Raw genomic sequence first — 1,070,527 nt, forward strand, 5'->3', positions numbered from 1 at the left:
GTCATCAATATGCGGATGATACCCAGCTCTACATTTCCTTTTCATCAAACCCAGGTGAGGCAGTGGCTGTTCTGAACCAGTGCCTGGGCACGGTAATGGACTGGATGAGGGCTAATAAACTGAAACTCAATCCAGACAAGACGGAGGTACTGTTAGCGGGTGGTTCTTCTGTCCGGAGAGGTGATGTTTGCCCTGTCCTGGACGGGGTTGCACTCCCCCTAAAGGATCGGGTCCGTAGTTTGGGGGTGCTCTTGGATCCAGAACTGTCACTTGAGGCACAGGTGAACTCAGTGGCAAAGAGCACCTTTTATCAGCTTAGGCTGATATACAAGCTGCGCCCTTATCTGGACAGAGATAGCTTAGCTACAGTTATCCATGCTCTGATAACCTCTCGTTTGGATTACTGCAATGCGTTATACGTGGGGCTGCCTTTGAAAACGGTCCGGAAACTTCAACTGGTGCAAAACAGGGCAGCAAGGTTATTAACAGGGACTGGCCGGCGAGATCACATTACGCCACTCCTTTTACAACTTCATTGGCTGCCAGTCCAGGTCCGGGCCCAATTCAAAGTGCTGGTATTGACATTTAAAGCCCTAAACGGTTTGGGGCCAGGTTATCTGAAGGAACGCCTCCTCCCATATGTACCTACCCGGACCTTAAGATCATCTACAGGGGCCCTTCTCCGTGAGCCCCTGCCAAAGGAAGTGAGGCAGGTGGCTACTAGGAGGAGGGCTTTCTCCGCTGTGGCACCCCGGTTGTGGAACGAGCTCCCCAGAGAGGTCCGCCTGGCGCCTACACTGTACTGCTTTCGTCGCCAGCTGAAGACCTTTTTATTCACTCAGTATTTTAACACTTAATTTTAACTTAAATTTAAATTTTACTGTTTTAACTCTGTATTTTAATCTTATATCAACTTTGCTGTGTGGTTTTATCCTGGTTGCGCTTTTTATATTGTATTTCGTAATTGTGTTTTAAACTGTTGGGTGTTTTACTGTGGTTTTAATTTTTGTGAACCGCCCAGAGAGCTTTGGCTATTGGGTGGTATAAAAATGTAATAAATAAATAAATAAATAAATAAAATAGTAGTGGCAAGTATGTCACCAGAGTAATTCACTTTCTGATTATTTAAATATGGCTCAGGATATTAAGAAAAATTCACTTGTCATCCATTTTTTTCTGGATTATATCTAATAAACACACACATCAAAGACACCTGTTGAATTAAGAGTAATTTATTGTGGTTTTTTTCTGAACGTGACAAAGAGGGATTCCCAGAGATTGATAACACAACACAATCTTATGCACCATTTCACAACTAGTCCCTTGTTGGTTTTATTAAGAACATAGCAATTTAAAAAATAGCTAAATATGTACATATTAATAAAACTTATATACATAAGATTGAGACAACTTTTTACCTAAATATGGAATGATTTTCCTAATAAAACCTATAAAAAGACTTCTGAATAAAAGTTTAAACAGCAGTCACAGTTAAGTAGACACAATTACAATTGTTTTTAAGATTTATGAAAAGAACGTTGATTGTTGGTTAACTGTTACAATATGAATGTCTTATTTGTAGATTTACTGGGGAGATTGAGAAGTTCTATTTCATGAAGGAGTAGTCCCATCAGTCTCCAAGGAGGAAATGCACTTTTTAAAGACTGCAGCACTAGCCAGGTTTATTTTGTCATCAAGAGAACACAGACACATTTCAATTATAAATTGATCACATTAAGTTTAAAATTCCATAAAAGGATTATTGAACTGCAGAAGTTGCTATTTAGCCCGAGTTTAACAAACTGAATAGGTGATATGCATTTTTTGCACAGTCCATTGGTGTGCTTATGATGACCATCAATGAAATTCTCATGTATGTAGCATTTATTACCCCTTCATTAGAAGCATGACCATGATAGCTTCACACACCACACAAAGGATAGGTCAAAGCCCAATTCTTCAAAAAATAACAAGAATATTAACTCTCCTCTTCACATGGCATCTATGGGGTTTGGTGGTTAATGATCTTAAATATCACGAATACCCATGGGAAATGCTTCTTCTGAAAGCAAAAATATGAAGTAAAGCAATTTTTTTGTGGAGGAAGAAAATCTGCATTGGTTTCATCTCTAAGGGATGGGATAAGATCAAGACAAAGGGGTGATAAATATATGAATTCTGGAAAGAATGTCATTAAACATGTGAAGATTAGTTAAGAATTAATGGTAAGGTGTATTATTTTACTTTAAAAATAGTTCCTTTCATTTTGTTAGAAGGTGCACAGTTAATTCTGTTTTTTGTATCTTTGTCTTGGCCTTCCCCAGCACCACCCATACCAAAGGGCAAAAAATTTCCAAGATAATCTGATAAAAGAAGTAGTATGGAGCTTGGCCAAGATGCAGTTTGGCCATGAATTTTATTTTCACAGTGATGCAATGTGGAAGCATGTCTTTTGGGGTGATAATCTGCATGTTCTGGAATAGAATTACCAACTTGCTTCCACCTTGGCCTAGGGTTACTCACAAGGAGGAAAGTGGGAATGGGAAAGGATATGGGCATGCACATACAGTTGAGACCTCTAAATTCAGTGGAGAGTGAGGAGAAGTATGTGCTCTTCCTAGCTACATTAGTAAGTAAACATTTGCATAATTCCTTCCCCTCGTTAAAGATTGGGGGATTATGGAAATCAAGTCTACATATTCCTATGCCTATGAATGCATAGTGAGAGCCAGTGTGGTGTAGTGGCTGAAGTGTTGGACTGGGAGTTGGGAGATCCAGGTTCTAATCCCTACTTGGCCATTGAAACCCACTGGGTAACTTTGGGCCAGTCACAGACTCTCAAGCCCAACCTACCTCACAGGGTGGTTGTTGTGAGGATAAAAATGGAGAAGAGGATTACGTACGCTGCGTTGGGTTCCTTGGAGGGAAAAAGGCGGGATATAAATGCAACAAATAAATAAATAATATGAATGCAGTACCCATTTCACGCTATGTCTTGTATGGGCAGTGGAGTAGATTACATGCACCCCACTCCTTCCCTTGCAGAATTATCCTTAGTTGAGCAAGTGTGTGAACCCACCCAGGTCAGGGAGAAGGTGTGATAAATTTCTTTTCCTTTAGGTTGAACTGAGATGCTAGCTATGCTTCTCAAGGGTAATTTTCCTCCACCCAATGGATCTGAGTGGAGAAATTAGGCATCAGAGGAAGCCATGAGCATGTGTGAAAACCAACCAACCACCACTCAAACTGGAATGGTATATTCCCTACATCTCATGCAAATATTACAGAAAAGCTGTATATATAAAAGTGCTTTGGAGACTACTGGCAGCAATAATTCTTGAAATAATCTTTTTGGGGAAGCACAAGACTTAACTGCCAGACTGTAAAGTCAGGTGAGAGGTGAGAGATCTGCAAAATAAAAAGTTTGAGGAATCTCAGTATCAAGAACAATTCATTACACATTCACCAATACTTGTTCTTGACAAAATACCAGGTAATATATTGGTATCAGTGGATTTTTTTAAATGGCCAAATACACTGATAGTGTATTTTATTCTGAGAGGAATACTTGGCAATTTGCCATCTTTACCCGAGGGGGGAAGAGAGTGTATGTCTTCAAAACAGATGAGGATTAATGATTCATTAAACTTCTTAGTAGCTTTTTGGCCCTGAGATTTCTGCACAAAAAGCCAATATAAAATGGGGTCCTTCAGAGCTTGCTCCTGAGAGAAAGAGAGGCTTCTGTGTTTATTTTTCTCTGTTTAACTGAAAATGGAATATCCAGCATGCATATATTTATGTAGGAAAATGCAATCATAAAGGCAAAATTTGTTCTATTACAGTTGTTACCAGACTAACCGCACTATATCCTTGCTGCTGAACAAGCCTATTTTGATTAAAATAAACAAATAATTTAGTGGCTTTGTTATGCCATGTTACAAAAGCATGAAAAAACTTAGACTGAGGCCATGACAGAGTAGAACACAGATACAGAAGAAGTCTGGAAATGCTGCTGGTACCCCGCTCAAATGTAAAGATGTCTGGATCTGCTAATGAAACACTGATGCAGAATGTGTGGTTTCAAAGAGGTTACCTGAAAAATAAGAGCAAGAACTTAAAATTAGGATTTCAAGGAACAATATTATATCAATGATACATATCTATTAAAATTAACCTATGGATTTCAACATTAAATTATGAAATGCATTATCTATTACAGAATTAGAACACTTTTTAGAATACCTATAATTTGTTTCTGGATATTTATCTTTGTAACTGCCACTATAAATCACTTAAGGTAACGTACTACTACTATGAAGGAAATTCAAATATTGTATGTGAAATTTTGGAATAATAGAAAACACATGCAAATGTGTGTATTAACAGCAGCGATGGAATAATCTAAAAATGTTAAATACATGGATGAATTTTAAACCTAAGCAACAATGTAACGGGTCTCTATCAAACATCTGAAATTGCTCTTTCAGTTGTTTTTAACTAGCTGTATTTCACCCTCCTCCTCTGCAGACACACACCAATGTGGGAGTGCACACACACACACACAAATTAAAACTCCTTAATCCCATCAGTTACAAGTCAGACACAAAAAGAAGTTTTATATAACATTTGGAAAATACACAACCTTGATTTCTGGACAACAGACAGGACATGAAAGTTCCATACTTGTAAAGTAGGTGCAGATACAGTCTTTCTACATGCCTTTGAGCTCAAATTTAGTAGAGCAGCAGTATAGTCAAGAGTGCACTTGAGATCAGGATGGAATGTAAGGAAGAAAGTGGTTTCTATGGTATGTCATCTAGGACTTTATATGTCCAAGAAAGGTACTTGGAAGTATACTTGGAAGATCATGTAAATGCGGAATACCAACATAATGTGAAGCAACTCATTTAATAAGGGAAGCTCTGTGTAGAGGACATTATAGTAATCCTAACCTCAAGGTGACAAAGGACTGAGTGATCAGAAGATCAGGTGCTGATCACTTAGAACAGGGATAAGCAACATGGGCTGCCCCCTGCTGTAAAAAAAAAAAAAGTGCTTTTAGCACACTATACCACCAAATGAGTGAACTTTAACTTGGCCTGGAGCTAAATTTGACCCTTTTAATGCTATGGAGCAATTTGCCACTAAATTTCGGTGGCAAACCACCCATTTTCCCTATTTTTTTCAGGGCGCCCACTGACTGTGCAGTGGGGACTGTAGCTTACAGGGTGGAAATGGACCTCTTGAAGTTGCCCATCCAACTTGGAAAGTCCTGCACCCTTCTGAAGTGGAGACAGTCGTGTTTAGCCACAGTTGTGGTCTGTGCTTTCAGGTATACCTGCAGGTTCATGAGCAACTCCAGACTACAAAATTCAGTGAAAACGGCAACCAAAATGATCAAGCTGGAGCAACTCCCCTAGGGGGAAAGTTTACAAAGTTTGGGGCTTTTCTGTTTAGAAAAAAGGTAGTGTGGGGACATGATAGAGGTGTATAAAAGTATTAATAGTGAAGAGAATGTGGATAGAAGGAAGATTTTCTTCCTCTCTCATAATACTAAAATCCAGGGTCATCCAATGAAGCTGAGTGGTGGGAGATTCAGGACAGACAAAAGGATGTGCTTCTTCATACGGAAAACAGTTAAACTATGGAATTAGTTTCTACAGGATGTGGTGATTCATGGAGGATAAGGGCATCAACATCTACTAGTCTTTTCTTGGGCTTTTGGCAGCATGTGACCAACAGGAGAGGGCTATTGCTGTTATCTGGTTGTTCACTGAGAGAAACAGGATACAGGATTAGACAGGGCTTTGGTCTGATGATGGCAATTTAAAGAAGCAAGCAGCTCTGCATCTGCTTCAGGACTTACATTCCCCACCACCACTTTCCTTAGGAACCAGCTCTCCCTCTCCTCCATTAGGATTAGCTTTCTAAACTCTTAGAACCATTTTTGCAATATGGTTCTGTTGGGGTGTGTGTGTGTGAAAGACTTGCGAGTTTTACATGAGTCTTTCTGCGTCCCGGTTCAGACAATCGCGGGGCAGGTGGAGAAGCATTGTGGCTTCCTCCAACCCCGCCCCTGCCTGTAGTTTACATAATTATCCATACTGCAGCATGGGTTGGTGTGTCTTCTGAACCTGGTGTGCGGAGGGAGGCGACTTCAACCCACAACTTTCTGTAGGTGTTGTAGGGTGGGTTGGAGGTCACTTGCGTCGGGTTCAGATGACACAACAACCCACACTGCAGCGTGGATAATTATGAAAATGATGGGTGCATGTGCCCCACAATGGCTTCTTTCCCCCCTGCAATTGTCAGAACATCCATAGTGTGTCAATATGGGATTCCTGGCTGGAGGCTTGTGTTGGCTTTATTACACTAAACGTTATTTAATAATAGAATACAAAAATGGAATATCGTTAAGATTTATTATTTGCAAGCATTCCAGCAACATTTTAAAGTCTCAAAAATACGAGGAGTCTCTAATATATAGGGAGGAAGAGTAAGCTTTTACTTCAATGAATCACCTTGAGTTTTTCAGCAGCTGTCTTTCTATCATACAAAATTAGCTATGAAACCAATACATTCGTAATAGTAGGCTTGGCAAAATAAAGTTATATACTCTTTCTCCTGGTCTTCCAGACAGAAGTCACATTGGTTTTTATTTCTCTACCACATTACAAACTATTGTAATTAGTTACACTGTCATCTACTGTACATCATCTCAAAATTATTGGCCTCCAACAAATGAATAAACGGTTACCTATAGAATATAAAAAACTAGTTTCAACCACACATTCAATTCATTTAAGGCTGGCACAGATTTGTTCTCATTTAGTCAGCCTTCTCTGATGGTATGCTCTCAAATGTCCTGGGAAAATATATTACAGGCCTAATATTAAGCAATACGTTGGTTCTCCTATTCAAAGGCACAATATAGGGGTCCATTTATTTTCCTATCAAAACAGGATCTGTTTCCCTGCGTACTGAACATCTTGCTGAAACGAGATGAATGCGAAAACCTCTTTGTGTCACAGTCACGATCTCTGATAATATAAAAATGAGCAGTGCTATGAAACTGGAATAGAGGAAGTGGACACCAGTAAAATACTAAATAGAATTACTGAAGCAACGAAAAGGTAATATCATATATCAACTTCATTAATGAAATTGGTGATAATTTTTTTTCTTACAAGAATTGCTTCTGCTGCTTGATGGGAAAAACAGCAAGATGGAAAAGATCTTTACTATCTGTGTGATCTGTGTAACCCATTTATATATTCAACCGTTATCCAGCAGTAAAGTTTTTCCTAGGCTTCTGGCTGTAACAAAGTTATCACATTTTAATGATTCTCTGTTATAAAAGGCCCTTAATACATACAAATTATCATGTCAAAGAGAAGGGTACGGAACCTGGCCTTCTCTTTAAAATGTTAGTTTGGTATGACACCCTCCCTCCCCCATGGGGAGCATTCTAATACGCAATACCCTCCACCCCATGAAAAGCTTTGCCACTCAATTCTGCTGAATGTATAAAAAAAGGTCCTGAATCTACTGAAAGAGCATTAGAAGAGAAAACACCACATCAAAACATCATGGTCTGGTAGAGCCATGATATAATTTCTCTCTGAAAAGTACTGGACGATGTTCCAAAAAATGCTGACACCCACAGAAAACAAGCGAAGGGATGTCTATTATTAACACCTGCCATTTTTCATTTCTTTCTTTCGTTTGTTACATTTATGTCTCGCCTTTCCTCCAAATAGCCCAAGATGGCATACGATCCTCCTCTATTTAACTTCACAAGAACCCTGTGAGGCAGGATAGGCTGAGAGTCTGTGACTGGCCCCGAGTCACCCAGTGAGCTTTATGGCACGGTGGGGATTAGAACCTGGATCTCCCATGTCCTGGTTCAACACTCTAACCGCTTCAACATACTTTATCTATTTAATCTGCTATAGCAACTGTTCTCTGTATCAAACAAATATCGTGACGGTGCAAAACAAAAGAGTTGCCTTAATAATCCGACCAAGGGTCCATCTGGTTCAGTATTCTATTTCCAAGAGCAGCTAGCCAGATGACCCTTGAAAGCTCACATGGAGGGCATGAAAAGGGCTGCATTTCTCATTTGTCTCCATCATCCTGTATATCAAAGCATGCTGATTCTGTACAAGTTGCTACTGTGGTTACATTGTGTGTGTGTGAATGTAAAGCTGCCCCTACAAGATTCTTCAAAGGCTAAATCAATGGCTGTGTATAATCTGTACTAATATATACAGTTATGCTCCCAGGCAATTCATATTCTGTGCTATGAAAAGCTGGATTCTGCAACCTATATAAATTATGCAAATTAAACATCTTTGCATAATTTATACGTGTTTTGCTAATTATGGAAGGGACAATGCCCTGAACCATTTTTAAAAAAACGTAACTACCTTTCTGACTTTTAGCATCGCCATTCCCCAGCTAACCACACAGTAGCAGATAACCCCGTCATGATCCAGGTAACACAATTATCCATGCTGTATTAACATCAGAAAACCAAGACCTGAAGCAATATGGCAGGGGTGGGTGTGGCGTTACACCCCACAAGTCAGTTCCCTAATGTATGTCTAGAATTTGTATGTCTATTGTGTTTAGAATGTTGACCTGAGTGGGTGGAGATTGAATATCTTAGGAGGGGGGGAGGAGGATATATAAGGGAATGACTGAGGTGATAAGGGGGGTGTTTTTGAAGTACTTTGGTAGGAGAGAGAATTAGAGGATCAGGGTAAAGAGGGTTGTCTTTTGAGTGTAGTGCGCAGATAGTCTGTTGGTGTATATTAAACAATCCTGATAATAAAGAAAGTTCAAGAGTGAAGGTGTGAGAGAAAGGAAAGAGTGTATGAGAAGAGAGAACGGATTGGATGGGAGGTTTTAACAACGGTCTGAAAAGTTTTATTATGAAACAAAGTTTGTGAACACTGAAATACATTTTCATTCAGTTTGTTTTACTAGCACAAAAATCCCACGTGTCTCCTTGGCATTTATCACCTGCAGTTATATACATATAACACCCGTTCTGACATTAATTCACCATCAGCACATATAATTCACAGCGCATTATTTTATTCCTGAAATTATTCCTGTTTAACCCCTTTCTCCACATAGTTTGTAGAAAGGTGGTGTTTGTCCCTCACCTCAGGCTCATAAAGTGGTGGCGCTTAGCTTGAGCAGGGAGTGTCCGCGGACAGGCCTGTTGTAAAGAGCCTGTGTCGTGGCACAGTGGGCAACAGACATCCTGTGTGCCATTCTGTCTCCCCACCCCACTGCCACATTGGCCATGGCAGTGGCAGCAACCCCCGCCCCCAACGAATTTCCAAGGAAACAAGGCATGCAGGGAGCACATACTTTGTTTGCAAGTAGAATCGTGTTCATAGAAGCACAATTCTTCTTGGAAACCAGGTGTGCGCGTCCCACATACCTTGTCTCCCTGCTAAATTGGTGTGGGTCTTGTTGCTGTGTGGCAAATTTGGCAGAGGCAGTGGGCCCCCCCAGTGGGTCTGGGCAATGTGGAAATTGCCCACCCGTGCAACATGGTCAAACATTCCCAGAGATGTTGGTGCAGAATTTTCCTGGACTTGGAAACATCTGTGTTGCAGGGTGTGGGCAGGAAAAAGAGATATGGAGGCATAGCTAGTGAAAGGTTCTATAGACAAAGGAAATTACAAGTTTAGGTAAGAAGTATTGTGTAAATATAGTATAAGTAGTTACCCCATCTCTAACGAGACCAAAAATAAACAAAATACCAGTATGCTTTTATTAATCAATGGTTTTTACCTGTTTGTAGTAGAGAAATGTCCAGTTTCTCATCACACTCAGTTGTCTCTGCTAAATACAAGTAACAAACAAAATATTGTTATTTTCCCAAATATGTATATGCAGGCTTTAATGAAGTAACGTAACTAATAGGAAATGAAACATGGACAAATATTTAAACAATAAGCAATATAAAACTCTCAAAGATCCAACAAATTGCAGGCACTACAAGAACTTTGCAAATCCTGTGTCCTGCACAATGAAAAATAAAGGCCTTCCTTCTTCTCACATCAGTCCGTTGGTTTCTGTTCACCACTCTGCCGCAAAGATCATCTTCTTGGCTCGCCGCTCTGACCATGTTACTCCGCTTCTGAAACCTCTTCATTGGCTTCCAATTCACTTCAGAATCCAATATAAACTTCTCCTGTTAACCTTCAAAGCTTTTCACGGTCTAGCTCCTTCCTATCTCTCCTCTCTCATCTCACACTATTGCCCCGCTCGTGCTCTTCGCTCCTCTGATGCCATGTTTCTCGCCTGCCCAAGGGTCTCTAGTTCCCTTGCTCGGCTTCGTCCATTTTCGTCTGCTGCCCCTTACGCCTGGAACGCTCTTCCAGAACACTTGAGAACTACAAGTTCAATCGCAGCTTTTAAAGCTCAACTAAAAACTTTTCTTTTTCCTAAAGCTTTTAAAACTTGATGTTGTGTGGACTTTATACTGTTAGTTTTACCCTACCCTGTGCCTGTTTGCATTCTCTTCCCCTCCTTATTGTTTTACTATGATTTTATTAGATTGTAAGCCTATGCGGCAGGGTCTTGCTATTTACTGTTTTACTCTGCACAGCACCATGTACATTGATGGTGCTATATAAATAAATAAATAATAATAATAATAATAATAATAATAATAATAATAATAATAATAATAAATCTATTAAGTGGAGAAACCCAGAGAGCTATTAAGTGTGAACCGCCCAAAGAGCTTCGGCTATTGGGCGGTATAAAAATGTAATAAATAAATAAATAAATAAATAAAAAACATGTTGCGAGGACAAAATGGAGAGGAGGAGGAGGATTATGTACACTGCCTTGGGTTCCTTAGGGGAAAAAAGGCAGGATATAAATGCAATAATAAATAAATAAATAATTCACAGCGGGAGCTTAATGGGGCCATCTCCAGTCTTGCATCTTTATTTGTAGGCAGTAATTCTGTTGTATCTCTACACTGTTTTTTGCTGCATTGGGAGCAACATCCCGTGCAGAAAGCAGAATTACCTGCCCTTGTTGAAGGGTATTGATTCATCTCTGCATGGTTCAGTTTACTCACTGGTGAAGTATATCATATCCAGTGATTGGGTGGTGAGCAGCTGTGCTAGGAGACTAGCAAAATGCACATCATTATAATGGGCAGGATGTATGTGGAGGGAGAACTTGTGTAGTGCAATGATCACAGGTGTGCATGGGTGGGTGTGCGTACACGTGTCTATGCACTCGGTCTGTGCATGCATGTGCATTTGTGCATGTGTGCAGCCATTAAAATCTGGCACACAGAGAGAGTGGATTATACTCTCAGCGGCACGCTATGCTAAGTGTGTGAAATACGTGAAGATAAGTTCACTTGCATCTGCCACAACTTAATCTTCACAGTTAGGGCAATTCCAAGAGTGGAGGTATCCAGAACATGGTCTGGTCCAGTTATGTTGGTTGAATTAGAATTGTTGAGGGGATGTGGACAAAATACTTGGTCAAGTTTGGCTGACCACCTGTTTGCTTGACCCTTGTCCTTCTGGGCTTGTTACATCTAATAGTAAGGGGATGCCGAATTGGATCCAGGAGGTTGAAAATTCTTCTTTTGACAGAATGAGCAATACCAGCCTCCTTAAAGGAGGCATTGATCAGGCTGCTCCTGAAGAAACCTAGCCTGGAGCCAAAAGATGCAAACAACTATAGGCTGGTTGCCAACATTCCCTTCATTTACAAAGTGCTTGAGCAAGGATGAAACTGATTTTCAGAATCCGTTTCAAGCTGGCTTCAGACCAGGTTTTGGAATAGAAACTGCCTTGGTTACCCTGTGAACGACCTATGCCAAAAAGAGGGTCAGGAAGGGTGCAACCCTATTAGTTCTCAGCGGCTTTCAATAATGGAGATTGGTTGGTATGATCATTTTATGCCAGTTCTTTGCCATCTTCACTAGCTGCAAGTCTATTTCTGGGCCCAATTCAAAGTGATGGTTTTAACCTTTAAAGCCCCCAACGACTTGGGTCAGGTTACCTGAAAAAACATCTCCTCCCGTATTGATCTACCAAGACACTAATAATAATCTGAAGCCATATTCCTATTAAATGACACAAAATGGGCAGCTACAAGAGAGAGGCCCTTTTCAACGGTGCCCCATCTGTAGAATACCCTCCTGAAAGAGGTTTGCTGGTACCCACATAATTGGGTTTTTTTGGTGCTACGTTGCTGAGCTTTTTACACTGTTTTATAGCTGCTGCTGGTTTTATCTTTTTAAAATCTGAGGTTTTTTTAATTTGTTACCATGTATATGTTCTTAATTTGTACAGAACCCAGGGAACTTCAGTTACCAGGCGATTTAGGAAATAAAGAGAGATCATTTTAGTAACATTGAACTTGAAATTTATTTTATTTATTATTTATTTATTAATTACATTTCCATATCGCCCAATAGCCGGAGCTCTCTGGGCGGTTCACAAAAATTAAAAACATTCAAAGTATAAAACCATAATATAAAATACAATATTTATTTTTTTTATTTATTTATTGCATTTCTATAAAAGCTCAACCAGATAAAAACAGCAGCAATGCAAAATTACAAATTTAAAACACCAAGTTTTAAATCTCTTTCCCCCTCCCTCCCACACTTTCACTTTGCTACAGCCAACTTGTGAAATTTGGAGGTCACTGAAGGCTAACAAACAGTGACAATTTTATTGCTGTTTGTAGCAAATGCAAATTAATGTATGGAATCCAGTGTTTCAAATCCAAGGCAATAACTGAATTGGACTAGAAAAAAAGCAAAAAGAAAAAAAGAATACTTTCCGTTATGTACAAAATGTTAATGATACTAAACTTAAAATGAAATTCTACCTGGAATACTACTTGCAAAATTTAAGATGTATTTCTCTCCAAAGCAATTCTGTTGATTAATTCCCCCCGCCCCCGTGTGTAACAAATTCTAGGAAAGAGGCCAAGTGTTATAAATAAGCTTGAAACTGGACCATATCTACAACTCAATAGGTTGTCCTACCATTTAATTTAAAATACTCAAAGTTAAGAAAACACTTTTTAAACACAAAAAACAGGTCCTCCCTATTTATCTTCCCACTCCTTTGAAATCATTAAAGTTTCTGGGCATTGAGAATAATGTGGGCATAGAGCACTACATTTTAAAGTGACATTTCAAAAGACTCAATTGTGAAGGTTACTATAGAATTAAGGATATTATGTGGACGTTCTAATATTTTCCTGACCATACAACAAATCTAGAAAGAAGGTCTACTAAGACTGCAATACTTAACTGGGAGTAAATACCACTGAACTCAGTGGGATTTACTTTTGATTAGACATGCATAGGATCGTGCTAGACGTGACTCAAATGTCTGGTAGTGAAATAAGCTTTACCTGGTGCAATCTAAAATTTGGATTGAAATAGTAACAACCAAAAGCTTTTGTAGCAACTACACCCCAGTTGGAAATGTGCTCATGTTCCAAATCACATTATTCCCTACAAAGTCTCAGCCAAAGAGTCTTCTCTCCACAAAGACTGATCCCATATTCTACATACCTTAAAACTTCTCTCTCATGTCTCTTCCTACCCCTTTGAGATCTGCTGGAAAGGCTTTGCTCTGTGTTCCACATTTTTTAGCTACTCTATAAAAGTAAGGAGTGGGTCCTTCTGTATCAATGCACCCATTTCGTGAACATTCCTAAAGAAGATGCTCCTGGACCCTTCCATGCATGCTATAACTGGAAGGCTTTTCTTGTAACCCTAACCTCAGGCTACTAAGGGTGCAAACCTACAGTATGCATGTTTAGATAGGAAAAAAGTCCCATAACTCTCAGCATTCCATAGCCAGCTATGCTAGGATTGTGCCCTAAGATATATGTATATATTAATTGAGACTGGAAATGTTATGCTTTTTAATTGTTGGTGTGCTTTTAGGCTCACTATAGAGAGGTGGTACTGGGCTGTGAATTTTATTTCATTCATTATTGCACCAGTCCTTTTCCAGCTTCATTGGCTGCCAGTCCAGCTCTGATTCAAAGTGCTGGTATTAACATTTAAAGCCCTAAACGGCTTGGGGCCAGGCTATCTGAAGGAACGCCTCCTCCCATATGTACCTGCCCAGCAAAATAACATAATACACATAGTACACAATAACATAATAAATAGTAACATAATAATTAAATGTGTTTGCATTTTCACAAACTATTTTTCACAGGTACAAAAGTACTGGATTAATCAACAAGGAAGGGAAAGGAAAAAAATACAAACATTATTGACAGGGTGGGTTTCAAGGATGGCAGGTCAAAGCTAGTAGAAATTGGGCTGCTGGCGGGAAAAAAATATTTGATTACTAGCTACGAGAGTCACAGGTTGATTTGTGCAGTAGGCAAAAATCGATTTATTGGCCCATGCACAGAGCAATTGGTCAAAAAGGTCTTAATTACCCAGACAATTCTAGCTCTTAAACACATGGGTTTACAAATCATTTGAAAGTTCGTGATGGAGGAGCCTAAGGAAGCAAACGGACACTGTAAAGAAGACTACTCCACCAACTCCTCTACAAACATCAACACAAGTGGGAGGGCATCTAGCCCTTTTTTTCTTGCATTCCTAGATTAATCAACGGCATGGCTAGATGGGGCGATATCCCAGGGATCGCCCCGGGATTGTCCCTGTGCGTCCACATGGCGCACACGGCATCCCAGGAGCAAGGAGGGATGATTCCTTCCTTTCCCTGGGATATTGCCCTACCCTTCCATCCTGCTTTTTCCTGCGGTCTTGGGAGGATCCCGAGACTGTGGGACGTGTGGCCTGCCATCACAGTTTCCCCCGGGCACAGAACTCCTCAGGAGGGTGGCGTGGGGTGAGCACAAGGTGTTGTTGTTGTTTTTAACCATCACAGTTCCGTTCGAGCGCTCCTTTTCCTTAAAAAGAAAATCAAAAATGGCAGCCATGACGTCACATGCCACGTGTAGACAAGGGGGACGATCTCATGATCATAAAATCATGAGATCATCCCGCTCAACTGCCCTCATCTAGCCATGCCCCAAGACGCATCAAAATTCAACTAAAGAAGAGAACTAGGGAATAACCTGTGCCTTCCCCTTGCACTGCAACAACTGGAATATCCTTACTGAGGTTCAGTTCAGACTTTGAGAACCATGGCTCTACGGTCAGCTGAAACTTTGGAATTATATTAGAGATGGACCAGAAAATAGAATGTACAAGGATAGGTGAAGAATAACACCAGGTGTCACTGGATGTCTATAAGATCAAGCAAGGATTTGCACGTGTGAAACAGTGACAGATCAAACACTATAGACAGCTTTCACACAGAACATTTCAATAGAGTCCATTCAGATATTCAGTCTAGAATCAGAATGTTGAATATTCAAATGACAAGAGCAGCGATTTCCCTTGACATTGGGTCATAAATGCCTTGTCATCTTGCTATCCTCATTCATACTACTCACCCCACACAAACCCACACACTTACCAGAACCTCTTTTTAACCGTCGTCTTGCCAGTTTGATTTGATCCTGCAGAATCTGTACCCAGTCTCTTGGGCCAGGGAGTTTATCCACATGGTTTGCAGTGCAGTATTTTTCTGTGAACACTACAATCAAAAGGTACAAAGCATATTTCTATATGTGTTTTTTTTTTTTTTAAAAGACCTAACTAAAACTGTGCACACTACAGGGGCGGGGAGCGGGAGACAACTTCAAATAAAGGTTTAAGCAACCCAACATGAGAAAAAACAAGATTAGAATGAAATCCACTACGACCTCAGTACTGCAATTCTTCTCACATAAAATACAAAGTCAACAAGCTTTCTGCTATACCCATCAATTTTCCAAGTGCAGGGAAATACTGACATAGAAGTGCAAGGAGATAGTAACATTAATGGTCACTATCCCTTACAGGCATACTTGAGTTGATAAGAGTCTCATGAAGACTGTACTAGGAATTACAATATAAACCTTGATTAAAGCTGTTACCCCCAGATGTACTGGCCACCCAGACTCAAGACCAATCATTGCCAGTCAGCAGGACCAATGGCTTTGCTAGCTGGGGTTGATGGGAGTTGTAGTTTAATACATCCAGAGGGCACCAGGTTGGTGAAGGCTGTCCTGAGCACTCAACAAACATTCACCGTATTGAAATAACATGAACAGAAGATGGCATTGAAATTCCAGAAACATTCTTAACTAGAATGAACAGTCTCCAGACCTAAACAGAGAACAACAAAAACATTGTCTGGGAATCACTGGTACAAACTGACACACACAAATATATAAATGTGAAATTTGAAAACACAATGTATGGTTTTGATTCTGTCAACCAGAATTATCAAGGTTAACTCCATCGTGCATATTTCAAACTACATTCAAGCTTAAGTTGGTGGGTTCCACCAACAACGATCTGAAGAACATATGTTATTTTAGGAGAACATAATCATGACATACTATTTGACATCAGCGTTTTCCCTTGACACAAAACTTTGGCATCTCAAGTTGTGTTTTAAAAAACACACAAAACCCCCCTTATCTATATAAAACGCTTAGGTATGTTTCAGTAAAGGCTTCAGCTGATACAGGCTGCTAAGCAACAGTAACAACGTGTAACGTCAGCTGATACAGGTTGCTAAGCCCCTCGCCCAACTCCTCCGGGCTTTCCAAGGTAATGCTATCCCCCTTTGTGCCTCTTCGCTCCCCCCCCCCCCCCCATGAAGGGGGCAGTGCCACGGTCCGGAGCATGAGCGAGGCACGGCCGGGGCCCTTGGTGGCCGGCCGCTTGCCTGATGTGAGCCGAGGCCCCAGCCTCAACTCATGCGAGCTGGGCAGCCGGCCCAAGGCTGACAGGAACCCCGGGGAAAGGGGGACACCTCCTCCCCATCCCCCCGACCTCCCTGCCCCCCAGGTCTGCCAGACGGTGCTGTATTGGCAGCCTCTAAGCAGCCCGCGCCCCCGTGATGATATTTAACAAATAAACTTTAAGATATGCTACAACGGCGTATGTTACACCGGGTACAGCTAGTTTAAAAAAAATCTTTACAATGAAAAAAGGAAAGAAAAGGGATACAGAAGAAAATGTTCTTTTACAAGAGAGAAAAAAAGGAGGGATATAGACTCTCTCTCCTATTGTTATGTGAAAGATAACGAACAATGAAATAATCAAGCATCTATAATAGGATCCCAATTGACTCTGTGAGTTCAGTGTATATTCACCTTTCTGCTCCGTGGCTACATGTGTGGCTTCTCAGAAAAATTGAATTGGAAAGATTTCTGAAAAAAATTCCTATGAAAATTACTTTGAACAGGGTAATTTGCAGCAGAATATTTTCAGTTATCACCCAACAGAGTGATCTAATTTAGCATGTTTAGAAAACAAAGCTTAACAAGTTTTTTTTTTTTTTTTTTGGTCCCAATACAAGTATCATTCCCCATTCAAGAATTTTGGAGCAGTGAACCAATAGAATAAAAGGATAAAACTGAATAAAAACAGTAAAATATATTTTAAAAAAAGAAAGAAAGTGCAAATAAAACCACAGCTGGTCATTCAGGAAAGGCTTTTTGGAGCACCGTTTTCAGGAGGTGCTGGAAGGAATACCACGCATCTATTTCAACATAGCTCACCCTCTTCCACTGAGGTTGTTGGAGCACCTTTGGTTTTGCTGTCATTATTTATCAGGTCCATCCCACCACACAGTGACATACATGTATTTCAATGACATATATGTATTCTGCCACACACTTGCCAGGGATTATCACCTGAAAACATGATTTAAAACTCTGAAACTGCCACTTTTGTCTGATTTTGTATTGCTACGGTATTCATTCATTGTTACTAATGGATTTATGAAATAGAAAACTTTCCACTAGAAAAATGTCTGCCCACTTTACTGCCTAGACTGTTTCACTTGTGTGGACACGAGAGATATGACAGGAAAGAAAGTCAAGAGAAACAGGAAGTTATCTAGTTTGGGGACCTGGTGGCCTTTTGCCTAGGAAAAACATCCCAAAATGCCCCATCCAATCAAAAATAAACTTTGCATGAAGAGTGAATGCCAGCTATAACACTATCTAACAGACCAATTAATTTCTCTCTCTGCCCTACTTACATGTCTCAACTCTGTTGATATCAGCAGCCAATACACCAACCATCCCAAAAACCCCACACTTCCTGATTAAGAAACATCCAAAAAATAGAGGCAAACATAGAGCTATGCAAATCTCACCAACATAGCCACAGGGAATTTAACAAGACTGATTGGAAGAATCAAGAGATAAGGATATGCATATAAGGCAGTAAATAGAGGCAACAGTCCAAATAAATGGAGATAAGGGCTAAGGGGGAAATGTGTGGCAAAGCCAGTTTGGAAAAGAAGTAGGGCATGGCACCCAAAATCCTCCCCCGGGGCTGTTTCAGACAACAGGTGAGGCCACAGTGTGTGCGGGGTGTGAGTGGCTGCCATTTTGAATATGCAATCCCTGCTTGGGGGCTGTCATATCGTGTGAACCTGGTGACCATGGTTTATGTGAGTGTTAAACAATCCCCACATAGCACATGATCTGTTGTCAATCCTCACATAATCTACACTTACTGGGTTCACACGACCCAACAAACCCTGAGTGAGGGTTGGATATGCAAGCCGATGGCACTGAAGCTCATCAGGAGTTAAATAACCTGCAATGGGCCATGATGTATCATCCGAACCTGGTCACTCAGTTGCAATGCATCTTTATGGCCTCATTTCCATACCCTTTAGGTTTCTCTCTAGCAATAAAAAAGACAGATGTAGAGAAAATATTACTCTTTCAGTTTGCTTAGCAGCACAGGTCTCCTGGAGAGAGAGAGAACAATGCCCAATAAAATGAATTACATCAGTGAAGAGTGTTCTTTACAATCTTTATCTAACTGATTTATTGGGCATGGCCTGCTCAATTTCTGATAATGGGAAAAAGAAACAGAAGTAGAATTAAAAAAAACATCTGAAAGGGCTGGTACAGGAACCTCTTATGGGAAGTATGTAAGCAGCAACTTGTCATTCTTGAGGAGATTCCACACTGGCTGGGCCGCCACAAGGAATAAATAGATCAATAGTATCTTGTAGAACAGCAGTTCAAAGGCAAAATGTATAAATGGAGCCAGGCAGAGCAAAGTTCCACAGGGTACCATCCCTTGCTGTTCACTTCTAGGAGAGGAATCCCCTAGCAAGTATAGCAGAGTACTCGAAGCAATATCACTTGTGTGGTACCATAAAAATAATAAAGAGAGTCCTCTTATTATAACAGTGCCTAGCAGTATCACCCCCCCAATACTATCAGCTGCTAGCTGTAGCTGAAAATTCTGATTCAGAGAGTTTAAGAGTTTGAGAATTGTATTGGAGTTTTAAATTCCATCATGTTTGTTTTATTTATTCAACCAGCTTGAGCCCTTCTTCCTACCAAGAAAGGAGAAGTGTTACAATCTTGCCTGTAAGTACTTTTTAAAACCTGAAACATGGCTGCTTTCACAACTTTTCAGACGAACTCAGCATTCTGAAATATTAGCCTGGCAGGCCTGCAACCTCATTTAACCCAGATTCACACGACTAGGTGAAATTGTCTACTTAAACTCACTCAAAATCTGTCTAGTCAAAAGCTATAGTTAACATTAGATTAATGACTAGGGTAAATATGTGATAATGTCAGATCTAGACATCTGCTGAAGCATAATTATCCGATAATTTATGTGGGGAGCGCACTTACCCTGTTTCCTTTACTAGGCTCATTTAAAGTTTTATCGCATCTCAAAATAAGGGGAGCCATGGCCACAACCCCAGCTATACATGAACAACAGTCTTCACCTGCAGGGAATTGTGAGATAAGAGATGAGTGCCCGACTTTATATCTATCTAAATAAATGGCTCTGCGAGAAGGCACTCAAAGGATACATATGGGTCAGAGCTGTGTGGATTAAGAATACATATTGTCAATGGTCCCTACGCCCTTTCAGTTTCACAGTCAGAAATACGTTTGGCCCTGGTTCCCATCATCATTGTTGTTGCATCCCAATGGATCCAGGATGTTGAGGGGGGACGACGACTGAGGCCCGAACATGCAAACAAGATCCTTGGCCAAGTCTGGTTGACTACCTGTGTGCTTGACCCTTGTCCTTCATAGCTCATTACATCAAATAAGGAGGGGATCGCCGACTGGGTCCAGGAGGTTGTAAATTCCTCCGAGAGAGGGAGTTGTGCTGACCTCTTTAAAAGAGGTGGTAATCAGACCACTTCTGAAAAAGCCTAACCTAGACCCGGAGGATGTTAACAATTATAGGCCAGTAGCTAATATCTCCTTCCTGGGCAAGGTGCTTGAGTGAGTGGTTGCAGGTCAACTCCAGGCACTCTTGAATGAAATTGATTATCTAGATCCATTTCGATCTGGCTTCAGGCCTGGTTTTGGAACAGAAACTGCCTTGGTTGCCCTGTGGGATGACCTTTGCCGGGAGAGGGAAGAGGGAGTGCAACCCTGTTGATTCTCTTGGACCTCTCAGTGGCTTTCGATACCATCCACCATGGTATTCTTCTGGATAGGTTGAATGGGCTGAGAGTTAGAGGCCCTGTGTTGCAGTGGTTCCGTCCTACTTGGATGGCTGATTCCAGAAGGTGGTGCTGGGGGGATATTGCTCTGTGCCATGACATCTAGGACATGGGGTTTCACAGGGCTCTATTTTATCCACTATGCTGTTCAACATCTACATGAAACCGCTGTGAGAGGTCATCCAGAGATGTGGACTGAGGTGTCATCAATATGCAGATGACATCCAGCTCTACTTTTCCTTTTTGTCAAACCCAGGTGAGGCAAAGGCTGTTCTGAATCAGTGCCTGGGAACGGTAATGGACTGGATGAGGGCCAACAAACTGAGACTCAATCCAGAAAAGATGGAGGTACTGTTAGTGGGTGGTTCATCTGTCCGGCGAGGTGATGTTCAACCTGTCTGGTGGGGGTTTCACTCCCCATAAGGGATTGGGTTCATAGTTTGGGGATGCTCTTGGATCCAGAACTGTCACTTCAGGCACAGGTGGACTCAGTGGCAAGGAGCACCTTTTATCAGCTTAGGCTGATATACCAATTGTGCCCTTATCTGGACAGAGATAGCCTAGCTACAGTTTTCCATACTCTGATAACCTTTTGTCTGGATTACTGCAATGCGTTATACATGGGGATGCTTTTGAAAACGGTCCAGGAACTTCAGCTAGTACAAAACAGGGCAAGATTATTAACAGGGACTGGCCAATGTATCCACATCACGCCAGTCCTTTTCCAACTTCACTGGCTGCCAGTCCAGGTCCAGGCCCGATTCAAAGTGCTGGTATTAACATCCAAAGCCCTAAACAGCTTGGGGCCAAGTTATCTAAAGGAACACCTCCTCCCATATGTATGTGCTGGGCCCTAAGATCATCCTCAGGGGTCCTTCTCCGTGAGCCCCTGCCAAAGGAAGTGAGGCAGGTGGCTACCAGGAGGGCCTTCTCTGCTGTGGCACCCCGGCAGCAGAATGAGCTCCCTAGAGAGGTTCACCTGGCACCTACGTTATACTCTTTTCGACACCAAGTGAAGACCTTTTTATTTTCTCAGTATTTAAACAATTTGTCATCTTAGTTATTTTAACTTTGCTGTTTAGATCTGTCTGTTAAATCTGTATAAATCTCTGCATTACTGCTCAGTTTTATCCTGGTTGTGCTTTTATATTCTACTTTTATATTGTGTTTTTATACTGTGGTTTGTTTTATAACTTGTATTGTATTTGATGGTTTTAATTTTTGTGAACTGCCAAGAGAACTGCGGCTATTGGGCAGTACAGAAATGCAATAAATAAATAAATAAATAAATTGTAGAAAACTTTCAAAAGAATGGGGCTAGAGGACAGAACTAATATAAATGCACAACATGCTTCACTAATCTCAAAGTATAAAACTAATCTTATTTACTGACCCTCAGTAACATCTCACCATCTCCATCCTTATACATGAACACGCTTTTAATAATTTTATTACTTACAAAACAAAAGCACATCACAAAGAGCTGCATACTAAGTTTCTTTCAATGCTGATCTGCAAGCACATCGAAAAACCTCAGTGGGACAATTGAGGCCCAATGTACGCAAGGAAACAGCAAGAGGGAAAAGCATTTATATGTCCCAAAACAGAGGAGAAAATATTCTCAGGTGCTTGAAAAAAACGTTTATTATGCCCGATGTGTTTCAGGAAAGGACTTCCCCTTCTCAGGAGCTGCTTATCTTTCTCCAAATGGGTCATAAAGAATCCTTCCAATCTTCTTCTGTCTTAAAATGCTCCAAACACATTGGGCATAATCATTCTTTCCCCCCCCCCTAGCACCTGAGAATATTTTCTCTTCTGTTTGGGGGCCCAGTGTAAACAGACACCTTGTTGTACACCACTGTACTATTTCAAATTGCAGGTAAGGAACTTTATGTTTAAATGCTCCTCCATATAAAAAAAAACTTCCTGTACCCAGAAAATTAAATATGATATATGAAGAATGGGTCTAGTTTAATATTCCCTCTGACATACTAGCTTTTGATGTGTAGTGATATCTGTGTTGTGTATACTACAAAAGGTGTGACAGGCTTTGCCTGGCTGCTCCCCTGAGACCCTGATGGTTACCCTCCTCCAGGGCCGAAATCAATCAATCATTATACAGGTTGCCAAGTTTCTGAATCTGGGCATTCTCACCAGACCACGTATGATTGCTTGAATTTTCCTCCTATGTTCTGTTCAAGGTCTAATGTTAACATATGTCCCATTCTTGCTCGGATCTTACTCCCTTTTACCCTTGATTTTTATATATTAAAATGTATTATTAATGATATGTTTTATATGCTTAGGTTATCTTATTGACCTTTTGCTTGGAATGACTGTACCTTTCTTTTTCTGGTCTATTGACTGTAAATAAAGGATTGATTGATACAAAAGGTGTGGGAGGGAGTTAAGAGTGGGATCTACTGGTAGATTACTGAGTGTTTCACAGTAGATCAGCAAGACTTTCTGACTCCCAATTGGTTAACAATAGCAACAATAAAAAGGCAAAAGGACTGCCCCCATCTTCTACTAAGTTATACTGCTGAAAAGAAAACTGGGGCTAACTGGGAGTTGAAAATGATGTCGCCAGGATCCCTCCTCCTCTATAAAATTCCATGTTTGAAGCAGGTTGATTGCACAACGAAAACCTTGTCTGGAAGCACACCTGAGTACATAATTATTTCATTCTAAGTGTGTGTCATTTGCACCAGTCTCCAGATCCAGTTGGTGGATTCCATAGTTCTAGTAAACAACACCTGAATCTGCCCATCCCTGCACTAAACAGCATGCATACTGATACAAACATGTATTCCCCACGCTAAAATCTGAAGTTTTACTACATCAAGAACTGTTGGTTTAGACCACATTTCCAGAATACATAATTGCAACTGAGCTTAGTGAAAAAGACATAAAGTTCACCACTACGTTTTTACCCTACCCAAAATGTGATACAGTATGATTACTAGATGACACTTTAAAAAAGCGGCTCTATTTTAAAATGAAACAAAATAGTACCTTTTATTGCACCCACAATATTTTGGTCGAGTCCTTTTCGGTTGTCATTGAGACCTCTTTTCCTCTTGCCATTGGGTAAAGAGTTGGCCAAGGTCTTATCATCAAAGAATGCACACACCAGCTTTCGAAATAGCAGGCTTCCTGAGCGAGTGTAATTTGCTAATATAGAGTCCAGTTGCGATTTAGGCATAAAGACGTCAAAGCCTTCAGCAAGTTGTACTTCTGGCTACCAAAAGAATATAAATGTGTTATTAGCACCTTTTTTATAACCGTTTTTGTGCAAAACTGAAAGTCAATGAGAATTTATTTGCATCAACATATATACACTCGTCTTTCCTGACACCAGGATATATGTCTATTTCACTGGAATAAAAGTTGTCAACTGAGCATAACAAAATGCAAATAAAAAATATTACATCCGTTATTTGGTCCACACATTATTATAGTTACTAAATGTAAATTATTAAGCTGGAAAAATCCCAGGCAGCTAGCTTCATTACTACACACTTAACTCTGGCAACTTCAATTCTGTAATATTTACTTAGTCTTTTTACAGTATTGGCTCTTAACAATTTGATGCTGCCTATTAGGAATTTGAAATATAATTACTATGACTGCAGTCTTGCACTTGGTGACACATTTCAATCGCACAACAATAAATTGTCATAATCACATGCTGAAATCCAGATTTCTTTGGCTATAAATGAAACCAAAGGCTTATATACATACATACACACACACACCCCTAGACGTAAGTCCCACTAAACTCAGTGGCACTTACTTTTCAGTAGACATGTATAGATTTGCACTAAAAATAATATAAGGAAAGAAGAACAAGAGCATAAGAAAGTGCATATTGCCTTGTTGCATGAGACCTGTGTAATCCAACAGCCACCTGCCACATACCACTGGGAAGCTCATAAGCAAGGCATGAAGGCAGTAGCTTTCCTCACTGCCTGTTCACTGCATCTGATATTCAGAGACATATTGATACAATGACTAATCATGTGTTGTTTAAACCATAGTTAGTTGTGGCCACGTGGCAGTGACCAAGCACATTGCCTCCCGTGTGCTTGTTGCTCCTGCTTTCCTAAACCACCCAGGAACATCCCTTTTCCTGGTTTGTTGTCATGATGTCAGAACCCGGAAACTCTGGATTGTATAATAATAATAATAATAATAATAATAATAATAATAATAATAATAATAATAATAATAATAATAATAATTCTTACCCAAGGTGGGGAACAACATTAATACAATACAATATAAATAAAATGCATAAAACTAATTAAAAGAGCAGATAAAACCAATACAATATTAAAATAACAATCAGGGCATCTTAAAATTCCTAGGTTTAAAATTCATCTGGGAAGGCCTGCCAGAAGAAACAACCTACAGTTAACCCAATGGAGGCATTCCTGGGTTATTTATGAAACTGAAACCCCAAGCATGCGGGAACCAGTACATTTACCAACTCCCATGAGCTCACAAACAACACATGATTTGTTAACCATGGATTGTTTGATCATACAAACCTGGCCACTGCCTTGGAACATGGAAGTTCCCTTTATCCATTATGACTAACAGCTACCGGCAGCTTTAAAGACTAGCCTTTTCCGGCAGGTCTATCCAGATCAATGTAAAATCAAGAATTTTTAAGATGTATTGATTCCTGTTCTAATGTTGTTTCCCGCCTCATTCCAAAGGGAGAGGCGGGTAAGAAATAAATAAATATATTATTATTATTATTATTATTATTATTATTATTATTGATAGTCCTATCCTCCATACACTTGGCTAATCTCCTTTTAAAACCATCTAAGCTCGTGTTTATCACCACACCTTGTGCTAGAGGATTCCTTAAGTTAATTACACGTTGCTGGAGCAAGCCCTTTTTATCTCCAATACCCAACTGCAAAAGCAACTGAGAAAACTCACAATAATTACCACAGGCAAGACCTAAGATCATATTGAAATCAGTTCTTTTGGTTGACAGAAGCAGAATATTTTAGTAAGTGCTGTTATAATTTAGAATTTAAGAATAATTTAAATATCACTTGTAACAGATTACTAGAAGTTTCTTGTATTGTCTGCTTCCAGAATGAGACTTTGCAAAACGACTGCACCTGTGCAATTCTGCATGTGTCAACTTCACAACGCAACTTTCTTTTGCATCCATTGCTAGTTAATTTACAAGCTTTGATAACAGTATGGACTTTTTCAAAGTGTGGAAAAGGTGGGCAAGTTTAAGAAAGCAAGTAGTTATTAGCACATACTAATCAGAATGCAATAGGAGGTTCTGAAGGTGAGAATGCCAGGTGCTCTCACCATATATAGAACTTTGATTAGAAACAGTGTCCTGTGTGTTAGGTGATTAAATCAGCAGCTCAATTACACCCTTTTGTCTAAAAAAATAATAATTGTGCCTTTTCTTTATTGGGTTTGTTATCACAATTAAAAAAACCCCGAAGATAGAGTAGATCTAACATAAATCAGTATGATAAATGTGTGTTCAACGAACTGGGAAAATGAATTGTTAACAAAGATTGAGGAAAAGGTCTATGTTTATTTTTAGAGTTCTTGCTATAAAGTGGTAACAAATACTCAGATAACTTTTCCTTTTTTAAAAGTAAAGCTCCCCCAACACACCAGCACACATACATCTAAAACAATATTGATGCTTCCAGAAAAAAACACAACACGTCCTTAAGCAAACGAAAAATTACATTTCAGACTTTGCTTATTCTTGGAAATAAAAAGAGGTGGCCCCAAAAATCAATCAAAGAAATTCATTCTCTCTCTCTCTCTCTCTCTCACACACACACACACACACCGCTTTGAAGTTCTGTGTCTTTATTACCATCACCTTAAGAATTGAACTCAAGGAAAATTGTCTTCACAAGTTAGTATGGTTCTCAGTACTAACACTGCCAAAAACCTTTCTGCTCAAATCCACCTCAAAAGAGGTATCTGACAAGCAGACGCCTAAATAACCCCCTAAATGTATCACTGCCACTGTTAAATCTCAAGAATTGCATATTAAACCAGCCATCTACAACCTTAGTGCCCTCCAGATGTTTTAGACTTCAACACCCATCAGCCCCAGCCAGCATGGCCAATGGTCAGGAATTCTAGGAGCTTAGGTCACCAGAACTAGGAAAGGCTGGGTTAAACCAAAACATACATAATTATTCTAGTTTTATTCAGACACAACGCATGAGGATTGTTTCCTTCGCGCTTCTGCCTGTCCTCTTCTTTTCTACGCCTTCCTACTAATCTGTCCTCGTCCTCCGGACAATCTGTTACCCCCCTTTGCTATAGCTCTCCTATAAGCAAACTTCTTTCCTATTGGGCTGCCCAGCCCAGCCCAGCCCAGCCCAGCACACAATTTCTGCTGCCCAAAGGGCTTATGGGAACCAAACTAACTTTTCACTGTCCTCACAGGCTGCCCTCCCTTCATTCACTTGTTAGTATGGTTATAGTTCTCATAGGCAACAAGCAAGAACCAATTTTTAGCATCACACAGTTCAAAGCCATAATCCCTCCCACTGCCAGTTGAACTCTACAGGTGCAAGGTGTGCTTTTGTCAGCAATGAAACACCATATATGCAAAGAAAGCCTCTGCTAGCTCTTGCTTACTCTCCTGGCACCACAATAAATGGCCTCTCCCTGTAGAAGCATCTTACAGAAGGCTATTCAGAATCTTTCAATAATTGCTTTGGAGGCTATACCTCAGCCTACTTATCAACAGCCAATTTAAACCAACTGAGGCAAATTGATCTTTTAAGCATGTGTGCAAATTTGGTAGGAAATGAAAGCAATTATTTCAATTTTCATCCGGCTCAATTTCTAGAACTTGGAAGTGGGTAAGAGCTGCTTAGCACACAAGCAGATGAAAACAGAACAGATTAATTAGTAAATTGGAATCTGTTAAGGTAACAATGTTCCTTCTATATATATATAGTTATCTATACCTAGGATATATATTCAGATTGTATTCCGTGTGCTCAGATGAGTGTCATTTTTCAAAATAACCCAGACTAAAAGCCTGTCTGCCACCCAAGAAGTGCTCTTGGTCACTCAAGCAGATGCAGCAGAATTAAAAATAAAATGCTCATGTTCTCAGAGCAGCCCTCTAATCCACCCTCAACACACTGACCTGGTTCACACAGAACAGTAACCCCCGTTTTTTTCTTTATCCTATGGTTCGTTGAATTCTGGGTTGCTGTGATATTCAAATACAATCACACTAACAAACCATGTTTTTTTTTAAAAAAAACCCATAATGGGCCCAGAACAAGAACCCATGGTTTGTTGTTAGGTTGTGAACTCTGAATTGTTTAAACCATGCGTTGTTACTTGTGAACCCAGAACCATCGGTTCTTTTGCCAGGCAATAAACATGGCTAGTCGAAAACACCAGGCACTCTACATGCCAGACTACATTCCAAAGGCATTTGGAATACAGGCAGGGAACAGATGAAGGAGGAGTAAAACAAACAACTCAGGGTTTGAGAAACAATGGTTTGTTTGATCTGTCTGCCACACAAGGCAACAAAGACTGGATTAACTATGGGTTAAATAAACTATGGATTAGCTTTATGGACAAACTAGGCCATTGTTTCCTACCCTTAATAATAAAGGTAGAGGTATCTTGAAATGTGTGTGACATATTATTTGGAATACAGCTTCATGGTTAATTTGGGTGATAAGTTCCCCTTCTTGTACATCTGTGAAATTTTCTCTCTTTGATTAATGCTAGCTAAGCATTAAAAAAAGGGCATGTTCTGTATAATGACTGGCACACAGTGCAAGTTTTCAATGACTAGGCTGTTACACAATAACACTAATAATCAGGTAGAAAACAGGACCCTGAATTTACCTAGTAGAAAACCCAGTATCTCTGTACTAGAAAATGTAGAAATGTCTGTTCAATAGGGGCTCTTCACAGAACAATTCCTAGCTTCAATTAGAGATCCAATTAATGTTATTTGTAGATTCATATGTGTGTGTATTTTATAAATGAATCAGTCTGTACCCTAGTCACACAACATGAAAATAAAATGCCGATTTATTCCAGATTCCTTCAGTAGAGAATTATCCTTCAATTGCAAGCAATCAGTACCCAATTGAGCTTCACATGGACATCTTCAAGTATGATTTATAGCCAAATAGTTTGTTAACATAAAATAATCAAGGCAATGGTGTACATAATTAACACAAATGAAAGAATTGCCAAAACGTTTGTTATGCTAAAATTAGCAGGCAGCAAATTAAATTTTATCCTAAGCATTTCAGAATGATTGTATTGATTAAAACAGATCTCCTTTGCCAGTTCGACATACATTATTTTCTTTGCATGGAAAACAAACAGAACATTTACACAGAAGTAGAGTATTCAATTGGTTCAATACGAAAGGTAAATCTCATTAGGCTGCAATCCTATGCACAGTTACTTGGAAGTAAGCCCCAGTGACCACAATGGGGTTTATTTCATAGTCAACACAATAATCAGAGCAAATCTGTGGGCCATATTTAAAACAGGCCACTTTTATTTTGAAGAAACCACAAGACCCTGATCTAGAACTTGTTAATCCTGATTAGGGCCTGGCATGTTTCTTGCTGAAAATCTGTGTCTATTTGCAGTAAACAAGACTCTTATGGACACACAGCAGGGCCAGGGTTTGTATTTTATGCAGAAGGAAACTGGTGCCGGGCCCCAATGAGAATTGGAAATGTGGTCCTGATTGGAGCCCTACAGCTGATTTTACTTCACAATAAAAAGGGCCCATTTAAGCACACTTTTTTAAAAAGCATGAATAACAAAACATGCAATTTGGCACTGTGTTAACCCCAACACAAAGATCTACCTGCACTCCTAATTCCTAGTTCAGTCCCACCTCAACTGTGAGCTCACTGAGTGGCCTTACGCAAGCCACTCTCTCATATTTCCCACCACCTGAAATATAGGAATAATAATTCTAACCTACCTTACAGGGCTACTGTTAGGGTTAATACGATAATGTATACAGAACACTGTAAAAGCTCAAAAAGCGGTATATAAATGCCAATTACAATGGCAATTGCCATAATATCTTGCATGAACATTTTAATTGCAACGGAGAGATTCAAAACAGGGGAGGATTACTTAATTCAAATCTGAAGGTCACCCTGGTAACAAATCAGGAGTCAGAGAGCTGTGGCTAATTTAGGCCTTTGAGTGAACATGCAATGAATATAAATCGAACAAGTGGGACCTACAACAAAATGTTGCAGTGTGGAGTGCTCCTGTTCCGATTTCCAAGCATTCCATTTCATTCCCCCTCCTCTCTGGCTTTCCAGTTTCTGCTTCTCCAATAGCTAGTATTACATGCCCATGAAGAATGCTCAGTCTTCACTGGGTTGGGCTGGGCACCTTTTAGAGGCTTTCTTTGGGTGTGTGTGTGTGTTGTTGTACTTTTGTTCCCTGCAACCTGCTGATATTTCCCTTCTTGTGCATGTAGTGGGCTGTTTTGACTATTTGACAATTCACGCTTGGAGAATTAAGTTTGCTATTAATATATAAGGTATTAGTTTTATGGATGTGAGGCATACCAATTTTGTTATCCTGAAAAATGCAGGAACAATCTCTTGAGCAATCTTAATAAAGCTCAAAAATCCTAAGAGTTAGAAACTCAGGTGTACATTTTAATGTTATGCAAATTTACTCCTTGGAAAATCTCACTGATACCAAGGAGACTCTTATGAATGTGTACAGAACTGCAGATGTGCAGCCTGTACCTATATTCCAGATGTGGGATGCCAAAATAGTTTTAATTTTTGTGAACCGCCCAGACAGCTCCGGCTATTGGGCGGTATAGAAATGCAATAAATAAATAAATAAAATAATAGTTCGGTGTTGTTGTTTTTAAAAAAACAGCACCCAGTGGCTATAGAACGGCAAAATTAGTTTGCAAGCTAATTTTGACCCTTTCGTTGCTCCAGAGCACATTTCCCCCCCATTTTTTTTCTCAATTCATGGTGCAGTTGGAGCTGCTGTGGGTTATGTGCCCCCCTCCATTATATTCAGAAATCTTCCTTCATTTCCTTATATTTGTTTCCAATCCTTTGGCATTCTTCCTATCACATATTCAACTGTACTTCTATCAATGTGAGAGCTAGATACTTATTTAAGGAGAAAAAAGAATTTAGAATCATGGGAAATTCTAACAAGTACTTCAAGGACTTTGCAATAATCGAACTCCTGAAGTAGAGGAATTTGCCTGGCTTCATTAAAACTACCCTGTACTAAAACAAGAAGTTATAGGTTACTTTCATAAATTGATGTATTGAAAAATAACATTGGGTACAATCTAACGGGATGCTTACACTCCTGCTGATTCTCTTGCACTCTGTCAATTCCCGTCTGCAAGTAGTGACCACTGATTGCTTAGCAAAGATTTAGTGCCTCCATGGGCAACCAAGAATGAGCAAAAACACTCATTTGTGGAATGAGGCAGGTTGGTGGGGCTTTTATAAGGGAGCTTCATTGACCTGTCCTGATCGAGAAACCATTTCTGCTTGTTTTGGGGCTTCCTCTGGGAAGAGTTAAATCTCTGTTGGGCAAGCAGTGGGTCGACATAAACCGCTGCTCGTGCAAAAGAATCTGCAGGGCTCAAGAAAATCGGTGAGGGCATAAGCGCCCCAATGGATTCTGCCCATTGTAAATATCTGCATGAACACCACATACATGCCACAAATATACAGTTCAAGTACAAACTAGAGATACATGATAAAAACAGTTATGACCGTGTTGCATTTAAGGGCCTACTGAAACCATGATCATTCCACAAGTGTGTTGGCAAATCCTTACATGCAATGGGCCTTTTGAATTTTACTTCTGAAAAGCAGCCCCTCCTACAGCTACCAGCACCTGTCATGCCAGAATACAACCAGTTTTTAAAAATGGTTTTCCGCAATAGCTGCAATCCTTCATATGGTTGAAGGTGTTTGCTATCAGGGAGGTATTTTTCTTTTCGTTTCCATATAGAAGAGAGTGGAGTTTTTTAGTGTTTGTTAAGAGGCAAATGAGATATAGTGAATTGAACAAGACCACCCAGTGAGCTTCATGACTGAGTGGGAATTTGAACCGAGGTCTTCTGCCGCCAACAACATGTTCCATCCCCCAATCAGAGATTTAAAAAATTCTTTAATTCACCTCAAAGTACATTCTGAGTCTGGGTTTTTAATATGTTTAAGACACATATACAAAGTCAGATCATTTTTTTTAAAACCCACTTTGGTTAAACACATAAAAACTTGAACGTTTTTAAATAACTGGCCCAAGGCATGATGGGTTATATTACTGAAACATCCTGTAAAAAGATCTAGAATCAACTACAACTCCACCTGACTTCAGTGAAGCTATGAATTAACCACTGGGTTAATAATCAAGCAATGACAGACTTCCCGACAACACTGTCCCTCTATAAATCAAAATGTGTTTCCCTCCTTCCCCATTTTCTTAGATTCAGCTTTGCACCCAGAAAGAACCAAAAAAGCATGGGTGGGATTAAAACACAAACAAACCTGGTAGAAAACTGAGTCTGCACACTCAAAACTATGAAAAACTGAAGGGCGATCTAAAAACAAGTCACAATTATAGAATTAGTTATAAAACTGAAAGAGAAGTTACTAATCGTCTCCTAGCACAAATGTTTCTAGCCATAATTATAATTATGGTATAAGGACCACAGAAAAGCATTTAACCAGTTACTATGTATCATTACATAGAGTCTGTGGTATGACACACTAATCTAATTACCGGTGTAGCTCACATCTGTGTAACTGAATTATCATGACTGCTCTTTTTTATTATTAGTTTGCACTTCTAGAGAGGTACAATATTATCTACAGAATTCCTTTCATTTATGATCATTGATACAGAATTTAATTATGTTCTCTGAGCTTGCTGTACTTAGGAAATTGGAAAATGTCTTCTCAAAATTAAAAAGATATGCTGAAGAAATTAATGATCAGCTTACTCATCAGTGAACTTTTCAGACATCATCCACCTCAAACGCTAACAAAGCCACCCTCTTGCTCACCAGATATTCATTCTACAAACATCTAATTCAAAATGAGTAAATGACAAATGCACCCTTTCCAAATCCCAGCTATATGTAGACACCTGCTAATTCCAGCCCATGTACTACAATACTCACCTTCAAAGGGCCTGTGGGAAGCACCACTTACTTCAGCTGCCTTTGTGCTATGGGAGAGTATAAAATTGGGCAGTTCAATCCCGTGGTTAACATTAAACAGCAGTGGCACAACTAGTGTTTTTCCCAACTACAGACGTTATTGTGATTCTGGGTAGCAGACAAGCTGACTTTGCTCTGCTACCAGGAAATCCCATTCTGTCATTATTAAAGAGATCCAACACAGATTTGTGAAGGTGCTTCCACAGGGCCACACTTAATAACCTAGACCCATTAGGTTGCACAGGATAAAGTGACAATCAGTTAGCCTTCAGAATAGCCACTCATTCCATCATTATCTATGGTAGGGATAAGAAAGAACAAACTATTTTAGTTCTACTGGAAAATAATGAATGTATTTTACAAAAAGGAAGAAAAGGAAAGGTGGCAGAGAAAAGGACAGCCATGTGAGAGATTCTTCCCAGAAAGAGAACAGTTTCAAACGATTGCAGAAAATATTCTCACCCTTGCCAGCTTTGTTTCAATTCTGTTTAACTCTTCAATTCTAATCTCACCTTGATATTAACTTGGCAACTGCAGGCATGCTAACAAAACCCACCTTTTCCATGAAGCCTATTGTTTAATCCTACTCATTATCCTCAAATGAATTTAAGCACGTTACTGCATTTGTTCACAGTAATCTCTTGTTACATTTGCCCTTTTCTTCCTTTCTTTCACCAAACTATTTGGGGCAGGGACCTTATCCATGTACACTGATGGCACTACATAACAGCAGCAAGAGTATGATGTAAGCACTTTAAAAAAAAAAAAGCTGATCACACTAAATTGATTAAAATAAAGGACAAATTAGTTTTCAAGATCTATTGAGATCTGCTAGCCTTTTGGAAATACGAAAAACAAAAACGAAACAGTCCCACTATCCATGACATCTTTACTATCTTAAGCAGGAGGTGACACCATCATCTTAGCACTTTAACACCCAATTTTAGGTTCTCTAGAACTCATTGACAAGACTACAAAACCACAAAATAATTCCTGCTATTATCCCATGGCTTCCCAACGTGACTGTGAATAAAATGACCAAGGCTTATTCAATGCTAGACTCAATGCAAGTGTTTTCAAATAATACTCTCAGAGGCAAACTAGTGCAAAATGTTAAATAGAAACTGGACAACCAAGTGTATTTCTCAGGATATTCCATTCCTGCAACCTCCTGCACACAAGGCATCCTGAAAAAAGTGTATATGACTGACATTATGATCTGCTGATTTAAGAAAGATCCCTCGAGAAAACAACATTACAACCTTATTTATTTATTATATTTCTATACGATTCAATAGCTGAAGCTCTCTGGGCACAAAAATTAATGCTAAAACTTGTTGCACTATGACATTAGGCCTGCACTGCAGTCAGGATCTGTTTTCCCAGCAACTGAATGTTCCCTATTATTTATTACATCTGGTCAACTTACATCTGAAGAAGAAGATTCGAGGACAATGCCAAATCCTGAAACCTGTGGTTCCAATTTCAAGGAAGATTCAGCTGCCTCCACACCTGACTTTTCAGAATTTGCTGGTAGCTTTTTTTCATTCTCTACAGTGTTAGGCTTCTTATTCACAGTAAGAGGTTCAATAGTCTTTGGGGATATTTTTTTCTTTTTATTTCTCTTTCTTGACAAGGTTGATTTCTGTGCACAAATCAGAGGAACTGGAGGCTGTTGTCTGTTATGAGCAGCAACTGAAGAAAGAAAAAACCATGATTCCATTGATGAACATGTACCGAGGATTGCAATCACTATAGTCCAGAGAGGAGAAATTGGCTCTCCAATCAGTTCCCACCCTACCTCCTACTAGCCTAGAGGTGACACCTTGCACTCTGCTTGAACCACTGGCTGTGTAGAATACATTATTTTTAAGCTGCCAAGCTGCCCCCTCTCTTCCCAACACTGAAGGAGGAGAGACACTCCAGAAACCCTTGTATAAAAAGGCACTGCTCTCCCTTCAGAGCTGGAAATGCTAAGAGTGGGCAGCTAGCTCAGAAGTGGAGTGTGATTGTCAGGCATGGCACGTTGAGCTACCTCCTGCACTGAGTGGCCTAACAGGCCCCTTCCAACTCTACTATTCTATGATTCTAAGTTCTGTGATGATGAACAGGCTCTCTGTTTCAGCATGGAAGAGAAGCCTGAGAGCAGCACTGGAACTATCAAATGCAACTCTGCTCTTTGGCTTCCTTTCCAGCTGACTGGTGTCTTCCTAGCACTACAAATATAGGATGCCACAGAGGTTTCCATATTATTGCAGAGCTTCTGCCATGTCCCCTCCTTTAGATATGAGAGGATTCTTCATCAGAGGACTAGATCTTCCTCAGTCAAAGTTTGAAGCCCAGGAAAACGAGCACTTATGATCAGGGGTGTCCAATCCACAAGCAAGAAGAAATTGATCACCCCTGCCATTTAATCCCAAATTCAGCTTGACTTGTTCTGTGAATGCCAGCTTTTGTTATGTTGTAAATGTCGTGTTTCAAGTATGAACATTGCATGTAAAACTCTCATACCTTTAACTTTTCAAAACAACCAGTGTGTGTGGAAATAAACAATTGATGGAGAGAGTTCCTACGCTAAGGTTTCCCCCCCATATATTGCATATTCATCTCTTGATAATTGCAACAGTGTGATTACTTGTTTGGGTGAATCCCACAGAGCTAACATCATGGACAGAACTTTCTTATCTCCTCAAACAGAATGCTTTCCAGCAGAGCCAGTTCACACACACACAGTTGCCTTTCATCAAATGTAGAGTGTCAAGCCATGCAAAAATGAAGCAGTGTACAAGCATGTGTAAACCAGCCTTTCATTTGAAGTATCTCCAGCAGATGCTCATCTAGCTTATACATTGCTGCCCTTAGGCAGTTTCCTCAACTGTTAGTATTTTCCTCCTAAGAGTTAACCTAAATCTCACTTCCTGTAATTGAAAACTGCTGCTGCTCTCCGTATCCTTGGTAGAGCTGTTTCTGATGCCCTTTGAAATATTTGAAAAGTGTCAGGGTGCTCCACTTTCCCCCACTCTCAGCATTTTTCATCAGTCTTGGCTGAAAGTGCCCAATATACTGCATATGGTTTCCCTTCTCACACTCTTAACCTCAGAGCTCTCAATAGTACTGGTCATTTGCAGACTGAAGAGATAATGACGAAAGGTGATAAATGTGCCAAACATTATAAATCTCTCCATGTTTTTCTTCAAGCATTAACAAGTTACGTGCAAGTTCAGATATTTTCTTTTAAGGAATAGAAACATACAAAAACCTGTTTCCTGACCAATGAACTTGATAAAGAGGATACCATTTATTAAAGCAGTTGGGCACCTGCTCTTCATGGGCACCAACACTGCAAGCTTTCATGAAAGGCACAGAGATTAAAAGGTGTATGTAAGGTAATCCATCTCCAGACTGAAGATTATACCTCAAGAATGCTTTTTCTGAGGGGGGGGGGGATGACAGACTATCATACCTGCTTGAATCTGCATTATTTTTCTCATAGTCTTAAGCTCCTGAAGAATGGCCTGCAATGCTGGTTGGCAATTGCAAGTACAACAATTTGAGCCAGAGGAGGAATTAGCCGCCGGAATTTCTCCTGAGGAAAAAAGGGAAATGAAAACAATGATACAGGCCAAGCTCTTTCCAACAGAACATCTTGACAGGGTTTTAAAGCTGTCGATACATGTTGTCAGGAAGCTGAAACCTAAAATTAAAACTTCAACTGTGAGGCGGAGGCAAACATGTATGTTGTCATCCCTCGCCCCACAAAAATAATACTACATGGCATGTTGAAGTCTGTACCGCACACACACCATATAAGCTAGGGGTGGGCAACATTTTTGGCCCTGAAGGTTGCATGAAGTGCCAGGTGGGGGACTGGGGTCCGCACATACGTTCGCACGTACATAGGGACACACTCTTCTCTCCCCAACTCAGCACGTAAAGACGGAGAGATTTAGACCTCTCCTCCCTGCCTGCTGAAAGTCAAGGGATTCAATGGCTGGGTGGAGGGGAGTTCAAAGCCTTTCTTCCCCCCCCCCCAACAATCTTATGGCTCCTCCCTGTTAATAGCACCTCTGCACTGGGATCACTGGGAGGTTAAAGCCTCCCCCACTACCCCCCCCCCACAATCCGGATCTACATCGCTAAAGTCCCATTCCTAGTAGCAGCAGAGAAACAGCAATCCATTTCCCCATTGCCCAGGTAATGGCTGATTAACTGGGTGGTGGTGAAACATGGACAGGACACCAAAGCTCTGCAGGCTGCACGGAAAACAGCCAAGAGTTCTGCCTGCGGGTTGCCCATGTGCAATATAAGCTCACAACAGGCCTCCTTATTGTCAAATTAGTTCGTGGTGCATAACAATAGCACCAAGTCTCATTACATATCATACCCAAAAGAGCCCAGAGAAAAACCCATCCTCTGTATGGCAATAACCTTACAAAGAATTCGGAACATAGGAAGCTGCCTTAGACTGTGTCAGGCCATTGGTCCATCTAACTCTGTATTGTCCACACTGACTGGCAGCAGCTCTCCAGGGTTTCAGGCAGGATTCTTTTCCTCACCCTACCTAGAGAAGCCGGGGATCAAATCTGGAACCTTCTGCATGCAAAGCAGGTGTTCTATCACACTGAGGTAGAAGACTGTGTAACAAATCTATTTAATAAAGATACAAGTCTTCATAATGCTAAAATCAAAAACACCAAGTATGTTCCTTCCCCAATTTCTGTGAACAGAAACGTTCTAGGAAGGGGAAAATATTCACAACGCTTTTCCTCTCTATGATGATGGACTCCTACTTCCCATGGTTTCTTTTTGAGTATTGCAGAGGAGGAAGGTCTTCAACGCTATCTATACTTTGCCCCCATTGTACCATGCTTCATAGAATCTCTAGGAAGTTTGTTAAATTTATCATAGATTTATATTTGCTTCCAAGCTGCAGTCTCAAAACTTCTTGCACTCGATATTAGGCAATTCCTGGCACTTGAGAAATTCAGGCCTTGCCGTCCTGGGCTCAATACTCAATACTCAATACCTGGGCTTAAATACTTTTGTATTTAAAATTAAAGACCATTTCAGATATTTTAGCACAATAAATGTATAGTGATTATTTAGTTATTGTTTGGGATCTAGGCACATTTCTCCAAAGAAACATTTCTACGATGGGGAACCGTACTATCATACTAGCTCAGTACTCAAACTGGATGAATTTTGACTGTGGAAAAAGGTGGCTAGAATGTTTATTGCCAAATGGAGTGCTGTATGGTTGCTTAAATATCTTCACAGGTACCTACTAGGCAGTGCCTAAGCAAATATTGCTCCCCTCCCCAGAGGGCTGTGTCCCCAAAAGGAAATACAAATAGCCAACATTAGTATGCTTATGATCTTTTTATGCTGCAATTCTCTGTGCTTTGTACTCTGTGCTTGATAAAGATAGATTTTTATTTTTTAGAAGGACCCAGCTGCATGAAGACAACAGAAGTGGGCAGGTTTGAACATCACACTAAGCCACCCTGGGTTGTTTGTTGACTGAACAACCCATGGTACCCCCTACAAATAGGTGAAAGCAGCTTGGCATGGTTTCTTTCCCCCAGTCTTCCCACCTGCTCCTAGCAAATATTCCAGCTGCCTTTGCAGCACAAGCCTTCTTGGATCCTTATATTCTAGATGGACAAAAGCTCCCTCCCCTGAGAGCTACATAGCTGCCTACAGATTCCAAAATCTCCCTACAAAGGGAAACTTCACCCTGTCCTCTTCAATTGCTATCCCTTTTCTGAGCAATTTTAACGTTGGCAGTCCTCCCCCGCCTCTTCAAATTTGTGCAAATGGGATCAGTGGTTTTTTTTATATAAAAAAGGTCCTTTAAATCTGTCTGAATCACATCAACACTTTTTTCTTATTTTTCGGTTCTTCAAACCTGCACAGGTGGTCTGGTATTTCTCCCTCCCCACTTGTTCCTGTGCAAGTGTGTACATTCAGAGGACTGCAGTTCACAGTCTTAAGTTGTATCAGTGTGACAGCAGGTAGCATAGTTCCGAAGCACATCGATATACCCTCTGCATGCCACTTCTCAAATCCCCCCTCTCATAACATGTAAAAAAACAAAACAAAAAAACCAAGAACCCATTTCTGCAATCTTTTAGGACCGAAAAATGTTTTTTAAGAAGAGCTGCCAACGCAATATGAACATTGCCATGTGTCAATGCAGTATTGGTGAAGGGTTGGACACTGACAGCAGAGGAGGAGAGTTGGGGGTGATGGCACTAGTAGACTGCCAGAAAGAAATCTAAGACAATGACAAAACCTCAACAGGTCACTGAACTTGTATGACCATGTTCTAGTATGAAGAAGGGGAAGAAGAAGGACCGAGGGGACAGGAGCAGGCAGAAGTAACATCGGGGCCTGCTCCTGCTGGACTCTTCCCCCCCCCCCCACAGGGCAAACTGCCATCTTGGCCCTGTGGGGAAGAAGAAGGACCGAGGGGACAGGAGCAGGCAGAAGTAACATCGGGGCCTGCTCCTGCTGGACTCTCTCTCTCTCTTTCTTTCTCTCTCCTCCCTCCCTCCCTCCTTGACTCCTTTTCCTTGTGTGTCATGTCTTTATTAGATTGTAAGCCTGAGGGCAGGGACTGTCTTTTTTCCTAAGTGTAAGCCGCTCTGAGAGCCTTTTTTGGCTGAGGAGCGGGGTATAAGTATGATAAATAAATAATAAATAAATAAATAAATAAATAACATAGGGCATGCCTCCATGATCATTTAGCATGCTGCCTACCTATTCTATACATTAAAAGGGTGCAAAAAGGAGTTTCTCCTGTTCATTTCAATGTGGTCTGCTCAGAGTGTTTTTGTAATTCATTCTGTCGAATCTATAGTCTTCCTACATGCCTATATAGGAAGGTCTAGCCAAGCAGTATAAAACAAATATTGTTAACATTACAAAAAAAGGCTTTTAAAATCCATCTTTTTCTCCAACCTATTCCACTGTTATTATTTTTTAAACAGGGGCAGTCTGCGCTTTGTGTCTTGCAGAGAACTAAGTGTAGCAAATAAATAATATTTCATGAATTTGTTCTCTCCCCCTTCTAGTTTTTAATATTCTGGTGAATATTATGATACAATTTTGACAAAGCAAACACTGGAATATATTCCTGCTCATCTTTTCTGCTACAAATATAATGCATTACTAATGAGGGTGTGCAGGTAACTGAAGCCTCCCAATTGAAAACCAAAGGGTCTGTTTTCCCACTGAGGCATGGGGGATTTACGTTATAATTCCCATTAGCATTGATAGAAATTACCCATGTAAATCTACCCTATGTACAGTAAATGGAGAAAAGAGACCACCAATATTTCAAACCAAAAGCAGGGCTCTGATAACAGCATACATATTTATGAACATTAAAAAAAAAATCTGTCATCTTTCTTGGGATCAGTAACAGTGGAACAGGACACATTACGGTATGTTCTTACTCAATGCCTGAAGCATCACTTTATCATTTTAAAGAACAAAAGCAATATTCATCTAGTTTCGAAAAAAGAAATACAATAAATTATTATTCTTAATTTACAATTTTAATTTAAGAAGAGACTACTTGTACTGAGTTCTTAAAAGCCACCTCTTGCTCTGCATCTCCCTCCTCATTATGGAATTATACTGGCTCGCAAAGCAGCTGAATAGTGGGAACATTAAAAAAATATTAAGGCTAGTTTTTCGCTCCAGAGATGACTTTCAGACGGCAAGTCAATTACATGGGTGTCACAGCTTTATTCCCAATGCTAGCATATGGAAAATCATGAAGATTACTGGCACCTTTAGAAACAAAACCAAACAAAAAACAGCCATCAGCTTTTCTACCAAACTAACAACAAAAGGAATTTTGTCTCAGTATGGGTGAAACAGATTGGCCACAGTCCAGAAATTTCAGGAGCTAGAGTTGGCGATATCGTGGGATAGGGTGAGGCAGGAGGGTTTTTTTGGTGCCATTTTTTGTGGCAAATTTGAAGTGTAGCATAGGGAAAGCAGGCAGGAATGTAGGATGTTCCTCTTCCTAGCCAAATGTGTCACAAACTCCTCTTCTTTGGCTGCATTCGCACAACACGGTAGCCTACAGTGTGGCAATAACCAACTCGACAGTTGTTTATCTAGGGGGTAGTCCTCACACAACATGATAATAATCAATCGTGGTGTGGATTACATAGGCTGACCATATGCAAAGGAGGACAGGGCTCCTGTACCTTTAAGAGTTGCACAGAAAAGGGAATTTCAGCAGGTGTCATTTGTATATATGGAGAACCTGATGAAATTTCCTCTTCATCACCACAGTTAAAGCTGCAGGTGCCCTGCCTTCTTTTAAATCTGGTCACTCTAGTATAGTTCCTGCAGCTTTAACTGTTGTGATGAAGAGGAAATTTCACCAGGTTCTCCATATATACAACTGACACCTGCTGAAATTCCCTTTTCTGTGCAACTGTTAAAGATACAGGAGCCCTGTCCTCCTTTGCATATGGTCACCCTAGATTACAATCAGCGTTCAGTTGACTATTCATCCACGCTGAATTGACGCACTCATCCCCCCTCTCTCCCCACCCCTCACTCAGCCCTCCTGTTAGTATCTCATCAGCTATTGCTGCCGAAAATCTATCCTGCCAGCTGGACAAGAGTGCCATTTTGACCGCTCTTACCTTGACTCTGCGGCTGATGAAATAACCAACAGTGGTTGAGAAAAGAATCAACGGCGCCCTCCACACAACACCATAATCAACAGTGGTTCAAATAGCCAACTCTGCACAGCACTGGTTATTTGTGTTATTTCAGCCAAATAACCAAAGGTGGTTAAAAAACTCTCTCCACCCAACACGATCATCCACAGTGAGTTAAATAACCAACCATCTACTATTTAAACCACTGTTGGTTAGCGTTTTGTCTGAACCCAGTCATTGTGTCATTAATGCTGCAGATTAACCACTCATTCACTAAAGTTTTAGTTGATTAATCAATTAAGGGCGCAATCCTATGCATTTTTAGGCAATTTTTTTTTTTAAAAAAATCCTACAACTCCCAGCAATCCACTGCCTTCCCCATGCTGCACTTTTGGCCTGCTCTGTGGCTCAGTAGACTAGAGAAAAAACCATGATAAGCACAAGAGGCAACATATGTGCTACTTTTCAATAGAGTGGCACACTTCCATACTTTGAACTTGGCACATGACTTATTTTCCAACAAGATTGGCCACCAGTGGTTTAATCCATTAACTGGCAGGGGTATTTTTATTCTGGTGCTTAGCTTAGCTTTAAGACTTTTCACAGTGTCAACTATACAGCTTCCTTGGACTATGTGAAGTAAAACACTTAATGTGCCTGCAGTCTTGTTATTTAGTTCCCAAAATCCAGCACAGTTTTTAATAATAATAACAACACTTTAAATATGTAATCTAGCCCATACCATTTGAACCAATGGTTCTAGCTTGATTCTGGAAAGTTTTGGACCGAGTTCCATACTGCCCTGAATACTGGCTAGTTTGGGGAGATAATTCATTCCAAGTACCACTCTGAGATGGATGGAGATTTGTTTGTGTTTCTGCAGGAGGATTCAGACGCTGATCCCAGGCCAAATCTAAGTCCTGGGGTTCTTCCTTCAGTTTTTCTCCTTCTTTGCCAATTCGCTGATATATTCTTCCAGTGCTGTCATTCAGTAATCTTCTCATCCCTGTAATTTGTTTTTTAATTTCCCGGCTTTCATCTCCTAGTGAAAACAGAGACACAGTTATCACTGTAAATTAGCGAAAATGGTAATGATACATATTATCACATTTCAGAAGACTTTGAGAATGTCTACTTTTCTTGAATGCATATACATGTCTATTACACAGAGGGGGAGAGAGAGAGAGAGAGAAATATATGCAGGAGTTTATTTAGCTGCCATACATTCCAAACTGGTGTGATACTAAATACGAGATTTATCCACACTATAGAGGTTTTCCACACTAGAGAGTGTATGTGTAAGTTTACATGCTTGCTTTTTTTAAAAAAAGTATACGTACAACTTAGTACAGCTTATCGTGTACTGCTTCAGTACTACAGCTGTTGGCATATACAGTAGATGTAGGCAAATAATAATAATAATAATAATAATAATAATAATAATAATACAGATAAATTAACAGATAAATTAAACCTGTTAAAATTGCATGAATTTTATTTTAATTCATAAAAATAAACTTTTATCATTCAGAGAATAAATGGTTGTAGCAACGCAAATCAACCTTCTGTTATGCCACTGAGGCCAGTGCAAACATAACAAAGCAGAGGGCAGAGGGCAGGGCCAGAGAATCACACTCTTCCTCTCCAAAGTTATGACACATCCAGGGTTTTAATTAGGCCTGGCAAGTCAGCTATAAAATTGAACCTGGGCAGAGGGGGAATCTGAGGATATGAAAGGAAAATGGATCATCCAATCCCTTATACCACTTAACATTACTGCTGTGCTGGCCTTGAGAATTCTTCCCTCTTGCAAAAAAGAAAAGGGGAAAAAAGCCTGCAGTGGAGGACCTTAAAGGAACAGCAAGACACAGTTGCGTTCTGACAACGTGGGGTAATAATCAACTCAACAGCTGTTTATCTAGGGAGTATTCCCCACACAACATGATAATAATCAACCGTTGTATGGATTAGGATCAGCATTGAGTTCATTGAGTTCATTGCCAGCTGGACCAGAGTGGCAGCCACCGCTTTGACCTCTCTTGCCCTGCAACTCTGTGGCTGATGAAATAACCAACAGTGGCCAAGGAAATAACCACATGTGCCCTCCAAACAACATGATACCCAATGGTGGTTCAAATAGCCAGCTCTGCACAGCAATGGTTATTTGTGCTGGCTATTTTAGCCAAATAACCAACCATTGGCTAAAAATCTCCTTCCACACAACACGATAACCCATGGTGGGTTAAACAACCAACCATCGACTATCTAATCCACCAAGGGTTATCGTGTTGTCTGAACCCAGTAGTGAGGGCTAAAACCAGTTCCTTCCTTTTATACTCTGAAATCAAAGAGCAGTTGTTTTCACTGATCTGGGACTAGACTGTGAGGGGCTTTCTAGATTACTCAAGCAAATACTTAATACATAGCACCTAAACTGATTTATTGGATCAAGCTTGAAAGCTTAGCACCTTGCAGGATCAAGTCATAACAGCAGGTTGTTAATTAACAGGAACTTTATAACAATGGAGGACAGAACAAAATTAATAATCAAGGAAAAGTTACATTTTATTTAACATCCACAGAATAGCATATAGCCAGAGTCTTTGATGCATAGCTGTTCAGAATGTAAAAAGTGAAAAACATGTGCAAGAAAAATGCAACTGTTTCTAATGAGAACTCAGTACATTTAAAAACAATTATGTACTTGGCATCATCTAAGTATTAATTTTATTTATGACCACGCTTATTTCACACTGAATATGTGTATGTTTGGAGCAGAATGTTGCCATTTTGCCCACTGAGGCATGCAAATACATTTCATTAGCAGTAGGGAAAAGTCTCTAGCAAAACTATCAGGCATTTTAAGCATGAGTGAAAATGGAGATTGAAAACAGACAGCATTCCACACAAGATGAATTTCTGACATTGACATCACTTCCTTGTAGGAAATGTGTTTTTCTCCCTCCGCACACATGGACAAACACCAAAGGACTAAGTTGCCACTTTTCACAGTGATTGGCCAGCCTGTGGAACCTTAGAGATGTATTAGTGCAGATCTAGTGAGAAAAGAATGGAAGGCCTACCATGATTAATAGAACTTATTTGTTGGCAGCATTTGGGTCAAATCTGGGCCCTTTCATCTGGCTACTGCCTTTATTCATCTGCCCCCATTATGCCTTTTCTTTGGCCCTATCTTCTTATTTGTGGGCTGTGTTAACTTAAAATGGAGACTTTAAATGGCATCAACATGGCTTGGCTTCATGGGGCCGATTACAGCAATAATATTTAACTTACCCAACTTTACTTTTTGTTTCTATCAACTAATCTCAGGAGGCAGTCAACACTAGGCGAGGGTCTTTTTCACGGCCACACCTATGCTCTGGAATTGCTTATCTAGGGGTGGGGATCCACCACACTCCCTCTGCCTTTGGTGCTCTATAAAGCCAGGCAGACATTTGACCTGTCTGTGTTTTAGCTCTCTGGCATATGAAAACTTTATTTTTAAGCAATTTTACTTGCTTTCTAAGCCCTCTTTTTTATAGCTATTATTGCTTATTATTGATTTGTCTTCTATTCCTGCATTGAGCAGGGGGTTGGACTCGATGACCTTTTAGGCACCTTCCAACTCTACTATTCTATGATTCTATTTTAGTTGAATGTTTGTTATGAGACACCTTGAATATATATTAAACCTTAAACTAGCATCTCGAGGCAGTTCTGGCACAAATTAAGGAAAACATGCTGAAACGTAATCCAGGCAAGATGGAGGTGCTCTTTGTTGTGAGTTCTACTGATCTCGATGAAGACATGGAACTTATTTTGAATGGGGTGCATTCCTCCTGAAGGATCAAGTATACAGTTCAGGATTCTACAGTACCTACTGCTATTATGGACACTCAGGTGATGTTGGGGAATTAGCAGTGCCTTTTACCAACTTTGGCTGGTTCACCAGTTGCAACCTTATCTCGAGAAGGCAGAAGTAGCCTCAGTCACCCATTCACTAATATCCAGGCTAGACTCTCTATCAGTGCTTGAAAACTGCAATTGGTTCAAATGTAACTGCTAGGATGCTGGTAAGAGCAAGACTGGCACTAGTCTTATACTGGCTACCACTTCATTTCTGGGCTCAGTTAAAGTGCTGGTGATAACTTTAAAGACCTAAAAGCCCTGGAACTAGGTTAATTGAAGAACTTTTTGCATCTATGTGAACCTTCCCAGGCCTTGAGATCAACATCAGCAACCCTGTTCTCTGGCCCACTATTAGCAGAGATCAGATGAGTATCAGGGCCAGGCTCTTCTCAGTAGTCGCTCCACAGCTGTGGAATTCCTTTCCAGGAAAGCAATCACATCCCCCTTCTATTTCCATCTTTAGCATGCTCTGAAAATCCTAGTCTGCTGGCTCTTAGATACTTTATATTAATGTGCTCTTAATTGTTTGATATTGTGCTTCTATTACTATTTTGTAGTTTACTTTGTGAACCACATTTGGAAATATCCCTATTTTAGAGGTGGGTTATATATTAAGTATAATTGTTAATTTTATTCTAACCATTTTTATCCCTCCTTTCAGCCTAACCTAGGAATGAAAAACAGAGTCCTGGGGAAATTCTCTTTTGATATCCTTTCTCCAAATGGCATTTTGAAAAGCATCTCTAAAAACTGTTCTACACAGAAAAAGCATCCCAAGTCAGGGAAAAAAATGGAAGAATAAATTTAATATGAAAGGGACCATTCATGCTTCAAATTATAGTGAAAAAAGTGGTACATAATACATAACTAGGAGTTTCAAAGGCTTTTCATCAGCACGTATGTTAGTAAGGTATAAAATTAAAAAAACTGGATAACCTATTTTAAAGAGTTTCACGTTAGATTTAACACATTCAGATGTATGGATTCAGTTCTACAAACTACTTGTTCAGTATGTTTTATTATTTCCAGATTATGCCAAACCTGAATACCACATCTCAGCTCCTTCAATGTCTGCTAAGTTGTGAACGTTGCTTCCAAGGCCTACACGTTGTAAAGACTAACAGCCCACCTTGAACTTCATAGGTATTAGCCAAGATCTTTAATAATTAAAAGGTATATTTATTTCCAAAGGCTAAATATTTTACTAGATCAAAACAAAACCGTATCAGTTATAACTATATACTATTGTACATATACCAACAAGTTAACTGTGCTTAGCCAAACATAAATTCATAAAAGAATGCCGGGCTCTTATGTCAGCAGATTTTCATTACCGCTATGTAAGAATTCTTCCATATAAACTGGGGCTTACTGTCTCTACATAGCATTCACTATGTACACCCACAAGATACCCCTTAGAAAAATACAAAAAAGACAACATTTATGGATACTTTCCTGCCCCCTCGTTCCAGCATGCATCTGCAGTGAAGTAAAGGAGAGTGGCATGCCACACAACTTTCAAAGCTTCACTAAGTGTTATTATTATTATTATATTTATTTGTATCCCGCCTTTTGCCCAATGCTGGGCCTCAAGGCAGCCTTACAAAGTTTAAAATATACATGGGGGGTGGGGGGAACAAAACCATAAACGTTTAAAATACAAACAAAATTATAAGACATGAAGGGCCAGATTATTCTCCAAAGGCCTGCTGGAACAAAAAAGTTTTAGCCTGCTTCCGAAAGCCCATCAAGGAGGGAGCCAGCCTAGCTTCTCCGGGAAGAGAGTTCCAGAGCACTGGAGCAGCCACCGAGAAGGCCCTGTCCCATGTTCCCACCAAGCATGCCTGTGAAGATGGTGAGACTGAAAGAAGGGCTTCTCCAGAAGATCTCAAAGCACGGGCAGGCTCATAAGGGAGAATACGTTCTTTCAAATAACCTGGACCCGAACCATATAGGGCTTGGTAGGACGGGTTTGTCTTACAACTCAAACAAGAGATATAGACTTGATGTATACATGTAGCAGAATGAAGTGGTAAGACTCCTGATGTGGACCACAGGTGAAGGAACAATATTTTTAAAATACTCTCCTAAGTTAAAAACAAATATAACAGAAAGGGGCTAGGCAAGAACATTTCTCCATGTTGCGCTAATTTTGTTGTGGCCAATCCCATTTCAAAAATGATCTTTCCTACCTGCAGCCTGAAGTAGTTCAGTTCACTTTACCATCTCAAGGTTCTTCCACTGTATTCTGTTGAATGTGTAGAACAGTGGGGAACTTACATCTCTTCCAGCAATAAAATACATTGGCAAGACCTGAGCCTTATCCCATATGGAGAGCCAGTGTGGTGCAGTGGCTAAAGTGTTAGACTGGGAGCCAGGAGATCCAGGTTCTAGTCCCCACTCGGCCATGGAAACCCACTGGGTGACTTTGGGCCAGTCACACATTCTCAGCCCAATCCACCTCACAGGGTTGTTGTTGTGCGGATAAAATGGAGAGGAGGAGGATTATGTATGCCACCTTGGGTTCCTTGGAGGAAAAAAGGCGGGGATATAAATGCATTAGTAATAATAATAATCTAGAATAAAAGCAGGGGACTCATTGGCAATATTAATTGGAACATTAATAAATGTTCCAATATTAATTGGAACATTAATTATAAAAAGTCAATCTTTATATTGATTTCAAGGATTGAAATCAATGCAGTGATTACTAGAAGCCAACATGAATTTGTCAGGAACAAATCCTGTCAGACTAATTTGATCTCATTTTTTGATTGGGTAACCTCCCTTGTGGACTGTGGGAATGCTGTGGATGTCATATATCTTGACTTCAGCAAAGCTTTTGACAAAGTGCCCCATGATATTCTGATTAACAAACTAGCTAAAAGTGGGCCAGATGGAACAACTATTAGGTGGATTCACAGTTGGCTACAGAATCGGACTCAAAGAGTACTTATCAATGGAACCTTCTCAAACTGGGGAGAGGCAACGAGTGGGGTGCTGCAGGGCTCAGTCCTGGGCCCAGTGCTCTTCAACATTTTTATTAAGGATTTGGACAAGGATGTGCAGGGAACGCTTGTCAAATTTACAGATGACACAAAATTGGGTGGGATAGCTAATACCCTGGAAGACAGAAACAAACTTCAAAGTGATCTTGATAGGCTGGAGTGCTGGGCTGAAAACAACAGAATGAAATTTAATAGGGATAAATGCCAAGTTCTAGATTTAGGAAATAGAAACCAAATGCAGTTACAAGATGGAGGATACTTGGCTCAGTAATACTACAAACGAGAAGGATCCTGGAATTGTTGTAGATCACAAGCTGAATATGAGTCAACAGTGCGATATGGCTGCAAGAAAGGCATATGCTATTTTGGGCTGCATTAATAGAAGTATAGCTTCCAAATCACGTGAGGTACTGGTTCCTCTCTATTCGGTCCTGGTTAGGCCTCATCTAGAGTATTGTGTCCAGTTCTGGGCTCCACAATTCAAGAAGGACGCAGACAAGCTGGAGCGTCTTCAGAGGAGGGCAACCAGGATGATCAGGGGTCTGGAAACAAAGCCCTATGAAGAGAGACTGAAAGAACTGGGCATGTTTAGCCTGGAGAAGAGAAGACTGAGGGGAGACATGATAGCACTCTTCAAATACTTAAAAGGTTGCCACGCAGAGGAGGGCCAGGATCTCTTCTCGATCCTCCCAGAGTGCAGGACACGGAATAACGGGCTCAAGTTAAAGGAAGCCAGATTCCAGCTGGACGTCAGGAAAAACTTCCTGACTGTCAGAGCAGTACGACAATGGAATCAGTTACCTAGGGAGGTGGTGGGCTCTCCCACACTAGAGGCCTTCAAGAGGCAGCTGGACAACCATCTGTCAGGGATGCTTTAGGGTGGATTCCTGCATTGAGCAGGGGGTTGGACTCGATGGCCTTGTAGGCCCCTTCCAACTCTGCTATTCTATGGGCTGCTTTGGAAGTGCAGAATTAGTTATATCATTATCATCATCTATCTACTATCTTTCTGCTAACGGACTCAGGCTAAACTATAATTTAAAAAGGGACTGGGAAGAAGGAGTAAAACAAAGAACATTCATTCTCAGGCAGCAGTAGCTGTTCTGGAAACGGAGGAGCCAAATCACCGTCAGTCACAAGCCATGTCAGTGGAAGGGGCCAACTGTCGCACCTCCCGTTTGAGGCAGTCAGGTGAAAATAAACTTGATCATGTTTTCTGGATCCTCTTAATGTTTAACTGGTGCTATTATTTATTCAAAACATTTCTCTGCCACTCTTCTACTAACAAATCACACTGAAGGTAGCAACAAAAGTAATTAAAACAACAAATCTACTAAAATACAATATCAATAAATAAGCCATAAACAGCAAGTAATAAGAAAAACACATCAGCAAACATCAGACAAAAACAAATATCTTACTGGCAGTCATTAAATAAAACCAAAGCAACTAATTCAAACTAACAGTAAAACTATAATAAACCCACAAGCATAACACAAAACCTGTTAGAATAAAACAGAATCAATCACCAAAAGCTTAAGTGAACAGTACAGACTTTGCCTGGCGTCTAAGAGAGAGAAAGCACCAGGCAAATATCCCTTGAAGGGAGTTCCATAATCAGGGTGCAATCACAGAGGGGGAAAAAAACACCTCTCTCCAGTAGCAGAGTTTAGCCTACCTAAACTTTGAAACTGGTACATCAAGAGAAGGACCGCCAATGACAGTCTCAGATGATGGACAGTTTCATTCAGGAGAAGACAATGCTTTTTTTAAAAAACCACTTAGGGCTTTATAGATCAAAACAAGCATTTTTTAATTATGTCTGGAAATAAATTAGAAGCCAATGGAGCTCTTTAATTGGAGATGTATTGTGCTCATTCTGATGAGTTCTGGTTAAACAATGTGACCACCATATTCTGAACCAGTTGGTTTATCTCACTACCTTTTCTTTCTTGCTTTGCTTCCTTCCTTCCCTCTGGTTCTTTTCTCTCTCCTTCCTTTCTGTGCTTTTTCTTTCTTTCTTCTTTCTTTTTCCTTCCTTCCTTCCTTCCATCCCTCCATCTCTCTGACTCCCCCCCTTTCCATCCTTCCTTCCCTCTCTGATCTCCCCCCTCTCTTTCCTCCCTATTAAAGCCAATGGACAAGACCTCCAATGGTTTTATTAGGGAGGGGAAAAGACCTCCAGCTTTTCCTTGGTGGGGAATGGACTTCGTCCCCTTTCATCCTATTTTGGCAGGGGGGCTCCCCTCCTCCCGTGTAAGTGAATGGAGGAATCCCTCAATTTGCTTGCAGAGGCTGGAAATAGCTTTACAGCTGTTGAAGCCATGTTGGAGATCCTTGCTCTAATTTAACTGGACCTAGTTTTAGCTTCCATCTCACATCTAATATTTCACCCCTTTTAGATGAAAAGGAAAATATAGTTGGAGGCTCTTAGCAGACTGATGGCACAAGATCTCTGTATAACTGTTTCAATGGTTTCATGTAGATAAGGGGTGGGGAACGTTTTCAATCTGAGGGTCAAATACCAATCTGGGAAAGGTCTCAGGCGCTGCACTCCATCTGTGGGAGTAGCCAAAGGCAAAGTGGGCAGGGCCAAAATGTGATTAGCACTGATATTAAGCCTACTCTGAAGCAACCAAGACAAGGCTTCCATTTGTCTACTCAGAAGTAAGCAGGATTGAATCACTCAGCAGCACTTTTAAACACCATCCCAAATGCCTCTGCATTTCTACTCACTAGTAAGCATCAAACTGGAGTACCTGATTCAGATGTAAGTGCAAACAATAAACTACGTATGATTTTCCATGAGCCAGGAAATGTGTTCATCAAAACATATTGAGGGAGGAGAAGTGTGAGAGTCCAATGACAGCAACATTATGGCATGGTGTAATATGCAAACAGAGCCTATGTGTTTAGAGGAGCTTTATTATTATTTATCTTGCTGCTACCACCCTTTTGCACTATGATTCACACACAGTATCCACTAAGACCACCTGAGGTATTCATGAATCGCGCAGAGCCATGAGAACATCACTCAGCAGTTTTTGGCACCATTAAAGGAGTATCACACTTAACAGAACTACGTTTCACTAAAGTATCCTGTGTAGTTATTTCACAGGAAACAAAACTATTGTTTTACTCATCTCTGGTTAGAGGAATTGAAACCTTGGTGGAAGTTCGTACCACATTACTGAAGTGGATACTGAACAGATATACTTAAGTGCACAATATATAGTTACTCTGGTTCTGATTGATTAAGCTAGATCTTCCATTTTGGGAAGAGTACACTGTTTAATTAGAGGACAGAGTGTTGCCCTCTCTTCAACCAAGGACGCCAAAACCTTGCTGATATACTTGAAGAATTGTTGCAAGCCAGCTCTAAGCACTTCAAGGCCTAAAAAATTCCACACACAATAAAGACCAATATATGCTCCATTCCATAAGTAGGAAATTAAAGACCAATATATGCTCCCTTCCATAGGTGGGAAATTTAGCAATCTTAAACTTAAAATAGTCTCTCTATATTTTTCAGACTATCATGGGCATGAAAATTCATTGCGGGGGGGGGGGGGAGAAAATTGAAATGTTAATGTAACAGTCCCCACTCTTGTGGGGTTTCCAATACATTTAGCCAAGCCAGCCTTTTCACCCCATAAGTTCTTGGTAGCAAAATGTTTTGGGTTTTTTTAGAATAGCTCAAAAGCCACCCCATATCAGTCCCCTGTTTGCCTGGACAAAAATTTATCTCACATCAACTTTCAGTTCTAAAACTAAAAATTTCAATTAGAAATGCCAGTGAGGACCAGAGATGCAAAATTTCTGGAAATATTGAAGCCATGGAGAGGGGGGGGAATGGAAAATGGGGGGGGGACTGGAAAAATAAGCAATACCCAGTTTTGGAATGGAAGGAATAACTATGCTGAGAATCTTACAGAGAGATTAAAAAACATTTTCACCATGGCTTCATTATTTCCAGACATTTTACATCTCTAGCCCTCCTATAAAAGTGTTCTTATTACATAGTTTTTAGACATCATTTTGCAGGAAGTAAAGGCTGGGTAAGAATATATAAGCACCATTTCTTAAATTTTAAAAGAAAACCTAAAGCTGTTCTGTTTTTTGGGTGGTGGTGGTGGTACGGGATGACAAAAACAGTCCTTGGAAGAAAACTGTTTCCCCCCCCCAAAAAATTTTTTCCTGGGCCTTCACATTTCTAGTGAAGAGTGCCAGGCTTGTAATGCACCCCTCAAAGAAGAGGTGAACATATTTTAACTCTCCTCTTTTATTCTTTGCTGGAATGTTATTTTACTTGTTTTGATGAAAATATTGCAGGAAAGGAGGAGGAGATGAAGAAGTATTGCAAGCCCCTAATTTTTCTCCAATTTGGATGAAAATCCAACTAGGGAATTCTTGGCTTACCCATTCACCCAGGCATTTGCCCCCCTCCCCCACCAAATAGTCTCTCTCCTAGCTTTGAGAAGCATTTGTAGCCAGGGATCACCTTCCCAATCTCAATATGAAATTAACAGCTTTCTTTGGCCAGAAGAAGTCACATTCAGATAGATCTCTCCAAGCTGCTACAAAGCTATCAAGGGCAGCCAGAGATCAGTAGAGGCTTACAAGTCTCTCTCAACCCTGGTTGCATACAAATGCTTTGTGTGATGAAGCACCCAAAGGAAGCTAGGGTCTGGGGAGGCTTATAAGTTTCCCATGATTTCTAATGGCTTATCAGGTGCACCTATGCAATCTGCTGGTGGAAAAGAACCCCCCCCCCCCTTACAGAGGCCCCTCTTGCCTCAAGAGTCCTCGGCAGGGGATGGACTCCACTTCTGACACAAGTGGTTTTCTTGGATGCAGCTTGTTCATCTCAAATGCTTCATGTTTCTTCCTGCATGAGTAGTCAAATAGCAGCTTCTAGGCAGCTTGCAGGTGTTGCCCAACTGTCAATGTGGGATGGGGAAGGATGAATTCAGACTGACCGAGAAATTAGCTGAACTATTTCCCAATTTGGGAAGAAATGACTCTGCTTATTTCTGAGACAATCCACTGTGACCCACAAGTGCCTCACTCATCTGCAGTTTTTATTGCGTTGTTAAAAACCCAACAACAAATTGACAACTCCTGAAATTCTTTCCACGTACATGCCATTATTTAATATGAAAATGTTAAGATCGGCTATATAAAAAGTTAACTAGCCTTGCAGATAAAAATAAGGAGAGGTATTTCCAACTTTTAAAACAAACAATCCATCTCCATGCCATAGGGGAACCTGAGCAGTGGATCCTGCAACCTAGTCATCTGGTTAGAATAAGAGCAAGGCCAACTTTATTACAGATAAAGAGAATAACTCACTAAAAATAACTCCTACACATGTTGCTTTGGAGTTGGAAATTATTAAGAAACCCAAACTGTGCCTTTATGCAACTCCCATTCATTTTGATTGGGTTTGGTCAGGAGATGTGCCTAATGAGTTGGGCTGATAAAGCTTAAAATCAATATTGTTTAAATTAATGGAACTTACGTTAGTGACAGTTAAATTGCCCCACTGTTTTCAAATGGTGTTTAAAACACAACTAACACTAGTTAGTATTCAGACTGAGGGCCTTGTGTATATTTATTTATATACTGTACCTACTATACTGTAGTCTTTTTGCAAACAATAATTAGGGATTATGAGTTTTCTCCAGATTGAGGCAGTAGGCTTACAACAGAAAATTACTGAATATATATGCCTAATGTGTGTGCATATGTATATCTATATCTTCATGCCTATTCTGTGTATATGTGTATGCCTACTCTGTCTGTATATTTATATGCCTACACGCATGTGTGTGTGTGTTTGTGTAAGAGAGGGAAAGAGAGTATAGACACATACATGCACACGCATACACACATTTATTCTGTGGCTGTGTTCAGACAACATGATAGTTAACTTTGGGATAATAATCAACTCCACAGCTGTTTATCAAGGGGGCACTTCCCACACAACATAATAATCAATCCTAATGTGGATTAGGATCAGTGTTAAGTTGACTATTAGTCCACACTGAGTTGACTTACTCATACCCCACCCTCTCTCCCCCCTCAGTCCTCCCGCTAAGAGCCCATCAGCCATTGCTGCTGAAAATCTATCCTGCTGGCTGGACTAGAGCGGTAGCCACCGCTTTGACCGCTCTTGCGTTGCAACTCTGTGGCTGATGAAATAACCAACAGCGGCTGAGGAAATAACTAACGGTGCCCTCCGCACAACAAGATAACCAATGGTGGTTGAAACAACCAACTCTGCACAGTGTTGGTTATTTGCGTTGGTTATTTTGGCCAAATAACCAACCATTGGTTAAAAAACTCCCTTCATACAACACAATAATCCATGGTGGATTAAATGACCAACCGTTGACTACTTAAACCACCACTGGTTATCATGTTGTCTAAACCCAGTGTGCATGTGGGTACATGTATACCTACTGTATGCTTATATATTGCCTACTGTTGAAATGGATATTTGGCCCCAGTATTTGAGAGAAGATTTTTAGTGCAACTCAAGCCGATGTAAGACTGTGCTGTCATTATACAAACATTCCCTCTTGCAAGCCTACTTTACTCATTTTCTTCTGACAAAATAAAGTTACTGGTCTGCTAAAGTCTAATTCATCAAAACAAAAATGTTGTAAAACTCAGAGACACCTGCACTACAGCATATTTCAGTCCCACTTTATATCAGCCATAAACATCTCTGTTTTCGGCACCTCTTCAAAATAAATGCACGCTGAAGACTGCACACAGTGTAGCATTCAATTTTATGAAACTATAAAGTTCTTCATTGTTAATTACACAGATAAATGTCTCATCACACATTTGGATACCAGGATGGCATAATTAGTTTTCTGCATTAACCTTTCAAAAGCAGAATCTGAATTTCAAGTTAGAAACCATTGTAAAAATTGTTTACAACAAGCCCCATGCTTGTGGAAAGCAACACATTCCACAAAATAAAGAAAAGTAATGTAAGCATGATGAGTCTAAAGCATACTAGAATATCCTTCAGAACTACTGGGGTGGGATAGGGACAATGACAGTAGTGGTTGTCAGCCACCATGATAGCTCTATGGAGTCATATTAGTAAGACAGAAATCCCTCTCCCACAATACGAAGTAAAATAAATACATACAATGCTGCAATACCAGTGACCATTTAATACAATTAGCACACAGCATAACAATGTTCCTCAAGCGCACATATAATATAATTTCCCAGACCAACAAGGATCTGCCAATTGGCCATAGAACTATACTGGCTCAGATGCCATGAACAAAACCCAACAAACCAGCTACATGTAACTTAAAAGGAGATGGCTTACATGTGAAAGCACCTGCAAGCAGGGAATGGACACAGTCTCTATGCACTTCTGTGGCTCTGATCACCAGCATCATTGCTACACAGATCCAGAATGTTTCCTCTACCCAAATAACTTAGCATGTCCACTGGTTTCACAGTACAGTCACTCTGGTGACACACTTTCAGCAGTGAATACTTTTTAGAAAATGAACAAAGTGTATCTCACGATTCTTCTACATTAGAGAAGGTATGATACAGGTGAGAACACTGGGATATGAAGGGGCAGAATCATAGTCGAAGCAATCATGAAAATAATGAGCAATTTACTGATAACATCCTATCAAGTTTCCGTTAGACTGACTATAATATTTCAGTATTTTCCTTGCCCATTTTGGACAGATGATTTAATTTAATTTTGCCATAGTTAAGATAAGTGGCGTGCCTGCAGAGGTGAAGGGACATTACATTAAGACAACACATTAATCCCACCCAAGGCCAAAGCACAACCAAACAAATAGTGGCTTCCTGGAAATTGAATTTCTGTTATCCAGATGTCAAAGATGTAATACCCCAATTACACAAACTATTGCCAGTGAAGCATGCCAGCAAATATGCAATGTAAATGGGTTGAGCACAGAGCTGCAAAACTGCATAGTCAGCATCTGATTCTCTGGGTGAGTGGTAATTAGCACTGTGTGTAGACACTAATAAACATTTATGCCTCAAATTACAACATTTTTAGCAAATGTTAATAAAAGATGTGCTGCCAACCTGCAAAACAGAAAGGCTTTTGAGAAGAACATCCTATCAAACAATGGCGAAGGGCTTCCTATGTGTATGCAGCAACTCTCTCACTCCTACTCCCTCTCCACACCACAAATGTGGCATTTAGAAATTAATCAATGTGAGAACATACCTAAATAAAATGGTTGCGCTTCTTTGGCCTCCCCATTAACATCATTACTGTAGTCAGAGATCTTGTATGCCTCGTGATGATAATCTGGAATTAAAAATAAAGAAACAAATTAGAAATCAAGTGATCTGGAAAAAATGAACACCGAATAGGTTGCTACAATTTTATTTTATAATCTACCAAATGTATCTGCCGTTTTATTCAATGCATGCCAGATCAAAGAAAATGTGTTTTGTGTCAGCCCTCCCTAAAAACAAATAAAGACTTCTGCTTATGCCGAAGACACTTAACCAAAATATTTTACATATTTTAGTGAACAGCTATGCCTGGGCTCAGTTATGGTGTTCATTTTCACAGTAAATTAACACACCAGATGCTAACTATCTGGGTTCTGGTCTTACAGTATGCATGTGAATTTTTGACAGAAATTAAAACTTTGCCAACCTTATAGACCAATAGAGATTTGCAAGCCCAGCCTTACAATAAAATTAGTGGGAAGCGCGAGGAATAACCTTTTAGCTCTTTGGCCTTTTATCTGGGAAGGCTGCCAAGAAATTCTAATGGTAACAGATCAGGTTCTATGAATGGAAATTAATAGCAATTTCAAATAAAACTGAATACAGACAACAAATGTAGAAGCTTCCTTTTTATTACAACTACATATTAAATAAGTAATAAAATTGCTTATACAGAGGTAGTAGTGAAAAGGAGAAGTGTGGCAGGTATGTGAAGAAGCTGATAATCCTAGGTTTTGCTTCCAACTCCACTGCTGGCACACTGCTGCGGCCTGCAGCTGATAGGTCAAGAAATCAAGAATTCTAGAGTCTGATATACCGTATTTCTTTGACTGTAAGACGCCATCGATTGTAAGACGCACACTAATTTCAGTACCACCAACAGAAATAAAAACCCTAAGACACACCCACGATTCTAAGACATTTTTAGAGATGTTTATATGGGAAAAAAGTGTGTCTTAGAATCGAAGAAATAGGGTAAGTAATATCCATGGATGCATGATCCAATATCACATTTTGAACTAAGAAACAACAATCTTCTAAAATGGTAACAGCGAAAGTAATGAATTAGCATGATGTAAGGGTTAAGTGAGAAAGAGCAAGTTGTCTCTGGTTCAAACATTATTTCAGGAATGAACTCATAGGAGGGGGGCCTTAATGAAGCCAATAACTTTCAACCTTGGCCTCCCGTCTATAATAGGGTAATAACAATGCTGGCCTACCTTACAGGGCTGTTGTACACACAGAGATAAATGCCCAGGAAAAACAATACATAATCACCAGGTCTTACTAAGTTCCAGGAATCAGAAAATTAATTCTGGAGACATTTACTAGGAAATCCATATCATTGCCTTCAAAGATAAAGATTTCAAAGGAAGTATGCAAAGAAGGAACCCTAAAATGAATTTTACAGCCCAATTCTAAGTATGTTTACTCAGAGGTACATCCTACTGCATTCAATAGAAATTGCTTCCAGGCAAGCATGCATAGGATTGTAGTCTTAGGGAAATGTAGTATGCAAAAAATATTTGTATATTTTATCCTCCCATTGTCCCAGGAACTGGTTGTTCCTTCTGCCCTCTGCCTGGAATATCATACTACTTCTTGTAGAGAGGTGGTCTGGTATACTACAAGCACCACTAAGGGATAAGAAACACAGAGCATACACACCCAGTCATGGGATTGCTGTCAATGAGGCTTTGGTCACCTAGTGTCAGATACAGATGGCAGGTTTTGCCTTCACCTCTGTGCCTCCAAATTCAATACTTTACTTTTCCCCATATGAGCAAAGGGAAGCCATTCTACTTAAATGGGAGAAAATCAACAGGTGCACTAAGGAACACTACTGTGGTGAAAGCTAAAACTGCTCTCTACTGGTGGCGACTCCAGTCACTGAAAATCAAGTTTATGCCCAACTCCATAGTCCTGCCCCTCCATAGTTCTGCTGCATTATGGTTCAATTTTTTTATTACACTAAAGTGTTAAAGAATTTTGGAAACTGGTGTTTGCATATACAAGTGGATGCATGCACGATTATCTGTCAAATGCAAAATGCCAAACTAGACAAGAGCACATCGTATATTCAGACATTTCCATCTTTGGAGGAGCAGGGAACTAAGATCCCAATGTGCTACATTATTTTCACAAGTTCTAGCTTTTCCCAGGTAAGTACAGAATGACTGCCAAACTCTAAATGTAATTGTGCAAAGAAGTTTTATTACGATAAGGGTGCCCTGGATAATCTAAAGGAAACAGCATACAGCCCACTTGCCAAGTGCAATACACAATGTAGTTTTCCTTGGTCTGAAACATTCCTGAACAGAAAAGTACAAAATTGTAATCACAGTCTGTGCTCCAAAGATTCACTATTTTACAATAGACAGATTTCTGTATTTCAGACTTTTAATGCTTCTGCACTAAATTTAATTATTAGTAAATTATTATTAAATTTAGGGCCTGACTCGTGATTCTGAATATCTGGAGCTGCTAACACCATTAGCTGAACATGCAGCTGAATGTTATGCAAAAGACATCATACTGTGTATTAGTCTATCAAAAGCATAATGCACCAGGTAGTGACTGTACAGCTTCTATTTATTTCAATAGAGCTCATGAAGCATTGAGTGTTCCCACTGAAGCTAATGAATTTGTAACCCAAGTATATACAATGGAATGAACCATGAGTTCCAAGTGGGGAAGAATAGCATTGATAACTATAAACTTTGCTAGCTTCCCATCTAAGCTGTGCAATCCCTAGAGAAACTTAATTCTAACAAATCTACCTAGCATTTTTTGCAAGTCTTCCAGTGGTATACTTTTGTTCCTAATTTGCTTCAGTTAATATCACCTACAATATAGGAGAAGAATGTGTATCCCACTGGTTCCTAAAATGGTTTGTGCTTATACACCTTGGAGACCATGTTACTTATAAACCACAATCTCCAAGATCAGCTGAAAACACCATCTTGGTTACTCTAACTATGCGTGTGTCAAGGAAAGCAAGGCATCCAAGGAACATTCCCAGTGTTCTCACCCACATCTGTGAAACTCCCTTCCTTTGGACAAAGTATTTGCCCGAGCATTTTCTGAAAGACTGGTGAAACCTTTCACCCTTCTCCACCCTTTGGCTGGTTTTGAGTGGCAACAGTTAACACTTTAAAGATTCATAATTTAGCAGATAGTTTAGTCTACCCTATCCCTTGAGGGTGGGCTGGATTTTCATTATAAAGATTCAGACCATAAAGATTAAAAAAAAGTCTACCAGACACAATGCTGCAAACAGTGTAACCGAAGATATTATGGGTGTATGACTTATGACTCAAGCAATGAGGATGACACAGATAATACCAACAGGCAAGACTAAACATACAGTTATTTGTGGGAAGTTTCACAGCAGATTCATGTAACCATTTTGACATGGTGGTGATGATAGTTTTGGTATTTGTGTGAATGTTTGATATTTGCAACTTGTGATGCTACTGCAGTTTAACATGTGTTGGAGAACCTTTGCTATGTAGTTGAAGCCAGGATACCATTGCACACATGTCAGAACATTCACAAGATTGAGCACTACACCAAAAAAGACCAACTGAAGTTGGTTTGCAATCCAACTACCATGTCAAAATGTAGATTGGTACAATTTATTTATTTAACTACATCAAAGACTCATCAATCATGAATTCTTTGAGAAACATGAATATTAAGTATAAATCCATAGCTTGTATATAATAAACTTCACATAATTTATGAGGCAATATCAAGTAGGTTACTGCTTCTCATTCTCTTCTTTTCCCAACATATTGTAGTCTAGGGCCTCTAAAGTATGTATCAGTACTATGACAGCAAACAAGAATGGCCTGTAATACCGTCATTATGATTCAAGCAGAAGGAGCAGGCCTATCACTAGGGAAACACCTATTAATACACAGATATAGTAGAAATAAATTCTCAAAAAAGTAAAATAAAGAACTGTGTGGTGCATGGTCTTCTTAAATGTACAAACCAAGAAGTCTCAGATTAGTAAGAATTACAAAACATTTGCAGACGATTACGTGTCAAGATAAATGCCATAATGATGTAACAATTTTAACCTGAGCACTGAACATAATGTGCATTTACTTTTTATTATTGAGAACTTATCTGACGGAATCTTATCTTAGGCAAGCATTTGCATTAGCATACAACTATCCTAAATATTTCTTTATATACTATTACTTAACTCAAAGTTGAGAAGGAAAAAAGTTCAGAAACAAATCAGTCCCATTTCCACTACATGACAATTTTTTGTATCTGTTTTAACTTGTTACTATCCAACGACACAGTGATCATGTTATAAACACACCCTTATAATTTTTTTTTAAAAAACTTCAAAAATGTGCTGCCACAGACTCAAAAAAGAAGAAACTCAACATTTAAACAACATACTTGTTTCTCAACTATAATGTTCTTTCATTTTGAAAGAAAGAAATGTTCAAAAAATCCTGTATCCAGTTTTCCTACAAATGACAGACTAATGGGGAATGTCAAAATTATTTAATGCTGAACCTTCACATAATAATAATAATTAATAATAATAATAATGGCATTACACTCAAATTACCTGCCTTGAACTTATCATGCAGAGCACATACGCAGTTCTCCAAGATATTTGTGGTCAATGCTGAAGACCTTATCCAGCCATGTTTTAAAGTCAAATTAAATAGAGTAACAACCTCCCAAGTAGAACACCTGTTATACAACGCCAAGGAACTATATGTACTTCAGACGAAAGTGAGAGGGTGCATTATAAAAAGCTTATTGTAGTTATTTTGCTTAAAGATCCGCATTCCTCTTCTGAGGAGCTCATTCACACATACTGAAAGAACAAGTTGCACGCCAACAATCCCCCCTTGCTCATGTACAATTAATTAGCTGCGTCCTAGATGTGTGTGTACTTAAGGCAGCCGCTTTTCGTTTAAATACGTATCAGCACACAATCGATCCATAAGGAAAGGCAGGGGGGCATCTCAATACCGATACCCATAGGAATTCAGCAGTTACACACACAAAAAGGCTCATTCCTCCCCACGTATTAATGTTTTGTTAATTTCCTGATTATAATTTTTTTTTTAAAAAAAATGCTTTTACAATGAAGCCTAATCGAATGTTAATATTCTATATCTCAGCCGATTAAGAAAAATGGAGTAAAAAATCCACCGCTTCCAGTATTACTACAATTAGGTAGTTTAAATAATAAAGAGAGGCACACGCAGAGACATTAGAAGAGGTGGACAGAAAGGAAGGACACACATTTCATAACATCCTGTCCTTCCTCTCTTGAAATAACCCAACTATATTTACATAAAAACTCTTTTTTTCCCTTTCTTTCCCCGGAGACAAAACAATCATCACACCAACAATACAACCCCCCCCCTTACCTTGATTTATCAGTTTAAAGCTTTGGGATTTCCTGCTTCTCTTCCTCTCAGTAAACTCCATAGTGTGAACAAGAGGGAGGAAGGAGGAAGAAAGGAAGGAGAAATCAAATGGGATGAGTGAGTGAGTGAGTAAGAGAGAGGGTTGGGTACAGCAGTCACCCAAGCAAGGAAGACCAAGGTCCGGCTCTTTAATCAGCAAAAATAAAACTGGAACTGGGTGATTTCAGTTCCAAGTGCAGAGAAAGAGAAAGAAGGGGGGAAACTGAGACAAGTTGGCTCCAGACTTTCTCCCACGCCTCAGCTCCAGTCTTCCCCACATCCAGTTCCAAACTTTGAAGAGGGGCTGCCGTGTCCCCCACCCCTCTCCCCGGCCCCCTTGTTAGGAAGGGAAGAGGAAAAGCCTTGCCGGCTTCAGCCTAGCAAGGGGTGCGCGTATAGCGAGGGAAGGAGAGGGAAGGGAGGGGGGCGGACGGACGAGGGGAAGCAAATCAATGGCTCGCGTGTGGCACTGACTAAGCGGCGGCTCCGGCGGCGCCTGGGATCCCGGTGCCACCTGCTGGGGGAAGCCTGCGTGCAGCGCACCACAGCGCGCCCCGTGGCGGCTCAGGGAGCCTGGCCCGCAGGCCGCCACCCCGAGGCCGGCTTGGAACCCCACGCCACACCGAGGACGCGACGGCGGCTGCGGGCCCCAAGGGGGAGGAGGGCGGGACGGGGGAGGGGGACGGAGAGCTCAGTGGCATGTTTGTTAATGGAGGAGGCGGCAACACCGCGGCTCGCTCGCTCGCTCGCTCTCCCTTCCGCGTGTGTAGTCTGGAAGGGGGCGTGTGGGTGTCTCAGAGTCTTGGCTATTGGAGAGGAAGGGGGGAGGGGGGAGGAAGGGGGTGAGCAGAGCAGCGCCATTTTGTGCCCTCCCACTGCCTTTCTTTTATTCACTCCCTCTGGGTCGGCATAGACGGAACGAGGGGCTCTGCTGAGGCGGCTGCTCATTCGCCCTCAGCGCCTCGCACAACTTCAGCGCCCCCCCCCCTTTCCCCCCTGCCGAGTAAAGGTGTGTGTGGAGACAACCCGCAAAAGCGGTGGGGAAGAAGAAGCTACCCTCAGACGCGTGTTCATTAAAGTAAACGGCCTCTCTTGGTTTAAGACACGCTGTCAGAAGCATTTAAAGCGGATTAGTTAGGCCGAAAGAGACTTGAGGCGGGTCATGGGCAAAACGGTTACCCGCCAGGGCCACCAATCGCGGGCGTGCCAACTCTACAGGCGAGTGAGCCACGTGCGTGGCCAGAGCGTTCAAACGTTTCACCTCTGGTGAAACACAGCTTTGCATTGTTCCAGGAATCTGCAAAACCTGCATGTCCAGAGGCGACTGGAGTGGAGTGGGGTGAAAAAGAAGCGTGTAAGCAAGTTGTGTTGTTTAATCGAAAACACGGTCATCACAAAGTAAAGGTGCACATTTTACAGCACCCATGAACCATAAAATGGATAATAAGTACAATTAGTTTTATCTAAATCAGATTTAAAAGATCTAAAGTACTAATCTATCAAAGTCGACCGCAATTACTAATAATGTAAGGGGATCTTGAATAGTATAGTACACAAGGGGTAGCCAGATGTTAAAATTCCTACAAATCCTGTATTTACTATTCACTACATTAACTTCAATATATTCCTTCCACAAGTACACACTACAATCAAACATTTACTAGGGATTAAGTTCCATTGAACACAATGGAACTTGCTTCTGAATAAACATGCCAAGGCTTGTGCTATATACAAAACACGGTTTACTTGACTGGTAATGAAATAGGTTAGAGAAGCTGACTAGCAAATTTGCAGTGAACTTATCCCTAAATTCTTTGTCAATACCCATCATTTCTGCCCCCACTTTCTACCAAGCATGGCTATCAAGATGGCTAACAAAATCCATGGAAGCGATAACATCCATGAGCAAATCAAGCAGCATTAATGAAAATAACGATCAGAAAGCATTAATATATAGGGCCCAAGGCGTAAACCAGTCTATCACGCAGCATTAAAAACAAAATAATTTTAAAAATTATTAGCAACTGATGTATATAGGCTTACTGCCTCTGATAGCTGAGGTAGCACATAGCCATCAGGACTTATAGCCATTGATAGCCTTTTAAAAACCATCCAGTTTGGTGGCCATCACCATACCTTGTGGTATTGAATTCTGTGGTTTAACTATGTGCTGTGTGAAGAAGTACTTCCTTTTATTTGTCCTGAATCTCCCAACAATCTGCTTCATGGGATGGCCCCAGGTTCTAGTATTATGAGAGAGGGAGAAAAATGTCTATCTATATTCTCCACACCATGCATAATTTTGTATACTTCTATCATGTCTTTCCAAGCTAGACAGTCCCAGCTGTTGTAACCTTCCCTCTCAGGGGAGATACTCCAGCCCTTTGATCATTTGAGTTGCCTTCTTTTTCCAGCTCTAAAATGTCTTTTTTGTGCATGCTTTGTGTCATGTCTGAATGTTCTTAATGTAGTTAGACCACAAAAGTGTGAATGCATTCTAGACAATGTAGGTGTTATATATTCATTAGAAGACCAATTTAAGCCTTTTGTGCTGGGTCATGTGCAGTTACAGGGTCAGCTTTGTTAAAAGGAAAGATTACAACGTTGGTTTTGAAATGTGTACTTTATTAACAAATATACAAGCTGAGCATGGGGGAGTAGTCATAATATTTAAAGTGAATCAGTTCCCCAAAAGCAAACAGAATGCATTTATTGCCCTGAAAAGGATATTTTTTGCTAGCCAGCTGCAAAATTTAGACTTTTGACTTCTTCACTGGCTGTATTAAAATTGTGTTTATTTTAAGTCCCCACCAAAGCACATGGTGTGTTGAATATCCAGTTGCCACAAGCCATCAAAAGTCAGTAAGGATGCAATCGAATGCATGTTTAGACAGAAAAAAGACCTGCAACTTCCAGCGTGCCCCAGCCAGCTACATTGGCTGGGAGTTGTAGGGCTTTTGACTGTCAAAACATGCATGGGATTGGGCCTTAAAGCAGGGACAGAGAATCTCTGGCCATGGGCCTAAACTAGCTTGCTGTAGGTCACAATCAAACCTGCTGGGCTTCCCAGAAGGCCATGACCTCTTCTTCCCCATGTGGTTCCTGCTTCCTCACCCCTCTGACTGCTGATTATCTGAGAGTTTCTGTGGTGTTGTTTTTTTAAATTGTGGAATACGTTCCATGGCTTTACATGCCTTGCTAAATGTGATCAGTCAATTGGTTGTGCGTGCTGGATTGGTTTTGGCTTTATCCACTAGATGAGAAAGGGTGAGAGAAAAATCTGAGCATGTTCCTGTGACCACAGGTAACCTCAGTAGTGTTCCCATTTACAGTTCCCGCAGAACTTTGTAGTGCACAGCTGTTCCTTTCTCGTCACGTGTTTGAAATTGTTGGGATTTTCTAAGAAAGAGTAAAAGGAGGGAAACGGGTCTAGGGTGGGTGTTGAACCTTGTCATTCATGTGGCTTGAATTTTAAAATTCAGTTCTTTATTTTGCAAAGACAAAGCGAAAAGAGTTGCTGTTGTCAGAGATTTAAATAGCCCAGTTTGCCAGGTCCCTGTTTCCCAATTGTGTTTTGATTTTTGGCTTTCTTCTGAGTAATTTGTGATTTTCTTATGAGTAACGAAAAACTGCAAGAGAAACATGTGGTGGAGGCCACATTCAACAGGAACTGCTTCCTACTATAAATTGCATTTATTTATTTATTTAAAATTTCAGGGGTTATTTTTGGCCCTATGCATCCCCCAAGACCTTCTGCAAAATCAAATAGGTGCTTCAGGCTGAAAATGTTTCAACATTCTTGTGCTAATGTTTAGGTAAGCCAGTGGTGACACTTTAAGCCATAATGGGTTAATAAGTTACAGTAGCTTATTTTGAAAATAAGCTGATGGATGCGTTCAGATGACATATTAGTCCACGCAGGGGAAATAGTCCACTCTACTTTATGGGTGGCAAATCCATAGGCGCCTCTGGGCGACATGGAAGTGCCACTCCGTGGAGAGGTCTGTCTCCTGTCTATGGAGTTGTTGTCTCTCCCCCCACACCTCTAGGCCCTCCCCACCGAATGGTGGCACTGGTTAGTGCTTACCTTACCAGCTCCGCCATTCTGTGGGGAGGAGAGAGGAGGCTCCCGGCGGCAGCTCTAAAGCATTGGAAGTATACAGGATTGGGGGCAAACTTTATACCGAGCCTACCCTAGTCAGAAGGAACGCGATGCACCATCACAATCCTGTTCAAGTACACACAAAGGAGTGAAAACCCAGATGCACCCAAAAGTGGGTGGTGCAAATAAACTCTTGGAAATTTACAGGATCAGGACCAAACTGCACACACAGCCTCCTTAGCAGGGATACACATAAGACCCATTGAAAACCCTGTGCACTGAAAAAGCTGTGCAAATTAAAGCACCTTTTCACTCTGTAGGTGACCAAAATAACCCATTGTGACCACTATACAACACAATAACCCATGATGGATTAAATTACCCACTCTGCAGACCATGGGTTATCTGAGTGGGTTATTTTTATTTATTTTTATTTTTATTTTATTTATTACATTTTTATACCGCCCAATAGCCGAAGCTCTCTGGGCGGTTCACAAAAATTAAAACCACAAAAAACATCCAACAGGTTAAAAACACAATTTCGAAATACAGTATAAAAAGCGCAACCAGGATAAAACCACACAGCAAAGTTGATTATAAGATTAAAATACAGAGTTAAAACAGTAAAATTAAAATTTAAGTTAAAATTAAGTGTTAAAATACTGAGTGAATAAAAAGGTCTTCAGCTGGCGACGAAAGCAGTACAGTGTAGGCGCCAGGCGGACCTCTCTGGGGAGCTCGTTCCACAACCGGGGTGCCACAGCGGAGAAAGCCCACCTCCTAGTAGCCACCTGCCTCACTTCCTTTGGCAGGGGCTCACGGAGAAGGGCCCCTGTAGATGATCTTAAGGTCCGGGTAGGTACATATGGGAGGAGGCGTTCCTTCAGATAACCTGGCCCCAAACCGTTTAGGGCTTTAAATGTCAATACCAGCACTTTGAATTGGGCCCACACCTGGACTGGCAGCCAATGAAGCTGGAAAAGGACTGGCGTGATGTGATCTCGTCGGCCAGTCCCTGTTAGTAAACGGGCTGCCCTATTTTGTACCAGCTGAAGCTTCCGGACCGTTTTCAAAGGCAGCCCCACGTATAACACATTGCAGTAATCCAAGCGAGAGGTTATCAGAGCATGGATAACTGTAGCTAGGCTATCTCTGTCCTGATAAGGGCGTAGTTGGTATATCAACCTAAGCTGATAAAAGGTGCTCTTTGCCACTGAGTTCACCTGTGCCTCGAGTGACAGTTCTGGATCCAAGAGCACCCCCAAACTACGGACCCGATCCTTTAGGGAGAGTGCAACCCAATTTTTGGGTTAACTCCCTGACAGATGACATGATAACCAATGATAGGTTAAATAAGCAATCATGGGTTATTTAACCCATCATGGGTTATCGTGATGTACGAGTCCAGTCAGTATCTTTCAGCCATCAATGTTCATTAAAGATGCATCTTTAGCTATTAAGCTAAAGAAATGCCTTGAGAAAAGGTAATTGCCTCACTAGGTGCCCCTAAAAATACATTTGGAAAATCTGCATATAATTTCAATGCTAAACACATATGACATATTTTTTTCCAGGACACGAACTTTCATATGCATTATTTTAATTTTGAATGCTTCTGTGTGAATATGCTCTTCGGTGATAAATTGATTCTAATAAGTAGACAAAGCAAACTTTCAGAGTCATCCTTTCATAATCTATGCCATTGCTAGTATGTCTGGTGTGACCATTCATATTCCAACCATTCATATGGTTGTTTAAAATACACACATACACACACACATTAACACTACACCTGCAATTCTCCACCACATTATTTTATTTATTTATTTATTGCATTTATATGCCGCCTTTTTTCCTTCAAGGAACGCAAGGCAGCGTACATAATCCTCCTCCTCCTCTCCATGTTATTCTCACAACAACAACCCTGTGAGGTAGGTTGGACTGAGAGTCTGTGACTTGGCCAAAGTCACCCAGTGGGTTTCCATGGCCGAGTGGGGACTAGAACCCGGATCTCCCGACTCCCAGTCCAACACCTTAGCCACTACACCACACTGGCTCATCTTGCTGGTGTCATTGGCATGAGGGTACAAAACAACATCAGTTCTCTAGGTTTCCCAGAAGAAGTCAGTGTACCACTCCTCAAGGAACTTCTAAAGGCCCCTAAGCGAAAAACGAAAGCTTGGGGAGTGACAAAACAGTATTATCTTTTCAGGCCTTCTTCTGGGTATTCATCTTCAAAAACAAACATTAATTCCCAATGCCAAACTAGATGGAATGTTAATTGCCTAAAGGCAAGGAATGCGCAGATTTTTGTGATTTACTACCTGGGGAAGCGTGAGCAGCCTCAGCACCACAGCAGCTAGGAAGTTTCCTTGCCAAGGTCTTGACCAAAACAAAACAAAACACCAACCCAGCCCCTCCGGGATCTCCCAAATGACCACACCCTCTTCCACTAGCTCCACCTCCTTTACCCCAACCCCTGGTTTGGTGTTTTCCCCCATTCTAAAATGTTGAAGTGCTTCCCCTAAGGCTTTGTTATTGGCAGTAAGAGCTTTCGGTCAGAATCCTCTGCATGTTAAGACAGGAAAAAAAGTCCTACAACTCCCAGCATTCCCCAGCGAGCCATGAAGAATACTGGGAGTTGTAGGATATTTATCTGTCTAAACATACATTACAATATGCTGGTGTATATGTATTGGCCCTACCCCCTTTGCTTGCCCTCTCTGCCCATTACTGGAATGCCCCCCCCCCCCGGGCTGAAAGAGCTTCCCCACCCCAGCCTTACTCTATTGGTGCCAAGTCTAATGACTGCCGTATCTTGGCTTTCTTGTGAGCGGAAATTAGAATTTTACATGATTTTATGGGCAGAGTTTGGCATTCTATTGAGTGCTTCTCCATGTTCAACACATTGTAGATTTGCTGTGGTAGTAAACATGTGGCAGGGAAAGTGCTTACTCTACGGTGACATCTTCATTTTTGTATTTCCATTTGACATTACATGCCAATGCCATTCATTCCATTGCCAAACACCAGCCTGACTACTGGAACAGGAGAAAAGGCAAATGAATGCAGCCTCACATTTCCTGGAAGCTAACACATGACCCGTGAGTGGATTTATAGCCATTATCTCACTGTTCGTGAGGAGCACGCGAATGACAAGATAGGCATATATGAAAAGGATATTTGACCTAACATTAAAACTGAAACAAGTAATTATTGTATTCTTAAAATTACACTACACTCCCCACTGCAACAGGCTCCACACAGGTTTTGCCTGCAATATCCTCTTTATAATTCTTACCCATTGTTTTTCTTTGAAGAAGGAGGAGGAGGAAGAGGAATGTGTTTCAAATATCCTTTGTTCTTATCTTCATTTTTGCTGTGGCATTTCTAATAGGGAATATTCTAGTATTAATTGGCTTTTCATTATTTTTACAATTTAACATTTATCTAATGTTGTTCCTTAGGGAGAACATATCAGGGAAATTGACACGCCAAAAGTTTATTCTTTCATTTGGCAGAATTGCTTAACCTTGTAGTTAAAAGCGGAAGAAGCTGTTGTTATTTACAAGTTGAAGTAATAGAGAAGATAACATGTCTTTCGAAGTGTACCTGTTAGTCTAGATTTCGCGATTTCCTTTGGATTAAGCTATTTCCTTTGGATTAAGGCTGAACCTACAGTGCTCAATGGGACTTCCTCTTGAGAAGCCGTTGGTAGTAAAATAGGATTGTGGTGTTAATTGTTCAGACCACAGGAGTACACATGCTTCCACAAGTCACTGATGAGAAGGAACTACAGATTGCCTTTGGTAATCACAAGTTGTAGGAGCTGGTATTGGAACCACCAGCAAATTAACAACAGTTTCCCTACTTGTAAATCCTGATTGAGGCTAACTAATGGCAACATCACAGTACATCACATACTTAACAGCCAAACTCCTGTCATTGCTTAAAACTGCTTTTCGATTCCCTTCTGATCCTTTTTTTCTTTCTCCATAAGTAAACATTTACTCCAAAATCAATGGGAGGTTAAAAAGTAGAAGCAATGTGTGCTTTGGTATGCTGCTAATCCACTTATTTGGATCTTCTTACTTTTCCTTTGGTCTACCCTGATCCCTCTCTATCAGCGCATCCAGCTGCTCTGATCAGCTCTCTAAAACTTTCACAGTTGCTATATTCATATTCCTGTCATAAACTCAAAATGCTGCTCTCTCAAGTCCTCCAATTCCTTCTCTAAGGAGACTCTCTGTTGAATTATGATTAGTGTATCACAGAACGCAAATATCTGCAGCAATAAATATTTGAAAAATATTGACCACATCATCTCACTTTGGTGTGGATTCCTAGATTTGGACCAGAGACCCAAGTTCAAGTTCTCACTCAGAGCTTCTCTGCATGAGCAATTAATTGCATGCATGTGAGTGGTCATTCACGGATGTTTGTGGGTCCTTTACATGATGTCGTCAACCTCCAGGACGACTCTGGCACTTTCCCCACTTTATCCTGCTTTCAAAAAGATTGGAAATAAGCTAAAATAAAAATTAACACTGCATAATGGCTGTGTGTAATGCCGGCATAGTGCTACAATATAGCCACTAGATGGTGATGTTTCACTGACAGAAAGGAAGTTTCTGAGCACTGCTGAGAATTCCATATCACGTGTTCGTCTTCTAAAGGAGCCTATCATGAACCTGGAAAGACTCCGGAAGAAGAAAGCCCGGTAAGGGTGTGGGATTTTTGCATAATGTTGGGAAACTCAGCCAGATCAGCTTCAAACTAGCCTACCTTATGAGTAGTTATAAAAAGAAATGGGAAACTTCTAGGCATGCTGCCTGAGCTCCGCAGTTACAGATAATAAAAACGGGGTGGGGGGAACGAGGCAGCAGACTGAGGATGCGACTTCTCCCTCTGACTGCCCATTCCTTCTGCCCCCTTTTTTAATTTTATAATCTGTATCTGTGGAGCTCCACAGATACAATTAATTAAAACAAAAATAGGGTGGGGAAAAAGAACGAGGCAGCCAGAGGAAGACACGAGAAGGACTGGGCGAACCACGTCTCCTCCCTCTGGCTGCCCATTCCTCCCCACCCACCCCATTTCTTTTTATTTTTATTATCTGTATCTGCAGAGCTCCGCAGATATAGATAATAAAATTTAAAAAAGGGGGGGAGGAACGGCCCATTCCTCTCCCCCACCCTGTTTTTAATCTTGTTTTATTTTTCCAGAGGTGCAGGCCGCCCATGGTAACCAATCAAGGGATGCCATGGGCTCAGCTGCCAAAAAAGTCGGGTTAAGTTTGCCCCTGGATGGCTTCGCAATGGTGGCTGCGTCATGTAGATGACTTGCTGCTACTGCAAAGCAATGCCGTGGCAAACCTTTCATGTAGATATGCCCATACACACACAACAACAACAACAACAGGATTTCAACCACCAAGTTCCACAAATTTGAATATCTCAAATTTTTCTTTTTGCATGGACTTTGGCTTAGTTGTTCGTGCTGTTAAAAAAACACAACACCGTTTACATTCTTTAGAAAGACTGCCAGATGAATTTTCCCACCAAACCAATATTTCACTTTCATACCCACACCTTTGAGAATCTGGCTTATGTGTTCTCCAACCAATCAAATATATTCCTGCCAATTTTTTGTGAAAACCATTCTAACATGTGAAGCACCGGCTGTCACTGACAAAGTGAAGAATTTAAGTATTTCAGAATTGCTTTCTGGTTGCTAACAGCATATATTTAGTCTTGGTTACTTAAAAAAGTTTATTTTAAAATTCCTATAAACAAATATTTTATTAGTGACAATACAACAAATAATTATTTCATAACAAATGATTAACAGGTTTTGATCAAGTATTATCAGTCACATGTAGTACATTAGGCAATAATATCAAGAAATCGACAGAGCATCATCACACGGGTAAAATGGCATTTGCTTACCAACACTTCTCTGTTTGCGCAATTGTCCCTCATTTCTTCCTTTTTTGAAAGAGGCAGTAAACAACATGGATGTGGCCCATTCAGTGGGTCGTTTTGATCGCGCTGCTTCTCCTGCACACAACTGGAGATAGCGACAACAAAAGTCCTACAACTCCCAGCATGCCCCAGCCAACTGTTGCTGGCTGGGCATTCTAGGAATTGTACCATTTTTTTCTGTCTAAACATGCATAGGATTGCACCCTTAATAATTTTTAGAATACAAATCAGTTGCTGACATTTTGTTAAATTATGACTTCTTCTTATGCTTATTCTGATTTCCTTGTATGATTACACTCTGTATTTTTAATTTTGTGTTCTTAGTCTGATTTATATCCAAAAGCCTAATTGCTATCAAGCAGTAAATTGAACTGAACTGTTTTTATTAATTATTTAGAACGCCAAGGTCCACCCATCAAGAGCTAGTGCAAAACAATGGCTTAGGAGATGGGGCCAAACATATAATAGAGGCTTAGGGGCAGAGCCAATTACCTACTGTATTCCACAAACCATAACCAAGATAATGGGTATTTACTTCCAGAAATCTTCCACACCAGCAGCAATTTGCCTTTGAGGGTAGTATCCAGTGGGGCCGTTCTACGTTCGTTCTGCTTGCGCTAATTTGCATTAGAACTTATTCACGTTACCGCAGATGCACAGTAGCACTGTTGCGAACTAATTTGCATGTCATTGGAATCCGTGTGACTTGGAAAAAGCCTCTCTGCTGCACAATCCGCAGGTTGGATTCGTAGAAACCTGATCTCATTTGAATCCATTGCAGATTACTCTGGCATTCCTACCATGAGCACAAGAGCACAATAGGATACTATCCCATAGGTGCTGTTTGTGGTAAACCACAGATGCAGGAGCAAAGTGTGTGTGTGTGTGTGTTTGAGATGAACCTGGTGCCAGGCCCCAATACAGGTCATATTGAAGATTGGCTTTTTCATTTTTTGGTAGTTTGGTCCTGAGTTATTATACAGATCATGTATAATAATAGCCACAGAGCTGCACAAAGAACCAGTTGAATAACAACATTTATAGGCTTGTTGTTATTAACAGTTCATGTGTGTGTGTTTTTCAGTACAATACAAACTGTACACACTTCCCCTTGCCCCAATTGTCTCCCATTTAGATTTCCTCCTCTTCTTAATGTCCTGTATTTAAAGAATATAGGTTTGATTTATATGAGTAAAACCATGAAGAATAAAAAAGATAAATAATTACATGAAAATAAAATAAATGGGTTTAGAGAGCAATCCTCTGTCCCCTATACACTTCAGCTAGATGGGTGAAAACACCTGTCTAGCTAAATTGCAGAGAGGAAGGTGTGGCGTACTTCCTGCTTTGCTTTCGGAGGCTTACAAGTATCAATGGCGGATCCAATAGGATTGTGCCCTTACTGTTATATGGATCTCTTGGAAGGCCTACACTGTTTTTGTGGTGCATCACATTATTTGCATATAATTCAAGAAAATGCCCTTATATCAATTGGAATTTATTTTCTTTTAGTAATTTGGTGTAATATGCCTATTCATAGTGGCTAAGTTTGATAAATCTAGAACCAATTGTATATATCTGGATTTTATTTGCTTTCTACTGTTGTAGAATAATACACCTAGCTGATAGTGTGGCCTTACTAACCATGCAGTATACTCCTCTGGCAAGTCCCATTTGCCCAAAATATATCTTACTCAAGGTATGGGCGTCTTTTACACTGAGTGATTTTTTCAGGACGTGTTGACTGGTTAATTTCTCATGCCAGAAATGCATCACTATTGGGCAACTCCATATCGTTACACTTCCAACACTCATCATTCTGTGAGATAGCTAGGCATTTGAATCATCATATTGTCAAATATACCCTATGCAAAATTTTACCTATATAAGACACAGCCTGAGGTCTAGGTTATGTGGTTTGCCAGCTTCAGTTTAGTTTCTAACTCTGCATTCCACTTAACCCGCTCGGGGTCCAGATTGATGTTCATGTTTTACAAAAGAGCAACACCGAAGCTGAAAAATATCTGATTAGCAGAAGGCCAGCCAATGGCTGAGCATTTTTATTTAATTTTTGCTCACTATTTTACTTGCTATTGTTAAGCTGCTGGGAGTCAGAAACTTGCGGATGTATTGCAAGTCATCTAGATATCATAGATCCTGATCTTCCCTTCTAATAACTTTGATCAGTTAGTCACCCTACCGGTTTACAAAGGTTACCATAGCCCCCACACAAAGCACAGGCTTATTATTCTATGGAGAGTAGTGCTTTGCCGACTTTGATTCAGCCTAAATTGCCAAGGAAGATGTCAGGAGGGGGCGCTCTAGGAGACCTGATCGGAAGCGAATCTCTTTTTCGACTCTTTGGTCTGTATCCCATAGAGATAGAAAAAGTGTAGAGCAGTGGTTCTCAACCTTCCTAATGCCGCGACCCTTTAATACAGTTCCTCATGTTGTGGTGACCCCCAACCATAAAATTATTTTCGTTCTTCTCTACATGATCCATTGTCATGGGATGGTTTGCTAATGAAAATAATACATAACAATAGCTTTAATAATACAAAAGATGATACATGACATAGTTCAGTCAATACAGTTTCCTAAGACCATCGGAAATATGTATTTTCCGATGGTCTTAGGCGACCCCTGTGAATGGGTCATTCGACCCCCAAAGGGGTCCCGACCCACAGGTTGAGAACCGCTGGTGTAGAGTAACATAAGTCTCGTGGGTTTGTTTTATTAGGAATTTCCAATTTAGTCTATTGGAAGTAGGGTGGGGGACCCATAACATGTCTGCATGCAAGCGAATGGAGCACAATGCGACTGCATACAGTGTGGGGCTTTAAGTGTGGGATCTGAGAGGCAAGTTAACTGGAATGACCAATGCTGCAAACTCAGATATATCTTGTGTAGGGATCTTTTCAAACTCGTAGCCAGCCTTGAAGTTCTCGGGGTGGGATTAGTATTAGTATTTGTTCATCTGGTTTGCAGGCCTTTTAAATACAAATGTTTAAACTATTATGTTTGTAAAAAAGGGGGGGGGGTTGCAGAGAAATTTTAGGCGGACAGCAGCCCCCATCTAGCCCAGGCTAGATCTGATTTCAGCATGACTCTGTGCTAATTTCGGGTATTTCAAACAACTGCACATGGCCATTGTTAAATGCATTGACTGCTTCATGATAAGAGGGGCAGAGTGTGTGTAACGTTGTGCTGGCGATCTGGTGACAGTTTTTGCAAGCTAGTAAGTACAAAATTGAGCCGCCATCTAACATGTGCTGGTCATAGCATGGTCGTGGATCTCGTCCTGCCCCATCTGCACTGTGAAGATAATAATACTGGACCACACTGTAGGATTATCACAAGCCAGCCTGGTGCTGCTCTCCAGATGTGTTGGACTATAACTCCCAGAGTTCCCCAGCACGGCTGGCTGGGGAATTCTGGGATTTGTAGTCCAACACATCTGGAGAGCACAAGGTTAGGAAAGACGGTCGTAAGCGCATAGCTCGCCAGCTCCCCCAATATGAAGATAATAAGGCATAAGTTTGCAAGATCGCAAAGTCTTTGCAAGCTGTGACAAAAGCGCTGGAAGGGCATCAAAGAGACGTCTCCATGGCAGGCAACGGAACGGTCAACGCAACCCTTTCCATTGCATCATAGGTTGGGTCTCGCACTGCGGCTGCGCGGAAGTGAGGGCGAGTTGTTTTGCCTCGGGACTTCCGGTCGAGTGGTAAAACTGGGGCAGGCGGGGGGTGTCTCTGAGCCCTTCTTTGGGTGGGTGTGGGGCGGGGGGGCGGCGGTTATTGCTCGGGTGACGGAAAAAATGGACATCCTCAAGGCGGAGATTGAGCGGAAGCGAAAGCTGCTGGAGGAGAAGGAGCTGGTGGCGGTAAGGGGAACGTCGAGACACCCCCCTCCCCCAGAGGAGACTGGTGGGGAATTTAAGGGGGGGGGAGACGTGCGTGTGTGTGGATGTTTTCGTAGCGGTGGGGCTGGCAGCCTGGGTCGCTAACCCCGTTCTCCCGCCGCCAGGCCGCCCTTGCCCTTAATAAAGACGCGGCAGGCCGAAATTCAACAGGCGGAGCTCCCGTCTTTACCGCATCTCCTGAATGTCTGCTTTTCTGGTTCACCCGGAGCGGGGAGGACGCGGGGGCAGCTCTGGGGCTTTTTCCGCACGTAGGAATAAGCTTCTCCGTGTGCCAAAAACCAGTTTTGGGGTGGCCGCGGTGGATGCCCTCACACACGCTGCTCTTCTAGGAGAAGAAGGCTGACAGGCTGCCTTCCCTCACCAGCGTTTCATATTTTTCCGTGTTCTCCAGCTGTTCCTCACGAGTCTCTGTTTCCACCCCCATGGTGATGAGATTGGCTTTAAATCTGTATGAGGAGAAACTTTAGGCATTTGTTGGTTGAGACTCGAATACATTCTCTGTATTCGTGTTTGAAGAGATTCAAAACGGGCTGGGTGGTTCCCTTATTCTGCTGGGATGATCTGTCTTTAACTGCTGTACAACAAGGTAGAAATTCAGCATGTACATCTTTCTGGCATAGAGATTTAGTTATTAGAACAAGGGTGGTTGGACGACTTCTTGTTTCGAAAAACGCATGTTTTTCCACTTTCATTGACTGTTATACACAGGATACGAACAAAGATGCTGGGATTATCCAGCAAACAGGATTTAGCAGGTGGTACAGTCTTTGCAAGGGTGAGCAATCTCTCTCTATTTTAAGTCCTTGACGCATTCAGAGGTAAGGAAGGCATTCACTGAATTACACTTCCAGACTATGCGATCAGTACACCTAGATGGGAGGTATAGAAATATTCCTGTATCCCAACACCTTTGTTTATGTGGACGCCACAAATAGAGGCCATCACTTCAAAGCCTGTCACAGTCTAGCTGCTTCCTATCTTTCCTCTCTCATCTCACACTATTGCCCTGAGTTCTTCGCTTTTCAAATGCCATATTTCTTACCCACCTAAGGGTCTCCACTTCTCTTGCTCGGCTTCGTCCATTTTCTATCACTGCCCCTTATGCCTGGAATTCTCTTCCAGAAGATTTGCGGGCCACGAGTTCAATTACAGTTTTTAAAGCTCAGCTGAAAACTTTTCTTTTTTCTAAAGCTTTTAGAACTTGATTTTGACCTTACTTTTATATTGTTACTCTCTCCTGTGCCTGTTTGGTGCATTCCATTCCCTTATTGTTTTATTATGATTTTATTAGAATGTAAGCCTATGCGGCAGGGCCTTACTATTTTATTGTTCTACCATGTACACTGATGGTGCTATATAAATAAATAATAATAAAATAATAAATCTTTTTTTGCAAGCTCTATGGAAGCCCTAGGAAAGGATTTCTTGCACCCTTGCTGGGAGGGATGTCTGACAGAGCTTTGGCTGAGCAGATGTATAAACTACTTGAAGATACAGGCCCCTATGCAACTAATCAAGTAGCCTTATTTGCAGTGGCTGCTAAAAAGATTAGAGTAAGGCTCCTGAAAATTGTTGCTGTAGGTTTTGCACATGATGAACTGATTTGAGTGGCTTGTTCAACAATCTTTTCATGTGATTGCTTTTCTTTTGTTGTTGCTGCACCAAAATTGTAAGAACCTATGGTTACATACAATAAAATTGGACCACTCTGCATGAGACCACTAGTTATTGGTAGAATTTAATTCCTGTTGAATTTTTGCTTATCGCCCAGTTATTAAGAGCACAGAAATCTTGCCAAAATGGATGGCAATCCTAGGTTGCATCTTTTGCAAAACTATATTTAGTTGGTGATTGATACCAAGAATGTGCCAGCTTTTGAATTATGTAGAACACAATTTGAATATTCCTTCATTGAAAGAGGGCACATTTCAATGGATTTTATGTTGCTGTTAATACAATAGTGTTTGAGATTTGATCTCTGTAGCTGGGAAGTTTGCATACTGAAGTTGATTCAGTAAAAAAAAATTATGTACCTGTTGATATTATTTAGTGTGCACACACAGCAACTCCTTTTTATTCTCCTTAGAATTTAATAAAATTCCAAACAAATTCTAGTGGTGGTGAAACTTTAAAGAAGCAAAATATTTGTATTCAGCAATGTACAAGCAACAGAATGTAAATAAAGAAAAATAAGCATGCGCTGAATGAACAAAGAAGTATATGGTCCCTGGGTGAGCATGTTATATTCCCCCACCCCCAAGTTTCTCTTTCCAGGCATGATAACATCTTAATGTTAAAATCACTGAAATAAAGAACAAGTGAGAGATTCAATGTATCTGAAATTAACTTCACTCACTCCTACTTTTGTAGGTTTTGCTGTACTTTGAAGCTTTTGCTATACTCTGTGTGTTACATTCTCCCCTTCCCTCAAATATTTTTTCTGACTGTATCTTCACTCATTGCAAGCTGCTGTTGTTGTTAACAGGGTTTGCTACTGGCCCCAGATCTGTTTCAAATTTGGTATGGCTAAAGCTCTACCTAAAAGCTATCATGGTGCCAACTTTCAGCTCTTTGTCTTTAAAAATGACGATTTTAAAAATAATTTTAAAACCTCAATTTTTAAAAAAATCCTAAAAAAATCAATGGATGAACGGATCTGTTTCAAATTGGGTGTGGCTAAAGCTCTACCTAAATCCTATCATGGCAGAAAGTTTCATCTCTTTATCTTTAAAAATGACGATTTTAAAAATAATTTTAAAACCTCAATTTTTTAAAAAAATCCTAAAAAAATCAATGGATGAACGGATCTGTTTCAAATTTGGTGAGGCTAAAGCTCTACCTAAATCCTTTCATGGTGCAAAGATTCATCTCTTTATCTTTAAAAATGACAATTTTAAAAATAATAATTTTAAAACCTTAATTTTTTTAAAAAAAACCTAAAAAATTAATAGATGAACAGATCTGTTTCAAATTTGGTATGACTAAAGCCCTTCCCAAGAGCTACCATTGTGCCAAGTTTCTTGTCTTTATCTTAAAAAATGACGAAGTTATAAGCATTTTTTGTTAATTCCCATTAGAGCTGCTCTTTTTTTTAAAAAAAATCCGGATTTCCCTCCCCCTCCCGGATTTGCCATCAAAAACCCGGACAAATCCAGTCATATGGTCACCCTAGGTTAGGGTAATGTATGTTTTAGTTCAGAGATGTTAAAACATGTATTGTAGCATGTAATGACTTATTAAATTCTCTTTTGCAACTGAAGACTGGAGACCCAGCTTCTGTTATCAAAGATAACATGTGCATGGCTTTTCACAAATTTTCCAGCTGTGACATGTGTACTTTTTTACTCAGGATGTTTAAGATGGGAGTGCACTGTCTTAAATCCAAATACTCTGGTTTAATTGATTTATAGGTTAGGCTTTCTCCCTGGTCCTTATGAACACAGCCTTATGAACTGGGAATAAGTTATAAACTTTTAAATTCTGGCAGAGTTTTGTGAACTAATTTTATTTATTTATTACATTTTTATACTGCCCAATAGCCGAAGCTTTCTGGGCGGGTTACAAAAATTAAAATCTTTAACATAATGAAACATCCAACAATCTAAAAACCCAAATACAAAATACAATATAAAAAGCACAACCAGGATGAAACCACACAGCAGAAATTGATATAGGATTAAAATACAGAATTAAAACAGCAAGGTTTCTCAGTTTAAAATACTGAGGAAAATAAAAAGGTCTTCAGCTGTCGATGAAAAGAATACAGTGTAGGCGCCAGGCGGACCTCTCTGGGGAGCTCGTTCCACAGCCGGGGTGCCACAACAGAGAAAGCCCTAGTAGCCACCTGCCTCACTTCCTTTGGCAGAGGCTCACGGAGAAGGACCCCTGCGGATGATCTTAATGTCATGGCAGGTACATATGGGAGGAGGCGTTCCTTCAAATAACCTGGCCCCAAACCATTTAGGGCTTTTTATGTTAGTACCAGCTCTTTGAATCGGCCCGGATCTTTATGCATCTTTAAAACTGGGTGTGTGTATGTGATCTTTTAAGTGAGTAATTTTCAGCCTGGTTTGGGTCCTTTGGAAGCTTGTTAGGGCCATGGAATCAGAAGGTCAGTAGTAGAAGACAGCTGTTAACACGTTTCCTTGAAAGGCAGCTTGTCCTCTGCTACCAATCTGTTCCTACAACATGCAGCTGCTAAAAAAAGGTGTATTCTTTGTTTATACATTCTTGTGTGGAGGCTTGCTGTGGTAGTCATTTGCCACGCTTGAATCAGGGCATAGATTTTCTGAGAGCAGAAACTAAAGGGCATCTGTGTCAGAATTTAGCCACCAGAGTTTAGCTTTCTCTGACTGATACCTATCTACTAACAATTCTTTATTTTTCAATTGGTTCAGAATACTTAATCCATCTAACCCCAACCTGGCTCCCTCCAGATGCTGTGGGACTAAATGCCATCCCCAGTCAGCAAACCATACGGTGCACTGGTTGGGATGATGGGATTTGTAGTCCTATACATCTGAAGGTGTGTGTATGTGAATATTGTGTGTGTACCTGAATATCATGTGTGTATCTTGAACAATCCCTACGTGGTTTGCACTCCGCAAGCTTTGTCCACCAAGTTATAGATAAATATAATTTATTAGTTTTACTGTCTATAGAATGTTTTTACTTGTTGCAATTATTTTTAACTTGCCATAAATTCCCATCACTAGATGTATTTAAGTCATCTATATGCAAAAGTTCATTTATCCTCCACAAATCAAAGGTTCTTTTCAGATTTACGAACATAAGCAGTGCCCTGATGCTGGATCAGACCAAGGGTCCATCTAGTCCAGCACTCTGTTCACACAGTGGTCGACCAGCCATTGGCCAGAGATGAACAAGCAGGACATGATGCAACAGCACCCTCCCACCCATGTTCCCCAGTGACTGGTGCTTATCGTCTCGAATACTGGAGATAGCACACAACCATCAGGGCTAGTAGCCATTGATAGCCTTTGCCTTCAGGAATTTATCCAACCCCCTTTTAAGGCCATCCATTTAAAGCTATACATGAGCGCTATTGGCCCTGTTCAGAAGACACTTTAAACCATGGTGGTTAAGGCTTTTTTTTGTTAACAAAAAAGCCTTAACCACTGTGATTAAGTCCTTAACCACCATGGTGTAAGGTGTCTTCTGAACAGGGCCATTCAGGTGTTCTAGATGTGGATAAAGCAAACACACTTTCCATGTGAGCCAAAATGTAGAAAAATCTATGCTCTGCCTTGTGTGGAGCGGCTCCATGGATTCAGGAGCCATCCCCCTCTTCAGACTGTCATCGTCCATGAGTACAGGGTGAGAAAATGCGAGAAGGAAGAGGGGGCAGGGCTGGAGTGCTCCTTCTCATTGGGCATTTGCTTCATCTACAAATAGGACACCTGAATACGGCTAAGGTAGATGACCGTTGGGTAGAAAGGGGGGAAATGTGCTTGTGGCTCATTTGTAACAATTATTTAATATTGGCTGCTAATTCTATTTTTAGTGCACCATTTGGTATCCAGATCATATTAACTGTCATTGAGCAGTTAGGCGTCTGATACTCCCCTCCCATTTTGTTGAACCTTATTGAAAGAAGAAGTGGAAGGCGTAAATAAAATGTCATAATGTAACAACTATTCTTTGTTTCAGGGAAATAAAAAATACTTCAAGCGCAGTGAACTAGCCAAGAAGGAAGAAGAGGCATATTTTGAAAGATGTGGCTACAAGGTAATGTGATGGTTATTCACGTTAGCATTTCTGCTTAGCTATGCAGTGTCTACGTGATTGTATTTTAAAATATCTTAATAATGATTCTTTGTTCACTCTATCACTGTTGCACTTTAGCCTGTAAACGAGAAGCCACCAAGAGAGGTATGAGTTCCAACTAAAGTTTGCGATGCAGGAAGAAGCTTGCATGGATGTGCAGCTACTTGAATTTGTGTTTATAGTTTGGCTTCTTCTGTGGAAGGCATGAGGATGCTTGAGAATAAAGCTGCTCTTGTTTTCTTTTTAAGTTGTGCTCCAGCAGGCATGTACCCTGGATCTGTCATAACCAAGTTCTTCTTCTAAAACAAGAGGCTGCTAATTTGTAGACTGCTGGCCCGATTTTTGGGGGGTGTCTTGAACACAAATGAGCACAGTAGTGGCTAGTATCTTCTTCTCTTAGCCCAGAAGATCCCGTTCTTGAAAGACAATGGAATATGGTTTGTAGTTTTGCTTCAGTTGTGGGAAGAATAGCTTATATTTGGGACACATCCTGACAAATGAGTCATCCAGGAGGCTTTTTCTCTTCCTCCTCCCAGCTTATCTGAAAAAAGTTTGGATGTGAGTAGAGTAGCATAGCAATCTGAATTATGGGAAGGAAGCCAAACATAATCTTGTTTAAACTGGAGGTTTGCTTCAGACCCAGAACTTGTTTTAATAGCAAACTGACAGTCCAAGATACTAATTTCACAAAGCTATTGAGATCTTCTCACTGAACTTCTATAAATTGGCCAACAACTTTCGATCCCTGAAACAAATATTCAAATGCTCTTTCCATGGTGATAAAACTATAATAATAAAACCAATTCATTTTATTTCCATATTGGACATAGTCCATTACAGAAGATAAAATACTTAAAACAATTTTTAAAATGCCTACCATACAAGCTGATACAATGGGTTAAAGCTGGGTCAGCCATAATTAGTTATTACAGCAATCATGGTAATGAATCAAAGCAACATGAGATTTAGATGAAGATGAAGCATAATAAAGTAAATAATTGCCCTTTTGCTGCCCTTTAGTAGTACTCCAGAATCTGCTGCCTGAAGCAGGTCATCATCTGTCTCACCCTGCCTCATGTTTGGACTGGCCACACTTTATTTATCCATTTTGATTCTTGAGAAGGTATTACTGTGTCTTTGGGCCATCAGTTGAGTGTCGGTGGAGCAGTCTAAATTCACAACACTCTGGGCTTAAAAGTTGCGTGCAGAGCGCCCCCCCCCCTTCCGAAACTCTAGGATCTCTTTTAAATGGAAGTATAAAAGCAACATAGAGGAGATTCCATTTGATATCGGATATATGAAAATGAAGTTGAGGAAATTGGCTTCTACAGAGTATGGTATTTTTACATTTTATTTCCTTGCAAGATTTATGAAAAGGAGTAGCACTTCTAACATAATTTCATTTTAAAAACAGGCGTGTTGTGACTCGTACCATTTAGCATGGGTGGGGCTAGTACTCCATTGGATAGCGTGCACAGGACCAATGTGCAGGACTGATATGGCTGAAAAACTCAAGAGTGAAAGAGAAGTCAAAATGTTTGGAGGGATGGTTAGTAAGAAGCCCACATATATTAAGAATGGAAAATTTTCTTCTATTTTTAGGTATTCAGTAAATGTTACTAGCTTACATCACAGTAAGATCAAATAGTTGTGCAATTTCAGCTTAACACTTGGTGTTTATATTCTTTTTGGAGAAAATAGAACTGAGTAAAATATTAGGAATGTGGATGGAAGCTGTTGCCCAATATATTTTTTAAAATACAACTGTGATGCATTCTAGCTCCCTAAATGAGCCACAGAGCCTCTGTATTTAAACTTGGAGATATTTAAAATGAGGCAAAAAGCTGTCCATGTTTTACAAATGTAGGTGCTTTTGCTTTGCTACACTGCCTTAGTTATAGGTAGAGTTATTTCTAAAGAGGAAAAACTGAAACTATATATATAGTTTCAAAGTTAGGCACAAACATTGCTTGTATCTGATTCCAGCTGACGGAATGGCTTAAACCTTTTTCCATCTCGGAGTTAATGCCATTATTAGTATAATAAACTTCCCTTTTAGAGATGAATATATTCAGTTATTAGTTTGTATGATTAAGTATTTTTACATATTGTTTTGTGTAATTAGCGTAGGCTTCTGTCTTGCATAAATCATTGCCTTTTGAAAGATTTTTGCTTGAATGGCTATGCACTGCATACTCCTTTGGCACTTTTGCAGAGAAATACATGCCATTCTGCATAGATAGCTGAAATTATAATCTGTATTTATTGTAGAGAATATTTGATGTCATGCTACCTAAAAGTACTGAGACATTTCAGCCAGGATGTCATAGTTCTGGAGAAAAATAGTAGCTGAAATTGGCTCAGTGTCTCAGTTCACATGTAACAGCAAACCATGGTTTGGTTTTCCCCTTCCCTCGCGTCCTGTGGTTCTCTCCCTCCCTGCTTTGATCAAACCATAGTTGTCCTCACATCTGAACTGGAATTGGAAACCATGCATTTTTAATTATTATATGTAGTAAACATGGTCCCTTTTATTCCTAAACGTCTCCACTCCCAAATCATGTAGTTTTTCTGAGTGGCTGATTTGCAGCCTATGCTAACACTAGCTCCTGTATATAAAACTTACGTAGAACATTTTGCAACTCTGAGGGGAAAGCAAACTCTAAAGAATTTAGCTGACAGTTCTTAGTGGTTTCAATAAGTTTTTGCATGACAGCTATGCTTTGTATCATTAAAAGCTGCTCTTGCAAACAATTCATGTTCCTGTGAGTTGAACTTCTCTTTGCCCATATTTAAAACCATGGTTTATACTCGTTACTACATAGGTACAGCAGGAGGAGGAAGAGGAGGAGAAGACAATAACTTCATCAAATCCAGTCCTGGAACTGGAGTTGGCAGAGGAGAAGCTGCCCATGACTCTTTCTAGACAAGAGGTAAAGACAAATCTTTGGAGCTGACAATATAATTGTATTGCTATTGACATATCATGTCTACAGAGAATTTGTATTTTATAGGCTTGTATTTAATAGCTTTAGGCCGTAGCTAGACCAAAGGTTTATCCCAGGATTGTCCTGGGGTCAAACCTGTTCATCTAAGTGCCACACAGGGCATCCAGCGCTCAGGCAGCGACGAACCCGGGATGATCCTGGGATAAACCTTAGGTCTAGCTACGGCCTTAGTGATACTTAGAGTAGACCTACTGAAAACAGTGGGTGTCTTAAGTCTCATTAATTTCAGTGGATCATCTTTTAAGTAAAACTAAATTCAGACTCAACCCATAGAATGCAAATTTTAGTTATTGTGCAGTAGTTGTATAATCGTTACATTGTACAAAAGGCAATGGCAGTAACTAGCTAAATCCATAAGGCTGTTCACTAGAATAATTTTTGTCTGTTCTCTAAAATTCCACAAATTTTGGATTGCCTACAACAAGTGAGAAATAACCATGACTTGATCTTAACTGCAGGTAAGAGAATCCCCCTCCCTATCCTCCTGCCTTCTTGGGAGTGACTTTCCTCTCTCAAATAAACTGCAAGGAAAAGGAACATTGATATTGTTTACTTTAAGCTTCGTTTAAGGCTAATCAGGATTCCTGTTTAATCAGGATTTTAAACCAACATTAAACCGTGGTTCCAATACTGATTAGTGTATACATTGAAAATAGTGCATATCTTACTACTAATCTGCCTTAATGGGCTTATTCCAGTCTTTGAGCACAGAAATCTAGTTGCCTGCATTCCTTGTTGTCAGAGAGGTAACTTGAAATGATTGTCTGTTGGTTGACTTTGAATTGAGCAACTGCCGAATGTCATGATTGGGCATGTTACTGCACATTCTCTACTCTGAAACAAGGAGGAGAGCTTAGGCTACATCGACAATCCAGTACTTTGTTTTTCCGCAGGTATTTCCCGTTTTGTAAGTTTATTTGTGACAGTGAATGGATGCCAATTGCAAATACAATGTTAGGCAAGCTAGGCAGTTTCAAAGTTGTAGCCATTATTTTTCAGGTGATTATCTCTAGCAGGTATGTGAGACAGTTCATATATATAATTGAAATGCTTATATATCTCAGAGCGAAATGGAACTAATAAGTAGTGACAGTGAATCTGAAGATGCCCCAACAACCTTAGTGGGAGAGAATTAAACTCTGTTGGAAGCGATAAGTTGTTGTCAGCATAGCATGCATGATTCTTTGGTTTGTTAAAACTAATTAGCGTAGCTTTCTCAAACCTGATGGCCTCCAGTTATGTTGGACTACCTGGGGATGCCATGCTTCCTAGGGATGCTGGGAATTGTAGTCTAACACATTTGGAGGGCACCAGATTAAGGAAGAATTGTATCCATTTTTATTCTGTTAGCTTTTTAATGAAGTACATGCTATTATCCTTAAATGTTTACAAGTATTCCAATAAAAATGTCTGCATAATATAACATTTAAGTTACATTAAGTGTGCTTTAATTTTTTTGGTCAAATATTTCAGGTCAAATATTGGGACAAAAAATTAACATGGGGTACTTTTTTTTTTAGCTTTGCTTATTAAATACATGTAAAATACACATGCTAAATTAGATCACACTTCAGGGCATCAGAAAATGTTCCAGTGCAAATTAGCCTAATTTGCATAGGAATTTTTTCCAGTTCAAAATTTCTTGGACAATCCTCATCACTGCCGACAATGTATGTTGTGAAAACAGGGCAGGGTCATGCTTGAATTGAAATGCCCTGTGAGAATGTATCTTGAATTGGTTTGGTTCTTCTTTAATACATGGGACTTTCTTCTCTGGGGTTGCTTTGTGCTAAGCATGTGAATGAGTTCATCTTCCTGGTTTTCCTCCCAAGTTTGTACCAAGCAAGTACTTTGCTGTCTCTTTGCAGGTCATTAGGCGATTGAGAGAAAGGGGTGAGCCTGTCAGACTGTTTGGAGAAACAGATTATGATGCCTTTCAGCGGCTACGAAAGATAGAAATTCTGGCACCAGAAGTGAACAAGGTATATCTTCTGTGTGTAAGCATAAGAGAGAGCGCTTAAGGGACTTTGACTAAGTGCTAAATTTCTGTACGTATAACATGGCACCTCTGTGTAACCTGTTGCTTGCCTCCCCGTTGCCCCAGCTTTTAATTGTGTGTGTGTGTGTGTGTGTGTTTATAGTAATCCTAATTAGGAAAGCACAGAATGTCTTGTCTTCTCTGTTTATGAACTTGTTGGTACAATTTAGTGAAATGTATTGGTAGTTTTTGTCTTCCATACAGCCTCACTCTGGATCTTTTTATTTAGCATAGGCTACACCACTATATTTAGCCTATGCACATTTGGCTAAGTGAGTTAAAGTCACTATGGGGTGGGACTGTGGGGCTGAGCCTGTGCTGCCCCCTTGGCCAGCCTGCCCACCTCCGGCTCTGTGCATTCACTTTAACATCTCGGTGACACATTCAGTATGTAGCTGTTTTAGAGAACAAGTTTAGAAGTTGTGGCTTATGCTTTGGCACAAGTATTTTTCAAACATATTAGTGTACTGAAACTTAAAGTGAGTTCTTATGTGATCAACTCCAGAGAAAGAGGCATTGCAATCACTCACATTGTGGTAGCCGTAAATTTAGGATTGGATCTGAGATCTGCTCCCCACAGGGGGATGGAGGAGCTGCCGTGGGAAGGATTGAGCAGGGAAGTCCACTTCTGCCAGCACAATTGATCCAGTGTAAATCTGGATCCAACTCTTAGTCCCCCACATGGAGGTCTTAATTCATATAAATGGCAGCTCTTACCCTAATCTGCCGGCTGAGTGGGGATCACCAAATATATGAGATGACACTTGGTGCTCAAAATCAGGATTGTGAAGTTGAAAATGACCAACTGACTTATCTAGTCTGATGCCACATTATGCAAACTCTGTATATACAAATTTGTGAAGTACGTCGTAACAGCTTTTTCAGGGTTTGGGCTTTGACCTGGTTTACAGGTTAATTGGACATGTTCTGAACAATTGTTTTTCTTTCTGTAGGGATTGAGAAATGATCTGAAGGCTGCTTTGGATAAAATTGACCAGCAGTATCTGAATGAAATTGTAGGTGGCCAGGAACAGGGAGAGGATGACACACAGAATGATCTCAAAGTCCATGAAGAGAATACAACCATTGAAGAATTGGAGGTATTGTACAACTTGTTTGGCTATTTCCAAATTATGGCCAGGTTTGTGCATACCCCATGCTTAAAAACAAACAAGTAAAGACATTCATACTTATGTTCTTTCCCAAGAAAAGCTGGATCCTGCAACCTGTATTCGCAAACTTCTTATTTGTATTAATCTACAAGTTTTCTATTTCTTACTAATTCTGGTTTTGCTAGCACTGGTCAACGAGCTATACAGGGTACAGAAAGCCCCCCGTCTCATTATTGGAAATTTTATTCAGCCAATTTTGTGGCTTAGGATTTTCAGCAGGCTTTATATTGAGGCCCAGAAACACCCCCCCCCCCCCCGGTGACTTTTGGATAGCTTCCTTAGCTACTCTTTCTGGAAGGCTATGATGGGATGATTTGTCAAAAATGGGGTTGGGGAGGACATTTGGATTCTCTTGTAGGTTCCCCTGCCTCTTCCCCCCTCTGCATATTTTGAGTACTGAGTGGCATGTACTGAGTGGCATATATTTCAAGTATATTTGTGCAACTAGAATGTCTAGAAACATGTGCTCCTCTTCCTGTTTGACTTGTTTTCCTTGGACTAAGACTCCCGTTTGGTGTAGCAAATAGTTTTTCAAAATAAGGAAGTTTTGAAAGTAGTTTGTACTAATTGAATTAGAGACTTGGAAGGGACCTTGGAGGCTCCCTGCCAGGTGCCTCTTCTGATGGCTATGAGAGAGAGAGAGAGAGAGAGAGAGAGAGAGAGAGAGAGAGAGAGAGAGAGAGAGCCTTCTCAGTTGTGGCACCCCAGTTATGGAATATCCTCCCCAAAGAGGTTCGCCTGGTGCCTATATTGATATCTTTTTGGTGCTTGGCAAAGATCTTCCATTCCTCCCATGCATTTTAGACACCTAATTCTACTTTTTATGACTGTTTTATCTATTCCTGCGCTGTATGTTTAGTATTGTATTTTGTTCTTTTAAATATATTGTTTTACTTTTTTAACTGTTTGTATTTTAGCCTTTTAGGGAGCAATCCTATGGCCTCTAGGTAGCATATGCGGGCCTATAGGATCCCTCGGATTCCTGGATCCAAGATTGGATCCAGGAATCTGTACTGTGCCCCTCTCCCCCTTGCAGCCAGCATGGAAAGAATTGCGATGGCTGCCTTTCTGAGGTCAGCAGCTCAATCTCAGAGAGGGGGTAAAGTGGATGTTCCAGGGGGTGGGGAGCAGAGGAGACTGGATAGGCTGGGATGCCAGCTGTCCTGAGGCCTTTTCAGCATCCTTCCTTCCCCCTCCAGAACGTCCCAGCTAGATGGGCAAAAAAGTCTGTCTAGTGAAAATGTAGAGCAGGAGGAATGGCTGAGGTGGGGATCATCTCACCCGCTCCTTGCTCTCTGCACTGAATCCTTGTAAGCCCCAAATTAGGAGGCTTATGAGCATTGAGGGCAGAAGTCGTACTATTATGCCCTTAAATATTGTAATCCTACCAGAGAATGTTGGTTATTGGGCAGATGAAAAACATAATAAATGAATAAATAAAATGACTCCAGCAAAGGAGAGCCCAGCTCGTGTCGATGGTGGGTTAACTTAAGTTTGCTTCCCTGCAATTTCCACCCATTAGTTCTGGTCCAGCTCTCTGCAGCAACAGAGAGCAAGTCTGCTCTGTCTTCTTTGGGACATCCCTTCAGATATTTGAAGATGATCATGTCTTGCCCTAAACCTCTTTACTCCAGACTAAAAATCCCCAGCTCTTTCCACCATTCCTCTTGGGACTTGGTTCCAGACCCTGCACCATCCTTGTCACCTTCCTCTGGACATGCTCTAGAACGATTACTACTTGTGACCTGGGCACTATGCTTCTGTTAATGCAGTCGAAGATTTCATTAGGATTTTTAGCAGCCATATTGTACTCATGTTCAGCTTGTGATCAATTAAGCCACCTCTGGGTCCTTCTTATACATACTGATAGATGGTCATAGTTTCCCACATCTAGTACTTGTGCTTTTGATATATATATATTTACCTAAATACAGGATTTCACGTTTATTTCTGTTGAATTCATGTTGTTGGCTTTGGCCCAGTGTCCCAGACTGTCAAGATTGCTTTAAATCTTTGTTCTAACTTCTATGGTGTCGGCTATCACTCCCAGCTTTTTCTCATCTGCCGTTTTGACATACACCTATACTGTCATCCAGGTCATTTATTAAAAAATTGAACAGCACAGGGCCTAGAACAGAGAGCCCCGTGGCACTCGACTTGAGAACTCCCTCAAGTAGACAAAGAGCCATTAATGAGTACTTTGGGGGCATGCTTGTGCAACCAGCTATGGATCCACTTAATGGGATTATCATCATCTAACATTGTCAATTCCCCTTGTGGGAGACAATAGAGGCAAAATAGGAATTGAGGAATTTTGCCATATCTGTCACCTGTTAACACTTCACCATTTTCTCCAAGCAGCAAATCTGTCCCTTCCGTGTCGTTCTTGCTCCAAATATCATCAAACAAGCCCTCTTTTTTGTTTTTAGCATCCCTCATAATGCTCCTTCTAGGCCTCCGCCATCCTGATGCCCTCCTTACAGGTTCGGGCTACTCTATTGTACTTGTCCTGATTATATAGCACTCTCTTCAACTCTTATACATGCCTTTTTAAAAGTTTCAACTCATCCAAGTGTTTCCTGTACAGACACGCTGGTTTCTTTAGATCTCCTATTTTTCCTTCTAATTTGTATTTGTGTCTTCAGTATGCCACGGTATGGCTGAAAGGTTCTCTCTTTCATCCTGGAATTTCCATGTTGGAATTTCTCAGCCCTCCCAAACTCTTTCCTCCTTCAGTATTTCTAGCCACGGGATTCTACCTATTTTTTTCCTGAGCTCTTTGAAACCGGCTTTCCTCAAGTCCAGAGGTCCCATCCTACTATTCCCCATTCTTTGCTATCATGAATTCTAAGATGACACAGTCACTTTCCCTAAGATTCCCAGCATTTTCACTTCCTTAAACAATTCCCTCTTGGTCAGGGCTAAGTCCAGGATTGCAGGACCCCCTGCCCTCCCCCACCCCCCGGTTCGTTCTTCCACCTTCTGAAAGACGAAGTTATCAGCAAGACAAATTAAATATATATTGGATGTTCCATTCTTAGCGGAGCTGGACTTCCTGCTGATGTCAGGACAGTTGAAGAGCCTCTTTGCTAATTTGGCTCACCTCTGAGAAAGTTTCCTAGTCTGTTTTTATAACTTTTGTTTCTCTCTCCTTTTATCCATACCCAGATGGTTTCAGCAGGGCTTCCATTCACAGAATCATGGATTTCTATGCAGGTATATATACATATATTTTACATATTACACTCCTCCCTTTCTATTGGGTCTTTTTTCTTTTGAACAAGAAATACCGTTCAAGCACTATTTCCCAATCAGTGGTTTTATCCCACCAAGTCTCAGTGATGCCTACCAGATTGTCCTTACCTACCTGTATTAGGATTTCAGGACCATCCCATTTGTGTCCCATACTCTTTGCGTTAGTCTCACAGTTTCCCTGCTGTCTTTACCTGCCAATTATTGAGCACCACATCCACTGTCCTGCCTCCTCCTTTGTTGTCCCGACTCCTTGGCTCAGTACTTTGCTCTGGGCGTTGTTCCCCTTCCTCACAGCATTTAGTTTAAAGCCTTCTTGATCAGGTCTGTGAGGCTCTGGCCAAGCCTGTTCTTCCCAGTCCTCATGAGGTGCAACCCCATCTCTTGCCAGGAATCCTTCAATTGGGTTAGGTTGTAGTCCAGTAAACCAAACCTTTCCCGATGACACCGTCTGCGTAGCCTGATGTTCATTTCCAGTATCCTGCTTTCTCTTCTGACGTCCTGACCTTCAACAGGAAGGAGCAAGGAAAATGCCAGCTGTGCCCCCAAGTCCTTCACTTTCCTACCCAGAGCTTTATGGTTTTTGGAGGTCCAGTCAAGATTTCTTCTGGCTCTGTCACTTGCTCCCACGTGGATCAGCAGGAATGAATGGCGGTCATTGAGTTTTAGGAGTCTCGGCAACCTCTCCATCACATCTTGGATACGTGCTCCAGGAAGGTAACACATCTCCTGAGACGGCATGTCCGGTCTGTCCCTCTTATGGTATTGGGGAATTCATCTGTTCCAGTTGAACAACTTGCAAATTTCCATGGGACACATGCACTCAGGTAGCCCTCTGGTAGCTCTTTGCATCCTGGCCTATGAAACTTAAGAGAGAACCTTTCAACTATGCTTTTAAGTACGTACACACTGCGGGGATACGGAATGTGTGCCTTTTTGGATGTTGTGGGACTGGAACTCCCATCAGTTCTCACCCTTGGTGCTGATGGGAGTTGCAGTCCAACAACATTTGGAGCGCCCACGTTCCCTATCCCTGGCGTACTGCATAATTTTAGCTGGTATATGGTGGTATTGAGTGTATGTAAACTTGAATCATTTTTTGTTGTGGGGAATGCAAATGAATAAACCTTTCTCTCTCTCATTTCTAGGCTTTGGGAGAATCTTTAGGACAAGGTGATGATCATAAAGACATGGACATCATAACCAAATTCTTGAAGGTAAAAAGGTTTCATAGCAAGAACCTCTGAGCTATCAGTGAAAATATATGATATTTTAAGACTACGTTTTCTGCATATCTGATCTAACTTGTTATAATTAACTCAACACTTCTGTCTTAACTTTAATGTGAGTTAATCATACAGAACTTGCTGGTATGAGTAATTGTCCTTAATGCTGGAAATCTGTAGTTAGGTAATTTAAGAGTCCTGGACCTTTTGCTAACTGAATAGAACTAGATGTTTACCGGTAAATGCAGGATTCCCAATCTCATCTTTTGCCTCCAGTGTACAAAGTGGTGGCATATGCAAGGGAGAACTGGAGGCGGTGGCTGCCTCTTCCCCGACCCACACTTTGCCTCTGCAACCTCTCATCCTCTTTGCTCCCCCCCATCTCCAGTCTCACTCTGACGTAGGGCTTCTTGGTCAAGTTGGGGGAATGTGTTGCAAAGGGAAAGCAGCAGGCAGGAGAAGGCTTAAAGATGTTCATTCCCTGCAAATACTCCTTCCTTGCTTTGCGCTTGGGGTCCCTGCCAAGCTGTGTTCTCCAAGGCCAATTGCCAGAGCACACTGCTGCCCTGATCTTAAGTAGCTTTGCAGTGACTGGGCCATGCGCAGACACATCCTCTGTTATACAGGGACAGGATATTATGTTACCAAGGACGAGGTCAGGTTTGAACCAGGAGCTCACCCAGTTATTCTCTTCATCTCTGCTTATTTGCAGTTTGGGAATAACAGTGGCCTACATTGAAGAGGTGTTTTAAGGAGTCCTGAGATAATGTATATCAAGTGATTTGAACACGTAAAATGTGGTATCAAATTGATCTGTTGCTATTATTAGTATTATGCTACTGGCATTAGATGGGGCTGCCTCAAGTATGTAGTCCTAAAGCTTGAGAGATTATATTATCTGAGGCTTCAACTAATTTATAGCTATGATTACTAACTGCCCAACCATATGCAAATTTACTCAGAATTAACTCCCACTGGATTTTAATGGGGCTTACTCCCAAGTATGTGGATAGGATTGTGACTTTTTTAGCATATGGACAGTGTTCATATTTGGCCACATTGTGGCAGTATGGCTTAAACTTTTTTGCCGTCTTCAGTTCCTCCTTGGAGTCTGGGCTAAGGAGCTGAATGCCCGAGAAGATTATGTGAAACGTGGTGTACAGGGGAAACTGAATAGTGCCACTCAGAAGCAGACGGAATCGTATCTGAGACCTCTGTTCAGGAAGCTTCGGAAAAGGGTAACATCAGCAATATTCCCCCCCCCCTGTAATCTTTTCCCAGCTAAGTAATGATTAGAATTATATCTTTACCTTCGGCACTGGCAGAGCAGGTAAAACTGACAACTAGTCTATACAATCATGCGGTAAAGCTGTTTCTGGATTGTACCAGTTTGTATGCCCTGATATGGCACTCTTAATTTGCCAATTTTCTTTACAGCCTTTATTTATTTATTTAAAACATTTATATCCCGCCCTATATCAATAAGATCTCAGGGCGGCGTACAGAAAAAAGCATACAGTATAAAACAGTAAATACGCACAGCTAAAAACAAATTAAACCAAGCTAAAACAATATATAATTTAAAAGCAGTAAAACTATTAAAACAGTTAAAAACAATGTGCCAACTTAGTGAATTTAATGCATGCACCTTTACAACAATCCTGAGTGCAAGGCCATGATTATAATTCCCATTTTTAGAGATAGGAACTAAGGTTGGCGTGCAGTGACTTTGCGGAAGGTCACACGGGGAAACCATTCGAGGGTCTTGAATCCATGTCCCCTTGGAGCTAAATCCAGCTGTCTCGTCACTCAGACAGAGCAGAAGAGCTGTGAGTAGTGTGCTCAGCACAGTGCTGATGTAATGACCTGCTTTCCTGCGCTACTCATGTGCTCTTCCTTCCAGCCTCAAAGGGTTAGCAGCCTTTTAATAACAATGATGGAAGAGCAAAGCTGTATCTACCTCCATGACATGGTGGGTTGGCTGGTGAGGCAGCAGGGTCAGGGAGCAGGTACACCCTAAATGAATCAGGCCACAAGTTTGGGACCAGCCCCCTAAATAATGAGATTGGCAAAACTCAGATTTGCCAATAAAGCCTCTTTTTTTATTATTACTCAAAGCCTTCACTCGTACAGGAGGCTGCCTGTCTTGCTGCATGATTACCTCCTTCCAGTCGTGCTCCAGGAATTCTACTGTGTGCTTGCCTCAGCCTGCTCTTAGAGGAGGCTGCCTGTTGTGGATCTGACTCACAGCTGCCCTGGGCGTGTCTCCTTCCAGGCAGGAGGCAGTAACTGACTAGTTCTTGCTCTTCCAGACACTAAAACAGGGTTGGGGAAGCTTTGGCCCTGACCATTAGTCCTGCTGACCCAAGGGGTTGATGGGAATTGGAGTCAAACAAGATCTGATGGGCCACGGGTTCTCCAAACCTGCTCTAAAAGTAAACACTTTGGGCTGAAAGGATCAATTGCGCCTACAGTCTTAATTTCAGTATATATAGATAGCGTTCCACAGCTATTAGACATTGGGGAAAGACTGAGTTAGGCAGTTCAGCATGCTGTGTCTCTCACCTGTTCATTTGATATTTGGTTTTTGCCTTTCTTTTTAGACTCTTCCTGCAGACATCAAGGAATCGATAACCGATATTATCAAGTTTATGCTGCAGAGAGAGTATGTCAAGGTATAGAACACACTTTTAAAAGAGTACCTGGCATTCATGTCTTGTAGTTTAATTGGGCTAAGGTGTTTGAAGGCCTCACCAGCTTAACCCTTTAGAGCAATATTATTAGTTCTAATAATAAGCATAAAAGCATGCTCAAACATGCATAAGCTGCCTAGACCTCAGGCACGGGGATGGCAGGAGGCACTCGCCTCGTACGGTTCCTTAGACTGGAATGGCCACCATTCAGGTTCGAGGTATAGTATTTGCTCATGGGGTGAATGAACACTGACAGCTTAGTCAGCGTGGATTAACAGCCCTATCCAAACAAATTCCTTCTGAAGACTTGTACGGTTTCTGGGATATGTACTCTCATATATATATTTTAGCTGAGTGATTAGAATTTTTGCTATTTCTTGAAATACTAGTTCTGCTTGCAGTGTCAGATGTAGTTGTGTGCTTACATAAAAGTAGCAATTATTATGAAGCTACTTGATATACAAGTTTGTCAGCTCGGGGGCAGCAGGGTCCTTTGGGCTGTGGGCCCCCCAAACTTGAGAGAAGTCACTTCTGAAGATTAGAGCTGTTGGCTTTCTGTCTTTTTGGCTGTATGCCACCTGACCCAGGTGCATTTTGCCCTTTGAGTTCTTGGCTATTCTTTGTTTCTACAGGCCAATGATGCCTATCTTCAGATGGCCATTGGGAATGCTCCTTGGCCAATCGGCGTCACTATGGTTGGCATCCATGCCAGAACTGGTCGAGAAAAGATTTTCTCAAAGCACGTGGCTCATGTTCTAAATGATGAAACCCAGAGGAAATACATCCAGGTAAGATAAACAAAATGGTAGGTTCATTGTCACTGATTGATCTTGAGTGACGCCTTAAGATAGGTAGGGAACCTCGGCCTCGAGGATCCAATCCAGCCCACCTGATGCCTCGTTCCAGCCCTACAGGGTTTCCCAGACAAGCACGCCCCCTTGCTGGCTCCGCCCCCTTTCCCATAACCACCGTTTGTTCAGTGCTCTGTCAGCGTTTGTGCAGTTCCCCCCTCCACCACCCCCGTCTGAAATGCCTCTCGTAAGGCTTAATTACTGGCAATAAGAGCTTTAAGCTACAATATGCTGGTATTTGGGGGCCCATCCCTTTGGCCTGATCTACAGCTGGACTGTGGCCGCTGAGAGCTTCTCCGAAATTGAGTCTGGGCCTCGTGCTGAAAGAGTTTCCCCACTCCTGCCTTAAGAGTTCAGCACTGGGACCTGCTATGCTTCAGCATGTAGCTGCAAACCTTGTGCCATCCCCCCCTACATTTTGTCTGGGTCCCTGGGCTTTGATGCCACCCTTATTGTTTTGTCTTTCCCTCTCTAGGGTTTGAAGAGGCTCATGACCATTTGCCAGAAACACTTCCCTACAGACCCATCCAAATGTGTGGAGTACAATGCGTTGTGACAGCTGCTTTCTGCTCTGGGATTTCTGGACTGTGAGAGAAGAGAGCAATCTCTATGAGAACTCTTGATTTAGAAATCGGAGTAGACTGGGGTGGGACCTGAAAGGCAAACTTCTGGATCTAGCTCTTTTGAACGGATCACCATCATTTGTGCTTTGACGAACTTGCATATTTTCTTTTATTGCATCTTTAAGGGGGGAAAAAGCATTTCTAAGGAATGTATCCACTTGCCACATGCAAATGAGCAGCTTGCTGGTGCATGTAGCCTGTGCACTCCCCATAGTGCGTGAACGGGTATACAAATCGGGAATGGGATAGCTTTGTGCTACATCCGAACCTGGGATGATGGTCCATGGCACCAAAAACGTCAAGATCACAAACCAGGTGTAAATGCTGGTTTAAGCTATCCCTTCCTGGTCGCACAAAGAGAGCAGCAAAGTGGGAGCCCATAGGCGGTTTCCTGAGCTCGCTGCTCATTCATATTGTGGTTTATTAAGCCAGGATTCCTTGCTTAATGTGATGTCCAAATGAGGCCATTGTGGTAAAATGTGTCTTTCTCTTTTTATAATGTTGGTGTATCTAATCCCTTTTTAATAACAGTCACAGGAACATGGATGTCATAACTTCAGTAATACCTTTACTAGGATCAGCCCTAGTTCCACAGTGTGATGTGTGAGCTTTAGAGAGAACAGGACTCTAAATAGTGCTTTATTGTCTCGGTTCTCATGAACCAATAGGCCTATCTGTGTTTGCTATCCTTCCTACTTTATAAAGTGCTACCTTACCGTGTCATGTCTGGAGAACATTTCTGTGCCACTGAAGTTTGAAAAATAATTTGGTTTAAAAAAATAAGTTGAAAGTTAATTGAAGAATTGTAATAACAGCAATCCTCTTCCTATTACTAATTTTTAATAGGTTGCATTCAAAGGACTTGTCTCCACCTTATACTTTTCCTATTGCTGCGATGTCACCACTGTGGTTTCTTCATCTGTCAATGCTGGCTTCAGTTCAGGTTTAGAAAGTAGGCGTGCCAGGGTGGATTGCAGCGCAGGAGAGGCGCGGGAAAGCAGGGCAGGGGGCAGGCTTGACTAGCCTAGAGAAATGGCTGCCATGGTGATGTGAAACTCCAGGGAAAGTAAGGGAAGTAATGAAGAAATTAAATGAATGCTGCACTGCTACAGGCTTTCAAAGGTGCACAGAGCTCCCCCCCCCCAAAAGGTTTTCGTGGTTTTCTGGCCTCTCTGTTTCCTCTCCATTCCTGCCATCTTAACAGTACTGTGACTTTCCTGGATGGATAGCCCGTACTCCTTCCTGCTGTGTACGTCTATTGATGTCACCTTGCAGCAGCGATGCTGAGCGCTTTGGGGGGAATCAGCGAGTCATATAGATGCCGCCTTTACCATGGCCTATATCTAGTGCATTTTCAAGGCATAGGCTACTGTAGGCGAATTGCAAATGACTAAAGAATATAGATTAGCCAAGGTTCTGTGGAAGGTTCTGTCATGACTCTGAGACTGGACAAGTTTGTGACTGCTAATGGAAATTGCTCTAAATAAGTCATGTTGAATTTCGTTTGCCACGCCTGTCTGTTTCTGAAATGTTGGCCTGTTTTACTAATGTGACTTTAGTTATTGTAAGCCCCGTTAAGTAATGCATATGTATTACACATCTTTATAATAATTTACCTTAAAAAGGAGATAAACTTCACTCTTACAGCTGAAAAGGTTTACTTTTAGTAATCTAAAAGTAAGAATTGTTGTGCTCTAAGGAGCCGATCGCTCATGTTTCTGCACAGATGACTAATTGGAGCATGAGTCCTCAGAGTAGTGACTCATGCAGAGATGCAGTGGATAACCTCCTCTAAAAGCAGATAATTCTCCTGGGCCACTACTTTGAGAGGGTTGAACAATGTGATCACACCTGATGGGGCACAGTGGAATTACCGGTCCCCCAGTGGAAGCAGATTGGGAAAAGATGGGGTCACAAGTTTTCAGAGATGCAGCAGGCAGTGTCCTGGTGTGGCTGGATACTTTGACCTCATGGACATTTTGGGATTTGGTTTAATTTCTTGGGACAGGCTGGTGTTCCATGGCATGCAGTTTTGGATTTACTGTGCTAGGGAAACATTACTTAGGGGCACTTGGAGATACTTGAGTCGGTTTTAATAAATATGGTTGGAACATAACAGTGCTTAATTTGTAACATGTATAGAATCTTTGACCTCTGAATATTAACATTCCAAGAAGGATTCTTATTCAAGATCTTCAACTTGTTCAAACGGTTGAAATTGAATGTTTATTGGTTCATTTGGCCAACTTCTGGATGTTTTAATCACTCAGGCTTCTCTCAGTTTTCGTATTTCCTAGAAATCAAGAAGGTTCTCCCTAGGTTTTGAACCTGTTGTATCTTATGAATGATAAAAACATCAGACCAGTTTAGAATATTTTCTTCTCTAGGAAGATGTGAATGAACATTCAAGTCAACACTTTTTTTTTAAAAAAAAAAAGATTAGTATTTTAGTCCAGTTCCATTCCTTTTAGCCAGTAGGCACTGTGAAGATGATGGAATGATTATAGGGTGATTGTTGCCATGGCAACTGTTTTTCATTGAAGGCTGAAGCTCTTTACTCAAATATCTCTCCAGCAAGCACAATAGAAAATCTTAAGTGAAATGTTTGTTCCCAAGAAGTTTGAAATGGAGATTGACTTTCATGTAGAACTGTTGTAAAGTCAAAAAGACTTGTGCTTGTGATAATACCAAGAGAGTGCTAGTCTGTTTTTTAATTGTATTTTATTATTTTAGGTAAAACAATACAAATAAACAATTCTCTCCCTGCCCCCCCCCCATGAGAGTATTACTGAAAAATATGGATAACAAGGACAAAACAAAGTCCTTCCACAACGTGAGCTTAGTCCAGGATTTAAGTTTCTGAACTTCTGTGATAAGTGGTGTGAAGTGAAAGAATGCTAGTCTGAAGGGCGCATTCTTGGGGACCATCATGGGAGCCACTTCCATTGGGTGACTTTCCGTGAGGATGTGGACAAAACAAAGTTTCCAGTATCAAAGAAAAAAAATGGTCTTCCCCCAGTTAAATAGAAGTAGCATTTCAAAGATCACCATGCGTGTCTAGAGGTTGATATCCAGGTTTCTTAGTAACCACATAAGAAATAAAATTAAACCAAGTTTTATAAAAAGTGGTTGTGGTCGTGTTGCTTCTTCGGTTCCGAGTTTCATTTGTTAATTTGTCCATAAGAGCTAAGTCCCAGAGCATTGCCAGCCAGATTTCAAAATGATCTCCATCCAGAGATCTCCAGCATTTGACTATAGTGAGTCTTGCCATTGTCATCAGGTGAGTTATGAGGCCCTTTTGGGTAAGATCTAGTGCTTGTCCCATCATATATTGATAGGAGGGCAATTTTAGGATTGAGTGGAATGGTTTGGTTAGCCTCATGAAAGATTCCCCCTGCCCCAGAATAACGGGCTCAAGCTTACAGGAAGTCAGAATACGGAATAACGGGCTCAAGCTACAGGAAGTCAGATTCCGGCTGGACTTCAGGAAAAACTTCCTGTTAGAGCAATACGACAATGGAATCAGTTACCCAGGGAGGTTGTGGGCTCTCCCACACTAGAGGCATTCAGGAGGCAGCTGAACAACCATCTGTCAGGGATGCTTTAGGGTGGATTCCTGCATTGAGCAGGGGGTTGGACTCGATGGCCTTGTAGCCCCTTCCAACTCTACTGTTCTATGATTCTATGAATACAGAGACTAATGGGCAATCCCACCAAATGTGGAAGTAAGAACCAATGTTGCTACTACAATTCCTCCAGCAAGATACTGAAAAGGTGTTCTTAATTTTACTGACAAGTTGTGGATACATATACCATCAGTATTGAGAGCATTGTCTTGGAGTAGTGCAGAAGTTGTTTTAAAGGGTGTTTTGTCCCAGATTTTATTCCAAAGAGTTTCACCAATTGCTCCTCCTAGATCTTTTCCCCGTTGAACTTTGAGTTTAAGGGTGTTAATGAGGCAGAAATTATAGCTTTGTAAATCTGGGAAATTAGCCCCTTACTCAAAAGCGGTTAAAGTACGAATAGCTTGTTCACATGCAGTTGGTTGCTCTATGAGATTAATAACTCAATGAATGGTAATCCAGTTGTAATCTAAACGTTCTAATTCTGTCTAGAGTTCTGGAACGGTAAGTGATTTTGGGGGTTTATAAAAGTTTCTGATCTAGTATAACCCCTTCGTTTCCCAGCTCCCGAAAGTATATAATCTATCTTTATTGTAGAATAATGGATGGACAAGTAAGGGTGCTATTAGTGAAACTGGGGGGCGTAGCTGGTTAGACCATTGTTTCCATATTATGAGATCTGAAGCCAAAAACGGAGGTAAAGTTTTTTGAATCCTTAGATATTGGAAGGGTAAGCCACGTAAGGCCCCACGGTTCCCTTCGTATTCCACATTTAGCCATGTCACTTTTTCAGAGCCTTGTGCTATTAGCGTTATGTTGTGTAGAAGTGCCGCATCATGGTACCATTTCAAATTTGCTATCGCCATGCCTCCTTTAATGCTAGGTCTGTACAAAGTATTTTGTGGTAGATGAGGTTTTTTGCTTAAATGAATGAATTTATGTAGCATCGCCGGCCGTTGTTTAAGTTTTGATTCAGCAGTACTTCTGGAAATAATCCAAAACAGATAAAGGAGGCGTGGTAGTATCATTTTTACTGCCACGACACGACCCAGCCAAGACAACGTGAGCTTAGTCCAGGATTTAAGTTTCTGAACTTCTGTGTTAAGTGGTGTGAAGTGAAAGAGTGCTAGTCTGAAGAGGCTCATTCTTCATGGGAAAATCACCCATTGGGTGACTTTCCGTGAGGATGTGGACATGTGAGGAAAGGGGAGATAAATGTGGAAGGGTTACGTCACATAGAAAGATTTTACAATCCCACCCTGGCAAGTGGTTTATTGTCCTGTGCTGCTCAGTTGTTTAATTTTGTTTCTTATAGAGTTTTCCGAGCAACATGCAAACACTTTTCAAAACAATAATAATAAACAACAACAACAACAATAATAATATATTTCTAACCCACCTCTCCATCCTGATCGAGGCAGGGAACAAGTATAAAATACATTAAATATTAATCAAAACACAATATTTAAAACTTCCTAAAAACATACTAAAAACATACTAAAAGCACCCTAAAATTCCACTGGATAGGCCTGCCGGAAGAGATCATAAAGTGCAATCATGTAAGAATAGGGTGTGAGGTATAGTTTTTAGGTGAAATCTAGTGTGAAGAGTATTTTGTTCTAGAATAGTGTTGAAGGGAACATACCTATTCTCTTAGCCATGGGGATTTGGGCACAGTGCCCTTTGAAGGGCTTGTCATCACTCCTAAGTTCAGATGTGGGTAAGGGTGGACTCAGCAGTTTCCCTATTAAACATCGGCTATTGTCTTACAGAAAGTTAGCCGGAAGAAAGGAAAGTTGTAAAGCTTACAGGGCAGCCTGTTGCAGGAGAAGCCGTTCATTTTTGTTCCTGTTTTGTTCGATGGCCACACAATCCTGTTTATACATTTGCTCCATAAATTGCCTCTACGTAATTGAATTTAAGTGAAGTTATTTTGATCCTTTAGGATGTGTCAGCAATGCTGCAGTGTGAAGGCCCAGGACAAAAGTGCACGGTCAGTAGTCAATACCTTTCGTTTGTAGCCCTGCAAAACAAGTCAGGGGTGGAGGAGGGACTACGGGGGAGAAGCTGATGGCAAAGGGCAGAGGAGACGGGCTTTGGTCACTTCTCCTCTGCGAAGGCTTCTTCTCGCTGCTAATCTCCGCTTGACTGGCAAGTGCGTCTCAGATAATAACACACACCATTGTACTGGGGGAGGCGGAAGAATTGCAGAGGAAGACCTGCAGGAAATGCTAAGCATTTCCCATCTTCTACCTGCACGCTGCTTATCCTCTGCAAATCGCCACCGCCATGCACACGTTGTTTTGCTCGGCAGAGACAAAAGGGGTTCGAGGTGCTGTATTTGCTGCCCAATGTGTGGTTCCAACCTGGGAGGGAGAGAGAAGCCAGCAGTTGGATCCTTTTAGAAATCTTTTCTTCCTTTTCACACTCATTGCCCTGTTCTGCTTTTCTATGAACCGCCTAGAGAGCTTCGGCTATTGGGCGGTATAAAAACGAAATAAATAAATAAATCTTCATTATTACATTTCCCCTGTAAAATGATAACAGAGCTGCTTGGCTCTCTGTTGGCTCTTTTTAATGGTTTCTCTCTTGTCTTCAGCATCTCTTATGTTTCAGATTAAAGTATTAAAACTCCACAAAAGATACAAAAATCTTTACAGTTTAGAAGTAATAAACCAGAGCATGTGTTTTTTGGGGGGGGGGTGTTGGGGGAGTAAGTGGAGCTAGGGTGAGGCAGGACTGTTAGTTGATCAATTTGTGGGAATATTTTGTACACGAAATTCTCCAAGGGACTTAATAGAACAGGAAATATTTATCATATCACAACCCGCTTCCCTGCCTTGCCTCAGTGGTTTCTGGATCCAGTCCTCTAGCACGGCCTTGATTGCAAGTTCTCTAAATAATTTAGAAACATTGCTGTCTCCGATTTACAAGGATTGTAATTTTCTTCTGAAGGAAAAAAAGGCATAGAGTGCTTTAAGGAGAATTTCTTTAAAAAGGGAGAAGCAGAGTCCTGTGTGGATTTAGGACATCGTTAGTTGATCTTTCACCTCTCATAAGTGGGATGACTGGTTAGTTGTAAACATGTGTGACTTTGAACGGGGATGTTTCATCTAGAGACCATGTAAGCAGATGTTGTCAGTTCTAATTTAAATTCGGCAACAAACCACATACAGGGTGTTCTGGAAGGCAATGGCGAAATTGCTGCATGTTGAAAAGCTGTCTTTATGGGGCACTCTTGTCTCCTGGCTGGTGGTCCTTAAAATAATCTTCCTGTACCACACAGGATCCCGCATCAGAATAACTTTATCCTCTTGCAATCTATGGAATGACACTATTGGAAATGTAGAAACTGCAAAATACTTTCTCATGGCATGTTTTTATTTAAGGGTTTCCAGCTGTCCTAACTGTGGAAGCCAGCTGCGGCCTCTAGAGTGTCACGATGGCAACACTGCTATGGCAACTGCTTTTTCATCCTTGGCTTGAGGGATGGAGGCTCTCTGCTGTTGGGCTTGACCTGAATTGCAGCCACAAGCTTGTATTCAAATAGTTAACTATACCCTTTTTAAAACCGGCAAGTTCAGAGTAAGGATTTCCTGTTGGTCTGCACAAGGGGAGGGCCTGGATAACTATCACCAGCTGCTGAATGTAACCAAACTGTTTTTTCATCTGAGCAGGATTATTTTGAAGGACTTATCTTCAATCTTGATAAACGACCTTGTATTATATGTTTGGGGGGGGGGGTGGATTTGCATGAGCATTAAGAAAAAGAAAAAGAATCTTGTTTTGTAGTTTAGGCCACATTCTTATCCTGAGTTTAGTTATAAGCCCAGCTGGTTTTCCTGCATACGTATGTAAAGGATACGCATGGTTTGCCGCAAATGCTGGCACAAAATCTTCGAGGTAACTAATGCAAGCTAGGAGGCCGTATATACAATTACGTGTAGACGTCTTTCTAATTAAGAAAGATAGAAACTGCAAAAACAAAAATGCACACGTCAGAATTTCATCTTGAAAATGCTTTAATAAGGAAGTGTTGACAACACTGTTTTTGCAAAATGTAAAGGTAACTATACAAATTCTTAATACAAAAAGAATAAATTAAAAGCAGAGTTTTTTTTAAAAAAAATTCTGCAACCTTTTCTACAACATAACATCTTTCCTTCCCCTTGATTACTGTTGCACAGGATTCAGTAAAATCATTTTACATGCTCTACAGTCAGTTTCAGAAGAGTTCTATTTTTTCTTATTTTAAACTAGAGTCCATTTTGCACAACTTGTAATAAAACTATTGACATTAATATATGCATGTAAAACTTTACATCTAGTCAACTAAGCAGTAACTGGTCATCTGATAGCACCTGAATGGGGTTTGCTATGTCCAAAACTAAAAACTAATACTGGGTGAAAAAACAAAACAAACTGGACCTTTTTTTTCTTTCCCAACATTTTCAACACTCAACTGCATATCATATCATTTAAAAAATAAACCCTGCCCACCATGTCATATGGTGTTTATGCATATACAAAGCTAGACAGGGGGGAGGTTTGTACATACAGACAAAATGCAATATCGGACCAGGGACCTTTTTATGTATATAAAAGCAAAATTCAAGGGGTTTATTAATGGGGTAGTCAAGTGCTTGAATACTATAGCTATGGTTTACCCCTTCACGTTATACTCAAGACACGTTAATCTCCTGATTAACATTTTATGTACATTTTTTTATAACTGAATTGAGTTAAACAGTAAAACCTGTTTTACTTAATTTTCTGTCTTTACTACCAGACTGGCTCACAAGTGCCATGATTGAAAAAACAAAAATCCCCCCGCCCTCCCCTAGAATGTTTGCAGACAGGCTTAAGAAGGTTTGTTTTATTTTGCTTTTTGCCAATTTGCGTCCTGAAATTATTAACTTGGGGATGTCAGCATTTCTGCTAACTAAATGCTGTTTCTTATTAGAATGTAACATAGATTATATTGTTGTATCAATATCATATCCAAACTGCTTAGTGAAGAGGGGAGCCCCAGACCAATGACTTTTGTGTGTGACTGGAACGATGGGGTTGTGTCCATCCTTAGTCACGCTCAGAGTAGACCCATTAAAACCAATAAGACAAGTTAGCCATGATTGATTTCAAAGCATGACTAAGAATGGATCCAACCCATAGTTTCTGTAACTGTTGGCGTGTTTCCTTTTCAAGAAATTGTTCCCTAAATGTAAGGTAATCAGCAAGTATTCTGGATGACTTTTTGAATAGAAATTAAGTTTTCTTTTAGGTGGTAGTTGATCTGAAAAGTTAATAATTAGAAGAATATCTGTACTACTAACTTAATATCTGTTTTACTGCTGTCATGGCTTGTCCCAAAGAATTCTGGGAATTGTAGATTGGTGAAAGTGCTGAGAATTATATGAGCGTGCCCTACCCTGAGAACTATAGTTGCCCGGGCTGAAGGAATGACTGCTTAACCAGTTTTAGTTTGTAGTATAGATAGATTCAAAAGGATGTCTAGTTAATTGTCATCATTTGTGCTGGAACACACCATCTGGATGTTGCCAGTAGAGGGGGCTATACACACATAGGTAGCTAGGTGTGTGTGTGCGTGTGTGTGTAAGAAAAAGCTTATTCTAATTTAAGAGAATTTTTCTTGGTAAACATCTAACCATTACATTAGTTCTTCTTAAGCATCATTATTTTGTTGATTCTTCATTTTAAAAAGGTGATTGTAAATTAGGCTATTTTCCAGTTCATTTTAAGAAGAGAGGTTGTTTAAAAACATTTGCTGCACACCAGCACAGAGTTAAGGTGCTTAAATTCCACTGATTTCAGAAACTTAACTTTGTGAGGGATTGCAGACATTTTTCCCAATTAGAGAATCTGCTGTTGTCGTATTGGTTCTGTCCATCAATGGGTTTACACAACAATCCAAACAATTGTCATTGGTAAGTGCTTAGGGTGGGATGTTTCATATAACATCTTCCCAATGAATATTATATAGACACTTCTAAATTGTTTTTTTAATGAAATCAGTTTCTTGCTCTTTGGAGTCTCTCTTTAGTTTTTGTTGCCACTGCGTGCGCACAAACACAAAATCAGGGAGAGGCACAAAACACTTGGTCATCCAATGGCATAAAAACAGCATAGCACCTCAGTGACAATTTCGTGTGCCTGCTCCGATACCTGCCTGGATTAGTGGTGAGCAGCTGATGACCCATTTGCAGTCCAGAGGCAAAACAGGAATGTGGAAGGCGGAGTGGTGGTGGTGGTGGTGGTGGTGGCAGTGGGACTTGCCAGCAGGTCCATGGGCATGTGAGGCTGGCTGTCCTCCCCTCCCTCCCCTCCCCAGCCATCCTTTCTTAAAAGTGGTCCTCCAGCAAAACCCAGGATTTGACCAAGGGCCTAGAGATTGTGCATTAATTCATTATAAAAGATCGAGGCCTTTTTGAAGTTTGATGGCTTTCTAGACTTGTATAAAAAGCATTGCTCAAGTGTACATGTAAACTCATAGTTTCCTCTCTTTTGGTATTGGTAGTCAACCATGCTTTGTATCAAATGGGGGGGAAAAAACCTTGTGTATCTGAATGGTTCATTTTAGTACTTTGAGGAAAGTGACCTAAACTGCTGGTAAACAGACAACACTGTCAAAGCCCTCCTTTTTAAAGCATTGTGCACTGCCCCAGCTAGTCAAATAAGCCCTTTGCTACACTACTATTAATGTATTTCAAGATCACATTCAGCACGGTGCACTTTCCCGTGATTTGACACACTTGTTTCTACAGAGATCGGTTTCTTTTAAATCCTAAAGCTTTTTTTGGCATTTTATTTCGCAGCAGGTCACAGAAGTTCTTACATTACTGGTGTGTTTTTGCTTTCAACTAGTCGCAGGAATGTTAAAAGAAACAATTACTTGCTCTTGTTCTTGCTGATGCCCTCAGGGGCCCCATCTTGTTCATCCCGGTAGTTTCCCCAAATTGATATCTGCCGAGATTGTGTGGTATCTGTACTGTTGTTTGAGATTTCATTGCATTTTAGGGCATCAAAAACAAAGAAGATGGGGAACAGGTTACAGAATACTAGGGCTATTTCTGAAAAATAGGATATTATTTAGATAAATGCTTCACGACAGACAGCCACTGAAATCTTTGGCAGCACAGAACAAATCACAACATGCTGGCCGATCTTTAAAATGATAGCATCATTCTCTCTCTCTCTCCACAGTCCTTTTTTCCTGAAATGGAACTGATATTTCATGATAACTATTGCACCATCTTCAACTAGCACTTTGACTTTAGAGTTCAAAACATATCGTCAGAATAGTGTTACATATCAAAGAACAATATTATTTATGGGGAAAAATTGGTTTGAACTGACTATCTACTTAAAATCCAGCTACTTTGTAGATTTGCCCTCTACTCTTGGTTGAGCGCGGGGAGGCACATGGCAGTCTGCAGAAACCAAGGCCAAAAGAATTTGTTTTTCACAACTGACTGGGTAAGAGATCTGTCACGGAGCTGTTGGTTTTTGTAATATCTTCAATTGCCTTATGTGAAAAGTGCTTTGACGTGAAGCTGGTGTCAGGCGCCAGTGCATCTGGGTAAGGCAAATGAGAGGCAGTGAGGTGATTTTCAGAATGGCGTTGATGCGTTTGAACAGCTGAGGTCAAGGGGATTCACACTAGAGTTCCAGGTTTGGCTTTCTCCTGTCCATACCACTGGACGTCGGCTAGTTCTGGATAGAGGGGAGAATCCAGGTAACAGCTATCGTTGTAGCTCCTAAAGAGAGATGGGATAGAAGTTCAAGTTAGCACATTTGACAGAGGCATTGGACCCACAATTGCACAGAGCCTATAGGGACAGGATTGGGGAGCATATTCTCGCCAGTTACTATTGTGTATCACTTCCTAATAGTAGTCTTGTGACCATAGTTTGGTGTCTGCTGAGACTGGCACAGTGGAAGGATGATGATGTTTTTATCTTGCTGTTTACTCATCCAAATAACTAGTTATTCAGCAAGTTTTTCCCGACGAATGCAGTCAGACTTTATTGTAGGTATACCTCTTCCCACAACTGAACCCTTCTTTGTTGAGACAAAGTGGGTTTTAATCCATCACTAGCCCTTTTCATTACAAATGATTCAGACATTTTTAAGTCCCATGGGAAGCTCCCACATTTGAAAAAAGTTTGCTAGGCTTTTCTAAATATAATTATAAACAGGGAATGTAAGGAGATTTGTCTGGAGTCTAAGACATTAAAAAACCCACAGGATCTCAGAGCAGCAACCCCCCCCTTTGTTTTATATAAAGTGAACTTAAAAGAATACTCCATTGGCCTTGAGCAATGGCAAGTGTTGAGAAGGATGAAAGCTTATGGGGGCGGGGAAAATCATTGCAGGCCCACAAACAAGTTGGGAGGAGACCACATCTTCCCTATCCGTTGCCTCTATTTCAAGATAACTACCTTGGCTGCCTCTAGTAAAGCATTTAACCACTTCAGAAGGACGTTGCAATATCCTTCTCTTCTCCCCACCTCCTAATTAGGTTTGTTATAGATGCAGAAACATCCAAAATTTGTGGAGGGTGGTGGAATGGGAGAAAGAGGGCAGGTGGAGCTAATAGTTGTATATTATAGAAAAGGGCATGCCCTAGAGTAAGGCAAAAGAGGAGCAAGGCACAGAGAGGTTACGTATACATGCAAGACGACATACGTGCATTCTAAGAGGAGGCATGCACACAGCAGCGCCCTGTAATGGCAACAATGGTTTTGGTCTGCTCATGAGCTCTTTTGCTTCCCACCACAGTCATGAGATTTGGTGGTAAGAGTCCTACCAATGTTCAATAAGATCTAGAGATTGCTGGGGATGGAGGAGGAGGTGAAAGCTTCTTCCATCCCCCAGTGATTGCCACTAAGGCCGCTTCTCTGCTGTAGTGAGCAGCTGGAAGGAAAATAGTGGTATTGGAAGTGGGTTGAGCCTCTGTCATCCCCCAGCAAACTCGCTGCCCCAGAACAACAACCCCCTCCCGGCCCCACTGCTGCAGTCCACCTGGTCCCCTGCATAAGGGGGGTGTCTCTCTTTTAAGATAAGTTCAATCCACAGCTTGAACTGCTCTAGCCTTTGGCTATGTTCACACAGGACTCTTGGGTTCTCAAAGATCGGAAGAGAGCCCCCTATGTACCTTGGGGTGGACCTCAAAGTAAACTCGCTTCCTTTGAAGATCTGGCGGAGGAGGAAAGCATCAGCTTACACTAGCATGAAAGAGCATGTGGAGATGGGAATTCTCTTTTCCAGAATTATTTAATTTGCACAATCCAGTTACGCTGAAGTATGTGAAGGTACTTTTAGTTTGAGCCCATGAAAGTCAAGTAGCAGTGAGGTAAGCTAAGACTCGTCTCTCCCACAGCCCAATATATTATCTGTCCAAGCTAGAGATGTAAAATTAACAGAAATTTTGAAGCCACAGGAAAAAGTCCTGGGGGGGGGGTAGTTTCGAGGAAAAAAGGAATTTTTTGGAAAAATTTAAAAACAAAAAACCCACCCTGTAATATTAGCACTTTTTACAGATTGAAAGTAACAATTTGTTACTTTAGGAACATAAAATGTAATTATGTCCAAGTTGGTTTGGCATAAAATTATCACATTTGGTATATTAAAAGTACAGTGTATTCAAGGAATAATTACAAATTGAATTTACTTCTTTAAAAATTATTTTGTAACAAATGGAGCTACAAGCTCCTGAACTGTAAGGTTCATCTGAACTGTAAGGAACCTCTTTGGTTCTGCCAGTTTGTGAGGAGCAGGCAAAAAATAATTAAAAAACAATAGAAGGAACCATCAACATTAGTAACAAAATTATTTATGTCTCTGCTAGTCCTCCACAGTGTCAAGGAGACATAAAGCCCCCAATCCCATAAAAAGAACTGAGAAAAAGGAAGGACCAAGATTCAGTGAATATGCATGAAATTTGCTTTTGCATTTGAGAGTTGTAGTCTCAGTTTGCAACCTAGGACTTGCTTACCCTTGGTGCACAGAAATTGTAATAATCTGAGACTGTACATCGTTTTTAGAAATCATTTGGAGAATTAAGTATCTGAGTCTTAAACATTTTATTTATCATGCTAAAAAAATTTCCATAATCCATTTTTTCTTTTTTCTTCAATTTTTCAGAAAAAAACACAAAAAAAGTCTTGGGGGTGGGGGAAACGGAACCCCCCCCCCAAATTTTGGGTTTTTTCCCCCCTGGGCCTTCAGATCTCTAGTCCAAGCAATTTTCAACTCCAGATTTCTTTTCAAGAGTGTTATCCATTATGCATTGTGACATGATTTTATCCCTTTTGAAACACAGTGGATCTGAAGATATCCCTTCCTTCAAAAGTGCAGCGTTGCTAAGTGAGCTGTACTTTATACTGTTAAGGATTTGCATATGCTCTTCAACTTGCTGTTCTCACCTGCCGAGTCTAAACTCTTTAACTGAACAGTCTTGTGGTCATTAACTGAACTTTCATACAGTTCTAACATTTCCCCTCCACCCTCAAAGTAGTTTTGGCATAGTGCATTTTACAAGACAAAGACAACAAAGAAGCATAATAGTGGTGGCAGAGGGAAGAGAGATGGATTTCAAGATTTAAAAGACCCCCTCACTATACCTCTATTCATCAGTACTTTGTTGAGTTGGAGAATGAGACTCATCCATAGTGGGTGAGTTGTCTGTTGCATCTCTGAACAAAGGATAGCCGAGAGAGAGAGAGGAAGAGGAAATATTACAGAAACGCAGTGACACAAAACATTGTTAAAAGCCTATTAATCCAGTAAGAAATAGGTTGGTGAATCATCTCAGAAGACAAAAAAGAAGTTAGTGACACAGGGAAATATGTCAAGTAGAATTTTCAACACTTTGATTTGTGTGTAAAGGATAGGGGCGTGGGAAAAAAATAAGGGAAAAGGTAGTTTTTTTGCTAAGCACAGGAACACAGTTCAGAGTGACAGAAGAGCTTGCTTCTTAAAGCATACAATTGTTAGTATGCTTTTAATACATGCATACAAGTGGCTGCTTGACTGATCTTTTTTTTTTTTAAGTAATAATCATAAACACTTATGTAGCTCATTTCAACAGTTCAAAGCACTTCACAAGCGCTCTCAGTAATCCTTACAACTGTCTTGTTGGTATTATTGCCTCCTTTTGCAGATGGAACGATGCTGAGTAACTGGATCCTATTTAAAGCCACCTGGGGGGTTTGAGGCAGAGGTAGCATTTGAACCCTGGACCAACATAGTTCATGCTCTTCTTAGTGACGACGTCAACTCTCAGTCGTGGAATATTTGATAAAGCGATTATTATGAAAAGCTTTAGTAAAAGATTTGATTTAACGTATTTCTATATTGCCCTTTGTCTTAAGAAACACAGGATGGAGTACATGTGATTATTTTCCCCATATAACATTTTGAGGCAGGTTAAGATGCTTAACTGAGCAGGGATTTGAACCCAAGCCCTCCCTCTTCCACCTCCATTACTCCTGTCGCAATAGATCTTGCCTGTGGGCTTTGTTCTTGGGAAATAGAAAAGATATCATCCGTCAAGTGGAAAATTACCAGCTGATCTTCTAACTCTAGAATTATGTTGTACGGCATGCAGGAGGCGAGGAGGACAGTTACAATGGTGTGTGGCAGTCATAAACATTAGCATCCATTTCAAGAAATTTTGGAATTCCACCATGCTTTATTTAATCTGAACTCCTTCCAAACACAGACACTGTGGCTTTATATAAAATGACAATTGTGGAAATGGGTCCAGACCACAGGAATTTGAAGTAGAGCATTGTTTTTGTTGCTGTCCCCACCCCGCACCCCCACCTTTACAATTAAATGAAGACAGTCGCACTAGTTGTAACCTCAAGTACTATATACAGCCATAGTAGAACATATGACCCTATAGTAAGGAAATGTATCTTCAGAAGTGTTCTAGAAGTATGGGTAATAAATATAGAAATAAGTGTGGCTGTAGAAGCATCTACGTTTGCCCTTCCCATCAGCCCCAACACTCACCCTGTCTGCCAGGCTAGGATATGATGTGGGCTGCTTGGTGGTGTAGCTGCTAGCTCACTAGATGGGGTCGAACTCCTCTGACTGTGAGGTAAGGCAGCTGGAAAGCAATTGATAGAAAGAGTCAGGGAGAATGAAATACAAATGGTGTTATGTCTGTGCAAGAAGGAACATGTGCACTGAGACCAAACATGATCTGTTATTTGGTATAATATGATTGCACACGAATACTTTCAGCATCAATGCTGCCAGAGTCATGCCACCACAACTCTAGTCTATCCCCAACCCCTATCCCACTGCACATTTTCACTCAATTCTGATAGAAGGGCTGAAATTCCTCCGAACCTTGCTGCTAACATTGTGTGATTACAACATACCTTCTACTCTCTTAATGGCCCTGTTCAGCTGACACACTAAGCCACAGGGGTTCAAGCATTTTGAGCTAAACCTTATGGCTCAGCCTGTCGTGTGAACCATTCCTAACTGTGGTGGCTTTATAATCGGGGTTTAATCATGCTCTCTAACCATATGCTGCAAAAGGGTTAGCAGCCTAACCATGGCTTAGCATGTGGTTTAAGCAGGCCCAATGTCAGCAACATTTACTATTTCAATAGAGTGCCTCTGGATACGTTTCTTGGTGCTTGCTGGGTACCCTCCCCTCCACTTTTTTTTTTTAAAAAAATAACACATTTCCTTATCAGCAGTAGGGATTACTGTGAAATCGGTTTCTTTTTGTGCTGAAAGGAGTTATTTAGTGTATTGGGGTTCAGAGTGCACCTCTGCCTTATACTCAGTCTTTTGGGGCAGGTTATCTGTCCTTTGCCATGCCAACTAAGGCACCCATTTTGTGGTGGTGCCAGGACAATACCCTCAAATTGTCAAATGTGCCCATGGCACAAAAAGGTTGCCAACTTCTGTGCTAGAATATGCCAACTGTACTGCTACTACCACTGTAGCTCAAACCCAAGGGGCAACAGCCACTGACCACATTCTAGAACGGGAGGATCATGGCCAGTCTTATTAGCAACCGTTGTGTATCCTTCAGACTGTTAGCAGAACTCGGGCTACAGGTCACTGAACCTGGAGTTACAGAGTCAATGTGTACCTCAACAAGGTAGGAGGGAATTGCTGGGATGCTTCTTTTCCCCTTTCCTGTCTCCTCCCTCTACTTCCTTCTTGTTGTTGTCCCCTGCCTCATGGGTTGCTGACCACATGGCTGGACTGAGCCATCCTACCCTAGGATGGAAAGTCGCTTATTCCTAAAATAAAGTTTCTTTCAAACCATCACTAGAGTACAAAAGAAACACTGTTTCTTTTGTACTCACAAGGAGCTGATTCAGATGACAATACAGACAATAGTTTTTCCAAGTAATATCTTCAGGGCAAACTCTCAAAATATTCATTATCTCACTTCTGAAATTACCCTAACACTTCACAACTTCTCTTTTTATAGCAAAGCTAAACAACTAGTTAATAGTTCTTGGGAAGTTGCCCTGAAAAGGCAAGGCCCTTAATGTGCTTCAATTTCTGATTTACTTTGATGAGCAAATCGTTACACAAAGATTGAAATCAACCGAACAACATGGAAAGCACTCCTGAATAATCTGGGAGCTTTTTTTGGGTCACCCTTTCAACTTAATTTGTCATGTTGAACAATCATTTCAGTTAAGCATATATGTTTGGAATGAAGAATTCAATGCAAACATGATGGCTATCCTAATGACATATGGTAAAACAACCTTAGACTTCCGGTTTAAGGGTAAGGAATTCAACATAAAAATCCCAAACCCAATTCTAATGCAGTCCTTTGTCCCTGAGATCCCAAATGAAGCTGAACTGCCGGGCTGAGTACTACAAGGATCATAGCCATCAAATGACCAACTATTCTAAGACTCAACCCAAAAGAAATTGAAATCGGTTGGGTGTGATTAGCTGTTAAATCCAACTAATGTAATCTAGATCAATGGTAGGCAACCTGGTGCCTGCAAGATGTGGTTTGGGGTACAGCTGCCACCTTCCTTGACCATTGGCCATGCTAGCGGAGGCTGTTAGGAGTTATAGTCTGAAACATCTAGAAGGTGCCAGGTTGGCTCTCCCTGATCTAGATTGTGCCTTTAGCCTAGAATATCGTCAACTACTTGCCTCTGGCAAAAAGGAGAAGATTTATAATAGCATGCCTGATTTCCCACAAAAGGCAAGCAGTATTTTTGACAAGAATATACGAAATTTTTTTGGAGAATGTATTGATAATGGGAGGCATAGTGTTCTGGGAGAGGTTTAAATTCCATCCCTGCACACTCAGATTGGGGTACAAAAAGTGTGTATTGGTGGTGTATGTGTAGACATGCATATGCATAGCTGGGGACCCCATCCCAACAATCCCCACCCAATGTGGGCCTCAGGGGCAAAAAGGTTGCTCACCCCATTTCGGGGTGTTCAAATTGCTTCACATGCACTACCTTGTGTACTCTATAAAACATACCTTCACGGTTCAGGGGTTGGGAGGCTTGGGGCTGAGGGGAAATGGCTTGCCTGCAGCCACTTCATTAATTCATGGCAAAGGCAAGATTTGACATTCCCTGGCCAACACAGCAGGCTGGCTTTAGATTTCAGGAGCAACACCCACATGCTTCTTCACATCCCCTTGCAATTGCAAGAACCCAGGTCTTACAATTGCAACATTCCCTTTGACTTATTCTGCTTATGCAAGCAGATAATGCAGACACATGGCTGGTCAACTTTTGTAGAGGTGTACAAAATTGCGCATGGTGTGGAGACTGTGGACAGGGAGACATTTTTCTCCCTCCCTCCAAATACTAGAACTTGGGGTCATCCCACGAAGCTGATTAGTGGGAGATTCAGGACAGCTAAAAGGAAATTCTTACTCACACAGCGCATAGTTAAGCTATGGAATTTGCTACCACAAAATGTAGTGGTGGCCACCAATTTGGATGGTTTAAAAGGGGGGTTATATAAATTCCTGGAGGAGAAGGCTACCAACGGCTACTAGCCCTGATGGCTATGTGCTACCTCAGAGGCAGTAAGCCTGTATACACCAGTTGCTGGGAATATGGGTGGGAGGGTGCTGTTGCATCACGTCCTGCTTGTGGGTCCCTAGTCAACACCTGGTTGTCCACTGTGTGAACAGAATGCTGGACTAGATGGAGCCTTGGTCTGATCCAGCAGGGCACGTCTTATGTTCTTACTCGCCTCCCACCAGAAGCTGATTTGAAGGCGGCAAGGGTAAATTTAATTAATTTCTCACTGCCCCATTAGTGTGTCGCAGGAATTACACAAAACATGGACACAAAGCACTTTCCTCTCACCTGATGTTGCTTTGCACATCGGAGGCATCCTCGTTACCCTGCTGTGCGCCACAAAGGTGCTTTGAGAGGAGGTGCTGTACTGGGAACTGCTATCCGAGGAAGTGGAGCTTGTGTGCGACAAGCGGCTGTGGTCTTTGTGAGAGGCTGTGGACCGCTGGTACCAGAGCCTCAGTTCGTCTGACACCATTGTCCTTCCTGAGCCCTTCTCATGGCCCTCTCTGCCCAGAGATGGAGTCCTTATGATCTGAGACCGGGAGGGGGTCAGCCTTACTGAGTCTGTTTCGTCCCCATGCCAGTTCTCCTTAAACATTCCCCCTGCCGTGTATGAGTTTGATGTTTTAAATTGTGCTTTCACGCTGTAGTGTCCTTCCTGGTCATTCTCCAGGCTGCGCACCACCACTGGCGTGGAGCTCCCTTCAATGTACAGGGGGTACTCTTTGATCCTGTACTGGGAGGAAGGCTGGCTCTGGCTATGCAGGTAGACTCCATGGTGCCCAGTCCCGTTCCTGGCAGCCAAGTTGGGCATGCTCCCAGAATTCGAGGAGACAAGGTTCCCTGCCGATTTGTGCCTCTGCCTCTGCCGTTCTCGGGCTTTGGAGGGGGAATCCTCAGCCAGTGTGGAGTAGTTGGCGTTCATCTGAGCTGGGTAGTAGTGCTCAGAGCTGGAATGGCTGGTGCAGGAGGAGCAGTCGTCCATGGGGTCAGAGCCATTACTGCTACGAGTCCTGGGGGTGTAGAAGTCGGGGCTCCCCGTTTCATTTTCTGACCCGAGGAGCTTCCCCTGGGACTCTAAACTGGAGCTTCTGTGTCTAAAGTGCTGTGCTAAACTATGCAGTCTAGTAGGGCTGATGTCCACTGACCTGTAAGCACAGAAAACCCAAAAGGAAAAAAAAGGAGTTAGGTCTACAAGCATCTCCAAAGCTGCAGTCACACAGCCTCTGCTTGAAAACAGGTTACTGCAAAGGATCCAGCCGCCCATTAAGTGTAAAATCCCATTGGTTCAACTACTCCTTCAGTAACACCAAGTTTCACCCTCCTATTTGTCCATCACTGTATCACTACATAGAACTCCCTGAAGCACATGATACAGCGCAGGTGTGTGGAACGTCCTTCAGAAAAACTTCAGCCTGCAGGTTGTCTTTGCTGGTCTTTGAAATTTAGAGAATTCATGACAAATTATGCAAACCTATTTGTGAAGGAGAAGTGGAAAGCACCAGGGTTATTCTAAAAGCTGTATGTTAACAAAAAAGTTTGGAAGGAGAAGTGAAATATTATCATTTGTACCGTGTTAGGTAAGACATAGGAAAAGTAAAAACATTACAATAAAAGCAATGAAAATAGGCTTTTCCTCCTTATAGGATTTGTGTTTTTCTTAATATTTGTACATAACCACATATGCAGGCTCAGATCAGTTTATCAGAGTCCACATAGAGAAAGGACGTAACTCCAATTAATTTGCCATTTTTCTTGCATAATATCTGATCAAATTCATATTCTATAGAAATGGAGGGGAGAAGGACGGAGAGACAAAAGCAACATGCAACCCATTATTAGGGTAGCAGATCCGTGACAGAGATAGCAGGGGTTTCTCTATCCCTCCATCTCTATGGAGCAATATTTTATTTGTCTGCCACCATCTGGTCTGTCTCCCAAATGGCCGCATTCAGCTTGAAGCAGGAAGTGCCAATCAAAAGAATCTTGGATTAGGACCCATTCTCTTAGACCCTTATTCTAGAGTGAAATCCTCTGCATTACCCCAAGAGAGAGGATATGACAAAACATGGCAGAGAGAATATGGCAGAACATATTTGCTGTTGGAAATCTTTTATATTGGAGATCTAGTCTCTCTCTGATGATTAAGGTTTGATGTTACCTAATTTGGCAGCTTGATCATTTGCTTCTAGCGAGAATCTTGGTTGTGAAGTGAGCACTTTTCAGCTGTCACTTCAGCATTCAAAGAAAGAAATCAAGCTGAATTTTAACACCAATCAACAAACCACTTCTCACTGGGCACATTTTAACATGTGTATTAAATTAGCATCTGTCTTCTGATGTAAACAGCTTCTTTCTTCAGCAGTTAGACTCAGTTTACACCATTTCTGGGGACCCAACATTACTTCTGAATAATTTTATGTTCCATTAATCTAGGAAGGAGATCAAGTGAAGTACAGTGAATTCTAGGACCAGAAGAGTAATGTAATAATGCCATTGGTCATCATAAACAGGTAGAATTCACAACTGCCCAATATTAGCTTCTAACACGATGAGGATGTGGGGTCAGGAGTGTTTTGCCCTTCCTGTCCCTTGCTGCTTTGTCTCATCCCAAATAAAAAAATGTTCACCTCTTCTTCTGGTGGGGGAGATAAGTGAATTCCTAATGAGAAAACAATCTGTTCCTCCCCATTGTGGAGAGACGTGAAAATTCTTTATTGGACAAGATGCGGAAGTGTGGAAATTCAGTTTTAAATCCCTCTGTTTCTATCTTGGGGTGGGGTGGAGTGAATCCCAATTCAAGAACAAGTTATGAACTAGGATCAAGGTATAATATTCCTTTTAGACCTTCCCCTCCATACCACCAGACGTATCCAATGCTGAACACGCTTCTAAATGCTACCAAAGGTTATTCAATTATCATATTACATTTGTATCCCACTCTTCTTCTTCTTCTTCCACGGAGCTCAGGGAAGCTTATATGACTCCTCCCATACATTTTATTTGCACAACAATCCTGTGAGGTATACTTGGCTTTAAATCCAGGACTCTCCACAGTCCAAGTCCAATACACTGGGCCTGTTCAGGCAACACACTAAGCCATGGTTAGGCCGCTAACCCTTTTGTAACAAATGGTTAGTGAGCATGTTTAAACCGTGGTCATGAGGCCACCATGGTTAGGAATGGTTCACATGACATGCTAAGCCAAAAGGCTTAGCTTAAAATGCTTAACCACTGTAGTTTAGCTTGTCATCTGAACAGGGTCACTAGCTAATCTATAAACACAAACTATCCGTCCAGATCTCACTTCCCTGTTTTAGCCAAGAATCACAGTTTAGCTTGACCAAAGATGGTCTAGAATACAGCAACATGTGAAAACAACTGTAATAACACTCATCCACCAAGTGATTGATTTCTTTCTTCCTCTTGGTGGATTTCTTTCTTCCCCTTGATTTAGCAGCACTTCTTATTTAGACTTCATATGGGGAAGGAAAGCTGATGACATCTTGGAATGGAAAAAAAAACTTACCTAGTAGAATGCACATAATGTGGACTGCGTACCCGTAGATCTGGTGTCGATGGCATGCTGGATTGGGAGTTCCAATGGGGGAGATTCCTAATGGGGCTGTTTTGTAGAGAGTTGCTCCCACCACCCTCCGCACAGCTCCCGGTGCTGGGGAACCGCTTGTGACTGCTGCAAACGAAAGACATAAGAAGAGCCCTGATGCTGGATCAGACCCAGGGTCCATCTAGTCCAGCACTCTGTTCACACAGTGGCCAACCAGCCATCGGCCAGGGATGAACAAGCAGGACACGGTGCAACAGCACCCTCCCACGCATGTTCCCCAGCAACTGGTGCACACAAGCTTACTGCCTCGAATACTGGAGACAGCACACAACCATCAGGGCTAGGAGCCATTGATAGCCTTTGCCTCCAGGAATTTATCCCACCCCCTTTTGAAGCCATCCAGATTGGTGGCCATCACTACATCTTGTGGTAGTGAGTTCCATCATTTAACTCTGCGCTGTGTGAAGAAGTCCTTCCTTTTATTTCATAGAATCATAGAATAGCAGAGTTGGAAGGGGCCTACAAGGCCATCGAGTCCAACCCCCTGCTCAATGCAGGAATCCACCCTAAAGCATCCCTGACAGATGGTTGTCCAGCTGCCTCTTGAATGCCTCTAGTGTGGGAGAGCCCACAACCTCCCTAGGTAGCTGATTCCATTGTCGCACTGCTCTAACAGTCAGGAAGTTTTTCCTGATGTCCAGCCGGAATCTGGCTTCCTTTAACTTGAGCCCGTTATTCCGTGTCCTGCACTCTGGGAGGATCGAGAAGAGATCCTGGCCCTCCTCTGTGTGACAACCTTTTAAGTATTTGAAGACTGCTATCATGTCTCCCCTCAATCTTCTCTTCTCCAGGCTAAACATGCCCAGTTCTTTCAGTCTCTCTTCATAGGGCTTTGTTTCTAGACCTCTGATCATCCTGGTTGCCCTCTTCTGAACACGCTCCAGCTTGTCTGCGTCCTTCTTGAATTGTGGAGCCCAGAACTGGACGCAATACTCTAGATCTGGGCTCCACAATTCAAGAAGGACGCAGACAAGCTGGAGCGTGTTCAGAAGAGGGCAACCAGGATGATCAGAGGTCTAGAAACAAAGCCCTATGAAGAGAGACTGAAAGAACTGGGCATGTTTAGCCTGGAGAAGAGAAGATTGAGGGGAGACATGATAGCAGTCTTCAAATACTTAAAAGGTTGTCACACAGAGGAGGGCCAGGATCTCTTCTTGGTGGGAGATCCAGGGTCCTGGATCTCCCACCAATCAGCTTCATGGGATGACCCCTTTGGGTTCTAGTATTTTGAGACCACATAGCAATTGCTTTTCATCTGGAACTGTTATTTATGCAGGTCAATCTGTTGGGTTCCTCGTAACATATGCGTATTGATGTCTGAGAAACCCATGAACTTCTATGTGTACAATAACAGTACTTCGTATTTATTTCATAAGTAACATCCCAGCAGCCCTCACAGCAATCATGTAAAAACATGCCAGAATTTCTATTCTTCTAGTGTACTCATGGCTTAAGTAGAATTCAAATGGAGTTCCCTGGCTCACAACTCACCTTCTCAGCCATTGCTATACTAACTCTCTGCACAATTACTCTAGATCTCACCTTTCTAACAAAAGTTATAGCTAAAGTTCAGGCACTCCCACATAAAGCAAAAAAAGGAAGTACTGAAAGAGAAAGAGAGCAGTGCATTCTTCCACCAACTTCTTCAAACTACTGTCACTTAGATCAGGGCTGGGAAGGTCTATTTTTCTTTTTCTAGAACCCTGAGATCCACCAACTCGAGCCTGGTGCAAAAGATATACACTAAGAATTGAAAAATTATGAATTTGTTTTGAATACCAGAACATAAAAGTCAACTCCAAACCTTTCTTTACTTCAGTCGAGTGCCCGGGAGGGTTGCTGTTGTTGGGAGTCATAAATCCTTGCCAAACCACTGCAAACTACCCAGAGATCTACCAGTAGATCCAGATTTAGCTTCTCCCCACCCCTGGTTTAAATTATTACAACTTTCAATGCATATTCGGTTGTTGTATGATGTTGCCTAAGCAGCTGTAAATGTCATGCATTTGGTGAATGATATTTTTGTTTTACTATTTGGAAGTGGCAGCTTTACTCAGAACAACTATGTTTGCATTTAGTTGTTGTTTTCTCAGATGTTTTCATCACAGCTACTCCCATAGTTGAAGAATCATAGAATCGTAGAGTTGGAAGGGGCCTCTAAGGCCATCGAGTCCAACCCCCTGCTTCACGCAGGGATCCACCTTAAAGCACACCTGACAGATGAATTGAAGCAAACTTCAAATCGTTTTTTCAAAACAGTGACTAACCTTTTTGGCTGCTGGAACTGCTTCAGAAACTGCAGGGGAAGCCTGGCTACATGTACACGTCCTTTGGACTATGGCCAGTGCCTTAATGCACATCCATGGGATTCGCTGATAAAGCTTTGCTGATAAAACTTTCTATAAATGAGCACTGGGGAAAAAAAACCCGTGACTGCCTTCATGGCAATGGCTAACTTTTCTTAACTCACCTGGAATGGCTGTGTGAGGAGCGTTTCTTGACCTTCTCATAAGGTTCATCCAAGGAGGATTCGCTCCACATCTTGGGCTTGATGGGAGACTTGTCGTAGTCATTCCTGTGATAGTGCATCTGCCTGAGTCCCTCCAGCGACTGGGGAGGGGGCGGCCTGTTATGCAACGGTGGGCGCGGAGGGAGGCCTTTGTGAGGTGACTGCAAAGGGGAGATTGTGCTGGTAACCTGAGAGTCTTCTGACATGGGAAGAAATAAAAGACACTATTGAATTATTGGTTAATATATTCGTCTCACTCATTAATGCCATCAACGTACTTGGAATTTTACAAGATGATGGGGGCCCTGCCCCAAGGAACTTAGGAAAGGAAAGGAACCTCTCGTGCAAAGCACTGAGTCATTACTGACTCTTGGAGGGACGCTAACTTTTGCTGACATTTTCTTGGCAGGCCTTACAGCAGGGTGGTTTGCTGTTGCCTTCCCTGGCTGTTATTACCTTTCCCCCAGCTAACTGGGTACTCATATTACCGACCTCGGGAGGATGGAAGGCTGAGTCGACCCGAGCCGGCTGCCTGAAACCAGCTTCCGCTGGGATCAAACTCAGGCCGTGGGGAGAGTTTCGGCTGCAGAAACTGCTGCTTTACCGCTCTGTGCCACATGAGGTTCCCCAAGGAGCTTACAGATGTAAAAATGTTTTAGTTTACAGCTAAACATTTAACACTGGAGAGGCAATAGTGAAAGGAACAGTGAGTGTGTATATGTTTCTGTGTATCTAAATACACACAATATAAAAATAAAATATGTATAGTCCACTGCACATTTTGGAGTAGCTGCAGTTTCCAAATACTTTTCAAAGGCTCACGTAGAACATGTTTCAGGAATCTAAATGGGAGACGATTAAGGCATTGATCACCGGCCAGATCTAACTTCTCCAGGAAGGTGTGAAGCTGGGCAACGGCACTCCGGAGCACATCAGCCACATGACCCCCTTAGGAGCAATGCTGGAACATTTTTCTGTGCTTGAAGTGGCTGACTTTCCAATGAATTTAAGAAGAGCTGTGCTGGATCAGACCAGAGGACGATCCATTCCCGCATTCTGTTCCCAGAGTGGCCAACCAGATGCTGCCAATGGGAAGCCCACAAGCAGGCTATAAATCTCTTAGCCCCCTCCTCCTCATGTTCCCCAGCATACTGCTTCTGATACCGGAGGAATATACAGCCAATCCACCCACTTCTGGATCTGGCCCTGCCCACTAGCGACATGCAGGGCCCCACAGATTACCATGAGGGGTTACTAACCTCAACAGAAAAAAAAAAATTGATGGTGACAGCTTGAAAGGGACTGTCCTATTTTTCCATCTTGGAAATGTTGTATTAAAATAGAAAAACGAATAAATGGTTCTCCAGGGAGAATACATAAGCCATGGAAGCCTGCTACACTTGCAAAAACAAATTCTAGGAATTTTAGGGCTTGATTTACTGAAGCCTAAGCATATTTGCATCTCATTCATTTCAGTGGAAAAGATAAAAATGCAATGAAATATCTCCCATTGAAACCAATGGTACAAAGTGCTTGGATTCCGTCATTGTTTTGACACATTTTGTTGTTATTGCAGTGACGTATTCACACACACACACACACACACACACACGCTTTACATACCATCTTCTAGAACGAGGGCATCCGAGAGGGAACTATCCTCGCTGGCAATATTTCCATCTGTGAAGTAAAAACACACCCAGGGTCACTGTCTCTGCACAGTTAGAAACTGAAGCTCAACATGGTTTGCATGGTGGAGATCAGCCAACGTAAGAAAAACTCTGCTAGAACTGATGAAGGATCCCTCTAATCTAGCATACTTTTTCCAGTAGTAGCCCAATGCTTCCACGAAGCCTATAAACAGCAGCAGCAGCAGGACATGTAAGCAACAGCAATCTTCCATGGCACTCTGAGGAATAGTGCCCCTGATCTTGGTGATGCCATTTAGCCACCAACTGGCTTATCCTGAATGAATTTGTCTAATCGCTTTTTGAAGCCTTCTAAGCCAGTGGCCACAGTTACATCTTCTTCTTTTTTAAATTCTTTTTTTTATTATGATTGATTTTCAATATTAAAACAACTTTACGAACAATTTTAACACAACTTCATGGGTAAGTATACCAAACCACGGTTACATCTTCTGAGAGCGAATTCCATAAGCGAATTATGCTGTTGTGGAGATGTGCTTTATTTTGCCTTGTTCTCAAGCTACTGCCCACCAATTTATCTGAGTCACCCTGAGTTCTAGTATTATGAGAGAAAGGATGTTGGTTTTCTCTCTATCCACTTTTTCCACACCATTCATGATTTTTCAGGACCCCAACTTACAGTACAATCCTATACACATTTTCTCAGAAGTCAGCTCCACTGAGATGATGATGATGATGATGATGATAATAATAATAATAATAATAATTGTTATCCACCTCTCCCTCTGGATCAAGGTGGGGTATAACACAAATGCAAACTCCACAAAATACATATAATTGATTAAAACATATAAAACGAATGCATCATTAAAAGATCAATAGGACTTACTCTCAGTTAATTGTGTATAGGATTGCAGCCTTAGTTGTCTTTTTCCTAACTAAAAAGCCCCCAAAGTGATTTGTCTTTCCTAATACGGATAATTTTGGACAACCATTACACCTTTTCCAGCTCTAGGTTGTCCTATTTGAGATGCTGCTCCAGATAGCACACAGGATTCCAAATGTGATTGCACTACAGATTTATATATTAAACTGGCCTTTGTATTTTCGGTCTCCTAATTGCTAATATGGAATTTACCTTTTTTTTCACCCACCACTGCCACACACTGGCCTGTTTTGCACAATCGCTGCAGCCCACCGTGTGCTTATTTAAGTTGCAGCTCAATTTTATTTATTTATTTATTTATTACATTTTTATACCGCCCAATAGCTGAAGCTCTCTGGGCGGTTCACGGTTCAAGTCTTCGATAGGGTCCCAAGCCCCCAACCTCAAATCTGGATATAGATCTTCCAGTTGGGGCATGAAGGGTAATGTCCCCTGTGCCCACCTATCAAAGAGTTCTTGAAGTGCCAAAGTTTCACACAAAGTTCACATTAGTAAGCTTCTGGAAATCTTTGTAAGACCATTTCAAGAAGTGATTTCCCCACCACTTCCTTAAGGACCAATACCCTTCTACTGGCCCCTGGCAATCCACCAATCCCCACTAATGGACTCCCAACCAGTGTCATAGTGGAATCAGGGTTCACAGGGTAGAAGCATCAGGACGTTTTGATGAGCAGGGCTGAGGACGCCATCTGCCAACGCCCCTCAAACTCCCTTCTCCGAGTTTAGCTTAAATCCTTGCAGTAGCTGACCGGAGCTGGGGGATGAATTTGCCAGTAACAATATATTGTTGCAAGCTATCCCAGTTATAATGCAAAGAATTTGTGGGGAGCCTTGATCTTGACTGGGCAATTAAGGCTAATTAGTTTTATAAAAGATCTGCTCCAGGTGGAGATGAAAACTGCAAGAACTGGTTTGCTGCTAGAGATCTGCACTTTTAGCCTCTCCTTGGGATCGTGGCTAGAGGGACTGTCATGAGGAGTGCCTGCACTTCAAAATGTACCACTACTGCACTGCCCCCAATCAATCATTAGGCCATCAATGAGATATCAGTATTATAATGTTTCATTCCCAATTTACCATCTATGATCAAGGAGGCTCTTTGTGTTGGCTTCTTTCCAGATTTGATACGGTACTCATTGATGGCATTTTCAATCTCCTGAAGTTTCTTCAATGCATTAAGGTAGGAGGTTTTCCTTTGCTTCTTCAACTTCTTGCTGACATTGGGGTCACTGGCGAGGCGTCGAGCAGCTTCGGTGATTTGTGACTGAATTGCAAATTCTCTCTCCAAGCGTTCCAGCTCAGCTTCCTGTCCAAGAAGAAATGTTTTGGCTGTCAGTGCGTTAGCTGTATAGGACAGTCTGCAATTCTGTAGTTGCAAAATAGAATTACTCCACCGACAGCATATCAGCTCACTGGCAAAGGTGGCTAGTGTAGGGTGACCATATGGAAAGGAGGACAGGACTCCTGTATCTTTAACAGTTGTATAGAAAAGGGAATTTCAGCAGGTGTCATTTGAATGCATGCAGCACCTGTTGACATACCCTCTTCGTCACAACAGTTAACGCTGCAAGAGCCCTGCCCTCTTTTGTATCTGGTCAGACCAGGGCTCCTGCAGCTTTAACTGTTGTGACGAAGAGGGAATGTCACCAGGTGCTGCATGTATACAAATGACACCTGCTGAAATTCCCTTTTCAATGCAACTATTAAAGATACAAGAGCCCTGTCCTCCTTTTCATATGGTCACCCTAGGCTAGTGTCTACTAGAGAAGCTTACTGCAGTTTATAACAGAGCAGGGTTTTTTTTGGGGGGGGGACACACACACACACACACTACATATCACAATGGAACCACTAAAGTAACTACAGCTCTTGTAGCCCAATCTTGTTGATTTCAGTGGAATGAGCACACAAATAAGCAATCAAAAGTTGTGCCAAACATTCAATCTAACCTCTCTATAAAAGAGTGTTGAGGGACTTTCAGTTTTACACTTTGCAATATATATACTACTGAGTGGCATGGGAACTACTTTCCTGTGGGCAGGATCCATAATCCTCCAGAAACTGGCCAAGGCATACGGCTCCTTCATATGGCAGTTTTCACTGCAGTGGCACCCAAGGGAAGGAAGATTATTCACCAACCACGTGAGTCCTCCTAAAATGTTACCGGAGTGATATGGAATTCAACCAGAGAGAAATGGCTGCACATATAAATCTGGTCCATATAAATTGGGCTTTAGAAACCACACCTTTATGATCTTGAGATTCCCGGGTTGTGGTGGTGGTTGTTTTCCATAGCATTTGCTAATTCACAGTCATGATGTCTCAAGTGCTGAATAAAATGTTAAATATTTGAGGACAAACAGTAACAAGCTGGAAGGATAAGCTACATCATAAGATCATGCCCACCAAAGCGGCCTGGCTTTCAAGTATCCACACAAACGTGGAATCTCAAGCAGAGTATGGCATGCCGAGAGATTAAAACAAGTTTCTAGCTTGGAGGGGAATGCCAGGTGCAGATTCACTGACATGGGAGCCACCAGCCTCCAGTGCTTTAATGACACCCCCAAACCCACCCAGCTGTTAAGAATCAAGCCTGTTTCTCTTGAGTTCTATACTTTAGTCACCTACAGTGTGATGGAATATTCGGAGCTGGGTTTTATATATCATATAGAGAGAGATCTATCTCAAATTTAGCAGTGCACGCATTCACAAAAGAAGCTGAAGCTGTTGTGACTTAATCTCCCTTCAAGACAAGATGGCTCTCTGAAGTATTCATTCTGGATATCTTGGCTTAACAATTTCCTTTATTGCCAGCGATGAATCAGCACTACATTAAAACTATAAATACAGTTCTTCTTGCATTCGTACAGATGAAATGGCTGGTGTGGGTGTGTTTTGCTTTGATGATTTCATAAGCTCTGTCAACACTGAATTTATTAAATCAGCATTCACAATGCATTTTAAGAATCAGATCCTGATCTGCCTCCCCTCCCACTTCTGCCAACCTTCATGGAAAATATCCACAACAGTCAGTGAAGGCAGAGGATTAAAGACGTAGTTAAAGCATGGGTAAAAAAGAATGCATTTGATCTCTGAATTTTTTTAATGGCAGAGCTCTACAGATAAAGCTCATACTGAATGTCTAAAGAGACGCTGCCGGTTTCAAATACATTTGTTTTAGCTTTGGTTCACATAGTAGAGCCATTGCACACATAAAAGTACAAGATGGATTTGCTGGGCTATCAACAGAAGCTGCAACCAATTGTGGTCCCCTGAGAAGTGTATGGCCCTGTTTGGATGTAACAGCAGTGTCCGGCAGCTAGTCAAGGGTTAATTAACCCACAAATTGTAAGGAAACAAATAGTGTGTGAGCCACTTTGTTTCCATTAACAGCCCTTGACTGCCGCATACAAGGGTTGTTTCCATGGCATCCAAATAGGGACACTTGGAGTTGTTTGTGGGTTAAACAATCCCAAGTTAACCCATGGTTTGTCCTTGGGTTAATTTGGGATTGTTTAATCTACAAACTACCCCTTGTGCCCCTATTTGGATGCCACGGAAACAACCCTTGTATGTGGCAGTCAAGGGCTGTTAATGGAAACAGGACTCGTCTCTGGGCCCATCTGTGCAGCACACATGTTTGTCATTCATTCTTTATAGGTTTAGGTATACACTTAAAAAAATAGGGTCAGACTAAATTGGAGAACATAGAAAATAACCCAGTGGAACAAAGAGACAAAGCCTCAGGATGTTGAAAAAATATGTTTTATTCCTTGAAGTAGCCCAACATGTTTTGCAGGACTTATCTTGGAGACATCTTTTTCAGAGATCTCTGCAGGCATTTTTTTTAAATATAAATATTGACCCTTTAATACAGGGCCAAAACATATTGGGCTACTTCAAGGAAAACATGTATTTACATTTGTTCAACGTCTCTTCATTCCATTCTGTACACGTAAAAAAGAACTTAGACGGGCAACTAAAAACGTAACGTGTGAAGTAGTCCTTCCAATCAAAGGACACAGAGGTACAACTTTCTTCTCCCTGACCAGTAGGGAAAGCAATTAGTATCGCTTACCACTGAGGGAAATGTCTGGTTATTTCTTATATCCACCTAAAAAAAATTATCCACACGTTTTAACCAAATATTTGAATGCTTAAAATGTATGCTTTCACTACAACTGAAAGCTCCTTTCTTGGTTCCCATGAGTTGTAGAGTGAAATGCCCTAGGATAGTTCTACCAGCATACTATCAACAGCCTTACAAAACTATAACTCCCAAGGTGACCTGGAGGAAACCATCACAATTAAACCAACTTGAAACTGTTTAAACTAGCTGTGCACTACTGAGTAAGAGCTCATTACGGTGATTCACCTTTCAGTAGTTTAAAATGAACATTTGAGGTCACATCTAACGACGACTAAAATAGTCATGATAATGTACAATTATTTCAGTGGTTTTATATGTGAAGAACATGTCTATCCAGTGTAGGAATGGGAGAACCACTGATTTTTGCGCTTGCCTGTCATTTTCAGCCTTTTTTGTGTGTGCTCAAGACAGAGAAAGTGCACATTTCAAACAGGAAAACTTGAACATTTCTCTGCATATTTTTTCTAAAGAGCGCACTTCCCCCATCCTAAACATTTGTATTTTTTTGAAAACTGCACATTTCAAAGTGCACTTTAAAAACTATACATGATGCATTTTTTCAAATGCTATTGCAAATTTGAGAATTTGTAAACATTACTTGAAAAAAGCACTCCTGCTTGGGTTTGCATTCAGGTTTGCGAACAGGACATGTCTGCATGATTTTCAAAGAGAAATAAAATTCTCGTACACCCCTAATCTAGTGTCATTCACTGGGAAATTCCTTTTGGCACAAGATATTCCATATCCCACTCTAAAAGAATGCATGTTTTTTCCAAGTCACTAGTCTACACAGATGCTTTATCGTCACAGATTTAAAAGCCAATATAGTGTGGTGGACAGAGTATTGGCCTTTGACTAGGGAGACCCGAGTTCAAATCTCTGGTCAGCTATGAAGCATGCTGGGAAGTATTTATCTTCTCAGGAGTATTTACCTACTTCATAGGATTCTTGGGATGATGAAATAACAAAATCCCCTGTACACTATCCCAAGTTCCTTAGAAGAGGGATGCAAATGTGATAGACAGTTAACATCCTAATTAATATGTAGAATAGTGTGGTGTGGTAGGTAGCCATACATACAAGAAGTTACTTTGATTAAACTGCCATCTTTGAGATTCAGCATTAATCTTTGAGATACAATAATAACGGTCTACTTTCCAGCTTTGATTCATGAATGAAGGATGACTGAAAGCACTTTCCAAGCGACAAATGTGATTAAGAATTGAGTAGAATTCCTCCTGTCCTATTGATCTGTCAAGGGCAATATCTGAAGAGTTTTGTGTTTGTTTGTTTATTTATTTTACACATATGGAAATTCTAACAGAAAGAGGGTTTTTTTTGAAAAAGCCACACAACTGGTATTAAGAAATATTCTACTAAAATGCACCGTCCTTCAGAGGTAACTCTGCTTATATAATATTGTACTTAGCGGTGCCTTTAGTACGTTCTTCTAGACCTATGAGCTATTTCCTAGTATTGGTTGAAGTCCACTCCTCTGCCCTTGCTTTCTAAACCACCCAATCACACTATATTCTTTTAGTCGCCGGGTGAAGACCTTTTTATTCTCTCAGTATTTTAACAGCCTATAAATTAATTTAAATTTTGCTGTTTTAAATTTGTATTTCTGCACTGCTGCTGATTTTATCCTGGTTGTGCTCTTATATTGTATTTTATATCATGGTTTTATACTGCTGGTTTTATACTGTGGATGGTTTTAATTTTTGTGAACTGCCCAGAGAGCTTCGGCTATTGGGCGGTATAGGAAAGCAACGAATAAATAAATAAATAAATAAAATAAAGGCGATGTACAAAAAAATAACAAAATTGTAATCTTTATATATACACATACATATATACATGTGTTCTTGTGTGTGTGTGTGTGTGTGTGTGTGCATGCATGCACGCGCACACACACAGAGTGCCTCAAGTCAAGTAAGCCTTTGACGATGACGCCTTTCTATACATTCCAGCCCTGCCTTTCTGCTGCTGTGGCAGGGTTGTTTTCATAGCCACGGTTCAGTGTACTGACACAAGGAAGAGGCTGAAGAATAAGCACACCCTGATTAACTTAGATAAACAGAAATCAATCTTTTTATAGAGCCTGATTGGGTTGGGATGATGCTTTCATTGTTTAGGAAGGGAAGGGAGGGTACAATGCCTTTGGTTTGCAATCATGGGTAAAAGTCAGAAGGAATGATACCCATGCTACTTAGCAGAGTGCAGAATAAACCATGCTTGCCCATTTTTCTTTATTTTTGTCATCGTTAAGCAAAGCAGAAAATACTGTGACCTGAGAACATTCAATATAACGCCAAATCTAATAGCAGTCCTCAAAGATGACAGATTGGGGCTGATAGTTGTTGTATGCCAACATATCTGGAGGATCACAAGTTCCCCATCCCTGCAGTAGAGTGCAGTGGACAGAATCTGTCTGCGGAGACCTGGGTTCAAATCACTGCTCAGCTATGAAGCTTCTTGGGCCAGTCACTGTCTTTTAGTTGGGTCTACACTGCAGGATTCTTTGAGGATGAAATGAAATAATCTCATTTATGCTGTACTAGCTCAGTGGGAAAAGGCTGGGATATTAATATGACTGATAAATAAAATTTGGAATGGACCAACCTAAATGTACTCAGTCCATCAGAAACATAAATGAGAATCCATAAACAAAATGGCAGACTGCAGACTTCTGGATGTGCATGTACTGAACGTTTTGCATGAATATAGGTAATTCCAGAAACAAAAATACAAACGAAAAGACTGAGGGGCAGTTCAGAAGTCCATTTTTAGCTGCTATGCTTTTATGACCCACTGCCGCTCCCCACAAAGCTAGTTCTGTCTGTTCTAGGCAGTCTGATTTGGAACAATCAAGTAATTATGAGATACCAAGGCCAAACATGATAGAAAGAGAGCTACTGCATCACATTTTACAATTTTCACATGAATTTTTTTATCACATGTCCAATAAGCAAGCGGATGTTTGCAATGTGTCCCAGGAATATCGAGACATCGAAATAATCTAAGATTGCCTTGCAATACAAATACCAAAATTCCTATTCAGCTAGCTGGACTGGTATCAAATTAAAAAGGGAGGATAATTTCAATCAGTGATCAGTTTCCAGATCCTGGCACAAACTGAATGTTGGTGATCAACACTGCAACAGAGACACAGGAAGACTGGATCTAAAAGCAATCCTTACCTCTCCTTTTGGGAGTATTTTCTGTTCATCCAGTTTAAAGGAAGTACCTATTCTTCTTCGTACAATTGGGGGCTCTTCTCCTGGGTCGAGGGGATATTCTCTTGGCAATTTTCCTGTAAGCTCCTGAAAACATATGTAAAACACTGGCGATTAGCTGTGTGTGAATGTGCACATGTACCAAGGAGATCTTATCTAGGTAAGCAACACCAGCTCCCTCCCTCCCCCTAATTCTATATAAATAAACAATTGAACAATTTTAATTTCTTGTTTCTAATCTTCTTTTTACTGTTTTATTCTTATGCACACTGCTCCGGAATCTATTTTAGATATGGAACGGTATGTAAATATTGTAAATAAATAAATACACCATCATGATAGCAAAGGGTGGGTGCTGCAGATAAATGGAGCACCCCTAGAGTGACCCACTGACTGACTCCTTGGTTGAGAAAGGATTGTACCTCGAATATTTTGAATATTTCAAATAATGTATTTTTGTATTTCTTTATTTACAGTCAACAGACCAATATAAAACAAGAAGATACACCATTATATAAAACAATACAGAGTAGGGATAAAAAAGAAGGAGTGTTACAAAATCACTAAAGATACTAGATTGTTATTTGTTGGTTTCTGAAAAGGGAACAGAATTGGGTTATTGGGGCCTAGCATAGTGAAAAAGGGAGGGATATATAGATATTAAAATTGCTAATCTGTGGATTTAAACGCAATCAACATCCATAAGCGATCTGGTGTGGATGGCCAAATTCAGGAATTTGGCCACCTGCTCAGTGGTAGATTTACTGGAGCCCTGAAGTAGACTAATCAGGAGTGACTCAGGGGATCGTCCAGGGAGACGTTGCATAATAGGACATAATAGGTCTTTTCTTGCCTGTTGGTAAAAATTGCAATGGAAGAGCACATGCAGAATGGATTCCACCTCGATGTTATTACATGGGCAGTATCTGTTTTTGGATGGAATTTTCTTATATCTGCCCTCCAGCAACTTGGAGGGGAGGACGTTAAATCTTGCTAGGGTGAATGCTTTCCTGTATTTGGGAATGGTTAACCAACCCAGATATGGCATTCCATCTTTGCAAGAAGGGACTAGGAATTCAAATAATGTGTGTTGCTATATGTGAGCAATTCTGTATTTTGTAATGGTCTTTGTGCTACAAACAAATAAACTATTCATTCATGTCATTCAATAAATAAATACCTTCAAAACTGAACCCCTTTCAAGCAGGACAGACTCCAATTTAAAGCAAACAAAAATCAACCAATTTTAAGGTTGTAATTAAATAATTAATTCATTAATCTGGAAGCCAATCAATTTAATTACTGCTTTGGGGGCTCATTTTTTTGTTCACAAAGACTCTGATTTGCCTGTTGTTTTCTAAAGAACCAACAGCACACTGGGCTACTACACTCACCCCATAAGATGAGTCGTGTGTTAGCTGCTTGGCTCCTGTAATTTAAGCTGAACTAATAAGTAACTGGAGCCTTCAGAAATCTGATGCCACTGTTTCAAATGGTGAGGGGCCAGGCTTCGTTTGGCTACCCCAAGGCTTTTAATTCATTTCCTTCTCTCAGTCTGCCAGCCTCATTATAAGCCAGCAATTCCCACAGGAAAATAAACAAACAGTGATTTATGGGAGACTGAAGAGGGAGGTTTAGAATACAACTAGAAAAAAGGCAACTGAACTTTTTTGCATGTTATGCAGGCGATTTCAGCACAGCTATGTAGGCATGGACATGTGGGACTTGACCTGACCTCATAACCCTTCCTCACATAGGCAAACTACCAAACTCAACTGTTGTTTATCATGTGAGAAAGAAATGCTCCAATAAGGTTCAGCAGCTCAAGTATTTCCTTTCATATCCTTTGTTGAAAGAACTGTTTCCCATTGCTTGTACAGTCTTGAGGAAGAATACAATGGCACATTTTTAAATAGCAAATAGAATGCTTTAAGTTTACAGGAGTGCAAAACGTTGCACCGAATGGGGAATTCAGCTTCCATTTGAAAAAGGCAGGTTTTTAGCCCTCAACGCTGCAAAGATGTGCGCTATAATGCGTGGGCAATACCTGAGTGGTTTGACAAGATTTCTAAAGGTTATGAGCGGGGTTTCTGGCCAGCTTCCTGCCCCTGCCAAGGACTCCCAAAACAAAAAATATGCAAAATAGACAAATTAGCCCAATATATCTAATTTGCATAATTTATGGAAATCACTGAATTCAGCTGATTTTGAAGTATGGTTTGGATTAGGTGGGCAGGTATATTCTTTTTAAAAAAAGACTGAATACATAAAGCCCAGGTAACAAGCATGCCAAATTAAAACGTAACTATTTCCCATGTATTGGCCTCAGCATTTCTTTTTGGTCCGTTACTATCAACGGCGGTGCTGGGGGATGGGCGATCCAAGCAGAACTTTCCTATTCACAGCTGCTGCTATTTATGATGTCTTGAGGCAAAGCACAAGCGTGGCAACCACCTTGCCATTTCACAAATCAAAACGGATTTACGTTCACGCAACAGCAAGTTGTGTGATGGGGTGAGTGGGTGGGATTGCTTTTGTTTTAAAACAGACGAACATAAAGAAACCTCTATAGGACTCTCTGCCTTCCTCTTTTTCTTGAAGAGTCAATGGGAGTAATTTTAATCAACAATGTCACCAATAGTTCCATTTCAGCCAGGGTTCATGCCTTGTTTTTGGCAATGAAACACCCTTGGTTGCCCTGTGAGATGACCTCTGTCAGGAGATAGGGAACAGCGATCTTTCTGATTCTCTTGGACCTCTTAGTGGCTTTCACTACCATCGATTGTAGTATGCTTTGTCTAAACTGAGTGATTTCCCCTCTTAATTTTTTTTCTAAAGTATTTGTGAACCGCCCAGAGAGCTTCGGCTATTGGGCGGTATAAAAATGTAATAAATAAATAAATAAATTTAATGGCCTGGTTCAGACAACACACTAAACCATGCTGCTTAACCACAAAATGGTTAAGGGAATGCATGCATTCCCTTAACCATTTTGTGGTTAAGCAGCATGGTTTAGCGTGTTGTCTGAACCAGGCCTATACTTCCATAAACCCCGGGGGTTCCCCCAAAGGCCTGCTAATAGCCTGCCTATTGTGCAAGGCTGGTTCTGTTTTGGTTACATAAGCAACAACAACCTGGGCACCAGAAAAGAGAGGGAATTATGGCAACTACGCATGTACTTTGAATAGATCGTCTGTGGTGGAACCAGACACTTGGTGGGAAATCATGTACAACAAATACATTCTAATTGTCCAATCAGGATAAAACTGTTGGGAAGTCACTATAATTTCGAAGAAGGGAGACATGTTGGGTCAGATAAGGAAACAAAGAAAATGTGCAAATTCAGATTTGAAATTTATTTTAATTTCCTTGAAATATTCACAATCCAGTTGTACAATTTGACAGTTTAGTGACAAATGGTTCTAATATTGTCTTACATATTCAGATTTTTTTTTACTGATTTCAGCGGGAATTATGGATGTTCAGGGGATTACTCAGGGTTGGATCCAGGATCTACCTTCCACTGATAGTCACTGCCCAATTTTCAGGGAAGCGCCTTCCTGCCTCCACTGCAGCTCACCCCCTTCAGCAGGGTCCCTCTGTCTGTCTATCTATCTATTTATTTATTGCATTTGTATACCGCCCCATAGCCAAAGCTCTCTGGGCGATTCACATGTCTAGCATTTTCAAGGGGCTGCGGTGGGGAGGAGGGTTAGGGGAAGTCTGCCTCCTCTAGCCCAATTGCACATGCCTAAGTCTGGATTCAATCCTAAGCCTTTCACTTGCAAAACTGAGACTCCGTAAAATGGTACCCTTCTACTTTATTGCTCTTTAGAAACAACACAGAGCAAGAAATCTCTGCTTTCTTGCTCTTTAGAAACAACACAGAACTTCCCAAGGATTATATAAATCTCTGCCACCTACCGCTTCTCGGAGACACAGCTTCTTTAGCTCCTCCAAGCGCTGGCGTAGCGTCTCCTCCAGCGCATCTTGCCTGGATTTCAAGGCAGCCAGCATGTCTTTCTTGGCCGACTGGGAGCTGTCTGATTCTTGGGAACCTGTCAATAAACCATGACAGCATTAGGCCAGCTGATATTTGAGCACACATCTGCAGCAGTAAGGATCTGAGCTCTTGAAAAAGGACCCAGGCAATGAAAATAAACAGGTGTTGCACTGGATGGCTGTGCTCGTTTGTAACACATTCTCAATGCTTCGACTAACAGGAGGAGGTTATACGTGGCATTTAAATTCATTCAGATAAATAAAGTGACTCAGATCAAGCCATTAACATTTCCTGCACCATTAGACATTTGCAAAGTCAGGGGCACTCATGCAACAGGTCACGGTTCTTGGCTAAGGCGCCGCTTTTGCACTAGCTCCCACCAGGTGATCCTTCAAGCAGCTTTACTTTGTCCATGCTCTCCTGTTACGTCCCATATAAGCACCAAGCACTTTTATCCACTTTTGTCTGGCAGATGATCGAACAAACCATGGGTTGTTTTCTCAATTCCTGGTTTGTTTGTTTTGTTTCTCCTTTGTCTGATCCTTCCCTGTATTCCAAATGCCTCTGTGGAGCTGTAGTACTGGCATGTAGAGTGGCTGTCTTTTTCACCACTCTTGCCTGCTGCCTCTGTAGGGTGGTGAAATAACCCAGAGTTGTTGGTTCTCACATATCAGCAGCATGGTATAAACAATTCAGAGTTTACAACCTAACAGCAAATCATGGGTTCTCTTTCTGGCTCATTCATAGGTGATTAGCATGACTGGGTTCACACATCAGGACTACCAAGAATTCAACAATTCACGGCTTGGGACCACAATGCCTGATGGAACGCCTCTCCCGACGTGAATATACCCGGTCACTACGTTCAACGTCTAAGGTCCTCCTCCGGGTGCCTACTCCAAGAGAGGCTCGGAGTGTGGCAATGAGGGACAGGGCCTTTTCGGTGGTGGCCCCCAGACTATGGAATGATCTCCCTGACGAGGCTCGCCTGGCGCCAACGCTGCTATCTTTCCAGCGCCAGGTTAAGATTTTCCTCTTTGCCCAGGCATATGGTGACACATCTTAATCACCCACATGTTTAGTTTTTTAACAGTTTTTAATGCTTTATGTGTGTATGTTCTGTGTTTTAGGATTTTAAATTTTGTATACTTGTTTTAATCTTAATTTTAGAATTTCTGTAAACCACCCAGAGAGCCCTGGCTAGGGGAGCGGTATATAAGTGCAATAAATAAATAAATAAATAAATAAATAAAATAAATAACCCATGAATTAAATAAACCATGGGTTAGCATTATGTGTGAACTAGGCCACTGTCTTCCTGCCTGTAAGCTGATGATCAGGAAGGGTCACTGCCATATGGTTCTGCTGCTATAATTTGTTGTTACCGTTTGCACAACTTCTGCATCCCCCACGCGCCACATTCAGAAGGTGCTCATTTTCTCAATATGACTAAACTTTAGGAGGGACATGTGCTCCCTAAAAATAGAGAGATAACGTATGAGGCATTTCAAATTAAGACATCCACCCAATTTGACAGCCACTTAATGATCTTAAAGTAATTAGAACCACACTGCTATTCACACATTGAGATGTACACAGCTTTCCCAATACAAGTCTGGGGTTTACTAGTGTTGGAAACAGAATTGTGTGAAGCAACCCTGAGATGAATTAAGTTAGAGAAGGGAGGAGGAAGACAGAGGCACGGATAGCAGGTGAAAAATGCATGCCTCTGAGGAACACTGTTGGAGGAAAGAGCCAAAGCACATTGAATGAATGCCCAGAAAGAGGGGAAGGGGGAAATCCCAGCATCAGCTAGCTGACATCATTGGTGTCCAGATGTGCAAACTAGTGTGGCCTGTTTGATGCAGCAGGTTTTTTTGGTTTTTGGTTTCCTACATGCCTAATGCCATAAACAATTAATATCCCAATACAGCTGCTATTCATGCTGTATTCATTTGCCTGGCTGCCAGTGTAAACCTCTCAGCCAAAAGCTGGCCATCCGGAACATTCTCTGAGGAGCCCAGTTTGGGAGTGAAGGTGCACGGTATGTTCCCTCTTGCCAGAAACCAGGCATGATTCACTGCCTCAGGATGTCAGCAAACAACAGAAAGTGACCACAAACAGCCACTATCTCTCAACTCTGACTAACAAATAGGATATCCTTCACAGCAGACAGCCAAGATAAGGGCTTAGGGCCCATCTGGAATTGCTCAGAACAGGATACACACATATATATCCTGAGAGGTGAATGTTCTTCATTAGACTCTTTGCTTGCCTGCCGCCTTGGTGACTGGACAAGTTTGCTATTCATCAAGTGAAATGCTTCCAGTGGAGAGCAACAGGAAGTTCATGTCTATGATGTGGTGATGGGAAAAGACCGCCCACTAGTTAATGCTGAGGAAATACCCGTCTGAATGCCGAAAGCATGTTAAAATGGGAGCTGGTGCGCTCACAAAAATCCTGCAGAAATGGCAACATTTTTACTATGTGGTACCATCACAACTACATAGGTTAGCAACCCTTCTCTTACACAAAACCCAATAACAAGCTTATTTCTACTGAAGTTAGTCACAACAGGATTTGACTATTCAGACAGAACCCAATATATTTCTTTTGTTAACCAGAAACTTTTGGAAGCTCTCTGCCACATTCTTCTCTCCGAAAAGTATAGGAGCTTCCCAATTTGAAGGGCAATGGTACCAGAATTCACCTTTTGTGAAAGGAATGTGGCTGGAGGTATGTGCAAACCTTTCACTATAAAAGCCAAAAAAACACCCACCTGAGTTCATATTACATTTTTAAAACTTCCTTTAGGCCTAGGTGAAAATCCTGTGTTTCAATTTCACATGCTTGATTTGGGCCTCCTGTCTGCCAAATAATGGCTTAAGATCCTGGAGTTGTTGTAAAAAGGGTGGAAGTTAATTCTGGGTTGTAAAGCACTTCAACCCCACCTCTAAACACTCCATTCTCCCCTTCTTGTGGTGGGTGGATGCACAAACAGCAGCGTAGACATTGGATCACAGGTAACTTTCTACGATGGAGTTGGCTCACTCTTGCGTGTGTGAAAGCTCTGGTGCACGCAACACACGTTCCATGCATTCAAGTAGTTGCTGGCTCAGTCCTGTGTTGGGCACTCCTAAAGGCCAAACTACACGTTCTATGGGAGATCCATGACTGGATTTCCTAACATAACATTTTTTTCTCCAAAGTCAGCTGCATTCTCCCCCATAACGCCCAAATTTGGTTTGGCCGTGACACAGGGAAAAGGGAAACCATGCAGGCCGGGAGTGAGCGATTATAGCCCTCCACCTATTTTGGCCTACAACTCTCATCATCCCTTACCATTGGCTGTGCCAGCCAGCAATGAGGAGAGTTACAGTCCAACATCTGGAGGGTCACCAGTTGCCCACTCTTGACATACGTGCATGTATGTCTTCTCCCTCCCCAGCTAATAGCAGCTCCAATAGGACAATTCTGAAGCAGGGCTGTGGCATAAAGGGAAAAGTTTAGGGCTTCCTCTAACTGCATCATGGCCCTGATCCAAATCAGCTCTAACCCTCCCCCCAATTCTGCTGCTTTTTGAAGAAGAAAATTATGTTGGGAGATCAAATCATGGATCTCCCACATAACATCTGAATGAGCCCCTTTAGTAGACCAGCATCAGTTTAACACTGAACTGGCTTGTCTACTAGAAGGAAATAATTTGAGTTTAATTTGAGTTGGTTAACTACCACACAGTGCACCCCCTCTTTTGACCCAATGCAGGAAATAAAAGCAAGCTCCAGGATCACATGGTATAAATGATGAGAAAGATAAACCGGGGGGGAAATGCACAAGATCCATTTTAGCAAGAACATGGAGCAGATTGCCCTGCAAAATCAAAAGGAACAAACCAGAGGGCTATCCTTGTGAAGCAGATAATGGCAGGAATAACTCAAGAGCCCATTGTAGGATTGTGGAATGTTATCAAGCAGCTATCCAAAAAGCTTCTATTGGTCCTCAGCTTTGAAAGTCCAGACTCTGAATATGGACCAAGACTTAAGCTTGGCTAAAGGTGATGACAAAACAAAATCTAAGAAGTGCAGAACAGTGATGAGAATACATGTAGGCTTCACTCCAGTCCTTATTGTAAGCTTGTTCACAGTACTTCTGCCAAGCGCTTGCCTTGTTTTGAAGATAATTAATGCTTTATCCCAGTAACAATGTCTTATTGTTGCAATGGATTGATACAATCTGTGTCTCTAGACAATGAACAATGACTGAGAGGCTCTTGCAAACATATAAACTATAAATGCAGAAAGGTGGCCGAAACCATGAGGGACGGGGGCTGGGGGAGGAGGACGGGGCTTCCAGAAGTCTCTTTCAACCTTCTTATTTCATGTTTGGGTTTTGCCTTGTTTGCATTTTGAGTTTCTACTCCTTGAACTTCCTTCCCCGCTACTACTGAGTTATCTTATTCCAAATGTTCGATTCTAACAAAGGTCAAAGTATATCCTGTTGCTCGGTTTTTGTTGTTGTTGTTGTTGTTGTTGTTAATGCCCCATGAAGATATAAATGCTCATGGGTTCTTGTTGGGTTTGCAGGCGGGCGGGGCGGGTGGGTTCATCCCAGCCCCCAACCCCACTCCTTTTTTCTTATTAAAATTTTAATAGATTTATTATGAATATAAACAGACATAACCCACTCAATAGTGACACATTTTAAATAGTGTGCTTCAAGAATAAGCAGCCCAAATCAGTAAGCAACAAAGTAACATTGTTACTTCAGCTCTTCTTCTTAAGAAAATAGCCTCATAAAGTTGAGCATTCTATGAACACGCATTAAACAAGTGTTCCACAAAGTCCAGAGTTAGACGTTATCAAAGGTGCATACTAGTTGTTGAAAATTACACCCCTGCATCTCTGCCTTCTCTCTGCTCCTGTAATACAAAACATGTGACGTGACATCATTGTGGTCTGGGTTCTCTTACCCCACAAGTGGCAGACCTGGGGCTCATCTACACCAGGCAGGATATTACACTCTGAAAGTGGTATATAAAAGGCAAGAGCCACACTACTGATTTATAGTGGTAGTGAAGTGCACTGACAACTGTTGGAGCCCATGACACATCTTCACCAAGCAGGATATAACACTCTGAAAGTGGTATGAAAGCAGTATATGGTATGTGTCATGGGCCCCAACAGTTGTCAGTGCACTTCAATATCTCTATACAGCAGTAGTGTGGCTCCTGCCTTTCATATACCACTTTCATACCGGAATATCTTGCTTGGTGTAGATGAGCCCCTGGTTCGCACATAACAGCAACAAATCATAGGTTAATTAACCCACAATTTGCTGTGCTGCATGCCAGGTCAGGGGTTGCTACATGATGCCCAACCCTGAACACGATAGGTTAATTGTAGGTTAAGCAATTAGTAGTTAAATTAAATACAGGATGCTTAACCCACATTTAACTTATAGTGGCTCGGTTTAGATGTCACCCAGCAATATTCAAAAAGGCTGCAAATCATTTTTTTTCCTCCTTAGGCTTTACTAGGTCTTTACTTCCATTAAACAAGTTGTTGATCTGGGATGTCATCATCAATAAAATCTAGGTCAGCAAGAATTGCCAGTCTCACCAATAAAACCTACTGTGTTCATTATGGCACATCCATGGAATGTGTATTCCCAGCAATACTCCTCCTCACTAAACTGAATACAGTGTGTGTGTGTGTGTGTGTGTGTGTGTGTGTGTGTGTGTGTGTAACTCCAAACAAAGGATGTGACGAATCAGGTTAATTCAAGCGGATAAACTGTGTTCAAAAGCCAATGTAGAGAGTTCTCTTCCTACTTCCCACCAGCATGGGATGAGAAACGACAGACTAAGAATTCCTTGCGCTTCCTCTCATTGCACGCCTGCTGCCTGGGGCGTCTGGAGCACAAACAACTGGAGCACAAACATAACTTGCCAAGGAGAGATGCACAACTCTTCATTTCATGTTAACGTAAAAAAAAACCCCACGTAAAGAGGAAACACAAATCGCTTTGCACTTCTTTCTTTTCCTTCCTCTGTATGTATGCAAAGCCAGCCACAGTTAGAGTAGATTCTCAATTTACTTGTATGGTCCAACTATAAAAAATAACATCCAGGTTTGAATGGCAAAGTATATATATGCTGCATGTGAATTTCCTGAGGGTATTTAAACATGGAAATGGCAGTTCTGAAAGGATCAGGCTCCTGCTTTTGTATTTAATGATGGGAGACTCAGAGCGTCATCAGATGAGTGTTTTATAGCACACTCGTTACTGGCCACTTACGGATGTTTGTGGGTCATTTTGACGATGCCGTCCACCTCCCATACGTCTCCCGCTCCTTCTGGTCCTTTTTCCGTGAAAAAATAAGACCCAGAAAATCTGTCTTTTTTGGTTTGAAGTGAAACGTGCTGCCATTTCCTGCTGTGTGCAAGGAAGCAGCAGGAAAGAAAATGCCCACTGAATGGGCTGCGTGGTCTTTACCTTCCTCTTTCTTCAGCGTTTGAAGAAAGAGGAAACTGCTCGTCCCTATTGTGGGACAGAAGCACGACACAAAGCAACGGGAGGGAAACGCGATACCCCACCCCCATCTGAAGAAGCTGTCCGCCATAAATGTGCATGTACCACTTCCTTGCCTTGTTGTAGTTGTTCAAGCCATCAAACTCCGGGAAGCATAATAAATCTTAAAACTATCTGGGAAATCTACCCATCAGCCCACACCTCCGCTCAAACCAAAAGCGAGTCCCAGATGACAAAACCCACACTCTGAGCTCTGACCTGAGCTAATGTTAGGATACAAGAAGACATGCTGCCAACAGACCTATGTCATCAAAAAAAAAACACAATGCCTGAACGGTTGGGTAATTTCAAGTGGAAAAGTGGCAGTCGGCTGGATCGTGTGGAACCTTCCATTGACCACCACTTTCTTCCCCTGCAGTCTTGCCACAATCTGCTTTTTTTTTTCCTTCTTAGAAATAAGCCCAGCTAGGACAAAAATGGCTTGGAGCTGAGGAACTGCTAGTGAGAAAAGAAGTAAGCAGGGGAAAGGGCCAGTACCCCACTCCTGCTCCCCCCCGCCGCCGCTTCTTCTTCTTCTTCTTCTTCTTCTTCTTCTTCTTCTTCTTCTTCTTCTTCTTCTTTTGAAAACCACTCCCAATTTACAAGGGCTTGGCAGCAGCATGGGTTTGAAAACGCAGGGGTGCCATCATCAAACGCAGGGGTGCCATCATAGTTCTGCCCAAAGAGGCAGATTTAATGGATTCATGCAAAAAAGAAAGAAAGAAAGAAAAAGCAACAGTGACAGCAGGCATGTGACTTTTACAGATGCAAGAATGTTGGCCACGAGCACAAGAATCCCTGAAGGACACACCGAGCATTTCCTGGGTTTCACTTATCTTGTTTAAACAGTCAGTGGAAGAGAAGCCAAAGCAAACAAACAAGCAAACAAAAAAACCATCAGCCCAAGACCGAACCAGAAGCCGTACAGCCACTGCTACTCTAGCAAATGATCCTGTGAAGAAACACTGGATGGTTTGTGGGTTGCCCTCAGGGGCACAAGGAAGAGAAAGGCATCGCTGTTCACGTGCTGGAGAACAGAACTAACACGGGGGCTCTTATGTGTATATATTTTTAATCAAGTTGAATTTTCTGCCAAACCTTTCCAACACAAAGGCAGTGTGGATTTTCAAACAATGCAAGGATAAAACTCAGCTTCACTGATCCTAGATGGTAAACACAAATTCCATTTGAGAGCCTGTGTGTTCCCAGTGGGTACATTTCCTCTGTAATTTGAAGCAGATGGCAGTCCATGGTTGCATTTTTCGACTGTTGCAGATTTTTCACACGGCCACGTAATGTCTCTCTCTCTCTCTCTCACACACACACACAGAGTAATATAGTACTACTTTCCACTTGTGGAACATCTTCATTTGAGAATATAAAAGAATCATGTCCCACAGAATTGTCTTCAGAAATACAACCAAATACAACCAGAAATACAACCAAATACAACCTTTCACCAGTGAAAAGAAAATGGACTTGGCACTCTGCAGGCCCTATGTTGCAAACTGGACCCCCTGCCACTGTGGTGTAGTGGTGAGAGTGCTGGACTAGGACTGGGGAGGCCCAGGTTCTCATCCCCATTCTGCCATGAAGCTCGCTGGCTTGCTTTGGACCACTAACTCTCAGCCTAACCTATCTCACAGGGTTGTTGAGAGGAAAAAATAGAGAGGAGGACGCCGTACGTATGCCGCCATGGGCTCCTTGGAGGAAAGGTGGGATATAAATGCAACAAACAAACCTTTGTTCATGAAGGCCAGCACTGAACGGCTGAGGACAGAACGAGTTGCAATGAAGAACGTGAGTTGCAAGCAATAACGGCAAGGCTTTGTCTACTTCCTCCTCCTCCTCTATCCAGTACTTTATACTAACCGAAGAAGCATGTGGCATGACATCATCACCTTGTATGTTCCTGCCACACAACTTCACGCAGCAGCTAATTATGTTGTCTTTGGGGGCAGCCCCATATCTAGACTTCTGCTGGCTGCAACTGCCATTCCCTTCTTGAGAAAGGGCCAACAGTTGGAAAATGGGAGTTTTATGTCTTGCAACCAACATTTCCTTTTTGGAGAAGCAGAGCTTCAAGTGCACCCAAACAGTGACAGGTGTTCTGTCCTTGTCAACTGGTTTTCCAGCCAGTTTCCAGAACTGAGACCACTTTGGTAGATTTAATACCTGACTTTTGCTTCACCTTAGATTGAACCTATTCTAAGATTTCTCTATTCGTGCAGGCATTTAATAATCCAGGAACAAGTATGGAGTCATTATGGCCCTGCTCTATCTGTAGTCAACATGCAACCAGTCTTACACAATGTAGTGGCTCTAGTAGGGAATGGACGTTCTCATCCACATAAAATCATGACTCCAATCAATTAATCGGGGCACACAACGTGGATGAACATATGCTTCCAAATACACACATGCATAAGGTGGGCAAGAAAATGCCTGCTTCCATGCACAGATCTTCCTTGCTGGATTGCGGGGACATATATGTTCAAAAAGGATTTTAATGGGGCTTTTCCTTTGTTAATCACTGATATTTTAATGAGAGGTAAATATTGAAATATACCGATATACAAATAATTCTAAGGCGTATAATATCAGCAATACATAGAAAGTGGGAGTATTATCTGAGAGTAGTTTCTGTTGCTCTGAGGAGTCACACAGGGCAAGGCTGGGCCATTGTGATTCTTCACTTTTGGCGGGCATTCTTCAATAGTTTAACTTGTGCTATTCAAAAGTGAGCCATCACTGGCAAGTGGACACCTGCTCTTGGAACAAGCAGACTTTCCTTGGAAGCTGGTGCCTAGCAGTAGTGTCCCACAGAGAAGGGCTGAGCAATGGCAAACTGGTAGATGGAGAAAAGGACACCTCAACATCTGGTGCAATGAAGTTGGTCTGGAAATACCAGTATGATGAGAAGGAGGCGGCTAATATCCTTGGCTGTATAGAGGAACCCAGCAAACAGCACTGTGTTAGAATTAGACTGAGGCCTAGCACTCTTACTGGGAGCCAAATAGAAAAGGATTCCTACAGTTAGGGAACTTGGAGGAGATAGAGGGCATGGCTAGACCAGGAGCCTGGAGGGGGAGGATCTCGCGATATGATGATCATGAGATCCTCCCCCTCGGTCTACATGTGGCACGCAACATCCCAGGAGGACGTAGGACGTTGAGCCCGCCATTTTGGATTTTTTTTTAATCAAAGATGAGCGCAGGAGTGCTCCATTGCAAAGGTTCATGTTTTCTACAGAAAAATATATTTCTGCTCCCCCAACCCCAACCCTGATGCCCAGGACTGTGCCTGGCTCCCCGTGGTGACTCGTGAGGAGCCGGGATGAAAACGGGACACCCAGCCACACCTCCCGCGGTCTCGGGATTATCCCGGGACTGCGGGAAAAACCGGGATTAAAGGTTAGGGTGATATCCCGAGGCAAGGGAGGGATCAACTGTGCGTCATGTGGACGCACAGGGATGATCCTGGGGTGATCCCTGGGATATCGCCTCGTCTATCCATGCCCAGAAACTCAGTTTGCCACAAAGGGAAAGTTTTTCTGTGCCCAAGTTCTTCTCATCTCTTAGAGAGTACTAAACTAATCTGAAGGGTGACTGGAAAGATGAACAATCACAATTAATGAGCAATGATCAATCCTTTTTAATTGAAGAACCAACTCTGCATCACAAAGAAAACATACCTGATGACAAAAGGCTCCCACTGCTGCCGCTGATAATCTTTCCTTTGCTTCCCATGTTGGCTAGTTTGGAGGTCTTCAGAGTTCCAGTTTCAGTTAGGTCAATGGCAATCTCACTCAGGCTTCTTGCTGCATGAATTTTGGACTGGGGAAAAAAAAGGAGAAATCTCTGTGTTATAGTGACTGTCAGTCAGAAACCATGTCTCAGAAATGTTTCTTCCATATGTTTCCGGAATCATCGATAATCACATCTTATTACCCAATTATGATGACAACCATTAAAAAATAAAGAAAGAATAGCCCCAAGAAATCTTCAGAAAAGACGAGATATTCTCATTAAACAAGTTGGTAGAACAACTTAAGGATGACAAGACTTAGAAACTCCTTGATAAAGATAACATTTCAAAAAGAGGGGGTTAAAAACAACAATATTCGGCAATGAAATAACTGATTTTACCAATTCTAGAAGGTTTTACATTTTACCCCAAACTTGTAAAATTAGCCAGTCAAGATGACCTATGGTCTTAGGCGACAACACAACTACTAATAAGGTATTTCATTATAATGACCTACACTTCCAAACTCTGTTACAAAACTTTCCATTAAAGACACTAATGATTTCCTGCTTAAGATTACATCCTCAAATAGGTAGCATCAATTTAATAATAATACTGTACTTGTTACTTCTCACTCAACTGCAGACTTTTCAGAAAACTCCTACAAAGGTTATCAGCACTTTAGCTTCCCTGAGTCTCATATGCAATAACCTTATATTCATCAATAAACACAACTTACAAATGCAATATTAATGAGTAATATTAAAATAGTCATCTGCCTGCATGGCTCCATCTTATGTTAATATCTTTATGGATAAATTTTAACAACTCATTTTTAAAGAACCTATGTACAATGTACTAATCAGATAGGAATACATGATGACGTCTTTGTAATCTGGACAAATAAAGTTTAAGAACTGTATACATATTATTCATCCAATAATCACATTTACCATCAAATAATCATATAGCCCTTTCCTTGAAGTTCGTCTCACAAGCAAACCAAGATACTTACAGATCTATACAATAAACTCACTGATACTCACTTTTACTTAAAACTGCCATCTGAAACACATTAAGAAAAGTATTGTCTACAGTTTGGCTCTCAGAATTAAATGTATTTTTGACAACAATGAAATTACCCTCAAAAGAACCTATGAATATAAAAAAGAACCTTATTCTCAGATGATATCCGCCTTGGGTCATTGACTGTAACATCCACTAGGCATCTTGAACAAATTGAACAATTTGTTGCCAGATATTCTGGTTTAGATTACCATCTTTCGGATTTGGTATTATTTCCAACAGAAACCCCATCCAATCCTGAGATACTTGAAAACTTCAAGCTGTTCCAACTTGACACTGTTAACACTTCCCATCCTCCATGGCTTTAACCTGCAGGATAATACATAAAACCTTCCCTATGCTTTTAATTCTTTTTGGTACTCTTACTTTCCTTACATGGCCAATGTCAACTTCCTGAGAATTCTCTCCATTCTCAGCATTGTATCACCTTCAAAAAAAGCTCTGTCCACTGACAGCCCTTTCAACAGAGGACTGTAAAGTAGTCCACTTGGCCACCCTAACTGCATTTGAGGACACTTAAGAACATAAGAAGAACCATGCTGGATCAAACCAAAAGTCCATCTAGTCCAACACTCTGTTAACACAATGGCCAACCAGTTGCCAACCAGGGACCCACAAGCAGTGATCTTGCAGGGACCCAAGATGGATCACTCATCTCCCACTGGCAAGGACTTTGTACAGTTAGAAGGAAGCAAGATATAGGGTATCCCTCTGCCTCCACCCACCAAGCATAATGGAAGGCATTTTGCTAATGGCTCAAATAAGGAAAAGGCACTGTACTAGAAGCCCGTTTCACTGCAACAAGCAGGAAGAAATTGACTTAAGAGATTCTACAAGAATTTGAGCTGATGGCTACAGTATGACTACTGCATTTTCAGGATTTGCAATTCAAGGTAGTTCTTACTATTGTTATTTTCCAGAATATGTGCCAGGGAACAGTGATTGGCTGTGCCCTTGCCCCCTTCACATGCCCAGTGGTTGTTTGGAAGCACAGGTCAAACTTTACTTGTTTACTGCAGCAAAATGTGGTCAATAGATGTCACCAAATCTAGATTTGTTGCTAAAACTACATTCATCAGAAATCTGCAGCCAAACTTGACTTCCTGATGAGTGAACCTGTATGGTACAAGTATCTGCAAAACACAGGTTGGTTGTATTCACACAGTAGATTTTTAGCTGTACAATCAAAACATCTCAGGTATGCACTGAAACAATAATTAAGTAGTCCGATGAGGTATAAAATTCTGGACCTAGAATTCCTCATCCTTTCCTTTTCTTTATACAAACAGGGAAAGAGTTTATGGCTCTGCCTCTGTTTACAGTACAATTTCCTGAAACCAGAACAGGACCACAGCCTAGTCAGGTACAAGCTTTCCTAAGTCCCTTTTCTAAATGACAGCTCTTGATGATAAAAAAAAAATATATCACCCTGCTTGGTGGATTCAAAATCAGAGCAAAATAAAAAGGGCAGCCATCAACTTGGGTGTCTCATATAAAGGTCATGCTTTGTTCATACATCTGCTGAAATGAGCAGACGTTTCAGAGCGACTTCATTTGTGCCTGTGCTTTACAAAAGCCACAGCCCAATTCATACATACAACTCAGTGCACCTAACACGTTAAAAAAGTATTAAAGACACAATCCAGCAAACGTTATTTCACTGTGGTGGAAAACAAAGGAAGAAAGGCTTTATTTCGGGGTGGCAGAGGGGTTCTCCTTATTTTTTTCTTCCTGGGGGCTGCAAGCACCATCCTGAAATGCCCCAAAGTATAGAGTAAACCGTATAGATATATCTGGAAGATTCCAAGACCTCTGAGGCAGGGATTGCCTGGATTTCCCAAGTGACTCTCTAAATAGTCTCAGCAGCTCATCAGGCTGCAATTGTCATCAATCTACAGGTTGGCTGAGGCACTCGAAGATACAGCACCAGAAAGAATGACCGAAGTTGTCAGCCCTAACAACTGATGAAGGTCAGGAAGGCAGTGCCCCAGGTAGCCCATGTGTTCACTGAGCCCAATGGCAACAGAGTATGAGGGGTATCGATCTGCACGAAACTACTATAACAGTTTATTTACATAGCAAAATGATATTTATTTAGGCTCTCTATTACTCTCTAGCAGTTCTCCCTGGTCTCAATTACAGCTAGAAAAAATGCACTTCAAGTTCCTCTGATCTATCACCAATTTTAGGCAGAACAAACACTTGGAACTCCTAGGCCTCAAAATCAAATGGTTAGGACCCAGGTTAACCAGATCTGGTCCCAATAAAAAGCTCTACCCTTGAACAAGCAGCACCGCTAGAGGAGAAAGGCGTTTATTTTCCATGTTGATCAGTCCACTTCCCTCCTGGGACCAATGAGATCACTGGTGCTTTATGAGCTCTGGAAGGTCCTTTTTGAAAATGGACTCCACCCAACCACTGATTTTATTTAGGTTGCTTTCAGGCTTAGGACAGATTTGTCATGGTAGCATGGACCATATAAATCTCATTGCAAACCCACCATCCCCATTTCATCCTTCCCTCATTTCTGAAATATTTTAAAGCAATTATTTTACAATCCTGCCAAGGCCAGGTTCATAGGACAGACACTTGCACACTTCGTAAGAATTATCTTCAAAACTATTTTATTTTAAACCTCCATCTAGTAGTTAAAGGGATCCTTAAACGCTGTGCCATGTAGAGTTGTCACCTCTTCTTATGAACTATTGATAGTTTGGGGCTTTGTCCAGAATAAGTAAACAGCTCACTGTGGACAAAATATTTATATGAAGGCAGAATTGCAATTCTGAACAAACTTGAATTACTGCTGCCTTTTCCAAAATGCATGTTTGTAAAAAAAAGAAAAGAAAAGGCCTGAGCCTATTTGTTTTTTTTTATTTATTAAGTTTATATACTGCCCCATAGCCAAAACTCTCTGGGTGGTTTACAAAAGTTAAAAACAGTGAGCATTAAAAAGTATACAAAATTTAAAACCATCAAAAATATAAAAAAAACAGTATAAAACAACAGTATCCATTTAAACCACAACAGTTCTAGGGTCCATTAAAAAACAAACAGACTTAGCATATGTTGTTAAATGCTGTTAAATTTATTTATTTATTTATTTATTGCACTTATATAAAGCCCTAAACAACTTGGGACCAGGATACCTGAGAGAGCGCCTTCTCCCTTACCAACCTGCCCGGTCACTGAGGTCATCCGAGGGCCTGCTCCTGGTGGTTCCACCTAGATCCATCCTCCGATTGGAATCCACCAGGGGAAGAGCCTTCAGCGTGGTGGCCCCCCTCCTGTGGAATTCTCTGCCTCTGGAGGTCAGGCAGGTGCCAACCTTTATTTATTTTTATTTTTCGGCGCCTCCTGAAAACATCTTTATTCCAAGAAGCCTTTCTTTAGCATGCAGCCTTGGATTTCTGTTTTTGCTTCTTTTAAATGTTGTTTTAACTGTTTTATTCTGTTTTTATTTTCATTTTACCTTGTACACCGCTCTGAAATTTTTCAATGGGGAGCGGTATATAAATATTCTAAATAAATAAATAAATAAATAAATAAAATACCGCTCCCATAGCCAGGGCTCTCTGGGCAGTTTACAGAAATTCTAAAATTAAGATTAAAACAAGTATACAAAATTTAAAATTTCTAAAACTAGAACATACACACATAAAGCATTAAAAACCGTTAAAAAATGCCTGGGAGAAAAGAAAAGTCTTGAACTGGTGCCGAAAAGATAACAATACTACACCCTTTGTGTAAAGGGTGCCTTTTCTCTTTGAGGACCAACAGCTGCTATTGAGCACTGGACTTTTGTAATTAAATTAACATTTTTGAGAGATTCTAGATCAGCTGAACAGGCACTGAAGACCAGATGAGTAACCTAGCCCACAGTCTGGAAGGGACCAGAAGATTATCAAAGCACAGTCATAATCCTGACAGAACAGGAGTTCGCAAGCACTCCCCCAACCCATATTGACCCATAGAATCCTAACTACAAACAGAGCAGAAATATAGAAAATGTATCATCTCAGAGCTATTCAGAATGACTCAAGGATGCACAGGAGGGGGGAAAGCATCCCTTCTCTTTCAGCCTCCTCTAGCTAATCTGCACAGATATTTTATTTATTTATTTATTTATTTATTTATTTATTTATTTATTTATTACATTTTTATACCGCCCAATAGCTGAAGCTCTCTGGGCGGTTCACAAAAATTAAAACCATCATAAAACACTTTATGTTTAAAAAAAAAACACTTAATGATTTTATGGCAGTGAGGCCATGGGATTAGGAGATGGATTGAAAGTGGGCATATCCAGGATAGTTCTGTTACTCCCCCCCAATTCTTGAGATGCTTACCTTGCTCTGCTTTCTGTCCAGGTAGAACTGGTGCTGGCTAATGGCCATAGCCCAGATGGATTTTATCAAGGCTGGACAGGCATACCACGTGTGAACAGCAATGCCACTGTGTCCAAAAGTCCTCCTTGTCACAGATGCCCTAGAAGAGCAGAGGGGGGAAAATAGCTTGCAATGTGAAAAGTGCACCCCAACTGATTATTCTATCGCATTGCACAAGACACATTAAGAAGCTGTAAGTGATCTCATCAACTGAAAAAAAAACCATGCCAAAACTGGAATGGGAGCATGTAACTATGCTAGCAAACATGAAATTGTACTGAGACGCCTCCTGGATCACAGTCCCAGCATCATCATCAAGTACCGCAGATAATTTTTAAAACTGCCAGTAGTGCTTTTTGAATCATGCTTTAAAAAAGGGTTATATATCTTCATCTCTGACACATTTTCAGTTGGTCTTTTGGAAGCTTCAGTGCTTTCCATGTTACTCAGCCCAAGTTGCCAATGGGGTTGTGGATTTTTGCAGTTATTTAACATTCATTTGGTGTTGATTGCGAGATGGCGCTTTGCCCTAACAGAGATGACATGACTCTTGATAAATGGGATAACAGTATAAGAATTTATTTGCTTCCGTTGTACAAAACTAAGACAGCGTGTCAATTCTTTGTCTGAAATAAAATGGAAGAGTTGGCATGCAAGTCTTCCCCAAGGAAACCTTAGGTTTAACTCTACTATTTCTTTATTTAATTATATTTTTGCCCTACTTTTCAGACAAATATTTTCTCCCAAACCAGTTGACCCTCGCCAGAAGATCTTAATGAGCAGGAATGCTTACATGGGAGGAGAAAGTTCCGACTCACTTAAGCTTTAAAAGGCCAGCACTGAAAAGATTTTAAGCTGGTCTTGATGTAAATGAACTGTTGTTACTGTTAATTTCGCCTTTATGGTTTTTATACTTTTTATGTTGGTGTTTTTATGTTGGTGTTATTGTTTTATGTATTGATTTTAAAACAATGGCCCCATTCATAAGACACCTTAAACCATGGCTTTAACCACTGTGACTAAATCAAAAGGCCTTATTTACCATGGTTAAAGCCATGGTTTAAGGTGTCTTCTGAACACGGCCCGGCTTTCTGGCTTAACCACTGTGGTTAAAGCAGTGGTTTAAGGTGTCTTCTGAATGGGGCCAATGTGTTTATAAATGTAGTACTTTTAGTAACGGTGTTTGCAAATGCAATCTGTTGCATTACATATCGTTGAGTGTGCTTTGAATCTTTGCAAAGGCCTTTATTGACATAAGCAGTAAAAGGTTGACCTGCCTGTATTGAACAGTGTACTTCATGGAAGAAACGTAACCCCAAATCAATAAATAATTTCAAAAAATCATGACAGGTTGGTTAGTTTGAAACTGGACTTGCACCTCTGATTTTGCACCACATTCTATCTATTTCATCGGCTTGTTGTGTAGAGTTTTGATGCCAGTGATAGTGGTAGCTGGTGCTAACATGGAAACCCTCCAGAGTAGGTGGAAAAATCACACGGACAGTGTTGTTGTCCGTTGCTGCTTGAGGATGGGGGTTCTGGGAAGGTTAAAGTTTAAGCTGTGGTGTTGCCCATTTGGCTAAAGTTTAATCTCATTTCAAATACTAGCAATGCATTCTGAACAGTGCAGTCTGAAACAGATTTACTCAGAAGTAAGTAAGGCCTGCTGTGTTTAATGGGGTTTACTCTTAGTAAAAGAAAGGCAAGTGCAGGGGTGGTCCAAGACATTTTACTGCCTGAGTCGAAGTAGAAAATGTTTACTCCCCCTACACCAATGAATGCAAAGCCAACCAAGCTACTTTGGCATCTAAGGCAGAAAACCCTACAAGTACCAATCCCGCTCACAGGCAGAACAAATACAACAACAACAACAACAACAACAACAATAACCACTACTAATTTGCTGCCTTTTAATAACATCAAAAATCTACTAAGAGTCAGGCAAATGTAGAACATCATTGTATTCAATGGGAAGGATTAGAGTTCAGCGACAGAGCCCATACTTGGTATGTAAAAGATCCCAGGTTCATCTCTGGCATCTCCAGGCAGGGCTGGAAAGCTTTCTGGAAACCTTGGAGGCAGGATGGCCGTGACTGGGTTCAGACTACACATCTCAACTCATAATGGGCTATTTAACCCACAACGAGACTGTGGATTGCAAGCCCCACTTGGAGATTTGTTGTATCATGTGAACCCAGGGAACTTGGGTTAAACAAGCCTCATATAACCCTAAAACAGACCATTGTTATTGTTTAACCCTCACATAACCCACGCTCGCTGGGTTCACGCAACATGGCAACTTCCGACCAGTGGGTTGCATAGGCAAATTGGTACCCGCAGGCACTGCAACTCATCATGGATTGAACAAACCACATCAAGCTGTGGTGTGTTGTCCAAACCCACGGTGGGCTGTCAGGTTGTGCAAACATACCCTATGTGTCCTCTTTTACAGAGGACAGTGTTTTATTTGAAGGGTTTGCAGAGGGCTTCCTTCATATAAAGGGACACTCTTTCTGAATGACTGCCCTGTCAAATTCCAGTTTAAAGGTAAAGAACCAGACGAACGGCTGTTTCCCATCAATATTTAGTACCTGAACAGCAGACTGAATGGACAGGCACATAGGTCACCTGGTCTCAGTCTTCCACACTATGGTGAGTTGTACTATATTTTCATTTAAATTACAATTAATATTTCTAAATTTGTATTTATACATACCAATTAGCATATGCAAATAGATGTCTTTTTGGGTGTGTGTGATGCATTTCCTCTTTTTTGGTAATTCACACATGGCCAACATATCTGGAGAGCCCTTACTAACCATACTGAGCCAGATGGGTGAATGCTATGACTAGGCAGAAAGGACCTTTCTATATTCATATTTTCTCTAGTAAGTGAATTTAGGACTGCATGCCAAATCTGTAAACACATACCATTTATTCTGATTTTTATTTTTTTTCCAAATGAGGAAAGTTTCAGCACTCAGGAAGGGAAAGGCACATGGCTAAATGGAGATGAAACCAAGTCAGAAACTACTGTAAGGGAGGGGATCTTCTTTGTTGTTGCAGATCCAGCAAGAAAAATGCCACCCCAGACTTGGCTTTTCATAGTAGTAGGACAACTGTTGCATTTGGAATGATTTAAACTTTTCTCCCCCACCATATTAAGTGCACCACACCAAATATGAACATTAAACAACTTTCAATTAGAGTTTTCCAAATAAAATTGGATATTAATATGGGGGAAATGGTCACGGTTGTTGTTTTTTAAAAATGCTAAAAGGTAAAGTAGAGGTTACAGGAAGAGTATAAGACTGGGAAGTGGAAGAACCAGACAGTGTGAAAAGAGGGGACTCTGGAGCCAGACATATTGGCAAGATAATTTGAATAATATTTCTGTTATTATCTGCCAAGGTATACTCAGTATATTATACTGCTTTCTTCTTACAACACTACTACAAGCTTATTTTCCTCCCCTGTATGAGCAAGATGGATGGCATAAGAAATAAAACTTGCTGTATGTGTGTGGGAAAGGGTATTAGACTTTGGCTGTGCCCCATAACCCTGCACACTTGTAGGGCTTCCAATACTAGGTAGGACAATGTTGCACTTCCACCTCTCGTTGCCAACAATGACAGCGCTCCACTTGTGCATGTGTGCTGTGCTGCTGAACTACATCCTTTGCCTGTTATACGCAGCATGTGTGAAGCAATGATGTGCGTGATGGTGGAGAATTAGTCTATCAATAGCCATGATGGCTAAATGGAATTTCTATGTTCAGAGGAAGCATCCTGCGAGATTACCAAATGGACCAACAACAGGCAATGAATAAGTACTCTCATGTCCTGTTGCTTATGAACGTCCTATAGTGTATGGCTAGCTATTGCTAGAAACAGAATGCTGAACTATATGGGCCTCTGGCCTAATCTAGCAAAGCAATTCTGATAAGGCAGGGATGGCCCTCCAGATGTTAATGGACTGGAATTTCTATCAGCTCTGGCTGGAATAACCAATAGCAAGGGATGATAAGGATTGCAATCCAACAACATCTGGACGGCCACATGTTCCCCATTCCTGTAATAAGGAGAATAACCTGCATTTTGACGTACAACTGACACTGTTATTATTTTTGTAACACTAGTCTCTGGAGGTGACCTAAATCAGAACCTGTTTCGCCAATCCCTCAGAGAGCACTGTTGGGTGCACAGCACCTTTGACTTCTGCAGCATCACAGTTCCTACTATCACAGCTGAGTGGGCTCGTCTTAACATAAGAAGAGCCCTGCTGGATCAAGACCAAGGGTCCATCTAGTTCAGCACTCTGTTCACACAGTGGTCAACCAGATGTCTGTGGCAAACTCCCAAGCAGGACAGGAGGGCAACAGCACCCTCCTGTCCATGTTCCCCAGCAAATGGTGTTTTTAGGCATACTGCCTCTGATACTGGAGGTAGCATAGAGCCATCGGGACTAGTAGCCATTGATAGCATCACACAGGGGAGGGCCAGGATCTCTTCTCGATCCTCCCAGAGTGCAGGACACGGAATAATGGGCTCAAGTTACAGGAAGCCAGGAAGCCAGCTGGACATCAGGAAAAACTTCCTCACTCTTAGAGCAGTGGAACCAGTTACCTAGGGAGGTTGTGGGCTCTCCCACACTAGAGGCATTCAAGAGGTAGCTGGACAACCACCTGTTGGGTATGCTTTGAGGTGGATCCCTGCATTGAGCAGGGGGTTGGACTTGATGGCCTTATAGGCCCCTTCCAACTCTACTATTCTATGATTCTATGGCTACTAGGCTTGGCTATCTTGTTCTCAACCTTATTTCAGTGTCTAATCCTTCAGTGTCTTATTTTTAATTTTTACTTCCTCACATGCTATTTCCCCTGGATACCCCACTGCAGAATACCACTTGATGTAGAATTGCATAATTTCTGTTATGACCAGTCCTCTGGCCATTTTCCTCCTGGCTGATCTTACTTCTGAGGGATTAAAAGAAAGTTTGGGGGATATTGCAAGAGAGAATCAGCAGGTGTGCACCTTCCGTTTTCCTTGTAACACAATGATGCAGAGCATGTGGGCCTCCAGACATTATTGAACTGTAACTCCCATCACCCCCCACCATTCCCTATGCTGGTTAGGATTGATGGGAGTTGCAGCAACATCAGGAGGGCCACACATTCCCCATTCCTGTTGTAACATGTAGTTTTGCCTTGAAATATTGGGTCTTGAGCGTATTGGTAAAACAATTGCACAATGGTGTAAAGCCAGAGAGAGTACACATTCCAGAAATGTGTGGATTTTTATTTATTCACCACCATAAATGTGGCTGCTAGATGTATCTTGTTCTTCCTATGTTTTTTGTGTGTATCTGTATGGATATATGCTGATGAAGGCTCTCGTAAAAGCAATGCTCAACAAGTACAGTATAGTCGCTATTGCCTTCCTTCCACCTCCACTTCATTGAACAATTCATCCCATTTGGCTAAAAGCCTAGAATCTTAAATGTGTTCCCTCTGGATTCAGGTTTCCCAGTTAGCAGTTAGAATATGGGGAACTGTTTTTAAAAGTTTATCAGATTAAACATGACTGTGGCCTTAGCTAGACCAGGCTTTATCCCGGGGTGAACCCCAGGATCGTCCCTGTGCGTCCAGATGACGCACAGGGGATCCTGGGATCGGGGGGGATCCCCTTTGGGCCCGCTTTTTCTGCGGTCTCGGGCTGAGCCCAAGACCATGGAGCGTGTGGCCCATTTCCGCGCGATTACTTGCACGGAGCCGGGAGCTGCGCACGGGGCGCAGCGCTCCTCAGGAGTGCTGCGCCCATCGGAGGGAGGGTGGGGGGAGTGGGGAAAGTAGTTAATTTTTTTAAAAAAAACCTTACCTTTGAGCACAAGTGTTTGTGCGCTCCATCTCCTTTAACAAATAAAAACAAAATGGCAGGGGTAACACCTCTCTTCCTGAGGTCGTCGCGCCTTACATGTAAACGGAGGAGGGATCTCGCGTTAATTGCAACGTGAGATCTCCCCATCTCCATCCTGGACTTTCAGGTAGCTACCTAAGGCCTATCCTTCTGTGCTATCTGGTTCCTATCCAACAAAGTACTATTTTGTTATCATTAAAAAGTAATACAGAAACTAAAATTACATATGTTGGTCTGGTTTATTAAAACAGAAAAGGGGAATATGGAGTCTTTCCTGGGCCAATAGGATGGAATGGATTGGCCAGTATTCTAATTATGCTATTGTATTGGGCTCTGGCTAGCAGTACAGCATAACTATCTAGGACAGCCTTCTCCAACTTGGTACCCTCCAGATGTTCTGAACTTCAATTCTGAGGAGTCCCTGCCACCATGGCCAATAGTCAGGAATTCTGGAGTTCAAGTCCAAAGTATTTGGAGGGCAAGGCTTTCATTTTCCAATATGGAAAATATGCTCAATTTGATCCTTGCACTGTGCCTTTCAATTTGGTCCAAACCTGGTGGCAGTTTTTCTGATTACATGGCAAAGACTGTAAGCAATGGCATGTTTCCAGTTGCGGGGAAATTTAAAGTGCTACTAGCCCAATGACCATAAGGAATACAAATAATACTCTAGTTTATATCAAAGTGAAGTGAAGAAACATGAGCTGGGAATTTATGTGACCAGAATGCAAGCCAAAAGGTCTGATTCACCATAGTGCTACCCTGCCTTACATGTTCATCCCCTTTAATGTGGTTCTGCCAGTGGTCATTAGAGATTAACGCTGGGGGAACATACCTTAAATTCTTATCACAGGCATGTTATGCTGAAGGAATTTTGCTGTGCCCAGATACATCTAGCTATTTCCATGCTTGTAAATCTCATACAACTCCAGGGCACAGCATTTAGACAGTGCACACTTCCTAAACTGTCCCACGGCTCCTCACCTAAGATATTTTAAAAAGCCATTCACCTACGATAAACATAGCAAATATGACTGTTTTAAAACACTTTATACAGCATGGATAAAATAACAAAGTTTATGAAGAGTGGCTTGTAGGGATATGTCCTTGTGCCCAAAAATTTATATTTTGAAGAATTAGTCATAATGTAAATTAAAGTATACCTGATGTGCAACTATTACTTTTCATATTTCTACACTAGGGATCTATTGTGAAAATACTGAAAGCCTGTACAAGAATAGACCTTGGCACCATATAGTGAACATGAAAATGAATGTCGGCTGACAACCAGCACAGAAATTGTTACCAGCACAACACAGCACACATATGATTTCTCTCTTTGTGCTGGAGCAGAATGCTAGTTTCTGTCATTTCTGCTGATAAGCAGAAACTTGATTTAAAAATGGGGGCGGGGGACGGACACACACACCAACCCAACACTACTCTTTTAAAGGCACAGAACTAAACTCAGTTGCCTCCATGAATTGCAACATTTCCAGAGCCTGGCTTTCAGTTCCCAAGTTTTCGGGGGAGGAGACATGTGTATTAACCAATTTGCACATGAGTATTACAGACAGCAGTTTGGATTGAGGTGGGGGTGGGGGGGAGCCTTGTAACAATTTTCCATAAGCTGCAATGACCAAACTAGCGATTACAGAATGAACTCCATTTATAGTTTTGTTACACCATGCAATTATGCTTGCTGTGGACAGTTGCTTATGTTAGACAAAATTGAAGCCCAGTGTAAAAGGAGTGAAGAATACTAAAGCTAACACAAACATTAAAGGACTACAGCATATCAGAACCCAATATATTATGGGCGCAATCCTATGCGTGTTCAGACAGAAATAAGTCCTACAACTCTCCATCATCCCGCATGCTGGGTGGGGGATGTTGGGAGTTGTAGGACTTTTTTTCTGTCTAAACATGCATAGGACTTCACCTTAAACAGCAACAGATGGGCAAGTGAAGAATATGGCTTTCTGTAACAATAAGGGTCAAAACCACATACTGTTTTATATTCTCACCCTTCCCCCCAGTTATTCAATAAACAATAAACAGAACTCAACAAAGGAATATACCAGTTCAAGATATCACACAGTGACAACTGAAACTGGCCTCAGAAGAATACTCAGGATTCACACTGGTAAGCAAAAAAAAAGAAAAAAGAAAAAAAAGGGGGGGGTCAAAAGCTGCACTTTGGTTCTAGGGCTCACAAAACTTTATAACCTCCTTCATAAAGTCCCTGAGGATACTTAAAAAGAAATCCACAAATGTCCAACTTCACTGAGGTTGAGATCCTAAACACACTTTCCTGGGAATAAACCCCATGATGCTCAATGAGGCTTAGCCCTGAGTAGCCATGTATAGGATCAAGAGGGTGTTGGGCTGCAATCCTATACACGTTTTTAGCCCCGTTTCAAAAGGGGGAAGAGAAGAGAGGACCTTAATGGAATCACGGTGGTCATGGCCTTCTTTGTGCCTGAGCAGTTTCGTGAGAAGGCTTAAAAATGACTAACCGTACAATCCTCTCCATGTCTATTCAGAAATAAGCCCTATCGAATTCAATGGGACTTACTCCCTGGTAAGTGTGCATGGGCTCGCAGCCTAAATCCCGCATTGGCTGTTAACATGCAGCAGTGCTCCAGAATTTGATGTATTAACTGAAGGTCCTCATTCTCTCTCAGCTACGCAGAGACTTGGTTGCCACTCCGAGGGTGTCTTTCCCTAAAAGCAGACGGCTAGGCATGAAATGTTAACTGGCTCTTACCTGCGTGGATCATGCACTTCCACGGAAAACTTCTTCTCTCTGAAGTACAGGTTCTCTAGCTGCCTCCATTGGAAGATCTGAATGGGGAAAAACAAGTCGATTGAGAGGCAGAGTTCACGGCGGGCGCCTCTCGTCCTCCGTTAAACTCCCCGCAGCTGGCCGCTTGCCTGAGTGTCTTGAACTCCCCGAGTCCTGGGTTTGTCGTGCGCTCTACTCTTCTGCTAGGAAGCCTCCGGGCTCCGGGAAGAGCAGGCAGGCAGGCAGGCAAGGCAACACAACACCTCCAGAAAGTAGTAGTAGCAGCAGCAGAAGCAGTGGCAGCCCGGCACTGTGAGGGCGGAGAGTTCCCCCGCCACTTTTACCCCACCCACCCTGAAGGAACAAAACAGGTCCTTTCCGAGAAATAGTTTCCCTTTGTTCGTACCCCTGGCCTCGGCTTCAGGCTCTGCCGGGCTCTAGCCCCCCCGCCCCCTTTAAGTTTCTCAGCAGGAAGGTGGAGGGAGAGACCCCGCAGCAGTCAAGAGTGCTGAAATGAAGCTTTCTCCCCTCCCAGTGCTGAAATGAGAAAGGCGCTCAGATTCCCCTTTCCTCCCACGGGGACTCCGACTTCCTGCCCGCTCATATGCCAGAGCCCCTGACTGGGGCTCCAAACAGCGCAATGTTGAAAGCCACTGCTGAGGGCGGAGGCTCTGGTGACCCTAATTCATTCCAGGCAACATGAGATAACAATATAGACTTGTCAAGCTGTTCCCTCCCCTTCTCTCCGCTCCCCTGCCCCCAACCTTCCTCACCCCACACACAGGGAGCATGTTTGAGCAATTAAACGTCGCATGGATATCCTAGTACGGGACTGCAAGGGCAACACGGGCATGCCTCTTTACTTTTTCCATGGCTGTGAAAAAGGACTGCTTGTTTTAAAAAACAGTAATACATTCAAGCCATTCAGAATGCTGGTCGGCAGAGACTTGGGCTATGTTCAGATATTTACCTAAGTGCTGACAGGCAGTCTTCGTGTGATGGCGGAGACCCCTACTTTTTCACCATGGATCTAAAGCAGCTACAGGTGGCACATTCTGGATTTGCACATTCTCTCTCCTCCTTTTTGAGGGGGAAGAAGTGTGCAAATGTGCCTCCACACATCGAGGAAGTGTTAGTTTTGATTTCAGTGGGAAATTTATTTTTTAATTTTATTCAGTATTACATTTATATCTCACTTCCCCCTCCCCCCGTGCAAAGTGGCTTACATGGTCCTCTAATCTCCATTTTATCCTCACAATAACCCTGTGGTATAGGTTAGGTTGAGAGTTAGTGATGGGCCCAAAGTCCCCCAGTGAGCTTTATGGCTAAGTGAGAACCAGAAGCTAGATGCAACACTCTAATCTCTACACCACATTGGCCCTGTTCAGAAGACACCTTAAACCACGGCCTTAACCATGGTGGTTAAGCCAGAAAGCCAGGCTGTGTTCAGAAGACACCTTAAACCGTGGCTTTAACCACAGTGAATAAGTCTTTTTTTTACTTTATTCACTATGGTTTAAGGTGTCTTCTGAACACATCCCGGCTTTCTGGTTTAACCACCATGGTTAAAGTCCTGGTTTAAGGTGTCTTCTGAATGGGGCCATTGGCTTTTAAACCATTCTTATCTCACTAACTATGGTTGAACACTACCGTGCCCAACCTGCTGCCCTCCAGATGCTAGTCCCACCAGCACGATGGGAGTTCTATATGGCAGTTATATTCCAACACATTGCTGGACACCAGGTTGGGGAGGGTGGTTGAGCATCACTTCCAGATACAGCCAGGCTGTGCACAATGCAGGAGTGGCACCCACGACTCAAGGTGCTAGGTACGGGGATTCTCCCTCCCCCAGCACGAGTGTTAAGGGAGGTGGATGTGTGCAAAACGGTTCCTGAGCACAGATCCACATTGCTGAATTGTGGCGATTGCCCAAATCAAGATATGTATACAATTCGTTTACAGCAACATACCGGCTATCCTGTCAAAATAGAGAATTTCAGTTATTAGGGTGCAATCCCTATGCATGTATATACATTAAAAAAAAGCCATGCTGGCTGGGGAATGCTGGGAGTTGTAGAACTTTTTTTCCGGTCTAAATATGCTCTAAGTAAGTTTAAAAGTTCACGTTGAGCATATGCATCTCATACAACCTCCTTTCCAGAGATGAATGTGGTGTTTCGGGAGCCAGGGAAAATACGCCGCCTCTGCTCTAGTCCAAGCATTGGAAGACAAAGTACATCTTCCTCCTTCTGTGTATGGAATGCCCAGAGTAACATTCAGTGATAAATTGTGTTTGGGAAACTCATTGAAGCTCCTTATTTTACTACTGTAAGCCAGCATGTTTTAGAAGATGGCCTCCTGCAGAGGTACAGAAACTCAGGCCCACTAAGTGACTAACAAATTAACTGAAAGGTTTAACCCTAGTGCTTATGATTGCAACTTGCAACACCACAGAAGTATAAAGAATCATGTTCTGCTTGTGGGCTTCCCATTGGGACATCTGGCTGGCCACTATGGGAAAAGGATGCTGGACGAGAAAGGCCTTTGGTCTGACTCATCATGGCTCTTCTAATGGTTTCATAGATCACAGGAATTACTTCCTGATCTCAGGATTTTTACACAAAGATTCTGAAAAACTACTGAAACCATTGTTTCTACATTTATTAAGCAATTGAATATGTGGCACAAAATCTGACTCATTGCAAGGAAACAGATCCTGATAACGATCTTCTTCAAAAGATAACTTTTTTTTTCCAGTGAAGAAACTCAGATAAGCCTTTGGAATGTAGATTCCTCTGTGGGTTATCCCCAGATCGCTTGCCAAAAGACAAAGGAGCAAAACCAAAGAACTGGTCCTGATTTACAGTGCTGTTCTTTTCCCTTGCTCCATTTAACCCTTAGATAATGACTAACAAATAGAAGAAACAATTTGCCTGAGCGTTAAGTTACTATGCAGGAAGGATACAACTGAAATATTCTGCTTTAGTGGCCCCTGAGTCAGCTACTATTAAAATGACCATCCACCTTTAGGGCAACATTACATAGTTTTAGCAATCATCATGAATGCTATTGTTTGATGCATCTGCACCACACTTATGTGGGGATGGGGTGCACACTCATGAAACATTCACAGTCCGTACACATGGGGGGCTTCAGTTCACGCTGGTTGTCCACCCGCCCAAATTGATGATTGGGGAGACAGTGCAATCGAGTGCATATCTACTTGGAAATAAATCCTACTGACTTCAATGGGACTTGTTCCCTAGAAAGTGTATTAAGGATTGCAGTTTAAAACAATCCAGGGCCTGGAACATTTTTCCTATGAAGGAAGGCCAAAACAGGCCTGCACAACAAGTGACCCACAAAACTGAGTGCAACCAACTAGCCATGCATTGTTGCCAGCCAGGTTTTCGAGAGGTTTTTGCCCCGATTTTGTGGTCTCCAGCAGGCAGCTAAAACAGGAGTCATTGATATAGGTTGCTGTACATAGATGTCTCCCTGTGTTCAGCTTGGGAGTCACAAATTGTGTGGGTCTGGATCAAAGTTTTGAGGCTTTTCAGATAGGAAAAAAAAAGATAAATTAAGAGAGGCACTATGGGTTTTTATACATTTATGAATGGTTTGTCCAAAGCGTTTGAGGTTGCTTAGTTTAGAAAAAAAGAGATGTCTACAAGGAGTCATGATAGAAGTTCAAAAATTTATGAAAGGATAGGATGAGAGTGGATAGAGAGAATCGTCCTCCCTCTCTCACAGCTCTAGTAGCTATTTGGTTTACCCCAATGAAGTTGACTTGCGGTGGTGGGAAGGAAGTCCCTTTTTCTGGAACACATAATTAATTTACTAGCACAAGATGTGGTGGTGGCCACCAGCGCAGATGCTTTAAAAGGAATTAGACAAATTCTTGGATTATTGACCAATCAGCAGCTGTTAGCCATGTTGGCTAATTATACAATGTAAAGTAGCCTTTTCCAACCTAATGTCCTCCAAATTTTTGGACTCTAACACCCATCAATCCCAGCCAGCATTGCCAATGGGCCGGAATGCTGGAGGATGAAGTCCAAAACATCTGGATGGACCCAGATTAGGAAAGGATATGCAAAGCTTCATGTACAGAGGCAGTAACAGATGCTGGGGTCAAGCAAAGGGGATTGGACACTTCATGTCTTGCTTGTGAGCTCCTAGAGGTATCTAGCTAGCTAATGTTAGAAACAGTATGCAGGAATAGACAGACTATCTCTCTTCCAGGCAAGCAATTCCTATGCTCTTGTGTTCTAACCTGTGATGCAGTTAAGCAATTTTAGACTCTGGATTTAATAGTCTTCTAGGGCCCTTCTCTTTAGATGGTGAAATGTATTACTTAACTTCCTTCAAAATGTGGTAAGCCAACCCTATTACATTTGGGATCTGTCTTGCTCATTCTGCTGAGTGGGGTCCTGGATGCCTGCCCCAAGGTCTTGCCCCAATGGCATCACTGATACTAACCATGGGACCAGCCTACCACGTCATGTGGATGAAACAGGCACGTTTGGCATGTGGGTAACACCATGGGAGCAGACAGTGATGTTTTCCACACTTCCAGCTGGGACCCAAAGAGTGGAACTGAAACCATGGAGGACCGCCATGTGTCCTTCTGCTTGGTAAATGCTCTGATCGTTACATCCCTCTTTCTGAGATGAAGCCACACCCCTGAGAGATGCTGCTTCCTTTATGGAGACTCTACACTTTAGATTGCTGCCTCCATTAATACAGCAGATGTTGGATTGTGTTATAGGAGATTACAGCACTCACACCCTTCAAGTCACAAGTTTAGCCAAAAGCATTATTATGGTTTTACACAGTGAACAATTTGTCATGATGAGGGGAGAGGTCTGAACAACAAAGATAATAGCCATCTGTCCTCTCTATATTACAGGAACGGTAGAATTCAAAACATGCCAGATGTTTGCACTGTGAACGTTTCCAGTGCTCTGTGTGCAAAAAGAGGGGACGGCAGAAGCAGAAGCAAGGGAACAGAGAGATTTGAGTGTAGTACCTTGTGACCCCTTGGCATACAAAATTCCCTTCCTCCAGATAAAACTCCAGATGCTTGGAATAGTTACTAAGGAGCTGTCTCAATTTCAGCACAACAAAAGCTGCTAAGCTACCCCTGTGCTCTGCAGTCGCCCACATGGTGCTGCTAAAGCTGGCGGGGAACAAAAACCTCTGCTGCGCTAGGCTATCATTAACAAAAAACCGTCCGTCCCCCTGCCCCAAAACACACTGTGGAAAAATGAAATGCTTCACTTAAGAATGGGAGAGAACCAGACCGAGCACAGTTCTCCTATGATTAAAGTAACCAACAAAAATAAAATTCGAAACAAATGTAGAAAAAATAATTGAAACTAACTTAGGTAACGGCTATGGATGTTTATAGGATGGGAATACTAATCATTAAGTTGAAGCAAATGGTTTTCAAACTGTGTTCTGCTTGGGCAGTCCTGGGGCATGTCTAGACGGAGCGATATCTCGGGGATCGCCCCAGGATCATCTCTGTGCATCCACATGACGCACAGGGGATCCCGGGAACAGGGAGGGAAGATCCCTCCATTTCCCCAGGATATTGGCATACCCTTTAATCACGTTTTTTCCCTGCAGTCTCGGGCTGCGGGACGTGTGGCTGGCTGTCGCAGTTTTGTCCCGGCTCCTTGCGAGTAACCGCGAGGAGCTGGGAACCGGGCATGGGGCTCCTCAGCAGCTCTGCGCCCACTGGGGGTGGGGTGGGGTGAATGGGAATATATTGCTAATTTGCAATTAAAAAACCCAACACAGTGGTGGTCGCGACATCCTCCATCCTCCCGGGACGTCACGCACCGCGTGTAGACAGAGGGAAAGGATCCTGTGATCACCATATCGTGAGATCCTCCCTCCTCCCTCCCAGAAAGCCGGGAGGTCTAGACATGTGCCTGGAGTTCCTTGATAGCTTATTGGGAGTTTCCCAGTAAGAGGTTCAGTCATAGTGGAGAAGTGACAGCTAGCCCATCACCACTACCAATTTTTCCCTGTAGTGTAAAGCCAAAGGGAAGAGTTCAACCCTGTGTGCTCTGGGAATGCACCCTAGAAAACTCCCTGCAAATGCACAGGGATTCCAAGAGAGATTGGTAGACAGGTCAGTGTGCAAAGAGCTGCTCCCACAGTGATCTGGGGTTCACCTCTCACTTTTACCGGAATATCCCTGACTTGGTTTTGTCACGTTTTTCCAGCTCTGTCACTTCCATTGTGAAGAACACTCCGTTTTGCCAGGTCATTGCTGTTCGCCATGAGTTTCGGGATCAATGAACAGCGAATCGGTTGTGGGGCATCTGCATGGGTATTGTTGTGTTTTACTGCCCAGTGATTTTTTTTATTAAAAAAAGTACAAACATATCTCTGCACAGGAGCGCATATTCGACGGAGTTCCTGTCCATGAGTTGCTGATTTTCTGTGCAACCCTCACGAGTCATTAAAAAAAATTCCTGCGCCCCATAGACATCTGCTAGCCCCACCCACTTCCATCGATACACATGCGGAACCGCCGTAATGGGCCACACGTGCTCCCGCACCGGCACTCCTGTAATTGTGGTACGGATCAGTCACGTGTGCCCATGAGGGGCGATCGCAGAAGTGGGGAACATTGGGGAGGATGCCTCTTCCGTTGCGAAAGGGCTGCAAGAGTAGATTCACCCTTGATCTCTTCGGAAGATGAGAAGGATAAAAATGCAATAAGTAAATAAATCTTTCTTAGATGCCTAGATCAAATGTTTAGACACCTGCGTCCTGGGATTTCTGCAGCCCTGATCAAGTGAAACTAGACAAATACTAGAGATTAGCACCTGTGAACCTCACAGAAATGGAGTTGAGGGAAGCAGAAAACCCTGTGGGGGGAAATGAAGAGGATCAGAAAGAATGAAGGGGATGATTAATTCAGTGTAACTAGAACTTTGTATGCTTCTTTACAACAGAAATCAGTCCAAGAAACCCCCTTCCACTACTTCTTATCCTGTACAATTCAGATAGCAACTGTTGTGTATTGTCTAAAACAAGCTTTGTCTCATCAGCAATTTGCATCCCCTGCAGCATAAACTATGCTTAAATATCTATCTCAACTTTCTAATGTAGCTGCTCTCTCCTTAGATGTCCGCCTAATAGATTACATACATTTTCAAATCAACATTTTAATTTGCTGAGTGATGCATATGGGCCATTATCATGACCCATATGTGACCCATTAAAATATTTTTATGACTGCCATAGATTAATTATTCACAGACAAAGGTGATCTGTTAAGGCAATCAGCCTTAGACTAAATATACATGGACTTCATTTAGATGTTGGGTGGATTTTTAATTGATGTCGCCAATTAACAATGTTAATTGGCAACAACAACAATGACAATACAACACAGATTATGAGCATCCAAGCTGTACGTCAAGGGTGCACAACTTGCAGCCCAGTGAGGAAAGAGCAATCTGTATGAAGATCACTGGGGTGGGTGCGCTGGTGGGGGTGATGGGGGGCAGAAGCATGCAGCCCTTCAGGGCTGAAAAGGTTGTGCATTACTGCTGCACATAACCCCTCACTCAGGCACTGTGACCGGCCAAGGCCTTGACAATCCCTGTTTTTGAAGCCCTGTGCAGACAAGAAACCCAAATGGCTTTTTGAACCCCTGACAGCCTAATTTATTTATTTATTTATTTATTTCACTTATATACCGCTCCCGTAGCCAGGGCTCTCTGGGCGGTTTACAGAAATTCTAAAATTAAGATAAAAACGAGTATATAAAATTTAAAATTCTAAAACACAGAACATACACACATAAAGCATTAAAAACCGTTAAAAACCTAAACATGTGGGTGATGAAGATGTGCCGCCATATGCCTGGGCAAAGAGGAAAGTCTTAACCTGGCGCCGGAAAGATAGCAGCGTTGGTGCCAGGCGAGCCTCGTTAGGGAGATCGTTCCATAGTCTGGGGGCCACCACCGAAAAGGCCCTGTCCCTCGTTGCCACACTCCAAGCCTCTCTTGGAGTAGGCACCCGGAGGAGGACCTTAGATGTTGAACGTAGTAACCGGGTATATTCACATCAGGAGAGGCGTTCCATCAGGTATTGTGGTCCCAAGCCGTGTAAGGCTTTATAGGTCAAAACCAGCACCTTGAATTGGGCTCGAATGTCTGGTAGGCTATGTCTGGCTTGATCGGTCATTAGTTGGGCAGGCCTGGACTTATCCACTGTTCTCTGAAATCAATGGAAAGGTTTCAGGCTAGGCATGGGACTGGGATCACAGGGTTTGCAAAGGCTGAAATCCAGTAGTACACTCCTGTAAAATTAGACATAATGTGGTTTGAAGCTTCCCCTGGACAAGACAGCCAGGAAGTGGTCAATAATGACTAAGACAAGCATGCCTCTTTAATCAAGAGTTTGTCCTTTAAGGCAAACTCTCTGGGAGGGACATGAGCTGAGATCCTGGCAGTGGTTGATCTGATGTGGCCACCTGTCTACCGGGAGCGCAATATGAGGCTACTATTCGCTAGTCTTATGAATTCATTATGGAATGACTAAGGGCCATACTACACCGCATGCAGAAACTCTGTGATTGCTTGGTGTTTTCTTTTTTAACAAAACACAGCTGTGGGGGCTGCCCATTTGATTGGACTAGTGATATTAAGGGGAAGGGGTTTTAACCCTTTCCCCTGCACTATTTTCTCGATCAAAATCTTTCCGCCTGCCCAGCTTTTGTTTGCTCTATGGGAACCACCTCAAATCAAATTGGTGGCAATTAAAAAAATAAAATGTTGCACTATCCGATCATGAATCTCCCATGTAGTGTGTGGTTTGGCTCTTAGGATGCCTAATCAGTTTTTGACCACGCCGTGTGTTTAAAAGTAAAAGCAAAGGTGGTTTTTTTTTGGTTTTTTAAATTAACACCTGTGTCCAGTATTTACCCTGGCTACCTTCCTCTCCAAAAGCCTGTGAACTCTGTCTCACCCTCTTCAAGAAACACCAGCCTTGATCTTAAAGTAAAGTTTCTGTTAAATGTGTTTAACTTTAGAAAACAAATGTCTCTCTGGGAATGACGGTTTAACATTGGAAAGCATGCATGTGTATAGCTTGAAACCAGGTTAGTGCCTTATTAACCAGCCCACGATTTAATGCGGTGGTTAGAGAGTCTACAGCCAAAATACTCCTGCTGTTCTTTTCTACAAAACTGCCACAAAAAAGTAAGAAACTAGGGGATATTGGGGGTTGGGGAGAGAGATTTCTGTGATTCACAGAATATTGCAAGGAATCCAGGTGCAAGCATGGAAAATGTCCTCAGTGAAAATAATTCCTGAGAACAGTATTACTGGCATGCTACCAGGTCCTTGTGGCTAGTTAAATAAGGGCTATAATCAGAGGCTTTAAAATTCCACTGTTCTCTCTCTTTCATTTGTGAGTGTGTGTGTGTGTGTGTGTGTCCGTTTGTGGTTTGCTGGCCTTTCTGTAATTAAGCTGAGGTTGGTGGAGAAGAGGCCCAAAGATCCGTGTCAGTTTCAGGAGCCTGAGAAAGGATTTATTTATTTATTGCCATTACCCCAGATTTGACTTTGGGGGAATCCACATGGAGGTCTGCCTCAGTTCAAGAGGAGTCCAGAATCATATTGATGGTTTTAGAACAGGGTTGGGAAACCTCTAACCTCTGGGCCAAATTTAGCTTGCCAGGCTGGTCTATCTGGCCTGCAGAGTTTTAGACCTGACCCCTTCATAAGGGAGGGGGGAGAATGTGAAGGGAAAAGCCAACTGAATGCTGAATATTTTATAGGCAGGATGGGTGACTTTGCACCAAAGGGTAGAAGAGAGGATGATACTCATATGAACTGCTTCAAATCACAGCTTAAGGTCATTGTTCTCTTATAGTGACACAATGTTTTTAACATCTCACAGTGAAATTAATGGGGAAGTGTTAACTGAAATTTATTTATTACATTTATACCCTGCCTTTTTTCTTCCAGGGGACCCAAGGTGGCATACACAATCCTCCTCCTCTCCATGTCATCCTCACAATAACAACCCTGTGAGGTAGGTTGGGCTGAGAGTATGTGACTGGCCCAAAGTCGCCCAGTGGGTTTCCACGGCGAAATGGGGACTAGAACCCAGATCTCCTGATTCCCAGTCCAACACCTTAGCCACTAACTACACCACACTACACCCATTACTTATTTAAACATGAACTGGGCAATCCTAGCTTTTAAGGCTTGAGCAACTTCTGCTGATACAACACCATGTGCTGTGGTGAGGAATGATGGCATTCTGCTGCCCTCATGGGAAAAGAGAGTGGGCAGTAGGCTGCCCAACTCTTGGAATTTAGACAGGTAGATGAGCAGATGACAAAGACCAGAAATTATTTATTGGTCTCGGAACAGACTGTAAAGTATGAGATCTGAGGATGGAAGTCCAGAGCCTAGTTCCATGCTTTCTGGCAACTTTTCCAAAAGCAAAAAAATCCTGGCCAGGCCAGGGTTTGGGGGCGATCAATTCACAACCTAGGAGGCAGAATACAGGGTAGGCTCCAATGCTGTACATCCCACCTCAATAAAACTCTTCCTCTTTCTTATCCTTCCCATGGCAGAATAGCAACATTGGAGTTAGAGGGGTTTCTGGGGGGAACAAGGGAATCAGAGAGTATTCCATACCAAACAGGTAGCTTGATTAAACAACGAAAGGAAGGGAACTCGGTGTTATATGTACGATAGTACAATTCCTGGTGCTAAAAGGTGTTGCACGATGCTATTGTGTTTGCCATCACAATCAACACGTAAGGTATGAAATCAGTGGCTGAGAGATAATGATGTCCCATGGTTGCATAATGAGCCCATGACACCCTGGAAGATGACCTCACACCTTTCAGATCCAGTTCTGACCATATTATGTAGGCTCCAAAAAAATAGGCAGTAGCAATCCTATGCATATTATTATTATATTACTATTATTACTACTACATTTCTATACTGCCCCATAGCCGAAGCTGTCTGGGTGGTTTACATAATGAAAAAAATACATAACAAATTTAAAACTACAAAAACATACACTTAAAAACAACTATATACAACTTTAAGTTATGAACCTAAAAACCGATCTAGGATCGGTGAAGCTCATCACATATTGCTAAATGCCCGGGAGAAAAGTTTTGACCTGGCGCCGAAAAGATAGCCATGTTGGTGCCAGGCGGGCCTCGTCAGGGAGATCCTTCCATAATTGGGGAGCCACCAGAGAGAAAGCCCTCTCTCTTGTTGTAGTCTTCCAAGCTTCCCTCAGAGTAGGCACCTGGAGGCGGACCTTAGATGTTGAACGCAGTGTACGGGTAAGGCTTTATAGGTTAGAACCAGTACCTTAAATCGGGCTCGGAAACATAGAGGCAGCCATTGCAAGCCGACCAGAGTTGGTCTTATATGTTGGAAACTTCTGGTCCCTGTTATTAATCTGGCTGCCGCATTTTGCACAAGCTGCAGCTTCTGAACTGTCTTCAAAGGCAGCCTCATACAGAGTGCATTGCAGCAATCTAACTTGGAAGTTACTAGAGCGTAGACAACTGAACCCAGGTTATCCCTGTCCAGATAGAGGCAAAATTTTGGAATGGATTGCGGGCTTCAGAGTATGCTGCTTTGAGGCCCAGCATTGGGCAAAAGGCGGAATACAAATAAATATAATAATAAATAAACAAATGCACAGTCTGCATCTAAACTACAGCATTTCTGTGTATGTGCTGTTGGTTAGGTTAATCCTTTAAGGAAATGTTGATGGTGTCACTTTAATCCTTTAAGGAAATGTTGACATTTAAAGTCTTTCCACAAGCCAATCGTGTTAGAAGGAAAAACCACATAGGTTGTATACACCTCCATTAAGCGACCCGTATTTCTCTCCTCCATGTACCATATCAGTGATGGTGAGTAAACATTAAGTAGAAAGACCACGTGGAAACAGTTAATCAGGAAGTGGTACATAACGTGCTGGTATATGGCATTATGATGCATTACACAATTCCAGGATGACGTTTGACACTGCATATGCGCTTCCTTTTACCACGGAGTCAAATGGAGGAGACATTACTTGTCATCGGGACATTTGGGGTCCTTCCGTGGTCTGTGGAGCACCGGACCAGCACCCCATTGCCTGACCACAGACTATAAATTGGTTCCAGTGTAATCTTGATATTCAGATTAGCATTTTAAGACATTTTATACCTACTTATACATTTCATAGGAGCCACTCATCCATGGAACTTCTCAGGAGCTGGCCTGACAGAAATCTAGGCTATAATCTTTTACACAAGACTTGGGAGTAAGTCCCATTGAACTTAATGGACCTTCTACATGGATAGGGTTCTGCTGTTAGAATCTTTTCATGGGCACAACGAGAAAAAGCTTCAGTCTCCACAAAAGGTTTCTACATGTCAACAATCACCAGGTTCCCTTTTTAAAAGCCAATTCATGAATGCAAAATATTATGATAGTCAGCTTAATCTAAAATTGGCCAGTGTCTAATTTACCACAAACAATTCTTTCTTGTCCTTATTTCCTTCTAAACTTCGTGCCCCCCTCCTCCACCCTTTTCCAAGTGGAAATTAAATGTGCTGGGCAAGTATTTATAGGCCCTATCGAAAAACTACTGGCAACTTTTGTTAATCATTTGCTTTTCTGCTTACTTTGAGTTAATTGTTTGCTAAAACTATTAGAATGTGTGCACTGGAGGACAGCATTTAGATTCTTAAAACAGTGAAATCCTCTCATTCAGAATAGATGCCTGCCTACCAGCGCTCTCAAGGATGCAGTATGAATTATCGTATCGGCATGAGCAATGCCACTTTTGCTTTTTCAGGATGCTACTGGGAACTCTCATCACTGTGTCTCCAGTCTATTTTATGACCCCTGTGTAAAATGAACAGATTATCTCAAAGACACTACAGATTCCTTCCATGCCACTAAATGACGCTCTGTTTGTTGTGCTTCTTACAGCACAAGTGAAGTGTAACCTCAAAAGTATGTACACAAAACTAAATGCCTAATTTGTAAATGTTCTGCAAAGCATCCAGCTACAAAAACTACCCATGTGCAGTACCAAAGATGTGAAATGAAAAGAGGGTATGTGGATAATGCGTTGGACCTGGTCCAGGGTTCAAATCCCTATTCGGCCATGACGTTCATTGGATGTCCCCGGGCCAGTCTCCAACCTACCTCACAGGGTTGTTTTGAGGACAAAATGGGATAGCCCTGTCTATGCCACATCCTGTATACTTCTGAAGATAGAAACATTGTTTGAAAACTAAGTATGTTTGTGAAATGGCAAAACATGCTTTGCATGATTTCATCTGCTTTAAGACCTTTGTTTTTAAAAGAAATTGAAATCTTTTTAGCCAGGTGACGAGTTACAGAAGAGAAAAGGGCACGGAGACACCAGAGATACTTGAAGGTTATATCCAGGGATACAGAAAAGTAACCAAGGAAGAGGGTAGGGAGCTATCCTGAGCTCACTTGAAATCCCAGTATTTTTTTCAGCCTTTCTCTGGCTTCTGAGGGTTTGCCACACACTGCCTATAGGTTCCCAACCACTTCATGGTGCCAGGTTTTAGACAAGCAAATCTGTATAGCTGCAATTTCAATTGTCTTTATCTTCTTCAGTAGTGAAATGCCCATCATAATGACAAGCAAGTGTGTGGAAAGAAGACCAGCATAGAGAAAAGGCCAGCATAGATGCAATGCACACCCCATGGGTTCCTGCGAGCCAACTGCACAAGGACATGGGTTGCAAGCATATTTTGCGTGTACTAAAACGTTGCCCTCAAATGCAGCTCTTTTTCTTCATAGGATAGATAAGAGCTGTTCGTTTATAGGGGGGAAAGCAGAGGGATAACTTAGGAACATGATTGGCTTAACAGCAAAACCTATTTTCCGCCTCTAATGACTCCAGTGTTAAGAATCAAAGATGTTCAGACTGGGCAGGCAGAGAGAGAGAGAGAGAGAGAGAGAGAGAGAAAGGGAGAGAGAGAGAAAACAAAGCAAGCAAGCAAACAAGGAAACACACACAATTAAAGGCTAAAAAGAGAGGACTTCCTCTGTGGTTATCCAAGCAGCCTCAGCTTCCATGATTGCAAACCACAGTGTCAGTGAAACACCAGTCATTTAAAAACTAGCATTGGATGAGTGTGAGCATATATCATGGCACTGTGACTGAATAGTCACACGCTAGGATGAACCTAGCATGCTGACTAGTAGTGACTCTGGTTGCAAAATCATGCTTCCTTATCTATGTACTACAGTCAACTGCAGCCCTCCTTCTTCTACAGAGCATCAAATCAGGAACATGCTTGTTGTATAATATTTATCAGCTCATTATAAATCACCTTAAGGAGACAGTTACTGTCCTTGATTAGCAGGGCAGTTAAAAAACAATGCCGGTGTAGGTTTATAGTTCATTCTCAAGCAGATGCGGGAGGAATGAAGGAAATTGCTTGCTCCCAAACAAACTGGGATTGATCCCTGCAATATTTGCTGATAGTGTTGTGACCTACGTTGTTCGCCTTGCACCTGCTGTGACCTGGTCACTGGCAGGGGATGATATAGGCGCTGATGAACTACAGGCCATTTCAAGCATCTGGAATGTGAGGCACGCCCTCCTGCTAAGATTGGGGGCTGAAACCAGTTTTACTTGAGAGAGGGTGTGAAAGGGGAAGGGCAGCAGTTTAGCTCCAGCTGTGGAGCTTGTTTCCGGCTGCGGGGCTGAGATCATTTTGGATTGGCCCTGCCTGCCCATGTGCTTGCTCCTGCACGAAATCAACCTACCTGTATAATAGACAGAAAGGGATCATACCCTTTAAAGGCTGCCATTCATTTCTGAATACTCAGCAAAGGGAGAACATGAAATAGTACATATTCAGTGCTGCCCCTCTGCTCATTATGCATTTCCAAAATAAGTTTAAATATGGCCAATTGTGGAAATGGTGAATTGTTCACCAAGAACCCAGGCTTTGATAACTAAGTATTTACTCCCAGCATAATGCACTAAGGGCGAGACATACATTCTGAAATTCAATCTTACCTCCATTTGACCATATTAGTAGTCCGTTAAAGCACAGACAATATGCCTTCAGAACCCAAATGTGTACAGCTTATGGCTTCCAGAAGCTGCATTCTAATTCAATTCCCTCTCCATTGCTGCACATATTAAAAGCCCAATTGCATTTCCGGTAACATTAGCAGAATCACTCAGCATTTAAATGGATTTCTATAATGTGAGCCCACAATCTGCACAAACCCTTATCGTTAAAAAAATAAAAATAAAGCAGCCAGAATTCTGCAGGGTCCTGGCCAAACTGCTTTTAATAAAAGGTTGGTTTTGACTAGATGCTGATGGGATTGTATGATACAAGGCTCAGCTATTTAGTGTGGAAAATACAATATGCATGGAAAACTGTCTAGGATGACCCAATGGGAAAGCATGACAACCTATTTTTTTGAGACAAGCAAGGATTGTTATGCATTTAATATGCATTTCTCAGTTTGGGCTGATTTTCTTCCACAATTTTCTGCTTTATCTTCTACTTGAATATTCTTTCCACTGTAATTTATCTATTATTTTCAGTTCCAGCAATGTGCAAAAGCTATATCAGGAAGATTGAAAAAAAATGAAGATATGTGTGTGCCCCATCCTACCTACAATGCTTTTGCATTACTATCACGGAAGAATATTCTACAATAGCTTCATCCTCCTCTAAATGCAGAAAGCAGGAGGTAGATCTTTGCTAGTATACAAATTGAACAAAGTTGTTGAAAGATGCCCAGATGTCAAAGCAAGACTTTGGTATAGCAATTCTTTTAAGCTCCATGGAAAATCATAGACATTTTATTTATTTATTTACAATATTTCTATACCGCTCAATATCTAAGCGATTCCAGAGCAGTGAACACAGGTATAAACAGTAAAAAGAAAGAAGATTTTAAAAGCAAATTAAAATTGTTCAATTTAAAATAAAGGACTACAAAAAAAAGTGGCTAGTGAGTTGGGGAAGGCTTCTTGAAATACAGTTGTTTTCAGGAGGCGCCGGAAGCAGCCTAGTGTTGGTGCTGGCCTGACCTCCAGAGACAGGGAGTTCCACAGAGAAGGGGCCACTTAACTGAAGTTCTCTACTGCTGGTGGATTCCAGTCGGGCCATAGATCCACCAGGAGCATACCCTCCAATCAACACAGTGATCGGGCAGGTTGGTAAGGGAGAAGGCGCTCTCTCAGGTATCCTGGTCCCCAGTTTAGGGCTTTGTACACTAGCAAATTTTAAGTTGCAATTCTATGCATGCTAGACAGCGTCTGGGGAACATAGGATTTTTTGGTTCCTGGGATTCAAGGTTGGAACCAGGCCCAGGATCTACCCGATCCAAAGGCTTCTCAAGCCCCACCCCAGGGCAGCATGTGGCAGCTACATGGGTTCAGAGATCCATCTAGCAAAAACCGTTGCAAAGGAAGATGGTGAGGCTGTAAAAATATAATGCGGTGTTTTTATCTTTTAAAATGTTTTACCCTTATGTTCACTGCTCTGGAATCTGTCTTAGATGATAAATAAATAAATAAACCCTGCCATTCCTCCTGCCCTGCATGGTCTTGCCAGCAGGGCTTAGGATGGATGGAGGGCTCCAACATCAGAGCCCTCTGCCCATCAGGCAACAATCCTATAGGCTTGTAGCCTAAGAAAATAACATCTGGCCCATGCTATTTGCTTACCATTGGTCAGAAGAGTCAGTAGACAGAATGACTGACTTGGAGTGGGATCAAATAGCTGATGAACCATGAAGCTCACTGGGACCTTAGCTAGACCTAAGGTTTATCCTGGGATTGTCCCGGGGTCGTCCCTGCCTGCTCCTGGGATCCCCTGTGTGTCAGTTACATGAACAGGGATGACCCCAGGATGATCCCGGGATAAACCTTAGGTCTAGCTAAGGCCTGGGTGGCTGTGGGCAAGTCGCTATTACTCTGCAGTGTTGTTTTTGAGGACAATACTCGATAACCCTATGTATGGCTCCTTGGGGGAAGGGTGGAGATACACTTATGATTGATAAATAACTATGTGGAATCCAAAAGGATTTTAACTTGGCTTAATAAATCCATTGCAAAAAAAAAAATCTAGGGGAAAGGTCAAAAGTCAGAAATAGGTTTTGCAACGTATCATCCTTGGAGTATAAGTTATGTCATCATGCCAGGAAATACTGCCTTTGCCATTACAAACATGCCAGTTTACAGCCACAAAAATGCCACATGGGTAGCTACAAAGCTGCTTCCCCATGTACTGAGATCAATCTATCTGCCGCATGCTTCCATACATACAGAGTAATTTGACCGGACAACTGCAACAACAGCAAAAATATTTTGCACCCACAGTGACAACATTTCCCTACACTAAAGTGCCAATCAGCATTCTGCTAATGCCTGCTCTGCATTCTCTATCCTGGAAGCCACCCTAAAATGGAAATATGTTGCTAAAATATTGAAATACGTTGCTGGGATTTCCAAAATTCACGATGAAGGAGTAGTATACAAACCAGATTTTTATCACACACACACACACACACACACACTTTTGTAAATCATTTTTCAAAGGAGGCTCAGGGGTATTTAATTCAAGCTTTCAAAAGACATACTGAATGATTGTGAAAATCCAAGAGGGGCACCAACCAACCAACCGGAGATATTAGACCTTCTTGGCTATAGGGGCAATCAGGGTCAACTGAAACTGCACTGGTACTCTAATAGTCAAAAAAATGCATTGCGCTGCCTCATTTCTTGGTTTATGTGACGCAGGCTGGGTGCAGTGGGAGGTGCTTCCTCCTTTCCTGACTGCAGATCCTTCTCCATGCTGTATAGGCAAATGGAACCCTGCATCTGGGAAAACTGGGATAGGAAGGGACACATCTTCCCTCAGCCCCAGACCTTACTTTCCTGTGATTTTTTGGGTGTAGACAACTTGGTCCTTCCCTTTGACCATTTTCCAGAGAAGCCCTGCTCTTCTTGAATTCTTTCGCATCAGGCAGCCGTCTACTTATCCTAACAGGTCAGCTCTGGTTGCAATGCTCCTAAACATCCATTTATTCCCCCTAGGACTCAGAAGAATCCTCCTCTCCTGGTGCCCAGTGGCTAGTTTCCAAAGGCTGATGGCCACTGCCAACAGCCACTACCTTTGCTCAAATAAGGAAGGGTTATAAAAGTGTAACGTTCCTTTCTTTCTCCTCTAATCCATCATTTGGAATAGTCCAGGATGACACCGTAAGATACCTTGCATGCAGTGTCTCCTTGGTTCTTAGTTTGGGGAAAGGCTCCTTTGAGCAAGGGTGAGAAGTTTCATGGAGATGACATGGAGAGGAAGGAGTAGCATGAGAACATCATACTGAGGAGGGAATTGCAGACCACTTATCTCAATCAAACCATGCCAGAGGCTGCTGGTCTCTTGTGAGCATGCACAATTGAGCATGTACATTCAAAGACAGCGCTGCTTTCTGGAAAACGGGTCCAGACACAAAACCATATTGAAGACTGCTCCCAACATGGCGGTGACCATAATTATATATAAGTGCTAACACCCAGGAGATATTATTCATGCATTCAAATGCCCAAACATTTTCAAATGGTGCTAATACCAACAACTCCCCTACTTTCAACAAGAAAATTGGCAATGGGTACAACCCCATCTTTCCCCTGTGATGTCTTAATTAAAACTGATTACAAACCCATAATAAGACACTAATACATTAAGCACTGGTCTCTAAATCAAACCCTTTGTCTCTATCTTTGACAACTTTATTTTTTTTTTTTAATATTTTTTATTCATTTTCAACACTATATAAACATAGATAAACATTTCCAAAATATAACTGAAACTAACACAATAAGAAAAAAAAATACATCAAATATCTGCTGCATACATATTGAATAATTGTTGAGTACAAATATCAAAAACTATTACATATGCCTTATCACACTACAACATCTTCATTCTTAACATAAATGTGCACCCCCCACCTCGGGATCATTCTTGAGTCCAAAATCTAATCATTTCTTCTGCTGGTGGTTTCCCACTTCCCTTAGTAAACACGAACACTAGGAACTGTTTCCAGATTCCTTCGAACTCATTTATTTTAGTTACGCCTTTTCTCCACTTAATATTACATGTCAGTTTATCATTAATGGCTATGTCCCATACTACTTTATACCATTCCTCAATAGAATATTCCCCTTGGATCTTCCAGTTCCTAGCTATCATCAATCGTGCTGCAACCAACAAACTCGATATCAGCTCTATAGTTCCTTTTCCACACTTTATATCTTCAAATAGTGACAGCAATGCTATTTTTGGTGTTTGTTCTATTTTCATTCCCACTATTTCTTCAATTTCTGAAAACACCATCTTCCATAATCTTTGTACATATTTGCATTGCCACCACATATGTAAATACGTTCCTTTTTCCCCACATCCTCTCCAACAATTTGCTGAATGTTGATCACTTATCTTATTCAATCTAACCGGGGTTAGGTACCACCTCCATAAAATTTTAAAATAATTCTCCTTTATTCTTACTGATAAACTTCTCAACACTCTCTGTTTCCATAGTCCCTCCCAGCTCTGTCGCCCTATTTGTATCTTCAAATCTGATTCCCAAATCATTTTCTCTGTATTCTCTCTAAACTCCTTCTCTAACAATATTTTATATATTTCACTCATTAATCCTTTTGAAACTATACTACTTCCTTTTCCTTTCTCCTTACTTACTACTAATTCTTCAAACCTCGTCATCTTTCTGCACATTCTATTATCTTTAATCCACTTTTTATTCCATTGCTCTAATTGACCATATTCTAGCCAAGATAGCTTCTTCTCCTTTAACAAATTTTCCATATCTTCTCTTGTTTTAATATCTCTTACCCAATCCTTTAATTTTATTTTATTTTTCTCTTTTAATATTTTACATAATCTACCCTTTAGATCCTCTGGGAAATTCTTTAACATTATTATCGGTGCTAAGGGAGAGTTGCTCGGAAGCAGCTTCCCTTTAAATTTACTCCAAATTTCCCATTGAGTCCTCAGGAGTGGATTATCTATACTTCCAACCCACTTTCTTCCTCCATCTTTAAAAAAAACATTCTCCAGATTCATCTCTACCTTACTTATAATTTTTTCTTCCATCCAATATAAATCTCCTACTCCCATAATTGCTTCTACAACATGTCTTAATCTATTTGCTACGTAGTATAATTTTATGTTTGGGAGACCCATTCCCCCCTTTTTTTGGCTTAGGTACCAATTATTTTTATTCACTCTTGCTCTCTTTTCTCCATTACAATATTTATTAATAATATTTTGCCAACTTTTTATCTCGGTTTCTGATATTTTTATAGGTAACATCCTAAATACAAAATTAATTTTAGCTAATATCTTCATTTTTATCAAAGCTATTCTCCCAAACCAAGATAAATTTAATCTTTTATATTTTTCCAATTTCTCTAGTACCTCCTTCTTTAACCTCGTTAAATTTTCCCTTTCTAAATTCTCTAGATTTTTTGTAATTTTAATTCCCAAATATTTAATCTCGTTCTTAACTTTCAATTCCATTCCCTTAAATTCCCAATCCTTTTCTTCCCTCTTAGTATAGTTAAACAACATCATCTCTGATTTAGACCAATTTATTTTTAACCCTGTAATTTCCTCAAATTCCCTCAACTGATATTTAATTCTTTCTAATTTTCTTAATGGATTCTTAATGGTCAATAAAGTATCATCCGCAAACATGTTTAGCTTTATTTCCCTTACCTCTCCAATTCCTTCTAATTCTTTATCCTCCCTTAGTGCCTTCGCCAAAACTTCCATAACCATTACAAAAAGGACCGGCGAGAGCGGACATCCTTGTCTTGTTCCTCTGGCTAGTCGTATCTTTTCAGTAAGTCCATCATTTACCACCACTACCGCCGTATTTTGGGAATATAGCTGTTCTATTACATTTTTAAATTTATTTCCAAATCCCAATTTATCTATAATACTCTTTAGTGCCTGCCAGCTCACACAATCAAAAGCTTTAAAAATATCTAATGCCATAATACCTGCCTTAATATTTGCTTTTTTTATTACATTTATTACATTTAAAACTCTACCCACTAAATTATGCATATGTCTTCCTACCACAAACCCACATTGATCTGCTCCTATATATTCTGCCAAGAATTTATTTAATCGTTTGGCCATAATAGATGTAAAAATTTTAGCATCCTGATTTATTAAAGAAATAGGTCTATAAGAATCGGGATTAGTCAAATCTTTATCTGGTTTTGGGATCAGAATTATCACTGAATGTTCCCATGATTCAGGTATCTTCTCTCCTGATAATATCCTATTATAAAGTTCCATTAATTTTGGAACTAAACAATCTTTGAAGACCTTATAATATTCTGGACCCAAACCATCTGCTCCTGGTGATTTACCCACTTTTAACTTATCAATAACCTCTTCAACTTCTCTTTGAGTTATTACTGACTCCATTAACTCCTTATATTCTGATTTTATTTCCTTCTTTATAAACCTTCCAATATACTCCTCCACCTTTTCTTGTTGAATTTCTTTACCCTTGTACAATTCCTGATAAAATTCCTGAAAATTTTTTATTTTAGCTTTCATTGCATGACAATAATTCCCTCGGCTATCTTTCAACGTTTCTATCCCATTCCTCCCTTTTTCTTTTTGTGTGAGCTTGGCAAGCAACCTCGAGTTCTTATCACTGTTTTCAAAATATTCCCTTTTCATATACATTAAATTCTTTTGAATCTCTTCTATATTTAAATTTTCTAATTGTTTCTTCTTAGCTTGTATTTCCACTAATTTATATTTATCTTTACTTCGCCAATATCTTTCCTCCAAGTTTTTAATTTCTATCTCTAACTTTTCCTGTTCTGCACGTTGTTGTCTTTTTAAACTACATGTTTCTCTAATACAGATTCCTCTTGCTACAGCCTTCATGGTGTCCCAAATGACTGACCCAGCTGTTCCTCCTTTTTCATTAATTTCCCATGACTCCGACAGTTCCTTCCGAATTTTATCTACTATTTTATTGTATTTCAATATCTTTGTGTTCAACTTCCATCTATATGCCTCTTTATAATCTTTCTTAACTGTAAATTCTAAACTTAACAAGGCATGATCAGTTACTTTTATTACCCCCATTTCCATTTTACAAATCCTCGTTGCAAAGTCTTTTGAAACAAATATATGATCTATCCTGGAGTATGTATGATGAACTGGGGAAAAATATGAGAATCCAGGCCTATTCCCGTTAAGTAAGCGCCACGAATCTAAATAATCATTTTCTTTTACTAATTTATTCAATATAGTCATATTATTTCTCTTTTCAACATTAGTGGGATTTGACCTGTCTCTTTTATTATCCATAACCATATTAAAATCCCCAGCTAATATAACATACCCCTCCTTAAATTCTTCTATTTCTTTAAACAACTTTATAAAAAACTCTCTATGCCTCTCATTTGGGGCATAAACATTAATCAAAGTATAGACCTTTCCCTCAATTTTACCTTTTAACATAAGATATCTACCCTTATCATCCTTTTTTACCTCTTCTAATGTAAACCCACTTTTTTTTGAAATCAAAGTGGCCACTCCATTTTTTTTTGATGTCCCTAATGACTTTTCATAATAGGCTAGCCACTTTAATTTTATCATATTCGAATTCTCGGAGCCTTGGTGTGTCTCTTGGATCATTATAATATCTGATCCCTCTTTATTAAGCATTTGTTCTATTCTCTTCCTTTTCACGACTGCCCCTAAACCTTTAACATTGAGTGTTGATACCTTTATCTTTTTATCCATAATCACCCTTTTGAAATCTCTTCCGATCCCTTGTGCTCAGCAGTTCAAACTTGCTTACATAAAAACACAAACTCCATACATAAAACCCCCACCCTCCTACCCCAATCCCTCCTCCCCTACCTTCCCCCCCTCCCCACCCCCCCACTCTAATCCCCCCCCATATCCCCGTGAGTCTAGTACTCCAGCCATCTACTTTAAAGGGGGAGGGGGGAGGCAGTGCTGTGCCTGGCCGGCAGGTTTCTATATTAACATATTTATTTGCAATTATCTCCAAACATAATTAACAATTCTCTTACTCTCCAGATGTCCCAGCCTCATTCCCTCCCCCACCCACTCCAGCCCCATCTGCTTCCCCATCCAGACCCAGCCTCTTCAGCAAATCTTTACCTAGATCCAATGAGGTTACTCTGTGTTCCCTCCTCCCATATGTAAATCTTAAAAAAACCGGGTAACCCCATGCATAAGGAATTTCATTCTTCATTAATGTTTTCATTATTAGTTTAAGACTACGTCTCCAATTTAATGTACGTTGAGAAAGATCATTGTAAATTTACACTGGTTTGCCTTTATATTATATCTGATTCTTAAATCTCAATTCTTTCATAATTTGCTCTTTTTTATAATAATTACCAAATTTCACCAAAATGTCTCTTGCCCCTTTGTGGTTTTGCCCCCCCACACGATGGACTCGATCCGGATCCAATCCGTCTATTAATATATCAGGCATCAGCTCCTTGAACCAGTTCACGATGATTTCTCTAAGATCTTCTCCCTGCGACTCCTTTAGCTGCTTTATTCAAAAAGTAGATCTACTAGATTAATCTTCCGAGGCAATCGATCACAGTACCCATTCTTTAAATTGTATATTAGTTGATTTCTCAATAGCCTCTTATTCCTTCTGGTCCAAGTCCGCTTTAGCCTATATCTTTTTGATCTTATCCGAATTTTCCACCTTTTTATCCGCTAAATACACAATTAATGTCTAAATTCACTCATATGCTGATCCATTTTTTTAAAATATAACAATGTTATTTTCAGCTATAATGGGCCTGATCTCCATCAATGAGGGAGGGTTACTACCACTTTCTCCTCCTTCAGTCATATTTTTCCTTTATTTGGTATTGTATCCAAAGGGACTGGGTCTTTATCTTCCTCCTCTTGCTCAACTCCAGGGGCTGTCCTTTCCAGGAGGGAGAGGCATGCCAAATTATGATTTGAAAGTTCCTTTTTTTTTTTATAATTTGAAGGTTTCTTATTTTTTTTTCCTTTTTTTCTTTTTTCTTTTTTTTTTTTTCCTTTTCTTTTTTTGTATATTAAGCTTTGCCCAACTTTTGATCTTTCTTTTAACGTTAGGCATGGGACTCTTCTGGGTAGGGCATAAATCTTAGAGTGTAACTCGCTTCCTTAGCAACTTATGCTGGCTTTGACAACTTTAAAGAAATGGGCCAAAATATGTGAGGACCGCTTAAGCACCGGCATCTAATAATGCTGCATTCCGCTGTCCCCACCCCACCCTCCTGGACAATCACTGCAGCACACATCAATAAATTAAGGATTACTTCAGGCTCTCAGATCTCTGTTGTTACCTCTGATAAATTAGCAATACAAATGGCTCTGCCGATCATTCAATCAACATGCAACACATGATGCCTCAGGTTACAGAATGTGCTTACCTTTCTTGGTTTCACTTTGTCATGGTAGTCATACTGAAAAATCCCCTTGTAACTAAGTCCTAACCACCAAGGAATTCCCTGCTTGTCCTAAGATGGGGGGGGGGGGGGAACACAAATCAGAGGCAATATTATTCTGAACTGGGGTTAGCAAGATAATATAAAATAGAGGTAAAGGAAGTTATAATTCCCTGCCCTCCTTTTAAAATTTTAAATATGTTCGGTGTATTTGGAAAGTCAGGAGAACAATATCTTTGGCTGCTGAAGCAGACCTTAACAGAGGTTGCTTCCATACTGGCAGTTCAGTCTGGAATTGCATTACTTGTTACAGAAAATCCAGATGGTGGATGGTTCCAGACAGAGGGCTCCTAGCACTACCAATCAAAAGACATTGTGCAGTTATTCCGTCTCTTACTCCTTAATAGATTTTCTGTGGTAAGAAAAAGGGTGGAGGAAGGAATGGGGAAATAGTTACTAATAGAAGATTACATTGTTTGGACGCCCCATAAAATTCGGTGGATGAGGCAGAATAAGTGCACAATAAAAGCCTCGTCTGGAAGCACCCAACGTCACTGCCAACCAACAATGTCTGTGTTGTCCTCCTGTCTGTTTCAAGTCTTGATTTGTGGCTACATTTTTTAAAAGAAAGAAGAAATAGAATTGCAGCGTCCGCCTAAACGTCGTAGACTGGTAAGGCTTTTCAGGACTGCTCTGCGCTTTCCAAGGCAAAGATGGGGAACTGCTTAGCCCGGTGGCCTGGATTGCATTCTGGCTTACTCCCCAGGGATGATGGCAGCGGGTAGAACCCCCTTCCTGACGTCCCTTTCCCTCCTGGCCCCCTGATCATCCTTTTCTATATGCAGAGAGAGGCAGGAGATCCATTCCTCCTCTGTCTGCAGCGAGGATTTTTCTTGCACAGAACGGCACTAAGTGGTCTCTCCTGCCTCTCTCTGTATGAAGTTTCTCATTCTGGGCTTTGGTGTGCACCGGCATTCCCCAGCCATGGAAAATCTGGGTATACCAAAGTCTCCCTGGCCGAGATACCAGGTGGAAGAACATTCCTTCATCCAGTGCCTTAGGTGAGGAAGCACTTAAAGTGCTAATTGGGAGGGGAAGCAGCATGCTATGTAAGGCGAAATCCCCACAGTTACAATTACTGACTGGAGATAATAGCAGGGATACCTCTCTGCTTCGCCAAGTCTTGCCAGACTCCAGGAGAATTGGCTTGGGAGGGAAACTTTTGTGGGCTGGATTAAGTCTGTGGGCCAGAGGTTCCTCATCTCTGATTTAAAGGGCTTCCGTAGCTTCTTCCTTGCAACTTCTGCTCCTTTTATTGCTTCCTGTTTAGTGTGGCAGCAGCATTACTGATGAAGAGACTATTTATTCCACCTTAATTTCTCCGTTTCTGTCTCTGTCTCTCTCTGTGTGCATGTGTGTGTGTGTGTGTGTGTGTGTGTGTGTGTGTGTGAGAGAGAGAGAGAGAGAGAGAGATTTACAATAAACAAATTTAAAGAAAAAATGAAAGGAAATCCACAATTAACTGCCCCCACCCCCACCCCCCCAAGTGAGGAACAAGAACTGAATAATTAAGGTGCAATTAAGGTGCTGACCACACTAAAGTTGCAAGGAGAAAGTTAGTAACTAATGCTGCAGGACACCTTTTTTGAACAGGATGCAATTCTGAGTAAACATTATAGAACGGGATGCCCATTGCTGGATAACACAGCACTTAATTCAGCTTCCAGCTGATTGTGAGCAGGGCTAAAAGGCCCTAATGTAGAAGCAACCAATATCTCATTTCTAAGAATTTCCCCACTGGAAGCTATACTCTACAATGACTTTCCCTCTCTCCTTGGAAGTTATTGTGTATATAAACGTTGCCTTGAGTTCAGGAAAGAGGAGTTAGAGATGAAAATGGGTATCCCAGCTGAATCGATTGAAGGGGAAGAATCCTACATGAATCTATGAAATACAGCACTAATGAGACTTGATTGTTATCAAGCGCTTACATCTATCAGTTAAGGGGGACTGAAATGACTACATAATAAAACTATTTCACAGAAAACTGGAGAGTATTTCATGTAAGCCATTTTTTGTGGTATGATTAAACAGGTGCGCTTAGCAAAATGGATTTGCAGTTCATCAATTTGCTGGAGAATGTATATTAAAAATAGCAAATAACGGGGCAGACTGGACTGTTCACATTAAATTAAACTATATACAATAAATGAGGGAATCGGTCCTCTTTTGTACTTGAATGTGGCTACTATTTCTGGCTCTGATGTATTAATACACAATCACTTTAATATGCTATGTGAATGACCTGATATTTTCAATGCACAGTAAACCAAACAATAAATGACAGTCCAAATATTAATTGTAACTGCGAAATATATTTGTAAATCAGAAACATCTAAAAACCAGGTTTCTTCAGACAATTGCATTATCCCAGTGAACAGTGCTGTAAATCAATTATTTCAAGTTGCAATCCCAATACCTAAGACCACTAAAGCCTTGGTCCAAATTGGTTAAACTCTTTCAATTTACAATGAATTGCACTGTCCCATTATATACCGGAAATGATTAAATTATTAAAGCTATTATTTATCTTAACACAGGAGACAAAATAGAACTTTTATTACACAGCAGTGTTAATTAACAGAATTTATTTTAGTTGCAATTGTTCATGATCAGCCAATTCATTTAATCGAATAACCCTTTTCCAGTTGGTACATACCTTGACTGCATAATAATGGACTCCATATGTAGGAAGAGATTCTACAATGCTCATGTAACTGTGAAAAGAAGCATAAAAATAGGATGTCACCACTCCAAACAGCAAGGGAATTACACAAAAACCAAATTCATGAACTTTTGGGCATCCTTTCTAGCATGTGCAAACACTACTGATAGGAATTCTTCTAAGCCTGAGCAGTAGAAGTGAATTCATATCACTGGACAGGACACACAAGCACGTTTTATTTTTGTCAATCTTTATGAAGAGTGGTAAAGAGTAAGAAGGATGAATTGCTAGATATTTTAAAGGGGAGCTGTAGATTTTGTTAAGTTTTCAGTGAGCCCTCCAGCCACATACATAACATTCTTTGAGACCTCTTTTGTTGTGAAATGCTGGTTTATTTTGTTGTAAAGCGCTATTTAGAACAGTGCCACTTTTCAAAAACTTTCCAATAAAAGCTAAACTAAAGACACGAACTATACATCTAAGGGAGTTCGTCTAACCAGAAAGAGAAAATGCTAAAGACAGCCTTCTCCAACCTGGTGCCCTGCACATGTGTTGGGCTGCAACTCCAGCATCCCCAGCCAGACTTGCTGGCTGGGGGTGCTAGGAGTTGTAGTCCAACACACCTGAAGGGTGTCAAGTTGTGGAAAGCTGCACAAAAGTAGTGGCTTTCAAGCATTCAGGGAATTCTTTCTAGAACAACTTGTCTATTGAAGAACGCTAAAGCATCTGGTATAAAACACCTGAACGTTGCAGAGGATTTGGGACTATGCTTTAGGGTGCACATTTTGTTCTTGCTGAGACCCACTACTGTCCTGCTTCAACTGAGTGCACACTCTAGAACACACCCAATACGCTGGGTGTTACTCTCAGTGCAACTGTGGATTGCCTGAGAAATCAGTAAAGGGATTTTTAAAAAAGAGTTTCGTTCATTATTACTGATATTCTAATTGATGAACTCCTGACAAGTTTCTGAAGTAACTTTAGAGTTTCTGGGAACACCATTTGATGCTTCAAGGAGAGAAGCAACACACAATTATGTGCGGAATTTACAATTCCCCCATGCATGCTATGCCCCAGAGACAAAGGTCATCACACTACAGAATCCCGCCTTCCCAACTTACTTGACAATGGCCTGGCCCCTCGTCTGTCCATTTAGCTTCTTGTAATGCTCAATAACACGGTCCTCACTTTGAAGGAGAGAAACAGAATCTTATTACCTTGAGCACACACAGCTGAAAAAACAGCAAAGACCCTCCACTGTAAAAGACCCATCTCAGAAAAGGATGGCATGAGCCCAAGAAATCTCAAAAGATATCTACAACTACTAAGCAACAGAAAGCAGAAAAACAAAGCTAACCAACCCAGGATACAGTCTTCATTTAAAAAAAAGTAACATTTTTTTATATACAACTGCAGCAGCTATAAACACAGAGGCAGAAACAGAGCAAAAACAGAGCTCAGAATCAAAATATGCAGAAATGTGGTGCGTCCTTTATTTTATGATATGGCATGCTCCCACATGCCACTCTCTTGCCAGAAAATCATGGGAAAGCATCTGATGTTATGTAGCTGAGAGAAAAGCATCTGTACTGAGAGAGATTCTCATGAACTGAAATGTTCGCTGGACAGGAGGAGGAAGTGTATGAGCCTGTGGCCCACTCCTGATCTCTTACGGCATTACACCTCCACTGGGCTAAATAATTACACAAATGGAAATCTTAAGAGCATGGAATGAAATATATCAATCGAAAAGATATTATGGCAGAACCAGTTAAATCTATTTAAGTCTTTCTTCCTTCCATGTCAATGAAGACCTTTAATCCCAAAGAATAAAAAAAAAACCATAATGGTGTCTAGCTTCATTTTTGTTGTTATTGTTCAATGTTTTGAGATGCAAACTGATATCTGTTCTTTTCTTTGTGTTTCCTCCCACAGGAACCAGAAAATAGCATTACAATAACCAACTTGGAACTTGAAAAATATTATTTTAACTAGCCGCACATTCTGTGTTTTACTCTATTCCTGCTGTCGTATGCATCAAAGTTCAATTCAGTCATTAGACCAAACCTCAGTTAAGGAAGCTTAACTACACTCTGATGTCTGAACTGGCAAGCAATCTTCTGCAACCAACCATCAAATCAGAATGAGAAACCATGGTCTGAACTGGATTTGCAAACCAACGGTTTGGCATGATGTTTGAATTGACACATCATAATTGCAGCTATTCCTCGGCCTCCAAACCTATTCTGTTCCTAGTTTCCGTACAAAGGGACAACAGGGAAATTTACTGGACAGGAAAGCCTATACGTTGATAGTTGTCTGTCATTCCAGCTGTTCATCTTTTTAGCAGCACAGTGGGGTTACTGACAGCTGCACACTGACTGGGACCACCTGCTAATACGGCACTGGCTCCAAACTCTCACCACGTGGGTGACATATACATTCATTCATAATTCAATGCAACTTCAGATGGCGAATGCCTTGATGTGTGTATGAAATGGTAAGAAAGTAATGTGCCCCTGCATAGTTGTCAGCTTGTAAACATCTCTATCATGAGGGATTACAATGAATAAGGCTGTACAGAAGTCAGGCTTTGTATGGATTTCAATAACATGAAGATCCAAAACCAGTAACAGCACCAACATTAGCTACCGTTAAGGCTAACTAATGTTTCTTTTAACTCAGGATCTTAAACCCACTTCAAGCCATGGTTTCAGGTCCTGCAGGTAGAGATTCTACGATTACCATTTCACATGCTACTGCACGAGGGACTGCAGTGTACGTGTGTAATCTACTCTATTACTCCCCACCCCCATCCTGGCTCTGTTTAAAAAGGCAAGATGAATAGTGATAATGCAATATGGCAACTTGGGGCTCATCTACACCAAGCAGGATATTCCACTATGAAAGCAGTATATAAAAGGCAGGAGCCACGCTAATAATAATAATATATTTATTTATTTATTTGTTTGTTTGTTACCCGCCTCTCCCTCTGGATTGAGGCAGGGTACAACACAAATGCAAACACCATAAAATACATATAATTGATTAAAACATATAAAACTAATACATTATTAAAAGCAGCACATTATTAAAAGGCATCTTTATAGTGGTACTGAAGTGCACTGACAACTGTTGGGGCCCATGACACAAACCATATATCGCTTTCATAGTGTTATGTCCTGCTTGGGGTAGATGTGTCAATGGGCCCCAGCAGTCGTCAGTGCACTTCAGTACCTCTACAAAGCAGAAGTGTGGCTCCTGCCTTTTATATACTGCTTTCATACCGCTTTCATAGTGGAATATCCTGCTTGGTGTAGATGAGCCCTTGGTAGCAGCTACTATAGGGATTGTTCTCATAACCACATCCTTATGCAGCTCCTTCACTATACACTAGACCACAACAATTGTCTCCATTCCCATTTGAGCTCTCCAGATAGCAGCCTCTAACCTATTCATGGCAGCTGCTCTTGGCCCCAAGAGGTACTAGAATGTTTGAAATTAAATGTGGACATCCCTACACCTAATTTGCTAACCATAAGGATGTGGCGTTGCAATTGCACAGGACCAGCGTTAAGAGACTCAAGCATTATAACAGATTCTAAAGTGGCATATTCTGCTTACATTCCATAATCTAAGCAAGACAGAAAGAAAAATTGTGCACTGACAAGTAAATAAATCTATAACAATCCTATCAACCCATAGCATGTAAGGTTTGTTCAATAATCCACACTGATCATAATTTATTGGTATCTATCAATAAATAGATACCAATAAACAATTCTTTTAGATCCATCATTGTCACTTGAGGCTCAGGTGACCTCAGTGGCACGGAGTGCCTTTTACAAACTCCGGTTGATGGCCCAGCTACGCCCCTATCTGGACAGAGATAACCTGGCTTCAGTTGTCCATGCTCTGGTAACCTCCAAGTTAGATTACTGCAATGCACTCTACGTAGGGCTGCCTTTGAAGACGGTTAGGAAACTGCAGCTCATGCAAAATGCAGCGGCCAGATTGACTTCAGGAACCAGAAGGTTCGACCACATAACACCTGTTCTGATCTGCTTGCACTGGCTGCCTGTATGTTTCCAAGCCCAATTCAAGGTGCTGGTTTTGACCTATAAAGCCTTACATGGCTTGGGACCACAATACCTGAAGGAACGCCTCTCCCGGCGTGAATATACCCGGTCACTACGTTCAACATCTAAGGTCCTCCTCCGGGTGCCTACTCCAAGAGAGGCTCGGAGTGTGGCAATGAGGTACAGGGCCTTTTCGGTGGTGGCCCCCAGACTATGGAACGATCTCCCTGACGAGGCTTGCCTGGCGCCAACGCTGCTATCTTTCCGACGCCACATTAAGACTTTCCTCTTTGCCCAGGCATATGGCAGCACATCTTAATCACCCACATGTTTAGTTTTTTATTGGTTTTTAATGCTTTATGTGTGTTTTCTGTGTTTTAGAATTTTAAATTTTGTATACTCATTTTTATCTTAATTTTAGAATTTCTGTAAACTGCCCAGAGAGCCCTGGCTATGGGGGCAGTATATAAGTGTAATAAATAAATAAATGTTGCCTTGCTGTTTCCAAGGAGGGAAGTGAAACCTCAAAGGAAGAGCAAATTCTGAGTACAATGAAGTCAGCAAAGATTTGTTCACTGAAGTCAAACTGTAGCAACAAGTCATCTATCTGACGTCACTGAGTTTTATCAGGCAACTGAATATTGATGTACGGAAATATAAACAAGCAAATGTAGACTTAGATCACAAGAACAGTAAATGAGATGGTGTAAAAGTTTTTCTGGACTATACCACTTCACACGGCACATAGGTCTCAATGAGAAGATATCTAGCCTTGCTATCTCCCTAACATGCTAGCCTTGTATGTGCAAAGGATTTCCCCCCATGGGGGAAGCATTCAAACACACACTTTCCCCCACCTGCAATCTGAAATGGTACTGTCCAGTTTCACCACTTACTGTTTGTGTGAACTAGTCCTGAGAAATGCAGATTTTGTAAAAGGCTAAAAAATAAATAAGGTGAGATGAAAACTAAACCATCCTCCAAAAAGAAAAGAAAAAGATTTTACCACAAACTATTATGCCCCTTAGTGAAAGAATGAGCAATGGAAAAGACAGATATATAAAATTTGGAGGGCAATATTTAGTCTGCTGTCTACATTCGGTTTTTTAAAAGCATTCTGTAAAGCAAATATATTCTTGAAAGAATCCCAGGAACATTAAATTGGAAAAAAAGTTTCTAGCCCTTATGATTGCAAATATAGATGGATGGCAAAGGCCAAATGACTAAATTTGCTATTTTCATAAAAATCCATAATTGCTGGTAGATACCACCTGCAGATAAGTTTAGGTCTGGTACAGTCACACAAACACTACAGGTCTGTGTTTTCTCCAAGCTGGGATTTTAAATACAGTTTTGGAAACTCCTGGTGGATTCAAAACTGGATCAGAATTTCACAGGTTGACTGCTCTGTAACACTGCCCCTGTGGAATGTGAATTTTGCAGACTTAGTCCCTGGCAGAGAGAAATGGGTCAACCCTTCCAATATGGGGGAGGTGGGGGAAGAGACTAAATAAAGATCCCAAAACCACAACATGAAAATCATACTCCCTTGCTGTCATCAAATTACAAGACTGAAGAAATTAAAGGAGCTGCAGATAAGAGAACTTCCCACCCACAGCTGGGCTTGGAGCCTAATGCTTTAAAGAGAAACATGAAAAGAGCCACCAGCAGCAATGCAGCTGAAGTCCCTTGCTTGTATCAAAGGGCATTTCCCCCAAACTAATTCATATTTGTACTGATGAAAGGAATGGGAGAGGCAGACAGAGGAACGTATCCTTAGGGCATTCTGAATTCAAATAGGATGCTGCCATCTCTTCCAACATGCCAGTGGATTTATTTCTCAGCTTGGGAGGAGGAGAAAAGACTACAACACAAAGCATGTTTATGGGGCTGAATATTTGAACAGCCCCATATAGATAAGAGGCTGTGAAAATTCCTACTTCTGTGCCCAAGAACATGATATAAAAGGGAGTTTAAAAAATTCCGGCCTGTTTAACCACAGCAGACTCTCTCGCACGGGACTTACAAGCTTAGGAAGGAACAACCACAGAATGTGTACACGGGCCAAACCCTCTGCGTATCTGCTTTGTAAGTGTTCTGAAGGACTGATCCTTCTAGACACAGGACTGGTAACATAAAGTGGGTAAAAAATGTCACGGTTCATAAATGTGTAGTGCTCTGTCTTCTCCTTGGTCACGCACAGAAGGTTACAAGATGGACTAAAACCAGTGGACTAAGACCCCATTCTTACTGTGGTAGTCAAATGTATCTGGGATGTTCTACTTCAGCCTACACATGAATGAATGTTTCTCTGTACCAAAGCTTTACTGGGGAAATGTAGTGGTGTGAGGCAAGGTGGCAGGGAATCTCTGGAGTATTTTCAGGGCTGAAATAAACTTTCTTGTAATCTGCATATGATTGGTTTATTGACTCCAGAATAAACACATGCGGAGCTGATTCAGATTGAGACCCAGGCTCTCCTTTCCCTGTTTTCATTCTAAAATCTCACCTGTGGGTGGGGGGGGGGGGGAGGTGGAATTTCAGGACAAAACTGGGAACACACACACACACACACAGAGAGTTTCTTGGAACACCATGGTCCCGATCTGAATCAGTCTGCATGTCCTTATTCTGGAGTAACAAAAACGCTTAGTCTGGCCCTCAGTAAGCACCCAGTCTCACCAGACAAAGATACTGTAGTTCTTATGACAGGCCCATTCCTTAGCCAGGCCAGGATTTCTAAATGACCTGGATTAAACACAGATAATCCACCCCAGAATTCATAGTAGATTGGCCAAGCAAAGGCCAGTCTGCCTACAAGGAAGGAGCCCTAAAATAAACTGCTCACCTCCTAAGTGTTGTGTGGGACCAGATTTTTACTTCCAAGGGTCCCAGGCCCTTGAACACAATAGATACCCACAATTCCTTGGGGGAAGATACAACAGTTAAATGATTATAATACCAATATACATTTATAGTATAAATCAGCCTTTCCCAACCTGCTGCAGTCTAGCTTTATTGGACTGCAACCCCCATAATTTCCAGCCAGCATAGCCAACGGCTGGATTGGCTGGAACTGATGGGAATTGCAGTCCAACACATCTGGAAGGCACCAGGATGGAGAAGGCTGGTGTAGATATACCCATAGCAGTCTTGGTGAAGGGAATATCTCCCAAATAAGTAACAGGGGCAAATGCTACTAAACGGGCAGAAAAATTACCAGTAAGCAAGAGACGGGTGCTCCTTAAGTGCTTGTGTTGGAAGAGCCGGAAGTTTCTTTAAGTCAGTCCTGACAATTTCATTGCTGCAAAAGAAGAAAAGAGGATCCAGAAAGGGAAATCAGTCTACATGAAATTAACTATGAGACTTGCTATAGCTGGCTGACTGCTCTGGCGCAAACATCTGCTCTGCCTTAATGAAATGCTGTGGGGTAGCTTCCCCTCCTCGGCCCCCAACCTCTTTATTTATTTTGCATTAGGGAGCATAGTAACCTTTCCACTACAGTATCAAAATTGGAGCAAAGCTCTCCCAGATGTCTAGGCCTTTTTCTTCCTCCATTTCATAATCCTCACTTTGAATGTAAAACTAAACGAAAACACAACAGTGTGTTTTCATGGAGAGAGATCCTGTGGGAAAATCTGCACGGTGCAGCAAGGAGAGGAATAGATATACAAGAAGATCTCTCGATTTAACCGCTTCCAAAGTGCTCCAAAATACATTTGTTCGTTACAATATCAGCCTGCTGCTCATGTCTTAACACAGCTTTCTTTCCTTCACCCCCCAGGCTTGCTTGGAGTGAGGGTGGGTTTTATGCTTTTTGGTGGGAAAACAAGGAGAAATGTGAACCTCAGCCACAGAGACGGGGGGGGGGGGGGGAAGCACAGTCTGCAAAGCTTAGAGAAATAAAATTAAAGAGCAAAGTCCTTGGAATGGTGGAGTAATGCTAAAGAGGGAATGGGTAGCATTGCTTGCATTAGGACTAGGCCTGTCACAAACCGATCACAGAAATTATGTTAGTCAATTTTAATCCATGTACGTTTTTACTCAGCTGATCAGTTAATCTCTAAAAGCTGACTATATTTCCGCATTAATGTAACACGCTCTTTGTTTTAGATTGCAAGTACTGGTTCGAATGTCTCCTCTAAATATGGCACCTGCCACGTACAGCTTTTTAAAGCGCTTATATTAAAAGAAACAAGCAAAAAACAATTATTATTATTTAAAAAAAACCCTGCAGTTTGATTAATTGAGGGCATATTTTAATCGATCAAAGTAACGAAACAGCTAAACCTCACAGCTCTAGCATGTGTCCTTTCCAATGTGGTTTTCAAAGGGCTACACAAGCACACCCACACACAGGTGGTACAGGATGGGAGTACCCAAATCTCTAAAGAAATTAAAAACAACAACTATCTTTTAAAAGATCAGAAAATAGCCCAGCGTTGGTGGTGTGTAGGTGGGGTGCAAGAGTTTGTTTTGTTTGTCACAATGATGCCACAAGCCTGATTTAAATGAGATGGCAGTCATAGGCAAACCATGTGCAGTGTAGGTCAGCCGTAGGCAGCAGAGCCAATAGCGAGGGATCATGGGAGTTCTAGGCCAAAACATCTGGAGAGCCACAGGTTGCCCACCCCTGGGCTGTAGGTGCTTCACACAGCCAGGATCATATCTAAGCGGAGTTTATCTTGACGCATTGGCTCATATGTGCGGAGTGTCTACACATCACTGGCACGGACCATTTAAACTAGACCGCAGTTGCAACTGAAATGATACTTATAACTGTCCCACGGCCACATGCAACGCAGAACTGATCATTGCAGTTGTGGTGCCATGGGGCAGGGTGGCGGCTGCATTTCACAGGTATAGAAGACTTCGGAAGACTGGAACCTATACTGCAGCTTTCCCCAGCCTGTTTCCTTCAGATGTTTTAGACTGGGGGCATGTCTACACCAGAGGAGGGGGAGGATCTCACAATATGCTGATTGTGAAATCCTCCCCCTCAGTCCACATGGGCCTTGCGACATCGTGCCCATCAAGGCAGCCATTTTGTTTTTTAAAAACAAGAAGAGCTGGAGCGCATGAGCGCTCCAGCGAAAATTAAAAGTTAAAGTAAAATTTAAAGAAACCCGATCCCACTCCCCTCCCCACCCCGATGGGCACGGAGCGCCTGAAGAGCTCCGTGCCCAGTTCCCCGGGTTTACTCGTGAGGAGTTCGGATGAAACCGGGATGGCTGCCCACACCTCCTGCAGTCTTGGAACGATCCCGAGACCGCGGGAAAAATCGGGCTAAAAGCTATCCTGGTTATCCCAGGGAAATGGAGAGTTCATCCCTCCCTGCTCCCAGGATACCCTGTGCATCACATCATGTAGATGCACAGGGATGATCCTGGGGCGATCCTCAGGATAAGGCATCGTCTAGACATTCCCCGTATCTGCTAGCATTCCTGATCGTTGGATTTGCTGGCTGGGGCGCCAGGTTGGGGGAAGCTGCTACACTGAGTCAGAGACATTTGATCCATCTAGCCCAGCCCAATATTGTGGGTATTTGATTTGCGGCAGCTCTCAGGCAAGAAAATTTCCTAGCCCAACTTGGAGCTGTTGGGCATTGAACCTGGGACCTTCTGAATGCAAAGCAGCTGCTGTAACGAAGGTCACATCCCTACAACAGAAGGACTGCTTTTGGAAAAGATGTGTGGGCCTTCTACATCAATGAAGAACAGGTGCATATTTATTGGGTGTTTTTTTTTTTTAAAAAAAAGAAGAAGTCAAGAGCAGCACCCCAAAATTCATCAGTGATCTAGCCATGATTGCCCTGTGGCAAAAATGGACAAATTAAATGTGATTGCAATTTACATAACTTAAGTGCACTTGCTTAGACAGGCAAATCTCCCTCCACCTGCAACCTGTGCCAATTTATGTTTCTTTTGTTTTGTTATTCTTCTACTGGAAAGCTGGGAAAGTCAGTGCTTATACACTACAAGGCAACTAAATCTTTCTTTGCCTCTCCGACAAAACCTTGCCCGAACCCGTCGTCACCATTCAACAACTCCTTGGTAGTTTGCCCAAACACAACACAGGGGGAATGTCTGGGAATTAAGATGAGGGAGTTTCCAGGATGGAAGTTTCAAGCCAAAGAGACAATTGCCGTATGTATGACAAACCTCCTGCTGACTCATAAAACCCGATCAAAGAATCTGAAGCTTCCTTGAATCACGAGCAGCAGTAAATCATACATGTCATTTTTAGATCCCTGCTATGTACCATTTACAAAAGTCTCAGAGGACAATTTCCACACCTCCCGGAAGAGACCTTGGATCTTCCAATACAGAGGTTCCTACCTGATCACATTTTAGCCCGCCCTACAATAGAGCAGCCTTCCCTAACCTGGAGCCCTTCAGACGTGTTGTACTGCAACTCCCAGCATCCCCCAAGCCAGTATGATCAAGGCTGCAGCCTTGATCAAGGCTGCAGGTAAAAGGCAGTCCAGGAAGTAGGCTACTGGAAGCCTGCCGCTCACAGCAGCGGACGATTGAAATTGTTCTTCTGAGGGCTAGACTAGATGTTACAGAACATGTGTCTCCCTAACTCACAGATAAAGTGGAGTTGGGGGGGGTATGTTTTTAAGAGGAGGGGAATGAAACCACCCCTCCCCCACCTTAACTTAGTATGATTCAGCGTTTTGATCCATTTCCCTCACAGCCCAGATCTGATGCCCAAAGCGAGTCAGGCTGTGTGGAAAATGGTGGTAAGAAGGATAGGCGATAGGCGATGGTCTCCCTCCTCTGACCTGCACCCTCCACTGAATGTAAATAGATCCCCCCTCTTAATACTTTATATGAGAATGGAGCAGACATGTGAATAAAATACACAACCTTTCTGGTTTCGTTTGGCCCTGAGTTCATTGGAAGGAACACAGAAGCAGGGTTAAAGAGCCTATGGGCATAGCCAGACGGAGCGAAATCCAGGGGATTGCCCCGGGATCGTCCCTGTGCATTCACATGACGCACAGGGGATCCTGGGAGCAGGGAGGGATGATCCCTACCTTGTCCCGGGATATCGCCCTACCCTTTAGCCTCCTTTTCCCGCAGTCTCAGGATGATCCCAAGACCGCAGAATGTGTGGCCAGGTGTTGCGGGTTGTCCCAGCTCCTCACGAGTAACCACGAGGAGCCGGGCACAGAGCACCATCTGGGGTGGGGTGGGGCGAGTGGGGAATTTATTTATTTTTAAAAAACCTTATATTTTGCGTTCAAACACTCATGCACTCCTTCTCCCTTAAAAAACAAAATGGCGGGCACAACGTCCTCTTCTTCCTGGGACAGTGCGTGCCACGTGTAGACAGAGGGGGAGATCTCGCGATAACAATATCGCGAGATCCTCCCCCCCTCCGTCGCACTAGACCCAGTAGGTCTAGCCATGCCCTATGTTTCGCTGGAGTTTGTCAAGGATGAGCAGGTCCAAGGGGGGACGACAAGGAACTTGCATGTTACCGTGAAGTGCTGCAGTCTGCATTACCATTGTGGCTTGGGCCTATGGGTTCTTTGGAATATATACACATATCTATCTATATCTATCTTTGATTCACAGCTGCACAACTTGTATTGTGGCCTGGCAAGTCCTTGAGGCAGCAGTCCGAGGGAAGCAGCAAAACCAGGTTTATCAAGCCCCCACCCCTCCAAGGGTTCCCATATATAGTCTATGGGTCAGAATTTGCAAAGGTCTGCTTTCAATGTAAATTAAAACAGGAAATGAAGTGTCTTCAGATTCTTCTCTGTGTGTGTGTGTGGGGGGAACGCTAAAGGAAACACAGTGTTTATCATCACTATCATTGTGGTGCAATAAGAAAGGCTGCATGTCAGCTCCTGTAATTCACTAACAAGCGCTAATTGCTGAACTGCAAGTTCATTACAAGGAATGAAAATTACAAACTGTACATTTTCATTATGTAAATAAATTGCTCAGCGGTAAATAACCCCTCTGCTTTTATTCCTGTCTGATTATACCCATTGAGTTCTCCTCAGCTAGATGCTCTTTTACATCTACTTTGTCACATTTTCTTGCTCAAAATGCCAAAGATGGATGGTCCATGGCTGCTGTTCACAGAGATTCCTTTGTGACTTTGGTCTGCATTAACGCATTTGATATTGGGCAGTATTTGATCATTGACATGTTGAGCATTTGACATTATTTGATAGCTGACATGCAGTGGTATTTATACAGACTGAGAGTTTATAAGATTTCGTGTTAAATACTTGCCAAAATCACTAGCATGACACATGAGATCTGTAAATGGGATTTCCTACTTTAAAAATAAACATAAAAGCTGCGGTGGAGGCCTGATTCAGATCAGAGTGATGGCACTGCAGGAGGGTGGGGTTTCTTCCAACATTTTCCTGCCAGGCTATTTTCCTAATATGAAACATGCCCCAGCTGCTTTCTGTCCAGTGGAAGAGAACGTACATATACCATCCAGATCTCCTATTCATAGATCTTCCACGTTCAGTTCAAAATTTTGAACCCAACAATATAAATGCAAAAAATATTGCATTTTATTAGGTTCTGATTTGGGGGGGGGGGGCAAAACTTTGGTTCAGGCTTTAGGACAGTATCCAATACTGCTCTCTCAGTTCCTGAAGCAATCAGAAATGACACTTCCATTTGTTTCTGAAATAGTTCAGGTCAGTGTTACTCACAGAAGGGAAACTCCCGGAACGCAGTGGAACTAGTGGGGGCACGGTGGCCAATGGTCAGGAATGCTGGGAGGGCACCGGGTGGGGGAAGGCCGTTGTAGAAGGCTCTCATTTGTGAGGAAGGACATGGCATATAACGGTATATTAAGGACTGTGTGGAACATCCACTTTAATTCCATTCCCTGCTTATAAATAATAATAAATGTGGGAAGGCCTCAGCTGTGGTGAAGAGTTCTAGTGTAGAACCTTTTCTGAACTTATTCTCCCCGCTTTAATCTACCCCTGTAACACAACACAGGAATGGGTTCCATAGAATAGTAGAGTTGGAAGGGGCCTACAAGGGCATCGAGTCCAACCCCCTGCTCATTGTAGGAATCCACCTTAAAGCATCCCTGACAGCTGGCTGTCCAGCTGCCTCTTGAATGCCTCTAGTGTGGGAGAGCCCAGGACCTCCCTAGGCAATTGGTTCCATTGTCATACTGCTCTAACAGGAAGTTTTTCCTGATGTCCAGCCGGAATCTGGCTTCCTGTAACTTGAGCACATTAGTCTGTGTCCTGCACTCTGGAATGTTTGAGAAGACATCCTAGCCCTCCTCTGTGTGACCACCTTTCAATATTTGAAGAGTGCTATCATGTCTCCCCTCAATCTTCTCTTCTCCAGGCTAAACATGCCCAGTTCTTTCAGTCTCTCCTAGAGCTTTTCCTCAGGAGAATATGCTGAGATTCTCATATGCAATTCCATGCAGCCTGCTGATTCATGTGAGGATCTGCAGACAGGGGTGCTAGTCCAACACTGACATTTTAATCAAAATATTACAGGGTTTCTCTCCCTTAAAACTGCACACAGAAAATGACCATTATAAGGAAGCAGCAGCAGCTCTTCCCAAACTCCATTCTTCTCAGATTAGTTCGGGATGATGACATAGTGGGGACATAGTAAATCCCACAAATTCTGTAAAGATCTGTGAAGTCCTTCTGAGAGGGTTTGTTTAACTCTTTTAGCTGCTGGGAGGAACAAGTCTGCACTTGCCTCAGGAGTCCATCCTTTCCTGGGAATGTACACACAGAACTTCAGGTATTGCATGTCTGCTAAGCGGGGAGAGCATGGTCCTAATGCACTGCTTACCACCTGTGAGATAAAAGCATTATGCACATGCTCAAAGGCCCTTTCCCGTGTCATTTCTTCACTTATTCCAAGGCTAAGCTCTCACACTGAAAGCAGGTACTGGGGCTTAGCACTAGCTCAAATCAGCCCTGTGTTACTGCTGCTGCTAACTATTATTTAGAAAGGCCTCAATGGTTAGGTGCTGTATACATGCTGTAGGCAGCCATGGAAATCGAGAGCTTTCCGTGGTATGTATATCCATATTTTGGGTGTCCATAGGAAAAGGAGGACAGTGGAAGAATAGTTGTATTGAAAAGGGAATTTCAGCAGGTGCTATTTGTATATATGGAGAACCTGGTGAAATTCCCTCTTCATCACAACAGTTAAAGCTGCAGGTGCCCTGCCCTCTTTTAAATCTGGTCACTCTAGTATAGCTCCTGCAGCTTTAACTGTTGTGGTGAAGAGGAAATTTCACCAGGTTCTCCATATATACAAATGACACCTGCCGAAATTCCCTTTTCTATGCAACTGTTAAAGATACAGGAGCCCTGTCCTCCTTTTCATATGGTCACCCTAGCCATATGAAACATAATTTTGAAATGTGTTTTAAAATGCAAATATTCCCTCTTAAAGAAATATGGGCCCATGGTAAAAACTAATGTATGAGTTCACCCTCAGAAAAAATGAACACGGATATGGCTTATGCATCTATGCATTTTGACCTTATGACCCAAAAATGAACTTTCAAAGGGCTTTTTAATTTTCCTTAAAAACATTCAAAGCTAACAGAGTAGCAAGAACGCAGACCAGTATTTTACCTGAGATTATGTAAACTTGTTAGGGGGGAAAATACCTTGAAACCTGTCACAAGGAACGTTCTTTGTGAAGAACTATTGAGAGAAGTTACACGGTGATGCTTTTATTGACTCCAGGGCCTTCAAATAATTACTGTCTGGCTCTCTTCGGAATCCATGGAATTGAAGCAGACTATTGATAACAAACTGACTCTTCTCACTAGTATTTTTGTTGGTATTCTCCGAGAACTATGGGATTAGGACCCCAGTGTTCCTAATCCAATTATGGAGATACTTCTTCCCCCATCTCCACCACTCTCGCCTTGGCAATCTGTTCAGTTGCAAGTGGATGTAATTTTAATGAGCTATAGATTTATTTAAGGAGATTTATATTCCACTTTTCCACTAAAAAAAATACTAAACAAATTTAAAAATACCTTAAAACAAACATAGTAAAATCAATAAACATAAAAAGTCCATAGTGCACCTGATGTAATGACACCCCGGGGCATTGTGGGAAACTCAAATGGCCAAATGCTGCTCTCACCATTGCTGCCAAGTAAACATACTGAAGTAGGAAGGGGCCCAGCAGCACTTTGCTGAGGGCCACCTCAAACCTGTAAGACATTTGGCTTCAGTTGACTGACGAGAGTTCTCACTAGGCTTGACAGTAGAAATGTTTGTGAATGTTTGAGTGTTCCAACCACTTTGAAGTTGAAAAAAACTGGTCAGCAACAGGGGTAGACGGAGCTGGGAACAGGGTTCAATAAAAAAAGGAATGAGCTACACTATGGATGTACTAGTCTGGTGTTTGTCTGGATGAATGTTGTATGTAAACTGTGTGTGGAGCAGTGTGTGTATACAGAAGTATTGCATGAAAATCGTGGCTGGGTTCAGAAGGCACATTAACCCATGATGGGTTCAATAAACCATTATTTAGCCCATCATGAGTTAGCATGTAGACCCATGGTGGCTTATTCCCCCAAAATAAACCATTCTGATAGCCCACAGTCACAGTAAGGGTTATTTAATCCATCATGGGCTAGTGTGTCATCTGACATGTACAGTGGGTTAAGTAGCTCAGCTACAGAGTCACTTGGCAAGAGCGGTCAAAAGCACAGCCACCACTCTTCTCCTCTAGGGCAATCTCCGTTTCTAAGAACTGCCTAACAACACATTGCGCTGCATAGCCATGCAAGGTTTTCACAGTGCAACAGATGCCTCCCCATGAGGGGTTGGTGCACACAGCCAGAGGTAAGGAAAGGGCTTGGAAAACCAGTTTGTCAAACAGGGAGGGGGGGCTGGGTGGGGAGGAATGCTTTGAGAATCAGGGTGAAGTGGGGTGTGTGTGTGAGGAAGTGGCTAAAGATCAATGCTGCATAGAGATCATCGTGGAACCAGCAGGAGCAGGAGACAAAAGAAGGTGACCTTAGAGTGAAGCAGGCCAATCAGAGACAGGCAGGTGATGTGGTGGTGGCATGAGAGAAACTGGGATACCTGCCCACCTGGGCAGGAAGACTACAGAGGAGGAGGGGTGAGGGGGAAGAAATAAACTATGCACACTATTTTATTTACCCAATCGTGTAACGGGGAACAGTAAACTATTTCCAAAATAAGTTACTTATATTATTTTTAAACCACCATGGCTTAAAGTGACATGCAAACTCGTCCTGTGTGAATGCTGTGTGTATGGAAAAGTGAAGTGAGAATGGACACAGAAAAAATATATTACACATAAATCCACCCATCTGCAAATGTACGTGGTTCTCTACTTGTTCATGCATGTTTTCTAATTAACAGATTTTAGGAGAGCTCTAAACATTTGTAAACCGCCCAGAGAGCTTCGGCTATGGGGCAGTATATAAATGTAATAAATAAATAAATAAATAAATAAATAAATAAACAAACAAACATTACTGTGTTTAGTTCTGGGTGCTATGCTTTACTGTAAGCACTGTACTAAAACAAGCTGGCTACTGTAAGTCAACATGCATGGTAAAGTATCTAAATACTTCTCCTGGCCCTTGAACAGAGCAGGATTGCTAATGACTAAGCTAATCTGAAAGGCTGAGTTGAGAAATGAAAGCAAGAACAGGCTTGTGTTTCTTTGTCACAAGCATGTCAGGATTTCACAAGCCATTTGAGGTTCTGAAAGTGATGTGTCAAGGTCTCAGGACTTCCAACCGTCAACTGTGGACTGTATAATTTTGCATGCCTCCAAGTCTGCAGAGTTAGGTGTTTGTGATGGTGCATTTTGCTTGCTTCTTGCTTTTCTTTTAAAACTTAAATTAATTGGGTTTTTTTTTAAGCACTAAATTTGAAGGCATGACAATTAAAAGCCCTCTTTAATTAGAATCAAAATTAGTCTTCAGGACTAGAGAAAGAGAGGCAAACATAGAAATTATCTTTATGTTGCTGGTTCATAAGAACAGAAGCAGTGCCCTGATGCTGGATCAGACCAAGGGTCCATCTAGTCCAGCACTCTGTTCACACAGTGGCCAACCAGCCATCGGCCAGGGATGAACAAGCAGGACATGGTGCAACAGCACCCTCCCACCCCACTGCGATCTCTCCCACCTCAGAGCATCAATTATCCTGTGAGCAAATTCACTTTCAAAATGAACTAGAACCCTATTCAGGCTTTCTGTACCTGCAGAGGGCAAACACCCAACAAGGGACAGCACTCCAGCTTCCCTCTCCATCATCTCATTCATCACTCATGGCGGCTGTCTTGACATCTTCTTTGCCCCAGGGTGGCTCTGAATCTGTGCGGTGTCGCTTAGATGACACAGCCGCAGATTTGAAGCCAGCCCAGGCCAAAGAGCTAGAGATGTGCAGCTGAAAAGTCGGGGATTTCCCCTTACTTTTCCAGCCAGAGCGAGGGCAGCCTGGCTCTTCTGCCAGTCTGTCCTCATTCAGGAGCCACTCCGGGGGTGTTCCCGGCAGATGGTGACCCTGACTGGTTGCCTCCGCTGGGGCAGGGGGCTGGCGGGCAAGCGGAACGGCCACTGGAACACTCCGCACTACCTTGCCATGGGGACAAGAGTTTAGGAAAATAAATTATTTTCTTCCCCTGAGCTGCCTCCTCCTCCTCCTCCATCTTTTCTTGTCTCAGGAAGGGATGGGGTGGATAACCGCCATAACTCCCACACTTGCTCCTTGGCGTGAGGATTATCTGGTGCAAGCAGTCCTTTGACAGGAGCAGAAGTGCCGGGTTTTGGGGGAGCACGGTGCGAACTCGGTGTCATGAAGATAGACCCATGGTGGGCGACTCTCTGAATAGAAGAGCTTTTTGTATCTGTGGAGTCTCTTCGCACAAGCCAGAACACTGAAAAATCAAAGACTCTCATCAAGAGGCTCTCATCTTCAGACAGTTAGCCTCCAAGAATAGAGGGTGATGAACACAATGGATAGGGTCAGGGGTAGCCTGCACCCTCCTGTTGCACCTTTACCCTATTCAGGTGCAGAATGCCTGAACAGGATTTTTATGTTGTTATGCAACTGGTTTTGAGGTCATGGCTGTAGTCTAATCAGGGGGCACAGGTTTCTTATTAGTTGGTCAACAAATGGTCAACTTTTCCAGGTCTGAATTAGGTCCAGTGGCTACTAGCTGCTGATACCTATGCAATGTATTTAATCAACACTCATACCCATCTTATTCTTGTAAGTAATTTTTGAAATTGGACCAGTGAAGAGAACTGTAAGCCTAATATAGCCACAGCTTGAGGCTATTTTTAAAACAATTGTACCAATGCAATGAATTACAGTAAGACTAGTCATTTCCTCCACAATGTCCCTCTGCTGTATGGGGGAAGACTATTGTACTTCCTGAATTCCACAAACACATTGAGCATTCAGGAATGCAAGCAAACAACTTTACTTGCTGCATGCACTCTAATCAATGGTGAGTGGAAGAAAATAAAATGCCTAATGTATAACATGCTAAGAGGTATAATATCTAATTACAAGGCAAATCTTCTAAATCAACGGCAATGAACTTTACATTAAAATAATTTATTTGAAGAATATTCATGCAAAACTCACCTTGAAAAATCTCCTTTTGCTTCCTGTAAAATTACAAAAAGGGGGCAGAGGGGGGAAATGTCACTTTATAAATCTGACACGCACATAAATATACATTTATTTCTAGATTTGTCATCTAAATGTATTAGAAAGAGTTTTTTCGTTTACACAAATGATCCCATATTCAAATCAAAGTATCACCATATGGTTGGATCCACACTTAGTCATAGTTAGAGCAGACCCAATTATTTCAATGGGTCTATTCAAAACATGACAGTCTGGATCCAATCCATTGGGTTTACATATGTCAACTTTCATGGCAGTAGACAGGTGCCTTGTAGGTGTATTTTATATGCATCTAAAGCAAACATTGGCCAACTCTGGTTTTTGGCAGTCTTTTTTTAAAAATAAATAAATACTAGAATCCCCATGGACCACCAGTATGTCTTATATTTATAATTTAAGACTTCATATTCAGCATCTCTGAACAGTTAAGTGCATACTTAAGTCAGGGGTGGGCAACCCGTGGCCCTACAGACGTTGTTGGACATCATCTGCAATCAGCCCTTGCCTGCATAGCTAATGGGGAGGTATGATAGGAGCTGTAGTCAAGCAACCTCTGGAGGACCACAACTTGCTCACTCCTGGTGTAAGTAATCCTGAAAATGCAGTCTTGCTTAAAGACAAATACCTTGCAAGTTAAGGCCAAGGTCTACCCAGTCCACATTCTTTACAAGAATCCCAGCAACCAGCTGAGTTAAAAGTATTGTGAACTGCCCAGGGAGCTTTTGGGCAGTATAAAAATGTAATAAATAAATACATATTGAAAAGTAGAGAGTGGTTGACTGTGTAGACCATGGTTTACATCTTCTGCTCACTCTGGGTAATTAGTACTCTGTTTAAAAGCAGCACTACAACACAAATTTAAACGAAGGAACCATAAGGAACTGTAATCCTGTAAATGAGGTGGAGGTCTCCAACACACACACACACACACACACACACACACACACACTTTACCCAGCTCACAACTTTCCCAGAGTTCTTTGGGGGAATCTATAATAACAAGTGTAAAGCCCATGTCACCATGTCTACTAGTAGTTCTGCTCCTTTCCCACTTTTTGCCCCTCAGTCCCCTCACCACAGAGGGGCTCATGAATAATGTAAATATGGCTCACGCATAGTGAATTCCCCCTCCAAAATTTGCATGTGGCCCTGCCCCCCCCCCAATTGGCTGCCTCCTTCCCCTTCACTGCTGGCGGCGATAGTTTAACCACACAGTTGGATGCAGGGCTCACCTTCACACCACACTGGTGCGAGGAGCTGACCTGCCTGTTTAATTGCTATTAAAGATTGAGCTTTGAACTTTTTCAAGCTTTTGAAATTTTCTGCATGTCCACACTGTTCAAGCTTCTGTTTAAAACAAAAATTAGCAAATCGGGCAGGTAGATCTTGAGTAATAAGCCTTACACTACTGTATTCTTATATAGATATAGAAGATATAGATAGATAGATAGATAGATAGATAGATAGATAGATAGATAGATAAATTAAACACAGACTTGTAAATATCCAGTAACCTTGTCACCTGTGGTGAGTGAGAACTGACTTCAGGTGACCAAATGAAGAAAATTTGGTCAATTAAGAGAGATCCGGTTAGTTTTCTTCCCCCAAAAGATTGACTAACATCAATATGTATGCCAGGACTGATTAACATCAGTATGTGTGGCAACCATACCAGTAAAGTTGCTATGGCTAGTAAAGTTTATGACGTTTTTGCAAGGCTGAACTATAAAGTTTCACATTTGTAGCACAGAAGTGCCTTTATATTCTGGTTTACCCATGGCAGAAAGTAAAAGCCCGTTGGTGTGATTACCTTCCAAAGACTGGACTCAGTCCAACTTCGTGCAAGCATAGTTGTGCTTTTATTGGGGCTTGGGATTCCTTTAATAAGTTAAGCACATTTGGGACAGCTCGGTTTCTTCTTCTATTTTTCTTTGGACACAAATATCCTTTTTGCAACATTTGCACTTCCTAAGCCACCACTCAAGGGAGCCCAAAACGTTTGTTTTAGATGTTTCACGTGTGAGAACATTGTGACTTAACTCATCAATCCCCACATTATAACCAAAGTTCTGCACATTCGAGTTGTGCTGCTCTGTGCCATGGGATCAAAGGTGTAGTTCTGAATTTTGAAATGTCAAAGCTCTGCTCTGGAGATTGCACTGAATAGCAGACTCGTCTCACTAGCAGCAAGGACTGTAGATATAGGAGGGCAGCGAGAGGAAGACAGGACACACAAGTTTGGCCTCCTAGGGATATTCCAGGCCTCTTCCCTGAATGTCCTGTTCCGTTAAAAATAAAAGAAACTCTAGTGATTGTACGTATGGAAGTACATGCAAAATGTTCGGGAGATATAATTTATAACAAGAGGGCTCAGTAAGACATTAACCTGCACCAGTGTTCTGGTCAATGAGTACATAGGCACTGGCAGGGACAGCCAAACATTTGCTGCTTGAGGCAAAGGGCAAATATGATCAGAAGTCAACCAGACTGGCAATTGAATCTTACTTCAGCACTGGCTCCCTCAACTGCACCTGAGGGCAGCAGGGTAGCTTAGGGGCACAGGGCCAGCTGGGTGATATACATACTGCTCTGTCTTACAACACCTTGCTGCTTCTCTTTGCCACCCCCCAGAATCTACCGCCTGAGGCTGAATGGCTGGAATAGTTGAGAAACACTTGAGTACTTGACTCATAATTGCATTTTATTTACTTTGTATTTTATGTTATTAAAATGATTTAATAAATTGGATAACTTCAAGTGTATTAGGTTGCTTGAATTTAAGATTTTGGTATTTCACATTGACTTGTGTTGTTGTCTCTTCCCAAACACAGTTATGTCTGACTAAGGCCTTAGCTAGAATGTGATATTTTCATCATGAGATCTCCCCCTCAGTTCACATGCAGTGTGCAATGACCTCAGATGGAGAGGCGGCATTTTTTTCCGGTTAAAGGGCCAGCAGCGCACGAACGCTCATGCGCAAAAGGTAAGTTATTTTTTAGAAAATAATTACTTTCCCTGTTCCCCCCACCCTAGCCCCAATGGGCGCAGTGCTCCTGAGGAGCTCTGTGCCCCATGCGTGGGTCCCAGCTCCTCGCAAGGAACAATGAAATCTGTATCTACCACCAACCTGCGCTTTTTATGTGCTCCTGCAAAATCACACCAAGGCCTTTGCTAGACCTAAGGTTTATCCTGGGATCGTCCTGGGGTCATCCCTGTTCATGTAAATGACCCACAGGGGATCCTGGAAGCAGGCAGGGACGACCCCAGGATGATCCCAGGATAAACCTTAGGTCTAGTTAAGGTTTGAGCTCTTCTTAGGGTTTGCAAAGTTTCTTGATCACCTGTGGCTACAGGCTAATCCAGTTATAGCCCAGACTTGAAACTAGGGTGCCCATGTGGATTCTGTTGGACTTGATGGCCTTATAGCCCCCTTCCAACTCTACTATTCTACGATTCTATGTTCTCCTTGTGGTTCCCTGGTCAACAGCTGGTTGGCCACTGTGTGAACAGAATACTGGACTAGATGGGCCCTTTGTCTGATCCAGCATGGCTCTTCTTATGTTCATATGTCCTATTTTACAGAGGACAGTCCTTTGTTTCAGGGGTGACCGTCTAAATATTGTTGGATGCAACTCCCATCAAACTCAGCCAACATAGCCAATGATGAAGGATGACAGATGCTAGAATCAAGCAACATCTGGAGAGCCACATGGTTCCCAGCTCTGCTCTATTCAAAGGTGTTTACACTAGGTGTGTACAATAAATGCAGGATGAATGCAGCCAAAGTCTCACTAAACCTCCTTGTTTTGCTGCCTCCCACAGATGGCAAAAATTATGTGGGTGTGAGGCACCTGGATGTCCATACGACCTATTTTACACCATACAATACAATCAATGCCATTTCCTAGTGGGTATTTGAGCTCACTGATATTCTCCACATGCAATTATATACCCTTATTTTCTAATTTCTTGTTACCTGTCAGTAAACCTTGCCAAACCTGTCTGTACTTCCTGAGCGTTCCTGCTCAGGAAACAAAAGGCAAACTTTGTTCATTATGGTTGTATAATAATATGCCAGATTTCTCCCCCTAATATCCTTCACTGTCCCTCCCTCACTTCTAAAGGAGAATTATGCTATGGAGGTTTTACTAGACTTAACTACTCCTGCAGTAATTCAAATTAATTGATTGCTAAGGCTCCAAGGAAATGTTTGTGAATGTCTAGAGTAGAATTTATAATTGTGTTTGTTAATTCCAGTTAATTGGCAATCAATTAACTGGGGCTACAGTGGAAGGAAAAAACAACTACTTTATAGTACTCTTGGGGCTGGCGATCTCCTTCCCGGCTTCCAAATTGTTATAACAAAATGCACATCTATGAAAGCCAATGGAACTGAATGGACATATTACTGGTTTTGGTTTTGTAATGGAGTTTTTAATCATTGTGGATTGAAACAGGCTTTCTTATCTCATTTAGCCACTGAAATATATGAAAGGCCGAATACAATGCCAGAAAATATTGAGTTGGGAATAAGCTGTACCCAGTTCAAGCAAACAGGATTGACTAAATGGGGTGCAAAGAAGATGAAAATTAGGACTGACAAATTAGATTTGTTTGTTGACCATCCACGGTTACATTTCTTGCAAGGAAGAAGCTTAAGCTCGTTTTCCTTGGAAAGCAACTGAAAAAGCTCACATCTGATGGTCCTTCAGGCTGCTTGTCAGTTGCTCTCCTGACTTGAGTAAACACAGGAAGTTCCTTCTCACTAACATTTCCAGTAGGCAGAAATGGTTCAGGGAAAATTAAATCCTTTGGGGTTCCACACAGAAGTGAGGTTGCCTTTACAATTGATCTGCCACATACAAAATTGAATTCTGATTCCAGACGGTCAATTCTGCCCCTCAATGCCTGCTTGCTCCCTCGTTTGCACGCTACTACCACCTCCTCCTCTTCAGTGAAATTCCCTTTTCAATACAATTGTTAAAGATACAGTAGCCCTGTCCTCCTTTCCATATGGTCACCCTACAACCCTATAAGAGTGCCTTTTGACAAATGGGCTGAATGTGAAGAACTGACATAAATCAGTCCCTGGTTGGGTCCTTCCCTGCAAAATGCACATGGTGCTTTTTATGCTCAGGGTGACTCTGAAATAGGTCTCCCATGTTCGTATGTTCAAAAAATGCAAACAATCTGTTCCCAGACAGGTAGGTGAACTACAAAGCAAGTGCAGCAGGTCAAGGATCCTGCAAGTGCTGCTGGCACACGTGAGCCCACATGGGAGAAGTTGCTTGGAGGCATGGATTAAAAGAAAACTTCATTTTCCTGTGTTGGAATATATGTGATTTTTAAAAGAAAACCCTTAGTCCTTGAAACGTGAAAACAACACATCCAACATTTATCTTACCTGCAAGATGTATGCAGCCAATTCAAACACAACTTCACTGTCAACTTCAATGAGCTCCTTATAAGATAGAAAAGAAAAGAAAAGGGGGGAGAATTTATTTATTTATTTATTTATTTATTTATTTATTTAATAAGAGCATTTCTAGATCACTTTTCAGCCCTAACAAAGGCCTTAGCTAGACCTAAGGATTATCCCAGGCAAATGGAGGTGTCGTCCCTGCCTGCTCCCGGGATCCCGTGTGTCATTTGGATTCACAGGGATGATCCCGCGACAATCCCGGGATATAGGCCTGGTCTAGCCATGGCCAAAGACTCCACTGTAGCAAGGACTTCACTGATTTATTCTAGCTCTTTCAATAAGAAGCGGAGTCTCCTTGTTCACAGTAAGGACTTGCTGTATTGAAGAAATTTGCTTTTACAGAACATTGGAAGACTTGATATCTGTCCCCCATGTTATTAGTGAGGTAGATTTCCAATTGGTTTTCTTAAATATTTTCCGTTATGCTCCTGGAGCTACACTGACCATATTTTGTTTCTCTTGTAGTTGCCACTTTCTTTCTGGCTGGGTCCCTATAACAGTTGCAGAGATGCAAGAAACAAAACAACAACATCAACGAAAGCATGTTTCCTGGCATGGAGATGCAGGGATAAGAAAGGGCTTATTTATTGATTATTGCATTTATATCCCGCCTTTTTTCCTCTTAAGAAACCCAAGGCTGCGTACATAATCCTCTTCCTCTCCATTTTATCCTCACAACAACCTTGTGAGGTAGGTTGGGCTGAGAATCTGTGGGTTTCCATGGCTGAGTAGAGACCAGAATCCAGATCTCCCAACTCCCAGTCCAACACTTTAGCCGCTACACCACACTGGTTTGCAGGTTGGATTTCTGTTTCCCATAAACACATGGGAGGAATAATAGAAGAAAAAGTGGCAATGATTGTCCTACTTCTATTCTTGTCCTTTCCTTTATTCAATGAATGGGTTGCCCTATGGCCAAAGCTCTCAGGATGAAAATTAATTCAATAATCAAACCACATAATAAAACACAATTGTTTTAAAAGCAGCAATAAATAAATAATCAGCATTTAAAAGAGATAAATCTTAGCAGCTAAAAACGGAGAGGGTGATTTTAAAACGCAGTATTAAAAATATAAAAATAATTTTTTATTAGTATTTGACAACCCAAATGCTGATTGCTCTTCTATCACAGGAAGCAGAAATTGATATCTCTAACAGCTTCTTTACTGAATTTGCAAGCGATAAGTAAGGTATGACCGCTACCTTAAAGACTGATCTATTCCGGCAGGCCTATCCAGTGAATTTTTAGAATGTTTTTAGGATGTTTTAATCATGTATGCTATGTTTTTAATCAGTTTTTTAATGTGTTTTATATTCACTGTTGTTCCCCACCTCGATCCAAGTGGAGAGGCAGGTAAGAAATAAATTATTATTATTATTATTATTACCTCAAGTGGCTAAATGAGGAAATGGACAAATCTGGCCCATGAGGCAAAATCTCTCTGGCCATTCTCCTGCACAAGCCTACTGAAGTCAATGGGACTTATACAAGAGCAAAGTTGTACAACTCCTACTCATTTCAATGAAGGCTGCACAGTGTAACATCCCAATGCATTTGCCCCCCGTGTTAATGTGCGTGTTTGTATGTGCGTATCCATGCATTTGTGTGCCTTTTGGGTTTTCCATTTTGGGCACTTTTGCCACAAGCAATAAACTAGCAAGGGTGACCCCCACCCCCAACTCAATATGGAGACAAAATGCAGCTACTCTGGGATAAAATTAACTTTGAGTAAATGACATAAATAGCACAGTAGCGGAGTTGGACAATCAGCAGGGGAAATGAACACAGTGTCATTTATTCCCCCCTTCCTCACACATGCTCTAATTACCCACACCACGGGTTGTGGAGTTGTCCACAGCTAACGAGTTGTGTGGGTGTAGTAAGTTTTCACCCACCCTATAAACAATGGCTTGTAGTAAGGGTTGTAGGGTAGGTGAAAAGTCAGTATGCACACGCCATGCACCAGGTTTAGACAACACGGCAACCCATGGCATGGGTAATTAGGGTAATCCCATTCATAAGAACAGAACCCACAGGGGTGGGGAAAACAACTGAAGCTGCATTGCTCCACTGTGAACCTAGCACCAAGCAGGATATAGCACTATGAAAGCGGTATATAAGAGGCAGGAGCCACACCAAGCAGGATATAGATCAATGAAAGCGGTATGAAAGCAGTATATGGTATGTGTCATGGTCCCCAACACTTGTCAGTGCACATCAATGCCGCTATAAAGCAGTAGTGTGGCTCCTGCCTCTTATATACTGCCTTCATACCACTTTCATAGTGCTATATCCCGCTTGGTGTAGATCTGGCCCCAATCAAAACGTAATGCCAATATATAAAATTAGTGTTCTACAAGCATGGGCTTTGTCTAAGAACTTAAATCAAGCCTATGGGTTTGGATTCAATTCCCATCACAGCTCACAGGATGGTGGTTCACAGTTAAAAAATGTGGACTGGTGTTTTTTTTCCCTGTGGGAATTATATTTAGTGTGTCCTGAAATTGCTTAGCTCATTCTTCTGGCAGCTAATAAAACCTTCCATAAAACTATGAGACACAACCTGAAATTACTGAAACTTTGACAGCTTTGATTTAAGGCTCAGCTTTTGTCCAAAATGGTCACCCCACTGACGCTCTATAAGCATTCTCCAGACAATTGCTCATTTTGGATGACGTCTAGTCATCTCTCACCATAGATTGTTATGGCTGAGGTTCTCTGCACGCCAATTGCCTATACCTTAATACCACACACAGTGTGTTTGCACCAATGGTCTAGTACAGCGTCCTTCAATTGAGTGCCCTCCAGATGCTTGGGACATCAACTCTTATCAGCCCCGGACAGCATGGCCTAATAGTCTGGAATGCTGGAAGATGAAGTTCAAAACATCTGGAGCACACCAGGATGGGAAAGGCTAGTCTTGTATCTGAAAAATGGGCTACATTTTAGCTGCTCCCTTTATGGGCACGAAAGGTCTCCAGCCAATGATTTGACTGGTTGTTTCAAACCAAGATGTGACATTTATCAGTCTCTTGACCTCTTCAGCTCTTGAACAAGTACATTTCTCCCCTCTGGGCATTCTCCCCCCTCTCATGCTCCTCAGTCTGGACTTCTCTTGTGTCCTTAATTCCCTGAACCAGTCCACTTCCAATCCCTTCTTCCCTTCGTCTTCTCAGCTCAGCCAATGTTAGCCACTGACCCTCCTGCCCCTGCCCCACTGTGACATTTGGGCAGCTCAGCTAATCGCTGCCAGAGGCTCCATCATCATTATCCTCACCACAAAATTCCTTAGTGCATTACAGTATTAATCATTGTCCCACAGTCACAGAGAAATTGCATTTTTATTTGTTGGCCTCTTTTTTATTGTATCATTGAGTATTTTTCCATTCTTCTTCCCATAAACCAGTTGCAAGTTCCAATCCCATTGGAATCTAACCTCTGAATGGTTACTTTGCATGCCTCTGCTGGACTTTCATATTTCAACCATTGTTTGAATGGTTGTAATTCATATGGGAAGAAAAATGGCACAAAACGCCCAAGATCTATATTTAGATAAATGCAATAATACACGCCATTCAAATAAATGACACACCTCGTTTCACAAGGGATAATAAGTGTACTGACTTTGCCCCTGGCAAATATGAAGCAACAGACCTAATCCAGGTGCCTTTGTAGCTTTCTGCTGCTAAAATAACGTCCTGCCTTGAGCCTTCTATCACATTATATATTGTTTTAACTTGGATCATGGTTTAATTTGTTTTTTACTGTGTATATTTATTGTTTTATACTGTATGTTTTTATCTGTACGCCGCCCTGAGATCTTAGTGATATAGGGCGGGATATAAATATTTTAAATAAATAAATAAAATCCACTGCATCTAGATTCAAGAAGTGAGTCTGTAAAAAGAGGCTTTCTTTCTTTTGATCCTTCTCCGCTTGTGTGCAGGGTCTTGTTATTACTGTTCTTGTTTTTGTTAAATGTTTTTGGCTAATATATATATATATAGAGAGAGAGAGAGAGAGAGATATGGTGTTCTCGTACAAATGAGGTGCACTCGGTATGTATAACAAAGTTGAAGACAGAACATACCAGAGAAATTTTGGATTTGCTACGTATTTGGGAATGGTTCAGACTGGCACTCAATGCACTAATGGAAACCTCTGGGCCAGGTCACGACCCAGAGATCCTGCTGCCCAGAACATGTTGCACCTGGAGCTTCTCTTGCCCTGCTCCTGTGGGTCCTACTGGCCAGCTTCCACCTCCCTGCGGTCCAACAGAGTGGTCAATGGGACCAGGGAAGGAGCAGAGCAGAGCCAAGGCCACAGCTACGTTCTCTTTCACAGCAGCAGAGGCAGCTAAATCAGGGATGTTGAACTTCAAGCCTGCAGGCCAAATCCAACCTACTGGGACTCCCAATATGGCCTTCTGTGGCTCCCTAGATGGCCACAACCTTCCACTGGCTCCATTCACTTTCCCCTAACCACCAATCTTTGGGTGGTTTCCCAGCTTTTGCACTCCCCCCTTCCCCATTCTATAACATTGAAACCCTTTGCCTACTGCTGAGTCACTGCCAGCACGAGCTTTAAGCTAAATATGCTGGCCCTTGCTCCCAGCCATTTTGCCTTTGGCCCTGCCCACCACTGGAATGTGGCCCAGAGAGCTTCTCTGAAACTGAATTCAGTCTTCAGGCTGAAAGAGCTTCAGCACCCCTGAGCTAAATGGACAGGCAGAATCTCCAAGTCACAACTTCCTTGAAAAGTTAAACAGAGATGAACCTCAGAACTGCCTGATTTGCGGCCCATCACTACCCACTATGAACGTGGTGTTTTAGTGCAACCTAAACGTTTAAGTTTGTGCTCACAATGGGGTAAAGAGCTAGGGAAATGGGGAGGGTGTCCGTGTACACCTTGGGGATGGGCTGTTCTTGTTTTTATGCACTCTTCTAGGGTGAAAAGTGAAGTGCATCATCCGTTTTAATTCAGAAAAAAAGTGCATTAGCTATCAGAAGTTTGGCCAACACTGACCTAGGAATTCTTGGAGGGGATTCCAAGAAGGGATTTTCGGCAGAAAGAATAACAAAGAGGATAAGGGGAATTATAGTGCCTGTCAAGGGTGGCTTCAGGTTTTATTGCACAAAGGAATGGTAAATCAAGCTAATTTAGATTAAAATAGTTTTGGAGAGGAAGGCAGTTATTTATATATGCTTCACTCTCTGCCATTCACATGAAGCTCCTGAAAGAGCTTACAGCTAAAACAAAAACAAAAACATACAATTAAATTATAATGGCTTTGCACTAAACAGTCACATATTAATCTTCATCTTGCAAAAATAAAATTAAAAAGACCACAGCCTAAGCTTTTTCCTGGAATGACTCCCTAAGGTGCTTTCGCTGGAAACCAACATAGAGCATTAACCATGCTCACCACGTGATCACCAATGAGCTGAGTTAGCACATCTCTGTCTTGCGAAGAGAGGTGGGACGTAGCTGCTGAATCAGCCCCGGCCGTGCCCTGTTCTTCCTGCCCTACGCCTTTCATTCAGCAAAGCGATCTATATGGACAATCACAGCAATGTTGGCTCTCTGCCTGAGCCAGCTTCCCTATTGATATACTAATGAAATATCCCTGCTGCTCAGCCGTTGAAAGATGAAGCAGTGGCTTTATTAGGAGCTCTGCTGCATCTGAGAGTTCTCTATGAGACAGAGAGGGGATCCGCACGTCGCTCCCAGAGCGCTTCTATGTGACTCCAGTGCACCCCGAAAACGATAGTCTGACTTCCCTGTAAAAGAAACGACGAAGAGCCATCCATGCCGCTGTCGGCGGCGGCGGCGAGGAGAGCTCTCCGCCGGCGAGGAGAGCTTGGCAAAAGAAGGCGGGTTGCCGAGCTCTCCTAGCCGGCGGAGAGCTCTCGGCGGCGGCGGCATGGACGGCTCTTCGTCGTTGCTTTTACAGGGAAGTCAGACTATCGTTTTCGGGGTGCACTGGGGTCGCATAGAAGCGCTCTGGGAGCGACATGCGGATCCCCGCAGAGTGTTCCTGTGGGTAGAAAGCAGAGATGTCCCAGCAGGGGCTTGGAGGATTCTACCCTTTTCCTATAGGAATTCAGGCTGCAAGCTACAAGTTAGCACTTGTTAGCAATTTACTTTACAAAATGATTAAGCAAATTGCAATGGCCACTTTTGAGATGTTGCTTAATGAACCACTATTAGGAAGGAGAAAGGCAACAGTTTTTCAGAATATTGAAACTAGTTTGACAGAGGCTTCACTTGCCATGGTTTACACCCATTTCTTTTGTCCCACTGTTTGGCTAAACAGGGTGGGTTGGGGGATTGAGTAGGGAGAACATGCAAAACGTGTTTGCCAGAGGCAGATGCGGTGTGAGAGTTCACTTCATGAATCGCGATCCCCCTTTTAAACCACTTTCAACTTTGTGTGAATGAGCGGGTTTGGACGATATGTCACGGCTCATCTTGGGTTATTTAACCCTAAAACCGAACATGGGGTTATGCGAGGGTGTTGCATATTCAAAATGGTGGCCCCACATGCCCCCCACACACCAAGGCCTCACTGTGGGTTAAATAAATAACAGACAGCTGTAATGTCATGCAGACAGTTCCTGTGTGTGTGTGTGTATAAACGCAGATTATTTGCCTTCAGCTTCAGTCTTCGTACACCACTGCTTGAGAGAGACTTCAGACGTTTGAAACTAAAGTGGAAAGAGGCATCTTAAGGGAGCAATCCTGTAAATGTTTAGACAGAAAAAGTCCTACAACTCCAAGGATTCCCCCACCAGCCATTTAAGTTTAGAATGTCCAAAGTTGAGTATGTCTCAAACAAACTCTGTCCCAGAGATGAATATGGTATCTCTGGAACAAGGAGAGATCAGCTCTGAACCAAACAGTGGAAGACCAAGTGCAGCTCCGCCCCCCTCTGTATTGGAATGCCCAAAGTTACATTCAGTGATAAATTGTGCTTGCAAAACTCAAGCAAGCTCCACATTCTGCTATTGAAAGCAGCATGGTTTAGAAGAAGGCCTACTGCAGGGGTGCAGAAAGTCAGGCCCCAGGGCCAAATCTGGCCTGCCTGGGTTCCCAGTCCAGCCCTCCAGGATTCCCCAGATGGCCCTGCTGCTTCATTGGCCCCACTCTCTTTCCCCAACTACTGATCATCATTAGTTACTGACAGAAAGCACTTTAGCTAAAATATGCTGATACTTTTGGGCCCACCCACCAATGGAATCAACACCCCTGGCCTACCAAGAATTCAAATCCTAGCTCAAGCCAATTCATAGGATGGCCCTGGACGAATCATTATACCTCAGCCCTATGTTCCCCATCTCTAAAATAGCAATCTACTCAAGAGCAGTTTTGAACATGGTATGATCACAAACAGCCAGCTTAATATAATGGTAACTACTGTGTTGGGCTGCTAGTCCCAGAGCATTACATCCAAAGGGCAAATTGCACGGCCACAGCTATGGCCTATACACCATTTCTTTCTGCAAATTCCCCATCGTTTGCCATGATCCTGCATGATCAGCTAAATGCAGAAATGACTGCATGCATTTTTCTAGCTGTGCAGGATTACCATGTCCAAAGCCGCTCGCAGCAAAGCGTTACGACTGAGCACAAATGAGGTGTCACTCCATGAAGCTTAAATGCCATGTAAAGGGCTAGTAATTTCAGCGTTAAATCTATCAAAAACTATGAAAGCAAAGTCCCATAAATAAGTCTCAGCTGAAGATGAATGATTAATACTACTACTAATAAGCATTTATATGGTGCCTCAGAGTGGCTTGCCTAAAACTATTTAGTGAGTTTATGGCAGCCATGAGATTTGTCAACCAGGGACTACTATGCTAGCGCTTTAGTTACTACTCTCCCTCCTCCTGGATTTCTCTCTCCTTCTGAGTAGTGACTGGATTGTGATTTGTGGTATTAGAAGGTCTAACAGTTCACACAGATAAGGAAAAAGGGCATGTTATTAATTTGCATTGCAGGCAGAGCTAATGAGTGTAATACAAGACAGCCCATTCACAAACACCTTGGGAGAAAGGAAATCAGATAGTTCCCACAGTATAGCCAAGACACTGAGTAAATTAACCAATCTCCCTCCCCCCTCAAGGCATGCTGGGGGACCAAGCGACAAAGGAGGGCCCCACCTCCAGCTTAGTTTTCACTACAAAGCCATCCTTTTACTGAAACACGCCTCTATGCTGAAAATCACACACACAATCGGTGTCCATAAATATCGATCACACAAGAATGGAAAAGGCCGTGGGCACTTAGTTAATGAAACCTGTGCTCTACAGCAAAGAAGAAAGGTGACATTTTTAAAGAGGCCCTAAACAGATTCGTTTCAACGGACCATGTAACAGCCAGCTAATTTCGCAGAGCACTCAAAGCAAATATACCACATATATACCATGCTGGGTTCTCATCCCCACCTTTATTCATGAGAGTGTCACTGAGGCAGGGTGGTAGAGATGTGGGTATGAATCCTTCCTGTGTTTCAGTCCACATATGACTATTCCTCAAAAGCGCCTGTACTTCAGGCCAACGCAGAGCTTGGCTGAGACTATTCATATAGATCAGCCTTCCGCATGCAGAATATACCCGGTTCAGTCTCCAGAATCTCCAGGTAGGGCTAGGATGAATCCTGTCTGAAACACTGCAGAGCCACTGCCAGTGTCAACAATACTAGGCTAGATGGTCCAATGCTGTGACTATGGGCATGTCTACACCTCCCAGAGGAGGAGGGAGGATCTTGCAATATGCCGATCGCGAGATCCTTCCCCTCAGTCCACACACTGCACGTGACGTCCCAGGAGGAAGGAGGATGCCTCAGTCCCACCTTTTTTTAATTATTATTGAAGATGAGCACACAAGTGCTCCATTGAAAAGGTTAGGTTTTTTTTTAAAAAAAAAACACCCCTCTGATCCCGTTCCCCCACCCCGGGACAGCTGCCCACACCTCTCACAGTCTCAGGACGATGGGAAAAAATGTGACAATGGGGAAAATTGGGCTAAAAGCCATCCCGATAATCCTGGGGAAAGGGAGGGATCATCCCTCCCTGCCCCCAGGATCCTCTGTGCGTCATGTGGGCACACAGGGATGATCCTGGGGCGATCCCTGGGAAAAGCCATTGTTTAGACATGCCTTCAGTATAAGGCAGCTTCCTGTGTTCCTATGTGCTGACTTGGATGTATGTCAGGCCCATCATGGGTCTTCCATATCAGATCAAATGCAAGGCTTTTCAGTGGAGCAAGTTCACACATTCAGATACCAGCATATAATCAAGTGATGAGAAATGATTTGTGCACGGATGAACTAGCGCGGAGTGTTCCCAAAAGCATTGTCAGATCTTTCTGTTTATACTGTTTTCACTCCTCTCAAGGGATTTGTTTCATCTCACAGCACAAAGAAGCTGCACATCCTTACGCACTCTATTTCTAATATGGCATTCACTCTTCTAGCTTCAAGCCAAGGAGCTGTTCATCTGTCAATGTGTTACACAATGTTCTGCACTTGGGACTGTTTTGTTTTAAGTAACCAACAACAGCAGGCCAGTGTCTTTTTTTTCTCAAACCCTAGAAGGCCAAACAACTTGGCCAGACACCATTTCGTCAGTATTGCATGTAACCGTTTTTGTTCTGGTGAAGATGGCACATTTTCAACAAACTTGCACGCTTTCCAGTAACCAGATGGGATCAACAGCACTACTTCCCTCCTCATATCTGATTCAGCTGCAAGGGTGCCCTCTTCTGATGGATGTTTTCAAGTGAGTTCTAACAATCCTGGGGCTCCTTTAGAGCACTGCTAAATTCTCATTTAGCAACCATCTTGATGCCACTTCAAACAAGCAAAACACTATTCATACATGGACTCAGCAAACTGTAGATCTTGAAGGTTAAAGAGTCCACTGATGCAAATTCACCCTCTTCTTGATTCCATGCAAATGGTTCTTAAATGTTACCTGTATAATCCAGGATATGATGGCCAGCTATGATGGTATTTTTTTTCTTGCTTGGAAAACATGACTTTTCCGAATCTTCTAACCCAAAATGGGTTAGAAGATTCTAAGCCATGGGTTTGCTATTTTGTGTGTGGGGTGGGGTGGGGTGTCCTTCCATTTCACAGCAGAGTCAGATGTTCATCAAAGAAAGCCATCCCCAGAATTGCCACTACTGAATTAGATAGAGGAGTAATAGACTAGACCAGGGGTAGTTTACCTGCTGTCCTCCAGATGTTTTGGAATACAGCTACCATAATCACTGGCCATGCTGGTTGAGGTTTCTGCGAGTTGTTGCCCCAAACATCTGGAGGGAACCAGCTTGCCCACTCTTGGATTAGACAACGGACACAGAATTTTGAATTAGATAGGTAGAAGCCATATTCAGGGGTCATAAATTCGAATCATGTGCTTGTGTGGTGTAGTGGTTAGAGTGTTGGACTGGGACTCAAGCGATGGAGGCTCAAGTCCCCACTTGATCATGAGCTTCACTGGGGACTTTGGCCTAATCACTGACTCTCACCCTAACCCACTTCACAAGGTTGTTCTGAAGATAAAATGGAGAGAAGGAGGAGGATGTACACCACCTTGGGCTTCTTGGAGAAAAGGAGGGACATACATGTAACCGTAACACATAAATAAATAATCATGGAGGGGATGCACACGCCAGCCTCACCTACTCCATTCCCTGACCTTTCTGTGTTGAACCAGAAGTTCTGGAAGGAGTTTGTAACCATGTGTGGCAGAACATGGTTACAGTCCTTCATGCAATTGGGAACCCCATGCAATCAGTGAGAGCCAATGTGGTGTAGTGGCTAGAGTGTCGCACTGGGAATCAGGAGATCTGGGTTCTAGTCCCCACTCGGCCATGGAAACCCACTGGGTCACTTTGGGCCAGTCACAGACCGGGTTGTTGTGAGGATAAAGTGGAGAGGAGGATTATATCCGCCTTGGGCAGGATATAAATGCAATAATCAATCAATCAACCAGGGTTTCTGATCACATAGAGGACTCTGTGTTCGCCTGAACATGCTTATAACCTCTTTTCGGAACTTCTGATTCAACATGGGAAGGTCCAGAGCTGGGAGAGGTGACAGGGCCAGGGCCTGCATCCACATGGATCCTCCATTACACTTTGGAACACCTGAATGTGTTTTCCTACACTTTGGCTACATACATACATTCAGAGACAGACGTCACACAACCTTTGGCCAAATGGAGCACAACTTGGTTACAGCAACATGAAGAAGAAGAAAAATCAAGGCCTTACCTTGTAAATACAGGACTTTGCATTCAAGAAAAACAACTCAATGGTAGCATTATCCTTTAGATAGGATATGCTCTCAATGTAGAACCTAGATAGAAATGAAACAAAGAATTCATCTAAACTCAGCAAAGAAATTTCAGCCACCAAATAAACATATAAGATCCTGATCATTTTTTATTATTACATGGGTGGAAATGTGTTCATGAGGCCTGCAGGGCTGAGAGAGAGAGAGAGAGAGGGAAGGAGGGAGGGAGGGGAATGAATTATTTTTGTTTTTTGTTTTAGTGATTGTGTTATGACTCTTGGAAAGATTTGTGTGTCCCTTAAGACACAATCATTCAGCATTGCTGTATGTGTAAGTCCTACCCAATATGAAAGACATTAATGCTTGTTTTATTTTCACAGGTTGATTTATAGCTCCATAAATATTTTAGGCTGGGATGCTTTTCTTTTTCCCTATTCCATGTCCTTGACAATTGTCTTGCTTTGCTTCTTAAGAAATGGTTGCATCCTAGGCTGGAAGTAATTGCTTTTGAAATAGCTTTTGGGGGGAAAATGATGAAAGGGAGAAATGACCCCTGACGATAGATGTAAAATGAAAATAGCTAAGCCTCTGTTACTGGTTAGCTGAATCTGTGGAGTTCTACATCATTGTGCACAGCAGCTCCTGATACATCCCTGCAGATGGCTCAGGGAGAGAGGCAGTGTGGCATAGTGGCTACGAGACTGAGGGGTGAAATAGCCAGGCCCATGGTCAAAACATCACCTCTGACACAGTCTTCCTAGGTAGCCTTAGGCAAGCCGCTTTCTCTCAGCCTCAGTCCCATCATCTGCAGCACTGAAATAATAATCCCGTTCTACATAAATGTTCTATTAAAAATGCTAAAGGGGGTCATGTTTGTGGCACCCAGCAGAATAGCGGAGAAAATAGGTCACCACGCACCTGTGTGGCACAGTGGCTAAGGCAGCCTTCTCAACCTGGTGCCCTCCGTTTGTGCTGGGCTACAGTTGCAACATATCATGGGAGTTGTAGTCCAACCCATCTGGAGGGCAACAGGTTGGGGAAAGCTCACCTAAAGCAATTTGGGGAGGCCTTGCTCCTAATCTCAGTGAAGTCAGCTCCAGAGTCCGAGATTACAACACTTGTCACTGAGATTTTCAGAACCTTTGTTATAGCTTGTATTTTTGAATTTATTCCTTGAATTTTTTTATTCGCCTTTTGAAGCCAAGGTAGTTAATGCCAAAATTCAACATAAACAGGCCAGTGAATTAAAATACCACAAAACTCCAGGCACTCCCCAGCCAGGGCTGGAATGCTGCGAAGGTTAGGATCTGTAGGACTTTTCCCCTGTCTAAACACACATAGGATTGCACCCTAAAATAACAAAACTTACGGTAATCTTTTTTCAATGCACCTGTTAATCTTTTTCATGGATTCTTACCCAGACCAGTCCATGTGTTTGTTCAATCCTTTCATAGCACTGCCGAGGGCTGCCAGAGCACAAGCCTGGAGAAACCTCTTATCTCCGAAACACCAGCACAGCCGCTGCTTCACCCAGCCTGTTCCTCCCCTGGTCTCATCACCCAACCACTTTCCCCCGCTGCTAGAACAAAGCTATATCCTCATTTTACTGCCTCAGAGCAGGGAGGAATGGAACAGAACCATGGAACATGCAGAGGGAGTAGCCCACAGCAATGGCCATAACCTCCTTCATCACTGCCAGAGATAGGGGAGTTCTTCTGAGAACAATAATACAGATACATTTCCAAATGTTACAATGAATGGGGTGATGTAGCAGTAAAGGCTATGATTCAGATTTATTTGTTTGGTTGATTTCTACTGAAAACTTTTCCTAAAGGTTACAGCAACACTCATTAAGCATAACCTGTGCTTGATCTTTGTTTGGAGTGGTAGGTTGCTAACATCCCCCTTCCTTCACTGATGAAGAAATGAGAACTATGTAGCACAGAGGACTGTGAGTGAGTCGGGAAGGCCTCATTTCACATTCCACCCCAGCCACAATTGCACCCTGGGCCAGACGTCTGTTGCCCTCATCCTTCAACGTGAGGCTAATCATTTTGCTTTGCCACCCAGGGCTGTTGTAAACACTGCTACGGTAATGGCCAAGTCCCAAGATCAACCAGTGGGGTTCAAAGATGAGTGGGTAGTTAAGTGACAGCAGCTGTGAATTTCCAGCTTCAGATCGAAATATTCTAAAAGTGCTTCTTGCAATACCAGCTGCCGTATAACAATCACCAAAAAGCTAGAAAGGAGAATGCTGTTTGACATCCAGATGGATTTTTGTCCACTGTCTACACAATTTAGATCTGGGGTAGGCAGCCTGGTACCTTCCGGATGTTTGCTACTACAACTCCCACAGCCCATTACCATTAGTCATGCTGACTGGGACTTGTAGTCCAAAACATCTGGAGGGCACCAGGTTGCTTGCTGCAAATAAGATGGTTCAGTTGGACACCAGAGGGCAGCATTGCATTTCTTAAACCTATAGTAAAAGATGCTCTTAAAAACTATGAAATGCACACAAGTTTAAAACGCTTGGACATAAAATTATAAAACCATATAAGCACACATTCTCCTCTAGCCAGGCCAACACTTGATATTTGAGGCCTTCAAAGAAACCATAATTCTCCAGTGATCTGCAAAGCACAACATTTGCTGGGAAATCCTTGGAAAATATGTGTCAGTATAAACAAAACAAATGTATACATTTCCAGGGAAATAATTATTTTTATTTAAAAGAGTTTGGAGTTCAGTGGAGAATCTTTGAGGGAAAGTATTCTACTGTATGCTTGGAAAACTAGAACTTTAGTTTATTTCCTGTGAATTCAGAGCTGGAGCTGTAACAAATATAATGAGGTAGAACAACAGCTTTCTATTTCTATTTTGTCTGTGTTAATATTTTCCGTGCTATTAGCAGAACACTCTCCCAAAATAGAGCAAAATATTCTTTCCAGTAGCTACCCTTCACCCTAACAATAATGTGATCTTTTCTCACTGTAAAAGTAACTTCTAACTAACTAAAGCCATAGCTAGAAGGGGCTTTATCCTGGGGTGAACCCCGGGATCATCCCTCTGTGTCCACATGACGCACAGGGGATCCTGGGATCGGAGAGGGATGATCCTTCCTTTGCCCTGGGATCTCGCCATCCACTTTGGCCCTGGTTTTCCACGGTCCCGGGCTGAGCCTGGGACCGCGGAACATGTGGCCGGTTGCCGTGGGTTGACCCGGCTCCGCGCGATTCCTCGCGAGGAGCCAGGCGCTGCGCCCATCAGGGGTAAGGTGGGGGGGAGCAGGGAAAGTAAGTTAAATTTTAAAAATTTAACGTTTGCACATGAGCGCTGCTTGCCCTTTAAAAATAAAAATGGCGGGCGCAACGCCTCTCCTTCTGTGGTCGTCGCGCGTCGCGTGTAAACAGAGGAGGGAACTTGCGTTAAACACAACGCGAGATCTTCCCTCCTCCGTCGCGGGATAACAGGTAGGTCTAGCTAAGGCCTTAATGATAACTTCACTAACTTCTGTTAGTGACAGATCGCAGTGCAGAGAAATAAATGAAATTGGACTCCAAAAGCATCCAAAGTGGAATCTTCAGTTTCCCAAGTTTCAAATTTGTTATCTCTGCCATAGACATTTCTTATGTGACCTTAAACCTTTCTCTGAGTACATCACAAATATACACTGTAGGTGTTAGAAATACATCTAAGCCTTGATGTACATATTAGTGTGTGATCTTTGGAGAAGGTATCTCTCAGTTTTGAGGCCACAAACCTGTTCTCAACACAGCCTACAGCCCTAGTAGCCTTGAGTTTGGATTATGCAATATCTACAGCCAAATGTACTACTCAGGAGTTGTATTAATTTACAAGCAGCCTAAGTAGAATGGAAAGGACCCAGGCTTCTGGTTAAATATGAAAATGTAATGGGTGAAAGAGTAGGCAATTTCCTCACAACAATGGGTGCTTCCAGATGGACGGCTCCTGGAGCTATCAATTCAAAGGCCTATTCCGTCTTTTTCTCCTTAACAGATTTTCTGCGGTAAGAGAAAAGATGGAAGAACGGGGCGAAAATATGGGGCGATCATGAATGGAAGATGGCATGGTCTGGATCCCCTGTAAAATTATATGAATTATGGTGCCATAAAACCTTCTTCTGGAAGTACCTACTATCCCCACGGGCATCTCGGAAGAATTTCCAGAAAAATCTGAGAGGGAAAAGCCTTTGTAGAGCCTTGCAAAATCACATGGCCTTTCTTGTAGGGCTCCCTAGTCTTGCTTTGGATGTGTCTGCTGGCATCTCCTTGTCTTCCTGTCTGCTAGCTTCCTTAACCAGCTCCCTGCCCTGCTCCCCATCCTCCAAACCTGTTCCAGTCCTCCCCTATAGACAGATGTCTCAGTTCAGCCCCAGGCTTGCACTTGATTGCTTTTGGAATGATTCTTCTGTGAATTCAGTCTACCACTGACACCACTCTAGAGTTAGCTTGACTTGGGCTGCAGGAGTCGAACATGGAAGCACCCATAATTCTCCACGAAGAATGTATCCACTACATAGGCAGACCCAATGGACTACTAAAACATCGTTCTTGTTCCATTCATGTCTGACTGCTGGACAAAGCTCAAAAAGCTTGTGTCCACTTTTCCATTCGGTGCACAATTCCTTGGCAGGGCAAGGGGGAGAGAGAGAGTTAAAACAACCCTGTTGCTGATCTGTTAAATAATCAGCTGGAAAGGAATAGGAAAAGCAGTAAAAGCCTCTTCTATTTCTCCCTCTGAGAGCAGAACTCTTTGTATCGATTTTAACATCTAGTGTGTCAGTCTTTTGAGGGCACAGAAAGTGGGATCCCTCCCGTGCTCAACCTTATTCTCATTCTATTCCCAAACACCAGCAATCAGAAGTAATCATGGGCAATTTAGCTTTGGTATGCCCGAGACCATAATCGGGAAAAGTGTGTCTCATCTGCTTTCATCTTTGTCAAAGATGTGTGTGGGTTCTGATTTTTTTTATAATTCCAAAGCTAAACACACCCTTGCCAAAGCATGTGTGTGTGTGTGTATTGATTTTCATCCCTGAACACTAGTACTAGTTATATGACAATAGCAAATGTCTTCACACTCAGTTCCTTCCTCCTTACATGATTCAGCTACTACACATTTGCTTTACATCAAGGTCATTGTTGCCAATGTTACAAAAACATTCTACGTAGCTGATAGAGCAATGAAGTCTGGGAACAAGAGGGCAACAGCACTGCTGACATGGAATCAAGGAACAACTTGAAGGCAGGCTGTTGGGTTTCTTTCTTTCTAAAAGTGAGTGATCTCCAAACTTAAGAACGACTAACGTAACATAGACCATAGGACCCACTTTTTAAATACTGTAGGTATACTGTATGTATACTGTTTATAGGGGAAATGTAATCATTTATTTATTTAGTAGTGCTATTTATTTATGACATTTGTAACTCACCTTTCTATTTCATAATAAAATGCTCAATGAAGGGAACATGCTAAATTAAGGACAAAACAAATTTGAAAACAAACAGCCAGTCAGGATCACAGCAAAACTACAAAACGATTCATGGGAGGATCCAAGAAATTCACATGAAAGTCAGGCCAAAGCTTCCTGCTGGAACAAAAAATACGTCAAAATGCAAGGAAAGCAAGCAAAGAGGAGGTACGTTGGATTTCTTGGATCAGGGCACTGCATCAGAAAAGGCTCTTCATTTTATACTCCCCAATTGTGCTTTTGGGAGTGATGGAACATGCAAAAGAGTCTCTTCCACTAAACACTAAGTGGACAAGCAGGCTGCACTCTGCATTGTGACCCAAAATGAACTGGTAGACCATGCAGTTGGTACAAAGGAGAGTCACGTGCTCCCCACAACTGGCTGACACTTCTGGCTCTGTGGTGAATTCAGATGCCAAGAAACTCAATTTGCAAATACTTATTTGGAGACAGAATATGCTGCAGGCTCACACATTTTCTCCTCCTCCAAGTTGCATGATAACCACAGTTTACCATAATGACATCCTGACTGGGCAAACTGTGGCTAGCCCTAGGCAGGATTTGATTCCAAGCAATTACTTGAGATAACGGTTTGAAATGTTTTTGCAAACCACTCTGGAGGAAATTCTGGCTGGTGCCCTATTCAGTTGTTATGGCAAGCTAGGGTGCCTAAGGTTTGAATATCTAAATGGCATCTCCCGACACTGGAGAGAGAGAGAGAGAGAGAGAGAGAGAGAGACTGACTGACTGACTGACTAAGGGTATAATCCTATGTATATTTAGACATAAAAAGTCCTACAACTCCCAGTATCTCCCATGCTAGAAACTGCTGTAGGACTTTTTTCCATCTAAATGTGCAAAGGATTGCACCCATAGTAACAAACAATGTGCTGCCTTTGAACTGTGCCTTCAGACATTCTGCCACAAAGGAGGTGCCTCACCCCGCTTAATGGTAGGGCCAGCCCCGGGGATACAAATGTGACAGATAAACAAATTGGACATTTGGTTAATCAAATCGGAATAATGTGAACACTTCTGTGTCTCCCATTTTGAAGCCACAAGTACCTCTAGCCATCAGGAGGGTCATACCTTTGGCATGACAATACATTCCCAAGCTAGACAACAGCATGCTTTTTAAAGGGCCTGTTGCAACAGATAAAGAAGTGATTTATTTCACAAGATGTGATGATTGCCACCAGCCTAGAAAGCTTTCTAAAATACTGAGACAAATTCATGGAGGAAGAGAGGTCTATCAATGGCTAAATGGAACCCCATGTTCAGAGACAGCATACCCCGACATAACAGATGCTAGTTTCAGACAACAGGGAAGAGCTACAGCCTGCTTGTGATGTTTCCAGACGTATCTAGCTAGACTAGAAGGGCTTTTATGTTCTTATGCGGTTAGAATGGAGTTTACCATGCAAATGGAAGTTCACAAATCATGGCATCCTACTATTGGGATTATAGGACCAGGATGATAGTCCAGTAGCTGTACCATTAAAAATATTTAAGGTGAGTGCAGGTATGCCTCTGTAAGTCTTTCCACTTAGTGCTTCCCTCAATCCTTGCCACTTAGACGGAAAACACTGTGATACCTGTAACCAGCTCTATAGCTTCCTACATTTACACTTCCCACCACTGGATTCTTTTTCTCTTGTCCTCTCAAGGTCTTTCTCTGGTTCTCTCAACTTAACTGTTGGCTTTTGGTTTTACTCCATACTTCATGGTTTCTTCTCACGCTGAGCAAATCCGTCACTCTTCTCTTTTTAAATGCTTCCCTAAAGCCTACTCCTGCAAACAACACTCGCTTTATCTCCACAAACGTCCTTCCTGCCTTGAAGTGTTCCCCAATGCGTTATTCTTATTCTTTAGTTCAGACTCCAAAAATGGTTTGGGATTGAGCCATAAATGCATTCATATACATGCATCTGATGCTTAGTTAATGATGACATATTCATGATTAAATGCAGTTCAAATTTCAACTCCTAATTTATATCTGTCCATCCGCAGTTCGTAACTGCTCATGTATTTTTCTGTTCTATATGCCTCAGCACTTCCATATCAGACATGCGCACAACCATACATTATTTTTAACTATACGACTTCTCTCAAAGAATCCTGGAAATTGTATTTTGGTGATGAAGATGAACATTCCCTCATCAGCCCCACTCAAAGAACTACATTCCCCAGGATTCCCGGAGAAGAGGGAATTACAATTATACCAATCCTATACTTGGTGTAATCCTTGAGATACGCCAGCTGAAGGCCTATATGATATGACGGATGTCTCGCTACACCAGTGCAACACCAGGTACGTGGGCATCACGACAGATACAACAGCACAGCGTAAAAATGCCCAGGAACTGTCATTTTTACATGCATTTCTACTGAGTTTGATAAAAGAAGGACTAACAACAACATTACTTTGCACATTTCAAGTTTTTAAAACGCTTCACATACATTGCCCAAGAAACCAGCCAGCCTTCCTCTACTGGGTGCCTCCAGATGTGTTGGGAGTTGTTGTCCATCACATCTGGAGGGTGCCAAGTTGGAGAAGGCTGCTATAGTGAATTCTATATTTATTTTTAAATGCTTATACCCCACTTTTCTGCTTTAACTGAAAAGCCCCCAAATAGCTATACCCCTGTAAGGTAAAATAGATTGATCACAAATTGAATATGGGGTCCTAAAGTTAAGGGAATGGTGGCTTGTTTAATGGCAGCTAGTGAGTTTGGAGTGAAATCTGAACATATGAAGCTACCTTCTACTGAGTCAGACCATTGGTCCATCTTGTCTTGTCTACTCTGACAGCTCGTTTCTAGACTGCGTGCATCGCCTCCTGGAAAAGGCCCACCATCAGCCTCATGGTGGCCAAGCTCTTGAGCTGTGCAGTCAGAGCAGGCAGTGTTTCTCCAGCCAGTCCCAGCAGCGTTTCCAGGGATTGAACCTAGGCCATCATATGCTCAAAGCACTGACCTATGGCATTTCCCATACTGTGATCCAGTGATTTCCTCTGATGAGTGTAACAGCCTACACTCTCAGGCTGCAATGCTATGCATACTTACCTGGGAGTAAGTCCCCTTGAGCTCAAGGGGACTTACTTTCAAGTCGACACGCATGGGATTGCACTACAAACCACTATGCCGAACTGGGATAGTAAGGACAAAAACAAAAACATCTCTCATATCATGTAGCATAACAAAAGCATGTTATGCTGCATGACTTGAGAGATGTACATTTCAAGAGATGTGTTGACGAAACATATACTCACCTGACACAAAAGTACAAAACAACTGGTCCTGACTTTTTGGGGAAGTCATGTTCCAGCACTCTGCGGTCCAACTGAAGCCAATTCAGATGGCCCCTGATAAGAAAGAAAGACAAAAATAAATAAATAAATAAATAAATGCTTGACTGGAATAGCAACAGGAGGCTTTATCTTACTGCCCATAATGGCTTCTATCACACCATTGCGCTGTCTCATTCACGAGACAACCCACCACCACTTCTGTCTTTTTCTTTACTGCAGAAAATCTGTTAAGGAAAAAATGGCGGAATTGTTGGGCAATGCCTTCTCATTGGTAGTCCTAGGAGCCCTCCATCTGAAAGCACCCTGATGCATAATAATAGGCAAAAACAATTCAGCTAAATGGCACAGGAGGCTAGGTGACTGTGTGGTATTTGGGAAATACACACATCATTGCAGCGGAGGGAGCAGTGGTATTATTTCAGGCACAAATGTTTAACGTATGAAGTTCAACCTGTCAGGGTGAGAATGGGAGAATGGGAAAACGGCATATCAAAGAGATAAGAGCTTTTGTCCTCTATCGCAGCCCCAGCACCCTTGGTGTGACTATGTAATTGAAAGTCTGTCAGGTTTTCCATTAAAAGTCGTTAATGCTAGGCGTTTATACAAGGCCTGTAATATTTCACTGCAGGCTAAAACATACCCAAACAATGTCTCAGACATTTTATTTGCCACCTAGTATGGATGGAACAGCCTTGCAAATAGTCCCTCCCAAGCCACGTTTCAAGAGCTTTTGAAAACACAGCTGCTTCTCTCTTGCACACGCACATGTGCGCGCACGCACACACGGAGTAAGCTGTAGTTACTACATGCTGCTCTCAGTTTGCCACAGTGATACTGTTTCATATTTTCTCCTGTAATGCTCACAATAGCCAATACTTTCCCCCAAAGTGTTGGAAGTAGTATGTCAGAGGCTGGGTCAGAAAGGATTTTTGGCCCCTGCCTAGCCGGAGACGACGGGCGGAAAATAAACATGTTATTTTTATGCACAAGATAGGGAGGTGAAGTCATGCAGGGATGCATTAACATTGGTTCATCTAACCCAGTGCTATCTATTTTTCAAGGTCTCATGCAGAGGCCTTTCCGAGTCCTGTTGTGAAGATCCCTTTTTAAGAGGAGATGGTGGGGAATGAAACCGAAACCCTCTGCAGGCAGTGTATGCACTCACAGAGCTGTGGTTCCTCTCCTGCATTAACAGTGGGATGGACACTATGCTGCATGGAGCCAGAGGTTGATAACAGTTGTGGGTAAGATGTGTGGGTGGCTGTACCTGGATCCTGGATGGACCAGAGAGGACATAAAAGAGGTACTGAAGACTGAGGGATGCAGCTTATGGTTCCTGGTAGCAAGGAAGAGTTGACGAAACCCATGACTTTTCTTTGTACTCTTGTGGTTGTAAATAGGGTAATGGACCCAATTCCACCTGTGAGTTGAGATTATCGCAGAAGCTGAGCAGGCCTGGCTGGTCTCCAATGTAGGAGAAAGTATCTCTTTACATGGGTTGTGTACACGCACACGTACACTGCAATTCTCTTTGTTCGTTGAGTTACCCCAATGATCTGTAAAAGCTATTTGGCCAAAGAGGAGAGTGGGACAAAATCCATAAGTGTGTATGCCATGTGCAACAGAGCTTTTCTCACACTATCATCAACTTAAAAAAAAAAAAAAAGATTATGGCTGTTGCAATGCATACTGTTTTGTTTCTTAGGCCATCGTTTCATTTTAACTTTTAAAAACAGCAACTTCATATACTGACAAATGGCTTCCCAACTACCCAGAAGGAAAGGAAACAGGAGCACGACTGATTTGCTTTTGGCTGAGCTCCTCAGTGCCACAGATGCACTGAGATGGGAATATGAATTATGACCCATATGCAAAAGTTTCCCAATATGGGTATTTAGTGTGTGTGTGTGTTTTGCTGTGCTCCCAATTCCACATTTCATTGTAAACATTATTTCATTTTGACAAATGTTAATAATGCTGGTATACCGAGAAGGAGGGTAGTGAAACATCCATGGCACATTACTTTCGTGCTATTTTAGGGCTGCCCTCACAAGCCTCCTACTTCTTTCAAACCCCATGCCAAAATTACAAGATTAACATTTGCTTTGGCCTTACTCTGAGACCCTACTGGTATCATCTTCTGTAATTATACCTTTGAGACAGGATCCTCTGTCTTAGAAGTCTCATGACACCTGGTTTTGATGAGAAGGAGGCTGAGGCCTTAGCTAGACCTAAGGTTTATCCCGGGATCGTCCCGGGGTCATCCCTGTTCATGTAAATGACACACAGGATATCTCGGGAGCAGGCAGGGACGACCCCGGGATAAACCTTAGGTCTAGCTAAGGCCTGAGTTACCAGACTCTGAATCTATGGAGGGCAACTCAGACCTTTCAGGGGAGAAGTCTCACCTCCCAAGGCTGTTTCTTCTAGAGATCCCCACTGTAAAAGGCAGAGAGTGCAGAGGACATTCAATGGTGCCACCAGTGTATAGCAGAACCCCTGAAACTCCACTTGAAGGGTGGGGTTCTGACAACCATCAGCAGGGCTGGCCCAAGACACATTGCTGCCTGAGGCAGAACAAGAAATGATGCCCCCCCCCCCCGTATCAAGACATGGTCCATAATAGCAAGAGCCAGTCATGTCATTTTGACACTTGAGGCCAGTGGACAAATGCTTATTATGCTATGATAAATTTGTGAGTCTTCAAGATGCCACTAGACACTTTGTGGCTTTTGAACACAAAAGAAGAAGAGGTTCCTATGCTTCTTCGCATCTGTTCACTTTTCTCTAGCAAGTGCAAATCCCTGCTGTCAAGAAGGACTACGCACCCACCAGAGCCTGGCCACACGGATGAGCCAGTGTGGTGTAGTGGTTGAAGTGTTGAACTGGGAGTTGGGAGATCCGGGTTCTAATCCCCACTTGGCCATGGAAACCCACTAGGTGACTTTGGGCCAGTCACAGACTCTCAGCCCAAGAGGATTATGTATGCCGCCCTGGGTTCCTTGGAGAAAAAAAGGCAGGATATAAATATAATAATAAATAAATCATGCAACCAGCAGGAGCAGTCCAGAAAGATATTTTCAGAACCCAGGTGATCCAGACACACTCTAGCAAGTCAAACCAGTCCATACTACACACTCACGTATTGCCTTGCCCCTAGACCAGGCATTGCTGTTCATATCCCTTTTTGCTGCCTTATCACTTCTGTCCCCCTGGGTCAGATTGAAAGAAGCAACAGGTAAAGAAGGCCTCTGCAACTCAGTTGAATGTGTCAGCAGCCAGTGCACCTGTCCTCCCCCTCACTGCCTACAGTGTAGTCATTGGTTGGGCCAATTGGCAATCTTTGCATCATCAGGCACCAACTCACAATGGTGTTGTTAAGCAATTTTGGATGCCAGATATTATAATCGTATCTCAAAATTCATCGTTTCATTTAAATGTCAGGTTTACCTTCCGCACTGTACAGCTGCTGCATTCCTGATGCTAGAACAATAATAGTATTTTAAAAAAAGATTCTGCACATGCGCAGAGTTTCACATTTTAAACTCACTTAAGGTGCAGTCCTTTTTCCGTCTAAACATGCATAGGACTGTGCCTTTAACTAAGCTCATCATGTCACACTAGCATGACTAAAGGAATAAAATAGGATTTCCTTCTGCTGCCCTGATGCTGAACACACTTACTTTGGAGTAAGCACCATTTTGTTATAGAAAAGGGTAACATATATTTTATTAAGATTCATCCTCCCTTCTTTTTCTGGTTCCAATCTTATGCACATTTGTCCCTGGGACTTACTTCTGAGTAGACCTACAGAAAATTGTTCTGTTTATCACTCTGGTTGTCCTCATGGGAAAGAGACCCAGAGGCACACTCTGAGAAAGCTGTGTGAGAGTGGTGCTGTTTGGCAATTTTAGACTCAACTTAATGAAAATAATGAACAGACTGTGGAAGGAAAGGTGGCAGTCTCCCCTCTAATTTAAATTGCTGGTGCCTTCAGGCTACACTCCCTATTAGTCTGCTAAGGGAGTGAGACCTAAGGTCTCCTAGTAACTGCAAGGCTACTGAGTTCTGAGGAAAGAAGCAGGCTTGTATCAAAGCACGTGATGGCAATTGGGGCAACTCTAAAGATCCGGGGCATAGCTCAAAAAGATCTGGGGGCCATGCCCAGGTGGCCCTACTAATACCACCTATGTTCTATAGCAGGATGACTCTTGCCAAAGCCCAGTCCCAACCAGGCTCTCCTTAATCACCCAAAGGGTCTGGTCCTCTCCTGCTGAATTAACTCTGTTTGTTAACTGCACAACCATAATAGATTTAAACCAGAGCACATCCACACCCACACTTCATGACATAACTGTTTTGGAGATAGCTTGACCCTAAAGGTGAGGATTAATACTGTAAAAGGTTCCTAAGATCTCCCAAACATTTTGCTTTTATAGCATGACAATCTAATTCCGGTCACGCTGCACAAAGTAATGACCCTATATTACCAAAAGGAGCTATTAAGTCACCAACACAAAGGTTGTTCCTATTGATTTTCTATTCAGGTTGTCATGAGACAGTACAGATAATGAATGGAAATCCCCAGTACAAATCATTTCTTAATAAATTACACCTGCAGAGATTTTCCTCCTGAGTTGAAGAATTACTTTCATACTATTTTAGGGCTGCTCCCACAAGCCTCCCACTTCCTTTAAAAACACAATCTAAACCAACATCGGTGGAGATTTTCTAGGACTCTGAAGGGTTTAGAGGGCTTTTTAATGCCTTTTGATTAATTTTTCAATTAAAAACAGGACAATATTTTGATGCAGAGATAGCTGGGGGATTTTTCATTACGGTAATATTTTTTCTTGACTGAACGGCACATTGCAAGAATCCCTGTAGGCATACCTTGACCAGCATAATTGCTGTCTCCTCTGTGATCACTGCTACACAATCAAGGTCTGTGTGGATGTTTCTGCCCACATGGATCCTGTGCAAAGACTTCTACTCATATGGTTCCACTAGTAAAATGCTAAACATGCTACTAGTGGAACCATATGAGTAGAAGTCTTTGCACAGTGTCTGACTGCCTCCAGTAAAATTGTGGCAAACACACCTTTTGGGTATGTGATAACCCCCCCAATCCAGCTGACATGGGATGTGGGGGATATCTCAAGCTGGATGAGGGGAGCACGTGCACAAAGGGATGCTCTGTGTGTGTGTCTGTGTGTATGATTACTTCCCTATCCAGCTGTGAGGACAATGTACACACAGCTCTTTCAGAAAATGTATGCCAGTAACAAACTGACACCAGCATTCACAAGGGGACTGGATGTAGTTCCTTCTGCCCTTCCTCCCTGCCAAACAGGAGACAGGCACCACTGAAGGTTTTCCAAAAGGGCACGTGGACACTGTTGGATTGGGAGCTGATGATGTTTTGGGAGACATGATCTTAAGTCCATTGGCTGTAGTTCAGCAATGCAGCCTCAATTACACAAGCAGGGCTCTCCCACTGTCAGCCAATGTGAGCCCTCAAATCCCTGTATGAAATAGTCACCAACGGGAACTGTGGGCCTACGTGGGCTTTGGATAGCAGCCCTTGTCGGAACCTAGAGATGGATCAAATGTTGCTGACATCTGCAACAGAGTTGTTGAACTTCAGGCCTGTGGGCCAAATCTGGCCCACCTGAGGTTCTGATCTGGACTTCTGGAATTCCCTAGATGACATGGCTTCTTCTCCTGGCCCCACCACCTCTCCCCTGATCAATGATCACTTGGGGGTTTCCTGGTTTCTGCTTCGTTTGCCTTTGACCCTACCCACCACTGAAATGTGGCCCGAGAACTTCTCCAAAACTGAATTCGGGCTGAAAGAGGTTAAACAACCCTTGATTCACTTGTGAACCCCACGTCACAAAGAGGAGTCCCAATCAATACCCACAGTTCAACTTGTGAACAATGAATATTCGTTCATTTCTTGCATTTCTTTCCTGTCTCCCAGCCCAAAGCAGCTTATAAGGATTCTCCATGCAAAATACCTATGCCAAAGAATACAATAAGACCAAACAACAAAGCAGCTAGTAGAATCCAACAATATGAATCTAAAATAAGGAAAAACAAACAAACCCAAAACGGTAAATGCAAAATACAATTTCAGTTAAAGGCACATCAACCACCTGAAAGAATACCTTCTCCCATACGAGCCTTCCCAAGTTTCAAGACCATCAGAGGAGGCCCTTCTCTTGGCATTGCTGCCATTAGAGGCTCGTTTGGTGGGAATACAAGAGAGACCCTTTTTGGTGGTTTCTCCCAGGCTCTGGAGCTCCCTGCCAAGGGAGACTAGGTTGGCCCCCTCTCTGTTATCCTTCCACCGGCAGGCACATCTGTTTTTATTCAGGCAGGCCTTTGACATGTAAGCTGGTCTGTGGCTGAAGGGTCTTTAATAGGATGGTGCTACTTATTTCTTAAACGGTTGTGTTTTAATTGTGTTTTTAATTTGTTTTTATTTGAGATTTTGTTCATCTCAGTTTTATTGCTAGCCCCTCTGAACTCCATTTTTGGGTGGAAAGGTCAGGACAGAAAAATAAATGAATAAATAAAATCACAACTAGTGCTTAGCCAACCATTTACCTACAAATACTTTCCAAGTGAAAAGAAACGTTTTCACAAGCCTCTTAAGGGCACAATCCTATCCGGATTGTCACCAGCACCTGAAATCGGAGGCTGACGATTATCCTATGCAGGACGGCTCGAGCACAGAAGGGATCCTCTCCTCTGTGTTCCTGCCGCCCTGCATTTTTGTGGCATGGCTTCAGGGAGGGGGAGGGAAGGGGGCAGGAGAGCTGATAGAAGCTGTGTAAAGCAATCCCCACGGTCTCCTCCCCTTCCCACCCCGTTTGCCCTCTCCACGCTCTATTTCCGAGCACGACGACATAGCCGACATGGCATGGTTTCTGGGCTCTGTGGTCAAACCCCTGATTCTGACCTCAGTTCCTAGAAACCAAAGAATCCTATGTCCTTCTAGACAGTGTCTAATGGCCATAGGATTGCTCCCTAAAGCAGCGTTTTTCAAATCCTTTTCTGGTAAGTTTATAAGCGGTTCCTCAGTTCAGTAATGACAAACAAATATCTGTGAAAGAGAGCTTGACCACCGTTATTGATAGCCCCCTAATTTGCACAGCCATATGCATGTTCCCTAGGGTGTGTTCTTAATTCACATGGAGCAACAATACGGTCGACGAGTGCTCTCATGCGAACTGAGTGTGAGTACCACGGACTGACTTTCCAGAATCCTCTGCAACTCACAGAAGTTTCACAGAAGACATGGAGGGAGCCCTTGGCAGATAAATTGATAAGGAAATGGTTCCCTAGAAAGTTTTCAAACCATTATCCTAAATGATAGGAGAGAGCGCTAATTGATTAATCACAGAATCATAGAATAGTAGAGTGGAAGGGGCCTATAAGGCCATTGAGTCCAACTCCCTGCTCAGTGCAGGAATCCACCCTAAAGCATCCCTGACAGATGGTTGTCCAGCTGCCTCTTGAATGTCTCCAGTGTGGGAGAGCCCACAACCTCCCTAGGTAACTGGTTCCACTGTCATACTGCTCTAACAGTCAGGAAGTTTTTCCTGATGTCCAGCCAGAATCTGGCTTCCTGTAACTTGAGCCCGTTATTCCGTGTCCTGCACTCTGGGATGATCGAGAAGAGATCCCGGCCATCCTCTGTGTGACAACCTTTCAAGTATTTGAAGAGTGCTATCATGTCTCCCCTCAGTCTTCTCTTCTCCAGGTTAAACATACCCAGCTGCTTCAGTCTCTCCACATAGGGCTTTGTTTCCAGACTCCTGATCATTTTTGTGAACCGCCCAGAGAGCTCCGGCTATTGGGCAGTATAGAAAAATCAGGTTACATTCCTCTTTCAGTTCTCCCGAGCTGATTATAAAAGAGGCAATTTACCTTGTTAACTCCCCCACCTACAATCACAGCTTAGTGGTACTGGGAAGCACAGGTGAAAATAATCTTTCAAGGGCTTGATCCACTATCCATTCAAAGTTAATGGGGTGATGTGTAAGAGGTTTTCTGGAACTTGGCCTACAACCACACATACCTTGATTATTTTAATTTCATGATTGAGAAGAGATCCTGGCCCTCCTTCTGTGTGACAACCTTTCAAGTATTTGAAGAGTGCTATCATGTCTCCCCTCAATCTTCTCTTCTCCAGGCTAAACATGCCCAGTTGTTTCAGTCTCTCCTCATAGGACTTTGTTTCCAGACCCCTGATCATCCTGGTTGCCCCCCTCTGAACACCCTCCAGCTTGTCTGCATCCTTCTTGAAGTTCTGGTACCCAGAACTGGACACAATACTCAAGATGAGGCCTAACCAGGGCTGAATAGAGGGGAACCAGTACCTCACGCGATTTGGAAGCTATACTTCTATTAATGCAGCCCAAAATAGCATTTGCTTTTTTTGCAGCCACATCACACTGTTGGCTCATATTCAGCTTGTCATCTAATGAATCCCGCTGACTATTACTTGCAGTCCTGATATTTATGAAATACTAGCCTTTTGCGGGTAATGCAGGCAGTTCCAGTTCAGGCAAAGTGAGCGCTGAGCATCCTGAGCACCTGGATCCTACTTATGCCCCACTGAAATCAATGTGGCTGTGTAAGAGCAACGGTTGCTGGATTGCACCTTGGGAGATTGAGATATTTTACCGTAGAAGAAAAACGGTTCAGGGTCTTGAAGATACTAATTGAATATTGATTATTTCTTAGGATCTATTGGACTCGTTTTGTTCTAGTCACTGCGTGATAAATGGCTAACTAGAACAGCCTTTATCATCCATAAAGAGCATGCAGTGTAACGAGAGAGGAAGGTATGACTACACTTAACAAAGGATCAGAAAGCATCTTTCTTTTTCTTGATGGAGCCATTTGTATTCCAGTTTCATCTGGCAGCCTTCCTGGGCTACATGATTAAGTCCTCTACCATATCCTCATGCTTATGTACACGTGCTAACAGTAAAGTATAAACAAACCCGAGATATCCATAAATTGGGTCAGGTTTCTAGTCCCCATGGTTGCACGAACACTTTGCAAATCTGGAAGCAGTGTCTGTAGATATCTTTGGAGATGGGACTTCTTTGCCCCATGCAGCTCCCAGGAAAGAGCCCCATAGCCATTTCTGCAAGTTTTAGGAACTTTCATGCCCTGATCCTGAAACACTTACGTCTCGTCCGTGAAGGCAATTCCAAAGTATTCCTTCTCTTTCAGGTTGAAATGTGATGCCACCAGGTCTAGGAGCTCCTTGGCCAAAAGCTTGGGCTAGGAGATAAGAACAAACAAAACATGTTCAGCCAAGACAGAAGAAGTGTGGGAAAGTGGGGTGGGTGGAAATCAAGCAGGAGAGAGATTTCTGTCCTTTGAAACAATTCCATGATGAATTCACAAGACATGTGCTTAATGACAGCATCATCTATACGACCAGAGCGGCTGACAGAGGCCGGCTGAGCCAGGCTCCATACAAATTCTTATATTGCAGCATTGTGCTCTGCACCTGGCAATGCCTGGTGGCTACATCTCTGCTGCGATTCAGATCATTCTGTAAATAAGCAATTCTATTGCACAGGCACAAAGGCTGACACCAGCCTCTCAGCCTGCAGGCACACACAAATCCCTCAGCATGGTGTGCAGGCTCCCCACTAAAGCAGCTACACAATCCTTCCCAGAGGATCTTGGAGGTAAATGCAATCACCCTTGCCGCAAATATTGGTGAAGTCACTAGATAGCATTGGGCGAAGGAGTCCCTTATCTAGCCATATCCTCTATCGCAGATCAGAATTTGTAATAGCTATTTTCTCCTGTAGCTTTCATCCCTCTGGAACAGCCTTGCTCAACCCGGCGCCCTCCGCATGGGTTGGACTACAACCCCCATCATCTCCAACAAGCATAGCAACTCATGGTGGTTAAGGATGATGGGAGTTGTGATCCAACTCATGTGGAGGGCCCCGGGTTGGGCAAGGCTGCTCTGGAATAAGGTAGAATTGGACAAGTGAACACAGGAAAATGAACAGCACCCTTGTTATGATCGCAAGTAGAATTGCCATGCGGAAATTAATATTGTGAAACCATCTGTTAAAATATTTATTGTGTCCTGTTTTGGTTTGCTTGATATAGAAGTGGATAATAAACAGTAGCCCCAGTGGAGTTTCAGACATTTGCTGCTTTCTTGGAGAGGACCAAGCATTCCAGGGAATGCAGAAATGTGCAATAAGGAATGTTTGATTTAAAAAATCCAGATAACAGCCTTTACTTGCCATTGGTGATTTGCTTCGAGTACTGCATCATTCATGTCAACCGTTCCTAGTTAAGTGTTGACTGTGACAGGGGATCTGCCAAATCATATAGTACATCTTTCATGTGGCTGCAGCCAGGGAAACAGCAACCGTGAAAACCATTCTAAGACATTGCCCTCTATGGCGACCAGAACTATTTGCATTGGATAAGGTTGGCCTATTACACATTCAATGCTCAAGTAAGTAGGCACTCTCTGTAATTTCATTTATGCATACTCAATGTCATATGCTGCAGTCCTATATATGCTTACCTGGGAATACATCCCAATGGGCTCAGCTGGACTTGTTTACAAGTAAACATGCAGTGGCTGGTATCCACCAAGGTGCTGGTTTTGACCTATAAATCCTTACACAACTTGGGACTACAATACCTGATGGAATGCCTCTCCCGACATGAACCTACCCACTCACTGTGCTCTACATCTAAGGTCCTCCTCCGGTTGCCTACTCCGAGGGAAGCTCGGAAGATAGAAACAAGGGAGAGGGCCTTTTCAGTGGTGGCCCCACAATTATGGAATAATCTCCCCGATGAGGCTCGCCTGGAGCCAACGTTGTTATCTTTTTGGCGTCCGCTTAAGACCTTTCTCTTCTCCCAGGCAGTTAACAACATGGGCTGAGTTTGTTTGTTTCTAACTGACCCCAGAATAGCTGTTTTTACAAGGATACAGTTGTTTTTATGCTTCTTATGTTTTTAAATTTTGTATATCTGTTTTTAATGTTTACTGCTTTTAACTTTTGTAAACCACCCAGAGAGCTTCAGCTATGAGGCGGTATATAAATGCAATAAATAAATAAATAAATAAATAAATAGCAGCTCACATCCTCCTCCTCCTCCTCCTCAGCATGTATATTTTGCTTTAGAGGGCTCAAAGCATCCCACATACATTAGGTCAGCCCTCCTTACAACAACCCTGTAAGGAAGGTCAGTAGTATTATACACACACCACAGATGGTGCTAAGAGAGAATGGCTTGTCTAAAAACACCTAGTGAATTCATGGCAGAGATGAGATTTGAACTGGAGGGACTTCCAAGTTCACTGCTCAGCCTCTTAGCCACTACAGTACAATAGCTCTACGTATTCCACCAGATTAGGAACCTAAGCAGTCGCAACAGCAGCTGCTGAGAGCATCTTGCTGTCCCCTGGGATATTTAATAAGCCAAATAAATGCAAAGTGTTGCTCGTTGTTTCCATGGGCAGAGAAATCCTGATTGCTAAAAATGCATGAGGTCATCCCTTTGGGGGCTTTGCTACAGATACCACTGTGATAGGGTTCCCCTCCCTATTGTTTCCTGTTTTCTACCATCTGCAGCTTTCTAACAAAACACCTTTGGTTACAACTATATTTCCTTCCTGGCTCACAGTTCAGCAGGGGCTGGGTGGTGCAGGGAGTAAGGATCCATGCTCCTAGATCTACTGCAAATGCCACACCTCTTTTCAAATATGCTGTATCAGATAAGAAAGGACAGCCTTTTCTTTGAGGGATAAAGGGGAGTGGCGCGAACAATAGCTGAGCCTCAGCCAGCAGTGGCTGCACGCCAAGGTTAGTTACTGGCTCAGCATCCCTGAGGGGACTTAAGATGGTGCAGTTAAGCCCTGCTAGTCCTCTCCAAGATTACTTTCCATCCTAAGCTTTGCTTCCAGCTAAGCAAAGTTATTGCCCCTTCAGTGCTCCTGCTTCAAAACCTTAGCTGCTACCCTGAGTGGGATTGATCAGCTGCAAAGAGTTTGTAAAGCTTTTTTTAAAAAAATAGACCATTATTTCTCTGTAGCATCAGGAATGCCTTATCCCTTACCCTTACCATGGCACTGATTCCTCTTCCAGCATCATTGACTCTATAATCACACTATTTTAACAGTGAAAGGTGCTTTCCTGTGAAGGAAAAGGTCTGTCTGGAATAGTCTGTGCATTTCTAAGTGGCAACTGGGCCCACTCAGCCCACAGAATTCAAAGACAAACATAAAAAAAATGTTCAGTTTTCAATCAGATGCATTTAGATTTTAGTATATTTCTTTGCATAATGCAGCAAGCAGCTTTGAGAGCCTTAGTTGGCAGGAAAGCAAGACAGATTATTATTTTTTTAAAAAGCACACACAATTAACTAACTAAATACGTGCAGTTGATTAGACCAGCATGCAAACAACTTCTGGTTTAATCAGTTTCACTCCAAAGAGAAAATTGGTGGCTAATCCCTACAGACAGTACACAAGGATATATGGGGATATGCACCCAGGTTTTCACATGTGAGACGTAATTTTAAAATATTTTTTAAAGATCCAAATCACCATTGATGGGGTGGGGGAGAATAGAGTTATTTGTAATATACTATTCAAGTATTGGGACTGGTGGCTCTGATTTCAGTGGGGCTGTGAATCCATTTTTGGTTTTACTCAGAACCAGTGAAAATTCTAAAGGAACTATCCAAAGTGCTGAACCCTGTCCCCAAAAATGGATTTAGTGTATCCAACTCTGATGATAGTCATACTAAAATGTATCCAGAGTACCCAAATGTATTCCAGAGTGTATTTTGAACCATTACAAAAACTTGCAAAACCAGTTCATCAGAGACCATGGCAGGTTACAAAAATTGAATGTGTATATTGCAAGGAAAGACAATGCTACCATACTGCCTCCAACAGACCTGGCATCTGCACACCGTCTTAAGGTGTCCTGGAGGCCCTCATGACAACACCACAACAGGCTTTGCCCCACACAACATTCACAAAGTTTGTAGTGAGCTGTGCACAGCATGCAATACTTCCTTTCACAACAGGCTTCCACATGTGTCTTGAGCAGTGGCATGGAAAATTGCTTATGTGAGCCATTCTGACAATCTTGTAAGTCACAAGCATGGTGTGATCCAGTCAGGAAAAAGAAGAAAAGCAGGAATACATCGAGTCATGCAACTCAGTTTTTGCGGGACGTGTGAGAGCTGGACCATAAGGAAGGCTGAGCGAAGGAAGACAGATGCTTTTGAACTGGGGTGTTGGAGGAAAATTCTGAGAGTGCCTTGGACCGCAAGAAGATCAAACCAGCCCATACTCCAGGAAATAAAGCCAGACTGCTCACTTGAGGAATGATATTAAAGGCAAAACTGAGGTCCTTTGGCCACATAATGAGAAGACAGGATACCCTGGAGAAGATGCTGATGCTAGGGAAAGTGGAAGGCAAAAGGAAGAGGGGCCGACCAAGGGCAAGATGGATGGATGATATTCTGGAGGTGACAGACTCGACCTTGGGGGAGCTAGGGGTGGCAACAGCTGACAGAAAGCTCTGGCGTGGGCTGGTCCATGAACTCACGAAGAGTGGGAAGCGACTGAACGAATAAACACAGCTACATTTTCTGCTGATCGTTCATATTATCATTTGAATAGCTACAAAGTTGCAATCTCTCAAAAAATTCTCACTGTGGCCAAAGAAGAAAACCAAATTAATAACTTTTGTGAAGCTTTCTTGCCTAATCAAATTCCAATCAAAGAGTCTACAGACTACTTACACAAATTGTACAAAGTTAGCCACAAGGGCATACATAGTTCAGATAATTTGGTATTGACTCTGAATGATGAAATATATGTTCTGCTGCCAGTCTGCTATGAATTTTAATAGCAGTAGCCAAAAACTCAGCTGTTTTTCCTGCCTAGTCAACTGGAAGTAATTCTTAATCATCACAGGCAACCCGGCAAGTTGCTGTTTACAAGTATGTCTGTCTGTCTGTATTTATTGTGCCTAGCATGCTAGAAGTTGTATAAGTATATATAAAACAAGTTACCAACGTTTTATAATCTATAAGAAAAAAAATAAAAGGGAGAAAGAATATGAACAAAATGAAAATTCAAAACAAACATTTTACAAATGCCATTTCACGCAGATCCACACTTATGCTGATTGCTAGATACTAAGGTTGTTGTCAGGAGTGGGAGGTTATGGAGAAGAAGTAGGTTAATGAATGCCATTTGAGTATTTGACCAAGTAAAACCAGCGGTGTTCAGTTATAATTGTGTTATTTAATTGCAAACCAGAGTATACGCAGTAGGAGCTCAGGTGTACCTGGATTGCCCAGAGGAACAGCCACATCCTTGCGGAGAGAACGTCTAGAATAGTAAGACTGCATTCCCGTCTCTGGAGAGACCTGAGCACTGAGAGCTGCAGCTGATCTAAGCTGATCTGTGTTCACTCACAAGGCAAAAGTGATGAGCAATGACCTCCTTTCATGCAAGTCACACAAATGGCTCATTAGAAACATTGGCGACAACTTGCAGAGCCTTTTCAGTTTGTAATTAAATTTCTTGACTTTTTGTTTTCCAGGGTCTTGTTTGTTTTTCATTAAACAAAACACTTCGCACCGTTGTGATTACTACAGACTGGCACCAAAAAGAAGCAAGGATTATAGAGAGAAATTGAAAGGGGGGATGACAGTCCTTGGTCATTTCTACACCTGCCTTTTTCCCAGGATCATCCCTGTACGTCCAAATGACACACAGGGGATCCCGGGAGCAGGCAGGGCAATCTCTCCATTTTCTTGGGATAATCCTTAGGTGCAGAAAGGGCCCTTGTTTCCTGTTTCCATTTGAAAGAAGCTATTTGGAGGAATGAATCATAAGAAGCCCATCCTAAGTATTCCTATCTCATTAGTACTGCTGAAAATAAAGTAAGTGCTACTTCTGCTGTGATTGCCAATATCTATTCAACAGGCCCTGCACCATAGGGATACAGGAGTAAAGCAAGACTCTTATCTATATCATAAAGATTCATGGCCAATGATGACTTTCAGTTCAGTACCTGAAAGTTCAAACTCTGCGTCAGCCTAGTCCTGGGGCTCCGACATGGTGGCCACCAAGGTTCTCTGCCCCTCCTGATTTTTATTTTTAAACTGGAGGGCTGAAATGCTACGGTGAAATTCTGCCCTCTTTAAATCCATCTTTACTTGGGTTCAAAAGAGTTTTGAGGTTTGAAGCTCAGATCCCACCTCTACCTTATACTTAGGTTCTTGGTCAAGTCCTTTTCTTTTAGTCTCACCAGTTTGCCTTCTGGGAAACGAGTGTTTCGTGACCGGTCATGCATTCCACCATAGACATTTCAACACTGATACCATTTTTCTTGCTTCTTGAGTCCCTTAGTGAATGCAGTCATGTCCTGCTTGTGGGTTCTTGGCCAACAGCTGGTTGGCCGCTGTGTGAACAGAATGCTGGACTAGATGGACCTTTGGTCTGATCCATCATGGCTCTTCTTATGTTCATGAATTGCTGAAATCCAATTAATCAAGAGGTTACTTTGCTGTCATTTATCTCCTATTCCTATTGTGAGAGACTTAGTTCTTCCAACTTAGAAAGAAAACCTAATTGTTTAAATTAAAGGAGAATGTAATCTATAAGGTAAAATAGAGAATGTAATCTATAAGGTAGGAAGTCATTCAGTATAAATGTTACAGAAATATGAAATAATGCTCTTTGCTGGTGTCTTTTCATCAGGGTACAATGTAATTAATATTGTGTAAAAACGTACTCAGGATTTGAGCTGCAATATTTTGTATGGAGAATATTCTCGATTATGGGATAGATTTGTACTCCAACCCATCAGGAATGGCTAGGAATGGCTTGATTAGAAGAACAGGAGCCTCCTTAGAGCAAAAACGGATCTCTGTATAAATGTAGAGCCATGTGGTCTTTTTTCTTTCTATTTTCAGGATTCTCTGCTGCTCCTGCCTGTGCCTCTGAATAGGCTCAAAATAAGATGTCATTTGCATGGGTAGAAGGAAATAGGAAGAAAGAAAAGCTGAATTGGAATAACTCCTTGGGGTGGTCACTATTAAAAAATGGCTTTGTTTTCTATTCATAAGCCTTAAGCACCAGCAAATTAACCCTCTTGCTTAGAACACACCATTCCACAGGAGAATTTACAAATCTTAAGCCACCCATGTTCATGTAATGGCAGCAGGACCCAAAAGAGGAGGAGAAAAACCACAAATAATTGTGAGGACACACACCTACTTGGAGAGCAGCCTGGACGCAGTGCAATGCTGCTAACATGTGAGCATTCCTATGGGAGAAATTAGCATTTTTCAGAGCAGTGCAGCACTCTTTTTGCTAATATAGGTATAACAGAATAACTACTGCATGCTCCTACCTCTAAGAAAATAAGATAGATTATACTACTTCAGATTGCAGATAGGCACATCGCTTGTTTAAATGCTCCTTCATGCAAAAAGAAAAAAAATGCACCTAGAAAGCTAGCACATCAGGAAAAAAAGGTTAGCTTGGATAAAAGTCATGACATACTAATTTTCTATGTGCAGGGATTGTTTCCATGAGTGGTTATTTAAACATCTCTCTCTCTCTCTCTCTCTCACACACACACACACACACCCCTGGCTGTGTGACTTGTAGAGTCAATGGTCTCCTTTAGGAAAAATGGTACATGTAGGTTCTGTTGCACATGTAGATGACAGATCAGGTACATTTATTTCATGTTAAGCATACAAGGAATTAGTAATATGGCAGTAACAACACTAGATCTATATGTGGAACTTTCATGGAAGTTGGTGAGAAGTCAGGCCAAAAGGTTTTTAAAATATTCCCTTCAACATATACATTTCCAACATGCATATTTTCATGTTTCAGTGTCTTATACATGTATACTTTTTCGTCACAGACTCTCTCTCCTGAAATCAGAACATTTTTAGACCATTACATTCATTGATCATCCTTCTACCCAGTTTTTCCTACAAAGGGCTCAGACTGGCTTACATATGATTCCCATGAGGTTCTCCTATCTAAACAAACTTTACTTCAATAGCAGAAACAAATCATGGGCTGTGTCCAATATTAGTCCTACTTAGAGAAGAGCCATTGAAATGAATGGGCCTTAAGTTAGTTATGACTAATTCAAGCCCCATTCAATTCAATTCTAACTAGGACTGCTATTGGATAAAACCAAGTGTGATGTCAGTCTGGCCATTTTTAACAGACATTTACAAAGTCATGAGATTCAGGGCCATCTTGGACATGACAACGCTATGCAAGTCAACAGTTATAGGCAGGTGGGAAGGAAGAAACAAAGGAACTTCATGATCTTTCCGAAACTGGACACCTGTCCAACTGCTCTGTGTGGACAAAAACAGAGAAGATTTCACTTTGTTCTGTGCCACCCACCCCACCCTCTGGCTGACCCATGCTGAGCTATCTGGCCAGGAGGCTGTTGTTGGGATAACAAGCTGGCTCCAAGCTGAGCAGTCACTGTCTGCACCAATTTCTGTCTCCCCTCCATGTCAAGCACAAAGGGACGGCCCTGACAGAGGGCAGGAAAGTGACATGATCCCAAAAGAGGGTCCATTTACAGCCAGACAAATAGAGCTAGCAGGTAGGCTTCAGTTAGGTATAAATTTGGTACGTATCACCAACTTGGACACACAGTGAGAAAACAGGCCTACACTTGTTGAATAGGTACAATTTAAGTGCATGCAATGATTATATGCCACATGCTAACCTTCCTCAACCTGGCCTTTGCGGTGTTGGCAGGGAAGATAGATATATTCCAGCCTGGACTTTAAGGTTATCTTCAGAAGCCTTCCTTTGGGTGCCTCCACTAAATGAGGTGAAGGTCAGCCACTAGGGAGAGGGCCTTTTCAGTGGTAGCATGAAGGATGCCCTCTGCAGAGAAGCTCACCAAACTTCTCTGGGTGGGGGTGGAATTAATTTTTTTTTTTAAATCCAAGTTTTCGTATTTTTAAGTTCTTTGCACTATGACTGTTTTATTCTGATACTATTTTAACTGTTTTAAGATGTCGTATCTATATTTCATTTTTATATCTCATGGTTGGAGCTTTTATTTGTAAACCACACAAATAACATTTTGTTGATAGGAAGCACAGACATTTTGTAAATAAATAAATACCGGGCATTTTGTGCGTTATGAAATTTGTCTGCTATAGACAATAAAGGGCAGGAATCATACCACTAACAATGTCCAAATGAAAAATGCACGAGAATCAAAGCATTAAATAAATGGAGCTCTTTCCACTTTGGATATCAAGGCACGAGGCATGCAAGCACACTTTGCATTGCCACTTTCTATAATGTGATTGTTAAACATACAATGATCAGAATAAAACCATCTACCATCCCCATTTTACCAAGATTCAAATAATGCACGAAGCTCAAAGACACTTTGTAAGTATGAAACTGCCCTTCCTCTTTTCCTTACCAATTTTCCTTCCAAGTATAGTATTTGGAAGCAAGTCAAACTTGCCTTGAGTCAATCCTTGCATAAAATTGCAAGATTTTCTAAGATTTTGTATTTGTGATCATGACACCCTCATCTTTCTGGATCCATGCACGTCTTTCTTTTCCTTGCAGTAACGATCTTTCATGAAAAAACGCAAGAGAAAAGGAACAGCTGGTCAGATTCACCCAAGTAAGTGTCTCAAACTCAACCCATTTTGGGAGTGAAAAATCTGGCAAGATTCCTCAGAAACAAGTGCAGAAATGCATTTCAAAGATATTCTGAGGAAGCATATCGTGGAACAGAGCACAATGTTGTTCCTTAACTTCCTTTTTGTTAAGAGTTTTAAAAATCTTTGCTTTCCTTATTGATAGAGCTCCATTAAGTTTCTTCCAGGAAACTCAGCTTGAATAAAAAACAAGCAACTAATATTTCAAGGAGATGGTTTAAAATTATGTAGGGCAGAACACCCTTCAGATTGATTTCCTCTAGATTCTCTGAATATATGTGATAGGTGAAGTCAAGAAACGCAATTGTATTTTAAAACCATTCAACTATATCATGCATGGCAAATCAAACTTCAACCATCACATCAGGTTCTGAAACAGTTGTGCCTTGCATTGATGCAATGTGACAAGAAGGCCTGGATTAGAGCCTAGGAAAAATTAAATAGCCAAACAGCATATCCAAATGGAAGTTTTCTCTTAAGATTTATTTTACAGTTGATTCCTTTTTTAAAAAAATATTTATGTTTTTTAAAGTCCTTTTGTTAACAATTATGTGTTATGCTTTATGTGTGTGTGTTCTGTGTTTTAGAATTTTAAATTTTGTATACTCGTTTTTATCTTAATATTTTAGAATTTCTGTAAACCGCTCAGAGAGCCCTGGCTATGGGGGCGGTATATAAGTGTAATAAATAAATAAATAAATAAATAAATAAAAAACAAGAGCTACCATAGAGACCATCATCTTCATGTTGAAATATTTCATCATAATGCTGCTGAAAAAAATGTGTGTGGGGGGGAATACTTAAGGCGAGTAACTGAATTGGACAGCTTGCATAACTCATTTATCTCTCAGTCTATGAGCCTCTGTAACACTCCAGCTCATTCAATTTCAAATCAGCTCTAGAAATACTTAGCTATAGAAACCACATCTTGATCCCTTCTTACCAATCTGGGGTAGTGGGGAGGAACATCACTTTTGGGCTGATATATATATATATATATATATATATATATATATATAATATATCATTGTAGCTGCTGACGGCATTGTTAAATTAATCTACTTACATGGAATAGCAAGCTCACACAGACATTATGCCCATCATGATTTCTGAATGTAAAACACTTCTGTAAGTTCTAGAGCTGCGGGACTATTTAGGACATGACTTCAATGTCTTCTCGTATAAACGTACTCTTTCTTCTTCGAGGTCTTGCTTTGCGGTGGGGTGTTGCACAGAAGGTAATGAAAGCCATCTGCATGATAAATTGGCCTTTCAAAGCAATTACTGAAAAATACCCAAAGGGGGCACTTTTCGACATTGCCACCACAGAACATGGCTACTTGCACTGCACGAAGAGCTCTGGGATAGCCTTACATCAATTCACCGAGCTTGATATTCCTGAAGGAAAATCCATTTTACATACTCCTATTCTTAAAACATTACAGAAAAAATGTACCTCCTGCTGGGCAGGTGGAGAGGAGAACCCCCCCCCATTAATCATCTACTGCCCAAGCCCCCCTAGTAAATCTCTTCCATGCCACATACCCGCCCCACCTAAGCACTGGCACAGCAATACTGATAATGGTCTCTGCCCCATCTTGGAGGGTAGGGGTAGGCCTTATAGCACCGGGGGGGGGGGGAGATGTGGTCTTGCACCGTGCCATACAAGATGGAAGTGATATAGAGGACCTCACCCCACTCCTAAGTAAGAACAGAAAGAGGGGAGGGAGGGGAAGAGAATTCTCCTATTTCCAAGAAATAGACCCAAATGGGTCTAAGGAAGCTTTTGTGAATATCTCAGGGGAAATAGGACTTGTTAATAAACAAGAAAGATGAAATGAATGACGTTTTACAATGGATGGGGATGCTGAATTTCTTGTTTAAAAACCATATTTTACACTTTTTTAAAAAAAAAATCCTGGAGAAATAAAGACGATAAAGGAGCAATTGAGGCCAAGTAAAAACTGTTAGTGATAAAGAGCAGCTTAGAGAATAATTGGAAAATGGGAAGTTATACAACTCAAGTCGTTCCGGATGACAGCCTGCATCATAGGATGTTAAAGGGCAAAGCCAACAGACTTAATGAACTAGAGAAGTAAAAGAATAGGTGGATGGAGAAGAAAATAAAATGAACAACTGTTGTTTTAAATGGATGCTGCTGCTTTTATACTGTTGTTTTTATGTCTCTGATGGTTTTTAAGTTTTGTATACTTTTTAATGTTTACAGTTTTTAGCTTTTGTGAACCGCCCAGAGAGCTTCGGCTGTGGGGCGGTATATAATTGTAATAAATAAATAAAAATAAATAAATAAATAATTAAGAAAAGTGGAACAGGAAGAAAAAAAGAATAAGAAAAGGGTAACAGGGAGAGTGTGTAAATCAATCCCCAAGTGAATATATCACCAAGATATACACATAAGTCTACTTTAGTGATCTACTTATCTGCTAAGGAAATTCTATGTACTGCAGAGGATTCTGAGGAGTGTTCTAAGGTGTACACTGAACAGCTGCGCCTCACAACTGAGGATATGTCTAAAATCACCCAACTCTCTCTTGAAGCTGCATATTATGCATAACATCAGTATTGGAGGGCAAATTCTTGCCCTCCAATATTTAGAAGATGAAAATAGGAACATAGGCCCTTTCTACACCTAAGGATTATCCCAGGAAAATGGAGGGATTGTCCCTGCCTGCTCCCGGAATCCCCTGGGTATCATTTGGATGCGCAGGGATGATCCCGGGGGGAAAGGCAGGTGTAGAAATGGCCATAGTTGCAAAATTCCAACTCTCACACCAAAGATCACTGCCTAGCACTCTCCTGCTCCATAACTACCCTATGTATTGAGTGGCAGTAATTGTCAACAGTTTCACACACAGGACCAACTTTTAGATCAAGCATGCATTTAGGGACCCGCTTCCTACTTTTTCCACCATATAGCTGTAAGGTGGTAATACTACTGCTGTGACTCGGCTTAGGCCAGGCTGTGACTCAGTAGACAGCCCCGATCCACCAGCTCAAGACCAATATTGTATGCCAAGAGTGGGAAACTGTTAGCTCATGGGGCACATATGGCCTGCAGCACTTCTGAATCCAGCCTTCAGACTCCCCATCCTTGGCCCCACTCCGTCCAGCCATTAAACACAGAAAAAACGTCCCATTCACACAAATGGGGCCTTTTCCCCCTAAGATTAAATACCATGTAGGGGGGGTTTCAATGGGGAAGGAAGGGCCCTCCACTGATTTATAAGCAAAGGGGGTGTCTGAGAACAGAAATGCCCCTCAATATGTTACTAACAGTCCAAATATTTATTTATTTATTTATTAAAACATTTATATCCTACCTTATATCTCAAGGATCTCAGGGCTTCAACAGCTACCTTGTGTGGAATGGCAGGATGTGACTGACACTGTAATCCTATACAACCCTACTCAGAAGGAAGTCCCACTGAGTTCAAGGAAAAGGATATTGGATGGTAGCCTTAGTGTTCAAATGCATGCATTTACATGGATGTGCACTAGAGATGATACATCCAATATCCACTCAGAAACTTAATTTTTAGTGACCATGAATACGGAGCTAAGCCCTGAAGAACGACAGTCAGCAGCTCACACAAACAAGGTATCACACATGCCATCACACATCTCACCGAGGAGTTGCATCTCACCCTGATAAGTTATTGAGGAACCCCTGAGTACTGGTTAAAAAGTCTGAACGCTACTGAGCTGCACAGCACTGCTTTAGTTTGGCTTCTTTTACAGGAAGAAAGAATATTCTGTATCTTTCAAAAATTATACAAGGACTTTCTACCTTTCAAAAAACAACAACACCCATCGTATTCCCTCTACACATGTAGAAAAATCATGAGCTGCAGCTTTTCATTAACATTATATCACCTCAGGCTGTAGATGGGAATCTCATATTTTAATGTCCCCCTGCCAAACGAAAACCAAAACAAACTAATAAACGCCACAAACCCATCCTGAATGAAAAAAAAAAAACCCTAGCAGGTAGCATAGAACCCTTATCCCTGACATGTGACTTTTCTATGTGCAGGAAGTTTTTTTTTCCTTTTAAATGGGAAAGGGTACCAAAGCTTCCCCACCTGTACTTTGAACAGGTGCAGTCCAGAAAAGGCTGAAGCACATATTTATTTATTTATTACATTTTTATACCGCCCAATAGCTGAAGCTCTCTGGGCGGTTCACAAAAATTAAAACCATAATAAAACAACCAATAGGTTAAAAGCACAAATACAAAATACAGCATAAAAAGCACTTCAGTGTGTGTAGATTGGCTCAAACAACTGCGAGGAGAACCCCATAAAAGGAGGTCGTGGGCTCTCCCACACTAGAGGCCTTCAAGAGGCAGCTGGACAACCATCTGTCAGGGATGCTTTAGGGTGGATTCCTGCATTGAGTAGGGGGTTGGACTCGATGGCCTTGTAGGCCCCTTCCAACTCTGCTATTCTATGATTCTATGATAAAGATGTGCAGGAATGTGCAGCACAACTCATTTCTCATGGCAGGAATCAGGTGATGAGTGTCATGTCTATGGCATTCAGGGACAGCATATCCTGGCCCTTCCGGCATACAGGAATTAAAACGTTTTCTGTTTTAACAACACAGACAGTAAAGACTACATTTCCCTATACTTACTTAACCTCTGTAATCCTTAATAAATCCCACAGGTAACACACAGAATCAGTGTGGAATCACCAGGTTTTGGTACCCTTCTGAAGAAAGCAGCCCTATCACCCTCTCCAAATCCTTGTCAGTATTCATCATTAGATTCCTTAAGGAGATGTTCTCACAATTAAGACCGTATATAGATGCAACATTTTCAGAACAATTCCCTCGATACCATCACAGTGGCTCCAGTAAGTCCCAAACCAGCTTTGATAGTTTGATAACTGTGGAAACGTAATAGGAAAGAGGAGTTTGTTTCATGGGACTGGCCACTTACGGAACTTTGCGGGTCATTTTGACAACACCGCGTTCCTCCTTGCACATCTCCTACTGATCTCCTGCTCCTTCCACCATTCTTTCATTGTAAAATAAACCTCCAAAAACGTGACTCTTTTGAGCTATAGCGACATTTATCGCTACTTCCTGCTGTGTGCAAAAGATTCACTATAATATGCCCACTAGAGGGCACTGTCCCACTACACACTGGAGGTGCCATGTGGTTGCTTCTCTTCCTGCTCTCCTTCTCCATGTAATTGTAGCTCGTTGCAGAAGTGGAAGAACTTCACAGGTAATGAACAGTAAGGGAACTTGATTTCCCCCCAGTCTGAAAGAGCTCTTTGTACCCTTTTTGTGGGTAAAGAATCATCCTTGCTCCTTTTAAAAAAAACAATTTTAAAATCCAGGAGATTATGTTTGCTCTGGAGTGGGGAAAGGGGCTACATATGCATGTATCCACATTACTGAAAATATTTAAAACAAACATCTGGAACAATTACAATGCAGCTTTCCCAGCGAGGCAGCAACCAAACGGGAAGAGAACACTATTGGCCTGGCCCATGCAGTTCCTGTATTTAGAAGTAGCAGCATGGGATCTCAACACAGGGAAATGAATGGCGCCCAAATGCACACACAAAAAATCTGCCTCCGTTTTATACGGCCTTGCAAGCCAAGGGTTGCCAAAGGAATGAACAAACATGAATCTAGCCCTAAACAAAAATTAAAATGAAGCTAAACTTGGGCCACTTACAGTTCAGCTGGAAGGGGGGAAATATGAACATGACATTTAGAAGGCAACAGGCGTAATGCAAAAGATTTAATTGTGCGCTTAACTCTTCCACTAAAATCAACAGGCCTTAAAAGTGCTTACCTTAGGCTAGATCAGGGCTAATATCTATTATACTTGTAGAGACTCTGAAGGTGCATGGCTAATAGATACACATTTAAACCTGGAGCTGATTTTCTTGTTGGAAAAAACAGGAGAAAAGATGGCCCTGCCACACCACCTGCAGTTCTCTGGAAAACTAGGTCGCTGCCACTAATTTGCTACGATGTCCCCCAAATTGCGTCCACCCTCATACACCTGCTTGCCCACCCCACACAACACATCTTCCGCCTCCTCCAAAGGTGGGTCAAGCAGAGCCCCTCTTTGCAAAAGCCATGTCTTAAGAGAATGAAGACTTTGGGAATATGGGCTGCAGCCTTAGTGAGTGCTGGAAAGCTTTGTCATGACCCAAAAAGATTGTTTCGGAGATTTATTTTAAGAGGGATGCATAAATCTGTCTTGGCTGTGCCAAATTTCTAGGTTACAAGAAAAAGGAATAGCAACGGCGTCACAAATCACACAGCCGAAAGGTATTAACATATGGCATACATTAGCAAAATGGCTATTGAAAGGAAGTAATATAAATTAGCTCAAGAGACAGCTAGATAGCTCCTCTAAACACAGAGGATAACATTCTTCTTGGTAACCATGAAGACCCTGCTCTCACTTGCAAACCGTTCCCCCCCCCCAACATCCCTTTGGCTATCCCATGACCCCTAGCTATTAAAATCTATTCCCACGCAAAGGCTTTGACATATGATTGAAGACTGAATGGACACGAGGCAATAACATTCCTCCTTAATAAAGATCAAACAAGCAGGAAGAAGAGACTGAAACAAACCACAATCCAATTCGTAAACAAGATGAGATGCTTCAAATTCTTCCAAGTCTAAATTGGAATAATCAAAGATGGATTAACTTTGGGGAAATTTTGTTTAAGGATGATGTTCTACCATCTGAAGAGGGATTTTATATTGAGGGTGCAGTCTGTCCAGCCAATATGTAGAACTCAGAATTTTGTTTCAATTGACTTTTATTTTTTTAACCTAGTACACAGTCTAACATTAATTTCCAGCTTTGCTAACACAAAGACTGCCATGTTTCTCTATACTTCTTTTCTGTGCCAACTCAGGAACCTGAATGTTTCACCCAAGGCAAGAGACAGATCTGAGTTGCAGACGGCCTTTATGTTTTTTAAAAATGGAGATCAGCCATTGCTTCTCTGTCCCAGAATGCATTGCTTGAGGTAATCGGATACCTAGGGTGACCATATGAAAAGGAGGACAGGGCTCCTTTATCTTTAACAGTTGCATAAAAAAAGGGAATTTCAGCAGGTGTCATTTGTATGCATGCAGCATCTAGTGAAATTCCCTCTTCATCACAACAGTTAAAGGTGCAGGAGCTATACTAGAGTGTCCAGATGTAAAAGAGGGCAGGACACCTGCAGCTTTAACTGTTGTGATGAAGAGGAAATTTCACCAGGTTCCCCATATATACAAATGATACCTGCTGAAATTTCCTTTACAATACAACTGTTAAAGATACAGGATCTCTGTCCTCCTTTTCATAGGGTCACCCTAGTCAAGGTATGCCTACAGGGATTCTTAAATGTGCTGTTCAGTCAAGTGGTTCATTCAGTCTGCAGATCTCTAAACTGCAGTCTTCAGGGCTACAATGTCTGGGCAAATTTTGGGACTTTTCTCTTTCTTCCCTCATTCCTTACTTTTTGTACCATTTAGTATGGTAATTCTGGCTGACCCCAAGTTCTGGAAAACTCTAATGCTTGCATCCTTTTGTGGCAGTTTGGTTGGTCCTAATGAAGGCATTGTCCAACTGTAGAAAACATTAAGGGCTTCTCTACAATAAAGCAAAAATCCCGCACCCTTACCAGGGCTTTGTCCTCTAGAGCCTTTGTGGGATTATGATCAGCACAATACATTTCCCCCCATTTCCTTTGTGGGCAAGTTGCATATGTTTCATCTATATGGCCTGTTTATGGTGCTGCAATATTCCAGGAGTACACCACCTCTTTTATGGAGGTTTTGTATTTATTACTGCATTTTTGGCAATTTATAAAATGGCGGAATAAAGCTTAAAAATGATGGGAGAGGCACTAGAGAAAAGGACCTGCAAACCTCTGTGACTGAACAATCATGAGCGCACGATAAATGCCTTGTGTAGAAACAGCCTAAGTCTTCCTCTCTCTCAAAATAAACTAACAAACAAAAACATACAGAGACCAATAAACAGAAAATACAACAAGATTTGAGGGCAGCCAATAATAAATAAACTGGATGGGATTAATCCAGACAGGCATCAACACCATATTGTCTGAGCCTTCAAAGACAGGACACCGAGAGAGCAGGGTATCAAAAGCATGGCAGCCTTACAATCTCATTAGATTTACACTGCTTCTCCTGGGCTGTTCAAGGGCTGTCATTATAGTCCCATGCATGCAATGTCCAAGATATCATCATCAATCAACACATTGTTTCTGCACTTTTAGTGCTTTTAGTGCAGGAACAAAGCAGCATCAAACCACTTGAAGAATCATAGAATAGTAGAGTTGGAAGGGGCCTATAAAGCCATCGAGTCCAACTCCTACCCAGGCTAAACATGCCCAGTTGTTTCAGTCTTTCTTCATAGGGCTTTGTTTCCAGACCCCTGATCATCCTGGTTGCTCTCCTCTGAACATGCTCCAGCTTGTCTGCATCCTTCTTGAAGTGTGGTGCCCAGAACTGGATGCAATTCTCAAAATGAGGCCAAACCGGGGTTGCATAGAGAGGAACCAGTACCTCACACGATGTGGAAGAAAATCACAACTGCATATTATGGTTGTTATTTATCTGATGTGCAGAAAGATTATCAAAGAAAGAAGTGAACCCCTTCTAAAGAGGTTCAGGAGATTGCTACCAAAGTTGTGAGTGAGCTTTTCCTCAAGTCCTCTTGCTTTCCACAAATAAATGTCTGTGTCTGATTCAAGAATAAATGTGATTTGACCTCTTGCAAAATTAAAACAACTAGGTTTAGCCCAAGAACACCAACCAGCCTTTCCCAACTTAGTGCCCTCCAGATGTATTGAATTGCAGCTTCAGTGTAACACATCTGGAAAGCACCAAGGTGGAGAAGGCCTGACTAAGGAAAGTGGTTGCCTTTAAGGATTTGGCAAGAGGAGCAAAAAGTTTCCTCTCTCCCTCAGGAATGCTTCCTCTCCTTCCATCAGATTTGTACAGTTTTCCCAGTTACTGAAACTGGATCAAAACTAATGCCATGGTCACTCGAAACTGGGAACTTGTTATCATTCTACAGAAATAATGGTCTGCACAATAGCCTAAGGAACATAAGTAATATGATACCCAAGGCATGACTGCTGATGGATGGACAGCCAGACAGCTAGATGAGATAAATTAGATAGTCTGTTTGTGCCTGGCTTATCTGAAAGGCTCTTTGTGAGGAAGAGGACAGGGGAAGAGTTGAGAATAGAATGACCACATGTCCTGTTCCTCAAGATGAGGTAATGCAAGTTGCACTTATTTTTAAACATGACCCAGTTCTGAGCCAACAGTCAGCTTCTCTGTCCAAGCAATTAGGAAAAGCAATATTTTTTAGGCATAAAAGCATCCTGACATGCCACATCACAGCAGGCACAGCAAATGCCACAGGGAGGGTTTTGCCCTGTATTTCCTCCAGACGTGGGGGTGGGGGAGGGGACGGCCATGCCTCTCAATAAAGCTTTGCTTTCTAGGTAGCAACATTACAACAGTCCCTACAGAGAGCAAAATGAACATGTCCCTGGAGGGCAAGGGAGGATTCGGAGAAGACAAAGGATGGGAAATGTAGGCGAGAGAACAGCATTCAAATCCCAGACCTCCGTAATAGTCAACTGTCAGGAGTAGATTTTCTCCATGAATGAGGTCAAAAGCACTAACAGACAAGGGAGATTGGGGACAGGGAAGAGAGATTTTGATAAGGAGCCAAGATTCTACAAGGCCAAATGTCCCACTCTGAGGTACACCAAATGGCAAAACGGGCAAATAAGCAAATAAAAGCTGGGGACAAGAGAACTTGACCCATACACTACAAAGCAAGGAATTTTCATGGTGGGTTATTTAGAGTAGATCTATGCTACATATTTTAAAAGGTTTATTGGACTAGGCCCTCTAGCACAGAACTCTCAGCCCCTTCAAAGAACTAAAAACAACAACCAGGTTTCTTCTGGGCAGAGGTATAGGAGTCAAACTGGTTTAAATCCATTAAAATATGGAGTGCAGATGTGTATCAAAAAGCTTAATTTCGATCAATCAAACAAAACTATTAGATTTGTTTGAGTGGGTAGGGTGGAGAATAGATCCAGAATAACTGTTTCTTTATGTTACAAGCAATTTTAATTAGGTTCCTGTCAATGAAAGAAAACCCTGGTATTTTCGCTGAGGGAAAGTAATGGAAGTAGTAATAGGAATCCTTCTAGCAAGAGTGACAACTTCACATTAGGAACAGAGGTTTTGTATCCTTGCCTGAAAAACTCATCTCTCGTGCAGGTTAACGTCAATTTCGTTTGTCTTTCTGTAGAGCTGCACTTTCAGTATAATATGTTGCACTACATCTATTCAAAGCACTTGGTAACAGCAGGTCTACAGAGATATATTAAAAGTAGGATGGCCAGATGTCTTACTTTACAGAGGACAATCCTCTATTTTGGAAAGCTGGCTGAAGTCAGTTCTCTGTCTGAAGATGTCCTCTCTTTAAAGGGTTGTCCAGTCCAAGTCTGGTTTAAAGTCAAAGAACCATGAGGAGGGAGAGCAGGGTGGGCCTTGACTTAGCACATGGACAGCAGACTGAGTAGACACACAAGTCACCTAGTCAGTCTTCTCAACTATGGTGAGATGTCTATTTAAATGACAACTATTATTTCTAAACTTGCACCTATACATATAAATTTGCATACACAAATGTTATACAAATGAGTGTCCTCTTTTGCACTCTTTTTGGGCGAACATGTAAGTGGTCACCCTAATTAAAATGCCATTTCTTTTTTCATAGATGCCTACAAGGTTATTTCTCTATTTTCGGACTTCTCACAGACAGGTATACGGAAAAACTGAATGGCAAAAGAGCCAGTGTGGCCTGCTGGTCAAAACATGAAACAAAGACTAACTCAGTCCCAGGATCACTTAATTCATAAGGCTGCCTCAGACATTAGTTTTACTGAGAACAAGTCAACACAGTAAACAGCAGAAGTGAGGAAAAACCTCACATTTCACACAGTGGTACTCGCCATGGGTACACTGAGCTTTTTGACGTTGCCAGCGGCGTCTGTGCTGTTTCATTTGCTTGAGCCACCTGGATTGTAAGTTATCTCTTGAACTACTGCAAAGGCATCACATATGGGAACAGCTTAGGTTCCTTTGTGTTCTCTGTTTGTGCCCCAGTAAACTCTGCCTGATGTAGGTTAACCAGCCACGGTTTCATAGAATAGAGAGCACATTTAAAAGTACTACTTGTGAAATGCCCATCTAATAGTAGCAACGTTAACAGACATGTAGCCATAAAGCCCCAACCAGATGTTTTGGACAACAACTCCCAGCATTCCTGGCTATGCTGGCTGGGGCTAATGGGAGTTGAAATCCAAATATCTGGAGGGCATGAGGTTGGGGAAGGCTGCTCTAGCTGTATATAGGTGGGAGAGTTATGGATATGGTCACATTAATTCTTGACTATTCCGATCCATGCATGTTAAGCATTGTAGTCTTCGCCATTTTCTTTAAACCAAGCAGTTGTTTGAATGTTTTTATTAACATTCAAATAGATTTGAGATGAATGTGGGGACTGATATAATGGTTGCTGGTGTTCAAAGGCAGTGACATTTCTCCATATATGTATTTCCTAAGGAGAAGTAACATTAATGTGTGGGGTGTGGGGCAGATTCTCTGTCAGGTCAAGCTGACCAAATGGTTCAGGAAGCAACAGACTGCCTTTTTATAAATAATAATAATAACAACAAATTCAACAATAATAAATGTAGGCAATGCTCAAAACAGACCAAGAATATCCACATATAGAAAATGGTTTGCAAATTTAGCTGCTTAGTATTTTGGCTTTCCTGGATTCAAAGATGGAGGCAGTGCAATGCTGAAATCTGCTCTTAAAGTATTATCCTTTTAGCTAATTGGCTGGAATATCAAATGTTCTCTTTATTTCATATTTTCCCCCATGCAAGGTCAATGATAGACCAGCATTCCTCTGGGATACTGCTTCCTCTTGTCCTTCGCTGTCTCTTCTTCTAAGTTCTTTTCCCATCGGCAGTTCAAGCAAGGAAATCTGGATGAATCAGGTTAGCCCTGCTGGGTTTCATTAGTTTTTAGCCTCGCATTTCTTAGCTGTGGCATTCATTTCCCTGGAGCTATCTGACCAAAATGACCTTTGCCTGGATTGTTACTAGGCCCAACATTCTCCCCAGCCCCCAGCCCCACAAACACGCCTCTTGTGCTTCTACATTTGCACCTTCTAAAAACTGTTCTCATTCATTTCTGCTTGATTGGATATAATTGTTTTGCATTCAAAAGACAAAATACCATCCTATTAATGGTCTTTGTTGGACACTTCATATCGTTACAGTTATCAAGTGGGGAGATGGCAATATTCCCTCATGTTTTGTTTAATTTGATAGCTAAATATGCTTCCCTCATGAGCACTAACCTCTAGAAGGTGCTTGTTCAATTGTTTTTGTTAGCTGGTGGCTAACAGTTTGGCTGAAGAATGGGTAAAAAAAAGACAGATGTCTGAGATTTTGGAATTGATTTAAGGGGCTTCAAGAGAACACTGTCTACTTCTGGGGAGAACTGCATTAAATTAAATGCTGCTTTAGACTAGTACTGTCCATATCAGGAGTGCTCAACCCACAGCCCATGGACCATATGCACCCCCTAAGGGGGATTCTATAATAAGAATGCTTGCCTGCTCTGGTCATCCCAACACATATCTTAATAAAGAAACATATATTACTGAACCATCATTACTCTGTACTCACAAGAACACTGTCCCTGAAATGGGGCCCAGAAGTGAGAATACTGGAGAATATGGAAATAAACTGACGTAATATGCACAAACCTGGCTGTACCAGTCAAAATCCTCACAGCCATATTCTCCATCCAACTGAAGCTTCCAAGTTGTCTTCAAGTGCAGCCCCGCCTATAATACATTGCAGTAATCCAGCACAGAGGCTTCCAGAGCACGGATTGCCATGGCCGGACTATTCCTGTTCAGAAATGGTCACTGAAGGCAAACTAGTCAAAACTATCAGAAAGTACTCTGGCCCACCAAGGCTACCTGGATGTGTAGCAACAGAGCTGGATCTAGGAAAATTGCTGCACCCCCAAGCTACATACCTGCTTTTTCAGGGGGAGTGCAACCCCATCCAAAAAAGGAGAAATTCTGATTTACCATACCCCAGAACCATCTACTCAAATCGGCTTGTCAGGATTCAGTTGCAGTTTACTGAATTTCATCCAGTCCATTCCCAAATCAAGGCTGCTCTGCAGCTTCTCCTGACTTACTGACAAGAAGAAATAGTGCCATCACTCCAAATTCCCAGCTGACTTCATCCAGTGGATTCATATAGATGTTAAAAAGCATAAAGGATGGAATCCTGCAGAACTGCATAATATAAGTACCATGAGGTCAAGCAACTCCCCCACCATATGCTACCTTCTGAAACAGACACCTACAAGAAGAAGCAGGACCACTGTACTGCCATGCCTCTCACTCCCATCTGACAGAGTCTGTCCAGAAGGATGCCATGACTGATGGTATCAAAAGCCATTGAGAGATCAAGGAAAACCAGCAGGGTCATACTTGCCCTGTCTCTCGCCGGACAGACCTGAAACCAAACTAAAACGGGTCTAGTTAATCAATTTCATTCACGAGTACCTGGAATTGAACCACCACCACCTGCTTGAATATTCTGCTCAAGAAGGGGTATTTGTGCCTGGGTGATATTTCTTACAACCTCCAGGGTCCAGAGAGAGTTGTTCTTTTTACAGAGAGGCTGCCTCCATAAAGGTAGCTGGGACTACTCCCTCTCCCAAGGAGGCCTTAACTACCTCTTGGACTGCATAGAATCAGACTAAGCTGAGCTCGGAATGCCTCCATAGGAACTGCTCCAACAGTGGCATAAAGGTTAGGATGGATATGTGCAATTTTACCCTCAAAGTGTCTTGCAAACTGCCACAGGAAGACGTCTCAGCATTCTAATATATACTTTATAGGGTCAAGATGCAACAGAACCCTAACCACTTGGGATGTAATTATCGTGGAAAAACAATATTTCTTTGCTGCTATCACTGCCACAAAGTAGGTCTGATAATGTACTCTTACTTGTGTTTATCCATATCAGCTGGGAGACTTGCACCACTTCACTTGGGAGTGATAATGTCAACACCCCATTCTATTTCATCATTCCACAGTGAGACTAGGTTGTAACAAGAGTGCCATTCATGTCAACAGGAAGCTCTCTGAGAGCATTCAGGATCCATTGGATTCTCTAAGTCTCTGGAGATGAATCAATTAAATGCCCCACACCCCTGCAGTGAGGAGTGGCTGTTAATTTAAGCCTCTCTAGTTACAGTTATTTAAAGGGGGTGTCAGTGAAGAGTTCTGATTGGCTAGCACTTGTGTCGTCACCACCCTTCACCCCATGAAGCACTTTTGTAACTAGTAATTTTGTTGGTTTTGCAGTTATGCTTAATAAGTTCAAGGATGAACATATAAAATTAATAAACATTCAATTGCTGTTTAATATAATTGAAATATATGCATGCACACACACACACCAACAAATAATACATACTGAGAGGTATTATATCTGGCAGATCTGTCTGTCACAATAATTATGAAGGCAGGCTCACACCATGGGTAAAGAACCTACTGTGACTGCAGGCATATTTAAATATGGCTATTTTCACAAGGAGAATTAGTGCCATCACCTAACATGTGCATTAGACCTTACTCGAATCCAAATGAAATAATTAAGCAATAGGACTTGGATGTTTCTAGGATCAAGGTACAAAAATAATTTTTGCCATTCCACGCACTGAGAAATTTGTTTTCTGCAAAATTTGCACATGAAGCTTTTAACATTTTTCTTCCAAGCAGAGGGATTTAAAAGCTTGTATGTCAAAGCAGCAGCCCTCCAAGCTGAAGTCAGATAACAAGAACCGACATCCGTAGCAGAAACAAAGACAACAGCATAAAACGCTTGTGATTCAACTTGCACGCGCGCACACAAATGTGTTTATAAAGCTGACATGAAAAGAAATGAAACACCACTTATGCATAACCGTTAGATAAAGAGAAGGAGAAAGTTTGTTGCCGTACAGAGCTTTCATGTGCAAAGGCCTAATGGGAACGGCAACATAGAAGTAATAAAACAGCTAATGCAAAAAATGAGTCCAAAGCAGGGGAAATGATTTGAATAAATCAATTTCGCCCTGAGTTCAGAAAAGATGTTCACTGTCTGGAAAGGATTAACTGAATGCAATCAAACATTTTCCTAAAAAACAGTAATACGCTGTTATAAACTAAATGCAAATCAGAAACGTAAAGAATCAGCCCCAAAAGAGATTATTTGCATCTTCTCAAGAAAGTAAAACAAAACCCTGTATTCAGTCAAAGCACAAAATAGAAGTTTCCCAAAAGGAACAGATAGCCAGAGTAAGGCTGAAGGCAAATGTAACATATCCAGAGCAATGGGGGTAATTCCGGAAGTGCCCTCCTTGCATTCAGTTCAGTACCTATTCCTCTCCTGGTCAAGCTCTGGGGAAAAAATGCCTCTGCAAGTTTGAAGCAGAAGGAGGTGATGCATGATGCTGATTGGCTTGATCTCTGTGATGTCATCAAGCAAGCTCTAATCCCTGGAGCACTTCTACATCTTTAAAAAGCATAGCCTTTTAAACATTATTAATGGTGTGCTGAATGAATAGGTACCTATGAACACTGATAAGCGATGCTTTTAAAAGATTAAAAAGGCAAACACCCCATCTGAAGCCAAGGCAAGACTGCTGCCTGAGCCAGTGTTCAATTTACTGGTATGCATGTCTGTCATTTCAGTCGTGAAACTGTGTAAAAGCCCAGCTCCTTAGGGATTCAATGTAAGCTCTTTTTATGTGCCGTCTATCTTCACGGTTAACTGTGCTTTCATACTCTCAAATTAAGCAGGATTTGCAATTCAGCAACTTCATGATCATGTTTCCATGTGAGAATACTTAGTTTGCTTTTTGATTCAAGCTGTTCAGATTGGGTAAATACCTGGCAAAATAAGGGTGAGGGAGTCAACTGCAATTTCTGTTATGATCCATATAGGAAAGTATATTTCTTTCTTAGATTCCCATAGTTACTTTGGGGTGCTTCCATCACTCACTGCTCCAAAATTATTCTATGTGTAATAGCTACATGTACCTTCCATCATGCACATGATGTAACACAGTACAGGTGAAACATCTATAGGCCAAGTTCGTATGAACTTTCCCTCTTCTCTTTTGAGGCAGGACTATGTGATGTGCTTGCGATGTGTGCAGGGCCAGGCCAAGCCAGTGGTTGTTTTTATACTTTGAGTGATTCCATTCCGGGATGAGAAAACTAGGGTGTTCATACCTTAGAAAAGAGAAAAATATGTCCCTTTAAAGCTAAGGGAAACTAGCTATCCTACATATACAGTACATCCAGATGAGAGGACCAAACTACACGTCATTTTAAATGCATGATCATGTTTAATGCGTCTGTTTAGTGTTGTGTAAAAAAACCAAAAACTCACCTGCAGGGAATGGGCTGATCAGGTATGAGCAGTGCAAGGAGGTTTCACTCTGGGCTCATCTACACCAAGCAGGATATTCCACTATGAAAGTGGTATATAAAAGGCAGGAGCCACACTACTGCTTTATAGCAGAATTGAAGTGTGCTGACAACTGTTGGGGCCCATTGACACATGCCATGTACCGGTTTCATACCACTATATCCTGCTTGGTGTGGCTCCTGCCTTTTATATACCACTTTCATACTGCAATATTCAGCTTGGTGTAGATAAGCCCTTAAGCTCCCCGTGCTCCAGTCTAGATGAAATTCAACACCCCAAAGCTGCCACTTTGTATTGAAGCGAAGGTGTTATTGGCATCAAAAGCAGCTTCCCTCCCACAGCCAATATTTTCAAGTCAAAGAAGTGATTTTCATTAAGACCATCCGCTACCTGCAGGCTACAATCCCAATATTAATCAGCAGCCCTGCACTTGCTATTTAAAAACACCTAAGTTGCTACACAGGTGTTCAAAGGACTGGGAAACATGGCTAACAGCAATCTACTTATGAAAAAATATTTAAAAAGACAACGTAATAAATCAATCAGTACAATGTTTCTCTTCATGACTAGTACAATGTTTCTCTTCCATATCCCACAGTCTTATTTTACTAATTTGTGCAATTAGCATTAATAAATTCCACTCAATGGTTTGGTACTGCTATGATGTTTACTTTTGCTAGAAGATAGAATTAATTCACTATTTGGACTGCATTCATTTGAAAGGACACATTATCACATTTCTTTGTTCTGCTCCCAGGTCTATAAATACCTTTCAGGTTTTTTAATGCATTCCTGGATATACATTTCTAAATGCACTAATATTCATGGTTTCTCTTCATAGGCCTAAACTCCGGTACCAAGAATACTCTTGGGGCATGGCTAGACGAGGGGGTGGTGGAGAGGCATGATCTTGCGATTTTATGATCACGAGATCGTCCCCCTTGTCTACACGTGGCACGCAAAGTCCCGGGAAAAAGAGAACATCGCAGACGCCACATTTTTGTTTTAATCGGAGAGGAACGCAGGAGCACTCCTGCGCAATCTGTAAGTTTTTTAAACAAACAAACAAACAAAAAACCCTCGTGCTCCCCCCACCCCACCCCCGATGGGAACAGAGCTCCTGAGGAGCTCTGTGCCCAGGTCCTTGCAGTTACTCACGAGGAGCTGGGACAAAACTGTGACAGCGGGCCACACCACCCGCAGTCTCGGGATCATCCTGAGACTGTGTGAAAAACTGGGATGGAAGGGTAAGGCGATATCCCAGGGAAAGGGAGGAATTATCCCTCCCTGCTCCCGGAATCCCCTGTGCGCATGTGGACTCACAGGGACGATTCCGGGGCAATCCCCGGGATATCGCCCCGTCTAGCCATACCTTGGATTTTCAATAAAAGGCTTTCTGAGCACTTTACCTAGGCCTACCTGAGATGAGGCTCTAAGTTCAAAGACCTACAGTCCTGGGAGCAGGATTGTGCCCACTCCACCCACTGAGCATGCCTACCCACCCCATACATAGATGCAACATGTGTAGTCATTAACCCACACAGAACCTTGGAAGTGGTTTTGCATCAACATGTGTTGGTTCTGCATGTAAATGTTACATTCAAGGTATAGATTTCCAGAAGGCCCAAAATCAGAACTGATGCATCTGGTGCATGGAGCAAACAGGCGCAATCCTGCTCTACCCATTCCTCCCAAACCATCATCCAAACCAGCTCCTCATTCAAACCGGCCCTTATGTTGACAAAACGATTGTGAACATAAAAAAATGTGCCCTGAATGCTGTTATTGCAACTTTTTAAAAAAAAAAACACCTTGTGATTATTTTCTGCTGCCTCCTTTGGTTTGAAATAACCTTGTCAAGCCATCTGCACAACACAAAGCAGTCTTGAAAAGTGTTTCCTGTGATTCAAATCATTTTCAAAAGGCCTCCATTCATCATCTTCCTTTTTTTGCTAGAATGAGACTAACATTCAACCCAGCTCACCCCAAAAATGCTGGCTGCCGGACGGGTAATTAAAGTGCTGTGTGTTTCATTTCCTGTTTCTAACTACACCAAGCAGTGATTTCTTTTAGAAGTGAATTTTCTAACCCTTCCGATTAACTCTTTGGTGACTTTATGGGAGCTAGCGTAATCTAGTGCGTAAAAGAATCTCAGCTCAACCATCAACTTACTGCGTGACCTTGTGAAAATCAATTTATTAGGTGATTTGGGAAAATCATTTTCTATCAGTCTTCTTGCTATATGTAGCATCTTACTACCTGCAGCAATCCTGTAACAACCTTACAGGGTTGTTGTAATGACTACCGTGAGATGTATGTGGGCATAAAGCTCCTTGAGAATTTAGGGAAAGGGCTCTGTGAATATTAAATATTATTTCCTCCTATGCAGTCTTGCTTTATATTCCGCCCTAAAACTATTAGCTGAGGAAACAAAACATGGCTAGAAAGGAAAGAATTCACTCAAACTGTGCCTACAGCGCTAAGGCCAGCAAGGTTGGAAACATGCTGGATTATCACAGTTGCCCTCCTCCTACTTTCTCTTCCACATGCTGACCAAATGCATTGAGGAGAGGCATTGAGGGGAGGCAGGATTGCAGCCGCTGAGTCCACCCTGACTTACATGACTTTGGCCAAAGATGAGAATAGTTGGAGGTGTATCTGGTGTGCAGTCGCAATCAGGAACCTTATATCATAGAATCATATCATAGAATAGTAGAGTTGGAAGGAGCCTACAAGGTCATCAGGTCCAACCCCCTGCACAATGCAGGAATCAATGTACATGGGGTTCCCAGGTAGTCCCCCTTCCAGAAACTGACCAGGCCTAGACCCTCTTAGCTTCATCAAGGTTGCAGCCTCCCATGCCATCACACGAGATAAGCTGGATTGGTGTGACTGAGATTTCCAATCACAACTACAGACCCAACAGGTGAAAAAGCCCATTCTCACCTCTGGCCACATGTGCGGAGGTTGGGCAGGCAGGAACAACTGGCGTGATCCTGCTCCTTTTCCACATATTAGGTCACATGGAGCTGTCTGTGTGAAAGGACCCCCTTCAGATGTTGAACTGAACATGTGAATTTCAGGGTAGGACCCCTTGCCACACACATCTTCAGTGGTGGGAGGAGGGAATGAATAGGGCTCTCTCCAGAGGACAGCTTATTCCCTTCCCACTGCCTGAAAAGTACAGAGGCAGAACTGCAGTCCTGGGGGCCAAATTCAACCTTCCTGAGGATTCCCCAGACGGCCATGCCTCTTCCACTGGCCCCACCCATTTCACCCCAACTACTGATCCTTTGGTGGTTTCCCGGCTTTTGTGTAGTTTTTTCCCCTTTCTAAAAAAGGTTGAAATGCTTAGTTACTGGCAATAAGAACTTTAGGGTGCATGTTTGGACAGAAAAAAGTCCTACAACTCCCAGCATTCCCCAGTCGGCATGGCTAGGTAGGGAATGCAGGGAGTTGTAGGACTTTTTTCTGTCCAAACATGCATCAGATTGCACCCTTAAGGTTCAATATCCTGGGGTATTTTGCCCTCCCTTTTGGCCCACTCGCTTTTGCCTTTGACCCTGCCCACCACTGGAATGCAGCTCTCCCCCACCAAAGCTTCTGCAAAATGCAAAAAAGAGGTTCCACACCCCGGAGGGAAAGCAGAGTTCTAACAGAGCTGGCAGGAAGGGGCTTTACATAAATGCTTCTCCATCTCGAATGATTCCCTTCACATGGAAAACTTTCTATATAAGGCATTCCTTTGGATAGAGAAGAATTCAGTCCTGTAACTTCTCTCTCCCATCTGTAGTCTGAAGTGGTACAGCCCAGCCCTGAGTTTATACACTCCCACAGAGAGAATTAGATTTGAGACGTGGAAGGAGGACCTTCACTCTGGCTCCATCTAGACCGGGGAGTTTCCTACTTAGGGTTTATTTCCCACTGCCTCATGAATACCATTTTATTTTCACAGCCACCGGCCTACTGAACTGGTTGACTGTTTTTATACTTCCTGGAATTTTGACAACATTCTCCCTATTGTGTGTGTTTCATTTACCTGCTTATATTTTTAGTATGCTTTTTGTGGGCTAGCTTTAAATTTTAAGCCACTTTGAGCATTTCTTAAAACAGAAAGTCAGGGTGCAAAGGACTTTAAAAACAATAAATAAATAGGCTTGAAACTCATATCGCCACGGCCATAAACTGTCTGTGCCTCAACATCTGTGCTCTAAATTCAATGTGACATTCAGCCTACATACATGTAGGTCAATTCACCCACCCATAGAAGCCCCATCATCTCAGAGAAGGTACATGACAGCTACTTAACACTGAAGCTTTAGGACATTGGCCCTTTAGTAGGCAGCCAGACAGCATGGGCGGCAGAAACTACGGAGGCGTTCATGGAGCTGAAACTGGGCCAGTACATTGCAAGTGATGCCTCCTCCTCAGCTTGCAAATGTGTGCTGTGAGGTTATTCAAGATTTCAGTTTCTCATCTGAAAGAGATACTCTACTATGATAATGAAATAACCAACCCCACAAGAAGCACCCTCTTCCTGCAGAATCCTGGGATTTCCTTTCCAGGTCTCCTGTCCACACACTGATCCATCTTGATCCTGCTTAGCTTGTCAAATGAGAGAGGATCAAAACCCACAAGGAAGCTGACTAATGGAGATTCCATTAATTAAATTAAAAACCTCTTTGACTGCACAGAGCAAGACATTTAGAGCCGTAGCGAGACCTCAAATCCACAGATGCAATTTATTACCTGCACCAGGAGTTCCAACTTCCTGTCATCAAGAAGGTGTACTTGGCACCGGCGGCCCTCTGTCATCTATAAAAAGAAGAAAAAGAAGAAAGTTTCAGAGGACGCTTAACTCAAAAGCTTGGCAAACCCTCCATGCTGCTGTTAACATGCTGAAGCCACTGCCGCTTCACTGTCGCAGCAAAGGATTTCCCATTCAGTGTTTAGCTCACCCTGGCACTGGCAGAAAGAAAAAGGTTGGAAGGAGAAAATAAATAAATAAATCACCCCAACAGCTGTTGCTGAACGGCACACGCGGCCTCTGCGTTGACTCAGTCCTAAGAATGGGGATTGTTCCAGAGCGAGAAAAGAGTTCATGGAAGAGGCTGGGGACTCTGGCCTCATGAGAATACACATGGCATCCATACTATGGAGTGCTCATTGTTTCTGTGGTTGTACTAAAGCAAGCGCAAGAGAGCTAAGGGAGGATCTAGCACTGGAGTACTTCCAGAGCCACAGACAAGAGGGTACAAAAGTGAAGATACAGTAGGGGGGCAACGGTTGGCATTGTTGGGCCGCTGCCAAGGCCCAGACCTCAGCAGGCAGCTCACAGCTGACCACCAGAGCCTCTAGGCCCTGCTGCTGCTTCTCACCACTACCACCTGCTCACCCTCTCTATTCCAAAGGATGGGAGTGAGGAGAACGAGCAGCAGTCATCGCTATCTGCTCACTTGCCTGCTTTCCCCTCAGGATGACGGTGGGGATTGGGGCCAGAGGAGGAGAGAGAGTGAGTGAGTGAGTGAGTGAGTGATGGTGAGGAGGAGGAGCAGATCCTGCTGAAGGCATTGTGCCTTCAAGACTCGCATAAAATGGAGCTGGTATCTGGGCCTGAACCTCTAGGCGCTCTAATGATTTACTTTCACATGGCCAAGAATCGCATCCACCAAATGAGCTCTAAATACAAACAGTGCTCCAGATCCCAACTAAGTAGTCAATCCTGACTACATCTGTACCAGATATTTCACTTTGGCACTGTTTACTAAAACAGATCTTCACAGAAGTTATTATTTAGTTACTTAGCACATTTGTATCCTACTCTTTCTTCAAGGATCCCATTAGATAAGTGGTTAACAAACCAGCTACAACCTAAAAACAGCCCATGGGTTGCAGGGGATTGATTAACCGGGACAATCCACCTTTGCTGGGTTTGTACATTGTGATAAGCCACGACACCCACCAACTGAGGTTTGAAAATTCACAATGACCACTAGCACACACCACAACCCATCACTATATGAGGTGATACAGCCTGACAACAAATACATCATGTGACATTTGCTTTTTCGTTCCTTATGAATAACTTTGGATAAGAAATCATGACTTTTCATCTCTTCCGTTTCCCTAAAGTTCTGAAATATTGTAGCTGCCCACCTGAGGCACAGCAGTGAAAATGACAGACTGCCTAACAAGACATGATCTAGAGTAGTCTGTCCCAACCTGGCGCCCTCCAGAAGTGTTGGGGCATGGCTGGCTGAGGCACGTTAGGTATTGAAGCTCAATGTATCTGGAAAGCACCAGGTAAGGGAGGGATTATCTACAGCAATAGAACAAATTCCTAGCTTCCAGGCCAGTATATGAGCTCATGAAAGAACATGAGTGCTTCTTTCTATGCCCTACTGACAATAAAACACAACTGTTGTGTCTGTCCCAGAGTATTTTATTGCAATTTCGGAGTAATGATCCACTGCTCTCTTTTGATACAGAGCCTTCTCTGTATCTGACACTTTCAGAACCTCCTCTGTGTAACAACCCTTCAAGTCCTTGAAGAGTGCTATCATGTCTCCCCTCAGTCTTCTAAACATGCCGAGAGAAGAGAAGTCTGAGCGGAGAGATGATAGCACTCTTCAAGGACATGAAAGGTTGTCACACAGAGGAGGGCTGGGATCTCTTCTCTATCATTCCAGAATGCAGGGCACGGAATCATGGGCTCAAGTGACAGGAAGCCAGATTCTGGCTGGACATCAGGAAAAACTTCCTGACTGTTAGAGCAGTACGACAATGGAACCCATGACCTAGGGAGGTTGTGGGCTCTCCCACACTAGAGGCGTTCAAGAGGCAGCTGGACAGCCATCTGTAAGGGATGCCTGAAAGTGGATTCCTGCATTGAGCAGGGGATTGACTTGATAGCCTTAGAGGCCCCTTCCAACTCTACGTTCTGTGAACCAGTCCACCTTAATGGCTCAGTTGTGCTGGTGCCCTCAGATTTCCTCAAGGCACAAGTCAAGGAATCATCTCTGGCTTTTCTCACAATCAGATAAAAAGAAAGCAAAACTACTGCTCAGTGAAGAGAATCATTATGACATTATACAATTTGTTGGACATTAAACTAGTTCGACTATGGGGGTCCTGCAAAGTATTATATAAAGTACCTGAAAGCCTTCTATTAAAGTGTGGTATTATGAGATGAACACTTGAGGAAACAGCCCGTAAGGCAGAACCATTTTTGCTCGTGCAAGAAAAGCAGATCGTTTTAATCTCAAAAACAATTATGTGAAATTATCTCAGATGATTATAGCTCTTAAACTGAGGTTATGGACATAAACTGCCTTATGCCGAGCTAGGCTATTGGTTCATCGAGCCTCTTATTGTCTCCTCTGCTCTGACCACCACCACCAGCAGCTTCCCATAGGCTCAGGCAGAAGATATATGATAATGTTTTTTAACTGGTAACCCTGGAGATTGAACTCGAGCCCTTAGAAGTGACATGAATCACAGAATTGGCCTTGCGTGCTTGTTTATTCCTCACTAAATAGCAGCTCCAGGGGCGGAAGAAACCCAGCATAGGTCAGGGGAGGCAGTCTTGAAGCTGCTATTTGTCTCGGGGAGAAACTGCCATTAACGGCAATGGAAGCTTCCTTCCTGAAGCAAGAAGCAGCCGTGGGGAGCAGGTAGACAATCTGTGATGGGGGGCAAAGAGTTAGCCGCACTCCCAATCTGTATACTGCTCCTGCAGCTGTTATTTGGTCAAGCAAAAAGAAACACACAAGGGACAATCCACGTCACTATGCCTGCCCAGGCAGCAACGTGCCTTCAGTTCCGCCCTGATCTCATGTTCATAAACAGCCAAGAGCATGCTATAAACCAGCCTTCTCTGTGGAAGGCACCAGGCTGGGGAAGGCTAGTCTGCTGATTGCAGCACTTAAACAATAGACTCAATTCTCTCACTACACTCCAGAGCCCCACATTGGACCTACCACACAATGCAAGTCCCTAAATGTGAGGAATCATTCTTCTGCCTTGCTTTGGTGCCCCTACTTGCCATGATCCAATCCGTACGCGGCTCCACAGGCCCTGCCAATGCAGTACTGAGATGATCTTAGGAGTTCCTTGTTGCGCAGAGTAGATCTTAGGATTCAGTTCCTTCACACATTAGCTTCCTCACCCATGCACTGTTGGCAAAACAAATGCACAGGTTCTGCTTCGCAAGTGACAAGATAAATCCCCCCCAACTGCCAGACACTAAGACTTTCTCTCTTTAGGCAAAACATGATATGTGGTGTTCACCTTTTATTATTTGATGACTCTGAAACTTCTGAAAATCTATTCCACATTGTAGATTTGAAGTATAAGTGTATAAGTGTAGACAGAAATATAAGTGTATGTTCACCAATATTAGACAGGGTTTTTCTATATTTGTTACATGTGTTAGATATATCGTATCTATTTTATCTCCCGCTCTTTGGAGCTTAGAATGACATGTACATAGCATTCATTCACCCCAGCAGAAAGGAAATTCCTTTTAAAGGATGTTACTTGGCGACTCCCAGAACTTGGCCTCTTTGCATTAAGGAAGGATTTTCTAGTTATCTCTGACATCAACGTAAAGCTTTAAATCTCATTTACGGACTGCTGGCACAAATATTTACACAGTGGATTTCTCAGCTAAGGATCACACAGAAAAGATGGCAATTGTTTTGCACTGCTCCACAAACCATCTTCGCAGCTTAGTGCCTGGCCCATTCATCTTGTCTACAACTTCAAATATGAGCTAGAGGAATCCAAGAATCTGTCCCCAGTGCACCCTGAGCAATACAGAGTCTATGCTTAGCAAATCCCTGGCCACGGGTCCTCCTTCTACTAAATGATCCCTAGAGAGAATTATCTGCGGAAACTTTTGGATGCAGCACGCACAAAGGAAAGCGCTTTACAAAATAAACACCAACAGCTGCAAATAGATCTGCCCAATCCCCTCTCAACCAAGATGTCCTTTGAGAAGTCTGCTGGTTGAAATCATCAGCGCCATTAAAAATCTCAAATGCACAAAATGCAAATGCTGTTTACTGTGACAGCGCTATACATTTCCCCAGCACATTTTGCTAACCTGCAAAAGAAAGAGGTTCAGTCATGGTGCTATCTTTCATGCATATTAATTAGGGCCTATCCAAAATAGGGGGTGGAGGTTATGAAAATTCCTAGCTCCATTGAAATGTATGTTTGCCCATTCTAAGTTAGGCCAGGAAATATTGCTCTCACTCTGAACTGGCTTAATGACACTGTTATGTAGCCAATTCCGATCGACTTTACAACAACATGGCATCATTTCGCTTGCAACATGATTCCTGATGGCTTAGGATCATGTTACTAGGAGTAAAATTTTTATTGTTGTTTTAAAAAAGGTGATAAAGCAGCAGCTGAGAGGAGCAGCAAACATAAATGCATAATGAGTGTGAGAAACATTGTGGAGACTGCTTCCACGCTTTGGGAACATTCGGCAAATCCCTAATGTTTATACACTGTCTTCTCTAGATTATACACAAAATCAAATTTTGCCTTATGTATAAGTTGTGATTAGTTCCCCTAAATGCTGGAAAGTCAGGGAGAAAGTTGTAAAAGAAATAACTAATTCCCTGGTACAGATCTGCATCAGAAAGGCTGAAATTAAAAATAGTTTCATCACCCTCTGTTTCCATTCACAACTTATCCACTGGGCCAATTCCAATAGCTGAATGAAAAATCTTTCCCTAAAAGCTACCCAAATGACCAATGACCTTTTGCCATGCCAGGATGCAGCCGCACACAAAGGAACCTATCAATTAAGACAGAGTATGTAGCCAATGGGAATTATTCCAAAAGTCATGCTGAGGATGCCAAACACTGCATCAGAGCCGGCTCTTAGGGGACATAGTACAACCTTCTGAAACTTGGTGTCCTCCAGATGTGTTAGACTGCAACTCCCATCATCCCTAGCCTTCCCCACCTGGTGCCCTCCAGGATGGGAACAATGGGAGTTGCAATAAAGCACAACTGGAGGGCACCAAGTTGGGGAAGATTGGCACACAATCAGAAGGGACAGCAAGACAGCACAGTCAAAGTGTGTGACATGATTCCAAAAATACCCTTTTTAAGTCTTTCCCCAGCCAGGTAAAGTTACCATTTGCTCAGCCTCTGCTCTCCCTTCATCTTCAATATGGGGGCAATAATAGTGATCTATCTTACAGAATTCTTGTGAATATTAGTGAGATAATATGTGTGAAGTGCTTGGAATGCTTAAAGAGCGCAAAAGAAACTGATAATTAAATCAATTAAATTGATTATTAAATTTGTAATTTTGCATTGCTGCTGTTTTTATCTGGTTGAGCTTTTATATTGTATTTTATATTATGGTTTTATACTGTTGTTTTATACTTTGAATGATTTTAATTTTTGTGAACCGCCCAGAGAACTCCGGCTATTGGGCGGTATAGAAATGTAATTAATAAAATAAATAAATAAATAAATATCGCTCCAATCCTTTGCATGGAAAAAAGGATCTTCAAACTGTGGCACCCACAGGAAACTCAGTGTATCTTTAACAGTACAATCTTAGAAAAGTTTTCTCAGAAAGTCTCACAGTATTCAATGGGGCTTACTCCCTAGTGAGTGTGTTAAGAATTGCAGCATTAATTCTTATAACTAATTGGAAGAACAAGGCTATAAAATAAAGGACAATATCCCTTCCCCCACTTACTATTTTTGTTCATTCCCTTTTGGTAAAGGGAAAAGAACTTAGATGTTTAAGACCATTAGTCACAAAGATGCTTTGTGGTGCTTCCTCAGATCTGAGTCAAGGGCGTCTCAATCCTATTATACATGAACATAGAACATTGTTTTCTGTGGAATTTACTTCCAGCTGTAATTAGGAGATGTTAAGGTATGTGCTCCCCACACAACAAAAGGCCATGCACACTGAAAACTAGGATATCAAGACTAGAACCTCATCTACTTTTTTGCTTGCAGAGTTTTTAATCTGCCTCGCTTTAAAAGATACATGAATTGCATTCAACCACACAATTGCCTACTTGTACTCAGAAGGGGGAGTAGCTCACGAACAATTTCAGAACAGAATGAGCTGCTTGAGCAAAACTGGGCTTAGTTCAGGTTTTAAGCTCAAGTTTGAGCAATAGTTTGAGCCAAGTAAAGTTAAGAAGGCACTCTGTTTTGTAGTTTGCATATATCTGAGATACTCAGCACATAAGAGCCAAAGTTTCCTCTTAAATAAAATAGAAAACAGATCATTACAGAAAAAAAGAGAGCTGAAGGTCACTTTCATTCATCTAATAATCTTTCTTTCTTTCTCTCAAATATTTTATTCTCCTCAGAAGTTGATCCAGTAAAGCGATATCATCTAACCAGTTATATTCACAATGCAATTTATTAGTACCAGATCTGTTTAATTAGAAAACATTTGGCAGAAGGAAGCAAAATTATTAGAAATCAGATACCCCATAATGAAGAAACTTCCAGCTTTAAAGAATGAAGTCTTTGGCAAAAAGCAAATATGTGCTTTCCTAAAGTAAAGCTCAAAGAAAATGCAGTTTCCTCATAATCATTTCCTGTTTTCTCCCTACAATATCACTTTTTAGGCTTCTACCCTACTGAGGCATACAGATTTTCATTGGCAGTGCATTTTGAGGAATGAGCTGGAGGCTAATGATAATAGCACTCAACAGGATTTTAGATGAGACTTTAGCTAACACCGGAATCAAGTCCTAGGCATCCACCCTGAAACCAATGCCCAATTCTGATGTGAAAGCTATATTCTAGGAAGGGAAGTGCTAGAGAAAGACTGCACCATGTCTTGGGGCCTTGCTAGACCTACCTGGTAATCTGGTGGGGAGTAGGGGCGAGGCCGCGCTGCAGCTAGTGCGGGCCGTCGCTCCTAGCTAGTAACACACGACGGGGTAAGGGAAAGCCCCGTCGCGTCAGCCATTTTTTTAAAAAAATTAAAGGGCCATGTGCGCAGGAGTGCACCAACGAGAAGGTAAGGCTTTTTTTTAAAAAAAATAAAGGGTTCCCCGCTCCCCTTGCCCCCGATTTCCCCCCAATGTCTGATGCCCCCCGCTCGCCAATCCGCTCCCCCTGCTTGCCCGCTCGCTCGCCCGTCCGCTCACACACCCCCGCTCGCTCGTCCATTCGCCCCCCCCGTTCACCCCCCGCTTGCCCCCCCGGCCCCCATCTCTTCCCCGCTGCAATTCCCTCGCCCCCAGCCTGATGGGCACAGCGCTCCATAGGAGCGCTGTGCCCAGTGCGTGGCTTCTCCCAGCTACTCGCGAGTAAGCTGCAGAGCCAGGAAAAGCCGTGGAACCTGCTAGACTTTTTGCAGCCCCGGGCCAAAAGTGGATCCGGTTATCCCGGGTCAAGGGAGGGTTTAGCCCGGCCTGACCCTGGGATCCCCTGTGCATCAACTGCATCAACTAAACCCTCGTCTAGCAACGGCCTTGTTCTCCAGGTATGTTATATTTTTCTCTTGCCACTCTCCAGCCTTCCCATAAGCCACTGGGGGTGCTTGAGTCCAATAGGGCAACCCCTTTCTATTAGCCAGCTCAGGTGCTGACCGAGGGGCAATTCCCCCAAGTACTGTGGTGGGAAGATGTGAGTAGAGAAACACATTTCATTCATTATTTATTATTAACCTTTGTGTACCACTTTACTGTATTTGCTAAAAAGCCATCAACTCAGTTCAGGACAATGTAAAACCTTAAAACAATAAAAAAAGAACATTAAAAACAGCAAAACTTTAAAGCAATAAAACTAGATAATTTAAAAGGTTAATTTTTAAAAAAAGGGGGGGTTGATGCCCTTTCTAAAACAGCCAGGAGAGTGGGAGCCAAGTTCTGAGGGAGCGCATTCCAGTTTGGAAGAGACACAGGAAAAAGCCCTTTCATGGGTGCCTGACAAACCAGCCTCTGTGGCAATGATGCCTTCAAAAGGGCCTCTCTTACAGATCTTAATAAATGGGCAGGTTCATAATGAGACAGGCAGTCCCTTAGATCGGGGTGGGCAGAAAGTTGATTTCCAGATATTTTGGACTAACTCCCAGCATTCCTGACAGAGGCTTCTGGGAGTTGAAGTCCAAAACTTCTGGAGATCTACCTCCCTCCCAACCCTGCCTGCCATAGGTAACTAGGTCCTAATCCATTTAGCACTTAAAAGGTTAAAACAAACACCTTGAATTAAGCCCAGAAAGCAATTAGCAACCAGTGCATTTCTACACACACTTCCCACATTCCTCTCAATAGGTCAGAATAGCACCCCAACAATCTTCTGAAGTAAGCTGGGCTGAGAAATAGCAACTTAGGCCTTAGCTAGAACTAAGGTTTATCCTTGGATCGTCCCAGGGTCAAACCTGTTCATCTAAGTGACACATAGGGGATCCAGAGATCAGGCAGAGACAACCCTGGGATGCTCCTGGTATAAACCTTAGGTCTAGCTAAGGCCTCAGATAGCAAGGCTGGGGGAGCCCTTTCAGTGGTGGCTTCTCACCCTTGGAATGCCCTCCCCAGAGAGGCCTATTCGCCCCCGCCCCATTACTATCATTTAGGTACCAGGCCAAAGTATCTCTGTTTCCCCAGGCTTTTAGGAACTACTGTTAACATTTATAACTTAGACCATTTTGATTTTACTCTCTATTATAATGGACCACAGCTCTTTTAGTTTACTGTATTAGTCTGTTAGTAATAGTAGTAGTAGCAGCAGCAATTTTTATTTCTTAGTACCTTATTAGCTGCCCTGGGAACATAAATTTATGTCGAAGGTTTGGGCTATAAATTAATTATGTAAGTAAACAAATAACATAAATATATCCAAAAAAGCTTCACAATGGAAGGTCCAACATTTTTCCTTGGTACTGCTCAGCTCACTTTCCAAAGCTCCATAACAGCATAGTTAAATTGGCACTAGCGTCTGTGTTGCAATCACATTACTGCGCAAACCACATCTCATTGGCTCAGACTTCCCAATGGGAAGATGGTGGCATAGATTAGCCTCAGATGTGTATATATATGCAGAACCATAGTCATGATATTGACACCCCAGCCTGGAATTTTCAGCTTCAGCAATATTACACGTACATTGCTAGCTAGAGCACTTCTGCGGGGTTAACAGCATCAATGCATGCAAGCATTCATTACGAAATGTTGGCATCTCAAGTATATTATTGTAGCTTCTAGCACTAGTGGTATACATGAACCCTGCAATTTGAGGATCTCTGTCTTGAAAGGTCTTGTTCCCATTTATTTATTTATTTTAAAAAACAAAAGATTAACCTGAGACCTTCTCCCTTTGAATGTTCTGGCTGTCAAGCCATATAATGGCTGCTGAGCTGTTTTGCATCACACACAGCTTTTTAAAGTACATGGAAGTATTGTTTTAAAAGAGCCAGACCTCTCTTGTCCTTTTTTAATACTTACCTTATGTTTGTTTGAAATGAAGAAGCAATCTCCATTATTTGTAATATATTTCAAAAGGTCCTCTTCCAGAAAGAAAACAGGTTGTGTTGTCTAAGGGCCTAGCTGCTCGTCATGTGGGAGATCTATGTTTGGGCCAAGTATGCAGATGCCCAGTTTACTCTTTCCCAAGGAGCCTAGGGAAATGAATTCGTTGGCCATTTGTAGAAGTGGTTATCATAGATACAGCTCTGGTAGAAGTTGCAAAATTAAAACCCTTGGTGGGATAAGAAAGGCTAAATGTTGAAGTATATCTGCTACCTTAACTATTTTTCAAGCAAGAGCCACTTTGGCTTTAGGAAAAATCGTCAAAGGCACGTAGGGGAGTTTTCTGGGCTCTGGGGAGGCCTCTTGTCTCTCTCCCACTGCCCCCTAGTGAAGTGGCAACAGTGCACCAGGCCTCTCCTCTCATTCCCTACTACATCATTAAAGCAAAGCCTCCGTTACCAAGTCACTAAGCAGGCAAATACTGACAGGTTCATGATCCTTGGACTGGGGTGAATCTTCGGCTATTGGGCAGTATAAAAATGCAATAAATAAATAAATCTTTTTCTCATCACTGAGAGTGTTTTGCTTTGCTGCAAAGTCTCCCCACACAGGTTTACATAGCACTCTCTCACCCTCTCTTGCAGGCATTCAATTTCCCCTCCGACTCCAGTTGCTGAGCAGTGCACACTGCAGCTGGCCAATTGGATTGCTCTTTGCCGCCTATAGCTAATTGGCTGATTGCCCCTACGTTCTCCTTTCCCCTTTCCATCCGCCCCCCACCAGCCTTACTGCTGACAAGTGGAAGGTCTCCAGACTCTCCATCCCTCAAGCCCCCAACATAGCTCAGGACCACAATTCCTAATGGAACACTACAATTAGTATCTGAGACCTTCCTCTGAGGGCCACCTCCAGAGAGCTTTGACTATTGGGCGGTATAGAAATGAAATTAATAACAACAATAATAATAACAGCAACATGGTACCCCAGATCACAGCAGCTGGCTTGCAGCTAAAGAAGACAAAGCTGGAGAGCACCTGCAGAGAGTGAGCAGCTAGTGCAAAAAGAGTGTGTGGATGAGAGAGACACACACACACACCTGAGGTGACTGGCAGCCCTCAATGGCCCTGGCCTTGCAGCGAAGAACACTACAGTATACATTCATGTCACCACAAGTATGCCACAAAACATGGCTTCTAGGTGGTAAAAGATCCCCGGCATGCACATAACATCAACATCCCAATCCTACACCGAATTAGGTATACCTAAGGCGACTGCAGTCAATGGGGTTAGTTGAGCTAATTCTGTGTTCAGTAGGGCTGTTATAAGCATTTAGTATGTGAGGCTCAGTGTTACGTCAAGTTGTGGGTCTCCACTGCACTCCTTCAGTAGCAGCCAAAAAACGTGTGGAGAATTGCAACATGATGGCCAAGCTCCATGAGGTAAATGTTTCTAATCCAGGCCTGCAGAAACTTGTGACTCCACGAACCAAACGGACCATCAGCCATGAATGGTGTTCTGCCAGAAGCTGGAGAACTTCCCCCACACCTGTGCCATTTGCAGTCCTAGGCAAACAGCACAAATGAGTTTATTGAGCGCATAATAGGTTGGCCTGGTGATTGGCCACATAGGAAAGCCATTTTTGGTATGAGGTGCTCAGATTCATGAAGCCCTCACCAAAGCATATGTTCCAGTACCAACAAATCTGGATTGTGGAGTTTTCAGGGTGCAAATCTCTTGGGTGTGGCCGCTTGAAACATTGCAAGAAAAAAGGAAGGCATTTAATTGAATAAACAGACCTAATTCCTTTAATTAAAGGAGCATGCTGCCCCCTTGCCTACATTCCATTGACCTGACTATTCACAACAAGCCTGGATTTGGCACATTGGTTAAGCTTGAGCTTAGCTTTAAAAGAAATGCCTAAGGCTGTCCCTTTAAAGTTATTAGGCTTGTGCTTTCACCAGATCAGACTCTCTACCACCCACCCAGATGCTGCAGACTGTTCTTATGGTGTGGTCTGGAAGGTGTTTGTTTTTTCTAGCTGATATCTCTACTTTGAGAAGCAAGAGGCCTAAGCCCATTTAATGCAAAGCTGCGCATTCTTCTGTACATCTGGCTCTTGAAGATACATTTACAGAGAAATGTAGTGCTTTTGGCAGGGAGGAGGGGGAACATGAGATTTATTTTAAGATGACTGTGTTTGAGCATCTTTCAAAAATTGTTCACGTTTTGGAAGCTGAGCTTTTTAAAAACAACAACGTTATCTTTATTATTATTCTGGTACAGCCAATGAGCAAATTCACAAAATAAAAAAATGAATCTGCAACTACACCTGTTCCAGAACACTCCAAATTTACGCCAGTTTTCCTCATGTTTTGACCAATTTACTTTGAAATCAGGGTCTCTTTGTAAACTACTCTCTCACACAGCACTACTTTCCTTACTTACAGTAACTTTAGAATAATGCCCTTCTCTTCTACACAGTCTGCATTACCAATACGCCTGCGGACTTTGCTGTACCCATACCTAGAAAGATGGAAGACTTTACTGCTGAAGTTAACATTAGAGTAAGGACTATTCTTTGAGAAATTAGGTATCTTCTATATTTTCTTCTCAGCAAGGAGGACCCAGAAGCAAGGTTCGAATGCAAACAGTGCTTCACTTTATTTTCAAACTCCTATTTAAATTTTTTATCACTTCGTTGTTCTATTCATGTTTCTCTTCCCCTCTCCCTCTTTTGCCCCCTTCTCCAACAGAGTCCTTTCTCCCACAGAAGGCAAACGTTTTAACAACTCAAAACAAGGAAGTGCCTATAATTGTAACGATGCAACTAAGTGCAACTTTAATCAAGTGTTAGGATTCTTATCACATCCTCCAGGAGCCCATAGCATCCTCAAATAAGCAGCTCCACTTATTCCTATTTCCAATTGATAGATTGGCTATACTGGACAGTGGAAGCTATATGTTTAGATGTGTTGATCAATGTGCTAGCTTCTTGCCTCCTTCACAGGATCACAAGCCTAGGTCTGGAAGGAACCCAGAGAGAGAACTAGTTGAAGCACTGTGTTCCAGTCCAAGTTGCAACAACTTGTTCAAAGGCCATGAGTTGAAGCACATTCACATTACACTAATTTATTTATTTGCTTATTATGGGAATTCCTACTCCTTCCTTCAAAGCATGTCCTAGAGCAACTAGTTCCTGCAGCCTTCATATAAATGCACTGTTCTGATTATATTACACCACAAGTTGCCAAAGGCCAATTTCTTCGCCGTTTGGCCAACAGTGTTTACACATATGGTTTACTATAACGATTAAGGAGGAGAAATAAAAATATTAACATTGCATGACAGCAAAATGCTCCCAGAGAAGTCGTACATATAAAATGATTAATGTATATGTTATACTGTAAATGCTAAACAGTCAAAGTACTTAAGGAGTCAGTGGCAAAATAATTTACTGAAATTACTAATTTTATTTCTTCTAATTGCTCACTGTTCATACCACATATATCAACTCAGATCCCTAATTAACCTTTTCCTGCCTTAATCGTATCTTTCTCTCTCACACACACAAACATATGTGCTCTCTCTTTCACACAGTAAAGATTGCTACTGATATTATCACCTTGTGGTTGGTGTGGCTAAAGTAAATGTTTGTGAGTGGATGACAGTGGTAAGAAAGCTCTTCCTATCTACAAGGGCTCTAATAGAACGCAGGAGCAATGGAAGTACCTCAGCCACAAATACTTGCTTGGTTAAAATACTGCTTTTTTAAAAGTAGAAAGCTCAAAAGAGAGGCAAACCTCAAACTACAAGGAAAAAGACAAAGAAAATGGACTCCTCCCACATTTGGCAGTGAGTGAATGTTACTAGTCTATTCCAAATATGTTTGTTGACTACAACATAAGTATGAGCCCAAACCTAGCCCCAATGCTTGTTGATATTCCTTGTATTCAATGAATATACCTTTACTCTGACCCCAAAAGACTCATGGTAATGTCCAGATGTATAGAAGGGCTTCTGGACTCTTCTTTCCAGAAACCGTCTCCTGAATTGACAAGCACTCCACCTCAAAACCAGGGGCAGCTTTGGAAACAGCCTTCAATGCAACCACGCCCAATACTTGAAATCTCATGTGAATGAACATACTTCAGGAATACGTATGTGATCTAAGCAACATTTCAGTTTCACATGTTGACAATAATGTGTAGCATTTATATAATACTTTTGTTAGATTCATATATATAATAACTTATAGATATACACGATTCCTCTGACAATCTGTGGCTCAAAACTCCCCGCCATCTAGACTGGATGACACTCCCCTGAAAGTGCAGGTCTATATCTGTGGGGTATTCTTGGAACCTGCTTTGCTACTTGATCCCCAGGTAGGGCTTTTTATAAATTCCAGTACAAACTGACATGATTCACCCCTCCCAGATTATTATGTGGGTTGGAACTTAAGTTATCCACCAGCTTTCACACTTCCCAAACTTTCTGACACAGTTCTCAGAACAAAAAATGAATCAAAATGCATTTTTAAAATGTATATTTTTAAAGAGAAAAATACATTTCAAAAAGCATCTTTTGAGAGAAAACACATTAAAAACATATATTTAAAACTGATTTCTGTGTGGATTTTTTTTAAAATGCAGATTAATACAGAAAGAGATCTATTAGTGAACATGGGTAAAAGTGATATGGACCAGTAATAGTCTGATATGTCCATCCCTATGCTCAGGTGGTATCTGGAGCCAGGAGTGCCTTTTTTTATCTTCACTTGGCATTCAAGCAGGATTTCTTTTCTAAGCAATAGGGATCAAACAACTGTAATATGTCCTGGAACTGAATGGATTCTTGCAATGTGCTGCACATGGAAGGCCTCTCTTTAAGGAGTGCCCAGAAAATGCAGCTGGCCCAGAATTTGGCAGCTAGGCTAATGATTGCCATCACCCAAAGAGACCACAGAACACTGGTTCTCAAAGAAGTAATTGTGATGGCTCTATGCGACCCCCAAGTTCAGAATAATGTTCCATGTCAGCAAATACCAGTTGCTGGAGAGCAACTATTGCCTTCATGTTTCCATGTGGTTGGCCACTGTGGGAAACAGGATACTGGAACAGATGGACCACTGGTTCTTCTTATGTTCTTCTTAGGTTACCAGTTTTTTTCTGGGCCCAACTCAAAGTATTGTTTATATAGATATAGATTAGGTCCCACGTACTTATTTATTTATTTATTACATTTTTATACCGCCCAATAGCTGGAGCTCTCTGGGCGGTTCACAAAAAGTACTTGAAGGAATGCCTCATGCCAATGGCTAAATTAGATGTGAAAACAAAGATGCATAAATACATTTCTATTACATTTTACAGATAGATGCATGGTGATCTGGATCAGGACTGCAGTGTGGGGGAGGGAGGTGAAACTTTCCCCACATACATATACACCATGTTCATATTGAACCCATCTTCTTCAGATGCTATTTCTCTGGCTGGAAAAAATGGACCAATATACATTCACACATCTCAATTTTCACATTCACACTTTTCGTTGTCTCCACAGTAGCTTTTCCACAGTGGTACCCTTCCTTTGGAACTTCCTGTTATGGAAGCCCTCCTAGTCAGTTCATTCCAAAGTTTTAGGGCACAATCCTATGCTTGTTTAGACAGAAAAAAGACCATACTACCAGAGGAATAGTAGGACTTTTTTCAGTCTAAACATGCACAGGATTGCACCTGTAGAAACTTAGGGCACGGCTAGACGAGGGGGGTGGAGGGGGATGATCGCGAGATCATCCCCCTCAGTCTAAACATGGCGCACAACGTCCCAGGAGGAAGAGGACGTCGCACCCGCCATTTTTTTTAAAGGAACAGGAGCTGGAGCGCACTAGCGCTCCAGTGCAAAAGTTAGTGGGGGGGGTTGTGTTTTTTTTTAAAAAGCTTCAATCCCGCTGCCCCCCCCAACCCCATTGGGCATGGAGCACTTACAGAGCTCTGTGTCCAGTTCCCGGCTCCTCGTGTTTACTCGCAACGAGCTGGGACTATACCGGGATGGCTGCCCACACGTCTCGCGGTCTCGAGATCATCCCAGGACAGTGAGGGAAAAAACCCAAAATGTGTAGGGCAATATTCCGGAGAAATGGAGGGATCATCCCTCCCTGCTCCCGGGATCCCCTGTGCGTCATGTGGACGCACAGGGACGATCGCAGGACAATCCCTGGGATAGCGCCCCATCTAGACATGCCCCTAGTTAGAAGGTCAAACTTTGTATTCAGGAAGGTAAATTTGGGTCACTGAGAGGCAACGTGTTTAATTTTGTTGTTGTTCTTTTTCTGCTTCTTATTTCTGGTGGTTTTACAGTGTTATGTTTTTATTGTATTTTTAATTTTTTGTGTGGGTTTTTGTTTTAAAAAATCATGGGCTGGTTCCAGAACCATCATGACTCGTAACATGATACATGGATGTTAGATGTAAATACATACACCTGGTCTGGATTACAAAAGGAATAAAACTAAAAACAAAGAATTGCTGGCAGCACTGTGGCTGCCACCCAATATATTATCTGAGTGGGATAATATATTGCACAGAAACAACACAGCATGGGAAATCAGGCTTTATTTTAAACATCTGGAAAGGTCCACAAAAGGAGGCCTACTGATGCTAAATAGTTTCTGTAGGGACAGGTGCACAGTACTTTATTGTGTATCTGTTTCTCTTTCATTTCAAAATCGAGTTTCGCTAGAGGATGACAAACATGGCAAGACATGAAAAGATGTCCTCGCTCAGTTATGTTTTAAAGGGCTAACATGTGCTGATGCTATAGGATGAAATGGTTGTTTGGTTTGCAGATTTAGGGAGCCCAATTGAAAATGCTGCCACAAAGATTTTTGACTGCTGGGTTTTGTGCTGATTCTGATTCTCTGTGCTTGTCATGACAGTTTTGTATAGCTGCCACAGCCTATTCAAATGCACATTGAAACATCACGTCTGGATGACTTTTTCTTTTGCTATTTGACAGCAGCTCCTGACTACGTAATTGCTAAATATTTCAAGTGAATTGGATACATAAAAAAAGCTGTGGTGACCGAATATTCTCCACGTTTTATTTTGGGTCAGAAGGTAGGGAATGCTATGACACAGATCTCTCTCTCACACACACACACACACACACACCGCCAAAATCCCACTTTGTGCAAATATTCACCTTATTTTATCCTGCATAGCATCATTTCTCATCGCCCCCCACTCCCAACCCCAGGCGGCTAGTGCTTCTTCCATCCTGGATTAGTTGTGTGAGTGGCCCTCTCAATCAGATACCACACATTGGGCTGGTTCATATGTTATGATAAGCCATTTTAAGAATAAGCCACCATGGGTTGATAATTCTACCGCCAACCCACAATAGTGCCAACAGATGATCAGCCTCTCCCACCTACTCCCTGCAGCTATCCTAGAGCCCTTTCCTTCACAACTCCTCTATATTCCTATTGTGATGAGATTCTTTCCCTTGCCACCCTTTCTTGCTTTGCAAAGCACCTGTGTTGACACTTCAGAGTGTAGGGAGGGGTCTTACCTTACTTTTTAGGAAGAAGTGGCTGGGCTTTTTATTTATTTTCTTTCTGTATCACTTTTTAAAAAATCTTCCTTGGCTGCTAATCACATCCCATTCCTCTTCCTTGCACAGCTATGCATGTAAGCATGATTGACTTACATCTTTTTTTAACCATTCCACATGGCCCGGGGCGGGGGGGGGGAGGTCAGCATGAAAAACAGAGCGGGGAAAGCTTAAATCTCCCCTTTCCAAATCTCCATGGTCCCAAATGGGGGTTACACGTGTAAGTCGACCATGCATACTTATATAGCTGTGCTAACTTGGCTTACAACGGGATAATGTTGGTCGCTGTCATGTGAAACGCCAAGCTGGAGCAGGAATGAGGTGGAGGTGGAGATGCAGGGGGCGCTGCAAGGAGCAAGCAAGGCTTTTCACTGCTCTCACTGAACCCTTCTGTAGCCCTTTCAAACAAGCAACGTAGAACCCACTCTGCTGACATCAAAACAATCTACTCTGGAAATAAGCCACCCTGAACAACCCAGTAACAAGCCATGAGTTTGTTACTGGGGGGGAAGCCACCATGCAGAAACTGTGCTGGGTTCGGACATCATGACAAGTCACCATGGATGATAACCCATGGTGGCTTGTCATAGTGTGTAAACCAAGTCAATGAATGGGATGATGTCACAGTGCCACATAGCCAATCACATCTGCCTTCACAGCATTGTCACTGCAAATAAACAAACAAACGTTTTCACAGAGAATACTGAAAATCTGTGAAAAGGAAAGGTGATTTTTGGCACTGTCAATAATGTTTTTGGGGAAAAACATTGCAAAGTTCAGACTAAGCTCTAATACTAGCCACATCAACAGTCAAGTCAGATCACTCAAGAAACCAAAAGAAAATGTTGTTTATTAAGGCTGGATATATTTGATCTAGTTGTTGTTGGGGTTTTTAAACTCTTAAAAGAAGAAACATCTAAATCTGTCTGTTTTGCCAGCACACTGTTATCAGTTATCACAACTGTAGGGAATGGGTTGGATTCAGATTTAGTCATATGTAGAGTAGACCCATTAAAATCAATGGGACATCAATTAGTCATGATTAACTTATGGCTCATTTATTTCAATGTATTACTAAACCTGGATACAACCCAATAAGGACATATATAGTGTCTGATTCGGCTTAGACTTTTTAAGTGAACAGACTATTTCAACTATCAACACACTCCCTTTCGAATGCTAGGCATAAACTATAGTTAACAAAAATACTAAACGTTACTCAGTAGAACATTTTGAAAACCTGATTAATTTTTTAAAAATCCAATTTAAATTTTTTAAAAATCTATTTTTTATTTTAATTTTTAAGCCATCATAGATGTTTACCCCCCTTGGTATATGGAACCCCCTCTACTACTCCCTCACCCCTACAGACTCAGCAATAAACATGACTTAGTCACCACCTCAGAAGCCTGTGAAGTGCTCTCATGCTTTGCGAGTGAGCTCCCCACTCCCCATGCAAGCTCAAATAACGTCTGTTCATGCTGTCTGATGCAATAACCTCAAGCACACCCCAGTCTAGCTTTGTCAAACCTGGTGCCCTCCAGATGTTTTGGACTACAAGTCTCAGCATTAGTGGAATGGAATTCACGATGGAATTCACTACAAGATATGGTGATGGCCACCAATTTGGATGGCTGGAAAAAGGGGTTAGATAAATTCCTGGACGAGAAGGCTATCAATGGCTACTAGTCCTGATAGCTATGTGCTGCCTCCAGTATCAGACGCAGTAGGCCTATATACACCAGATGCTGTGGAATATGGGTGGGAAGATGCTGATGCACCCACATCCTGCTTGTGGGCTCCTCGTCAACAGCTGATTGGCCATTGTGTGAACCGATTGCTGGACTAGATGGATCCTTGGTCTGATCCAGCAAGGCTCTTCTTATGTTCTTAGCATTTCTGACTGCTGAGACATGCTAGCACAAGCTGATGGGCATTGAAGTCCAAAACATCTGGAGGTCATCAAGATGGGAAAGGCATGGGTTGAACGAGAGAATTGGTTGTCATGTTGTCAAGGACAGAAGCAACATACCTGGATTACAGGCCTGGGATGAAGGTTTGGATAGGATCAAGCTTTGGGAAAACCCACACCTACAGTTCAGGAGGTGAACAAACAGGACTGTGTAAGATTCAGGGAAGACCACAGGCTCAGGAAGAGGGTTAACAACCAGGGCAGGATGGGATAGAAGCAAACAAGGAATGAAACCGGATGATTCATGAATAAAAACACAGGAAAGCACAGCCAAGAAGCTCCAGACATGAGTGTTGGAGAGGTTGCCAACAATCTCTTCCTGCTTCCTTTTAGAGAGGTTCCTATGATGCTGAGGCCAAGTTAGGTGAGCTTCACTGAAAACCAGCTTGGAAAGGCTGAAAAAGGCTTGCTAACTGATGCTAAGTACACTGATGACAACAAACTCCATGTTTTTAAACATTCTCCGCCAGTAGCCTAATACATCCATGATCATGCTCTGGTACCTCCCAGCTACTGGAACCACTTGTTCTACAAATGCCTGTTAGGTCTCGCACGGCAAAGCCCACAGGATCAATAGGGTGCAGTTGTCTGATTCAATCTCTAAACAGAGGTTATAGACCAAAGCCTCAGTGCCATTATCAGGTTGAAAACTAGACTAGCAAATGGTGTCCAACTGTATGCACACTTGGGAATATGCTTCTAAAGAAGGGTTTTTGTGCAGGAACAGAACAGATCACAGATTTAAGTCTCTTTGGCACCCTGCCTTCCCTAAAGGAGGAATTATTAATTTTACCAGCAAAGGATCTGCATCCTCCCACTTGGCTTTTAGTTAGTAAGGGTGCAATCCTATGGCATGTGTCCTGGGTATTCGTAAGCCTCCGATCTCAGAAGCTTATGAGCATCCAGTATAGAGTGGGAGGCACCCTGCACCTTGTGCTTTAGCTGTCTAGCGGAGGCTTCAGGAAGAGGCAGGGAAGGACACTGGGGATGGCTCGTATTCCCACATTCCCAGTCTCCTCCGCTCCCTGCCCTTGGGAATGCCCCCTTTCATCCCCTACGAGTGTTTGTGAGTTCAGAGCAGCAGCCAGCATGGTTCTCTCTAGGCTAGCTGTGAGGGGGTGGGGGAGAGGGCAGGGAACATGATTTCCTGATTTGGAGCCAGAAAACCAAAATATCCTATGTCTCCAGATGCTGCCTAGGGAGCCTAGGGAGCATAAGATTGCTCTCTGAGTTAATTAGGAAGTTTGTTCCAAATCGCATTGAAATCAGTTGGACTTAGGCATGTTTTCCCCAGTATGCGCCCCTTCTTTCCCCCTTTGAAATCCCCAGTTTCATACTCATGTTCTAGGTACTGTAATGATCTATATATCTATTTGAGAAATCTAAGCCAGGCTTGGGTAATTTTTAGCTCACTTATTGCAGTTACAGAGAAATGAAGTATCAAATTAAAGCTCAGAACTGAAAAATAAGTGGGTTGTGTTCCTCCCCCACATGCCACATTTCTTTCATAAAAGAAAAAAGTGGGGCTGCAATGTTTAAGCAATTAATAGTTTATTAATCAATTAAACTTTTAATTAACTAAACAGTTGCCCCCAACATATCAAGCAGAAGGATTCTTTAAAATATTATTTTTAAGCCAAATACTTATAAAAATGGAAGTGGGGCAGGTGGCTACCAGGAGGAGGGCCTTCTCTGCTGTGGCACCCTGGCTGTGGAATGAGCTCCCTAAGGAGGTTCGCCTGGCACCTACACTATATTCTTTTAAATGCCAGGTGAAGACCTTTTTATTCTCTCAGGCTTTTGCTAGACATACCAGTAAATCCGCGACGGACGATGGGAGACCCCGCAATGCAAGTATTGTGGGATGTCGCCCTCGTTTACATGTAAAGCGAGGTGACCTCACAAAGAGAGCCGTCGCACCTGCCATTTTTTTTTAACTTTTAAAGGGGACGACGCGCACGAATGATCATGCGCAAAGGTAAGTGGTTTTTTTTAAATATAATTGGGGTTCCCCGCTCCCCCCACCCTGCCCCCGATGGGTGCAGTGCTCCTGAGGAACACTGCGCCCCATGTGTGGTTCCTGGCTCCTTGCGAGTTATCGTGCGGAGCCAGGAAAAGCCACAAAAACGGGCCACGTGCTCACGGTCTCAGGCTCAGCCCGGCTATATCCCGGAGCCAGGGAGGGTTGATCCCTGCCTGAGCCTGGGATCCCCTGTGCGTCATCTGGACGCACAGGGACGATCCCGGCTATCACCCCGGGATATACCCTGGTCTAGCAAAGGCCTCAGTATTTTAACAGTCTATACATTAATTTTAACTTCGCTGTTTAAAATTTGTATTTTAAATTTGTATTTCTGCACTGCGGCTGATTTTATCCTGGTTGTGCTTTTATATTGTAATTTATATTACGTTTTAATCCTGTTGTTTTATACGTTGGATGGTTTTAATTTTTGTGAATCGCCCAGACAGCTTCGGCTATTGGGCGGTATAGAAATGCAATAAATAAATAAATAAATAAATAAATATGATAGATGGCAAATGCCATCTTGAAAGAGGAATGGGCCTTTTCACATAAGAGGAGATGCTTCTTCTAAGATGATGCCTCCTATAACACACACATGCCTCATCTAAAACAAAAGAAGTACGTTCCTTGATTTAGAACTATTGTTTTTACTCACATGCAGTATAACTAAATGTAATCAATTGAATAATTTAAACTGACATGATTTCTTTAATGAGATGATAGTCCTGGGGGTGGGGTAAGAACCCCTGAGGAAAATGCAGGCTGCTGTTTTTTAAAAAAAACTTCTGCAGCATTCTGGCTTTGGTCAACTGAAATGAGTCTTTCATTGTGATTAATTCAGCTGCTGAGGGTATTTTGAATTGTTTATGAACATTCCAACTGCCCAGAAGTTAAAAATCTGGCTGCAGTTGGGTGGGCTACATAGCTGAATACTCTTTCATTTAAAAAACAACAACAAATCTTTCTGCATGCACACAGAAAAAACAATATGTCAGAGAAAAGTAGGATGAGCCCTTATCATTGAAATGCTAGCTTCCTATGTCCTGGGAGATGTGTCCCCTCCCACAACAAGGGAGAAGCATTCAGACATGGCAGCCTGTTGCCCTCCAGATTTGTTCAACTGCAAGTCCCAGAATCCCCCAGCCAGGAAGGCTGAAACATGGAATCCTACTCTTCACCTGCAACCTCAAATGATGACAGTCCAGGAAAAGCTCTGTCAATTATGATGATGCTATAAACTGATATTTACTTAACATGCAGTTGGCAACTAAATGGTTGCAAATGCTAATGATGAGTAAGTATCATTGCTCCTCACTACTGTGGTTTGTGAAAATTTGTAAAGAGTAACAGTCTTACACTTTCGGGGATCGTGGAGCCTAGTATATGGAGCAGGATGTTCACACAGTAGGCTATTTACAGAGTCCACACATTACAAAAGTGTGAAAAGTTACACTGAGTGGTTAGAAATACAGCACCCTTGCAGGGCTTTGTAGAAAAACAATGTTATTACAGTTGACTACACTACAGAGAAATAACGACATTGCCCTAGAGAAAAACCATTTTGTAAACCATAAAAAGTATTTTAAAACGAGTTCTCAGAGTTCATAGGTTCAGCAATACGGCACACACTGCCCTACACAGGGGTTTCTATAGCATAGGACATTGTCCTTCCAGCTGTAGATTGTGAACAAATTGATAGTGATGCCACAAAGCTAAAACAACATGGAACCACAAGAACAGTTCCTTGATTGATATTTATCAATCCTACCACCATTGTTATTCTCAATGAGCTACTAAGGGCCAAGTCACACTTTACTTGGCAAGCATGACTGCAGCTGCAAACAGCATGAAATGGAGATGCATATTTGGATTCATACAAGGACACGTGCTGGACACATGCAGACAAGTCCTGATTTCCCATGGCTGCCTGGTACATGCCCACTCCATGGCCATGTCTTTGCCAATGCATACATACACATCTGTCCCATTTTGCAAGTTATACCATTCAAATAACATCAGACGATTTTTGTTCTATCTCTAATTAAAATAGAAACAACAACTAGATAGACATCCTGTGCATGTTTTGTGAGTAAATTTTTTAAATTGCTTAATGAGCGGAATACTGATATAAATCAAGAGGATTATGAACAATTTACTATTTACCTTTAGAGTTTGTAACCTTAGAGAATGATTATTTTGGACTACAGCTTCCACAAAGCCTGACCATTAAGCCATTCTCGCTGGGGCCTATGGGTGTTGTAGTCAAAACATCTGGAGGACACCAGATTGCCTATCCGTGCCCTACAGCAGTATACTTCCAAGATCACCTACCAGTGATCCAAATAATAGCATACCTAATATTCTCTTCTGTAGGGCACAAAGCAACATCCTTACCAGATATTCATTATTGTATGTTACATTTTAAGATCATGTATTCTATGTGAGAACGTCATGACCCACAGTAGTGAAATGCCCTGCATGTCAGATACAACAAACACTCATGTGCCACGGACTTCTATTGTGTCCATCTAGCTTGCCTAAATGTCCAGCTAAGACTAATCTCTGAACGAATGTAGTTCTCCAAGGCCTCCGTGCAAAACAATCATCTTCCCAAATCCAAGCATGCCATTTTTAATAGGGTGTCCATTCCCCATCCCCTTCGCCCACAACTCCAAGGTCACGAGCACTGGTCTTTCCCAGCCTTGCAACTTGAGATGCCATGGATTGAACTTGGGACCTTCTGCATGCAAAGTATGTTCTCTGCCATTGAGGCTGAGGCCCCTTGTCAACTCTGGGCTCTGCCCACCCTTGTTTTTGAAACTTTGATTCAGGTACCATAAGGGTGGCTTTCCAAACCAATTGGAAATAAATCCTAACCAATTACTGTTGAACCCACTTGACAGGGTCAGTTTACAGCAACGCAGTTGTACACATGACGAAGAGGGTAAAAACATTTTGGAAACTTAGTCTGAATAGCATTAGCTGAGATACACTAATGGTATTGCTCTTCAACACAAGAATGTATGATCTGCAGCATATTTTTTCTGGAACGGGTAACTTGTGCCAGAAAAGGTTAGGACAAGCAGCTACAAACTGCCCTTCTCTGTCCAAAATAAGAAACAATATTGCGTGGGTCAGCAGTGGTGGGTTCAATTAGTGTGAAGTCAGCTTTTCATACAGCAGCCGGCCAGTTGGGCCCTTTGCCATCCCCACAATACAGGAAAAATAACCGTCCCTGCACCTCAGCACCCCTTTTGGTCCTGGGTTGAGGAAACCAACACTGGCATAAAAATTTGAACCGGTACATTTCATGAGACACACTGAGGACGTCCGGGATGCTACTCACTGTGAATCCAAATTAAACCTGATGCAGCTAATGGTGTTACACCCCTTTTGATGCTGCCAAAGGTGGAGCCCAGACAGGTTCAGCAGTTTCAGATCAGCCTTGTCACTTTTCAGATCACAGCAATATGAACCATGAAGTGGACTACACAAGGCTCATATCTGCACACAACCTCTTATATTCACACACAAGTACCCCTCTTTTTGTTTTTAAAATAAGGTATTTGGATTTTTCTACCACACAGTTAGAGGGGGGGTAGCCCTGCGTTGAGTGTTGCTGGATCGCTCTCTTGTCTCCATGTGTATTATTAAACTGCTGCCAGTGCTATTAATAGAAACAATTGTCTCTCTTGGAAATGTTGCATTAGACACTCCAAGCTACTTTTCTGCATTTCCCACTCAGCAGTGAACAAACACAATCAGGAGAGCGACCTCACACAGATGTATTTGCAGCATGGGCGAAAGAAAGACACAGGAGATTGTAAAAAAGGGTGGCGGTGGAAAATTGACTGATTTATTGGACCAACTTTCCTATGGCAGCATAGGAGAAAGGAATATTGTTTGAACGTAAAACAAAAACATTCCAAAGGTTTCACCTTTTACAAGCCTCAAGCTTTGCATTAAATATGCTGCAGCCATTTGGAATGCAAAGGAACAGTTCCATCTTTGCAGATCCTAGTAACAGACATCCAGACTTGTTTGAATTTCAGTAATTCCTTGCACCTTTCCTCCCCCCCCCCCCAGACACACACCCGACGTCCCCCCACAACCCCAGCACACCCACAATCAACCCACACCGCTGGCTCTCCTCAGCTCTTTCAACATCATGGTTTATTTGGAACGTCTCATAAGCCTACACCTTCCCAATAAAATAGGGAGACCTAGAGATTGCATGATTTAAACAGATTTTTAAAAAAAGAAAAACCAGCTATATTTTGTGCTTTCCTTCAGCCAGGATTTTTTTTTTTTTAAAAAATGAAGCCTATTATCAATGGCTTCCCCCTTTCCGGAAACAAAGACACACCTTACCTTTTTCTCTTTTTCTTTTCCCACTTAAGAGGAGCAGCAGCAGCAATTCAGTTTTTCTCCCAATTGTCCCCAGGAAAAAAGCATCCCATTAAATCCAGTTTAATCAGGCCTTTGGCCTAACAGGCAGGAACAGCAGCAGCAGCAACAGCATCCATTTCTCTGGACTTCCTCTCCTCTGTGGTTTGCTAGAATCCAGGCACAGCCCTTTCTCCCCTCCCCTCCTCTCCCTGTGTCTGCAAGGAGCGCTCTCACAATGCTACCACATCCCATCGCCCGCCTAACGGTCTCTCAGGCAGACCCTGGCTTGGCTCCAGAGTGCACCACAGCGATATTCATCCTCAGCAGAGCTCACGGCCAGCCCAGCCAGTGCGCGAGAGACAGGCAGAAACACATACACGCGCGCAACACGGGGCGGGAAGGAAGGAAGGAAAGAAAGAAAGAAAGGGGCGAAAGAGCCGCCGCCGCGCTTGCAGCGCCGTGAGGGGTTTTTGCGCGCGCCTGTGCTCAGAACATGCTACCGGAGAAATGCAAGAGCCGCTTCCACCCAATGGCTCGTCTGCAAAGGGTTCATTCTCTCCCGCCCCCTCGCCCCCAGACGCTTATTTTTAAAGGCTGCGATGCAGACAAAACACACATGTTCTAGGGGGTCGAGAGGTTGGGTTGTCCGGGCGAATGAGGTGGGAAGGGCGAAGGCGAGGGACGGGGCGGGGAGGGGCGAAGGGGACAACCATCGCCAGCAGCCGACGTTGGCTGAGGTGAAACGCATGAGCCCCTGCGGGCAGCAGGCGAGCGTGTGCATGAGCCTAGCCTTCAGCTCAGCCTGGCTGGTAACATCTGGGGTGGGTGGGTTTTACAACTGGTGCCAAACCTGAGGAGGGAAAAGGAAAGGCCGACAGATGAAGAGCCGGAGATGGAATCGAATCCTTGTCGGTTCCATACATGCCTTAGTTTCAATCAAATTTATTGATTGATTTAAATGATGAGCCAACGGTACACCATAAAAATAAAGCAGTGAAACCAATAACTGCAAAAATTCAACAATAACAACAACAGTGTAATAGTAGTGGTAGTATACTGTTTGTTTTATATTTTGAATGGTTTAAATTTTTGTGAACCGCCCAGGGAGCTTTTTTTTATTTTTTATTTATTTATTTATTTATTTAGAGTATTTTTATCCCGCACCTCAGCCAAAAGGCTCTCGGAGCGGCTTACAATGTATCAATAAAGAAGACAGTCCCTACCCTCAGGCTTACATTCTAAAAAAAGACGTGACACGCAAGGAAAAGTGGATGGGGAGGGAAGAGGGAGAAAATAAAAAGAAATTAAGGAGACTGTTTAGGCTGGTGGGAAGGCCCTGCTCCGTCCTCTCATCTCCCAATGGAGGGGCAAACCAACAGCTCCTTCTTCCCCACAAGGTGAAGATGTTAGCCCTGTGGGGGGGGGGGGTCCAACTAAAGCAGGCCCCGATGGTGCCTGCCTGCTGCAGTCTCCCTCGCATCTTCTTCCCCACAAGGTGAAGATGGCAGTTAGCCCTGTGGGGGGGGGGGGGTCCAACAATTATTACACTTATATACCGCTCCCACAGCCAGGGCTCTCTGGGCGGTTTACAGAAATTCTAAAATTAAGATAAAAACGAGTATACAAAATTTAAAATTCTAAAACACAGGACATACACACATAAATAATTAAAAACTGTTAAAAACCTAAACATGTGGGTGATTAAGATATGCTGCCATAGGCCTGGGCAAAGAGGAAAGTCTTAACCCAGCGCCGGAAAGATAGCGTTGGTGCCAGGGTAACGGGCGGTATAAAAATGCAATAAATAAATAAATAAATAAATAGTAGTAATATTGAATGGTGCAGGAAAACGTAGAAAAAAAGCTAGCCTGGATTTGTTCGTCTTTCCATTTCCTTTCCTGGACAGGATCTGTTGAGACCCAAGTTATGACTTCAACTCTGATGGCAGCAGGAAGAAGCTGTGTTGAGTCAGAGAAAAGTCTTAATGGAAAGGAAGGGCACACAGAAATCAGGCAAGACAAGCCCCTACCCCATTGTTGTCCCTCAAACAAAACAAAACAAAAATCCGCCAAGAGGCCCTTGGCGTGGAAAGCCGCCACAGGGAAAAGCACAGCCGAGTGGTTATGTAGGGTCTTTCTAGGCAAGCTACACCAAGCAACCCGTTGGCCTGGTTCAGACAATGCGCTAAACCATGCTGCTTAACTACAAAATAGTTTGTGGGAAATGCAATCCCTTTACCAGTTTCACTATCTCCCAATCTTAACTCAGCTGCCACTTTCCTGACATCTCACTGACTTTGTTCTCCTTCTATGTGACTTTCCCCAACTCCCACTCACCCCGCCCTCCATTCCCTTCTAGCCTCAGCTGTCAGTCATTCCTCCATTCGCTCTTCTGTTTCAATGGTAAAGTCAGGCTTTTACATAAAAATCATAAACTTTATTCTGCAATTCCTTCATCTGTCTTGGAATGTTGTGGTTTAGTTATGACAGGAAAAAAATGCAGGATAAAAAAATATCAAGTTAAAAGGCCTTGGGGGGAAAATAAAATATAAACTTGGCACTGGAAAGCCATTAATGCATTCACTAGGCCAGCCTGCATGGGAAAAAGAAATCCATAAGCAGGGTGCCACAACTAAGAAGGCCCGCTCTCCAGTTGTCTCTCACAAAACCTCAGATGGTGTTCAAAGATTAACACGTTATTCAGAGTCTTATGCTTATGCCTACAACTCCCAGCATGCCTTGGGTGGGAGGGAAGACTTATCGGGCTTTGGCAGCCATTATCTGGAAGTGGTTCACCGTCCTGGGTCTCAAGGGAGAGTGCCTGGGGCCGGCTGCTAGACTCCATCAGCAGCAGGAGAGGAGGAGGGCGCAGCTCCAGGCCCATTGCCGACAGCAACAACTGAGCTAACTGTCAATCAGCTGGCCAACTCCCTCACGGCCTACCTCTGGGCACCAATAGCACAGTGCAGTGTGGACTGGCTCATCCAGACTTCACTTCCTATGAGTCTCAGCGGCAGGAGACTAAGCATGCCGGGAGTTGTAGTTTTTGTTTTCTGTGGTGACAAGGAAAATCATGGCGGTGGCTGCAAGGCGGCCCTGGCCATGCATCGGGAGAAACAAATTTAATTTGTTTTAATGTTACCTCACAGGCCTAGCATTGGCCTACCTTGCAGGGTTCTCGTGAGGGTGAGAGAGGAAAAAGAGAAACAAATATAATTCATTTAAAAGTCAACTCAAAGGCCTAGCACATGGTATATCAGCTAGTATACGTATAATTAGATTTTAATGCCAGTAGGCTGTAGGCAATGAATCATGACAGCTCAATCCTGTTTGAAAGTAACAACAAGTAATCCTGTTTGAAAGTAATGACTTGCCTCCTGGAAGCCCTTAACTGTAATCCTTAAATGAGTTGTAGTTAGTTGTTACTATTGATAATGGTCCAGCTAGTACCTGGACCATCTAGGTACCCCATGTGCATGGCTCTGAACTCTTTTGAGGATGAATAGGATACACATGCAACAATACTTTTTTTTAATCCATTGGCAAATGAAGGGCACTCTTTTCATGATAACAAATGATTCTTCACATGTCCCAGGGCTCTCTACATGTGGCACCAAAATGACGACTTCAGGAAGAGACTAAATAAGGCAATCATAAACCTGATGTGATAAAGCTTTACTCTCATGTGTAAAATATTTTTATAACATGACCATAAGATAAAAGACTGGTTGTTTTCATAAGTGACGCTAGAAAGGGTTTTACTTTGGAAAACAACACTTTTTGAACAGTCTTGATGCTGGATAGAAACCACCAATTTAAATTCAAATACACAGTATGGGTTTAATGCTCAAACTATAGATGAAAAGCAGAGCTGTGTAATGAGTAGAATTATGTAACTGATTACTGAAGCTTAACCGAGATTCCGAAAGGAGGAGTCAGCCTTGGGAACACGCGCTCCCACCGCTCGATAGAGTTTTAAAGTCATCACTCCTGTCCGTAGCTGTAGTGAAGTGGCTTGTTGATGCTGATGTACATTATGGTTAAGGTTAACCATGATTTCAGATCCTGGATTATGGAGAATCCTGCTTAAGATGGCCACTTATGCATCGCCAAAAAAGAGGACACCAATTTGCATAAATTTATATGCATAGGTACAATTTTTAAAATAATAACTAATATTTAAATATAAATACAAGAAGCCCCTCCATAGCGGAGAAGATGGACTGGGTTACCTGTGTGCCTGCTCAATCTGCCGTTCGGGCCTCAGTCAAGGCCTTCCCTACTCTCACTCCTTACGGCTTTTTGACTTTAAAACAGACTTGGGCCTTAGCTAGACCTACCTTTCAATCCGCGCTGGTCGAGGGGATGCAAGTATCGCAGGATGTCGCCCTCGTCTACATGTCAGGCGCGACGAGCTCATGAGGAGAGCCGTCGCGTCCGCCATTTAAAAAAATTTTTTTTAAAGGGGCCAGATGCGCACAAACACTTGTGTGGTCAGGTAAGTGATTTTTTTTATTTTTTTTAAAAATGTTTCCCCCACTCCTCCCACCCTTCCCCCGATGGGTGCAGCGCTCCTGGGAAGCGCTGTGCCTCATGCGCGGCTTCTCCCGGCTATGCACAAGTAATTGCGGGAAGCCGGGGAAAGCGGTGGAACGGGCTACACGCTTGCGTTCTCGGGCTCAGCCCGAGACCGTGGGAAATACCAGGCCAAAAGTGGTGCCCATTATCCCAGGGCAAGGGAGGGTTGATCCCTGCCTGAGCCCGGGATCCCCTGTGAGTCATCTGGACACACAGGGGTGATCCCGGGTATCAGCCCGGGATAACCCCTCGTCTAGCTAAGGCCTTGGACTGAACAGCCCATCAAATCGAGGACATCTTATAGAGATCCTCTGTTAGGTAGAGGATCTGTCCACCATAACCCCCTGCTGTATCTCAAACACAATAAACACTGACACAATTTTTTTTTACTACAGTTAATAGAGGAACAGATAATTTATTCTAAGAAGGAGCAGGTGTGCATGTTCTCAAGAGTGGAGTTCTGTTCCTTGACAGTGGTTAAGCAGAAGCTACCATGATTAAAGGTTAAATCAGCTGAAAGGAGATGATTAATATTTTTTTCTGAGTCTGGTTCTAGATTTCTTAACTTAGTTAAGCAGTGTTATATCTTCACTAACTCACTGATAGAAGGTAAGGCCATCTTTAATGTGTTGTGTAGTATAGAGTGGTGTAGAGTAAGTGTGGTATAACATTAGCACATTGGAATGGGACTCGGCCATGAAACCCACTGGGTGACTTTGGGCCAGTCATTGATTCTCAGCCTAATCTACTTCACATGGTTGTTGTGAAGATAAAATGGAGAGGAAGAGGATTTGGGTTTCTTACAAGAGAAAAAAAAGCAGGATATAAATGTAATACTAAAATAAAAAATAAAATAAAAATATTTTCTTATTATTTTCCTATTATAGTAACACACCCACGCCAATTCAAATTTATCTTTGCCATTTAAAACTGTCCCACCAACTAATCAGCTAAGCTTTTGTTGGTTAATCTACTCATCAAAGAGATTAAAAGCTGTAGCCCTAGCAAAACAGATTTACAAGCTATGCGTGTTTACTGAGAAGTAGGAAATCCAACAGAATTCGAAAGAACTTACTCCCAGGTAAATGTGCAGAGAATTGCAATCTTAAAATGACACTTGTGCAAATGGACTTTGACATTTTTGTCTGTAACATTATAGTCCGAATTCTTTAGAATGATGAAGCCAAATTCAGAAGAACTGGGAACAATATCATACGAGCTGAACTTTTAAAAACTCTGACTTTTTACATGGAGTGTCGTGAGTTGTTTCATCCAGACTTCTAGAAAGGTGGACTGCCAGCTATAGTTTGACGAAATGCCCATATTTCTCTTGCATCGTGGGTAGTATTTCCCAAAGTGGGTGCTAGACTTGTCGCAGCAGTAATTCCCAGATTTATGTGCAATGGTGCAGTTAGGTAATTTTGACTCTGGACATAATGGTTTTTTGAGGATAGGGATGGGCACTTTTGATGGTAATGGGTATTACTTTGAAATGTAGTAAGATAGCCCTGTTGTGTTTGGGAGTCATCCTTTTCAGCAGGGCCCTGAATGTCTTCACCAATGTCCCTGCCTGATAGGTGCTATGAGAAGTAAAATAAAATAAATGAAAGATTTTTGTGAGCTCAAAGAACCAACCCATCAAGGAGGCCACCTGCGGGGAAACCTTTTTTTTTTAATAAAAACCCTCACCTTCGCGCATGAGCATTTGTGCGCATCCAGCCCTATTCAAAAGAAAAAAATGGCGGACACGAGGGGTCTTTTCTTGACCTCGTCGTCAGTCCCGGTTTTTCAGGTAGGTCTAGCAAAGGCCTAAGATACACAAGTTTTAAGATCTGCAGCAGATAGAACCTGCTTCTTAGGTAGTAACCCAAGATTCAGAATGGCAGAAGCGAAATATTTTTCAATGCTTAATATACCTAAATATCGGCACGCACTAACTCTGGCAAGCTTTAATGTCCTGCCAACTACTCTGTGGCAGGGGAGGTTTCAGAAAATCGCTTTTCATGTGAAAGCAATGAAATTGAATCGGTTGTCCATGTTTTACTCTGCTGTTGTTTTCATACAAAGATCAGAGAGAAATTATTACTTGACACCAGTTTAGAAATTAATGCCCTTCTTTATTGCTTCAGGGCCACAGAGGACAGAGACACAATCGAGGCTTTTGCAAAATTCTTTTTGAATGCTATGAGAATAAGGTCTCTCCAGAATTGATTCTGCTGCACACTTTTCAAATCTGTATGTAATTTTGCCCTACTCTCTTGTATGTGAAAAGTCTGGTCGGTGACCATAATAAAGTTGATGATGAATAAGTTTTCATAAGAAAACCTGGGCCATCCTAAATTCTGGGGGATGGGTACATCATTCATTATTAGCCAAACTGGACGGAATAAGCCCCATTTCCTATACATCTCATTGCCTAAGTACGGGAGTAAATAACTAGTAGTGAATATATCATTCCATAATTCTGTTTCGAAATGTTTGTTATGAGCTGCTTTCAGAGACAGGATGCCTGGCTAAGTGAACAATTGGTCTGACCCACCACGGCCATTCTTACATTCTCATATTCATTCAGTCCTAAATTGTGATAAATTGCCCTTTTGAGATTCTTAAATAGCAAGCCCAAAGCAGCTACCCCCAAACCACAGACAGCTCACTCAAAAATGCAAAGCAGAATCAGCCATAAAAATCACCTAATTCACTTAACGAGATCCAGCCGGGATGACCTGTAAACAACATAGGGGATAAAACCTATAAAATACTACGTGCCATTGCTATAAGCTCAAGCAGGCTGAATTGTTCTCAAGATGTTCCCAGTTAGCCCTCAGAAAACAGTATTTATAAACTTTAGAGGCAGAAAAAAACCTTCCTTTTCCACCCACCTCTTCAGCTAGTTCCCAGGGCATTCTCCAAAGGAGTAATGGTGGGAACAGAGGAAGGATTTGGTCTTCTACAAAATACGCCTCCGGGGCTTCAGCTGAATTTTCACACAGACTACATTTAAAATAATCTCCAAGAGCTAGAGGGAGAAGTCAATGCAATAACTCCTCCATTCATTAGAGTTAGAAAAGTGCGATTTTGGCAGCATACTATACTGCTAGATAGGCATATTAAACAGAGCTGGGATAACCAGAACTTCTACTCAGTGTGAGGCAACAGAATATTTATTGGAGGAAAAGCTTTGGATATTGTCCAGTTGACTTTGGAAAGAGCGGGTGAGAGCAACACATAGACAGTTTCTTAAATATCTAAGAAGCACAAGGTGTCCTGGAAGGCTAGTAAGAGCAAAGTATTCTTATGTGGTGGGATGATCATAATGATGAAGTATGTCTGGCATGAGTGCCCGTAAGTTGCAAGGTCCATTGAAGGATTTATTTATTTATTTTATTATTACATTTATATCCTGCCTTTTTTCCTCCAAGGAACCCAAGGCGGTGTACATAATCCCCCTCCTCCCCTCCATTTTATCCTCACAACAACAACAACCCTGTGAGGTAGGTTCGGCTGAGAGTCTGTGACGGGCCCAAAGTCACCCAGTGGGTTTCCATGGCTGGGTGAGGACTAGAACCTGGATCTCCCGACTCCCAGTCCAACACTTTAGCCACTACTCCACACTGGTGAAGGATGCACTATCCACTATTTTCAAGTACCATTCAGTGAAAATTCAGCAGAACTGGACTGTCTGAAGTGGCATAACATACGATTGTTCCTGGTCTCTACACTTTCAGCAAACCTTTCAGGTGTGATTGCAAATATGAGGGCCATGAAACAGATAAAGTCTTGGACTCCACCCACACACCTCTGCAAACTCAACATAATTGCTACAGAAGACAACACAATAACACTACAATATACCTCAAGAGCACAATAACACTACAATATACCTCAAGAGAGTCAAGAGCTAAATAATTTAGGCACTCATTTCCTCATGTTCAAATTGCTTCAACTTCCAACTTACAGTGCAATTCTGTGCATTACTCAGAAGTAAGTCCCACCATGTTACAGGACGCATCTACCTTTTTCTCAGGTAGGTGTGCAGGATTGCAGCCTTACTAAACAAATCTGATACTCAGACAAATTTTCATCTCAAAGTATTTGCTTATATATACAAGGCCTGGGAAGAAGAAGGAAAATGTTGAATGGGCAAAAAACACCCTGACGTACACCAAAATACGCAGAACTGAGAATGAAAATTTAGCATCCATTCGGTCAGTGGTCATTTTTTAAAAATACTAGCAGCTATGTATACTTCACAAATGCAGAGTTAATGAAACCCAATAATTCTGCATCTCCTCACCCATCACATAAATTTCAAGGTCTAAAGCCACTGCTGTTCTCAGACTTTTATCTATAAGAGGAACAAATTCAAGTGATTGTGTTTGTATTAGATTTTCATTTGCAAGAGTTTAATAGAAGATTGTTCCAGTTTTACAAGGTAATCACAGCCAGCTTACCTACAGTAAATCCTCACTTCACAGAATGTAATCAGGACAGGCTTTTCCTGAAACATTTTTTCTGACCCCAATCCTAAACACCAGGATGAGAGCTTGGTTAGGAAAGGAATCCAGTGTATGCATTTAAGCACTGCCCATTAAACCAAATACTTCAAAACAAATAACCAAATTGCAGGGCATTTTGGCAGTCAATCCTCATTTCAAAAGTGTTCCCTGAGGAACTGTTTGCTGGCCTGACAATATTCGAAATTGTAGTCACACTAATTTTATCAAAATGTACTGAAGCTATTATAGAGTAGAGACTGCTTCCATATGGTTGGGTGTTAAGCCATATTAAAACATTCCTAATACCTGTATCCAGGATCTCGGTGAGAGGAAAGGCAAATAATGTGGTCATTTTCTATGTCTGTGTCATCCTTCCCACCTGGTCCTTCCTGAATTCAGAAATTCAAGTTGCAACATGGGTGCTGACCATGCAAAAATGACTTCTGCCCCGCAATAGGCGCATAACTATCTGCCCTTACATAATTCCATAAATCTCCTTGGGAAGAAGAACAGGACCACTCAAACACAAACAATATATAAATGTCAAAAAGCTTTGAGTGCGTGTGGTAAAATACATGTCCCTCATAAATCTATGTAGTAATACTTAGTATTTATATAGTGCTTGTATTTGACTGCGCAAAGTTCAGACTACTGCTAACCAGTGTTGCCCAACTTGCTGCAGATCCAAACATGGTGAAGTCCAAAGTCCAGATGCTTTAGACTTCGGATCTCATCAGCCCCAGCCAACATGGCCAATGGTCAGGAATGCTGGGAGTAGTAGTCCAAATTATCTGGAGAGCAGTATGTCTGTTTAGCTGTGAATGAGCGCCAGCAAACCTCAGGGTCATACACTACCCACCCCCACCATTCTCGTTTATATCATAACATAAGGTCAATGTATATACCTTTAAGGGCTGTGCCTAAGTGGAGAGTTATGTGTGGAGAGGTGGGCCTAGAGGGCCAGAGAGAGTTCTGGAAGTAAGAAGGCCTGTGTGTGGATGGGCAGGATTTTTCAAGAAGAGATGCTTGAGGGAAGAATTAGGGAGTGAGAGAGAAGCCTAGTTCGGGGAGCAGAAGAAGAACAAATAACCCATCCCTTGTGTCCCTAAACTGAACCACTCTCTTCTCCAAAAAATATCCTGCCTGGTTAAACTGATAGAGTAGGCCAAATAGCTACATAATCATATGTAATGGAAGGAGATTGAAAATGTTCACTTTCAGATTCTCCTGTCAGAATTCGAGAAACAGTTTAATATTAACACCACTTAGTTCAAACAAACTAGGATCAAACCAAGGTTTCAGATCCTAGTTTGTTAGCTAACAGGAGTTAGAATAAAACAGTTTCCTGAGTTTGGGCCATGTAATATCCAATTTGGAAGCAATGGGGAACTGGTTTATTTAAAACTGGAAGTGAATGCTTTCAAACTCCTTCCCTCTCCCACAAAGAAGGTGGGGGAATCATACAAACGCAAGGCTCACCACCATGTCGTATTCATGTAATGCTAAATATTCTGTATGAATTATGACTTTTCTCAGGAATCCTTATACCAGTCCCATCAGCTAAATCAGTACTATTAATCTGGCATTGCTGATAGGGGTGTGGGATGAGGCTGAGAGAAGGTAGCTTGTCTAAGGATTGGAACTGACTCACAGCTCACACTCTCAACTGTTACAATTCTCCAGCTATCTGGTATAGTAGCTTCATTTGCATTAGTAGTAGAGAAATCAAAACATTGTATGAATATTCACATTGGAGATAGTTTTAAAGATGTTTAATTTTAATTATTCATTTTCATTTGCTTGGTATACAGATTTATAACTTCTTTTTTGCATTCTGCCTAATGTAACTTGAGTTATCTATCTGGTTATAAACTTTAAACTAAGCTACCTGATACATAAAGCTTGTGAATCAATAGTAATGGGAAAGCTCTTTCATGTACTTTATTAAATTATCACAAGCACGTAAGAATTTATCAGTTCTATAGAATCTGACATTTAATTAAATGAAGCCCATTAGTTAGAATTATAATCCCATAAAAGTCATCCTTAAAGAGGCAAACTATCCATCCAGAAGAATTTAGATTTCAGATTGCAATTTTAAGGCTGATCTCCTATGAACACTTCCTTGGAAGTAAGCACCATTGATTTGAGTGGGACATATGATTAAGCATAGGAGCAGAGATGCATGAATTCACACCTCCCAAACATGAACTCAAATGCGCTCTGCAGTCAAAGTCTGTACATTTCTGATCTTGAAATGTGAGTATGTTCAAAAACATGTATATTTGAAAAGTACCTGTGCAACAGCATGTGCTTTTGAAAAATGCACACAAACACACTTTAATCAGTGGGAGAAAATTGCCTATTTTCAAAATTAATGCTTATCTTTGGAAAAATGTGCATTTTGTCTGAATGAAAAAGGAAGATGCTTGCAACCTGATACAGGCACCACTTGGGACGTTCTTTGAGATGGCAATTGGAGAACCTCGACAAGCTCGGGTCTTAGAAATTTCCTCCTCTCCCATGGTTGCATGGATGCTTAGTAGGAGGGATGCACCATTAAATTCAATTAAATTTACTTCTGCCTTCAAATGCTGAGAAAAAAATTGGGAAGGACCATAGTTCAATGGCAGAGCACACACTTGCCTGTCAGAACAGAGGAAATGGACAAACAGAATAAGAGCGCTTCTTATGTTAAACCCAGGGCTGCAATAGAGGGAAAATATATTATCAGCAGCTAAAACCAGTGTGGAAACATTCAGTTAAGTAATTGAACAAATTAATCAAAACATCTACAACTTGATTTAAATTAATTAATTTAAACTAACTAATCAGGCACTTCTCAGCCCCAAAGTAACGTTTAAAAGCATGTTGGGGCCTGCACTTCTAATAGCCCCCTGGCAGTCCATCCTTCTCAGAGTGGGGAAGACTTCTCAAGCAGAGGATGTGTAGCCACTCTGGCAAAAAACACCACCCCCCTCAAAAGAAAAATCATAGTGGCAGAAAGGAGAGAGGCTCCTGCACACACACCACTAGAGAATGGATTAGTAGTTGAACCTTGTTATGACCCAACAACAGGTCCTTTCTTACATTGATATACCCTATGTTGAGAGGATTTTAGGGGATACACAATCCATATCATCAGCAAAAATTCCAAAACACGGAAGGGCAGGATCAGACCCTGCAGTGTTATTTTTAAGGTAATGTCTTGTTAATTGGCTAAAAATAAAGAGAGACTGCTATTTTCCACCAGAGTAATTGGTTTTATGCACATGGAAATTTATGCAAATCGAACCAATTAACTAATCAACTAAAACTCATACAATTAACCAGATAAGTTTTGTTTAATTGAGTGACAGCCCTAGCGAAAGCTTCTGCATTGCAATATTCATTAGCAGAACTATTTGTGCTGAATTTGGAACTTGGAGTGTAATGGCAAGTAATGGCACAATCCCAAGTAAAGCATGCAAAGAGAAAATAATTTTAAAAAGAGGAGGGAATAAGGAATTGATGAATTATCTGGATTAAAGAGTCTAGACAAGTGAGGGCCTTTTAACCACGTTGAAAGATGAAGATGAATCCAATCCTAATGGTAAAGCAATTTGGAAATTATCCACAATTATTATTATTATTATTATTATTATTATTATTATTATTATTTTATCAGCCTAATAATTTGCTTTGCATCCAAGCTTCCCCTAGCTTTCATAAGGACTTGCTCCATTAGAACATTAGAAGTTGAGGGAAAGTGGATCAAATACTTTGATGATTGACAAAATGAATAAAATATGGCTTGTCCTTTCTATCACAGCTGTCTTTTAACAAGATGGATGTTTTATTCCAAGGCAAGAAATGGCAAAACACATTCCAAAGGGATTAAAAGCCATTGAGGCGAGTCACATTTATAGAGTAATTAAAGGGGACAAGGCAGAATACGGATTCTAACTTTGAACCTACTATTCAGGAGTACTGATCATCCGTTTGGTACTGAATATAATGAAAGACACATGGAATTATTGAAAATAAGAAAAACCTTGTCTTGCAATAATAGGTAAGCCACAAACTAGCTTTCCACAGAGGCAGCTGGCCCAAGAAAGATGTCATGTTGGATTATAATTCAGTGGCAACTCCAGGATGAAGGAATATGTGTATGCAACTTTTCTATCTTAAACTTCTCTATCTGTATAGTTGATGCAACATCAGTGATCTGCCTGTTTTTTCCTACACAAAGTTTACTTTAGTATAAAACAAATGTTATGTATAAAGTGGCTCTATTCTTACCTGCTTCCACCCAAACTGATCCTTTGACCAATTTTATTTATTACATTTCTATACTGCCATGTGCGTGCCTGTTCCCTCTGGCATTCACATGTACTGGCAAACTGACACAAGACACTCACATCAGTGAGACTTCTTTTATTGAGGAAATCCCACGGTAACAGACTTAACAGTTACACACTCCAGTAACACACTTAAAGGTGAATGATGGTCAGAAAGCTTTAGGCTCCATGCTTCAGGCAATCACAAAGGGAATTCTTGACAGGCTTAACAAACCATCCCAAGGGAGCTAGCCCAAACATGGCCACACGTGGGTAACTCAGGGAACATGGTGAAAGCTTGAACAAGATCACGGGTAGGGTAAAATCTATGGCACAGGAGCCCCATGCTATCTGCTTTAGCACTGGCAACTCCCTGCCACCTGAGTCTGGCAGAGAAAGATCATGCACCAAACCCAGCCTGCGGAATGCTGAGCTGTCCGGGTGTGCATGATTACAGGGAAGGGTAATGTCTCAGGGACAATTTATTTATTTATTTATTACATTTTAATACCGCCCAATAGCCGAAGCTCTCTGGGCAGTTCACAAAAATTAAAACCATAATAAAACAACCAACAGTCTAAAAACACAAATACAAAATACAGTATAAAAACACAACCAGGATAAAACCACGCAGCAAAAATTGATATAAGATTAAAATACAGACTTAGAACAGTAAAATTTAAGTTAAAACTAAGTGTTAAAATACTGAGAGAATAAAAAGGTCTTCAGCTGGTGACGAAAGGAGTACAGTGTAGGCGCCAGGCGGACCTCTCTGGGGAGTTCATTCCACAGCCGGGGTGTCACAGCGGAGAAGGCCCTCCTCCTAGTAGCCACCTGCCTCACTTCCTTTGGCAGGGGCTCACGGAGAAGGGCCCCTGTAGATGATCTTAAGGTCCGGGCAGGTACATATGGGAGGAGGCGTTCCTTCAAATAACCTGGCCCCAAACTGTTTAGGGCTTTGAATGTCAATACCAGCACTTTGAATCGGGCCCGGACCTGGACTGGCAGCCAATGAAGTTGTAAAAGGACTGGCGTAATGTGGTCTCGCTGGCCAGTCTCTGTTAGTAAACGCACTGCCCTGTTTTGTACCAGCTGAAACTTCCGGACCGTTTTCAAAGGCAGCCCCACGTATAACGCATTGCAGTAATCCAAACGAGAGGTTATCAGAGCATGGATAACTGTAGCTAGGCTATCTCTGTCCAGTTAAGGGCATAGTTGGTATATCAACCTAAGCTGATAAAAGGTGCTCTTTGCACAAGAACTCCCCTGCATGTATGTTAGCTCTGGGGGAGCGCTCAGCCACCTGAGCCTGTCAGGGAAGAAAACCTACTGTCAATCTCAGTTTGCTGAACGCTGAGCTGACCAGGGAAGGTAAAATCTCAGGCACCAACACATAAACCACAGCAAGTACAAGTTCAAGTCTATGAAAAGCCTCACAGTACTTTCCATCGCACAGTTCTCAGAAATCCAAAGTCCCAATCGACGAGAGTTCATGTGCAGAGCGCTTTCAAAGTCCCAAGCGGAGATGGATCCCAACAGGAGGGATTTCAGGCCTTGCGTCGAAAGATGAAACCTAGCAAAGCTCTTCAGCTTTGCTCCCCCACTTATAAAGCCACTTGACAGACGGGACCTGTGACCTATAAAACATGCACATGTGCTCAGCAGGGCAGGACTGCTCCACCCACCAAGATGATGCTACAATCTGAGTGACAGTGCCCAGGGACAATCCCAGAAGAAATGGCCATTGACATTCTAAAACTACTCCTAATAAATCTACCTGACTTATACCTGACATATACTGCCCAATAGCCAAAGTTCTCTGGGTGGTTCACAATTTTGGAAAGCATAAAAGCAGTTGCATCTCTAAATTCAATATGAACACAGGTAACCTAAGTAGTAGATCACCCTTTCCCCAACCTGGTGCCCCTAGGTGTTTTGGACTATGACTCCCATCAGCCCCACCCAGCATGACCAATGGTTGGGGATGATGGCAGTCCAAAGCATATAGAAACCCAGGACGCTGCCTTATACTGAGTCAGAACCTTTAGTCCATATAGCCCAGTATTGTCGACTCTGACTGGCAGCAGCTCTCCAGAGTGTCAGGAAGGATTTTTTCCTAGCCGTAGCTGGAGATCAAACCTGGGGCCTTCTGCATGCAAAGCATGTGCACTGAGCCATGTGCCTCCCCTTCCTGCCCCAAGTTGGGGAAGACTGCAGTAAAGTACCAATGCAATAATAAGACATGATATATTGGTCTGAACATGTAGATAGCATAAAAAAGGACAGTTATTACAACTCACAACTTCCACCTGACCTGGGGCTCATCTACACCAAGCAGGATATACCACTATGAAAGTGGTATATAAAAGGCAGGAGCCCCACTACTGTTTTATAGCAGTATTGAAATGCACAGACAATTGTTGGAGCCCATGACACATACCATATACCACTTTCATAGTGTTATATCCTGCTTGGTGTAGATGTGCCATGGGCCTGAACCGTTGTCAGTGCACTTCAGTACCACTATAAAGCAGTAGTGTAGATCCTGCAGTGCACTTCAGTACCGCTATAAAGCAATAGTGTGGCTCCTACCTTTTATGTACCGCTTTCATACTGCTTTCATAGTGGAATATCCTGCTTGGTGTAGATGAGCCCCTAGACATCGTTAAGTGCTCATTCATGATGGGCTTGCCCATTGAGGAATCATCTCTTTATTGGGATTTGTTTGATTTTGTAACTGTGTTCCAGGAGCGTTAGAACTCAAACGTAGCTATACAGTCCCATGGTGAATTCAGAAGGAAAGAATAGGAAGGCTTAATTGACAGAAATTGCTAGGGATTGTGTGTGGTGGAATGTTGTTTACTTGTTGTATTGTGAGCCTTTAATCTGAGCTGAAGCAATCATATCAGACTGTACGTCATGCCAGGTGGCCAGCAATGTTCGTTTCCCCCTTTGATAATCAGTCTGAGTATCTTAGTGCAGCATTTTACTTCATGTGGATTGAAAGCTGAACATGCATTGAAAACAAGATTCCATCATATGTGAAGTATTGTGGTCTTCAGGGCTGAATTTGGAGGCTTAAATTGTAAACTATAAGAGATGTGTGGCAACCTGAGAGCATTATAGGTTGGCACTTTCCTTACTACATGTTCAGTAAAAAGGGCTTAAGCAAGTTTGTTGTTGATTCGTTCAGTCGCTTCCGACTCTTCGTGACTTCGTGGACCAGCCCACACCAGAGCAAGCTACTCCTGCATATTCTATCCAAATATTTTGAAGCCCAAGTCTGAAGTTGGTTCAAAGTTCCTTACTTGCTGTTCCTAGTTTATTATTGAAGTAACCTGACTAAGGAACTGCAATTTTATGAACTCCACACCCCAAAATCACCTTTGGAATATTGTACATCATATGTCCAGACCTCTGGGAACTTTTCCCTTTGAGCTGTTGCTTCATCTTTGTAGCTTTGTAAACTTTGGGGTGATGAATCTGCTTTTCAAGTTTAAAATGTTAAGTATGAAGAAAATAACTCCTTATAGAAAGTTCTTCTAAGGAATTAGAATGCAAAGGTTCTTACACAAAAGCTTGTTGGATTATCAAGTCTGGGAGAAAATGGAGAGACGTCTCACAGCATGATCATAGCACTTAAGAGCAAAATACACTTTGCCTATGATATATACCAGGGATGGGCTTTCATGCCTCAGAGCAAGAGCAAGAGGCAGCACCGATGGGATATGGAGAACAAGTGTTCAAAGAGAATGAGATTTTATTATATGTTCACACACTCAAAACCTGTTATTTTTGTCACACTCAGAACCTGATATTAATGTCTATCTTCCTTCAGTCGGTAGCATTTCAGAAGTATCCGGAATGACCAGAGAACTGTTTGTTCAGAGAAACATGTCTAAAATGTTTTGGGACTCACATACAAGATAGCTTTCATGCCACTGCAAAATCTATAGCGATGAACGTAGACAAGTAGACAAAACAATCTGTGCTTCCAAACGTTATCTATTTCACAGAAGAGAGAAGAACAATCTAAAGAATACAGAAGAACATTTTGATAGGACACTTCACAGGAAACCCTCCCAACAACCTTACGCACTTCACATAGATTTTAAGAAGGCAGACCCTGCCTGCCTGAAGAGACGGGAATGATGGAAAGGGATATAAAAGAAAAGGGAATGGAGAAGCAGGTGATCAGGGAAGGAAAGCCTAAGAAAACTGGTGTGCCTTCAAGCCATGTTTTAAATATAGAGAGGTTACAGATCCATTAACATTCCAAGATTGCAAAAGTTCAGCCTGTTGGTGAGAGTTCAATTTAAACACTTGCAAAAAGCTCAGAGGGCATTCACAAAGTGCTGTCTAGAGCCTCTGCATCCTTCTGACCCAAGGAACCAACACCATTCCTGTAGTTACTGAAAAAGTAACCCCGTTGCAATCAAGTTCAGAGCTCAGTTAACCTGTTTTTGATTCACTCAACATGGATGATACACTGATCTATATCTATATCTTGTCTCTCTGTATGCTTCTGTAAGCATCTTGTATACCTTGCCTTGCAATCTGGTCATAGACTGCAATAAACAGGTTTGAATTTGGGATGGGCAACTTGTGACTCTCATGATGTTTGGGCCTACAATTCCCATCATCCCTAGCCAGCAGAGCTCAATGATCGGGGATGATGGGAGTTGAAGGTCAAAATATCTGACGGGCCACAAATTGCCCAACTCGATGGCCTTATAGGCCCCTTCCAACTCTACTACTCTATGATTCTACAAACCTTCACAACTGAACTGACAGACAAGCAGACGAGCTGATCAAATGCAGACTGAACCCCGACAAACTTGCCCCTCCCTCCCTCCCGGATCTTCCTCCTGCTGTACTGACTGGGGGAAACTTAATAAATGCACTGCAGACAGGTCCCTCAGGTGGACGCTTTTTAAGCTTTCCCAAGACAGAGCAAGAGAAGGAGGCAGCCAGAGGGGATTACTGGTAGAGGCCAAGAACATCTGGCTTCAACTAGTGTTTGATTCACTGATACGCTTGTCTTGTCAGTTCAATTCAGCTATGAAGAAGGGCTCAGGTTGTAGCACGGATGAAGTATACGCTCTGATCTCTCTTTTTAAATTACGGCTTTGTTGTTCCTGACTGTAGAGGGCAATTGAGTGTCTGTCTCCGGCCCTTTCTAAATAACAGTGGCAAACTATTGTTGTGTCTGTGAATTATCATTTATACCCTTCATCCCAAATCACTTCACTAATATAATTATACTAACAGTGAGTTAATGGTATCAGACCAGAGAAAGAAGAACAATAGTGTGGAGAGACTCGAGAGTAGGGGGAAACAGACATTTGCAGACTATAATATCCTGGAAGTTAAGTGCTATTAACATGCGGAAACAAGAGATACCATTGTGCCCTACCAATAATTAATTTCTAGAAAAAGCAACACCAGGATTCAAGATTGTTTCTGATCTGTCCAATCCCTGATGGACAAGAGCCCTCAGTGCTGACAGAAATACACTCTGTACCTACTCAGGGATATTTTCAGTCCTGGCTCGTCAAGTTGCGGGGATGAGCCCTGGTGGGGTTTAGCTCAGAATATAAGGCACATTCAGAACAAACAAAATCGTAGAATGAGATTCTGATCAGGGTAATATTCCCAAGAACAAGAGTCACAATGCTGCAAATTATAGATCTGCTGCAAATTATAGATCTAGGCTGTTCCAAACATACAGGGCATGTGTATATAACTAAAATCTCAACATGGGAGGTCTTTTGAGATGCTGGAGGCAGTGTAAAAATAATTTACAGTTCATTAGCCAAAAGCTGCCACTCACTATTAGAATGAAAGCTAGAGTTGCTATTTTGCATGCTGGACACCAGACATCATCCACTAAATTTCCCACTGAAGCTCGAGACACAGGGCTCAGGGGCTTCTTCAGCCCATTCTCTCAGCCATCCACCCCAAACATAATCTATTATGCAACACACTAGTAGTTCTACTTACAACAACAGGTGAGGTAGGCGGCACTGGATAGCAGAGGGAATGGGTGCAAAATAGCACCACATTCCTTATCTCTGGTATTAGAAGGCAATTTAAAGGCTGCTGTCCAGGCTAGGTTATAAGGTGAGGATCTTAAATAAAGGCCAACTTTAATAATTCACATTGCATTCCCTAATTACTGGAACATACCAGAACCAAAGTAGCCTAAAAATCAATCGGTGTGCTCTTAAACTCACTACCCTATTGATTTTGCCTTCAATGCTTAAAGTTGGCCCTCACCAGTCAAACAACTAGTACTTTCATTGATGAATCTGCTGATAAAAACAACTGCAGACCAAGTGATGGTGACTTCTGATCAGTTTAAGGCCTTTGCTAGACCTACCTGGGAATCTGTGCGTGAGGAGGGGTGAGCCCGCGGTACAAGTAGCACGGGCCGTCGCTCCAATCCAGACGTCAGACACGATGGGCTGCAGGAAAGTCCCGTCGCATCTGCCATTTTTGTTTGTTTAAAGGGGCCACTGCGCTGGAACGCTTGCGCAATGGTAAGTATTTTTTTTAATAAAAATTATGTTGCCGCTCTCCCCCCCGTCCCACTCTCCCCCCCCCCCCCGGCTGAGATCTCTCCCCCTGCCCCGATGGGAACAACGCTCCTGAGGAGCCCTGCGCCCCGTCTGCCGCTTTCCCCAGCTACTCGTGAGTAATTGCAGTAGCTGGGAAAAGCGGCGGAATGGTCTACACGCTTGCGGTCTCGGGCTGAGCCTGAGGCTGCGGGAAATACTGGGATACAACTGGAGCCTGTTACCCCAGGGAAAGGGAGGGTTGGCCCCTGCCTGAGTCCGGGATCCCCTGTACATCATCTGGATGCACAGGGGCAAGCACAGGGTTCCCCCCAGGCTAACTCGTGGTCTAGCAGAGGCCCAAGTGTTCATGCTGTTAAAGTGAAAACTCTGCAGGAGGTGCAGTACGTCACTGCTACGCATTATAGTAAACCTTCAGACAATGATTGTTTATGGTATAAATCATCAATAACTAGGACTGCATATATACCTTAGGGCAGTGGGCCTAATCCAGCCTGTAGAGGCTTCCTATCCATCCTGCAGAGGTTTACCATCCAGCTCACAGAGCCCTCTCGGATTCTTCCAAGGAGTGAGTTTGGCCTCCAAGCTCCATCCCCTGAAGGAATTTGTGCTGTTATCTACAATCTGACAGGAGATATGAGTGGGGATCCCCCTGTTGCTGCTGCTCCCAGTGCTGACTGATAGGCTGTCTTCACTGCGCTGGGTTGGTGCCACTCCACTGCCAAAGCCTGCGTTCTCATTGGTGTGTAGCAGCAGCAACTTGTCCTAATGAGGGAAGGCAGCGCGGGTTTTCCGGCAGCCATTAGGCTTGCCAGGCTTGCGCCCCCCCCCAGCTCCTGGCAACCAATAGGAGGTCACCTTAACCCAGGAATGCCTCTGGAGTGGCTCCGAGCAAGGACAGATGGGCGGATGAGCTGGGCTGACCTTGCTGCGGCTGGAAAAGTCAGGGTATGTTCATAACTTTTCAGCCACACATCTTTGCTCCTTTGCTCTAGGATGGCTTTGAATCTGCGGCTGCGTCATCTAACTGATGCAGCGCAGATTCGGGGCCACACTGGGGCAAAGACGATGTCAAGACAGCCCCTGAGTCTATTTGGACCAACCCCAAAGAATCATAGAATCATAGAATCATAGAATAGCAGAGTTGGAAGGGGCCTACAAGGCCATCGAGTCCAACCCCCTGCTCAATGCAGGAATCCACCCTAAAGCTAGGATCTGAACCCTCAAATATGCTTTCCAAGCAGGTCTGGAAACTGGAAGTGGTACCACAGCTATCTCCTTTACAATATGCTATACTTTTTGCATATCAATTGGGCAGAAAGGAACAGCCAATTTCCACACTTAAACACCACAAGGAGGCACACAACACAATGAGCTGCTCCTGTCTTTCTGTTCTGTGATTAGTGTGGGAATGTCTACAGGCATGAGGCTGCACAAAGAGGAAGAATTGTGCCAGCAGCTACGAACAGAAATTAACACAGTAGTGGTATTTAATTAGTTTGACAATGCTGGAGCACATATATGAACCCTTTTAGCAGATGGCTGATTATTCCAAAATGGGAAGTTCTGTCTTCTAGTTTGGAATGACGTAGTTTCGGGGCAGCAGACACAGGATGCAAACTTGCTGGGACATAACTGGGGCGAAATATAAAGTTGTTAATGTTCACTGCTGGAGAAGTCATTTTGGGGTGTGGTGGGGTAAGCCACCTGTGCTGTGGAATATCAACATTAATGAGGACATTCCCCATTAATACAAAACACACACCCTGCTGTGCATTTTACACCGATTAGGATATAAAGAAAAGGATTGTTGGAATAGATTCCCAAACTGACAGTTGTCGGTGGACTATTGCCAGGGGGAAATGGCCTACCATTGTTTTGACATGCACTCCTGAAACAATTAGAATTAGAGTGAACTTTTTCCCCTTTAAAAATAAATAAATAAATCCACGAACTCTATTTGGCATGCTTTTAAATGTTCCTAATTATAGAAACTTATGAAGGAAAAAGAGAGAGAGAGAGGCCAGTTTTGATGGCACTGCATTTTAAAGGAGCCGATTTTGTTTAGACTGCAGTAGGGTCTCATTTTACTTCTGTGGCTGCTCATACATCACCGTGCTAATGAGGTAATGAGTAACCAGGCGCCTGTATATTATAAGACACAAGCCCTGCTTTATTGCCAGATAGTATAACCTCGACAAATTGAAGAGCTGTCTCTAATAATAAAGACAACAGAGCAATGGTGTAGAACTGGAGCCTTGCATCACCAGAGGCCCAGAATCTATTTTAACTGCCAGGGCTCAGTCTTGGAACATCTCTCAATTCTCTTCCGTTATAGTTGGTGGTTTCCAACATTCTTGGAGGACCAGATGTGACCATAGTGAATGAACTAGCTTCAGAAGACAACAGCTAGGATCTCCCTACCACCTTTCCCTTGCCTCCATATCACCACAGCCACCATAGCTAGGGTTGCCATACGTCCCGGAAAACCGGGAATGTCACAGTTTCCAAGCATTTCCAAAATGTCCCGGCCGGTCAGTCAAGAATCCCGGATTCCTGGTCCAGCCAGCCGGAGAAATTCCAATCTCCAAAATGGTGCCTTGAGCCTGCTCAGTGGAGTGGCAGCAACAGAGAAAAAGATGCATCCATCTGACGCCTTTTCCAGAGCGCCGCTGCTCCTCCACAGGCTCACCTCAGTCACTCACCGCAACTCAACTTACTGCACCTGCAGCTGCATGGAAGAGGACCAACAGCAAGGAAAGGCACATGTGCTCTCCTCGGGCCGCCTGACTCCCATGCAATGCAACGGAGTTTGGTGAGCTTGGCCGGTTGTGGTCACAGCTTTAGGGTAAGCACCAGGCAGAGCTGCTGGGTTATTTGTGGGGGAAGAAAGAGAATTTTGTGGGGGTGAGTGGGAGGGGGGGGGTGAAGGAGAGGAAAGGAGAGAGGGGAGAAATAAAAGAAAAGTCATCCCCTCAAAAAATTGTCCCGGTTTTGTGGATTCAGAATATGGCAACCCTAGGTTTAAGGGTTGCTTCCGTTATGCTCCACTGATAGATTTGCAAATAAAGCAAATATTACAATGATACCATAAGGCTCCAGTGTTCTCTCCTCTGAAGATAGTGGTGCTGCAGCCTCTGAAACTCCTTGCCACTTGGGGAAGTGGGAAACACATACCGATCTGAGCCCTAAAGAGAATGAAGCAACCACATTCACCACCCTGACCTCCAATCATCTGTGGCCATTTCTACACCTGCCTCCCCCCCGCCCCCCGGATCGTCCTGGGATCATTCCTGTGCATCCAAATGCCACACAGGGAATCCCAGGAGCAGGCAGGGACGAGAGTCAGTGTGGTGTAGTGGCTAAGGTGTTGGACTGGGAGTCAGGAAATCCGGGTTCTAGTCCCCACTCGGCCATGGAAACCCACTGGGTGACTTTGGGCCAGTCACAGACTCTCAGCCCAACCTACCTCACAGGGCTGTTGTTGTGAGGATTAAAATGAAGAGGAGGAAGAGGAGGATTATGTACGCTGCCTTGGGTTCCTTGGAGGAAAAAAGTCAGGATATAAATGCAATCGTCATCATCATCATCATCATCATCATCCCTCCATTTTCCTGGGAGAACTCTTAGGTGTAGAAAGGGCCTGTATCAGCACAAGAATTTTGAGTCTGAAGCTTAACTTGCAAAGAGGTCCAAGAAGGTTTGTACTATTGAGCCAAATCCATCCTGCCTAACTCAGTACTATCTATCCCAAATGAGCAGCAATGCTGGAAGATTTCAGGAAGAGTTTTTTTCACAGGCCTATTACCTGGGGTTGTCAAGGACTGGATGTCATGGGGCTTTCTATGCACAAAGCACACATTTTAGGATTGAGTTTTAGCACCCCCACCCAAGAGTTATAAGATTAGGTCTTCACTTCAAATCTGCACCAAGTAATGCACAGCAGATGAACCAACGTGCAAATAATAATTATTTACAGTTAAAATAAATACCAGAATAGTTACAGTAAGATGAATTCGAGTATCTTAAAGACTCCTATTAATTTATGTCATCTGTCCACCATAATCATTATTAGCAATAATGTGTTATTATACTCTGAAACACTGTGCCATTGGTTTGCTCTTTCATAACGAAAACTGGGGGTTGGCAGGCCATGTATTCGAAATGAAAAGTGTAGCTGAAAAATGCATTCTTCATTTACTAATAAGTTAGAATAATCATGTAGCTCCCACCTAGAAGGGACATTACGCCTGGCCCCATGCAAATATCACGTAAGCAAAATAGTGGAGCTGTGTGCCTAATAAAGGTTATTTACATCCCCAGGCAGTGCTTTTTCTTAGTATTTTAAGGAAGCATGCATTGTGCATGTATTTTACACTCCATGTTGCTCTGAAGGTCATGGCTAGCTGATATTAGGGTCTGAAATAGCTTGTGGTTCCTCCTAAGTGAAGGGTGGCATTTAAATGTAATTATGGATTTATGCTATAGGGCAAGGTAAACTAAAATCCTGTTGTTGTTGTTGTTGTTGTTGACAAGGAATCCCCCAAGCCATAGAAATACAAAATAATATTCTGTCAGCAGGCATTCACAACATTTTGTTACAAAACTACTGTGTAATACAAGAAAGGGTAGAAGGACACAAAGCTGAAACTTTTGGATTTCTTTAGTATTTATTTATTTAGAGAGCTTTGGCTATTGGGCGGTATAAAAATGTAATAAATAAATAAATAAATAAATAAACAACATTTTTATACTGTTCATCAGCTGAAGATCTCTGGGCAGTTTCTCTCCTATAGCTCCAAATCAGAAGTTTTAGAGGGTTGGAATGAAAAGAATTCCATGGGATACTTTCTCTTACCTTGCAGGCCAGTCAAATCTTCTGCACATGTATTCTGCACGTGTCCAACAACATAATACATATTTCCCCCACCTGGTGCCCTCCAGATGTTTTGGACTACAACTCACAGTATTCCTGACCATTGGCTTTGCTGGGTGAGGGTGATTGGGTTGGAGCCTAAAATATATGGACCCTATTCAGATGACGTGCTAAACCACAGTGGTTAAGTATTTGAGCTAAACATTATGGCTTAGCATGTCGTATGAACCATTCCTAACCATGATGGCTACATAACCACACACTCACTAACCATTTGCTGCAAAAGGGTTATCGGCCTAACCATGGCTTAGCATATTGTCTGAACAGGCCCATGGAGGGCACTAGGTTGGGGAAGGGTGATATAATGTCTAATACGCATGACTCCGCCCAATATGGCTTCTCTTTGCTGCAGGACTTAAAGGGCAGTGTTGAAGAGAAATAGCCTGCTTCCTACCATAACCGCGGACGTCCATGTTAATGATGATGTAGAGCAGTGGTTCCCAAACTTTTTCAGGTAACCGCCCCCTTGGTTCCACAAACTCATGCCCAGTACCCTCTACTTACACTATACAAATCATTATTCAGAATAGCGGTTTTCAATGACCCACTAAGGAAGATAATAACAATAAAATTCAAAACAGTAACAATTAATTGAATATTTATTCAAAATCCGAAGCAGGCTTGCCGAGGGAGGGAGGGAAAAGAAAGCGAACGCCTCTGTTTTACAGCCGGCGTGGCGGGGCACACCAAGCAGGGTATGTCTCTTCATTAGCATTTTGGTGCTTTTGAAACATTTCAATTCACCGTTAAAAGGACTCTTCTTAAATGGTATTAATACATGTGTGGATTCTTCCCCTATATGGCTTAGGACCAAACTACCCTCTCCCATAAAAATGTTCCTGGGTTTTAAGACCTTCTGGAGAGGCGCTTCTCGGAAAAGACCACCTCAAGCGCTCCCCTGCCGCCCCTTTGCCTCTTAGTGCCCCCCTGCCACCCCCTTGCCTCTTACCGCCTCCCTATGCAATCCCACCGCCCACTTTGGGAACCACTGATGTAGAGTCATGATGCTCCTATATGAACACATCTTTCGGGTCAGCAATCCTAGGATAACTAGAAGTCTGGGGGACCATTCCACCACTGCTCTACATCCAATTATTCTGCACCTGAACCACTGAGCCAAGACATAGACAACCAAGGCAGCCAATAAACAGATGAATGGACAAGAGGAAGAGAGGGAAAGAGACATGTCTCTCATACTACCTCATTAGCCCTTTTAAGGACCATACACGATCACATAAATGAATTTTTTAATTTATTTTTTGGCCACAGCTAATATCAGCTTTGGGTGAGAAAATCTGCACAGAGGAATTGCTGGGGGAAACGGTTAATCCTTCCCCAGCCCCAATCACACACACACACACACACACACACACACACACACACACACTGTTGCTGCTGTTTTAGGAAAAGAAAAAGTCACTGGGAGAGAGATCCAATCATGGACCTCTCATGGAACAAGTAGTCTGGTCCTTAGATCACACAGATCCCGCCAGATGTTTGCCCTGTTATCTCCCCATTATTCTCTCCCTCTAAGTCAGGGATGGGGAACAGGTGGCCCTCCAGATGTTGTCAGACTGCACAATGGTAATCATGGGAGTTGCAATCCAATAACATCTGGAGGGCCACACATGTCCCCCATCCCTGCTAGAAGTGTTTATGTAAGTTGGGTGTTAGGGGTCAGCTGTTGTTGCAAGTAGTTTTCACCAATATCTCTACATGGTTAGTCAATGTTTGTGTCCCAAGCCTATTAATTTCTTGATTGGAAACCTTTACTTTGTGCAAACAAGCCATACTGACTAAAGAGAATAGTATCATGGTGCTTGACTCCATTTACTGATTCTGGTGCAGTCTGCCAGCAAATCATAAATCCCAGTCGATGGGAAACTGACCCCAGTTCAAATATTTGTATTGGCACTTGATCCCCGCTTGGAAAAGGAATTCACTTCTTGGCATGACAACAAAATGTCCTCAATAATAATAATAATAATAACAACAATCATAACAGCCACCTCTAAAAATGTACATATCAAATAAAGATGCAGCCTGTTCCTAAAAGACTCAAATGAGTCCCCTGACTTCATAGAACCCCCCTTTCTTCCTTTATAACACTGTGTGTTATGACCAGGGAATCTATTTCTCCTCGAATGGTATGTATGGAATTTCAGCATCCTGGTGTTGGTAGATGGCTACATTGAGGCTGTTTTCAAATACTTCTCTTAAATGGAAAATCAAAGAGAGTATAGCCAAACTGCTCTTTATTATGATCAATCATGGTTAAATCAGTTCTGATGTTTTAGTAGACAAGTGGGATTGTTCAGTTGAAACAGATTGTTTTCTGTTTGTTTGAAGTTATGGGTTTCTTCTTTTCCCCAGCTTTCTGTAGCATTACATACAAGAGGATAATGAAAAACAGCAGAGAATGTAGGCGAAAATATTCTTGTCCAGTGCATGGTGGAATATGCAAGTCAAGAAATGACAATATTAATTAAGTGGAGCAGCCACTGTGTCAGGCACTTGCCTTTTTTGTTTTTTTAAGAGTTCATTAAGACATACGATGCCTAATTCTGGATCATCTTTACATGGCTGAGTCATGATTTAAGAAAGAGAATACAGCAAGGGGAGGCTACTGTGTTGCAGTTTCTCAGGGCTGATTCACACATTAAGGAGCACAGGAAGCTAGCTTATATACCAGGCAAGACAATATTTGACCATCTACACCAGTATAGCCCAGTATTATCTACCCTCGCAGTGGCTCTAGGGATTCAGGCTGAGGCCGTTCACATCATATAGGTTTTAACTTACAACGCTTTATACGACGCAGGATTGCAATGATTAGCTGTGACGCTCCCCTGGTTTGACGCTGTCTATATGCTAGTCAGCATCTGAGGCCCTCCTTCGAGAGAGGCTTGGAGGATGGCAACAAGGGAGAAGGCCTTTTTAGTGGTGGCTACCCAATTGTGGAATGCTCTGCCCCAATGAGGCCTGCCTGGCGCCAACATTTTCATCTTTTTGGTATCAAAAATGCCTGGGAATAGACTTTTGATGACATACGACAAACTTCTTAATCCATCAGCTGAATTGCTTTGGTTGTCACGGATGTTTCAGTTGTTTTATGAGGCGGAGGTGTTTTAGCCGATGACTGTTTTTCATCATCATCTGCTACCTGGTCCTGTTATCTGGAGATGCCAAGAATTGAACCTGGGACCTTCTGCATGTAAAATATGTGCTCATCCGTTGAACTGTGCCCCCTTGCCAACTCTACCACTGAGTCATGGTCCCTCCTTCCATGGGAGCTTTGGGTCCACCTCTGTGTGCTCTTCATCAGGAGCCTGTTCAAGCCAAGTAGGGACAAAATTTCTAGGGCCAGCACTGGGGTGGAGCTAATGGAGTGGTCACTGACACTGATTCATCCTCATCCTTGCTGATAGCTGTAGCATGCAAGGAGTGTAGTTCTTATTGGCCCTTTCGGTACTCAGACTTTTTGCCACTCTAGTTGTCAATGCAAAAACATAGATGGCTTTCACCATAGAGGAAGAACAACAACACTTCATATCCATGGAGAATCATAGCCAAAGATTAACCTTTGTATGATTCTATTATTATTTTTTCTAGCTCTGGGGTAAGACATAGCTTTTTTATGCAGTACTACTCAGCTTGCCTGGGGCTACAGCTCTGCTCTAGTAGGCAAAGCAGTTGTTCCTAGAGCAAGACACAAGGACCTTAAAACACAGCAGAGATGCACAGAGACCACAACAAAGCCAACTTGTGCTAAGTACTTCAACAGAGAAATAACGGGCGTCATGCATTTATACTGAATCATACACAGATTCAGTTTGCTGCTCAGCCATGAAGCTCACTGAATTGCCTTGAACTCTCAGTTTAATCTACCACACAGGGTTGTCGTGCTGATAAAATGGGACACATCCATATATGCTATTCTGAAGTCATTGAAATGTGAATACTACTATTACTACTAGTAGTAGTACTAGTATGCTATTAACCACTCCTACTTCTACTCCTATGTGTTGTTTTTGTTGTTGTTATTATTATTTAAAAAGTAAAATGGTCTGGAGAAAAAGCTTAAAGTAATAAGAACTTAAGAACATAAGCAGTGCCCTGATGCTGGATCAGACCAAGGGTCCATCTAGTCCAGCACTCTGTTCACACAGTGGCCAACCAGCCATCGGCCAGAGATGAACAAGCAGGACATGGTGCAACAGCACCCTCCCACCCATGTTCCCCAGCAACTGGTGCACACAGGCTTATTGCCTTGAATACTGGAGATAGCACACAACCTTCAGGGCTAGTAGCCATTGATAGCCTTTGCCTCCAGGAATTTATCCACCCCCCTTTTGAAGCCCTCCAGATTGGTGGCCATCACTACATCTTGTGGTAGTGAGTCCCATAATTTAACTATGTCCTGTGTGAAGAAGTACTTCCTTTTATTTGTCCTGGATCTCCCACCAATCAGTTTCATGGGATGACCCCTTTGGGTTCTAGTATTTTGAGAGAGGGAGAAAAATGTCTCTCTGTCCACATTCTCCATACCATGCATAATTTTGTACACCTCTAATGGAGCTATAAGAAAAAGAAATATATGCTCCTTTCATGTAAATAATAGACCCTCACTTTATATTGGAATGAGACCGATATGTGGATAAAATGCACAACTGTCCTGTCACATCTAGGTTAGTCCTCAGGCTGGGCTGTGGTTGGAAGCTGCATAGAGAAGGCCCCTCTCACCCACAGTACAGCCAGGTATGCCTGTGTGTGTCCATGTCTTAGGGGCACTTGAATGGATCTCTATCCACCATTAACAGACACTTAATATTCCTATTTTCTATGATCAGATTATGAGTAATAAGTACAGACATGCTGGTTTATTACTACAAAATATGAATAGCAGAACAAAATGTTTCTGCAGTTCTAATTTTGGTGGCAACCAAAAAAGAGCAAACAGAGCTTGTAAAATAAAAGGAAACTCTTTGAAGCTGCAACAGAAGATTTACCCACTGGGAAAACTTTTTTTGCCCCCCCCCTTAAATGAATTGCCCCATTGTTTTATAACCATAAATTCTCTAGTTTTTAGAGCTTAAGGCAAACACTCCCCTTTTTAAAAGATTTCATTGTGGCCACTCTGAATAGATGCCCTTTGCAGTGTTTAGCTTTCCTTGCAACAACGATTGTTTAGAATTGTTTTTAACAATAAAAAAGGAGTCTTTATTTACACAGCTGTGCACGAATCTCTGGTGCACAGGTGCACATTGTAGACCAGAGACAGTGGGCTGTGTGAGAGGAACAGGATCAGCGTCAATGGATGGAACATCATGTGGGACAGTGCTGGTTTCATGCGCACGCCTCATTGGAACTGCCCCAATCATGAATAATGCGAGACCGCAAGGGTGGGTCAACTTTGTAGCACAAAGGGGGCACTTGGTTGAGGGGAGCAGAACCATTCCTGTCCTCCCCTAAAACCTTCCTCCAAACACATCTCCCCCAAGCAAAGCTCATTTCTAGAATCAGAGTTCAACTGAGGGTACCTGCAGGCAACAGACTCGAGCAGAAGAGTGCAGTTACCGTAAGGCGTGAGAAAGAGAGCTATGAGCAGAAGATGCCACAGTTCTAAAAACCAAAGGCCACACCCTATTTCAAGACCATCCTTATCCTGGGGCTTGTCCATACGGCTGTTTACACCGCCATAAATGCGCATCTTTCCATTTTCGGACAGATGACGCAGCTGCAAATGCAAAGCCATCCAGGGGCAAACCCTGGAAAATCTGCTCCGAAGAAGTCGGGCATTTACCCTGACTTTTTTGGCAGTGGAGACGGCTCTGAGGCTCTTAAAAACTAAAAAAAAAGGAGGGAGGAAGCAGCAGCCAGGCACCTCTCCACCATGCCTGGGTCCAGCTCCAGCTGAGAGCCCCCTCCCTCCTGCCACCAACTGTCTCTGCAGAGGCCACCAGTGAGGGAGGAAGCAGCAGCCAGGCACCTCTCCACCGTGCCTGGGTCCAGCTCCAGCTCAGAGCCCCCCTCCCTCCTGCCACCAACTGTCTCTGCAGAGGCCACCAGTGAGGGAGGAAGCAGCAGCCAGGCACCTCTCCACCGGGCCTGGGTCCAGCTCCAGCTGAGAGCCCCCTCCCTCCTGCTACCAACTGTCTCTCCAGAGGCCACCAGTGAGGGAAGCAGCAGCAGCCAGGCACCTCTCCACCATGCCTGGGTCCAGCTCCAGCTGAGAGCCCCCCTCCCTCCTGCTGCCAACTGTCTCTGCAGAGGCCACCAGTGAGGGAGGAAGCAGCAGCCAGGCACCTCTCCACCGGGCCTGGGTCCAGCTCCAGCTGAGAGCCCCCCTCCCTCCTGCCACCAACTGTCTCTCCAGAGGCCACCAGTGAGGGAAGCAGCAGCAGCCAGGCACCTCTCCACCATGCCTGGGTCCAGCTCCAGCTGAGAGCCCCCCTCCCTCCTGCTACCAACTGTTGCTGCAGAGGCCACCAGTGAGGGAGGAAGCAGCAGCCAGGCACCTCTCCACCGTGCCTGGGTCCAGCTCCAGCTCAGAGCCCCCCTCCCTCCTGCCACCAACTGTCTCTGCAGAGGCCACCAGTGAGGGAGGAAGCAGCAGCCAGGCACCTCTCCACCGTGCCTGGGTCCAGCTCCAGCTGAGAGCCCCCCTCCCTCCTGCCACCAACTGTCTCTCCAGAGGCCACCAGTGAGGGAAGCAGCAGCAGCCAGGCACCTCTCCACCGGGCCTGGGTCCAGCTCCAGCTGAGAGCCCCCCTCCCTCCTGCTGCCAACTGTAACTGCTGAACTTTGCAATTAAGATTGTAGTGCCTGAATTTGCTTTCCTTTTCCCCCTCCTCCTCCCTCCCAATCCCCTTTCCTTTTGTGTCATGTCTTTTAGATTGTAAGCCTGTGGGCAGGGACTGTCAAGAAATACTTTTGTAAGCCGCCATGAGAGCCTTTTTTGGCTGAATGGCGGCATAAAAATGCTTAAATAAATAAATAAATAAATAAAATAAAAAAAGTTTAAAAACCATAAAAACGGAGGGGGGGGAGAGTAGAAGAGCTGCGCTGTTCGTCTCCCCCTTTTTATTTTTAATCATCTAAATCTGCAGAACTCTGCAGAAACAAATATAAATATAAATGGGAGGACCAGTCAACCTCCTTCTGAATATGCGGAGCTCTGCATATTGAGAGCTTTAAATTAAAAAAAAGGTGGAGGGATGGCTCTGTTCCTTCCCCCCCCCCCATTTCTTTTTTAATTTTTTTTTTCAAGAGGATGAGTTGGGAGGACCAGTCAAGCCCTACTTGCCTTCCTTTCCGTGCAACCCCTGGGAAGGAAAGCAAATGTGGGTGTAAGGTGCCTCCTGGCATCAAAGCACCCCCATATAGCCAGGGGCCTGGTTAGCAGTAGCTGACAACTGTAATGGTCTAAGAAATACTTTTTCTGGACCAGAGTGCCCATTGAAGAAACATCAGTTGACTATAACAAGCAATCAGGTATAAAAGGAAGGCAAATGAAGGGAATGTATGAACCAGGCTTCCCCAATCCATTTTGGTGTTCATATAGGAGCATAATGACTCTACATCATCATCAACATGGTTGTTTGCAGTTATGATAGGAAACAGGCTATTTCTCTGCAACGCTGCTCTTTAAGTCGTGCAACAAAGAGGACCTGTGAAGATACAAGACGGAATCATGCATAGGAGACATTATGTCAGCCTTCCCCAACCTGGTGCCCTCCAAATGTTTTCGACTCCAACTCCCATCAGCCCTAGCCAGCATGGCCAATGGTCAGGAATTCTGCGAGCTGTAGTCCAAGACATCTAGAGGCTCCAGGTGGGAGAAGGATCCTATAAAGCCCCCTTGCATTTCCTCTTTAGCATTATGCTTACATGATTTTTTTCTTTCTTTTGGGAAGCTCATAGCAGCTTATGTGGGGCTCCCAGCCATTCTTCCATCCTCTCATTGACCAAGCTGAAACCTGCTCAGTTTTAACACTGCCCTACAGCCATTCTCTAGGTCGTGTTGTGACGTTAGCAGAGATGGAGCAAGCTTACACCAGCTGAAGAAGATTTCAAACAGGTCTCAACCCAAATATATCTTTACATAAATTCCATTCTAGTATCAGACTGATCATTTTGTACAAATATATGAGTCTGGCTTCTTCCAAGTTAGACCACTGATCCATTCTAACGCAATACTGTTTACTCTAGCTAGTAGTTGCCGCTCTCCAAGGTGAGGGGCAAAAACCTTTCCTTATTATTTATTTATTTATTTATTTATTTATTTATTTATTACATTTCTATACCGACCAATAGCCAGAGCTATTCCTGCTCTCTGTGATAAGTTTAACTGGTGATGCTGCGGTCTGGAACTAGGAGGACCTTCTGTATGCAAAATGCATGCTTTACCATTGTGGCTTCTCCCTGGTGGCATGTGTCATTCCTAGTGTTCACTGTGTATGGAAGTGAAGAAATTGATCATGTAGTTGCAGGTAATATGGAAGGAAAATGCGAATTTCAATGGATATTACAGAGGACATCCTGTTAGAGCTGAGAGAATGAGCGAGTCCCGGGGTCCTTTGAGGTTCTTTTAACTTCACCTCAAAGAACACCTCATTTCCATTCCCAAATTTGAGCTTTTAAGAACCTGAGAACAAATATATAAGAAGAGCCATGCTGAATCATACCAAGGGTTCATCCCCCTGCCCATGTTCCCCAGCAACTGGTGTATATAGGCATGCTGCCTCTGATACTAGAGGTACCACATAGCCATCAGGATTAATAGCCATCAATAGTTTCTCCTCCAGGAATTTGTGTACCCCCCCTTTTAAAGCCATCCCAGTCAGTGGTCATTGCTACATCTTGTGGTAGTAAATTCCAGTGTAACTACACAGTGTGTGAAGAAGTATTTCCTTTCAACTGTCCTTTTATTTTTGTTAGAACAGGAAAAGTGTGCATCAAAGTGCACATCCAAATGTTTACTTTCCCCCATTGACTAAAGTATGAAAATGAGTATCCCCCCGCCCCAGAAAAATGGGCATTTTAAAAGTGCACATTTTTCTAACAAACACACTTTGTGAATGGGATTGCAAACTTGGGAATCCGTAAGCCTTGCCCACCAAATGCACTCACATTCGAATGTGCGAATGGAGCAAGTTCTGACGTTTACTTAACTGAAACAAAGTTCTTGAACATCCCTAGTAAGGCTTGATTGGGAAGAAACTATTCTCAAGGTTTGTACTCATGTACCAATTAAGATCCAAGTGGCTATATTTTTAAAAAAGGGGTGTGCAGGAAGGAGAATTTCCTCTGAGTTTTCAGGAAGGCGTTTCTCAGAAAAACTAAACATGTGCTTTACTTTAAGAAGTGGGAAGAAGAGGAGAAGAAAGATGCACTGTCAGCTTCCAGCACTAATAAAAAACTAGTTTAGCCTTCGACAGGCAATTCTTTGGATATAAATTAGTAGAAAGGTTACATGCCTTAGCTTGAGCAGACATCCATCCAAATGCACTTTGGCATCATTAGCACAAATGGAACATGCCCCTGGCATTTTTTTTCATTTCAGGTGCCCTTAGACAGTATATTAGGCCTTAGAATAATAGAATAGTAGAGTTGGAAGGGGCCTATAAGGCCACTGAGTCCAACCCCCTGCTCAATGCAGGAATCCACCCTAAAGCATCCCTGACAGATGGTTGTCCAGCTGCCTCTTGAAGGCCTCTAGTGTGGGAGAGCCCACAACCTCCCTAGGTAACTGGTTCCATTGTCGTAGTGCTTTAACAGTCAGGAAGTTTTTCCTGATGTCCAGCCGGAATCTGGCTTCCTGTAACTTGAGTCCATTATTCCGAGTCCTGCACTCTGGGAAGATCAAGAAGAGATCCTGGCCCTCCTCTGTGTGACAACCTTTTTAGTATTTGAAGAGTGCTATCATGTCTCCCCTCAGTCTTCTGTTCTCCAGGCTAATCATGCCCAGTTGTTTCAGTCTGTCTTCATAGGGCTTTGGGTGGCCTTCATCACACCAGCATTATACTGTGTAATCACTGCAAATTGCATGCAAAGGACTCCGAAATTTTCAAGCTTATAATCTGCTTTGACTCTGAAGCACTCCCATGCATCCTGCTTTAATTGTGCTTCTTAGCCAAAAGAACCGACATATTTTGGACTCCTTAAGAATGAATCTTTTGTTGTTCTCCGAGCGGCCACTGGGGGCGCAGGAGGATGATTTGATAAGTTTAAAGTACAAATTAAACAAATGCTTACAACTGTGTAAGTTTTAAAGATAAAGACATCAAAATTGGCACAGTAATAGATATTAAGGAGAGCTTTAAGCATACCAAATTTAAATTGGATTGGGTCATCCACTGATTTTTTTACATTCCCCCCCCCCTTAAACCCTTTTCCTGGTATTCAAAGGATCTTAGGAGTGCCGCCTGGGGCATGATTTAGCTAACAACAATAGCTTTACACTATGGGGATAATTCGAGGGAAACAGGTACGTGGGATGAAACTCTTAGTCAGTAGACCTTGTATTTCCCCTTTCCACATGATACAGGGAGTGGTTTATGCAGAAAATAACTTTCATACTCCACTATCATTAATATTCTATTCAACCTATAAGACATTGCAGAAAGAAACATTTTCTTGGCTTGATCAAAAGGGAAATATAAAGAAAGACGTAGGTAAGATTTGGTCTCAATTCACATGGGCAAAGATCACATCTTACTAGCGTTCAGATGACACTTTAGTCAACGGAGTATGAAGAGTCCACTCCATGGAAGACTATTTGCATGCCACACTTGGGAGACATGGAGTAGAGCATTTATATTTTGTTGATTATTCGTCTCTCCCCCCCTGCGCCCTCCCCACCCAATGGTGTTGCTGGTTCCCACTTACCTTATTGGGGCACCACCTTGAGGGGGAGCGTAGGGGGGGCTGTCACAGGAGAAAGGAGGCACATCGCCTCCCTGTCGGCGCCATAGCAACAGGGAAGGGGGCGGCTATAGCAATGCCGCCCCCTTTCCTGTTGCGATGGCCACCAATGGGGAAGGAGGGGTGCTGCACCAGTGCAAGGATCTGTCCTGCAGCTGTGACAAGCAGGAGAGATGCTTGCACGTCCCGTGTCCTCCTCATGTGGTGAATGGGACAGGATGCGCAAGCATCTCTCCTGCTTGTCACAGCTGCAGGACACATCCTTGCGCCCCCTGCTCTGATATTGGCGGATGGATTTCTGCCACAGTTTGATATTGCACGTCAAGCTGTGGGAGGCATCTTTTGCGCGCACACAGCGCAATCCATTTGGAGATCAGCTTGAGGGGATGGAAGGAGCGCCTTTCCTATCCTTGAACTGATCTCCAGATGGATAACGGGGGGGGGGGAGGGATGCGTACGTCCCTGGAAACATGTGAAGCAGGGCCGGCGCTGCCATAGAGGCAGCTCAGGCGGCGGCCTAGAGCCACAAGCAAAGGAAGGCGCTGAATGGCGCACCTGGAAGCCGCTCTCCTAGAGCGGCTTCTGGGCGCACAGTTCCAAAGCCGCCGCCCTGGCCGCCCCCCAGCCCCAGTGTCCTGGCTTTGAAGCCAGTGCCCGGCTGGAAGCCGCTCCTGGCTTCGAAGCCAGGACGCTGGGGTTGGGGGGCAGGGCGGCAGCTTCAATACGGCACACCTGCCTAGGGCGCAAAATAGTCTGGCACCGGCCCTGATGTGAGGTGCCACGATTGGCGGTGCCCCATGCAAGGACGGCATGTGCTTGTCCTGGGAAGTGTGTGGAGAGCCCCAATCACGCTGCCCCACCATGGAATGGGATGATTAGTGGCTCCCCAAGCGCTTCCCGGGACGGGATTATTTCCCATGTCAATAGGGCCCTGCTGGGCAAGAGCGGCAGGAGTTTCTGCCTCTGTAAGCATGGGAAATAATCCACGGAGCCCACCACATGACACGATAATGAATGGTTGTGCCGATAAGCAACTCTGCAAACCATTGGTTATCTCCGTTGGTTATTTCTAGAAAATAACTAACTGTGGCATGGTTTCCCCCTGGCAAACGTCACGTTAGTCAACAGGGGACTGGTTGCTTAAATAGTCCCCTGTTGACTAATGTGTCATCCGAACCGAGTCACAGCCTGGGTTCGCATGATCACTCCAGCTACATTTACGCCACAGTGGGCTGCAGCATGTGCTAGCATATCCTGGGAGGCTTTTGAATACTAAAGCCACGACTGCAGCTTATTGTGCCGTCTGAACCCATTGAGGGTGGGTTGTTGGCATGGTTAACCAATTACCCAGAACTGATGGGCTGCTTTAGAGTTCTGGGAAGTTTGTTAACCATGCCAACAACCCACCCTCGCTGGTTTCATAAGACATGAAAAGCTGCCGTTGCGGCTTGGATATTCAAAATGGTCACCCCCACATGGCGGTGAATTGGCATTGTTGAGCAGGGTCTCACACTAACTGGGCTAATCTTATCTTGCAACTGTGTCACTTGCCAATTTCATGGCTGGGAGTGAAACCACCACCACCACCCCTGCAACTGAAAGTATTTCATAATTTAGGGATGGTGATGGCCCTTTGCTCCATGCGGATCCTGGTAATAATCCAAAAGAGATTGCCTGGCACTCTGAATCAGCATAGCAGTCACTTGCCATAGTGCCCTGACCAATGAGCAGCAATGTGTTAGTCTGTTGTAGCAAAAAGCAAACAAACCCCAAACAGTCTTCATAGAATCATAGAATAGTAGAGTTGGAAGGGGCCTACAAGGCCATCGAGTCCAACCCCCTGCTCACTCCAGGAATTTACCTTAACACACACCTGACAGATGGCTGTCCAGCTGCCTCTTGAATGCCTCCAGTGTGGGAGAGCCCACAACCTCCCTAGGTAATTGGTTCCATTGTCGTACTGCTCTTACAGTCAGGAAGTTTTTCCTGATGTCCAGCCGGAATCTGGCTTCCTGTAACTTGAGCTCATTATTCCGTGTCCTGCACTCTGGGAGGATCGAGAAGAGATCCTGGCCCTCATTTGTGTGACAACCTTTCAAATATTTGAAGAGTGCTATCATGTCTCCCCTCAATCTTCTCTTCTCCAGACAGTCTTGTAGCGCCTTAAGGCAGTTTTCCTCAACCTGGTGCCCTCCAAATGTGTTGAACTACCATTCCCAGGAAGGCTGGCTGAGGGATGATGTGAGTTGTAGACCAACACATATGAAGGACAACAGGTTGAGGAAGGTTGCCTTAAGGACTGACAAGTTTATTGGAGTTTTCACTTTCATAAACAGGAGCACACCTTTGACAAAATGGTCTATAATCCACAAATGTTTACACTACAAAAATGTGTTGGTCTTTAAGGAGACACAGGACACTGTTTTTGATGGAGAAAACAGACATCTTGAAATAATCTAATACCTGTTCATAAGCATATTTTCATGGAAGTAAGGACCACGTCTTAATTTCCTATATCTATGCCACTCCTGTGTAAGAAAGTGTACCCACATACGTCTGAAGAATGCACTGTGACATATCCATTCATCCTATGGGGTAGTGAACAGAAATATATACATTGAGGGAAATGGTCATTTATGATGTGGGCCTTAGTATGGTTGAAACTGTAGCCTGAGACTGAAATTCTCATATATTTCTCCAGTTTTAATAAAGTCTTGGAAAGCCTGCCATGTTATGGTTGTCCTCCAAATAATGGATGCCGTCTGGGCAGATCACAAATAGTTAAATGAATAAAATACAATGCAAAATGACAAACAACATTAGAATATCTAAATATAGAGATATAAGAATAGCTATAAAATCTAATAACTAAGTCTCTGAAATGTTGGCTATGGATTGCGATCTAAGTGTTTACAGGCAGGTGTTCTAAGTAAATGCCTTTTCTCTTCTAATGTGGATTTGTGGGTGAACTCCATTACTAAACTCCTTACTGCCTGGATGGTTATTTCTATATTGGAAAAACAGAGTACATTCATACTACAAATGCTTATTGCTTTTATACCAGTCCAACAGCCATGGCTTCTCCTAAAGTATCTTGGAAACTGTTGTTTGGAGAAGATGCTCTCGGTGAGCTATACATGGTGAAAAATGTTGTAATGTGTAAATGGAATATGGCTGTTAAACTTGTTGAAATCTATAGCATAGATGTGCCCTTCAAAAACCTGCCCATCAAGTAGGCCTGACATGTAAGTTTTATAAGAGAAAAACAATTGTAATGTGAAGGCAAACAAATGATCTCTTATGTTCAGTCAGATATGGTACAGTTACATGAGAGGACTGCACCCATTTTCTTCTAAGCTTCATAGGGTGAAGATAGATCTAGTATGACCACAGTTTCTTCCTGGCTTCATAATTTGCATGACACGTGGCCAGAACAGTAGATCAAAGGCAAGTTCAGCCAACACGCTTGCCCCTTATTTATTTCATTTATACCCTGCCTTTTTTTTTTCTGCAAGGAACCCAAGGCAGCGTACGTAATCCTCCTCTTCCCCATGTTATCCTCACAACAACAACCTTGTGAGGTAGGTTGGGCTGAGAGTCTGTGACTGGCCCAAAGTCACCCAGTGGGTTTCCATGGCCGAGTGGGGTCTAGAACCAAGATCTCCCGACTCCCAGTCCGACACTCTAACCACTATACCACACTGGCCCTTCCCTTTTGCTTTATGTTTGCCTTATTTTCTTTTTTAAAGCACCAGTTCTGCTTCATCCTTTGCCTTATTTAAAAACAGTGAAACATTTTAAAAACTGCCCCAGCGATTGGGGAAGAAGGTAACGCACAGATGCAAGCCAATTACTGCTGTGCACACTCAGCTTCTGTTGCAAACATGCAGGTCCAGTTCCCCCCACCCCAGAACTTAACACTGAAGATTAAAAAATATGATTGAACTGCCCACACAGTGCAAATCTGAATAAGTTTTCTCTCCTTAGTTTCACATGTCATTTAAGAGGTGTGCCTTATTTCAAGCTTGAGAAAAGCCAACAGTTTTAGCCTTCCTAAATCGGTGGGCATTAGATTCACTTTAAAATGACAGAAAAATTAGTAGCAATTATCAGTTTCTTCCCCCTATCCTCCAATTCCCCAGATTGCATTTGAAAAACAAATAACCCTCAGTCTGACACAGTGTTGATGTCTTCCACATCAATCAGCTGAACAGTATCCCACTGAGAAGTCTCTAATTATTATTATTAACAATATTGAACTAGCAGACTGAGACTACTTTTAAGAATGTGATCCTTTCATCTTATCTCTGATCTAAAGCAAAATTGCTGTTTAAGAAACTATCTACATTTCCAAGACAGTAGGAAAAGGCTGAGGGTGGGGAGGGAGAAGAAGAACCAATTCACTCCATCCTGTAAAGCAAAAGTGAGAGGAAGGTGGATAAAGGCTCCTTGATACCCTTTCCCAGTTACTTGATTAACTCAATTGTTTTCAAACCTGAGAATCCTAGGATTTTCTTGGAACCTTATCAGCTGTTCTTCAATGAGAAGATGGGAGACACCCTGGCCGGAAAACTCAGCTTTCCTACATCACTGAGGACTTCTAAACTGTGCAGTCATAAGGAAGTGTTGGGTGTGATCTACCATGCACTTTATACAGAGCAACACTGAAACCCACAACACCTTGCCAGCACCATGTGTAAACTGAGGCCTTAGCTAGACCTAAGGTTTATCCCGGGATCGTCCCTGCCTGCTCCCGTGATTCCCTGTGTGTCATTTACAGGAACAGGGATGACCCTGGGACAATCCCGGGATAAACCTTAGGTCTAGCTAAGGCCTGAGTGTGTGTCACCATTTGGGTATTTCCCAGAGTCACCTGCAATATGCATAGACTCCACAGCAACAATGTGGAGAAAGTTTCCTGAAACTAGAATGCCTAGAAGCCAATGCGCTAACCTAACATGGTTTTCTAAACAAGCAAATTGGCCTTGTTAATTTTACTCTCTATCATGGAAGTCTCAGAGGACACATCGGTCTGAAAGCTAGGCAAGAACTTTATTATCTCACTTAAACAAGAACTGAACAGCAACAGGGAGTTCCTGACTTCACCCAGACACAATGCCACCCATTTATTTGATTTGTACCCTTGCTTCTACCAAAAAAGGACACTCAAGGCTGCTTACAGGCATAATTAAAATGGATTAAAACAATAAATACATTAAAATACAATAAAAGCATAACAATTACAGAATAAAACTAGCACTCAACCCAACAGACCTACTTACAGGCCAAAGACCTTCTTGAATAAAATGGTGGTTGAAAAACAGCCTCCCTTGGGAGGACGTTCCACAACCTGGGAGCAGCCACCAAAAAAGGCCTTCTCTCAGATCACCACCAAATGCACTTCCGAAGGCAGTGGTCTTGAAAGAAGGATGTCTCCAGATGATCTTAAGAACTGGGCATGCTTGTATAGGAGAAGGTGATCTTTCATGTAGTCTGGTCCCAAGCCATTGAGGGCTTTGTAAGTCATAACCAGCACTTTGAATTCTATCCAAAACCAGACTGATCTAGGGTAGGGTGACCATATGAAAAGGAGGACAGGGCTCCTGTATCTTTAACAGTTGCATAGAAAAGGGAATTTCAGCAGGTGTCATTTGTATTTATGGAGAACCTGGTGAAATTCCCTCTTCATCACAACAGTTAAAGCTGCAGGAGCTATACTAAAGTGACCAGATTTAAAAGAGGGCAAGGCACCTGCAGCTTTAACTGTTGTGATGAAGAGGACATTTCACCAGGTTCTCTATATATACAAATGATACCTGCTGAAATTCCCTTTTCAGTACAACTGTTAAAGGTACAGGAGCCCCGGTCCTCTTTTTCATATGGTCACCCTAACTGCTAGCCAGTGAAGCTGCTGTAACAAAGGAGAAGCATGTAACTGGTCCCAGTCAACAGTCTGGCCACAGCATTCTGGACCAGCTGAAGTTTCTGAACGGTTTTTGATGGCAGCCCCACATAGGGTGCATTACAGTAGTCAAAATCGGATGTAACTAAAGAATGCATGACCATGGACATATAAGACCTACAACTCCCAGCATTCCTGGACCAGTATGACTTGTAGGACTTTTCTCTGGCCAAATATGTATACGATTGATGGGACTAGTGCAATTTAGAAAAGTGGTGGTGGTGGTGGTAAGAAATCGGTCTATTGGTTGCTACAACCTTTTTACCGTAAAGCAAAATTTAAAATGAATTTACAAATTCCTGTTCTGAAGAATTTTGAGAGGAGCTAAAAGAATTTCTGTACGAGCAGAAACATTTATATTTTATGCATCATGGTTTAACCATAGGCTTTCCACTATTTTTTTTTACTAGGCCTGCTTCTGTATCTTGAACAGTAGCCTGAAACCGAGACATTTAAGCAATCGGTGCTTTCTCCACGACATCTTTCCAGGAAAAAAAAATCACACCTGCTTAACTTATGTGTGTCAGACTGCTGCTGTTCACAGCCGAAGCACAGCTCCAGTAGAAAACTCCCCCACTCCTGCTATATTCTACAAACTACATGGCTCCTGGCATTTGAAGAACTCAATATGCTGAGATGGAGATGACTGCACAGAAGGTTATTTTCAAATTTGACATGTCATAATGTTAGGGATGCTTACGCTAGCATTAAAATGCTTTCCTTTCACAGCTGCCAAGACCATCAGAGAAATCATTGAGATTTCAAATCTCTAACTGCCAAAGAGTTTCCTTTCATATTTCTAAATGCAGATGTGCAAAGATAGTTTATTAAAGTCCGAAAAAGGAGGTAGGTAGTTGGGTGAGGTGGGATAAGAAGCACATGCCATATTGATGAACGATCAGAATTAAAATTGAGGTGACCAAGACAGGATTCTGTTCTGAGCAAATAATTCCCACAGCACAGTTGTATTAACTATAATTCTCAATTGAACAGGCTGTCAGTCACTGGCAGCGTATGCTATGCATGTTCAAAGCAATGCTACTTTGGCCTTGAAATTGTAAAGATCCCTTCAAATTGGCTTTGGTCAGGCTAAAAAAGAATAATCTACAAACGCTTTAGAAATGAAATTTGATTTTTGAACAGTTTGTTCAAACTCCCAGCAAGACAAAAAACGGTAAGGGGGAAAAATGAGCCATATTAGAATAACTGGAGGTAACAAAGGTTGCACTCAACCTGCCCAAGCAAGGCTGAAAACTCAATTGTGTCACAGAATTATTTCTGAATAGCACCATTCATGAAAAAATAATTCGTTCATCACATGAATTATTAGCTGCCCTGGCCATGTGCCATGCCTGCTTAACCCAAGTCCTATTTACCTACATTTCCTCATGCAATTTCCCTTTGTAACCTTTTAAAAAAAAATATTCAGTATCAAAGTGGTGTTACATACATCTATGATTCAATGATACACAACAATTACTGCATGTACCCATTGTATTAAACAATTCGGACTGGGCCTTCAAACAATGAGTCCTCCACCCCAGAAATAGTTCATGTTTTGATCATTTTTATATATAATTTACAATTAAGATTAATATACCAGCATCTTAAGAGCGTTTCCAGATATTATGACTTTTACACTTACTTTTTTTTAAAGAGCACACTTAAGAACATAAGAAGAGCCCTGATGCTGGATCAGACCAAGGGTCCATCTAGTCCAGCACTGTATTCACACAGTGGCCAACCAGCCATTGGCCAGAGATGAACAAGCAGGACATGGTGCAACAGCACCCTCCCATCCATGTTCCCCAGCGACTGGTGCACACAGCCTTACTGCCTTGAATACTAGAGATAGCACACAACCATCAGGGCTAGTAGCCATTGATGGTGTAAGTGTGACAACTGCATGTGATTATACAGGTACTCTTGTCTAAAGGCTGGGTTTGGCCATGGCTCCCATTGAGTGTTCAGTGGTAAACTCAAGTTTGCTGTTGTGTAATGAGTGAAATAGCCTTAAATGGTTAGGCCAGCCTTCTCCAATGCGGTGCCCTGAAAGACTAAAACTCCCATCGCCTTTCACCAGCATGGACATTAGCTGGAATTGTAGTCCGACTCCAACACATCTGGAGGGCCCCAGGTTGAAGACGGCTGGGTTAGGCCTTCTAGGGCAGAGAGGTTCTGTGTTTGGAGAAGTGAAGGTGCTGCTGCCCTCTTTGCAAATTATAGAGCCCAAGACCGGATTTAAAACCCTCACTAGCAAACCTTTTAATGGGAGTTGGGGGTCTTCCAGGTAGAGCCCCCTCTATCCAGTGGGTCCTTCCAAACTGTTCTCTGGTTCTTCCCTTTACCCCAAGCCCTCTCTTCTTTCATATGTTCAATACCCCTATTTGTCTCTCACGCCTCTTCTTTTTCTCTGGCACAGTGATTCCCAAATTAAGACACCACATGGGATCCATCTTCCACTCTTGTTCCCCTTGGGGTGAGAGGCCCTCTCTCTTTCAACATAGGAACAATGACATCATTGTCACTGGAGTAAAAACATACTGGGATTCCTTGTTGCCACTCAAAATGCAAATGGCAGGCACATCTGCATGATCCTGGCCTATCAGCAAGCACAGACCCACTCATGAACTCTGACTTGCTAGGCGAAAAAGAGGGTGGGATATTGGGAGGCAGTGTTTTTTGGACTATCCTGTGGTTGCAAGGAGGATGCCTGCCTATTGTTTTGGGAGGTGATTAAAAAGGCACATATTTCTTCTGAACGTTGAGCAAATTATGCCTCCAGTTTTAATTTAGAACAGAATGGTGTCCCAGGTCTCAAATTTGGGAAATACTGCTCTATGGCAACCAGATGAGAAGGAACACTGCTGACAATAAATCCAGCAGATGCGGCTTGTCACACTGGAGTGAGTAAAGCTGTATGTGTAGGAATCCCCTTTTCAGACTATACAACCCGCCTGCCCCCTTTTCTCCTTCCAAACATTCCTTTCACACATGGATCTTAGCAGGAGGTTGTCTCCACTGTGTCTGAAAGGCAGTCATATGCAGGCTACTGCCCTGCGTAAAGAACTGTTGGGATGACTTAGGGATTAATTATTTAATTAATCCCTAAGGGACTGCAAAGGAGGGCTGGCCCCCTGAAACCCTTAATCGATGCACAGAATAAGGCATTTTGGCAGGTGCAGCTTGTCATGCAGCAATGAACGTAGATATCCTGAAATTTCCTTTTCTGTACAGCAGTTAAAGGTACAGGAGCTCTCTAGTCACTTAGGGCATAAGAACAGAAGAAGAGCCCTGCTGGATCAGACCAAACGTCCATCTAGTCCAGCGTTCTGTTCATATAGTAGCCAACCAGCTATCTGCGGGAAACTTACAAGCTGGACATGAGTGCAATAGGACACACCCATTCATGTTCCCCAGCAACTGGTATACAACGACATACTGCCTCTGATACTGGAAGTAGTATATGGAGGTATGAGTGGCCAACCTGCAGCATAAATGTCATAATGGGCACAGGTAGTGGGCAGTGCATTGTGGTATACCTGGAAAGGAGCAAGGAGATCTGAGGACCTGGCTAGAAGGAGAGGGGGGAAATCCAGCCTAATCTCTCACTGGCTTCTTCAGACCTGCCGTGTTGTCTGCTCCTCTGCTTTCTGAAGTTATATACACCCCTTCACCACATTACACAATCTGACTCCTTCCTGCATTAAAAATCCATGTGTCCCCTGACAATTTTGGGGAGGGGGTTTAATTCCCTCACAGACACATTGTTTGTAGTAAGAAAACACAACATTGGCAGCAGCCCACATTGTACGTTAGAGCTGCCAACCCCCCTATTCCAACCTTCTCCAACCTGGCACACCAGATGTATTGGGACTACAGCTCCTATCATCCCCCAACCAGTATGTCCAATGGTCAACGGGGGTTGTGGTCCAACATAATGGGAGGGCACCATGTTAGACAAGGCTGCCCCGATATCTGCCCAGCTATGGAAACACTGACAGAAAATCATGTCCCGCTGAAAGAAAATCAAGACTATTTTGAACATACACTAAGCACAAACGCTGGAAGGTTATTCAACGCACAAATGTACAAAGGGGACCTAGAATGTACAGAACTGTCCCCTCCCCTCCCCCCCAAGCAAATACTCCGCTGAGAAATACTATGAATATCAAATTTACAACATGTAAAATCTCTGCGGAGCAGAGCTTCTACTAGGGGAGGCGGGGGTGGTCTCAAACACCATCTGATATAATTAGTTCCACTGAGAATACAGTTTGTGAAGTAAAAGGTGATCAGGTAAACTAGCAGCTAATAGGAACTGTAAAAAATAAGGCTTTTCTCCCCTCTGGCTACCTTATCCACCTGGGAATGCTGAGCCCATTTGAGCAGAACCATGAGCTAAGAAAAATCAGGTTACATTCCTCTTTCAGTTCTCCCGAGGCTGATTATAAAAGAGGCAATTTACCTTGTTAACTCCCCCACCTACAATCACAGCTTAGTGGTACTGGGAAGCACGGGTGAAAATAATCTTTCAAGGGCTTGATCCACTATCCATTCAAAGTTAATGGGGTGATGTGTAAGAGGTTTTCTGGAACTTGGCCTACAACCACACATACCTTGATTATTTTAATTTCAGTTTACGTTTAGCCATATCTTTGGGTGACCAGATGCCCAAAGAGAACAAAGAGTCAAGCAGAAGCACCTGCCAACACTTCTTCTGCACAAAGGTGACATGTTTGTTTTGCCTTTTAAAACACATTTAGAATTTAGTTACATTTTTATATCATAGAATCATAGAATAGTAGAGTTGGAAGGGGACTTTAAGGCCATCGAGTCCAACCCCCTGCTCAATGCAGGAATCTACCCTAAACAATACCTGACAGGTGGTTGTCCAGCTACCTCTTGAATGCCTCTAGTGTGGGAGAGCCCACAACCTCCCTAGGTAACTGCTTCCATTGTCGGACTGCTCTAACAGTCAGGAAGTTTTTCTTGATGTCCAGTTGGAATCTGGCTTCCTGTAACTTGAGCCCATTATTCCGTGTCCTACACTCTGGAATGATTGAGAAGAGATCCTGGCCCTCCTTCTATGTGACAACCTTTTAAGTATTTGAAGAGTGCTATCATGTCTCCCCTCAGTCTTCTCTTCTCCAGGTTAAACATACCCAGCTGCTTCAGTCTCTCCACATAGGGCTTTGTTTCCAGACTCCTGATCATTTTTGTGACCCGCCCAGAGAACTCCGGCTATTGTGCAGTATAGAAATGTAATGAATGAATGAATGAATGAATGAATCATCCTGGTTGCCCTCCTCTGAACACACTCCAGCTTGTCTGTGTCCTTCTTGAAGTGTGGTGCCCAGAACTGGATGCAATACTCAAGATGAGGCCTAACCAGGGCCGAACAGAGAGGAACCAGTACCTCACGCGATTTGGAAGCTATACTTCTATTAATGCAGCTGAAAATAGCATTTGCCTTTCTCGCAGCCACATCGCACTCAGCATATAACAATCAACATATTATGAAGGTGTTCCCATTTCCCTGAGCGGTGAGACGTCTCAGGGCCAATACTGTAGGGGATCCTTCTCCAACCTGATGTCCTCTGGGTGTGTTGGACTGCAATTCTCGTCATTCTCGTCAGCCTGGCCACTACAGTTCAATACATCTGCAGCACAGCAGGTTGAAGAAGGATGCTATAGGGCTTAGTTAGCTTTGGATGAGGGATCCCTAGAAATACTCATTTTAACTGCAAATATACAAGCAGAGAATACTGGAAGCAAATAGCCACTCCAAAGCAGGCAACAATTCCACGGAAACCTGCATCAGTTCCTCCAAAGAGCTTCTGCACCTCCAAGGTACTTTAGATGAGCCTCTTACGTCCTAAATGCAACTGCAAAAAAATAAATAAGAAATGGCTTCACAGATTTTCTCTGCACCCACTGTCTAGTTAGAGGATACTGTCTTCCCAAATTCTGATAGGTGTTATAAGGCTGCAGAGGAAGGATGCTTCTAGATGGAGGGCTCCTAACACTACAAATTAGAAGACATTGTGCAGCTATTCCATTTTTTTAATCTTTTTCTGCAATAACAGAAAGGATGGAAGAAATGATAGGAAAATATGGGAGGACAATGAGAGCTCCATCACACCAGCATTAAAGCCCGCTGTCACGGTGCGTTGTATACAAAGGACTCAGATGACGCTGTCCATGTCCTGCCCTGATCTTGCCTCTCCAACCCTCTTTGCGAGGTTTCCAAGTGTGGGGAAGGAACGGTTTTTCCAGCACTGCGCTCGACCCTCTATGTGTATTTTTATCCCATCATACTCCATCTGATGTTCTGAGGGTGGGCGGGATTGCTGATGAAAGGGAGGGGGCATGCCAGGGCGAGGTGTCCCTGCAGACAACCAATAGATTGTAAGGGGAGGTACAAATGAGATCTGTGGGGTGGGGGGAAAGAGCGATTCCGAGGAGAGGTGTAAAGATGAATGAAACGTAAGGCTTTCGAACGCTAAGTAAACAGAGGGGGATAATACAAGGGCAAACGTTCAGGTGTGATGGAGCTCTATGTGGAAGACGGCATGTAGACACTCCCCATAAAAATCTATGCATGAGGCAAAGTGCAGGCCTAATAAAAGCTTTGCATGGAAACATCTGGATACCCAGCTATCAAGGAATATATTACAGTCTACAATCACAGTGTAAAAACCCTCATTCCTCCCATTTTATTTTTACGGATGTGCATTTGTTTAAAAAACTACGGAGGTGAAAAACACCCTGACGCACCAGAGCTCATCTTACAAGCACCTCCAGCTTCTAATGCAATGGAAGCAATACAAAGCAACATGCGACACAACACTGGGTTTTTAAGTGATACAGTTTTGCTCATGTGGTCTTAAAAGTGCCGTTATATTCCCCACAATTGCAGCACTACACACTGTTGTGTGGCACAGAAAGGCATTATAAACACAATGGATACTGTGCCGAATTGGCTGACGTGGGCCCACCGAAACACAACTGCGGTATAAAAAAAATATGCAGGCACAACATCACCTCAGAAATAAATTTGTAATTTTGCATTGCTGCTGTTTTTATCAGGTTGAGCTTTTATGTTATATTGTATTTTATATTATGGTTTTATACTGTTTGTTTTATACTTTGAATGTTTTTAATTTTTGTGAACCGCCCAGAGAGCTCCGGCTATTGAGCGGTATAGAAATGTAATAAATAAATAATAAATAAATAAATAAAAGGGGCACCACTGTAGCTCGGACCTGCAGATCCTTCTACATCCCCTTTCTAGCACATAACTCACATCCATATTCCACTTAGGTTTACCTAATTAATTCCCTAAATTAAAAAAAAAATGGGAGAAAGGGAATGGGGGGGGGGGGGAGAGAGAGAAAGAGAGAAATAATGTAATGGTGACAATTAGGTTTTGCCTTTTAAAAAGTCAATTGCCAATTATTCTTCCTCTCATGGCAAAAACTAAATTGGAACAGGAAGTTCTAACTTGTTGGCAATGTTCCAGACTGCAAAGATCAACCAGAGGGTCTCTGATACAACACTATAAGCATTTGGCACAACAGAAGGAGTTTGTTTGTAATGTAATTTATCCTGGAGACTTCCAACCTTCTTCTCCCATTTTTAGAAACATTAGCTTTTTTTGATAGTTTACTTTTTCCCACCACTTATGTGAGAACAGAAATTTTCCCCACAGAAAAATGTGTCCCTGTGTCAAAGGGCATTGCCCTAAAAATATCAGTAGGAGCTAAATATAGAGCCGCATCGAAATCTCACATTCTTGAAAAGTACCCAATATAAGCAGTTGTCTAGGGAACTAATGTAAGGAAATAGTTATGTGATCTCCGAGAGATTTTAGATATGTACATTTTCATTTATAACAGTCCTAGGTTGCCAGCCCTGGACACTTTTCTACGCTTTTGTACAGTTCAAAGGTAATATGTGAAAAACTGTAGTTTAAAATAGTTGCTTGAAGAATAAAAGAGGGGTGAGCCTGAAATGGGCAATTATTCACTATACTTGATTGTTTACTGTAATGTAGCTAGTCTTTAAGGAAGGTGATGTAAGTAATCTGCCTCCAAAGAGACAAAGAGGCAGATTGTATGAGGCTGCATGAGGGAACGCAGGATCACGCACACCTAGCCTGCCCCCTAGCTTCAGAAAAGAAAACACACAATTATGTGGGGGTGGGTATATGGGGAGACACTATTTTTGTTTTTGGATATCTAAGATGCTTCCAGATGGAGGCTTCTAGTGCTACCAGATGGCCATGTTGCCACTCTTTCTTCGGTGGTCGTGGTGGTTGTGAAAAAATAAAATAAAGAACTGTCCTAAATAATAGGACTTTTTGAATAAATGAAGCCTTTCTCAGCATTTAAAACCTAGCTAGTCCTGTCAGAAACTGGCTATGTGGCAACTCTATGAGGAAAGCAAGAGCCGCCCCCATCAAAACCCAACTCCATCTACGATGGCCAGATGTACTACCTTACAGAGGACTGCCCTCTAGTCCAAGGGCTGCCAGAAGAGTGTCCACTATTTGAAGGCATTCTCAATTTGAAGGACTGTGCTGTCCAGTTCCAGTTTAAAGATTAAGAGCCATAAGAAGTGTTGCCCATCAATAGTTAGCACCTGGACAGCAGATCTATGACCAGGCATGCAGGTCACCTGGTCAGTCTTCCACACCATGGTGAGATGTACTAAATTTCTATTTAAATTATCTTATTGATTTCCAAATTTGCAACTATAATACAGGTGCAAAATATATGTATATTTTATACATGTAAATTAGCATATGCAAATTAAGTACAAATCAATGTCCACTTTTGTCCTCTTTTTTGGTGATGCATGTACTCTTTTCTTGGCAATTTATATATGGCAACCCAAGCTACCAGTCAAAGCACATTGTGCATCTATTCCCTCTTTCTGTCCTTAATGGATATTGTGTGTTAAGAATTTATGAGGAAACATGGAAAGATTACCAATGGAAGATAATAACACCTCCTATACAATACTGTGAATGAAGCAAGGCAATTACACAGTGAAAGCTCAGTCTAGAAGCACTTGTAGTCCTATACCATATCGAGAAAATTAAAATTACATGCAGTAAGGTATTAAGTCTTCCTTCTACAGGTCTTTGGTAACTTTTTCAAAAGCTGAAGATCCAGTTAATCTTATCCAGCATAAAATATTGCAAGATCCTCCCCAAATTTGCAGTTTGGGTATACTCATGGATGCAGCCCTGTTTTGGTGGTGGCCAGGCATGCATTTGTACAGATGAAGCTAATGCACCAACTTACTACACCTATTCCGAGAGATGTCTGATCTGGCCATGGTGACATAGGTTTTAGTTATATCCCATTTGGACTACTGTAACAAGTTCTACATTGGTGACGCCTCTGTAATGTATTCACCCTGCTAACTTCCATCCACCCCTGAACTGACTCAACACCAGTTTGTCACTTCCACAGCCTCCCTGAGATTGAATGATGGAAGAGGCAGAGTTGTGTGTCATCAATGTACATTGATGGTGCTATATAAATAAATAATAATAATAATAATCTGCATACTGCTCACATCTGAGCCCAAACCTCTGGACATCCACATCCAGTGGTTCCGTGTAGTTATTAAAAAGCATGACAGACGCAATGGAGCCATGTGGTACCCCACAGCAAGCCAAAGGCCATGGGGGTATAACAGAGATCTCCCATCACCACCTTCTTGATCTGGCCTTCCAGACAGGAATGCAACCCACTCAATGTCACATATAGTATATCAATCCCAGATGACCCTGAGGGATACCATATTATCCAACTTGGGGAGTGCCTGAGTACATGTATTCCTTTTGCTCCTTGAAGTCATAAGGAGATGTTCTGCCTTGAATTCTTTACTCAGTTAAGATCAGCCTCGTGTGACTCAGAGAGCCTCGTGTGGCGCAGAGCACTAAAGCAGCAGTTTCTGCAGCTGAAACTCCCCACGGCCTGAGTTTGATCCCAGCGGAAGCTGGTTTCAGGCAGCCGGCTCGGGTTGACTCAGCCTTCCATCCTCCCGAGGTTGGTAAAATGAGTACCCAGCTAGCTGGGGGAAAGGTAATAACGGCCGGGGAAGGCAACGGCAAACCACCCCGCTATAAGGCCTGACAAGAAAACGTCAGTGAAAGCAGGCATCCCTCCAAGAGTCAGTAATGACTCAGTGCTTGCACGAGAGGTTCCTTTCCTTTCCTAAGATCAGCAAGGATATAGTGTGGATCTTTCTGGGTGGTGGTACCCACTTTATGAAATGAGATTTCTCATTTCATTATTTTATTAGCAGGTGAAAACCATTTTGTTTTTAAAAGTGTTGTTCTTTTAGGACTGCTTTTAGTCCCCCCCCCCCGAAAAAAATGTTTTATGGATGTTTTATTGCTTTTTTCTTTACTTTTGCAATTTGATTTTTTTTATCATGCATTGGTTTGAGTGCCATTTGGCATAGAATGCAGCTTAGAAATGCAATGTGTTTAGGCTACACTGCACAATCCCTAGATTTTTTTTTAAACTCCCCTTCGTGCTTGTGATACTTCCTAGAGAATGGAAGAGTGGATCTCTCAGGCCTTGAAAATATGCAAGATTGGTTTATATAATTTCTAAGGACTCCACAATTTAGCTCTCATGGAAGTCAGATCCTCTGCCAGCAAAACCTCTCAGGCCCAGCGGTTATAAGTAATGATGGTAAACTGACCACAAGAATTACACATTTATCCTGTGCAGATGAGTAGCTAAGCACCACAACAGACATCTTGTAACTTTTGCCAGGTGTCTGACAGAAGCTAGTCCTTGGTGGCCTACCAGATGGGAGTTCATGGCGTCCAAGAATTTGACCTTAGATAACTTTTCACAAAACTGAAACAAAGATTTGAGAAACCATCCTAGAAATGCAATGAAGGGAAACCAGCTTGAACTACATTTAGCCAGCTAGTTTTGAGAAGCAAGCAAGCAAATGCCAAATGAGCAACCTGGGGGTCATCTACACTAAACTGGATATACAGCTTATAAACCTTTTTTTATTGTGTATTGAGTCTTATCTCACCACATGATGCTTGCCTTGTAACGTTGTATCTCTTACCCTTTCTGTCGTTCTATTTTCTGATCTTATCCGTATAAGTCGTTGGATTTTCTCTTATGTGGCCGATTGCATCGTAAGAAACCTTCCCTTTTTTTCATATGCTTCTCCTTAGCCAATCGCTTTCCTCGGGGCGTGTTTCTTGTGTTTCTCCATTGTTCTATATGTATTTACTCAGAAGTAAGACCCCTCTGTTCAATGGGCTTTCCTCAAAGGTAAGCCAGCATGTGATGTTAGCAGTTGAAATCAATGGGATTTACTTTTGAGTAAAGTAAATCCCTTAACCCTGCCTGGAGGCTCCCTCCCTCCCTGGCTCCTGCTTAGGAAAAGCTCCCAGGGGTGGAAAGAGGGGAAAACTTTCCTTTCTCTTGGAGGAGGGACACTGGAAGAAAAGAGGAAGTGGGAGGAACAATAGGCAGACGGGGGAATTGAAAAACACACACGTTACAACATACATTGTGTGGCCCAGAGTGCTGCATTCCTACCGGAGAGGAAAACGGTAAGAAACGTCTTAATGCCTGCGTGTGCCCAGCGACGTTTTAAATCGGTATAACGTATTATGTTTACTGACTGACAAAACGTTATATATACCAGTGTAGATCTCCCCCACCCCGCCATGCCTTCAAAAACAGGATTTATTTTTAAAGAAGAAAGAAAGAAAAAGAAAGAAAGAGGCTTATGAGGGAGTGGAAAAGGCTAAGGAAGTATTCAGTGGGTTTGCCCCCAACCTCCAAGGTATTAGATGGGGTGGGGGAAAGAGATTAAAGAAGCAGGAAACAGGTACAAACGATATGTCTGTGGAATTCAAAGAAGCTGGAGGGGCATACAACATATCTCAAAACAGGAAGTGTTGTCTTCTCCTATATAGTGAAGTGAGCCTCCTCTTCCTCCTTAATATTGCAGATGGCAGGAATACTTGCTTCTGATTCCAACCAGAGCTTTTCAGCTCTTACCACCTAATAACATACTTTTAAATGCTACTGGCTGAAAAGCACTGGATTAGACTGTGCCAAGTATAATAAATCAGAGGTTGCACCAAGGCAGCCACTGGGACAAAGAAGCAATGGGTACGCTCCCCTTGAATATACATGTGCCAGCAGTTCTTAATAGCTATCTCTGGATATCAAAGTGAAAGCTCTGAAAATCTCACTATTACTGGTAAGGTTTCTGGCTGCCTTAGTCCTGACTGCAATAATAAACAACAGCTAATGTAACAAACCAGATGCCTCCCTCTAGCACAGCAAAGGAAGTATTTATCTCCTTAAAAAGCTGGGTTTATGTATGTACAGTCTACCAATACTCTCACAAAAAGAGATGCTTTTTAAAAAGGTACATATCTTTGGGTACTTTTATTAGGATTTTCCCATGCCAAAGATAGCAAAAGCTGTATTTTCCCTTCAACAATCGGATGGCAGCTTTTGATGCGGAAAAGAAAGTGTAGTCACTGAACAGATGACTCACTGTTTTGAATTTAGCCCCATTTCAAGCCAATGATCAGCTCCACCTTGGCGGTTAGTCATCTTCTCATCTCTGTGAAATGTGTCTCAGCCACAGTTGAGCACAACTGACCTAGATGTTCCAACTGTTTCTCGTGGGGCGGAGGGGCACTTCCTCTCTGGCCATTTTGTTTGTTTGGAATAAGGAACAAAGCCCAGAGCTCAGTGCCCCCCCCCAATTATTTTAGAATTCAGTCAATAAATGCGCATTTGTCTCTTCCAAATATAAAGATCAAAACCTAAAAGTGCAAAATCACTCCTCAAAATAGATGAAGCTGCCTCGTATAGCAGCAGGACATTTGGTCCACTTAAGCCAGAGCTATATCCTCTTGAGGGAGGGGAAAGTTTTTGGATCTATTTTTAAAATTGGAGGGTTGTGTGGGTAGAGGAGGAAGAAGGTGCCAATTTATTTATTTATTTATTTATTTATTACATTTATATTTTGCCTTCTTCTCTCTTGCAAGGAATTCAGGGTGGCTTAGATGGATGTGCTCCTCTCTATTTTATCCTCACAACAATCTGAGACTGGCCCAAAGTCACCCAATGAGCCACCAAGCAGGATATGACAGTGAAAACAGCTTGAAAATGGTATATGGAGTGTGACCTGGGCCCAACAGTTGTTACTACTGTTATAAAACGTTTTAAAGCAGCAGTGTAGATGCTGCCTTGAACCCAGATCTCCCAAGTCCCAGCCCAACACTCTGACCAGTATACCACACTCCATATTTCAGATGCCAGGAGACATTCTAGAAATTTTCAGGACTGGAGGACTTACTAGACAAGCATCATCAGTGAGTTCCCCCCTATTTCTTCTTCTTCTTTTTTTAAGGTAGCTTGGCCATTACTGATGGCCTGGTAGGCACCATTTCTACCAAACATTTCATCTTGGGAATGATACTAGGTCATGGCATACGTGTCTTTTTCTCTCTCTCCCACAGTGGTCTTGGAATGATGCAATGTTATAATGTAGCAGCATTTCCAGTTGGCACTGTGGGGAGAAATGGTGCCCCCCACACCACTGATAGCAGCACTACCATGACCTTGAATGGTTGAGCGATTGTGGAGACACCAATGTTGGGTACCATTAGTTGGTACCTATTCCTTACGAGGGCTGAGCACTGCAAAAGCCAGCTCTGTCACTTTGTAGCAGAAGCCAAGTGTGCACAGCACCGATTGGCTGCTGTCTGTAACATCACAGTCCCACTGCCCTGGAGTGATCACTCTGAAGGCTAAACACTATGGCAGTGTTTAGCACGTCTAGTACGATGAATTAATTCAGTGTCCAATCTGAGATTATAATACCATATCTCGTCACGATACTTAAGTTTCAGGTTATTTCTTGACAACAGCTGTATTTCACCAAATTGGCAAAAAAAGAAAAGAAAAGAAAAAAGGGATTTGCGGGCACAACGAAAGAAAATGAACATTCACACAGCACAGAGGCCCTTGCTGCTTCTAGCACATCTGGGGGAAAATAGGCTACAGAAAGTCGTAAAGCACAAAGTAAACTTTAACATGCATAGCGTAAAAATATTCAGCCAAAGGCTTAATAAGCCTCTTGTACTTTCTCAAACAGAGCTGTGAAAAACCAGCCAGGTGTTGTTCCTTTGCTTTCACAGACAGATTTTTATCATCATATCAGATTATTTTTCTGGCAACTATGAAATTTAAATGTGTTCCTCCCCACCCCCAACCCACCCCCTAAAACCCCTCTTCTGTGCCAACAATGAAACTGAGCAAAAGGTAATGTGTGTTTTTAAGACATAGGGAAAAAGTCAAGTAGTTTATGAAACATTTGGGGCTAATTATCCTGTTCTGGAACTTTTTTCCTTCAGTAAGAAAAGCTGTCTGAGACTCATAAATGTTTAAACATGTAACTGTAAAGTCTGAAGGCTCTCAAGGGTGGCTGTCGTGTTTGCTAATTTTCTAGGCACAGAACTATAGAAAAACCACAAAGTTCCTGCACTCACATTTACAGTGTTCTGCCTCTGTATTTCCCAATAGCTTCCACTGAGCACAATCCATTTACTCCTACAGAGTTCACTATCATTTTATAGCAGCCATCCCACAATCTGTTCCACTCCAGATGTGCCCATCAGCACAGCCAGCATGGCCAATGATCAGGAATGCTAGGAGTTGTAGTCCAAACCTTTTAGAGGGCACCAGGCTAAGGAAGGCTGTGTTACAATACTCAAGGTACAGTCTGATCACAAAGATCTGAAATATTATCGAAAAGCTTCTAGTGGCTCATTTTGAATCCACTAGCATCTATTCCACAGTACTGATCTAGAGTCTTACTAGCCTCTAATTAGAGTAAGCAGCCAAGTCTGATGTCTTGGTATTTGCTGGATCTTCTTGGATGCCATCTTGCCATTAAATGTGCAGTTCAACAACAGCTCTTCTTCCGTCTGCGTGGAACTGCTCATTCTCCTCTACTAGGCTGAGCAGATCAGTGAAGGTACAGCTTACGGCTGCAATCCAACGCATGCTTATTTAGAAGTAAGCCCCACTGAATGAATAAACATGAATAAAATTGGGATGTATGAAAATCTAGCATTAACCAACATTTCTGTCGTTTATTCCTGTTCGTTTTAGATGGTAGCTCTTTCTTTTAAGTTGGGATGTTATTGTTCTGAGTAATCTTCAGAGATGAGCAGATTCTAGCTGCATTGGACAGAACACATTTATAAATGAAGCTTTTCAGCTGTGTGAGACTAAGGGCATTTCTGCTAAGGGCATTTTATCCACACACCTTTACTGAGGCTTCTGCTTCCAGCTTCTTTCCAGGATTAAGATCAGAACCTTTAAATGAGTTTTTTTCCAAGGGATTTTGTTTGCCTTTCTACATGTTTCATTGTATAACCACTAGATGGTGCTGCAGTATAGTGGAATCATGCAATTACACACACTCTCATTCAGCTATTTCTAAATAATACCAGGCTTTCCTTGTTAGGGGGGGAAAACGATAATGGTTGCAAAGCATGGGAGAGGCCCTGGAGGATGACAACATCATGTAAAGGACCCACAAACTACCATGAGTGAGCAATCAGGAGAGCACAATGAAAGCTTCACGTGGAAAGGCTCTAAGGCCTTGTTCACAAAAAAATACCAAGTTGCATGACTTATCCTGGTTTATTGTGATAAATCAAGTGCTGGTTTACAAATCATGTGCTGGTTTACACAGCCTGTTTGTTCCCGCATCACTCCTCCCTTTGCACAAGTGGGTAAAACTATCCAGGAAGCATTTTTTGAAATAGCATTTTCACATGCATTTATCTAAATGTACACATTTCTGTACTCTTTTTTAAATATATGCATTTCCCCCATTTCCCCTAACTTAATACAGTTTCGTGTGCACTTTCCCCCATTTATATGCATTTTTGTCCATTTTTTAATTATTGCATTGCAAACTTCAGAAAAGTGTGAATTTTGCCATATCACTATGTTCTGGTTCATGTGTAAGCTTGGAAAGTGTGAATTTAGTATGTTAACACTAAAAAATTCCCTCCAACAAATTTCCCACCTCACTCCTTAGTTCAGATCATAGAATCATATCATAGAATAGTAGAGTTGGAAGGGCCTACAAGGCCATCGAGTCCAACCCCCTGCAGAAATAAATGTGCATGGGGTTTCCAGGTAGTCACCCTTCCAGAAACTGACCAGGCCTAGACCCACTTAGCCTCATCAAGGTTGTAGCATCCCATGCCATCACACCAGATAAGTTGGATAATTGTTAACTTGCCAAAGCTTTTTGGTTAGCTTTACACGCGCCTGTGAAGGGAGGAATCAAATGGGCTGCCTGTACCAGCATGCTACTCATTCACGGTAAACCCAGATAACCCAGGCAAACTGGTTTATTGTTACATGAGAGTTGTTTTCTGGATGGTAGCAGTTCACGTCTCCTGGGCCTCAGGCAGAGGTGCTTCCTATCTTCTATTACCTGACCCTTTTAACTGGAAATGCTAGGAAATGAACCTGGACCTTCTGCATGCAGAGTATGTGGCTCTATCACTGAGCTGGGTCCCTCCACTCTAGCCTTAGCTAGACCTAAGGTTTATCATGGGATCGTCCCAGGGTCGTCCTTGCCTCTTCCCGGGATATCCTGTGTGTCATTTACATGAACAGGGATGACCCCAGGATGATCCCGGGATAAACCTTAGGTCTAGCTAAAGCCTCTGTTTTCTTATTTTTCTCTGATCACCTCCAACATCTATACGATCCCTTTTGTTGTTTTGATAAATGAATTCTTGATCTTTTGGCCTTGATCAAATCTGCTTTTAGGATCAGAGGCAAGAACTGGCCCTAAAATTTCCAGGTGCTTTTCTTGCCACCAGGAACTTCTTCCTTCTCCTGTTGCACCTCTCAGGCCATGTTCTTCCTGTTAGTGGGGCAAATTAACCAGGCTGCTTTACTAGAATAAAGAACACCGTAAATATATGTAACACAGGAGGACTGGTTACGAAGAAGTGGAATGACATTCTGGAACCAGGTACTGCTCTCTTCATAGTAACCAAGCTCCCTCCACTTCTCAATCTCGGCTTCCTCAAGCTTCATAGCCTCATAACTGGGTAGATTAATGTGAAACATTTAATGCCTCATGCCTGAAAGCAAAAAAGAAATGCCTCTGTAGAACTCAAATCTCACATTTATATAACCAATGATGGAGTTATAAATCAAGAGCTATATCTTTTGCAAACGTTAAACGGTACGTTTAATATTTCAGGCCTCATCTTTCACATGCCCATTGATCAACCATGTCTCTATAGAAAGTCTGTGAAATGTAGTTCTCAAGCACGGAAGCCTAAGCACTGTGAAATGGAATAATATCTTTGGACAAATGGAAAAATGTGGAAATTCACTGGAAAGTCTGTACCGATTGGTTTATTATAAATTCAGCCCTTCTCTCTTATAGTCACCCTGGAAACACCTCCCAGATGGAACTCTTTAGAGCTGTTTCACACAACCAGATTCATAACTTGCTGTCCAGGGGGTCGGAGCTCCGTGGCAGTGGCCTGGTTCAGACAACATGGTAAACCATGCTGCTTAACCACAAAATGGTTAAGGGAATGCCTTACCTATCTTATACCTGCAGAAACAGGCAGGTATGAGAGAGGTATGGGAAGAGGTATGGGAAATGGGCAAGCCGTGACATCACTTTGTCCTGCCTTCAAAGCTACGCACACAAAAGCCGAAATTACACACACACCCCAGTGACACATAAGGGATAAAGCAGGGTAAACGCAAAGGTTTTGGAAAAGTCGTTGTATAATTGAAAGTACAAATATGTGCATTTTGGGGGCTATACATCAGCACTGCAGTGACTTTGCGGCTGTGTCATGTGTCGAACAACGGGAAAATGAGGAGGTACACCGATTTAAAGAGCCCGTTTAGATGTGCCCCAAGACTCTCAGTGTAAGAAAGAAGAAAATATACAGTGAAACATTCTGCCATGTGGAGGGGCTTACACTTGCCATGTAATTAAGTAGAGCAGAGGAAAGTGTTTGAGGTTATTTAGTCTGAAGATAAAATCTTTGCTATGGGCTGGTTATGGGTATTCATGACTGCAGCATTAAGGGCATGTATGAATGAGCTATCAAAGATCAACAAGATCAGAACTTCCATACCAACTCACATCACTTCTAACTACAGTTGCCAATGCAGCAGCAACAAGGTGGTCCTGGTCTGATCCTGCATCTCAAAGAGCTGCCTTCTTCTGCAGAAATCAGCAGGTGAAGACCTTCACGGCATGGAGATAACACATTTTCACCTGCTCATGTTTGCATATCAAATGCCAGGAGGACACACAGGAAGACCAAGCGGAGAGAGCTGAGAGTTGAGAGAGACTAGTGTTTTACGACGTGCTCGTTACAGAGAAGAAAAACAGCCATAACTCATCAGTGATCTCCAGATCTCCAGCTAAATCTTGCAGAACTGCCCCTGGAACCTCTCGCCGCTTGGGGAAGAGGGGAACATGAAACAATATTCTTCAGTTCCAATGTGCCCTTCCAAGTTTTCTTGTTGTTCTTTGCCTCAGAGTTGATGTGTATCTATGTCTTAACCTCACATCCTGCCTACAAAACAGGGTGGGAGCTCTCAAAGGAGATCGTGTTCTGTAAGTCTCTTTCATGCAAAGATCGGGTGTTTTGGTTGCAGTGCAGCAACAGGAAAAACCAAGGGCCCAATCTTGAAACAGCCTGGAGCTCTTTCAGGCTCCCACACAATCAGTGGAGCAGAATTCCTCTTTTAATACAGCCTCCAACATCGCACAGGGAAATGTGAAGAAGTTGAAAACAAAACAAATAAAAATGAATATACTACTCCCTGATGGAAATTCTGGTGCTGTTTCATTATTCTCCTTTAATAGGAGCATAGTTCTCCCTTTATCTAATTCCATTTAACCATGACATAGGGTTATTTGCTGGAAATCAAACTGCTGAAAGCTGCAATGGCAGGCAGAACTAGATATGGTGGCAGGCATAGGGTGTAGTTCTCTCCTTTTCCCTGTAACAACTAGTGCAGGAGTAGGCCACCTGGCGCTCTCCAGCTGTTTTGGACTCTCCCCAGCCTCAACCAGTATAGCTAATGGTCAGGGATTATGGGAGTCCTAGTCCCAAACCTCTGGAAGGCACCAAGTTGCCTCCTCCTGAGCTAGTGAAACAAACTATTTGGCATGATCTTATCCCATTGGGAGTCGCCCTGCCAGAAACAACCAATAATGTAGAGAGAGGGTGATTTACTGCGTAATTATTATTATTATTATTATTATTATTATTATTATTTATTTATATAGCACCATCAATGTACATGGTGCTGTACAGAGTTCTGTACATCATGTCATAATAATGACATGATGTCATATTATGTCATGCAGTGATGTTCAGTAGAGAAAGAGAGGTAAAATGGGGCAATCCTCATGGAGCAATCTCTATTATTATTATTATTATTATTATTATTATTATTATTATTATTATTTGCATTTTTATACCGCCCAATAGCCAAAGCTCCCTGGGCGGTTCACAAAAACTAAAACCATTCGAAGTATAAAACAAACAGTATAAAAACATGATATAAAATACACATTAAAAACTGATTAAAAACATACCGCACGTGATTAAAACGTCTTTAAAACTTCCTTAAAACATCCTAAATGTCTGCCAAGGCATCTTGTTCTACCCTAAGAGATGGGATCTTGGGGCTATTTGCTCTGTCTTCATGAAATGTATTTAAGAAATAATTGCACAAAACAAAACTGAAAGGCAGAAGGAGACTATGTATTTACACATATGGGGTATACATATCAATTCCGAAGGAGTTATCTAGACTAAAGGCAAGCCATGGAAAATGGACATGCCTCTGTGGTCTAAATGGGCTTTGATTTAAAACACAGCAATAATTTAATGAGCTTCGACAGACTGGTTTTATGGATCCATGCAGAGCATTCCAACTCGGATAGAGGGTTTAGCAGAGCAGTATCCTAATCAGCGGATAATTTCTAGGCCTATGAGTAAGAGGAGAAGACGCTTCCTGATTAGGACAATTGCACAAGTCAGACACTAGACAAAGATCCATTAATTTCCGCATTGAAGTGGGAGACGAAGCAGCCATAGTGCTGTTAGGACTGGACCGCAGAGCCAAAGTCTGGGACCCTGCAGTTTGGGGACAGCACGGAGGGTCTCTAAACGATACAGTGATGGCAGTGATGAATTCCAGCCATGGCATGCTAGGAAGCAAAGTGCAGCAGCAATTTCCCCAAGAGTGGGAGTGGCAGAGAGCTCAGCCAATCAGATGCCACCTTTCAGATTGCGTATCCAGTGCGGGTATTGGAGCAGTGACGGAGTGAACCCCTGCAAGAGCAAAGCAGAGCCACTCTTCCAAGGGAAAAAAAGAGCAAAAAAGCAAGACAATGGCAGGCAATCAGGGAAGGAAGGAAGGAAGGAAGGAAGGAAGGAAGGAAGGAAGGAAGGAAGGACACCCTCACTGTCACCCAAAGGCTTTCAAAAAGGCACTTTGCCCAAGGCTCCCCTCAAACCTGGTAGCACCTCTGTCCTGCCCATTCTCTCCCTGGCCCTGTTGCCTTCCCTTACCTGCTGTGCCACACACTAGAAATATACAAGTAAAGAAAGATGATGGATGACCGGACCTGGGAGGGGAAAAGCAGGGGAAGCCATGGCTGCTGTCTCACGTATCAAAGTGGCAAGGTGGCAACCCGATACCTCATCCAGACATTTTGTATACCAGCCTTCTCCAACCTGACACCCTTCAGGTGTGTTGGACTGCAACTTCCATCATTTCCAGACACCATGGCCATGCTGACTGTGGATGATGGGAGTTACAGTCCAACACATTTATTTATTTATTTATTACATTTATATACCGCCCCACAGCCGAAGCTCTCTGGGCGGTACACAACAGTTAAAAATAGTAAACATTAAAAAGTATACAAGATTTTGAAAACCATCAGAAACATAGAAACAGTATAAAAACAACAGTATCCACATCTGGAAGGTGCCATGTTGGGGAAAGCTGCCTTACACTGTGTTGCTTCCAGCGGATTTCCCACCCCCACCCCCCCAAAAATGATTGGGGCACAGCATAAGTTGCAGTCAAATGATCCCCAACTGATTAGGCAACTTGAAGATAGAGCCCTTGGCAGTTGTACTTGTTCATACGCCTACTCATTTCCCCCCCACCCCACAGTGTAATTCTCTGTATCTTAGCTTACCTCCATCTCTACATCCCAGCAGATGTTTAAATAATGTGCAACAGAGGAGCTCAGGTGCGCTGCTCTCTGGATATGTGTATTCAGTGGCATTGCCCTGACACTTTTGCTAAGAATCCATTCTGGCAGCATGAGAAGGTTGGCTGGAACATTGATGTGGCTCTGGACAGCTGCAGAGGGGCAGGAGCCACTGGGTGTACCTCCTTCTTCCATTGATGCTCCCTGTAACTATGGAAACAGGCAAATGCCTGACTGATTGCCATACCACCACCCAGCCAACAAACCCCTGAGGGTTCCTTTGAACTGGCCAATCCAGAACTCTAGAGGGAAATTTCACCCAATCCTGGACAAGTATGTAGGTTCAGATACCACCTGCATGACCTTAATGATACCTTTCGTTTTGAATACTGGTGGCTAATTATCTTCTCCTCTACTGCTATGACCCTGTACAGCCAGCCAAATGTCAATCAGTCAAGCGGCAAAAAATGTCCTCCTTTTCATTCCCCAGAGTCAAACTATCGTTCCCGTTGTTTTGATCCGTCATGGGCCCAGCCTCAGAGCTACAGGGCTTATGTATCCTTTGCTTTGAACCCTCTAACTCAGCGGTCCCCAACCTTTTTGGCACCAGGGACTGCTTTCGTGGAAGACAATTTTTCCACAGACTGGAGGTAGGGGTTTGAGGGGATGGTTTTGGCAAGCCATGCCCGCTCCCCCACTCCAGCGTCCTGGCTTCGCTTTGGCTCGGTGGGCTAGCCAAAGCGAAGCCAGGATGCTGGGGCGGGCAGGCGGCTTCGGAACGGCATGCTCAGAAGTCGCTCTCACAGAGCAGCTTCCGGCCAGGTGCGCCGTTCCGAAGCCGCCCCCCCCCCCCGCATCCTGGCTTCGCTTCAGCTGGGCAGACGAGATGGCGCCCCACGCCCAGGTACGCTGGGATGGGGATGGGTGGGTGAAAGCAGCTCACCTGCGTGGTCTGGTTCCTAACAGGCCACGGACCAGTACCAGTCTGTGGCCCGGGGGTTGGGGACCCCTGCTCTAACTGGCCTGGAATACAGGCAGCAAGTGGTTCATTCTTTCTGCTTGGCATCCCTCACACTTGTAGGTCTCAGCTCTAAGAACAACCTGGGTCTGATTGGCTTTTAATATCGTTCTTCATTACTCTTTGAGCGTCATCACATGAGGAAAAATCACATTTGCTTGCTATCGCTTCTCTGCCCACATGTTTGTCCCTCATTACTTCTTCTTTTGAAAGCGGAAGTAAACAACGTGCACGTGGCCCATTCAGTGGGCCGTTTTGATCGCGCTGCTTCACCTGCACACAGCAGGAGATAGCGGCAACTTCCGTCTTTATAAATAAGTTGGACTTATTGGTTTTTTTTTTTTTGTGGTGCGAAGAAGGCTAGAAGGGGGAGGAGGCACACGGGAGGCAGACGATATTGTGAGAGGGATCCGTGAAAATCTGTGAGTGCTCAGCAACGAGCATGCAATAAAACGCTCGTCTGATGGAGCTCTTTGTTAGCACAGTACTCTGCTCCGCTCTGGCACCTAACCCACTTTTCCAGGACCAGAATCCCCTGCTTTCCTATTGAATCACTTTGTTCCCACGTTTGCCTGGAGAGACCCATTTGCTATGTTTGCCCACTGAGAAATCTTTACTTTCGCACCCCACCCTGGTAAAGCATCCACTGAATCCAAAGCCAGGCTCCATACACTGCAGGAATGCATCTCGACCAGTGAAGCCATGTAAAGGGTGACCATATGAAAAGGAGGACAGGGCTCCTGTATCTTTAACAGTTGTATTGAAAAGGGAATTTCAGCAGGTGTTATTTGTATATATAGAAATTTCCCTTTTTATCCCAACAGTTAAAGCTGCAGGAGCTATACTAGAGTGACCGGATTTAAAAGAGGGCAGGGCACCAGCAGCTTTAACTGTTGTGATGAAGAGGGAATTTCACCAGGTTCCCCATATATACAAATGATACCTGCTGAAATTTCCTTTTCAATACAACTGTTAAAGGTACAGGAGTCCTGTCCTCCTCTTCATATGGTCACCCTAGCCATGCAGGCACCTTGCACCTGCTGTATGAGTCGCTGCCAAGGAAAAGGGTAAAACAGTGTTTTGAGATAAACGCAGCCATTACAAAAAATAAATAAATCTCATTGGGAATTCTAAGCAGAAGCCTCTCTAGCCAAACCCTATTCTTAAGCAAATTGTGGTGGCTCTGTTCTCCCTGTGTGACCCGAGTTCCAGAATCTGGGGAAGCCGCCATCCGTAGAGTGAGCTGCGAATTCTACAATTTGCTTCCGCTCTGTACTCCAAGGTGGGGGTCCATTCAGTTCAGAAATCTGAGAACGTTTTCACCCGTGAAGCTTCAGTAACCTTTCAACAACTCTCATATTATTTATCTAAATGTCTGATCATTGTTAACACGAAAGAGACACTGGAGGAGAGGAGTTTTGCTGGCAGTATGAATTAGCATTCTGGACAGTGCAGCTTTTACTTTTTGCACTCAAATCGACCAAAGCAAGAACTGCTTAAATCTTCATGGTTAACGCTGCTTTAGCACCATCCTGTTACTTCTTGCGAACACCCATGTTTTAGTGCAATGTGTAGGAAGACCAGCATATGATGTTTGGCTGCTGTTTCCGAGACGTGCTCATCCATTCTGTAGCATTTTGCTCCAGCATGCTGGAAGCCATCTGGGCTAATGGTGGCCTTTACCCATATTGCCTGTAGAGGAGGGAGGTAAGAAATGATGGGGCTAGACAGTGATGGTGAGGCACAGTCCTGACCTTCTGCTTTCTATCTGCCATGCAAAATGGCCGGTGATCAGACCTAGTTGCTGGCCAAAGACCCTAGCACTATTCTCTCGGGCTGAGGCAATGGAGAGAAGGGAAGCAGAGACACCATCACCCCTTTGAGAAGCCAGCTCCACCAGGCTCCTGCCTCCATCAACTGTCACCTGACAGCAGCTGCTGCATCAGCTGGGAGACAGAAAGCAGGGCACTCCATCAGCCCTGCCGAGAAACCAGAATTGGCTGGCTCCTCCTCTTCTTGAACTCTTTTTATTCCAGCTGGTCATTACAAGAACTTTATAACAAAAAATTGAATGCCTGGACTCACTCTCTCTCTCTCTCTCTCTCTCTCTCTCTCTCTCTCTCTCTCTCTCTCTCTCTCCCCCCGCCAAGCCCTCCTGATCCATTTTTTCCTTTTGTGCCGTATCTTTTAAATTGTAAACCCAAGGTCAGAGATTGACTTCATTATTGATCTTTATAATTGGCTCTGGGAGACCTTTTCGGCTGAAGAGTGGGGTAAAAATCATTCAAATAAATAAACAAAGCCCCGAATTACTTGGAGGAGGAAGTGGTAAGATCCTCATATAATAAATAAAGAAATATCCTAAGTACATTACTTAAATGCCCCATACGAAATAGTGCTTAGAATATTGGTCCTCAGTCCTAACAAACTGAGGACTATGCAGTACTATGGCAGTGGTTTCAGAGCCACTGCCATAGAAGATCGACCCTGGCTTGATTTTCCAGGCACTTTCCCCCAAGTAAAGAGTTGGCTAAGAACATATTCCCCTCTCCCAATGAATATATATATTTCACCCTACCTGGTACACAGCTCTGGAGATGCACCATGGTTTAAGCATGAGCCGTACAACTTGGAGATTTCTAAACCGATAAGTCCCCAGGACCCGCGAAGTCAGGTTCCACACCAGGCTGTCCCAAATGTAAAGCAAATCTTCAAACCTAAAAAGTACAGCAGCCATGCCAACGAGCAAGTCGGAAGATCTGGCGCTGGTAGTCCCTGGGTGGTTTGCTAATTTTTCCAAGACTCTTAAAGAACGGCAAGGTTAAAATGTCACAGTGATTTTCCATGAAAGGACGGGAAGAAAAAACTGAAGCCAAAACAAACCATTTTGGTAGGAGTTGCCCTGCACAGGGAATCGTGTCTCCCAGGGCTCTCTGTTGCACCAGGGATGATGCAAAAATATCCTTCTTTTGCTACAAAGGGAACTGCATGTCTTTAAAAAGTTTGTCTTGCGGTGAATATTCCTTCTCCCTGCTCAGCTCCATGCAGAGGAACTAAGAAACAAACTTAAAGCTAGAATCATCCGTTAGCCTTCAAAGTGCCGGGATTTCATCCAGAGAGGATGGAAAACAAACCCCTTTTCTGTCTCTCTCTCTCCTTCTCTGCCAACATTCTCAAGACATTCCATTTTCCTGTTTAACTCTTGAAGGTGCAAAGTACAACCGCTGAAGAATGGCATTACAATGTAAAATACCTATCTTAAAATGAAAACAAAATTGAACTGCTGAAGATTTGCATCAAGCGATTGTGGCAATCTAACACATCCCAGCCCTTACTGCAGGTTTAGGGTCAGATGATAACCTACTTATCAAATTAAATTAAAGGTTAACTTGCTCCACTGCTGATAGTTTTGCAGTTGTTAGAGGCAGGTGAAACCCACAAGAAACGGGGAAAAGCTAATAGCCTTCATATGGCAAGATGATATGGCAGCAGGGCCAGTGTGTTCCTTAGAATGACTCTCTCTCTCTCTCTCTCTCTCTCCCCCCCCTCTCCTTTCCCTGCTGTGTACAAAAAGATGTGCGTATAACAGTTGTGACAAAAAGGCTAACGGAGTAGAAAAACGAAAGGTTACAAGTCTTTGAAGTTGACTTGGAAACTTCAACTTGCACAGAATGCTGATACGTGTCACTTATTAGGTGGTGGAAAGTGTTCCTTTGTGCCAGATTAGTTGCCAATTTGCTCGTGGGTCCAATTCAAGGCACTGGTTCTAATCTGCAAAGCAGGCATGTCACATCTATTTCAGACTGAGGGCCAAATTCAGTTTCAGAGAGGCTTTCGGGGGGGGGGGCTGCATTCCAGGGGTGGGCAGGGCTGAAAGCAAAAAGAGTGGGACTCTCCCTCCCCCACACAAATATTTTAGCATAAACCTATTACTGCCAGTAACTAGGAGAAGGATTTCCAACTTTTAGAAGGTTGGAAAAACTGCACAAAAGCTGTGAGACCGCCAAATGATCAGCTCTCGGGGGATAGGAGCATGGCCATCTGGGAGTGCCTTGCTTTGAAGTGTTGCCTGCGCTGGGGCCCTCATACCTTAAGGGTCACCTCCGCCACTCCCAGGAGCCCATGTGCCAACTGAGGTCTATCCGTTAGGGATCATTTGCAATTCAGCCTTTACAACAGGCAAAAAGGATACAATAGGTAGAAGTCAGGCATTTTTGAGATGGGGCAGTATCCAGCAGTGCTATTCTTTTAGCAGAAATGATGTTGCACTAGTGGAAACTATACAGCGGCTGGCTGCCACCGCAATAAGAAAAAAACCCCACGCTTTTGCTGCTTCGGGGTGGCGGAGGAGGCTAATCCCGACGCAGCGGCAAAAGCACAGGGTTACCAGAGGGCCAACTCCTGCCATCTGCCTGGGTGGGCGGGGACCAATCAGGCGTTGCCATCCACCACGCCCCCGCCATGCCTCCGGAGTGAGGATAAACGGTGAATGTGCTGTACTCACCTTGCTCTGGAAAAAAAAGTCAGGGTAAGTCCCCAACTTTTTTTTCTTTGCAGCTTTGTAGGAAAGCTCCGGGGTGGCTGGGCGGTGGCTGCTGCATCATATAATCAATGCAGCACTGCTACCTACCCACCCCGGGCTTTCCTTGCATATAGATAGCCACTAGGTTCTGGACTATGTACAAGAGAGGAATCCAAACATAGTTGCAGAAGCAGTTTCCTGCATTGAGCAGGGGGTTGGACTCGATAGCCTTATAGCCCCCTTCCAACTCTACTATTCTATGATTCTATAGTTTGGCATTACTCTTATGTGATATGTTACACAACCTATTGTGCAAACATTGTACTTTCCTGTTACTGTGCAATCGGAAGATTCAGCAGAGCTCCTCTAGCACTATTTGAGTTTGCAGAATGTCGCCACTGGATACTGCCCTTAGCTCCAAAATTATGAGGGTACTGGTCAGGACGTTAAAACGAGATTTAGGAAAGAAGCCGCATCCATGCTGGTGCTAAAAAGCAGCAATGTATTTCGTGGAGAATGCCCGATGCATTTCAAGTGTAGGTCTGCCCCACATGTGCAGAGCTGGGCCAAGACATTTTTTTCTGTCTGAGGCAAAGGGCACAATGGCACCAGTCCCTCCTTCCATGTAGGGAAGCTGAATAGACTTACAAGTGAAACTTACTCCAACACGGGCAACAGAGCAGTATCTTCCACTGCACCTGAGCCCGCATCGATATGACAGAAGGATTGCTCCTCATTAAATATAAACACAATTTTTCATTGATTCAAATGTAGGTAAAGAGCGGCACAATGCAGCAGCAACAGCAAGTTATCTCCTGTAATTTTTTTGGTAGTGCAGTTATGCACACGCATGTGCGCATTGTCGCATTATGGGATATGCGATGCTATGGAGCCGAGTGAAGTGATATAGTTTCTATGCGGAGCTCCACAGACAGATATAACAGAAAAACCGGCGCACGGGGAAAGGAATGAGGCTGTAGAGGAGGATAGCAGTGTGTTTCTGCCTCTTTGTTTATGCAGAGCTCCGTAAGATCAGATTGTTCAATCTAAAAACAGCACGAAAAAGCGAGCCAGCCGATAGGTGGGAAAGTGGGAGACTGGCAAATCACGTTCTCCTGCTCTCAAAGCTCTGCCCACCTGTCAAAATGCAAGTTAACTCCCCCAACGACACACAACTATAACGTGGAGCAAACTCGGACATGATTGAAAAGTCGCGGTAAAACGCCGATGCGAACATGCACATTATCACGTTTAAAACGCGATGTTACTGCGAACGGACAGCTGACTCGTGTGTCCTAAAATGAGAATATGCGCAGCTACGTCGGGGTAAACAAGGCATATAGACAAGCCCCTGAGAGAGCACACAGCAGGCACACAAAGTCCTGTCCCCCAGCCCCTCGCCACATTTTGCAACTGAGACAGGGATGCTGGAAAAATTCGAGGGATTGAAATGAGTTCGGATTTTGAAGACTCTGATCGCAGAATCCACTGCTGACCGGCCTCCCCAGGCGACATGTGTCGTGTACTATAGCTGCTCCAGCTTTCTCTGGGAGACGAATGAGACAAAGTGCTGGGCAATTTACAAAGCTTTATTGCAAGCAATAAACACTTCTATAATACAAACTAGGCGCCTTCTGTGAAACTCCCCTTTAGGCAACAACTATGCAAACTAAGCAAGACAATTGTCCGTTCAAAGAAAAGGTTTTTCAAAAGTTCATAATTTCAAGGTGGTTGATGCGTGGACGATTTCTCTTGCAATCTGTCTGCCTGTCTCTTTGCTGCTAACCTCGCTGAATGTTTTAGTTTCTGGCAATTCCTAGCATCAAGTAAAGTCTTTGAATGCTCACCCCCAGAAGTTGACTCTCTGTCTCCTGAAAGCATAGAATTTGGCTTTGAAGAGATACACTCTGGAGGGGGCATATTTCCCGCTGGAGTCTCACCCATGTGAACCTCCTCCCCCACTGGCTCTAACTGCCTGGTGTCTGGCTCAGCGTCTTCTGAGTCTGAATCTGTTTCTGATTGATTACCTGCCTCACCTACTCCCAATACAGGAGCAGTGGGGCTATACATGACAACATGGAATCCATGGACTTCCTGATTTTCTTTTTACTTTCCTGAAATTTACAGAAATGCATTAACAGGAAAATATGCACGCTTGCTGAGACATGTGCCGTGCTGGAAAATATATGTGGGGGAAGTCAAATGGAATGGGGGACAATACGTTAAATGTTACGTACTAACATAAATAACATAAATTATTATGAACTTCCTTACAGAATTATTTGCATACTTTTCCGGATAGTGGTGGGTAGGGGGATTGAATCCGTGTGTGAATCGAAGCCGAGATGAACGCCATTGCACAATTCACGAAACCCATGCGGAATGGATTTCACAAAATCTGGATATCCCTAGCCTGAGATGGCCACTTGACTCTACCTAATAGTAGTGCTGGTGTAACATCCCTTCCGCTTAGCCCACCAGATTTCTTTAATATATGCTACTGAGCAAAACAAAAACTAGCTCCCTTTTCCTGCCCACATTTCATAACAGATTTCATTATTTGATTTAAAAAGTAGACAAGATAGATCTAAATTCCGTCAAAGGGTATCAGATTCTGTCCTGTGTGTCATTTAGCATCAAAGCAAGTCTGAAATACAGAGGTGGCTGCAGTTGTGTATATTAAGGGAAATCTTCAGGGGTGTAAAAGACCTGTAGAGCTAGCAAGAAAAGAACGGTCAGTGCCTGTACCCTACCCATACAGCTATCAGAAAAAGGTATCTTTATCCCAAAATGGCCACAGAAGTTAGGTGATGTCATGGATGTGACGGGAATGTTACTGAAATCAGCTGTGGAGAGGAGAAGGAGAGTTTTTACTTCTCTAATTCAGGACAGTGCTGTAGCTGAGGCTATGCCTGCAGCATAGCCTCAGCATGGGGTGTAGAGGAGGCAGGCTTAACTATTCTTTTGTTTCAAACTTGATATATGCCTCTAGATCTAGCGAGAATGGTTTGATTTTGGCCAATGATCTTTCTAGAGTTTCAAAGTACAAGTAAAGTCTCTTAAATTCCTTTCAGTTGCCATTAGCTAATGCATTCTTATTATATCTACAGCTGGACGTTTCATCTCTCCTGAATCTAAATGCAGAGGGTTATTCTATTATAATGAACATGAAGGCTGCTTTTAATTACTTTTGTAAGTAACCATAATTCCTACTGCAGAAGGAACATTATGTAGGGTGACCCTATGAAAAGGAGGACAGGGCTCCTGTATCTTTAACAGTTGTATTGAAAAAGGAATTTCAGCAGGTGTCATTTGTAACTATGGTGAACCTGGTGAAATTTCCTCTTCATCACAACAGTTAAAGCTGCAGGTGCACTGCCCTCTTTTAAATCTGGTCACTCTAGTATAGCTCCTGCACTTTGTTGTGATCACTCTGGTATAGCTCCTGCAGCTTTAACTGTTGTGATGAAGAGGGAATTTCACCAGGTTCTCCATAGATACAAATGACACCTGCTGAAATTCCCTTTTCTATGCAACTGTTAAAGATACAGGAGCCCTGTCCTCCTTTTCATATGGTCAACCTACATAATGAATTCTGTTAGATATAAAAATGTGAGGGCCTCGGCATAAGGGAACATTACACCATCAGAATCGTGTCCATCCTAATGAATTCTGATTATTATTATTTTTTAAAAAATGGAAATGTGATGGTTTAGACAACAGAAAAGCTACCCAGGTATTGAAATATGACAGTGTTTTGAAAAAGTGGCTGAAACTACCTTCATCAAATAAATTGCTGGTTTCTAGCACCAACATGAAGCCTCTCTCATAATCTTCATTATGAAGTATTTAGAAAATCGAACTCCTTTTAAAGCCTCCAAATGTCTTTATTGTGACGTAAAAACAACTTGGGGTTTAACTGTGTGTGCTGAATTTGTTTTGAAGCAGCAGTGTGGAGGGAGGAGGTTTAATCCAAATCACCTCTGAAGTTGTTGTGAGCCCTGCAGTAGAAAACAAAACAGGCACGGGTACCTGAATGTTTTCCACAACAGGGCAAACAGCAGCTTACAGGGGGTAGGGCAGCTTTAGAGTGGGAAAATGACACTCAGGAAAGAATGAGCCCCCCTCTCTTCCAGTGCCACTGTTGCAATGAAATTCAGAGAGACTCCAAGTCTGTAAAAACAGAAATGTTGGGACAGAGCTGGTTCCAGGTACGAAGTGGGCAAAGTGCCCTCTGGTGGACCCATCCTCCGTTGGTGGACCCTAATGGGGCTTATCTGGGGGGCAGGGTGGGAGGGCAGGCAGCAGCACTCTGAGGCTGACTGGGGCTAGCAGCCATTTTACTTTCCAGTCATGGGCCCAATGTAGTATTGCTCCTGGACATGGTGGAAAATTTAAATGGCAGCTAAACCCAACACTGTTCAAGGCTTCTGGAATGGAAAAGAATATTTTACATGGGCCAAGGTAGGCATCATTGCTGGGCTATGCCAGGATGTTGGGGCCCTTACAGCTTCCTGATGATGCCGGCTGTTGTCAGTGCACTACAGTACCACTATAAAGTGGTAGTGTAAATCCTGCAGTGCACTTCAATACTGCTATGAGTGGCTCCTGACTTTTATATACCGCTTTCATAGTGGAATATCCTGCTTGGTGTAGATGAGCCCTTAGAAATAATGGCTAAGTTAAGCAGAAATATAATACTTTTCACCATAGTTGGGAAGTCTGTGACTGGCTGACCTGTGTGCCTGCTGCTCAGCTGCTAACTTAGGTAGGCACCTCTTCTTAGAGGTCTTTATCATTAAAAAGGCCATGGACTGGACAGCCAATTAAATAAAGGGCACCTTCAAATAGAGGAGCGTCCTGCGTAAAGTAGGACACATGGCCACCCTACTGGTGGTCTTGCATGATGAGATCTAGTCACAGATCCCCAGTGTCTCGCACATAGTTTGACCCTAGCCCTAATCTAAACTCATTGGTATTTTGAAAGAGGAGGAGATGAAGAGAAAATATAATGCCACCACTCAACAATCATTTTGTAAAACATGCGGTCTGAGTTCTTTCGGCTGTGTATCAGCAGGGTTTGAGACACTGCTGTTGCCAATATTCTGTTCAAACACATAATTGCATGGGAGAAAGTATTGGTTCATACTTACTGATTATACCACGGAAATTAAAAAAAGCAAGGATAATAATCACAATACGTATTTATTTCATCGGATAGATTGTAAGAAGACTCCACAGGAGCCGTTTAAATGTAGGCTATACAAATGACCATTTTAAAACATAAGCCTCCTTGATTTAGAACAGCTTGCTCAGCCTCCTGTGGTGCCTTTCTGGCTGATGAGATTCATATAATATTTAACATGGATTTATCAAAACATGAGTAGCTGCCAATGGAGTGAGGGAAGATTACGGGGTCCTAATTCTAGAATTCACGATGCAGAAGGTGACCAGATGCAAAAGAGGACAGCAAGGGGCCCCCTGTACACGTAACAGTTGTGGAGAAGAGGAAATTTGGGCAAGTGCAGCTTAACACAGCTCAGGATAGAAAGGATACAAATGCCCAAATTTGCTCCTCTTCACAACTAAGGCATAGATCAGCATAATTTCACCCCCCTCTGTGATTGGAGATAACCGTGAGGATGCCTCTATAGGCATGCATGCACACAAGCTGAGTCACACAGGCCCGCTGTTATCTCCAGTCTTGGATTGGAAATAACTGCAGCAATGTTCTCCAAGGGGATACCTCCAAGAGGCAGGGCTTGGAGCCCCATTGCCTGAAAGAACCCCAGGAGGCTTTGTGGGCCAGATTCGATGCCCCGTGGACCGGATCTTGACTATGGGCTGAAGGTTCTGCACCCCTGCAAAATTAATGCAAACCTAACCTGAGGCAGAGTGATCACATGGACTGAGGTTCTGACCTTCAAGCCATAACTGGTAAACCTGTGGCACAGGGAGGGTTTGTGGCATGCTTAGATTAGGATCATGTTCTCCTCCTCCCACCCAGCCTGACTATGGTGTCATCTTCAAGTTGTTCCCAAATGAACTGGGATTGGGGAAGAGGTTTGTGATGTTCAGTTTGGCTAATATAGATGTGCCAGACACATCTTGTTTTTGATCTCCGAGTGGTGTTAATTATTTGTGCAGCTCAAAACCACAGGTTCCTTTTTAAAGATCTAAACTTGAGTTCAAACCCTTCTGCCTTTGATCTTCCTCTTAAAATAGCTAGGGTGGTGTGCAATTGAATTATATTGGGACTTTATGTGTGAATGTTCATTTCATATGAAGAGATGATGTAGTTTCCAGGCTTTGTTCTAGTTCCTAGGGAAACAAACACCCCAAAGTCTCTTACTATTCACATCTGACTTTCATCTCATTATTTAGAGAGCCTCCTTTCACAAAAATATAAGAAAGGCTATGGTGGATCAGACTAAGCCAAATGCTTCTGGGAAACTCACAAACAAGGCATGCTAAGGTTATGATAACTATCATCCCATGGTGTTTCGCCCTTCCTACACCTAAGGATTATCCCAGGAAAATGGAGGGATCGTCCCTGCCTGCTCCTGGGATCCCCTGTGTGGCATTTGGATGTACAGGAACAATCCTGGGATGATCCCGGTATATAGGGCTGGTGTAGACATGCACTTTGTCTCCAGTACCTGGTACTCTAGGGTATACAGTCACTGAACATGGAGTTCCCATTGTTATAGTGGGTGATAACAGTTGATGCTCGTGGCTGAATTGTATGGTTAGGTATTTTCTTTCTGAAAAGCCCAGAAAGCTACTTATAAAATCTACTGCAAATCAGTGGAAAGTCTCAACCATGGTTAGGGAAGCATTACTTAGGACTGGCATTGTTCTGCCTGTTATTAAAAATAAATAAATAAATAGGATTAAGCTACAGAAGTCCCTTTTTTAAAGCAAAGCGTTTGAACTCTTGGGTGGAGTTAGGGCCAATTACACATCGCCCCAAAAAACAGAAAATGCATCACCAAAAAAAAAAAAGGGGGGGGACAAAAGAGGGCACCAATTTGCATAATATGTAGTATGTTGACTTTGTGTATACTGTTTTATGTTTTTTTATGTTTTGTATATCGTTTTTAATGTTTAAATCTTTTGTAAACCACCCCGAGAGCTTTGGCTATGGGGTGGTATAGAAATGGTAATAATAATAGTAGTAGTAGTAGTAATAATAATAATAATAATAATAATAATAATAATAATAATAATAGCAGTAGTACATGCTCTCCCTTCTTATGGTCTATGACTTTAAACCAGACTTGGATTGGACAGCCCATCAAACAAAAGGACACCTTCAAAGAGAGAACTGCCCTCGGCCAGCCCTCCAAAACAGAGCTATCTTTTCTAATCTAGGATATCTGGACACCCTAGGTGGAATTGAGTTTTGATGGTGACTGCTCTTGATTTCCTCATAGGATTGCTATATAGCCAGTTTCTGGCAGGCCTAGTTAGGTTTTAAATGCTAAGCGAGGCTTCATTTATTCATAATGCCCAATTCCTTAGGACAGTTTTAAAAACACACACACATCACCACCATCACCACCAAAGAAAGAGGGATAAACATTACTTCCCTGTCATTTGTCTAAACCATCAGTGGACAACTTGTGGCTCTAAGGCTATGAGCTTTTATCACACCAGCATTATACTGTGCAATCACTGCGAATCTGCTTTTATTGTGAAGTACTTCCATCCATGCAGACTGCTTTAATTGTGCTTCAAAGGCAAAAGCCACGCCGTATTTTGCTACTAGTTTTCGACCATATCATTTGTTGTTTTCCGAGCGGCCACTGGGGTGCAGGAGCAGGATTTGAAGAAAAATTAAACAAATGCTTACCTCTGCGTAAGCTTTAAAGGTAAAGACATCAAAATTGGCACAGTAACAGATATTAAGGAGAGCTTTAAGCATACCAAATTTGAATCAGATTGGGACATCCATTGATTTTTTAATGATTTTTTTACATTCCCCCCCAAACCCATTTCCTGGTATGCAAAGGATCTAGCCGCCTGGTAGCAATAACAACGACAGCTTAGCAATGTAAGGGATAATTTGAGGGAAACAGGTATGTGGGATGAAGCTCTGTATGTCGCTCACACACTAATTTCAAAAGGCCTCTGGAAGGAACAAATTTAGACTTCTGGCAAAAGCAATATGTTCCTCTCTAGGGCAACTCACTGGGCAGGGAGGATAAAGAAGAGAGGGAGAAGGGGCCGGCACTCTGGAAATCATTTTACATATGAAGAGTGGGGTATACATATAGGCCATAAATTGATAACCATAATAAAGACATATACACATATGGGGGCATATCCGATACTGCCTACAAGCTAGCACAAGGCACGGCTAGCACAATGGGAACTTAGCAAAGGGCAGAAACCCTAGTTTCTGGAATGGCACAGGTTAGGGGAAGCTCACAGAATGGAGCACCACTGACTTGCCCTATTCTGTAAATGAGCATTTACACTTCTTTCCCGGGTTCCTTTTGGAAGCACTAGTTTCTGCTGCGCTCACAGGACTGCAAGCAGAACAGAATCAGTGGAGGTGCAGTAGCAGTATTGGATACTGCCCATGATAAATAAATTTAAATATGTGTTCCATATGTAAATAACTATATGTCCCATATTACTGGTTGTGGCTAAACATGAATCCTCCATCTGGAGAGTCTGATAGCCTCTGGTCTAAACACAAAGGAATATTCATGGAATTTGGATATTTTACTAAGAAAAACATAGAGGGTTTCAGGAACGGTTTGAAGACTTTCTCTGATTATTTGCATACAAGTGTTTTATGACACTGGGAAAGTATGAAGGCACTGACCCTTCTAATTAATCTCTCCAATGCAACAGACAGAAGGACCATTCTTAGAAACATTCCTTCCCTACAGACTGTCAACAAGCCATTATCCAACCTGACTCTGGAAGACATTACATTGTACAGACAGGATCATTTGGAGTGACTGACTAAGAATGAGACCTTGGGGTCATGCTGGATGGCTCAATGAAAACATTGCCCCAGTGAGCAGCAGCTGTGAAAAGGTGAACTCCATGTTTGGGATCGTTAGCAAAAGGATCAAAATTAAAATATCCAATACTGTGATCCCTTTATTCAAATCTGTGCTATGACTGCCTTTGGAATACTGTGTACTGTTCTGGATACTGTGTCTCAAAAGGTGTATTGTAGACGTGGAAAACATGCAGAAAGGGTCAACCAAAATTATCAGAGGGCCACAGCAACTCCCTTACCAGCAAAGATGACATTTTGTGGGGGTGGGGGTTAGCTCAGAAAAATGGTGAGTAAAGGGGACATGATAGAGGTTTATACAATTATGCATGTTGTAGAAAAAATGGATAGAAGGAATATACACAGTGGCAGAAGCCCAGCTCTATGAATTTGATAACATTCAATCTGCTCTTAGTCATAAAATCCAAAAGACATTTGGATAGTATTAAAGAAGAAGAAGCAAGGGAGACAGGAGCAGGCAGAGAGATCACCAGGGCCTGTTCCAGTTGGTCTCCCCCCCCCCGGCTATTATTTATTTATCTATTTATTACATTTCTATACCGCCCAATAGCCGGAGCTCTCTGGGTGGTTCACAAAAATTAAAACCATTCAAAGTATAAAACGGTCGCCTTCACCCTGTAGGGAAGAAGGAGGAGCTGTTGGTCTGCCCTTCCACTGGGAGATGAGAACAGGGAGCAGGGCCTTCCCACTAGCCCTGCTAACAGTCTCCTTATTTCTTTTTCTTTCCCCCCTCTTCCCTCCCCATCCGCTTTTCCTTGTGTGCCATGACTTTTTAAGAATCTAAGCCTGAGGGCAGAGACTTTCTTCTTTATCGGTTGATTGTAAGCCGCTCCGATATCCTTTTTAGCTGAGGTGTGACATGCAAATACTAAAATAAATAAATAAATAAATAAATAAATGAATAAATCATATTTTGTACCCCAGTATCTACAAACATCCAGTTAATAACAATTGTCCCACATACTTCATCACCATTTTGCTCTATGTTTAAATTGTGGCTTTTATGATGCTTTTTGCTCCTTGGAGGAAAGGTGAGATCTAAATGTAAAAGATAAAAATAACAAAAATTTGCACCATACAGTAGCACCCACCATGTGTTAATGTGGCCCATGCATTGAAAGGAGCACCCCTGGTCCTGCCCACAAAGTTATATGTCTCCTGGCCCCCTGACATGTATGTGTTGAGCCTGGAACCTCAATGTGTTGAGCCTGGAACCTCAAGCTGGAGCATGTTCAGAAGAAGGCAACCAGGATGATTAGGGGTCTGGAAACAAAGCCCTATGAAGAGAGACTGAAAGAACTGGGCATGTTTAGCCTGGAGAAGAGAAAATTGAGGGGAGACATGATAGCACTCTTCAAATACTTAAAAGTTTGTCACACAGAGGAAGGCCAGGATCTCTTCTCGATCCTTCCAGAGTGCAGGACATTGAATAACGGGCTCATGTTAAAGGAAGCCAGATTCCAGCTGGACATCAGGAAAAACTTCCTGACTGTTAAAGCAGTACGACAATGGAACCAGTTACCTAGGGAGGTTGTGGGCTCTCCCACACTAAAGGCCTTCAAGAGGCAGCTGGACAACCATCTATAAGGGATGTTTTAGGGTGGATTCCTGCATTGAGCAGGGGGTTGGACTCAATTGCCTTGTAAGCCCCTTCCAACTCTGCTATTCTATGATTCTATGAAAAGCCATAAATGGGTAAATAGACAAACAGATGATAGATAGATGAATAGATAGAAAACACTGTAATTATCTTTAAATATTCTCATTATAAATCTAAATTCAATCTAAATGGCTCGGAGATTCAGATGGTGATGGGGTCCTGTTATGCAGTCCCAATAAGCCAGGAATTGCTTTATTTAATGTGTGTGTGTGTGTGTGTGTGTGTGTGTGTGTGTGTAAAGCTCACAATAACATACAAATAAAGCATTCAGTGTGAGCTGTGGCTTGACAAAATAAGTTAGGCATGCCCATGCTGGCTGGGGATGATGGCAGTTGTATTCCAAGACATTGGGAAAGCACCAGGTTAGGAAAGGCTGGATTGGTTATATTCCTCCTCTTCCCTACCCTACATGTACACACTGTATCAAGTTTATATGAATCAGCACAAATAGATGGAACAATTGGCTACTCCATAACTGAAGGACAGATTCCTTGGTTTATGTCCATGTTGCTGACATCCTTGAATCAATTACTAAATTGAGCAGAACAGATGCATTTAGCAAGCTACATTGCTAAGCTATACTCAGTTGAGTAATTTAGCACCCAGCACACTGTTGGCACTAAATCAATGTTTAGTAGTAGTATGGTGGTGATAGTAGCAGATGGTAACAGAGCAGTTTTTGCCATCTTCCAACATACTTTCCCCCATAAGATACTAATAAATTCATTAAGTATATATATTTTCCTGGGCTCCACTAGAAACCATTACACCTTCCTAGCCTGCACATTAATGATTTCTGTAAGCAGGAAAAGCGCCACACCCCTCCATTCCTGAACCATTTTCAGACTTACATCCCTGGCTGCCACTTTAGACCTCCTCTTTCTCAATCCAAGGCTGCTTCAAGAATTTGGAAGTGGAGGGTATATGTGGCTATGTCTACGTTCTGCTAGAGTGGAGGTTCCTGTTATAAGATACACTTCAGTGCCCTTTACATCACTATAATTATCATTATCATTATTAAGAATATTTATAAGCCACCTTTAAGTGTAACCCCCCCTCTCAAATAGGTGTACGATAATCAAGGAAAATATCAGCTAACACTAAGTTTCAAAATCAAAATTAACAATGAAAAAGAACCAACAGATTAAAACCAACATATCCAGCCTAACACAGATAAAATCCAGTAAAATCTACATACCGATGACACTTCAACCCAAAGTCCAGATGACTTCTGACAGTAGATTCATGTTAAAAGTGGGGACAAGATAGAGACTTGTAGCACCATATAGACCAATGGCCACATGGTGAAACAGAAGAAATCCCCCAGCACCACCTTCTGTGACCGTTCCTCCAGGAAGGATTGGAACAACATAGCACTGTGCATCCTAGGCCCAGACCAGACAGATGATCTAGAACAGTGGTTCCCAAACTTTTTCAGGTAACCGCCCCCTTGGTTCCACAAACTCATGCCCAGTGCCCCCTACCCTACACTATAAAAATCATTATTCAGAATAGCAGTTTTCAATGAGCCACTAAGGAAGATAATAACAATAAAATTCAAAACAGTAACAATTAATTGAATATTTATTCAAAATCCAATTACATTTTTTTAGTTTATTCAATTAAACATAATTAATGAACTTGATTCAGTGATATCATCTTTTCAAACTCTGATAGTCATTTAGCAAGAATATTAGATATCACATTTAGTAACTAGGGTAGAGTACCTCACTATTCTGTAAATTCTTAATGTGATGGATGGGCTTGATGAAGTGATACCAGTTTCCCAATGTCTGGTTTAAAGTCACTTAACATGAGTCTTAAATCACCATGTTTAGTAATCTGGAGTCGATTTCTTTGATTGGAGAGAAGTAGGCAGACCACACTAAAACCACATTCCACCAAATATGATGTTGGAAATGAAACCAGGAGCTTCTGAATCGCTCTCCATAGTGCAGGATAGCGATCAGAAATTTCCTTCTCTAACCAAAACTCCTGGTACGGAAAAGACCACCTCGAGCGCCTCCCTGCTGCCCCGTTGCCTCTTAGCGCCCCCCTATGCAATCCCACCGCCCCCAAGGGGGCAGAACCGCCCACTTTGGGAACCACTGATCTAGAAAGATACTTTGGCTGATGGTATCAAAAGCCACTGAGAGATCCAGGAGTACTAACAGAGTCACACTCTCCCATGTAGTCTCCAGTATAAGTAACTCACCAGAGTGACCAAGGCTGTTTCCATACCATACAAGTGCAGGATCTACACTACTGCTTTATAACGGTATTGAAGTGCACTAACAACTGTTGTGGCCCATGACACATTCCATATACTGTTTTCAACCCGATTTCATAATGTTTGGTGTAGATCTGGCCTAGGTTTGAAATTTGACTGGATCTGACAATCAATATCATCCAACACAGCCTGGAATTGAGAAGTCACAACCCTTTCTAACACCTTGCCCATGCATGGTAGATTAGGAGCTCCATCAGATGAGCGTTTCTGGGGTTTTTTTGCACGCTCATTTATGGGCACTCACAGATTTTCATGGGTCCTTCTTACGACATCATCTGCCTCCTGCATGCCTCCTACCTAGTGTGGCCTTCTTCCCATGACAAAAACACAACCCAGTAAGTCTGACTTATTTTTAAAGACAGAAGTTGCGGCTATCTCCTGCTGTGCACAGGAGAAACAGCAGAATCAAAATGGCCCACTGAATGGGCCACATGCAAGTTGTTTACTCCCTCTTTCAAAAGAGGAAGTAAAGAGGGACAAACAGGCAGGCGGAGAAGCAACAGGAAGCAAACGCGATTATCCCCTGTGTGATGATGCTCTAAATGCTGGGTGGTAACGTTGTTTTTCTCACCAAAGAATCTAAGCTTGTTTTTTCTTTCTTTCTAAAAAAGCTTCATTACCGCTTCCTTCAAAGCAATGGGGACCGCACCATCCCTCAAAGAAGCTTTAACCACTTCTGAGCTCCAAATAAGAGGCCAGCTGTGACCAATTCCACAAGTCAGGATGGTCAAGGGTCCATAGAGAGCATAAAAAGATCTCTCTTCAGGGCTGCCCAGTCCAGCTCTACACGCAAGGTAACACACAAAGATCTACACGCAAGGTAACAGAATCCTGGCAGCATCTGCTCGTAGATCTTTCATTTTTTTTTTAATTTTGGAAATTGGTTTTAGTGGTGATGATGGCCAAACCTCCCCATAGTTGGGTGTGACCTACTAAGGCAGGTCACACCCAACAGGAACTGGAATTGGTGTAACTCGGACTATTGCCTGGGGGCTGTCTTGACGACAGTGCATTAGTGCAGCGAGCCCCCAAAACCTTGTGGTTTCACTCCTGCGGGGTTGCAGCATGTTATTCCCATGCTAAAGAGCGAGCACAGGGTTTATATGGATCATTGGGGCGTAGCCACTGCCAGAGCTCCCCATCCCTCCTTGGCTTTCCCCTGCTTAGCACCAAGGGAAGCTAAGGGAAGGGAGAGCTTCCCCCCCTGTAAAAGGAAGAGCATTTGGCTCGCTGGCCCACCCCCTCCTCCCTCCCCAGGCGGATGGCGACCAAACAGTGGTCACCATCCGCTGAGCCGTGCCTCCTCCGTGACCCCTGAGCGTGGAGACAGATGGGTAAGTCCCCAACTTTTTTGCTTTGGAACTTTAGAGGGAAGCCCCAGGATACCTACACGGTGGCTTCTATGTCATATAATTGGTGAGGTGCCTCCGCACACCCACCCTGGTGCATGTGAAAGCCCCCTGGTGTGTGAAACAACCCCAGAGAATTTGTCATAAACAGCATCCACTCTAATCCTTCTCTCTCTGTCTCTGTCTCTCTCTCACACACACATATACTGACTGGGTTCACACAACATACTAACCCACACTCAGTTGTTGGGTGTGGATTAGCTTGTTGTATGAACTAAGTTGTTGAGTGTGGGTTGTTGTTGAACAGTGGGTTAGCATGGGTTATTTTTCTTGAACAAGCCATCTTGAAAACCCATGGTTGGTTGTTGGGTTGTTCTAGATGGTTACCAAGCCACTCTGCAATCAATATATATATGGGTCAGACAACACACTAACCCACAGTTCAATAAACAACCCACAGTTCATCATCAACATCAACAACAACAACACTCAACCAGTGAGTGTGGGTTAGCATGTTGTATGAACAGCCCCATTCCCACACACATACATAACCAAGAAAAGCCTATTTTGGTTGGTTATTTTCTTCTAACTTGTTTTGCAGATATTTGAAACTTGTTTCACAGAATGTGAGCTCTCTATCACACTCAGGGTCACTGAATGACTAATACAAAGCATGTTCTGTTTCTAGCCAAATGCTAAGGGGTAGATTTGGGGCAGGAGAGCGGGGGGGGGGGGGAAGGAGAGAAAGAAAGAAAAGGCAAGGAAAAGGTCATTTGAAGAAAAAAGATCAACTGATCAGATTTCTCATGCATCCCTTGATGTACGCATGCCTCTTCACTTTTGCCTAGGCACATTTCATTACTTAGATCTGCTCTGCCCAAAAGCACGGTGGGGTGGGGTGGGGGGCATCAAAAAAGCATGAGAATAAGCGATGAAAGATTGCTATCTATATCTCTATATGGAAATGATGCTCTCAACATAGTCTTGGTACATACAGTACCTGAGCTGATGCTCCTCTTTGGCATGATTGAAAAGCAACCACACGTCCACACCACCACCACCACCACCAGAATTGGTTCTGATAAGCCAGTGGTTCATTTTTGTAACCTCTGTCCAATCTACCGGATCTACTCATGCCAGCCGTGTAATGATTGCTGCACTTTTTTGAGGAGGGAATCATGTGAAGCATGTCTGTGCAATCAGGAGCCAGCATACAGCATCACCAGCTTAATAAGTGAGATCATCAGTATGATGAAATGGATGATACCTGTTCTGTCGCTCCTAGACTGTGGAATGGCCTGCCAGAGGAGATTCGTCAGCTTAACGCTCTCTCTGAGTTTAAGACAGCTGTGAAGACTAGTCTCTTCCGGCAGGCCTACTCAGATGAATTTTAAACCTAAGAATTTTAAGATGTTGTGATTGTTATTTTAATATTGTATTGGTTTTATACGCTCTTTTAACTAATTTTATGTATTATATTTTATTTGATGTTGTTCCCCACCTCGATCCAGAGCAAGAGGCGGGTAATATTATTATTATTATTATTATTATTATTATTATTCCACTGTGGAGCCCATCCTCTCCAGAAAGGGTTACATATTAGGGTAACCCTATATGGCTTGGGTCCAGGTTATTTGAAAGACTGTATTCTCCCTTATGAGCCTGCCTGTGCCTTAAGGTCTTCTGGAGAAGCCCTTCTTTCAGTCTCACCATCTTCACAGGCGCGCTTGGTGGGGACATGGGACAGGGCCTTCTCGGTGGCTGCTCCAGTGCTTTGGAACTCTCTTCCCGGGGAAGCTAGACTGGCTCCGTCCTTGATGGGCTTTCGGAAGCAGGCTAAAACTTGTTTGTTCCAGCAGGCCTTTGGAGAGTAATTTGGTCCTCCATGTTAATGACTTATAATTTTGCTGTGTATTTTAAACTTTTTTTATTTTATTTTATTTATTTTATTATTTTTTAAAAAAATATATTTTATTTTTACATTTCTTTGCTTATGTTTTAAAATGTATGTTTTCAACTTTGTAAGACCGCCTTGAGGCCCAGTATTGGGCAAAAGGTGGGATACAAATAATAATAATAATAATAATAATAATAATAATAATAACAACAACAACAACAACAACAACAACAACATATTACCTCATCTAGAATGACTCCATATTTTGTAGCCTACTTAAGCTATGTTGCCATTTCTTCTGCCATTTATTTATTTATTACATTTCTAAACCGCCAAACAGCCAAAACTCTCTGGGAGGTTCACACAACTGAGGCTGAAGCAGAGTTACTGGGGTGTATGTCCAGGTGTGTTGAGGTACCAAGTTTCAGTACAGTTTCTGGATTTCAGCTCATAAACATGGTATTAGACCCAACAGGCTCGATGCCAATGCAGACATATTCTTTACAAATAGGTTAATGTAATCAGGTTGCTAGGATCCCATTTTCAGATCCTATCTTCAACATATCATTTGGAAATGAAAGGCACAAGACAAAGGGCATTTCCTCCTGAAGCCAAAAATTAAAAGATACCCCCCTTTACACACACACACACACACACACGTGAGCTCATTTTTTAAAGATGACACAGAGTCAGCAAATGGAGAGAGGAAAACCACTCTCCCTTTGTGATCTTGTTTCTGAAGCTTCATGGCAGGGCTGGCCCTAAAGCCAGGGTGCTTCCCGATGGATAGCTCCTACCACTACCAGTCAAAAGGCTTTCGGTAGCCATTCCTGAGGGAACCAGTGTGGTGTAGTGGTTAGAGTGTTGGACTAGGCCTGGGGACTCTGCCACGGAACTCACTGGGAGACTCTGGGTCAGTCACAGACTCTCGGCCTAGCCTACCTCACAGGGTTGTTAGAAGATAAAATGGAGAAAGGGAAGCTACCTTTGGATCCTTGGAGGAAAGACAGAATATACATGTAATAAATAAGCCATCTTTTCCTTGTTAATATTTTTTTTCTGGTAACAAACAAGGCAGAATAAGCAATGAAAAAACACAGGAGGGTTACAAATACAAGATATTGTCCACACCTTCTGGAACCATCCAAAGAACCAGAGCTCCATCAGACAAGAGCTTTATTGCTTGCTCATTACTGGGCACTCATGGATTTTCTGCTTCCGGGCACAATTCAAAGTGCTGGTTATCACCTATAAAGCCCTTTACGCCTCGGGTCCAGGTTAACTGAAAGACTGTATCCTCCCATATGAGCCTGCCCGTGCTCTGAGATCTTCTTGGGAGGCCTTTCTCTCAGTCCCACCAACATCCCAGGCATGCCTGATGGGTACGCGGGAGAGGGCCTTCTCGGTGGTTGCTCCAAGGCTCTAAAACTCCCTTCCTAGGGAGGCTAGGCTGGCTCCCTCTGTGCTACACTTTCAGAGGCAGGCAAAAACTGTTTTGTTTCAGCAGGCTTTTGGAGCTACTCTGGACCTGTGTTAATAGATTGGATTCCCTCCCCCTTTTTAATCTGTTACTGTTTTAAAAAATTTTAACATGTTTTTAATTTTACTGTAGGTTTAATTTTATTTTAACTTTTGTAAATTTATATTTATATGTTTTAATTGTACATGTTTTAATTTTGTAAACCGCCTTGTGTCCCAGTACTGGGAAAAAGGCGGGATATAAATAATAATAATAATAATAATAATAATAATAATAATAATAATTTTTGCAGGTCCCTCTCATGACGTCATTTGCCTCCTGAGTGCCTCCCACCCGTTCTAGTCTTCTGTGCAACCCCCCCCCCCCCACCCCAGTAAGTCCAACTTATTTTTAAAGACAGAACTTGCCACTATCTCCTGCTGTATGCAGGAGAAGCAGCGCGATCAAAATGGCCCACGTGCATGTTGTTTACTTCCTCTTTCAAAAGAGGAAGTAATGAGGGACAAATGTGCGGACAGAGACGCGATGGTAAGCAAACACAATTTTCCTCCCTGTGGTGACACTCTGTGTGCACTCAATACCCAGTGCAGGGCAGCAGAAATACTTTGAGCCATACAACCTGATGGCTCAATCCCCTCCCCCCAAACCTGAATGAATTCAATTTCTTGGTTATTTGGTAATACATTCAAATATAGCAAAGAATTGTGTTTTCCCTCCTTTGTCTAAAAGAGCTGCCAGCTGATTCTAGACACTTCATTGTCTGTAAAGGGAACATACTGAGATTGTTCTGGAGGCCAAAATCGATAGCCAACAAAAAGGATTTATGATCTTGATTGAAAAATGTATGACTCATTCCTATTTTGGTGGCTGCTTGAAACTTCTGCCACTTCCCTTTCTCCTCACTTCCCTCCCAAAGGAATAAGAAATTAAGAAGGAAAAATATGCCATTCACTCCCCTTATCTCAATGCACAATGCATGCAAATGCTTTATGCTGCTATCTGTAACCTAGCTTCCTGTTATTAAGGAGCACATCCTAGTATTTAGCAGCACAAGATTCCCCCACCACCACCCTGCTTCAAAACCCAAGCAGAATGTCTAATGATTTTGTAGTTTGCTTCCTGCTTGTAATTAAGTAGGTCACAGCTGTGAAGCAAAGAGAACAAGAAAATATACTCAAATTGCACAAAGCCCAAAGCGATCAAAATCATTTGCAGCTGAAGGAAATGGCAGCTTAAAAAACACACACACACACACACACACACACACACACACACACGTCTGGAGCCTAGGCAAATGAAAGAAAATATGAGATAATGGTGATGAACTAGAAAGTGTAATTTGGCCCAGATGCAGAATTGATATGAGACAGTGCTTCAGAAATAGCTGATTGCTCTGGGGAAAATGCGATGACCTTGTAAAATTCCAACCCCCCTATAGAATTCACAGTCGGCGCCTATTAGTACAGTATCTTTTGGAAGAGCTGTAGATGGAGTGCCTTTCACGATGAAATTCTTTCCAGAATTGTTCAATCGAACTGCTTAAAGGAAGACACGCCCTGCAACGATGTGGTTTTTGTATCGCAAAGAAGTGGCCACATTCCTTGGGCTGATGCTCGCCTGCTTGTTGAACACATGCTTGGGGGCAGTTGGGATATCCTGGGGGTAAAAATAGGCTGTAGAAAACAGGAAGTCTCTCTTCTAGGCTTGGTATTTTGTGTAACTCAGGGCAGGTTAATTTAGCCGGAGTTAGCAGTCAGACGATTTCTTTACTATGCTGTCCAACCCACATTCTCATGACACCAATTTGGTTGTGTAAACCGATCTTACCCCTTACATCTATCGCCCTTGGGTTATAAGCAATGCTATTCCCATTCCACCTTCCAAGCTGGGCCATGTTCTTCTCTCTGCTAAATACTACATCAGTCAAGATGTGCAAAGCGTTGAGATGCTGCCTTGTCTTTGCCAATTAGCTCATAACAAGACCCCATTCCAAGCACATTCAACCTTCACTGAAGTACATGGTTTGTTTCATCTGTGGGCGTGTCTACACCAGGGGGGTGGAGAAGGAGGATCTCGCGATGTGCTGATTGTGAGATTCTCCCCCTCAGTCTACACGCAGCGTGCGAGGCCCCGGGAGGAAGAACATATTGCGCCCGCCATTTTTTTTATCGAAAATGAGCGCAGGAGCGCTCCAGCGAAAAAGGTATTTTTAAAAAACAACAACACCAACCTCCCGCTCTCCCCACCCCACCCCTGATGGGCACAGAGCTCCTGAAGAGCTCTGGTTCCTGGCTCCTCACATTTACTCACAAGGGGCTGGGACAAATTGGGACAGCCACCCATATGTCCCGCAGTCTTGGGATCATCCCGGGACCACGGGAAAAACTGGGACAAAAGTGTAGGGCAATATCACGGGGAACTGCAGGGATTTTCCCTGCCTGCTCTTGGGATCCCCTGTGCATCATATGGATGCACAAGGATGATCCCCGGGCGATCCCCGGGATATCCCATCGTCTAAACATGCCCTGTGTCTCTATAATGTGTGTTGAATCATGTGCTGTTGTGGTTGTATGACTGTATTGCCCATTGCTCCAAAGCGCTATCCTGGATAACCTAACAACTGTCTTCACATCTTTGCATACAGGTATTCTTGGCAAGGCACAGTCCAAGAACTGTAGTATGCATGGACGCCAAGGTTGTGTGGCTCACAAACTGTGTTGCCATGCTGGTGATGTTCATGAAACATCAATACATGGAGGGCTTATAGCAGGGCACATATGGTTTAACAACAGTCACCTATTAACTGAGCTATTCAACATCTTAGGAAAAATCACCAATGCCAGAGGTCATGAAATTTATATATAATTAATGCATGAGGGGGGAAAAGGAGTGAATTATATTAGAGATCTCTGCTAGATACCTCAGTTAACTAAGGACTCACCAGCAAATATGTCTCAACCATATCATGGCATTTTTGACCTGATATTTTACTGATCAAGATACTGATGATGGACAGATGATTACATAGGCTGTTGCTAGACAATGGGTTAGCCTGGTGTGAGCCCCGGGCTCGCCCCTGTGCATCCAGATGACGCACAGGGGATCCCAGGCTCAGGCAGGGGTAACCTTCCCTTGGCCCGGGATAACCGGCACCGCTTTTGGCCTGGTATTTCCCACGGTCTCGGGCTGAGCCCAAGACTGCGGGCATGTAGACCGCTCCGCCGCTTTTCCCGGCTACCGCATTTACTCATGAGTAGCTGGGGAAAGTGGCGGACGTGGCGCAGTGCTCCACAGCAGCGTTGCAGCCATCAGGGCAGGGTGGGGAGATCGGGGGGGGGGGGAACTGGATTCAGGGGGAAAACAGAGCCAAGGGGAGGATGGGGGGGGGGAGATCAGGCAGGGGCAGGGCAGGGAAGCTCAGAACCGGGGCAGGGTGGGGGGGAATCAGAGATCACAGTTGGGGGGAATCGGGGGCAGGGGGGAGTGGGGAACCGTGTTTTTAAAAACAAAAAAGCCTACCTTTGCCGGTCCTGCACCCGGCCCCTTAAGAGTGAAACAAAATGGAGGACGCGACGGGACTTTCCTTTACCCCCCATCGGGTCTGATGTGTGGATAGGAGTGACAGCCCACACTACTTCTAGCGCGGGCTGGCCCCTCCTCATCACCAGATTTTAAGGTAGGTCTAGCAAGGCCCATAGTGGGGGTTCAAAGCTTGGGCTCTTCAGAACTGTAAAGGGTTTGGGAACAGTTTAAGAGAGTTTGCTGTTAAGAAATGAATGGATCAAATGGGTTTCCAGGATGGTTCAGGAAAATTGGTTGTTGATGTTAGCCTTCCTGTAATTTTCCTGATGTATCAATGGAACAAACAACTGGGTCAGGTTCTTGACTTGATTGCATCTAGCCATGCTGTTACCAGCCAACAGACCTAGGTATCTCCTTGGTATATTTCACCAAGAGAGGTTCAAACACACAAAAAAGGCCTGAACACATGTGGATAAAAACTCAAACCAAATCCAGTTAAACACAGTTTATAGTGGCAGTGATGACATTTTTCTGCCAACAGTGCATCTGTGCCATGTGCTGATGTTCTGAAGGGCAAAGATCCCCCCTAAGATCAAGGTGACCACTTTGCAAGACAGTTTGCAGATAAAATCATTCACAAGCCACTCCAGTCTCTAAAACTGGTGTGGATCTGGGTGAGGTGTCTGAAGGATCTACTTGACATCTTAAACAGTTTTTGCTTGAGGAAATGGACAAGGTTCTTAGACATATTTTGTTTGCCATTTATTCTTTGACTCTTGTCTGTCATGGCTAGTTAGATCTGCCCAGCTTAGGATAAATATGTTTTTGACAGCTATGATGAGCTTTGAGGAGGGGCTGCTTCCTAATGTATTAAGGAAGCCATGGTTAGACTACTTTTGAGGAAGCCCTCCCCGGAACAAGCTGATTTGAATAATTACAGGCCAATATGCATTATGGATGGGAAATTTGATATTGGGCGTCCAATTTTCGTGGAAGCTATGTGATTATCATCACATATACTTTTGCCCCTATAACGTCCTTTTATTTAAAAAGGGCTTCCTGATGTTATAGGAAGAAGACTTATGTCATGATTTCACAGCTCTCACAGACTGCATGTCCTGTTTTTCAGAACCCTTTGCTTTCCTACCATGGACAACCACAGTTCCAGAACACCACTCATTAATTGATTTTTTAATATGGCACATTGGAAGCACAGTGATGCATTCTGGGCAGATTTATGTCTAAATTGCACAAATTTGGACATTTTCCCAGGCAGAAATCTAGTAAAAAAACACCCGAAAACACTCTACAAGTGTAAGCTCTCTTGGGCATTGAGTGTATTGCACAGATGACTCTGTTTTTCAACACAATGCTTTCCATCTAATGGCAAGTTTACTATAAACAAGACAAAACATTTAAACGGTAAAACCACAAAGGTTAGAGAGTATTTTTTATGAATGCTGGCAAGGAAAATCATCATGGGGAAAAATGCACTTGTCCTCCCACTATCCTCATCTCACTAGTTCGTTTCAGGATAAGAGGCTATGAACAACAGAGTTTCTTCTATGCAGGACATTTGGCCTTGAATGCCAGCAAATTGACAGTGTGTGTTCTTTCCTAATGAACAACCAATAGAATCAGGGAGTTAATCAACAATTTTTCCCTGGGAGTCACTCAGAAATACATGCTCCGTTTAGTCAAGTTAACACCCGATTGATTGTCACATCTAATCCTACTTGATTGTAGAGTAGGGGGAGTTTGCATTTATGTACTCCACAATGCTTAAATATTGCGTGTATATTTTGTGGCATGTTCAGATATTTGGAAGCCACTGTTTTCCTCCTATCTTGGAGTGTTCCTACTGGTATACATGGGATGGATTATTCATCTGCCTCCTATATGTGTACAAATCACGTGAGGTCACATGGCTTATTTCCTGAAATCATGCTGTTTGGAGGTGGCGATGGCGCACAAGACACCCCTCCACATGATGGGTTGGACTACAACTCCCTTCATCCCCAGCCAGCATGGTGGCATGATGACAGCTGTAGTCCAACATATCTGGAGGTCACCAGATTGGAGAAGGCAAACATTATTTGAAGTAACAAAGCTGGTGAGACTATTCACTATAAATGTTCATTCCTTCAGATACCTTGCACTCTGTCCTAACATTGATGTGTCTCTCAAGAAAAGAAGCCAGAGGTCCTAAACAAAGCATAGCCACATGATCCTCCAATTTCTCTATTAAGGGATCAATCCATATATTTTTGTTCAGTTTTTGCTGAATTGCATTGCTGTTAATAAACTTTCAACATGGGCCTTGATGGGTGAAAGTTATGAGAGAGGAGTGTTTGCCAGGGCTCATAAGAACCACTGGCTTGAAATCCATTCAATAAAGATGTTATATTTGGAAAGCCAGAGTTTAAATTGATTTCACCATAATATAGAGGGATCCATTTGAAACAATGGAGGTCTAACACACAATATGGGCAGGCCCAGCCTGTAAAAGCCTCACTTGTTCACTCCCAACCATTATCTTGCTGCATATTTACAATACATGTAAACACAAGACCAACTAACAATGTGACTGACTGAACTTCACTGAAAACAATTAGAAGGTCTAAATGGGATCTGGCTTTGTGCAATTCCCACCAACAGAACTTGTACAGAAGGCGTCCCTGGCAAGTTGTGCCCAGAAATGGCTTTTTAATAGCGCTATATGCAATAATCTGGTAAATTTCAGAAACAAGACAAGAGGAATGCAAAAAATGAATTACACAATAATGGAAGGTCAAGAGGAGAAGCAGACCAGCGTGGGAAAATCTCCCATGGGCTTAGCTTGTGAATCAGACAGACTGATGTTCCAGTCACTTCCTCCAAAAGAAGTAGTACAATAATTACAACGTTTGCCTCGCTTCTGGCTCTGTATGTCTTTTCTCCTTGCATATTTATTTATCGAAAGAACCCCCCACCCTTTGCTGACTGTAAAATATTTTCATGATTGCAAAGCATCTCTTGAGTTTGCTTCGCAAATATTCCTTTAACAATATTAAAGGTAATAAATGTCTCACTAATTATGTTTCTCTCATCCTTTTTGGGTTCTGTGGGGCTCATATGAGAACGACAATGGGCATCAGAAAATGAGGAGGTAATTGGAGCCCTGGGGGCCAAATCTGCCCCACCCCAATCCACCCCTCCAACCACTGACAGTTTGGTGGTTCCCTAGATTTTGCACAGCTTGCCCCACCCAGCACCAGAATGCAGACCCTGAGAGCTTCTCCAGAATTGAATTTGGCCCTATGGCTAAAAGAGATTCCCAGGCCATGGCTAGACCAAGCCTATATCCCTGGATTGTCCCCCGCGGGGTCATCCCTGTGCATCCAAATGACCCACAGGAGATCACGGGAGCAGGCAGGGATGACCCCCTCCATTTGCTTGGGATAATCCTTAGGGCTAGCTAAGGCCCCAGTTCTTGCACTAGTTTGTGCTGTTTTAAATGACAGCATTTCCACACAACTATGGGGGTTTTGTTTGTTTCATATGACACCATCAGCAGCACATTGTCCCCTATATTTCCAAAGCACTCAAAGCACCCAGGCACTCTTGAATGAAACGGATTATCTAGATCCATTTCAATCAGGTTTCAGGCCTGGTTTTGGAACGGAAACTGCCTTGGTCGCCCTGTGGGATGACCTTTGTCGGGAGAGAGACGGGGGAGTGCGACCCTGTTGGTTCTCCTGGACCTCTCAGCGGCTTTCGATACCATCGACCAGGGTATCCTTCTGGATAGGTTGTCTGAGCTGGGAGTTGGAGGTACTGCGTTGCAGTGATTCCACTCCTACTTGGATGGCCGATTCCAGGAGGTGGTGCTGGGGGATTATTGCTCTGTGCCGTGGCTCCTAAGCCATGGAGTTCCACAGGGCTCTATCTTATCCCCTATGCTGTTTAACATATACATGAAGCCGCTGGGGGAGGTTATCCGGAGATGTGGACTGAGGTGTCATCAATATGCGGATGATACCCAGCTCTACCTTTCCTTTTCATCAAACCCAGGTGGGGCAGTGGCTGTTCTGAACCAGTGCCTGGGCACGGTAATGGACTGGATGAGGGCTAACAAACTGAGACTCAATCCAGACAAGACGGAGGTACTGTTAGCGGATGGTTCATCTGTCCAGCAAGGTGATGTTTGCCCTGTCCTGGATGGGGTTGCACTCTCCCTAAAGGTTTGGGTCCGTAGTTTGGGGTGCTCTTGGATCCAGAGCTGTCACTTGAGGCACAGGTGAACTCAGTGGCAAAGAGCACCTTTTATCAGCTTAGGCTGATATACCAACTGCGCCCTTATCTGGACAGAGATAGCCTAGCTACAGTTATCCATGCTCTGATAGCCTCTCGTTTGGATTACTGCAATGCGTTATATGTGGGGCTGCTTTTGAAAACGGTCGGGAAACTTCAACTGGTACAAAACAGGGCAGCACAGTTACTAACAGGGACTGGCCGACGAGACCACATCACGCCAGTCCTTTTCCAGCTTCACTGGCTGCCAGTCCAGGTCCGGGCCCGATTCAAAGTGCTGGTATTAACATTTAAAGCCCTAAACAGCTTGGGGCCAGGCTATCTGAAGGAATGCCTCCTACCGTATGTACCTGCCCGGACCCCAAGGTCATCCTCAGGGGTCCTTCTCCGTGAGCCCCTGCCAAAGGAAGTGAGGCAGGTGGCTACCAGGAGGAGGGCCTTCTCTGCTGTGGCACCCCGGCTGTGGAATGAGTTCCCAAAGGAGGTTCGCTTGGCACCTACATCATATGCTTTTAGACGCCAGGTGAAGACCTTTTTATTCTCCCAGCATTTTAACAGTCTATAAATAAATTTTAACTTGGTGTTTTAAATTTGTAATTTTGCATTGCTGCTGTTTTTATCTGGTTGAGCTTTTAAATTGTATTTTATATTATGGTTTTATAGTGTTGCTTTATACTTTGAATGATTTTAATTTTTGTGAACCGCCCAGAGAGCTCCGGCTATTGGGTGGTATAGAAATGTAATTAAAAAATAAATAATAAATAATAAAGAGCAATACATTGTCCTTTTAAAAAAAAAAGGGGGACGACTTCAAGCCACCTTGGCCCGGTGGTGTGAAGGCAACCTGGCAGGCCATGTGGGAGGTGTGCCTTACCTTCCAAGCAGACTTGCACTCCCAGGGGTCTTCAAGGAGCGTGATTCTGTGTGCCCTCACACAGACACGCATATGGCAGTAGCCATTTCCCTCAGATGACTTTCGAAACCTCTCCCCTGATCTCTCCTCCTTCCTTTTCTTCCTCTTCCTCTGCGCTCTGGTGGTTTTAAGTACTCAGCCAATTAATGTTGTCCAGATGGAGGGTCAGTCAGGGACAGTTAATGTTTATTGTCTCTTTTTAAATGACATGCAAATCCATAAGCACCTAAGGCAGACTGATCCACCATCCTTTGTCTGCCATTGATCTCCTTAAGGGTTACTCTACAATGCCTCTTGCTCAGTGGGAAAGGTATTAATGAATCCCCCCATAAGAAGATTCATTCACATAATTGGGAATAGAGGATTGCCAGTTTTATACCTGGCTTTGCAATTTCACAAGCAACTTTAATTATTTGATCACAAAAATGTTAAGGTCATTACAATAATTTCAGTAGCCTGTTTTTATTTGGATTTTCAGGCTTCTTGCCTTCGGAGCTTCGAATTGGGTTTAATAACATTTAAAGCTTGAGAGTTGTCACCTTGGTTTTGCAGCAGAGCTCTTCCACGCATGATAAATAATAATAATAATAATAATAATAATAATAATAATAATAATAATAATTCAACAGGGAAACTTGTTTTCTGCTGCAGATAAAGCATCAACAAATGGTGGAGCTCTTTTTCAAGCGGTGCATTTATGCCATGTGGAAATTCAACAGGTGGAGGACCTTTGACAGAAATTCTGCTTACTGGTGCAGAACCTTGCCAGGAAGCAAGATATAACCTACTTTCACCTGTCACCTTGGTGGCTTTTTAGCAAAGAAAGAAAAGCAGTATGTAAATGTTAACAAATAAACAAATGAATAAATAAGAAGCTTCTTGCTAGGAAATTGTCTTTTTGGTCTCATTCCAGCCTCTACACTGTAAAGGGGTAGATTTGGCTCATATGTTATGCCCCTAAAGTTTACAGATTAGATCCGTGAGAGGTAGATGACTGAAGTACAAGATTTGGGCCAGATCTACACCAGGCAGGATATGACATTTTGAAATCGGTTTGAAAACTGTATGTGGAGTGTGTCCTGGGGCCCAACAGTTGTCACCATTGTTATAAACCATTTTAAAGCAGCAGTGTTGATCCTGCCTTGGTTTCTTTGGGAGTGCCGCCTCATCAAGTATCATGACATTGACTGTTTTCCCCCCAAAGTCATGACTCTGTAGCAACGTGTTCAGCTGCTCCAAATGAGCAAAGTGCAACGCAACACTGGGATGTGACAAGCTCAGCAGCTGTTGCACAGCTGGCATGCACAGAGGGCAACCCCCGAGGCACCTTGACCTAGGTTAGCACAATCTCAGCACACAAGTCTTCTACGTTCTGTCCAGTTCACAGCATAATTAACCTAGGCTCTGAATTCGCTCGCTGGATTTGTATTCGGTCATTGCCTCGTTCTGTCGGATGGTTTCTGGGGTACACACACGTGTGAGATGGAAGTGTAAGCTCAGTGAATGCTTTTAGCCCAGCCATTATTATATGTTTGAATGCACCTGGGAAATAGTTATTTGTTTGTTTGTTACATTTTTATCCTGCCCTTCCTCCAGGTATTCTTTCCCTTTATCATTTGAACAAGTCTGTCAGGTAGGCTGGGCTGAGAAATAGGAAATGGGCCATGGTCATTTAGGTTGAAATCTTGTATTTCCTGGGATAATGCAATGTGGCGTCTTTCTGAGCAGACACGTATAGAATTTCACTATTAGTAAATTTGGGGCTGGAGTAAGGGCTTGACCCTAGAATGCAATTCTAACACTCTAGTCTAGCCTTCCCCAATCTGGTGCTGTCCAGGTGTGTTGGACTACACTAGCTGGGGATAATAGGATCTGTAGACCCATTACCTGTGGGCCTTCTCCCATAAAATCCGCCCCCGCACACTCAGGTCCTCTGGGAAGAATTTACTCCAGTCAACAAAAACAAAGCTGAAAACCATTACCCAGAGGACTTCTTCTTCGGCCACTCCCAGATTGTGGAATGGCTTGCTGGGAGAAATTCGTCAACTTGACAGTCTTCTGGAATTTAAGAAAGCCATAAAGACTGCTCTCTTCCGGCAGGCCTGCCCAGTTGAATTCTAAGATGCCTTTTAATAATGTGCTGCTTTTAATAATGCATTAGTTTTATATGTTTTAATCAATTATATGTATTTTATGGTGTTTGCGTTTGTGTTGTACCCTGCCTCGATCCAGAGGGAGAGGCAGGTAACAAATAAATAAATTAAATTATTATTATTATTATTATTATTATTATTATTACACACCTGGAGAGTGCGAGGTTGGAGAAGGTGTCGCCAAACCATGGGTAGGCAACATGGTGCCTGCTGGCACCAAACCTCTCCATTCCACTTAAACACACACACATTTTCCTGGCAGCTGGGATTGCTGTGAAATAGGTTTCTGTTGGTGTTAAAAACTGTGCGCCCCAAGGGGTTGTTTAGTGTGCTGGGCTTGAGCCACCATGCAGTCTTTTGGGCAGGTTACTCATCCTTTGTAACTAGCCAAGCCTCCCATGGCAGCCATTCTATGGTGGTGCCCAGGACAAAATGCCAAATGTGCCCATGGCCCTAGTCACTGTACCTCACAGGCTGTTAATACTGTCACACAATCCTTGCAAATATGTGTAAAAAGCAGGGTCAACAACGGGGAACCCACGGTTATGAACTGCATGTGACATTCCTGGACTAATTGCATCTGGGGTAGCAGAGAGAGAGAGAGAGACATGGAATGGTACATACATCAACACCCCCCTCCCCACAAAGAATAGGATGGATGGAGTGGCACAGAGAGCAACACTATGCCCCATGGACGTTTTCCCTGGTCAATAGTCTTGCACAGGAAAATGATTCCCCACCCCTCTGTGATGTTATGATGCAAATTTCCAGGTATGGAAACAATGACGTATGTCGGGATATGCAGAGGAGGAGGTCTGTGTGTGTGTTGTGGGGAAAGGTTGTCCTTCAATTGAACAACCATCAGGGTGCAGTGGGACTTATTCCAATACTGGAAAGGTTACTACTGGGTGGTGCTAGGAGTAAACTTGGCTAGAAAGTGGTGCAGGCGTCAGCATGATGTGCTTATGGCACCCTTGCCCTACCTGGTTCCCTCCAGGTGTGTTGGACTACTACTTTCAGCATCTCCCAGCCAGCCATGCTGGATGGGGGGATGCTAAGAGTTGCACTCCAACACATCTGGAAGGTCCCTGTTTGGACAAGGCTGACTTATGGTGTGGTCCTCAAGAGTCCAATGGGAACATCATCTGTTTGCACCAATACTCATCTCCAAGGACTCTTGCTCAGGTGTACCGTGAGGACTGTTTATCCTGCCCACTCTTCCCTGCTGCAATCCATAGGTAAGCAAGCTCCTTTCTCCTCACAGTTACCATACAGCAGTGGCAGCCAGGTGGTATAACTCCGCCACAGGTATATACAAAGGAGTTCCAGCATCATCAGATGTGACAGCAAGCTGAATCAAAATAGAACCACCTTAACTTTCCAATTTTCCAAAGGCCACACTATCAGATAATACCAGAAAGCAAATCCTCTTCTGCTGACATGAATAATCGCATCCAAGTCTTCAGGGTTTATTATATTGCCTTCATTTTTTGAAGGGACTGCCTGACTTCCCATCACCTTTGCTCCCCCACAGCAAAACGGCACGCTGTAAATGTGTTAAGACATCTTCTATCCATTATCCAAACCACCAGATTACTCATGCATCCCATACCCATAAACCCTCTCTCAGTGTAACCCTGCACAGATATCCCTTCCATTTATCCCAAAATATGTGAATCCCAATATTTTGAACTCCAACAAGGGAGTAGTTTAAGTCTGCCAAGAATCAATCAATCAAACAAACAAACCAACAAAAACAGTAGCAAAAACTAACAAAGAGGCCTACGGCACCTTAACGACTAAGGGCCTTGCTAGACGATGCCGGATAAGCCAGCAGGGAGGCGGGGCGACGGCGTGCTAACTTTAGCGGGCGCCGCCCTGCCTCCTACACGCACGACGCGCAGGGACTATGGAAGCCCTGCAGCATCGGCCATTTTTTTTTTACTGTTAAAGGGGCCACGTGCGGCCCGAAGACTCCGGACAAGGTAAGGTTTTTTTTTTTTTTACAAAAATAAAGCCCCCACCCGCTCTCCCTGCCCCTGATTCCCCTCTGCCTGCTCGCTCGTCCTCCCCCCTCTTGCCATCCCCGATCCCATCCCCGATCTTCTCCCCACCCCTCTTGCCATCCCCGATGCCATGCCCGGCTTTCTCCCCCTCTTGCCATCCCTGATGCCGTGCCCGGCTTTCTCCCCCCCCTCTCTCCTGGTGGGTCCGGCCTTCTCCCTGCCCCTCTCTCCCCCCAGGATCCCCCCCCGCCCAATGGGCACAGCGCTTGTATGAGCGCTGTGCCCAGTCTGTAGCTTTTCCCAGCTACTCATGAGTAAGCGAGTAGCCGCAAAAAGCCACGGACCCTGCTAGACGTTTCGCAGCCCCGGCCTCAGGCGCGTTAGGGGAGGCTTCAGCGCGGCCTGACCCCGGATTCCCCTGTGCGTCATCTGGACGCACAGCAGGGAAAACGGGCCCCACAGCGCACTAAGGCCTTGTCTAGCAAGGCCCTAAGTCAGTGATGAGCAGAAAATAGATCTCCAGATGTTTTGGACTGTAACTTCCAGCATGACTGACTATTGGCCATGCTGGCAGGGGCTTCCGGGAGTTGAAGTCCAAAAGATCTAGAAATCTATATTCTGCTCAATTAGAATATAGATTCTAATTGGGCAGATTCTTGGCATAAATCCACAAAAAGCTTACGCCCCATAATCAGTTTGTTAGCCTTTAAGGTTCCACACCACTCTTTGTTGCTTTTGTAAATCTTCTGAGTGCCCCCGCAAGCCGTCTGAATATGTGAGGTTTTAATACAGAGCAGATGAAAATCACTCCCTGAGGGCAATGGAACAAGGACACCCCTTAAGACCGAAAACGTTTAGCTGAATATTGTATACTGCTTTATATCACAGAGTCTTTCCAAATCCTGCCTCATAGCTTGCTTCTAAAATGGACTAATCCCATACATTATCCTATATTCCAGACTAGTACTTACAGCCTTAGTATACATTCTGAATACTAATTAACTGTCCTTCGTCTGAGTTCTAGCATTGACCACCACTTTCCATCATCATAGATCCCTGTCTAATATTGATTACTTGGCACTGTAAGGGAAATTCCATTAGTGCCAGTTACCATAATAAATCATAGCCAACCAGCACTAATGCTGATTACAATTTTAGCTAATCTTCATTAGTAGTTATTACTGCATACAGCCAGACGAGTAAATCACGACTATCAATTTGCCATAGAGGCCAGAATGGCCCATGCAAGTTATATGCTGTCGTGCAATTCCCAACTTGGTATCAGTTACTCTTACGCCTTATTACGGAGAGGTGCTTGACTATCTGATATCACATATCAGATAGTGATCTTTGTTTGTTTGTTTTTATTTATACATTACTGGAGAGCCTCTGGCTCTATGGTTATAAAAGCCCCATGGCTATAAAAGAGGAGAGATCTCTGTGATCCAGAAACATTTGCTAATCAGTATAAATAAATCGCTGCTTACCCTTTCTGCACTCTTTCTTCTCAGAGATCCATATGGTATTTTGAAGAGAAATTTTCGGCTCCGGCTTGGAGTTACAGCTGCCTGCACCACCATGGTGCAGCACAAAACTAACTGCAGAAGCACGTGTGAGCGTTTGTGTGAGCGTGTGTGTGTGTGTGTGTGTGTGTGAAAGAGAGAGAGAGAGACAGAGAGAAAGAAAAAGAGAGAGAGAATGAAAGATTGAATGAATGAGAATGATCAGCTCAGAGAGATTTCCTCTGGAATGACTTAAGGAGTTCCCAGTTCACAATACCAAATAGCTCAGTATGTGGGGTGGGTGGGTTGTTTTTTTAAAAACTTTAGACCATGAGTCAAGATGTGGCTTGTTTGAAGCAAAGAAGAAGAAGAAAACAGCCCCTTCACAGCATGCTTCAAGCAGTGTATATTTTAGCTCTGGTTTATGTTTCTCCCAGCACAGAAAGATTGCTATGCCATAGAAGTGGAACATTCAGCTTCTGGGGAGATTGTTCCAAAAATGTCAGCCTCTCTTCTTCTAGCTACAGATGGTATCCAGGTCAGATGTCTAATCAAAGCTATATCAGTCTACTTTAAACATGTCGTCATGTGACCATAGGCCCCTCTGGTTTGCTCGACAGTAGATCACATGTTCTCCTCCAAAACAATATCTGGTGTATCACCATCTGGTGTGGAGATTAATGTTAAATCCTATGTTCAGATTCTACTTCCTTCCAGACCCGAGAGAGTGTAATAGCATACAGAGCAATCAGCCTGGGAAACAAAAGGAATTTTCTGTTTGCTCACAACAGCATGAAAAATGCTATGATCACATTGCAGAATACCTACATCTTTGTATGTATTGTATATAACTGGGGTCGGGGACCAGAAGTGTATACGCTACGTTGTACACATGCACATACAAATCCTACATCTCTCAAACAAAGGCACATGGCGCAACATGGGAGTGACACCCAATCAGGGGAAAGCACAAAAAACTGAGTTACAGAAACAGAGTTTATTGATGTGGCAAAGGTGCAAGAGCTCTCACCTGCCTTGCAAGGTAGGACAGAGTGAGAGCCATTTCTGTCTTAAGGGATCAATGCCCACTTCCCCCCCCACACACATGCGCTCAGTTTTATCTGAGCACGTGGGAAATCAGATCTGACATTTGTGGTGAGAAGGGCCAGACTTGAGGGAGCTCCCTTTAAATAACCAGGTAACTTTAGACACCAGCAGTCAGCCGAAGGGTGAGACCAGCTCTGTTAGTTAGTGAAGTTATTGCATCAACTTCTGACATCAGCTTCTAATTCAACAATTCAGGATACGCAAGTAGGGGAATAAGAAGCTGCACAAAAATAAAGTAAACCAAGCAATTTGCAGCTAATTTGTCTAATTCCTAAGTTAGTTTCAACAACTTACAGAGCACATAGCATCCTTGTCCATGGGGCTTACAGGTTGAGGAGAACAAGCAGCGATCCTCAAGGCAAAGAGAGGCAAAGAAAGTACTCAAGCGACTCAATTGTTATGTTGGACTCCAGGATGATTGGCATAGGGAAACAAGCATCCAGTCAGATAGGGTCCTGGGAACGCTAGGAGCTCTATCACACCAGCGTTATACTGTGCAATCACTGCAAATTGCATGCAAAGGACTCCGAAGTTTTCTACCTTATAATCTGCTGTTACCATGCTTTGATTGCACTCCCCCCCACAAAAATAGCGACATATATTGGACAGTGGAAAGTGTGATGCTTTTGTTGTTCTCCAAGCAGCCACTGGGGGCACAGAAGTATGACGAGGAGCAGAGTTGCCTGGCCGCCTCTCTCGGCAACCCCCAAGCGAGCACTGCAGAGCCTGGAGCAGGCCCAGCCCTCCCGGGGCGCGCGCCGGAGCAGGAAGACAAGGAGCAGGGTTCCCCAGCCACCTCAGCAGCCCCCAAGCGAGTGCTGTGGAGCCTGGCCCAGCCCTCCTGGGGCCCACACCAGAGCAGGGTAGAGGTGGATGTATAATGTTGGTGTGATGGAGCTAACAACAACAGCAACAACAACGCAAGCTTTTATACACTATGGGATAATTTGAGGGAAATGGGTAGGTGTGATGAAGCTCTAGGTCTAACACAAACTCATGGAGAGCAATACTTAGCACCTTGCTTAGCCCCTGGAAGTTTTATTTATTTATTTATTTATTTATTTATTTATTTATTACATTTATATACCGCCCCACACCCGAAGCTCTCTGGGCGGTTCACAAAAGCTAAAAACAGTAAACATTAAAAGTATACAAAATTTAAAAACCATCAGAGACATAAAAAAAAAAAACCAGTACAAAAACAGCAGCATCCATATTCTGGGGTCCATTAAAAAAACAAAGGTGTAAACCTGAAGAGATGTTCCTCTTCCTTCCCTGCCAGACATTCCTTGTGTATTCAGATGCAGCACTGGGTACACATGTTATGGAAGAGTATTTGGACAGACCTAGGAATTCTTAGCGTGACCGAGGGTTGGAGTGTCGCTTTCAAGAACAAGAAACTAAAGGTGCCACTTAAGGATGGCAGCCTAGTTTTTCAGACAGCGTAGTCTTTTGCAGCATCTGTTACCCTGGTCATTTTGAAACATAAAAAGTTTGTTCTAGCTCAAAGCATGTTGGATTTCTACCTCTTTTTCAGTAAAATCCATGTTATACCTGTTACTCAGTTCTTTGACCTACAGTGAAACATACATGCCTGCTTTATTCCAATTCTTATTAGTCCTACTTACTAATTGTATAATTAAATTTGGGAGATAGACTACCAAAGTGTCAATTAAAAGGAGGTGGCTTTAGCTATCTCTGGAAGAATGGATTCATCAAAAGGCTTCCTGTTTTGTGGATCTAGATGTGCTGGGAAAAATGTGTCTTCCACATGGGCTATAGATGCAGACATCCAGGTCAAGGATGATTGTAGCATAATCTTTGTTGTTGCCATTATATCATTGTTGCTGTTACTGCTGCTGCTGTTCGTGTGATTATTCTGCTTATCCTATTTAAAAACATAGCTAAGCAGTATCTTCAGTGTCTTTAACGAAACAGACACTGAAGGGCAGCTCTGCATCACAGCCAGCCCAATCACATTTTAATCGTGATTTGTGAAAAGGAAACATTGTAAACTGGGTGGGCTGGAGCAGGGGGGAAGAAGAGAAAATAGTCCACACTTTAATGTCTTGAAATTTCTTGTTGGATTTTTTATGAATGTGATCAGGCTATGCACATGTGCTCCATGACCATGACCCTTTACTGCTAGCTGGTGCCGTGTTTATTACAGTGAATGCCTGCAGCACAACATGCAATCCACACCTGGAGCCCGTCTACACTTGTCTAGATGAAACGTAACAAGTTGGCAGAGATGACGTCAGCAGTCACGTGATGCTGTTGTTGTTACGTTTCTTCTGACTTTTAAAACCGTTCCACTTTCTGTTAAAATCGTTTTAAAACTAACAATGTGCCCCAACCTTTCGTTGTATTCAATGCTGTCTTTCAAAGTCATGTCTCGTGACCATGGTCTTTGCTTCCTGATTAGGACAAGTGAGGGCTTTTCTAGGGGAGGGAGAGCTGGCACAACGCGACGAGGGGGAGGGGGAGGGGGAGGGAGGGTGGTGAAAGAGGGGACAGAGGCTTAATTTTTTTAAAAAAACGCTTATCTTTCGGGGCGCATGTGGCCCCTTTAAGACGCTGCAGGGCTTCCCTCGTCCCTACGCGTCACCCCGCCTCCCTGCCGGCTTATCCCGGCAGGTCTAGCTCAGAGTCACCGGAAGAAGGAGGTTTACTTCAGAGCCGGTATGAGCATAATGAAGAACGTTCTAAAGAAGAGTGTGCCCGGGTAAAACGATAGAAGAAAAGGTATTTCGATTGACTGGGCTCAAGTTGCATTTTGTAACGTAGCAAGGGAGGATGCAACAATGCACTTAAACAACGGTGTAATGAATAGTGTAGATCCTGCCCAGGTCCAACACAGCTCAGCAGCCAGGTAAGAGAACCCTTACATTTTGCTGCCTGTCTGGGACTGCAAAAAATGTGGTTGCTTGCCAAGCAACACGGTGAAGGACTGGTGGGTGCATTCAGGTTGGTGAGTCACAGTTCTGCAGGCCTGTTGCAAAGCCTGACCATCAGTAAAGTGCTCAGCGGGCTAACAAAATAAACTTCTCCCCACCCACCCCAGATCACTCTCTGAAAAATAGAATGGCTCCTGAGAATCCAGAAGTTGGCCACCCTTGGCCAATCCAAATACCTAGTTTAATGTAAAACGGGGAAGATATTTTTTTTCATGAAAACTCAATCAGGGGGAAAAGTAATATAGAAACACACAAATAAAACAAAGAGAAGGGGAAAAAATCTGGCTGGGGTAACTGCACACACATTAAAAGGCATTAAAGGAAAAAGCAGCAGCTTGATGTGGGAAATTCCAAATATTAAAACAATCAGCCTTTGTTCGTAATTAGTTCCATATGTGCCCTGCAAATTGAGTCAGTACATGCATGTGAAAGGGAAGGAGGAAGGGACGGGAAAGCGAAGCCGGAAAGGAGGGAAACGGCTTCAGCATGACTGATTCACCGAGATTCTTTTAAGAGTCTTGGTTTAGGGTTACGTTGTTGGCCTTGAAAATGAAAACAGAGATTTCTTGATACTTTTAAAAAGAATATATCTCCTATGACAACCACTTTCCTTTATGAAGTAAAGCATTCAGGGACAGATGTTGCTTGGTTCTACACTGGTTGGTCAAGGGTGACTCCATTGCCTGGAATAGAATTTTCCTGAATGTACATAAATGCATGTGTAAAGGTGGGAAATAATGTATACCATGGCCTCGGCCGGCCTCTCTCTCTCTCTCTCTCTCTCTCTCTCTCTCTCTCTCCCTCCCTCCCTCCCTCCCTATCAGTAGAGGCAACTTTCCCTTCCCACTAACATGACCCTAATCCTGATCTAGCTTGAAAACTGCAAACATAAATTAAAGGGGGGGAAGCAAGAAGAATGCCTGTTCATTCTTAATTCCAGCCATTTCCCCCAGTCCAATACAAGTCATGGGATAGGTGAAACTGACTAGACCAGGTTGCAATTTGCTTCTGCTCCAGTCAATTTCACGGTTAGAGGACCCTACTTTTTTCTAAAATTCAACATGAATTCAACCATTTTACATGTCTTCTTCTTCTTCTTCTTCTTCTTCTTCTTCTTCTTCTTCTTCTTCTTCTTCTTCTTCTTCTTCTTCTTCTTCATATACCACCCCATAGCCAAAGCTCTCTGGGCAGTTTACAAAAGTATTTTTTTAAAGTATTTTTTTAAACACACTTCTAAAATGCCATTGGAGGCAGAGGGAAGAGGAAAGACTGTGTTTTGACGCCAAGACAGTGGCCCTGTCTTGGTGTCGCCTCCCTCTCTGCCCTTTTCTTACTTGAAGGCATCTAATTGCCGCTTGCCTCCCACTAGGACTGCCCCCACCCCCAGGTAGGCACCGGGAATGAGGTCAGATGATGCAAGAGCCTTACTGATCTCGCTCCCAATGAAGTCCCTTACTTTTTCAATGCACAGCTTTGCAGAAAAGCCCTGTGGTGGCTGGGAATCTGTAGCTGTGTCATATAAATGCCCAGAGAGCTCCAGCTATTGGGCGGTATAGAAATGTAATAAATAAATAAAATGAATAAAATAAATAACTTACACAGCGCAGACTCACAGCCAGTGTAGGGCTTTCCCCATGTATAGACAGCCCTAGCCTTCATTCACTAGGTGTCCATGAGAGTCCCATCAAACTGTTCACATCTAGTCACACCGACTTCAGCAACACTGGCCACTTTAAATGAATGGATGTATTTCAGCACACTGCATTAAATGGTTAGTTAGTGGTTAGAGTGAATCACAGGGAATTCCATGTCTGCTGTCTTATTTTCAGTCTTGAAAAACCTATTAATCTTTAACTGAAAACAAGGGTCTATGGCTGAGCTTCTCAATGTGCTTGTACTACCAAAACAATAGACAGCAATGAACTTTGTCAATGACCTGGGTGTTTGGATTTGTGGTGCCATTGTTTCAGGTCAATAACATCAGCGTGCCAGACAAAAGCTCAATTTTGTAAAACTGGGGGGAAATAAAATATAGTTTCTGACCAGAGCTAGCACCAAAGGGTGATGAAGTATTTACTCCAAGACAGGCAAAGGCCCACCACTCCAATGGCACCACCATTTTTATTGTGTGGAGTGCCCAATAAGCAGCGGCAGACTGTTCCTTCCACGGTACATTTCGGTACTGCCCTACAGCTGAATGCTTCACTTTAGTCCCTGCTGCCAAGGGTCCCCATCTGACGGGGACTCCCAGGTGCCTACTAGCTGTTGCATGTTGTGTGTTCCACACTGAAATTCCCAGATCTCCCCCTGCCCCGCTTCTCCCAGGTCGAGGTACATGAACACTAAGGTCCTGTGGCTGACATTACAGTTGCATTGGGCAGGGCGGAAACTCTCTTAGAATGCCTTGCCTACACTGTGGCGTAAAGAACCAATATGAAATAAACTGAGCTTACATTCCCCCTCTTCCATGAAGCTTGCTGAATAACCTTGGGCCTGTCACTAGCTTTCATCCTAACCTATCTCATATGGTTGGTGGAAGGATAAAAGAAGGTGGGTTTGGGAGACTTATGTATGATCCCATGAGCTCCCATGAGCTCCTTGGAGGAAGTGTAAGATGAAGGGCTTCATCCCATGTACCCGTTTCCCTCGAATTATCCCCAAAGCGTAAAGCTGTCATTGTTGTTGTTGTTGTTAGCTAAATCACACCCTGGGTGACTCCTAAGATCCTTTGCATACCAGGAAAGGGTTTAAGGGGGAGAAATGTAAAAAAAAACATTAAAAATCAATGGATGACCCAATATGATTCAAATTTGGTATGCTTAAAGCCCTCCTTAATATCGATTACTGTGCCAATTTTGATGTCTTTACCTTTAAAACTTACGCAGATGTAAGCATTTGTTTAATTTGTACTTTAAACATATCAAATCATCCTCCTGCGCCCCCAGTGGCCGCTCGGAGAACAACAAAAGATTCGCTCCTAAAAAGGTAGTTAAATAGGTCCGTTCTTTTATATATGAAGCACAATTAAAGCAGGATGCATAGGAGTGCTTCACAGTCAAAGCAGATTATAAGATGGAAAACTTCAGAGTCCTTTGCACGCAATTCGCAGTGATTGCACAGTATAACCCTGGTGTGATGAAGCTAGGAACTGGAAGATTCAAGGGGATTATTGTATTGAAAAATGGTACAAAGAAGTATGGGATATAGCTATTAATGAGAAATTGACATGTAATATTAAAGTGAGAAGAGGTATAGTTAAAACAAATGATTTTGAAGGAATCTGGAAACAGTTCCTATTATTTGTGTTTTCTAAGGGAAGTGGGAAACCACCAGCAGAAGAAAGTATGAGATTTTGGAATCAGGAATAAGATCCCGAGGTGGGGGGTGCACTTATATGTTAAGTTTGATTATGTTATATAGATATGATATTAATGTTACTCAACATTTATGTAGTATGTTGTTTTCTTTAATTGTAATGGTGTGTGTTTAAGTATTGTAAAAAAAAGAAAAAGAAGAAGAAGCTAGAAGTGAAAATAACATCCTGGAGCCCACATTGAATTTGTTTCTTTTCCTTGTGAAATGTGTCTATGTAGCCATTTCCAGAACTGATTTCTTTCTGACACAATCAGATTATTATAGCGTATTTGTACCAACCTAATTATTTATAGGGTTCTATTTATATGTTTCCATCAAAGGGATGGATTAGCTAAAAAAAAAAAAGACCCTAGGGCATAGGTGGGATGGCAAATAGAAAGACAACATTTTGAACCTTTCCCTCAACACTGAAATGCTGAATTTATACTGAAAGTGATATAAAAAGCATTACCTGCTGAATTTCTGCTTCGCAGATTTTAGAGGCATAGAAACATCATCATCATCAAACACATCAAAATGCTAACTTTATTTATCCCATCTATCCCTGCTCATCTGTGGGAAGAAGCAAGTAGCACAATGAGGCTCTGATCTCTTGGAGGCAGGCTGGGAGCTACCTGGCTGTCACTGGAAATAGCAGCGGTGTGTCTCTTCCACCTCCTTTTTGCGCTAGTAATTCTGGAACTGTAGCATTACTGAGCAAGTGTCATGACTTCACCACACTTCTTTGGCTGCTGCCAGCAGAGGGGAAGGGAAAAGAAATGGGAAAAGAAACACAGTAACATCATATCATATGTTTTGCAGTTCAAGATCAGCCCTCCCCAAAGCTAGGGCCCTCCAGATGTGTGGTACTACAACTCCCTATAACTCACAGCCCTGCAAGATTTGATGATGGGAGCTGAAGTATAACACATCTGGAAGGCCCCAGATTGGGCGCGGCCGTACTTGGATATTCCCATGTGAGAGAGGAGGAGGAGGAGGAGGATTATTTGCCAGTTTTGAGAGCAGTCTTGTTTCGCCCATGAATGATGGTGGATGTTGTAGTCCAACATGTTCGGAGGGTGGCAGGTTGGAGAAGGATGAACCTTTGGAACTCAAATCCACACATGTCAACATTCTCATGTGGAGGAATCCCTCAGTGAGCACCAGGCATGGCTGGCTACCTCCTTTCAGGCTCTTCAGTCTACCTGCTCTTGAGTTAAGTGTAAAGGTCTCGAAGCCTATCCCACAGCACCTGAAGAAAGAAGCTTTGCCACAAACTGATAGAAAAATAGACTGCTGCATAATTTTTCTGCATACTTTCTACATGATTTCAAGGAAAGGTTTCAGTAAGGATCTTTATTCCACCTGGAGATAAAGATTGGTGATTGCTCGGCTCAGCTGCAGTCAATAGTATGATGGGGGAGGATTCATATTCTCAGCCAACCTATAGAGCACACACACACACACACACACACACCAAATATCCAACTGTGGAACAACCTCCCTGACGAGGCCCGCCTGGCGCTGACATTGTCATCTTTTCAGCGCCAGGTCAAGACTTTTCTCTTCTCCCAGGCATTTAGCAATATGTAATGACCGTGGGTCTGTTTCTTGGCTCATTGTTTTTAAAGTTGTTATAGTGGTTTTAAATGTATGTGTATTTTGTTTGTTTTTGTGGTTTTTAATCTTGGTATATTGTTTTTAAGTGTTTTTATCTTATGTGAACTGCCCAGAGAGCTTCAGCTATGGGGCGGTATACAAATGCAATAAATAAATAAATAAATAAATAAATAAATAAAAGGACCCCCAATATTTTAAGCACCTTATTTCTTCATATACTTCCTAAAGACATGGCAGTTATAAACTGTTCATTTTAGAGACACAAGATTAAGAATTGGATGGGGCTTCTATTAAATGCAAGGAGGTCTACACACCCCACAGCAGCCTTCTCCAACCTGATGGCCTCCAGATGTTTTGGACTTCCAACTTCCTTCAGCCTCAGCTAGCATGGCCAATGGTCAGGAACGCCCAGAACTGTAATCCAAAAAAATCTGGAGGACACCAGGTAAGGAAAAGCCAATGCTTTGAAAAGTTGGACAGCGAAGGATCTGCAATGTTGGAGGAATTCTAATGCCTTTGGTGAAACAACTGCTACCTTTCTTTTTGGAGGTTAGAGTCCTAAGCAGGCAGACCATAGTTGTTGGTATGACAAAGGCAGCATTGCCTTCAGTGTGCAGAAACATTTATTTTGTCCCATTGTCAGCTCTTGTCCCAACTGATTTTGCGGGTTTTTTGAAACGATTGGGAAAAAATGAGCCTGACCAATGTGGATAATTGGATGAATACACTCTATGGGCAAGGATGCTTCTCTCATACCATCCTCAGTTCCCTGGAATTGAAGCCATTGCTTATCTCCATCCAGGCTAAAGTGTGCATGTAGCCCTTCACTTGACGGCACATTGGAGAGGGTCAAATTCAAATGGATGTGAAGGATCACTTTTAATTCACCTTTTCGATTCCATTCCAAAAGCCAAGGGGACGACAGACTTACAGTGTAACACAATTTTAGACTAATAGAGAGAGAAAAGCCTGTCTCTCACATTCATTTGCATTGTCCATCACTCAACCATCCATATGCAGCCCTGCCACTTGCGGTCTAGTCATCCAAACAGAAAGAGCCACCGATTCCTTGTCTGCAGTCCAGGCTATGCCCCAGCAATAAACAAGTAGTGGTCTTTCTATACTCTTGCCCAAGACCAGACTAACTGCAATTGCCACATCAGGCTATCCGGTTGCCTGTTTTGCTTACACTTTGCTTGGATCTATCACTGTCTCAGAACCTCTCCTAAGTATACCTCTCTAATTGCTGACAGCATGAACTTTCGGTTTCTGTAATTCATTAGTGTTGGTTGAAAAAGGCCTGGAACTGATGTGGAGTTTCATATAAACAGCTGCTTGCAGGAAGTCATTTGTATGGGCAACAATGACTTTTATTAGTCCTGCAAGGACTACAAAACATATATCTACAAAATATACAAAACAGAGTATATTTCAGGGCCATTTACAGACTTGTCCCCATTAACAATTTATGTACATACGGTCTATTTCTCTCCCTTTCTTTTAAGAATTCATAACGAGAAACACCCCAGAGATATGGTACCCAAATGCTCATCACCATCCATCTACATCTGCCTATATAAAATCCCCCAACTTCTTGGACATTGCCACAAATTCAGGCTTGTGGAGGTTAATTAAAGAAGCAGACTTGATAGAAGACTAGGAAGTTCAGTGTTAATGTTGTGGCAGAGAAGGGGTAGGAATTTAATCTTTACTCATGCCTTTACTCATAAGAAGAGCCCTGCTGGATCAGACCAAAGGGCTACTTAGGGCATGGCTAGACGAGGGGGGTGGAGGGGGATGATCTCGCGATATGATGATCGCAAGATCCTCCCCTCAGTCTATACACAGCACGTGAAGTCCTGGGAGGAAGAGGACGTCGCGCCCGCCATTTTTTTAAAATCAAAAAAGAGCACAGGAGCGCTCCCATGAAAAAGTGAGTTTTTTATTAAAAAAAAGAGAGAGACCCTGCTCCCCCCTCCCACCCCAATGCCCAGTTCCCAGCTCCTCGCAGTTACTTGCGAGGAGCCGGGACAAAAAAGAGACGCCTGGCCATACTTCCCACAGGATTAAAAGGATATGCCAATATCCTACGGAAAGGGAGGGAAAAGTCAGGATTAAAGGATATGCCAATATCCTACGGAAAGGGAGGGATCATCCCTCCTTGCTCCCGGGATCCCCTGTGCATCATGTGGATGCTCCCGGGGCAATCCCTGGGATATCGGCAGGTCTAGACATGCCCTCTGTCCAATATCCTGTTTCCCACAGTGCCCTACCTGATGCCTCTGACAAGCCCACAAACAGGACAAGGGCCCAATAGCCCTCGCTTGCTGTTGTTCCCCAGCAATGCGCATTCAGAAGCATGCTGCCTCTGAACTTGGAGGGGGCACAATAGCCATTGAGACTAGTAGCCATTCTTATTTTATCTTCTTCTTTTTCAAAAATCTGTTGGATTTAAAAAACAAAACAAATTAACAACAACAAAAGGTCTGTCCAGCTAGTTTAAACCTGAACAGGTGGTGGGAATCCTAGACCAATCACTATAAAATCAAGTGTGGATACAAACAATAAGAACATAAGAACAGCCATGCTGGATCAGACCAAGGATCCTTCTAGTCCAGCACTCTGTTCACACAGTGGCCAACTAGCCATCGGCCAGGGATGAACAAGCAGGACATGGTGCAACAGCACCCTCCCACCCATGTTCCCCAGCAACTGTCATTCAGATCTGGAGATGTACCAATAACCAAACTTCCCCATAGCAAGTGCTCTCATTTGGAAATAACCTGGGCCATTCACATGATGTTGCCATGGGGTGAGAAGAATTTTATCACACATTCTCATCACTTAAGATCATGCAGATGACAAAGTTATCCAATAGTGAGACATCGTGCTCTGGGGTAGTTTGGACATCTGTATGGGTCCCATGTCTAAATCTCACATTACACATCCTATTTCCTGCTTATTCATTACCAATGAGCAAATGCATGTGTGGCCACACTGAGACACCTAGTATTTATTTAGACCAGGAATGGCCAACATTTAAAGCATGGAGAGCCATATACTTTAATTTCATGGGAGGATGGTTCATTCGCATTGTACTCCCCAAAGTGAAGGACTGTGATGATGCCCAGGAAAGCCAGGGATATTCCTTTTCAGAGATTAACACACAGTCCTACATATGTGTCTATTCAAAAGTAAATCCCATTGTGCTAAGTGGAGCTTATTCCCAGTTAAGTGGGTATGGGCCTGCAGAGTGGGTGGCGTTCAGTCTAACTCAGGAAGCAGCCTGTTTTGATAGATGAAGTTATTTCCTCAATATGGGGTTAATATATTGTTTTACACACACACACACACACACACACACACACACACACACACACGCGCGCGAACCAGAAAAAATAATCTTCAGGAAGTGGTCCCCAGTTGATTATCCCTACAGTAGAAGAATTTCTGTCTGAATTCAACATCTTGAAACATGGATCTTGTTAGGGCTTATTGATTGTAAAAAGACACACACACATACACATACACACACACACACACACACACAGAGGAGGTGTACATATGTGTGTGTGTGTGTGTGTGTGTGTGCATGTGTTGGATGAGAGAACTGTTTCAAAGAGTTTCTTTTTCATGAGAATTTACACTGATTATTGTAACAGTACTTGTTGTTTAAAATGGATACTGTTTTATACTGTTCTTTTTATATTTTTGATGGTTTTAAATTTTGTATACTTTTTAATGTTCACTGTTTTTAACTTTTGTAAACCGCCCAGAGAGCTTCGGCTGTGGGGCGGTATATAAAATAAATAAATAAATAAATAAATAAACACAAGACTTATTTAGGAGCTGAAGAGGTGCGGCTTTCTGTTATTGTTACAATAAATAGTAACAATAATAGTACAATAGTACAATAAATAAAATCAATAAATAGCAAGACCCTGCCGCATAGGCTTACATTCTCATACTTGCACTCCACGTGATATTACAAAATCTCTAAGTGGTTTGCATGCTGAAACGACATGATTGTTTTGCCCGCATGGTAAATTTTGTAAATGTACCTTCCGCAGGCTCAGGTTATTTGAAGAGTTTATTTAATTAGTTTAACCATGATCTAAAGAAAGTTAGTCTTTGATCAATTCCGCTGCATGCGATTAAATATGAATCTGTCCTGTGGGAGCAGATTTACAGGAAACATTTCCCAAAGAATCATGGCGGGAGCAGGGGCATTCCTCTGTCATAATTTCTTTTATAAAAATCAGAGAGAGTCCGGCAAAATTCCTTTAACTTCTTGGCATGTGCAAATTCACTCACTCAAATGAATTCAGTCCCCAACACAAGCTAGAGTCAAAACTCGGTATTAGCATCGCCAACGTAGAAACAAAAACAAATAACAGCTCAACTTATTGATGGCATGAAGAAAAAGGCCCTCACCACTCCAGAATTTCCTTAAGTATTTCTTATGCGCCCTTAAGCGAATAGTTCTTTTTTTTATGCTGCCAGAGCAGAGAATAATTTGGATTTTATCTTTTCCCACATGCCTCTGAGGGGGAGCCATTAATCAGAGAGGGAAGTTGTTTGACATGGCTGCCTCTGAGACATGCGGCTCTGACATCGCCAGGGGAATGGGAAAGGGACCTTTGGCCTTGAGAACTTGCATAAACAAAAAGGGTTCTGTGGCGTTGATGCTGCCCAGCTCTCACGCCATCGTCTGCACTTAGGTCAGAAGGAATTGGATCTCACTCTGATCCTTTCATTAGCTCAGTCTTCTGGGCTACAGCGCTATCATTTTGTCAAGAGCCATATCCTGAATTCTACAGGACAAAGTTCCAGCAGCAGAGTCCAAGATGGACTCCATTTGCCATCCTAACTGCTGCCACTCACCATTGCCAATTGCTAACAGCTGAGGAAGAGGCCGGGCCAGATCTACACCAAGCAAGATATAACACTTTGAAAACAGTATATGTAATGTGTCCAAGGCCTGAACAGTTGTCAAAACTGCTATAAACGGTTATAAATCAGTAGTGTAGATCCTGCCCTGCTCTCAACATCCTATTTTATGCCAATTAAGTCCAGTTCCTTTATGCAATCCTGTTAGCTGCCGCAAGCAGTCTGGTGGAAAGAAAGGACATACATTTAACAAATAAATCTAGATTATATTTGCTTTAAAGTTGGCACATTTCTTTTAGGGTGCAATCCTCCTGTGATGATCATAGGCCTCCAAACTTGGAATAGAATCATAGAATCACAGAAGACTAGAGTTGGAAGGGACCTATAAGGCCATCGAGTCCAACCCCTTGCTCAATGTAGGAATCCACCTTAAAGCATCCCTGACAGATGGTTGTTCAACTGCCTCTTGAAATTCTCTAGTGTGAGAGAGCCCACAACCTCCCTAGGTAACTGGTTCCATTGTCATACTACTCTAATAGTCAGAAGTTTTTCCTGATGTCCAGCCGGAATCTGGCTTCCTGTCACTTGAGCCCATGGTTCCTTAGAATCCTCCTATGCAGGGCAGGAGGAGTGGCAGAAGTGCGCTAGTGGTGGCTTTTCCTTAGGCTTTTAATCTGGCTATATTCTGCTATTTTTATATTAGATTTTATTAAGTTGTTGCATTTTATGGTTTTAAGTCTTGTTTTGTGAACAATCAGCTATTGGGTGGTATAGGAATGTAATCAATCCATAAACAAACAGATCAGTACCTTCTCCTTGTTGTGTTCCACCCACCACCTTAAGCCTGAGCAACTGACCCCATAACCCCTGAACTGGAGAACAGACATTCACAGCTGAAACCTGGCTCTGACTATATACATGAGATTTAGGGCAGGGTTTGGTGAGGTTACTCTTCGCACACTTCTACCAGGATATAGGCCCAATCCTTCTTGCAGGTAAGTGAAAACATTTCTGGGTTTCTTTTTTCACAGGAGTCAAGGGAAGCAGTTACTTTCTTAAATTATGTATGATTTGTGACTGTAGAAAGTGCCAACTAGCTCCCTTTCGTTCCATTAGCAAGTCCCAGCAGCCTTGCCAAACTGAGCAATCTACTGCTTCCCATATAGGTTAATGGATCACTTTACATTTGGAGAACGCCTTATATTATTGCACGCTTCATTAAGACTGATGTCATGTTCTGAACACTGGGGATGAGCGGGACGGCAAGGATGTTGGCGCAATTAAAGCACATAGAGAGGCACGTTCGGTTCTTCTGGGTGGTGTTGACTTTCTAAGAAATCTCACGGTCACTTTCTTCTGCAAGTCCACTCTCCAGGAGTGTGGATTTTGGGAACTGGTATTGATCGGCTGGGTTTATGAAGTAGCAAAGCGACAGTGCTAATTGTGCCAAGAATTGGATAACAAAAGAACAACGCCACCCATGCTATTGATTTTTGGCACCATCTATTCTACATGTATATAATTGAAAAGCCAGAGATTCCTGACAACAGCTTCCCTCAATCTAGTGCTCTCCAGATGTACTGGACTGCAACTTCCATCATTCCCATCAGGCTGGCTGGGAATGATGGGAGTTGCAGCCCAACACATCTGGAGGGCCCCAAGTTGGGGAAGGCTGTCTTATATAGCTAGGCTGCTTCTGGCTATCCCCAACTGATATTGTTAGTAAACTTCAAAGCTGATGTTTCCCTTCCTGAGCAGAGCTGCGTTTAGTGGTGTGTTTTTCTTTTGTTTAGGGGAAGATTACTTGGGGGGCCAGCAGCAGCACCTGGCAGCTATGGGCAGCTCCATGGTCCCCAGCACCCTATGCTGAGACTTTTTAAAAATTTGTTTTTTCTCCCCTTCCTGTCTCGTATTCCTAGCAGTGGCTGGAGGCTGGATGTAGCCACCTTTACATTTCCCACAATGCTTTCAACCAAGCTCTGTAACTCTGTGGGAAATTTAAAGGGTGTCCAAACCCAGCCAGCCAATGCTATGTGAAGTATTGCTTGAAAAGCGTCTCCTTCCATATCTACCTACCCAAACCCTGAGGTTTAACAACTGAGAGGGAATCTACATGTCGTTGTGAGGGTGCTTGCATGCGCCCCCAGTGCGCCCCCACAACGACTGTGTAGACGGAGAAAGAAGAGACGGAGGAAGAGGCGAAGGAGGCAGCGGCTGGGGAACCGGCCGCGTCCTTGCCGCCGCCTCCCCGCCGGCCTCCTGCTGCAGGGTAAGAGCCACCCAGGTTGGAGAGCTCGGCGGAAGTGGAAGCCGAGCTCTCCAACCCGGGTGGCTCTTACCCCGGCAGCAGGAGGCCGGCGCCGGCACCGCCTCCGCCTCCTCCGCCTCCTCCTCCCCGCCGGCCTCCTGCTGCCGGGGTAAGAGCCACCCGGGTTGGAGAGCTTGGCTTCCGCTTCTGCCGAGCTCTCGGACCTGGGTGGCTCTTATCCCGGCAGCAGGAGGCCGGCGGGGAGGAGGCGGCGGTGGCGGTGGCGGCGGCAAGGACGCGTCCGGTTCCCCAGCCTCCTCCACCTCCGCCTCTTCCTCCGTCTCTTCTTTCTCCGTCTACACAGTTGTTGTGGGGGCGCACTGGGGGCGCATGCAAGTGCCCTCACAACGACGTGTAGATTCCCTCTGAGACTGTCCTCCAAGTACAACCAACAAATGAGATTAGGTAGGCAGCTCCAAGAGAGGGTCTTTTTCAGTGGTGGCACCCTGGAACGTCATTTCTCTGTGGTGGCACCCCGACTGTGGAATGCCCTCCCCTTGGAGGCCCGATTGGCGCCAACATTGATTGCATTTCGACGCCAAGTAAAAACATGGCTTTTTAACAAAGCCTTTGATGGTTAAACTCACTGGCACATTGTTTTAACTGTTTTAACTGCATCTATTGCTTTTAAATTATATATTGTTTTAACTTGGATTATGGTTTAATTTGTTTTTAACTGTGCATATTTATTGTTTTATACCGTATGTTTTTATCTGTATGCCACCCTGAGATCTTAGTGATATAGGGCGGGATACAAATATTTTAAATAAATAAATAAATAAATTCCAGAAAGTCTCACCTGGGGCTATTATTATGGCCTTTTCAACACCAGGTGAAGACCTTTTTATTCTCCCAGGCATTCCAGGAGCTGCTTTTAGTGTTTTCGATCTTTCATTTTTCAGCATTTTATGTTTTTATTGTATTGAACACTGGCCAAATAACTTGAATTATTGGGCAGTTTAAAGGTGCAATAAGTAAATGGATAAATGAATAATTGCCACCATAGCCAAGTAAGCCTGCCAAGACCCACTGACAGAGAAGGAGACCCACCCAGTAGGATAATTTGTTTGCGCCTCCTGGAGTTACTCTTGATTGGATCTCTGTCTTTTGTTACTATCGTAAACCAAGGAAGTGTTCTTTAAGAGAAACGAGTCAAGCAACAAACAAGTGGTGCAACTCTACCAGCATTTCAAGAGTCTCCAAAGATTTCCTGGAGTTCTTGTTAAAAGACCAGCAAGCCAGCAAATGTCCTTTTCCTGGTTTCAAAGAAACCTTTTCTTCATTTTGGATCTCTAGCCCCCTCTGTGATTCTTTGGCTGTGGTTTGCCCACTCTTGCTACATTCTCTGCTCAACAAGTACTGATGACAGCAAAGGGATGAGAGCTAATTCTGTCATGCCCCCATCTCATGCGTCCCCTTTTTATCTCGTTTCACAGAAGCCACAGAAGCCAACAAAGCCTTCTAGTGTCCTTTTGGAATAATGGGAAAGGAAGTGTCAATATGGCAACAGCTGCTTTGGAGATAGTGTGATGCCAAGGCTGTAACAAGAACGTTATGTCCTCAGAGGAAGCTGCCGATAATGTGAGCACGGTGTGTGGTTGCGACTCTGCGACAACAACAAAAGAGGGCGAGTATAACAATATCAAATAGTGAGGGGGAGAGGAAAGTATTATAACTGTCATGGGGCAGGTTTAGCCCTGGCTTCCTCTCTAGAAACTGTGTCAACTTGCCATGCAGGTGGTTGCTTGAAAACCAACTGTGGCCTTAGCTAGACCTAAGGTTTATCCCGGCATCATCGCTGTGCATGTAAATGACACACAAGGGATCCCGGGAGCAGGCAGGGATGACCCCGGGACGATCCCGGGATGAACCTTAGGTCTAGCTAAGGCCTGAATGGCGCACGTTGGCTGTAAGAATGCAGATCTTTTCCCATAGCGTGCATTGGTGGGGCTGGAACAGAAAAAGTGGAACAGGGAGCCCTCTCACGCCCCTGCCTTGGTTGTGCCACACAATTGCATTCCAAGCGGCCTCCCCCATACGGTGGATCACAGGTGGTAATGAAACAGAGAAGCCACCTGAAGGACTTGCTTGGCTTAGACTGAGAAGTTGATTTGTTAGGCCTGCTAGATTTTTCCAGCTTGAATATTTTGACAGGGCCGGAACAGACGTTTTGTGGTCTGAGTTGAAGGATAAAATGGCGCCCTCTCCCTTTTCCTCATACAGAGGAATGGGGAGTTAACTGGGCTGGCAGTTAACAGGATAGCATCCTCCACCATACCCAAGGCAGCAAGCTAGTTTGGGGTAACCAGAACAGGCCATGTAGCATATGCAGGTCTGTCCTCCAACAGATGGGAATGGCTAGGAGTCTCAGGAGGAACAGCCGGGGTGGGGATTCTGTTGCATCTGCTGCGTGAGGCAGTTGCCTCAGTTTGCCTAATGGTAGGGCCAGCCATGCTTATATCAGTATATGTTATGACCATTGTCTTCAATCTTTTTAGACCTAGGACCCCTCCCACCCTAGCCCCACACAAACTGCAGCCCTGGACACACATTTAAATATTTACCCTGTATTTACCCTGTCTTTCATAGGACCCACTCTCTCTCTCTCTGCTTCCCTCTCTCTCTCTCTCTCTTTGTCTCTCTGTCTTTTTTCGGCTCTCTCTCTTTCTCATCTTAACTTTTTTTAAAAAGGAAATGACAGCAGCTCAGCTGAAGTCAGTGAGGGTGTAGCCCCCACAGTGGATCAAAATAACTACAATTTGAAGACCAGCACTTTATGTCAAACTAAAACAGTGGTTCACCCAGTCCAGTCTGTTTACACTTACTTTGAGAAGTTCTCAAGGACAGAACTCTCCCAGTTCTGCTACACACGAGTTCTTAACAAAAACAAAACAAAAAGGACAAAACTTGGGCTCTCTAACCTGCAACCAAATATCTGGGGTGAGAAATCTTTCTTTTGCTGAGGTCTCAGGGGACAATCTGTTGGGTGCTGCATACTGGCAGTGGGCAGAGCCAAAGGTGGACAGGGCCACCCCTTCTCTCTCTCTCTCTTCTCTCACCTCCTCTTTCTCCCTACCCGGGATGGATCACTCCTGCCAGAGAGGTCTGAACTGATCACTTGCAGAGAACTTTTGAAAACTGGGGGACAGCTGAGGATTGCAGGTTGCCCAACCCTGCCATATACAAGAGCAGCCACTGGGAATGTGCCCATGTGGTTCAAATTCTGGTTACTTCTCATGTCTTGGTTTACCTGAGTTTTACTGAGTATGTGAGTCCTTCAAAATTGTGCACCTGCATCTGCTTTACACTGATGCAATTCCACGGTAACTGTTCCTCAGTGTACATCCATCAATATGATTTACAACTTTTTAAAGAGAACAAAACAAAATATGAGCACCCCCCCCTCTTCACCCCAACCTCATGCTTCCCTATAGCACTGGGGGGATTTTCAGGCTGCAGAATTTTAACTTGCAGTGATTTGCAAGTATATATCCCAGTATGGAATGAAGGAGGCCGCGGGAGCATTGAAACAGCTATGCTATGACAATGCATCATCTCACTTTTAAAGCAATAACATTGACACAGATAAAGATGTATGGGAAGGAAGGTTCTGGGGGATGATTCCCGGGTGGCCTCCCGTTACCTGAGACAATATCCTCCATCAGCTCATTCCAGTTGAATTGCCAGATGCTAATCTGAATATTAGGTTTCATGTTGATGGCAAAATGCTTAGGAGTCTACTAATGACCCTAAGTGAAAATACACTTTGCATTCCCCTGTTACTTCAAACTGAATTATACGTTAGCTTCTTCTTCTTCTTTTTTTTAATGTACTTTTGCATAAAAAAGGAAGAAGCAATCTGGGCTCCTTTTCAGTGCCCCTTTGAAAAACAAAGAAACAACCAAAATCACAAGAAGAAATGGACAACAAAATGTCCAAAATATGATATCACATTGGTAGAGTTACCATTTGTGTCATCATAATAGGATGTAGAATGGAGCCAGTTTTTTAAGGGTTAATATTGATGAAACATGAACGGAGACTGGGGGGAAAGAATGAGCAAGACTGGGAGTAGGTGACCTATGTGCCGGGATCTCTGCGGAACGGTAAAACTTGAGTTTGCAAAGTTCTCCGAATTCCATTTTGAAGCTCGTTCCGACTGAAGTCGTATCATGAGCTTTGAGAGTTTTTGTTTTTTTGGCATGAAAATCCATCGATATGGATTTTATGGGTATTTTTCCAAATGTACGCGTTCTTCTCCCATTCATTCGAGTACATTTCTGCCCATTTTCAAAAGTACGCATTTTTTCAGGCATGTTCTCGCACACAATATTTTGGGCCCACGAATCACATTGCAAGCTTGAAAATGTACAGACTTCAAATGCAGATTGCATCCAGGTGCATGTTTGGTCCAGAATGTGCAAACTGGGGAAAATCCTGATCAAAAATGAACTGAAATTAATTTTTATTTATTCCCTGCTCTGACTGGTATCCAGGTACAAAATGTTAATGGGGAACTTCAAGGCCCCCTCCTCTCCCTTCTTGAGGTGTCCCAGTCCCAGTGTTGGACTGGGACACAGGAGACCTGGAGTCCAGGCATAAATCTCACTGGGGGACTCTGGGCCAGTTACTCCTGGACTAGTTACTGACTTTCAGCCTAACGTACCATACAGGGTTGTCATGACCTTAAAATGAAGAGAAGAAGGGTCAGGCATTCCACTTTGGGCTCCTTGGAGGAAAGGCAGGATATAAATGTAACAAATAAATAAAAATAAGATATTTAATTCCGATTGGGGCTGGACAGCCCCTCCAATAAAAGATGCCTTCAAACAGAAGACTGACCTGTGACAACCCTTCAAATAGAGACTGTCCAGTGGGACATAAGGACGCCGCCCTGCATTTGCTCCTCTGTGCAGAATATATTGCTCACTGCTGGGACTGTCACAGGACAAATGGTAGCAATCAACAGTTCTGATCCAGAGAAGAGCAAGCACAACTGATGAGCAATTCCAATTCAGCGACTGCTTAGGACTACGAGAACTTGAAAGAGCAGACAGAGCTCGCCTGTTCCACAAAGTTCATTATTGTCAATGGTGGTGGAAGGGCTGTAAATGCGTTCAACTCTTTGAACAGATTTGTTATTTCCATTTAAATTAACGGGGAAGCCTTTGCACATATGAAGCAAAGCACATATAGAGCACCTCCTGCTGCACTTGTGGAGGCATCTCTTTCCTCCGCCCTATAATACTAATTGTCATTACAGGTATGCCTGATCTCACAGGAAGCTCCTCGTATGCTTAAGTCAGGGGATGCAGCTCTCCTCTGAGGCCATGGCTAGACCAGGTCTATATCCCGGGATTGTCCTGGGATCATCCCTGTACATCCAAATGACACACAGGGGATCCCGGGAGCAGGCAGGGACGACCCCTCCATTTGCCTGGGATAATCCTTGGGTCTAGCTGAGGCCTGAGACTCAGAAGGTGGCTATGGGATTTTTGTTAGGGAGCTCACCTTTGACCCCCCCCCCCCCAGGGAATTCCCAACTTAAGAAAGCTCACCTCTCCCCTGACATGCAGGAGGCAGAGAAAAAAAATGTATATTCCGCAAAGCCTTCCACGGCAAGTACAGCAAGTTGCTGCTGCTCCCGCTGCTGGACAATGCCTGCGCTCTATTTTACTGGTTCTGTGGTTGACCGATGGGTTTAATTGCTTGTTTTAATAGGGTGGTCTCAACAGCTTGAGCACTTTAATTGTATTTCATTATTCTACATAAGCCTCTTTGGGGACCTTTCTGGACTGAAAGGACGGGAAGAAAGTAAATTAGGTTTGACAGACCTGATAGCTTCTTGGAAGGGATGGGGGAGAAGTTATTACACTGAGTCCTCCACCCCTCTTCCCTTGCATAGGCTTCACATCGCTAGAGCCGAAAGTATTGGATACGGGCTTGGTAGGAATTATGAGATTCCTTCCAAGTAAGGATCAGGTCCATCTACCCCTGCATTCTATTTCCAAGAGCAGACAAGGAGATGAATCTCAGAAGCTCTTGAGCACCAGGGCACGGAGGCAATAGTCATGGGCAGCAGCTGATGTGCATGCAGCATGTGAAGCTTCCACTAAACGCGTGTGATTCTTTTCTCTCTTGCAATGCCTGATTTTATGTACAATGGTGGCCAAAATTGTGGACGCTTTTTGAAATGTTCATGTTTTGCAACTTTGCATGCTTATAGAAAATGTTCTGTTTCACAAAATTCAAATGTTTATATATCAATTGAAAGACCCGATTCACATAATACAGCAATCCTGCTTTTCCCCCTGGGTGTCCAATCAACTCTTTTCTTTGGTGCCATTGCTGTATTTATGATGTACGTACGTACACTTTTAATTTGAGAAATACTTCAAATATTCACACAATCTCCAACTGCGCTTCAGTTACAGACCAAACAGCAAAACTGACTTTCCCCAACTTGAAACATGATGTATCGCAGCTACTGCCGTGTGATTGGTCCCCAGAACAAGGACTGTGATTGGCCAGTAGGGTTTGCAATTCCAATCCGCTTCTTCATTCAATCACACCTGTGTTTGTTTTTAGACTAAAGTAAGCATATATATTTTTGTACTGCAGATATTTGCATTCTGTTTTTTTGTATTGAACTCAGCATTAACTTCTCGTTCAATTGATATATAAACATTTGAATTTCGTGAAACAGAACATTTTCCATAAGCATGCAAAGTTGCAACGTTGCAAAACATGAAAATTTCAAGAAGTGTCCATAATTTTGCCCACCACTGTATATACTTGTTTACTCATCCATCCATACTATTTGTTCGTTTCTTTTGTACAGAAAAGATGCATTCAAGTTCACACATCAGTCAATTATATCATCATCATCATCTTCATCATCTGAAGCATTTTTACCCCCCTCTTCAGACAAAAAAAGGGCCAAAGAGTGGCTTCCAATAACGAGAGAGTCCCCACACTCAAACTTACAATCTAAAAGGCATGATACAAAAGGAAAACGGATGGGAGAGGACAAAGAAAAACAAACAAACTGAGGTACTAATTCTTAGTTACAACATCCTTAATTATCCCCTGGAATAGAAACCGTTCAAAGAGAGGAGGAGCCAGAAGTTTCAGCTGAACTAATGGAGCTTCCCTTCACTCCATCACCTCAGTCTGGTGCTGTTAGGGAGTAACTGAAGGAGGCAGGAGCCATAATCGTCGTTCCAAACAAGCTTTGGCATCAGAAATAATGTGGAACACTATCCAGTTCATGTATAAATTTTGCATCATGAGCATAGCATTACATGCTGTATTACATGGTCACCTTCCCTAAAATAGCTCCTCACACTCAACTCTTTCTGCAATGCATTTCAGCCTAACCTCTTTATTCTCATCCACAACTGAAACAAAGCCTAAACATGCGTAACTGTATTGGCTCATGTTGATCGCCTCTTTTAATCTTAGCACTCTCTGTTATCTCCCCATTGTTTTGTATTCTGCCCACCACGTGACATCTCCCTCATATCAAAATTTAGATTGGTGTAGGCAATAATAATAATAATAATAATAATAATAATAATAATAAGTATTTCTTACCCGCCTCTCCATTTTGATCGAGGCGGAGAACAACAGTAAGTATAAAATACATAAAATACTGATTAAAAACATAGTATACATTGTTAAAAAATCCTTTAAAAAATCCTAAAAGCATCCTAAAAGCATCCTAAAAGCACCTAAAATTCCACTGGATAGGCCTGCCAGAAGAGATCAGTCTTGATAGCTTTCTTGAATGCTAAAAGACTGTTGATTCTCCTCCGGCAGGCCATTCCACAGTCTGGGAGCAGCAGAAGAGAAGGTCCTCTGGATAATACCTGTCAACCTAATTTTGGCTGTCTGAAGGAAATTCTTCCCAGAGGACCAGATTGTACAGGAGAAGGCAAGCCCGCAAGTAGCCTGGACCCAAACCATGTAGGGCTTTAAAGGTGATAACCAACACTTTACACTTTGCCCGGAAACTTATTGGCAGCCAGTGAAGAGATTTTAAAACTGGTGTAATGTGGTGCTTTCCAGATCTTTGGGACTACAACCTTCAAAATCCATTGGCTGTGCTGGCTGATGCTGATGGGCGTTTAGATCAAAACATCTGGAGGGACTGGTTACCTAGCCCTTATTGGAAGCTTGTTGGGGCAAACATTTTTCTAAGATCAGCAAATGAACAAACAACTAAATAATCCCAGTACATACAAACCCCATCTCAAGTGCCTTAAATTGGCATAATTAATTTCAGCAGAGATAGCAGAGCTGGGCATGTGTGTTCCCAGGGCTGGTGCCAGACTATTTTGCACCCTAGGCAAGGTGAGCTACTTTCACACACATATACCCAAAATGACAATTTTGATTTTTAAGAACATATGTTTCCTGGAAAAAATAAGAAGCACAAAACTTGAAACTGCTAAATTTATTTTAAAGTGCAAGAAATACGTCATGCCAATTATAGCAAACAAATTGGAAAGGAACATCTATGGGTCTAAAATGCATTATTTAATAGGAATATCACCTCCAAATCATCTCCCCCACTCACACACGTGCGCACACACACTCAGCATCACTCACTCCAAACAAACACACGCATGAACACATGCATTCACTCAAAGACCCCATGCACCCCATTCACCCATACATTCTCTCTCTCTCTCTCTCTCTCTTCCAGGCGCATTCCAGAAGTCCGAACGTGGAGCCGCCCCACCCCCACCCTAGCGTCCCTGGCTTCGCTTCGGCTGGGTGGGTGCGAGGCGCCATTTCGCCCGCCCAGCCCCAGCTGAATCCTTGGGCTGGGCTGGCTCACAGCCAACGTGCGTGAGTGCTGTGCTGTGCCCGACGCCCCTCTTAGCTTGGCACTCTAGGCGGCCGCCTGAGTGGCCTCTATGGTAGCACCGGCCCTGTGTTTTCCTTTCTTCAAATGTATAGGGCAAGCCCTGCAGACAAGAGCTCCGTGTTAACATTGGATGATATACTATTTGCTAGACAACAACAAACAGGGTTAAAGGGAAATGAAGGCAGCACAGAAATGGCAAAAGTATGGAAGTCTATATAAAGCATAAGTAGAAGACATTGGCCTTGACAGGTGGACACAGATAGAAGTAGAGATGGAGAAGCCGTTGCAAAGAACAAAGAGTGGCATAGGAGAGTGGAAGAAAAGGAAATGAATTAATTGGTAAATTGAACTGCACAGAAAGAAGGAACTGTGAAGGGAAATGAGAGAACGTGAGATTATGAAATATGATTTGGCACAGAATGACTAGCACCTTGTACGTAAGGAGCAGACGCCTCAAGGTGATATGGAAAAAAGAGTGTAACTTAAAGGAAGATGTGATATAATCAGTTGTAGTACAAGTAAGATGAATTCATTTTCCTTTTAAAAATAAATACTTAAGGGAGACTGGACTAGATTCTGGTCCCAAACGCCATGCGGTAAATCTAGACAAGCTCTTTTGATTGCTACACATAGTAACCTCTGATAAAATCTGGAGAAAAAAACTGGAGAAACATATCTCAATGTATCTAACATGCCTGCCCCCTCATTCTTTTAAAATGACAACATACAAGCCACAACAACTTTCTGAATGCTAAAGGCAAAGTTGGAGGAGCTGGTTTACCAGATGTCTCATTCGTATGCACACACACACACACACACACACTCCTCTTAATCAAATCAAACACATCCCATACATCAAAGAACACATTTTTAAAAGTCTCTTAAAATATCTCCTGGCTTGGAAATAAATCACACCTCAATACAACTGAAAGAATGTCATAGTTCCATACTAAAAGGGGTGTGTGTGTCACCATACTGCTCCTTAGCTTGGAACGCTGGCAGAATCACACATATAGTTGTAATGCCCTCGGTGTAGCTGTCCGTGAGCTTTGCTGCAAAAGTATATTAGAGTCAAGTTTCCTGCGTGTGGATGCATCACTGACATTATACAAATGTACTTTATAAAATAAATGCAAACTACATTCTGCCTCCCAATCACACCTCTCTAGTTTACATATTTCTGCAGAAAGCAGGGGAAACTCCCCCGCCACACACAGCAAAGCATTGCTCTTCCTTCATACGCTCGTATTGCCAGACATGCAGTTTGTCAAGGAAAACGTATTTTTAATAAGAAGAAAGAAGATGAATCTAAAAGGATTACAAAACTCTACTGCGTGTCGTTGCGCTAGTCTGCTGCCTTCCAAATGATTAGCATATCAGTTTGAATAGAAAATCATGTTCTACTTACAAACACATCCATCAGCAGGTGCTCCAGCGTGGCTTCGAGGTCTTCTAGCTTAGCTGCTAAGGTCATTGTCAAGGCAAAGGGCAGCTCAGATCCAGCAACCCAAAGACTTAGAAGAGCCCTAATCCAAAATTGCTAATGGTAGACCAAGTCACTGAACTGTCTATGGTTTGACTATTTACAGAACATCAGAGATACAAGATGTCGTCGGTTCATTAGGCTAAACACTGAAACCTCACAGCGCTGGTTGAGGGATCATCATTATTACTCCATCCAGAAGCGAAGGCATAAACGAGATGCAGACTTTGCTGCCTTCTCCTTCAAATAATTTCCCAGGCGGAAGAACTGCACTCTGTCTGGGAAGCCACAACAGAGAGATTCTTGTACACGCAGGGGCATTAGAGATGGGATGTGGAATGAAGTATCCTCAACCGTGACTGATATTTATAGGAAGACAAGACTTTTGGACTCCAGTCCATTTCTCTGTTCATTTCTGACCTTTCAACAAATGGCTCAATACACTAGAGTCTATTGTAAAATGGGGGCAGCAAGTCCCACAGAAGCTGGCTGTGACCAGCGCAAGGCCAATTCACACAGCCATCCTATCAATAGCTCTTTGTCAAATGCCTATCAGACTCTGTACTGTCTGCTGTAGAGAGAAGAGAGCACAGACGTGTCAGAAACAAGGGACTGACGCTTTGCTGGGACATTAATTTTTTCCTAGGGATATTATTAGCTCCTTTTGCCGCTTGAGGAAAAAGAATGTAAAAGCCAAAGTTAAAGGGTGGAACTACATAGGGATTGGGTTCGCAAAACACTGTAATTTTTGGTTGGATGTGAGTTGCTGTTGAACCATGGGTTGTTTGTTGAACCGTGGGTTAGCGTGTTGTCTGAACCCAGGAAATTTTCTGCAGGGTGGGTTTTTAACCATGCAGTATGGCTTAGTGTTCTTATGGTTTGTTGTTGGGTTGTTCAGGGTGGTTAACAAGCCACGCCGCACAGTTAACAAGCCACACTGTGGAAAATGTCCTGGCTTCAAACAATATGTTAACTCATGTTTCAACAAACAATCCACACTCAACCACTGACTGGGTTTGGATGGCACGATAACCAAGGATGAGTTAAATAGTCAACCGTGGGTTAAATAGTCAACGGTTATTGTGTTGTCTGTCTGGACTTTTACACACCATGGTTGGTTATTTGTCCAAAATAACCAACAAAAATAACCAACTGTGTGCAGCGTTGATTATTTGAACAACTGTCAGTTATCATGTTGCGTGTTGGGCACCATGAACTATTTCAATGCACACAGTTGGTTATTTTCGGCAACTACAGAGTCCCCTGGCAAGAGAGACCAAAGCAATGGCTGATGGGAGTTAGATCCTCCCTTTCTCTAATGTCTAATAAAACTTACTTTGTATATCAGTGTCATTCCAAGATGTACTTCTCCACACCCAATAGCCATAAATGTGGAGCGGGTGATTGAGTAAAAGCACACTGGGACAATGTCATCATGTTCTGATGTCATCAAATTACAGAGGGGAGGGGCCAACTTAACATGGGGGCTGCTGTTATCTTACTGGTCGAAGGCCTGTGTTCTTTGTAACATGCCATTTAAAAGCCCAGAAAAACATGACCAGGGAGTTCAGGAGAAATAGGCCAAAAATCAAAACAAAAAACATAACGTTTTGTGGGGGGATATGCTGTAGACCAGCTTTCCCCAGCCTGGGAACCTCCAGAGATTTGGGACTACAACTCCCCAAATTGCTGACCACTGGCCATGCTGGCTGGGGCTGATGGGAGTTGAAGTCCAAAACATCACATTGAAGCACCATGTTGGGGCAGACTGCTGTAGTCAATATAGGTACCCACAAACAACATGCATTTAAAGGATTTTGATAAAGAAAGAAATGTTTAATCTATGAGAAATCTTGCAACCTTGTTACATTTTCTTTTATCCCATATCCAACTCCAGTCGTATCAATGACAAAAAAAGTACAACATTTGACCCTTACACAGCTAATTTTGCTCTGCAGGCCCCAAAGTGCTTTACAAGGGAAAGTCAATTACATGGTGCTTTGTCTGACATCCACTAAAATCAATTTGAACCTTTCCACTTATATCAGTGGGGATTCTCATTGTATTACATTGGTAGGAAAGAAAATATGGGGAAACATCTGGACTTGTTCCAACAGATTGCACAGTGGGACAGTATCTCAAATCGGGAACTAAACTCTTATCTTCTGGTGCCTAGTTCAATACTTCATCTCCTTAAGCTTATTTGAAACCTACTCTTCATATTTTTGGAGAATATTGGAGATGGGCCATAAATCAGTGGTCGTTGAACACATGCTCTGTATGCATAAAGATGCATAAACACTCAACCCTAAACACTTCCACTTATCATAGAATCATAGAATAGTAGAGTTGGAGGGGGCCTATAAAGTCATCCAGTCCAACCCCCTTATAAGAATGTAGAGTGGATTAAAAAAATCCTCAGAAGACATATTTTCTGAGAAAGTGGTTGAGATTTTTCTCTCGCCCCTCCCCATTCTACTCAGGGGAAAGGCTACTTTAGAGAATTTTTTCTAAATATTTTCCACAGGTGTTTTTTTGTAGGGGCCACCATTTCACCACCATGCTGCAGAATGACACTAAATCTGGGACATTGTGGAGGATGCAAAATGGTGGCAAAGTTGCCAATACAATTGCTAGCAGCAAAACAACAACAAAACAAAAACATGACTGGTGGGAAAAAAAGAAAGAAGCTGTTCTACTGTCACTGCTAATAGCAAGCTGCACCCTTGAGAAACTGTTGGAGAATTTCTCCTCTATGTGAAGAAACTTGGAGAAATGTCCCTCCGCTTACTCTGCCTGCAAGGAGGGTGGACAATTTTAGAGTGCACAGCTCTAAAAGTATCTCAGGTTGTAGACCTTGAAGAGGTCCTCTGCTAGTTGGAATATATAGTTCTGGGCTTGAGGTTTTGAATCACTACGAGATGGCTCTGTTTATCCAGATGCTCTTAACATATGTCTAAATCTCCAAATCACTTACTTCCTGTTTTAGAAGATACCTTTTAATGATGCATGAGGTTTTGAAGCTACAGCTCACCCCATTTCTTTGGAAATAATAATGTAGCATTATAAACAAATGAGTTGGAACAAAGACTGGACAAACAAATGTTCTGGGTGATTTATAAAGACAGGTGATCACAGCAGTAGACACAGCTCACTGGGACATGGAGCTGTAAATTTTGTCGACGTGCTCTTGATTATAGTTGATATTGCCTTTTCAACCATATACCACAGTGGGCGAGCAGGAGGTGATGGGTGACTTTTACAAGACAACAGTATGACAGTCCATTTAGTGCATGCTGTGACGGATTACTTCAACAGTAATGAAGGGAGTGCAAGATGTTCCTTGATGGACAAACTCTCATAGATGCTATTCCTTGTGTGAGATAATAGATTAGCTTGTCCAGAAGCAGACCTTTTAGCACAATAGCAAGACTGGAAGATTCACAACCTGTTCATCCTTGGAACAGCTGTCCTTCAGTAGAAACAGGCACATCACCATGTTTAATTTAAAAAGTAATGGTTCTCTGGACAGGACTAGCATCAGAGTGAAGACAGAACCTGGTTGGTTAGAGATAGTGATGGGCGGACGTGTAATCTTAAGAATTCTCCTTTAATTTTGGATCTTGCTCTGTATATATGAGTTTTTGTGCATGCACAATATCAAACTTCATCTTGGGAGCTGTAGTTTGGAATCATGTCATGCATCATGACATCATGTGTCACCATGACATGTACCTCTTCCTGCTTTGGTTTGTGGAGACAGTTGAAATGCCAGTCTTTCTCTAAAGGGTTAAAGTCGTCACATTTCCTCCTGAAAGGAAAGGGTTAACTCAGCACATGTGCAGAAATGTTGTAGTTTAAATGCAGACTGTGCATGCTCTGAATCTCGCAATCTATTCTGAAATTAAACATGAGTTTGTAGTGATCCAAGCTCGCTGCAAAGGCATGAGTTTCGACAAATGAGCCAACTAATTATGAAATTCACTGCCATTACTAGTTAGGGGTGGAGACTAGCTGGGCAGATATTAGTGGCTTATGGATGAAGCCTGGTAGGGTGTGGAAGGTATGGGAAGAGTGTGGCAGAATTTGGAATTTATTGACTTTTTAGACAAAGTTCTGGTTACCAGATAAAACATGGGGGAGGGGGAGTTCTGGTCAGACCAGTAAAATACTGGGTGAAATAGACCAGATCTACACCAACCAGGATATAACACTTTGAAAACTGTATATGGAGTGTGTCCTGGGCCTCAACAGTTATTATTATTTATTATTATTTATTTATTTATATAGCACCATCAATGTACATGGTGCTGTACAGAGTAAAACAGTAAATAGCAAGACCCTGCCGCATAGGCTTACATTCTAATAAAATCATAATAAAACAATAAGAAGGGGAAGAGAATGCACCAAACAGGCACAGGGTAGAGTAAAACAAACAGTATAAAAGTCAGAACAAAATCAAGTTTTAAAAGCTTTAGGAAAAAGAAAAGTTTTTAGCTGAGCTTTAAAAGCTGCGATTGAACTTGTAGTTCTCAAATGTTCTGGAAGAGCGTTCCAGGCGTAAGGGGCAGCAGAAGAAAATGGACGAAGCCGAGCAAGGGAAGTAGAGACCCTTGGGCAGGTGAGAAACATGGCATTAGAGGAGCGAAGAGCACGAGTGGGGCAATAGTGTGAGATGAGAGAGGAAAGATAGGAAGGAGCTAGACAGTGAAAAGCTTTGTAGGTCAACAGGAGAAGTTTATATTGGATTCTGGAGTGAATTGGAAGCCAATGAAGAGATTTCAGAAGTGGAGTAACATGGTCAGAGCGGCGAGCCAAGAAGATGATCTTAGCAGCAGAGTGGTGAACAGAAACCAACGGACTGATGTGAGAAGAAGGAAGGCCAGTGAGAAGAAGGTTGCAGTAGTCCAACCGAGAAATAACCAATGCATGAACAAGAGTCTTGGCAGAAGAGACAGACAAAAATGATCGAATCCTGGCAATATTATACAGGAAAAAACGACATGATTTAGCTACTGCCTCAATATGAGGAATAAAGGAGAGCGAAGAGTCAAATATAAAGCCAAGACTACGAGCTTCCTTGACTGGAGTAAGTGTAACATCATTGACAGTAAGAGAGAATGAGAGATGAGGAGAAGGTTTAGGAGGGAAAACAAGCAATTCAGTCTTTGCCATATTAAGTTTCAAACGACGATGAAGCAGCCAAGCTGAGATATCTGAAAGACATGCCGAGATACGATCGTGAACATCAGGAGAAAGATCCGGAGATGAAAGATATAATTGTGTATCATCGGCATACTGTTATAAACCTTTATAAAGCAGTAGCGTAGATCCTGCCTTAATTAAATAATATTTAGTTGGCAACCCTAAGCTATGGCTGTGAGCACATGCATAGCTATCCCTTGGCTTGCTATCCCCCCAGCTACACTTCATTCAGATTGGCATGAAGTACTAGGCGCAAAACAGGTGTTACTTTAATCTTTATCTAGCAGCTACTTTTTCTTTTACTCTAGGAAAGTTGCAGGGCCCGAGATTCAGATCTTAAAAGTTACCCTACCCACACACCCCTGCTAGGGTCACAGTTCAAATCAGGCTCCTGCGCCTACTCTAGAGTAAAGTAATGTCTGTTTTGTCCTCCACAATGGTCTGCACGTTGTGGCCCCAGGAGTAGTAGTCTGCCAGCAAATAAATGCAAACCTGGGAATAGCCTTGTCATAGGGTCAAAGTAGACATGATGCTAGAGGTCCATCATAGGATCTCCTATACTTAAATTAATTAATTAAAAAAACCATGGGTGGAACACTGGGATCAAGTTACTGGTGGAGGAATTAACCCTTCCTTGGACAATGTTGCCAACCTGAACAGACTCTCCAAAGCTCCTGTCGTCACTGTGAGTGGGGAGTATACCCACTGTCTACTTTGACCCCCACCACAGTCTTTCTTGCGAAGCTCGGAAGGGAAGCTTTTTTGGAAGCTCCTAAGCAAAAGTAACTCCCAATGAAGGAGATCACAGTCTAAAAGCATTAGACGATAGTGACGATATGTTTGCATGAATAAACACGGATGGCTTTTCATGGCTTGCGGCTACTGGGTAGTGGGCACCGCTTGAGCTGGTGGAGACATTTTGGCAATTTGAATATATTTAGTAAAAGAGACATAACTCTGATTATTTTCAGCAGCTATGAAGGAACCGTGTTGTATGAGTAAGTGGGGGGAACTTGGACTGGTACTATTGGTTTAGATGTTCATTTGCTTCCTCCTCCTCTACTTGTACATTTGCAAATACTTTTACGAAAGCACCCTAAGATGGAAACTGTGCCCCAGTGGGAACTTCTTCCATTCAGGGATGTGAGGAGCACGCGGCACTTTCTTCGCTCACGGATGATTCTCATACATTTAGTTTCCAACTGCCTCAACTTATACATTATTCAACACAAGAGAGTTAGATAAAGAGGATCAAAGTTATTTTTGTTATGCCTGTGAAATACTGCCTGGAATAAGTCGTGTTATTTGCTCACCTGCAGATGGATTTTACCGTCTGGCTAGGGAGGCTAAAGATGAGATGTTTCATTGCCATAATAAATTTAAAACACCCACAAGTGCTTCCTTGTAATGTTTAATGCACAATGGAGCGCTGATAGGCACATGGCAGCTCTTTCTCTATGGGACCGTTGACAGCATGGCACGACACACGGTTCAGGGAGGCACTGATACAGCCCACATTAACAGTCTCTCAACTGAATTATAATCTCATTGGCCAACCGGTGTCATCTCAGGAGTTTAGGCTGAGGTCTTGATTTGACAGAATCAGTCAGACAGACATAGTCCTCTTCTCCCCCCCCACTGCCTCCCCCCTCTATTTGCAAGGAATGAAGATCAAGATTTCAGAACCAACAGACAGTGAAAACACTGTCATGAGTGGCGAGAGGCAGGGGAAAGCCTCCGCTGAACATATAATGACTTCCTTGATTTGTGGGGGCTTTCCTCTCCCACCCTGTAGCCACCTGTCAAGTCGTTTGCTTGCTCCAATGGCTACAGCCGAGGAGCCTCAAGAAGCACTTGAATTCTAATGCCAAGGCAGCTGTCAGATCCACATAATTTGTGCTCCCCATTAAAATATTATGGAAAAAATGAGAAGAATGGGAGCTGGTTAAAGCTGCACATTGAACTCCAGGCTACACACAAACGGTTCCTATATGGAGGTTGTTACAGGCTTGGGGTAGAGAAAATATTTGCCAGGGTGGGGTGGGGAATGGCTGTCTTTTGTTTGGAGTGTTCCAAGTATGCAATTTATTTATTTATTTATTTATTTATTTATTTATTTATTACATCTTTATACCGCCCAATAGCCGAAGCTCTCTGGGCGGTTCATAAAAATTAAAACCATAATAAACCAACCAACAGGTTAAAAGCACAAATACAAAATACAGTATAAAAAGCACAACCAGGATACAACCACGCAGCAAAATTGATATAAGATTAAAATACAGAGTTAGAACAGTAAAATTTAAATTTAAGTTAAAATTATGTGTTAAAATACTGAGAGAATAAAAAGGTCTTCAGCTGGCGACGAAAGGAGTATAGTATAGGCGCCAGGCGGACCTCTCTGGGGAGCTCATTCCACAACCGGGGTGCCACAGTGGAGAAAGCCCTCCTCCTAGTAGCCACCTGCCTCACTTCCTTTGGCAGGGGCTCATGGAGAAGGGAGTTGATCACTCCCACAATTGGGAGATGATCACAGAGAGCTGAAACAGGTGAGCAGAAACCTCTCCTGAACCCTCTGTTGCTGGGCTGCACTACTCTTGATTGCAGATGTGGAGCTGAACCGTCATATTTGAATCTTCCTAAAATATTCCCCACATACATACAGAGCTAGCGTATCAGGAAATTGGAATGATACAGGCCAATGAGACATGTGAAACACACAAAAATGGCTTCTCTTTTAGCTCTGAGATGTATTTTGCTGTTAGGCCACCCTCTGTGATATACATATAAAGTATCTCCCCAAACTATTCATTGGGATGCCAATGAATACTTAAAGGAGTTATCTCTACCTATAAAGCTGGAAGTATGTGTATAGGTTTGTATAACCGGAAATATTTATCTGCTTCCAGATGAGTTTTGGCACCTCGGTTGTGGAATGAGCTCCCCAGAGAGGTCCGCCTGGCGCCTACACTGTACTCCTTTCGTCGCCAGCTGAAGACCTTTTTATTCTCACAGTATTTTAACACATAATTTTAACTTAAATTTAAATTTTACTGTTCTAACCCTGTATTTTAATCTTATATCAATTTTGCTGCGTGGTTGTGCTTTTTATACTGTATTTTGTATTTGTGCTTTTAACCTGTTGGTTGTTTTATTATGGTTTTAACTTTTGTGAACCGCCCAGAGAGCTTCGGCTATTGGGCGGTACAAAAATGTAATAAATAAATAAATAAATAAGTTACAAACTTGAAATTGGGGCGCTGATATGTGTTGCTGTACAATCTACGAGAAACATCTAAAAAGTCCAATTTTAAGAATTTAAGTATTTTTTTAAAAAAATAATACAAATCCTAAGCTTTGAGGGCCATTATGCCTACAACTCTCAGCATGACATTTTAACTCTCCCAGAGTGCAGGACACGGAATAACGGGCTCAAGTTAAAGGAAGCCAGATTCCGGCTGGACATCAGGAAAAACTTCCTGACTGTTAGAGCAGTGCGACAATGGAATCAGCTACCTAGGGAGGTTGTGGGCTCTCCCACAGTAGAGGCCTTCAAGAGGCAGCTGGACAACCATCTGTCAGGGATGCTTTAGGGTGGATTCCTGCATTGAGCAGGGGGTTGGACTCGATGGCCTTGTAGGCCCCTTCCAACTCTGCTATTCTATGATTCTATGATTCTATGACATGTCCACAATGGCAATCAGCATGGGTCCCCCTCTTGCCACTTCCCTCTGCTCCTTGCTGATGCTACATCTCAAAGGATCGGTGAGGAGCAGCAGCATTGGCCATGAGTGGATGGAAGGGGACGTGGGCTTGCATACCCTCAGGGGACCCATTACAAATATACGTTATTCAGGAACTTGGGCAATGCTGGGTATATCAGCTAGTAATTTATATACATCTACTACGAAGAGCTTCTAATACACGCAAAGTTACAACATATAGACAGCGAGCAGGTTGACAATGCCACACTCCTCCACATAATCACATACAGAACCCTTCACCAACCTGGTGCCCTCCAGATGTTTTGGACTTCAACTCCCGTCGACCCCAGCCAGCAGTCCAATAGGAATCCTGAGAGTTATGGTCCAAAACATCTGGAAGGCCCAGTATGAGGAGCAAATTAGTGTGAACTGAGTGGTATGGATGGAAAGAGCAGCTGCAGTCATGGGACATGGCTCTCAGATTACAGGATGTTCTATTTGGTTCACCCTAACCTTTCTGATGCATGGAGAAATTCACTGGCCACACCTGTGCCACGCAAATCACACTCCTCTGATATCAGTAAAAAAAAGAAGAGAAGAAGAAGTGAGTCTGTGTCTCTTATTCTCAAATAGTCAACTCTACATCATTTCTGTTCCAATACAAGACACAGACCTTTCATGGCTGTGTATATGGAGAAAGACTATTTTGGTATGTTAATGTAGTCAAGCCATTTGACTACACTGATAGCACTGTGGGAGCAAGAGAGAAAAGTGGAAGCTTGAAGGTTGATGATTGCCAATATTTTGCATTTAATCAAGGGTCACTGACTCTGGTCAAGCACAATAAACCGCTCCTGTCAATATTTGACTGCATCCCAGAGACAAGAACATCTAATCAGAACCCTGTTTACATAAAACATTTTTGGTCTCCAGGGCAGGTGTTGCTGTAGGATCCAATTGTGGCTGTCACCATCAAGTAGGCATTTTACATGATAAATAAAAGGCCATCCTGAAAGCATCGCCTGTCTGACTCTTTCCCAAGTTTATGAGTTATTGTATCTGGCTTGATTTGGATGCTGCTAAAGTATCGCAGAACTTGTCATCGGTCTGCACTACATTCTCTTTTATTCTCCAAGAGACCTGCTGAGATTCAGCAGGAGGAGGCACTACATCTCAATATGCTGACAACGTTTACTTGAGAGATCACAACTCATGACATCTCTCAGATGTTCAAGAGAACATCGCTGCCACCCAGTCTATTATTCAGATTGATGACAGCCCTCCGCAGCCCTCCTCTGCCTTCTCTCTCAGAATCAAACAGCACTGGGGTGTCACATCCTCATTCATTTCGACATAATAGATACATATCTGGGAGATACAGCCAAAATAAGATGGACTTTCCCTCCAGAAGACCAAAGGCATGGCTAGACCTACTGGCAGAGGGGGGAGGATCTTGCAATATGGTGATCACAAGATCCTCCCCCTCAGTCCAAACGTGGCATGCAACATCCCAGGAGGAAGAGGACGTTGCGCCGCCATTTTTTTTTTTACTGAAAATTAGCACAGGAGTGCTCCATCGAAAAGTGAGTGTTGTTGTTGTTTGTTTAAATTCCACTCCTGAAGAGCTCCGTGCCCGGTTCCCGGCTCCTTGTGTTTACTCGCGAGGAGCTGGGACAAACTGGGATGGCTGCCCACACGTCCCGTGGTGTGCCTTTCTTGCAGCCATATCGCACTGTTGGCTCATATTCAGCTTGTTATCTACAACAACTCCAAGATCCTTCTCGTTTGTGGCTCAGCAATACTACAAACGAGAAGGATCTTGGAGTTGTTGTAGATAGCAAGCTGAATATGAGCCAACAGTGCGATATGGCTGCAAGAAAGGCAAATGCTATTTTGGGCTGCATTAATAGAAGTATAGCTTCCAAATCGCGTGAGGTACTGGTTCCTCTCTATTCGGCCCTGGTTAGGCCTCATCTAGAGTGTTGCGTCCAGTTCTGGGCTCCACAATTCAAGAAGGACGCAGACAAGCTGGAGTGTGTTCAGAGGAGGGCAACCAGGATGATCAGGGGTCTGCAAACAAAGCCCTATGAAGAGAGACTGAAACAACTGGGCATGTTTAGCCTGGAGAAGAGAAGATTGAGGGGAGACATGAGAGCACTCTTCAAATACTTGAAAGGTTGTCACACAGAGGAGGGCCAGGATTTCTTCTCGATCATCCCAGAGTGCAGGACACGGAATAACGGGCTGAAGTTACAGGAAGTCAGATTCTGTCTAGAGATCAGGAAAAACTTCCCGGCTGTTAGAGCAGTACAACAATGGAACCAGTTACCTAGGGAGGTTGTGGGCTTTCCCCCACTAGAGGCATTCAAGAGGCAGCTGGACAGCCATCTGTCAGGGATGCTTTAGGGTGGATTCCTGCATTGAGTCCTGCGTTGGACTCGATGGTCTTATCGGCCCCTTCCAACTCTACTATTCTATGATTCTATGATCTATGTATGGTAGCTCTAACCTGCACACAAATGGCTTACTATGTGCAGTGAGCCAATGCGCACAGTAATTCCAAGCAGTGTCCACATGAATTCATATAAATTAACTCTGAAGCTGAGATCAAGGAAGTGTGATTGTGAGGGTGGGGAGCTGAATTTGCTGGGATCAAGTCCCAGAATAACTATGCATTTTACATCAGCAGGAGCTGATCCATTTCTGGCACAAAGAGTGGCTGACCAGATGGGCTGTGTGAGGTTTCTTCTATTGCCGTAACCTGTGCTCAAGAGCCAGATAGCTAAGAGCATGAAATTAGATTTTTAAGCCTTAACAACTCCAAACAAATGTGCTTCCTTTTTAATTGCAAATGAAATCCCAGTTGCCATTCTGCCCTCCTGGCTTGCTGATTTGCTCGGTCATTCAGAGTTCAGCAGGTTGGTTATTTCATGTCGGTAAGTCACTTTCCACTCCATCTTCTACACTGTATCCCATGTGATATCTCTTTGCCATCTGTTCCTGTATGTTCATATGCCTAGATACATAGATTTGCACCTGGATCTTCTCGGGGCCAGACTTCATTGCTTTGGCTAGTGGATCACTTTAGTTTAGGTACTTCATTTAGGATTCGAAGTGGTTCGGTTTTTGCAAAACTTGATATGACTTCCCCACTGAGGATAACTGGGAAATCAACAAAATGGTTTGGGTTTTTAATTTAAAAAAACACACCGGATTGAATGAATTCCCTTTTCTGAGGGAATTAAGCCTGCCAAATTTCAGACTAATAGGTATCTGAAAAGAATGTTTAATGTCTGACCTTGAAGGGGACATATACCTTTTAAATTTGGGAGTAGAATTGGATGAAAGATGCAGGCATAGATCCTTCTGGGGGCTGAAGTCTGCCAAATTTCAGTCAAAAAAGTTTTAACTGTTTTAATAGTTTGACTGCTTATAAATTATATATTGTTTTCAGTTGGTTTATGGTTTAATTTGTTTTTAGCTGTGTATATTTACTGTTTTTATACTGTATGCTTTTATCTGTACGCTGCCCTGAGAATTTATTGATATAGGGCGGGATATAAAGGTTTTAAATAAATAAATAGGTGTACGGATATTTCTAATAGCCACCTTTAAAGTTGTTTATGAAGGGGAGAACTGACCTTGCCACCTCTGCCTTCACGGAAACTGCTTTGGGGTTTGCTCCACTCCTGTTTCAGCCTTTATAGACTGTGTGACCCATTATAGAAGTCTGAAACTAAACACTAAAATACAGTCCCACAACACACATATACATAAAAAAGAACACAGACAGTATGCTATTACCACTGATACATACCTACATATAGCACTGAACATAAATAAAGTACAGCTAAGTTCAGAATTTAGGGAGAAGCAGTGGAAGTGAAGTGAAGTAACGAACAACTAACATCCAAGACAGATATAATAACAAGAGTAAAAATATATATGAGAACTTTAGCGAAATATTTTAGGAAAGGATTGGTATAAAGAAAGGGCAGGAAAGGATTATTTATTTATTTATTTATTTAGAATATTTATATACCGCTCCTCATTGAAAATTTTTTGGAGCGGTGTACAAGGTAAAATGAAAATAAAAACAGAATAAAACAGTTAAAACAAAATTTTAAAAGATTGGCACCGTGTCCCTTGGAAACCCTGCGGCCTCCTTCCCCCGGAATGGTGTAGGGTAATCTGGACACTGAGGAGGGAGCGCCGGGTTTCTGGGCAGCCATCTGGGGACCGGAGCCACACCCACCCTCTTCCTGGTTGAAGGCGACCAATCACAGGTCACCTTCCACCAGGCACTACCCAGCCACGCCTCTGCTGCGACTCCAGAGCGAGGTGAGCAGCTGTCTTGACATTGCCTTGCACATCCTTGCCTTGCTCCCAAGAAAAAATCAGGGTAAGTTCCCAACATTTTTCTCTGCAGCTTCGGCAGAAAACCCCAGAGTGGGTGGACGAGTGCAGCGTCGTCGTATAATTGCCAACGCACCAGGGCTTTCTGAGCATTTGGACAGCACCCCGAACAACATCTGTTATGTTACTTCAATGTCCTTCCCAAAAGCACTGTGGCTGGAAACCAATGGTAAAGCCATTCCCTTGTTGGAAGCTATAGCTGTCAGTCACAAAATGGCACCTCTCCTCTCCTTAGCTCACCCTCCACTGCCTAGTGGAAGGATATTTAAAAGCACATTAAAAAATGTAACACAGAGATTTCTGTCCATAATCCAGGTAACCACCCATAAATATAACACATAATTGATTGTGAAAGCTCACTGTTCAACCACAATCTCCTGTGAAAATCTTAGGGTGGGAGGTTGGTTATGACTAACCTAAGCAGGAGATGTTTAGATTACAGGATAATAACGATGGCTTAAATCTGCTGGTACAGCCTTTGAACATGGCATTCATTATCTGGATCTGCCTCTTGCGTAGTTTTGTTAGTCTCCCTTTAATCCTTGACCATGCGGAGGGGACAAAAGAGGAGCAAAATACCCTTCAGTTGGATTTGGCAACTGGATTTTATTATTATTAATATTTATTTATATAGCGCCATCAATTTTCATGGTGCTGTACAGAACAAAATAAAACAGAAAGGGTTTTAAGGGCTGGAAAGGGAATGCAAGCAAATAGCTTTAATTTCCATAGACTTACTTTAACACAGGCACACAAATCTTTTGGAGAGCCACCCTTGCCACCACTTGGAATGGCAACACCGACAAGCTTTGGCTCTAATGAATTCAGCCACGGCACTCAGAATCAATTGCTTAGCTATCCTTGAGCCCAGAAAGTAGCTTTCCTGTTCAACTCCAGGAGTCACAACAGTGAGTGGGCAGCGTGAGTGCTCAGATGAAGCGAGAAGAAACAGAGGGGAAAACAGCTTTAAAATTAAGTGCATTAAATGCGTCAGTCACCAAGGAAAGCTTTGATGGTGGTTACCATCAGATACCTATAGTGGTGTGACATGAATGAAAAACAGCATTTATCTAAGCCAGGCAGCCAGCATCTAATAAGAAGGGGAAAGAAATTGAAGACTGCCGGGTTGGAGAAAAGCAAACGTATGGAGAGCAATGGTGTTATGGGAGGGGGGAAAGAGATGAGATCCTGGAGGTGGAGATGAAACAAAATGAAGGGCAGGCCCACCACTGTGAATCACCCCCTGCTAAGATTAGGGTTGAAATAACTTAAAGAACCAGAAAGGAGCTAACTGATTTGTCTTTTCACAGGAAACATTTTACCTGCTTTTTCTTGAATCAGTTTTTCTAGCAGCATTAGGGTGTTTGCATAAATGGACCATGTTTTGAGGACCAGATGCTTCCAATTCAAATTTGCTAACAATGTCCTTAAGCAACAGGCATCGGAAAATGTGTTTTAGGGTGGTTGAAACGGAACCTTTCTTTTATTACTCCTAAAATCTAAATCTAAATGAACAAATACACATGAATAAGAATTATTCCTGTTTATCATTGGGTTTTTCTGCATGATCAGGTTTTCATGCCTCAAAGCAAGAGCAAGAGGCAGCAGTAATGGGATATGGAGAACAAGTATTCAAAGAGGATGTTCACACACTCAAAACCTGTTATTGTTTTCTCTCCTCCTTCAATTGGAAGCATTTCAGAAGTATCCAGAATGACCAGAGATCTTTTCTGCAAGAGAATTGTTTGTTCAGAGAAACATGTCTAAAATGCTTTGGGACTCATGCACAAGATAGCTGGCGTGCCACTGCAAAATCTATAGCAATAAATGTGGATAAGTAGACAAAACAGTCTGTTCTTCCAAAGGGTGACAAATGCCATCTATTTCACAGAAGAGAGAGAAAAGGGAGAGGTACACTCTGCAGAAATATGTAAGAACAAGAACGTTTTGATAGGGCACTTCAGGGGAAAACCCCTAACAATCCTAAACACTTCACATAGATTTTAAGAAGGCAGATCCTGCCTGCAGGCTCACAACTGAAACGACAGGAATGCTGGAAGGGAATCTAAAAGAGAGGGGGAATGGAAAAGAAGGTGATCAGGGAGGAAAACCCTAAGAAAACAGGTGTGCCTAAAGCCATGTTTTAAATATGGAGAGATTACAGGTTCACGAGCATTCAACGCTTGCAAAAGTTCAAGCTTTGCGAGTGTTCAATTTGAACACTCACAAAAAGCTCAGAGGGCAATCACAAAGCGCCACCTGCATCCTTCTGACCCAAGGAACCAGAAACTTACCTTGGGAGATGGTAGGGAAAGATTCTGGTGCCTGGCATAATCCCAGGTCTCATCGGAACAGCTTTTTCTGCGAGGGACAGAGATGATCCCAGAATCTCTAGTGGGAAACTGACGTTACGTGCTTTTCCATGAGGAAGAGGTTCCTCTGAAGGCCTTGTCCTTCATGGAATTGTAGTGAGTAGAAGCAGGCTATTTCTACACCTGCCTTTCCCCCCGGGATTGTCTCGGGAACATCCTTGTGCATCTAAATGACACACAGGGGATCCCGGGAGCAGGCAGGGATGATCCCTCCATTTTCCTGGGATAATCCTTAGGTATAGAAAGTTTAGGTTTGCTGCCAGGAGTCCTGTGACTGCCCAGCAGAAAAGATGCACAGAACATCCGTTTCCCACCAGGGATTCTGGGGCTAGTAGTCTCTGTCACCAGCTGAAAATGACACTCCACTGGGGCCTGGGGAGCTCTCACCAACATCACCAACATCTCCTCTTTCCTGTGTCCCAAGGGCCCTTGTAGTAGGAGAAGGTGGAGGCAGCAACAACTAGCAGAATTCTGCTTGCAAGCATTTGAGTGGAGCATTCACTTTGCTGAGCATTCCTACTTAAATGCTCACTTCATCCCTAATGGAGAGGCCTGTATGTTTGGAGGCAGAGTGTTCCACAGGAACAGAGCAGAGAGCATGAAAGGCAGACAAATCCCTGAGAACGAAGGGTGCCTGCATGATGGGAGAAGTGCAAAGGGAGCAATGTGGGCAAGTATCATAGGTCAGTGGCAGTTCATATGCTTTGCACCCCAACACCCCAGATTCAATCCCTAGCAGGTCTTAGGAAGCAGGGATGTGAAAGACCTTGGCCTCAGGTAGCAGGTAGTCTGAGCAGACACAGGCCAAAGCTAGACCTAAGGTTTATCCCTGGATCATCCAGGGGTCAAACCTGTTCATCTCGGTGACACACAGGGGATCCAGTGCTCAGGCAGAGGCGAACCCTGGATGATCCCAGGATAAACTTTAGGTCTAGCTGTGGCCACAATACTGGGGTAGATGGAGTTGTAAGTCAGCTATATGTGTGATCATATGGGGCATGGTGAGAAGGAAGCAGAAAGAGGCGGCCCAAAGAATGCAAGTTCATTAACAAAGAGCAGAAGTTTAAAATGAACATGATTCGGAAATGGAATACAATGCAATACATACAGTGCGCTACAGGTCACATTCACGATTTTCCTGTCCCCCCCCCAAAACGCTCATTCTCTTCTTTCCAATATCACAGTGAAAAAGGAAAATAAAATCATGTTCCAAGCTCAGCTGAGCAGCCCCATTTTATACTCAGCATTCTTCTTGAGTAGAGATGCCGTTCACCGTTAGAAAAAATAAATCAGGTTGGAAACCTCAAAATCAAGTCGGGCAAGTCTATTTTCAGTGCTTGACCTGCATCTAGGGTTCATTTCAACATGGCCCTGGCATAAACTCTGCTTTATCAGCCGGAATGACAAGTTCACCAATGCTGCCGTTTGCTCATGGAACGAAAACCACATCAAAAAGCCTCAGTGCTGATCTACGAGGGAAGACCTTCAAAGAAAGCAAAAGGCCATCCTTTGAAAGCTACAATCCTCCCAAACATTTTACCAAGTCACTTAAAAGCACCATTGATGTCTCAGTTTGCCTTGTTATGATCAGGTAAGGCAAAGTATCCATGAGAAATGAAGTGCAGGGTATTGTATTCCATCATACAATACCATTCTGGGAAAGAAAACCCAGTCTAAATTGTTACATTTCAAAGGCTGCAATCCTATGCACACTTAGCTGTGAGTAAGCTCCAACAAACAGAGGGCTCATCTACACCAAGAACCCTTTCAAGAGTGGGGAGGGATAATCGCGGGGTTTCCAGCTTCCCCGATCATCGCTTATGGGGCACACGTGAGGGAAGTTTCCCAGGAGTAAAGGAGAGCCATTGTGGGAGGACGTGTGCTCCATGACGGCAGTTCTGAAGGTGTATCAGGAGAAGTGGGCAGGACTGGACAGATAGGTACAGGGGCAGATTTTTTTTAAAAAAAAATACCTCCTCCAAGATGCGCACCAGCGCAAATTCACAGAAATGCACGGGTGGTGGTGGTAGGTACTGTGTTGAAGATGCGCTCCTGCACATCAATATGTTTGCGTTAAAAAAAATACACACAGTCGGGGCCAAAACATGCTGATAGCCAATCAAAAAATGTGCTGAAAATGGCAGCTGCCCACTCCTGCACATGTCTGAAACCGCTGGACACTCCCCTGACAGAGGGTTGGCTGTTCTCTCAGCCAGGAACTTGCACCGAACAGCAACAGCTTTGGGAACGGGTGGGGGCTTCAGGGTCATAGCGAGAAAGCCAGAAAAACCGTGGCAAAAGCAGTCAGTGATATTCCTGAATAACTGAGGGGTCATCCCTAGATCACCATGGGAGTAGGTGACTGTCATGTGGTGTGGTAGGGACGACCTCGATATTATTATTTTGGAATAAACAGCTGCCGTAGATTAGGCCAGAGTGGGCCTTACTCCTGAGTAAACATGTATCAGATCATGCAACATGTCTTTAGGGTTATGTGTCTGTGTAAAGAACTTGCTTATATTATACAACTTTAAAATGAGCACAATACTAGAAGGTAAACATTAAGGATGGCACATTCAACATTTGATTTATCTAGTCAACTGGTTTTCTAGCTTTCTACATTCATGGAATCCTTTCCACACCGACTCGTCTTCTGATGAAGTTCTGTAGATCTGCCATAGAACTTCTGGGTATTGCAGAGGATTCTGGGACATTCTAAGGCTACCTCTTAGTTCATGAAGGGTGATAGCCAGGGTTACTGGTCCTTGCCATTGCTCTACATGAAGAAAGGGTATGTTCTAGACCCAATACTGGAACAACTCATTAGAAGGGAAGAGCAATAGACAAGCTATCATTCCTGGGGGGACGATGTGGGTTCTGAGGAATCCCAGGTTCCTAGCAACACTGTTTGAAATCTACACACAAGTAGAGCAATCCTATTTTCATATTATGTCAGGACAGGGAATGTGATGCCATTTCACCAGCAGAATGACTGCCATATCCAATTCTGCTCAGCCTGGTAGGCAAAGGGTAGGGGAAAACACAGAACCAGAAAATACAAAAATGGCGCAAAAATAGATGCACCTACAGTACCCACCAATCAGGGGCTGTGCTGTAAGAATGCCCATATGCCACCCACCCAAACAGGCAGCCAATAAACTCATGATGACAGGGACATGTCCCCGGTACGCAGCCCTGTTTCACCACATAAACTATGCACAAGATGGGACAACCATCCACACCCAATACTGTCAGTCCCTGGGTACCCTGACAAGTAGGGGTTCAAATACCTGTCATGTTCTGTCATGGGTGGAATGGTCACTGAAGCAGGGAAGGCAATAGGAATGAGATTTTTTGTGCCAGGTCTGGGACTGGTGTAAAGTTGTCCTAGCCATGATCCCACCCTGTTTTAGCCATCCTGCCATTGTATCTGGGCAGTTCCACTGTGTATCTTTTGCACCTGCTTTTGTATCTGCTCCATATCTTGTGTTCTGCCAACACAGCAGGGCTTCCACTGAGTCCTATGAACCCCTCAGCCACAGGATCTCTACTATATACAAGTAAATGATAGTGGCAGAAAGCAATTAAAGAGAGAGAGAGAGAGGGAGAGAGAGAGAGGGAGAGAGAGAGAGAGAGAGAGAGAGAGAGAGAATGAAAACAGTAAGTATATGCTTGTTAACAAAAAGAGAAATGCTTGGAAGTGGCCGTATTGCCGATGTTTTTGTTCCAGACTTGTATGCATAATTCAAAAGCTGCTATACAGGAACTGAGGTGCTGCATTTATTGTTACATTGTTATTTTGGATTTTGTCGACAACTTTAGATCATGAAGTTACCCAGTCGTGAAGCAGCACAACTTAAGAACTGACTGATCACAGAGGTGTTTGATAAGGCTGCCGTTTCAAACTTGCCAAACTCCAGCGCAGATGAGAAAACAGAGGCTGAAAGCAGGGGAATCAAAGAATACTCCAGCATGGGGATTTACAGAAAAAGTAAGTTTTGCAGGCTGCTTGCCCTTCCTTCAGAGGGCTTTGAAGGCACAAGTTTGCATGGATGAATTGCTATATTAGCCCAAGATTGCACAAGCGTTTCCATCTTTCTCCTCCTCATTTCCAGCTACCAACAAGGGCACAATACCTCTGTCAGCAGAAAATTCATCCTAGCACAGCCTTCTCCAATCTGGGGCCCTCCAGATGTGTTGGACTACATCCCCCATAATTCCCAGCCAGCATGGCCATTATTTATCTATTTATTTATTTGACTGAAACACAAATTCTGAATTTAGATTTCAGATGTTAAGATAGGGATTTGAGCTTGCTCTCATTTGAGCTAAATGTTTTCACAAGATTGCTCCGTCACCAAAATATATCACCAGCTTAATATTAATAGGAATGATACATTATCGAGCACTTGTGGGGATGTGTTCTGCAGCATCTTTTCCTGCTCTGACTTCAGTCCTAGGCTGACCATATTTTGGAAACAAAAAAGGAGGACAATATGGCCGCCGTCAAGGAGGCGTGGCCACCCCAACATGCCCACCCCAAGGCGGCACCAACTTGACACGTCCGCCCCCCAAGGGGGCATGGCCTTGGTCACGTGTCTAATTCTACACCTCACAATTAAGATAAACGTGTTCTACATAATATGTTAATATTAAAATCACTGAAACAAAGAACAAGTGAGACATCCAACGTACCAGTCTTATAATGCTACATGAAAAGCCAGCAGCAAGATTTTACAGCTCATCAGTGCCCTTTATCTCATTGCAGAGTAAGTTTTGTCTGACCACACTTGAGACAGAAGGCAACTGCAAGCTTTAAACAGGCCTTTTGCATAATATGAACAGGCATCTCTTCTTCTTACAATTAAAGCAGGCAAAGTAAAGCAGGCAAAACTGAAACCATAATACGTAGTAATCATTTAGCGATTTTTCAATCAGTTTTTTCTCCCGCCATACAATAGTTTCAACAAATGGCTGTTGCTTATTCCAACATCTTTAGCCAAGGAATTTATCTTAAGCATAAACTTCATTCCTTTTCAATGAAAGTTCCAAATGTGGAATGTCATCAACTCAGGGGGAAAGTCAGTAATGATATAAAGTCTAATTGATTTCTGGAAATTTAATTTAATTTAGTCTAATTAAATTCTGTTCTCACAACGTCCAACCAGCTGCCCACTGGAAACCCACAAGACATGAATGCAACACCACCCTCTTCCACTCCCTCGCTTGTGTTCCCCAGCAACTGGTGTACATAGGTATACTGCCTCCAATATCAGAGGTAGAGTACAGTCATCAGGACTAGTAGCCATTGATAGCCTTAACCTCCATAGTGCAGAATAACATCCACTTATGCTGTCTTTCCCCCCCAGTCATAAAGGCACACATCCAGCTGTTCTTAATGGCTGCACCTTTTGTTTACTAGGTGTATTGAGCAAATTATATTTCCATAGCAAATCTGCTGGAAGGAGCTTCCTGTTGGGAGACGTTCAAGTGTTGCTGCCTGCACTTCAAGACACATCCAGGAATTTCATGACATTAATGGCAACCAAAGATCAGATACCTCTAATTAACAATCCAACGAGGCATAAAGAATCTTACTGAGAACAGCAATACAAAGATCCCTTTTTTCTACAGATATGGTGAGGAGTGTGTGTGTGTGTGTGTGCGTGTCTGCTGGCCTGTTTCTGCTTTTTCTGATGGAAATAGTTCCAGCCAGTATACAATTTATCTGAGATCCTTTCCTCCTGATATACTTTGTTCTAGTTTGCTAAATGCTCAGCCTCAAGCATTCTTTTAATGTTAGGAAGGTTGCAACTTTCAGCACAACAGACTGCTCGAAAGCTTGTCTTATTAGCATCAAGAAAGAGCTGGTTTTGTTTTAGAAACCCTTCTGCCTAACATCTCTAAGCCATCTCCATCACTGGAACCCTTGATTAATATGAAGAGCCTAGTTAAAAACCAACAGCCCAACTCTTTGTTGCTGTTCATAATCCCATCTCAGTCGAATGCTTCTATTTATCAGTGAAGCTCAGCTCAACTAAAGAAAAATAATATATATTCATATACAAGCCCGGAGTTGTCTAATATACTCGCTTCTTGCCTTGAAGATTTCCAATCAGCAGATGCAATTCATTTCCCTGCATGCCGCTGAACAGTAAACTCTTCAGGCAGTCTCCTCCACTTTACAGTAGCAGGCAAGCTAGCCAAAAAGCAGCACACTGGCAGGAATCTGAAGAAACAGCGCAACCTAGTGTGTGTTCCTTTGGCTGCTGTCTGCAAAAAATAAATAAATGCATGCTGAATACTAACGCCCTGTCTACATGTAAAAGAAAAGAAAAGAAAAGAGTTGTTCTGTTTTTCAATGCCAACGATTATAAATCTGTGTTTTAGTCTTTATTCAAAAATTATTTAAATATATCTTTCTTCTCCCTCTTGCTTTTATCTTTTGCACAAACTTCATTTGCCCCATGGCTCAGGAAAATACTGCTGGGCATTTTATTTGGGTTCTCCTTTATGTAACTCATTGTTTCCATATCAGTGGGACCAGCCCCATTGCTACTGTATTCAGAAGGCTACAAGCGGCCTGATGTGCCTAAAACTGCACGGGAGTTTTGGAGTGGTGTGAATGGATTTCAATAAGGGCTCTCCTACCTTTTCCCCCAAACCCAAAATTCAAGCAGCGCTTTAATGAGACATTAGTAGCAAATAACCAAAAAGGCTCCATTTACTGTTCTAGTGCCCTTGGGGTCGGGGGTAATCCATCAGCCAGATACTGAATCTGAAGGGAGAAGAAAGGAAACTCCCTAATATCAGCATGAGTTTAGTGATAAATGAACTGAAAATTCATGAACAGCTCATACTTTAGATGAGACTACAGTATCCCTTTCCTTAGTGAGAATTGTGATATGATTGTCGCATCTGTTTGATTTGGATATGATTCAATGCTTTAGTACATAAGAGAGCAATTCTGTGTTCCCTGGGAGACAATACTCTGACCTTGGAAGGGGGAGTTGGGAATCCCCCCTTGCAGCTGGTGTGGAACAAACCGAGGTGGCTGCTCTCGGAGGTTGGAGAAGTGACCTTGGGGGAGGTGAATAGGAGGCGTTCTGGTGAGCGCAGGAGGGATACAAGATCACCTCTGCTGCTTTTCCGATCCTACTGGCTTCTGCTCTGCAGGGCATAAGAATCTTGGAAGCTTCCAGGTTCAGAGGCTTCCAAGCAGCGAGGACACAATCAATAGGACTGTGCCCTTAGAGAACAATTCTGTGGTCCTTAGACATCATCCAAGGGGTTACAGGATTGTGGAGGAACAGCCTCCTCCTACGCCATAGACAGAGCTCTGACCTCGAAAGGGGGTCCCCAATGTTGGAGACCTTATTTTGGCTCTGCCCAGCCACCAAAGAGGTTTCCAACTTCATAGAAAAGAGGTAGGCAAAATGTACCCTGCTGGCTGCATGTGCCACCTGCCATTTGCAGGACTTCCTGCAACACTCACCCAGGGGAATCCCCTTGTTCTCTCCAATCTGTGTCTGGAGATAATAAGGGGATTCCTCTCCCTGCCTCCTCCCAAAGCCCCTATAGCCTCCAGGCCAGGGGGGTGAAGCTTCAGGTTGGGAGTAGAAGGGGCATGAAGAGGGCCTCTGCAGGTGATATAATAATAATAATTTATTTCTTACCCGCCTCTCCACTCGGATCGAGGCGGGGAACAACAGTGAATATAAAACACATTAAAAACTGATTAAAAACATAGCATACATGACTAAAACATCCTTAAAACATTCTAAAATTTCACTGGACAGGCCTGCCGGGAGAGACCAGTCTTTATTGCTTTTTTAAATGCTAAAAGACTGTCACGTTAACGAATCTCTTCCGGCAGGCCATTCCACAGTCTGGGAGCAGCAGAAGAGAAGGTCCTCTGGGTAATACCCATCAGTTTTGGTTGACTGAAGTAGATTCTTCCCCGAGGACCTGAGTGTGCAGGACAGATTGTACAGGAGAAGGCGATCACGCAGATAGCCTGGACCCAAACCATATAGGGCTTTAAAGGTAATAACCAACACTTTATACTTCGCCCGGAAACTAATTGGCAGCCAGTGAAGAGATTTTAAAACTGGTGTAATGTGGTCACCCCTAGGTGTACCAGTGACCAGCCTGGCTGCCATATTTTGGACTATTTGAAGTTTCCGGACTAGGCACAAAGGTAGCCCTATGTAGAGCGCATTGCAGAAGTTGAGCCTCAAAGTTACCAGCACGTGCACTACCATCTTTGTGATATGGGCAACCTCTTTGAGGCCCACAAGCCAGAGGTTGCCCACCCATGAACTATGCTATAGTATGCTGACCTAAAGTCACATAGATAATCGACATGTTATTATGACTTTGTCTTTCTTCAAACTACCACTCCTTGGGGAGAACCTTGGAAGTGTGAAAAGGCATTTCTGATGGGAGGGGGAACGAATAATGTTTCAGAGCTGACAACTTACGTGTAGCGGAGGAACTATGAGGGCATTTCCTCAGGGAGCAGAGGATGGAGTTGCCTTCGTAGGTCCCTGGTATTCTAGCTGAGCTTTCTGCATCTGCTGCTGTCTTACGCTGCTTTGTTAATACAATTGAAACCTTATTCTCTTTAGAGCCACTTGAAAAGTTAGAAGGGACTGATTATGTGGTTTCTCTCTGGGGACACTATTTCAGTCTGGGACTTGACTGGGGAATATAAATAGCACTGCGTCTGTGCCACTGAGATATTCCTACGAGAGAGGGGAAATTGTGGCTTACACAAGGCCATCACTAATTGCTCAGATTATGGTTAGCGCTAACAGCGCAGCAATTTACTTCAGGGAACCTTTTAATGGCTCACCAGTCTAGCCACACTGACATGCCATATATTTCATCTGGGGGGGGGGGGAGAGGGAATACCTACAAAAGGAGAAGTTTTAAGGAAAAAGAGTGGAATTTAATTAAATCAAACGCCTTGGGAAATATTGATTTGCTCTAAGGAGAAGTTAGGCAATATAGTAGCGGTGCTGGAAGAGTCTTAAGGGTAGAACCACTAATGCCTGCGCCCTAAAGTCAGGCAGAATGAGGTAACGAGGCTAGGATAGCCTGTCAAAGGCATTATTTACCTATCTTGAGCATCGTATTTAGGCCTTCAAATCTTCCATTAAAGTTCCCAAATATTAAGGCCTAGTCCGGACTCTCAGAGGCCCCATGCACCATCTGCTGTGGTTGTATGTGGGAATCAATAGGTTTGTGAGATGGAGGGGACTGCATGGAGGCACTGATTATATGAACCAGAGAGACTCTGTATGGAGCCAGTACACATGGCTACTGCACTCATGCAAAATGGTGGATGTGGTGCATATAGGGCCCCATTTGGAAGCACTGACTGGTACAACTGGTACCTTTATGTGAACCCACCAGTGGCTTCCACATGCTCTGGCAGTTAATTGTGTGGGGGCCACCAAGTGTCTGAATTGGGGGGGGGGTAATTAAAACAGAGCCAGCTTTTCATTGGGGGGGGACTACAGTTCAGTGGCAAGCACATGCTTTGTATGTGGAAAGTCCCAGATTTCATCCCTATCACCTCATTTTTTTATTTTATTTTTTAAAAAAGGACCAGGAAGCAGGTGATGTGAAAAATCTCTGCTGGAAACTCTAGAGAGCCATTTGGAGTAGACAAAGAATGTGGGTGTTCACTCCCAGGAATTGTCAATCCTGTGGAATGGGAGAAGCAGGGACATGCCTGGTGGTTCCACTCCTGCCATCACAGACCTGACCCCCCTCCATGTGCCTGAGGGCAATATCTATAGAATGGGGCATGATGTACACACATGATCTGGAGCCCTAACCATGCAGGCATCCAAGACATTGGGGGAGCCTAACGTGTGCACACCAGGCTGTCATCTACAGACACCCCCACCTCCAAGGTGTAGGTCTAGACAGTGGGAGACAGGACTGCAACTGATGGGATGGGCCCAGTGAGCCCAGCCCTGCTTCCCCCGATTGTTAATTTTGTGAGTAAACATCTAAATAGGGCTATAGTTAGACAAATAGTCTGTCCTAGCATAAGGCATATTTATGAGGCATTCATTGTGTGCTCATGATTTCTCACTCACGATAGTTTGTGGGTGCTTTAGATGACATTATCATCCTTCAGGACCTCTCCTGTGCTTTTCCAAGCATTTTTTCATGGGGTGGGGGGTGGGGAGTTATTCAGGGAAAGTCCAGCATTTTCGGAAATGGCAGAATGAAACAGTTGGGTAGATGTGCAATTTCAGTATCCTGCAGCATCACCTAGAGGTCATGTAATGAAACATATAGAAAAGTAGGGGGGAAAGTGTGTAGAGGATCTGGTCTTAATCCCAGAAACAATCCAGACGCAGAAGCCACATTAAAGAGGCAGGTTAAAAGCTTCATCTCAAATGTTTCCTATTCTTTGTCCTCCATCATCTCTACCCTTTTTCATAACAGGACAGCAACACAAAGCTCATCATCAAAATAAAATACCTATTCTACATGCTAGCCAGAACCCTAAATAGTTGTCCCATCATGACCACTTCTCACTTATTCCAACTTATTTCCCCTTATTCTCCAGCATAGTCAAATCTTTAGCCTCTAAAGCATGAACAACATCCTGGTCTCAAATGTGTCAACACAAAGCTGGTTTCATACCCAAAATCTGAATTTGTAACTGTGAAGCCTTTTGGGGGTGAAAAAAAGGGGGGACGGATAGAACATCCAGTAAGCAATGTTATTATTTATTTATTTTCAAAAGTATGCATCAAAATGCATTTAATTTCTTTTCTCCATAATGATTACTCACAACAGAGTTGTGTGGCTTAAAGCCAATTAACAAGAGAGGAAGTTACAGGTGACCATCACTTACCTAGTCTGTATGTCCTTAATCTTTTTAATGAGGTGTAGATTATGTTAACCCCAAAGCATCCTTGAACGCTGTATCAAGTCATGCTAAGCTCAGTAGCAGCAAACGAAGACAACATAGCTGGCATTTTTCATTCAAAGTAACTGATACAGATAGATTTCATTGAGTCTTGAAAAACAGCTATTTCTGCCCTTTGCTAGAAAAGGGGATATCACCAGGCAGTGAAGGCTCATGGTTTGTAGCAGATTTACTGCTCTAATGACATCGGAGCAACTGGCCTCTGTTTTAGGACTATTAATGTACTTCTTTAATAGTACTTCTTTAACAAGGCACTGTTGCAATCTCTGAGGCTTTAATTGCAGACAAGTGGAAAGTCACTATAGGCTCATCTACACCAAGCAGGATATTCCACTATGTAAGTGGTCTGAAAGTGGTATATAAGAGGCAGGAGACACGCTACTGCTTTATAGTGGTACTGAAGTGCACTGACAACTGTTGGGGCCCATGACACATCTTCACCAAGCAGGATACAACACTATGAAAGTGGTACATGGTCTTTGTCAATGGGCCCCAACAGATGTCAGTGCACTTCCATACCACTATAAAGCAGTAGCGTGTCTCCTGCCTCTTATATACCACTTTCAGACCACTTACATAGTGGAATATCCTGCTTGGTGTAGATGAGTCCTTAGGCTGTAATTCCTATACTCATTTGCCTGGGAATGAGCTTCATGAACACAACAGGACTTATTTCTAAGAAGATATGTATAACATAGTAGTAAGGCTACAGTCCTTATACACCCTTACTGAGGAATAAGCTCCACTGAACACAGTGGGATTTACTTCTGAGTCAACTTGCACAGGGCCACATGTTGTGAGTAGATGCCCAAAACATCTAGTCTACTCAAACTGACAATGGGCATGTCTACACCTCCCGGCGTTCCGGGAGGGAGGATCTCGCAATTTTCTGATTGCGAGATCCTCCCCTTTGGACAGACAGCACGCGCAACATCCCAGGAGGAACAAGCGATGTTGCGCCCACCATTTTTTTTTAACTGAAACAACTGATCGCGCTCCCCCCCCCCCCCATGGGCACAGAGCGCCTGAAGAGCTCTGTGCCCGGTTCCTGGCTCATGTTTACTCCTTGCGATCCTGAGACCGCAGGGAAAATTAGGCTAAAAGCCGTCCCGGTAATCTCAGGGAAATGGAGGGATCATCCCTCCCTGCCCCTGGGATCCCCTGTGTGTCATATGGATGCACAGGGATGATCCCTGGGCAATCCCCGGGATAAGGCATGGTCTAGACATGCCCAATGACTCTCTAGGTAGAGGCCTTTACATCACTTGCCATTTGACCCTTTTTAACAGGAGATCCCAGGGACTGAACATGGGACCTTCAGATTCTAAAGCATGGGCTCCTCCACTGAACTGTGGTCCACTGGAGGAAAGTTCCCCAAATGAAAGGCTTCCAGGTAGGCTCTCAGCTAAGTCCTGGCTGGAAGTGGAGCACGTGAGAGAAATCAGAAGAAAATAGGATCACTGTCCTTACTTGTGCATTCAATATCAGCCCCCTCTCCAAGCTACTTCCTAGAAAGTCTTGCCGGGCTCCTAAGTTTTACAAACTCTGAAGCTGTTGGATCGGGCCTAAAAGCTCTACATACAAATAGAAGAAGCAGTTGAGTTCCCCCCTCCTCTTTGTCAGTCACACACACACACGGAACTCTAGAGATTGTTTTTTTTAAAAAAAAAAAAATCTACAGTGCAGCCTTGCTTGCATTCTTTGGGGAATTCATTGATTAACTCCTAGTCAGAAACAGTTGCCAATTCTTGTTTCATAATCGGTGACATTAACCCCCCCCCCCAACAACTCTTGAGTAGTGAAACGTGCAGACGGTCTTCCTGAAACAGAATCCCTGCTGGAATTTTCCTTAAAGGTTTTAATATAGGGTGATAAGATTTGTATGTTCCAACTCCTTCAAGCTGAGGATTTCAAGGGGATGTTTAAATAGCATTAGTGTAAAGACCACCTTCACACTGCCTTTGTGGATGTGTAAATGCAAGAGCACATGCAGGTTGTCTTGTAAATTGCATTTTTTGTACTTGATCAGCCTGAAATGATGTGACATGGAAGCATCTTGCACAGAAGCCATGATGACATCAGTGCAGGTGAGCAGGGTGTTGGACCAATGGCCTTATAGGTCCCTTCCAACTCTACTATTCTATGATTCTGTGACCAGGTAGAGCAGCAGTGCATTCACTCCATTAAATGCAGGAGGTTTTTGTCTGTAGCTCTCCCTTTAAGATGCTTTATGGTGTGGAGTTCTTCGGTTGCTTACGCATGATTGTCCCCACCATGCAGAGGTGCTTGGATACTCTTACATATGCAGGACACAATGAATGTGTCTCGCAGTGTGAATGATAAAAATAATTTTCTATAAATGGCTTCATGCATCTGATGAAGTGAACAAAAGTTTATGTCAGCCTCCCCCAACTGGCCATGTTGGCTGGGGATGATGGGAATTGCAGTCCAACATATCTGGAGGGCACCAGAGTGGGAAAGGCTGGCTTATGCTAGCCTTTAAGGCTGACTTTGTTAGCCTTTAAGACACCCTTTGTTGTTTTTGCTACAATAGACGAACACATCTGGTAGTTCTAAACAGCTAGAGTTTGTCAACATTTATTTATTTATTTATTACATTTTTATACCGCCCAATAGCTGAAGCTCTCTGGGCAGTTCACAAAAATTAAAACCATGAGGAACATGATAAAACAACCGATAATCTAAAAACCCAAATACAAAATACAATATAAAAAGCACATATGATTTAAGATCCCCTTTGGTAGGTTCAGGAGTGAAGCCAGAGCTGAACCTATTGAGTCATTGGGTGGAGGCAGAATAGAATCAAGGGCGCTAGGTGGAACTAAGCTAGAATTGTGTGTGTTATTGGTGAAACCAATGTGCAACGTCTCAGGTGGAATCTGGAATTTATGGGTCTTTCAAATTGTTTACCTGACAGAATACAAATTTTACTGGTTGGACCAATACAATACTGGCTTTCTGGCAGCCCTAGGAAAGCCCATTCAATATCTTGCACAGGAATGTATTTTACCTCAGTTGTAGCTTCTATAACACTACCTGCCTGAGCTTCAAGCTCATTTCTGATTTACACCCTGGTGAGCCACACTGGACACAAAGTGACAGAAATTAGGACCACCCCGCATCCCATCCTGTACTTGTGTTCCCCTACCACATCAGCCATAGCCTTCAATAAGGGAACAATTAAAAACCCATCCCTGCTCATCAGGAGGAGGCCATCCCTGTATGCTGAAGCTCAGCGTTCAGTTGCTGGCTGTAATTATAATCATTATGGAGAAAACACAGAGGGGTTATTGAACAGTCACACTGTTTAAGTACTTACTAATTATATAACGTACAGTGCAGGGGCAGCCCAGATTGACTCTCACCAAGAATAGCCGGGGCCTGTGGCATCCATCTAAATTAAAAACCTACTCAGAATGATAACCTTAAGTAACTACACACTTTGGAAGCAGCTGTGGAAGAATTAGAACTCAACTAAATTATGTGTAAAAGGCTCGGTTTTTCATTAGCAGTCTCCAATGGAAACACATCTGAGTGACAGAATAACCCCAAGTATTTCTTATGGGCTAACGTCCTGTCTGGTTTGAACGGCAGTGGGGAGGAGGCCGAAATGGAGAGTTCTTATCCTTTTCCTTCCATGGTCTCACCCATCTGTCCAAACTGACCATGGTATAGGAGGGAGGGAAAGTTTCTTCCCTCACGACCTAGAATCTGAGGTTTGTGTGTGTAGAAGAATCCTTCATTCCTTTCCTGAGTCTGTACTTGGCTTTGGGCAAGAAGTGTCTATGGTGTGCAGGGCCTAATCTACACCAAGCAGGATATTGTACTATGAAAGCAGTATATAAAAGGCAGGAGCCACGCTACTGCTTTATAGCAGTATTGAAGTGCACTGACAACTGTTGCGGTCCATTCACACATACCATATACCACTTTCATACCACTATTTCCTGCTTGGTGTCACTCCTGCCCTTTTCATACCGCTTACATAGTGCAATATCCTGCTTGGTGTAGATTAGGCCCAGGTTTTGCTCTTTTTGCAACATTTGCAAGCGCAGCATTTTATGTTTTCTGATAGATTAAAAGAAAGAGAGATAGAGAGAGATAGAGCAACAGACATTCTTTTAATCAGGGAAAAGTAAAGGAATGCATTAAGTTATGGGTGGGCAGAAACTAGATCATCAGATGTTTTGGACTTCAACTTTAAATATTTCTGACCATTGGTCATGCTGGAAAGGGCTTCTGGGAGTTGAAGTTCAAAACATCTGGGAATCTACATTCTGACTATGCCTGCATTAGGGTAGGTATAGATGTTCATAAAAACAAAAGTCACTGCATTCTGTTAGCATACTCACAGAACACCGTTATTATAACCCTGCAGGAATGACAATGAAGTAAATTGATTCTGTGGGTTTTGTAGCGGAGCAGACCATGCATAGTGCTGAACAGCTGACAGGTTGTAGTTCCTCCCCTTTATTCCCCTTTTGGATCTTTTAATTAACTGTGGAATTAACTAGCAAATGCATGAATGTTCATGCATGATGATGATGATATTTTTTTTTTAAAAAAAAGTACAACCCACTTGCAAAGCTTTGCAAAACTGCTCTGAGCAGTGGGAGGAAGGCTTACAGCTGTCATCAGCAAAGGCGGGAGACAGAAAGGTTCACCTCACCTCTCAAAGAGACCGTGACAACTGCTGTTAATAGATACATCTAGATAGATAGAACATCAGAAAGCAAATGCTATAATTAATTAATCCAAGCAGGCAAATTTAAACTGACAGACAATATTTAATCAGTGGGGCTGAGGATGAAGGGCTCATTTAATTATCCTTCATTTTGGCTCTAGTTTCTTATTGTAAAAGGGCATGAAATAGAATGTATCAATGATATTTCTTCTATTAATAAATAGCTTTTGGTAATTAAAATTACACATTGGCCCCGTTCAGACGACGCACTAAACCATGCTGCTTAACCACAAAATGGTTAATGGAATGCTTAACCGTGGTTAACGGTGTTATCTGACACATGTTTTCCCTAACCATCTGCCCTGTTATGCAACGTGGTTAGCTGCACTAACCATGGCTAAAAGGGTTGTCTGACACGTGTCTGTGGTTAAGAGGCCATGGTTAAGGGTTTAAGGGGTTAAGGCATAGATCTTCCAGTACAGAGTTGCCTAACTAGGCAGGGCCGGTTTAGCCAGCAGGCTCTATGGCTGTTCTAGACTGCTGATTGATATGCTTGTTGCAGCTGCCATTTCATGTTTCGTATTAGTTTTTGCAGAGCATGCTTACAGTAGAACTTTTTAAATCCCCACTAGCAATTTCCCCATACGAAGCATCCATTTGTCCTACCTCATTGAAGCGCCATTACACCCCTCAGGTTCTGATTACTGTGTGTGGCGGTGCTGCCTGATGACGCAGCTAGCGCAGCCGTCCCGGAAGGCTTCCGCCTCCCCTGTGATGACTGTAGAGGTGCAGCAGGCATGGAGATGCAGAAAGCAAAGGAACCTCTCACTAAACGGGGGGATGCATGCATGTAATTGCTGATTTCATTGGTGCCTGCTCTTAAATGACCTCTGTAACTGCTAGGGCTCCTAGCGCTAGGGCGCTGGAATACAGGGTGGATCAGTTGGACAAATCAGGTGCTCCACTAACCACTTTGTGGTCAGTGTGTGGTTAAGGAAAACTTAACCTAGGGTGACCATATGACCGGATTTGCCCGGATTTGTCTGGGTTTTTGATGGCAAATCCGGGAGGGGCAGGGGAAATCCAGATTTTTTTCAAAGAGCAGCTCTAATGGGAATTAACCAAAATGCTTATAACTCCGTCATTTTTTAAGATAAAGACATGAAACTTGGCACAATGGTAGCTCTTAGGAAGGGCTTTGGTCATACCAAATTTGAAACAGATCCGTTCATCCATTGATTTTTAAGGATTTTTTTTTAAATTGAGGTTTTTAAAATATTATTTTTTAAATCGTCATTTTTAAAGATAAAGAGATGAAACTTTGCACCATGAAAGGATTTAGGTAGAGCTTTAGCCACACCAAATTTGAAACAGATCTGTTGATCCATTGATTTTTTAGGAATTTTTTAAAAATTGAGGTTTTAAAATTATTATTTTTAAAATCGTCATTTTTAAAGGATTTTTAGCCACACCAAATTTGAAACAGATCTGTTCATTCATTGATTTTTTTAAAAAATGAGGTTTTAAAATTATTATTTTTTAAGCTGTCATTTTTAAAGATAAAGAGCTGAAAGTTGGCACCATGAAAGCTTTTAGGTAGAGCTTTAGCCGTACCAAATTTGAAACAGATCTGGGGGAGTAGCAAACCCTGTTAACAACAGCAGCTTGCAATGAGTGAAGATACAGTCAGAAAAGATATTTGAGGGAAGGGGAGAATGTAACACATAGAGTATAGCAAAAGCTTCAAAGTACAGCAAAACCTACAAAAGTAGGAGTGAGTGAAGTTAATTTCAGATACATTGAATCTCTCACTTGTTCTTTATTTCAGTGATTTTAACATTAAGATGTTATGTAGAACAGATTTGTCTTAAATGTGTGCTGTAAAATCAGACATGTGACCAAGGCTATGTTCGGGTGGGCACGCCCCCTTGGTACTGGACACGCCCCTTTGGGGGCGACCATGTTGTCCTCCTTTTTGGTTTCCAAAATATGGTCACCCTACTTAACCACAAAAGGGTTAAAAGTGTTGTCTGCAAGCATTCCGCATTTGGTTAACGTTAACCACAGCTGAACATGCTACAAAGCCCAGAGTGTTGTCTGAACCAGGCCATAATCTTACAATTCTTTAAATATTGTCCCAAAAAAAGTATCTATATTGACAGTGATGGTAGTATTTAATTGATAAAAGGTAGGTAATAATTCAATTATATATATTTTTAAATGGACAGCAGCTCTAGTTCATAGTTTATTGCAGGAAGTATTAAACATTTGGTAAGAGATTCTGTCACTTCTGCATTCTGCTGTGAAATTGTATGTTGACGATGCAAAATAAAAGTAAAATAGTGTAAGGCAAAATGAAAAAAGCAAGCAAGCAGGGGGAAAGGATGAAAAAAATAAGAGGGAACCCCTCCAAAGTTTTCCAAAAATCTCTGAGAAAAATGGTGTGTGTGTGTGTTTTATAGCTGCAGTTTTAAACTGGTTTCCCCCCATTTTTTTCTGTTTTCCCTCCCCAGGCCTTCAAATCTCTAACTGTGAGAAAAGGCGAAACTCACAGCAAACTATGATTAGACCACCCCAGAAATAGAAGAGAGAATCAGTGCATGAAAGAGGAGGAATTTGCTGTTTTTAATCGTCTTTCTTTTTTCTGTTTCATTCCTAGGTGCAATCCTCTAGAAACTATTTTAGATATAGAGCGGTATATAAATATTATAAATAACAGTAGTAGTAGTAGTAGTAGTAGTAGTAGTAATAGCTCACTATGTTGTTAACCAGATAATTTGGTTATGATAATAGGGTGACCATATGAAAAGGAGGACAGGGCTCCTGTATCTTTAACAGTTGTATTGAAAAGGGAATTTCTGCAGGTGTCATTTGTATATATGGAGAACCTGGTGAAATTCCCTCTTCATCACAACAGTTAAAGCTGCAGGTGCCCTGCCCTCTTTTACATCTGGTCACTCTAGTATAGCTCCTGCAGCTTTAACTGTTGTGATGAAGAGGGAATTTCACCAGGTTCTCCATATATACAAAATGGCACCTGCTGAAATTCCCTTTTCTATGCAACTGTTAAAGATACAGGAGCCCTGTCTTCCTTTTCATATGATCATCCTAGTTTATGTGTTTGAGTATTTTTGCCATTTATATTTTTACATGGTTCATATTGTTATTAATGGTTCATTAATAATGACCAAAAACACAGCAAAGTCCAAGTGATTTCAATAGCAGTGGAAACTTTTAAGACCAATCCCAAAATATGTTAGAACAGTTACAACAGTTAGAATTGTCTTTGACAGAATTAAAGTAAAAGGAAAACATATGCACATACAGCATTTACAGTTGAGAACATTATTTGACTGGGTTAGACAGGGATTATTATTGTCTTTAGGAGATCAGAACAGACTGAATGATAACAATCACTGGGCAAAAATAGCATAAAATATTGAACGGGCAATTTCAATAGTAGGATACCAAATATTACATAGTTTATAACACAGCTCAATTGACTACCCATCTTTACTTCTTGTTTTATATTGATCAAATAAGTATAGGCCATTTGTGGGTAATCATGAACCTCAGGATACTTGAACTGGATATGCACAAATGTAAATAGATTTTTATGTAGAGCCACTGGGAGAAAGGGGAGTTATTTTGCACTTACAAGGCATATAAATGTTCCACTGAATATCAGAAAATATTTAACTACTGAAAATCATACAGAAATGATGGACACAATTTGTGAATGACTGAAAATATTCTATGTCTGAAATTTTTATTTTTAATTCTTTTTTAATACATAAATAAATAAATAAATAAATAGGAGACTGAAATCATAGATAAATCAAAGTTCTTGACTGTCAATGTTAATGGATGGAACAATATAGCTTCTAGGCCCTGCCTCAAGAAATCCTCATCAAGAAAATAAGAAGGTGGACATTCTGTAAGTCAAAAAGTACTTCTAAGTCAAAAGACGTATATATATGAAACCATTTTGTAATTTTTTGGGGGGAAGATGTATTCTAATAATTAAGACCAAATTTCAGTCATCTACATTGTGAAGTGCATGTATATGCACCACAAACCATGACATTAAAAAAAATATTCCTTGAGATATGGAGGGGTTTGGTTGGAGGTGAGCCTATCCTAGGATCGAATAGGAACCATTCTACAGGCAACTTCCTGATCTAATTCTTACAAGAAGCATGCATATTATTTTTGCTGTGTATTTGAAAAACAAATTCATTTATAGGACACTCAGAGACTATGGCATCCAGGTGAAAGAGGTTTGGCTTTTATCCCCTACATATTAGGGTCTGAGCAGATGATGTGCCCACTAATCTAGCCCATAGCATGGAGGCAAGTGGAAACACCTGGAGGAGATCTACACTAGTCAAGTTAGAACGTGTCTTACCGTTTTTAAATGTGCGTTTCGTAGTATTACGCCACACACCGTATAGTTTGTGACGTTTTATTGTTTGTTCCCCGGTTTTTATTTTGAACTTCTCTTAAATAAGTTGTTCTGTTTCGTATGACGTGGCTGATTTCATTGTATTAAATGGGTTTCCTGTAGTTCTTAATTAGCCAATCGCATTTATGTAATTTCCGCGCCCAAAGTTGGAGCTGTTTTTCTTCTTCTTTCAAGCCTCTTTTTTTGCAGACACTTTCAGTTTCACTTTTGGGAGGCTGCTTGCTGGATTTTTTGTAGGTGGAGGATTGTCTCGGAAAGAAGAGGAAGTGGGAGGGGAAATTGGTAGACGGGGATAGAACAAACGGATTTATTTTCTTAGTGTGGCCAAAAAGAATGCATTCCCACGGAAAGAGAAAAGTAAGTAAACTTTTTAAAAACTGCTACGTTTTAAATCGTTCAAAAACAAAACGTTCAATGACTGTAAAAACAACGTTTCATATACTATTGTAGATCCCCTCCTGCTTTCCTTGCTCACTCAAGGAACATGCAGTGGTGGTTGTACCACAGCTTCCACATTGCCATCTGGCAGTTATCAGGTAAACTTTGGCTAAGCACTGGAAAACACAAAATGAGAAAGCAAGCAAGAAATGTCTGACTTTAAAAGAACTGGAAAAACGTTTATCCTTAATTAAGGTAATGACTGTACAATATCAATCTGTAATAGATTGCCTGGTTGTCAGTGGTTCAGATGAACACTCCGCATGCTCAATAAGTATTTCAGCCTTTTTATAAGAAGTTATGTTCTCTCTCTCTCTCTTTGTATGTGTAATCACAAGGATGGTTTTATTTGTATATGCAAATGTAAACTAACACAAATTGTAAATGGCTGGAAACATAGAATACAGATGGGAAAATCTATTTCCCGTCTGTATCACTGTTGCATATTTTAACCCATAATTCCACTCTGTTCTGCTCAAATATTATTTGTATATGTAAATGTATCATTTCTCTGGAAAAATATGCAACTAATACACTAGGTAGGCTTGCTGTTTTAACCTGAATGTGTTCTCCCAATGTTCCAGTAATATACAAGCATTATATTAAATTGTTTTGATAAAACTGTTTGAAGTTTAAACTCCTCAGAAAGATTGGGATGAAGGGTACTTTCTAAATGTTAAGTAACATTCTTATCCCACCTCCTTCCTCTGTTGCCTTCAGACTATAATCGCATATTCACACTTGGGATCAGGGCAGGATCTACACTACTGCTTTAAAATGGTTTATAACAGTTTTGACAACGGTTGGGACCCAGGACACACTCCGTATACAGTTTTCAAAATGTTTTCGAAGTGACATATCCTGCTTGGTGTTGATCTGGCCCAGGTGTCATGCAGAGTAACTTTCAAATTATCTCCATAAGGTGGCTTTTATTATAAAAAGCAGGCTTCAGGAATCCATGATTTCCTACAGCCCATTTCGAAATGTGAGAAGTGGTGTGGTGAAAGTTCAGCAGACCTCCTTGCAATACCCCAGACTCAAGCAACATATACCAATTGCACTTTGTTTAGCAATTAAAACTGCCAACTGTGTCATGGCAGCTTTTGCTTTAAAGACTTGAAAACCAGAATCACAGTTTGATGATGAACACACAAATGAAGGACATACAGCTGATGGGAGATGGTTTCATCCCTTTCTGTTTCTCAGAAGGCCATTTAAGCCAAAATGCAACGTTTTGTTTCTACAGCAGTCAATAGATGAAGGAACTTTCTGTCGGGGGAGGGAAAGGAAAGGAGAAAAATGGATTTTCTACGATTCTCATCAATCACAGTTCAAGACAACAAGGCCACCTTCCTCCCTTGTTTCTCAGCTCTTGAGATAATGAAGCACACTTCTATAAGATACACAAACACTCTACAATTGCTACAAACAAACACATTTGACCAGAATGCCTTCAGTCTTAAAAATGAAAAATCTGGAAAAACATTAATGACTTAAAAAGGAGGAGAGGAGATATTGAAATGAATAAGTTATTTTTAATGGGAAATCTTCCCCATTCCAATTCCATTCTGGAATCGTTATTACTTATACAAGGACATATAATAATCTCGAACTGGAGTAATTATAAGGCAATGGACTTTTAGCCTTGGGTAGAATTGCAAGCAATGCCTGTTCCTGGTGATAAACAGAATACAGTTCCTCCTTATGTACAGATTTCTGCCTGAGCAATCTGTTTTATTAGTGGAATTGGGTAGTGCAGTGCATGCAATAGCTGTTCCATGGAAAAGTGGGGGAGGGTAAGGTTTTTGCCTCTCTCGGTATAATAATTACTACTGGGAAGCTGTGTAAAGAGGAATTACCGTTTATCAATGTTTGTACTGACAGTGCCACATTTAGAAGAACAAGAAACCCGCTGAAGCTGTATCACTCATAGCTCCCACACCTATAAATCAATATATTAATATCAGAGCTGTCAACAGCCCAACTGTCGCCCCCATTTATTGTGCAGATGGGGGCAGGGAATGGGCCTCAAACTCAGGTATGTGAGGTTAAATCCCTGAACCAGTAGCAGTGTATTAATACAACACGGTAATGTCACAGATTCAGGCACGGTTTGCATACTCACTGTGACTTAAAAAAGCCACGGAGTCTTGTTTAAACCATGGCGCATGCTGGGTGCCATTTGCCTAATTACCTGCCCTGGTGTGGGTTAATGTGTTGTCCAAACACAAGCAGCATGGCTTGTTTGAGGGGGAAACAACCCTCAAATAACCCATGACCACCCAGGTTTCAGCTTATTACAAATGTAGAGCTTGAGCTAAGGGAGAGGCATGCACACAGGGAATAGCCATGTTTGCACACAATGATAAGCCAACATTCTTGGCTTATTAAACCATGACGTGAACAAGCAGCATGCTAGTGCACAGAGTCTGTTTGCTCCCATTTTGCTCTTCCCTTCATGGGAGCAGATAAACAAACCAGGACAGGATAGCCTATGTGATATCCAAACCAGAATTCATGGTTTGTTGTGTCCAAACAAGGCAAGATTCATAAATCAACAACAAACCTTGTTTTAAAGCTGGCTAACACCCCTGGCTTGTTTGGGCGCAATAAACCATACTCCTGGGTTCAGACATCACACTGAGTTATACCTGCCTGTTTTGTTTACCTGCATGAACAAAGGAAGAAACAAAGCGGGATCAAGTTTCTTTGTTCACACTGTAGTTTGATAAGCCAGAATTCATGGTCAATCATTATGTGAGATTGCTTCAATGCTAGCCTTTAAAACAGCATCAGTTCCCTAAAATGAAGAGCTGCTTCTTGACACCCAGCTGCAAAAATACAATCATTTGAGACTGGAGGTGGGAGGGATAACATGACTGAATGCTCCTCCACAGGGATTTGAGTCACAACCATTCATTTGGGCATGTAAGGTTCCTCCTGTAGTCTCAAGTGGTGCAGACCAGATACAGGTTTACCACCTCAGTGACAATTAAGCTCAGGTTTTAGGGGGCAAACACACTAGTTATCCTTGCAAAAGGCATCTTGGGTGTCTCTCCTTCTTGATTTTTCATCTAACACAAGCTTTGCAGCTTGACAGTGATGCTCTCCCATGATCAATCACCTGAGCTTCCCAAACAGGTCAGAGTATACTGGAGAGGTTACAACAATGCAACACTTTAAATCAACCTGTCTCCTGTCATACTGAAAACTTCTGTTGATTGATGGGACCACAGGTTGAAAAATGAGAGAGATACCTTGAGTGTGCATACAGGTACCCAGGCAGATTAAATAATTAATCATCCCATAATTAAGAAGGGTCAATGCCTTTTTCAGTATCCTCCTAGAAGTTTAGAATAGATCTCTGGAATAACAGCTGATAATTATGTGTGATCAGGGATGGGGGCAAGCTGAAACCCACTGCATTTAATGCAATGTAGTCTGCATGTACGTATTGCAAGTAATGAGATCTCCAGGGCTCAATTTGGCATTTATTTCATCATTATAAAATGCAGTTTCGTTTTCCAGCCCCTGTTGCTTTTAAGGCCAGGCTGTTTGATTGCCACTTGTAAATTTAACAATGAGACATTTTTGACAGCAATTCACGTTAAAGATGCTTAGCTCTGTACGAATTAAGACATATCAAAGCTCTTCACATATACGATAATGCAACATCCCGCCATGCGATTTGGGTTGTGGTGCAGAGAACTTGTGAGGACTTCTGTACAGGAGCAAGTTAATGAATAATGTGGGTCCTATCCCTACTTTTCGTGTGGGATGGAGAGGGAGAACCCTTGGCAGTGCATTAGGCTGGGATTAAAGCCCTATGAAGGTGTTCAGCCTGCTCACATGGGGTCTAGGAACATAGGAATCTGCCTTATACTGACTCAGATCATTGGTTCATCTAGGCCAGTATTGTCAACACTGACTAGTAGCAACTCTCCAGGATTTCAAGAAAGATTCTTTCCTAGCCCTTCCTAGAGAAGCTGGAGATTGAACCTGGGACTTCTGTATGCAATGCATGTGCTCTATCACTGAGCCATAGTCCCTCCCCTAAAAATGTGCTAAAGGTTTGGTGTGTGGAGGGGTGGTTCACACCAGCCCCAATGCACCATAGGCTCCCCTAAAAACCTTTCTGCTAAGATTTGAAGGGGGTTCTAAGACAAGGTCCGGATGCTCAGCCGAACACATTTACATCCCACCTTCAAACCTAACTGCTAACTGTGCAGAGGTCTGTAGAGCCCATGTTCCCAAGGACATAGGAAACTGCCTTATACCGAGAGAGACCACTGGTCCCTCTAGCTCAATATTGGGCTTCTTTGCACAAGGCTTTTTATCATGTGCTTATGATTGGTCACCCACAGAATTTTATGGGTCCTTTACATGATGTTGCCAATCTCCAGGGCCTCTCCTGTGCTTTACAACCTCTATCCTGGCTTTTTTCTTAACAGGGACAATGTGGTAATAAATTTTAATCACGCTTTTATTTTTATTTATTTTATTACATTTATATACTGCCCCACAGCCGAAGCTCTCTGGGCGGTTTACAACAATTAAAAATAGTAAACGTTAAAAGTATACAAAATTTAAAAACCATCAAAAACATAAAAAACAGTATAAAAACAACAGTATGCATTTTAAAACAACAATTCTGGGGTCCATTAAAAACAAACTTAATGTTGTTAAATGCTGTTAAAATGCCTGGAAGAAGAGAAAAGTCTTGACCTGGCACCGAAAAGATAACAATGTTGGCGTCAGGCGAGCCTCATCAGGAAGATCATTCCACAATCGGGGGGCAACCACTGAAAAGGCCCTCTCCCTTGTTGCCATCCTCTGAGCTTCCCTCGGAGGAGGCACTCGGAGGAGGACCTTAGATGTTGAGCGCAGTGTATGGGTAGGTTCATGTCGGGAGAGGCGTTCCATCAGGTATTGTGGTCCCAAGCTATGTAGGGCTTTATAGGTTAAAACCAGCACCTTGAATTGGGCTCGGAAACATATAGGCAGCCAATGCAAGCGGGCCAGAATCGGTGTTATATGCTCAAACCTCCCTGTTTCAGCTATCAATCTGGCCGCCGCATTTTGCACAAGCTGCGGCTTCCAGACCGTCTTCAAAGGCTGCCCCATGTAGAGGGCATTGCAGTAATCTAATTTGGAAGTTACCAAAGTATGGACAACTGAAGCTAGGTTATCCCTGTCCAGATAGGGGCGTAGCTGGGCCGCCAGCCGGAGTTGGTGCTCCAATGGCTGGTGAATTTCAGGAATCCCGCTACATCACAGCTTCATCTAGTGGTTGTATAAAAAAAAAATAGAACTTGTAGACAAAGGAAATCCTTGAAAAAAGCACGTGTAAGCACGTGTAAAGGAGACAATCTTAATCCCACAAAGAATCCAGAACCAGAAGCCCCAGTAGAGGTGCAGGATAAAAGCCTGGTGTAGAGAAGCCCAATATCGAGCTAGAGGGCCCAGTGGTCTGACTCAGTACAGGCAGTTTCCTATGTCCTTGGGAACATGGACTCTTCGTTTACTTTGCAATGACACATCAAGAATTATTTACTTTGCAGGCACCTTTCTACAACGCATCCGACTGTTCCTTTCCTCGTGTCATTTTGTTATTAAGAGTTGCTAATAAAACTGTGTTCTGAAATGTATTTAGGCCTGAAAAAAATGGTGAACTTCAGAGCTGCTGCAATTATGGTTACTATTGTTGATCTTGCCCTATGGATCTGTAAGGGTCTGTCTAATACTTGCCAGATTCTGCCAAGGACCATCTTCTTTGTCTATTCTTTCGCTCCATTAGACAGCACAGTATTTTAGAAATAAAAACTGTACAACTCTACAGGAGTCTAGCTTGCACGGGATGGATTCTGAACCTTCTATGACCTTCTATGCCCATGGCAGTAGAAGGTTGGACTTGTTACCCCCCTTTTGAGTGCTATGATTCCATAGTTCTGTGTGATAATTATCATTATTATGTTACATTATTGCAAACCTGTGGCTTCTTGGTTGCAGTCATATGACCTGGCTAGATAGCATAACCATAGGTCTTAGAACAGAGTGGACAACTTATGGCCCCCCCAGATGGTTTGGCCTGCAACTCTCACGAGCAGTATGGTAAAAGATAATGGGAACTCTAGACCAAGACATCTGAAGGGCTACAAGTTACTCACCCCTGCTGTAAAAAAATAGCTACTTATATAGGTCGACATTTTGCAAAGCTCATTTTATTTTACTATTATATTTGTATTAATCATTTATCGTAGTTACATTTTACGGGCATATTAACTATAAGATGAAATTACTGGCCCAGCAAGTAGCTTCAAGACCATGAAAATGAGTAATTACAATTTTGAGCTAGAAAATGTTTCAGTACAGGTGAGCCATCCCTAGTTACAAAACCGGCGCTGGAAGCAAGGGGATGGACTCAAGTGAGAAGTTTCTTAGATTAAATTTAAGCCAGAATTAAACAGCAGTAATGTTGAACATGCCATTTAAAATGAAAAATAAAATTAATAGAGGAATGCAGCCACTATGAGTAGCACAGCATGAAGCGATCAAGTGTTATCTCTCATAAGACTGTTGCCATGGCACTCACAGGCACTTACTATGATCATAGACTATGAATATTTTGTCCTCTGATTGATAGGCGGTTGCTTTTCTCTTCATGTAAGCAAATGTGATGACAATATCACGCAATTACTGCTAATGTCATCCAGCTGCTTCATGACTGCCAACTATGCAACAATATCTCCGAACTGCCAACAAAATAGCAATGCTGAAGGTGCATCTGTTGTTTTCCCTGAATAGATGTCCCAGGATGATGGGACAGCAGGTAACAGCCAACATTGGGTGATGGCCATTACTAAAGTTCTCCTTCTGTTTGGGGGTTCTTCAAACAATAGACACGCTACCCCAGAATGTTCCTTGCTATGTGTAGATAGGAATCCCTGCAGCACTTTTGCTTCTAATTTATTTGCAAGTAGATCTGCTCCAGAGTAGGTACTCCAGTGTGGCCCCCAGGTCTGCACCAAGCTTGATCAGCAAGCTTGGTGCAAACAGTGGTGTAGCTAGGTGGGCACCCCTAGACCTGGGGTGGGCAACTTTGGGGGGTCTGCAGGCCACTTTCTCCACTGAGACATCCCCCATGGGTGCCAAAAAATGGGGGAGGGTCAAAGAAATTTTAAAAAATGGCATCTGGAGCTGCTATGGAGAGCCAAAAATTACCTTGCTTGCAGATCTATTTGTGATAAACACCCTGGCCTTAAGTCACTACACTTACTTCAGAGGAATTTTACTTGCAAGTAAGTGCTCTGGCTTCCTTTTGGTGTCTTAGTGTCTCCCTGGTCACTTAAACATTCCAACACAGTTTACAGGCTTACATTGCACACATGCACAACAGCAAAGGGTCAAAAGATAAATGGGAGAGAATGAAGGACAAAGTAAAACAGAAACATTCGGAAAGAAAATGTGCACAGCTACAGCTTATTACGTATGGCACCCTCCCCACCTCACTGCCCACATTTGATTGCATTCTTGCCCAGTGGTACCATACATTTCATCACAGCTGAGTGAAGAAACACACACACTTGATAATGAATCCTGAACCAAACACCATGGGGTTCATTTGGCTGGGATTGGATCAATGAGCTTCTCTAAACACCACAATTAAAAATACACTCAAGAACCAGGGTGTTTGTAGTAGAGTACATGCATGTGTGTGTAGTTCTTCAGTTTGCAAAGAAATTGACGGTGTCGGGACTTTTTGGAATGGGCTTGCTTAACTTCAGCATTAGCGAAACAATGCCACAGCACAATGCCAGAGGCTGCATTTAATTTAAGGGGGAAACGCAGGTGCTTACCTCTAGGGCTGTGCTTGCTAGTTTCAGATAAGAGTTGAAGCAGCCCATTTGCAGGCCTTTACAAATCTCTGATCCATAGCCCTAAATAAGCTTGCAAAGCATGTTTGGCATATTGGACTTTTCTCTGGTCATCACCCTGCCTCCTCTTGAAGCTCAATTCATTTTGGATGATGCACAACCCTTCCAGGTGGGATGCAGTTGCAGAAGGCTCAAAAGGAGCACCTGGTTTTTGTGAATCACACAGGGAGCTTCGGCTATTGGGCGGTATAAAAATGCGATCGATCGATCGATCGATAGATCTTCCATGAAGTCAAGGGTCAGCCTGCTGAGCACTGAGCTTGGAGCAGCTGGGAAAATACTCTTGTGCCAAATCCACTTCCATGTCAAGACCTCTACTGTTTAGTCTTGTCTACAGTTGCAATATGATAGCTGCATTCTGTTTCCAGGATGTGCAAATGAAACAGAACTCCCTCAGTTCACACTCATAGGGTCAAACTACATGTTAGGTTAATTATGTAGTGTGCAGCTCCCTTTCTTCTTTTTCTTTCCTCTAAGGAAACCTGTAGGACCATGATCTGGATCAGGACCACCATCTGGCCTATTCCACAGGGTTCTTGTGATGCAGAAGACCAAACTAGATTTTATGATAAATGCGTAAGCACCACCAAAAACAGCTACCACACATACCCTCCTCCAACTATAATGTCTAGTAGAACCTTTCTATTGAGATTTAGACTCTCAGCAGCTTTTCCCCTCTGCAAGGGTGGGGGAGCCTATTAAAGTGGTCCACTCCGGGAGGCTAATGGACTCCAATGGATTCCAGAGGGCTCTGGGGGATTTTCCTGATGGTATAGCTGGTGTTCCTGTCGAAGCCTAGGTTGCTCTCTGAATGCTCTCTGAATGCAGAAATGACTCTGGCAATTGACACGATTGTGCCCAAGTGCACTCTCCGCCCAGCCAGCTCCTTGGTATACACCTGAGCTGAGGGCAATGAAGCAGGAGGGGAGATGGCTAGAACTCAGGTGGAGGAAAACCCGTGCTGACTATGATCGGAGATGGACTAGAGCTCATTATCGAGCCTACTCTGTGGCAGTGAGGGGAGCAAAGAGACAGTTCTTTTCCACCAGCATTGAGTCTTCTCAGTGTCATCCAGTGGAGCTTTCCTGGGTGGTTCGTGGCCTGCTACACTCTGGGCCAGGGAGAGAGACTGTGGAACCCTCAGTAGCATGCTGTGATGAGTTTGCATGGCATTTTGAAGATAAAATCACTCAGATTCATCATGAATTGGACACCATGTTTAATGCAGTTCCACCAGTAGAGGCGTTCAGGCCCAGTTTTATTGATTGAGTTTCAGTTACTGAGGCCCAAGGATGTGGATAAGGTGCTTGGCCAAGTCTAGTTGACCACCTGTGACCCTTGCCCTTCATGGCTCATTACATCAAATAAGGAGGGGATTGCCGGCTGGATCCAGGAGGTTGTAAATTCCTCCATGAGAGAAGGAGTGGTGCTGACCTCTTTAAAAGAAGCAGTAATCAGACCATTCCTGAAAAAGCCTGATCTGGACCCGGAGGATGTTAACAATTATAGGTTGATGGCTAACATCCCCTTCCTGGGCAAGGTGCTTGAGCGAGTGGTTGAAGGACAACTCCAAGAACTCTTGAATGAAATGGATTATCTAGATCCATTACAATTGGGCTTCAGGCCTGGTTTTGGAATGGAAACTGCCTTGGTTGCCCTGTGGGATGACCTTTGCTGGGAGAGGGACAGAGGGAGCGTGACCCTGTTGATTCTCTTGGACCTCTCAGTGGCTTTTGATACTATCGACCATGTTATTCTTCTGGATAGGTTGTCTGGGCTAGGAGTTGGAGGCACTCCGTTGCAGTGGTTCCACTCCTACTTGGATGGCTGATTCCAGAAGGTGGTGCTGTGGAATTATTGTTCTGTGCCATGGCACCTAGATCATGTGGTTCCACAGGGCTGTATTTTATCCCCTATGCTGTTCAACATCTACACGAAACCACTGGGAGAGGTTATCCGGAGATGTGGGCTGAGGTGTCATCAGTATGCAGATGACACCCAGCTCTACCTTTCCTTTTCATCAAACCCAGGTGAGGCAGTGGCTGTTCTGAATCAGTGCCTGAGCACGATAATGGACTGGATGAGAGACAACTTGTGCAGTCATTCAGGTACAGTGGACAGGAAGAAAATACGTTCCTAGACAGTGGACACACAAGTACACATAACAGTGTAAGAGCCACAGCTGGAGAAAATATTACATGAAAGCTCGTCTCAAGAGATCTTTATGTACATGTATTACCTTTGGTTCTCTATTTTTTATTGTTTAACCATTTCTGATGTCTTCAGAGCTATTAATATAAAGGAGATTATTGAGTGTACTAAATGGACAAACTGTTTGCCAAGTTCCATTTCCTCCCAATTTTACACTGCCACATAACCACAGCATCTATGCTGAAAACATATGGCTTAATTTAGTTTTCCCAACCTTTTGATACTTGGGCCAAAGCTATGGATGCCACCAAAGTGGTGGTCTTAATTTTTAAGGCATGCATCAGCTCTTCGTACAGCACATAGTCTGGGAATCATTGGGTTAAAGTTTCGCTGTCATTCATACCATTGCAACCCTTCTGCTGTCCTCAAGGTGTGATAAAATTGAATTGCCTCACTGAAATTAACAGACTTACAGCCAATACCACTATGGGAGCCTATAAAATTTAATACAGAATGATATGGTTTTTAAAAACAATCTTCCAGCAATTCTCTGCTATAATCTCAAGGCTGTTGTTTACTATTACATTTTATAGGGGCTTTCCACTGGGATGAGAATGGTATATGTCTTTTGGATACCTGCCTGCGCAAGAGGAAACTGTGGACTTTTTTTTAAAAAAAACAACAGCTAGACAATATGATAAAGGCAGAAATATACCATGAGAATGTTCTTTGTAGCCCATGGTGTGTCAACAGTGATTTCACCCTAATTCTTGTTATGTGTTACTAATGTGTTTTAAAAGTCATATACAAATGTAAGAACTTCACAATTCTTGTACAAAACAAAGAGGAAATTTGTCTTACTTGGATTCTGCTGAGTAACTGCATGTGAACGTTTTCAGTGTGAAAGAATTTGTTTTTTGATGGGACTAAATCGTTTACCCACAAACTCTATCTCCCATCATTGTTTTGTAGCTGGTCACGGCCACTATTTTTCCGCTGCTACATCTGTGTACATTTTTGGAGATGCCTTAACCTCACTAGTTAATCCCAGCCAATCAGGAATCTAATAGTGAGTGTGATGCAATGGAGACAATCAGACTTGACTATAAATTGACATCACTGAGGGTAAAATACACCTTGCTCTGAATGGGTATTGGGAATGGAGGGAGAAGCAAAGTAGAAACTCTTATTTGCAGCCAGTAGGAAAATCCCTTCAGGTTTTTGGTAGCTGGCAGACCAATTTAATGTCCAAGAAGCTTCCTTTTCCCCAGTCACTGTCCTGTCCTGTGGTACCTTGAGAGTCACTGGGGAAACTGGGAGTATCTGATAGCTGACCAAGGAAGAAAAGAAAAAAACACAGGACTTTAGATAGCACCAAGTGGAACCAGCTGGCTAGGACTCTCTCCAAATACAATAATAGGAAGATGTTGTCTCAGGAGGGAGCAAAAGCCAAATGAAGCTTTATGTAAGTTAACAAGACTTGTAGTGTGGTCAGCTCCACCCCTGCTGGAGAACCAGGCTGGACTGTTAATGGTCCCTTGACTTCTGCAAGGCTACAGAGCTGGAGTTTCTCATGGGGACTTATCCCCTGAGCTAGAGGATGATTGCATCCCCTCCAACCACCAAATGGATTCCCCACTTTTAATCTGTTACTGTTTTTAAATTTTTTTAACATGTTTTTAATTTTACTGTAGGTTTAATTCTATTTTAACTTTTGTAAATTTATATTTATGTTTTAATTGTGCATGTTTTAATCTTGTAAGCCGCCTTGAGTACCAGTACTGGGAAAAAGGCATAATAATAATAATAATAATAATAATAATAATAATAATAATAATAATAATGGGCACCTTTTGCAGTTGATGAAAATGTTGGCAAAATTGGCTCCCCGTTTCAATTCAACCATCTCTGCTTAGTTTTACAAAATTGCATAAGAGGATAAGGTGATATTTGCTCAATGAAGTTTTGCTCCCAGGACTGTACTCAGAAATGAGACAGCAAGCCTTTGCGTTTGCATGCTCCTACACTGCCTATCTTGTTACTTCCCCTGTCTGTGAGGTGAAGCGAGCTAATTAATTATGAATTCCCTGACACTACAGCATAAATGGTCTGTCTTCTAGCAGTTATCTGCTCCCAATTCCTCCCCTTTATGAATCCCAGGGTCAAAGTGTTCCAATGGAGAGGAAGTGCAGTATACGGATCGTTTCTCTCTCTCCCACCTTTTGCTCTGTTACTCTTCCTCTATTGCATGCAGAAAGCAGAAAGACAAAATTCCATAATAATGAGACTCAGCTTTTGTTTACACAAGAAGAGCCAGAATAATTTGCTGGGCACATCCTGATGGGATGAAGTGGGGCTAGGCCTCCAAGACCCAAGAACTATTCACCAACATGGTTCATTAATGACAAAATACATCTGCATACAGTAATATAAGCACACAGCACCATATATTAATATAATTACTCAACGTAGTGACTCCCAATGAGACTTAATAGCACTTAGTTTCTTAATTACGTAACACCACGTAGCTTATAGTTAATATCTTTAGTAGTCCCTTAAGAATGTTTACTAGGTCTGTATTACTCTTACTTCAGCTTGTACTTTGATAACACTACATCTGAGTATGTGTCAGCTTCTAAAAGTTTCCCTCTAAGCTTTGTATTTGACAGTTTAACACTTCAAGATGGGATTTCTAAAAGCTGGATGCTTCTTCAAACCATACTCCCATGTCTTCATCATACTTTCATCACCTGATCTCAATGAGACATTTTGGCAAACAGGCACCCAGGCTTGCAGAAAAAAACGCTAGCAGGGATACACTGAAGGTCAAGGTATAGGTGATTGTTTGAACCAATGGTACAGAACATTGTTAGGTCAGCCAACTGTACTGCTTCAGGAAAGGCATCTAACTCTTTACCACTTTTAAGATACTTTTTGTCCCTCTTCCAGTCAGTTTCACTTAAGCATTATGACGCATTAAGCCAATAGAGCATCTTTCTTTCTATTGATGTCTCCTAGACAATGGTAATGATAATGGTAACTACGTAAGAAAAATAAAACATCCAGATGTCAAAAAACATACCATCTTAAAATTCCATCTTAAAATACTGTGTTACTACCTACAAAGTAAACCATGTATTTCACCTAAGGCTGAAGATGTTTTTTGAGTAACAACTGGATTTTATATTTTCAAAAATAGGGGATCATCACTATTTGTTTCTCCTTTTCAGCAAGTCTTGGGAGGGTCCCAGGGGCAACCTGAAACTACCTTTGTGCCTGGTAGAGCCTTATTTGAATATCTGCAGCTTCCTCCCACTTGTACTGTGTTTTGTGACCTTTGATTTGGTGTAATAAAGCTATTGTGGTTGGTAACATAGATTTTGGGAAATTTCTTTAGGAATCTGTCTTTTGGCCGATACGCCAAAAGACAAATTCCTTCACTTTTGTAGATCAAAGCAGAGTTCTTGGTAGGAAGCCAGCTTTCCAACAACTATTTTAAACCTAAGAATTTTAAGATGTTGTGATTGTTATTTTAATATTGTATTGGTTTTATATGCTCTTTTAACTGATTTTATGTATTATATTTTATTTAGTGTTGTTCCCTGCCTCAATCCAGAGGGAGAGGTGGGTAATAAATAAACATATTATTATTATTATTATTATTATTATTAGTAGTAGTAGTAGTAGTACTTTAACTAGCATAAAGTAGGAAGGGTTTAAAAATGTCAGAAGTTACAAATGCAAAGCAGACTCTAATACAGCTGGAATTTTATTTTTATTTTCTTTCTTTCCTTCTTCATTAAACATTTGTATCCCGCCCCAAATATAACTAGGATCTCAGGGTGGTGTACAGATAAAATTATACAAACAATATAAAACAATAAATATACACAGCTAAAAACAAATTAAACTATTAATCAAGCTAAAACCAGTATAGAATTTAAAAGCAGTAAAAATCAAAACAGTTTACCTTTAAGAATGCAATATATGAATTAATTCAAATATCTAGTAGGATTTTAGGATGTTTTAATAATGTATGCTATGTTTTTAATTCAGTTTTATGTATTTTATATTTATTGTTGTAAGAAATATTTTTTTTTATTATTGTTGTTAAAATATCTTGAACTTGCTTTCAGAATGACTCCAAGGCAATAATACCAGGTTTGGCTGAAGAAGTAGATATACTGTATACACAATAGCACATCTGCCTTATAGAAATGCATGAGTCTGAGGCACTCTGATGTACATTCAACCCCTGAAATCTGCACTTTCAGCTGAGCACAACGAAGTCAGCAGTGTGTATGTGTGCGCACGCATGGGGGTGGGGAGGAGTATGGAATAATGAATGGGGCAGATTTAAAATGTAGGTTTTGAATCCTTGGGCTCATCTACACCAAGCAGGATATTCCATTATGAAAGTGGTATGAAAGCGGTATATAGAAGGCAGGAGCCACACAACTGCTTCGTAGCAATATTGAAGTGCACTGCAGGACCTACGCTACTGCTTTAGAGTAGTACTGAAGTGCACTGACAACTGTTGGGGCCCATGACACCTCTACAACAAGCAGAATATAACACTATGAAAGTGGCATATGTCAGTGGACCCCAACACTTGTCAGTGAAGTTCAATACTGCTATAAAGCAGTAGTGTGGCTGCTGCCTGTTATATACCGCTTTCATACCACTTTCATAGTGGAATATCCTGCTTGGTGTAGATGAACCCCTTGCTGGGATGGTTCTCACAACCCTATGGTGGAAGTTCAGTGCAGTAAAAGTACAGCTGAAAGCAGAATACTGGAAGTGAGGCAGGTGGCTACAAGGAGGAGGGCTTTCTCCTCTGTGTCACCCCGGCTGTGGAATGAGCTCCCCAGAGAGGTCCGCCTGGCACCTACACTGTACTCTTTTCGTCGCTAGCTGAAGACCTTTTTATTCTCTCAGTATTTTAACACTTAATTTTAACTTAAATTTAAATTTTACTGTTCTAACTCTGTATTTTAATCTTATATCAATTTTGCTGCGTGGTTTTATCCTGGTTGTGCTTTTGGTACTGTATTTTGTATTTGTGTGTTTAACCTGTTGGTAGTTTTATTATGGTTTTAATTTTTGTGAACCGCCCAGAGAGCTTCGGCTATTGGGCAGTATAAAAAAGTTATAAATAAAATAAAATAATTTCTCACTGCATGTGACACGCAAATGCGTTCAAAAGAGCCCCAACACCTGCTGTTGTTGACATCAGAAAAGCCACTTGGAGGCAGGGAGAGAGGGGTGATTTGGAGTCGAGAAAAAGTCAAGCACCCGTCCCCACAACAGTTCTCTACTTCAAACTAATCCCTCTCCAAACTGTTTTTCTTGAAAGAAAAAGGCACTGGGGCACTGGTGTTACATGCATGTGCATCAAGGGTGCACTAAGACCTATAGTATCTTTAAAAAATATGGGAGAGGGAGTTTGCCAGGTTAAAACAATGACAATGAGGACATTTTCCCTAAACAAGCAAACAAAAAAATCCCTTATATAATCCCAAATTGGCATTCAAATAAAGTCTGCTCTGTTCCTTTGTGTGAATTTTTCCCCTGTGTGAATTAGGGTACTGTTTTGGAAGGACAATGCTCTTTCAGGGAAGAGCATTCTGAATAGAAAGAAGAGGTTAGAAAAGTATCAGCTTTCAGGAATGAAATTTGTGTATGCGACTGCCTGCTTTCCCAGCAGTAATAATCCATTATTTCCATACCCAGGAGACAAGCACAAAACTAATAGTGCTTTTTCATTTTATTCCATTTTTCTCCCCCATTAAAAACAACTATTCTGTTATTCTTAGGCAATATGCAACACTTATGCTTGTGGTCTAACAGAAATGAATGTGCCACTATTATAATCCTAGGATTTATTTTAAACAAACCTTCTCATACTACTTTTTCCCAACTACGGGCCTTGCTAGACGAGGCCTTAGGGCCGGTTTCCCTGCTGTGCGTCCACATGATGCACAGGGGAATCCGCTCCCAGGCCGCACCGAAGCCTCCCTTAACGCGCCATAAGCGAAGTCGCTTATGGCGCGCCTTTTCCGCAGCTCCGGCCTGAGGCCGGGGCTGCGGAACGTCTAGCAACTTCCGTGGCTTTTTGCGGCTACTTGCTCGCGAGTAGCCGCAAAAAGCCATGGACTGGGCACAGCGGGGGGATCCCGGGGGGCGACACGGGAGAGGGGGAGGGAGGGCTGGCACAGGGCGACGAGGGGGAGGGAGGGCTGGCACAAGGTGACGAGGGGGAGGGAGAGCTGGCACAAGGTGACGAGGGGGAGGGAGAGCTGGCACAGGGCGACGAGGGGGAGTGAGGGCTGGCACAAGGCGACGAGGGGAAGGGAGGGCTGGCACAGGGCGACACGGAAGAGGGGGAGGGAGGGCGGGGAAAGAGGGGGCAGGGGGCTTAATTTTTTTAAAAAACCATACCTTATCCACAGTCTTCGGGGCGCACGTGGCCCCTTTAACAAAACAAAAAAAATGGCCGACGCTGCAGGGCTTCCGTCGTCCCTGCGCGTCGGCCGTCTAGGAGGCGGGGCGGCGCGCACTAAAGTTAACGCACCGTCGCACCGCCTCCCTGCCGGCTTATCCGGCAGGGTCTAGCAAGGCCCTACATCTCTCTCTCTCTCTCTCTCTCTCTCTCTCGACCTATTCACACAACCAAAGTTATGTACTGTCAATGTAAATGACATGTATTTGTGCAGAGTTCAGCATATGCAGAAAAGGTTTTATTATTATTATTACTTCAGTGTGCACCTAAACTGTTATTTAATCCACATTCATAATGGCACTGGATGCTATCAAAATGCATGGAGTACACATAAATTGCATTGCAGGTTGAAATAAAGAAAGAATGGGGGAAATGAGGGTTTTTTTTATATTGTAGTCCAACACATTTTATCCAGAAATTTCAAAAAGAAGAAAATTTCAAATGTGGATATACTTAAGAACATCAGAAGTGCCCTGATGCTGGATCAGACCAAGGGTCCATCTAGTCCAGCACCCTGTTAACACACCGGTCAACCAGCCATCAGCCAGGGATGAACAAGCAGGACATGGTGCAACAGTACCTTCCCACCCATGTTCCCCAGCAACTGGTGCACACAGGCTTACTGCCTCGAATACTGGAGATAGTGGTTTGTTGCAATAGTGGTTTGTTTATTTTTAAAATTTAAGTGTAACCTATTGTGCATTTCCTTCAATATCTTTAAAAATGGACTGATGGGATTTTCTAATATGAAAATGTATTAAAATATAATTAACTGATTCAACTGCAAATGATTACTCAACTAAAATTATTTTCACTGATTGACAGCCCCAGTCATATCATGCCATCATGATTTTCTGCGTTAACAGATCAAAACAGACAATCAGGAAAGACAAGCCTGCCTCCTCCACCCCCCCCCCCCCACACACCATATACGGTGAATACCAAGAGCGGTATCCACATAAATACTAGCTCAAGTTTTCTTGATCAGTACTATTGCTGAACATTTTAATGGCTTGTTTTGACTGATGTGTGCATTTATGCTGGACAGCAGCCGTATAAGTAAAAGGGAAGCCTTCCGAACTTTCCAACTGCTCAGTGAACAAATTTTATAGCCATCTGTAGCAGCCTCTCTATGAATTCTATTACTTCTGCAATAGTGTGACCCGTTATTTTTGTCTCCAGGTCACATTTATTCAAGAAATATGATACAAAGCCATCTTTGGGCTTAGGCAACCCTCTCCCTAAAAACTATTAAAGGCTCTTTTGGAATGAGAAGGAATGGACTCAAATATTACATTAACATTTTGTACTATTAGAAATGTTGGGCATAATCCTAGCCAATGTTAAGCAGATTTAAGTCCCAGTAATGTTAATGGGAAATAATTAAGTATGTGCTTAATTTTTTTATATTGACACCAATGGGAATGGTTTAAAGTACTTACTGGTTTGTGCTTCCCTCCCCCAACAACATCCAGACTCAAGGCTTCATCCCATGTACCCGTTTCCCGCGAATTATCCCCATAGCGTAAAGCTGTCATTGTTGTTGTTAGCTAAATCACACCCCGGGCGGCATTTGCATACCAGGAAAGGGTTTAAGGGGGAGAAATGTAAAAAAATCATAAAAAATCAACAGATGACCCAATCCACTTCAAATTTGGTATGCTTAAAGCCCTCCTTAATATCTATTACTGTGCCAATTTTGATGTCTTTATCTTTAAAACTTATGCAGATGTAAGCATTTGTTTAATTTGCACTTTAAACATATCAAAACGTCCTCCTGCGCCCCCAGTGGCCGCTCAGAGAACAAGAAAAGATTCGCTCCTAAAGAGGTAGTTAAATAGGTCGGTTCTTTTTTATATGAAGCACAATTAAAGCAGGATGCATGGGAGTACTTCACAGTCAAAGCAGATTATAAACTGGAAAACTTCGGAGTTCTTTGCACACAATTTGCAGTGATAGCACAGTATAACCCTGGTGTGATGAAGCTGTCAATTGGTTAGAGAGGGTATCCCAGAGACCACAAGATGATGCAGTTTCTCACTGCCCCACCGCACTTCACCCCTGGCGGGGTCATAGACAGACCCAGTTACTACAGGCTCAGGGGGAATCTGAGCAGGAATTCCTCTTCCCACCTGCTGCAGAAAGCTCAGTGGAGGGTCTTCTTTTGATGTTGCACCAGCAACCTCAGGAAAAGGTCAGGGAGGGAAAAGTTGTGTGATGTTGTGTGATGAGGGAACTGGGAAGGAAAGATGTGAATCTGCTGGATTTATGAGCTCCTCCATTCGTATCCCCAACCACTGATAGGTAAGCTAGCTAGATGACCTCAGCGGCGTGTCTAACTAACTCTGCTAAAAAGTAGTAATGGGAGGCAAAAACACCTCTGTCATTCCTTCTGTCCTGCCTGTCAGGGATTTGGATAGAAAGAAGGCTCCAGTCCCAGAGTCAGAGCCCTCTGTCTATACAGCAGCAATCCCACTTTCATAGTAGAATATTTGCTTGGTGCAGATGAGCCCTCTGTCATTTTCATGCCCAGTTCTAATATATAAATCTCTGCAAAATTTAAATAGTCTATTATTGATCAAATATATATATCTACACACACACACACACACTTCTGGCCAAAAAACAAAAACAAAAAACACCCACCCAGAAATTGGGATGTTGCATTTTTATTTTTTATTTTTTTGCACAGACACCTTTGTGCATAAAGCATTACAGATAATTAGTTGCCACTGGCTATTTTATAATAGGTACATGAAGTACTGAAGCAATTTTGTGAATTCCACAGCCATGTTTCTCCCAAGGTGAACAGATCTTAAAGAATTAAATCAATCACACGCATTGGCAATCATACACACTGGAAGAAGAATCACCACCCAGCAATTCTACCCTCTCGCGAATATCCATGGGGCAAAACAGTCTTGTGAAATGATACCCAAATGGTAAAACTGATGTAACATTATAAATGCAATACTAAAAATAAATAAAATGACTACATGCTGACAATCACTAGAAGAGTGATACAAAGCTGCCTTATGCAGCTGCCATAGAAAGCAACAGAGCAAGTCCCTAAGTTCTTCAGTTTCCCAAAGCATTATGGATTGTGGGCTGATTTCACTTAGCCATTGGGAATTGTAGTTGCTTGAACATTTTTATACTGATCTGAGATTTGCATCTGCCATTTGTTGCAGAATTAAACCTTTTGCATGCCATTGCAAACAACAGAAAAGTAGGTTTGTGGTGCATATAGACAGCTCAATTTTGCAAATAGGAACAGCCACATACAACTGGTGGCCCACCAGTTTTCAGTCATGATATGCATCCATTTCCAAGTAGCTATATCACACTCAACCACTGTGTAAATTGTCGCTAAACTGGTCCTCTCATGCTCATTAGAGGCATATCAACTCTTTGACTGGGTTCGGACGACATGATAACCAACGGTGGGTTAAATAGTCAATGGTGGCTTATTGTGTCATCTGTCAGGACTTTTTCACACCATGGTTGGTTATTCCAACCCAATATAACCAATACAAACAACCAATGCTTTGCAGAGTTGATTATTTGAACAACCGTTGCTTATTGTGTTGTGTGTCGGGCACCATTGACTATTTCGTCACATGCACACAGTTGGTTATTTTCGATGACTACAGAGTCCCCTGGCAAGAGTGACCATACCAGCGGCTGCCACTCTAGTCCAGCCAGCAGAACTCACAGTGCCTGGTGGGATACCAACGGGAGGACTGAGTGGGGGGAAAGGGCGGGGGATGTGTCAATCAAACACACCATTGACTAATAGTCAACTTCACACTGGCCTTAATCCACACCATGGTTGATTATAATCATGTTGTGTGGGGAGTATCCTCTCGATAACCAACTGTGGAGTTGACTATTAACCCACCATTGACTATTGTGTTGTCTGAATGCAGCCTTTGTTTTCCTTGTTTCCAAAATTTAATAGCATACATATCTTCATTCTCTCCATCCCACTGTTTTTGAAATTTTGGAGAAGGAGATGTCACTGAGAAGACTAGATGGTTTCTTGATAGAACACATCCAAAATTTGGTGAATGACAACATTCACCCGTGAATATTGCTATTTCAACTGAATTTCTTAGACAATTGTATATTCCCCAGTTTGTCTGACATACACAAGTAGATACTGACAATCATGTTTATGTGAGTGCTGATCTCCTCATACCCCACTCCCCTGGTGTATTTCTGAGTTTTTGCCCACTCACAATATTTATTTTGGACCCTCACAAATTTTATGAGAATGCCACCAATTTGATCATTTACTGCAACATATATAACATTATTCACACACACTTGGGCAAAGGTGGTCATAGATGATGAACACACAGAGAGAATTGTGTCAGGCTTCAAAAATCTTAGACCTGCACCTTAGAGAAATGTCAGGTACTTTTACCCGAAATTATTATACAGCTCTAAATCACCACGTTTGATAAAGCGTATAATTAAAGAAGATTGCTTCTTACCAACAAAGCTAGGCCTGTAATTATACTCTCATACAGATTTGTTTATAAGTGGGTATGGCAGGCCAAGACCTCAGTCAGGGCTTGTACTGAATTTCAAGGCTTTAAGAGTGTAGTGAATAGGGAAGAAAGCTCTGTGTGAGGCATACCAGTTGATTAGCATAAGTAACATGTTAACGTCTGGTGTAAATTCTGTACAGACCTAGTCAATTAATTAAGTCAATGAACTAAGCTGTGCACAGAATTGGTGTAATGCAGCCTTCCCCTGGTGGCCTCCAGATGTGTTTAGACTGCAACGCCCATCATTTTCAACTGGCTGGGAATGATGGGAGTTGCAGTCCAAACACATCTGGAGGCACCAAGTTGGGGAATGTTGGTGTAGTACAAAGCCTAACAGTGCTAGTCTAAGTATCTTTATTCAGATGCAAGTCCCGCTTTGCTCAATGGGGCTTAACTGCCTAGTAAATGTGTTAGGATTGCTGCAATCCTAAACACACTTACTAGGCAGTTATTACCCATTGAAGACAGTGGGACTTACTTCAGAGTAAACATGGATTGCACTGTAAATATACATTGTGTGAGTCTTGAAAACTTTGGTTCAAATCTCACTCCTTCCATAAACTCACTAAGTGATATTAGTGCTTTTATATCATACTAAAGGTTTTCCCATATGTTATTACTATATTTTTTACAATAACCCTATAAGTTTATTATCCCCATATTGCAGTGGAGGGCAGTGGAGGCAAGATTGAAAGTACTTTGAAATAGTAGCCATGAACAATGCTAATGCAGCAAAAACCACACATACACACACACAAAACCCATCCTCACAATCATACATAATGTCATCAGAAGCTTTCCATATAATATTGCTCTTGCTGTCAACATGAATGGTAGGGTGACCATATGGAAAGGAGGACAGGACTCCTGTACCTTTAACAGTTGCATAGGAAAGGAACCTCTCGTGCAAGCACTGAGTCATTACTGACTCTTGGAGGGATGCCAGCTTTCGCTGACGTTTTCTTGGCAGGCCTTATAGCGGGGTGGTTTGCCTTTGCCTTCCCCGGCCGTTATTACCTTTCCCCCAGCTAACTGGGTACTAATTTTACCGACCTCGGGAGGATGGAAGGCTGAGTTGATGCGAGCCGGCTGCCTGAAACCAGCTTCCGCTGGGATCGAACTCAGGCCATGGGGAGAGTTTCAGCTGCAGAAACTGCTGCTTTACCGCTCTGTGCCACACGAGGCTCTAACAATTGCATAGAAAAGGGAATTTCAGCAGGTGTCATTTGTATGCATACAGCACGTGGTGAAATTCCCTCTTCATCACAATAGTTAAAGCTGTAGGAGCCCTGCCCTCTTTTGTATCTGGTCATTAGAGGGCAGGGCTCCTGCAGCTTTAACTATTGTGATGAAGAGGGAATTTCACCAGGTGCTATATGCATATAAATAACACCTGCAGAAATTATCTTTTCTATGCAACTATTAAAGGTACAGGAGCCTCCTTTCCATATGGTCACCCTATGAATGGTCTATCATCTGTATTCACTTTCAGGAGAATCCAGAAGAGCACCTACCTATCAGATGATAGTACAGCCAATGGGAAGTGCGCCTTATCTTAATCCATTAGGGACAGGCAACAAACACCTTGCAGGCTTCATCTGGCCTTCATAAGCTTTTGGCCTGGCCTTAGTCAGGCCAGCTTGGCTTTGGCAAAGCCCTCATGTTCCGGAAAGGGAAAGGAAGGGCTGGGGATGATGGGGTTTGTAGTCAAACTGCTTCTGAGGAACGAAGTTTAAGAACCATTGCTCCAAACATTTGGCTGCCATGGCCCACCAGCATTTGCGCAATGCCAACAGAAACGTTATCATTTTGTCATGTTTATATTAGCCTACTTACCCATTATATCTGGGTTCGTTATTTGTCTCCTAAAATAAGTGAGGTAGGGGGTCATTTAAAAAAAACCAACATTGCTTGTGGAGACAATTTTACTCACCATAGAAGACCTGGCAAGTGATTATTGACAAGAGAGGGATACTGCCACATATGACACTCTGTCTCCTTGGAGGAAAACCAGGATGCACAAATAGTAAACACACTCCGTTCCATACAAAACTCCCCCATTCAAGGCGTACAGCAACACAGTCACTTAGAACGATAATTGATTGCTTGAAAAACAGGTTCTCTTGAATTCAGAGGCAAGGATAACAAACAAACATGTGATTTTGCTAATCCTAGAACCTATAAATAAACTGATAATGTTAATTAGATTCAGTAAGAGAAAACGGCACCGTTAGGGGTTTAAGAGCTCTATCTAAACATTACACACAATTTTTTTTACTGAGCTCTCAGCTCAATTCTTTGTACACAAACCACTAAAAATTCATTATCTGTGGATGCAGCACTTAGTGCGTTTAATGATAATTAATCTCCATTTACATTCTGGGAGCATTTGTGGGGAGAAGAAAAGTCCATTTGAAAGTTCTTTCGGTCCTTTGAGATGGCCCATATTAGGAAACAGCTGCTTTGACGAGCAAAACGAAATAGCACAATACAAAAACGACAACTGACCCTTCTCCGCCTGCCCCTCCTCTCCAAAACCTTCTCAAAGAAGAGGAGGAGGAGGGACATAACACTGAGCCAGCTCATTTTGCAGGCTTTAAAGCCAGGTGCTCACTGCAAATGTATTAGCAAGCTTTGAAAAAGGGGAAGAGCAAAGTAGCCGAAATTACAGCCGTTCTCCTGCCAGCCGTATTTGCTGACAGCAAAGCATTGGGGATTAAGAGGGACTGTGAGAGGCCGGAGATTATAAAACAAAATGGAAAAGGCAGAATTTTTTTTAAAAGGAGGAAGCTAATTACCATTTATGTGTCCCTTTATTCTTTTTCACACAGCTGCATTTATTCCGCCAAGCCCACAGTGCCGGGGTGGCATGTTAAAACATTATTGTAGGTATTCATGTACAAATGAATACCTGCTGTTGGCAGTGCATGTGTTTTTAGTGGTGATTAATAGTGTAGAGAGACCATATGATGAGAGACACTCCCTAATTTCCAAGAACCCATTAAATGGATCTGTGGCAAATTCACAGGAATTGCCAAAAGAAATGCGAAGGAATCTTATTCTTTGCACAACATTCTTTTACAATCCAATTGGCACTTGTGAGGAAAGAAGGCAGATAGGACCTAACTTTAATGAGATTAATGGAGAGGGTGTGACTCACAAAACCTATTTATTTATTTATTACATTTCTATACCGCCCAATAGCCGGAGCTCTCTGGGCGGTTCACAAGCTCTCTGGGCGGTTCACATAGATAGGCTCTTGTTACATAACATTTAGATAGAATTAGAGCATTGTAATGCGCTCTACATGGGGCTGCCCTTGAAGACAGTTCGGAAATTGCATCTTATGCAAAATTGACCTACGAGGGTGTTAACTGTTTATAAGTGTTTACGCTTATACCTGTTTACATGAACCTACCCGTACCCCGAGCTCAACATCTAAAGTCCTCCTCCGAGTGCCTACTCCGAGGGAAGCTTGGAGGATGGCAACAAGGGAGAGGGCCTTTTCGGTGGTGGCCCCCAGACTGTAGAATGATCTCCCTGATGAAACTCACCTGGCGCCAACACTGTTATCTTTTAGGCACCAGGTCAAGACTTTCCTCTTCTCCCAGGCATTTAACACTATTTAACAACGCTAAGTTTGTTTTTTAACGGACCCCCAGAACTGTTGTTTTTAAATGGATACTGTTGTTTTTATACTGTTGTTTTTATGTTTTTAAATTTTGTATACTTTTTAATGTTTACTGTTTTTAACTTTTGTAAACCGCCCAGAGAGCTTTGGCTATGAGGCGGTATATAAATGTAACAAATAAATAAATAAATAAACAAATTGGTTTGGCAGTGTGAGGCTATATATGATCAGTTCTTAAAGAGTTTCACTGACTGCCTACTTCTCAACTAATGGGCCTTAACGGGGTGGAGGAAGACCAAGGAGGTTCAGATGGCTGCTATGTTATCAAGGTGATACGGCAAAAACCAGTAACTCTCAAGGCTCCAGATTCTGCTAAATTTGTACAATGTTTACAGAACTAGCTAGTAAATTTCAGAACATACTTCCTTCCTACTTGCTGGATTCACATGTTCGGAACATTTACGTGCAGGAGCAGATACGAATTTTTTGCAATGCAGACCTGAGTTATTGTTTCATGTTGCATTTAAATTATTTGTATCCATGAATGGCTTAGTTGTGCATCATGTTCCCTATTCAAAAGCAGAAACTTTCTCTAATTAGCGTAACGCAGAAGAGAACCATTGTTGTGCATCACATATGCTTAAGTAGCAGCTGCTGGCTTAACTGCGCTACACCTTCTCATGCTTTTACCTTTGTGGATCCAATGAATAATATTTTTAAACCAGCTGCATGTTTCAATACTCAAGTGCAACAGCAAATATGTGGTTTTCACTTCAGAAGCATCCCTAGTTCTGGCAATCCTTGTGGCAGGATTTATTGCTGCTGTCTGATGGCCTTACTAGACATTACTGCTTCTGCCAACACACATTCCTACACCCCCCACATACCCAATATCTTCCTGGTAACTTTCCGTAAAACAGGCAGGTGACATGGCACCGTTGCATTCTGAATGTCTCCTGCTCCTGCCTCTTTCACTGGCTGCTACTTGCGGAGGTGAGGAAATGCTGAATACAATGACATCACATGACTTTTTAAAAACCCAGTTTTAACAGGGACACATGGGCTGGCGCCAGCCCTGTCCACATCTCCTGTAACATATATCCCAAAAGTCCATCGACTAAAACTGATGATACCACAGAGTTTCTTTAAAAGCAAATCCCTCAGAATGAGAGGAATAGTAACCCCAGTACAAAGGTACACGTGCGCTAGCAACATTTATTGACATTCTAATTCAGTCTGCTCCACCGCCTCACATTGAGTATTTTCAGTCTTCCCTCTGGCAACTATCAGGTTACATGGGCCTTTCCCAACCTGGTGTCCTCCAGATGTGTGGGATTCCAACTCCCATCATCCTTAGTCAGCATGACCATTGAAAGGCACCAAGTTAAAGAAGGCTAGTTCATAGGATACTTATCTGCCAATCTGAAAAGGGACTGAAGTGCTGAGGAGCCTAATGTTTAACTCCCTTAATTTCCTCATGGCAACTCATCTAACCACCACATTCAGCCACTTCTCCTTAACCTCATGCATATTTATGTGCCAATTATGAAGATCCTAAGGTATAAATGCATTAAGGGCCCATGATTTAATGTGTTTAAGTCTATTACATGGTATAATGCAATTACTGCTTGATGTCCAATTTACCTCAACACTTTATTTCATAACTGTCACCAAGTTATTAAGTAACCACAATATGGGAGCAGAGAGGAGCCCACTAGCCAAACAAATCACTGGCCTATGAAATACACATATCTCCAACATATGTTCTCGGTGAAACAATGTCGAGGCTAATACACAACTGAAACAGCAGAAAATGAAATGCCTGCTTGGCTCTAATAAATAATAAAAGAAATGTGAGGCCTCACATTTAGAATTTATCTATCATGTATTCTATCCTTCTCCGAGTTTAGAGATGGCAAACACAGGGCTGTCTCCACAACAACCATCCTGTGAGGTAGGCTCAGCTAAAAGAGTGTGACTGACCCAGAATGACCCAATGAGGTTCATGGCTGTGTGGGGATTTGAGCCCCCAGCGGGCCTAGCCCAACTCTAACTCTACTGGGGTGGGCAAACTGCAGCCCTCAGGCTAATTTCAAAAACTGTTTGAAAGCAGCCAGTCCAGACCTCTATCAAGAGCTAGTGTCAGAAGGAGGAGAGGGAAAGAAAAGGGAACGGGCATGGCAGAAAGAGAGAGAAACGGGTGGCCCCATCCCGCATCTGGACCCTGACAAATGGCCTTGAGGGAACAAGTCCCCACCTCTGCATAATTTATTTATTTATTTATTTATTACATTTATATCCTGCTTGTTTTCCTCCAAGGAACGTAAGGTAGCATACGTTATCCTCCTCCTCTCCATTTTATCCTCACAACAGCAACCCTGTGAGGTAGGTTGGGCTGAGAGTGTGTGACTGGTCCAAAATCACCCATAAGTTTCCATGGCTGATTGGGGACTAGAACCCGGATTTCCCGACTTCCAGTCCAACACTTTTGCCACTACACCACACTGGCTCTGTATTATTTCCTGAATAATAAAAAAAATGTTTTGTTTTTAACTGCACTTCATTTTAATTAGAATTTCAGGATGATATACAATCAATAATCACAACATAAATCTAACAATACAACAACAAATAAAATGCTTAAGAATGAAAGCATACACAAGCTAAAATGTGCATGAGGTTGGTACTGAAAAGGTTGCAATGTTGGTGGCAGGCGAGTCTCTGCAAGTAGGGGAGTCCTAAAAAAGCACTGTCCTTTGTTGCCAAAAACCGTACCTCTACTAAAGGCACCAGAAAAAGGGCCTCGCCAGAAGATCTGAACACATGGGCAGGCCCATACAGGAAGGTATGCGCCTTCAAGTATTTGGATCCCAAGCTAGAAGCCAATAGGTAGCCGGGGAAATTCTTTTAAAACCGGTATAATATTCATAAACCTGGTCATATCAGCCAAAATTCTAGTGCACATATTCTACACCAATTGAAGCTTCTGAGTTGTCTTCAAGGGCAGCCCATATATAACACATAACAGCAATCCAACTGGGAGGTTACTAGAGCATGGATTGATCCACACTATCCCTGTCTAGAAACAGTTACAAGTTTCAAAACAGCTGAAGTTGACAGAAAGCACTCCTTGGCACCAAGCCCACCTGGACCTCTAGAGACAATGCTGGATCTAGAACAGCCCCAAACTGTACACCTGTTCTTTCAGAGGGAGTTTTAGTTCATCCAAAAAGAGGAGAAACACCAACTTCCTGGACTCAAGAACTATCCGCCCACAATGTCTTAATCTTTTTTTTTTTTTTGAGGATTGTGCATCCTTTTGTGCATTGGAGTGCAGCTTATGTACCAAAGTTTCTCATGCGCCAAGCACCAGAGTGGGCTTGTACAAATCACTATCTTTTTATTCCTTAGTTCCCCATTTGTAACACTGCCTGCTTGCAAGTGTTGGATAATAGGAGCAACTCCGCATGCCTCCAGACACTAGGGGGTGATAGAGAATGTCCCATAGCTTGATCAGTTCCTATTTCCTGCTCCCTCCCCTTCCCCTTCCCTCTCCTCCCCCTGCAAGGAGCAGCAAGCACCATGTGGTACACTTCTTGAAATAAGCAAGCAACCATATCTCATGGGTTTGCTTACTTACACTCACATACCCAGCTTGTGTGGGTGCAGGGTGGGGGAGAACGCTTGTAGTTAAACAGATAGTCTTCTCTGACAATGTGTATAAAACAACTAATACAGTAAGTTGATTTGAACTTCTTTTAAACTGGCTCTAGCCTGTGTTTATTGCCTCCAATATTAAATGGTGTGTTGCCACACTTTCTTTCTATAAAGCAACCCTGCTGTAACTCACATCAGACTTTCCATCAGTAAGGATATATGACATGAAAACTGTAAGGCGTGTGTGTGTGTGTGTGTGTGTGTGTGTGTGTGTGTGTGTGTGTGTGTGTATATTCTTGCAGATAGATAGATCAGTTAACTTTAAGCACCTTTTTGTTCATACAACCAGGTTAGTGAAAATATAGCAACAGTTTCACACAAAGGCTTAACCTACACCAAGCAGGATATTGCACTATGTAAGCAGTATGTAAAAGGCAGGAGCCATACCAAGAAGGATATAACACTATGAAAGCGGTATATGGTATGTGTCAAAGGGCCCCAACAGTTGTCACTGAACTTCAGTACTGCTATAAAGCAGTAGTGTGGTTCCTGCCTTTTATACACCACTTTCATACCACTTTCATAGTGTAATATCCTGCTTGGTGTAGATTTACAGAGGCATTCTCCCAATTCTATGCACATCTCTCACTTTTACTTCAGATTAACCTGGCTAAAGTCCCCACCTACCCCAATAATACATGTTAGGAATTTTTAACCACACAAAGTGAATGAACAGAAGGGATCACCCAGGCACATAAAATGAGTCATTTCATTGAAATGCATTTCAATAATCTTGTGAACATCCCTTTTATGCAAAACAAAGAAAGCCCCCAAATAGGATCAGAATAGCAATCCAGTAGTAATCCATGCTGAAGCCCACAAGCTTCCGTTTGACTAGGCACATCATAAAAGATTGCAAGATTGGCATGAATGTGGACACATGAGCCATTTAAAAATCTACACCCTCTTATTGCATGTGCTTTTGCCATGTACATGCAGCATTTGAAATAAATTTGCATTACTCTGACAACACTGAACAGAAAATAATACTCTGATGCATGTGTCTGTGCAGGTGGGAGGGAACGTAATGTTAGCCACCAACTTTCATTTTTGGTTACTGGGTTTGCATTCAGTTTTCAGGAAATGCAAGCGTTTGCTCTTGCCACCTGCTAGGTACTGTGGAGAGAACACAAATGAGTTTAAAAATATACATTAAACTTGCTCTCCATATGGTTCCACAGAAAGAAATCTCAGCCCTCTATTCTCCTCGCTTAATTTTGATCCCATTTATATGTATAAATGCAAAGTGGCCACCAAGTTTAATATATCAATATCATCATCTTTATATAGGATTTGTCTGTAACAAACTGTTTTACAAACTGTTTTGTGTTCAATCTCATAACAACTCTATCAGGCAAGTCACTAGTTCTCTGCCCCTCAACACAGTACACAATAGTGGTATGTGATTTCTTGAATGATCTATGAAAAATGAACTAGAGGGTACCTAATATGCAATATGTTTGAAAAGGAAATATTTTCCACATTGAACAAAACACTATTCATATAATCACACATATGGACTGAGTTCAGACGACATGATAACCAATGATGGGTTAAATAGTCAACCAAGCAACCATTAACTATTTAACCCACTGTTATTGTGTCATGTGTCAGGACTTTTTCGCACCATGGTTGGTTATTTGACCAAAATAACCAATACAAATAACCAAAACTGTGCAGAGTTGATTATTTGAACCACCGTTGGCTATTGTGTCATGTGTCAAGCACCAGGGACTATTACGTCACACACAGTTGGTTATTTTCTGTGACTACAGAGTTCCCTGGCAAGAGCGACCAAAGCGGTGGTTGCCGCTCTAGTCCAGATGGCAGAACTCACAATGGCTGATGGGATCCAATATAAACTTCTCCTGTTGACCTTCAAAGCTTTTCACGGTCTAGCTCCTGCCTATCTCTCCTCTCTCATCTCACACTATTGCCCCGCTCGTGCTCTCCGCTCCTCTGATGCCATGCTTCTCGCCTGCCCGAGGGCCTCTACTTCCCCTACTCGGCTTCGTCCTTTTTCTTCTGCTGCCCCTTACGCCTGGAAAGCTCTTCCAGAACACTTGAGAACTACAAACTCAATCACAGCTTTTAAAACTCAGCTAAAAACCTTTCTTTTCCCTATAGCTTTTAAATATTGAGTTTGTTCTGACCCTATACTGGCAGCTTCACCCCACCCGGTGCCTGTTTACACTTCCATGTGCCTGTTTGCATTCTCTTTCCCTCCTTATTGTTTACTACAACTTTATTAGATTGTAAGCCTATGCGGCAGGGTCTTGCTATTTACTGTGTAATCTGTACAGCACCATGTACATTGATGGTGCTATATAAATAAATAAATAAATAAATAAATAATAATAATAATAATAATAATAATACCAGCAGGAGGACTGAGGGGGGAGAGAGGACAGGGGACGTGTCAATCAAACACACCATGGACTAATAGGCAACTCAACGCTGGCTTTAATCCACACCACGGTTGATTACAAACATGTTATGTGGGGAGAACCCCCTCGATAATCAACCGTGGAGTTGACTATTAACCCACCATTGACTATTGTGTTGTCTCGACACAGTAGTGAATGAGCAAAAAGAAGTTTGTTAGTGGCTGAAGCCCCAGTCCCAACCTATGCAGATTCATTTGACTGCTTATATAGTCCCTATACATACACAAGCTGTATGTGGATACGCTCTGTGCAATCTGGAAGACTTCTTTTTTCAGGGTCCACAATCACACATTCAGTTTGTACATGTATAGGTACCATACAGACCATCAATTGAACACACGTAGCTTTGGAGACAGGAATTGCCACCATGATCCTGGGCCACCTTCAACCATCAAGTGAACACTTCTTAAGTTATACAAGTTGTAATTAGCACTGGCTGCTTGCAACCAGTACTGTAACATGTGTCTTTTTCACCTTGCCTACATTACCCTAAAATAAAGGGGCAAATTTCAAAGTGATGCTAGAAAATGTTAGGTAGCCATGAAATAGAATTTAAGTAAGTACCTTCCTGAGAAAATAAAATATTCAGACAATTTTGAAATATGTTTGGGGTGAGTATGGATTGATTTTTAACAAAGCTTTTAATGGTTGAATTCACAAAGTTGGCACATTGTTTTAACTGTTTTAGAAGTTTTACTGCTTTTAAATTATAGATTGTTTTAACTTGGTTTATGGTTGAATTTGTTTTTAGCTGTGTATATTTACTGTTTTATACTGTATGCTTTTATCTGTACGCCGCCCTGAGATCTTATTGATATAGGGCGGGATATAAATGTTTTAAATAAATAAATAAATAAATAAATAAATAAATAAATAAATAAATGTTTATGCACTCTGCAATAAAAACTATGCTCACATTCTAAGATCTACATTCCCGTTTTGGTTCTACATTTGTTGCCATTGTCGTTGTTTGACTATTCTCCAGTATCCAAGAAAGTGTACAACTAGTTCTTCAAACCCAAAGGATCCTTAGAGTCGTGTGGGTGAGCAGTCTCTTCCCCATCCCCCAACTGTACTTCATGGCAGAGATGGCAAGCTGATTTTGAAATGGACAGAAGCAGTGGATGGTTCTCAGGGAGGACAGGGCTCTCAGTGGATTCCCTTAACAGGGATAAAGCAGGGCATGCAAGCTGACAATTATCTCATCCCTTCCCCAACCTGGTGCCATGCTGTCTTGAAATGATGGGAGTTGCAGTCCAACACATCTGGAGGGCACTGGTTTGGGGAAGGCTGCTCTAACCATTTTAGATGTTCCATGCAAAGAATGATGGTGGCGGTGCTTTTGAGGGCCAAGGAGCCGTTGGACAGTCCAGTGACCTCCCGCTAACACTCTTGAATGAGCTTTCAGTGGAGTTTCAAAAGATGTTTGTGATATGGCATGGGGAATGCGTGTAGGCACGTGTGCTCTTCAAAAAACCAAAGCAAAATGCAAGCTCTCGGATACACCTAAAATAACTCTTTGGATCCCTGCCATGGTCTGATTCCATCAGTTCTTATGTACCCATCAACATACACTCAAATTCCAATAAAGAACTTTGGGTGTGTCATGTAGATTATGAGCCGAAGAAATATCATTAAGTGCCACAATTATGATCGTTTACCTTGGGCAATATACCATACCATAATGTCTGCCCACTAGTATTGGTTTCTATTCCACTTAACTCTCCTTTTTTGTGGTTCAAAGTATATTTATTATTAAATGATACCCCAAGTCTCAATATTATACTTACAGCAAATAGTAATTCTGCTGTTAACCAGATGGCAAATCAGTATCATACTAGTTTGCCTCAGGCAACCATTTTGAGGAAATGGATAAATGAGCACACCATGGAAATATCACCCACGCTATTATAATTTTGTCCAGTGAGAGCAGCAAATTGAGAATACTGGCAATTTTAAAAATATACAGCCAGTATTGTAGGAGGGCGGGAAATAACCTATTAAAATACTATCACAAGAAATAATTGTCCCATCTCCTCCCTGTTCCATAATAGATGTCAATTCCTCAACCAAGACTACTACATCAAGTTCAGCTTTATAAAAATGTCCCCGGTGGCACAACTGTCTGTTAATGAAAAGTGAAAAGAACATACTAGTGAAACAAAAGGAAAGCAATCAATTTATTTTAGTCACAAGCTTTATACAACAGTTAACAAAACCAAAGCCAGTTTTTAAGGACAACCTGACTCAATAGTTAGATTATGCTGTTGCACTAATGCTTTTTTAATGAAATGGCGTTCATACATGACGTGTGAAACGAGTGGGCTTCTTGGCTCCAACTTGCAAAAGGCAGAAGAACATTAAAGGGTGCAGATCTTAGTTTTTAGAGTTGCCTTTAAGGGAACAATTCACTGCTGTGCTTGCCTTGTTCCTTCTTTTTTAGTGGGGCAGGGGGAGGCTGTATTAACATAAGTGTTTGGTATAATCACCCACTCAGAAAAAAAAATATATTCATGGTTGCACGGGCTATATGAATAGCTTGCGGTATTATCTCTTTTATTGCTGTCCTTATGCTGTTGCATCTTATCATTAACATTTATTTAATGCCAGCAGTGCTGACATGCAGTACTTTATAAATGTAACTACTACTACTACTATTATTATTATTATTATTATTATTATTATTATTATTATTTATTTATTTATATAGCACCATCAATGTACATGGTGCTGTACAGATAACACGACGTGTACTGTACATGCCACAGAAGGCTTAATTTGTGCAAATGATCAGTCCTGGTGCCTATTTTCCAAGGCCAGAAAATAGTCTCAGAATAAACGAAATAGGAACTGTTCAAGTACCGTGGTGCATGTGCAGAGAGCATTTCCCTCACCCCTGAATAGCTACAACAGAGTAACTCCACACAACAAAGATTAGAAGGGCATTCAATGTAGTTTCCAGATGGACCTCTGCCCCCGCATCTCCTTTTTTCTTAGGAATTTAACTTTGTGTGCCAGATAGACGCTAAAGCGAAATGAAAGGATCCCAACTCACAGCTGCTTCTATGTATGAACAACCACTGGCCTTCAGCCATTTTACACTCATCTAACTAACCCCGTAACCAGCAACGTTAGATCCAAATTCATTTGTAACTGTATGCATTACTTCTATCTTTTCCACATCTATCTATAGGCATGGCTAGACAAGGGGGGTGGAGGGGGATGATCTTGCGATATGATGATTGTGAGATCCTCCCCCTCAGTCTACACGTGGCGCGTGATGTCCTGGGAAGACAGAGGATGTCGCGGCCGCCATTTTGTTGTTGTTTTTAAGGAAAATGAGCACTCGAGCGCTCAAACGAAACTATTTTTTTTAAAAAAAATACCCTCGCGCTCCCCCCACCCCAACCCTGATGGGCACAGAGCTCCTGAAGAGCTCCATACCCTGTGCCCAGTTCCTGGCTCTTCGTGTTTACTCGTGAGGAGCCGGGACAAACCGGGATGGCGGGCCACACCTCCCGCGGTCTCAGGATCATCCCGACACCATGGGGGAAACCGGGATAGAAGGGTAGGGCGATATCCCAGGGAAAGGAAGGAATCATCCCTCCCTGCTCCCGGGATCCCCTGTGTATCATGTGGACACACAGGGAAGATCCCACGGTGACCCCCGGGATATCGCCCCGTCTAGCCATAGGGCAATATCCTCCCCTCTGTCCTCCCCTCTTTTTCTCCTTCTCTCTCGAAAAGATGTTTGCGATTCCCCACCGTAGATAAGGTTATGATTCACTCGTAGCAAGAACACACCAGTTGAAGACCAAAGCTTTAAGCCAGGGGTCTTTCAGCCTTGGGGGCAAATTCCATTTTGTAACAGCTCTCAGGGTCACATTTCAGTGGTGCATGGGGCAAAAGGGGCAGGGCCAATACCCCACCCCACCCCAGCATATTTTAGAACAAAGCTCTTACTGCTGGTCACTAAAGACTTAGGAGACACATTTCAACCTTTTAGAATTGGGGGGAAACTGCACAAAAGCCAGGAAACCACCCAATGATTGGAGGTTGGTGGATGAGGGGTGGGGCTAGAAGAAGAGGTTGGGTCTTCTGGGGAATCCCAGGGGGCTGGATTGGGACCCCAAGCCTGGGGCTCTGCAACCCTGATTTAAACAGATAAATCTGGTGAGGGTGTCAGGAACTGAAGAAAGAGCAGGGGAGGTGGGAGAGAGGCTTTGGAGGATTAGGTGAAGGGAGATGGGGGCTGTTTAACAAAATGCTTTGCTAAATAAATGGATCTTAAATTGAGACATGGTTTCTTTCTTTGATGTCTAAAGACTATGGAGACCTATGAAGGATCAAGCATTATGAATGGATCGAACATGTGGTTCACTGCCTTGCCACCACACTTGCCCAGTTTCTGAGACCAGGCACCACGTGGCTGACCCTAACAAGATGAGTGCACTAAATTAGTAAACATGGTGAGTCAAAACAGAGTAAGCATCGACTATGAAAACAAAACTGCCTTCACTGTGTAAGCACTAGCACGACACCTATCATTATGATAAAGTGGGATGACGAGTATATGTCAGGATCACCTGGCACAGTGTCGGGAACAAGTTTTGTCTGCCACACCTGCATCCCATGTTACGGCCCCACAGAGCTCAACTGGTAACACTGGGAATCAAGCTGGCTCCTCTCTTCAAAGCCCCACCCTGGTTGCTGTTCCTTGGTCATGCTACAGTGTGACAAAGGCACAGAAGCTAGGTTAAGGACATAAGAAGAGCCATGCTGGATCAGACCAAGGGTAAATCTAGTACAGCACTCTGTTCACACAGTGTCCAACCAGCTGTCGACCAGGTACAATAGCACCCTCACACCCATGTTCCCCAGCAACTGGTGTATATAGACGTACCGCCGCTGATACTGGAGGTATCACATACCCTTCTCCTCCAGGAATTTATTTTAAAGCCATCCATCACCACATCTTGTGGTAGTAAATTCCATAGTTTAACTATGCACTATGTGAAGAAGTACCTCCTTTTATCTGTCCTGAATCTCCCACCAATCAGCTTCATAAGAGGTTATATAGTGAGCATTCTCTCTCTCTCTCTCTAATCAACTTTGAAGCTTAGATTCAAGTCCTACTACTACCATAAACTCATTTTGTAGGTTTTGACCATCATATCTCAGCCACAAATCACCTATATATAAAAGAACAGTTCCTGCAAGAGGCAACACAGTCAGCAGTACAAAAAAGTCTTGTGAATGAAAATGCGATTTTATTTATTTATTTATTTATTACGTTTCTATACCGTCCAACAGATGAAGCTCATTGGGCTGTTCACAACAATAAAGTAGCAGAAATGGCTTTATTTCTATCAGTCACTCATCTCAAACTTTGTAAGACGGATGTTAACACGACTACTCCACCGTCGCCACAGTCACCTCTTTGCAAGAAAATGCAAACGAGAATTATAAATGCAAAAATCGAAATGATCGCTAACTTTGCTTCTCTAGCTTTCTGTCTTTCTTTCTGCCTGCCTGTCTTAAAACTGCATGAAAAAGCAGTGAGTAGTTTGTTAGCATTGCATTCAAAGGATGAATAAAGCCATGCCTCCAGCACGCTCTCTGGTACCCTTTGACAGTCTCCCGGAGCAAATTCTACACAAAATGCTTCTGCAGCAAAGGTAAACAAAATCTGTGCGAATCCTTTGCCCCTTTGCAATTTGTTGTCTGCAAAAAACAAGGCCAGTCCCTCCACACATAATGCTAAACAAAAAACCCTGACATGCAGGTACTCCTTCAGCTGAACAGCTCCCTGGGTGCGCGCTCCGCTCCCTCCCCTTCACACACACATAACACAATGAGAAAGGAGCTCTCAGCCTGGAAATACAAATTAAAAGTATGACAGTCTGAGGAGGGAATCCTTCACAAAGAAACCCCTCTGAAGCAGAGGGAGAGAAAAATGAGGGACTTCTGACTGATTGTCCTCTTCTAAATCCCAAGTGCAGCTCAGAATAGACAAAAAGTCTGACTATTCGGGGAGGTGTCTCCTCCACCCACACTTCTTTTTCCCAGCACTTAAAAGGCAGCTTAAGAGAAAACGCGCTGAAATCTGCCACCTTACCTTGGTTCTCATTGGAGATAGAAGCCCTTCCATTTTGGTTTCTTCCTCATGCCAATCCTCTTTCTCCAACTTTGTATCTCTTTTTATTCTTCAAGTATCCCACAGAGATGAAACCATGTCAAACCGAGCTGCGGCTCCCCTCACAGAAGCTCAGGCGGCGGTGGCAGCAGCCGACCTGCCTCCCTGGAACTCCTCCTCACCCAGCAATGTGGAGCACCGGCTGCCAGAGAAACCTTCCACTCACATTCTGTCTCCCTCCCTCCCTCCCTCCCTCTCTTTGTGCATAATGTGCCTGCAGCTACGTACCACCGTAGCTGACAAATGCTCCTTATCTTACGTAAGGCGTTCAACCACAGCAGAAGTGATCTGAAGGCAAACCAGAGGGCTCAGGTCACACAGGGCAAGTGCAAGGGATAGACTTGCCTCTGAGCATCTGCAGAAAGAAGGCGGCCGGCCAGCTAGCTGGCATGGAACAGCCCTGTATTTTGCCATCCGTGGAGTTCAAAGGAAAGCGAATGATAAATTCATGATTACCAGAACTCATGATAAGCCAGTTTTCTTTGTTTGGTTTGGTTTTAAGGACACAACATTCCACGATGCAAAATAGGTCAGCCTTGAACTCAAGAACACAGGTGATACTCAGTGCGCACTGAGGGTTAAGTAGTGAGGGCCCAGTGCCATGTGGCAAGAGCAGACCCAATTAAGGTGGTGGTGGCTGATATGGTGGCGAAAGTGGGAAACTAAGGCTGCAATCCTTCCACCTGGGAGTAAATCTCACTGAACTTGACAGGACTTGCTACTGAGTAGGCATGCATAGAGAACAGGGCAGAACAACACCATCTGGGGCAAAGCTGGACAGCTGCTGAACATCACACAATATTTATTTATCTTTATCCAAGTGATATTTCTCTCTGTGTGTACGTGTGTGTGTGTGCTTAAAATCAGCCATCTGGCATGAAGAACTGCTTATATGACAGACATTTTGGAGATAGGAGATACAATCCTGTGTAAGAGCAATGTTTCCTAATGGAACCATCATCTGTTCATATACTGGTATGATGGGTTTCATGCTACACCTGCTTCCCCAGCACAAATTTCCTCTGGGATCTTTAATTCTACAGCTGCAATCCTAATGCACACTGTTATTTATGTAGTACCACCTTATGTATGTAGTCCTTTACAAAGAACGTGTTTGACGGCTCCCAGACCATTGCCCAGGAAACTTACAGTTCAAAACTTTACTTTGGAACTTAGCCATTGAACTTAATGAGTCTTACTTCTGAATAAATATGTATAGCATTTGGCTGTATATCACTTTGGCATTGTTCACATTTTAACACCAAGAACCGAAAGCTTCAGAGTTACCTCTGGAGTTTCAGAGTTACCACTGAAACTTCCCATGTTTGAAAGCTTAGCAAATGATCACAGTGTGAGTTAGTGTAGTATAGTATTTAAGAGCCTGAGCTGTGGGCCAGGAAACCCCTGTTTGAAATGTAATCTCTGTCATAATGTGATGGGGATGGTCTTAGGCAAGTCACCATCTCTATTTTGATCTTCATGTGTAAGATGAAGATACCAACATTGACCTACCTTACAAAGATGTTGTATGGATTACTGAGATAATATATGTGAAGTACAGATTACTGAGATAATATACGTTCTTTGAATACCTGGGCAATCTGCTATATAAATATTAAGCATTACATTGTTTCATTATAAACATTTCAATGAATATGCAGTCTGCAGAAAATATTACTCTTTGTAGGAGATCAGAATTCTGGAAGTTCAAATACTTTCCTTCTGTTGAGCAGGGAATTTAGGTCTTCTGGATCTGGCCAATGAGGAAAGAACATTTTACAATGGAAGAGAAACATTGGAGAATTTTGATTCTATTTGGCAACTGTTTTTAAACGTGTTCACCAATTAACCCAATTTACTAACTTTGACGCACATGCATTCCCCCCCTCTAAACTCCTCTAACCCTCCTCCATCTTTCTCTATTTGCCTTACTCTATTCAATGATGAAAGGATAGAGTGATGAGGGTGGAAGAGATATAAATATTTTGGAAATGCACAAAAGATGGCATTTTCCACATATACGGTTTATATTGCATTTTTCTATGAAAGTTTTTAATAACAAGGATTAATGAATTATATTCATTCCAAATAAAGCATCAAATGCTTGTTCCTATGAAATCATATTTATGTCAACAGGACTTTCACAGGACCCAAGGTTTGTGGACCATGACCATATAAACTAAGCTCTTAACAGCTGGTAAACATCACAGACTTGAAAATACCACTCCTACCTTGTGGTAAACTCCTTTTATATGGTTTCATAAATGGGATACATCTGGGCAAACATACCAGCCTGGATCTAAGAAAGTTTGTTGAACTGAAGTTCCACTGCAATTAGTGGGACTTTAGTCAATCATGTCATATTCATTGGTTTCCATGGGTCATAGGAACATAAGAAGTTGCCTTAAACTGAGTCAGACCATTGGTCCATCTAAGACAGTATTGTCAATACTATCTTGCAGTGGCTTTCCAAGGTTTCAGGCAGGATTTCTTTCTTGCCCTACCTAGAAATGCCAGAGACTGAGGGTGTCTCTACATTAAGTAGAAATCGTGTTGCCTTACTGGGGCTTTTTGCTTCCTGCTTCTTTTGTGTGATTGTAATGGGCTGCATTACACAGGCAGAGAGGGACAACCACATGGTTTGAATTGCTGACCAAGTGGTCTGAAATGGAAAACTTCCCCTCCTCTCAGTGATCACACACTTGAATGGGACAGCACCCTCTAGTGGGTGCTTTGTAATGCAACTTCAGCTGCGCATATTAGGAAATTCTGCGATATTTCAGAAAAATCAGGATATCAATGGGGAGGGTTAGAATGAGATTATCAGGGGGGAAGGTGTGGCAGACGTCTTGGAGGTTGATGACATCATGTAGTGGACCCGCAAACTTCCACAAATGGCCAGTAATTCACTCATTTAGAGACAAACTAAACCTGGGATCTTCTGCATGCAAGCACAGTAAATGTTCACTGTATTGAGGACGCTTTGTCTGATATGAGGTATATTTACTTTTAAGTCATTTCCATCCACAGCAAAAGTGGACACTTTTTTTTGTTTTAGTGATGATCCAATACATTTATTTATCTGTTTCTGGAATTTTTTTCCCACCTTTCCAAAATATAATTCATGGTGGCTTAAAAATGTTGAAGCAATAACAATGGAAATCTAACCCCAAAAGCACTCAAGAGCAATAATTTAAAAGTAGTAGCAGCAGAAACATCCTAAAAAACAAATATCCCAGAAAAGCCAGCTTTAAAAAATAAATAAAAAATGCTCCCCATCTAAAAGTGATAGGGCCAGGCATGCCTCTCTAGAAAGACTGTCCCGAACTCTGGAGCCGTGAACGAAAAGGCCCTATCTCTCATGCCCATCCACCACACAGAGAAGGCGCTTGGAGAAGAGCCTCAGAAGTTGGATGGAGTTCTTAGTCAGGCGCATCTGGAAAGAGGCAATTCTTGAAATTAGTGGAACTTACTTCTATGTTTAAGATTACATTTTTCAAAGTAAGCAGGTATAATACTCAGAATGCCATTTGCCACTTGAAGAATGCTATCTTTCATAAATGGCAGCATGTCAGTGTTTGCAAGAGGTAATAGTTTCACACAGAAGGACTTGCTAAGCGTATGCACTCCAAAAACAAATTGAGGCAAATACCCACAAATTTCCTTACCATGAACTCTCTGGCTTAATGTGTGAACAATCCATTAATCTCAATCTTTCAGTTCCCTTTCTGAAGCTTTGAAGTTGCAAAGAACACATACCAGAAGCAGCAAGTGCCATCTGTCTTGCTGTTCCTATTTTTTTAAAAAAGAAAAAATGGAAACGCCAAAACCACTCAAATAATCTTGACCTGCAAGCTGCCATTGGAACGTCCGTGACATCCAGACAATACCGATGAGACGTGAAACCCAATCCTATGCAAAATTAGGCATGTCCATGAAATCAATGGGGTTAGACATGCCTAACCCTGCACAGAACTGAAGCCTGAATTAAGAAAATGTGCTCACTGACCATAAAACTAATTTGCTTGGCCTATAGTTGCCTAAGCCTTCTAGGAAACCTGGGCAATTAAGCCTATGCCAGCCAGTGGGGTTCCAACAGCTTTGCCTATCCAGACCCACTGGGACATGCTATGGGCTTAATTTCACACCATGCCAAATCCCAGAATTTATATTCAGTGCCAGACTCAACCCTGAAACACCAAGAGACATTGAGCATGTGCAGAGAGATCTCTCTCCCCACCCCCTTGAGTAAAAACACTCTGTCCTTGAATACCTGGTATTGTGGCGGGCAAGGAAAGGATGAAAACTATCATCTTAGAAATTAAATGCTGATATTTGCTATGCAGATGTGAAAATAAAAACTGGTACTGCTTTACTGCCCTAATATCAGTTTAAGGGTGATCACCTATTATTAATAATATATTTATCTTGCACAATCATGAGAGGCCCCCAGTCAGAATTAGCTTCCTTTTGCCAAGATACTATTGCAAGAGAGAATAAGATAATCACTTTTTCAAAAAGCCCAGAGGCACAGTAAGACATTATAAGAGCAGTCTGGATCAACATTATCTTAGAATTTCCCTTCCTCCCACGCGCGCACCCCCCCCTCCCCATTGCTCTTCATCTATACTATTAACTCTGTGATTATTATTTTTGCAGGCTCTTGCTTTTTTCATGTTGTTCTTCCTGCTTGTGGGTTGCTAAGGAGTTCCACCTGCTGCCGCCCCATTAATATGCATTCCAAAATAATGATTGTGCTCTTAACCATTTTCTAATCCAAATGTAACTCCTCACTGAAATGAAATCTCATCTGACCAAACTCAAACGGCAGATATATTTGTCAGTGCTTTCGTAACTGTTATCAAACATACCCGTTTCTTTTAGCTCACTCTGTCATTTGTATTCAAACCGTACTTACAAGACTAATAAGTGCTGAATAAATCACATTTGTGCACACCAAGACTCCATTACAATTCTAATGATTTACTGACTAGTAACAGGATTAATATCCAATACAAGACTTGTAACGCCAATACTTCCACCAAACAGCACAACCATTCACAGATATTGGACATTAAAGTCATTCGGTTTTACTAGACTGTATATGTTCTGAATGAAGTATGATTAGATTCAAAGCCTAAGGGAAGGCCAACTCCTTTGAACCCCAACCAAAATGTATTTAGGAGAAAATAAGAGCAGAGATCTCAGCCTCACCACCAAACCTTCATGTTTGAAAGGAAAGGAACCTCTCGTGCAAGCACTGAGCCATTACTGACTCTTGAAGGGACACCAGCTTTCGCTGATGTTTCCTTAGCAGGCCTTATAGCGGGGTGGTTTGCCGTTGCCTTCCCCGGCCGTTATTCCCTTTCCCCCAGCTAACTGGGTACTCATTTTACCGACCTTGGGAGGATGGAAGGCTGCCTGAAACCAGCTTCTGCTGGGATCGAACTCAGGCCGTGGGGAGAGTTTCAGCTGCAGAAACTGATGCTTTACCGCCCAGCCTCACCACCAAACCTTCATGTTTACTCAATTTGAGTTCTGTGTTTTGCGAATTTTGCTGGCAACCAAATCTAGTGACCAAGAAAGAAAATCAGGGCAGAAAGCAAGATGGGGAAACCTGTGTCTTTCCCAAATGACTAATTTCCTCCAATTTACCAGAGGATATCAGGACTGAGTGCCAAATCTATGCCTCTGGGGTTCCTTGGGTAGTCCACTTTCTTACCTACATTGCCAGGTGTTTCCTGCCTGCCTCCCTGAACTAGTTAATGTTTGGTGGTTTCCAGACAAGCCTCTCTGGGGAGAGCATTCAACAACTGGGGTGTCAACTCAGAGAAGGCCCTTTCTCCACAGTCATCCCTTCAGAAGGCAGGGGAACTTGGGGAAATATCTTCTACAATGATCTTAAAACTCTGGAAGGTTGATGCAGGAGGAGGTATACTGTCATTTATCACATTGCCAAAACTAGTAAGCATGGAGCAGGCTCTAAATTCTACTGGGATCCAGCACTACAGACATTTGAAAAATAAATACACAAGGGAGATCAAGGGTCCAATCCTATAATATAAAAGAAGCCTCATCCAGTAGCCCTTCCCAGATTCTCTTAATTAGGACAATAAACCGGCCTGCCACTGTGCTCCACCTCATCTACATGCTGATCATGTGACTGGGCAGATTATCAGCTGAACAAAAGGTAGCATCAAGGGGTTGCCATGGAGACTTCCTGCAGTCTAAATATCTCTGGCATTATACAAAGGTAAAAAGACAGTGTGTGTGTGTGCATGTGTGCGGGGGGCGGGTATTCTATCCACTGCTGTTGCAATGTCAAAAACATAATATTTTAATTTTTAGAATATGCAGCCTGTAGAATACTAGTGAATGTACTAGTATCGAATCACTTTCGTTAGTGACTTTTAATTTTTCATACTCAGCCCTCCTGATCCAGTGGGAACTCTTTTCCTTTTAACACCTGGCAGGTCTAATAATAATTTGCTAGAAAAATGGGTGGTATTATTATTGTTATTATTAATATTAATATTATTATTATTATTATTATTTTAGGGTGACCATATGAAAAGGAGGAGACGGCTCCTGTATCTTTAACAGCTGCATAGAAAAGGGAATTTCAGCAGGTGTCATTTGTATATATGGAGAACCTGGTGAAATTCCCTCTTCATCACCACAGTTAAAGGTGCAGGAGCTATTCAAGAGCGACCAGATTTAAAAGCGGGAAGGGCACCTGCAGTTTTAACTGTTGTGATGAAGAGGAATTTCACCAGGTTCCCCATATATACAAACGACACCTGCTGAAATTCCCTTTTCAATACAACTGTTAAAGATACAGGAGCCCTGTCCTCCTTTCCATAGGGTCACCCTAATTATTTATTACATTTATATACCGCACCACAGCGAGCCAAAGCTCTCTAGGCGGTTTACAAAAGTTAGAAACAGTGAACATTAAAAAGAAATATGCACATAAAAAGCATAAAATACAAACAAAAACAGACAATATCCATTTAAAACAACAATTCTGGGTTAAATCAATGTCTGTCAAATCTTTTCAGCTTAACCCTAACCCTTCTCAACCTTTGACCCCAACCAGCACTAACCATCTTTTCAACAGCTGGGCATAACAGAAAACACCCAAAGGGAAGCATCACAAAACAAGGACAATACAGTAGCTCAATAGGGGCAGGAGACAGATTTATCACTACTCGTTCTATAAATCCCAATGAAAACCTATTGTAATTTCAGGTATTTAATTCCGAAAAAAAGTCATGAATACTGACCCCTACTGACAACTACCATTATCTTCAGCAGGAGTGGAGCAATAGGGGACCTATCCAAAGTTGAGAGATGACGGCAGGATTTCCCTTGTTAGCACTAGTGCTGGCAAGAGAAGCCATACTGGAAGGCAGGGTTTTCCTAGGTGGAACAAGCAAGGAAAGACCAGTCAACAAGAGCAGGATTTCGTTTCCCAGATGTGTGTGTGTGTGTGGAGGGGGGAGTGGGTGTGTATCTCTACCTGTAAGCAGGTTTTTTACCCTCGAGGCTAAAAAACAGCCAAAAAGCAGAGCATATGGAGAATTCTTGCATGTGACTTGTGCAGAGATCTTCGCTTTGGGCCCCAATTTAACATAGGTACATATTTACAAACTGCATAGGGACACATTCACAGCTGTTCCCATGATGAAGGGGCAAACTGCATTTTCCAATATTTTCCTCCGATGTCTGCATATTCAGCGTACTATTAGCTTAGTAGAAATATTGAGAATGGTAGCTCACCTTTCAGTTACAAAATAAGTAGGCATGATTTTTAGAGGTAATCAAACACTCATTTTATGTACATGCAATCAGCGCGTGAATGTATATGAATGCATATGACCTGTTTCATGCTGGTTGATAATTGTGCTAACTAGGTGAATCATTTGAGGTAAATTGGTCTTTAAAGTGGTCCTTAGACCGGACCCAGCTTTTTTCCAAAGGTTGTTTCTCCTTTCACCATGGACAGGATTTTACTCTGCCAAGCTTTTTCCTTGCGCCGACAACTCTTCTTGAGTCAACACTACATACGCTGGGCCCGAACAGTGACTCTCCAGAGATCCCTAAGATTTTTTGTTTGTTATAGGTCAAACAAAAGGGACTCCAAGCATCTCCGCAGAGAATATCTGCTTGGGTTTTTTCAGACTATTAAATTAGCCTATGAACTTATAAACCACTCTTCCACCAGGGGAAGAGCCTTCAGCGTGGTGGCGCCCCTCCTGTGGAATTCCCTGCCTCTGGAGGTCAGACAGGCTCCAACCTTGTACTCCTTTCGGCGCCTCCTGAAAACATCTTTATTCCAAGAAGCCTTTCTTTAACACGCAGCCTTGGATTTCTGTGTTGTTGTTGTTTTGCTTCTTTTTAAATTTTGTTTTAACTGTTTTATTCTGTTTTTATTTTCATTTTACCTTGTACACCGCTCCGAAATTTTTTCAATGAGGAGCGGTATATAAATATTCTAAATAAATAAATAAATTATTGTTGACCTGGGAATAATCTGTCCATTTTCCTATTTGCAAGTTGGACCCTGTTTCTTGCTGGAACGGCTATATATTAACTCATTAATTTGCACACCATACAATTTTGTGAGTGGAGGGGGGGAGAACAGGGAGAGGAAAGTGGAACAGGTCAGCACTAGCTACCTACTCTTCCTGGGAAAATTCCTCCACCAAGCTCCAGAAGGAGGGAATTTTAGCAAATGGCCTTTCCCATTATAGAATGACATCCTATATGTCAGTGGTGGCTAGGTTAAATTTACCAGGCTTCCCCGTGCAGCCTGTCAAGGCCCTAGTTGAGGCCCCTACCCAAAAGGCCCTGCCTGAATTCCACTCCTTAGTGAAGGATGAGGAGAGAGGGAAGCTGGATGAGTTAGGTGCCTCTACTGTAGGAATGAGGGGCCACGTTCAGCTCAATGGCCAGACTGAATTTTGGAGAAGCTCTTGGGTGGGGGTGGGGGTCATTCCAATAGTGGGTGAGCAGGGCACAAAGTACCAGCCTATTGTAGCTTAAAGATCCTACTGCCAGTAATTAAGCCTTAGAAGCAGTAAGGCAGTGACACATTTTGAAGTGCACACACTAATAATAATAATAATAATAATAATAATAATAATAAATTTATTTCTTACCCACCTCTCCATTTGGAGGAACAACAATAAGTATAACATACATAAAACTGAATTAAAAACATAGTATACATTATTGAAACATCCTAAAAACATCCTAAAATTCTGCTGGATAGGCCTGCCGGAATAGATCAGTCTTTATAGCTTTCTTAAATGCTAAAGGACTTATTAGGTTGATGAGTCTTCTCTGGCAGGCCATTCCACAGTCTGGGAGCAGCAGAAGAGAAGGTCCTCTGGGTAATACCTGTCAGCCTAATATTGGCAGACTGAAGTAGATTCTTCCCAGAGGACCTGAGTGTTCGGGAAGTCCTTATAGCCAGTTCCCCAAAGGAGATTCCAAACATTCAGGCAGAAGTGTTGATCCATATCAACAAACCAGTTCTAGAAGGTTTCACCTCTACCAGAAGGAGGTCTTTTGTAAATCGAATGGCTCTGAATTGCCCTTTCAAGCTACCCTAAAATACTTTGCATGACAACAGAGTACAATATAAGGTTGCTAGGATAATTCATTTCTACCCAGCTACTGTGAGGATGACAGCTAAGCTCAGAGGGAACATGGAGGTCTGAGTGATGGTGGCGGTAGATGACTTCAGCATCCCTGATGGTCAAAATGTGCCAACGCTCCTTCCCTATGAGCCCTGGCTCCACACACGCCACTGGTTAGGAGAGGCATTCAACCTTTAAGATTAGAGAAAAAACTGAACAGCCAAGAAATGGTCCAACTCATCATTGGCTAGTGAAAAGGAGGCGAGGCTATGGGGCACGGTGAGCTGGGGAAACCTGGAGGGACTGATTGGAACCCCAGGTGGGTGGGATTTGGACCCCAGGCCCGAGGTTCCCCACCCCTGCTATATTGACTCAAAACTTAGGGAAAGTAAGAGTACTACATCCTTTTGTTGTGGCAATGCAAATAAGAGCAAAACTCTGATCAGATATGAAACTCACCTGGTGACACTCTGAGCCTAACCTGGCCCAGAATTTAAACAACATACACAGTCCTGAACGCTTTAAAGAAGGGGAAGTACAACTGTACAACTGCCAGTAAGAAAATGCATTTTTTTATTATTTTAAAGTGGAAGTGTTTAGGGCGCCTTGGCAGGTACCAACAAATGTGTCTGAGGGAACAATGAACCCACAGGCACCATACTGCCTACCCCTGATAGAGGGAGAGTTCCTTTGGGTTCAGATTAGTGCCCTTGTTTGGTGGAAGGAGGTACATATTCAATCCTACCATTCTCTGACCAGTAAAACCCCTGGCAGGAACAAGCAAAATTGGAACTGTTGGTGGTTCACATAGCCTTTCTGCTTAGCCCCTATAACCCTGGCTTTAGCTTGCTAGCTACAGGTCTACTCCATCAGTTTGGGCCTTGCAGAATGTGACTTGCATCATTGGCTTCCATCTCAGGGGAGGGAGGCAGTGATCTTAGTGCAGCCTTCCCCAATCTGCTGCCCTCCAGATGTGTTGGACTACAACTCCCATTATCCCCAGTCATGCTGGGTTGGGTTGAAGGGAGCTGTGCTTCAACATATCTGGAGGGCACCAGGTGGTAGAAGGCTGACTGAATGCAATCCTCGCTGAGCCTGGGACTGCTCCCTCTTCCGCAAAGGAGGAAAAACCACACTCTGCTCATTTGCCTGCATTAACTTACTAGGTTCAACATTATTGTTCATTTGACAAATAGCCTTTAACAACTTATACATTTCATTTAAACTGACACTGTAAGCTACCCACTTCTTAGCACTGACACTGAAGTTAAAGCTGGTTGCATGGTTAAAAATAAATAAAAAGCAAAACTGGTGAGACCATTCAAAATTAGCCACATATTTGATTAATACCTTGCTTGCAAAATTATTGCTAATAGATCTGAGTGCCAAAGAATGTGCTGATACTACCACATCTCATCATCCAGTTGTAGCATTCATCGAAAAATTAGGCTAACAGGCGTTTTTTTAAGAAGCGTGAGTGAAGGACTCATTTCCGGTTCTAAATTTGTTAATCCATGCAAAGCAGTCATGCTCACAAAGCCATTTTATGATAAAGTCATCTCCCCATCTGTGTTTATTCTTTCCAATGATTTTCCATAATTAAATGGGTTTCATTTACAAGTCATGTGCATTTTGGGAATTTTAAAATGTATTTTCGATGCGCCTGGAATTTTCAGTGCAACTATTTAGCTGACTGAAAGCTCAGGCTCTTTTCACAAATGATCCTTAAATCAGTTTATGTTTTCCCCCACGTGTGTAATGAAAAGGCACATTTGATTAAAGTGTGTGTGTGTGTGTTAAGGGCTCTTTCCTGCTTCATTGGGTCACAGCATCAACATTTACAAGCAGCACATTCCAAGCTAAAGGATGTTTCTAAAAGCCTGGAAATTTCCCTTGTCTTCAAGACTTCCTACATGACTAATTCTAAAGATTTATTGAAAGCATTCTAATGATCTAAGAAGATACAGCAACATAAAGAGGAGGCACATTTTTTTTTCCTAAATTAAAGCTGGAGGATGCACATTTTTTATATTTTTCAGGTGTAGGAATGTATAACAGTAGACATTACCTGGTGGGAATCAACACTGATGTTATTCTAACGTTTTAAATGGGTTACTGTGACGCACAGCATCACGTGACCCTGGGTCTCCAACGTTGTAAATGAGTTGTACTTACAGGTTCTATTTCTTAGTTCCAGCGTGGCTACAGATCCATGTGCCTCGTTCTACCGGTAATTTTCCTCTCCCTTTCTCAGAGCTGCTGGGTTTGCTCCGCCCACTTCCTGTTCTCCTTCCTTTGCCCCATTTGCTACCTTATCTGCTACAGCAGATAAATCACAGCAGCCTTATACTGTGCAATCACTGACAATTGCATGCAAAGGACTCAGAAGTTTTCCACCTTAGAATCTGCTTTTATTGTGAAGTACTCCCATGCATCCAGCGTTAATTGTGCTCCTTTTGCAAAAGATTCGCCCCAGCTGCTGCTGTGGGCACAGGAGCAGGATTTTAAACAAATGCTTACATCTGTGTAAACTTTATAGATAAAGACACCAAAATTGGCACAGTAATTCAAATACCAAATTTGAATCAAATTGGGTCATCGGTTGATTTTTTATGACTTTTTTTAAAAAACATTTCCTCCCGCTTTGCAAAGGAGCTGAGGAGCGCTCAAAGGATCGCTGTAGCTCTGTGCAGGAAAATTAACAAGGGTCCAAAGTCCAAAACTCATGACCAGTGGGGCTTAAATGGGGCTGTTGCTAAAACTTTTCAATTTGGTCTCCTATCCAAACTCTAACCAGACCTGGCTCTGCTTAGCTTCAACAAAGTGGCTAGCTCCTACGCATTCAGGCAACTACCTAGGACTTGTGTTAAGATGTTTTGGGAGGGGGATTGTGTGTGCTTATGACTATTACCCTTCCGGCTAGGAATGAGGCAGGCAGTGGGCAGAGCAAACCCAGCAGCTCTCACAGAAGAGGGAGAACAACAGAAACAATAGAACCATGTGCCCTGAAGTTCCGTTGCAGCGAAATGTAAGTCACGCTAGTGTGTCCTGTGATACAGAGAAACGATACAGAGAATCACGTTAGAAAGGGACACTAGCAACCTTATAAGACTAGTGTAGATCCGGCCCAGGCCTCAGAGGAGTTACTGACCTGTACATGTCTCCAGATGGGTCAGAAGGCAAGAGCCAAGACTCACTCAGGAGCAGAAAGGACAAGGTCCTCTGAGGGCAGGCAATTCTGATCCATCTCTGCATCAGGAGTGATTGAGTGATCCAATCACCACTGATAGCAGAATTACCCGCCCAGTGGAGATCAGTTGGAGAGAGACCATAACAGGGAATCACAAAGAGAGACAGCAATTAGCCTCTTCTGTGTGGTGTCAAGAGGGGTTTTTTTTGGCACGGGGCAGAGGAGACAAATTGAAAGAAAAAAAGTGGCTGAGTTGGGAGGGTTAATTCACCACCACCACCCAAAATTAAAAAAAGAGGTTGTGATCACCTACATGCTTCACATTTAACATAGTGTGTCGTTTAGCCCTGGGACACACAGTGTTCCTGGAGTAGAAATAGGAAGACTCATTGATTTTTTCTTTCAGGGCAAAAAATAATGGTGAAAACATCCAATATTCCTCTATCTAGTTCTTCCAGCCACTTCCTCCATCAGAAGTGTAGACCTAATTAGTTTTGTAGTTCTGTACAAAGAACATGGACAGCAACTATTTATTGGTCAAAGGGACCCGGTATAGTTCAGATAGTTGCTTTTCATCTGTTTGATGTAGAAAACTTAATGAGAGACCATTGCTACTCAAAATGAGAACAGATTTCATAGTAGGCTGTTGTGACCCAATCAAAAGAGCAAAAATGTGTGTATATACATCACCATCATCATCATCAATCAATAAATTAAATAATACTATTATTACAGGGCCGATCAGAGAAACCCCAGACATATGGCGGTCATTTTAATGCCCTGCTGCTTCCAGATCTGAACATGCTGCCAGACTTAGAGTTGAACTGCTTTATACTCTACTGCAAATATACAGTTTGGTGGACAAGTTAGACCTGCAACAAAACATTGCAGTGTGGAGTCTCCTGTTCAGGGTTCCAGCCAGCCAGCCAACCCAGCCAGCCAGCCATAACTCTTCCAGAATACTCCATTCTATTCACCATCCTTCACATTAATCATTGTGGCTGCTCGCCTTTGGGTCCCCCTACCTTAAATATTGTTTGTACTTCAGAAAGTGATGGGGTTTCCCCAAGTCTGCTGTTAGTTCCTGCTTATGCGTGGAAGGTGCCATTTTGGCTATATAAGGATTTGCACTCAAAGAATGACTCTACTATTAGTATATAGGATTTGCATCAGCCAAAAGTCAGCAGAACTCTATGCGTTGCAAGCTGCCATTTCACACAAGCCAGGGATTCGTCAGCATGGTCCAACAGACATCTATGCAAATATATAGTTGAGCTTATATAAGGGTGCAATCCTATGCATGTTTAGACAGAAAAAAGTCCTTCAACAACTCCCAGTATGTCCCAGCCAGCATGGGAGTTGTGGGACATTTTTTCTGTCTGAACATGCATTGGACTGCACCCTAAATCTTCATGCAATAATCTAACCAGAGAATATACTACTATATAATCTAGCTGTGGCCACAATCCTTATATGACCACATCAACAGGGATGGGCTAAAGGAAGGGGTTGGCTTTTGTTTTGTTTTTTAAGTTCCAATGTCAAGGACTCCACTCTTAACTTTGGCAATATCTAGGTCAAATTAAATGCATTTCCTCTAGTTACAGGTTTGGTGAGACAGAGTTATCGTACTCTTTTAACATACTGGCCATTAGACTTTTTGAAAGAAGGGAACTTTTGCTGCAAGGTGACTTTTCTTTGCCTTGTAACTGACAATAAGCAATTTCTGATGCAGTAGCCACAATGCAACTGAGTATGTATTTCAGCAGTCTACAAAAAATACAATTTGACATGGGCAAAATCGTAATAGAAGCATTTGAAAGTGTTTTCTACTTAGAAATGATAGTTGTTTCACATATCCAAAATCTACCCACATCAGAGCACGGGAACACCGTTACCTATACGTAATTGAAAACACAGCACAACTTCCCAGGAGTGACATTAAGTCAGACGCGAAGTTTTAGAAACGTGTACCTCAAGTCTAAATGATCTCACTAAAGAACAAGTACTTGAGTATCCCCCAAATAGTCTAAAGCTTTGTGTATGAAGGTCTTTGTAGGAAAGGATGTGCCCCCCAAAATTAACTAATATAGCTGCAGCTCCTGAATGACTTGTGCAAATGATAATGTGTAAAAGGGTGTTCAGTTTTACTCTCTGGATAGAAACAATACCTTGCCTTGTTCAACTGCTTTTGATAACTGCCAAGTCAATGAATGTGAGAATGGTTTGATAATGGGATACTTTGCTTGGAAGAATTTTCATTATTTAACTTAGTTGTATTTGTTTATTATTAGTTACTAGTGAACAGACCTAGCTTCACACAGGTTGGAATAGCCCATTCTTTGATATATTGGAGATGTCAAGCAAACTTATGCAGTTATTGGACACACTGTGTCCACTCCATCTGATAGCTGCATAGGAAGGAAGCCCACTGGCACCCCTACGCATGGGCCCCAGCATTGGTGCATTTTATAGCCCTCTGAGGGAAGGGTCTGTCCACTCCATTGCCCTGAGGGAGGGTGCTTCACAGTAGAGGGAAGGAAGAAGCCATATAACTCTGTCTCTTGGCCTACTTATCTCCCCTTGCTTCAAATGGTACAAACTGCAAAACTGTGCTGGTTAGAGAAATTTGCCAACTAGTGACTGAAGATGTAACTGCAGGCTTCAAGCACATGGATACATTTGAATTAATTAAAATTAATTAAGGTGTTTTAAAAACCAAATTACCTTGAAGTACACGACCCTAGGATATGTTAATATGCATGGCCAGCTTTCAGGGTCTAGGTTTCGCAGACTTGGCACTATGGCACTGATAGAAAGACACACACCTTCTTTTATTTTCCAATGTGTAGCTTCGCAGGAAAGCCCCTTGATGGCTGCGAGGTGGCTGCTGTGGTGTATAACCATGGGGCTTTTAAACCATATAGACAGCCCCCTGGACATTTCAAACTCTGCTGTGATTTCAGTGAATCCACTTACAAGCCATACTTCCACAAGCAAGAATGTTTTCTCTTGATATCTGCACTTTTGTCCTATTTCAACTTTTTCATAATTTCCTAGATTCTCTTGAGATATTTTGGCACCAACCAATTATATTCTCACAATAGTTTAAACCAAGTTGTGTCAAGGCATCTTTTCATTCTCAAGTCTCAACTCTTTAATGTAAGAAATGCATGGTCAAGACTTAAAACTATGAAGCTAATCATTCAGTGAAGAGAGAGCTGAAATAGGCATGAACAAACCCAACCTCAGCCTTTACTTAAAGTAAGGGATTAGGAATATCAAATCCACTGACGTGCCAGTGGAACCTGCCAAAATTCAAATTGTCTGCTGAAAATCAAGATGCAGAATTGAAAACAAAACTCTTCTAGTAGGTTTCACCCTTTCCTTGTAATAATGGATAAAAGCAGAGGCATTGTGGTTGCTAGATGCTGTGTTTGTATAAAAATAAATAATCCTGGGTAGCTAAATTACAAAGACAAAACTTGTCCAGGCGGGGAAAAGATGTTATTAACTAGAAGTTCTATAGTTCCTTAGCCTTGTCTAAATATTTTCATTTATTTCAGACATACAAAGAACAAAATTGGTTCTCTAGATTAATGTCTATTTGAGATTATTATGCTCTGTGCACCATCTATTCCTGACAAGGTCACCCACTATATTAAAATGTCATCTCTCTGTTTGGCTTGGTCCCATCTTCATTGCTAATCATTGCAATTTTCACGTCCTTAGATGGATCTGCATTGTTGGAGGCAAAATTGCTTTTGCATTCCTGCCCTTCTCTGACTCTTTTCACTTGATTCATTTCTCATCTTTTATCCCTAGAGTTACCCTCACAATTGGTGTCTCCATAGAAAGCAATCACTCTACCCAGCATATCCACAACAGGGGTTGGTTGCAGTGAACAACTGTAAAACCCTTAGCTCAAAGGCATCCTTGCAAACATCACCCTGCACCATTTATCCTTTTCATAGTGATCTATTTTGCTCATCAAATGTTGGCCAGTTCAAATTGGTCTAGAGCAACAAACATCTCTCTGAAGTTTTGTAAGCCCCCATGGCAACATCCCTTGAAGAAGCTGAAACATAATAAAGGCATTTTAAAATGTCATTCACTGAAAGTGTTTTAGCCCTAGAGCCAAGAGTTAGAAAGCCACCAACTAAATGCATGCACTAGCTGGATTCTAGTGTGGTGTAGTGGCTAAAGTGTTGGACTGGGAGTTGGGAGATCCGAGTTCTAGTCCCCACTCGGCCATGGAAACCCACTGGGTGACTTTGGGCCAGCCACAGACTCTCAGCCCAACCTACCTCACAGGGTTGTTGCTGTGAGGATAAAATGGAGAGGAGGATGATTATGTATGCCGTCTTGGGGTTCCTTGGAGGAAAAAAGGTGGAATATAAATGCAATAATAAAAATAAAAATAACTAAATGCACACTGATTTATTAGTTATTTACCTATGTTGTGTAGTCCCTTTCTTTGGACTCTCATTTGGGGTTCAGAATTAAACAGAAGAACTCTGAACAGGAACTTATTTTTAAAACCAAGACCCTATTGTGAGTCAAGCACAAGGGCAGCAACAGTGTCTGCCATCCCAACCTGGAACTTCCTTCCATATTCCAATGTCCTTTCCCCCTCATGGGCTTCTCCATGTACGTGAAAACCCCTGCATCAATACACATGGAACAGGGCAGTGTTATTGTAAGGCATCATTTGTTTTTTCTTCTTGAATGTCTTTTCTCTATCTTTTTTCCCCTCCAAAAATTCAAATCAAATATGCGTATTCTTATAAGTCAGCTATGTACACTGGGAAGGATGGGCATACCTGGGGCTAGGGAAGAAAGGTGAAAGCTTGCATGCCATCCATCGCACATGGAATTGGCCGTGTAAAAAGGCCGAGGAAATGAGGTGAGTGGAAGAAAGTGCTCATGGCACAAGACTGTTCAACTGCTGAGAAAATCAAACCTATTGAATATAAAGACTTAAAGGTACAAACCGACAGCCCTGCTTCCAAGAGCAGAAAGAAGAATAGGGGAACTGTATGCAATAAGTAGGCATAGTAGTTATGTCTTATTTAGAAAATAGGCTGTGCTTTGCAGCTAAAATTACGGTTCATCTTTTTCTTGCTGCATCTCAGAAGTGCAGTTCTCAAAATTCCTCTATTTACCCCCATTTATTGACTGATGAGCAAACTCCATCAATTAACACGAGTGACTCGATAAATGACTTTGGAGAAATAATTGAAGATGCCCACCTGTGCCTTAATCGTTCTCTTTGTAGGGGCGAGCAGAACTCATTCTGTAAAAGGAGGTTAAATTGGCATCATTCCACAACAGGGATGGCCAACAACAGATGTGGAGAACGAATGTGGCTCAGAACAAAATCACAGAATCATAGAATAGTAGAGTTGGAAGGGGTCTACAAGGCCATCGAGTCCAACCCCCTGCTCAATGCAGGAATCTACCCTAAAGCATCCCTGACAGATGGTTGTCCAGCTGCTTCTTGAAGGCCTCGAGTGTGGGAGAGCCCACAACCTCCCTAGGTAACTGATTCCATTTTCGTACTGCTCTAACAGTCAGTCAGAAATGTTTATTACACACACACACACACACACAAGCACACACACAGGCCCTGCCAAAGTTGAATCAAGGAGCAGTAAAATTGTTGACCGGTTTTGCTGATAAGGAAAAGAAAATATTTCCCCCCCAAAAAATGAACATCTGAAATTGCTTTCTCCTTAGTCTAGCCAACTACAATTGGGAGTGGCTCTTCAAGGCTTCTGGCGGTAGCCTTTGCTAGCCCTGCTCTTTGACACCCTTATATCGTATTGTTTTTACAGCATCATCAGTGTGAGTAGCCCTTTACAGGTCCCTGCCCTGAGAAGGTTACAATTAACACAGGGGAGACAACAAAGGGAAGTGGAGATAGTGGAGGCAAGGATAAAGAATGTGCAATTTTTCAGATGAGGCTTCATACAGGCTTAAGATTGAACTGGAACAAACATGCAAAGCATGTGTTCAGTCACTGAGCTGAATTCTTAGATGGGCAGGAGCTACACTACTGCTTATAACGGTTTATAAGGGTTATGACAACTGTTCAGGCCCAGGACACATTACATATACCGTTTTCATACCATTTTAAAAGTGTTATATTTTTAAAAGTGCTTGGTGTGACACTCTTTAATACCTTTGTACTCTGTCTATAAAGCCACAGCCAATTTGTACTCTAATTAGAGGGGCAATAAGTCACCATATTGCTCTATAACATCACATAGGAATTTTAGTCATATTGCTGTCTTATCATATTTGGTCCTGAAAGGCAAGTGCAAATCCACCTATGGAGAAGATCTTTTACAACAGCCTTCTCCCATCAACCCCAGCAAGGATGGCTATTTCTGGCTGGGGAGATGGGAATCGCAGTCCAACACACATGGAGGGCTCCAGGTTGGAGAAAGGGCATCTTACAAAGGGCTTTAATTCTTTAGCCCTGAGCCCACTCTGGTTCAGCAAATGCACTCTCTTAGGGCCTTGCTAGACGAGGCCTTAGCACGCTGTGAGGCCCGGTTTCCCTGCTGTGCGTCCAGATGACGCACAGGGGAATCCAGGGTCAGGCCGCACTGAAACCTCCCTTAACGCGCCATAAGCGAAGTCACTTATGGCGCGTCTAGCAAGGTCCGTGGCTTTTTGCGGCTACTCGCTTACTCGCGAGTAGCCGGGAAAAGCCACAGACTGGGCACAGCGCTCATACAAGCGCTGTGCCCATCGGGTCAGGGGGGGATCCCGCAGGGGGGGAAGGCCGGACCCGGCAGGAGAGGGGGGGAGAAGGCCGGGAACCGGGATGGCATCGAAGAGAGGGAGGACGGGCGACACGGGCATCGGGGAGAGGGAGGACGGGCGGGGAAAGAGTGGGCAGGGAGGCATCGGGGATGGCAGGGGGGATCAGGAGCGGGGGGGGGGCCTTATTTTTTTAAAAAAAGGCGCTTACCTTGTCCGGCGGCTTCAGGGCGCACATGGCCCCTTTAAAATAAAAACAAAAATGGCCGACGCTACAGGGCTTCCGTAGTCCCTGCGCGTCGGCCGTCTAGGAGGCGGGGCGGCGCGCGCTAAAGTTAGCGCGCCGTCGCCCCGCCTCCCTGCCGTCTTATCCGGCTGGGTCTAGCAAGGCCCATAGTGTAAAGTACTTATTGCCTTGTACCAAGATGGCACTGGCTTTCCTATAAATCCTGTCTGTGAGTATTGGGCACCAATGCACAGCCTGCGTGATTCCTGATGGAGGGCTCCTAGTGCTACCAGTGAAAACCCACTGTGCAGCTATCTGGATTATACGTCTCGGGTCCAGGCTATCTGAAAGACTTTATTCTGCCTTCAAGCCTGCCCGTCCTCTGAGATCTTCAGGGAAGGCCCTTCTCTCAGTCCCACCACCATCACAGACGTGCCTGGTGGGAACACGGGAGAGGGCCTTCTTGATGGCTGCGGAACTCCCTTCCCAGGGAAGCTAGACTGGCTCCCTCCATGGTGTGTTTCTGGAGGGAGGCAAAAACTTTCTTGTTCCGGCTGGCCTTTGGGGATTAGTCTGGACCTCTGTTTATGTATTGTTTATATACTGGATTTTTTTTTAAAAAAAAATCATATTGTAAATGTTTTAAAATGTTTTTTTAAAATTAATATTGTAGTATGTTTAATATTTTTTATTTTTGTATATCTCTGTCTTAACTGTACGTGTTTTAATTTGTAAAGCCACCTTGAGTTCCAGTTTTGGGGAAAAGGCGGGATATAAGTAAATCATAATAATAAAATCTGTGGTAAGAGAAAAGAAGGTAAAAGTAGTGAGATAATATGGGAGGGTCACACCTTGAAGACAAAGACATCTGGATCCCACCATAAAATTCCATGAACAAGCCAGGGTGATGGCATCATAAAGGTCTTGTCTGGAAACACCTCCAGAATTCCCTTCTGCAGAGAATAAAATGACCTTTGGAAGTGCAGAAGGTGACCATCAAAACTCTCCTGCACAAGGTCCGCTAAAATGAACAGGCAGTGCTCTTTTGCAATGCCTCCTCCTTTTAGTGGGTCATATGCAGAAAAAACTTTGTGGACTGTGCCCCGTGAGTCAGGACTATGTCTGACAATGGGATTTATCCTGTCCATGTCCATTTTTGAGACTCCCCCCCGCCCCCAGAGATTTTGCAGGGTGCAGGAGAGAGGGATTTAATATCTATCTTTGCTTCAGCAGCTATGATCACATGTGTTGCCATGGCAAGAAGTGTTCCTTTAATATCGGCGCTAACAGTCATGTAAAATCCACATAATTGGCCCATTTTTGAAAATAACTCAAAGCTTTCATGCTAATCCGTGAATATGCATGAGAGGCAGAGAGGGAAGTGCCCTCCTTTCAGCTGGCTCCCGAGGAAGAAGGCAGGTTGTTCACTGAAGCCAACCAACAACAAAAACCGCAGCAAAAAGAGAGAGTGGAAGAGATCAATGGATTTCTGAGCACATTTCTCCCCACCCCTCCAGTGCGCGGATCGCTCTTCCTTTAAATGCATAATTTCACAGATGGGGACTCAAGCAATCTTTCCATTTTTTCTCCAAACACACCCTGTTCTATAGCAGTGCGAGGATTTTGCACAGCACATAGCCACCACTGGATATATAGAGAAGTAAAGGTTTTCTCTGCCTCGTTTTGAATAATGTATGGATACGATGGCCAAATGTAAATGAAGACAATGCCCCCGTACTTATAATAGGGCGCAACATTTCCTCATCTCTACATAACCGGGACTGGCTGAAAGTCCCTCTTCTAAGCAATCTTTAAAGCTATAAAGGGCCTCTCCTCTTTCGCATTAGTCACCATTTTTATGGGTGAGAATTCACCTCCTGCTGACTATAGTACATTACAGTAAAAATAAGCGAAGGTTAATATTTCAGGCCTAATCCATATTCATATTGTACCAGAATGTGTTTTCTCTTGATAAACATAGACAATGATTGCATTTGAGCAGTTAAGGTAGAAGAAGCTCCCTCAAACACAGAAGATTTTTTACTCTGTCTGGAATTTGAGTAAGTGCTCAGCTTCAGGGGCTTACTGGATATTCACCGTTTGCTCTCTTGAAAAGATGTTGCAGCTATCTTTTTAAAGAATCCTCTGGTCAGTTTGCTCCACCAACAGCCCATCTCACCCAACTGAGCAAAAGGGGCGGCTGCTGCATCAAATTTCAAAAGGCTTCTTTTTAGAAGATAATAGCAGCAACTACAGAAGAACTGAAGAAAATGACAGTTGTGTGGCTGTGAGCAGCTCCTTCCTCTAACTGCTACATGCAGAGTTCTCACTCCAAATCATATGTGTACGTGGTGGGGCGGTGTGTGTGAGTGAAGGGGAAAAAAAGAGAGGGTGTGTGTCTATATGAGGGGAAAGCCCCAGGGTGGCTCCACAGTGGCGCGCTGCCATTTATATGACACAGCAGCCATTGCAGAGCCATCCCAGGGCTTTCCCCTGAAGATCTGATTTTAAAATGTCTTGGGACTTACCCTGGCTTTTTTCTGTGGAGCAAGGCGACGTCGGTTCATTTGTGTCTGTCGCCTTGCTCCAAAGTTGCAGCGCAGGCATGGCCAGGCCGATGATTGGTCGCCATTGGCCCGGACCGAGGGGAGGGGGTGGGCCGGCAATCCGAATGGCCACTGGAACACCTCCACACTTCTCCAGCATGGGCAGAAGGATGCCCACGCTGGAGCAGCACGTAAAGTTTTCTTTTTTAAAAAAAGGTTAAAAAACCCCAGACAAGATAATGATAACAGACTCCCTCCCAGAACACCTTCCCCCAATGGGTGTCCTGCCTGCCACATGTGCTGGGCCAGATTGAAATAATATGTTCACCAGTGCAGATTCACTCTAAAAAAAAGGTTTAAAAAACTCCGTGGAGGATGCATGGAAACACCCCGGGGTCCTGTGCAGTGTCACGCAGTTGCGTGGCGGTGCTCAGGCACGGCAGCAGCAAACCCCATATTTGCTCCTTAGCATGGGGACAACCCACAGGAGCGCAAGCACAGGGCTCTCTCATGGGGCCAATGCGCCATCATCAAGATGGCCGCAGAAAGAGAGAGAAAAAGCAGAAACAGAGACATGATGGATCAACACACATGCACCCTCCCGGACACAATTGTATAATGGTGTTCAGAGAACCATGTTTCCCCCCCTAGACCTGAACAATATTTTTGGTTATTCATAGTCGAATTGCAAGCCCAATCAGAGCTTGTCACACTGCTGTCAACAAAAAGTGTGACAGGATCTAATCCCTCTTCAGTAATCTTCCAAACTTCCTCCCCTCTCAATCACCAGGGCAGCAGCTACAGGAGGAAGAAGAGCCCTAGGGGTAGTATCCAATGTTAGCCCTACTTAGAGTAGACCCATTGAAATGAATGAGACTTAAGTTAGTCATAACTAACTTAACTCCCATTCATTTCAGTGAGTCTACTTTAAGTTGGGCTAACATTGGATGCTACCCTAGATTTCCTGCTACCCTTCATGCCTGGCTTTCCTGGGAGAGGACTTGACTACTCAGGCTCAGATTAAAATCCAAGTCATAGCTGAACTCCCAGGACCATAATCACTGTCTCTTACTTGGAAGCAAGCATTGAGAGTTGCCAAGCTCCATATTCCCAAGCATTATAAAGCATTACAACAGTGCAAGTGTGGAGAGAGGATTACCAGCTAGTGTTTAACCTTCCAGTAGGTCCCCTTCAACGTACCATCCCTCACAGGTAACCCCCACCCCCATCAGATGTATCATGACCCGCAGGGGCTCCTAATTTGTAGCTTGGGGATGTAGGTGGTACCTCCAAATCTTGCGCTCTGATAAAAGTATCAGCGCATGATACTGAGGGAAGCTCGGAGGATGGCAACAAGGGAGAGGGCCTTTTCAGTGGTGGCCCCCCAATTTTGGAATGATCTCCCCGATGAGGCTCGCCTGGCGCCAACATTGTTATCTTTTCGGCCCCAAGTCAAGACTTTTCTCCCAGGCATTTAACAGCATTTAACAACATATGCTAAGTTTGTTTTTTAACAGCCCCCAGAACTGTTATTGTTTAAATGGATACTGTTGTTTTATACTGTTGTTTTTACATTTTTGATGGTTTTAAATTTTGTGTACTTTTTAATATTTGCTGTTTTTAACTTTTGTAAACTGCCCAGACAGCTTCGGCTATGGGGCAGTATATAAATTTAATAAATAAATAAATAAATGCAGAGCCATTACAGCAGTCTCTATTATTCCTTATGTCCTTCCTTAATAGTTCCTGCCATCCTCCATCCTGAATTCTAGTCACAGCAAGGGCAAGGTAAGCATCATGTTGTTGTACTGCCCTTTGCTTCTTATGTGATAGATATTCGCACTTTTATTTATTTATTTATTTATATATTTATTTATTTCATTTACATACCACCCGATAGCCGAAGTTCTCTGGGCAGTTTACAAAAGTTTAAAACAGTGAACATTAAAAACAAATATACAAAATTTTAAACCATAGAAAGCATAAAATACAAACATAAACGGACACTATGATTACCCTTTGTGTATAGTGAATGATGAATGCCCCCAGAATCTATGAGTCCTCCACTCCATTTTAGTGTGTGCTTTTTAACTGCATAATTCCCATAATTGTAGAGGGATGGGTGAAATTGGGGTTGACTTCTGAAAGACTAACAAAGGCACTGCCGTCTCCCCCTCCCCACGTGGGGCATCATTCCACTTGCTTATTTTTATTGACCCCATCTGTCCTTTCCATTTGATTTACCATTGCTATGACTGCTGTTGCCTTTATGGTTCACAGTTTACTGGTTTGCTTTCAAGGCTTACTAAGCTAAAAACACACACATACCACAAGCTGCAAGCACATTCACAACACATAAGGTTTTCTATTCCCTGGCGGCCCATTTAGGTTTTGCTTCGTTTTCCACTGGTATCACTTACTAATCTTTAGCTAATGGTTTTAAACAAGAATATCTATATTTCAGATACAAGATCCTTCTGTCCAGACAATCAGGATGGTCACAGATCTTTCCCTGCTATTACACACCACTTCTTCACTCATGCAGAGCATCACTTGCTAGGTTGAGGACCAAGCCCAGAGGCAGACAAAAGGCTCTTTGAGAGTTGAAAGGGATATGCTAGAGGTGTCATTGCACAACATTCTAACTTTGTTTTTTTTTCTTTTGGCCTTCCTATAATGTCTGGTCAAACAGGTTTCATAGTGCTTCAAAAACCTACAAAACATGTTTGATCTTTCAGCAGTAGGAATAAAATAAAAGTGTATGCATATCACGGCCAACGATGTCTCCATCAGGCCCAATCAACAGTCTTTAAAGCATTACCCCAACCCTAAGCTATTATACCTGGTATTTCTCACATTTTGGGGTTGTTTAACACAATCATGAATTATTGATTGTATTTATAACCTGCTGTTCCTCACAAAGAGCTCACACAAAGCACTTCTCTGTAGGAACTAGGAAACAGAGTGAAGCCTGTCATGTCTAACCCTACTGCCCCTGTTTTAGGAGAAGATGTTTCAGGTAATCAATCAGAATTCGATTCAGAACTAGAAGACGCAGCGACAGACACCAACCAGCCTGTACCAGTGGAGGAGGAAGCTCTCATGGGCGATTCCCCAGCTGGGAGTCAGCCCTCTCCAGAGCTTATCTCTTCAAGGCCAAATCCTACACATTCAGGGGGAAGGGAGTTTTCTTCCGGGGGTGGGTGAGCGTCCCATCAACCTAACGGAAGCTGTAACCACGGCATGAAAGGAAGGCGTGAGAAGGTCCGAGAGATTACGCCAGAACCTGCCACAGCACCAGGCACTCTGAAGTTATGGGCATTTGAGAAGTAGCTTCTTCTTCTTCTTGAACGGACAATTGTCTTGCTTAGTTTGCATAGTTTTGCCTAGGGGTACGCTTCCAGGAGGCTAGACTCTATTCAGGTAGAAGAGACATTTATTACTTAATAAAAGCTTTGTGGATTACTTAGCAAGCATCGTCATTGCCTCCCATCAAAAGTAAGAGTGTTCTGAGAAACACGACAGCACCTGACATGTGTTGATGGTACATGTCATGAACCTACCCATACACTACGCTCAGCATCTAAGGTCCTCCTCCAAGTGCCTACTCCGAGAGAAGCTTGGAGGATGGCAACAAGGGAGAGAGAGGGCCTTTTCAGTGGTGGCCCCACAATTATGGAATGATCTCCCCGATGAGGCTTGCCTGGCGCCAGCATTGTTATCTTTTCGGCGCCAGGTTAAGACTTTTCTCCCAGGCAGTTAACGACATCTGCTGAGCTTTTTAACTGACCCCAGAAGAGTTGTTTTAAATGATATTCCTGTTTTTATGCTTTTAAATTTTTGTATATTTGTTTTTAATGTTCACTGTTTTTAACAGAGCTTATATAAATTAAGTGGCAGTATATAAATGTAATAAATAAATAAATAAATACATTCTTGCAGCTGAAAAAGAAAGGTGCTGGTTTTCTATGCATTTTGTCGGTAGGTGGGGAACCTTCTGAATTCTCTGCAGGTCAATCTTCACACGGTGTGAGGGATCGGTGGGTCGCCGTCTCTAACATAGCACCTATCAGCCCCATCACTGCATTGCCAGGGGCCCCCACACCCTTCCAAACAATAGACTCATTGAGTTTGACTATGCCGGGGTAGCTGTGAGCAGCAGCAGCAGCAGCGCAATTTATTTATTTATTTATTACATTTTTATACCGCCCAATAGCCGAAGCTCTCTGGGCGGTTCACAAAAATTCAAAACCACGAAGAGCGTAAAAACAACCAACAAATTTAAAACACACATACGGAATACAATATAAAAAGCACAACCAGAGTAAAACCACCGATTGAATGGCTGCTCTGGTCAGCACAGGCTCAAGGATCGTGTTAATCACTTTGATGAGAGTCACCTGGAGGAGGGAGGGAGATAAAAGCGTTGTTAGGAGGAAAGGCCAGCCAGTACTGGATAAAAGAGGGGGAAGGACATAAGAGGGAAGAAGGTGGAGATGCAAGAGAGAGAGAAACAGAGAACAAGTCTGTAGGAGTGAGGAAGGCAAGACACCAACCTCTGCTCCTCTATATGCCTGCCAGGAAACAGTCAACTGATTGGGGGGAGAAGAGACCTTCTGCTATTCCTAAGTTGTCCCTTTAAGAACAAGCTCCAAAAAGGGCCCGACAAACTGTTCTACAGGAGACCGGAAGAGTCAGCAGCAAAATGTGGGCACTGTTTCTTCTGGGGCAGAGACAAACTTAGGGTGACCCTATGAAAAGGAGGCCAGGGCTCCTGGATCTTTAACAGTTGCATAGAAAAGGGAATTTCAGCAGGTGTCATTTGTACATATGGAGAACCTGGTGAAATTCCCTCTTCATCACAACAGTTAAAGCTGCAGGAGCTATACTAGAGTGACCAGATGTAAAAGAGGGCAGGGCACCTGCAGCTTTAACTGTTGTGATGAAGAGGGAATTTCACCAGGTTCTCCATATGTACAAATGACACCTGCTGAAATTCTCTTTTCAATACAACTGTTAAAGAAACAGGAGCCATCTCCTCCTTTCCATAGGGTCACCCTAGACAAACTATGCAGGAATTACTTATCTGCCGCCTGGCATCAGTCCATGTTCTAAGGTGAAAGGAGAGAAAATTCTCCTAACAAATGAGCTATTCCCCAATTGTTTATGTTCTGTTTGAAGAGTGTTGTAACTACAAGAGTCTCTTTTATTAAACCTCTGTGTCTCTGACGGAGTCAATGGATGAAGGAGCTTTCAGTGTGCCTTTGCCACAAGACCCATTCACACATGTAGTCAGGAGCAAAATTCAACATCACCAAGTGTATGTGTGTGTGTGTGTACTTACAGTTCTGTTGACATGGCGGTCCCATTGGAGCCCCATGGCACACAACATGGTATGCAGGCGTGCTAAGCCTGACATGCTCCTGGTGTTGTACAATGTCTGGCCTATTTATTTACATTGGCCCCATTCAGACAACATGCTAAACGATGCTGCTTAACCACAAAATTGTTAATGGAATGCATTATGCATTCTGTTAACCATTTTGTGGTTAAGCAGCATGGTTTAGTGTGTTGTCTGAATGGGGCCATTGCCTATTTTGTGAACATAAAGTTATGTCAGCACTGGCAACAGGATGGGCTCCTGATGGTGCACAGGATACCAATTAAGCTCTGCTGACTCTGTACTATGTCCCCCAGTGCTGCCCATTTATTCGCCTTGCATTGGCAGAGTCTTGTCAGGATAGTAGTTCCATTGGCACAGCCTACTGTACCCACCCTTGATCAGGACATGCATCTCTAGTCTCATTTGAAACCTACTTTTCTGTTTTGAAGAAATCTGGATATTCTGGAATACAAAAAAGTAGAAGGGGGTGGGGGTATTATTCTAGTGCTAGGGGAATCTTTTCCCTCTCTTGCCCTGGCTAAATTCTGTTGGAGGATAAGCTGCTGTGGCTGTTTTACTGAGAAAGTAAAATGAAAGTGAAATTGTCTGGTGAATTGCACAAAGCTGGTCTCTAAAGGGAGGGGAGAATGGGATACATAGAATCATAGAATAGTAGAGTTGGAAGGGGCCTATAAGGCCATCGAGTCCAACATGGTTAGACGCAAGGCAGCAGCACACCCAAAAGCTGTGGGAAGCTGACAGTGCTGGAAAGAAAGGGAGAATCAGAGGTGTGGAGAAAGAGCGAGGTATTGTGATTGCATAATTTCTTTGTGATTAATCTACTTATTTGCTAACAGCTATCAAGGCAGTGCATAACCATTTAAAACAAGAAAACCTTAAAAACAACGGGCAGGATCCTATTCGACACCACTGCTAATGTACATTATTGTTGCACTAGCATAAGCAACCTCTAACACAATGCCAATAGCGTTTGCCAGCACTACGGGCTTTCCTGCCTCCCAACATCCCGCCCTCGTATGTGACAGCCGTGTCATCCTGGGAACTAGATTGCTTCTGAATAAGCGTTCCTTGACATTCCGATGCAACTGTATGGTCTGAATATTATTTAGTGCTGAGATGAGAGAGCAAACAGGAGACGCTTTACACTATTTCCTCTAGAAAAGTCCTCCAGCATTTATTAATTTTTGCATCTGGTTCCTGAAACTATGCTACTGATCACAGTTTAATAGTCTGTGGCCAAAACAATGTTATGCTACAACATTGGATACTGGGCCACATATTTTGTTGGGTGCTATTCGACAAGGTATTATTTGTATTAAATAGCACACCATAGCAATTACAGTTTAGCACGTCAAATTAGAAAGATTTTGATTATAATGACTTTGGATGACACAGTACCCAGCGTGACTCATCAGACAAGCATATTCATTAAGAGTATGCAAATAACATGATGGGACAAATATGAGGTTTAGTGGATTTTTATTATTATTAAACTGATTTTCAAAAATAGTGCTTTGGTTGATAAGGCAGGCAAAAAAGGAACACATTGGAGTATTATGTTCTCTTATTTTGGCATGGTAGCACAATGTTCCAAGGTCATCTGATATCAGAAGTACTATTCAGAGTGGTATAATTTGCATTTAGACGAGTCAAGTTAACAGCCTGTCCCAGTTTACCATGCTGAGTTTAGACTACTCTAGTAGGAGATTATGCAAAGGGGTTCCACCTTCCTAACAGCTTTATAAAGCACAGTCCAACTAAAGATATTGGTGACTATATCCCATTAAAGTTCAATGAAAAGGAAACACAGGGATCTTCCTTGAGCTATTCACTTATTTCTTTATTAGATGTTTAAATCTCACCCTCCCTTCAGTGAGCTTAGGGTGACATATATGGCCCTTCCTTTTTATCTTCACAAGAACCCTGCGAGGTAGATCAGGATGAGCAACAGTTTCTAGCTCAGGGTCGTGCAGGGAACTTCATGGCTGAACAGGGATTTCAAATCCAATGCTATAGCCACTATACCGCACTACTTTCTTTTACCAGCACTGTTGTATCTTCTCCCACAGTTTGCTCCCATGCTGATAAAAAGAGAAAGAAAAATCAACCCCAAGTAGATTGTGGTCACATGCAAAATTGTGGTTTGGGCCTGCAGTGAACAAAGACAATGATTGGGGCACAGAGGCAATCTGGGCACAGTAAAAGCCTGTGGCCACTCACCCACCAACAAGAAAGGACATGATTCACCCCCAAAGGGACAAAATAGGACATTGATTTGCATAACATTTGCATATACATGTATATGTATAGATAATTATGGTTGAGTTAACTCGGGCTGCTGTCGAAGTGCTAACTGTTGGTGAACAACTTCAAGGCCCCTGTTCTCCCTTCTTACGGCTCTTCGTCTTCAAAGCAGACTGGAAATAGCCTTTCAAACAGAGGGCACCTTCAAATAGAGGACTGTCCTCTGTAAAGTAAGAGACATGGCCACCCAATAAAGTGGTGGCCAGTATCAACACTTCAGTGTCTGCTGTAATATATTTTGAGGGATGTCTTTTAAGTTCTCAGGAAGAGTCAGGTATAAAGAACAAAACCACATTGCACTGTAGTGGTCAGCCTTATATTTGTAGCAGTGAGCCATCTCTTGGTACTCGAAAATTACCCTTCAGGCAACCTGTCTTCCTTACACAAACCCTCAATTCTATATAATATATGGGATTTTCTTCAGCTATTTCTGACAAATTGCATGCGATTGTCATACAGCTGGTAGGAGCAGATCTTATAGAGATAGAGTAGCAAAGTGGCTGGAATTGAGCTTGGAACCAGGAATGTCGACACTTGTCACATCTATGAGGCCCAAATGTTTACCTTGTTTCTAGATTTTTACTAGGAGGGGATCTACACTAGACAAGTTAGAACGTGTCTTACCATTTTTAAGTGTGCGTTTGGTAGTATTTCGCCACAAGACGTTCAGTTTGTGATGTTTTATTGTTGTTTGTTCTCCAGTTTTTATTTTGAGCTTCTCTGAAATAAGTCGTTCTGTTTGGTATGATGTGGCCGATTTCATTGTATTAAATGGGTTTCCTGTAGTTCTTAATTAGCCAATCGCATTCCTGGGGGGCATGTTTATGTAATTTCCGCACCCAAAGTTGGAGCCTTTTTTTCTTTCAAGCCTCTTTTTTTCAGCCACTTTTAGTTTCACTTTTGAGAGGCTGCTTGCTGGATCGTTTGTAAGTGGAGGATTCTCGGAGAGAAGAGGAAGTGGGAGGGGAAATTGGCAGATGGGGGGGGAAACGGATTTCTTTTCTTAGTGTGGCCAAAAGGAATGCATTCCCACGGAAAGAGAAAAGTAAGTAAACGTTTTAAAAACGGCTACGTTTTAAATCGTTCAAAAACAAAATGTTCAATTACTGTAAAAACAACGTTTCATATACTAGTGTAGATCCCCTCCTAGTTTCTAGACTTTTACTACGGAGTGTTTATTCCTAGACTCCCTTGCGTTCTGCAGCTTTCATCCTAAGGAGATTTGGCTAAGGCGTGTAGGAAAAGGAGAGGTTAAACAAGTCTGCTGAGGTTTCAGGCTTTTGTCCAAATGTGACCCTGAGGCATTAAAACCACCACTGCACAACAAAATCCACTCACAACACAACACAATTTCTGTAACTGCTCAACAGAAGCAGACTGGGAAATTAATTTCAGTTCACTTCCAAGAAGAAGCTGATTCCCGTCAAGTTAGGATGAGTGGCAGAGGGGAAAAGAGAGGTGATGAACTGAGGCTCTATTTCAAATGGCTAATCATGGACAATAATTCACAGCACCAAACACAGCCTGCTGTACATACAAACAAGACACCCTTGGTTATTCTCCTTTAGGTGAGAAACAGGCATGTTAAAGTATTCCGCATATAATAGTGCAAAATAAATATTCAGTATTTGCACATAAGTCCAAGTGGGGGAAAATATCTAAAAGGGAATCAACATGGAAAGGAGAAAAAGAGGAAAATATATTTCACAATCCTAATCATGCCTTTTCTCTTCTCTTGCAGAAGAAGCTGTGCAATCGCCTGCATTCCCCCCCCCCCCCGTTTTGGGATGTTCATCACTGAAGCAGGATAATTATCAATAATCAACTAAGCCTCACTTATAAAAGATCTCATTATTAAATATGAACACAGCTCTGCACTTCAAAGTCAAAGCTACTCCCCGGTGGACCAAGCACAGCTTGTTATCAAGCTTGGAAGAGCCATTGTGCATTATCTCAAAAAGAAAAGATTATAATTATCTTTGGTGTTAAAAAATAGGACTCCTTCTCTTTCCCCCATATCCCACAAAACCCATTCCTTCTTTCACCTCTCATTAAAGACAAGATACTGGAAACTACAAGTGACCTAGATATTAAAAAATGAAACTAGGTAAAGTGCAACATAGCAATCTTGAATACCCATTATAAATGTATTGCTGATGAGTCCAAAACGAGGGCTGATACCATTTCCGAAGGAGCACCAAAGCTTAGTCTTCAGAGACACCAACCTATGTGCCTCTCTTCTAATATCAGATCAGATAGAGCAATCACTGGAAGGCATACATTCATCATTCGTTTTCTCATGCATGATTTCAGGCTTGAAAGATGTACAACAGAGGATTAAAGGCTGGGTCATTCTCAAGTCAGCCAAAAGGTTGATTGTGTCAAAATATTATATAGATAAGAATACAAACTGACCATTTTCCAGTGTTACAAAAGGAAGGCTTGGGGTGCGGTGGAGCTGTTTGCATGAATGGCTACGTGTGCACTGTGCAGCTAAAACGCATTATAAATGTATTTATTTATTGCATTGATATACCACCCCACAGCCGAAGCTCTCTGGGCAGTTTACAAAAGTTAAAAATAGTAAACATTAAAAACAAATATACAAAATTTAAAAACATAAGAATCATAAAAAAAACAGTATCCTTGTAAAAACTGTCAAGATCCAGTCAAAGTTAAGTGCTTTCAAGTAACATTGATTTTAAATGGAGAGTTCAGAACACATTCAAATCTCTGCCATTTGTATCCAATAGAATTTAAAAGCAGTTAGCTTTAGTTAGATTGTGCATTAGGTTATTAATATAAAGGGTTGTATCCAATACTGACCTTCCTCTTTGATCCAGTGGAGGCCTCCATGAACGGAAGAGCTAGAGAGGTAATTTTCACAAATTCCCCCTTTCTTCCATAGACCCCTGCTCCCCAAAAGATCTCCTCCAGAGGGTTGAGGAACCCTCTAGAACAGCGGTTCTCAACCTGTGGGTTGCAACCCCTTTGGGGGTCGAACGACCCTTTCACAGGGGTCGCCTAAGACCATCGGAAAACACATATTTTCGATGGACTTAGGAACCGAGACACGGCTCCACTATCCGTCTCCAGGAGGGTCCGCCCACATGCAGATACGCCCACATACGAGTGCCCAGCATGATGACATCATCGCACCAACCCTATCACATACACCCCATACAAATACAGGTGTATATGACAGGGTTGGCGCCATAATGTACTTATGCGGACCAGTCACACATGTGTATAGAGTAGCTACTGTGTAGAAAGCAGCTGCTGTGTTATCAGATATTTACATTACGATTCATAACAGTAGCAAAATTACAGTTATGAAGTAGCAACGAAAATAATTTTATGGTTGGGGGTCACCACAACATGAGGAACTGTATTAAAGGGTCGTGGCATTAGGAAGGTTGAGAACCACTGCTCTAGAATATCATGAGAAGTGTTGTTGGGGGTTGCAGGAGCTATGGAAAATGCCCCCTCCCCTTTCTGTTCACGAAAGCCTCTGCTAGACCAAAGAGCCTTCCATCAATGAAAAATGGCATTGGATGCAATCTATAACATTTCCACAAATTGCTTTACAGTAAAGGAATTTCTTCCAGAAGGTTTGATACACATTTATTCACATTTGTTCATATATTTCAGTTGAACATTTACTCACCCATCCTCACACACAATGTTACAATTATGCCCGGCAAAGAAAATATAGGATGGTCCATCCTAGTTCAATTCCGTCAACACAGAATCTTCAGGATATCTTTCCCTGGCAGCTACCCAAGATCCTTCTACTGGAGATGTTGGCAGCTGAATGTGGGTCTTTGCACTCTGCCTCTGAGCTTTGGCCTTGCAACCTTATGTGTGATTGTGAATACATGCCCCAATGAATTTCAGACATACTAGACAAAGATTGCAGACTGTTGTTCCAGTCTAGCAAGGGAAATAAGGACCTAGAAGCAGGCTTTCAGTGCACACACACTCCCTTTCCAGACAGGGAAATGCCATATGCAACTATGGCCTGTACATAACTTGTGGGGGCTGGAATAGAACTGTGCACACAACACTAATGAGACAATTACTGCTGTCAGCTTTGGCAACATCAATCACCTATTTGGGGTGGAGGTGAGGAGAATTCAGGAGGTCTACTCATATCTGTGTCTCCCAAGTACATACACAAGCAGCAGTAAACACACATTTTTCTGGACCGAGATCCTTGTTTCCATACCATTACATTTAGCTAACTCCTGGGTAAAAGGCCACAATGAGCAATTCACCAAAACTGCAGCACTACACACTCAAAAATCCATCAAAACAGCAATAGGGCAGTTAACAGCTCAGGATTTCCAAATTACAGGCTATTTTACAAAAGATGCAATTTCTACATAGAAGTGACTTCTTTACAGTCCTGGGGCTTGTCTATATGGCTTCTTTACCCTGAACTAAATGAGCAGATTCGCATTTCAGGACACATAATGTAGCCGTCCATTCTGTGCAACGCCAGGTTTTAATGCGATAATGCGCATATTCGCATTTGCGATTAACCGCAACTTTTGGATCAACATGCGAGTTTGCACCGCATTAGAGTTATGTGTCCTTGGGGAAATTAAATTGCAATTTGACATGTGGGCATAACTATGAGGTCAGGACAAAGTAATTGGCCAATTTCTTGCCTTCCCACCTATCGCATCCTCTGGCCCCTTCGTTCCTTCCTGTCGTTTTCATGTCCGGAGATGGAGCTTTTAAAATTAAAACAAAGAGGGGGGAACGGGCAGAGAGAGAGAGGAGACGTGTACAGTCCCCAGCTCGCATCTTCTGCTGCTTTGTTCCTTTAAGCCTCCAGTTTTCCTCTTCTATGAATCTGCGGAGCTCCGCAGATACAATTTATAGCTTCGCTCGTCTATATTCTATAGCATCCTATGTGTGATAATGCGCATGTGAGCATTAATAACTATACTACCAAAAAAAATTCAGGAGAAAAATCGCTGTTGCTGCTGCAGTGTTCAAATCAACGAAAATTTGGGTTTATATTCAATGAAGAGCAATCCCGTTGTCGTATGGACAGGGGCCTGTAGGAATAGCAGCTGAAAGTGATGTGGGAAGATGCACACAGCTCATGAAGCAGGCTATTGCCTCCGAAGGCTGCATTCTGCCACAGTCAACTAGTTAGTCTCTGAATGTGCCACAGCAGATTTTGCCTTTCACCATTCTAAGACACACAACCCATCGTAGAATAACTTAAATATGTAGGCATTCTCCTGTAGGCAAGAGAATGAATGAAATGAATATTGTTGTTTGAACTGTAAGCTCAAGTGATCAAAAGATAAAGATTTAGTGCATCGATTTTCCATTCCATAAAACCTTGGGGGGAAAGGCCTGGTTCTGATTGAATCAAGTCTTTACTTGAGTATTCCACAATCTATTTCTAGTTGTGGTTTTGAGGCTTAAGCGGGGAGTAGGGTGGGGGGAGAAAGCATTTTTACTATTTTAACTGCTTTCTTCTGAAGGAAATTAAAAGAAACCTTGCACACTCCAAGGAAACAGAATGCATAAAATCAGATTAATTTGTGTGCGCAGTAACCGGCTTACTTGGTTGTGTTCTGGAAATGGTTTGGCAGACCAGGATCCTTTTCATCTGGAGTCCATTGAACTTTCAAAATGTCATCTAGGATCTATTATTCTGGAATTAATTTACCAGAATCTGTCAAGTTCTAATGGGTCCGGCACTGTCAGCAACATTGAAGCATGCAGTGCAGTAATACAAATGGCCCACATCTGTGGAGGAGAAATTTGTACATGTTTAGCATTCCAGTGGATTCTGGAAAGTCCCCGAACCACCCTGGAAGACTTACAGATCTGCAGCCAGCTCTGCCATTGAATTTTACCCAAAGCAAACATTTCAAGATAAATTTGAAACAATGTCTATGACATGTTTAGAGGAGCAAAAAGCCTTTTTAAGGAGGCTAGTAAAAATGTACTGGTTAAAACAGTTGTGTCAAGCAGTGTTCGGTCTGGTTTTAAATCATTTCCCTTAAGAGAGAAACTATACGGCTTTGGACAAACAGACCTGTAACTTGCAAACGTAACAGATTTGGCTAGGAAGCTCAGCTCTTAAAAAACTTGGAATAATTGCTTCTAACATTATTTTAGAAATCTCAATGAAGGTGAAACTGCTCAGAACAAAGTTGAAGAGATAAAATCCCAAAGGGGTAGAGAAAGAAGATCAGGCTTAAAGTTCAGTGTCTTCTGCTCACAGTGGTAGAATTGGCAGGACTGAATTATTTCACAGTTAATTCACTTTCACAGTGAGCGTTATCTGACCCACTTGCATGTGTATTAGCTGAGTTGGCAGCCTCCTGGCAGTAAGTTAGTAAAAATATATATATTATTTTTAAAAAATAGTAGTTTGGAACTGGAACAGCCTTTCAGTGTAAGACAACTATCTGATAATGATATGGATGTAACCTCTTTTTGTAGCTTTTTCTTTTGTAAAGAAAACAACACAGCTGCCACTTCCCATTTCCTCATCTTCATACACTTTTGTGCATTCAAATTTAAAATGGATTAATACCAGTTTAAAACTGTTGCCTATGGCAACTCTTTCCCAGAACTAGAAGCCTCTTGTCTCAACAGATCGAACAAGTTACTCAAGAATTCAAACGGTTGCCCCACAAACTTTTAGAGTCACCATACTCAGCCCAACCAAAGAGAATCAAGTCTGGGATTGACAGATACACGGCACTATCCTATGTATGTTTACTCAGATGAGTGTTTTATCGCATGCTCATTACTGCCCACTCACTGATTTTCACGGGTCCTTTTGATGCCGCCATCTACTTCCTATGTATCTCCTGCACCTTCTGGCCTTCTTCCCATCACAAAATAAGACCCCATTAAGTCCAACTTATTTTTAGAAGCAAAACACCGCGAACTCATGCTGTGTGCAGGAAAAGCGGTGCATTAAAAACAGCCACTGAATGGGCCACATGGTCTTTGTTTACTTCCTCTTTCTTCTCAGTGAGAAAGAGGAAGTATAGCGTGACAGAAGCGGGGGGGGGAGAAGCGACGGTAGGGAACTCTGATTTCCCCCCCATCTGATGAAGCCCCTACACACAAGGACTGCCGTGTTTCAATGGGGCATTGAACACAAGTAGTATTCCCCCCTTGTTTAAAGACTAAGGAGTATCCTGGGGTTATGATGTTGAGTATCTGATGTTGAGATGGGTATTCTGACACAGCCAATATTTTCTATGGCAGCCTTCCCCAACCTGGTGCCTTTCATATTTTTTAGACTACAAATCCCAGGATTCCTGACCAGTGGCCATGCTGGCTAGGGTTGATGGGAGTTGAAGTCCAAAATACCTGAAGGGCCTAACATTGAAGAAGGGGTTCTCATGGTCCTGTCAAAGATAAAACTAAGGAATAAAGACCTGCATATAATAAATCGTATACCCTGCTTTTTGACAAAGGTCTCCAAGGCAACATACAGTAAAAAAAATACATTAGATCCGGGTTCAAATCTCTACTCATCCTTGAAGGTCACACTACCTCTTCAGCTGAACTTACCTCATAGTGGTGAGGATAAAACGGAAGTGGGGAGAACAATGCATGCCACTCTGAGCTCATTGAAGGTACAGTGGGATATAAGTATAATAAATAGATAGATGGCAGATACAATTTCAAACAATAAGACATCATAAAATGCTTTCCTTGTCAATGATCCTGTTAACATGAACCTGCCCTTATATTCTATAATTGCTTAAAAATCATGATGATGATGATGATGATGATGATGATGATGCAAACAAAGAGAAGGCAGATAGAGGGGAAAGGTTCACAAATGTTACGGCAACCCAGATATGGCCCTCTTGTCTTTGAAATCTTGAAACAACCCAAAGCTAGTAAATCGGTGATTTAGACTGTATCATGGCAGCTTGATCTTAAGCAGAAAAATGCCAAATAAATGTTTATTTATGTGAAGAAACAATAGGGGGCAGGTATATGACACTTCCACCCTCAAGCAGCTACACAATCTTTGATTACCTTGCCGAGGGGAGAAAAAAATGCCCCAGGGTATCGCAGTCACTTCTTGATTGAGTGTCAAAAGCATAGAAGGATTTGTTGGCACTCTGCTAAAATCCCAGAAGTATCTGAGCTGCTCTTCAAAACTGTTATGAACTGGCCTTCTCTAATAAGCAGGGGCCTTTACTCCACAAAACTACTAAAGATAGATCTCATTTTGTTTGTATACCATTTTTCTTAAAATGCATCTGATCAAATGGTCAATAATGCCCCTTTTGATCCAGAATTAACCTGCCCTCTAAAGCTGTGTATGAACTCACAACATGGTAGCTGAGATTCTATTGATTGGTGAAATTGGGAAGGATATTAGAGGAAGAGGAAATTAATATTCCAGCAGTAGCTAGAGCAAAAAGAAAAAAGAAAAAAGAAAAAAAAGAGCAACTCAAGTGATGGCGATGCACTTTCTCCCCTGTCCTAATTATGTTTAGCTAATCCATTCAATTAAGCATTGATGAATTATATGATGAAAAGCATAATGAATCCATTAAACTCAAAACAAGTATTGGCACAAACCCTTTTCACCCCAGGATGTGAATTATATGCTAAGTGGCATGGCAATTTGCTCAAAAGATAATATAATATTGAAAAGAAGCTGTTCAGTTTGTGCCTAGCTAAAACACTGATTTGTGAGGACTGGATTCTGCCCTTGATTACAGATTTAAAGCTTTAGTAAATCAAGTTAAGCCTATTATAATAACTTATGTTATCATTTCAGATTGTTGCTACTGTAAGTGGGACACAAATGCAATTAATTAATTCATTTATTTATACACTGCCTCTCTTCTGTCAGGGAACCCAAGGCAGCATAGATGGGATTTCCCAGGCACGGACTAAATCCAAACACGCATAGCTTCAGCAAGGGGCCTGTATCAGGGCCCAGCAAGCCTAATGCACCCCTGAAAGCCCCGCTGCCTCCCTCCATCAAGATTGCTTGCTGCCACTGTGCAGCAGCCATACCGCAGGGTTTGATGGCGGAGCGCTGCCAACTTGATGCCATGAAGGCAGCCCCCTGGCCATGGCCACACACATGCCTTAGAGCTTTATCACACCAGCATTATACTGTGCAATCACTGCAAATTGTGTGCAAAGGACTCTGAAGTTTTCCAGTTTATGATCTGCTTTGACTGTGAAGTACTCCCGTGCATCCTGCTTTAATTGTGCTATAAAGCCAAAAGACCTGACCTATTTTGCTACAAGTTTTGGAGCGAATCATTTGTTGTTTTCCGAGCGGCCACTGGGGGCGCAGGAGGAGGATTAGATACACTTAAGCTTCAAATTAAACAAACACATCTGTGCAAGTTTTAAAGATAAAGACATCAAAATTGGCACAGTAATAGATATTAAGGAGAGCTTTAAGCATACCAAATTTGAATCAGATTGGGTCATCCGTTGATTTTGTATGATTTTTTACATTTCCCCCCTTAAACCCATTTCCTGGTATGCAAAGGAATTTAGGAGCGCTGCTGCCCGGGTGTGATTTAGCTAACAACAACAACAACAACAACAACGACAGCTAAACACTGTAGGGGATAATTCAAAGGAAACAGGTACGTGGGATGAAGCTTTTAGTTACAGCCCATTTGGACTACTGTAAGGTGGTCTATGTGGTGCTGCTTTTAAAAAATGTTTGGAAACATCCGCTAATCTAGAATGCTATGGCCAGAACGTTGACTGGGGCTGGATATGGAGAACACATGACTCCCTTCTTAGGCCTAATCTACACCAAGCAGGATATTGCACTATGAAAGTGTATGGAAGTGGTACATAAAAGGCAGGAGCCACACCAAGCAGGATATAGCACTATGGAAGTGGTATAAGGTATGTGTCAATGGGCCCCAACAGTTGTCAGTGCACTTCAATACCACTATAAAGCAGTAGTGCGAATCCTGCCTTTTATATACCGCTTTCATAGTGGAATATCCTGCTTGGTGTAGATTAGGCCTTACAACAGGTTCACTGGCTACCGGTATATTTATTTATTTATTACATTTATATCCCGCCTTTTTTCCTCCAAGGAACCCAAGGCGGCATGCATAATCCTCCTCCTCTCCCTGTTATCCTTACAGCAACAACCCTATGAGGTAGTTTGGGCTGAGAGTCTGTGACTGGCCCAAAGCCACCCAGTGGGTTTACATGGTCGAGAGGGGACTAGAACCCGGATCTCCCAACTCCCAGTCCAACACCTTAGCCACTATACCACACCGGCTCAAATTCCAGGCAGAATTCAAAGTGCTGGTTTTGCTTAGGAACCTGCCTGGGTTCTAAGATTCCTTCTTTCGGAACGGCCACCTTCAAAGGTGTGTTTGCTGATGATGCAAGAGAGGGTGCCCTCGGTGGCTGCTCCCAGGTTGTGGGACTCCCTGCCAAAGGAAGCTAGGTTGGCTCCCTCTCTATTGTCCTTCTGCCTGCAAATGTTTTTATTCAAGCAGGCCTTGGTGTGCAAGCTGGTCAGTTGGGTTGTATGTTGTTTTTATTCCATTATAGTTCTGTTTTTAATTGCGTTTTCAATGTATTTCTTTTATTATTGTTTCAATCATGGTTTTATTTAGTTGTGTGTGTGTGTTTTTAAAAAAATACTCCTTATGATTGTAAAGTATTTTGCATGTCATTTTTTTCAATCAATCAATCAATCAATCAATCAATCAATCAATCAATCAATCAATCGTTGCATGCTGCCTTGTGTACATCTTGCACTGAGCAGGGCGTTAGACTGGATGATCCCCAAGAACCTTTCCATGGATCTATGATTCTAGATATGAATTGTACTTTTTCTTTGTTCTGGGGCTGCAACCTGGGAGCAAGCCCCATTGAATGCAATGGCATTTATATTTGAATAGATGCATGTGGCACGGGGTAGTCTTTAGTCAGCTAGATTAACATTGCAATCCTATGCATCCTTACTTCGAAGTAAACCCAGCTAAGTTCTATGGCGCTCACTTCCTAGTATGTGTGTGTAGATTTGCAGTACTAAATAGACTGAAAAGCTTTTGACAAATTCCAAAGGCGCCTCCTATTAAACAGGCAGCTGCTTTAACTTGAAACACACGCATATCGTTGCAGCAATCCTCCTTTTTATCATGCACCCAGAGGAAAGAATTCTTCTTCTCAGATGAGATCTCTTGTAACACATTCACAGTGATGTGGTAGCAAATTTTGGAGTGCAGGCTCTCCTCATGGCAGTCCCCATGACCACGTCCCCAAGGAGAATCCAAAAATGCAGGCAACTGAGTTGACCCATATAAACAAACCAGTTCTAGCAGTTTTCGCCTTTGCCTGGAGCAGGGCTTTTGTAAAGCAAATGGGTCTTCATTGCTCTTTCATGACCAGGCTACTTCAAAATACTTTGATTTATTTATTTATTGCATTTAGATACCGCCCCATAGCCGAAGCTCTCTGTGTGGTTTACAAAAGTTAAAAACAGTGAACATTAAAAACAAATATACAAAAATTTAAAAGCATAAAACAGCAATATCATTTAAAACAACTATTCTGGGGTCAGTTAAAAAACTCAGCATATGTTGTTAACTGCCTGGGAGAAGAGAAAAGTCTTAACCTGGCGCGGAAAAGATAAGAATGTTGGTGCCAGGTGAGCCTCTTCGGGGGGATCATTCCATAATTGGGGGGCCACCACTGAAAAGGCCCTCTCCCTCATTGCCATCCTCCGAGCTTCCCTCAGAGCAGGCACTCGGAGGAGGACCTTAGATGTTGAACGTAGTGTACGGACGGGTAGGTTCATGTCAGGAGAGGCGTTCCGTCAGTTACACGTGTAAGGCTTTATAGGTTAAAACCAGCTCCTTGAATTGGGCTCGGAAACGTATAGGCAACCAATGCAAGTGGGCCAGAATTGGTCTTATATGTTCAAACCTTCTGGTTCCAGTTGTCAATCTGGCCGCTGCATTTTGCACAAGCTGCAGCTTCCGAACCAAATGACAGCAGGGAACAATGTATTGTTGCTGGGATCCCCCATTCACCCCCACCAGCTACTGTGACAATTGCAGGTAAGCTCAGAGGGAACATGGAGGTCTGAGTGATGGTGGCGGTAGATGACTTCAGCATCCCTGATGGTCAAAATGTGCCAACGCTCCTTCCCTGTGAGCCCTGGCTCCACACACACCACTGGTTAGGAGAGGCATTCAACCTTTAAGATTAGAGAAAAAAACTGAACAACAGCCATGTACATTGATGGTGCTATATAAATAAATAATAATAATAATAATAATAATAATAACAAGAAATGGTCCAACTCATCATTGGCTAGTGAAAAGGAGGTGAGGCTATGGGGCACGGTGAGCTGGGGAAACCTGGAGGGACTGATTGGAACCCCAGGTGGGTGGGATTTGGACCCCGGGCCCGAGGTTCCCCACCCCTGCTATATTGACTCAAAACTTAGGAAAAGTAAGAGTACTACATCCTTTTGTTGTGGCAATGCAAATAAGAGCAAAACCCTGATCAGATATGAAACTCACCTGGTGACACTCTGAGCTCAGAGGGAACAGAGGAATTCTGAGTGGGGTCGGGTGGGGGGGTGGCAGACAAATGACATCAGTGTCCCTGCTAAACAAAAAGTGCTGGCGCTGTGTCCCTGAATTTACTACTTCTGCATGCATTAGCCAAAAACCATGAAAGAATCTTTTCTTCAGTACCACTGACCTGTTGACGTGCACATTTATGCAAATTTAATTGATAACGCAATTAAGATTCATTTTCAACATTCATGCTGTTAATTGGCTCAGATTTCTTTAATTGGGTGACAGCCCTACTACTATAATCCTAGACTCTTCCCAGAAGTTTTAACCAGAAACCTCAAACACAGTGGAGAACAAACACAAACCTATACAACTATATCCATGTGCCTACCTATTCTTAATACACTCCTTGCAATGTATGCATGACATTTCTATCACATGCACACAATTTTCTATGTCATGCATTTCCTTAACAAGACCACTGGTACAACTATGATAAATAGCGCCATAATTCTGTAGCGGATTTTGTTCCTTCTGCGTGCTGGCAAATGTTGCTTAGCAACGGTTGTTACGAGCAACACCAGCATCTTTCATCAAATTTGGTGGCAACAGCTTCTGCAGGCTACGACTGAGGGCTACCATTTGTACCTCAGAGAATATTCACATCTCTTCCTCCCCCCATCCTTTCCTCCGCCAGACAAATAATCCCTCCCATTGTGCTGTGTACCAGGCATAGGAATTAACTGTTAACAATTTAGAAAGATTAAAATTGCCGTTCCACAGAGGTGATGCGCTTTGCCCTTCCTAGTGAACTGATGAGCTGCAAGCTTATTTTTTGAAACTGCATGACAGCATGCCTTCCCCCACTCCCGGCTGCTTAAAATTCAAGCCATCATCCTAAAAATGGGTTAGGAACCTATGTCACATGGTATGAAGAAACCCCTGTTATTAACCGCCTGCTGAGATTCCTGTCTTTAATGCACTTCCAGGTCTTTAAAGAGACACATACATCAGTCTAAGAGCACATTTTTTATACGTCTTTTGTTTCTCGGACCTGGTCACTTTGCTAACGAACCACCTGCTTCTGATGGCATAATGGAACATTTTACCCAGGAGAAAAATATCACAAATCTATCAGTTGACTGCATTTTCCAGTGATTGTCCCTCTTTCTTTTGAAGTAGCATCCCAGTCCTTTTAACAACTATGCAACATTTAATTCAATGATTATTTATTTTTATTTATTTATTAAATTTTTATACCGCCCAACAGCCGAAGCTCTCTGGGCGTTTCACAAAAATTAAATTCAAAAAATTCAAAAAAATTGCAGTCCAAACTGATAGCAAAAACAATTTGGGCTGTTTGTTTTTGTTTTTAAAGCAAGTATAAACTAGGGTGACCATATGGAAAGGAGGACAGGGCTCCTGGATCTTTAACAGTTGCATAGAAAAGGGAATTTCAGCAGGTGTCATTTGTATATATGGAGAACCTGGTGAAATTCCCTCTTCATCACAACAGTTAAAGCTGCAGGAGCCCTGCCCTCTTTTAAATCTGGTCACTCTAGTATAGCTCCTGCAGCTTTAACTATTGTGATGAAGAGGGAATTTCACCAGGTTCTCCATATATACAAACGACACCTGCTGAAATTCCCTTTTCAATACAACTGTTAAAGATACAGGAGCCCTGTCCTCCTTTTCATATGGTCACCTTATATAAACACTACATGAGTTGTGTGACCATTTCCAGTATGGATTAAGAAAGGTATCTCAGAGCCAAATCACGTGTGATAGCCAGATCTAATTGCCCCAATTATACAGGGAAGAAGAAATAATAGATCCAATGTTAAAATCCAAAAGGATGGATGGATAAAAGCTGCTCAACCAACCCCAGTTCTCTGGCCTACCTCCTCAAAGTCCCTCTCCCCATGCACTGTTCTCAGACAGGGTCCCTTCTGGTATCAGAGGGCATCACCAGATGAGAGTTGTATCACATGCTCACTACTGCGCACTTACGGATATTTGTGCGTCCTTAAGATGATGACGTCCACCTCCCACGTGCCTCCAGCTCCTCCCACTCATTTTACCATTACAAAATAAAGCCCTTTTAATCTGACTTTTTTAAAATGGATTTATTTATTTATTTGTTGCATTTTTATACCGCCCAATAGCCGAAGCTCCCTGGATGGTTCACAACAATTAAAACCATCCAAAGCATAAAACAAATATAAAATACGATATAAAAGCACAACCAGGATAAAATCAGCAGCAGTGCAGAAATACAAATTTAAAATGCAAATTTAAAACAGCAAAGTTAAAATTAAATTTATAGACTGTTAAAATGCTGAGAGAATAAAATCACCCAGCGTCTGAAAGAATATAGTGTAGGTGCCAGGCGAACCTCCTTAGGGAGGCTCATTCCACAGCCAAGGTGCCACAGCAGAGAAGGCCCTCCTCCTGGAATGCACCACACAACCCCTGAATGGGCCATGTGTTCTTTGTTTACTTCCTCTTTCCCCTCCAGGCAGAAAGAGTAAGTCATGAGGGACAAAAGCGGGGGCAGAGAAGTGACGGTAAGTAAACGCAATTTCCCCCCATGTGATGATATTCAGCTGGGAGAAAAATACCTGAATTGAGGGAAGGAAAGAGGGTTCTACCATCCTCATCCTTTTTTTGTTTTTTGCTTGTAAAATTGGACATCCTGCCTCCAACTCCTGGCATGATTGGGGCAGTCACGCATTTAAACACACGGAACACACCATTTAAATTTAAACACACCATCACTTTTAGTTGGCCCTTACTGCCAATCCAAAGGCAAGCATATTAATATTTTATTTCAATATTACGGAGTTGCTACTCCCATTTCTGTCTTTAAGGTTGTCATCTCTTTCATTACGGAGATGTCGGGGGAGAGTGGGTGGGTGTGAAACGAACGAGAAAGAAATGGGGGAGAGAGAGAGAGGTAATCTTAAGCTTTAAAAATTCCCTTCAGGATAAATATTGGCCGAAATATTTAAAAAAGGGGGAGGGGTGTTTTAAGATGAAAACTGTTTGTTTAAAAATGTTTTAGTAAATTGCATTTATTTACAAAACAGCAGGAAATGTTCAAGATATTTTCATATATTAATTTGCATTTAAATTACCTCATTAACCAGTATGGCATATTACCCCAAACTCTATTTGTCTTCTAGGACAGATAGGCGTCTCTTAAAATGAAGGGAAAGCTGCCAGTTAAATCCCACATTGGGGGATATATTAAGATTTTTATGATCGAGAAGAGCAAGTGGGATACAAGTTAAGGGCGATGTGCTTGAGTGTAAGCAGCTGTGGGTGAGGCACCTCTGTCTCCGATAAGAAGCATTATTGGACTTAATTATTTTGTATCTGCAGTTGATTTGTGAATGATTTCTCTCTTTTCCTTATGGCTGCCTCACCAGGCCACCATTTTCTTCCTATCCCTTTGCTGGAATATGTTCTAGCAGGCAAGACAGAGAAACCTGGCTTGGGACCACAATACCTGACGGAACGCCTCTCCCGACATGAACCTACCCGTACACTGCTCTCAACATCTAAGGTCCTCCTCCGAGTTCCTACTCCGAAGGAAGCTCGGAGGATGGCAACAAGGGAGAGGGCCTTTTCAGTGGTGGCCCCCCGACTGTGGAATGATCTCCCCGATGAGGCTCGCCTGGCGCCAACATTGTTATCTTTTCAGCGCCAGGTCAAGACTTTTCTCTTCTCCCAGGCATTTTAACAGCATTTAACAACGTTAAGTTTGTTTTTAATGGACCCCAGAATTGTTGTTTTAAAATGGATACTGTTTTTATACTGTTTTTATGTTTTTTAAATTTTTGTATACGTTTAATGTTTACTATTTTTAATTGTTGTAAACCGCCCAGAGAGCTTTGGCTGTGGGGCGGTATATAAATGTAATTAAATAAATAAATAAATAAATAAACCACTGCATACATTTGGAATCACTTATTTCACGAATGGCTAACTTTTTCAATATGAGGAAACCTGACAACAGTTCCTCTCCTACAGACAACTTTCTGAGGGCTATGGAAGCTTTGTTGAAAGGTTGGCCATCCCTGGTGTTTATCACCTCTCCAGAACAAGTAGATCAGGTATAACAGGAAAGTCACATACACACACACCCCTATAGCTTCATCACACCAGCGTTATACTATGCAATCACTGCGAATTTATTTTATTTATTTATTTATTTATCATATTTATACCCCGCTCCTCAGCCAAAAAAGGCTCTCAGAGCGGCTTACACTTAGCAAAAAAGACAGTCCCTGCCCTCAGCCTTACAGTCTAATAAAGACATGACACACAAGAAACAGGAGTTCAGGAGGGAGGGAGGGGGGGAGGAGAGAGAGAGAGTTCAACAGGAGCAGGCCATGATGTTTCTTCTGCCTGCTCCTGTCCCCTTGCTCTTTCTTCTTCCCCACAGGGCCAAGATGACAGTTTGCCCTGTGGGGGTGGGGGAAGAGTCCAACAGGAGCAGGCCATGATGTTTCTTCTGCCTGCTCCTGTCCCCTTGCTCTTTCTTCTTCCCCACAGGGCCAAGATGACAGTTTGCCCTGTGGGGGTGGGGGAAGAGTCCAACAGGAGCAGGCCATGATGTTTCATGATGATGCATGAATTGCGTGCAAAGGACTCCAAAGTTTTCCAGTTTATAATCCGCTTTGACTGTGAAGTACTCCCATGCATCCTGCTTTAATTGTGCTTCTTAGCCAAAAGAACCGACGTATTTTGGACTCCTTCAAGAACAAATCTTTTGTTGTTCTCCGAGCAGCCACTGGGGGCGCAGGAAGATGATTTGATATTTTTAAACTTCAAATTAAACAAATGCTTATATTTGTGTAAGTTTTAAAGATAAAGGCATCAAAATTGGCACAGTTATAGATATTAAGGAGGGCTTTCAGCGTACCAAATTTGAATTGGATTGGATCATCCATTGATTTTTAAATGTTTTTTTTTACATTTCCCCCCCTTAAACCCTTTTGCTGGTATGCAAAGGATCTTAGAAGTGCCGCCACCCGGGGTGTGATTTAGCTAACAACAACAGCTTTACACTATGGGGATAATTTGAAGGAAACGGGTACGTGGGATGAAGCTCACACACTGGTGTTTAGTGTGCTCCCTCATGTTCACATTTTGACATGCAGTGCTTAACGAATCTAACCTATTCCCCTGCTTAGCTTCATCTTTGCACCATTCATTGTAACATCAAAATGGTGGCTATTACCCCACAACCATCCTTCACTCAGGGTTAATTAATTTGAATAACTAGTCTAAATCATTATTTATATAAAGTTGCAATTCATGTATTTCGTCATGGGAATCACAAGAGCACAATAAATGCCTTGTGTAGAAAAGTTTGTGATTCCTTACAGGTTTTATGGGTTGTTCAGATAATGTTGTCATCCTCCAGTTTTGCTTCTATTTTTTAAGAGCACTTTCTAGAGGTGTTTGTTTTTTAGAGCATGGAAAATGGGGTATTATTACTGAAAGCAAAAGAAGAGGCATTTTCCCACTTGTGTATTCACACTATTCCAGTACAGCACAGCACCACCTATAAGTTACGTAGTGGGAATGCAGGAAAGGAAAAACTCTTTGTGTAGAGCTCATATCTCAATTGTGCAAAAACAGTTACAGCTATTAACAGCCTTATGTAAAAAAAGCTCTCAGTCTAGATGAGGGCCCACAAGGTGGTTTGCAAATTCAATCACACCATAAAGGCCGAGATACAAAAAAGGACTCTAAAAATTCACAACAAAATAGCAAACAACTATATGAATCAATAACAAAACCTTTAAAAGTTGACAGCATTTTTTTTTAAAAGAAGACCCCAAAGTCTTCTGCATTTTTAAAAAATAAAACCTCTAATCTTTGTCACAAGTGAAAGGTTAGTTAACTTCCCTGAGAAGAGAGTTCCCAATGACGGATATTATCACAGAAAAAGCCTGCTCCCCACAGCCACCAGCTCAACTTCAGGTTGATTGATCAATTTATTATTTTTTATTTATCCTAGGGATTTACGCCATACCATTCAGTAACATTCTCATGAAGGTTTATACATTTTTAAAATGGCAAATGGCTGTAGAACTCGTAATGGATCTTGTAAGATGGCTCTTGGATGCACAATTCAGTGGGGTCTTCTGTGGGAGGAGGCAGGTAAGCCAGAATATATCCTAAACCCATGCAATTAAGGACGTTAGAAGGTAAGAGAGGGGGCCTTAACTTGTGCCGAGAGCTGGCTGGCAACTGGAGAAGCTCTTGGATCTACACTAGTATATGAAACATTGTTTTTACAGTCATTCAACGTTTTGTTTTTGAATGATTTAAAACATAGCAGTTTTTAAAACGTTTACTTACTTTTCTCTTTCCGTGGGAATGCTTTCCTTCTGGCCACACTAAGAAAATAAATCCGTTTGTTCTCCCTCCCCACGTCTGCCAATTTCCCCTCCCACTTCCTCTTCTCTCCGAGACAATCCTCCACCTACAAACAATCCAGCCAGCAGCCTCCCAAAAGTGAAACTGGGAGGGCTTCCACACACAGTCTTCGGGGCGCCCCGAAAGCGCTTCAGGGCGCCCCGAAAGTCCTAGTGTAGCTACCTGGTCAGAAGAGATGGAGGAAGAGGCGGCGGCGGCAGTGAAAAGTTCCCAGGGCTCGGCGGCTTCCTTGCCGCTGAGCCCAACTCTCCGCCAGCCTCCTCCTGCTGCCAGCGAAAGAGCCACCCGGGATGGAGAGCTCGGCGGAAGAGCCCGCCTTCTTCCGCTGAGCTCTCCAACCCGGGTGGCTCTTTCGCCGGCAGCAGGAGGCCGGCGGGGAGTTGGGCTCGGCAGCAAGGAAGCCGCCGAGCCCTGGGAACTTTTCGCCGCTGCCGCCTCTTCCTCCGTCTCTTCTGACCAGGTAGCTACGCTAGGAGTTTCGGGGTGCCCTGAAGCACTTTCGGGGTGCCCCGAAGACTGTGTGTGGAAGCCCTCCGGAAGTGTCTGCAAAAAAGAGGCTTGAAAGAAAAAAAAAACCGTGGGCGCAGAAATTACATAAACATGCCCCCCAGGAATGCGATTGGCTAATGAAGAACTACAGGAAACCCATTTAATACGATGAAATCGGCCACATCATACCAAATAGAATGACTTATTTCAGAGAAGTTCAAAATAAAAACCGGAGAAAAGACAACAATAAAACGTCACAAACTATACTACCAAACGCACACTTAAAAATGGTAAGACACGTTCTAACTTGACTAGTGTAGATCCCCTCTCAAAATAAGGGACAGATGAATCTCTGCTGTACTTAGCGTCTAGGGAAGGGGCTGTAGTTCAGTTGGTATTGCATCTGATTTGCATGCAGAAGTCCCAATCCCCAGCATCTCCAGTTAAATAAGAGAGAAAGGAAAGGTAACAGCAGATGGTGTGACAGACTCTCTGTGTGGAGAGCTGCTTCTAGTCAAAGTAGACAAATTGTCTGGCCTGGCATGAGGCAGCTTTCTGTGTCCATATGCATATAAACGCATGACAAGGATCTAGATCGGAAATGTCACCGGATGTTCAAGCTGCAACTACTGAACAATGCATCCTGCCAGATCCATTCAGCATTCCGGTCCATTCAACACACATCCGCCTCAGAAGCTAGGGCAGGACCAGCTAATTTACTTGGGAAGTCAATCAATGCAGCCTACAACAGGTGAGAAAGAGCAATATGCAATCAGGGAGAGAAGAGGTGGCACTTCGAGCAGCAATAGCTGGTGTGAGAAGAAGGGTGCCCTTGTGTGCATCAGCGCACTCCACGTCCTCCTCGGTCACCCACCCTGGCCTCCCTGCCACAAACCTTTACAATGCAATGTGCGGGTAAGAGCCACCTGAGTTTTCTTCCTAGTTCTTATCATTAAGGCAAGCATGTGAGCTTACCAGGTTATGTGCTTGGCCTCACTTTTTCTTCTTTTAAGGTTGGACCCGGTGCCTCAGCTGGGAAAGCACTGGCTGCCCTCTCCTTCCTCAGTGCCTCCAAGCCCTAACCTAACATCCCGGCCACACTCTCCTCACACCAACGTACCGGTCAGCAAGCTTACCAATGTCCCTACCTTTTTGTCCGCGCCACCGTGACAGGGCCCTTCTAGTAAGCTTACCAAGTGAACGGGATGGGTACAAGTGCCAGGGGGCAACCAGTGGTGCTGACATGCCAGTCTTCACCTTTCCCCTTCTTTTTAAAGAAGACCCCACCACTAAGTGAAGAAGCAGTGGGCCAGGGAGCTATGGTGGTAGACACCATCTTCTTTTCTCCAAATGCTTTGGAATTCTGATGTAGCACTGAAAGGTAGCTCTGCATTGGGGGCAGGGTCCAGCAGTGTTGGGGTGATGGTGGAGGAACAGGGGGCGGCCACCCAGCCTGGCACTTGTCCACTCAGCACTGAGCCCTTAAAAACAGTGAACAGAATAAAACAACATAAAGTTGTTGGATTAAAGCAAACAGGACTTTTGCTAATGGTGCTCTCAGATGGGATATGATTTGAATGACATGGGTCCCTCTGAGACTTGGGGCGACAGCATTTGCCCAGTTAAGCTGCCTGCTGACCCCAATAGGCCTAAGATACTGGTGCTTATATGAATGTGTGCCTACTTAACTGTGCATCTATGCCTCAACACAATTACATCCCACTAGAAAAAGTTGCTTTAATATTAATTGGGCATGTCCCATACTCAAAAAGTAGTTATCCATACACGCATATGCACAATTCTGTGCCTTTGCTGCTGTTCTTAAGATCTTCTCCTGCCGACAGCATTCCCCAACTTGAGTCCCGAGCTGGCTGGGGAATGCTGGGAGTTGTAGTCCAACATATTGGGAGGGTGCCAGGTTGGGGAAGGCTGTGTGATATTGGCGCTACTTGCAGGCAGGGCCGCCATAACAGTGCGCCATGCTATGAAGGCCAGACAGGTTTCTCTGTACAACTGCTGCTGACACATGAGTTCAAGTTCTGCCCATCACTGCAACCAGCAACATTATGTAACAGAATCCTCTAAATGGAAAAGAAGCGGTGGGGGTGTTGTTTTTAAACATTTGCAGCTGTTTTTCAAGGGCAGGCTATCCCCTCCCACAATCATATCCTTAGTAGAGAAGCCTTTGCGATACATTCCCAGATGTACTAGAGGTCCTTCATGTTACATGAAAACCAGTCACCAGGAAAACGTTGCTGTAGCTTTGCATTAGTTATAGAGAAACGAGTGTCTTCCTGTGCGGAACTAATGCAACCTGCGAAGAAATCAATGCAGGCTCAGAGGGGGAAGTGAATCCCTGAGAGAACAGTGCAGCCTAACAGAGACATGGGCAGATAACACAGAAATTTAAAAAGTCAATAGTCTTATCATTTATCTCGCTGTCTTCCACATTTCCATCATCATTCAGGCAGGACACATTCCTTTCACGCGACTACCTGAGCAAGAGTTGTTACCCCATGCTTAAAAACCCCATCAAATTATGCAGCCAGATTATCCAGATTTTGCAGCAAGAAAAGCTGAATTTGGCTACCAGTATAAAATAAGAGAACTGAGCAAGTTCGCATAATTTATCTTCTTTGGCATCATTTACTGAGGCATTATTTATCCGAATTTTACAAGTCATAGAAAAATGTAAGAAGCTGTGCGCTGTAACAAAGGCCCACATTCAGCCTCTCTGTGACTGGGTTCAGACAACACGATAAGCAATGGTGGTTTAAATAGTTGGCAATTGGTTATTTAACCCACCATGGGTTATCGTATTGTGAAGAGGAAGTTTTTAAACCAACAGTGGGTTATTTGGCCGAAATAACCAATGGAAATAGCCAACACTGTGCAGAGTTGGCTATTTGAACCAGCATTGGTTATCATGTTGTGTGGAGGGCACTGTTGGTTATTTCGTCAGCCACAGAATTGCAAGGTAAGAGAAGTCCAAGCAGTGGTTGCCGCTCTAGTCCAGCCAGCAGGATAGGGTTTCGGCAGCAATGGCTGATGGGATATTAGCGGGAGGACTGAGGGGGGAGAGAAGCTGTGGAATGACTCAACCCAGCATGGACTAACAGTCAACTCAATGCTGACCCTAATCCACACCACGGTTGATTATTATCACATTATGTGGGGAGCACTCTATACATGCTGCCCTTGGGCAAGCTTATTCAATCTCACGGCCTCCAATATCACCTGTATGCCGATGATACACAATTATATCTTTCATCTCCGGAACTTTCTCCAGTTGTCCACGATCGTATCTCGGCATGTCTTTCAGATATCTCAGCCTGGCTGCTTCATCGTCGTTTGAAACTTAACATGGCAAAGACTGAATTGCTTGTTTTTCCTCCTAAACCTTCTCCTCACCTCTCATTCTCTCTTACTGTCAACGATGTCACGCTTACTCCGGTCAAGGAAGCTCGTAGTCTTGGCTTTATATTTGACTCCTCGCTCTCCTTTACTCCTCACATCGAGGCAGTAGCTAAATCCTGTCGTTTCTTCCTATATAATATTGCCAGGATTCGACCATTCTTGTCTGTCTCTTCTGCCAAGACTCTCGTTCACGCACTGGTTATCTCTCGGCTGGACTACTGCAACCTTCTTCTCTCTGGCCTTCCTTCGTCTCACATCAGTCCGATGGTCTCTGTCCACCACTCTGCCGCTAAGATCATCTTCCTGGCCCGCCGCTCTGACCATGTCACTCCACTTCTGAAATCTCTTCATTGGCTTCCAATTCACTCCAGAATCCAATATAAACTTCTCCTGCTGACCTTCAAAGCTCTTCACGGTCTAGCTCCTGCCTATCTCTCCTCTCTCATCTCACACTATTGCCCCACTCGTGCTCTCCGCTCCTCTGATGCCATGCTTCTCGCCTGCCCAAGGACCTCCACTTCCCTTACTCGGCTTCGTCCTTTTTCTTCTGCTGCCCCTTACGCCTGGAACGCTCTTCCAGAACACTTGAGAACTACAAACTCAATCACTGCTTTTAAAACTCAGCTAAAAACTTTTCTTTTCCCTATAGCCTTCAAATATTGAATTTGTTCTGACTCTATACTGTTAGCTTCACCCTACCCGGTGCCTGTTTACACTTCCCTGTGCCTGTTTGCATTCTCCTTCCCTCTTTATTGTTTACTACAACTTATTAGATTGTAAGCCTATGCGGCAGGGTCTTGCTATTTACTGTGTTATCTGTACAGCACCATGTACATTGATGGTGCTATATAAATAAATAATAATAATAATAACACTCCCTAGATAAACAACTGTCAAATTGATTATTACTCCACTGTTGGCTATCGTGTTTTCTGAAGGCCGTATGTTATTCAGCTACCTTCCCGATTTCACCATCATTGGCACAGACTTTAAATTGCATCTTCACAGCTGTAAGGACTAGAAGCTTGCTTTTAAACTAACAGAATTCAACAAAAGCTGAAGAAGAGGAATTTTGCACCCAATATCACATTTTGCACTTTTTCTGTGCTTCTGCAGATTCATGGCATACACACAACTCTATATATGTTTTTAAAAATTAGATCTGAGCAGAGATGGTAACAAAAGAGAAGAGGATAAGAGACAATTTGGAATCTGCACTTTTCAGGCCAAAGCATTTTGGGAAATGCACAGTGCTCTACAACACACATACAAGTGCATGTTTTTGGAGACAATGCAGGGATTGCTCATTCATTGGTAGACTGGCCCCCACGTTGCAACTTTTTGGAGGTTTGTTTTTGACGTTATTTCAGAAGTAACATAGCAGACCATCCTCTTAGAACCTTTACCAGCCCTTTCATCGATTGTTGTAGAATCCCAGAGCACAATGCTTCACAATGATCTGATTTTAGTTCAAACTACCTACGAATGGAATGAAAATAGTGAGAATTCAGAAATTGGCAGCAGGTTACTTGATGGAGGGCTGGTTCTCCAGGGTTTGGAAGGGAGAGCTCATGAAAATGTTAGGAATCCTCAGCAGATTAATTAGAGAAATACTGAAGCAGGATTTGTTTTTGATCAAATGGTTTCCATTTCTGTGATATCTCAAATACACACACACACCCCAAAGACATACACACAACTTCCAAAGCAGTCCTAATGTTTATTAGAATAGTATAGGGCAATTAATACTTATTTCTATGGTCATCCTGGAGATTAGATAAATGTAAAACAAAGGAAGCAGCCATCGTGCAAGTTACATGTTATAAACTTTAGTTGTGCTTGTTCATGTTATTGTTATAACGTTTAGAATTATTTCTGAGGAATCAATTAAAAAATCCCCAAATGAAAGGCCAGAGGCAACTCTAACAAAAGCATGGGGGAATCAGCCTGGAGCCTGCCTTCATGGGGCCATGTTGGTGCCGCTCTGCCACCAAACCCTGCAGTATCGCTGCTGTGTGTGGGGTGAGTAATCTTGACAAAGGCAATCTGGAGGAGGCAGAGCAGGCTTTCTGGCAAACATTCGGCTCGCTGCGTCCACCCGTTGCCCTTTGCCTGGCTTCTGGTGTCCAATGAGAGATGGCTTTCCGCCCGACAACCCCAGAGTGCGGTGAGACGCAGCTATCGCAGGGCATAGACTTCATTTAGACAGCCCCCTGCCTCCATTTTGTAAGTCAAAAGTAAAGTATCCCCTTTCTTGTCTTTTCTGGGAGATCCCCTTATAATCTCAGAAGCTTCCAAATATCCGATGCCCTACTGGACTGTGGCCAACAGAATGGGAAGAGTGACGGAAGGGATTCTTCACTCTCCATCCCCTTTTTAAAAACTTTGTCCTCTAGACCAATACTCTTTAACTGATCCAAACCTGAGACCCACCTCGGACTTCCAACCTGCAACATGGGAGCCGCTTTCACAATTTTCTCCATACCCAATATGGTGGCAACAGCATTGCCACGACCAATCTGGACTGATCTCACAACCCACTTTTGGGTTGTGACCTACCAGTTGAAGACCACTGCTCTAGACAGGCCTCTAGAGTAGTAAGGCTGCTGAGTGGGAGGGGGGAAGGCTGGGGGGGGGAGGCCATAGGACTTTTCATATACTGGCCTCTCCTCTCCTTTCCCTGCCCATCAGAATGCCTCTGAGAGCACTTTTGTGACTTCCAAAAACATAGAATCACAGAATAGTAGAGTTGGAAGGGGCCTATAAGGCCATTGAATCCAACCCCTTGCTCAATGCAGGAATCCACCCTAAAGCATACCTGACAGATAGTTGTCCAGCTGCTTCTTGAATGCCTCGAGTGTGGGAGAGCCCACAACCTCCTTAGGTAACTATTCCATTGTCATACTGCTCTAACAGTCAGGAAGTTTTTCCTGATGTCCAGCCAGAATCTGGCTTCCTGTAACTTGAGCCCGTTATTCCATGTCCTGCACTCTGGGATGATCGAGGAGAGATCCTGGCCCTCCTCTGTGTGACAATCCTTTAAGTTTTGAAGAGTGCTATCATGCCTCCCCTCAATCTTCTCTTCTCCAGGCTAAACATGCCAGGTGTCATGGTTCTTTCTGCAGAAGCTGCACAGAGATGGGAGGGGGGAATGGATCTTGGGAGACCCAAGGACTTGGAGAGTCTTCCGTCACAAAGCCCAGGAGGCTCTCTAGAGACTAGGACTGCACCCCCAAAAACTAATTTATTAAATTACTAACACAGCTACTCTTGCGAACTTGTTATATAGAGAAAATATTTCCTAGCTATACTGGTTGGCTCGACACCATGATATAATGCTAAACCTTTGGAAAGAAGACACTTCTCCTAAGGACAATTTCTAAACTAGGCAAGCTATTTTCCATGTAAATTGCATTGAAACGATTTCCCTTTGGGAATGTCACATTAAAAGGGAATCCATCCAATCTCTGTCTAGTTCTGGGGGAGCCTAAGAGCTGATCGTCACTCAAGGCATCATAGAAAATGCATGCGTGAATATGTGGGTGTTTGTGTGGGAAGCGATCACCTTTCTCTACGGCACCAGCATTACAGTATATCTCATTAGGCAAACTCCCCCATACTCATAGTAAGGCAGTTCCAAAAGCAAGCAACTAATTTTTACAGGCTGAGGGATTTCTGATAAAATGTAGGGCAGAGCTGTCAAGAGTGACATTTTCACACAGAGAACTTCTGGGTTTTGGAAAATATCCAGGTCAGCCTAATAAAAACGGATTCGCTCGTAAGGGCAACACAGAATTTGACAGTCAGCCATTGCAATTAATGCACATAGAAATGAGGTGAAAACCTGCTTAGACCCCTGCCTTGAGTTGCTACTGCTAACAGTTCCATTTGAAAAAACGTCAGAAGAAACCACAACACTTGCTAGCACATATGATATGTTTTCCCCACCATAGGGACACTTGCTCTAGAACTCCTGCTATAAGGAATGCAATGAAATTTATTTATGCATCCCAAAATGAATCAAAGTAAGTTTCTGTACTGTTAGAGCAATGGCAGAGATCACATCTATTTTGGCTCGGGTCCTGGTTATTTGAAATACCGTATTCTCCTTTTTGAGCCTGCCTGTGCTTTGAGATCTTCTAGAGAAGCCTTTCTTTCAGTCCCACCATCTTCACAGGCACGCTTGGTGGGAACAGGGGAGAGGGCCTTCTCGGTGGCTGCTCCAGTGCTTTGGAACTCTCTTCCCGGGGAAGCTAGGCTGGCTCCCTCCTTGATGGGCTTTCAGAAGCAGGCTAAAACTTTTTTGTTCCAGCAGGCCTTTGGAGAATAATCTGGCCCTCCATCTATGTTAATGTCTTATAATTTTGTTGTGTATTTTAAACTATTCCCCCCCCCATGTATGTTTTAAACTTTGTAAGGCCGCCTTGAGGCCCAGCATTGGGCAAAAGGTGGGATACAAATAAATATCATCATCATCATCATCACATTTAAATACTGTCCCATAGCCAAAGCTCTCTGGGCGATTTACAAAATAAAGGCACAAACTGAAAATTAACTTGTTTTTTGTGTTTTTTAAACAGTTTGTAGGTACTGTTTGTTTGTTTTAAACATTTAGTAGGTGTGCTCAGGGAGCAAAGCTAATTAATAGTGTGGGATGCAACGAGCCACACAAGGGTGGGGTTGTATTGGCCAGAAGCGACATAAATTTCCCTGTAGCCTTGGGTTTTTGTGTATAAAAAGACCAGCGTGTTCACCATGTTCTATAGTAGTAGTGGTTTCAATCCATAAGAAAGCTGGTTTGATTTGCTCTGTTGTTTTTGTTTCTGGCTGCTAAACTAGGGCGCTCTGCCTGTAAATTAGTATTTACAGCAGCTTTATTATTACAGTTTTAGTAAAAGTTTGTCAAGCCTATTACTTTATGGATTCAGTCTGTTTTATTCAGAAACTTCTGCTAACATGTACTATTTTTAGAAAGGCAAATCCCAAGGTTTTGATACACAAACACACACACACACACACACACACACACACACACATTGAAGAAATACACAGGGTTACACTTGAGTGGACTACACACTTAGAATCATAGAATAGTAGAGTTGGAAGGGGCCTATAAGGCCATTGAGTCCAACCCCCTGCTCAATGCAGGAATCCACCCTAAAGCATACCTGACAGATGGTTGTCCAGCTGCCTCTTGAAGGCCTCTAGTGTGGGAGAACCCACAACCTCCCTAGCTAACTGGTTCCATTGTCGTACTGCTCTAACAGTCAGGAAGTTTTTCCTGATGTCCAGCTGGAATCTGACTTCCTGTAACTTCAGCCTGTTATTCCGTGTCCTTCACTCTGGAAGGATCGAGAACAGTTCCTGGCCCTCCTCTGTGTGACAACCTTTCAAGTATTTGAAGAGTGCTATCATGTCTCCCCTCAATCTTCTCTTCTTCAGGCTAAACATGCCCAGTTCTTTCAGTCTCTCTTCATAGGGCTTTGTTTCCAGACCCCTGATCATCCTGGTTGCCCTCCTCTGAACACGCTCCAGCTTGTCTGCGTCCTTCTTGAATTGTGGAGCCCAGAACTGGACGCAATACTCTAGATGAGGCCTAACCAGGGCCGAATAGAGAGGAACCAGTACCTCACGCGATTTGGAAGCTATACTTCTATTAATGCAGCCCAAAATAGCATTTGCCTTTCTTGCAGCCATATCACACTGTTGGCTCATATTCAGTGTGTTAATTTCATTATCAGAGAAGGAACCTGAAAAATACCATCTTCTAGGACAACCCCCTATATTGCTGCTTATGACCATCTGCACAAACACCTTTGTTAACATAACTTCACTGAGGCAGTTTTCTACCTGAACTTTTAACATCCTGTTCTTCCTTGCCCATCCAGACCTCCTTTTCTGTATTAGAGTTCCCTCCTTTTAAAGTGACAAACACATTTTAAAATATAGTCGTCTTCAGCCTTTTCAGAGTCTGAGAAACTAATTATTGCCAAAATGCAACAGAGTATCAAGCATTTAAACATTGTACCTTCTCTCTCCTTCTCTTCCCTTGGAGACTAGATACAGAAAATTGAGGGGTGGGGTGGGGTGGGGTTGTACATTTAGGCAGTAAAGAGAATTTTAGGAGGCAAAGCTTTTCCTCTCCCCTGCATGGCCATTTATCCCTCTCCAAACTCCTGCTGTTCAGCTGTTAGAGGTGACCGGAGTTTTTTCCCCCTTTGCATCTGGTCATCCTCCTCCTAACTTTGCTTTTCTCATTCTCTTAAAAAAAGGTCCATCTCACCTACTAGTGGATCCAAACCTACTGAACTGAGTTCAATAGGTCTTATTCTCAGGAAAATGGGTACAGGAGCTTAGGGCACAATCCTATGCATGTTTAGATGGAAAAAAAGACCTACAATTCCCAGCAGTCCCCAGCCAGCCATTCCCCAGACATGTTTTCTGCCTAAATATGCACAGATTGTGCCTTATTCTCTTATTTAGTCTGCACTTTATTGATCTTTTCTCTTAAGGCGTGATCAGACTTTTCAATGCTGCCTTATTTGCCCTTCAACTAACTCTTTGGAGTGAGCAGAACTCCGTTATCAGCTCCCTTAGTATCATGTCAGAATAATCCCAGGTCCTCACTTTCTCAGCTTTCCATACTTTGCAATCGGTGATTTGATCTCTCCTTCCGCATTTCCAAATGCACCCGTTCCTTGCTAATTATCTCAGCCCCTTTTGGTTAGCTATTCATCTCATCTCTGTAGCTTTGCTTTGCTTGTTTAAACTGATATATTTCAAACTCAGCGTTTGTTTCAGGATTGAAATAATTTGTAAGGCATGTTAAGGCTGCTTTGAAAGTCATCTTCATCCCATTTAGCTGGAAGCCAGTCAAATGTAGCATAAATTTCTCCTGCATACTTAGAGCTTCTTTAAACGAGCGATTTATAGCACGTTTGTTACTGGCTACTGATGTCTCACAGATGTTTGTGGGTCCTTTTGATGATGCAGTCAGCTTCCTGAGCATCTTCTGTGCCTTTTCTCAGTTTTAGTGTCACAAAATAAACCTCAGAAAACCCGACTCTTCTAAGGTTGCACTATAAAATGCCCACTAGAGGGAGCTGTCCCATTGAAATGTATAAGCCACATGGTTGCTGCTCTCTTTTCCATGTAATTGTGCTCATTTCAAATGTGGAAGAGAACATAAGAAGTGCCCTGATGCTGGATCAGACCAAGGGTCCATCTAGTCCAGCACTCTGTTCACACAGTGGCCGACCAGCCATCGGCCAGGGATGAACAAGCAGGACATGGTGCAACAGCACCGTCCCACCCATGTTCCCCAGCAACTGGCGCACACAGGCTACTGCCTCAAATACTGGAGATAGCACACAACCGTCAGGGCTAGTAGCCGTTGATAGCCTTCGCCTCCAGGAATTTTTCGAACCCCCTTTTAAAGCCATCCAAATTGGTGGCCATCACTACATCTTGTGGTAGTGAGTTCCATAATTTAACTATGCGCTGTGTGAAGAAGTCCTTCCTTTTATTTGTCCTGAATCTCCCACCAATCAGCTTCATGGGATGGCCCCGGATTCTAGTATTTTGAGAGAGGGAGAAAAATGTCTCCCTAGCCATATTCTTCAAGCCATGCATAATTTTGTACACCTCTATCATGTCTCCCCTCAGCCTCCTCTTCTCCAAGCTAAACAATCCCAGCAGATGTAACCTCTTCTCATAGGGGAGATGCTCCAGACCCTTAATAATTTTAGTTGCCCTTTTCTGGACTTTTTCCAGTTCTATAATATCCTTTTTTAGGTGTGGTGACCAGAACTGTACACAGTATTCTAAGAGTGGTCGCACCTTAGATTTGTATAAGGGCAGTATGATACTGGCCGTTTTATTCTCAATTCCTTTTCTTATAATGCCCAACATGGAGTTTGCCTTCTTTACAACGGCCGCACACTGCGTGGACATTTTCATCGAGCTGTCCACCACAATCCCAAGATCCCAGGAAGAGGGCCGTGGTAAGGAAACACAATCCCCCCTCATTTCTGAAGAGACCCTTACACTCCAACGGTCCCTATTTACCAGGGACAGTCCTTATCTTCTAGACCAGCTTTCCTCAATACGGCACCCCGCAGAAGTGTTGGACTACAACTCCAAGCTTCTCCATAGAGGATGGCCATTGGCCATGCTGGCTGGAAGTGATGGGAGTTGTAGTCCAACACATCTGGAGGATGCCAGATTGAGGAATGCTGCTCTAGAGCCCGTCTTTGGTAAATCACTGTCCCTGTTTTTTGCATTTTGGGAAGTTGTTGGAGATGCCTTTAATATATATTTTTAGTTTTAATCGCCAGAGTTGTTTTCAGGGTTCAATTCTCTCCAGGATGATAAAGCTCTAAGTAGCAAGTATGGGTACACCTTGTCTCCAGCACACATCTACGTAAATGCAGCATCATGCAATCCACACAGCCCACCATTTTACATGCTAGTGAGACTAATTTTGAAATAATAGATTTTAGGTCAGTTACATTTTGCAGTGTTGACTTTAATTTAAAGAGTAAACAAACATACACCTTCTTGGCTTTTGGAACATAGCACAACAAGCTATTGCAAAGTAAACAAATAAATCAAGTACTTGATAGAACAGACTTTAGGAACGGGTAAGTAGGGGCAGATTCAGGTATAATCCTTGTTATGCGAATAGGAGCATTATAAGCATAATATCCTTATTTTCATCTGTAAAATGTTGAAGGGTTTATGCAAGGGTCTCCTCCTGTAACCATCAGTAACTACGCCAAAGGCAAGTAATAATCTTTGCAATCTCTAGCTGCAGTTGGATATCATGTTATAACCATGGGTTATTGTGACATAGCCGCAAGGTGATCAGAAGCTTTTGTTTCCGTTTTAGATTAAACACTGTTTAGCACGTTGTCCAAAATTGGATGAATCTTAAATGCAGGGGTTGTTCACATGACATAACATTTAACCCATGGTGACACTATGGCGTGTGCAGGGCACATGAGCTGCCATTTTAAATATGTAAGCCCCATTTTGGAATTGTCACATTGTGCAAACCCAGCAAGTGTGAATTATCTACAGGGTGGCTTTTTAACCATGCAGTGTGGCTTGTTAAGCATCCTTGAACAACCTAACAACAAACCATGGATTCTCAAAGTGGCTTGTTTGAGAAAAATAAGCCACACCTCATGGTTGACAAGCCATCCTGTGGAAAGTGTCTTGGCTTCACACCACACACTAACCATACTTCAACGATTCAATAACAACCCATGCTCAAACACTGAGGCCATAGCTAGACCTAAGGTTTATCCCAGGATTGTCCTGGGGTCAAACCTGTTCATCTAGGTGACACACAGGGGATCCAGTGCTCAGGCAGGGGCGAACCCTGGATAATCCCAGGATAAACCTTTGGTCTAGCTACGGCCTGAGTGTGAGTTAGTGTGTTGTGCGAACCCAGACTTTGAATGTCTGCCTTATAAAGCAACAGTTCTTTCTCAACTGTTTTTGAACGCTCACAATTTTAAGGTGAGCAGAACAGAGTTTTCCCTTTATGGAAATCAACTTGCTTTGATCCTTTTAAGTCACTTCACTGACATAATTTATTATCTATTGAAATCTGGAGATCACACTCAGAGGCTTGTATACATGTTATACTTGCTATGGGAAAAGCAGCTTGGCTCTAACTGTTGAGAAATTCTGAAGGCTCCATCTTATATATGAAGGAAAGCTTGCCCTGTTGTTATCCTGTTCAACTCTACCAAACATATTCCCCAAATGGTTCAGTTGAACGGGGGTGACCATGAAATAACTGTTTTATGAAGGAGATCAGATTATATCACAATGGTTCCTCCAGATCCTAAACATACAAGTCTATCTATTCACTGCAGGTAGTGTTTTCCCAAGATTTCTGCTAGGCCAGAATCTGATGATCAACCAGGGTTGATGATCAACCAGGATGATCAGGGGTCTGGAAACAAAGCCATATGAAGAGAGACTGAAACAATTGGGCATGTTTAGCCTGGAGAAGAGAAGAGAAGATTGAGGGGAGACTCTTCAAATACTTAAAAGGTTGTCACACCGAGGAGGGCCGGGATCTCTTCTTGATCATCCTAGAGTGCAGGACACAGAATAATGGGCTGAAGTTACAGGAAGCCAGATTCCGGCTGGACATCAGGAAAAACTTCCTAACTTCCTAACCACCTCTCCCACACTAGAGGCCTTCAAGAGGCAGCTGGGAAGCCATCTGTCACAGATGCTTTAGGGTGGATTCCTGCATTGAGCAGGGGGTTGGACTCAATGGCCTTATAGGCCCCTTCCAACTCTACTATTCTATGATTCTATGATCATATGATATCCAAGGCTGCATATTCCATGACCTTAACTTTGTGAAACAAGACAGCTTTTATCCTGCTTCAAATGAAAATCATATTTGAATGGATGCTTCACTTAAAGCTTCCGCAGCTGTGAAGGCTAACTAAAGAAGCCTGTATTTATTAGCTGAATTAGCATCTGCTAGAAGGCCTGTGTTTTATATTTCCATCACTTTATTCTTTTGTTGAGAAGCCCTTCTATGATCCTCTAACACAGGAGGCAATTAGAAAGATAGCAATGTATAGGCATACATCTCTGATGCCGCCTCATTTGTGAGCAGGTTATGCATTCTGATTTATGCCCTTGTTACAACATAAGGCTTCCTGCAGAGACTGAAAACCTAAATGGTAAATATATATATATATATATATATATATATATATATGGTAACAGATATTAGAAATGTCATATTAAAATATACTTTTGAAAAGGCTTTTTGGAAGGATCCAATAAAATACGTAGATACAGGTAGTAAATTAAGGCTGCATTTGCAAGCATAGACGCATGTTCCTGGATGCTGCATCAATGTTTATGGTTCCCGGCACATTTCGAGAACGTCTCTTTAGCAAGGACAATTCTTCTTAACTTCCATGTGTGAGTTCTCACCATTGTTTGGAAGATTTGGATTCTAAGACAAGAGTTTATGCACTGTTTGAAAGTTAATTAATAAGAATTGCATCTGATAAAGAGGCATTCTCAAAACACGTCAGGAACCATACATGTTGGAGCAGCTGCCTTTTTTGTCTTTGTTTCAGCTTTTATGGCTGCAGGGGTTTTTTAAATCACATTTGTTGCTGATATTCCTGGCTGACACTGGAAATGCTCCCTCTGACATGTTCAAATCTCATTAGGCCATGGAAGTCCCACGCCTCCACAGGTATATCCCATGTAAGGCTTGACTTTACCCATGCAGCAAGGTTTCTTCTTTGTCGTGCCCATATTCTTACAGTAAAGTGCAAACATGATCTATTATCAGACAATATCTGTGTCCAATTTTAGGTTTCTGGATAGCCTGGAAGTATCAGAACCAATTCAGAACACACTTTGGAGACCCCAATTTTAAGGGAGAGGTGTACAGGCCTCCCATTCTTAGGTTATTCTAGTAATTGGGGTGTCTTGGCTTACACATGCGCACCAACGTAAGTGTATATATATTAATATAGAGCATGAATTTTTATTCACTCTGTTTCACCTTCTAAATATTATCCAATTGAGTTCAGAAAGGTCTTAAATTAAAACTGCTTTGCAATTAATTGTTAAACTTTGCATAGACTGGTATTGCTGCTATACTGCTTCCTAAGGGTCATACAGTTCACAGATCGTGTGACCTGGAACTCCCCAGAGGTACATAGGCTACTACTGCAGCCTTCCCAAACCTGTTGCCCTCCAGTTGTTTTGGACTACAACTCCCAGCATTCCTGACTATTGGCCATGCTAGCTGGGGCTACTGAAGTCCGAAACATCTGGAGTGCCAAGTTGGGGAAGACTGGGCTACTGTATTCATGGCATTTAAGATAGCACTAAGATCCATGGGCATGCCATTTTATAGGTATGGATCTTGTGACTGTATTGAAATTAACAGAGCAGCCAACATGCTCCAGAATTCCATGTGCACATCAGAGCACATGATGGAATTCTAGAATTGGGGAATCAGCTGCATAAAACTTCTACATGTACAAAATTTCCAATAACAGAACAGGTGCAGTAACCTAAACCATAATGAAGCATAACACTTTGTATGGCATGCAACAATAATCTAATTTCCATTTCAATAAAAGATTAAAATTAGGGAACGTATTTAGAAAGACTGAGGCTGTGCCTTGTTTTATAGGACTTGATTTGTGTTTGCATTCCATAGCTATGTGCGATTTTAAAATATGGGTAAAATTCACATTCATAGAATCATAGAATAGCAGAGTTGGAAGGGGCCTACAAGGCCATCAAGTCCAACCCTCTGCTCAATGCAGGAATCCACCCTAAAGCATCCCTGACAGATGGTTGAAGACCTCTAGTGTGGGAGAGCCCACAACCAGTGCCTAGTTAACTGATTCCATTGTCGTACTGCTCTAACAGTCAGGAAGTTTTTCCTGATGTCCAGTTGGAATCTGGCTTCCTTTAACTTGAGCCCGTTATTCCGTGTCCTGCACTCTGGGAGGATCGAGAAGGGATCCTGGCCCTCTTCTGTGTGACAACCTTTCAAGTATTTGAAGAGTGCTATCATGTCTCCCCTCAATCTTCTCTTCTCCAGGCTAAACATGCCCAGGTGACATTGAGACGTCACATTCCGGATATTCCAAACTATGGTTTGGAATGAACAATGAGTCTGAGTGCTCCCTCCCGCTTTCCCTCAAGTGCCATAATAGAACATTTGCTGATTTTCTGAAGCCATAGTTTGCTGTTATATCCAAACTGCCAAACAGTGGTTTGGGCAATCCCTTCAAACCAGGATTGGAAATCAAAAGAAAGCCAAAAAACCAAACCATTATGCCTTGATTCTACTTTTTGTAGGAATGTAAGAAATTATCTGGTATCTGGTCAGATTAGTCGTCCATCTACTGCAGAGATGGGTAACTTGCGGATCTCCAGATGTTTTGGCCCACAACTCCCATCAGCCACAGCCAGCACAGTCAATGTTAAGGGATGATGGGAGTTGAAGGCCAAAACATCTGGAGGGCCACAACTAGGGATGCCCGCAGCTGGGAAACCTGTTTCTTTTTGGCCTCACCAGAGTTTCGCAGTGTGCCCGACTCGGTTTGCACTTGCGGGTCGAGCCCCAGGTTTTCCCCTGAACTCTGGGATTTTTTTGCACATTTTTTGTATGTGTGTCGAGCAATAAGAACATAAGACCATAAGAAGTGCCCTGATGCTGGATCAGACCAAGGGTCCATCTAGTCCAGCACTCTGTTCACACAGTGGCCAACCAGCCATCGGCCAGGGATGAGCAAGCAGGACATGGTGCAACAGCACTCACCCACCCATGTTCCACAGGCTTACTACCTCAAATACTGGAGATAGCACACAACCATCAGGGCTGGTAGCCATTGATAGCCTTTGTCCCCAGGAATTTATCCAACCCCCGTTTGAAGCCATCCAGATTAGTGGCCATCACTACATCTTGTGGTAGTGAGTTCCAGAGTTTAACTCTGCGCTGTGTGAAGAAGTACTTCCTTTTATTTGTCCTGGATCTCCTACCAATCAGCTTCATGAAGTGACGCCTTTGGGTTCTAGTATTTTGAGAGAGGGAGAAAAATGTCTCCCTAGCCATGTTCTTCAAGCCATGCATAATTGTGTACACCTCTATCATGTCTCTCCTCAGCCTCCTCTTCTCCAAGCTAAACAATCCCAGCTGATGTAACCTTCCCTCATAGGGAAAATGCTCCAGCCCCTTAATCATTTTAGATGCCCTTTTCTGCACTTTTTCCAGCTCTATAATATCCTTTTTTAGGTATGGTGACCAGAACCGTACAAAGTATTCTAAGTATGGTCACACCATAGATTTGTATAAGGGCAGTATGGTAAAAATAGAGATTTGTGCAAATTATGGCTGAAATCTTTGCAAATCTGTGCAAATTAAAAACACACAGAGAATCCTCAAACTGGCCTGACCCATTGCAAACCAAGTCGGGCTCCACAGTGGAAAACAGAGTGAAGTCCAGAGGGCCAAACCAAGGAAAACCTGTGGAGTTCCACCTCCAAACAGGCTCCTCCAATATCCCTGATTTACAACAGCCTCCATCATCTTAGGCAGAGGTCTTTCCCTTTACCTACTACCTGATTCTTTCAACTGGAGACACCAGGGATTCAGCAAAGGGGAATTTGCTTTGCTGCTGAACCAGTTGCTCTGTGCTGGTCCATAGAAATGGCCTTAAGAATTTTGAAAGGGTTAAATTCCTTCCTTATTTTCAGCTCTAATATAGCTAATATGATTTATGTTGTTGCAATGGAAGACACCACTGGGTCCAGAACCCTCCAAACCGAGATAAATAATGATGAGATATTGTTTGCATGCTGATAAATTAGCCCCACTTTTGGGATACAAAGCCTTAAATAACCAAATAAGCCATTAACCAAAACCAAACTGCCAATATGATATAGTAAAGTTATTCCCACAGTGAATCTTCATATCTGAAATATTATTTCAGAACGAAATGGGGGGAAACGGTTGTAATTTATTCCAGGAACAATTGCAGACAGCTTCATGTTCCTTTACTCTTACATGCAAAACATGAGAACAAAGGGATATTTTAAACTGTGATTGAGTTAATATTTGGATCAGCCTCAGACCGTAAACTACGTTTTTAATAGAGGCTTGTTGGTTTGTGCTCCTGGGGTGCTCCTGGGGTTGGGGAGGTGAGGGAGAGAGATTTGGAGTAAGGCTTAAACCTCCCCTGCGTATGTGCAGCACTTCAAATCAGGGGCCCATTTACTGAAGAGTAAGAAAGAGAGAGGGCCAGCTGCATTTGACATGTCTAACATAGTGGGCCCATTCAGAAGACACCTTAAACCATGGCTTTAACCATGGTGCATAAGGCTTTTTGCTTTATTCAGTATGGTTAAAGCCATGGTTTAAGGTGTCTTCTGGACACAGGCCGGCTTTCTGGCTTAACCACCATGGTTAAAGTTGTGGTTTAAGGTGTCTTCTGAATGGGGCCATTGTGTGGTTTGACTCATAGGCTTTGATTGTATACTCAGTCATCTGGGAGCAAGACCCAGTGAACTCAATGGGGCTTACTTCTGAGTAGATACATATAGGATTGTACTGTTAGTTTCCAGAATGGTACAGGCAATGTCATCCTTTGCATGCGGAAGGAGCCCGGTTCATTTGTTGACATCTCCAATTGAAACGATCTAGTAGCAGGAGGTAGGAAAGGTCTCTGCCTGTCGGGAGTAAAATGTAGACCAGCCTTCCCGAACTCAGTGCTTGCCAGGGGCCTCGTACTACAATTCCCATCATCAGCCATGATGGCTATAACTGATGGAAGTTCTCATCTGACACACCTGAAGGGCACCAGTTCAGAGGGGAAAGCTGATATAGACACTACTTGGCGAGATTAGTGGAGGCTTGTGGCTTTGATTTCAGTAGGGCTATGAATCCATTCTGGGTTTCAGTCACAGCTAACCAGAACTCTAAAGGAGCTATCCAACAGGATGAACCCTATCCCCAAAATAGGTTCATCACCTTGGATAGCTCCAGCTGGTTCTCACTGAAACCCAGGCAGGATCTACACTACTGCTTTATAGCGGTTTATAACTGTATTGACAACTGTTGGGCCCCGGACACATTCCACATACTGTTTTAAAACCATTTTCAAAGTCTTGTAGCCTGCTTGGTGTAGATCTGGCCCCAGAATGGATTCACAGACCCGCCAAAATCAGAGCCACCAGCCTACACTAGCCTAAACGGCTTGGGGCCAGGCTATCTGAAGGAACGCCTCCTCCCATATGTACCTGCCCGGACCCTAAGGTCATCCTCAGGGGTCCTTTTCCGTGAGCCCCTGCCAAAGGAAGTGAGGCAGGTGGCTACCAGGAGGAGGGCCTTCTCTGCTGTGGCACCCCGGCTGTGGAATGAGCTCCCTAAGGAGGTTCGCTTGGCACCTACATTATATGCTTTTAGACGCCAGGTGAAGACCTTTTTATTCTCCCGGCATTTTAACAGTCTATAAATACATTTTAACTTGGTGTTTTAAATTTGTAATTTTGCATTGCTGCTGTTTTTATCTGGTTGAGCTTTTATATTGTATTTTATGTTATGGTTTTATACTGTTGTTTTATACTTTGAATGGTTTTAAATTTTGTGAACCGCCCAGAGAGCTCTGGCTATTGAATGGTATAGAAATGTAATAAATAACTTACAAGAGCTCTACCTTCCTTTGCAGCCCTACACAGCGTTTTGTACTGCTGTTTAATAAACTGGCTTCATCACCAAGTAATACACACTGCCATAACTTCAGAGAGAGCAGAGTTTGACAACCCAATATTACAAGGAATTCATCCAACGTTTTGCAAACCGTAGTCTTTGCTATACAGCAGCACCAGCAAAAGGCCAGGCGAGACTAGAAGAAGACCTCAAGCACGTTCTGAAACTGTTTTTTTCCCTAATGGTTTGGACTCCCTGTTATATCTCCTGCAAGTGATTTGAACATTCCTTTCAGAAGCATAATGCATAATTTGTTTGAGAGCATAACGCAAATGGGTGGAGAAGGGATGAATACCCTGGAGTTCCAACAAATGGCACAACGTAAATAAGGCATGAGCAAACTACAGAAGGGGGGGCGCAGGGGGAGGGGGAACACTCCCGTTCCCCTGATTTTGTGGTCCTGTCTCCTGAAAGTCTAATGGGCTTCTGTGGAATGGCGTGAGGGATGTATTTGGAGTTGGGGCATTTGAATATGGTTTCTGCATCTCCAGATACCACAAGCTTGGAAGAAGAAAAGATTTCCAGTACAGGTAGACGTACATAACGCAAGCTTGGCTCAAAGGAGATTATTTGTGTATGTGTTTCACTAAGAACAACTAAAAAGGTTGCTCTATAAATCATTATAAAATAATGGAATTTAACATTCTAATAGACCTTATTACATTTTAAGAGACACGGAGTTGCATTGATCAGAGGCAGAAAATACACAGAGAGACAGACAGAGAAAGAGGGGGTGGGAAGACAGAATTCATTATATTTAAGAGAATTCTGCATAATTTGTGTATGTGTTTCACCAAGTTGTTTTCAAAGTTGCTTTTAGATATATGTTGTCTTCGTATATTTTTATGGTTTTAAATTTTGTATCTCATTTTTAGAATGTAAAATGAGGCAGGGTTTTGCTATTTTATTGTTTTACTCTGTACAACACCATGTACACTGATGATGCTATATAAAATAATAATAATAATAATAATAATAATAATAATAATAATAATAATAATGACATCATTATCACAGACTGTGTACAGTTCAAAAGTTAGCAAAGGGCCAGCAAGAATTATGCCAGGGCAAGCCAGGAATGAGCCCTGACATTTGTTTGCAGTGCCAGAGTACAGTCCTGGAACATATGAAGAATAGATGTAGATGCCCCTGATCGTTTAGAGAGCCTACTTCCCTTACCCCACTGAGTAACTACAGAGAGACGCCACATCAACGTTTAGGAGAAGAACACCCTAAAAGCCCTTTAAGCACTGGCGTCTTTTTTTCTTTTTTCTTTTTTCAAAGAAAGCTCTGTAGAAAAGAGTTCCTACAGGCACACATATGAAATTGCATTTGAAGCTTCTCATGTGCTTCATAAGATTTGCAAACAGGATTATAATTAGCATAGCTCAGAACACCTCTTAGGTTATTGAGTCTTCTTTGGACACATAAATAAACAAACTCAATGAGTATATCTTGCTGGGCTCTTAATTCCATAAAGAGAATTGGAAGGCAAAACAGAAGAAGAAGAAGAAGAAGAAGAAGAAGAAGAAGAAGAAGAAGAAGAAGAAGAAGAAGAGGAGGAGGAGGAGGAGGAGGAGGAGGAGGAGGAGGAGGAGGAGGAGGAGGAGGAACCACCACAGAATTCTGATCTCATACTGCCAGATGGAGCAGGCAATGGGGAAACGTAAGACTTGTGTGTGTCTTCCATATTTATGACTCTTGCTTATCGCGGCTTTGCTCCCTCTCAAGCAGGCAAAGAGAGAGGAAGGCAGGTGGGGGGAAATGAGGCAATAGCTTTCAAGAGGCAACGCTTAAGAGGAGGAACCATATGGTTTCGGGCTTGCTCAATTGTGGAAGCCAGGAGACTAATAATCCTTGGGTTTATTGGACTTGGCAAAAAGGCACCCAGTGGCTCAACTTCTTTCATTTGCTGCCAAAGGAGCTCTCCAAAGTGTGAAGCTGCATCTTGAACAGCAGTTGCTTGGTGGGGCATATTGGATTAACTTCTGCCAACAGCAATGGGAAGATTTTCAATTTGCAATTCAAATTACCACACACATACTCCTATTTTAGTTATCTCCAGTACTGTAAGTTGGCTGTGTCAAGTCTTGCTACAGGAAAAGAGTATCTCCGATCTTCTTCATCACAGGAAGATGGGAAACAAATGCCAATTCCTATCCTCAATACAAAAAGCCAGGAGTCAGACAATCTATCCCTCCCAGAAGTGTCTGGGTAGCTGAAGTCCTAAACTCAGATTATGAGCGGATCTACACGTCGTACTGAAGGTGCTTGCGTGCACCTCCAGTGCGCCCCCAAAACGATTGTGTAGATCCTGCAGAAGAGACAGAGGAAGAGGTGGCGGCGGTGGCCCCGCATCGCCCCTCGTGAGGAGGAACGGCTCCGAGTGATTGACATCGTTGGGGCCTAGAGCGTCCTTGCCGCCGCCGCCCACCTCCCCACCGGCCTCCTGCTGCCGGTGAAAGAGCCACCCGGGGCGGAGAGCTCGGCAGAAGAAGCCATCACTCCGCCTTCTTCCGCCCCGGGTGGCTCTTTTGTCGGCAGCAGGAGGCCGGAGGGGAGGTGGGCGGCGGCGGCAAGGACGCTCTAGGCCCCAATGATGTCAATCACTCGGAGCCATTCCTCCTCGCGAGGGGCAATGCGGGGCCGCCTCCTCCTCCTCCGTCTCTTCTGCAGGATCTACACAATCGTTTTGGGGGCGCACTGGAGGCGCACGCAAGCGCCTTCAGTACGACGTGTAGATGCCCTCCTCATCCACACAGAATTCACAATCAGAATACATTGTAAAAAGCGTCATTTTGGCTCCTAAAAATAGTAACAGCTAACTCATCGGTCTTCTCCTATCGTGGGATAGTCCCCTCAGCCTCTGCTACGATGTGGTAAAGAACATTATATATAGTCACACCAGTCAGCTCAGTGATGGTTCTAGAAGCTCTGGTCCTGTAAAACCAGTCAGTAAATTAAGAGATGGAAAGAAAAAAGCAGAGTGCAATGATACAGTCCAGTGATCTGCTTACAGGAAGATTGCAGAGATCATCTATTTTTTTTTAAAAAAGGAGGATGAGTGAAATGCACAAAAAAATTATTCCAAGTAACCTCAAGGTACACCTCCTGATATAATGGAGTTCAAGTCTAATGAAGAAAGGACAGATGTATACCCACCCCAAATAAACACAGAGAGGATGTGTCATTTCTGAACCAAATGATTGCCTGGGAAATATGGCATTCTTGTGTAAATAATACATCCCCTTTTAAATGTCATATGTGTTTCAGCAATCAAGGACAGTTTCATTTGAGAATGAGGGGTTAAAGGAGTTAACTTCTAAGCAGGCACTAACACATAAAGGAACTGGCTTTGGAGGCCCAGGGCAGTATCCCATGACAGTCTGACTTAGGTCTCATTCATTTCAAGTCAGCCAGATATTGCATATAACCCCTCATCTGATTAATGATGACTATATGTCAATTTTATGGAAACTTGAATTTGCAATACAACTGGGAAATTTTACATTTCAAGCCCATTATTTTCAAACTTGAACAACTCCATTCAATTATGTATTATGAATGTACGGGGTGACCAGAATCTATTGAGTTTATGTTTCAATAAGCATGGAACTACACTGAGAACATCACATTGTATTGGGGCTAAGTCCACTTGCTGCATATTACTTTATCAAGAAAGCAATAGACATGGAATGTAGTGTGTTCATAGGGAAGGAACCCTACTCTGTTAATGGAACTGCACATCACTTCAAGTGGCTATATGTCTTCTGGCTACGGGAGAAGCCAGCTAGAGATAATAGCACATATATGCAACATTTAATTACTTGGCTTTAATTTTATATTTTACTACTTTAAAATATTCGCCTGCCAGAGCACACAATAAAAGCCTACGTTTTACGGTAAGAACATGCACATGGGGTATTAGATCATATATTTCTCCTGCAGAGTGAAAATGGCACAAAGATATATTTCATCTCCCAACGTATGTAATGAGCCCTCACCCGTGGTCAGCATGGCAGGTATGTGTCTAATGGAAGGGGAAGACTGTATTGCAAGTATCACTGGAAAGCTACCCTTCCCTCTCTTCTGAAGGACGGCCAGCCATGGCAACCGCCAAATGTTATGGACCCTGAGAGGTAGCACCTAGAACAGCCTTCTTCAACCCTTCCAATGTGTTGGACTGTAATTCCCAGAATTCTGGGACAAGGTCGAGTTAGGGAATGGGGGAGGGGAGAGATTTTGTTCAGTTCACACGTTCATGTAAACTTACCCAATTTTGCACTTAGTTATCCTTCAAAATTCACATTTTTCTGATTTTTGCCATAAAGTTCTCAAATTAGAACATGCATACAAAGACACAGATATTAGGAGAAATAACATTCAAATGCATCATATTAGGAAAAACAATTGCAAAAATGTGTGTATTGAGCAAAAAGGCATACCAAAATACATTTCAGGGAAAATAGCATAAAGATTCTTAAGCATTTTTGCGCAGAAGGTTTTTTTTTTTTTAAGAAAAAAATTCTCGAAATTTGAAACAAACCGAAGTTATGACTGAAAAATGAGAAAGTGAGAAGCAAAACGGACAGATTCGTCTATCCCTAGGTAGAGGTGGAGTTTATGCTACAAATATCCCCCCCTCAGAACCAAAATATCCCCTCAATTAATTTATCCCCCGATACTTATCTCCCTTCTGCCACCTCAAAAACATTTAAATCTCAATATTTGTCTCATCTATACTTGCCCAGAGCCCTCTTTCAGTGCAGCCTGACCATCCCCACCCCTCTGCTAGTCTTAATGGTGGGGCGGGGGGGGGGATCCAATGAGCAAAGAAGGAACTACTTTTATCACATGTATATCATCAGTGCCAGCTCCAAGTTTTTGAGGGTCCTTGTGCCCCTTCTCTCGGTGAGTCTGTCTTCTCCCCACCATTGTCACCAGCTGCTCCTCTTCCTTATCAGGGAGTAAGTAGGCAGTAGCAACTATTGCTGCTTCTCCTCACCACTACCATTGTCTGGGGCCAGAACAAGAGGCAGGTGAACAAGCAGGATGCAATAGCGAAAAGGAGGCGCAACTTCAGGGAGCTCTTGTCAGTGGGCCCCTGGTAGAGGGCCCCCTCAGCAAGTGCCCAACAATGCCTACTATTGACTCCAGACTTGCTAACTACCCTTAGCTTGTCTCCACTACCCTGAACCTCCTGAGAGGCAGGAATGCAACACTCTAGAGGAAGTGCGGAAAAGGAAACTGGCTGAATAGTTTCCCTTAAAATATTGGTTCAGTGCACTGCATGCTCTGTTTCAGGGGTCATTAGTTCTGTCAACCAAGCCAAATTCAATTTCCATCATCAACCAGTATAGTTGACTTTGCCTGACAGAGCCATGCAAAGAGAGAGAGAGAGAGAGGGTGGGTGGGGGTACAGTCGTCATTACCATAGTTAAGGTAATCCCCAGGCTGGTGGCTGTTTCACACATTACACATTTTATTTATTTCTATTAATATTTTTAGGATGCTTTTTTGCCCAGCAGAGGAGAGCAGCACTTTACAAAGTAAGCAGTTTGAAAACTAAAAAACATAGAACAATATAAATAGTCCACCGTTTAGGTGTATATTTTATATTTTGAAGTATGCATTGACATCCTCGTATGCGAATATGACAAACAATGGCTGGGGGGAAAAAGACTATTCCTGGTGCACTGAACAGAGACCCACAATTGGTTGTGGTTCCCTTCTGAATGCAGACTAGGTTGCAAATACAGGATTGCTGCTGCATAAATGTCTGTGAAAAATGCCCATAGAAATATTAGTACTCAATGACGGCACACTAAGCCATGCAAAACAAGTTATTTTAGTTTTCTTTCCATTTTTTAAAATGGAACTGCTTGTAGAATTTGTCACAAATGTTTTCCAGCACAATCTGGCAGTCTCTAATCAGAATGAAAGAAGTAGATTTTATTTTGCAGTTCTTCAATCCAAACTATAATCAATAAATATAGATTTTTAGTCTACCCTGTCTCCATTACTTTGGCCATAGATCTATTACAGTCTACACACAATTCTGGGTATTCACCACTTTAATAACTTGCTGTGGGTGTTCTGTTCATTTTTTCCTTCATTCATCTACATTATAACAGAACAACAAAGAAGAGGTCCACTATGGTTCCTTTTCTACTGCTAATTGCACACATATGGATTCCAAGAAATAAACAGAGGAGGAGGAGGAGGAGGAGGAGGAGGAGGAGGAGGAGCAGGGCTTAAAAAGCCTTCAGAACTCTACAGAGAGTAAACCTTTTGACAGGTTAGCACATAGTGGGTAAGGTAGACCAATGTTCTTGGATAACTAAATATAGCAATGAACAGCAAACCCACACTTCATGAAATGATTGAGTCCCATTGAATTCAGTGAAGCTCACTTTTATATAATAATAATAATAATAATAATAATAATAATAATAATAATAATAATAATTTCTTATCCTTTGGATCGAGGCGGGGAAGAACATTAGAACAGGAATCAACACATCTTAAAAATTCTTGATTTTACATTGATCTGGATAGGCCTGCCGGAAAAGGTTAGTCTTTAAAGCTGCCTTAAAATCGCACAGAGAGTTAATTTTACGAATCTCCTCCGGCAGGCCATTCCACAATCTGGGGGCGACAGAAGAAAAGGTCCTCTGGGAAACTGATGTCAGCCTAGTAGACATGTATAAGATTGTGCTTTAAGACACATTAGGCAGTGTTCTCAATCCCAAGTAATAATAATTGAGACATGTCAAGCTTTGCACAACATAGTGAATTAAGACCAAACTACTATTGCTTGTGGCAGCCTTCCTCGCCAGTCTGAAATCCTCAAAATAGATCTCATCAATCCACTGGTCCATTCGCTATTGTCAGCATTCACTTGTACACTTTATTTTATTAAAATATACTGTTGTCCTGCTTTTCTGTCTGGTGGCTATCTTTTTTCTTCTTCTTTTAAAAAATATTTTATTTTAGTAGTTTTGGTTACAGAGGTCAAATGCTACATCCTTTATATATACACATATATCTACGCATTCCATATCAATTCAGATACAAATTACAAGTTTCCGCCTTGGGTGAACTTCTACCTCCCTAGTATTGCTATCTTCCTACCCACTCCAAAAGTCTGTGTATAGTAACGGGGGTGTCCTTCCCACTTCTTCTTTATTCACAAAGTCAATAAATTTCTTCCAGATCCCCACAAAATTATTTTCACATAATTCTCCTCGCACTTTCCTCATTTTATCTGTCAATTTTTCTAGAAGGGCAATCTGCCAAACCCTTTGATACCAATTCAGTCTGGTGGTTCTCAAGTTAAGAATCGTCAGAAAATAGTTAAAAATGCAACAGAACAAACAACAACAACAACGCCACATTTAAAATAAAAATAAAACCACACGGTATCACTGGAACAAAATTACAAATAAATTTTCAACCAGCCCAAATGCCTGCTGAAAATGGTAGCTTGTCGCTGGGCTCATCTACACCCAGCAGGATATTCCACTATGAAAGGAAAAAGGAAAGGAACCTCTCGTGCAAGCACTGAGTCATTACTTACTCTTGGAGGGATGCCAGCTTTCGCTGACGTTTTCTTGGCAGGCCTTATAGCGGGGTGGTTTGCCGTTGCCTTCCCTGGCCGTTATTACCTTTCCCCCAGCTAGCTGGGTACTCATTTTACCGACCTCGGGAGGATGGAAGGCTGAGTCGACCCGAGCCGGCTGCCTGAAACTAGCTTCCGCTGGGATCGGAATCAGGATATGGGGAGAGTTTCGGCTGCAGTAACTGCTGCTTTACCGCTCTGCCCCACAAAGCAGTATATAAAAGGCAGGAGCCACACCAAGCAGCATATAGCAGTATGAGAGCGGTATATAGTATGTCTCAATGGGCCCCAACAGAGGTCAGTGCACTTCAGTACTGCTATAAAGCAGGAGTGTAGCTCCTGCCTTTTATATACCACTTTCATAGTGGAATATCCTTCTTGGTGTAGATGAGCCCACTGTTCATTGAAAGCAATAAAGCTAGACAGCCTCACAGAGATGTGGAGTCTCCCCAAATTGCCACAGTCTGTGGCACCGTTTCAGATGACTTTCCTCTAGTCCAGCCCTGAAGGGGCAGGAAGAATTTAGCTACTCTCATTCGCGTGCCTCTTTTGATGTTAAAAACAGACGTGCACATATAGGCATGGCTTCATATATGAACTGAGCAGAACATGAATGCAAAATACATGGCTGCCACAACCAGTAATAGTTTGGTCCTAGAACATCGTGTTGTGCAAAGCCTGCCATTTCACAGACTGTGACTGGGGAGGTTCGTTTTGAATCATTAATTAAAATAACTTATTGAACAATTACGTTTTTCTAGCATTTTTTTTTTTATCAAAAAGAGCACACACACTCTTCATTTTTAAATCACACAAAAGACTCAGGATGTGGCTAAGTTAATTCCTTCTTGACTATATAAACAAGAAGTGCCAGTGCAATCATTCCCTTCCACACACGTAATCACATCTCAAAAGAGTTCCTAATGTGTGCTATCCTATAAAAAAAAAAAAAAATAAGCAGATCAAATACAAGATTAGACACTCTGAGCTCCATCACACCTACAGTGTGGTGTAGTAGCTAAAGTGTTGGACTGGGAGTCGGGAGATCCGGGTTCTAGTCCCCACTTGGCCATGGAAACCCACTGGATGACTTTGGGCCGGTCACAGACTCTCAGCCCAACCCACCTCACAGGGTTGTTGTTGTGAGGATAAAATGGAGAGGAGGATTATGCATGCTGCCTTGGGTCCCTTAGAAGGAAAAAGGCAGGATATAAATGCAACCAGAACAACAACAACACCTACATTTTTGCCCTGGTTTGGCCCCGCGTTGTCTGCCTTTGTTTTATTAGTGTATCACACACTGGTCACTTTCACGTGTGTGCATTGTTGTACTATTTCAGCTCATGCATCTTTTCACCTGTGCTGGCTTGTGCTTCCTCGTATCACTACCATTCCGGTGAAATCTGTGAACCGCCCAGAGAGCTCCGGCTATTGGGCGGTATAGAAATGTAATAAATAAATAAACTTGTTTATTTATTTATTACACTTGTTTTCTCTCTCGCTATTGCACCCACCCCTCTACCTCCCTTCTCCTTGCCCCTGCAGTTCATTGGTTGTTGTGGCTGTGAGGGACATTGTGATGGACGTGGGCACACTCCTCCCCCCCTCCTTCTGGATTTTCGGAATGGAGTTTTTTTTAATGGGAGACATTAATGGGTCTTTATCGGTCGTACCTGCGCCTGCTTCTGCCATTTGAGCTGTGCGGGGCACTCATGCGCCTGTGCTCCTTCCCACTTCCCGGTTGAGCAATTGGATAGGCGTCAGGGTGTAGTTGCACAATTCCACCGGAGCACCATAGAGCGGGCAGAAAAAAGAGGGAAGCCAAAAGACAACGAGGGTCGGTGCAGTGAAAGTACAGTTGACCGTTCGTTCGTTCCACCGACTCAGCATGCATCCCCAAGCAGAATGACGAAAGGAATTCAAATGGCGTACTGGTGGAGAACTGCCCCACCATCCTCTTTCGTCAGTGAGACTGCCCTTCAACCCACTTGCCCCCAACAAAAAAATCAGCATGTGCTAATAGCGCGAGGACAGCTTTACATGGGAACTGAGGAGTGGTTTGATTGCACATGGAGGAACAAACAGACTTTCCCCGCTCCAAAATAAGACGGATAAAAGGGGGGGGGAGAGGCGAGATGACTGCAGGACTGAAACGACGTCATGTGAGTACCACTATGCAAAAACACATACCAGGCAGAGCGAGAGTACGATAAATTGCTGGTGTGACGGAGCTCTCTATTTACACTTTAACAACATAATTCTAGTCACATCAACTCAGAAGGAAGTCCCATTGAGTTTAATGCAACTTACTGCTTGTTAAGTGTGTTTATGCCATCGTTTTTTAAGAAGGAAACATAGTGATACGTTTCCAGTATAATTCTCAAGCCATAAGTGAGTTTTAAGTGCTTAAACTCTCACTTGGGAATTTAACTTTGTTTTAGTTAATGTACACTGCTCACAACGTATGTTTTTCCTAGTGTAAACGCCACCACCATCCTTCGAGCTAGTGCTTCAGTTCCCGCAAAAAACAAACCAGCCAGCACATCACAGAAGCTCAAAAGCACTCTGAGTGGCCATGTGAAGTCACTTGAACACACATCTGTGCAGCAGAGGATAGGCAGTGCTTACAGCAGCTACAGAAATGCCTTCAGCAATGCCCAACGCTGTATTTGAGGTGGATGACTCAGGAAGCCATGTGTGATGTGGATGTTGGCATTACTCGTACCTAGAAATGTCCAGCTATTTTCATCTGTAAAATATTGGAGTGTGTGCAAATGTCAACCTCCTCCTCACCACCTCACACACATCATGACTCTATTGTAAACACAGCCCACAGTGTCACAAGCTGTATTGCAGCCCTTGACATGTCAGTGCATTACAACTATCCAAGAAAAGAAAAGAAAATTGCAAGGGATGGTTTGATTAAAATCAAATCAATCATGTGGGGCGAAAGAGGCCCAGGCGGGCAGGGTGTATGGATGATCCCGGGTGGTATAATGAGTAAAGTGACCAAAAAGACAGAAGTACAGCCTCTTTCACACACATCACGCAGCTGGGAGACAGATTGAATTATCAGGGCCCACTTGGGCTTTCGAAGCCAACGCCGCCAAACTATTGCAATCCACAGTTCACTGACCCCTGACTCCAGAAAGATTACCATGATCTTTCAAGTGTATAGTAATCTTTTGCCTCTGATTCAATGGGATGGGCTAGTCACCACAGCCCAAGTCTTCACCAAAGCCTTTAGCCTCACTTAGAAAAAGTAATAAAGAAGTTTCACTGAGGCGTATACGGCATGTGTGTGTCTGGGTATACAAGTTTTAAATGGGGGGGGGGGAGGTGACCTCATATTAACTGCTTGATGCTGAGCTGGCAGGGTAAAGAAGGGCAAAGTGTATTAAAGCGCCCACTGCACGGCTACAACACCAACCCAACGATAGAGAGGTATTACATTGCACAAGTATATTCAAATTAAATGCCTTTCAGGCTTCTTCAATCCATTCACTCCAGTCTTGGTAGTTCAACAACTCTGTTCTCCTAGCTAGGCCTTTAAAAGTGGTATGTTTTTATTTATTTCTGATGTCATTTATTGCATTTCTATACTATCCAATAGCCAATGCAGTTCACAAAATAGAGCTTAAACCATGATGAAGTAGAAGAATATAATAATACCCTAAACAAGTTAAAACGGTCACAGGATAAAACAACAACAGTGCTAAGATCTAACAAGCACAAACACCATTCTTGTGGTTTTAAACTGTTTCAAGGCCTAAAACCAAAGGTATGTTTTGTAAACAGAGAACTAAGGCAGCTGCTGTTCCATCTTGCCTGCTGTGCTAGTTGTCTCTGGGAATCTGGGCCATAACAGTATGGACACTAGTGTAGTTCTTGGGCCCTTTCTACACCTAAGGATTATCCCAGGAAAATGGAAGGATTGTCCCTGCTTGCTCCCGGGATTCCCTGTGTGCCATTTGGATGCACAGGGATGATCCCGGGGAAAAAGGCAGGTGTAGAAATGGCCTTCGATGAGTTCTATAGGGATCAGCACGGCACCATGAAGAAGATGCAGAACTTAACAATATTAAATTGTGCACACCTCCAATGATTTTTACTGAATGTTTAAATCCATAAAATCCCAAAATGTCAGCTAGTGACATTTGGTGAGATTCTAAGTTATATCCTGCTATAAATAGTTAGGTCTTCTAACCAGTTTAGTTTTAAAGGATCACTTTAAATATTGCACACTAGCAATATTTCAGTATAGAAGCTTGTCTTCAAAGACTATGCAAGGAGATGACGCACATGCATATTGAGCCTTGCTGTGTATAAATAAAATTTAGCATTACCCCCTTTTTTTTTGTTGCAAAAATAAAAACAAAAATCAAGTGTTCAGCAGTGAATATCAATTATGCATCTGCTGCATCGTCAAGGCAGATGGTACTTGAATAGCACATCCTTCCTAACTGTTACTGACAATTGACACCAGCCATTGAAACGTTAGCTGTGCACCTAAAATATCAGCAGAGGGGATACAGAGAGAGAGAGAGAGAGAGAGAGAGAGAGAGAGAGAGAGAGAGAGAGAGTTCAACTGTCCTATCATCCTCCTCATCTAGAAAGGAAAACACCATTGCCTAGCCAATAATGATCTCACCATCACACACCCCATATGAACCCCAACCTGCTATAATAATCTACATGAGAAATGCTAATTGAAAGAAAGAGGTGAGTGTCCAAGGATTGGGTTTCATCATCATGTCATTTTCAAAGATAACGTAAGATTTGCATTCACTGCAAATAAATAAATAAATAAATAAATAAATAAATAAATAAATAAATCACCACTACTCCTCAGGGAAAAAAGTACCTCCTCACTATTAACCCCCTCCCTTTAATCCCTCACATTAAAATGAAAGGAAGGCACAGAGTGCTAATAGCTAGCTGCATTGAGTACCCATGGCAACATATTCCATATAGATTGCAATGAAGATGTCCTTGATGAGACACTTCCTTTGGAACTAATGGCATAAAAGTAATGGTCCAAAACATTGTTTTTAGTCAGCCTGTGATTAATTAGAAAATACGCTGGGCTTTGACCATTAAGGCTTCATTTTGTTCATGTTAATCAGAATCAGGAAAGGTGTTTCAATTATTCCAAGGCTATGTCCTTGTTCCTGCTGTAATATATTGACTACAACACACATTTCAGACAGGTACTAGTCCAAACATATGTTATACCGCAGCTCCTCATTAACGTTACACAAATGACGAGGGGACAAAATCCAAGGAGCCACAGGAACAATGCAGCTCGATCAATGAGAGATTTTATGTTCATATTTTAGAGGCGTGTCGGGGTTCACCACTCTAGGAAGAAGGAATAACCCCTGGGGAGGTATTTTGAAGTGAAACATTATCTAGATAGCAGAGGTAGTGCATGCTTTATAGAAATAAATTATAACTTTTAGAAACTAAGCAATGCTTTGCTTTTAAAAGCAAATCATCACCACCACTGTTGCCGCCATATTTGCATGAGAACATAGAAAGCTGCCTTATATCAGGTCAGACTAAGAGCTTTATCACACCAAGGTTATACTATGCAATCACTGCGAATTGCGTGCAAAGGACTCTGAAGTTTTCCAGTTTATAATCTGCTTTGACTGTGAAGCACTCCCATGCATCCTGCTTTAATTGTGCTATAAAGGGAAAAGACCCGCCCTATTTTGCTACTAGTTTTCGAGCAAATCATTTCTTGTTTTCCAAGTGGCCACTGGGGCACAGGAGCAGGATTTGATATGTTCAAAGAAAAATTAAACAAATGCTTACATCTGCGTAAGCTTTAAAGATAAAGGCATCAAAATTGGCACAGTAATAGATATTAAGGAGAGCTTTAAGCATACCAAATTTGAATCAGATTGGGTCATCCATTGATTTTTAATGATTTTTTTACATTTCCCCCTTAAACCCTTTGCAAAGGATCTTAGGAGTGATGCCGCCCAGGGTGTGATTTAGCAACAACAACAACAATGCCGACAGCTTAGCGCTGTAGGGGATAATTCGAGGGAAACAGATACGTGGGATGAAGCTCTAATACTCCTTCTATGTCAGTATTGTCTACTTCAGGTGAGGAACATAACAGGGTATGGCTGTGCCCCACAACAGCACTGTTGCCCTGTCAAAGCAACGGCTGGAGCACAGACAGTGCTGTTTCACCTGCACCAGGACACCCCAATGAGTGAGGGTGAAGGCATGGACGAAGCTTTGTCTCTTACAAGAAGAGGTTCTCAAGCATCTGCAACAGAGGTCTTTCCCCCATCTGGCTGCTACCTGGAGATGCCAAGGTTCAAACCTGGGATCTTCTGCATTCAAAGCATGCGCTCAACCACTGCACTATCCTCCCACCCAATCAAACAATCAATCAATCAATCAATTAGTTTATTTTGGTCTACAGACCATAGGACACAAATATATAAAATACAAATATATATATTAATACAGTACATTAATTTGGTATTATGCTGATTATAAGCAGAAAGGATATTACCTGATTAAAACTACAAACTAGGAATGGTAAAAAGAGATTGTTTACAAATAAAATCAATAAGCTAAGGGTACATAAACAGCTTTATCACACATAGAGTTTCATCCCATGTACCTGCTTCCCTCGGATTATCCCCGTAGCACTAAGCTTTCGCGGTTGTTGTCGTTTTTGCTACTGGGCGACAGCGATTCTTTGCATACCAGGAAGTGAGTTTAAGGGGGGAAATGTAAAAAAATCATAAAAAATCAACGGATGATCCAATTCAATTCAAATTTGGTATGCTTAATGCTCTCCCTAATATCTATTACTGTGCCAATTTTGGTGTCTTTATCTTTAAAACTTATGCAGATATAAGCATTTCTTTAAAATCCTGCTCCTGTGCCCCAGTGGCGGCTCGGAAGATACGTTCAAAAAGTAAGGGCTAAATACGGCGAATCTTTTGGCTTTATTGCACAATTAAGGCAGGATGCATGGGAGGACTTCACAATCAAAGCAGATTATAAGGTGGAAAACTTCTGAGTTCTTTGCATGCAGTTTACAGCGATTGCACAGTATAACGCTGGTGTGATAAAGCTCCTAGTCAAATGTGCGGCTCCCGTCGCTTGTTCTGTCACCGCTCCCACGTCGCTTCCTGAAAACAGGAAGTAATTAGCCCCATTCAGTCCGGTAGGAGAGAGCAGCAACCGGACTTAATGAGGGTTTTTTTGCAACACAATAATGGCCAGAAGGGGCAGAAGACGGGCGAGAGGCAGACGACGTCATGTGAGTAATTCACGAGTGTCCTGTAACGAGTGTGCAGTAAAACGCTCGTCGGATGAGCCTAAGTAAGTCATACACAAGTAAAATTCATGTTCATCTAACAATTAAATAGTGCTCCCTTAGCTCATCTTTGCTTTAGCAGTTGCGATCTAGTTTTAACATCTGCCGGCAGAATAGAAATGTAAAACTTGTTAGTATTTCCCAGATAGGATAAAAAGGAATGGGGAAATAAGACGAGCCATCAAATCTCTATAAAATTCACAGTGTGGTAAAACAGGGGCTATTCTTTCAACTTAGCCACTTTCCAAGAGCAAGATGTCGAGATAGATCCCCAAAATGCCCTTCCATCAGTCTAGCTAGTGGAGATGTTCTCCTATATCTGGAACTATTTAGAGAGTCAAGGTATTGACAAATTGGTGGATACTGCCCTGTTGTAACCTATACATACACACATACATACATTGTTTATTTACGATCTGACCACCAGTAAGGTGCAAAAATACAGAAAGATAAAATACACTGTTCTACAACTTAAAATTAAGTCGCTAATAGATCAATCACTGAACAAGTTGCTACTCCCACCCTCAAAGGTGCTGACCTTTTTTTCCCCCCAATGCAGAGAAAATGAATCCAAAATGTCTTCCGTCCGAAGCAAGAGCCATGCTCATAGACAAGGAGCGGGAGAACTTTTTCACCCTGAGGATTATATTCCCTCATGACGAGTAACCACAGGCTGAGAGTGGGTGGGATCAAAGCCTTGGCTGCCCATACAGTGTGTTTTGTTTTGCATAGGTTCACTAAGATTGGGGGAGGGGCATGCTTGAGAAGGGACGACCTTCTCGGGTGGGATGTTTAGCCTGAGTACCACCACCAAGCGTTGGCTGTGGTGGTCCTCAAAACCTACCTATTGACAAGCTACTCAGCCAGATCATTATAAAAATGTTCTTGAATGTCATTCAGACAGAGTTAAGGCATTCAAATAGAGGTAGGGCAAAGTGACCATCTATAAATACTTCTGGGTCAGGGTTGTTGTTTGGTCTGAGTAACAAGGGTCTTCTGCATTGTCCAGTCTTCCCAACAACTGCCATAAACACACCCTAATTTGGCAGTAGCCAGGTCTGACACCCTCATGATACCACCAAATGATGCATTGCTCCAGGGCTTAATTTGTTCAACAGGTCTAAAGCGTTTTATAGGACTTAGGCTCCACCCATTCCCAGGGGCTACTTCCTGGGAGGAAAATGAGCCATACCCAATCCCTAAATTGCATGAGATCGTGATTAACCAACCAGCCGGCTCTTCTGGCTTGAAGCTGGTCCCTAGCTTACTATACTACTTGGGAATATATGCGCTTGGGCCTCAGAAACTTCTCCAGGCAGGGAAAGGTACAGAGGATGTACAGCATTGGACCTGCAGCCGGCAAGCACCATGAAGCCTCAAGAGTAAGTAGCCTGGTATAAATATTATGGCAAAAACAGAAAGGCAGCAGAGGAGAGATGAATTTTCTGCCCTTAGGCCCCCTGGCTCAGAAAACTGATGGGATTATTTAGTATTGATGTCTTTTGTTAGAAAGACAATTAGCAGAGAAAAAACAAAAGGCAAAACAAAATGAGTGTCCCCAGTCCCACATACGTACAAGACGATCTTATAATAAAAACGAGATCACACCCTTCTTTGGGGAAGAGAAAGTACAATGGTTTTACTCACAAATGTCCTTGCATATAAATGCAGGTACAGCATAGAGTTTCAAAATAAAAAGGGGGGGGTTCTTTGATCCATTTTGTGTTCTATTACCCAGGCAGAAGTGAGAGAGCAAACCCAAGGGCTCCAGGAATGGTGGAAGTCAGGGGTGTGTTGGAGCAAAAGGGAGAAAAAATCACAGGAAGCCAGACTGTAAGCTATAGAGATCATAAGTCTAGCTGTTGCCAAAATTTCCATGAACGAACTAATTGTAACCCTGACCCCTTCCAGTAACTTGCAGACAAGGTTGCAATATTCCCAACAAAAAAAACACATGCTCCCTGATGAGATTCAGCCCCAGCCTGACCAACACAAGATATGAATTACAATAATAATAATAATAATAATAATAATAATAATAATAATAATCCACCGAATCAGAAGGTGAAAAGAATCAATGGCGCTAAAGCTCCTAGAAAGTACAGGGCAACTGTTGAAGAATGGGTGGGGTGGAAAGAATCACAACCTGACTGGCAGGCTTTTGACTTACTGGGGCATCCATAGGACACCTTCTTATTCTGAGCTACTTCCATCAAATAAATACCGATTAAAAGGCATGTTGACCTCTGGCAGTCTGGAGGTCAGGTCCCGCAGATCTCATTCTATGAGAATGCCACGGTGCTGTCGCAACCGAGCCCAGCTGACATAACTTACAGTGCCATTCAACACCCTTTGATCAATACATGCCTTTTGATTTGGAATGCTTTCCTGTGGGCAGGAGGAAAAAATGAAGGCGAGAAACCAGGCTTCCAATAGCAGCTATTCCCATCAGTGCTTTGTATTCTATCCACATGAGAAATTCGATAGCCCCTCTGCAAGGATGTTGCACATGCTGGAGCAGCAGAAACACAGAGACAGCCAGCTGCAATCCAGGTGTCAACCAGCTGATGATGTAAGAGAGTTACTTGTGGTATGTACCAGCCTCATTTTCCAGCTTTGGGGGCGAAGTTCTTACACTTATCTCCTGTAATCTGAGCAATATATATTATGGCTTTCAAGCTGGGCTCAAATGCTAACCTAAGTAAGCTATCAGGTATGGACTTTACAACTACCAAGAGGATACCTACCCTATTCCCTCCGCTGGATTGGTCTGAAATGTACTGTGAGTCAGTACATAATAAGATGCTCCTTTGTCCTTCCATCCTTCTTTGAATTTATTACACTACCCAACTGGCAGATGCCCTCAGGGCAGTTTACAACCATAAAAAGCCCAAAATAATAAAAGGACAACCAAAACAATAAATACAACCATGAAAATATTAACATATTAAGCTATTCGAACATTAAAAATATAAAAAAATATTAAAGAGCCATCAGTAAAGTTACTAATCAGAGCAGCTGAGTAAAGACTGAGCACCTGTTGGAAAAGAAAGGTCTTAACCTGGTGTCTAAATGTACACAATGAAGGCATAAGGTGGATCTTCCTGGAAAAAGCATTTCGCAGACAGGCGGCCACTACAGAGAAAACTCTTCCTCCCGAGACCTTAGATCTGTTGGAGGAGCCCTTCTCCGTATCCCACCAATGCAACATATACGTTATGATGGGACAAGGGGGAGGGCTTTCTCTGTGGTGGCACCCCGACTGTGGAATGCCCTCCCCTTGGAGGCCCGATTGGCGCGAACATTGATTGCATTTCGACACCAAGTAAAAACATGGCTTTTTAACAAAGCCTTTGATGGTTAAACTCACTGGCACATTGTTTTAACTGTATCTATTGCTTTTAAATTATATATTGTTTTAACTTGGATCATGGTTTAATTTGTTTTTAACTGTGTATATTTATTGTTTTATACTGTATGTTTTTATCTGTACGCCGCCCTGAGATCTTAGTGATATAGGGCGGGATATAAATATTTTAAATAAATAAATAATAGTCATCTGTAGCACCATTATGGTGTGGGAGCACCCAGAAAAGAGCCTCCAAAGGTGATGTTAGCAATTGGGCAAGAACTTATTGGAGGAGAAGGTTCTTAATTCCGGCACTGGGTTCCTTCTTTCACTTAATATTATTTCTCCCTTGGTCCTTCATAATTGTATGCAAATTAGCCAATATGCAACCTCATCTTGTCAATTTCCTTGTATGTTAGCTACTTCCCTTTGCAACTCTCTTTGATAGCTGAAACATACAAGGAAATTGATAGAGCAAGACTCCACATATCAGACAGCCGTAAGTATGCACTTGCACACCTGCAAAAGTCCAACAAATCTTCATCATCATCATCTGTGATCCCAACTGTGCATTTTAGTGACCCCAATTGCACATTGTTGAGGTAGCAAAAAAGAAAAAAAACAGTATGAAAAGGGGTAGTGATCAGAGTGGGGAGGGAGAGATGACAGATTTTGCCACAAAGGATATGTGCCCTGGGATATGTGCTAGAGCTCGCTGGAGGACTATGGGGAAAGGAGGGGGAGAACAAGCCATGATAATCCCAATTGTCTTTCGGGTGTACCATGAATTGATCCGTGAACAATCAACCCACCATGGCTTATTCGCGGGGTGGCTTAGCAGGACGTGTTAACCCGCCTAAAGTGGCAAGTCATGTTCTCTTCTAACATTTGTCAGTGTATGAGTGTTTCGAGATGACCAAACCTGTCATGTATGCCCCTACTGCTCCGGTGTTGGGAGCAGGTGACCTAGGAAATCAATCAGAAACAGATTCTGATTCAGAAGATGCCTAGCCAGTGGGGGAGGAAGTTCACATGGGAGAGCCTCCAGCTGCGAATGCGCCCCTCCCAGAGTCTGTCTCCTCAAGGCCAGATCCTATGCTCTCAGGAGACGGGGAGTCCACTTCCGGGGGTGAACATTCCAAAACATTACTAGATGCTAGGAATTGCTGGAAGTTAAAACGTTCAGCGAGATTAGCAGCAAAGAGACAGTCGGAGAGATTGTGTGAGAAGGCGTCCACGCACCCTACCCTCCGCCACCTTGAAGCTTGGGACATTTGAAAAGCCTTTTCTTTCCTTTGAACGGTCAATTGTTTTGCTTAGTCTGCATAGCGTTGCCTAGGGGGGATTTTCCCATAAAGGTATCTAGTTTGTGTTACAGAAGTGTTAATTGTTTGTAATAAAGCTTTGTGGATTGGCCTCAGAACTTTCCTTGATTTTGTCTCCTTGGGGACGCTTGGGCAGCTACAGCACATGACAAAACCTTCTAGAGGGATGCAGTGTGGTATAGCGGTAGGGCATGTTATATCTAAAGATGGGAGAGGGGTTCAAATCCCAGCCTTGGAAATCTCTGGGTGCAAATTGCCATCTCTTTGGTTATTCACAACAGGGATGTTGCGAAGATAAAGTCTGATTGATTGTAAGTGTCCTAGAGTATTTGTTAGTATGAGATGGCTCCGAAGAAAGTAGGAAAGAATCATGTACTGGTCCTGGGTTCATACTGGAGAGAAGAGAGGCGCTTACACTGATCTACTGCAATACAATTGTAATACCACCCCAGCTATCTATGTGAACCATGGCAGAGGTTTTATACACTGAGCAACCATTCCTATGAACAGTTACATGACTTTGTACACTAGGTATGCATGTCAAAAGCACAAAGCCTTTTCCTTTAAAAAAAAAAGGGGAATGTGCATGTGCACATGCGATCATTTGACATGTGCTGATTTAACAAATATAAAAATCTGTACTATAAAAGGCAGCCACAACAAATGCCCTTCAAATGCACAGCTTTTGTGAAATTTAATATAAAACAGATTCGCAAACGGGCTTTTGAGCCTTGCTGAGAATCTTAGCAATTCTCACGCAATTTCTTTTTACCATTTCCCACTCAAATCAGTAATAGCGTTCTGCCGTTCTCATCATGACCAAGAAACAGAACTGAAGGTGGCACAGATACAGGTGGGGGATAAAGCAACAGGAACATGCTTGAAGCGATAGGGAAGAGAACTAGCAGTCATCCACATCGAGAAGTTTACTTTCTCCCATATAAGTAAATGGCTGCCTTTTATTCCTATGGAGAAAAGCATGGCACCCCTGACACTGGATGGTGTGGCTCTCACTGACAACATGGGATGTCCCTCTGCTTCCCCCCTCCCTTCGCAGAAAGCCTTGCAATGTGCAAGCCCTGCCTCTTTGCCAGATGTTTTGGACTACAACTCCCAGCATTCCAGATAATTGACCATGCAGGCTAGGGATGATGGGAGTTGAAATCTAAAACATCTGGAGGGCACCAGATTGGGGAAGGCTGCTCTATATTCCCCCTTCCCCCTCCCCCCCCTCTCTCTCTCACACACACACACACACCATAATGATAAGCATTTTTCTGGTTGCTAAGAAACGTCTGCCAAGCCAAGCCAAGCCCATTTTGTTATTAAAAGCCATCTCTCTGGACCTCTCCCTTGGGTCAAGAATATAATACCCCATATTGCAGGAGAGTGACAGTATAAAGAGATTCTATTAGCAAATCTCATTGCAAGATGAGTTATGGAAACATTGTAAAAGGGAAACTATTTAGAGGTGCCTTGGAAGTAGATGGGCACTAGGAAGATAAATAGGGATTTTTGTTTGGTGTTTACAGCACACTGGGGGGGGGGGGAGGAAGGAGCAAAGGGAAAGCGTTACGCAGGATTTCTTCTTAGCTGAAATGTGTGCTCTTTCCACCATCTTAAGATTGTGATCTTCTCAGCACAGCAACAAGAGACTTTACAGTTCAATTCACATTCCAACTCATCTAATTCAAGCAGCTTCAGTGCCTGATCCTAAACATGTTACAGAGAAGAAAGACTGAGTTCAGTGGGACTTGTTTCTTAATCAATGCATTCCATATTGCGGATATGGAGCTAGGATTGGTTCACCCATGCATATCCATCACTTGGTCATTGGCATGCATGCATGCATGAACCACAAATGCATACCACATCCACAATATTCATTGCACTAAAAATTGCAGCGCTTCTCAATAGTCTCTTCACATATTGCGCTAAGTCAAGTGATAAACATGCATCTTGAATTAACTCCAAATTTCAATGGAGCTGGTGGGTCTAAAATAGCGTAAAGATTTGTCCTTCAGGTATCAGTGCTGAAGATCATCCCACTCGGAAAGAGAAGTAACACGGTCTGCACGACCGGACATTTGTATACATGCATCTCCATTTATATTCCTTGGATGTAACAGTTCCCAGAAGACATGCTCTTCATAGCAATGTACAATCCCCAAAGCTTGAGCTAAAAGATCAACCAGGTACCAGTCGAACTATGCTATAGTGGACCAACCCTTGAAGGCAAAACCATTGAATGTCTGCATGAACATGTGCCTAGTTATGCATGAAGCCATGCCGTATTGTGTGGGACCATTTCAGGTGTGCAACTTTGTCATAGTGCCCAAATTAGTTTGACGTATACAATAAAGAAAAACTTGGGTGAGATTGTGGCTGTAGCACAAAATTCAGATTGTTTGTTAGCATACAAGCAAAAGGAGACTGCCACTCTCCAGTCCTGTAATTCGAATTGATGGCACACCTGCTCATGTGAACATCATCAGTACTTTGCAAAACATACTCGAGGACACAGGTTTATGCTAGCTGAACAGTTGGAAGACCAGGGTGTTGAAGATAGGGATCCTTTGGCATAAGATGAAAAGAGGGAAAAACCAGGAGGCAGGGGAAAAGACAAGTCAGCAGCATGCCACAGGTTGCTTGTTATAACAGCCACCGATAAATATAAATACAAACCATCAGTAAATGTAATAGAGTATTTAGTGGTGGACATAAAATGTGCTCTTCTCTGTTTGACCTTTGCTAACCACTCAAGAGGCCACGAGGCCATTACTCTACGGCATCTCGTCATGTCTGCAAATGCCGTGTTCCAGGAGATCATTTCTAGCCCACAAGAAAGCAGAGATCAATACATGTTGCACTTCTGTTTGTAATCTTTCTATTCCCAGCAAGAAAAGAAGGCCGGGGGGGGGGGGGACAGGGGGGACGACACGGACTGATTCAACATTTGAAAACCCCCGAACCTGAAATGATTCCTGATGGCAAATGTACACGCGCACACACACAGAGTTTAGAACTCAATTCCACAGAGTGTTCAAGGCTTTATTTTAATTTAAACCAAAAGGATCGTCCTAAAATGGCATACATTCACAGAACTTTGAAAAGTGGGTCAGTAGGTCCACATGTTGGGGGAAATGGCTGAAACGCACACACTCTCCCTTGTTATGCAGTCGATAACAGGACCTGCATGGCCATTAGGTATTTCAGGGGATACATATGCATGCAGCAGCCTAAAAGCCATAACACAGCCGTCCTTAAAGGCACCATCAATTGTTAATGGGGACACATATGAAGGCAGTCAAGGGCAAAGGCCCTTAGTGTTTATTTACTGAATAATGCAGAGAGATCCAGGTGCTAGTATAAGGGACAGAGACAACTGCACACCCAGTTGTGGTAAACTGCAGGCTATCATCATCATCATCATCATCATCATCATCATCTCTTGGTAGCTGCTTTTCTAGCCAAAGGCCTTCCAAACAGCATAAAACAGAAAACACAGATGTGTTTTGTTGTTGCAGCAACAATATGACATCCATAAATTAAAGTTTGCTCTAAACCATTAGCTTTTTATGTCCGATGGCCAAAGAAAAGCCACCACCACGTCATCTTCCCTGTCCATTTTGTCAAAACAACCACCACCACCCCACCATCATCACACCAGCATAACTCATCCACACCCCAACATGATCTGCACCCGTGGCTCAGGCCAGCCGGCCTCGACATTTCATTCAGCCACTTACCATCAACAAGCTAAGAGCAGACTCGGGGGCTCGTTGCACAGCCATCGCCTGGTCCTCTTGCATAGAAATCCTCCCTTGGATTCGATCAGCTCTTGGCCCTCTGTCAAGGGCAAAGCAACCACCGCCACCTCCTGCAGTCTACAAACACAGAAATCCAAAATCAAGCTCAGAGAGGAAATTCTCCGATAGGAGAAGGGGGTGTTTTTTGAGAAATATACAGAGATAGGTTTAAAATCCTGCAAGGCAGAAAGCAGCACGAGCTAGGCCAAATTTGACACCACAGGGAGGACGAGAGATGAAGGAGAGTGCTTGCTAGAGAGAGACGAAAGATCAGACTGGAATCTGCAGGATAGTTAAAAATGTGCACACAGCAATAAGAACACAGCATCCATACCTAACACACACACACACACACACACATACACACACACACCTTGCATGTAAGGTTAAAAATACAGGAATGCAGCACAGTCTCGCACCTCCGTGTAGGAAATACAACTAATTGCTTTTAACTGTCAGGGGAATAATCTCCATTGCGGATCAAGCTTCTACAAACCAGATTTTAACAATTCACTTTAGGGCCCCCACCCTTCCCGTTCCAACGCTGCAGAAACAATGCAAAATAATAATAATAAAAAATTACATCGCAACATACCGCTTGCAAAACAAATGCCTTCTCTCTTCCCCAAAGCAACGAGCTTGCCTATGAGAGTGCAAGCGTCTGCATAATCCAGACATGAGCAATGACTGAGCAAAAGCGAGGAGAGGAAGCTCACGAGAGCAACAATTACCTTTATTATATTTGACTGACAACTGGTGTATGTGCTGACCCTTTTCACCTTACTGAAAGGAGAAGCGGGGGACTATTTCTCCTTGTCTCCAAATGGCCTCAGCTCCCCACGGAGCTAACATACTTACACCAAACATGTAATTACACAGCCTGCCCTGTTAGCGTTCTGATCACGCCAGCTGTACTACATGCCTGCGGCAGACCCCCAGCTTCTTGTTCTTCCCTTCTCCTCTTCCAGGCAGTGATACAGGTTACAATTCCCAGTGAGGGCCAGGTGGGCATCATGAGGCTAATTTGGGGAATAGGAGTCTATTTAAAGGCCGAAAGATTAATTGGCCCAGATATTGAGCTCTTTGTTCAAAATGCAAAACAAAACAGATGTGAACGGGAGAGAAGTACTAAAATCCAAATAAAGGTTTTGAGAGTCACTCTGCCGATTTTCATTTCAATTGTTTATCGAAAGATCCCTCACATCAAATTGATCATCTCACATACTTTCCATGAAGAACATCTGCCTGCACATGGGAATTCTGCAGCAAAACACATGGGTCCTCATTCAGTACTGGACTTGTAGAACAATCAGGTGAGACTCATAAAAGTGCCTTATGTATGCCATGCCAAGCCAGGAGCCCACAGCTGTCTCCCATGAAAGTATTGAACCTGTGACCTTCTGCATGCAAAGCATGTCCTTTGCCACTAAGCTATGACTCTTCCTTTAAGTGGGAATAACAAAAAAAGAACTCCTGGATGAAGCCATGATGATAAGCGCAGGACTGATACTTGAACTCTTGGGGTGGGGGGAGGTATAACCAAGGACAGGAAAAAGGTTCATCTCTTACCCTAGTGGTGTTTCCAAGCGAACCTTTTCAAACAAGCAGGACCTACACTACCGCATTATAATGGTTTATAATGATATTGACAACTATTGGGGCCCAGGACACGCTCCATATACCATTTTCAAACTGCTTTCAACGTGTTATATCATGCTTGGTTTAAATCTGGCCACAGTTAATGGTTCCCATTGACTTGTATAACCCTCCACACCGTCTTTTATTTTGAGTCATGAAAGGAAAGGAAAGGAACCTCTCGTGCAAGCACTGAGTCATTACTGACTCTTGGAGGGACACCAGCTTTCGTTGACGTTTTCTTGGCAGGCCTTATAGCGGGGTGGTTTGCCGTTGCTTTCCCCGGCCGTTATTAACTTTCCCCCAGCTAACAGGGTACTCCTTTTACCTAGGGTGACCATATGACAAGGAGGACAGGGCTCCTGTATCTTTAACAGTTGCATAGAAAGGGGAATTTCAGCAGGTGTCATTTGTATATATGGAGAAGCTGGTGAAATTCCCTCTATATCACAACAGTTAAAGGTGCAGGAGCTATAGTAGAGTACCCAGATTTAAAAGAGGGCAGGGCAGGGCACCTGCAGCTTTAACTCGTGTGATGAAGAGGAAATTTCCCCAGGTTCCCCACATATACAAATGACACCTGCTGAAATTCCCTTTTCAATGTAATTGTTAAAGATACAGGAGCCCTGTCCTCCTTTTCATATGGTCACCTTATTTTACCGACCTCGGGAGGATGGAAGGCTGAGTCGACCCGAGCCGGCTGTCTGAGAACCAGCTTCTGCTGGGATCGAACTCAGGCCGTGGGGAGAGTTTCAGCTGCAGAAACTGCTGCTTTACCACTCTGCACCACATGAGGCTCTATGACACTATGACTCTTTGAGTCATAGTCAATTTATTTATGTATGGTATTTCCCACAATACATTGTGCTCAAAGCGGTTCACAAATGCTATAGCGAGAATGATAATTTAACATTAACTCCATGACCATTTTTCCGGGAGGGACGGGAGCTCAATGGAAGAGCACATGCAGAAGATCTCAGTCTAAAGTGGCTTCCTATGTTCCCACAGCTCATTTTAAACACATCACCAATTTAAATGAGCACAAGGCATACTGATAGGTCCATTAACAATATCCAGCACCATCAATGCTAAACAATTCATTAAACAGTTCAGGTTAAGAAACAAAATAAGATACCTCAGCCAAATCAAATTCACAGCGAGGAGGAGGAGGAGGAGAAGGAGGAGAAGGAGGAGGAGAACCCACAAGGCATTTCACACAGCCCATCATCAAGCAGGAAAAAGAGACCCTCCTCTCACCAGGGTCCCATATCATAAGCCAAGAAAATGCATCCAACTCCATAGCAACTCCCCTCCTGGCTGTCTCTTGACAGCAGAACACCAGGAGAGGCAAGATGAGAAAAACTTCTCCCTGGGCAGATGCTTTCAAGCTATCATAAACATCTTCCTCCACACACACCCCAAAAGCAGCCTCCACTCCTTGCTGCTCCACCTCCACCTAGCAATTCTAATTGCTAAAACTTATATTTCATAGTAGGCAAAGTTAAAATTGCTCAGAATTTATTCTTCATGGGTTCATCCCCTCCAGCTTCTAGGTAAAGATCCCCAATTTGGCTACTATTACCTATTTACCTAGTATAGCATTTAAGAACGCCTCCAGCTTTGTTAATAGAAAGAGAGCCTTCTTCTCTCTGTTTCACCTAAAACGGCCACATTTCTAAGTAAATGCCTGGATTTTATATTTTCAAAAAAGGAGCATTTAACAACTGCCAGTTTTCCTGCCAGCAGTGTTAGGTGCAGCTCCAGCAATTCCAGGTGACACCTGTAACCGTCACACCCCCTGCCAGAGATTTATGTGATTGTCTACTGGCCCTTCCACCTTCATTCCATCTCAAGATTGTGAGCCGCCCAGAGAGCTTCGGCTATTGGGCGGTATAAAAATGTCATAAATAAATAAATAAATAAATAAATCATGCAGATACCTTGATTTAAACACCAAGCCAGCTTTCTCTCTCTCCCACCACTGTTTCCCCCCCCCCCAATATGAACAGCAATAATCCTGCAAAAGGTGCCTTAAGCTTTTCTACACAAAGCTGTTAATTGGCTGTTAATCCGCTCTGTCTTTGGGGGAAAGTGTTGTACTTTCAATTTCATCACAAAACTGAGGTCCAAGCACTACACAAGGAGATTCCCTTTCCTGCTTTTTTGCTACATAATGCGTACGTGGCACTGTGGCATAGCGGAATAGTGCAAACACACAAGAGGAAATCATGCTTTCTTTCACTTTTGCATTTAAATGCTGCATTGTCCCCGCTCTAAAAACCCTCACTGAGAGTGCTGGTTAGACACAGAAGTGAAACTGGGTGGTCATGATGACATTTAAAAACTAATAAACAACCATGATTAGGGACTACACCTTTTAAATGCGTGATTTTGAAGCATCAACTGGTGCATGATCCAGTTGCATAAAGAACAATGACCCAAGAATATTGTTTTATTGGTATTTTCATTCCTGTTATGGTTGAATGAGAGAGGATTTACATATTTGCTTGCTATAATTTTTATTCCTAGCAACATTAAAAGAACATCACTGGAAAACAAAAATCATAGAATCGATCGCTTCAAAGAGATTCAGTTTTCTGCTTCATTACATTGTAGATGTACTGAGTGAGCAATTTGCAATTAATTATTTGTAATTATTTTTGTGCTCAATTGTTAGAATTGGTTTGTTTGTTATTGTGGGTTTGTTTGTTTTTTGATATGAGAGAGCTTTATATTAATTCAGTATTTTTTGTATAACACTTTATCCAAAAGATGCTCAAAGCAACATATGATAATTAAAACATAACAATGAGTAGTATCCAATGTTAGTCTTACATAGAGTAGACCCATTGAAATGGCTGAGGCCTAAGTTAATTGATTGAGGAATCATAAAACTTCTAAAATAACAGAAAATTCAATAGCATAAAAACAACAGAAAATGCAAACCATATATAATAAAAGCACACAACACCCCACCCCAGTAAGCTTCACTGGCCTTAGAGAAGAAATACGTTTTAACTGTATTATAGGTTCCAACTCTGGGTTGTCTCTCCACCAACAAGCCAGAATTCCAAGTTTGGACATCATGATAAATAGCCCAGGAACAGAGCAGCCCTGGGTTGTTTATCTCCGCCCAGTGGCAGCCTGGTGGGCGGGAACTAGCACTTTTGCTTTCTCTCATTTCATTTTCAACAACCCACAGTGCATTAACTATGAAATCCATTGAGGGATTGGTGGTTATTTATTTATTTATTTAATACAGCAAATTTTATCCTGCGTCTTCCATCGAATAAGACCTTCAGGATAGACATAATTATAAGTTACTTGAAGGACCGCTTTCACCCATATCAGCCTGCCCATACTTTAAGATCAGAAAGAGAGGCCCTTCTCATCTGTACACCAGTGAGAGAAATTAAGTAGGTGTCCAGATGGGAGAGGCCCTTCTCAGCAATGGCCCCACACCTGTGGAAGAAACTCCCATCAGAGGTCCACCATGCACCATCCTTACAGTCTTTTAAGAAGGGCTTAAAATATTTTATTTTACCATGGCCTTCTCATGACCAGCACTGTTTCGCTGCTATTACGTTTGTTGTTCTTGATAATTTTATTAAGCTTTTATTGTTTTAATTGCTATTTTACTGTGTATTTATTGCTTTTAATGTTTTAAAGTGTTTTTTGTATTGCTGTATGCTCTCTCAGGAGGGCTTCTGCCCTGAAAGGTGGCCAAGAAATGTTTAAAATAAAACAAACAAACAAACAACCTAGGGGTGGAGTGACCCTGGGTTGTTTATCGCCATGGGAGCAGGCAGATGAGAACCACCATACTCACTTGTTCCCACTTAGTTTAACGAACCCACAGTTCGTTAACTGTGGTTTGTTGCAATGTGCAAATCCATCGAACCACTGACTGAGCTCTGGGCATATTTGAAGATCGTTTTAAAAACAAAGTAACTTTCAGAATGATAATTAACAATAAAGCAGTCATTCCCTCCCTCTGTTTCTAATTCAAGTCTTCCTGGGCATGTGCATAGGCAGCACAGAAAACCCATGCAAAAGAGTGCTTGGAAATGTTCAAAAACAACAAAATCTTTAGAGAAAACCGCTCTATAAAAACCCAACCACCATGTAATTTTGAGCGGGTGGATGGGGGGTAAACTGATGACTGGGTAGGAGTGGGAATGGAATGTCTAGGAAGGAATCATAGAATCATAGAATCATAGAATAGCAGAGTTGGAAGGGGCCTACAAGGCCATCGAGTCCAACCCCCTGCTCAATGCAGGAATCCACCCTAAAGCATCCCTGACAGATGGTTGTCCAGCTGCCTCTTGAAGGCCTCTAGTGTGGAAGGAAGGAAGGAAGGAAGGAAGGAAGGAAGGACAAAAACAAAGAGCTTTATCACATGTACCTGCTTCCCTTGGATTATCCCCTTAAGCACTAAGCTTTCAAGGTTGTTGTTATTTTTGCTACCGGGTGACAACGATCATTTGCATACCAGGAAGTTAGTTTAAGTGGGGAAATGTAAAAAAAATCATTAAAAAATCAACAGATGACCCAGTTCAATTCAAATTTGGTATGCTTAAAGCTCTCCCTAATATCTATTACCATGCCAATTTGGGTGTCTTCATCTTTAAAGCTTACGCAGATGTAAGCATTTCTTTAAAATCCTGCTCCTGCACCCCAGCGGTGGCTCAGAAGATACGCTCAAAAAGTAGGGGCTAAATACGGCGAATCATTTGTCTTGATAGCACAATTAAGGCAGGATGCATGGGAGTATTTCACAATCAAAGCAGATTATAAGGTGGAAAACTTCTTTGCCTGCAATTCGCAGTGATTGCACAGTATAATGCTGGGGCAGATCCACACAGAGGCTTCGGGACACCCTGAAGGTGCTTTAGGGTGCCCCGAAATCGATGATGTACTCCCTACCTTAACTGTTCCAAGAAGAGGCAGAGGAGGAGGAGGAGGAGATGGCACCGCATCGCCCCTCACGGGGACGGGATGAAGAGTTGCCGCGCCCGGCGGCTTCGCCAGGGAATCAGCTGTCGCCCACCTACGCGCCGGCCTCCTTTTGCCGGCGGAAGAGCCACCCGGGCCCACCCGGGTCGGAGAGCTCAGCGGAAGAAGCCGCCGCCGGCTTCTTCCGCCGAGCTCTATGGCCCGGGTAGCTCTTTCGCCGTCAAAAGGAGGCCAGCGGGTAGGTGGGCGGCAGCTGATTCCCCAGCAAAGCCGCCGGGCGCGGCAACTCTTCATCACGTCCCCACTAGGGGCGATGCGGGGCCGCCTCCTCCTCCTCCACCGCCGCCTCTTCTTGGAACGGTTAAGGTAGGGTGTACATCATTGATTTTGGGGCGCCCTAAAGCGCCTTCAGGGCGTCCCGAAGCCTCTGTGTGGATCTGCCCCAGGTGTGATAAAGCTCATAGATATAGAAGTTTAGAAAGAAATTTTGGATAGGTCACTTCCTCCTTTTTAAAATATTTTTTAAATACTTCCAGGATTAGAAGTGAGAGCAGGGGTACATCTTGATGAGGGGTTTGCTCCAGGGTGGATCCACAGTGGTGGCAGGTCATCTATATGACATAGCCACCATCGCGAAGCCATCCAGGGGCAAACCCCCAAAACTCCACTTTAAAAACGGTGGGCACGTACCCTGACTTTTTCCACCGAGCAAGGTGCAGATGTGCATTTGCCATACGCTGCCTTGCTCCAGTGTTGCATCGGAGGCGTGTCCTGGGCAATAGCAACCTCTGATTGGTCACCATGGCTGGACAGGAGGAGGGGCAAGGAGGGGGTGGACTAACAAGCCCAATGGCTGGTGGACCGCCTCTGCGCCTCCACAGACCCTGCAGAGATTCCAGTAAGAAATAAAAATAAATAAGACAAAAAATTATAGGAGGACTCACTGGGACAGTAGGAGAGGTCACAGTCCGTCTCCACGCCTCTCTATACCTGAGAAATTGGGCAGCTACAGAGAAACATAAATATATATATTGAACAATGTGTTCGTTCCCAACGCAGGCACAGCGATGGGAGGGGATGGCAATTTTCCTCCACGCAAGCGAAATTGTCCAGGGGGTGTAGCAACAGGGCACTAAAGGTAGGCAGCTGCCACCCAAGAAGTCCCAAGGTCTGCATCAGTGCTCCTTTGAATGGGTACTACCCTGGATGAGCACAAATGCGGGCTGTCAGATAATGAGGCGCCAATGAGACCTTGTATAAACTCGGCCCTGTCTGTAGAACTCATAAGTGAAATCAAAGTTTTCAATGATAGTTGGCATTGGCACAAGTGTGTCTCCCCGTTCCCCACCACACACCAACATACTGGATTCTAGAAACCCCAAATGGAGAGGGTGACACACACACCCCAATACACACACCCCAAACCAAAAATCACCAGGCCAATAAGGACTGAGGATGCTGAGTGGCTAAAGAACACTGGCTGACTGTTTGGGCAAGAAAGGAAATGGAGGGCAAGAGGGGAAATGATGAGAGGCTGAACCACTGCAACATTTTGTCGCAGGGCCCAAGCTGTAGTTTCTATTCACAGTTAGCTCATGAGAGCACCTTGGAAAGCTAGGAAATTAATCCATGATATCCACTAGGGGGACATCATTATTCAGACTCCATTTAGCTAGGCAGCATATTATCAAGAGGCTACATTAGTGGGACACGGAGGATAAAAAATATTCATGACTATATATTAAACAACAGCTTTAGAACAGAAAATGAACACTGATTTACACAACGTTTATATAGGTAACATTAACAATTTTGATTTCTTCCCCTCCAAAATTTTAAAAAAGAGTGTGGTATAGCAGCTAAAGTGTTAGACTGGAGTCGGGAGAGCCAGGTTCTAGTCCCCACTTGACCATGGAGGCCCACTGGGTGACTTTGGGCCAGTCACAGGCCTAATCCACACCAAGAGGGGATCTACACTAGACAAGTTAGAACGTGTCTTATCGTTTTTAAGTGTGCGTTTGGTAGTATTTCGCCACATGACGTTCAGTTTGTGACGTTTTATTGTGGTCTGTTCTCTGGTTTTTATTTTGAACTTCTCTGAAATAAGTTGTTCTATTTGGTATGATGTGGCTGATTTCATCGTATTAAATGGGTTTCCTGTAGTTCTTAATTAGCCAATCACATTCCGGGGAGGGGGGGCACGTTTATGTAATTTCCATGCCCAAAGTTGGATCTGGTTTTTTCTTTCAAGCCTCTTTTTTGCAGACATTTTTAGTTTCACTTTTGGGAGGCTGCATGCTGGATCGTTTGTAAGTGGAGGATTCTCGGAGAGAAGAGGAAGTGGGAGGGGAAATTGGCAGACAGAGAAAAAGAAGAAACGGATTTCTTTTCTTAGTGTGGCCAAAAGAAATGCATTCCCACGGAAAGAGAAAAGTAAGTAAACGTTTTAAAAACTGCTATGTTTTAAATCGTTCAAAAACAAAACGTTCAATGACTGTAAAAACAATGTTTCATATACTAGTGTAGATCCCCTCCAAGCAGGATATTCCACTATGAAAGCGGTATATAAAAGGCAGCAGCCACTCTACTGCTTTATAGCAGTATTGAACTGCACTGACAACTGTTGGGGCCCATTGACACATACCATATACCACTTTCAAACTGCTATGTTCTGCTTGGTGTGGCTCCTGCCTTAATTATATACCACTTTCATACTGCTTTCATAGTGCAATATCCTGCTTCGTGTAGGTTAGGCCATAGACTCTCAGCCCAACCCACCTCACAGGGTTGTTGTTGTGAGGACAGAAATGCAGAGGAGGGGGATTTTGAATGCCACCTTGGGTTCCTTGGAGGAAAAAAGGTGGGATATAAATGCAAGAATGAATAAATAAATAAATAAATATAGATTTAAAATTCCATTGGTTTTATAAACTGGAAACACTGGGACATTTAATAGTATTAATGCTATTTTGTAAAAGTATTGCTTTAGGTGGTTGTCCCATAGGAATACAAAGATTTGTCTTAATACACTATAGCAAATAAAATATACTGATTATTTCAAAAATTGTCAGCTGAATAGCTAATCTTTTAAGGAGATCGTGAGTATCACAAAATTGTGAAAAGGAAGTATCAGCTTTGTATGGAATGCTTCTAGGCACACATTTTTTCTGCAAAGGAGAAAGACTTTAAAGTGAAAAGAAAATGGTCTTAGGAAGATCAGGAGAAACATTTGCCCTGGATTTACAAAGTTGAAAATGGAAATCTATACAATTTGAAAGGACCATTGCAAAGTACTGCAAAAATGGCACCTCACAACCTGTAAAACTGTGGAAAACAAGCTAATACCCCAGAGGTATTAGCTTGATTCATAATGGCTATAACGGTTGTGTTTTATATAACATTGTGGGAATCCAGTTTTAAACGAGTACTGGAGAGGAAAGTGTGCAGAAGATTGTAGCCTTTTTAGGATTCATAAGAGACGTTGGTCCAGATGGAAGGACAGCCTCACAGTTGATGATTGGGTGCAAATGCCGCCCATATGACAAGAAAAACCTGGATTTGTCAGGATTTTGGGGAACAAATCCAGGAAGGGGGGGAAATTATAAAATTTGAAGAAAAACCCAGATTTTTCCCATTCTCCCCAGCCAAAGGACTGCTCTACTTTAATGGGAATTAACAAAAATGTTTATATCTCAGTCATTTTTAAATATAAAAAGATGAAACTGGGCACAATGATAGCTCTTAAGTAGGGCTTTAGCATGCCAAATTTGAAGTAGATCCATTCATCCGTTCATTTTTAGATTTTTTTAAAAAAATTGAGGTTTCAAAATTATTTAAAAAAAAAAAAACATTATTTTTAAAGATAAAGAGATGAAACTTGGCACCATGATTGCTCTTAAGGAGGACTTTAGTCATGCGAAGTTTGAATCAGATCTGTTCATCCATTGAGTTTTAGGAATCTTTTAAAGTTTGAGATTTTAGAATTTTTTTTAAATGTCATTTTTAAAAGCAAAGAGCTGAAAGTTGGCACCATGATAACTCTTAAGGAGGGATTTAGCCTTGCCAAGTTTGAATCAGACCCATTCATCCATTGATTTTTAGGTGTTGCTTTTTTTTAAGATCAAGGGTTTAAAATTATTGTTTTAAAAAGCAATATCCCCAGCCACAAGTGTGCAGGCCAGCTGGACTATTGGGAAACTTTGGCTGAGAGAGAAAGAGAAAGAGAGAGAGAGAAGGAGATTGTTTGAGACTGGAGACTTTGGTTTGGCTGCAATGACTTAGAGAGAGAGAGAGAACAGAGGTGGCGCAGAGTGGTAAGCGGCAGTTACTGCAGCCGAAACTCTCCCCACAGCCTGAGTTCGATCCCAGCAGAAGCTGGTTCTCAGGCAGCCGGCTCAGGTTGACTCAGCCTTCCATCATTACGAGGTTGGTAAAATGAGTACCCAGCTAGCTGGGGGAAAGGTAACTGCGACTGGGGAAGGCAATGGCAAACCTACAAAGTCTGCCAAGAAAACGTCAGCGAAAGCAGGCGTCCCTCTAGGAGTCAGTAATGACTCAAGTGCTTGCACGAGAGGTTCCTTTCCTTTTCCTCAGAGTCACATGTTTGTGCAGAATGTAGACAGGAGTTCAAAGTCTGGATGTGTGAAGTGGTGCCAACGCACAAGCCTTAAGAAGCTAATGTATATAAGTGAGAAGTGTGAATGGGCGAAGTAGTGTCCACCGTCCACAACACTCACCCTAATGTTAGAGCAGAGAAACTTGTGACAATCGTACACAAGTTTTAAAAACTAAAAATTTAAAAATAAAAAAGCCAGCCAGCAGCAAACCCTGTTAACAGCAGCAGCAGCTTGCAGTGGAGTGAGGATACAATCAGAAAATATATTTAAGGGAAGGGGAGACTGTATCACACAGAGTATAGCAACAGTTTCAAAGTACAGCAAAAGCTGCAAAAGTAGGAGTGAGAGAAGTTAATTTCAGATACATTGAATCTCTCACTTGTTCTTTATTTCAGTGATTTTAACATTAAGATGTTATGTAGAACAGAGTTGTCTTAATTGTGTGCTGTAAAATCAGACATGTGACCAAGGCCATGTTCAGATGGGCACACTCCCTTGGTGCTGGACACACCCCCTGGGGCTGGACAGGTTGGTGGGCATGCCCCTTTGGGGGCCGACCACGTTGTCCTCCTTTTTGGTTTCCAAAATACGGTCACCCATACCCTGTTCTGCACATGGTAAGGTTTAGGAATGGGGAAGAAGGAAAAAAGCAGTTACAGGAATTCTTAATATTTTGCTAGGAAATCTCAGAGGGCTTGTACTCTCATCAACATTTCTTAATGCATACATTATGAAACAGTGCCTTCAATTACAAAATGAAAGTAAGTGCCTTTACAGCACTCTCCTAAAATGCCTACTCAGAAGTAAATTCCATTGATTTCAGCGAGATTTGCTCTTAAGTGGGCATGGGATTACAGCCTCAGGGCTTTTAGAGTTGTTTTGTTGCCATTTATTGAATTTTATTGCTTATGATTTTTTACTGTGCCCTATATAATATGAAGGGTAGTATATAAAAACTCTAAATAAATTGAACATATATGAACAAGCTGAGGCATGTGAAAACTCCTAGAAAGCAGCAACTTTTTAGTATAGGACAATCCAAAATGCAATAACGAGTCTTAAAAACTAACAAGCCTTCTTGGGGCATAAGCTCCTTTGCCAGAGACATTATGATCACACACACACACACACACACACACACTTGCCTTCTTCACCTCATGAAGTCAGGGATCCTCAAGACTCCTACACTCCTACATACTGAGGGTAGCCAAGTGCAAAAGAGGACCGAGCTCTTGTGAATAAGAGGCCTTGGGGGTATGTGGGGCATTTCTTATCTCTGCATTACAAGCTCCAACTGCCAAAATGTCCGCATTGTCTACACAGTTTCAGAAAGGTACAGGGGCTTTCTTTTCTTTTGCATCTGGTCACACTATATACTTTACAACAGGGTGCAGAAAGTTGTTCAGCCTGAGGGCCAAATTCCATTTCAGAGAATCTCTCAATGGCCACATTTCAGTGCTGAAGGCAAAGGGTGCAAGGCCAAAAAACCAAGAATACCAGCATATTTTAACCTAATGGTTGACTGCCATTAATTAAGCCAGGAAAACTAGGTGTACAGCAACTAGGTGTACAGGAGAGTCACTTGTTGGTAAGTCCTTTTCCCCCTTAGGAATATATCGTACACCGAGTCATAGCACTGGTCCAATATTGCTTACTGTAAGGGTGGGCAGAAGGTAGATCTTCAGATTTTGGGACTTCTACTCCCAGAAGCCTTTGCCAGAATGATCAATGGTCAAGAATGCTGGGAGCTGAAGTCCAAAACACCTGGAGATCTACTTTATGCCCACCTCTGGGCTATACCATCCTTCCCCAATCTGGTGCTGTCCAGATGTTTTGGACTACAACTGATTTGAGGTTGGGGAGAAGGGGCATGGTCTTCTGGGAAAACTTGGGGGGCTAGATTGGGCTCCCTAGAGGGCCAGATTTATCCCCAAGCCCAATGTCCAGCATCTCCACATAGGGGTGGATTTCTATGTGAAATCCTGGAGAACTGCTTTCAGTTAGTGTTGGCCAGCCTTCCCTCGTATGGCACCCTCCACATGTTTTTAGACTACAACTCCCATCATTGCTGGCCATTGGCCATACTATCTGGAGCAGATGGAAGTTGTAGTCTGAAACATCTGGAGGGCACCAGATTGGAGAAGGATGATGTAGACCAGAGGTGGGAAGAAAGTATATCTCCAGATGTTTTGGACTTCAACTCCCAGTATTCTTGACCATTGACCATTTTGGCAAGGGCTTCTGTGAATTGAAGTCCCAAAATGTGAGGCGCTACCTTCTGTCCACCCCTGGAGTAGACAATACTGTGCTTTATGGACCGGGGTTCTGACTCGGTGTGAGGTAGATTCCTTTGTGTACAAAGGGTCTTACTAACAAGTGACTCTATTACTATGAATCTGGATCAAGTTAGGCTGGATACCATAGGTAACATCAAGGATTTGCCATCCCCTCCTGAGTCCATAGGGGAGCCCTTGTCTGGAGGGCTGTCTCGAACAAGTGACTCTCTTGAAGACCTAGCTGCTGACCAAGGAGATGAATAATTGTTTTCCTGCACTGACTGCTTGTGTTGTCAAGCATTAAACTATTCACACCCAGCCTCGCTGGCTGATAATATATTCCAGTCAACTCAGTCGTTCTTGCCATCTAAATATAGTTTAGAAGAATAATTTTATTCGAAAGTGAGCAAAGTGCTTTGTTGGCAGGGTGCCATCTATATGGAAGCACGTATGAATTAATTATGATAAATCATCATCCCAGTGATTGCACAATGTTTATACCATTTCCTATATTCTGCAGAGGACTCAACATGAAAGATTGCGGCAGCCAGTTAAGTTCACAGAACGAATGCACCGGTAATCAGACATAAATACAGTTGCTGATAATTTGCAAATTGCTTTATTAAAAATGCACTGGCAAGTGAATTGATGCTAAGATGAATTGTCTCAGAGCTGAAAATAATGTGCAAGGGAACTACTGTGTTTTACATATTTAACCATGCTACTAGGCATTTAACAATAATCATACCATAAACACAGCTTTATGGCAAATAATAATAATAATAATAATAATAATAATAATAATAATATTTCTTACCCGCCTGTCCATTTGGATTGAGGCAAGGAACAACAATAAGTATAAAATACATAAAACTGAATTAAAAACATAGTATACATTATTAAAACATCCTAAAAAATGGGGCTGTGCACAGACCCCCCGATCCGCAACTTCCGGATCGTGTCTGCTCCATGCCAATCCGCCAGTGGTCCGCTTCGCTTCGCTGCGGAGCTCGAGATCCGAATCGGAGCTCGCAGTGCCAGTGCCAGGTAAGGCCCTCCTCCCTCCTCCCTCCTCCCCCCTTACCTGCATCCGTCCATGGTCTGGTGGTGGCTTCAATTAAGCCCAAGGACTCAAACCGGAAGACCAGGCCGCTGCGGTCTTCCTAAGGCATTGAACATTGAGCTAAAATATCTGGTTGCTGCAGAGGCCACCAGTGAGGGAGGAAGCAGCAGCCAGGCACCTCTCCACCGTGCCTGGGTCCAGCTCCAGCTGAGAGCCCCCTCCCTCCTGCTACCAACTGTCTCTGCAGAGACCACCAGTGAGGGAGGAAGCAGCAGCCAGGCACCTCTCCACCGTGCCTGAGTCCAGCTCCAGCTGAGAGCCCCCTCCCTCCTGCTACCAACTGTCTCTGCAGAGGCCACCAGTGAGGGAGGAAGCAGCAGCCAGGCACCTCTCCACCGTGCCTGGGTCCAGCTCCAGCTGAGAGCCCCCTCCCTCCTGCTGTCACCTGTAACTGCTGAACTTTCCAACTAAGATTGTAGTGCCTGAATTTGCTTTCCTTTTCCCCCTCCTCCTCCTCCCTGCCAATCCCCTTTCCTTTTTGTGTCATGTCTTTTAGATTGTAAGCCTGTGGGCAGGGACTGTCAAGAAATACTTTTGTAAGCCGCCATGAGAGCCTTTTTTGGCTGAATGGCGGCATAAAAATCCTTAAATAAATAAAAAATAAATAAAATAAAAATATGCTGCATTTGTCTCCACCCCATTTGCCTTTGGCCCCGCCCACAACAGGAATGCAACCCGAGAGCTTCTCTGAAATGGAATTCAGTCCCAGCACCCTAAGACAGACTGCTTCAACAAACTTCATGCCTGAATGGAAATTTGAACCTTTTAGTGGCCTACTGTCGTGGCTAGAATGTTAGACTAAAAACTGGGAAACCCAGGTTCAACGCTCCATTGAGCCATGAAGCTCACTGGGCCAGTCATTCAAGGCAGGTAATTATAATATGCTCTCTAGAAAGAAAATAAATAATTAAATTGACTTAGGGCACTACCAGCCACTTACATGTAATTTTATAAAGTAATGTAAGCCACAAAAAAATAATAAAAAAGGAGTTTACAACCTAGAATTTGTCAGCAGGTGGGAAAGGAGAGGTAATAATAATAAAAAAGTATGCAGCGGAATAGGAGAGACAAGGGATCAAGAAGTAGTATCCAATGTTATTCCTCTGCAGAGTAGATCCAGAGTAGAGTAACTTAAGTTCCATTCGTATCAATAGGTCTACACTATGTATTTTTATTTATTTATTTATTTATTTATTTATTTATTACATTTTTATACCGCCCAATAGCCGAAGCTCTCTGGGCGGTTCACAAAAAATACATAAAATACATGTAGGACTAACAATAGATACTACCCATTGTGAGCAATGTACTTTCACAGAATTAAGCATTGTGGTAATAAATATGTTGTGTTTGAGGTTTGTTGTTTTTATAATAAGCGCATTTGCGGTCTATTTTGAATTGTGACCATAGCATACAGGAAGTGGAAGTTTTATTCTTCCCTCCCCACAGCAATGCTGACAGAAATCGCCCCATATCTAACAGAATTCATTATGTAGGGTGACCCTATGAAAAGGAGGACAGGGCTCCTGTATCTTTAACAGTTGCATAGAAAAGGGAATTTCAGCAGGTGTCATTTGTATGCATGCAGCACCTGGTGAAATTCCTCTTCATCACAACCGTAAAAGCTGCAGGAGCCCTGCCCCCTTGATCAGATACAAAACTGTTGTGATGAAGAGGGAATTTCACCAGGTGCTGCATGCATACAAATGACACCTGCTAAAATTCCCTTTTCTGTGCAACAGTTAAAGATACAAGAGCCCTGCCCTCCTTTTCATATGGTCACCCTAGTTGAGACCCTACTGTAGGCTTAGGTGGGCTTTAACCCTTTGCCTCAAACCGCCCCACTGCCCCCCACCCCCCATGATCCAAATGCAGATCGAGGGCTCTGCAACAGCCATTTGCATGGGCGGGGATGGAAAAATTCCCTGCAATAAACAACAACAGCAAAAAACTAGCATATCAAGGAACTCTTCTCTCTGATACTCAGTTTCTATAGGCAGAGTTTACTCTTCCTCGTGGCTGTAATTTTTAAAACAAAAGATCATTCAACCATGCAATTCCCCAACTACAGTGTAAAGTGATACAGTCTGGGAACACTTTTTTTTACCTCAGGCATAAAAGAGAGCTCTATCCTTAAAGGGGGTCTAAAAACTAGAATTTTCATTTTTTATTCTTATTTTTAAAAAATGTTGTTATGGAAGAACCATTGGGAAAATAACATGTACCATCTCTCTTGGCATTTCTAAAGCTAAGCTGAATCTAGCAATTCTGGGCAACATATTTTTGAATGTGTCTTCCAGTTTGAAGAGACTTTCACATAGGCCTGTGACCTTTCAGAGTGCCTGCCAGAGGAAAACTGAAATGGCTGCCTTTTAACGTCAACTCAAATAGTTCATTCTGCACAAAATAATGATAATTTCCTCTAAAATGTCAGATTCAGTTAAGTCAATTTAGTACTATAGGCTGAAATTAGGATTCCATTCATCTATGGCACAGGTCCTGTTTAGTTAATGCATTGGGTGCTGTGTTTACCACAAGCAATGTTATATGCAGTCTTTTTTTTCCTGGTACCCTAATGGGGGGATGGATGATGAAAATATCTTACACTTATTCTACCTGTCAAACACATTTTTAAACATCACGCCTAGAGCTGGGCCTTATCAAATGTTTGCACAGACCTCAATTAATAAAAATAAATTGCACATTTGAGTAGAATATGAAATGATGCTTTTATTAGATTACATTTATTTGCTGGCTTTCATTTACCGCAGGGATTCCTGTGGGACCAAAGCCAGTGCGTTTTCCCCCTTCTGAAATAGTCAGACGTAATTTTAAAAAGGAATGCCAACCTCTGTGAAGAATTTCTTAGCCCACCTATGAAATGTTGCACTTGATAATGTCATTTATTACTCAGTTCTACTCACTGTCTTAACTGATCGTGGGAACAGCGGACGCTGCCTTATACGGAGTCAGACCCGCGGTCTATCTAACCCAGTATTGCTGACACCAGTGGAGGCTGGTGGCTCTGAAGTCAGTGGGGCAGATTCAGTCAGCACCAGTCAGAATTCTAAAGAAGCTGTCCAATGTGTGGAAACACCTTGGACAGCTCCTCAAAAAGTTCTGACTGCTTCGCACTGGATAGCTCCTTTACAGTTCTGACTAATTCTGAATGAAACCCAGATCGGATTCACTGCTCCACGGACATCGGAGCCACCCGCCTCCACTGGCTAACACTGCCTGGAAGCCGCTCTCCGGGGTTTTAGGCAGGATTCTTTCCTAGCCCCACCTGGAGATGCTGGGAATTGAACCCCCATGCAAAGCCTGGGCCCCACCACTGGGTCACAGCCCCTCATAAATAGCTCCTCATGTTGTTAACACGTAGGCCACTGCAGTTGTGTTATATGTGCAGTGTTGAGTGAAAGGTACATTAGAATATTTCAACAGTACCATATGTTCAAGGGAAACCACAGTGGTTCCAGTCCATGGAGTCCTTTCTGTTAAACCCCAAAGAGTTGGGGTTCTTCCCAGGGTTTGTTTAAATAAGCATAACTGTGGGCAGTATTCGGTCTGGTCTGCATGCAGCCACCGGTCCCAATCCACTAGCACAATGCAATGTGGTAGTGGTGGCCCAGCTACGCCCCTATCTGGACAAGGATAACCTAGCTTCAGTCGTCCATACTCTGGTAACCTCCAAATTAGATTACTGCAATGCCCTCTACACGGGGCAGCCTTTGAAGACGGTTCAGAAGCTGCAGCTTGTGCAAAATGCGGCAGACAGATTGATAGCTGGTGCAGGGAGGTCTGAGCATATAACACCGATTCTGGCCCACTTGCATTGGCTGCCTATACGTTTCTGAGCCCAATTCAAGGTGCTGGTTTTAACCTATAAAGCCCTACATGGCTTGGGACCCAATACCTGATGGAACGCCTCTCCCGACATGAACCTTCCCATACACTACGCTCAACATCTAAGGTCCTCCTCCGAGTGCCTACTCCGAGGGAAGCTCGGAGGATGGCAACAAGGGAGAGGGCCTTCTCAGTGGTGGCCCCCCAATTGTGGAATAATCTCCCCGATGAGGCTCGCCTGGCGTCAACATTGTTATCTTTCAGGCGCCAGGTCAAGACTTTCCCCTTCTCCTAGGCATTTAAAGGCATTGAACGCTGAGTTTGTTTTTTAATGGACCCCAGAATTGTTGTTTTAAATGGATGCTGCTGTTTTTATACTGTTGTTTTGATGTCTCTGATGGTTTTTAATTTTTGTATACTTTTAATGTTTACTGTTTTTAGCTTTTGTGAACCGCCCAGAGAGCTTCGGCTGTGGGGCGGTATATAAATGTAAATAAATAAATAAATAATATAGTGCTCCTTGGGGCAAACCCCCAAACAAGCTCATTTTTGGAGGGGTCAGGGCCTACGATATCCTCACTTCTAGGAAGAAGTGCTTCTGCTTGTTTGGGGGCTTGTCCCCAGAAGAGCTACATGATGGTGCACAAGTGATGGGGCTGTTTACCGACCAGTGGAAGGGCCACACAAGAAGGGCCTGACTGGCTACTGCCCTGCATGTATAGGAATAGTTATCCCTTTGCAAAAAGACTTTAATAGTAAATGTTGCAGATATCTAAACCCAGTACTCTCTTCTTTGGGCATGGAATGACTAGCAATAAAGTTCTTGCAAGTCTGCATTTGGCCACTGGTCACCTGTTGCTGAATCTTTGTTCGTGTTATTAAAATATTGTTATGTTCTCTCCACTTCTCTGTGGGGTGCAGTCATAGGCATGCACAAGGGGTGTGTTCAGTGTGACCAGGCACACCCTAATTTTTTTGGGGGGGGGCTCTGCTTCCCACCCACCCCAACCCCACTACTCCAACTGCCGCACTTTCCGGGGCTGGCTTTTCTAGGAACGAAGCAGGCGTGGTGCCTTGCCTCCCGACCCTGCCAACCAGTTGGCTTACGCATCACCAGCGCACTGCTTCTCTCTGTAAGGTCTTTCTGCCTTCAGGATGCAAGGCACAATGCCCGGCCTGCTTCAAGCGGTTGCTGCTTCTTGGGCACGCATGGGAGGGGGTGGAGGAGGCCACATTAGGGGGATCATGGGAGGGGGCACCCTCTGCCCCTTCCCATGATCCCTCTAATGAGGCCTCCTCCACCCCCTGCCATGCGTGCCCAAGAAGCAGAAGCCGCTCGAAGTGGGTTGGCCGCCGCGCCTTGCATCCTGACTCTGCCGGCCGGACAGCTTACTTTATTTTCCTTAGTGGTGGGGGGGGGGGGCAGACACACACGCCTGCATTGCCTGTATGCTGCCTCTCTATATAAAGTTTTTCTGCTCAGGATCCACGCGGCGTGGACCTGAAGGCAGAAAAAATGAGGGGGCCTCCCAGGGGATTGAGTGGCTGAGGGAGGGGGGGAGAAAGGTGCATTGAGTTTCCGCTTCAGGCGGCGACCTGCCTTCTTTTCTGGGCTCCCCCCTCCCTCTTGAGGAGCACCAAGGCACTCAAGACTCCTGCCTGCCCTCCCCCTCCATGGATTTATCCAGGATTTAGAGCTCAGGGGTGCTGCCGTGAATAAAGAGGCTGTGAGTGAATGGGAGAGGCGGCATCCCCAGCTCCCACACTCTGCATTTTTGCCCATCTAGTTGGTGCTCTGCAGAGCAGGAAGAAAGGAAGCTCAGGTGGCCAGAGGATTCTTCATAAGCCATCCATCCTGGTCTCCCGTCCTCCCCACCCACAGGACTGTAAGGCTCAGGGAAGCAAACAGTATGTTTCTCTGCTGCTGGCTGCAAGGAAGACAAAGTGGGGAGCTTGGATGCCTGGGACTGAGGTTGGAGCGGTGTCTCTGGCCTCAGATTCAGGAATCTGAAGTATCTTATGGCCATCCAGACTGTCGGATTGCTCTCTTAAGCACTATTTTCCTGTCCAATAAAATGATGCAATAGCTTCCTTGCAGTGACCTTCTTCCTTCGAGCTAGTTTATATTTATTATTAAACTCAGCACTAGATATAGTCAATAAGCCTTGAAGCTATTGATTCTTATGGGAAGGAAATTAATGCAGAGAGACTTTACTTTAATTTATTTTTTGCAGTAGGGGAGGCATATTTGTAATGTACACTGTTGCATGCCAGCCTCCAGCTTTCAGCTCAGTTGTGAAGAATTTATCAGTAGGCAGGACAAATACTGGAATCAATCATGACCGTCGCAAGCTTGGAGATGAGAAAGGCACCACTGAGTTTCTTAACATGATGACCTTTAATCAAAGGCGGCAGTTTTACTACCTGCTTAAAGAAATAAGCTTTATTAAATTACTGCAAGTCACCCCAGAAAACTCACATACAGTAAGTAGTACATGGCTGAATTTCTAAATCGTTCTCAGAACAGACTAACAACAAAATAAGGACAACCAACTCACATTAAGCAGTGATAAAACAATACAGCACCATCTACCGGCTGGTGGTGCCCTGCTACAAACCCATTACACAGTATTTTGACAAACATGAGATGGAGATATCTTATTTATTTATTTTATTACATTTATATCCCGCCTTTTTTCCTCCAAGGAACCCAAGGCGTACATAATCCTCCTCCTCTCCATTTTTATCCTAACAACAACCCTGTGAGGTAGGTTGGGCTGAGAGTCTATGACTGGCCCAAAGTCACCCAGTGGGTTTCCATGACCGAATGGGGACTAGAACCCAGATCTCCCGACTCCCAGTCCAACACCTTAACCACTACACCACACTGGCAATGTCTACTTTGAACCAGCTTGAGATATACAAAGTAGAAACTAATACGACTACTGAAAACTGAGGCACACTTTTTTCCAGAACTAAAAGTTCAAAAGTTAAGGCACACTTCGCCCTTGTGCCTTAAAGCAATTACTTGTAGAGTGTGAAAGAGTAAGAATTATGGAACTGCAGAGGAATCCATCTTCTTTGTGTTTTCCAGGAGTCTCTGTTATATGCCTCTTGACAGAAAATATGCAAGCCCAGAGAAATGACATGGATAACGAAAAAATAGGCAGTCTCATCTTAGGGTTTAATCCTCAGCATGTTTAGACCTGAAAAGGTCCTACAACATAAGTTGTGAGAACATAAGTTCTTATGTTCTCACAACAACCCATGAAGTAGTTTAGATGAGAGATAGTGGCTGGACCATGGTCACCCAATGAGTTTCATAACTGCGTAGGGATTTGAACCTGGATCTCCCCAACCCTAGACTGAGACTCTAACTAATACACCACACTGACTACTGAGTTACAATTGTAGCCTGTCATGCAGGGGAGAGAGAAGTTTTCTACACAACTTGTTAAACGTTACAAAAGACCTGCCTTCATCTCCCTCTAGCTACTCCATAGCTTAAGATAGTTTGCAGTGGTGGGTAACTTTGTGGTTTCGGCTGTAGAGATGTTTCTTTATTATTGGATTTGTACATGTGCCGCAATACACACATACACACACAGAAAATACTATTTAAACTTGGAGGATTTGAGGCGGATAGAAGAGGATATGGATAAACCCTGAGTCTATGAATTAACCTAATTCCATTAATGCTGCACATCAAAGCAGAAATAATAATGAGAAAATACGCCAGTCCTAAATTAACTTTCAAGTTCAATGCCATGTTCAAAATTTAGTATTTGTTCTTTGAAGTTGCTTTCTGCAAAGTCATGCAGAAAAAGAGCACGTAAAGCAAGGCGAGAAACTCCTTAGACGAAGGCCTTGATTGCAAGGACCAAGAAGCTGATTATCTCTCTTTAGCATTATCGTTCTCCTCCGCCTCTCTTTTTATTCTTGGCTTTGCTAGGGAACTTCAAAGTTAATTGCTTAATCAGTACTTTCAATGGGACATGGGCCACATTTAAATGCTTTATTGAATAAGGATGGGCTTACACCTGTCACGGGCGTTTAGCATTCAGATGCTTTGCTCAAACCAATTAGACCGGGGCAACGCTTGGATACAAACCTAAAAATCTGTATACTGAAGAAAGTGAGAAATCATCCAGCATATAATATTTGAAATACTGTAATGAGTAAACTCTGTGCTGATTGGGGGTTTGTGAAGGCAAAGTGGCCAGGACTCAGAGGACGGCCAGATATCATATTGGTTCAGGTGTACCACCAATATTGTTTAGACTGTGCTCTTAGAATATGGTCAACCATTTTTGCATCAGAGCCATGCTCCTTAGAGCATCGGTCCCCAACCTTTTTGGCACCAGGGACTGGTTTCTAGGAAGACGATTTTTCCACGGACCATGTGTGTGTGTGTTGAGAGTTTTGGGAAGCCTGCCCCCACTCCAGCATCCTGGTTTCACTTCGGCTGGGTGGGCATCCAGCCGAAGTGAAGCCAGGACACTGAGGCGGGTGGGCGGCTTTGGAACGGCGCACCCGGAAGTCACTCTCCCAGAGCGGCTTCCAGCTGGGCGCACCGTTCTGAAACCGCCCAACCCAGCATCCTGGCTTCGCTTCAGCTGGGTAGGCGAGATGGCGCCCCGTGCCCAGGTACGCTGGGGTGGGGAGTGAAAGCAGCTCACCTGTGCAGCCTGGTTCCTAACAGGCCATGGACCGGTACTGGTTCGTGGCCCGGGGACCCATGCCTTAGAGCCAAGCTGAGAAAGTCTACAAACACTTGGTAGTATGGGTTTCAGTGACCAGCCGCTAGTCAAGCATTCCTCTAAATAGTTTTATTGCTTTAGGGTTTTATGGTCAATTACCCGGCCATAAATCTCTGGCCAAGAATGCAGGAGTGAGCTGCTGCTGTTTTAAGAACAACCCAGTCTTTTACACAGAGTCCAAGAGTTCTTAGCCAGAGGCACGTTCTGCAGCGTAAGCCTACCGGTCCGGATCGAAGCACCAAAACAGAGGGTGTGGGCGTCAAGGAGCCAGGAGTAAGCGAAGGTCCAGTCCAGTCCTAAATCAATAGCCGAGTCAGTCGTCCAGAGTCCCAGGGATACACGTTCAAGCGGAGTCAATCAAGCCGGTCCAGGTCAGCAATCCAGAATCACAGTCACAAGGCAAGGCGTCAGGGTACAGTAGCAACCGGAAGAACAAAAGGTGTTTGCTACACCAGACCAGCGGTCAGGTTCTCCCTTTTCAAACCGTGCCAGCATGACCCCACCCAGATCCCAGCTGTGCCTCATTCCTCCACCTTTTGACCCAACCCCCTCCTACAGTTCAGCGTCTTTTCCCTGCCTGTTCTGCAGGCGCATACTTCGCCTCACCACCTGCATTTGTTCTGCCCTTCTCCTTCGTCTCCTTTCGCGGGGGCTGGGTGGTCGAACCACCTCCGTCTCTGACTCAGCCTCAGGAGCGACAGGCAGAGGAAGCAACTGAATGGCCCGTGGCTCCTCCACGGGACCTGCATTCTCCTCCATGGAATGACTCCCTACCAACTGTGCACTGGTCTCTGGTCCGGCTGTGGGGGAGATAACACCCTCTACTTCTTGTAAGTTTGCCTCCTCCTCATCTGAGGAGGCTTCCTCGGGTGCAACTCTAACAATGGGGAAATCTGTATAAATACTAGCACCATGAAGGATATTAAGAAGTTAAGAGGAAGTTTAAGGAAGTGCTCTTTCAATCCTCACCTGTGAGGTGCATGATCATTTGGGGTGATGTAGCTAACAATGGGAGTGGAGGGGAAGACCTGGCATTAGCATCTGGTATGATCAGGCAAAGTTGGGAGACCATGGGCTCCAGAGGGAGAAGGCAATCCCGCAGGTAGCCTGGACCCACACCATGTAGGGCTTTAAAGGTAATAATCAACACTTTATACTTTGCCCGGAAACTAATTGGCAGCCAGTGAAAAGATTTTAAAACTGGTGTAATGTGGTCACCCCTAGGTGTACCGGCGACCAAACTGGCTGCCATATTTTGAACTAGTTGAAGTTTCCAGACTAGGCACAAAGGTAGCCCTATGTAGAGTGCATTGCAGAAGTCAAGCCTCAAAGTTACCGCACATGCACTACCATTTTTAGGTCTTCCGACTCTAGGAAGGGTTGCAGCTGGCGTATCAGCCGAAGCTGATAGTAGGCACTCCTGGCTGTCGCATCTATCTGGGCTGTCATTTGGAGCGACAGATCCAGAAGCACCCCCAAGCTGCGAACGCAGTCTTTCAGGGGGAGTGTAACCCCATCCAGAACCGTTTGACACACCTCCAAACCCAGGTTGTGGCCTTTGACAGCGAGCACCTCCGTCTTGTCTGGATTCAGCTTCAGTTTGTTTTTCCTCATGAAAAATATGCTATCTGAAATAGGTTGGCAGGGGGATTATACGTGACTGCCGTTCTCCCTGTCCCCCTTCCCAGTTGTTTCAACAGCCATGCTTGAATAAGTTACAGATCCCCCTGCTTCCTAAAGTACAACTTTCCTGCTTCCTCACACATCTCCTGACACAAAAATACCCAATTGGGGGGGGGGGGGGAATCAGTTGCTGAATAAAGCTTGCAAATTGAATAGCTATGCAAATAAATGGATTTGCATGCAATTTTCCAAGAGCAGAATTGAACATTTTCATTCTGTGGTTGAGCAGTCCTGCAAATATGTTTTAATTATGACACTATGCAGAACAGAACTCACCCGTCATCCGTACCCCCATTTATCTCACTTTTCTCAGAAGGACTACCGATTTGATAGTAACATTTCAAGATGCGTCTCTATAGCAAGTACTTCTATTTATTTAAACGCGTAAGCATCTGGTCCCATGTCTCCCATGCTATTCGGATAAATTAGGTTATGCTACGCAAGACAAGGTGAAAATGGCATGTAGAAATCGGGCCATATTCAGAACAAGTCTGAATTGAAATTATTTATGGAGCAAAATCTGAGAGTTCAGAGAACCACACTACTGAAAAAGCATCAGCATCTGTATTGCTATTAAACATCAGCATCTGTATTGCTATTAAACAACAACATAAGCTTTAAAAAATATGTCCCAGCTGGACTGTATTTGTCTATGACAGATTATCAATTAGAGTAACTGTGTTTCCATCATTAATTGAAATATGCTCTCAAGCTGTTAAATCTCATGGTCCGACAATTATGCTTGACCTACATATGGAGATGTACGCAGAGTATTAAAATGTCTCACCGTCCCTGCAGTCCTTCTAATTAGTGAATGAGTCATGCACCTTTTGCTCAGTGTAGAACTGTAATTCTTGTGTATTCCCACTGCTGCGTTGATGTCTTTGAGTCCAATCCTACATTCTGCTGCATGTTAGCAGCTCAGCATTGAACTGCACAGGGTGCTCTGAACCAGTGCTTGAAGTGCTATCCCTATTCACACTGACCAGGGCTGTGGGATGCTCACACTGACACATGATGCCCTTTCTCTGTGGGAGCTGTTAGTCATTGCAGATTTTTGAAGAAGGCGCTTAACTGGGGTGGAAAAAGAAATTTTCAGCTGCTTTCCGTGTTTTTCTTCAGACCACAAACAGACAGGCCGCCTTCAATTGGAGGGGTTTTCTCCCCCGTGATAAAGACTTTGAGGATGTTGAATATTCCATAATTGACAGTTTAACCTGATATGGCGTTTATTCTGATGAAGCTTGAGCAGTGAAAACGGGAAATATATTGCAAAATCCTGTCAATATCAACTTACAACGCTGGAAAGAACAACATATAATAAGAACAAAACTTATTTACATTACATTCTTTGCCAGATGAAAAATGAATATACGTTATGTACTGATGTTATTGCCAAATGTGTCAAATATACCGAAGTGCGTTAGTGTGATTTTGTTGGGCTATATTATCGACTTGTATAGTCTTTAAGTAGGAATATCATTCCAATTAATAGTTTATTTACAAAGATCATTTTTAAAAAGTTTCCATGAAGCAGGTAAATAATTTAAAGGAGTGTGTATTAAAGACTGTTCCAGTTCAATTTTTTTCTGTGAAATAACGTCCCCGCACCAAAAAAGAAGTGACTACTGGACATTGCCAATATATATGTTTAAAAGAAGCATTAGCTGTATTGCAGCACCAGCAATTAGCTGAATTAGAGCTCCATCCAACGAGTGTTTTACTGCATGTTTTTTACTGGGCACTCACAAATTGCTCACATGACATCATCTGCCTCTCACACATCTTCCGCCCCTTCTGGCCTTTGTTGCACTGCAAAAAAACCCAGAGAAAGTCCGGTTGCTGCTCTCTCCTACTGGATTAAATGGGGCTAATTACTTCCTGTTTTCAGTAAATGACGTTGGCATGGGGACTGCATAAGTATGAGAAAATCAAAAAAGTTGCCTCCCCCGTTTCCACCAGCAGGTTCCGGCATCAGATTGCTATCCATTGGCAAAAGAAAAAAGAAAAGAGAAAAGGGAGGCATATTTTGTGCATAATAATAATTTTTTTACTTGGTGTGATTGGAGGAAGTGGTTTTAACCCCGCTGAATACCTTCCAAATGACGTTATTTGCATATTCAGCAACAGGACATCTCCAGCATTACCCTCCAACCTAATGAACTCAGCATGGGAGGCGTTTGGTGAGAGGTGGGTAGCGTTTCCCCTTGAATCTCCAAGGAATTTTCCTAATCAGAGCCATCTTTTTCCATCTAAGCACTATTCATTTTTTCCCCAGTTCTTCTAATAATTATTCATGTCTTCCTGGAGCTACATGTAGACGACAAGACGAGCTGCAAGGCTGGAGTGTTTATTTGTGTGTTTGCTTTGGAGTGATGACTATGTGTCTCGTGAGGGCATAAAACAGGCAGAATCCCTCTCCTTTCCGTACATTATGGGTAGATGGAGGGGTGACCATGTGCATGGCTGTTGGGGATGGAAGAGATGAGGGGGCAGGCTGTGATTTTGCCGTCTTGCTTGCTTCGAACAGGCTAGCCAACAGGCCAGAGGTACTAATTTGTCTAGATGTTAAAGTCTGTGAGACTTTCCCACTTCCTTGGGCTCCACTCATGGCCAAACTCTGAGCTCCATCACACGGGGAGGAAACATGCTCCCTACCGTCGCTTCTCCACCCGTGTTTTTGTTGCTCAGTTGTTGTTGCTGCTATTATTATTATTATTATTATTATTATTATTATTTATTTATTTATTTATTTACTACATTTATATACCGCCCCATAGCCGAAGCTCTTTGGGCAGTTTACAAAAGTTTTAAAAGAGTGAACATTAAAAACAAATATACAAAATTTAAATCATGAAAAGCATAAAATACAAACAAAAACAGACAATATCCGTTTAAAACAACGATTCTGGGGTCAGTTCTAAAACTCTGCATATGCTGTTAGATGCCTGGTTCTGAGATCCTCCCCCTGGTTCCACACGACTGCCCCACGTCCAGGGACAGCACAGGCACCTTTTTCTTTTTTGAAGCGGCAGGGCAAGTCCCACAAGAGTGAGGCCCCCTCCATTAGAAATGTGTAGGGCCTCACCCCTTGCCCCTCCCTGCCATCTCAGGGGTGGTAAAATTGCTGCCTCCCCTGATGGGCACAGAGCCGTGCGGCATCCCTCTGCACCATTTCTGGGGCTGCACTAACTTGCAAGTAAGTGTGGCACCAGGCAGGACGGGTGCCCGCACCTCCCCTGGTCACAGGATGATCCTGAAACTATGGGAAGAGTCAGGTTTTCCCAGGGTTTCTTTATCCCTGGGAAAACCCATTCCCATCCCCCCCTTTCACCTGGGACTCCCTGAGTATCATTTGGACACACAGGGACTCAGCCATGACCAGCCACCAATTGGGCTGGGGTAGAAATGGCCTGAGTCATCACTGTCTTCTCCCAAGAGGCTTAGATGCCTGCAACAGGGAGGGGAGATGTTTCAATAACTAGAATAAGGATATAGCTCACCGTGAATCCTTAAACCACAAGTTGTGGCCTTTTGTTTCATCCCCCAAAGGTGTATATTCTGTCTCCATCCCTGTGCCTGCATGAGAAGTTGCAAGCAGTTTAACAGAAGCAACTATGGATGTGGAAACCAGAAAAACCCGAGTTTATCCAGGTTTTCTGAATCCCACCTTGACTCGTGGGGCTCCATCCGACAAGCATTTTATTGCATGCGCGTTACTGGGCACTCACAGATTTTTCGCAGGTCCCACACATGACGTCGTCTGCCTCCCATGCCCCTTCCGCCCCTTTTGGCCTTCCTTGCAGGACAACAACAACAAAAAATCCCTCTGGGATGAATTACAGATCCTAGCACTGTTTTTCATCTATTAGCCCATATTGAAGCAAATAACAACAACAACAACAATAATAATAATAATTATTTATTTATTTATTTATTTATTTATTTATTTATTTATTTGTTACCCGCCTCTCCCTCCAGATCGAGGCAGGGTACAACATAAATGCAAATGCCATAAAATACATATAATTAAAACATTTAAAACTAATAAATTATTAAAAGCAGCACATTATTAAAAGGCATCTTAAAATTCAACTGGGTAGCCCTGCTGGAAGACATCAGTCTTTATCGCTTTCTTAAAATCCGGAAGACAGTTAAGTTGACGAATCTCTCCTGGCAGGTCATTCCATAATCTGGTAACGGCTGAGGAAAAGGTCCTCTGGGTAATAGTTGTACTAGTACTATTCTAGATGGTGACCAAGGGCCTTGCTAGACCTACCTCAGAATCTGTGTGGGAGGAGCAGCCAGCCCGTGCTAGAAGTAGCGCAGGCTATCGCTCCTTTCCACACGTCAGACGCGACGGGGAAAGGAAAGCCTCGTCAGGTCCTCCATTTTTTAAAAAAAGTTAAAGGGGCCATGTGCGCAGGAGTGCACCAACGAAAAGGTAAGTTGATTTTTTAAAAAACATAAAGGGTTCCCCACTCCCCCTGCCCCCGATTCCCGCCACTATGTCTGATACCCCCCGCTCGCCCCCTTGCTCGCCCGCTCGCTCCGTCACTCGCTCGCCTCCTTGCTTGCCCGTCCGCTCACCATGTCCGATGCCCCCTCCACCACCACCCTGGCCGCCATCTCCCCACCCTGGCTCCGCTCTCCCCCCGCATCTCTCCTGCCGGGTCCAATCTTCCCCCCCTCCGGCCCCCATCTCTCTCCCCCCCGCGATTCCCTCTCCCCCGGCCCGATGGGCACAGCGCTCCTATGGAGCGCTGTGCTCAATGCGCAGTTTCTCCCAGCTACTTGCGAGTAAGACGCATAGTTGGGAAAAGCCGCGGAACCAGCTAGACTTTCCGCAGCCCCGGGCTCAGCATGGGGCTGTGGAAAAACCGGGCTACAAGTGGTTCCGGTTATCCCGGGTCAAGGGAGGGTTTAGCCCAGCCTGACCCCGGGATCCCCTGTGCGTCATCTGCACACACAGGGGTGAGCCCGGGTTTCAGCCCGGGCTAAACTCTCATCTAGCAACAGCCCAAGTATTGGGTAGGGAGGTTTCATTCAGAATAAGTGAGAAGGGGGGCTTGCTGTTGTTTTATACTTTGAATGTTTTTAATTTTTGTGAACTGCCCAGAGTGCTCCGGCTATTGGGCGGTATAGAAATGAAATGAAATGAAATGAAATGAAATAAATACCTGGGGGGAGGGGGGCTTACCTGGCTCCATCGTCCACCACAGTCCGGGCAGCGGTGGGCAGCAGAGCCAGGGAAGAAAGCCATAAAAACTAATCTCTTCCGGCAGGCCTACCCAGTTGAATTTTAAGATGCCTTTTTTAATGGTGTGCTGCTTTTAATGATGCACTGGTTTTAAATGTTTGAATTAGTTGTATGTATTTTATGGTGTTTTTATTTGTGTTGTACCCCACCTCGATCCAGAGGGAGAGGCGGGTAACAAATAATAAATATGTTGTTGTTGTTGTTGTTGTTATTATTATTCAGCCCCCAATTTTGTCCCCCTTTCCCCACTTACCTGCCTCCGCCATCTGCTATGGAGGCAAGTAAGTGGGGAGAGGGGGCAAAATGGGGGCCAAATATCAATCCAGACCTCCAGATCAACCCGAACTGGTTCAGGCCCAATCTGGAAGGTCTGGGCTGGGAACCAAACCGGTTCGGGGGCCCTGTGCACAGCCCCATTTAAAACTAAGAACAAAACCCAACTAATCAAAATTAAAACCAGCAGCACCTTCCCTTTTCCACCTCCTCGCTGCCTTTGCGAGGGTGGATTCCGTTCCATTGCTTCCTAGAGCGATAGTTTGCACCTCAATTTAACAAATTGCTACCCACCAATAATAAAGTGTAATGACTGTTTTTAGTAATAATATTCTCTTTCTGCCTGGGGGTGGACAGTCAGACCTATGTGTAGTAATAGCTATGTCGACCACATGTGAGATGAGATTCTTTCCCAGCCTTACTAAATTTTCTTCGCATACTGTTTTTGCCCTCTTATATTATTGGCATAACAATTGACTTAGGGCGTGGCTAGGTGGGGTGATATCCTGGGGATTTTCCCTGGGCATTTACATGATGCACAGGGAATCCCGGGAGCAGGGAGGGTTGATCACTCCCTTGGCCTGGGATATCGCCTTACCCTTTTCATCCGCTTTTTCCACGGTCTTGGGATGATCCTGACACTGCCGAACGTGTGGCCGGGTGTCGTGGGTTGCCCCGACTCTTTACGCGTAATCGCGAAGAGCCGAGACCTGGGCATGGGGCACAGATCTCCTCTGAAGCTTTGTGCCCATTTGGGGTGGGGTAGGGGAGCAGGGAAATGTATTTTTTTTTAAATATTACATTTTGCGTTCGTGTGCTCGTGCGCTCCTTCTCCTTTAAAAACAAAACAAAATGGTGGGTGCAACGTCCTCTCCCTCCTGGGACATCATGCGCCACGCGTAGACAGAGGGGGAGATCTCACAAGAACCATATCACGAGAACCTCCCCCCTCCGTCACGCTAGACCCGGTAGGTCTAACCATGGGCTTAGATTGTTTCTGTTACTATCCTTCTACGTGAAGGAGAAGTTCAAATAAAAGTGCTTAAAAACAGTCTATGCTTAATGTCCTATGTACGGGCTTGTATTATGTCATGTCACCTTAGCTTTTTTGTCCATTCATTTTCATCTATTTGGTAATAATCTCAGCACAAGGGTTGAGCCTTCCAGTATTGGTCCTCTATCCCTGGGTCTTTGGTTGCGTCTCCTGCGAATGATTTCCCGGCTTCCTTCTTCTTCAGACTCCTCCCCATCCTCTTCTCTGTCTGCATCTTCAACGGAGACCCCTTCCGGGAGTTCTAGTCTCAGATCTTTCCATATTAAAGCCACTTCTTTCTTGCTTGTCGCTATTAGCGTGATCCCTTTATGTGGCACCATCAGACGGAATGAACCAGCCCTCCCCAGCAAATATCTGTAGTCTGCCTTCTGCAGTTTTAAGGTGTCGGGTCTCAGTTGCCGCCGTCACTGCAGTATCTCCAGCACCAAGTCTTGCAATATCATTACAGCTGCACCATTCTGCAGGATTTCCTTCAGTTCCCTCCGTCTTTCCTGCAGGATCTCTTGCAAAGCGCACAATTCTGGCTCTAGGAGAGTTTGCAGCCTTCCTCCTCGGCCCCAGATTTCTGTGAGCACTTTCAAAGGCATCTGGTGCAGTTGGGAAATCCGGGACCACGGAAGAAAAGCCATTTTGCTAACAGGTCTTTCATGTTGTCTCCTTCTGTATCTTCTGCAAGGCCACGCAGGCGCAGGTTACATCTGCAATTTTGGTTCTCAGTTTCCTCCATTTTGTATTTTATTTCTGCATTTTGCTTTCTAAGATATCCAAGTTTCTCATCAGGCTGTGTTATCTTTATTACTGCTGTTGTTTTTCACTTGTTCTATCGTTGTGTGCAAAGTCCCCAGTTTAGTTTCCAAAATCGTTGTCCGAGTTTCCTTTCGTTCTTGCTTAAAAGCAGTAAGTGGCTGATTTATTTCCTCTTTAAGAGCTTTTGCCCTTCATTGCATTCATTGCTGTTGCTCCTGTGTTAACTGTGTGCCGTTTGCAGTCTTTGCTGAGCTTCCGGCAGCCATCTTGTCTGCTTCGTTTGAAGCTTCTCTGCTGTATTTTGGATCTTGTTACCTTGGTTTAAAATACTTCTCTGGTTCTCTGTCCGTCGGCTGTCATTCCCCATCCAAGGCTGAGCTTTCCAATCGTTTTTGAGCCGTTCTATGATTTTTCGGGGCAGCGTTCTTGCATTCAGGCAGAGAAGGTCTCTCCTCACGCTCCACCCCGACTAATCAACTTCTAGTATAGGTCATCATGTGTATATTAAATTCTTCAATATTGTACTCAGTATTTATCCACGATAACTCTTATCTGTGAGTAAAGCAATATCAGAGACTTAATGAACATTAGGGAGCCTTGCTGTTGGTGCTGTGTTCTTTTTTCTTTGCCTTCTGGGATGTTCTGACCATTCAGTATCGCTGCCCTGCTCCTCCACTTCCACTTGAGGGTCAGATTCTTGCTCCTCAGATTCTGACAAGCCTTCGATATTCAGCTTGAGCATTTCAAGTTGAGATCTTGCTACCTTGTGAGTGGAGACTACGTGAAGTCTTGCTGTCCTTGTGGGTTCTTAGTTTCACAGGATCACCCCACGGATGTGGAATGTTGGCTCTGCAGAGTTGTTCAGTAAAGAATTTAAAAGATTTTCTTCTGTTGAGGGTCTCAGGACTCAAGTCTTGGCAAAGTTGCACCGTGGTGCCCCTATTAACAGGGGAGGCTTGTTTCTTGCAGCTTTGGAAATGGCGTCTCTTAGTGCTTCATTTGACAGTGTGGCTCTATGATCTCCTTTCCCTCAGCTGATTCTGTAACTGAATTCCGAGGTTAGCACGTCTGTTGGGTTCTCCAGAGATTCTCTCTTTTGGCTTAGCTTGTTTACCAAAGTCAGTTTTTAAAACTGCTTCTGATGTTTCAGCCCCAATTCCAGGGCACTGTAGCTTCTAGCTGACCTTCTTTAGGAAGGCTCTCCCAACAGAGTCTTCCTCTTGCTCTGGCCACTTCTCTCCTCCTGCCGCATCTTCTTCTGGTTCTTCTCTTGTAATCTTCTCCAAACCCTTATTTACTTCTAGTGCAACAACCCACCTGGTTCTCCATCGCTCAAAGTGGAGTCCTTGACGTCTGTTCTTGGGTTTGCACCAGCATTTCCTTGCTCAGGGTTTGGCAAACCTGGAGGCTGCTCTGTATACAGTTCTTCTGTTACATCTTAATGTCTCCAGGTGCCTGGCTTGCCTCTTCCTGGGGGTTGCTGGCTTCAGGAATGTTCCGATGCTGCTGCTGCATTACACAACCGGGCCAACAATTTCACTGGCGTCTTCTCCATGCTTTTGCACAAATCCTTGGGACACTCGTTCCACCTTGTAGTGTTCTGCTTCACCTTCCACACTTCCTTTTCTCTTGAATGCCCAATGGCATCTCCTGGCATTCTTGCCTGGCTGTCGTTTCATCGGGATCGACGTCTGGCTCCTGTGCAGGGCCTCTCTTTCCTCTTGGGCTGCTCCCTCCATCAGCTGCTTCAGCCTTCGGCCTTTCTTCCGTTACTTCACTGGGAGGTGTCCAAACATCCTGACCTCAAAGGTCCTCAATGATGACGGCCTCTGGATGAAAGGGAAGAAAAGAAGAGCTTCAGAGCCTGAAAGCAAGGGGAACTGCAGAGGTCGCACTGAAAAGCGACAGTCCTTGGGGCTGTTTTAGTGAGATTGGGAAAGAGGTTGTTCAGCCTCCTTGGAGAAATCTCTCTCCTCAAAACTGGAGGCTGTGGGGCGCTAGGGGCAAATATTGATGAACTGTCTTGAGACAGGGAAGGCTACGGTTCCTTCTTTCCTCGTGGACCTCAGGTAGCCTAGTACAGAGCCTCTTTCGTGCCCCTGCCCTGCATCTCCTCCTCCTCTGTTGCCAACTTACCCCTTTGGCGACGGAGGAGCTCTTGATAGGCCAGGAGGGCTTCGCTGGCCTGCTGCCGAATCTCCAACCTCTCATGAGAGAGCAGCCCTCCAACTTCCCCCAGGAGCCTCCGAAGGGTGGATTCTTCTCCTGACATCTAGGGGGAAAGAAAACAAGACAGATCTCTACCCACACTTCTCTCTCGGGTGGACCCTTGGCCTCACGGGGCCTCTGTAGAAAAGGCCCTCCATGGGAGCTGTAAGGGGACCTGGCATTGGGATGGGGGGTTTAACCCTTTGCCCCCTGACAGTGGCCCTGGTTTGGTGGCCCCCAGCCCTGCTCCTTCCATGGAGGAGACAGCTCCCTTTCCTCCAAGAGCAGCTTGGGTCCACTGCTTTGGAGTCTCCTACGGTCCCAGTGCAGGGCTCCAGCCCTGCCAGCAAGTATTGCTACTCACATCCAAATTCTCCATCTTCTCAGCATATTGGAGGAGGGCTGTCCCACATGTCAGGGCCCTCCACCTCTCAACGTCATCCAAGGACTGGGCCCAGTAATGGATGTGCTGTGGAGAGAAACAGCAGCTGAGAATCCTGGTAGGATCTTCCCATTTGCATTTGGGGCTTTGAATTGTGCATCCTCACATGCTTGCGAGCAAAATCAAAGTCCTCCTGCATTCCCACTCACCTGCAGAATGAACAGTAAATGGCCGACGGTTGGCTCTCCGGTCAGCAAGCCCCTCAGCATGAACTCCGCGGTTTCAAATCCATACGATTTGAAGAGGCGCTGAAAGGAAAGCGAGCGTTAGACCAGAGTGGAGGCACTGAAGTCCCTTCCTACCATTTGCCCATGAGTCTCCCTTCTTCCATCTGTACAAGGTCAAGGGAGCAATACTTTCCCTTCGTCTTTAACAGAGGTGGGCGAAAGTGCGCCCTGCTGAAAAAGGGCCTGAGAGCGGAAGAAGCTCACGCCACACCAAGGAACTTTGGGGCATGAAGGTCTCCTCCCTCCAGCCCTCTCTCTGGAGGTCAAGGAGGGGCGACGGAGACACGACATTATCAGGGGGCCTGCAGGCCTGAAGGTTTTGCCTCCCCCCAGGCCGCAGAAACTGTGACTCCGCCTCTCCAAGGAACCCTCCTTCCTCTAACAGTTCCATAGGCAGATACTGCAGCTAAGGAACGTGGGGGCCCTTCCCGCCTTCCCTCTGGAACAGACACCTGTCCCCGAGCCTATAGCAGACGGCCACAACTTCTGTTCCAGAGGGGAGCCAAAGCTCCGGAAACGGCCTCTGCCCAGCACCAAAGCCTTCAGGGAGGATTTACCTGTTGCCGAGGGGCTGCTCCAGGCCTTGGATGGCTGAAGACCTCATGGAGAACCAACCGCAAGACGTGGGACTCCTGCTCCTGGTTGAAGGGTCCCCTGGTTTGGCTGGGAGGAGAAAAGAGAAAGGAATTGGCTGTTATTCAGGCTTGTCCCAGGACCATCGGTTGGATATACCCCCAGCCCCACTCACGCACACAGCCATGTCCTTCGGAGAGGCCTTCCAGGCTGGCAGAGAGTACTGCCTAAAAAGCTCTCCTCCCTCCTTGACCAAAGCCACCAGAGGAGTGAGCGTGAAGAGACCAATCCGTGTCCCCCCGCAGACCCCGTCACCCATCATCGTACCTGAGCCCGTAAATGGCTTTTGTGGCACATGCCAGGAGGCAGTGGGGCAGCGAATGTCCTGGCCTGGTTTCCATGGCCACCTGGGAGAGATGTTGACAGGGAGGAGGCAAAAGATGAGATTCAAGGCCCTCTCAAGCCCCAGCCTGCCCCAGGAGGGAGATTTCACCACCCTTCCCAATGGCGGGCAGGGGCTGCAGTGCACTCACCGCTATGGCCTCCACCAATTCCTCCGTGGAGCAGGGGAACGCCAGGGCCCTCCCCCTGCTCTTCCGGGTGGCTCTGCATGCAGCGATGATGGCCCTGAGGAAGACGAACTTCGCCTTGCAGTCGAAATGCTGGAAATCATAAGGAAAGGATTGCTAGTAAAACTCTACCAACCCTCACCCCTCCGTCCCCTACCCCTCAAAAAGCTGTTCGCAGGCATCTCACGGGTCGTGGAGGATGAGAAGAGGAGAAGAGCTGGGCTCCATGCCCCTCCCTGAGCATGACCAGGCCCTCTGCCCTATCAGTCCTGGAGGCACCAGCCACCACAGGCCCTAAGTGACACGTACCTTTTCTCCAGCTTGGACCTGCTGTGCAAAGGCAAAGATGGTCTTCATCAGGTTGGCCAGATCTTCCTCGGTACGGCTTGGCGGAAAAGATGTTGTGGAATCCAAGCCTGCCGTAGATGCAATAGAGGGAGGTCACGGCTGAAGGAACGGCTGTGTCCTTCCCCCTTCCAAAGACAGGCTGCTGCTGCCTTCCTGTGAGACCTTTGGCCTCCGGACATGCCTCCCCCCAGCCCTCCCCCCAAGCCCCGGCCATCACCTCACCTGCTCCCTCCGATCCGGCCTGCTGGTCCACTTCCAGGGCCTCCAGCCTCCGGCGCAGGGTGCACAGGTCCAGGGCCTTCCTCTGCGCCGGAGGTTTTGGCCCCAGTGGGTGGACCTGAATCTTCCTGCAGCAGCAGAACTGCCTCCAGAAGGGCCTTGGAGGGGCTGCAGGAGATGCCGACCCTTTTTTCATGCTGCTCCACTCCTCTGGATGGACTTTATTTTGGTGGAAAATGGTTCGCAGCTTCTTCAGCCTAAAACAGAGAAGGCGGAAAGTGAGAAATGGGGAGTGCAGGTCCTAATCCCCAGGCAGGTTTATGGGAAAACAGGCGGCCCAGTCAGAAGGCAGAACTCCAGGTATTTTTCACTTCCACTCCCAGAAGCCCCTTTCCAGCATGGCTAAATAGTCAAGACTGCTGTGAGTGGAGGCCGAAACACCTGGAGATGTTGCTTTCTCCCCCTGCCTCAAATCCCTAACCCGAATCCTGTTTATCCTTGTGTTCTTCTGAGGAACTGTGGGACACTGAAAGGGAGGGTAGACCCGCCTGCCGAGTGCTACCCTCTCAGCCAGCTTAGCCCACCGAGGCCCACGAATAAGGGAGGGGATCCATCAGAGGACACCCACCCCAGGGCGCCCTCTAAGCTGCCCAGGCCCTATTTAAGCTTAAATGGATCAAAAAGCACTTTGGGCTCAGCTCCATACTCAACACCGAACGGATGCTTCCCAATGGAGGTCCTCAGAGTTAAAGGCCCGTCGAAGACCCCCTCCCTCTGATGGCCACCCTACGTCAGTACAGAGGGGGCCCCAATCAAGCAGGTGCCCTTTGGGGCAGGTGGGGAGGGTACAGCCTCCTCCTGACACTTTTTTCTTTTGTGTCTGTGCTCCTGTGCGTTCTTTTTTCCTGGGGGAGTTTAGTTTTTCTGAACTGCCAGCTCAAGTGGCAACTGATAGCAAAAGAAGGACCTAAGAGGTGGCTGAAGAACACAAATAATCACCTTCAGAGGATGCAGTTGGTTCATTCAGACGTTCTAGATTATTCTCGTCCCACAATACAAACTATTGGTCACTACAAATGTGGGCATTGTAATTGTTGCCCACAATCTGCGCAACTTCAAGATTTTATCAACCCTGTAGATGATTGTAAATATTCCTTAAGATCATTCACAACGTGTTCTACTTCAAATGTCATAGACATCATCATGTGCCTTTGCTCCAAGATATACGTGGGACAAACGTCAAGACCTCTCAAAACAAGAATATCGGAACATAAAGGCAGAATCCACACCCAGAATACGGAACCCTTCTAACTTCACATTTCATACATTTCCACCATACTCCTGAATCTTTAAAATTCTTTGCGATTGAACATATACAACAACGCTCTTTCAAATCTATCTGCATTTCAGAAATGTTGCTTAGAAGAGAGGCTTATTGGATATTTAGATTAGGTACTTTAATGCCCTCAGGCCTGAATGAAAAATTAGATTTATCTCTGTTTCTTTAAAGAGCTTCACTCACACAATCTCCTGAATAACAGGGACGTACTAAACCGAAGGACACCAAATGGCCATTGAAATCCATTGTGTCATTCCGAATGGGCGTAGGAAACCATTGAAGGAGTTTAGGGATCATCTACAAATTAAAATCAGTGAAGAGAGAGCCTACTCTTGGTATTGGGAACAAAGAGAACAGAGAGTATTCTGGGTGAATTGAAGAAGAACACTTGAGTTTTTGTTGGGACTACAACGCTTAAGGCTGTTCTGAAGAGTTTAGAAAGCTTAATAGGAAGAAAGAACTACATGGGAAAATACCTGAATAGGCCAACTACTCTTTTCTAAACAATTTGCCAACAGGTTCAACTGAAACTATTTTTTCTTCATACGACTCTCAAATGTTAATATTTAATAAAGAATGTACATAAAAATAAAAACGGCTGGATTCCTCAAACCTAGCATCATGCTATCAGCTAACAAACTTTTTTTAAAGTTCACTGTTTTTAACTTTTGCAAACCGCCCAGGGAGCTTTGGCTATGGGGCGGTATATAAATGAAATAAATAAATAAATAAAATACTTAAAGGAGTTAAACATGTAGTTTTCATCGAAAAACACACAGAATCAAAATACAAACTAACAAAGTGGTTTTGGGGAACAATTCCTATGACCCCCAACACAGTGGTTTCTAGGGATCATCTCCAAACATAAAACGAATACAATAAAAAGGTGACTGCAGTTTCATGCAATGCTTCATAGGCACCAGTTCAAAAAGACCAAAATAAGTGGAGGAGGGGTTGCCAAAAACTGCCACAGATTATTACCATGTTTCCATATGCCCCCCCCCTCCAGCTCCCTCTCCTCACAACAATGCAGGCCTGCATTTCAAAGTAGCCATAGGGATACATGGGAATGATACCACAAGCCCCTTAAGAACCAGATGAAGCTGAAAATGCTTGAGGAGGTTGAAATGAGCAACACCAGCATCCTAAGACTCTATGCTTGGTACATGTTGCATTGAATTCCCTCCCCCCCCCCCCGTTGCGCATAGCCATAATATGGGGTGTCATTCAGAATGGCCATAGGACAGCATCAGGCTGTCACAAGCAGGCACAGAGAAAAGAGGGGGAGGCCCAAAATGCTCATGGAGATTTGAACTAAGACCCTAAGCATCCAAAGAGTTTCTGCTGGAGACATGCTCCCCTGGAATGGCCCCCACATTGCGCATGGGCCCGTTAGGTTCCTTCAGTATGGCCACAGGAAAGCATTGAGCTATCTGGCAGCCCCAGAAAATCAGGGGGCCCCCAAAATTATCACAGAGGCTTGTAATAACACAAGAAGCATCCTAAAATGTTTTGTTGGAGTCGTGCTCCATTGGAACGGCCCCTAAGCTGCGCATGGGCACATGAGGTTTCTTCAAAATGGCCATAATTTATTTATTTATTTATTTATTACATTTCTATACCGCCCAATAGCCGGAGCTCTCTGGGCGGTTCACAAAAATTAAAACCATTCAAAGTATAGAACAACAGTATAAAACCATAATATAAAATACAATATAAAAGCTCAACCAGATAAAAACAGCAGCAATGCAAAATTACAAATTTAAAACACCATGTTAACATGTATTTATAGATTGTTAAAATGTTGGGAGAATAAAAAGGTCTTCACCTGGCGTCTAAAAGCATATAATGTAGGTGCCAAGCGAACCTCCTTAGGGAGCTCATTCCACAGCCAGGGTGCCACAGCAGAGAAGGCCCTCCTCCTGGTAGCCACCTGCCTCACTTCCTTTGGCAGGGGCTCACAGAGAAGGAGCCCTGAGGCTCCTTCTCTGTGAGAAGGAGCCTCAGGCTCCTTCAGACTTTGAAGTTCTGGGAACGAAACTGAAGAACTTTGGGGCCCAGGTAGTTTTCTCATCCATCCTCCCGGTTCTTGGAAGAGGATTAGAAAGGGAAAGAAAAATACTCCGGATGAACGACTGGCTTCGAAGGTGGTGCCGTCGTGAGAGTTTTGGATTCTGGGACCACGGGCTACGCTACTTGGAACATGGACTGCTGGCAAGGGATGGGTTGCACCTCACAAGGGCTGGAAAGAATGAGTTCGGCCACAGCATGAAGAACTTCATCAGGAGGGCTTTAAACTGAATCTTACGGGGGTGGGAGATGTAAATTTTGAGGCAACAATGGATGAAGGCCAATGCACCACAGTACAGAGAACAGCCCCAACAGTGTCCCAAAATAGTGTCTTCAACAAGGTAGGAACAAAGCCAGACTATAAAACACATGGTCTTCGATGTCTATATACTAATGCCCAGAGCATGGGAAACAAACAGAATGAACTTGAACTCTTATTACATGAAGGCAAATACGACTTGATAGGTATAACTGAAACTTGGTGGGATGACTCCCATGACTGGAATATAGCAATTGAAGGATATAACTTGTTCAAAAAGAACAGAAGAAATAGAAAGGGAGGTGGAGCTGCACTATATGTTAAAAATACCTATCCCTGCACAGAAATACAGGCGGATGAGATTGGGAGCCCCGTCGAGAGCGTCTGGATTAAAATAAATGGGGCTAGGAATAAAAAGAATATGATAATCGGAGTCTACTACCGACCACCCAATCAAGGAGAAGACGAGGACGAAACTTTTGAGAAACAAATTACCAGTGTTTCAAGGAAGTGTGATGTAGTAGTGATGGGGGACTTCAATTACCCTGATATCTGTTGGGAGACCATTACTGCCAAAAGCGGCCCTTCCAAGAAATTCCTGACATGTATGGGTGATAACTTTCTCCTACAGAAAGTGGTGGAAGGAACTAGAGGATCGGCAATCCTTGACTTGTTATTGACCAATAGGGATGACTTAGTGGATAAAGTGGCAGTTACGGGAACTCTGGGGGAAAGTGACCACGTCATACTTGAATTCTTGATTATGAAGGAGACAAAAGTCGAGCGTAGCCATACACGTACTCTGGATTTTAGGAAAGCTGATTTTAATAAACTCAGAACTATAATAAGTAAGGTCCCGTGGCAAGGGAGCCTAAAGAGAAAAGGAGTGCAGGATGGGTGGGAGTATCTAAAAAATGAAATTTTAAAGGCACAGTTACAAACAATTCCAACAAGGAGAAAAGATAGAAGACAACAGAGGAAACCAATGTGGCTCCACAAAAAGCTTATTGATGAACTGAAAACAAAAAGGGATACATATAGGAAGTGGAAGGAAGGCCAGACTACAAAAGAAGAGTACAGACAAGTGGCGCAGAAGTGCCGAAATGGCGTCAGGAAGGCTAAAGCTGTGAATGAGCTGAGATTAGCGAGGGATGCTAAAAGCAATAAAAAGGCTTTCTTCAGATACGTGAGTAGTAAAAGACAGAGGAAAGAAATGGTGGTTCAACTGCTTAATGAGGATGGCAAATTGATAACAGATGACAAAGAAAAGGCTGAAGTGCTCAATTCCTACTTTGCCTCGGTCTTCTCCCAAAAGCGGGTCTATGACCCCCCTGGAAAAAGTGAAGCAGAAGTTGAGGGGGCAGGATTGCAGTTTGAGATTGATAAACAAATGGTCAAAGAACACCTAATTTCCTTGAATGAGTTCAAATCCCCAGGGCCCGATGAACTGCATCCAAGAGTAATGAAGGAGCTAGCGGAAGAACTCTCAGAACCTTTGTCTATTATCTTTGCAAAATCATGGAAGACGGGTGAGGTGCCGGATGACTGGAGGAGGGCTAACGTTGTCCCTATCTTCAAAAAGGGCAAAAAGGAGGAACCTGGGAACTACAGACCAGTCAGTCTGACATCCATCCCTGGGAAAATTCTGGAGCAGATTATAAAGAAGTCAATCTGTAAACACCTTGAAATCAATGCAGTGATTACTAGAAGCCAACATGGATTTGTCAGGAACAAATCCTGTCAGACTAATTTGATCTCATTTTTTGATAGGATAACCTCCCTTGTGGACTGTGGGAATGCTGTGGACGTCATATATCTTGACTTCAGCAAAGCTTTTGACAAAGTACCACATGACATTCTGATTAACAAACTAGCTAAAAGTGGGCTAGATGGAACAACTATTAGGTGGATCCACAGTTGGCTACAGAATCGGACTCAAAGAGTACTTATCAATGGAACCTTCTCAAACTGGGGAGAGGCAACGAGTGGGGTGCCGCAGGGCTCAGTCCTGGGCCCAGTGCTCTTCAACATTTTTATTAATGATTTGGACGAGGAGGTGCAGGGAACGCTGATCAAATTTGCAGATGACACAAAATTGGGTGGGATAGCTAATACCCTGGAAGACAGAAACAAACTTCAAAGTGATCTTGATAGGCTGGAGTGCTGGGCTGAAAACAACAGAATGAAATTTAATAGGGATAAATGCCAAGTTCTACATTTAGGGAATAGAAACCAAATGCACAGTTACAAGATGGGGGACACTTGGCTCAGCAATACTACAAACGAGAAAGATCTTGGAATTGTTGTAGATCACAAGCTGAATATGAGCCAACAGTGCGATATGGCTGCAAGAAAGGCAAATGCTATTTTGGGCTGCATTAATAGAAGTATAGCTTCCAAATCACGTGAGGTACTGGTTCCTCTCTATTCGGCCCTGGTTAGGCCTCATCTAGAGTATTGCGTCCAGTTCTGGGCTCCACAATTCAAGAAGGACGCAGACAAGCTGGAGCGTGTTCAGAAGAGGGCAACCAGGATGATCAGAGGTCTAGAAACAAAGCCCTATGAAGAGAGATTGAAAGAACTGGGCATGTTTAGCCTGGAGAAGAGAAGATTGAGGGGAGACATAGCACTCTTCAAATACTTAAAAGGTTGTCACACAGAGGAGGGCCAGGATCTCTTCTCGATCCTTCCAGAGTGCAGGACATTGAATAACGGGCTCAAGTTAAAGGAAGCCAGATTCCGACTGGACATCAGGAAAAACTTCCTGACTGTTAGAGCAGTGCGACGGTGGAATCAGTTACCTAGGGAGGTTGTGGGCTCTCCCACACAAGAGGCATTCAAGAGGCAGCTGGACAACCATCTGTCAGGGATGCTTTAGGGTGGATTCCTGCATTGAGCAGGGGGTTGGACTCGATGGCCTTGTAGGCCCCTTCCAACTCTGCTATTCTATGATTCTATGATTCTATGATGACCTTAGGTACATATGGGAGGAGGCGTTCCTTCAGATAACCTGGCCCCAAGCCGTTTAGAAAGAAAACAATGGGCTTGTTTTACAGCCCCAGAAAATCGGGGGAGCCCAAATTTTTCAAAGAGGCTTGTAATAACACAAGAAGCATCCTAAAACTTTTTCTTGGAGGCATGCTCCATTGGAATGGCCCCTAAGCTGCGCACGGGCACATGAGGTTTCTTCAAAATGGCCATAAGAAAACAATGGGCCTATCTGGCAGCCCCAGAAAATCAGAGGGAGCCCCAAAATTCTTATAGAAGCTTGTAATGAGACCCTAAGCATGCTAAGAGTTTTTGCTGCAAGCGTGCTCCATTAGAACGGCCCCTAAGCTGCGCATGGGCACATGAGGTTTCTTCAGAATGGCCGTAAGAAAACAATGGGTGTTATTTCCATTTAAAGCTCTTTTTTATAGTTTATAGTCCCAGAGGATGTAAAAATCTGATGATTGATATGTATAAGCATTACCAGTGTGCTACTGCAGGAGCCCTGCCCTTTTTATTGGCTCCCTGCCTTCCCAGAAGGTCTGTAATCCCCCCCCCCCAGGAAAACCTCCAACCCCCATGACTTGGCTCTCCCCACCACCACCACCTTCACTGTGAGGCTGTAAATAAATAAATCCTAGAAACCCTGGCCCTGACTTAGCTTTTCGCACACACACCCCCCCCTCACCTTCCATGAGTTCTGGGCTGTATTTTCTCCAATGAAATAAAAATCCAAGAACCCCCTGACTTGGATCCCCTGCTTCCCTGCCCAGGAGTTCTGAGCTGTATTACATTTAATTTTTCTCCAAGGAAATAAAAGCCCAGAACTCCTGGGCAGGGAAGGGGGGAATCCAAGTCAGGGGGCTCTTGGATTTTATGCCTTGGAGAAAATAAATTTAATACAGCTCAGAACCCCTGGGCAGGGAAGGTGAGGAGGGATCCAAATCAGGCTCCCCTTTGAGTTCTGGGCTGTAAATGTATTTTCTCCAAGGGAATAAATCCAAAATAAAATCCAAGAAACACCTGACTTGGCTGAAGTTTGGTTTGTGTTGCGACAGGGAATTGCATTTTATGTAGTCTAGCTGCTCTAGCACAAACCTGTCATGTTTTTAATGAATCCAGTAAGCTTACTTCTAGCATTAGCATGTCACAAAACATTGTGGGGAGGGGGGGAGTTGCTTTGAATCTGTACTTCAATGGTCAGTTCTTCCAAATCCTCAAAGCCAATGCTATACCATGCCCCCAAAAGTACAGGCCTTTGGGAGTTCAAAAATCCCTTCTCTAGTATGTGTTCTTTCACCATTTTTTAAAATCAATGCAAACCAACAAATCATATTTCTATTTTCCCCAAAATGCAAAATAAAACCAAACATTGACGGGAGGCAAATGGTGTTGGGACAAAAGAGCAAAGGTGCTTTGGTGGTGGTGTTGATTTTGCTGCCTTGTAAAGCTCTGCCATGGTGGTGTTTGGGGAGAAAGATGTGGTTTTCAGGTGACTTAGAAAGGTGCTTTGTAATTTGGAAGCGGGTAGGTGGTGGGGGAGTGGGAAATCTTTGTAGCCTTGGTCAGTCCCAGTCCTAGACACAGAGACACACAGGAAGCTGCTCTTCGTAGAGCCATCAGTTTGTTGGCTTTTCCCTTGCGGCTCTTCGTTCTCTCCTTCAGAGGAGACAGCATTGGGGAAATGGGTAGTAGCCCCCACACAGTTAGCAACATGGCTGCAGCCCTTGCAGCACTCGTGGTCATATTGGTGCCAACTGTCGAGAGTTAAAATGAATAACTCACTCCTCCATCAGTCCCCTTCTGTTCTATTTTTTCTTCAAATCTAACCTTTTATGTGATGTGCTAGCTTGACTCTCCCATTTTCATCTGCAGCCTATTAGAATCCTCAAACTGTGGGCTTGGCTGGAGCTGTGTGCACAATTTCCTCATCTATAATCACAGTTTGGTTGCAAATATGAAGATTCAGGCTCTCGTTTATTATAACTCTGTTAGCATGCTCACCATTTGATGGATGGGATGTGGGACCCTAGTTAAAGCTTCAGGAGCTATACTAGAGTGTTCAGATACAAAAGAGGGCAGGGCTCCTGCAGCTTTTAACTGTTGTGATGAAGAGGGAATTTCACCAGGTGCTGCATGCCAGCAAATGACACCTGGTGAAGTTCCCTTTTCTATGCAACTGTTAAAGATACAGAAGCCCTGTCCTCCTTTCTAGGGATGTGCTCCGCTCCGATTAGGAGCGTAGAAGCAGTAGCGGATTGGCCTGCTCCGCCTTACCCAGAGGCGGAGTAGGAGCGGACCGCGGACCCCCTAGAAGCAAGGCGAAGAGAAGCGACCATTTTTCGGAGCTCCGAGTTCAGTCGGAGCGCTCCGGTCGCCATCTTGAAAACATTTCGCCATAGGATTGCATTATGGCAAATAATCGCGCATAACTACGTTGTTTTTGAAGCTATCATTCTGGAAATTCTTGTGCACAGAGAGTCGTGGATGGGGGTCATTTTGAGACCACTCTCACCTCTCTGCGTGCTGTGGTTCACGTGCAATATTTTTTTAAAAATCGGGTCAACCGCGCGGCTCAAACTGCGTTTCGGCTTTTCGCCCATAGGATTGCATTGAGGGAAAGAATCGGGGATAACTGGGGGGGGGTTTAAGCTATCGTTCTGAAAATTCTTGTGCACAGAGAGTCGTGGATGGGGGTCATTTTGAGACCACTCTCAACTTTCTGCGTGCTGTGGTTCACGTGCAATATTTTTTTAAAAATCGGGTCAACCGCGCGGCTCAAACTGCGTTTCGGCTTTTCGCCCATAGGATTGCATTGAGGGAAAGAATCGGGGATAACTGGGGGGGGGGGGGTTTAAGCTATCGTTCTGAAAATTCTTGTGCACAGAGAGTCGTGGATGGGGGTCATTTTGACCACTCTCAACTTTCTGCGTGCTGTGGTTCACGTGCAATATTTTTTTAAAAATCGGGGTTTGGGTTTTTTTTATTTATTTTTTTATTTTTTTGGAAGCGATGACAGGCACATTCAACTCCCAATCCTGATGAGAATTGATCTCCTCAGAAAGCATCCTCCTCCAATCCCAGCGTTGGAGGGGGGACTAAGGCAGACCCACCCTGAGAACTTTCTGTTTTGTGTCTCTTTGTGGGTTGGCGTTCGTGGAGGGAACACTTAGTTAGTTAGTGCTCCTGCTTTGGACTTTGGAGATAGATTAGGATAGGTTTAGTTTGGCGCGTGTGTGTGTTTGTTTGCTTCTTTCTGACTTGTAGCTTAGTTTGCCCTGTGTTTTCCCCTTACTTTGATTTAATATAAACTTTATTTTTGAATTTTGGAGTGTGTGGTTGGGTTGGTTGCCCCCCCCCTTCCCTGTATTAAAGCCTGACTGTTCTGCTTTTGTGAAAGCTTTCTTTTGAAAGCATACACACACTTTTTGTCCCATTTCCCTACATTTATATTCTTAAACATATTTTATTATATTCTTTCACATAGTCCATTAGTATATATTCTCATACATATTATATTAGTATTCATATTTTGTTCTTCTTATAGTAGTGGTTGGTTCTTTTTCCCCCTCCCCTCTCTTAAATCCTGATTGTGTTTCCTTCTATCTTCTATATACCAAATATACCAAAAAAATTGGATTCTCTTTTTCTTCTCTGTGTAAATTGGACAGAGTGGGCTGCTTTTGTCAAGTTCAACAGGCAGCCACAGATTGAGCATTTTGGGGAAAGCATACGCACACCATTTCCCTATTCTTAAACATATTATATTATATTCTTTGACATAGTCTTAGTAGTCTATTAGTATACATTCTCATACATATTAGTAGTAGTATTCATATTTTGTTCTTGTTATAGTAGTGGTTGTCCCATTTCTTGTCCCATTTCCCTACATTTATTAGTAATATTCTTAAACATATTATTATATTCTTGTAGATATTCTTAGTAGTATATATATATATATATATATATATATATATATATTATATTCTCATACATATTAGTAGTAGTATATTTTATTGTTCTTGTCCCATTTCCCTACATTTAAACATATTATATTCTTCTTATACATATTCTTAGTAGTACCTTATACATAGTATTAGTAGTATTAATATTTTGTTAGTCATCATGAAAAGAGGAAGCAGGCGTGCTGAAAGCAGCAAGGCTCAGTCTGCCAGCAGTAAGCAGGCTTCCTCTCCTCCTGTGAAACTCAAACGGGCAACTCCTTGGCTGACTGCTCCAAAACAGAAGCAGGACAAGCAGCAGGCAGAGCCACTCTCTTCTGCAACTTGTGCCCGGCATTCTCTTTTTGAGGGTGGGAATGGGAAAAGTGCCCGTTTGCAAGAGGCACGTGGCAGCAGTGCCATTAGAGGAGGAGGAGTATCCCCAACTCCTTCATTCTCCTTTCAGCCCACGAGCCCGCTGATGGACCTAGACGAGGTCCTCAGCACAGTGGAGGGGGGGAGGAGGAGGAGGCGGTGGGCCTCCAGGATGTGGGGGCTGAGGAGGAGCAGCAGCAGGCCGAGGCTCTCTCCCCAGTCTCATCCCACACCCCTGTTTCTGTGGCAACACCAGAGAGCTCAGGCGGGCAATTGGTGGTGTCACCACGGAAACGAAAGACAAGCATCGTGTGGGACCACTTTGAGTTGGGAGCGGATCCCCGCTTTGCTGTCTGTCGCCACTGCAAACTCAGCCTAAGCAGGGGTTCATCGACAGGGCATTATGGAACCAGCAGCATGAAGATGCATCTTCATAGGCAGCACCAGGCGATCTTGCTGGGGAAAGAGGCGGGCAAGGCGACTGGTTCCAGGGGAAAGCCGAAGGCTGCTGCTGGCACTGCCACTCTAAGCTCTCCATCTCCCATCCCCACAAGGGTTAGGCAGGCAACCCTGCAGGACATGGGGTGGGGGAAGTATTGACCCACAAGATGGCGTTTTCCAATGCCCACCCAGGGTGCTACTGTGTTGGGGCATCTGCCGGGACTGACTCCTCCCCAATACTAGATCTATGACATGTCACTCTGCCTGCCCCTCTGCTAGCCTGTCCTCCTCGGTGACCGACTCGCTGGGATGGTTTGCGTTTGCAATGCGTGACTAACTGCAATGCTGGCTTAGAAACCAGCCATCACTTCCTTGTGCCCCCAGAAATGCCCGCAGCCTGCCTGCCTGCCTGCCCGCCTGCCCGCCTCCCCCGGGGTGCTGCTGTGGTGGGGCATCTGCCAGGACTGACTCCTCGCCTACTCTGCCTGCCTCTCTGCCCGCCTGGTGCCTGGTTTGCTCCAATCGTCCTCCTCTGTGCCCCTCAAGGCGTAACTGCTGGCTTAGAAAGAAAGAACCAGCCATCTTTGCCTCACTTTGTGCCCACTTATGGGTTGGTTTGCTATGCGTTAGTGCTCAAGCCATCCTTGCGGCACTACAATGTATGCTGCCTGCCTGCTTTCCCTCCCTTCTCCCCTTCCCGCCTTGCAGCGATGGTGTATGTGTCTTGCTTTGACTAAGGGGAGAAGTCCTTCCTGCGCTCACTTAGACTTTATCAAATTCAATAATCCCTTTTTCAAATGTGCAAGAAGATTTAGGGTTATCTCGTGGCATGTTGGGATTGCCTTGGAACTGGCCCCATTGAGCTGTCTGCAATTGCAACTTTAAATCCCTGACATACTGGGGTGTTCAAATTTCAAAAGTTCCCCTAACATCAGGGGATGATGGGATTGCCTTGAAACTTGGTGTCCATGGGGACACATGGGTAAGCTGTCATGGGACCAAAGGATAGGTTTCTAACGTGCAAATTGACGTAGTTGTAGAATGGGACTTGATTTGGGGTGAGTTAAAAAGTTTAAGCCGCGCCAAAAATCAGGGGATGATGGGATTTGCTTGCAACTTAGCGTGCATGTGGACACATGGATAAGCTCTCATGGTGCCGAGTTTGAGGTTTCTAACATGCAAATTGACGGAGCTATCCCAAGGGGTGTGAATGGGGTGCCCGATTTTCATAAATTCCCCAAAAATCAGGGGATGATGGGATTGCCTTGAAACTTGGCGTCCATATGGACACGTGGATAAGCTATCATGGTGCCGACTTTGGGGTTTCAAACATGCAAATTGACGTAGTTGTAGAATGGGACAATTTGGGGTGAGTTAAGCCATGCCAAAAATCAGGGGATGATGGGATTTGCTTGCAACTTGGCGTGCATGTGGACACATGGATAAGCTCTCATGGTGCCGAGTTTGAGGTTTCTAACATGCAAATTGACGGAGCTATCCCAAGGGGTGTGAATGGGGTGCCCGATTTTCATAAATTCGCCAAAAATCAGGGGATGATGGGATTGCCTTGAAACTTGGCGTGCATGTGGACACGTGGATAAGCTATCATGGTGCTGAGTTTGAGGTTTCTAACGTGCAAATTGACGGAGCTATCTAAAGGGGTGTGAATTAGGGTTATGGGTGGTGCGTTAGCGGGTAGAGCCGCGCCAAAAATCAGGGGATGATGGGATTTGCTTGCAACTTGGCGTGCATGTGGACACATGGATAAGCTGCCCTGGTGCCGAGTTTGAGGTTTCTAACATGCAAATTGACGGAGCTATCCCAAGGGGTGTGAATGGGGTGCCCGATTTTCAAAAATTCGCCAAAAATCAGGGGATGATGGGATTGCCTTGAAACTTGGCGTGTGTGTGTATACGCCCATGAGGTGTCATGGTGCCAAACGTGAGGTTTCTAACTTCAACGGAAAAAAAGTTGTTTACTTTTTTAGCTTTCAATGCAAGCCTATGGGGGGGCAAAAACGGAGCTCCGGATCCGGATCCGGAGCTCCGAGCGGAGCGGAGCGGAAGTGGGCGGAGCGGGGGCGGAGCGGAGCGACCCGCTCCGGAAAATGGCGGATCTGCAAGTGAAGCGGAGCGGGGGGTCCGTGCACACCCCAACTCCTTTCCATATCGTCACTCTACTACTACATCAAGTTCAGTTTTATAAAAATGTCCCCAGTGGCATGACTGTCTGTTAATGAAAAATGAAAAGACCATACTAGTGAAACAAAAGAAAACCTATCAATTTATTTCAGTCACAAGCTTTTGTACAACAATTAACAAACTCAAAGCCATTTTTAAGCGCGTACACACACACACCCCTGACTAAATAATTAGATTATGCTGTTGCACTTTCTGTTATTAATGTAATGCTTTTTTTAATGAAATGATATTCACACAGGACATGTGAAAAGAGTGGGCTTCTTGGTTCTAACTTGTAAAAGGCAGAAAAACTAAAGGGGGTGGATCTTGGGTTTTATAGTTGACTTTAAGGGAACGATTCACTGCTGTGCTGGCCTTGCTTCTTCTTTTTGCATTGGTTTGGGGAGGCTGCCTTAACTTCAGTGTTTGGTATAATCACTCACTCAGAAAAACAACATTTTATTCCTAGTTGCATGGGCTATATGAATAGCTTGCAGTATTATCTCTTTTATTGTTATCCTTATGCTGTTGTACCTTATCATTAACATTTATTTAATGCCAGCAGTGCTGACATGCAGTGCTGCATAAATTCTGCTTCTACTACTACTACATGTGCTCTACATGCCAGAGAAGGCTTAATTTATGCAAGGGATCAGTCTTGGTGTGAGTGTTTAGGGGTGGATGATTTTGAGAGTGTGTGCGTGTTTGTGTGTGTGTTGGCAGTGGTGTATTTATGTGGTGGGTGAGTGGGTGCGTGGTCGTTTGTCTATGAATGGATGTATGTGCATGTTTCAGGGTTGGAGTGTGCATGTTTGTGTGTGTGTTGGTAGTGTGTGGGCGGGCACGGCCCCTTGGGGGGGAAATGTTGTCCTCCTTTTTGGTTTCCAAAATATGGTCACCCTATTGTTGTGAGGAGAGGGTGCTGGAGGAGGGGGCGTATGGAGACATAGTAATAATCTGTGGCAGTTTTTGGCAACCCCTCCTCCACTTATTTTGGTCTTTTAAAACTGGTGCCTATGAAGCATTGCATGAAACCTTCTCTTTATTGTATTCGGTTTTCTTTTTATGTTTGGAAATGATCCCTAGAAACCACTGTGTTGGGGGTCATAGGAATTGTTCCCCAAAACCACTTTGTCAGTTTGTATTTTGATTCTGTGTGTTTTTCTATGAAAACTAAATGTTTAACTCCTTTAAATATTTTATTTATTTATTTATTTCATTTATATAGCCAAAGCTCTCTGGGCGGTTTACAAAAGTTAAAAACAGTAAACATTAAAGAAAGTTTGTTAGCTGATAGCATGATGCTAGGTTTGAGGAATGCAGCCATTTTTATTTGTATGTCTATTCTTTATTAAATATTAACATTTGAGAGTCGTATGAAGAAAAAATAGTTTCAGTTGAACCTGTTGGCAAATTGTTTAGAAAAGAGTAGTTGGCCTATTCAGGTATTTTCCCATGTAGTTCTTTCTTCCTATTAAGCTTTCTAAACTCTTCAGAACAGCCTTAAATGTTGTAGTCCCAACAAAAACTCAAGTGTTCTTCTTCAATTCACCCAGAATACTCTCTGTTCTCTTTGTTCCCAATACCAAGAGTAGGCTCTCTCTTCACTGATTTTAATTTGTAGATGATCCCTAAACTCCTTCAATGGTTTCCTATGGCCATTGGGAATGACACGATGCATTTCAATGGCCATTCGGCGTCCTTTGGTTTACTATGTCCCGGGAGAGCCCCCCTAGGGTGAGAAGGAGACTATAAATATTGTACTCACATCTTTGCAGATTCAATGTCTCCGTCTAGATCGAAAACCTCCCCCTCTCAACTACCTCTAACTGTCTAGAATCTAGAATTCTATCTCTATCCTATGATGTTTCAATAAACGTCTACTACTCTCTACCACCCTTTACCACCGTCTACCACACTCTACCTCTCTGTCTAGCTCTCTCTAACCTTCAAACGCACTCCCACTCTCTCCTCCGCTCCCTCTCTCTATCTCCTCACTACCCACAAAGACCTCCTCCCCCCCAGGCCTCCTGAAGCCCTTCCAGCTGGGGGTCGTGTCACAATGGAAGACATGCCGCCATCACTTAGCAACCTTGCTCAGCCATGGCCAGTGTTCCGCTCAGTTCTGGTGGTTTTAGTGGGGGCTGTGGCCTGTGGTTTACAAGGGTGCCCAACATTGGGCTGGCCTCCTTAGCCAGGCCCGTTTTGTGGCCACCCGAGTTCTGCCCCTCTCTTTAGGCAGATGGGTGGCCCTGCAGACTCCTGGATGCGTTGTCTGCTCAGAGGGAGCGTCACCAAGGGAAACCCTCCAGCCAAGGAGCAGACTGGGTGCCTTCCTTGCAGGGGAGGTGGTCACGTGGCTTATGGGAATATGACTATGAGGGGATGAATTTTACAGCTTCCTCCGTAGAGGTCTGATGCCTAGGACCTCTTCATATTATTAGCTGCAGGAAAATTCTGTCTTTACACTTCTGTTTCTTTCAGTCCTTCCAAACTGTCATCAAGCACTTTGGAAAACCCCAAAATAAATATTAATGTTCCCTTATGTACAGAATATTCCTTTAGTGAATCTACTTGCTTCGCAGTTCATGTTACCTCTAGTGCTGGTGCCAGTGTCATACTTTGGATAGAACTTGAAAGACTGCCCTCACTCGTATCAACCTGCTCACATGCTCCAATCAGCAAGAGAGGCCTTCTCCTTGACCCACCTGTGAGAGAAGTTGATCACAAGTGCGAGGCCTGCTCTGCAGTGACCCCACATCACTGGAAGAAGTGGTCATCTGGGGTCCTCCATGCCCCATCACATCAAGCTTTTAGAAAGGCTGTGAAAACATATGCCTGGAACCTAATGGCACCCATTTAGAGAGAGGAACGGACAAGAAGATTCCCAAGCTGACCATGATGGAAGACCCAGTGCAAACAGGAAAGACCCTGGATCCATCCTTCAGTCAAGGGAACCTCAGGCGAGCATGAACACCAGCAGGGGAAATCAACCGGACCCAAACTGACTCAAAACTCCTCCCCTTCCTCTTCCTGCCATTCCCCTTCCCATGCGTGTCATTACCTAGGGTGATCATATTTTGGAAACCAAAAAGGAGGACAACATGGCCGGCCCCACGGGGCATGTCCAGCACCAAGAGGATGTGCCCACCTGAACATAGCCTTGGTCACATATCTGATTTTACAGCACACAATTAAGACAAACCTGTTCCACATAACATCTTATTCTTAAAATTATGGCTGTGCACAACCCCCCTGACCTGCTCCGGATCTGCAACTTTCAGATTGGGTCCGCTCCGCCCCGCATCAATCCGCCTATGGTCCTCTTCGCTCCGCTGCATAGCTCCGGATCCGAATCGGAGCTCCGTGTTTTCTCCCATAGACCTGTGTTGAAATCGGAATGCCTATAACTTTTTTACTGTTATTGTTACAAACCTCAAAGTTGGCACCATGAGAGCTTAGCCATGTACCCACATTCCTGCCATGCTCCAAGCAAATCTGTGCATGCCCTGATTTTGGGGGAATTTTGGCGGGGGTTTAACCTCTAAAGCATCACCCCTAACCCCAATTCACACCCCTTTCGATATCTCCGTTAATTTTCATGTTAGAAACCTCAAACTTGGCACCATGATAACTTATCCATGTATACACATGCATGCCAAGCCTCAAGCAAATCCAAGCATCCCCTGATTTTCGGAGAATTTTTGAAATTTGGACACCCCATTTTCAGAAATGGGATTTACTCCAACAGATTCAAACTTGCAAATGTGCACCTTCACAGATGCCATTTAGATCCACATTCATGGCATGCTTCAAGCAAATCTGAGCATGCCCTGATTTTTGGCGATTTTTGTTCGTTTTGAGCATCACCCCCTAACCCCAATTTACACCCCTTTCAAGAATGCTGTCAGTTTTCATGTTACAAACCTCAAAATTGGCATCATGAGAGCTTATCCATGTATCCACCTTCACACCCAGTTGGAAGCAAATCCAAGCCTCCACTGATTTTTGGGGAATGTTTTAAAATCCTACACCCTATTTTCAGAAATGGGATTTACTCTGACATTTTCACAGATTGAAACTTGCAAATGGGCACCCTCACAGATGCCACCTAGATCCACATTCATGGCATGTTTCAAGCAAATCCGAGCATGCCCTGATTTTTGGCAAAAAAAAAATTCATTTTAAGCATGCTAATAGCTCTGACATCTTTCCATACCTTCCCATAAGGATCCATTGCAAAGCACTTGCCCATAGCAATTAATAATAGCACAGAATTCTCCATAGAGAAACCGTAGGGATCCATTGCAAAGCACTTGCCCATAGCAATCAATAGGACAGATGATTTGGGGGAATAAAGACTTTTTCTAGGGGTGTGAGCCACTTTGCTTAGAATCGGAGAAGCAACAGTGAACCGGGGTGATCTGCCTCCCCTACAGGCGGAGGAGAAGCGGACCGGGGGGCTGGAGAAGCATGGCGAAGAGAAGCGACCATAAGCAGAGTGCTCCTCTTTTCACGGAGCGCTCCGTCCGCCATTTTGGATATTTTTCGCCCATAGGATTGCATTGCGGAAATGATTAGTGGATAACTTTTTTGTTTTTCAAGCTAACTATTTGAAACCCGCTGTGCTTAGAGAGTCGTGGGTGGGGGTCACTTTGAGCCTATTTGCAGCACTCTGCATGCTGCGGTTTGCTTGCTATATTTTTTTTTTTAAATAGGGTAAAAAAGCAGGAGAGGTACCTTTTTGAAGTGCTGAGAGGCAGATTCAACTCCCAGTCATGATCACCTGATGAAGCATCCTCCAATCCCAAAGTTGTAGGGGAAGATAGGCAAAACGGGATACTTAGTAACTTGGGATACTGGGAAACTTCTCTTTCTTAGTCTCTGAACAGACTTTCCCCAGTGTTTTTTTAAACAGTAGCCCCACCAAATGCACAAACACAACCTGAAATCATATACTAAGCAAATAAAGAACAGATAGGAAACACAGCACTGCTACCCACCCTAACCTTGGTGAACAACTGAATAGATGTTGTGCAAGGGGATGGGGTCCCCTAGGGCATGTGGACGTGCCCAGTGCACACACTCTCCCACCCTGGAGGGTCATCTGAATACTCCAAAGCTTAAACAATCTAGAACTTCTAGAAGCTAATGCCTGTCATGAGTTGAAGTGTCAGGTAGCTTCTTAAAGACTGGTACTTACTCAGGGCCAGTCAAATTGGCATATCCCCCTCCCCCTGGGCACGTCCACTTTCCTCTTACTGGTAAAAGACAGACATAGCCTTTTAAAAAAAATTCTTCTTGTTGTTTATTCAGCAACACTGCTGCTTTTAATTCCACCCCTCCTTTGTTTATTTATTTATTTATTACATTTTATATTTATACAGCCCATAGCCCAAGCTCTCCTGGCTTTTCCTCTTCAGTGAAGTCAGGCAGGCTTTGATTGTGGTTCAACTCCTTGTTGTTGTTGTTGTTGTTGTCGTTGCTATTAATATTAATTAGTACTGCTATTATTAACATTATTATTATTTTGTTGTTGTTTAATAATGGCTGTGATGATCACAATGCAGTCAACCAACTCTGAAGCAAGGATCACAAAGCTTTACTCTTATCCTCGTAGCCTCCTAGTTATGGGATGCAAAAGAAAAGGCATCTCTCTGTGCTGCTCCCGCCTCACAGGGATGGTTTGCATTACTGGCTTTGAAACAATCCTTGTCTCACTTCCTTGTGCCCCCAGAAATGTCTGTTGCCTGCCTGCTTGCCTCCCTTCCCTCCTCCCCCTGTGTGCTGCTGTGGTGGGGCATCTGCTGGCACTGACTCCCCCATAGATCTATGGCATCTCTGCCTGCCTCTCTGCCCGCCTGGTGCCTGGGAGCTGTACTACATGATGGGCTTTGTGGTTCAACCCCACAAGCCTCTGGCATGCTTGCTCCCAGTTCTGCCTGTCCTCCTCTGTGCCCGCCTCGCAGGGATGGTTTGTGTGTGTCTTTCTTTGACTCAGGAGATAAGTCCTTCCTGCGCTCACTTAGACTTTTTGAAGTTCCAAATAATTTTTTCAAGTGTGGAAGAAGATTCATATTTAGGTTTATCTACTCCCCAATTCATGGCATGTTGGGATTTCCTTTGAAATGGCCATGAATAAAGCCCATTGAGCTGTCTGCAGCTTCCCTGAGATACTGGGGTGTCCGATTTTCAAAAATCCCCCCAAAATCAGGGGAGGCTTGGCATGCATGTGTATACATGCATCAGGTGTCATGGTGCCTAATTTGACATTTCTAACGTGAAAATTGACGGAGTTCTAGCATGGGACTTGAATTGGGGTGAGTTAAAAGGTTAAACCCCAGCCAAAAATCAGGGGATGACGGGATTTGCTTGAAACTTGCCATGAATGTGGATCTAGATGGCATCTGTGAGGGGGCCTGCTTCCAAGTTTTTATCTGTCAAAATGTCGGAGTAAATCCCATGTCTGAAAATGGGGTGTCCGATTTTCAAAAATTCTCCGAAAATCAGGGGAGGCTTGGATTTGCTTGAGGCATGGCATGCATGTGTATACATGGATAAGCTATCATGGTGCCAAGTTTGAGGTTTCTAACATTAACAGAAAAAAAGTTGTAGGCTTTTTTGCATTTCAATACAAGCCTATGGGGGGGGGGGAAGCGGAGCTCCGATCCAGATCCGGAGTTTCGCAGAGAAGCGGAGCGGACCGTAGGTGGAGCAGACCCAATCCGGAAGTTGCGAATCTGGAAGAGAAGCGGATCGGGGGGGTCCGTGTACACCCCTAGTTTATGGTATTATAGTACCCAACACCACTATTGTTAAACAACTATGGGATACATCAGCTTTTTTATAACTTTTGCATAATAATAAATGGTTTTCTTGTTGATCATCTCTCTTCACTAGTGTGTTGGGTAGTTGTGTGCTTTCAGGCACCTCATATATATTAGTCATTTAAAAACTACTGCCTTCTATTTATTTGTGAAACTTTGGAAAGCTGCTGCCAGTACTTGGGCTAGAGGGAACAGTGATCTGTCTCATTCTAAGGCAACTTCTTGTGTTCCTAATTGCTGAAGAGTTAGATTATAATTTAGGGGCTGCTGCTCTGTGGCTGCTTTGAACTAAACAAACAAACAAAAAACAGATAAGATTACAGACCTCCCAGAATGTTACCTAGTTTGGCCCTTATCCGACCTGAACGATTATTGCTAGAGTGCTTTCAGAATGTTCTCACTTTCAGCATCTTGGCAACAATAGTAAAATTCAATGATTTCTGTAGAACCAGCCCAAGACGTTTTGATGTCTGAGGCACGAAAATCCACACAACACTCCCACTCATGAACATGGCCACAATCCACACAGGAACGCAAGCTGTGTTTAATTGAACCCAAACTATGCTCTTCAACTGCTCCCGTTCGTTTTGGTAGGGCTTACATGGGAGAGCAAACGAGAGGATTTGTGCCCCATGCTTCACATCTGTGTCTCCCATTCTGCCAATCTTAACAGCAGCCCATATATGTGGGTTGCAGTGACACTTTTGCAGTGGGCCAGTTTGCACACCATGACAGCTCATCAAGGGCTCACTTACCCTCAAGCAGCTGGAACGGCAGTGTATACCAGACATCATTATGAATACATAGCCTCTGACCGGGGGGTTCTTGGGGGTTGTCATGTTGTGTGAACATCCTTCACCTAACCCTACAACAGACCGTGGTTTATGCAAAGGTTGTTTAACCCTCAATAACCCCCATTGGCTAGGTTTGCACAACACAACAACCCCCAGTCAGGAGTTGCATATTCATAACAGTAGCAGGCATATGCCATAACTCCTCAAGGGTAAATTAACTCTCAATGGATTGGTGTGTCATTGGCTCACAGAAGGGTTGCATCTTGATTACTGCTGTTGTAAGAAAAAATTAAAAAATAAATAAGTAAGAATTCCAAACATCTGCCCACTGTTTGTCTGGGTCACCTTCAAATGCATTAAAAAGATGTGTTGCCAATAGGAACCAGAACACATGGAAGGCTGAAGGATGAGGACTAACCATCTTACTATCGTACCATCTGCTGGGGGCCCTTAAAATGTAGCAAGACCAACTGTAACAGAAGGAGTTGGGTTAATGTTGATCTTGCTTCTCAGGGCTGGCCCTACCATTAGGCAGAGGAGGGCTGCATATGCTCGGGGCAGCTTTTGGTGCTACACAGCCTGTCCTGTACCTCCTCAGTTAGCTCATGTGGTGGAAAGCATGGCAGAATTGAAGCAAGATTCAGCTATCACTTTAGTTAGCTTCTGTATGTGGAATGGGAGGCGGTGGCAATTTATCCTTCAACTCAGGCAGCAAAATGCCTTGGGCCAGCCCTGTTGTTTCTATATTTAATTGTACATTTATTTATTATTTATCAATCATTATTACATTTATATCTCATTCTAATATTGAACCAGACTCATTGATTATGTCCTATTTGAATCTGATTTAAACATTTTGTGATGAACAGTTTATTATCTATTTAGGCACTTTGGGCATGGACCACTGTGGAGAAGGGGCATATAAATAAAATTAAACTAAACTAGAACGAAATGAACTATCTCTCTGGAGAATTCTGACCATCCATCTTGAGACCAGCCTCTAACAGCCTCCAAGCAGCAGCTCATTTAGGGAACAGCTGAAGCTCAAAAATGCTTAGATAACTCCGGCACCGATATAGATCTGACAGCTTTCCGCTCCCCTACTGAGTAAAACGTTTAGAAATGACAAATGCAGGAAGGAGGTAGGAAGAGAATGACAGCTGCTCTTTACAGGTAAAGGGAAACCATAGCTCTCATCTCTACTTAATTCACATCTCCTCAGGCATGAGATCTACTGCAGTTTCTTTTATATGCTTCCCCTCCCTCCTTTCTGCTCCAAAATATTCCATAACTTGCAAAATTCATCGTCAAGCATTTTTCATAGCAAACGTGAACTAGACAGGCCTTAGATATCTTCAGAACCTTGGGATGGAAGCATGTCTTCAGAGAGAGGGAGGGAGGGAGAGGGAGGGAGAGAGACAAAGATCCACTCAAAAATAATGCATGGTGGCAGCTCTGATGATGTAAACCTGAGGAAGTTGTGTCCTCAAATTCTTCTTTTATCTCAGTAACGAGGTTTTTCCATTCCTGTCAATTAGGACCCTTCCTCTCTCACACTCCCACACACATTTTCAGATTATCACAGCAGGTTGGATCTAAGAGGGGCATTGTCAGGTAATTTAAGTTGAATGATGTTTCTGATTTAAGAGATTCAGAAGTGTCCCTTATTATACATCACTTGGAGAGTAATCATTTCTCTAGCTGCTGCTAGACTCTCTGTGGTGACTTCGGGCTCATTAAAAATAAAGGGATTGTTTGATCTCCCTGCAAAAACCAAATCCTACCAACTCAAAAACTAGACTTTAAGGCCCAAAGGAAGTATTTCTCTACACGCCACAATGGTTTCCCTACAGATTCCCTCAATGACAGGTCTTTTAATGTGTTTAATAAAACTAAACCATCAGTTACACAGGGGCGCCCTACTTTGCTTGGGAAGTGTGAATGTGATTGATAGGGAGAAGGAATTATTTATACTGTTGTTTTATACTTCGGATGTTTTTAATTTTTGTGAACCGCCCAGAGAGCTCCGGCTATTGGGCGGTATAGAAATGTAATAAATAAATAAATAAATAAATAAATAAATTTGCGAGGATTCTTTGCTAAGGTAGACCCAGGTCCCGTCATAGGCTACAGGGCCAGGAGAGTCCCTTCTGGCAAGCTACCAGGGTCTCAATGATAGCTGTGACATGCAAAGCCCACAAATCTCAGGTACATAAGCTTCTTGCTTGTGGAGCAGTGGTGGTGGAGGCATGGTGATGGAGGGGGGAGAAATAAAAAAAAATGGAAGGCGGGGAAATGGTGGGAGAACTCCCGGGCTTCTAGGCATAGCTGTCTCCCCTTCCTCGATTAAAAAAAAATGCTTTCCTACGCTTGGTAAAAACTAGGCATAAATATCAGTCTTTGAATATATGCCTAGGAGTGACATGAAGAGCTAATTCAGTCATTCCCGCTGTGTCAGGGACTGGGTCTACTTATAGTAGGGGTGTTGAACCTCTTTTAGTCCAAGGGCCCAATTCCATTTTGGAGAGGCTTTCTGGGGCCAAAGGGGCAGGGCCAAAAATACCAGCACATTCTTGCTTGAAGTTCTTATTGCCAAGTACGAAGTCCCCGAAGAGGCATTTCAACCTTTCAGAATGGTGGGAGGGGCTTACCCTGCAGCAAAGCCAGAAAATCATCAAATGAGGTCGTAGGAAAGGGGCCTGGCCTTCTGGGGAAACCTAGAGGGCTGAATTCGGTCCCTGGGAGAGCCAAATTGGGTGCCTGGGCCAGAGGTTCTTCACCCTTCAGGTAACCCAAATGTTCTTCTAGCCCCATGATTTTCAAATTTCAGACTTCCAGAGAACGCCTTCTCACAACAGGTCTGATGATCACCTGAGCATCTACCACAAAGCCTTGGCACCCTGCAGGGAAGTTCTGGGATATATTCTAGGACACACATTTTCTCAGTGAAGCATCCAGGCCACCTGGGCCCAACCCTTTCACCCAAGGAACCCAAAAGCTGAAGCTTTAACCAGTTCTGTTGATTTGTTCAGTGGAATTAAACTTCCAAGTCAGCCTTCGCAGGACTGCAGCCTTAATTTCCAGTTTATGAGTCAGTTACGATTTCCACAGAGTCCAGGGATTGATGCAGGAGGAGAAAGTACTTGTCAGGGGGGCACTTGGCCCCTCCCCACTTCCATCTTGCACTGCCTGTGTAGCCAGGTCATGCTGCCTTTTAGCCGCAAGGAAAGACTGATCAGAAAAGCCACAAACAAAAAACCCCACACATAGTGGCATTTAACCATACACCGTTTCCACTGCAAATTTCAGAGTTGGGATGGTTTGCAAGAAGCCAGTACACATGAGACAGCCTTCAATTTCATGCCATTTGTGAGTAGAGATGGAAGAATCAATTGATATGAAGTCTGTGTTACTTTTACAAGTGTTCACTGATAAATCTGTTCTGACCTGTTTCACTTTAATCTGCAATTTTTTTTAAAAAAAAGAATGAAAATGCCTACTCAAAAAGTTACTTTCAATACATTTTAATCTCAAAATAAACATCTCTAAATGTTCTTTAGCTCCGAATATAAATTTTGCCAGGTTTTTGAAATCCAAACATTAGCCCAGAAGATGCAGATCAGACACAGTGCTTCAGGCATCCCTACTCACGAGGTGGCTGACTGACTACTGTTGGGGTCAGGAGAATGGACCACAGTGATATTGGTCACATCCAGCAACGCAACCCTTGTGTTCTTAAAACTCTCTTTGCAATTGACAACTGAAATAGACTTTCACATCTCCAGCTTTGCTTGTACCAGCATGGCTAAGAGCTTCAAGTACAGGTTTTCCTCGAATTATCCCCTACAGCGCTAAGCTGGTGTCATTGTTGTTGTTGCTAAATCACACCCTGGGCAGCAGCACTCCTAAGATCCTTTGCAAAGGGCTTAAGGGGGGAAATGTAAATATATATATTAAAAAATCAACAGATAACCCAATCTGATTCAAATTTGGTATACTTAAAGCTCTCCTTAATATCTATTACTGTGCCAATTTTGATGTCTTTATCTTTAAAGCTTATGCAGATGTAAGCATTTGTTTAAATTTTCTTTAAACATGATCCTGCACCCCCAGTGGCCGCTCAGAAAACAACAAATGATTCGCTTGAAATCTAGTAGCTAAATACCTCGATTCTTTTCCCTTTATAGCACAATTAAAGGATGCATGGGAGTAATTCACAGTCAAAGCAAATTATAAACTGGAAAACTTCAGAATACTTCACAATAAAAGCAGATTATAAGATGGAAAACTGTGGAGTCCTTTGCACGCAATTCGCAGCGATTGCACCGTATAACGCTGGTTTGATAAAGCTCACAATCTCAACATGCACCAGCTAGAAATCAGTCGCTCTATGTAAAAGTTATAAAAAATAGCCGCCTCCCCTACTTAACGGAACTGTTTATCATGGGTCCCATGATTGTCCACAGAAGCAGGTACTGCAGCATGGAACTCGTACTAGTAACCAGACTAATTACAGTAGGTGAACTGAACCGGGGGCTCAGAGTCAAACAACACCAGGTATTTCTGTTTGGCATTTTCTGTAACAAATGCAAAAAAATATGTAAGTTGACCCTGACAAGTGCCAAACCGTCCGAGGGTCAGGCATTGCCCAGCTACGGTAGAAAATGCAGCAAAAGCCACACTGTTCAACTGTGAAGGCGAGCTTTTAAAAACACAACAAAACCTAAAGCACTGGATTTTCTTCATCGGAAAGGTCAGTGAGTAAACAATGGCTAAGAGAAACCATCCAGAACAAAACTGCTATCAAAATAATTTACCATGGGGAGAAGAAATGTGATTGCTTGAGCTGCATTCGAAGTATCGCTTGCAAGCTCATCCTGAGATTACGTCCCCCTGGCAGGAGCAATGTTAAGACCTGATGCACCATCGGCTGTCCCTTCTGAGGGACGGATGCAGTTTCATCCTCCCAGAATATCCATTTGAAGGTCACTCTTTGCTGGTAGGCATTAAGGGTTTTTTTTTGTTAAAAGCATCTGCCATCATATATTTAGAAAGAAATGGCTCCACTTTGAAACTTTAGCCACTGTGGCTTTCTTGTTATTTCTAGTCTTGTCTTGTCTTTTTAATGTCTGCATAAACAAACGAGGGGCTAGCAGGGCTGGGGCATAAAAACCAATTTCTCTTGTAATAGTTAATGCTGGATCCATATAGTGGATTAGAAAATGTAGGGCTCTCAGTCGAGTACATAATATTTTTTGTCTTGCTTTTCCGACCCGAAGAGAGATCCATAGTGGGGCATGTTTCTAAGCAGTGGAGGCTCCCACGCTTCACCCTTCGTATAGCTCCTTCAGGGTTCTGATTGAAACCCAGAGTGGATCCACTGCCCCACTGCCATCGGAGCCAACAGCCGCCACTGATTCTATGGCAGCCTCCCTGCACCTGGTGACCTCCAGATGTTTTGGACTTCAACTCCCAGCAGCCCCAGCCAACATGGCCAATGGTCACAAATGCTGGGACTTGTAGTCCAAAACATCTGGAGGGCACTAGCTTGGGGAAGGCAGTTCCAAAGTAAATATACAAAATAATTAATACATTGCTTGCCCAGTAGCCCACATCACCATACAAAGTAACAGTATAAAATCACAGAGTGGGAGGGGACCTAAAAATGCTCTAGTCCAAACCCTTACCAGTGTAGGAAACCCCACTTGCTGTAATCCTACACCACCACCCCTGCAAAATCAAATAAGGCCATGGCAGTACAAGCTGCCATCATCATCAAGAACAAGTCCAGGGCTAAACATTTAAATACTCTTCAAGTCAAAAGTAGAAAACTTGTGGCTGTCCTGATGTGCTTTTTATATTGTATTTTGTATTTGTGCTTTTAACCTGTTGGTTGGTTTTATTGTGGTTTTAATTTTTGTGAACCGCCCAGAGAGCTTCGGCTATTGGGCGGTATAAAAAAGTAATAAATAAATAAATAAATAAATGTTGTTGGACTACAACTCCCATGCTCCTCAACCATTGGTCATGCTGGCTGGGTCTGGTGGGAGTTGGAGTCCAACAATATATGTAGGGCCACCCAATTTAGGTGAAGCACTTGTGAAACAACATCTTGACATTATGCTCCTTAGCAAAGACAGGGCCAGGTGTTCATTGCCAAGGCAAATAGGTTCCAAAACCTGGCTTCTCACCTATAGCATGAAGCAGGGCCTCATTCAAGGGTCTCAGTGGCCCAGGTCACAAGAACAAATCATGGGTGATTGTTCGGTTAACTCTGAGTTGTTTAACCTTACCTCTGAGTTGTTTAACCCTAAGCAACCCAGAGTTCTGGGTTCAGACATCATGGTAACCCAGCGTTGTTGATTGAAAGTGGAACCAATGAGCGTATGGGAGGCAGCATGCTTGCTTGCTTGCTGCTGCTTGGCCATGACAACTCCTGGATTGAACAAGCCAGGAAGTGGTGTTCCATGTGAACAGGGTCATTACCAGGATAAATTCTAATTAAAAGACTATTTTCATATTTCAGCCTTGGAAATAGGTTCACAAATAGTGTTAGTAGCCAATTGTAAAATTTTCTACTTGACTTGAACTCCCATAAACTCCCAGCCAATGATCTGGAATGCTGGGTTGTGTAGTCCAAAGCTTCTGGAAGGCAACAGGGTGGGAAAAGTCGGCTCCAGGGGTGGAGAACTCCTTGAGGTTCCCATGCCTTGACAGGTTCTGCTCTCAATAAACAGAAGAAGGATATACAGCTGCCTTTATATTACCACATGGAAGCAACCTTCAGGTAGTAAAGTAAGCGGTTTATACAGACTTCCAAATATTCCAAAAACCACACACACAGAGAGAAATGAAATAAGTAGGAGTCACACCAAATGGGCCTAAACCCCAACAAGCCAGTATCAGAGGGAAAACGGAATTGTTTCATTACAGGCCCCTTAAGGTATATCACACCTACAAACAATTTTAGCAACCTGCATACCAGTACATTTTTTTTTAAAAAAGTAAACCATTGGGAGTGTGGGAGTTCTGGTGTCAGACCTCAGAAAGCATGCTTTTTTTAAAAAAAAAACCTGAGTTGTCCTAGCATTGCAGAATAAAACAGGAAAGGGAACGAGGGTGAATGGGAGACTACTATTTTTCCTATGTACAACCTTGATACAACTTCAAAAGGATCACAAAGGAACATACAGAAAAATGATAGCTACAGCCATTCGTTGCGCATTCACCCCCACAGAAAGACAAAACAGAACTTTTCTTAGCCCAAGCTGACATCCATTTTCAAAGGAACTGTAGGGCTTTTTAGATGAATGCTCACCTCCTTTTTCTCTCCCCTCCCTTCAATTTGAAGCAGGTTCACTAAGACTCGGGCCAGAATTTGTTTTTACTATCAGAGGTAAGCCTAAGAAAATGTGGAGTTCCAGGTGGTCTGTGAGCATGAGGAAAGTTGTATTTTACTCACCAGGTAACCTCCTGATAAACTTCATGCAAAAGCATTTCCAGGCTCTTCTCTTAACACAGCTGCCACAAATTAAAACAGCTCATTAGAGTTCAAGGCCCACCTGAACATGACAAAGGACAGGTACATAGCAGAGGCCTCTTCTAGAGAAGATGGTTCTCTATTTGTAGTTCTACTAGACAACCATCCTCTATTTGAAGGTGTTGTATGTTTGCAGGAGTGTCCTTCCAATTCCAGTTTAATGATAAAGAACCATAATAGGGTGACCATATGGAAAGGAGGACAAGGCTCCTGTATCTTTAACAGTTGTATAGAAAAGGGAATTTCAGCAGGAGTCATTTGTATGCATGCAGCACCTGGTGAAATACCTTCTTCATCACAACATTTAAAGCTCAAGGAGCTATACTAGAGGGCAGGGCTCCTGCAGCTTTAACTGTTATGATGAAGAGGAAATTTCACCAGGTGCTGCATGCATACAAATGAAACTCCCTTTTCTATACAACTGTTAAAGATATAGGAGCCCTGTCCTCCTTTCCATATGGTCACCCTACGTAACAACTATTGCCCATCACCAGTGAACAGCTGAACATGTAGATAGACAGGTCACCTGCTTAAAGTCTTCTACTCCATGATGAGAAGTACTGCATTTTCATTTAAATGATAATTATTTCCAAATTTGCATTATGCACATAAATTAGCAAATGCAAATGGTATGCTAATCAGTATCCTCTAGGTTTCCAGCCCTTATTAAAACCATTAAGCCCAAGTACTAAATACTGTGTCTCTCTCTGGGCCATTTCACATGATTTTATGTTTTGTTCATTTTATCTCGTGTTATTTGCTATTCCAGAACCTGTCTAGATGAGCAGTACGCAAATGTGGCAAATAAATAAATAAAATAAATAAATAAAAGGTGGCTCCTGGTTTTCTCACAGCATGCTATGTGTTTTCTGTAATATCTGAAGATATCTATGCAAATATGCATTCCTATTAAAGATATGATTGGCAAAGGCCCCATAGATTCTCCACACCATGTCAGACTCTCTCTCTCTGCCCCAACCTCCTGTGCATATTCACACCTCTCTCCTTGACAGGAGAAACACAGAAAAGGTGCTGCCACCCTAGTGTGTAAGAGCCATGCCTAGCTGGGTACTGGTTTGACTACAGCTCTCATCATCCCCAGCCTGCTCGCAGGGGTGATGGGAATTGCAATCCAACAATATCTGGAAGACCCCACATTGCCCATCTCTGATTTGGAATGATCTCCCTGACGAGGCTGGCCTGGTGCCAACATTGTTATCTTTCCGGCGCCAGGTCAAGACCGTTCTCTTCACCCAGGCATTTAACAGCATTTAACAACATATGCGGAGTTTGTTTGTTTTTAATGGACCCCAGAATAGCTGTTTTTATAAGGACGTTATGTTGTTTTTATGCTTTTTATGTTTTTAAACTTTGGAAATTTGTTTTTAATGTTCACTGTTTTTAACTTTTGTAAACCACCCAGAGAGCTTCAGCTATGGGGCGGTATATAAATGCAATAAATCAAAATATATAAATTTCTGTTTCAGATGAAATGGCCTTTACTCAGTTGGGGCAGGATGAGCAGAACTGGACCCCTATTGAAAACAACAACCCAGAATTATATTCTTCAACAATATTCATGTCATAAATTATTATCCCCCCCGCCCCCCCGGTGTGGACACTGATTATTGGTTAGAGGCTTTGCCCTCACAGAAACAGAGTAGCTTTCAGTTGTACAATATATAGAAATTTAACAGGGGCAATTTTTCCTGGCATAGAGATTTGAAAATGGCAAAAGCCTCTTGAATTCCTACCTATCGCATAACTAAGACACATTCTGCTTCTAACAGGAAGGAGTGGGTGGGACACACACCAGAAAATCTGGCCATCCTACTGCAGATATATGCTGAATTTGTACCTTCTTCAAGAGCTTATTTGAAAATGGAGTTTGTATCAAGCAGCTGCTGGGCGGGAGGGTAGCTTATCAGTGGGTGGAGTGGGTGGGTGGGTGAACTTTTGTAGGAAGGAGGTCCGCAAATAGGGAAAATCACCCCCTGCTCCCAGATCTGGAACTGCTGGGAAGAGTTTTGCAGTTGTCAAGGTGCCCATGGGCCCCCATGGAGGAAGGCAGTTCTAGCTCACAGAAGAGCACTCCCCAATACCCCTAATCCTTTCAAAATTGGGATACTGCATAGTAGGGGACAATGTGCCAAAATTCACGGGAAAAGGCAGCGTCTTCGTTATAAATAAGCTGTTTACTAAACCAGGTAAGATCAATGCAAAATTAAGCATGTTGGATTCCCATCCATTTCAACATTTCCATTATCACCCCCAGTAAAAAGCAGCAGTCTCATATGCTTAACTTTGGCTGGACTGGGACCATAATATTTCTTGTTATAAATTTCTTGTTATAAATGTAAGTGTGTTCAGCAACATCAATATTCGTGCTCCAGTCCTGAGACGTAAGGCGCATCAATTTGGCATGAAGACCTGACTTGGTTTAATGAGAATTTTAAAAGTGTGTTCAGAATTGTAAATTTAGAAGAATCCAGAATGGCAATTTCCAAGAATTACATCTTTGGTATTGAATTTTCAAAAGGCCTGAATAGCTCAGTAATCTTTTTTTCTCATTTCATTTAAGACTCTACTGTCTGGAGAAAAAATCCTTGTTCAAGACCATAATGCAAGGGAAGTTGGAGAATTAAACTGCCTTTGCGAAACTAATTTTGTCAGTCAATAGCACCTTGTATGTGCATAACCTGAATGTAATGTGAAAGGAATCAGTCAGTGTGACCTTAAAATTGTTTGCTGCAAGAAGAGAGAGAGAATTCAATTTCAAGTGTCCAAAGAGTACATTAAATGCAGCGGAGATCAAGGTCACACACTTACACAGTTGCATATTCCAAGCATGTAGTAGATTTTTATTAACGTATTAACTTTGGTTCTAAGAATTCCACCCTCATTTTTGTAACACTTCGTTAAAAACAAATAGGCAAGAGCAAATACAAAAAATATTAAATTATGAAAACAAACCCCATTAAGGCTCCCTTTTTAATATTTATATATGTACACTCGGAAACAGGTGGAGACATAACAGAAGACTAACGTCGCTTGAAGAACTGGGAGGCGATACTAGTTTGCTACCTTAACCAGCTAAAAACAAAGTGAATTTTAAAAGCATCGATAAATTCAGAGACAATTCCTAAAAAGAAACAACCGTTTTTAATTTAAGGTAGCTCAATAAAATATTCAGCAGAATGAAAACTTTGTAAAACAGTAGGATTGTGAATAGAGTCTCAACCATAAGAACTGTCAATTTACTGTTGCGAATAAAAAGAGTTCAACAATTCTAGAGCATCTGTAAAATCCTGATTTTTAAAAACAGTCATTTGTCATATCAACACAAAACAAAATTATGGATTCCTACACAAAAAAAGTCTGGCAGACTTCTTAAATAGGCTAAAGGTAGGTTTACACTCTACTGGTAGTATAGTAATAGTACTTCCCAGCCCATACCCCAAGACTACTACGTACTGCATCTACAAAGCAGCCTTGCCCCCACCCCACAGGTGCTGCAGGAAACTTCTGTTCGTATTTCATAACCCAGTTGATCACACCCATGACAAATTAGGGAGCAGAGAAGTTTTACAGTGCATTCTGCTAGACGTCTGGTCCAGAACTCAGTGATACCTAAAAATTCCTCCCTATTATGTTCAGAAGGTTTGGGGTCAAAACATACTTATTTTATTTTGGAATCATGACATCAAGGTGTTGCAAACACCTTAAGATACCCATTGTGCCATAGGTCCGCCATGGAATTGGAATTCAGAAGTCTGCCTAAATGTCTAACAGAATATGTGGGAGAGCATGAGAAACACACAGCAAGTGATAAAAGGATTAAGGCAAGTTTTTTCTGGGTGTTTCTATCTCCCCACCCCAAATCCTTGTAAGCAGTGCAGAAAGTTAGATTAAGAAGGAAAAGGTCAGTGGCAAATCTAATTGCAGCATAAGCCTAGGAACAGTGAGCTATTTGCAGTTAGAAACCTCAATTTCTGCTTCGAAGCTAATGAGAGGAAATTAAATTAAAGCAGCTAGGGTATTTGTGGTCCTGCGTTGCAAATGAAGCCCCAAGTTCTATTCTTTCTAAGTGAAGATCTCAACTCTTTGCCTTTATTGTGGTCAAGCAATGCAACACCATCCCTTTTATCAATGGCCTTCATATTTACTGTTCTAAAAGTTGCATACAACATTATATATCCAAGTCAACGATGAAATAAATTGTGTCAGGATTTAAATTAGGAGTAAATTAAATTCCAGCAAAACGGATTTATCATTGACTTGGATTTATAATGTGATTTTATTCTCAGAAGACTTGCTTGGGTCCTGACAACTTGAAAAGCCTCACGCCGAAGGGAAGCTTGTTCATTGTAAATGTTAGGTCCCAAGACCAATACTGAAATTGTTTTTTCAATTTCCAGTGCCTGAAGCAATGACAAAACACATCACTTACTCACACAAGCTGGTGTTGATATCAAACATTGTCAAGCATTTTGCTTGGATGTAATTGCAAAAGATTCATTTTTGCTCAGCTTTCCAAAGCAAGACTGTAGACCTGATCCGCACTATGTTGTTGATGTAAGCAGTTATTGAACTGGATGTTATATGATCTGTACCTGTACTGATAATCTTCCATGTTGACTTTTATTGAAAAACTGGCTTTGTGGGTTTTACAGCAAGTGTCACTCACTCATCTGCCTACCCAGAAACAAAAGTGCAAGAAGCATTATGTACACATCTCACACATGCTCACGTAAGTGTACACAAATCTATGTTAGATTACCCCAGCCTTCTCCAAACTGGTGCCCTCCAGGTGTTTTGAACAACAACTTCCAGGATCCCTTACCATTGGCCATTCTGGTTGGGGCTGATAGGAACTGAAATCCATGACACCAAGCGGTCACCAGACTGGGGAAGGCTGCACTACATAGATCATATTTAGTACAGGACCTGAATGTCCATTTTTTAGGTTAATATTTCTTTCCAGTTATGTGTACGTGTTTAGACCTCTGTAGCTCTTACTTAATACATATGTTATTTTTCCCAAAACTGTCAAAAGCCATCAAAAGACCAGATTTTGTCACTATAGTCTATCCCATAGCTTATTCTGGGAATTCTTGCAAAGAATCATACTGACAAAAGGTAATTAAAAAGGTGACAAATTCTAGCTGGAGGGATTGATGGATAAAAAGCTGGGGCAAATTAGAGTTTAATATTGTTCCTAAAAGAAAAAGCCCCACATAGCAGGCTTGGACTTTAAGAAAGCTATTCCTCTCCTAACACTGTAAGTTCTTTATCTGGATTTCAGTGATATGCTTACTGACTGAAAAGTGGAAACTAGCCACAGAATCAAGTTCCCTGAAGAAGGGGACCAGCAAGGTCACTCATCCCAAGGAATGCCATGGGAAGTTAGACTGCAATCCTAAACCCACTTACCTGGAAGGCAGGCCTATTGAATTCAATGGGGCATCCTTCCAAGTAGGCATGTTTAGGACTGTATGGACCAACATGGGAATTCATCATGATTTCAAGCTTCTAAATATCCCACTGTGGTCCCTCTTTGACTCCTATTCCACTCTTATTTTACACTTCTTTGATTTGTGTTTTTTTGGGGGAAACCTGGACAGTTTAAAAAAAAACCCAAAAAACTAAAGAGCAGAGAGTTTGCTCCCAGTGGCTAATTTAGGCATGTTCACATTTGAACATGCCCTGCGTGATTTTTTATTTTTTCCTCTTCTATGTGGTCTCCCAAACAGTTTTTCAAAGTTCTCTCAGTGTCCAAAACTATGGGTCATGTGGCACTGGGAGGTTGGGGTGGGTGGCTGCTGTCAACATATTCCTCCCCACCCACCCCTAGAGCTGGTTGTGTAGTTCTTGGAATCCTGGTGGAAATAGGCCAAGAAGAAAACAAAACAAAGAAAGCTCAACTGCAGTTTAGACCCAGGAAGTGAACATTACACAGGAAAAGGAAGTGAACATTACACAGGAAAAGGAAGTGAACATTACACAGGAAAAGGAAGTGAACATTACACAGGAAAAGGAAGTGAACATTACACAGGAAGAATAGTATGATGAAGCAGGTTGGCTGCCTAACGAAGTTGAATGAAGGTGAAGGAAGGATGCAGGAAGTGGGGTGGAGAGAGAAAGAGAGGGAACAGTTTCAAATGTGCACTTCACTCAAATGTAGAGGTGACTCATAACACCTTATAGCTGCTCAATGACTGAACACATTCAGTTTTTCCTACTGCTTATTTTTGAAGTCCCCCCCGTGGTGATGGTGATGCAGCCCATACAGGGACAAGGTAAATCCAACTTCAAGTCTAAAGGAAATTATATTTACATCAGAGAGGTGGGTGGGGGAAGGGGAGAGGGACTGTACATTTTTGAAACAGGGTTACCACACAGAATGTAATGGGAAGTGGTTTCAGAACACTTTGTTTTTCTGCATAGCAGAACTCCACAAAGTATGAACAAGAAGGGGGTAGGAGGGAAATAACACACATTAGCCTGAGATACCCACTAAGCTTGGATCAGGAATAAGCAAGCAATGTAACAACTCAAATTCTTTCCCTGGTCAAGTACTTTGGACAGGTCTTTCAAGTGACAACAGGTTGCTCGTTTATCCTCTGATCTCCATATTATTATTGGCGAGTTTTATCTGTCGTGCAGTCATTAATCCACACAGGTTCCAGAAATTGACCTCGTATTAACCATATTTTTCACCCAGATCCAAGGCAAATGGGTGAGACATCCTGCAGAAATCTCTTCCCTGGCAGCCACTGAGGGAATGGCTTCAAGTCTTAGTGGCTCCTCCTCTAGGTGGTTTGAGCTTCTGCCGATTCTTGACCTGTCCTCCTCAGGTTGCCTTTGACTTTGACAAATTCAGGTGCATTCTCTTGCTCTTCCTGGATCTTTTGCTTCTCAAGTTCAAGCTTAAAAACAAAACAAAAAAATAGTTCTTTTTTTTTAAAAAAAAGGAAATAAACTAAGTCAAGCAAAACAGAGTCGCACTTCTCAGAATCTAAGTTACAAACAGTGAAAAGAACTAGATTCAATGCTTTTGTGGTAGTCTACAGGATTCAGCTGTGATGGTAGCATACACTGTAAGGAGAATTGTGAAATTATACCATCCCCTTATCATTCACTTCTCAGGGTCACCTTGAGAATGAAAATACATTCTCTGACCACCTTGCTAGACAGCTATTGACGATACTATCTTCCATGAATTTACCCCTATTATTTTTAAACCTAGTATTACCAATTGTTTTCAAAAGGACAACCGTGGAACTAACAATCAGATGCTATACTTTTCGGTACTTAGCTTTTAAAAAAAAAATCATGAAATTTTATTTTATAGGGAAATAAAGGTAACGAAATAAAGGCAAGAAAGAAGAACATACACAGGAATACTTAAGATCACTACAGATTTTTTTCTTCTTAAAGAGTTCTAAGCTCCTCTATAGTGCCTGATTCATTCATACCATTCCCCTCCCAGTACCTGTTCTAATTTTTGTTGTCGTTTGAGTAGCTCTATTTCCAAGTCTGATTTCTTCTTTTGTGCCTCCTCTTCCTTCTGTTTGATAACTTGGTCTCTTTTTCTTCTTTCCATCACCTTTTGCAACTCTGGCTTATTCTGAGGAGCTAGACCCCTTGCAAAAGAGAGAAAAAGATAATGTGTTCAGCTACAAACTTATGATATGACGTATTTCCACTATATTACTGGGCTACAAGGGCTGTTACCTGGTGCGAACTCACATTCAAACCTTGGGCTCATCTACACCAAGCAGGATATTCCACTATGAAATATAATAATAATAATAATAATAATAATAATAATAATAATAATAATAATTTTATTTCTTACCCGCCTCTCCCTTTGGATCGAGGCGGGGAACAACATTAGTGCAGGAATCAACACATTTTTAAAAAATCTGGGTAGGCCTGCCGGAAAAGGCTAGTCTTCAAAGCTGCCTTAAAATCACAGAGGGAGTTAATATTATGAATCTCCTCCGGCAGGCCGTTCCATAATCCAGGGGCGACAGAAGAAAAGGTTCTCTGGGAAACCGACGTCAGCCTAGTCTTGGCTGACTGAAGTAAGTTCTCCCCAGAGGACCTGAGTGTGCGGGGCGGACTGTATGGGAGAAGGCGATCCCTCGGGTAACCTGGACCCAAACCATTTAGGGCTTTAAAGGTAATGACCAACACTTTGTACTTTGCCTGGAAACTAATCAGCAGCCAGTGGAGTGATTTTAATGTTGGGGTAATATGCTCACCCTTAGATGACCCTTGACCAACCTGCCAAATTTTGAACTAGCTGAAGTTTCCGAACTAGGTACAATGGTAGCCCTATATAGAGCGCATTGCAGAAGTCGAGCCTTGAGATTACCAGCGCGTGCACAACCGTCTTTAGGTCTTCTGACTCTAAAGTGGTATATAAAAGGCAGGAGCCACACCAAGCAGGATATAGTAGTATGAAAGTGGTAGATGGTATGTGTCAATGGGCCCCAACAGTTGTCAGTGCACTTCCATACCGCTATAAAGCAGTAGTGTGGCTCCTGCCTTTTATATACCGCTTTCATAGTGGAATATCCTGCTTGGTGTAGATGAGACCCTTGTTGTTGAATATGGTAGGGTCTGAACTGAGGGGACAGGGCTGGCGGATAGAGGGGAGGCCATCATGAGCGGTACACACTTTGAGCTCTCAAGCATCCACTCAAATGCCTGAATTTTATGTAATGCTGGTATGTGTGCATATACAGAAAGATGGATGATAGTTGATTTATTTATTACATTTCCATATTGCCCAATAGCCGAAGCTCTCTAGATAGATAGATAGATAGATAGATGAGAGATAAAAGAGATTTTAGAGAATGCAAACAATGAATAAATATGTTTACCAATAGTTTGGCAAAAAGTCTGTCAGTCATTGAAAAACCAGCCCTAATGAGGCTCCTTTATTTATTTATTTATACCGCCCAATAGCCGAAGCTCCCTGGGCGGTTCACAAAAATTAAAAACATTCAAAGTATAAAACAAACAGCATAAAAACATGATATAAAATACAATATAAAAGCACAACCAGGTTAAAATCAGCAGCAGTGCAGAAATACAAATTTAAAATATGAATTTTAAACAGCAAAGTAAAAACTGACTGTTAAAATGCTGAGAGAATAAAAAGGGGTCTGAAAGAATATAGTGTAGGTGCCAGGCGAACCTCCTTAGGGAGCTCATTCCACAGCTGGGGTGCCATAGCAGAGAAGGCCCTCCTGGTAGCCACCTGCCTCACTTTCTTTGTCAGGGGCTCACAGAGAAGGAGCCCTGAGGATGACCTTAGGGTCCAGGCAGGTACATATGGGAGGAGGTGTTCCCTCAGATAGCCTGACCTCAAGCCGTTTAGGGCTTTAAATGTTAATACCAGCACTTTGAATCGGACCTGGACTGGCAGCCAATGAAATTGGAAAAGGACTGGCGTGATGTGGTCTCATTGGCCAGTCCCTGTTAATAAACATGCTGCCCTGTTTTGTACCAGTTGAAGTTTCCGGACCGTTTTCAAAGGGGGTTAAAAGTAAAGGATTTTTGTAGTGCAGTATTATGGCAGAACTAGCATTACGTGCAAGATGAGGCTGCTACCCAAATTGGCATGGTCATGTCATGTTCTCTCTCTCTCTCTCTCTCCAAAATATAGTTACACTTACCTTGCTTCATGACATATCATCTTGGGTTTCCCTCTGGAGCAGAGGCAGGACACCTAACATAATGGCCTAATTACATGAGGTGCAGAACGAGAGAGAGAGAAGGTGACACAGGGATGCCATTTTCTGTAGCAGCAACCCCCTACAATCATATGTAATGGTAGTTACGCCATTATTTCACCCCGGTTTGAGGCACAGCCCTATAATGTGAAACTAGTCTTCCTTCTTGGGAAAAGGAAGGAGGACAGGGAAGTTTCATAAATAGGCTTGTTGCCTCTTGGAAGTCCAATGTTCCAGGATACAAACTAATACAATTCAAGTTTCACAAGAAGATTTGCTGCTATTAGTTCCATTTAAAGAAAGAAAATATCCGGGCTAAAAATTAGCTTTTGGTGACCTTTACTTCACTTCTTGTGTTTTTCACTGACATGTTTTGAGAGTATATGGCTTTTAAAATATATTGTGACTCTGTAGGAACAAAGCAATAAATAGGATATTTGACTCATTCGCTCAGTTCAGACAGCATGTTTCTCAATGGATGTTTTAGAATGCCACAGTGGAGTTTTTACACCACAGTTGAGAAATGTGTTGTCTGGCAGGAAAACTCCATGCAACAGTGGAGGTTTTTTTTTGGGAAAACACTCCATGCAGAATATCAACGCTGTGCAGAGAAGAGTTTCTGCACAACAGTTGTGTGTTGTGTGGAGGGCTCCATGGAGTTTTCCATTGCATTGAGTTGACTTTTCCCACTGGCTACAGAGTTCTCTGGCAAGAGTGGCGAAAGGAATGAGTGCCCCTCTAGGAGAGCCACTAGGATTGTTTTTCTACAGCAATAGCTGATGGGATACCATCGGGAGGACCAGGGGGGAGGAGGAGCGAGGGCAGAGGAACTGTCAATCAAATGTTGCGATGGATTTTACTCAACTCCATCGTAGCCCACAGTCACACAATGGTGGAGTTAGGACATGTTGTGTGGGGAGTACACCCTAAAACGCAACCACTGAGTGGAGTTTTCACACTGCGTTGACTAACGTGTTGTCTGAACTGAGCCATTGTTTGCTTTAGAAACAGACATATATTAAACATACTCCTACAATACAATCAATCTCCTTTGCCTAATTTTTCATTAAACCATTTTCAAGCCTGATTGTTATTTAAGATATTTTACGATCAAGCCTATGAATATATATGGTGCATTATTCAATTTCTGTTTGTTATGCTACTGAGAGATAAAATATTTAACAGGAGTAAAAACGCCATTTCATTAGCTTTCATAATATATATCTTAGCCCTTGCAAATGCATTTAAACCTCCATCATGCTTGGTCCAGCCCATAATTTTCATTTATAACACAAAAAATCCCAGTGACACTGTGACTGGAGGTGGGGATATTTGTGTGATCATTCAAGGAACCAAATCATCATAAGCTTCTATGTTTAATGATGACATTCATTTGTAAAAATATTAAGAAATACTTAATGTTAGGGAGGAAAGTGTTTTAAGGATTCATCTTAAAGTGGGCGGGGTGGTGGTGGTAAAGCGAAATGAGGCCACAGTAGTCAACATAAATTCAGGAAGAACTCTAGAAGAGAGTTTTTCCAGATTGTGTAGTTCTTTGGAATTTCATCAGGTATTCATAAATTAAAACGGCTTGTCAATGCATGGTTAATGGCTAATATGCAGCACCCACAGTCCTTGTTGCTGCCTCCACCCCACCCCGTTGCCACCATTTATTTATTTTTACATTTCCCCCCGCCCCAAGGCATCCATAGCAGCTACAGAGTGCCCAAACGGCCAAATGTAGCTTGTATGGAAGCTAAATATGGTCCTTTGGCTTCTCTGTAGAAGCTACAGAGCTCCAAAGAGGTTAATTTTAACTTACAAACAAGCTAAATTTAACCGCTCTGGTGCTATAGAGTGATTTGACACAGAATTTTGGCAGCCAACCAGTGATTTTGGTGTGTGTTTGTTTTTGGGCACCCTGCAAGCTCCAGCCCCTACCAGGGGTGTAAGGGCAAAAATAGCCTCCTGACACCCAGAAGTTGCCTACCCCAGACTTGGAAGATCTGTAATGTGTGGTGTAGTGGCTAAAGTGTTGGACTGGGAGTCAGGAGTTCCGGGTTCTAGTCCCCACTCAGCCATGGAAACCCACTGGGTGATTTTGGGCCAGTCACAGACTCTCAGCCCAACCCACCTCAAAGGGTTGTTGTTGTGAGGATAAAATGGAGAGGAGGATTATGTACACTGCCTTGGGTTCCTTGGAGGGAAAAAAGGGCGGGATATAAATGCAATAATAATAAAATAAATAAGCTTGTTTAACTGAAACACAGCTTATTTACCACTGCCAATCTTCCCCTGCAACACACAGTTTCAGGGGAACGTTGGATAACTTTCAGGCACAAGGGAGAAGGGTGAGTCCCAAAGGCCTTGTCAGTGCGCTAGTTTATTTCAAGCAGACATATTGATGTGGCAGTTTGGGAATTACTGCTCTAGAAGAAATAATTTCTGGGGAACAGATTAAGAACAAATCCTGGGACGACAAACCTATTCATAATGTTTATATATTTTTCATATGTCAGGAGTGTGTCCATATTTTCTCTGAAGGCGCACTCGCGTGTCCCAATGAATGTCAAGTCAAGTGCAATTTTATTTGCACCAAGCCAAAGGCCATTACAATTTATAACAGTGTTCATACAGGTATATATCATCAAATATAAACCGACAGTAAATTGTCCAGTATCCAAAAGAGTCCTTACCACAAATATACTCAATACGATCAAAAGATCCACCAAGCGAATACATTTTTTGAAAACAGTTAAGACTAAAATTATAAAGTTTAAAACTCAGGATCCAATTACAACCATCAATTTAATAGCAATTGCTAAAAAATTCAGGTTTTGCTGTGACCAGTTTGTCACAGCCCTCAAGAAGAACATTTACATAATAGTCAGTTGGACGCTCTGGACGAGGCAGTAATAGGGGGTAATTAACTCTTCATGGGAGTTTCTATAAAGAGAACAGAACAGCAGCATGTGGGCCATGGTTTCAATATTTCCACCTCCACAAGCACATACCTGATTTTGAAGTAGGATTCGCCTATAGCAGCCTTCAAGAACCGCTGAAGGAAGCACATTAAGACATGCACTTGAAAACACTATTCTACGTTTAGGTTATGTAAGCTGCTGTAAATATGGCGGAATCTTATCCGAGGGACTAAGCGAGGCCTGTTTAAGACGGGAGCTCAATTTCCTCATTGTGGACAGGCATTGTCATTTAATGTTTCAATATTTCTTTAGCTTTGAACAACCCCTAAGCCTAATAAATATTGAGGTGAAAAGCCAGCTAAATTTAGCTTCCTATCAGCAGCTTTCATACAGCAACTTTTGTGGGAGTCCTAGGGAAAGCAGACCCATTGAAGTTAAATACAGCCACTGCTGTAAGTAAGTGTCCTCATCCAAGCCTGTGCATGGATAGAAATAACACCAGCTTCAAGATGCAAAGCGGCATTGGAAGTCAATAAATTTCAAAATCCATGTTTCCTTGACTGTGTGTGTGTGTGTGTGTGTGTGTGTTGGCAGCTGTGGCAGGACAATTTTGGGGCAGGACAATTTTGGAACAGAGAAGAGTTTCTTCAGGCAGCAAAAAAGATTTCTTTAAAAAAAAAAAGAACCGAGGGTTTTATAGAAATATAATGATGGGTGTCATTGAGTCAATCCTGCTTTGCAAACTAAGTTTGCTGTGTAGGATAATAAGGGGCTATTAACGTGTGCTTTATTTTATCAATATGGGCTTGGAAAATATTTATTTTATTTATTTATTTATTACATTTTTATACCGCCCAATAGCCGAAGCTCTCTGGGCGGTTCACAAAAATTAAAATCATCATAAAACAACCAACAAGTTAAAAATACAAATACAAATAGGCTATTAATCAGTGGTATTATCAGGATTGAATTTTGGAACGCATGTCCAGATCCCGCTCAGCAGAATGAACAGGTGGGCTCTCAAAATGCACCATGACTGGAATAGCCCATTTTGAAATGAAGTGAAGTAGATGCATTACTTTCTAACGGGGTGTGTGTGTGTGTGTGTGTGTAAGACCATTAAATCTAGAGTCTAAAAATACTTAACTGTACTACAGCCAGTAATACCTATGTGCCATGAATTATTTTATGTACTTAAAAGTAATTTATAAGCCATTTTTCAGGCAACCCCTCAAAAAACAGTTTACATAAAAGTATTAAGACAATAAATATTAATAAAATGATATAAAACAGTAACAAGAAGCTACAGGAGGAGAAACCATCTCTCTCCTCCCTCAAAGCTTGATAATCCTTGCGTAGTTGTGGGGCGGCAGTTGGAGGGTGGCACATAAGTTCCCTGGATGCAGACTTTTGGACTTGGTTCATAATCTTACACTCTCTATTATGTTGTATTTTCTATCAAGATAGAGGCTAGGTTCTTTGAGTAACTTTGGCCCTTCCACGATATGTTGGGAAACCAGTGCTCTGTAATCATCTTCTGAGAAACATGGTTTATTGGAAGATCCTCAATGTGTGCCCTCACTGAGCCTCAGAAGAAAACGAGCAAGTTGCATCCCATAGCCAACTAGCATCTCCTCAGGACCATCCATAAAAAGGTGGCAATCCTGAGAGCCAGACATCAGTGGTTACCTTGGTGGTCCAACACTAGTATTTGTCACTAGAGGGTGCTACAGTGCAACATCCAATGATGGAATACAAGCAGTAGTTCTCATAGAAGGTGACAACTGAATGCCACCCCACCTCCCAGCCACTCTTTCCATCATTAAAGGAGACTAGACCATTCTAGTTGTGGGAGGAGAAACAAGCAATATTATCGCCTGTTGTTTAATTGCATCAATCTAGATGGTACTTGACAAAGTAACGTAACCAACTGAAGTTGCAAGAACTCCAAAATAGTGGTTGGCGATGCAGATGTGGCATATTGAAAAAGAAACTTTAAGTTTCTATCCTGCTCATTTCTGAAGATATTGAAGAAGACCTAAATGCTCAGAAAGAACTAAACCGGCTTCCATCTTACAATGATCAGGCCAGCAAGTACAAATGCACTGGGTCAACTGACAAGCATTAGGTACTAATATTTTATCATATTAATCAATATTTAATACAATACCGTATTTCTTCGATTGTAAGATGCCATCGATTGTAAGAGGCACACTAATTTCAGTACCACTAACAGAAAAAAAAGCTTTGATTCTAAGAAATAATAAACACAACCGCGATTCTAAAACGCACCCCGTTTTTAGATATGTTTATATGGGGGGGGGGGAGTGCGTCTTAGAATTGAAGAAATACTGTAATGTATTTTTTAATATATTGGGCTAGCTGCATGCAGATTCACTTACACACACTGCTCTCGCCAGTGTAGCCATATTTATTATTTTATTTATTAATTTATTACATTTATATCCTGCCTTTTTTCCTCCAAGGACCCCAAGATGGCGAACATAATCCTCCTCCTCGTCACTTTATCCTCACAACAACAACCCTGTGAGGTAGGTTGGGCTGAGAGTCTGTGACTGGCCCAAAGTCACCCAGTGAACTTCCATGGCCGAGTGGGGACTAGAACCCGGATCTCCCGACTCCCAGTCCAACACCTTAGCCGCTACACCACACTGGCTCTCTGTCTTTTCACCACCAGATTTCTGACTCTGGGCCTGAATCAAAAGCCCATAGGGACTACAAAGAAAGGAAATAAGACTCATGTGCATTGTTGATGATGACAATTAACACAAGATGTTACACTTGAGGGAGTCAGGGCAGGCCTGGGACAAGCAGTGCTGTGTCCACCACACATTTAGAGCCTGGTTACATGTTGCACTTACACACGGGGTGTGGGGCAGGTTTAGAGTTCCACAGGTCTCACTCTCCACTATTCTGACAAGGCAGGGGAGGCTGGAGTGGCTTCAAACACACGTTTCAGCCCATTCATTGCTTTCTCTCCCAAGAAGGAGAATCAGCCCCAGGCCTAAGAAGCAGGGAATAGCTCCTTACCATCTCCCCGTTCACTGAGCTTTTATTGGTGGAGTTGCAATGAACTCCCAAATTGCAAATGTTACCTGCTCAGAAGCCCAGCCAACACTGAAGCAAGGGGTTCTCCTGCTCTTTCTGTTCACCCAGAGCTTTCCCCATTTTTCCTGGGAGGGAAGGCAAAGGATGAGCTAGTGAATGACTCCATTCCAGCCTTCCCTCTTTGTTGGGATAGTAGTGGGTTAGGGGAGACCTTTGGGATTCTAAACAGTCAGCTTTCCACATGATCAGCTCTAAGGAGAAGTCAGCCTTGGCGTTTATTAAGGGTGAGAATAGTTCTTATGTCTGTAAAATATTGGATGGTAGAGGTGGGCTTTGGTACTGCTCACCACGTTGTAGCTCATACTTCATCTACTAACACCATACCTTACTCTCTGCACCAAAACTAATCTAGCAACCTTTCCCACCCCCCAACATTGCCTCCACTTTATCATGGAAAAAAGAAAATGCCAGCCATAGGTTAAAATCGCAGGAAGAAACATTAACAATCTCAGATATGCAGATGACACCACACTGATGGCTGAAAGCGAGGAGAAGCTGAGGAGCCTTGTGACAAAGGTGAAAGAAGAAAGTGCAAAAGCCGGGTTGCAGTTAAACCTCAAAAAACCAAGATTATGGCAACCAGCTTGATTGATAACTGGCAAATAGAGGGAGAAAACGTGGAGGCAGTGACAGACTTTGTATTTCTGGGCGCAAAGATTACTGCAGACGCTGACTGCAGCCAGGAAATCAGAAGACGTTTACTTCTTGGGAGGAGAGCAATGACAAATCTTGATAAAATAGTGAAGAGCAGAGACACCACACTGACAACAAAGGTCCGCATAGTTAAAGCAATGCTATTCCCCGTAGTAACCTATGGCTGTGAGAGCTGGACCATAAGGAAGACTGAGCGAAGGAAGATAGATGCTTTTGAACTGTGGTGTTGGAGGAAAATTCTGAGAGTGCCGTGGACTGCAAGAAGATCAAACCAGTCCATACTCCAGGAAATAAAGCCAGACTGCTCACTTGAGGGAATGGTATTAAAGGCAAAACTGAAGTCCTTTGGCCACATAATGAGAAGACAGGATACCCTGGAGAAGAGGCTGATGCTAGGGAAAGTGGAAGGCAAAAGGAAGAGGGGCCGACCAAGGGCAAGATGGATGGATGATATTCTGGAGGTGACAGACTTGACCTTGGGAGAGCTAGGGGTGGCGACAGCCGACAGAAAGCTCTGGCGTGGGCTGGTCCATGAAGTCACGAAGAGTCGGAAGCGACTGAACGAATAAACAACAACAGGCTACTCTCAGATTTCAAAGAATTGGCTGTGTTTGGCTTTTGTTTCACAAATCTAAAGTGAGCTGGCAGGCTTGTTTCAGATTTGAAAGTGCAAAACGGGAAAAGTTAAGATTTAGCAGCCTATTTTTCCTTTTTAAGAACAAATACAAGAATGAAAGGGAAAGGAAGCTTAGCTCCAGAAATCGGCAGCCTGCGTCTTGGTATGGTGATTGCAAACTGCCATTTTGATGAAAACTAGGAAAAATCTAGAGTTACGTACTCTAATAAGAATCAACATAACAAAAATGGAAGCACTGAAGAGAGATTTACTGGGGAGGGGGGATGAGAATGAGAAAGAGAGAAAGAAATGAAAGGAGATTACTTGAAAGGGCTTCATGCTATTGTGTGGATATAGTTCAGTTCCACCCAAGTCTGCTTCAAAAATTACACAATAAGAGCCATAATACTCTTTCTAGGTCTTTAATAAAAAAATTCCAAGGTGCTAGTTGGACTTTGATGTTTAATCCCATTAATGAAAGTAGGGCACACCTCACCGCCAACTTTCTCTGAATACACTGGGACTGAACACAAGTGTACTTTTCAGAGTCATTTGAGAAATACTGTGTGTGTTGAAATAAGGTATTTGGGAGAGTTTCAGTCATCAGGAGACTAGGAGAACTGCCCGATTTGGCAAGTCTGGTGGTATGGACAGAAAGAACAAAAATGTCACACCGGCTATGAAGTTTGAATAGGTAATAATCCACTTGTTCTAAATATCATGATTTAGTTCAGGCTGCCTTTTTATTATAAAGTACCTTAGTTAACCTAACAAATATGTGCCCCACTGAACATTTAGAACTGTTCTTTTTTTTTAATAATCCATCATCAATGATAGAAAAATGGGTTGTAACTATCAACTTGGTTGTTCACATGCCGTTTTGGAATGGCTATTAGTGAAAAGGTAAATATGAATCAAGTCTGAGTCTGCCATTTTCAGGTCCACAGAAAGACAGAGAGTAGACACAGAAACGGGGTGGAAAATGCCCACCAAAACCTAGTGTTCTTTTTTGTTACTAGCACGTTGTGCTACTAAGCAGAGGAGGATGAAACATGGAGACAGGCCCATTCAGGAAGACCTCAGGGGGCCCATGTTGCCCAACCACCTCCAGGAAGGGTGCAGGATCCTGCTGTACTCCCAATGACAACATCTGAGCGGCCGTAGATATACCTCCAATTCAGAATATGCCCTCATAGGATCAGATTAATTTTAGACATGCAGGGGATATTTTAAAGGATCTGTTCTGAATCAGGCTATTTTTTGTAGCTATGAAATAAGCACAGTATGTATTGTGTCCACATGTACAAGTCTGAGGGGTTCTATGTAGTAGGTAAGGGTCTCCACCAAGGGTGGAGACAGCAGGAAGTCAAAATGCCTACCATCTCCCCTCAAAAACTGCTGTGGGTGATGGCTGTGCACACTGCTTCATTCATGCCATCAGGATCTTTGCCCTCAATCTACCTGTTTGCAAGGGAGATGAGGTGCAAAGAAAGCATGTTTTTATGAGTTCAATTCCCTACCCACAATGATTATTTCAGGATGGTCGGGTAAGAGAAGGGCACAGAACTCTTTATTTCTTTGCCCCCTGCCATTGTTTTCCCTCTGCAATTGATAAAGCCCCATCTATTTCGTTCTAACGTTACAAGTTTAAGCTACGGTCACACATTATTATTATTATTATTTATTTATTTATATAGCACCATCAATGTACATGGTGCTGTACAGAGTAAAACAGTAAATAGCAAGACTCTGCCGCATAGGCTTACATTCTAATAAAATCATAATGAAACAATAAGGAGGGGAAGAGAATGCAAACAGGCACAGGGTAGGGTAAGCAGGCACAGGGTAGGGTAAAACTAACAGTAGAAAGTCTGCACACATTTAATTACACCATTTTTTTAAAGGTAGGCCTAAAACGGTCAGATGCATCAGACAGTCGATGAGACATGGGTATCATAAAGGCACACTTGGCAGAGAGCCAGTGTAGGCCGCAGCCTTCGGTCAAGTGCTGTGCAATATGTGAAGTGTCTCTAAGGGGGGATCTACACTACTGCTTTAAGGCGCTTTATAACAGTTTTGACAACTGTTGGGGCCCAGGACACACTGCACATACAGGTTTCAAAACGTTTTCAAAGTGCTTTAAAGCACCTTAAAGCGCTTTAAAAGCAGTAGTGTAGATCCCCCCTAGGTCACACTGAAGCCATGCATTCAGGGCAGAGATTTGAAGCTCTAGTTATTACAATTTTAGAGCAGGCAGATGGACTCTAAAGATTCTAGGCCTTGCAATTTTGTATATAAAATGGGATACAAATACGAGGCTACAAAGCTAAATCAGATTAAATAAAGAATGGCGAAGAAGACCATCTTTGTCCTTTCCTTGCAAAGAAAGGTTAGTCTTTGACTTGATCTCTTCAAAAGATGAAAACAAAAACAAATGTTGCTACCATATTCCAGAGTCAAAATGTTATTCTGGGGAGAGCAACAAGTATACACTTTCTGTGGACTGAACAGAATTTCAAAATGTCATACTATTGATTTTCTTACCATATAACACTTAATTGAGATGTTGTTTACAGGAGTATCATTTCCATGAACAGTCAACCATCTGACATGTATAGATGCTACACAGATAAACTTTATTAAAAGGAACTTAACTTTGGATAAGGTCAGTTCATGTCCCATGAAACCAAATTATAAAAACACGCGCAAAGGGCAGGGTTACACAAACCACAGAACGTCTGGATTTGCTTCCCCTCGTCTGTATTCTCAAGAGCTTTTTTGATATCTTGGTTCAAAATTCCATCTACTATTTGTTGGAACTCTCTCCTTCCCTTGAAAATCTTGCCATGTGGTTGTTCTCTTCAGATCATCCCTCTATGACACATTCTTAGTATATAAATATAGAAAAACTCCACTCGTGGAACAGGAGAGATTTCTGCCTTCTTACCCCAGAAAAGTAAAGGAGGACAGGCTGTTTTCCAAAGGATCTCTCCCTGATTGTTCTAGGGCAGGGGCAGGTAACTTGGTGCCCTACAGACGTTTTTGCCTGCAGATTCCACAATCTCTCATCATTGGCCTTGCTGGCTTATGGGAGTTGTGGTCGAAAACATCTGGAGGCACCAGGTTGGCTACCCCCTAGTTCTATGAAACAATACATACCATCATCCAAAGCACATATTCCAAAGCACATTTTAAGATGCAGCAGATGGGAGGAAGACACCTGACACTAGAACATACATTGAAACAGATTTTCCTATTTCAGTGAACTATCACTGTGGGTTTGTCTTGAGGCAACACTTGGCCAGGCTCTTGGATTTGACAAAGGAATGACAAAGGAAGGTGTGGTATCTCAACTGGAACTGTTAAAACAATTGTGTGATGCAGGACCACTCTGCAGTGCCCAAAATGGTGGGGGCGGGGGGGGGGGGAGAAGACCAGAGAATGGGGTAGGAGACATATCTTTCCCCTCCCAGTTAAAATGGCGTAATCCATGCATGTGAGTGAGAGAGAAAAAAGTTCCCAGGCTTAAGTTTCAGGTTCGTTCATTTTTGAAAATTAAAGTAGCTGAAAAGTTTATACTTTATTTCTTACCTCTTCTGATTCATGCGGAGTTCTCTGTGAAGGTCTTGATGATTTCGAGATGTTTTTACGGGATTCACTAGTTTCTGAGGTCTAATTAGTTCAGGATTGTCTTCATCTATGTAATCTGGTTCAGCCATTATATTCCTTAGAATGAGAGAAGGCTCTCTGATTTCAGAATCCTCACTTAAGTTATCTGCAACGCACACACACAAAAAAACATTCTTGCTTAGTCAACTTTATTCAGCAACAAATATCTCCTAATGCTAATACTAGTGGGGCCAGCATTTGACCCATCGTTAAATGTTACAAATTTTAATCCATTAGAACAGAAATAAAGTGTAGAGGTTGCTGTTAAAAACATACACCTTTACTAGAGTTTTTTTGAGTCTAGTCTCATCCCTACAAATTTACAGAAAACTATTCCAAATCACACGGAAGCCTGGTTCGCATGAATCCTGCAGCCACGGTATTGCCATGGTATGTTGTGGTGTGCGTGCTGGCGACCATTGTGAATAGTCAAGCTACAGCAGGTGGGAGCTGCAGTTTATCATGACGTGGGAACCCAGTGAGGGAGGGCTGTTGCTGTGGTTAACAAACCACCCACAACCTATGGGCTATGTTGGTGTCCTTCTTTAACAAACCACCCATAACCCAAGGGCTGTTTTTGGTGCCCTTTCTTAACAAACCACCCACAACCCATGAGCTTTTTTTTGGCGTGTTGGGTTTGCATCCCTTGATAGGCTATGGTGATCATCCACTGTGGCTTGAATATTCACAATGGCCACCAGCACATGGCACAACAGGGGTTGTAGCGATCGTGAGAACCAGCCCAAAGAGCCCTTCTTCCCACAGTCAATGCTATGGGTTCTGTAGCAATATTATCCCATAGGCACACCATAAGGACAGTCATTTATGTCTGCCGTAAGGTTTCTCCCAAACCCTCCATTCTTTCTGAGCGATGCCGGCAGTTAGAGCATGTGTATGGAAGAAAAGAGTAGGCTATGTGGCTCAACTACCATATTTCTTCGATTGTAAGATGCCATCAATTGTAAGACGCACACTAATTTCAGTACCACCAACAGAAAAAAAAAACACCCTAAGACACACCCGCAATTCTAAGATGCACCCCATTTTTAGAGAAGTCCATATGGGGAGAAAAGTGTGTCTTAGAATCAAAGAAATATAGTAGAGCTGAGAGGAGATTAGAACATGGCTATTGATAAATAAAGAGTGTGTATAAGAGAGGTATTTCAGCTCCTATAAGCCTGGAGAACAAGGAGCCTTAGTGCCATTTCTATAAGGTGACAACGGCACATCAGAAATCAAATTGATCATTCTCTCAGTAGGCTTGGCCTTGGCCTACGAATCCTAATTGGTATGTTTTCAGTGTAGCAAAACACCCTGGCCGTTTGGATGGTCAGTTCAGACCTACTTGGAGAGAGGTTCTGGCAAACTGTTTTGCCCATGATTGAGCTTGGAGCGGACTGGCAGAGTTGCTAAAAGATGTCTAGAGAAAAGCAGGCTTTGCCTTCTACAACCCTTATAATACCTGCTCAAGTATCCTGTGCACACTCTCTTCCAAATCGACACTGTAAAAGCTATCTTGAACTTCCCACCGAAAAGGGGAGCTTGTAGCAATTCTAAGGGTCTAAACATTAAATTACACTATATTTATCTATACCCTGCCTTTCCACCGCAGAAATGGTGATCAATGCAGATAACAAGAACAGGAACCCAAATTTAGAACAAATAAATAAAAATGGTTACTTAAAACAAATACATTAAAAATATATTTAGAAAACCACAACAATTAAAAAAACACAGAGGTTTGCCCAACTCACAGAGGTTTGTCCATACTAAATGTAGGGGGCTGAATCAGCCAAACAGCTACCAGAAAACCACCTGGACTCCAAATTAATACAAGACAAAGGAACATATTCATTGCCACTGCAATGACTCCTTAAGGAACATAAGGATTTCAAGCACTATCCAAAGTGCCAGTGCTAATAGCTGCTCCTGCATGGGGGTCAAGCCTTGGTCTGGCCCTAACTTTGGAACAAGGAAATAAAGTTGTTCCTATTTGCTGGGGCTGTGCCATGAGACACTGGCTGAGAACAGAATGCTGGGAGTCCTTAGAATTATTATTATAGCTGAGGACCTGCCACCTGCAGCCATGAAGAGGGCAGTGGTGGGTTGCCTCTTTCCAAGAGTGCTCAGTCCACACAGTGTCAGTACAGCAGCTCATAAAAAAATAGGCTATGTCTTGAAGCTGTAATAAACTACCAGCTTCATCTCAAAACAATGTATTTTTTTAAATAGCTTAAATCTACCGCACCCACAAACCACACCCATCCACCCTTCAGTTTCCTTTCAAAATGAAGTGAACAACTTTTTAAACTTACCATTTCGGTCGAGCGCTTTTCCTTTTTAAAAAAATCCAAAATGGCAGCTGCACCGTCACACGCCACGTATAGATGAGGGGGGCGATCTCACAATCATAAAATCGTGAGAATATCCCTTTCAACACCCCTCGTCTAGCCATGCCTTTACACTTGTGGAAGGTCCCATTGCCCAATTTTTGAGGATCGCCCTCCCATACACACCACAGTTCACCACATTCAGCAGGGCATCCTGACTGTCTGTGAAGCATTTTCCGGGAGAGTTGGAAGGGCTGGGGAAGTGCCCGGGTCAGTTGGATACTGCCCACAGCTTCTTATGTTATTTCACATGCAGCTTATGTTTGTTTATTTATTTATTTATTACATTTTTATACCGCCCAATAGCCGAAGCTCTCTGGGCAGTTCACAAAAATTAAAACCATAATAAAACAGCCAACATTTTACATTTTGTTACATGGTTTCCTAGAGCGGCCTTCCAACCAGGTGCCCTCCAGATGTTTTGGACTTCAACTCCCATCAGTCCCAGCCAGCATGGCTAATGGTCAGGAATCCTTGGATTGGTCCAAAACATCTGGAGGGCACCAAGTTGGGAAAAGCTGCCTAAGAGAAATATGAACCTTCAGCCACCTCTCTAAACCATTTAGGATTTAACAGCTAAACCTCATCTGCTGCTGCAAACCATTTGGTACCAAACATTTTGCTCCAAATGCCAAATCTCTGAAACTTAAAATATTTAGCTGCTTCAATGTATCACAGTTCCCTTACGTTATTCTGTGCCTCCCAAATTCCTTCCCTCGTTTAAAAATCACTGAAGCATAAAGCTGGCAAAACTTTGCCTGCTACGACAAGAAATGTAGAGGCACATTTCAAAAGGTAAATATTTTTTTATGGTACGGGTGTCTTAAAAAGATAAGATAAGGTTACATTTGTTTCAAAGAATACAAACTCCTGTCAGCACAGTAAACAGGAAAATCTAGTGTTCCAGGCATGTCAATATAAAATGATGCAACTCATAACTCACAAAGGCAGTTAACTTTTAGCAGAGAGATTGTACCCACATTTAACCCAAGACGTTAGAGTGGTTTCACTTATGGTTATTTGCAGAATGCAAACAGAGAACTATCAGTCCAGTTTAATTATTAAGCTAGAAAGACATATCTTTCTGTGTAAGAGGGTTAGCAGAACCGATGCTCTTTGGGAGTGATTCAGAAGTCTACCAAAACATTTAAGGCAAGGGTGGGCAACCTGTAGTCCAAAACATCAGCGGGAACACAACTCCCATCATTGACTTTACTGGCTATGGGCTAATGGGAGCTGTAGGCCCAAACATCTGGAGGCCAAATGTTTCCCACTCCTGCTTTAAAGAGACAGTTCTGTTTAAGGCAGCTGCTTGATAGGCAAACACACCAAAGAAACTTCTGACTACAAAAATTGTTCATGCCTACATAGGCTATGAAACTGAGCTACAAATGAAGAAACCCCCAGTCTGAATCTTGCCTCTGCCACTGAAGAAAACCACTCCTTCTTACCACCCTGCCCCAAAATGCAAAGCAGAGATAATACCAACTCATTGAGTAGTGCAAGGATTACAAGCTGCATTTTGAACATCCCAGAGCACTCTATAAAATGCTATGTGCTGCCATCTATGGGCACAGGAAACAATGGCTATAAGCTCATCATTAAAATGAACACATCAAGAGGAAGGGAAACAAAGATGGGGGAGACGAGGAAAGGTCGAAGGATTTTAGGGCTGCTGAAGAGAAAACAGGATAGCCATCTCCCGACATTTGAAGGGCTGTCACATGAATTAAGAAATATTTTAAATCAAACAAATAAATTAGAAATATATAGATGGAGCAAGTTGTCATGCTTCTCAAAAACCTCCTGCCTTCTTGGGGGATAGTAATGAGACCTGCTAAGTAATCTACAAAGCTTTATTTAAGCAATAAACATCTCTTCCCACCTGAAGAGAGTCTTGGAAACTTTCCCCTAGGCAAAAGAACTATGCAAACTAAGCGAGACAATTGTCTTTTCAAGGAGAATGGAAAGACACATTAACTTCAGAGAGACTAGTTCTGAGGAAGCTTCTGATGCGATGGGAGCCAGGCCAACTTTCTCTCGCCTTCTTTTCGCTCCGCCCATTTTAGTCTGCGGCGTACTCGAAGACTGGCTAACCTGTCCGTGCTGTCTCCTTTGGAAGAATGTTGGCTTCCCACAGACTGTGTATTATTTGCCCTTGACAAGATAAGCTCTAAAGAGAGTTCACCACCAGATGGTGAAGAACCCTTGAGAGCTTTCTCCCCCACTGGTACAGGCTAGCCTGTGTCTAGCGCCCACTCTTCTACTTCAGAGTCTGATTCTGATTGATTACTGAAACAGCTTCTCCCAATATAGGGGGAGCAGAGCTAGACATGAAACAAGTTTGTTCTCTGACGCTCTAGAAGGTAGGACTCAAGACTACAGGTTTCACATTACAATGAAGGGGATTTTGACTAAATATTACAAAGGACTTCCTGATGTTACGAGCTGCTCATTCCACTGACAAACTGCTCTGGAAAGTGGTGTCCTGTTCTTTGTTAGAAATTTTAAGTCGGAGGCTACCTATCAGGGATGCCGAAGCAGATTTCCTACATTACTTGGACTTCCTAGAAGGAGTGGATCTCGCCATAGTTATAAAATGCCTTAATCACCTCTCAACTAGATTAATGCAACTAACTCTACATGGTGCTCAGGAAGAGGGCTTGAAACTAGAGCCGGTGCAAAATGCAGCAGCCATATTGCTTTCTGGCATACGTTTTTTACGTGTTGGATTCAGATTTGTTTCCAGGCCCAATTCAAGGTGCTGATGCTTGTCTATAAAGCTTTAAATGAACTTCCCATATGTTGTGATATCTTCTGAAGTCCTGTTGTTAAGTCCCACCACCTAAAGAGTGAAACAAGGCCATTTCTGTGGCACCACCTCAGTTCTAGGACTTCCTTCCCAAAGGAGGTAAGACCAGCCTCATCCCCAATACCTTTTAGATGGATGGTAGAAACATTTTTTATCCTGATAGGCTTTTAATGGCTTTAAATATGAGGTCAAAGTCTTAAACTCTACTCTCCTTTGTTTGAATACTATTTTCATCCTGCTATCTGGTTTTGTAGTTGTTTATTTACAGCATTTTTATACCTCCCCGCAATTCATCCCAAAACGACTCCTTTGAACGGCTTTCAAAGATAAGCCGTTGCCCTCATAATTACAATCTCAAGGACTTGACAGAAAATAGAACTGTGGATATTGGGAAGCACAAAAAAGAGGATGCATAAACAATTCATGCATTTTCTTTTTATCTTTCCAATAAAATGTCTGAAGCAGTGACCAATATTTCCCACACAAGGAGATGAATAAGTTCCAGATGAACCTCTCTCTAACATGTTGAAATATCTAACTTTGGATATTACACTGTTAAGTGTTGGAAGAGATGCATCAGGTCATGTTATTGGCGGCATGCAGCCAATAACATCTGGAAATAAACACCTTTCCTGACATCAAGAATTATTTCTGGCACTTTGCGAACCTCATTATAATAATATCTTCCAACTGTACAGGGTTGGAGCTAAAGGAAGCAGAGTAAAAAGAAGAGGGCATATGCACGAAATAACCAACTATTATTCAAGCATTTACATCTGTGCACTGTTTAAATGTCTGTTAATTTACTGCAAGTAGTGGACTATTAACAAAGCCAGTCCCGCAGTTCAAAGCACAGGGATTGTCTGCTAAGACTCTAAGGCACCAGCTAAACCAGCCTCTAAGAAAAAGCTAACTTTTTAAATCACCAAGTATCAGCAAAAATGTTTACTGTTAATTATTGTTTATCTGTTATTTTATATAGCAAAGAGCTTTTCTCACAAATCCACCCATTCCTTATAGAATTAATGGGGGAGGCTAAGGTGAACTTTATGAGTCTGGCAAGCTACGTGCAATTAGACCAGCCATGCCTGAAAAATAAAAACTGAACATTATCGCCAAATGTTTTCTTGATTAGACTGGTGGAAAGTGTGGCCAGCCGGGCATCCCTGCTAGATCTAAGAAACATGGTGATAATTCCAGCAGTGAATGGAGTCATTAATTACAGAAGCAGAGAGTATGTAGCCCTGTCTGTACACATCGTAGTGGGAAAGGTAGAAGAAAACAAATTCTTGGGAGGACAGGGGCGGGAATTCTCTGCACATCACAGAAATAATGTCAGATGGGTTTGTTGCTTGTGTCTTCCAATTATAAGACTTTCACTGTAGGTCCCAGTTACTAAAGTAGTATCACACTTAACTAATGTCACCCAGTGAAGTATTTTAAAGCCTACAACTCCATAGCTGAAAAATACAGAACATTTGTTTTCTTCTACCTTTCCCACTAGGGTGTGGAGTAGTAGTTAGAGTGTTGGACTGAGACTCAGGGGATCTGGGTTCTAGTCCCCACTCAGCCATGAAGCTTGCTGGGTGACTTTGGGCCAGTCATTGACTCTTGGCCCAACCTACCTCACAGGGGATAAAATGGAGAGGAAGAGGGTCACATAAGCAGCCTTGGGGGTTTCTTGCAAGTGGAAAAAAGGTGGGATATAAACGGAATTAATAAACAGGTTGCTTACAAGAATCTTAACTAAGCAGAAGCTGCTCATTAGAATATCCACTCAGAATCACACTTGCTAGGAGGGTTAGAGGCACTGGATTTCGAAGTTAACATCTTCACAACAAGAGATGTTAGGGTGCCTTGTTATCTGCTCTATGTAACTGATGAGGGCTAATAAACTGAAACTCAATCCAGATAAAACTGAGATGCTGCTGGTGGGTGGTTCCTCTGATCGGATGGGGGTCTTCAACCGGTTCTGGATGGGGTTGCACTCCCCCTGAAGGAGCAGGTTCGTAGCTTGGGGGTTCTCCTAGAACCATCTTTGTCACTTGAGGCTCAGGTGGCCTCGGTGGCACGGAGTGCTTTCTACCAACTCCGGTTGATGGCCCAGCTACGCCCCTATCTGGACAGGGATAACCTAGCTTCAGTTGTCCATACTTTGGTAACTTCCAAATTAGATTACTGCAATGCCCTCTACATGGGGCAGCCTTTGAAGACGGTCCGGAAGCTGCAGCTTGTGCAAAATGCAGCGGCCAGATTGACAGCTGGAACAGGGAGGTTTGAGCATATAACACCGATTCTGGCCCGCTTGCATTGGCTGCCTATATGTTTCCGAGCCCAATTCAAGGTGCTGGTTTTAACCTATAAAGCCCTACATGGCTTGGGACCGCAATACCTGATGGAACGCCTCTCCCGACATGAACCTACCCGTACACTGCGCTCAACATCTAAGGTCCTCCTCCGAGTGCCTACTCCGAGGGAAGCTCGGAGGATGGCAACAAGGGAGAGGGCCTTTTCAGTGGTTGCCCCCCGACTGTGGAATGATCTTCCCGATGAGGCTCGCCTGGTGCCAACATTGTTATCTTTTCGGCGCCAGGTCAAGACTTTTCTCTTATCCCAGGCATTTTAACAGCATTTAACATTAAGTTTGTTTTTAATGGACCCCAGAATTGTTGTTTTAAAATGGATACTGTTTTTATACTGTTTTTATGTTTTTTAAATTTTGTATACTTTTAATGTTTACTATTTTTGATTGTTGTAAACCGCCCAGAGAGCTTCGGCTGTGGGGCGGTATATAAATGTAATAAAATAAATAAATAAATAAACTGTGCTAAGTCTTTTCTTGTCTTCCATGACGCAGTGCAGTAACTTCCTGTTGAACCATAATGGAAGTGAAGAAGTGACCGGGGATGCCAAAATACTCCCTTTCTTATCCCCGTGCTTGTGCTGGCTCACAGGACAGGTGGTCGGTAGCAAGACAAGCTCACCCATGTTATCAGTCCAATGGAGTTCGCTAGAGAAAGAAATCATCAGTGCAGGCAATGAAGCTTCTTCCACAGTACTATAGTGATTCCCAAATACATTCCATGCAATCCCATCTTCAGTAGACTTCACGAACATTGTAAGCAACGCCTCTCTGTCCCTACAGAGTTTCTCAAAGCAGTGTGGTTGTTAAAATTGGGGAGAAGAAGCCTCCTGCAACAGGACCTCAGCATGGAGGAGGGGGGTATTTTACTCAGCTCACTGATTATTTTAGCTTTGCTTTGACTTTTGTTTAAAAAGGCAAGCAATTTACATTTCGTAGGCTCAAAGTTACCACATTTATTTACTTTATTACATTTCTATCCTACCCAATAGCCGAACCTCTCTTACACCACTGTAATTGCTTGGATCACCTTGCCCCACCTTACAGCCCTTTAGTCTTCTGCCACTCACTTAAGAGTCACAGTTGAAATGCTGGTATCTCCAGGCACGTAACAGACCACCTTGTTCTTGTAATTCCTTATTTCTTTGGGCAACATGTAAGATTCAAGAAGCATCTAGACAGGTGTAGTTTTAACTGGACCCTGTAGCTGTGCCTAACAGCAACTTGGATATTAAATATTAGCAGGAATACAAAGATATTTTTAATATGGACAATGGTATATAAATCTATGAAATAACAATTAACAGGGTGGATTTGATTTAAATCAATTTGAATTAAATCATGATTTAAATCACTACTCAGAAAGACTCAGTTTAAACAAGTGACTTCCCCCGCCTCAAAAAAGTGCACTCTATTCATTGAATTTTTTGAAACTTAGCACTTAAGAGGTAAAGGGTTGCTTCTGTGTACATAGATTTGAACAATGGGATTCTGATCTCCGCAGACACAAATTCATAATTTTGAGAACTGTAAAACCAAGCATCTGTGATAATATCTTCTAGATTGAAAAACTGCCCAATAATTTTACAGAAACCTCTGGAAGAGCATGACATTGTGAATGGATTGATGGAATGCATTTACCAAAATATTTAAACGTTGCATGAATATACAGCCTCATGTTACATAATTAAAAACTAATCCTTATTTCATGATGAATAACCTTTGGACTATAATGTATCTTAAATAGAATCATAGAATAGCAGAGTTGGAAGGGACCTACAAGGCCATCAAGTCCAACCCCCTGCTCAATGCAGGAATCCACCCTAAAGCATCCCTGACAGATGGTTGTCCAGCTGCCTCTTGAAGGCCTCTAGTGTGAGAGAGCCCACAACCTCACCAGGCAACTGATTCTATTGTCGTACTGCTCTAACAGTCAGGAAGTTTTTCCTGATGTCCAACTGGAATCTGGCTGCCTTTAACTTGAGCCCGTTATTCCGTGTCCTGCACTCTGGGAGGATCGAGAAGAGATCCTGGCCCTCCTCTGGGTGACAACCTTTTAAGTATTTGAAGAGTGCTCTCATGTCTCCCCTCAATCTTCTCTTCTCCAGGCTAAACATGCCCAGTTCTTTCAGTCTCTCTTCATAGGGCTTTGTTTCCAGACCCCTGATCATCCTGGTTGCCCTCCTCTGAACACGCTCCAGCTTGTCTGCATCCTTCTTGAATTGTGGAGCCCAGAACTGGACGCAATACTCTAGATGAGGCCTAACCAGGGCCGAATGGAGGGGAACCAGTACCTCATGTGATTTGGAAGCTATACTTCTAAAAACTATCTTTAGGTAGATTTTTCCTCAAAAAGCATTTTATTTAAAAAATCTGGTTTAAATAAAAAAAAATCTGACTTTTTTTAAAAAAAGCATTGATTTTTATCCACCCTGACAATAAATAATGTTCATCTCCAGACAGTGAAAAGCTTCACCTGCTCATTTCTGCATGAGAATACAGGAGCAACCATGATGGATCAGACCAAGGGTCCATCTAGTCCAGCATTCTGTTCAAACAGTGGCTAACCCATGGTTGACCAGGAACCCAGAAGCAGGACACAAGCGCAACAGCACCTTCCTGCCCATGTTCCCCAATAATTGGTGTATATAGGCTTACTGCATCTGCTACTGGAGGCAACTCATAGCTACCAGGGCTAGTAGCCACTGACAGCCTTCTCTTCTTTTAGATGGCCTTTTAAAGCCATCTAAATTGGTGGCCATCACTACAAATGAAGCTACTGCTAAATGTTAAGGCACAAGGGCAGGCGGGCTGACTTTTCTTTCTGTTACGTGTGTACGTAAGTGAACAAGTCTAGTGTGGTTAGGCGAGGAAGGGAGTGACTGAAAAAGGAAGGACGTTGCTTGAGTCTAGGGCTCAAAAGGGGTTGTAGGGGTTGCAAAAGCCATGATGCTACTCTGGCCCCAAGAACCTGAATTCAACCACATAGCGGGGACTTCCAAACTAAAAATGATTGTAAAACACAGCTTATAGCAACTACCATTATCATTTAGGAGACTTGAAAAATACAGAGGAGAATGGGAGCCACACGAAATGAGCACACAAGAGCAAGAAGAATCACATAAACCCAAATGATGGGCCCCTGGAAAAAAAATGACAAGTTAATTTGCATGAATATTGTTCCAAAAAGTAATTAGAAATTCATTAATATGCAGCAGAACATTAAATCTGTAGAGAATCCCATGCAAATTCAGTCCTAGCTGACAGATTGCGTCTGATTTTTTAACACTGAAAAGGACATCATAGAAAATTTATTGATGGGATTATTCTAGACAGTTTTAAAATTAGAAAAAGAATGGGTAAATTACCAGCCCTTAACATGATAGCATCTTTAATACAAATAATGATGATATGATGATGATGTTCAAGGTTTCTTTTCTAGCTTTGCTTAGCTTTTGTGAGTCACAAGGATATATAGTTGAACAGTGTCACCCAGTGGTAAACAGCTTAGAGACAGAAATAAAAAAGCTACTTCAGTCAGGGAAAAGAACAAAAAGATTACTACTTTTTTTACATGGATATGACTTAAAATACATGCATTTTATCAGTGCTTTTAAAATTCTGTATCAGGAATTCCAAACATTTCCAAAGTGTGGCACCTCTTCATGTAGGCAGATACCATCTTCCTATCATTTTCTCTGCTACCCATTCTTAAAGTTGAGCAGAAACTTTTGGCAACTTTTGGCAAGTGTGTGTGTGTGTGTGTGTGTGTGTGTGTGTCTTAAAATGACTTTTCCAACTCTGGTTCATAATTCAAATCCACCTACTTAAGTTCTACAACTCAATGAATCAGAGAATCTGTTCAAACACAGGAAAAAATAAAGTATTTCTAAACCCTTCTAAACATGAATTTTGCATCTCTTGAAAACACTTAAGGCAGAGGCATATGATTTGTTAGTTTCCGATTTTGCGCCAAAGAACATACTGTACTGAGGCAGAACTTCTAGCTGACCTTTACAAATGAAATTTACTAATGCTGTGTGCAAATGTAACACAGTTTGAGCAGCAGAGCTGCTGTTGTGGAAGCACACTCCACTGTGTTTTGTTCAGATAATCTCCACAGATGTCAACTGGGAAAAAGCAGTTCTGCATGCTTGCAGCAGAAACTGGCTATGCACAGCACTGACTGGCCAACATCAGTGAAATCATAATTCACCTTCTCCCAACCTCCCAACATATCGCGGAGCAACTTTCTAACCCTACGTCAGGCTTGGCTCTACAGGGGAAAAATTAATGACAAGTACATTTGTAGTAACTTAACAGTACCTAAAACACGGCTCGTGTGAGGTGGAAAACATCAAGCAATTCTAGCCTATATGTAGGTTAGCTATTTATTTAGCCAGATCTTGGATTTTTATTTTGTGCATGCATATAGCAGACTGTACACTATGTGAAGAAATCCATTTTCTTGTTGAACTCTAGCTGCTGAGAACAAGTTCTATTTCGCAAAGAGGGGCTGACACACACTCATTAAAACCACCTCTGTGTGTTATCGTAAGGGTTTCTCATCTACAGGCCTTCAAGGTCAGAGCTGAATTTCTGCCAAAATTAACTGACTGATTTCAGCTGGGTTGTAGTGAGAGCTTTTCACTCCCCCCTCCCCTCCTGGCAGCCGAGGTAGTGATCCAGCCTGACACTGATTGGCTATGGATGCTCACCTCACATATCTCAAGGGCCTGGGAGGGGGGTATAAAGCTAGGGGGGGCTACTGTTGCTACTTGGTCGTCACCTGGAGCTGCAGTCGGGTCTTCATCTGTGAATCCGGTCTTCAATCTGGTCTTCACTTTGATCTTCAGTCTTTGCCTATCAGCTGGCTTTTGATTCTGGAATTTTTTGGATCCTGTCCTATAGGAAGACCCTTACTTCGGTAAAGGATAGGATAGGAAGTACTTCATTGGTTTTGGCTACAGCATTGCTTCAAAAGGTTTCTCTGTTGTCTAAAGGTTTCCTCTGATTGTTTTGGGTTTCTTGATCTCGTCTGTTGTCGGTACACCTTTTTTTACTCCTTTCCCCCTTCCTTACTGTTAATAAGTTCCTTACTGTTAATCACTTCCTTACTGCCAAAGGAAGTGAGGCAGGTGGCTACTAGGAGGAGGGCTTTCTCCGCTGTGGCACCCCGGTTGTGGAATGAGCTCCCCAGAGAGGTCCGCCTGGCGCCTACACTGTACTCCTTTCGTCGCCAGCTGAAGACCTTTTTATTCACTCAGTATTTTAACACTTAATTTTAACTTAAATTTAAATTATACTGTTTTAACTCTGTATTTTAACCTTATATCAATTTTGCTGCGTGGTTTTATCCTGGTTGTGCTTTTTATATTGTATTTTGTATTTGTATTTTTAACTTGTTGGTTGTTTTATGATGGTTTTAATTTTTGTGAACCGCCCAGAGAGCTTCGGCTATTGGGCGGTATAAAAGTGTAATAAATAAATAAATAAATAAAATAAATATAAATAAATAAATTTCTTATTTATTTCAACACTTGTGTGTACTTTAATCCATTTAAACCTCAGTACTCAATTCAGAGCCTTCTGATTTGGTTTTGCTACTGTTTAGAATTCTGGGCTTGAGATGCGAAATTCAGGGCGTCCTGAAAGGTCTGAGTATCCCCTGGCTCAGAGCTTCGGCTATTGGGTGGTATAAAAATGTAATAAATAAATAAATAAATACATGTTAAGGGGTGGTGGCAGTTTGCCCGGTAATTTGTTTGCCCGCCGTCCCCAGAGCAGCGGGGAATGGGTGTTTTGGGCTAACCCCTCTTAAGTTTCCTATTCTCTTCCTTTTTTCTTCAGACACTATATCTGTCTTTATACCAGTTAAACAGTCAGGGCTTTTTCCAAAGAGTATTATGGCAAGGGCTCTTACAGATCTCAGCCCGTATGTTCCCAAACGTCATTTCCCAGGATTCACCGAGAAAAAGGGATGACTGCTAAACACGTTTGTCATGTCACTCCTGTGTTAGAGCATGATCGCTTAAATAGGTCTAGGCTCTAAATTTTAGAGGAATGCGCAAGCTGGCAGAAAATCATGGAGAATATCTAATGGCTTGGTATTTATATTTTAAAGATTCTCCTCTTCTACTCAAAGCATTCAGAGCAGCTTACAATCATTATCATAAAACAATTTTTAAAAACCAATAAGGTAATACAGCAGCAAATCTAAATTCAATATACCTTAAGACTTCAGGCAAGAGGAAGCAAAAAAAAAAAAAACACCCAACAACTCATGCACCAATGTCTTCGTAACATTGTATCTGAGAGTTTCATTTTGTCTAAACCAGACTGAAAATCGCCTGCCTTATTTTTTTTTTACTGCAGCCTAATTACTATGAATAACCTTTCATTCTTAAATGAAACAGCCATCAGATGCACTACTTTATTCATGAATATGTCTCTCCAATCTGGAGAAGCTGCTGCATGCATTTCCATTGCAGAGACCAAGGATTCTGAGAAACAGGATGCATTTTGTTTATTTTATTTATTTATTTATTTATTACATTTTTATACCGCCCAATAGCCGAAGCTCTCTGGGCGGTTCACAAAAATTAAAAACATCATAAAACAACCAACAAGTTAAAAATACAAATACAAAATACAATATAAAGTTGGTTCTCTCTCCTCATCCCTATCTCCAAGGCTGGCAGCCATTAACTACGTGGCCCAAAACTGAAACGCTCGTAAGTGACTGCAAATATCTCTTGAAGAGATTCGGAAGGCTCTCTGGTTTGATTTATCTCTGGCTTCTTTAAATATCATCTGCCCAAAAGAACTGGATGTAATATGAAAAGCTAAGTCTGGATATTCCAAGAATCAGACCACTGGGTCCAAACATCATAGGAACCCAGTTGCAGGAGAATGGGCTCAGAGGAAACCAGAAGTAAATATATGTTTGGGGGCTTCTCGAAACTTCCATCTTTCCTGTAACCCCAAAACAAATTTCCACTCAGTGGCAATGGTTTTTAAAATATTCTAGGATACTTCCTATTGGGGTATGTGTGTGTGTGTGTTTCTTAAAGTTATTTCTTTTAAATTTAACCAAGATTTAAGCATGAATTTGCCAAATCTCGTACCTGTCTTCAAGTTCAATAGTGTCTTAAGTTTTTGAAAAATCTATCTTGAAATACAAATTAGAATTTTCTGCCCCAAATTCATTTAAGATTGCCTTATATCTCTCTCCTGAGTATATGCCTCCCTCATGAGCCCACTGCCACAATTCCACCCACTGAAACACAAACATGCACAAACACACACACACAGAGCCAGATCAATGGAAACAGATATTGACATGAGCTTATCCTTTATGCAATCTAGTTAGGGAAGCCTGGTCAAGATCAATTTCCACTGGAAGAGAAGCCATTGGAGACACATTTTTATGAATATTTAGACTCAGAAGGTTTAATAGGGTTGCAGCAAACAAGCAGTTTGAGAGTCAGTTCTTCCGTTAAAGGAGGAGAATGGTTGCCATTTCCATAGAACTTTGATAGCCAGAAAAGTAAAATCTAATGGGAAGGGCTAAGGGGGCAGCACTGCCTGTCTATTTCCAACACTGCATGTCAGCTTTGCCTGTTTAATGTGCTCCGGCTATTCTATTACCATTGAAGTGATTTGAGAAGCAACAATGTAAGAATAGCCCCTATTCTCAAAGCAGAAGTTCTAGAATCCCATGAAAAGTTCTAGAATCCCACAAAGTTCTAGAAACCCACGAATTCCTACAACAGAAGTAGGAAAACCCTTATCTTCCCTCCATACACACTCTAAAATCCTTCACTATCCTTGTATTGGCCAAACAAGTGGTGAAAAATCTAGTTACATTGGAGAAATGGCCATTTTATAAGCTGGACCCCATCTTGGATATACAGAGCTACTGGAGGAAGGTGGGGTTTCTATACCATTCATGGTCGATCCAAGTTTTGTTATTACAACACAACATACAGGGGAGAGCTTGACCTCCTAGCTAATTTCTAGCCAAATACTATCCCTGGGCAAACAACAAAAAAACTTCCCCTTTCTCAGCCTATGCAGAACAGACAGTTCACTCAGGATTTCTTAAGTTCCAACCACCACTGTGGTTTGCACATACCAAAGTGTTTTACAACTTCCTTTTCCCCCTTAACTTCTTTGCCGATAGGATGTCTTACCTACTGAACACATAAGTATAATTTATTAGGTGCCTTCCACTGTCTAAGGGAGCATTACAGATAAAATAAAGCTTTTATAGTGCATTTTTGAAGAAGAAAAAGAAAGGAAAATAAAGAGTAGTAGTATACTTGTTTTTATAGTAGTAGTATACTTGTTATAGTTCAAATGTTTTAAGTTCAAAGACAAGTACGACAATAGATTCACCTAGTCCATTGAGTGCCTCACTGCGCTAGCAGCAGACGGAAAATAAAAGATGGCAGGGTCTGAGTTCCTTGGATATGGAATTCCAGAGAATGTAGGGGCCATCACTGAAAAGGTACTGCTGTGACCTTGCCTGCATAAAAGATACAACTGCTTGGTTATTGCTTTTATTAAACAGATAATATTGCAACTAGCTCAAGGACCAGACCTCACCCACATACAGCCAGACTAATGCTACTTATTAGCAATAAATTAGGGAGGGCTGCAAAATTGGCACCATAAAGCAAAACATTATTGGGGTTGTGGGGAGGCCAAAAGAGAGAAGAAGCCCTCTCTTTATATCGAGAATAGCAGATGAGTAGATTAAGAGTGAAGACTTGAGCCGCTCATGGGGGAATCACAATCTGCTATCCAAAGGAACTAATCAGCAGTATCTAAATACAGGAAAGCAGTGTAATATTCTTAGATTAAAATTCACCCATTTTCCCAAGTGTCAACCTCCATGTTACAAATCAAGTCCAAATGACTTGCGACAGCCACTATGCAGCAGTCATCTGATGTAACTGGTCTGTTTACCACCCGGCTTGCCCCCCATCACAGTGAAATCAGGCACACCACTGCCAGCAGCAAGCAACAGTAATGTCTGCACTGGAGGAAGCTGGCAACACCTGGACTTGCCCAAAGCACACAGTGGGCTTCATGGCTGAACAGTGATCTGAACCTATCAGTGCACTGCAGCAGAGGTGCCTCCCTATGAAAACTATTGTGTAGGCCTGACTGACATACAACTTTTGCAGCTAAAGCTAAGCAGGTTTGGGCCTGTGAACTCCCTGAATAGGATATCCCCGAGAATTTCAGATAAACCACTATGAGCTGTTCTTTGAAATAGTGAGGCATAAATGTAATTGACTGGCCCCAAGATGAGAGTGAAAGTGTGAGTCTGAGTCACTGACACGTACTTTGAAAACAGTAAAGCAAAATACTCCACTAAAAACCTTTGCCTTGCCCATAAATTACATCTACAGACATCAAATGCTACTGGTGTGTGGATGTGTATGTAGACCCAAACACACACAATGCATTTAAAAACTGAAGTTATATTAATACAGAGTTTAGAAAATCAGTTTATGCTGGTGTGCCAGCTGAGTCCCTACCTGGATGGAAACAGCCTGGCCTCAGTTACCCATGATCTGGTAATTTCCAGGTTAGACTACTATAATGTGTTATACGTGGGGCTACTTCTTGGAGACAGTTTGGAAACTGCAGTTATTGCGGAAGGATTGCCAACTGGGACTGGGTGTTATCGCAGCTTTTAAAGCTCAACTAAAAACTTTTCTTTTTCCTAAAGCTTTTAAAACTTGATGTTACGCAGACTTTATACTGTTAGTTATACTGTTAGTTATACTGTTATACTGTTAGTTTTACCCTACCCTGTGCCTGCTTACCCTACCCTGTGCCTGTTTGCATTCTTTTCCCCTCATTGTTTCATGATGATTTTATTAGATTGTAAGCCTATGCGGCAGAGTCTTGCTATTTACTGTTTTACTCTGTACAGCACCATGTACATTGATGGTGCTATATAAATAAATAAATAAATAAATAATAATAATGTTCACATCATGTCGGTGTTGCATCAACTGCACTGGATCCCACTTCATTTCTGGGCCCAATTCAAAGTGGTGCTGTTGACCTACAATGCCCTTTACAATTTGGGATTGGCTTACTTGAAATATTGGGTAGGTACATGTGGAGAAAGGCATACACATGGTCATCCAAGCCACTGTGTGTGGTTACCAGGGGAAAATAGCACCTAAAATAGAAAGAAAAAGGTGCTGCTTCACTTTACAGGGTTTGTTGTAAAGATTACAAATGCCTGGTTTTATTTAGGATGGTTTTGTAGGAGAGAATTTACACTTACCAATTTTTGGACAGTTGACAAAACTGTTTCTTTGGGGTTTTAAAAAAATCAGGAGTGATGCAATTCCATAAACTAACTATCTGAAAGTATTCCTTTATTTTATGAAACTTTGCATAATTTTGCTGTTTTAAGTGTACTCTTTGGTTAGCTGTCATATTTGACTTTTTCCAATGACAGTAGCTTGTTTAATCAAATATTCTTAGCCACACTACTCCTTCCACAACTGGAAAAACGGAGAAATGAGAGACATCATTTCCTGTATTTCTGACGTTCAGGTGTGAGTGCCAATGCTTATGGAGCAAAAATGGCACCACTCAGGCACACGATAGAAGGATAGGTAGATCTGGTGAAGCTTCAAGGTTTGCAAAAGTACAAAAAACATTGGCCAGAAAACTGGATGGAAAGGGGAATTAAAATGGAGTAACCGAGAGGCTGACTGACTGGAACACTAAACAGGAATACTCCACAATGCAACATTTTCTTGCAGTTCCCACTTGTGAAGGGCTATTAAGAATGTGCAATTATCCTGTATTATTATATAACAGTTACAGAAGTACATCACATTACATTTCAACAATCCTTGTAACAATCCATATATTGCAGGTGGGTAGAGAATGGGGACCGAAGATGAGAAACAGTGGGTTGATCAAGGCCACTTTCTGAGTTCCTAGCAGAAGGGACATTTGAACTGGGCACTTCTCAGTTCATAGCTCAGTTAATTTAGCAACTATACTGAACTAGCTTATTAATGAGACCACACATTTCCTGTACAAATTTCCCTTCTGCCATGAACTGTTGGGCGTCCGTCAGCAGCAGGGCACACTGGATATAAACCTGTAGGAAAGTGCAATCTTTGTTCATAAGAACTTAAGTGCCCTGCTGGATCAGACAAAGGGTCCATCCAGTCCAAGCCTCTGTTCACACAATGGCCAATCAGCTGTCAATTAGGGACGAACAAAGCAGTACATGGTGTAACAACACCCTCCCACCCATACACACTAAAGCTGTCTGAGTAAGAGAATGATAGTAGCACCCTTGAAAAGGAATCAACCAAAGTCATTAGCCCACAAAGGTATTTATAGAATGCTATTGGCCTGGAAGAAAAAGAACAAAAGTCTTCCTGCTTAGTCTCTTGGGGGAATCTTCCACAGGTAACTGGGCAAGTGGCTATTTGCAAGCCTGTGCAATATACATTTATGGAAGGCAGTGGAAGAAGAGGCTAAACAAGCTACAGATCTGGGGCAAGGAAGCGAAGATCACAGGCAGGTTTGAGTTCTTTATTTCCAAAGGAACTTTTTAGAAAGTTGAACAATGTTAAAAGCTGGGATTTAAATAAAAATACAAAAGGTTTGACCCATACATGTACTTGTATCGACATTCTGATTTTTTCATTGCATGTTTCAAGCAGTCTAGCAAGCGTAACAGGCATGGGAATTCCTTATTCAGAAGTTAGGTCCTCCCCTTAAAAATGATTTAAGGACTACATAAATTATTGCTGCTCTCACGTAAATGTAATAGAATTAAATTCCATTAGCAACATGCACATAATTTTCATCCCTCTAAATGTAAAGTTTAAGTTATTTAAAGTCTCCAGTATACTTCTTGGTGGAGAAAATTCTTAATCTTCTGGGAACAGATTTGCTTTTTCAGATTACTAATCTTCAACAGCCATGTCATCTGTTAGGGAAAGATTACAGACAACACACAGCAAGGAGCATTTCTAATTACTTTATCCCTTTATGAACCACTGACATGTAAAATATCGTCAGTGGCTAATGGGGAAAATTCTTTCTGAACCATATCAGGAGATGCTCAAGCGATTATGGGATGGAGTTTTTATAGGCTGGCAGGTTTCCAGTTTTGATGGTTTAAACTCAATGGCAAATAGTTCCCACAGTTGTGCATCTCTGAAGGTCCATGGGTTCCAAAGTTTCCCTAAGCACAGCCGTTCCCTTTCTAGACAATGGCGCCAACATTTATTACTGACCTTCGTATTGCACAGTAGGTGTTCCGCACCACTCGCATCCCACTATAAAACATAAGCCTCTTAATGTGGCACATGGGACCTCAAGAACAGGGAACCAAACAATGCCTTTTGTATCTTTTGTCTATACATGAGCCTAAAGCGTTAATGTTCCAATTCTTTTTGTTGTTGTTGTTGTTGTTCTAAGTCTCTTTCAAGGACAATTTCTTAAGGCAGCCTTGCAAATAATCCACCATTAGCCTACAATTATACATGCACACATACGTATGTAGAATCATAGAATAGTAGAGTTGGAAGGGGCCTATAAGGCCATCAAGTCCAACCCCCAGCTCAATGCAGGAATCTACCCTAAAGCATCCCTGACAGATGGTTGTCCAGCTGCCTCTTGAATGCATCTAGTGTGGGAGAGCCCACAACCTCCCTAGGTAACTGGTTCCATTGTCATACTGCTCTACACTCATCCACATATGTCTCTCTAAGAATATATATATATATATATATATATATATATATATATATATATATATGCCATTATAAAATGATTAGAGAGTGATCATAAACTCTACCTATAAAGCAGAAAGTATGGGGGTGTGATGTATGTCCGGAAACGTTTACCCACTTCCAGATGAGTTAGAAACTTAACATCTGCTGTGCTGAAAGGTCTGGTTGTACAATGTAACAGAAATATCTAAAAACACAGAATTTGGGATTTTAAGTATTTTTAAAGAATTTAACAAAAACCAAGGCTTATGCCTACAAACCCCAGCATGCCTTGGGTGGCACTCCCAGCATGCCTTGGGCAGGAGGCCAGACTTACTGGCCTTTGGTGGCCATTGTGAGTGCACAGGCAGGTTGCTGCTGCGTATCTTTCACAACCCCAACTCCTAAGGTTGGTCTTGAGCAATCAACCCAATTCCACATAAAAGGAAACCACCCACATCAACGGGCTGCGTCCATTTGCTATGCCTCCTTCCGCCCTCTGTTTGGTTTTAAAATCATAACTAGATACAACAGCGTGACTTTGAGGGGCCAAACATGCTCAAAGGCACTCCATCCTGATATTGCTGTTTTCTAAGAATCTGGGGGAAGCAAGCACACAGCCTTCGCCCTTAAGAGGGAGGGAGGAAGGGGAGGCACTCTGCGCATGCCCAGAAACAGACCCGATGAAGGGGGATGAGAAGCGCAGGCCGAGGCAGTCCAAGCAGGATTGTCCAGAGCTGGGCGCTTCCACTGACAGCCGCTTACCTCCCCACCTTGGCGATGCTACTCCTTGACGCTCTATCAAGGCGCAGCATCAGCAACAAGAGGATGTCTCAGAGGACACAAGCACCTGCAGGCTGCCAAAGGCATGGTGGGAGGTGTAGTACTGGCATGTAGAGTGGCTGATTTAAAATAAAGTGTGGGTGAGCAAACCAGGTCACTATCTCCCAATCCTAACTCAGCTCCCACTCACTGACTTTGTTCTCCTTCTACCTCACTTTCTCCAGCTGCCGCTCTCCTTGCCCACCATTCCCTTCTAGCCTCAGCTATCAGTCATTCCTCCATTCGCTCTTCTGTTTCAACGATGTAGTCAGGCTTTTACATAAAAATCATAAACTTTATTCAGCAATTCCTGCATCCGTCTTGGAATGTTGTGGTTTAGTTATAACAGGAAAAAAACCAGCATAAAAAATCTCATCAAATTAAAAGGCCTTGGAAAATAAAAATAAAAATTCACTTGGCACTGGAAAGCCATTAATGCAGTCACTAGGCTGGCCGGCCTGGAAAAAAAGAAATCCATAAACAGGGTGCCACAACTAAGAAGGCCCGCTCTCCAGTTGTCTCCCACCAAACCTCAGATGGTGTTAAAAGATTAACATGTTATTCAGGTAGTTAGGCTTGTGCCTACAACTCCCAGCATGCCTTGGGAGGGAGGGCTTTGGCGGCCATCATCTGGAAGTCGGTTGCCATCCTGGTAGGAAACCTGAGAACACACTATCCATCCACACCACATACAAAAGCAACAGAAATGCTCACAGACTGCAGGAAACACACACACACACACACACACACACACACAGTTAAAACCTGCTCCCGCAATCTCCCTTCCAGAACCATCCTCAACATTTCCCACAAACACCTTATTATGCCAGTTCTGATTATATATAAAGGGAGCTTCTGTTTTAAGTGAAGAAATTCAACACACTAGTATGTATCTATGTTCCTAGTAACCGAACGTGTTCCCTCAGGTAATTCTTTGAAGTTTATACTCTGTAATTGTGCTGTGGAGGCATTTTTCTTATGGGTTCATCACACATTGCTGCTGCAACATTTAAAAGCCAGTAACCCCATGGGTGGGGGCAATCACAAGGGACCTTACTATCAATCTCTTGCCAGGCAAAGGTGAACTTTTCATGGAAGGACTCATGTGCAGCCTCCAGCTGTGAAACATTATAGCCGGGCTGAAGGATGAACACATCTATCTTCTAGTGTTTGTTAAATTATTGCCCATGCACAGGAATACAAAATATTTTAGACTTCAGTATGTGGGTGGGGGGGTGAGAATTCATTCAGACACATGCACCATCAGGATTATTTTCACCAAGGCCCTGAAATACTTAATCGTTTTTTAAAAATTGCCCAAGCTTTAATGTCTTTTACTACATTTATTCATTTCCTCTCACTGACCGCATAAAACCTGAGAGATCATATTACAGACCTGATGCAGAAGCCAGCAATGAAATCCTCAGGTGCAGAGCAAGGACTTAAATCAGGGGTGGTCAACTTGTAGCCTTCCAGATGTTTGGCCCACAACTCCCATCAGCCCTAACCAGCATAGTCAATGGTGAGGGATGATGGGAGTTGTAGGCCAAAACATCCGAGGGCTACAATTTGCCCACCGCTGAGAAACTGAATAAATAAAAAGTCTTGGAATAAAACAAATATCCAAAACAAACACCAAGAAGGCCTGAACATTTGGACAATGTGCGTTTTACATTGTAAATGTTTAACGGACTTATAAGAGAGGTTACTGTGTAACGAGATATTTCAGATTTTGCCATCTTGTTAAGTTAGGCAACTTAAGCAGCAACATGTATATGCTCAATCATCTGCAAGATCCTAAAAGACAGTTTGTGGTTCTATCATCATCTACAGCTGCATCAGCCAACGAATTAAGGAAGTGGGTTGCAAGCTGGCATGCAAGAAAGATTGTAACAGATCTGCTTCAAATTAGCCTTTATTTTACTTGAGAATAAAAAAGGGCAGAAATCTGCTTCTTAGTGTTAACATAGGCCTCAGCTAGACCTAGCAGTCTAGCGGGACAGAGGGGTGAAGATCCCGCGATATTTTTATCTTGAGATCTCCCCTTCAGCGTACATGCGGCACGCGACAACCTCAGAGGGAGAGGCGTCGTGCCCGCCATTTTTTTAAATAAAGAGGCAGCAGCGCATGGGTGCTAGTGCGCAAAAGGTAAGTCCTTAAAAAAAAAAATCCCCGCTCACTCCACCCCACCCTCGATGGGCACAGATCCTGGTTCCTCACAAGGAAAAACGGCAAGGAGCCGGGACAAACCGCGACGCCCGGCCACACAGCCCAAGACCTCGGAAAAACCAGGCCTAAAGTGGAGGGTGAGATCCCGGGGCAAGGGAGGGGTAATTCCTCCCTGATCCCGGGATCCCCTGTGCGTCATGTGGTCACACGGGGACAATCCCAGGGATTGCCCCGGGATAAAGCCCCATCTAGCTAAGGCCATAGATGTGACTGATTGAAGGACACAGCATTGTGAAGTTGGGAAGTTTAAAATGCCATCTCTCAGCTTCCAAAAAGTTTGTGCTGTTTTTCCCCGGCACGTTCTTCTCTGATATCTCTTCATATGCACTTCCTTGAGTTTACAGTCACAGGAGTTGTGGAAAGAACAATTTCAGCTGGTTTTAACAGACAGGTTTTGTTGTTGTCTGTTAAATAGAATTAAGGGCACAGTACTATGCAAGTATTGTACAGAAACCATAGAATCACAGAATTGTGGAGTTGGAAGGAATCACAACGATCATCTAGTCCAACCTTCGGGAACGTGCAGGAAAAACAAATAAGCCATCCATAACAGGTGGCTATCCAGCCACTTCTTAAAAATCTCCAGAGATGGAGAACCCACAATAGATCTTACCATCAGAAAGTTTTTCCTTATATTTAATGGAAACCTAGATAATGGTAACTTATGCCCATTATTTTGGGTCCTAATAAGTCCTACAACTTCCAGCATGCTCCAGCCACCTATGGACTTATTTCTGTCTAAATATGAATAGATTGTGCCTTACAGGCAGTTTGAAAAAGAGATCACTTCTCATGGTGCATACAGCCATCATTTCCACTTGCACGTTTTTGTATCACTTCACCAGGCAAAAGTGGGGCAAGACAAGCGTGCCTACCTAACCCTTAAGTAAGTAAAATCTCTTTCAAACCATTTTCAACTCCTCAAAAGTGTCTGCTTCCAGACTTAAATAAATAAATAAATAACTTAATCACACCATCACCGGTCTGCTTCTGAACTCACTTAATTCCATTTCCTTCCATCATCAAGTAGCTTTGGATCAGGTGCAAGGTGCTTATGTGATACTAGCTAGCTACAGCCACTCTTTGGAATAATTATACCTTTTTGGAATGAACATGCAAGTACATGAAATAAAGTGGCTTCACGTCACACTTTAATTCTTTAAGCAGACATTGGCCTTAGCTAGACCTAAGGTTTATCCCGGGGTCGTCCCTGCCTGCTCCCGGGATATCCTGTGTGTCATTTAAATGAACAGGGATGACCCCGGGACGATCCCAGGATAAACCTTAGGTCTAACTAAGGCCCCAGTGTTGTAAGAAACACATATGCCTAACACATGGTGTCTTACACTGCAACAGTCTTAATGGCAGTCAAAGCAAATTCTTTATCTGCTGTGTGTTCCTGATCAGATCAACTGTCAGTCTTGGTCCTATCTCCAGCACATACTTCAAATAGGCAGTTTAAAAAAAGAATTAACAGTGGTATCTGTATATAGCCAATCCATAGGTATTAATCCTGTACCTCCACACACACACACACCTTCCACACCACACACAGCATTCCCAGGTAAGACTTTAATGTTTAGAAGACAGTTACATAAGTTTATCTTAAGGAAGTGCCTGCCCTATCTCCTTTCCTCAAACATTCTAGAAACTTGCAGAACCATTTTTTTTCAGAGCTCATACTTGAATAGAAAGCTGAGTTTCCAGGGCAGAGGAGGCATATTTAAACAAACCACTTTTACCACATTTTTTTAAAAAAACACACACGTCTGTCTTCAACTTGTAACTTTAAATGCAGACTATTGTCAGCTCCACAAAGCTACCTATGAAACAATAAAATAGTTAACTTGATAAGAAGTGGAGTCAAATTATCACGGTTTACCCATCTCCAGAACCTCCATACCATTTAGGAATCTGTACTAAGAACATCAGAAGTGCCATGCTGGATGAGACCAAGGGTCCATCTAACCCAGCACTCTGTTCACACAATGGCCAACCAGCCATCGGCCAAGGATGAACAAGCAGGAGATGGTGCAACAGCACCCTTCCACCCATGTTCCCCTAATGTGTATCAAGTAAATATTTTACTCCAAGATTTTATATTGTTCCTACAAAACAAAATGTAAGACAATCGCTTATCCCATTCATGCAAAAAGATCATTCCCTGATTCAGCAATACTACTAATGCTCGGGGCGGCATATATGCTGTAATTCCACAGGAGCACAGAATTTAACACTTCCCAAGAATTGCAATCAAGCTATGTGTTTATTCCCACAATGTGACTGAGAATTTTGAGGCTCTGGTTCAAGGCTTCGAAATTGGCAGTCTGGCAATACTGGTCACCACATGTGCACAAATCACCACTGGGAAATGACAGATGATACTAGGAATATTCTGAAGCAGGAATTCCTTTCTCCAAGCATCTGGTGCCCCATAATTGATCAGACTATGTGGATGAACCCCATCAAAACATCTGAGCTAGCCCACACTTGTGTAGTTCTCTGGACTGTGGCCCCAGCTATGTTTTATGGCAAGTAGGTTTTAGAATTCAGAAGTTGATAGCCGCATACGTAATACTTTGCGCGAACACAATCAGGTTCTTCATTTATCGAGCATCTAAATTTCAGTCCTTTTGCATGACAGCAATCACTGATGGCTATTAATAAGTTTGTGCAGTAAGGATAGAATATTAGCCTAAAATAGATAATGTGTCTTCATAACCGAGTGAGTTAGAGACAGATTGTCTTCCTTCCTTTGCAAGTTCTATAGAGAAAGTAATTTACTGGTCAGGAAACAGCAATACTTCTGTTTTGGGCTGCTTATATCTCCATCTTATGTGCTCACCAGTGGTAGTTTAACACCTTATTTTATTCAGGGAGTTTTATTGTACCAATTTATATGTTCTAATATAAAATAAAATAATCAGTGCTCATCCATAAAACTGTAAGTATACTGGCTGGGTCACACCTCAGAGAAAGCATGCATAAAGAAATAGATCTTAAGCAGGCTTCTAAAGGTAAAAAAAAGAAGCCTTAAAGCAAACAATCTTATTTAACAGAGTTCAGAGGCAAAGAACTTCTAGACAAAACTTGCTCCACAAAGGAAACAAGGTTTCCTAAGGCACACCTCTTAACAGAAACCCTGGGGCAAAACGCAAATACAGAGAAAGTATAACCCAACAAGGAAAACAAATGAAGCTTGATGAGAGCACATATTCAAATAAGAAAACCCTGCCTTTTTAGAAATATGTTGCCAGAGTTGTATTTTAGGCACCCACAATCTATTCCATTTAATCCACATAGCAGATTTTGTTTACAAGTACTCTGTTTTCTGGCTTAACACAACATTGACTTGAGCCATTTCAGAAGACGTTAGCAGCTGAACATACAAGACTCACACAGTGAGTGAAGATGAGGGAACACTCCATTCAATAAGGGCAGACAGTACTATCTGATAAATAAGCTCAGACACAGTCTGGAAGAGGGTCCTATGAATAATATTTGTATATGACTTTATTAAGGATTGGGGGGAAGCAGGCAGCTAAGTTACTAAACATTTTTTGGGCTTGTAACAAATGAAATTAATTACTATAGCACAGATAAAGGGTCCTCAATCTTTTGGGGTTGGTGGGCAGATTTAGGATTTTGAGAGTGTCATGGGCACTCTCACAAAATGGTTGCCATGGGAGTGCCTTGCCCATTCATAAAATGGATGCCATGGTGTGCATGTCTGGTAGCAGAACACTCATTTTCCAGAACCCAAATAAAGATTGTCCCTATCCCCTGGATCATTTAAACTGTAGGACAACTATACGTGTGGCAAGGACTGATTTAGATCAAGTCACCTAGCTTCTCTCTCCATCAGGCTAACTAACTTCTCCCAGCGGACAAGCCCAAAAGCTCTGATAGGCCTGTGCTCTCTTCCCTCAACTTCTCCTGGATTCTGTCTCCCTCTGGGCAATTTGATTTTGCACAATCCATGTTCCACCATGGAAAAGAGCCCTTATCTCATGCCGATTTGCCCAACCTCCGTCAACACTGGGACACAGAGAAGGGCCTCTGATAATGAACTGAACACTCAGGCAAATTCATACAGGAGAAGGAAACTTCAAAGATATCCAGGGCCTAGGTTTTAAAAGGGTAACACCAGAGCACACACATAGAGTTATATCAGCAACACCACAGACTAGCACTTACTCTGGTGCGATGAGCAGGACTGTTGGAGAAATCAATCCATTTGCATGGTGCAGTGCACAAAGGGACATTAAAAATACAGCCTCAGTTAAAGCTTTCAGAAGTATTTTCAGCTTTGCAAGGAAGGAGTTAAGTGCTTGTTTTTCTCAAGATATAAACTATTTTAATGGGTGCTTTAAAAAAAAAGAAATTTCTTTACATTGCTGCACTTAGTAGCTTTTCATTTCTCTTGCAATGGATATCAGCTTTTTACTTATAGTTTTCCATTAGTCAAGTGCTGGCCTGAATCCATTCAGTACAACACAATCAGGCGAAAGGAATCCAAATTATTTACTTATGAACGCTACTTAAGTAGAACACCCATCAACATATAGAGCAATGCAGCCTTTCTGCAGACCTGCAAGTCTAAGAATGAAGTATTTCAAACAGCACCCAATGCTTTTTCCTGCATCATCCACACAAAAGCATCCGATGGCATCAGTTCATTGTAAGATTTGTGGAGATCACAATCCTTCCAATACATATAAACATTACAATCCAAACATGTTGCTTCATTGCTTTTGAGTGTGCTTTACTATGAAGTCCAGTAGCAAAGAGAAGGAGAAACGAGCCTGACAGCTTCATAATTTCTGTTGGAATTCCTCAAGTCAATCAGTTATCTGGATCCCAGTAGGATCCAAACTTGTACATAAGTGTGCTCCAACAAGCCCAAAGCAAAAAATACTGCAACAGCAGGGCTAGCAAGCCTTGAGGTGCTTTTGCCTCTAGTCTGCTGAGCTATGGAACTGGAGCATGCCAGTGCATGAGAGGGACAGGAAGAAGTGTAAGCCTGACTGTGGCAACTCTGTGCCCACAGGCCCTGCTGCCCCTAGCCATGAGTGCCACAAACTCCTGGCGTCTAAACTTCTTTTAAGCCACCTTTAAGGACCATCCATGCTGTATCCTGATAACCCAAAAAGAAATAGGGACTCCAATTCTCTATTGCTCCACCTCCAAATACATCAGTGTAAAGATCAACATTAGTTGCATAGCATGTAGCAGAGCCTTATCTATCTTTTTACTCTTAGAGTTGGTGCACGTGGTCCCAATTCAGATCCTGAGAAAAACCTGCCCGGCTGTCGGAAGTTCACATGGCCCATTTTTTAAAATGGAGTATGCCTCCCACTATTCTCTTTCAGAGAAGCACATTCCTTCCTCCATTTGTCTTTACAATACAGGAAGGACAGAAGCAAAGCATCAAAATGATGCCCCCATTCCCAGCTCTGGAGTGGAGCTTAATCACATGCAGAGGCAGGAAGCAGGAAAATGTGCCCTTTCTGAAGCAGCTGTTTCATATTTTTTCACGACAAGGCCAACCCTGGGCAAACACTTCTAAGTGTTTTACTATCTGTGGATTTGCACTATTGATTCTAAATAAAGAACAATTTAACTGTAAAGATAAGCACTACACTAAAAAAAAACCCCACCAGAATCTTACTAGAGAAATGCAAGGAGAAGGGTTCTGGTATGTCCTTCTACCTGCTATTTTTCTACATACAGGAGTATGTAGAGATGGAGGAGACAGATGGATATTCACCCAGACAGGGTGATTTCCCCATACACTCTTGTGGCACTAGGAAATTCTGTGTTTCCTCCCTCTTGGTATGATCATACTATCATAAGAAACAAAATTAAGAAGAGAATAAAGGCTACCATACTGTGTCCCTTGAATCATTTTATCCTATTACTTCCCAGCAAAGCATTCTACAATTTGGGGTTTGATTTTTAATCACTCACATTGCTGTTTATCAGGTGTAAGGTATCCTCTCCTCATCCCTATTCCATGCTCCCTTAGCAATTCCCTTCTACACTCAACTGGTAGGGAACAGCACTAACATTTGTGTTTTAAAATGGTTGTGAACGTAATTAAACACGTGCACACACAACTTGATGCATGGAATGTCTACATCACATATTTATAAAGTTAGGACAATAAACAAGACACATAGCCACTTAAAGTGGGTACCAGATTAAATGAACATGCTATAAATATCAAATAGATATTGACTATACCATGCCAGGTATAACTTTATTACAAATGCAAAATTAGCAACTGCTTGTCAAAAACTGTAGTGCTTTCTATCAAACCAATTACTTGTTAAAAATTTATACCCACAACTGCATCCTCTGAAAATGATTACATTTGTGTTCTTTAGCCACCTATTAGGTCCTTCTTTTGCTATCAGGATTTTAAAAATGTCATACAATGTACTAGTTGCTTTTTAGTGTAGAGATCAACGAATGGAGATGACCTTCAGAGTGTGGTGGAAAGCCTGGTACTAGTTTTAGGGGCGGGGGAGACGTTCAAAAATATCTCAGAACACTTCAGGGCTCAGAAGTGACAATCTGATGAACTTTAAATGGACTGCAAAGAATGGAAACTAGGCATTACACATGGAAATATTCACTGACTTGCTACTATGGCTCCCAATCTACAATCATACAAACTATGTTAGATGGGGTCTCATCTACCAAGCTAATATGAAAAAACTCCAGTACAGCATCAGAGGCCCACTATGAGATAGATCGTTGATGGAAGGTATGATGAACCAAGCAAAAAAGTTCAACCAACTCTATGCAGTTCACAGAACAGAACAGATAAACAAGGTCTGCAAGAGACACAAGTGAATCATAGGAATCACATGGAATGACTAAGCCAAGAATAGATTCTGTATGACATGGTCTGAGCAATCACACATCTCACAGGTTGTGGAACACCTACTCAACCTAGAAGATGATGGTGACCAGGCTGCATCAATATGTTCCGATGGTCTCCCTTCACAACAGACATGCAATGCAGATGTTGTAAAACCAAAATGTCACTGAGCAACCAATAAAATCTGACGAGTTCTGAATAGCATTTACAAAAGTCTTAACATACAACTGGTTGCCCTGACAAGAAATATGGCATCAGATGACATGACCACCAATGAGTTGCTGATGGCTAATGATCTCTCCCATTTCATGATCCACTGAAAAGCTCAAATGTTTGTTTCATTGTATAAATAAAATGTTAAGAACATAAGAGTCATACTAGATCAGATCAAGGATCCATCCAGACCAGCATTTTGTTCACACAGTAATCAATTAGCTACCACAAATAGGACATGAGTGCAATAGCACCCTACCTTTCAACTTAGCAAAAAATAAAGCAAATGATTACATCTGATAAGCTCATGCAGAGACTTCCTGATGTTGCAGATGCTGGCCAAAAATACAGATAATTGATGTCCTAATGCATGAGATATCCCCTAGGCCACAGGCAATCTTGATAGGTAAGCAATCGCCTTTGCTTGTGAAGACTGGAAGACAGATGAAGTCCATGCCAAAGGCAGGCTTTATTCACATCCTTAGTACTGGAATGGATGCTCTACATGAGGTTCCATACTTGGATCTGAAAATGTATGTCTATTGATAGCCATATACTTATTCAAGCTATAGAAAAGTTTCGCGGATGCCAGCCATTCAGCTAAGATGTTCTATTTTCTGTTCTGTGTTACAATACTTCAGTGACAAAACAAGAGCTCCGGCTATTGGGCGGTATAGAAATGTAATAAATAAATAAAATAAAAATAAATAACCAGAGTGGATGTCATTTTTTCATTGTTACAGTGGAGTCAAGTCTACAAAGTCTAAAACATGAGCCAAGAAAAGGGATCTGAAGAGGCCAGTTCAAAAGCTCAGTGATGGACCTGATGTGCAAATACCACAAGTATGGAGTCGATTCATTGCCATGGTTGAAAAGAAAGCTGATCTAGCCCACTTTCTCTCTGACGTGACAAATAGCATCAGCAATACAAGTTAGTCCTAGCAGCATCACCAAACCCAATAAAGGACAATCCACTAGAAGAGATAACCCAATTTTAAAGGAAACCACAAGGAGCCGGACACAAGATGGATACTTCAGGCTTGTGAGACGGATGACAGGAGTTATGAAGAAGTCATAGTCATTTCCACAGATACAAACACAGATGCAACACTCATGCTGTTGATTTCCTGACCACAAAACAACTGAAAATATAGATGATCTCCATTAACAGCTAATAATGAAAATGCTACTCATTATATAACATTGCCACAAGGCTTTTGAAACCTGTAGAGAAAAACTTGGCAAGATTCCATTTGTTAACAGGCTGACACACAGACTGTGTTCGCATGACATGCAAACCCACAATGGGTTGTTCACCCTGAGAACCCAGTTTGCAGTAGAAGTTGTTTTACCTACTTCTACTGAGTTTGCATTCTACTGAGTGAGTTTGCATGTTGTCTGGCATGGCAGCGTGGGTTACGGCAATCGCCTAAAGAGGAATAGGCTTGAGGGAAGAGGGGGTAGGAGGAGGAAGGGAAGCAAACAGTTTGTTTCACCTGTGGTTGAAACCTCACTTTTCTATGAAAAAGCAAAGCCGCACATTCGTCCAGTAGTGGATGTGGTGGTGCCAGATAAGGGGAACCTGTATATTAAATTTGTGTCCTCATCCTGCAAAGTTTCAAGGGGTTGGAGGCCCCCACCATCCCTTTTGGTTGCACATGGGTGGAGACAGGGGACCCAGCAAAGTCTAGGAAAGGCAATGAGAGGGACGATGGGATCTGGTTTCCATCGCAAAAGAAGCTGGGATACCTGGCCAGCAAGACCAGAGGACTACAGTAGGAGGAGGGCAAGTGGGAAGGAATAAACCATGCTGCATAGCTTGTTTGCCTGATCTGTGTGGCTTATCACCCACGTGTGAACAGGCCCACAGTATCATCCTTCAATAGCTGGCTGGAAGATTTTGTTTGAAACAGCCTAAACTTGTCCATGCTACTGGATGAGATGGGTGTTACTCAGCTGCTGAGAGATTTATGCGCCACTTGCATGGTATCCCAGATGCCAAAACTATTGATCATACCAGGCTAAAACTAAATACTAAAGGGAGGGGGATCAGCATACTCTTCCTCCAAATGAAAGGTGCTCAGATGGTTAGACATACTGCTGTGATGCCATCAACTGTTCAATCCTGTTGCTTAACAATTCCCTTATTGTTCTCTTTATATAAGTGATAACCACATACGGACTTCTTCTGTAACCCTTGGACTTATACATGATTTTTTATACACAACCCATATTTGTCTGCCCATTTGTATAGACATGCTATTTTTGTCTCAGACCTGCTTTAATTGGTACGGCCGTGTCCCCTATTTACAGCTATAACTTTGTAAATATTGATTTGAACATTCTATGCATCACATTATAGGAAATTAATTAAACACCAAATATTGCAGTAGGCTTGAAATAACTGTGTGGGATAGTTAAAAAACAGTATCACATCCTGAAGTAATGTTTTTGCCATAACTTACAGAGTTTGGGTCATTTGAACCCTTTCAGCACTCTACCCTTCAAAGACAGACATACACACCTACTGTATTTCACTTTGGTTTATAGTATGTCCAAATCAGATCATTACTTTCAAAGCTGTGACCATTTCCTCAAAACAGTCTTAGCCATAAAAATGACATCCACCCACACTTTCTTTGGCATCAGAGCTCGCTTTTAATGTGCTGACACAAGTAAAAAAAAAAGGCATTGTAGCAGGCCTACTATAAAAGCCACAGATTGCTACACCCCTTTTAAAATATTTGTTTTTACTAGACGACCACAAAGTTATTCCTGTTTCTCTAAACCTGTCTATGTGTAATTCTTAAAGGTGGGTCAATTTGCGCTATCAGGCCATTGTGGCTTATTTGTACATTTCCTTTCTAGGGAGGAGAACAGTTCAGCGGTAAGAAAAACAAGCTAGTGCAACAGTTTGCAAAAAAAGAAGAATCTGCTATGCCAGCAGTCTGGCAGCAGCAATTTCCACAGTACTGGTGCTGCAAAAGCAATTTAATTGACAATGGAACAAGAGGAACAATAAGCAACCGGCAATTTAGGGGCTCAATCCTGACTCAAGGGGGTTTCCTCATGGAGACTTCAACATAAACTGTTATCACAATTGTCCCTCATCCCCACCTCCACACTAATAGTTGTGCTATTATCTTACAAAGCCCTAAACAACTTGGGACCAGACCACCTTCCCTTATATACACCCAGGCGGCATTTACGATCTTCAGAGGAGGCCCTACTCGTCATCCCAACACGAAAAGAACGTCACCATGAAGAACCTCGACGGCGGGGCCTTCTCTGTTGCGGCACCCACCCTCTGGAAAACCCTCCCTCGTGGCTGTTCAGGAGGTGGAAAATGTAATAACTTTTAAACACCTCCTAAAAACATATCTTTTAAAACAAGCCTTCCCTAGACTGTAATTTATTCTGGCTTTATGTGATTTCAAAGTTTTAATCTGGGTTTTATGGTTTTAGTTGTAAACTGCCCAGAGAGCTTAGGCTGTTGGGCAGTATAAATATGAAATAAATAAAAATACCTCAGCTGCTTTCTCCCACACAAGCTGGGGGACAGGCAAAGTTATTTAATTCCCTCTTCCCTGGCTTTGGCTAGAGCAGGAGAGGGCAGTATTTTTATCCTGTCAAAGGCTGTATTTCCCTGTGGGTAATCATTGGGGGCTGCATGTAGGCAGTGAGCAGGCCCAAAGACAGCAGACAGTAGGTCCGGAGCCAAAAGTGGGTGTCATCCCATTCTATTTCTGTCACCCCCTTGCCCCCCCACCCCCACCATCCGGTGGGTGGCCAGGATAGGGACAGATCACCCTTGCCAGAGACCTGAACTGATTGCGTGCAAAAAGGCTTTTGAAATTGCACCGAAGGCTTCATGAAATTGGGGTGAAGGCCGCAAGTTGCCCACCCCACACTAGAGTGTTCCTATTATGCATCTCAGCACTTTGCCTATATTACGGGGTGGGGAGAAAAATGATTGAGATGCAAAATAATGAGGGGTTGCTGCCAAAGCCTCTGTTACTATTCATGGGGAAGAGAGAAGACTTCTTTGCATGTTTCTCAGGAGTGGGGCCAATGTGGCTGGTCCTTCAGGACTGGCTCCATTTAAAATATTGAATCTATAGTCTTCAACAGGGGCATACACTAGGTTTCCACGTGCTCCAGCTGTCTGCTTGGTAAGTGGTGCAATTCGACACAAATGGTTCTTAGATGATCACCTGATGGAACAGTCCAATAGCTTAAACTATCTGGGGATCTGCACAGAACGGTTCATGGAATAGCCATTGGCAAACTAACAAACTAAAAGCCCAAAATTCAACCCAGTCACTGTTGAAATTTTTCCAGGGTGAAGGGTGGAAGTTCGTGTTGCCATCTCGAAGAATTGTTGCTGCCAGGGTTATTCCTCAGATGATATATGGGGCAAAAGTTTGGGGCATTCCACAGAGCCAATTCAGTTGGAGTCAGTATAGAATACCTTTATACACATCTTACTGGGACGGCCACCAGGAACACCCACAGCCTATCTGAGAGCAGAAATTTTATATGGCAATTTTATATTTTATTTTGAGGGTCATTTTTTTTTTACTATTTTTAAAAAACTTTTTTTTTCTATAAAAATTGATGAAACTGCATATAGCAGAGCAGTCACATTCACCATGTCAAAGCACCTGGGTAACTGAAAGTGTTTTATTTATTTTGGGAAGAAGAGGGAACAGGAGATAGATTTGACTAGTGGGTAGAGTAGGCAAGGATACACGATATATATACTGCATTGTAACCAACAAGTATTGCAAGAAACGAAACCACAAGATTGATAAACTGCATGAACTTAACTTATTGTTAAATAAAGGTCATTTGGTTTCATAAACTGGATTGGATTCTTAAAGTACCTGAGGTAAGGTATTGGGATATATGGTGGCAGCGGTGAAGTAAAAAGGGTGAATAGGGTGGAGCACAGAGTGATGGCCTGGTTGCTGTGGGGCCAAGAAAGGTCAGGGAAACACAGAACTAGTGAGCAGCAATATTCCGACTAGGTCCATGGTTGGAATCCTTTATTGCAGTGGTTCTCAACCTGGGGCGCTCCAGATGTGTTGGACTACAACTCCCAGAATGCCCCAGCCAGCTCTGCTGGCTGGGGCATTCTGGGAGATGCAGTCCAACACATCTGGAGTGCCCCAGGTTGAGAACCACTGTGCTAAGGTGAATTATTGTCAGAGTGGGTGCTAAATGAATAAACTTCAGATGATAAATGCCAAACAGACACATGGGATTTTTGTGGTAGTTAAAACAAAATAATGAAAATTTATTTTAAAAGTTCACAAGCTTTGTTTCAAAATAAACAATTTAAAAACCTTTTTGAAACCACTCATCCAATCTTTTATTTTTTCATTTATTTTTATTTATTTATTTCATTTCTATACCGCCCAATAGCCAAAGCTCTCTGGGCGGTTCACAAAAATTAAGACCATGAAGAGCATAATAAAACAACCAACAATTTAAAAATACAAATACAAAATACAACATAAAAAGCACGACCAGGATAAAACCACACAGCAAAAATTGATATAGGTTAAAATATGAGATTAATACAGCAGAGTTTAAATTTAAATTAAATTAGGTGTTATAATACCGAGAAAATAAAAAGGTCTTCACCTGGCATCTAAAGGCATATAATGTAGGTGCCAAGCGAACCTCCCTAGGGAGCTCATTCCAGAGCCGGGGTGCCACATCGGAGAAGGCCCTCCTCCTAGTAACCACCTGCCTCACTTCCTTCGGCAGGGGTTCACGGAGAAGGGCCCCTGTAGATGATCTTAAGGTCTGGGCAGGTACATATGGGAGGAGGCGTTCCTTCAAATAACCTGTCCCCAAGCCGTTTAGGGCTTTGAATGTTAATACCAGCACTTTGAATTGGGCCCGGACCTGGACTGGCAGCCAATGAAGTTGTAGAAGGACTGGCGTGATATGATCTCGTCGGCCAATCCCTGTTAGTAGGCGGGCTGCCCTGTTTTGTACCAGTTGAAGTTTCCGGACTTTTTTCAAAGGCAGCTCCACATATAATGCATTGCAGTAATCCAAACGAGAGGTTATCAGAGCATGGATAACTGTAGCTAGGCTATCTCTGTCCAGATAAGGGCGTAGTTGGTATATCAGCCTGAGCTGATAAAAGGTGTTCTTTGCCACTGAGTTCACCTGTGCCTCAAGTGACAGTTCTGGATCCAAGAGCACCCCCAAACTATGGAACCGATCCTTTAGGGAGAGTGCAACCCCGTCCAGGACAGGGCCAACATCACCTTGCCGGACAGATGAACCACCCGCTAACAGTACCTCCATCTTGTCTGGATTGAGTCTCAGTTTGTTAGCCCTCATCCAGTCCATTACCATGCCCAGGCACTGGTTCAGAACAGCCACTGCCTCACCTGGGTTTGATGAAAAGGAAAGGTAGAGCTGGGTATCATCTGCATATTGGTGACACCTCGGTCCACATCTCCGGATAATCTCCCCCAGCGGCTTCATGTATATGTTAAACAGCATAGGGGATAAGATAGAGCCTTGTGGAACCCCATGGCTTATGAGCCACAGCACAGAGCACCTTGCCCAGGAAAGGGATGTTCGCCTTTCACTCATCCACATACACGCTTCCCTTTCTCTCACACAATCACTCTTGAACTTTATTATCACTATTGTTTATTATACACAAACTGTCTATCTGCACACCCCACTCAAAAGACACCACTCTCTGTACTGAACCTCAAACTCTTCACAACCCAAGTAGTCTACACACAGAGAGCTAAAGCACTAAAGGCTCTAAAGACTCTAAGAGTACCTAAAAAGTCTCTCACAATCCACTCAGTCATTCCCTTATATATCACTCCTCCGCCCTCCTAAGACATTCTAACTCCACCCACTCAAGCCAACATTCTAAGCACCACAGACTTACCAATTTCAGACATACATTAGGGAACTGACTTGTGGGGTGTAATGCCACAGAGACCCAAAGGGAGAGGTCATGAGTGGCCTTTATAAAAGCTGGAGCAGATCTAAAATTCAGCAAATGCATTGGTAACAGGGATGAGCCACAGGAAGGGTATTACAACCGTGTAACGAGGTTCACGCATTGCTAGTTGGTTTCTTCAACTTATGAGACCTGCTCCAGAGCTTATACAGGCTTGTCAAGTGTCTATGAAGGCAGAGCTCCTCACGATGGTATCTATTGCTTGCAACAGTAGGCCCCTTCATCGCTACTTTTTAGGCACATGGTAAAAAGTCATTTTTTAAAAAACACACCTGTTTATTATTGGAGTATAGAATCATAGAACAGTGGAGTTGGAAGGGTCCTATGAGGCCATCCAGTCCAACCCCCTGCTCAATGCAGGAATCCACCCTAAAGCATCCCTGACAGATGGTTGTCCAGCTGCCTCTTGAAGGCCTCTAGTGTGGGAGAGGCATTCATGCTGCTAGGTTTCTTTCACTGACTAGCTTGTCATTTCATTGTTGATCATATTGCAGGCTTTATTGCTTTATAATTGAAATTGTCCTATATAGAATGCAAGTTATCTAAATAAAACATGCTTCTTTAGCTATTAAGTGATATAAAAATGTAATAAATAAATTTAGAGGCCGAGGCAGATCAACGGTAACAAATCCACACAAGTGAATAGCTTGACAGAGACATGCTTTCTGAAAATGTAAGAACTTAGCACAGCTATGCATTTTTAATTAAAGCATACGCACTGCATCACTATGGCAATGGTCTCTTTTGCTCAATGCAGCCAGGGCAACGCTATTTTTGTGATATGCACACCTACAATTCAAGAACACACCAAAATATATTGGATGGGTGCACTGCCTGGTCATCTGCTCTGTTGCCAGCCTAATTTGTCCCTCTTGTTTATTTCAATTTGCTGATGGATACGAAGTTGTCACTGCTCAACTGACTTACCTGTTGCATCTTAGCATTAGCAAACACACTGGGCAGACCTACTGGAGTTATGCAGCTGAATTGACAGCAAGAAGCAAATAATCTCTCTGTACCGTAACGGAAATTCTTACATCACAAGTGAGGTAAATGGAAAATTCCTCACAATAGCTTTGCATACTATTATATATTAAGTGGCATTCACTCCAGAAGTATGAGGATGTTCAGGTTTTTCCAGCCTAGATCCAACTCTGCAGTTGAGTGTTTCATATTCTCTCAAGATTCTGTACTTGATTAGCCATGAACTCTGGGATTAGACAATTCCTGCAGGCAGAAGAGTTGGACCACTGCTTCAGTCTTACTTCGTTAATACATTTACTTGAAATATCAATGGACATTATCAGCCCTTTCATTTTCAGTCTCATGGCATCTTTATTACAGCACATTAAAAACTATATTATTCATCACAACCTATGAAGTAGATGGTTTTAGCAGCTGCTTTTCTTTCTACCATCTGAATGAACAAGAAAGGTAGTTGCAGTGTCAGGCTACTCAGACCTAATTGCATCCTTGGCAGCCTTCCCTAACTAGGCACGCTCCTGATAGGCTGGACTAAAAACGTCCATCAACTTCAGCCAACATGATGGGAGTTTATAGTCCAACATATCAGGGGGGCACCAGACTGGGGATGGCTACTCTAAGATAAGGGGCAAAGAGGTCTAAGATAAAGGTGAAGATTGGTGTAATAGCTACTGACGGTGTTTCCCTCCTAAAATGGCCACAGGGATGGGTCACAATGAAATAGGACTGAAGGGATAAAGGCAGGGACTTCAGACAGGAGTATAGAAACAGAGGGAAATGTCCCAGTGAGAGGGAAAGAAATCAAGGTATTACGGCCAAGCTTATTTGCAAGCACGAAGATCAGCCCAGTATGGTATAAGCTTTCATGAATGCAAGTTCTTCACAGAGCACGAAGTAGAAAGGAAGTACAAAGATATGAACAACACCACAGGAATATGCAAACAAGCTAGTTTTGTATATAAACATCCCAATTATAGATAACATTCATAGCTCAGAAGCATCATCAAACTCTTCAAGATTTTCTGTTTAGCCTACTATCTCCCAAACTGTAATAAAATACAAGTCCATAGCAGCTGAAATCATCAAGAGCTGTTGTCAGTTTATTGGGTAGGTGCATACATTATATTATAAGATCACTCCTGCAAGAGATTATCCTTGTACCTGAGTGCCCATGGAAGTGTTAACACCTTTTGGACCAAGCAGCCCATGTACTATCAGCCTCTGGACCAAACAGTGATTGGCATGAATCCAGTGACGGGCAGAAATTATTCAAAAACTGGGAACCGATTCAGATTGTAAGAGTCTACACCTTGACAAAGGTTATCAACTCAGCAGCATTTGCTAAACTAGAATCTGCTATCTTCTATACCAGCTTTCCCCAACTGGATGTCCTCCAGATGTTTTGGGCTACAACTCCCAGCATTCCTGACCACTGACCACGCTGGCCAGGGCTGATGGGAGTTGAAGTCCAAAACATCTGGAAGGCACTGTGTTGGGAAAGGCTGCTCTATATTCTTTCTCCTTCTTGGTCCATCTTTCAAGATGTAACACTACCATCATTCACTAGAAACTCTCCCCACCCACCCACCACCCCTACTGATCAGGAAAACAGTGACTAAATTCTTCCACTGAAATCAACCTCAGCAGGGCCATACTGTCTAGAGGTGATGGAACCTGTTGCCCAACATCTCTTAGAAGCACCAGGTTGGAAGGTTTTTGCATAACTGGCTTTTGAAATTCTTAAGACAACACAAGCAAGTTTGTCCCCAACCCTTAACAAATACAACAGCTTACAGTCAAGTTTCATCCAAGTCAAGTGTGACACCCAATTCTAAGAAAAAGCTTGAGTATACCTTTTCCACAAGCCTGGATTACAGACCCAGTATAGCAGCAACGTAGGCTAAGGCAAAGCATAAAGCCTGACTAAATATAGAATCCTCTTACACCACCCTCCAAAATGTACTGGGCAGACTGAAAAAGAGTACAAGCCATGAGTACTTGGAAATAGTACACAAGGGGGGCTATTTAGTTGCTTACTTTACTGAGAAATGCACTCAACATGACAATGGCAAGCAAGTCTTGGGCTTATGGATACCACCATCATGCCACACACAGTATACAATACAATTTGAATGTTTGCTTGTATGTCTTATCTCCAAAATCAAGGCCATGATGAACCCATGTACAGTAACACCCAGTTCAAACACTACGGTCTACACAAGATAATGGAGCGCATAAGCCTGATCCTTGATCTTGCTTTTAGCATGTTAATTCTGCTCTCAGAGTAGCATCTAACAGGACCAACGTGCCCTATCATTCCTGCCTGTGTGCTGTCAGAAGCCACCCTGCAATTATTACTTGTTTAGGTTAGCTCCCTTAAGATGAAAAGAAAGATGGGCAGTTAGAAACAGCTCATTTTTACCATTCATTGATTAAATGTTTTGTCCTTGACAAAATAGCCAGTTTGTTCTTTGGGAGAGCGATTGTGCAAACAACTCTTCAGGAGCTGCTCTTACTCAGAGAGTAGCACCTCCTATTGTAAGCACACTAGTTGAACGGAACAGGGTTCTGCTTCAGTGGGCTGTAGGCAGATCCAAAATTAAGTGGGAGGGAAGAGAGCTCACACAGGGATTCCTCCTGGCTTCACAACTGAGCTGATGGGTGAGCACACTAGTAAACTGAACGCCAGTTCAACCCATTAGATGCCTTTGAGTCTGCAGCAGAGGAAAGAGAGGGCTGGAAGGAGCAATACTGTTCATTAGAACCAGCGTTATGTCCAGCCATCAGTTCACATGTCAAGTCAAATTTGCATCACAGATGAAAAATTATGCTGAAACTCTTCTTTTTATATTGTGTCTGTCTTCACCCACAGATTCTACCCCACATTTCATCATCACCATTCTACAACCTTAAATACAGGGTGTTTTTTTTAGTGGAAACAGGAGAATGAAAACCAAAGATGTTAAGAAGTTGTTTCTCTGTAAAGTACCCTGTAACTTCCCTTTCAAGACCAGCTGACTTTGAAATATACATACAGATCATGAACTCATTGGATATTCTAAGCGAAGCCACCGCCAGCCACATGCAATGTGGGGATCACAATACTGTCCTGCTTTATATTTATTTATTTATTTTATTTATTTATTACATTTATATACCGCCCCACAGCCGAAGCTCTCTGGGCGGTTTACAACAATTAAAAATAGTAAATATTAAAAGTATACAAAAATTAAAAAAACATAAAAACAGTATAAAAACAACAGTATCCATTTAAAAACAGTCATAGTAATTTTCCCAGACTATACTATGTTTGGACATAGTATTGTCTTCTGCTCTAGTCTCAGATACCAGGAGATAGCCACAATCTGCCATCGGACAAAAACACATACTGGAAATCCAATGGTTTACTCATGAAGATGTGAAATGAGAAGTGTGGTACAAGGCCCAGTGTGTTGGACATCTGAGTAAGGATGACCTAATGTTGGTCTCAGGTCTAACAGTAATAACCCCATGTACTCACAATATGAGTATCTTAAGGATGATCAAGAATGTATATGAAGTACTGTAGCTTCAGAATTTAAGTAAAATACTATATAAATATAAAATAGCCTTCACAAAACTAGCCATTGCCAAATAATCTTAACTATATCATTTCCAAGTTTTATTATAACTCCATTGCTCTGGCATCATAACACAATTCAAGAGAAAATACAGTGCAATCGCACTTGCAATTTGCCTTGGAGTAGATGGATACATTTGAATGAACTGAGGCAGGAGACCTATTTGCTATGTAGTCAAGGGCAAAATATTAATTCTAAATGAGAGTGATTGTGCAAACAACCCTTTTGGAGTTGCACTTGCTCATAGTAGTGCCGTCTGCATCGTAGGCACACTAATGGAATTTAATAGGCTGCTTCGATCAGCTCTTCAGAGTGATTAAAATATAAACACAGCTTTCTAACATACAGAGCTGTGCATGATCTGTGAAACTCTCTTTACCTGTACTTTGTTTGGGGCTGATTCTATTCATTGTATTCATCCCCTGGATTTTTTTTTTTTTTTTTAATAAAAGCGTCCCGTGAGCTCTGTGCCATGTGTGCTCTCTCTTCACTATGTACAAGTGAACATGCTTGTCATTCCCCCTTGAATAATGTGATTTCTATTTTCAGTAAGATAAAGAACAGAGAGCAGATATGAGGTCACATTAATATTATACAGAAAGATCACTGTAAGGAAGTATCATTGTGCCATTCTTATCGCTTACATCAAAACCAAATGTTCTAATGGGAAGAGCTGTGCCAGTCAACGGTGGACCTCAGTGGCGACATCCAGAGCAGCTACTACCAGACGCCCATGTATTACCCAACACCAGTTGGCAGAGAAAGACAATGATGCAAAAATCAATTTCATAAGCAAGACAAAAGTCTAGCACTCACTAAGGTCTGGGTTGTACCACTTCAGATTGCGGGTGGAGGCTCACATAATAGAACATTATATGAGCCTCCACCCACAGGAAGTTTCAAGCACATAGAAAACTAGCATGGTGGAGAAAATAGGCTACAGCCTTCTCCCTGACGCTGATGTCCCCTATATGCAGGTCATTATTTGTATGGAGAAGCATTCCACCCCACATATTCCAACTACTGTCTGAAGTGGTACATCCCAGATACAGGTTGACAGTAAGAACTACGGCCTATAGATTTCCATTTGGTGGTGACACAGAGACAAGTCTTCTCTGTGTCGGCACCAGCCCTGTCAAATGATCTCCCCTCTAAGGTACATCGGGCCTCAACTCTTCAAGCCTTTGTTAAAAACTACACCAAGAGAGTAGGTGTTGAAATACTTACAGGAAGGAAGGTCCCAATAGCAGCAAACTCTTCGATGTTTCTCCTCCCCCAAGTATTTCCTAGTTGAAATAAAAATCCTTCCAAAAACAGGGGTCCTTGGGTGCTTCCAGGTGAACAGCTCCTAGCACTACCAATAGTACTGCCTTGTACTACCATTCCATTCTTAACAGGTTTGTTATGGTAAGGTAACAGTAGCAGAAGCAGCTTCCGGAAAAAGTGGGAGACTTACAAGTATAGGATGGTGGACGCCTGCATAAAATTCCATGTTTGAGATAAGGTGATGACACAACAGAAGCAATCTATTGGAAGACCTTATTTACTGATGTAACCCATATGGTTGAAGTTCTCTTGTTAATTAACTCATGAAATGGCCATCCTTACACTGGGCAGGGGGTGTGCACAAGGATGGGCAGACAAGCATATTGTAAGCATCTGAGCATACAATATGCTCAGGAATCTTAGTATAGTAGAGTTGTAAGGGGCCTACAAGGCCATGGAGTCCAACCCCCTGCTCAATGCAGGAATCAATGTACATGGGGGCTCCCAGGTAGTCACCCTTCCAGAAATTGACCAGGCCTAGCTAGACCTGCTAGCTTCATCAAGGTTGCAGCATCCCATGTCTTTACACCACATAATCTGTGTACACCAAAGATTTTGCTCTCACTGCAACAATGTCCCCAAGTGCAGCTTTTTTACTTTTCCCCATAAGGATAAATGGCAGCCACTAAGGGACACCATTACAGCTAAACCTACTGCTTGCCCCTGGTGACCCCAGTTGAATCAAACCTGTTCCTATTTTTCCATCCTGATATCTTCTTCTTGGCTAAAGTGCAATGGAACGTTGAAGGCAGGTTGCTAGATGTACAGAGATTGAATGACTGGTTTCCTTATGAACTTTTCTATTTGACTAGCATCAACGCTATTTTGTCTGGGCACGGCACAGGAAGAACAGACAACTGATGGGAGTCATACAAGCAAGGATACATTCTCAAATGAATCCCCAAAAAGATTATTGGCACTAAAAAGATTATGCTGGCTTAATAAGTCTCTGCGAAACTTCCAATGCCAAGCATTCAAAAAGTTAATACCATCAGAAGAGAGGCTTCCAAGTTTATGAATTTTTAACATTTTGGTTTTATTTACGCCTCTTAGGGATTACAGAAAAATTAAAAAATACCTTTTAGAGCTTCAACACAATTGAAATTCTGGAGAACCCAGCTCTTTATTTTATAAGAGAGTGCCAAGTCTCCTATTACTTTTGCAATTGGTGCACGTGGGAAGTGGCAGACATTATCTACCTGAAACTGCCTCCTTCTTGCAAACAAATATGCTTTGGAAAGGCAGCATAACTCATCAAATTTCTGTTAAAATGGAAAGCTACCCCATGATACAAGCTGTGCTGCCCAGACAATAACTTCTCAAGAGTAGGAGGAGAAGGTATTGGAGCACTGTCTGCAGTACACCACCCAGTTTTGTTTTGTTTTTACTTCCTGCCATGCTTTGGGGGTAAAGATGTTTTTGCAATTTCTTTTTTACATAAAGTCCCTTGTACTGCACTCTGGAAGAACCAAAGAAACCGCCAGACGCAGGACCATCATCGCTGCAATATACAGCTGAATACAACTTTTGGGAGGGCCCCAAGTTCAATTGTCAGTAAAAACAAATGAGGTAGCTGGGAAAGTCCTTTGAGAGCTATTAGAACAGACCAGAGATGAGCATAAAGTAGAACTGCAAGGGTTTGATGCCGGTGTGCTTTAGCAGAAGCAACAAAGTATTCCCCCAGCCCCTGAAATGAGGCTGTTAGACTCCCAGACCTGCAGTATATGCAGGACATCCTAGTATATGGCTGCCTCTTGTGAGCCACCATTTTGCAACTGGCTTTGGTTGGTAAAAGAAAAAAGTAGTCTGAAGCCTACCCACAACTAGAGTGGACAATCTGGGGATAGATCAGAGGTGGGGAACCTGCGGCCTTCCAGATATTGTTGGGACTCCAACTCCCATCAGTTGGAGTCCAACAACACCTGGAAGGCCGGTGGTCAGGGATGATGGGAGTTGTATTCCAACTGCATGTGAAGGGCTACAGATTCCCCAGCCCTGGGCTAGATGGACCAATGGTCTGACACCAAAAAGTGCTAGTTCAGAGATTGGGCTACTGTATAACAGATACACCATTAAGGAACAAACCCGTTCATCCTGCCAAGCCAGACCTAAAGCACTTTTGGAACTTCTAGTTTTTGATTTACAATGTTTAGTACATGAAAAGATGGGTGCACAGTCACATACACTCATTTGCTTATGCAGTCAAATTCCTTGTCTCCTTTGAGTTCAATGCGTTTAGGAAAAGATAAAATTAGGAAAAGGACAGGCTCTCCCTCCACACAAGCAAAAACAGGTCCAATTTTGCCCCTTCTCCATTATATATTTGTATCATTCTCAACCTCCTGCTGCTGGAACAAGGCTAATGCCACTGTCCTGAAAGATTGCTTATTGCTTTTATTACACTCGGAAGATTATTTCAACAGCCATTCTGCATAAGAGCATGACAGCACACTGCACTTGGAAGATCCCAGCAACACAATAAATGTCAAAGTTTCCAAGGAGACAACAATGGAAGACACTGGAAGAGATGCATTTCTTAAATAAGGCTGCTTCCAAGGGAGTGGGGGAGAAAAAAGAGGGGGAAATGTTTTCCCACATATTTTCCTTCAAGTTATACGACTTATGGCCTTATCTCCTTTTTATGGCATATCCTCCAGTGCTACACATTATTCGAGACCTTCTACAGCCCAACAGAACTACACTGAATCTCATGAATCAGCTTCTTTGTCCCCACTTGGATTGCGAAGTGTTATATAAAGGAAAAGAGGGCTAGTACATTAGGGTGAAATCCTGCTCCTCCTAAATTCAACAGCAAGGCACCCATTAGTTTTAATGCAACAAGATCCAGTAACCAGTATACTTGCACAGGTGTGGGCCAGAAGTTCTTTTTCAACCTGTGGATAGCTTACTACCATTCTGTTGTAAGGCTGGTCTACAATAAATAATTTCAAATCTAGCCTTTTAACCAAGTTAGCATATTTTGTCTGAAACTGTGCTCTTCTTCCACAATAACTTCCAAGCAACCCTCATTTTTAAATCATAGAATAGTAGAGTTGGAAGGGGCCCATGAGGCCATCGAGTCCAAACCCCTGCTCAACGCAGGAATGAAACTCTGCTATTTACTATTACTGCTTAACATCAAGAAACAGCTCAAGTAGTGCAAGGAATAGAGCACTGGACTGGGATTGAGGTGACCTGGATTGAAATCCCTGGGTCAGCCATCAAGTCAGACAATGATCTTGGCCCATTACTTCTCAGGTTAAATCTATCTCACAGGGTTATTTCAAGAATAAAATAGGACAACCCCATGCATGTCACACTGAGTACACGGGATAAAGGTAGCATACATAATTTGGCCCGTGACTGACCTCAAGCCCATTTCCTTTACCTAGTTGCTAGTATACTAGGATACTTGATTTCATTTCTAATGCCTTCCATCCCCTCTACCGTTGAACATCCTCTTTTGCTCTGGCTCTATGAGGAGGTACACTGTACCCAGCTCTGTAAGACAATACTGCTCTCTGACCCCTCTGCCAAGTGCTAGACACCTTATATGCACGATACTAAAAATAAAAACATTGCACAAGAAATGCACCTTTACCCAAGTCAGCCAAGCTATTTTCAGGGCAATTACATTAGACAATAATGCACTCTCACATCAGACAAGTTTTGGCTGTCACACAAATGGGTTTCCATAAAACAGTGAATTCTCAGCATGGCCAAAAGCATTCAAGAACTGCAACTGACTGCCAACAAGTTATTTCATACTTGCTAGGGTTGTACATTTGCTACTGCAGGCAAAGCTCTATGCACTTAGCGATTCCTGAAGCTGTAAAACTCAAAGTGGACCAAAGTTAACCATGGTCAAGGCTCCAATGCTTCTGAGCTAGCAAAAAAAAAAAGGGTGTGTGTGTGTTAAAATTGGTAAGGAGGAAAATAAACAGTTTAAAGGTTATAAGAGATTAAAGGAAAGAGGATGACAACATTCGAAAGGCCCGGTTAGGTGTCCGTACAGCATAACTCAACAGTTTAATCTCTGTGCAACATCGCCCAATACCCCAACTTTAAAAAACACACAACAGATGTTTGCTTCTATGTTCCACATATGCTGTAATTTATTTCCCCTCCGTGCACCAGCTTCCTCTACTAACCTGTTCGTGCAGGTTTCTTTTTAACCCTCTCAGGTAAAGGTGGCCAGGCAACAATCTCTCTCTCACACACAGGTGTGTATATAGGGTAAAGATTTGTCTAGTAGCTCTGATTTTGGTAAGGATCATGAGGTATCATGTAGTGTAGTGGCTAGAGTGTTGGACTGGGAGATGGGAGATCTGGGTTCTAGTCCCCACTTGGCCATGGAAACCCACTGGGTGACTTTGGGCCAGTCACAGACTCTCAGCCCACCCCACCTCATAGGGTTGTTGTTGTGAGGATAAAGTGGAGTGGAGGATTATGGATGCCGCGTTGGGTTCCTTGAAGGAAAAAAGGTGGGATTTAAATGCAATAATAAATAAAATAAATAAATAACACCCTGGGATTTTAGAGAAAATGGCAATTGCAACAGGGAACTTCCCCAGCTCAGTTATTGAAAGTCCAATTTAAGCAGCTGAAGATCACCCCCTAATGTCACTTCTTTGAGATTAGAAGGAAAAGACTGGGAACAAAACCATCCTTAAGTATTAATAAAAAGTTCTTTTGTTGAAAGGAGAAGGGGTGATGACAGGATTTTTTTTTTAATGGACACAGATTGCATATAAATACACTTGCAAGAATATAAATGATTACCCTTTAAGTTTTTAAAAGCATGTTTCTAGGTTTAGTAAAATATCAGTCAACTAAAGACAGGGAGAAATGTAAATAATACATGGCAGGACTATGTAAAATTATAAATGGTATGTGGAGAGAAAAACCATCTCCTTTTGCAGCTCAGTTTCCCCCAATGAAGTTGATTTGCAACAGGTTCAGAAATGGGAAAAACAAGTACTTCTTCACAAAATGGGACATAACTCATGGAAATCACTGCAACAAGGAGTGGTCATGGTCACCAATATAGACGACTTTTAAAGCAGATTTACAGAGACTCATGGAGAATGAGCCTATTAACATTGATTAGTCTGAACAGTGAAATAAAGCCTCCCAGTTCAAGGGTAATATTATCTAACTATAAGTTTCTGAGGACAAACAAGGAAAGGGCAGCTTCATGTCCTGTTCTGAGTGCTTGAAAACATCTGGCTGAATCAACAGTGGAACTAGAATGTATTAACATTTAAAGCCCTAAACAGCTTGGGGCCAGGCTATCTGAAGGAAGGCCTCCTCCCATAGGTACCTGCCTGGACCCTAAGGACATCCTCAGGGGTCCTTCTCCGCGAGCCCCTGCCAAAGGAAGTGAGGCAGGTGGCTACCAGGAGAAGGGCCTTCTCTGCTGTGGCACCCCAACTGTGGAATGAGCTCCCTAAGGAGGTTCGCTTGGCACCTACATTATATGCCTTTAGATGCCAGGTGAAGACCTTTTTATTCTCCCAGCATTTTAACAGTCTTATCAATAAATTTTAACTCGGTGTTTTAAATTTGTAATTTTTGCATTGCTGCTGTTTTTATCTGGTTGAGCTTTTATATTGTATTTTATATTATGGTTTTATACCGTTGTTTTATACTTTGAATGGTTTTAATTTTTGTGAACTACCCAGAGAGCTCCGGCTATTGGGCGGTATAGAAATGCAATAAATAAATAAATAAGAGTAGATGAAACCAACCCATTTAGGAACCATTTACTTATGACAGACAACACTGTTGAAATTGAAGGACTTGCCTCTAAGGCCATTTCAAATAAGACTTGCAGGGCACTAACTACATTTAGGGTGCAATCCTATGCATGTTTAGACATGCTACGAGTTCTAGATCTTATTTCTGCCTAAATATACACCCTTAAAAGCCTAATGTTCTTTTGGCACAGACTGCCATGTAAAATAAGGCCAATAGAAAGCTATTGGATTACTCTACAGGTAAGAGTAGAAATCATATCTGCTATTATAGTTCAGTTTGACATATTAGAAAAACAATTCACCAATATGTTCATCACAAAGGAAAATGCAAACACAAGATAACTACAGGACAGACATCCCCAACTTGTGCCCACAACAGCTGATATCATGCCAATGGGCTGTGCTCACTAATAGGCCTGTGTTTGATCCTTCTGACATTTTCCTGTACAAATTTTCATTGAAGTTTCCATCACTGTGTACTACAGACATAGCCCCACAGATGTATACCAAATGAGCACTAAATCCCCTATGCTCAGTCAGAATTCCTTGCAACATAGTTTAGAAAGCCCATACCATAGAGTGGGGAACCATATGCAGACCATATGTAGCCACTTTGGATTGATGGCATGACATAAAACAATGTAATTAAACACTTCACATTTGAAGTCCATTATCTACACACACACACACACAAACATTCAGGCTCCAAATTCAGTATTAAAAGATTTGATTAAGGAAAAACACACACATAGGTTTGCACTCCCTAGATTTGTATTGGGTTTCAGCCCAGATCCACTGGTGTGTGGATGTGTTTTAAACTAGTAATTTGGCTATCAGGACCATTCATATAGAGGGAAATGGAAGAAACTTATAAGGAAACAAACGCATGAATGAGGAAACAAACGCATGAATGCCCAAAGAAATGTTTACTACACAAATCGTGGGGAAGGAGCACCTACAGCATAATGCCCCCCCTCCCCCGTTCATTAGGATGCCTTTGCCAAGCGCTGCCCATTTAAGGACAAAAGCAACCCAGAGAGTAATTATGCAGTGCTAAGGCAACCCCCCACCCCCCACAACACCTCCATTCTCCATCCAGCAGCCACAAAGCCCTTGTTCCTAGACACTTGAGCTCTTTTAAAAAAAATACTACAAGAGAGGAGGATGTGAACATTCCCCCCCCACGCCCTCACCCACCACCCCATCCTTCTGGCCGGCGTGTGAAAGTTGCCTGGCAAGAGCTACAAACTCTTGAGAAGCCAGGAAACGGACTTTGGAAAGAGGCGCAGGAAAAATATCCGAGAGATTGATGTCACCCGCGAGGGCTTTTTAAATATGCGCCACTAAAAGTGGCGTCGGTGGGAAAATGGAAACCGAGGGGAGGGTCCAAAACAGCCACAATTTCGCTCCAAGCGACTTCTGCGGTCCAGAAGTGCCTCCACGCCCCACCCCACCCCACCCCCCAAAACAAAACCAACCCACGATCTGGAAGTCAAGTTTAGCCCAACGCATTTCTTCCAAGGAGCCCAATATTTTCTCCGAACCCCCCTTTCTCTTTGTTTTTGACATCCTGGGGAACGGAGGGGGACGGGCATTCCAATATTACCATCCATCCCCACCCACCCCCTGGGCGCACAATGCCTGATAGATGACAATGGGGCAAGGTCTCCACCCCCACCCCCAGATAGCTGCCGCCGGTTGATCTCTCGCCCGCCCAGGCGAAGATCATTCAAAAACCTGCACGTCCTTATTAACTTGGGAGACCAGACACTGGGGGATGGAGTGGCAGAGGAAGACAGCGGCTTTTCCGCGGAGCTGCCTCCCCGTCGCCTCGGTCGGTTTGGAAACATCTGGAGGGGTTTATGTTCCATCCGTTTCCTCGCCCCCCCCCTCCTCCTCCCACTCCTCCCCAGCAAACGCACGTTGACTTCTCCCCTCCCTTACTCCAGCACGGAGCCTTTGTGTGCAAAGTGAAAGACGCGCACAAAAAGGAAAGCCCTTACCTCGACTTTCAGCTGCTCAGCCTTCCAAGGAAGCGCGGGGGGAACTTCCTCCGCCAACCCGCCCAGCCAGCCAGAAAAGGTGCCGCTTAAGTCCCGCGGAGGAGCAGCGGCGGGAGGGTGGCGTGACCCAAGGTGCGTGGCTCCGCTGCCCGGGCTGGTTACTTCCTCGCCGGGTTGGTGGGCGGATGGATGGCTTGAAGGCTCCCCCTCGCCTAGGCACAGAGCGAGAGCGCGCGCGCCCGCGAACACGAGCACTCGGCGGACGCAGCCCCGAGGCTCGCCTTGTAAGGGCTGCGGGGCGGAGCATGAGCGCCAGGCTGCTGAGTCACGCCTTCGGGCTCGAGCTCCGCCTCCCCGCTCGCTCCGGCCCGCTGCGGCTCCGGAGTGCGCTCGCGAAGCTTTGTGTCTCCGCCAGCCTCGCTCTTTGTTGTTTTGGAGGCGTTGGGGAGCCGGAGAAAGGGGGGAAGGAAAGGAGTTTCCTTAGCTGAAAGGAGACCGAGTTCCTCCCAAGAGAGGGAAGGGAAGGGAAGGAGGCGAAGGGGAGCAGGGGCTGACCCGCCTTCCGACGCGAGTTTGGGGCAGCCCGACCTGGCGCGTCTTTACGCCTCAGTAAATCTCGCTGCTTTCAGTCGGGTTTACTCCCTGGGCACGGGATTGCCGCCTTTTATAGGCGCCCTGGGTTTGCCCATCAAGAGCGATCCGCAACGCGATTTTAAGCATCTTAGTTTTATTTGATTGATTGATTGATTGATTGATTATGCTTATATACCGCCCCCATAACCAGGGCTCTCTGGGTGGCTTACAGAAATTCTAAAATTAAGATAAAAATGAGTATACAAAATCTAAAATTCTAAAACACAGAACATATACACATAAAGCATTAAAAACTGTTTAAAAAAACTAAACATGTGGGTGATTAACATGTGCCCCATATGCCTGGGCAAAGAGGAAAGTCTCAACCTGGCGCCGGACAGATAGCAGCGTAGGTGCCAGGCGAGCCTTGTCAGGGAGATCGGTCCACAGTCTGGGGGCCACCACCGAAAAGGCCCTCTCCCTCATTGCCACACTCCGAGCTTCTCTCAGAGTAGGCACCCAGAGGAGGACCTTAGATGTTGTACGTAGTGACTGGGTATAGTTAGCAGAGGTCGGTGCAACTCCTTTCCTAGGAAGCCTCGAATCCAGTGGAACTTACTCCGTAGGACTGCAAGCATACAAGCCAGCTCTGTGAATGTGTTCTTGAAACAAAACCCCACAATTCAATGGGACTTCCATCTAAGTACAGCCCTAACCACTGTTAATTATATCCCTAGGAGTGTAATTGGATTACTTCTGAGTAAAGATACATACAGGGTGCTCACTTATGGATCATCCCCCCAAAAAAGGAAATTCATCATCAAAAAAGTGCACCGGTTTTCATAAAAAATTGTGTGTGCTAATTTATATGTATATATGCAAATTTAGAAATTATTAATATATTTTAAATAAATACACAGTTCATCTCACCATAGTGCAGAAGACTGGGATCAGGTGACCGGTGTATGTGTTCAGTTTGCTATCCAGGTGTTAACTGTTGATGGGCAACTATTCTTTCATTCATTCATTCTATTTTGCTACTGCCCCAAGTACAAATATATTTACATAAAAGCATATAAACGGAACACAGAGAAAACAAAACACACTCCAGGACCTAGTTAAAAACTCATATGCTGCATAATGCCTGTGAGAAGAGGGAAGTTTAACCTGGTGCTGAAATAGTACCTATGTTGGCACTACATAGGCCTTGTCCATGAGCTTATTCTATAAAAGGGGAGCCATTACTGAGAAGGCCCTCTCCCTTGTTACCATACACCGAGCCTCCCTCAAGAGGAGGCACCTGGAGGAGAGGTGCTCTATCACTGATCCATGTAAGACTTTATAGGTCAAAAACAGCACCTTGAAACAGGCTTGGAAACGTGCAGGCAGCCTGTGCAAAAGCGGGCCAGAATCAGTGTTCTATGTTCAGACCTTCTTGTCCCCATTATCAATCTGGCCGCCACATTTTGCACAAGCTGCAGCTTCTGAACTGTCTTCAAAGGCAGCCCCACAGAGAGTGCATTGCAGTGATCTAACTTGGAGGTTACTAGAGCATAGACAACTGAAGCCAGGTTATCCCTATCCAGAAATGGGCATTTTTAATGGAAATTGTTTTATGATTTATTGTAAAGTGCCATGATACCAGAAATGGCGAGGTGGCACTATAAAAATGTTTTAAAATAATTAATAAATAAAAATAGCTGGGCCACCAACCAAAGTTGGTACAAGGCACTCTGTGCCACTGAGGCTACTTGAGCCTTAAATAACAAAGATGGTTCTAGGAGGAACCCGAAAATATGAACCTGCTCCTTCTTACAGTACTTTATCTATAAACTGGAATTGGACAGGATATGCCTTCAAATAGAGGATGCTTCCAAATAGAGGACAGTCCTCTGGCACTTGAAGGATTGCCCCACCCACCGCCCCCGGATTGGGCTGTGTGGTTGTAGTTATCCTTTGTACATTTACTAGGAAGCAAACTGAATGTCTTAATAAAACTGACCTCTGCATACACATGCATATTTTGGGCTGTAAGGCTGCAGTCCTAAATCCACCTACTTGGATATAAGTCCCAATAAACTCAGGGAGGTTTACTTTAGCAGAAACATTTATAGGATTGGGTGCACTTCTTTTTTGTACCAAAAGGGAAGAGTCAAAATGATTTCCCCCACCTCTGTTAGTAAGGTTTCTAATACATGTACATATATGTGTCACAGAGTTTTTTACTCATTATTAAAATCTCTAACCCAGCTTTCCATCAATAAATGCTCAAGGAAGTTTGCAATAATGCATAAATGTAATTGCAAATAGTAATACACCAAAAAGAGATGTTATTTTCGTTACAGGAGACTGGAACGCTAAGGTGGGCAGTCAAATGACATCTGGAATTACAGGTAAGCATGGTCTGGGAGAACAAAATGAAGCGGGACAAAGGCTGATAGAATTCTGCCAGGACAACTCACTGTGCATAATAAACACTCTCTTCCAACAACCGAAAAGACGGCTTTATACATGGACTTCACCAGATGGCCGACACCGAAATCAGATTGACTACATCCTTTGCAGCCAAAGGTGGCGGACATCTATACAGACAGTAAAAACAAGACTTGGAGTTGACTGCAGTTCAGATCATGAACTTAGAAAGCCAGGGAGCTCCAGAAAAACATCTATTTCTGTTTTATTGACTATTCTAAAGCCTTTGACTGTATGGATCATAACAAACTGGGGCAAGTTCTTGGTGGTATGGGGATACCAAGTCATCTTGTCTGCCTCCTGAGGAATCTGTATAACGAACAAGTAGCAACGGTAAGAACAGACCACGGAACAACGGACTGGTTTAAGATTGGGAAAGGAGTACGGCAGGGTTGTATACTCTCGCCTTACCAATTCAACTTGTATGCAGAACACATCATGCGATGTGCTGGGCTTGACGAATCCAAGGCTGGAGTTAAAATCGCAGGAAGAAACATTAACAATCTCAGATATGCAGATGACACCACTTTGATGGCTGAAAGCGAGGAGGAGCTGAGGAGCCTTATGACGAAGGTGAAAGAAGAAAGTGCAAAAGCCGGGTTGCAGTTAAACCTCAAAAAAACCAAGATTATGGCAACCAGCTTGATTGATAACTGGCAAATAGAGGGAGAAAACGTGGAGGCAGTGACAGACTTTGTATTTCTGGGTGCAAAGATTACTGCAGACGCTGACTGCAGCCAGGAAATCAGAAGACGTTTACTTCTTGGGAGGAGAGCAATGACAAATCTTGATAAAATAGTTAAGAACAGAGACACCACACTGACAACAAAGGTCTGCATAGTTAAAGCAATGGTATTCCCCGTAGTAACCTATGGCTGCGAGAGCTGGACCATAAGGAAGGCTGAGCAAAGGAAGATAGATGCTTTTAAACTGTGGTGTTGGAGGAAAATTCTGAGAGTGCCTTGGACTGCAAGAAGATCAAACCAGTCCATACTCCAGGAAATAAAGCCAGACTGCTCACTTGAGGGAATGGTGTTAAAGGCAAAACTGAAGTACTTTGGCCACATAATGAGAAGACAGGATACCCTGGAGAAGATGCTGATGCTAGGGAAAGTGGAAGGCAAAAGGAAGAGGGGCCGACCAAGGGCAAGATGGATGGATGATATTCTGGACGTGACAGACTTGACCTTGGGGGAGCTGGGGGTGGCGACAGCCGACAGAAAGCTCTGGCGTGGGCTGGTCCATGAAGTCACGAAGAGTCGGAAACGACTGAACGAATAAACAACAAAAATTGCAAATAGAGGTTACAGAAAGAAAACAATTCCCCACTTTGAAATATTGTCTGCTATGATAACGTTCATTTTAGGTTAACATTTAACCTAAAACATGCTCAATTGTCCGCAAATTCCTGAATCAGTAAAAGACAGCATGACTTGGCAAAGCTTGTCATGTTCGTTTAGAAAAACCACCATGAGCGAGAAAAGAGATCATCATAATAATAATAACAACAACAACAACTATGCAACCACATTGGCTTCTACTTTTGCCCAGTCCTCAACAAGCTAAGAAAACTGTACAGCAAACCCCTCTATAGCAGAACACTAAGCCTGAAGTTGCTTAACTTATTGTAAGTTGTAGTCTAACACATACTTTATATACAAGAGATATTGGGGAAACTCAAGAGTTCCCTTTTGAATGTTTTACCTTCAAGGAGCCTTTCCACCCTGATCCAGTTCAGCTGTGTCTGCTGGCACTCCCTCCATGCCAGTTGGTCATCACACAGAACTGGTTTAGCAAGCCAGGATAGAAGTGCTGGAGTGAAGCCCATGAGAGAAAGGGCGTGTGCAGGCACGTGGCTTTTTCTCAGGCTAATAAACCTATTGCTTATCGACCCAAGAATCCGAGATCGTGAGGTCTTGATGAGTAATCCCCACGTATGGAACGCCTGTACATTGCAAAGAATTCAGGGATATGTTGCAAAGCACACATTTGGTCCATGCAGAGCAGCTTTTCCAAACCTGGTGCCCTCTGGATGTTTTGGACTACAGCTCCCAGCATTCCTAACCATTGGAGGGCACCAGGCTGGCAAGGGCTGCTACAGTGCATTAGCCAAGCCTATTGTGTGATATTCCTGGTGCACGAACACTCCATTATGTCTGCAAATTACAGAAGGAAATCAGGACTGACGAACAAAGTGTATTTCAGTCACCATTATTGATCTTCTCAGGGGGACGCCGGGGTCTCTGGAACATCGCTTGAAACCACTGCTATAGTTCAAGTGTTCCATCATGTGACTCCTGCTGCACAGCATAGTTCTAATTTGGTTTCTTCAACCTGCTTCTGGAAAAATTGAGGATTCTACTTTAAAAAACAAATAACCAGGTCACTTTAGAAACTGTTTTTGCTGTTCATTTCTGTTCTGACAAATGATGGACATTTTATTTCAATCCAACTGTGATTTTACAAACAGAGCAGCAACATGCCACTTATATTCCAGGCCCCCATCTCATCTTGTATTTATAGATACTCAGTTATTACACTAAAAGGCAACCTTGTAAATGTTTATTTTTTAAAGTTATTCCCCGGAAGAGAAGGATATCAATGGCTACTTGTCCTGATGGCTAAGTGCAACCTCCAGTATCAGAGGCAGTTAGCCTGTATACACTAGTTGCTAGGGTACATGCATGGATCAGACACAGAGGGACTGGGTGCTTTACATGAATGGGAACTTGCTCCCAGGACAACCTCCGGCCCTGCAACCCACAATGACACCCCATGAGCTCCTGTGATATTGGTCACAATGACCCAATGGTTACAGTCCTCAGGCATCTCTGCAGGCACATGTTGAAGTCCCCTTATACCACACACTGCTCACAAACACCATTATTGATTGAACACAAGGAGAGGCCGTACAGGTCCCACATGGCAAGAGGCCTGCAGAGAAGCCACCTGGTTCTCTGTGGGACATTGGTTCAAGGCCTGAAGGAGGAAAGAAGTATTTTGCCAAGTAGGGACAGAGAGGGACCAAAATATACAGCAAGGGTAATTTCAGCAATCTCCAGGAGCTCACCAAATGGGACATGGAGCTGGGAAACTAGAGGCATGAATTTCAGCTCCACCAGAGGGCATGGAGGACAGGGCTCCTCCTCTGGGATTTCTGGCCAGAAACAGTCATGTCTGAGGCAAAAGAGAGAGACCTGAAGCCACACTGCAAACACCATACAGAACCATAATTCCAAATATTCCCAGTGAGGCTGCTTCCATATAGGCAGCTCCTAACCACAGGGATCCTCAACTATTTTGCGTCATTGGGACATTTGGAATTTTAAGAGAATGCTGTGGGAGCTCTCACAAAATGGGTGCCATGTTGGGTTTGCCCGTTCATGAAATGGCTGCTATGGTAGGTGTGGCCTGTCACAAAACACTGAGGGGGCTGAGCTCCAAAACACAAAACCATTCTTTTGAACCCAAATAAAGATGGCTTCACTTTGCAGCGCTCCAGCCTCCCAATTAAAAACAGATTTTTTAAAAAGATGTTAAAAGAATTAATTAAAACTCAGGAGGGGCAGAAAACCTGGTTAGTGCTAAGAAAGGCGTCTGTGGGAACATTGTTTCCCTCAGACAAATGTTTGAGTAGGGTGACCCTATGAAAAGGAGAACAGGGCTCCTGTATCTTTAACAGTTGTATTGAAAAGGGAATTTCAGCAGGTGTCATTTGTATATGTGGAGAACCTGGTGAAATTCCCTCTTCATCACCACAGTTAAAGCTGCAGGTGCCCTGCCCTCTTTTAAATCTGGTCACAGTATAGCTGCAGTATAGCTCCTGCAGCGTTAACTGTTGTGATGAAGAGGAAATTTCACCAGGTTCTCCATATAGACAAATGACACCTGCTGAAATTCCCTTTTTAATACAACTGTTAAAGATACAAGAGCCCAGTCCTCCTTCTCATATGGTCATCCTATGTTTGAGGCACCAGCTTCTTTAATGGATTTATAATAATAATAATGATGATGATGATGATGATGATGATGATGATGATGCAGTTGAAAAACATAGGAGGGTTATAAATGGAAGACAGCATTGTCTGGATGTATACCTAGTAATATTCTGTGTTTGAGGCAAGGGGATTGCACTGGAAGAACTGCCACCCATCTCATCTCATCCTTCTTACGGTGGTAGCCCTTACAAAAGCACCCACATTTTGAAAATTCTCTGAAGCTCTTTTATTAACTGGCCACATCACAGCTGAGGATTGTGGTGGTAAATTATATATCTTCAGCCTAAAAGCATCAGCTTCTTGGCTGCTGTACCCTCATTATAAAACCTGATCTAATCCTGCATGCCTTGTGCAATTATCTAAGATTACAATTGAAAACATGGCCTCCCCTGTGAGCATGAGTAAGATAAAGTACTTGTAAGTAGGGTAAACACGAATGCTCAGGAGTATGGCAAAGCCCTTCCAAGTCAAGATCACATGTGTTGTCCGCTGGAACAACACTTCATGACAATTATTTCTTTATATTGTTGCATTTCTATACCACCCAATAGCTGAAGCTCTCTGAGCAGTTCACCACAATTCAAACCATAAAATACAACATGATAAAATATAATTTAAAACTACAGTATAAAATAAACATAAAAACCAAAGGAGGTTCGCTTGGCACTTACATTATATTCTTTTAGACGCCAGGTGAAGACCTTTTTATTCTCCCAGTATTTTAGCAGTCTATAAATTAATTTGAACTTGCTGTTTTAAATTTGTATTTTAAATTTGTATTTTTGCATTGCTGCTGTTTTTATCTTGGTTGTGCTTTTATATCGTATTTTATATTATGGTTTTATACTGTTGTTTTATACTTGAATTGTCTTAATTTTGTAAACCGCCCAGAGAGCTTCGGCTATTGGGCAGCATAGAAATGCAATAAATAAATAAATAAAACCTAGCAGCACTGCAAAGATTTAAAGTACTGTTGACAATAGCTCTAACTGTCTGATGTTTCATGTTTGATTCTTGCATAAAGAATCAAATAAAGAATCAAATAAATGCAATAAAGATGTATGGTATGGTATAAGTACTGTAATAGATTTAAATCAACAGAAACTGAAAGACTAAGGCAGGATCTACATTACTGCTTTATAACGGTTTTGACAACTGTTCAGGCCTAGGACACATTCCATATACTGTTTTCAAAACATTCTATTCTGCTTGATGTAGGTCTGACCATAAGACTTCACCTGGCACCCAACAGAGCACAAGGTGAGCCTCTCTGGAGAGGGCATTCTAATCCAGGATACCTTAACAGAAAAGGCCCTCTTTACACATTAATTTTTTACAATTTATGCAATCGTACTGTATCAATGCAGCTATCTAACAACCGCTTTAAAGACACCTTCACTCACAGAGGCCTATTTATTAGGCAATCATGACTGGGTTTTCAGAAAGGAGTTAAGATGCATCTCTTTAGTTTGTGAGTAATGGTTTAATGTTGTTTCAATGACCCTTTTCAGACAACATGCTAAGCCAAAGTTGTTAAGCACTTTGAGGTAAAAAATATGACTTAGCGTGTCGTGTGAACCATTCCTAGCCCTGGTGGCTACATAACCACGGTTTAAACACGCTCACTACCATTTGCTGCAAAAGGGTTAGCGGCCTAGCATGTCTGAACAGGACCAGAGTTTTAATATGATTTTACTTATTTATATGTTTTTGTTTGAATTGTTGTGCTTGTCGCCTTGGTGACTCTTGTGGAAAACTGGTTATATAAATATTATATATAAATAATAAAATCAATACAAACACTAGTGCTGAACATAACTAACCATCCTTACTGCCAAGAATCAAGATTCAGAAAATGGATTGATATATTGATGGCAACAAAAGGAAAGATGCTATATGTGTGTTTCTCTCGTTCATAATTTCCAAGGGCAAGATGAACAAAGCATACCTTTGAAGAAGGGCGAATCACATGACATGACATCAAAATTATAACAACTTTGTTTTAGTTTATAGAGATTGAAGACATGGAAGGCGATAAAAAGTTATATCCTCTCTTTGACGTCATAGCACATCAGATGTTGGGATTTATAGAGAATCTTGGATGCCAAGAGGAGATTAAACTATGTCAATTGAAAGCGAGAGTGCACTGGACCAGTTTATTTCTCAGTCACTAAAAAGGACAAACTATTTCTGTCATCTTCCACTATAGCACTGGAAAGTCAGCAAATCAAGATTTCAAGGCATTTTTGCATCCTAATTTTCACTTGCAGCTATGACTGGGTAACATCAATTACAAATAAGTAAAATATTTTTCAAATTCAAATGAATAAATAATGCATTATCCTTTTGAACCATACATGAGTACTAGTACAGTTTTCTAGTAGAGTTTTCTGAAGCATGGTTAAGCTTCTTATGTCCATCTACATTAAAAAAAGAAAGAAAAGAAAGAAATGCAAAGTTTATGTCCTTTGATAGAGATAATTGCTTCTAGCATATTATTATTATTATTATTATTATTATTATTATTATTATTATTATTATTTTAAAAAATTGCCATCAGCATAGCGTTTTTCCAGAATGTAATTATATGATGTGCTGATATGGTAAGGTATTGCAGACATAAACGTAATTTTCTAAGTGGGTATTCATAGGGTGACCATATGAAAAGGACAGGGTTCCTGTATCTTTAACAGTTGCAAAGAAAAGGGAATTACAGCAGATGTCATTTGTATATATGGAGAACCTGGTGAAATTCCCACTTCATCACCATAGTTAAAGCTGCAGGAGCTATACTAGAGTGACCAGATTCAAGAGAGGGCAGGGCACCTGCAGCTTTAACTGTTGTGATGGAGGAAATTTCCCCAGATTCCCCATATATACAAATGACACCTGCTGAAATTTCCTTTTCAATACAACCATTAAAGATACAGGAGCCCTGTCCTCCTTTTCATATGGTCACCCTAGTATTCATAAAGTTTTGAGTCAATTTACACAATCATCTTTCAGGTCCGTTTTAATTTAGGGAAGTGTTTCCCTGAATGTTCTAGTGTATTTATCCTAGCTTTCCCCAACCTGGTGCCCTCCAGATGTTTTGTACTTCAAATCCCCTCAGTCCCAGACAGCTTGGCCAATGGTCAGGAATGCTGGGAATTGTAGTCCAAAAAATCTGAAGGGCAGCTCCAGATTGAGGAAGGACAGATTATCCTATTTGTATCCTTTCATCAAAGGGTCTCATGGTTCTGCCTCCCAATAACCTTGGGAGGTGGGTTGGGCTGAGAGATAGTGGCTGCCACTCAATGAGCCTTATGGCTGAGCAGGATTTGAATCTAGGTCTCCGCAATCCAAGTCCCTTTCCCCACTTCAGCTATTGAGCGGTATAAAAATGTAATAAATAAATAAGTTCATCTTTCAAACCCTTCTAAGCTATGATAAGAAAGTGGCAAAACAGAGCATTCAGAAGACCTTGTTGCCTCGCTCACATTGCCCAAAGAATGGAAGCCCTCTAACTATATGAGTAGTTCAGCAATGGAAAAAGCCAGGCCTTCTCTAAATTGTGACCTGCTAAGGTGAATGCAGCTGACCAGCCATGTATGGCAGTCAGAAATGAGTAATGTTTCAGTCATTGCTGTCTACCCAGGTCTATAAAACAGAGTAATTGACGAGCATTTGGTAGGCCACAATAGATGGTTTGTGGACTGTTTGATGGGTCAGAAGCTGAGCAAGGCTAGGGTGTTGGGGAATCACATTCACTGGGTTTTTTCGGGGGAGGGGGGAGAGGATGGACATGCTCAGTTAGCTATAGGACCTCTGGAGTTTGGTCTAGAATGAAATATCCATTCCTTCCAAATCCGTGACTTTAACAAATCCAACAATAGTCCAAATGTTCTGTGTTTGCATTCTTCTATGATGAAAGCCAGTCACTGGGCTATGAAAAGAACCGCACAGAGCAGCCTTTTGGCCACAATGGAAAAATCTGCTTTCACAAGCGTAATATATAAATCTCCATTAATCACAAAGAGAAATGGAAACAAAAACGCTTCCTACTTGCTTTTTCTGGGAAGCCTGTTGCAACTGAAATCTGTAACTGAAAAACACACAGTCATACATTAATATAACCTAGAGGAAGCTGACTCTGAATGCAATTTTAGTTCTAGATTTTTTTATGGCTGTTTTATAAATTCTTGTGCTGTTTATTGTTTTGCATGAGGTTGTATTGTATACTTTTAAACAGGTTCTATACCATTCAGAACTGGGCTGAATTCAAACGGAGACGAAAGTAATGTCCACTGTTGTGACAGTGCTTTTTCAATCTGCCATGATCAGAGAATCGCTGTGATGTTAACTGTGTACACTGTACAGCCTACTTCACAGTATTAATTCCTTATATTGATAACAGTATGCACGCCCATGGCTGTGGACAAGCTACATGTTTGTCAGGGAGATTGTTGTCTCTACGTAGAAGTTGTGTGTGTATGTGTGTATATATATACACATTCAAGAAGGACGCGAACAAGCTGGAGCGTGCTCAGAGGAGGGCAACCAGGATGATCAGGGGTCTGGAAACAAAGCCCTATGAAGAGAGACTGAAAGAACTGGGCATGTTTAGCCTGGAGAAGAGAAGACTGAGGGGAGACATGATAGCACTCTTCAAATACTTAAAAGGTTGTCACCCAGAGGAGGGCCAGGATCTCTTCTCGATCCTCCCAGAGTGCAGGACACGGAATAACGGGCTCAAGATAAAGGAAGCCAGATTCCGTCTGGACATCAGGAAAAAATTCCTGACTGCTAGAGCAGTACAAGAATGGAACCAATTACCTAGGGAGGTCGTGGCCTCTCCCACACTGGAGGCATTCAAGAGGAAGCTGGACAGCCATCTGTCAGGCATGCTTTAAGGTAGATTCCTGCAATGGGAGATCCAGGACAAATAAAAGGAAGTACTTCTTCACACAGCGCATAGTTAAATTATGAAACTCACTGCCACAGGATGTGGTGATGCCCACCAATCTGGATGGCTTGAAAAGGGGTTTGTTTATTTATTTTATTTATTTATTTATTACACTTATATACCGCCCCCATAGCTAGAGCTCTCTGGGCAGTTTATAGAAATTCTAAAATTGAGATAAAAACAAGTATACAAAATTTAAAATTCTAAAACGCAGGACATACATACATAAAGCATTAAAAACCGTTAAAAATAAACATGTGAGTGATTAAGATGTGCTGCCATATGCCTGGGCAAAGAGGAAAGTCTTAACTTGGCGCCGGAAAGATAGCAGCGTTGGTGCCAGGCGAGCCTCATCAGGGAGATCATTCCATAGTCTGGGAGCCACTACCGAAAAGGCCCTGTCCCTCGTTGCCACACTCCGAGCCTCTCTTGGAGTAGTCACCCGGAGGAGGACCTTAGATGTTGAATGTAGTGACCGGGTATATTCATGTCGGGTGAGGCGTTCCGTCAGGTATTGTGGTCCCAAGCCGTGTAAGGCTTTATAGGTCAAAACCAGCACCTTGAATTGGGCTCGGAAACATACAGGCTGCCAGTGCAAGCAGACCAGAGCAGGTGTTATATGGTTGAACCTTCTGGTTCCTGAAATCAATCTGGCCGCTGCATTTTGCACAAGCTGCAGCTTCCAAACTGTCTTCAAAGGCAGATCTACATAGAGTACATTGCAGTAATCTAACTTGGAGGTTACCAGAGCATGGACAACTGAAGCCAGGTTATCCCTGTCCAGATAGGGGCGTAGCTGGGCCACCAACTGGAGTTTGTAAAAGGCACTCCGTGCCACTGAGGTCACCTGAGCCTCAAGTGACAATGATGGATCTAAAAGAACCCCCAAGCTACGAACCTGCTCCTTGGATAATTTCCGGGAGGCAAAGGCTATCCATGGCTACTAGCCCTGATGGTTGTGTGCTATCTCCAGTATTCGAGGCAATAAGCTTGTGTGCACCAGTTGCTGTGGAACATGGGTGGGAGGGTGCTGTTGCACTATGTCGATGGCTGGTTGGCCACTGTGCGAACAGAGTTCTGGACTAGATGGACCCTTGGTCTCATCCAGCGGGGCACTTCTTATGTTCTTAATGAGCAGGGTTGGACTCAATGGCCTTGTAGGCCCCGTCCAACTCTACTATTCTTTGATTCCATGAATATCTCACAGACCACACATATCATAAGCAAATACCTAAAAATAGCTGTACTATAAATCTACTGATGTGGTTCAATTGCAGGAAACAGGATGCAGCACTCAGGTTTGGGAATTCAGGAGGGTCTCTCAGATCATGGGAATGTGCTGAAACAGTGGGGGGAAAGGGGGAGAGGGGAAAGGGTGGAGGCGGAGGTATTTTGTACATCTGCAGAAGCCAGATTCCCAACTGATCAAGAGGGTTACCAAAAGGGCTACAGAGCCGCCACCAACTTCGTCACGAAATCCTTGCCAGGATTTGTGGGGAGTGGGAAGAGAAGAAAATAAACGGAGGGCTAAACGTTGGTCAAATGCCGAAGTAAAAATATGGGAAAGAATTGTGGAATAATATTTGAGATGGGCTCCCACAGACCTCTCCCTAATAATCAAAAACAGCCTGAGGAAGGAGTGGTGGAAGGAAAAACAAACCTGGCTACAATTGTGCGCAGCGTAATATGCATAGAGGTGCCACCGAAGTAAATAGGCTGGATATGCTCAAAACTGAATGTGGAACTGTTTATTCTTTCTTTCTTTCTTGGAGCCTCTGGTTATTGCTGCTATGTTATTGTTCAGAGGATATATTATGAGTACTGGGGTGTTTTCCCCTCCATGGTTAATAACTGCTCCCAAGGACGGGGCAGATTTGGATCAGGGCCTTGGTACAGGGAGAAAGGATCAGAACCCCTCGTCCCCAATCTGTGTCCCCAATCTGGATTAAACTCCCACAGGGCTGCAAAAGAAAAAGGTGTCAGAAAATTCAGTCACTCACGGATTTCTCATATCCCCCTCCATGTTCAACCTAATCAAGGTTTATCAACCACAGCTTGTCATATGTGGGACCAGCTCCATGGTGTGTGCAAAAGGGTATGTAATTCTGCAACACATGGGGAGGGGGCTGGACAGAAAATCCAGAAACCACAGGTGCAACTTCATAAACACCAAACACCACACCACAAACAGTGGTGCATATATATTCATAACTCCTGGGTAAAAGCGGAAAACCCAGAGTGCAGCCTCTTGAGGATTCCAGAAAGCAATTCCATTGCTCTTATGACCGCTAAGGTAGGCTTCGTGTCGAATGTGAGCTGGTGGGTGCCTGGGGAACACCTAGTGAAATTTCTTAAACCGGGGGAGTTAAAGAATTTTTCTTTCAGAAGATATAGAGCACAGGGCTCTCATGCTCTAAATAGCTTTTTCCTCTCCCCCTTTACCGGCACAAGCAAAATAATAAATTATACAAAATAAATTAAGAAAGGGAGGAATTGACCTCAGAGGAAACCTGTCCTCCAAGGCCAGTCTTTCCCCCTCCCTTAAAGGGAAGGCAAGTGCAGAATTCAGTGGGAGAGACGCTCCTACGCTATCCTCACTCACATGCACACTTGCACATGGGTTTGGCTCCAAGCTAGTCTAGGGTATACTGTACTGTTTAGTATAGAGGTTTAGTAATGGTTAACTTGTCTAATTTATACTGGTCAGAGAATCTGCCTTCACGTCCCTTGGAAACCCCGCAGTTTCCCTCCCCCAGGGTGGTGACAGGTAATCCCAACGCAGAGGAAGCACCAGAGCTGCCCCCGCCTTCTTCCTAGTGGAAGGCGACCAATCATAGATCTCCTTCCACCAGGCACACCTCAGCTGTGACTCCGGAGCGAGGCTTAGGGGCTGTCTTGATGTTGTCTTGCGCGTCTTCACCTCGCTTGGGAGAAAAAAAGTCGGCGGAAGTCCCTGACTTTTCTCCCCAGCTTCAGCAGAAAGCCCTGGGTGGGTGCGCAATTGCTGCTGTGTCGTATAATCAACGCTGCGCCACCGCACACCCACCCCAGGGCTTTCCTAGCATTTAGACAATCCCAGGTTACCTTGCTTCCAGTGGAATCTGGTGGTTCTGAGGTCAATGGGGTGTGTGCGAATCCATTCTGGGTTTCAGTCAGAACTCTAAAAAAAGCTATTCAATGTGCAAAACACTTTGTATAGCTCCTTTAGAGTTCTGAGTGGTTCTGACCAAAACCTAGAGTGGATTCACCATCCCACTGATATCTGAGTCACCAGCCTCCACTCTATGTAGAACTACATGTGCATTACACATGCTCCAGGTCTTTTGTATTTGTGCTCAATATGTTCCAATGACGTGGAGTGGAACATATTTCCAGTGCTTTACTTTTCTGTGGAAAATTTTCTGTGTCATACTATCAGCAGTAAAAAATGAACGTATGACACTTGCAAATACAATATTAGGCAAGTTTGGCAGTTTCAAAGTTGTCAATAATGTTTTCAGGTGATTATCCTTAGCAAGCATGTGAGAGAATACATATATGGCATGGAAATACATGTATGTCTCAGTGTGAAATGGAACTATTAAGTAGTGACGGTGAAATTTAAAGTGCCCCAACGACTTCAGTGAAAGTGAACTGAACTCTGTTAAAAGTGACAACATAATGTGCACAGTTCTTTGGGTTGCTAAAATTAATTAGTGTGTGTCAACAGTTTTCAGTACCCTTGTGAGTTTTTTCCTTAACTCCCCTCCCCCTCAAACATTTCAGGTCAAATACTTGTAGAGTATTAGGTCAAAAATAAAGATGAGGTCCTTTCTGTTAGCTTTGTTGTTTACAAAACACAAGCAAAATAAACATACAAAATTAGATCTCTCTACGGCAGTAGAAAATGTTCCGATGCAAACTGATTTTTTTCCTATGCAAATCTTATGCAAATTAACCTAATTTTCATTGGAAAAAATTCTGATTCAAAATTTTTCAGAAAACCCACAGCACTGACATGTTCATTGTCTACACGGAGCTCAGAATGAGCAGGTGCAATGTGAGTATCTGCGTGAAACCTTCCCCCATACTAAAGAAAATAGGATCTGGGGGGAAAGAGAAGCCATATCTGCAGCTATAAGCCTATTAAAGAGAAATCCCATTGCAAAGATAGCAAAAGGAGTGTTTATAGATGAAAGTTGTCAACAGATCTTAAAATGACTCAGCTTGCCCCAGTCTTGATCTGCAGGAATCAGCAGTTTAAGTTTTAAAAAATAAAACACAAGCAAGGAACCAATGCAAATTCAATAAAAAGAAGAAAAATTCCCACATATAATTCTATGCAGGGCATCCCAAAGGAGTAAATGTTACCCAAGTTAGCTATTAATGTTCTGCATCGTTCTAAACATGAGGAAGGCATTTCACACATAGCAACCCAAAGTATGGGTTGAGCATGTGTTGTCATTGAATTGTGGGTTGCTGAATCATGGGAAACTGTGATCACACATTGCTGTCACTAGGACCCACATTTTTCTGGTCGGGGGTAAATGTGGGTCCCATACTCAGAGAGCTGAAGACCATAATGTAAGACTGCACTGAATGAGGCACGCTCCTTTCTCTCCTTCCCTGCTGAAATGCTCATGTTTATTCTGGCACATAGTGTCACAGCTGCAAAGCAGGGATGGTCCCTCATGTCTTCCTGCAGACCTTGCTCTCAGCAGAGATTTCAGTACAGAGATCTAATTAATGGAGGAGAAGTGGGGGAGGTCGTTTGCCTGGAACAACTAAAACGTCTTTATCACAGAGCAAGAGGCCAGTGTCTGTTGGGCTTGGATGTATCACAGGAGTGCAAAAGTACCCAGTGAAACACAATAAGCTGACAGAATATTAAGGGGGTTTGAACAACTTGGGAGGGGATAGAATCATTTCTGTCAGGAAGTCACTGAAAAGCGCCAGGGGTCTCAAACAGCAAATCCTGGCCTCTTGATCTCTGCAACAGTGCAGGGGTTTGCCAAAGGAAGCAGCTGCTTGCCAGCTGTGCTTTAGCACCAGTGCCACGAGTGGCCAGAGAGTGGAATTGTAGCGGACAGCTCTGCAGAGGCCAGTGACCCACCAGGCAAATGGGGTTCTATTTTAGCCTGAGCCAGGAACAGGCAGGTCTCCCAGGTCTCAGGGTTTAACTCAACACTACCCAACTCATACTTGCAGTCTCACCATCTGATATATTTCAAATCTCGTGTGTTTGTCGTCCAAACACCTTCCCTCCTGTTAGACTTCCACCCCTGTGAAACGGCAAACTCTGCCACCTTGTTTTCCACCTGGTGGTGGAGGTGGCATGGCAGCAGAAAAGCTTTCTTGGGAGATCTGGAAGATTCTGTTCAAGGCCTCCCTCGCTCAAAACACAGAATTGTGCAACATAGTTAACACCCCAGCAAAAACTTTGGTAACTACACATACTAGGGAGAAGGCATCATTGAACTCAATGGGACTGACTTCTGAGTAGACATGTATAGGATTGTACTTTAACAGTTTTTAACCTGGAGGGGATCTACACTAGACAAGTTAGAACGTGTCTTACTGTTTTTAAGTGTCCGTTTCATAGTATTACGCCACATGACATTCAGCTTGTGACATTTTATTGTTGTCTTTTCTCTGGTTTTTATTTTGAACTTCTCTGAAATAAGTCGTTCTATTTGGTATGATGTGGACGATTTCATCATATTAAATGGGTTTCCTGTAGTTCTTAATTAGCCAATCGCATTCCTGGGGGGCATGTTTATGTAATTTCCGCGCCCAAAGTTGGAGCCGTTTTTTTCTTTCAAGCCTCTTTTTTGCAGACACTTCCAGTTTCACTTTTGGGAGGCTACTTGGTGGATTGTTTGTAGGTGGAGGATTGTCTCAGAGAGAAGAGGAAGTGGGAGGGGAAATTGGCAGACGGGGAAATAGAACAAACGGATTTATTTTCTTAGTGTGGCCAAAAGGAATGCATTCCCACGGAAAGAGAAAAGTAAGTAAACGTTTTAAAGCTGCTACGTTTTAAATCATTCAAAAACAAAACATTCAATGACTGTAAAAACTACGTTTCATATACTAGTGTAGATCCCCTCCAGGTGCCTAAAAAGGACCTGGCAAACATCCTTGGAGGACGGCATCAGATGGGGCACCACAAGAGAAAAGGCATGAGGTCCAGTAGAAACCCACCTAATTCCTGGTGGAGGCAGGGCATTAGAAGGTGGCCTTAACAAATCATACAGGAATTCCTAATGTACCGTCACGAGATAATGTACATGAAGCACTTAGGGAAAGTGCTATGTAAACAGTATTATTTCTATTAGATTTGAGGTTTTGCTTGATGCAATATTCAGAGCGTTCTGAATACAAATGCAAAGATCCAAAAGATTCCAGACAGTTGTTTACAGTGTTCTTGTATTACTTAACCTTTTTAATGCACCGCAGTAATTACTGATCAAAAAAGAATGCATTCAATTACAGTCTCCACAAATCACTTTTTTCACCACTTACATCTAACGATTGGGGACCTTTGACTGTTGTGACTGGGCAAACTGCAGGTTGCATGTTCTCCTGCCTGGCTTCATTCTTGAACAGCAATGTACTTTGAGTGTGTGTCCCGGGGGCAGCAGCTGCAGAGGCACCTCAAAGTCCCCAGCCTCCGTGAGCTCAAGAAAATAACATAGGCTGGGCTAGGAAAAGTTAAATTCAATGCCATGGCTGGTTTTCCATTTTGTTTTTTAAGAACTTGATGGTGCTCATCAACCTAGAGGGCTTTAAATGGGGATTGATGAATTTGTGGGAGATAAGGCTACCAATGGCTACTAGTTATGATGGCTATATAGTAGCATGCTTCTGAATACCAGTTTCTGGGCCTCATTTAGAGTATTGCGTCCAGTTCTGGGCTCCACAATTCAAGAAGGACGCAGACAAGCTGGAGCGTGTTCAGAGGAGGGTAACGAGGATGATCAGGGGTCTGGAAATAAAGCCCTATGAAGAGAGACTGAAAGAACTGGGCATGTTTAGCCTGGAGAAGAGAAGATTGAGGGGAGACATGATAGCACTCTTCAAATACTTAAAAGGTTGTCACACAGAGGAGGGCCAGGATCTCTTCTCGATCCTCCCAGAGTGCAGGACACGGAATAACGGGCTCAAGTTAAAGGCAGCCAGATTCCAGCTGGACATCAGGAGAAACTTCCTGACTGTTAGAGCAGTACGACAATGGGACCAGTTACCTGGGGCTCTCCCACATTAGAGGCATTCAAGAGGCAGCTGGACAACCATCTGTCAGATATGCTTCAGGGTGGATTCCTGCATTGAGCAGGGGGTTGGACTCGATGGCCTTGTAGGCCCCTTCCAACTCTGCTATTCTATGATTCTATGAAAACAGCAAGAGAGTGCTAATGCCCTCATGTCCTATTTGTAGGCTTCACATTTGGGCATGTGGTTGACCACTATGGAAAACAAGATGCTTGTCTAAATAAGCCTTTGGCTGGATCCAGTAGGACAACTCAAAAAGATGGAGAGATGTTTGCCAACCTCTTGTGTGGTTGGCCCTCAATTCCCCATCTATATATATAAAAAAATCAATAATAATATGCCAGATCAAAATGTTGTTCTCAATTTGAAGGATTCTAGAAGAGCTGTACAAAAAGAATGTTTCAAACAAGTGTGTGGGCCAGTGGCTGTGCCCAACCAGGAAGACATTGGGTGGAAGGGAGGACACAGCAATTAGAGGTGGAAGGAGAAGGCTCATCGTAAAAAGGCAGCAGTGTACAGATCTGGGAGTTTTTGGCCCTGGCCACAGAACATCCAACGCAATGTGGGGCAACAGTTATTATGCAACTAACTATACACACTTAAAATTGGACTGTGTCCCTAGTTTTCGGCATTTTATCTTAAGAGCAGAGTGCATGCTTTGATGCCAGGTTCAATCTGTGGCGTTGCCAGTTCTTTAACTGGCAGGGCTGAGAAAGATCCCTGCTGGAGACCTTGACCAGTTGCCAGAGTGGGCAATATTGAACAAGATGGATCAATGGGCTGATTCAGTGTTAGGCAGCTTCATTTGTTCAAGACATACATGCTCATCCATAGGGTGTGAAAAGCTGGGCTCCATCCAGTATGCGCTATTATCTAGGATCACATTTGATATATAAAAAGAAAGTTAGGAGATGATAATGATGGAGAGGAGCCACACATTATATGAATAACGTTCAGTGACCATGCACATCCAATGAAGAATTCAGTACTTTTCTGGGGGCGATGTCTCCACTGTACTTATTTCACAGATTATAAATCATGACTTGCACTTCATTAATTGGTCACAGGATGTTCTCTCCAACAAAGCAGGATAACATTTTGAGTCATACTTGGAGTCTCTGGAGATTTGTCTGCCCACTTAAATAAAGAATGACTTTCAGAGACTCCTTAGAGTCCAAATATCTGTGGAAAGGGGCATTTAAATGGGAATCGAAGTAATTTATTTGCATTTATTTGTCATAGTGGAGTGCAAATTTGGGACGAGACCTTCATCTACAGAAGATGGAACCCACTATTACAACCTGGTCTTGTGATCCAACCCATCAAGCTAATTACAGCCAACCAGCCATGTATTGTGGCCTACCAGGGCCTTCATAATTTTTGTGACTGTCTTGCTTGACTAGGGGGCAGGGCTGTGATTTATCAACTACCTGGAAAGTCGCATGAGACAGCTGGTAGGCTACACTCCCCGCAGTGGGTCAGAAGTTGGTATAGTTGCACTGAGCTTGGAGGAGTTCAGCCACAGCTGGAGTTCCCTCTGCAATTCCCCTGTCTGTTACGGCGTGACAAAGTCAAAACAATAAACGTGTTGTGTAGTGCTGAATGTTGGAAGTCCACTGCGTTAACCTGGGATGCAAGAGATGGTAAGGATGGGTTGCCAGAAGGTGGGAAAACTTCTGGGAAGCTCAACACTGGGGAAGCAGGATATATATTAATGCAGCAGCAGTACTGTTTAGATGGACCACTGCAGGGATCTTCTTCTGATTACCTGCCAGAATGTGGTTTTAGTGCAAAAAAATAAAATGGGCAGCTGGAAATGCTACTGTCCTTAAACCCAATGAAACCAATGTGCTTTAGTTGGCGTAGCTAGGCTGAATTGTGACCATAGAGGAGTTTAAATACATTGGACTCGTTCGCACAATCGCTGCAGCCCATAGTGGCTTACTTACTGTGAATACTCAAATGGACAGTCAACGTGGCTTCTGTTTAAGCCATGGGAGGTGCTCGCTATGGCTTATCGTGACATCCAAACCCAATGAGGGTGGGTTGTTACTGTGGTTAAGAGACGACACACAAACAGCGGGCTGTTTTGGGGTTGAGGAGAAGTTGTTTACCACATCAACAACTCACTCTCTGGCAGGTTCGGATGCCAGGGGAGGGGAGAAATAAGGCGGAGAGAGAGAAGGAGACTGTGAGAGAGAGAAAGGAAGATAAAAAGGGGGACGAGAGAGAACTGAATGGATGTAGAGTGAGTGTTATCATGTATTAATCATAATAATTAATTAAGGACATGCAGAGCCCTCCCCACACAGAGTATGTGTGAAGAAGAGAATGTAGGGTAGCTCTGTCACCACCCACTTTTGGGACTGGCCCCACCCATGCTGTCATGCATCTCCCAGAACGTTTCCCACAAGGGAACACAGCCCTCAGGTCGAGAAAGATTCCCTCTTCTACACACTGACCCATCCTTGGAGTGGCAGCAGCAGCAGCAACTCACTCTATGCACTAAGGGGGAGAGCAGCTGCTGCCACAGCAAATGAGATACTTCTGCTTTGAAAAAGGTAGGCACAGCTGGTCCAGTTCTGAAGATAAATCTGTGCTTGGCAGCCCACTCTGGGAATGTTGCAGGTTAAGCGGACTGCCTGTTAGGGTTACTGGTCTGGTTTGGGAGTCTGCTTTCTCCTTGAAGATAGGATTGCCAACTGTTTTTTTTTTAACCAGCCCTTGCTCCTGTACTTATTTATTTATTTATTGCATTTCTATATCGCCCACTAGCCGAACCTCTCTGGGCGGTTTACAAATTTAAGACAATTCAGAACAAAACAATAGTATAAAACCATAATATAAAATACAATATAAAAGCACAACCAAGATAAAAACAGCAGCAATGCAAAAATACAAATTTAAAACATCAAAGTTAAAATTAATTTATAGACTGTTAAAATATTGGGAGAATAAAAAGGTCTTCACCTGGCATCTAAAGGCATATAATGTAGGTGCCAAGCGAACCTCCTTAGGGAGCTCATTCCAGAGCCGGGGTGCCACAGCAGAGAAGGCCCTCCTCCTGATAGCCACCTGTACCTTTAACAACAAGCTTAATCTGCAGATACCAGCAGCTGATGATGCCTCCCTTTAGGCCGCGAAGAGCTTCACCTACTGATTTTAAAGGCTCAAGCTGCAGAAAAGGCTCAAGAGCCCATCAGGATGTGTGTGTGTTTCCTTCTGGTTGGTAGACAAGCCTGCTTAGAGATTCCAAAAAAGGCGGAGGAGAACTCAGATGCACAGGCACACTCATTAGGAGGGTAACATGTGAATCAACTCTCAGTTTTTACCTGACAGCACTTTCCAATCCAACTGAAAAATCATTTGTGTGTACGCCAGCTGCATAGAGGCATTAATCTCCTTCACACTGAAAGAACTACTGTGTGGATCCTACAGAGCAGGAAGAACTTGGGCTTCTATCATCCCTTAACGTCACAGTTGACACCAGTACAAGCAGTCTCGGGAATCCATTGCTAGCAAAACAAATCTATCTACGAAGACACAGCAACATCTGTTTCCAGGAAGTTCAGAATTCAGTATCTCAGTTCTTGTGACATCTCTTACTTTTCTCAAAGTCAGAATATCCAGGATAAAAGTACTGAACAGTATACATGGCAGCAATTATTAAAGAAATAGTGTTTGAAACCCTAGAAGGAATATTTCCTTATCAGTGTAATAAAAACCAGCCACTAAACTTCCCTTGCTGGCCTGTCAAAAGTAACCACTGCATTTTACAAGCAGCAGCAGGAGGAGATAGGGTTCCCCTATTTTTACATTTGTGTTCCTTTTAAAGCTAATTTTAAATTGAATGAAGTACATTAACAAAATTAATCATTGGATGGATTCACCGAAGGGTTAACAAAATGTTTTGTAAAATATCTCTCTAACAGAGAATTCTCAGTACTGGCAGTAAACTTCAATTTCCAAAATCATTTGGGCACAGCTTTTGAGCTTTTACGTCCTGTGGATTGAAGCGTTTTAAATTATGTATTGTACATTGCCTTGAGAGACCTTGACTAACTCCTCTTCTGAGGGAACTGCACTGGCTGCCTATTCGCTACCAGGCCAGGTTTAAGGTTCTTGTACTTGTGTACAAAGCCCTAAACAACTTGGGACCAGGATACCTGAGAGAGCGCCTTCTCCCCTACCATCTTGCCCAGTCACTGAGGTCATCCAAGGGTATGCGCCTGGTGGTTCCACATAGACCCATCCTCTGATTGGAGTCCACCAGGGGAAGAGCCTTCAGCGTGGTGGCCCCCCTCCTATGGAACTCCCTGCCTCTGGAGGTCAGGCAGGCTCCAACCTTGTACTCCTTTCAGTGCCTCCTGAAAACGTCATTATTCCAGGAAGCCTTTCCTTAATGACCTGCCACGGTTCACTGTGTGTATTGCTTCTTTTAAAATCTATTTTAAAGTGTTTTATTCTGTTTTTATTTTACTTTATCTTGTACGCTGCTCCGAAATTTTCAATGGGGAGCGGTATATAAATATTGTAAATAAATAAATAAAAGGCAATATAAAAATACTGCTACTACTGGTAATCATAACCATCATCAGGAAGAGGAGAAGGATGTGGCATAACTGGTCCCAAATTTGTTGCCGTTAATTTGTGTCCCAAATTTTACATCTGAGATAGGTCAGCAGCCTACCTTATGAAAAAGCGAGCCTTGTCCCAGAGCTATGTTCCTCTACCTTAGAGCTGGGCAACACATAATTCACAAGCCCCATGTGCCCCACCTACACCCTGGTGTAGCTCCTGCAACCAACCACCCCCACCAAATACGCAACAGCAAAATAATTGCCAATTTGCCGTTAAAAATCAACAGCAAACTGCTACATCCATGCTAAATTCACTTTCAACCACTGTTGATTTCTGTGTTGCGCAAGTTGTATTATCTGTAAATGCCCTGTTAAGAAGGGGTCAAAATACATGCAGTCCGGGATTAGGCTCCTCTGGAGACATGAAAGGAAAAAGAAAGAGGGGGAGGGATATAGCTTTATCCTGTAACATCTGGCAAATTGGTAATTCAATCTGGAACTCAGTACCTGGCTAAATCCCAAACTGAACACCCTCTTCAAAAAAAATGGACTCTTATCTAAAACAAAGAAATATTTTTTAAAAACATGGCATGTTATTGTACAGAGCTACTCTGTTTGTAAGCTTAATTTGTTTACAGGCCAGTATATTTCAGTTGTTAGTCATAAGGCAGATCCTCAGCTGGTATAAATGACTGCAAAGCCATTTCAAGCCAATAATGCTGATTTAAATAGAGACTTCCAGTGACATGGATCGAAAATATGATATAATAATTGCCACATTGGATCAAGTAGCCCATCTGATCTGGTATCCATCCTCTGATACTGCACTGAACAAATACTAGATTCAAATCCAGGTGTTTGTATTGAGCCAGACTACAGAAGCACAATGACTTATTCTGGTGCCCACAGGTGATCCAAGCCTCTGCCACTGCTGCTTCTTGTTATGTGTGAACCCGGCAAGGATGGTTTGTTGTGGTTGTTGACAAGCCACCCAGAACCCATGGGCTGTTTTGGGGTTGTGGATGACTTGTCAACCACCCACCCTCACCGGGTTTACATGTAGTGAGAACTACAGTGCACCCTTGCCAGACCCCAAATATTCAAAATGGCGGCAGCTGCGACAACAAGAAGCATCAAGGGTAGGGTGACCCTATGAAAAGGAGGACAGGGCTCCTGTATCTTTAACGGTTGTATTGAAAAGGGAATTTCAGCAGATGTCATTTGTATATATGGGGAATCTGGGGAAATTCCCTCTTCATCACAGCAGTTAAAGCTGCAGGTGCCCTGCCCGCTTTTAAATCTGGTCACTCTAGTATAGCTCCTGCAGCTTTAACTGTGGTGATGAAGAGGGAATTTCACCAGGTTCTCCATATATTCAAATGACACCTGCTGAAATTCCCTTTTCTACGCAACTGTTAAAGGTACAGGAACCCTGCCCTCCTTTTCATATGGTCACCCTACTCAAGGGGCAATTCACACATGGCGGCTTTGCATTACCGGGCCATTATGTGACAACTAAACAAGCTCTAAACATTTGTTTATTTATTTACATTTATATACCACCCCACAGCCGAAGCTCTCTGGACAGTTTACAAGCTTGGGATAGATTTCAAAGTCAGGGCATAGAAGCATTCTAAACGGATTGATAGATTCACACCGATAGATTCGCACGGCCTTTTAATTATGGTGAAAATTCCTTTACTAGAGGCATTGCTGAGCCTTGATCAGTGCATATTCAGATCCCAGCCAACTCTCAAAGAACTAATGATCTTCTGTGAGATCTGTAAACACATTTGCTTGGAGGTTAGCCCCTTGATCTTCAGTGAAGCATACTTTTAAGGGCCTGTTGACACATGCATATTAATCATTGACTGTAGCATCTAGTGAAGACTTGCATGATTGAATGAGCCATGAGAGATTCATAATCACAGGCAATGTGCATACAGCGCAATGCCATCTTAAATGCAATATTGTCTAACCCAGGCAAGTTCACACATTCTCCTAAAAGTCCTCAAGAGATTGCAGAATAATGTTAGTGATAAGATAGAACAAGTGATGTAAATGCATAAGTATAAATCAGTCTTGTGTGTGTTCGGGATCGCAGTGTAAGTATATTAAGGCTGTAGTAGCCAATCTTTCTCATGAGATGGGACTGCCAAGTTTCCTGGTGCATCTTTAAAGAAATGAATGGACAACCAGTGCTGTCCTTCATAACCAACAGAAACTCCTAAAACCCTCTTTCCAAGCTCAAGTTCCTACATGCACATTAGTATCTATGAAAGGTAAGTATCAGAAACGTCATCACTTGAATTACGAGTTAATTAAGTTCAGAAACATTTACTTATAATGAACAGCGCCTTCCTTTTCTTCCTGTAAGCACGCCCTGTTCTTAGAGCTTTTCTAAATGAGTGGTTTAGTGCATGCTCATGACTGGCTGTTCATGGAAGTTTGAGGGTTCATTACACAACGCCGGCAACATCCAGTATATCTCCTGCTCCCCCCACCCCCCGCCCAGTTAACCCACTTCCAAAACAGAGAGAGAATCAGGGGCAGAAATGTGCAAAATCGGCCCCGTGTAAATTTGTTGTTGCACTATAATTCCGTCACTACGTGGTGCTGTTTCATTTGAGTGACTGGAGCATGCAGAGAGACAAAGTATTCTATTCAAACCACGTGGTCACCCATGTAATGACGTGATTGCAATTCCAGAATGAAAACGGAAGCAGAAAGCTCCCAGTAAAGCAGCACAATGTAGAGAAGCTCTAAGTCACAGTAGCCCAAAGGGTCCATTTTTTTCCAGGCTCACAAGGTGACAGTGATCTTGAAAAATCCACCGGGGGGAATCTTCAGTGGAGTTTGGAGCACTACCACTTCTGGGTGTGCAAGAGGGACAAAAAAAATCCTATTCCAAAAAGGAACTCTTATTCATTAAATCGAAATGACAAATGAAAAACCCTGTTTTTAACAACAACAACAACTTAGGTGGGACAGTACAGCCCTGTTAGCTGTTCTCCTTTGCATCTGGTCACTCTGATTATCATCCCATGAAACTGTCTGGTTTACCTAAGCCAGCTGCAGTCAGCTATTCATAAGCCTCACAGGAAAGCAGCACTATCTTGAAGAATCCAGACAATAATACTTACACAGATAAAGACAGACCATGCTTAGTACAAGGTATTGTTGTCAGGAAATGAATTGTAAATAAAGGCTACTTCATGTATCTTACCTGTTAGAAGGCCGTCGTCAGAGGCTGGCAAATCTGAATCCATTGATATTTCCACTTGTTTTCTTTCTTGCTTTTTCTGTTACGTCGCATCCCCCAAGGATAACAAGAAAAAAAGTGGATAAAAAAACCTAGTGAATTAACAGAAATGTTGAATAACAACAAGCAGAATTGTCTAAGTCAGGACCATAGCTAGATTATCAGAGAGGAGATATTGTACGTGCCTTCAGAAATTAATGACCTTGCCTCCAGAATTAATACAATTTTATTTATTTATTTTAAACCAGAACTCTTAAGAACATTTTCCAATTTTTTTAAAAATAGAGTAGACCTATTGAAATCAATGGAACTTCAGGTAGCAGTTCCATTGGGTACATCCCTAACCGTTCAACTATGTTATTTTTATTTCCTATAAGAACTGATTGGACTATTTGATTTTTTGGATTGTTTGATGTTTTACATCCAAATATCTCATTTAACTTCTGCAGGATCTTTCCCCAATACTTACAAAGCAGATGACATGACCAAAATATGACCAACACACACTTCAAACCCATGATTACTATATGTTTCTGAATATTTTAGCATTTGTACTGGCGTTTTAGTTACTTACCTTTTTGTATCTCCAGAAATTCACTCCCCAGTTACAGTAATATTTAGCTTAATAGACATCTGAAAGTTAGAAACCTACACTGCCTTTATAGTCACATTCTTATCCTAGTCTGAATCAAAATCTTTCTAAGTATTTTCACCACAGTGATAGTTTCCATACTTAAGCAAAGGAGCAATGATGGAAATATCTTCCACTTGTCTTCAAGTATCCCTTGTTGTGAAACCAATCAACAATCAGCCCATTGGGGGGGAGGGGGCAAAATGCCCCTGAAGATCTAATCCATCTTCAGGAAGGTGCAAAATTTAAATTTTTTTGAGGTGTGTGTGTTACATTAAATACAACATGGCCAGGTTTTTTTTATCATTGTTTCTTCCTTTTACTATGACCTTTCCTACATGAGACATTTATTGTGAATTCATCATTCCTTACTCACTGTTCTTTATAAGTACTTTAGATTATGTTGTTGCCCTGTTTACAAACAATTTTGCTTCTGTTTATGAACAGCACTTTCGGCGAGTTTTTTTTTTTTTTAGAGCAGGGAAAATGGGGTATTATTTCTGAAAGCCAAAGAAAATGCTGTTTTCACTTGTATATTTGTGCAATTCCACTATATCACAGTGACACCTAGAGGTTATGTAGTAGAAAAGCAGGAAAGGAAATTTTCCTCATATAGTGCTTGGATGTCAATCCTGTAACAAAACCAAAAGTAGATGCATCAGATTAACAGCCTTGTGTAGAAAAGCCCTACAAAAAGGGGAAAAAAGCCTTGCCTCTGTTTCAAACATTGGCTTGCTTATCCACAGTAGCTTGACGGTGTTCCTGGGGGTAAAATCCATGCTGAAGTGATGTTTCCAAGAGCATTCCTAGGGAGGAGATAGACGCCTCATGGTAAAGGGAAGAAAGAAAGACAAACTTTGGCTGTCTCGTATTTAAGGTATGACCATCCCTACTAAAAGATCTTAACATTTTGTTCACTTCCCTCGTCAACAGTCCACCCTCCTCCACAGGGGAATAAATGATCCTTCAGAAGTTCAAAGGAGTATATATTTGCCACAACTTTAATTAATATGAATGAATGAATGAATTCAGCTTCATTGCTTTTGTAGTTTTGTGCTCTTAACTCTCAGTTCTTCTGTGGGCAGTTTGCATGTTATGTGAAAGCAGCAAAATAAAGAGTGCTAGGAAGTGAAGAATGAGGAAGAAGTACAACTCATTTGCCTTTTCTGTTCTGGCATTTCCACATAATGTGTAAACCTGCCCTCCAACTAAGCGCCTAGAGAGAAAGGAGGAATTTGCAACTGTGGAATGTTCTTCAGCATGAAGGACAGCTGTATTGCATTGCCATGCGTACCTCTCTAGCTGCTTACCTTCTAACCATTTAAATTCATCTATAAGAGCTCTGGAGGAAAGCCAAATTAATAACCCAGCCCAACAACATTCTGGGAACCAAAAAATTGGCTTGAGCACTGCTGTTTTTAGTTCAGGTCACTGGGAATACAAAACAGACCCATCAACCACTGCACGAAGACAGGCACATATTTTTATATTTAGCATTTTTCAAGCTTATTTCACATGTCATTCATTTCCTGCCTCCAGGGGGAAATGTGATGTCAATGGAAACCTTTTGTATAGTTGGAGGGAAGAATTCTCAAACCAAAGTCTGACAGTCTGTTTCAAGAGGAGGATTTTAGAAGGATAGCTGGAATTTTTAAATGGAGAATGATCTATGGAGATAGTGATATGACATGTGTATAATCCTTCGGTTCACAAAATAGTTCCTGCATGGAAAGACGCTGAAGACCAGAGAATCCACTATGAACACGAGACCATTATCTAATCAAAGCAAAACTTCTGAATGCAATAGAAAATCCCACTCAATCTGGCACATTTCCAAGGAAGGGATGGATTTCCACCTAATGGCATTTTCTTCTAGAACACAATTTCATTAGTAACCATATTTACAGTGTAATTCAATACAAATCATAAGAAAGTCCCATTGCACTCAAATGGTGTTAATTCCAGAAAAATGTGGTTAGAACTGCAGCGTTAGTTACATTCCATCGGAGCGCCTTTGTGTGGGGAGTTTTCCTGCCTGGAAGAGTTTGCCACAATGTGAACCGACGGGGTGTGTGTGTGTGTGAGTGCATTGAACAGATTGTGAAATGGGAATTCCTGTTTCTCAGAAGCCTGATTTTCTTTCTCCCCCACCCCCCTTTCACCTCCCCCTCCTTAGGAACGATCACACAAACACAACACACTTGTCTTTTTTGTTGTTCTAGATGAGAAAAAAGGAAACACCAAGCTACCAAGATGTCAATGAAAATAGAGTCTGCCTATATTAGTCCAGCAATTTTTCTCATCAGTTTATGTTGCAAAATGGATGAGCCTGGCTATGCGAAGGCGATGCAGCTGCAGTCAGTCTTTCACAGCTTGTCACCAACTGTAAGGATAACCAAGAGCTTAAAGATGATGAAGTTGAGCTCTGGCTTCTAGGGCAGCATTGTCTATAAGCGCCACCTGTGTTTGTCACAAACACAAATGCTTCAGCGAGGAAGTGAGTTCGTGAATGATGAAAGCTACCGTATGATCCCTGCTCCTACACACCAGTTCACACAGTGCTTTTTCCATCTACCCAAACAATCCTGAAGTTCCCAGAGAACGCGCTGGCATGGAGAAATGTAAAGCAGGAAGCTAGTTCGAGGCTGTCGCCTTGCAGTGAGCCGCCAGGAAATGTGCTGCTGTGGTGATGGGAATTGCTGCGTAGCTCTAGCTGCAATCATTCTGGTTCAGTTCACATGAGCATCTGCTCAAGGATAGCTGGGACTGCTTATATGCACATAGTCCATGCAACCTTATGCCAGGAAAAATCCATTCGTCTTTAAGGTGCCACAAAATGCCGTTGGTTTTGCGGCAAAAGACTGCTATGACAACCCATCTGAATACTATACACACACACAGAGCAGTGTGCTAATTTGCCTTGAAGGGGGGACAGAGTGGTTCATTATCAAGCAAAAGAGAATAGAAGTTTAAGATTACATTCAATGATTAAAAAAGAAAACACCTGCCAGTTTAAGACTGGAGTTAAAACCTGTCTCATGTTGGCTCAAGCACCAGAGGATCATGAGATGAGCATTTTATAGCACATTCATTGCTGGGCACTCAAGGATTTTTTGCAGGTCCTTTTCACGACGCTGTCCATCTTCTGCGCACCTCCCACTCCTGGTCATTTTCCCATTAAAAAAAATAGGGAAGTTCTGACTTACGTGGTACACTTCCAGAGTCTATGAGCCAGTCAGTCTCCCTATTATTATTATTATTATTATTATTATTATTATTATTATTTATTTATTTATATAGCACCATCAGTGTACATGGTGCTGTACAGAGTAAAACAGTAAATAGCAAGACCCTGCCGCATAGGCTTACAATCTAATAAAATCATAGTAAAACAATGAGGGGAAGAGAATGCAAACAGGTACAGGGTAGGGTAAGCAGGCACAGGGTAGGGTAAAACTAACAGTAGAAAGTAACAGTAGAAGTCTGCACAACATCAAGTTTTAAAAGCTTTAGGAAAAAGAAAAGTTTTTAGTTGAGCTTTAAAAGCTGCGGTTGAACTTGTAGTTCTCAAATGTTCTGGAAGAGCGTTCCAGGCGTAAGGGGCAGCAGAAGAGAATGGACGAATGCGAGCAAGGGAAGTAGAGGCCCTTGGGCAGGCGAGAAACATGGCATCAGAGGAGCGAAGAGCACGAGCGGGGCAATAGTGTGAGATGAGAGAGGAGAGATAGGAAGGAGCTAGACCATGAAAAGCTTTGAAGGTTAACAGGAGAAGTTTATATTGGATTCTGAAGTGAATTGGAAGCCAATGAAGAGATTTCAGAAGCGGAGTAACATGGTCGGAGCGGCAAGCCAAGAAGATGATCTTTGCGGCAGAGTGGTGAACAGAAACCAACGGACTGATGTGAGAAGAAGGAAGGCCAGAGAGAAGAAGGTTGCAGTAGTCCAACCGTGAAATAACCAGTGCATGAATAAGAGTTTTGGCAGAAGAGACAGACAAAAATGATCGAATCCTGGCAATATTATACAGGAAAAATCGACAAGATTTAGCTACTGCCTCAATATGAGGAATAAAGGAGAGCGAGGAGTTGAATATAAAGCCAAGGCTATGAGCTTCCTTGACTGGAGTAAGCGTAACATCATTGACAGTAAGAGAGAATGAGAGATGAGGAGAAGGTTTAGGAGGAAAAACAAGCAATTCGGTCTTTGCCATGTTAAGTTTCAAGCGACGATGAAGCAGCCAAGCTGAGATATCTGAAAGACATGCCGAGATACGATCGTGAACATCAGGAGAAAGTTCCGGAGATGACAGATATAGTTGTGTATCATCGGCGTACAGATGATATTGGAGGCCATGAGATTGAATAAGCTTGCCCAAGGGCAACATGTATAAGGAAAACAACAATGGGCCAAGCACTGAGCCTTGCGGAACCCCTACTGAAAGTGGAAAGGAGGAAGACAAGCTGGCATTAGTCAACACGCTGAAAGAGTGACCCGCTAGATAGGAGGCAAACCAGTTATAGACAGAGCCACAAAATCCAAGGTCATGAAGGGAATCTAAGAGAAGATCATGATCAACCGTGTCAAAGGCTGCAGTTAGATCAAGGAGAATAAGAACGGAATAATGGCCTTTAGACTTGGCAGTAAGGAGATCATTGGTGATCTTAGTAAGGGCTGTTTCGGTGGAATGCAGAGGACGGAATCCAGATTGAAATGGATCCAAAGCAGAGTTACTAGAAAGAAAGTCAAGACAGCGAGAGTAGACCGCACGCTCCAGGATCTTTGAAACAAACGGCACACTACCACACTACTCCCTACCACACTACTCTAAGTAGTTCCTCTCCCATCAGCCTTGGAGTCTGGGCCTTACCACCACTAGTGGCCTTACCACCACTAGTGATGTGAAACACTATACAAGAGTGGCCTCATATGTGCTTATTCAGTATGTTCAGACCCAACAACAACAGCAACATATTTATTTGTTACCCACCTCTCCCTCTGGATCGAGGCGGGGTACGATACAAATGAAAAAAACATAAAATACATATAACTAATTAAAACATTTAAAACTAATACATTATTAAAAGCAGCACATTATTTAAAAAAGGCATCTTAAAATTCAACTGGGTAGGCCTGCCGGAAGAAATCAGTCTTTAGGGCTTTCTTAAATTTTGGAAGACTGTTAAGTTGACGAATCTCTCCCGGGAAGCCATTCCACAAACTGGGAGTGGCAGAAGAAAAGGTCCTCTGGGTAATAGTTGTCAGCCTTGTTTTTGTTGGCTGAAGTAGATTCTTCCCAGAGGACCTGAGTGTGCGGGATGGATTGTACGGGGGAAGCCAATCCCGCAGGTAGCCTGGACCCAAACTACGTAGGGCTTTAAAGGTGATAACCAACACTTTATACTTCGCCCGGAAACTAATTGGCAGCCAGTGAAGAGATTTTAAAACTGGTGCGATGTGGTCACCCCTAGGTGTACTGGTGACCAGCCTGGCTGCTATATTTTGAACTAGCCTGCCCTGATCCCCAGCCTGCAGGCGTGGCACATTGAGAGTGTGCCATCAAATAAAAAAAGAAAAAAGATTTTAATTAAAGCGTAATTGTATTAATGTGATTGGGGCAATTAATATGATGGGAGCAATGCATTCATATTTTAACATGAGTTTAATCAGGCAGCCACTACATTTGCCTAGCAGTAAAAGGCTGACAGAATAAGTAGGTATTTCTATCTAGTGGTGGTAATGAAACTGAGGACAAAATTGAGCAGGACTTCTGCCTGAGTGTGCAAGGGATGACCTGATCTGGCCACAAGCTTTCCCCATCTTATTTATCCATCTTGGTCATCAGTGCAAGGAAGTCTGCTCCTGAAGGAAAAAATCAGCAACACAGGCTAGCTAGACATAGAAAGAATCTATTCTGGTCATCTGCCTATTCCTCCTCCCTGTGATCCAAGATGGAGACTGAGGCCTTAGCTAGACCTTTATTATTATTATTATTATTATTTATTTATATAGCACCATCAATGTACATGGTGCTGTACAGAGTAAAACAGTAAATAGCAAGACCCTGCCGCATAGGCTTACAATCTAATAAAATCATAGTAAAACAATAAGGAGGGGAAGAGAATGCAAACAGGTACAGGGTAGGGTAAGCAGGCACAGGGTAGGGAAAAACTAACAGTAGAAAGTAACAGTAGAAGTCTGCACAACATCAAGTTTTAAAAGCTTTAGGAAAAAGAAAAGTTTTTAGCTGAGCTTTAAAAGCTGCGGTTGAACTTGTAGTTCTCAAATGTTCTGGAAGAGCGTTCCAGGCGTAAGGGGCAGCAGACGAAAATGGACGAAGCCGAGCAAGGGAAGTAGAGGCCCTTGGGCAGGCGAGAAAAATGGCATCAGAGGAGCGAAGAGCACGAGCGGGGCAATAGTGTGAGATGAGAGAGGAGAGATAGGAAGGAGCTAGACCGTGAAAAGCTTTGAAGGTTAACAGGAGAAGTTTATATTGGATTCTGAAGTGAATTGGAAGCCAATGAAGAGATTTCAGAAGCGGAGTAACATGGTCGGAGCGGCGAGCTAAGAAGATGATCTTTGCGGCAGAGTGGTGAACAGAAACCAACGGACTGATGTGAGAAGGAAGAAGGAAGGAAGAAGGAAGGCCAGAGAGAAGAAGGTTGCAGTAGTCCAACCGTGAAATAACCAGTGCATGAACAAGCGTCTTGGCAGAAGAGACCTATCTTTTATCACATGACAGAGGAGGGAAGATCTCGCATGCCATTTTTTTAAAAAGCAGCAGGAGCGCACGAGCACCAAAAGGTAAGTGTTTTTTAAAAATAATTTAATTTCCCTGCTCCCCCCACCCTACTCCCGATGTGCGAAGAATCGTGCAAAGCCGGGTCAACCTGCGGCAACGGGCCACATGTTCCACAGTCTTGGGCTCAGCCCTAGACCGCGGAAAAACCGGGCCCAAAGTGTAGGGCTTTATCCTGGCACAAGGGAGGGATTGTCCCTCTCTGATCCCGGGATCCCTTGCACATCATGTGGATGCACAGGGACGGTCCCAGGGTTCGCCCCGGGATAAAGCCCTGTCTAGCTAAGGCCTGAGTTTATTATCAGTATCCTCCTCTTTCTCCACCATCGTCCATATAAATGTTGAAAATTGCTAGTCAGCGGATACCCTCCATGTCATCCTAGGCTGAGCATTCCTGTAGCTTTTCCATTAAAGACATTATGCACACCCTTGGATCTTCCGAAGTACCTAAGGGACTTGACGCTTTGACAGTTTTTAAGAGAGTTATATCGGCCTTCTGAAATCCATTTTCAAAAGGCATCTGGCAGACAATGGAAGTTAAGCCAAACAAGGTATCCAAATGCTGCCTTTGCCTTTCAAGATCTTCTAGCCCGTGTGGATTTGCCAACTCCCCTTGTGAGCTAAACCCACTGCCGGTGGCCTCATGAATGCTAAACACTTGCGGAGGGTGGGGGTGGGGAGTATTTAAAGAATTACAGCAAATAATAGGGCTAGGAGAATACACACATCCTTTAATTTTGGATCACTTCCTTTGATTAAAGCTCTTCGGCAAAGAGCGACCGCCAAGCTAATCCACTGGGAGTTCATCTCCGGTTATTCATCAAGGGCCCGAGATGCCAGATGATGATTTGTAATGGATTTCTATTAAAACAAAACAGCGGTAGGAGAGTGTACAATAAGATCTACAGAGATGCTCTTACCTCACAACCTGTTTCCCTCCCTCTTTTTCTCTCTCAATTGTACTGCCAACAATTTATGTCCCAAGTAGTAAAAGGCCTCTGACTTGAATGTGTTTCAATGTAATTTAAGCAGGTATCAGAGGAAGAAAATCAGGATAAACAATCCAGCTTATTGCAAGAAAGCAATTAATCCACACCATGCATCTTATGCCCACTTTGGCAGCTCTAAAGCTAAGCTGAACACTGCTGGGAAGAGAACGCATTGGCACGACCATGATTTGGAAGCCTATTTATTTAGAGGATTGGGAAGAGAACATGAAGGCCTTAGCTAGACCTAAGGTTTATCCCAGGATCGTCCCGGGGTCATCCCTGTTCATGTAAATGACACACAGGGGATCCCAGAAGCAGGCAGGGACGATCTTAGGTCTTCAGCTAAGGCCGAAGAGTTCTACAGATCCAGATTTTAGAATTTTATTTTAAGTATGATCATTCATAGTGCTGAGTTTCCTAGGTACTGTGCAAAGTTTTAGAAAGCAAAGGCAGTCCCTGCTCACAGACTGACCATTTAATAGGCATGGCACAAGAGGGGAAAGGGGAGGGGAGGGACAAGGAATATAAGCAAACCTGAGCACCAGTTTAATAGAATTCTTAGCTGCTCTCTCTTCCCAAAAGGCATCCGAAACAGCAATATATATATACACCAATTTGAAACATACCAATTTATAGGGAAATCATAAAAAATAATTATCAATACCAGACACTAAAAAAACCAACAATTTAAAAACTTCAATTTTAAACGACATACACCATTAGCAGCATCAAACGTATAATCCAAAAACAGCAGGCCAATTTAACTAGATGGCATCAGTCTTTTACAAATGCCTTCCTAAATAGCAATAGTAAATATCCTGGCTACTTTGCCAGTAGATCAGCTATAATATAAGCGTATTCTGTCTGTTTAGCTACATTCATCAATGATCTAATTATCTGCAAGGGGTTCCAAAGTTTGGGGTGGGTGGTTTTTTGTTTAAAGAGAATTTCTCTCCCAATAAGCCTATTTCATATAATTATTTCCCATCTACAACATTTAACTGTTCCTCCTCTTTGCTTCTTTTCTGGAACCATCAGGGTGTTTTGTTCAATTCATGTCACCAAATGCGTCAACGTCTGCCAAAACCAGCACAGATTCACTTATCAAAATGTGTGAGAAACATAATCTTTTCGTTAGTCACTAGGTGGCAGGATAATTTGTTCATTGAACTGAGCGAGCGTTTCCTGTCCTTTTGCTGTGTGTTTCCTCAGGGAAACGTCTGTCTGCTGGAAACTGCCTCCCCATTGTCTGTGTAAATGGGATATTTAACAAATGGTATATTTTATGTTGCATTATAGTCCAGCTGACTTGCATAAAGTTATTTTCAAATCTGTAGAACCTGATTGCATCAATTGAATTCTTTACCTTGGTCACCCTGTCAAGCCGGAATCTAACTTTGGTATAAGGATTTGGGGGCAAACTTCAAGTGGCCATGATGACGATTTTCTGAGATCATTTGGTCCTGAAAAAAGACTGATGATTTTCTTAACAAGTTTTGCACCTTTGTGCCGGAAAATGTCTTTACTTTTGCCACACTTAACGAGATCATTTGTGTGCTAAGCAAAATAAAGTTTGAGTTTTGACAAAATCAGGCAGGGAAGCCTGATAAATAACCTGATAGTAAAAACCACAAGGTAATAGATCTATATCGGGGGGGGGGGTTATATAGATGATGTCTACAGTTCGTTTAACTGCATATTAAAAGTACCTCTGACCACCTGTCCTGGCTAAGAAAAAAACTTTAGAAGTCACAGATGTTTTTCTTCAGCCCAGATAAGGGCCTAACTCATCCCTGGAAGTTACACACTAACATGCAATACCAGTCAGCCAGACACTAATCCCTTGAGAGCTCGTCTTTTGCCAGAGGCCAGAAATTCTGTTATAAAGGCTGATCGGTTTTTTCTCTAGTGAAACAGCTAGACTGAGTTTTCCTAACCCACGATATTTGCCCAGCCAAGTCCTAGGATTTATTTCTCTTCCAGTTAAAATCTCAGCCAGATACGCAAGGCGTGTGTGTGTGTGTGTGGGGGTCTTCATGACACCAGGTTGGCATTGTGTACCTCGGAACCCAACCCACCCCGCTTTCCCTCCCCCGGGATGGCACTGGGTAATCCCAATGCCAAGAAGGGAGTGCGGGGTTTCTGGGGGGCCATCCAGGGACCAGAGACATCCCCGCCCTCTTCCTGGGTGGGAGGAGACCAATTGCAGGTCACCTTCCACCAGGCACCGCCCGGCCACGCCTCCACTGCGATTCCGGAGTGAGGCTTTCATGTAGACATGCCCCACGTACAACTTGGGGGATAATAATACTGACTCACCTTACAGAGTTGTTGTAAGGGTTGCAACTTGATAAAGCATGTGAAGCACTTTGAACACTAAAGTGACACCCAAACATTCATCACCATCATCATCATCATCATCATCATCATCATCAAATATATAGGTTGAGCAGAGGGCAGTAGCCAACCACACAGGTAGGCAGTTCTGGTCTCTGAATGCCTAAATTGCTGCAAATCAGGCAACATCCTTTTGAAGCTCCTAGATATTTGCATCAACAAAATGAGACTTCTTCACTGATATCATCCCAAATCCTATGTATTTATCGCTCAAGCATGCAGATGTAGGGAGTCCTGGCAGCCAAAAGGCATCAAAAGTAAGCGCCATCTTCTAACTATTCGTGACCACTGATGAAATATAGTTAGGTATTAGCTAAACAACAAATGGGAGAAAATCTCATTTCCTCAGGTGATGGCCATAGCAGTAATGACCAAACAGTCAAAATGGATTTTAAAAATGATATTTAGAACTATATTTAGAAGTCAGAAACTGGTAGGAGAGGGAAATGGCAGCAGATAATAGAAGAAAAAATCGAACTGACCCGAGGAACAGAATGATTCTGGTCTGGAAAGTTCAGAAGATTGATTCCTTTTTGCAAGCTAAACTATTCTTGTAAACTTCTCTTCCTTGAGAGAAACTCAAATTCCTTTTTTCCATCCCCTCTAGTCCAATTTTCTTTCAGCTTTAGCAAATACTTGGCGCCCAATCAAAGCTGAAACTAGCATTGCCTACTGAAAAGAATTCAACAAATCTCAAGCCCATTTCCTTGGAAGAAGTAGGCGAGAGGGAAACTCTTTAAAACAGGGAGTGTGAGAATGAGGAAGCAAGAATCAAATTGTCCCTTGGGCACATATTTTAAAGGAGGCAAAGGGCTACCATGACTACATCACTCTGGTGAGCTAGTCAATACAAGGGGCTTCTATTCAGTAGACATTACTAGTCCAAGCACTGTTTCCCATACTTTTCATACATAGGACCCAGCTGATGTTTTTCTACATCAAAATTTGAAGCATGCATCATCTTACATTCATAAAGATATATATGTATTTTTCTCAATCAACTCCCAAAATAATGGATGGGCATCTTTCTTGCAAAAGAGGGATTGCACAGTCAAGACTTTCCATCTTGACTTTCCAAGTCCGTCAGGGCTCATCGATGGGACCTTTCTCTCTTGGCAATGGTGATGCTTCTAGAATACCCCACGCAGCTCAGTTCTCATTGGGCTATGTCCCCCCTTTTCTTTTAATGAAAAAATAAACCTAGAAAGTGTCTGAAGTATTCAGAAAACACTACCTTGTCTGTCGGTGGTCCTGTTTTGCTTCCAAACTGATAGGCAGAGGACCACCCAAGCTTAATAGGAAGTGCATGAAGTGGGGGAGGACGTGGGATGGATTCGTTTCAAATTAGGCCAGACCAGTTTAGACTGTTGTCCGTTCACCATCTTTATAACTGCATAAACTATTTGCTTGAATTAGTACATTCATACTTTGAAATCATTGCAATTAGCTACATACCATGACCCGTAAAAGGACAGAGTTACAATAAGTGAAGTCCAAGCCGGTGATAAATTTGGCCTACTCTTAGACATGACGACATACCTTCAAAAAACTTTCCAGATTTGTCTGATTTCCATCTTCTAGCTTTACCCATGCCAGATCCGTTTGTAGAGCTGGGAAAGGTAGCAGCAACTAGGCACTTGGGAAGATAGGTTCCTCTTCTTCCAAGTCCTAAAGCCAGCAGAGCCTCATCTGGATTGGGGCTTTTCACCTCGGTTGCTGAGGGAACAGAAAGCTGTCTTCACAAGTGCCTGCGTTTTCCACTGCCATAAATAGATCTGGCCCGGGTCAAATGGCTTTTTGCAATACTGATGCAAAGTAGAATAGCTTTAGGTCTACTTGAAAAGACGTGAGATGGTATTAGGGAGAAAATATGAAAAGGAGGACAGGGCTCCTGTATCTTTAACAGTTGCATAGAAAACGGAATTTCAGCAGGTGTCATTTGTATGTATGCAGCACCTGGTGAAATTCCCTCTTCATCCCAACAGTGAAAGCTGCAGGAGCTATACTAGAGTGACCAGATTTAAAAGAGGGCAGGGGCCCTGCAGCTTTAACCGTTGTGATAAAGAGGAAATTTCACCAGGTTCCCCATATATACCTGCCGAAATTTCCTTTTCAATACAACTGTTAAAGATACAGGAGCCCTGTCCTTTTCATATGGCCACCCTGGATGATATCCTATCCCAGTTCAAGCCCTGGTATTAAAAGGGGGGGGGGGGGAATGGGGACCTGCAACAAAACACTGCACTGTATCTCCAGCCCCCAAGAGGGGTACTCCTGTTCATGTAGGGTGACCATATGAAAAGGAGGACAGGTCTCCTGTATCTTTAACAGTTGTATTGAAAAGGGAATTTCTGCAGGTGTAATTTGTATATATGGGGAACCTGGTGAAATTTTCTCCATCACAACAGTTAAAGCTGCAGGTGCCTTGCCCTCTCTTGAATCTGGTCACTCTAGTATAGCTCCTGCACCTTTAACTGTTGTGATGAAGAGGAAATTTCACCAGGTTCTCCATATATATAAATGACACCTGCTGAAATTCCCTTTTCTGTGCAACTGTTAAAGATAAAGGAGCCCTGTCCTCCTTTTCATAGGGTCACCCTATTTAAAACCTCCAGGGTACTATAATTCCTTCCTCTTCTTCATTTTTTCCTTTTTTACCCAGTTGCATAGATTTTGGAAGCCACTGAGCTTTTATCATTTCAGACCTTTTAACTTACAAATGAAGATATGTCTGTATATTGTGGAGTCTTTGCCCCCATCTTTATGGCACCGTGTGGCACCTTGCACCCAAGCTTGCATTCCTTCTCAACATCTGCACAGGAAGGAACGCAAGTGTGAACTTTCCCGGTCTTTAAAAGCAACTTTCCCGGTCTTTAAAAGCAAAAAAGGGGAGGGGAGGAGTGGGGGCATTCCTCCCCCTTTTATTATCTTTATCTCCGCAGCTGCGCAGATACAGATAGTAAAAAGAAAAAGAAATAGGGAGAGAAACGGGCAGCAAGAGGGAGAACACGAGGAGAGGGGGCAGGGACTCGGGGTGAACCATCTCTCCTTTCCTCCCTCTGGCTGCCCGTTGCTCCCCCCTTTTATTTTTATTATCTGTATCTGTGCAGCTGCGCAGATACAGATAAAATTAAAAGGGGGGAGGAACAGCCCCGTTCCTCTCCTACCATTTCTTTTTTACATTTACAGGTGCGGGCCGCCCATGGAAACCAATCAGGGGCGCCATGGGCTGTAACAAGCCTCCGCTGCCCAAAAAGACAGGGTAAGTGCCCAACTCTTTTGGAGCGGAGTTTCCAGGGTTTGCCTTGGATGGCTTTGCAATGGCGGTTGCGTCATGTAGATGACATGCCGCTACTGCAAAGCCACCCTGGGGTAAACCCTTTGTGTAGACGTGCTCCTTCAAATATAATGAGATCAGTGTCTTTTTTGGTGTGGTCCTTTTGCACACCAAAAGGTGTGCAAAGGTGTTGCTTATCAGGTTATTGCCAACCTGATAAGCAACAAACTAGCCCAAGTTCTGTATTAGAAAGGATGGCGATGATTAATAACAACCAGTTAATCTGTTGTTAATCATCACCTCCATACCAGTCACAGGCTGAACTACTGTGACAACTTGAATATTTTAGCTGTTCAATGCAGGGAAGACCTGTTTGCAGTAGAATGTTGACAAAGGAAAATCAGTTACACTAAAAACCTGAAGGCGCAGAATCAATGCAGGACTGATGAAGGAAAGGGATAGTCAGAAAAGGCAATTTTCTCACAAGCAGCAATCTGATGACATGATGAGTGCAGGAACCTGTGAGAAAGAGGGCAAACAGAGATCAGATGAAAATTCCTCTAGGATAGAGAAAAGACATGTTGTGTGGTTTTGGCAGGAAAGGACTAGGCAAGCAACAGGATTCTAGGTATGCTGGTCATGTCTCCAACTTTACAAAGGACAGTCATTTACTTGAACATGTCCTCTGTTGAAGGCCTGCCCAATCCAAGTCTGGTTTAAAGGTAAAGAACCATAAGAAGAGAGAGGAGGCACCTTATAGTTGTCCATCAACAGTTAGCCCCTGGGCAGCAGAATGAGCAGGCAGACAGGTCACCTGGTCACTATGGTGAGATGTACTGTAATTCTATTTAAATTATAGTAAATATTTCTAAATTTATATCTACACTTACAAATTACCATATGCAGAGCTATATCCTCTTTTGTTCTCTCTCTTTTTCTTCTTCTTTTTTTTTTGGGGGGGGGGAGATGCATTTCCTCTTTTTTGACCATGCCTAAGAGGTCTCCCTAACTTGGAACCAATAACAACAGAGAAGTAAAAGAGCTATGGGGTCTGAATTTACATATGGAATTGAACCAGCTAGTAAAATGTTTGGCTGCAGATCTCTAATTAAAATATCAAAATATTTAGATAATCAGAATAAAGAGTAGAGTTCTTCCATTGATATTGGCTTTCCTAGATGTGGGATTAAACAGAGACATAAATGCCTAGTTATTTTATAAAATCATCAAAATGACAGAGGTTGGTATAATAGAAAGTCCACTGTGTTCATAATCTGACAACTGTTCAAGCTTTAATTTGCATCTACTGAGGGTTTTTAAGAATTCTATCCAACTCTGAAAAGTTTTCCTAATTTGCAATTCATTAATTCATTACTTTGTAATTCAGGCTAGGCACTCATAATATTTATACTGTATATTTAATTGTTAGGTTATATATAATCTCCAAATTCAATTGACTTTGAAAAGAAATTCAGTATCAGATGTTTTGTCTTTCAGAGTCTGTTTTTGAGATTATTTGGCAGTAGAGTCATAAATTGCAGCCGAAACAATTTTTTAAAGGCTTAGAAAAATTCAGTAAACAAATCGTCTTTCAATATTTAGCCGCCTCTGGTTCCAATGCACTTATTATTGCCAGCTATGACAGATATTTTCCGATAGTATTTAAAACAGGAGAGGCAGTTCTTTTTAAAGAGTATTTCTATATCTTAGTTAAAAAGACTGCTTTATTGGCAACCTAATAATAATAATAATAATAATAATAATAATAATAATAAATTAACTTATTTATTTATTTATTTATTTAAGGATTTTTATGCCGCCATTCAGCCAAAAAAGGCTCTCACGGCGGCTTACAAAAGTATTTCTTGACAGTCCCTGCCCACAGGCTTACAATCTAAAAGACATGACACAAAAGGAAAGGGGATTGGGAGGGAGGAGGAGGAGGGGGAAAAGGAAAGCAAATACAGGCACTACAATTTTAGTTGTAAAGTTCAGCAGTTACAGTTGACAGCAGGAGGGAGGGGGCTCTGAGCTGGAGCTGGACCCAGGCACGGTGGAGAGGTGCCTGGCTGCTGCTTCCTCCCTCACTGGTGGCCTCTGCATTAACTTCATGATTAATGGATACAAAATACTTTGTGCAGTGGCTAATATTTGCATTTCAAATATTTATATGTGTGAGGTGTCATGATCAGGCCTGTTCCCCTTAGCGTGGGGAAAGGAGTTTCAGGCTATCAATTGGAATCAGATTCTGAACCAGAAGAAACAGGACTAGAAATGTACCAGCCTACACAGGAAGCAAGGGAGGAGATTCTCCCAGGATCTTCACCAGCCAGGGATGAATCTTCAGCGGACCTTATCAGTGAAAATGTTAACAACTCAAAGACTATGGGAACTCAGCAATCCTCAGAGGGAGAAGGGACTTCAGAGTTCACTGATTCCAGAGTCCGTCATGGATTCAAATGGGCAGAACTAAAAGAAGGCATGAGGCAATCAGCTCAAGTAGCTTCTCACCAAAGGCTTCTTCAGAGGAATCCTCCTTGAAGTTAAGGGACTCAGGGAAAAGACCTTCCCTTTAGCTGAAAGGACATTTGTCTCACTTAGGCCTTAGCTAGACCTACCTTTTATCCCGCAACGGAGGAGGGAAGATCTTGCGTTGTGTTTAACGCGAGATCCCTCCCCTGTTTACACGCAACAACCTCAGAAGGAGAGGTGTCATGCCAGGCAATTTTTAATTTTTATTAGCAGTGCATTAACAGTCATGAGCAAAAGGTAATTATTATTTTTAAAATAATTAAATTTCCCCACTCCCCCCACCCTACCCCTGATGGGCGTAGCTCCTGGCTCTGCATGAGCCAGGTCAACCCGCAGCAATGGACAACACGTTCCGCGGTCTTGGGCTCAGCCCGGGACCGCAGAAAAACCGAAGCCAAAGTGGAGGGTGAGATCCTGGGGCAAGGGAGGGATCATCCCTCCCTGATCCTGGGATCCCCTGTGCGTCATGTGGACGCGCAAGGATGATCCCGGGGTTCGCCCCGGGATTAAGCCCTGTCTAGCTATGGCCTTAGTCAGCGAAGTTTTAGCTTAGAGGAAAGTTCCTAGTGTTTAAACTCTCTTCAGGTGCAAAGAGATGTTTGTTTGCTGAATAATGTTTTGTGGATTACTTGGCAGACCTCTTTTTTTGTCTCGAACTGCAGTGGGAGGACATGGAAATATAACATGATTTCTGTAAAAACTGATGTGGGATATCAGATAATTCTGCTGAAATGACAGGGCCATATGGAATGCAAACCAATTTTGTTAGAACAGCTATATTATTTAATATCTTCTGTTTTATGGAAGAGCAATGTAATAGATAATTGAGTATCAATTAAATATAATGGACAATTCAACTCGTTTGTGAAAGAGGAGCAGGAAGCAGAGCAATGGTAAGAAAATATGATTTCCCTGTTGTCTGAAATTCCTCAAAGACTTTTGGCCTTTCATCAACGCCCCTGTCCAAACATCACTGCTCTGCCTTCCAGCAATGACACTTCAACCAGGTTCTAGCGGAAGACTTCTTTGCCAAGGCCGAGCTAGCAGGTGGACAGGGAATAGGGTGACTCCACCTGGCTCATCTCTGAGAACAATGACAGAGTTAAGCTCACACAGATTCTGACATTCCATGGGCTGAAATAGGCCCAGACCCTTCCTGGGGGATTCCACACATCGTACTGAGGGCGCTTCCATGCGCCCCCAGTGCGCCCCCAAAGCTATCATGTAGTTTGCCTGGAGAAGAGACGAGGAAGAGGCGTCCTTGCCACTGCCACCCACCTACTTCCTCACTGGCTGGGTCGGAGAGCTCGGCGGAAGAAGGCGGGGTGGAGAGCTCTCCACCCCACCTTCTTCCGCCGAGCTCTCCGACCAGGCTGGCGAGGAGGTAGGTGGGTGGCGGCGGCAAGGACGCCTCTTCCTCGTCTCTTCTCCAGGCAAGCTACACGATCGCTTTGGGGGCGCACTGGGGGCCCATGGAAGCGCCCTCAGTACGACGTGTAGAATCCCCCCAGGTTACTTCTAATCAAATCTTAGCTATAAACTATAGAACTTTTGCAAGAAACAGAGAGAAATTATATATTTGTCAGTGGATTGAGTGTATGAGATATAGTTAAGTTAGAAGAAAGAAAAGAATTTGATTATTGTGTTAAAGGTAAATAAGTAACGATAGATTATAATCTGCATTCATGATGTGTAGAGAGCTGAAAATACATCTTAACCTTTGTGTTCTTTCCCCCCCCGGATATTTTATGTAATGTTTTTACGTAATGTTTTTATGTTATGTATGTTTGTGAAACAATTAGAAAAATTACTGCAAAAAATAATAATCTTAGCTATAAACTACAGGGCCCATTGCAATGCTGAAACTGGGCCCCAACAGTTCCTGGTTCTCGTCTCACTCTAACCACGTTTCTAAACTAGCTCTTAAATCATGCTGAAGATATTATCAGCCTCTGACAGTGAAGCCATTAAAAGACATTGATGTTTGTCCTCTTGCTCCAGAAGCAAAGGGGGGAAATTGAGGAGGGCCCAAAATGTCCGTAACTCAGCGGGAGATTGACTATATACCAAGGGCTGCATCTGGGCCAGGCAGAGCTGAGCCTACCATGAGGCACAGTGAGGCAGCGTATATGGCAAAGTATTGGAATAGCCTGCCTGGCACCCCTAAGCTAGTCTCCTGCCCTGAGGTGCTGTGGTGGATGCAGCCCTGTCCCCAGCACTGAAGAAAGTTCCAACTGCCCGTTAATCTAGTCTGGTTCCGTATGCAAAATGCAGGTGTAGGGGTTGTTCTTTGCCTGAGACATATGGGCCAGATAAAATGACAGAAAATCTCAAGACCTGTCCAGGAAAAAGACGTTGAGTCTTTGGCAGGAGAAGCCTCAGCAAAAAGGAAAGGCCAAAGTCAGATTGGGGTAAATCCAACACGGAGACAGCTGGCAGCAAACAAAATATGCCATCTGTTCAATGCATTTTGAAGGAGTGGGGAAAGATTTAAGAGAAAATAACTTGAGAGACAGATAAAGGCATGATTTATGGAGAATAATTTAGTTGTTAGTCAACATCATGAGACAAAATATTGTTTGGGTGGAAGAGAACAGCTAGTCAAACACAGTAACCCTAACCCTAGATGTCCTTTGGGCCCACACTAGATGCTGTCATATTCAGATTATTCTACAGTCCTTTCAGTACAAACCTCTATATTGATCTTACTACTCTGCTATGCAGTCACCATGTGCTTTGCCCAAAGACCATGAAAACAGTATGAGTATACAATATGTCGTGCTTGCTTAGTTGGCTCTGCTCTGTTATGACATAATTCATACATCACCAGCTTGATTTCAATATTTGTCTCCCTGAGACACTGCTACTTCTAAAGATACTAATTCCATTCTGTGAGAGCAGGAATAGACCAGTATTGAGCTTCATCCCACGTAGCTGTTTCCTTTGAATTATCCCCTATAGCAGTGGTTCCCAATTGGCGGTCTGCAAACCCCAGGGGGTCCGCGTAATTCACCCAGGGGGTCCATGGCACCATTCACATATTCACCATTCATTTCTGGAGTCCACTGACAATGAATTCCTACCAGAAGTAAAATATAACATCACTGAGCACCTGCGTGATTTAGCGACTAGCTTCAGAGATTACTCGTGGAGAAGGAATCCTTTTGAATGAGGTGATGTACAACTCACAACTCTATCTGCAGAAGAGCAAGATGCACTTGCTGACGTGGCTTGTGATGGTTCATTGAAATCATTTTTCAAAGAATATAGACTGGACCAATTCTGGGAGAAGGTATTTCCTGATTATAAGTAGTTAGGTGAAAAAGCTTTGAAACATTTAGTTCCCTTTTGTTTCACATATCTTTGTGAACAAACATTTTTGACATTTTGTTATATGAAGAACAAGCACAGAAATCGGCTCGATGTTGATCAGATTTGAGATTAAAAGTAGGAAATATTAAACCGGATGTGGAAGGGATTGTTCGGGACAAAAAGAGGCATGATTTCTCTCATCACATTTAGGTTTGGTAGCTGCTAGACAAGTCATAATTTGTTCAATCGTAAACTAGACATTAGTAAAATTAAATTCGTCTTTATATTCCTAACTAAATCATTGTCATTTTTGCATAGTATTATCACAAATATCACAAATTTTATGGTCTGTTTTTTAGTATACCTTTGCTTATTAGGGGCTACCCCCTATTTTCTTCAAAAAATTGCCTCACACAGGTAACTACCATAGAGATAACAATTTTTTTTAAAGTACGGGGTCCATGGCTTGGCATTTGAAAAACAAGGGGTCTGCAGTACTTAGCGAATTGGGAACCACTGCCCTACAGCGTTTAGCTTTCGTTGTTGTACCCTGTGCGGCAGCACTTTGCATACCAGGTGGCAGAAAGAGGGTTTAAGGGGAGTAATGTAAAAAATATTTAAAAAATCAACAGATGACCCAATCCGATTCAAATTTGGTATGCTTAAAGCTCTCCTTAATATCTATTACTGTGCCGATTTTGATGTTTCTATATTTAAAGCTTAAGCAGATGTAAGCATTTGTTTAATTATTTTCAAATACTGCTCCTGCGCCCCAGTGGCCGCTCGGAAGATACACTCGAAAACTAGTGGCTAAATATAGTGAGGCTTTTCCCTTTATAGCACAATTAAGGCAGGATGCATAGGAGTACTTCACAGTCAAAGCAGATTATAAGGTGGAAAACTTTGAAGTCCTTTGCACACAATTCACAGTGATTGCACAGTATAACGCTGGTGTGATAAAGCTCGTTGTAGAACACTTCCTGCTCTGCCTTGAGGCTTTTATCCTTTAAACATCCTACTTCAAACACTGAATTTTATACACGGTCCAGACAACTTCTTCCATTTGTAACCCTCCATGTTTTTCTACCATTTCTTCCATCTTTTTTCTTACCAGAAAAACATATATGATAAGAAGTAAAAGATGGAATAGGTACACATGGCCTTTTTTATTGATAGTACTAGGAGATGTCTCTCTGAAAGTAGCCTTAGAAGGAAGCGTTCCCCTAGCATTTTAGGGAACGCACCACAAGTAATCTAAACCACCCTTTTCTAAATATGAGGGACCCGCAAAAACCCATCAGTGCCCAGTAACGAGCGTGCAAGAAAACACTTGTCTGATGGAGCTCTTATATAGTACAGCTTAGCATTGTCTAGTCTAAAGGCTTCATCCCACATACCTGTTTCCCTCGAATTATCCCCTACAGCATAAAGCTGTTGTTGTTGTTGTTAGCTAAATCACACCCCGGGTGGCAGGGCTCCTAAGATCCTTTGCATACCAGGAAAAAGGTTTAAAAGGGGAAATGTAAAAAATCATTTAAAAAAAATAAATGGATGACCCAATCCATTTCAAATTTGGTATGCTTAAAGCTCTCCTTAATATCTATTACTGTGCCAATTTTGATGTCTGTATCTTTAAAATTTACACAGATGTAAGCATTTGTTTAATTTGTACTTTAAACGTATCAAATCCTCCTCCTGTGCCCCCAGTGGCCGCTCGGAGAACAACAAAAGATTCGCTCCTAAAGAGGTATTAAAATAGGTCCGTTCTTTTATATATGAAGCACAATTAAAGCAGGATGCATGGGAGTACTTCACAGTCAAAGCACATTATAAACTGGAAAACTTCTGAGTCCTTTGCACGCAATTTGCAGTGATTACACAGTATAACGCTGGTGTGATGAAGCTCTAACTGACAGCAACTCTTCAAGTCCTACTGTCTCAGAACCTTTAACTGGAAACGTCAGTGAATTAACCTACAATTTTCTACACGCAAAGCATATGTTCCCACACTGTTGCTGCTTTCACACCACATCTCCACAAAGATACTCACTTGACTCATGTTATGCTCAGAGAGAGGAATTAATTAGATCAGGTAAGACAAAATAAAACCCTACAAATCTCTATCATTTGTTAATAAAATAAAATCTATTTATGAAGTTGCACTGTTTTGACAATTAATCGCTCAGAGTAATCATTTCAAAAATGTTCCTCCTCCTCTCCATTTTATCCTCACAACAACAACCCTGTGAGATGGGTTGGGCTGAGAGTCTGTGACTGGCCCAAAGTCACCCAGTGGGTTTCCATGGCCGAGTGGGGACTAGAACCCGGATCTCCCGACTCCCAGTCCAACACTTTAGCCACTACACCACACTGGTGTATAAATAATGCCTCATATTGAAAGGAAGGAAGGAAACTAAGGAGTGCCACCTTAAAAGCATTGTTAAAGTGTCTAAAACAAATATGAACAAGTTAAATTCAGGCCAGTAGCAGATGGATCAGCAGAGACTATAATTTTACTTTCCCCATCATATAGCTACAGTAATGTTGTACGGCTCATTTTACACCTAAGTCAAACAGTTACAGGTGTGTTTGTTGGCTTCGGACCACGTCTACAGCACTCTTGCCAAGTCGATCCAGTTTTTCAAGTAGAAACCTGAGCAGCACACTGTATATTCCAAATATAAGCCATAAGCATTCTTCCATGTGGTTTCACACCCAATCAACACATTTCTTCATAGTTTATTGCCCGGTGTCACACTACTTATTTCTGTGACAACCATTCATAAACACCAGCTGGTTACAAGGTCCAGTTCACAGCTTTTTAGCATTTTATTTAAAAGACCAAGTGGGCCCAATGTAAACATTACCTTTGTGACATGCCCTTTCCCCACACTACTGCGGTAATGTTTGTAAAGAGGCACCATGTAGGCAAGTGTGATGATGTTACTCCATCCCGTGGCACTGTTATCCATCCTAAGAACTGGAGATGTTGGCATGAGAAGTAGCTCTATCGTGCACAGGGCTAATCTCATTGTAAATTTGTTAGTAAAGAAATGCCAACAGTGTTTCCCACCCCACCCCCCAAGTCATCATCTCCAAAGAAAGAGACTCTGACCTCAACACAGAGAAAGGTACATCCACTCAAGTCCTAGTAAAATCAATAGGACAAGTATATCATGAATAATTTTAAGGGCATATGACTGGCTGGGAAATATTGGGACTTTTTTCTGTCTAAACATGCAGAGGATTGTGTAATAATTCTCATACATTTCGACAATTTTTCTCTGGATTGGGGCCTGTGATTATGCGACAACATTTTCAAATCCTACTGGGTCATGAATCATGGCCATGATGGTGTCACTAAAACCTGGTAAAGAATGTAAGGAAATACATTTTAACATATTGATAATTTGGTTGGGAGTGGGAAAAGCAATGTGTGATGGTGTTAAGAAAATGGGTGCCATTTTCACAGATCTATATTTATAGTTGAGGATTTCCATCCATGCATCACCTGCTGTTAGCTAGGATAGTGGCTAACACCAATGACGAAATTGGGGTCAAGGTAGGGAGGTGATTTATGACAGTGGTGTAGTTTTTCACTAATGTACTTGTAGTGATTAGTCTAATCTTCTAATTGACCCAGGACACCCATTGTGCCTTTTCACAACATTTTCTTTAGCCAAGAATGCCCAAGTCCTGGCAGATTCTGGTAATGTGAATTTACTGTTAAGCTATTTTATTCCCTTTTCTTCTACGTAGTATTTTCCCGTTCTTTTTCAATGCCTGTTCTATCCATTACCTCCAAAGTGACTCCCCTGTGGACTAGCTTGACAATATACTTGAGCAAAGTCAATTTAAGGAAAATAACAATCATTATTAACTTATTATACTTTGGTGGTAACATAAATCAGTGATGAATTAATACGTCAATACTACCATAATGATTCAAGTGGGGCTCCTATTCTTTTTGAGGAAGCCATATTGGAGTGGGGGAGTTGCTGCAATTGTACCTCTAGCCCCTGCTACAAGACCTTTTAGGCCTTATAATGTGAAGCTGGCTGCATTTGGCGAGTTATCCAATTTTGCCATTCCAGCCTTTGAATGAAACATTTCAAAGCAAAAACTGAGTTTACATTTTGAAGGCAAAACTTTAAACTCAAAATGTGATATTGAAAACTGATTCAAGGCATGTGTCAGGGCTTTACAACGTATCTCACTGATAGGGGCATGTCAAAAAGAGTACAGCCTGGAAGATTTTGTGGGATTTGGAATTTTTCAGAGTCCCTGCAAATGAGGTGGTGACTTTTTCAACTCCTGCAAGGTATAATACAATGGTAGGCTCTCCAGCGGTTTTGGACTACTCTCCAGTAATCCCTGACCATAGGCCACATTGGCTAGGCCTCATGGGAATTTTAGTCCAAAACATTTGGTGGGCACTAGGGGTAATATCCAAGTTAGTCCTATGAAGAGTAGACCTATCAAAACGAATGAGACTTAAGTTAGTTACAACAACTACACAGAGCAGACCTATTGAAATAAATGAGATATTATCCTTCACCGGGGGATAATTTACTCAAAATAAAGTCCTAGTCTTGGATGTTTGCGCAAAATGGGGCTGAATTTTTTTAATTATAGCTGTTATTATTATAGCTCTGGTCTCACTTGTGATGGTTTTTCTAGCTGGACATGAAGGGCTTTGCCAAGTCATGCTGTCTTTTACTGATTCAGGAATTTCCTGACAATTGAGCATGTTAAGTATGACTGCTTTCTGGATGTTGGTGTGGATGTATCTTGGTAGACTCAGTTTCTGAAGGTTTTCTGTAATAAAAAAAATGATGTGATGCTGCTGACTGATGTGACTAACAGAATAATTGTAACCTTTTCCTGTTGCTATAGTACTTTAACTTCCATAGCCAGTGGTGTATATGTTTCTCTCTTTTCCTCTTCCTTTTTAACAACATTTTGTCATTAGGTATTGCTATGTCAATGAGGTATGTGGCCAAAACTACAGGTATTGAGTGAGAACCCAGCGATCTTCACTATTTTTCTGACAGAGCCACTTTGGCTCCATGTACTGTCACCAAAGCCACTTGGGGGCTTTCTCTCTCTCCTGGTCAAGCAGTGATACTGTGTACCAGACTCAACTGGAGGCTTTTGGGGAGCTCTTTTTCCTGTTTCCTCCCTCACATGTTATCCAAGCAAGACTTCCTCAGTCAGTCACCAAGTCACCAGACAGGCAAATTCCAACAGGAGTACTTAATCCTTGGATTGGGATAGAACTTTTTCTCATCAATGAGAGAGTGCTCTGCTCATTGCTTCAGCATCTCCCAGCAGAGGCCCAAATTGCACTGTTTCTCCTCCTTCGCCTCCAGTGCCTGTGCAGTGCAACCCTGCAGCTCTTTGGCTCCTCCTCCACCACAGCTAATTGGTATATTGCTCCTGCGTTCTCCTCTTCCCTTCCCACTTATTTATTATTTATTTATTTAGAATATTTATATACCGCTCCCCATTGAAAAATTTCAGAGTGGTGTACAAGGTAAAATGAAAATGAAAACAGAATAAAACAGTTAAAACAAAATTTAAAAAGAAGCAAAAAACAGAAATCCAAGGCTTCGTGTTAAAGAAAGGCTTCTTGGAATAAAGATGTTTTCAGGAGGCGCCGAAAGGAGTACAAGGTTGGAGCCTGCCTGACCTCCAAAGGCAGGGAATTCCACAGGAGGGGCGCCACCACACTGAAGGCTCTCCCCCTGGTGGATTCCAAACGGAGGATGGATCTAGGTGGAACCACCAGGAGCAGGCCCTCGGATGACCTCACTGACCGGGCAGGTTGGTAAGGGAGAAGGCGCTCTCTCAGGTATCCTGGTCCCAAGTTGTTTAGGGCTTTGTACACAAGTACAAGAACCTTAAACCTGGCCCGGTAGCGAATAGGCAGCCAGTGCAGTTCCCTCAGCAGAGGAGTTACATGCTGGAAAGGGGCAGGTCCAGACAACAGCCGAGCTGCAGCATTCTGCACTAGCTCCAGCTTCCGGAGCAGCTTCAAGGGCAGCCCCACATAGAGCGCATTGCAGTAATCCAACCTTGAGGTTACCAATGCCTGTACCACCGTGGTCAAGCTATCCCTGTCCAGGAGAGGCCGTAGTTGGTGAACCAACCGAAGATGGTAAAAGGCACTCCGAGCCGTGGCGGCTACTTGAGCCTCCAACGACAGAAATGGGTCTAAGAGTACCCCCAAACTATGAACCTATTCTTTCAGAGGCAGAGCAACCCCATCCAGAACAGGCAATGAGCCTGTCTCCCGGACTCGGGAACCACTTACCCACAGGGCTTCCGTCTTGCCAGGATTCAGTCTGAGTTTATTGGCCCTCATCCAGCCCATTACTGAGTCTAGGCACCGATCCAGGACCTGCACAGCCTCACCTGATTCAGTTGTCACAGGGAGATAGAGCTGCGTGTCATCAGAAGTGTCATCACTTCAGCTACCTTGAAGCTGATGAGTGGCTGGTCTCCTGACTCCTTCACCCCAAAGCCTCCTCAGAAGACCCAGCCACCATTAAAACAAGCAGCAAGGTATGGCAGAGCTAGAGAGTGAGTGCCTACTGAGAGTGAATGCCTACTGCAAAAAAATGGGGGGCGCAGAAGAGTATATGAATGAAAGAGAAAAAGAGAGCGAGAGCTGCACTTGTGATGATTTGGAACCACCAATGGTCCTTGAGGCCTTGCAGTGAAGAACACTGTGGCCTAGCCTATGGGCCAAATTAAGCCAGTGAGGCCTCCCCTTCTGGCCAACAGAGCCCCCTTCCCAAAGAGTCTCCATGCCCCCTTCACTTTTCCTCATTGGGAAAGGTAAGGGAAGTGTGGAACCATCTCCTTTGGAAGCTACCACTTCGGGGCACCTGGTGTGTGTTTGCATGCATCTATGAGGCCTGAGTAAGACAGTGTGTGCATGAATAGGGTGTGACTGTCCATATGAATGGGAAGGGTGTGAGCGTGTGTTGGGGGCCACATGCCAGCCCCCCACCCACTGCTGATTTGCAGCCCTTGAGGTCCTTCTATGGAGCGAAGGTGACCCTTAGGCCAAAAACAGGTCTGCATACTGAGATTATGAATGAGAACATTTTGAGCACTTAGGGAAAATACTATTTAGTTGCTAAGTGGGGTTATATGTATGAACATGTTGTAAACTATTGGGGCTGGGGCCAACATGTGGAACATGCTGTGCCTACATATGTGGTTTCTCCATACACAGAGCAATAAACCAGCTTCCATTATTACCCATTTTCCCCTTGTGTTTTCAGTCACTCCTTTTTCCTATGGATAGACTTACCAGATGTCTATAGAGTTCAACCACAACATTAGTTTCTGGCCCATGGATTTTAATTGCTAGAACAGTAAGAGTCAAACTTTGATGCTGTCCGTGTCAAGCTATGTGTAAAAGAATCCTGATGAAGGGGATGTATCTATTAAAAAAATTTTGTGGTCTGAACTATTTCATGAGCGCTTTGTGAATTGAAAGCCATTAATGTTCAAGACTGAAACCAGGCATCAGGAGAAGTCTCAGCAGAGAACTTTCTTGAACAGCATACAAAATAACTATAAGGAAAGTCACTCAGCACCATTGTTTCAGTGCCGGCCTTTGTTTTATAACGTAAGAAGATAAAAATAGTTTAAGGCAATATTTTATTGAGTCAAGTCAAATAACATCATCACATTTTGTCTGGACCCCAGTAGACCCTTCCACATTTTAATTCAAAGGAAGTGTACAGACAATATATTGATCCCAGAAAATATTCGGAGTTCCAGATCTTCCTTCTGGGCTCAATACTAGAACATTCAGACTGTTGAAAGACAGCTACCTAATTGTCCCTGGTCTTCTACCTATCATTCTGTCACAGAAAGCTAACCACTAAAGGAGAGCAGAAATATAAGCAGTAGAGGGAACGGCGGCAGCCATTGTTTCCTGTTTCCCCAGGGTCTGCTTGTGATCCTGTCTCTAGGCATTTCTCCCTATCTCTAGTCTAGGGGAATTTCAGAATTATCAGTACTTGGAGCCTGCCTTTCATATGGCAACTTTCAATGGCCCCGTTCAGAAGACACCTTAAACCATGGCTTTAACCATGGTGGTTAAGCCAGAAAGCCGGGGCTGTGTTCAGAAGACACCTTAAACCATGGCTTTAACCATGGTGAATAAAGCAAAAGGCCTTACTCACCATCATTAAAGCCGTGGTTTAAGGTGTCTTCTGAACACAGCCCCGGCTTTCTGGCTTAACCACCATGGTTAAAGCCATGGTTTAAGGTGTCTTCTAAATGGGCCCGGTATGTTGAATGCAATATTGGTTAAACTCTAATCTAATGGAAGGAGAGCAGACACCACCACCCATTTGCACAAGACCATTTTTCTCCCATGAAAATAGGGGCGATTTTGGGATTTTGCCAAAAAAAAATGTGGGAGGTGGCTTTCTGGGCTTTAGAGTAGTCAAGGTAGCAAATAGGTGGGTTTCCCCCCCTTCCCCCCCTTTTTGCACTTAAAAAAGAAGCCTCACTACCAGTCAGGGGGACTACAAGGTTCTCCCTAGCCAGTCGTGTTTCTTGGACCAGAGAGCCATGGGAAGAATGCTATGCACCATCATTCCCACTGCATAATGTGATTGTGAGGCTGCGGAGAGCCTTGTGGTTGTTACAAGCAGCTGCCAGGGTGTGTGTGGAGAGAGAGAGAGAGAGAGAGAGAGAGAGAGAGAGAGAGAGAGAGAGAGAGAGAGAGAGAGAGAGAGAAAGAACACCGTGGCCACATTGTAAACAAAGCCAGGCAACCTATTTTGGCTTGGGGAGGCAGGTTGTTCGTCCCACCCCAGCCCAAGCCAGCGGGTCAGATGTAGCAAGGGTTCAGGGGCCCTTCCTGATGCCCCTCCCCTCCCATGATATTATCCGTCCCCATCCATTTTTCCTTTCTCCATGCAGAGAGAGGTATGGAGAACGGGACTCAGCCAATGCTTACAGGATCCAGCCCTGTAAGTGTCTGCCAAATCCGGTGCCTCCGTTGTTTGTCACTCACCACCCAACTGGGGTCCGAGTGGCATGCAAAGGAAAGGGCAGGTGCTTGCAGGGCTGCAAGTGCCTGCCGAGACCCTTTCCTTTGTGCCTTGAATCCCAATTGGAATGTGAGCAGCGAACAAAGGAGGGAAGCCCCTATTATCTCTGATTAGAAATTTGAGATTCCAAGCCTCCCCCAGCCCCTCCGGTCCAGGGGAAGGGGCCTGTGGAGGGTGCCCAACCCTCCATGGCTGGATTGTAGTCCTCTATGGGCCAGGTTAGGCTACAGGGTTTTGGTTCTCTGCCCCTGTTATAACCCCCTATCCCAAAGTAACTTTCCCACTAGTTTAACTCACTAGAGTCTGATGAAAAAAATATACTATTGAGTTCCATCTGGCCTTACAAGATCTTATACACTAATCTGACTCCTAATCTGAGCAATTTGTCTCTGCTTGAGTGAAGATTAATCTATGATCAGATTATCCACCATCTATTTCACCATTCTCTGTGTGCCCATCTTGTTTTGTATCCCAGTGTCTGCCCTTGTGCCAAACCAGTTGTGTGTGGCCTTTCATTCACATATATAAAACACATGTGTATCTTACTTTAACAGTAAAAAAGAATATGCAATGAGAGGCTTGGGGCTGAACCCTCTCCTTGGCCCCCATCTATACGGCAATGGGATTGCTCCTCATCGAATATAAACCCGAATTTTCGTAGATTCGAATCTAGGCAAAGAGTGTCACACTGCAACAGCAACAGAGATATACCTCCTGAATTTACTGCTCAGAAGATGCAGTCAAATGGGAGCCCTTGCGGAGCAAAGTTGCTCCAGTGGGTGTGAACTTTTTTTTTTTTTTGTAGTGTAGTTATTAATGCACACATACGAGGCTACGGAACCCTAAAGCTTTATCTGCGGAGCTCTGCAGATTCATATAAGGGAAAAACCGGGGGACGGGGGAGGAACGAAGCAGCAGAGGAGGATGCGAGAGGGGGACTGAACACGTCTACTCCCTCTGGCTGCCCATTCCCCCCTCTTTGTTTTAATTTTATAAGCTCTATCTGCAGAGCTCCGCAGATTCATATAATTAAAAATGAAAACGGGGGGGGGGAGGGAGGACCAAGGCAGCCAGAAGAGGACGCTATAGGTGGGAAGGCAGGAAATTGGCCAATCACTTTCTCCTACCCTAAAAGCTACGACCACATGTGAAAATTCAATTTAACTCCCCCAACGGCACATTATAATGCGGTACAAACTTGAAGACTGATCCAAAAGCCATGGTAAATCGTGATTACGAATCTGCACATTTTCCGGTTAAAAACCCGGTGCTGTGGCAAATGGGCGGCTGCATCATGTGTCCTGAAATGTGAATCTGCGCGTTTAGGTTGTGGTAAAGAAGCCATATAGACATCCCCTTGGTCAGTCACTCCGGTTCCTTCCCAGGCAGCCAATTTTGGTATTGGAACTCAGAATAGAGAAAAGTGATAGAACTGTAGCAAGTTAAAATGTCGGAGTGGGGCCTTCAATGGCCCTCTCCCTAAAGTGTCTTCGACTGTTAAAGTCAGGCTGTCGTTTTATCTTGCTTGGCTGACTGAATCTAAGGCATTTGTGCATATCTGAATGCTCTTTTTTATGCTACATCTTACATTCAGTATTTGCCCTGCTTAGCTCCAAATGCGTTGGGACTTCATATATTTTGTTGGATCAAGCAATTGCCTTTGCATCCTCCTTACTTTAAAATTCAGTAGAGCCACCAAGAGCCAGGCAGAGCTGGTTCACAGGTCACTAATTGACTTCCCATGGAATGAAATTATATTTTTCTATTGGGTCCATGCCATTAATAAGTGACACAAAGGTTACAGTGTCCCAAACTAGGAAAACCTCATAAAGAGCCCAGCAAAAGGAACATATGTAGCCTTTGGGAATCCTCCCATAGTTTTTTTTTGCATTAGTGAAACAGATCTCAGATCATGCTGCAATGTTTAATCCTTAAAGTATCCTTTAATGAGTATCCTTCATTGGTTTTCACAAATGGCTCAAACTTCTTTAGCTTGTTCCATGAGAGGGTCGAACACCTTTTTTGTTTCCTAAAAATCAGGAGATGCTATGAAACATAACTTCTGGCCTTCAATCTACGCACATCTACATGTGTAGTGTACATTGCATGATTTTGCTGCTGCCAAAGAAAAACTGGCTTCATCAAAATAGTATTACTTATGTAAGTGACTGCCAAACAGGGATTACCTCTGACTGGGATGTATGTATTTGATCAATTCTCATATATGCCGTGGAATAGGAGGTAGCAAAATGTTCAGCATGACATTTTGATGACCTTTTCAATAGACCTGGATTGAGTCTAGAGTTACTGATGAAACCCAAATCTTGGCCGCCTTCCAAGAGTTTCCAATTTCATAATGATGGCTTTAGAAGAATACATTACAATGATTCCACATACATCTGTCATAAAACACTTCCAGAATTCTTCTCTCTAATTTTTCAAAATGAGTATGATGTCCTTCTGTGAGGTCCCTAGGACTATTATTCTTTTATTGCCAGAAACCAGTAATTAGAGGATTGTCTGCAGCAAGGTCTTACATTCCAGGACTCAGTTACTGGCACGGGGGGGGGGGGGGGGGGGGGAATAACCTAGCTGTGCATTAAGAATGGGCTAAATTAAAAACAAAAACAAAAAGAGCTAAACAATAAATTTATTTATTCCAGTTATTCAATAGTCTTTCATGTGATTGTTACATATAGCAAACTTGTTGCAGGAAAATGTAAATTATTATGTGATAATAATAACAAGGAAGGCTTCCCCTGGCAAGGCACCCAGGACTAAGCTACAAGTTATGTTAAAAGCTTAGCATGTAGGTGATCCTAACATTTGTATTTACTCTTGTGTAAGTGTTCAGGCCCCAAACCAGATTAGGACTACCATGCGCAGCTAGAGGGCTTAAACCTTCTCACCCACCCAACTGCTCTTCTTCTCCTCTCCCTCCCTCCCTCCATCAAGGGCTAATGAAGGAGAAGGAAAAAAACCTCCACTGCTACCAACACACCAGACACTCACAGGACTGGCAAAACCTGCCCTTGCTCCCTGTCAACCCCTCTAACCTTCCCAAGATTGTGCCAACCACTTCACCTTACTTTTTTTCTGGGCAGCTGGGCACACCTCAAACCAAAATACTGTGCTACAGTCACCCATCAGTTTTATTTTCTAAGAATGAAATATCGGGCCCAGAGGCATTCTGGATATAAAGATGGCGCTGGAGTGCTTTGCTTTACTTTGCCATTACTTTTTTCATTAAAACAACAACCATAAGGGACAGGGAGCCTGGCAGGCACCAAGGGAGGTGTCCACGGGCACATTGGTGCCCTCCGGTGCTAGAACATGGCAGAACGTTGGGAGAATGTGATGGAATGTTGAGAAAACTGCCTTTTTAATAAACTGATATCACAACTCCAGGTGCTGAGTATCAGGATCAGCTGAGGGCTATTTATTTATTTAAAGCATTTTTATAGCGCCACCTCACCATTTCTGGTATTGTGGCGCTTTACAATCACATATAAAACAATTCCATTAAAAACCCTCAACCCACATTAAGACAATTCCGTTAAAAAACCTTCATCCTCAATCCATTAAAAGCCCTCAACCCAGTTTAAACCACCCCCTCCCCAAACTCTTGTGAAAATAAAAACGCCTTACAAAGGCGTTTGAAAGAATTGAGAGTGGGAGCCTGTCGAATCTCCAGTGGCACATTATTCCATAACCGGGGGCCAGCCACTGAAAAAGCCCTGGCCCCCGCACATTCCAATTTGCAGCGGGGGACCATCAAGGCACCCTGCTCCTGAGAGCGAGTCTGCCAATGGTGAGACACAGGAGAGAGGCGAGTGCTCAGGTATCCAGGACCCAAGCAACGCAGGGCTTTATACATGGTCAACAAGACCTTGTAGCGCACCCTAGCAGCCACCGGCAGACAATGGAGCTCTTGAAGCACCAAAGTGATAGAAGACCACTTCGGGAGCCCCTTGACCAACCTGGCTGCTGCATTTTGTACAGCCTGTAGGCGTTGGATTTGCTTCAAGGGAAGCCCTGTATACAACAGGTTGCAATAGTCCAGTCTGGAAAGAACCAGGGCCTGGACTGCGATGGTAAAGTCAGCCTCTGACAGAAACTTGGCAGAGCATATGTAGTTGATAAAAGCAGCTCCGGACCACGTCCCCCACCTGTGATGACATAGTTAGGGACTGGTCAAGAATAACCACCCACTTTGAAAGCCCTGGGGTAGCTGCGCAGTGGCGGTGCATTGGTTATATGACACAGAAGCCACCTCACAGCCACTGCAGGGCTTTCCCACAAAACTGCGATTTTAAAAAGTCAGGGACTTACACACCAACTTTTTCGCTGTAGCAAGGTGAGTACGGTGCCCATCTAAAGCTCGCTCCGGCATCGCAGCAGAGGCATACCCAGGTGAATCGTGACCCCTGATTGGATGCCATCCACCTGGGCAGGGGGCACTTACACCCCAGTGCCCCACAGCACATTTGCCATGAATGGAGCCCTGTAAGGAGCCTCTGTGCTCTCAGCCCCACTTCATCACTTCCCCATCAGCCCTTTCAGCCAACGCCTCCCTTTGCTCACAGCAACTTGCTCACAGGGGCCGTTACTCACAGGGAGGTGAATGGACACAGAGAAGCCGCTCACACAGGCTCTCAAACATCTTCTCCCTCCACCAGAGAAACCACAGGGTTTCCCCTAAATGCGTTGGCGGACTCCCCACCAATACTTATTTATTACATTTCTATTCCGCTCAATAGTCGAAGCTCTCTGGGCATTTTGCAACAATACTGCTTTGAACAACCACTTCAGCTACTTGAATGCACCCAATACATGAACACAATAGGCTGTACATGCTGGCTATCCAAAGTTGGCCCTTGCCTGAGCAACAGATGAGGAGAAGTTCTGTGCCCTGATAATTCATAACCTTCTGTTTCTGATGATGTCGTTAGTGAACTATGGCATTTTCAGGATGCTGTTATTAGCATGTGCTGAAATACCGGTCCACATTCCTGTCGGGACTCAGTAGATCCAGTGATCGGATTATCACAAGACCGTTCCACCAGACTTTAGTAGCTCACATTGAAAGAAGTAAATAACTCTATGCATTAAGAATAATTTTAAAACAACAACAACCAGTCTATCGTTCCTTTACATGTAGATCCAAAAAGCAAACTTAAATATTGGGGAGAGCAATTCTATGGTTCTTGAGAGCTTTGGGTGGGTGGGGGCATGGGATAGTTCAGATTCCTGGATCTGAAGTCAGATTCAACGCCCTGACCTCGGACCCAGGAGTCCGAGCTTTCCACACCGCACTGGCTACCTCTCTAAGGATGCAAAAATGATCTCAGAGGGAACAGGGAGGGTAGGGGCCTGAGGAGGCTGGCTTACGATAAATTACCCTGCCTGCCCAGCCTTCTTCTCTCCCCTCCCCGATGCCTCAGCTAGATGGGCGGAAAAGCCCGTCTAGCTGAAATGCAGAGTGGAAGGAATGAGGAAGCAAGGATTAGCCTTGCGGCTCGTCCTGCTCTGCATCCGAGGAAGCAGTAAATGAGACAAATTCATTTTTGTAAATGGGGGGGGGGGATGGTTTGAGGGTAAAATCTTTAAAATAATCCTAAAAATCAGTGGATGAATATATGTGCTTCAAAATTGCCATCCATCAAGCCCTGCTTAGGTTCTATTACAATGCAAAGTTACATGTGTGTATCTTGAAAAGTGAGGAAGTTACAGCACTTTGAAATGACTGGATTGCCTGAAAAATTAATTTTTTAAAAATCAGAGCGACAAAACTGCAGCACAGAACTATCTCAAATTAGGCACACATGAGCATCTCCAAGGTATCTGTAAGCTCACCAAATTCATTTTTTTATCATTAAAAATAAAGTAGTTACGGGTGTGTATGTCCAGAAATGACCCGAAAAGAAATGGGGTCCTAAATGGGGGGTCAGGGCACAGCCCTAGTCCTAAGTGTTAGACCTCTAAGGAAGAAGTTGTAAAATTCATCCCCTCGTAGTCAGATTATTCCCATAACCAAATGACCACCTCCCCTGCAAGGAAGGCACCCAGTCTGCTCCTTAGCTGGCTGGAGGGTTTCCCTTGGTGACGCTCCCTCTGAGCAGACAACGCATCCAGGAGTCTGCAGGGCCACCCATCTGCCTGGAAGAGAGGGGCAGAACTCAGGTGGCCACAAAATGGGCCTGGCTAAGGAGGCCAGCCCAATGTTGGGCACCCTTGTAAACCACAGGCCATAGCCCCCCACTAAAACCACCAGTACTGAGCGGAACACTGGCCATGGCTGAGCAAGGTTGCTAAGTGATGGCAGCATGTCTTCCATTGTGACACGACCCCCAGCTGGAAGGGCTTCAGGAGGCCTGTGGGGGAGGAGGTCTTTGTGGGTAGTGAGGAGAGAGAGGGAGTGTGTTAGAAAGTTACAGAGAGCTAGAGAGAGTGGTAGAGAGGTACTGATAGCTTAGAGAGTGGTTTAGTGTCGTTTGGATTAGTTCAAACATCATAGGAGGATAGAGTTAGAACGCTAGTTTCTAGAGACAGTTAGAGGCAGTTGTGAGAGGGAGGTTTCGGATCCAGAAGGAGACAAAGATGTGAGTACAATATTTATATTCTCCTTCTCACCCTAGGGGGGCTCTCCCACCTCTTTCTCATGGCCAGGTATATTATACACACACATATGTGTGTATGTATATGTATAATGCTTGAGGTCTAAGGCCTGCCCTGCCTCTGTTTCAGAGCTCCTACTGCTGACCCAGGGTGGGGCTGGAAGGGTTTTTTAGGAGTTTTTCTTAATCTTACCTGAGCCGCCCCCCCGGGGCGAATACCCACTGTTGAACCCTGTAATCCGCCCAGAGAGTTTGGGCTTATGAGGCGATGTAGAGATACAATAACAACAAATAAAAGGACAAAGGCAAAATTTTCTCCAAATTGTCTTCACCATTTTTGTGTGTGTGTGTGTGGGGGGGTCTTAGCTGTATCCCCTCCCCCTGCCACACCCTCGAATGATGCTATAGGTACGTGGGGGTATTCTGGAGGATGTAAAATGGGGCTGGCCAGCCGGCCAGCCAACACAGTTGATGCTGTAGCCACTTGAGCCGGCAGTTCAGAAAAACCAAAAGCCCACAGGAAAAAAGAAAGGAAGTCAGGAGCTGCTCTGCAACCCTTGCCAATGGTGAGGCCTATCTGTGAGCAATTGCGGGAGGATTTCTTCTCCCCCTTGTGAAATTCGGTGAAATTGTCCCAATTTCTCTGCTCATCAATGGGAGCACTTGAGCACGGCTCAATGTGGCCCAACATAGCTCTTCTAACGCTCTTTCTTCTTAAGTGGGGGGAGATGCATCAAAACTGGGGTTTGCATCTGTGGATGCATCTATCTATCTATATTATATATCTATATAAATAAAAATGTAAATGTTCGTTCGAAACAGACGTTATATCTCCGAAAGTTCTTCACCGATTGCTTTGAAATTTTGACACAACATTGCATTCGAATATGCGAGCGTTGTTATGTAACTATGTTCTATATGGGGACAAAAGTTTGTCTTAAAATCGAAGAAATAGGCCTCCTCAAAACCAGTCCTGCTGATCATTGTGACATCGCCAACCAGGAGGCCAATCCACTGCCTCTGCCTTCTCTCTTATTTGCATGTTCTCTCACAATTGGCTGAGTGAATATAGATGTCACACCTGTGACAGTTACACGTTCTGAAGAAAGGTAACTGCCAGGAGTTTCCGCTAACCTCCTCACCGTAAAAACATCCTTTTTAAAAAACCAAACAATTTGCTTTACTTCATCCAAATAATGCCTCGCAGAAGATCACACTTAGGTCGTCGTACTCACAGAGCGGAAGCACTGCGACAAGAAATTGCAAATCAGACTGAGGAAGAACGGGCATCAGCAAACGAGAAAAAAAGAAAAAGAATGTCTCAAATACGTGCCAAGGAACCAGCCAAGCAACCTTCAGCCAGACTTGAGGATGCACGATTGCGAGCACTGCAATCGTGTTCTACAGCTTCAGATCTGCTTTGTTCTCAACAGAATGAACGCGACAGGCTGAGAGTGGCTGAAAGACGTCAACGAGAAACAGCACATCAGCGTCAAACACAACTCCGTGGTAAACAATCACATGATTACAATCGCCTTGCATTCCGGTACAACCCAGCTGATGATTATAGTTTGAGGCGGCATGTTCTCATCGGCACTTTGACTGAAGTGTGTCCTTATTGCAAGGCTCTTAAATTTAATGGAGAAACAAAAGGAATGTGTTGCGCTGCTGGAAAAATTAAACTGCCTCAACTTGGGGAACCACCAGAGCCATTACAAACTTTGCTTGCCGGATATACCGCAGAATCAAAGCATTTCCTATCTAACATCAGGAAATACAACTCATGCTTCCAAATGACGTCGTTCGGCGCAGAAATCATCACAGCTCCATTTATGCCAACTTTCAAAGTCAAAGGACAAATTTATCATAAAGCTGGCTCCTTCCTTCCATTTCAAGATAGTCAACATAAATTCCTACAAATGTATTTCATTGGTGATGGCAATGATGAATTGAATGCACGCTGCGGAATATATACCGGCATAAAAAGGTCCATCGTTTCAAAACTGCAACAGCTACTTCACAAAAAAAACAATTTAGTACATTGGTTCAAAACAGCAATTGACATGATGCCATCTGATACACACAAGGTTGTTATTCATGCTGACAAAACGCCTGCTGGAGAACATGTGCGAAGATTCAATGCTCCAACTATAGACGAAGTGGCAATTGTTATAGTCGGAGATCAATTTCAACCTAGAGATATTGTTATTCATCAGAAAAACAATCAATTGAAAAAAATTGCAGAAACTCATCGATGCTACGATGCCCTGCAATATCCAATCATTTTTTGGGATGGTGCCGATGGATATCACTTCAACGTTAAGATGATAAATCCAGTCAGTGGCGAAGAAACAGATATGAAATGCAGCGCAATGAACTATTATTCATACCGATTAATGATTCGAGAAAATGAAGACAATCACATTTTGAAATGCCGTCAATTGTTTCACCAATACATCGTAGATATGTATGCAAAAATAGAAACAGAACGTTTGATATTCATCCGTTTAAATCAGACCAAGCTTCGCTCAGAAGAATACATTCATTTGCGAGATGCAGTTGTAAATGACGGAAATACAACTAACGTTGGAAGACTAACGATTTTGCCATCTTCATATACAGGCAGTCCACGTCATATGCATGAGTACGCTCAAGATGCAATTGCGTATGTTCGTCACTACGGCCGTCCAGACCTATTCATTACATTCACATGCAATCCAGCTTGGGACGATATACAACAGCTCTTACTTCCTGGCCAATCGCCGGTGGATAGGTATGACATCACAGACAGAAGCTGAAATCGCTGATGGATTTCATGGTAAAACATGAAGTGTTTGGGTCTGTGCGCTGCTGGATGTACTCAGAGGAATAGCAAAAGAGAGGATTGCCACACGCACATATACTAATCTGGCTCAAAAACAAAATCACTTCAAATGAAATTGACAGTGTAATATGCGCTGAAATACCAGATGCCGACGTCGATAAGGATTTGCATGAAGTTGTGACGAAAAATATGATACATGGACCTTGCGGTACACTGAATCCAAATTCACCATGCATGATAGACGGAAAGTGTTCTAAGCGATAACCTCGAGCATTAGTATCCAACACAGTTACAGGAAACGATGGATATCCTTTATACAGACAAAGGGGTGTATATCCTTTATACAGACGGAGGGGTGGCAGAGTCTTACTAGCAATCCTTTCCTTATAATTTCCAGCATTTCGACTGCAAGGCGAAGTTCATCTTCCTCCGTGCCATCATCGCTGCATGCACAGTCACCCAGAAGAGCAGTGGGAGGGCCCTGGCGTTCCCCTGTTCCATGGAGGAATTGGGGGAGGCCATAGCGGTGAGTGCGCTGCAGCCCCTGCCCGCCATTGGGAAGGGTGGTGAAATCTCCCTCCTGGGGGAGGCTGGGGCTTGAGAGGGCCTTGAATCTCATCTTTTGCCTCCTCCCTGTCGACATCTCTCCCAGGTGGCCATGGAAACCAAGCCGGGACAATCGCTGCCACACTGCCTCTTGGCATGTGCCACAAAGGCCATTTACAGGCTCAGGTACGACGATGGGTGATGGGGTCTGCAGGGGGTCACGGATTGGTCTCTTCACCCTCACTCCTCTGGCGGCTTTGGTCAAGGAGGGGAGCTTTTTAGGCAGTACTCTCTGCCAGCATGAAAGGCCACTCCTAAGGACATGGCTGTGTGCATGAGTGGGGCTGGGGGTATATCCAAATGATGGTCCTTGGACAAGCCTGAATTACAGCCCCTCCCTCTGCCCCTCAGACCAATTCCTTTCTCTTTTCTCCTCCAAGCCAAATCTGGGGACCCTTCAACCGAGAGCTGGAGTCCCACATCTTGCGGTTGGTTCTCCATGAGGTCTTCAGACATCCAAGGCCTGGAGCAGCCCCTCGGCAACAGGTAAATCCTCCCCGAAGGCTTTGGTGCTGGGCAGAGGCCGTTTCTGGAGCTTTGGCTCCCCTCTGGAACAGAAGTTGTGGTCGTCTGCTATAGGCTCGGGGGCAGGTGTCTGTTCCAGAGGGAAGGCGGGAAGGGCCCCCACGTTCCTTAGCTGCAGCATCTGCCTATGGAACTGTTAGAGGAAGGAGAGTTCCTTGGAGAAGCGGAGTCACAGGGCTTTCTGCAGCCTGGGGGGAGGCAAAACCTTCAGGCCGCTCTGATGATGTCGTGTCTCCGTCGCCCCTCCTTGACCTCCAGAGAGAGGGGAAAAGGGGTCCCTTGCCGGAATGTGGCTGGGGGGGAGGAGACCTTCGTGCCCCAAAGTTCCTTGGTGTGGCATGAGCTTTTTCCACTCTCAGGCCCTTTTTCAGCAAGGCGCACTTTTGCCCACCTCTGTTAAAGACAAAGGAATAGCATTGCTCCCTTGACCTTGTACAAATGGAAGAAGGGAGACTCATGGGCAAATGGCAGGAAGGGACTTCAGTGTCTACACTCTGGTCTAACATTTGCTTTCCTTTCAGCGCCTCTTCAAATCATATGGATTTGAAACTGCTGAGTTCACGCTGAGGGGCTTGCTGACTGGAGAGCAAACCGTTGGCCATTTACTGTTCATTCTGGAGGTAAGTGGGGATGCAGGAGGACTTTGTTTTTGCTCACAAGGCATGTGAGGATGTCTAATTCGAAGCCCCGAATGCGAACAGGAAGATCCTGGCAGGATTCTGAGCTCCTGCTTCTCTCCACAGCACATCCATTACTGGGTCCACTCTGTGGAAGATGTGTAGAGGTGGAGGGTCCTGACTTGTGGGACGACCCTCCTCCAATTTGCTCTGGAGATGCAGAATTTGGATGTGAGTAGCCCTATTTGCTGGCTTGGCTGGAGCCCTGGACTGGGACCATAGGAGACTCCAAAGCAATGGACCCAAGCTGCTCTTGGAGCAAAGGGAGCTGTCTCCTCCATGGAAGGAGCAGGGCTGGGGTCCACCAAACCAGGGCCACTGTCAGGGGGCAAAGGGTTAAACCCCCCATCCCAATGCCAGGTCCCGTTACAGCTCCCACGGAGGGCCTTTCCTACAGAGGCCTCGAGGCAAAGGGTCCACCCAAGAGAGAAGTGTGGGTAGAGATCTCTCTTGTTTTCTTTCCCCTAGATGTCAGGAGAAGAAGCCACCATTCGGAGGCTCCTGGGGGAAGTTGGAGGGCTGCTCCATCATGAGAGGGAGGAGATCCGGCAGCGGGCCAGTTAAGCCCTCCGGGCCTATCAAGAGCTCCTCCATCACCAGAGGGGTAAGTTGGCAACAGAGGAGGAGGAGGAGGAAGTGCAGGGCGGGGGCACAGAAGAGACTCTGTGCTGGGCTACCTGAGGTCCAGAAGGAAAGAAGGAACCGTAGCCTTCCTTGTCCCAAGACAGTTCAGCAATATTTGCCCGTAGCACCCCACAACCTCCAGGTTTGAAGAGAGAGATTCCCCCAATGAGGCCGAACAACCTCTTTTCCCGATCTCACTAAAACACTCCCCAAGGACTGTCGCTTTTGAGTGCGACCTCTGCAGTTCCCCTTGCTTTCAGGCTCTGAAGCTCTTCTCTGCTTCCCTTTCATCCAGAGGCTGTCATAATTGAGGACCTTTGAGATCAAGATGTCTGCAGACCTCTCAGTGAAGAGATGGAAGAAAGGCTGAAGTGGCCGATGGAAGGAACGGCCCAAGAGGAAAGAGAGGCCCTGCACAGGAACCACACTTCAATCCTGACAAAACAACCGCCCGGCAAGAATGCCAGGAGATGCCAATGGGCGTTCAAGAGAAAGGAAAGCGCGGAAGGCGAAGCTGAGCACTACAAGGTGGAACAAGTGGCCCAAGGGTTTGTGCAAAACCGTGGAGATTACTTCAATGAAATTGTTGGTCTGGTTGTGAAATGCAGCAGCATCAGAACATTCTTGAGTGCAGCAACGCCCAGGAAGAGGCAAGCCAGGCACCTGGACACGTGCCAAACCCTGAGCAAGGAAATGCTGGATGCAACCAAAGAACGGACTTCATTTATTTATTTATTTATTTATTTATTTATTTATTTATTACATTTTTATACCGCCCAATAGCCGAAGCTCTCTGGGCGGTTCACAAAAATTAAAACCACAGTAAAACACCCAACAGTTTAAAACACAATTACGAAATACAGTATAAAAAGCGCAACCAGGATAAAACCACACAGCAAAGTTGATATAGGATTAAAATACAAAGTTAAAACAGTAAAATTTAAATTTAAGTTAAAATTAAGTGTTAAAATACTGAGTGAATAAAAAGGTCTTCAGCTGGCGACGAAAGCAGTACAGTGTAGGCGCCAAGCGGACCTCTCTGGGGAGCTCGTTCCACAACCGGGGTGCCACAGCGGAGAAAGCCCTCCTCCTAGTAGCCACCTGCCTCACTTCCTTTGGCAGGGGCTCATGGAGAAGGCCCCCTGTAGATGATCTTAAGGTCCGGGTAGGTACATATGGGAGGAGGCGTTCCTTCAGATAACCTGGCCCCAAACCGTTTAGGGCTTTAAATGTTAATACCAGCACTTTGAATTGGGCCCGGACCTGGACTGGCAGCCAGTGAAGTTGTAAAAGGACTGGCGTAATGTGATCTCGCCGGCCAGTCCCTGTTAATAACCTTGCTGCCCTGTTTTGCACCAGTTGAAGTTTCCGGACCGTTTTCAAAGGCAGCCCCACGTATAACGCATTGCAGTAATCCAAACGAGAGGTTATCAGAGCATGGATAACTGTAGCTAAGCTATCTCTGTCCAGATAAGGGCGCAGCTGGTATATCAGCCTGAGCTGATAAAAGGTGCTCTTTGCCACTGAGTTCACCTGTGCCTCAAGTGACAGTTCTGGATCCAAGAGCACCCCCAAACTACGGACCCGATCCTTTAGGGGGAGTGCAACCCCGTCCAGGACAGGGCAAACATCACCTCGCCGGACAGAAGAACCACCCGCTAACAGTACCTCCGTCTTGTCTGGATTGAGTCTCAGTTTATTAGCCCTCATCCAGTCCATTACCGTGCCCAGACACTGGTTCAGAACAGCCACTGCCTCACCTGGGTTTGATGAAAAGGAAAGGTAGAGCTGGGTATCATCCGCATATTGATGACACCTCAGTCCACATCTCCGGATAACCTCCCCCAGCGGCTTCATGTATATGTTAAACAGCATAGGGGATAAGATAGAGCCCTGTGGAACCCCATGGCTTAGGTGCCACGGCACAGAGCAATAATCCCCCAGCACCACCTTCTGGAATCGGCCATCCAAGTAGGAGCGGAACCACTGCAACGCAGTACCTCCAACTCCCAGCTCAGACAACCTATCCAGAAGGATACCATGGTCGATGGTATCGAAGGCCGCTGAGAGGTCCAGGAGAACCAACAGGGTCGCACTCCCCCTGTCTCTCTCCCGACAGAGGTCATCCCACAGGGCGACCAAGGCAGTTTCCGTTCCAAAACTTCATGGACTCCACTTTGAGCGATGGAGAACCAGGTGGCTTGTTTCACTAGAAGTAATGAAGGGTTTGGAGAACATTACAAAAGAAGAACCAGAAGAAGATGCAGCAGGAGGAGGGAAGTGGCCAGAGAAAGAGGAAGACCCTGCTGGGAGAGCCTTCCTAAAGAAGGTCAGTTAGAAGCTTTTTCTGACTTAAAAAATAGAACAATTAAACGAGGCCTGTCTGACAACAGTGAGATGGGAAGGCCTAATAAGATGGCACAGTTAACATGTCAGAAGTAGCTGAACCAATAAAGCTACTCTGTAAGGACTGGAATGACACCATAAAGGCTTTGAAAGACTCTGTCGAGGAGGTAGCGGCTATGCTACATGACACTTCTACACCAGCAAACAATGCCATGGAACTGGGCTGAAACACCAGAAGCAGTTTTAAAAACTGACTTTGATAAATGAGGAGCTAAGCCAAAAGAGGGAATCTCTGGAGAACTGAAGCAGACGGGCGAACCTCAGAATTCGAAGTTACAGAATCGATTGAGGGAAAGGAGATCAATAACTACTTAATAGAATGGCTCATTAACACCTTCCCTGAACTGGAGCTCTCACAGCGGGATATCCTCAGAGCTCACCTGCCTTATACCCTAAGTCACAGGTTGGAGCTCTCCCAAGAGACATTATAGCCACACTGTCAAATGAAGCACTGACACCATTTTAAAAGCTGCAAGAAACGAGCCTCCCCTGTTAATAGGGGGCACCATGGTGCAACTTTTCCAAGGTAGCAAGATCTTGACTTGAAATGCTCAAGCTGAATATCAAAGGCTTGTCAGAATCTGAGGAGCAAGAATCTGACCCTCAAGTGGAAGTGGAGGAACAGGGCAGCGATACTGAATGGTCAGAACATCCCAGAAGGCAAAGAAAAAAGAACACAGCACCAACAGCAAGGCTCCCTAATGTTCATTAAGTCTCTGAATTCGTTTTACTCGCAGATAAGAGTTATCGTGGATAAATACTGAGTACAATATTGAAGAATTTAATAGACACATGATGACATATACTAGAAGTTAGTTGGTCGGTGCGGAGCTTGAGTGCTGAGAAAACGGCAGCGTGAGGAGAGACCTTCTCTGCCTGAATGCAAGAACGCTGCCCCGAAAAATCATAGAACGGCTCAAAAACAATTGGAAAGCTCAGCCTTGGATGGGGAATGACAGCCAACGGACAGAGAACCAGAGAAGTATTTTAAACCAAGGTAACAAGATCCAAAATACAGCAGAGAAGCTTCAAACGAAGCAGACAAGATGGCTGCCGGAAGCTCAGCAAAGACCTGCAAACGGCACACAGTTAACACGGGAGCAACAGCAATGAATGCAATGAAGGGCAAAAGCTCTTAAAGAGGAAATAAATCAGCCACTTACTGCTTTTAAGCAAGAACGAAAGGAAACTTGGACAATGATTTTGGAAACTAAACTCAAAAATAGAACAAGTGAAAAACAACAGCAGCAATAAAGATAACACAACCTGATGAGAAACTTAGATATCTTATAAAGCAAAAAGCAGAAATAAAATACAAAATGGAGGAAACTGAGAACCGAAATTGCAGATGTGACCTGCGCCTGCGTGGCCTTGCAGAAGATACAGAAGGAGACAACATAAAAGACCTTTTAGCAAAATGGCTTTTTTCCCCATGGTCCCGGATTTCCCAACTGCACCAGATGACTTTGAAAGTGCTCACAGAGCTCTGGGACCAAGGAGGAAGGCTGCAAACAACCCTAGAGACATAATTGTGTGCTTTACAAGAGATCCTGCAGAAAAAACGGAGGGAACTGAAGGAAATCGTGCAGAATGGTGCAACAGTAATGATATAGCAAGACTTGGTGCTAGAGATACTGCAATGACGGCGGCAACTGAGACCCTACACATTAAAACTGCAAAAGGCAGACTACAGATATTTGGGGGGGGGTGTTTTCCATTCCGTCTGATGGTGCCAAATAAAGGGATCATACTAATATCTACAAGCAAGAAAGAAGTGGCTTTAATTTTAAAAGATCTGAGACTAGAACTCCCAGAAGGGGTCTCTGTTGAAGATGCAGACAGAGAAGATGATGGTGAGGAGTCTGAAGAAGAAGGAAGCTAGGAAATCATTCAAAAGAAATGCAACCAAAGACCCAAGGATAGAGGACCAATACTAGAAGGCTCAACCCGTATGCTGAGATCCTTACCAAATAGATGAAAATGAATGGACAAAAAAGCTAAAGTGACATGACATAATAAGAGCCAATATACAGAATATTAAGCATAAACTGTTTTAAAGCACTGTTATTTGAACTTCTCCTTCACATAGAAGGATAGTAACAGAAACAATCTGAGGCCATAGCTAGACCTACTGGGTCTAGTGCGACGGAGGGGAGAGGTTCTTGCGATATGATTATTGTGAGATCTCCCCCTCTGTCTACATGTGGCACACGATGTCCCAGGAGAAAGAGGACATCACGCCCGGCATTTTGTTTTGTTTTTTAAAGGAGAAGGAGCGTACGAGCGCAAAACTTAAGTTTTTTTAAAAAAATAAATTTCTCTGCTCCCCCCACCCCTGACAGGCACAGAACTCCTCAGGTTACTCGCGAGGAGCCAGGACAACCCGCAACGGCTGGCCACACATTCTGTGGTCTTGGGATCATCCTGAGACCGCAGAAAAAGCGGGCTAAAAGGGTAGGGCGATATCCCGGGCCAAGGGAGGGAATCATCTCTCCCTGCTTCTGGGATCCCCTGTGTGTCATGTACATGCACAGGGCCGATCCCTGGGATACCACCCCGTCTAGCCATGCCCTAAGTCTGTTTTTTTACTAATAATTTACAGGCCCAAAAAGGTACGTGAAGAAAATTTAGGAAGGCTGTGAAAGAATCTCATCTCATGTGGTTGACAAAGTTATTACTATACATAGGTCTGACTGTAAACTGCCAGACAGAAACAGAATATTACTAAAAACAGTAATTATACATTATTATTGGCAGGTAGCAATTTGTTAGATTGAGGTGCAAGCTATCGCTCCAGGAAGTGGTGGCGCGGTATGCACCCCCGCAAAAGCAGTGAGGTAGTGAAAAATGGAACATGCTGCTGGTTTTAATTTTGATTAGTTGGGTTTTGTTCTTAGTTTCAAATCTAGTTGTAAGGGATGGGGGAGTTATAGATACGAAATCACTAGCAAGGGAGTTCAGAAAATGCCAAACTGCAACAAACACATGATATTTCATAAATGCAGATGAGGGATATAAAACGCTAAATATAAAAAGAATGGGCAGCACAATCAAAAGGTCCAGATTATACAAACTTTTCAAATAACTACAACCAAAAATATTAATGCTTCAAGAAACTCATCACACATCAGGGAAAGAAGGAATTTTCAATAATAAAATGTGTGGACAAAAAAATTATAGCACCAGGATCTAACAAATCAAGGGGAATAGTTAACTTTGATCCTAAGCGTATACTGAAAGACTAGGAGGGCAGATACTTTTTTGTGGAAGGTGTACTAAATGGAGATCAGGCACAAAAAATGCTAACCTTAACCAAAAAACAATGCAGTTGATAGCAAAAAAGTTAAGGGTGTAGGCAATAAAACAAGGTTTAATACACTAATAAAAGTAGATTATAAAGAGCGCTTATATTAACAGAATCAGTAGTGACATCACGCAGTTAAAATGGTAGAAACAGAAAAGTGCTCAGCAGGACTTGATTGGCTGGACCAGACGCATTTCGACATGAAGTCTTCCTCAATGGCCAGTGTATTATAAATATGCATAAAACAAACACTTACAAAAGCCAAGATGAAGGCACAGAAGTGCTAGTATTTACATTTTAAAATAATCAAATATTAATCGGACCTACCCAGGCTAATCAGTCCTGAGGGCTATTTATAAAGAATGGAGGCTGACTTGAAAGTTCCTTGAAATAGGAATAACATGAAATAGAGAACCCTGCACAAAATTTGAAAGAGCAAAAAGACCTTATCCTTGTTTTTTTGAAAGATCACAAAAGTGTACAAAAATATTTACCTAATGTTTAGAAGAAGCTCATAAGGAGTACTTGAAGCAGCCTCTGCTCACATAAACAAAGAGCTGGCATCTAGACCAAACAATTCAGAGCGAGGCATACATACTGGTGCTAATGTATCAAAGATTTATAACAGGCACCTGTGCCATCGAGTAAAGGCACTAGTTCCTAAATGAAGTCAATTCCTGCCTTTATCCATAGAGGCCCTTGAGAAAATTAACAACCATGACAAACAAGAAAGAAAGAAACCAATAAAGTTTCAACACAGTAAGAAAAAATCACTTAATTGCACAGAATAGAGGACCAATTACAGTAATCATTTAGGCCTGTAGGCACCATGGTTTGTAATGTAAAGATGCAAAAGAGTTCCCTCCTTTTTCATCTGTTTTCCAAATCCTGACAAGAGCCATTTTGTCTTTCAAGGACCCAAAATTTAATATCCTTTACAGAGTGGTCTAGTTCTATAAAACGCTTGACTAAAGGGGCATGTATTCTCCGGTTCCTTATGCAACTCTTATGTTCAGAGATCCTAATTTTTATTTTTCTAGTGGTCATGCCCACATATTAAGGTGACCATATGAAAAGCAGGACAGGGCTCCTGTATCTTTAATAATTGCATAGAAAAGGGAATTTCAGCAAGTATCATTTGTATATATGGAGAACATGGTGAAATTTCTTCTTAATCATAGCAGTTAAAGCTGCAGGAGCTATACTAGAGTGACCAGATTTAAAAGAGGGCAGGGCACCTGCAGCTTTAACTGTGGTGATGAAGAGGAAATTTCCCCAGGTTCTCCATATATCCAAATGACACCTGCTGATATTCCCTTTTCAATGCAACTGTTAAAGATACAGGAGCCCTGTCCTCCTTTTCATATGGTCACCCTACCACATATAAGAGTTTGCATGGGCACTGAATGATGTAGATGACACCCCTAGACTCACAGTTAAACATCTCCTGAAGTGTATATTGTCTGTTGTTTTGGGGGTTGGTGAAGTCCTTGATTTGTAAACAACACTACAACGAGTGTTGTCAAGGAAAGTTCCCCCTAGTTTTCTGGTATACATTACAATCCAGTTTCTCTGTGGAGGATATTAGATTTTGGGTCCTTGAAAGACAAAATGGCTCTTGTCAGGATTTGGAAAACAGAGGAAAAAGGAGGGAACTCTTCTGGATCTTTACATTACAAACCATGGCACCTACAGGCCGAAATGATGACTGTAATTGGTCCTCCATTCTGTGTAATTAAGTGATTTTTTCTTACTGTGTTGAAACTTTATTGGTTTTGTTCTTTCTTATTTGCCGTGGTTGTTAATTTTCTCAAGGGCCTCTATGGATAAAGACAGGAATTGACTTTTTTTAGGACCTATCTGTGGTGTTACACCCCACAAGTCAGTTTCCTAATGTATGTCAGTTTCCTAATTTGTAAGTCTATTGTGTTTAGAATGTTGACCTGAGTGGGTGCAGACTGAATATCTTAGGAGGTGGGAGGAGGATATATAAGGGAATGACTGAGGTGATGGGAGGTGTTTTTTAAAGTACTTTGGTTCGAGGGGAGAATTAGAGGATCAGGGGAAAGTCTTTTGAGTGTAGTGCGCAGATAGTCTGTTGGTGTATATTAAACAATCCTGATAATAAAGGAAGTTCAAGAGTGAAGGTGTGAGAGAAAGGAAAGTGTGTATGAGAAGAGAGAAAGGATTGGATGAGAAGTTTTAACAAGGGTCTGAAAAGTTTTATTATGAAACAAAGTTTGTGAACATTGAAATAAATTTTTATTCAATTTACTACCATAAAAATCCCACATGTCTCCTTGGCATTTATCATCTGCAGTTATATACATATAACATCCGTTCTGACATTAATTCACCATCAGCACATATAACTCACAGTGCATTTATTTTATTCCTGAAATTATTCCTGTTTAACCCCTTCCTCCACATAGTTTGAAGAAAGGTTGTGTTCGTCCCTCACCTCAGGCTCATAAAGTGGTGGTGCTTAGCTTTAGCAGGGAATGTCCGCGGACAGGCCTGTAGTAAAGAACGTGTGTCATGGCACACTACCCTCTTTACTTGATGGCAAAGGTGCCTGTTATAAACCTTTGATTCATTAGCACCAATATGGATGCCTCACTCTGAATTGTTTGGTCTAGATGCCAGCTCTTTGTTTACATGAGCAGAGGCTGCTTCAAGTACTCCTTATGGGCTTCTTCTAAACATTAGGTAAATATTTTTGGACACTTTTGTGATCTTTCAAAAATATAAGAATAAGATGTTTTCACTCTTTCAATTTTTTGCAGGATTCTCTATTTCATGTTGAGGGGAGTGACGTCTATTTATTCCTATTTTAAGGAACTTTCAAGTCAGCCCCCATTCTTCATAAATAGGCCTCGGGACTGATTAGCCTGGGTAGGTCCGATTAATATTTGATTATTTAAAATTTTTAAATGTAAATACTAGCACTTCTATGCCTTCATCTTGGCTTTTGTAAGTGTTTGTTTTATGCATATTTATAGTACACTGGCCATTGAGGAAGACTTCGTGTCGAAACGCATCTGGTCAAGCCAAACAAGTCCTGCTGAGCACTTTTCTGTTTGTACCATTTTAACGGTGTGATGTCACTATTGATTCTGTTAATATAAGTACTCTTTATAATCTACTTTTATTAGTGTATTAAACCCTGTTTTATTGCCTACACCCTAAACTTTTTTGCTATCAACATTATGGCAATCAGACTGTAACTAAGATAGAAATAGGCCAAATAAAGGTACCTGATCCTGCATCTGTCTCCATTGTACTCAAAAGGGGAGAACCAATCCATTAGACCCCTGCATGGAAACTACACCCCACTTTGCTTGCTAGAACAGAGTGTAAAGACAGAATCAGAGAAGGAGTAGAGCATTACTTTAAAGATAATTTTATTTCAGACTGGAAAGAAACTACTCATTGTGAAGCAATGAAAGCAGTAATCAGAGGAATTTGTATGAAAGAAATGAGTTACATAAGAAGACAAACTAAGGGGGGATCTACACTACTGCTTTTAAAGTGCTTTGAAAACGTTTTGAAACCTGTATATGCAGTGTGTCCTGGGCCCCAACAGTTGTCAAAACTGTTATAAAGCGCTTTAAAGCAGTAGTGTAGATCCCCCCTAAATTTAAGAAATCAGAATTAGAATCAGACCTAGAACTGCTGACAACACAATACAAACAATACAATTATATATCATGTTTTTATACTGTTTGTTTTATACCTTGAATGGTTTTAATTTTTGTGAACTGCCCAGGGAGCTTTGGCTATTGGGCAGTATAAAAATGCAATAAATAAATAAACAAATAAACAGGTTCAACAAAAATAAGGCAACAAATGGAGAAGAAGCTTACTGAACTTACCCTCTTAGATATTGATAAGACCTTGATAAACCTACTGTACATGAAACAGAAGTTCTATCAACATGATGGAAAGGGATCCAAGTTGTTAGCTAATGGAGTCAAGAAAAGAAGGGACAAAAGGAGAATAATAGCTTTAAAAACAGGAAAGGGAGAAGTGACCCATAATTTAAAGGCAACAGGAGACATCTTTGCTAATTATTTTGAAGAACTGTATAAAAAATAAAAACATAGATGGCACACAAATAGAGAAGAATCAGAGGGAAGCTGAAATCCCAGCCATATCAGTTGATCAAAACACTCCTTTAGAGCAACCAATCACTGAAAAAGAAATCAAAGAAGTAATCAAAAATCTCAAATCCCATAAAGCTCTTGGGCCTGATGGATATACAGGAGAATACTACAAAATACATAAGGACTTACTGATTCCACATTTAAAAGCATTATTTAATTCTATTCTGAATGGAGCCTCCCTACCCAATACTTGGTCACAATCTAGAATAGTACTAATAGTTAAACCTAACAAGGATCCAACCAATCCTGGCTCCTATAAACCTATATCTCTTCTCAATGTAGATTACAAGACATTTGCTTCAATATGGGCTAATAGGTTAAAAACAGTGCTAGGATCTGTAATTCATCCAGGGGTTGTCCATATGGCTGTTTACACTGCCGTAAATGCACACTTTAGAATTTTCGTACAGATGACACAGCCGCAAATGCGAAGCTATCCAGGGGCAAACCCTGGAAAATCTGCTCCAAAAAAGAGGCAAAATTATTTAGCTTAGGTATTGCAAAAATGCACAACAAAGTCTAAGTAAAATTTGGAAAACAGACTGGAATTTACAAATAGAAGAAGCACAATGGTCTACCATGTGGGGTAAATTTCCACACAAGGCCTCCTCAGCATGCTGTAAAGAGATATCCATACCGTTAATACAAAAGTGGTATCTAACTCCTGTACAGCGAGCCCACATAGATAAGAGCTCGTCACCCCTGGGATGGTGAAAGTGTGGATTGGTTGGTTCCTTTCAACATATGTGGTGGGAATGTTCAGGAGTTGATAACTTCTGGACACAGGTCTTTCATGAAATTTCTACTATAAGTGGAGCAAAAGTTAATGCAATCCTGGAATTAGCCCTTTTGCACATATTCAAAGATGCCAATGAACTTCCATTAAGAAAGACTTTAATAGGACTTTTGCTGATAGCAGCTAAAGTATTAATACCCAGATGCTGGAAAAACGCAACAAGACTGATGATACAAAAATGGTACAATATAGTATGGGGGTTGGCATTATCAGAAAAATAAGGGAAACAGAACAAAAAGGTATAACGTTCACTGCTGATTAGTGGGACTTTATTACATACACAAATCAAGATGATGTGACAGTACAAGTCCCACCTGTCTTACAAAATTTGTGGTTATAATGAAAAAAGAAGTATATTGATAACAAATGGAATTTACCTGCATGAGCTCCATATTGTTGTTGTTGTTGTTGTTGTTGTTATATTTCTGTATCTTTCTAGCTGAAGTTGAAGAACATCATAACAAAATGTATTATGTATGGTTTGGTAGTCTTACCCATGAAGTTGTGTTCAAATTGTTGGTAAAGTTGTTTTAATATTGAAAATCAATAAAAAAATAAATTAAAGAAATTGATTGGTCAAGGATCACATGTAAATTTACATCTTTTATTTCCACATATTCATTGAAGAGTAATGGGAAAGAGGATCTTTGGAAGAAAAAAACAAATCCTACATGAATTGCCTTACACTGTTTTAAATCTTGGCTTGGTGGGGTGAGGGAGTAATCTTGGGCTTTCCTACACTGAATTTCCCTAAGCAGCCTCATAAATACTGTTAGGGCACAGTCCATCCCACAGGCAGGGGTCCGTCAAATGAAAAAGGAAAACTTCATGGTTATGGTTTAGGGTGATGTTATTACTTGTTGTTATTGGGATGCCTGTATACGTGCACATAATAACCGTGGTAAGGATAATGTCAGTCAAAGCTCCATCACACCTTGGAAGAAACGCTGCCTACCGTCGCTTCTCCATGGACACTCAGTTACTTCCTGTTTTCAAACAGGAAGTAAACAAAGTGCAGGAGGGCTATTCAGTCCCTCCTTGTGTACACGCTGCCTCTCCCACGTACAGCAGGAGAGAGCAGCAACTTCGGTTTAAAAAATATTTCTTAGTTTTTCTATTTTTGTTGCGGCACAAAGAAGACCAAAATCACGTGGGGTGTTGATAGCAGTAATGAACAAATGTGAAATCACAATCTCAGATACGGTGTCAGGCCCTAGAGGACGTTATGTGTTTGCTAAAGGCACTTTAAGAGGTCAAAAGATTACCCTAGGATGTATTTACTCACCAAATTCTGGTCAAATTCAATTCCTGAGGGATACATTGCAAACCTTGGACAACTTTAAGGAAGGAACAGTGCTTATTGCCGGGGATCTGAACGAAGTAGTAGACCCATACTTAGACAGGAGTGGAAGTAGGGGGCATAAAAAGCAAGAGGGCAAATCCGAAATCGAGTGTTTTATTCGTGAGTTTGGGCTTTGTGATGTTTGGAGATCTCTAAAGCCAGTAGAGAGGGATGATACTTTCTTCTCCAGGCATCACGGCTCATACTCACTTATGGAATATATTTTATCCTCAAATATGGGTGAGTTGAAGCTAAAGGAAGCCAAAATAATATCCATAACAATATCGGATCATACTCCACTATCAGCTGTGTTTCAGTTGGGAAATTATGCACATCAGTCCTAGGACACCTGTTGTAACTTAGCCCCACGGTGCTGGCATGCAACGCAGGGCATTAGAAAGGGGGTCTCAGAGTCACGTGTTTGTGCAGAATGTAGACAGGAGTTCAAAATTTGGATGTGTGAAGTGGTGCCAACGCACAAGCCTTGAGAAGCTAATGTATATAAGTGAGAAGTGTGAAAGGGCAAAGTAGTGTCCACCACCCACAACAACAACCCTAATGTTAGAGTAGAAAAACTTGTGACAATCGTACACAAGTTTTTTTAAAAACTGAAATTTAGAAATCAAAAAGCCAGCGGGCCTGCAGCAAACCCTGTTAACAGCAGCAACAGCAGAAGCTTGCAGCGGAGTGAGGATACAGTCAGAAAAGATATTTGAGGGAAGGGGAGAGTGTATCACACAGATTATAGCAAAAGCTTCAAAACAGAGCAAAAGCTACAAAAGTAGGAGTGAGTGAAGTTAATTTCAGATACATTGGATGTCTCACTTGTTCTTTATTTCAGTGATTTTAACATTAAGATATTATGTAGAACAAATTTGTCTTAATTGTGTGCTGTAAAATCAGGCATGTGCTGTAATTGTGTGTTGTAAAATTAGGCAAGGTTATGTTCAAGTGGGCACCCCCCCCCTTGGTGCTGGAAACCCCCCCTGGGGCCAGACATATTGCTGGGCCTGTCTCTTTGGGGGCTGACCTTGTTGTCCTCTTTTTGGTTTCCAAAATATGGTCACCCTACAAAAGAGAATATTGACTACTGTGCTCTTAAAATGTAAGCCAGAGTTGGAAAGAAAGCAGACATATTTTCCATAAGGATGTCCTGTGGTTAAGCCAGAACAATTGGAATCAGGAAAGAACAATTCTATTCCGAGGTTAACCCAGGTTTCCTCTTTGACCTTGCTCAAGTATCAATGGGCAAGATCCTCAAGGTTTTTTTTTTTTTTACAAAACCTTAGATAACTCAGCACTTTATTAAAGCCACCAACGTAAATTCCCTTTTTTCAGAGTAGATCAGCTATTATTACAATTATTTTTTATTCCACTTTTCTGTTTAGAGCAACTAAAGTGGCTTATAAAAGGAAAAAATAATCAATCAATACAACATTTAAACAGCAGAAAACACTAAAACACTAAGGATGGCAGCACTAAGATACCAATAAAACAACAATTTAAGATGCAATCCTATTCATGTTTAGACAGAAAAGAGCTCTACAACTCTCAGCATTCCACAGCCAGCATGACTAGACGGGGAATACCGGGAATTGTAGAACTTTTTTTTCTGTCTAAACATGTATAGGATTTCACCCTGGAACATTTAAAGGCTGGCATATAAAACAGCATATCACACATTAAAAGAGTTGAAAAAATGTTTTCAGCAGCCATCTAAAAACCCAACAAAGAGGGAGCCCTGCAGTTCTCCACTAAGGACATTCTGTAATTTTGGTATCACCACTAAGAAAGCCCTGCCTCTTGTATTTGCTTTACTGTTCTTGCATAACAATAGGACAGAGAGCAAGGCCTTCAATGCAGGGCCAACATGGGAGCATGTGACTTATTTTATTTATTTATTTATTTATTTATTACATTTGTATGCCGCCCAATAGCCAGAGCTCTCTGGGCGGTTCACTTCTGAAGTAAACTTGGCCTTAAGGTATTTAGGGTTTTACAGGCCAGCATCAGCTTTTTCAGCTGAATTCAAAATACAGGCTCTCAGCCAGTGCAGATGAAATAAGATCAAAATTATATGGTTTACTCTTCGGGCACCAGCTAACAATCTTGCAGCCTCATTTTGCAGCAACGTAAATGTCTGGAGTGTTTTTAAAGGTATCTGTGGCGTTACACCCCACAAGTCAATTCCAAATGTATGTCTGCTGTTTGTAAGTCTGTGGTTTTTAGAATGTTGGCCTGAGTGGGCGGAGTTAGAATGTCTTGGGAGTGGGGAGGAGGATATATAAGGGAATGACTGAGGGGATTGTGAGTTCTTGTTCTTTTCAGGAAAGCTTTTCAGGGAGACTTGTTAGGGACTCTTAGAGTCTGTAGTGCTCTCTGTATTTATGGTACTTAAGTTCTGGGAAATTTGAGAGTCAGTGTAGTGAGTGGTGTCTTTAGAGTGTGGTGTGCACGTAGTGGAAGTATATTAATCAATACTGATAATAAAGAAAGTTCAAGAGTGATTGTGTGAGAAAAAGGAAAGTGCGAATGTGAGAGTGACCGGATTGCACGGAAGGTTTCAAAAAGGTTTTTAAATGTTGTTATTTGAAACAAAGCTTATGAACTTTTAAAAATAAATTTTGATTTTTTGTTTTAAAACTACCACAAAAATCTCACATGTCTGTTTGGCGTTTATCATCTTAAGTTTACACATTCAGCACCCGCTCTGACAATCATTCACCTAAGCAGATATAACTCACAGCGAATTACATTATTATATATATTAAAATCCCTTCTCCATTTTAACCCCTTTCTCCACATAGTTTGGAGGAAGGTGGTTTTTATCCCTTGTCTCAGGCGTATCAAGCGGTGGTGCTTGGCTTGAGCAGGGAGTAGCCACAGCCAGACCTGGTGTTCAGAGCCTGTGTCGCCCCATAAGAAGTGGTGGCAGACGTGAGGTCTGGTGTTCAGAGCCTGTGTCGTGGCAGTATCCCCATGTAGAAAGTATAGCAGTAATCCAGCCTGAAAGTAAGTAGGACATGGATAGCTCACAAATCACTGGTGAAAAGTACTTCTAAACATTACCACCAACTGGGTATCCAAAGAAAGTGTTGGGCCAAGGAGTACTCCCAAACTGTGCACATACTCCTCCGTAGGAAATGCAACCCTATCCAGAACAGGCTGTATAACCTCATCCACTACTTTAACACCTTATTGCACATTATTGCAATGTGGTAAATTATTCTCTATATTCACTACAAAGTAGATTTAATGTTAATAATATTCAATATAAATATGGAAAATAATATAGGACTGTGGCTTACAGTGACTTAACTACACTTCTCTCAAATATTATTAATTTACCATATTAAAAAGAACAGAAAAGAGATTTTTCATAATCACATCTGTGCCTAATGGCTTTTTACCCAAATGAACAGACTTGAAATAATAGAACTACAGTCAGTGCTTCAGAACACAAAATTAATTTGCAACTAAAATAGTTCTAAGTTGAGGGCAGGGCGTTAAAATTAGAGTTTGAACAGTGGAAGGTACTATTTGCATCAGATTTAGACTGGATAACATCCATAACAGATGGACTTGGCCACTAATTTAGCTAGAAGAAATAATTGGGCAAATCCTGAATTCATTCATCTCCATTATGTTCCTAAATATTTGAGAACTTCTCCCTGTGGGGGGGAGTCAGCTGGAAGATGTGGTTAATTAGTTCATTATCCGTTCAGATTTGAATTTTATGCCCCTTTTAGATGAAATATAAAATGAGTAGCTATTGAGAAAGCCTTGTCGCTGACAGGTCCATGAAGCAGGGAGTGGGGGGGGGGATGAGGATGGGGTGTCTTTTGTTGATTGAGGTCCCTGGAGTTCCTGGTGCTAAATGACTGTTACCGACTGGTAGTATTGTTACTAATGCTCTATCTTTTCTTGTAAGTAACATAGCAATATATGGCGATGAGCGGGGCAGGGAAGAAAATGTAGCTTTAGTTAAAAACACTCCTTTAAATGAAGAAGTCTATTAATTTTTAACAGCCTCACTGCCAGTCAGTTTTTATTGCTGTGTTTTGCACTCTCCACTTCCCTGAGCAGTAATAAGTTCCAGGGCATCAAATACTGGATATTTGTACTTTTGTAACTCTCCCACCCATCCACCCACACTACCTCTTAAAGAAATAGGGTGCTTCCAGGCAGAGGGCTCCTAGCACAGCTAATTAGAAGAGATTGTGGACCTATTTCATCATTTATTTCTTAATGGATTTTCTGGAGAATCACAAGGGGAGGGTTACAAGTGAAGAAGGATGACATCTGGATGGCCAATAAATTCCATGAATGAGGCCAGGCCATGGCGCCATAACAGCGGGGTTTCAACTTCGTAGCACAAGTAGGAGGGTGGGTTTTTTTTAGATAATGCAGTTCTCAGCGGGGATTCCCGAAAGAAAAAGAAAAATATTAGGACATTTTAGTTATTGTTTTAGATTTCAACAGCTTGTGTGTTTTTCTTCAGCTCCTGAGGAAGGATTTTTATCCGAAACACATAGAGCGCACTGAAGAAGAATTTATTAAAGATAAGTTTTTTCACTAGCACCAGAGCATGTCTCTCTTGGCATAAAAGCATCTCCTGGAAGCACCCACCTACTCACAAACAGGCAGTGCTAGTCCTACGCAGCACCAGTCCCCAAAGCAACATTCTTCCAGCTCCTGCCCTTGAAATATTGCTTTCTCCAAGACAACTCCCAACACTTAAACTGCTTTATTTTTATTTGTGCTATGCTATGGAAGATGCCGCCGGTATTGAAATAACTAGTGAATCACCCATCTGATCAACTTCTATACATGGAATGGGGAAGGGGGTCATCATTTCATCTGTCACCTCAGACAACAAAATGCCTTAGACCTATCTTGAGTGCATCTCCTACAGTGGGTTTATAGCTAAAAGCTAGATAGCCCATTGATTATCAATGATTAGCCATCTATGCAAGTTCAGTTTAACTTGGCACAAGAGCATGATGCATATTGGAAGATATTCTTGTGGTTGTTAATTTTCCACATGAGTCTTAACATAATTGTATTGCTCTCCATTTTAATTAATAAATTTGAATAGGCATTAGACAAATGTTAAGATCCATTTATATAGCCCAAGAAATAGAAGCACAGGTATATTAAAGTTACCTTCACACAGGACCTCTGGCTAAAACTCTAACCTTTGAATTCATTCTTTTACCATTTATCCTTACTTCGTCTTACTGCTCCCAGATTTATCTTCCAGTATAACAACACACTGCTAAAATAATTATATGGCAAGATTTTGTAGGCCTTGAGAGTTGGGTTACTTATTTTTTGGCAATGTTTCTTTAAGATGAAATGTCTATTCACTGCGGATTTAATTTGTGGTTGATTGCAAGGGTTCATATAGTTAAACTTAAAATGCACATATGATACCAGTTTATTTGTCTAACTGGCTATGGGAATATCTAGTACATGCAGGTAACAAGAGCTAAGTAGTATAACATTGACATGGAGCCACACAGGGAACATGTATTGAATTTGGAACAATCAGGGAGTTGCATAATCTAAGAGCCGGTTTACACACTTGTAACCACTTTTAACCCCCTTCCCATGAGGGGTAGGGGTGGAATTTTATGTTGAAAGTGGAAGGGGAAAGCTTAAATCTCCCCTCCCAGATCACCACAGTCCCATTTAAAATCACGGCTGTATGTGCTTACACTTACGTAAATAAGCTAATTTGTGGCATGTCCAGATTATGAAGAACGTTCAGTTTGATTCTAATGGTGCTTCCAGATTGAACACTACACATCAAAAGGCATTCTTTAGCTATTCCACCTTTCCCTCTTTAATGGGATTTTTGTGGAAAGAAAAAAGACAGAAGAACTCGGTGTGTGGGTTGCAAGTGGAAGGCTTGTACAAGTGGAGATGATGATGTATGGAATGCCAGTAGAATTCTGTGAATGAGGCAGACAGGGCGACTATACAATAAAAGCCTTGACAGGAAGCACCCTAAGCCACAGAATATAGAACTGCGTTTGCTCACATTAATTCTGTTTGCTCCTCTTTTTCAGACCTCTTCTCCTCCACTTTCTCTGTAATTTCCCATCTGCTGAAATTTAGACGGAAAACTTGGAGCAAGGACTTGTCTTCTCTTTTCCTTTTTTGCTTATATATGTACTAGGAGGGCACTACATAAATAAAGAATACTGGTAAACTATAGACTGGTTTAGGCAGACATTTGTGAGCTGCTTTTTATTTCTGTTTAGGTAGTCTATTGCAGTTTTAAATGATAAGTGTGCTATGTTTTATAGCGATCTTTATCCCATGTGGTCAAGGGCTCACTGCATTTTTATTGTTAATTTGTTTCTTGTTAATTTTGCTTTCTTGGGCTTCTTTCTGGACAAAGGGGTGAGGTATCAATTTTGAAAGTCAATCAGTCAGATTAGTTTGATTTACACCTATCCCCTTAATGTTTCCTTTCCTAGCTAAGGAAAACAATAGCTATCATCTTCTACTATTTACATGAGCAATCTTTTATTTTGCCTCAATTGCATTCTGATCAATATGAGCTACTGATTTATTCCCCCCCCCACACACACACGGATTGTACATGTTGGCTTACTGAAGCAGCATTGCTCTTATCTGTGCCCCTAATAAAATTGGCCAGCACTCACCTTTGGCACTCTGATGATGGAAGGTCTCGGTATATGCGTGTGAACTGCGACCGTATCACCGCCCGACACTTCAGCAGGAAATGCAGATGAATCAGTAGCCACAGACATGGATGGGACAGCAACATGATTACTTGAATTGCTATTTGCAAGTGCACTGTGGTTTTTTTCTGTGCAGTGGCTGTGTGGGAAGATTTCTTCTCCAGCCTCGTCTTGCCGGGGACTCAGGGAGTTTGCCGCTTTTGCAGATGGTTGCCCGCATATCGTGGAGTTTGTCTCGATCTTTTGTACTTCTGCAGCAGCTAGGCAGTTTAACTCAGGTTGGTCAAAAGGAGTGCTTTCTCTTACACTTCCAAAACAGGTGAGCAATGCTGAACAAGGAAATGGATGCATTGTGAATACCAGGATGCTACCGTTGCTTATCCCATGTTTGGGTCTGGTATTCTTATTGTGGAACCATCACATCGTAAACGGGGTTGAAGGGTGAACCCCAAGGATGACAGCAGGCAGTCTTCTTACAGCAACTCTCCCATTATCTGAAACCCCCAAAATTCCACTGCTTGGAGGCTGCGGTCTGGAGAACCATTATCAACAGGTCTCTAATGGAGACAGACGATGAATGCCCTAGATCCCTCTTCGGAAGCACAAGTGCAAGGAAAAGCGTTTGGGATGGATTCATGTTCTTCACCAGACCTGTCAGCAACTAAACAAAAAACTCTGACAAAAGAACCATCTCCACAGCAAGCTACAGTTACAGTCTGAGGCCGAACAGATGCTTCCTGGTGAGGTAGTTCCAAGTCAATAGTGCTGTAGCCTCAAGTTACTTGGCTAAAGTGGCAAGAAAGATAATGTAGCCTGATCTGCCCAGCTATAATAGTATCAACATGTGTATCGGTGACATCATAACAATAGCATCTCTAGTTACACCACTCCGATGTTTATTAGCAAAAGCCCAAAATTGAAATCTTTATCATTATTGAAGATCAAAAATGTATTTTCCAACCCCTTGCTGGGCCATTTATTATTAAAAAGGAGGTTGGTGAGTTGGTTTTAAAGTTTTGTCAAGAGGAAGAAGATTCAATTAGCTCTGCTGCCTCAGTTATATGAAAAGATTCTTCCAGTTCCATAACTGTGTGCGTGCCATATACAAGTGTCTGGCCTTTAGAACTCCTCTTTCTATTTGCCAGGTAGACTATGAATAATGCGCTGCGCATTTCTTTTTATGAAGTCATCCATACCTCATTTCAGAATGCACATTGTCCTTTTAGACTGAGTTTTAGTCCCCTAGGAGTTCTCTATACATTTTAAAAGCCACATGTGGGGGCGTGGGGGCAACTGTGTCAGTTACACAAGGCAGCAGCCACCTTGCAGCCACCACGGGGCTTTCCCACAAAGCTGTGGATTTAAAAAGTCTGGGATTTACCCCAACTTTTTACGCTGGAGCGAGGTGAACACAACCCTTCCACTATCTTTTTCTTTTCCATTATTGCATTGAGGTGGAGGCATTCTGGATGGAAGGCAACTCCTGATTGGTCACCGGAAGCCCAGGTAGAGGGCAAAAGGTGGGCCCAGTGAGCTGAATGCCCGCCGGAAAGCCTGTGCTGCCTTCTACATTGGAGTAGCAGCTGCTACCCTGCAGCTGCGAAAGTGCAGGGTTTTTCAAAAGCGGCAGCAAACTATGAAGGCAGCCTCCTAGAGACACAGATCAAAGAAAGATATTTATTTATTTATTTTATTACATTTTTATACCGCCCAATAGCCGAAGCTCTCTGGACGGTTCACAGAAATTAAAACCATGATAAAACAACAACCAACTGTCTAAAAACACAAATACAAAATACAATATAAAAAGCACAACCAGGATAAAACCACACAGCAGAAATTGATATAGATTAAAATGCGGAATTAAAACAGCAAAGTTTTAATCATTTAAATTTAGGATGATTTACTATGAAGTTGGAAAAAATAATGTGAAGATTTTGTCCGTTTTATTTCAGACGTGATAAGACTTGCTCCTTCTCTTTCCCCATTCCTTTGTCGCATTTAAATAGGTCATCTCTAAAGGAAAAAGAATTAATTTTGTATTTGCTTATTTAGTAGGCTTGTATCCAACTTTTTGACAAGACTCTCCAAAGTGAGACAGCTCCAGCTATTGGGCGATATATAAATATAATAAATAAATAAAAATAAGTAAGTGGGTCAAGGCACATTTAAAATGTACTAGAAACATTAATAAGCTCACACTTTGAAGTGACAAAATAAAACAGTCCAGCTGAATCAGGAGCAGGCATCTGATTGTGTCTTCTTCTATCTCCTTTCTTCAGCTTTTCTCTCACAAAGCTTAGTGAGGGGACATTATGGCGTGCACATGGTTGCCATGAAATGCTAGTCTATGTCTTCTCCTTGTCTCCCTCCCATAATGTCTACGAATACAAAATACACGACATGACAACATTGTGTTGAAATTTCCCATTTATCTGCTGCCTGAAACCCACTGACAAGCTACCTCATGCATCTAATATGAAGTATTACTTTATTGCTGAGGTAACAATCAGCATTTTTGCTGCTTGCTGTTATAAAATGGATTGAGAATGTTGATTGCTTCTAACAGTGAGTATGACAACCTTTTGTTGACAAATTTGTTGTTGTTTTCCTGAAGGGAAATTTTTTTTTCTGCTGAGTGCTTTAGAAATTGTTTTCTCTAATATACTGAGTTCAACAAGTCCTTTTGAAAGAACCAAATATAGACAATCACTCTAACAAATAGTGGTGATGCTTCTACCAGACACTGATCCACATTTACAGTACCTCTGGTTTGCATTACATTTTATGAAATTACCTTTTGGGAAATAAGAGGAAATACTTTCTGCTTGTTGTCAAGGGTGGGTAAACAAAGCACTAGAGGAAAAGAAAAATTACTATTTTTATGTACTTATATAACTCTATGTGAGAGAGAGTCTATCGGGGTAGGCAACATTTTTTTCTATCAAAGTTAATCCTATGGGTAATTGGTTGGGGGTGAAACCAACATGGGCAATACCAGAGCCAAAAGTGGGTGGCTCATTCCTTTTCTCTTTCTGCCACTCTCTTTTCTCTCTCTTTCTGCTTCTCCATTTTCTTTCTTCCCCTCTCTTTCCCCACCATGAAGGCTCCCAATTTATTTATTTATTTATTTATTTATTACATTTCTATACCGGCCAATAGCCGGAGCTCTCTGGGCGGTTCACAAAAATTAAAAACATTCAAAGTATAAAACAACAGTATAAAACCATAATATAAAATACAATATAAAAGCTCAACCAGATAAAAACAGCAGCAATGCAAAATTACAAATTTAAAACACCAAGTTAAAATTTATTTATAGGCTGTTAAAATGCTGGGAGAATAAAAAGGTCTTCACCTGGCGTCTAAAAGCATATAATGTTGGTGCCAAGCGAACCTCCTTAGGAAGGAGTAGTTCACTGTCACCAGAGTCTGGACCGATTGTATATAGAGGGCTTTTGAATTTATTCTGAGGACCTACCACAGGTTGAAATGAGTATGTTGCTATTAAATGTGTTGTGTGTGGTGCAGTGTAGGAATACTAATAGTCCATGTTTTCTAAATGCCATTAAATAAAACAGTTCTCAGGGAAGCGTGGTTGTAGCCCATGCTCTGTTGATATGCTCCTAACTACTTGATTAATACTGTAGCTATAGATACTCACATTGGGTAATCCTTCTTACAGTATCCATGACTGATTTAAGTCCAATGCACTTCAATGGGTCAACTCTAAGTAAGACTTAGATTGGATTTTACCCTAAGTATTGCATTGAAGGTTTATTTGGGGTTTTACCCATTCTAAGTATTGCATTGAAGGTTTATTTAGGGTTTTACCCATTCTAAGTATTGCATTGAAGGTTTATTTAGGGTGTCATTTCTTGGATTTTATTGTCAGGTAATTTTTCATTCTCCTTGGTTGTCTTTTAAAGTTTTAGTATTTCTTTTTGTTTTTCATATTGTTAGCCGCTTTAGGATTTTTAGGAGGGGAAAATAGGGTACAAATAAATAAGAGAAGGTCGGCAGAAGACACACATTATTAGGGCCCAACAGAGTTATAACACTGTAAATGAGACTAGAATCTGACTCGAGGTGGGAATCAGAGCTCATATAACAGCTGAGGTTTCAAGTGCCCTCTTACATGCAGGTCAACTTCAAGGTGAAACACAACATCCTGGTTTTTCGTGTTGAAAGTTTTTTGGAATTACAGTGTGGAAAAAAATGAATGGAAGGTTTCATACTGGCACCTGTGTATAAGACTCACTGAACTCACTGGGAGTTATTTCTGAGTAAACACGCACAGGATTGCACTGGCTGCTGCAGGTTTCATTAAAGATTTGAATTTTCAATAGATCTCAAACAAGAAGGAAAGACTTAATTTGCAGTGGGTTTCCCTAGAAGTTACCTTTGTGCAAGTGGAGGATGGAAAATTTAATGTAAACAGTTTACTTAAATAATTGACACAGATAACATTTTGTGGAGATGTTTCCTGTTGTGAATGTGCAAAGCCTTGTTTTGTATCATGGAAGGTCGGCTTTTGACAATAATAAAGTCCTCGTACTTCTAAATGCCACACAGTTTGGTGTTTAGTCAGCAAACCAAACATGTCAGTCACGTCTGATCCATATTTTGCTGGTTGGTTATTTTATCATATCCGTTTCAGATGTGAGGGATATTACTAGGTTATGAACCCAAAGGACAGGTTACAAAACCTGTAGTTTGTCTGATATTGTTCAGCAATTAAACTTCTAAACTGCCTTGGTATTTTCAAAGCGTTCTCCAGAAAAGTTGCCAGATCCCAATCCTGAGAGAACTACTGTACCTTTAAGGGATGCAAAAAAATCCACCAGGTGCAGCTTTTCCCATCATAGTGCTGAAGTGATTAGAGAAGCTGCTGCTGGTGGAGTTTTCCATTCTGTGCAACTCTTAAAGGTATAGGAGCCCTCAGAGTCTTGAGCTGACAATATTGGCCTAGGATCTCTCCTGGGAACATTTATATCAACGTATGTAGACTAGGGTGACCATATGAAAAGGAGGACAGGGCTCCTGTATCTTTAACAGTTTTATTGAAAAGGGAATTTCAGCAGGTGTCATTTGTATATATGGAGAACCTGGTGAAATTCCTTCTTCATCACAACAGTTAAAGGTGCAGGAGCTATACTAGAGTGACCAGATTTAAAAGAGGGCAGGGCACCTGCAGCTTTAACTGTTGTGAAGAAGAGGAAATTTCACCAGGTTCCCCATATATACAAATGACCCCTGCTGAAATTCCCTTTTCAATAAAACTGTTAAAGATACAGGAGCCCTGTCCTCCTTTTCATATGGTCACTCTAATGTAGACTGTAGATCCATTATGAGTTGTCTGGGGGCCACTTTGCACTTTCTGAAGCAATTGTGTTTGCTAAACTGGTGTTACCTCAATGTTTTCCTCAGGAAACAGGTAAAACGTGAAGGGCAGTCATGCTTCCCTAAAGACATGGGTATTCATGTGGTTGCAGATCCACAGCACACTTACAATGCGATTTTACTAGGGTGACCCTATGGAAAGGAGGACAGGGCTCCTGTATCTTTAACAGTTGTCTAGAAAAGGGAATTTCAGCAGGTGACATTTGTATGCCTGCAGCACCTGGTGAAATCCTTCATCACAACAGTTAACGCTGCAGGAGCCCTGCCCTCTTTTGTAGAGTGACAAGATACAAAAGAGGGCAGGGCTCCTGCAATGTTAACTGTTGTGATGAAGAAGGAATTTTGGCAGGTGCTGAATGCATACAAATGACACCTGCTGAAATGCCAATGGGGAGGGAAAAGAAAATGGTGGGTGGGGGGAGGGAGGGCCCCACCCCTTGACCAGGTCACAGACACACCTCTGGGCATGCCTAGTATGCAGGATTTAATTTGAGGGGAAAGGGGCAACACTGCAGATGGGTCGCATGGGAGCCATGTGTAAGGAAAAAAGGCACACTAAATTTCTGAAAATGCACCTTTTTGAGAAGAAAGCTGCCCTTATGCTGCGAAGTAGTGACAACATCACGTGTCATGGATGATCCTTATCTGCTCTTGCTCCGTGCTAAATCACTGTGCATGTGGAAGAAAATGAGAAGATGATTTACTGCCACACACACACATTAACAATTCCTATGTGGTGCATTTTCCCCTACTATTTGGTAGCATGTTGATGATGATAAAGTTTCTCTAGGGTTAGAGCACTTACCCTGGGGTAGTTTGATTGAATTGGCTGACAAAATGACTATTCTGAGGGATCCCACCCATTCAACAGCCCATCAAAATGCAAGAGATCGCCGAGGGGCAATTCATATGTATTTGAAATGTAGAATTTGCCATGGGCTATCTCCTAATTTAGAGACAACTAAAACCTGTATCATTTATTTATTTATTACACCAAAGTAATATAGGGGGCTAAGGATATGCCAATCAATCCCTTATCTTGACTCAACTGTAGTTCATGTTAGCATTCAGCAATGAATTTATAGTCACTCTTTCTGTGTAGGCTGAATTATCAATGTACTCTAATCCTTTTCTTGCCTCTTCACCATCAGCAGAGCGAGGCAGGGAAACCCCACTTCCAGTCCTGCACGCCCCAGGTGGCTAATTAGGATCATGAAAGGAGGAAACATGTTCTGTAGCCTTCTGCACCTGGAGTGAGCCCTCTCATATTAATTTTAGATGAAACACAGATCCATCCTATTTGTTGATTCAGCCTTTTCCTCACTTCTGTTTTGCATTAAACAATTCGGACTTTATCCTCTCAGAGTCATTTCCTCCTCTTCAGTTCCTGCTTCTTTAGTCAGAGATAGCAGGATACTTGACACTTTACAAATATATTTAAAACGTCAGTCTCTTTGCAAGATTTATTCTGGCTGGCACCCTCGTCCAATCTAAGGCTTCAATCCTATGCATACTTAACTGGGAGTAAGCTCCATTGAACTTAGTCTGACTTACATCTGATTAAACATGTATATGATTGTGCTTAGGGTCTTGTTGATTTAATTGCAATTTATCAAGTTGATGCACATCAGGTTCCAGTTTAAGATAGAATAATATAGGATAGCCTAAAAGATCAGCCTAGGAGGAAGTAATAAGTCTGGGGAAATATCCTGGAAAAACAGAGCATGTTTGTTTATGTCTTATATATCATGTAGACACATACACATGCACACACCTACACATACATATTAGGGCTGTGCAGGGACCCCCGATCTGCCTCGGAGGCCAATCCGGAGCCCCCAAAGCAGCCCCAATCTGCCTTGGGGGTTCCTGATCTGTCTTGGCAATGAAGCTGAGGCGAAATTCTGACCCTCCGAGTTTTCTGGGTGCTGGGCTACTAAGCCAGAAAACTCTCCTCACTTACCTGGTGCCTCCGCCGTCCGGAGGCACCAGGTAAGCCCCCGTCACCCCTTCCCCACTTACCTGCATCCGCCGCCACTGGACGCAAGCTGGTGGCAGCGGCGGCGGACACAGTTAAATGGGGAAGGGGGGGCTAGGCTCCATAATGTTAATTAAGTCTCTGATATTGCTTTACTCACAGATAAGAGTTATCGTGGATAAATACTGAGTACAATATTGAAGAATTTAATATACACATGATGGCATATAATAGAAGTTGATTGGTCGGGGTGGAGCTTGAGTGCTGAGAAAACTTTCCTCTTGGGCTGCTCCCTCCATCAGCTGCTTCAGCCTTTCTTCCATTACTTCACTGGGAGGTGTCCAAACATCTTGACCTCTGGATGAAAGGGAAGAAAATAAGAGCTTCAGAGCATGAAAGCAAGGGGAACTGCAGAGGTCACACTGAAACGCGACAGTCCTTGGGGTTGTTTTAGTGAGATTGGAGAAAGAGGTTGTTCAGCCTCATTGGGGGAATCTCTCTCCTCAAAACTGGAGGCTGTGGGGTGCCAGGGGCAAATATTGATGAACTGTCTTGGGACACGGAAGGCTATGGTTCCTTCTTTCCTTCAGGTAGCCTAGCACAGAGCCTCTTTCATGCCCCCGCCCTGCATCTCCTCCTCCTCTGTTGCCAACTTACCCCTTTGGCGACGGAGGAGCTCTTGATAGGCCAGGAGAGCTTCACTGGCCCGCTACCGGACCTCCTCCCTCTCATGATAGAGCAGCCCTCCAACTTCCCCCAGGAGCCTCTGAATGGTGGATTCTTCTCCTGACATCTAGGGGGAAAGAAAATAAGATAGATCTCTACCTACACTTCTCTTTCGGGTGGACCCTTGGCCTCACGGAGCTTCTGTAGGACAAACCCTCCATGGGAGCTGTAAGGAGACCTGGCACTGGGATGGGGGTTTAACCCTTTGCCCCCTTGCAGTGGCCCTGGTTTGGTGGCCCCCAGCCCTGCTCCTTCCATGGAGGAGACAGCTCCCTTTCCTCCAAGAGCAGCTTGGGTCCACTGCTTTGGATTCTCCTACGGTCCCAGTCCAGGGCTCCAGCCATGCCAGCAAGTATTGCTACTCACATCCAAATTCTGCATCTTCTGAGCTAATTGGAGGAGGTCTGTCCCACATGTCAGGGCCCTCCACCTCTCAACGTCATCCAAGGACTGGGCCCAGTAATGGATGTGCTGTGGAGAGAAGCAGGAGCTCAGAATCCTGCCAGGATCTTCCCATTTGCATTCGGGGCTTTGAATTGGGCATTCTCACATGCCTTGCGAGCAAAATCAAAGTCCTTCTGCATCCCCACTCACCTGCAGAATGAACAGTAAATGGCCGACGGTTGGCTCTCCGGTCAGCAAGCCCCTCAGCATGAACTCAGCGGTTTCAAATCCATATGATTTGAAGAGGCGCTGAAAGGAAAGCGAGCATTAGACCAGAGTGGAGGCACTGAAGTCCCTTCCTGCCATTTGCCCATAAGTCTCCCTTCTTCCGTCTGTACAAGGTCAAGGGAGCAATGCTATTCCTTTGTCTTTAACACAGGTGGGTGAAAGCGCGCCCTGCTGAAAAAGGGCCTGAGAGTGGAAGAAGCTCACGCCACACAAACGGACCTTGGGGCATGAAGGTCTCCTCCCTCCAGCCACGTTCCAGCCAGGAACCCCTTTTCCCCTCTCTCTGGAAGTCAAGGAGGGGCGACGGAGACACGACATCATCAGGGGGCCTGCAGGCCTGAAGGTTTTGCCTCCCCCCAGGCCGCAGAAAGCCCTGTGACTCCGCTTCTCCAAGGAACCCGCCTTCCTCTAACAGTTCCCTGGGCAGATGCTGCAGCTAAGGAACGTGGGGGCCCTTCCCACCTTCCCTCTGGAACAGATGCCTGCCCCCGAGCCTATAGCAGACGGCCACAACTTCTGTTTCAGAGGGGAGCCAAAGCTCCAGAAACGGCCTCTGCCCAGCACCAAAGCCTTCGGGGAGGATTTACCTGTTGCCGAGGGGCTGCTCCAGGCCTTGGATGGCTGAAGACCTCATGGAGAACCAACCGCAAGACGTGGGACTCCAGCTCCCGGTTGAAGGGTCCCCAGATTTGGCTTGGAGGAGAAAAGAGAAAGGAATTGGCTGTTATTCAGGCTTGTCCAAGGAACATCATTTGGATATACCCCCAGCCCCACTCTCACACACAGCCATGTCCTTAGGAGAGGCCTTCCAGGCTGGCAGAGAGTACTGCCTGAAAAGCTCTCCTCCCTCCTTGACCAACGCCGCCAGAGAAGTGAGCGTGAAGAGACCAATCCGTGACCCCCTGCAGACGCCATTAGCCGTCGTCGTACCTGAGCCCGTAAATGGCTTTCGTGGCACATGCCAGGAGGCAGTGTGGCAGCGATTGTCCCGGCTTGGTTTCCATGGAGAGATGTCGACAGGGAGAAGGCAAAAGATGAGATTCAAGGCCCTCTCAAGCCCCAGCCTGCCCCAGGAGGGAGATTTCACCACCCTTCCCAATGGCGGGCAGGGGTTGCAGCGCACTCACCGCTATGGCCTCCACCAATTCCTCCGTGGAGCAGGGGAACGCCAGGGCCCTCCCCCTGCTCTTCCGGGTGGCTCTGCACACGGCAATGATGGCCCTGAGGAAGACGAACTTCGCCTTGCAGTCAAATGCTAGAAATTATAAGGAAAGGATTGCTAATATGACTCTGCCACCCCTCACCCCTCCGTCCCCCACCCCTCACAATGTTGTTCGCAGGCATCTCACAAGTCATGGAGGATGAGGAGAAGAGGAGATGAGCTGGGCTCCATCCCCCTCCCCGAGCGTGACCAGGCCCTCTGCCCTATCAGTCCTGGAGGCACCAGCCACCACGGGCCCTAAGTGACACGTACCTTTTCTCCAGCTTGGACTTGCTGTGCAAAGGCGAAGATGGTGTTCATCAGGCCAGCAAGATCTTCCTCGGTACGGCTCTTCGGCAAAGACGTTGTGGAATCCAAGCCTGCCGTAGATGCAATAGAGGGAGGTCACGGCAGGAGGAATGGCTGTGTCCTTCCCCCTTCCAAAGACAGGCTGCTGCCTCCCTGTGAGACCTTTGGCCTCCGGACATGCCTCCCGACATGCCTCCCCCCAAGCCCCGGCCATCACCTCACCTGCTCCCTCCGATCCGGCCTGCTGGTCCACTTCCAGGGCCTCCAGCCTCCGGCGCAGGGTGCACAGGTCCAGGGCCTTCCTCTGCGCCGGAGGTTTCGGCCCCAGTGGGTGGACCTGAATCTTCCTGCAGCAGCAGAACTGGCTCCAGAAGGGCCTTGGAGGGGCTGCAGGAGATGCCGACCCTTTTTTAATGCAGCTCCATTCCTCTGGATGGACTTTATTTTGCTGGAAAATGGTTCGCAGCTTCTTCAGCCTAAAACAGAGAAGGCGGAAAGTGAGAATTGGGGAGTGCAGGTCCTAATCCCCAGGCAGGTTCATGGGAAAACAGGCGGCCCAGGCAGAGGGCAGAACTCCAGGTATTTTTCACTTCCACTCCCAGAAGCCCCTTTCCAGCATGGCTAAATAGTCAAGACTGCTGTGAGTGGAAGCCGAAACACTTGGAGATCTTGCTTTTTCCCCCTGCCTCAAATCCCTAACCCGAATCCTGTTTATCCTTGTGTTCCTCTGAGGAATTGTGGGACACTGAAAGGGAGGGTAGACCCGCCTGCCGAGTGCTACCCTCTCAGCCAGCTTAGCCCACCAAGGCCCACGAATAGGGGAGGGGATCCATCAGAGGACACCTACCCCAGGGCACCCTCTAAGCTGCCCAGGCCCTATATAAGCTGAAATGCTTTGAAAAGCACTTTGGGCTCAGCTCCATACTCAGCACTGAATGGATGCTTCCCAATGGAAATCCTCAGAGTTAAAGGTCCGTCGAAGACCCCCTCCCTCACATGGCCACCCTACGTCAGTACAGAGGGGGCCCCAATCAAGCAGATGCCCTTTGGGGCAGGTGGGGAGGGTACAGCCTCCTCCTGACACTTTTTCTTTTGTGTCTGTGCTCCTGGCAGCGGGGAAGTCCTTTATCCTTTTTATTCATAAATGCATCCACAGATGCAGACCCCAATTTTGATGCATCTCCCCGCACTTAAGAAGAAAGAGCGTTAGAAGAGCTATGTTGGGCCACACTGACCCGTGCTCAAGTGCTCCCATTGATGGGCAAAGAAATTGGGACAATTTCACCGAATTTCACAAGGGGGAGAAGAAATCCTCCCGCAATTGCTCACAGATAGGCCTCACCATTGGCAAGGGTTGCAGAGCAGCTCCTGACTTCCTTTCTTTTTTCCTGGGGGCTTTTGGTTTTTCTGAACTGCCGGCTCAAGTGGCTACAGCATCAACTGTGTTGGCTGGCTGGCCGGCCAGCCGGCCCCATTTTGCATCCTCCAGAATATCCCCACGTACCTATAGTAGGGTGACCATATGAAAAGGAGGACGGGGCTCCTGTATCTTTAACAGTAACGTAGAAAAGGGAACTGCAACAGGTGTCAATTGAAATGGGTGAAATTCCCTCTTCATCACAACAGTTAAAGCTACACTAGCTATAGTAGAGTGGCCAGATACAAAAGAGGGCAGGGCTTATTTATTTATTTATTTATTACACTTATATACCGCTCCCATAGCCAGGGCTCTCTGGGCGGTTTACAGAAATTCTAAAATTGAGATAAAAACAAGTATACAAAATTTAAAACTCTAAAACACAGAACATACACACATAAAGCATTAAAAACTGATTAAAAACTAAACATGTGGGTGATGAAGATGTGCTGCCATATGCCTGGGCAAAGAGGAAAGTCTTAACCTGGCGCCGGAAAGATAGCAGTGTTGGCGCCAGGCGAGCCTCATCAGGGAGATCGTTCCATAGTCTGGGGACCACCACTGAAAAGGCCCTGTCCCTCGTTGCCACACTCCGACCTTAGATGTTGAACGTAGTGACCGGGTATATTCACGTCAGGAGAGGCGTTCCGTCAGGTATTGTGGTCCCAAGCCGTGTAAGGCTTTATAGGTCAAAACCAGCACCTTGAATTGGGCTTTAGCTTTAACTGTGTTGATGAAGAGAGAATTTCACCCTCTTCAATTGACACCTGCTGAAATTCCCTTTTCTACATTACAGTTAAAGATACAGGAGCCCTGTCCTCCTTTTCATATGGTCACCCTAACCTATAGCATCATTCGAGGGTGTGGCAGGGGGAGGGGATACAGCTAAGCCCCCCACACACACACAAATAGTGAAGACAATTTGGAGAAAATTTTGCCTTTGTCCCTTTATTTATTGTTATTGTATCTACATCACCCCATAGCCCAAACTCTCTGGGCGGATTACAGGGTTCAACAGTGGGTATTCGCCCCGGGGGGCGGCTCAGGTAAGATTAAGAAAAACTCCCAAAAAACCCTTCCAGCCCCACCCTGGGTCAGCAGTAGGAGCTCTGAAACAGAGGCAGGGCAAGCCTTAGACCTCAAGCATTATACATATACACACACACACACGTGTGTGTGTGTGTGTATAATATACCTGGCCATGAGAAAGAGGTGGGAGAGCCCCCCTAGGATGAGAAGGAGACTATAAATATTGTACTCACATCTTTGTCTCCTTCTGGATCCGAAACCTCCCTCTCACAACTGCCTCTAACTGTCTCTAGAAACTAGCGTTCTAACTCTATCCTCCTATGAAGTTTGAACTAAACCAAACGACACTAAACCACTCTCTAAGCTATCAGTACCTCTCTACCACCCTCTACCACTCTCTACCACTCTCTCTAGCTCTCTCTAACCTTCAAACGCACTCCCACTCTCTACTCTGCTCCCTCTCTCTATCTCCTCACTACCCACAAAGACCTCCTCCCCCCACAGGCCTCCTGAAGCCCTTCCAGCTGGGGGTCGTGTCACAATGGAAGACATGCCGCCATCACTTAGCAATCTTGCTCAGCCATGGCCAGTGTTCCGCTCAGTACTGGTGGTTTTACTGGGGGACTGTGGCCTGTGGTTTACAAGGGTGCCCAACATTGGGCTGGCCTCCTTAGCCAGGCCCGTTTTGTGGCCACCCGAGTTCTGCCCCTCTCTTCCAGGCAGATGGGAGACCCTGCAGACTCCTGGATGCGTTGTCTGCTCAGAGGGAGCGTCACCAAGGGAAACCCTCCAGCCAGCTAAGGAGTAGACTGGGTGCCTTCCTTGCAGGGGAGGTGGTCACGTGGCTTATGGGAATATGACTATTAGGGGATGAATTTTACAACTTCCTTCTTAGAGGTCTGACGCCTAGGACCTCTTCGTATTATTAGCTGCAGGAAGATTCTGTCTTTACACTTCTGTTTCTTTCAGTCCTTCCAAACTGTCGTCAAGCACTTTGGAAAACCCCAAAATAAATATTAATGTTCCCTTATGTACAGAATATTCCTTTAGTGAATCCACTTGCTTCGCAGTTCATGTTACCTCTAGTGCTGGTGCCAGTGTCATACTTTGGATAGAACTTGAAAGACTGCCCTCACTCATATCAACCTGCTCACATGCTCCAATCAGCAAGAGAGGCCTTCTCCTTGGCCCATCTGTGAGAGCAGTTGATCACAAGTGCAAGGCCTACTCTGCAGGGGCCCCACATCTCTGGAAGAAGTGGCCATCTGGGGTCCTCCATGCCCCATCACATCAGGTTTTTAGGAAAGCTTTGAAAACATATGCCTGGAACCTAATGGTACCCATTTAGAGAGAGGAACCGACAAAAAGATTCCCAAGCTGACCAAGATTGAAGACCCAGTGCAGACAGGAAAGACCCTTATTCCCTGGATCCATCCTTCAGTCAAGGGAACCTCATTGACTAATTTGAATCAGCTAAAAATTGGATTAACATTTAATGAGAAGCAATCCCGCTGTCGTGTAGACGAGAGCAAGATTTAGAGATGGTACAGAAGCATCATGATCACGTAAGCTTTACATATTATTGTTTTAAACTGGTTTTGTTCAGAGGCCATTTTCTCTGTAACTTAGGCAACATACACACACACACACACACAGAGAGAGTTTTATGTAATGTTTGAGTTAAATTACATGTTCTTTATAGAGAGGGACTGGCCATGTACGGGATGGAGAGAGGCTAAGTGGACATAGTTAAAGAAGTAGGACTTTGTGATCAAGACAGACAGGTACCTTTAAAATATTTTTTTTCTTTCCTGCATTCCTCCTTTTTCTTCTCTTTTGGATCATCCCTCACTCCATTTGTCTGCTTTTCAATTTTAAGTATGTTAAAGTGGTTAAGGAATCCCTGCTTCAAATATTGGCTAAGCCACAATTCCCAGCCTTTAGCTAGCCACTCTCTCCCATCCACAGTCTGCATGTGTAATATGAGGGATATAATACTAGCCTTATGGGTCTGATATGAGGATTGCTGACATAAGGCATATGAAGTGCTTTGAGTGCTCATAAAAAGCACTGTATAAATAAGTCTCCCTATAATCTATCTATCTACACAAGCCGGTTCCCAATGTTCAGTCACACCCGAGAGAGAGAACCCAAGATCTTTGCAGATAGGAACAGGCTTAGTTCTCAATAGCTGGGTTCATTAGTAGCAGGCAGCAGATTTTACCCCCACCCTAATGGTAGACTTGAGGGCACCCCTTTACTTCCACCTTTGCAGCAGAATGGTTGCCGTTCATTTGAATAGACTGGAGAGAAAAAAGAGGGCTGCCCTTCACTTATACTCCTGTGGTCTGATGCAATATACCTCCATGCACAAAATATTATCTGGTATGTAAGCTCTCCTTCCACATGCACAAATGTCATCGTTATCAGGAGGATGACATTTTGCTATTATTATTATTATTATTATTATTATTATTATTATTATTATTATTATTATTATTTAAAATAAAACCTCATGGGTCCTATAAGACAGACCCTGCATAATTTCTTCTGTAAGTCTATAACACAATGAATAACAAATCTCCTGCAAGTTGGCATCCACAGAGCTTCCAATGTTGACTTCGTTCTTATTTGACTGAGTTCCGTTATAAAGGTTTTATGAACTACTCAAAACCAACCATACAGTAAGCCTGCAGGTGTGCATGGGTTTTGTCATCTGCTGCTTCTGGCTGCCTAATCACAAGCTGGGATCAGAGCCAAAAGAATGAGTCTCACAGCTGTTTTATTGACACATCCCTTCCTGATCTCAATCAAATTATTTTTAAATCTCTCTCCCTCTCTCTTTCTTACTGGACATCATGGTACCCCACGAAGGGTTAAATAAGCCTTGATGGCTTATTTAACCCATCGTGGCTTATCTTGTCATCTGTTGGGAGGGTTTTTTTTAACCCACGATGGCTTATTTCACCAAAACATCCCACTGTGCTACCCCCCAGTCTGCAGAATGAGTCATTTAACCCATCGTGGGTTGTCATGTGTGGCAGTCACCCTGGGTTATTTTGGTCACCTTATGAGTCACTTTGCAGGAGCTGTCAGAACTGTTGCCGCCACTCTCCTCTAGTTGGCAGATATCTGTTTCCAGGATCTGCCTACCAACTGATGCGCTTGCAGCCCAACCCCACCTCATTGCTCCCCTGGGGTTTTCACTCCTTTGTGTGTAAATGCACACGGTTTTGGTGGTGCATCGGATGCCTCCTGACTAGGGAAGGCTGTGTGTGAAGTTTGGTCCCAATCCTGCATACTTCCTGCCATAAAATGCCCACTGGGGTGCGCTGTCCCATTCAACTGCATTGAGTTGTACAAGCCCCATGGCCGCTGCTGTCTTTTCTGTGTAATTACAGCTCATTTCAAACGTGGAAGAGAAGCAGGAAGAGAGCCACGGTAAGGAAATGGAATTCTCCCCCATCTGAAAGTCCTCCATAAGGAAAGGAACAAAGTAAATCTCTTGGGTTAGCAGAGATTTGCATCTTTGGCTGCTGGCATAGAAAAGACCTTTTCCTTGTTTCCACCAAGTGCACAGGGTAGGCAATTTGCTGCCCTCTAGATGTTTTGAACTACAACTCCCATAATCCCTAGCTATGCTGGCAGAGGATGATGGGAGTTGTATTCCAAAAATATTGAGGGCACTGAAGAGCCTTTCCAGCTGAATGCAGGGGAGAGGCAAGGTCATAAAGGGGGAGGTAAAATAGATATTAGAAAAATACAAGTCTCCAGTGTCTCCTCTCAAAAAGAATCTCGCCCTGTAAAATGCTGCATTCTGAAACTTCTTAACACTTGAACACCAGCAATGCTAGTTCCACAAAGCTCACACACATCCCTCCATTGGGCCTGTAAATCAGGAGGGTAAACCGAGTCTTGTCCTCTTGACAAATTCTCTTTATGGCTGAAACAGTAGCTAGTGTCTCACGGCTTCTTTCTTTACCACCAGCTCCATGGGAGGTGGACAATGGACTTTCTCTTCTCGTCATGTGACACAGGGATGCCTAAAGCACCTCTGGACTGTTGCCAAACGCTGTGGCAGCCTAGGAGCCATGAGGAAAAAGGGATTAGCTCCTTATGACCGCTGCTGGCGTTGGCACCAGAAAGTGCCGTCTGTTATGGAAGTGTGTTCCAAGCTACTGTATGCAAGTCTTTCTGCGATGATTAACAGGCTGTTAAGCCAAATGTGGGACCCAATAAACTGTCGTGCTAACCAAACATTGAAGAGCACTTTCATCTGTCTCAGTTTAAAAATTGGATCTACTCGCCTAGGAAGCGGATATACTGGCACCTATGTGCATAGAACAATGTGTGCCAAATCCAGCTACCATTTTTCATCTCTGCTACTGCGATTGTCAAAGAGGGAGCCAGGGAGTTATGGTGGATTGAATGCTGTGCTTGGACCAAGGAGTCCTGGGTTCAAACCCCATGTTTGCTACCCCAGATTTCTTAGAAGGAAGGCAAGATACAAATTGAATAAGTAAATAACAAACCACAGCTCACAGTGCCAAACCAATTCTCCACGTGATGATCGCTGTTTGCTGTAATTCCATATTAATTTATTATATCTGTTTTGTGCATATGTGATTCTGCGAAATCCATGAACTTCTCAAAGAAAGGTGGGAGATGAAACTAAGGGTGTCTTCAGATGGGGCATTTTCTTTTGTGATTTACCGCTTCTTCCCGTTCTGGATTATTTTCAGGATTTAAATGGGGTCTTTATACAGCCGTTTTTTCCTTTTATGCCTAATGCTATATGCTGTTTGCAATGGTGGGTGGAGGTTTGCAGGATGTTATCAGTTGTCCACCCCTCTGGTGTAGCCCCTCCGCTCTGTCAGCGTGAAATGAAACACTTCCTCATAAATTCAAAAGTCTGAGTCATTGAAGATCCCTGCCCCCCACCATGCAAGTCAGTATTGTCCCTGTAAAAGCAGCAGTAACATTTTTCTCATTTGTGTATACACTGGGAAAGGGGATTGCGTTGAAGGGGATTACACTTCTCTCCTGTATGTGTTTCCTCATGGAGGTTTTGTCATTAGCCTCCCTCTCACCAGTCTTCTCCTGCAAGTGTGTGTGTGTGTGTGTGTGTATACACACACATATAAATACACCAAGGCCATAGCTAGACCTAAGGTTTATCCCTGGATCGTCCAGGGGTCAAACCTGTTCATCTAGGTGACAGTGCTCAGGCAGGGGCGAACCCTGGATGATCCCAGGATAAACCTTAGGTCTAGCTGTGGCCCAAGATACACATACATACACAGACAGACATACACGCACTTAGCCAAATTTCATAGTGTTTATCTGAAGTCATTATCTCCTAATAATCCATTTTGCCAGTCTTTCCTTTCTACTTAAATTCTCATTATACTTTGCCACTTCCAAGGACCTTGAATTTCGATTAGCATTTACTTATAGCAAATTCCTTGGAACTATTCGTGTTAGTTACGTCAAATCATGACTTCATTGTGCTGAGAGATGTAGCACCATGGAGTAAAGAGGCATGTGCTTAGATTAGGCACCATTCCATCAGAGGTCAGCTCGAGAAGTTGCAGCTGTATGTTTTGGTGCAACCTCTTGGATCAGGTTCACAAAATCCGTTTTTTCGATGCACGCTCTGCACACTTCTCCCCAGTTATCGAGGATCTTCCTCAGTTCAGCCACTCTCATCTTAGAGAGATCTGTCGATGTTAAATCAAGTTTTCTTTCTGTAACAACAAATAATCTGCATCATATGCTTGGTTTATTTTTTTATTTACTCCATTTTAAATAAATAAGGTCCCCACTCACCCCAAAGCTCAAGCTCTGACAAAAAAAATGTTTTCCCACTTTGCATGCCAATGACTGCCTCCCATTATTATTATTATTGTTGTTGTTGTTATTATTTGTATCCCGCCTTTTGCCCAATGCTGGGCCTCAAGGAGGCCTTACAAAGTTTAAAACACACATGGGGTGGGGTGGGGACAAAACCATAAACGTTTAAAATACACAACAAAATTGCAAGACATTAACATAGATGGAGGGCCAGATTATTCTCCAAAGGCCTGCTGGAAAAAAAAGGTTTAACCTGCTTCCGAAAGCCCATCAAGGAGGGAGCCAGCCTAGCTTCCCCGGGAAGAGAATTCTAGAGCACTGGAGCGGCCACCGAGAAGGCCCTCTCCCATGTTCCCACCAAGCGAGCTTCTCCAGAAGATCTTAAAGCACGGGCAGGCTCATAAGGGAGAATACGTTCTTTCAAATGAACGTATATGGCTCGTGTCCAGGTTATCTGAAAGACCGTATTCTCCCTTATGAGCCTGCCCGTGCTTTAAGATCTTCTGGAGAAGCCCTTCTTTCAGTCCCACCATCTTCACTGGCGCGCTTGGTGGGAACATGGGAGAGGGCCTTCTTGGTGGTTGCTCCAGTGCTTTGGAACTCTCTTCCCTGGGAAGCTAGACTGGCTCCCTCCTTGATGGGCTTTTGGAAGCAGGCTAAAACTTGTTTGTTCCAGCTGGCCTTTGGAGAATAATCTGCCCACCCCCATGTATGTTAATGACTTATAATTTTGTTGTGTTTTTTAAACACACACACAGACACACACACACTGTATGTTTTAAACTTTGTAAGGCTGTCTTGAGGCCCAGTATTAGGCAAAAGGCGGGATACTAATACTAATACTAATAATAATAGCCAGCCAGATACCCATGGAATCTCCTAAGCAAAGCATATTGGTAAAGCCCATCCTCCATTGTGTATCTACTATACCACCTCTGAACATGAAGGTTCTATTTATCTAACCTGAGTAATAACCTTTGAAGATCTGTATGTGACTTTAGCCCTATTCAGGTGTTCAAGCCTCACACAGTTAGAAGCTAATTAAGGGGAGATAGGAGCCCACTTCTGACATCACCACAAAAGAGGACAAAAGAGGAGTCTGATTTGCATAAAATTTGCAGATGCTAAGTTATGTAAAGATGCAAATTTAGAAATTATTGTTATGATTTCAATAGGAGTACAGTACATCTCACCATAATCTGGAAGGCTGCGACGGCCGGGACGGAGAGCTCGGCAGAAGAAGGCGGGGTGGAGAGCTTCTTCCGCTCTCCACCCTGCCTTCTTCCGCCGAGTTCTCCGACCCGGCCGGGTCGGAGGTAGGTGGGTGGCGGTGGCGGCGGCAAGGACGCCTCTTCTCCAGGCAAGTTACACGATCGCTTTGGGGCCGCACTGGGGGCGCATGGAAGCGCCCTCAGTACTACGTGTGGAATCCCCCCTAATGGCTTGTTTGCCTGTTCAGTTTGCTGTCCAGGTGCTGTTGATGGGCAACTTCAAGGCCCAGCTTTCCCTTCTGAGAATTCTTTCTCTTTATACCAAACCTGGACTGGACAGTCCATCAAAGGGAACTGTCTTCTGTGAAAGAGGACACTTGGCCACTCAAAGTGAGGACATCCTTACTAGCCTCTGCCCCTGTGGTTGGCTCACAGCCTTCCACGTTGTAGGGTCTGACATGTAGGGTTCCAAATCATGTCAGGAGTCTTGTTGGAGCTTATAAAGCACTGAATTTGAGATTATTTTAAGACAAACAGCCTTAAGATTTTTACTTACATATAAGAGTGGTATAGATAGTATAAGATACCAACTTACGTTTGCAAACTGAAAATACACAAACTTCAATATAAAGCTAGGATTGCCCGTGGCTCCTCATCAAGTGGTACTGTCACTTAAACGCTGTGTAACATGTAGAAAACCCATCGTTTTTGTACATTAATAACTTGGCTACCCTCTTTCTATGGCTTTGGACCTAAAGAGGATCCCCCCCTTGCCAAAATTAAGTTTACATGGACAGGCTAATCCTTGAAGCACTTTATTAACAGAACTCACTTCCTAAACCACTGAAGGCTCAGAGGTGATGACAACTCTGAGAAACTGGCCAGCAGCCATTTTATTTCCTGCATAAAAACCGCTTGCAAAGGAGTGCCTGGCAGTGCCTGAGTTGATGATGTAGAATGCTTTTGCCTCTCATCAAAACTATAATTCTCACACCAATGAATGATACTAAAGCGATGAAACCTGACTAGGGAAAATGAATTTTATTCAGACTACTTGGTTTGTTGTTAATACTTAATTCAAAAACATTAATTAAAGGTTCTCACATACTCTCCTTAAAAGATCCAGTCATTTAAGAAGTGGGTAAGTAGAAAACTATATGAATCATCCACTAAAAAGAGAGAGATTGTGGCCAGCACTTCTTAAAGGTTGAAATCATAATTCCATGTCAATTAGGGTGACCATATGAAAAGGAGGACAGGGCTCCTGTATCTTTAAGTTGTATAGAAAAGGCAGTTTCAGGTGTTATTTGTATGCATGCAGCACCTGGTGAAATTCCCTCTTCATCACAACAGTTAAAGCTGCGGGAGCCCTGCCCTCTTTTGTATCTGGTCACTCTAATGTCAATATGACCTGTTTATGAACAAGTAAAATGCACCCTCTAAAAACACGATCTCAAAAACCTCCAAACGTGTTTTTTTTAAAAAACAACAACTGAGTGACCTTCAGCTGATGGCAAATATAAGAACAAAAAGCAAAAAAGCAAAAAAAAGTGGCCACCATGAACGGAGTGGCCATGTTCAGTTTGCTCTTGTTTGTTCTGCATGTGGATTTCATCATACCATATTTAAGCTCACAGATCTGAAGGTCTGTTTTCTTCAGCTTCTCGCAGATTTTAGACACAGGTACATGAGCACTCATTGGACGGCTGACTTCACTAAGTATCTTGGTAGCTGCATCGCTGGCGGCCCCAATGTAATAACACTACAGGAGGGGGGGGAAAGGAGCCATGTGGTCAATAGCAATTCAGTATGGTTTGGGTAAGAGACATCCCCGCTTCGCTGTCCCCCTCCCCAAACTTTCACAGCTGGAGTCATTTGAACCTAAGTATTTGAGACAAGTGAAAGACAGAAAGAAGGACGTACCAAGCGGTTTTCTTTTCCTTTTGCATTCATGCAACTCCTGACTAATTCATTCTCTATAGAAGCCATTGAGAAATCAGAATGCTTTTCTTTTAAAGAACTGTAAAATCTTTCCAAAAAACCTTGACACACTGTAAAAAGAAAATAAAACAAACAAAAAAATATTAAAACACACACACACCTATGCAATGCATAAATAAAACTGATGGGCCCATGAAAAAGCAAAAGTTGACTGTGAAAGATAAAAATAAAAGTGGCTAACTTTGCATACAATATGAGTTGGGTTTCTTTTTAAGAGGAGGTCTTTCTTTCTTGAACTGCTCACCATCTTTGCAGCATATGGACATCTGATCTGGGAATGGTCCCATCGAGGAGCTGTTGGTATTTTCCCATGCCTCTATGAAAATATTGTAGCTCACAACGGCAAACAGGAATAAAATTCCAGAGAAACGCAAATACCCTTTCCCTCTGGGACAACCCTGCAGTTACTGCGAACCTTATAAGTCAGTGATGGCCAAAGTAGCTTAAACAATACCCACCTCCAGTGCAAAAAAGAAAAGAAAAGTATGATTCCCTGGCTCATAAATTGATGTCACTGTTGGGAGAAGCATTGGAGAGACACACCAATCCTCCCCCACCCCCCGTCGCCCCACAGATTAACCTCCCTCTAAAAATTGTGTGTGAAATTATTAGGTCTTTAGTGGGTAAAGGTTCAACAAATTCTCCACAAATATGCATCTTTATGATGTCATATTAGTGGAAATGTTAATTCTTCCCATATGGTAGGCCAAAGAGAAACTAGGACAAAAGAGTATTTAGAAATATCTCACTATTTTTTCCAGGCCAGTTCCCTGTCTGTAGTTCTAGGAAAAGCGAGAATCTTTCTCAGTATTTGTTTCCATATCTGTATTAACACAGCTGAAGAAGGGCCATTGGTTCACAATAGAATATAGTTGATTTGTTTCCATTAGAAGGTGTCGATGAAGTGACTACTTTTGTAGGGGCAGCAACGAAATTTTGCAAGAACTATTTGGAAAGAAATGCATTTTTGTCATTATTTTAATGCACTACAGTAAACAATATCGGATACTACATAATTTTATTGAAGGTTTTCTCATTTGGGTAAGCTTCTTCTGCATTACAGCCATTCATTCTGGCTTGAAAAGCAGCGACCTTTGGTAATGTCACTACAAACAGTAATTAACTCTCACCTCTGGTGTCAGGCAAATACAACACCAACTCGCTAAAGTTGGATGCCTGGCCTTATCTAGATCTATTGGCTTCTTGACCTCTAGTGACTGAATCTTGTTAACTTCAATTGTTCAAGTCATGTCTCAGCTTTCTGACTGTGTCTTTTCAACTTTTAATCTCACTGGGCAAAACAGGTTCTTTCCCCTGCCTTCACCTTTCCCATATATCCATCATCTTCACGGTCAACTATGTTTCTGTAATCAATTCCGGTAATTCAGTGACGTTTGTTAAAGATCCAGGCCTATCCTGTACGTGGCAATACACCTTACTGCAAAGCTACCACTCTGCTAAACAGTTCCTTAAAAGTTTCAAAATATGCAAGACAGTTTTTCTGTAATGCCCTTATGCCACCTACAGGAAATGAGACAGTATTTCAATCAATGGTCAGAATATTGCAGCCTGATTCTTGACTGGTTATAAAAAGAATGCAACCCCAATGTTACAACAGCTTCACTAGCTACCAGCCCATTCCCAAGTACTATTTAAAGTGCCAGTTATGACCTACAAAGCCCTGACTTGGGACATATCTGAAAAGACTGCATTCGCCCATATGAACCTGCCTGGGCTTTAGGATCTTCAGATCCCAACATCTGAAGTGCCTTTGGTGGAACTTAGAATCATAGCAGAGTTGGAAGGGGCCTACAAGGCCATCAAGTCCAACCCCCTGCTCAATGCAGGAATCCACCCTAAAGCATCCCCGACAGATGCTTGTCCAGCTGCCTCTTGAATGCCTCTAGTGTGGGAGAGCCCACAACCTCCCTAGGTAACTGGTTCCATTGTCGTACTTGATAGGGCCTTCCTGGTGCTAACTCCCATGTTCTGGAACCCTTTACAAAGAGAATCCTTTCAACGCCTTTGTTTGATTTCCTTCCGCGGGCAGGCAAATACATTTTTATTCAGACTGTCCTTTGGCCTTAGAAGCTGACTCTTAAATCACTGTAAATGTTGCAGTTTATTCATCTGGCTGTTGTTTTTATCTGTTTTACTGATGTTTTACTTACCTGTTTTTATGTTCTGTTGTTACATATCTGCCATTTGAGGTTAACACGTCACATATTTGATGACGAGGGCAGTGTCCATGAAAGGTTATGGCCTAGAACTCCCATCATTGGTTATGCTGACTAGAGCTGATGGGAGTTCTAGGCCAAAACATGTGGAAGGCCACATGTTGCCCACCTCTGGTTTAAGGTGCCACGAGACTCTTTGCTGTTTTTGTTTTGTATTGTTATGGATTTGGGATTAGTCTGATCTTTTATTCAGAATAATCCCAACGCAATAATAATCTCAATGTGTCAAACCTGTTGAGCAAATTTAGCCTGGCAGATTCCCTGTTGTCAGTAACTGGCAGACGTCCTCAGAAATAGCCTAGGTAGACTGTTCTGAAAGGGAGCTTACCTTTCCCTCCCATCACTAAGGAATGTACTAATCCAGAGGTTTGTGAGAACAAACTAAATCTGTAGGTTAGGCAGCCTGTGCTGGAACTGGATCTGAAAAGGAGGCAGAAAGCTGATTTTGTTCTCTGTGGGAAACCCTGTGGCAGTTTGGGTTCTCTTGGACATCTGATGGGAAGCAGGTATCTGTTGGGAGCCTTAATGCTGTGAACCCACTTCTTATGTTCATTCTGTATATATGTGCAAATATACATTATTATCACAGAAAAGCTATACCACACTCATTCTAAGGAAACTGAATCCTGGGTAAGCACTGGAACCTCCAAAACCTCTCACTGATCAGCATAGCAGTATTTTATGTTGTATTTTACTATTGTTAACCACCTTGAGCATTGTTTTATGGAAAGGTTGATTCAAATTTAACTAAATACTTTGGTTTGTGAAGCTATGAATTAATGCATCACTAATCTCTACTCATGAATATCCTTCCATAAATATGATATCCCACTGATTATAGACTTTCCCTTTATACTTTTTTAAAAAGGTAAATTCTAGATGCAGTCTACCACCAAAATATGCTCATTGTTGTATGCTACATCTGTTCTGAAATCTAAAGTAATTTGTTTCTGCCGATGTATAGCTTACAGCTAGAAATAATTGACAGTGTTACAGGCCAAGATTCACAGCTCGATGCTAGACATGTTTACTCAGAAGTTGCACTACCTTGAATGTGGGGCTTACTTTCTAGTAAGTGTGTTTTGGACTGTAGTCTCAATAATGAATCCAGCTGAAATCTTTAGAAGGGAGCATTTCAATAATAGCAGCTTTCCCGCAGGCTTTCTGTTAAGAATGTTTCCACTTTCCTCCTGCCACTCAAAAGCTGAAGAAACCATAGATGAATTTGATAAACTCATGCAAGAGTCTTCTGAACAGGCCCTTTCATATCTTCCAAAGTCTTCTTGCTCTATAAGGATATCAGAGATGTTGAGGGGAACTGAGTATGCCTCACAAAATAGCCTTTTATTTAATTTTGCACAATAAGGGTACAGTTGTTCAAAGCTCATGTCCTTATTCATAGTTAACAGTGGCATATAAGTTGACTTTTTTGGAATGGCCTACTGTTGGTCTGGAATCTGATCTCATGTGGTCCAAATTTTATACTGCTGTGCAGAGGTATTTAAAATCCCAGTTCAAGCTTTCTAGGCTACTCTGACCTGAATTAGGAACCGGGGGCTCATCATACAGTCCGTCCCGCACACTCAGGTCCTCTGGGGTGAACTTACTTCAGTCAGCTAAAACTAGGCTGACATCAGTTTCCCAGAGGACCTTTTCTTCTGTCGCCCCCAGATTGTGGAATGGCCTGCTGGAGGAGATTCGTAAAATTAACTCTCTGCGTGATATAGTTGTATTGAAGTGCACTGACAACTTTTGGGGCCCATGATACATACCATATAACACTTTCATACCGCTTTCATAGTGCTATATCCTGCTTGGTGAAGATGTGTCATGGGCCCCAACAGTTGTCAGTGCACTTCAGTACCACTTTACAGTGTAGTGTAGCTCCTGCAGTACACTTCCATACAGCTATAAAGCAGTAGTGTGGCTCCTGCAGTGCACTTCAGTACCACTATAAAGCAGTAGTGTAGATCCTGCCTTTTATATACCGCTTTCATAATGGAATATCCTGCTTGGTGCAGATGCAACGCTGCAATCCTTCTGAGAGAAGTAACTCACTAAGCTGTATTTTGTTTTTATGTCACTTTTTATCTATCCTTTGTTTTGGTGTTGATTTTGCTGGTCTGCGACCGTAATAAATAACAATTTGATTTGGTGTAGATGAGCCCTGGGTATCAGCTCCAGCCCGACTTCACGCTACACACTACTCACAGAAAAAAAAAATATATGTTGGCCACAACAAGGGAATAAAATGACTGTGTGAATCGGTCTCATGCTGCACTTGTGAGCGTTTTTTGGCTGGAAAAGCAAAATAAAAATACAGTTTATAAAAACGTCAGTTTCTAAAACAAACACCACCTTGCCTCCCTCCCTCCAGGTGTTAGTTTGGAGGGAAATGATTTCTCTACTTTGCATTCACACGGATGGCACAGGCTGCAAGATATTACGCTTCAGGCAAGGGAGGGAAGCCGCGGAGATGGCCGCGCATGCCATGCAGCAGCAGCTATTCACGACACGCGGCTCTCTAATTATAGCAGCCGGGGTTAGGCCGTGCCGCGCTCAGCAGCAACGCACGGAGCTCCCTCACCTTCACACTGAGCCTCTGCGCCCCTCGCACAAGCAGCCCCGGGACCTAGGCAGAGCGCGACGACAGTGAGGGCTGCGAGGGAGCAACGGTACAACTGGCCACGAGGCCGCGGCCGTCGCAACATGGCTGCAGGGACCACAAGCAGCCCCCGCAGCACGAGAGACAAAGCCACGCCCCTTCGGACCAAGGAACGCCCCTTGGGACCAGCGCTCTCCGGGCCGCCTCGCAGTCAGGGCAGGGGAAAATCTGCCTCAGTTGCTATGCTCGATGACGCTGCGCCGAGCTCAGTTTCGATTGGCTGTCATCCTCCAGCGGGTTTCTTTTTCCGGTTGGGAAGGAAACGTGGATGCCGATTGGTTGTCGCGGAGGGACCGGCTGCCTCGGGGTGCATTGTGGGGAGGAAGGCGCGCGAGCCGGAGCGGCGGATCGATGGCGGCCATCGGGGTCCACTTAGGCAGCAGCTGCGCGTGCGCTGCTGTTTACAAGGTGCAGGGGGGGGGGAGGGGGCTAGTCTTTCCCATAGCAATAATGGAGCCTGTCGGTGGATTGCTTGTTAAAAGCTGCCCGTTGGGTCAGGTAGTGCAGTGTAGTGGGTAAAGCAGCTGGGTGGGGCTTAGGAACGGGGAGTAGCCCAAAGCATTTACGTTTAAAGCCCGGTCCAGGGGAACGAGGTGAGTCTGAAGCTATATCGACTTCAGACTGCAAGCGGGCGAGTCCCTGCAAGGAGATTGTGGAACTCACTACCACAAGATGTAGTGATGGCCACCAATTTGGATGACTTTTAAAAGGGGGTTGGATTAATTCCTGGAGGCGAAGGCCATCAATGGCTACTAGCCCTGGTGGTTGTGTGCTATGTCCAGTATCCGAAGCAGTAAGCCTGTGTGCACCAGTTGCTGGGGAACATGGGTGGGAGGGTGCTGTTGCACCATGTCATAGTATCATAGTATAGCAGAGTTGGAAGGGGCCTACAGGCCATCGAGTCCAACCCCCAGCTCAATGCAGGAATCCACCCTAAAGCATCCCTGACAGATGGTTGTCCAGCTGCCTCTTGAAGGCCTCTAGTGTGGGAGAGCCCACAATGTCCTGCTTGTTCATCCCTGGCCGGAGTGCTGGACTAGATGGACCCTTAGTCTGATCCAGCACCAGGGCTCTTCTTATGTTATACTGGGCTAGAACCTTTGTCCCCAATGTCCTAGTTTTCTACTGGAAGGTGGTCTTTTATACAGCATGATGCTCCCAACAGCATCTGAGGTGGTATACTTTGCTGTGCCTCATTTGTCAATAAATTGTTGTCCGATCTTTGTCTTCAACAATTGAATCTGATCTTTGTTCAGGATGGTCGTGCGGATGTTGTTGCCAATGATGCTGGTGACAGAGTTACTCCAGCTGTCGTTGCATTTTCAGAAAACGAAGAGGTAATTTATCTTTTCCAGTAGAAACTTTCAAAAGAAAAAAAGTGTCCATCTTTTATAATAAATAAAACAATATAGATCTTTTCAAATGCTTCTTTGTGCAGGTTGTTGGTCTGGCAGCAAAACAAAACAGAGTGAGAAATCTTTCAAATACAGTCGTGAAAGTGAAGCAAATACTTGGGAGAAGGTATTGAAAATAACACTGGACTTCATTTTGGGATTTTGCATGGACTGATTTACACAATAGAATTGTTAAATAAAAGTGACTTGTTTTCCAAGTAAATGTAAGATACTAAAATCTGAAAAAACCTACCTCTTGAAACATAGTTCCTATTGTTTGAACAGGACTGCTCAGTATAACAAAAATCATCAGTGGTTGTCAGGAAAGTAGATTATTTTGTTTTAGTTTTTCAGTTATTTGATTTCCCCCCCACAACTTAGAAATAAGAACTCCGAAGGTTTGTTTATTTATTTATTTATTTATTACATTTTTATACCGCCCAATAGCCGAAGCTCTCTGGGCGGTTCACAAAAATTAAAACCACAATAAAACACCCAACAGGTTAAAACACAATTACAAAATACAGTATAAAAAGCGCAACCAGGATAAAACCACACAGCAAAGTTGATATAAGATTAAAATACAGAGTTATTACTATGCTTAAACTGGAGACTGAAGCAAGACTGCTTCCCATATGATAAATATGCAGATAATAATCTAATCTTTTAGTTTAATATTTTAAAGTATTTTCAATGTTGTTTGTTTAACAGTTCTGGAGACCCACAGGCGGAGAAGTATATTGCAGAAAGTAAATGTTCAGTAAGTACGAATCTATTTCATATTTTTGTCCCAGAAACAAGATTGATTTCCCCCATATTTTTAGCATTCTTTCTTATAATTCTACAACTTTCCTGTTCTTAGATTGTTCAGAAATGCTTTTTGTACATGGGATGCTGCCTGTGGAAGAGGGATGTTTTTGTGGCAACAAATGGTATTGTGTGGGACTTGTTTTATAGTAATGAGTTAAAATATACTATTAGTAGGGAAATATGGCTTGGTTTGACAAGGATCAGCATTCTAATTATAGGAGCAAAATAAATAATTCTATTGAAGCAAATATATTTCTCCTTCAAGTGTACTCAACATGGTACACCACACACAAAAATCCAGGATAAAACTTTGAAAACTGTTATACCAATAGGAACAATAAATACCAACAGCCTCAGAATGTTCAGAAACTTGATGGAATTGAAACCCTTTGTCTGCTTTCCCCAAATAGTGAACCTTTCCAGGAGAAGAGTTCTTAATTGTGGGGTCATTATATAAATGCCATGTCCAAAGACTTACAGCTTTCACTTCATGATATAATTTTGATCTCAAGAGATTATGTGGATAGTTGAGTTCACAAAGAAGAGTTATTCTCTGGTATAATGGGCTAAAGCCATTGAGAGCTGCAAAACTCTTAGGGCGGTATTATTTTTTGTATTCTTAGGAGTCGTTGAGGACTCTCACAGCTTACATGCTGTTATGCTTCAGTATGTATGCTGTAAAAAGACTCTTGACTCGTGCTATGTAGAGTGACTGAAGCCATTGTTAATTGAATCTCGCTGATATTTTTGTACCAAATCTTAGAATCTATTTGCATTGTAAATATTCTTCTCTGATAAAAGGAAACTTGCATGAACTTTAATTACAGATACTCCAAGAGAGATTCATATTTTATGTATTTCTGTTAATTTGTAGGTCATTGAGAAGAATGGAAAACTTAATTATGAAATAGATGGTAAACTTGTTTCCCCAGAAGACGTTGCAAAATTGATCTTCAGTAAAATGAAAGGTAGAATACTCAAATGTATTGTCTGTCCCCCTCCCGCAGTTGAAAAAATGGTAAATGTTTCTATAAGTGGATTTGCTTTTAAGCATTGTACTATTTCTTTCATATGTAGAAACTGCTCAGTCTGCTTTGGGCTCAGATGTCAATGACACTGTTATTACCGTACCATTCGATTTTGGAGAGAACCAGAAGAATGCCCTTGGGTGAGAATATAGTTTTTAGGTAGATTTTTATTAAACACGTTTTACTTCACAAGCTCATTTTTTGAGCATATTTTCAGGAATTTGAAACATCAGAACCAGCGAATAGCATACCATATTTCTTCGATTCTAAGACGCACTTTCCCCCCTAAATAAACAGCTCTAAAAATGGAGTGCGTCTTAGAATTGATGGCGTCTTAGAATCGAAGAAATACGGTATTTGCCTTGGACTGGAAAATCTGGGTTCAAAATCCCCATTCAACGGTAAACACACTGGTGACCATGAGTGGGTTAGTATTTCTTAGCAGTAGTTCTCATCTGTAAAATTGGAATAGATTCCCAGATATCCTTCATTGTGTGGCCAGAAGATAGACAACCAACTCATAACTACCACGGAAGAAGATTTTATGTAGCCATTTTATGGTATGTCATTGTGTGCAATCCTCAGTGGAAACTGAGACTGGAAACCCTGCTGAAGGCTGGTGTCTGCACCTCTTTCTCCTGTCATGACATTTATGTGGTTTTAGAAATACAATCTATCTTTGGCTTGCTTAATATGTGCAGTGTTAACACAGTATGGTGCTGAGGGAAAAATGACTGAGGCAAGTGAATTGTTTTGATTCAGCTATACACCATTACAAGACAAGCAGCTTCACTGTTATATATTGAGTCAAGATATTAGTATGAAATGACACACTGATCTGTAACAATCATGTCTTTATCACAGAGAAGCTGCTGTGGCAGCTGGGCTTAATGTTCTTAGGCTAATTCATGAACCATCTGCAGTTCTGCTAGCTTATGGAATTGGGCAAGATTCACCCAGTGGAAAAAGGTAATGATATAGGCTTGTTAATCTTTTGTCTTCAAACAACATTTTTGCAATAAAATCCTAAATGTGATTACACAGAACTAAACTTCAGTGGAACTCACTCTTAAATGTGCATAGTATTACTGCTTCAGTGTTAAACGGTGTGACATAGATGCTTTGAAGGGTACATGTGACTGGTTGCACGCCGGATCCTTGCCCTTCATGGCTGGTGAAATCTAGCAGGGAAAGGACTGCTAGTTGGGCCAAGGAATGAATAAATGCCTCCTTCTGAGTTTGCCTGAAAGAGGCATTGGTATGACCACTCCTTAAGAAGCCCTCCCCAGTTCCAGGAGATCTGAATAATTATAGGCTGCTTACGTAGACCCCTTTCCTGGTCAACGTTCTTGAGTAGTTGGTCACTGATCAGATCCAGGCACTCTTGGATGAGATTGGTTTTCTGGATCCGGATCTGTTTCAGTCTCAATTTTTATATTAAGATTGCCTTGGCTGCCCTGTATGATGACATGTGTCGGGAAGGAGACAGGAGAAGTGACTCTTTGTAGATATTCCACAATTGGTCATGGTATCCTGGAGTGGCTGTCCGAGTTGTGAGTTGGAGGCACTGCTTTGCAGGGATTCCGCTCCCACCTGGATGTCCTTTTAGATGTTGGTGCTTGAGGGATATGGCTTGGCTTCATGGAGCTTCCAGTGTGGGGTTCCTCAGGGGCGCGTTGTCATCCGTATGCTGATGACATGCAACTGTACTTCTGCTTTTCATGTCAGGTAGATGTGTCACTAGATGTGCTTAACAGGTGATTGGCCTCAGTAATGGACTGGATAAGAGCCAATAAATTGAGACTCAATCCAGACCAGACTGAACCTCTGCTGGTGGATGGTGTGACATACAACCATCTCTGGATGGGGTCACACTCCCTTTGAAGGAGCAGGTGCACACCTTGGGGTACACCTGGCTCTGGTAACCTCCATGGTGCGGAGTGCCTTCTGCCAGCCCAGTTGCGACCCTAACTGGATGGGGATAGCTTAGCCTCAGTGGTCTGTGCTCTAGTAACCTAGATTAGATTAGTGCAATGCGTTGTACGTTGGGCTGTCTTTGAAGAGGTTTCGGAAACTGCAGCCAGTGCTATTGCACTTGTATTCTCCTTGTGGATTTCCTGCAAGTAGTTGGTTGACTGCTGTGTGAACAAAATACTGGACTCGATGGACCTCCGCTTCTCACATTCTTATCTAGACTGTCTCTATTGTAAATAAGAAAATCAGGGTCCTTTGCAACAGAATGATTAAACTCATGAATTCTAACCAAATGTCAGAGGCGAGGAAATGAAATTTCAGACTTTTATTTTATTTATTTGAAATGGAGTTCATAAGACATCATTATTGCGCTCCTGGGAATTATGGCTTTTAGTAGGTTGGTAATGGAGTCCAACGCATACTGATCTTGCTTTTTAATTTTATTTTTGTACATTGAAGCAATGTGTTGGTGTACAAACTTGGAGGAACATCCCTCTCTATCACAGTTATAGAAGTCAACAGCGGACTGTATCGTGTTCTTTCTACCAACACAGATGACAGTATAGGCGGAATTTGTTTCACAGAAGCCTTAGCACAACATTTAGCATCTGAATTTCAGAGGTAGGTACTCTAGAATCTAAAACAACACATAGTGCTTTGTACATGTCTAATATGGAATGGTTACTGTTAATCGCCTATTAACGGCAACCATGCTGCCTTGGGCATACTGGGAATTGTAGGACTTTTTCCTGTCTAAACATGCTTAGAATTAGATCCTGAGCTTCTGGCTTTATGCTTCATGAATATATGCTAAAAGAATTTCTTCTCTTCCGTTTAACCATACACTTTCAACTTTCAAGATTAGCAACAGAAAATGTTTATATTTTGAATTTGAAGCACATGATAATTTGTAGCAGGCAATTTTTATAATTTTTAGGGTAAGCGGTCACTAGTATTACAGAGTATGTTTCCTGTAATTGTTAATGAGTTTTTTTTTAAAAAAAATGCAGATCCTATAAATATGATGTGCGGGGAAACGCCAGGGCCATGATGAAGCTAATGAACAGTGCTGAAGTTGCAAAGCATTCGTTATCGACGTTAGGAAGTGCAAACTGCTTTGTTGACTCCCTGTACGATGGTCTGGATTTTGATTGTAACGTTTCTAGGTAAGTCTAAACATTATGAAATTTCTGGATGTGCAGTTTCCCCCCCCCCCCTTGGCTTTTCTTGAGAAAACCTTCCAGTATCTTGGATGGCAATCTTAGGCCTTGTTCTTTATGCTTCTGCTGGCTGAAGTGCAGAGGACGGGTTCATGTGATAGGATCTTCTCATTGGTAGCATCTAGACCAGCCTTACTCTACCTGGTACCCTCCAGACGTTTTGGACTGCCACCTTAGACTATAGAATTCTCTTGTCACATGAGATCCAGCAGATTACTTCTGAAAGTGTGTTTAAGCGTCACTTAAAGCAACCTTCTTTAGATGTGTTTTATGAAAGTGCCTCCTGATTTCACATATAGGTTATTATTGGTGATATTGGCTGTCATTATTCTGCTGCTCTTAATTCTGATTATTTTGTTCTATAATATTGCCAGCTGCTCTGAAGGTGGGATGGAACAATGGGGTATAAATACAGTCTTACGCATGCTTTAAGTATGTTTAATAAAAAATAGGATATATAGCATGCTGCCATGTTTGTGATCATACTTGTGCTTTAGCAACAAGTAGATCTCTTCCGGCAGGCCTATCCAGTCGAATTTTAGGATGTTTTTAGGATGTTTTTAAATAGTGTATGCCATGTTTTTAATCAGTATTTTATGTATTTTATGCTTGCTGTTGTTCCCCGCCTCGATCCAATCGGAGAGGTGGGTAAGAAATAAATTATTATTATTATTATTATTATTATTATTATTATTATTATTATTATTTAGATCTGCTTCACTTTCCTTGCAGAGGATACTGCTGTAATTACAGTATCATGGGCTTCTACATATGTTGGAACTGCCCAATAAACATTTCCTTGCAGAAGAGCAAATAAGGATTATAAGTGTTTATTTTTTGTGTTTGCTTTTAACAAAATTCAATAGGGGCAGATTTGAACTTTTTTGCGCTGCACTTTTTAACAAATGCATTGAGGCCATCAAAAAACTATTGCAGCAAGTTGAACTTACAGCAGACGATATCAATAAGGTAACGATACAATAACGTTCTTTACTGTCTTGTTTGGAAGCATAGTTAGAAAGTATGCTGAGCATATTCACAAAGTAGTTGATACTTTGGCCTGATTTAGATGATTTTTCAAGTAAGCCATGGTTTATAAATCATAAGATGAATCCTGGGGCCAAACACTCCGCTATAGCCCACCCCGCTTGACCACCTCAGAGCTGTTTCTGGCTTGTATGAAGCCACAGTTATCCATTATATCCAAACTAGGGAACTCAAGGGAAGGGGTTAGGGAGGAGTGTCTATCCCCAACTTTGCTCCTGACTTCATAAATCATGGTTGATGAAGTCTCAAAACAGTTGTCCGAACCGAGCTGTACTTTGCAACAACCAAACTGTATAAATAAGCATCTCTTTGCTAGAACACACCCTTTTGAAACAAGATGTATATAAAAGTGCCTCCTCCTGTATATATGAGTAGCACAAGTAGGAGGAGTGGAGTCCTGAGTAACATGATCATGCGTACTTAGTGTACTGAGCTGTTGTATAAGTAGACAAAGGGCTCATCTACACCAAGCAGATATTCCACTATGAAAGTGGTATATAAAAGGCAGGAGCCACACTACTGCTTTATAGTGGTATTGAAGTGCACTGACAACAGTTGGGGCTTATTGACACATACCATATACCACCTTCATACCACTTTCATAGTGTTATATCCTGCTTGGTGTAGATGTGTCATGGGCCCCAACAGTTGTCAGTGCACTTCAATATCACTCTAAAGCAGTAGTGTGGCTCCTGCCTTTTATATATCGCTTCCATAGTGGAATATCCTGCTTGGTGTATGAGCCCATCATTTTGGTATAGAGCACTTAAGTACTACTCCAGAATTACTTCTATGCTACCAAATTAGTCAAAATTAGAAATGCTGCAAGTACAAGAGGCAGCTAGTTGTATAATGTCTGCTTTCCATCATTCAGCGTTTTGAACAAATATGGGGGCAGAGTGGGATTTTGGCTTCAGTAGTACCAGCCTTTTGGTCACTATTGTTCCTATAAAAACATAATTTGTTTTGTTCTACAATGAGTTTCAGGCAGTTGGGGACAACGTTCAATATCTAACTGCTTAACCTCAGAACAAGAGGAATTCAAAAAAAATTGTGAACCGCCCAGGGAGCTTCGACTATTGGGCAGTATAAAAATGCGATAAATAAATAAATAAAAATTTATAAGAATCTCTTCCCCCAAATCGTGAATTTCTGTGCAGTCTCCACATGTGATTTTTTTAATGCCTTCATTACAGTATTTAGAATGCATATCACCTTCCAGGATTAATCTGGAAAAGCAATGTTCCAAAATATTTTGTTTGAGAAAGATTTTGGAAAGTAATCTGAATGTTCACTTACAAGTGTATGGAAACTGTTTTTTTTTTTTAAAAGCACTCTCCCCCCCAAAAAAGTTTTGATGATGTCATATTAACGCTTTATTTATTATTATTTATTATTTATTGATTGCATTTTTATACCACCCAATAGCCGAAGCTCCCTGGGCGGTTCACAAAAGTTAAATAAGCCTACAAGTTAAAAAAGATAAATAAGCCTACAAAGTTACTAGCCTACAGGGTTTTTTTACTAGCTGTATTTCCATGCTGGCTGTAATGGAGAGGAAGCCTCCTCCACAGCCAGGATAAAAATGCAGGCTACTACTCCCTTAACAAACTAGTTAAAAACAACAACACTGACTTTTATCAGGCAGGCTGGCAAAGGCGGGGCGGGGGGTTGGGATGTATCTGAGGGATGGGCTTCATTTTCTCCATGGCCTGCATGGAGACCAGGTGGTAGAGGGAAAGAAAGATGCATCCTCCACCACATCACTTAATGAGCTTTAATGTCCTCTAGGTAGTTCTCTGCGGTGGATCTGCTCGAATCCCAAAACTGCAGCAGTTGATCAAAGAACTTTTCCCCACTGTTGAATTGCTGAACTCTATTCCGCCAGATGAGGTCATTCCCATTGGGGCTGCTATAGAAGCTGGGATCCTCTTAGGAAAAGATAGCACCTTTTTGGATGATGAGATCTTGTCTGTCGAATGTTCTGCCAAAGATATCTTAGTCAAGGTAAGATTAATAGAACAGCTTTAGTTCTTAACCGTCTTGTGCTTTTGGGATCGTAACTTCTCTGTGGTTATTTAATGTTTCCCCTCTCATCTTATCCCATTTCTTATTTCTCCTACACTAAAGGGTAGCGTTCCTAAGATGTGTAAAGTATCTTCCACTATTATATTGTGTGTCTTTTGGAGTGTGTGTGACTGCGAGGGTTTTCCTAAAAGGGTTTAGGGTCACTTGGACCCCAGTTAAAGTGAACAGGTGGTGAGGCTATGTATAAAGTATTAAGGGTCTAAGTGATCCAAACATAATGAAAACGTATTTAACGTACTAGCTATCTTCTTTTAATGCACACTTAAGATAAGGTGTTAATGATTCAGTATTCTTTATTGACGCCACAGGAATTAACATTGAGGGGTCTTCAGACTCCAGTATTATTCTATATAGGCATATCCCTGTACTACAAACCATAATCCTTAATTTCATGTTTTTACATTAAATATAAATTGGTCAAATATCTTTAAGAAACATGTGCCTAAATTGGAGCAACTACTTGATCCCATCATCTGATTAGTAAAGTGCTTTTAATGAACGTATGATTTTACTACTAACATAATACAGATACTTTCTCAAAATCTACTTACTGAAAATCTAATTTCCCCCCCCCCCAATAAGGGTCAATCTTTGATATATAGTCTGCAGTTGTGAAAAATAAGCTGGGATGAATAGTGATGCCTTCACATTTGGTTTTATTTCTGCAAAGTGCTGAAACTGCAAATCTCTCTTGTTTCTTAGGCAATGGATGAATCAGGGGGTGATAAATTCACGGTGGTGTTCCCATCAGGAACTCCTTTGCCAGCTCGAAGGCAGCACACTTTACAAGCCCCAGGAAGCAACTCCTCTGTCTGTCTTGAATTATATGAGTCTCTGGAAAAAAAACCAGTAAAAGAGGATGACAGATTTGCACAGGTGAAGAAAAACATGTTTTTAATGGTGCAATCTTATGCATGTTTACTTGGAAGCAAGTCTCACTGTATTCAGTGGGGCATACTCGTAGGTAAATGTGCATAGGGTTGCGACCTCAGAGGTGCACATCTTATTTGTATAGCCAATAGGAAATTAACGTGCTTCCCTCTTAAATTCCTTATTTCATAAATGTTGTAGAACCTCAAGTATTTGTAGATCAGGATTGACAAAGACCCAATTTTTAAAATTTAGATTCTTCCCCTGTAAATATAGTGTTACTAACTTACTCTCTTTAAGAGAAATGTAAACTAAATATAGAACATATGATTTAAATATTAATATTAAATAATCTGAACTAAATATGTAATGTTTAAGGTTGTTCAGTTCCATAAAATATTTTATGTACTTTGTGCAATTCACTTTTAATGTGTTAATATTTCATTGCTGTTCCTAATGAATGGGGTTTTGAATGAATGAGGGGTTTTTGAAGTAAGCATTTAGTGGCACTTCAAAATTTGAGAACTTGATGCCAGCCCATTATTTATTAATCTGTGTAAAGGTTTATCAGAGCAGAAATGGCAGGAAATTAAATCAGAGGAATTAAGGGAAGAATAATATGCATATAGCACTCTTTGATACAGAGTTGATATTATGTAGGCTACTGGGATCTTGTAAAATTAGCCTAATAGCGGAATATATTTCAAAGCAAACTTCGTCCTTACAAACCCCTTTTCCTAAAAAAAATTGCCTTGACACTTTGTTATAGAATTTTATATTTTAGCCTTCATACATGGTAAGGCAGAATATATTCAAGCTGTTCGGAAGACACACCAGCCTACTGTGGGTTTTGCGTATGTAACCCCAGTGAGCATGGGTTATGTGAGAGTTAAACAGGGTTATGTGAGGCTTGTATAACCCACACTTGCCAGGTTTGCACGACAGAACCTTTGAGCAGGGTTTGTCCAGGGACACTTCAAGTTAAATAATCCACCCTGAGCAGCAGCGTGTTGTCTGAACCTGGTCATTATGTAAAATCCAGTCCCCTTTGACAGTTGTCCAGCTTGCTAAAATAGGATGCACATAACAAAGCATCTCAATGTTTATTTCTTTTCTTTTAATCAGATTGTACTTCAGGATTTAGATGTCAAGGAAGGTGGTCTGCATGATATACTAACTGTTCTCACAATGAAAAGGTACTGAAAATCAAAACATTACTTCTCAGGTTCAGCGCAGTAAACTACATAAAAAATACGTATCTCAAAGGATTTGATGATTTTTCTACTGGAACTGTTGGTAGTTGTATATATTTTCAAAATGTTGCAACAAATAAATAGATCCGTAGATAAGACATTCATACCCTAAGGAAGAACTAAAGAACAACTGTTATCTTTATGTTCAGTTCTACTCTCTCTTAAAATGGAATGTTTTCCAAATGTTTGAAACAGCAGGGACACTTTGGTTCTCCACCCTTCTCCTGACCAGTGGGCAGGCATCCTTCTTGCTATCCTGGGGTAGCCTTTTATTATTTCCTTCTGGGGTCCTGCCCTTCTCTTTGCCCAATCGGTTAAGACTTGCAGATTGAACCATGCTTTCTGGACAACAGAGATTCTCCTGGGATTTCCCACACCTGTCAGCCGTAGCTTGGTTGCATCAGGGAATCCCAATACAGCCTTATTCCTTCGCAGGGTGATGTCGCTATTCGTATAATGTTGGAGAAAAGAGAACCAATGCTAGATGGGACCTTCCTTTTTGAATAGGCATAGAATGGTAGATGCACACACTTCAGCCCCTCTTATAGCACGCTCCGGGACATAGTGATAGAATTAAAAACAACAACCCTTATTTATTCACACACAGATGGTCTTTTAAGACTTTTTTTAAGGCACCCTAAAAATATCTTTCTCTTTTCTTAGGGATGGATCGTTACATGTTACCTGCACAGATCAAGATACTGGAAAGTGTGAAGCCATTACTGTAGAAGTGGCATCATAGCCTTAATTTGGAAGGTTCTGTGGTTTCGTGGCTACTTGTTTCCTCAAACTAAAAACTTTTTAAAAGGTTTTAATTGAAAGATGCCATAATTTACAATACAGTTATCACCAGGAAGCATTGCGAATACAGAGTCTGCAGACATATCTTTTGAAAGTGGTAAAGTCAGTTCATTGTGTTTTTAAAGAGGTAGCTGACAAAAGATATGCGTTCAATAATGAGCTATGAACAATATTAAATCCATGAGAGAACTGCGTAAGGGTGTATTATACACAGCTCGCTCACTAATCATATTACCAGGTTTCAACCAAAGCAAACTAAAATGGTTTTTCAAACAACTGAAATTATCCCTACTGGATGGGAATAGTTACGGTATGCTACATTACTTGTGGCGTTGTTCAACTGGAATAATTATTTTGTGAACAGTGTGCATTGGAGATAACTTGAGTATTTGTTAATGTGAATAGTAATAAAACATGGTTTTATATTGATCACTCCATACTGCATGTTTAGTAGCACTTGGTTTCAAAGCCTTTTTTTTTATTGCTGTTACACCAAATCCATGAGAGCAATCTTGTGACACCGTGGTGAGGGTGGAGTAAAGGCATTTTGGATTCCTGGATCTGAGGTCCCTGCCCCTCCCTGCTGGCATGGAGGGAACCATGCTGGCTGCCTCTCCTAGCTCACAAATGCAAGTACAGAGAGGAGTAGAGGGGCCTTGGGAAGCTGGCTTATGCCGTATCCAGCGGCCTCCTCATCCTACTTCCTTTCCCACCCACCCCGACACCTCAGCCTAGACAGCCAGAAACACGTATCTAGCTAAATTGCAGAGTGAGATGATCCCAGAGGCAAAGATTGTCTCGGACACTCTGCATATGTGATTTCCATTAGCCTCTGAGTTCAGAGGCTGATGGGAATCCTGATAGGATTGAGTCCTTAAGTAGATTTACATTGGGAAAATATTTTATATATTCATTTGATTTGCACCCAGCTTTCTACCAAGAAAATAGCACGCAGGTGGCTTCATTGGCAGGGTCTTCTGCAGACCTCCCTGGTGAGTTTTTAATTCCTAATTATGCCCGGCCTGGAATTTGTAATTTCTCACAGCAGCCACACACTTGGAACAACATTTTCATCCAGGTATTCACTACACCATCAAGATCTCTTTCTTGGTCAGTCAGCAACAGTTTGGATCCCTTCAGTGTCAGTGAATATGTGAAGTTGGGAGGTTTTGCTCCAACATGCATCATTTTATACTTCGAATCATAGAATAGCAGAGTTGGAAGGGACCTACAAGGCCATTGAGTCCAAGCCCCTGCTCAATGCAGGACAGTGAACTGCATTGGCCATTTTACTGCCTATTCTCCTGGTTTGGAGGGATTATTCTAAATAAATTGGTATCAGCAGCACCTTTAATCACCTTACTGCTTCCTCCTGCAGCTAACATTCAGCAGCTCATTCATATCTGCCTCAGCATTCACCATAGGCAATTCTTGAGAGCAGGCATAATCAAGCTGAAGTTAAGAATTTTTAAATCCTGTCACAGTTTACATGCTTAACTCTCCTTTTGAATTAACCACAGATGCTTTTCTCTGGACTGCGCCTGGTTGCCCTTTCCCTTGCACCACTCTAGTATTACTTTTCACATATGGAATACCGTATTTCTTCGATTGTAAGACGCCATCGATTCTAAGGCGCACACTAATTTCAGTGCCACCAACAGGGAAAAAAGCATAAAACTCTCGTCATGAGCAAGATCGCACGCGCTTGGACGACATCGCACGCCCCCCCCCGCCACACACACTTTCTGAAGAGGCCTCAAACTTGTGCCGCGCTCTCTATGCTCCCCCGTGCGCCCTTCTGTCCCTTGTCCTCTCTATGCCTTGGCCTCACATCCCTCCTCCCATTCTAGCCTTCGCCGCGGCTCTGTAGTTTGAGGCGGCGCTTCCTTCTCGCGCTCCGCCTCTCCCTCGTGAGCCGAGGGAGGCGCTTTCTGAAGCGGCGCTAGGAGAGCCTGGCTGAAGGTGAAGAAGGCGCAGGAGCTTGAGGGTTGGAAGCGTGAGGTACGGAACTGGGGTGTTACCCGGAGGGCAGGCGGAGAAAGGAGGAGTAAGCGGCCCGGCCTGGCAAAGCGGGGGCGGCCGGGTGGGTGGTGAGGTGGGGAAGAGGAGACGCGGAGGCATCGCCCTGGCAACAAAACGCTTGGCTGTTTTTTGGTGAGGCTTTTGAGAGAGCCTTTCTTAGGTTTTCGGTTGGTAGTGGAAGCTGGTTGGTGCCGAAGGGGTGGGAAGAAGGGGTAGATACCGTATTTCTTCGATTCTAAGACGCCGTCGATTCTAAGGCGCACCCCATTTCTAGAGCTGTTACTTTAGGGGAAAAAGTGCGTCTTAGAATCGAAGAAATACGGTATATACTTCCTCCTCTCTGTACTTCAGGATATATATACACACACACACAGAAATTGGGCCTTTCACAAATGCGTAGCTCCCGCCTAACGAATGTTCCTAGCATTAAAAAGTAAGCGTCCCACCATAGAACTTTAGGGTAGAGCTGGACTACAAATAACACACACCGGAATGGGTGAAAAATACACCAGCATACTTTAAAATCCTTCATAATACAAAGATAGTAAAATCAAATTCCTGCTGTCATACTATATTTGCCCAGCCGAACACTGTACTAGAACAATATACTATATTGAACAATATATCTAGATATAGATAATATATTCCATAATAAAATACTAAAACCTCAAATACTGTACACAGAATAATAAGCCTATCTGTGCTTTCCTTGACAAAATTTTCTTTTCTTTTTTCCCCTTTAACTATGGTCTTGTTTCTGGTTAGACCTCCGTTCTCTTAAAATGTTTTTTAATAGGTGAATGCAGTGCACTCCTGTTAAATAAGGGGAAAAATATTCTACGCATTTCAAATGATAATTACAAAACAAAAATCAAGGAGTGAGTGACTTTGTATGCAAGATGGAAGGGCACAGAAAGTAGCCAGGGGTTTCAAAGGCACTAACTCAAATTGTACACGGGTCAACAGTTAGCTTAAGTTATTCAGAGAGGTTGTTTCCCAATCAGGACAGATTTTCCCCTGCTGCCAGCTTTTTATACAGGCTGCGGAGTTGGTCTGCTTTAGGGATCTCTGCCTCCGGGGTAGAGGGGATTTCAAAATCAGAAGAGCTCTGAGAGTCTAGCTGGGCCTCAGGATTGAGTATCCGAGATCTCTCTTCTTCTTCTTCGTTGCTCCTCTCAAGTGCGGACTGTGTCTGAGTAAGTGCTGCTCTGCTCCCTTCCTGGGCCTTGACTTTGCATTCAGAGTGAGCACTGTTCGTAGAATGTACGCCATGATCCCCAGGCTTGCTGCTTTGCGAGTCCATTTTGCTTTCTCCAATAGGGAGGCGAGACGTGTAGAACATTGCCCTGTCCATTCCCCTCTTGAAAGGGCTGAGCTCGAGATTCCTTCGCTCTTGTGAGGAAATGACCATGGTATCCGCCTGGCTGTCCAGCCCTTGGCTGCCTTGTTCAGATATGTGTGTTGACTGAGAAGAGTTCTGGGAGGAGATGTGAGTGGAGTCACTGAAGTCCTCATTGTCACTGAAAAGGCTGGGAGAATGGGGCTCACTTGAATCTGTGGGGGGTGGAACGCCGTCCTCCTGTTCGGAGGTATCAGCATCTTCCATACTACACTTAAAGAAGGCAGCCCACTTTGGCACTTCCAAATTACACTGCTGCTGGTCCCCTTTTTGCTTGCAAGTGGGCTCTGAATGGACCAGTCCTGGATTTTGCAACACAGCGGTGGAGTCTGCTGTGAGTGGCAGAATTTCAGATAGAACCATCTCTTTCTCAGATTCTTCTTCCTCATCGTCATCCTCACCATTGGATTCTTCACACTCCACGAAATCTAATCTCCAGGAGGTAGACATAGAAGATGCCTGATAACAACTTGTTTTGTTACTGTCTTGATGGTTTTCAGGAAGAGGTTTATTCTCAGAGGGTGTAGTCTCTGGCAACGATTTTGGAATCTTGCATTTTACAGGGAATAATTCGGTATCGAAGAGATCGTCACCATCACCATCTGTCACAACAACAACAAAACAATCAAACCCAGGAAAATTACAGGAGGTGACAAGTCCATCTAGTCTACACATGCCTTAGAACCCTATGATGAATCTTTTCCTGGAGTGAACCACTTCAAACACCAGACAGAAGGGGAGAGGGGAATCATTCATTCCATTTCTATACCAGCCAAAGCTCCCTGAGCAGTTTACAAAGATTAAACCCTAAAAAATACAATATAATGTAATATAAAACCATGAATAAACATTTTTTTTCAAAAAAGACTGTACAAACAATAAAGATCCTAGAACCCGTTAAAAAAAGTATTTTATGGCCCTGTTCAGACAACACGCTAAACCAATGTGCTTAACCACAAAATGGTTAATGGAATGCATTCCGTTAACCATTTTGTGGTTAAGCAGCATGGTTTAGCGTGTTGTCTGAATGGGGCCGTTATGTTCTTTTATGGGGGAAAGAACACAATTCCCTGCATTCAGGAAACTAGAACACCGGTTGCCTAAAACCATTCTCACAAATGTGCTAGTTTTTCTATGTGTGGGGGAGCATTCAACTTAGAATTCCTTCACTTGAAGTGGTATAGCTCAAAATTCTGTTCAATGTGTAGACCAGTGTCTGGATGGTATCATCTCAGGCTGCATGTGGGGCTCATACAACAAGTACCTCTCCATACAAAAAAAACTTTCTCACATAGAGAAAACTAGTTTAGAACCCCTCTCCCTAATATATCAATATGTGAAAAAGGGCTTTTCGTTTGCTTTTAATGGAGTATGCCAGCACATAACCCTCCATCTGAAATGATACTTTCAAGACAACTTTACCACCTCCTCTTCGGTTTGTCATAACTAGGCAGCAGTTTACCACTTCTAACACACCTACTTTGAAGCACGTCCCTTTGAAATGGGGACGGAAGTTTTATTTCTCAGCTAACTCCAGGCTATGCAGGGTGAGTTTGGAGCATTTCAAGCAGTGATGCCATCAACGGAAGTGGGCGCTTTTGGAAGCTGATTTTATTGCAGCAAGGTACGTATAGCATCCACGCGCAGGCACCGCTTCAAACAAATTATGCCTCCATACAAGTGTGCCTGTTGGACAAGTCTAATACCATTGTGTGGGAGAGGCAGTGAGTTTTCAACCAACCCTATGGGGGATAACTTCTGTACTTTGCCAACATGGTATAGCAGTTAGAGTGTTCAACTAGAACTATGGACACACAGATTTCAATCCCCCCTTAAAGCCATGAAGTTCACCTTGACTAGTCACTTTCTGCCAGCCTAACCTACCTCATAGGGTTGTTGCGAGGATAACATTGGGGATGGAGAAGAATTATGTATGCCATCTGTGCTCTTCTGATGAAGTTTGGAATGTGAATTTAATTAAGGAATACAACAGGTGTGTTGCAGAGATTCTACAATTCTGCCATAAGCATGATTCACTGGTTCCAAACCACAAATTCTCATTTCTTCTTCCATCTCTTCTCCTGTCCTAGAGAGAGAAGCAGCCTTCCCTTACCTGTACCTGTTAGGTCCAAGACTCTCGCCCTCTTCAGTGCTCCGAGCGGTTTATACTGTGGCACGTTATTTTTGGTGTACATTCTGCAGAATGGCTTTAAGCTGAGAAGAGTAAGCGACGCTGAACATTACAACACTTCAGATTTGTAGAACATTATTTTGCCCCTCTGACTTTTCAGCTCACTCAGCTCTGCTATCCTCTGCTCTTAAAAGCAGAGAGATTCCAAAATGTGTAGTGTACAAGAACTGCTAGGATCAGCAGCATTACTTTGCTGGACTTTGAGAGGTATTCAAGCCTGGCTCAAGAAAAGCTAAGTACTATCGTACACTATTTCCCACTTAAAAATTGCCTTCCTGCTCCAGGAGTCAGCCCCCTTTCCCAAAGTTACCAGTCACAGAAACACGAGGCTTCTGTTATCATGGCAAAGAAGACGTCCAGCCCTTTGGGACTTTTGTGAATGGCTACTGTTAATAATGTGATTGTCACTGTCAGTACTTTCTACTTTTAATTTCCCTTTAACTTCGTTGTTTACAATCCACACACACTCCCCCACAATCATATATACTCTATATATCCCTGCAACTCTCTATAACACTCTGTGCATCTGATGAAGTGCAATACAGTTCAAAAGTCTTTAAAGTGCTGCAAGATTCTTCGGGTGGTTTTGCTGCAACCGACTTAACATGGCTACCCTAAATAATAATAATAATAATAATACCCTTCTTGAAACAGTATATTTGACTACGGTACACAAGAAATGACGATCTAACATCCCACTGAAAAAATATTATTAGAAGTAAAGATTTCACAAAGAACCAGGTTCTCCTAATGGCTGGTGGTCATGATCCAAATACCTCTGATGGGCCTACACACACACACACACACACACACACACACACACACACACACACACACACACACACACACACACACAGAGCTTATGCAAAATCAGTTTGATTTTATTGAAGTTAACATTAATGCAGCGAAAGGGACCAAAGTTAAGAGAGACTTACATTTCCAGAACTCTGTCCTCTGTCATACCCACTGGAATTACGTTAGCATACGCATTCACTGGGCAAATATACTTCAAGAAATCCTGGATCTACAAAAGAAGATTGCAGGAGGAATTATTAATTGTCAGCATGCGATGCCATACAGTCCCTTTTTTGCATTATGATTCGCAACGAGCTCGAGAGTTCTCTAGCTTTTTCTCACAAAGTGAGATGGAGAGAGAACGATTAGCCCACGAACATGCTGAGTCTGTAGCCAAGATGGCAAATGGCTTCCAATTCCAACCCTACCACACTGAGCCACGCTAGCCCTCAATTATGCTTCATCACCACCTTCATCCTTGGTGCAGTCACTGCTGCAATCAGCACACCAAGCTGCTGTGCTCTTCGGGTGGCCCCATTCCCTTCGGTGGAGGAACACCAGGTGTATATAAAATTCACATTCATACACGATACTTTATAATGTTGCTATTTTTTAATCAGTCAAATTCCATATCAGTGAGGTCAAGCCACTGATCATCAAGGAGCTAACTGCAGCCAGAACTCCTTGGACGAAGGACAGGATACAAAATGTGATCAGTGAAGTTCTTGATATCAGCAATTATGACTCTAGACCAAGAAGAGTTGAAAATACCAGCCAGGGGACTATCACTGCTGCCTTGTTCAGCAAGCACTAGAAAACAGGGATCACCCATTCTGGGATCATTTGAAGCCTCTGGACATTTATTATGAGGCTATCTGAGCGAAAGGAAGCAGCAGCCAGGCACCTCTCCATCGTGCCTGGAGCTGAATGAGATTATGAGAGGGGGAGGAAGCGGCAGCCCTTCCACTGTGTCCGTGGTCTGCTGAAATGTGGTCTGCTGAAATGTGCAGCTAAAAATCTAGTGTTGAAATCTGCTTTTGCTTTTTCCCACCCTCCTCCCTCCCAATCCCCTTTCTTTTTGTATCATGTTTTTTTAGATTGTCTGCCTGTGGGTAGGGACTGACTTAAGAAATAGTTTTGTAAGCCACCTTGAGAACCTTTTTAATATTATGGGCTTCCTTTTGCCTACTTCAAGCTGCCAAGCCTCAGGGCAGCAGCAGCTACAAGATAGAGCTGTAAAAACCAGGACATTTCTGGTTCAACTGTCATGTTTGCAATGAAAAGAGGTTGCCTAGGCCTGTCACATCCTCTCAGCCTCACTTCTAATCTGCAATATGGAGATAACAATAGTGGCCAACTTCACAGAGTTGTTGTCAGGATTACCAAGACTGGACGCATTCGGACAACACAATAGTCAACCATGTGTTAATAGTCAACTCTATGGTTGACTATTTAAGGGGTACCCACCACATTACATGCTTTAGTCAACTGTTGTGTGCATTAGGGCCAGTGTTGAGTTGACTATTTAGTCAATGTAGTGTTTGATTGACACAGCCCTGGCCCGCCCCCCTCCTCCCTCAGTTCTCCCATTGGTATCCCATCAGCCATTGCCACACAAAATCTATCCTGGCGGCCATCGCGATCCAGAAGCGTCACTGCTCCTCCACGAATGTGTGTGAAGTGCTTTGAACATACCGAAGTGCCGCTTCAACGCTAAGCATTACTCTTGCCATTATACTTTTACTAGGCAAAAGCACATGAGACCAGGCCGGCAACAGGCCTAAGCAAGTCCGCCTGCAATAACTATCTAGAATAACTGTTCTGCATATTAAAGGGCAGGGGTGGGGAACCGCTTTCAGCCTGAGGGCCAAATTCAATTGTGGGAAAACTCTCAAGGGCTGCGTGGTGGGAAAGGCCCAAGGCCAAAAAGGCAGGGGCCAAAGATACAAAAACTACCAGCATATTGTTGTTAGTATTTGTATTGTATGTGTAATTTTACAAAGAATAAATTCACTGAAGAATGAATTAGGCAAAAGATTGAACCAATCTAAAAGCAGGTGTTTAAAATTAAGGCACAAGAAATGCTGAATCATTCAATGTCAGCCTGTTAACCATTTAAATAGGGGAGTGTCTCAAACAGAGTTGTGGGGCGGAAGTGAATAGGAGGTGGAATGTACATGCTGCTGTGGGAGTTTGTTTGGGAAGCTGTTATCTCGTTGTTTGGTGGCTGCAAGAGCGAAGACCTCAAGCAAGTTCAGCCTGAAGGTATTCAAGAAAGACTTTTACAAAGGAAAGAAGGAAAAAGGACTCTTTGCAGAGGAAAAGAATATAACTTAGAACTGTATGTATGAAAGGAATACAAGTTGTTCATATGCTGCTAATATGAAAAGTAAAGCTACTCATCCTTAAACCTAGCGTAAGAAATTTGTTCCAGCTCATAGGTTTAAAGGGTGAATCCACTGTGTCACTCTGTTTCAAAAGAAAAAACTCTAACAATTCATTTCAATGAATAACTTCACCATAGAAATGCAGATATAATTAAATCACCTCTTTAGGCATAACTCAAGCCCAAAGCTCTTACTGCCGGCAACTAAAGCCTCAGGAGAATCATTTCAATCTTTACGAACTGGGGCGGGGGAGGGGAGAAACACACCACCGGAAGCCGCCAGTCACTGGTTGGGGAAAGGGGGTGAAAACCCCCAAATTTGGCCCCCAGGCCTCATGTTCCCCACCCATGTAATAATAAAAAAATCATTTTATATGCATGTTACAAAAGGAATACGATTTTACAAAACAAATACGAGCTACATACCTCACTATATGAAGAGTGAAACGAAAAGCAAGCTCTGTACGAACTCTCCCCTGTCCTAAACAGAAACCATAAGTTGAGTCCATTTTTTCCTACTATTTATCAATATTAAGCACAAAAGCAGCAGATCATATGTAAGAATCTACTTTAAGGAATAGCAGAACGTTCTCTAGAGCACGAATCCTCCCTATGAATCTTAGTTAATCTGTGGAATTCATAGGTGGTTGTGTGAAGGAGAGGCCTCTCCACGGGTTTTAGCCACATCCATGTTCAGAGACCCTAGACTTCCAATAACCAGATGCTTGGGGCAAAAGATCTGAGAAATTCCTCACTTTATATGCCCCATTTGTGACCTTCAAGATCTTTGATCTCTGCTTGAGACAGAATGTTGGACTAGATGGGCCTTTAGTCTGATCAAGTAAGACAGTTCTTAGTGTTCTATATACCACCTAGACCCTGGCACTCAAATGTTAAATAGCTGCAATGCACTCTACATAGGGCTACCTTTGTGCCTAGTCCGCAAACTTAAATTAGTTCAAAATATGGCAGCCAGCCAGGCTGGTACACCTATGGGGGACCACATTAAACCAGTTTTAAAATCTCTTCACTGGCTGCCAGTTAGTTTCCAGCTGAAGTATAAAGTGTTGGTTATTACCTTTAAAGCCCTACATAGTTTGGGTCCAGGCTACCTGCGGGGTCGCCTTCTCCCATACAATCTGCCCCACACACTCAGGTCCTCTGAGAAGAATTCACTCCAGCCAACAAAAACTAGGCTGGCAACAATTATCCAGAGGACCTTTTCTTCTGCTGCTCCCAGACTGTGGAATGGCCTGCCGGAGGAGACTCGTCAACTTAAAAGTCTTTTAGCATTTAAGAAAGCTATTAAGACTGATCTCTTCTGGCAGGCCTACCCAGTGGAATTTTAGGGTGTTTTTAGGAAGTTTTAATAATGTGCAATATGTTTTTAATCAATTTTATGTATTTATACTTATTGTTGTTCCCCACCTAGATCCAAACAGAGAGGCAGGTAAGAAATTTATTATTATCATCATCATCATCATCATCATCATCATCATCAAGCCAAAGCTTCGCTTCACTTCAGAGACTTTTGATTTTAAAGATCAATTCATTCTGAAACGATGGCAACATTACATTCCCAAGGCCACTGAGCAAGGCATTCCCAAGGCCCCACTCACCTCACTATTACATTGGTTTTCCTTGACCTTTCTCCAAACCACATTGTGGATGGCTTGACGCTAATGATTTGCAATTGTCTCCCGTTCTGAGATGTCATTCCGCAAGGCAATCTGTTTCCCCGGAAGAATTCATCATCCTATTGGACAGATGGTATCAACTGAAACACACAGGCAGGTCACACACAAACAGGTCTCCTTTCAATGGGCCCGTTCAGAAGACACCATGGCTTTAACCATGGTGGTTAAGCCAGAAAGCCAGGCTGTGTTCAGAAGACACCTTAAACCATGGCTTTAACCATGATGGTTAAGCCAGAAAGCCAGGCTGTGTTCAGAAGACGTCTTAAACCACTGCTTTAACCATGGTGAATAAAGCAAAAAGCTTTATTCACCATGGTTAAAGCAGTGGTTTAAGACGTCTTCTGAACACAGCGTGGCTTTCAGGCTTAACCACCATGGATAAAGCCATAGTTTAAGGTGTCTTCTGAATGGGGCCATTATCTAATGTAGGTTTGCACATTCTTCTATCTCTTTCCCTGTTGGAAGTGAATCTACCCTCTCCTTTTGTTTATATGGCTATGAGCATTATCCTAGTTTCTCTAGCTCAGGGGGAGGCATGTTGATATGATTTTCCTGGGGGGGGGAATTAATAGTACATTTTTCATATGCAAATTATGGTAATTTGCATTGGAAATTTTTCAGTTTCCATTAGAACAATTTCTACCCTAGAGAGTGATCAAATTTTGCATGTTAATTTTACTTGATTTACACACACAAGAAAGCTAAAAAGAGAGCACAAACATTCCCTATGTTAATTGTCCTAATACAAGCATATGACCTGAAATATTTGAAGGAAAAATTAAAGCACAACTAATGTGATTCAAATGTTACATTGTGTAGATTTTTTTTTGTAGTTTGTAAAAATTTAAAGACAACAGCATGAACATATTTTACATTTAAGGGAAAAAACCAATGGTACAGAAAACCATTGACACACTAATAAGTGTTAGCAACCCAAAGAACTGTGCATGATAGGTTGACGATCACTCAGACATTGAAACATGCAACAAAAGTGTTTCTCCAACCGTTCAAATGCGCAGTAGAAAAAATGGGATGCTGGGAATTGCAGGGTTTTTTTGTCCGTAAATTGTGCATAAGATTTCATAGAATCATAGAATAGTAGAGTTGGAAGGGGCCTATGAGGCCATCCAGTCCAACCCCCGCTTTGCCCTGTTTGCATCTAAAACCTCTGGTGGAGGGGTTCTATTTCTTACACCAAAAGGACCATGTGGATGACAGGAGCTGAATCCCTCCATCTCTTCAGCTGCCCACACCCTGTTACTTCAGATCCTTTTCTCCCACACTAGATACATCCAGGGTGGATGTATGAAGCACAAATGGGACTGCACCCATCACTAGTGAAGAGGAGGAATGGGGTGAAAATTTTTCAACAGATTTTTTCCAGTGCTTTATTTTGCCATGGAAAATTTCCTAATAATTAAACCACCACCTAAAAGAAAATCAAAACATGAAATAATTATATGCAACTGCCGTTTGCAGCTTTATTGTGCATCATGCTGCTGCTCCAGCCAAACCTCTCCCTGTTTCTCAAGAGCCTGAACATGTCTTGACAGCACAGGGCCTCTAACACTTAACAGCAGGAATGGCAAAACGATTGCTAACAGATACGCACCCTTGGATGGCGACATGCATGGATCTGGGTGTGCCGATTTGAAGTGATGTGGTAGAGGATTTCTGGCATGTTGTTAAACATGTCCAGTTTGTTCACATGCACCTAGGAAATTAAGTTCACAGTTACTGATGCCATTCTAGACTTAACTTAGTAAAGACTCAATAAACTTCACATTCCAGAGGAATCTGCCTCCCCACCAGCTCACCAAACACAGAAGAAATAGGATTGTGCCCACTGTCTTCAACAATGGTATGTCAATGTTAACTTGAAAGGACCCTTCCCACATACTCAAGGATTTTTCCTAGTGATTTGTGGTCCTTAGACCGGGGTGAACAATTTGGGGCTCTCCAAATGTTTCAGCCTACAATGTTTCAGCCTTCAACCTGTGCTCCCCGAAAACATCTGGTGGGTAGCATAGGTTGCCCACTCCTGCCTTAAGCCACCTAGTTCCTACGCCTCCCCGCCACATAGGAAGAAATACCCATAACAGGGTGTAGGCAGTTTACCATGCCATGGAGCAACCATTTTAGTTCAGGGGACAGCATCCATCAATAGGCTCCACACACTGTGGTGTAGTGGCTAAAGTGTTGGACTGGGAACCTGGAGATCCGGGTTCTAGTCCCCACTCGGCCATGGAAACCCACTGGGTGACTTTGGGCCAGTCGCAGACTCTCAGCCCAACCCACCTCACAGGGTTGTTATTGTGAGGATAAAGTGGAGAGAAGGAGAAGGATTATGTATGCCGCCTTGGGTTCCTTGGTGGAAAAAAGGCAGGATGTAAATGCAATAATAAATAAATAAATAAATAATAAAAATGGCACTGATAGTAAGGGTGCGGTTGGCGCTATGAGATTTTAACTGTGCAAACTTTTCAGATACTAATTGCAATATTGGGGGTTGACAGAAGAGGGTTAGGAAGGAAGTATTCCAATAAAGGGGCTGGAAGTTCTATTGCTTTTCTGTCTCCCCCTTATTAATGTCTGGGCTGGCTTCCTTTTTTGAGCCAAATAATTCTGACCACAAGTCCCTTTTCCCTCCAGCGACACCAAGTTCTGCAGTTGGCTTCCGGCGCATTCCGAAAGAAGTCCCGCTGAACAGCAAACTTACCTTGACTCCAAGCTCCTCGCTGAGATTTGTGAATAAATACTCATATCCGTAAGCTGCTTTGCAGTTCAGCCATATCACATGATAGGGACTTTGGGAGATCCAGCTCCGTACTAACTCTAACATACCCTTCATACATTCTTCCTATGAAAGGGAAAGAGTTCGGATGATGGATTTCAACTTAAAGATCTAGCCTGTCTATAAAGCCAAGTCTAACAATCACACATCTAACAATGGGTGAGCACTGCTGGAAATGGTTTCCACGCTTCAAGATCCAACGTGCCAGATGTCCCTCTTCCTGTCTTTGACCAATCCACTGTGGGGTGATGGGGGAACGCTTCCGTTCCTTTGTTTGTTCATATATTCACACACATCCCTTGCACATTTGCACATTCCTCTAACTCGGAACAATGATAATATAAACACATTACGCTCCTTGTACTCCATCAGGCTATTGGTCCCTTAAGCCCAGGAGTGGAAGATCGGTTTTGATTGGCTCCTGGCAAGAACATCAAGGGGCGCATGCCACCAACTGGGTGGGGCCACCCCAATGCTGGCACGTGCTCCCCACACCCCCACTGTGACTGCCCAGACTGATACACACACAACACACAATCAGTGTGGAGAGAGCCAATGTGGTGTAGTGGCTAAGGTGTTGGACTGGGAGTCGGGAGATCCGGGTTCTAGTCCCCACTCGGCCATGGAAACCCACCGGGTGACTTTGGGCCAGTCAGACTCTCGGCCCAGCCTACCTCACAGGGTGGTTGTTGTGAGGATAAAATGGAGAAAAGGAGGAGGATTATGTTCACCACCTTGGGTTCCTTAGAGGAAAAAAGGCGGGATACAAATGCAATAAGTAAATAAATAAATAAAAGCTCCCATTTGAAAATGCCCCCACCCCCTGCAAGCAACTAGGCTTTTAAAAACTGCAAAGGGCTGGTTACAGCACAGGGGAGGGGACATTTTTGGAGGAGGTGTTGCAGCCTTGGGAGGAGAGGATTATTCTTCCCCCTCTTCAGGAGCAACCCCCCACCCCACACACACATACACACACACAATGTCTTGCACACTACGACTAGGCTTTTTAAAAGTCTGATTGCTTGCTCCCCCTTTGCATGCTGCAGAGAAGATGACTTATCTCCAATCAGTTAAGAGATTTTCCCTGCCTGGGGCAGAAGCTGGTAGTCTAAATGGTGACATTCCCCCCACCCACCCCCACGCATCATGGGCTGTATACGGCTCTTGGATGAGAGGTTCCCCTATATTTGATCCAGCCCAATTCTGCCTTTGCATCATCATCATCATCATCATCATCATCATCATCATCAATTTATTTGTTACCCGTCTCTCCCTCTGAATCGAGACGGGCACAACACAAATGCAAACATCACACAACCAATTAAAACATTTAAAACCAATACATCACTAAAAGCAGCACATCATTAAAAGGCAAATTTAAAATTCAAGCGGGTAGGCCTGCCGGAAGAGATCAGTTTTTATGGCTTTCTTAAATTCTGGAAGACAGTTGAGTTGACGAATCTCTCCCGGCAAGCCATTCCACAAACTGGGAGCGGCAAAAGAAAAGGTCCTCTGGGTAATAGTTGTCAGCCTTGTTTTTGTTGGCTGGAGTAAATTCTTCCCAGAGGACCTGAGTGTGTGTGTCAGATTGTACGGGAGAAGGCGATCCTGCAGGTAGCCTGGACCCAAACCATGTAGGGCTTAACTGGCAACAGCTCTCTAAGGGAGGGTTTCTGGCAATATCTACCAGAGGTTCTTTTAACCTGGAGATACTGAGAACTGAACTGGGGTTTTCTACATGCAAGCCACGTGCTCTCCCATCAAGCATTAGGGCCTCCCCAAAAATGGAAGGTGGATGTCAGTGACATCTCTGGCTGTTTTAAAAGACCATCAGTGGGAACAGAGGACAGGCAGGCAGGCAACCCCCATCCTCTAAAATAAAGCAAACTAAAGCTACATTGGGAAACTAGGTTCAAAACACTCAATACTATGTGAATAAACATACAAGCCCAACACCTAACAAGCCAGACGTTCCATGCAGAACTCTTCTGGCTAGTAGGAAGGCAAGTGGAACACGATTTTATCTCCTTCGCTTTACTTACCCTGCTTGGTATCTGATAAAATTTGGGGTCGCAGAAAGTGGTATCTAAATACACACTCTGGATGTCTTTCACTCTGGGGGAGAGAATGGTAAAACCGTCATAGAACCTGGTATAGTTATGTTACTCCTCAATATAGTCAGGTTTCGTCAGATCCTGAAAGTTTGTGTTTGCTTTTCGCAAGTTTCCCCCTAATTCCAGACGGTGACACACAGACGACGGTTTGCTTCTCATCAGCTCCTAATGTTCGGGCAGAGGCGCACGGTCTGATGCTTGCACCGAATGGATCATGGACTCTGTGCGGAGGACTTCAGGAGCCTTATACCTAAGGATGGGGAATTGCCAGCCCACGGGCCAATTTGGACCATCAAGCCAGCCGATCTGGCCACTGAGGCTTTAGGTGAGGCCCCTCCCTGAAGCCCCGGTCCCCTCAAAAGGGTGGGGCAGCTTTGCACTTAGGCAGCCGAGTCCCAAGGTCAGGGCTCAGCCGCGTTCTGGAAGTGCTGGCTGAATGCACTGCTCTCCTCCTCCTTCCCCTTCCTGGCTGGGGGAAGGTAGGGGAGGTGCAAAGCTGGCTCCAGCCAAGACCCAGGCTCCATCCCTGATGTCCTCCAGCCCACCGGGTGCAGCCCAGGGAGTAGTTCAGTTCCTGGACCCAAGACAGCTCCCCCCAGAAGCTTCCAAGGGCCAAGCCCCTGAAATCTGCATCACTTTCTACTTGACCACAATTTGTGGCCAGGTGCCATGCCATGAGGTTGCCGCTTGTGCCTGACACGTTCTCCAAGATCATTGTTTCTAGGGCCTAGAGCAGCCTTCCTCAACCTGGGGCGCAGCGCCCCAGGTTGAGGAAGGCTGGCCTAGAGCATGGTGTGGGAGAAGAGTTAGACGTCAGGCATAAGATGGCACCACATCAGCTGACAAGCCTACGAGATAAAGGTAGTTACTAGCAGGTCTGCTCTTTAGCTTAGCTCCTGTGTAGGAGGACCATTCCCAGAAGGAGGACCCTTTCTGAGGGCACTCACCAGCCACAGGTGGGGAGTGCAGGTTTCACCTGCTAGGTTCATGGCTTTCCAACAGTGTCAGGGCGCTGCCAAGGGGATCCAGTTATCCCAACAACACCGTCATACATACTGGGCCAGGAGCTGTGAAGTTGTTCTCCCAATAAGCAAAGGCGGGGTGCATCCCTGCAACTTCTCCACAGGCCTATTTCGGCCACCCCAAGATTAATAACCTTTGCACACCCTTCCTTACTTGTCTGTCCTAGTGGCCATTTGTTCTAGTGCTCTGATTGTCTTCAAGTACCAACCTACTAGTTAGAAGAGTTATTTTACTGTAAACCATTTGTCACATAACATGGATTTTTGGATCTGCCTGTAACAGCTCCAATTTACAGATGCTGTAAAGAACTACGGGGTACAATGAAGCCGTACCATTTATGATCAGTTACCTGCTCCCCGAATGCAGAAGTTCCATTCTGGCCACTTCTCCTTTCGCAAGTCTGAAATCCCCAGTGTACAGCACAGTGCCGTTTTCTCCTTGGAACAGAAACCTGGATGGAAACATATACTTGTACGTTTCAGCCATTCACCCAGGGATTACCCCACTCAGTGGCAATGCCAGTTGTGCCCCAGACTTTTTGGGAAATTGCTCAAGGGGAAAAACAATCCAGGACCTATACATGGCTCACTTGTGTGTTTGCCTCCACTGGTTCCCAGAGCATGCGGAAGAGCAGGGCCATGCACACGCTGGTCCCCAAAATCTCTGTCTCCATTGGCTAGTCTCAGAACTTTGTGCAATGGGCAGAAAGCCTGGAGGGGAATCTTCATTTAATGACAACTCTGGAAAAACCTGGACAGGTGGTTCTGCAATGGCCCTGATTTCCAGTTAACCAATTCATATGTTGGGTGAGCAAGATGTAGTGAAAAGGTAATGCAAGGATAGGAAAGACAGTGCCCTTTGCATCCCTGGAAAACTCCCTCTGTTCCCAACAAAGTGCTCATCTGATACCTGTTCAATTTTTATTTTACTTACATTTTTTCAAGTGGAGGAGAGCACTTCGAAGCGGCCCCCAGCCACTTGCTATCTTTATCCTTCTGAATGCCTCTGGGCCCCACACGGACTCAGTAACAGTCTTAGAAAGAAAAGATGGTGGCTGGCTGGAGGCAAACACTTCACTATGAGGCGCTCCTGATCATCCTCCAAAACAAACTGGGGTGGAAGAAAAGAAGAAACTGACCCCATTGCTGCTGTCTGACAAGCCTGGAGTCTTAGGGATGGCAGCACCGACACTAGGGGAGAGCTGGGGTGACCCAGAAGACTGCTGGTGGTAACATGATGGAGGAAGAGGAGGAAGTGGGCCAATTGGGCAATCAGGAGTGGAGATGGAAACAGGGAATCAGGGGCTAGTGTAGGTAGGGCTGGAGTTTTGTGACAGGCTATTCCCACCATGGCAGCCATTTTGTGAATGGTCAACTTCCATGGCCACCATTTTGTGACAGCACCCACGACAGTCAAAATCCCAAATGTGTCCACTGGCCCAAGGATCGCCCATCCCCCTTCCCTTGCCCCTACCTTTGCTCCTCAGAATCTCTTTGATCTGCCAGCCTTAACTACCATTTCATGTTACATTACAATTGAAGTTAATTATGGGAACAGACTCAAACCATGGTTTTGAACCTAGGTTGAGACTGAACTTGGTTAAGGAAGGCAAGAAAAATGGGAGTCAGAGGCGAGAAGCATACTGTCCCACACACATCCACTCTTGTACGGTGCTGCCTGCTTCACTGGGTTAGTTTTATTTTGTTCTTAGGTTGTATTTTTTAGGAATGGAGATTGAAGAGACACCTAGAGTGGCATTGTTATCAGTGTATGGAGAACTGAAATGTAATCAAGAGACAAAAGAATTGATACCGAAATTGTTGACAGCAGCAAGACTAATGATATCTAGGAACTGGAAGGTACAAGGGGATTATCATATAGAAGATTGGTACAAAGAAATATGGGATATTGCTATTAATGATAAATTAACATGTAACATAAAAGTTAGAAGAGGAATGATAAAAATGAATGATTTTGAAGGAATACGGAAACAGTTTTTAGAATTTGTACTATTAAAGGGGAGACGGAGAACACCTCCAGAAGAAGTAATGAGATTTTGGAAATATTAATAAGATCCCATGGTTGGAGGGAGCACATTTATGTTAATTATGATTATGTTAAAGGGAATTAAGTAGAACATATGTTTATTAATTTGTTTACTTTATATTATGTGTATTATGGGGTATTGTTTTCTACTGTATTGTTGTATTGTTTGGATGTATCAAAAAATAAAAAAATATATAAATAAATTTTTAAAAAGCTTGTATTTTTTGCCTTATTTAGTACCATGTTGATTTTATGTAAGTTGCTTGATGCACTTTTGCACATTTATTATTAGCACGCTGTGAAGCTGGTAACGAGTGGCAGAGGGGAGTCTTGGCAAACAGATCAAGAATAAATTAAATGTGACTATATCTTTACAACAGGATATATCCTACTGCTATTATGAAATTAACAAAACATATTTTTTGCATTTTCATCTCTGCCATTAAGTATTTGAGGGGAAGAGAAATGCATACATGACTGATCCTGGGCAGTGGCCAGCTGGCAGAAGCGTTACAACTATATCTTCTTTCTGAAAGGAGACACAAGAGAGAGAGAGAAAAGACATATGTTTACTAGTTGCTATTAGGTATGGATGTAACCATTCTAGCCTAGATGCTGTGCAAAGTGGAGACAATGAAAGGAGGCCAATACAGCTCTGTTCACCCAACACGTCTATGATATGAATATAGAGGGAAAGGTGGGGAATCAGGATCACACCCTCTTGCCCTGCCCCAGACCTCCATGGGTTCATTTGCATGGCCAGGCTCTTCCACAATCCACTCCGGAGTCCACACGACAGACTCTGGAGTGCTAAAGAATTTTAAAGGAGCACAAGTTTTATTATTGCATTTACGTCCCGCCTTTTTCCCTGCAAGGAACCCAAGGCGGTGTACGTAATCCTCCTCCTCTCCACTTTATCCTCACAACAACAACAACCCTGTGAGGTGGGTTAGGCTGAGAGTCTGTGACTGGCCCAAAGTCACCCAGTGGGTTTCCATGGCCGAGTGGGGATTAGAACCCAGATCTCCCGACTCCCTGTCCAACACTCTAGCCACTACACCACACCGGCTCTCATTTTAGAGATGAACAAACGTGGAGCAAAAAGAAGCTATTACCGATAAATTAGCACCCCTACCATTTTACGGGAATATTTTGATTTACAAATTTATAACTACCTCGCCAGATGCTTCCTCCACTAGAGAAATCTGTGTTGGCGTTTCAACTTCAAGGGCAACCTACAGTAGACAAATAAAACAAGCATATAGAGATGAATTCTCAGAGACACAGAATATATTTAAGGCATATATAGAACGGATGTTCTTATGGCATCAAAGTAAGTGCTTTTTACGTTTCGGTGACATAAATGTGTGCCTCTAAGCAAGTAAGCCCATAATGCAGCTTTCCCCAGCCTGGTGCAGAAGTCTAACCCTCAGTGCTGCACCAATGGATGCTTCACAAAAAAAGCTGGAGGTTGTATCAAGCAGTAGCTTGAGGACTGCACAATCTGAGAATGAGACACACATGGATTTCTCTCTGCATCAGGAGACAACCAGCGTCTTCTGAAGTGGGGTCGGGGGAGAACTTGAAGTCGAACACTTTAAAGAAAGGGAGGGAGTCTGTGGCATTTTACGTCAAGATGTGACAGTTGAATAAAGTAAAATCTAAGCCTCAGCTAGACCTAAGGTTTATCCCGGGATCGTCCCGGGGTCATCCCTGTTCATGGTAAATGACACACAGGATATCCTGGGAGCAGGCAGGGACGACCCCGGGATAAACCTTAGGTCTAGCTAAGGCGTTAGTCTCTAGAACGCTGCTTAGATGGACTTCGATTCTTATTCTTTGCTAGTTACAACAGTTTTAAGTTGCCAGAGCAGTGTTTGTTTAAAGCCATTAAACTCAATTATCCAGTTCACATAATGGCAGGAAATCTCAGGTTAATTGACTCATGATTTGCCCTGGTATGTGCCCTGTGCATGCCATTTTCACTTTGCGTAGTCAAGCTTTGATCAGAGGTTGATTCGTGATGTGTGAACCTGGACACTATAAGTTAATTATGTATTAAACACCCCACAGTTATCCTACAGTTAGTTCTCAGGTTAACTGTGGATTGTTTAATACATAACTAACCTATAGCATCCTGGTTTGCATGTCACAAATCAACTTCCAATCTGGCTGAAACAGCATGTATTGGGGCAATCCATGGGTTAATTAACCCACAATCTGATGTTGTTAGGTGCAATGGGATCATGGTAATATAGAAGAAGAGGGCTAACTTACAATGTGATTCTCCCAAAATTTATATCGTGGATTAGTCAGTAGCAACTCCTTTGTCACTGGGGAACAGTACAGACGAACTGTCAGGCTTTGAAGACAAAAGAAAGAGATACGTGACTCAATATATATCACAGCCTGCATCAGAGAGTTTCAGCTACTGGGTGGTATAAAAGCGACACTACTCATGTCCTCAAGCACGTTTGGGGCTTGTATTTCTCAAAAAGTAGGCTCCATGTCACCTTATGTCATCTAGCATAGGTGTCTATTATTAAAAAGTTAAAATTCTCACCTGGATTCTTTTGTATCCCAGACATCTGCTGCATTATGTGTCCTTTGGTCTTTTCTACTCTGGATAGAGCAAAGCATCCCTTTTGTATCCAACACCTGATAGTTATTAGCTTTGCCCAAGCTATGTATTCACCAAAATTTGAGTCTCAATGCCTTCCCTGTGACTACTGAGCTATCTTTAGAGAAAAAGTAAGAGAAAATTGACTACAACTTCCTGGCCATATAAAAAAACTGCACTGCAGAAGGATCACAGTGAAGTATGCCTAAATAAATCTGGTGGTTGCTGCAGGATCTTTAAACTACTTTTAAAGACAGCATAAGGAAAAGAGAGAGAGAGAGAGATGTTGGGTTACTGCCAAAACTTTTCTCCTTCTGGAACTCTGTTTGTGCTCAGAAACAAACACACATCACGCAGGTCTTACACAGCAGAGCTGGTTTATTTCCTTCAGGCTTCTGTGCAGTTCAGTTCAGATCAGCACACTGAGGCATACACAGAGAGCAGTGATCAGTAAGCAGTGATCAGAGAGCAGTGATCAGTTCCATTTTACACAAATGAGAAACTATATACACATCTTACACAATTCTTATCTACATTACATACAGCTGTGATGAGGCTAACTTAGAATCTTGGCAAGGTTCCCAGAACAGCCTCTATCTCAAGGTAATTGCCCACAGATAGTCTTTCTCTGTTTAACCCTGAGATAGCCATACACACACAATTTTAATGACTAAGCAAGTATTTCTTTTCATATACTTAACAGTCCTCCTCTTGCGCATGTTGTTTAAATTGTGTTACAATCTGAGACCCAGCTTTAAAAGCATCTCTTTGTGTTTTACCATTGATACTGGTTTTGTGAATAAATCAGCCAACATCATTTCAGATGGACAATATTCAAGCTTAATCCAGCCCTTCTGAATTATATCTTTCACATGAGAATAACGAACATCCACATGTTTAGTTCTTGGTTTACACTTTTGGTGTGGTTTGCAATTGGCTATTGTTTTTGTTGTGACTTTGCTGGCTACAACTTCATTTTCTGTACAAGTATTAATCACATACAAAGAATCTTTCATTATTCCCTGCACACACACCTTGTTTCCCTGTTTTATAGTACAATTTTCTTCAGTAAAACAAACCTCATACCCCATTTCTGTTAACTGAAACACACTTAGAAGGTTTGTTTCCAATTCTGGTACATATAAAACACTTTGTAGTTCAACTCCCAGACAATCAAAATATACATTACCCACACCACAAATCTGGATTTTTGTTCCATTTGCAAGGGTAACACACTTTTGCTCTGAAGTAGAAGTTTCCAAGGTTACAAATGAAAGTTTGTCTTTTGCCATACTTATTGAAGCCCCAGAGTCCAAAAACCAAGGATTTATTGTCTCTTTGACTCTTGCTAGAAGACACTTCTTTTTTGATTCAGCTTCATTCATGTTGTTTTCTTCTCTCCACTTTGCTGTTGACTGCTTTTTCTTCTTGTTGTTGCAATCCCGCCTTAAGTGTCCTGTGGAACCACAGTTAAAGCATTTCCTTGCCTTTAATGCAGCCACCACGTCAAAAGTTTTATGGCTTTGTTGAAATTCAGCCACAGGATGTTTAAGGCTCTGTTGTTTTGAAGCTTGTCTTCTTTCATAGGTTTCCAGTAGTTTTCCAGCTACATACTCGAGGGTTAAATTTTTCTCCTCTTGACTTTCCATCATGGTGACAACCGCGTCGTACGATGAATCAAGGCTTGACAAAATCACATAGACTTGGTGTATAGTTGTAAACTCCATCCCTCGTGCCCTGAGTTGATTGAAGATTTCTCTCATGCTTTTCAAATGATTTGACATAGACTCCCCTGGTTTCAGCTTCATTCCATACAGTTTCCGGGTTAGAATTACTTTACTGCCCGCTGTTTCTCTTTGATATACAGCTTGTAGCGCATTCCAGCACTCTTTTGATGTATTCAAAAACTGAATGAAGGAAATTTGAGAGTCTTCCACAGCTAATGCAATAACTGCCATTGCTTTTGTATCATCCTTAAACCATTTAGCATTCTGTGGATCTGCTCTATCTGGTGGATCCTCTGTGACTACATACCACAGTTCAGCCTGAATCAGATACATTTGCATTTTGTAAGACCATAATGCATAGTTAGAGTCATTCAGCTTTTCTAACAATTGATGCAAACCAGACATATTAGCTCCTGCCATTTCCTCTGCTTTAGGAATTTGTATCTCACCGTCCTCCTGCTCAGAGTCCTCCTCAGAGTCAGCCGACTGAGATTTTTCCTCACTTTGCAGCACTGGCTTTAGCTTGATGTCTTCCTCCATCAACAGTTTTCTGTTTTAGCAGACTCCTGGTTCTGGTTCTGATACTGCACCGTTCCCACCAAGTTCTGGTTCTTCTGCCTGGGTTAGGCTGGCGTAGGCTTCCTGGACTGGACTGGGCTAGACTGGGCCCATAACCTTTGTTGGGTTACTGCCAAAACTTTTCTCCTTCTGGAACTCTGTTTGTGCTCAGAAACAAACACACATCACGCAGGTCTTACACAGCAGAGCTGGTTTATTTCCTTCAGGCTTCTGTGCAGTTCAGTTCAGATCAGCACACTGAGGCATACACAGAGAGCAGTGATCAGTAAGCAGTGATCAGAGAGCAGTGATCAGTTCCATTTTACACAAGTGAGAAACTATATACACATCTTACACAATTCTTATCTACATTACATACAGCTGTGATGAGGCTAACTTAGAATCTTGGCAAGGTTCCCAGAACAGCCTCTATCTCAAGGTAATTGCCCACAGATAGTCTTTCTCTGTTTAACCCTGAGATAGCCATACACACACAATTTTAATGACTAAGCAAGTATTTCTTTTCATATACTTAACAAGAGAATATGAGCTATATTTTCCATCATGGGGGGAAAATGCAAGGCAAGTTTTGCCAGAAGAGCCACTAGGAACTCAGGTTACAAAGACAGCTAAAGGTGTAGACTAATGCACAGCACATCAAAGAATCTATTATGATCCGTATGCAAGGTAGAGATTTCAATACTTAATGTAGAATCTGAGAAGCTAAGTTTCTTATCCTCATTATTGAGGCTAGCTAGAAAAGTTGTGAGTAGATGAAAAGGTGAAAGGTGTATTTCTGCCCCCAACACACTTGTGCACACTCTTGCTCTCTCTCTCTCTCTCTCTCACACACACACACATTTTTCTTTCTACAGCTACATACATGTTGCCCCAAATGATCCTAAAGAGAGTGTCCAAAAATTTGTAATAATTAGCCCAATGGGGCACTCAACCTTAGATCAAATCGTGCAACTGAAGAAAAGCTTTTTGATTTCGATGAGAGGATTTCTTTCCAATCGAATATGATGTTACTGGAATCTTTTCATCATGAAATTTCATGCTTAAGTTAGTGGTAAGGTACACTAGAGTATCAAGTAAACAATGTTTCAAGCGTTTATTTTTAATAACATAGCTAGAAACTGTCAGAAACAGCTGCGTTTTCATATTGACTTACTGTACGGTTCTCCACAAATGTGTACAGTAACGAGTAATTCTCTTCAGATTCTAATATTGATCACCTACTTTTCTGGTAAAATGAAGCATCACTACTCTCTGTGTGTGTGTGTGTGTGTGTGTGTGTGTGTGTGTGTGTGAGAGAGAGAGAGAGAGAGAGAGAGAGAGAGAGAGAGAGAGAGAGAGACCAAAGTAAATATGAATTTGTTAAACAAACTGAGAGGACTGTCAATTTTGGAGGAGGATCTGAGACAAAGGAAATCCCTGAACAAAAGCTGGAAAATGCAAAGGAAGGAAACAATTATTTGTGGCAAAATATTCTTTCAAAGAATATTCTATTACTTTAGCAAAAGCTGATAGAAAACATACCTGCATGCTAGTCTTCTTTTCATGGAAGGGGCTCTCAGTCCTTTCATGTGATCTAAACATTCAATGACAAGATTCTTTTAAAGATCCACCATATTTTGGAAACATCCTGCAGCCTTGGGCTTCAATCAGGGTAAGATCTTGGTAAGGGCAGTTTGAAGCTCAAATAAGTCAGCTCAATATACATGTCAAATAATGCTGTTTGGTATAGACTGCTGCTGAATTGTTACCTTGATTGCATAGAACTTTAAAAGGCTGCAATACTAGCTTGATTGCTAGATTAACTGATTTGAAAATATTGTTTTCAGTATATGTAACTTTTAAAAAATGTAGTTGGCAAGCACCTTGTTAAAAGAGACATTACTCCTTCTCTCTCATTGGCAGGAGAAAATGCCTCTTCATGTGCCATTGCTTACGTAGCGAAAAGAGCACTGCTCACACGGATTCCATCTCCCTGACCAGGTTCCCTATCTCACAGTCTGCTGGGTTCAAGTATATGTATCTGGAGGTAGGTACCTGGGGCAGAATAGGGAGTCTATTGGTATACCGTCCATCCCGCTACTCAACAGTCTCCCTTCCTGAGCTAGCTGGGGTAGTTTTGGTGTGCTGGGGGCTTTCAGTGTCCAGTGTTGTTGGTTACTTTTCAATTTGTGCAGCCCAAGGGGGAGAGAGCCAGTGTGTATGCTAGATCCTTGCCCTTCCTGGCTCATAAAAGCAGCCGGAGGGGGACTGGCCGAGTGGGTAAGTGGAGTGGTCAATGCCTCCTTTCATCAAGGCAGGATTCCAACAAGGTAAGACCTTGCTGAAAAAGCCCTCCTTGAATCTCAACATATTGGACAATTACCAGCCAGCCTCCAAAATTCCATTTCTGGGCAAGGTATTGCAGCGTGTGGTGGCCTCCCAACTCCAGGGATTCCTGGATGAGATGGATTATCTAGATTCATTTCAATCGGGCTTCAGATCTGGTTATGGGACAGAACCAGCTTTGGTCGCCTTGGTGGATGACCTATACTGAACACCGGACAGGGGGAATGTGTCGCTGTTGGTTCTGCTGGACCTCTCAGCAGCTTTTGATACCATCGGCTATGGTATCCTGGACTGCCTTGTTGGGATAGGATGGGATTGGGAGACATTGTTTTACAGTGGCTCCATTCCTTCCTGGAGGGGTGGATCCAGAATGTGGCGCTGGGGGACTTCTGTTCAACTCCTTGGCTGTTGGCCTGTGGATTTCCTCAGGGTTCCGTTTTGTCCCCTATGCTGTTTAACATATGCATGAAACTGTTGGGAAAGGTTGTCCAGAGATTTGGGGTTCGGTATCACCAGTATGCCGATGACATCCAACTCTACTTCTCCTTTTCACCCAAATTCAAGGAAGCTGTTTCGGTGCTTAACCAGGGTCTGTCGGCAGCAATGGACTGGATTAGGGCAAACAAACTGAAGCTTAATCCAGACAAGACAGAGGTGCTCCTGGTCAGGCCAAAGGCATATCAGGGAATATGGATTCTTCTTGTGTTGGATGGGTTTACACTCCCCCTGAAGACATAGGTTCGCCACTTGAGTGTACTTCTGGATTCAGCCCTGAGCAACTCCCTGATCCCCATGGGCTTCTGATCTGCTTCCGGGCAAAATTCAAAGTGCTGGTTATGACCTATAAAGCCCTATGTGGCTCGGGTCCAGGTTATCTGAAAGACCGATATCCTCCCTTTTGAGCCTATAACACCTCCATTTGCTCCTTACACACAACAAACAAATCCCCTCCTTACAAGCATCTCTCCCACACAACATCTCCTATTGCTTTTTTAATCCAATCTGCCAACTTCAAAGGACTAATATCACTGAACTTCATACCTTTCATCATAGCTTTAATTTTAATGGGGAAATCCTGCTTCATACCTTCCCTTTCAGACCCCAATCCTAAGTTCCCCCCTTCTGCAGGATCCACTCTCAGTTCTTTATTATTATTTATTTATTATTTATTACATTTATATCCCACCTTTTTTCCTCCAAGGAACCTAAGGCAGTGTAGATAATCCTCCTCCTCTCCATGTTATCCTCACAACAACCCTGTGAGGTGGTTTGGGCTGAGAGTCTGTGACTGGCCCAAAGTCACCCAGTGAGTTTCCATGGCCATGTGGGGACTAGAACCCGGATCTCCGGACTTCCAGTCCAACACCTTAGCCACTACACCACACTGGCTCTTCAGTCCTTTGGATTTTGCCTCCCTATCCTCCTCCTCTTCAACCTCTCAATCATGCCCCCCCCATTTTCTCCCAACAACGCACCATCCCAGTGCAGGTTGGTGGCTCCTATGTCAGTGGGGCAGTGAATCCACTCTGGGTTTCAGTCATTACCCTAAAGGAGCAATCCGAAGTGCTGAACCGATTTGGTGGGCTGGGGTTCAACACCTTTAGAATTCTGACTGAAACTCAGGGTGGATTCACAGCCCCACTGAAACTGGAGCCACCAGCCTTCACCTCACCAGCACGATCCTCCGCCATTTTGACTCTCCTTCTCCGTAAAACTAGGGTGACCATATGAAAAGGAGGACAGGGCTCCTGTATCTTTAACAGTTGTACTGAAAAAGGAATTTCAGCAGGTGTCATTTGTACACTGATAACATGCAGCTCTACTTCTTCTTTTCATCTTTATCAGGTGAGGCTGTGGATGTGCTGAACCGGTACCTGGCTGCGTCAATGGACTGGATGAGGGCTTATAAACTGAAACTCACTCCAAACAAGACTGAGATGCTGCTGGTGGGTGGTTCTTCTGACCGGATGCGGAGTGTTCAACTGGTTCTGGAGCAGGTTCGTAGCTTGGGGGTTCTCCTAGAACCATCTGTCACTTGAGGCTCAGGTGGCCTCGGTAGCATGGAGTGCTTTCTACAAACTCCAGTTGGCCCAGCTATACTCCTATCTGGACAGGGATAACCTAGCTTCAGTCGTCCATACTCTGGTAACGTCCAAATTAGATTACTGCAATGCCCTCTACACGGGGCAGCCTTTGAAGATGGTTCGGAAGTTGCAGCTTGTGCAAAATGCAGCGGCCAGATTAATAGCTGGAACAGGGAGGTTTGAGCATATAACACCGATTCTGGCCCGCTTGCATTGGCTGCCTATATGTTTCCGAGCCCAATTCAAGGTGGTTTTAACCTATAAAGCCCTACATGGCTTGGGACTGCAATACTTGATAGAACGCCTCTCCTGACATGAACTTACCCATACACTGTGCTCAACATCTATTCTAAGGTCTTCCTCCAAGTGCTACTCCGAGGGAAGCTCAAAGGATGGCAACAAGGGAGAGGGCCTTTTTGGCGGTGGCCCCCCGACTGTGGAATGATCTCCCTGATGAGGCTCGCCTGGCGCCAACACTGTTATCTTTTCCACGCCAGGCCAAGACTTTTCTCTTCTCCAAGGCATGTAACAGCATTTAACAATGCTAAGTTTGTTTTTTAATGGACCCTATAACTTGTTTTTAAAATGGATACTGTTTTTTTTATGTTTTTGATGGTTTTTAACTTTTGTATAGTTTTTTAATGTTACTGTTTTTAACTTTTGTAAACCACCCAGAGAGCTTCAGCTATAGAGCAGTATATAGATGTTATAAATTGTATATATGGAGAACCTGGTGAAATTTCTTCATCACAACAGTTAAAGCTGCAGGTGCCCTGCCCTCTTTTAAATCTAGTCACGCTAGCATAGCTCCTGCAGCTTTAACTGTTGTGATAACGAGGGAATTTCACCAGGTTCCCCATAATTCCCTGGTCTATACAACCAGGAGCCCTGGTCCTCCTTTTCACATGGTCACCCACACAACCAGCTATATCCTTCTCCTCATCTACCGTATTTCTTCCATTGTAAGACGCCATCGATTGTAAGACGCACACTAATTTCAGTACCACCAACAGAAAAAAAGCTTTGATTCGAAGATTAATAATAATAACACCCGTGATTCTAAAACGCACCCCATTTTTAGAGATGTTTATATGGGAAAAAAGTGTGTCTTAGAATCGAAGAAATACGGTACTTCACTACTTCCTCAAATGGAAGAGAGCCAGTGTGGTGTAGTGGCTAAGGTGTTGGACTGGGAGTCGGGAAATCCGGGTTCTAGTCCCCACTCGGCCATGGAAACCCACTGGGTGACTTTGGGCCAGTCACAGACTCTCAGCCCAGCCTACCTCACAGGGTTGCTGTTGTGAGGATAAAATGGAGAGGAGGAGGATTATGTACGCCGCCTTGGGTTCCTTGGGAGAAAAAAAGGCGGGATATAAATACAATAAATAAATAAAGTAAAAATAAAGTAAAATATAAATAAAAAATAAATAAAATAAAAAATAAGGAAGTGCCTTGACAAGCTCTCTATCTATGAAACGGTGACCCTCACCCATGCCCACTCCAGCCCCGCCCACCCCGCGCTCCCTAGAGAAGACGACGCGCTCCTGCCGGCTCCCCTCAGCGTGGTCCACTCTCTCCGAAGGCCCCGCCCATTCCCATCGGCCCCGCCCCCTGACGTCACCGGAGCCCCGACGCCACTGGCTTCCGTGCCTCCCAATCGGACCGAGGAAAAGCGGGCGCGGGCGCGGCTGTCTCACCCTTATGGCAGTGGGAAAGGAAGTAGGCCCGGGCCCGCAGATTCTCCCGGTCGAAGCAGTCTATGGAGAGGTGCGGGTATTCCCGCATCCTCCCGCCAAAGCTACTCATGGCGCCATCCAAGGCCTGCGCGGGCTGCTCAGCGAGGACTTCCGCCAGGCTTTCTCCGCGCCGCTGTCTTATTGGCTCAGGCTGGGCCCAATCGCCAAGAAGCATCGCCGCGCGCGACGTCGAAAGGGGGCGTGGACGCAGGAAGCGCCTAATCAGCCACCCCCCCCCTCCCCGTGGGAGATCTGAACTCGGGGGCCCTGCTCAGAGTTTAGCTGGTGGCAGAAGGGCAGTTTCTCAGGCCATGATTGCGTCAGTGCCTTCAAACTCTTCTCACGCACTTGTGGCCGTGCAGGCTGCTGCTGTATGCAAGGATCTGTGCATCGGGGCCCTAACCCAATACTGATATAAGTGGGATATTGCACCCCCTCCCCTACAAATCATACACAGAAAATCACCTTGAGAAAAAAGCAGGAACTCTTTCCAAATCAGGTTGGGATATTGGAGCAGTGACTACAGCAATTCAATGTGAACTAGTGAGGATTCTCTGCTAGAGGGCATTATTATTATCATCATCATATTTATTTATATTCTGCCTTTTGCCCAATACTGGGCCTCAAAGCGGCCTTACAAAATTAAAACATATACATTTTAAAACCTGTGAAAAGAAATATACAAAAGTTTTTTTAAAATAAATATATTACAATATTAAAAGATTAAACATTTAAAATAGGCGAGAATTTTACAAGTCCTTAACTTAGACAGAGGCCCAGATTATTCACCAAAGGCCTGCCGGAACAAAGAAGTTTTTGCCTGCTTCCGAAAGCACATCAAGGAGGGAGCCAGTCTAGCTTCCTTGGGAAGAGAGTTCCTGAGCACTGGAGCAGCCACCGAGAAGGCCCTCTTCTCCCATGTTCCCACCAGGTGCGCCTGTGAAGATGGTGGGACTGAAAGAAGGGCTTCCCCAGAAGATCTCAAAGCACGGGCAGGCTCATAAGGGAGAATACACTCATGCCTTGGCTGGTGAGAGGATGAAGGCTCCGTAAGCAGAAGTTGGTTCCCAGTTCCTTATTCAACTGAGAGACACATGAGCAACCTGAAGAAGGAACTGAACTTTTTATGCCTCTGAATCCCCACATAGGAGTCTTATTATTATTATTATTATTATTATTATTATTTATTTATTTATATAGCACCATCAATGTACATGGTGCTGTACAGATAACACAGTAAATAGCAAGACCCTGCCGCATAGGCTTACAATCTAATAAGTTGTAGTAAACAATAAAGAGGGAAGGAGAATGCAAACAGGCACAGGGAAGTGTAAACAGGCACCGGGTAGGGAGAAGCTAACAGTATAGAGTCAGAACAAACTCAATATTTGAAGGCTATAGGGAAAAGAAAAGTTTTTAGCTGAGTTTTAAAAGCAGTGATTGAGTTTGTAGTTCTCAAGTGTTCTGGAAGAGCGTTCCAGGCGTAAGGGGCAGCAGAAGAAAAAGGACGAAGCCGAGTAAGGGAAGTGGAGGTCCTTGGGCAGGCGAGAAGCATGGGGTGACCTAAAGTTAATTTGGAGTGGAGGCACCCATGCAATCAGCTCTTTATTCAGTAATACATTTAGGGCGCAATCTTACGTATGTTTAGACAGGGGAAAAAAGGTCCCACAACTCTCAGCATTTCCCAGTCCATCATGGCTGGCTGGGGAATGTCTGGAGTTGTAGAACTTTTTCTTTTCTTGCCTAACCATGCATAGGATTGCACTCTTGTTGGCTTGGAGGCAATGTCTTCAGGGTCTTGCGTTGGGCTGCACCAGATGCTAGAACTGGGCATCCTTATCGGACAGCCTTTAGGTTGTGCGTTTCTTCTTCTTCTTCTTCTTCTTCTTCTTCTTATTTATTGCATTTTATACCGCCCAATAGCCAAAGCTTCCTGGGCGGTTCACAAAAACTAAAACAATTCAAAGTGTAAAACAAACAGTATAAAAACATGATGTAAAATACACATTAAAACGAATTAAAACATACCATACATGATTAAAACATCCTGAAAACATTCTAAAATTTCACTGGATAGGCCTGCTGGAATAGATCAGTCTTTATTGCTTTTTTAAATTCTAAGACTGTCAAGTTGATGAATCTCCTCCGGCAGGCCATTCCACAGTCTGGGAGCAGCAGAAGAGAAGGTCCTCTGGGTAACAGTTGTTAATCTAATTTTTAATCTAAAAAATGTTAATTAATATTAATCTAGATTAACAGTTGTTAATCTAGATTAATCTAGTTGTTAATCTAGTTTTTGCTAGCTGAAGTGGATTCTTCCCAGAGGACCTGAGTGTGCGGGGCAGATGGTAAGCCGCACTTTATTTAGGCTTGTTATTCCTAAGTGTGGCACCAGCAGCACCTCTCTGTGCAAATTATTATTATTATTATTATTTATATAGCACCATCAATGTACAGAGTAAAACAGTAAATAGCAAGACTCTGCCGCATAGGCTTACAATCTAATAAAATCATAGTAAAATAATAAGGAGGGGAAGAGAATGCAAACAGGCACAGGGTAGGGTAAGCAGGCACAGGGTAGGGTAAAACTAACAGTATAAAGTCTGCACAACATCAAGTTTTGCAAAAGCTGTGCTTGCCCATTACGGCTCACTCCAGGCCAGAGAGGAAAGCGCCCCAACTCTTGTCACTACAAGCACCTTCCGGACTCCAAACCAAGCAGCTGCGTCATGTGCTCCTGGCTGGCCAATCAGGGCAGGGCCCAGCCGCATACGTCTGCTGATACGCTGCGGCCGCGGAGGCAGCTGCCATTGGCTAAGCCAACGCTGGCAGGTCGCTAAGCAACCGCGTAACCGCTGTGAGGAGAACGAGGGAGGTGGGAGGGGGGCGAGGAGACGCCGCTGAACTCGCGTGAGGTGTCCGTGGTGGAGCTGTTACCCAGGGTGAGCGAAGGCCCCAGTAGCGCTGGGAGTCGCTATGGGGTGGGGGGGGGGGGGTTCGGTTTTGGCCGGCCTTACGGGAGCCGACCCGGCAGGGAGGAATGATTAGTAGCTCGGAGAATCGTCCCTGTTTTTTATCCTCCCTCCTTTTAGAAATGGGCGTCGCGGATTGGGTGCTCGACCGTTCCCGCCCGCTGTTATTCTGGCCCCGCCCCCTGGTTTGCTCCGCCCCTTTTCCGAATCCCAACCCACGCTCTTTAAATCCCCTCAGGATATTAAATATCGCGATAATGCGCGGCGGCGCCCGAAAAGCCCGCGGGTCCGTTCTGTGGCGTTTTGTACGCGGGACTGGGCGCAGGGCGCAGGGCGCAGGGCGCAGGGGCCGCCGAGGCGCAGCGGAGGGGGTGGTCCAGTGGAGGCTGGTGGCTCCAATTGCAGTGGGGCTGTCAATCCAAGCTGGATGTCACTCAGCCGCCGCCAGAACACCAACGGAGCTGCCCAAGGTGCTGAATCCTAGCCCCGACCTGGGTTCAGCACCTTGGATGGCTCTTTTTAGCGTTCTGGCTCGTGCTAACTGAAACCCTGGGCGTAGCTAGGCGGGGCTTTATCGCAGGCGATCCCCGGGATCGTCCCTGGGCGTTCACATGACACACAGGGATCCTGGGATCAGGGAGGGATCATCCCTCCCTTGCCCCAGGATATGACCCTACACTTCAGGCCCGCTTTTTCCACGTTCTCGGGATGATCCTGAGACAGTGGAAAGTGTGGCCCACCGTCAGGGTTTGTCCCGGCTCCTCGCAGTTACTCATGAGGAGCTGGGACCCGTGCACGGAGCACAGAGCTCCTAAGGAGCCCTGTGCCTATCCTGGCTGGGGCTGGGGGGATCGGGAAATGTTTTTTGGAATAACAAAACCCTTACTTTTTGCACACAAGTGCTTCTGCGCTCCTTATTTTTTTAAAAAAACAAACACACAAAATGGTGGGCGCAACATCCTCTCCCTCTGAGGTCGTCGCGGGCCATGTGTAAACAGACTGGGAGATCTCGCGATAAAAATATTGTGAGATCTTCGTCATGCTAGACCAGTAGGTCCCAGAGCGGATTCACAGCTCCATCGAGATCAGAGCTGCCACTGGTTTTGATATAGAAAGAGGAACCCGTCTCTTCTTCTTCCTCTTCTTCTTCTTCTTCTTCTTCTTCTTATTCTTATTATTGTATCTTGCCTTTTCCCCAGTACTGGGACTCAAGGCGGTTTACAAGATTAAAACATGAACAATTGAAACATATAAATATAAATTACAGAAGTTAAAATAGAATTAAACCTACAGTAAAATTAAAAACGTGTTAAAAAAATTAAAAACTTGCGTTTTCATTAGACTCAGGGCTTAGGCTAGGATCATAGGACGAAGCTACGTTATACCAATGCAGGCCATTAGCCCCTCAAGCTCAGTATTGACTGCTACAGCTTTTCACAACATGGTGCCTCCCAAGTGTTTGAGATTACACCTCCCATCAGCCCCAGTCAGCATAGCCATAGGCCAGGAATGCTAGTAGTTGTAGTCCAAAACACTTGGAGGGCACCAGATTGGGGAAGTCTGGTTTACTACAAGTAAAACTGTAATCCAAGTAAAACTGCAATTCAGTGCAATAAGTTCCATAGAATTTAGCAGGGCTTGCTTCTGAGTAGATATGCATAGACTTGTACTATAAGGGACAACCGCTCTCCAGGGTTTCAGACGGGCCTTTCCCTGCCCTGGCTGAAGATTCCTGGAAATTACACTTGGAGCTATAGAGACAAACACCCATATGTATATATTGGGCAGTGGTATAATGGCTAACAGCATTTTTTTAAATATATACACATAAATGATTAATTGTGTGCATTTTAGTTGGTTTATTTAATTATTTATGCAGCAGGCGTGCACAAATGTACTAGAGGCGCTAAATTATTTAGGTAGCACACCCAAAAATGTACTACTAAGCATTTTACTGAAGGTAGAACTGAGCAATTGCTGCCCCAGAGGGCTTCCAATTTAAATGTGAAGCACAGACCTGAAAAAGAAAGTGGGAGCAACAATAGCATAACATACAAATAGCAGAATACTTTAACGAAGTGGACAGAGTGGCTTTTTTTTTTTTAAAAAAGTTATGTTTAGAGGATGTTTTCTGCTGTGAACTTGTGATGTCATGTGTCATTTCAGATTCATACACACATTAGTTATTCTAGTTTAATATTGAGCTAATTCTATGGTTGGTCCTGTTCTATTTCTTCTGCATAATCTTAACATGGGTTAGGAAGCAATTATTCCTATGAACACCCAGTCAAGTGCTGCTGCTCACGTAACTGACCAGACTAGGACTCAAATAAGGGGAAAAGAATCAAGTTGTATAATCTGTCTCAAGGTATTTAAAAATGGAGCTATTACTGATTTCTTTTCATATTTCATAAATGTAGCTATTGTGCAGATTTGCTTTGATTCTTAATCGGTTTCTGTGTACTATTTCCTTGTATTGATAGTTCAGATGTAGGTGTGTAGTATTTGTTGCATCAGTTTTGTGAGTCTGCCTCCATGACATATGTCTTCATATGATCCCTGTCGCTGAGGTCATCCGAGGGCCTGCTCCTGGTGGTTCTACATAGATCCATCCTCCGATTGGAATCCACCAAGGGAAGAGCCTTCAGCGTGGTGGCGCCCCTCCTGTGGAATTCCCTGCCCCTAGAGGTCAGGCAGACACCAACCTTGTACTCCTTTCGGCACCTCCTGAAAACATCTTTATTCCAAGAAGCCTTTCTTTAACATGCAGCCTTGGATTACTGTTATTGCTTCTTTTACATTTTGTTTTAACTGCTTTTATTCTGTTTTTATTTTTATTTTACCTTGTACACCGCTCTGAAATTTTTCAATGGGGAGTGGTATATAAATATTCTAAATAAATAAATAAATAATAAATAGGTAAACCTATAATTTTGAGATAATGATTTGTATTATTTCAATGAGTCTACTCTAAGTAGAATTAACATTGGATACAACCAAAGAGATTTTGAAATAACAACTTAAGGCTGCAATCCTATACCCACTTACTTGGGAGTAAGCTGCATTGAACAAACTGGTACTTACTTCTGAGTAGATATGTATAGGATTGCTGTCTAAATACATTATTTTACTTTCTTGGAGCATTTTCATATGTGCTAGAGAGCTTTTAAAATTATTGATTGGGTCATCATTTCTTTTCCATCGCATACACAAATTAATATTTCCCCAGCTTTAAAGATTCCTTGCCTCATCTAGTGCATCTCTATGTGTAATTTCTATGACAATCTCTATTATAATAGTAGTGCACTGTGGACCAGTAATGCAGTCAGCTGTGGCATATCTATTCATAGGTGATACCAAACACATACAACATCTTCCTTTACAGTTCTCAAGCTGATTCAAAAACTGTGTTCCTATGTATTCAAAACTGCATTAATGTCATTCATGTGTGCACATGAGCAAAGCAGTAAGATTTAAAGGCATTTTTAGTAATGCATGTGAAAAACCTTGCTACTTTAGGTTAGAATGCCATTTCAGTTTTTATTTCCATGTTTATTTGCTTTTTACAGGAGTTCTTATGGAAAATCCTGTTGTGTTCATGGATAGTAAGGATGTGTCATGTACAGCTTTTCCCTCTGGAGAAGTAAATACGATCGATGGGCCGGGTACGTCCTTCAGTAGTGAAGCAGATAGCATTGAAGACATGTAAGTGGTGATCATCCAGGATCTTCAGATTAATATGCCATTGAAGTCCATCTTCATTGACATGTTTTCTTTATCTGTGGACATGAATTATCTAAGTAAATGTTAATCCATCATATCCCAAGGGGCTAGGATGAGTAGAGGCACTAAACAATCTCTGATGGTGATATTGAGATCTCCAGCCTGTTAGTTCTTGGGGATTTCAATGTCCATGCCAAAGCTGTTGGATCAGAGACAGCTGACATACCTTGGACTTGGTTTCTCAGCTGGGCATAAAGAGGGTGATCTGAGGTTGGAGGAACTTCCCTTGTTGTGGTCAGATCATCTTCTGGAAGATTTAGACTGTCAGTGGCTTTTCCCCTATACAGATGGCAGGGAGGGGCTGCATTTACATGGTCTACCCCCAGAGGCTGATAGATCCAGTTGGTTTCTAGTCAGCTCTGGCAGATTTTCAAGCTGACAAGGCTGGCAATCCTGTGAAAATGTGGAATTCAGAGATGGTCAGGTGGTTGACACGATCGCTCCTGAGCATCGTCTCTCACTTAGCAGAGTCCAGACAGTTCTGTGGTATACTCTGGAGATTAAGGCAATGAAACAAGCTGGCAGACAACTAGAACACAAGTGGATAAAGACTCCTGATGAATGCAATTGAACACGAGTAGGTGACCAACACTGAGACTTCTTAGGGGTAGTGAAGGCAATGAAAAAATGCTATTTCAGTACCTCCATTGCATCTTCCCTATGCCAACTGGCAGAACTTTTCCGCGTAGTTTGGCCTGTTGCACACTTGCCCAAAGGAGTTGGTTGAATCCTTGGCTGTGATCTATTTGCTTGGCATTATAGGAATAAAATTGCTTGCATCCCTTGAGACCTTGATTCACCTGTTTTAGCAGATCAATCTCATGAGATCCCATGGTTTTTTGTTGCCGCTGCTGCCAGTTGCCTACTGGCTGGCTGCTGCTCCCACCTTGTATCCCATTGGCAGGGCTCCTGAGCCATCATGAGGGGTCCCGAACTATTGTGAAAAGTCCTGAACCTCTTGCAATAGTTTGGCCAATCTTTCCTAGGAGCCCCACTGCTGGGACACAAAGCAGGATTGGCAACCAGGCAGGTAGGAGTGAGCAGCCAGCGGGGTCTGCTGGATGGATGGTTGGCCGGCCAAACAGGTAGGGAGGTTTGGTGGGTGGCCAGAAGAAGTGGGGTGGTGGTGGTAACATGCCTTGGGGTGGGCCCGTTCCCTGAGTTCGGAAGATCTGAACAATAGGCTGTTGCGCAGATCCCTTTCCTAGCTAAAGTCCTTGAGTGGGTGGTCGCTGAACAGGCACTCTTGGATGAGTTGTTTTTCAGGATCCATTTCAGTTGGGGTTAAGGCCTGGTTTGGTACTGAGACTGCTTGGTTGCTCTGTATGATGACCTGAGTCAGGAGAGAGACAGGGAGAGTGTGTTCCTGTTGATACTTGTTGATCTATCAGCAGGGTTTGATGCCATTAGTAATGGTATCCTTCTGGAGTGGCTGTCCGAGTTGGGAGTTGTGGGCACTCTCTTGCAGTAGTTCCGCCCCCACCTGGATGGTCATTTCCAGAGGGTGATGCTTAGGAGATACTACTTGGCTCCATGGTGCCTCCAGTGTGGGGTTCCTCCAGGGTCATCTGGAGTTTTAGGGTGTGACTACCCACTGACTTCCTGGCAGCAGAGGGCAGTACACAAAGCCGGTTGTGGCACAGAAGCACAGAGACGGGGAGGGGGGATGCCACATATCCTAAAAGCCCAATTTTCCCTCCCAATAATCCTTTCTGAAGGTATAGGGAAATGACCCCTTCACTTCCAAAAGAATCCGAAAGAAAAGGGAATTATGCTTTAAGGATGTGCACTCTGTGGAACTGTGCTACAAAGCTGTCAGCCCCTCTTCTCTGGCAAAAAGAGCCTGGTGGAGAGGTAATTGGAATCCAAAGTTCCCCACCATCTTTCAGTAACATGCCCAAGGGACGCATGTCAGGAGGCAGGATATCCCCTGTAAGTGTCATGGGTTCCCCCATTCATTTATCGTGTTTACCATGTCTTTGCTACATATAATTTCATTTAGACACAATTACGGCTTGTTGCCTGTTTAGAATGTGCTAGATTTGATTTCAGTTTTATTCCGAAAGCTCAAATGAAGTTGATTGTGTACAGAAATTTAGTACCAGTCTTTGAACATCCACGTTCTCAGTTTTTGGTTCATTTGATTGTATTTTTTAAAAAACACCTTTAGCAAATTAACTGGTCATGTCGCTGGAGCCACAGCCAGTATTGACATCAAACCGAAATCCATACATCGTGCCAAAACATGGTCAGATGAAGTTGAGAATCTATACAGATTTCAGCAAGCTGGGTATCGGGATGAAATTGAATATAAACAAGTGAAGCATGTTGATATGGTAAGATTTGATAATTGTACAAACATTATATATTTTAATAGTAAGTACTTGTAAAGTATTGCATATAATGAACCCACCCATACACTATGGTCAATATTGGAGGCCCTCTACTAAGGGCCTCATCCAAAGGATTGTGTCCAAATAATACATAAAATCATTGGGCTCCAAAACACTACATAACTAATTCCGCATGCGCAAGATCACTTTGGACGGGTTTTTTTTTAACATCAGCTCAACCTACCTGGCACATAGCAAGCCACCTTTGAATCCGAGGGGACTTTCAGAAGCAGTTCATGATATGGTACGGTGGGTGGTGGGTTCTGCTGTTCAAAGAACAAAAGTCAGAAATCGCATTAGAATCACCAAGCCCTTCAGAGCAACTAAAGTAGCTCTTTGGATCCTTGCCATTATGGATAGGAAAGTGTAGAAGTGGCTCTTGATGTCATGCATCCATGAGAAATAGATTCTCTCTGCCTTTTTAAAAAAACTGAATAACTGGTATTTATTTACAGAATGCTTGGAAGTTCTGCTTCCCTTGACTAATCAACAGGAATCTCTCTCGCACACACACGAACAAAAGGAGAATTCTGGGATTACAGCTGCAGCTCATGTACATATAGTACAGCTGGCATTTGGGCAGAGGGTTGCATGCAGACTTTCCTGCCAGAGGAATTGCTGTGGCAGGATGCTCCTCCAGCAGCCATGAAACTAGATTAAGCTGTAAAGAGGTAGTTCTTAGGATGCTTTGATGATGATCAGCAGCAAACTGAGGTCATCTATTTATTTACTCATTAAGATTGAGCAATGAAACTGTTTCCTCCCCAAAGGGACATCGTGTGTCAAACAGACTGTGTTCACACCCTCTACCATTTCATTCTGAAGAAACAATTGCAGTGACATTGCCTTTTCCAGATGAGCATTCCATACAGATGCAGTCACCAAGGTCCCTGGTGTCACCATCACCCAGAAATGTTAATTTTGCCTTCTGGTTCCTGACTCTTAGAACACACCTTTCTCCTTTCTCAACCATCACGGAGACTTGGGCTTTCTGTATTTTGTCTTTAACTCAAAGCCGAGACTCTGGCAAGAGAGCCAGCGTGGTGTAGTGGCTAAAGTGTTGGACTGGGAGTCAGGAGATCCGGGTTCTAGTCCCCACTCAGCCATGGAAACCCACTGGGTGACTTTGGGCCAGTCACAGACTCTCAGCCCAACCTACCTCACAGGGTTGTTGTTGTGAGGATAAAATGGAGAAGAGGAGGATTATGTACTCCGCCTTGGGTTCTTTAAGAGGAAAAAAGGCGGGATATAAATGCAGTAAAAAATAATATGTGCCATGGATCTCTGTGCTGCACGATGGCTCCTCTTGCATTGTTTAAAGCAGATTTTAGCTCAGACATTCACATGAGAAATGTTACTGCTGAAAACACTTGAAATTAGGATGAATGGCCCACAAGTCTTTTGTTGGATAGTCACAAAAATGAATGTAACAGTAAAATATTGTGGGATTGAAGATTTGGCTTTTTTCACTTTGGTTCTCAGCATCTTCTTAATCCTTCTGAGAATCAGTGGCACAAATAAGATGTTATTAAGGCAGGGGACACAGAACTAGCCATGTTTCATTTTGTCAAGGCGGCAGAAGTATGCAGAGGGGTAGAGAGATACAGAAACAGGGAGCATCAATGCTAAATGAATGGCAAGGCCTTTCCTTTATCTCAGATTTCAATCTAACAACTTTATCAAGTATACACAATGTATTAATAAAACACAAGGTGGACCTGCAACAAAATATTGCAGTGTGAAGAGCTCCTGTTCTGGTTTCTATCCATTCTTTTCTAACGCATTGTCCTGTCCCCACCACCCCACACAACGACTTGTCAGCATTCTATGCTCATAGCATGCTCAGTCCTCATTAGGCTACTTTTGTTTTCCCAACCTTTAGGGTGTTTTTCCTAAATATTTTTTCTACTCCTGCAAATCTTGGAGTTCTGCCAAGCATGCTGATAATTCCCTCTTGTGTGTGATTTTTGCTGAGTGGGTTGTGTAAGGATCTGCACTTGAAGAATGAATTTGCTATTAGCAGATTCATTTATTTTATTATTTAAGGGAAATTTTAACTTGTCCTTCAGACAGTGGCCCCCAGATTGGCTGGACAAACGTTAAACGAAAGTGTAAAATAGAACGATGAATAGGTGAAGAAAAAGATCTTCACCTGGAGTTGAAAAGGTTTCTCAAATCTCACTGCAGAGGAGATTCCAGGGTTGGAGCACCACAAAGGGAAAAGTCTAGTCTCTGATAGCATAAAAGCTGGGTTAAAAGCACCACCTTGAACTGGGCCCAGACGTTTCAGGCATTCCCAGTTGAACAATCACATGTAGCCAAATTGCACACCTCTAGGCCTATAAAAGAAGCTGCACTACTGTTGATCAGCTGTTTGGCACTGAATGGGGGAGGGGGTGAGATTACAGAACCAGGGTTGGCATCAAGGGTAAGCCTGGTCAGGCACCAGCCAAGGGCCCACACTCTGTCCACGGCCCACTGACCAAAAGCCCTCTAGACGTGCTCCTCCTCTTCACCACTGCAGTCTGCTTGTTCACCTGCCTCTAATTCTGACCTAAACAACGGTGGGATTGAGAAGAAGGAGCATCAGATATCACGACCTACTTGATCGTTGGCAGCAAATGGTAGCAATGATGAGAAAAACAAGGAGGAGCAATGGCAGCAAGGGTCAATGGTAGTGAGAAGGTTGACTCATTGAGGGAGGGGGCCCATTGAGGGCCCTCCATGAGCTGTGACATACCTGGGGTCTGCACAGCATACAGCCTTACGTTTCACCTCCAGATACCTGATGGGTGGCATTCCAGCTTTTTATGCATTCACAGGCCTAGCTGACGAATCAGGCTGGGGGATCATATGCGCGGCACCCATTTGCCTGCCCGATTCCATCCGGGCATGGATAAATGTGCATATAGCCCCTAGCAGTATCTTTTGTTACTCTTGGAAGGGCGTATGGATACTTTCATATTATGCCAACTAAAACTCTTGTGAGCCTTTCCTTCCTTGTTATGCAGGTGGAAAGGTGGCCAGAAACTGGATTTGTGAAGAAGCTTCAGAGAAGGGACAATACTTTCTATTATTATGACAAGGAAAGAGAATGTGAAGACAAAGAAGTCCACAGAGTTAAAGTGTATGATTACTAAATTTTGTTACACTCCATTGTTTTGTTTTGTAAAAGAGAAATGGTTTGAAATTATTGTGATTCTTTTGGTTGCGAAAGAAACGGAAACCATTAAAAAGTTTTTTAAAACTAACTTGACCTGATTTTAAATATAGTTCCTTTCTTTAATTTTTTTTTCTCAGAGAAATTTTAAAGATTGAAAAATGGTGTGTGCGTGTGTGTGTGTGTGTGTAAGTCCAGTTAGTTTTTGGGACTCCCAAGACTGCCGTCCTAATAACTGCTAACTGGCATCTTCCTTATTTTATTTTAGACAGGCAGTAAAGACTGTTCTGTTTTGCCAGGCTTTTGATGTTGTTTAATGTTCTGTTGCTTGTTGATTTTAATGCTAATTTTAAATTTAATTGGAGTTTTTTGCTCCTATGTTTCTTGGATTTACATGAAGCTTTCATGTTTTTATTGCAGATTGCCCCATGCACCTTGTGTCTAGAGGGTGTGATGTATACATTTAATAAATAAATAAATGCTTCAGAGTGAGTCCTATTGAAGTCAGTGGGATATACTTCTGAGCAGGAATTCACAGGTCTATATTTGATCTGTTTTCAGAGCGCTGTGGTTGCAGCTTTCCTTTCCCCTTGGCTTGATTCTACTTCGCTTTGGTGAAGCTCTGATGGCTAGAATTATATAGGATGGGTTGATCAAGTGGGTACTGCTCCTATCAGCCTTTCTCCATATCCAGGCTGCTGACCCTGGCATGGTAGGAGGAAAGATATCTGCAGATCCACGTGAAATGACCAACAAATGTGTGCTGATTACCTTGAAAGACCCCTGGTTGCTAGCTAATTTTTAACAGATGCCATACTTTTAAATTGAGTAAGGGCCAGCAACACTTGCAAAGGGCTCTTTAATTCTTTCCCCAACCTGCTCCCAATGGGAGGCTTGGGCAGAAACCTTCCTTTAGACAAGGGGTGTTGAACCTCTTTCAGCCTGGAGGCTGAATCTGATTTTGGAGTGGTGGGGCAAAAGCAACAGGCCCAAAAAATACCAGCATAGTTTGGTTTAAAGCTTTTCCTGCTAGTAACTAAATCTCACAAGAGGTATTTCAACCTTTTCGAATAGGGGGGAGACATGCAAAAGCCAGGAAGCTACCAAAGGGCTGGCAAAAAAGCGTGGGGGTGTCTGGGAAATCCCAGAGGGCTTGATTTGGCTGGTGGGCCTGAGGTTCAACACCTGAAATTGCTCCTTCCCATATCCCTGTGTCTTGGCTTGTTGACTAGTAGAAATTTGTGTAGGGATGAAAGCGGCTTCACTGGATCACAATCTATAATGGAGGCCAGATGTAAAGCACGTTAGGGGCGCATTTGCCCCTCTCCCACTTTTCTGTCAGGCCCTAGTACATGAAAACGGCCGTGTCCTCATTGCTCAAAGCTTAGTTAAAGAAAGTGATGACCTATTTTGCAGGGAGAATGGAACAGGGGCAGCTATTTCATCAGAGGCGTCAACATGGAGACTGCCACACAGCAAAACAGTTGGGCTGCGGTTTAAGATACTACTTTGGCAAGCCAGCCCATCTTGATCCGTGCATGGATCTGGGTAATGTGAAGCTGTGCCTGGAGAACAAAACACGAAGCCAACGTGATTGGTTAATAAGTTGAAGGACTATTTTCTGCTTTTGTAAGAGCTGAAAGCAAGCACACAGCTGCATCATTCGCTCTCTCATAATTGAGTCCTGGATCACTTTTTCCATCTCTAGCAGAATTAGATTGAATGGTTGAACATACCACATCCTGCCTGCTGAATACAAAAAGTATTTATTCCAAGATGATGAATCTCGGAATAAATAAAATATAAAGTTCACATATATGCAGATATAACGTAACTGTGTGAGTGATGGGCTGCAACGTTCACTGCAGGATTGCTGCCTAAAGTCCCACTGAGTCTTCTGAAAGAACACTCTCTCTGTGGATTCTCTACTACACCATTTGGATATTAGTACTTCAGGGAGCGCATGGAAAAAGAGCAGGGAAGATAAAAGCTTTTAAGGGGAAGTTGATGGTTTAGTGGCAGAGCACGAACTGCATGCAGAACATGCCAGGTTTAGTCCCTGACATCTTCAGCCTAACAAATCTCTGGCAGTAGGCTCAGAATGACATCAGGTAGTTGCTGCAGGTCGACAGCACTGAGCTAGAGGGATCTATGATCTGATGGCATATAAGGCAATTGCATGTATGCAACCTTACAGGACAGACCAATGGTCTATCTACCATTGTATCCTGAATGTGACACTGGCCAGTTGCAAGTGCTACAGCGAAACACCAATGAAGTACTAATAACCCTGGCACTGGATTCAGTTTCATATTTCATAGCACCCATTGCATGACAGTGCATGTATATGCTGGCCAGAATTGTACCTTCCTTGGATTGTAAGTCGTCTTGAGTCCATCAGGATAGCAATTCAGTTAACAACAATAGGCTATTTATATGAATATTGGTGTGAGCCAGAGTAGAACCACAGACTCAGTCTAAGAGCCTGATCCCAAAACCTTAATGCACCACCAGGACACCCGTTTGGAGAAAGGAACTGTAGGGCCAAGCCGACAGGTAGAAACCTCTGGGCTTTTAGTGGGTTGGAAACAGGACCTGCCTACCATTGACAAAAGGACTCTGCTGATGGAAGGTGCCTCGGCAGAATTTGGAAATCCTCTCTCCACCCCGCTTCCCCACACACATACACACCATAGTTCATCCCATTCAGCATTGTTCCCTGATCCTCTTTGTAGCATTTTCAGGGGGCTGGAGGGGCTGCTGTGGGGAGGGGTGCAAGGATGCCCTCTTCTGTATGCCCAAGTTGCATGCACTTAAATCTGAATCCTACACAATCAGTGTGTTTTGGATTGCAGCCAAGAATCAGAATCCTGAGCATTAGTGCAATCCTAAACCTTATCATTGTTCTAACTACTAAAAGCCCCACTACTCAGACCAAGCTACTCAAATGTCTGCTTAGCTCAATAGGACTTCCTAGTAAGTCTGCTAATGTCTGTAGTCATTACCTGATTGTTGCAACCTGATGATTTCACCATCATACTTTTGAGTATGAATGAGCTATTATACAGTAGATGTAACAGCACCAATACAAATTTCCTTTCCTTTATGGAGTCAATTCATACATTTAGCTGCCAAAAGTACAATGATCAGGTCTAGAGAAATAAAGTTATGTACGTTCAGGTGTGAATAAGTCCTAAATCAAATGTGAAGTAAGATGACAATAAAGTCATGGGGTTTCTTCTGTATGCAGTTTTTACTCTTTAGAATTTACTATACAAAATGGGCAGCTAAGTCAATGAAAGACTTCTTTGCTTGTTTTGAGAAGCCATTGTTAAGTACATTTTGGCAGAATAGGAGAAACAATTGTGATTAAAAACTATCCTATCAAAAGGAAATGCTTTGTAATAATCACAAGTAATTACATTTTACTTAATTACATTTACTTTGGAAGCCCTTTGGGAATAATACTGAATCAAACAGATTTGGGCTGATGTCCAAAATACTAAATACCCTGATACATGTTTGTATTCTGTTTTGCCCACAACCTGGTTCTGACTTGCGTTGATAAGGCCATTTACATTCTGGCTAACTCTAAATTAACTAGTGTTGGCAACTCTCCCAGAGCACTGTTTCTCAGATTGTGTTCTGAGAAATCCAGGGGTTCTTCCATCAAAGCATCATGTCTGCCACTAATTATCTTCCCTGTGTGCAAAACCACAGGGAAGTATTTGGTGTTTTCTTGGCCATACTCTTAATTTAGAAAGAATGGCAGTGCCCTGCACGAATTGAGTGTGCCCTCTAGAACTTCCTATATTCAGGGGACCCATTGTGCATTGATTTCTCTTGAGGAACCCCAGAGAATCTCCCATGGAACATTTACTTGTTGCAGAAAGCTCATCAAGTTGAAAGTAACCCAATCCAGAATTGTACACGATAGACTCCAACACAGTGCTTGACAAGTCAAGGCAAATAGTTTGTCACACCAGTGTACTGCTGTTCTCGATTTTTGCTTTTGCTTGAGAGCTGGTGTGGTGTATTGACTACACTGTTAGAAAACTTGGGATCAAATAGCCATCTGGTTACATAACTCTCTGGATGACCTTGGCCAAATCACCATCAATCACCCCCAGCTGTCTCATAGGGTTGTTGTAAGATCATGTTATTCTTAGGGTGACCATATGAAAAGGAGGACAGGGCTCCTGTATCTTTAACAGTTGCATAGAAAAGGGAATCTTAGCAGGTATCACTGGTATATATGGAGAACCTGGTGAAATTCCTCCTTCATCACAACAGTTAAAGGTGTAGGAGCTATACTAGAGTGACCAGATTTAAAAGAGGGCAGGGCACCTGCAGCTTTAACTGGTGTGATGAAGAGGAAATTTCACCGGGTTTCCCATATATACAAATGACACCTGCTGAAATTCCCTTTTCAATACAACTGTTAAAGATACAGGTGCCCTGTCCTCCTTTTCATATGGTCGCCCTAGTTATTCTGAACTCTTTGTATTAAGTGTGAGATATAAAGAAATACCTAATTCAAATGTTCAGTATTTTCTTTAATTGGAATTACATGGCTGTTACTGAATTATGTCAATCTAAGCTATTATGTTAGCCTGAGTCAACTATCCTTTTGGCCTTAGGCCCACTGAGAAAGCAAATAAAAATAAAGTGTTCGTTTACATTTCAAACCTGGTTTAATTGTCATGGCTTCTCTCCATGGAATTCTGGGAACAGAAGATCTGTGTTGGGCATGTGGTTTTTCTAACAGAATTCATGGCACACTGATGAACCTACAGCTCTTGGAGATTCTTCACAAAACAGTAGAATCAAGGTAATTATCTGCAGAACCTCCTACTACGTGTGAATGACTTTCATACAGGTATAATAGCCATTTTTTGCATAACTGATCAGTTTGTAGTGGAGATAGTCCCTATGTCTCAGTTTCTCTTCAGCAAAGTTGAGGTAACATAATTGTTACAAGGTTCTGACATGACAGGAGCCTCGTGTGGCGCAGAGTGGTAAGCGGCGGTTACTGCAGCCGAAACTTTCCCCACGGCCTGAGTTCGATCCCAGTGGAAGCTGGTTCTCAGGCAGCCGGCTCAGGTCGACTCAGCCTTCCATCCTTCCGAGGTCGGTAAAAGGAGTACCCAGCTAGCTGGGGGAAAGGTAACTGCGACTGGGGAAGGCAATGGCAAACCACCCCCCTACAAAGTCTGCCAAGAAACATCAGTGAAAGCAGGCGTCCCTCTGGGAGTCAGTAATGACTCAAGTTCTTTGCACAAGAGGTTCCTTTCCTTTCCTTCTGACATGGCAATCAATTGAGGGGGTGGAAGAGAGGCCCCATTGGTTCATGTGGTGGAATATAAATACAATAATTAATCAATTGATCAATCAACCAATACAGATCATGAGCAAGACAGATTTGTTCCCAATTCTTCTATAGAATATTTGCCTTGTTTGCATTGATTTTATGCATCACAAGACTGAACCCAATGGTGTTTGAACTGAGTCAGTAGGGCTAATGTTGTGATTTGGGAATGAATGTTTTTAATAGTTAATGTTTTGAGCTTACATATTGTCTTCGCATTTTTGAGTGCCTTATCATGTGACAACAAATTCCCAACGAGTAAATAAACCCATTCATTCATTAGTAATGCTTACCCAACTTAAATCCCTGGAGCTCAGCAGACACTGCAAAGAATTTGGCCAATTTGGACTGAGATTCTGATTCAAAATAATCACATGAGATGAAAAGTGGAAAATCAAGTACTTTTTGCTGAAACTATGAGAGGCTATAAAGGTTACAGATCAATCCCATCTCCACCCCACCACTCATCTCCATTATCATGGTGAATCCTCAGAACAATTACATTTCAGATGAGAAACTGAGACTTAAAGCCTATCCTTACCAGTTTTATTATACCAGTTCAACTGTCATGGCTTCCCCACAAAGAATCCTGGGAAACTGTAGCTTGGTGAGGAAACTGATTTTCCTTCTTCATAAAACTACAGTTCCCAGGGTTATATGACTGTTAAACTATTTTAAGTCTCTAGTAGAGATCCATCTACAGAATAAGACAACGATACTTCAACAATTTATTCCACATGTAGTCTTACTGAAATTAATAGTACTATTCTGAAGTAACTGGTTTTAGGCTGAGCTGTACATTGCTTGTGTGGTTTTAGGTAGCAATGAACATAGGATGAACACAAGCCCAGATACAAAATCCACTGATTTTCATCCCGCTATACATAGTGTGTTTCATGCCTAGTAAGTTATGCCATTATGAACTTCAACACTATGCACATTAAGAACCCGTTTATCTCAACTATTCTCCATCCCCACGCTGCTTTTCCAGGACATTAACACAAAGAACCATCAATTTCCAAAGTCCAAATGAACACGACAACATAACATAATGCCAACATATCTATCTGTCCATCCAAACTCTCACACACATACAGCTAAAATAAAATTCTGGTTAAAAGCTACAAATTGCAGGGGTGGTTTCACATTCATGTATATCACTCAGTTTTGTTACTCTTAGGAATTGCTGGACACCTGATGACTGGAAGAAACTACACGTGTGAATGGGCTCCACTGACAAGCATTATATTTGAAGTGATGTGAAGAGTTAGGACTCCAGAAGCACATGATCTTTTACTATTGCTGTCCGCAAATGAAGAACATGCACTTGTGGATGTTCTTTTTGGTACACATTTTGGAGATTACCAAATATTATAGATTTCTAGACATAAAAGGTCTGGAAGGAAACACTTGGACCATTAGTTCTAATACTAATGGAAGGATACCCCATACCCAAAGTATTCTTCACATATGGCTGCCCACCAGATCCCCCTTTTTAAAAAAACAAGGAGTCAAGGACTGGGTTCGGACGACACGATAACTAACAGTGGATTAAATAGTCAACAGTTGGTAATTGTGTCATCCGTCAGGACTTTTTCACACCACGATTGGTTATTCGGCTGAAATAACCAACGCAAACAACCAATGCTGTGCAGAGTTGATTATTTGAATAACGATTGGTTATTGTGTCGTTTGTCAGGCACCGTTGACAGTTTCGTTGCACGCAGTTGGTTATTTTCATTGACTGCAGAATCCCCTAGCAAAAGTGGCCAAAGCAGAAGCTGTTGTTCTAATTCAACCGGCAGAACTCGCAATTGCTGATGGGATACCAGCGGGAGGACTGAGGGTGTGGGGAGAGAGGGCAGGGGATGTGTCAATCCAACATACCATTGACTAATAGTCAACTCAACGCTGGCCTTAATCCACACTACAGTTGAATATAATCATGTCATGGGGGGGGGGAGTACCCCCTTGATAGTCAACTGTGCAATTGACTATTGTGTTGTCCAAATGCAGCCTATATCCTCCTAAACAATGCACAGTGTTGAATGACTGAAAGCAATTGGAAGATTATATTTAATATTTTATTTATTTTTTTCCTGTGACTTACCACCTGGTTGCTTCTTGTCCTATTTTCAATGGGTATGGAAGTGAATCTCCCCTTCTTCTTTCTGATGTCTACAGTATGGGTTAAACACAAGATACTGCCTGTTACCATGGATGCTGCATTTATTGGTCAGTACGTCAAATGTCTTCCACATCTCCATGTCATTTTAGTTTGTTTGTTTTTTGTTTTTAAATTTGAACAAAGTATTTAGTGATCACTGTAAATAAAGACTGATTGTCTGCATAGCTATGACAGAACAAATAGACCTGCATTTACTAAAAAAAACTACTTTAGAGCTGTTCTGTGAGTGCAGAACAGCTCCCAGCTGCAAAGGGGGTACTTTCCGAATTTGAAAGTGCTCAGTCCTTCCTTAATAATTATGTACAGAATGATTTGAAGTAATCATGGTATAGGCCTAGAAAAGGTCAAGGAGCAATCATTTTTGTTGATTTCTTGGCTTTTGATCTCTTTAAATGCCATTAAGAAAAATATATTTGTTGCTGTTACAAGTGTTAGTATGTGATTGTGATGATGATGATGATGATGAACCTCTTATTGTTGCCCAGTGTTCATAAGGAGCAAATGAAAAAATCAAAAACAAAACCTAAATTACCCTGGAATAGTTGAGAAAGTAAAATATATTAAGGAAGAGCATTGGGGCTCTAAATGTTAGGGCATTTTTAAAAAAAATTAGGGTGCAATCCTACCCTGAATTCCATCATTATCAAGTTTATATATATTTCAATTTTTCCATAGTGAAACTATGCTCAGAGCAGTTTAAAGCAGTGACAAGGTCCAAGATGGAACAAGAGTAATTGGATTATCTGATTTCATTTTTACTATTTTCTCACTGATGTGTTAGAGGAAATGTCTTCTATTTGCTGAATACAGATATGCATGAATGCTGTTAATCCTAGACAAATCTTTCAAAGTGCCTGTAAATCCAGAGGTATACCAGGAACATTGCCAATAGGGTGACCATATGAAAAAGAGGACAGGGCTTCTGTGCCTTTAAAAGTTGTATTGAAAGGGGAATTTCAGCAGGTGTCATTGGTTTGCATGCCACACCTGGTGAAATTCTCTCTCCATCAAACAGAGAGCCCTGCCCTCTTTTGTATCTGGTCGCTCCACCAGCTTTAACTGTTGTGATGAAGAGAAATTTCACCAGATGCTGCATGTATTCAAATGACACCTGCTGAAATTCCCTTTTCAATACAGGATCCCTGTCTTCCTCTCCATATGATCACCCTACCTAAATTTCACTATCAGCATTCATTTGTACTGGAGCAAAAATGAAGGGGGGGGAACCCCTCCCCACCTAGCAGTTGAATAACTCATTGGCAATTGTCAGCATTCACATGAAGATATCAACATTCACCAAATTTTGGACATTCATATATAAAATACTTTTAATATGCAAATCATGATCCAGTTGATTTAAGGCTTTCTCCTTTTACAGAGCATTATAAATTATTTCTTGTAGACTGGCTACTCCTCTCCCCCACCCCCATAATTACAAATGCTCAGTGCATATTTCATTTAATCTTGAGAAGCCCTCAATGACATTTTATCAAGTGCTGTTTAAACACAAAAAACACCACAGTGTTTCATCTGATTTTGAATGTGCCTGGAACCCGTCTTCTGCTTGATCTCATTTCTAGTCAGGCTCCACCTTTCTTGCCCGGCAGTTTTATGAATGGATCAATGTCATGAAGGACTTTCCCCATCAGACTTCAAAAGCGTCTCTTGACTCAACAATGTTCTCTGTGTGCAAGGGAAAATAATGCTTGAGAAGTTAAGGAGGCCAATACAAGAACTTTCCCACAAATTGTACTTGGGGATTGGAACAGTGGTCAGGAACAACTCAAGGAGCTCAAGTTTGAAAGAACGACTCAACTTTCAAGAACTTTTCAAGAGGGGACTAGCTCTCTTTGATGTGCCAAGCACCTACTAGAAGTGTTTTAAGCCAGATACTGCTCAAGTGACAATGCAATATTGAGCATAATGTGTATACAAAGCATCACAAACACCAATGTCTTAATAATAATAAGCAACAAGGAAGGAAACTACCAACCGAAAAGAACATTTCATTTTAAAAAACAAAGAAAATGCATTTATAAGCATTTATTAAGTTTGCATGTATCTGGAGGGAGGAAGCAGCCAGATATAGAAACTCAGAATTGAGTTTCTTCTGATTCAATAGTGTCTTTTTTTTAATCAGTTATTTCTTTGAGATATTTTTTGACTGAATAATGCATGTATTCTGGATGTATGTATAGTTTATTTTCTCCAAATGAGGAAGAGCTTGTTTGTCTGCGTATAGATTTACAACAGTCTCTTGCCATCAACACTGATCTATTAAGGAGAAACCTGTTGGATCTGACCAAAGACCTCTCTAATCCCACAGTGTCCTCTGATCATGGAGACAGTATATAGCCACCGTAACAAGAATCCATTGATATCCTTATCCTCCATGAATTTCTGCAGTCCTCTTTTAAAACCATCCAAGTTGGTTTTAAAATCAACTATCTTGGTTTTAAAATCAACTATCTGCTATCTTGTTGTAGCAGATTCCTACACCTTATACTGTCAGGTATGCTTTAATGTAGATTCCTGCAATGAGCAGGGGGTTGGACTCGATGGCCTTTTAGGACCCTTCCAACTCTACTATTCTATGGTTCCAAACATGCCTTCTCCAACCTGACATCCTCCAGATGATTTGAAATATAGCTCCCAATGGTCTCAACCAGCATGGTTGATGGTCATGATTATAAAGGTAGCCCAAGGGCACTTGGTGTAAATCTGCCACCCCTTTGCTGCCACCCAAGGCCTAGGATGAAAACCCACCAGCAATTCTGGATCAGTAGCCCCTGGATTTAGCACTGGGCCCAGCAGAGGGAAACTAGCAGCACAATTAAATGAGGTAGAAGTTTATTTACAAGTAAGGGTAAGGGTTCAGGGAGAACAAAAAGGGATCTTAAACGAAATACACAGAACCGTTATATAGCATGGAAACCCAATAGGATAAAACATTAAAACCTAGCTAGTCTAACTACTTACTCCAAGTAGGGCTTTGACTCATTGCCAGCAGCCGGACACCTTTCCGTCGGACTGCATGGAAAACCAAGACAAAAGATTGACGGTTCCCCCTCATCTTTATACATTTCTTTCTCTTTTGAGGATGAGGAGATAGACTTTCCACACACCTCCAGTTGCAGCTCTGCCTTTCTGGCAGGCCAACTTGGTTTATGACCTTGTGCGCAGGTAAGAGCCTCACAGGCGCTATGGTACAGAGATATCTCCACTCATCCTCCCTCCAGGTGCCAGGGTTGCAAATCCTAAGGCCAGATCTTTCCCTATTCTAAAACAATACAATTCTAACCAAGACCAGATACTTTATTCTTTAACCTTTAACTCTCACAGCAGCCTGGGAGATAGCGCAGTCTACCTTACCATCACAATGATGATGGGAGTTGTAGTACAAAACATCTGGAGGGCACCAGTTTGGGGACGACTGCCCTATACTATAAGCAGCCATTTCCTCTGTAACCTTTTCCTGAAAGGTATTATTTAGGAATTGAAAAAAACATAAGAAGAACCCTGGACCAAAGGTCCATCTAAACCAGCATTCTGTTCCCAACAGCTGCCAGCCAGGGCGTGAAGGCAATCCAGCATCATGTGCTTGTAGGTGTACACTCCAGACATCCATGTCTAATAATTGTTGATAGATCTATCTTCCCTGAATTTGTCTAATGACTTTTGTTTTTACAGCTGTCTAAACTAATGGGCATCAGCACATACACTTCCTTTCATTCTCCTGACCCTACTGACAATGAATTTCACCAGGCCATCCCAAGGTTTAGAATGCTGATAGAGGGGTAAAAAGAGTCGTGTATGACAGCTGGTCCAGATGACTTTTTTTATTATTTTGCTTGCTTATGCAAAATGTACCTGAAGTCTTCTGTGAGCAACTCTCAGTGTCACACTGTTCAAGCTAGTAGACCTCTTGTGTGAGCAGCTCTTTGTGCAGGTAAGTCCCAAAGGTAAGTGAGTTACAAACATGGGATTCAGTTAAACATATGGCTTAAGTAGAGTGACCCTATGAAAAGGAGGACAGGGCTCCTGTATCTTTAACAGATGCATAGAAAAAGGAATTTCAGCAGGTGTTATTTGTATGCATGCACCATCTGGTGAAATTCCCTCTTCATCACACCAGTTAAAGCTGCAGGAACTATACTAAAGTGACCAGATTTAAAAGAGGGCAGGGCACCTGCAGCTTTAACTGTTGTGATGAAGAGGGAATTTCACCAGGTTCCCCATATATACAAATGACACCTGCAGAAATTCCCTTTTCTATGCAACTGTTAAAGATACAGGCGCCCTGTCCTCCTTTTCATAGGGTCACCCTACCGTTGATTAGCGCGTCGTCTGAACTCAGCCCGTGTCTGACCAAGATATTTCTGAGCACTTGCTAACAGCGCAGGAAGCTGGCCTCCTTTCCCTGGTGTTTGTCTGGGGTTCAAAGGTGTGTCCGGCCCCTGAACTTGGGAAGTTCCATTTAGCTTGAATGGCATCTGGGGATCAAATACCGAACGCTGCGGAGTCTTCCCTTTGTAATCAGGAAGGACACAGAATGCAGCTCCTAAAATAAAAATCAGTGTTACTGTTCTTCGTGACCACGGAAATTTGGAATATTAAAACTGTGCTAAAAGCAAATGAGTTGATGATGTTGCCCTACAGGATAAAATCCCACCTATGTCCTACTTAGAATGAACACAGTGAAATGAATAGGACTTACGATAGTACCGACTAACTTAAGTTCCATTCATCACAATGCGTCTACTTTAAGTAGGCCTTGGGTTGGATTTTACCCACGAAGTTGTACACTTGAGCATCTAATTCCTCTGCGAATAATTTCGCTCTATGGAAAAACATAACAATATTGCTGCTGTTGTTGTTATTATAAAGATGATCTCCATTCCTCCGCCCGTGGAAACCAAAACACAGATTTGCAGCAAGGTGCAGGTATTCCCTGGTTCGTGATTGGATAAACCAGGCCAATGAGCTCGCAGGGGAAGGGAGTTCTTGTATAGGTCGGGGAGGAGGGGGAGGGGGTGGTTTGCGACAGTGCCCGAGCGCGAGAGGGAGATTAAACCGGCGAGAAAGCAGGAACTTGCCGTAGCTGCTTTAATTTTTGGTTGTGTTTCGTCCCCCGGCGCATCAGAAAGGTAAAGATTCGGCGGTGGAACGTTGGCGCGGGCAGCGTTCGGTTTTGGAACGTTCGTGACGGCTGCGGTGTGGGCACGTGTCCTTCCCCCAGTTCGGCCGGAGCAAGGAGGTAGGATCCGTGTGTGTGTGTGTGTGGGATGGATGGGGGTGGGGGGTGGGGGGTGGGGCACCTGCAGCAGAAGGTGGGGCGCGGGGGGGTGGGGGGGGAGAAGGATCTGTCTCTTCAGTGCAACGATCTGATTTAATCCAAAACGTTGTGAATCCAGCCCTCCTCCTTTCCCCTTCTTCTTTTTTTTAAAAAAAGCGAAAAGTATATTGTGTGGGGAGTGATTGGTTTTTGCAGAGGCCGACGTAGCTGCTGTCGCTGCAGGTCTCGGGGCATAGAAGGGGTTAATCTTGAACGGAGGGTTCCCGCGATTGCTTTCCAGGGGACGTGGAGGGGGGGGGGGGAACTGAACCGCCCGTAGTTGGCTGAAAGTGGTGGAAGGAGGACGGAAGTTTAGGGCGCTTTGATTTAAAATCAGAGACTTTCTTGGGAATCGGGGAAGGTCAGCCACATCCCCTCGCCCCTCCCCGTAAATCCCTCAGTCTCTGGATTTAATCTTGGCATATATAAGACCCGAAATGAATCCATCAATCAGGTTTTTTAAAAATATTCATCATCATCATCATCATTATTATTATTTATAGTCCAGGACCTCAGATCTCACAAGAGTGACTAACAATCAAATTGTGCAGGTTTACTCGGAAGTAATTTCCACTGAGTTGGCCTTACTCCCAGTTATGGCTGCAGCCCTAGGCATACTTGCTTAGGAGGGATCACCACTGAACACAGTGGGGTTTGCTTCCAAGGAAACATGCATAGGAGTGTGGGCTGGGCTGCAGAGGTGCATAGGATTTCAGCCCTGTGCTCTAATGAACTTGCCCCATTCCTGTACACAGGCAGCAATGTAATACTCCACTCCCAACTGGGAAGGTGAATATTGCTCAATAGATCTAGTAAAGCAAGAAGCCGTGTCTACACATGCAGTGGCAGAATGGGATGACAGAACGCTGAGGTGGTAGAATGGACTGTACCACTTCAGCATGCAGAGAGGAGGTGCCGCTTTTGAATGTTCCTCCATATAAGAGCCTTCTCCAAGATTAAGATTTGGTACGCCAGGGAGGAAGAGTCTGTTCGTAGCCTTTGTCTGATGTGTTGCTTTTCTGCTTGTAGGAAGATCTTGGTATAGGAGAGCATCCAAAACTATGACCCTCCACCTGCAGTCTGAAGTGGTATAGCCCCATTCTACCACCTCATTCTACTGCAGGCCAGAGAAGGGCTTTTAGAGCAAGGTGGGGGAACCTATGGCTCTCTAGATGTTGGACTATACCCTCCATCATCCCCGACCATTGGCCATGCTGACTGGAGTTAATGGGAGTTGGAACCCAGCATCGTGAGGGCCACACATCCTCCAGCCCTGTTCTACTGGAGGAGCAGAAGGAGACCTAGTTGGCTGCAGTATGATCTTGAAATTAACAGCCCTCAGTTCCAACACAGAGTAAACATAAAGCTTTAATAAAGTGGGGTTTATACAGGCTTTCTCATAACTCCTCTTTTTCTTTCTTTTCTCAGCTGCTGATCATGAGGAGGAAAGTCAAGGTTTGGCGGGGAGGCTTGGTTCTCCAGCTTTGAACCACAAGTTGAACACTACGCTACAGGAGCGATGCATTTTCTATAAATAAACTCTTCCCTCCGCCTGATGCTGGGTCTGTCCTGTGCCATGGGCTTCAGGCCTCTTTGAAACAAGGGATGGCTCTGTCTTGAGAGGATCCGCCTATGTGGGAGCGAGACATTTAAAAACTGAACTTGAGAAGAGTTGGGGAAATCATGGAGGACTTTACCACCAGAACCTATGGGACTGGAGGGCTGGACAACAGGCCGCTCTTTGGAGAGACTTCGCCAAGGGTAAAATGAAATCCTTCACCGTTTACTTGCTTAATGTGCCTTCTGCCTTCCAGGAATGGGGTTTGTGTGCGGGGCTGGCCAAAGCCTATTTATGACTGCAAACAGCTGCATAGGTGTGGCCTGGGATCCTTTGCAGTGTGGCAATAGCGGCTGCGGCTAGGCTTGAGTATTTATTTATTTATTTATTTTATTTATTTAGAATATTTATATACCGCTCCCCATTGAAAAATTTCGGAGCGGTGTACAAGGTAAAAATGAAAATAAAAACAGAATAAAACAGTTAAAACAAAATTTAAAAAGAAGCAAAAAACAACAACACAGAAATCCAAGGCTGCATGTTAAAGAAAGGCTTCTTGGAATAAAGATGTTTTCAGGAGGCGCCGAAAGGAGTACAAGGTTGGAGCCTGCCTGACCTCCAGAGGCAGGGAATTCCACAGGAGGGGGGCCACCACGCTGAAGGCTCTTCCCCTGGTGGATTCCAATCGGAGGATGGATCTAGGTGGAACCATCAGGAGCAGGCCCTCGGATGACCTCAGTGACCGGGCAGGTTGGTAAGGGAGAAGGCGCTCTCTCAGGTATCCTGGTCCCAAGCTGTTTAGGGCTTTGTACACAAGTACAAGAACCTTAAACCTGGCCCAGTAGCGAATAGGCAGCCAGTGCAGCTCCCTTAGCAGAAGAGTTACATGCTGGAAAGGGGCAGCTCCAGACAACAGCCGAGCTGCAGCATTCTGCACTAGCTCCAGCTTCCGGAGCAGCTTCAAGGGCAGCCCCACATAGAGCGCGTTGCAGTAATCCAATCTTGAGGTTACCAATGCCTGTACCACCGTGGTCAAGCTATCCCTGTCCAGGAGAGGCCGTAGTTGGCGAACCAACCGAAGATTGGCCCCCAGTATCCTCTTCAGCATTGCAAAGGATTCTGGGATGCCTCTCTCCAACGGAGCGCTGGTTCATTGACACTTTTAAAGCAATAGCTAGTGGAGCAGCTGTGTATGTGATGGAAAGCAGTAAACCATGGGGGATTGGTTGCATTTTCTTTGGTGGCTTTTCTGATCCTTGGTGGGGTGCCGTGTCAGTGGCCGGTGATTTCTAAGTTATACGAGGGTTATACATCCGTCAAGCAGTGTGATTGTGTAATGTATATACAAGCCTTGCACAATGGCAATGCCTTTAGCATGCCTGCATTCATGCAGTGCTTAAAACTCTTGCTCACTTGTGAGCTTATCTGTTAAAGATGCTTTGTGCTGCTTTGTACTTTGGCAAAACATTTGCCATGATAGACTTTACCTTGGAATTCCCTTGTTTTTAATGGGATTGTTTCAAGGGCCTTTCTCTGGAAGTGCCTGGCTTTTGCGAGTCTATTGGGCTATGGAACTGGAAACTCAGAATCGTTTTGGTTACATGGGGATTGCAGAAGTGCATCCCAGCTCATGTGATCGCAGAGATGTGTCCCAGCATCTGCCTCAATTTTGTAGAGCAGGTGAGGAACCTGTGTGGCCCTCCAGATGGGAATTGTAGTCCACCAACATCACCCCAGCCGTTGGCCACGTTGCTGGACTCCAACTCCATTAGCTTTAGTCAACATCTAGAGCAGGGGTTGGACATGCAGCACCTGCGGGCGCATTTGTGCCCACCTAAACCCGTCAGCACTCACCAAGATCCCTTCCTCACCCCCAAATCCCTTGCTTTCTCGCCAATGCTTCCCGCTACTTCTGCAACCAGGAAGCAGGAAATCAGTGGCACGATGACAGGGCGGGCGGGGGGGTTGAAGCAGCACACAGGCGGTGGAGAGAGTGAGTGGGCAAGAGGAAGGCACGCACGCACGCACACAAGCAAGCAAGTGGCCAGGTGGGAGGAACAGAAGTGATCACCTAGCAGGGAGAAGGCCGGAGTGGGCAGGCACAGTAGGGGAAAGGAAGTCATGGTTGGCAGGCAGAAGAAGAAGGTGAGCTGGGCAGCAGGGAAGGACATTGTGGAGGGGGGAAGCATGGTGGCAGCGAGGAAGGAGAAGTGTGGGAAGGAAATCCCAAGCAGGGAAGAGGACGAAGGAAGGCAGAGAAGAGTGAATCTGTGTGTGTGTGGAAAAGAGAGACCCCCCCATGGAAAATGCACCTGCCGCCTGAAATAAGAAATGCACCATCAGTTGCCTGCCCTTGATCTAGAGGGCCACAGATTCTCCACTCTGTTGTAAAAGAGGATGGATTTTTTTGCAGCCTGGTTGGGACCTTTCCTACTCTGCCTTTCTTCCGTTCCCTCCTCCTTTGGTTGTGGTTACACATTCCCTCCAGAAACCATGGGCAATTAGTTTCTACGCATCTACCAGGGCCATGAAAGTTGTGGCCCTCCAGATGTTTTGGCCTACAGCCTCCATAAGCCCCTGTCAGCATGGCCAACGGCCAGGAATTCTGAAAATTGTAATCCCAAATGTCTGGAAGGCACCAGGTTGGGCGAAGCTGGCATGTACTATATCTGTAGGGCTCCGTAGCTGCTTTCCTGCCTTGGTTCTTTTTAGCTGCTGGTTGTGTTTGAAAATGTGAGGGGCTTTTTCCCTTCGTTCGTTCTTTTGGGACCAGTCAGATACTTATTTAGAACCATACATCTTGTGCATAGACGATGTTGGAATAATGTGGAATAAATGCCCAACTTGGAGGGTTTATTAGAAATTATGTCAAGCCTAAATAGAGGGGCAGACAATTGAACAGAGGGAAAAGTGGAAAAAAAGAAAACCTGAACAATTCACATTGGACAGGGATGAGATGGGCAGAGAAAGCATATGTTTCTACCTTGGCTTAAATGAGTGTTCAAAAACTTTATAAATAAAGGTTATATCTCAACAAACCTGTCAACATGGTGTCTATAAAATGACTTCTTGAGAAATGAGTTGATACCGTTAATAAAGCAATAGCTCGCTTTTAAAAACAAGTTATTTTACCTTGCTGTTAAAAACAAGGCCATATTCCTTTCTCAGCATGTGGGCATTCTTAAGGGATTCCTCCTAATCAAGAATGTGGAGATCAAAGCTGTCTGGAAAATAAATAAATGCAGATGCCTCCAGCTGTTCCGAAGCTTCACCGCTTTGGGTGAAGCAAACGGATCAGCAGGAAAACTACAGGTTTCAAACATTGGGTTTCTGTATGGAGAGCTGAGTATCTGCCATTTCCAGTTACTTTGCTGGTAGGCAGTGGTTTCTGTATTTGTAGGTCGTTTCAAAGTGCCTAAATGTGTTTCTGGAAATTTAATTGCACTACCTTGCTGAGAAATTGATGAAAGCTGATTCTGAAGAGGAAGGAACATTGTTGATCTCACCGTAAACGTACATAGCATGAGGCAGCTTCTGAATTGCTTGGTGTTAGTATTTTTTATAATCTTGCAGGTGACATAAGGTGGTACTATATCAAGTGGGGCTGCAATGGGATTTAGGTCTTTTTTTCAGTATTGAAAAGAGTTTGAAACCAACGATTGTTTTCGGAGTTGTTGTTTTTTAACCAAATATAGGAAGAAACACATTCCATATGTATGTGTGGCACATTAGCCATGTAATCCTATAAGCATCTACTCAGAAGTAAGTCCCACTAAGTTCATTGGAACTTGCTCCCAGGTAAGTGTGTATAGGACTACAGCCTTGTTTTGGTTTTCTTTCAACACAAGCCTGTGTATAGTTATTTGGAAGTAAACCCCTGTGACTTCAATGAGGATTACTCCCTAGTAAGTGTGTTTAAGATTGCACCCTTAACGTTTAAAAAGAGAGAGAGGGATAATACTTTTTCCAATTGCTCAGCATTCCTTTTTGGCCAGTTGTAATCAATGGAATCTTTACTATACAGAACGTTTATCTTCTTCTGTTTTCTTCATTATTAGTCACTGTTCATAGTCTAAAAATATCATTTGAAAAGGATGGATAATATGACTCCACTTCCAAGCATCTAGTAAATGCTGTCCTTTGGCAATGTAGTTTAGACCAGTATTTCCCTGTTGTTATTGCAGTATTACTACAAATACCATCATCCATGATTGTTGGCCATGCTGGCTGGGGATGATGAGGGTTGTGGTAAAGCAATAATTTTGGCCCCAAAGCCTAGACGAAAGTATCTACAGTTGCAGGTGATGTGCCTAATAATAATAATAATAATAATAATAATAATAAATTTGTCACCCGCCTCTCCGACTGGATCGAGGCGGGAACAACAGCAAGCACAAAATACATAAAATACTGATTAAAAACATAGCATACACTGCTAAAAACATCCTAAAAGCATCCTAAAATTCTACTGGGTAGGCCTGCCGGAAGAGATCAGTCTTGATAGCTTTCTTGAATGCTAAAAGACTGTCAAGCTGACGTGTCTCCTCCGGCAGTCTGGGAGCAGCAGAAGAGAAGGTCCTCTGGGTAACAGTTGTCAGCCTAGTCTTTGCTGATTGGAGTACATTCTTCCCAGAGGACCTGAGTGTGCGGGGCGGATTGTACGGGGAAGGCGATCCCGCAGGTAGCCTGGACCCAAACTATGTAGGGCTTTAAAGGTAATAACCAACACTTTATACCTCGCTCAGAAACTAATTGGCAGCCAGTGAAGAGATTTTAAGATTGGTGTAATGTGATCACCCCTAAGTGTACCAGTGACCAACCTGGCTGCCATATTTTGAACTACCCTATTTCTTCGATTCTAAGATGCACTTTTCCCCCCATATAAACATCTCTAAAAATGGGGTGAGTCTTAGAATCGCGGGTGTGACTTAGGTTTTTTTTCCCCTGTTGGTGGTACTGAAATTAGTGTGCGTCTTGCAATCGATGGCGTCTTACAATCGAAGAAATACGGTAGTTGAAGTTTCCGGACTAGGCACAAAGATAGCCCTATGTAGAGCGCATTGCAGAAGTTGAGCTTCGAAGTTACCGTCTTTAGGTCTTCTAACTCTAGGAAGGGGCGCAGCTGGCGTATCAGCCGAAGCTGATAGTAGGCACTCCTGGCCGTCGCATCTATCTGGGCTGTCATTTGGAGCGACGGATCCAGAAGCACCCCCAAGCTGTGAATGCAGTCTTTCAGGGAGAGTGTAACCCCATCCAGAACCTGTTGACACACCTCCAAACCTAGGTTGTGGCCTTTGACAGTGAGCATCTCCGTCTTGTCTGGATTCAGCTTCAGTTTGTTTTTCCTCATCCAGCCCATTACCGCTTCCAAGCATTCATTCAGAGGAGACACACTATCCTTCGTTGACGCTGTTGTCGAAGGCATCATCATTAGGTGTCATCATTAGGAGGTGTAGACGGAAAGGCTCATAAAAGGAATTGTTTGGCTGCATGAGCTTGTTCTGATAGAGTGAATCCGGGGGTTGTTGATGTGTTAAAGCCGCCCTGTTTCCCTTGAAAATAAGTCCACAAAAGTTACTAGCCTAGGAAACAATTTATTTCCTCGCCTGCTGGGGACAGGTGGAGAAGAGAAGGAGAGCTCAGTTGCGCTGCTGGGAATAGTGGACGGAACTTCTGGCTGCTTTGCAGGCTGCCCACATGCAGAGGCTGAGAGCCGCAGGTTGGTTGCCTACAGGTGGTGCGCAGCAGGGGTAGTCAGAAGGGAGAGCTTCAGATGTTTTGGACTCCCAGAAGCCCCTGCCAGCCCAGCCAATGGTCAGGAATGCTGGGGGTTGAAGTCCAAAATATCTGGCCATCTACTCTCTGCCCACTCCTGATGTGTAGGCTGTAATTGTACCCTAAAAGCCCCTTCTTACTGTTGCTCCTCTCCGTCCCAGGGAAAGGAGAATGAGGGAATAGAAAGGGGAAAAGGAGGTAGGAGAATGGTTTGGGGTGGAAGGGTGTGGAAGACGTTTTGAGCTGTACCATTTAGCCTAACTTAATGCCACCCCCGACCTCCCTGGGTCACTTTGATCAAACACCATTCAGATCTATTCTTGCCCTAGTGGGTTGTTTTCTTCCAGGCTCACTTCACCCAGTACGGAAGGAAAGCTGAATGGAGGGAAAGTGTGTGAATGGGGCAGAAAGTATGTGTGTGAAAAAAGAGGGGGAGAGAAATGGAACGGGTTGGCCGAGAGAGCGAGAGCGAGAGCAAGGACTGCTCCTTTTTGTTTCGTTTTGTGTGTATTGGAGTTTCCTTCTCGGAGATGATGGATGACCTGGTGTGTGTGTGTGTGTGTGTGTGAGAGAGAGAGAGAATTAAAGCTCAAATGAGCAAATGCATAAATAAAGTTGGGGAAAGAAAAGGGGGTGTCCAGCCCACTTTTGGCTTAGGCTTCTTCCCCTCCAGTATGGCGCCCCTAAACACTTTCCTCTGAAGAAATGCAATCCTCAACCCCCAAAAGGTTGCCCGCCCCTGCACTACAGACTCCTTGAAGATAGCTGACCATGTTTTTGAAGTGCTTGCCCGGGTGTGAATCCCTTAGCCTAGACTGCTCCCTGATGCGATAGATATTTTGTCCACAGGGAAGCTTTTAAAAATATGTTTTCCCCCACCTGGAGGTCTCTCCGCTTTGTTACGCGCGTCGTGTTGTTCTGCTGTGACCATTTCGGAGAAACACAAACCTACGTGAACTTCCGAAGGTCTCCCTTGCCCCTCCCTCCCTCCCTCCGCAACTTGGTCACACTGGGTGACTTCTTGCGTTATGGTTGCAGCGTGGGAGGGGCTGCCATCCACCACCTCATTTTGTGTAATTGATAGAATGGCTCAAAGCCCATCTCAAGAGGGTGGTGGTGGTTTTTAAAAGGCAGCTGTGCAAATTGTCTGAGCAGCCAGTTCTGGCACATAGAATAGCTGACTTTTTCGGATGAGCTGAATGATATACTCTGTTCTATTTATTTTCCATATCTTAGCTTATCTTCATTTTACTATTTGGTTTTAATCACTATTTGGTTTTTATGTAGCCATATGTGGAATGGTCTATGGACTAAAGGAAAACTTTTAGTTAGGGGTTGATTGGGAGAGGAGATCGGGACAGAGAAACTTCTTGGGGGCAGTGGCTTCCCCATGTTTTCTAAATGATAGTGGCTCTTTCGCATTGCCTTTGTGGTATTCTGTTCAAAATGTGACTTTCACACCTCCTGTTGCCTACTTACAGTGCATCCACTTAACCCTTCCGGTTGCTTTCTTGACAGAAGCACCTTGAATGTTGTAGTTCTCTTTTTGTATCTGAGGAGAGTGCCTCCAGCAATAGTGATAGATTCCTGCCATCCCAGTGGAGAAATTGTGCCACCCAGAAGCTACAGTCTTCAGATTGGCGGTCTTAAACCTTAAGGACATAAGCAGTGCCCTGATGCTGGATCAGACCAAGGGTCCATCTAGTCCAGCACTCTGTTCCCACAGTGGCCAACCAGCCATTAGCCAGAGATGAACAAGCAGGACATGATGCAACAGCACCCTCCCACCCATGTTCCCCAGTGACTGGTGCTTACTGTCTCGAATACTGGAGATAGCACACAACCATCAGGGCTAGTAGCCATTGATAGCCTTTGCCTCCAGGAATTTATCCAACCCCCTTTTAAAGCCCTCCAAATTGGTGGCCAACACTACAACTTGTGGTAGGGAGTTCCATCCTTTAACTCTGCGCTGTGTGAAGAAGTCCTTCCTTTTATTTGTCCTGGATCTCCCACCAATCAGCTTCATGGGATGACCCCGGGTTCTAGTAAACCTTCAAAGGAATGCCAGATAATCTTTCCATAGCAAAAGAGATAGTAGGCTTCTTTTACATGTTGGGGTTTTCAGTGTGTGAGGTGGGTCACCCAGTGGAGAATCAAGCTGTTTGCTAGGTGATATTTACCATAACTTCCCTGATGATAAATCCAAAGTATGGCAGAATAGAAAAACTCCCATCTCTCTAAAATGGGTGTGTTTGTGTGTACCACTATGACAAATGACTCCCAGTAACTTTAAGGCAAAGGCAGATGTCCTATCAATGAGGAGTTTGCAATCCACGTCTCAGCTGCAGGATGACGGGCATGCATCAGCAAATAGAAAGCTCTCTTAGATGTCACTCTTATTTGTTTTTTCCATGCTTCTGACACGCTTACTGGGGTCTTCATACTTTTAAAAGTTACTCATTCATTTGGCGCCTACATTATGGATTTTTCGCCACCAGGCGAAGATTTTCCCCAGAAATTAATAACTTTTTAGATCACTGCGCTCTTATTGCTGATCGCTTTACTTTGGCTTTATGTTTTTTACTCTTTGCTGCTGACTTTATCTTGGTTTTATTATGAGCTTAGACAAAAATATTTTTTTATTTTTATGTTTTTAATTCTCGTACATTGCCTAGAGAACTGGGGTTACTATGTGGTTTAAAAGTATAATTGCTTAATTAAAATGAAATAAAAATGTATTTAGTGAGGCTTCGCGCTAGCTTATTCAAACTTGCATAGCAACAGAAGCCTTGCAGTGTAGTTTATGTAAACGTAGTGATGCCTTTCTACTCCCTTTCAGATCGTTGTCTCTCTTTCAATGCCCTTGCGGATGTATGTGGACGTCACCTGTATATTCTGTTTTACGCTCATCGGGCCTGTTCAGACAACACGCTAAGCCATGGTTAGGCTGCTAACCCTCTTGCAGCAAATGGTTAATGAGCATGCTTAAACCATGGTTATGTAGCCACCATGGTTAGGAATGGTTCACATGACATGCTAAACCATAATGTTTAGCTCAACGTGTGTAACCGCCCAGAGAGCTCCGGCTATTGGGCGGTATAGAAATGTAATAAATAACCTCCATGGCTTAGCGTGTCATCTGACAGGGTCATAACTTTTCGGATTAAAATCAGCTGGAGCTCCAGTAGTTAAAACTTTTCTTCTCAGTATCTGCCTGCACATTTGCCACTCAAGCATATATTACAGCTGATTCACATGTGCATATGTACATTACTCTGGGTTCGTTTGCATGTGCACGTCATCACTTGATGACTGTATGAACGGAGTCTAGCTCCACAGATAGGGCTTTCATGCCACTGCCTACCATCCCATGTGCAGAAGATTTTCACTGGCATTGAGACACACATGCATCTGGCAGGAACCAAGCAGAGAAGAGAAATCCTTCAATGCAAATCCTGTATGAACCAGCCCCATTCCTAACCATGGTGGCGACATAACCACGGCTTAAACATGCTCACTAATCATTTGCTGCAAAAGGGTTTTCAGCCTAACCGTAGCTTAGCATGTTGTCTGAACAGGCCCTGTGTGTCCTCACAGAGAGAGAACTGCGTAATGGTTGGGCCTGACCCTTAAAGGGGCTGGTGGCAGTGAAACCCACATGCTATGGTTCTGATGAAAATCCCCCCTCTTGCTATTAATCAATCAAACAGACAGTCCTGACATGGTTCTCAGTGATGCATTTAGCCTTGTATCTAGCTTGGCTCTGACTGTTGTCCATGATTTCCTCCCGAAATTCCAATGCTGTTGCCAGTGGAATCTTCCTTCTTTTTTAAATCCCCTGCGGGGTGATGGTGGAAAAAACGGGGGGGGAGAGATTTAATTCCACCCCTCCTGGTGTGCAGTGGTCCTGCTCCGAATCTGGGCTGCACACAGTTCAGCATAAACAAATTATCCTCAGCTACACAATTAATATATTGTGTTTTTTGATCCCTAGTAATCTCTTAAATGCAGCTACAGGATCTGATAAGAGTTATTGGCTCAGTTCAGACAACATGTTAGTCAACGCAGTGTGAAAACTCCACTCAATGGTTGAGTTTTTAGGAGGTACTCCCCACACAACATGCTCTAACTCCACCGTTGTGTGACTGTGGGCTACTGTGGAGTTGAGCAAGCTCCTTTGCGATGTTTGATTGACAGTTCCTTCATCCTCACTTCTCCCCTTGTCCTCCCGATGGTATCCCATCAGCCATTGCTGTAAAAGCAAACAAACCCAATCCCAGTGGCTCTCCTAGAGAGGCACTTTCTCCTTTCGCTGCTCTTACCAGAGACTTCTGTAGCCAGTGGGGAAAGTCAACTCAACGCAGCAGGAAATTCCACAGAGCCCTCCACACAACACGCAACACAACAGTTGTGCAGGAACTCTTCTCTGCACTGCGTGGATATTCAGCGTGGAGTGTTTTCCAATAAAAAAACACTACCCTGAGGAGTAGAGTTCTCACCAAACAACACATTTCTCAACGGTGGTGTAAAAACTCCACCGTGGAGTTCTAAAACCACCATTGAGAAACGTATTGTGTGAACTGAGCCACTGTCTGGGATTGGGCTGCTCCAGTGGCATTTAAGGTTTGGCATGGCCTTGTGCTGGAAAAGGCCAAGAAGCTGACATTAAGGCTGCTTCATTTAATCTCTTTTTCATCAATGGAAAGTCTATATTGAAAATCATTTTATAGTTCTGTAGGGAGATTCTTGCAGCACTCCCTGATGTGTGTATTACATGGTGTGTAAATACACTGGGGAGGCTGAAATTGACTAACTTCCCAGTAGAGGTGGCAAAGGCAAAACTGACACTTGTGAGATAGTCAAATGATGACCTGGTTCGCACGGCAACCCACGCTAGTTTGTCACCCTGATTTCTTTCAGAGTGGTTTGTCGTGCTGTCTGAACCCAGCGTGATGGCTTAAGCGTGGGCTGTGAACCACACGCAAGCCACCCTGAGAACCCAATGCCTTGTTGTGGGGTTGTTCTGGGTGCTTGTCATAAAATTAAAAAATAATTTGTTTGCTAGGAAGAGGAACATAGCTTATCTCCAGCTTGTCTCCATGGAACCTTTTTTTAAAAAGTGTTAAATAAAGAAAAAACTCTTCCTCAAAAGTAAAGTAAGCCTCCCCCACCATCCACTCCAAAGATATGGTGCATATATGTGTCAACCCTATATGGACCTACCTGGATCCTAAGATCATCTCTAGAGGTCCTTTTTTGGGAGCCCCTGCCAAAGGAAGCAAAGTGGACAGCTACCAACAGGACTGCAGGCCTTTCCTTCTGTGATGCGCGGCTGTGGAATGAGCTCCTTAGAGTGGTTTGCCCGGCGCCTATGTTCTACACTTTCCAGTGTCAGGTGAAGGATTTTTTTATTTCCCCAGGAATTTTAGCATTCTAACCTTTTAGCTCTGCTGTTTTAAATTTGCGTGTTACATCTCTGCTAGGTTTTATTCTGTTTGCACTTTTATACTGTAGTAGAAGCTTTTATATTTTATATTGTTTTTATGCTGCAGTTACGGTTTTAATTTTTGTGAACTTCCCAGAAAGTTTTATATCGCTTTTGGGCGATATAGAAATATAAATAAACTAGCTGTACCCGGTGTAACATACGGCATTGTAGCATATCTTAAAGTTTATTAATTAAATATCATCGCGGGGGCGCGGGCTGCTTGGAGGCCGCCGATACAGCGCCGTCTGGCAGACCTGGGGGACAGGGAGGTTGAGGGGAGGGGGAGCAGTTGTCCCCCTCTCCCCGGGGTTCCTGTCAGCCTTGGGCTGCCCGCCCAGCTCGCATGAGATTAGGCTGGGGCCTGGGCTCGCAGCAGGTGAGCAGCCTTCCACCCGGCCAGCAAGGGCCCCGGCCGTGCCTCGCTCATGCTCCGGACCGTGGTGCTGCCCCCTTCGTGGGGGGGAGGAAGAGGCAGAAAGGGGGAGTAGGATTATCTTGGAAAGCCCGGAGAAGTCGGGCGAGGGGCTTAGCAACCTGTATCAGCTGACGTTACATGTTGTTACTGTTGCTTAGCAACTTGTATCAGCTGAAGCCTGTACAGAAACATACCTAAGCGTTTTATATATATAGAAGATAAGTAAACTCAGGTGCTTCACAAGGGAAGATAGTGTGTGTGTGTGTGTGTGTGTGTATAGAATCTCACCACCCATTGAGCAAAGACGTGTTGTGCTGCAAAGGCCCCTGGGATACATGCTCAGAGCTGGCAGGAGGACAAATGTGGAAACAAACCATGGCAACCTGGTGAGTGGATGATCTTCTGTCAGTAGCAGTGTGGTTTAGTGAGCCATTAGTCAACCCACCATGGCTTGTTTTTAGCATGGCTTATCGTGAGCTGTGAAAAGGCCCAACAAGTCTATATAGAAATCACCATTGTTCCCTACACAGAAGTCTTTTTTCCCCTGTAGGAAAAATGGAAAAATAAGCAGCAACTCTTGGTTTTTGCATTGACAGTATTCATTGGATGTGGTCCGGCTGTAAGATTTTAAAATACCAGAATTCCTTCCACAGGCAAACTGTAAATGATTACCTTTTAGAGACTTTACAACCTGGAGCAAAGCTAGGTTCTCAAGGCAAGAAAGAGGGGTGGCGGGGAGAATCTCATCATACCCTGAGTATAGTTTCTTCGAAACTGTCAGGTCTCACACACTTGAGGCAGGAAAACCCTAATGTCCCTGGAGGGACTTGCTGCAACGTGAACTCCACCAGGAAATTCTTTTTGTAATCTGATTAACAGAGCTGCCTTAATTCTGGGCAAGTTTGTCCTCCTGAAAGACCCTGGGGATGCTAGGTCAATATCAACCAGAAGACACCTTAAACCATGGGTTTAACCATGATGGTTAAGCCAGAAAGCCAGGCTGTGTTCAGAAGACACCTTAAACCAGGGCTTTAACCATGGTGAATAAGGCTTTCTGGCTTAACCACCATGCTTAAAGCCATGGTTTAAGGTGTCTTCTGAACACAGCCTGGCTCTTTGGCTTAACCACCGTGGTTAAAGGCATGGTTTAAGGTGTCTTCTGAACGGGAACAAGGTCTCGAATTTACTGATGGGTGTGTGTGTGTGTGTTTTCATGCTTTGTATTGTGAGATATAAATTCTTCTGAACATGCCAGTTTAGAGAAGAGTCCTGCAGCTTTTGGTGTGCAGCTGCATGTTATATGCAAATAGCATGTAGCAAAACACAAAGTCACTTTTATTGGGAAAAGCGGCTTTAGGAAGAAGAGATCCAGAATTGAGGTGTGTCGGAGTGGGAGGGGGTGTTAAACTTTCCTATCACTCTTTTTTTTTTTTTTTTTTGCTGTAGCTCCCCTTTGTGGCCAAAGTATTAACATTTAAAGCTCTAAATGGCTTGAGGCCAGGCTGTCTGAAGGAACGCCTCCTCCTATATGTACCTGCCCAGACCCTAAGGTCATCCTCAGGGGTCCTTCTCCGTGAGCCCCTGCCAAAGGAAGTGAGGCAGGTGGCTACCAGGAGGAGGGCCTTTTCTGCTGTGGCACCCTGGCTGTGGAATGAGCTCCCTAAGGAGGTTTGCTTGGCACCTACATTATATTCTTTTAGACGCCAGGTGAAGACCTTTTTATTCTCCCAGTATTTTAACAGACTATCAATAAATTTTAACTTGGTGTTTTAAATTTGTAATTTTGCATTGCTGCTGTTTTTATCTGGTTGAGCTTTTATATTGTATTTTATATTATGGTTTTATACTGTTGTTTTATACTTTGAATAGTTTTAATTTTTGTGAACTGCCCAGAGAGCTCCGGCTATTGGGCGGCATAGGAATGCAGTAAATAAATACATAAATAAATAAAAAAACCTTGAACAAGACCTGTCAACCACCTACATGGCTGCCCCTGCCCCTCTTGGCTTATTTATTATCTCTAATAGGGAGGGTTTGTCTTGCTGATTCTTCTCAGCACAAAGTGAAGATCTTGTTATTCTCCCAAGTTTTTAGTCATTCAGTTTTTAAACCACGGCAGTGCTTTTTAAATCCTTGCACCTCTGGCTGTCCTTTGATCGTGGTTTTGTTTTTATTCTGTGGCTGTTTTAATCAGTTTTTGATTTGAATTGTATTGCATTGGTTGCATGTATGTTTCCAAGCCAGATTCTATAAAGGCTTACACGGCTCGGGACGGAATGCCTTTCCTGACATGAGCCTACCCGTACACTACGTTCAACATCTAAGGTCCTCCTCCGGGTGCCTACTCCAAGGGAGGCTCAGAAGACGACAACAAGGGAGAGGATCTTCTCTGTGGTGGCCACCAATTATGGAATGACCTCTCTGATGAGGCCTGCCTGGCACCAACATTGCTATCTTTTTTGGCGCCAGGTGACGACTTTTCTCCCAGACATTTAGCAGTATGTGATGAGCTTCACTGAGCCTAGGTCTGTTTTTAGGTTCATAGCTTGTTTATAGTTGTTTTTAGATGTATGTTTTTGTGGTTTTAAATTTTGTATTTTGTTTTTAATTGTTTTAATCTTATGTAAACTGCCCAGAGAACTTCGGCTATGAGGCGGTATAGAAATGTAAATAATAATAATAAATAATGTGTTTCATGGTTTAACCAGGGATGGTGAACATACAGCCCTCTAAATGATGTTGGCCTTCAGTTCCCATTAGCGTTAGCTAGCCTAGCAAATGGAAAAGGATCCAACGATATCAAGAGGGCCACAAATTCCCTATCCATAGTTTTAACCTCTATTTTGTGAACTGCATAGAGCTTTTCATTTCATTTATTACATTTCTGTTCTGTCCAATAGCCAAAGCTCTCTGAGTGGTTTACAAAGATTAAACCTTAAAAATATAACATTGCACTATATATATCATTTAATACAAACATATAAGCTGACAACTGACACTCCCCACTCCCACAAACAATTTTAGCAATCAACAAGAAATCCCAGGACCTGATTCAAAACCTTATCATGAGCTGATCCCAAATGCCTGAGAGTAGAGGAAGTTCATAACCTGGTGCCGAAAAGAGAACAGTGTTGGGTGGTGTAAGCAAATGTTTGACATAAATGGCTTGAGATGAGATCATCAACATCATCATTTATTTTCTTATTACATTTATATTTTGCTTTTTTTCCTGTTGCAACAGCTAGCTGGGGGAAAGCTAATAATGGCCGGGGAAGGCAACGGCAAACCACCCCGCTATAAGGCCTGCCAAGAAAACGTCAGCGAAAGCTGGCGTCCCCCCAAGAGTCAGTAATGACTCAGTGCTTGCACGAGAGGTTCCTTTCCTGTTGCAAGGAACCCAAGAAGGTTCATATGGCTGATGACGCTTTGTGCCTTGGATCTAACTTGTTTAAATCCATAAAAGCCAAAACCAGATCCTTAAATTCAGCCAGGGAATCGATTGGCAGCCCGTAAAAATCACTTTAAAATTGGCATAATATGGTCTCAGCTGCTGGTCATGCCGTTTCATTCTGACGCAGTTTGAAGCTGCTGGGTTGTCACTGAGGGCAGTTATATGCAGACCACATTGCTGTAATCCAATCTAGAGTTTTACCAAGGATGTGATTTGAGTGTGGCCTTCAAAGTTAGTCTAGCAGGCTCCCCAGAGAGGAAACGAAAGAGAGAGCAAAGATCTGTGGTTGTGCCTTTCGAAGTTCTTAGAACTTTGTGTATGTGCGTGTGTAAAACACCTGCTAGTGGTTAGTTCTGTGCAAAGTGAGGGAACGTTCACAAAGTTCCGTTTTACAAGTTATGGGTTAAATAAATTAGAATATCTCCTTTATTATTGGGAGATAATAATAAATATTTCCTGGATATCTTCTCATTTATTATCAGGACTGTTATATTGTACAAGCCCAGAACATTGTTCAAAGTACAAAAGCCATCATCCTTGAAATCTGTATATAATCTCTTATATTTTTAAAAGCAAGATTCCCATTCTTATGACTGTCAAGCTAGGTTTAAAGGTGTGTGGGCAATGCCTGGTGAAAATCCATATGTTCTGGGGGTGTGAGGGGGAGATGGAGCGGCCTGATCAGGAAGTTTCAGAGCCCTGGAAAGCATTTCCCCCTCTTTATTACTAAGAGAACCAGAATAAATTTGGATAAATTTATGGAGGTTTTAAGAGCAATATTTTAGTCACACAGATTTTTGATGTTCTGCTAGTGTTCTGTAGCAGTAAAATTATGTTCCCCTTGCTGTCTTGTTTAATCTACTATACTTCCCTGGATTTGGGATCTATGGAGGGGGGGGGTCTCATTTAGATTTGAAAAATGCCTTCGGTAGGCAGCAGAATGTGTGTAATATATATTGTTTCCATGTTCAACTCCTTCCCCCCTTTCTGGTACAGCCTCTTGCTAGTTGAAAAGTCATCATTTTTATTTTATGGTCTCTGAGGTTTCTTTGTAGCCCAAAGAACAATCTAGTCTGTGTTCCTGCTCCTGAACTGCTAAGCCACCTCCTCTTTGCTGGTGTATTTTTAACCTTTCACTGGGCTAAGCTGCCGGCAAACTGTAGTGTAGCTGGGCGCTACGAGAAGGCAGTTTAAGAACTGCCTTAGGATTTCTGGAACAGTTGCTTCTAATTTTGGGGTCCTGAAATGCCTTGCCTCACAAAAGTGGCATATTTTGGAGCTGTGAGTCCCTGAATCGGTGCTTTCCAGTCAGCATCATTTAACCTGCCTCAGAAGCGGCTTGGGTTTGCTCTTTACTTTGAGAAGATATTGCTTCCTCTTTGCCTGTTACTGAATTATCATCTCGCTCTTCATTTGGCAATTCCCCACTTTGTGAAACCTGTGTTGAGGGCACCTGGATTGGAGCAATCCAGGGGCAGGTGGCCCAGAAAACGGCCCTAAAGTACTTGATGTCATTCCATCTCTAAAAGTGAAGCTCTTCTGGGCATGGTAGATAGACAGGAGACCACCTGTGGATGTGCTCCAAGCTCTCTGAAGGAAAGGATGGGTAGAAATGTAGCTGGCAAGTCCAGGTACAAAGGAGGAGAGGGCTTCTGTACCATCTTGGGTACAAGAGGAAATTTTGGCAAGGTTAGAGTGAGAGAAGTTGCACTTAGAGAAATTCCCTCTAATATGCAATAATATTGCGATGAAATGTAATAAATAAAATAGAGATTACAGTTACAAGGGCGTTGTTGTCGTCCATTGTATTGGGCCAATGTAAATGTAGGAACCAGAGAGTCTATCGCTTCCTCAGGCCTCTGGATCCTTTTGCTGAATGCCAGGTGGTGCATAATAAAATCTCCCTCATCCATTATTTGATCGTGGCTGAGGAGGCTGACCTAGTATGCATAAGCTAGACTTGGTGGGTGAGCTGGGTTGAGGGGTTTGCTGTGCCCGGCTGTGTGGGTCCTCTGTTCAGCACCAGTGTAGCCATGATGGGGCAGGAAGGGTGTATTGCTGTGGTCTGTAGGAATTATCTCTCGGGTGCGTGCCAGTCTGGAATGTTTGTATGTTGTGTTGGGCAAGTGGGGTAGATTAGGGATTCTGCTGGTATGCACCCCACTCCTCCACTTGCCCAGCAGTCTCCCTCGCTAAGCTGATGGAGATGGTCTTTGACTTGATATTGAGGACTCCTAGGATGATTGTCCTGGAGGAGCTTGATTATTCATACTGAGGCCACCATATCTGGGGGGGCTCAGGAACATGGCCTCCATGATAACCATGTCCCAATATTTCGTGTGCCCGTCACCAGGGCTGGGCAGAGGAGGGGGGCAGTGGGGCCAGTTGGCATGGGCCTATGGATTTTGAGGGGGGCTACTCCGAGTCCCCCTGGGCAAAGTTGCTTGATTTTTCTGTTGTTGGTGATGAATTTGCCCAAAGAAAAGCACGTAAAGCAGCGGTCTCCAACCTTTTTGGCACCAGGGACCGGTTTCGTGGAAGACAATTTTTCCACAGACTGGGAGGTGGGGGTTGAGGAGATGGGTTTGGCAAGCCACGCCCGCCCCCCCCCCCCCACTCCAGAGTCCTGGCTTTGCTTTGGCTGGGTGGGTGCCCAGCTGAAGTGAAGCCAGGATGCTGGGGTGGGCGGGTGGCTTTGGAATGGCGCGCCCAGAAGTCGCTCTCCCAGAGCAGCTTCTGGCTGGGCACGCCGTTCTGAAGCCGCCCACCCCACCCCACCCCACCCCACCCCACCCCAGAGTCCTGGCTTCACTTTGGCTGGGCAGACGAGATGGCGCCCCACGCCCAGGTACGCTGGGGTGGGGGTGGGGGTGAATGGGTGGGTGAAAGCAGCTCACCTGCACGGCTCGGTTTCTAACAGGCCATGGACCGGTAGCGGTCCGTGGCCCGGGGGTTGGGGACCCCTGACGTAAAGCATTTCTGAATGTGAAGAAGTGATGTCTTATATACATCTTGAATAAAAGTGCTTGCTGTTACCTTTTTTTAATAAATCGTTCTAGTTCATATGTATTTAGAACTGATTACAAAATACTTAATGAGCAGTTTGAAATGGGGCCTACATTTTCCATCTGGCCTGGGCCTACCACCAACTTTGCCCGGCCCTGCCCATCACACGTGATAGCACACATGCTAGATCTGGTAGAATCTAGATATGATAGAAGTGAATAAAATTATACATGATGTGGATGAAGTGAAGAGAGAGAAATGTTTCTCCCTCTCTCATAATACTAGAACCGGGATCATTCAGTGAAACTGGACAGTGGAGATTGAGGACAAATAAAAGGAAGTGCTACTTCACACAGTGCATTGCTAAGGTATGAATTCACTACCACAAGATGTACTGATGGCCACCAACCTGGACAGCTTTAAAAGGAGATTCAACAAATTCATGGAGGAGGAGACTATCAATGGCTACTAGTCATCATGACGGCTATATATTACCTCCAGTATCAGTGGCAGTATGCATATGTACACCAGTTGCTGGGGAGCCCGAGTGACGTGTTTGTGCGCGCGCGCATGTCCTGCTTCTAGGCTGTTTGGCCACTGTGTGATCAGAATGCTGGACTAGTTGGACCCTTGGCCTGATCCAGCACAGCTCTTCTTATGTATCAGTGATACTTTGTTTTATTAACTGCTGCTTTGGTTACAATCAAGAGACTAAGGATGTACAGCTGGTACCCTTTCCTGAACTTTTGAAGGGAAGCATTCAAATTTGGTTCTCCCACACCTCTGTTCTGAAGAGGTACCGTCATCTCCTTTTTTGTAGCAAGATCAGCAACTGCTGTTTTTTGAGAATGCAGTGAAGTCATAGAATCATAGAATAGTAGAGTTGGAAGGATCCTCTAAGGCCATCGAGTCCAACCCCCTGCTCAATGCAGGAATCCACCTTAAAGCACACCTGGCAGATGGCTGTCCAGCTGCCTCTTGAAGGCCTCTAGTGTGGGAGAACCCACAACCTCCCTATGTAACTGGTTCCATTGTTGTACGTGTGGAAAGCTAAGGCTCCATTCCCTATCTTTCAACATGGCGTGCTGGCAAGTCCCATGTCCACAGACTCCACCCTGTTTGTCTCTGGATTAACAATTTGGGGACCAGGTGATACCTCTCAAGGGCTGGACATTAAGCATCAACATCCACGGTCGAGTTGAGCTTGGGACCTAGAACTCAGAAGGGCATCATTTTACCCCGTTAGCAGGGTGTGGCCCTTAACGTTATTCCCCAGTGCAGCCGTATGTCTTGGCAGGGTTTGTTTTTCTGAACCATGGCAAGGGTGTGTTTTCTGTGAACAATGGGTTGTTCATAGCTGATAGTACTTAACAAGCCAGTGGCTATTTTGCTGGCTGGGAGAGGAACGATGTGACCACTTCAGCTGCAGTGCAAGGAAGTAAAGGAGAAAAGAGCAAGCTTTCTGAGTACTTAAAAAAGAGAAGGGGCACTGTACACAACAAATACAAAAGAGAACAATGGCTGCACTGCGTGGAGACCATGATCGTTCTGAAAGATCACAAGATGGAGAGTTGCAAATAGCTGAAGTAAAGCCTCGTACTGTTTCTGGAACTGCTCCCGAGCCGTCTTGGAAAGTAAGCAAAACCTTCCCCCACTCCCTGTGCTATTTTACTTGTTTGGCAACAGCCCTGCCTCCTTTTGAGGGGTTGAGTGTTTTATTCGGCTCTGCTGTTTGCTTTGTACTCTGGGGAGCCGCCATGATCTGAAAAGGCAGAACTTACACTAGAACACGAGAAACCTGCCTTGATCCGTGCAACAATGGGGATGGGTGCTAAAAGCGTGGTCCTGTGGCCCTTTTCTACGTGGCTTGCCCCCTTCACCACTGAAACGCCAGAACAGCACCACAGTTCTTCTAATACCAGCATTTTCTGTCAGCCAGTGAAACCTGGTAGGAATTTATATACCGTAGTTCACTTGCAAGATAATGTGGTTTACCTTTCCTTCTCCTCCCGCTATTACTTTTGAGAGCAACATCGCTGAGGTATGCAGAAACCTTCACTTCGTTGCTAATGAACAGCTTCCTGGTAGCCATTTTGAGTTTGGGCCCTTAAGTTCATCTTGGCACATTTGTTGGCCAATTTTTTTAAAAAAATATTAAGAAGGAGCCATCCTCAGGGCTTGGGAGTGTGTGTGTGGACGTGTCACGATCTCTAATTCTCCGCAGAAGGCTGCCAGATCCTATTTAATGCTATGACAACTACAACAACTGACCCTAATCCTACTGTGGGCCCTGATTACAGCTAGACCGGTCAGCTTGCCTCTTGTTTGCATGATCTGTCTTGTTTTCCTCCATGCTAGGTATGGCTAATTCCCGCTGCGCTGAATTTACTTGCTTTATACTGGCCTCGTAGGCTTCCCCCCCCCCAAAGCCACCCACCCCTGCGCAGAACTCTTCAGGGGTTATGACCTCCTGAAAGAGGACAGGAGGTGGCAGAACCATTGGTGGTGCCAGAGATAGTGGGTGGTCTTTCCCAGGGGAAAATGTGCTAGCAACAAATATCCCTGTGTGTATGTGTGCAAATGCGTTTTGTCTGAAATGCAGTTGTTCTCAAAAACTGCTTTCATTTTTGCAGGCTGCTTCAGAATTGCTGGGTTGAGGGAGATATTGACAAGGCCCCTTAAGGTGCAATCCTGTGCATGTTTAGACAGAAAAAAGAGCTACATGATGGTTGGGAAACACTGGGAGTTTTCTGTCTAAACATGCATTGGGTTGCACCCTTAATCATTGGCTACTTAATCAGGTGGCTACTAGGAGGAGGGCTTTCTCCGCTGTGGCACCCCGGTTGTGGAATGAGCTCCCCAGAGAGGTCCGCCTGGCGCCTACACTGTACTCCTTTCGTCGCCAGCTGAAGACCTTTTTATTCACTCAGTATTTTAACACTTAATTTAAACTTAAATTTAAATTATACTGTTTTAACTCTGTATTTTAACCTTATATCAATTTTGCTGCGTGGTTTTATCCTGGTTGTGCTTTTTATATTGTATTTTGTATTTGTATTTTTAACTTGTTGGTTGTTTTATGATGATTTTAATTTTTGTGAACCGCCCAGAGAGCTTCGGCTATTGGGCGGTATAAAAATGTAATAAATAAATAAATAAATAAATAAATCATTCACCTACAAATCAAAGCACACGCACAACTCATCGTTCAATAACCATAGTCTTGTCTTTCTAATGTGATGGATGTCTGTGTTTGTGGGCAAAGTCCTGCGGTAAAATGTTTGTCACCATTAGGGTTGGGTCAGGTTCAGTGTTCATCCTGCTACTGTATTTGGTTGTGTACTGGTTGTTGACCTTTTTGTGGACCACCAGTGGTCCACAAACCACAGGTGGAGAACCTCTGCTCCAGTGCGCATGTTTTCTACACCCATGCGCATGAGCATTAAGACATCATGTAGTATACCAGGGGTCCCCAACCCCCGGGCCACAGACTGGTACCAGTCCGTGGCCTGTTAGGAACCGGGCCGCACAGGTGAGCTGCTTTCACTTACCTGCACCCACCCCAGCATACCTGGGTGCAGGGCGCCATCTTGCCTGCCCAGCCGAAGCGAAGCCAGGACGCTGGAGTGGGTAGGGGGCGGCGGCGGCAGCTTCGGAACAGCACGCCCAGCCGGAAGCCGCTCTGGGAGAGCGACTGCCGGGCGTGCTGTTCTGAAGCTGCCCGCCCACCCCAGCATCCTGGCTTCGCTTCAGCAGCCGAAGCGAAGCCAGGACGCTGGAGTGGGGGGGGGGCTTCCCAAAACCATCCCCTCAACCCCCCCACCCCAGTCCGTGGAAAAATTGTCTTCCACGAAACCGGTCCCTGGTGCCAAAAATGTTGGGGACCGCTGTAGTATACAGCCTGCCACTTAACACGCTGCTTCTAATCAGGTTCACTTTGAACTGTTCATCATACATTATAAGAGAGTTGCATCTTTCTGTTGAGTTTTTAGCCGAAAAGATCAAATGCCATCTTTGCTGTTCCGTCAACACAGTGTAAGCTGTTGCGGAGCAAATGTATTCAGTGCACAAGCAGATGGAGGAGAAGCCTCTGCAGTGTACCTGGTGTGAAAATAGGCAGACTTGGAAGTGTCCCTATTGTCTCCTGCTGAAATGTTAAGAGGGCGTAGAAGAAGGCACTTTTATGTCAATGAGATTATGGCTAAATCCAGTACAGCCCTATTTGGGAATAAGTCTCATGTGGAATCAATGGGACCACATGGTTAGGATCGGGCTGCAAACTGGCAAAATGAAATTGTGTACTTTGCGTAGATATCGCCAGAGGACCCACATGCAGGCTCTGTAGCTGTCAAATTTTTAATAGCAACTTGCCAACTTCTCATTTTATGCCCACGTAATGGCATAAAACTAGAGATGTGAAGGCCCAGAAAGAACCTGAAAAAATTAGGAAAAAACCATCTCCCCCACCCCGAGGATGGCCCCTCCCCAACCCCCCATCCGCCAAATGGAATAGCTTTGGATTATGAAATGTTTTCTTTTAGAATTTAAAACAAAGCCTTACACCCCCTCAAAATGATGTCTAAAAACTATATAATAGCACTTTTATAGAAGCACTAGAGATGTAAAATTTCTGGAAAAAATGAAGCTATGGCAGAATTTTTTTTTTTAAAATCTCTGTAAGATTCCCAGCAGTTATTTCATTCCTTCCTTATTAAAATTATTGATATGAAGTATCTTTTACTGATAGACATATATGCTCACTTTCCCAACATTTGAGTAGACTCACCTTTGTGCTTTCTTGACAGTAAATGTGAATTCTTGACTGTTTGTGTTTCTGATGCTGCACCAGGCATTTAATGTACATCTAATCTATTCAGACAATTGCAAATTTAGTAAATGAGTTTACTTTTAACATTTTTTAAATATGATGATTTTATGAGCAAACTAAGTTATATATAAAACAATTTGAGGAACAAAGGCTGCTTAATGTTCCTAAAGCAGCCCTGATTCCCTCAGGACGTTTTGGACTAGAATCATAGAATAGTAGAGTTGGAAGGGGCCCACAAGGCCATCGAGTCCAACCCCCTGCTCAATGCAGGAATCCACCCTAAAGCATACCTGACAGATGGTTGTCCAGCTGCCTCTTGAAGGCCTCGAGTGTGGGAGAGCCCACCACATCCCTAGGTAACTGGTTCCATTGTTGTACTGCTCTAATAGTCAGGAAGTTTTTCCTGATGTCCAGCCGTAATCTGGCTTCCTGTAACTTGAGACCATTATTCCATGTCCTGCACCCTTTGGGCTACAGTGCCCAGCATTCCTGACCATTGGCCAGGCTGTCTGAGGCTGATGGGAGCTGAAACTCCAAAATATCTGGAAGCTATCAGGTTGGTGAAGGCCTCTTTAAAGCAGCAAAGTGACTTTAGATCTGTGAAGAGCACTAAAGAAAAAGAAAAATGTATTGCTTATTTTTCATGCCCCTGACAATTTTTGGTTTTTTCCTGGAAAACAAGAAACCAGGGAAAAAACAGCCCCCTCCCCAGAGCCTCAAAATTTCCAGAAATTTTACATCTCTATGTAAAACATCAGGTCTGATGCGTTCAGATTTTCTGAAATCCTATGGGAGCTACTACATTCTGAGTCCATAGTCTATCAGCTTTCTCCAACTTGGTGCCCTTCAGAAGTGTTGGAATTAGGGATGTCGTGGGCGTCCAGTTTGGTCCAGGAATCCGGCAGGCAGCCTCCCATCCAGATCCCCGGCCCCGGCTGTTTATGCCTCTAATCTTGCGGAAGTGGTCATTTCCAGCAGCCATTGTGAGCACGATCAGATCTGCGCATTTTCGCAAGCCCAGCTTTTATGGAAAATGCTGGTTTACAGGGAGAAGCGGGCAGTGGTGGGTGCTCCCAGGCTGCTCTCCGAGCAATCCATCCCACCGAGCAACTCCGGACCCAGGTGAGTCTGTCCATCCCTAGCTGGACTGCAACTTCCATCATTCCCAGCACATCCGAAGGGAACCAAGTTGGCAAAGGCTGGTCTGTGTCCTTAGCTGTGCAGCTGCGTCGAACTGCCAGCTTCTCAGAGTCGTAGAAGGCCACCGGTTTTCTATTCCTCTACTGTTGCCCTGAGTCAACAGGGATGCCAGTGCCGTTTATACTGTAGCAAAGTCCCTGCCACCCTCTGGGCTACTGCCCCTTTTTGCATTTTTTCTCTCCTGGCAGCTGCTGGTTTCCCCTTCTTTTGTAAACTGCCCCCCTGCTCCCATGTCTTTAAGAATAGCATCGTCTCCAGACATTAGGTGATGCTAATCTCAATTCTGTGAACAGCTTCATCGGTGGCTGTTGTTGAAAGGCACGTGGTCAGACCTTCCCTTCTCTCCCCCACCCCACCCACCCCCCGTTTTCTGTTCTGGTCATTTGGCAAGCGTCCTCTTGAGTAGGATGCCCCTGTATTTTGCATGTCATTAAACGCAGCAGCCAGGAACTGGGTGACCGTGGCCACTCTGAACAACAATATGAAGTGCAGTGACAATAGCGAGGGGGAGGGGAGGGGAGAGGCAGACGATTAGTGGGCTGTAGAAGAAGCTTGCCAGCTGTAAGTGGGCACAAGTCCGTAGCATGAAAGACTTGGTCTCTGATTAGTTTTCAGTATTAGTCTTTGTGGTGTGTGTTTTTAAATAGAATCATAGAGCTAGAAGGAACCTTGAACATCATCTAGACCAGCCTTCCCCAACATGGTGCCTTCCAAATGTATGGGGATACAGCTCTCATCGCCCCCAGCTAGGGTTGCTGTACGTCCCGGAAAACCTGGAATGTCCCGATTTCCAGGAGATTCTGAAATGTCCGGGCCGGCTGGGCAAGAATCTCGGATTCCTGGTCCAGCTGGCCGGAGAAATTCTGACCTCCAAAATGGTGCCTTGAGCCTGTTCAGCGAAGCGGCAGCAGCAGAGAAAAAGACGTATCAATCCGGTGCTTTTTCCAGAGCATCACCACTCCTCCACAGGCTCATCTGAGTCACTCACTGAGACTCACCTTATTGCGCCTGCGTAGAAGAGGAACAACAGCGAGGAAAGGCGCACGTGCTCTCCTCAGGCTTCCTGAGTCCCATGCAACGCAAAGGAGTTTGGTGAGCTTGGCGGGTTGTGGTCAGACCTCTAGGGTAAGTGCAGGGCGGAGCTGCTGGGTTATTTGTGGGGGAAGAAAGAGAGTTTTGTGGGGGACAGGAGGGAGGGAGGGAGCGAGTGGCGGACGAAGGGGTGAAGGAGAGGAAAGAAGAGAGGGGAGAAAACAAAGAAAAATCACCCTTCAAAAATCCACCTCCTTGGATTTGGGTTGCAAGCCTCAAATCTGTTACTTGGAAGGAAGTTGCAGTGAATTTAAGATGTCTGGTTTTACAGTAGTTGATGTTTTAATTGAAAAATTGGGCTTTGCAAAAATTGGGCTTTCCCTAGACCTTTACATATTGCTCAGTTTTTCAAAAAATCCTAGCGCCCCCCCCCCCCAAAAAAAAATTGTCCTGGTTTTGTGGATTCAGAATATGGCAACCCTACCCCCAGCCAGCATGGCCAGTGGCCAGGTATGCTGGGAGTTGTCACCCAAAGAATCGAGGGCACCAAGTTGGTGAAGGCTGAACTAGTCTAACCCCCTCTCCCATCATCCTCAGGCAGCAAGCCATTGGCTCTTTGGCTGGAGATGATGGGAGCTTTCCCTAACCCTGTGCCCACACACGTACAGGGGCACCGGAGGGCTGTCTATATGCAAGGGGAACCCCCGAGACCCCACCCCCCACCCCCCGTAAGTCAAACTGCCAGGTTTTGGGAGAACGTGGTGCTAACTTTGCACCGTGAAGACAGCCCTCAGGTCAAGGCAAGCTGGACTGCACTGCTGCACTTGCCTGAAATTTAAGTGAGGCTCAAATCCTCAAAAGCCCTAATGCATCAGGCTGTTGGCCATGCAAACAAACATGGAAGAAGCTCTAAAGGTGAAGTTGTGTCTGTAATAAAAATAACCAACATGTTTTATTGTTAGAGTTATCTGGCTCGAAGATCTCTAGGAAGGGGTGGTTTTTATGTTTACCAGATGTGCTTTTAACAAAAGGTTGGTTTACACAAATGTGTGTGTGCATATAAACACACGTATGCAGCCGAAGCTGAGAACTACCTTTCCGGGGAAGGGAGGGGGGGAATTGCATTTGAAGTGACATCGGGTGTTATTGGTGTTACAGTCATCAAGTAGTGAATCTCTAGGTATGAGCCAGTTCTACAGTTGTCTTTATTTTTAAATCGCTTTTGTTGCAGCTACATCGGGTATGTTTATATGATTCTATTTAAATAGATTGAAACCTGGGCACTGAATGAGTTTTGTTTGCCATTGAGCACAGTGAGCAACAGATGTCAGCTGATTTCTAATGGTGTAGTTTATAATAAGCGTTTCGTAGAGGTGGTGGAAATGTTACGTCTGAGAGTAACGCTGCTGTTGTTGTTTGTCTTTCTTCCAGGATAGAATAATCAATTTAGCTGTTGGCAGCGTAACTTCCTTGCTGCTTATAGTAAGTATTCCACTTAGCCTGGCACGCTCAAGTCCAAAAACCAAGCCTTGACAGTCATGGTTTATAAGAACGGCTTTGTTTGGAGGGACCAAGCTACACCTGCTTGTACCAGCAACAAAATGTGGCAGTGCATTCTCACCTCCTAGCAGGTGTGCTCCTGTTCAGGGTTTCAGCTAACCAGCTATGCCCAATAGGAAACAAAGCCCTATGAAGAGGGACTGAAACAACTGGGCATGTTTAGCCTGGAGAAGAGAAGATTGAGGGGAGACATGATAGCACTCTTCAAATACTTAAAAGGTTGTCGCACAGAGGAGGGCCAGGATCTCTTCTCAGTCATCCCAGAGTGCAGGACACGGAATAACGGGCTCAAGTTACAGGAAGCCAGATTCTGGCTGGACATCAGGAAAAACTTCCTGTTAGAGCAGTATGACAATGGAACCAGTTACCTAGGGAGGTTGTGGGCTCTCCCACACTAGAGGCCTTCAAGAGGCAGCTGGACAACCATCTGTCAGGTATGCTTTAGGGTGGATTCCTGCATTGAGCAGGGGGTTGGACTTGATGGCCTTGTAGGCCCCTTCCAACTCTGCTATTCTATGATTCTAGGATGTTATAGGGCTGAAGAAAGGCACCCTCCAACCCATTTTTCTTTCCAGTAGACAGCAAGCATTCTGGGTTCAGTCCTCTTTGAGCTCTGTTGAAGTTTTGAAGTTGTCTTCCTTCCCCCATCCGCTTACGGATATTTTTTTTAAAAAAAATACTCCTCCAAACCTTCCTGTGAGACTCTTTTTGCTCAGTGGCTTCATGTTGGCATCTTTCCTGTCAGTACTCCCTGTCTGAGTTTGCTATTAGAGGGAGTGATGTTGCTGCCTTTGTATATAAGTTTCATTTAGGTATCATGGTTAATTTCATTTCTTGTCTGCGACTTGCCAAATCTAAGGGCAAACTCAGGCAGCGAGTGCAGAGGGTAATGGAGCAAAAACGGGGCCATCGGAAACAAGATGTAAACAGCCCAGAGACCTTTGGCTATGGGGCGGCATATAAATGTAATAAATAAATAAAGACGGAACTCTAAGGTTTGCAGAAATACCCCTCCCTCCAAAAAGCCCAGTGAAGACTGAGCATGCCCAGTAACCACAGTGTTAATGGAAGATGGAATGGAGTATCCTGGAGGACATGGCTGGCTGGTCCAGTGAAACAGGTAGTTCTGCTGTTAGAAGGTGAGGCGGCACCGCAACGTTTTGTTTCAGATCCCACTTGTCCTTTTTAAGAAGCCCTCTAAGGAAGCAGCATCACCACGTTTCGTGGTAGTGAATTTCTGTAAGTTAACGATCCATTGTGTAAAGTAGATCGTGCTCAGGGCAGAATTTGTTGCCTGGAATATGAACCTGCTTTATACTGAATCTGACCATTGCCATCTACTGTGAGTGGCAACAGCCCCCCCCCCCCCCCCCCCGGATCTTGGGCAGAGATCCTTTAACTGGAGATACTAGCGGTAGGCTTGAGTTCTAGTGTTAGGAGACATTTTTCTCTATCAGGACACCTCCCACCTCTGTCGACTACCTTTCCCTTCCTTCTCCTCCCCCCAAACTCATGTGTGTGTTCGCTTTTCCTTGTTATATGTAATAACCTTGTTCTAGCATTGGTACAACAATGCAGGGAGATGTCTACTTAAATGTTAGGGGGTGTGTGGCTTTTTAAAAATAAATCCAATAAAGGGGTTGGTTTTTAAACAAATGTAGTTTAAAGTCAATATGAGCTGTCCAGATCATTGCTACCTTTCTCCCCCCCCCCCCCCCACTTCAAATTAAAAACCCATCTGTGCTCTTAAAGAGATGCAAAGCCCAGGCAAATTCCCTTTGAAGTCACAACACACAGTCTGGGTTTGGACAACATACTGCAGCTCATCGTGGGTTAGTCATGGGCGCCACACCGAACCCAGCGAGCATGGGTTATGTGAGGGTTAAAGAACCCCACATAACCCTAAAACAGATCATGACTTATGCAAGGGTTGTGTAACCCTCCCATAAAGCTCACTGGGTTTGCATGGCACGACAACCCACAAGTGGGGATTTGCATATTCAAAATGGCGGCCACGCACATCACAGCCTCACCATGAGTTAACCCACAGTAGGTTGTTGCATCGTGTGGACAGCCCCACAGGTGGCTTCTGATTTCAGAGTTTCTTAAATGAGCCAATGATCAGGGGTGATGTGGAAAGCTGCACTGTCGACATCCTGAATTTCCAGGGAATCTGGCCTGCAACCAGATGGGTCTTGACATGGTCTGGACTTGTGAAATATTCAAATTTGATGGTGTGTGTGATCTAGCAGTTTCGTCCAGCTGCCCAGCCTCTCCCTCTAATGAACAACAATGAATTAAAACGATCATCCTGCTTTAGAAATGGTTCACAAAAGACAGACGTTTTTCAAGTTGTAGAATCAGTAGGTATTGACCAGGCTTCTACTGTAACTAACCACTCAAGTCCTTGCCTGTGGTAAGAATCATTTCCAAGGGAACAGACATGGAATCTTCAGAAAAGCGGCATTCCACCCCGTTTAGGCCAAGCAATCAACCGAAGTAAGGCATTGGCTGCTGGGCTAATAGCTTTTGTAGACTTTGAGAAGCCATATTTATGGAAGCTGTGCTTGACTTTTGAAGGAGAGGGATGCAATGCACACTCAAACTAAAATGGAGGAGGCATATTCATGGTTATAGATAAAAGTCCCTCTTGTGGAAAAGCAATTATATGAAGTTGATTGAGCTACATTCCTGTTGGTCTGGAGTCCATGTGAGGTACTATTGTGGAGCGAGCGTACTCTTGTAAAGTGTGTAAGAAAAACAATTGTGTACTTTCTGTGTGAAGGCAATGACTGTACCCTTGCATTCTTTCCCTACAGGTCACTCTAATCAGTGCTTTTTTCTTTCCTCAACTACCTCCAAAACCGGTGAATATATTTTTTGCTTTCTGCATCTCCTTGTGTAGTGTTTCGGCTGGCATTCTTGTAAGTATTGCTACACTTGCTTATGCTAAGACTAAATGGATCTTGCTCAAATTGGGGGGAATAGCAGCACACAATAGTGTAACACTGAATTTTGCAGGAGCATAGTGAATAAGGACTTAAATACATAACAGATTTATAATAGTCTGCCTTGCTAACAAGCATGGATTCTAAGCCAGTGTGGAGATCCAAATTTAGAGTGATAGTTTGGAAATAGTAGCTCCTTAATTACAAGATTTCCAGTCTTCCCTCGAGGAAAATAAACAGTTGGTTTTAGAAATGTTGAATTTATTTGCGTGCGTGCGTGTATTGCAAAGAGGCATAGCAAAGGTAAACCATCTAGGATGGGGGGAAAGGAACCTCTCGTGCAAGCACTTGGGTCATTGCTCGCTCCTAGAGGGCCGCCTGCTTTCGCTGACGTTTTCTTGGCAGATTTTGTAGCGGGGTGGTTTGCCGTTGCCTTCCCCAGTCGCAGTTACCTTGCCCCCAGCTAGCTGGGTACTCATTTTACCGACCTCGGAAGGATGGAAGGATGAGTTGACCTGAGCCGGCTGCCTGAGAACCAGCTTCCGCTGGGATCGAACTCAGGCCGTGGGGAGAGTTTCAGCTGCAGTAACTGCCGCTTACCACTCTGCGCCACACGAGAAATCCCCCACTGCAAATGATCTGTCCCTTGGGAGAGTGGGAAAATGTGGTTCTGGCCTTGTCAGCCTGTAGCCCCCAACAGAAAAAGGGTTCCCACCCCTGCCCTGTGGCATAATTTATTGGAAAGGTCTCCTGTACAAACTCCCAGCAAAATGAGAGCTACAGTGGATGCATAAATCATCGGGACAATGGGTGGTGGTGGGATGCCAGTGATGGAATACCATAGTTATGTAATTCCATCAGGAGGCTAATGAACTGCCAGGTCTATTCTCACTTTTGAAAGAGAGTATTTTAAGTGTGAAGAACATTGGAAAAAATGAAAAAGCAGCTCACTTCCTGTCTTGACTAAAGTGCCCGTGGGAAGGAGAGTCAGGGAGCATCTAGTGTCACTTGAAGCCCCTTCATGCATGACTGCTGAGGTAGGGGAGCTGCTTCTTCAGGGCTGTTTTCCCAGGTCATCGTGGTAATGTCGGATGGGAAGGTCCTTCCATCCATTCTTCAGGGAATGAGAACAAGTATTGGTCTCCTTACATGTGCAAGCCAGATGGTTTGTACTTCAACTCCCATCAGCCCTAGCCAGCATGGTTAGGGATGCTGGGAGTTGTAGTCTAAAGCAATGGAGGGATGAAGGGTGGTTTTGCAACTGTAAGGTGAGTATGTGTGTGAGAGTAATCCTGTACACTGTGACAGCATACAAAGTTGTGCTTCTTGAAATGCTCATCTAACATGGCTGTTTCCCCCCCTTCTTCTCCGTAGATCTACTGGTATCGACAAGGAGACCTCGAGCCTAAATTTAGGAATCTAATTTACTATATATTGTTTTCAATTATTATGTTATGTATATGTGCCAATCTCTACTTCCATGAAGTGGGGAAATGACTGACATATAGAGCGTTATCCGTGAATGCATAAAGTTGTTCCACGGCTCCAGCGTGGGACGTACTCTCAGGATGGCAAACTGACGCCCCATGGAGAAGGCTTCATCGGTGCGAATGTCAGATGGGTACTTGAGTTTTCATGCAGATGTATATTTGAGTGGTCCTTCCTTGTGGTGGGGCGAGCGGTTGACATATGGCATGACATCTCTGCTTCTTTGGGGGAAAGACTTTCTAGTGCACTTAACATTCCAACCCGTACACTTAAGTTTTTCAGAATGGCACAAGCTTTTTTCCTTTTGGGGGAAAAAAAAATTGCATTTTTTTTATTACACTGTACAAAAAACTGTAGCACTGCAAATGTCTGTACTTCAGTATAAATAAAAAGGCATTCTACTGTTACAGAAGACAAAAAGGTTCTCACTTGTATTAAATCGAAGACAGTTATTTCTGTTCCCTCCCTAAGCAACCAACCATTTCGTTAACTACAACTTCATTTTCACATAAAGCCACAGACTGAAGACAAACTGACTTCCGAGGAAGCTAATTACAGCAATAAATATTGTTGCGGTTGGTTGTTTTTTTTTTACATCTCCTTGTAGCATTGAATCGTGTTCCCCACTAAGTTATACTCTAAGCTCAGCTTAGTGTTTCCTTTTACAGTCCTTCCATGTATGTATGGTCCAGACTGCCTTGTATTCCCCCAACTCCCTGCTTTGCGGCATTGTATTCATTTGCGGAGGTGGCTTTACCTTCTGTAATAGTTCTGAAATAAGAGTTGGAAGGATTTTGAGTTTGAATTTACATTTTTAACATTTATTGCCGGGGGGGGGGGGGGGGGGCGAGGTCACTTACCATGCTTCCCTTTCTCCTACACCTGCTGTTGTAGTGACAGCGATAGAAATTGAAAAATTACATCTATTCATTCTGGGGCTACGTCCATTGCCAGCAATAGATTTTACAGCAACCCCCAAAGTAAGGTATGAATCTAGTAGCATTTTATACTACTGAATTACACTGGAAGTAACAGTATTAGAAAAATAGACTTTTTCTAAATGCTACTCCTTGCTTTTTGTTGTCACTGCATTATAACTCTATTTTGTCCTGAAACTGGACAATCAATGCACATTGAGAACTGCTTCCCTCTGCGAAGACACCCTCTTGTTTACTGCACTATAGGCCTAAAACATCTAACTCCCTCACTGCCAGATTTGCTTTCAGTCCCAAGCAGCTAAGCCAGGGACAGGCACTGCCTGCTAAAAATTAAAAACCTTGGCTTTGATCAGCTGCGGCTATAACCCTCTTAAAGCATGAGATCAACACGCTTCTGTAGCCAGCGAACACAAGCTGGAGATATCTCAGGAAATGCTTCATTTGGAAAGGTGGTTCAGGGGTTACAGACAGCCGTTTCATGACGCAAGAACATGCCACACTAGACCATGGCACATGCTTAGTGGCAGCTCACTAAATCTTCAACATCCTTGGAGTCTTCAGAACCAGGACTATCCAAAGAGGAGCCAATAATGTGGGAATTCTCTCCATGGTGTTGCAATATAGGATCTGGAATACACAGATATACGGTAAACTCTCTCTCTCTCTCTCCCTCCCCTCATACATAAATACATAACATTTATTTCTTCTGTTGCTATAACAAACTGGCCAAGTGTGACGACTCTAAGCTGGGAAGCCCACTGTTCATTTCTTCTCTGTTTGGCTGGGACTTGCTAAACCAGCTAGAAGTCTTAACTGGAGTCCTTTGCTCTAGGTATTTCACACTCTTAAGATGGCATCACCCACATTGTTGCGGCCACTCTAGCAACCCCATGTTTCTCAGACTATCATCAGGTAAAGTCCACGTAAGAGAGATTGATTTTTCAGTGGGCCCATTCAGAATACACCTTAAACCATGGCTTTAACCACAGTAGTTAAGCCAGAAAGCCAAACCGTGTTCAGAAGACACCTTAAACCACGGCTTTAACCACAGTGAATAAGGTTTTTTGCTTTATTCACCATGGTTAAAGCCATCGTTTAAGGTGTCTTCTGAATGAGGCCAGTAACTATTAGGTCTGCATTCTTTTAAAAATACAGCTACCTACATGGGCGACTAGATCAGACCTCTACTGATCCTGTCCAAAAAACAATAACAAAGAAGACCACAGGTGGGTAGGCACAACATTTCTATTTTTACTAGCTGTACCTGGCGTAACATACGCCGTTGTAGCATATCAGCTTGGGCCGCCAACCTCGCATGAGATTAGGCCGGGGCCTCGGCTCGCAGCAGGTGAGCGGCCTCCCACCCACTCACCAAGAGCCCCGGCTGTGCCTCGCTCATGCTCCGGACCGCGGCGCTGCCCCCTTCGTGGGGGGGGGGGAGAGGCAGAAAGGGGGGTAGGATTACCTTGGAAAGCCCAGAGGAATCGGGCGAGGGGCTTAGCAACCTGTATCAGCTGACGTTACACGTTACTGTTGCTTAGCAACCTGTATCAGCTGAAGCCTTTACGGAAACATACCTAAGCGTTTTATATAGGTAGATAGATAGATATGGCCATTAACTTTCCGTAAGGATAGGAAGAGCATAGAAAATATACAACTTAAGGTCATGGTGTGTGTGGGGGGGCGGTGGGTTCTCCAAGTACCTCAGGTACACGATGTCTCAAGGGGACGAGCCTTCATGGTTGTGGCGCACCCTTGCCAGGAGTACCAACACAGCAATTGTTTTGTTGCCAGCTCCAAAACTTTTTTTTGATCAAAGGATTTTAATTGGCTGCCTTTGTTTTATTGTGATGTTGTTTTGGTGCTTTTATTGTTTTAATTATATTTGTACGTTGCCCTAGTATCCGTGAGGATGAAGGATGGTTTAAAAACCTTTCATTAAATGCGCAAATGAAACTCACCGTGGGAGGGATTGGCCAGGGAAAAGGTCTAACCACCCACTCGCTATGGCCTGACTTAGCCTTACAGGAACAAGCCTTGGGTTTGTTAACTCCTCCCCTTCACTTTAGAACTAACGTGGTTCCCTGTGATGCCTTTACATAGATAAGAAACCACAGTCCCTCAATTACTGTTAAACCAGGCTATCAAACCATGGTTTGATATCTCTGTTTGCTTTAACTGAAACAAAGTTGAAAGAAACCACAGCCCCCCACGTTTAGACATTAGATGGAGCTGCACTTTGTTCTAAAGCGGAAGCTTCCAATCTCTGCCTTATGTGTGGAGCTGGAGAGAATATACAAGCCCAAGGCTTAGATAGGCTTGTTCCCATTAACACAGATGTGGGGGACCTGCCACTCTCAGAGGTTATTGGACTACAATTCCCATCATCCCTGACCATTTGCCATGCTGGTTGGTATTGATGGGAGTTGGCTTCCAACAACATCCACAGGGCAATACCAATTTATGAAGAAGAATAGCTTTGTTTAAAGACCTAGGTCTTATACCTAATAGGTCTCATTCATATTTGATTAATTTTTTATTGGGGGATACTACTCCATCCATTTCTGAAAAAGTAGCCTGTTTTGCTTTTAAAGCATCAATTTTAAGGAGGAAGTTTTCTAATGATGATCAAGTTTTAAGTTGCGACAGAGTCTATAGAATGATGCTTTTGGATGATTTTAGTCTTGTAATGTAATCTTATATATTGGTAATATATTTGATTATTCTGTTTTATTTGATTATATATATGTTTGTAATGGCTTTGGCTACACAAATAAACTTCTCTTTACTTACACAGGGCAATAGGTTTCCCACCCTGCCATAACACTAAACCATTATGTCAAGCCAGGTGTAGGCCTGTGTGTGAGAGAAGCAGGATCCTAACAGAAGCAATGAAACACGTCAGGCAGGAATATTGCAAGCTGCAGTTCCCCCTTGAGCTTTTTAAATAAGAACCTAGACAGTTGTGTCAAGCTCAGGTTCATCACAGTTACCTGTTAGTGTTGTTAGAGGCAAGACCGATTCGCTGTCTATATCGTCCGGCGTCTGAATAAAGCCACGGGGAGAAGGTACAATGAGAACAGTTTCATCCATAGAGGACTGTTCAACTTGCTCTTCTGTTGTCGGAGAACTGAGACCCTGTATGGACAAAACAAGCAGCATTTTCCCAATTGTGTGTACAGAATAGAAATGTGCTTTTCAAAAGGTCTGAAATAGCAGATAAAATGTATGCTAATTGGCTTGCTCTAAAATAAACTACTGTGGGTAGGAGATGGAAATTTATTCACAGCTGTAGGTCTTGCCTCGCAGTTGCAAAGTCTGTCAAAGATACGTGAAACGTAGCAGTACAGTTATTAAATAACATCTTTGCAATTAGAAAGGGGGGTACAAAAGATTTCCTAGTGCATTTGTCACCTTCTCTCTCTAAATAGAATATGCCAAGGTTCAAACTGGGGTAAATACAGTTTGGGGTATTTACTGGGGTTCTTTCTCCTTGCGCCATTTTCCCAATGAAAGTCACCCCAATGTCAAAGACACTCTTCCATGCAAGTTGCCATTGAGATTGGGCCTGTTCAGACAACACGCTAAGCCATGGTTAAGCAGCAAACTCTTTTGCAGCAAATGGTTAGTGTGTTTAAACCGTGGTTATGTAGCCACCATGGTGAGGAATGGTTCACACGACATGCTAAGCCATGGTTTTCACAACACACTAAGCCATAATGTTTAGCTCAAAATGCTTAACCAACGTGGCTTATTTATTTTATTTATTTATTTTATTTATTACATTTTTATACTGCCCAATAGCCGAAGTTTTCTGGGCGGTTCACAAAAATTAAAACCATAATAAAACAACCAACAGGTTAAAAGCACAAATACAAAATACAGTATAAAAAGCCCAACCAGGATAAAAACCACGCAGCAAAATGGATATAAGATTACAATACAGAGTTAAAACAGTAAATTTTAAATTTAAGTTAAAATTAAGTGTTAAAATACTGAGAGAATAAAAAGGTCTTCAGCTGGTGACGAAAGGAGTACAGTGTAGGTGCCAGGCGAACCTCTCTGGGGAGCTCATTCCACAACCGGGGTGCCACAGCGGAGAAGGCCCTCCTCCTAGTAGCCACCTGCCTCACTTCCTTTGGCAGGGGCTCACGGAGAAGGGCCCCTGTAGATGATCTTAAGATCTGGGCAGGCACATATGGGAGGATGCGTTCCTTCAAATAACCTGGCCCCAAATCGTTTAGGGCTTTAAATGTCAATACCAGCACTTTGAATTGGGCCCGGACCTGGACTGGCAGCCAGTGAAGTTGTAAAAGGACTGGCGTAATGTGATCTTGCCGGCCAGTCCCTGTTAGTAAACGGGCTGCCCTGTTTTGTACCAGCTGAAGTTTCCGGACCGTTTTCAAAGGCAGCCCCACGTATAACGCATTGCAGTATTCCAATGTGTGTTATCTGAACAGGGTTCTAAGTGCTTAATCACATTATTATTATTATTATTATTATTATTATTATTATTATTATTATTATTATTATTATATTTTATCCCACCTTTTGCCCAATACTGGGCCATTTGAAGCACTGCGCATAGCTTTTAACAACTTAAGGGGTATGGCAACAGGATCGTGGAAAGACCTACATTATGCCAAGTCAGAGTAGGGGTCTGGATTTGCCTCTGAGCATACACTGAACAGAACTGCAGCCAGTTTCAGCGCTCTGGTGAGTGCACCTACATAATGCACATTTGTCATGTTAGGTGTACGCCTAAAAATGTACTGCGTGAAATGATCAACCTCTAAAAGCAACCTTTAAGAGTCTTTCAAATAAATAAATCTATAATAATAAAAGAGGACGTGTGTGTGTGTTTCCGTCTGTCTGTCTTTGTCTATCAATGCCATAGTTCCGAGACCATGAAATTGGACACCTGAAACTTGACATGCATAGTAAGGGGACCTAGGGGGTTCTTTTGTTTGTAAAATGCATGGATTTTAATGAATTTAAATGTGTCTGTGTAGCTGAAGCTTGCAGCAACATCTTCAGCCTCTAGAGGAAGACTTCCATTACCAGCACAGAGTTTTGCAGTCTACATTTGGAAACCAGGGGAGATTAGTAGGCCAAGGGAGAGCTATACGCCTGCCGCCTCCCCGCTGCTGTGGGGCAGCTTAACTTCAGTGGAGTGGTGTTGACAGACCCTTTCCTTGGGAGACTATAGGGGTGCACCACGGCAGGGGCTGTGCTAGGCATGGCTTCACTCGGGATGGGCACAATGGGCTTGTGCACACATAATGGTGGCAAAACATGGGTTAATTAACCCATGATTTGCTGCAGCACATGCCAGACAGGTTCCACAGCCATTTTGCATATTCAGCTTCCAATTGGAAGTTGTACCACAATGTCTGAACCCACAGTTAACCTAGCTACTAACTGTAGGCTTAATTAACCCACAATTTGCTGCCATTACGTGCAAACTGGGTCAATGTGTCCAACTCTGACAGCGGTGTAAGTTTGTTTGAAGGCTTTGTTGTGTGCAACTAAGAGCTATTCCAACCCATGCAATAAATAAAAGCAGCAGAAGTAACAGATGCTGGTGCCATTTAACAAGTCTCAACTGTGCACCAGACTCCTGTCATGCCATCATGCTTGATTTTCCTTACCTCAGAAACGTACGTTCTGGCCAAATCGGACTGACAATCCTCTTCATGCTTGAGGTCAGTATCCAAAATCTCTTCTCCAGCTCTTACCATGACCCTGTCTATGAGCTCAGTGCTGTTTCTGCCATCAAATTTGGAGGAGTCATCTTCCCTGTAAGCGGACTGCTCTTCAACAGCCAGCTTGGGTTGGTGGATGTCATCCGGAAAAGCGTCTGCTTCCAGGGACGTTGGCGGGTCCACTAGGTCAACCGGCTGAATGTCCGAACCAACAGTAAGTTCTGCCTGGGTTACGGAGGGAGAAATTTCTTCTGCTGCAACAGTGCGAATTATGACACTTGGTGCGTGACACTGTACTGTGACGTTGTCACTTGTATTCAGCAAGTGCTCCGGCTGTGAGAAAAGGCCACAAAATGGATAAGTGCCAAAGAGTGTTTTAAATGTTTCTAAGCCGAGTTTATCCTACATCTGTAACTTAACTACAAGTTTCTTAGTTCAAAACGGCTTAAAGAGAGACAGACCCAGGGCTTTGCTAGACATACCTGTTAATCCGGGCGTGTGGAGGGGCCAGCCCGTGCTGCAGCTAGGGCGGGCTGTCGCTCCTAGCTAGATGTCAGACGCGACGGGGTAAAGGAAGCCCCGTTACGTCCGCCATTTTTTTTATGTTTTAAAGGGACCAGAGCACAGGAGCGCTCAGGTAAGTTTTTTTTTTTTAAAAAAAAGGTTTCTCCACTCCCCCCTGCCCCCAATATCTCCCCCCCTCCGGCTGCGATCTCCCTCCCCCTCCCCAGCTGCAATCTCCCCGCCCTGGCTCCGCTCTTCCCCCCCATCTCTCCCGCCATCTCCGCTCTTCTATGGGGCGGTATAAAAATGTAATAAAAATGTAAATGTAATAAATAAATAGTTATCATTTTGATTTGATTTATTACATTTATATACCGCCCCATAGCTGAAGCTCTCTGGGCGGTTTACAAAGGTTAAAAACAGTGAACACTAAAAAGTATACAAAATTTAAAACCATCAAAAACATAAACAGTATAAAAACAATGGTGTCCATTTCTATGTCATCTACACATAACTGTATTTAGGGTACTACAGTGCTTTATTTAGCTATGGAAATTTTATGAAGAATTTAGTGGTGGTTGCAGAATTATTCAATAGCCTTATAATTCCTGAAGAAAATGCTCGAGGCTACAGAATGTTAAGATAGAAAAGGAAGGCACCTCATGTCCAAGTTTCTGGACACTAATGTTTGACCTCAGGGATTTAATGCCTGCAGCTCTGGTGGCACTGCCAAGCATATGGAGAAAGTTTAGGTGACCAGTTAGGGCATAAAACCCTGCCTTAACACAGGAGGAGCAGCTGGACATGGCTGGGCCTTGTAGGAGTTCAGCTCTGGCAAGTCCTGGCTAAGTCACTTCCGGTGCTGCTCATGGCCCAGTCACGATGTGGGCGGTGCGGGAAGGCGCTGATTGACGTGGTCGGCGCCTGCAAACACCTGCCGAATTTCCGTACAAAGAGTGTTATGGAGCTCTGTGCCTCTCTGCATGTGAGAAAAGCAGGTGGGGTTGGCACTGAGGACATTACAGGAGAGGAATTTGGGACCCTCTTCCCCACCCCCTTGATATCACCCAGTCCACTGGGCTGGTTCCAGGTGGCAATCTGGCCCCCCAGATCAAAAGAGGTGTAATGTTTTTGGTTTAGCTAAAGGTGATTTGCAGTCGACTGGCATGGGCTTCTGACTCCCAATCATTTAACAACAGCAGCAACAACAAATTGTCTCATCCCCAATTATACTGCGGAAATGAAGAAACCCTGGGGTAATCAGGAGTGGGTTTTGTGTGAAACAACTGAGCTCAGTTCTGGTAAAGAACACAAATACCTGGGCTCAGAAGGTGCTCGGAGACATCCTGTTCTTTAATTCTAAGTGTATGGCTTTTGCACTAGGCTCTAGTAGGTGAACCTTGGGATTCTGGTAAAAGAAAACTACGTAGATCACACCAGCAACCCCTAAAGCAGACTATGCGATGAATTTCCAAATCCAAGTCCGTGCTTCCATTGTGATGTTTTTATTAGACTATATTTTTCATTGAAGGAGTAACCCTAAGCACTCATGGATGGTGACTGATAGTCTCCTGGTGGGGAGGACGGCCCACAAGCAGAGAAGGCTTAAGTCTGTCCCTGGAGGCCTTCTCATTGCAGCGGAAAACTTTGCCGCCACCGCTGCCACTGTCCCGCAGCAGATGGGGCCGAAAAGGGGTGTGTCATGGACAGATCAAGGGAGGCTTTGGATCTGTGAGACCAAAAGAACCTTCATTACCTAACCACACCCAGCATAGAGTAGGGGAGGGTATTTTCCCTCTCACTGAAACCAATGGACCTTCTCATATCCAGGTCTGCTGCTAATTTATAACCTTGACTCAAAGGTCTTTTAGGCTGCAATCCCATACCTACTTACCTACCTGGGAGTAAGCCCCACTGAATTCAATGGAACTAACCTCTGAGTAGACATGCGTAGGACTGTCAGGTTATTAGAGGGCAGAGTGTCAAAATCAGGGCAATCTGGTAAATTTTGGAATATGGGAACACAATGTTGTCCAATTTTTTCAGTAATTTCTCTATAGTTCTTTGCTAAACCATTTTAAGCATTCTTCTGAATATAATTCACATTCTTTCCAGCTTTCATCTTATTCCAAATGCTCTTATCTTCAAGCTCTTCAATCATAATATATTCTAGTGACGGTTGAAGTACCTGGAATCAGTTGCTCTCCCTCTCGCTACCCCCCCAATATTTTAAATATTTCATAGAAAGATGGGTATTTATTAGAAAATAAATACATTTGAAAGATTAGAGCCCAGCAGGGTGTGTTTATTAAGCATCAAAATGGTGGGGAAGGCAAGGGTTAAAGCAGAACCACGGCTTTCTTGTGAGAGAACGTACTAACTTGGAAAGAGATGGTTCCTTGGGGAAAAAGCTACAGCGGTGAGAACAGATGTACCTCATGGGTAGCATGGTGGAATTGCCTTGTATGGCTCACTCCAGGGTGAGAGAGAAGAAAGTGCTAGTAGATGTGGAGAGAGTAAGGGGCCAGAATTGCTCCTAAGAGTGGAAAACCATGCCCAAAAAGTTTGTTTGAGGCTCTGCCAGTCTGTGCTAGGTTTTTTTGATGCTACTGAATTGAGCCTATGTCCCTCAAACCCCGTTGTGTGGCAAGCAATCAGGTCTAACCCACAAGTCACCTTTGCATCATTTGGTCTGCTCACAGTGGCCTGAAACAAGTCATTGTACCTTGCCACAATTAACCAATGCAGAGGATTCTCACTGGATAAAATCACAGAATCATAGTAGAGTTGGAAGGGGCCTATAAGGCCATCGAGTCCAACCCCCTGCTCAAGGCAGGGAACCACATTAAAACATCCCTGACAGATGGTTGTCCAGCTGCCTCTTGAAGGCCTCTAGTGTGGAAGAGGCCACAACCTGCCTAGCTAACTGGTTCCATTGTCATACTGCTCTAACAGTCAGGAAGTTTTTCCTGATGTCCAGCCGGAATCTGGCTTCCTGTAACTTGAGCCCGTTATTCCGTGTCCTGTGCTCTAAGAGGATATGATACCAGTAATTTTATTCTTGATTCCTTTTCTTCTAATGCCTAAATATGGAGTTTGCCCTTTTCACAGCAGCCGCACACTGGGTGGACATTTTCATTGATCTGTCCACCACAACCCCAAGATCTCTTTCTTGTTTGGTCACCGCCAGCTCAGATCCCATGAGGTTATACTTGGAGTTGGGATTTCTTTTTGTCCCAACAACGTGCATCACCTTATACTTGGTTACATTGAACCGCATCTGCCACTGGGATGCCCACTCTCCCAGCTTTGAGAGATCCCTCTTGTCCTGAGGAAATGTTCCAGTATCGTCACATCAAAACTGTTTTGCACTGGACATTCTTGTTATGTTTTACTACAAGCCTCCGACAGCTGCTACAATGGGCCAGTAATAGCTCTAAAGCCCCCCATCCTCAGCCTGTGCTGACTTTGTAGTTCTCCGTTTCCCCCTCCAAGATACGCACGGATAAGGCGTGGACAATGATCTGGTCTGGTGAGGCTGGTGCAGCGGCAGCTGTTAGGGTTACGGTTGGACTGGCGGTCAGCGTCAAAGGCAGACCCTGGCTCGAGCTCGTCTGGAGTAAATACGTGCCTGGAGTTCCCGTAGGCTGTAGATGGAAAGACTACAAAAAGAGGGAAGAAGGTCAATAGAAGCAAGTCAGCAGCTGACGGACTTCTCAAGCACACTCCTTTGAAAATCTAGGTGGAAGGAAGTCAGGTTCAAAACCGAGCCCCTTTCCGAAGTGTAAGAAAACTCAGATATGTTTAAAGCCCAGATATTTCATGACAATTGTTACCCCACTGACATTACATCCTTTATCCTGACAGTCCACCCAGACTGTGAGATGACAGATGCTTTCTTACTTATTACATTTCCCCCACTTGTCATCCAAGGAGCACAAGGAAGTGCATATGCCCCCCTCCTATTTTATTATCACAACATTCAGAGGTAGGTTAGGGACGGAGATAGTGACTGGTCCAAGGTCACTGAGCTTCATGGTGGAGAGGGGATTTGAAGTTGGGTAAAGTCCCAGTTTAACATGCCATTTGCTTGATCAGGAATACGGCAACAGGCAGCCTGCGGGTGTCCCGTCCCTGAAATTTGTGGCGGTGGTAAAAATATTGGCGTTTTGCCACTGGTTTTTGGTGGCAGACTACTATTGAAGGCTAAAATCACCAAATTTAGCTTACTTTCAAGCAACATGTTAGCCTTCTGTAGCTGCCAAAAATTAGTTCACAGTTTTTTTTGTTTTCTTTTTGCCACGGCCATATTCACCAGTGTGGCAGAAGTGTGGGCTGTGGGAGGTCTTTGTGTATATGAAAATGCCTCCCCGCCCACCGAAAGATGCCCACCTCTTCTAGATAGCATTCATCCACTCTATAGAAAACAATTGGATCAAATCCAGCCGACAAAGTCCTATTTATTTATTGCATTTTTATACCGCCCAATAGCTGAAGCTCTCCCTACACGGCTTGGGTCCACGTTACCTTAGGGATGGTCTTCCCGTTTTTAGCTTTCTGGATAGAGATCCTCAGTTGAGGCCTCATTTCAAATCCCTTCTTTGTCTGATCATTAGATTGGCATGGAGAAGAAGAAGGGTCTTCCCAATAGTGGCAACTCTCTCTGGAATTCTCTTCATTGGGCCACCTCCTGTCCAACCTTTTGGAAATTTTGAACATATAAGACCGATTCTGGCCGGCCTGCATTGGCTGCCTATATGTTTCTGAGCCCAATTCAAGGTGCTGGTTTTGACCTATAAAGCCTTACACGGCTTGGGACCACAATACCTGACGGAACACCTCTCCCAACATGAACCTACCCGCTCACTGCGCTCTACATCTAAGGTCCTCCTCCGAGTGCCTACTCCAAGGGAAGCTCAGAGGATGACAACAAAGGACAGGGCCTTTTCAATGGTGGCCCCCCGATTATGGAACGATCTCCCCGACAAGCTCGCCTGGCGCCAACATTGTTATCTTTTCGGCGCCAGGTTAAGACCTTTCTCTTCTCCGAAGGCATTCAACAGCATTTAACAACATATGCTGAGTTTGTTTGTTTTTAACAGATCCCAGAATAGCTGTTTTAATAAGGATACTGTTGTTTTTATGCTTTTTATGTTTTTAAACTTTGTATATTTGTTTTAATGTTCACTGTTTTAATTTTTGTAAACCACCCAGAGAGCTTCGGCTATGGGGCGGTATATAAATGCAATAAATAAATTAGTCAAGTCATTTTTCTTCCACCAGACACATGCAGAAGGAGGCAAATTGCTAAGCTGGTAGCATTTTCTGTTGCTGTTACACTGTTTTAGGGTTATTTTAAAAGGTGTTTTGGCATTTTAATTCTGGCTTGAATTGTTATCTCAGTACTGTGCTTTATTGTTATTTTCATGCTACAAGCTGTCCTACAAGCTTGTCAGGCCATGTGGCAGGATATAAATACAAAAACAAAAGAACAAAATAAATACATTTCAGCGTATCACCTCTGATAGTTCAACAACAAATAGCCAAAAACAAATGTATTATGCTATTAAATGTTGTGGCCATCTGGTAGGGTCTTGTCAAATGAAGCTATAGAAATCTTGTTTTCAATTAACTGGATTATTTACAGTACAATCGAATGGATATCAAAGGGACTTACTTCTAGGTAAGTGAGTATTGAGTTACAGCCTCAAATTCCCAAAGTGCAGTTAATGGGAAACCATAATACAGTTTCTTTACTTCGTTTTGAAGCTTCCAAAACTTCCATCAATAAGATCCTGGTCAATGAATCTCAAGCTTTTTGCAAGACTTTCTATGACATAACAGCACCATGTAGACACATGGTGCTTTTAAATGCAAAAAGGCAAACCGGTATAATCAGGTGTATAAAAGTATGGTATAATCAGGCCAATTCCGGAGTACTTACTGGCAGAATCTCAAAGGTCTGCAGCGTTCCACTATTTAGCGTTATAGTCTCAGAGTCAACAGAAGCAGCAGGGGAATCAGCAGAAGCTATGTGAGTAGGAGGGGAAAATATATACAGAAATAAGTAAAGCAGCCTTGGGTGTATTTAACTGACAGAGAGAACATTTTGTAAACCGCCCACTTAATTTTGTAAACCGCCCAGAGAACGTTGGCTATTGGGCGGGACAGAAATGCAATAAATAAATAAATAAAAACTGAATGATTTATTCTCCAGAGTGGTGCTTCCAAGATGGCAATGCAGTAGCGGGGAAATTAAATTTGTATATAAAGAAGCCACTATTACACTGGTTAATTGATTTGACCTTTGGTTGGGAACAATAAAATTACTACTGCTGATTATGCAGAGATGTGGCAGAGGAAAGTACATACAAGGACCTGGTTTGGACGACACAAGAGCCTACATGGTTTAATTAACCCTCGGGGCATCACGGGGCATTGTATCTGCCATTATGAATATGCAAGCCCCAGCCAGGGGTTGCTGTGGCATGTCGTGTTGTGCTTATTTGAGGGTTAAACAACCCTTGCATAACCCACGGTCTGTTTTAGGGTTATGTGAGGATTGTCTAACCCTCAAATAACCCCCTCCAGCTGAGTTTGCATAACACAAGGAGCCACAGTAACACCCAGCTGGGCCTTGCATATTCATAATGATGACTGGCATTCGCCAAAGCTCTTCATGGGTAAATTAATCCACAATCGACTATCACGTCATGCAAACTGAGTCTATAACTACCTAGAGATTAATGAAAGCCTAAAACATTCAGCTAAATGTTATTCAAGAGACATTATAACACCACAAACATCCCACCAAAGAGAGAAATGCACAGTCCGTGTGACTAGAAGGACAGCACAGATTGTTTACTACAGTTGTAGAGTCATTTAAAGTGGCCCAAGAGAGGAGACAGAATATGGGCAAAGCTTTAAAGGGGAGCATATCGCCTAACCCCTGCTTCTGTTTGTGGGGGCCCACTGGATCAGGCCATGCTTCAATTCTTCCTAGCGTTCCATCAAGAGGAGGAACAACTATCACTCAGAAGTAAAGGTAAACACTGAGAAATTCTGATATTCATTTATTCAAGGTATATATGTAAGTCGTTTTTTAGAACCAAGCCCTCCAAATAATGCACACAAAATGAATGAAACAACAGTACATCAAGAAGGTCACATTAAGTATACTGTAGATACAGCAAATAGGAAAAAAAAACCCACCCTGCTTTGAATCACACAGAAAGGAAACAGTAAAAAAAAGAGGCAGATTTATTCCTGATTTTTTACACTTATATTCCCCCTCTTCCTCCAAAGAGGTCAGGCTGGCTAACATGGAAGAGAAGCAACCTCACCACATCAAGTTAAGCCTTTATCATCTCCAAACATAACATGCCTTTTCAACGTTTCACATTCTTATGGTTACATTTGCGGCTGTCATCCGTCACTGAAGGGAAACCAGCGCTGTATGTACCATGTAAAATGCTGCCGCCTGGTTCACATGATCATGGAGAGGAAATAAGTCATAAGTTGCATAATTATCCTTGGCGACATGGTTTGTTGCGTGAACCCGGCCAAGGTGGCTTGTTGTAGTGAGTAATGAGCCACCCAGAGCCTTACAACGCCCATGGGTTCATGCAAACCCAGTCACTGTGTGGTGCATGACATGTTCTGCTTATCACTGTGTGTGCTCATGGGTTTTTTGTTCATCTGGAGTAGCCTGCAGATCAACTTGCTGCCTGGTGAAAAAGAGACACTCACATCTCTTAAATCAGGAAGCCCATGAGGGGTTGGGGAGAAGAAACGAATCATGAGCTTCGGTTACTTACAGACGTGAGTAATCTGGACTGGAATCTGTAAAGCTGCCATGGGGCCGGGAGAGTTGCCCGAATTCTCATCCAAGCGTGCCACTCGAATCTGAACGTGTTGAACCCCAGAACCGGAATGAGCGTTTGGCAACCCAGGTAAAGATTTATTCTCTGAAAGCTGGTGCCCTGGAGCGTTTTTTTGGCTTTCATGAAGCTGTTTTAGACCTTTTATAAGAACTTAAGAAACAACAACAACACGGTCACTCAATGTTGCTGGAAATATAAAGAGGAAAGCATTAGGAAAAAAGATGGTGTGTATGATTGATCATGAGAAGATTAAACATAATCAAACTTTGTTTTTACAATGAACTTCCCATCCCAATCTATAAAGGGCAAAAGTTTGAGTAAACAGTAAAACGTATTAGTCAAATTAGATCTTTATCTAGTCTTCTATTTAACTACTTGTCCTGTCACCACTGGCAACCAGAAAATCCACACTGGTGAGTACGTGACAATTCCTCCTGGTGAGTGAGCAGGCTGGCAAGAGAAATACAAAATGATGTCCCTCCTTTGCCAGCTTGTTCAGCTTCCATGCTGGCTGCAGAGGAACTAATTTGCATTGAGGTCATAAGAAACTTAGAGAGACCCTTTCAGTAATATGGGGGGACACATCCCTTAAACCAGCCTTTCTCAACCTGAGGCGCTCCAGATGTGTTGGACTACAACTCCCAGAATGCCCCAGCCAGCTGGCTGGGGCATTCTGGGAGATGCAGTCCAACACATCTGGAGCGCCCCAGGTTGAGAAAGGCTGCAATACCAACATTGTGGGGTTACATCCAGAAAAGGCTGTTAATAATGGAAAGATTAGCTTCTTTCTGCATTCCTCATACATGTTACAATGCAAAATGACATGTTTGACAGATTCTATTGCTCCAGAGCTACAGGGTCAGGTCCGTTCATTAACCAGGATTTTACTAAACCGTCCTTCCAGTAGCGCTGATGGCAACACATTAAAGCGAGCGAGGGCAAATGCTCTTCTATACTTTGGAATGGTTAACACATACAGATATGGAAGCTGCAGTGAGTCCGTAGTTATTGAAGCACCAGGGCAAGTAGCCATTGATGGCCTTCTCCTCCACGAATTTGTCCAATTCCCTTTTAAAGCTGCCTAAATTGGTACCATCACTACATCTTAGGGTAGCAAATTCCATAGTTTAACTGTCCATCCCAGAATGCCCACTGCTCAGCTTTGTTGGATGACCCTGGTTCTAGCGTTACGAAAGAGGGAGAAAACTTCACTTTCTCTACACCATGCAGAATTCTGTTCACTTCTGTCATGTCTAGATGCTGCCAGATCTAGCATGTGTGCTACCACATGTGTTGGGCCAATGCAATGTTGAGACATAGTTGTTATGGAGGCCATGAATTCCTGAGCCAGCCCAGATACGGGAGCCTCAGCATGAAGAATCACGATATCCTGAGGCAATAATCCTGGATGTCCTCAATATCAAGTGTGAAGAAGGACTTCCCTTTTTTCCTATCTGAATGCTCCACCATTCAGCTTATTTATTTTTTAATTATTTATTCACGTTATTTATTTTGCTGCTCTGAGCTGATGGCTGGCACAGAGGGCCACGTACAGCTTGCAGGTTTCCCAAATGTTGTCCTAAGTGCTAAAGGATTATTTTCTGTTCTCATCCCTGCCCCCACCCCCCCGTGCACAAACAAACTAACTGCAGGCGAGTCACAGCTTCAAAGGACAGGAATACACAGAGAAAAAATGCTCCTTTATTTTGAGCACAGAAATTGTATTTAAATATGGCACAAGAAGTTCTCCCCATTCCTGAATCACTGGCTGTGTTCAGAAGACAGCTTAAACCATGGCTTTAACCACAGTGGTTAAGCCAGAAAGCCAGTCTGTGTTCGGAAGGCACCTTAAACCACGGCTTTAACTATAGCAAATAAAGCAAGAAGCCTTCTTTGCTGTGGTTAAAGCCATGGTTTAAGGTGTCTTCTGAACACGGCCTAGCTTTCTGGCTCAACCATCATGGTTAAAGCCATGGTTTAAAGTGTCTTCTGAATGGGCCCACTGTGAATTAGACCACACTGCACAATTTCAGAGGCTTCCCCCACCCCTGCAAGCAGTTTCCAAAAATGTCCTAATAGGAAAATCTCTGGACTTTTGTTTAATCTCTTCTGCCCTAAATGTAGACTTTAATGACTGAGTATTTAAACCAACGGCACTGGGGTCATTCAAAACTCCCAAGAACTAAGCCCACTGGATATGTCATTTCAAAATTGCCGTAAGTTTAGTTATATCCCCCTCCCCAAAATGGTTTGGTTTCAACCATTTTAGCAATTCAAGTGCTACCTTCTGGGTTTCAGTAGCGAAGGAGAATTTCTGAACATGGAAAAAAAACAGCACGTATAGTCCTGAACACTTTACCAGGAAATGAAACCTCTTTGTGGTTTGCAATCTGCCTCTTGATCGTCCACCATTTGCTGCGGAGCCATTGCGGTGAGCGCACGCTGGTCCAGCCTTCCGCCAGCAGGTCCCAATTGATATCATTCTCATCAGAGACTTCTAGCTCTGCTATTCTGACAGGATTACATGGAAGAGAAGTATGGGTTAGGGAAGATAGCTTTTAGGGAAGAAGGAGTCTTGCATAACCCCTGCTTTGATCGCATTTTGTGAAACTGCACCATTAACAAATGGCACATTCGTTCTCAAAAGGTGTTAGGAACTGTGAGTTATCTGACGATGAGGAGTCTGGGGATGAAGAGCCGCAGGCTGGACCCAGTCCCAGCATGGCTGGGCAGCAGCCAGCGGAGGCTCCCTCCAGCTCAGCCTTAGAGGAAGAGCAAACAAACATCTTACAGGTGCCATCGTTCAAACAACAAAGGGCGGAGAAGGAGGCGTTACGCAGATCCAAGCGTATTGCTACTAAACGCCAGATAAACCGGGAACAGCTGTGATTCTGGGCTTGGGTATTTAAGTAACAGTGAGCAGGCCAGGAACTTGTCAGACTTAATCTGGTTTGCCTGAGAAAGCGCTGGACCTTGAAACCTCTGCCTTGTAGTGCTCGTGCTGTACTGGTTGGACTACGGACTTCTTGGACCCTGTGACTCTCTCCTGCCCTTTGGAACTCAGACAGGCTTTGTGGACCTTCGTGACCCTCTCTCCTTTGCCCTTTATGACAACTGGATTGATTTATGGACTGGCTTTGACTTCTTCATAGGCACAGAAAGACTGTTCTGTTTATTTGTGTTTGAACTGTGTGTTGAACTGATTCTCGACCAGAGAAATACAAGTTAAGTTTTATCTCTTCATCTGGTGTGTTTGCTGTTACCTGGCGGCGTTCCCAGTCTGGGCACACAGCCCATTTAGATAATTTGAAAAGTGGCTGGTTGCTAAGCCGCTTCTCAGGACGAAAGGTAAGAGGTGGTCTCAAGAGGGGTTGGTCTACATCACAGAAGCTGCCATACCACGTTCAACCCTTTGTGGGCCGTGTCAGCAGAAAGGCCCATATTTGCACAGGCCAGCGTGGGAATAATGGGCTCAAGTTACAGGAAGCCAGATTCCGGCTGGACATCAGAGAACTGCCCAGAGAGCTTCGGCTATTGGCCGTATAGAAATGAAATAAATAAATAAATAAATAAATAAAATTCCTGACTGTTAGAGCAGTATGACAATGGAACCAGTTACCTAGGGAGGTTGTGGGCTCTCCCACACTAGAGGCCTTCAAGAGGCAGCTGGACAACCATCTGTCAGGGATGCTTTAGGGTGGATTCCTGCATTGAGCTGGGGGTTGGACTCGATGGCCTTCTAGGCCCCTTCCAACTCTGCTATTGTATGAGTGTCAATTGTCTGTGATGTACCTCCTTATTGTGGATAAACACTGGGATTTTCATCTTGCTACGTTTTTACAAGCACTTAAAATTCAGCTTTTAAAAATTTCAAAGCAAGAACATCCAAATATGGACTATTAACTGCACTGTAAAAAATCCAAATTAGAAACACAGAAGAAACCCTTCCCCCCCCTTACAACCCACCATGCAGGTTCTTTCCCCCCAAAAGTGGCACAAACCTAAGGATCAGGTTTATTTCATCTTCCTTCGTCCACTCAGTGCCTCCACTCTGTTTCCAGTTTAGGTAGTTGAGCCATTTGGAGCGGCACTGCTTTTCGGACCGCGTTCCTACTCGTTCTGCCACAGCAGCCCAAGAGACACCTTGTGTGACAATGTCACCAGGTTCCGTGCTAGTTAATTCGTGGACCACTTCTGCTAATCTCTTTTCCTCTTCTTCTGTCCATTTCCCTGAAATTGGTTTCAAAAAGTACATAACTATAAATGGCACCGAAAAGGGAAAGCGTAGTTTTCTTGAGACGTAGGCCCCAATTCCCTCGTTTCTGCTCTCCTCTTTTTTCCCCTCTTTTTTTGGGGGGGGTTCAGCAATTTCTCTACACCGCCAAGTTTTTAAACTGCTCTGTTCCATCTTATGGTTTGTTGGTCATTCAAAAGCAGAGTTAGAGAAAAATGCAGCTTCTTAAAAGCCTGATGCAAAGACTTCCGGTGTCATGTCTACAATCTGTAATTTAGTCAACTCTCCAGAGGCATACTTGCTGTACCATTTGCTAGCATACAAAAGGTTCTTTTAACATTGTGAGTAGGACAGATGAAATTTAGTATAAGTACCAAGATACCTCAACTAAAAATGTAATCTTAATTAATGCAGCCCAAAATAGCAAATGCTACTTTGGGCTGCATTAATAGAAGTATAGCTTCCAAATCACGTGAGGTACTGGTTCCTCTCTATTCGGCCCTGGTTAGGCCTCATCTAGAGTACTGCGTCCAGTTCTGGGCTCCACAATTCAAGAAGGATGCAGACAAGCTGGAGCATGTTCAGAAGAGGGCAACCAGGATGATCAGGGGTCTGGAAACAAAGCCCTATGAAGAGAGTCTGAAAGAACTGGGCATGTTTAGCCTGGAGAAGAAAAGATTGAGGGGAGACATGATAGCACTCTTCAAATACTTAAAAGGTTGTCACACAGAGGAGGGCCAGGATCTCTTCTCGATCCTCCCAGAGTGCAGGGCATGGAATAACGGTCTCAAGATAAAGGAAGCCAGATTCCAGCTGGACATCAGGAAAAACTTCCTGACTGTTAGAGCAGTACGACAATGGAACCAATTGCCCAGGGAGGTTGTGGGCTCTCCCACACTAGAGGCCTTCAAGAGGCAGCTGGACAACCATCTGTCAGGGATGCTTTAGGGTGAATTCCTGCATTGAGCAGGGGGTTGGACTGGATGGCCTTGTAGGCCCCTTCCAACTCTGCTATTCTATGATTCTATGATCCTGCTGATCCCCAACTCATAAGTTAAATTTGTGATGAAGTTCCACATCACATAGGGAGCACAGATCATATGGATATTTGCCATGCAGTGTCAGCAGCGGAAAATACCTGTATCATCTGGTCATCGTGTGTGTTGAGGCATCTCCATGATCAATTAAGTGTGGAAGCAGAGTGGCTTTGTGATAACCATGCTGCTGCAGAGGCAGCAAACAAAATACTATGCATTCATCTAGGAAGTACCATGGACAGCTCCCTGAAAAACTCCACCACCACTAATGTATCTAAGGCCAATGCACTACTTGGGATTATTACACAATAGACAGGAAAGAGTATGGAAGATATGGAGCGTATGGAACCTGCTAGGAGTACTAGAAACATATACAAGCTCTGTCTGCCTTCTAGCCCATCACATTAATGTGCATTCCTCAGTGTCATATAAAAAAGGTGTTACAGCATAAAACCATTATTCATTTAGTAAATTAGTATTTCAAAAACTTCCTAAGATATGTTTGACATTGCTGAAGATTAAATATATTTTCTTCAACGCAATCGATATGTCTAGGAAACTGTTCACACGGGGAAAGCTACCACAGACTTAGCTACAGTTTCCTTTGCTGGTTATCTTAATATCTGTACCCGTATTGCAGGTGTCCTTCATCAGTCTGCATCTATCTTTTACTGAAGAAGCACTTCTGCCAAGGGCAGCTCCTATAGTTGCCCAGTCATTTCCATGCTTTATTCTTAGCCTAAGAGGAAAGAGTGTATTAGGATTGTGCACTAGTATCGTGCAAAACAGTCAATTGCATTGTAGACCAACAGAAGCTTCTTCATGGATTCAGAATGGAGGGGAAAACCCTTGATCAGTCAAAAGTTTTGTTTTCTCTAAGTGACCTAGATGAAGCTTTTTACCAGTTCCACAAATATGTGGTGAGGTTCCGCCTGTTACACTGTAACACAGCTTGAGGTCTCAGAGACAAGGACCGAGACCTCCTCCCTCTGTAAAATCCTGTTGAATTTACAAGCAAGTCATTTTGTTCACAGAAGACAGAAAACTGTTAAAAGTCTAATACGAATTCTCCTTCGCCTCCCTATAAGCCAGCACAGTGTACCTCCATTTTAAACACTCACTCATTCCTCTCTCCCCTCTGCATTTCAAACTGGCCGAAATTATTAAATAATTACTGATCACTTTATACTTATCTAAAAAAACGTCTTTGGAATTCTATTTTCTGACGACACATGCACACAACACGTTTTCAAATAGAGGAACTGTATCCAAAGGGAGAGGCGGGTAAGAAATAATAATAATAATTATTATTATTACATAGCCCTGCATTACTGTACTTGCAGCGTCAGCCCCAACACTCTATAATGACTTTTGCTTGACAGAAAAGTCCAGTGAGAGCACTTTAAAAATCTGAGGATGCCCTACGTGGCACTGATGGATTGGGATCAGGAATGAAAACCCTGCATTAAATTCCTTGGAAATGGGGAAGAGGACATTAGGGACCACTCACTTTGCATGCCCCACCCTGATGTTCGTCCCCTATTTCCTCTCTCCCTGCCAACATCACTCCTTCCTCTTCTAAACGGAGCAGGGGAAGCGAGTGGGAATTGGCACCCTCACGTAATTGTAAATAGGCATGTTCCCGAGACAGGAATCATGCTATACTGATAACATAAAATAATTCATTAATAGAAATCACAATTAGATAAAATCTTGGAGAAACATCATGTTTATTATCTAAGATATGGGTGTTGTTTTGTATATTTTATTATATTGAGTTGTATTACATTTCAATTGTAGCTCCTGACGAAGGATCTGACGATCCGAAATGTTGAGCCTTCTTGAACTTTTAAATAAAAACATTGTCGTTTGACAAATACCACCCTACAGAAATATCATCCTGTATAGCACCAGAGCCAGCCTCTCTTTCCACATCTTTTTGTGGTGCTTTTTCTCCTTTTCCCCCTTCACCCTCAGGGATCGGAGTCAGTCCATGGTGCTTTAGTTGCTAACTGTGGGCTGAAACAACTTCATGGAAAGGGATCTACAGGCTCTTCTGAGCTATGTACAAGATCAGATTATTAGGAAAATAAAACTTACTCCTTGAGCTTTTCAATTTCGTCTGGAGTGTACCTGTAAAACGCAGAAGTGGCATTTAATTAACACGTGGTAATTTCAATTAGATCCCCCCATTCCTAGACCTTGATTAGTAATTTATTTATTTATTTATTACATTTATATACCGCCCCGTAGCCGAAGCTCTCTGGGCAGTTTACAAAGGTTTAAAACAGTGAACATTAAAAACAAATATAAAAATTTTAAACCATCAAGAGCATTAAAAAATAATCGCTTAGTAATATGCTAACATTATTTGCAAAATATAAGACAGCAGTCCCTTTCAGAAATAAGGGAAAGTTGATGTGTAACATTTTTATTTATTTGTTTTTACTAGATTTATATAGCCACCTATCAACACATGTTCCCTGGGTGGCTTATAAAACAAGAAACAAAACACAATATTAGTAACACATGATAATAATTAAAAAAAAAAAACTAACATAGTAGCACACCTCATTTCTGGTGGAGGAAAACACAATCATTTTACAAAAATAAAACATGAGTTTACACAGTAAGAATCCAGACTTCGTTTAAACAACAGTCAACAACATCATGTCTTACTAGTCTGATATGAAGGTTAGGAATAAAGAATCAAACTTGTTAAGGAAACAACTGGACAGAGACTATGGCAAGAATGCTACAGTCCTGTAGATCCTTATTCATATATAACAAAGATCTGACATACCAATTATTAATCTTGCCAATACTTTATTTGAAAACATCTATGAGTCACGTGCACACAGCATCACATTAAACAAGAAGGTTCATGTGTGTGTTTAGACAGAACTTTAAAAGGGAGTAGACCAATAATGTAACATCTTGGCAAAAGGAAGAAACTACCAATGATTCATTTTTCTGGCCATTTGAGAAAAAGAAGTCCCAAGAGGCTTCACTTTGAGGTATTGTCATGTCTAGCCCTGGAAGGTAGAAGAAGGTGTTTCAGGTAATCAATCAGAATCAGACTCTGATGTAGAGGAGTCGGCGCCAGACACAGGCCAGCTTGTACCAGTGGGGAGAAAGCTCTCATGGTTACTTCCCCAGCTGGTAATGATCTCAATCCAGAGCTTATCTCGTCAAGGGCAAATCATACACACTCAATGGGACACCAACATTCTTCTGAAGGAGAGTGCCGACAGGCTAGCTGACCCTAGGGTGCAACACAGGCTAAAATGGGCGGAGTGAAAGGAAGGCGAGAGAAAGTCAGCCCGGCTCTCAGTGCATCAGGACCCGCCTCAGAACTAGCCTCTCTGAAGTTAATGCATTTTGGGAACCGGCTTTCCCTTCTCCTTGAAAGGACAATTGTCTCACTTAGTTTGCATAGTTTTGCCTAGGGGGAAGGTTCCAAGAGATTAGACTCTCTTCAGGTGGGGAGAGATGTTTATTGCTTAAATAAAGCTTTGTGGATTACTTAGCAGGCCTCGTGAAGGCAGAAGGTTTTTGAGAAACAGGACAGGTACACGGCCCACGAGGAGGAGTGAGGAGCCTTATGACAAAGGTGAAAGAAGAAAGTGCAAAAGCTGGGTTGCAGTTAAACCTCAAAAAAACCAAGATTATGGCAACCAGCTTGATTGATAACTGGCAAATAGAGGGAGAAAACGTGGAGGCAGTGACAGACTTTGTATTTCTGGGCAAAAAGATTACTGCAGACGCTGACTGCAGCCAGGAAATCAGAAGACGTTTACTTCTTGGGAGGAGAGCAATGACAAATCTCGATAAAATAGTTAAGAGCAGAGACACCACACTGACGACAAAGGTCCGCATAGTTAAAGCAATGGTATTCCCCGTAGTAACCTATGGCTGCGAGAGCTGGACCATAAGGAAGGCTGAGCGAAGGAAGATAGATGCTTTTGAACTGTGGTGTTGGAGGAAAATTCTGAGAGTGCCGTGGACTGCAAGAAGATCAAACCAGTCCATACTCCAGGAAATAAGGCCAGACTGCTCACTTGAGGGAATGGTATTAAAGGCAAAACTGAAGTACTTTGGCCACATAATGAGAAGACAGGATACCCTGGAGAAGAGGCTGATGCTAGGGAAAGTGGAAGGCAAAAGGAAGAGGGGCCGACCAAGGGCAAGATGGATGGATGATATTCTGGAGGTGACAGACTTGACCTTGGGGAAGCTAGGGATGGCGACAGCTGACAGAAAGCTCTGGCGTGGGCTGGTCCATGAAGTCACGAAGAGTCGGAAGCGAATGAACGAATAAACAACAACGTGGCCCACAGGCCCTCAGCATGCAGGTCCTGTGCATCATGGGGCATGGGTGAAAGTCTTGGAGCTCATCTACACCAAGCAGGGTATTCCACTATAAAAGCAGTATGAAAGCGGTATATAAAAGGCAGGAGCCACACCAAGCAGGATATAGCAGTATGAAAGCGGTATATGGTATGTGTCATGGGCCCCAACAGTTGTCAGTGCACTTCCATACCGCTATAAAGCAGTCGTGTGGCTCCTGCCTTTTATATACCACTTTCATAGTAGAATATCCTGCTTGGTGTAGATGAGCCCTTGGGCTCATGCTTCCCACCACCATGTAGAACCTCATGTGTGACCATGAATCCAGAGGTGGTGCTAAAGCAGCAGTTATCAACTTTTTTTGCTCCATTCCCCCCTTTCACCATTGTTCAGAATATAATTCCCCCCTTCCCAAGATAGTCTAACTCAAAAGGTGCATTCCAAATAATATGCATATAATATTGAAAATCTTTTATTTATTTTTCTATTTTACTCCCATTTAAAGGGGCTAGCCCCTTTTATATTCTCAGCTCCCATGCTTTGTGTTGCCCCTTTAAATGGGAAGCTTGAAACTTCTAGGATTGCGAGGGAGGGAGGGAAAAGAGAGCAAAGGCCTGGCTTTTGCAGACGACATGACACTTTTCTGGGACGTTTTTAATAACACGTGTAGGAAGACATAATCCAGAGGACGTCATACTTTGCTGAATAGTAGTCCCAATTTCCCCCTGGAACCCTAAAATCCCCCCCCAGGGGGGAATTCCCCCTTGTTGAGAACCCATGTGCTAAAGTATGGGCAGGAGGGGTGACAGCAACTTGCTGCCACTCCCCTTAAAACAACTTCAACAAGTGCAGCACACCTGGTGCCACACTTGCCTGGACTGCTCCTCCATTGATCTGAGTTCTGGAAGCTCTGTGGCTTCCTGTGCTGATGCGTAGTATATGTGTAGACAATATACAATCCTGGAAGTTAGTGAGGCAGGGCCTTACTGGCAAACAAGGACCTGATCTGGCTCTCCTGCACTTGCATAGGACCCAGGTTTTTATTCTAGGCAGGCATCTAAGCTGGGCTTCCATAGTCTATCAGATTTCTTCTCCTTGGAAGAGGACATTGGTGGATGGGTCATGCTGGTGCAGTGTACACACATGGAGATGTAAGTGCATGTTGACCAAAGATTGTGTGAGCTTCCACATGCAGTAGCAATGTTGGAGAGGTATGCCTTAGTCCCACAAAAAGAGACTCTCTCAACTTACCAATGTTGGGAATTCTGAATAATGGTATCACAACTATAGCAAGGTATATATGTGTAGAAATCTACTCCTTTATCATCATTTTCCATTTTTTTAAAAAAATTTCCCACCTTGATTATTCAGATCTGAACAGTTGCTATGAGTTAAAAGGGGCACAAGTCCGTTCACAACCCTCATCATACCGTTTGGGTCAAACGTTAGAAGGTTTCATACTTGCCAACGTGGTTTCGGTCATCATACATGCGAAGGACTCGTCTATAAACAGCAAAGAGAGGCCGGTTCAGACCCCATGCAATGGTCCTGTAGAAATCTTTCCTTTCATCTTTTGACATCTCAAAGATGATTTCAGTAGCATCTTTTATTCCACGTGCCTAGTCACATTAAGATTTGGATGACAATTTAAGTTTCCCATGATTTTACAATGAATAAAGACTCATGCGTTATTAATAAGTTCTGCAAAATGTATCTCACAAAACTATGCAGCTTATGTTGAAAACCTGAATGCTGTGTCATCAAGTCTGGTAAACAACAACTAAATAAACCTTTCATTACTATAAAATATTGATATAAATAGCTGATTTCTATTCAGATGTAAGACTGCACCAGGTATATCTGATAACAATTTTAGAAATACCAAGTTGTAAAAGGTGCAAAATTAATCTAAATTCAGAGGGGCTGCTTCCCCTAATTTTACAAGACAGTTATCAGATGAAATGGTGGAACATTATCCAAGAGAAATTATGCACATATGGGCTCTCTACAGAACAACTACTAGCCATAGGTTTAGAAAAAGCCAAAGACCTTGTTAAGCAGCGTATATGGGATATTGAACTGCAGAACGATCTAAGCCAAATCCTATATATTTACCGTTCTCCTCAAGATATTACATAGTATGTATATTACATAATATGTAAGCTCCCTTACATATTATAAATACAGGTGGGCGTTTACTAGGGCTCGCTATAATGTTCTCCCTTCCAAGTTCACAGAAGGCAGATATCAAGGAATTCCAGTCCCCCAAAGGTTATGCCCATGTGATTCAGGTGAGATAGAGACATCCTCTCATGTGCTTTTACACTGCTCGTTCTACTCAGAGGCCCGGTCAGGCTTAATCCATCCTCTACTACAGGATTTTCCAGGTAACACTGAAGAATTTTATACCAAGTTCCTCCTTGCCGATAGAAACCCCTCAGTTACCTATAAGGTTGCTAAATTCTGCCACTTGGCTATGAGGACACGTCATAACCTATTAACCTCAGAGGACTGTTAAATCTCTGGGAGATGGGAACTAAGGATCTGTACTACTTTGTATGGTTGCTGTTGCTGAATTAATGTTGTGCTGGTCTCAGACCGTAATAAAGTGATTTGATTTGAATCTAAATTCAATAACTTTGGGTACCTAATATCTTGCCTTAGGGTCTACTGGGTCTGTTACAAAGACTCATTTCTTGAACCAATGCATATTTGTTTATTTATGATACTTATATCCAACCTTTCTGCCATCAGAGCCAGTGGGGTGTGAGAGCCAGTGTGGCGTAGTGGCTAAAATGTTGGACTGGAAGCCGGGAGATCCGGGTTCTAGTCCCCACTCAGCCATGGAAGCTCACTGGGTGACTTTGGGCCAGTCACGGGCTCTCAGCCCAACCTACCTCACAGGGTTGTTGTTGTGAGGATAAAATGGAGAAGAGGAGGATTATGTACTCCGCCTTGGGTTCCTTGGAGGAAAAATGGTGGGATATAAATGCAATGCAATCAATCAATCATGGAATTAAAGGTGTCTACATGTGATTCCCAGGTGGTGTCCTCTCCAAGCTATGACCAGACTTAGACCTGCTTAACTTCAGCGAGTTGGCTGCCTCATACGCCTTCAGACCATGCCCTGGGACCAAACTGTACATTCCTCTACTACCTACTAAGCAAAGAATTCTTATGCTGGCTGGGGCAGGCATGGAATGGTAGAGCAGTTTTTCTGTCTAAACATGCACCGTAAGAGGATTACTCAGAGGTGTATTTTACAAAAAGAACAGAGGCTACTCCTTCCACAGGTGAATGCTTCTTTTGCTATAAGCTGGCTAAATTCACTGGTTCATTACAGCGATCTGTAATGAAGAGGGACTTTCTTGTTCTCTCCTCCCCACTGCAGCCCTCTGTGACACCTGAAAATCTGTTTCGAAGGATTTCGTAGCCCTCTAGAAGAGGTTTTTTTTTTGAGGGGTGGGGATTGCTCTTTTCTTGATTCCGCTAACTAATTCCATCAGCAGAATGACACCATCGGATTGAACCCATTATTTACACAGTTTTTGAACAGCTAAAATTATGATGTATGACAGACCTATTAACATATTTTTGCCTGTCAAAATAATTGTATGTAGGGTTTTTAAACATGTACTTTCAAAGGATTAAAACTGCTCCAAGGGAGTGCTACTTATAGACATTCTTCAAGATGTAGGGTTGTGCGACGTAACAGGCCCTTACACTAGGCCCGTCACCTAAACCCTTCTCAGGCCCAGCGCCACCACTTGAAAACCTGAGGGAGGGTTAAATACAACCTCTCCCCTAGCTATGAGGGAAACAGGTTTCATATAGGGTATCTTCTAAATATACTGTGGGTATAATCTGGGGTGGGTGTTTAATAACTGTAAGGCAGGTAAATAATGCCAAGCTGACACGTTTTATTTGGTAGCTAACAAAATAATAATAAGTTTATTGTTATTTAAAAGATTTAAATAAAAATATAATACTTTCAATCCTGCCTAACCTAAACTCTCCACACACCAACCATCTCAGTCTCTTTACACCGAGAATCCAAACTCTTCTTACTCTACAAATAAACAACTCCCTCATACTCACTCACACACTCCCAACAATCTCCTTATATACTCCTTTTCCCTCCCCGCCTATGACATCATAAACCACACCCACTCAGTTCTAACATTCCATACTTACCAGACATACTAATCCAGACATATGCAAGATAATCAATTGTGGGGTAACGCTACAGGTTGGATCATGTCTTAGTCATGCTTAGAGTAGTCTTATTGATATCAACTAGCTGTACCTGGCGTAACATACGCCGTTGTAGCATATCTTAAAGTTTATTAATTAAATATCATCGTGGGGCTGCTTAGAGGCCGCTGATACAGCGCCATCTGGCAGACCTGGGGGGCAGGGAGGTCGGGGGAGCAGGTGTCTCCCTCTCCCCGGGGTTCCTGTCAGCCTTGGGCTGCCCGCCCAGCTCGCAATGAGATTAGGCCCGGGCCTGGGCTCGCAGCAGGTGAGGGGCCTCCCACCCGGCCACCAAAGGCCCCGGCCGTTCCTCGCTCATGCTCCGAACCGTGGTGCTGTCCCCTTCGAGGGAGGGGGGGAGTGAAGAGGCAGAAAGGGGGGTAGGATTACCTTGGAAAGCCCGGAGGAGACAGGCGAGGGGCTTACGTATCAGCTGACATTACACGTTGTTACTGTTGCTTAGCAACCTGTATCAGCTGAAGCCTGTACGGAAACATACCTAAGCGTTTTATATATATAGATGACAGAAGTTAGTGGTGACTAACTTAAATCCCATTGATTTCAATGGATCTACTCTTACTATGGCGAAGTATAGGTCCAAGCCATTAATAATAATGGCTTGGAGCCAGACTGTGTCTGAGGAGATGGCTTCTTGTGCAATGGGACTTCCCCACCCTTGCCTCCCAAAACCATTCCGGATGCTTAGGAACAGCTTTTCAGGGGAGTGGGGGCAGCAGTAGGGAGCAGATGGGAAAGCCAAACTGCACATGCTGCATTCCACTCATGGAAAATCTGGATCCGAGCCCAGCCCTATTAATGTTCTGAAATGTGTAACACAGAAGAAATTAGCCATTGAAACCAGCAGGCTAATAACTGACTGCAATACAAATGGTAAAATGCCTAGAGAAACGTACGTTATGAGCCGCTTAATAAAGCAAATAATTAAATAAACAAATACACACAAACCTTTAAGTAACGTTCAATGTTGCTCATCAAAATATCGATTTCTTCTTTCGACCACATTCCCTGCTTCCATTTATGGCCTTAAAAAGTAAAATAAAAACAAACAAACAAACCTGTCACACAAACGGCATATTAGTAGTAGTCAAAATTATGAGGAATAATCAGCTCAGAAAGGGAAGAAAGCAGGTATCAAATTTCCATTACTAGTTAAGACAAGCAGTTTAATTAATATTTCATTATTTAGGCCTATCCAGGGGGATTTTAGGATGTTTCGAGAATGTTTTTAGGATGTTATAACAATGTATATTATGTTCTTAATTCAGTTTTATGTATTTTATATTTACTGTTGTTCTCCGCCTTGATCAAAAGAGAGAGGCGGGTAAAAAATATTTTTTTATTATTTTTATTATTGGAGCCAGGGCAATTAATTATACAGCGTAACTTTCCCCATCATTTTCCAAAGAAGTGTCACACGGAATGGCTTTACATTTGTGGTCCTGATTCAACAAATATTTATCAGTTAGGTGTATTATGTACACAACACCTATATGTACATAAAATTTAGACCTTTAGTTCTGATGAGTAGCGTCTAATAATTGGAAGGAAAAAAGTCCCCAGTGTTCCCAAACAACAATAAAACAGCGAAAAGGTGGGAATAGCATAGTAACCAGTGCAATATAAGCTATAAAAATCCATTTGCTTCCACGAGTCAATGTTTTAGAAAGTTTTCCCTGAATTATTTTAACAAAATATAAAGTTGAAAACAACTTTATAAATGCTTGCAGTTTTGCCATTTACTATAAATGTTTGTAATAACCTATGATTAAACCAGTTGCGTGCAGCATACAAACTGTTCATCATTCATTCACATGGTATTTTAATACACATTCAAGCCTACACGCCACAATGTGAGAATGTGAGATTACCTTTGTTTGTTAAAGAATCCTTATCCTCTTTGGTTGTAAACCAGGCCTGGCTAACTGCTGACACTTCTTCATTGCTTAGAGAAGAGATTTCATCCAGTTGTTCATTCTGAAGAATCTGGGAAAGGTAAATTGAAGAGAAGGTCTCCAAATGTACATTCACTGTTATGGAGTACTTAACAATCATGAGTTATGGATGTGGGAATCTTGCAGTGCTTAGATACTGAATTTGACTACACTGAATTTCCCATTGATGATACTGAATCAAAATGGTACCTGAAGGAAGGAAAGGAAAAACGAAGAGCTCAGGAGCACATGGGGCTTTGGCTGCCATTACTGCAAGGACACAGAGCTCCATCAGACGAGCGTTTTATTGCACGCTCATTGCTGGGCAGTCATGGATTTTCATGGCTCCCTCTCACAACATCTGCCTTCTCCCACCCTTTCTAGCCTTCTTCGCACCACAAAAAGCACCCCAGTAAGTCTGACTTATTTTTAAAGACGGAAGTCACCACTATCTCCTGCTGTGTGCAGGAGAAGCAGCAGGATCAAAACGGCCCACTGAATGGGCCACGTGCACCTTGTTTACTTCCTCTTTCAAAAGAGGAAGTCATGAGGGACAAACGTGCAGACGGAGAAGTGACGGTGAGCAAACGCGATTTTCCCCAGTGTGATGATGCTCACAATTTTCTGCCTCAGGAATTAAAGTGATTAGAAGAACAGACAACAATGAAGCAAACAAGCAAACCCATAAGCATGTAGGCAGGAAGTTACAAAAAAAGTTTGCTGTTGTTTCAGAAGATGTTAAATATATTTGCATTTACTGGTTAGACAAAAGGACCAAGAACACTGGATGGTACCAGGCTTATAAACTCATTAACACTGACAGTAATCTTTTTTTTTTTTAATTTTCAGAACAAGATTGAGTGCACACCGAAGCATGCCCAGAGACCGCTGCAAAATCTTTTAAGCTACGTTGTACCTGGATCTGAGTAACCGTTCCTTCGTTAACCTCACTGTCAGCTACCTCAGTGGTAGCAGTCATAGTCACCTCAAAGCTCTGGTCACTTTCTGAAACTTAAAAACATCCAGAATGTAAAATTAGTACAGCACATTCAACTCTGTTGCGAGCAGTATATGTTACGTACATTACGGATGCAGTCTTAACAAGTAAACATGAAGAAGAATGAACAGTTGGAGTTTATTCTGCACAACTATGCATGCTGTCCCTTAATACTTTTTCTTGACTTATGTACTAACATTGTAATAACATCCAAAGCTAATAGAATCCTAATAAAATTCAACTGCAATCAACCAATTGCGGGCATAGCTGTACCATAAGAGGGGGAAGAAACCATTAATAGAAGTTTTCAAATTACATATGTCAATAGGGTGGAGGTAAAACTATACCTACAGCTTCATTGATGCACAGGAGCTTGTTCAGGGTACATAAAGGGAGGCTGACTGAGTTCCAGTTCAGCTGAGCTGCGGAGCTTTGTTGAGTTGGGTATTTTGGATTAGCTTTAAAACATGCTCCATTCTAGCACACTGGGGAGCTTCCCTGAAATATGCCTTTTTGGGACCACTCCTTTAAAAGCAGGTTAGCTTCATCCAACATGATCCTTTGGGAGTTGATGGAGACTTCAGAGCATTTCAACCAAAGCTGTGGAGCATCTCCCATTTCATATTTTCAAAACATATATAGAGATTGCAAAACTCCTTTATTTGAAGCTCCAGAATTTCCTGGATTTTTCTGGGACGTTCACAGCTTTAAGACTTGAAAGTTGAAGGTTTCCCACTGTGGTTATACCACAGAACAGGCCTAGATATGTTTACAGAAGCCTTGACACACTGCCCATGGCCCAGTAGCACGAGGAACATCTATTCCATTTCACAGTCTCAGGAGCATTTCAAAACACATTCCCACCAGTCTTTTTCGCCATCATGCTCAGGCATCAGCACTGCAGTGGAGAAACCAGTGTCTTGCCTGGAAACCGAACCCACCTCTTGCCAACAGAGAAAACACTCACAGTCTCTCACTGACTTTAGATAGGGTTGGATTTCTATGGCCTTTGCAGTGGCTGACTTACTTGGAACCGCAACAACAGAAATGCATGGAGTGGTGTCGTCCATACTCTGGTCATCTTCGGACGATAAGCAAAGCCTTTTGTGTGGAGGTTCGGTGCTGTCTTCAGAGTCTACTTCATCTGCCTCTGAACAGACACACAGAAAAGCATTTCCCCATTGCTTAAATGCTTACTGCAAATTAACACATATTCATTCAAATACCTTTTATAACAATGCAGATGGAACTCTTATGCAAAATGTGTTTATTGAGAGACGACAATTTTCTAAGTCCTTGCTTTCTGAAGCAATGACAGTTGGGAGAGAATATTCCCACTCTAACCAACACGGTAGATCATTAAAATAAGCTCATTCTATTTATTCATCCACACATTTTAAACACTGGTCCTTAATGAAAAGAACCTAATATTTAGTTGTACTAAACAAATAAGGAGACGTTTCTCTCCTCATACCCCAATGTGTTGCTTTATCTAACCCCAATAGAATCATAGAATCGTAGAGTTGGAAGGGGCCTATAAGGCCATCGAGTCCAACCCACCGCTCAGAGCAGGAATCCACCTTAAAGCATACCTGACAGATGCTTGTCCAGATGCCTCTAGTGTGGGAGAACCCACAACCTCCCTAGGTAATTGGTTCCATTGTCGTACTGCTCTAACAGTCAGGAAGTTTTTTCTGATGTCCAGCCAGAATTTGGCTTCCTTTAACTTGAGCCCGTTATTCCGTGTCCTGCACTCTGGGATGATCAAAAAGAGATCCCGGCCCTCGTCCTTTTAAGTATTTGAAGAGTGCTATCATGTCTCCCCTCAATCTTCTCTTCTCCAGGCTAAACGTGCCCAGTTCTTTCAGTCTCTCTTCATAGGGCTTTGTTTCCAGACCCCTGATCATCCTGGTTGCCATCCTCTGAACACGCTCCAGCTTGTCTGCGTCCTTCTTGAAGTGTGGTGCCCAGAACAGGACACAATACTCTAGATGAGGCCTAACCTGGGCCGAATAGAGAGGAACCAGTACCTCATGCAATTTGGAAGCTATACTTCTATTAATGCAGCCCAAAATGGCATTTCCCTTTTTTGCAGCCACATCACACTGTTGGCTCATATTCAGCTTATGATCTACAACAATTCCAAGATCCTTCTCATTTGTAGTATTGCTGATCCCCCATCTTGTAACTGTGCATTTGGTTCCTTTTCCCTAGATGCAGAACTTGGCATTTATCCCTATTAAATTTCATTCTCTCATACTGTACAAATTACAGATAATTAAAATAATGTGTTAATGGTCCAGATTGTGGACATTTAAAAGACAAAATCAAGGCCTTGCAGAAATGGCCAGGAGATCTATTGAAGAGGTATTTATCCAACTGAAAAGATGGTGCAGAAATATATAAACATTTGGCTATATGTTCCAGAACAGTGGCTTTAAAGCTTTCTTCCTTCAGGCAACCCTTCCTACACTAATCTCTCAGCCCAAGAGTCCATAACATATTCCAGAGTCCATACACAGTTCAAGTAGGGCACTACCAAGCTGTTGGGCTTCACCATCCCTCCGCGTGAACTGAGAATGCAACCTAGAACATGCACAACCCTGCAGCTGAACATTGTAGGGGAAGTTTAATTAATGGAGGTCAAGCCATCTTTGAAGGAATGACTATAGCTCAGGGCCAGAGCACATGCTTTGCATTAGAAGGCCCCAAGTTCAATCCCCTGTATGTCCAGTTAAAAGGATCAGGTTTTGCAAAAGACCTCGACCCGAGAGTTGTTGTCAGATAGAAAGTATAATACTGGGTAGATGGACAAATGTCTGATGAATCATCACTGGTTCTCTCGTTGAGGACCCCTTGAAAACCTTCCACGGAACCCTGAGACTGGAACTTCCAAAGAACTTAGCCTGAGACTGACCTGCCGAAAGTGCAGCATAAAAATACCCCAAGAAAATCCAGCAGATCCCCACCCACTTAATATTATTTTTTAATAACTATAATTGGAAATAATATGGAGAGAGCATACAGTCAAGTAACAGTTGTCTATACCATCCTGAGGGCAGTGAAGAATAAGGTTCCCTTCAGTGTCTTGGGTCAAAGTCACAGAATTCACGGTTTCTACTGTCACTGTGTCAGACTCTTCTTCAACTGTGCTCATACTCAAATCTAAATGAAAACAGATTACAGGTTAGCAATCCTTCTCTTTAGTTTCTGTTCTATCTATACTGACCACATTTATTTTGAGTCTGTAACCTATCTACTATCCCAGAATCAAGATGACACTTTGTACTGGTAATAAGTTGTGCACAAAAAATATGATGGGTAAGTAAAATCACAACATTATAGTTGCACAAAGCTAGATAACAGAGATGATGGCCTTAGCTAGACCTAAGGATTATCCCAGGCAAATGGAGGGGTCATCCCCTTGCTCTGGGGATCCCCTGCGTGTCATTTGGATGCACAGGGATAATCCCAGGACAATCCCAGGATATAGGCCTGGTCTAGCCATGGCCATAGTCCCCTCACCATGCTGAGTAGATGACAATTAACTCCCTGCACAGGCGCAAGGCCACTATTGTCCAACAGCCAATCACAGCACAGCACTAGGCACATGGGATACTTAGGTGACCTATCAAGATGCATAACACATGGGCATAAACTGGCTGTTTGGGACATTCAGACACTAATGCTCAGCAGCAACTGAATACCACATCAACATTTCTCAAAAATAACCAAGGAAGGCAAATGAGATAGCAGAACACCCTCTCTTCATGACACATGATATGCTACAAGGCAATTGCTGCTCTAACTTTGCAGTTGCTAGGTGAGTTGTCCAAGGGTGATATTTTGGTTGGCAGAGGGGCCATCACTTGCTATGGACTTTGTGGACCTTGATGTCTCAATGGCCATACGAAGCTTTCTTCCAGTATGGTTAAGATGTTAACATGCCACTTGGTCCTGCAAATACGTCTACAAAAATTACTAGTATTTTCTGTTTTTCCTTTTGTAAACCTACAAAAATCTTTGGTAGTAATTTTTGCTCCCCCCCAAAATGAAGAGTGAATGCTTCTTGTGATTCTCTTTTTGATCACCCACAGACCATTCTTGCCACAGGCAACCAGATGAACGGCTATGTACAAGTTTGACTAACTTGTGTCTGTGCAAGCAGATGCATCCATCTTACCAGGATCACAGACTTGGAATACATGAGAGAAAGAAATATTATTTCTATAGCACCTATATGTTAGGCGCTATACATAAAACAAAAGTCACAATATACTTTGCCAAGTGTTAACTTTATTACAGAATTTCAAATTGCATACAATGTTTTTCACATTGGAGGGTCTCAGTTGCTCGCTACCCCTTAAAAAAACTGTATCCGAAAATTGTGCAATTGTGTTCATCAGATGATGATGATTAATTATTATTATTGTTGTTGTTGTTGGTTATCTGCACTTTTGTCAGCACTTACAGTTGACTGATATGTGTAGTCTTGCTTTGCCAATGTCCTTGTTAGTTTCAGCTATCAAAGAGAGTGAAGTATGGTAGGTAGCATACAAGAAAATTGGCAAGGCGAGACTGCATGTAGGCAAATTTGTGCACACTTAACAATGACAGCTGAGAAAAGGGGGGAAAGTTCAGAAGTACGTGCACCAAAAGCGAGGGGGACACAAAATCTCTCACTTAGCAAGGTTATCCTCTCACTTTTAAGTGTTCAACTGTCACCTGTCAGTGCCCTGCTCCCATTCAACACCTCCCCAAGCCTCAAGCAAGTCCAGAAAGAGAGAACTTGAGATTCCCCCATCCCATTTCATCATGAAAACTGAAGGCGGAAAGCTTAAATCTCCTCTCCCAAATCAGGGCCACATGCAGAGGTATGTCAATGCAGGTGCTTCACAAGGCAAGAAGGGAACAGGAAGAATCTCATCACAGCAAGAGTATAGATGGGTTGTGCCACAGAGGCCCCTGGGATATGTGCTCAGAATGGGTGGGAGGACAGAGGGGGAAAACAAACCATGGCAAGCTAGTGAGAACCTGATTGTCTGTTAACAGCAGCGTGGCTTACACTTGGTTCACACAATTACCACATCCCACCATGTCTTATTAGCGATGCTGGGTTGCGGCACTCATGGACACCATGTTGCCAATCCAAGCCCACACAGAATCTCATTAAGTGTAATTCTAGCAAGGGTGGGTTGTTGTGTTAGCTGAAGTCTCTCCATTTTTAACAGGAAACTGTGAAATCAAAATGTCATGATGTCCTGTATATGAGAATGTCTCCTTGAGTGCATCCTTCTTATCTAACATAAACAAAAGCTCTGGCTCCAGCTGGCTCCAGTATTCCTGGGTCAAAGTTAACTTTCTGTAACTTACTGTCAGGCCAAAGGTATTGTTGACAGAACAGAGAGAACTGTTTAGCATAATTAGCTATGCCCCAGTGTTATGTTCTGATTGGTTAATGCTGCAACAGGGCCCTGCCCCTTGCAAGCTCAAATACTGTACTGTATTCCCTATGTCTTTTGTCTGATTGCTCCCTTTGAAGAGACCAGGCCTTGATTACTAATCAATAAATTACTAATCCTCTGTCGCTGGAATGGTGGAGTCGTGCTTAAGGGCTGTTTGGATTTCGTCCTTGGGTGAAAAGAACATTGATCTAACAGTTGAGGTGGTTGAGAACCCATGGGCTATTATAGGGCTGTGGGTAGCTTAACAATAACCCATCGTCACTGACTTCACATGTAATGGGAAACTATGAAGTGTCTCTACTGGGCCCTGAATATTCAAAATGGCAGTCACCACTGCAACAAGAAGCCCCACAGGAAAATGTACCCATAGCAGCTTCTCGTTACTTCTGAACCTTAGTGATCGATTAATCAACCCACCATAGCTTATTTTCAGCATGGCTTTAGTGTGATGTGATGGCTTTAGTGTGATGTGCAAAACTGTATTCCTCTCAAATACAATAGCATGCTAGTGAGGACAGGTTTTGGGGGGTGGGGCAGAAGGAGAGAACTAGTTTGTCTCCGCACTGGAGCCACTGACATGTTCTGCTGATGCATTGCTTTTCCGTAATTCCAACTAGAAGTGGAATTAAACCAAGGTTCCTCGTGTGGTGCAGAGCGGTAAAGCAGCAGTTTCTGCAGCTGAAACTCTCCCCACGGCCAGAGTTCAATCCCAGCGGAAGCTGGTTTCAGGCAGCCGGCTCGGGTCGACTCAGCCTTCCATCCTCCCGAGGTCAGTAAAATGAGTACCCAGCTAGCTGGGGGAAAGGTAATAACGGCTGTGGAAGGCAATGGCAAACCACCCCGCTATAAGGCCTGACAAGAAAACGTCAGCGAAACCTGGCGTCCCTCCAAGAGTCAGTAATAACTCAGTGCTTGCACGAGAGGTTCCTTTCCTTTCCTTTTTCCTCACAGTACTTAACACAGCAACCTGTTGTCCAGGAATCTTGCTCCCAACAGCCAAGCAATCTTTAAGTCACGAGTCAGTCCCATTTAACAATGGTAATTGAAAAAGTATCCTCCTTGTAAGTTCCACCCCTTTTATTGTTTTTCCTGTTAATCAGGGCTTGGGGATTAATGATGAAACTCTCCTTAATTGTCTCCTGAATAGCCTTGATATGAGTTTCTGTTCTGGGTGGGGTGGGGGAGGCTTTAATTACCGATTTCCCTCATTTTTATAAGTAGTTGTATTTTGCTATAAAATACAAAAAAGAAAAACACCACAGCAAATGACTAGCTATTATGCATCCAGTTTATAAATTATGGAATATTTTAAATATACAAACAGATTTTAAAATATGAAATGTTTCAGCATAAAACACCAGCTTCAGTCACAAATGAGAGCATGCTACAGTACCATTGTAAACTGAGCCAATCAAGAACTGACCAGAAACAAGCCTCAAAGGATAATAATTAATGACGCGCACCTGCGTGTTTTGAATGTAACTCCTTTTACACTGGTGAAACTGGAAGACCTCTACTGAAAAGAGATAAAGTGCATCTGGCTGATATTCAGCATAATGAAACATGGGCTAGACTGTGGTCTCTTCATATGTGGAAGAAACATGCTGGTAGGTCAGCCTCAGTTAAGATCTCTGTGCTGGTAATTGAATGGATAAGTATTGCTAAAAAAATATATGTTAGCATTAAAAAATTCTATCATCCTGAACACATCCATCAATCCGTACCTGAAGTACTTTGTTTTATGGATGGTATATTGATGATATACTTTTTATGTTCACAGAAATGGCTGAAGTTAACAATATTTTTCTTTGGATTAATTCTGTTGATGAGAATGTTAAATTCACTTGCCATATGAATTGTCTACAAACTCCTTTTCTGGATGTTACGTTTTATAGGAACAACTGTAAAATCTGTGAGAGACGGTTTGTAAAACCCATGATTAAAAATCCTTACATTTTTCAAGTAATTATCTTAGGCATTTGAAATTCAATCTTCCCTATAGCCAATTTTTATGTTTAAAAAGAAACAGTATGTTTGACCATATGTACAATATACATGAGCATCTTTTCACCATGGAATTCTTAAGACAGTTTCCCAAAAGTTGTAATTGATTTGTCCAGAGCTAGAGTGAATAGAACCAGCAGAAAGTTTTAGCCCCATGCTAGAGTGAGGAGCAACAGATTTGATCTCTAGAATGTAACCATCTTTCTCAGGGAATCAAACCCATTATCTATAAGCACTGGTATTTGGTCCAGGGTATACTAAATTGCAGTAGCTTTCCACCTGTGACATTTTGCAGGACCTCTAATGTTTGTGACAGACTAGTTCATACAGATGTGCCACACAGCAATTCCTATGCGCATGTCATTGGCCATGACAAGTGTGGGCACCGTAAGAACTGTCTGCAATCTCTACAAATCAAAGAGTTTTCTAATCATGTGGATGATAAGAAATATACTTTAAAACCATTCACTAACTGCAGTTCAGATGGTGTCATTTATGTTATCAGGTGTCCTTGTCCTAAGTTATGTGTCAGACAAACTTCTCGACTGCTCAAGCTAAGAATTACAGAGTACAAAAACAAGATATGCACACAGAGTGCAAACGCTCGATTGACCATACATTTTGTGCAACTATGGGTCTGTTCAGAAGACACGTAAAACCCTGCCGGTTAAGGCTTTTCATTAAGCAGCAGGGTTTAACGTGTCTTGTGTGATGTGTTTCTCTAAACCCTGCTCACTCACTAACCACATTTGGACTGTCTGCAGCAGGGTTAACGGCTCTAACCATAGCTTAAAGTGTTGTGTGTGACAGCATGGCTTGTGGTTAGTGCTAACCCCAGAGAACCACAGTTTCACTAACCACAGAGCCTAAAGTGTCATCTGAACAGGCCCAATGTCATCCACCTGATTAATTTTTTTTTGCTCTGGAACATATTCAACAGATACCTTTCAAACATAATGTGTTGTCTGAGATATCAGCCAAGAGGTAAGCATTCTGGATACATAAACTAAAATCCATGGCTCCAGTGGGTTTAAATGACAAGCCAGATCTATCTGTTTCTTTAATGGAATTCTTCACATTATTTTCCAGCCAATAACAACATGTGTCCCTTATATCAACTGGGCATGGTGTATGAGAGGAATACAGTCCAGCTTCATAGTGATTACTCATAATCAAAAGTGAAGCACAGAAGCAGCATTAAATTCCAGAGTTTATTTTATTTATTACATTTATGTACCGCCCCATAGCCAAAACTCTCTGGGCGGTTTACAAAAGTTAAAAACAGTGAACCGAGTTGTTGTCAGATAACTTACCACTACTTACTATTATCATTTGTTCAATAGTAATACTTACTAATTGAACTCATTCTTGTACCAGAACTCATTCTTGTACTCTTGTGTATATTTACCATTGTTAACATTAAAAGACAGACACTGTTTGGACATCACGCTAAGCCATGATGATTAGTGTGTCACATGGCAGGCGATTTTCCAAATCGTGGAGGCTGCATAACCACTGTTTAACCATATGTACTAACCACACACTGCAATAGGGTTAGCAGCAGCCCCTACTGTGGCTTAGCACATTGTCCGCCAGGCCCCTGTGGTTGAGTGCCAGCAAGAACAGCAGAAAGTGGACCATTTGCGTAAGAATTGTTGGGTTATTGTGCCAGAACTTTTCTCTCTCTGGAACTCTGTTTGTGCTCAGAAACAAACACACATCACGCAGGTCTTACACAGCAGAGCTGGTTTATTTCCTTCAGGCTTCTGTGCAGTTCAATTCAGATCAGCACACTGAGGCATGCACAGAGAGCAGTGATCATAGAGCAGTGATCAGTTCTATTTTATATAAGTGAAAAACTATATACACATCTATACAATTCTTATCTACATTACATACAGCTGTGATGAGGCCAACCTAGAATCTTGGCAAGGTTCCTAGAACAGCCTCTATCTTAAGGTAATTGCTCACAGATAGACTTTCTCTGTTTAACCCTGAGATAGCCATACACACACAATTTTAATGACTAAGCAAGTATTTCTTTTTATATACTTAACAGTCCTCCTCTTGCGCATGTTGTTTAAATTGTGTTACAATCTGAGACCTAGCTTGCTTCATGCCAGCCCTGAGCTTTTGTAGGTTCCATTTCTTGAATTTTTTCAAATGAAGTAGGTTCATAGGCTATTAGTAAAGCTCTATGAGAAACTTGTTTGCTTTGGTATTCATCTGAATAACGAATTGGAGCTTTGCGTTCCCTTTCTGGTCGCTTTGGCATAGTTACAGGCATAGTTTCTTCTTTTATAGTTTCTTCCCCCTCCCTCTCTTGCTGAGATTGTTCAGGAATTTCTTCTGTTTCTATAGCTTTCTGTTCTATAGGCAAACTTATATACTGTTTTGTTTTTTGCATTTGTTTATGAAAAACTACATCTCTGCTCACAATTACACTTTTGTGATATGGAGACCACAAACGATAGCTTTTTGTTTGTGTATCATATCCTAACAGTTTACATTCCAAACCTCTTTGAGCTAGTTTTCTTGGTCTGTTTTCTTTCTGAATATGAGCAAAACATTTACTTCTAAAAACCTTTATATGTGACACTCTAGGTTTTCTTTTGTAAAACATTTCATATGGAGTTTTTTCATGTACAGAGTGGTAAAGCTTGTTTAACAAATAATTTGAGGTGGACAAAGCTTCTGCCCAGAACAGATTAGACAATCCTGACTCTTTCAATAGAGCTCTTAACATGTTCTGCAAGGTTCTGTTTTTCCTTTCTGCAACTCCATTTTGAAATGGTGAATATGGAGCAGTAAGGTCATGTTGTATACCCTCATCACTGAGGAATTTTTTAAATTGGTTGCTGAGAAATTCACCTCCCCGGTCCGTTCTTAGATTAGCTATAGGTTCTTTAAATCTATTTTTACTCCACTTAACAAAGGCTTTGAACTTTCCAAAAGTTTCACTCTTCTGTTTTAACACATACACAAATCCAAATCTACTGTAATCATCAACAATAGACAAGAAAAATTTGTTTCCTCCTTGACTTGTCTCAAAAGGACCTGCAAGATCTGCATGAATTAATTCAAAAATTCTTTTTGTTGTTCTCTCACTATGTTTTGGAATGTTTGACTTATGACACTTGGTTTCACTGCATACATTACATTCTACATAGTTAGAACATGGTTTGATTTTCACCCCTTCACACAATTCTGGAATCTTAGAAATTGTTTTATAGTTAGCATGACCAAACCTTTTATGAGTTAAATGGATACACTCTTGGTGTGGTTTGCAATTGGCTATTGTTTTTGTTGTGACTTTGCTGGCTACAACTTCATTTTCTGTACAAGTATTAATCACATACAAAGATTCTTTCATTTTTCCCTGCACACACACCTTGTTTCCCTGTTTTATAGTACAATTTTCTTCAGTAAAACAAACCTCATACCCCATTTCTGTTAACTGAAACACACTTAGAAGGTTTGTTTCTAATTCTGGTACATATAAAACACTTTGTAGTTCAACTCCCAGACAATCAAAATATACATTACCCACACCACAAATCTGGATTTTTGTTCCATTTGCAAGGGTAACACACTTTTGCTCTGAAGTAGACGTTTCCAAGGTTACAAATGAAAGTTTGTCTTTTGCCATACTTATTGAAGCCCCAGAGTCCAAAAACCAAGGATTCATTGTCTCTTTGACTCTTGCTAGAAGACACTTCTTTGTTGATTCAGCTTCATTCATGTTGTTTTCTTCTCTCCACTTTGCTGTCAACAGCTTTTTCTTCTTGTTGTTGCAATCCCGCCGTAAATGTTCTGTGGAACCACAATTAAAGCATTTCCTTGCCTTTAATGCAGCCACCACATCAGAAGATTTATGGCTTTGTTGAAATTCAGCCACAGGATGTTTAAAACTCTGTTGTTTTGAAGCTTGTCTTCTTTCATAGGTTTCCAGTAGTTTTCCAGCTACATACTCGAGGGTTAAATTTTTCTCCTCTTGACTTTCCATCATGGTGACAACCGCGTCATACGATGAATCAAGACTTGACAAAATCACATAGACTTGGTGTATAGTTGTAAACTCCATCCCTCGTGCCCTGAGTTGATTGAAGATTTCTCTCATGCTTTTCAAATGGTTTGACATAGACTCCCCTGGTTTCAGCTTCATTCCATACAGCTTCCGGGTTAGAATTATTTTACTGCCCGCTGTTTCTCTTTGATATACAGCTTGTAGCGCATTCCAGCACTCTTTTGATGTATTCAAAAACTGAATGAAGGAAATTTGAGAGTCTTCCACAGCTAATGCAATAACTGCCATTGCTTTTGCATCGTCCTTAAACCATTTAGCATTCTGTGGATCTGCTCTATCTGGTGAATCCTCTGTGACTACATACCACAGTTCAGCCTGAATCAGATACATTTGCATTTTGTAAGACCATAATGCATAGTTAGAGTCATTCAGCTTTTCTAACAATTGATGCAAACCAGACATATTAGCTCCTGCCATTCCCTCTGCTTTAGGAATTGGTATCTCACCGTCCTCCTGCTCAGAGTCCTCCTCAGAGTCAGCCGACTGAGATTTTTCCTCGCTTTGCAGCACTGGCTTTAGCTTGATGTCTTCCTTCATCAACAGTTTTCTGTTTTAGCAGACTCCTGGTTCTGATACTGCACCGTTCCCATCAAGTTCTGGTTCTTCTGCCTGGGTTAGGCTGGCGTAGGCTTCCTGGACTGGACTGGGCCCATAACCTTTGTTGGGTTATTGTGCCAGAACTTTTCTCTCTCTGGAACTCTGTTTGTGCTCAGAAACAAACACACATCACGCAGGTCTTACACAGCAGAGCTGGTTTATTTCCTTCAGGCTTCTGTGCAGTTCAATTCAGATCAGCACACTGAGGCATGCACAGAGAGCAGTGATCATAGAGCAGTGATCAGTTCTATTTTATATAAGTGAAAAACTATATACACATCTATACAATTCTTATCTACATTACATACAGCTGTGATGAGGCCAACCTAGAATCTTGGCAAGGTTCCTAGAACAGCCTCTATCTTAAGGTAATTGCTCACAGATAGACTTTCTCTGTTTAACCCTGAGATAGCCATACACACACAATTTTAATGACTAAGCAAGTATTTCTTTTTATATACTTAACAAGAATTCCATGGTCAAAATCTGCCTAGCAACCCATGACACAGCAGCTACAAGTCAGCTTCGTTGCCCCCCACCGGCAGATGCAGTCAGAGAAACACACTGGGCACAAAAAAAGTTTCCTTTTCCATGACGGCCCTATCAGCAGAGACCTTGAGTGAACCGCATTCCCAGGCATAAGCAGCCATGGCCGCCTCGGCAAATGAAAACCCTGCCCATTCAGCCACTGGAAAAGCAGCAGCAGCTTTGGGCAAAACTGTGCCCCCACACCATGCAAGCTCTTGCGACAGCTATGGTCAAGCCCCAGTATGTATAATACCGGTGCCTACTGCTCCTCCTCCATGAAGGCAGAGTCCAAACTGCCAAGGAAGGGGGGAGGCATGGAGGGCAAGTGCCAGTGAGGAGCACTCCCCCCACCAACAAGCATCCCACTCATGTACATTCCCATGGAAACAGAACCCATATCCCTGGTCTCTCCCCCCCCCCCCCCCGCACCCCGCCATACTGTCCCACCTGTGTCCAGTATGCCCAAATCCCAAGAAGCAACCTGCAACCCAGGCACAGAGGAAAGGGCAAATACCCCAGGTGCATCTAGATCACCCAGGAACTCCAAGCGGAATGTAGGCCCAGGTGGGCCCAATCCCATGACAAACGTGGCGGCAGCGGCAACTACTCCCCACTTTGCTACTCAGAACCCATGAAAGCTTCCCCATCCCAGTGCAGCATCACGGCACCACCTTGAGGGGCAGCTGACCCATTCTCTTTGGTCCTGTGCATAGGAGGCTCCCAGTCGGTTGCAGTTAACCAGTATGGCAAATGTTAAACTATTTGCATTCCTATAGATAGCTAATCACTTATTACCATTTGAGACTCTTGTGTTTGCAGCGTTGCTATGTCTATGTTCTTCTTATCCTTGCTCCATAGTTTCTTGCAATTAATTGTACTGTTACCACACCTGTTTGTACTTTTCAGACATGAATGCTCCAATGTCAACTTGGGACCTCGTCCTTTTACTTGCTACAGCAAGTTTTGCTTCACGTAGATGTACCTACATCTTTTATATATATGTCAAACATATGCTTGAGTATTCTGATTTTTTGCCTTAAATGTGGGCTGATGCTGGCAATTGAACGGAACCTCCAAAGGAGAAATATTAAGTAAAACAAGTCGAGATGTTTATTAATGTTGCTTGATGGGTTAGCACAGATGCTGATTGTTTCCCGCTGAGATTCTCTTCTGGTTGGCTTTGGCTCAATTTATAAAGTAGTACTGTAGAATATCTCATCTGTGACTGCAATTGGTGCTTTACACCAAAACTGTTTATAAAATATTTGTTAAAATGTATAAACTGAATGTGCAAATGCTAGTTGTTTATTGTGGGTTGGAGTGACATGTCATGCACACCGTCCAAGTATTGGATTATTGGAAGAAAAATATTCATTTTAAAAAACCACAGCCCAACGTGACTTTGCATTTGACTAAGTGGGCTTGGACCCAAGTATGTTTATGCCATAATAAATCTGTTTAGTCTTATAGGTCCCACAAGACTCTCTGGCATTAGTGCTGATGGCGTATTTCTCAAGTTCAGCATGAAGCTGTTGGCATTTTGGACAACGATCTACTCTTAGAGAGTAGAAATGAAAACATGTATTTTGGAAGAGGATAGAAGAAAATGGTGCTGGGTTCTGATTTTGTGGCGGTACGTAGCACTTGTGGGTGCAACAATCCAGTATAGTTTTGAAGATACAGTGTAGAAGAATAGACTTTTGAAAATGTAACTTTTATTTACTCATCAACGTTAAAGTAAGTAGTGTACTTTGTGGCTCTGGAGCACGGGTAGAAAACTTGTGGTCCTCATGCTGCTGGACTCCAATTCCTTTCAGTCCTAGCCAGCACAGCCAATAGAGAGATATGATGGGAGTTGCAGTCCAACAAAATCTGGAGAGCCATGAGTTGCCTACCTCTGCCCCAGGGTATGGAAGCAATGGCGCACTGCACACATTTGGATGCAATGAGATGGGAGATACTTTAAGTGTTGTATGCAGAGACCTGAATATGTTTATTTTTATATTAAAATTTCTGTGTCACTTTTCAGCAAGGGAAGTCCCCCACAGCTTACAAAATAAACATACAAGCAAAACAAGATGCTAACAACAAGAGCAGCAATAAAAACTTAACAGAAAGAAAAACAGCCAGTGTCAATATTAAAACAGTCAAATTCAGGAGAGGATTCATTCAACATTAAAAGCCCAGTGGAACAATGCAGTCTTGACTTCCAAAAGTCAAGAGATTAGGCCAGGCAGGTTTCTCAGAGGAGAGAGTACAAATGCTTGGGCACTACTTTCAAGACAACCCTATCCCACATACCCATCAGCTTAGATCAGAAAATGATAGCTGCAAGGCTGAATCTTGCCCAGACAATCTTAACTGGTGGGCAGAATCACGCAGGAGCAAGTTGTCCTTTTGATATCCTGGTACTAAACTGCTTTAGGGCTTTAAAGGTGATGACAAGCACTTTTGAGCTGAGTTCAGGAACAGATTAGGAGCGCATGCAGATTGGACGAAATTGGAGTAATGAGCTCTTAGTAATGGGATGCTTAGCAATAGTCAGGTAGCTGTATTCTGCATCAGCTTCAGTTTCTGAGCTCTCTTCAAAGGTAGCCCTATATACAGCATGTTGTTGTAGTCCAACCTGGATGTGACAAAAGCATGTATAGCAGTGGCCAGATCTGCCTTCTCAAAGCATTACCAGTTTTTTACCTGGGGCAGCAGTTTAAAGTGAATAAAAGCACTCCTGGCCAGTCACAATCTGGAGCCGAGCCAAGAAGCACTACCAAACTGCAAAACTGGTCACTCAGAATATCAGCAGTATATTAGTAGAACAAACATACATTAATGTGATAAAATAGCCTCAAAATCTATACAATAAATCAACCTTTAAGGTGCCATGGGACTTTGTTGTTCTGGGGAATGAAAAGCATATAGATATGCTTCGAGGATAATGGGAGAGAAGCCCTGGACTTTTTTTTTTTTTAATCCAGCATTTCAGATAGAAAAATGCCATGAATTTGGAAATCCAGCCTGACGATTTGGGGAGCAGGGCAGGACCCACAAGTTGTACCCTAGAGAAAGGGTACAACTTGTGAGATCAGCAGTTTGGGGTGAAGGGCTGCGATGCAGAGAGGTAAGAAGTTGTGCAATTTAGGTTTGCAAAATGTGAAGGTAGTGTCTGCACTTTTTGGGTGGAGGGAGGAGGCTGCCACATTCCGGCTGCGTTGTACAGTGTACACCAAGGGTGCGCTTAGGAGAAAAGGAGGAGAGGAAAGAACCTGCAGTGCTACACTGTCCATTTGTGTACAGAATATTTCTGAAGTGTGAAAGTTGAGAGGGGCAGGAGACGCCAGGATGAGGAATAAATATACATACATACATACATACATACACACACACACACACACACACACACACATATATATATATATATATATATATATATATATAAATAAAAAAATAACATAATAGTATGGAAAGACAGCATGCATGCGTAGGGGGTGCAACAGAAGAGGGAGCGTTGCATTCTGGTCGTTTGTGTGATAAAACTGCCAATTATTCCCAACACACCACATTGCTTTCCCACATGCTAAAATATTACACGGCATCTGTTTGCTCGGGTCTCGCCCAGCCCCGATTATTCTGGCGTCTCCCCACTGCTCTCCGGTTATACCGCCCCCCCTTGCAACGCCCCCATGAGCAGACCCCCAAATACAAGAGAGGAGAGGAAGACGTCGGTAGAATTGGAGGAAGAAGCGATGCGGCGACACAATGACAACACGGGGGGGAGAAGGACGAGAAGAAGAGCGGCGTTATCGGCCCTGGCGAGATGAAACGAGGCCCTTGGGCCCGGCCTGGGCCGAGGCCCGCTCCCGGGTGGCTGAGGGGAAGAGACGGAGGGAAGAGCCCGGACCCTTCTGGCGCCGGGGCCCTCGGCCCTGGGCAGCGCAGGCCGCGCGACCCCCGAGGCCGGCCTTTCCTGGCCCCACTGAGGCGGCTTCTCGGGCGCTTCCCCCTCCGCGACCAACCAGGCCCGGCCGCAACCCAGGCAACCGTCGCGCGCACCACTTACTTCCTGTTTTGGGTCCGGGCACTTGAGAAACCAGGATGGAGGCTCCGAAATACCAGGATGGAAGCGCCCGCCTGAGCGGCCCTCCGCAGCAGTAACACAGCGGAGGGCGGGGGCAGAGCGCGCTGAGGGGGAGGAGACAAGGCAAACCGGCCAGAGACCGGCCCGGAAGCGGCCTCCCAAGGCCCGCCCCTGACTTCCGGCGCCGCCACAAAAGTCACAGCGCCGAGGTTGGGTGTATGTGTGAGAGAGATTTCGCGGTCCGCTCCCCTCTTCCCCCCGCCCCTGCGGCCTATCTAGTTCTTGCTCAACTACCGTATTTCTTCGATTCTAAGACACACTCCCCACCCCCATCTAAACATCTCTAAAAACGGGCTACGTCTTAGAATCGCAGGTGCGTTTATTATTTCTTAGAATCAAAGCTTTTTTTTTTTTTCCTGTTGGTGGTACTGAAATTAGTGCGCGTCTTACAATCGATGGCGTCTTAGAATCGAAGAAATACGGTACGTTTGCCTGGCAGGGCCGGAGAGAAGACTTCGCCTCCAACAAAATGGAGGCCTGAGGAGTGGTGGTGGTGGTGGCCTCTCAACGTTACCGAGGCGGGGAGAGGGGGCTTTTGTACTTCTGTTGGTTTATTTCATGCACCTATATCCCCCCTTTTTAAAAAAGATATAACCCTCCCCGCTTCTCTACTCGTGTTAGAAGAGGGGGGATTTCAACACGCGCAGTTCCTTGTGACGCTGAAGTGAGAAGACCTGCCCTCGCGGAGACCCTTACGTTTAAAAACCTCCACAACCGCCGCTTCCTCTCGAAGGGCCAGAGGAATATAGACTTGAGTTTTCCAAAAGGCCTTAGAGCAAACAGAAAAGAAGGATGGTTTGGTTGCTTCTATTCCAAAACAAAACAAAGGTCGTTGTGGATTCAAGACGGAAAAGGCTCCATTCTTATGCGCACTTGCCTGGATGTAAGGCCCGCTTGGGACCTGCATAGTATTACACTGGCCGTGTTCAGGAGACACCTTAAACCATGGTGGTTTAGCCAGAAAGACAGGCCGTGTTCAGAATTTATTTATTTATTACATTTATATACCGCCCCACAGCCGAAGCTCTCTGGGCGGTTTACAACAGTTAAAAATGGTAAACATTAAAAACTATATAAAATTTAAAAAACATAAAAACAGTATAAAAACAACAGTATCCATTTAAAAACAACAATTCTGGGGTACATTAAAAACACCTTAAATCATGGCGGTTTAGCCAGAAAGACAGGCTGTGTTCAAAAGACACCTTAAACCATGGTGGTTTAGCCAGAAAGACAGGCCGTGTTCAGAAGACACCTTAAATCATGGTGGTTAGCCAGAAAGACAGGCTGTGTTCAGAAGACACCTTAAACCATGGTTTAGCCAGAAAGACAGACCGTGTTCAGAAGACACCTTAAATCATGGCGGTTTAGCCAGAAAGACAGGCTGTGTTCAGAAGACACCTTAAACCATGGTGGTTTAGCCAGAAAGACAGGCTGTGTTCAGAAGACACCTTAAACCATGGTGGTTTAGCCAGAAAGACCGGCTGTGTTCAGAAGACACCTTAAATCATGGTGGTTAGCCAGAAAGACAGGCTGTGTTCAGAAGACACCTTAAACCATGGTGGTTTAGCCAGAAAGACAGGCTGTGTTCAGAAGACACCTTAAATCATGGCGGTTTAGCCAGAAAGACAGGCTGTGTTCAGAAGACACCTTAAATCATGGTGGTTAGCCAGAAAGACAGGCCGTGTTCAGAAGACACCTTAAACCATGGTGGTTTAGCCAGAAAGACCGGCTGTGTTCAGAAGACACCTTAAACCATGATTTAGCCAGAAAGACAGGCCGTGTTCAGAAGACACCTTAAATCATGGCGGTTTAGCCAGAAAGACAGGCCGTGTTCAGAAGACACCTTAAATCATGGCGGTTTAGCCAGAAAGACAGGCCGTGTTCAGAAGACACCTTATACCATGGTGGTTTAGCCAGAAAGACAGGCTGTGTTCAGAAGATACCTTAAACCATGGTTTAGCCAGAAAAACATGCCCTGTTCAGAAGACACCTTTAATCATGGCAGTTTAGCCAGAAAGACAGGCCATGTTCCGAAGACACCTTAAACCATGGCTTTAACCATGGTGAATAAAGCAAAAAGCCTTATTCACCGTGGTTAAAGCTGTGGTATAAGGTGTCTTCTGAACACGGCCACTGTAAGACTTCAATCCTATACAGTCTTATCTGGGAGTATATCCGGTTGAACTAAGTAGGTGTCTTATTTCTGAGTAAAGGTGCATAGCAGTGGATATACATACATATGCTTGTCAACAGTAGAGCTCAGAGGCCATGAAATGTAAGCACTAACTCTCTTATAGGATTAACCCTCTGGAATTTGTTGTTGCTAACAGTGCAGTCCAGTACATGTGCTTGGAAGTAAGCTCCATTGAATGCAATGGGGAGTGATCCCAGATAAATGACTGTAGGATTGTTGCCCAAATGGCCAAATAGATACCTTGCTGTTCACTTAGATAAATGTGCTTTCCTGAATAGCCATTGAGGTACAGAAGCGCTGCCCTCTTCTGCATCTAGTTATCAGTACTGTGGAGATGCAGGGGAAAAATGTGGAATCCACTGTGGAATCATTTCACTTTGCTTTCCCACATGCCATTTAGTGTCTCCCAATTCTTCAGCCTTGCTTTGTATCCTAGTGAAGCTGAGAGCATTACCCTCAGAAAACGCCAGTGTCACCTGGCTGTTACGTAAACCGAAATTGCTCTAGAATCTAAATACTAACCCAGCTAGCAAGACCTTTGTTGCAGTTCGTGTGGGTGCATGGACGTAAAATAACAAAGCAAGTAAAATATGTGAATGGTCAGCAGTTAAGTCTAGGTGCCTTACTTTGCAATTTGCATGCTTTCGGGCGCATGAATACATCTATATGAACCCCAATTCTCCTCTTAAATTTCCCCCATTGTATAAGGTATCTAAAGAGAGATTTTTATCCTGTCTTCTTATCCTAAGATGTGGTATTTTGAGAAAACGTGTGTGATTATGACCAAGTTTTGTTATTTGTATGACTGCTTTTAAAATTAGATGGAGTTATGTATAACCATAGTTATTAGTAGTAGAAATTATCTGATTTGATCCTTTATTGAGGATTTTTGGGGACGCCCCCTTCTTGTTTCCTATTTGTTTTAAGCAAATAAAGATTGATTCTCTTAAACTGAAGGGTTTTTTTATCTTTGAATAATATCCTCTTGATCTTTTAACTGTAAATTTTGCTCCCATCATCACATCATTAAATAGTCTGATCAGTATGAAAGCTACTTATTTTCTCTTAATAAATTTCCCATTAGGAGAGCTACAATTCTTTCATGTCTTTAGTAAATGCCCATTGTAGTCCAGAGCGGGCATTCTAGAACATTATCATATGCGACACTGAATATGTTGAGTGTGGGGTTGCTGAAAATCTGCCACATTATTTATGTCAATGTCCATGATATATTAGTCAATATACCTTGATTGCTTGATAGCTGAAAATGATTATTTATTGAATTTATAAAAAATATAATATTTATTTTGACAGTAGTGAGAGAACTCTAATGGAAAAGGTTGTCTGAGCTGCCTGTGCTTGCTTGCAAACAAATGGAAACTTTTCTTTTTATTATGCATGTGGCTGATTGTTTTTATTATTATTGAATTCAATATTTTATATTTCTGAGGTTCTTTGTACCTTTTATTCTTATGATATATGTTCTGAACAGATACACACACACACACAATTTTCTGAAACTGTTCATTGGGGTGACATCCAGCCAAAATCAAAAGTGCTGAGACCCAAAATTTCAATTGGAGACAGTTAAGCCTCCAGCCTCACACAGAAATCAGTGGGACTTAAATGGTGATTAATTTGCCTGAATCATGTCCATGAATATTTATTAGGTAACAAATTGACTTGATAACGTGGCAAATTTTCCATGGCAGTAGATAATGTTAGGAGAACCTGGCAAATAATTGCTCTCTGAATGCTGTTTGTTACTTAATATTCCTCTTCAGTGTTTGCTTACATTTCTACTTTTTAGTATATTTGACACATTCATGATACTTAATTAATGCATTTAAATTGGTTAATGCATCCCCCAAAAAAACTATTTAGTGTTAAGTTATCTAGTTATTTGAAGTCCCAAGTTTTTGATATTCAGTTACGTTATACACAATTGTTAGAAAAATTCAAAACTGCAAGAAAATGTTTCAAAGTTACTATGTGATGTCACGAGAAAGTACAAAATTGGATTCCAAATTCATTTAAGGCATGATCCTGTGCATATCTATGTTGAAGTAAGCTTCCTTTGAGTTCAATAGGGTTTACTTTCTGATAAATGTGTATAGGCTTGCAGTCTCAATAAACTGAAAGCAGCAGTCAAATCCATCCATATTTTGTGTGACTGTTTGAATCATTAAGGGTGCAATCTTATGCGTATATAGCAAGAAAAAAGCTCTACAACTCCCAGCATGGTTTGCTGGAGAACGCTGGAAGTTGTAGGACTTTTTTCTGTTTAAACATGCATAGGATTGTGCTCTAACTTTTCAGTATGATTTCTCCCTGTCCAAATCGATAGCCACCAGATGTCTCTGTTGTTCACATTTGTGATTTGCTGTTCTGTAATTTCAAAAAGGATGTCCTGTTTCGGTTCTGTTTCTTTGAAGTTCTGTTGGGGATAAATGAGTATCCTTTTACAGCAGTGGTTCTCAAAACTATGGTACCTAGTGTACTTTCAAGAGGTCATTGAGACCACCAGGGAGACCATAGAGGAAAACGTTGGACCTGCCAGAACGTTGGGCCACTCAGCATGTCCTTTACTTCATTTCATTCCCCCTCCATCCTTCTCCAACCAGACAATCAGCAATCCATACCCACTGTGAACATGTTTAGACCTCACTGGGCTGATTTGGGTGTCTGCCCCCTCCCCACATGGGTTTTTCCTAAAACAAAATTGTACTTGTACAACTTTTGGGGTTCTCCCAAGCCTGCTGATGCCTTTTCCTTCTGGATGGATGGTTCCATTCTGGCTGCAAAAGCGACTTCTCTTTTCAACGAAGCAACAGGGCTTTTTGCAAATGCAATACTGCATATTCAAGTTTTTTTAGGTCCTCACTGAGCCATCTCTCAGGTATGGAAATACCAGGGTTTTTTGCCTGGTTATAGGGTTAGCATTACTAGAACAGTTGTGAAACAAACCAAACAACATAGCCCCACTCCTCCATCCACCTTCTCCTTCAGAACAGGAAAAAATAATTGCATTCAGCTGGATACCCAGAAGTAACAGATCTCAACCGACCATCTTATCTCACTCTCTTTTCCCTAAATGAAGAAGGCAGGTGCTGGGGTGACCACATGTCCTGCAGCCATACTGGGCTTTCTTCTACTGCAGTCTTTCTGGGTTTATGATGGGCTCCTTTAGACAGCAAACGTGATTTGGAATTGAAAACTTCCTTTCTTGGCAATGGTCTATATGTTCAGTGAAACAGTGCCACGTAGTGGCTGCAAAACGCCACGTTAATTTTTATTTCAGCATATCTCTGATCTTTTTGAAAGTGGGATGAATGGGGAAAAGTATGGGAGACATCTTGGAGATTGACGACATTGTGTTAAGGACCCGCAAACTTCCGTGAGTGACCAATCAGGAGCGTGCAATAAATCACTTGTGTAGAAAAGCTTAGAGTACTTTGTGGTACTTTAACGACTCACACTTTTATTATGGTCCAAGCTTTCGTCAACTTCAGTCAACTTAATCTGAAAATTGCACGTGAAAGCTATTGGAAGTCTCTCACTTTTCATGCATGCCATCACCCACCCTCAAGACTCATCCTCATTTATTTATTTTATTTATTTATTTAAGTATTTTTAAATAAATCCTCATCCACCCTCAAGACTACTCTGATACACAGTAGAGCAGTTAAGGAGTCATGCAAAGAAGATGTGACTGCATCTTAAACAGATTTGTGAGCTGTCGCAAAGGCCACACAGGAAAGGAGCTGTGGAGCCAAAATGAGGGTGGGAAGCTTTTTAGAAACGAGTATTCAGCGAAACAAATGTTGTAAGTTGGAAGAAGGATGAAGAAGTGATATGATCAAGATGCAGCCTAAACCGCTGCACAGCAAGAGAGACTGAGGATAAATACGACACAAAGATTATTGGTTTAATGGCAGGATGAGTGGCAGAAGTGACAGAAAGGGGCAGTGAGTTTAGACAGCAAGGTTGAGGGGAGTGACAGCATAGCATTTTTCTCCATATCATTTTGACCTCATTTCTTTCTTTCTGCCATGCTAAAGGTGCCCCTTTAGTTAAATTAACATTAGGATTGAAAATCAGGAGATGGCATGGAAACAGTTTCAAGAAATACCAAAGTTCTTGCCTGATCCCTGCTACTTCAGGGGGGTTGCTATAATGCCCACATCTGCTCAGAATGACAGGCTGGTTTTGACTGGCTTGTATTACCGTATTTCTTCGATTGTAAGACGCCATCAATTCTAAGACGCGCACTAATTTCAGTACCACCAACAGAAAAAAAGCTTTGATTCTAAGAATAATAATTGCACCTGCGATTCTAAGACGCACCCTGTTTTTGCTGAAACTCTCCCCACGGCCTGAGTTCGATCCCAGCGGAAGCTGGTTTCAGGCAGCTGGCTCAGGTCGACTCAGCCTTCCATCCTCCCGAGGTCGGTAAAATGAGTACCCAGCTAGCTGGGGGAAAGGTAATAACGGCCGGGGAAGGCAACGGCAAACCACCCCGCTATAAGGCCTGCCAAGAAAACGTCAGCGCAAGCAGGCGTCCCTCTAGGAGTCAGCAATGACTCAAGTGCTTTGCACGAGAGGTTCCTTTCCTTTCCTATATGGGGAAAAAGTGTGTCTTAGAATCTAAGAAATACGGTATATAGCAGAGGTGGGCAGACTGCAGACCACCATGGCCTACAGTCCTTCACCATCAGAAACCCCGCAACGGATAATAATAATAATAATAATAATAATAATAATAATAATAATAATTTATTTCTTATCCGCCTCTCTATCCTGATCAAGGCGGGGAACAACAATAAGTATAAAATACATAAAATATTGATTAAAAACATAGTATACATTGTTAAAAAATCCTAAAAAACATACTAAAAACATACTAAAAGCACCCTAAAATTCTACTGGATAGGCCTGCCGGAAGAGATCACTCTTTATAGCTTTCTTAAATGCTAAAAGACTGTTAAGTTGACGAATCTCCTACAGCAGGTCATTCCTCAGTCTGAGAGCAGCAGAAGAGAAGGTCCTCTGGGTAATTCCTGTCAGCCTAGTTTTGGCTGGCTGAAGGAAGTTCTTCCCAGAGGACCTGAGTGTGCGGGGCGGATTGTACGGGAGAAGGCGATCCCGCAGATAGCCTGGACCCAAACCATATAGGGCTTTAAAAGTGATAACCAATACTTTATACTTTGCCCGGAAACTAATTGGCAGCCAGTGAAGAGATTTTAAAACTGGTGTAATGTGGTCACGCTTAGGTGTCCCAGTGACCAACCTGGCTGCCATATTTTGAACTAGTTGAAGTTTCCGGACTAGGCACAAAGGTAGCCCTATGTAGAGTGCGTTGCAGAAGTCCAGCCTCGAAGATAGTGGCAATGCACATAGGGCATGCATATACAAAGACGTGCATTGCCACCACCTTTGTCGAGGGATTTTTCAGCAATGGGAGAACAGAGAAGCTGCTAGACTAGGCTTTCATGGTGCAGCCATCCTGCCTTGTTTGTAGACGTTCGTAGAAGTCTTCAAGTTGCAACCTTCCTATGTTCTTTCTGCAATGATGGCTTTCGCTGTCTCTTCTCCCACCCACTTTCTTCTTCTCACTTCACCAAACATCCAGTGGCATACGCAAAGCACAAAGCGGGCAACAGCTCTTTACACATGCCGATGAAGATTTTAGCTATGACAGGCACAATGAAAAATTGTTTAAATGAGCTGGAACACCCACATTAGCATCGTCAGGCTTGGTGGTGTGACTACGTAAACTTCCCCAGAGGCAAGGAAGCTTTCATCAATATTCACAGATGCTAAGGGGCATATTCTACACTCCTCAAATACTTCGCCTTTACTGATGATTTAATCCATTCATGTCAATTCCCAGTTAACCTCTCAGATGAGCTACGTTAAATTGACTTGAATCATTTTTGGACTCATTCTGAAAATGAGCGTGACGTTTCGCTGGAAACAAGACAATTTCTAGGGACTACTACTCATTGTTGGTCTTTGATGTGAACAACAAGATTATAACATGTCTGAAGGGCGTTAAACCTGATTTTATTTCAAATGTAAAGTTTCCTCATGTTTATTATTATTGTTGTTAATTTATTTGCACAGCAGGATCTATATCCTTGAGGATGAGACCATCAATGGAAAACCACAGCATTTTCAGTTAATATGTGGGGACATTTTGTGAAGGCTCCATTGCCTCTGCCTACTCCTTGGTTGATTTCCACCCCCTGCTTCTGAGATTTAAATGAATTACCTGGGGGTTGCTTATAAATGTTCAACTATTCATCTTAGTACAGGTAGAGAAGTATGTGGTGCATTTGTTGGTAGGGGGTTAGATGCGTGGCAAACACTATAAATTGCAAAAAAAACCCAACAACAACAACCCATAAGCTAGGACAGGGCCGGCACCAGACTATTTTGCGCCCTAGGCAAGGTGAGCTACTTACACCCCCCCCCAAAAAATGCCAACTTTGATTTTTGAGAACAGATGTTTTGTAGAAAAAATAAAAAGCACAAAACTTGAAACTGCTAAATTTATTTTAAATTGCAAGCATAAGTAATCATCAGGCAGGGTCACTGTAATTCAAGTCAGGCACAATACGGTCTTCTTTTGCAGACTTTGCAGTACTCTCACTTTTCTTGACATCCTCTTTTTCCTCTGTGTGTTTTCCAGAAATATCTCCAATTTGTGAAACTTCTGTCTTAGAGTTTATATCATTTGTAGAAGGAGCACAACATTCAGCTTCCCCAGTGCTAGTTTCATCAAGAGTACAGTCACAATAAACTGGTTATGAACTAACAGTGAAGTATTAGATTTTTCTTTTATTATGTTTTTTCTTAAAATGGCTAATTTGTATAAAATTGTGACCCTTAAAGGTCAGTACTGCGCCCCTCTGAGGTCTGTGCCCTAGGCAGCTGCCTAGTTGGCCTAATGGTAGCGCCGGCCCTGGCTAGGGATAGCAGCCGGAGGCCTGAGGGCCCTCCATCATAGCCTGTGTTCCCAAGTCCTGTCTCATTCTTCCTGTTATGCATCTCAGCTATTTTCATTAAAGCTTAACCATAGGCAAAAGGCTCTTTAAACTTTCCCCCACAGAAAACAGCAAGAGACTCTCTCAAAATCTCCTTTATGTGCCTCAGTTGCTTGCCCCTCTGAATGAGTGAAAAGAAAAATGGGAGTAAACAGCTGAACTGCACGAAGAGAAGAACACTAGCAGAGCCTCTGTTGTTCACAATGGGGCAGAGAAGGTGAAACAGCCTTTTGCAAATATCTTGGCTTGTGTGGGAGTGAGTCAATGAGGGAACCAGTTTTCTTGGCCCTTTAGATCTCATGTATTTATTTAGGGTGCACTCCTATGCACTGCTGACTGAGTTGTAGGACTTTCTTCTATCTAAACATGTGTAGGATTGAACCCATAAAAGCTTTATCTCTGGATTGTTGTTGTCATTGTAGTGTTCTGATGTCACTCCCTGAGATTGAGTGGACTTTCAGACGAGGGGGTGGTGGTTTAAAATCACGTTTCCTTACCATTGCTCTTCCTGGTTCTCTTCCGTGTTTGAAACTAGCACAATTACACGGAGAAGAGAGCAGCGACCACATGGCCTGTACATTTCAATGGGACAGTGCCCTCTAGTGGGCATTTTATAGCACAACCTTTGGTGACTCTAAAATTGAGAAAAGAAGCAGGAGATGTGAAGGAGGCTGACATTGTCAAAAGAACCCACAACCATCTGTGAGTAGTCAGTAATGAGCATGCTATAAAGAAGCTATGAGACCTTCCTGTTATAGGACTGCAATACTATATACTTAATCTGGGAATAGGAAAAAAAAACCCTAACCAAAAACAACCCAATGAGGCCTGAACATGCTCAGTAGGCACCCTTAATCATTTCCTATCCTACCTTTCAGGGTGTACACTCTCCCAAGACGGCTTATAAACCAATTGGTAAAAATAACATCATAAAACAATGAGCTATGGAAACAATAAAAAGAACATTAAGTATAATCCCATACACACTTGTCAGGGAGCAAGTCCCATTGAGTTCAACGGGACTGACTTCTGAGTAGATGTGTAGGATTACACTGTAAGTAACATTAACATAGCAATCAGATAAAAGCCATTATTAAAACATAGTGCAATAAAATCACTCCAAAGTGGACTAAAATAAAAAGGTGTTTAAGACTCTTTTAAAAGCCAGCAAAGAGGGGCCACATGCATCTCCTGGGTTGCCTTTGTTCCATTTTCACGATGGATGCTGTTAAAGCTTGGTTGCTGTTTCAGGGGTATATAGAAACATGCCAGCATACAAACTGCACACCGGTCCAAAAAGTAGCAAAAAGGATATTGTCAACTCCTTGCTAATATGCAAAATGAGGATTCCTAAATTAATATTACAGTATATTAAAAATGGCAGTTCATATCTGATTTATAGCTGTGAGGATGGCACCATAAGGAAATCAAAACAGATCATGATTGAGTAGCATCAGTAACATTTCCAAGGAGCCCAGGAACTGTGGCCCAGAGGTTCAAGACATCGAACAGAAAGGGGCTGTCCAAAACACAGTCATTCAGCAGTTGGGGCCAAAGCCAAGGTATCTATTCAAAGGGAACAAGGTGCAATGAGGTGATAGGTAAGCAGGTAGTGGTGTCAATAGAGGTGACAGCAATACCCGAACTACAGTGTTTTGCCCAGGGGAAGTCCCAGGCTTGACCTGGAAATATTTGTAGTTAGGACAGGTCAGATCAGGGAGGACTAGTAGGCTGAACTTGGCTAGGACTTAACTAGGTCAGGGAGAACTAGTTGGAGGTGGAGCCATATTGGAACCTGATGAAAATAATGCTGTCATACTCACCCTCCAAATGTACCTCACTGTAAGGAACACCAGCATGCAATTCCCAGTTCAAGCACCAGAAGATCCCAAGAAGGTTGTAGCCAGCTGATTTTAAGTTTCAGGCTGAAATGCCTCCTGCAGGTGACAAACCTGTATCATTTGATTCGTTGTCCTCCACAAGAATGGCAAAGCTTCCAGATGTGGGTTGAACCGTGGCTGTGAAATCATGATTTGTCCTCATGATCAACTCTTCAAATAACCCACTCACCTTCATGTAAACATTTTTAGGGAGGCGGGAGATCTTATGGATCTATAATGTTCCTTACTCTTTTACACGTTTGCCTCAAGCAATGCTAAAATAGAGTGGTTGAGCCTTGTATGATTTGGCTTTAAATATTGCCGTCCTGTTTCTCCCACCTTGAGCTCGCCAAGGAGAGCTTAGAAGCCTTTGCACAACAAAATGGGTGGTTTATAAGCAGGAACTAATCTGAACTTTTAGATCACAATAAATAACATAATCTATAAGACCAACACACATTAAAAACAGGTTGAGTTACTTTTTAAGCAGCTGATCCTGAGTTATCTATAGAGGAAATTCCCTTTCATCCATCTGATGTGACTTGTTTTCAAAGACCAGGCAGAGACTTCCTTAAATCTGTGTTCAGTAAGGGAAATGTCTTACACAGTGTCAGGACTGACAAGCAGAAAAGGAAATTAAATGAAACAGGCTTTCTAAAGGAAACACAATCCAATTAAAGGCTTCTCATAAAAAACTTCCAAGTATGACTTAAAAAGTAGATTTCTAAAAGTGTTCACTACCACTTTAGCAAAGTTTGATGTTTATCTGATGACAGAGGGGCTATTTACAGAAACATCGAATAAATTAGTAGATCATTATCACCACCACCATCTTTAGGACTTAAAAACTATGCTCAATAGAAAAAAGGTAAAAGGTGACAAATCATGCCTGTAGGCTTATAATCAAACAGATGATTTTCTTCTCAAATATACCTCCGGTCGGCGAGGAGAGCTCGGTGGCGGCGGCAACGGCAAGGACGCCTCTTCCTCATCTCTTTTACAGGCAAGCTACACAATCGTTTTCGGGGTGCACTGGGGGCGGATGGAAGCGCCCTGAGTACGATGTGTGGATGTGCCCCCAGAGTTGGAGGACCTAAAGACAGTAGTGCACGTGCTGGTAACCTCGAGGCTCGACTTCTACAATGCGCTGTACATAGGACTACCATTGTACCTAGTTCGGAAACTTCAACTAGTTCAAAATATGGCAGCTAGGTTGGTCACTGGTACATCTAGGGGTGACCACATTACACCAGTTTTAAAATCTCTTCACTGGCTGCCAATTAGTTTCCGGGCGAAGTACAAAGTGTTGGTCATTACCCTTAAAGCCCTACATAGTTTGGTTCCAGGTTACCTGTGGTATCACCTTCTCCCATAAAATACACCCCGCACACTCAGGTTCTCTGGGGAGAACTTCCTTCAGTCAGCCAAAACTAGGCTGACAACTGTTACCCAGAGGACCTTTTCTTCTGTCACCCCCAGACTGTGGAATGGCCTGTCAGAGGAGATTTGTCAACTTAACACTCTCTCTGAGTTTAAGACAGCTATAAAGACTAGTCTATTCCTGAAGGCCTATCCAGATGAATATTAAACCTAAGAATTTTAAGGTGTCTTGTTATTTTAATATTGTGTTGGTTTTATATGATCTTTTAATTAATTTTATGTATTTGATTTATATTGTATTGTACTAATGTTGTTCCGCGCCTCAATTCAAGGCAGGTAAGAAATCAAAAGAGAAGAGACAAAAAGGTAAGGAAGAGATGTATGTGTGATATGCAAATATCCTGTGTTTTATAATATTGTTAAGAGAAGACCAGGGCAGTGTGTGCTCTGTGTCAAAGGAATAGAGAGTCCTGACATTCTGTGCCACAGCAACCTGAGATTCTTGGTATGTATCTCAACTCTGCAGCCTGTATAAATTATGCAAATTAATCACACTGATTTTGCGTCATTCAAGATGCTTCCGCTCTGAAGCCTTTTTCTTCATCAATCAGGTTTTACTTAACCTTCCCTCTGGCTTGGGAGATTTTACCAAGCATGATGCGCCAACTAAATGTTACGTTTGTCATATGAACTAGAAACTTGCTTTTCTAAGCAAATGAAAGCTGGGTTTTTGAGGAAGCTGAATTCAGTGCCCAATGGGCCTTTTTTTTTTAGCTCCATCAGAAGCGAGTGTTCCTTCTAGAGGAAGACTAATAGAAGTAGGCAAGCTGTCTGTCAGAAATATTTGTCCACCGTTACTGTTCTTCTCATTGAAGATTAGAGCATCTGTTAAGAGAAGAACACTAGCAGAGTTTGAAAAACTGGGAGCTTTTATTAAGCAACAAACTTCTCTTCTACCTGAAGAGAATCAAATCTCTTGGAAACTTCTCCCTAGTCAAAACTATGCAAACTAAGCGAGACAATTATCCGATCAAGGAGAACAGGAAACCTTTTCCCAAACGTCTGTAACTTCAGAGAGCCTGGTGCAGAGGCAGGTTCTGATGCAATCCTCATCAGACCGACTTTCTCACGCCTTCCTTCCGCTCCGTGCGTTTTAGCTTCCGGCGGACCCTAGCATCAGCTAGCTTGTTGGGGTGCTCTGCTCCGGAAGAAGGCTCACTTCCCACTGAGTGTGTAGGATTTGGCCTTGAGGAGATAAGCTCTGGAGAGGGCTGATTCCCAGTTGGTGAATCGCCCATGAGAGCTTTCTCCCCCACTGGTACAGGCTGGCTGGTGTCTGGCGCCTCCTCCTCTAGTTCCGAATCTGATTGTGATTGATTATCTGAAACGCCTTCCCCCAAAACAGGGGCGGTAGGGTTAGACATGACACTTGTTGGGAGTTCCTCAAAGAGAAAATTTGCACTAAGGTGAAGTTTCTCTGAGAAACAGCTCCCTCCTGTCTTTGGTCTTCCTCTAGAATGTGTACTTGCAAAGGGAGAGCGGAGTGTGTTCCCTGGCACACACCCAGTTTACATAGTGAGACACAGTGGTACAGCCTGACCGGCAGGGCCTGCCCTACTTTAGACAGAGTGAGGCAACCATCTCAGGCAGCCAATGTGGGAGGTGGCAGCTTGTGTTCCTCTTGAGCTCCCCAGCCATTCCCTTCTGAGGGAGAATAGAATTGTGTGTGCCCCATGACCTAATGCTCCCAAATCTAGCCTGCTGCTCTCAGGATAGTAGAGGATGTCGTCCCAGTAGCAGTACTGAAGTAAAATTCAAGTGCCATTCCACTGGCTTCTGTACATTTATTTATTTGATTTATACCCCACCTTTCTACTAAAAAAAAATTGCACTCAAGGCAGCTTACAAAGCAATTTAAAACAGATTAAAACAATAAAAGACATGAAAATATAATTTAAAAAATAACAGTTACAAAACAAAAACAGTACCCAACCCACAGACCCGCTTATAGGCCAAAGGCCTTCTTGAATAAAGCAGTCTTTCCCTGCCATCTGAAGGACAGAAGAGAGGGAGTGAACTTAGCCCCCGCTTGAGAAGAAGCTCTGCAGTCTGGGGGCAGCCACCAAAAAGGCCCTCTCTCCCGTCACCACCAAACGTGCCTTTGATGGTGGCGATCCCAAAAGGGTCTCTCCAGAAGTTCTTAAGGACTGGGCAGTCTTGTATGGGAAAAGGCAGTTCAGGTAACCTGAAATGGAAGAATGCCATCTTAATTTTTTTGCCTCAGGCAGCAAAATGTCTTGGGCAAGTCCTGCTGACCAGTATTCCATGTGAACTGGATGTACACCTAGAATATGCTCTAGTAGCCTCAGCAATGCACACAGTTTCCATTGCAGACTTGCAGGGGTTCCTCAACAGGCAAGTCGATGTGGAAAAAGTTGTTTCAAGGCTGAATGTTTGAAAACCACAGGCCTGTCCTGAAAAATTCATAACCTTAAGTAACTGAAGGGGAAAGTAACATAAACATGCATATTTCTACAGAGCTGTTCTTCACAAAATGAACTGGCAGACCAAAGTGGTAGAATTCTGGACAACATAACTGCAACAGTCTGGAAGTATCATTTTATTAATTTATTTATTTAGGGTTTTTTTTAAGTGCCTCCTTCTCAGCAATGCTTCTCTCCAAGCAGCTTCCAAACAAAGCTACAATACAGGAAACATAAAATAAAGCATTAAAAATAAAACAATATAAACACATAATTCAAGACAGCACCAGCAGATGCATAAAATGCTAGTCAAACCCAGAACGAAACATGTCAGAAAAAGGTTAAAAGCCCTCTCCTCCGAATAGAACAGATTGTACCATCTTCCAAAATGATGCCAATGAATAACTAAGGCTAACCTCTCTGGGCAGGAGTTCCACAAGTTCAGAGCCACTACAGAGAAGGCTCTCTCTGCCCCAAGTCACCACCAGTTGTATCTCAGATAGTGCCAGAATCCTCAACAGAACCTCTCAGGTGCTCCTAACTCACAGAGAGGAATATTTGAGAAAAGACACCCTGCCAGATAACCAGATCCCCAAGTTGTTTAGGGCTTTTAGGTTCAAAACCATTTAGGTTTAAATCACACCTTGACAGTAACATAGGGTGACCATATGAAAAGGAGGACAGGGCTCCTGTATCTTTAACAGTTGCATAGAAAAGGGAATTTCAGCAGGTGTCATTTGTACATATGGAGAACCTGGCGAAATTCCCTCTTCATCACAACAGTTAAAGCTGCAGGAGCTATACTAGAGTGACCAGATTTAAAAGAGGGCAGGACACTTGCAGCTTTAACTGGTGTGATGAAGAGGAAATTTCACCAGGTTCTTCATATATACAAATGACACCGGCGGAAATTCCCTTTTCAATACAACTATTAAAGATACAGGAGCCCTGTCCTCTTTTTCATATGGTCACCCTAAGTAACAGGTAACCAGTACCATTCTTTTAGAGCTGTTCTCTGATTGCTCATTAAAAGTTTTGTTGCTGTGTCCAGTGGACCAGTTAAAGTTTCTGGACAGTCTTCAAAGTCAGCCCCACGGAGACCACATTACAGTAATCAGATCTGGAGATTAGCAAAATGCAACTGATGGGTGCATGTTTTCAACCTTCTAGGAGAGGACGTAGTTGGTGCACCAGTTATAGTTCTAAAGAGATGATCCAGGTCATGGTAGGATGGCCATGTAGCCTATTTTACAGAGGACAATCCTCTGTTTGAAGGCATCCTCTCTTTGAAGGGCGGCCCAATCCAAGTCTTCTTAAAGAACCTTAAGAAGGAAGAGTAGCAGCGGCCCTGATGTTAATCAACAGTTAGCAGCAGGACATCAAAACTAGGGTGACCATATGGAAAGGAGGACAGGGCTCCTGTTTCTTTAACAGTTGTATTGAAAAGGGGATTTCAGCAGGTGTCATTTGTATATATGGAGAACCTGGTGAAATTCCCTCTTCATCACCACAGTTAAAGCTGCAGGTGCCCTGCCCTCTTTTAAATCTGGTCACTCTAGTAGAGCTCCTGCAGCTTTAACTGCTGTGATGAAGAGGGAATTTCACCAGGTTCTCCATATATACAAATGACACCTGCTGAAATCCCCTTTTCTATGCAACTGTTAAAGATACAGGAGCCCTGTCCTCCTTTCCATATGGTCACCCTAATCAAAACAGGCAGGTACATATGTCACCTGGTCGCAGTCTTCCCCACTGTGGTAAAACATTTTCTATTTATTTCTATTTAATTATCATTATCCTTTCTAAATTTGCATCTCTACATACACATTGGCTTGTGTAAATTTTATGCAAATCTTTTTCGGGTGGGGATGGCGGGATGCACTTCCTCTTCTTTTGGCAACGCACAAGTGTCTGCCCTGGGCTACTGAGCACCACCTGCACATCCTGCAGCAATGTCGGAGGAATTTTCCCCCTCGACATCCCGAGGGGGGAAAAAAGGAGAAAGATCAACAAAAAAGAGAGTCAAAGCTTTAGAGTAGACTTGTCTTAGAGTAGACCTGTTGAAGACATTTCTGGAGCTTTTAATGTGGGGTGCATTTTAAGATATAACTGTTCACCTGAAATCTGAAGTGGTAAAGCCCAGAATTCTACCAGCCCGGACTCATACTGGTGTGCAGGATGTTTCTAAATCGGCCTTTTGCCCTCTAAATGTTTTGGACTACAAGTCCCACTATTTCTGACCATTGGTCATGGTGGCAAGGCCTGCTGGGAGTTGAAGTCCAAACATCGGGGGGGGGGGACCAGCTTAGGGTAGGCTCCTCTAAATCGATGCGGTGGTTTTACAGCTTTCCTTACGATCTCTCCGAAATATATTTACATGGATCCATTGTGTCGCTGTTTGAGCTGTTTGTGCAAAATTTGTGAATGTAGCTTTGTTTCTTCTGTGGAGCCATTGTTTAATTAAAGGCTTTCAGTGTAGTTGGGCTGATCCATGTATGTGAGTGAAAGCATAATAGCAGAGAACAGAACAGGGGGGGAAAAGAGTGCACCAAATGTCCCTCTTATACCCTGCAATTTCATCTCATTATTTATTCTTTAACAACCCTGGAAAAACAAGAGAAGAAAGAACCGCTATTATTTGTGGATGGAAAAAGACATCCAGTTTCTCTCAGCCTTGCAAAGAGGAAGATCATTTTTATTAGTCCACTTAAAACACAAACTGAGCAGCCCTCATTTCCCGAAGGGCATTACGAGATGCTCATTCATCCCACACACTTTAGCCCTGAACTGGCATTCCCAAGAGTGAATAGAGCGAGCCTTTCACCAAGTAGTAATTTACCACAGTGTTCAGGTAACCACTCGGTGAATTGGTCTGTATTATCCTGCCAAGCAAGTGGGGAAAATGGTTTTGGATTGTAGGGATGGCCTCCAAGTCTTTCTCTTAGCTGAAAATGCTGGTGAATTAAATGTTGGGCTTTATACACTCAAATTAGGCAGTATTAAAGATTTTTGCTTCCCTGGTGGTTGGAAATGTATAAATTGTTCTTATTTTTATATACATCAGTTTCTATGGTTCTTGAAAGAGTGACTGGCTCAATGTCACCCACTGGGTTTCTATGGCCAAGTGGGGACTAGAACCCGGATCTCCTGACTCCCAGCCCAACACTTTAGCCACTACACTACACCAGCTCTCTCTTGGAAGTAAATTCCACTGAGTTCAGTGGCACTTGCTCCTAGGAAAATATAGGAATTCAGCCTTTGACCAATGGGAGTAACTCTGGGAAGCTTCCATGGGATTGCGCAGATAGTCTTTTCAAACCAATGAGAATTTCATAGAATGTTTCATCTCATCGTGGACCCGGCTGTAAATATGAAATAAGTAGGACTTGCAAAATTTTGTTTGGAGTTCCAGCAAGTCCTTTTCCAGGATACTTCACTCCATTCTCCATCAGTCCCCATTCAATGGCTATTGTGCATGCCAAGGCCTTGTTGGGCTGTTTTTGGTTCCCCCCACCTAAGGGATTCCCACCCTACTCTCGGGTAAGTGTGCATAGCATTGCAGTCCTACTACGGGAAGACCCCAGTCTTAGGGAGTGGCATCAGAACATTACAACAGTGGCAACAACCCAGGGACATCCAGGGCCCTGTCTTGATGGCGCTGTGTCGGCGTTGCGAGGCCTCAGGCTCCTGTATTGGCACTCCTTCCCGGCATCTGCATGGCAAGGCGCACCAATGTGGAGTTGCCGCCAGTGCCGGGCCGAGCACCAGGGAGGGGGGAGGAATGCGGCAGCCGGCTCTCCTCTCTATTGCTGCCTCATTCCTCTCCCCCTGTTTTTTAATTTTAAAATCTTCAGATATGAAGGTTCGCATCTACAGATTTAAAAAAACAATGGGGTGGAGAGGAACGGAGCAGCCAGACGGGGAGGGATGCACGGCACCTGAAACGGCTCTCCCCAGAGGGAGGAGAGCTAGTTTGGGCACCACATGCCCCTCTCTTCCTTTCCCTCCGGCTGCCCCGTTTCTTCCCTCCGTAGGATCTGTAGGCTTGCATCTACAAATTAAAAAATATATAAAAAATAAAACAGGGGAAGCAACAGGGCAGCTGGAGGGGGAGGAAGAGAGGGGACCCAAACCGTCCCTCCTCCGGTTGATGGCGATCAATTGGGGGCGCCATCGGCTGTGGCACACCTCCACTTTAAAAAAGCCGGGGTAAGTGGCTGGCTTTTTCAAAGCAGAGTTTGGGAGCTGCGTCATATAGATGACCTGCCGCCACTCCAAACCCACTCCGGGGCAAACCTCTTGTCTAGACAGGCTCCTGGATGCAATCCGATGCATGTTTAGACAGAAAAAAAGTCTTGACAATTCCCAGCAGTTATAGGTCTCTCCCCCACCCTCCACCATGTTGGCTGAGGCACGCGGGGAGTTGTAAGACTCTCCTATGTTGGCTGGGGAATGCTCAGAATTGTAGGACTTTTTTCCTGTCTAAACATACATAGGACTGCACCCTAAAAGCTCCATCCGACGAGCATTTTATTACTGGGCACTCACGGATTCCTCGTAGGCCGCTCACATGACGTCATCTGCCTCTTTCGCGCCTTCCGCCCCTTCTGGTCTTCTTTGCGCCACAAGAAAAACCAGAAACACACCAAAATATTTTTTAAAACCGAAGTTGCTGCTCTCTCCTGCTGTGTGTGGGAGGAGCAGTGTGTTCACAACGAGGGACTGAATGGCCCTCGTGCATCTTTATCTCTTGTTTGAAAACATGAAGTAACAGAGAGCTTTATCACAACAGCGTTCTACTGTGCAATCACTGTGAATTGCATGCAAAGGACTCAGAAGTTTTCCACCTTATAATCTGCTTTGATTGTGAAGTATTCCCATGCATCCTGCCTTAACTGTGCAATAAAGCAAAAAGATTCACCGTATTTAGCCCCTACTTTTTGAGCATATCTTTCGAGCCGCTGCTGGGGCACAGGAGCAGGATTTTAAAGAAATGCTTACATCTGCATAAGCTTTAAAGATAAAGACACCAAAATTGGCACAATAATAGATATTAGGGAGAGCTTTAAGCACACCAAATTTGAATTGAATTGGGTCATCCGTTGATTTGTAATGGTTTGTTTACATTTCCCCCCTTAAACTCACTTCCTGGTATGCAAAGGATTGTTGTTGCCCGGTAGCAAAAACAACAACCGCGAAAGCTTAGCGCTACGGGGATAATCCGAGGGAAGCAGGTATGTGGGATGAAGCTTTGAGTGTCCACGGAGAAGTGACGGCAGCCAGGGTTTCTTCCAAGATGTGATGGAGCTTTAAGTTTGAGAAACTTCACAATGGTATGATGGAGTTGCCCTGTTACTGCCAGGTCATATATTACTGTGAGGTGCTCCCACAGTATTTAAATATACCTATAACCTGCTAAATATCAAAGGTCACTTGACATATGGACTACTCAGCAGAAGATGTTTGACTTCAGCCTAATATTATTTCTACATTGGTGTTGTGTTAAATAAATGCACACACTTTCATGTGATATTTGCTTTGTGGAGTTAATCTTTGGGTGGAACCAGATGATAAAAAGAGCAGACGCCTCTCCTTTGCTCTGTTCCACTCCTCTAACAGTTAGCCCAGGGCTGGGCACTCTTCAGGCCTGCAGGATTTTGATTTTGTGCTCGGTCTGCCAAGCAGAACTAGACACAAAATGGTCCCTTGGAGAGGGGGTGGGGGCAGGCAAATCCAATTATTGATTAGCATATATTTCTGAGTTTTTACCATAGATATTTCTGAGTTTTCCCCTTAAAACTGGCCTGCAGAGCTGAACAAAGACCTGGTCAAAAGCAGTAAATTGTTATCCCTGTTTTACAGTTGAGGAACACTGAGCACAAAGTCCTTGCATTTTGAGTCACCGGGTGACCTTCAGATGTGCCCTTTGCCTTCTTTGCTAGGACCTTACAGGAGGGTGATGGGCTTTGAGCTGCTGACATGTTATAGCTATGGATGCTGGATACTCACTTGAGGAGCCTAGACTCAGAGGCAGATTCAGGGCTGAAGCCCACTTCCTTGGGGTGACCTACAGAGTGCTGACCTTCAGGCAAGACCTAAGACTAGCTTGAGGTCTGCAAGTCCTCAGAAGCAAACTCCTGCTGCCTCCTCATGATTCTTGGTGTCATAAAAGGGCAGCTGATTGTATGTTACTTAATTATTTCTTCTTCTTCTTCTTCTTCTTCTTCTTCTTCTTCTTCTTCTTCTTCTTCTTCTTCTTCTTTTCTGCCTTGGGCAGCAAAATCTCTTGGGATACCTCTGCTTCCCAAGGGACCTGGGACACAAATAGCTTGAGATATAGCCTAGGAAGCCAAGTTAGCTGCGTTCCAAGGCATTACCTTTAGTGACAAAAATGTGTATTCAAGCTGCTTCAGCTACACTTAAGAGTGTCGATCTGTCTCCAACCTATGAAATAGCCATGCCTTTTTGGCAGCGGGCACCGTCGGACATTCCCAAGGTCAGTCCTGGTCTGGCCCTAACATGAACACATTAAATATCCTGATTCCATTTCTCTTGTCAAAATATGAAAAACATGTTTATATTTTGATAGGGGCCCAAGCCACAGTGGTTACATCCAACCCCCCCTCCCCAGTTGCCTGCAGGCTTATTCTTTGCAGGGTTTGAGCCTGTCTCAGTTTCCATTAAGACCAAGATTCATTAAGATGGCTGTAGAAAATAACGTCCGCTTAATTAAAACATGTTGCAGTTTTTATAGGTCTGGCTTGAGTTATAGCCCTATAAAATGTAGGTTGTTTATTTTGTAGGCTTTCCTCATTAATTTATGAAGCATCTTAGGGAAGCAAAACTAAATCAAATCTGGGCCAATGAATCAAGTAAGCCACTTTCTGTTGCCACAAATAAGAACTTCTAGGGAATGACACCATCACTAAACAAGGCCACATTCCCTGTGAAGAAATCCCTCAGGGAGGCTGCACATGGCACTTGACTAAAAGCTGACTGATACCTCCTCCCATGAGGGTTGGACAGAGAACCACCTAAGCAAATTCAGCAGGTAGCTATGGACATGCTGGCTGGGGTTGATGGGAGCTGTAGTCCAACAGATTTGGAGGGCGCCAGGTTGGGGAAGACTTGACTTAAGAGGTAGGCAAGAGATGGTGTAATATAGGAATCCCTCTGTCACAAACTCACTAGCTGGCCTTTAGCAGTCTTCCTTAACCTGGTGCCCTCCAGATGTTTCTGACTACAACTCCATCGTCTACCACCGTTGTCTGGAGATAATGTGCATCGTAATCCAACACGAAGTCCCTCAACAAAGACTCCTGAGCAAACTTAGCAGTCATGAAATAAGAGAGGTCCTTTTATGGATCACTAACTGGTTAAAGGACAGAAAGCAAAGAGTAGGAATAAATGGTAAATTCTCCCAATAGAGGGAACTAAATAGTGGGGTCCCACAGGAATCTGGGGGGTGTCTATACATCCTATTTACCGCATCATGGCAGTGCAGTGGCACTGCGTTGTTTGTACGACGCAGTCATCAACACGCACCCACATCGGGCTTTTACCCCCGAAACGGTATTATATATTTATTTATTTATTTATTTATATAGCACCATCAGTGTACATAGTGCTGTACAGAGTAAAACAATAAAATAGCAAAACCCTGCCGCATAGGCTTACATTCTAATAAAATCATAATAAAACAATAAGAAGGGGAAGAGAATGCACCAAACAGGCACAGGGTAGAGTAAAACTAACAGTATAAAAGTTAGATCAAAATCAAGTTTTAAAAGCTTTTAGAGAGCAATTCATCCCCTGGCTGCACCGTTTATTCGTAGCAATCCAGGAGGGTAGTCAGATTCCAGAGTCTTGGAAGATCTCTAAAATAGTGGTGGTCCCCAAGCAAGGCAGAGATCCAATAAAAATGGAGTCTTATAGACCCATTGCCTTGATAAATGTAGACACCAAACTTTTTACAGCAGTCTTGGTTGCAAGACTCAACACATTTATAGCTTCCTATATCAATCCAGATCAAACCGGTTTTATACCAAGACGCAGTGCAGCTGATTCAATACGAAGAGTCATTAATATAGTTCAATATTGCCACACGACCAAACAACCGGTAACACTTATCTCTCTCGACGCTTTCAAAGCCTTTGATCGCGTTGAGTGGTGCTTCCTAAAAGAACTCTTAGAAGCCATGGCCTTCGGCTCTAAGTTCAAGAATATCATAAACCAGCTCTATTCTACTTCCATCGCTTCAGTAGGGGTCAACGGGCTTGACTCTCGTCCCATACGACTCTCTCGAGGTACCAAACAGGGATGCCCATTATCTCCTCTCCTTTTTGCTATAATAATAGAAAGTCTTGCCTCCAAAATAAGAACCAACAAAGATATAAAGGGCATATACATCCAGGGAGCAGAACATAAAATAAATCTTTATGCTGATGACATGCTTCTTATGCTCAGCAACGCTTCTAGAGGCCTATCTCAGCTACTATGTGAGCTAGAAGCCTTTAAAAAAGTCTCAGGTCTCGAAATTAATAAAGAAAAATCAATTCTTATGACACTGAACACTCCCCTAGAGACTACAAATTCTCTGTGTGTCCAAACAGGCTTCAAACCATGCTATGGGGGGTTTCGCTACCTAGGAGTGACTATTACAAAAGACCCACTGCAGCTGCTTAAAAGAAATTTTGGGAAACTGTCTAATCAGATCCTCCATGACCTTACTAAATGGAGCCAACTAAAACTCACATATCTTGGCAGAATAGCCGCAATAAAAATGTCTTTATTGCCCAAAATATTATTCCTTTATCAGGCCTTACCTATAAATATCCCTCCTAAGTCCTTCTCCAAATGGCAAGCTACACTAGACCGCTTTGTCAATCACGGCAAACGTTCCCGTATAAATAAGGGGACGTTATATAGGAAACGCACAAAAGGAGGCCTAGGAATGCCCAATTTACTGATGTACTTTGAAGCCTTCCAGCTTAGGCAGCTAGTCAAAATAATCAACTGTGAGACTAGTATTCCCTGGGTACAAATAGAAACGATATCCCAACAACCCACAATTCCAGCTCTCCCCTTCCTAAAAACTTCCTGGACCATCGTCAAACAAATCTCCAATCCATTCACACACCTTACCCTAGCAATATGGAAAAAATGGTCAACCTATCTCTCTCCCCCAGAGTCTCCAATGCTACCTTTTTTAGATCATCCATCTTTTAGACATGAATATAAATATGCCCAGTTTGCTGGGTGGGATAGTAAGGGGATCTATCGTTTGAGGGACTTTTTAGTCAAAGACCAAATAATTAACGATAGTCAACTAAAAGACACGCTAAAAGGGATCAATCCCTCTTGGCTCCAACTGACACAAGTCAGAACATTCTTAAACAAAAGATTCAGTAGCGAGATGGATTTTCGCCCTCTCTCCCACTTTGAGCATCTATGTGTGAGATCCAAAGGGAAAGATAAAGGCGTGACCTCAGCAATTTATGACCTATTGCTTGAGAAGGGCGGTGGCTTCTCCCTGGCTCTGAGGAGCATATGGGAAACTGATCTACATATACAGATTGAAGATATAAAATGGAAACAAATTTGGATAAATCCCCCCCTCCGAACAATATCGTCCCGCATACAAGAGTCAGCCCTCAAGGTTATATTAAGATGGTATATAACTCCAATTCAACTCTCGCATACAACGACTTCAATCTCCCCACTGTGTTGGAGAGGATGCGATGAAAAGGGCTTTTACTTACATATGTGGTGGGCGTGTAAGGCCCTGAAGCAGTTCTGGGAAACTATCTTCAATATAATTTCTAAGGCCACTGATCAGATAATCTTTCCAGAACCAAGCCTGTCCCTGCTGTCCCTGCCCAACGCTCTAAACCCCTCCCTTACCCATAAAGAATTGGTATTTATCCTTCTTACGGCAGCTCGTTTAGAAATCGCCGAACACTGGAAGGATCCGAAGGGCCCTACACTCACTGGATGGAAAGGGAAAGTGTGGGATATAGCCTGCTCTGAAAAATTAACCTACCACCACAGAGTCTCATCGGGCCAACTTAGCTATGACCCATTCAATGAAATATGATCTCCTTTTCTCAATTACATCAATGGTACAGATGTGGCATCCAACTCTAGTTTAACAAATCTTTCTCTGACCACAGTAAATTGAAGGAAACAAGCTCGGTTCGGCATCTACAGAAATCGTGTTTGTGTATTTATTAGAAACGCTGTCTGACTTGTATGTTTTTATATATATTTTTAACTTTTTTAAAACTGCTTTGTTAAATAGAGTTTAATAAATAAATATGTATATATATATATTAAAAAAAAGCTTTAGAAAAAAGAAAAGTTTTTAGCTGAGCTTTAAAAGCTGCGATTGAACTTGTAGTTCGCAAATGTTCTGGAAGAGCGTTCCAGGCGTAAGGGGCAGCGGAAGAAAATGGACGAAGCCGAGCAAGGGAAGTAGAGACCCTTAGGCAGGTAAGAAACATGGCATCAGAGGAGCGAAGAGCACGAGCGGGGCAATAGTGTGAGATGAGAGAGGAAAGATAGGAAGGAGCTAGACAGTGAAAAGCTTTGTAGGTTAACAGGAGAAGTTTATATTGGATTCTGAGGTGAACTGGAAGCCAATGAAGAGATTTCAGAAGTGGAGTAACATGGTCAGAGCGGCGAGCCAAGAAGATGATCTTAGCAGCAGAGTGGTGAACAGAAACCAACAATCTGATGTGAGAAGAAGGAAGGCCAGTTAGAAGAAGGTTGCAGTAGTCCAACCGAGAAATAACCAATGCATGAACAAGAGTCTTGGCAGAAGAGACAGACAAAAATGATCGAATCCTGGCAATATTATACAGGAAAAAACAGGATTTAGCTACTGCCTCAATAAAGGAGAGCGAAGAATCAAATATAAAGCCAAGACTACGAGCTTCCTTGACTGGAGTAAGTGTAACATCATTGACAGTAAGAGAGAATGAGAGATGAGGAGAAGGTTTAGGAGGAAAAACAAGCAATTCAGTCTTTGCCATATTAAGTTTCAAACGACGATGAAGCAACCAAGCTGAGATATCTGAAAGACATGCCGAGATACAATCGTGAACATCAGGAGAAAGTTCCGGAGATGAGAGATATAATTGTGTATCATCGGCATACAGATGATATTGGAGACCATGAGATTGAATAAGATTACCCAAGGGCAACATGTATAAAGAAAACAACAACAGGCCAAGCACCGAGCCTTGCGGAACCCCTGCTGAAAGGGGAAAAGAAGAAGACGAGCTGCCATTAGCCAACACGTTGAAAGAGCGACCTGCTAGATAGGAGGCTAGATAGTATTTTTTCGCGGTGTTCTTTTACCGCGATTTTTTTAGTTGCTCCAACATCACCACGTGCCTCCCTCCATCTGTCAGTGGTGGCCTTGTTTCAGGTTAAGGCGAGGGCGTTGCTGGGGGCAGATCCAAATCCAGGGTAAGCACAGGAATGCAGAGCAGGGAAAGAGCTTGATGAGCTGAATGGCTGCCGGCGATGCGGTTTTTCTGGCCAGGTAGCCCACATTCACTCTTGGCATCTAGATTTATCGTTCCTGCCTCACAGCAGCAATGACAAATGCGGTTCAATGGAAGCAAGCGTAAAGTGATGCATGTTGGGGCAAAAAATCCCAGCTTCAAGTACAATCTGATGGGATCTGAGCTAGCAGTGACTAACCAACCAAGAAACCGTACATTAGGCATTGTTAGAAAAGGAATTGAGACTAAAACCGCCAATATCATACTGCTTTTATACAAATCTATGGTGTGACCACACTTGGAATACTGTGTACAGTTCCGGTCATCATACTTGAAAAAAAGATATTGGGCCTGTTCAGACGACACTTCAGGCTCTGTGGTTAGCAAAACTGTGGTTCTCTGGGGTTAGCACTAACCACAAGCCATGCTGTCGCGCACAACACTTTAAGCCACGGTTAGAGCCGCTAACCCTGCTGCAGATGGTTTGACTGTGATTAGTGAGTGAGCAGGGTTTTGCAAAATACATTGCATAAGATATCTTAAACCCTGCTGCTTAACCAAAAGCCTTAACCAGCAGGGTTTAAGGTGTCTTCTGAACAGGCCAGTTGTTGAGCTGGAAAAAGTGCAGATAGAGGCAACTAAAATTATTAAGGGGCTGGAGCATCTCCCCTATGAGGGAAGGTTACAATGGCTGGGTTTTTTAGCTTGGAAAAAAGGAAGTGTACAAAATTATTCATGGCATGGAGAATGTGGATAAGGAGACATTGTTCTACCACTCCCACAATACTAGAACCCAGGGTGATCACATGAAGCTGATTGGTGGGAGATTTAGGACAGATAAAAGGAAGTACTTCTTCACACAGCACATAATTAAACTCTGGAACTCACTACCACAGGATGCAGAGATAACCACCAATTTTGATGGCTTTAAAAGGGGGTTGGATAAATTCCCGGAGACAGCTATCAATGGCTACTAGTTCTGCTGGCTATGTGCTACCTCCAGTATCAGAGGCAGTAAGCCTATATACACACCTGTGGCTGAGGAACATGAATGGGAAGGTGCTGTTGCACTTGTGTCCTGCTGGTGGGTTCCTGGTCAAGAGCTGTTTTGGCCACTGTGCAAAGAGTATGCTGGGGCAGATGGACCCTTGGTTAGGGTGACTATACGAAAAAGAGGACAGGGCTCCTGTATCTTTAACAGTTGCATAGAGAAGGGAATTTCAGCAGGTGTCATTTGTATATATGGAGAACCTGGTGAAATTCCCTCTTCATCACAGCAGTTAAAGGTGCAGGAACTATACTAGAGTGACCAGATTTAAAAGAGGGCAGGGCACCTGCAGCTTTAACTGTTGTGATGAAGAGGGAATTTCACCAGGTTCTCCATATATACAAATGACACCTGCTGAAATTTCCTTTTCAATACAACTGTTAAAGATACAGGAGCCCTGTCCTCCTTTTCATAGGGTCACCCTACCCTTGGTCTGATCCAGCATGGCTCTTCTGATGTTCTTATCAACCTCAGTACGTTATTCCCAGTGTAGAAATGACAATAACACTGCCCCAACATAGAGGCTTGTAATGCGAAGAGCTTCCCGTACTCTCCTCAAGCACTAAGAGCTAAGTATCACTGCGTGTGGCACTCTTGTAGGCCTGAGAGAAACTGGAGGATACCCTTATACACTCCTAATGACGTTAGTGCTTCTAACGCAAGAGAACTGGAAAGGACAAATACAAATCAGGGATCAGCAACGGGGTTCAACTCCCCACATAAGTGTGTGAGGTGACCTGGAGGGCTGACCTGACCCCAGTTGCTGCCACACCACTTGCTATGGATGGGTGACATGAGCAGTTGTCACTGCTAATGCTGATCTCTGCAGCAGCTGATGAGATAAGAGTTTAATTGGATATTAACATCAAACGCTGATTGCCAGCTACAGAAGGATTCTTGGTGTAATTTCAATCAATTTGCAACAGAGACCACTTAAGTGGCTTTGAAAAAGTGAAATCCCGCATCACTTGTCAAATGCCGTGTTTTTAAAGGTCTTGGTCGTTTGCTCCCCTGGGAAGCAAAATATTATTACTCCATAGCAGCCCAATCTAACAGCTGTGGTGCATATTCCAAGGGGTTTGATCTGTGCCTGCACAGGCTTCTCCCATTCAGTTCAATGTAATTAGAATGCTCTCTAATGAAGTCCCAGTCTATGCAAATGGCATCAGATCAGGTTGAAGAACTTTCCCTGGAGCAAACCATTTCAGACTGTGATCAGGAGGGCAGCAAGTTTGAGTTTCCCTCCATGGAACTCCCCCCCCAATTTACATATAGAAAATTAGCATGTCAAGGGGATGGTGTGTCTACAACACTTCTCCCTAACATCTAGTTTTCTGTACAGAGAGAGCGTTATGAGGAAAGATTCAAGAATATCAATTCCCCAAAGCTTTTGTCTAATGTCATGCAACCAAGAAGCAGTTTTGAAGTGTTTTCTGCCATTGAGTACACCTCTGAGTTCATCACATGAGGCTGAAACCCCGTATCTGTACTGGGGCTTTCTGCTTCCGGATTCTTTGCAAGATTGAGATCTGCTCCTTTACATGGGTGTGAATCAAGGTTTGAATCAAGGAAAGTTTCTATATGTTTTGTTTTACAGCCACTAGATGGCACTGAGATTATAGCACAACGCTGTCATTTCACAAAGTCGCTAGATTGGATTAACGTCCCTTATCATGTTATCTCCAATCTTTTTGAAAGCGGGATAAAGATTATAAACCATGGGGGTGGGCCTGGAGGTTGACGGTGTTGTTTAAAGGACCTGCAAACTTCTGTGAGGAACCAATCTTGATCGCACAATGTAAGCCCCATGTGGAGAAAGCTCCAGATAATCATAGCTGCATAAATGAGGGTATTCTAACAAGTGGAGGTTACTGGAACCCCTACCATACTTCGAGAAGACAATCTACAGCCGCTGAAATTTCCTGCTCCAGACAACCATTAAAGCAGAGGTGGGGAACCTCAAGCCTGGGGTTCAATTCAGCCCTCCTGGGGTCCCAATCTGGCCCTCCTGCATTGCCCAGATATCCACACCCCTTTCCCACCCTGGAATGCGGTCCCAGAGAATTTCTCTGATGCTGAATTTGGCCCCCTTATCCCTGCATTGTAGGCAGAAAAGCCCTGTGAATCTGGCATGTCCTATTATAACTTGAAAGCTCACTTCCAACATTTTAAATGTCCCATTGTGGGTCCAATTATAGTATCACTTGATCTGTCTTTCAAATAAATACCATGGACTGAAGATATTGTAGTTAGGCTAGGGCTCACTTGGGTATTTCTTAAATTCTTAATATCTTTTTTTTAAAAAGAAATATCCTTTTGAATGTGTTCTCACCTCAAGCTAGGACAATATATCTGAGCACTCCACTCCACACCGCCCTTTATGCTTCATTTGTCCCAACCTCCATCTTGATGCTTTTGCTGTGTGTTCAGTGAGTTTATCCCACGCAAAATGTCGGAAAGAAAATGTGCCTGGAAAGCAGAGAGGTTTTGAGTTTCACGCAGCTAATAGGGTCAGAAGCAAAAGGTTAATAGTTTCTCTCACACAGTTTTCCTAGCTAATATGCCATCGTGCCAGCCTAGAGACCGAGATAATCCTGAGGGCAGCTGCTAATTGTTGTCTGCTAAATAGATGAAGACATCTGTTTAGATTTCACTTTTCAGCGGCGGTGATTAATAACGTCAGATCGGAGGCATATGATACAACCACCGTTTTGCCCCAGTGTTTTCACGACATATGGCTAGTTAGTTAGGGGACGTTGTGTGCATGGAGAAATGTGCTTGTTCATCTAATGCATAGAATTTCCCATCAGCATGCATATCTATCCATCCATCTCCAAGTAGAGAACTATTGTTCTGTCAAATAACCAGTTTGGGCTCTAGAGGACCTAAATTGATCCACAGGATATGAAGGAGCATCCGCACTGGAAAGAGAATACTTAAAGGTGTGTGTGCCTAAGAGCTCCATCAGACGAGTGTTTTGCACGCTTGTTACTGGTCACTCACGGTATTTTTGCGGGTCCCTCTCACGATGCTGTCTGCCTTCTAGCCTTCTTTGCGTGACAAAAGAACACCCCAGTAAGTCCGGCTTATTTTTAAAGATGGAAGTTGCTGCTATCTCCTGCTGTGTGCAGGAGAAGCAACGGGCTCAAAACGGCCCCGTGCAAGTTCAAAAGAGGAAGTAATGAGGCACAAACACACAGGCAGAAAAGCGACAGTAAGCAAACGTGATTTTCCCGTGAGACAGTAAGCACACGTGATTTTCCCGTGAGACAGTAAGCACACGTGATTTTCCTGTGTGATGACACTTTTTGACTTAAAAGTAAGTTGTGAGTAACTATGACCCAGAGAGACTCAAAAGATGGGGATTATAGAAGATGCCAAGAATTTGAGCACTTTCCAAGAGTTTTAATGCAACTAACAACGGCATTCTGCAACATGTCCTTTCAAAACATGTTGCACTGTAAAAACTCCCAACAGGTGCCCTTCAGTTTCCACTGCTAAGCATTACAGCACTACTAAAATCTCATGGGAGCTGAGAAAGGAAAACATTCATTTAACGCCATGTCAAATCGCGCAAGAAGCAGAGTGTTTTGTTTATTGCTACTATGGGCTGCCCAATCCTAATGCAGAGTTGAAGTTGATGGACTTGGGAACACACCTATCTCTGCAAAGGATTGCAGCTTCAGGGGAGTTGGCTAAAAGAAGGCACTTTAAAGGAAGATTCCAGCGTGAAACTGCTGAATTAGAGCTTAATCAAAAACTTTAATGTTATCTGTTTGGGTATGAATAGAGACAAGGGTTTCTTGTCCCGCTAGAGGTTTTAAGTTAATTTACCAATGTTAGGGTGATACTGCTATCATTAGTGACTGCTCTTGTGAATGGTCATTGTGTATACATTTAAGCCTGAAAAGAATCCTCACATTGTAGATTCTGCATTTCATTGCCATTTGGTCACACTGTTTACATTTCTCTCTCTAAGCCTGGGTGTGTGTGTATGTGATACACAAACACATATATAGGTGCTGAGAACATTTCCTAATTTTTTGTGAACCGCCCAGAGAGCTTCAGCTATTGGGCGGTATAAAAATGTAATAAATAAATAAATAAGTGGATTACAGTCCATGAAAGCTTATGCCAGAAGTAATGTGTTTTTAAGATGCCACAAGGTTCTGTTGATTTGGATAAAGCAGGAATGGGGAGCGTATGGACCTCAAATGATGTTGGACTCCCATCATCACTCTCACCACTGGCTTTGCTGGCTGGGGCTGATGGAAGTTGCAGTCCAACAATGTCCAGAGGGCCATACCCCTGGGCTAAAGGAAGGTTCAGGGGGCTGTCTTCATGGCACGGATTTGGCACTGCCTTTCCCCCAAAGCCCACGGTTTTACTTACCAGGGTGATGTTGGGTAATCCCGATGCCAAGGAGAAAGCACAGGGTTTCTGGCTGTCATCCAGATACTGGAACCGCCCCCCCCACGCCCTCTTCCTAGTTTTCGGTGACCAATCGCTGGTTGCCTTCCACCAGGATCACCCCCAGATTGACCATGGAGCAAGGTCAGATGGCAGAAGAACTGTACTGACCTCGCTCTCACCAAAAAAGTCGGGGTATGTCCCTGACTTTTTTTCTGTGCAGTTTCCCGGGAAAACCCCGTGGTGCTGCGAATCTGTGGCTGCGTCATATAACTGAAGCAGCACAGATTCACAGCCACTGCAGGGCTTTGGCCTGTATAGACAGCCCCTAGGCCCAATCCCCTTGAATAGTGCTGGAAGCTAAAGAATGTCAGGGAAGGAATGTGCAAGGTCAATTCCTGTTTATATTACAAGGTTTAAGAAAAAACATAATAAAAGGAAAATATAATACTACACTGTTAGTTCATAACCAGTTTATTGTGACTGTACTCTTGATGAAACTAGCACTGGGGAAGCTGAATGTTGTGCTCCTTCTACAAATGATATAAACTCTAAGACAGAAGTTTCACAAATTGGAGATATTTCTGGAAAACACACAGAGGAAAGAGGATGTCAAGAAAATTGAGAGTACTGCAAAGTCTGCAAAAGAAGACCGTATTGTGCCTGGCTTGAATTACAGTGATCCTGCCTGATGATTTTCTTGGAATTTAAAATAAATTTAGCAGTTTCAAGTTTTGTGCTTTTTATTTTTTCTACAAAACATCTGTTCTCAAAAATAGAAGTTGGCTATTTGTGTGTGTGTATGCTAAGTATTCTGTCAAGTATGCTGTAGGGTGGATTCCTGCATTGAGCAGGGGGTTGGACTCGATGGCCTTTTAGGCCCCTTCCAATTCTACTATTCTATGATTCAAGTAGCTCTCCTTGCCTAGGGCGCAAAATAGTCTGGCCCTGTTTATCAGCCTTCCCAGGCAACCCATCTACAAGAGGGGGCTAACACCGGTCTACCTTACACAGTTGTTGTAAAGGCTCATCGCAACAACAGCACCATAACCCCCACCCCCCGGCACCGCGCTAGGGAAACATGACTGGCCTGCGAGTTCACATTACGCGTTCATGAGTTCACAGTCCTTTTACAACTTCATTGGCTGCCAGTCCAGGCCCAGGCCCGATTCAAAGTGCTGGTATTGACATTTAAAGCCCTAAATAGTTTGGGGCCAGGCTATTTGAAGGAACGCCTCCTCCCATATGTACCTGCCCGGACCTTAAGATCATCTACAGGGGCCCTTCTCTGTGAGCCCCTGCCAAAGGAAGTGAGGCAGGTGGCTACTAGGAGGAGGGCCTTCTCCACTGTGGCACCCCGGTTGTGGAATGAGCTCCCCAGAGAGGTCCGCCCGGCGCCTACACTGTACTCCTTTCGCTGCCAGCTGAAGACCTTTTTATTCTCTCAGTTAAAATTAAGTGTTAATTTTAACACTTAATTTTAACTTAAATTTAAATTTTACTGTTCTAACTCTGTATTTTAATCTTATATCAATTTTGCTACATGGTTTTTATCCTGGTTGTGCTTTTGATACTCTATTTTTTGTATTTGTGCTTTTAACCTGTTGGTTGTTTTATGATGGTTTTAGTTTTTGTGAACCGCCCAGAGAGCTTCGGCTATTGGGCGGAATAATAATAATAATAATAATAATAATAATAATAATAATAATAATAATAATAGGCGGTGGCGCATTTCGCGTGGCCTGGCCGCAGCCGTGGCGGAAGAAAGGCGGGCCCAAACCGGCCCCGCGGGCCGCTCCGCTCCTCCTCCTCCCGCGGGGAAGACGCGCGGCTCCCCGGCCTGATGTCATTGCGGGAGCCGAGGAGCGGGAGAGCCGCGCTTCCCTCCTCTCGCGCCTGCGCTCTGGCCCCCCTCCGCCCTGCGGCCCCCTCCCCGCGTCTCTCGGCTGTGTCACTCACGGGCTTTGTCAGTCCCTCGTTGGCGAGCAGGTGAAGCGCCGCAGCCCCAGCCCCGCTCCCGTCAGCGCCGGACCGAGGCGTGGAGGCGGCAGCCGCCGCCGCCGCCAGGGAAACCCTTGCCACAGGGACGCGGAGCGCGCGCGCGCGATGCGTAAAAGCGCAGCGCTCCAGCGGCTCTCGGCCAGCGTCGCTTCGCCTGGGGAGTGAGCCGGGGGCGCGGACGGCTTCGCATCCACCCAACCCGAATTTAGGGGTCTTCGGTGGAAAGAAGAGCGCGGAGGGGGGACGACAAAAGAGGATCGGCTCTTAGCCAGGCAGGGCACTGTGGCCCCGATCCGCTGGCCGCACGCGCGGAGCCCGATCTGCCCAAGGTGGGCGTCGGAGAACGAGAGCGGGGCGAGGGCTGGTCCCCTTTGGCCGGAAGAGACTTTTTTTGGGGGGGGTGGGGGGATGCTCCGGATGACGGCGAGCGGGAGGAGGCGCCGGCCGGGAGGACCCTCGTGGCCCCGCGGGGCTTGGCGGCTCCTCGCCTGGATGGGCGGCTGGGCGCTCATCGGCTGTCAGGCGGCTCGCAGCGTGGACGCCGTCGCGGCTTCGGCCAGCCTGCCGTTGCCTCAGTGCCAGGAGGTGAGATGGGCGCCCTTTCTCCCCTCCCCTCCGCACCCCACCACCCCACCCCACCCCACGCCTCACCTCCTCTCGGGAACGGCGGAAGTTTTGACGGGAGAGCTGTCCTTAAATAAAATGCAGATGAAAAACGCGCACACGCAGTTTCCCCCTCCTTCCAATCCATTCATCAATTGCCATTCTTCCTGTTGTGAACCAGGGGCTCTCCGCTCATCGTGTGTGTGTGTGTGTGTGTGTGTGTGTGACAAAGGTGCAAAAAAAAGAAAAAGAAAAAAGGTGGGCCGCGTCCGTTTCACCTGGCAGGTTAATTTAAATTCTCCCTGACAGTTCAGAGAAGTACCTGTAGCAGGATACCTTCAGTGGCACTTTAGAGACATCATCATCATGGTGAGAAGCATAGAGGTTTCTGAACATAAAAGTACGTCATGATGATGATGATGGTTTATTACATTTCTATACCGCCCCATAGCCAAAGCCCTCTGGGTTTACAAAGATTTTTTTTTAAAAAAAGAGATATACAAAGTTTATAAACAATTGACGTAAAAGCACACAAATAGAGAGTATGCAGAAAGACAATGTATATCTAAAAACAACTTTAAGCTATATGATTTTAGTAATCCTTGCAATAACTCTATGAAGTAGGTGAGTAGTATTATTATCCCCATTTTGCAGAAGAGCTACTGAGGCCATAGAACTGCCCACCCCCTTTCTTTCTTTCTTTCTTTCTTTATTTTACTGCTCTGTTCCTGTGCCTTTATAACAGCAGCATGACACACACACAAATCAAACGATTAGTCTCTTGGCATGGCGATAAGTGATGGAGGAAAAAAACCAACTCCCTGCTAAATTGTTGTGTGACAGGAGCAACCCTTAGAGGCTGAGACATAGTGGTAGTTGTTTAAGAATGCGACCCTCCGTGTGAATATTCGTAAATAAGCCCCATTGAGTTCAGTGGGACTTCACCCCCAGGGAATTTTTTTAGGATTCCAGATGCCTCACTTCAGAATCGAGATGAGAGTTGATTGGGAACTTCCTGGATGTCTGCTGTTATTCTGAGGAAGCATTTCAAATTATACCTGAACACATGCATGGAGGTCCCGACAGACTTTCTAAAAAGATAAAAAACAGCTTTGAGAAGGAACAGCTTTGGGCAGAAAAGCTTGGGGAAGGGATAAAAAGGAGGACTTAACTGGTGGCTATTTTTCTTTTCTTTTTTGAAGCAACTAGTCTCCTGAAGCTGCTTTCTCCCCTCTGATGCACATACTCAGGTGTAAACACATCTGGGACTCCATGGGGCGGCAAAGTATTCTCTCTCTGTGTATGTGTGTGTGACGTTGAGCCAAAAAGAAGAAGAATTTTATTTATTATTTTATTTATTTATTATTAATTATTTATTATTTTATTTATTTATTTCATTTCTATACCGCCCAATAGCCGAAGCTCTCTGGGCAGTTCACAAAAATTAAAACCATGAAGAGCATAATAAAAAAAACATTAGGGAAATGACTAAATATCCCCTTCCCCCTCTGCTCTTCCTTTACCCGAAATGTCACCCTCCTGAAGCTGCTTTTTATTTAATAATAGTAATAATACTAGTAAAGCTTTCTGAGCTTCATTATGCACCCTTACATGGAACTTATAGCTTTCCCATTAACCACTACACTAGTCTCCTTTAACCATTGTTTGCTGGGAATGATGGGAGCTGTAGTCCAACGCATCTAGAGAGTACCAGGTTACGGACACTATGCCAGCTTTCATTGTTGTGAACTGCCCAAAGAGCTTCGGCTATTGGGTGGTATAGAAATGTAATAAATAAGGAAAGGAAAGGAACCTCTCGTGCAAACATTTGAGTCATTACTGACTCATAGAGGGATGCCTGCTTTCGCCTACGTTTTCTTGGCAGATTTTGTAGCAGGGTAGTTTGCCGTTGCCTTCCCCAGTTGTAATAAATAAACAAATAAATAATTTTTAGCTGGCTGCATGGCATGATCCTAGAAGTGCGTCTGCCAGGATCCTTTGTGGTCATGCAGAGCATGCTGGGGCACAATAGTGTGGTGTAGTGGCTAAGGTGTTGGACTGGGAGTCGGGAGATCTGGGTTCTAGTCCCCCCTCAGCCATGGAAACCCACTGGGTGACTTTGAGCCAGTCACAGACTCTCAGCCCAACCCACCTCACAGGGTTGCTGTTGTGAGGATAAAACGGAGAGGAGGAGGATTATGTAATGCCGCCTTGGGTTCCTTGGAGGGAAAAAGGCGGGATATAAATGTAACAAATAAATAAATAAAAATAACACTCAGAATGTATGCAGGTACTTTTGGACTGAGCGTTGCTCCTTCCCTGGCACTGTCTGCAGCATTGCAAAAGATTCTGGGGCATCCCTCTTGTAGTGAACTTGTCATATTGCCATTGCAAGTAATTTGGGTTTCTTGTGGAACATAGGATGCTGCCTTATTCCGAGTCAGACCATTGTCTTATCTAGCTCAGTATTGTCTACATTGACTGGCAGCAAATCTCCAGGGTTTCATTCAGGGGTCTTTCAAGGTCCTCCCTGGAGATTCCAGGGATTGAATCTGGGACCTTCTGCATGCAAAGTGGCGTTCTACTGGTGCTGAGCTTTTTTAGGGGAGCACAGGACTACTTCATAATGGTTAAAGGGTACGTACGTCTTTTGACCCATTTGAACTCCATGTTCTTCTGCAAGGAGCTGATGACCATCAAGGTGTCATTCTGTTTTATTCTCATGATGAATCTGTACAATGAGTTAGGTTGCAACCTACCTCTTCCCAGATCATTAACTGCAGCTTTCACCAGCCCAGTGCCCTCTTGGACTACAAATCCCATCCTTCCCTAGCCTGCCTGGCCAATGGGATGGTGGGAATTATAGACCAAGACTTCTGGAAGGCGCCAGGTTGCAGAAGGGTGCTCTACAAAGTATTCCTAAAGTAATGTTCCGGAATCTTACATTTACGGATGTACCATATTTTCAGTCTCTTTCATGCACCTGAATGTGTATGCAGTTGCATACAAAAAATGCATACCACATTAAGAGCCTTTCTACATAAGGTTCTTATTGTGCCCTTGTGATTCCTCTCTCAGGGTAGTTTGCAGGTCCTTTATATGACTTCATCCTCCTCCAGGGCCTCTCCTGTGCTTTGCAACCATTATCATGTTTTTTCCCCCTAATGAGGAAGGTCAAGTATTTTTTCTGAATGGTGTTATAGAAACTTAGTGTAATTTCAAAATCCTGCTATTCCTCAGCACCACCTAGTGGTTGTGTAATAGAACATATAGAAAGGAAGAGAACCATCCCCTCCCCACTGGAAAAAAAAACTCATGTAAAGGAGCCGATTTTAACCCTGCACAAAATCTAGAACAAGAAGCCTTGGTAAAGATGCGGTTTAAAAGCCTCATGTAGAAAATCCCTTTGGCACTTAGCCTATAAAATGCTACAATCCCTTTCTTTTCCTTTGTGACATTTCAGTGCTGGTAGGATTAGAACAGCAGGCAGAACAACATCACTTCCTTTTTTCTGAGAAAAATGGAACCCCATATTTCAGTGGTGGAGCACCTGCTTTGCATGCAGAAGGTTCCAAGTTCAATTCCTAGAATCTCTTGGTAAAAGGATTCGGTGATAGGTAGAGCCATCACTACCTGAGACTGGAGAATTGTTGCCAGTTGGAGTAATCAGTACTGCGGTAGATGGACAAATGGTCTGACCTGGTAGAAGTGGGGCTAGCTCAAGACATTTTGCTTGTTGGAGGTGAAGGACAAGATGGTATTCCTCCAACTAGATTGACAGTGGGATCTTACTTCATCAGTTGTGACAGGACAGTGCCCTCCACTGCAATTGAGGGCAGCAGGCTAGCTTAGGAGGCACAGAGCTAGCATCCAATATCTTGCCCCATGATCTGCTGCCTGAGGCAGCCACCACATTTTGCCCATTGATAGGGTCAACGCAGTTTCCGAAATGTCCACTCGCATTGAGAGCCTCTGGAAGGCTCTGCTGCCTACGCCATCTATATATAATGCAATGGCTAGCTTCAGCTGAGCCTTTTCCATGATGGTGCCAAGTCTTTGGAACTTCCTCTCCAAGGAAATCTGCTTGCTTCTTTTTCTCCCTAGGCTTTGGATGCAAACAAAAGCCTTATTTCATCAAGATTATGGCACTGCTTAAACAAATAAAACGGAAGCTCCATTTTTGTTGTTGTTAATGTTGACATTTTGATTAGTTCTGTGATGTTTTGTGTATATAATCTTATTGGTATTTTGATTTGGAGACTCCTTGAATATATTTTTGGAAACTTGGGTTCTATAAATTTCAATCTCTTTATATTAAAGCCAGTTCTTGAGTTCTATCACACTCTGGGGTGACTAAGGGAACAATCCTATTGAGATGGTCTAAAGCCTCTGAGATTGGAGGCTTACAGACATCCTATGCTGGGCAGGAGGAGTGGGCAGAGGTGGTCTTCACCTCCCCATTACACCAGTTTTAAAATCTCTTCACTGGCTGCCCATTAGTTTCCGGGCGAAGTATAAAGTGTTGGTTATCACCTTTAAAGCCCTACATGGTTTGGGTCCAGGCTACCTGCGGGATCGCCTTCTCGCATACAGTCTGCCCCGCACACTCACGTCCTCTGGGAAGAACTTCCTTCAGCCAGCCAAAACTAGGCTGACAGGTATTACCCAGAGAACCTTTTCCTCTGCTGCTCCCAGACTGTGGAATGGCCTGCTGGAGGAGATTCGTCAACTTAACAGTCTTTTAGCATTTAAGAAAGCTCTCAAGACTGATCTCTTCCGGCAGGCCTATCCAGTGGAATTTTAGGATGTTTTTAGAATGTTTTTCGGATGTTTTAACAATGTATATTATGTTCTTAATTCAGTTTTATGTATTTTATATTTACTGTTGTTCCCTGCCTCGATCAAAATGGAGAGGCGGGTAAGAAATAATAATAATAATAATAATAATAATAATAATAATAATAATAATAATAATCCTGCCCTGCGTTTTCACTAGACAGGCTCCCTTCCCCCTGGTCTAGCAAAAGTGGCTCTGAGCAGGAGGGAAGGAGGCTGGAAGAGGCTCAGGATAATTTGTATCCTGGACTCTCTAGTTTTCTACCCTTCCTACCCACCACGATGTCGGCTGTTTCCCCTCTCCAAGGTTGAGTTCCCAACCTTGGAGAGGCAGCCGGCCTGGTTCCTTCCACCCTAGTTGTGAGGAGGAGTGGTGTCAGAGCTGCGATTCTTGGATCTAGGAATCCGGACTGTTCTGTGGCCCCTCAGGTGCTGTCTAGGGGCAGTAGAGTCGTTTTTTCCAAAACTCAATCGAGGGTGAGCCTATGCAAAGAAAAGGGTGGGTATGTTCATGTAGAAACTAGGGCAGGATCTACACTACTGCTTTAAAACGGTTTATAAATGCAACAAAAAGGTGATAACCTTAACCTAACTCAATATAAATGAAAGCAACGGAGTTAATGAAATAGGTTAAAATGCAATTTTATGAACTAAAATATAATGTTTATAAACTAAAATATAATGCTCTTTGTATGTTACTTTTAACATTGTATTTTAGTTCATAAAATTGCATTTTTTTAACCTGTTTCCTTAACTTCCTTGCTTTCATTTAAAACGGTTTATAACAGTTTTGGCAACTGTTGGGGACCATGACACACGCCATATACAGTTTCCAAAATGTTTTCAAAGTGTTTTATCGTGCTTGGTGTAGATCTGGCTTTATTTTCAATTGCTCCCACTCATTCCTACTGAAGAAAATAAAGAGGCTTCAAGACATATGGCATCTCCACTACTGGAGCCTTGCTAAGAGAGTTCTCAGTCCACAGTCCACTGATGGGCCTTTTACAAGTAAATAAATAAACAAGCCAACAATATCACTGGTTGTATTTTCCCCTTTAAAAATACTCCAGACAATCCTGTTCTAAAATCCCCCCCCCCCCCCCGCCCGTCTCCTCCAAGCAGTTCTTTGTGTTTCTTAATAGCTGGTTATCCACACAGAAGCCATTGCCAGCTATTTGTTGTTTGCCCTGGATCGAGTGGAACTCAAGGTTTTGAGGTCTGGCTGACATGCCTGCTGAACTTAGCATCTTTCTGAAGTGAAACAGTTTGGGGAATCGTTGAGGTCTTGCTCTCCCCATCATCCATTGCTTTCAAGGCCAACGTGTTACATTTTCAAGGGCTCTCTACAGCTCTTTGAAAAGGATGTAAATGTGTAGTAATTTAGCTCTTTCCAGTGCCAGGTAAAGACCTTTCTTTTATTTCTCCAGGCATTTTAACCTTTTAGCTCTGTTGTTTTAAACCTGTTATTGTATTTCAAATCTCTGCATTGCTGCTGGGTTTTATTTTGGTTTGCATTTGTGTATTGTGGTTTTAAACGTTTACATTTTATATTGTATTTTATGATGTATTTTGTGGTTTTGATTGTTGTGAACCGCTATTGGGTATAGAAATGTAATCAATCAATCAATCAATAATTGCAACAAAAGATTTCAGAATCCAGAAAGCTGGGGTGGAGACATAGACATAACAGCCTCTCTTCAAGAATGTAACTATTTCTTGTTTGCCTTTAAATAAGATGGCCTTCAAATGATAAGAGTCTTTTTTCCTCCAAAAGCTTGAGAGGAAGGCCGTTTCTACACCAGCCCGAAAGTGCGGGCTGGTCACGGCCGAGTCCCTGTGCGTCCACAGGGACTCCCGGGGGCATGGGAGCATGGGTTTTCCAGGGATAAATAATCCCTGGAAAAAACCTGATTCTTCCCATGGTCTCGGGATCATTCTGAGACTGTGGGACATGTGGGTGCCGGTCCTGGCTTTTTCCCTCCTCCCTGCGAGTAGTAGGGATCAGTAGAAGGAAGGAGCTAGGCCGGGATAAATTGTGGGTGGGTGGGGGAGCAGGGTTGGGGCTTCCCCCCCAACTTACTGTGAGCTGGAGCGCGAGTGTGCTCTGGCTCCTGTCCTTTTAAAGAAAAAATGGCAGCCTCGATTTGCGTGATGTCCCTCTTCCCATCCCGGACGTTGCGCGTACATTTGGACACGTGGGAAGATCCTGGAAGAAGGTAAATCTGGGATCGCTCGCTCCCCCTCCCTCCCTCTACACCTATATGGTGTAGAAAGGGCCGAATGGGGAGAGGGAGACCGAGAGGAAAAGCTCTGGTTATTTATGGTTACCTTTGCAAACACCAGTGGTAAATGAATGTTTAGGACTGGGAGAATGATGAAAGGGAAAAGAGATGGCAGTTTTAGCTGATACTAAATTTCCTGCTTGCAATTGCAGTGATTATTATGGTTATTGAGGACTAAATGTATGTGTGCGTGTAATGTATATATGTATGTGTGTGTGTGTGTGTATATATATATGTGTATATATATATATATATATATATATATATATATATGACAGATGTATATTTTGGTTGATCTACATATTGCTTGCTGGTGTTTTGCTGCAGACATTGACAGTTCAAAGAGTACAATATTGATTGGAATCAAATGCTAGTGATGTTGTCGTCTTGATTTCAGAGTGAAAGGGGGAGGGCTCAATGGCAGTGTATGCTTTCCATGTAGAACAGTGGTTCCCAAACTTTTTCAGGCAACCACCCCCTTGGTTCCATAAACTCATGCCCAGTGCCCCCTACCCTACACTATAAAAATCATTATTCAGAATAGTGGTTTTCAACGACCCACTAAGGAAGATAATAACAATAAAATTCAAAACAGTAAGAATTAATTGAATATTTATTCAAAATCCGAAGCACCTGCCACAGGCTTTCCAAGGGAGGGAGGGAAAAGAGAGCGAACACCTATGATTTGCAGCCGGCGTGGCGGGGCACACCAAGCAGGGTATGTCTCTTCATTAGCGTTTTGGTGCTTTTGAAACATTTCAATTCACCGTTAAAAGGATTCTTCTTAAATGGTATTAATACATGTGTGGATTCTTCTCCTATATGGCTTGGGACCAAACTACCTTCTCCCATAAAAATGTCCCTGGGTTTTAAGACCTTCTGGAGAGGCGCCTCTCGGAAAATACCTCCTCGAGCACCCCCCGCTGCCCCTTTGCGCCCCCCTGCCGCCCCCTTGCCTCTTAATGCCCTCCTATGCAATTCCACCGCCCCCAAGGGGGCGGTACCACCCACTTTGGGAACCACTGATGTAGAATGTCTCAGTTTTAGTCCATGGCATCGCCACTTATAAGATAGAAGGGCTGAGAAAGTCCTCTCTCGGAGAACTTGGAGAACCACTACCAATCAAGTTAGACAGTACTGGTTTAGATAAACCCATGTTCTGACTTGGTATAAGGCTGCGATAAGGCTGTGTTGTGTGGTCAGAAGATTCTTGGATTCCATGCATGTTCATAGTCAGTTATATTTTAAAATGCCTGTTTATTTTCCTATTGTCAGTAGACAGCAATCTTGCAGCAAGGGGATAGTCAAAGAGGAATATGTCCCCTGGGGTTTGGGGGCTGGGGGCAGGAAAGTTTTGGCTTATCCATGTGTCATAGCTATTTGTTGCCCTGTGGTTATCTGGCAACTTTGCTGAGTTGGCTGTGCTGAGGCAGGAGCCACACCAAGCAGGATATAATGGTATGAAAGTGGTACTGTATATGGTATATGTCAATGGGCCCCAACAGTTGTCAGTGCACTTCCATACCACTATAAAGCAGTAGTGTGGCTCCTGCCTTTTATATGCCGCTTTCATAGTGGAATATCCTGCTTGGTGTAGATGTGCCCTCTGTCACTGTAGGATTGCAGCCTAAATGTATATGTGTTATCCCATTTTATACCATATCTGCCACAGTAGTATAACATAAAAGCAACAGAAATCAAGCTTCTTCAGGGAAATTTCTTACCAATTAATGCTTTCAACCAAGGGATGTCATTATCCTTGTTTTATTCTTATGTAACTCACTTGTCTTTGCCTTATACAAGAACTGATTGTTATCTTCTTTTTTCCTATAAAGAAGAGTGGGTGGACAGAGTCTGTTTTGACAGCAGAACTCCTACCCATGAGTAAGGGTACATGTATATAAGCCAACATAATATGCCATAGACAGCTAGTTTTGTCCATATGCCAGGCTGAATAAAAGCAGACTAGCAGTGCATTATTTTAAAAAGAAAGCCATATAAGAAAATACATTGAAAATATCATGAAATTCACTATCAGTCTAAATTTCTAATGTGCATTTGAGCATAGCAACTTCCAAGTCCTGAATTTATTTCCCCAGTACTGAAGATTTGGAAACACGGCATGGCTGGACTTGTTGGCCAGTTATTTCTAGCCCAATTTGGGGTGGCCAACTTGTGTTTTAAAAAGTGCCGTCTCCTCCCTCCCCTAGCAGAAACGAAGTCCATGACCGAAGCAAACCAGCGCCAGATCTACACAACTCCCACTCACCCCACGTTGTAATTTCTGACTCACTCACACAACATACTCCTCAACCCAATCTTCTTAATCTATTTCTGCCATTATATTCCAGATTTCTGGAGATTGATTTTATCCCTTTTTTATCTTCTTGTGGACAATCTTTTGGTATATATTCAAGTATGTGCTACCTTCACAGCATTGTACTTTTCCCACTGGGAGAGGTTGACAGTGGGTGGGGGGGAGGGGAGTGACTCTGGAGGTGGGGTCTGCATGGAGGAAGTCCTGCATCCTCCATTTTGTGTTGTGGTGATGTTGGCAGCAAACAATTTCCCATCCCCTTGTCTTTATAATTATTTTTAAACTGTACTTTACGGTGACCATATGAAAAGGAGGACAGGGCTCCTGTATCTTTAACAGTTGCATAGAAAAGGGAATTTCAGCACGTATCATTTGTATATATGGAGAATCCTAGTGAAAATCCCTCTTCATCACAACAGTTAAAGCTGCAGGAGCTATACTAGAGTGACCAGATTTAAAAGAGGGCAGGGCACCTGCAGCTTTAACTGTTGTGATGAAGAGGGAATTTTACCAGGTTCTCCATACATACGAATGACACCTGCTGAAATTCCCTTTTCAATACAACTGTTAAAGATACAGGAGCCCTGTCCTCCTTTCCATATGGTCACCCTAACTGTACTTGTTACTGCACATCTCTGCAGCTGAGAAGAATGTATCTATTTTATTAAAACGTTATTCTCCAGGTAGCCTGGAACATGGTGGGTAAGGGATGAAATAAATTCATGGGTGGAGCCTGCTGGTTTTGTCAGAAGGTTCATTGGCAGCACACTCTCACACAGCTAATCATCTGGAATTGATGGGAGAGGTACAGGCACACTACCATGTAAAGGTGCTGTACTTGAGTTAGATTCTGACAACGCAAAAAGAGTGCCCTGCCTTGCATGGTACTATGGTGATGATAATTATTACCAGATAGGAAAGGGAATCAGGAAAGGGAAAGAAAAGAGACTCCACAGGTTGCATGACTTTAGTGAGGGTGCAAGGCAGGTTAGCATCCAAGAAGAACAAGAAAAAGGGAGAAACATCTCAGGATGCTGTAGGCAACTTTATTGTGGTAAGAAAGGCAATGATGGTGAAAATATGAACAATTAGGAACCGCAAAGGCGACCACCATGGAACCAAAGTCAAACACAGTGAAATAAATCGTTATTCCAGTTGTATGCAACTATATTGTACTAAACTAACTGTATTCAGTGCAATAATAATACAAGTCAATCACAATTCACTAACCACAACAGTGTGCATTCAGTTATATTTCTGTGTAGCATTCGATCATAGTTAACAATCATTAAAACCAAAACCCAGACTGCCAATGCATTGAAATAAGACCCCATTTTAAATAAGAACAATATATAGACAGTCAGTAGCCCAATTCACATAATAAACTTGACCTGTACATTTACATTATTATTATTATTATTATTATTATTATTATTATTATTATTATTATTTTATATAGCACCATCAATGTACATGGTGCTGTACAGAGTAAAACAGTAAATAGCAAGACCCTGCCGCATAGGCTTACAATCTAATAAAATCATAGTAAAACAATAAGGAGGGGAAGAGAATGCCAACAGGTACAGGGTAGGGTAAGCAGGCACAGGGTAGGGTAAAACTAACAGTAGAAAGTAATAGTAGAAGTCTGCACAACATCAAGTTTTAAAAGCTTTAGGAAAAAGAAAAGTTTTTAGTTGAGCTTTAAAAGCTGCGGTTGAACTTGTAGTTCTCAAATGTTCTGGAAGAGCGTTCCAGGCGTAAGGGGCAGCAGACGAAAATGGACGAAGCCGAGCAAGGGAAGTAGAGGCCCTTGGGCAGGCGAGAAACATGGCATCAGAGGAGCGAAGAGCACGAGCGGGGCAATAGTGTGAGATGAGAGAGGAGAGATAGGAAGGAGCTAGACCGTGAAAAGCTTTGAAGGTCAACAGGAGAAGTTTATATTGGATTCTGAAGTGAATTGGAAGCCAATGAAGAGCCAAATTGGTCGTAGTTTCACCAAATAACATAGATAGTATAATAAGACCAAATTAGTCACAATAGTTGTTAACAAGGTTCATACTATTCCTTGTTTCGAAGTCTCTTTTTCAAAATGTTGGTTTTAGTAATCTGTGAACAAGCCCTACACATTTCAGCCTCTGGCTTTCTGGTAGGCCTTCTTCAGGGTTTTTTAATAATGTCTGCAGAAATTATTTACAACAAAATTTCTCTTGTCTATGCACTGGTGATTAGACAGGCTAGTCGCCAGTGTATAGACAAGAGAAATTTTGTTGTAAATAAAACATTATTAAAAAACCTTGAAGAAGGCCTACCAGAAAGCCAGAGGCTGAAATGTGTAGGGCATCTTGAGACATTCTCCCCATTTGTTTGTGCATAACTTTAGTAGCACACTTGGAAAAACAACATCCCAACTCCCTGAATTAGATAATACAAATGTGGACTGGTCTCCCAAGAACAGTCACAGGAGCATATAAGCTCATTAGTTTTTAAAGCTGAGGGGCATGAATGTATTAGAGACCTAGAGCAACATCTCACCTACTTTTTTAATCTAGTTTTCATCCATGGTTTCCCCCACCCCTTAGCGAGTGGAGAACTGGTCACTTTCACGTCTGTGCGATGTTGCGCCCTTTCAGCTCATGTATCTTTTCACCTGGATTGCTACCATGCCGCTGAAATCTCCTGCCCCGCCCTCCTTTCTCCTGCAATTATTTTTTTTATTTTTTAAAAAAATTCTTTATTTCTGCCAAATACAATAATACAGCAGCCTGAAACTGCTCGATTACGGTAAAACAACACACTATACTTTCCCCTATCCCATTAATTTCAACTGCATTTACATCCAAGTTATACTACAATCAGATGCATGCTTACCTTTGAGTAAACCCCATTGAACAGAGAGAGAGACTTACTTCTGAGTAAATACATATAGACCTGACTTTTAAAAGTGTGGTCACTCAGAAGTTTGTTTTTTTAAGTCTATAACAGCAAACTGGAAAGTGCTCTGCAACCCCATGCTTACTTCTGAAGTCTTTTGTTTACTCAGAAGTAAGTCTCTCTCTGTTCAATGGGGTTTACTCAAAGGTAAGCACGCATCTGATTTTAGTATGACTTGGATGTAAATGTAGTTGAAATCAATGGGATTTACTCTTGAGTAAGGGAACCAGCAGATCTGTATCTTATGAACTTGGAGATGCTCAGCTTCACATGATCAAAGGAAAGGAAAATCGATCCTTTGCACTGGTGGACTATGTGGAAAAGGTTTAAGGGTGGGAGGATTTTAAAAATCCTAAAAAAATCAAGGGATGAGTCGAACTGAATCAAACTTTGCATGCTGAAAGCTCTACTTAAGAGCTATCACTGTGCCAATTTTGATCTCTTTATCTTTAAAAAATATGCAGATATAAGCATTTTTGTTAATTTCCATACCAGGTACAGTGAGTGTGTGATAAATAACTGGTGTGATTGAGCCCCTAGAGATGTCAAATGTTCTTTTTTTGGTTGGTAGTATTAATGAAAACCTTAAAATTACAATATAAAAAATAAAAGATGAGGAAAAAGCTGTGAGGGCAGCGAAGGTGCTAATGGGATTCTATCCCATGGGTGAGTTGAATTGAAGGTCCAAGAAAAGGCTGCAAGGAGGACTGGGGAACAAATATTAGGATTGTTGCATGGGAAGGAGAATATGATGCAGAAGGATAAACAACATGTCTGTTTCTCCCCTTCTGAGGAGCAAGCAAAACTACACACTGGGAGAAAGTAGTTCAGGGAGGAGTCTCACTCAAGGTGTATCTTAGCACAGCTGCATTACAAACCAATAGAAAAAGATTGATCACTGAGCCAAGAATAATAACCCTTGATGCTTCTTCGAACCTGCCATCTGTGTTTGAATATGCAAGCAGTCTGTAATTTGATATCAAATGCAATCTGAAGTAGGGTTGCCAACTGATCAGAAAAAGATGGGCTGGCCATGTGTGTGTGTCTCTATGTGTATTTTGCTTTCTGGCCAGTTGCCAGAAAAGCAAGGAGACGGGCCGTGTTTTCTTTTAGCACCACCCCTTAGCTGAATGGACAGTGCTTTGTGTTACATGCTGTCCTCAGGTCAACCAGAAAGTGCTGAGCTCTACCCCCAGATCCACTCCAATAGGGTGACCATATGAAAAGGAGGACAGGGCTCCTGTATTTTTAACAGTTGTATTGAAAAGGAAATTTAAGCAGGTGTCATTTGTATATATGGGAAACCTGGGGAAATTCCCTACTTCATCACAACAGTTAAAGCTGCAGGAGCTATACTAGAGTGACCAGATTTAAAAGAGGGCAAGGCACCTGCAGCTTTAACTGTTGTGATGAAGAGCAAATTTCACCAGGTTCTCCATATATACAAATGATACGTGCTGAAATTCCCTTTTCTATGCAACTGTTAAAGATACAGGAGCCCAGTCCTCCTTTTCATATGGTCACCCTAACTCCAAAGCCCAGGGTTGATATAGGGCTCATCTACACCAAGCAGGATGTTCCACTATGAAAGTGGTATGAAAGCGGTACATAAGAGGCAGGAGCCACACTACTGCTTTATAGAGGTATTGAAGTGCACTGACAACTGTTGGGGTCCACTGACACATACCATATACTGCTTTCATACTGCTTTCATAGTGTTATATCCTACTTGGTGTAGATGTGTCATGGGACCCAACAGTTGCCAGTGCACTTCAGTACCTCTACACAGCAGTAGTGTAGCTCCTGCAGTGCACTTCAATACTGCTATAAAGCAGTAGTGTGGATCCTGCCTTTTATATACCGCTTTCATACCACTTTCATAGTGGAATATCCTGCTTGGTGTAGATGAGCCCATACTCTACCGAAAACTGCTGGGCTCCACAGACTGGATCTGAGCTCTCCATCCAGGTCCCATGAGGCACCAGAACTGTTGAGTTCAAGAGTCAGGAATCCTAATCCGAAGGAAATTTTAGAGAGGCAGTGAAGACAAAAAAGTGTGAGACTTATCAGACCGCTCAAGAGGTATTTTAAATCTCACATCAGCTGGTGTGTGAGTGAGTGTGAGTGTGTGTGTGTGTGTGTGTGTGTGTGTGTGTGTGTGAGAGAGAGAGAGAGAGAGAGAGAGAGAGAGAGAGAGAGAGAGAGAAGGTCTTTGCCCATTTTTGTTCATCTCCTTCCTGCCCTCTTTGCCTGGGAGTAAAATGGGGGAAATAAAGGTCAGAGAAATCATCCACATAACTGTAAGCAAAAGAACAATCTTCCAAACCTCACTCACATTATTTTTTCTTTTTCCTTGAAGTCGCTGAGTTGCTTTGCCAGACTGTTCGAAAGGATGTAAAAAACGTTTTAGCTTCATTTGATATATATTTATTTAGGTGCTACTTGGTCTTCCTGCCCTCAAAGCTTGGGGTTGTTAACACTGCTTCAAACCAGAAAGTGGAGCAGGTGGATTTCCCCCCCCTATTTAATCTTTGCTTTCCACCAGGAATCTCTTGTAGCACATAGCTGGTAAAAATAATCAGAGGTGTGACGGGGGTTAGCATCTGGCTCTTTGTTTTCTGGGCTTGCTTGTTAAGGAAGCAATTTCATTTGGTCAATTTGGGGGGGAACCCCCCCCCACCAGCATTGGTGTCCAGGTAGTGATTAATTTTCTATTTGCATAAATGCAAATAAATATGGAAATTAGCAGTTGTTACTATATTGGAAAACTCAGTGCCTCAGGGCTAGTTTAAAAGCTGCATCCTCCTCCTCCTCCTCCTCCTCCTCCTCCTCATACATTTATTTCTTACCTGCCTCTCCATTTTGATTGAGGTGGGGAACAGCAGTAAGTAAAAAATACATAAAACACTGATTAAAAACATAGTATACATTGTTAAAATATCCTAAAAAACATCCTAAAAGCATCCTAAAAGCATCCTAACAGGCTTTGCACGTTATGGGAAAGATGAGCTCCTGTTAGTCAATCCTATGTCTCTATGATGACCAAAATGGTTGTTCATGGTAACTTTAACTATCCATGCTGAGGTCGGGGACTTCATGTTCTCTATTGGGCTGTCTCAGTTTGTCACTGGCCCGACACAGAAAAAGGGCAAGATATACTACTACGAAATGTAGTGATGGCCACCAATTTGGATGGCTTTAGAAGAGTGTTGGAGAAATTCCTGAAAGCTACTAGCCCTGATGGCTATATGCTACCTCCAGTATCAGAAGCAGTGAATATGTGGACAGCAGTTGCTGGGGAGCATGGTGGGAGGGTGCTTTTGTACTGTGTCCTGCGTGTGGGTCCCTGGTTGACAGCTGGTTGGCCACTGTGTGAACAGAGTGCTGGACTAGATGGACCCTTGGTCTGATCCAGCAGGGCTCTTCTTATGTTCTTAAGGGCACACACTTTTGGGGGGCCTTTGCCCTGAGTAGTGAGATGAGTGGTCTGAAAATAGCAGCCCCCCTTCAAATAACACCATTGGCACATCTGACCATTTCCTAGTAAGGTTTGGGCTTATGTTGACTGTCTCCCTCTGCAGGGGAGGGGGAGTTGTGCAATGGTTCTCCCCAGGACATTGATTGAATCCAATGGATTCCTAAATGTTCTTGGGGATTTCCAGTGGAGAAAGTTAGCCCCAGTCTCAATGGAGAATAGTGAGATGCAGTGGGCCATTGACTTGATCACATCTGTGAGCCCTCTTTGGCATTGTGGAATCCATTGCCCATGGAGAAACAAGCCAGATGATGAAAGACTCAAGATGAAGACGATTGCTCACATGTTAGAGCACATAATCATACCTACTAGTACTGCATGGCAATGTGGGCATCAAAGAGAGCTTATTTTGCTACCCTCAATTGCATCCTCAAATAGCTGCCCAGGGGAGCTGTTCCAAGTGCCCCAAGCGTTATTACCACTTCTTGGAAATGGAGCCCTAAACACTTTGAAAACCCATTATGATGTTTTTGTGAAGCACTTTGAAGATAAAATTGCTTGTCTTACCAGTGAACGTGACGCTGTTGTTGTACCAGATCTAGTTGAGGTGTCTGCCTGATCTTTTAGGGTCAATTGCAGTTACTGTGGCCTGATGAAATGGACATGGTGCTTGCAGCAGTGTGACTAGTATGTGTCCTCTTGATCCATGCCCATTGTGGCTAATGTAAGCTAGTTGGGGGCAGGGGTGGTGGTATGACTGGGTAGGTTCAGAGTGTGGTACATGAGAGAGTGGTGCCTGCTGCTATTCAGGAAGTAGCAGTATGACCACCCCTTAAGAAACCCACGCTGGACCCTAGAGACTTTGATAACTACCAAAAGGTTGCTAACACTCCATTGTGGGCTAAGCTTCTCAAGAAGGTGGTGGTGGGCCAGTTGCAGACACTCTTAGAGGATCCGGTGCCATAGATCCATTTTACTCAGGTTTCAAGCCTGGTTATGGACTGAATCACCCTTGGTTGCCCTGATGGATGACCTTTATTTAGAGAGAAAGAGGCAGACAGACAGACAGAGGGTCTTGCGACCCTATTGATTCTGTTATATCTCTCATTGGCTTTTGTTGTCATCAGCCATGGTATCTTCCTGGACCAGCTCACTGGGTTGGGTATTGGAGACACTGTGCATCAGTGATTCCACCCTTACCTGTGGGGTAGGTTTCAGAAAGTAACTAATCTTCAGCCCCTTGGATTTTGAGCTGTGTGGTCCCACCTGGTACTATCTTGTTTTCAGTGTTATTGTGAGCCTTTGGGAGCACTCATGACAAATTTGAGAGCAAAGTGTCACCAGTATGCTGATGGCATGCAACTCCATCTCCCTATAATATCTGCATCAAGTATGGCTGTGCAAATCCTTGACCAGTGCCTGGACTTGGTAATGGGCTGGCTGATGGTCAATATAGAGAGCTTGGATCCTGGTGGTTCTTGGGTCTAGGAGATAGGGTTGTTATCTGTTCTAAATGGAGCTGCACTTGCCTTGAAGGAGCAGGTTCGTAGTCTTGCGGTTCTCCTAGATCCATCATTGATGGAGGCTTGGAGTGTCTTTTTCCAGCTTTGACTGCATTATTGCAATACACCAGCTATGACCGCATTATTGCAATGCTGTCTGTGTGGTGCTGCCCTTAAAGCTAGTCTGGAAGCTGAAGCTAGTGCAGAATGCAGCTGCTCCGTTGTTTTCAGGTGCTGTTCTATGTCAGCATGTAACACTTCTCTGTACTAGTTGCCCATTTGCTGCCAGCCCACGTTTAAGGTTCAGATACTAGTCTACAAAGCCTTGAACAACTTGGGATACTTGAGGATATGTCTTCTCCCTTTTCATGCTGCTCGCTCATTGAGGCCTCCCTAAACTCATTGCATAAATGTGAACCGCCCAGAGTGCTTCGGCTCTTGGGTGGTTTAAAAATGTAATAAATAAAATAAATAAAATAAATAAATATTGTATTTGAATCTCATCATCATCAACTTTATTACGGTCACCGACCAGACTTTACACATACAAAAGAGTAGGGAGAAGTTATGTACAAATCTGAGAAGTGTGCAGCAGAATCAATTCTGGAGAGACCTTATTCTCATAGCGTTCGAAAAGAATGCAGCAGCGAGGTTTGGGTAAAATTCAGAAAGAGAAGTTTCTGCTTAAACCACCAGGGGACTCTACATAAGTTGCCATATAGCGTTAAATTAAATGTTATGGGCCTTGTACCTGGGTTGGCAACTAATTCCGCTGATGGGCCACTGTGACTAGGGATGACTCACAAGGTTATGGTTCCTCAGCAGCACCTGTCATAAAATCCATGCACTGCTTCCCACCTTCAATTCTGTACTGTCCATTCTGCCTGCTTCCCAACCTCCACCCCAGTTCTCTGTGAGGGAAAGAGAGGGTTTATGCACAACTTGTCTCTGACTTTTCCTTCTTGTGAATTATTTCAAGAGACAGGGCTGGCAGATAGGGGTCAGATGGCTCCCTTCAGCTTTCTGGATAGCAGCTTGCTGACCCTTAGCCTAACGCGTTCGATATTTCTCTTCTCCCCCTCTCCTCCCCGTATCAGCAACAGTGCTTTCTTTACTGTAATGCAAGCCACACTAAAAAGCTCACCAGTCCTTCTTCCTGATATCCTACAGTGTTTGCTGTCTGTTCTCTTGGACCCTGACACTAACAGAAAAGCTTCTAAAGATATCTGTGGACAGGGGCCTGTTGTAATTTTTAGGGCTGTGCATGGACCCCCTGAACCGCTTCGTGGCCTGATCTGGAACTTCCAGATCGGGCCCGAACCGGTTCGGGCTGATCCACCCATCCCCCGCTCCGCTCCACGGAGTGAGATCTGGCTCCGCTGCCATCGCTGCATGGCCGCTGCCACCGTCAGTGCCAAGTAAGCCAACTAACCCCCCTCCCCCTTACCTGTGATCACCGCGGTTCGTCGCTTCAATTGAGGCCCCGGTTGAAGCCGAAAGAGAAGGCCGTGGCCTCTTCCGGCTTCAAGCTGGGACCTCAGTTGAAGCCCACGACAGACCGCAATGAAGGCGGGTAAGCCCCCCTCCCCACTGCCCCCTTACCTGCTTGTGCCGCCATTGCCACATAGACTGCAGCGCCGGAGCCAGGTAAGTGAAACTCCCCCCACCTCCTTACCTGCCTCTGTCTCGGGCTTCAACTGAGGGCCAGGCCTCAAAGCGGAAGCGGCCTGCTTCCACTTTGAGGCCTGGCCCTCAGTTGAAGTCCGTGACGGAGGCAGGTAAGCCTCCCTCTCCCCTGCCCCTTTACGTGGCTCCATTGCCGTTGCTGCACGAACTGCGGCAGCGGTGCTGGTGCCAGGTGAGTCCCCCTCCCCCCCCACTTACCTGCGTCCGGAGCTCTGGATTGAGGTGAATCACTTTGCCTTGATCCGCATCCTCCCCGACCTTATTTGTCTCTGCCTTTGTTGGAGGCGAATCAGGCCACTCCGCTATCACTTCTCCGAAGCGAAGTGGAGCACAGCCCTAGCAATCGTGCAGTACAAACAGGTGTACAGAGGAAATGGCTTCTTCTGTCAACAGAGGCTTAAGTCTAGAAAAACGGGGCACTGAGCAGACCAGTGTTACAGTTTCTTGCAACTCTCTTCACTTTTCTGCCCTACTGTGCCCCCCATTTGTAGCTAGGACTTTGTCCTCGTTCTAATGGAATGGCTCTCACAGCAATAGCCTTTGAATTTACATCAGTTGCTATTAGTTGTTCAACTTGTTAGCGGAGAATGGCATTGAAGATCTAATATTCACTGATGTGGCAAACCCGTGTTTTGGCTTTGCAACTTCAGACTGCAGATAGGGGTCAAATTATGAAATGGCAGAAGAAGAAGAGACTATTTTTACATATAGAAAATTAGCATGGGGGTGGGATAGGGCGGCTAGGTTAGGCTTGGTGCAGTTCCCCCCCTTCTTTTTGGCATGGAGGCACTTTCAGTCATGTGAGCTCCTCGCTGCATTCTGAAACGGTACAGCCCAGACACAGGTTTACTACCTTGGTAAGAATTAGGTCAAATAAAAATTGGATAATTATACCAAATTAAGGCCACGAGGAATCAAATGCTAAGAGAGAACCTTAGCTGCTGTTCCAATTAATAATAGGTAGTAGAAGTAATTCCTATAAGAACCTAAATCTTCTAAAAAGCTTTAATCCTTAACAATTGCCAGAGTGGGGAAGGGACGAGGAAAAGGGAGCATTTGAGAAATATCCGTATGAAGAGTTTTGTGGCAGATCTGCTCAGCTTTCACTTCTTGGTCAGCACACATGACAGTCGATAGTTCCAGAGCCAGCCAAGACACTTGGGCCCCCGTCCTACCTCTCAGTAATTAACATGGGACACGATCCGCTGGGAAAACTCCCCCATGCAAGCCCCGTTAAAATGAGCAGGAGCACAGTACAACCGCCGCAAAACCTTAATGCAGCCTTCCCCAACATGGTGTTCTTCAAATGTGTCAGACTTCAACTCCCAGAATGCCTCAGCCAGCAAGTGGAAGGGACTGTGGCTCAGCGGTAGAGCATGTGCTTAACTTGCAGATGGTCCCAGGTTCAATCCCTAGCATCTCCAGGTAGGGCTAGAAAATGCCCTGCCTGAAACTCTGGAGGAGCTGCTGCTAGTCAGTGTTGACAGTACTGGGCTAAATGGACCAATGGTATGTGCCACAACACAGGCTCTGAACACCAGGTCTGGCCGAGGCTACTCCCTGCTCAAGCCAAGCACCACCGCTTGATACGCCTGAGGCAAGGGATAAAAACCACCTTCCTCCAAACTATGTGGAGAAAGGGGTTAAAATGGAGAAGGATTTCAATATATAAAATAAAACACTGCGAGTTATATGTGCTGAGGTGAATTATTGTCAGAGTGGGTGCTAAATGTGTAAACTTCAGATGATAAATGCCAAACAGACACGTGGGATTTTTGTGGTAGTTAAAAACAAAATAATTAAAATTTATTTTTAAAAGTTCACAAGCTTTGTTTCAAAATGAAACATTTAAAAACCTTTTTGAAACCTTTCATCCAATCCTTTCACCCATTCACATACGCACTTTCCTTTTTCTCACACAATCACTCTTGAACTTTCTTTATTATCAGTATTGATTAATATACGTCAACTATGTGCACATCACATTCCAAAGACACCACTCACTACCCTGAACCTCAAATTTCCCAGAACTTAAGTACTCTAAACACAGAGAGCACTAAAGACTCTAAGACAGCCTTTCTCAACCTGGGGCGCTCCAGATGTGTTGGACTGCATCTCCCAGAATTCTGGGAGTTGTAGTCCAACACATCTGGAGTGCCCCAGGTTGAGAAAGGCTGCTCTAAGAGGACCTCAAAAGTCCCCCGCAGTCCCCTCAGTCATTCCCTTATATATTACTCCTCCCCCTCCCAAGACATTCTAACTCCGCCCACTCAGGCCAACATTCTAAACTCACCACAGACTTATAAACTGCAGACATACATTTGGGAACTGACTTGTGGGGTGTAACGCCACAGTATGGCTCAGGAGAACACAGCTTCCTATGTTCCTATGTATGTTTCTAACACATCTGGAGGGCACAGTGTTGGCGAAGGCTACCTTAGTGCTAAACAGATGGAGGTCTTTGGAGTTACCTATGCTCCTGTTGACTTTGAGGGAAGGACTTACGTGCATGTACTCACCTCTTTTGCCCCTTACGTGGGACAATCTCTTTTGCCCCTTACGGGGTAAATCTCCCGTGGGACAGATCTGTCTGTCTGTCTGTCTGTCTCTGTTGGCATTCAAAATCTGCCGCCTCCAGACCATTTAAAGAAATCAGTCTGGTGATAAACATAATGTTCCCACTTTCCCTAATGGTAGGATGTTCAGAGAAGAGCTCGTTCTCCACCTGCTGGAGAGTGGATTGGAGACTTCAAATGGCTTTGCAATAATCTGTCGATTTATAAATATACAGGTTGAGCAGGTCTTTTGGGACAATGAAGCAGGTTCAGTTTCAAAGCAACAGCAGCACCCCTGAAATACAAAATATATTTTTTCTCGGAAAACCTCAGTGATGCTGCCATCACCTCCAGACTTGAAAACGGTGATTTTGGGGGGGGCCTTGTCCCCCATGCGGGACAGGTATTGCAGAGTGCCAGCTAAGACACACACTTCAGCAAGGAGCCCATCGCCAGTCTCTGGAGCTGCCTGGTTGCATCTTCTCCTTTCTGCTGCCACCTGTTCACCTGCCCTTTCCAAGTGAGCATATGAGAAAGTCAAGGAGAAGTAGTAGTAACCTTTGCCCACTCTGGGAGGTGGTGTCAATTAAGTCCGTGGGGAGGGGAAATCAAATGGGCCATGGCAACAGTGGCAAGGAGAGTTGGGTCCCCTGGGAGCATCTTCACTAAAGCCTAACCCCACCCCAATCTGCAGCCCCCCAAGTCACACGCCATATTCATTTGGGGGAATCCAGTTTCACAGTCTCCTCGCACCCCACAGAAGTTTGTGAGTTGACCATTCCAACCAGCCAGGTGATATGTACGTTAATTTGTGCTGGAGGAAGCTTTGGACAACAGGGCTTACAATATATGCCCTATAATTTCAATGTGAGCTTATGTTGAGTTTGAGTACAGAAAGAGTTAAGCCAAACCAACCCTTGATCTATATGCTACTGATGTTCAGACGACGTTGTAGGGATGTCTGTCCTGGGGAAATCCGGCCCTTTTGGGGCTCACCAGATTTCCTGGATCCCGCTGGGTTGACTTGTTTTTTCCTGAAATATGGAAACTTTTGTTTTGTTTTGTTTTGTAAATAGCAATTTGTAGCTTAATTTATGTAATTTGCGACCATAAATTACACAAATTATGACCGCAATTTGTGCAAATTGCTATTTGTGGGAAAAACAACAACAATGGAAAATCTGTGAGCTGGCCCAACTTGATGTGATTGATTTGGGTTTGCTGAAGTCCAGGAAAGGGGCTGCTGAAACCTTGATGATCTCCACATCTAGGACAGATTCCTCTGACACTCCTACACTGAGAGGTTTCCTTTTATTTTATTGCTCCTTTTATCGTTATTTTATTGCTCCTTTTATCGTTATTTTGTTGCTCTTTTTATTGTGATCATCAATTCACTTGTATTACCCCAGTTTTACAGAATTTTTTTATAGATCTGATGCATTTTATTTATTGTATGTTTTGTCCCATCAGTCACAGTGAAAGTGGCTAGATCTGTTCAGCTGCTATTGCTTGTTGGAGGGTGATGATAATATATTCTATCAAGGGTTTTTATATTGGGACTTGTATGTTCTTATTACACTGTTTTGTAGTTATTTGGTTTCACTTCCTTGTATTCTATATTTTTAGTATTTTATATTTTACACGTGCTGGTCTATGTCCAAAGTAAGCAATCTTAATATTTCTACATTGAGGATTCCTCAAAAGCTTTTCAGGGGGTTCTCAGTGAGGTTCAGGAATGGAGAACAAGCTTCCCTGAAAGATAACATGCCAAATATAATAATACTAATACTAATAATAATTTTATTTCTTACCCGCCTCTCCATTTTGATCGAGGCAGGGAACAACAGTAAGTATAAAATACATAAAATACTGATTAAAAACATAGTATACATTGTTAAAACTTCCTAAAAACATCCTAAAAGCATCCTAAAATCCCCCTGGATAGGCCTGCCGGAAGAGATCACTCTTATAGCTTTCTTAAATGCTAAAAGACTGTTAAGTTGACGAATCTCCTCCGGCAGGCCATTCCACACTCCGGGAGCAGCAGAAGAGAAGGTCCTCTGGGTAATACCTGTCAGCCTAGTTTTAGCTGGCTGAAGGAAATTCTTGTGTGCGGGGCGGATTGTACGGGAGAAGGACCCCTAATCTCCCTTTGTTTTGGGCAACAACAGGGTAGGTGTAGTTTGGGCAGCGACGAGGCCCTGTGGGCCTGTGTGTCCATCCTAGAACATGATCCAGAATCATCCTCTTCAGCCCATAAGGGGTGCTTGGTAGACATGCCGATGTGGAAAGCTTTATCTGAAAGAACCCAGTTTGAAACCACTTCTATAGGTCATTTACTCTGTCGTTCCCTTTATTATAATTGATTAATGTGAGGTAATTTCTATGCTGTTGGATTATTTATTTATTTGTTACATTTATATCCTGCCTTTTCTCCAAGGGGCCTAAGGTGGAATACATGATTCTTTTCTTCTCCATTTTATCCCTTACCTGTGAAGTAGGTTAGGCTGAGAGTCAGTGATTAACCCAGAGTCACTCATGAGCTTCCATGGCTGCGTGGAGACTAGAATCGAGTCTCCTGAGTCCCTGTCCAACACTCTAACCATTAGACCACACTGGCTCTGTCTTTGTATTAGAAAGGGGAAAATCTTCGGAAAAAGTAATGTATTCTAGTAACTCAATACTAGGGTGGCTTCAATACGCCAAGCAGGCAGAGATTTCGTTGTTCCACATCAGTTCTTAAGGAACTATTGGTTCTCTTTGCAAAATAACAACTTTAAGGTTTACAAATTTACTGCTGACCGAGTGATAGGCCATGAAGGGCAAGTCCTTGACTTTGCACAGCACAGGGCATAAATTTCACTTAGTCCAAGATAAATGCCTGATTATAGAACCAATGTGATAGAGGTAAAAAATATTTACAATCATGAACTCTTATTCTTCCACACCAGGTATTCGCTATAGAGAAGAGTTTTTATTGTTTTAAATTCACAATGTTAAAGATCTGGTGATTTTCTAAGCAAACTCTTTTTTTATTTAAAACTTCTTTATGATTTTGTTTATTTACATCATTTATAATCTGCCCTTTAGTCAAAAGGGCTCCCAGAACATCTTACAAAGTTATGGAGTATGACAACTAAACTTGCTTTTTAAAAAAAAACCCATTCCTTTTTCTTAAACATAATAGAATGGTAACAGGCAAAATAACCTTTCCCCCTTTTACATTTGAAGGACCTTTTAAACAGAATGTTATTTTCAAGAAAGGGAAGGCTATTGAGAAATCCCGTGAGAATATTTTCTACTTTGTAGAGTACAATCCATTGCAGAATTGCCAGCACTTTAAATACATAATCATAAAGGATTGAATTTTGCATGAAGTAAACTCTTTTATGCAGGAGGCTTGCAAGACTGTTTCAACTTTTAACTCTCATGCTTTTGTGGTGAAGGAATAAGAGCACTTTTATGAAAGCTAGCAAAGGTTAAGAACAGGTATTGTACAAATAATCAGGTGACAATTTAATAGCAGAATAAAGGCCAGAACATTGTCAACTGTGAACTCAAATATTATTAGGGGCATTGGGTACTACTGGTTTAGGTGTATCCCACACTTTATTTAGAAAACTCAGAAGAATTTTATGCGGAGTTCCCATGGGCCTGAATTCCATTTTTGGAGAAACTTTCTGGCCTAGTTGATTAGCCAGAGGGCCAAATTCCATTTATTATATTGAGCCTATATTTGGTTCTGGCATGCTGCTGTGATAGGGAGTGAGAGAGAAAACCTTAAAAGTTGTCCTTTCGGTCTGTCTATGGCCCTTTCTACATGGTTGTTTCCCCCCGGGGTCAACCTGGTGTGTCCATATGACGCACAGGGGATCCCTGGGGTCAACTGGGGACAATCCTGAGTAAACCCCAGGAAAAAGGAAACCAGGTATTTCCCGGGTTTTCTGCAGTCCCGGGACCATCCTTGGACCGTGGGAGATGTCCTTCATCCCGCCTCCTCGCGTGTAAATGCAAGGAGGTGGGAATCACGTATGGGGCACGGAGCTCTTCAGGTGCTCTGTGCCCGTTGGAAAGGGGGGAGGCAGGTTTGTGTGTGTGTGTGTGTGTGTGTGTGTGTGTGTTTTAATACCTTACATTTTTGTTGGAGCGCAACTACACTAATCTCTCTCCCCCCCATTTTTTTGAAAAAGGCAGGTGTAACATCCCTCCTTCCTCCCGGGATGTCATGCGCCATGTGTGAATCCAGGGGGAGGATCGCGCGTGCAGAATCTTGCGAGAATCCCCCCTCCCGCCCGGAAGTCTGGGAGGTGCAGAAAGCGTCTATGTGCAAGAGTCATTTACTGTAGGGTAACTCACCCTTCCCCAGTATCTCTCAGTCCCAGGGAAACCCTGTATTACGTCTCTCAGCTGCTTTATACAGCGGAAGCCGCGATGCAGCAGGCAAAGGGCGCTGAAGCACTCGCATACATGATATATGAACAGAAACGGAGCTTTTGGCAGAGCCGTTCTCTTATTATTGCACTTCAGCTGCTCAGTCCCATTTGCAGCCTTGTTTGCTGTTCTCTCTGAGGTGCATGAACACCCTCGATCATAGCTCAGGGGGTAATTAAAGAGACTTTTGGCCACGTCGCAGCTTGTGCAGGAGTGAGTCAATAAGCGAGAGTTGTACTTGCTGGCCCTTCAAGCCCTTGCTCAGTTTTTTTCAAAATATATGTATGCCCTCTCAAAAGCAAGTTGCCAACAAGGCTGTTATATCCTGTAAGGAAGCCAGGTCTTTATGCATCTTAAATAATATAAATAAATCAGCAAGCACCAGCCTGAGGATCTGTTTCCTCTGCTTTTCCTCTCTTTCTTTGCAGGTAGGGCTGCCTTTCTTGCCCCTTTAAACCAGCCTTGTCATGGTGGCTGAGGATGATGGGAGTGGTACTCTGGAGGCCACCAGGATGGGGAAGGCTGCTTGAAATATCCTGAAGTGGTGGCAGTAAGGGATGGTGGCATGGCGCTCCTCTCCCTTGCTGTGGAGCAAAACTAAAACCCTTCTCATTTTTTTTTGTTTAAGGGAGGAGGGCAGCCAAAGAGGGTGGTATGGCAGCATCCTCTCTTGCTGCTCTGACCGCTTAAGCTTCATTGAGCGTCCCATAAGGGAACCAGATGCAAAGATCTCCTATGCCTTTTGCTGCTGCATAGGAGAAGGTATGTTTTGGCAGGTGCAGGTTGTCCTGCACAGCGAAGACAGTATACGCTGCTTGAAATGCCCGCACTATTAAAGCCAGTGTGGGCAGACATCAGGCTTGCAGTCTTTACTGGAATCCCAGGGTCCACCAATCCAACCCTAGTACAAAATAGTAGCCTTTGGGAAAGGATGCAATGCCCGATGGAAAACAGTGGCTCATGTGGTGGAGCCAATTTCCTGCTGGACCTCATGTGCCCCATACATGGGAATGACCTGTATATAAAAGCACAAAACTACTGAGTTAGTACAGATTATAGATTCTAACTGCCTAAGGGCTTCTCCACATCGTTTTTTTAAAAATCCCACCACTTCCCGGACTTTCTGCTTCCGGAATCTTTGCGGGATTGACTTTGGCTCTTTACACAGGCTTAGGATTTTTTTCTGGGCTGTCTTTCTTAGCAAGTTTTATATGTTTCATTTTACGGCCACTAGATGGTGCTGTGGTTATAGAAGAACGGCACAATTTCACATGGGAATTAAAGTGGGTGTAATTTATTACTGCGTTAGGCCTGATTTTTCCAAAAGCAGGATAAAGATCCTAAAGTGTGGGAGATGTCCTGGAGGTTGATGACGTGGTATAAAGGACCCGCAAACCTCTACAAGTGACCAGTCACGAACATGCAATAAAAGCCTCGTGCACAAATGCTCTAATATAGCAGACAGGCGCCTTTTGCTTCTTACTTTCGTTAAATGATTGGTAGTCAGAAACCCTTGTTGAGCTACTGGACATCAGCTCTCAATCTACCAGTAGATTCCAGTTTACCTTCTGTCTAGCCAGTCCTGCATTAAAGGATCAAGACCTCTTTTGCATCTGGTCATTAGATCTTCCCTGGAAAGTTTATCAAAAACGTTACCAACCACAGTTATTTGCAAGACTTAAAACAAAAAAGTCTTCCAGCCCGTTAACATTTTAGTGCTGGTTCCTGTCAAGCCATACAGCGAGGGTGGGGGGGCATGGTTGCAGCTCCAGACAGAGGATGGGATGTCTGTGTTAGGATGTAGTTGGCATGGGGGTGAGGCTTTGAGGTGGCCTATTTAAGGTTATATGTACCCACTGCAGGCTCAGTCAGTGTTTCCTTGTGTCCATGCAGCCACCCTGGAACGCAGTGCAAGGACAGGCTGGTTGCATAATGAACTGAGCTGAAATGTTTTTAGTTGTCATCTAAATTGGCTGCAGGAGATGGTGGTGTTTTTTTTGGGTGGTGGTGGTGTCTACTCAGCACCGTTTTTCCTGGAATTAGCAGATAGTGTGAGGTGTTGTGCCTTAGCTAGGATAGGGCAATTGGTCATGGAAGTAGGACAGGGCAACTAGGAAGAAGAAGGAGACATAGAAATTGGTGAGCCTCTGGAGGCACCAAGAATGTGAATTGGGATTCCCAAGACTTGCTATTCCGAGCCATGGGGCTTGGGGCTTCTCTAAACAAGGGTTTTACAGCAACTCACAGAAGTTTCTGGGTGGATTACCTGATGTGGTCAACAGACAGGACATCTCCTGTGGTTCCCTCCCCCTTATTCTGTTTTTAAAAAGATCAAAGATAAGATGGAATAAACCCTTAATGGCGCGAAATAGGCAGTGTGTAAAGCTGGCGTTGCTGAGGTAGGACTTTCCATATCTGTGATCGGAGAGAGAAGAGGGCAAAATACCTCCCTGCAATGAAGAGAGGCAGATCTGATCCCCCACCCCACCAAGAGCACTCCTTTAAGATCAATGGGGCTTACTCCCAAGTAAGTGTGCGTAGGGTTGCAGACTTACAGCACGCTCTTACATCTACTCAGAAGTAAGTCCTGGCTTCCAAGGAAAACAAGACTCCCCCCTCCTTTGTACACATGCCAGGGAGGGAGGGAGGCGTTTTATTGATTCAAACCATATAAAGGAGCCAGCCTAATACTGCAAAGAACCCCAAAGCAGAAAGCCATGGTAAGGATGCAGGTTTTTGCGGGGTGGGGGGGCTTGCTTAATGTAGAGACACCCTTGGTGGTAGGAAAGACTTTAGGGCTTTTCCGGCTCATGTTCTCAGAGGTTTGGGGGATTGTGACTCAAGAGGGCCTCCATCAACACTTGAAAGTGTGGGGACGGAGGCAGGCAGTAAACTGTTTCCAGAGTCAGGGCTGAAACAGTTGACAGGTGAAAGTATCATCTGCCTCTTGCCATATGGTCTGCACAATTAGGTACACTGCAGATTTCCTTTTATTGTTAAAGATAATAATAATAATAATAATAATAATAATAATAATAATAATAATAATTTTATTTCTTATTCGCCTCTCCCTCTGGATCGAGGCAGGGAACAACAGTAAGTTGTTGTTTAATACATAAAACTGAATTAAAAACATAGTATACATTATAAAAGCATCCTAAAAGCATCCTAAAATTCCACTGGATAGGCCCGATCAGTCTTTATAGCTTTCTTAAATGCGAAAAGACTATTAAGTTGACGAGTCTCCTCCGGCAGGCCATTCCACAGTCTGGGAGCAGCAGAAGTGAAGGTCCTCTGAGTAATACTTGCCAGCCTAATTTGGGCAGACTGAAGTAGATTCTTCCCAGAGGACCTGAGTGTGCGGGGCGGATTGTACAGGAGAATGCGATCCCGCAGGTAGCCTGGACCCAAACCATGTAGGGCTGTAAAGGCGATAACCAACACTTTATACTTCACCCGGAGGTAGGCAGTATAACTGTGGCCGCAGTCAACTCAATGTCAAGTGCTGCCTTGCCCTTTTATGCTAGGCGCAGGTACAATGAGCTGGTGCATTAGACAAACGAACGCTTGGCATCAGCATTATGTATTGCTAATGTGAGCCGTTTGAACAGAGGAGAACCTTGGAGGAAGATACTTTGGCTACAAAATAATTCATTCATTACAAATAGAGGGGTGGGCAACACAGAGAAGGGAACTGGTGGCTCATTTGCAGGGTAAGAGATGCAATGGATGAAGAAAGCTGTAGGACCAGGTTGGGATTTCTGCTGAAGCAGTCGGACAGTTTCATTTTCATATGCACAGAAAAGATGGCGTTCATTTCCCTTTTGTCACACAGAAAAACAGCATCTGTGGCCTTATTCGTTATTGATGAGAAATAGATTTTACTTAATTACCAGTGTCAAGAGGAAGTGATCCTTTCTGCTAATGGCCATCTCTGTTCCAATTATCTCTAAAGGGTAATGAGAGCTCACTTTTTGTTAATGTATCTCATTAGTGATGTATCATATTACAGCCAGCTAACCTGCTGCCCCATTATGGAAACAGGTTCCCTCCCCACTCCCGCCCAGAGAACTGTGAAAAATATATATCTGCCAGCTACAACCAGTGGCTGAACATGAATGGTTTTCCTTAAGGTTTTAAGGATTTGTGTCTTGCTCAATTCACAACCCAGTTATGTCTGAGGGAATACATTGGGCTTAGATCTGAGTACTTCAGCTTACCTGGTTGAGGGTGTTGTGTTGATTACAAGAAAGGAGGTGAATATGACGTCTTTCATTCTGTGCTGATAAATGTAGACAAAGAGTTCCATCACACCAGTGCTTTATCACACTTTCATCCTGCCTTGTTTACCGTTTTGCCCCGTGCCTCTCACACAACATCGTCCCTGTCCTGCAGTCATCTCGCCTCTTCCCCTCCATTTTCCGTATTTTTCTGGGGCAGAGAAAGTGTGGTATTTTTTCTCCACATGGGATAAAACCGCCCTTTCGTCCCTGTGTGTTGCCATCCTTGTGGTATGTTGCAGAATGTCTCATCTTGGGAGCGTGTGCATTGAAGGGCAATCTTGCTGACAAAAGAAGAGGGTGGAGGTGGTTCTCCTCCAGCGTGCCAAGTCAGATGAATGGACTTTTGCTGCTCTAACCCAACTCTCATTGCTCTAACATCCATATGTTACAACTTTTTTTTTTGCCTGCTGTACAAGGTGCCCAGCTGATGAAACACTAAATTGCTAAACTTTAGACAACAAAACCAGAGCGAGTTGGGCGTGGGAGGGGGGAAGGTGCCCATGTCCAATAGAACGTCCATCAACTACAAGAACCAATGAACTGGAGGGGGAAGGAGAAGGGGTGAGGTGGGGCAGCGATACCTGGAAGTGTGAGCCGGCACAGGTGAAAAGGTAAACAAGGCGAAATAGCGCAACAATGCACACACATGAAAGTGTCCGGTGCTTGACGCGCTAATGAAACAGGGGTAGAAATCGTGGATGCATACCAGGAAAAAAAAGTAGGTGTGATGGAGCCCCAGGGATGGTCAACTGGAGCTAGTGGGATCATTTTTTCTGGTCCCCAAAAGGCTCTGAGCATCTGAGCACCTATCTTGTGGCCCCATAAGCTATTTCTTACACCAATATCTTCTTTTCTGAGCCAGGATCACCATTTCAAATTTCAGTAGGTGGTCTGGAAGATTCTCTGGAAGGCTGAAATGTATCCCACTTGTGGTTCTATTCAAGATTAAATTGGTTGGCAAAGCTACTTTCCAAGATGAAATAGCAAAAAGCAGTGCAATGTTAAGATAATTTATTGTGTGTGTGTGTGTTTTTAAAGTTGATTAATGCAGACTTCTGACGGAATAGACTTCTTTGTAAACATGTGTGAAAGTAACACAGACAAGAAATAAACTGATTTGCTCATTCCTATTCGATAGTAGATGGCCAGCTTGTGCCACTAGGAGCTCCATCAGATGAGCGTTTTGTTGCACGCTCGTTACTGGGCACGCGTGGATTTTCATGGGTTCCTCTCATGACGTCATCTGCCTCCCCGCCCCTTCTAGCTGTCTTCGCACGACAAAAAAAGCACCCCAGTAAGTGTGACTTATTTTTGAAGACTGAAGTTGCAGGAGGCGCAGCGAGATCAAAACGGCCCACTGAGTGGGCCACGAGCACCTTGTTTATTTCCTCTTTCGAAAGAGGAAGTAATGAGGAAGTAAACGTGTGGGCGGAGAAGCGACGGTCAGCAAACACGCTTTTCCTCTGTGTGATGATGCTCTGAGTGACGGAAGAGGGGTCAGTGTACTTCCCGGAGGGTGTCATAAGGTGGTGGTAGAAGCACTTAGGCTGCTATCTCAACACGGTGCAAGCGTTCTGTTGAGCCTGTGGGTCAACCTGGGGGCAGATCGAAGCCCAGTGTAGGTCGGGAAGGCAGGGCAGAGGGCAGGGGGCGGGCTCAAGGAGCTGAGTGGCCCCCGGCGCTACGGCAAGGTAACCTGCGCTCCCTCCTGCCATCAGGATTTATTGTTCCCCACCCCACAGCTGCCGTGCTGCAGGGTTTCGTGGGAACCAAGCAGCAAAGCTTTAAAAACATCCCATGTAGTTTTGCTCACTACTATAGGTAGAGGTGGTGAAGGGCCTGACTGGAGCAGGAGCAGGTGGGAGTAGCCACAATGGAGTAGCTGCAACTGGTGCTTAGCTTTAAAGCTAGAACATGACAATCCCCCCCCCCATGTATAATTCTGTTCCCCACTCTTTTTTTCTTCTTCTCTTCCTTGAACTCAAATTCTGATGTTACTCTGGCGTAACATCTTTAATTCAATCAATGTAACCAGAACAAAATCCTGAGATGCTTTTGACACTTTTCTGAGTTGCAGAAAGAGAATTTTCAGTGTCTCCCAGCTGTCGCGGCTGTTAAAATGAGGGTGACTTCCTTGAAAGCGAGGCCTGTGTTAAACAAGAGATTTTAAGACATTTTTGAAGTCTGTCCCTCCCTCTGTCCCTCCCTGTCTTTCTCTCTCTCATTTTTAAATGTAGTCCTGTGTTTTATGCAGCAAGTATGGAATTAAATGTACATGGGAGGCAGTTTGCAGAACATTGTGACAAGTGGCAAATGCCAAAATGCAGTGAGCCATCTGTTAGAAAACCAGGGGAGACAGACAACTAGGATCTAAGGAGAAACATTGTGTCCCGGATTCTACTGGTTTAAATTTGCACATTCTCCATTCATGTAAATAATTACTCACATCTTCTGCTAGTGTAATCAGATGCAACATTTGGCCCGTTAGCCTACATATATTTGAAATCAGTCAAAATGAGAAGCAAGAACGTGGTTATTGAAGTAGTTTTCTAACTTGTGTTGTAATAAATAAATAAATAAATGATTATGACTGGATTGTAGGATGTCTGGAATTCTCATTGCATGGGGTGGGGGTCTGTCCCTGCGTTTAAAGTCAAAGTTATGTGAAGACGAGGAAGGAAACTGTTGCTGCACCAGGAAGCTGTAAAGAATGCGAAGGAAAGCTTTACAGATACGTTGGTGAAGTCTGACTGATTTCTGTGGTGTGTGAAATTAGTGCTCTGCATGGAACCTCCCCCCCCCCCCCCGTGTTTAGTTTTGGACCCATTTCAGACCTTCTGAAATGGGCCCGTTTCAGTTCGGGGTGTTTTGGGACACACACACACCCCGGTTTTGTTTCGGATCCGAATCCGGAAAAAAAATTGGACCTCTGAAATGCTATTTGGACGCCATTTTTTTCAATTGATATGCATTGTCCGAAAGAAATGCCTATAACTACTTTATTTTTAATGATAGATAAATGAAATTTGGTGAGCTTACAGATACCATAGAGATGCTCATGTGAGCCTAATTCGAGACAGTTCTGTGCTGCGGTTTTGTCGCTCTTATTTTTTAAAAAAATAATTTTTCAGGCAATCCAGTCATTTCAAAGTGCTCTAAGTTTCTCATTTTTCCACGCATGTCACTTGGGCAACGTACAGATGCCATATTCGTAGTCCTGTGTGCAACATTCCAGATCTTGCTGGGCCCTGGTTGTGTCGCAATAATTTTTTCAAAAATGAGATTGTACAGGAAATCCAGTTATGATCTCTCCTTTGTTAAGTCCACCTCCAACATTGCGATTGGAGGCTGCTGGACAAACGTGAGCAGGATTGGGGGATACAGTGCTGGAGTGTTCAGGACAATTGGGAGATGAAGTTGTCCATCACGCTGCTCAAACTCCTCGCCCTCCCTTTTATAAAAAAATTATTCCGAGAAAACCGCTGAACAAATGTAACTGAAAATTTACACACAGGACACACACAATGCTATCTGTAACCCAACCAATTTTGAGGTTTGTATCTTTAAAAATAACCAAGTTATAGACATTTTTTAAAATCCAATGAAACCCTGTAGGAAAAACCCACACGGTTTGAGCTAAAATGGCGTCCAAAGCTCCGAATACTTTTGAAGCATTTTGGATCGATCCAAACTGCTTCGGATCATTTCAGACCTCCGACGAACCGTTTTGGATCTGTTTCGGAATGGTCCGAAACACCCCTATCTGTTTTGGATCCGGGGTTCGGTGCACAGCCCTATGTGAAATGTCCTTGCGCATGGTACTGCCAGTGAGATGCGTGTCACTGTGTATGGCTCCTCTGGTTCTCGTCACCCATTTCTACGTTTCGATGTGCTAGAACAAAGTTATACTGCCTCCGAACATGGAGGTTGTATTTAGCTACTATTTCTTTGTAAAGCACCTACAATATCTAGGAAAAGGCCATAGCTCAGGGTGGTACATGCTTTACATTCAGGAGACTCAGGTTCAATGTCTGGCCCGGTAGGGTCTGGGAAAGAGCCTTGTCTGAAACCCTGGAGAGACGCTGGCCCTTTCTACACCTAAGGATTATCCCAGGCAAATGGAGGGATCGTCCCTCCCTGCTCCCAGGATCCCCTGTGTGTCATTTGGATGCACGGGGATGATCCCGGGATGATCCCCTGATATAGGCATGGTGTAGACATGCCTGCTGACAGTCTGTGCCGACCAGCCTTCCCCAACCTGGGGCTCTCTAAATAGGGATGTCAGAGAATTCCACAACGGATTCAAATGAGTCTGGATTTCTATGAATCTGACCTGTGAATTCTGCAGCGGATCAACTTTTTCCAAGTCATGTGGATTCAGCGGATCTGTGGGCCGTTTTTTTAAAATATAAAAACACCTTTGGGATTTGCGTAAGTCCGCACCTGCGCAGATGTGCATTTGCAAACATGAATGAAATTCTTGAACATCCCTTAAAAAACTAAATAAAGATCCAATTCTGTCAATGCGTGGACAGAATGAAAGACTCCCGACAGTCTGGGAAACGCAGACTGAGCGGATCTCATAAAATCTGTACATCCTTACCTCTGGGTGTGTTGGACTCCAGCTCGCAGCATCCTGTAGCCATCCCTTTTTTAGTCTTAACGTATTTGAAGGGCACCAGGTTGGGGAAGGCTGCCATTGCCAGCAGTGAACCAGATGGACCAATGTTTTGACTCGATATAAAGCAGCTTCTGATGTTTCTCGCAGTGTACATAAACTAAACTAAAGGATGCATTACAGCTGGACAGAATTTGAGTGGTGAGCCTGCCGAGAGAGTGCATCTACCAAGTTTCACTTAAATGTACACACTTGTCTTCTGCATTGAGCCCCAGGGAAATGCCGGAGTCCTGCCAGCTGTGCACAGCACCTACTGGCTGGAAACCCGTGATGTCATTAACCCATTGCCTTTCTCCTCTCTGTCGCATTTCGGTAATGCTTTTAATGTTACTTCTGTTCCTCCCCACCCCTAAAAGGGGGAAGAATGTATATATTTGATAGGGCTGTGCACCACCTCAGATTGAACCCCGAATCCGAAGCGGATCGGGGTGATTCAGACCCTCCCGAACCGGATCCGAGGCGGTTCGGGCGAAGTTTGAGGCGGCCTGAAGCCAGTTGGGTAATACCTGTCAGCCTAGTTTTGGCTGACTGAAGTAGATTCTTCCCAGAGGACCTGAGTGTGCAGGGCGGATGGTACGTATTGCACCATGCAAATCAACTACTGTGCATTATCCAACTCTTGTTAGTAGCGCTGTCCTTCACTAGGCAGTTTTGTGAACCAACTCTAATAGTTGCACCGTCTCTACCAAATATATGTACATATGCTACAAGACACCGCATATGCCTCTGTGTAAGTTCACACCTAACTCCTCTCCATTCTTCCGAAAGACAGTAGCAAAATTCTCTTTGGGAGGGTGTGGGAAGGAGGTTCCCAGCAGCTGTTAATGTTCTGATCCATAGCTGGGATGAGACTGATCTTGCATATTGCAGTTGTTATATAGCTTTCATGGCTAATAGCCATTCATAGACCTACCGTCCATTCCCCTGAGCCTCGCCACGGTCTTAGCCTAAACATTTTTGGACGAGTTGCAATTCATTATTATTTCAGCTGGCATGGGGTAGCGTTGATGACTAAGAGGCTTTGCTGGCATGTACGTATACAGACATTTTCTTGGTCATCTGTGGTGAACAGGACTTGCTTCCAGGTGACCTGGAAGAGAAGCTTATTTAAATGGGGAAAAAGTCTCTCTTCCCGCCCCTCGCCTCCCTCGGTTTGTTCTGATTGGCTGAATGCCATAGATGTTCAGTCGGTGTGCCTATCCAAGCAAGATAAATTCTAGTAATTTATGTAGACTTCCTTGTCAGGTTGCAATTGTCATGCTTTATTATTTATTTATTTATTTATTTATTACATTTCTATACCGCCCAATAGCCGGAGCTCTCTGGGCAGTTCACAAAAATTAAAAACATTCAAAGTATAAAACAACAGTGTAAAACCATAGTACAAAATACAATATAAAAGCTCAACCAGATAAAAACAGCAGCAATGCAAAATTACAATTTTAAAACACCAAGTTAAAATTTATTTATAGACTGTTAAAATACTGGGAGAATAAAAAGGTCTTCACCTGGCGTCTAAAAGCATATAATGTAGGTGCCAAGCGAACCTCCTTAGGGAGCTCATTCCACAGCCGGGGTGCCACAGCAGAGAAGGCCCTCCTCCTGGTAGCCACCTGCCTCCCTTCCTTTGGCAGGGGCTCACGGAGAAGGACCCCTGAGGATGACCTTAGGGTCCGGGCAGATACATACGGGAGGAGGCGTTCCTTCAGATAGCCTGGCCCCAAGCTGTTTAGGGCTTTAAATGTTAATACCAGCACTTTGAATTGGGCCCGGACCTGCAGTATTCATTATCTGCAGTATTCATTATTCAACTGGAATTCTTCATAGATGTGTGTAAAAGGCATTGCTTTTTTTTGAACTTGTATTTGAGTATTTTATGACAGGAAAGTCTAGACACCCAAATACACCTTCTTCCTAAGCACAATTTTTAACAGTATTGCTATCAATCCCTCCCACCTCAGCATGTGATATATTTTATAGAGACTCCCAACTGGCCCTTCTTCTATGAGACGGGAGGCTTATTTTGCCTGGGTGCCCCTCAAGAAAAGCTGTTGTAATAAATAAAGAAGCAGTGCTTTTTAATATTTTCCTTTTTGGGGAAAGGACAGATCCACTGAGTAGGGTAGAAAGTGTCCTCTAGGACAGCTTTCCTGAGCCTGGTGGACTGCAGACCCCATCATCCCCATCCAGCAGGGCCAAAGGTTTGCCGGATGGGGTAGATGGGAGGTGTAATCTGAAACATTTGGAGGGTGCTGTAGCAGTTCTGTAGTTAGGAACCAAACTCTGCTTTTCTGTTTTTGTCTCGAGAAAGTCACATCACATTGCCCGGGGTCACCTTCGGCTGTCACTGGTGCTAAGCTTAAAGCAAAAAGGGATTTGAGAATAGCTGCAAATGGATAGTTCGTGTAATATTTCTGCTTAAAAAAAAAGACTTACTCCCTCAGCAGCGAGGAATTTATAACCAACGAGAAGCTTTTGGGGCTGATTTTCTGAGCTTGTTAATTCATTCACTTACTCTAATACGACAGCTTTAAAGCTCATTTCATCCTCAGACTAAACTACTGAAGGCTACCTGCTGTATGTGGTAGGAGGGACATTTTTCTGCAAACTTTCTTAGGTAGATAGATTCAGGCTTTATTACTTGAATCATGCCGGCAATGTGGGACCTCTGAGGTAATGTACTACTGAGGTAAGGTCATGTGTCCTGCGGCTATGTAGGATGGGCCATGGTGGATATGACGATAAGTGAGAGAACATGACACAGGCCTGCCATTTACTGCATTAACTTCTCATTTCCCTCACACCCCTTAACTCGGAAGTATTTAGATTTAAACTGATTTAGTCCCACAAATCGCAGCATGGCTAAAATGACTCAAGCTGAAGTATTTTGTCTAACTGATTTGTAGTTCACAGCCAGAGCTGGTATTGTTTTATTTATATCCTTAGATTTGATGTATCAAGCTCCCTTGCATAAATGAAAATGTAATATGCAAATTGCTTGATGTAATAGCACATTATGTAGGAGCTGTCTTAGAAACCCATGTAGCGTAAAAGATTAGGCATAGATAATCAATAGCCGCTTACAGGGTTCTTTATTAATTGCTCACTTCTAGGTTTTCTTCCCACCGGAAAATGTTAGTATAGAGCCTTTGCCATTCATTCTTATCTCTGCAACTCACCTGGGGAGCATCACTCATAAAACATAACATCATTAGAGGGGATGTACATCCTTCTGTACATCAAACAGAGCAGGGGACATGTGTTCTTCACTTCTAGCAACCAAACATCTTGGGGTGGTCTTGGTCATGAAGGGGATGGACTTCCTTTGTTGCTTGTCCCTAGCCTCTGGTATGTAGAGGTATTCTGCCTCATGGATTTTCCATTCCACTCATGAATTTTCCATTTTTGGTTAACAGCCATTGATGGACATATCGTTGATGGAGATCTCATTGGTTTGTGTGAATGTTGAATATTTGGGGGGACTGACCTGATTTGCTAAGCAAGTGATGAACTTGTGGTGGATTGGGGCAGTATCCAACAATGTCATTCTGCAGTCTCAAATAGCACTAGCACTGCTGGATCTTTCTGTTGCACAAGCGCTTGCCCATTATGCTTGCCCAACCGGTTATGCAGAGTTGTGCAATGGGTTGCATAATGAGTTGCACAAGAGTTATGTACAACTCGTTACCTAATGGGTTGCACAAGCATAATGCACAACCGCTTGTGCAACTGTACTTCTGTAAAAGTAACTTTAGTTGGATTCTTCTTTTGCACATAGTTCGGAACTTGGTTTCCGCTAGCGCAACGTCATTGGTGCTAATGGAATGGCAAAGTTGGATACTGCCCTTTGTCTCCATGTTAGTGTGAGGCAGTCTCATTGTAACAATGATAAAAGAGAGAGTGTTTTCTCAGTGTCAGCCTAATCAGTCTGAAAAGATCATTAGAGCATTTGACTGAATCAAATCTTCCTCCCAATTCTCCCACCCCAAACAAACACTAATCCTCCTCTTGTTCTTTTCTTAGAGAAGATTGAGGTGGGTTTTTTTTTAGGTACATCTAATCCCTCTTCACGTGTAACTATAGATAGCACATGGTTTTCTAAAGATTATGGAGGCCCATTTTAGCAAAGGATTTCTTTTAATAGCACTGTACACAGGTAATCGGGTTAAGAAAAAGGAATGTCTTTTCTGGAAGACATGAACCAGCCTTTTCCAACCTGGCACCCTGCAGATGTTTTGCCCATCTGGAAGGCAACAGGTTGGGGAAGGCTGATGAAGTGCCCAGAGGGAATTGTGTGTGTGTTTTGCGGGGACGGGGGGAATGACCTGCTCACAACAGTTAGTCCTGCAGTGACTGTGTGATAGGCAAGACACATGCTGTTTCGTTGGTTCCCAATATTCACAGCAGAAAGACAGGACAGGTAGACTATCTTGTCAACCTGTATAGAAGAGCCGTTCCAAAAGGTTCTGTCACAGTGTGACCAAGAAACACAACCCAGCTTGACGCTCTGCAGGTGAAGATAGGAAAAAGACGCAAGCCCTCATCCCACATACCTGTTTCCCTCGAATTATCCCCTGTAGCATAAAGCTGCTGCTGTTGTTGTTAGCTAAATCACACCCCAGGTGGCAATGCTCCTAAGATCCTTTGCATACCAGGAAAAGGGTTTAAGGGGGGAAATGTAAAAAATCATTAAAAAATCAACAGATGACCCAATCTGATTCAAATTTGGTATGCTTAAAGCCCTCCTTAATATCTATTACTGTGCCAAGTTTGATGTCTTTATCTTAAAAATTTATGCAGATGGAAGCATTTGTTTAATTTGTACTTTAAACCTATCAAATCCTCCTCCTGCGCCCCCAGTGGCCACTCGGAAAGCAACAAATGATTCGCTCCTAAACAGGTAGCAAAATAGGTCGGGTCTTTGGGCTTTAATAGCACAATTAAAGCAGGACGCATGGGAGTACATCACATTCAAAGCAGATTATAAACTGGAAAACTTCAGAGTCCTTTGCACACAATTCACAGTGATTGTACAGTATAACCCTGGTGTGATGAAGCTATGAGTTCTACGAGATTAAAAACTCTGAATCATGCAGCCCATTCTGCTTAGGCTGTGATTCACATCTGCCTGGACATCACATGATCTCTCAACACCAGATTACTCAACATTTCATGATTAGTAGTACTAAGGGCTGAACTGGATGGGATGGCCGCAGATTCAGTTGTTTAAATCTGGGTAAGCCCCATATCAAAGCTGAGATGGAGGTCCAGCTTTTAGAGCTAAAGGGATGCACGTATGATGGGAGTTGCCTCCTCACCCACTTTGAAGACCATCAGTGGAAAATTAGGCTATAAATATTTAAGAGGGCTATACTTTGAATGTTTAGACATAAAACAGCCCTACAATATTCTAAGCATATGCCAGCTAGCCAGTCAGCCTTACTGGCTGAGGAATGCTGGCAATTGTGAGACTTCTTTTGGGTCTAAGAATGCATAGAGGAAAGGAAAGGAACCTCTCGTGCAAGCACTGAGTCATTACTGACTCTTGGAGGGACGCCAGCTTTTGCTGACATTTTCTTAGCAGGCCTTATAGCGGGGTGGTTTGCCGTTGCCTTCCCTGGCCGTTATTACCTTTCCCCCAGCTAACTGGGTACTCATTTTACCAATCTTGGGAGGATGGAAGGCTGAGTCGACCCGAGCCGGCTGCCTGAGAACCAGCTTCCACTGGGATCGAATTCAGGCCGTGGGGAGAGTTTCAGCTGCAGAAACTGCTGCTTTACCGCTCTGCGCCACATGAGGCATTGAATCACACCCTAAATAAATAAAGTGTAATCTGGGACACAGTCTCAACTATGTAGAGCAGAAGACCTGAGATGGGGCAAAATGTGCCCCTTTCCCCAAATGCTAGTCAACAGGGGCAGGGAACAGGTTTAGATTGTACCTCTATCATGAGTGCGCCTCTTTCACTTTTCACATTTGAGTGAATGGCTGTCATTTGTTCTCATGGGGAACAAGAAAACACAGTCCTCAGTGTGGGCAAAATGGTGCCTTCCACCCCTGACACTAGAGCACTGTTCGGGTCTTCCCTCCATGTGAACATGGCTTGATCTCTGCTTGTCCACTGGCCTCGAGCTCTGCACATTCAACAGGAGGTCTGGAATGAGCTTTTGTATACATTGAGCTGTATGCACACAGGCTCCTCCACATGACTGGGAACCCTGTCGGATGTGTGGAAGCCCCCCTTCACATGTTCAGTGCATGAGTGCACTGAAGGTCTAAACAATGCTACTGTGTTCCAACCCCTCCTAGGGATTCTGCCAGTGGTGCATCTTGTCTCTCTAAACTTGGCCGACGAAGATGTACTGCATCAGCAGGGATTCCTATGAAATACACATACCTTCCTCCATTCACCCCCTGCCCGTTATAATGGCAGGAATGTTGATAATTCAAAAACACAACACAGTGATTTTCTACTTATATGCAGGACTGTGTGTACTGTGTTCATCAATCAGAATATGATGTCAAAGTAACCTAGATTCAGTGCTGAGGGAAACTGGATTCTGTGGGCCACTATGAATTATGCAAATCAAATACACTTGCACAATTTCCTATGCATGATTTATTCTGCAATTTCGATATATTTTTAGTTGCGTTAGTCAGAAAGAGAGGGTTGGGGGTATGTATCCTGGACTGCTGGAAATAATGTAACCCTCCCTATCCCAGCCAGCCCCCTCCAGCCTGCATGCAATGGCATCTGGGGGTGTGCAGGGCTGTTGGAAAACTCTCCTCCCAGATTGGAATTGCATGGAGACACCAATTGTACGAAACAGTGCCTTCCTCATAGGGAATAGCGTGCAAAATGACCATGGTAATTTGTGTAGTGGTGGTCTTCTTCTGGAATTTGGAAGTGCTCATACAGTCACTGTCCCTTCTAGCCATGGCAGGGTCATGAAACTGATAGCCAAAAGAACCCACCTATTTTACTACCTCTTTAGGAGCAAATCTTTTGTTGTTCTCTGAGCGGCCACCAGGGGCGCAGGAGGAGGATTTTATATGTTTAAAGTACAAATTAAACAAATGCTTACATCTGTGTAAGTTTTAAAGAAAAGCATCAAAATTGGCACAGTAATAGATATTAAGGAGGGCTTTAAGCATACCAAATTTGAATTGGATTGGGTCATCCGTTGATTTTTTAATGATTTTTTACATTTCTCCCCCTTAAACCCTTTCCTGGTATGCAAAGGATCTTAGGAGCGCTGTTACCCGGGGTGTGATTTAGCTAACAACTACTACTACTATTACTACTACTACTACAACAACAACAACAGCTTTACGCTATGGGGATAATTCGAGGGAAACGGGTACATGGGATGAAGCTCTAACTCAGTAAGGCAGCTTCCTATATGTTCCTATGTGTGAGTGATTGAGGGGAGATAGTGAGACAAAGTAGTTTGTGTGTGAGAGAGAAGGGCATAAGGAGACCCTGGCCACAGAGAGATTAACCCCAGGGCTGAAAAGATTGTGCACCCTGGTCTACAAGTCCCATAGTCTCCAGTCAGCATGTCCTGTCATGGTGGCTGGAAATGATGGGAGTTGTAGTCCAACAGATCTGGAGGACACCAGGGCCATAGCTAGACCTAAGGTTTATCCCTGGATCATCCAGGAGTCAAATCTGTTCATCTAGGTGACACACAGGGGATCCAGTGCTCAGGCAGGGGCGAACCCTGGATGATCCCAGGATGAACCTTAGGTCTAGCTGTGGCCCAGGTTGCAGAAGGCTGCTGCATGCTTTTTGCTCTATGCATCTGGCTTGAGAAGTTCTTATAACATCCTGAACTATGTCATTTGCTGGAAGACACTTACATTTTCACTGTCAGGACAGTGCAAGGCAAAGCTTGTTGAAAGCCGTAGAGTGAAGAAAATGCACATCTATTTTTGGCTTTGTCCTCCGTGTTACTATTAACCTTTTCAGCTGAACCTTACAAATTGATTTTGGTTGGCTTCCTGGAATACTTGGAAAAATGTCAGCCTTCCATTAAGAAAATTATACAGGTTAACCCGTAGTTGGGTTTCCAATAGAAATATTCATCCTGAGATCCTAACATAAAACCTCATGTTCACTGCAGGGTTTTGTTTGTCTTTGCAAAAATTCAAAAGCCTGACAGGTTGCAACCAAGATTCATCTTATACCTTTGAAATTGCCAGTGACAGGGAAGAGGATGCAGCCACGGCTTCTCCTGCTGAACCCCTTAATATACCCATATCATCAGTCTGTTTTTCTCCTTTTCTCCCACTGGCACAAATCTCATAGGGAAAGTTGTGAGCCACTGCCATTGATCTAAGCTGAACCATAAAGCGTGTATGCTTGAGAACAAGTTAACACTGAGCTGCAAAAATACCAACTGCTGTACATTACTAGATTATGTTTTTGAGAAAGAAGTAGCAATATTAGATTGTATTTTAGTGCAGCAGTAACAACAGTAGTTAATTAAGTGACTGTAGTCATAGGGCATCACTCTGGAAACTCTTCTATAAGCACAAAGCTTTCATTGATTACTCTTTGGAGGATAATTTTCTCCTGTGTAGCTGAGAATTTAGGGCATGCTTCTTTATTTTTGAGGCTCTTTTTCTTCTGGTGTTTTATTTTCATAGGGTTGATTCTAGGTATGGTCATACTCAGAGGAGGCCCATTGTAATCAATGGGACTTAAGCTGACTTACTTGAATCCTGTTGATTACAATGGGTCTACCCTGGGTATATCTAAATCTGGAATTAACCCATTGGGATCGAAAAGGATATATGAAAGATGTCCTTTCCTTCTAACAGTGAGTGATGAATTCCAATTTAATAAACAAAGGTTATCTTGAGCTGCTGAGCAGAGCAACCCTATGGAGTTTGGCAGGAGAGGAGTTTGTGATGGAGGAACCACCATTTGCTAAGCCTTATTGAACTTGTGCTGGAGAGCAGATTTCCCCTTCCTGACCCCATTTTTTGTACTTGGTAATCTTTTGTTAATTTCCCCTCCCTTTGGTAGTTTTTCTCCCCTGCCAGGAGTGTTCCTGTTGACAGAACAGGAGGCCCTTGGGTCCTGTGGACCCAAAGCCCTCCTTCGATTGGTTCTGACACACCTGTTTTCACCCTCTATCACCTCTATCACTACTCTATCAGTAGTGAAACTGGAGAAGCAACGATGGTGGCACTTTCTTGAGGGAAATGGTTTTTATAATTCGTAAACGAACAAAGTAAGTGTGTGTGATTTGTCTTGAGTTGCTTCTTAACTGTGCTTTGCCTTTTTGGTACAGAATTTGTGAAAGAGACTTTGGCCACAGCTAGACCTAAGGTTTATCCTGGGATCATCCAGGGTTCGCCCCTGCCTGAGCACTGGATCCCCTGTGTGTCACCTAGATGAACAGGTTTGACCCCTGGACGATCCAGGGATAAACCTTAGGTCTAGCTATGGCCTTTGTTATCACCTTGATAGCTCTACTCCACCTTGATGGCTTTTAAATAAACAAAGAAATAAATAAATGATCCCAAACGCTTTGGATGTTAAGAGGCTGCTTTAAGAAAAGTATAACTTTGCTTTGTATATTATATGGCAATTACAGTTTTTAAGAGACTTAAATATTTTTTAAAATGTGGATATCTGTATATTGTCCTTTGGTTTATTCTAGCTTTGTTTTCCAATGGTGCTTCATGGTCATTGTCATGTTTCTCAAAACCTCCTGCCTTCTTGGAAGACGATAATGAGACCTGCTAAGTAATCCACAAAGATTTGTTCAAGCAATAAACATCTTTTACCACCTGAAGAGAGTCTAATCTCTTGGAACTTTCTCCCTAGGCAAAACTATGCAAATTTAGCAAGACAATTGTTCTTTGAAGAAGAATGGAAAGCCTTTTCCCCAGATGTGTTAACTTCAGAGAGACTAGTTCTGAGGCAGCTTCTGATGGGATGTGAGCCAGGCTGACTTTCTCTTGCCTTCCATTAGCTCTGCCTGTTTTAGTCGGTGGCATTCTCTAGGATCAGCTAACCTCTCCGTGTGCTCTCGCTCAGAAGAATGTTGGCTTCCCACTGACTGTGTATTATTTGCCCTTGAGGAGATAAGCTTTGGAGAGGGCTCACTCCCAGTTGGTGAAGAGCCTGTGAGAGCTTTCTCCTCCACTGGTACAGGCTGGCCTGTTTCTGGCGCCAA

At 42.9% G+C, this 1,070,527-nt stretch overlaps 10 protein-coding genes across 23 annotated transcripts; 4 read left to right on the plus strand and 6 right to left on the minus strand.

Annotated features, from left to right (window-relative positions):
- Positions 1-2,645: 2,645 nt before the first annotated feature.
- On the minus strand, positions 2,646-62,756 carry BEND7 (BEN domain containing 7). Of its 2 annotated transcripts, none has more exons than XM_063134274.1 (9): positions 62,167-62,756; positions 56,739-56,822; positions 42,313-42,612; positions 36,344-36,466; positions 34,310-34,575; positions 23,637-23,862; positions 15,534-15,653; positions 9,814-9,864; positions 2,646-3,408 (listed from the first exon to the last, which is right to left on the minus strand). In XM_063134274.1, the coding sequence occupies exons 1-9, from the start codon at positions 62,225-62,227 to the stop codon at positions 3,389-3,391; spliced, it is 1,251 nt and encodes a 416-aa protein (XP_062990344.1). In that variant the 5' UTR covers positions 62,228-62,756; the 3' UTR covers positions 2,646-3,388. The 2 variants fall into 2 exon arrangements, with proteins under 2 accessions (XP_062990344.1, XP_062990343.1); XM_063134273.1 differs by having other exon boundaries at positions 2,646-4,093.
- Positions 62,757-76,096: 13,340 nt separating this feature from the next.
- On the plus strand, positions 76,097-98,365 carry PRPF18 (pre-mRNA processing factor 18). Of its 5 annotated transcripts, none has more exons than XM_063134275.1 (12): positions 76,097-76,174; positions 81,884-81,961; positions 82,079-82,105; positions 84,826-84,933; positions 86,877-86,990; positions 88,000-88,146; positions 91,387-91,434; positions 92,619-92,687; positions 93,794-93,934; positions 95,300-95,371; positions 96,022-96,177; positions 96,716-98,365. In XM_063134275.1, exons 1-12 carry the CDS (start codon positions 76,109-76,111, stop codon positions 96,794-96,796), a joined length of 1,107 nt encoding a protein of 368 aa, XP_062990345.1. In that variant the 5' UTR covers positions 76,097-76,108; the 3' UTR covers positions 96,797-98,365. The 5 variants fall into 5 exon arrangements, with proteins under 5 accessions (XP_062990345.1, XP_062990349.1, XP_062990347.1 ...); XM_063134279.1 differs by having other exon boundaries at positions 95,300-95,361; positions 96,716-96,802; XM_063134277.1 differs by lacking the exon at positions 91,387-91,434.
- A 6,137-nt stretch (positions 98,366-104,502) lies between these two features.
- On the minus strand, positions 104,503-591,339 carry FRMD4A (FERM domain containing 4A). Of its 4 annotated transcripts, XM_063134284.1 has the most exons (24): positions 364,461-364,750; positions 272,000-272,065; positions 241,045-241,139; positions 231,795-231,887; positions 223,008-223,092; positions 211,646-211,702; positions 206,197-206,219; positions 194,785-194,868; positions 188,607-188,672; positions 187,480-187,537; positions 184,746-184,832; positions 160,158-160,234; positions 151,434-151,572; positions 145,946-146,087; positions 135,603-135,736; positions 131,643-131,765; positions 125,370-125,598; positions 123,321-123,377; positions 121,659-121,896; positions 119,090-119,254; positions 115,849-116,708; positions 112,526-112,622; positions 111,130-111,201; positions 108,209-108,261 (listed from the first exon to the last, which is right to left on the minus strand). In XM_063134284.1, the coding sequence occupies exons 1-23, from the start codon at positions 364,617-364,619 to the stop codon at positions 111,132-111,134; spliced, it is 3,204 nt and encodes a 1,067-aa protein (XP_062990354.1). In that variant the 5' UTR covers positions 364,620-364,750; the 3' UTR covers positions 108,209-108,261; positions 111,130-111,131. The 4 variants fall into 4 exon arrangements, with proteins under 4 accessions (XP_062990355.1, XP_062990356.1, XP_062990353.1 ...); XM_063134285.1 differs by lacking the exons at positions 111,130-111,201; positions 364,461-364,750 and adding an exon at positions 591,187-591,339 and having other exon boundaries at positions 104,503-108,261; XM_063134286.1 differs by lacking the exons at positions 111,130-111,201; positions 364,461-364,750 and adding an exon at positions 498,425-498,802 and having other exon boundaries at positions 104,503-108,261.
- Positions 591,340-662,808: 71,469 nt separating this feature from the next.
- On the minus strand, positions 662,809-728,958 carry FAM107B (family with sequence similarity 107 member B). 2 transcript variants are annotated; one of them, XM_063134293.1, is made up of 4 exons: positions 728,754-728,958; positions 677,479-677,662; positions 664,311-664,461; positions 662,809-663,744 (listed from the first exon to the last, which is right to left on the minus strand). In XM_063134293.1, the coding sequence occupies exons 2-4, from the start codon at positions 677,604-677,606 to the stop codon at positions 663,628-663,630; spliced, it is 396 nt and encodes a 131-aa protein (XP_062990363.1). In that variant the 5' UTR covers positions 677,607-677,662; positions 728,754-728,958; the 3' UTR covers positions 662,809-663,627. The 2 variants fall into 2 exon arrangements, with proteins under 2 accessions (XP_062990363.1, XP_062990364.1); XM_063134294.1 differs by lacking the exon at positions 728,754-728,958 and adding an exon at positions 720,893-721,078.
- A 104,573-nt stretch (positions 728,959-833,531) lies between these two features.
- CDNF (cerebral dopamine neurotrophic factor) lies at positions 833,532-842,202 on the minus strand. Its single transcript, XM_063135021.1, has 4 exons — positions 842,079-842,202; positions 837,177-837,304; positions 836,874-837,015; positions 833,532-833,936 (listed from the first exon to the last, which is right to left on the minus strand). Exons 1-4 carry the CDS (start codon positions 842,200-842,202, stop codon positions 833,758-833,760), a joined length of 573 nt encoding a protein of 190 aa, XP_062991091.1. The 3' UTR covers positions 833,532-833,757.
- Positions 842,203-842,488: 286 nt separating this feature from the next.
- Positions 842,489-855,070, plus strand: HSPA14 (heat shock protein family A (Hsp70) member 14). The gene is made up of 14 exons (XM_063134282.1): positions 842,489-842,564; positions 843,413-843,493; positions 843,595-843,677; positions 844,262-844,310; positions 845,235-845,328; positions 845,438-845,528; positions 846,253-846,357; positions 847,822-847,983; positions 848,373-848,528; positions 849,449-849,551; positions 851,421-851,636; positions 852,420-852,593; positions 853,713-853,783; positions 854,504-855,070. Exons 1-14 carry the CDS (start codon positions 842,508-842,510, stop codon positions 854,580-854,582), a joined length of 1,521 nt encoding a protein of 506 aa, XP_062990352.1. The 5' UTR covers positions 842,489-842,507; the 3' UTR covers positions 854,583-855,070.
- Positions 855,071-857,437: 2,367 nt separating this feature from the next.
- On the minus strand, positions 857,438-884,270 carry DCLRE1C (DNA cross-link repair 1C). Its single transcript, XM_063134287.1, has 14 exons — positions 884,141-884,270; positions 879,556-879,607; positions 875,386-875,470; positions 874,284-874,343; positions 873,582-873,637; positions 871,412-871,513; positions 869,968-870,040; positions 867,851-867,991; positions 866,744-866,845; positions 865,054-865,190; positions 863,861-863,915; positions 861,189-861,277; positions 860,176-860,276; positions 857,438-858,664 (listed from the first exon to the last, which is right to left on the minus strand). The coding sequence occupies exons 1-14, from the start codon at positions 884,247-884,249 to the stop codon at positions 857,664-857,666; spliced, it is 2,163 nt and encodes a 720-aa protein (XP_062990357.1). The 5' UTR covers positions 884,250-884,270; the 3' UTR covers positions 857,438-857,663.
- Positions 884,271-890,731: 6,461 nt separating this feature from the next.
- On the plus strand, positions 890,732-896,634 carry MEIG1 (meiosis/spermiogenesis associated 1). Its single transcript, XM_063135055.1, has 3 exons — positions 890,732-890,856; positions 893,105-893,270; positions 896,339-896,634. Exons 1-3 carry the CDS (start codon positions 890,750-890,752, stop codon positions 896,465-896,467), a joined length of 402 nt encoding a protein of 133 aa, XP_062991125.1. The 5' UTR covers positions 890,732-890,749; the 3' UTR covers positions 896,468-896,634.
- A 12,466-nt stretch (positions 896,635-909,100) lies between these two features.
- On the plus strand, positions 909,101-942,461 carry TMEM243 (transmembrane protein 243). Of its 3 annotated transcripts, none has more exons than XM_063134298.1 (5): positions 909,101-909,190; positions 910,807-911,139; positions 937,563-937,613; positions 940,511-940,615; positions 942,014-942,461. In XM_063134298.1, exons 2-5 carry the CDS (start codon positions 911,062-911,064, stop codon positions 942,134-942,136), a joined length of 357 nt encoding a protein of 118 aa, XP_062990368.1. In that variant the 5' UTR covers positions 909,101-909,190; positions 910,807-911,061; the 3' UTR covers positions 942,137-942,461. The 3 variants fall into 3 exon arrangements, with proteins under 3 accessions (XP_062990368.1, XP_062990371.1, XP_062990370.1); XM_063134301.1 differs by having other exon boundaries at positions 940,511-940,558; XM_063134300.1 differs by lacking the exon at positions 909,101-909,190 and adding an exon at positions 909,215-909,300.
- On the minus strand, positions 942,402-990,809 carry DMTF1 (cyclin D binding myb like transcription factor 1). Of its 3 annotated transcripts, none has more exons than XM_063134296.1 (17): positions 990,720-990,809; positions 977,030-977,146; positions 975,009-975,131; positions 973,901-973,995; positions 972,922-973,036; positions 971,999-972,075; positions 968,240-968,397; positions 964,529-964,561; positions 963,058-963,167; positions 961,159-961,387; positions 959,517-959,668; positions 957,092-957,307; positions 955,219-955,304; positions 952,778-952,936; positions 948,717-948,995; positions 946,059-946,203; positions 942,402-943,692 (listed from the first exon to the last, which is right to left on the minus strand). In XM_063134296.1, exons 2-17 carry the CDS (start codon positions 977,136-977,138, stop codon positions 943,583-943,585), a joined length of 2,196 nt encoding a protein of 731 aa, XP_062990366.1. In that variant the 5' UTR covers positions 977,139-977,146; positions 990,720-990,809; the 3' UTR covers positions 942,402-943,582. The 3 variants fall into 3 exon arrangements, with proteins under 3 accessions (XP_062990366.1, XP_062990365.1, XP_062990367.1); XM_063134295.1 differs by having other exon boundaries at positions 948,717-949,103; XM_063134297.1 differs by lacking the exon at positions 990,720-990,809 and having other exon boundaries at positions 948,717-949,103; positions 977,007-977,093.
- Positions 990,810-1,070,527: the final 79,718 nt, after the last annotated feature.

Source organism: Elgaria multicarinata, chromosome 9 (assembly GCF_023053635.1).
Source record: "Elgaria multicarinata webbii isolate HBS135686 ecotype San Diego chromosome 9, rElgMul1.1.pri, whole genome shotgun sequence".
Lineage (NCBI taxonomy): Eukaryota > Metazoa > Chordata > Lepidosauria > Squamata > Anguidae > Elgaria > Elgaria multicarinata.

Coding starts and splice junctions, on each gene's coding strand:
- MEIG1 (XM_063135055.1), top strand. CDS start 890,750: ATGGATAGTAAGGATGTGTCATGTACAGCTTTTCCCTCTGGAGAAGTA. Junction 890,857..893,104: donor GCAGATAGCATTGAAGACAT/GTAAGTGGTGAT, acceptor AAACACCTTTAG/CAAATTAACTGGTCATGTCG. Junction 893,271..896,338: donor AAGTGAAGCATGTTGATATG/GTAAGATTTGAT, acceptor CTTGTTATGCAG/GTGGAAAGGTGGCCAGAAAC.
- TMEM243 (XM_063134298.1), top strand. CDS start 911,062: ATGGAGGACTTTACCACCAGAACCTATGGGACTGGAGGGCTGGACAAC. Junction 911,140..937,562: donor TTGGAGAGACTTCGCCAAGG/GTAAAATGAAAT, acceptor TCTTTCTTCCAG/GATAGAATAATCAATTTAGC. Junction 937,614..940,510: donor TAACTTCCTTGCTGCTTATA/GTAAGTATTCCA, acceptor CTTTCCCTACAG/GTCACTCTAATCAGTGCTTT.
- PRPF18 (XM_063134275.1), top strand. CDS start 76,109: ATGGACATCCTCAAGGCGGAGATTGAGCGGAAGCGAAAGCTGCTGGAG. Junction 76,175..81,883: donor AGGAGAAGGAGCTGGTGGCG/GTAAGGGGAACG, acceptor TCTTTGTTTCAG/GGAAATAAAAAATACTTCAA. Junction 88,147..91,386: donor CAACCATTGAAGAATTGGAG/GTATTGTACAAC, acceptor ATCCATACCCAG/ATGGTTTCAGCAGGGCTTCC.
- BEND7 (XM_063134273.1), bottom strand. CDS start 62,227: ATGGAGTTTACTGAGAGGAAGAGAAGCAGGAAATCCCAAAGCTTTAAA. Junction 23,863..34,309: donor TCGAATCTTCTTCTTCAGAT/GTAAGTTGACCA, acceptor TTCTTTTGGTAG/CCAGAAGTACAACTTGCTGA. Junction 15,654..23,636: donor TATTGTGGGTGCAATAAAAG/GTACTATTTTGT, acceptor TTTTGATTGTAG/TGTTCACAGAAAAATACTGC.
- DMTF1 (XM_063134295.1), bottom strand. CDS start 977,138: ATGAGCACAGTTGAAGAAGAGTCTGACACAGTGACAGTAGAAACCGTG. Junction 973,996..975,008: donor TTCTGTTGTTGCGGTTCCAA/GTAAGTCAGCCA, acceptor GATGTTTTTAAG/TTTCAGAAAGTGACCAGAGC. Junction 943,693..946,058: donor GCCTCTAACAACACTAACAG/GTAACTGTGATG, acceptor TGTGTATTCCAG/ATCCTATATTGCAACACCAT.
- HSPA14 (XM_063134282.1), top strand. CDS start 842,508: ATGGCGGCCATCGGGGTCCACTTAGGCAGCAGCTGCGCGTGCGCTGCT. Junction 847,984..848,372: donor TTAGCATCTGAATTTCAGAG/GTAGGTACTCTA, acceptor AAAAAAATGCAG/ATCCTATAAATATGATGTGC. Junction 851,637..852,419: donor CCAAAGATATCTTAGTCAAG/GTAAGATTAATA, acceptor CTTGTTTCTTAG/GCAATGGATGAATCAGGGGG.
- CDNF (XM_063135021.1), bottom strand. CDS start 842,202: ATGTTGCGACGGCCGCGGCCTCGTGGCCAGTTGTACCGTTGCTCCCTC. Junction 837,305..842,078: donor CGCAGAGGCTCAGTGTGAAG/GTGAGGGAGCTC, acceptor TTCTTTTTACAG/TGTGTCAAGGTTTTTTGGAA. Junction 837,016..837,176: donor AAGGAAAAGAAAACCGCTTG/GTACGTCCTTCT, acceptor CCCCTCCTGTAG/TGTTATTACATTGGGGCCGC.
- DCLRE1C (XM_063134287.1), bottom strand. CDS start 884,249: ATGAGTAGCTTTGGCGGGAGGATGCGGGAATACCCGCACCTCTCCATA. Junction 867,992..869,967: donor TTTATCAGATACCAAGCAGG/GTAAGTAAAGCG, acceptor TCCCTTTCATAG/GAAGAATGTATGAAGGGTAT. Junction 863,916..865,053: donor AAAACCAATGTAATAGTGAG/GTGAGTGGGGCC, acceptor GTTTCTGTTTAG/GACAGGGGAGAGTTCGTACA.
- FRMD4A (XM_063134283.1), bottom strand. CDS start 364,619: ATGGCTGCTGTACTTTTTAGGTTTGAAGATTTGCTTTACATTTGGGAC. Junction 187,538..188,606: donor AGGGGCCAGGCCATTGTCAA/GTAAGTTGGGAA, acceptor TTCTTTTCACAG/TTACATGAGCATTGTAGAAT. Junction 116,709..119,089: donor CATTATGTGCATTCTACTAG/GTAAGTTTTTTT, acceptor CTGTGCTTACAG/GTCAGTGGACATCAGCCCTA.
- FAM107B (XM_063134293.1), bottom strand. CDS start 677,606: ATGGCTGAACCAGATTACATAGATGAAGACAATCCTGAACTAATTAGA. Junction 664,462..677,478: donor CTCCGCATGAATCAGAAGAG/GTAAGAAATAAA, acceptor CTCTTTTGCAAG/GGGTCTAGCTCCTCAGAATA. Junction 663,745..664,310: donor GACAACAAAAATTAGAACAG/GTACTGGGAGGG, acceptor TTTGTTTTTAAG/CTTGAACTTGAGAAGCAAAA.